General features: G+C 46.3%; 1 protein-coding gene across 2 annotated transcripts; it reads left to right on the top strand.

The window, feature by feature from the left end:
* Window positions 1–10,198: 10,198 nt before the first annotated feature.
* Window positions 10,199–867,486, top strand: FUT8 (fucosyltransferase 8). Of its 2 annotated transcripts, XM_069638672.1 has the most exons (13): window positions 10,199–10,603; window positions 240,057–240,168; window positions 282,362–282,390; window positions 448,288–448,381; window positions 514,729–515,128; window positions 616,974–617,089; window positions 617,194–617,356; window positions 631,367–631,481; window positions 701,026–701,263; window positions 795,396–795,642; window positions 801,685–801,861; window positions 824,284–824,434; window positions 866,388–867,486. In XM_069638672.1, exons 5-13 carry the CDS (start codon window positions 514,890–514,892, stop codon window positions 866,703–866,705), a joined length of 1,764 nt encoding a protein of 587 aa, XP_069494773.1. In that variant the 5' UTR covers window positions 10,199–10,603; window positions 240,057–240,168; window positions 282,362–282,390; window positions 448,288–448,381; window positions 514,729–514,889; the 3' UTR covers window positions 866,706–867,486. The 2 variants fall into 2 exon arrangements, with proteins under 2 accessions (XP_069494773.1, XP_069494774.1); XM_069638673.1 differs by lacking the exon at window positions 282,362–282,390 and having other exon boundaries at window positions 10,302–10,603.
* Window positions 867,487–1,153,433: the final 285,947 nt, after the last annotated feature.

The raw sequence follows: 1,153,433 nt of genomic DNA on the forward strand, positions 1-1,153,433 counted from the left end.
TCAAGAAGGGAGATGATTGGAAGACCGCTTTTAAATCTAGATACGGTCTGTACGAGTACTTGGTGATTTCATTTGGGCTTTGCAATACCCCGGCAACCTTCCAACATTTCATCGATGACGTTTTTAGGGATCTCTTGGATTGTTTTGTAGTCATCTATTTATATACTCCAATAACCTGGAAGAACATATACAACAGGTTCGTACCGTATTGTGTAGACTCTGGGAAAATGCCCTCTTTGCCGAATTGGAGAAATGCACCTTCCACGCCTCCACTGTGGAGTTTCTTGGTTTCATTCTGTCTGCCCAGGGTGTTCATATGAGCAATTCTAAGATTCAAGCCGTATTGGATTGGCTGGTGCCTACGTCGGTAAAAACTTTGCAGTCATTTCTTGGGTTTGCAAACTTTTATCAGCACTTCATAGCATCTTTCTCGAATATTGTGAAACCACTCACCCGGCTCACGAGTCCTTCAGTCCCCTTTGTATGGGGAATGGACGCCCAGACAGCTTTTCGGATGCTAAAAAATGCCTTCACTTCAGCACCAGTGCTGCAGCATCCTAATCCTTCCCAACCATATATAGTGGAAGCATATGCCTCAGCGGTAGCTATAGGTGCTATACTGTCACAGCGATGCCCCACAACACAGTGTCTACATCCTGTCGCCTACTTTTCAAGGACCTTGACGCCTGCAGAAAAAAACTATACCATCACTGAGCGGGAACTCCTGGCAATCAAGGCTGCATTCAAAGAATGGCGCCATTATCTCTTGGGGCCGACAATCCTGTCACGGTCTTTACCGATCATCGAAATTTGCAGGCATTGACACGCTCCCAATGTACTAATGCCTGGCAGGTCCGGTGGCATTTATTTTTAGCTATGTTCTATTTCATTGTGACATATCGTTCGGGGCCTCTCCATGGGAAGGCTGACGGCCTATCAAGGTTGGGTGGAGAGGGAAGTTTAAACCCACCTGTACTCTCTCTTATACCAAAGGGTTCGGTTATTTGTGTTTGTACAGTGTCGTCCCCTCTGGTGAACGGGATTCGACAATGGGTGATAGATCATCCTCTGGAAGTCCAACGGGTGCAAGCACAGGTTTACAGGGTTTGCCATATTTGAATGACCAATTGTACATGCCTGATACCAGGTCCCGTGTTCTTGCACTAGAATGGACCCACGAAGCCCGGTTGGCAGGTCACCAAGGTCAACACAAAACATAGGACCTGCTGAAGAGATGGTGCTGGTGGCCATGTATGAGAAAGGACGTTACCGATTATGTCATGAAGTGTGCCGTGTGTGCCCAGTGCAAATACCAGGCCGGTAAACCATTGGGGCTCCTGCAAAAGATGCCCAATCCTCAAAGACCTTGGACCATCCTAACCATGGATTTCGTGGTAGAAATGCCTCCCGTTAGAGGAATGACCACAATATGTGTGGTTGTTGACACCTTCACTAGGATGGCACGATTTATACCATGTCGTGGGGTGCCTACTGCCGTTTCTCTGGCTTATTTGTTCTTTGACAATATTGTTCGGTTCTTTCGATTACCCACGGTTATCATTTCTGATTGGGAGTCCCAATTTACCTCACGTTTCTGGTTGGCACTCACGCAGTCCTTGGGTATTGATGCACAGCTATCCTCTGCATATCATCCACAAACGAATGGGCAAACGGAGCGAACAAACACCACGATGGAGCAGTTTCTACAGTGTCTCTGTTTTCAGTATCAATCAAATTGGTTGGAAATATTGGGGGCTGCTTAATTTGCATATAACAACTCGCTCCATACCTCCGTGGGATGTTCACCTTTCTATGCATTATATGGCCAACACCCACGTACTTTGCCCATCCCTTACTCTGTTTCTCCCGATGTCCGTGCTGCTTGCAGTGTTGCAGAATCCCTCGTCTCAATTCGTACTGAGGTCTTAAGTCACCTACAGGTGGCTCAGGAGAACAATAAGCTGTAAGCAGATAGGCATTGTGCTGCGGTTCCTTCATGGCAACCAGGTGACAAGGTCTGGTTGTCTACCAAGCATCTTCGAATCTCTGGCAAAAAGAAGTTGCACCCGTGATTCATGGGATCATACGATAGTTTTTATTCTGCAGACCGTGCTCTCTGCGGGAAAGTCTCTCCCTGAAGGAGCCCCCTGACGTTCTTGGACGTCAGGGGATACGTTTTAGGACATAATTCCCGACAAGGGCAAAAGGCAAATAGAAGCCTGATCGAAATGGAAGTTGAGAGAAAGTGGAAAAGAAACTGTGAATGGCTTGCAATAAGAGAGGGGCACGAGAAAGGCAAAGAAGAGTGCCTGGGGCACGCAAAGGAAGGTGCAAGTGTGCACGGAACCAAAAGGGGGTACAAAGGTGCACAGAAAGGACAGCAAATTAGTAAAGAAGGTGCAAGGGTGCACAGAAGGAAAAAAAGATCAGCTAAGGGCCACGGGCAAATTAAAAAAGGGTGTAAGTGTACACATAAAGGAAAGTAGAAGAAAGAAAAGGGCCAGGGGCATGTTAAAGAAGGTGCAAGTGTGTACAGAAAAGAAAGCCGAAGAAAAGGAATCAAAGAGCATTTGAACGAAATAAAGAGGTAATAGAAGAACGTGAGTTGCAAGAGTACCCTTTCTGTGCCAATACTGTCATCGGTTTTATTGAGTCTCTCCTGCACGCTTCTTCCACGATGCCACAAACCAAAACGTCATCCATATACTGGATGACTGCACTGTCAAGCTTTACATTCCCAAAGTCCATCTGCAAAACCTGGTTAAAGACTGAGGGCCATTCACAGTACCCCTAGGGTAACCAGGTATGTTTCAATTTAATTCTATAGCAAGCAAACAAGGTCAAATATTGCATCTCTCCATGCAAGGGGATTGAAAAGAAAGCATTCTTTAAATCAATCCCTGTAAAAATGTAGCTTTGGATGGGATGTTACATAATGATGTGGCTGGAATCAGAAACCTATGGGAATTCGGACTCAACAATATTATTCAGAGGGTGTAAGTCCTGGATACATCTCCACAACCTCCCTGTTTCCTTTTTGATCGGGTACACAGCCGTGTTGCATGGGGATTCTGAAGGCACTAGTATCCCTTGTCGCATCAAGGTGCCAATGGTTTCATAGATACCCTCAACAGCTTTCTTTCACATGGGATATTGTCTTACTTGTGGTAAAATAGCTCCCTGCTTCAGTTTTATTTTAACTGCCCCCACCCCTTTTAGCAAACCAACGTATTATGGACTACTGGTCCACAATGTGCTTGGTCCGTTTGCCAAATCTTGCTGGAGAAAGGGTTGTACTTTCTTCACTAGTGACATTCTCTGAGGTATCTCCCTTTTCTCAATTTTTAAATGTTATGTAAGACTTATATTAAACACTATTCGTCATCTGAGTCGTCATCTATAAACAAGCTTTCATCTGTTAAGTCAGTCAACCTATGTCCTTTGTCAAGAGCGATCACTGTTCTCCAGTTTACCCCCTCACCATCAACTCAATGCAAAATGATTCTGTCTTCCCCCACTATTGCTGCTTCTAACTCAACTGTAATTGTCTGCCCTTTCTACATGCCTGTATTACTTCTGGCTGAAACTAAAATTCTGTGGGTAACCGCAATAGTCTGTCCTATATTCTTGGAAGCCATGCCTGCAATGTGTGTACTTCCGGGTTTAGTAGCACTCCTCTTTGTGCTTCCTTGCCATAAAAAGCTGTTATGAATTCTTGTGTATTCACATGATGGATCCTTGGGGTAGAACATACTGTTCACTGGTGCGTAAATGATATTGTCATGTTTAAATTACTCATTAAGTCTCTCCCCAATATGTTAACTGGTGTCTTGCGGGAATATAATATTGGCATAGACATGTCGTGTTCTCCTATGATAATGGGTAATTTGTCAGTAAAAGTAACCATTGTTGTCACCCCAGAAATACCTTTTACATTCATGTCAATGCCTGACCTTGGGACTTCCCTTCATAAACACAGGATCGAGATGCACCTGTATCGACTGGGAAGAAAAATGTTGTGTTACCTATGGTCACTCCGACGCTCGATTCCTCTTGTGGGTCTGGTGTAATTGATAGGATGGAACACATCAAGTATTTCTGTAAGATGTCCTATTGTGGATACATGTCCAGTCCTGTGCCACTCCTCCCTCTACTGTCACAGCCCCTATCCTAGGTGTAGGTGCCTCTGGCAATATGCTTGCGTTCCACAATGGCACTGTTGTGCTGGTGCCTGCATCTGCATTGGTGCTTGGTGTATCTGCATTGGGACTTTCTGTGTGTGCATTAGTACTTGCTGTGTTTTTGATATTGATATTTTATTTCTATCGCGCTCGTAGACAAGTGTTTCAGAGCACAAGAGTTTGGAGTGCCATCCCTTGTTGTGTCTGTTGTATTTGTGGTGCCTGATACTATGTGTGATCTTGGCCATTATTTTCAGGTGGCTCTGCACTATATGGTGTGGGTATGTCATCCCCCCTCTTAAATCTGCTGCTTGCCAGATCTGTTGCCTCCCTCCCCTGCTTCGGCAAGTGAGTGAAATATGCCCCATCTTCCCGTATGTCCAACACTGCTGTGGCAGTACTCTGAATCTAGGTTTTCCCCTATTAAACCCTCCTCTTTGTAGAGCTTGAAATCCAAACCATCTGACGCTGGGTGCAAACCCTCACCCTTGGGGGAATTATACTTTTCTATTCCTGAAAATATTTTGTTTGCTGTTGGTGTACCTGCTGTGTCCCTTGTGCGTCATAGCTTTCTCCCCTGCTTGTTAATACCACCCCTTCCACTGACAACTTTGACCATTTTTTCTGAACTAGTTATGCTTCCTCAATCTACCTATCCTCAACATTCTTTCTGCCTTTCTCTTGTTTTAACTGACAATGGTGAATAATAGTCAACTGAATCTCCATCCACGTCTTTGCTTCCATTCCCACAATCATTCTCAGTTGTGTTTGCACTTCCTCTGGAATTCTCTGACATAAAATGTGATAACAAAATAGTTATGTTTTTTTTCCCATGGTTCTCTAGTTTCTTGCCACCATTTTTATTGAATGTCCTGGATATAAGCAGTCGGGTCATCATCTGCTCTAATTTTGTGAGTCATAATGGCACTCATGTCTGACGAGTCTGGATACTGTATGCTAAGTGCTCTCTATATGTCAGCTCTGCAATTATTTAAAGATACTCCGTTATGGTTAGTATTTAGTGCTGTGACACAGGAATATCGTGTTTGTTTTCAAATGTCATCTGATTGCTCCCCTAATATTGCAGCAAGCAGGCTCTTTATGTTGCATACTGCTAAGGTCATCCCCACTGTCTTTCTCTATAATTCACAGACCCATTTGCCCGCCCCTGATGTGAGTGATGGCAATTTGTAAATTAAATTATTTGTGTCAATCTGTGGCCACGGTGTATACTGTGGCAGTTCTCCCTCTTGCTCCAATAAGGGGAATTGTGTGAATCCCGTTCCCTGTCCAAGTGCAACACCACCCTTTTTCTTGGTCACTGCATCTGTCATACAAACTCTCTTTCATCTGGTTAATTCCTTGGTTTCATGTGTTAATATCCCTGCAAAAATATTGCCATACATAAATATCACCATATTTTTGCGGTGCTATTAAGTCATGGAACCTGCAGGGGACACCCCTGCAACCACTGCATTATTTTTAAAGGAGCGGGGGACACCCCGGCAACCCCTGCTCCCAAAACCCCCCCAAAATTATCCCCCCAAAATATTGCCTATGGCTGTTCCAGACGACCATATATACGGTGATATTTTTGGTGGGGATAATATGTAGTGATACCAATTCCTCATCCTATTCGCATACAATGTTCCCACCTTTAAACTATTTGATCACCCCTTCTGGCGTCTGGGAAATTCAACAGCTCTGGCCTCCTCACTGGTTCTTCCAAATCTAACCATGCTTTTTCCTATCCCCATGCTTGTAGAAGGTGCCCGTGCAGCTTCCACCTCCCCACTTTCTTCCTCTCTCTCTCTTTATATTCTAGAATAGTATCTTCAGTGTCATCACCTTCGTTATCCTCTCTATCTTCAAATTCTAATCTTTCAATTCTTCTCGTTCTATATGCTCCACTCATCACATCCTCCAATACATTCCTTCCTCCCTCTTGTAGAGACCCTCCTCTACTCCCCTTTATACTGTTGCTGCCATCCCTCCTGCACCTGTACAGATTATCAATCCATCCTCCTTCATGCAGACCCTTCCTCCTCTTCATCTGTAAGTGTATGCTTTCTACGAATTTCATTAGCTTTGTTGGGGCATCTCTCTAAGATCCTCTCTCTTTTTCTCTTTTCCTGCTTACTGTCTCTTCCTCTGTCTGGGAGCGTATGCCCCATAATAATATCAGCTTCTTTTTATCAGCTTTCCCTACTTCTTTCTGCAACTCGTTGTCTCTCCCTTTTTCTTTCTTCCTCTTTTTTCCTTTCTCTTTCCCTCTCTTCACGTCTTTGTTTCTTATGTTTAATTTCTTCTTCTTGCATCTTCTCTCTTTTTCTGTCTGCCTCCTCCTTCTTTTCTCTCTCCCTTTATTCTTCATTCTGTCCTTGTCTCTTCCTCCTTTCTTTTCCGCTCTCTTTCTCTCTCCTCCTGTGCCCTTTCCTCTTCTTCCTGTTCCTGTCTTTCTCTAATATCACTTTCTCCTTCTTTAAAATCGTCCATGCCCTTTCCATTTAATTTTAGCATTATCTTTTCTCCTACCCATTTATATGGTACAATTACTGTCTCTTCCCTGTTACCCTGCCTGGTTCTCTCTCTCTGGGCCTCCTCCTCGGCTTTTGTCAGTTTTGCTTGTAAGTCACGGCGCTTGTCTTCCACGTGTGTGGACACTGGTTGTTGTTTACATATTTTTTCCCTACTTGCATCGTCGCTACTGTACGCGGGAGGCGCATATGTGGAATTAGTATACCCCGCCACTGCTTTTAGTGCTCATAATGGGTATAATCCCTGCGCTTCTAAAGAAGGATAAGTGCTCTTAGGTGGAGGAGGAGGATCTGTGTGTGCTATACTCCCTTTGTGATGCTGATTAAGCATCCATTCCTTCGCAGAATGGCTAGTCTATTTTGTAACTGTTTTCCCTTGTATGCAGGATGCACATAGGTTCACATGTGTTGCAGTACTGCCTTTGAGAGAGTGCCTTCTTGTGGCCAGGGCATAAACATTTTGCTCACTGTGTCCTGAACCTACTGTGTGTGGTATTTAAGAATGTTGTCCTCATACCGGGGTAATGCTTTGCACAGGTGAATGATGGGAGTATCCCCATAATGATACGTCACATTATAACTTATCAATATTTACCTATCTTTATTTCGATTCTCACTCACCCTCTTTTACCTCCCTTTCACACCTTTCCCTAATAATACTTCTCTAATTAATATTTCACCGCCTCTCTCTCTCTGAGACCACGCCTCCTGCATTACACAATCCTTCAGAGTGGCACCACAATAATGTCACTCGCGCTCCAAACAGCCCCACATCGCTGCTCCCACACCAGACCACACTCTGTGGTCCACACCACCACTTTACGTCTTCCACAATATACACAAAACCACTTCTTTAAAGCTTGAACTATCTCACAACATAAGGCTGTCACCAGCAATTACTACACAATTAAATACACTACAGCCGTCTTCCCAACTCCTGGTGAGGTATTTGTTTACCCTGTGACGAAGCTTACCACGTGATCTTTCCTGACCCTTTTCAGAAGCTGTCTCTTTACAATTAATCTCTTCATTTCATCACAATCCCCCAATATACGAACAATCTCCTCCCCCCGGTTTGCCAGGCCCATGTCATACTTATATTCATGGATTTGCTAAAGGTCTTTGGCGTTGGGTCTCCCCCATCAGCCTCACGACCCTTCAGGCCCCAAGCGGGGGGCCTGCGGTGGCCAGTCAGGACTTTCTCCAAACGTGGCTCCTGTCGACCTCTCTGTGTTATGCGCGGACCTGTTCTCCACAGGTCACCATTGCAGGCTTCGGGGATGCGGCAGGGAGCTCTCAACACTCCGACGACACCTAGCAAACCGTCACCTCTGCAACCATCTGTTAAGATGGCCCAGGAAAGTCCCAGACTAACCCGAGGATATGGAGTCAGTCAAAACCAGACTAAATAACAAAAGTAGACAGAGTGCAAGGCAAAACACAACTTTATTGACATCTGAAAAAAAGCAGAGACAGCCTACACAGCCTACAAGCATCAAAATACAAAACCTACAGGGACTAGGGATTGGTTAAGGGGACTGGCTACATATAGACTCAATAAGTGTAAAACATGTAATTGGGTTATGACAATCTGATGGATCTACCTGGGACCACCTCTTAATTGATAACAAAATAAAATAATTGTCTATACACCCATTATTGGTTGGCATATTATTTGCTGGGCAGCCTAACACAGGCAAATCGTATTGCTTGGCTTTCTGCTAACCAACCTTGAACAATTGACTGGTCGTCAAGACATGAGCCAGACAGGCGTAGGGGGAGAGATATCCATGGGCTGCTTTCCATTCAATTAAAAAGATACCATCCCTTATTCATAGGCCATGAGCCAGGGTGATTACTTTGCACTTGGCCTTGTACAAAGTCTCGTGTCTGGGTGTAAATGTAGGGAGTACAGCAGGTGTCCTATCTGTGTTGGTTTCTAATGAATAGACAGTGTTCACGAATTATGAGTCTCGTCTGATGGGGCCATGGTTGGAAATATTTTACCCTGCATTTATTAGGATTTTAGCTACTATTAATGTGAGTGTTATGGTTTCTTTTACCACTGGGGACACTATTGAGTTATTCTGCATGGACTTTTCTTAGCTTATAATTTGTGTGCACCTGGCTAACAATGCTTGGTTGTGCTCATCTCAACTTGAATTAATCTGGGAGTATACTTCTGTGTCCTCGGAATTGCTATGTCATGCCTTCTCTGCAACGTTATGACCCTCCCTTGTTTCGTGGTAACCTTGGTTCTGGTTGCCGGCTACTGCGTGAGCTCTGCACAGATCTGTATTTCTGTGATTTCAGCATCTTGAGTTCTTGTGAAGCCTTGAGGCCTTTCGTTTAATTAGATGCACGTTGCGGCTTCCATTTTGGTAAAGATGGCTATCCATTACTGTTGCGCTTCTATGTTAGTGAGCTATATTCGCGTGTCATCCATGTTGCATTCAGTTTATAGATTGCTTATGTTAGTATTCTTCATGTCTTATGGATGTTATGTTCATATTCCTCATGGATAAATCCATTAATTAACTAGTGTACGTGTGCTTCACGTTGAGTGCACATTTGTTTTGTGTCTAATCCATGCCTATGTATTGACACAACGTTAGTTTGGTTACTCTTGCCATCTTCAGCTTAGATCATGTCCATATCCTGGTGTACCTGCCTGGGATAAGGGCGGTATGGTTGTCTTAGTGAATAACGGTTCTCACCTTTGCGGTATGGGGCTGGGGGAGGGGAAGAAGCTCTAGATGATGTATTCCTCGGCCTCTCAAAACTGTGTTACAGCTGATACACAATATTAAAACCTTCACTGCCTCAATGAAAGGATATACTTCCACCCTGTCACATGCAATTAGCAGGAAGGTCTGCATCCCAACCACCCCACCACATGCAATTGAAAACACACACCACTGTCACGCTAGACTCACACAGAGCCCTTAACATGGGAGGCCTCACACTGTCAACACAGTTGTATATATGTGTTGGGAGGGCAACACTGAAAGTCTGGTAGAAGTTAGTGATGCCACTGCAGTGGTAGTGCAGCAGAGCAAGCGCGCAGCAAATATGCAGGCACAAGAGTAGTGCAGCAGCAAAGTATCCTCAATAGTGCAGCAGCAGCAGTACCAGCGTCAATGTAATGCAGTGGTAGTCCAGCAGCAGGTCCGGGGCAGAAACGGTGCAGCATAGGGCAGAAGTGCAACAGCAGCTGCATTCTACAAACCTCAGTGGTGAATAAACAACAGTAGGAAAGAAACAGTGTGCTGGCAGCTGTAGTGTCACTGAATATGATCATAAACAGCAGTGCAGAAGCAATAGTGCAGGAATGCAAGTGCGGCAGTGTAAGGACACAGTAGTGAAGTTGTAGTCGTCTAGAAAGGAGCAGTGGAGCAGCTTTGGTGCAGCAGTAATGGAGCAGTAGCAGCGGAGGAGGAGCAACGCGGCTCTCGTGTTGCCGTGCAGCGGTCCAGCTGCGGGCAGCGCGTGCAGCGGCTCCTCGGCAGCCCCCCTTCCCACCCCCGGAGTTCTCCCCCGTCTCCCGCCAGCAGAAGGAGCCCTGCTCTGTGCTGGGGAGCCGGCGCATGCGCTGCACAGGCTGGAGCTCTTCCTCCCGGCGGCTGCTGCTGCTGTTGCTGTGGGTGCTGCCGGCAGTGTGTGTGTGTTCAGTGCGAGCGAGCGGGCGGCTGCGCTGCCTCTCCCCGGCCGGCTGCGGGTGCTCGGGCTCCTCTCCTGTCGGCCTGGCTCTGTCTCCCCGGCCTGGATCCGCTTCCCCTTTCTGGATGCTTCCAGGGCGCGCGGCTCCTTCCAGGAGCCGAGGAGAAGGAGGAGGAGGAGGAGAAGGCGGCAGGATCCGTGGAGGACCAAGGCGGCTGCACCCGGGTAAAACGCTTTCCCCTCCGCTCCCCCTGCTGGGATCGTTCTGCCCCCAAGGTGGGGGTCCTTGCCCTGCACTCCTCCTCTGCTCTAGCATTGCCGGTGCACCCACCCCCTTCATGTGCACATATACAAAACAAATACCGTTACTGCTGCCCGGGCCCAGGCATGCCCCCACCCCTTATGCCATCACTTCTTTCATTGGGCTGGGGGGGGCTCTTTTTTGATGGTGGGTGCACAGGAGGAAAGAAGGGCTGTGGAGCGAGCTTTAAGGTAAGTGCCACAGACACAGTACCATGCCCACATCAGTGTGCTGGTCTGTAATTTTCTGATCTATACTGTCATGTTCTTATGCATACCATATAGCAACAAGGAGCTGCTGTACTGCGTTGACGGGTACTGCGCCGCCTATGCACGTTGTCTAGCTAGCTCTGTACTGTTCCATAACACACTTAACTGCTCTGCCGAATACCACAGAAAGCGGCATAGAGGCCACATCTCCAATGCCACTCTCTATGTATAGCGAAACGCTGGTGTGCACGATAGCAAGAGCTCGCATAAGAACCGGGCCACTCTGCAAACTGCTGCGCCGCCGACACCGGTGTATACACGCACACACAAACCCTTCTGTCCCATAGTGTGCCATGCTACGTGATGCCCTGTGCCCTCCTCCGATAGCCCGGAAGGCAACGCAGTACTCTTGACTGCTCTGCCCTGTTATGTATGCCCACTTGTTATACGTTAAGGGTGGCGCCATACTGTTCTTCAATGTGCTCCCCCCCGTGCATACCCTTTGCCACTGTCTCGTGATAACAGTGCCATGCTATGTTGTGCTCTTCTGTGCCACTGTATGCCACACTCGAATCTTGCGCGCGCACACACACACATGCACGCACTCCCCTGTCACCCACTGCACCGATGTGTCCACGTGCATTACCACGGCAGCCTGCTTGCTACACCACGGAAGGCGCTTCGGGCTTTCAGGCACATGTCATGTACACCATCTGCCCTGCTGTGAACGCCCGTACACCCCCCACTAACCGTTCTAGGTGTGCACAACGTCACAATTTGTGTGTGCACAAAATGCACTGTGTGTACACTGCTCTTTGCTACGTTCCCTGTGGCGCCAAGAGATATGGTAAACCGTGTGCCGGTAATCGCCACTAGTCTGTAAAATGTGTATGTTGTACGTCAGTAGTGCAACCAGCACACACCTCTATAGGCGCAGGTATAATGTGCTCGTCTGTCACCTGGCGCATGTTGCGGTCATTGGCGCATGGTGCGGTCAGTGATGGCGAATGTTTGGCTGGTCTTTGGGTTGGCCTTAAGTCCTATACTGTTTGGTCATGTGTTGTACTCAACCACTTCATATTTTCTTATGTATGGCTCCTTGCATTGAATAGGGCGCTCCCAGCCCCCTTCAAGGCGCTATGTTGACATGCACTTTTGCTAAGAGGGTGTATTATATGCAACAGGCATTTAGAGCCCTCTGAAATTAGGATCTTCTCTTGAGTAGAGAGCCTCACAAATTCCCCTTTTTGGTGCCCATAATAACTGGAGGTCTCAATATTTGGAGGAAGATCACACGTGTGACGGGCGACACATTGAAGACACGGTTACGTTTCAATGGGCCCTGGGGTTATACTCTTGGCTTACGGAAAACATGTATAGAGTTAACGTGTGACCACCTGGACACACACCGTGCCTCCTAACTTGCAAGTAATCCTGTAACAGGTAGGGGGACCTTTTTCAGCAACGTGGAGACTATTGTAAAAATAGAAAACGCCATGGCAACCGGCGAAGCAATCTTGATCTGGAAGAGGAGGCATTGATGGCAACCGATGGACTAGATTCGAACCATGATGGTGTTAGGGGGTGGGGGCATTAGCATATACAAAGCCCTTTAGTATTACGTGACTTTACAAAACACGTCTTGTGGGTCCTCGGATCATTGCTGAAGCCAAACCAGGGATTTCCCCCTTTACAAAAACTTTACGGAGACGCTGTGGGCGTATGGGAAGTCCAGACCCACTATGACTAACCGTTTCGTTTCTCATTGCGAATGCATTTTTTTGCTGGGGGGTGTGGGGGGGCTGCATGAACCGTCCGGAAATGTATCTACAAGCAAGCCAGAATGCAACAGCACCCTCCCAGTTTTGTTGGGGGGTGGGGAGGGGATCCAACTTTACGGATCCAACTTGAAGGGGGTGCAGATGGAAACCAATGATGTTTGGCGGTCAACCCATCCTTGCGACTGGGCAGTCTTATGTGTTACAAACGAACCCCCCCCCCTTTACCTAGCCCTATACTCGATCATAGGCAGATGTTTCAATGAAGCATGGTGGCTGTATTACTTTGCCCTGAAGATACTAAGTTCAGCCACAACTTGCTATTTTCGGGGCTTTGGGCAGCATTTGCTGTGGGCTCCTCGCTGCACATGCTCCATCTTGTAGAGCGAGTTTCTTCCAGCCAGAAGCCCCCTCTTCTCTGTCTGCTCATTAAACCACTCCAATATACAAGGATGTCGCTTTTATGGATGGATGTCCCAGCAAAGGTTGCAAATGACACATTAATAATTTGTATGATCTAATTTAAGTACCTTGACATAGGGGCAGCCCCATTACAACGTGCCGGCAAGATTCAAAGCATGCGGGTAATGGCATTATTGGGGTCATGCCAGGATTAGTAACCATAAGTATTCGGTTGCGTGTGCCCTCATGCGACGACTAGAAACAGACGCAAGATATGTATTTTCTGCCACAATCGCCGCAATGCTTTCATTACAGGCTGGAATTTAGTCCCCACCGGTGCGCGTACAAGGGATTTATTCCCCACCGGTGCGCGTACAAGGAACTGTGATTGATCACTGAGTGTATGAAGAATAAGTATTCATGGATTGCATTTGGATACACCGAGGGCAGTCGTAAATCGTCTCGGCTAATCAAAACACCACCATTGTCCCTTGCCGTTATTAAATTGTTTTTCAGTTGGGGCCGAAATTAAGAAATTTGATTGACTACGTCTCATTGCGCGTATATTTCACCAGGATTCATAATATGGGTGCGTCACAGCATCGGGGCTTTTCACAGTCATTGACTGATGCTTAGAATCTTCCCCTAAATTGGTGGTTTGCTACTAGCCTCGATGTAGACTTTGTTATCCACACATGCCTCAATCGACACCCGTCCGTTGTAGGGCAACCAATCTCTCTGCTTTGATGCCCGTGGCTTCTAAAGTTTTAAAGTTCAGCAGTGTGTGTGTGTGTGTGCGCCATTTCTGGTGGCATTGATAGCACATGTTTCCTTGATGCTTTTTCGGTCTTCCTCATTGGTTGCATGCTTTGTGTAGAATGTGATTCTCTTATCCGCCACTTTCAAGCTTGGAGGCCTGTTAATCGTGTGCCGTGCTCGTTTATATTTGAATAAATAAAGAAATCTTAAATGAATATTCCTCAAATAAGGCCAGGCAGTTTTACATATGCAATTTCTTCCAATCTGTAGCAAGTTATCACAGTCATTTTTATTTTTTAAGGCAACCTTGATATTTTTTTTTTCTTATCGCATTTTGAACGCATCAATATTTATCGGAATAGCCTGTATACGAAATCTAAAGTGAACAGTAATGCTGTGTGAACAATGCAAAGCATAAATTAGTTTTCAAAAATTGATTAGCGGAGTTTGCTAATTAAAATGTTCTTGATTAGCAAACCACCCCATTTTATAGCAATGTTGTAATGTCACCAGAAAATACTTGTAACCTAGATATAAAATGGGCAACAATGCAGCTGTTTTGTGTACTGCTGAAGTAAGACATTAGTGAGATAAGTCAGGCTTTGCAAATTCTTTAAAATTTTACTTGACCTGCAGGTCGAGTAACCTACTTTACTCACTCGAATTAAGAGAAATGCTTTTGACCCATGGCAATGGATGACAAATTTAAATGCGCTCTCTGTAAACGGTGCATGCCACCACACACCTATGTTTGGCATACTGCTGCCACCCAGAGGCCAGCCATCCACAGAGAAACTTTTATTTGACATTTACTGAAAACAAAGTAAAGCTTAAAAAAAAGTTTCAAACATCCCCTTCAAATGGTACTGGCCCTTCTTAAAATCTACTTGACAATGCGAGTGGGCTGAAATACTTTGCGAGCCCTGGAGGAATGTCTGTAAAAGGTTAGCTGCATGAATGGACACAAATAAATAGATATGATAAAAATGCTCTGAAAACAGTTTGGGCAGCTCTCTCTACTGTAGGTTCTAGTGTATAATGCAATCATAGTCATAGAGAAAAGCGAGCTCTGGAGGCTAACTACAGTATATGGTAGTGCAGTAGATCTATAGATGTACAGACTGGATGCATCGATTGATCACTACTATGCGTAAACATCTAGTTATCTTTGTCTGTTAATTTTGTAGGAGGAAGGAAAGTAAGAGACTAAGCAGAGCGGATGGCCTAGCGGGCAGAGAACTGGGCAAACTAGGTGGGATGTCTCACTTTTAGGGTAGCTGGTATGAAGCAACAGGATGATAAGATAGAATGCCACGGAGTATGGGATCAGCTCGTGGGCTGAGCACCAGTTGCATAGAGGCATGCAGCCAGCCGGTCACAGAATTATGTTTGCTATCAAAAGCATTTGACTGTGTGATCATGTACATTTTCAAGTGCCCACTCAATATGACGCATCTTCCCCAACAAAATGAAATATATTTGACACTGACATTTAGATACACTAACCTATACTTTACGGTAAAGCACAGAGAAAGTGCAGTGTTTTACAGTAGCAATACTGTGATTATGCATTATGTAACAAATTACATTATTACTAATGGAATCGAATGACTCAAAAAAAAAAAATAACGTTAACGCCTACCAGTCTTTGGCAGACAGGATACAGTTGGCTTAATAAAACATTACCCCTGATTACTTCTGGTTTGCAATTATTTGAAAAAGAAAACAAAATCTTGCCCAGTACCCCCACACAAGCGTGTGGCCCATAAGATCAGAGGAGATTACGGCTGCACTCTTTCTCTCTACATTAGCCCCTTTGAACTTGCAGTGAACAGAGTGAAGAGGATGGAGAAAGCCCTGAAGGTAATGCAGGGAAAGCTATGCTTTCGTTGAACAGGGTAACCTAAATGGCTAGCTTTGCTACAGAGGTTCCGATTTTATTAGCAAACCTACAGAATTGCAAAGCAAATTGCTATGCGACATTGCTTATTTTATGCCTTGCTATGTGTGGGTGCCTTTATCAGCTTTTCAGGGCGAAGTTTTTCTTTGGCATAGGTTGTTAGTTTTCCAATCTGTTACTATCATGGATGGAATCGTGTTGCATTTGTTTCTATTAAGAGTGTTGGTAAAATAGAACTATTATCCTTTTAGATATATGTTCACAATGTTATTAAAAATAGTAACAGGTTTTAATGCGTTAAAGTATAATACCGGGCTACAGTGGTCTCTTTTCTATGACACCGTTTCTTTGTGTATTTACCCTTGTTTATACATTTTAATGTAATTTCATATCCTTTTTTTATCGTTTTCAATCAAATGTCAAAAAGATCTTAATGGAAACTAAAAAAGTACTTTTTTAAAGTTTGTAAAGGAATTTGGGCATCTTTTTGACTTTTTTTGTATACTGTGGTTTCATCAAACTATGTGGTGCTAAAATTGATGGATATATCTAGAAGGGCATATGGAGGGGTGGGAAAGGATATGGGAGGGAAGGAGGTGCCCTCCTACTAAATAAATAAATAAATAAAACAACCTCAAAAGTAAATGATCAGGTAGTCATTTCTTTTGATAAAATCGTGTAGAAGCAATTTTTTTTTTTACTCTAAATTGATCCGAGATTGATTCATCTTAAATTCGATTCTGAAAAGCTTCCTGGTCAACCACAACTTCTTTTTGCTGTGCACGTGACTTTGTCAGATTACTTGCTTGCTGCTGTTAGATATATCCAGAGCAAGAGATCTCTGAATCAAGGTATTGGAAACCATTTTCACGCTTCGCTTTGTATGTGGGCAGGACCCGTGTGTAGGCAGGATGAAAACTGAAATGCCGACAATGATGGCCCACCACTACCAACTGGACATGTAGCCCGGGACGGGGGGAAAGGGGAGGTAGCATACAGATGGATCCAAGGACTCTTGATAATGCATGCAGAGGCAAAATAATGTGAACAGTAACCTTTGGTGCATATTACTCAGGGTTTGCAGATACTAATGAGCGAGTTCACGCCCTGATATGCACTGCCACAGTGGTCGCTAGCGGCAATTACTTGCCAATGGAGACCGGAATTTCGCTGCATACTCCAAATAGACCAGAGGTCTGCAACCTGTGACTCTCCAGATGTTTTGGACTATGACTCCCATTAGGGTGCAACATTTTCACTGGTCACTAGCCATTGGCTACTGATAATTGACATAAAGTCTTGGGAGGATAGCTCAGAGGTAACGTCCTCGCCTTGGAAGCAAGACGACACAGAGCAACACAAGTTCGATCCCCGGGTCCGCGCTTAGAAACCTCTGGGTATTAAGTGCTTTATAAATAACCTATCATATCATAAGAAGTGGTGTGTTGTCTGTATAAAATTGAGGTGGCGAGTTACTTTTCATGGCTGCCCTAGTACCTTGCAACGTTGCATTTTGTACCCTGACTCCCATGATCCTTCATTATTGACTGTGCTGGCTAGGAAAGATGGGAGTTGTGGTTCAAAACATCTGCAAATCCACAGGTTCCCTAGCACTCAAGTAGTCTGTAAGACGCGTTGCATTTTGAAGATGCCGATTATCTTCCTGCCACAGCACTGTTCAGTTCATCACTTATCACCATGGTTACGCTGCTTGATGGGCCTATATAAGCCAGGGCTTTCCATTTAGATTGGTGAGCCTTTGTTTTGGGGTTTCGTGGTGCACTAAAATTGACGCTTGTACGGCATGCTGCTGTGGAGTGATGGAAATGAATCCTATCTCTTTAAAACGATCTGTATTGCTTCACGAGAGCCACCACGCGGACTACGATTGATTGCTTCCTGTGTGGGACCAGATAGGGTGTTCTGCCCGCCTCTCACAGGAAGTTGGACGAGAGTCTGATTGGGCGCATCACACAGGAAGTCCTGCTTTTGAACAAGGCTGCTTCTACGCAACAAGCATCTGAAGACTTTCTGAAAAAGCAATGTTCACCCCTTCCTGTGCCCACAAACAGTAAAACAAACACAACTTGAGCAACCTGATAGGAAATTAGAGTCCAATAATAATTCGAGAGTGTGGAATTCAAGTTGTGTTCTGCCACACAGGACATGCGCACATCACTCAAGCTGTGTGTTATGACATGATATGTTATTTTTAACACGCTTAATACCCAGAGGTTTCTAAGAGCGGACTCAGGGATCAAACCTATGTTGCTCCATGTCGTCTTGCTTCCAAGGCGAGCACGTTGCCGCTGAGCTATCCTCCCGAGATAATGATGCCAATGTGCTAAATTGAATTGTATGTACATATTTGAGGTCTTTCATTGAAAGCCAAATGATATGGTCGAATGAGTAGGCGACTTGCATAGCACGACAGTGCTAATAGAATTTGCGCGTACGCGCTCCTAGGTTGAGACGTAGTCCAGCCATGGATTTACAATATGTGTTCACCCTGTTTCTAAGCACGTCAATTGTTGGTAAAGTAAAATGACTTTGGGACTGGGCGATAAAGTGATTTGCCCCGGATCACATGTTTTGTCATGCGGAGAAGCTGGAATTGGGTCTATTGTTCCATGATCCGTGGTTCAGCCACTGAACTGTTGCACCTTTTTACGATTGGTCGTCACCGGGCATGTGGTTATAAATGCTTATTGATGTGCAGTGTGAGACCAACACTGCACGCGAGGTAGAGGAGTAGCCGGGATTGTCTAACAAGTGGGACCTGAAGCTAATGTAGCTGGGCCCGCCGCGGTGACATTAACATCTGTCTATGCCCACACAGGGCTGCTGAGTGGGCATTTACAGAATTTGGTTGGGCCTCGCCCGCTCAGGCCCTACCCTGTCTACACCTCTTGACTGGGCGCGGCGAGGGTGGGGTGCAGGTTCCCTGCAGGACTCGGAGGGAACCAGGTAGCCATTCACAGCAGCAGAAGGGGTGATTCGAGGGAGAGGGAAGGAAGACGGGAAAAGAAGGGTCTTGAGGAGTTTCTGGAACTTAAGGAGGTCCGGCTCGTGCCTGAGAGGGGCAGGGAGACCATTCCAGAGGGAGGCTCCTGCGGAGGAGAGAGATCTACCCCCACTCTCTGCTTAGAGAAGCGTCTCATCTGCAGAGACTTGGAGCTAGAAGACCCAAGGGCTCTAGCAGGGATGTATTTAGGGAGATGGAGTGGGATGTAGCATTCTATTTAAATGATAGAAAAGTGATTGGGGATTTAAAGGAAAGGACTCTTTAACCCTACGTTCAGTGGCGTGTCCACACTCTTTTGACTGGGGTGGCCCAAGTGGGGCACTGATTTATTCAGGGGTGGCATGGAGTACGAATGCACACAGATAATAATCATAGTTCAGGATAATGGGGTGGCACCTGGAGTGGCCAATCGGATTCCAGGGGTAGCACGTGCCACCCCCTGGACATGCCTCTGCTGACAGATCTTGCAGAATAGTTACGTCGCATCCGCGCGGGCCTCCTTGCACTCACAGCGTTCAGATTAGTATGTGCCTGCCTGAAGCATGTCCTGCATGCCGTGCCTTATAGAAACCTGCAAAATCATCACCACACACACTGTGCTTATCACATCTGCTTCTGAGCAGGGGTTTTGAAAACATCTTTTCCCAATTGATAAATCAAATTGTTGTTTTTTTACCACGAATCATTGGTTATGGCTGCTGTACAAATGGGCGGAAGCTGTTGAGCAGGCAGTAATTTAAAATAAAATCTATTTTACTGTGCTGCACAGTTATGGGTTTTCTTAGCCATGTAACAAAAACCACTAGGTTGTACGTGGAGGTATTCCCTGAACTTGCAATGTCATTAATGGCCTAGTCGGGGCTCCTGCATGCAGTAAATCATTGAGGCTACGGGAACGTTGCGGCATGCAATAATTCATTGAGGCTAGAGGAACATTGCTTTATGCGGTAATCCATTGAGGCTAGGAGAACATTGATGCATGCAGTAATTCATTGAGGCTAGGAGAACATTGCTGCATGCGGTAATCCATTGAGGCTAGGGGAACATTGCTGCATGCGGTAATCCATTGAGGCTAGGGGAACATTGCTGCATGCAGTAATTCATTGAGGCTATGGGAACATTGCTGCATGCAGTAATTCGTTGAGGCTAGGGGAACATTGCTGCATGCAGTAATTCATTGAGGCTACAGGAACATTGCGGCATGCAATAATTTATTGAGGCTAGGGGAACGTTGCTGCGTGCAGTAATCCATTGAGGCTAGGAGAACGTTGCTGCATGCAGTAATTCATTGAGGCTAGGGGAACATTGCTGCATGCAGTAATTCATTGAGGCTAGGGGACCATTGCTGCATGCGGTAATTCATTGAGACTAGGGGACCATTGCTGCATGCGGTAATCCATTGAGGCTAGGAGAATATTGCTGCATGCAGTAATTCATTGAGGCTAGGGGAACATTGCTGCATGCTGTAATTCGTTGAGGCTAGGGGACCATTGCTGCATGCTGTAATTCGTTGAGGTTAGGGGACCATTGCTGCATGCGGTAATTCATTGAGACTAGGGGACCATTGCTGCATGCGGTAATCCATTGAGGCTAGGAGAATATTGCTGCATGCAGTAATTCATTGAGGCTAGGGGAACATTGCTGCATGCTGTAATTCGTTGAGGCTAGGGGACCATTGCTGCATGCTGTAATTCGTTGAGGTTAGGGGACCATTGCTGCATGCGGTAATTCGTTGAGGCTAGGGGACAATTGCTGCATGCAGTAATTCGTTGAGGCTAGGGGAACATTGCTGCATGCAGTAATTGGTTGAGGCTAGGAGAACATTGCTGCATGCAGTAATTCATTTTACTTTACTTTATTTCATTTATATAGCGCAACCATAAACCCGGATGTGTGAGGGCGCATACAGTACATACAACATAGAAGTTACAGGTATCGACAGATGTCAGCATGGAAACAAATGAAGGGCACAGCCCCGCATATTAGAACATGCACACGCCAGCAGGAAACTTAAAAGTCACAACTAGGCATGAGTCAGCGCCGCATAAGGAGGAGAACCCAACACCGAGGTACAAGTCAAATTAAAAGATTACACAAAGAGGACCCTCTGGGGAGATATTTACATCTTCTTAGAAAGGCCGATAGGGAGCTGTCACCACCACCCACCAGTACACAGTCACTATTGGGATGTGTACACCAGTCACCCAAGTCCAATCTGCTCAGGATCTTCAAATCCTGCAGTCTGATTACGCCAGGCCCTGTCCTTTGTCGCAACCAATCAAGGACCTTATAGCGCAATGCTTTTCTCTACTCTATAGCTTCAACGTTCGAGATGTTAGTAATCAGATTCCTATAGTCCATGATGAAATCATGAGAGCTGTTTGTGTGTATTTTTGGCATCTGTGATTTACTTAGGCGCAGGCTTCGCAGAGCTACCCTTTTACAGTTGTCATTCGCTTCTATGGGAGGTTTAGCTGATTTGACCTCAGGATGGGTAGCCGATAAAGCAAAGGGTTTTTCATGTCTTGATCCTTTAATTTCGGTACTAAATGTTTTCCCCCTCTTATTAGATACAGGTGTTAACACCTTAGGTACCAGAGACTCCTCAAAAAGATCAGCAGTTTGTGAAGCTTGGTCTCTCAGATCCCCTTTCATACTGAGTTGACAAGAGTTATCCAACTTGGTCAACTGTGGCAAGGCAGCAGGACTGTGATGCTAGGCTGTGATTGAGGCTAGGGGAACATTGCTACATGCAATAATTCATTCAGGCTAGGGGAACATTGCTGCATGCAGTAATTCATTGAGGCTAGGGGAACATTGCTGCATGCAATAATTCATTCAGGCTAGGGGAACATTGCTGCATGCAGTAATTCATTGAGGCTAGGGGAACATTGCTGCATGCAATAATTCATTGAGGCTAGGGAAACATTGCTGCATGCAATAATTCATTGAGGCTAGGGGAACATTGCTGCATGCAATAATTTATTGAGGCTAGGGAAACATTGCTGCATGCAATAATTTATTGAGGCTAGGGGAACATTGCTGCATGCAGTAATTCATTCAGGCTAGGGGAACATTGCTGCATGCAATAATTCTGCCCATCCGCCATAAAGTCCAGTGGGGCTCCAAAATGGGGAATAACTGCAAACTCTGATAATTCAGATAATTCGGTTTCTCACATGCAGTAACAGGAACTCCGTTTGGTGGTATTAATGCCACCAAACTTGTAATGGGGCCTAAAGTGTTGTTTCCAACCCCTGTGTGCGAGTGGGTAACACCACTCATAGTGGGGGTTGAGGGGTGTGTGTTAGGATTGATTTTTCTAAGTAATAGTGCTCAGCAAATACTAATTAAAAATGAGGTGTTGTATGCACTGTTTTTGGTCACCCACTCTAAGAGCAAGCACTAACATATGTGGGTGGCGTTGGAGCTCTCCTTTCAGGTATTCGAAAACACATTCAGCCAAAAATCCTGTTGTGCAAACAGGGCATTAACAATGATAATGGGCCTCCTTACGAGTTAGGCGACTCATTTGCCGCCATCACCAATCTGTCCCTCTGATTTTTAACGCAGGTTCAGTGATCATCTCCATTTTTGGAGTCCAGTCTTCATGTGGGATTGCATCAGAATGACCTGAAGCGGTAATTGCAATGCAGTAAAACCTGCCGATTTCTTTGAGGGTAATGTTAAGGATTTACCTCCGGGAATATGCTGGCGGTAAATCCTCTACGTCACCTTCAGTCTTGGAATTTGACAGTAATTACGTTTGAGAAGGATGTGTGATGGGTGTGGCAGTCGATCTCTTTCTCTCTCGTTCTGTTGTAGGCAAATTATAAACCGAGTGGCACCAAAGTACCAAAAAAGCCCCCATGTCTGTGTTGTCACATTAGCAGCAAAAGTGGTGTGTCCTTATGCATGAGTCATGTTCTGAAGGGCTGTGATCTGTAACTTGCTTGTGGTTGGCTGTTCATAGGACAAATTACCCATTCCGTACAGGTGCTGCACGGTTCGAATTATGGGGTACTGGTAGCTATTTAGCTCCTGCTTGTAGCCTAGAAGAGCCTGGTTCCCTTGACGCCAGCGGGTACCAGGATCTACGTTTGGCTCCCCAGGCCAAGTGATGCCGTGCAAACACACCTATGTAAATTCTACTCTGTGCTTTTTGGACAAGCACAATCTATAAATAAATATTAGGATATGTGTATAGGACATTTTAAAGCTTATAGGGTAATAAATAATGGAGAAAATGATACGTTTGCATGTTGTGTGGAAACTAGGTTTGGGCAATGCTATGAACTAGCTCCTCGCCCCCCGCCTCCCCCTCGTAGCGCCTGGTTAATGTGGGGAAAATGTAGAGAAGCCCCTCAACGCTCGCACCAGAGATAATACAGCCCATTCGACAAAAAGGGCCAGCACACCTCTTACACGGAAAACAAAGCTTTATTTCCAAAAAAGGACAAAGACTTGCCAGCAAACGACTGCTGCCACAGAGCGCTCTACCGAAAACAACATGGACTATGGATTATAAAGGTGAAAAATGTCACCGTTGACGTGCATTGCATATGTTACAGAACCATGTTGCTGGTTGGTGTGAACCTATACGTAGGCGGCCTGCTCCATATGGGATGCCAGATCATTGGTCCCAGCCTCTCCTGTCCATTTTCTTCCACGTGGGGTTCTTCGTTGTGCGTGATCAGGCTCCCAGTTCCTAAATGGCAATTGGAAGCATACAAAAAACATTGCATCCTCGATCTACAGCCTAAGGTGCACCTGGTACTGTAGACATGGGTCCAGAGGGTACTTTCGAGATCACTACAAATTAGAAACCCCAGCTCCATCCCAGATGCGTTGGTGCCGTGCCAATTCTCCCCACCCTGGCTTTTAGGTTTGTTGCTTTTCCCCTCCCGGCACATATCACATGACCTAATGGTGCGGGCATCCTGGCCGGCGCTCTGATCTCCTCTGATCAATTGATGATCTAACTGTTTTATGGCTGGTGGTCTGGGGATGTCGTGGTACCTTGGAATACTGGGTCTTGGGGCTGGGGGCGTCTGAGTGCAATAACTTAGAGTTGGGACTGGGGAAGGTCGGAGGCTTGTGCCCTCCTCCTCGAGGGATAACCTTTCACAGGGAGCTCTCGGCCCTCTCATGGCCTCGCAGGGAACATTCCTTCTGGGATCCGAATGCAGACGGTATGAAACAATGGAAGGTTTATGAATCTCTTGTGGCGTTGGTCGTTCTCACTGTTGCCCATGTTGAGACCCTCTCCCGCATGCACCCGCTTATTTCCACGTTCATGGCCTGGGTCTACTGCCCTGGCTGCAGCGCAGTATTAGACCTCAAATTTAATATGGCTGTTAATTTCTAAGATGGCGTTTCACTCACAGTCCAATCCTATATCCAAGCATGCACTAAGCTGCCCAAAACTGCGGCTTCTAAGAAACCTCCCACCCCCTATTACCTCCCCAGACCCCCACAACATGCTTCTAGGCCTCTGCCTCATCCGAAATCGCTTGGGGGCATAGGACGATCGCCCCCGATTCCCAACAATACCCAGGAGCTACTTTTAACTCCTGCTTATCCAATCTTAATTTCGAACCCTGAGGTGGCTATTCTGTGCAGGTGGCTACGCCTCTGAGCTTGCATGAGGATAAAAGGGCAGGGCTTAAAGAATAATTCTCAACGGGCAACAACCCTACAGATAAGGCGTGTATCAACCACTTTTACTCCCTGAAAATGGGCAGTTGCTCCCAAAAAAAAGAAAATAGGGAGTAAAAATATTCACAACAAAAATAGGAAAGACACATGAGGTGTCTGTCCCTGCTTTCAGCCACACGGCTCCATGATGTTTGGACCAATAGTACATGTTGTGCCACAGGAAGAAACGACTATTACTGTCTCATCTGAAGAGATACACCTGTATCTTTTTAATGCGCTTGGATACCTAGGTGCAAAGAAGTATTTATTACAAAAACATTTCTGTTCTACGGTTTACATTTCTTTACACACTTACAAAATACTCCTGTTAGGAATGGGGTCTACACTTTTACTCCCTAAAAATCATTTTACTCCCAACTTCAAAATCTTATCTGGAGCACTGACGGACAGAGTGAACTAGGGTACCAGCACGGTTTGCTCATGGACGATCAGTGTCCTCTTGAAACGCAGTCTTCAGTTATAGCATGCGTGAGAGGTCCATAACACAACACACATGTCGTAGAATAAAGATTACCCCTGCTAACTGCGCAGGGAGTAGTAATTCTATTAAAGACTAGGAGGCGAGCATTATGCTTCAACGTCATTTATTACTACTCTTCAGCAGTTTCAACACACTATGACCAAAAACAACATTGAAATGTCCCAAGTGACTTTCTCTTTCTTGAACTACAAATCTCATAGACTCTGTAGTCCTTCCTGCTCCAGCTCAGGTATGACAACTTCCTGTCCCTGAGCTCCTCTTCTCTTTTACATGCTCTCAATGTCTTTTAACCATAAACTTTTCGTCCGCCAACAGAGCAAAACTTCATCCACACCAACTGGGTGTGCGGCTGCTCGCCTTCTCCTTATTAGCCACTTCACTCAACTATTCTTCTGCTCTTCCCCTAAGAAAATATAAACAGTATCCGGGTGGTGCCAGGCTTTATCATATCATCACAAAATCTGCACACAGAATATATATGATCAACAAATAACAGTGGGTGGCAACTAATGCTCGCCTCCTATTCTTTAATAGAATTAATACTCCCTGCGCAGTTAGCAGGGGTAATCTTTATTCTATGGCAAGACTGGAGGCGAGCATTATGCTTGTTCAAAGCTGCCCCAATACCGTAGTCGCTATATTCTCAGCCGGCTTAAAGTAAAATTCTCTAAAGGTACGATCATTTTCCCAGTCTGCTGCTGACATAATGTCTTGTATGGGTACTTCTGTCGTATACGCTTTGGATGCCATCGCTCCTCTTACAGAGTGGGCCCCATACTTCTGTAGATCAATTCCTGCTGCTAGCCTTATCTCCCTGACCCATCTTGTGATGGTAGCTGTCTTTATAGCATAAAAAGGCTTCCTACGCGCTATTAGTAATTGCGTCATACTTGCTGCCCTATTCCCAGCTGTTCTAGCCTCATACTCCTTGATGCAGCTTGCTACACACCATTTGGCGTTATTCGGAAAATATGGGTAGTGCACTGTGGAAGTGCCTGTTTTAGTCCTTTGTGCTACTACAAAAGTTACTCCTTCTGGCCCTTATGTTCGCCTATTAATCTCTAATGCTTTGATATCCGATACTCGTTTACACGATATGAGGCACAGCAGCATCGCTAGTTTGCCTGACGACTGCTTAAGAGATAAATATTTGTTTGCTGGCAGCCCTCTAATAGCCGTAGCACAATTGCCACGTCCCATAGGACCTTGTATTTAGGTTCCGGCGGTACCTTAAATCTAGCTCCTCTAATGAGCCTACTAACCACTGGGTGTTCTCCTGCAGGTACTCCTTCAATGGGTAGGTGCCCCGCTGAGATTGCTGATCTGTACACTCCTATGGTGCGGAATGCTTTCCCGTCTTGCAGTAGTTGTGCTAGAAGATTTAGTATAGCTACTACAGGTGCTGAAACAGGATGAATATCTCTCCCTCTGCACCAGCTAGTCCACTTGGCCCAAGCTGCATTGTAGCTCCTCCTAGTCGATGGAGCCCAGGATTCTGCGATGAGTTGCTCAGCTTGCATCGAAATGCCTGGCAGTTCCCATCATCTCCTGATATTCTGCACCCGATGAGCGGGAGTGTCCCTCTCACTCTCAGAGGATGACACTGCCCAGCTGTGTCCGTGAGGAGTCGCTCTCCTTCGGGGAGGACTCTCGGCAGGTCTATCAAGTGTTCCATCAGCGTCTGGAACCATACCTGTGATTTCCACAGGGGTGCTACTAGTACCAGCTCTGCTCCCTCCCTCCGACATTTCGCTAGCACTCTGCTCAGCATCATGAAGGGGGGAATGCGTAATAGAGACCTACTGCCCAGTCCTGCAGAAATGCGTCTGTACCACTTGCGTCTGCATCTAGCCTCCAGCTGAAGTAACTGGTTGTCTGCACGTTGAGGCGCAACGCAAATAGATCTGTGTGAATTGGACCCCACCTTTGATCTATGATCTGGAATACTGCCGGATCCAACCTCCAGTTGCTGGAATCTGTGAGGTATCAGGAATTCCAGTCCGCTACTACGTTCAGGGCGCTGGGCAAGTATTCCGCCGTCACTGATGTTGCTGTCTGACGGCAGTAGTGCCAAAAATCCTTTGCTAGCTCCGCTAGCATTCTGGATCTCGTTCCGCCTAGGTGGTTTATGTAACACACTGCTGAGGTATTGTCCATCTTCAGCAGTACACATGACTTCACTCTGTCCCTTGTGAATGTCTTTATTGCAAAGAAGCCTGCCAGAAGCTCTAGGCAGTTTGTGTAAGCTTAATTATTCTTTGCTCCATTTTCCTCCTGTTTGCAATTCCCCGAACCGTGCTCCCCAGCAGCAGCCTAAACGACTGGCGTCTGACTCTATGATTAGGTCTGGACGGTCTCCGAATATGGTATGCCCATTCCAGGCGTCCATATTCTGCAACCACCATTCCAGCTCTATGATGGCCTCTTGATCCAATGGTATCGACTGATGGTATTTCAGTCCTTGCTGGAGATGCTTTATCTTCAACCTTTGTAAGGCTCGATAGTGTAAGGGATCCGGAAATATGGCTTGTATGGAGGCTGCTAGGAGGCCCACTATCCGCGCTAGGACTCTCAATGAAATCACTTTCTTCGTCGGACACATCCAAATCTCTCTCTTGATATCTCAAATCTTCCTTGCTGGAAGTTCTAACCTGGCTTTCTTCGTGTCTAGCATGAAGCCGAGGAAAACTAGTCTCTGCACTGGCTTGGTATCTGACGTCTCTATGTTCACTAGGAAACCTAGGGACTGCAGTAGATCTAGGACCCACTTCGTCTGGTATTCTAGTGTACTTCGATCTTCTGCTAGGAGCAAGAGGTCGTCTAGATATATTATCAATCTTATGCCTTTTTCTCGGATGGCTGCAGCTACGGGTTTCACCAATTTGGTGAAAGCCCAAGGTGCTGACTTAAGCCCGAAGGGCATCGTCTTGAATTGCTAGAGCTGTCTCTTCCAGCGAAAAGCTAAGAACCTCCTGAACTGCTTCTGCACTGGAATCGTCAGGTAGGCATCCTTCAAGTCCAGCCTGGTCAGCCAGTCTCCCTCTCTCAGGGAATCTCTGAGCTGGTGGATCCCTTCCATCTTGAAATGATGCTAGACTATCCATTCATTTAACTCTGATTTATTACTGGTCGAAAACTCGAGGCCATCTGGCACCTTTCTATGGCTCTTTTCTTCGCTAATAGAGTCAATTCGACATTCAGGGATTCCTGCTGGTATTCGGGTTTGCACCGGTATCTGCATAAATTCTATCTGCAGACCTCTGATGGTTTGCAAAATCCAGGCATCGCTGGAAAGCGTGCGCCAGTTTTCCCGGAACATACTGGTCCTCCCTCCTACAGGTGGGTAGGTTATGACCCTTACCTGGTGTAAATCCTTGTCCCTGCCCGAAACCTCTGCCTCTGCGCCCTCTGGTGTTCCGGCCTCTGGCTGAGAAGAACGCATCCTGCTGCCTGTTCTTCCAGTATTGGGCTCTATGATTGGGGGGGTCTTCTCCCTCCTTATTGGCGACTGGTCGTGCGACCCCTGTAACGGCTGGTCCCGGGAAAAACTCTATGCGGGAAGATCTTTTGGATGGATGCATGGGCTTTCTCCAGCGATGTGTAAGTACTTACGAAGCGGCCCATTTCCTTCCCGAAGGTTTTTCCAAATAAGAGACGCTGAGCTGCTTCTCCAGCTTCATAGGATGCCAGGTCGCTGAGCTTCGAGTCTATTTTTAATAATAGACCTCTCCTTCTCTCCGAAGCTATAGCGCAATTCGCGTTCCCCAAAAAGCAAACTGCTCTTTGCGCCCAACCTGCTAGGGCCTCTGGGTAAACTTCCTCCCCCGTGTCTCTTGCTCTTTCTGCTAAGTCCATGATCTTAGTGAGAGGGCCAGCCAGGTCAAGCACTTTTTCCTGACAATTCTTCCAAGACCTGTCTATCTCTTTACGAGGGTCCTTGCTGGTCTTCGAGACAAAGGTAAGCATTTTGGGGTCTAGTTCGGGGGTCTCTGCCACTTTCCCTGGCAGGTCTGGGCGAGGGCATTCTGCCCGGAGGCACTGTCTAACCTCCTTGTCTAAGGCTTTTCTTAGCCTTGCTGTCATGTATTGCGCCACTCTTGGGGATGGCTGCCAGTCGGAAGATCTCGGATTGCGGATGCTCTCCGGATCAAACATGTCATCTTGCTCCTCCTCAAGGTACTTCTCCTTGCGGGTTCTTTTTCCCCTGCTGGGCTTTACCCATTCTTCTTCGACTGGCTCTTCCGGCTCTTGGGGGGAGAGGTCCCCTTCCGCTGGCTCCTCCTTCCGAGCCTAGGTCTTCTCCTTCATTGTCATCCCCGGGAGTGGGGGGTCATGAGGTCTGGCACTGCCTGACGCTGCAAATGGGCCTTCTTAAGCTTTGCGAAAGCATCGGCGACCTCCGGGGCCTTGTCTTCCGCCCCTTCCATAGGGCCCTGGGGGTCTGCAGAGGCTTTCCTCTTGCGGGCCTGAGTAATCCCCTTAGACCCTGCCCCAGGGGGTTCAATGGGCAAGCTGTTTGTCCTCTTGGTTCTCTCTTTAGGCTGGTGAAGCATCGCCTCTAAGGCCTCCAGTCTTTCCTGTAGGGGTTTGGCCCCTTGCGCCACTGCATCTACTAGGGAATTTCCCAGCACCTCCTTGAAGCTGGCAGCTAAGTGTAACGACTACTCCTCCTCGCTCCATTCGAACTCAGACATGTTCAGAGTGTGCTATGTGCCTTTGATACCTGGTGGAAGGTGTCTTTAGCTGCCCACTTCCTACTAGTTGCCTTCTGAGATAAATCTCCAGTGTTTATTTTTTTTTTTGTGGCTGCGCCAGACTTTATACAGTTCTTTTCTATGCCTGTGGTGGCTTATATGGTTTCTCCTCCCCTCTAATGAGAGACTGCTGGCTCATGTATGCTGAGAGGGCTTGCTTGCCCTGCTCCTCTCAGCTTCCTTCTTTGTGGGGCTTAGTATTTTAGAATTTCTGATAAGAGGGCTTCTTTCTCTGTTGAACGAGCATCATGAGCTCTATATACTTATTAATCCGTTATGCTCTGCGCTCACCTTCTTCGTGCAAGCGTTTCACTCCGGTGTGCTTCGGGTCATGACGCAGTATAAATGCGATGCGGCGTGTGCGCACTGGGGAAGGCTCTACCCCCGCGAGGGTGGGGGCCGTAGCACTACGTGTTCAAAGCCCTCTAGAAGGGCTTACTCTGGGCGTGCTTTGGCGTGCGCCTCTGCCTCCGAAAGGGAGGGAGCCCGCGCTCCTGCGCACCCAACTCCTCCTCCACGAGGGAGGAGGTCCGCTAGGAGGCTTACGCTCCTGCACGCCTCTCCTCGCAAAAAGGGGAGTGGAAGCTCCGCGCCTACAGCAAAACCCCCAGCGTGCCAGGCATACGGCACGGGGTCCAAGCGCTGCCGGAGCTCCCTGTACCTGAAAGGAAATAAAAATCAATGATCGTGAAAACGCCTCGCCGAATCTCTTCTATAGGCCGGAGCCGGCCCTTACAGTCTAAAGTCGTAGAAAGTTGTACAGCTATTCTATCTGTGCTGTATCTACTCTTAACGCGTTGTATGATTCTACGCTTGCTCGCTCTATGCTTTGCATATACTCTCTCTCTAAACCATAAGATGGAGAATAAAAATTCACAGAAAAACTATGAGTCAAAGAAAATGCTCCTTATCTGCTTGAAGAGCAGTAAAATAAGAGGAGGAGGAGCTCCAGGACATGAAGCGGTCATAGCTGAGCTGGAGCAGGAAGGACTACAGAGACTATGGGATCCGTAGTTCAAGAAAGAGAAAGTCACTTGGGACATTTCAATGTTGTTGTTTTTGATCATAGTTTGTTGAAACTGCTGAAGAGTAGTAATAAATGACGTTGAAGCATAATGCTCGCCTCCAGTCTTGCCATAGAATCAGAATTTGTTCATTCAGTATGTTAAGTTTCGTAGTTTTTTATTATTATTTATTTTTTTTGCAGTTCACAGCTAACTCCACAAGCGGCCTCTTGGCACTGATATAGGGAAAATCGGATCAATGAGATCGTGATCCTGTTTCAGGAGGGACAGAGTACAAGGTGAGATCATAATCTATGGGATCTGCAGCCTCCAGCTTGCCAGATGTTTTGCACTACAACTCCCGTTAGTCCTAGCTAGCAGAGTCAATGGTGGGTGATCATGTTAGTTGTAGTCCGAAACATCAGGAGAGTCGCATGAGTCAGACCCTGGATATGGGAACTTAAAGATGATTAGGGATTTATATGCAGAAAGGTTTTTCGTTTTTTCTACAAGTTTGTTTAGGTAGAGATTTCCCTAAAATCTTGAGGAATCCAATTCCACACGGGGGCAGTAAGGAAACCCCAAGAGCTGTCCCTTGATCAGGATCTAGCACTTGGGGCTCCGTCAGTCGTAGTCCAGTGGCGGATCAGAGAGTTCCATGCGGTCGCTTCCGATGGAGTGTGTCATGGATGTAAAATGGGTCCATGCCCACAGTTGGCTCAATGTGCTGTGCTCAAAGATTGGACTTTCACAAGAGCAGACACCAAGGTTTAGGCATAAGGCGTCTGCCATCTGCGGCTCGCCATATGTTTTGGACTGCAAGTTCCATCAGCCCGAGCCAGCACAGTCGATGGTGGGAAATCATGGCCGTCGTATTACGACACAGGTTGCAGACACCTGCTCTGAGGGAAGGATGGAGAGCATGGGTGTTGCTAGGTCTGGAAAAGATCCGGAGCTAGGCCAATGTCGGGACTCGGGGCTAGCTAGCCTTTTGGTTGTAGCCCATGAGCTTCTATCCAGGGCTACAACCAAAAGACCCGGGGCTATAGCCCCCTCGGCTCCCACCTAGCAACGCCTCTGATGGAGAGTACCCCTATTCCTGGATCCAGTGATGGCACGAGCGGCGGCAGCAGTTTGACGCCACTGGCCAGGCTTGGCGGACCTTATTCACGCGGTCCATCCTTGACATGACTAATGCAAGGATCGCAGAGCCTGTTTGCTCCAGCAGCAGTAAATCCTTTCTAAGGGGCCACACACCTGCCTGCACTACAGCAGCAATGTGTGCTACCAGGGATAGTGTACAACCAATGGCTGCCCCCACATTTTTCACCTGCAAAGTTGCAATGGGTCAGCTGCTGAGTCCTGTCGGCCAAAGCATGTCTAATTTAGTATGCATTTCACTAAGAATAGATAGTTATATTAATACCACTTTTTTGCCGCAGTCCTTGCCAGATTTCTTGCTCTCCTAGGTGATGGAGTAATAGTTATCATCAATACCTTGCCCTGGGATCAGAGTCATTGGGAGCTGGCAGTCATGTGGCTCCTGGTTGCAGAGCCCAATACCAAGAGCTGCTTTTGCCTCCCAGACACCTGGCACTCTACAGAGATGCCCACACCTGTGTTGGTCATTTCTAATCCCTATAATTATGCATCTTCATCACATTTCTAATCCTGATTCTAACATCCCTGCTGCATGAAATTATTGAATATGATTGACAGGGCAGCCTATCTGCTTCTTGGAATGTGAAACACTCGTCACCTGCTATTGATTATAGGCATAATGGTGAGCAAATCACCCGTTTGTCCCCCCCCTTGCTATTTCTGTGGATAATGTAAACTAGCATTGGCAAAGCCAACAGTTTGGGCTTTTGTGTAGGAACGGGAAAGGCACTTGCTGTGCACTGCCGTAGTGAACTGGCCATTATTGCGAGTACCTGGGCATCTAATAGCAGTGCCTGGCAAATGCTTAATACTTATGCCCAAGACAAAACTGTTGGCTTTGCCAATGCTTGTGTTTAATAGGTCTTTAGTAGAGACATGCATAGTGCTTATACATCGATTGGCTGAAGGCAGACCTGCTCAAGACATTTTTATTACACCAGTGGTTCATTTGCACCTCCAATTAAGCCATTAACTCTCAGAAGACTGCTTTGAAAAAACACTGGCAGGCAGTGTGCAAAGTTTGATTGTACGGCTTGATTAAAGAGAGCTCAGAGTTCCCAGGAGGAGGTGTTTTGGGTGAGGAGGGGCTATAGGGATTAGCACGACAATGGGCAGGCAAAATAACTGAACAACACCTACACGATGTGTGTCCCTCCTCATATGCCATTTCTCCCTAACTGTACACTAATGCAATAGTTTCAGCTTATAGGGGGGATAAGGACCACCTAATGGCCCAAACTAAAAACTGGGAATGTCCCTTTTGTTTTCATACTCCTACATATGTAGTCCTCTAGAATCCACTTAACTCTTATTATGATGTGTACAGGCGTGTTTTCATTACATAATTGTTTATAGGCGCGACAAGACAAGGAGGGGGAAACATTAGGTAGACAAAACAACGATCTTACTAGGCCTTGTGTCATTCAGATCGAGCAAGTGTGCAGGGGGTGAGGGGGAGTGCCCTCTCTGGCAGTGCAGGTAGCTCGATAAGTGGGGGGAGAAGTGCATGTACTCAGTAAGTGCAGCTGGAGGGTGGCTCATAAGTGCAGAGAGAGAAGGGACTGTAGGGTTGCAGATACAGACCCTTAAGTGCGGGGGGAGCCCAGAGGCAGTGCCAGAGCAACTGGACATGCAGGAGCCTGGCCCGAGTTCAGAGGGTGAGCAGGTGACCAGTGCGCGGAGCAGTCAGGTGCATCAGCAGGGGAGAGGAAGAGAGAAAGCAAAGCAAAAGGGAAGGTCTTGAGTTGCTTCCGGAACCAGAGGTGGTTCTGCTCAAGTTTGAGAGGGGCAGGGAGGCTGTTCTGGAGTTAGTCCCCAGCCGAGGAAAGAGATCTGCCCCCCACTCTCTGCTTGGAAAAGCGACTGACAACAGAGTTGGAGGTGGATGAGGGATGAGCTCAAGAAGGAAGATGATTAGAAAGAGAAAGTTAGAGGTAGTGTGGTCCCAGGCCCCAGAAAGCCTTGTGGATGATGCAGAGGGTGGTCTTGAACTTGGTCCTTGCCGACAGGGGGAGCCAGTGAAGGGATTTCAGAGCTGGGGAGATACGATCCCTGGGCTTGAGGCCAAGGACAAGTCTCACAGTCCTGTTCTCAGAGTGGAGACAGGCATATTTAGAAAGAGGCTGTTGCAGTAGACCAGCCTAGAGAGGACCAGGGCTCGAGAGACGGTGAGCTTCTGGGGTAAGGAGAGAAAAGGCAGAATACCTCTGAGGAGATGCAGCTGATGGTGTGACTTCTTAGAGAGGTCGGAGATGTGAGAGAGAGAGAGAGAGTGAGAGAGAGATATATATATATCTCTAGCTGGTGTCCTGACGAGGAGGATCTTAGTCTTGCTGGCATTAAGGCAGAGATCATTGGTGGCACACCATTCCTGAATTGCGGACAGTCTGGTATGAGCGAAGGAGCAAAGGTGGCTGAGAGGAGCCTGAAGGAGAGCTGGGTGTCCTCCGCATAACACCGAAAGTTAGAGCAGAATGTTGCGATGCTGTAGGCAAGAGGTGCCAGGTAGTGGTTGTGCCACTAACTTTCTTATGCTTGGAGGAAAGTGACTTGGCTTGAATTTGGCCCCCTACTTGAAGCCTCTTTTACAAACGCTTTATCTAGCTAGTGCTAAGGTGCCCTCTCGGGCGTATATTTGCACTAGAGTAGGTCGTCCTTCAGTTGGCTGCGTTCTATATCCGCGTGCTCCTTGTTCTCCAAAAGTAGCTTCTGGAGACTGGGACAGGGCTTCATTGCAGGTGCTTTTATCTCCAGCTTAACCACGTTTTACTTCGATTTCGCTCCCCCGCACCCTGATGAATTGGAGGAATGGAGAGCCGAACTGGCCGAGCTGGGACTCAAGCCTTTGAGTGCGGGTTATGCACTGATTTCTGGCGTGAGCGCATCACTTTCTGATCTTACTTGCTCGTGGTGTGCTGGCCCTAGTTGCGTCTCTTTAGGGAGGTATAATATTGTTTCATCAGCAGTCATTTCTACGACTGTCTTTTTTTAAAACGTGTCCAAAATTACGAAAAAGGTAAGCAAAATTTTTAGGGGGGTAGGGAATAGGTAAAATTAGGTGGAGGAGGGGAGGTTGGCGTGGGTAACCCCCCTCCATACCCAAAAAAAAATAAAACTATTGATGATGAAAGAACATAGAACCCTTTAGGGAGCCACTCGTGTTAATCCATTTTTCACGAGCCAGACTGTGGCTGCTTTACCAGAACTGAAGTTTGCACTATAGACACATTCTGGGAAAGAAACATCCTGGTTCAATGCAGTTATGGTTAACCTTCTGTTTTATAAAAATCATTGCAATTCTGTAAAAATAAAAAGCTGTAGTTCAAGGGATGTCAGGGTTTAGAACTGAGGGGAGCTGGGAGCTATTTAGCTCCTGCTTGCTGCCCAGAAGAGCCTGGCTAGCTTGATACTAACGTCTACGAGGAACTACTTTTGGCTGCCCAATGGGCGAAATGATGTGTTCATGTTTTGTGGAAGTTAGATTTACGGAACGCTATGTAGTAGCTCCTTGTTCCCCAGTGGTAGCTCCTGGTCACAGGCTAATGTTGGACACCCAGGGGCTCGTTTTAGCTCCTCCTTATCCAGTCGTAATATGGATCCATGGATGTTATGGTTGGAACGCAAGATGTGAAATAAAAACACTGAAATTGGGCCTTTGCGTTCAGCTATGCAACCCCTACTATACACTGGCCTCAATGTCACTCGTGACATCATGCCACGACGCCACAACCAGCAGCGATGATGACATCCCCAGTGTGTGCATGCTCTGAGGGAAGGGGGATGGTTGCATTCTCTTTTTCGATCTGCAAATGCCTTGGGGGAGGTGAGGAGGGTGGGACGGAGGTTGTAGAACCACAGCCCATGTACATGCCGAATCCCCAGACTTTGAGGCAGAGGCCAAGACCCCGGTTTCTGTGCAGACATGGGGCAGGGGAGAGACCATTTGCTCTGGGTGGTGGTTGTACATCCATAGACCAAGCCCAACCAGCCCAACCCAAAGAATGTAGCGATGGGAACCAAGAGAAATAGTGACTGAGAAATGGCGGATCTTGTCCTGTCAAAATATTTTTGTCCAGCATTGATCAGTTACATGCCTGTGAAAGGTGGGATAATGATCATTGAAATGTCACATCTGTCACTAATTGCTGCATGGATCTGAAGTGCCTATGCATTTCTGTGACTTTCTAATGGAAGGAAGCAAACTCTTAATCCCGATTCATCTATTTAACAAGGAACGCCACCTTTTGAATAATACAGTGTGGTTCGCTCGCGTTAGAGCGTGCTCACTCGGATTCGGAGAAAGAAGTGATCTGGCTGCACTAACTCGCCAAATCCCCAAAAAATAACTGAACGACGCGTTCTTACTAGTCAGCTAATTTGCAGGATCGTTGATAGAATTCTACTAGATCCAGTTGCTGATGTGTGGGTTTTAGGACATCTCCTGAATTTCTGTGATAGAAGTTCCAGTGGTGATTCTGCTGTATTGCACCACACACCTTAAACATTCTATAGCTTCCATCAGTGCTTTACTTAAGGTGTGTGTTGTGAAGTGGTACATTGAGAGTACGGTATCATTTGTACTGTGATGGAGTTTTTGTACTAGGGAAAAACTTAATTCGTGCTGAGTGTTTGCATTTTAGCCTTGGCGTTCCCAGTGTTTTGTAGACTTTTTATTTTAATTTTATATTTTTTTAACCATTTTTATTATTTTCCGTACCAATGTTAACTTACAGACTGGCATAATCATATACACAACATTGCACATCAAATCTTGTCAGTCTACTCCCAACGTACCTCACCCCCCCCCCCCTTCACAGCCTACATCGTGCCCGATAGCACACCTTCTCTCTCCTTTATTCCTCGTCAACCACCCTGGCCTCAGTATCCTCTTGTACGGGAATCCCCTCTTAAGTGCCCTTTTCAGAGGTGGCCAATTCCGCTACCAATTGTCTCCAAGCGTCTACCCCCCTCCCCCCTTGTTCCGTGTCCTGACTTAGACTTTGACCTTTTTTTTACTCTTAGTAATCCAACACTTCATAAAATGTGTTTGCGTGTAGTCCAAAGTCTCGCAATCCACATTCCACAGCTGTTAGATATAGGCTGGCATGGATCCACCTGAGATATCCCGCTCCTGCTGTGATAAGCTTCCGTTGCCTTATTTTCCAAGACCACCCCCTCCCCCACACCACCAGTGTGAAGTTCCACTAGCTGCTTTAGGTTCTCCAGCTCCAGGCCTCGAGGACCAGGATCCTGACTGGTTTTCAGGATATCTCTCATTAATATTCATGAGGAGAAATGTGCATGCATTTAGAATAATTGGATGCACATTTATCTCATGAATTTTAATGAGGGGTATTCTGAAAACCCAACATGGATCCGGTTCTCGAGTCCTGGGGTTGGACAACCCAGGAGCATGAGCCATTCGCAGCTGAGGGGAGTGCACATCCCACAGCTGCTGTAACCAGCCCGCTGTTGAATCCGGTTTAGTTTGTTTACTTGATGGCTGGGTGCCCTGGTGGAAATTCCACTTTACCATTTCCAAATGGTTTCTCCTGGATCCAGTTGCTCCCTTATGTGTCCTTGCATATTTCTGACCTGCAATCATGACAACACCAGGGGTGATTTTCCTCCCTTCCTCTGCACTCTACCCATACCCTTTCATTACATCTTCAAAAAATGCCCTGTGTCTGCCTCGCCCCTCTTCCACACCCTCCGCTGTGTGACGTTGTCAATTTAAAGGAATTGAAAATAACAGTGGCATCACGAAAAACACGCACTCGTTCTCAAATTGCTATGTCGGTGGATGATATGATATATGATAGGATACGTTATTTATAACGCGCTTAATACCCAGAAGTTTCTAAGCGCGGACCCGGGGATCGAACCTGTGTTGCTCCTTGTCGTCTTGCTTCCATGGCAATCATGTTGCCCCTGAGCTATCCTCCCGAGACAGGGAAGATGGGAAGATAGGTCTTACTCTGGCCTACTAGGCTAACATATATTGATTTAAAATAAACGAATAGAGAACATGAGATGTAAAAAGTGAGTTTCTTGGTACTTGCAGGCAGAAGTGCAGCAGTAGACTTCATAAAAGGGCACTTGTGGGTCACTACAGAATTAAAGATTCCCTGCATGGTATGCTTAAGCATATGTGTATTGTGAGTTTGTTTTATAGTGGCATTTAAGCCTGCATATGTTGGCAGCCGCTCTATGGGGTTATCCCTTACCATGCAGTGATTAAACAGGGCATATGGTGGCATTACTTTAGTGTTCGAGTCCGCACTGTATAGGACGGCTACAACCGAATGGCTTTGCCAATGCTTGTTTTCTCAAATGGAGGCATTATTGTATGCCAATACACCTCACCGATGGAAGATACGATGCTGATCAGTTAATTGCTTAACATGAAGGAATGGAGTCGAACTGCGCTTCATCTTTCAGAACGGAAGAAGGAACAACGGCCATCAAGCGTCAAAGCTTTGTTATATGATATGATATGATAGGTTATTTATAACACGCTTAATACCCAGAGGTTTCTAAGCGGGGACCCGGAGATCGAACCTGTGTTACTCTGTGCCGTCTTGCTTCCAACGCAAGCACGTTGCACCATGAGCTATCCTCCCGAGACTACACACCTGGCCTTGGGGAACCATGGAGCGAGTATACAAAGGCGAAGAATGAAAGGAGGTCCCGATTTTGACAATGTCGGATCCCCCTCAAAGTCCCTGCCAATGTACAATGAGCAGTCTTTTGGAGTGCAGGGAAGGTTCAAGGGGCTGGGGGCAGATCCTCTGGACTGAAGAACCGCAGCAGGGAACAAAAATGATATATTAAAGGTTGGTTTGATTTGGATCTCCCAATCCCTAAAAACCCTTAGGGTTGCTTGGTTACCTGAATGGGTAGACAACCTGCTGTAAGGGGAGACTATACAATGCTGATTCCAGATGGAAGTAAGAAAGGGCGAGGGAAGTGAAAATTTGCACGCACGCAACAATCTTGAAGACGTGGCGTATACAAAAAGAAACCACTAAATACCTAATAAATGGAAGTCCTGATCTGGGTCGGATAATTGCCGAGACAGCTGGCACTGGTCCGTGTAAACGAGGATTCCTCTCATATCCATGGTCATGAAAAAGATCCTTCCAGCTCGCGATGGTCCTCCGCTGCGAGGAGCTCTGAAAGAATGAAGTTGCAAGACGCACGCGGATCAACGCGTAGAGTTTAAATGGCATTGTAGTTCTCCTAGTTCCGGCTCAAGCACCACCTTAGAAGCACCAGAACTAACTGAGGCCGCCATCTCTAAGTGGTCTTTACTTTATGGAAAGGTGCCCATATCTACTTGTCCAATAAGATTGCCAACTCCTTCCGGGTAGTAAATGACTGACAGGGTTTCTCCGTTTGGTGTCATGTGTGTGAAACCTGACATTGAGGCCTTTCTAGAAAGCGTTTTGCTTGTGTAGATGTGAACATTGTCGGTTTGCAGTGAATGATGCCATATTGCTCCGGCTCTCGTTCGCTTTACTCCTCCCGTGATGAATTTGCTTGTATTTTTTTCATTCTTGAAGATATTGAACATCCGCACTTATTGTTTTTGTCGCAATTCTTAACCGAGCAATTGATCATTTGGAATACAAGGACTGGGCACCTCCGCTCTCTATTTTTGCATCAGGGGGATTTTTCTTTCCATGATTTAATGGCAACTTGGTTGCTTCTTAGTTTGAGAAAGGAACCTCATGAGTTTACTAATAGACACCAAAATGGTCCTCGTCATGCCCACTTGGACTCCATTGCATTAAGGTCATGGGTTTGCAACCTGCGGTTCGCCAGATGTTTTAAACTAGGCCTTCTGTAATCCCTTTCCACTGACGATGCTGGTTAGGGCTGAGTGGAGATGTAGTCCAAAACATTCAGAGAGACCAATGTCTCAGACCTGTGCACTAGATCATGCATGACACATAGCTCTCAACCATTTATGTTGCAAAGGCGGGTGAAAACACCCGATTTTATTTTTGGCAGGTGAGAGGCCCATTGAAATGAATGGGCGTGCAGGAGACTTGGCGGGTGAGTCAGCTGTTTACAAGGCGGGTGACACCCGCCAAAAGCGTGTGAGTTGAGAGCTATGATGACATGGCCAGTTATGCCGATTACCAGGCTTGTCCTTTTTCTCTCCTGTGCTGCAGCGGGTGGGTCACCAGAACGCGCGTCTTCAACTTTTGCCTATTTCTCATTCTCGACTACCGCTACACGCTGGCCCCAAGCTGTTTGCCAACTGTTTAACCTCTATTATATTTCAGTGGTCTTTAAACTAGGGGCTGGCCCCTCTAGGGGGGCCCAAAGGATGTCCCGGGGAGGGCAGGGCAGGGCAGAGTTTTTAAAAAAAAGATATTAAGATTACTCTTTTTAATATAAAAAAGGATTATGGTGACTGATTTTAATAGAAAATGTAAGCAGTACAAAATCTGCTTATATTGTAAAGAGCCTGGGGCCCTTGGACATCCTTTGGGACCCCTAGTTGGGGGGGGGGTGGGGGCACAGAAATAATATTTTAACTCAAGAAGGGTATCCGTATAAAAACGTTTGACTACCACTGCTATATTTGCGCTTTGTACTTACAATGCGCATTCACTTCCGGGTGTAGTATTTTCCTGTAGCTTCCCATTGGGTAGACGCATCTCTCATCCTGGCTGCCAGTTGCTTGGTTTGTAAACGTAAACGCGTTGCTTTGAGTTGACCTAACAGCTTTGAGTCTGTCTTCGTTGTCTATGCAAAGTTTTTTTTTTTTCCTGTAAGCTGCTAGAGCATTGTCCTTCGCGGGGAACATAGCCTAAGCTGCGGTTCCTTTGTTGATCTGCATTTGTCCACTTTGTAGTCTGCCCGCTTAATGAACTTCCTGCGATCAGAGCTTCTGACCATGACAAGGAAACTTGATCTTGTTGTTTTGTAAAGACCTGTCTTGTCCCGCCGCTAAAGCAAGGCGTGGCTTGTGAACTCGCCTTTTAGTAGTTCAAGGCGGGTGTACTCAAGAGGCCACGGGATGGATAGACTTGTCAAAGCGGCCCTATGTTACACATTTTGAGCAAGCCCCAAACCCTTTTCCCAGAAGAACACTTGGACCTGCAATAGGTCACCACACAAGAGGCCCCTTTATGCCAGTCCACCCCTGGGACTACCCCACTGCCTTGACCCAATTGCCTGTGAGATTCTGCGGGGGTCTTAGCTGCTTTGAGCCATCCCGTGCCTGGTCTCTTGGCTCTAGCGTCGTCGGTGGGCGTGTCCCTAAAGTCAAGACAGAGACGATGGAGCGTTCCTCTGCGTCTCCTTCTGACAACTCTGTGCGGTGTTGTCCAATGTCGCCCCCTCTCCCCCCACCCCCCCTCATTCCTGATGGCAGGCATGGCACCCCGACACCCTTGTGTTTTTGAATTGCTTTTCATCTCGCACCAGCCCCCCTTCACTACTCCGCCTGCACCCCTCTCTCCCTACCCCCGATTCCCCTTACCTCAGTCTGCTGCCCGGAAACCCTCTGCACCCATCTTTGCCATATGGTTTCAGCCCTCTTGCACCCTCGGGGCTACCCCGCTCCCTCTGTGCTCTTCCCTCTCCTATTCCCATAAGCAGAGGTGGACTGGCCTATAGGGAACTCTGGATATTTCCAGGTAGGCCTCCGCACCCTGGGCAGGGGTGGACTGGCCTACAGGGAACTCTGGAGATTTCCGGTAGGCCTCTGCACCCTAGGCAGGGGTGGACTGGCCTACAGGGAACTCTGGAGATTTCCGGTAGGCCTCTGCACCCTAGGCAGGGGTGGACTGGCCTACAGGGGACTCTGGATATTTCCAGGTAGGCCTCTGCGCCCTGGGCAGGGGTGGACTGGCCTACAGGGAACTCTGGATATTTCCAGGAAGGCCTCCGCACCCTAGGCAGGGGTAGACTGGCCTACAGGGAACTCTGGAGATTTGCCGGTAGGCCTCTGCACCCTAGGCAGGGGTGGACTGGCCTATAGAGAACTCTGGGGATTTCCTGGTAGGCCTCTACACCCTGGGCCTTTGTGGTATTTTCACATTTTCCCATAGGAAAAGAGTTGAGATTGCTGCAAATGTGTAATATGGAGTCATTTTTTAAGAAGATTTCCAGGGGCTCTTTTGGTTCCCAGTCCACCCGGCCCATACGGCGCAAGGGGGGTCCTCTGAAATCCACGCCCTTTCTGGCAGCACAGACCCTCTTGGCCTCTCCATTATCCGCCGCCGACTGCTTTTCCATTTCCCCGCCAGTGCATGTTTCAAAGTTACATGGGTGTAATTTTAGGGGGGGGGGGCAAGGGTGTTTGCCCCCCCACCCATTTTTGTGGCACACCATTTTGTCCCACTCTTTTGGCAGGGGGGGGGGCTTTCATTTAGATGTCATGCCACTCCCGCCCCCCCTCAACATTTTCAGCGAAGTTACTCCACTGCAAAGTTGCACTTTTCGCGCAGGTGCTTTTGTTACGTCCATTTTTGTTTCCGTCAGCAATAATTTGTGTCTCTGGCGTGATGGAGAATATGTGTTATGCCATAGAAGTGGCTGCATGCAATGCAGGCCGGGGGCGGGGCGAATGCAGCAATCCCCTTCCTCTCAGCAAAGAGGACAGCACAGTGTTCCATGTGTATTCACCCCTATTTTTATTTTTTACCTTTATTTTATTTTTATCCCCAAATGTTAAATTTTTCATTGGTTTTTAATTCGGAGAAGTTGCAAATGCAGTGGGAACCCACCTCCACCCCCCACCCCCCACCAAATCCCAAACTCACCCCTAAAAAGCATGATCCCCTTTCCAAACGTGCTATTTCTCTACTTTTGTAAATCATGTGTTGTAGGCGACTTTATCAATGAATATTCCGAACTTTAAAAAGTGCGTGTGGTGAATATTATGCAATGAAATCACTGTGTGGCGTGTGTCCCTCACCACGTCTCCATTTTCTATTTGAATGCGTTTTCTGAGCATCCGGGAGAGACGCTCTTCAGTGAAGGTGTGTCGGTGTGTACAACAGAATGATAGTGGTGGCTGGTAACAGAAATCCTGCATTTAGAGGATTAAATGCAAGGCAACCACACCAGTGATGTGCATTGTACATCTGAGGCCATTGCGTTATCAAGGTATGTTCTGTGCAAGAGACACAGTTCAGGGACCGAAACTGAGATTGGATAAGCATGAGCTAAAAGCAGCTCCTGGCTATCCAGCACTAACCAGTGACCAGGAGCTACCACTGGAGAACCAGGTGTTCGTGCATAGCGCTCTGCACAGTTCAGGGACAGAAACTGAGACTGGATAAGCATGAGCTAGAAGCAGCTCCTGGGTATCCAGCACTAACCAGTGACCAAGAGCTACCACTGGGGAACCAGGTGCTCGTGCATAGCGCTCTGCACAGTCCAGGGACCGAAACTGAGACTGGATAAGCATGAGCTAAAAGCAGCTCCTGGGTATCCAGCACTAACCAGTGACCAGGAGCTACCACTGGAGAACCAGGTGTTCGTGCATAGCGCTCTGCACAGTCCAGGGACCGAAACTGAGACTGGATAAGCATGAGCTAAAAGCAGCTCCTGGGTATCCAGCACTAACCAGTGACCAGGAGCTACCACTGGAGAACCAGGTGTTCGTGCATAGCGCTCTGCACAGTCCAGGGACCGAAACTGAGACTGGATAAGCATGAGCTAAAAGCAGCTCCTGGGTATCCAGCACTAACCAGTGACCAGGAGCTACCACTGGAGAACCAGGTGCTCGTGCATAGCGCTCTGCACAGTTCAGGGACCGAAACTGAGACTGGATAAGCATGAACTAAAAGCAGCTCATGGGTATCCAGCACTATCCAGTGACCAAGAGCTACCACTGGGGAACCAGGTGCTCGTGCATAGCGCTCTGCAGAGTCCAGGGACCGAAACTGAGACTGTGGATAAGCATGAGCTAAAAGCAGCTCCTGGGTATCCAGCACTATCCAGTGACCAGGAGCTACCACTGGAGAACCAGGTGCTCGTGCATATTGCTCTGCAAATCTAACTTGCACATACTGGGTAAACCTATCATGTTGTCCCTTATTTATGAACCATCATGCTTTAAATGTCTTAAATGTGTCCTAAAGTTTATTTATAGTTTGTTCCATATAAACTGAGTGAAATTCACGTAGGTGTGTTTGTTCGGCCGCAGTTGGTCCGTGCAGCCGAAAGTAGCTCCTGGCACCTGTTTGTGCCGAGCTAACTAGGCTGTTCCAGGCTACAAGCAGGGGCTAAATAGCTCCCCGCTCCCCTCAATTCCGAACCCTTTTACGTTTACAGCAGCAGGGAGACCATCGGTTCGGGAAGATGGTGGTCACGCTCTATTTCTAAAATGGCAAAGGGTGGGTAGTATTGGGGTTCCCCCGGCTCTATTGCAGCTGATGCAACTGCTTTGTTAGCAGTATGCTGTTATAGGACCAAAGGCTACCCCTCCCACCCCCTCATATCATCAGGAGAGGGTTCAGCGGGCTGCCAATATTTTATTGACTAAAAGGATACAGGCGATTGGATAACTGTTTTTAAAGTGCTGGAGGCCGTAATTCAGCCGTCAACGTTGTATGGAAATGAAATTTGGGGCCACTGTGACTGCGCGCGCCCGGAGACCTTGCACAACATATTACTGAGAAATGTGATAGGTCTGTCTCCTAGCCATCCAGGAGATGGCGTCTCTCCTAGCCCTGCAGGAGATGGTCTCTCTCAGCCCTCCAGGAGATGGCCTCTCTCCTACCCCTCCAGGAGATGGCCTCTCTCCTACCCCTCCAGGAGATGGCCTCTCTTCAACCCCTCCAGGAGATGGCCTCTCTCTCTCCTAGCCATCCAGGAGATGGCGTCTCTCCTAGCCATCCAGGAGATGGCGTCTCTCCTAGCCATCCAGGAGATGGCGTCTCTCCTAGCCATCCAGGAGATGGCGTCTTTCCTAGCCATCCAGGAGATGGCGTCTTTCCTAGCCATCCAGGAGATGGTGTCTCTCTCAGCCCTCCCGGAGATGGCGTCTCTCCTAGCCCTCCAGGAGATGGCGTCTCTCCTAGCCCTCCAGGAGATGGCGTCTCTCCTATCCCTCCAGGAGATGGCGTCTCTCCTATCCCTCCAGGAGATGGCGTCTCTCCTATCCCTCCAGGAGATGGCGTCTCTCCTATCCCACCTCCAGGAGATGGCGTCCCTCCTAGCCCTCCTCCAGGAGATGGCGGCTCTCCTAGCCCTCCTCCAGGAGATGGCGGCTCTCCTAGCCCTCCTCCAGGAGATGGCGGCTCTCCTAGCCCTCCTCCAGGAGATGGCGGCTCTCCTAGCCCTCCTCCAGGAGATGGCGGCTCTCCTAGCCCTCCTCCAGGAGATGGCGGCTCTCCTAGCCCTCCTCCAGGAGATGGCGGCTCTCCTAGCCCTCCTCCAGGAGATGGCGGCTCTCCTAGCCCTCCTCCAGGAGATGGCGGCTCTCCTAGCCCTCCTCCAGGAGATGGTGTCTCTCCTAGCCCTCCTCCAGGAGATGGTCTCTGTTTGGAATTTTTAAATGGCCGAAATTCAGCCAAATGTCCAATTGGATCTTTTCTCTGTCTTTTTTGGTGATTCCGAGTTTGATGGCAGTGAACTATGTTAGTTGTTCGATTGATTTTTAAATAGTTGCAAGCTGGCAGAGGTGATGGTCAAAAACATTAAGTGAATGTTTTGTTTTAGTGATTAAATGAACCCGAAAGTAACAGAACGACAGCCGGGGTGGGTGGGGGGGGGGGGGGAATAGGAAAGGAAAGCTGTTTTGAATGGTATGGGAGATTAGATGTTTTTTGGGATCGAGCCCAAAAATTAATGTGGACTTCATCTTGGCGGGTGAAGCATTCAGCAACAGGCACCTCTAGTGTAAGTTTCCCGAACAAGTCAATGACATGATGTCCGCGTGGCAAAGCCAAACGAGCCGTTGCCCTCACTGGGGCAGGGTGCCTATCGGGAGAAGAGGACGCAACCTAGGGCAGAGTCTTGAGAATATCCCAGGGCTTGGGGCCAGGATAGCAGCAGGGCCCCGAGTAATGACAAGAGCCTGCCACCTGAACACCCCTTGTCCACTTACTGGGCATTGTGACCGTTTGAACTAGCTGTGGAAATCAGTTGGTCACAAAGTCCAGAGATTTACAAACCTGAGTGTGCTGGACCACAAAGTCCAGCTCCCACTACCCATAACTAACTTTAGAGACGTTTGCGGTGGATATTGAGCTGAGTTATGGCAGGAGAGCATGGGGGGATGCCCTTTTAAAATGGCCGCCCTCCTGAAAACTCTCCAGGTTCTGATGCTTGATGTATGATGCAGTTGTAATTGTCTTCTGGTGTTGCACTCACAAAACTCCCTCCGAATGCCGTTTTCCTGGACACTTTTAATGGAACCGCTGAACAGAAATGCATAAATATATGCAGGAAATATCGGCTGCATGGGTAGGTAGCCAGACACTTAAACATATCTGAAAACAGGGGATTGTTGACACCAAGAGGCATCCTGCCCAATGGGGTCTGCAACCTTTGCCTTTCCAGATGTTTTGGACTACATTCACATCCACCCTAGGCGGCATTGCTAATGGCGAGGGATCATGGGTGTCGTAGTCCAACACACATGGAGAGCCGCTGGCTCTTGGAATAGAAGGTGGTCTATGAAAGAAAGAGATGGTATATAGTACTTTGCACCATTGCAGGGTTTTATCAGCAAAGTTTTGCACTCCAAATGTTTATTATAACTCCCAACAACCATAACTATCACAGATAATGATGAGGGATCATGGGAGTTGTAGTCCAAAATATCTGGAAAGTCACATACTGCAGACCCTGATCTAGAGTGTGCACTGGGCATGCATATCCCCTTGCTTCCTTAGGTCTGTTGCCAAAGCTAGGGGCTTCACTCACCGAGTGAAACCCTGCAACCCCCCGCCCCTCCCGAAACATCTGTGTTTGGCCTGCGGGACACATCTATTAATGACTCGGCCCTTCGTAAGAACGCTATTAATACATTTAGCACCACTGAATTAGGCAATTGACACCTTTTTATCACAGCGCCTAAAAGGGGGAGTAATCCGATATGAAGCGCTATGCAACAAATGTCGTTTGATATACCAAGTGATGTTGCTGGACAACTTAACCCACGGTGAGAGTTCAGGGACGTCATTTGGGGGTCGCCAGAGGTCGCAAGAGCGACCGCTGACGATTGGCCAGCGACCTCTGTCAATCTCTTGCGACCTCTGGCATCCGTCCAATCAGAGGAGGGGGCGTGGCCACATTGCTGGTCCTCCATTTTGCACGTGGTTTCGGTTTGTCTAAGTGCGCGGCGCTCCTGAGCTCAGCTCCTCCTGGCTGTGTCCAAGAAAGGCCCGGTGATGGTGAGGTGAGTACACAGTCTCAGGGTGGAAGTGGCTGTGTAAGTCTGACTGAGAGGAGGGGGGTGGGCGGGTGTGTGCATGGGGGCGGTTGCTGCATCGTGTGTGTGGGGGTGGGCGGGTGTGTGGGCGGTTGCTGCATCATGTGTGTGGTCGGTGGTGTTGCTGTGCCCAGCCCTTGCCTGCTGCCACGGCACCGCCGCAGGCCCAGGCTGAGGTCGGGTGTGTGTGCTTCGCACACCATGTGGTATTCCCATCTAGCTTTAAGGGTTTGGTGCCGTGTGTTGCTGCAAATTGTAGGGAATACCATGACTCTGCTCGTTTACTGTATCGGGGGGCCCGCTAAACGTTATACATCGGAGAGGTTGTGGGGGAATGTTACCACTTTGAAGAATCTAGCAACAACAGATTGTGACTTTATATGAGTGAAGTAATGCAGGCGGATGAATGGGGGAAGTCAGGGTGGGCACACGGTGGGCGAGGACGTTAATTCGAAATTTTATCTAGGGTAGGAGGGTAAAACTGGGGCCTGTGGGGCAAAGGACTTATCATGAGGCGCTCTCCGCAAGTGAGCAATGGTGGGCGTAGAGAGGTACAGAGCGGCAGCAGCACAGAGCAATCTATTATTGTGATATTGGTATTTTCAGGGATCGTTATTGGATGCGGGCCAGGGGCATATCCGGCCCCCTTACACGTGTTCTCATCGTGCGGAATAGTTAAACAGGATGCAAGTACATGTTGTACCAGAGTTTGCTAGCCGTCTTGCTTTGGGCCAGTTCTGTTGTTTGAAAGGGATTGATGGTGGTAACATAGGGAAGGAGGTTTCACAATGTGGGGTGCAGTTCATAATAATTACGCAGCGTTTGCTGGGTGGTAGATGCTTCTTTCTGGAAATATGAGCGTTTTTGGTGTCCATGCGGTGCCTTTTGGAAATGCGAGTTTGGAAGAAAGAAGCCAAAAAACGAGGAAAAAAAAAATTCCGAGGGGGTGGCAGGATAGGATGTCGATTGAGGGAATGTGGGTTGAGGGGAAGGCGGATTGGATATGAGCAGAGATCTTTATCTCTGTTGTCACAGCAATAAAGTAGCTGTGATAGCTCAGTGAGTTAACGCACAGGCGGCAGCCACTTGAACGTTGTGGGGTACACTTCCCTTTCCATGAACGTCGTGCCAGCGAAAAAGCAGGGTTTTGCTCTGCATTAGAGTAAACCGGTTGTGGAATGTGGATATACAAGGGAAGGGGGTGTTTTTAGCTGTTTGGGGCTTGTTAATTTGTAGGGCGTTTCAGTTTTTACCAGGAGCCAGGGACAAAGGGGTTTGGGTCACAGAGTGACCAAGCAAGTTGGGAATGGCGGGAGCCACATCGCCGCAGGGGAGCACCCAGATGAGGTACAGTGTGGGCACTAGAAGTCAGTTACAGTGCAGCAATTGCTATTGCATAAGTTGAATTGAATTGCATTCAGTCATCACATATTTCGGAAAGGGTAATGTCGGTGTGCAAAGTGAAATATAACGAGGGAATATTCATGGGGGAGAGCAAATCAGGTGGGTATGCATGGGAGCTGGAATTGCAGGCAGAGGATGGGGGGAGTGGTTGCGGCCAAGAGTCCAGTGTTGGTTTGGGGCCATTGGGGGTACTGAGTAGGGTGCGGCCTGTGTTTCGTTGTTTGCCATGCAGCCATTGCTCAGGAATTTAGGGGCTCGTGAAATTAACAAAATTGGCACCCGGGCGCTCCGCAGATTTGAATGCTTTGATGAAGGGGGTGAGGCGGTGGTTGAATAAGATTTTGATTTTCATGTGCGGGGGCTGGAAATGGGCTCCGGGATGTTATGACATGATGGTCATGAGGGGGATCCAAGAGAGCACAAGGCGATACTTAACAGGTAGCTGTACAGGCAAGGTAGGCCCCACATTTAGGAACCCTAGATGTAGGAATGCTTCCAACAGTCCTCAGTCCCGCCACTGCACCAGGAAGCAAGGACACCCTGAGACTCACATTGACCTCTCAACACAGCCTATAGGCGTAATCTCACTACCAGGGGTGCTTCCACCAAGTAGTTTAATCCCGTGGGCAGGTGACCGCTAGGAGACGTCTGATGGTGCCGAGGAGGGAAATCCATGCATTGCTTGTGTGGTTGGGGAAACACTTTTGATTGGGAGGAGAATGGGAGGGAGACTATTGCCAGCTCTAAGCTGGTGCTTGGAGTAGCAAATCTCTCGCCAGCCATCATATCCCTCTGTCACTCACGGAATCAAGAAGCCTGTTTTGCCATTCAGTTTAATAAAGGCACGGTGGAGGCGGGGCTGAAACGAGCTACCACCAGCAAAGCTAGTAATATACCACTGATCAGATGCTGCCATGACAGAAGGGTTGGGGGAAGGAGGTGAAGCTAACCTTTATATGCCGGTCTTCAACCCTGAAATTCCTTCAACCAGCCCCTATCACTCTACTTTCTGACAGAGTAAGAGTGGTCTATCCAGCAACTCATGTAAGGGCAGCACCACAAGCCAGTTTAGACAGTTGTTTGTGCTAGTCTCATGATAATTGGGCGGCTTGTACTTTTGACCAACAGTTTTTGAAAATACCCTATTTCACACAACCCTTCCAAAAAGTGCACACAGAAGTACAAACAAATATGAACTACTCTTTTTTTGGTGGTGGGCTTATTTAAGGTTTTGGCTATTAAGTGGCACTTTAGCATCACCTATAAGCCGAAACTATTGGAATAGAGTACAGCTATGGAGAAATGGCATAGGAGGAGGGACACAAATCTTGTAGGTGTTGTTTGGTTATTTACCTACCCATCGACTGTAGATGGCCATGTTAATCCCTATGGCCATTACCAACCTCTTCCTGCCCCGCCCCTCTCATACCCTCCCAATGCACATCCTCCTGGGATCTTAGAGCTCAAGCCTTAACATCAAACTTTGTGCTCAAAGTTCCTGCCAGTGTTTTTTCAAAGCAGTCTTCTGAGAGTTAATGACATAATTAGAGTTGCAGTATTTGCCAATGCATTCATCAAACCCATTTTAAACTTAGCTCTAGGTTCTGGAGGAGATGCAAATCAGAGACGTATGGCTGTTTGGTCCAGAAGTAATGAAGTTCATTAAACAACTGCAAACAGTACAACGCAACACTGAAGGTAACTTGTCGAATCAGAAGAAAATGGGGTAATTGGGTTCATACACTTCCCGTGGCAACATGGACCTTGCCACTGCTACATATGATGATCCATTCTTGTATGAAATGTCACAATAGACTGATATTGTAACCATATTTTTCTTAGTATACTGAGGGATAATGCTTTGAGGCCACTTCCTGTGATGTCACATGGGGGTGTGGTCAAATGACATCACTTCCTGTGATGTCACTCTTGGGGGCGTGACATTGTGATGTCACTTCCGCTACCCCTGGCATTTTGGTGAAATGACGTCCCTGTGAGAGTTGCGCTGCTAAAAACAACACTATTATAACGTGTGCCTCCACTTAAACGAGCAACGCCCATACGTCTGTGGGAGTAAACGTGCCCCGCGTCCATTAAATCCATACGCACATTCTATGCAGTTTCCAGTTATGGAATAATCCATCCGGCCCTGATTAACGCAGACAGTGTCCTCGAGGGGTATTGACAGCTCTGTGATTAGAACGCGCATCCGTGTGCAGGCTTCAGCAGTACCCTTTGACCTTGCCAAGGTGCACTGTCAGGTTTAAGCTAGTCTTTAATTTGAGGGGGCCCCGCAGCACGGCCCTGGAGTCTGCCCGCATCCGTCCTTCAATAGACATACTAGTCTGTGTAACAGGAGGCTTTGCGCTTCCCCGAGTGCTGACTGGGGAAGGGGCGCTGTCTTGCTTACTATCGTATACAGTGGAGAAGCCATCGCGTATGCTGTAGACATTCGGGGTTTCACAGTTTGACACCAACATCCTTCCAACTCTTAGGTGGCGGAACTTTAAATTCTCATGTCATGTGTTTGCTTAGTCGTCGGAGTGGCAACCAGTGTAGAAATAACCTATGAACATTACTAAACTATCCTCCTTGGTAGCATTTTATTCTGGCTCTGTGATTTATTGAAAGGTTTACATTCTGCGTGCGCCTCGGTTGCTCTATTTTAATGGTAAGAGTCCCAGATGTCAGAGGCTTGACATGCATCTTTCTTTTTCTGCGTTTTTGTTGACATTTTCGGTCTATTTTATGTTAAGTAGTTAAGGGTGGCTGTCGCTTGTAACAGTGCATGTGGCATGTGTGACTTTCTGAAATGGCTTGTACTACTTTTAGATTTCCGGTGGAAGAGTTTCTTTAAGCCTTTATAATCCCACCAACGTTTTGCTGACGTTTGCTTTTCTTTAGTCCTGGCACAGGGTTTTTTTAGGCTGCGCTTGATACAAAACCCATGGGCTTTGGCACTGCGTATTTTTTTGGGGGGTTTTCGGTGGCAAGGGCTGCTCTAGCATGGATGTTGCTGCTGATGGATTTATTTATATGCACTTTTACACAGTATAAACAGGGATGTCCTTTCACCAAAATGCCAGGGGCAGCGGAAGTGACATCACACGACCCTTAACCTCTGACATCACAAGAAGTGATGTCATTTGACCCCACCCCTAAGTGATGTCACGGAAGCGATGGAACACGACCTTTCACCCCTTGACAAAACAGGAAGTGGCATCATGTAGCATTGTTCCTACATACACTACGAAAAATATGGTTACGATGGCACTATAATGTGATATACATTTCATACAAATATGGATCACCATATGTATCGTTAAGATCAGTGTGTATAGGCCCTTATTAACAAATTAATGTGAATGCAAGCAGACATCCTGAAAATCTGGTGTTATATAGCACTTATGCCTAAGTGCTTCATATAGAACAAATATGCATACAATGTCACCCAACCTGTGTTGGTACTCCTTTATCGACCTCAGAAGGATGAAAGGCTGAGTTGAGGTGTTTAAGAACAGACTAATCAGTAACTCACCCCCTGAAGTGTGCCTGAAATCCACCTTTAATGAGTCTAGCAATTATTGTATAGAATTCCAGAAAGACAAATGATTTGTAATTCCTTTTCTTTCTTATTTAGGGTCACTGCTGAAAGTGTTGTGGAACTGCGTTTTTTTTTTCCTTTTTTTTTTTTTTTAAGCGGCCTGAACAAGGACAGCCACTTCCGAAGCAAAGAGCCATATGGCACTGGCCACAGGAGCTTGAATAAAAAAAAAAATGCTTCCCCATGGGTAGCAAGAGAGACCTCAGTGGTCACAGTTGCGACCCCTAAATGACTTCCCTGAGTGTAAACCATTCCCCACAGGGCTCGAGGGCGCGCTGTACAAGGATTAAAGCCATACATTGATCTATAAAGGAATCGTGTGGAGCAAAGACTTTAATGGGGACGGCGCACAGCTCGAACAAAAGCAAGAATGGGCTGTAATCCTAATGACGTACTCAGTAAGCCAACAGCAGCAAATAAAGCAGGACGGGTCAAGGCAGAGTTTTAAGACAGGAAGGCGGGTGGTGAGTGAGGGTGAGGTGGCCACCGTCTTGCATTGAAAGTGTAGGAATAGGAGCGTAGAGGGAGGCAGGCGAAGAGGGCATGGGATACATCGATTTCTTTCATAAATAGGTCTGTGCCTTGTTATATTTTTTCTTGGCCATATGATGGCGCTGTTGATCCCTGGGGCCGGAATCCGGTGGGGTTTTCGGGATATCCCTCATTGATATTCATGAGGAAAAATGTGCACACATTTACAATCATTGCATGCAAATGTATTTCATGAATATTGAACATAAATGAGGGGTAGCCTGAAAACCTGGGATGGATCCGGGCCTAGAGTTGGACAGCCCAAAGTGAAATGCCATGTTGGCAACCCCAGGGTCTGATAGGAAAACAGCCCCGGTGGAGCTGGTGGGCCCTTTGTACAGCCCCAGATCCTGTTTTAAGGATTAGTCCCTCTGATTGTAGGATTCACTATGTTTGACCTGACAAAGGGTCATGCTCAGTGGTAGCTAAACCAATGCATGGTGCTCATGAGGGCATAAAACGCCTCGTAAACATACCATAGGTGAGATCATCCACATAATGCTTATGATGGGCCAATACCAGTTGTCGTTTTACCTCCACTATCAGTTTATGCATGGAACATGAACCCCCGCCCCCTTGTCCCCCAGAGGCGCACTCATTCTTTTTCAGCATATGCATGGGTTCAAGGGCAGCATTGGATCATGAGAGAAGGATCACCAGAAGTGTAAACAATTTGAAGTTGCGCTTTTGGCCCAGTATATGACATGGTATTTCTGGGTACTATTGCCTTCCATGCAACCACAAAGTTTGCGATTCAGATTGAATGAGCAGGAGCTAAAACCAGCACCTGGCGCCGGGCATCATCCAGTAGGCAGGAGCTATCGTAGGGGAACCAGGAGCGAGTACACCATGCACCGCAAATCTCACTTCCACGGGAGATGCACACCTTAACTTCTTGCCCATTATTTATGCTCCATTACGTTTATATGTGTACTAGCTGTGTCCTGATTCCTCTTTCTTAATATTCTCAAAAGTTTAAGTGTCTTTGTAAGTTACCAGTTAGCCTGGGGAGCCAAAAGTAGCTCCTGGAAGCTGTAGGCTTCAAGCTAACCAGGCTTCTGCTGGGCTAGAAGCAGAAGCTAAATAGCTCCCAGGATTATCGAACCCTGAACCTGAAAGTGGCAAGTAGTGACTGGAGGTCTGTCGCTGTGTCTCAGTCCACAACAATGGGTAGCTCAGTGCCCACAAGCCCCCCAGCTGGATGAGAATCTAAAGATTCTGATGTGAGGACAGGCTTTATTCTGTGGGTCCTTTGAGCTCAAGCCCCTGAACCAGGCAGCTCTTGAGTTAAAAAAAAAAAAACATTAAAAAAAAACCTTTATTTTAGAGACACCATAAAAGCGTGTAGTAGCAAAACAGAATAATACAAATTTGTGGAACAATTTATGAATCCAGAATACCAAATTCAGAATTGGGGGAGGGAGGGGAACACTCTTGAATAGTGAAAGCAGTCCTGCATGCATGACTGGTGCCGCTGGAGGCTGGGACCCCGCTGGGTTGTTGTAATGCCCCCCTGGAAACTACCCGAGAAACTGCAAGCCTTCTGAACCCTCTCTTCACTTCTTTTTTTAAAACTTTTATTTTTGGACGGCAGAGGTACACAAGGCACACACAAAAGGCAACAAATACATAGCAGTTACATCATAGAGCAGCACACCAAAAAGGATATAGCAATCACAGCATTGACAACTGAACGGTACCTGAAAAGGAGCAAAAAAATTAGGGCCTCACGCAGTGGGATCAGAGCCCGGCGGGGCAGGGGACAGACCAGATGCGGGAGTGCCCTCGCTTTGGATGCTAAGGTAAGCGTTAAATTCAGCCCAAATGCTCCTGGGGCGAGACTGGGCGGGGAGCATAGACAAGTATTCTTCCTCGCAATTTCGTGACCAGGTGAGTAAGCGCAACCATTTCTGAAAGACCGGGGGAGCGGGGCTTTTCCAGCTCTGGAGTATACACTTTTTGGCAATCATACAGCTTATATTTAGGAATTTAGCTAGGCGTCTGGTTTCATCGGTTTTCCAGACCCCGAACAGAACCGACAGGGGGTCAGGATCAACCACAGTTTCAGTTATGTCAGAGAGTGTTTTCAAGATGCATTCCCAAAACCCAGATAGCTCCCTGCAGGTCAAAAACATATGCAGGTGATCAGCGTCCTCAGCTCCACAGCGAGGACACAGGGCCGCCGCGGTGCGGGTGAATGTCGAGGTCCTGTGTGGAGTATAGTAGAGCCTATTGAGAAGTTTGTACTGCATGGCGCGGTGACGGAAATTGAGGGAGACTCTTTTTGTGTGTAGGCACATTGCGCCCCAGGCGCCATCAGATAACTCCAGGCCCAATTCATTCGCCCAATCGTCGCGCGCCCTAAGCACTGGGACTGTGATGGACTCCTGAAGGATCTTATATAGTGAAGAGACAACACCGCGGGCGCCGCCTGAGTTGGCAATGTATGCGATCGCCGGGTTATCCGGGGGCTCATCAGGAAATGAGGGCCATGTAGTACGGAACGCTGCCCGTAGTCTATAGTATTGGAGGGTCTCCAAGGCGGATCTGGTGTGCCCTTGTTTCCATGTTTGGGGGTCAATGAACCTACCTTCTGGGTAGAAGTCGGACAGTGCTTGATACCCCAGAGTTCCCCAGTGTTGGGCTAAGGCATTATCATGTGTGGGTTCCAGGCCAGGCAGGCGCCACACCGGGAGCCATTTATAGTAAGGGAGGGATTCGGCCGTCGGATACAGCAAGCGTTTCCAGGCATAAATGGTCGCACCGACGGGGTCAATAGGGGAGTCTGGTGTATAATGACGATGTAGTATAAGGGACATCATGTTGGTGCCAGCGGCCGTAAGTCGCTCTAACTTGACATGCAGACGCGTTTGGGAGCCCGGGTACCAGTGAGTGCCATGTTGAGCCTGGGCCTCAGTCCAGTAGAGTAGCAGATCCGGGGCAGTGTGCCCCCCTTGTTTATAAGGGAGCGCCATGTCGGTCCACTTCTTACGCACTGCACCGGAGTGCCATAGGAACTGTGCGCATAGTGTATGCAGTTTAGCGAAGTAACCCTTCCCAGGCCATTCGGGAACGTTGCTGAAAGTGTAAAGAAGCTTGGGGAGCAGGATCATTTTAATGAGAGAGAGCCGACCAGCCATGGATAATGGGAGCGAGCGCCATCTTGACATCTTGGCCTCAACCGTTTGTGCCACGGCAGAGTAATTGTCGGCTAGCAAAGTGGATTTAATTAAGGATATCTGCACACCCAGGTATCTGACACCGTTCGGGGACCAACGAAGGGGGTACTCAGTGGTGGGTTGTTGGGTAGATTTAGTGAGCGGGAAGATATCTGACTTTGAATAATTGATCGTGAAGCCAGAGTAGGTGCTGATGCGGGTGATGTCCCTCAGTATGGGGTCAATGTGGGTCGTGGGCTCTCTAATGTATAATAGCACGTCATCCGCATATAAAGATATGATTTCGGGGTCATCCTTCAACCGTATTCCCTTGCGGGCATGACGAGCACGGACATAATCCACCATAGGCTCAATTGCGAGGGCGAAGAGGATCGGGGAGAAGGGGCAGCCCTGCCGGGTACCCCTGAAGAGTATGAAAGGGTCAGATGTCAATGAATTAGCCCTAACCCGAGCCACAGGGGAGGCGTATAGTAGTTTAATGAACCCGATCATGTTTGGGCCAACACCCATTGTCTCCAGCACCAGCCACATGTAGTTCCAAGAGACCATGTCAAAGGCCTTCTGAGCGTCCAGAGTGACCGCCACGGCCTGGGCGTCTTGATCTATACGGGACATAACATTGAACAGTCTCCTTATATTATGGGAGGTGGACCTGCCGGGGACGAAGCCCGCTTGATCCTCATGGACCAGATATGGCATAATGGGGAGAAAGCGGTTAGCTATGATCTTAGCAATGATTTTCGTGTCTAGGTTCATGAGGGAAAGAGGCCTATAGGACCCACACTCGTCGTCCAGCTTGCCAGATTTGAGCAGTACCGTGATGACAGCTTCATGCATGGACGGGGGGGAGGATGGAGAAGCGGAGTGCTTCATCCCAGACCTCGAGTAGTTTGGGAGCCAGTATGGCCACGTGTTCTTGACAAAACTCGGCCGTAAGGCCATCGGGCCCCGGCGCCTTGCCTTTGGGCAGGTTTGAGATGGCCGTCACTATCTCATCCAGTGTTACCGGGGAGTCCAGCTGGTCGCGGGCAGCAGGGGATATTTCGGTGGTAGGGATCTGAGCAAGCAGCTCGCGCATGTGTCGTTCGGAGTGTTCGGGAGGTTGGGAGTAGAGGGACCTGTAGAACTCAGTAAGTACCTCCAAGATCTGTTGGTCAGCCCATTGTACGTTGCCAGATGCATCTTTGATGGAGGTGATCTGAGCTCGGCCAAATTCCCCTCTCACCACATTTGCCAATGTCTTCCCCGGTCTGTCACCCTCGCCATATTTCCTGGCGGCCTGTGGGCGGCTGAAGTACTGGACTTCGTTGGTAGCGAGCGCATTGTACGCCTGCAGTTCCTCGCTAATTTTGACAAGTATGGCGGGATCGACGCCCGTGGAGCATTGCTGCTCCAACTGCTTCAATTTGGCTTCAGAACGACCGAGGCCAGCTCGGATAGCTTTCAGTACCCCAGCCTCTCGTGAGATGGACATCCCCCTGATATACACCTTAAAGGCCTTCGATCTGACCGCAGCTGATGTGTCTTGAAGAGAGTTGTGGTCAAAGAAGGATACAATGTCTGCAAGGATATCGGCCCTAAAAACAATATCCCTGAGGACCTCAGATTTTAATCGCCAGGTGCTGAGTGTCGGGATGGGTATACCCAGCTTCGCAGATAGTGTAATTGGAGCGTGGTCGGACAGAGTGCGGGGGAGGATCCAGGACCCCTCCACCCCGCCCATGGTTTCATTTGACACGAATAACAGGTCTATACGAGACGAGCTGTCGTGCACAGACGAGTAATAAGTATACTCCCGGCACAAGGGGTGTAGTGTCCTCCAGACGTCGCAAACATTGAGCGTCTGCATATGGCCACGTAGTCTGTGTGCGGCGCTGGTTAGGGCTCGAGAGGACGTGCCGGTCCTGTCCAGGACAGTGTCAAGAATGAGGTTCAGGTCCCCCCCCACCCATATCATCTGGATTCCTACATATCCCAACAGTATAGCAATTACTGCATCGAAGACCTCAGGAGAGTCAACGTTGGGGCAGTACGTGTTAACAAGTAGGTATTCTTTATTCACCATCGTGCAGTGCAGTGTAACATAACGACCCTCGGGACATACATAGCTTTTGTGCAGAATGAATTTAATCGATTTGTGGATCATTGTGAGGGCTCCCCTGGATTGGGAGGAGTAGGAAGTAAAGAATCTAGCGGGACCCCACGACGGGGCCATGGTGCCCGGAATGTGGGCATTGGAGTGTGTCTCCTGTAGGAGTAGTACCTTGCAGCCATGCCTATTAGCAAAGGCCATGATCTTACGGGCCTTAGTGTGATTGCTTAATCCGTGGATGTTCCAGGACATTATGACGATAGACATATCAGTGGCAAATAACTAATCTCGGTATACTCGCATCAATGAACATCCCAGATCCAGCAGTAGTGCGCATTCCCGGGGTTAAAGTCGGGAGTGCGCTCATGTTTTGCCAACGTGCGTGCCGTGAGACCTTGCATGCCATTTTTTCCAAACACCCCATTCCCACCCGCCACCCTCACCACTAACCCAAAATCAGCAGTGTGAACATCACCCACCCTCAACTGTGCAGAGCAGGGCCGGCCCCAACGTGGCCCAGACTGCACAAAAGCCCAACAGGGGCTGACCCACAACAACGGCATATCCAAGAACAGTGCAATCGCAGTGTGGTGCGCCGTTGCCGTGCAGAAGCACGCTAGGAACCAGCTGGTTCCGTTAGAAAACGAACATTGTTAGCGGTCATATCGTGAATACCCCAGTCCTACCCAATGGGGCGCAGGGAGCAACACACGTACCACAGGGATCCAGCAACCCAAACCAAGCGAAACAATGAGACAAAACATGTCCCAGTGTTTGTGAATAGGGGGCAAAGGGTTGCAGCCAGAACAAGGGAGCTCTGCATGTCAGAGAACAACAGAAGTGTGGGAGAATAAACTGGACGGGCTGACAGTTGCTCCCCGGCGAGCGGGTATACAGAGCGGAAATTAAACCTGCGTAGGAGAGCATTGTATCCAGGTGAATGCAGAGGTGTGGTCGCCCATGGATGTGAACAAAGAGTGGTAGGACTCGATCTACATATAGGCATAGTATCAAGGCAGCGCAGAGCAAGCATAGGATTCACTCATTATTCATAGAGTCATCAGCAGGAGGGTGGAGAGGAACATGTGCCTCAATGAATTTAACCGCCTCAGATGGCACTGTGAAAAAGTATAGTTTGTTGTTGAACGTGAACTTCAAGCGTGCAGGGAAGAGTATGGCGTAGGGGATGTTCCTCTCCCTAAGGAGTTTCTTCACTCCAAGGAACTGGCGACGTTCCTGCTGAACTCCGGTGGAAAAGTCGGGGAAAATCCTGATCACCTGCGAGTCCATTCGTAACTCGCCCCTTTCCCGTGCGAGGCGGAGAATTTGGTCGCGGTCTTTGAAGCTCAAAACCTTGGCAATGATGGGCCTCAGAAAGTCACCAGGTTTAGGCCGCGGTGACAGTGCCCTAAGGGCCCTCTCAATGGTGAAGAAGGGAGACATGTCTGGATTGCCCAATAGGTCCTTCAAGAGATCCTCGACCGCCAATTCCAGTCGACCCTTCAGCGCATTTTCAGGGACACCAACGATGCGTATGTTGTTTCTACGCGACCTAGATTCGAGGTCATCGCATTTGGCCTTGAGCGCCTTCATATCTGAGACCAGAGTGGACACAGTGCCCTGGAGTGTAGATATATTATCTTCATTGGTTCCAATTCTGTTTTCAGCCTCCGTGATACGAACCCCCTGCTGATCCAGTTTGGCTCTGAGCGATGCTACATTGGCATTAATGTCATCGAGCTTTTCATGGAAGGCTGCAAAGTTTCTAGCCATGGATTCCATTATCGCTGTGAGGTCAGTGGCAGGTGCCTTGGCGCAAGGCGGGTCGTCAGCTGGATCGCTTGATGTGTGGGCCGAGTCGGACCTCGGGGTGGCTTTAGCGAATTTGTCCATGGCCCCGGTTTTATTGGTATTCCTAGATCTGTTAGACATCGTAAATAATGTAGTGGGGGCACTGAGTGGCCAGAGTGGAGACCTGAGTAAGGGCGTTGAGGCAGGAGGCCACACGGTGTGGAGGTGCAGGAGAGGCCCCACCACAAGTCCCGCAGTCAAAGGTCGGTGGGCCAGCCCGCCGATCTGAATCGCCCGGACAAATCCTGGCAGAGGCGGCAGGAGCTGTAGCGTCAGGGAAGTATAAAGTAGCTTCAGGGATAGGGCGACCCAACCGCCCTAAAGGATGAGGACGGTGTCCAGAACAGACCCCGAGTAAGCACCACAGGAAGAACGAACAGCAGGAGCGTGGGCATTAGTGCACAGGCGAATATTGCATGGGGCAGTGAAGGCGATGACCAGTAAAGACGAAAAGCTGTGCCATAGTAGTATTGTTGAGCTGGCAGGTGGTGAGCGTCACAGCAGGGCCCCCCCCGCTCAGGGCGGGCACACTGGATATTTTGCAGGTGTGGGCCACGGCATCAATCTAGGGTCCATTAAGCCTGGAGCAAGGTGGCAGCGGGGCAATCCGGGTCCGCCGGGATGCGGAACAGCAACAGCGCCGCAGGGTATGGGCCCAGAGACCAGTCAACGCGGCACGGGAGCCAGACGGGGCTGCGCAGCGCGGGGGGGAGGCCCAGGCCGGGGATGGCCTGCAGTAGAAGAAACAGGGTCAATGCAGCTCCGGCGCGCAGCAGCCCCAGCAGCCCCTCACCTGAGATACAGCCCACGAGGATCCAGTCAGGGAATGGGCGCAGCTCCTCCGGTTTTCGGGCGCTGCTAGAGGCAGGTCCGGTCTCGGCAGCAGTGCAGGGGGACGAGCCGGAGCGGGAAGATGCAGGCCGCAGCCCAGGCCGCAGATGCCAGGCCAGCGGGAGTCCAGCCCGCGGAGCCTCCAAGGTGGGTCCCAGGCCAAGGCCGCCGAGCGCGGCAGCCAAGCCAAGCGACAGGCGCAGCTCCTCCCAGGAGGGACGCACCGCCCGGGTGCCGAGCGGCGCGGGCGAGGGGCGGACCAGGGCCCCTCCGATATCAGGCTCTCTGGCCGGCAAGACCGGTCACATCAAGGCCAGAGGACCCCGGCAGCAGCACGGGGGAACAGTCCAGGTCGGGCCGGTGCAGGGCGCGGCCCAAGTTGCGGATGCCGGTTCAGCGAAGGGTGCAGCCCAGCCCACGGCACTCCCAGCGCGGACCACAGAGTACCCGCGATACGCGCCACAGTAGGCAGTCCAGTGGAGGGATGCGGCAGGGGAGGCAGTAGTGGGGCGGCGCGAGCCGAGAAAAATGTCACGTTGGGCCGGCGAGCGCCACGGCAGCCTCGAGGATCCTGCTCACGGTGATCTCCGGCTCCCAGGGTCCGAGCCAGGATCACGGCGACACGTAGCCCCAGTTATGGGGAGGACAGGGGATCGACCAGATAGGCGCAAAGATACTTCAGCCCGCAGATGTCCTCGGTTGAAGAGCGGCTGTGCACGGAGCTAAACAGCTAGGCAGCCATCTTGACGGCTGCTCAACAGCGCCCCCCCCCTCTCTTCACTTCTGCTTAGATGGAGCATTAGGGGAGCCCAAGGAACTAGGGTTGGGCTTGCTAGCTTAGTGAAACACCTGGTCTTTCACAGGTGGCGTTTGGAAAGTGCCATTCCGTATCCCGATTAAGAATCCAGAAATAAGGAAGTGAGTTGCATGGTGCAGGAGACAGTGGGCCTCATTACAACATTGCCGGTATCCTGCCGGTAAATCCGCCAGGATACCGGGTAATGGAATTTCTGTTACCGGCACTCGGCCCGGCGTTTTTACCTCTGGATTACAAGTCTTACTGCGAAATGCATGACTTTCCATTGGTATTTAACGTCCTTTGATTTCCAGTTTGGGTAAGTTGTGTGAGGCGAGTACCACGATGCACACTTGGCACCATGTGGTGCTAAACGCATTTTAATGAACATTTGTTTTAAACCAGGAACATTGTATTGTAGTTGTCATTTATATAGCACCTTTAACCATTATTATAGTCTCAATGCTCTGGTGGTGGGAATACCCTTGGGGACAGATCCAGAGTGTTTGAGGTCATGGAGTATGATTAGAATGCGTGTGTACATTTGGCCAATTAAGGCTTAGCTGTGCTGGCCAGGCTCCGGTAAAAAGCAACCGAAGAGGTCAGGCCTGCGGATGAGTGCTGAGAAGAGCCAGCGCTATTGACTCGCTATGTGTTCAGCGTGCCCGAATTTGTCATAGGTCTTTGCTGCATACTGATGTCAGAGCTGTTGAGGCGTAGTATGGTTTAAGTATATGGGAAAAGATGTGACCAGCACAACCAAATTTGTCATATTCGTTGCTGTATTCTGATGTGGGTGGGTAGACCTGCCCGCGGCCAGTGTCCACCCGAGTGGTGCCTTATACTTACCTAGCAGATTCACTGGTGATTTGTGGTATGTGCGCCCAATCGGGTAGCAGCTTCCTCTGTCGGTTCTTGCGACTGCGATAAAACGGTTAGCGACAGCCACAGTCTATGCTTTAACAAATTGCAAATAGAGGAGCACAGGCTATACCTGCAGGCTCGTCTAGGTGGATAGTATGGTGAATCTACCCAGATATTGTGCGCGTACTGAACCATCTCCATTGTTACCTTTACCATGGGCGGCTCACCCTAAAGTTCATCTGTGCGCAATGCCTTTGTGTCCAGCTGCCTTATCTGTATGCACACCTTGACCTCCCCCCTTCTTCGTAAGTTTTTATTAGGGTGTCACACATAACCCACCTATGCTCAATGTGAAGACTCACCCCTTCCTAGAAGGCATACACATCAGTGCATGTGTGTCTGTATGTGGTCCCTGCCTGGTGAGTAACTCACTAATCCGTGCTTTCTTATAAGTTACCTTTGGAGGTTAGGACGAGCGAGCAGGGGAGGCAACCATCTCCCCTCGCCCTTGAGTCTAGGGACCACAACATCATCAGGGTGCGAAATATGCACTCGCCACTAGCCAACCGCGAGTGATGATACACTCTTGGGGAGTACGAAATAGTGTGCTGTGTGTACGTATAGAATTGTGGGGCCAAGTGACTTGTTCTTCCTGGCTAGTAGCTTGCAACTGGACTTGTTGCCCACTGACAACCTTTTTTAGCTTTGGCTATTAGGTGACCGTTCAGCACCACCAAAAGCCAAAACTATTACGTTGAGCCACAGCTAGGGGGGACATGCGATGTGAGGAGGGACACACAGTTTGTGGGTGGTGTTTTGAATTTTGCCCTCCCATTTGACTGCCTGTGGCCATTCCCCCCTGCCCCACTCGGTCTAAAGTGGATCCTTCCCGGATTTCTTTGAGCTAGCTCCCATGGTGGATCCTGAGATCCGGCTCCACATCTGGTGCCGGATCTCGGATCCCGCGGGAGCCGGCCCAATCGCCAGCGGTGCCTAGCTCTATGAAGCTATATGATCAAACCTTGGCATGCCAGTGCTGTGTCTCAACGTTCTTCTGACTAGTTAAAGGCTCAGTTTCAGCTGAAAATGTATTATTGGTGTAATACAAATGTCTTTAAAAGGTTTTCAATCAGGTGATTTATATCCGTTTCTTGAACTGAATTCCTGTTAGAAACAAGCACTGACAAAGACATCAGTTTCAGCGTGTGTATAGGTATTAGACGGGCATTTGCCAGGCACTGCTATCATATGTCCAGGCAGCATTTTGCAGCTGTTGCCGTTTTAAGGCCAGGTAGTCCCATTATGGGTATTTTGAGACATCATTAATGAGAACACGTTGCTACTTTTCTGAACCTCTAAAAAGCCATATTACATGGTTGTATGCACTATACTCTGCTTTTTTTGTACATTTCAGACTTCACAGATTCCCACTTTATGGTGCCATTTCTGCTCTGTAATAGTCGCTGCTAGTGAGCGACTACTTTTATGCAATGCTGAGAGTTCTGCTCTTTCGGAGCTATGCAAGGGCGTTCAGAGCATCCATAGTCAGCCGCTACGAACCTTCATAAATGTTATGTTATTTGAACTTTTAGGGCGCACAATCAACAGCTGTATCTTGGCGCTAAGAGAGAGAAAGAGGACCAACACATTTCTGCCACCGCTTGTTAGATTAAAAGAGTCTTTAGCGACCTTCTAAAGGCCAAGTGATTTGATAAGGCCTTAACCAATAGCAGAATATTGTTCCACATTCGGGCAGCGGACACTGAGTGGCCATGGCCGCAAATGGTCATGGCTGGCACACCCTTGGAGCAGAGAACCAATCGTGGGCTGTGCTTTCGCTGAAACGTAATCCCAGTAAGACTGAATTTCTACTACTGGCCGCCACAACTTTCTTTTCCTACTCTAGTTTGGCTGTCTCCACTTTCTGCCCTCGGTATCTGAATAGACCTGGTGTCCTCTGTACAATCTTTGCGCTCTATGCTAGATTCGAATGTACATTTTAAATGTCCTATCTCTTGCATTGCTAAATCCCATTTCATTCCGCTATCTCTCCTTTGTAGGGCTGGTCGATATGGTCCAAAAGCTATATCTCTATATTTATTTTTTATTACTTGATTCAATTGGTTTACAATTTTTACAAGACCACAACTAACGAGAGACATCCCCCGCTCCGTTCTCGAAATCTAAAAAAAAGTATAAATTATGACTCCATGTTACGTTGACTTCGCATCCTCCACCTTCGCATGCCGCTGTTCTCTTTGAGTGTTGCTGTATTGTTCACCTTTCTTATCGACTTGCTTTTTCTTTTCCTTTTACCTTTGACAGTCTAATATTTTGAAAGAAGAGCGTCACAGGAATCACCAATGCTGTTTTCTCACCGCTCATCAGAAGACTCCACCAGTCCTCTTCTTCCTAGACTTGTAGGTCAGAAAGTAGGTGGCCCAGATAAGTGTCTCTAGGTTTGTTGAGGCCCTAGCAGGACAACAGCAAATGTCTCGCTGTTTCCATCTGATCTGTTTTTTGACAATGTCAGTATTTATTTGAAACGGACTTTCCTCTAATTGCCAAGATCTCGTTGGTCGCCAGTAGGTTCAAACGGGTCCTCAAGAAGGTGTTCTGCAGGACTCTGATTGGAAATTATTTCATATATTCAGGGAACTGGTTCAGCCTTTTTGTGTTTGTCTGAAGGCTGGTTGTTATGGTTGTTATTTTATTTGTATATGCTATTTCAAGTGTCTGTATCCAGTCCCTTTCTTCGATTCTTTTTTTAATTTTAATTATTTAAAATGTAATTTTTATTATTTTTTTTTCCTTGACTTTTGTCAGTTTTTGCCAGAGTTCGTCTTTCGAGCTGCCGATTGCTTCAAGGATGCTTTAGTTTCTGGCTGACCAGTTCTTCATCATGGTGTTTTTTCCCCTCCATGAGTTCATTGTGGATGATGTCGATATTTTTGGGCTATGAATGGTGATATACGATCTATATCTCAATATTGTTTATGTGGGTTAAATGCTCAGTTGTAAGCCGCCAACTACATGTCAGATGTCACAAAAACTTGTATTTATAAGACATTGCTAGAAAAAACAGTGCAAACACAGGGTTGCTCTTCCTGTTTGAGAATACACACACCTGTGTGAATATCAAAATGTAAATAAAAATGTGTAGTATATTTAATAATGTGTGTGTGTGTGTGTATATATATATATATATATATATATATATATCTCTATGTTAACGATATTGTCTCATCCTATATCGATTTTGAAAATATATCGATATATCTCCAAAACTTGATAGATCGCCCAGCCCTACTCCTTGGGAAGCTGCAACGCTTGATCCCACCCCCTGGTTTCTGAACCGCCGTTCAAGCCCTGGTAAGGTCTCGATTGAATGGCGGCTCCTCCGCATTAATGGGCTTTCCCTCATCCCGCCTGGCACCTGCAGGTCTTGGGTGTAAGGAAACCTATCATTCCCGTTGGGCTCTCCCGCCCTTGCCTTCGCACATCTCTTCATGCGTTCAAGACTTGCTGCCTTACCTACGAGGCCGGTTTGGGATCCACAGCTCTACTAGAGCGGCATGTTACAGATCCCTGGCACACTGGCAGTGCCAATTTACTGCGCATTGATGAATCCGCCATGCTTGCTTTCCCGCTCCATTGTTGTTTGTGGCGCCACGGCCTGGGCATTCTCTTCGTATCTCAATCCGTCTCTCTAATTGTCTTATTATGCACAAAGGCTTTAAAAGCTCATTTATTTTCTGTTGCCTGTTAATATTTGGCTAATGTTTTGCTTTCTATTTTAGCATTGTTAGAAGTATTTACCTAAAATGTTTCATGTGTAAAATTCTGTCAGCACTGCCACATTACCTGTCCCGGTTAGGGAGTGTTCATTTATTTATTTTAAACTTTCATATAGTGGGAACCAGGCACGAGTGCATAAGAAACTATTCACCAAAAACTATATATAATCATACAAAATCAACTATTTTAATATGGGAGACTGAGTCAATCTCCTTATGTAAAATCGGCATTTGCATGTGCGTCCAACTTTACATGTGGCAATCTATTTCCTGAGTCACTCAGCGGTTTAGAAAAACATCAGTTATTGCCCCATGGCGTCGTCCGCGCGTGCCGTCGCTGGCAGCCCCATGGCGTCGTCCGCGCGTGCCGTCACTGGCCGCCGTGCTGTTCCATTGACGTGTATGCTCCTGATATGTATTATCCAATGGTCGAAGTGTACGAAAAGAAGTAGTGGAACTGTGTTCCCTGCTGGCCTGCACCCACTCCCCACAAATCCCATCACCACGTCCCCTCCCACACACAACACGCACCCCCAAACACTTGCACCTGCTGTTTAAGGGAACGTTCAATGCAGTGCACTGAAAGTGCAAGTTTCAACTTCTTCCTACACATTTATTTTAAAACAAAACCATTCCGGAACGGTTTCTTTTTAAAATAAAAGTAAAAGGTCATTTTAAAAACAGTAGAGGAGCACCGCTCCCTTCGACCACTGGTATTATCAGATCTTCTTTACCTGAGCAATTTTCCAACTATCTATTTTTCATGGACGTTTTCTCGACAAGTATGTTTCTTGCCAGTCCTCTCGCTCTTGCGCATGTCACCTTCTGTGGCCCTGCCCCCTTAGTCTATGCCGTCTGCCTGGCTAGTACGGGAAACCCCCCTTGAACTTGTCTCCTCATCTCTCTCTGCACACTGTCACACCCCACTACCCCCCAATGCAGATCCTGCCATGAACGTTGCCATTGCGCAGTCGCATGGAACCGCCATGTTCTTCCCTTCTATCGTAGTCCAGTTGCGTGCCACAGTCCAGTACCGCCCCAGGGCTTTCCCCTTTCTGTTCCCTCCCTCCTCTAACCCCCCCATTTCCCAAAGAAACATGCGGCAGACCATGCTGGTCCCTTCTCTGACAGAAATGACACACGCCATGTTCTTATGCGCTGCACGGTTGATTTGTACTGTTGGTTTGGTTTGAACGTACTACATGTTTCTGGAAAACATTAAGTCCGCTTCGTGGGCAGTCAGCGTTCAGTCTAGTTGTTCGGTTTGTCCACATACCGTGGTTTTGCATGTTTGATTCTGTTGTTTTTATACTGTTATTTGTCAGCACCTTGATGCCCTTGGGTTTAGGCGCTTTACAAATGCAAATAAATAAAACATGTATGGTGGCAAGCGTGTAACATTCCAATGAAGGACTGTAAACTGCTCATCTGTGTGACGCACTTGCTCCTCAAGGAAGATACATGGGTGCCTGCACTCCTCAGGGAAGATACATGGGTGCCTGCGCGCCGTTACTTATTCATGGAGCTGGGAGAGCCAGGGAACCCTTGGGTGGGGACCGAGCCAGGTGGCTAGCCTGGCTCCAAGGGCCCAAAGCTGCATGGTGGGCGGTGAAAGGGGGATGGTGCCGTGCAAAGGGGGGGTTTCGGACAGGGGAGGGGATTGCGGTGCTGGAGGTGAGGATAGGGAGACTGCAAGTGTGGGGCAGAGAGCAAGGGGGTTTGGCGCTTGGATGGGGAATGCAGCGCTGGTGTTTTGGGGGCGGCGCGGGGGAAGGAGCAGGGAAAAGACGATGGTTGCGCAGGTATTTTTGGAATTCTGAGCGGAAGGGTGGGGGCTATGGGGACGAGGGGAATGAGCAGTGTAGGTGCAAGGCAGGCCCTTGACTTACCTTTAAAGCCACTGCCAGCCGCTCCACCACTGTCCCGTTCCAGCCAATCAAATGGCTCCGGCGAGACAGGAAGTCTGGTGACCCAGACAGGAAGTCAAGGACTGTCCTCCTGTACATGGTGCCAGAACGTCGGGAGTATGTTTTTTTATTTTTTTATTTAAACAATTTAGTTTTTTTGCCCATTATGGAGAAGCAAGTGGTAGGGCTTGTGGTCGGCCCCTGCTTTCGGCAGGCACTGACCTGCGGAGAGGGTCCTCCCAGAGTCCCTGGCTGGCCCGAGCCTCGCGGGGCTTGCCCAACCCTACCTTTCCACTCTGCACTGCTATGCTGGCAGTGCCACACACAGTAAGGAGTGCCGGCCTGTGTAGCCAAGGCTATTGGCTGCAATGTTCGCCACCACCGTTGTGATGTTATGAGCACACCCATGGGTCAAAACTGCTGGGAGCTATTTAGCTCCTGCTGGTAGCCTACGCCAGCCTGTTTAGCTTGACACCAACAACTACCAGGAGCTCCTTCTGACCGCGCCGGGCAATTGATGCAATACAAATTGGCCTCATTGTGGCATTGGCTGTGTGTTGGGAATGTGTATACAGAATCCTTGGGACCGATCTAGAAGAGATTCGAAGCTCATGGGGGACACAATATTAACAAAGAGTTATAGTTTTCATCTGATAATGAAGTGAGATTTGCGGCGATGCTATGTCGAACCGGCTGGTTACCCGGGGGTAGCTCCCGCTTACTGGGCTATGCCTGGCACCCAGGAGCTGCTTCTAGCTCACTTTATTTCGATCCCAGCCGATGGGCTCCTCGGGAATGGCAAGAGAAGGCTAGCACAGGTGCAGCGTGCCCCTCGCCCCCCCCACCCCCCCAGCTCTGAGTGGCCTTCAAATGCTGCCTTTGCCTGCCAAGTGACCTCTGTGTTCGGATAGCAGCACCTTAGGAGGGACTGGTCGTGCTGGACCACTTGGAAATAAATTGGGCGAAAAAAACGAATAAAAATATATGGGGCTGGGGACGGCTACAGGCATATAAGGGGGGGTAGGAGGGTGGGAGGATGGGGAATAAATAAATGGGGAGGGGAGGGCTTGGGAGTTGGGGGGAGGGTGGGAGAAACCCCAAATACATTTACATTCGTTTTTTCCAGTTAAAATATTTTGGCAAAAAAACGTGTCGAAAAACAAAATGGGGATGAATGAACATATAGCCCACTCTTCAGAGTGATACCAGCGTGGTCTTGCATTATATACTACACTTGTGTATAGGCGCGTTATAAATGGCATATCATATCATATCATATTATATGGGTGGGGTTCATGCACTCTCGGAGGGCGATTTGTGGATTGTAGAGAGGCCGTTTCATGCAGCACTGGCGTTTGTTGTGTGTGGGGAAGTGGTCCGGTCTGGCTCAGCGGGGTAGATGGGAAGGCAATGCACAGCTTTGTGAGGTGGCATCTTCTGTGTGGTCAGTGTGCATGTCATGCATGTTTGGTGGGCGTTTCATGCTTGGTGGGTGGAATTGTCGAGCACTCGAGGTGGTTGGTTTGTCCACAGTTGCCTTTTTGTAGCGCCTTGGGCATGTGTTTTCCACGCACTCTGGTTGGGTATGGGACCTTCTTTCCTGTTGCACCAGATATCTACTTGCTTTGGCCACCTCTGAGCAGTCCAACCTTCTCCCGAAGGAGAACTCTTGAGGTTGCAGCTTCTTGCAGGGCTGGCCTCCCACGTACCCCCAGATAGCAGGAGATCTTGCAGTACCCCGCTGGCTCCATCACACCTGAGACTTGTTCAGGGGTAGACTGAGAACCCAAAGAGGCCCTGGAAATAATTTTCAAAGTGGCCCCATTTTACAGCAAGTCAACCCTTTTCCTGTGGGATAATTTGGAAATGCCACACAAAAGAGGCCCAGGATGCAGAGGCCTACCAGGAAATCTCCAGAGTTCTCAATAAGCCAGTCCACCCCTGTACTTGATCCCGAGTTGCACGAGTCCCACCCCACATCCCTACCGCTGAGTCTGCTTGGGAAGGTTGCTCAAGGATGTTCCTCTGACCCACATTTAATAGCAAGCATTTGAGGTCTACCTTTGGCTGGCAAACACATGATTAAGGAATGCTCCGGGTTACCTCACACGCATAACCTTTTTATAGCCGAGAGAAAGCAGTGCTATGATACAGGCCTTGGAAAATGGATGCCTAATTAAGTGTCGAAGAGGGGATTAAAGAACGCAGTTTACCACCCTTCCTGTCTCATTCGCCTGGGTTTGCATTCTCTGTGCACTTGTGCATTAAGCAGAGGTGTATTTGTTGCGGGCATGACCACAAGAGCTTACATATTCAAAATTCAGTGCACTGAAACCTTTCTTGGGGCTCTAGACGGGCATGGAACCGTGCTTCAGTTTCAGTTGCTGGACTAATTTCATACAACAGGGCTATATTACCCATCATCTCTGGTAAACCAGCGCTGTTGTGTTTCCCTGTTTGGCGTAGGCTTTCTGGGGCCAGGGCCAACAGCTTATCCAACGCTTTCTGTCTAAATACCTTCCTTCTTGAGCCCTTCGCTCAGCTACCTCCAACTCTTTAAGGTTCAGACCCTTCTCCAGGATGAGAGTGGGGTTGGATCTCTCTCCTCTGCAGGTGCCTCCCTCTGGAATCGCCTCCCTGCCCATCTCAAACTTGAGCTGGACCACCTGAATTTCCGGAAGCAGCTCAAAACGTTGCTCTTCTCCTCTGCTTTCTTTCTCTGCCTTCCCTAATGACCTGACCTACCTGTCTGCTGCACGATGGCTGCTGGGCTACGCTCAGAGTCTCACTGGGTACCAGACTTGATCACCCTTGCACTGCCTCCAGGCCTTCACCCACTTGGGGGCTGTAACTGTAACCTCTACAGTCACTTGCCTCCTTGCACTTAGCCAGAGCCGCGCTGCCCTGCGTGCACTTGCTTGGAGCTTACTGCCCCCCCCTTGCACTTCTAATTTTTCACGCTTGTGTGATCTAAATGACACGAGGCCTAGTAAGACAGTTTGTTTTGTCCTCCCTCTGTCTTCCCTTCCTTGTCGCGCCTAGAAACACTTGTGTACAGGCGCGTTATAAATGACTTGTATCATATCGTATGTGTTGAAATGTCCCTGTGGCAGGATGTACGTGGGACGGATCATGCACAGGCTGAAGTACCGAATCATTAAACGTTGCTCAAATGAACGACCTCAGAATTCAAGATCGCGTCGCTCCTCATTTCACGGAGAGTGATCGCGTATGGTTACAAGGATCAGACCATGTCCTCAGAAGGACGGGGATGTTCACCGACGTCGAAGGGAAACATTTGTGATTCGTTTTTGCATACTTTACAGCCCTGTGTCACGAATGAATTTGACTGGAATGTTTGTTTCCCATAACATTTGTTAATTACATATTATAGCCATTTTAAAAATAGGCATACGACAAGGGTGAATTGCAGTTATGTATTCTTTCATACTTATTGACATGGTGGATGTATTTCTTTCCCCACAGGTGATCTGATTAATTGTATATGTTATAACATTTGAGTGCACCGTTTTTTAAGTTTGCTGTTATGTTTGGTGGCTTAGTGGTACATGTTTCTGTTGGAAGCATTTTGGAAATTTACTTTTGTTGATGTTCATTTTATGAAGTTAATCGTCCGATGATTGTTTGATTTCGAGTACTTGGTAGGAGGTTTCTTTCTCGTTCCCGCAGTGGTGTTATTCTACTTAAGCTCTGGGTTATATTTACGCTGATTGTCATCTGCCCACATTGGGAAACATTATAGATTCACATTGGGAACCATTCTCGATTGGATTACCTGGTGATCCAGGTGTTTATTGGTCAGCGTCTGAATGTTTTAAGACCTACTTTTCCAGAGAGCGGCCATTTTGACTCTTAACATTGTAGTAATTAAGCCAGCATCGTCAAGACCTCCAGTTTCGGGAAGTTTGGTACATGATGTTTGCGTTTTCAGCATGTACATAAGGTGAGTAATAATAATTGCCTTTCTGTGTTTTGCGCTCACATGCAACACCCCTTTTGAAATCTATTTAAAGTAAAAAAACATGTTTTCTTGGTTATAGGTGATAGTTTCTAATGCATAGGATCGAATGCCAAAAGGGTCGAATCAAAAGGACCTAAAACCAAAGGGTCGAATTTTAATATTTAAAAAAATGTTTTCGGGGTTCGCCACCAAACCCCCTTTTTTGTGGTAAAACCACTTTTTTTTTAAAAAACGGAAACTAAAAAAAAAATTCGACCCTTTGGTTTTAGGTCAAATTGAGTCGACCCTTTGGCATTCAATCCTTTTGTATTAGGTACTTTAACTGGACACCGTTTTCTTTGTTAATGTTTTTACCAGGACATTTTATAAAGTGCTGTAAGGAACTCATGGTGGCAACAGTAAAGACAGACACAAGTGATCACAGTTCAAGGGTGTTAATTGAACTTTATAATGGGTGAGATAAACGCCTAATCTAAACCTAAATCTAAGATGGAAGCAAGCTGCCACCATCATATCATAATAAGGCAGTGCTAGTGACGCCTTGTCAAATAAAAAGGGCCTATACTAAAAAAACCTATTGCCAATCCTTACTACTAGTTACAAAAAAAGAGCGTGGGATAATGTTCACCAGAAAAGAAAGAAGTGTTCCAAAAATTCTAAGTCAGGATGGTATGGCTGGGTCTCCCTTCCCTGCATTTGAGGGCACGGGTCAAGGCGGGATTCTTGAGCACAGCACACTCCTGGGCCTCGACAGCATGAGGTTCACAGTTCAGTTCCACAATATTAAAACCCCTTCAGAGGCGAAGTCTCTTTCTGCAAAAGTCTCCTGCCTTAGAAGGTTTACGGATTCAAATTAACAAACAAACAAAAGTTCTCTCAGTGATCTTGCACCTTGGGCAATTGTTCTTCGCCTATATTTCACAATGACAAGCAAACAAATGTTCTCTGGGCAATTGCTCTTCGCCCCAGGATCTCCCTCTGCCTGGCTCGGATCCTCCTTACAAAAATGGGCCTCCCTACGTCTGGTTCACTACAGGCCTCTCTGATATCCCTCATAATCTTTAGGAGCCCTTTTGCCCATTTAAACAAATTGCAAAGTGATACCTTCGTTGATGCACTGTTCTCGGGTGTATTATTCTTCACCCCTTTTCGTAGAATGGAAAACAAATAAACAAATGTTCTTTGGGTGATTGCTTTTTGCTCCTGGGATCTCCCCCTGCCGGGCTCGGATCCTTCTTGTACAAATGTGCCTCCCTCCTTCGGGTTTACTATGGCCCTTCTTCAACATAGTTTATGTATTCCTAATACAGTTTGTGTATAGCTCATCAGAAAGCCGGGTTTCCTTCTCTTTAACTTTCTTTTGGCATCCCTCTGTCGGGTTTACAAACGTAGTGGAAAGCAGGGTTCCCTTGCCCTAGCTTTCCTATGGCAACGGGTCGGAGACTTTCGATTGTACAAGGGATTTGACGTGACCCTTGTAGGACCACTCTGACGCCTCACGCTACCCTTTCCTAGAGCATTCTGGTTGCTGCAGTTTCAAAAACAGGTCCCAGTCATAGTCTTTTGAATTAGCACCCACTTGGTGCCAGAACCCTCTACACCTGGACCTCCACTGGGCTTTCTTTAAAGTTCAAACAAACACATACATTCCTTCTTCTTGTGTTCAAAATGTTGCTACTCGCAACCTTGGGTTTAACAGTTTGGTTTGATATCAGCTTCCTCCGACTCACCGGCTGTGCTGAACCCGTTGGCTTCTTTGTTCTCTGGAATCAAGGCTAGTACGGTAGTCAGTTTCCTCCTCGCCTGCGTTATCAATGCGGGAGGCCCCTGTGTACCATTGACATCTGCTGCTCTGCATGCCAGCTGTAACTCCTGATCTTACGATTTCCCTTCTGGAGGTTTCGCGGGTCTGAGTTGAAAAGGGCAAGGGGAATTCCCCCTTTGCCGTCCTTCCAGGTCTTACTGCTTTTCTTCTTCCTTTGTACTGTCGGCCTGGTGTAGCTGTCTCCTCGTGTGTTCGGCCTTGCTCGAAGTGTGCTTTCATGCTCTGCTATTTAACCCTGTGGGGAAGGTAAAGGGCCGTCGGGTGTGTGTAGTTATTGTCAATTGCCTCACCCGAGTGTTGGGACATGTTAGTTAAATGGCTCTGGTGTTAGTCCGTTCTCTGTTACTGTGTAAGAAAGTGTTTGTGTGGGAAAGGGGAAGGGGGGGGGGTGTAGAGATTCTAAATATCCTACATGGTAGGATGGGGAAAAGTTGTTACAGGGAAGGGGACAACATGTCTCAACCCCTCAGTTTCCCACTTCTACTCCCCAAAGACCCCTCGCCCAGGTGATCCTCCCCCACTGGTCCACCCCCAGGAACTGGATCCAATAGCGATGGCCGTGTCCTGGCCACCTGGACGACAGATCTTCGGGGACCAGCGGGTGGATAACTACCTCAGGGAGCCCCGTAATTATGGCTGACGGCACCTTACAGGATTTTCCCCGGATTTCACTGTTTACAGGTATTTTAGGTTACACTTAATTATCTCCATGTACACATGTAACTCTGACTAGGGCTACGTTGGTTAGATCTTTTGAAGAAATTAAATTGGCCAGTATAGCAGTTTGCTTGCTACCTGAGTCAACCAAGGCCCGTACTTGCCTCCCGTTTACCCAGGCTTTTTCGCAAGTAAGCTCGGTAGGAGTCTGACCTAAACAGATGCTAAATGTTTCCAGCTCTTTCTCTGGTTCTTCCCACTCTTTGCCCTTCAAACAACCTATTTCCATAGGTTTTTCTCTTATGTTTTTTTGACAGTATCTAGCCAAGTGTCCTGTTTCTTTGCATGGGAAACAGATTGAAGGAGATGGTTTGCTTCCTTTTATATCCTCCCTTTGACTTTCCTCTTTGGCCTTTGGGTCAGTCTTCTTGATTTCCACTCTCTCTCTCTCGTATCAAGCTTTCTGAGGTGGGGGTCAGTGGATGGGTTTATGATCCTTCCGTTCCCCTCAACGATGGGTCGAGTGAAAGTGATTAGCAGCATCTGAATGGTTCTGTGTAGTTTCAATGGCTACGGCTTGGGTAGGTCGATTTAATTGCAGAACAGCCTTCTGTAAAAAAGGGGGTACGGAATGAGTGAATTGTTCCCGGGTGATCATCCCTATCAGTTCTTCTAAGGATCTATCAGTAATCCACAGGGCCACAGTATTTTTGACACGTTCACCCATTTCTAAGGGGGTTTCCCCCCGGGTTTAGTCTGATGGCCCTTAATTTGTTGCCAATAAAAATTGCAGGCCTGCCCCACTCTTTTTAATAGCCCTTCTTTGATGGATCGAAAGGTGGCTCCACGTGCAAGATTATGTAGCTGATCGGAGGTTTGTAACTCGCCTTTCAGCAAAGGGGCTAAATAACATTTTTAAGGTTCTCTTCCCCACCCTAGTTGGTCAGCTAGGCGTTCAAAGTTTAAGAAAACATTCTTTGCCTTCAAGATCTGGTTGAAGCACCCCCTGTGGTAGTAAGGGTCTTGACTCCACTGGTCCACCTCCAGGAACTGGATCCAATAGCGATGGCCGTGTCCTGGCCACCTGGACGACAGATCTCCGGGGACCTCCGGGTGTGACACCTTTTGGGTTTCTCCCAGTGGTTATATGATCCTGTGAGATGTCATGTTCAGACTGGTTCACCATGACAGATGTACTTTGATGTCGATTAAAGGGTTATTTAAACGTTATCAAATGTTGACATTTTTTGGAGCGTTTCACGATTAGACTTGAGACATTTCCTTGTCGGAGAATCAAGAATACATTCTAATAATTTTGCCTGAATATGGTTTGGCCAACTTTGTCAGAAGGTTGCTGCTTTGAAAGTTGATCAAGGCGTAGAACAGTGCTGTGTACTAGTCCCAGCTCTTTCCATGAACAATGTTCATACGGGCGTATGTTCAAAAGATTGCATGCGATTTGCCTGTCATCACCAGAACCGGGGTACGTTGTATTCAATTGTTACTCAGAACAGAACTGTATGGTTGAAAGACATTCTTAATCACTAACACTGCAAAATCGATAAGTAAGGACTTTTGGAAAAAAACACTGCAGGAGAAACTGTTGTTCTTTCTTCATGGGACAGGACTTTAACTAGTGGATCCTTTGAACTATTTAGGTTAGAAATGTTCTAGTAAAGATTGCTGGGTACCACCGACTGAAAACAGTGAAGCGGTATCGGTTCAGAATGCCGGCTCCATAAATGGGTTTGCTTTGAACCTGACAGGGAAAATACTGAGCATTTCATTGAAATTTACACAACTAGTTACGATTCTGGGGCTATTGGAAGTGTGCCTTCCTAAATACACCTGAGAATACATTTCTGAAACTCTTAATTCATTTCGCCTTTGCACCATCTTGTCACCCCAAGATTTAGGCGCCAAAGATCCAGCGACTAAGCTTCCCGGTCATTGGTTAAAAAAACTGGAACGCGCTACCACCATCGCTAAGACCTGAATAATCGCACTGGACATTCTGCAAGCACCGCCTCAGAGGAACAGCCTGACGCAACTCTGACTTTCACAAAAGGTGCGAACCAGAATGTTGCCCATTGTAGGTGATCCATTTGCCGTGCCTCAAAGGTCTTCTAGATGCGTGTCAAGGCGCCTGTAGACGCAGTGTTGGGTTAGGAAGCGTTTATGCTGCGTCATATCGCCACAGTAGTAAACGGGTGAATTACAAGAGCATGGGAAGGAGGAAGTACCTAGCACACACCAAGGGAGCGGGCGCAGCCTGCCACAAAGGTCTGCTTGCATGGCACCTGCTGGTCTGAGCAGTCAAACGTAGCTCCTGGTAGCTGTTGGGGTCAAGCTAACCAGACTCTGCCAGTCTGCAAGCGGGAGGGAGAGACGTAGCGCCCGCCTTTCACCTGTTCCACGCTCCGATAGTGTATATTGCAAAAGGAGGGAGGCGTGCAATGGTATTGGGGGGAGGCGTGCAATGGTATTGGGGGGGCGTCCAATTGTATGGGGGGGAAGGCGTCCAATGGTACGAGGGGGGAGTCGTGCAATGGTACGGGGGGGAGTCGTGCAATGGTACGGGGGGGAGGCGTGCAATGGTACGGGGGGGAGGCGTGCAATGGTACGGGGGGGAGGCGTGCAATGGTACGGGGGGGAGGCGTGCAATGGTACGGGGGGAGGCGTGCAATGGTACGGGGGGGAGGCGTGCAATGGTACGGGGGGAGGCGTGCAATGGTACGGGGGGGAGGCGTGCAATGGTACGGGGGGAGGCGTGCAATGGTACGGGGGGAAGGCGTGCAATGGTACGGGGGGAAGGCGTGCAATGGTACGGGGGGAAGGCGTGCAATGGTACGGGGGAGGCGTGCAATGGTACGAGGGGGGAGGCGTGCAATGGTACGAGGGGGGAGGCGTGCAATGGTACGAGGGGGGAGGCGTGCAGTGGTACAGAGAATCCTGCAATTGTCTGAATGCAGACTCCGGTCGGACATAAATATGGCTGCCATGGACCTCTGATTTCACATAAAGCGACTCGTATCCGTGCGTTCATAGTACTTATACAGCACATGAATGCAGGGCTTCGAGCATCCCTGTCAGAGCAGATGAATACACCGAACACTCAAAATGTTTTCTCACCACAGAACCAGCAGAATTAAATGTATTTATAAACACATTATTCATAATATGAGCCATCGGCATTAATAATGAATACATAGTTCGTCGTGTATTGCCTGAGAAAGAAGAAGTACTATTTCAGCCCAAACCTTGCAGTGTACTACTGCGCTTGCGAACATGCTCTGTTTGCCACACTGCACTATTCGATGCATGTGATTGTTTAGTAGTCGGTGACACCCTCTTCTGCATTCATGTGAAGAGAAGACAGTGGGTACAGCAGACTAGAAACCCCAGCTTCTTTTTCATGTGCATATGAAAAAAGTGGGGTTTCCCCACATATCCATGCCCAAGTAATCTTGCTCCATCGCGCCATGCAATCGATTGCTTTGACTTTTTAGTTTCAGCTGATATGTGGCGCTTCAGCACCACCTAGAAGCCAAACCACTTTCATAGGAGTGAGATGGGATGTGCGGAGAGACACACAGTTTGTGGCTGTTAGTTACATTTGTACCGACCCATTGACTGCACATGGCCATAATCACTATGGTCATTCCACACCCAAAGCATATCCTCCTGTTATCTCTTTGAACTGCTCTCTTAAGCAACAACACCAATCTTTGTGCATGGACACAAGGCGCTGCATGATTTCTTATAATGTTTTAAACTAGTCTTTTCTATTAGTAATTGAATGGAAATCGAATTACTATTTGCATACAATGTAGTGCCTTTTTATTTTCATGTTTGCACAAACTATGGTCTTCTGAAGGGCCATCATGCACCACAGCGCTTCAAAGCCATAACAATGGCAGTAGGCGCTATACAAATAAAATAACATGTCTGTGCTGAACAGGGCATTGCATTGCTATTCCTAAGCAGTGTTCTAAAAGATAAGAGGCCTCATTACAGGTCGGGCGGTCCGGAAATAACAGTGGCGGTAAACCGGCCGCCACTGTTAATTCTGGACCGCCCGATCCCGACTCCTGCAGGCGGGAAGTGATGTTCCTGCTAGGTCTGACCTGGCGGGTTGATGGTGCCGGTGTTTCCACTTCCCCATTCCCATTGAGTCCTATGGGACTCAATGGGAATGGCGATTAACACCATTCCGCCTCTGTGACTCCCGGGACACCGGGGCTGTAATGCCCTGGTATTTCCAGGAGTCACGGAGGGGGAATGGTAATACGAGTCCGGCGGTAACCAGGCGGTTTTACCGCCGGACTTGTAATGAGGCCCAATGACTTGATTACAGTTGTAAATGCACTACTAGTGCAATGACGATGTCTTAACCAAGTGTATCTTCAGCCACTTGATTTATAAGCAGCATGTGTGTCCTTGCATTTGTTCCTTCTATGGATGCCCTGTTAAAAAGAAACATGAGCAAAGTCAGTAGTTTTGACTAGAGCACAGGTATTAGATAGGCATTTACAAGTCACTTATTATATGTCCAAATGCTTGCACCATTTTCAAGCTGTTGCCATCTTATGGCCAGGTGGTACCATTAGGGCAGTTCCTGACAAATACCTATCTCCTGCCTACATGAAAACCAAAACCTTTGGCTTTGCCACAGTTTGTTTTGCATGTCCCCATGTCACCTACTCTTTCTTGCTGTCTCGAGTCTGCCGATTGTATTAGCCGATAAGATAGCTCAGCAAGTTACCTGTTGCGCAATACGCATTCGTGTTTGAAGCCAGTCAGGATTGACTCGGGCCATCAAATTGAGAACCACAAAATTGGCTAATAACACTATTGTTAAGCGCTTGGATGTGGCAGGAATCCAGCATAAACTGCAAATATTTAAATAGGGTATTATTTTTATGATTATTAGTCCAACTTTTCATCTATTGATACGGTCTATCTCCCAGGATGCACTTCGAGTTCCGTAAACGTGATTACATTTTATAACTATTGCTTGATTATCTAAATAAACTTTATTTTTCACACCGGGGATCGACTTGTTCACATCGGTGTGGCGTGGACATGCATCTGCTGTCCTCTTGGGTGTCTCCTTGTGTATCATACATGTTAAGTTACCCCAAGTACAGCCTTGCATGCTCCCAGATGCATGCTTCGGAATTTTCGAACGCCCGGAATTCGGCCAAATCACCCATTCGGGCTTTTATTCTCGGTCTTATTGGACGTTTCTGGTGCTTCCTAGGTGGAGCTGGTGATTTCTCTGCAAGATCCTGATTTCTCAATATTTGCACCTGGGGAAACAGGGTGGAATTGTTTTGTATTTGTGTATTTAATTTTGATTTATGAAGCGCCTTCGCCAATTAGCTCTAAAAGAAAAGCAAAAACGAGTCCAAACATCATGAAATGGCAAAGCCAATGGGAGTCGGCATAAGAAGTGGTTTTCGGAAGAAGGCGGGGAAGAAAGACGATGAGTCTTAAGGGGCGAGCAAATGTGTGAAGGGAGGGCAGGCACGGATGTCTGGTGGCAGAGCAATGTATTATTTGGTGGCTAATGGGGGGGGAACGAACGAACGAACGAACGAACGAACGAACGAACGAACGAACGCACGCACGCACGCGTGAAGGAGCACAAGGGGTGGTAAGGCGATGACGGTGCTGAGAGCGAAGAGAGCGTGAAGGAGAGTAGAGCGAGATGAGCGAAGCAACATTGGGGGAGCAGCCTAGAGGGGAGCCATGCTCTGATGGCACAATGCAGAGAAAGTGAAGGAGCAGACGAGTCGTAAGGGAGATGGAAAGAAGAGAAGGCGTGATTGAAGAGTGAGCAGAAACTGAAAAGAGAAGACGAATGGCGGGATTGAAGACGGAGCGTAGAGTACGGTGGGAAGAGGGAAGTCCAAAGAGCAGAACAGAACAGAACAGTAGTCCAGTCGTGAAAGAAAAAGTGTTAAGTTTAGCAGCATGAAAAGATAAATAAGGACATTTTTTGTACACTAAAAAGAAGAAGTCTGCGGGCACGGGGAGATGAGATGAGGAGATGAGGCAAAGCTTAAGGATGGGTCCAAGATAACACCCAATCTTAGCTAACACCCACCCGTGTCTTGGTTACTCATTATCAACACCAAGATCATCAAAATACTGGTCTGCCATGGTTAGAACAGAAGGGGGAAAGAGGAGACCCGAGGGAGATGAAGCGGGAGTGGGAGAAACAGGTGGAAAGTAGAGACTCTCCATTTTTGAGGGATTGAGATGAAGGAAGAGGGAGTGCATCTCGCCCTGGACAGCAGAGAGGTAGAAGCACGAAGAGCGTTGGAGAACGCAGAAAAGGAGAGAGAGAGAGAGATTTATGAATCGTCCACATAGAAATGAGGAGAAAGGTTGAACGATTCAATAATAGAAAATAGGGATACAACATAGATAGAAAAAAGTAGGGGGCCCAACACAAAGCCTTGGGGGACACCGTATTGAGGTTGCGGAGAAGTATGGGCAGCCCACAAGACGGCGAAAGAGCGGTTGGAGAGGTGGGAGCGGAACCATTTAATGATAGAATTGGAAAGCCCGAGTGCAGGAAGTGAGAGCAGGGTGGTAGTATGGTCAACCGTGTCAACCGCTGCCGATAGATCGAGGCGGACGAGCCGCGAGGAGAGAATTGGTGACATGGAGAAGAGCCGTTTCAGTGGAGTGGGCAGGGCAGAAACCAGAGTGAGAGGAAGAAGAGGAGAGCGATGTTCAAGATGTGAAGAGATTTGAGAATAAACGACCTGTCCAAGACGTTTCAAAAGAAGCGGGAGACAGGGAAATGGAACAATAGTTTTTCAGAAGACACTTACCGGAGAGGTTGACTTTGCAGGTACCTTTTAGGAAGTGCTGCACATTATATGCTTGTATTTAAAACATCTGTATTCTGTTTAAAATCTGTGGGCGGGTGCCTTAAAATGCAATAGCGAGACAGTGAGTTTGCAGAGTGATGGCAGACTAGCTGAGGTTTCAAGGCCCAATATGCATTGGAACATGGATTCCTTTAATCTCGAAATCTGATGGGCTGAGGTGCAAGATTGTTAACCAAATTAAATAATGTATTATTCTTGATCTGGGAGTACTAGGCCGATTTTGCTGATGTTTAAGTAAGATGGCACAATGTTTTTTTTTCTCCCCAATCCGATTTCTCTTTTCCTGAGTCTCTTGATGTTGATTGTTGCTATGAGGCGATTTTATTTCAATAGTTTTTAGTTTCGGCCTATACGCTGAAACTATTGATTAGATTGCAGATAGGGAGAAATAGAGGAGGGACACACATCTTGATGGCGGTGTTTGGTTATTTGCCCACCCATTCACTGCCCATGACCAATCCCTATGGCCATTACCACGCCCAAAACTCCTCTTCCTGGGAACACTTTGAACTCGCTTTAATCAAGCCTTACCATCAGACTTTGCACTGGAAGTTCCTGCCTTGCCAGTGTTTATTTTTTAATTTTTTTTTTTAAAGCAGTCTTCTGAGAGTTAATGACTTAATTGGGGCTGTAAATGGGCTTTGGCTGTAATAAAACTGGCATAAACAGGTCTGCCGTCAACCGCTCAATGTATAACCACTATACGTGCCCTTCACTGAAATCCTGTTAAAACAATCCTTGACAAAGCCAACAGTCTCCTCACATCACACAACGAACACCCAAAAAATAGATGAAGTAAGAAATTATTTTTAAAAGTGTCCAGATAAACGACTGAGAACAACCTTTCTAAGAGCACGGTTAAACATACTGAAAACCAATGAAATCCTCTTCCGTAGAAAGCAGCCGACCAACAAAAATTGTCGTTACTGTAAGAATTTGGAAACTGAAACATTACATCTACTCCTTCACTGTTCAGGAACTGAAAACCTTCGAAAAACATATAATTCACACAGACTCTTGCACTTGACTGCAAATGAAGAAACTTGGTGGAATAAGCTAATGGAAAGTCTGAAGTTGCAGGAAATCAACTCTTGAGAAAAAACAAATAGAAACCCGCACAACGACTACAAAGGGAAAAAGGAAATATGCCTGAAGATATGGACAGATTTTGTAAAAATTGTAAATACAATTAAACACAAATAAAAAAATAAATAAAAAAAAGCCAATAGTTTTAGCTTGTGTATAAGTATTAGGCATTTGCCGTGCACTGCTATTAGATGCCCAGTCACTCGCACCATTTTGCACCAGCTACCATCAATGACCAGTTAATACCACTACTGCAGTGCCTTTCTCATGTCTACACAAAAGCCCTGACTGCTGGCATTGCCAATGCTTGTTTAGATGGCTTCCTTGCTGCCAAGGTTTCCATAGTACATGTTTTCAATTTCTTGAGCTCCTGACTAGAAAAGCCCCTCTGCAGCTTGACAGTGGCTGACATCCTGCTGCTTGCGCGGGACTTCCGGTTTTATGACTCACCGAGCACTGAATGGAGGTGATGTGACCTGTTGGTGTTAGTTGCTGGCTTTGGAAGCTGGAAACCCGGGTTCTCCAGCATGGGGTCTGGCATGGATTCACATGCTCATGAATATTCCCCGTCGTCAGGCTGGGAATCCTCGGTAAAGAAAAAATCAGTATCAGTTTCGTTTCTGATCTGTCTTTCTTAGTAGTAACCAATCACTTATCTCTGGGTCATACTGCCCCCAGCCAATGACTGCCCTCTCCCTAAGCCCCGCCTCTGGCAGCCATCCTCAGATTTTTACCACACGCTTAAGTGTTGGTAAAAATCTGAGGATGGAAAATCTCGTGTTTAGCTCTCGAGTTTTTTTACAGCGTTTTCATGTTTTTTCAGGAGAATTTCTCTTTTTTCGGTTTAATCGAGCCTCAAGCTCCACCGTTTCTACTTCCGATAACGGGGACCCATTTCGGAATTCTTCTATGCCCCTCCAGGGTGAAGTTTTCGTCGAGTTTACACTTCTTGGAGGATTACGGAAGATCTGCGGCCTACCTCAACAGACATGGCCCAGGACAGAGTGAGCTCGACGCCCGGATCCAAGCTGTTCAGTAACTGCCCTGGATGCGGATTATATAACGTTTTCAAGGAGGACGAGCATTTGCGATGTCTCTACTGCCTCCAATGGGACAAGACGCACGTGGAGAAGGACTGTGCGTTCTGCAAGAACCTTTCGGAACGGACCAAACAAGATCGTCGTTCCCGCCTCGCTGCTTGGCTGGAGAAGGGCACAGCAAGTGAGAAGGCGAAGAAGAAGTCTGAGCGGGCTTCTAAGTCCTTCGGGGGCGCCCCGGCGATGGGGGCCCAACGGAAGGCCAAGCACCGTGAGTCTGCGGGCTCCGGGAGCGCCGAAAGGTCGGGCTCTTCGGTTGCCAAGCAGGGCGCTACTTCCCCGGCACATTTGACCACGAGCCAGCGCTCTGGTTTGGGGAAGAGGAAGTCTGTGAATCCGGGTAGGCCGCTGGAGCGGACCCGGTTGATCTCGAAGGGGGAGCGAGGCGTTGACCCTCCCCCCAAGGCGAAGGCCCAGGACGCAGCTAAGGTGGTGAGGGCCTTAATCCACCCGGCTAAGGCCTCTACCGAAGTGGTCGCTGCGACCCTGGCGGAGCCAGCTGAGACTACGCCAATGGAAACGGCCTCTGGGTCCAGAGTATCCCTGCCGCCGCAGAGGGAATCCTCTTTCCAGTCCATCGCTAAGACCCCCGTGAAGCCCCCGTCTGAAAAAGAGGGGGGGGGGCGGAGGCCGTTACAGACTTGGAATCAGCCTGTGAGGAGGAACTGGTGGAGACCGAGAAGGGCCTCAACAAAAGGTCCATAGGCCTCAACAAGAGGTTCATAAACCTCAACGAGAGGTTCGATCCCAGGGGACGGTCCCTGCTGACCTGATCGAAGATAGCAACGACGACGACGAACAGGGCCCAGTGGAGCGGCCATCCCGTCCGTCGCAGCCATTGCCCGAGCCCCAGGATAGCTCGGCGGCCACTTTCTTGGCAATCCAATCCTTATGTACCGAGATAAGGACGAGATTACCACGCACCCCGACGGAGGAGCCAGAACCAGGCCTGTCTGGAAGCCCTCCGAACAAGCGGAGGAGAGTCCACCCCGCTCCGCCCTTCGTGCCTGCGAGGCCGGTGGACCCCTCATCCCCCTCGCCGGGAGAGGATACGGTGACGGATACGTCGACGGATATGTCGACGTGGACAGACGATGACGGTGGCGATGACACAGCAGACATCCCGTCGTCACCCCCGCCCCCGCGGGCGTACGCAGCCGACGAGGTTGGCTCTTTCCACGCCATGATAACCAGGGCATCCGAGCTCTTCCAGCTCTGCCCTGAAGAACAGAAAAAGGAGAGGTTTCTGTACCAAAGACGAGAGGCTAAGAGGAAGACGGTCCTCGCGGTGCCTTTACTCAACGACATCTGGGACGAGGGGCTTGCTGTGCTCAAGAACCCTGCCACGACACCCGCCAAGAGGGACAGGTATGAGAAGAAGTACCGAGTCCCTGATGCTGCCCCCTTGTGCCTCAGGGCCCAGCCCACGCCAGACTCTGTCGTCTCAGCAGCGGCTAAGAAGAAGGCAGCGGGTGCGCCGGCTTCAACTTCCACTTCCCCGCCGGACAGCAGGGGTAAGAAGTTGGACTCTATGGGACGATGAGTCATCTCGTCGGCGGCGACGACTATTAAGGCAGCCAATGCCTTAGCGATCGTGGCCCGCTACGACAGGGAGCTCTGGTTCAAGATAGCTCCCCTGCTAGATTTCCTGCCTGATGACAAAAGGGCGGAGGCCCTAGAAATTCTGCAGGAGGGCAAGGTGGCGTCGGATCACGCCATTACGGTAGCAACGGACATTGCCGATACCAGATTTCGCCAACTGGGCAATGGAGTTTGCCTCCGACGATGAGGATGGCTCAAGGCGACAGACTTTCGCCAGGACGTCCAGACCAGAGTGTTGGACATGCCGTTCGATGGCAACAACCTCTTTGGTAAGGCGGTGGATGCGTCTCTACAGGCCATCAAGACCGACTCGGAGACGGTCCGGGCCCTTGTGGTGCTTCAGCAGCGACGCCCCTTTCGGAGCCCTGGAGGCAGACAGGGTGCCTCCAAAGGATCCAGCGGTGGCTCCTCCACCTACCGCCAGGCAGCCCGCTCCTCTTCCCAGGAGGCCTACAGAGGTCGCGGCAAGCAAGGGGGTTCCCGCCATCGTCGCCAAGGAGGCCAAGGCGGCAAGGCCGCTTCCAAGCAAGACTGATCCGGCCGGGATGTCGGGCCCCCACTGAAGCACCCCAGTGGGAGGCCGGCTGACGAAGTTCATCAGGGTGTGGGAGTCAATCTCCACCAATCGTTGGGTGTTGGACACCCTGGCCAACGGGCACTCACTGGAATTCCTAAAGAAGTGCCCTCACATACCTCCCGTGGCCAGGAAGGAGAATCACGTCCCTCAAATGCTGTTGGAAGTAAAGGCGATGCTCAAGAAAGGTGCCATCAAGCTCGTCCCCAGGAGGTTTCTGGGCTCTGGAGTATACTCAAGGTACTTCCTCGTCAGAAAGAAGACAGGCGGTTGGCACCCCATCCTAGACCTGCGTCGGTTAAACAAATGCATCAAGGCGCAGAAATTCAGGATGGTCACCCTCCAGCACGTGCTGGGACAGCTGGAGGAAGGCGACTTCCTAGCGTCGTTGGACCTGGAGGATGCTTACTTCCACATCTCCATTCTAAAAAGGCACAGGAAGTTCCTCAGGTTCGTGGTTCAAGGACGCCACTACCAATTCAGAGCCCTACCGTTCGGATTAAAGTCGGCACCCAGGGTTTTCACCAAGTGCCTGGCGGCGCGGCTGCGCCTGCAGGGGATCCACGTCTATCCTTACCTGGACGACTGGCTAATCCGGGCAAGGTCAAGGGAACTCACCGTCGATCATACGGCGAGGACTGTCCGGTTGCTAACGGAGCTGGGGTTCTCCATCAACTACCCCAAACCCCACCTGGTTCCATCGCAAGTAGCACTGTTTTTGGGGGCGAAGCTCGATACAGTGGAGCAATTGGCCTCCCCTTCAGAGGAGAGGACCAAGACCATCCTGGGCAAGGTACGGCGCCTATTAGCCACGGACGTGGCCAGGGTGAGGTCCATCAAGTCCCTTTTCGGGATGATGTCCTCATGCATCTACCTTGTACCCCTTTGCAGACTTCGGATGCGTCCGCTACAGGAGTTCCTCGACGCCCGCTGGTTTCTGGCGAGGGGCTGCTTCGGGGACAGGATCCCCCTCGACGAGGAGTTCCGTTGGGCGATCCTATGGTGGGGCACCCGGGCTCCCCTCACGACAGGCACGGACTTTCAAACCCCGGCGTTTCAGGAGACGGTCACTACGGACGCCTCTCTGGAGGGTTGGGGGGCCCACACCGGAGATCTCCACGCAAGAGGCCTTTGGCTCCCGGAGAAGAGGTCTCTTCACATCAACATCTTGGAGCTCCGTGCTGTGTTCTGGGTGCTCAAGTCGTTCCTCCTGTCCCTCAAGGACAAAGTGGTGAGGGTCTTCACCGACAACACCACCACGATGTTCTACATATGGAAGCAGGGGGGCACCAGATCCCCAGCCCTATCCAAGGAGGCCCAGGATCTGTGGCACTGGCCTGTCGCCCAGGGGATGTTTCTGGTTCCCTTCCGCCTGGCGGGAATAAAAAACACCATTGCCGACTCACTCAGCAGGGAGCTGCGCTCGTGCCACGAGTGGGAACTGCGCCAGGATCAAGTGGATCGACTCTTCCAACGATGGTGACAAACCCCAGATTGACCTGTTCGCGACGGCGACGAACTCCAAGTGCCAGAGGTTTGCCAGCAGGTTCCCACAGCCGAGGAGCATGGGCGATGCTTTCTCGTTCCCTTGGGACAGCCTGTTTCTATACGCATTCCCTCCATTGCCGTTGCTGCTCCGCCTTATCAGCCAGATCAAGAAGTCCATGTGCAGGATGATCCTCGTCGCACCGGCGTGGCCGAGGCAGGTCTGGTTCCTGGACCTTCTGGACTTGTCAACGTCCCCGCCAGTCAGGCTGCCGGCGGACACGGATCTCCTCTCCAGAGAAGGAGGCGCCATTCTACACCACGACCCACAGTCGCTGAACTTGCAGGCCTGCAGCACTAGAGTTTGGAGGGTACGATATCCCGGCTGATTGCAGAGAGGTTATTGCAAAGGCCAGGGCGTCCTCAACTCACAAGTGTTACAGTCATAAATGGAAGAGGTTCTCTGTCTGATGCCGTGCACAGAAGATTAACCCTCTGCGGATTACGGCCCCTCAAGTGCTGCCGTAACTACTGTTGCTGGCCAAAGCTGGACTGGCTCACGCCTCCATAAAAATACATCTGGCTGCCATCTCCCGATATACCAGGACTACGGGACGGGCGTCCTTGTGGTCTCATCGCCTGGTAAAGGAATTTATGAAGGTACTATTCTGATCATTCCCGCCGGTGAAGGCTCCTGCCCCAGGGTGGGAGCTTAATGTGTTGCTGACCAGGCTCATGGGAGTCCCATTCGAGCCTATGCTTTCGGCGCCTTTGAGGTTCCTGTCATGGAAGACAGCGTTCCTTGTGGCCATCACCTCTGCACGATGAGTGGGAGAGATTCAGGCCCTATCTTGAAAGCCTCCATACTTGATTTTTCATGACACGAGGGTGGTGCTGAGGACGCACCCCTCCTTCATGCCCAAGGTGCTGTTGGACTTCCACCTCAACGAGCCCTTAGTGTTACCAGTTTTCTTCCGTCGCCTTCGACGCCGGCCGAGAGGACTTTGCACTCGCTGGATGTAGCTAGAGCGCTGAAGTTCTACGTGGACCGCACAAAGAGTTTTCGGAAGACGTCACAACTATTTGTGAACTTTGGGTCTATGAATCAAGGGAAGGCTCTCTCGAAGACTTCCATCTCCAGATGGCTCTCTGGCTGCATCATGCATTGTCACCGGTTGGCAAACCGACCGCTGTCCGAGAGCCCATTCGACCAGAGCGATCGCTCCTACCACGGCGTTCCTGTCTGGTGTGCCCCTGCTGGACATCTGCAGGGCTGCTACGTGGAGGTCGACGCACACCTTCACAAGATTCTACTGCGTCGATCGGGACTCCAGGGAGGAGTCCAGGGTCGGCCAAGCAGTGCTGCGCAACCTGTTCGCTTAAGGTGAGCCTGGTGAGGAGGTAAGAGATGCTTAATGTTGAGTTGCTGTATTGCTTAATGTTGAGCCTGTTGCCACCTCCCGTGGTTGTGCATGTGTATACTGCTATGTATTCTTTTATTCATGAGCATGTGAATCCATGCCAGACCCCATGCTGGAGAAAGAACAAGTTACTTACCTGTAACCTGTTCTCCAGCATGGGTCTGGCATGGATTCACATGCAACCCCTCCCACCTACCCCTCTGCGGCTCTTCACTTGGTCATACTGCCACTTGGCGTGCTAACAAATCTGAGGATGGCTGCCAGAGGCGGGGCTTAGGGAGATGGCAGTCATTGGCTGTGACCAGTATGACCCAGAGATCAGTGATTGGTTACTACTAAGAAAGACAGATCAGAAACAAAACTGATACTGATTTTTTCTTTACCGAGGATTCCCAGTCTGACGACGGGGAATATTCATGAGCATGTGAATCCATGCCAGACCCATGCTGGAGAACAACAGTTACAGGTAAGTAACTTGTTCCTTCTCCACTTGACCAAAAGGTTGCGATTTCGGGTCAAATCACTTTCGCACCTGGTGCCACAGTTAACATAAATAAAACCATCCATAAAGTCAGCGAGCAGCACTATGAAAATAAATCCATCAAGTTCAAACAAAAAAAAAACCAAAAAAGAATTGGCGGTACCACAATCCAGGTTCGAAAAATGACAGGAGTAAAAATAAATGTACAGATACGAATCTGGATGTTGTGTTCGTTTGTGAAGTGCCTCAAAGTGATTACGCTTGCAAGTCTGTTCGTTAGGAACCTTGACTGTTTACCGGCCTGCTCCTACGCACTTTTTATTGTTGGTGAGTCAGGGTTTCCTGGGGTGGCAATGCACATGCATCATGTGGATCATGCGACAACCAGCAACTTTATGTGCCATTTTTCTTTTATCATGTGCTTCGAGGCAAACTCCTTGAGTCCTTTTAAAGGTAAACACGTTCTAGTGTTGCTGGGGACATACTGTCTCCGCGCTGGCTGATTTGCGTTGTGTGCTCAATGTAGAAAGACACGGAGGAGTGCATGATCTAAGGAATTAGTCCACTGAAACTATTCCTTTCAAGACTTCCTGTCATGTGACAGTGGCCTTCCTGTGAGTAACCCAGTCATTGCCTTAAGCATTTAAAGGACGTAATACTCCTTCTAGCAAGAACTAAACACAGTCGCTAATCCACACCCTGATATTTACAAAGATACGCCTATATGGACTATCGAACAGCCAAGAAATAGAAGTGGGTTTTGGTAAGAAGCCCCGCTCACCCGGACACGGTGACCGCTCATCTTTGTGCTGAGACCCTACTGGCCCTGACGGCCTTGAAAAAGACCCATGTCGGGTAGAACACGTGCCGGCTTTCAGTGTGTAATAAATCGTTGTCATATCTGTGAAACAAGTGGCAAGACTCCTCAGTTATTACATAACAATTCATGTCACATCACAACCCTCAGTATCAGTATTCCAGTGCGCGGGTGGACGGGGGCATCTTGCCAAAACCCACTTCTAAACTCACAGCGACGGAAGAGCCTCTCGCCGGCAGCAGGACACACCGTAATCATCGCGATCAGCGCAGTGATCTATATATTCTAGTGCTCTACTCCCTTTCCCAGTTAAAAAAATAGATGCTTGGGATATCGTGGCGGCATCGCAGCTCCAAATATTGTATGTGCGAGAATTTGATTTATGAAAGTAAGGGTAAGGGGGCTTATTAGTAGCGAAGGACTCGGTAGAGGTTTAGGAAAAATGAGCAAGTTCCTCTGTTTGTGTGACGACTAAATTGGCTGCATAAAAGAGATGCTAAATATAGCATGCAACACCAGAGATAAATCCTAGCTTCTCAAATTGCTGAAAAAATGTAGGTACTGAGGGGGGGTGGACTTATGGAGTTGCAAGGACATCGAGGAAGTAGCTTGGCCGCACTGGTAGAAAGAGCTGTATTCTTCCTGGCCCCAGACAATGATCATGTTGTACTACTCCAAGCCGATCTCCCTCCCCCCAAACCCTCAGTTGCTGCCCAGGATCTCAAGCATTGAATGTAAAGTGGACATAGTCGACCATGACCATGATGCCCGCCCTCGTGGGTGTGTGGGAGAGCTCTGCTGCAACGGAAGGTTCAAAAATAGGCAATCCAGTCAATCAGCTTTTGGCAGCCAATTGGCGAGTGCTGTTGAAACGTTTGCCAACCCAGACGGCCATTACCGGTGAGGAAAGGTTGGGTGTACCTTGGCTACGAGGATCCGGGAGGATGGCTCGCACGCTGAGCAGCACAATTTGGAATCCCGGTCATGGCCGGATTGGCCCTTATGCCTCTTGGCCCGTGGCCCGGCCAAAATCGTCCGAGAGGAGTGGGGCCAGTTTCTTCCTGCGCCGTTTTGGGGGGGGGAGGGAGTTTTTTTCTTTTTCTTCAAATTTCTTTCATTTTTCTCAAAATTGTTGAAGAAAAAAACCCCACCTGTAATGGCATAATTAATCAAAGCAAGGTAACACATGTTACCTTGCTTTGATGATTGTTTTGCATGCATGGTGTGTGCATCATAAATTATGATGCATCATTCACATGAAGATGCAGCATGCAAAGTTGAGTGGCGGGGCCACCGCCGGGCTGGCAGCTATCACTGCGCCGCCACTCCAGGGGGCATGGTGCCCCCTGGAGTGGCTGTGCTGTTGTATTAGTGATAAATATGTATTAGTGATAAATATGTATTGGTGATACTAATGATAAACAACCAATTTTAGAGTAAAATAAGCATCCATTTTGGACTATGTATTTTGCCTTTCGCAAGTTGCAGTAATAGCATGTTTTTTTTTCTGCCCTTGTCTCTGTTACGATCTTCACAAGACATTCGATCTCGGTATCCTCGGTCAGTTTACAAAATCCTTCTGTACAGTATAGAAAAAGTTTGTTTGCATGTATGAGGTAACGAGCGCTCAGAGTATGGGATATCCTGCGAGTGCGCTGCTTTCCCTATCTTGCCATTCTCCGAAGCCTGAAAGTAGATGCATGCAGGCTTGACATGCGGCCAACTTTGCACCAGATCTGCAGATGAACTTAACTGGTCTGCTGTTAAATCTCAGTTACCAGTTTAATGGTATCCACTACAGAATAATTTCTCCTTTTACTATAGCCGATATGATAGCTCAGTGGGTTGAGCGCTTGCTTGTGTGTGTGTGCGCGTGTGCGTGTGTGGGTGTGTGGGTGCGCACGTGTGTGCGAGTGTGCGTGCGTGTGCGTGTGCTCGTGATCGATCTGTAGGTCCGAATCCCAGCAAGGCCATCTCATCCTTTCATCCTTCTTAGGTCGATAAATGAGTACCAACACAGGTTGGGTGATATTGTATACATATTTGTTCTATAAAAAAAGAACTTAAGTGGTATACAATAACTTATTATCATTTGGCCTTGGACGTCTGCATGCATTCACAGTAATTTGACATTATGGATCTATACACACAGATATTAATGATATATATGGTGTTCCATTCTTGTATGAAATGTATATCACATTAGTAAAATCATAACCATATTTTTCGTAGTGTACTTAGGAACAAAGCTATTTGATGCCACTTCCTGTTTTGTCAAGGGGTGAAAGGTTGTGTTTCATTGCTTCCTGGGATGTCACTTTGGGGTGGGGTCAAATGAGATCACTTCTGCTGATGTCAGAGGTCAAGGGTCGTGAGGCGAGGGGTGGGTCACCTTTTTGAGGCGAGGGGTGGGCCACTTTTTTTTTTTGGGTGTCGGGGCCTATTTCTTGTCCCAGTCCGACCCTGATCCCGGTTGCGCACATTTGAGTCTGGACTCTGGGATGAAACGCCCCATTTTTTCACATTTAATAATAATGTGGTTCATGAAAGGCAAATATCAGAAGAACTTGTGTGTTTTGGGCTTTTGAATAAAATATTTGCTCACTCGTGACCCGTAAGTAAACCACCATCATTATGTATGCTGTCTCTGTACTAAAAGCGGGGGCGGGGTATTGGAGCCACGAGGTGTTTATAGTTCATTAAGGGGGATATCCTCCCAGTGCAGTCGAGGGGTGGCGGCTTGGGATTTGATCTATTATTGCTCTTATCTATATAGCGCTTCATGCCACAATCCTGCAGCTTCTAAGCTGTAAACTGAGGATCAAACCCATCTTGCACGGATTCGTCATGTTCCTATGGTGAGCGTGTTGTCCCTGAGCTATCTTCCAGGCTATTTCTACTAGCACTTTTTAGGTTTTAACCATGACTATCTGTGTTTATTTATGGGAAGGAGGGATTTTGGAAATAAGAGGGTTACAGGATATGGTGAGAGCTAGCGCTGGCCATTGGGCCGCATTCTCCGAGATCCAGAAAACAATTTCTGCCGGGTCTCAGAACGATTTGTGCCCATTAAGGTAACTGATCTGCTTTTGCTCCCAAGGCCAGGATTCGAACTCGGATCACCAGGATTAAAGTTGAGTGACTTAACCACAACCCTACAGCAAACTCTGATTAGAACACTTGTGAATACTCCTGTCAGGATTGTTCTCTGCAGAACATATTCAAGAACAGCTTTGTAAAGATATGCACCTTTTCTAAAGTGCTTGCAACAAATACAGGAAACTCCTCCTTTCTTTAATAATGTATTAATCTCCTGGAATGTACATTTTGAACTGTGGGGGCTACTGAGAAAAATCATGCAAGTTCTCTCTTGCCTTAACTGCACCCCGTGCATGCTCCTGACAGCCCCGCGCCCCTTTCCCCTAAGGCTCGTGGGATCCCACAGTTGGTCATTTCCATTTCCAGCACTGGCGTGGGGCAGGGGGTGCGGTGTGGTGTATGTGTTGCACGCAAGTATTTTGTCCAACTATGATCAGCCGTGCATTGAGGTTCTTGTGGCTCTGTCCAAGTTGGATTCTTTTGATGTTCTCCTGACAATCCTACCGACATCCGGCCTCGCCACCACCTCAAAGGCTGTGTATTGATCCCCCGCGTTCCCAGCTTGGACACTATTTCTACTGCTCTTGATCTTCCTGCGCCGGCTGCCCCTGAAGCTCTGATGCTGCTTTGGCACTGCCCGCCTGACTTATCAATAGAGATCTGCCAGGAATCTAGGCCCGTCTACTGCATATTAAACGCCGGCTCTCGCCAGTGCTGGAGTTTGAATGCCGGCACAAATTTGCCAGCTTGCCTACGAATTCAATGCGGTGCAGCAGCAAAAGGCTGTCTCCAAGCATGCAGCATGCTTCCCCGAATTGGTGATGCCAGCGGCATCTTCCCTTCAGCAGTGGACTCCCCCCCCACCCCCCCCCCCCACCACCCATACAATCATTTCTTATTGATTTTCTTATAGGCATCTTTGCAGCTCTGACATAATCCCTACTTCAAATTGAAACAATTTTTTAAAGAATTCAATAAGTATTTGGGTGTCACAGAAGTTCATATTAAGTTCTTATTGCTGTTCCCAAAATCCCACTAGTACCTCACAAGTTCTTATAAGCTATATACAAGAATCGTACAAGTTATTTTTGTATCGGCAAAATCCATTGCTTTACCCTTGGCCGCTGGCTTGAACCGCAGCCCACAGAGGGGTTTCTTTAGGGGAGTGGAGACTTCTAGCCACCCCCTCGCTTGCTTCCCTTCCTCTTGCCGTGACTGGTTGCTGGCCCTGAACTCCCTGTGCCCTCCACTTCCCTTGCTGTCCCCAACCTGCCGTTATCTGTGTACTCTCCACTGACCTCCTTACTCTGCCAATCCTGCTCCCCACTCTGAACCCCTGATTCATCAGTTGAAGCTTCCGGGCCTCAACGTCCGGCGGGCCACTAACGTTTCTTTCTGTGCGGGCCTGCTTCCTTTGCACCGTTCAACGCGCTGGCATTCAGCGGGCAGCCATTCGACGCAAGTGTTTGATGCGTGGCATGCTGTCCTAGTCCGAAAACAAATCATGCTGTTTGGCCAACAAAATCTTAATCTGCTATGGTCCCTGAAACCTTTATAGCAAGGGCAACATACGCCGGAGTGCCAGACTTCGGTAATTGACTCTCAAGCAGCCTTCTTTTGGGCACACCCAAGGGGAGGGAACATGGCACACACTCCCAATGGCACTCTGGTTGGCCCTGCCCCTCGCTATTTTTGGGAAGGACCTCAAACCCTGTTTCTGTAAAGAACTTCTTTATCAATGAGAATTGCCCAGGCTGAGTCGTCTGTATGTATATAGGGTTCCATGTCTTAAAATCATGGCAAAAATGGCTGTGTAACAAAATATTGCGGCAGAAATGGCGTGTTTTGCCACCACAATCATGTAATGGATGCGGGGGACACCACTGCAACCCCTGCTCCCCTTAAATGGTATAATGGGATACACCTTTACGGGGTCAAACTACAGCATTTTTCCTGCGCTTTTATTACCTGATATTGTATATAGGTATACAAAGCGTTTCTTGATATAATACGTTATGTACTACACTTTAGCTACTTCCAGGGTAAAAATGTCAAGTTGCAAACTTGTCGCCAGCCATAAAAAGTCACTTGCCACCTCAATTCTATACATACAGACAGAAGGCCATTTCTGACCAGGAGTCGATTACCCCTAGGCAATGGGTGTTGAAATAACTGAATGGCAGTAAAAAACACATTCTAAACAAAAATAAAATGGCGGATTGGTTTTAGAGTGTAAAATAACCAGTGACGGTTTGCTGGTTGTGCTTGCCCTCTGGTGTTTCTGGTAAAGCGGCAGAGTCGCGTAACTTGATCCTTGAACAGATTTCAGTTTGGAGAACTCGCCATCTACGTGGGTTTTTGGTCTTTCCACGGTCTGTGGGTACAGTGCTTGGTAGTTGCCTGTGACCTCCTTTTGGAAGCCTTGTCTCTGTTGCGGCTTCTACCTTGGGTTCTGTGTACCCGCCTTGCAGAAGAACCGTGCCCTGTTGGCTGGGAAGCCTATGTAGACAACCAAGGGTGTTGCTAGGTCTGGAAAAGATCCGGGGCTACGCTAATGTCGGGACTGTCGGGACTCGGGGCTAGCTAGCCTTTCGGTTGTTGCCCCTGAGCTTCTATCCTGGGCTACAACCAAAAGACCCGGGTCTATAGCCCCCTGAGCCACCCCCCTAGCAACGCCACTGTCCTAAAACGAGCCAGAGGGAGGGCATGGGAGGAAGGGCAGCTGTTTGGTTACTGCTTGTGCATTGGAAGAGCCTGGTTACCACAACCCAAACTACAACCTGGAGCTACTTTTGACTCTAGGCACCTTGGGCCTTATACATGCATATATCCACCACATAACACCGTGTGGACTAATTCTCATGCCATCAAGTTACCGTGCTAGAAACTGCCCTGGCAGAAAATTGCTCTGCATCACGGGCAGGCTTTTATCCCCTAACTTTTCAATCAAAATGTGTGTGCTCCATGACCAATGATGGCGGCCATGCACCCCAACTTCCTGAAGTATGGACCCTCGCATTTAACCTGCCTGGCACTTTTAAACCAGTCTGTCTGGCTACTCCCCCCCCCCCCTCCTCCCTCTTAGCCTCTCACCCTCTTTCTCCCCACAGACCACGGATGCTTCACTCCAGCCAGGGGCACACTACGCCGCTACCCGACCACATCTCGGCACCTACCACACCTATGGTGGTGACGGGCGAATTAGAAACGGTTTTTAATACTACAAATGCACGTGACATTACATCCGTGTGGGCCAATTCGCGATTTCCATAAATACGCCTCGTCATGACACTTTCAAATATGAATTGTATAATGTGTTTACAGAGTCGGGTGTGGGCATTCATTAACACTACGCCATGATTTAATCGCGCGCATAGTACTTCGCATGTTCCCATTCAAGCACTTTGTTTTCGCAGTCTCTAATGTTTAGAACCAGTTTAGGAAGGCTTCCGTTCATGCCTGCCTTCATGCATTCGCAGTGGCCAGGAATGCACTCATTGACGCACGTCAACAACGTAGCTGAACGTGACATTGCCTGTGTCACGTGCTGAGGTGCGCGCCCCTCCTCGTGCTCCGGAGGTAGCTGCGGTTCATTGCGAGATGCTCCTTCGTCCCAGCGGGCAGCTCCTGCCCATCAAGTCTTTTATTTAGTTGCCAGCCACGGGCCCATGTTTGCCAGTGGGCCACGGGCTGAAGCAGGCCCAGTCGCTCCCCATTGGGTGCGCTTACTGAAATGCCTGATGTTGCCAGGGTCGGACTGGGATAAGAAATAGCCCCGACACCCAAGAAAAAAGTGGCCCACCCTCTCCTAACGACCTCTGAGACCCCACCCGAAAGTGACATCCTGGAAGCCATGAAACACGATCTTTCACCCCTTGACAAAACAGGAAGTGGCATCAAATAGCATTGTTCCTAAGTGCACTACGAAAAATATGGTTATGATTTCACTAATGTGATATGCATTTCATACAAGAATGGATCACCATATGTATCATTAAGATCTGTGTGTATAGATCCATATTGTCAAATTACTGTTAATGCAAGCAGATGTCCAAGGCCAAATGATAATGTTATTGTATAGCACTTACGCTCTTTTTTTATTTTTATAGAACAAATATGCATATAATATCACCCAGCCTTAGTTGGTACTCATTTATCGACCTCAGAAGGATGAAAGGCTCAGATGGCCTTGCTGGGATTCGAACCTGCAACCTGTACATCTCGCACACATCGCAGCAGCGAGAGCTCGACCCGCTGAGCTATCAAATCGGCTAAAGTAAAATGAGCACTTATTCTGTAGTGGATACCATTGAACTGGTAACTTATTGAGATTTAACAGCAGAGCAGTTAAGTTCATCTGCAGGTCTGGTGCAAAATTGGCCGCATGCTGCAGCAGCATGTGAATGGTGCATGCGTCATAATTTATGATGCAGACATCATGCATGCAAATCAATCATCAAAGCAAGGTGTGTTACCTTGCTTTGATTAATTATGCCGTTGCCGGTGCTTTGTTAGCTTCAAATATATATTTTCAAACTTGTATTTTTTTATTTTTTTTTAAATCGGCCCAGGTGTGGGCAGAAACCAGCCCCCAGGGACTACACATGATTTCGGCCCAGCCACAGGCCGAGTGGCAGATGGGCCGATCTGACCCTGGATCTTACCACACCGTGCGCACTGTACCATAAAGCTGTGCTGTGCTGTGCTGTGCTGATGCGAAGGGTGGCTTGTGGGTGGCACAATGACTGCGGGAGAGAATTTTATTGGACACTCATATTTTTTGTTAGTCCAGTGAAACGTTTCAAAACTTGGATTATGTGCGATATTAAAAAAAAATATATAACGGATATAAAAAAAAGTTCCTGGCCAGCTCAATTCTATACATACACACGTTCTTACTTCTCACTTGCCAATGGCTAGTGGTGAGTGCAAACGTTGCACTCTGTTTAAATCGTCTTTTGGGTGCACTATTCCAATTGGAACAGGGCTTTGTCCATCATGGCGTTGCCGTGGCAACGTCCTGCCAGAGCTCCCTACTGGACATTTCCCTAGATGTTCTCATGCACCAATGCAAATAAACCCCCCCGGGATGCACTTAGAAATGTGCAGGAATTTCTCTCAAAGGTGAACTGTGCATTTCAGGGTATGCTCGCCAGAAGTGCAACGATGCGCTGACCCGTGCATACAACTAGTTTATTAGAGGCTCCCAGGATGCACTTGGGTCCTAGGAGTTCCATTCACACGGACGGTCCAGCACGCTGCAATAAATGCCAAGGACGAGTATGCTCCTCCTTTTTGCATAGACTTGCATGATAGATGGCAGTTAAGGGGTTAAAAAATGACCCTCCCTATTTAAGGGATAGAAGTGCACGTGGGACAGATTTTCCAAATGGACGGAGGGACATCTTTGTTTTCGGCTTTTGTTGGTCACCCTAACCATGTGTGCTGGTCCCTTTTTGAGGTTTAAAATGCCCAGAATCGCCCCCAGTTTTGCAGAACGGGGTTCATTTAGCATTTCTCCGTGTGACGAGGCTGCACCTTGCCCCTCATTATTTTCGCCAAAACATGTTTTGCGGCGTTTCTATTCCAGGTGTGTTCCTGATGAGAGAAGCAGAAACATTGACTCACACATGTTTTCAAATGTGTAAACAAGCAAACCCAACAAGCTTGAGATTGTCCTTCATGTGCAGTTTGAAAACATGTGTTTGGGAAACCTGTGCCTGCTCTTCCCGGACACATGGCTTTAAGACTATTGGAATTTCGACCTGGTTCGATTTCCGTGCGGGGAAAAGACGTAGGAGGTCCATGTTAATTTAATGGCAGGAGAGAACTCTTCCAGCTCAGTGCAAATGTCCTATTTCTGTGCCAGGTTTTTTTTGCATTCGTTAATTCTTCCGTCACTACTCCTGGACGCAGGTTTTTCCGAACCTATAAAAAGATTGGCTCTTGTTACCTGAGACACCTTGCTTTCCTTTTTCCATCACCATAACTTCTCACAGAGAGGCCTACTTGTCTTCTGAAGTCCATTGTTTTAATTATGGACTTATTTTTGTCTTGTTGAAGACGTTATAGTTGTAGTTTAATGAAAAAGCTGTGGTCGCTTGACTTGACCTTATTTAAACCTACATCTTTTGGGCACCAAGAAATACGCCAGTAACACATCTGCTTCGTCGCGCGTTCTCTTCAGTTCCGTAACCGCGCCCTGAAGTCTCTACATGCGTAGTGGCGCAGTATTGCGTGGCGTCCTCTTGCTTTGGGAAAGCACGCATCAGCCAATGGTAAGGAAATTGAGTTTTTTGCTAACTTGCAGGGAGGGCAAAGTTTGACCTCTAATGTTCACACATATGTACCATAGACCAGGGGTCTGCAACCATCCCTCCATTTGCATTGTTCTCCACCTCCCTCCTTTGTAATCTGTCGTCAGTGGAGCGGGATCGTGGGAGTGGTGGCCCACAACATCTGGATAGCTATAGTTTGCAGACCCCTCCTTACTCCTCACACTTGGGCAAGTCACCTTGGTCGTCAGATGGCCCCAAGACCTGACGGTACAGATCCTGGTCAGGCCCTACTTTGGTTGAAGAAGCCGTGTTTTGGAGGATATCCCAAGGCAGAAGTTCTGAAGCAAGCCTGGTTTTAAGGGAATGTTCTCTCAACCACACCTAGTCCTTTTGCTGTTTAGTCATGTCTTGGATGCAATCCTTGATGGCTTCTGGGAAGCTAGCGCAATGACCAATGGGGGAGTAGATTTCCAGATGTATGCCTGATCATTTGCTAACAGTTTGGGCGTAGTAGTGGGGAGTTAGCCATTTGCACTGAGAAAATCTTGAGGGTGGTGAAGTTTTGCATCTGACCTCGTTTTCTATGTCTGACTGAGACTGGAAGATGAGGAATGGGGGAGGGTGGCGAGGCCATTGGCAGAGTTGCTGACTTTCAATTTAGGGGACCTGGAGTTAAAGTCCCACCGTCCCCACTTAAGTTGCGTGATCCCTGGACCTGTAACTCTCTGCCCTTTATTCCTTTGTCTGTCGAAAGTGGGGATGCTCAGGCAAGCTCAACAGAAGTAATAGGCGTTGTGTTATTGGGCCTTGTCAGTGAATGCTGGATCCAGGAGGAGTTTGATCGCTCCTGTCTTGAGCTGCCCTCATTTGTGTGTCCTTCACAGCAGTAGCACAGGCTCTAGAAATGTAAAGTGATTGGGGGGGGGGGGGACTTTCTCATTGGGCTTCCAATCCTGTACATAGTTGCCAACATGACCCATTCGATTCGGTAGGTGCTTATCCACTGCTGGGTTTTTTCTTTGCATTCTGGGACTTTTATTTCCAATGTTCCTATTGTAAAAATAAACTCGGACTACAAGTCCCCGAATGCAAAGTCAAAACCAGGGCTGGACAAGAGCATACAGATTCGACTGGGTCATGTTGGCAGCTAGGGCTCTGAATGTTGCGCTGCTCTGTTCTGAACTGCCACCTCTCTCTCCTCCTGTGTACACGGCAAGGCAACGCCTTTGTTGGCTGGCCCTGTGTAATATGGGAAGTTCAGTTAACCGGCAACTGCCCTTCCTTGTAATGTTATCATTTCAGATGGAAATGTGCCAGATAAAAAGGCAAAATGGGCAAGGAAACAAACCATTCCAGGCAATCGATAAATAACTCAAAAGTGGCGTGCCAGTAGACAGTGCAGAAGGCCAGGATGCTTCATCTGGAAAGTTATTTTGATCTCTACCACTTTATCTTCCAGAGTGTCTTCTTTGAAGGTCAAATTTGGTTATCTGGCATATTTAGATAACCAGCTCCCCCCAAACCCCTCCCCCTATCCCCGAATTTCCCCATCGGTGCCAGATAACAAAGCTTTCGCTGCAGGGCTTCTTTCAACTTTTCCCAGCATACACAACGGTTATGGTGGTTTAATGACCCCCCCACCCCTCTTGTCCCCCCACTCCCTTGAAACAGTCGATTCCCATGCATGTCGCTTTCCTGAGCAAGTATTCCCCCAGTCAGACATGATGTTACACTGTGGGGCTGGCTAACTGGCGGCTATTCGTGTAATGCCTTATAAGAGTTCTTTCAGTGACTCGGGAAAGGAGAATGGTGCAGTTATGTAAAGAGAGGTCAGACTGAGAAAAAAGAAGTGGATTAGAAGCCTTTTGTTAGAGTTTCGCTTATAGATGTCGCTTTTGTCCCAGTGAGGCCACTGTAGTGGGACATGAGTACACCCCCGCCTTAGTGAAATGCCATCACAACCTCTGTGTGCACGTTTCTGGCATTATTTGCTGAAAGATCAACACTGCACCTGCCTTGGTTGCTATTGGTCCCCTCTGTACCTGCCTTGGTTGCTTTTGGTCCCCTCTGTACCTGCCTTGGTTGCTATTGGTCGCCTCTGTACCTGCCTTGGTTGCTATTGGTGCCGTCGGCCGCCAGTTTAAAGGAGCTCAAATGTCCGTGGCTTGGCTGGCAGGGTGTGCTTAGTTTAATGGTTATTATATATAGTAATGTGGACTTTGTTGCTGTTCTAGAGTCATAGCACGATGCTTATTATGGCACGTGAGGCTGCAATTGACATATGACAGTCAACACCTATTGCCAGTGCTTGTTGACTTGTCTGATTTTGTTTCCTCCTATTTCCCAAATATATGGTGCAATAGTGTTTAAGTGACAGAACAGGGTAGAGGGCCTGCCACTGGCACTTAACAGTGATCTTCCATGGCGGCACCTTTTAGTTGTGCTCATCCCGCTGGTGGGCTTGTTGCAGGTAGTTGGGGTGTACTCTGTTAGACTGTAGAAGAGTTAAATACACTTTACTTTCTCAAAGAGCAAAAACCAAGGGTTTTTGCAATGATAATTTTCAGATTACTTACTGGTAATCTTCATTACTCCTAGTCCTATTTATCCTCGTCACAGTACTGAAGGTGACGCCCCGTATCATTGGTGAGTACTGGGACGGGGAAGAGGGACGTGGAGGTAATGCTCTGATTACTTACCAGTAATCTTCACTACTCCTAGTCCTACTCTTCCTCGTCAGATTACTTGCCAGTAATCATCATTACTCCTAGGCCTCTTCCTCTTCACAGTGCTCATCAATAAGGTGGCTTCATTGGTGAGTATTGGGACGAGGAAGAGGGGCGTGGAGGTAATACCATGTTTAAGCTAATGCGTGTACTCCTGGTCGCTTTCAGGATCACAGAGGCCACCTTGTCACGTACCTATTATTTGAATCTCTAAATTATGTAAAGGAGTCTCATTTGCTTTTACATTTTTGCTCATAGATGCATGTTTCCTGTATGAGAAAAAAAAGCTATTGATGGTATTAGTGTGATATGGACTGGCACTTTTCTTCTGGCATTTGTGTAGGGGTACATGTACAAGAGTAACTGGACCGTTATCAGTCTTATTTAAACCCCTGTCACATTAAGGTGATCTAAAACAGCAATATCTTCCCAGAACAAACTGCTGTCTGAAAGGTAGTGGAAATTGCTGCCATCAAGCAGCCCTTTGTGTATAAAAACATCTTATCCTAGTGTGCAATAAGCCCCATGGTTTCTAAAGCACCTTGACACATGGCCCTTAATTAGAACACGTTGTTAGTAACTGTTTTTTTTTTTTATAGCGAAAAGTTAAATGGTAATAATATAATTATTTTTAACGGGGTGTTTTTTTTGGAACATTATACTATATGCAAGATGTAAATGTACAGGTCTATGCATTGGTGAAGAGGGTTTGCAACATTTGACTACAACTTGCATCAGCCCTAGGCAGCATAGTTGATGGTGAGGGATCATGGGAGTTGTAGTCCACAACTGGCGAGCTGCAGGTTGCACACCCCTGAATTGTGGGGACATATTTGGCGATTTTAAAGGTATTTATAGGCGTGCAGCTGGAGCAGCTGCGGCAGCATGGGCAGGTTTTGCGTTCTGTGGTTCTTCCATTCGATGACTTTAGAGCCATGCAGCCTTTTAACTGTTTGCCTCGGGGAGTGTCGATAGGCCCGGCCTCGGCATGGACATGGCGGATTAGCACTGCTGGAGACTCCTGGAGGCGTGGGCGAGACCCAAAGTCAAACACGTCTCACCTTATCTGGGATGCAACATTGTTAACATTCTTATGGCATATTTTTAAGCTGCTGTGTTTTGCCAGCTAGAAAATGCCACGCACAAAGGCAAAGTCCGGCGATTCCACGAGACCACACGCTCCCGAGTGTAAACCGCAGTGTGCCATGTTGCTAGTATCACGTTACATTTGTAAAGCGCTCACCGGCCACTTACAAAAGTCGCTTTTTTGCGGAGACATTATTACATTGAAAATGCAGGGCACACCCCCGCAACCCTTGTTTTTATTTATTTTTAACAATGGGAGTAAGGGACATCCCTGCATAAGGGAGTGCGTCCGTATATTGGGTACAGGACAGAATTCAAACCATGGCAAACATCGCATGACGTAGCCAATCTTTTTATCAATTTTTTTCATCATAGCTTTTTTTCTTGCCGATTTTTAGTGTCTTACTTTAAAAAAAAAAGTTTATACCATGGTTGGGTAAAGAAATATGGGGTGCAGAGTTGGGAGGAATGGGGGTTATGCGGGGGCGATATCCAGTGATTGCATCGAATACAAACCATTGAATGCCAAAGGATCGAAAAACAATGTATCAGGGAAAAAAAGCATCAAATGCATTTTTTTCATAGGCAGAGGTTTTATTTTAATTATAATGGGTTTTAAGGGGTAAAAAAATGGGAGGTGGGGAGGTGGTTCCCCCCATTATAAAAAAAATGGAGAAAAAAAATGCATTCAATCCTTTTTTCTTCAGTGCTTTTTTTTAGATGCTAAGGCATTCGATGCTTTGGCATTCAATGCTATCACTATAAACCACGGGGGCCATAAAAAGTCCTAGAACCCACAGTAGACTAGAAAACACTTGCCAATCATAACTTGGCACGCAACGTAGTTTAACCACTTCAATGCCATACATGTGACTATCCACGTCCTGAGTGGGCCTGCTCCACTGCCATGCCCTTGGTATTCAATTTCAAAGCTGCCACTGACTTCAAGTGGGTAATCGCACACCCCAGCTAAACAGATTAGCAGAGCATCCTAGCCTAGCTAAAGAGCAGGGGCCCAACAAAACCTCAATTTCGGGGGGGCGGGCGGCTGGATTAACTGGTGTTGCGAGAGGCCACTTCAGAAACTGGGCAGGGTAAACTTAGAGGCTACGCCCCCCTCTGTTCACTCACGAACCCATTCATTGTACACTCGCTTATTCACACGCGCACCCAGTCCCCCATTCATCATGCACTCCTTCACACACCCATTACATAATGCATATGTACACTCCTTGCACACATGCATACATAATGAGCTAACATGCAACAATGCTTCCCTCACCTCTCCTCTCTGCTTAACAAAAGGCAAGTGCGCACATCAGCCCCATCGCCTCGGATAACACGGAGCACATACATTCGATGATGACTTGCATCCCTGGGGAGGGGGCTGGCAGATGTGTGCATTTGATTTTTGTTAGGCAGAGAGGTGAGGACGCCTTTAGGTTTAAAGTTTAGCTGTGTTTGTGCAAATACTTTATTCTGCCCGAACACAGTAAAACGTTAATGCCCTAAGTTTCAGGAAAGGCTTCCCTCGCCTCTCCGCTTAACAAAAACGTAAGTGCGCACATCGGCTCCCACCTGGAGTGCACCTAGGCTAAAATTTCAGGGGGGCTAACCCTTCAAATGTTGGGAGAGGCACTTACTTCAGAGACTGTTGGGGAGGGGCAAACTTCTTTACGTATTCTAATGAGACGCGTTTAGTGCAGAATCAATGTTACACGCAGTTAATTCTCTCCTTCACATCTCAAACCACACAATTAAGGACTGCTGTAAAAATGATCTAGCTCCTGACCACCCCTTAGACCCTCTCTGCCCCCAATTCCAATCACATTCCCTTGGCATGATATGATGGGTTATTTTTCACACGCTTAATACCCAGAGGTTTCTAAGCGCGGACTCGAGGATCGAACCCGTGTTGCTCCTTGTCTTGCTTCCAAGGCGAGCGCGTTGCCCCTGAGCTATCCTTCCATGCAAGTAATAGTCTCACATAACGATTTCAATTGCCTAAAAAAGTATTCAAATGAATGAAGGTGCTAACAATGAAATGCTTTAATTGGAGGGCCTTTGTTAACAGCAAAGCCCAGGCGCCGTTTAATGTCTGTGTCCTGTTCTGTCAGGCCATCAATATAGGCTGAAATTTCAGGGAGTAAAGGGGGGGGGGTCTTCAGCCAATTCAGGTCAATGGTGTTGCGGCACTGCTAAACATTATAATGGAGCCTCATCGCCTAGCCAAGCAGCCTAAAAGAGCATCATAGCCTGACGTAGCTCAGCAGCATAAAAGAGCATCGTAGCCTAACCTAGCCAACAGTTTAACAGCAAATCCAGGACTAGCCAAATTGCATAAAAGAGCATCATAGCCTAGCCCAGACAGCCACTTAACAGAGCATCCTAGCCCAGCTAAACAGATTAGCCGAGCGTCATCACCTAGCTAAGCAGCATAAACGAACATCATAGCCTAACATAGCTCAGCAGTTTAAAAGAGAATCATAGCCTGAGGTAGCTCACTAGCATAAAGGAGCATCATAGCCTAACCTAGCCAACTGCTTAACAACAAATCCAGGACTAGCCAAATGGCATAAAAGAGCATCATAGCCTAGCCCAGATAACCGCTTAACAGAGCATCCCAGCCCAGATAAACAGATTAGCTAAGCATCATCACCTAGCTAAACAGCACAAAAGAGCATCATAGCCTAACGTAGCTAAGCAGCATAAAAGAGCCTCATAGCCTAACCTAGCCAACAGCTTAAAAGCAAATCCAGGCCTAGCCAAATGGCATAAAAGAGCATTATAGCCTATCCCAGACAACCGCTTAACAGAGCATCCTAGCCCAGCTGAACAGATTAGCCGAGCAGCATCGCCTAGCTAAGCAGCATAAAAGAACATCATAGCCTAACGTAGCCAACCACTTTACAGAGAACCATGGCCTAGCCTACCAAAGCAGCTTAACTAACCATCACACAGAGCTCACAAGTTTCCTGAGGCCTTATGTGACCAGGTCATCCTGTCCTGTTATGCCCCCTTGGATTGTGGGATGTGCCGTTTTTTTCTTTCCCATGTGGAATTTAGGAAAACAATTTCCAGAATTCAAAACAAAAACAGGACTGGGTGACCTTCGTGCGCATGACCACAGCAAACCTGCAAGCTCTGCATCATAACCCAGCCTAGCTAGACAGCACAAGAAAGCATCATAGTCGAGCCTAGCTAGACAGCACAAGAAAGCCTCATAGCCGAGCCTAGCTAGACGGCACAAGCAAGCATCATAGCCGAGCCTAGCTGGACCGCACAAGAAAGCATCATAGCACAGCCTAGCTAGACGGCACAAGAAAGCATAATAGGCGAGCCTCGCTAGACAGCACAAGAAAGCCTCATAGCCGAGCCTAGCTAGACGGCACAAGCAAGCATCATAGCCGAGCCTAGCTAGACAGCACAAGAAAGCATCAGTCTAGCTAGACAGCACAAGAAAGCATCATTGCCCAGCCTCGCTAGACAGCACAAGAAAGCATCATTGCCCAGCCTCGCTAGACAGCACAAGAAAGCATCATAGCCGGGCCTAATGTGCCCATGGTTCCGACAGAAATGAACATGTATGCCCTGTAGAATCTTTCACTCTTGGTATGGAGCACAGGAGAAAGCGGACATGCAGTGAAAGACTGCATTTTTCTGTAGGAGGAACCCCATGTAAAGCGGATACGATTACAGCTGTTAGGAGTAAAAGGAACCCCGTATGCGGGTCTCCAAGATTTAAATGGAAGTAACATATTCATTGTGACAATGGCTCGTGCATGTCTCTAGTCCCCATTCAGCAGACCCGAGCCATAGGGATTTTGCGATTGCTACAAAAAACGTGACATGGTCTTCTTTCGAAATCAATCGTTTTTTCAAAAAAAACACCCACCAAAACAGTTTTTATGAACACAAACAGGCATTAAAAAAATGATGGAGAATATGCCTTTAAAAAGAAAAGTCGCACTAAAAGGGAGTACCCGGGAAGAAAGGGAAAGTGGCGCCGTGGGGCAGCGAGGCAGATAAGGGCGGGAAAAGGAGTGGACAGAAGATTGGGAGCGTGGATGGGGATGGAGGGCGAGATAGGCTGGGGCAAAAGATGCAGAAGGAGCACGAAGGAGATTGGGGGGAGGTGACCCTTAGTCAAAGAATACTAAGAATGAAGGATTGCTCTGTGCAAGAGCAACTGGGGGGCCTAAGGTAAGGACTGGGAGTGTGGCAGGGACTGGGGAGTGCAAGAGGAACTGGGGGGCAATAAGGTGAGGGCTGGGAGTATGGCGGGAACTGGTGAGTGCAAGAGAAACTGGGGGGGGGGGGGCATAAGGTAAGGGCTGGGAGTGTGGCAGGGACTGGGGAGTGCAAGAGGAACTGGGGGGGCACAAGGTAAGGGCTGGGAGTGTGGTGGGGACTGGTGAGTGCAATAGGAACTGGAGGACATAAAGGTAATGGCTGGGAGTGTGGCAGGGACTGGTGAGTGCAAGAGGAACTGGGGAGGCATAAGGTAAGGGCTGGGAGTGTGGTGGGGACTGGTGAGTGCAAGAGGAACTGGGGGCATAAGGTAAGGGCTGGGAGTGTGGCAGGGACCGGGAGTGCAAGAGGAACTGGGAGGGGGGGGCATAAGGTAAATTCTGGGAGTGTGGCAGCGACCGGGAGTGCAAGAGGAACTTGGAGGGTGAGGGGGTACATAAGTTAATGGCTGGGAGTGTGACAGGGACTGCTGTGTGCAAGAGGAACTGGGGGGGGACAAGATAATTGCTGGGAGTGTGACAGGGACTGGTGAGTGCAAGAGGAACCGGGGGCATAATGTAATGGCTGGGAGTGTGGCAGTGACTGCTGTGTGCAAGAGGAACTGGGGGACATAAGGTAAGGGCTGGGAGTGTGGCAGGGACCGGGAGTGCAAGAGGAACTGGGAGGTGGGGGCATAAGGTAAAGCTTGGGAGTGTTGCAGCGACTGGGGAGTGCAAGAGGAACTGGGAGGGGGGCATAAGGTAATTCTTGGGAGTGTTGCAGCGACTGGGGAGTGCAAGAGGAACTGGGAGGGGGGCATAAGGTAAAGCTTGGGAGTGTGGCAGCTACTGGTGAGTACAAGAGGAATTGGACGGATATGAGGTAAGTGTTAGGAGACTGGATGGGAGGGAGGGCGTGATAGGCTGGGAGAAAGGATTCAGAAGGATCAAGAAGACGATGGAGGATGGGTGGGGAAGGGAAGCCTGCAGCAAAGAATACTAATAAAAAAGAATGAAGGACCGGGGAGGGACATAAGGTAAGGGTTGGGAGTGTGGCAGGGACTGGTGAGTGCAATAGGAACTGGAGGACATAAAGGTAAGGGTTGGGAGTGTGGCAGGGTCCAGGGAGTGCAAGAGGAACTGGAGCACATGAGGTAAGGGTTGTGAGTGTGGCAGGGATTGAGGAGTGTAAGAGGAACTGGAGGGCGTAGATAAGGGTTGGGAGTGTGGCAGGGGCTGGGGAGTGCAAGCGGAACTGGAGGATATAATGTAAGGGTTGTGAGTGTGGCAGGGATTGAGGAGTATAAGAGGAACTGGAGGGCGTAGATAAGGGTTGGGAGTGTGGCAGGGACTGGGGAGTGCAAGAGGAACTGGAGGACGTAGATAACGGTTGGGAGTGTGGCAGGGACTGGTGCGTGCATGAGGAAGTGGAGGACATAGCGTAAGGGTTGGGAGTGTGGCAGGGGTTGGGGAGTGCATAATGAAGTGGAGGACATAATGTAAGGGTTGGGAGTGTGGCAGGGACTGGGGAGTGCATGAGGAAGCGGAGGACATGATGTAAGGGTTGGGAGTGTGGCAGGGATTGAGGAGTGTAAGAGGAACTGGAGGGCGTAGATAAGGGTTGGGAGTGTGGCAGGGACTGGGGAGTGCAAGCGGAACCGGAGGATATAATGTAAGGGTTGGGAGTATGGCAGGGATTGGGGAGTGCTAGTTTTGGCTTTGCATTGTGACACTGCTAGTTACTGTGACTGGCAGTGTGAGAGGTTTGGGACTAGAAGATATAATGGGGGAATTGATGAGTGTGAGGAGTTTGGGTGACTCGGGCATTGGGCGAGTAGAAAGGCAATACTTGTGCCATCGATCAATAGAGTTAATATAGAACGGGCACGAACTTCAAACCACTAAAGTACTGCAAATGAAACGCTGTTCGGTGAAGCCTGGGTCGTCACGGGCTCTTTATTAAATTGCTATCAGAGGGCAACAGACAAAAGGTACACATAGTGTCAATCTGGCTCTCTTGCAGCCTCCCACGCCCCCCCCCCGCCCCTCCCACCCTTTCTCACTGCCTGGGTGTATCACAGCCCGGCTCCCTCTCACTCTGCAGTCAATACAAACCAGCCTAAAATGGTGAACAGTCTTTATAACGAAAATGTGATGTAGAATGCGCATATAACGAAGAATGTATAACGAGAAACATAACGAAAATGTATGTGGGGGTTCAGTAAAGGGTTAAATCTTGTGGGGAAATGGTTGGGGTGGGAAACGGATGCTTGGGGGGGGGGGGAGACCCCCCAAAAATGAAAAGAGAAGAAAAAAAATGTATTACATTTTCGTTATATGTGCATTCGTTACAAAGACCTGTCACCCCTAAAACATGCTGCAAAAAAACAGTTTTGTGGAAAATGTCAGTTTTTAATGTTGCGAGGCGGTTCCCTGCAGCCTCCGATTACGGACACAGCACTCCAGTGTGTAACCTCTGGAGAGTTTGACCGGTGACGAGCATCTTTAGAGCGCACGCTAGTAACTGAAGGATGGAGTATAGCTGCCCGCAGATGCTTCTATTAATGAACTGGGTAGTCCTTAATTTGCCTGCCTGGCATTAGCAAAATATTAAATTGCCAGGATTCAAAACTGAAATGTTAAAACCACACCCCAAACTCTTCAGCAATTGACTTCGCGCACTGAGCTAACTTAATGACTAGGTGGGGGTTCTCCTTTTCCCATCCTTGCTGCATCTCTTGGAGTTTGCTGATATGATAACCCAATGCTTTATATAACGACCTCAGCCTAATGTATGATGTAATTAACGTAACTAACGTCTGCAACCTATGCAAGCAACGTCTGTAACCTAATACCTATGCAAGCAACTAATGTAAGCACTTTTCTTGAGCAAAAAGTGCCTAGTTGCCTCCGGGCTAGGGGCGCTATACAAACGACTAAATAAATAAATAAATGATGCTTTTCCCGAAAGGAGCAACATGTGGGTTTGAAGGCAGGATGCAGGATAGTGTGATGGTGGGGTTGGTGCCTCTTGAAGCATGTGCGGGCGAGTGGTTGGACACCCCTAAGGCAGAGCATCTGGAACCACATGGTGGTCTTCTGGGAGGAGAGGACCGGGTAGAGCCCCCCACATGAGAGGGAAGGGTCTTTGAGGCCACTCCCTAGAGAAGGGCGTAGCTTCCCGCAATTCACCCAATGGTGACCAGCTTGGAGCGGGGCCAAAGTTAGGCAGTTCCTCCCTCCTCAACACCCACTTAGAAATGATACATGTGCATTGAGAACCAGCCCTGGAAGGTGTTGGGCTGGGGTCTGCGTGGGCCGTGCGCCACTGGGGTGCAGACTTGTCCTGAGCCTTAAGCCGGCAGTCCTGGGGTCTTCGTAGGGGTACTGCTGGGGCATGTGGGATAGCTGCTTCCACCAATTACGTCATGAGGACTCTGGAAAATGCTCATGTGGACAGCTGTTGGCCGATTTAAAGGACAACTTCCTATAGAGAGAAGTGGAGACAAGTGCCCAGAGACCCCTCTGAGTGGTGGCACGCTACATACATGTTATCAATCATTCCATCCATCGAGTGTTTCTCTCTGGAGCAAGATATATTCAACAATTAGAGGCTTGCTAGGGGAAAAGGCCACCTACTGGCAAATAGTGCCCCATGTCACAGATGCCACACACATCACTCCCAGTCTCCGAGGTGGTTAAAGGGTTTTTATAGATGCTTTAATGATTCCTAGGGTCGCCCCACTCTTTCTCTCGTCTGTAGGCACGTCCTCCCTGACCCAGACGTCCTTATCCTCAGGTTCGTGCTAGCGATTGTTTCACCCTCCCTATACTAATCGCTAGATGAGCTCCGATGACAACCTAAAGGTGCTTGACCTCATCTATCTGACTTCCCACAGGGACGTCCTAGCTTTCCCTACCCTAGCCAGATGTTAGTGGCTCAAGGGATTTTTGAGATTGGGTCTTTCGGACACCTTGTATGAGTCGATGTTCCCCTCTCCTCTCCCTTTTGCTTTCCTCTCTAGATTCCTCCGCTACTGCAGTCTCTCTTCTCTTCTTGCCCTCCAATGTGTTTCACACTTGCCACCCTTATATATTGCTCTTCCCTCCTACTTACTTGCACTCCCTCCTCCAAACTACTACTGCTTCCTCCACACTATGCGCGCACACTCCTTTCACTCCGTACTGCTCGCTTCACAATCACTGCTTACACTAATCTTTCCAGCCACATGCCACGCAAACACTTGCACTGCAGTACTATATCACTCCCTAGCCAATGCCTCGCCTGCTCCAGAAATCGACTCCATGCCTTGCCGCTCCTTCCTCCCTCCCTCTGCTGGTCTCTTGATCATCCCATTCATGCGCAATCTCCGCAGAGACATGCGTTGGTTGCTACGCAAATGGAGGCATACCCACTCGCATGAGGACCTGCAACTCTACTTCTCTGATGTTAAACTCTACCAGAACAGTGGCACTCTTCTTGCCCGCCAAATGCTCTCTCATATCTCTTCCTCTGCTTACCCAGTTCTCACCCGACACTCTCCCCTACTCTTCTTCATCTCGAAAGCTTCGCGTCATCTATGACCCTTCTCACACCTTCTCTATGTTCTCCAAGAATGTAACAGCAGCTCGCCACAACCTCCTATATTTTACAAAAATCAGGCACCTCCTTCCTTTCAACATTGCCAAGCATCTCTTAACCACTTTTGTCTTCTCTAAACTGGACTACTGTGCCAACATCCTCTTTGGTCTTCCCAACTATGCTTTCTGTCCTCTCGACAAGATCATTAACTTTGCTACCAGGACTCTTTGAACTCCCTCACTTCACACCTACTTTGTAACGTCACCATGCTGGATGGTTGATGATGCAAAACAGGGCCAGGTTTAAATTTCTTCTCCTGGTTCACACATCTATCCATGGTAAGGCACCACTGTATCTATCCTCCTCTATCCAACTCTACAAGCCTTCTCATAATCTCAGTTCTGCCTCCTCGACTACCCTTGTGGTTCCTCGCCCTCCCTGTGATTCCTCTCGCTTCCGCTCTTTCTCTCGTTGCTCCACTTGCATGGAATTCTCTTTCCCCCAGACATACGAGAAACAGTCCATACAGATTTATTCAAAGACAAACTAAAAGCCTACCTCCTCACCTCTTAACGTACCTCTCATCTGCCTGCTAGCTAACATTTTTCCTTCGCCTCTAACCTGCCTCTGTCTCTCTCTTCCTCTGCCTCCATTTTAGCACTTCACCCATCATGGTCACAACCCGAGCACAGCTGGCCGTACCGCCTACATGCACCTAAAAATGTCCAATGTTCGTTGTCCTAAATCTATCTATGTCCACTTATGTATTGTCGCCGGTGACTGTTCCATTTTCTCCCCTCCACAACCAGGCTAGAATGTCCCTTAAACTCACAGCTCACTGCTTCCCATCAAATCTGATTTCTTATCTATTGTACGTTCTTTTGTGATCAAGAGAGCTTTGTTCCTCCCCTTCCACCTCTGACTTCACTTGAATAACCCACACTTTGTGCTTCCAGCTTGCATCCCTTCGCTCTATCGGGATTGGATTTCTCTCCCTGGACCTATCTTTCCAAACCGGTGTGTGTGTCTGTGTGTGTAAAACAAAACGCCATGGTGTCCAGTCATAGTTTAGAAAAAAAAGGATCGAATGCCCTTTTTTTCAAAACCAACCAAAAGGACAGGAAAAAAAAATGTTTGAATGCTTTTTTATTTATATATTTTTTACTTTAGTGTGCATAATTTTTTTTTTAAAAAGAATACGGGGGTGGGGGGAACCCCCCATTTAAAAAAAATAAATAAAAATAAATAAAAATAAATTAAAAAAAGCATTCAAAACTTTGTTTTTCTGCACTTTTGGTGTCGAAAAAAAGGCATTCGATCCTTTGTATTTCGAACAAGTGACCTACAACCAAACGCCATATGTAGAGGGCTCTAGGCCCCACCTCCTTTTTCTGCATGGTCCTTTGCAAAATGGAGGTGATGGCCCTAGAAGGCAAGGGTTGTTGTTAGTGTTCCGGGCTCCTCAAGGGCGTTTCTCTGGGGCAACAGGGGATATTTTCCACTTTTTGTCCCCAGTGGTCTAGGAGGCTTTTGGGTTGTTGTACAGGCTTGCCCGGATCGCTCAGCAGCTCCGCACGGTTCTTCTGTCGTCCGCGTACAGAGGTGGCTTTCTCCCTGGTGCTGTTACAGCAGTGTGTGATACATGTCTTCATTGATGTCTCATCTGTCTTTCCACCTGGTGGGCCTCGTTCTCTGAGCGGCACAACCGTGTTGCGGTCTGAAGCCGTTCTTTTTTCATGCAATTAGGGATCTGGATTCTCCTACTGATGGTTTTTCTTGCTAGTGTGTTGTCTCCAAAGGCAACAGAAGGACGCTGACAAGTATCTGATATTGGAGGTAAGGCTCGAGACAACAGTGGCCTGCGCAGAAACATGCTGGCACAAGTGTGGGGGGAAGGCAGGAACTCAACTGCCCTCATGACAGGGCTTGCTGTCGATTTCCCCCTGTACCGCCAACCTCCTGTCTAAAAGACCTCTTTCCGTCCTTGACAAAGCCAGGGCATGGGCTTGGTCCAACCAGCCATAACAGAGTGCGGGCCATTTTCTTCTTGTGCTTGCAGGACTGAAGGCTTTGCGTTAGCAGTAATTTGCATATGATAAGTATGCATCTCCCATGGTTGCAGCACTCTGTGGGCCTGCTGAAAATGTAAGAGTGTGGGGCTCAGGAGAAGTCCACATGCCCCTCGTTCTCCATTTATGTGGGTGATGCTGATAATCTGGGCATCCTTTGCCCGTGGTTGGCCACTGCATAGACCTCTCCATATGGGCCTGCTGTGCAATTGCCGCTTTAGGACAAGTCTCTTTTCCTGAATAATTTATAGTTTGTGTACCTTCTCTGATTGAGACTTGCACAACTACTGCCTGTGTCTCGGGAGGATAGCTCAGGGGCAACATGCTCACCTTGGAATCAAGATGACGCGGAACAACACAGGTTCGATCCCCGGGTCCGCGCTTAGAAACCTCTGGGTATTAAGCGCGTTACAAATAACATATCATATCAATCCTGACCTGCTTCAGCGTGGCAACTGGACTTATTCCGGCTATTTGGCATCATAGCAAGTTTACGCCCTAAACATTCTTAAATCAACCAAACCACCTTTGGTTGCTTGGCTTGCGCCCAAGCCTTGTTTATCCTGCAAGCAACCAATGCCTGACAGTGGTACGATGCAGCAATGTAGCCGCGCATACGCCTAACATTAATGTGTGTGTTTTGTACACACCATTACTAAGAAGGCAATTGACACCACTTCCTGCTTTGGATCATAGGAGAAGCTGAGACTTGCTTCCCAGTGAAGGTGGGAGCTGGAACTGGGGCGTATCGAGCTACGAAATCTCACTTAGAAAATATTCCAATGGTAACTTCAAGATAATGAATTGCTGAGATCACCAGGCATATACATTCCATGTTCTATGAATATTTGGGTTGCTAGATGACTCTTCTGTTCCGTTACGGGGCTTTCATTTTTCCATCAATTGCCTGCTGGGAGTTGTAGTGTTGGGTCACTCAAATGGACTGAGGTACAACGAAGATGAACGCAAATCCCTTGCGAAATGCCACTCACCAGAGGATACCATTTCAAAAGAGGGGATATTTTAAGATCTTTGTAAATGAGCGCAGGTTTCGTTAACCTTCGGGGGGTAGGCGTTGGGGGGGGGGGTTAAGTCATTGGCAACCTGGCATTAATGCTTCTACTTAACATGCACACAGGACACCATTGTGTTTATGCTCCAAGTATGAAATGTCACCCGTCCCTGGCTAGAGGCGAGTACACATTTTGAGCCCCGCCTTACTACATGCGAGCAAGTCTGATTGGATCCCCGGGGTCCACGTGGGTTATTCAGACTCGTGATCTCAAGAACTTATTAGAGGGACCATGTCGCAGGGGGTGCTCCGGAATCCCTTGAAGTTGTTGGGGTTTGTTTGTTGTTTTGTTTAATCAGCTACTGCCAAAAACAATATTCATTTACCAAGTAAATTGATGTTCAACTTTGTAAAATTGTGCAAAACCCACCCCCAAATAATAAATATTACCAAATCACAATATGTACAACAAATATCAATGATGTATGATATGGCATTCACAACTCGCCCGTGCACAAGTGTTTCTAGGCGCGACAAGACAAGGAGGGGGAAACAAAGGGAGGACAAAACAACGATCTTACTAGGCCTTGTGTCATTCAGATCGTGCAAGAGCGTGGTGGAGGAGAAGTGCCGGTGGGGTAGGGGGTGGACGGAAAAGTGCTGGACAAAGCGTGCAGCCAACAGGTGGCAAGTGCGAGTACTCATAAGTGCAGCCAACAGGGGCAAATAAGTGTAACAGAGGGGACTGTGGGGTTACAGGTACAGACCACAAGTGCAGGGGAGAGCCGAGGGGCAGTGCGTGATTGCAGCTGGACAGGCAGGGACCTGGGCCCAAGTTCAGAGGGTGACCAGGTGTCCAGTGCGTGATCAGGCAGGTGTGCAATGACCACACATTAATCAGGGGTACACATATCAGGTTGCAAGCTACTTGCCAGCCATAAATGTCCCTTCCCGTCTCAGGTCTGCAGATACACAGTGCACACCATTTGTGAGTGTGAGTGTGAGTGTGTGTGTGTGAGTGAGAGAGTGAGAATATATATGACACTGTTAGGGTGTGCATCGTGACAGATGAAGTTAGCAGAGTGCGGTTTTCATTACTTGCTCAGAAGGGCCTCCTACTTGAATCACTACCACAGACATGTTTCATATTTATAATTCTGTAGTCATTATGATGCTCCCACAATTATTTGTTTTTATGAAAATCACCTGGACTCGGTCACTCCTGCAGGTGCCTCCCAGCAGCACTTGATTTGGTTGCTTGTGGATATCGGGTGCTGAATGATTGACCTGAGCTGGGGTTCCGCCCCTCACACTCCCCCAAAGATCTCTGGCCACCTCCTTGCCCCCCCACAAAGTTTCCCAGAGTAAATCGTGTGTACTTCCAGCACTGATGTTTAGCGATTATATTGCAGGCTTATGTGAAGACATCCTTATATTGATTGCTGTTATGGGAAGCCCTTTTTTTTTTTAACAAAAAACATTTCTTTTTAAATGTTATTTTATTTTATGTTAATTTATACCGTATAGCGCTACCACTCAGATGCGGATATCCAGGCGCTCATAATCTTGAATTCCTTTTTTTTGTGCAGCATGAAAGAGTGGCCCGGTTACTATGAATCACGTATTTTAAGTCCAAACCACAGAGTCTTGCAACATTGAACTCGCCTGATAAATGTTGAGCAACCCCTACTCTGCAGAACCTGCACGGAGACTATAAGACCGAGAAAAGGCAAACAATTGTTAAACTCTGACCTGCTACTCCTGGAAATGTCTTCACAATTTCCTTTGAACTTGAGGCGAGGTGCCTGGTGTTTATCGCAACGCTGATCCCATAAATTCTCTCGCTTTTCAGAGAAATGCATTGTCCATCTGTCCTCGTTTTTTTTTGTTTAACCTCTCCGATTCCCTTACCTTAGCCGTGGCTCTGTGTCCCCTTTGTAGCCCCCATGGTTAGAGGGAGAGTGATTTAGGGGTTACATTGATGACATGGCTGGAAAACCTGGATTCATAGATCCGCATTTTGCCACTTGTTCAACTTACTTTATCTGCAATCGCTGGGGTCTGCAATCTTTGCCTTTGGAGATCTTTAAACTACCACTCCCATCAGGCTTAGCAAGCTTAGGCAATGGCGAGGGGTCACGGGAGACGAAGTCGAAACTTTCTGGAAACCTTCTAGTTTTAGATCCCTATCTTAGGACTTTAAATTATAACCATCGGTGATGAATACCTGTCTAGCAAGCCTTGGCAATGCCAGCAGTTGTGGCGTTTGTGTAGGCATGGTGTCAGCATTTTTGGCTCTGCCATAATACTACCTAGCCAAAAATGGTAAATGTTGCTAGTACCTGATATGATATGATGATAGGTTATTTATAATGCGTTTAATATCCAGAGGTTTCTAAGCGCGGATCCGGGGATCGAACCTGTGTTGCTCCGTGTCGTCTTGCTTCCAAGGCGAGCACGTTGCTGCTGAGCTATCCTCCTGAGAGGCCTAGTCTGGCATTATGGCAGTGGTTGGCAAAAGCCTATCTGGTGCCTATATAAGAGCCAAAACGGTTGGCTTTGTCATTGCTTGTTTTGAACAGAAATTCCTTGTAATCGCGTACTTTTATCAAATAAGTGGCTGAAGGCAGAATTGTGCAAGACCGTTTTATCACACCAGGAGCGTGTTTAGCTGGTTCATAGCTGCAATGAAGCCATGAACTTTCAGAAGGCTGGTCAGAAAGCACAGAACTCGAATCGGAGATCCCGGGAGGGTGTGGGGGAGGATATGGTTTGGGTGGGGAGCGGCGGGTAGATAGTGGGTGAAAACGGCCATAAGGGCTAGCATGGCCATGGGCAGTCAATGTGTGGGTCAGTAACCAAACACTCCCCACAGGCTGTGTCCCTCCTTACATCTCAACTCCCTACTTTCCTCACTTCCCACGACAATAGTTCTGTTTCATAGGCAGCCCTTGCAGGGCCACACAGTAGCAAAACTAAAACCAATGACCTGGCCAGGCTTCAGATAAGAATTTGAGGTAAGAGTAGTTTAGTCCTTAGTTTGAAAGTTGGGTGTAGAGATATTTGTAGCGAGTGCAAATGTAGTTCTCTTTCCTGTCTGGAGAATTATTAGGCAAGTAAAAATATATATATATATATATATATATTTAAGTTTTGATTTTTCTTGTAATCCAAACATTCTTTGTAGCTAGCAGTTCTCATAAATGAGCATTTCTACCATTAAGACCCGCCCCCTCACACACGGGTGCATTTTTGCAGGGCTTCTCTGAACCCATCCCCTCAGCAGAGATAGCTCAGCAGCAACATGCTCGCCTTGGAAGGAAGACCACGCAGAGCAACACAGGTTTGATTCCCGGGTCCGCGCTTAGAAACCTCTTCGGTATTAAGTACGTTATATATAAGCAATTACAATTACGGAGCAGGTGGCTCAAAGAACCAGACATCTGTATACTTAGTCCCGATTGTTCTTTGTTGGAAGTATTGGCCTGCTTTGGAGGAGTAAAAAGGTGCCTAGAACGCATACCTGTAGCCTTGGCCACATTGTAAATGTTCTCCGTAAAGCAGCACAAACAGGCGTAAAAAAACTCAATTTTCAAACTCTGGCCAGACATTAAAAGTGACTGGCCTCCTCAATTCGCCACATGCACAAATAGACCCATTTCCTACTCGACGAGAGTTAATTATATCTCACCAATGGGTAGTGGTCGGTGCACATTTTGAAGCGTGGGCCCAATCGTGCTTCAATATTCAGCCACACTCTTCAAGCTCCTAAAACAAATGCCCTGGTGGACAACCGATGCCTTGTTTGCCACCTAGATCACAATATGATCTTGAACACCGCTCTGCTGGATCACAATATGATCTCGGATACCGCTCTGCTATGTCACCTAGATCACAATATGATCTCGGACAGCGTTCTGCTATATCACAATATGATCTCGGATACCGCGCTGCTATATCACCTAGATCACAATATGATCTCGGACAGCGCTCTGTTATATCACAATATGATCTCGGATACCTCTCTGCTATATCACAATATGATCTCGGATACTGCACTGCTATATCACCTAGATCACAATATGATCTTGGATACCGCTCTGCTATATCACCTAGAGCACAATATGATCTCGGACAGCGTTCTGCTATATCACAATATGATCTCGGATACCGCGCTGCTATATCACCTAGATCACAATATGATCTCGGACAGCGCTCTGCTATATCACAATATGATCTCGGATACCGCTCTGCTATATCACAATATGATCTCGGATACTGCACTGCTACATCACCTAGATCACAATATGATCTTGGATACCGCTCTGCTATATCACAATATGATCTCGGATACCGCTCTGCTAGGTCACAATATGATCTCGGATACTGCACTGCTATATCACCTAGATCACAATATGTTCTTGGATACCGCTCTGCTATATCACCTAGAGCACAATATGATCTTGGATACCGCTCTGCTATATCACCTAGATCACAATATGATCTTGGATGCTGCTCTGCTATATTTGATGTGAGCATTAATTCCATGCATTGCCTCACTCAAGAGGACAGCATGTCATCCCTATTGAGGCATTCTTTACTTTTTTATATCATTGCATCCTTTCATAGAATGGTCTTGTAATTTTGAGGACAGCACTTTTCCTTGCTATACAATATTCCCAAAAGAAACCATGTATGTCAGGGACGTGCATTCTTAAGCTTTGTAGACCTAATCTGAGGGCCGTGCCGGTAGTTATGGGCCCCGAAGACAAAGTTAAAGGCCTGAGTATAGCGAGGGCATTTAACCAGGTTTACGGGACCATAACTCCAGGTTAGGGCCCCAGGGCGAAGACTATAAAGATAATGTGACCCACTCAAATTTGGGGTTGGGGGCGATTAAAAAAAAAATAAAAAAAGGTATCTGCATGGAGTGGTTTTTGGGAACTGGCTAGGTTTCGGCAACTATGTAGAAAGGTGATGTGGAGGGAGAGGACGGGTGGGGCTTAGTAAAAAGTTGGACCGCGTCATGTGCGGTCTGGCAAAGTAACTGAGGCGGCCCGTGGGCGTTAGGGGAAGAAGCTGGGCCACATAAGCCAGGTGTGGCCTGGTGAAGATTGAGGCGTCAGGGGACAGAGCCATCTTTCTCCAACCCCATTAAGGTAAAGAACAGGAGATTGGGGTGGGGGATTTCTGGTGCCTGGCCCGCGTCACTTGGGTACGGCCCGGGCGAGTACCAGAACGGTGTGGTGGCATGGCTGTTGGCGCCGTGCTCCCCTGATGAGAGGGAGCGAAGCAATGAGAAGCCTGCCGACGGCAGTAATTGGAGGAGTGCCACAGCTCACCCTTCTCATTGAGCTATTTGCAGGCCTTTTTGGATTTGCAATTGCCTGCCAGCTCGTATGGCCCAGAAATTGCCCAATGGAGAGTACCACGTCAGTCCCCCAGGCCATAAACTGGTATAGGCCCGGTCTTTATTTGGACCCAGTTGCGAGTACAGTATCTACCACAGAACAGGTCTCCTGAGTGTTGCTACCCTTCACGCTGGTAGAAACCGGCCTTTTTTTCTTTTTTGTTCTGGATCGCAACTTCAGCTGGTGTGGTCTAGTCCTCTTGTCCCCAGTTCATGCAGTGCTCTTGTTAAATTTGTATGAATTCTCCAAATAATTTTCAATCAGACTAGACGTGAACTATTTAGATTTAAGCAACGAGCTGGGTGTAGATCGCTATTTTTTCAGCTGCGCATCCCTCTGGAACAGCCTCCCTTCCTTTCGGAACCTTGAGCAGAACTATCTCTGGTTCCGGAAGCAGCTCAAGACTTTCCTCTTTGCTTCTGCCTTCTCTGTTCCTCTGCCCTGCTGATCTCCTCTCTGATATTGAACTGGCTACCTTCTGTACCACGGGCCCAGGTCCCTTTCTGCCCAAATGCACACCTGCACTGCCTCTCGGCAACCATGCACATGGGGCTTTATCTGCAAACCTACAGACCCCCCTACCTGCACTATTTAACATTTGCTGTCTGCACTTAACCTCTGCACTGCCACCTGCTGGCCGCACTTTGTTTTCCGACGTTTCAATCTTTATGTCCTGCACTTGCTCCCCATCCCTTTCCCCCGGCACTTCTCCCCTTTCCCCTCCCCTGCACTTGCTCGATCTCAGTGTCACTGGGCCTAGTAAGATCGTTGTCTTGTCCCCTCCTTGTTCCCCCTCCCATGCCTCATCAAAACAGCAAAAAAATCTTAAAAAGCATTGGCAAAGCTTACAGTTTGGGCTTTCTTTGTAGGCATGTGCCAGGCACTGCCATTATGGTACCTCCTGCCCATAAGGTGGCAACTGATGGAAAGCAATGTGTTTTAACTGGGCATCTTAGAACAGTGCCTGCCAAATGCCTTTTTAAATACTTGTACCCAAGCCATAGATGTTGGCTTTGACAATGCTTGTTTATAAAAGGACTTAAGTACAAGGAACATATATAAATCGAGTGTCTGAAGGCACACTTGGTTGATAGATTTTTATTAAACCAGTAACACATTTACAGCTACAGTTAAGTCCCTAACTCTTTATTTTATTTTTATTTATTCATTTATCTGTAGGGCGCCGAAAGCCTGCAGGCATCGGGGCGCCAACATAAAGACAGGACGCTAATGACAATACAAAGAGACAGGACACTTGGTCAGTGGAGGAAGACCAAACAGTGCAGTGTTCAGTATATATAACTGTCTTATAGTCCAATTTATTAAACAGGAGTGTTTTCAGCTTTTTTTTTTGCAAAACAAGGTGATTTGTCTCTAATCTTAGTTTTAGGGGCAGGCCATTCCAGTTTGTGGCTGCACGGATCGGAAAGGCTCTGACTAGGCCGTTTGCTTTCTTGTGTGGTTTTACTATGGCGAGTCTGAGTGTTTCTGACCTAAGTGATCGTGCTGGTAAGTATTGGGTGATCTTTGATTTCAGATACGCTGGAGCTTTCCCATGGAGGCACTTGTGAACTAGTGTCATGGATTTGAACAGCACTCGATCTTCAACCAATGTAGCTCTTTCCGAGCTTCGCTGATCTGTTCCGTTCTCCGTTTCTGTTTGATTATTCTGACCGCATTGTTTTGTACTAGCTGATATTTGTTCATACTTTGCTTGTTGGCTCCAAGTAGTAGTGCATTACCATAGTCTAAACGGGACAGTACGATTGCTCTCGCGATAGTAGCGCAGTCTGAAGGGGGCTTGATTGCTCCGAGCAGTCTAAGATAGTATGCACAGGTTTTAATCACATAGGATGCTTGAGCTTCAGATCTTAAGGAGGCCTCTAGTGTCATACCAAGGGTCTTAACCTTGTTCTGTATCTGGGTGTCTTTGATTTTGAAGGAGTTGTATTTCAAAGATAGCTTGCCTCTAGCCTGACTGGAACCAAAGATCATTAGCTCGGTCTTTTTGCTGTTTAGACACATCCTGTTGCGATCCATCCAAGATTCTATGGTGTTATGTAGATCAGTGACTGTCTGGCTGTCTTTTTCGTAATCGCTGCTTAGTTCTACTACTAGCTGTGTATCGTCAGCGTAGTTTGTGAAATAAGTCTTTATCTTATCAAGTACCTCACAAAGAAACCTTAAGTACAGATTAAATGAAAGCAGAGACAAGCTCGCTCCCTGAGGGACCCCACAGAAGGTGTCAGCTTCTTGAGAGATTTTATCTCCCCAGATACCAACCAGTTGATTGCCTATTTAGAGCAGTTGGCTACTTTTTCAAGAGCTTGCTGGAGTAGCTTATGATCTAGGAGATCAAAGGCCGCGCTGAGGGCGAGCAGGATCAGCATGCCTGTCTTTCCTTGGTCAATAATATCCAGCATGTGTGACTGTGAATTCAGCATAGCAGTCTCGGTGCTGCGTGCAGCCCGAAACCCGGATTGTTGAGGATGTAAGATCTTGTTAGACTCTACAAATGATTGCAATTGTGCAGTTGCAACTTTGTCCATTATTTTGAGCGTGAAGTTGCAATTTGTAATGGGTCTGAGGTTGCCAGGGTCTTGCTGCAGACGGCTTAGAAATATCCCTGGGAGGTCAACGTTTGTTGTTACCACTTGATAGAGCTGGCTCTGACACGCCAGGAGAATGTGTGAGCGCGACGTGTGTGGGAGTGGCCATAGTGATTAACATGACCATGGGAAGTCAGTGGGTGGCAAAACAACAACCGGAGGCTTTCTGTGCTTCCTCACGTATCATCTCCTTCCTAGCTATACTCCAATGCAATAGTTTTAGTTAATAGGTGCCGCTAAAGTGCTACTTACTAGCCAAAACTAAATAGAATTCTGACATTGAACTCACAAACCTGCATGAATCCAGAGACGTGTAGGACTTTTACTTGCATGGTGGCGAGTAAAGGAAAAGTGAAGTCGGGCGGAAGCTGCATGTTGCGGTTTCCAGCCACAGAAATGTCATGATGTATTTTCGCTCTCTTTCCACTGGCGTTTCCTGCATAGCACCATTGATGCCTTGTTAGCTGCGCTTGGGCACTTCCGGGTTGGGGGTGGGTGCAAAACGGCAAAACATAAACTTGCTAAGGTGATGTGAGGCACAATCCGAGGAACAATAGTTGCTGGTGGAGTAAATGGATCTTGCATCTAAACAGAAGGCAGAAAACTGTTAAAAAAGGTAAAGTGAGACAGGATTTGGGGAAGATCTTCGGGGGGTCGGGATGGTTAATTAAGCACCTTGCAAACCTACAGTATGGATCTGTGGTGTGCCCTGGTCATCCGCTCATATGAGAAAGCAGCAACCTTCCTTATTTAGCTAAAAATGCTGTGACTGTCCAGCAGGTAGAAGCATTTAGAAATGTCAGGATCTGAGACCCCTCTGGGAACGCGCCCAGAGGCTGTGTGCGCTGCACACTAATTCCCCTGGGCGCCCAAAAGCTAGCCATTGTATGCACGTTGTCCTGGACATGCACAATAGAACATTGCAACACATTGGTGGGTTCTTATGCACAGCTTAACCGGGCCTAATTGTCTTCCATACATCAAAAGCCACGAGATGAGTTGGATTTGGGGGGCTTGGCCCATAGCTACTGTGCATATTATCTTATTTATTTATTATTACATTTGTATTGCGCACCTAACCCTCAGGCATCTGGGCGCATAAGCTTATGAATATGGTTACAAGTAATGCAGGCTTAGGAGAATGGTTACAAGCTTACGGATCGACTGCACTCTGCACAGGGGTGTTGCTAGGTCTGGAAAAGATCCAGGGTTACGCTCATTTTGTGACTGTTGGGACTGGGGGCTAGCTAGCCTTTATGGTTGTAACCCCTGAGCTTCTATCCAGGGCTACAACCAAAATACCGGGGCTATAGCCCCCTCAATCCCCTCCCCCCAGCAATGCCTCTGTCTCTGCACATTATATTGCCTGATGTGGAGAAAAGCTGTAGTCCTACATAATTCTAGATAATCTGGTCCGCCTTTAACCCTATTTTGTCTATGTAGGTATATCATTCATGTAACTGTGTTCTTCTGTTGCATAATTATTATTATTGTGTTTGAACGCGGACCTAGCCTCGAGAAGCAACTGAGCACTTTGCAGAGGTATACAACAATACAGATAAATAACAGAGGCAACAGAACAGATGTACAGAGGACCACAGCTGTACCGGGTGGTGGGGAGGAGAGGGGCGAGCGGCATCTAGCGAGTCAGGTGGCGCGAGGGGGCGACGTGATGGCCTACATGTTGGGGAGATATTAAGATTTTAACTGATCGAATTATTCAATTGAATTGCATGCTTACACGCGTCACAGGTACACGCGTCCACAACATTTCCGGGCCCAAGATAACCTTGATCCACCATTCTAGACCCTACTCCCTAAAAAGGAGAATGGGAGGGGATTACGGATGTACTGAATTGATAATGCTTGGTGCACATCTGTCCGAGTAAAATCGTATTCGTTGGAGAGTCCTCACACAGATGTGGGAATTGGCAAATTGATTCTGGACTCATTGCCCAAGAACAATTACATCCCCCCCAACTCCACAAGTTCATCACCACCACTGCAGTTTGCTCATCTTTTTATCATAGTGCCGCTATCATTGGGAATCCAACTTCAGAGCGCTTGAAGGGGGACCAGATTTTTAAATTAAAAAAGCGGGGCGGGCCACAGATATTGAAGTAGGACTGCATTTTCGACACATAGGACTCCAATGAAACAGTAGTCCTACTACTATGTGGCAGCCTTTTCCACACAAAGTGCGTGTAAGTACGTGTTCATTGAAAGCTCCAAGCTCTCATTGCAGGAGAAGTCATGGAGGAAGGGGGAGGGAATGAAACACGTGTTTCATGCCTTCCCATTCCCGATTTTGACATTTGTTCGCGGGTCACTGGCAAAAACCAGGACAATAGCCAGCCATCCCCAAATTCTGGAACAGGGTTTAAAAATTCAGTCTTGAGATGCAGGGACCAAGGGAAAATACTGGGATGGTCCTGGCAAAACCGGGACGTCTGGCCACTCTAAGCACTTGCCAACAGACATTACATATTACAGTCATTAATATCCACAGCGTGGTACTCAATTTATCGGTCTGGGAGGGTTTGGGGATGAAGGACTGAGTCAACCCGATTGGGGTATTGAACTCGTGGCCACATAACTATCCTGTTACCAAGGTCAGCATGTTGCGCTTCAGCCACGCATCTGCCACCTTCAACCTTCCAATACACCAACACGGCAAATATCTACCCTTGCACTTGTTCGCCTGGACTAATGTTCTAGCCTACTTCTGGGCCTCCCTCTTACTTCTCGACTTTCAAACAATTCCAAATCTCACCACCTGCGCGCTCTTCAATCTTCCCCACTCCTCTCCCTCCGACTCCAGGCTGGATGGATACGGATACCTGTGCAGGGACGATCCCTCTTTAGACTGGTGCTGTTGGTCTTCAAATCTGCATATTGCCCGTGACTATCTTGCTACCACTGTCCTCCTCTGCCCGCACCCCCCTTCCTCGCCCTCTCTTCCCTAGTGCCCCACCCAGTCGTTTAGTTCCCGGCCTCTACTCCCATGAGGCCGTTTTCGTTAATGGGCCCTCCTTGCCAACCTCCAGTGGAGCGCTCCGGGGCAAGTGCTCGCCTTGGAAGCAAGACGACACAGAGCAATACAGGTTCGATCCCCTGGTCCGGCTTAGAAACCTCTGGGTATTAAGTGCGTTATAAATAACCAGTCATATATTATATCATCCCCCATGATCTAAAATAGTACCGCCATCTTGAAATTTGAATGCCCAATGAAACTACAGATTCTCTCCCTTGAAGGGCACGTCTGACCCACGTTGTCCTTATGACGACTCCCGCTAGCTTCACCCCCAGTCTGTAAACAAGCTGTGATTGACTGCATGGAACTATTTGACTATTTGTACCTCCTGTAAATAATATTTGAAGGCTTTAATCGGCCCACATTATTTTTACTCTCCAATGCTGCATGTCCTTGCCTTATGTAGAGCACTCTCGCTGGGGTGTGTGCTGATTTGTGCTTCTGGTTAAAAGGCCACCTATTGTCCTGCAAGAAATACAAAGGAATATAAATAAAATATCTAGTCCTCCATTTTCCCATGGATACCATATGGGTACACCACATAAAAGAGGGGTGTTTGAAATTAATTGGAGGTGTTATACATGCTTGACAAGCTCAGTGTTGCTGCACACTGGTGAGCTTTTGGGAGATGAGTCGCGCCGGTAATTTGATTATGCATGTAATTAAATTCCTAAAAGGCCTACGTGGCCTGGCAAAATTGGACACTTCCTGCAGTGTTTTTTTTGGGGGGGGGGTTGTTGTAAGAACTTTGATTATCTGCAGAGCTTCAGGAACTTACCTTTATTTATTATTATTCACACAGTTTTCTAAGCGCGGACCCGGGATCGAACCTGTGTTGCTTCGTTTCGTCTTGTGTCCAAGGCAAGCACGTTGCCGCTGAACTATCCCCCTGGTTTAGCAGAAGCAGTGAAAGGTAGTTAGTAAGCAGTAGAACCTGCATGGCTAACCTGTGTAGGGCGGCCATCTTGCCCTGTGCAACTGGAACAGCCTACCATTATCCGGTGGTTCGGAATGAGCTCACAACTGGATACCACCACCAGCAGCAGGAGGAGGCCCCATTGGGAGATCTATGTGGCTTTAAATCACTGCAGGAATATTGTTACCAAGCCCTAGGCCAGGGCTCTGCAGGCTGCTGCTCCTAAAATTATGGAACTGTGTGCAAAAACAAGGCTACACCCCTCACAGATTGATGCCAGGTTCCTCAAGTGGCATGGAACACTTTTCAAGCCAAGCCAGTGAGGCTGTGCACTGCCGCAGAGTGGGCGGATGAGGTGGACTAGCTCCCAATCTACAGTGTAGGCAGGAGTGGGATCTCTGGACCAAACACATTGGTGGCATTGAGCCAGCCAGTGGAGTAACTTTGCTGAAAATGTTGGGGGGGACATGACATCTAAATGAAAGCAGCCCCTGCCAAATGAGTGAGACAAAATTATGTGCCACAAAAGTTGGGAGGGACGAACGCCATTGCCCCCCCACCCCCTAAAATTATGCCAATGCATTGAGAAAACTGTCCCAACCTATTAAACGAGTCCCCAGAAGTAAATGCAAATAAGGAGCCGGGGGGGCAGGGGGGGCGGGAAAGGATCATAATACAGGGTTTTCGAAATTGAGGGGAGTTGTGCTTTTCCTGTTGGGAGTCTTGAAGAGCCCGGTTAGCTTGACAGCAGCAGCTACGAGGAGCAACGTTTGGCTCCTCAGGCCAAGTGATGGCGAACAAACAGCCAGCTTTGTGAATTTAACTCTGCATTTGTGAAAACAGATAAATAAACACTGGAACACATTTATACAGCATTTAAAGCACAAGGGCTCACAAGTGGTGGGCACAATGATGGGTTTGCATCTTATGTGGGAGTTAGATTTGCAGAACTCTGTCTACTAGCTCCTCATTCTGCCAGGGTAGCTCCTGGTCGCTGGTTAATGCTGGATACCCAGGAGCTCCTGCTTTTAGCTCCGGTTTATCTAATCTTAATTTCGAGGCCTGATAATACAGCATTAACAGGGTGCAAAATGTGCACTAGTTGTTGACCAGTGATATTTGACTCTTGAGGAAATGGTGTGCTGTTTGTATGTATAGAATTGAAAGGGACTTTTTTATGGCTGGCTAGTAGCGTGGAACTTGAAATCTTGCCCCCTGGCATTAAGCTCTGTGTTCTTGGTTGGTAATGGCCCACTCGCCTGATCCTAGCTAGGCTCGAGCAAAGAAGGGCCTTGACGAGGGCATAGAGCTGTTACCAGAAAGCAGGGCTTAATGCTGTTAGCACCGGCCTGTTTTACAAGGAGCTAAACGTGTTCTAAAGGAAAGGTGTTCCCTTTGGGCTATCACCGTGATGCGCTCATCCACCAATCGGAAAAGCATACAATTTTAAGATGGCTGCCATGGATAATGAGAAGGGCTCAGGAGCGAGTCCTTTCTCAATGTCTGAGGCGGAGGACAAGGAGTGCTGGGGCTGGGTTGTCGGGTTAGCGTGGGTAGAGAGCTGGAGAGATTGGAGAAAGGAATGTGGCGGATATGATATGTCATTTTTAAATCAGCTATACAAATGTGTTTCAAGGCGCAACAAGGAAAGGGAGGGGAAACAGAGGAAGGACAAGAACATCTATCTTACTAGGCATCATGGGCAAACACGCTGGGAACTGCGAGAGGAGCAGTGATTCGCTGTTGTGAAATGCAGTCTTGTAGAGGGGATTCAGCCCTGTGTTCCAAGATGCCGATTGAGTGGCTGGCACACCCACGCCGGGTGCTAATACTATATCCCGCTTGCTGAATCTGGCAAACTGATTTAATGGGTAATGGTGATAGAAATGTACCTGGGACACAGTGAGCGTTTAGCAAGATTGTATCCATTCTTATTGTATTTCTCTGGTTATTTTAATTTATTTTTAAAATGAATGGAATATAATTAATCCCAAATTAATGTTACTTGATGGACTACGTCTGAAGACCGTAGTATGTATTGGTGTTTTGTATCGCTCCACAGTGCGTACATATGCCTGTACCCAGCAACCGGCATGAATACTTCACTGTTTGCTGGATGCCTATTGACCATTCCCTTTTTACAGTTGGCCGCTCTTGCAACCACGGTATAGGGCGGTTGGGGACGGTCAACTCCTGGGTGGCCCAACCGGGCCTGGAAGTGTTAAGAGCTGCTACGCCTGTCCCCACTACGCTCCGCACCTACCCACCAAGGTAAACCCTAGCCCCTCGGCTCCATTTGGTCCTGTAGCTATACTCCTCCCAAGTTCGACATTTCTGAGAGCTATTTAGCTCCTGCTTCTAGCCTAGGAGAGCCTGGGTTAACTTGAAAACAACGGGAGGATATCTCAGGTGCAACATGCTAGCCTTTGAAGCAAGACGATGCAGAGCAATACAGGTTCGATCCCCGGGTCCGGGCTTAGAAACCTCTGGGTATTAAGCGCGTTATAAATAACCAATTAAATGTCTCCCAGGACCTACGTTTGGCTCCCTAGGCCCACTGGTGCCTTAAAAACAGCAATATGCAGAATGCAAATAAGAGGGATTACAACACATCAAGGAAACATTTCAATATCATGGACCATGCACAATGGTCAAAATGGTAGTGTGCGTCTCGTGTGGAAGTTAGTTTGGCAGTGCACGGTGTACTCTCTCCTGGTGCCCCAGCGGCAGCTCCTGCGGTGGGCGATGTCGGACACCTAGGAGCTGGATTTTGCTCCTGCTCATGAAATCTTAATTTCCAATCCTGCCCTTTCCCTACTACCCTACTGAACATGCTCCTCCTACCCATCCTACTCCTCCTTACTGTTCTAACCTCCCCCTAGGGTCTCTGGCTGCCACCAGACCCACCCTACCGCTGCCCTGCCCACCCCACTCTCCTTCAGATCCCAATCTCTTTTCCCCTGCCCTTGTACTCTAAAAGTGCTTTCGTTGTATTGTACCAAATGACTGTATCCGCTTGTTGTACAGCGCGCCATTGCTTCACAGCGAGGTGTGCGCCGTATAAACCGCTGCACCTACTTGTCTCTTTAGAGTGCTGTTGTGTTGAGAAAGCCATTGATGAGGGTGGCACTGGTGCCATCTTGAGATGGGGATCTTCATGGAATTTGCTTGTTAAACTCCATATGACCCTAGTGTGAATCGGCAGAATTGGGGTTATGTGTGCGGATGAACGTACGGGGAGATCCTTCGTTAGTTACGCTTCTGTGGTGGAACCCCTGCAGGTCGCCGAAGTCTGCCTGGCGGGTGAATCAATCTCATCAGCAGAGAATGTATTATTATTTTTTGTTAAACAAATGCCGCTCTACCACACAGCTTTTCCCCCAGAGCAGTTGAGGTACGCAGCCCTGGGTTCCCGGTAATGGCCTGCCAACATCACCGTGACAAGGGCGATTTGCGTGACGGGAAACCTTGAGGCCTGAAATAAACTACAGTTACCGCCCCACTCTCTGACCACATTACATATTTAGAACAATGTATAAAAGGTCCATAATGGCTTGATGGGATGTTATGCTACGTTACTAGGATGTATACAGTGCACCGCTGCCATTTCCAGGGACTCCGGGGAAGGATAGTGTTCATCTTTATGGAGCAACCCAGCATTCCTGCAACAGCATATGCCGGGCCAAAATGCAGACTTTTCTTTTCCAACTCCAATTTCTCAGCATATATATATGGGGAACGGGGTACAGTAAATTCTGTCGCATATATATGCGGTGAAAAGGGGACGAAAAGTCTGCATTTTCAGCCGGTGCAGTAAACTGGGCGCACTAATCGCATAGATTCCATCCCCGCCAAGACCCTTTTAAAATATTTACAAATTAAACTTTCATTTGGAAAACATTCAGCCCTGATTTGAGTTGTGGATTTCAAATGGAAGGTGTGGATGGAGTACTCAAAATCACAGAAAGGGGAGGAGTTGAGATCCCGGTGCTGTTGGATTTCTCCACGGCTGTCGACAGCCTGATGCTCGCTCTTGATTGCATGACTGGAGGACTTTCGCATCAGAGGGACTATGCTGGAATGGATGACGCTAGAATGTTGGACCGCATTTCTCGCTGATAGCCAACCAAGGATAGATACACCTCCTTTCTCTTCTCATCTCCCTGAGGTGAGCTGTGGAGTCCCACAGGGTTCAGCCCTGTCTCCTACACTATTTTAACATTGATCTTGGCCCTCTGGTGCAGTTAATCCACTTCTTTGGTTTTAATTTCTTTAACCACGCCACCGACAGCCAGAATATGTTTGAGAAAACACCTTTCACTGCTAACTCAGCTGTAGATTTAAAGATCTCTTAGCGGCATTGGATAACTGTATGGGTCCTAACTTCTTTGAACGTAATCCTACTATAACAGGGATTCTGGTAGCGAGCACTCCAGAATCCGATCTCAAACTTTTCTGGTCCTCCTCTCTCGGTGCGGCCCTTTACCGCCTACATCAGTGAAGAACTTGGAAGTGATAAACTGGTCCTGTGAGTCTCTCAGGTGGCTAAGACCGGGTCTTCCCTTAAGGAGATCTTTCCCTGTATGGCACAGCCCCATCATGTTACAAAACGTAGCAGCATTTGTACAGTCGTCTTTATATCACGCCAACAAGCTTTATCTCAACCTACTGACACATCTATTCTGCGCCACTCAAATAACCCCCCCTAAATGTGACCACATTTCACCTGTTTTCAGAGCACTGCATTGGCTCCTGGGGGGAAGAGCGTATAGCGTTCAAGACCTTATGTTTAGTCCACCGTGCTTTTTAGAAGGCTGGCTCAAGACGTATTGCTCCGGATGCATACGCTCCCTCAATAATAGTTAACAGAGGAATAGGCCGCGTAGGGCCTGAGCGGGCAAGGCCCACCCAGAATCTGTAAACACCCACCCCGCAGTGTTGTGTGGGCATTTACATATGTTAACGTGACGCGGTGGGCCCAACTACGCTAGCTTCAGTCCCCACTTGTTAGATAATCCTGGCAACGCCTCTGGTTAAGGGTTCCAGGATGAGTCGAATAGGCAGTCGGGTCCTTTTTTTGTCCGGCCTGCTCCTTATGGAACGCATTACCTACCCAGGTCGGAGGCATAGAAGACCACCTTATTTTTCGTAAGTGTTTGGAAAATCCTCTTTTTTGACACTGGTCAGAGGCTAGGAGTGCGAAGAAGCCTTTTATGGTGAGCATAGACTGGGAGGATAGCTCAAGGGCAGGACTGTGCACAGCAGCACGGGTTCGAATCCAGATCCCATGCTTAGAGACTGGTCTCCGCTATAAAGTGCATTGTAAAATGTTAATTAATATGTACTTTATAAATAAAATAGAAGCCAACATAAGACATTTATTTGTTCATGGAAGTTCCCCAATTACACTAAGTTTTTAGCATCTTTCTGGAGTGACTATTGTGTAATGGTGGACCTGCCTGCAGGGCAAACCTTTGACAGCAATTGGTCAACTAAAGTGAGTTTGGGTACAATTCCATTCCACGATAGCCCCTGTGTGTAAAGGTTACAGCTGGCTGCATTTCTTGTACGCAGGCGCAGTATTCCCAGGTTCCAAGGTTGATACTTTTCCAGGCAGCTCGCCCAGGCCAGGGGGCGTGTTCATATTCCTACTGATATCCCAGCGTGGGAAGGAAGGAGGGACGGCGAAGCCCTGTGCACGTTGACCTCTGCTGTCCCAGTGCAGCTGGAGGCGGCGGGGCAGAGATTAACAGCACAGCACAGGCTCCCAGCTGCTGGCAGAATTCTGCACCGTAGGCGTCGCTCGGGACCCGTGTCTTCTGTCTGGCAGGGCACTATTTGAGCTGGATCTGCCGGTGGATTCAGAAAGGGGCAATCGATAGCCCACTATTCTATCGAGTCATCTGTTCTTTGCAGCGCTATGAAGGGGCAATAGCCATGGTAGGAAGCGCTATATAAAGACACATTCTTAATAACACAGTTAAAATAACTCAACGGAAGTTAGCAGTACTGAGAACAGTGGTGAGATAACTTTTACTGAAAGTGACTAAGGTAAAAATTAAGAAGGCAAACAAAACCGGACATATATTTAATTTAAATAAAATCATGAAATGGATCAAAAGAAGAGCACTTGCCGGCTAGAGGGTTGTGATTTAGAGCAGGCGAGGAGGGCAGAGGAGGTTTGGAAGGGCACTTGGTGGTACGATGGGTCCCTAGCCCTCACCCCTCCCCCCGACCGTCTTTGCTTTCACAACTTTAACTTCGAAGTTGGAAATCGAGAGTTAAGCACAGATGGAAGGGCTACGGAGTTGACTCTGGGGGCGTGGGATGCTGGGGGTTTCCCCTCCTATCACTGAATCAAAAAGAAACCAAATACACTTATAACTTGGACAGAATTTCCTTTTTTTTAGCAAAAAAACCTTAAAATATTTTAGCTATTTTGGCTACCTTCATTTAAAATGTCTTACTTTTTACTGTTTACAGTGTACAACTAATTATTTCTACTTTTCTTTTCCGCTGCATAATTGACACTTTATTACAGTGGTTTCTTGTAACAGAGCTGATTTCCAAACCAATTTTTAAAACGAATATTAATGTTCATTTTGGCAATTTGCGTACTGAACTCTGGAAATTGTGTTGTCAATTGGCGCTTTATTTTAATTGGTTATTTATAACGCGCTTCATACCCAGAGCTTTCTAAGCGCGGACCCGGGGATCGAACCTGTGTTGCTCTGCGTCGTCTTGCTTCTAAGGTGAGCGCGGTGCCCCTGAGCTATCCTCCCGAGACTTCAATAATAGGTGTTATTATTGTGTCCCAAACCAGTGGTCTTTGTTTTATTGTTGGTAGAAGGAGAAAAGGCTGAGTTGGGCTTCCCAGATGGTCTGCCCAACCCTGCCAGCATGCCCCCCTCGTATTAGCATATCTTTAATGATATGCATTAGGTGGCAAGGCTGTGTAGGCATTTTAGAATGGTTGCCCTTTTTCTGGCATGGTAAGCATTATCACCAAGATAATGGCTATCGTTGGCTTTTCTGATAACTGTGCTCTTTTAAAGGTACTTATGTGTGTTCGTTTTCATCACCCGCCCCATGGACTCTAAACTTATAATGAGAATTGGCAAATAACTAAGGTTGCCACTTTGCTAAAAAAAAAATGGCATGCCGGTCGCCTGCAGCTCTCTACTGCAGGGCTCAAAATATGCATTCGCCACTAGCCATTGGCTAGTGAAAATTGACTCTTGGTGAGTTAGAACTGCTGGGCTGTGCATAGGGTAGAATGGAGATGGGGATTGACTTTTTGACTGGTTTAGCAGCTTTCAACTTGACCTTTCGTACCCCTGCTGTACTGTGTACGGCATTCATAGAGCTAAGCGTAATCATGAGACTGTGCGAGACATACCAAAGGAATTGTGTAAAATGCGTGTGATGCAGTGGGATTTAAAATTTCTTGTTGTCTTTCATTAGTCCACACCAGCACTGTGCACAATGTATGTGTGTAGATACGTAATACATATGGCACACCTAATACCTCTACCAAGAATTCATTCATTGTCTTTGATTCTTGGGTCTCCTGTCATGCTCTTCCCCTATAGGCTGTTTGACAATGCCATGTTTTTATCACAATTGTGCTAAAGACGTGCTTTTGTACAGCATTCTGTAGGCTGATCTGAATACCAGAATTGGTCATTAAAGCCAAAAGGCGTGGCACAGGCAAGCCCTTCCGCACCTGCCTGCCACCAATTCGGACCCTGGGCCAAGCCTTCTTCATCTCTTTTTGACATCCTGTGGAGATTTTCTTCTGGCTATCTGTTGAATACTGCGTTATCTCAAATTTAATACCGGATAATCTATATCCGATTCCCTTATCTAAATCAAACTTTCTCGGGTCTTTTAATCTAGCAAATGCTGCCAACCCATATCTCATCTAAAAGGCGCGGTGTTCTGTCTGCGGTAAAAAACGAAATAGATTTAGCAGTCTACGGTCTGTTCTTTGATGGGAGACTTGTTATCCTCTTTTTTTTTTTTTCTTTTTCTCGTGGATATCTGGCTCATCGACTATATAACGACATAATCACAGATCTTGTCCCTACAGCCTACAAGATTCTGGATCCCACATGTGCTATGAAAAACTCGGCAGCCATGAGGCCGTTGTACGTAAAGGTAATCTAAGCATACTGCAATTTAAATATCCCCTCCTGCCTTCAACAGAATTTGGATTACTGGATATTCCTACCGATAACTGGAATAGTCTCACCCTGCTGCTAATTTCTTCTAGCCCAGGACCTGAAGCACCATTTGTTCACTCACCCACTGAAGCCGTTAGCCTTTAGACTGGCCCAAGCTGATTAGAGGAGATTTCAGTGTCTGCTGCAAATTCAGACACAATGCTGATAGAAAGGATCTAATTAACTGACTCGTTTAGCGATTTGGGTTTGTTGCCACGTATTGAATTCTGCGCTCTTGTTGCCGGGCACGCACTAGATCAGAACTTTGTTCCTGAGCTTTTGGTGAACATTGATGTGCCTTTTTGGACCCTCTGGTCTGACCATCCTTGTAATATATCTGCAATGGCAAATACAAGCATTGCTTCCAAATTAGCCCCACCACAGTGTAAGAGGATTCAATTCAACGCTACAGCTAAGTCAATGCCTAGTCTGGGATACTAAATGGAAACCCTTATTGATATATCCTTATGTCCAGTTCATGCGTTCTGGATGACTACCCCTATATAACACCCCTCTCTTAGAATCCCCCTGGCCCCCCTCAGCCAAGAAGTAGTTCTGTTTTGCAAGTTAAAAGGTTTATTTGATAATTTAAACAATATATATATATATATATATATATATATCACGCTTTATAATAAATTAATAATTGAATATCACACTGAATCTGAGCAGTAATCAATAATGGATAGTCTGGCACTTGTGAATAGGAACAGAAGAATAAGGTGGTAGAGAATACTTTATATAAGTTCAGATGGATGTAATGTTGAATGAAATGCAATACAGAAAATACTCAATATGATTTCAACAAAACAATGTAATCACTTTTCTCTGGCAATCCCCTCCCCCCTTTATGCAATGCAAGGAAATGGAAGGAAAGCACACAGTTCTCAGAAATGCAATCAACTGTAATTCAGTTCACCCCAGTAAGCTTAGACTACAGAAGTTGGAAACACAGGCCCAAAATGCTTTTATATGTGCTGGCAATGAAGTGAAAAATATGCTAAAATGCTTTTAATTCCCTCTAGAGGTTCAGGGTGAGTGGTATCAAGTTAATATTAGTCCAGGCTCACTCTAGCAATGATTCAGGGATGGTTCTTAAGAGGCAAACTAATTTCTAGCAAGGAAACTAAGGAAGCTTCTGTTTTCACACGTGGAGAAATTTGCAAATCGTGGCAAATTCGCGAGTGCGTTTTTCGCGATTGCGGCAAAACTATAGAGGAAAGTTACTGCAAGTCTCTAGGACAAACGGTCTCGGAGATAGGAGCGATATGGTAAAGGTCGTTTTTCAGATTTGAAATTTTAAAGTTCAAAAAGACAAGTGACAGCTAGCAACTAGAAAATGACAGGTGACAGCTTCACAAATGACAGGTGACAGTTTTACTCAAGTTAAAATAGCTTGCATTAGATTATTTTAGCTAAGAGATTGGTTCTGCACAGTCTGCTAGGTGCTCACAATGTATTTTTGAAATAGAATGGGCCTCGCCACGGATCTGGTCAGGTTTTAGACTGGACTCTGGTCTGGTCTCTGCACTTCACAGTGATCTGGGTCAGCTCTCTGGTTCTGCTAACAGTGGTCTGGGTCAGCTCTGCTCTCTCTCTGGTTTTGGATACTGCTCTGCTTTCTCTGGGTCTTTCTGCACAGCTTTCTCTGGAGATTGATGGATTTGAAGTCTGGATCTCTGAATGTTGTATGGTCCGGCAGAGCGCGTTGCAGCAAATGGAATTCAATGTCCCTATCTGTCCTGTCTGTCTGCTTTTATGTGTTTTGAAAGTGGGTGTGTGAGCAGCATCACTAAGCTCTACCCCTCTCCAATTGTCATTGGCCACTTCATCCTCTTCCCCTTGATTGGGGGAATGAAATGAAGTGTCATCATGATGAGGTCTGTTTATGGTACAGAGAACCCACCCCTGTCAAATTACACACAATCTATATTTTGACCCAAAAGACATATTTGCACAGGTACACATTTGTTTAAAATTACATGCACCCATCACATATCACAGGAGGTATACCCTGTCCAAATCTGCTCTTCCTGGGAGCTTGCATTCAGAAATGGCAACATTTGCACTTTTTAACTGGTTTCGTAATATCGGACATTACCCCAAATTTATACACATGTGCGCAAGGAGTATGGACATTACTTGATGAAGTGTCAGATTTTTTAACATGCATACATTTTAAGTAATACCCTCTTAACTGCTAGCTTGCCCCCAGATCATGCCACCGGTTCTAAAAACCTCTTAAAATGTGGGCAGAAAAATCACAAGAATTATGGTATCATTTAAATAATTATGACAACTCCGTACTATGAGTTATTCATCTTTGTCTAAAACCATATTCTGGCTACAGGGGTGTGTCTTTTCAGGTCACATGGTACAGAAACCAGTCTTTCCACTTTCTTCAAGCTCAGCCTCTGTCTCCAGTTTCTCCCCCTACCAGTTTCTGCCAAGAGGAAGCCATTTTTATTACCCCTGCAATAAACCATCTGCCTGGGCCATGGAAGGCCCATTGTTCAAGAGGAAGCCATTTATGGCCACTTGCATAAACCCTCTGCCTGGGCCCTATGTTTAGCCTCTAGCAGTCCCTTGATAATCCAATCGGAGAAGTGTCAGATCCCTTTTGGTGGGAGCAGCAAAAAGGCAGCTAGGCCTGGGAACACAGCTGTTGTGCAAGTCTCAACTCCTGTCGGGGGTAGCTGGTGGGCAGAATTCAGTTCCTTAAGCCAGGCCACAGCTAATGTCAATTTTAGTTACCCAGTTTTCTGCATTCAAATAAAACTAACCATTTTACATATGCAGCTAGAATGCTGATTCTAAGTTTAAAACTATGACATTTAAACAATTGCAACCTATGTGACACTCAAAAGTAGGTCACTCATTTCTTTTAAACATTTAGATTTTTAGTGTCTTTCAGTCCAAATTTACTTAAACTGCTGAAATCCACAGCTCAGTCAGTCTTGTTACAAACCTTCAAGTCACTTCAGAATATAACTTTACATTGGATCCACCTCTCAGTAAGTCTTTCTTTGGCCTGCTTTGGGTTCATCTATTCAGTTTTACACATATAAAAAAAAATCGGGTGCTGTTTTAAAACGCCGGCTTTCTGATAGTGGTGAGTACTGGTACTGCACCCATTTTTGGGATTTAAGAAAATGAATTCCCCACAATTCTAGGTTGCTTTTGGCAATCAGCATTGCCATTCCCAATGGTTTCAGGCTATTGTGTGGGTAGTCCAATGGTGGTTTTAGGCAGTGCCCTTCTGTGCCCATAACATCGGCAAAATGGGTGGCAGCCTATTCTTCATGCACTTCCCTGGGCATTTTCTGGGAAGCTCTGGCCATCATGATGTTTTCAATGCCAGTACTGCACAGTTTTTGAGGTAGGGCTCGGATGCATGGGTAAGAACATCCCACAACAGGTTTATTGCATGCGTAATTGATAAGTTTTGCCAAGATGCAGGAGAATGCTGATCCATTAAATGAATTGCTTTGGTTCGAGGTGAATGTTGTTACTGGACCTTAGTGTTCGGTTTGCTTTGTAGATGGACATTTTCCCTATATGCATTCTGCGCCTTGCCCACGGGTTGCTCTGTGTGTTATGCAGTGTTTTGAAGATTTTTTTTTTTTGACTGGTACCCAATGGTGCTGGTGTCGTGTGTTCACTCTTAGTGCTGTCGTTTTTTCAATGAGGTAGTCCGGCATTGCAAAATAGATGCTCTTGGAGTAGTCTATTCTTGACATGGCAAGGGAGAGGACTGTGAGTTTTTATGAGGGAAGTTGAAGAAAGGTAGTATCCGCTTGATTGTGTGTAGGTGGAGAAACACTTGTTTACTACTGCATAGACTTGCGGTTCGAGTGTTAAGTAATTGTCCTTTAATATTCTACTTTCTGTTTACCACTTTGGAAGGTTCCGGTCGATTTTCCCATTTCAGTAGGCCATGGAATGTGGCGTTGGTTCGATGGATCTTTGGGCGTGGTCATGATTTCTGTCTTGTTCGGATTGACTTCAAGGTTGTTGATACTCACCCAATGGTTTATTTCTTTGAGACAGGTGATGAGGGCTGGGTCTTGTTCTCCACTAGTGTTGATTTTGTAGATTATTTGAGTGTCTGCGTTTTGATGAGGTTGATAAGAGAGGTCGTGTAGATGCTGACAAGCAGCGGTCAGATTGACGAGCCTTGTGGAACTCTGCAGAGTGTTGTGAGGGGTGCTGAGTTGAAGGGGTTTGGTGATTGTTATTTCTGTTCTTTCTGCTAAGAAAGATTTTAAGCACAGTAATGCTGTGTTGCCGATTCCTATTTCTTCATGTCTTTTAATGAGGTTTACGTGGTGGACTGTGTCGACGGCTGTTATTAGTGACGATGTGATGTTGTAGTCTGCGTTAGTTTTTAGATCATCCCATATAGATAGTAATGCTATTTCCGTTCCTCTCTGGGTATGAAGCTGACTTGTGCCTGGTCTAGTATCCGATTGTTTTCTAAATGTTCCAGGGTTGGTTTGTAAACATAGCTTTCTAGGAGTTTTGCCGAGTACAGGATTTTTGAAATTGGTTGGTAGTTGGTTAGGTCTTGCATGTTGCCAATGGGTCTTTAAGGAGTGGCTTGACGTATGCTGATTTGAATGCTCCTGGCACATTTGCTGTTGCTAGTGAATTGTTGAAGAGGTTGCAGAAATATTCTGCAGGTTTTGGGTAAGGATGGTCTTGTACATGTATGGAGGGCAAAGATCTGCGGGTGTCCCACCTTGTTGCTTTTGTTCACTAGGCTTGTGAAATTTTCTGTCGAAATTGGTGAGCAGTTATTTAGCTTTGTAGTTGGTTTCAGCTTTGGCTGTTGGTATTTCTGGTCATGCTCTTGATGATGTTTTTGATTATGTTTGTGAAGTAGTCTGCAAGGTCATTGCAAAGATTTTATGACAGTGTGGGTGTGTTGTTGCAGGCAGTTGGGTTTCTTAGCTCGTTGATGTTGAACATCTCTGAGTGTTCATTGCGTTTGTTTGTTGTAATACATTTTTTTGCCTTGAGTATTTCAGCTTTGTAGCCGTCTGTCTTTGGTCTGTTTTTTTTTCTTCTGTTGCTTATATTTTTTCCTTCCTTCTTGTTCCGGTTTCCTGTTAGTTTTCTTCAGGGCTTTGAGTGGGTGGGAGGGACGGGGAGTGTGAACCATCTAACCAATGTTTTCTTTAGTGAGAGGTGAATGGTTTTTTGATTGTTTTTCCGGTGTGATGTCATGTTTTGTTTTTGTGATCCATTGTTGGTTTGTCTCAGTTCTTTCTTCGATATTGGATGACAGAGACCGAGAATGATGGTTTTGTGGATTCTAGTCTGGTGGTTAGTTTCGCAATGTTTATGAATTTCTATTTTCTTTTCTTAATTTGAGGAGTTTTTGGGAGGACAGTTAGTATTTGCCTTGGCGGGTGGATCACAAAGGGTATTATGAGGTGGTCGCTCCAGAAGATCTGCATCAGGTGTGCAGTTGAAATCACGTTCCCTTTGCAAAAGATCGCTTCTTAGGGTGTGCCCTGCGGTGTGTTCTCCCATACCCAATTGCTGTAGATTCATAATTTCTAGTTGATTTGTTACTGTTTTAGGCGAACTGGGGTTTTCTGCTTCAAACCATATGTTAAAATCTAGTATGATCAGTTGGTCATATTGTATGGCGATGTCAGTGATGGCGTCCATAAGTATTTCTGTGACAATAGGGTTGTATGTTGGCGTGCTGCAGACATGTAGGAATGAATGGTTGGTTTTGTGGTCTAAGGCAAAGCGCAAAATAAGTGATTCACACTTTGGGATGTTTAGAGGTGGTGCTGTTGTCTTTAGGGGATATAGGTATGCAACAGTGAGACCTCCGCTGTTTTCCTTCGCAGTTGGCTGTGTTTCAATTTTAAGTTGTTGGGTAGGGATTCTTGTACGACTACCTTGAAGTTTTGAGTTAGCCAGGTTTAGGTGAGGAATAGGATGTCTGTTCTTCCATCACTTAGGAGTTTGTATATCTCTGTGGTGTGTTTTGACATTGACCTAGCCTTGACTGGCCTAGCCTTGACAGTCTTTTTGTTGTTTGGGTTTTGCTTGTCCTTTGAAGGTGGCATTAGTAATTTGAGTTGGCACTGATTCGTTTTTTTCCTTTAGATTCTACATTCAGTTTTGTTTCTTCTGTTTCTTCTTTGAGTAGATCTAGAAGGTTGCCTTTTGGGTTGCTGTTTTCTTCGGGGACGTCTGCCTGCTCGTGTTGATGATTTTTGTCACGCAAATTTTTTGTGATGAGTGGTGTTTTGAGTTCATTTCGTTCGGTTGTGCTTCTGTAGATTTCATGCATGTCCGTTGTTTCCAGTACTCTACCTTATGTGTTTCAGGTGTTTGAGCAGTTCGTTGTGCGAGTCGATGCTAAGTTGATAGCACAATAAGTAGAGTGATGTTGGTCTTGTTTTTAGCAAAGGGCCTCACATCTACTGGGAAGTTTTGTGTGCTGTTTATTGATATTTGTTGGCTCTCAGGTGTGGCGGTTTGAGATGGTTGGTCTTTCTATTTTGGCTACTTCTTGTGCGTCTGTCTTTCCTGGTACGATGCATTTTTGCAGTGTGGGCTTGTTGGGTGGAGGCAAGGCTTCTTGTTTGATTCTAGATCTGTTTTTCCAGTTTTTTCTTGGTGTTGTGTCTGCTTGTCAGCAAGGTTTTTTGATTCTCCTTTTTCTCACTGATGTTCAGCTGCACAGATTGTATGGGTGGTGGATTCTTTTCCTTGGTTAATGTTCCTTGGTTTTTGCCGACGCGTGTGACTGCCTGTTCGCAGAGTGAAGATTCTGTTCTGGGGATCTTACCCGGTTACTACTACAGTAACAATAGTCTTTTGGATTTGTCTCATACTACTATGGCCCAGATTTGAAAAAGGCTTCGCATAGCCGAAACATGTTATCGTATATGGGCTTTTTTCACTTTTGAATGTGTGACAATGCAACACAATTAAACAAGCATATATCTGATGGCGCCGAGTTCTGGAATCACTTTTGCTTTATAATGTTCCTTGTTTGTTGCTATTTCAGGGGGCAATATTTGCTTGGGCTGTGTATGTGCCATTCCAGTATGGAGCGGTGGGTGCAGTGTGTAGGACGATGTTAAAGACCTATTCTATTTGCAAAAACTATCTGTGCTTTTCTTGAAGATATTCTCGATTGGTTAAATTCCTCGCTAAATGTAGAGATTGTTCCTTTCGTATGGAAACAAGCTATAATAAAACCATTGGTGAAAGAACAGTTATTGAATCCAGTGGATCCTGCTAATTTCAGACCAATTTCTCAACTGCAGTGTTCAGACGAAGAACTTCAAGGATCAGTCCATCAACAATACTAGTCATTTGTAGAGAATAACAACCTAGACGAGGTTCAATTTGGTTTCAGATCTGGGCACGGTACAGAAGTGATTACCATGCCCATGTTAGCCCCACTTTGAGAAGAGGATGGTGAGGGTGGGGCCAGAGCTCTGATTTTTGTTGCACCTGTTGGCATCCTTTAGGAGTATCCCGCTGAACAGTCTTGAATCTCTAGGCCTCCATGGATTGGCTCCAAACTGGATATGCTTGTTTCTTTCTGACCATTTGTAATCGGTCATTCGGGACAGTTTTCTATCTAATCCAAAAGCTTTGCTATGTGGTTTTCCACAGGGCTCCACGTTGTCACCTTTTATGTTTGAATTTCTCTGGATGTCCCTTGGCTGATATTATCCGCAACAATGGCCCTACTTTTCTAAGTTATGCCGATGACTTTCAAATCCTGGTAAAATTGTCAGGCAACTAGGATTGTACTGATAAATCCCTGAGAGGCTGCCTGTCCTGTTAAATAACTCTCTCAAAAGAAATCCACCCAAAAACTGTGATTTTAGTTCTTGAGCAAATACTTGGAGCTCAATATATTAGCCCGACTGCTTTGGCCCTTGTCGTAATGCAGCTCCCTCAGTAAAAACAAAAACCTGAGAATCATCATTCTTTTAGACCTAAAACTTAATCTTTCTCTTCAGTGTCTATGAAATGCTTCCTTCATCTCGGAATATTGAAACGTCTCCTTCCATTCCTCTTTCTCGCAATGATTTTCTGTAGTAAATGCATTTGTTTCCTCCAGGCAGGACTTTTCCAATATTCGCAAATGGAAATTGTTGTTGGCCTCCTCTCAGCCAATCAGAATGTTTCGAGTGCAGTCAATAACTACTGGTATTGACTGCATTCTGAACATTATCTCTTCAGAAGCACATAGGCAAACAATGTAATTTCCTGGGAAGATTTTGTTTCAACAGGACACATCCACTCTGGCAGGAACTTTTGTTGCTGCAACATGCTATCCAACACAAAAGATAAAGAGAACATTTTGGAAAATGTTTACACTTTCTTATAGAGGAGCCGTTTACTTTTAACGGACACCTAATGCATGCTCAACGTAAACATGTTCACACAAGTTGCAATAAAATGCTTAATTTATGAAGACAACCATGTTATTTAAATACTACAAAATAAAATCACTTTTAATTAACTAATTCAGCTTGTCTGTTTACTAACTTCTGCAGCACCTTCTTTTTTATTTTTTTTCTTCTTCCCATGAAAACTCAAACATGCATTTCTACTACCACCATGTGCTAATAGCCTCATAGCCCTCAGGAGGGGTCATTATTGGTTGGTATAGTGACCTTTCTCCAACGGATAGACCTTGGCTTTGCCTCGGGTCATTACCTCGTGGCACTTAATTATCCTGCAATAACGACTCCTCCCACAATCTATAAGGCTAAAGTACTAATTTGGGCACTCATGTAAAACCTTTATCCAGACTGCAAAGAGTGTAGAATGCAGCTGTAAGACTGCTATTGACACCAGGAAAGCATAATCGTGCCACTCCTTACCTGATAGCCTTGCACTGGCGCCTGGTGAACCAACGTATAATCTTTCATTCTTTGTGTTTGCTCCACAAAGCCCTCTTTCATAATAAGAATCTTCAATTGTTTAACAGGAAAGTCTGGTACCGTCTGCTCCAAGACCATAAATCCTGCTCTATTGGCCACCTGACTGTTCCCGACATAAAAGGGAGAAATTTGGCGGCCGATCTCATTATCCGATTGCTGGTAAGATAGCTACGCAAGTTGAGCACTCTCTGCTGCAATCTGAGTGGGATATGCAGGTCGCAGGTTCGAATCCCGGCAAGACCAACTCAGCCTTTCATACTTCTGAGATAGACTAAATGCGTACCAACTTCGGTTGGGCGATAAATGCATGTAAATAGGTTTTCTGTGCAGCGCTGTGACAAAAGCGCTATATAAATAAAGAAAATCATCATTATTTTGCACAGAATTAAATCTGTTTTCCAGAAAAATCTTAAAACGCATATTTTTAAAGCAGCCTTTTGAATTTTCTGTCTGACTTCTTTCGACATCCGTACTTTCTGTTGTGTGCCATTTAAATAGCGCCGAGCTACATTCAGAGGCTTAGACAGAGTAGGGCCTGAGAGGGCAAGGCCCACCCAAAATCTGTAAATAGTCACTCTGCAGCGCTGTGTGGGCATTTACAGATGTTAATGTCACTGTTGTCATTGGGCCCAGCTTGTTAGACGATCCTTGCTACGCTTCTGGCTATGTTGGTGGTGAATGTTTGTGCTTCATGGCTATAAACCTTAACCTCATTACCTAGAAGTAAGCAGTCAAAAAAGAAAAGCATTAAGTAATTGCAAAAGATTGATAACTTCAGACTGTGTTGCGCACTGTCAGGATAAGAAGATGGGTAGTCTCTTCTGGAAGTTCTGGTCCGAAGAAGGAAGGGACCTGGATGGCCCACTTGCGAGCCCGAAGAAGGAAGGGCCTTTGCGAGCCCGAAGAAGGAAGGCACCTGGATGGCCCACTCGCGAGCCCATAGAAGGAAGGGACCTGGCTGGCCCACTTGTGAGCCCGTAGACCTGGAATGGCCCACTTGTGAGCCCGTAGAAGGAAGGGACCTGGCTGGCCCACTTGCGAGCCCGAAGAAGGAAGGGACCTTTGCAAGCCCGAAGAAGGAAGGCACCTGGCTGGCCCACTTGTGAGCCCGTAGAAGGAAGGGACCTGCTGGCCCACTTGTGAGCCCGTAGAAGGAAGGGACCTGGAATGGCCCACTTGTGAGCCCGTAGAAGGAAGGGACCTGGCTGGCCCACTTGTGAGCCCGTAGGAGGAAGGGACCTGGCTGGCCCACTTGTGAGCCCGTAGAAGGAAGGGACCTGGAATGGCCCACTTGTGAGCCCGTAGAAGGAAGGGACCTGGAATGGCCCACTTGTGAGCCCGTAGAAGGAATGGACCTGGAATGGCCCACTTGTGAGCCTGTAGAAGGAAGGGACCTGGCTGGCCCACTTGTGAGCCCGTAGAAGGAAGGGACCTTTGCGAGCCCGAAGAAGGAAGGGACCTGGATGGCCCGCTTGCGAGCCTGTAGGAGGAAAGGACCTGGAATGGCCCACTTGTGAGCCTGTAGGAGGAAGGGACCTGGAATGGCCCACTTGTGAGCCCATAGAAGGAAGGGACCTGGCTGGCCCACTTGTGAGCCCGTAGAAGGAAGGGACCTGGAATGGCCCACTTGTGAGCCCGTAGAAGGAAGGGACCTGGAATGGCCCACTTGTGAGCTCGTAGAAGGAAGGGACCTGGCTGGCCCACTTGCGAGCCTGTAGAAGGAAGGGACCTGGCTGGCCCACTTGTGAGCCCGTAGAAGGAAGGGACCTTTGCGAGCCCGAAGAAGGAAGGCACCTGGATGGCCCACTTGCGAGCCTGTAGGAGGAAGGGACCTGGAATGGCCCACTTGCGAGCCCATAGAAGGAAGGGACCTGGATGGCCCACTTGCGAGCCCATAGAAGGAAGGGACCTGGATGGGCCACTTGTGAGCCCGTAGAAGGAAGGGACCTGGAATGGCCCACTTGTGAGCTCGTAGAAGGAAGGGACCTGGCTGGCCCACTCGCGAAGGCCTGCAAAACAAAATGGCTACCGCTGAGGTCTGCAACCTTTGGCGCTCTGGGTATTTGCTACTGCAACTGTGAGGGATCATGGAAATGTCTGCAGAACCAAAGGTTGCACACACCTGCCTTACTGGCTGTTGGTTTTCCAGATCACAAGCTGTATTAGGCGATAACATATGGTGATCCCGATTCAATAGATTCCTCTTTATTTAAAAAACAAAAGGATTAAAAAATCACCAGAGCCACCAGCTGTAGATGCACAGGCCGGGATATGGGAGAGCGGCACGTGTCAATCAAGCAGCAACCATTTTTGAAATTGCTTTCTCGACTAGAAAATAAGGAACATTCCCCAAATATCCCGATTAAATTCTTGCTAAACATATCGCAGGAAATTCGAGTGTGCATTGGGGTGTTTTTAAGTCTTCGAGAAGACTTCTAGAGACTGCGTTTGTGGAGGCGGTGCCATGCGGTGTGCATGGCACCAATTCCTAATGCATGCCGTTAAAGGGGCATTATTCGACGTGGAGACCCGCCCCTCTGGCGTAACCTGGCACCATCCCAGATGCATGAAAGTGCGGCTTGGGCGGCGCCAACACCTGTATGCCATTCGCTGATGAAATCAGGCGGCGTTGCTCGAAGCCAGTACTTTGGTGTTTTTATGTATGCAATGTTATATAGCGCAGAAATCTGAGCCTTTTACAGGTACCGAAAAGCATTTCGGACCTCAAGTATTTATAATGTACAGGCATTAACATTAAGGTATTTTGAAAGACACGTTTTTCAGCCTCTGTCGGCTTTTATTCCTCTCCTAGAGCGAATCCTTTGTGCTACTTTGATTTGAGGTTCCAGGGTCTGCACTTTGAGTGCCTATATTGTGGCTGAAACAATATGAGACCTAGTTTGGAAATATTGTAGTTGGTACGTGTATATTTTCATGTATTAGTTTCATACACCTTTTTTCTTAAAATAAGTATGTCCACTCACCCTTGTTACTGTTTTATTGATCTGTGAAATAAAGGTTTTTGTAAACAAATAGTTACTATGTGCACTTTTTCACAGATTTCACTACCGAGAAATATTACAATACACCCTAAAAAGTGAATGAAAAGCAAAACTGTAATATAGATCAAGAAAACAGTAACAAGATGGAGTGGGCATATTTATTTTAAGAAAAAAGGTCCTCTTTCTTCGAATAAGATATGTGTGGTTTTCTTTTTGTGTTAATATTGACATAATGAAACAAATTAGAAAATGGTCCTTTTTTTCTTTTGGTCCAGAATCTCTCCTGAGGAACCACAGGTAAAGTTGTAGGGAAACACGTGTTGGGAGATTATTCACCTAATGATTACATGGAACTGTATATATGTGTATGAAACTAATACATGAAAATATACACTGAAAGTAAGCAAAAAGGACAGTGCAAACATCTAAATGTATGAATTAAATACATGAAGAAACAAAATGCGCACAAAATAAACATATCAAATCATATTGAGAAACTGATTGCATTCTTTTCTGGGGATCGCACGATATGAGCGTACCAACTACAATATTTACACATTAACATCAAGGTAACTTGTTGTCTTTACAATTGACGGGACAAGCGACTATAGGGTAAGTTCCGATTGCTTCTATGTTGTACCTGGGAAGGAGAACGCAATTTGCTGTTAGGATCACAGCTCAGATGTAAGCTATGGATGACGTGTTTCCGCCTGGCTGCATACACGGAGGACAAGCTCGGCGGGCTTCTGGAAAATGGCGGATTGGTCACGAGGTCTGCGTGCTACTGGCTTAAATGGAACTTGCATGATCGATGGCTTTTCCCATTGGCAAGAAAGCCGTGTACGTTTATGCTGTTACATTTTTAATGTTTAATTATGGAAAGGAAATGTGTGGTTTGCGCAAAGGCGATTCCCATTATGGAAGTGTTTGCATGCTGTGTTGTGGTCAGGGCTGGCCTTGGGGCAGGACCACTTGGGGAGCCATTAGCCCCCCCGCACCACACCAGCTCGTGTGGGGGGCACTCTTTCAAAGTCTCCCCTTAGCTGACGTGGTGGGAGAAGACGTGGAAAACGTCCAATTGAAATTAAATGCGCCCGCTCTGATGCTGGCCTCGGGCTTTCCAGCGTGGGAGTGGGTTGCATTTAATAACAATAGAGCGCTGATGTTTTCGCATTGGCGCCCTATTGAAGTGATTACCTCCCCGCTCTGGCGCGGGACGGATTCTCATTAGAAAAGGGCACTGATGCATTAGCATGGGGGCGCCATTCCAGTGATTAACTCCCTGCTCCGGCGTGGGGAGTTATTTCAAAAAAGTGCCCCCCGACCCTAGGTTCTGCAGGCCTACCAACTGCGTCTCCACCCCCTTGATGCTGACACCCCATTTTGCCTCCCTTAAGCCACCACACCTTTACACCAAGGAGCCGCATATGCAGGCTCTAAATGCTCAATCTTTTTTAGGATGGAAAAAACAAAACGTACATGTGCCACAAAGTCCCCTTTCTGTGTTTCTTCTGTGTTGGTGACATAAGCACAGAAAAGGGACTTAAACAGTACAGCACGGTTTCTCATTGGGGGCAGGTACTTTTTTCCCCTTATTATAGTATGATAGAGCCTTTAGCACCCATGTATGCGGCTCGTGGGTACTAATGGACATATTAACCTTGGGCCGGACCTGTCCGTAACAGCGAAGCGGCCTGCGTTAAGGGACCCTTGCTTTGTTCAGACCCTTAACATGGGTGGTCGGCCTGTACCGAGATTAATATTGAATTTTGGAGGTCCAAATGTAAACTATTGAGCCTGGAGGCGAAGCTAACCACTGACTCAACACCCCCTCTTGCGTCCCTTCCAAAATTGCATTATGTTCCGTGTGCCACAGCGGTGATTGAGTAGCATGCAGTCTAACCTGGGAGCTGTCAATCCTGTGGTGTAGGGTAGTACTTGATGGTCAAGCCCTACACAGAAGCACCTCCGCTGAGCCTGGAACCTCATGGTACAATATCCTTGAGGGGAGAATCTGTGTTGCTTTGTCTCGATGCTAGCCTGCAGTCACAGCTCTGGGGATATTTGGCAGAGTTTAGGAACTATGGTAGCCAAGGGAACCGCCGCTAAGAATGCTGGATGCAGTCCTTGCATCAGTCACAGTTAATGGATGTGGGATGTAGGGATGTGTGTGGTGTTGCCAAAGCATCTGGGGAAGGGGGGTGCTGCTGCCACGGCAACAAATAGGTGCTGTGAGTGTTCAGCAACGGCCTTGCATATTCACAGCCACTTGATATTGCTCTATAGGTGGTTGCTTAGCATTTAAGAAACTGGGAAAAATGTCGAATAATGGTACATGGTGTGAAAGCAATTACATGGTTGCTCTCTTTGTGTTCAAAGTCCTTGCCTTCATTCCTTGTCTAAGCTGTCAAATTATATTTTGTACAACTGTTCATGTTTGCTTTTGTTTTTTTTTAAATTGTAGGCCATGTTAGGGCCTTTTAGGTCCTAACGGAAGAGTTTGGGGCTTGCGGTAGACAGCAAGGTAAACCTCTGGGCGAAAATGAGCAGGGATTCTAGCCCCTGACCAGACCAATGCCTGACAAACGCCTGAGCATTGCCTTCTTGCCCTGCCCAAAACTGTCCTTTCTCCGACTGGCAGAATTCCTGGCAGGCCACTGAGCACAGCACCTGCGCACGGTAGAGTGAGCTTGAGGCATCTCTCAGCCTGCCAAGCAAGGCAGGCTGAGAGATGACTGCGGGTGACTGCGGACCCACCTTTCAAGGAGTCCGTTCTCTGAAATTCAAATAAGCACAGCCTCCCATAACCCTAAGCGGTTGCTTAGGGTAATTGGCTGACGTCTGCAGACTGCCCAACCCTTCCCCCCTCATCCGACAACTCCCAGACGCGTATTTTGTTGCACACGGGATTCAATGTATCGATGCGAGAGAGGGAGGGATTTTCAGGTGCATTGTGAGCTGGTGAAAAGCGATCTGTATGCAATAGGCCAGCGGTGGAAGTGCAGGCTTACGGGTTGTTTTGCCTTGACTACATGTTATTCAGTGTGCGTGTCTTCTGCATGTAAAGTATAGCAGTGCCCTCAACTCTAGACAGTTGCTGTAGGGGTTGATAGACTATTTATAATATCCACCCCCCCACCCCCTTGCACTGCAACTCATGGACTAAAGCGGAGTCCCAGGAAAAATCCGGTCCAGCTGTCATAGTCACTGGCATAGCAGCCATCTCTGCACCGGAACACAGTGCTCGTATGATTTTCATAATGTGTGAACTAGTCATCTCCACTAGTAATTGAATCGTCACCAAATTCTATTTCTATTTGTGTGCAACATATGTTCTTTTTATTTCTGTGCTTGCTCAGACGGTGGTCATCCAAAGGCCCTTACACCCCACAGCACTTCAAAGCCATTTCAGTGGCTTTAGGTGCTATACAAATATCAGAACCTTTTTTTAAAAGGGCGCTTTCAGTAAGCTAAACTACTCCCTTTTTAAAAAATGTATTTATTTATTTATTTACAAAGTTGAATGTCCGATTTTCGCCACTGCTAATACTCTGGCTATGTTTGTGCTGGAGTCCACCTGAGGAATGGCACCGAGTGTCTACACTGCAGGACAGTAGATAATGCGACATGTTACGAGCCGCTAAAACCCTGACCATGGAAAGAGCCGTTTGCACTTTTTTTTTCTTCTCACTTTTAGGTGTGTTGACGACTGGGGAAAATAAATAGATTTTTGGGAGGTAGCGCGCCTAGATGCAGGTTGCCTTATTACAAGCGCCTGACGTGCCGGCTGTTAGAAATGACAATTACAATTGTTCCATGTAACTATTGAACAGGGCATCTTTTTTTTATGAGTACCTGGGCATAGTGTTGAAATAACTGCCATTGGAGGACAGAACATATGACGAAGCATGAAACAATGCTACTTTGCAAAAGCCAGTTCTTGTTGATATAGCAATTGTGGCCAAATTTGTGGCGGTTTATGAGCACTGTAGCCAAAGCGCTCAAGTGTCCTGCGGCTATGCGGAAGAAGGGCACCCAGTGCGGCTTTTCCCTTTCATAATCTGGCACCTGTCCATTTTTCTTTCCCACTTGAAATTTACAAAAACTACAAGTCCCAGAATTCCAAGCAAAAACAGGACCGGGTGGCCTTCTCACGCATTGTTCACTTGGGAGCTCTGTGTAACTAATATGGGCCTTACTAAGAGTTTAGCAGTGTGGTTAAAAAAAAAAAAAAAAAAAAAAGAAACGATAGTGTGATTACCGCCACTTTTACCGCACCACCTAATTTCCAGTTTCACATCTGAAACTCCTGGAGACCGCCTGCTTGTGTTTGGACGAAATTTCCTTCATGCAGCAGCACTACCGAATGTGATGCATCATTTAGCATTTCTCCACGGTGTGCATGACTCTTAATCCTGGCACCCTTCGCATTACCACATGCGGTAACTGTAAATCCGTTTAACGGTAATATCGCCGAGCTGTCGATGAGGCCTTGTGTTGGCATTACTCAATCGAATGATTCTGCCACCATCAGCCCTTTGTCCACAGCTTATTGGTCTACGTGCTCACCGCAGGCATGAATGATGGCTGACGGATCTAGTCATTAAAATGAGCATGTGTCCCAGCTCTTACCTTTTAATTAGAGTTCTTAGCCTACGCCCACGGTTTCCTCCATTTAAAAAATAATAACAGTACAGAGGAGTTATTCTTCATTGTGAAGGAACATGAAAAGAAACCACATTGCGTCATTGGTTTCGAGTTCACGTTGCGTGCCTGGCGGTGCTGTAAACGGCAGGTATGTAACCCAATGCCGGCCTGTGCTTTTCCGCACAATGCACAAGTGTGTGATGCTTTCATTCCAAGTTTCGCCTTTCCTTAGCCACTGGCCGCTCTTATGAAGATAGCCATTGGCCGAAGTGGGCAGGGGCGGTGCTCCTCTGCTTCTCTGCTTCTTCTAATTAATTTTTACTGTTCCTTTACTTTTATTTGAAAAAGAAACCGTTGCGGAGTAAAAGTGCGGGAAGGAGTTGAAACTTGTACTGCACCGAACGTTCCCTTAAACAGCAGGGACGTTACTTTGGGGGTTTGGCTTGCGCCTGGCGGGAGGTGTGGCGATGGGGTTTGTGGGGAGCGGGACAGGCCAGCAGGGAGAATAGTTCCACTACTTATTTTCGTACACTTTGACCACTGCAGATAGTTAACGCACAGGGGAGGATTTGCAGGCTGCTAATGCAAACCGAGCAAAAAATGTTGTCAGTTTTTAGGGATTAGGTTTTTGGAAGCGATAGACCTAGGGATCATTTAAAAAGAAATGTTATTTTAGTACGAATTTTTCCTTTTTTTTATTAGCTTAAACTTGATTTGTGGGTCAAGGGTTTGTTTTAAATGACTTGTATCAATGTATTTATGCAATGTGTGTTAAATTGTATTTTTTTGTGTTCATTTTGTGTATATTAAATTTTTGAAAGGTTGATAATTCAGCCAAAACAATAATAAAAAAATAATAAAAAAGAGCACAATGGAAATGGCTATGAGGTGCGGAAAGTGAAGTAAGGCTGTGTAGCTGTTACAGAGCAGGGCCGTAGGAGGTGCTACAACTCGGAGGGGCACAAGGGAAAATAATTGGGACGCTGGGGCTGACATATCGATCCCCGTGCAACCTTATTTGTCAGCGGTCCAAGTGAATCGGCATTCAGGTCCTCAAAAACTGTTATGTGGCAGTATTTATTCAAATAACCACAGGTTTTGTCCAATTATACAAACACTGTTACAATGCACTCAATCCGAGTTTCACATTTTGCAATCTATAAACACAACTTTAAACACAGTTTCCTGTTCAGACCAGTGTTTATTTGGTCATTAGCACCCTGGTGGGCATGTGTGGCGTCCTCCCAGCCAATCACGAAGCTCGGAACAGGGTCTTAACCTCATGGTAAAGCCCCCGTTTTGGGCTTCCTCAGAAGCGGGGGCCCACCTTCTTCCTTGCTGGAACAGCAGCTAAGTGAGCAACATGCCCCCCCCCCACACTCTCTTCCCCAAACCTCAATTTCCACATGTTTCATGCAAGTATTTATTTGTACATTAGCATCCTGGTGGAGTGTGGTTGGCTCCCAGCCAATTAGGTAGCTCGGAACGGGGTGTTTACCTCATGGTACAGCCCCCGTTCTGAGCCTCCTCGGAAGCCGGAGCTCCCCATCTCCCCTTCTGGGAAAGCACTGTGCTCTCCCACGCCCCTTACCCCACCCCCAAATCCCAATTTCCACATCCCAACCCCGACCCCACCCCACTTACCTGTCTCTCCCTTGTCCCTCACTGGCACCAGGAACACTCTGGCTTCCAGGCGCATCCATGATGTGGCAATGGCTGCCATGGAAACCGAGAAGGGACTATGTGTATTTCCCTTCTCCCTAGTCCATTGTTGCCATCTTGGTTTGTAGTTTTCTTCAGGTTGAGAAATGGCAAAAGCCAATTAGCACCCTGGTCAAATATGCCAGGATGCAAATAACAATAAACCCCTCTTGGCGGGTACATTACCAGGTCTGGTAATGTCACAGGGCTAACATTAAGGCCCTCCCTTCTTCTTTCGGGCCAGTAGCTTGGCCTAAGGAGGCTACCTGTCCTGGTAATGCACCTGCCGTTGGTGTTTATTTCTTAAGTCTACGCTTCACAAAAGAACCAACTCCTCACAGCAGGGATATAGTAATCCCATTTTCATCTATGCATAAAATGACCAGCAATGCCAGTGTGACATTGGCTGCCGAGATCTGACATTGTAATTTAAAGGTTCACGTTAGTGGGCAGGCCATGTTCTAAACCCTTCTAGCTGAAAAGATGCCGGCTCCTGCACCCTTTTTCTGTGCCCTTTTCTCAGGTGTTGATTGGCAGGACCGCAGGTGCGTATCCCTTGTAGTTTCAAGAAGTGGTATTCAATGCTGAGCCCGCCTTGAGTAATGTTTGCCCGGCCCCCCCGGATTCTGCATATATTTTCTATTGAAAGCAGTCACTGTACTCTATTTTTTTAATAGCCTCTCGCCCCACCTTGGCCATCCTTCGGGTCCCCCTTTGGGGGCCAGCCCCACAGTTTGAACACCACTGCTTTAACGGCTGCAGGAGCTGAGCTGACTTCCACTTGGTGCCTCATTATAAGTTTGCCGGTATTAGTAATAATAATACCGCCCAACTGGAGAACTATTACTGCATACAGTAACAGTAATATACCAGTTAATTTCGAGTCCCCCCCCCCCCCGACTACCCATTTCGAAGCCCAGTTAGACTCCATTGTGGAAATATGTTCCTACCACATGTGGTAATACCGCATGGGGCAATACCACCATTGCAAGTGGAGATAACCGCTCCACTTCCAAGTAGGCGGTTTTTCACCACATATGGTTTCCCAAACCTGTAATAGTGCAGAGCGGTAAAACGGGCAGCGTTCTGAAATACCGCCTCATAAAACCCTGAGGTCTCATGCAGGCGGTTCTAGCTTCCCTTTCATCGCTGTGTCTCAATGGAACTCCCTACCACCACACCTAAGCAGGACTGAATCTCACACAGCCTTCAGGAAAGCCATCAAAACGCTGTTGTTTGTTTAAAGGGGCCGCCTTCTGTATTTAACTCTGCGCCCATGCACTGTAACCTTGTTGTTGTTCTATGAGTTATGATTTACACAATTTTCCATGTTCCTGCTTTCTGTTCATTGTGCCCAGGTTCTGCTCTCTGTAACCCATGAGCAATCCTGCAGACTGTGTAACTAAGACACCTGCTTGCAACAGTGCTTCGATGCCCTTGGGCTGTAGCGCGCTTTAAAAATACAAAAATAAAAAAATAAATTTGGCATTAACCGCACTGCTCGTAGTGAGGCCCTATTCGCCAGTAACTGGGAGAGCAGGTGGTACGCGAACACTCGAAGTGAGAGGGATATGTACCCCCCCCCATACCAACGACGTTGTTGTGGTTAGAAGAAGGTGCTAACACTGTCATGTTGAAAGGAGGAGCAGGGTGAACACTTGTGAGCTCGGTATGGGTGCACAGACGGTCAGCAAGCCCTCCCCCAGGCACAATTGCTGTTTATTTATATACAGGAGGAAGAAGGCTCTTTTGATCACAAACGATAGTACAGTAGATAAGAAATCAGATTTGACAGGAAGCAGTGAGCTTCTTACAATGGGGTGAGTTTGAGGGACATTCTGACCAGGTTGTGGACATGCATAGATTAAGGACAACTAACATTCAAACATGTTCGAAGTCATTGTCTGCGCTGCGTTCACATCTGTCTCAAGAAGCGACAGTGTCTCGGCAGGGTTTGAAATTGAGGGGAGCTGGGAGCTATTTGGCTCCTGCTTGTAGTCCCGAGATCAGCGCCAGCAGGAGGTGAATGTGGGTTGCCTCACGCAGGTGCAGCATTTTCCACAACAGAGAGTAACTGTGGACGTGCATAACAGTGACCCACAGATGGGAGGGTGAGATTCGACTCTCGAGACAGGGACCACGAGTCCACCACTTGGAGATTGGTGCTCGAATCCAATGAAAAAAACAGGAAAATTGATTTTCCATTCGAAAACAACAGAACGCAATTCCTAGATAGAACAAGGTCTTCCAAGTAAGGAAGCTCGGAGGAACGCCAGCAGCTGCAATAGGAGCACTGCCGAAATCTACCTCATCGAAGACAGCAACGCTAATGCTTCGAACCCAAACACCTCAGCAGCCTTCCCAGCCGTCCTTCAAATTTTGGCCTGTGTTTTCTTCTTTGGCTGAAACAAACTCCACAGAAACACAGATTGACTCATAGAAGTGTGAATCTCTTTTTAACGGAAAGAAGTTGTATTTGGAACATCTGGATGACATGCACTACATACCAAGCTGAATTTATGCTAACATGAATAGTTTTTTTGTATGTAAAAAATATTTGTCCTGATGAGGCGCACCAGATAGAGAAATTTCTTGTCTATTGTGGTGCCCGAAACTCGAGTTGACAACACCATAGTGCCCATTGTTTCGTATTTGGGCCGTCTTGAGTTCTTCAAAAAAATGGCTATTAACATAAGTTCACAAATAGGTTTTTGAACATATGCCTTGATGATTTTTGTGAAAGAAATATTTGTTTAACATGCCTTTGTAAAATACAACAAAATCTTTGCCCTAACAGATGGGTGTTCTATCTTTAGAAAGAGTTATTAGCATTGCGGTGTTTGCACAGTACGTATGGTGGTCTGTATGAATTTGAATGAAAGTGGATGTGAGTAAGAATGGGTGAGATGTGATCACTGGTCTTGGTATGATATGTTTTTTCTAGATGTGAGATATATATTGTCAAAATTGACTTTTAAATACATGAAATGTCAATGTGTTATATGTGGTTTTTCTCTTATAAATGAATGTGTTTTTAAGGAAAATTGAATAATAAATGAACTTTCAACATATACACTGTGAATCGCCTAAAGTTTATGCCCTTGAGTAGGGTTTGTTTTCTGGAAAGGATGTTTTGATAGCGCTTCTTAGATGCGAAATATTTTATGAATGAATGGAGGGGTTGCACATATCCACTGATAATTGCAGGTTTGTACGGATGTAGCCTAGAAGAGCCTGGTTAGCGTGGTAGCAACTACTACCAGGAGCTAATTTTGGCTCCCCAGGCCACCTGATGCAGAACAAACACACCTGTGTGTATTCAACTCTGCGCATTTGGGACAATTTATAGACAAACTATAGGACACATCTATACAGTATTTAAAGCTTAGGGGACAAAAATAATGCACAAATTCGTATGTTTGCATTTTATGTGGAGATTAGATTCTGTAACGCTGTGTACTAACCAGCTCCTCGTTCCCCTGTTGTAGCTCCTACTCACTGGTTAATGATGGAAACCCAGGAGCTGATTTTAGCTCCTGCTTAAGCCAGTCTTTATTTCGAACCCTGCTCTGAGGCGACACATTTTTAAAGAATTTAGTTAGGAAACTTAAAAACAGTCTTCGCGAGGACAAGAAACGCCACCTGGCATGCCAGAGAAGCCCATGAACCCTGGAGTATTATTTATGCTCCTGGAGTTGAATAGAAACACATTTTGAACAGGATTAGAAATGGGCCTGTAATTGCGGACTCTAATGTAGCTAAGGATTTCTTCTTGAGAATCAGTGTTTTCCCCTTAGAAAGTGAAAAAGGACTAAGAATATAGTATGTTCTTTATGTCAATACAAATATGAAGGTCTCAGAGTTGGCGGGAAAATCACCAACAAGGCTTTGCCTTTCTGTAGCGATGGAAGAATGTAAAACGCCTAGCGCCTTAACATGGAGAGGAGTACATCCCGTTTGCAGTTCGCATCAGCAGCAGGACTCGATGCTTATTTAGAATTAGACCTTGGCAAGAAGGAGGTGATTTGACCAAAATCCCAAAACCAAATGTGAAAATGCATTATCCGTGAAAGTGGTGAGCAGCAAAGAAACTACAGTTCAGATATTTACAACTGACAAAGGGCGTGAACAAGTTCTAGATGCAGCGCTGGGCAGGCTCATTAGGACTACGGGTCGTTCAACTTCCACAGCATATTTTTAAGTTTTGGCTATTGGGTGGTGGTTCAGCACAACCTATAAACCAAGACTATTTCATTAGAGTACAGATGAGGAGAAATGGCATATGAGGTATACAAGGCTTGTAGTTGTTGTTTGGTTATTTACCGACATATTGAATGCGCATGGTCATGTTAATCCCTATTGCCATTCCCACCCACTTCCTGCCCCTCCTTGCGCCAAACGCATCCTCCTAACATTGCTTTGAGTTCGGTTTATCAAGCGTTGGAATGAACCTTTGAGCTCGAAGTGCCTGCCAGTGTTTTTCAAAGCAGTCTTCTGTACGCTAATGACGTCATTAGAGCCGTAAAGGATCTACTGGTGTAATAACAAGGCCTTACCATGATCTGCCTTCAGCGACTCGATTTATAAGCACTATGCGCGTCCTTCACTGAAGTCTTGTTAAAAACAAGCATTGACAAAGCCAACAGTTTTGGTTTGTTAATGTTAAAGGATATTTATACCGGGCACTATCACCACCGGAGTGGTCCCCTGGAACTCTGGCGGATTTGAAAAAAAGGTCAGTTGGGGTACATTAGTAGGACAATGTTTGGAGAAAGAGCAAGGGAGCTGTGATGTGCTGTTGGCAGCTTCAGTTCGGTTAACACGTTCGCTGAGCTTTTTGGTATGGTATCCGGTCGGTATCAGTTGTGTGCTGTTGAATAAGGCTATGTGTGGTTTATTTGTTGTTGCAGTGTAGTGAAGTGCCTGCGGTTTGCTGTGGTTTGACAGGTCTGGTTGTGCTTAGTTAGAGTTTGAGAGTGTATAAGTATTAGGTATTTGCCAGACACTGTTAGGTGCTCCCATTGGTGGGTACTGCTGCTGCGCTTGGCAAATGCCTTTACCATGCCGACACAAAATCCCAAAATGTTGGCATTGTCAATTCTTGTTTCATTTATGTTTTTAATTTAGGGTTTAACTGCGTATGCCTCAGTCTGTTGGTCCAGAAGTCGGAATGCTTTAATCCATAGGGGTTGTCCGAGGGCTATTTCAGACATATGATTACCCCAGACATAGGGTGACCAGACGTCCAGGTTTTGCTGGGACAGTCCTGGGAAATCACCCTCCGTCCCGGGGTCCCGGGAGATTTTTCATTTTAGAAACCCCGTCTGGGGTTTGCATGTTTGGGTGACTACGGTAATAAAAATTCTAAATATTTTTCACAACACTCTCTGAATTTTGAAGATGGAGGATTGGCTTGAACCCCTAACCTTTCAGGTACAAGTCACAACACTTACTGAGTGTGCCACAAAGGCTGGCTTTGAAAAGATTGTACAGCAAGCCATGTAATAGCAATTAGAGCAAACACGTGTTTTGATTCAACATGCCAAGATTCACAGAGAAAACTGCATAAATGAGAACAAATTCAGTTTATAGAAAGGAGAAGTGCTGGAAATATGATTGGGTGGTGGTTGTGGGGGTCTGTTGGGGGAGGGGCGGGAATTGGTGGGCTGCGATGGGGTAGTCCCTCTTTTATGTTGTTGGTCGTCCCGGTTTTTCGTTTTGGAAATCTGGTCGCCCTACCCAGACAACCTGTATACACTTCCATTTGAATGAGTTATATGGGCATTGTGGTTAATCAAAATATAAAACGAATGCCTGTTTATATGCACTTATTTTTGCATATCTTATATTACATTATAAATCACCAGGCAGCACAATGCTACGTTTTACAATGCCGCTGCTGTTATTACACTAGTGAGCGAGTGTGTGCGCGTTTGTTGGGGGGAGGGGTTGACTGACTGAGAGGAGCAGGAATTAAGTGTTATCATTAGCAATTGCTCGATTGTTGCACATTCAATGTTACTTTGTCAATACATTAAAATAAGCTCACTCTGAAAAGTCATAAAGAATGCTGCGTTTATTAAGCATGGTAGAATGAAAATCTTTAGAAGGCAACAGAATCAATAAAAGGTCAAGCAGCACCACGTGAACAAAGCCGCGCACGCGCGAGGGAGCACTCATGCCGTCGCCAGGAATGCACTCAAGGGCGTGCGCCAACCAGGCGAAACAATGGCGCCTTTGAAGGCAGGAGCTCGCTCGTGGGCGCCTCGACGACGTTTCTGGAGAGCTGGCGCCAGTTGCTCCTACAGCGAAAATTATCACGAGCCTCCTGCAGAAAAACTTCATGAAGCAAGTGTACAAATACGAAACATTATGAACAAGAAATTGCAATACGGATTAAAATGTTCTCAGGCCCACTGTCATAAAATCCCCCGACTGGTGTCCTAAAAAGAAACACTGCAGGCAACCGGAATATTTATAATATTGGAAACATTAATTTATGGATGTCAGTAATTTGCAGACAATCACAAAAGGTGCTCTCTTTGGAAAGCAGGCGCCGGGATCAGTGCCCAATGTAATTTACCCTGTGATGAATCCGATGGTGTCATCACTCCTTTCATAGAGGCAGCCTCTCCTCCCGTGGTATGGGGACGGCAGCCGTTAACTGATCCTGACCCTGGCACTGACTATGCAAGAGAGGACCACAAGGTGGGAGGTGACCCTCGGTAGGCGGTGGGTATGACATGACATGACATCAAGTGAGGCACAATATCCCCCTTTGCCTTTTGGAGATGTTCACCCATCCCTCATACCCTGATGGCATATTGCCATCATCGCCTTCAACAACTTGACCATTTTCTGACCGTATTCCTCAAAAACAGAAAGCAAATAAAGGAACAAAAACTGTGAGGAGGAGCAATGAGGATTACTGCGAATACCAACTGACGACTGCGGTTTAGTAGCTGGAAGAATGCAACGGGCCCAACATGGTTTAAAACCATGCCTGGAAAAGACGCATGGAGTTTTGCTCCTGGCCCAGCTGGGGTGAGGCAAGCCGGGGAGGTAGATTGGGAGTACAGCGGCTGGCGGCGCAGAAGATTCCCAGCTTCTGATGCGGGTCGGACCCGCCAGAGGAAGCAGAAGGTCTTGCCGGGCTGTGGATGGCCTGGACATGTTGTCCAGCGAAGCTCACTGGCCAAAACAATGCCACAGATGCTAAGAAAAGGAGAGGCTGCCAAGGGGAGCTGGAGGTGTGGTGGAATCAGCCTGACTGGCGTACCAAGTGCTCTACAGATTTGACAAAAAGCCGCAGACCGACACAGGAGATGTGAGGGACACCGAAGCTGACGCTGAGAACCAGTGAGCCTGCTGAGAGGGACATGGACGAAGGGGTGCTTTGGAAGGTGAACCGAATACCGAAGGAAACAGTATGACAACTGGGGGAAGCCTAAACAAGATAATGGGGCCCCTGGGACATTTGATTACAAGGTAAGTCCATGGATAAGGGTCTAAGACTCGTAACCACATAATAAAATATATGTGGGAGCAACACTGTGGTGGTAAAGCTGAAATGCAATAAATATTAAAAGACCTGGCAGGGGAGTATACCCAGCAAAAACAAGTGCGTATAAAGTGAACTACATAACAAAAGTAATGGCAGAAGGTAAAGCCAAGTGGGTGAAGTCAATTAAAGTCAATGTGAAAAGGAACCTGGCAGGAGAGTATACCAGGTGTTGTTGTGGGAGTTAGAGAATCTCAAGGAAGTTTCATGCCCTTTTGGATTTGTGAATTACATTGAATGTGAGAAGGACTTGGTTGGGCAAGGGAGACATTTCCCCTGGAATAAGTTGCAACATCAGGAGGAGTGGAGTTATCCTCTTGAGCTACAAATAACGTGATTATTCTTTTGAACTTTTGTTTTGGTGGAGAGAAACCCAGGGAAGGCAGTCCTTCCCTGTAACTGTGAACATTATTCATTTGGAACCTGTGTTGGATTTACGTCTTTTTGTTTAACTTGTTCATTAGCGCACTTTGCAAGTCAGAGACATTACCCTTAGCACATAAGTTACTTTTAGAATGTGAGGGCTAGGATAGGATGTCAGACACGGGACATTTTTGCTTTGGACGTCTGGTTTGAGGTAGGGAAATACCTCCTAGATTAGGGACAGTGAGGCAATTTTCAACCCCTTTATTATTTAATACAAGTTTAGGGCAAAAAGTAGGAGTCCTCTGTCTGCTTCTCAATCCTGGCTTTTCACAACCCACAACCTCGAACGGCTTGGACTGGGTTTGCACAGTGTTACTGGCCCAGTGTTCTTTAAAATGTACCTGCAGTACTGGCTATCGCCAGCAAAGCTTTCCCCACCCAGGCTTTCACCATAGCTCTCAACCTTTTATTATTTTATTTGGGCGGTGAGAGCCCATTGAAATTAATGGGTGTATAGGGGGCTTGGAGGCAGAGTCAGCAGATTGTAAGGAGGCTGACACCGCCAAAAGCACGTCAGTTGTGAGCTATGCCTTCACTCAATGTTGGCTTTAAACACTGTACGTTATCTCTGAGAGACATCGTTTTAGTGTAAGCTATTAGGTTACTCTTAAACGCTGCCTATAAGGAAAAACTATTGGCATGGGATTTGAAGAGAGGAGAGAGATGGGGTGTGAGGAGGGACACACCGCCTGTGGGTGTTGCTTGGCCTTTTAGCCACCCATTTAACCCCTATGCCATGCTGCTCCCCGTTGCTATTCGCACCCACAATCTGGGCCACCCTTCCCAAAACACAGCCTCCTGGAATCTTTTTTAGCATCTTCTGTGCGTTTAAGGGGTTGTTGACGTTATTTCTAAGTAGCCTTGTGAAAGGTAATGACTTCTTCACAGTAGCTCTAAACCAACGCCTGATGTAATAGAAATGTCTTAAAAAACTGTGCCTTCCGGCGCTTGATATATGAGCAATGCGAGCCCGTACATCGATTTTGTTAAAAACAGGAATTGGAAAAGTTTACGGTTTTGGCACTTGTATGGGCACTACATATGATATGATATGATGATATGGCATTTGTAACGTGCCTATACACAAGTGTTTCAAGGCGCGACGAGGCAGGGAGGGGGGAACAAGGGGAGACAGACAACGATCCTACTAGGCCAGGTGTCATTCAGATCGCGCAAGTGCATGGGTAGGGGGGACGGGAAAAGTGCAAGGGGGAAAGGGAGAGGGGAAAGTGCAGTACAGGGTTAGTAATGAACAAGATAAATAATAAGGGCCAGCTGGTGGCAAGTGCAAGATAAGTGCAGACAAGTGCTGGGAAGGGGGGCAGTAGGGATACAGAGACAGTCCCGCAGTGCAGGGGAGAGTGGCTGGGCCAAGGACCGAGATTGGTGAGTGGCCCAGTTGCTGATTCAGTACAGTTTCAGTGATTTAGCAGGGGAGAGGGAGAGAGAAAGCAGAAGCAAAGAGGAAGGTTTTGAGGTACTTCCGGAACCGGAGATGGTTCTCCTCAAGTTTCAGGAAGGCAGGAAGGCTGTTCCAGAGGGAGGCCCCAGCTGCGGAGAGAGATCTCCCCCCAACTCGTTGCACATAGGCATTTGCCACATAGGCATTTGCCAGTAACTGCCTCAATATGCCCAGGTGTTACCACCATTTGCCAGTTTATGGCCAGATAGTACTATTAGGCCAGTACCCGGAACATGCCTCTCCCATGCTTTCACAAAAGGCAAAGCTTTTGGCCTTATCAATGTTTGTCTTTAATTCTTCATTTGACCAACGTGTTATAAGAAGCTCTAGCGAACATACAGCCTGCTGGTCTTCCTCCATCTGCTCTTCTCGCTCTTTCCGGGGATGGGGGGAAAAGTGAAGTCCGCTTGCGATCAAGACTCCCTCCAGTGTATGTGTGTATGTGTGTGTGTGTGTGTGTGTGTGTGTGTGTGTGTGTGTCTGTGTCATCACCAACCTTCCTTGGAAAGAAGCTGCTGAAACAACTGTTATCCCCCTTCCAGTCCCTGTACTTGCCTGACAAACGTCTGCGTCTCCAACTGTCGCGGTTCATCGTTTCCATGTTCTGAGCTTGCACCTTTGCTTTGTTCTGTTCACTAAGAGGTTCTTCTTGGTTAGCTTGGCACCAATATCTACCAGGAACTTCTTTTGGCTCCTGAGTCCAACCGATGTCGAACAATCTCTCCTATGTACATTTAATTTAGAGCAATCCATAAATAGAGATTAGGGCACATCCGTATAACATTGACATCATAAGGGTTCCCTCACTTCACACCACTTCCTCGTACCGTCACCAGGCTGGATAGCTTGCGATGCAAAACAGGGCGAGATTTAAATTTCCTCTCCTGGCTCACACATCTATGCTCCTCTACCCAACCCTCCAAGAGTTCTCGTAATCTCCGCTCTGCCTCCATGACTACCCTTGTGGCTCCTCGCCCTCCCTGTGCTTCTGCTGTTTCTCTCTTCTTGCTCCACTTGCAGGGAATTCTCTTCCCCCGGACCACCGAGAAACAGTCCACGTGGATTTGTTCAAAACCAAACTAAAAGCCTACCTCCTTGCCCTAGATTTATCCTCTTAATCTACCTCTCTCACCTGCCTGCCTTTCTCCTGCACTTCCTCTGCCTCCACTCTAGTACTTCACCCATCATTATAATCTCCCGAACATAGCCGGCCATACCCCTACCTGCACTTAAAAATGTCCAATGTTCACTGTAAGTCCACCTATGTATCGTCCCCGGTGGCTGTTCCATTTACACCCCCCCACCATTGTAAGAAGCTCACGGCTTCCCCTCAAATCTGATTTCCTATCTATTGTGCGTTGTTTTGCGATCAAAAGAGCAATCTTAATCTGTTCTGCTAAATACCAATGAACCCATCTGCATCACCATTTGCTCCATCTTTAGTGTTGGTTCCGGTTTACTGGGTGTTTGTTTACCTTTCTAACTTTTTACCTCTTGATATGATATGATAGGTAATTTATAACGCGCTTAATACCCAGTGTGGACCCGGGGATCGAGCCTGTGTTGCTCCGTGTCGACTTGCTTCCAAGGTGAGCACGTTGCCCCTGAGCTATCCTCCCGAGTGCTTGAAACAGACGGCATGATGCATGCTCCTGGGCGGAGGTTGCTCGGTGGAAGAGCGTGTCCCCCTTTATGCTGCATTTCTGTCTGCCCATCCGTCTCTCCTTTAATGTTCTTTGGCAGAGGACAGAATTAAGGAGTGTCATCGTCCGGTTTTCACCACGCTCGCCATCATTGGTTCTATGAGATCGCCGGCCGAATGATCCAGATGCATTGCTCGGGGTCTGCTCCCATTCATAGTTCTCCGACTGAAGGCAGTGCATCCTTCTTAGGATGTAGACCTCCGTATTGTGGCAAGACTTCTCTAGAGAATGGGCCAGTGGAGTTCAAGTCAAAATGTATGTGTATAGCGCTACCAACCCAAAGGCATCTAAGCGCTTTACTGATAGAGCCTAAGGAATATGATGTTATGATGTTTTGTAATAGCATTGATGACAAAGATGATGCATTTTCACAAGCACTGTGCTTCTGCTGTAAGCATTGTCCTATCTCTATCCTAAAAAGATCTTACTCCCCCTTCAGTTGCCGCTCCTCGGCTTTAGATCTCTTTAAAGTGCTCAGTATCCACTTTTATGATATCCTAATCGTCTCCCCTAAAAATTGACTGACCAGTATGAAACATTTACCCAGTTCCCTGACCCCTGAAAAAATCTGCTTCATGAAATCCATTCCATTCCTGCCCCTGGCTTCAATGCCGGTTCCCCACAGGCACACAGCACGCCATTTCTTACTTGCCAAGAGTTGATTATTACTCACCAGTGGCAAGAGGCGAGTGCACATTGTGCAGCCTGTTAAAATCCTAGATCCAGGGGCCCGTCAGCCTTTTGCTTGTTGGATGTTTTGGACTACAACTCCCCTCAGACCTAGCCAGCATAGTCAATGGTGAATGATCATGGGAGTCGTAGTCCAAAACACCTGGAGAGCCAACAATTGCAGACCGCTGTCTTAGATCTTCTGTGTGTTTCTTGTTCCACCTCCGGCTAATCACACTGCATAATTGTCGTCTAGCTGGGAAACATTATTCCCTGGCCACTTAAATCATGTTAATTGAAGAAGTGATAGCTGCCCTGGTATAGTGGACATTAGGACCTGAATGGGAAGCAGTGCAGTCCAGTGATGCCATTGACATATGCCGAAAAAGCCTCCATCCTCGTCCATGGAGCCGATTTTTGCGTTCAAGCAGCAGCGTTGGAGGTATAAAATCACTGCCCTCATTCATAAAACCTAAATGCGTGACTGCAAGGTCTGATACTACTTCCAAGATCATACCATAGCCTGCAATGCGAGAATGAACCTTACATTTCCTCGATGACCACTCAGCACAGTTCCAGGGTACTGGGGCTGGCCTTAGTGTGGCATTTGCTTGGGCATAAAGGATTGGTTTCCTTCTCCTATTCATTCCGGTCATATAGCACAGCGAGCTATGCGCTTGCCCCTGATATCTGTGTGCAGCCTGCTGGCAGGTTCGAATCCCAGCAGGGTCAACTCAGCCTTTCGTCCTTCCGAGGTCAATAAAATTAGTACCACTCTGTGGGATAATAATGTCTTTCTGTTATTTGAGCGCTCTGAGTCCTATGTGTGTGTGTAGCGCTATAGAAGAAATACATTATTATTATTATTATTCCTCCCCCAGCCTGAATCATCTGCATTGTTTAACAAGTGTCACTTCATGCCATCATATACCCGAGACTATGCACCTGGCATTGCAGCCACTGAACTCGTTGAGGGTTTCTGTGTATCGCTGCAGCCTGTCCTTCCAGCAGTCTGCAAAAGTCCATTGTACCCAGGGCGTAGGCCCTGTCCCTGCAGGATACTGAGTTCCAATCACTTCTGAACTACAACCTAGGCCGGGTGGTTTAAGAGACTACTTGGCTTGAGACCCTCTCAGGCCCCTTAGAAGTTTTAACATCGGTGGGTTTACAGATACATAGGTTGTGGGAGGACAGACAGGCGACCCCCACCCCACACCTCCAAACAGTAAATGGTGCATGGGTGGTGGGCGGGGGCGGAAAAGTAACCCACGAAATAGTGACCCCAATCCGTATTGGTCATCGCACCGGTGCCGGAAGTTGGTGAACATATCTAGAGGCCCCAACGTAATTGCCTGCAACGTTTGCAGATTGTGCTTGTTTGAAGACTTTTGCGATGAAATGACTGCTGCGCGGCAATACAAAGATGCGTAGCGGTTTCTAAACCCCTGCTCAGCCCCACATTACTACTAAACAAGCAGCGATCGCAGTCGTAAAGGTGAAACAGACGCAACATGAACGGTATATCTCCTTCGCCTCTTTAAGGTAGTGTCCGAGGCTAGGCTATACTCTTCAAGAGGGGTGTGAGCTAGCAAGAAACAATGTCTGCAGTAACAACATAAAAATAAATGTCCAATCAAGGTTCTATAAAAACAAGACTTTAATTAAATTAAAAGGGCATACAAACTGTTAAAAATACTAACCACACATTCCTGTATTAAGATACAGAGAATGCAGATTTTTGGGAGAAAATGGCACTATCCATATTGAAGAATATGGGTCTGCACATAAAGTGGCTTGTAGAAAAGTCAAACAAGTTCAAGAATATGCCTTTAAAGTTTTGATGCGGGGCTTACATGTCACCTGGGCCCATAGAACAAGACCAGGGAGACGGAACGACCAATATTTTCCTTTTCATCCTTTTTCAGGATCGGGACAGTTTCTGGGTTTTCCAGTGAGTCGAATTGGGCTTAAGTTGGCTGGATGGGATTCAACAAAGCGGTGCAGCTCGCCAAGTGTCAATAGCTGAAAGCCGTTTGTGGCAGGTAGACGATGTTTGGGTCAGAGTAGCTAGAAGTCGATTGAAGTTGCTTGAACTAGATGTGTCAAAGGCAGCACCGTTGGGCCTTTCAGGGATCCTGATTTGTTCAAGGGCCCTCAGTGGTCTGAGATTGCAGAAAGAGCCTCAGGCCTGGTCCTTGGGGGGGGGGGGGGGGGTGTGGAGGGGCTTCAGATGTTCCCTCCTTGAACCGTTTTGGGGCAGAGGTGGCACTCTTATTGGAGATATTTGTTTTCACTTCCTGCATTCAAACTTTAGGCAGCCTTTATCATAACTAATATCCAGGGAAATCCTTGACAAACGGGTCCAAAATGGCTTAGCCATTAGGGTGACAAATCCTATACCCACCAAGAATAAGGGCGGAGGGGGGGGCTGTGTTTCTTCTATTCACCTGTAATATCCTTTAGGCATCCATGTCAATCAGGAGGCCTGTACTCAATTTCTTCCATGTATGCCTGATTCCAAGGCAGAAGAGACATTCCGGAATCTGGTTCTATGTGATTTTCGCTCAGTTGTTTTCGGACGGATCCGATTTTGTTGAATTTTATTTTTCTTTTATTCCATTTGGCTGCAAATATATGTGGGGGGAGAACCCCTGCAGGTCCACCCACTCTCTCCCCCCAAACTAATTACCTTTACCCACCCCCTACATATATTTGCGGCCAAATCTGGCTAAAAGAATTTGTGGAATACGACAAATTCTTTTGCAACGAAACCTTCCTACCCATGGAATCCATATGCCGGAAGATCCATGCCTCCCCCTTCTGGAAATCCTGCTCAGGCGCCCAGAAGTAGTGCAATTGGAGGACGTGCGGGTAACATTTGCTGAATGTGGGCCTTGGTACCCCTTGCCTTCACATTTGATTGCTTAAACTCCCCTTGAGTCCTACTTGATCCTTACGCTCACTATTTAAAACAATGAGATCTATTTAGCTGCGCGTAAAATGGGGCCCTTTCTCCAGAACGGTGCATATGCATTGCGCACAGGTGTTGCTGACTTCTTCCAGTTTCATAAATGAACTCGGCCCACCGCAGGGTTTCACACTGTAGCACAGTCTGAGCACTGTACAGCTGGCTAACAAGTAACTGTGAGGGGAAAACAATCTGTCAAGCAAAGAGGATGGGGGCACATGTAGTTCCCCCCAGGCGCCCTGCCTTCCTCACCAATTAGCTTCCTGTTGCCATAGCGAGAGGCACCCGTCGGGAAGGACCAAGGGATCGCAGGCTCGGATTTTCTTTTAAGCCCTTTTTTCGATTCAGTTAAACCCCGGCATTCACTGCCCTCATGATCCATTTTCCAGATACAGTACTTGGTCTCATTGTGCCGTGGCAAAAGACGGAGCAGCATATCTTGCATCCAACAATTTACCGGCATCTAGGTCAGGGTTGGAAATTGAGGGGAGCTGGGAGCTATTTAGCTCCTGCTTGTACCCTAGAAGATCCTGGCTATCTTGTCACCAACAGCTACCAGGGACTATATTTGGATCCCCAGACCAAATGACACCAAACACGCGCCTAAGTGAATTTAGCTCTGTGAATGTGGGACAATCTATAAATAAGCATTAGGACACATCTACACACCATTTAAAGCATAAGGGTTCATGAATAATGGACACAATTATAAGCTTCCATCTTAAGTGGAAGTTAGGTTTGCAGAATGCTATGTACTAGCTCCTTGTTCCCCAGCGGTAGCTCCTGGTCACTGGTTAATGCTGGATACCCAGGAGCTGCTTTTAGCTCCTGCTTATCCAATCTTAATTTTGAACCCTGTAGGTGGAAACTGGATTCATACCTTGGTGCCAATTTTGCTGACAGTGGACCTCATTAGCTAAACTTGAGTTAGCGTTCTCACCACTCGCAATTTGGCGTACACCGCCAGATTAGGAATAGCGGACTCCAATGGGGATTTGGAGGAACAATCATAGATGCTCATTCCTCCCGCAGTAATTTATGCTTTTTTAAAAACATTTTTTTTAGGTAAAGTGGAGATCCCGCTAGGAACATGCTGGAGATGTCCCCCTCCATGGCACCACCAAGCTCATAGATTGGCAGTATCACCAAAAAGTGTGGTACAACCACCTTTTTACCACATCGCCAAACTTGTAATGAGGTCCTATATGTGCACTCAAACCTGTACAATCAGCAAACCCAACTGTATGGGAATCCCTACTGTAGGAGATGAAATGTTTTAAGATGCTGTTCAGACCCCCAACCCACTGCCTCACCTTTCTGCCGTATGCCTTTTGTGCTGCTCTAGCTTTGGCGCAGAGAATGGTGTAAAGGTTGGGACATTGCATGGTCCCACTTGCCCGTTTTGGCTCCGAGGCATTGTTGTAATGCCACCTACGACCTGACTGAAGTTGCTGAGCTGCGTCACAAATGTGGCGGTTTGAGCGGCACAGTGCGCGCTACGGTTTTTTGCAAGAGGGACGCGCAGTGGTGTGGTGTGCCACTCCTGCAGCTGTAGCTAAGGCACATGCTCTGTGTTGCAGGCTTGCTCTGGGGATGTATGTCACTGTGAGTGGAAGGCCTGACTGTGTGAAGGTTCTGACAAAGGCAGTTGGATCTGGGTGCCGGTTAGTGTTGGATGTGACAGTGCCTGTCAGCATAGTAACTGACTTCTTAATACTTACCTGCTACCTTGGAGCATGGAAGATACCTTTCTGAAGAAGGTTGGGTGTTGGCGTCTTCTTTACCCGTGTTGCTACCACACTCTGCTTCTGCTTGCGCATGCCAATAAACCGGGGGTATGCATACTTAACAAGGTTCACGCTGCACGTCAGCTTGTATATTTTGCTAGCGACAAGCGTAAGTGGAAAGCCATATATGGTGACAGCTACCATTGGCACGCGCTAGGCTGCTGCAAGTATGTGACATAGGCATGCAGCACTCCTGTGGCATTCGAACCAGCCTGGGGCATTGTATGTGTCTATTCATGTGTGTGGGGGGATTATTGGGGGGCGGGTTATGCATTATTGATGAGGGTTCTGGAGGAGCACTGGTCTGTGCCATGGGGTGGACCATAAGAGCACCAGGACCCATGCATTTTGTCTATTTTGGAGTGCCACAGGGGCTGGGTAAAAGCACCCTTTTTGCACTGGGCACCTTTTATAAAAAATAAAAATAAAAGCAATAAAAACTGCATGGAGACCCTGTAAGACAATACAATTACAGTTGTCAGAAAATGGTGCTAATAAAGATCTGAAAGGAGGGGAGAGGGAGAGGTTTTCTTTATGGGGGAACTTTCCAATCATAAATAAGGTGTAATTTGTCCCCGCCCCGTGATATCACACGTCAATCTGCTTACTTTAGTTCATTTTTTTTTTTTTAGTGGGCTATCATAGGCCCCCATTCCATATGCACTTTGCCACCGCTTGCAGGGACTATGGGCGCATTCATGTGTGCACAGTTGGATTTGGACTACAGGTTGCGTGCCGACCGGGTTCAGTGGGACAAGGACAGTGGTCCGCGTACAGCCGTGCTGGCTGGTTTGGACTAACACGAGCAAAGCAGCACTCATAAGTGATCAGAGGTCGTCATGGGGATGGAGATCTCGGGCCCCTTGGCCCAGATCGGCGGACAGGATGTTGTCAGATTATGTCACTTCCAGAAATGGAAGTAGAAGTAGGACTGTCCAATGATGAATGGTTCCTTTGTTTGGCGTGCAGCGGGATAAATGTTCCGGAAGGCACATCCCCAGTATGTTTTTTCGATTCTTTTCAAGTCAAGTGACTGACTCCCTATAAAGATAAGGCATCTGGAGGGCTGGGCAGGTACATTTGGTGGGCACTTGTTAGATGCCTCTACCATCACCCAAAATTGATCCACTGGAGGAGGGGGGGTATGCAGGTCAATGAATTATCTTAATCCCTAACTAAAGGTACCCATAGCTGTCCCACTTTGTGGTGGTCTTGAAAAATAGGTGTTCCACACGTTCCAAGGAGGTGGAAGTACGATACACTGTGGTGTCCCACAGGTGTACCTACCCGCTGTTCATATGAGGAGTGCAGGAAAGGGGGTGGTCCTGAACTACTCTTCTCACCATCAGCACCCACATAGCACCTCTGTGTCCTGCAAGTAAGAGTGCAACGCCGCGACAAGAAATTGTGTTGGTACCCGCCAACGTCTCGCAATGATATTCTGACTTGACGGTGCAGATCCCTACACGTTCTCTCCAATATCTATCCTGGGGAAAACCCACCGGGTGTAGGAACACCAACTTCGTTTAAATAAAATCACAGTTCACCTCTGGAGCCATTTGCGAGGAATTCGAATGTTAAAGCCTTCCTTATAATAAAGGATACCTGTGTGGAGGGTGGAGCAGGAGGCTGGCTACCGCGCAGGCTAGGCTGTGTGCTGGATGTAAAAATAATTATTTTTTCAGATGTTCCAAAATCAGCTGTCGGACTGGCACACTAGCCTGACAATTCTGCTGGTTCCTGGATATACGAAGAGACTTTGGCAAAGCCAATATGCGTGACTTTGTGGTATCTAGTGTTTCCATCGGAAAGGTTTCCAACTAAACGTTTTCCATCAAAACCTATCCACCGAAAATATATGCATCTAATGCATATATGTGATGGGTAAAGGGTTAATTTTCGTTGGGGTGGGTTTCTAAGGGTAAAAAACAAGGGGTTAGGGTGGACACCCCAAAAATAAATACAAAAAAAATGTATTCGATGCAAATATTTTCGATGGTTGGGTGTTCGTTGCAAAAACTTTCGTTGGAAAGACCATAACCCTGACTTTGTTAACATGGAGGTTAAGACTTTTTATTCATCCTGTGGAGTTTTGCTAAATAAATTCTTGGCCTCTACAATTGCAAAGCCAGGCCTACTGTCTTTGCTACTGCTTGGTAAAATGGCAGCCATGATGGATTGGGAACATTGTAAACATATATTTTACAAGGTTTCCAATCCATCAGGGACACATTCTTTAACAACGTGAATAGTGTTCGCCATAGGAAATAGTAGTAACAAAAATAACATCTATGTACCTAGCAGCATTGAAACAAAACACCCTCTTACAAGCAACATTCCTCAGCTCGCTCCCCACTTTGAGGAATTCCACTCTATTCTTCTCAATGGTTACCCAATAACAAAGCTTTCTGCAAGATGCACTCATTCTCCATCATGGAGCAGCTGATGGACACCAGTTGCCCTCTAATATGTATATTTAAGAGCTCTGGCAGAGAACTGAAGCTCTCTAGAGAGACCTAAAAACTGGGGATCTGTGACACAAAACCCGATGAGCCTGCGCTTAACTAGAAGCGAGAAATGGTCATGGATATATACCTTTACATCTTTATTATTTGTCTCTCGTTTCATAAACAATTTCATTTTCTTTTCACGACTGAGAGAGGAAAATGAAAAGTATATGAAATCAGAAACCAAGAATTAAAAGAAGAAAACAAATTGGATATCCCTCTCTCATCTAGAAAAGCACGAATCCTCCCTGGTCCAGGCGTCCCTACTCTGCAGGTTGGTATATGCCACATATTGGCCCATGCTGTCTAGCTTCGGACTATACTAGGGGTGAGGACCCAAAGGCAGAACGCCTTATATCAGGGACTTTCCTACGCTATCCAGGGGTAGTAATCTAAACCGTGGTATTGGATTGTGCCTTTCAGATATTTGTTGGAATCGGTCTAGTTCCTTCCACGCCCAAGTACTCCTCTGCCTCCCTGATGTTCCCCTCCCTTTGACGCCACCTGCCTTCTTTTTTCCTGGCGTTCTGCTACATCCCTCTGATGTCTCTCTCCTTCTAGGTCTTTCCTCCACCCTTTGGTGTTACTCTAATTAAGATTCGATGATTAGGAGCTAAAACCAGCTCCTGGTTGTCAGGTATCACCCAGTAGGCAGGAGCTACCACTGGGGAACCAGGAGCGAGAACTCTGCAAATCTAATGTTCACATGAGATGCACACTTGAAATGATTGCCCATTATGTATGATCCATTAGCTCCCGGGGTGGGGCGCAGCCAATCGGGTTCTGTGAATAACGGGCTGAAACCTCTGATCTCAGCCCACGTTTCACAGAACCTGTAGGCTGCTTCCCCTGCACCGCAGCGCCATCTTCCCCGGACCATCCCTTACGCCCCCCCTTTTTTTTTTAACTAGACCAAACCCCCTTTCCCAACCCTACTTAACTGATTGTGCCACCACCAGCCGCCGCAGCAGCTTCCCTGGATCTTGGTTTTCCAGCCGCCTTGGTAATGGAAGAGGGGCTCCGTACCCCCGCCCCTCCCCCGGTGTAGCCTGTGCAACGGGTTACTAACACCACATCATATTACAATGTGTCCGAATTCTTCATGCACATTCTAAAACACTCAAGGTTAATGTCACGTGGGCATTTGTAAGGCACCTACTGTACGGCAATTTCGAACCCTGCACTCCCCTCTCTTCCACACTACTACTAATCTAATCCACTCCACTACTTGTCCCCACCTTCTACTCAAACACCCTTCTTTCACCCACACAAGCACTTCACATGTACTCCCTACAACCCCTCCCCTAAGCACACTCGCCACTCTTTCACGCACATTTCACAATGCAGTACCACTTGCACTAACTAGCTAATGTCCTTTCTTCTGCTGGTCTCTTGGTCTTCACCTCACCCTCCAGTGAACAACCCACCGCTTCCTAGTTCTTGGTCTATTTGATCCCCTTCTTCTGGTTGGTCTGCTGTCCCCGCCTTCCCACCGGGAAGTCATTACATATTAGAAAGCTTTCATATTGTCCCATAAGCCCCTCTCACTTTCTCCATGTGGGTTTTCTGTGGAACCACCATGCCGGTTAGTTTCGTACAATGTACCAGGTTGTGTTTGGGGGCGGGGGGGGGTTCTGACATGGCTACCTTTACAGTAAGTCCTATTTTTATTAGGTGGGGTGTTCTTTTATGTACCTGGTGGTCTAGGGGACCCCTCTGCCTCGTTCATGGAGGGGCTGAGTCTGCTGTACAGCCGCATAGGAGCTCCGGCTTGTTCGGTTGTTTGTTCCCCTTTGGCTTTGCTTGTATGCTATTCGCACAACATTCCGAGTTGGTGCGGAGGAACTCCAGTGCTCTTCTCACCGACTCTCCATCTCCGGCAAGGTGTGCAATTGTGGTGGTGTAGGGCACTGATGAATTTGCAGGTACTCTTTGTCTGTCCTTGCAGCGTTTCTATAAAGAAAAGCAAAACCTTAACCAGCATTTGGGGTCACAGGCATAGGGTGATGCAAATGGGTACTGCCATAATCAAACTGGCAAATGGGGAGGGAACAGGAATTAGGAACCGTCCAAATGCCACTACCCCCCACTGGGCTAGAGCTGGCTCTGGATTCCTCCCTGGTAGCCTCCCACCCCAGGCTGAGAGGGGGGTTCCCATTCCCTCTTGACAAGTTCAGGTTACTGATTTATACCCTATGGAATCAAACCTCATCTTGCATGCAGATCATCCAGCGTGCTCCAGTGCCAACCAGAGAACTGCTACAATATGCAGGCAAAACCAGCAGTGACCTTCGTACTTGGCTCCGCACGAGGAACGTCCCGGTGGACCACATCTTTCAAAGCGAGCGTTTGGATTCTAGAGAGAACACATCTGGATTTATAGTTTATAATCATTGCATCTAGATGGGCTGAACCACAGCGGCGACACCTGCTAAACCAGGGTACATGGGCTGTTCTCAAGATTGCACTCATTCTGCATTCCAAATGGAACCTTTGTGGAATGCAGCACTGTGACATAAGTGAACTGAGCAGTGTTGAGATCTGGTGGGCAGCAATGGAGTCTAGACACAGACCAGCTGTGAGCCACTTGATGTAGAAAACCAGGTACGCTTTATTTACGTGTTTACACCCCATATGTTCCAGTGACTCTTAGGCTATATACATGACAGAGAGACATAGATCAGGCCACCCACCGGCCATCCTTTAACACACCCAGCTGAGGCCCTACTGACACTCTCAGAACACTTAAGCACAGCAACCCTCGCCAACATTCCACTGAGCTGTCAATCACTCCTAGCACCAACATTCTCACAGCACTCAGAGATGGCCAGCAGGTGCAGGACAACATAAACGCATCATAACAAGCCGTCACTGTGAGATACCTCTTATGCTACCCGAAGAAGGTGGAAGCTGACATGTCGTTGGGTAAATAATTTTTTTTAGTCGCCATTGGAATGATCTGTTGGAGCCATTATTCATTACTATTTTGGAGATATACATAAGGCACAGCAAAACGGATAAGACAATGCTCGACTTTATGGACGAGAATAGGTCTGTTAATGAGCATAATGTACTGGACTTTAATCAAAAACTGCTGTTTTACACACACACGCACACCCACCCACATACCCCACCCCCCTACCCCCCAAGAAGAAAATTATGGTGGGTTTAAAAAGATTGGGGGAAAAAAAAAACCTTTCACCTGAAATGTGAAAGTAGGAAAGTTCCTTTGAGCCAAGTCACACTTTCCACACCACCACCTAGTAGCCATCGCTGGAAGTTCCCCTCCAGTTCTGAGCCACAGCATCAAGGCATTGTGGGTATGCAAATTAGCCCACTGCCAGCCTTGCAAAATGTCTGTCTTGGGTTGATTAAGCTATGTATAAAGTGGCACCACCCTCAGACAATTCCCTAGAGAAAAGGTTTGCGTTTGGTCTAATTTGCATACTCAGTGCCTTGCTGTTGTGGCTCAGAACTGGAGGTGAACTTCCAGCGATGGCTACTAGGTGGCGTTGTGTGTGGAATGGGTGAAAACGCTGATTTGTGTTTTTTGTTTGGCTGCTCTGTAACTGAAGGGGGCTTTTTTCAGCCTATGTAAAAGATGCCCATCGCTGCTGCCTTGACACCTCTTGTTTCAGCGGAATCCTGTTTTTGCCGCCTTTGACACATTCTTCACATTTTGTTTGTTACCTTTCTGTGACTGCATGGGCCTTCACCATTTCTGTTTTATATTGTTATTATTGTTAGTGTTTATTGAGCACAGACCTAGCTTCAGGAAGCAACGCTGAGCTGTACGTGTCATAGAGGGAAGTACACGCTGCTAATCATTTATGTTCCTTTTTTTGCTTTGTGTAGGTTATTTACTGGTTTTGCGCACATGTGTGGTGGGGGTGTATTTCACTTGGAGAGCTACTTGTTTATTCATTTGTAGATTTGTCCTTGGTTTGCAGATGGATTTCTAGTACCTTAAGGGCAGCATAACTTGGTGGATGGTACATCTTGTTCTAATTGTTTTAGACTTCTTGTTCTAGTGAGGTTACCTAGGCGAAGATGAATATAACATGCTTACTTTCCAGATTGGCTGGTTGTTGAATTAAGTGTTTCATGTGGTAGGAGCATCAGGTCAGTGTATTTGTCATCATATGTATTGTGGGATATAAAATTCAGTTTGAATATTTCTTGTTTGACAATGATCTACTGTTTACTCATTGATGGGTATATGCTGTAATGTGAATGTGATGTATGACTGGCGCGTGTGGAATGTTGTTCCAGCTTCATGGATCAAAATTTCACACGGGTCAGTTGATTGGAGGCTTCTCCCAGAGGCGGCTGCTTCGGAGGTCCAGAAGAATAAAGCTCATAATACTTACTTACAGTGTGCTTATTTCCCTGGCGACGAGGAGCCTGGACCCCCACATCCACGTGTGCAGGACCCAACGGTTTTCCCCTGAGGAGGTGACCAGGGATCGGTGCTGCCGGTTCAGGGCTGAGGAAATCCCAGCGGCTGGCGTGGCCATCGGGTCGGTGTGCTCTCCGCACGCCTCTGACAGGGCAGATCTGTGAGGAGCCCTTGTCCGGTGTGGAGGGAGTAGAAGTTTGGGCAGTCCGCTATATTCGAGCAGCGGGAAAGGCAGCACAGCGCTGCAGGGACAGCGGCGCGGTGCCAGCTCTGTCCGTTCGCGGCCAGCGTTGCAGCAACCCTAGGAGCCCTGACCTGGGCTGTTGTCTGTGCCATCTGTGACTGTTGGTCCCGGATCCACGGCGGACCGTGCGGCTGAGGAGGGAAGGCAGTCGCGCGTGTCCGTCCGTTATACGCGGTGTTTGAGATTGACACACATGCGTATTGGAGGCACTGTTACACTTCCAGGAAGTGTTTCGTTTTCCTGCGGGTGATTGGCTTTCGGGGGACACGCCCCTGCCTACATGTACTTCCTACGTTACGCCCTCGGTGTGACTGCACTGACTGGCAAGGGGGTGTAGCTGTGCTTCTGGAGGAGCTGTGGAGAGGACCTGCCCTGCGTGTTGCTGTTAGAGTGTTTTAAAATTAGCAACACTCTCACTCTGCAAACGTTCTTACTAAGTGACATTATGTGGGTCCCATGAGGTGAGCTGCACATGCTCGCAATTTGCTGTTGGTATATTTTCAGCATTAGTGGAGTGGCATGCATTGGATTTGCAGCGTGTAACTTAATTCACAGTTCAAAGAGACCAGGCCCATATTTCCCTGCGTATAAGTACTGCTGACTTTGCTGGCATGTTACATTCAGTTGCCAGGCCCCCCGCCTGCATTTCTGCCCGCGCCAGGCGAACCTGTTGCTCCTTGGAACCAATGGGTGGATTCCTTTAAAGTGTACTTGAGGGCAGCTGGTGGCTCCAAGTTTTCAGATGAGAAGGAGGCTGCCCTATTGAACTGTATTGGCACAGAAGGATTGAGAGCCTTTAGACATTTGCCTGGTGAGGATGTGACTGTGCCGGGAGCTGGGGAAGGGGAGGTCATTATAAGTTCATAAGAAAAGGCACTGAAAAAGTTGGAGACTCGCTTTGGAAAGAGGATTAATGTGGTATTGGAGCGATATCAATTCTTTTCCAGGGCACAGGCTTCTGGTGAAAGCATTGATGCTTATGTCACTGCGTTACGGGCATTGATAGCCACGTGTAAATTTCCAGGGAATTTGGATGAACATATCAGAGACCAGATAATGATGAAAACCTGTAACCAGAAAATAAGGGAAAGACTCTGGATTGAAAATGATCTGCCTTTGGATAAGGTCTTGGAGATTGCCAGAGCGATTGAGGCTTCCACGGCGAGTGTGCAGATTATCGAAAAAGATAATTCCAGGGAAGGGGTTCAAGCTGTGTTACCTCGAAATAGTGGTGGTGATGGCATGGAAAATAAAAAGGGGATTGAAAAGATTGGCACTCAAGGTGGGAAAGGGTCTAAGGGGAAGTGTGGTTGGTCAAGCCATTCAACTGATTCTAAGGTTTGCCCTGCTAGTAACATGGAATGTAGGAAGTGTAAGCGCATTGGTCACTTTGCCCGTATGTGTAAATTCAATGGGGTGGCAAGTGTAATTCCGGAGGAGGGTGCTTCTGGTCAGGAGGATATGACTTTTGGTAGTCCCGAGCATGGTGTAATTCTACATGTTGACGGGATGGCTCGCAAGGGTCCCTGGGTCTCAGTGTTAGTAGATGATCGCCCTTTAGAAATGTTGGTTGATTCAGGGTCACCCTATACCTTGGTGTCTCCTGAGGCATATGTGGAGAAATTGGGGAAAGATATAGCTACATTGCAGGGGGCTGATATCAACCCTAGTGCTTATGGTCAAAACCCGATTGAAGTGTTGGGTTATAGCGTGTCAAATTATGAGTTCAAGGGTCGACACACTAGCGGAAAATTGTACGTGGCACACAAAGTTATTAGCATTTTGGGTTGGGAGGAACAAGCGGCTTTGGGCATGGAGATACACCCGGGAAGGGAGGTCCTAGTACTCAGTGTTGCGGAGGTGGGAGAGGTTGGCAGTCAATGGACATCTGAGTCGGTGAAGACCGAGTTTCCGGAGGTGTTTTCGGATGCCTTGGGTAAGCTTAAGGGCTTTTCTCATTGGATTGTGTTGAAAAGGGGTGCCATACCTAAAGTACATAAGGTGAGGGGTGTCCCAGTGATGGCAAGGGAAGGTTTGAAGATTGAATTGAACAAATTAATGGCTGCGGGGGTTATTGAACCCATTGTATCATCGGAGTGGCTGTTTCCGCTGGTATTGGTTAAAAAGGGGGATGGAGGTATCAGGATGTGTGTGGACTTACGTGGTTTGAATTCAAATATCTGGGTGGATCGTTATCCCTTGCCGAAGATAAATGAACTTCTGATGACTCTTGGCAAGGCGACATGTTTCTCCACACTGGATTTGTCAGCGGCATACCACCAGATCGATTTGCATGTTGACTCAAGACATCTTACCTAATTTGTGACGCCGTTTGGGGCTTACCGATTTTGTCGTATGCCCTTTGGTTTGGCGTCAGCGTCAGCTATTTTCCAATGGTTAATGCAGGAAATGTTTGGTGGTTTGTCTGGGGTATGTTATTTTCAGGATGATATCCTTATGTGGGGTGGATGTAGGAGGGAGCATGATGACAGATTGCGGCGTGTGTTGGAAGTGCTGAAGGAGAAAGGCCTAACCATGAAATTGTCTAAATGCAGGATTGGTGTGGATAAAGTAACATATTTAGGTCATACTTTGAGCGCTGATGGTGTCAGTCCTAAGGCAGAGTTGGTTCTAACTATGAAGGATACCCCCATCCCCACCAATAAGGACCAATTGAGAGCATTTTTGGGTCTGGTGGAGTATTATGCAAAATTCATACCCAATGACTCGGACAAGACGGTTGCTATGAGAGCACTCATGAAGAAGTCTGCTAGGTTTGTGTGGTCGGATGAGTGTGATAAAGAGTTTCTGGCTGTGAAAGATGAGGTGGAGCGGGCCCCATGTTTAAGGTCCTTTGATCCCAAGCTCAGAACTACACTCACAATTGATGCCAGTGAGGTAGGTTTGGGCGCAGTTTTGGAACAATGGTGTGGAGCGGAGCACACGCCAGTGGCATTGGCATCAAGGACGTTGAGAGATGCTGAGAGTAGATACTCGGTTATAGAGAGAGAGAGACGTTGGCGGTGGTGTGGGCGTCCAAACATTTTAGGACGTTTCTTTGGGGGCATTCCGTATGTAGTGAGAACTGATCATAAACCCCTAGTGCAGGTGTTTTCCACCCGGGGTGTGGTTGCAGTGACGCCAAGGATTGTGAAGTGGTCTGTGGAATTGCAAGAATATAACTTTGTTGTTCAGTATGTTCCAGGGAAGCAAAACGTAGTTGCTGATTGTTTGTCGCGACTGCCTGTGTGGGAGCAGGTGAGTTCCTGTGATAGTTTTGATAAAGAGGAGGATTTACACGAGTGTCAGATTGCTTGTATTGTCCAAACGGTGGGTAAGGCCGTGTGGGATGTGGAGAGTGAGAAGGATACTCAATTAAAGTGGATAAGAGAGGGTCTCAGCAAAGACTGGGAGTCTGTCAAAGATAGGCCAGAAGGGAAGGGGTATACCCAGGTTATGGGTGAGTTGGCTGAGGGGCCCTTGGGTGTGTCCAGAGGTGTCAGATTGGTACCACCAGTTAGTTCGAGGGGCCAGATTGTGGACTTGGCCCATGCCTGGCATATTGGTTGCTCTTTGATCAAGAGGAGGCTACGGGAGGAGTACTGGTGGCCATCCATGGATCGGGATGTGGAGGCTCGTGTGAAGCATTGTCTCGCGTGTGCCTCTAGTGACAAAAGCAAGGTGATGTGTCCCCAGTCTGTACACCCGGTCCAAGTGCCTAAGGAAGTATGGTCCAAGCTGGCGCTGGACATTATGGGTCTTGCGGATTTAAAGTCTGCATATGCCCTGGCTTCTGGTGGATCATAAAGCTTTGACCCCAATTGCTTATTGTTTATTGGTACTTTGTATGCAACCTACATGAAGTATTCTCGGTCATAGAGTAAGTCGTAGATGAATCGGGAACCACTCCAGACCAGTATTGGTACAGCAGGAATGCTTGTAGGGTAAGTCATAGATGAATCGGGAACCACTCCAGACCAGGATTGGTACAGCAGGAATGCTTGTAGGGTAAGTCATAGATGAATCGGGAACCACTCCAGACCAGGATTGGTACAGCAGGAATGCTTGTAGGGTAAGTCATAGATGAATCTGGAACCACTCCAGACCAGGATTGGTACAGCAGGAATGCTTGTAGGGCAAGTCATAGATGAATCGGGAACCACTCCAGACCAGGATTGGTACAGAAGGAATGCTTGTTTATTATCGCTTAGTTACAGGTATAGCATAGAAGTAGGAGAGTAGTATATAAGCATCCTTCAGATTCCTCGGTCTCTCGTTAAGTGCACCATCGGTCACTCCAGGAACTCCCAGCGCACCAGGTTCCACACACGTCATGTGATTCCATGCAGCCTCCCAGCTCGCAGAACATAACGCACTTCTACAGATCACTGCACTTCCTTGCACTTTATCTGCTTGGCCTCCTAGGCAGCCCCTCTTCTCCCTGTGATGCAGTATTTGTGACAGATGATTTGGGAAGAAAGTAGGTTTTTTGCTGGGGTTTTTATTAGGTGTTAAAAAGCACCTTGCACACGCCCCTGGTCACTAAATTAGAGTGGGAGGTGAAACAAAAGTAAACTACTCCCTGAGAAGGCCGGGTTTCCTCCGGCCAAGGAAGAGCAGTTTAAAACGACATGCTTCGCCTTCAAATGTCTGGATCATGAAACGCCGGCGAAAGTAGCCACTAAAATCCACAACTACTCATTCCCCTGCATTCTTAGAATCTCTACTTCACTGCGTCACGACTCCCTCTATTTTGCTCTTTTAGGCTACTGTTCGAAGGAGGTTGCATTTTTGCAGTCTAAGCCTCTTAACTCTAGACTCCCACTCCTCCTGATACAAGCAGTGCCCCATAACATGGCATTGCTCGGATCACATTTAAAGACCACCTTCTTGCTATATTTTTCATTGAGCAGGGCAGAGAGACCCTGCGGGGCGGTGCCCACTATATAAAGATAATCGCTGACCAATCGCAGAAGTAAAGAAGTCCCTTGTCAAGTTCCCTGAATAGCCTATGCTTTCCACTGTGCCGCTGCTGTGAAGCCTTAAGGCGAGAATCGTCACTCTGCACTCATCCAACCCGAGGTTAGTATGGAGGGTTCGATCCGAGTTCTCTTGCAGCATAGATAGTTACATTTTATGGTCACCATCTTGAATGAGTTTCGGTCCAGATAAGAATATGAAGCAAGCGTACTGTGAGAAACCTGATGGCATTCTCACACTTATTCCGCTTATTGCACTTTGAAACACTTGTGCATAAGCGCGTAGTAAATAATCAATCAATCATTCCCCAGGGATTCTCTCTTCAGGCGGCCAGGGAAAAGCCATCGCTTTTGGATCCTGACCCTGGGGGCGGACAAGCGAGGGAGGATCACCTGAGTGGATGGTCTTGTCGGAGGGGTGGCCGGGTCGGAAATTGGGAGGAGAATGCCAAAGGGCAAGACATGTTATTCCCCCTTTCCCAGTTCCCTCAGCCTTTGTGGTGTTTTCAGTCTCATCCCGTTTCCCCTCCCCATTTCCAACATCTACTGGGACAAGGAAGAGGCAACCAAGAGTTGGAAAGAATACCTCTGTGAAAAGTACTGAGAAGAGGAAGATGGCTGGAGAGGCCTACACTACACCACTAGGCTGTCCCTTTATTAAGATCAGGCAGAGTCAGGCACTTGACAGCTATTCTACACACTTACTCTATTAAACGCCACTTCAGGACTGACCAGGAGAAAGGGTGACCGATGGGTCAGGCATGTCGCAGTAATTGGCCTAAGGAGAGACGGGCAAGGAAAGCCAAGGACCTGCACCTGAAATCCCTTAACAGGGCTCAGGTGTATGAAAGTTGGGGCATTCAGCAGTGCAAGGGGAAGCAGTTGGGAGAGCAGAAGGGAGGCTGCATGGCTGAGTTCAGCAGGGTATCCCTTCTCAGTCCCAAGCCAGTTTTGCCAGTAAAAGCAGAGCAAGCGTGGGTGCTGGATGGACCGTGGCGGCTGAGGAACAGGAGGCTGCAGCTGGAGGAGCCCGAAAGATCCGGAGGAGAACGTGACGCTGAGATGCTGACCCAGTGTGTCCGAGGGGTTTCAGCGTGGTGAGGGAGCCGTGTCTTCAGGGAACCCGATCGGGCAATGCTGTATCCTGTTAGCTGTGTCCAGGCCAATGCTTGTTCCTCTGGGAGGTGTCCAGTTCCCAGGGGTGTTTGAGGGGCAGGTGGTAAAACCCTGACCTTGACGCTAAAGCCTAACGAGTCTGCCCACCACACCGCACTATCCGGTGAATTTCAATGAAAGGGAAGAACTCAGTAGCATGTGGGAGCCTGGAGCGGGAGCTTTGGAAGAGAAAATTGCAAGCAGCATGACAGTGACCGGGCGAAAGAGGAAAAAAAATAAAGGCACGCCACCGGCATGAAAGAATAGAAAAAGGAAACTGCGTGAATTGTAAAGAAAAGGAAGAAACGAGGTGTGAGCGACCCGGAGGGAAAAAAAAAGGGAAAATAAAGTGTGCAAGCGGCACGAGGAGAAAGACAGTAGTGTGCAAGTGGCACAAGGAGAAAAACAGTAGAAGTGTGCAAGTGGCACGGAATGGTAGAAAGTGCCAAAGAAAAATGTGTGCAAATAGCAAGGAAAGGCAGAAGGTGCCAGAAGAAAGCAAGATAAAGAGTTTAAGGAAAGGAGCGGAGCTATGTATCAGTGGGCATGCATGGGGAGGAGTAAAAGCCCCGCGTTCTTGAAAGTCTCTGATATAGCCCCAATGTTAAAAAGAGGAGGTGTACAGCGCCACTTGAGAGAAGGTGGAAAAAGGGGGAGCTACACTGAGAGTGAAGTGTGAGCGAAATCCCCAAAGTGAAAGACAGGCCATTGAAACTCCACAAGAAGGGACTGTGCTTTGAGAGGTGCATCCTGACAAGATGAACTTTTCTGTTTGTGAACTTTGAAGTGAATCTTTTGAGAACTGAGGGGCCTAGGCTTTGGGAAGTGAACCCTGACAGGCCCAAAGGAAACAGAGGAATTGTTGCAACGAGGAAGGGCTAGGCTTGAGGAAGGGAACCCCGAGAGGCCTGTAAGGAACTGTGAGAGGAATTGTTGCAACGAGAAAGGTCTAGGCTTGGGGAAGAGAACCCTGAGAGGCCCAAAGGAAACTGTGAGAGGAATTGTTGCAACGAGAAAGGCCTAGGCTTGGGGAAGGGAACCCCTAGAGTCCTGATTGAACTGTGAATCTTCCTTTGGAAACAGAGGGGCCTCAGCTTGAGGAAGGGAACCCTAAAAGGCCTAGAGACTTTTTGAACTTTAAGAAGCTTGGGGGGGAAAGGAATCCAAGAGACCTTGGTAACTTTTCGGTAAAACTGTAAAATCAAGGAGGCTTACACTTTGGAAAGGAAACCCTGAAAGGCCCAAACGAACTATAAACATTAAGATGCTTGGGGAAGGGAACCCTGGGAGAATTTCTGTGAACTGTTTTGTTTTGAACTAGCAAAGCTGACCCTGATGAGAAGACCACCTGAATCTTGCCTAGTTTTACACTGCCTTTTGAAGCACCATTTTACTTTTAAGAAGACCCAACACCACATTTATTTCAAGAGTGAGGGCAAGCATAGGTTTGACACAGACAGACTTTGTTTTTAGACTTACATAACTAGACTCCCCTTTGAAACATCAGTTGAGGAACTACCCCATTAGAGTTGGGGCCAATTAGGCATTTCACCAACCCTACTAATTTCTTGATAAAGGTTTTTAAACTGTTATCCGAGTCTGTGTCTCTCTTGATACCATGCCTGCCTCATAATACTTTACCCTCTATTTTAGGTAATGACGTGTGAACGTTTTTTAGGGAGTACCAACTTACTAATATCTGACTGATTTATTTTTAAGAAAAAATGTATAATAACTGAAAAATAACTGTTTTGCTTGTAATTCAATCATGATTTGTAGCCATCAACATACTGGTGTGCTATAGCAGAGGTCCTCTGGAAGGTGCTGCTCAGGCCGCTGCTCCAAGCACATCACTTGAGCAGTGCAGGTGGCGTAATGGCTCAGACACATTATATTGTATTGTAATCGTCATTTATATAGCGCCATTTTCCCATTAGTATGGCCTCAATGTGCTTTGTGGTTGGAACACCATTGTGAGACCGAAGGCCAGGTATGGGAAAGTTCTAAGAAGAGGCTTAAGATCAGTGTGTGCATTTGGCCAAGATTAGGACATGAGTGTCTTTTACTTGCGATTTGATTTGTTGGGAGGATTGGCCTGATTATGTGGAGGGTGGAAAATAGGCAGATGCGCTGTTTATCTGGCACTGTAGAGAACGCACGACTCATTGTGTGATGCGTGATGGACAGCATACGATGAGCATGCTGATTTCTATGCTCTATGTTGAGCATCAGTGAAGCTTACACAGGGTGTAGAGAATTAGTGACGATTTGACAGGATGTTGAGCAGTAGCGGGGCTTGCGTGGAATGTTGAGAAGCTGCAGCGAAGCTTATGCAAAATGTTGAAAAGCAGCAGCGGAGCTTGTGCAGAATACTGAGAAGCAGCAGCAGATCTTATGCAGAATGGTGAGCAATAGCAACAGAGCTTGTGTGATATGGAGGGCAGCAGAGCTTTTGCAGGATTTGAGAAGAACAGCAGAGCATGTGCGGCACATCGAGTGGAAACTGAGTTTATGAAGGGTTTCGAGCAGCAGCAGAGCTCATGCAGTGTTTCGAGGTGGTTGAGTGGCATGTTGGGCCAGCAGCAGAGCTTGAGCGGCATGTTGGGCAGCAGCAGAGCCTATGTGGAATGTTGAGCAGCGTAGGTTGAGCGGCGCAGCAGAGCTTGTGCATCATGTTGGGTAGAGCTTGAGCAGCGTGTTGAGCAGCAGAGTTTGAGCAGCATGTTGTGATATATGTTATTTTAAAATACGCTTAATACCCAGAGGTTTCTAAGCGCGGACCCGGGGATTGAACCTGTGTTGCTCCATGTCGTCTTGCTTCCAAGGTGAGAACGTTGGCCCTGAGCTATCCTCCTGAGAGCAGAGTTTGAGTGGCAGGTTTGGTAGCAGAGCTTGAGGGACATGTTGTGCAGCAGTGCTTGAGCAGCGTGTTGTGCAGCAGTGCTTGAGCGACATGTTGAGCAGCAGAGCTTGAGGGACATGTTGAGCAGCAGAGCTTGAGCAGCATATTGAGCAGCGTGTTGTGCAGCATGGCTTGAGCAGCGTGTTGTGCAGCATGGCTCGAGCAGCGTGTTGTGCAGCATAGTTTGAGCAGCGTGTTGTGCTGAAGAGCTTGAGCAGCGTGTTGTGCTGAAGAGCTTGAGCAGCGTGTTGTGCTGAAGAGCTTGAGCAGCGTGTTGTACAGCAGAGCTTGAGCAGCATATTAAGCAGTGTGTTGTGCAGCAGAGCTTGAGCAGCGTGTTGTGCAGCAGGGCTTGAGCAGCGTGTTGTGCAGCAGGGCTTGAGCAGCGTGTTGTGCAGCAGGGCTTGAGCAGCGTGTTGTGCATCAGGGCTTGAGCAGCGTGTTGTGCAGCAGGGCTTGAGCAGCGTGTTGTGCAGCAGGGCTTGAGCAGCGTGTTGTGCAGCAGAGCTTGAGCAGCGTGTTGTGCAGCAGGGCTTGAGCAGCGTGTTGTGCAGCAGGGCTTGAGCAGCGTGTTGTGCATCAGAGCTTGAGCAGCGTGTTGTGCAGCAGGGCTTGAGCAGCGTGTTGTGCAGCAGGGCTTGAGCAGCGTGTTGTGCAGCAGAGCTTGAGCAGCGTGTTGTGCAGCAGAGCTTGAGCAGCGTGTTGTACAGCAGAGCTTGCGCAGCGTGTTGTGCAGCAGAGCTTGCACTGCACGTTTGGCAGCAGAGTTTGAGCGGCACGTTTGGCAGTAGAGTTTGAGCGGCACGTTTGGCAGTAGAGCTTGAGCGGCACGTTTGACAGCAGAGCTTGAGCGGCACATTTGGCAGCAGAGCTTGAGCAGCGTGTTGTGCACTAGAGCTTGAGCAGCATGTTGTGCAGCAGAGCTTGAGCAGCGTGTTGTGCAGCAGAGCTTGAGCAGCGTGTTGTGCAGCAGAGCTTCGTTTGGCAGCAGAGCTTGAGCGGCACATTTGGCAGCAGAGCTTGAGCGGCACATTTGGCAGCAGAGCTTGAGCGGCACGTTTGGCAGCAGAGCTTGAGCAGCGTGTTGAGCAGCAGAGCTTGAGCAGCGTGTTGAGCAGCAGAGCTTGAGGGACATGTTGTGCAGCAGTGCTTGAGGGACATGTTGTGCAGCAGAGCTTGAGGGATATGTTGTGCAGCAGAGCTTGAGTACCGTGTTGTGCAGCAGAGCTTGAGTGGCGTGTTGTGCAGCAGAGCTTGAGTGGCGTGTTGTGCAGCAGAGCTTGAGCAGCGTGTTGTGCAGCAGAGCTTGAGCAGCAGAGTTTGAGCGCATGTTGATCAGGTTTGGAACTTGACTAGGATGTTGGGTGAACATCTTCACTTAAGGAATGTTTCCAAGGATTGCAGGGATCTAGAGATCTCCATCCAGGTGCATCGCCTCAGGCACTTGCTTGAGAGCCTGGAAAACAATTCAGCCGATTCCACCTGCAGCTTGGAATTGGCTTCTAAGATCAATGTTGATTGGTAGAGAGGGTGCCACGCTTGAGGGCTGGTTGTATTGTTGTTCATGTCGGGCGGGTGTTGCCTTTTGCTGTGTGTGGAGTGAAGCCAGGCTGCCACCTGACAAAGACAGATTATTGGAAAACACAATCAGTTCCCACGCAAGAGTCCTTTGGCATTAGACGCCCATAATGGAGGAAGGGGAAGCTCAGGCATCCCCCAGCCACGTCCATTCATGGCCGGCTTTGAACTAAATGCAGAATCCTGAAGAAGCAGAGGCATGCTGCAAAACGCGTGACGGCTTTTGTGGAATTCCACACACCATGCATGGATTGTAATGATCGTATTTGCTTTGTGCTTTGAAAGACTAAAGATTTGACTGAAAAAAATGATTCTCCATGAAAGTGAGTGTGCATTTAATATTGTACATTGTTTTAAAATGTTTGTTGTAATGTGTTTTTTTTAATTTAGCCTGTGAATGCAAGTCTATAAGTCGCAGTGCAAAGTGTGCTGCAATTGAATACAGTCAAAATGATGTATAATTGATGAAATTACATTTTCTTTTACCAAGCATGTTTTAATATTGTGTATGATTGAAAAGTAGGAATAATATTACTTATTTTTTGAAAAGCCAATGTTCGTCAAATGGGAAATAAAATCTTGCACTCTGTAATTGGTGCTGGTGGGGGGGTGAGGAGAAGGTAGATGAACTGCTTTGGGGCCCCCACTTATCACTAGAGGCCCAGCAAGGGCCCAACCAGATCAAGCACTAGTTTATGTGGGAGGCAGTGTGGTACGTCAAGTGTTTCAATGGTATTTAACTGGGGTCCATGCTAGCTCTCAATGCCGTGTAGGGTTCGAATCGCGGCACGGCCAACTCAGCCTTTCATCATTTCGAGGTTGATAAATTAGTACTAATTTCAACTGCGTAATAATAGCAATTGGATGTAAATATGTCCTATATAAAGCGTTATATAAAAAAAACAAATGATTATTATTGACCTCTTTTATAACCCTTGAAATGCTGAGAGTATGCTCATTGGACTATATGCAGGCTATATGAACCACGGTACCCATGGTTTTTAATGCTACATTGCAAGGCTGCCAGCAGCATGGAGACTACATCTAGCCAATTCTCTGTCCGTTCAAGCAGATTTTTGGACTGATAAATTCTTTATACTTGTTATGTTATCTTGCATTTTTATGTTATGTCATTGTCATTTATACTGTGCACTGCTGCCATTTTCATGGTCTCCAGGCGCTCTGGCGGATCTGAAAAGGAAAAGGGGCTTAGTGGGATTGAGAGGGAAAAGCACACAATCTTTGATGTGCTGTTGGTAGCTTCAGTTTGGAAATCCTGGCCACTGTGTGCCTGTTTGTTTTTAGTTGGTAGAGGTTGTGTGGTGTTTGGTGTATATGTGTGAATGGGGTGGTTTGTGTGCAATTGGTTTAGTCTCTCGTTTGGTGTTGTGTAGTGTGTGCAGTTGTGGTTTTAGGTTTTTGCTGTGGTAGAGGTATGGGTGTGTTTTGTTCGGTGTTTGAGGGTGAGTGTGCAGGATATTAGCGCCTCCTGCCACAGGAGACAGCGTCAAAACACTTTGCCTGTCACAGAGGCAAAGGAGGAGTATGTTAGAAGATTGAGTAGTGATGAGCAGGAGCACTTTTATGTGTAGCACACAGGGTTTGAAATTGCTGGGAGCTATTTAGCACCTGCTTCTAGCCCAGGAGAGCCTGCTTAGCTTGAAAGCAACAACTACCAGGAGCTCCTTTTGGCTCCCCATTACGACCTGTGCCTGACAAACACACAGATGTGCCATTAACTTTGAGTGTTTGAGAATATTAATAAAGAAATATTAGGACACAACTTGTACGCGTTTAAACACAATGGATCATCGACAATGGGCAGAAATGTAAAGTATAACCGTAAACTACCACAGAGACGATTCTATTTTGTTCAGTTTTTAAATTGATATAGAACGTAAACTCCAGAGCTCTGGCGGGCCTCGGATGCTTTTAAATTGTCTTTGGTTGTGGCGATGTTTAAATATTTAAATGAGCTCTTTAAAGACGGTTTATATGATTTATTTTCTATGATGAGTATCAATTCGATGAATTATGTTTTTAACATTCATTGATAATGTATTTTATGATTTTATTCATCTTATAATTATAATTGTTCTTTTATAATGCACTTGGTACCGGGGACCAGTTTCTAAGCGCGAGCCCGGGGATTCAAACTAGACACACTCGTTGCCCCTTACCTATCCTCCTGGCTTGCGTTCTCTTTTTAAAGTGATGTTTTAGAAATTGTTGAATGTTGTAATTCTGAATGATGTCAGGTTTGTGAAAGATTTGATATTTCAAATCAACCACAATAAATAAAATTAACAATTAAAAAAAATATCCATAAATGTCTGTTACCCTGGAAGAACAAGGGACTGCGACACAAAGGTGTCGGAGGGAACAGCAGCCCAATGGCGTAGTTGGACCGCAATAGGACTGATGACCCCAAACTATGGGAGAGGGGCCACTGAACTCGTTGGTGACGTTCAGAGTAGATGAATTTCTAAACAGGGCTGGCACGGTCATATTAGATGTGAACGCAGTAGCCCCCATCCCGAGGGTCCAAAAGGAAAGGTGGCGAGCTATGTAAAGAACTGAGTTTCTAAGAAATGATGGATGGTTGAACTAAGGAGATGACTCGACAGTGGAAATCTCAGCTGCAAAATGTATAGAACAGATTAAAGGACCTTACAGTAGGCGTTGCTGATGTCAACCATGCTGCCTTTTCTCTGATCTAGTGAATAAAACAAAGCAATAAAAAAAAGCCCCAATAAAGGAGAACTGGGCCAAGCATTTAAAAGTCTATGGAACAAGGAGTCCACAAAGTACCATATAAAAGTACCTTCAATAATGACCTGCACTGTCCCAAATAATGTTCTGCATATAAGTACCTGGTTGTTCTGTGTGTATATGTAAAATGTATATATATGTGTGTGTGTGTGTGTGTGTGTGTGTGTGTGTATGTGTGTATATATATATATGTATTTAAGAAGAACTCATTTCCCGGTCCGTGATGGAGGCGGGATGAAGTTGACGGAATGCACTCCCAAAAACAAATGGAGGAAGCCCCAATGACTCTCTATACTGAGGCAAAAAAGCACCCAAGTTGGTCCAGACTGACATGCCTTTATTATAAAGTCAGCATGGATAAGAAAAAAGCACAGAACAACGCGTTTCACGGCACACAGACCGCTTGATCACGTAGAAAAGTGTAAACATAGACAAGGTGGCTTTGTATAGGCTAATACATCTCTATCCCCAGTTCTCAGTATGGAATGTCTCCAGAATGATTAAGTGCTCCCTCGATTCCAAAACGGCAGACATCTTGACACTTGCAAAATGCTACGTGATTCCCATAATAAATACTGTCGGACTCATTCTTAACATTATGCATGTTTGCATTGCAGTTACTGTTGCATTAGACTGGTTGCAAAACCAATGTAACCTATTTCATTGTAAAAATGTGAATGCAAGATACAGAACATTTCTGCCATATTCATAAATTACAGAATATATATCAAACATTAAAAATCTGTACTTGTCTTATGTGTGATAATGCTGACATGTATTTTAAAAGAAATGCCCAGAATTGTACGGCAGTGAAACTCTAGAAGCTAATGCTCAAGAATGCTGCTCTTAAGCAATGTGATAAAATACCACTAGCAACGAACAACACGTGAAGCTAAGCAAAAATGACAACAAGTAGAATATAGGAGCCATGGCGGCCGTGGTGGCCCCAAAGTGTATGCTAACTAAGATGTCACTTGCCATTGCCAAATAGTAGTAGACAAGAGGGTAACCAATGGAAAGGCATCTATCGCTGTAGTCAGTAAATAAAGTGCCTTGTGCATAGCTGGATGATGGTATCTACCAGCATGACTGTGCAAATATGCAAAGCAACATTGTCATGGATATAATGCTAAAATTAGTTGTAATAAAGTGCATAGTGCATGTACATAATAAAGTGCATAGTGCATTGTAAACATCTAATTAGCATCTTACAATTGGCCTGTGCAAAATCGCAAAAAGATATATGATGCCAAATGTTTCCATTGTACCCAAATTCTACTTAAAGCAACCTAAACGTAAGGCAGCATAGACAGCAATATTACAGGGTCCCACAAAGTTAAACATGGATATATGCAAAAAAGAGGGGGCCTATAAATATAGTGGAATCTAAAAAGAAAGATAGTTAAGTAGTTTTGGAAAGACAAGGGAGAGAAGAAAAACCCCAAAAGAAAAATAGGGGGAGGGGAAGGGTATTTGCCTAAAAATTATGAGCCTTTATACACTAATCCAAAGAACAGAAAAATTAAATAAATGTTCAAAATGGGACATACTAGCGTATGCCCATATAATAAAAACCTTAGCTTTGTAATTTCCTCTGTTATGTAAACGAGATGACAAAAAGTATGTCATGAACCAATGACATAGTACAGCAACCGAAAGTGTGCATCAAAAAAGGTTGCTCAATACATAAACAGTGCGATGACTATCGTACCCTCCAGTTGCAAGGAACCTCAGAGGTCCAGGACTAAGAGACGCATAGCTCAACCCGAAGGAAACAAATGGGGTAGGGAGGGAGAAAGTGAAAAGAGTAAATTGAATGTACAAACTGCTAAGGTGACCCAACTTCATAGTTTCCAAAACTCTTCAACAAACACTAAAGCCAAAATTGACGTGTCCAGCTAGTTGTCAACTTATGCGTTCATAATGGTACAAAAATAAACATCCTGAAAAATATATACTGCAAAAAATCAATAAAAAAACCAATCAAAAAAGCCATAAATATAGGAGGGACAAGAGAAAATTAGTTTGCTAATCAAGTAATTCTTACGGTAGCGTAAGAAAAATGCATCAGCAAAATAAGATCATGTGAAAAAAGGAAGAACATCTATGAAATTCATAATTAAGTTCCTAAAAAAGTATAAAGTTCTTCATCCAAATTGTGACCTCTTGGTTTTTTGGTTTCTAGGTCCAAAATGCATTTGGTTTCCAATTGTCTAAGTGCCAGTTCTCTATTGCCACCTCTAGGATGTTTGGCTATAGTATGAATGCCAAAGAATGTAAAACCATCCAATTTGCTATTATGTACTTCTTTAAAGTGCACTGCCATGGGGTAAGTAACGTCCACATTCTTGATGGCCCTAATGTGCTGTAACATGCGTAACTTGAGTTTACCTATAGTACTACCAACGTACCACTTGTCACAGGGACACATGAGCACATAGACCACGTACTCTGTGTCGCAGGTGATACGTGTCCTGATGGAAATGTTCTTGGCCAAGATGGGATGTTCATAGTTACGGACATCTGTTGCATACTTGCAGGCCTTGCATTTCCTGCACTTGTAGAAGCCTGCAATAGGTGTATGAAGCCAAGTAGAGCCTGTAGATGGAATAGATGGGCTCATAAAGCTGGAGACAAGGTTATCCTTAAGGGAAACAGAGCGTCGAAATGTAATGTTCATCTTGTCACCCAAGATTGTTCCTAAATGTTCATCCAATTGTAGGATATGCCAGTGTTTACGCATAATCCGTCGTATATATTGGGAATTAGTGCCATAGGTGAGTATAAGTCGAGTGTCACTTGTTTGGTCATTTAAAGGTGACTGCACTGTAGTTGTTAACAGTGAGGAACGGTCTTGGTCCCTAGCTTTATGATAGGCTCTTTCAAGTATGCGTTTGGGATATCCCCGTTGTTTGAATTTAAGAGCCATGTGTGCACATTCTACATCAAACGTCTCCAGTTTTGAACAATTCCTTCTAATGCGAATAAATTCGCCATATGGTATAGACCATTTGAGAGAGGTAGGGTGATTGCTTTTCGCATGTAGCGGTATGTTTGAACTTGTTGGTTTACGATAGAGTTCTGTAGTAAGTTCTTCCTGAGTCACCTTTACAAGAATATCGAGATATACGATAGCAGTCTTGTGGTGGCTTTCCGTAAACTGAAGATTTAGTTCATTAATATTCAACCTTTGGACAAATTCTAACCACTCTGAGCTGGTACCATCCCAAATGATGAATAGATCATCTATGTATCGTAACCAGAGTATTATTTTGGCTGTGTGTACATTGTTCTCTGTACCCCAAACAACAAACTTTTCCCACCATCCCATGAACAAATTGGCATAGGAAGGAGCAAATGTAGTCCCCATGGCTGTTCCTTGAAGTTGCACATAGAATTCACTGTTGAATAAGAAACAGTTGTTTGTCAAGCAGAGATGAATCATATCCAATATCATGCGACTGTGTGACAAAAAATTCATTGACCTAGTATGGAGAAAGTATTCACACGCTCGTAGACCATCTACATGTTTGATGGAGGTATATAGGGATACTACATCTAGAGTAGTGAGAAGATATGTGGGTTCCCAGGTAATGCCATCTATTTTGTTCAGAAAGTCTTTAGTGTCTCTCAAGTACGATGGCAGTGTAGTAACAAAGGACACCAGAGTCTCGTCCACAAATTTGGAGGTGTTCTCGTACAGTGCCCCACAGAGTGTCACAATAGGACGTCCTGGGGGTTTGCTCATGTTCTTGTGTACTTTGGGCAGGAAATAGATTGTAGGCATGACTGGGAATCTTGGATGTAGAAATTTACACATATCGTCCTCCAGTAGCCCCTTCTCCCTATATGTGTTTAACAAATCAAAAAGTTTCGTGGTCATACCTGCAGTGGGATCTTTGTCCAATTTTGCATAGCAGGAACGGTCATTCAATTGTCTTGAGGCCTCCTTGATGTAATCAACACGGTTCATCACTACAATGTTTGTACCCTTATCTGAAGGTTTGATAATACAATCAGATAGGTTACTCAGATCTTTCAAAACATTCTGTTCATGATAAGTAAGGTTTCCTTTGTGGTTCCATTTGGTCTTCCTGATCCTTTTCAGGTCATTTATTACTAGGTCCTGGAATGCCTCAATGTGTCCTCCTGGATTAAACATTGGATTGAATCTAGATTTGCACCTTAATAGACTGGTGACTGGCCAATCTGTATGTATATTCATGGAATCCCAGTCAATGTCACTATTGTCCTCAGATAATATGCAATCAGATCCCAGGCTTATAAGATTGCCAAATGTTGCCATATCCTCAATGGTAACTGGAGTGTACCCTCCTGGTGTTTCTTGAGCTGATTGTTTGGATGGATTCATGGCAAAAAACTTTTTCAGCCGCACTTTGCGCATGTATTTGTCAAAGTCTATGCGCGTCTCGGCATAGTTATAATAGCTTGTGGGGCAAAAGTTGAGGCCTAGTCGTAGTATTTTTTGATGGTCTGTGGAGAGTGTATGCGAGGAGAGGTTAATTATGGACATATCTTGTTGCTCCATATTGGTTTTTATAAGTTCTTGGTTCCAGAGCGGGTCTTCCGTGCTAACTTTGGTTGTGGCGATGTTTAAATATTTAAATGAGCTCTTTAAAGACGGTTTATATGATTTATTTTCTATGATGAGTATCAATTCGATGAATTATGTTTTTAACATTCATTGATAATGTATTTTATGATTTTATTCATCTTATAATTATAATTGTTCTTTTATAATGCACTTGGTACCGGGGACCAGTTTCTAAGCGCGAGCCCGGGGATTCAAACTAGACACACTCGTTGCCCCTTACCTATCCTCCTGGCTTGCGTTCTCTTTTTAAAGTGATGTTTTAGAAATTGTTGAATGTTGTAATTCTGAATGATGTCAGGTTTGTGAAAGATTTGATATTTCAAATCAACCACAATAAATAAAATTAACAATTAAAAAAAATATCCATAAATGTCTGTTACCCTGGAAGAACAAGGGACTGCGACACAAAGGTGTCGGAGGGAACAGCAGCCTAATGGCGTAGTTGGACCGCAATAGGACTGATGACCCCAAACTATGGGAGAGGGGCCACTGAACTCGTTGGTGACGTTCAGAGTAGATGAATTTCTAAACAGGGCTGGCACGGTCATATTAGATGTGAACGCAGTAGCCCCCATCCCGAGGGTCCAAAAGGAAAGGTGGCGAGCTATGTAAAGAACTGAGTTTCTAAGAAATGATGGATGGTTGAACTAAGGAGATGACTGGACAGTGGAAATCTCAGCTGCAAAATGTATAGAACAGATTAAAGGACCTTACAGTAGGCGTTGCTGATGTCAACCATGCTGCCTTTTCTCTGATCTAGTGAATAAAACAAAGCAATAAAAAAAAGCCCCAATAAAGGAGAACTGGGCCAAGCATTTAAAAGTCTATGGAACAAGGAGTCCACAAAGTACCATATAAAAGTACCTTCAATAATGACCTGCACTGTCCCAAATAATGTTCTGCATATAAGTACCTGGTTGTTCTGTGTGTATATGTAAAATGTATATATATGTGTGTGTGTGTGTGTGTGTGTGTGTATGTGTGTGTATATATATATATATATATATATATATATATATATATATATATATATTCCCTGCAGAAAATGATCTGTACTTTCTTTTAGAAATCTCAAAAAGAAAATCGTCCTAGAATCACTTAAAATGCCCCTGTATGAAAGTGCCCGCGTTATCCAGAAGCGCCTGCTATTTTAATACGGGGACCCACACAGGACTCGGCACTGACCCGCAGTACCCTTGTCCCAGCATTGGGGCTCTGTAGACGGGTCTGCCCCCAGGAGTGCATGCTTCCCTTGCACACACATGTCTTTTTTTGGGCGTTTTATACCATGCTGCGGTGCAGCCGACAGACCCCACCGGCTCAGCAGTGGGATCAGCCACGGTTCCCATACAGAACTGCTGGCGCAGGTGCCTCAGCAGGACGGTATTCTCTCTCGCTCTCGCTCTCTCTCTCTCTCTTGCTCTCTCTCTCTCTCTCCCTCCACGCACCACATGGGCACTTTATTCAGAGGGTGGACTCCGTACCCACCAGCTAAAATGAGAAACATTGAATGTCCTCTTTGAATGAAAGCTGAGCTCGGGGGATACTTTACTTCTTAATTTTTCTGTCTTCCTTTCCATCGCACCGTTTCTTTCTAGATTTTTCTTCCTCCGATCTTTCTTCCCTTTTCTTACTCGATTTCTTCCTTTTCTGTCTTTTTTCCTTTCCCATGCCCCTTTTCTCACTCGATGTTTCTTTCTTTTTCTCTGTCTTGCTTTTTCCTCTGCCCTTTGCATACTCAAGCCTTTCTTTCCTTCTTTATTTCGCCCCGTTCTTTACTCTATTTCTTTTTTCCCGCTTGTCTTTTTTTTTCCCTTGCCATCTTTCTGTTTTTGTCTGGCCATCTTCTTTTGCTCTTTAATATTTTCACCATCAGTTCTTTTTCCCTTTTTCTTCCATGTCCTTCCCCATGTAGGCTCTGGCAGGACAATTTCTTTGCAACACTGAAGCGTGAAGGATGAAAACCTTTGAATGAATACCATTTTCTCTCGTGTTATTTAGGACACCGCCTGTATTAGTCTGAAAGTTTAGTGTGATATAGAACAGCTATGTTAGCTGGGCAGACTTCTACCGCTACCACTTTCAGTGTGAATACCAAACATGGCCTGGTAGCTAGAGTCAGCACCCTTTTGTGCAGCATCCCTTCCTTGGCAGCTCCGAGTACCCAAGCAGGTGCCTTGAACCTGCAGATCCATGAGGTTTTGCCGCCTTTTTTGTGTGGAAATGCACTTTTTCCACATTCTTTTTGCCGGTTTTTGTAGTGTCATCACATTAGGTCGATGTGTCCCCATCACGTGACGGAGGACAGTGAGCCATGGGAACAGGAAGGGCGGAATGCGGGAAGGGGAGTTCAGTTCCAGTTGATTGTAAAGGAATATAGAGGTGTTTAAACCTTTCTTTTGTCTCTGCTTTGTGTGTGTGTCGTATGTGCTGGAGGTCGTGTAGATATGTGGCAGGAGTCCAGTCGGGACTGCTACACTGGCGACGAAGCGGTAGGGACTGCACAACAGCCATGTACCCAGCACTCATTGCCGACGTTGGCGAGTACCCTAAAGGCTTGGCGTCCCCGCGGTGCAGCGGATTGATTGCGAGGTAGATCCAGTGCCCGGGCTGGGTGTTACATCTCTCGCCGACGGCCCAATGCTGAGGGAAGGAAAACGCTGGAAAGAGCTCCAGAGGGAAAGCGGAGCGGAAACGTGTGCCGCGTCACATTTCATGTAAACAAAAATCACTGTACACGTAGCGTACGGGTACTGCTTAGCAGGCGGCCCGCAAGTTAGCAACTATTGCCGGTCCGGAAACAATTAATTTGCCGCGCAGAAAACACGTGGGCTCAAAAGGGCGCCAAGAATCAGTCATAAGGATAACAAGGTCCTCCAAATAAGGACAGGGCAACTCAGTCCACAAGCAGAAAAATTAACGCTATGAGTGAGAAATACGCTATGAGAAGCATCTCACAGATCATTATCATATAAAGGTCAGTTTGCAAGGCAGGCCACGCAAACCAGCAAACAGCACAGGGCACGGCACATTCTGGGGACACAAGGCCGCTTTCAAAATGTCTGAGGATGAAACACTAACTGTTCCACTGACCCCAGCTCAAACGCTACCCACTAGAATGCAATACAGTCTTATAACACATTGTAAGGGGTAACCATCTGCACAGGCTGCGCTTGTTACCTGTAGTATGCTCACTAGGTGTGATAAGTTTGAACAGAGTGGATGAGGAGTGTTCACAAAAAAAGACAACTGATTTATGGTGCAATTGATTAGTGAATCAAAGAGCCCAGCTTTAATTCCTCAAGTCAATACTAGGACATTTTGATTTAAAGTGCCCCAAAAACAAATGATACATTCTTGGTGCACATGGGTACGCATTTCGTGTCCAAACCAAAGTACATGCATATAGTGCCAAAAGTAGAGAAAATGCCAAACAAATGTCAAAGAATGCAGAAAATGCCTCAGATGTCAAGAGATACAGAAAATGCCGTCAGGAAATGCGAAAAAATGCCAACACGTGTTTCAACCAATGAGGTCGTCATCAGGGCATGTAGATACATATAGTACATTGGGCTATAGTGCTGATACTAAATCCTGAACTGTGTTCATTTTAGAAACCTGCCAGGGGGGGGGTGGGGGGAAGGGTGTCAAAGCAAGGAGCAATTGGAAATGGGAGAGAAAAGAAGAAAAAAGAAGAAAAACATACTGTTTAAATTACTGCGTGCATAGCATGACTCTGAAGGTAAATATGTAGGCTATAAAAAATAAAGCATACCTTATTGTAATTGTTCTCTGTCAAACTATAGAAAAAATGGAGCAACGGACGGTTCCAAAAGCATGTTACTGGTCAGTTCAGTGTACTGTGAAATTTAAAGCATATAGAGCGTATTTAGTCTATTCAGAAAAGCTTGCTTAAGTAGATAATATAATCACCGATTGTTAGTATCATGTGCAATAAATGAAAGGCAAAGAGTTATTACCTTTACTTCTAGACAGGTCGTGGTATATTGCTCGGCAGAAAAGCCGTTGGTGTGGCAATAATGCAGTAAACAGGTTCGTGTTGGGTGTGCTGATTCCGGATATCTGGCTGTGATCTGTGAAATGAATATAACACCGTGTTTATGTGAGATGGGTTTAAATGCGAGCCGTGTAAGTTGCTAAAAGCGATGGTATATAATTAGCATTTCACGGAATGACCAGCTTTTTTCTGCCTTCCGGCTTGGTTCATGAGTCTTAGCAACCAGGTCAGGTGACTATGTCACCTGACTGACCCTGCAGAGGTTACTATAGTAACCCCTCGTAACTGAGATTGCCTTTAGCACTGGAGAAACTGCCTGCCACTGAGCACGTCTAATTCACAAGCCGGTAAGCATTTATTATCGCTTTTAGCAACTTACACGGCTCGCATTTAAACCCATCTCACATAAACACGGTGTTATATTCATTTCACAGATCACGGCCAGATATCCGGAATCAGCACACCCAACACGAACCTGTTTACTGCATTATTGCCACACCAACGGCTTTTCTGCCGAGCAATATACCACGACCTGTCTAGAAGTAAAGGTAATAACTCTTTGCCTTTCATTTATTGCACATGATACTAACAATCGGTGATTATATTATCTACCTAAGCAAGCTTTTCTGAATAGACTAAATACGCTCTATATGCTTTAAATTTCACAGTACACTGAACTGACCAGTAACATGCTTTTGGAACCGTCCGTTGCTCCATTTTTTCTATAGTTTGACAGAGAACAATTGCAATAAGGTATGCTTTATTTTTTATAGCCTACATATTTACCTTCAGAGTCATGCTATGCACGCAGTAATTTAAACAGTATGTTTTTCTTCTTTTTTCTTCTTTTCTCTCCCATTTCCAATTGCTCCTTGCTCTGGCACCCTTCCCTCCCCCACCCCCCTGGCAGGTTTCTAAAATGAACACAGTTCAGGATTTAGTATCAGCACTATAGCCCAATGTACTATATGTATCTACATGCCCTGATGACGACCTCATTGGTTGAAACACGTGTTGGCATTTTTTCGCATTTCCTGACGGCATTTTCTGTATCTCTTGACATCTGAGGCATTTTCTGCATTCTTTGACATTTGTTTGGCATTTTCTCTACTTTTGGCACTATATGCATGTACTTTGGTTTGGACACGAAATGCGTACCCATGTGCACCAAGAATGTATCATTTGTTTTTGGGGCACTTTAAATCAAAATGTCCTAGTATTGACTTGAGGAATTAAAGCTGGGCTCTTTGATTCACTAATCAATTGCACCATAAATCAGTTGTGTCTTTTTTTGTGAACACTCCTCATCCACTCTGTTCAAACTTATCACACCTAGTGAGCATACTACAGGTAACAAGCGCAGCCTGTGCAGATGGTTACCCCTTACAATTTGTTTTAGTCCAGGTGATAGTGGGAGATCACCTCACCATCCACACGACAGCAGCTTTACCAATATCTGATCTGATCATCCATTTAGACTTCCAGGTGTGCGCACTCCTGAATAGGGCCGTACCCACACAATCCCCCAGTCTTATAACACAACTGCCCACCAGTTTTGATCTCACTGAATCCAGTACATTGGGTCCACGCTGAAAGAGGTGGATGACGGACTTTGAGGTGTGCATAAAGGCGATAGGCCCCCTATATGAGGATAAAAAGCACAGCTTTTTGACACTCTCAATTGGGTCAAATGTCTGAGAAATCATGGACGAGCTTCCTTCAAGTGCCACCGATAACTATGTGAACCTGAAAACGACACTAACAGAATATTTTACCCCAAACACGAATGTGGATTACGAGAGTCACATATTTCGCACCACCAAGCAGACCAAAGGGGAACTCATGGATGCTTTCGTGATGCGTTTGAGGCTCAAGATGAAGTGCTGCAACTTCAACAACTACTCGAATGAGGAAGCCTTACGCTCTCAAATCATAGTGGGTGTGAATGTGCAGATTTCAGAAAAAGACTATTGCTTAAACCTCAATCTGGAAGAAATCTTGCGTCTAGCTCGATCGGATGTAGCACTGGCATCCCAGGTTGAAGGGTTGGGCGAGATAAATATCACCCATGGCAAGAACGAGGTCATTAACAAGCTGGAGACCACAACCAAAGGAAATGGTGAGCAATTTTGTTATCGTTGTGGTTATGAGTTCCCACATGAAGGACAATGTCCAGCCATAGGTCAACAGTGCTCGGCCTGCGGAGGAGAAAATAATTTCAAAGCGGTGCGCCGCATGTACCGCAGCCAAATGAGAGGGGAAGAAATAGCCGGGAAATCATCTCAGGACAATGAAAGGCTGACACTGAGCCCGCCCATAGCAGTAAGCCAGGCAAACGAACCTCCCCAACCCTGGCACAAGGAAGAGAAACCAGAGAAAAGACGAGATCGAACCTCATGGGACTGGAGGGACAGCAAACCACCCTCTTCCAAGTCAAGAAGAAGACCCAGAAGATGCATAAGTTATCTGGTTGAACACTCACAATCCGAGAGTGGATCCAGTGTGTCGTTTGATGAAAACACCCAAAGAAGGGAGAAATCGCGGGAAGAACCGCGAAGGAAAGGATACTTATACGCCCTGGGAAATCCGAAGGTGAAGGAGCACAGTCCGACACTGATCATCCACATAAATAAAACTGCGGCTGAATTCCTAGTGGACACAGGAGCAACCGTGAACGTTATAAGTGAGGAGATATACAACCGCATCCTGCACGCCCTGCACCTACGGCCCGCGGAAGCATTGATTTACCCATACGGATCCAAGACTGTAAAGGCGATTTCATTGCATCGTGAAGCTATAAAGGACAGTCCAAGGAGATCCCCATGCACATGCTGGAAGTGGATGCATTCTGCATTTTGAGCTAAAAGGCAGCAATTGACATGGGCCTAATCCACATCCTATACAGACTCATGGTACACAAATACCTGAACCCCGCTGCGAAAATTGAGCAAGTATTCTGTGCGTTGTTCAAAGGTTTGGGACAGTTAAAGGGACACCAAATTGAACTGCACAGGGACACCAAATTGAACTGCACATTGACACCCAAATTCCTCCCATAGCACAACATTACAGGGGAATTCCAATAAATATACAAAGACAAGTGTAAGAAATTGCTAGAGGCGGACATCATTGAACCAGCGGAAGGACCCACCCTGTGGGTATCTCAGATGGTCCCTGTACCCAAGAAGGACTCTTTGGACATTTGAATATGTGTGGACATGAGGCGGCCTAATGAAGCCATACTCCGAGAGTGCCACCTGGCCCCACACAACGGATACGGTACATCTCCTGAATGGGGCAACAATGTTCTCCAAACTGGACCTCAACAAGGGGTATCATCAACTGGAACTACACAAAGCGTCGCAATACATCACCACTTTTGCCACCCGACCTGGGATTATACAGATACAAACGCCTCAGCTTCGGGGTCTCAAGCAGAGATCCATAATGTCATTAAGCATATACCCAATTGTCTGAACTATAGTGATGGACAGGACCAAGAGCAACACGATAACACGCTCATGAGGGTATCACTGTTTCTTTGCTATTTGGTGACAACGAGCAAACCCCCCATCTGGGGTCTCATTGGCAGGGAGTGGGGCAAGGGAATCGCCTCATCTGGCACACCCTTTTTGGATCTACAGTAAAAGGATATTCCATCTTCTGTCCATTGCAGAGCTTCACCTAAAACGCTACCAACGCGGGCGCACCCCCTGTGCGTAATCAATTGCTGCTCTGTTAAGCACCCCCTATACCTGGGGAGCCAACTCATGAAGGCTGCTGCAGCCCAGATTTTTAGGGCAGTGGCATTGAAACATTGAAAGGGTATTAACGTTGTTAGAGATTGTTTTTTTGTTTTTCCAGGGGCATGCTTAGGTTCCTGGAGAACTCGCGTCTCTGCTCCTTGCATCCATTAATGCAAACATGAGTTTGGGTCAACATCAGCCTGAGAGGTTGGAGTGAGTTTGCTACAGCCTCTAGGCCACAGTTTTTTTTTTTTTTTTTTTTTTAGGTGGGACAGGCTCCTTTCCATTGTATTCCCTCTATTGATCCAAGCAAAACTCCTCTTAAAGATGACCTCCACTTTAATCATCCGAGTATGCTGTTCCATGATACCGGGACGCGATTCCTCCGGTCCCCACACATAGGTCGCCCCACAGGTTTCTCCAGACTTAGATACGTTTGTGTGTAGCATTTAAAGATATCGGACTTCAGAGATGTGCTGTAAGGTGATGCAACTCACAGAAACAATGTTGTATTTGGTCTCGAGAGGAGAGCTCGGGGGCAATGCACTAGTCTTGGAAGAAAGACGATGCGGATCAACACAGGTTCGATACTCGGGTCCGCGCTTAGAAACCTCTGCGTATTGAGCGCGTTATAAATATATAAATAACAAATCACAATTACAACATCATTACAGGTTGAAGTTTTTTTTTAAATGATTTCTTTTAATTAAAAAAGGTTGACGTTGTAACCAAAGACTGCCCAACTTTTCCTGTGCAAAAGTTGACAAAAAGTCAGGATGCTGGCCGCAGTGCAGAGATGAAAGGAGGGCTTTGGGGAAACCTCAATCTCCTACACCATCTGTGGAGTGGAAGTGGTAATCAAAAAAGGAGCAAAGGACCAGCATGTGGTGCTATACCTGGACATGGAAGAACGTTGCATTCGAATTCCATACAGGAGTAAACATTTCAATTTGCAAGCTACTCACCAGGCATAAACATCCCCCCTCCACCTTAGCTACCTAGTTGCACAAAGCACATGATTTCTTACTTGCCAAGAGTCAATTATCACTAGCCAATGGTTTGTGTCAGGTGCATATAATGAGACCTGATTAAGTATGATACTTATGGGCTGTCCATGTTTTTATGCTTTGGTTTGTGTACAGAAGACGCCTGGCCCTTACGCCACACCTCCAACAAGGCTCTAACACGTATGCTCCTGCTCAGTGTACCTAGTCCTGGTGCTGTACCTTTTGAAATTGCTGGGAGCTGCCAGTGTTCCCCCTCTCTTCCGTTTCCCTTTTTCCTTAACTCTCTAGGGGAGTCGGTGGCTAACATGGAGCTGTTGATCGGAGGCCGTGTTCGGTGTGTGTTCAAAATATAATTGCTCAGGGCTTCCCTCTTTGGTGTATGGGTGGTTTCTGGAGGGAAGTGAACTATTTACTGGAGGCAGGTTTACTTTGAGATGATGTCACTGGTTAACAGTACGAATAAAGTAAGGCATTTTTATAGCACACATCTGCAGTCGGTTTGCCCTCGTAGCGCTGTTGCCTTGCATGAGGTGGTGTTGGCTGGATTATGTTTGCACAGAAAAGCTGTCGTGTCTTTTCTCTCTCTCTCTCCATGCTAGCCTACGCCGCTCTTTCAGATCAGCTGGAGCACCCAACAAATGGTAGCAATTGGCAGCACAAATGGCAGCACCATACAATATTCATAAATCACATAACTGACATTTTTCAGTTACTACAATAGGGCAGGTTGGCAGTGTACGAAAAGCAAGGATATTATTAGAATAAGAAAGGCTTAAGTTTACTTTGGAATTTAATGTTAAAATCCTTCATTCTCAAGTCCCAAAGCAAAGTGTAAGACGCCTTTGGACCTCCAAACATGCTGCGTTGCTGAGCGGCCATCTTGGATTGGGTGCTCTAGTAGTACATGGCGGCCTGGTGCCTGTTGTGGTTGCAAGCAGTTTAACCCTCCTTTTCCAATGTAAGACATTTGCAGCCTAGCGGTTGCTCCATTTTTTTGGCATCACAGGAGACCTTTTACCAACAAACGTATCACCACATCCGTGATTCAAACCTCTGAGATTTCCTTTTGTTCATTAACCCGGCCGTACCTTCAATAATGTGTCTAGCTCTTGCTCGGTTTCCGTATCTCGCCATGAGTGACAGGTTTTAACTTATGAAGTACACAGTGGTTCGACTCAGTCCATTAAATATTTAATGTGTCATAAACCCTTTAGTTCTGTATTTAAGACGTTCATTGTGTGCACTGTTGAGCGCCATTTCTTCCATAGTATGAGTGCTGCATTTGCAACATAAGAACATTTCCTATTTCTTGTTCCCTTCCCCAGTTACAGTACCTTAATTAGCAACCTTCAACAGGGTAGGAAATGGGCCTAAACCTGACGGGGCAGCGCTCCTGCAACATTGTTCTGTCTTCAGGCCGAGTTGCTAGTCCAGGAACCCCCCCAGATTTTCTCTGAAGGCAGTTGTCGTAGCATGAGCAGCCTGCTTTGCTTCAGATGACTCGGCACAGGAGACCGAAACAGAACAGGCAAAGCCTCACATACTGTGTTGCAGATGTCCAAACTGGTATATATGTCTTGCAATTTACAGACCTCTTTTTTTTGTTCGCGTGAGTATTGTGACCAATGAAACCAGCAAAGACCAACTGCCATAATTCACTCAAAAAAAGGGCTTCTTCCTGAATCACTATAAAACATGTTTCCAATTTTAACTTGTGGGAATTCTTATGTTCCCATAATGCTCCTTGCTTTTATGCAAATAGCCAGAATTGGGTTCTATGAAGATCTACTGTGTTGCGTGTCCTGGCCTGGGGCTATGCCCCTCGGCCCCGCCCACTCCTCCCCAGACCCCCTCTCTACAATGAGCAGAGGGTTCTCACAGTAAATATTTTTCCATTTCCAGTACTGACCATCAAGCTAATATATTTTTGTGTACTAGGTTTCTTGTGCAATCAAACAGAAGGAAACAAAATTGAAAAATCCACTTTTGCGACCGCTTATGACTCATTATTCACGATTATAGGGATAAAGGGGTCAGGGAAATGTCTTCGAAAAGGAGGAGGAAAAGGACAGACGAGGCAAGAAAAGGGGCAAAAAGTGAAAATGAGTACAGGAGTTTGGGGAGAATCTAGCTAACTAAACATTGAACAAAAAAAACAATTTGACAGAAGAACCAGGACATCCAGAATATGAAGTTTTGACAAGCTGGTCAGAATGTTCAATTGTCGTTTTGATATACAACTGTAGGTTTATTGCAGGGGTCTCTAGATGTTCAGCAGTATCGAACAGAACTAATTGTGAGTTGTAGTCCAAAAGATCTGGAGAGCCTGAGGTTGGAGACCCCTGGTTTATTTTCTAAAATATGTGCTAGTTAATGCATAATTAATTGGTGTGGGATCTCTGCATTTTCATAGGAGTCCGTGTTGTCCTTTCTGTAGTGTCTACAGCAAGTCAGTGATATTTCACCGACTATTCTATAGTCTTTTTGAAAAGTCTGACCGATCTTTTCATACACAGATATCATTGACAGTAAACCTTTCTTTTCCCTGTCCATCAGCGCTGGAATTTTTTTTTTTAGATCAACATTTTTTTTATTGGACTTTTCACATAATAGATTTCCAACCAATATTGATAGTTTGATTTTCAGCAGCATCACATAGTACATAGCAAGTATCATCATTGCATTCTGCATCCATTGGGCCTGTGGTCCTAGCTCCCACCTAGCAGTGCCCGTTCACAATGTATATGCCAGACCGATATGGGAGAGGTTCTGCTTCTTTCTTGACATCTTTTACAAAGGGTATCTAGGACTACGATGGATAACAAACACATTTAAAGATATAGAAACAAATGAGATTGAACAAAACAAACAGACTGAGAGTACATAGGTAATCCCAATTTGGATGACTGCTTACTTCAGTACTCCCTTTTAGATCAATACCTTGATTACCTAGGCAAACATCTTCGGGAGGGGGGATGACTGTCTACTATTTCTCTCAGTCCTATGTCTGATGAGTCATAAGCAGCACTAGTTCATCGTCATAAGATGGCTCCATTCCCTGTAACTTAGCCTTGCTATAATAACCATTTTCCCAATTTACGCCCTTCCTCAGATATGATATTGTAGGTTATTTATAACGTGCTCAATACCCAGAGGTTTCTAAGCGCGGACCCTTGGATCGAACCTGTGTTGCTCCGTGTCGTCTTGCTTCCACGGCGAGCACGCTGCTGCTCAGCTATCCCCCCGAGACAAAGAAGATCAGCGCTTTCCATCGGGCCATTTGTATACACACTTTGTTCTAAATTCTTTCCGTGTGGCCCAGATCTACCAAACCTTGATTTAGATTTATCAACAGATATTTCATACCTTTGTACAGGTACTGGAGGTTGTGACTTGGGACACTAGTGTTTGTGGTATTTTTATTCTGTGGCACCTCTTTGCACTTGTCCCAATTGATCTTATAGCCTGAAAAGGCAGAGAAGGCTTGTACCACTTTTACAAGGGCTGTTATGGAAGAGCAGGGGTTGACCAGGGTTAAAATAATGTCATCCACATATAGCAGAGCTTTCACTTCTAATGGTGTCTGTACTTCTGTTATATCCCAATTTCCCTTGATTGCTGCATTTAAAGGTCCTAATGACATGTAAATGGCAGCAGTGAAAGTGGACAGCCTTGCCTGGTCCCTCTCGTGATTTGAAATGGTTCCTAGATGTGTGTCCCCTGTGTTTACCCTTGCCCTGGATGCACTTGGCTTTTCTTATGTAATCTTCTCCTAGATCAAATCTTTCCAGTGCTCAGAATAAATACTTCCACTCCACCCTATCAAACGCTTTTTCCGCTTCTGGTGATGGCGCTACTCCCAGTTAACCATCTCTTTCTTGCCGCAGTGCATGCAGTAACACTCATATTTTTTCCCCCATGCAACAAATTTGCACTCATATCTTTAATGGCTTCTTTAATCTCCATTAAAAATGGGCCTCCTATCACACGCCTGTTTTTGCTGCTCAGAATGGGAAGGGCCATGGCACTCATGAAATCATCATCACTCCTCTGATCTATGGCTGCCCCTGCTGTATATAGGGTTTCATGAAACTTACAGAAAGCTATACCTATGTCCTCTGGGTCTGTAACATGTTCTGCAGTGTCTAGATTCCTAATCAAAACTATCTCTGCCTGCTCTTCTCTTTGTTTTAATTTAGCCGCAAGCAAGCGTCTTGCCTTTTCACCTTGCTCGTAAGTAGCCGCCTTTAGCCTAATGAGGCCATACTCCGCTTTCTTTGAGAATAAGACCTGTAGGTCCTGATTCACAGAGCGTCTTATGATGGGATTGCCCCATTATAAAATGTGTCTATGAATCAGACCCTTAATTCGTACTTTGCTTTCCGAATTGCCATTACGTTTTCCTGCAATGGCTTTCTATCACAAAGGTGCGATAGCCAGATTAGGTCTTCCTGTCTGTCTCTATCTTCCTTCTCGCACTTCTTTGTATCATGATTCCCTTACGTAAGCCTTCCTTGCTACCCATAAGCTTCGAATGGATTGTGTCCTCCAACGTATTCCTCATCTATGACATGTGATGTCCGCAGCTCAGCTGCGAACATCACATGTCATAGATGAGGAATACGTTGGAGGACACAATGACATGTGATGTCTGCAGCTAAGCTGCAGACATCACATGTCATAGATGAGGAATACGTTGGAGGAACATCCAGTCGAAAGAACGTTGCCAGTTTGGTAAGTAACTTGTTCCTCTCACCTTGTTAACTGAACCCTGATTTAAAGCTAAATTCTCCTTTACCGATCTCTTGAGTGCATGTTTGTCCTGTGGGTGTTTACCCATGCTAGTGTTCATTCTCCACCTTTTCACCCATGGCCTCGCCAATTATGTATCTAGCAATATGCTTGCTGCTTCATGATCTGAGACCCCCGCCCCCTGGCAAGATCTTGCATTGCACCACATAGTTTATTATTCGGTTTGAGAGTAGAAAATCTATGTGAGATCTCGTGCCATGTCAATAAAGGGGTCCAGTGGCAGATTCCAATCTCCTCTTATTAGTATTGGGCTCTTGCCTATCGTCGCTAGAGATCTGTGGAGATTTAACTGGTATGCTTGTTTATCTGCTGTCGGAGCATAAGTCGAACCTATGGTTAGCTTGTCACAGCCTATATGCGGTTTGATCGCAATTAATCTACCCTAGTCACCCTCCTTTATCAACGTAATGCGAACCAGGAGCGATTTGCATATGGCGATTGCAACCCCTTTGCTAGGCTACTATGATACTTTTCCAACCCAGTTGCTATGTAGCTTTTCTGCTTCCGCTTGCCAAGGTGCATTTCTTGCAGAAGCGCTATATCTGCTTTTTTAGCCGCCAGGTATTGGAGGATCTTTTTCTGTTTGATTATAGTGCCTTAACCCATTGACATTCAACGGGAGTAGCCTTAAACACTCACCCCTCATTGTGAATAACATTCCTTCATACCCCTAAGATTGACTTAGGTGTGCTTGATGCTGCCTCTCTTTTCTCCAATGTCATTGCTGGTTTAGCTGTAGGTCTCTGTGAAAACCTTGAACTTAGCTTCTTGTGAACTCAGAACATATAGTAACAAAACCCAGTAATCACTGTCTCTCTCCTTCTTTACTTTTGTGTAAACTGCACCCCCGGGAAGGCCAACACCCGATTGAGGCTCTACTATTCTCACTACGCCTTTCCCCGGTACAGTGACCAGCACATACTGCTGGCCTTTCTCAGCTCCAGACCCCCCCCCCACCTTTTGTCCTCAGTTTAGTATTGCATGTTATCCGTGAGCGAGTCTCTGCTTGGTACCATAGTGTCCATCATCTTTACAAGATTACTCTTCTAATCCCCAGTCCATGGTACACTGGCCACTTACCAATGCTCCTTCTCTTCTATACCCCAGACCATATTGACGTATCCCATGCTCTAATCCATCTTATTTCCAGGTTCAGTTTTTCAATGGGGCTCTTGACTTCTGCCTTTACCTGTCCATGGTCGAACTGTATCTTGTCAGTTGCTTGTCATTAATCCACTTTCAGCGAGGCCCCTTGACTTCTTTCTACTTTTCCATCTTTCCTCTTCCCTTGCTTTCCCTTTTGTTTGAATCCTTCTTTGTCTTTCCTATCCGTGTCTCTCGATTACGAGGTGTGCGTGGCTTGCGCCTCTAAATCTTGTAGGAAATCTCATAGTGATGACGGTTTTGTGAAGATTGTTGTTTTCTGGTCTTTTGTGACCAGCATCTTGGCTGGTTTCAACAGTTCGTATCACAGGTCCCGTTTCCTCATCATCGGTCTCATGTCTGAAAACCTTTGCCTCTTTTCCAACGTCTCTCTGGAGAAGTCTGGTACGATGTATATCTTGTGGCCTTCCCACACTATCGGGCTTTTACCCTTGACACCTCACAAGATCTGACGAACATGCAGATGCCGCTGGAAACGGGCAATCGTAGGCCTTGGTCTTTGCACACTACTTCTGTTTCATGTTCACACTCTGTCTGCTCTTTGTATCTCCAACCCACAGGGGTCAAGTCCTAAAAAAGTAAAGTTGGGGGGAATCATTAACATACCAATTGAATGTGGTGTCACCAGTAATTAACATTTCAAGGTGCTCTCTGAATAAAGTGGGGATTTTCATCCTCCTGGATGTACCCTCGACTTGAGACCTGCCAACCCCCCTACAAATTCTATATGCAAGTTTGCTACAATCCATTTTCCTAGAGAACTATTTGGGTCTTTCCCCTCCACTGCCTCTGGAAATCCAAAGAAACACAGATTTCTTCGCCTGCTTCTGTCTTCCAACTTATGATTGGCCTCTTGTGGCTCATCCACTTGTGCCTATAGAGCAAAGACCTTGTCAGTCACTTCAATTCTCCCCAACCTCTCCTCCTCTTCCTTAGCTTTGTATTTAAACCTTGTCATCTCAGCTTTTCACGTAGAACTTCTCCATGTGTATCTCTTGCTCTCGCATCCATATTTGCTACTACTTCATTTAGCTTGGCAGACTGTTGTAAGATGAGATCCAGTTTCAGCATGTCTTGCAAGGAATGACCTGCCTACAGCTCCTGATTCGCCATTTTGCCAGTGTAATTCTGCGTCCCTCCACCTTTTCCGTTATTGTCTTGGTTTTTTTCCACGCATTTCTCTAACCTTGGTCTTCCCTTTTATATTTTCTTTTCCCCCTGTCTTTAGTGATCGTTATAAAGGTTCCTCTCACCACTCTGTTCCCCTTCAGCTCATACCCTTCTCATTTTTCCCTAATGCCTTGAAGGCTGAATTAAACAGGCATCTCCCTTTTTTTGGGGAGGAGTGTGATGTTGCTGGGTACCTTCTGCCTGGTCTTGTTGCTATTCTTGCATCCCCACTGCTGATGCTACTGTGTTTATCTTGTCACCGTTCCTAATATGATCATCTCTTCTCTCCTACGTACGTTCTCATTCCTTTTCCTCTTTATCTAGGAATTACTTATGAGGTCTTTTCTATCATTGCTTTACTTTGTAATATTCAAGCACTGTTAATATAAGTCATCTGCGGTGCAGAACATGCCCTAAACCTGCACGCTTTTATGCTGACATGCTTTCTGCCTTGGACCTATATCCCTTCAAGATAGCAATTGGTGGCCGTCCTCTCTCTACTCGCATAGCATTCTGTCTTCTGACTCCAGCAGCTCCCCACATCAGCTGCGTTGGCTCACCTCTTCGTTCGCTGCTCGAGCACGTGTCTCGCATATTTATAAAGGCGGTGAGAGGAGTAGGAGGGTCGTACCTAAATGGCCATCTTCGTTGGCAGTTGGCCATGCCCCCTATCAGCGCTGGAATAAAAATATACCATTCCTTAGAAAGAGCTGCATTGATTAACTTTTCTTGCTTTTCCTGAAAGGTTGGGTTGTGCTGATATTCAAATGGGAAACTCCTCATCTATTTATCGCCACAGTCCGTTTAGCTTTTTTCAAAATGCGTATTCTACCTTGTCCAAAGGATTTTAAGCAAGCAATGCTGATCCAGCAGTAATTCTTTTCATCGCTGCAGTCGCAATCCACCGGGAGCCACCAGCAATTTGCTTGCATTTTTTTTCTTTGATGTTTTTTTAAAATTGAAGTTTGCATATTAAAGATACGCGCTCCCTTTGAAACCTGTAATGCTGTAAAAGAGATTTGTCTTTATTTTTTTATTTTATTTATAATCTGGTTCTGCTACTAAGTGGACTGTGTGATCTTCTGAAGGGAGAAATCTTTATATAAAAAGCTGAATGTATGTATGTGTGTATGTTTGTCCGGCTGTACCACACCGTTGAGCCCAAGTCTACCAAATTTTGCATGGATTTCTCTTTTCTCTGAGTCAAGATCGTTGGTGCTCTTTTTGGATGCAAACATCTTATATGCAAAAAAAATAAAAAAACGTTGGGGAAAAAAATGTATACTTTTTTTTTTAAATCACGCCACTCCAAATATGGGAAATTGCAAGGTTACAGTTTACTTAAGTTCATTCACGAGAAGAGAGCACAATCAGTCTTTCTTGGACATTTTCTCAAATGTGCTTAAGCCACTGAGTGACTGAAACGTGCTGCACAAAAAACGAACATCACTTGGAAAAGCTCTGTCTGATTCAAAGCGAAAATCAATATCAAGAGCTTCTGAAACACACCAACAAACAGCAGCAAGACTTGCCGACCAGAGGACAAGAGAAGCTTTCTCCAGTGTAAATGAGATGCCAGAGCAAACTGAAGCAAGACTTGCTGACATGAGGACAAGAGCAACATCTTCACGGGCACATGAGACACCAGAGCAAACTGAAGCAAGACTTGCCGGCAAGAAGACAAGAGCAACATCCCCAGGGCACATGAGACACCAGAGGAAACTAAAACAAGACTTGCTGACAAGAGCAGCATCCTCCAGGTCACATGAGACGCCACTTGATCAGGACACGGGCAACGCCGGGTACCCCAGTTAGTACAAAATAAAGATGACTTGCTTTTAAATGTTGCAATCTAGTTGGCATTCATTTTTGATTACTTGCGTGCCATTCTGATTTTGCTTGGTGTTTGCTCTGTGCCAGCATTCATTTCGTGCATCGGGAAAAATGTAATGTTTGTGGTTTGGGGGGACGGCGATACAAGGGTCTGGGCCTCGTCAGCACAGCTGTATTTGTGAAAAATAATGAATGGGGGGTCCTTACTGACCAGGCCAAGCAAACTGAGAGGTTGACGGATGATTGTTCTGTTAATCCTGAGCTGGTTGTGAACCACGTTTTGCTTACATGTCCCTACGTGTAAAAGATCTGCTGACCACCGCTTGCAATATCTATAAAAGGTTTGCTGAAGTGTATGTTCAATGAGTCTTTGTATAGCAGTGTATGGTTGAGCAAACCTCCCGGTCGGCTGTGATGCAATAAACAATGGACCTTCCTTTGAACCTCGGTCTCATATTTTTTTGTGTTCCTTAAATGATTTTCCTATACACATTTGGTAAGCCACGATAGGAGCCCAGAAGTTCTGCAGCCGTCCGTGAACATCTTTGCCTCCGAGATGCCACCCGCTGGTGCTTTGTCGTTTAAAATAAGGTAAGCCAGACACCGAGCGTTCTGCTTAAAGTCTGGGAAACTCTTGAGTGGTGGGTACCGGGGTGGGAGGGTTTTGGAGGGGGAAGGGTGTGAAGGCATGGGGGGGGAAACCTGGGTTTCGAAGTAGTTGAGAAGATGAATATTTTTAAGGGATCCACCCAGCAGCATTTCAAGGGTGATGACATTGCGATTTGTGTAAGGGATCAGCCAAGCGCCTTTTTGCTTGGGTGAAGTAACTGGTGCCACCAGGCACTTTTTGCTTAGACGACGGGATAGGGATCCGCAGGACATTTCCTGCGAAGTACGGCGGGCACAGAGGTTTAAAATGGTACCATTAGAAGTAATGTGGGAGAGTCACACGACAGAAAAAGATAAATACATACGTACCTTACAAAATGGGTGCGAGTGACTGAAAATTATACTGTGTCCTGGCCAAAGGGGGCAGGGGGTCCATTTGTCCCCAGGTATTGGAGCATACGTATACTATATCGCAGGCTAACTAATGAAAGGAAGATCAGGCGGTATAAAGGTGCGTATTTTAGATTTATGGAGGGAACTTGGAGGTGAGACACAATGTCATGCACAATTATATGAAATGCGTGTCACTGTGAAACCCATTGCTCGGCCTCCATATGAAAGTGGGCACGCTACATCTCTAGGTTCTATGTACCCTGCCACTGAAAAGCTAGCCACGGGATATCAAATGTCTCCACTCCGGGAACCGCAGGGGAAGGAGAAAGAGAAACTGCAACGCCTCAATACTGTGTCATGGATATATGTGTAGAGACTGATACAGATTCGGAGACCGAGGGAAACAGAAAAAAGGCAAAGCTTAATTTTATAGCCAAAGAGAAGGGAAATATGCAGAAGAAAGGCGATTGATTCCTCATTGATGGATTGGAAAGGAGAGAAAGCGGAGGCCAACTTAGAAACATTACACAGAGCAGATAAGGAATGACATAAGATGAAATAGACAGTGAACAGATTACGTGCAGGCTCAGTTTACTTCTTCCAAATAAACCCTGCCTTGAAGGTTGAACAGGGTGGCAGAAGGCGAGTGACCATCGCCTGCGGAGACAAAGAGAGAAATTAGGAATGCAAAAGTGTTTATCAAGTTAGACCAATACACTGTTTGATCAGGATTAGTGGGGCGAACACACAAACTGATTGACCGATGTGAGGTAGTAAGAATAAGCGACAGACGCAAAGGAGGCATTTAGGTTATCAAAGACTTTTATTCACAAAATAAAAGAGTAAATCCTAACTTTCCCTACTTCTTAAAGGGGTTTACCTGCCTCAACAATATGAACTAATGAAATTGTCGGTGTCGGAATGTCCACATTCACTGTCCTGTGTCCAAATCCTAACCTGTCCCTCACAAGTAAACTTAAGAAACAGTGACTGTCGACCTTCACACAACCTGTGATGTTATCCCACCCTTGTTGACTTCCAGACATGAGTGTAGTGGGAATTACGGTGACAAACCCAACAAAAGGAACCCTTGACCCACTCTTGTGCTTACGCAATTGAATCAAATATTGAGGAGGGCACAGCCATTCAAACAGAATTGTCAATACAAAATGTATTCAACAAATTCAAATTGTTTCCGAAGGCCCAAAAACAGCTGACCAAAATATGTAATGCAAACAATTATCATACACTTACATCAAAGATTATAAAATGAACACTTGTTCGGTTAAACACACCACCCACCAAACCCATAATGTTAAACACCCATACACATCCTGACTAAAATCAACCTACACACATTCCAATTATCTTGCAAAATCATTAATTCCATGCGACAGATGCCCGCTGACAACACACTTAGATGTAGCTAAGCCATCATGGTTTAGACATGTCTATATATACATATTGTTTTTTTTTTTTTTTTGGCATTTCAATTTGCAGATAGATATTTGCCAGCATGTGGTGTCATGAAGTGGGACTGTTCGTTCACAGTAGCCAACATTGGCTTCCACTATACAGAGAGGTAGTTGCGAAACCTCTGAGATCCCACATGTGGTGCAGGGTTCTCTCTATTCCTTTCTCTCATTTTTCTCAATTCTTCTAATTATTTCTGACCCTATGATTCTTGCGTGATCAGAATTTGTCTTAACTTCCATGTCACAATTTGGTCTCAGCTATTCGAGTGATATTTCTCCTGGTATTTGGATTTTGAGGGTTACTTTGGTCAGGCGGCTGCCTCTTCTCCATCCCTTGCCTGTTCAGAATCCATTAGGCTATGACCACCCTGACAAGGATGACATTAACCTGTGCTGACCTCTTGTGCACAATTGTGACGTTCACTGTACACGATTAGTTGATTGTTTTCTAGAACACAATTGTGAACAGAACAATAACCACTCCATCAGAAAATTGTTCTGCCCTGAAGAAGGCTGGGCTCTCTGGAAATCTATGTAGCCTAAAGCCAAAACTTGAGTTGGCATTAACCACTTGCACGATTAAATGTTCCAAGTGACGCCAATTAGTGGTTACAGGTTCATTTACTTTGTTTTTTTTTAATTCATTAGTTTTTATGTAGGTTTACAACGTATGTGCTGCCAGAAACGGAATAATGGCACACAGTCCACACTACCACGGCGCTGACGGGCAACAATAACCTGTCATGTTTTTTATGGGATTGATGTGTTTGCATGATAATTGGAGTGTGTGTAGGTTGATAGTAGTCTGAATGTGTATGGATGTTTGACATTATAGTTTTGGTGGGTGGTGGGTTTAAAAGAACAAGTCTTCATTTTATAATCTTTGATGCAAGTGCATGATCATCGTTTACATTACACATTTTGGTCTGCTGTTTTTGGTCCTAAAGACACAATTTGCATTTGTTGAATACATTTTGTATTGACAATTCTTATTGAATGACTGCGTCCACATCAATCTTTTATTCAATTGCGTAAGCACAAGAGTTGGTCCACATCAATCTTTTATTCAATTGTGTAAGCACAAGAGTGGGTTCCTTTTGTTGGGTTTGTCCTGACTGCCGTCCTGCAGCCCGACCGTGTAGACCAAACACAAAAGGTGCAGAAAGTAAATACAAGTTCCACTAGACTGAAGGGGTTGACTCCCTTTCCCCAGAGTCTTTCCAAGGTTATTCACGTTTGTTTCCTTGGGTAGAGCCAGCCTCGTAGGCATGACCACAATGTAAACTAGCCTGGTGTTCTCCCAAGCTGCTATGCTTTCTCTTTCTCCGTTACTGCAGGCCTCAGACCCTGTTCTCAGTACCCCTCATCTTGGCCCACTGCCCTGCCAAGTGGGGTACACTATGCTCTTAATTTCCCAAATCGGTTTCACTTGCACCCACAGCCTTGGTTTATTCTCCTGCCAAAGTCGGTGTCAGTCACATATGCAAACTTCGTCTTCCTCTTTCATTTTGAGCACTTCCCCAAAAACGGTTCCAGACCCTTTTCTCTGGTCTGCTCACAATGTCTTTATCATCTAATCACTCTCGGTTCCACAGCCCTGCTTTACTCTCCTGCCAAGGTCTGTGAACGTTGTTTCCCCAAAGTTTGTGATCCTGCTTACTGTTAGTCTGGATATGCTGTTCTGATACAGATCCCAGACCCCTTTCTCTAGGTTATACACAATGTTCTCTTGCGTTCGCTTCACTGCTGCCCACAGCCCTGGTTTACTCTTGTGCCAAGGTCTGTGTGTATCTTTTCTGTCTGTCAGTCGGGATGTGTCCTTCTGGTGTGGGTCCCAGATGCCCTTTTCTTTGTCACCCTTTCCCAGTGAGTATTTCTCCTTTACTTTGTTTCTTGCCTCGCATGCTCTCTGGGTCTCCGCAACCGCTGCCCTGATACCTGTTGGGAATTGGCTGTCTGTCTCCAACGGTTCACATGTCTCCCAAGGGTTTGCCGGTCATTGGGTAGCAGCAGGACTTTTCCTGGTCACTCATTGGTTTCCACTGCAGTCTGCCAGTGATTTGTAGACAGCGGAGCAGCTCCACTTCCCAGCCGATCGGTTATCTCCTCTCTAGTTCCCTTCCAGCTTTCTGTGCTTTCCGTGGATCGGTTTGACTCCGGGACGCTGCCAGCTTCTCTTCCAGGTGTGTCGGCGCAGATCCTGCCACACTCTCGGTCTGCATTAAGCGGAGAAGGTAGATGCCATTGTTCTGTTCCCTCGCTGTCTTTAAAGGACAGCTGGCTAATCACAATACTGCAAAGGCTAGAGAATATGCCTGCGATCAGGTAGGCGATCCTCATTACTCGTTGCCTCTTCCTCGTGCCAGTGGTTTTTTATCTGAGATGTCTTACCAAAGTACATTGGGATTAGGTATATGGGAATGGAAGGGGCTTTAAGGGAAGGTGGGTGGTTTAAGGGGATACTGCGTTCTCCCAATTTCACCACTGCTCTCAATGCGGTCCAGCCTTCCCAAGATATCTTCTCGCCGAATGGCACCCCCAGGCTGATTCTCAGGTACCGGCCTTACCTCCCTGGTTCCATGGGAATGGGCTTCATCATCTGAAGCAATGACGTGACCCCAGGATTCGTCACACCGCGCTGTGTGTTTAGTTTGCAGCATGGAGTAAGACCATGGGCAGTGTATCAGTGCAGCCTTCACTACATCCTGAGTGAGTTCTTCATGGCCACTTTTGTGTATTACAGGTCTGCACACGGCAGATACATGTTTGCCGTTTCAGACAACGCTTGTGATGAGATTTGTTAATTTATTACAGCATGCTATTTCAGGCACTAATGCAAGCAGTAAATGAAAATAATGAAAGCGTATCCGCCCCCTCTGTTTTGCAGCGTTATTAGACTGTGAATATGGATACATTGGCAATATGTTGGTTTTTAATGTATAAAATAGTTTCATAGGTAAATATTTTTATACTCATTTTAACTACACAGGTTTTATATTGGAGGGAATAGACTAACACTAAATTAATCTGTATGGTAAAATAATCTGTATGGTAAAATATTTTATTTGTAAGGGTCTCACTTTAATTGCCCCTGCCACTATTTAAAGAAACATTACAGCCTTCCTGGTGTTAGTTTTCATATGGAGGTAGTCTTAATGTTTGGACATGCAATGTATTCCAATCTTTTCATAGAAAAGATTATCATTTCCCTTTTTTTTGTTTTATTACGATTGTAGTAATGTTGCAACTTTATATGATCTGATAGGTTATTTATAACGCGCTTAATACCCAGAGTTTTCTAAGCGCGGACCCAGGGATCGAACCTGTGCTGCTCTGTGTCGTCTTGCTTCCTAGGCGAGCACGTTGCCGCTGTGCTAGCATCATGAAACCAGCAGTATGGCAGTAGATGCTTTCTTGAAGTGGCATAAATAGGTAAAACAGTAAAATGTAGTCTTTCTTATTCTGTGTCGCTGGCCAGAGCCCTACCTTAATCGAGCCTACATGCCTTTTTTGTCAGGAGTGGCAGGTAGCTCGAAGAGGGGAATGCCCCCAGACCACGCGTCTCCGGAAATGTTTGAGGCGCGCGCTGTGCCAATGCTATTGACGCCAACCACAGCAGACACAAAGGGAATACAAGCTCTTTGCTTGCCACTCGCTCCCCTGGTGGGCAAACGGAATGTAGCTTAAGTAACGGATGGCACATCATGTTCATGGAGAGATGTCACAGGATGAGCTGTGGGTGCTGACGCAGGCGCTCTGCTCCGCTCTGAACCCGCCAAAAAAGAAGAGCCTGAATGGGCCAAACTCAGCCTTTCATTCTTCCGAGCTCAATAAATGAGCACCACCCACCGTGGGTAATAATGAGCAGCGCTCAGATGCCTGAGGGTTTGAAGCGCTATATAAATGTCAAATTATTATTATTTAAGTGTGTGGAAAGTCCATAACTCACAGCTGTCAATTTTTAGGATGTGGCGCAGTCATCTAGTCTGGAGGTATACATCACCTTTTAGGCTATTTGTGCTGCCTGTGCGATTCTTTCTGTATAGGCGGCGGGGGGGGGGGGGGGCGGAGGGGGTTGCTGCGTGGCCACGGTTCCATGTCATTTCACCAACTTAAACCACTTAGAAGTCATTTCCTTCAATGGCATTACTTAAAATGTTATTCGACGTTCTTTTGGGGGGTCCCCCAACCCATATCCCCCTTCACCTCCACTCACACCCTTACCCCAAACACCTCCCCACACTCCTTTTGCCTCTTACTCCAAAACAAAAATACATGTATAATTTCGAAGTATTTTGAAGTAATAACATCAAAGTAAATGACTTCAAAGTTTTTGTTGGCAAAACCACATGATACCGTGGCCATCTGCTGCTCTGAAGGCACAAGATGATGTTTGCATGAATGATGCATGCTCCTTATGGAGTCCATTGTATTTATACCTTTTTCTAGTCTAAGAAAACTATCAATACAAGTTAGATATGGGAAGTCCGTCGAATCAACGACCCTTTTCCGAGGGACAACATAGTTTGAAGAAAAACGCAAAGCACAGCAGCTCTGTGCTACAATAAGAAAATAGTGAATTTGGCAAACGGCCATGTGCAGTGTTTACTTTTGAAAGGGCTTTCTGTCTGTCTGGCTGGCTGGCTGTCTGGCTGTCTGTCTGGCTGTCTGGCTGTCTGGCTGTCTGGCTGTCTGGCTGTCTGTCTGTCTGTCTGTCTGTCTGTCTGAGACATGAACATTGCTGTTTTATTTCTGCACGCTGTGTACTTCTGAAGGTGCCTAGAAGTCCGAGGGTGCCAGAGAGCAGCCGAAGCAGAACGCCCGCAGGAGCGCAGTGTGTTAGGATGTCTGTTCTATGGCCAACAGTGCAATCGCTTAAAGTGGGTTTTACAGCTCTTAACATATGAATGTTACCGTTGGCCAATGTCTGCGCGCTCCCTCATTCGGAGACGCACCAACAGTTCAATCGCGAATAGTGAAAAGGAGCCGTGCCTCACTTCCGTGACCTTGATATGGTAGGTTATATATAACCTATAATTATTTATAACCTTCCAATGTGAAGGCCGACCAGCGTTTTGATGTTCGCCAATTTTCGTTATTGATTATTTCCCGGGGTTGAGAACATTGGTTGTGAGACAGACATGGCATCAAGAGATGACACAGACAACAGATGTAACGGTTTCAAAATCCTTTATTAAAATGTCAGGATGGGTGTAACGCCTAACTTGCCCTATTGCTGTGGTGGGGATTGTCCTACCTAAAGAAACTAAGGAAAGTCTATGTCCGTAAATCCTACTCAAAAGTCTGTGTCAAAACCTATGCTTGCCCTCACATCTAATACCAAAATATAGTGTAGGGAAACTCTAACTTAAATAGTGTTCAAAATACAGTCTCAAGCGGTCTCTAGCCCACTTCCCCAAGTTTAGGATACAGTTCCAAAACAATGTTCCCTGGAAGCTCAGGATTTCCTTCCCTATGCTTCAAGTACCGTTTCACAAAACAATGTTCCAAAAGAGCTCAGGGTTCCCTTCCCCATGCTTCAAGTACCGTTTCACAAAACAATGTTCCAAAAGAGCTCAGGGTTCCCTTCCCTATGCTTCAAGTACCGTTTCACAAAACAATGTTCCAAAAGAGCTCAGGGTTCCCTTCCCCATGCTTCAAGTACCGTTTCACAAAACAATGTTCCAAAAGAGCTCAGGGTTCCCTTCCCCATGCTTCAAGTACCGTTTCACAAAACAATGTTCCAAAAGAGCTCAAGGTTCCTTTCCCCATGCTTCAAGTACCGTTTCACAAAACAATGTTCCAAAAGAGATCAAGGTTCCTTTTCCCATGCTTCAAGTACTATGGCACAAAACAATGTTCATTTTTATCTTTTTGCGATTCTCCTAACGTTGTTGGGGCTTCCTGCTCTAGGCACGATTAACAGGCCGCACGGCAAATAGGTCGCGCAAATAGTTGCCCTTGCCCAGCTTCCTGCCATTTTGGCTCTTTCACAAAGCCCCACAGATTAAAGGTTTGACCTTTTTACAGTTCCTTAACTTTCTCTTTTCCGTATGACTCTATTGGCTCTCAATTTGCCTGCTTTCATTTCCACTTGTTAGCTTTGCCGGTTCTGAATTTTGCTCACAATTCTCTGGCTGCACTCAGGCTCTCAATTCAACAGCTTTTACTTGTTAGATTTGCCCTTTAGCATTTTGCTTACCCTTCACTGGCTCTCCTCTGGATTCTCATTCACATCTTTGTCTCCTTATCTACTTTTCCATTGTATTCTGAATCTGTGATACTTTCTTAATGTCCTTTGGTTCATCAGAGACTTTTGAACACATACCGCTCTGCCGTGACTACTCTGATACCTTGTTTCTACAAAGTCTGCATTAAACCTTGCACCCATTTCAGTTCATTCTTCTATTTCAATCGAAGGCTTTCGAGAATGTGCTGAATGCATGCGACCACTCCAATAGAATTTAATTCCCTTACTTTCATATGCGCACCGGGTTTCCTTGCATTCCTCTGAAACTCACCGGTCACAGAGTTCCTTTCTTCAGTTTTTTTTGTTCAGCTCCTTTCTGGGACTTGAGGTCAGGGTCTCACCACCGGCCCCCCAGAAGCTCCTGGATGGCTCTTCCATTCAGGGGAAAACACCTCTCTGCTGCAGCGAAGGGACCACCACATTCCACATCTCCCTTCTCCAGCTCCCTGGAGACACGGCACCCTCGCCACGCAATGACACTCTGTTACACTGTGTCGTCCTTCAGCGTCCCGTTCTCCTCCAGCTTCTCAAGGCTCCGCTGGTCCTCCTGCTCCTCTCACCTTAACTGCTCTGCTCTCCTTCTGTCCAACTGCTCTTTGGGCTCCACCCTTTATACACCCGAGCTCCCTTAAGGGGCCCTGGGTGTGCACCACTTGCCTGTCCCCAATTAGGCCAATTTCTGGGATATGCCTGACCTTCAGCCCTGTAACCTTTAGACTCCCTCTTCATCCCAGAACTATAGTGGTGTTTCCTACAGGTAATCTGCATCACTCTTGGAGTTGGCTTCTTCTTCTGAGTACTTGGTCTGACTTCAGGAGGACAAAGTAGGACGAGGACAGCAATATCCTACAAAGGCTGAGGGAGGGTAAGCAAGTCACTGCTAGGAAAGGGGGCATACCGAGTCTCGCCCTCTGGCAACCTCTTCCCAATCCACAAGGACCCTCAGCCCGGGTGGACCTCCCTCGCTAGTCCACTCCCACGGTCGGGATCCAACAGCATTGGTCCGTCCCTGGCCACCTGAACAGAAGATTCCTGGGGAATAGGTGTGAGAGTACCTTCAGGTTTCTCAAATAGTATATTGTGCACTACATTTGAATTGTCAGCTGCTGCAATTAACATTTTTTCACATATAAGCGACGGCATATCTGGGCAACGAGGAACCAGTAAACCGCATGCCACACGTTTAGCTTTGACACAGGATGCAGGCTATGGCTATTGGCCACTTTCTATGTTCCTGTATGCTTTAAAAGTCGTTTGGATGTGTTCAGGTGCTCCTCTCTGCACATTCTCAGGAACGAGTAACAGACGGGTAGGTATGCTGCTATAGTGGTTGAGGAGTTAAAGGTTGCTCCCGGTTTCAGGCGAGCCAGAGTTTAGGCAACTACAGGAGCCAAACAGCTGTCACAGGATTAGATCTGGATGCTTGTTATATTAAACCAATTGAATTGTGATCCTCTTAGAAGAACTTTACTGAACCCTCACAATCCACTCCGTGTTTACCCAGCCCGCATGGCGCGACAGAGGTGTCCCAGAAAAGGTCAGTCTGACTCACTCCTGTGCAGGTCCTGCCCAAAATGGTTTCAATTTGCGCGTTCGCTCCTCTAACGCGCCATGTGGTGGTGTCTGCAGAGTTCAGCAATATTATTTTCAGATGTTTCACTGAATACACATCTCGTAAATGCACTTATGCTCCCTTTCATGCATAGCTGAAAACATTAATTATTTTTGTGACCCTACATACACGTTTATGCCAGTAATACTGAAAATGTTTGTTGAGCCTAAGAATAGGAGACGTTAAATAAATGCTCATATGGTCTGCAAAGGGTCTTCTTGCTTGTAGCAGCAGTGAAGGGCAATGTTGTCATTCGGGCAGAATGTTACTATTTATTCAGATTCTGCTAATGTTGTGACCACAGTACATTCAGTCGTCCAAGGATGGGAAAGGAGAGGTAGGGGTGTCGCGGTATTAGTTTTATGACGGTACGATAACCTTCTTGCCAAATGACGGTATATCATGGTTATCACGTTATAGAAGGTGGAGTTAACTAATCTTAACAAATATTTTCTAAAAGTTCATAAATAGTCAGATTTATCATCACAAACAAAACCAGGCACCCCGGGCCAGAATTGGGCTTTTCAACATACTTTCCACTGAAAGCCACCCCTTGCTTCCACCAAACACAAACACACGTGGAGAGGAGGAGGGCGGGAGCCCTGCTACATTTTAGCTCCCCCACTGGCTACTGGTGAAGATGAACATGTTGCCATCTTGATAACCTGCATGCCACAGATCAATGGAGCTTGATGGTAGTATACGCTTGTGCGCACACACACACGCACTCTTTACGTTACAGCCTTTAGTTTACTTGCGGGCCAAAAGGTGTTCAGTAATCACGGACATGTTACCCTTTGGTATGGCAACAGGGAATACCCACAGAGATGAGTGATTTCGCAGTGTGATTTGATATATGTAAATACAATGATAAACCCAGGGAAATCCCCCATTGTCATATGTTTAGAAAACATTATCCATTATAAATTTATAAACCCCAAAGCCGCCAACCCAAAGTAAACCCTTTTCCTTCTTGGCACTGTATTTATTCTTCCTATTGCTAACATATTGATTTTGTGTCAGGCACGTGTGGTTTATGGAATGGCATTAAAAACTGCTCCAACTGAAACTACTTGGCAGACGGCACATCCAACAGTGCAAGACCAAGACTGCGCAGCACTTGCTTACTGCAGCCTTTCCAAATCAGATTGAAAAGCACACTTCACTGTATAAACGGTATACCGGTATAAACAATGTGACAGTTATTATTGTTCAATGAAGTGGTTCACGGTATCTTTAACGGTATAGCGTTATACCGTTACATCCCTACTCTTCGGTCATGCATGCTAAATTATTTCATCTTCTTATTTGAAACACTTGAGTTACCCTGTGAGGTAGCAGTAGTGAATGTGCAGCACTGACACAGGGAAAGGACCCTGTTTCCATTTAGTAATGCGTTAGCAGAGCAGATCGCCAAAAGGTGCGGTGACCATGAACTTTGTTATACTGTTGCCATTAGAACAGGCGTTACTGGCGAGTACTGATTTTGATGTTGATATACCGTGTACACAGCTCTCTTTAGCAACGCTAACGGAGATGCAGAGCCAGCTTCCACAGCTGGAAAAGGAGTTGTGGGAATGGCGAGGATGTGGGTTGGAATTATATAATGAAATATGGAGACATAAAGTTACAGGCAAAGTAGTGATGCCACAAAGTTTGCTTTTGATTGCTCTTACACAATTTTATCTTCCAGCTCATGAATCTAAAGAAAGTATGTCTGTAGTGTAGGATTATTGATTAGTTTCCAAATATGTCAGAGATGATTCTTATATATATCACCCCCTTGTTCATTGCATTGTTTTCGCTTAGAAAAAAGAAAGGATCCAACCACCATCCCACCCCCCCATGATATAGTCACTGGAAGGCTCCTAGTCATTCCCCCTGGTCACGCAGTGCCATTTTAATTTTGAAACCGAAACTAAAGTACTCGGCAAGGAGATGGCTGGGTATTTGAGGGAGATAACCAAAGCTGTTAAGTTTGTCTCCAAAGCTGTTCCCTATATGTCCAAGGGGAGTCGCAACCAACATGAAATTCTGCAAGTGATCCGGCAGATTTGATCTATACCGAGAACATTGTTAGGGAATGGAAAGAGCCTTGCTTTGAGGGGCCCATTGAGATCTTTTTAAGTACCACAATTGTAAGCCATGGTACCACTATTCGGACTGCTGGTTAGCTGGTCCTCAAAATGCTGCCCTAGCCTCCGAAGTGAAATACATTTCTCCCGAATAACAAATGTTTCATCATATCTGTTTCTATGTTTTTCATTCTGTATAGTTGTGTTCTTATTATGGTATTTGTGTGATGATATCCCTTTGGCCGGGAGTTATGTTAATCTTGTTTTAAGGTCAGCAGTTTCTCCGCATTTAATCCCCAACAAAATGAATATGCATATTCATGTGGAGCATAATTTGTGGTACCGCCATGTGCAGGTGGTAGCCACTCAAAATGTGATTGTTTTATGTTTTATTTTTTCAGCAATCTCACATGCCGCAGGTCAGAACGCATTGCTTATTCCTAATGCGATATTCCCACAGAATCCAAGTGTCTTTTGAATTTAGAACAATATCTTTTAGGTGGATACGTACAACTTTCCAACTTCGAAGTGTTGGGTTTCTTAGTCAGTGTCACTCGATGGAATTTAGGTGGTGTAAAAACTACTGTTCTTATTCATGATGTAAAGGGTCCAAATTTGGAATGTTTTTAATATATCCCTTCCAGACTGTCCGTTCCGACTTTTCCTAGTTGCTAATGCGAGTTTATGGTGGGGACCAGGAGGATGGGTGAAGGTAATGTTTCTGATATTTTGCAGAGGAATTAGTATGTGGGAAAATGGTGTTGATATCTTATACTATTTCTAAAGCTTGTACTATTACTTGGATTACATTTGCTTCCTTGTGTAATTGGATGGCTCCAAATTCACTTCAACACTCTCCCTGAAGCTTGTCACACCCCAGTTGTGTTACTGGGATAATGGAACATTGTTGATGGGAACAAATCTAGGATGTGCAACTATCCTGTATATCGCAGACTTGCAGCTAGCCACTGCAGTCCTCATGGATGTCTTCTGGCTCTGTCGAGGGTTGACATATGATCAGTTGCCTCCTTCCTATGTTCTTTGGTTACATTGGATGCCCCTTGCATCGATGCAAAAGGAGTAATTATTTTACATCTGATGCAGAGATTCCTGATGTCTATCGTGTTTTTTTTTTTAAAAAACAGTCTTTCTTTGCATCCATTTTAGCCCCAAGTGTCCAAATTGTAGTGAATGCAAAATGGCTGCAGAAGATACGCTTTGCATGATGCAGTTCATGAATGCTACAGAAGATGGTTTTATTGCCATAAAAGAACAACTCGGGGGCATTCATCTTACATCTCTTCAAAATCGGTATGCCTTGGATTTACTAACTGCATCCTTAGGAGGCGTTTGTCCAATAATTGGGAGTATTTGCTGCACCTTTATTACCCAAAATGAGGCTGAAAATGGCTCTCTGACTCTGTTCTTCGTAATCTACAGACGCGTCTGTCAGCAGAAGAAGGTATCACTGGAGACTAGTTTACTGGCTGGTCATTGAACTTGCCTGAATGAGCTTTCTCACATCTGAATATACTATTGCCTTTCCTCGTTGGTTTCTTGCTTCTTCATATTATGATAACATGTATTAAGAAATGCTCCACTCCTTTTTTACCCCCACTTCTTTCTTCACCTACATATCCTTGTACTTACGGTGCATGGTCATTAGGTTGTGGTAGAAATCACAAAGAGGAGAATGAAGGCAAAATACAAAACAAAGAGGACCAGCTTTTAAATGTTGCAATGTAGCGGGCAGCTGTTCTTGATTACTTGGGTGCGATTCTGGTTTTGCTCTGTGCTGGCATTCATTCTGTGTACAAAAAGCGGGTTATGTGATGTTTGTGGGTTGTGGGGACGGCGACACAGGATCCGGGCCTTGTCAATACAGCTGCATTTGTGTAAAGTAACTAAGTCATGGAGGGTCCTTCCTGACCAGTCCAAGCAAACAGAGAAGTTGAACGATGATTGTTCTGTTAATCCTGAGCTGGTTGTAAACCAGTGTGAACCACGTTTTGCTTATGTGTGCCTACGTGTGAAAGATCTGCAGACCGACCCCCTTGTAATATGTATAAAAGGTTTGCTGAATCTTTGTTTAGCCATGTGTGTTTAAGCAAACCTTCCGGTCGGCTGTGATGCAATAAACAAGGGACCTTCCTTTGAACCACATTCTGTCTCGTATTATTTGTCTTCTTTAATAGATTCTCCCGAACACTTCCATGCATGCTACCGGTTCAAGGTATGGCAAATCCTGCCATATTAATACTTTTTTGTTAAATCTGGGTGGGTTCCCTCTAAATGTGCTGTCCGGGACCACAACACCATCCTATGTGTGGGAAAACACCCTGCCCTCTTAAGATCCAGCATAAAATATGTGGTCCCGATACCAAATCACAACATACCGAAATAGTTACCATCATTGTAAGAGCTTTGGCCGTTAATTTCAGGACTACACAAAAAAGTGCACTATATGTAAAGACACATATATCCAGACTTGTGCTGACCAGAGGCAATGGAGATCCAGAAGATTGTGCTCGTGTGACCTGCTGGTCACCAGACTTGTGAGTACACTCTGGAGGGACTGATACTGATGCATCTCTTATGCGTTTGATTCTATCTTAGGGCTGGATTTCAAAAGCTTAGGTTTTGAACACTGTTTTTACTGGCTGAACTAGTGGAACATTTAGCTAGGAGACTAAACGACTTGGCAAGAATACATTTGACCTTGGTTGGCCATCACCTTGAGACTTTGGTTTGCAAATTAGCGTGTCCTGTGAGGGACAGAGACTTGTATGGTTAGGATTGCGATTGTTGGTGGAATGACCTTGCCACCCTGATGTGCAGGACGCACCGGACTGACCCTGTTTTACAGAAGAATCCTTTATCAGGTCTAGGTTTTTCTTTGGGGGAGTTCTTCTAGGCCGTGAGCCAATGGAAGACCTAATAGAAACTACCAGAAAGCCACTTGCGATGTACGCTGTATCTTTGCTCAGCATCGCCACAGTTAGGTGCTGAATGAGCACCTTTTTTTTTACCTCTAGTAGGTGAGCAGTGTCCCTTTTGATCTCTTCCTCCAGTTTGTCCATATATTGTAAGATATGCCTATTATGAGCAAGTACTTTCATTAACTTTGAAAGCCAAAGGCGGATTACTGGGTAAGCGGAGTGTGCTGCTGAGTATGACTGCAGACTTTGGTAGACCGGACCCTGGACCTGGACCCTGAGTCTTTCCACTACCTCCATCACTCTACTTGCTAGAACTTCCTGTGCCTGTTACAAATACACTCCAGCCGCAGAGTGTGCTGCTCAGTGTGACTGCAGACTTTGGCAGACCTTGGCGGGACCGCGCGGGATACCGCAGTCGCCGACCCTGATCCTAAACCGATCCGTTTCGTCATGTCTTCAACTTTTCATCAACCGCCTATTGAGGCTCACGAACAATCCGAGCCTGACCCCGTCTGCTTTAAGATGGAGGCTCACCTACACAACACCGCTACCTCGGAACCGGAATTGGGGTCTGAAGCCACCTCTCAAAACTGTATCGGAGGCAGCTCAGGTATGGCACCCCTCCCCTCGCAACATCTTGCTGCAGCCGAAATTTTCCCTTTTTGTTTCTTCCCCTTCTCGAAATTCCATCCTCCCTACCCTTCCAATTCCCTCCACGTCCATTCTCCCCATCCCTGTACCCGTTCCTTGCACCTTCCCCCCACCCTCCTTCCCTTTCCCTGCTGTCTCACCTGACGGCTGCAGCTCCACGCGATCGGAGGAGGAGACGGACAAGCCCTCTCGCCGTGTTCTTCGATCGCTGAGGGAGGTTGCTGCGCGCAGACCCCCCACAAAGAAGCGGGGCGACAAACCAGCGGCTTCAAAGTGTACCACTTCCCTGGGGCCGTTGGACCTGCCAACCCAGCTCGCAGACCCGGCGAGGAAGATGACGAGGACGTTGGTCGCTTCAGTGGCGTACAGAGAAGCACCTTGTGCTGACTCCTCCTCCTGCCCACCCCAACATCTGTATGATCATGCAGGACAGCCCTCATACCAGCCTTTGTTGCCTGGCCCCTCCCCAACGGAGGAGCAGCAGGTTCCTAATACTGCACGAGAGGAGACAGGGACTCGGGCATCCCAGTCTGGACTTGTGAAGTCGACCACGAGTGCTTCCAGTGGTAACAGTGGGGCGCTTTCTTTTTCCCAAGATCGCATGGACCCTTTTGTATGCCCAACTAAAAATCGCCAGGACGAAATTGAAACTGAAATTGAAATTTCGTCACTTAATCAAATTCATAATCACTCTACTCATCTGAATAAAACACTCCTCACAATTGAAGTACACCCCACTCCAATCCGGAAAGACTTGATGAGCCCAAAGGAGGCTCTCTATTCTCCTGACTTGGAAACTAACACCAGTGATTGCACGGCAAACCTGATACCTTCTCCCAACTCGAAACCACTATCACCCGGCTCTATCACCTGCAACAGGGGGGTAGACGCCCAGACAGAGCCCGGAACCTCGGAGGGATCCCCCTTCTGTATGTCAACCGAGGAAACCCCCAAAGTAGCTCAGGAGATGGCCGCCCAAGCTTTCGACCAGGTCAACAGGCAGCGCCTTTGGGGAAAACTAGAAAGCATAGACTGTCCTCGATCAATCTTGGAACCCATAAAAGCCTTACATCGTGGCACCTGCATACGAGTGCACCTTAGTGCCGAAGGCCGACTGTCCAACGAAATACAGACTTCAAGAGGCGTAAAGCAGGGATGTCCCCTTGCACCTGCCTTGTACAACGCTTACATCGCAGATTACGGGAAATCAACGGAACTGGTCAGATGCTTTCCACCTTCGCTAGGAGGTTCCAAGATCGAGCGACTACTCTACGCGGACTATATTATCCTGATGGATCTAACCCCCAGAAGCCTCCAACGCCAACTAGACAATCGAGTACGCTACCTCGCAGAAAACAACTTGAGATTGAATAACGACAAAACCAAAATCCTAATACTGGGAACTGCAGCTAAAAGAAAACAAAAAATCCTTTGGCGCAGCGAAGGGAGGAACCTCGAATCAGTCAGTGCCTTTAAGTACCTGGGCATTATGATCAGCAACGACAAGGAGGAACAGGTTATGCAAGAGTCCCTTTGGTCAAAACTGAAAAACCTCACGGCACAAGCTAAAGCAGTGGAAAGGAAACACAGAAGATTTTCCACCATCCCCATTATAAGATTCTACAAATCCAAGGTCGTTCTCGATCCCGAATTTAATTTGGGCAAAATACAAAAGCTTCTTCTGGCGAGGCGTTCTGGGCCTGGCTACTTCCACACCGATAGCCCTGATAAGAAGAGAACTCTGTCTACCTTCCCTTCTGGCTGTAAAAATGAGAGCCACTCTTCTGTTGTACCGCAAAGTCATAAATGCTCCAAAAAACAAAGTTCTGGACCTTATTCAAAGGGAAATTGAGTGTGGTAACAACACATTGCTCACCAGATGGGAACAATCCAACCTTTCCATCTTGCAAGAACTCAACATCACTACGGAAACACTGATCCAAAACCCCAATCAGGTATCAAAGAAACTCTCTGAAGCTGATTGGATAAACATTTTTGGAAATCGCAGATAGTTATTCACTGACATCGAACTTACCAAGCACCCCAATGAAACTTGATGAGGTGCGTGGTTACCTCCTTAAATTCCCAGACAAGCGGCTAAGCAGAACCTTTTTAAGGTTCAGATTGAACCAACTAAAAACAAACGAAATCTTGGCAATCCGCAATCAATCCAACTCAAACAACTGTCGCTACTGTGGAATACCAAACACCATAGAAACCTCAAAGCATTAGGTCCTTGAATGTATTGGTCTAACTGCGATCAGACACCACTTGCTGGCCGAGCCACTGAATAACTATCGTACTTTAGACTCAGAAAACCTATGGGCTCTGTTGGCCAGCGGCAACAATAAGCGATGTGTCACTGGACTGTCCATGTTTCTGAGGACGCTGAACCTGTGAAACTGGATTCTCTGACGCAAGTCATTTTCTTTCAACTTAGAAAGGACAAACTAGTTACTTTTCTGGTTGGATTTATTTTGTAAAAATTGTAACACAATTAAACCAATACATTTTTTTAAAAAAATGTGTCATTTAGGCAGTCGAGGTGTCATTTTGAAGAGATAGGATAAAGTATTTTATGACCGAAGCAGTCCCTGGCCTCTGCCATATACAGTCGATATTGATTTGTGGGTACGCTTGGTGATGGCGAGATAGATCGAACACGTAACATAGACCAGGAACATGAACAAGGGGACGGGCATAAATGGGATGATCTTGCAGGACCCAGCTTAAAGAACTGGGGGCGGGGCTTAGAGGTTATTTGCACATAGCTGCCCTTTCCACTACCCCCTTACTATGTTCTACCCACACCATTCATGAAAAGCTAAAGCGGGAACTTCCATACAAATATAATAGAAAATGGGACAGTCCCCAATGGGGTTTATGTATGTTGTTTTTTTTTGTATGTGCTTAGAGCTCCCTTGATTCAATTGCATTTTAAACCTTAAAGTAGCTCAAAACATGGGATCAAAAACACAAAACCTATTGAAGACGCTTTTAATTATTTTTGTACTGGAATATCCATTTAGCATTTGCATTTACTACTTCGTAAATGGCGTGCTGCTTTCGGTTTATATTAGTTTTACCTTATGTTTAATCATCTTATAAAAAAATACTTTAAAAAAGAAAACAATTCATTACTTCGGTTGTACGGCAGATTCATATTACGTTGACGAAATTGAAGAGGAAATGCAGTGCTGAGCACTTCCTGTGAGACAGGAAACAGATAGGTGCACCGTACAGTAAGATGTGGAGGACAAGGGGGAAGCCCTTGAAAAACTCCAGTATTCTAGTGGGACTTTGCAGAATTGCTCACAGGTGCCTGAAATGTATCTGCAGCAAACCTCTGACCAGTATTGGGCAACACCAGAAACTTTGCAGATGCGTTGCTGGGGGGGATCGGGTGGGGTGTGGGGGGGGTGGCTGAAGGAGCTATCGCCTTGTCCTCCACATCTTTGTATTATCTTTTGGTTGTAGCCCCAGAAAGAAGCTCAGGGTGTACAACCAAAAAGCTAGCTAGCCCCAAGACTGGACAGTCCCGACATTAAAGTAGCCCCAGATCTTTTCCAGACCTAGCCACACCCCTGCCATAAAAGTAGCAGCTTAGGAGCTGTCTGGGCAGGCCAGGCCCGCTGCTGAGCGGTGAGTCGCTTTAATTTCACTTCACTTTATTTGAATGGACTGTGGTACATCCCTGTGTCTTTGGGTTGGCATTGCTGTCCCCTTTCTTGATTGTTGCTAGCCTCTGGATTTTTGAGTGATTAAAATGTAATCAAGAAATACTGGGAGGGTGTGCTGTGCGCAAGTAGTGGCCTGCCATTTCTTTTCAACCTTCCTGTCCTGAAATTCAGAGGTAATTTGAGTTTTGCTGAAACACCTCAGAACTACTGTATTTTTAAGCATACGTGCTATTGTAGTTGTACCAAGGATGGGCTTGTGCACAGTTTAAAGTGCAGCTAAGTCTTATCATGTGACTCGGGCCTGATTCTTAACTGGTGTTAAGTACCGTAAAGGTTGTTAAAAACGTTGTTAGGACATATTCTGAAGGTGGTGCATTCTTCCGAAGTCTGTAGGAATGCGCCACTTTCGGAATACATGTGGCGGTTGCTAGGATGCGTTGTAAACCAACCTAGCAACTGCCAGATTCGTTACCTGCCTCTTTTGACTGGTATTCTTGTGGCACTCCTCGAGTTTTATTTGTGCACTAAAGTCGCACACATACGCGGTACCATTTTGGTGCCGTCATTGTGCAGTGCCACAAGAAGCCTTGTTGTAGTGCAGGGTGTATATGAACCCTTTCATATACACCAAAGCAAAACTTGTGGTGCATACGAACAATTTCATACACACCAAAGTAAGCAGCTTCAACGTTGCCAGATCCAACATTGAAGCTGCTTACTTTGGTGCATATGAAAGTGTTCATACACACTCGTGGTCTCGGCAGCAGTTTTGTAAAATAACGAATATGTCATTATTTTACAAAAATGCTGTCGAGATTTCAGGCTTGCGCCTGTTGAGCCAAAAACAGGCGCAGTGCTGAAGGCGCACTGTTGTGCACTACGAGGACGCCCAGGCCCACTTGAGAATAGTGGTGAAGCTTGGCAGTCCTGATTTGGCGCAGCGAATCGTGATCTTTAGCACGTTCACTGTGCCAAATTAAGAATCAGGCCCTCCGTCGTGGTGGCAGACGACTTACCCTCTGTTTGCGTCTCCTCAAAAATCAAATCTCGGAAGTGAGAAAGGAGTGCATGCAGCGCAGTCCCGAATCCTCGGAAGAATGGTAAACCTGTGAGCAGATCAACAATTGAACCCGTTTCTTAATCGACATTAGTTTGCGCCACTTACTGTAGCCGCCCCTTTTCCATTGTGTCCGTGCCGTTGGTGCAGTTTGAACATCTCGGTGACCCAGTCATAAACACTTGCACCTCCATTATTGCCAAAGAATTGCTAAAGCATCCTCAGCCTGTTTCCATACTGCCCTCAAGACGGGCCGTGAATACGCAATGAGAAATGACATCGCCCTTGCGTCATCACCCTGTACATTCTGCGTCATCACCCATGTAACGTCGCCATGCCTTTTTGGTGTACATTGATTTGGCGAATGTTTGCTCAATTATGGTAAAATGAGTGTGTGGATGGGGTTATGGGTGTGTGTTCCATTAATGGCAAGTACAGGAGCGTGACTGCCTGTCCATTCAGAGCTGGCATTTGCATCCTATAGGATGTCTGTGCATTGGGACCGGAGCATAAAAGCACAGCCACTTACTATGAGACTGGGTAACGTTCTGCAAGGAAAGGAAACATTAGATGGCCCTTGGGCCCCATTGAAGTGACTGATGTCGCAAGCATTCTATCCTTGCTTTCAAATACAGTGGCTGGTCGAATCGGTACAGACCGGTCAATGTTACGTTTTAATGTTAGGGTGAGCGTTGTGAACAATTAAAGGAGCAGCAAGCACAGTGTGCATTATGTACTTAGCGATTCAAGCATACAAACCTTTTATTCATAGACATATTTGTTAACTATAAAGATGTGTGGTCGGTCTTCGGTTTCCAAAACGCTGCGTGATTTTATGCAAAGCAACCAGGAGCCCTCATTGGTGTTGTTTGTTCCCTTCCTCTTTCTCATAGGGGCATTTCAAAAGAATACAATAGAAGTGTCCTGGACTGCCCATCTTCGAATGAAAACCTATTAGAATTTAAATATTTTATACGGCTATTCCTGGTTTTGATAATGTGCTTTGCGCAGTAAGACGAATGTAACGTTCTGATGACTAACATATCTATTGGAACTGAACGTTGGAAATGAACATTGTAAACATTTCAAAACGCCAGTTTGGTACAAATAAATCTTTCCATTTTTTTTTTTTTTTTTTAATAGCTGGTTTTGCAAAAAGATGCAGCTGCTTCCCTTCACCTGTGAGGTAACTGTTTTTCAGGCCAGGCAGTTGTTGGCAACGGCTTGGTTGGTTTTATCAAACGCGCACCTAACAATGTGGCTCACAGAAGGAGAGCGGATGAGAGTGTGTGTGATACGCTGGGTACTTCGAGTCCATGTGGACGCCATGTTGCTGCTCGGTTTCCTAGTGACCAGCGGGATTTTCAAATATGCCTCGGATTCATTCGGAACTTGGATCAACTGATGTTAGTGGGCCCCAGAGCCGACATTGGGGGGGGGCGAGCCGGGCGACCATCCCCCAGGGCGCCTTTAGCCCCCACCAAGCCAGCTCGGGGGGAGTCTTTCAAGGGCTCCCCCGAGCTGGCATAGTGTCAGAAGGCGTGACAGGCACCTCATTGTCATTGAATGCATCTGCGCCGGCGGGCTCATTCAATGACAATGGGGTGCTGACACGCCCTATTCACATCATTACCTCTTTGCCAAAGCGAGGAGGTAAAAAAAAGAAAGTGGCCCATTCTGGCCCCGCCCCCCTTTCACCCTGCCCCCTGTTAACGAGGTGCTCACGGGGGCGAGGGGAGTGCCATTTCTCCCAGGGCGCTGCTGCCCTTAAGGCCGGCCCTGGTGGGACCGATATTCTAGAACTCTCCTTAACATATTGAAATCGCCAAGGAAAGGATAGGTCCCTTTTGAAAGTGTTTGAAGGCCACTGTCGCACAGACGAAAGTGGTAAATCTTCTTCCAAGAAATCTTAATTGGTGTCCTCAAAAAAAGTAGCTTAGACAATTTTTTATTTACTACGTACATTTTTTGTGATCAGATTTCTATTTTTTATTTGTGCATATATTAGGTGGTGCCAAAACGATTGCATTGGAGTTCAAGTAGGAGGGGGATGACGTGTGAGGAAAAACCCAATTCTTTTGGATATTATTTGGTTATGTACCCCTCCAGTCACTGCCCATGACTCAGCTAATCCTATGGCAATTCTAACCCACTACCCACCCTTCCCCATCCAAAACACAGCCTCCTGGGATCTCTTTGACCTAGCTCTATCAAGCAGTAACATCAAACCCTGGCCTGCCCATGTTATTTCTAAGTAGTCTGTGGAGAGTTGGTGGCTTAATTGCTGTGGTAAATGCGCTACTGGTGTAATTCAAATCTCTTAAACAAGTGTCCCTTAAGCCTCTTGATGTATATTTGTTCCTTGCACTGAAGTCCGATTAAAACGAGCATTGACAAGACCAACCATTTTGATTTGTGAGAGGTACCCTGATAAATATTTTCCAGGTACACTATATACCGAGGTTATCGCACCATTTTCTAGTTGCCAATTCATGGCCAGGTAGTGTCATTATGGCAGTGCCTGGCAAATGCCTAGCCCATGCCTACACAAAAGCTCCATCTGTTGCTTGTTATAACTGGGAATCTAGGGGGCTTGAGGATTTGCTTTCTGTCCCCTGCTCGCCCTTTTTGCATAGACTTGCACAATAGCCTGGCACTTGAGGAGGAAGCTCACCTTGATTAAGCGGGACTTTGGAGGCTGTGAGCAGTAGATCACACAGGAGATTCTTGGGAAAAGAGGACGAGATATGACGCTTAAGTGACGCCTGTATGAGTTCTACAATTCCAAGTCCAAACATGTGCAAGTTTATTTTATTTTGTATTTTTTGGGAAGTGAAAATACTTTGATGCTCAGTTTTTTGTAGGAGGACCTGACTTTCATGGCAATGACCAAGCGGAAGAAGACTTCCAGAGGTCATTTCTATTCTGGTTTTCAGGTCTGAGAAAATGATTAAAGAGCTGGGAATTGGATTAGTAAAAATCCCACTTTGAGCACAGGGGTTGGAAGGAGGGACTGCGGGAGACGATACCTCTGAGGCTCCACAACTGGAAGTCCCATTTTAAACACACTACAGTCCATGAATGGACGTTTCTCTTTTTTTAGACCCTACACGTGTCACGTTCACTAAAGATGCAGCACTAACTTCGCCACCATTGCACATCCTATGCCAAAAAAGAATGCACACATTGTTGTGTGTGTATGCGATTCTTTTTTTTGCCATGAGTGTCACCGTTGGTGTTGCATCTTTAGTGAAGGTGGGTAATTCAGTTAAGCCCAGTCAGAAGTATTGTGTGTGTATCTGGACACACACACAAAACCCCCTCTCCCCCACACACACACCCTTCCATCAACACTGCCTCTCTCACTCATACCCACCCACATTCACACACCCTCACTCATTTTGGCCATTACACAAAATAGGTCAACCCTCCTTAAATATATTTTAGGAATGTTATTTGCGTCAGAACTCTGTACTTTTATCTCCCCTGTGTTTAATAATATGGAAGACTCTATTTTTCGGTTACCGGGGAGCAAAGAATGAACTTGCTAGTAGCCAGCTATGAAATAGTCACTCACCATCTCAATCCTATACATACATACACACAGCACACAATTTCTTACTCGCCAAGTGTCAAATATCGCTAGCTAGCGGCGATTGCACATTTTGCACTCGCAATCGATTTATGACGGAACATCTCGCAAGGACTAGTAAAATCACTCGACTACACCGCTGCAATAACCTATTACAGTCGGGTACTGATTTTACACTGCCAACGACACTAGCCAGCAGCCGCTGAAACAGATTAATTGTTGCAGCCGGTACTCTGCATGGAGAGTGAAGACAATCCCTTGAAAGCTAGGGAGGGGCAAGGGCCATTTGATTTATTTTATTTGTAGCGTGCTGGAACGTTGCCCTTTAGGCATAGAAGCGCGAGGACTAGACAAAACCTGAAAAAACAAGAAGCCGAAAATCAGCAAATGGAATCATCAAGGGTCCAATGGAGGGTTCACTCAAAAAAGGAGTTTCTTGAGTCTGCGTTTAAAGGAGAAGCAACCATCCAGGACCTGTGATAGCTTGGCTGTAGGCACTTCCAGAAGTCCGGTGTTGTTAGACCGTAGTGCTCGTATAGCTGGCAGCCATGAAAGTGGTTTTGTCAGATAGTCGGGGCTTTTCCCGTAGAGGCACGCTTGAGTAATGCAGTGTCCTGAATAGAATCCGCTCTTGAACGGAAAGTCAGTGAAGGGACCTTCTAGCCTCCGAAATATGATCAGTTCTCCAAAGACCTGTGACGGCTCACACAGCATTATTTTGGACCACCTGCAGCCGGTTGATCTCTACCTTGCCCGCACCCTGCAGAAAACTAGCGTAATAGTCCAGGTGTGAGCAGATAATCGCACGTGCCAGTGTGGCGCGATCTGCTGTATCCAGAACGAGTCTAATTTGCACCAGAAACTTGATGTACTAGGAGGACTGTGATACAAGACTGCCGACATGAGCTTTCATAGAGAGGTCTGTGTCCAATACCATACTCAATGTTTGTACTTTGAGTCAGTGCTGCTAGCTGCCAGTCTGCAACTTGAAAAGTGTGGTAGGCAGTGTCCAGTTTGCGTAGCCTTGCAGCAGTGCCCACCATCATAATTTCAGTCTTCCCATCATTAAGCACCAAACCATTACACGTCTTCCAGTGCTGGGGCCTCTCTAGAGAAAAAGGCATAATCTTGCAGTCTGGTAAGAAGCAAGCCAAAAAAAGTGGGGTTCAAATGAAAAGAGGGACAGAAAAGCTAAGAAAAGGAATTAAAAATATAAAGGAATCCGTCATGATGATTTCCATTGATGTTGCACGAAACACTAAGCAAATGTTCTCTTGGTACCTGATAAAAATGCATTAGTAATACAAAACTGAGCGGTACTCCTTTTATCGACCTCAGAGGCATAAAAGGATGAGCCGGCATTGCTGGGAACTGAAACGGTGACTGCTGGTTGTACAAACTTGTTAGAGGCCAAACGAATCGCAGTCTTAATGGTGCCCAGACATAAGACATGTGGGGTGAAAAGGGAGGTTAAAATAGACAATACAGTGAACAAATAGAGACAGCAAGAAAAGAGGGAAATGGAAAGTTAGAGAAAAGAAGAGAGTTTAAAGGGGAAAACAGTTGGTTCACGGAAAGAAAAGCTTAGGGAGAGGGGAAAGGTAAAAAAAAAAGTCGGTGTACTAGAGAACGAGAGTAAAAAGCCTTAACGGGTAAAGAGAGCGGCAGAAAGTGAAAAAGGTGGGAAGAAAATATGGCAATTCAGAACTCTTGTAAAAGCCAACCTCGTCCAAACTGTGACACTAGCCCCTACCATGTCTTACCATGGCAAATGTTCTTTTTTATTAATTTGTGGACTAATTTCTCTATCTGTCTCTTAAATGTTGAGCTTGAGGGCGTGAGTCTGTGCTCTATACGTAATTTTGCATTAAACAAAATAGCACAGATTTTGGGGTAGTGGGCAGACATCTACTTTAATCGACACAAATCCCCTAACTCAATGCTCTACGGATATTGCAAGTCCCAGAGTAGCTCGGTGATCTTTCAAAGGCACTCAGCCCATGCACCTTATTCCTTTGTCAGTGGTCTGCAGCCTGTAGCTCTTTTGAATTGAACTACAACTCAAAATGTCCACTCGGCACTAGCCATTGGCTGGTGATAATTGATTAAGCAATTGTGTGTGTGGAATTGAGGCTGCAAGCCACTTTTTATGTCCAGCTAGTAGCTTGCAGCTTGAAATGTTTACCCCCGATTCCAATGGTCTTTCAACATTGATTGTGCTGGCTGGGGCTGATGGGAATTGTAGTCCAAAACATCTAGAGAGCCAAAGGTTGCAGACCCCCTGCTCTATATGATGTGTGCTCCTCAGTGATATGAGCCGGGAAGTGGGGGGAAAAAGAGGGTAGAGAATTCCTTGTATTCATATAATTGAGTTAGTTCCTAGACATATTGATGCTACTGCTAAGAACATTATCTAAATTTTACATTTCACAATTCAAAGCCAACCTCAAGGATGTTTCTACAACATTCAGAGATCAACCCCTGCATCTCTTTTTCATTTTCAATGTTCGTTTTTAACCTTCCCTATCCCCGCTACCACCCCCAGAATTTGACTTCATGTGTATTATTACAAAATGTTACTGAATGTTGGTTCTCGTTTCCTATCTTTCAGATCCTTGGTCCTGTGTGATTTAGGCTGTTGATCTGCAACGGCGACCCCTTGTTCTCACCGCGATGATCAGCGAGAGCTTGTCCCCGTCCATCGGCTGATCAACCCCATGCAGGTTTGTGATCTCTGCAAAGCATATTGAGCTGGAGGCACCCCATTCGGAAAAGTTCTTTTATTTTGAAGATAATTGAGATTCTTTTGGATCGAATGCCAGTCCATCTTAATGACGGCAAGTGAAAGAAATCGCAAAAACCATCAGCTGTCATGTGCAGTAGGAAAATGTATTCCAAATGTTGTTCTAGAAGCCCACATCTTCCCTCTATCAAGGGGTTTCATTCCAGAGTCTCACCATCAGCAGAACTATGCAAATTCTTACTGCTGAATATCCGCCACTTAGCTTCCGTGAGTATTGTCGTAATGAAGTGCTGTGCCGCTCTAAATGGAACTCTGTCAAAGACCGATTACCCTTAGAGATGTCAACAATATATACCTTTCACCTTCTGAAGGGCTCAGAAAGGCCATGCAGTGTAACGTGGTCTTGCATGCCTTCCTGTGGTGTTGATTGGTGAATGTCAGAAGAGCCAGAGTCTTGAGTGTCGATAAGATTTTATGAGTCTCGGGGTGATACTTGGGAATATGTTCGCCAAAGGGGAGTGCCCAAGATCTGATAGAAGGTACTTTTGGGTCCCGTTAGCCACTAATGTGGGGGAGTGTGATGAGGCTGAAGAGGGAGAAGCTTAGACATGGCTCGAAGAATGTGTTAACAGACGGGCCTATTGTGACGGTGTGTCAGAATTTGTCTGTGTGGTTACATGTCTTTATATTGAGGTAATTTATAACGAATGCCTGTATATCAAATCTTCTATCTTAAACTTTTATGGTGAATGCATTTTTTTGGGGCCCCACCTAAAAAACCCTGTTTACCACCCCTAAAAACCCATCCCGACCGCTTCCCAAAAATACCCTAAATACATTAATTATAAAGGTTTTCAAGATAAAAGATTTGATATATGGGCATTCAATATATAGGATTCAATATAAACACTGTATACCTGTCTGTGTATGTTGTAGCAGGTTTTAAAGCGGGGTAGGTTAATCGAGAAGAAGAGGGCAGAAGCTACATAAGCGTCAAGCAGTGGGGGAAAATAAATGTTGGGGCACCATCCGGGGAAGTGATTAGGATGGTCTCTTAGAGGTTTGTTGTAGTAGTCCTTCAATTCCGATTTGGTTTCGTGTTGTCCAAACCAAGTGGTTCTGTTTCCCAAAAGTCTTTGTCAGTGAGTTGTGTGCGGGCGAATTTCTGGTATTTCATTATAGTTTTAAGGGGGGCTTGGCCTAATGGGTTGAGGTTGACACAAGTAGGTGTATGGATGGTTGAGGTTTTGGTACTGGCCTCCTGCTGGAGGTATTGGAAGACTGGCTTTTAGCTGTTGTCGGAGGTCAGGTGGCCTTCTTCTGTGCAGAGGTGTTTGGACCGGGAGTTCGAGTTTGGTTGTTAGCAGGGAGACGCAAAGTTCTCAACCTGAATCCAGTTGAAGCTTGGCAGGGGTGGACTAGCCTTTAGGGAACTCTGGAGATTTCCCGGTGGGCCTCTGCACCCTGGGCCTCTTTTTTGTGGTATTTCCAAATTTTCTCATAGGAAAAGCATGAAAATGTGTCATATGGGGCCACTTTGAACTTTATTTCCAGGGCATCTTTTGGTCCCCAGTAATTATTTCCAGGGCCTCTTTTAGTTCCCAGTCCAGCCCTGAAGCTTGGCACTGCTAATGTTGCAAAAACTGAAAAATCTAATCTGGAACAATAAATTAATAGAACATTCAAATATTAAATCCCCCAAAAACATATATAATTTAATTTACACTTCATCAGAACAAGAAAAACATCAATGCATAAGACAGCAACAATTGCATTGCTAAAACCTAGAACCTAATCACATACATCAAACCAAATCATACCATATACACAAACATTGCATCGACAACATACTGTGTATGTCGAATAACTCAAACAAGAAAGCAATAGTGTGGGATACACAAACGCAAAAATCCTAAATCAAAGAATTATCGTAAATTAAACAGATCTGTAGCCAATTGGAGACTGAATGAATCAAAATGATGTAATTGTCTTTTGGCTACTTCCAAATATCACCAACCGGTTTTGACATTAGTACATTATTTTTCAATGTCTTCATCAGGGGAATAAAAGCAAACCTACAATACATATTAAAAATACTTAGAATCCAAATTTACCAGCTAATTGTGCCATGTGTTCCAAAGCTAATTTAGTTTGTACCTACAATTCAAATGAGGCCATTTAATTCATTTGGACCTATACTCGACCAACCAAAATTATGGATGCCTGCATAAAAAACAGGGTCACTAACCAGGCGTACACCTTCCATGGAAGCATCTATAGCTCCAAAGGAAAAGATAGAAGATGGACAAAATGTACCTCTCCTCCCAGCACCAATGTGCCCAATATCTACTACATAAACATACATAAAAAGTTAAATGGAGAACTGAGCTCACGGTCATGGCATGCCAATACTCCATGGTGAAAACCTAAGTAGGTAAGTACAAACAACTCTTCTCTGCACATTGTAGTGTTGGGCGATAGTATAGGGCTTATAAGGCCAATCCACACAAGGCTACAGTTGGCACAAAGAGTATGCACACATGCATGGGTGAATATGCAGACACAAGCTGCATGCCTGGGCGTGGTGCATCTGAATGCAAAGACTGCATACACTTTGTGGGTTTCATGTCGTTCTGCCGACAGGAATTCCTTCAAAGTTCTTTGTTGGAATTCCGCCAACAAAACTCATCGAATTTTGGTTTATTTGGGGGTGCCCCTCCCCCATTCCACCTTTGTCAGCACTAGTCCCCCTTCCCCCTTCTCCAAGCCTCTCTCCACCACTTTTACACCTTCACCCCCCTCCCTCCATACATATTTCAATAAGATTTAACGGCAAAATTCTTTTGAAGTAAACTACCTCGAAAGATTTCCTGTCTGCAAGAGGACAGGATGAGCACCTTGTGCCAACTGCAGCCTTTCGTATGTTTGAAAACTTGAGTCCACTTATGTTTGAAAGGCCAACTCGGAAAGTAAAGATTTGAACGCCAATATTAACCTTGAACCAATATCATGAAATGAGATGATCGAAGTTTGCTATACCATGCCTCGCACCAGTGCTCAAGATAAGATTTTGAAGTGGGAGTATTTTACTCCCACTTTTTTAAAGTTCAGAGTAAAATAATTTTTTGGGGAGTAAAAATGTAAGTCCATTCCCCAACTGGAGTATTTTATAAGGAAGTAAAAATGTTTCAACTGGAAAACTGAAATGTTTTTGTAATTATTTCATCGCAGCCAGACATACATGCACATCAAAAGATACATGTTTACTTCTTCCAATCAGGCAGTAAAAATAGCAGTTTCTTCCTGTGGTATATAAGGAAGGCATGGTATCAAAGTAAGACAGACATAAGTGATCACAGTTGAAGGGTGTTTATTAAACTGTAAAAATTGGTGAGGTAAACATCTAATCTAAACCTACATCTAAGATTGGAGCAAGCTACGACCATCAAATAACAACACATTCCTAGTTGAGTCTTGTCAAATAAAAAGGGCTTATACTAAAAACGATGATTGCCAATCCTTACTGCTATGTTACAGAAGAGTGTGGGATAATGTTCACAAGAAAGGAAAGGGAGTGTCACAAAATGATAAATCGGGATGTTATGGCCGGGGGTCTCCCTTGGCCACGTTTGAAGCATGGGACAAGGTGGGACTCTCAGCACAGCACACTTCTGAGCTTCTCCGCCCGAGCTCAGTTCCTTTTCTCAATATCGGGGCCTTCTGTGCCCAAGTCTTTTATGCAAAGTCTCTTGCTTCAGAGGGCCTGATGTATCATAAACAACAAACAAAAGTTCCTTACATAAGTCTTCACGTCGGGCGATTACTCTTCATCCAAGGAGCCCCTTCAGCCGGGCTCCGATCCTTTTCACAACATTGGGCTCCCTCAACGGGCTCTGGCCAACACCTCACTGTGGACATCCCTCAGTTGGGTTCATGTTTGTCATCACAATGTGATTCCCTTTTTCCATTCATCATCGTCTTGCAATATTCAGGAATCTCAGTCTTTTTACACAATTCTCTGGGTTACTTTCTCCCCTTTACTTAGGTCCCCCTCGTCCGGGCTCGGATCTTCCTTCACCTGCCTCCCGAAACGCTTGCCAATTCACACAGAGACTTCCGAAGGGCGGTCACGTCTCGCTGGATCACTCCTTGATTCTATGGCAAGTGTAGGTTTCACATTATCGTAATTTACATGGCGGTCCCCTCAGTGACACAGTGCACTTCACAATGTGTCAGACTTTCGACGGTACAAGGGGTTTTGGCTTGACCCATGTAGGACTACTTTGACATCTGACACCGGCCTCCCTAGGGCCTCTTGGTTCTTGTAGTTTTCTCAATTCATCATACCCTCCTTGTCCAGGAGCTGGGCATTTGTCAGGGTCTTTTGAATGAGCGCCCACATGGCGCCAGACCACTCTAATGTTGATACCTCGTTTGTTCACAAAAGACCTTTGTCTATCATCTTCTTTTCTTGACGCAAAATGTTGTCACTGCAACTTTGAGTTTAACACAGTCCGGCCCACTCTGTGTCTTCTGACTCACCGGCTGTGTTGAACTCTGGCTATCAGTGCGGGAGGGCCCCGTTTACTGTTGACATCTGTCACATCAATCGCCAGCTGCGATTCCTGATCTTATGGTTTTTTTACCAAAGGCTTTTTGGGTCTTGGTTGAAAAGGCAAGGGCAATTCCTTCCTTGTCGTCCTTTCGGTTTCCACCACCTTTCTCCAAGTTTTGAACTGCCGTTCCGGAATACCTGCTTCCTTGTCCGTTCGGCCTTGCTCAAAATGTGCTCTTGTGCTGCGCCTTTTATCCCTGTGGGGAAGGGAAAGGGCCGTCGGGTGTGTGTAGTTATTGGAAATTGCTTGACTCTCCCTGACCCTTGTGTTGCGACATCTCCGGTAAACGGCTCTGGTGTTAGTCTGTTGTCTTTTGCGGTGTGAGAAAGTGTTTGTGTAGGAAAAGGAGGGATAGAGTTTCAAAGTATCCTACGGGCTACAGTGGGGAAAAGGTGTCCTAAGGAAAGGGGTAACGAGCCTCACCCTTCGGTCTCCCACTCCCCGAAGACAACACCCCCACATCATCCAGGTGATCCTCCCGTACTGGTCCACCCCCAGGAACTGGATCCAATAGAGTTGGCCATGTCCTGGCCACCTGGATGACAGATCGCCGGGGACTAGCAAGTGAGACACCTTCAGGTTTCTCGCAGATACTACATGCACTACTGGTCCAAACCTAGCCATGGAGCTGTTTGGGTGAAAGCAGGGGCGCAAAGTCTTGTCTGTTTACTATTTTTTGTTGGGAGCATTAGTACTCCCTAATTATATTTTTTGGGATTATTTCCCTATGTTTAGGGAGTAAATGTGGCTGATCCACCCCTTATCTGTATCTGTAGGGCTGCCTGCCACGCATGTCTCGGAAGGGATAGCTCGGGGGCAGCGTGCTCGTCTTGGAAGCAAGACGACACGGAGCAACACAGGTTCAATCCCCAGGTCCGTGCTTAGAAACCTCTCGCTATGAAGTACGTTATAAATAACCTATTATATCATATCATGTCCTGTGCCAGAGCGCATCAATAATAACCCATTTTCTTTTCCGTACAGTTCCTTGTACATCATTTCTAATGCACTAATTACATCTGCTCCTGTTATGAAGCAGGACACGGTCGTGTGTCCCCCCCACACTCCCTTACTCTACAAATCCTTGATGTTTGGTCTGGTCACCCCTTCCCCACCAATCGACACTGATAAGTCCCACATGGGGGGATATTCGTGTTTGGAGGTTGAACATCTTGGAGAGGTTCTACATTGCTAAATAGAGCGATTGTCTACAATTTGGTCAACTCAATTTCATCGACCTAATTCCGACCGTCAACCTTTTCCGGACCCTTTTGGTTGGTCATTGATGCTAAAAAGTAGCTGTTCCCCTTCCGAATATGCCTTGCCCACCACACACAGGGGTGCCGAGTATCCCATCTGCACTGAAAGTCCCTATACTTCCAATGGGACATCCTAAAATGTTCCCCACTGTCTAGCCCCCCGCCCACGCATCCGGGAAAATCAAAATCCTCCTCCCCATGTCTGGATTCTGCACTGAAACCCTCAGTATAGTAGGGGGTCCTGTGCAGTGAGTAGCAAGGCATGGGCCCAGCACCTCTTCTAGGCCACAATGCTGTTTTTCTTGAAGGAGTGCCACGCATGCATGGATCTTCTGGTTTGTTCACATGCGATCATCATGACGGTAGCTTATATTTGCAGGGCTCCAGGGTTCATCATTGGCGTGTGTGCATGATTGCTAGTCTGGGCACAGGCCTCCTTTTATAAAAGATTCATGTTGTAGTGCGCAATGGCTGCATGCCACACTGACTCCCATGCGATCCGAAGATGCACAGTGTGTGTGTGTGTGTGTGAAGCCGGTGTGTGCATCGTGGCGGCACGCGCAGTGTTATTCAATAAATACATTTCCCCTGGAAAATGGCATGATTTATTTAGCTGCAGTTTATCCAGCACTTTTGCACAGGATCATGGGTAGCTTCTTAATGCAGAGAGATTCCAGACCAGCCGGACAGTCTTTGAGCCTGATGTTTTAGAACGCAGGATGCTTTACCACCAGGCTCAATTCTGAGGTTCAAATCTACCGGCCTTTCTGTGGGGTAACTACCTCGACACAGAAGCATTACTGCGTGCAGTAATGGGCAGCAATCCCCATGAAGTCCTATGGGGAATAAGAGAAGGGTCCACATGATTCTGAATCATGCAGACCCTTCAACTTACCACATGTGGTAATAGTATTCCATCTGGCGGTATTACCACTGGCAATACCGCCAAACTCTTAATCAGGCCTTTTGAGTTGGTCCAAGGGTGCAGCCACTTATCCAGCCTTTGTTTGAATCCTCTGGAGGCAGTGCCATTTACAGGAAAATTTGAGGCACCCATGTGACTGTAACCAGCTGATTTTCTGCTGCGTAAATCCATTTATATTGAAGCAGTTGGGCTTTTAGTGAGTGATCTAAAATGTGCGGGTTCCCTGGAGGAGAGCTCTGTTGAACCCAAGGCATATATATATATATATATATATATATATATATATATATATATATATATATATATATATATATATATATATATATATATATATATATATATATATATATATATATATATATATATATATATATATATATATATATATATATATATATATATATATATATCCACCTGCCAGGAGCAGATATCCCAGCTCGTGAGCAGAGAGGGTAAGATGTGCAAAACAATTATTTGGCAAATCCAGTTTCAGCTCTGTAGGCGCTGGGCCCATTGGTATGGAGAGTGGAAAAGGCTCGTGAATGCACAGCCAGCCCGTTGTACCCTGCTCTTATGTTTCTGACATTGTGATTCGCTGAAAGGTCAAGAGTATGTGCGAGCCCCGCTCAGAGTCGGTTTTCTCCGCTGTCAATTTAATCTACACCGTCCCAGGTGTCGAGTGTTGATGGAAGGGGTTTTTCTTTGTATTTATTCACTGAAAATGAAAAAGGGCTTCGCCAAGAAGCACTCTGCAGGGATCTGCAACTTTTTGGACTGCAACTCCCATCAGTCCTAGCCGGCATAGTGAATGAACGGGGATCATGGGAGTCTCAGTCCAAAACATCTAGGGAGCCACAGGGTGCAGCCCCCTGAAAAGAAGTTTAGTAGTTAATCCATTAATCCGGCTCGTGGTAGGGGGAGGAGCTAGAAGCAGCAAATGGGGACAGCACAAGACTCTTTAAATGCATCTTCAGTCATTATCTACTGATATGCAAATCGAGACTGATGGTGGTTTGGGAGGTTGCTTGACCAATGAATGTTCAGGGTATGAGGGTAAGCAGCAGATGAAGCAGCATGGCCGGTGATGGCGGCGGGCTCCTTCGTGAACAGTTCCCGGTGATAAGGGTCTGCGGCCAGTGCATGGAAGGGGAGTGCAGTGCAGTTGCGTGCTTGAACCCACTGCGCACCAGCATTTACGAGGACCTAGCCATGTGGTAGATCTGGCGGCCACATGGGCGTCGGATGCCGATGCCACTCGATTGGCGGGGTATCTGTGCATTTGATGGCGGTCCTTCTCAAGTGGGTGAGTATCTGAAGCCAAGTGTCCACCTGAACGTCCCCTGGGAATCCCTAGCAATTGCGGTGGGCATCGGGGTGCACGATCGAAATCTCCGGCAGAGGGGGGAGTGTCTGGGCATTTCATGGCGGTCCTTCTCAAGTGGGTGAGTATCTGAAGCCAAGTGTCCACCTGAACGTCCCCTGGGAATCCCTAGCAATGGCGGTGGGCATCGGGGTGCGCGATCGAAATCTCCGGCAGAGGGGGGAGTGTCTGGGCATTTCATGGCGGTCCTTCTCAAGTGGGTGAGTACCTGAAGCCAAGTGTCCACCTGAACGTCCCCTGGGAATCCCTAGCAATGGCGGTGGGCATCGGGGTGCGCGATTGAAATCTCCGGCAGAGGGGGGAGTGTCTGGGCATTTGATGGCAGTCCTTCTCAAGTGGGTGAGTATCTGAAGCCAAGTGTCCACCTGAACGTCCCCTGGGAATCCCTAGCAATGGCGGTGCGTGATGGAAATCTCCGGCAGAGGGGGGGTGGTGTCTGGGCATTTCATGGCGGTCCATTGCACATGGGTGAATCGGGTGTATATGTTGAAATTTGATGGCAGTCCTTGGCAGTTGGGGACGGTGGGGGAATCCCTGGGTTGGGGGGAGTCCCTGGGCATTTAACGATGATGATTCCTGGCAAGGGGGTGAGTCGCTGGCCATTGCTAATGGAGTGGATCTCTGGGCATTGGATGCAAGTGCCTACCCTTGGGGTGGGTAGCTGGTAATTTGAGGACTACCCCTGATAGCCAGTCATGGAAAATGGTGTGTATTTGGGAAAGTGATGGCTGTGCATTCAATGGCAATCCCTCTCAGTGGGCCGCATTACAGGTTGACCTGTCCAGTAAAATTGCCAGTAATTCCGGCACCAGCAATTTTAACGGACCAGCAACATACAATTTTGCCTGTGGGGGCACTGATTTACCGCCAGGGAAAAGGTAAATCAGTCCCATACTAGAAAATAAATGCCAGAATTACTGGCACTGGCAATGGCAGTAATTCCGGCAATCTCCTTCATGGAGTCCTATAGGACTCCATGGAATGGGGATTTACAGCCCTTTACACCGCCTGTAATATCCCAGTAATTCCGGGATATCAGGCGGCGGAAATGGCAGGGGCAGTTTGTCAGTATCCTGCCGGAATTACCGCCGGGATACTGGCAAACTTGTAATAAGGCCCAATGTGTTGAGTACTTGTGCATTTGGTGCAAGTCCCTGGAAACACGGTGGACACATGGTGCCCGTCACTGGTGATCAGACTAGTACCTGGACATTTAGTGGCAACCCTGTCAACACGGAGCGCCTGGTCACTTGATGGCAGTATCTGGTGATTGGGCCAATACCTTGGTATTTGATGGCAACCCCTGCCAATCGGTTAAGTACCTGGTATCTCAGTACTCATTTTATGAAAGTAGGAAGAATAACAGACTGAGCCAGGCAGCCAGCCTCTGAACCTGAAGTTTGGGAGGGGAGAAAATAACTGGTCTTCAAAGCCTTCAAACATTTAGTGTAGATAAGTGATCCGAAAAAAGGGGCATGGTGGAAAAGCAAGAGAGGCCGTGTCTCAATACAGTTCAGACTAAAGTGTATGGGGGAAAGGAATAATTCAGCGGAGGGCAGGTCAAGATTATTCATCCAAAGTGCAAGTCAATCTGGTAAGTGCACGAGGGCCATTCGGTACAAGGTGAAATGGAAAGATGGCTAGCATAATGAAGGACACCGGCCTCCAGAAAGTCTAAAATAAAGGGTTGACACAAGCCAGTAGCTAACTGCAGAGGGGCCATGCCCCATCCCAGTGCAGTGCTATGTCAGATGCAGTTTTAAAGAAGAGTCTTGAACTCTTTCCTGAAGCATGAGTAGTTTTCCTCTATTGGAAGAGAAGGTGGTAGATTTTTCCAGAGGTCAACGTCAGCACTGCCTAAAGCTCTGCCTCCGTCCTTCATCTCATTATATTCTGTGAGAAACCAGAAGGTGTCTCACCCTCTACTCTCTGCCGATCTCCCTCTCAGGTGACCAGGGCACGGCCTTTGCCTTTGGATCCAGACCCTGGGGGTGGGCCAGTGCGGGAGGATCACCTTGGCGAGGGGTCTTTATGGAGTGGGATACCGGATGGTCAGACGCATTATCCCTTCCACTATAACACCTTAACACAATCCTACCAGGTAGGATATGCAGGAACTCCCCCCACACCTCCCTTTCCCTTCCTATCCACTTTTTGCACGGACAGCCTGCTCTGGGAGAAAACAGACTCGCACCCGAGCAGTGTACCCGACATGTCCCGGTACTATGGTCAGGCGTAGTCGGACATTTACTGACAATCACTCACTCCTGACTTCCATTAAACTTCCCCGCACGGGTAAAAGGCCGAGCACAAGAGCATACTCTGAGTGAGGTAAAGCACACGTAGGAACAGCAGTTTGGAGTAAGCAGCTGAACGAAGGGAGAAAGATGGCAAATCAGGAAGAGTTGACAAGGAGGGAACAACCTTTGACCTTTTCGGCAACAAACCATTACTTTCGAGCAACCCTCAAATCGGTAAGCGTAAGGCCAGGAAACCAAACTGACGAATCCCGCATTTTGTGTCGGAGATAGCAGAGGCCCTCCCGAGTAACCTACCAAGACTAGGAGGAGGAGCAGCCGTCGCTGTTGTATCATCTGTGGCTCCAAGAAATTAGAAGCGCCAGAGAGATCAACACAGCCGGTGAGATGGGGAGACGGATACAAGACAGGTCTTTGTTGAAGTCAAGGATGCAAGCGGGAACATTGTATAACGAGCACTGGAACAAACATTGTTAAATGCGTTTGATGAAATATGCGAGTAAAGCTCAACTGCTGGTGAATGTTTGAACTTGAAAACAAAAGATAAGATACCGTTGACAGAGTGGTCCGGCTCTGTGAATGTGCCCAATTGACGGTCTCTGTAAGGTATCCCGCCAAGAGAAACGAAAGTAAAAGATTGATAAGATCATTCTGTGAAGTGAATCGAAGTGGTTCTGCGATGATTTAAGGAAAACCCATTGCACATTCAAAAGTCTTTGATTTTCATATCAAGAGGGTCCGAGCCCGAACGAGGGAAACCAAGTGTGACCATTGTGATAAAATGGAGGTTGCAGCCTGAAGGAGGGAGACCCATCTTGTATACTGGAAGCGAGAACTTGTGCATGTGCAAATCCTGATTGGAATGGAATGAGTTTGTTTGGTACGGCAGTCCCTCTGCAGTAAGGTCCTGTTATTGGAAAAGAGGCTTTGGCAGAAGGCCCTGCTGGCTATGCTTTGAACTGTATCCTCGTGGCAGAGAAGCCAGAAGGTGTGCGAAGCTCGAGCGTGCCGCCTTGCCCTGTGCTGAAAACGTGGGGAAGGGAAGCCAACTGCTCACCCTTCCTGTCCTATTATTACTTGAACACTTTCCTTTTTGCATACACCATTGTCCCACACCCTTTCGTATTTAAAAGTAAGGATTGGCAGTAGGTTTATTAATATAGGCCCTTTTTGTTTTGACAGAGACTCGACTAGGATTGCGTTATTATTATTTGATGGTCCTAGCTTTCTCCCATCCTTAGATGTAGGTTTAGATAGGCGTTCAACCAACCCATTGAAGTTCAATAAACATCTTTGGACTGTGATCAATTGTGGCTGTCTTCACTGTATGATACCATGCCTTCCTTAGTGCTCCGATTGCCAGTGTGTTGGAAGAGTTGGATCTTAAAAGCCTGGAAGCGTAGTAGTTGGCTACTATGCCCTTGATGTTGCAGGGCCATTGCCCCAGCTGGCCCTGTATGTCGGACAAAGAGCTTTGTTGGTGATCCAAGTCCTCACAGGTAGCCAATGGAGGGATGAATGTGCCTGCATGAAATGGTCTCGGAGTCTAAGCCAAAGGATGAGTCTGGCTGCTATGTTTTGGAGAACCTTAGATAAGCCAAGGCATGAACTGTTATAGTTGTCAGTTTTCGAAAGAACAAGGGTCTTGCTCACTACCACCTTATAAGGAAAGTTAGGAAGCGGAAGGATGCGCTTAAACTGCTGGAAGTGGGACTTTCTTCCTCGTTTATTTGGGTAGCCCCTGGATTTCAGGGCTGAAGGAGAGCAAACTATCACTGATAATCCCCAGTTTCCTGGCTGCCAGACCAAGGTAGGAGGAGGGCCAGGAGAGAGGCCGAGAAGGAAGGATGGAGGAACCTATGTAAATGTTTTCCTTTTTTTGGCATCATTTATGCAATCGTCAACACTAGAGAAGCACGCCGAGACCGAGCAAGCGAGGGGACATGTTCCAACTGGAAAGCAATCTGGGTGTCATCACCCTAAATTTTGAAGGTTCAAGCATAGGGGGCAATGAGTTCAGTTAGTGGCTGTAGATACATGTTGAAGGGTGGAGGAGAGCCTTGGAGAACTCTGCAGTTGGAAGCTTTTGTTTTGGCCCCGAGGGGGCTGCTCTGGACCAGACTTGGATCCTTCGCTCTGAGAGGAAAGAGATGATCCAAGAGCCCTGGCATTAGTGCTCAATTATTAATCTATTATTTTTGTATTTAGTTAACAGCCTAACGTTTTACAAATTATAGAACAAATACACCATAAGTGACCATATTTATTTATTTTAATTCTGTTAACGCATCACGCTCCCATAGGAATAAGAGCGCACAAATAAGGCACACACAAGACACAGGAGACATGGAAACATGGACAGAAGGCAGGTTTGCAAAAGACAAAGTATTCACACCAACTATCCCACGATACCTCAGGGCTGTTGTGCGCTATATACATGCTAATAAATATCCCGATCGAGTTCCTACAACATTAAAATAGTTTTAATTGTGCGAGATACTTCAAAGTGGCAAAGGTCAGAGACCTACAAAAGGCACGCAAAATGCACTGCCATCAATTCCCTACATCTATGAAGTCTACACTATGCAGAGCGTGTAGTGGGATTAAAGCAGGACATGTCATTACATAGTTCTCCATTTCTTTTTCCTTTCACCAAACCGACAATTAAACATTTTCTTTGGGAAGGAAATTATGAATAGTTCCATGTTGTCTAGTGGGTAACACATCTTAGTTGGGCTTAATACACACACGTGTGTGTGAGTTGCATCGCACGTTTTTATCCAGTCATCACGGTAGATGGCGCATTGCACGTTTCTATCCAGTTCTTACGGTAGATGGCGCATCGCACGTTTTTATCCAGTTCTTACGGTAGATGGCGCATCGCACGTTTCTATCCAGTTCTTACGGTAGATGGCGCATCGCACGTTTCTATCCAGTCCTTACGATAGATGGCTCATTAGGGCAGCAGGGATTCTGTAGCAAAACTTCACTCGAGTATTAGCGTTTAGCATCTTATTTCGATACCCCTGGCACACATTAGAGATGGAATTCTCACTGGGAGAGATGCTAAGGGGTTCAGGTCTAAAAAATAGAAAATCCTTGGGCGGATCTAAAATGTTACGATAACAAAAGCTTCCAGTTCAATCTGGCCCTCAATGATTTAATGCCAAGCCGAAATCCAATTGGTACATAGTTCGGGAGCTTCAGTAGCATATGTTTTGGGCAGGGAGGGGCAGGAAGTGTGAGAATGGCCATAAGATCAGCATGGCCGTGGGCAGTAAATGGGTGGGCAAATCACCAAACACCACCTACAAGCTTTGCATGCCATTTCTCCCTACCTGTACTCAAATGCAATAGCTTACAGGTGGTGTAAAAGTGCAACTTAATAGGTATCACTACATATTATCCCCACCAAAAATATCGCCGTATATATGGTCGTCTGGAAAGGCCATAGGCAATATTTTTGGGGGGGGATCATTTTTGGGGTTTTTGGGAGCGGTGGTTGCGGGTGTGTCCCCCGCAGGTTCCATGCCTTAATATTGCCACAAACATATGCCAATATTTTTATATGCCAATATTTTTGCTGGGATATATTAAAACATGGAACCACTTAATAGTTGCAACAAAAAAATGGCACTTTCAAGACCTTAGGCTCAAGTGATTAACATGGACGCAATGGAATGGTCCAGGCAGAAGGAATTCGAAATCAGTCTTTTGGGGGTTCTTTTCTTTGATAACTGACATTGTGGATGCTTTTAAAGAAGTGACAGCCCCCACTGCATGGGGGTGGGGGAGGGAAGCCTTTTTCAGGGAGACCGTTTGCCACAAGAGGTAGTGTAAGTGCTTGCTAAGTTGAACACAAAGTCTAAGCTAGTTTGCAGAGGTGGTTTGAGGAACAAGACCTTGCAGAGTAAGGATGCAGTTTCATGGCTGGTGATAGCTGGCTATTGGGCCTCATCAGTGGTTGGGCGGGATACCGCCTAACACTATGAGCGTTACCGCAACTTGGTTTGGCACAATGTTTCCCGGGTCCCGAGTCGCTAATGGCACCAAAAACAGGGGGAAAGAAACGTTTTTACCTCCAGCAAAAAGGTGGAGGTAAAACTCCTACTTTCCGCCCAATTCGTGATTGGCGGAGCAGTAAATGCGATGGGAATAGAGTTATCTGATGGGGCCCATTGACCTCTATATACCCGCACATGCATATATATGATGTGTTTTTGATTGAAATGCTTGACATTGCATTGTCTTACGTTAATGGAGAAGCCAAAGTAGCATTCAGCTTTTCTTGCTTTTACTTGTTCTCATAATAATGAACAGATCAAAATAATTCTGTTTTTTATTTCCTGTTTGGAATTTAGGAAAACTACAAGTCCCAGAATGCCAAGCAAAAAGAAAAAAAAAACTGTATTGGACATAAAATTGGCTCGGGCACCAATGAAAAAAGTGTCCCACAATTGCAAATTACAATGTATTGCTTTTCTGGAAGCATATTTGTTTATAACCGTGGAATTAGAGTAGTGGTTGGGCACTAGAGTTCTAAATCCACTTGCGCAGCACTTTCCGAAATTATACACTGTTTGTTATGAGATTGCGTGCTGCGAAATCACGCACACTCCGACCATTCCTTCAGCACGATTTCACCATCTGATGTAGAATACCACAACACTTTAGCCTTGATAAAGACTTGTAGGGTCGAAACACGTGTCGACTGACAGCCCGAATCACGATTTTAAGCAATCAACAAAATTAAAATAAATATTACTCAAAAATTGGTCTACACAAATAGACACATTACTCTTTATGTGCAACATATCCGGGCCAACCCAAATGATTATAACAATGGTTACAACCAGCAAAATCATGCATCTGATCCACTCTGGCCAAAATAAGTGGCCCACGCCATGGCCCATTGGCTGACAACGATGGGCAAAGCCCTTTTGCCCTATAGGCCTACCTGCCAAACCGAAATCGTATTTCAGAAGCACTATAGCTTCCGCTTATCATTCTAGCTGAGTTGCGGTCGCTTTAAGAAAGCAGCTGCCTTTCCTCGGTAACTTGTCAAGGGGACACGTGCTGCTTTTGCTGTCCTGAGTGCAGAGGTGTTGCTAGGGGTGGGGCTGAGGGGGCTATAGCCCCGGGTCTTTTGGTTGTAGCCCCGGATAGAAGCTCAGTGGTTGCAACCAAAAGACTAGCTAGCCACGACATTAGCTTAGCCCCAGATCTTTTACAAACCTAGCAACACTCCTGCCTGAGTGCTTGAAGGTGCCCAGCTGAGCGATGGCTAGTGGTGGGAGAGGTGACGCCGCAGAGCAGTGCTTCCTGGTGACCTCTCACTTACTCGAACCCAGGGCCTCACTGCAACTACTGTGGAAGAACGGATTCAGATAATCTTTCCAAAAAAGCGTTTTTCATTGAACCCAGAAAACTAGGCAGTCCCACTGCTAAACCATTCCAAGCTGAAAAGGTAACCAGACGCAGGAACAGCGCAAAATATATTGCCACAGCCAATCGAATTCCCAGACCAGGCATAAACATGCAGCAGGATTGTTCTAACTTATCAGGGAACCCTGCTTTGCCCGCTTCATTGGTTAGCCATGCCATCATTGCATAATTACTGCCATTTATGTAATTGCCCGGCATTACATTTACTTCCAAGTTACCAACCTCAATCATGGTATTGTAAGATCCTTTTAAGGTGATCCCAACTTCACTATCAGGGCAAAGTTCTTCAATGCCAAGGTCGATAAATGAGTACCAATTTCGGTTGGGTGATATTGTATGTAAATATGTGCTCTGTAAAGCGCTTTGGATAAAGGCGCTATATAAATAACACATCATTATCATTAAACATTGTCTGTCCTTTTCCATACCATGGACCCTTCAGTTGTGGAATCTTTCCTCCTCAGCTAATACTATGGGCAGGCAATAGCCTGCTCCCCAACCGTGCCCCGTTACAGTGTTTCTCCTACACCTTAACCCCCCCCTCCCAGATCCTATTGTCAGCAGGAGTTGAGCCTGGCCTATGGTTGGAGGGGCGGGCCACTATGGGTACTGCTACTCTGGCGCCCTCCCTGTTGGCTAGGGGAACAACACCTGATTTAACTGGCACAGGTGTTATAGCTCAGTGGCAACGCGCTTGTCTTGGAAGCAAGAGAACGCAGAGCAACACAGGTCCGAAAACCGGGTCCCCGCTACGAAACCTCTTTGATATTAAATGCGTTATAAAAACAATTGTAATCATGCCACTCGGGCACATATGTAAATGTGTCCTCTGCAGAGGTTTAGAGGAGAGGCAGAGGCAGGGGGAAATGAACTCCCCCCACCCCAAGCTAATGCCTGGCTTGATATGCACAGAGGTTATTGCAATTTTGCAAGACTGTGTTTGTGTTTTGGAGTCTTGGGCAGCTCAGCAAATTTCCACTTAAGAACAGCAACTTCATTACAAATACAGGCTCTGAAATTAGAACACACTACTGGAAACCAGGTCACTAAGGCTCTTTCGTCTGTGTGCAGGTTGCAAAGATTCAGTTTGACAACAAGGCGATGAGTGGCGGAATAAGCCAACGGTGGGAAAACGAGGTCCCGCAACTGGCAACACAAGATGGCCGACAGGGAGAGATTGATTCTACAGAAACCGGTTTCAAGAAAAAGACAATTGAGCGCATTTGACAAGATTATACACATGAAAACAGTGAGATAAAACCGGACAATTCCCGTTGTTGATTTTGTCATTTTACTGTGGCAACTGCCATGGTGGAGTTTGACTTTCCTGAGGAGATGGCAGTTTTCTGTTGCATATCAAAGTTATTCAGTGACGTGGCGGCATTTTGGTGGAAGGCTCAAACGAGTTCACATGAGTTTAACTTCAACGTAAGGGACATGAAGCATGCAACTTATCACTCATCACGTGACAAAGCATGTGGCAGTGTTATGCTTCTGCAGCCTCCACATCCGATTGTTTAATGCTGTAATGCAATTTGTCTAGAACACCAGTGCAGGGTGCAACACGCTCAGCCTTGCTCTGCTAAATTCAGTTTTGTTCAATTTGGTGTATTTGCTGTTTTAATAGTATGTTCAGTGCCCTCTATTAGTGTACAGTCCCAGACATGCTCAATGCATTTTGTAGTGCTAGTAAAAAAGCGATGACATTGCAATTGAGTGAGTAGTGAAAAGGAGTGCAATGTCTGACGGACTGCTCTCTGTTCTGCTTTTTGACAATTGATCTGCTGACGCTGTCTACCTCAAAGTGCCCAGGGGACTTGAGAGAGGTCCATGGGAGTTGTTCTGTGGTGGTTGTCTTCCACTGTGAATCCAGAGGACATGAATTCCAATCCCAGCCTATATCTCCTACTTCTAATTGAGATGGCTGGGCCCGCCGGCGGGTGTCGGCGTACTCCTTCATGCAGTTCTTGGCAGCGTCATCTCGCTCTCTGACCTCTGAATGTAACGCCGGCCGTGGACTGATTGCTTCCGCTTGTGGAAGTCGTGTCTGCGTGTTCCGCCCAAACATGAGCTCAGCAGGTGTCTTTCCTGTTGTGCTGTGGGGTGTCCCACGGTAGTCCCTCAACAGTTGATTCAGCACCTGTTCATAGGGCTGCTCCGTTAAACGCGTGACCTGCAAGTCCCGATTGAGGTTGGCCATGAATCGTTCGATTATCCCATTGGCTTGAGGCCATAAAGAAGTGATTTTTCTGTGATGGAAGCCTAGGTACTCCGCAAACTGAGTGAACTGATGTCCACAGAATGAAGCTCCATTGTCGGTCTTGAGCACCTTGGGCACGCCATATGCCGAGAATATGTGGTCCAGTGCCGGAATGACGTGAAGGGCGGCCGTGGAAGAGATCAGCTGCACATCTGGGTATCGCGAATACTTGTCCATCACCGCTAGGACATATTTCCCCCCTTCGATTGGGCCCAAAGAAGTCCGCTGCAACCGCTTCCCATATGTTCTGTGGGTGTTCTGACATGCGCAGGGGTTCGGGATGCCGGTTGGACGTGATGAGACAGCATGCGGGACATGCTCTTAGGGCGGCCTCTACCCGGGCATCCATGTGGGGAAACCAGACCTTTTGGCGGAGCATGCGCTGAGTGGAGACTATACCTCTGTGGGTCTCATGCGCTAGGTTGATGACTTTCGCTCTCATGGCTTCCGGGATCACTAGTTTGCAGTCTTTGAGTAGTAGGCGGTCTTCTGACACTGCCAGTTCCTCTTTCACTAAAAGGAGCCGCTCTACATCTTCCCTTGTTTGGCCTCCCGCTGCTTTTCCCCTTTCTTTGGCTCTTCGCCACTGTCCGGACTCTAGTCCTTCGCAGATAATGTGGCAGGCTGGATCGTTCTCCGTCTCTCTAGCGAGTTCTTCCGTGTTGACACCCTCCGGCGTGGTTTGATGAACCAGGTATCTGAGATATCGGTCAGCTACTGATGGTTCGGGTGTGCTCTCACCCCTTGGTCTCCTCGACAGGAAGTCGGCGGGGTTCTCACCTTTCCCCGGCCTGTGGATGATGTCAAATGCGTAGTCCTGAAGTCGTAGCCCCCAACGGGCGATCCTCGGAGGCATTTTGGCTTGTGGGTTGCCATAAAGAAATAGTAAGGCTTGATGATCCGCGACGACTTGAAATGGTTTCCCATACAGGAACAAATGAAAATGTTTGCACGCCCATACGACGGCCAGCCCCTCCTTCTCTGCCTGAGAGTATGCCTGCTCAGTGTTCGAAAGACTGCGACTGGTGTTAGCCACTATGTGTTTCTGCGACGGTTCACATGGATCAAACTGAGCCAGGATGGCTCCCAAACCAACGGGACTGGCGTCGACCGTCAGTTCTGTCTTCCTATTGGGGTCGTAATATGAATGTTTTCCGCCTTCGCGACCCACTCCCTTATTGTCTTGAAGGCATTTTGACAGTCGCTGGTCCATTCAAATTTTTCGTTCTGGTGGGTCAATTTCCTTAGCGGCTCACTGACCGAGGCAAAGTCCCTAATGTATCTGCTACAGTAGCTGGCTAGGCCTAGAAACGACCGAAGTTCAGACACATTGGTCGGGGCTGCAGTGTCGTTCAGGGCTGATACTTTGTCCGGGTCTGGGGTCATCCCATATTCTGAGAAAACATGGCCTCAAAATGGTAGTGTGTTTTTCCGAAACTCACATTTGTCCCTATTTAGCGTGAGGTTGGCATCATGTATGGCTTTACACACTTTCATGAGGGTCTTGTCCTGTTGTGTTTGTTTACATTGGTTCCGAACACCAAGATGTCGTTGGATTAGTTGAGACAGTTCGGCATGTGTTTTATTATGTTGTGGACCTCTGCTTGAAATTTTTCCGCTGCTGAGGACACCCCGAAACTCAGTCTTTTATACCTGAAGAGGCCAACGTGAGTGACGAAAGTGGTTATGTTGCGGCTCTCGGGATGTAACACCAGCTGGTGGTATCCCTTTTGTAGGTCCAGTTTTGAAAAGACCTTTGCCCCGTTCAGCCGGTGTATCATGTCGGTGATTCGTGGCGCGGGGTTTCTCTCCCTTTTGATGGCTTGGTTTGGGCGCTGCATGTCAACACATAGTCTGATGGCTTCGGATCCTTTCTTCGGGACTGGAACGATTGGGGAAACCCATGTGGTGGGTCCTGTGGCTTTCTCGATGATGTCTTGTTCCAGCAGTTTCTTTAGCTCATCCTCCACCTTCTTTTGAATGTTGACAGGGATTCCGCTGTATGGTTGGGCTACTGGGCATATTGAGTCATCTACGTGTAGTTTGATTTGCCGGTTCCTGAGTTTTCCGATTCCCTTGAATAACTTGGGATATAAGTTGTTTATCATTTCCACAGGATCTATGTACTTGTGGACCATTATGTTGTAGAGTATGTGTATCAGACCCATGTCAGCGGCTGCCTTGAAGCTCAGAACGCAATGCTCTCTGTCTCTGTGGCCAGCACATGTATTGGAACTTTCATTTCTTGTCCCTTATAGCGGCAAAGCTCGTTAAATAGTCCCATGCACTTTTGGCTCCGTAGGCGTAGATGTCGACCGTGGCCGGCTGGAGCTTTGGTTTCGGGGTTAATTCAGAGTATATTTGTTCACTCACCACATTGACGGTGGCGCCGGTGTCTATGAGGAATTCAGTTGGTCTTTCTTGCAATTTAATGATGAGTGTCGGGCTGTGGGCCGTCGCTGTGGGGTTTCCCAGGGGCTAGACCTATGCCTTCTTTTTCTGTCACTCCCTGATGAGCTGGGATCGGACTCAGTAGGGGCTTGCTCTACCAAGTAGCGTACGTGTCATCGAGATCTTCTCTCTGGTCGAGCATGCATTACAAATCTCCTCCTTCTTTGTTGGTCTTCACCAGATTCTTTGTCCCTCTGATCACTCTGGGCTTGATTCTGGGCATTTGAGGTGCTTGGGGTTGGGTTGGTGTTGGACGGTCCCCCATAACGACTCCTCGTGCGAGCGGTGTTGTCTCTGGGCCACTCTGTCCCTTGATCCCTGAATAGCCTACACACTGCCTTGAAGTGACCTTCCTCGCCACAAGACGTGCAGCGTTGTCCGACAGCAGGGCATGTCCCCTCATGTGGGTACTCAAATCCACACTTGTAACAGAAAAGTTCTTCCGCCTTCCTTTCTAGTGGTAGTTTGTTTAAATTTTCTCCAGCAGTAGTGGTCGCAAAGCTTTCCACTGGAGAGTCAATGGCTCTTTCAACCCTGGCCAGCGCCAGGATTTCTTCCAGTGTGTGGGATTTCTGGAGCAGTTTCCTGCGGAAGGCTTGAGACTTGCACCCTGAATTGAGACCTTAGGGCCTCTGTGTTTGAGTAGTTAGCGCAATCACAGTGTTTCAGCTTGGTGGGAAGTCACATCACGTATGCATCCATCGTCTCCCCTTTTGCCTGTTTCGTGCTGTGAAACAAATGTCTTTCGTAATCAACGTTGGTATGCAGTGCAAAATAGGCTGCCAGCGTGTATTTGAGATCTTGTATGGAGTCTATGGAGTCTTGGGGCATCTTGGCTATGATGTCGCGAGTGGCAGAGCCTACAGCCAACTTCAAGAGGCACACTTGCCTTGCGTCTGTGACGGGTCCTGTGGCCCCCATGTAGAGATCAAAGTCCCTAATCCATTTGGTCCATCTGGGACCCATGTTGCTTGTGTCATTCACGTCGAAAGCACCCGGCATCTGGGCTGCTGGAGTGTCTGGCAATTGGTATGGCACGTGATCTGGGGCTGGGGCCATTGGCGCTGGGGGCCCATTCCCTTGGGCTTGTGCTCCTTGGCCATCGTCTTGACCTGACATGGTGGTGGATGTGTGTCCACTTGCTGGGTGGTAACCTCTTGTTGTGGGATGACCGCCTGGTGGGGCACGAGCACCATCCACTTGTCCTCCCTCTTTAGGGCGTTTCACAGCACCACCTGCTGTCCTCTTTTTGTCCTGGGCACCTCTAGGTGCCTTTCCTGGTGGGTCGCTCCCCTCGCCTCATGTGAGCTTGCGGTGCCACGCGGGATCACTCCCTTTAAACGACGTGTCCCTGGTACACACTGATCCCCTTCCATGGGTTAGGAGCAGTGCAGGTGCCCTGCTGCGTGACGGCATGTGCCTCGCGTGTGAGCCGTACCTCGTTATCTCCTTCTGGACGAGGGCGGGGCTATCAGCTCCGGCGCATGTTCACTGCTGCGACCCGGGCTTCTGCTTGGGGAAGCAGGCGAGCTCCGGCTCCTGCCGTGTGCTTCTCTCTCTGCCTGCAGCTGCGTAGGGGATCGGGCGGGGCTCCGGCTTCTCCGCGCGTGTTTCCCTTCATCCTGTTGCTGGCGTTCGCGCCTTCGAGCGCTCCGCACCTGGTCGCAGGTGTGTCGGGCGGACTGTGTCTCTCTCTCTCTCTCTCGCTGGGGGGGGGACACGCCGCTCCTCATCCCACCTTCTTCGCCATTGTGATGTCCCCGCTTGGGGCCAGGTGCGCTACGCAGCAAAGAAATGGACAGACAACGGAGCTCTGCTACACGGGTGCTCTTTATTCACTTACAACTTTTTAACTGCTTACCCCTGCCCTTGCGCGTCACTTCCCATTTCCCCGCTCCCCGTGTCCATCCAGCCCTTGTTGCCCCGGAGACGTCAACGTGACAGCCACTAGATCAAATTGTGTAATTCTGGGCAAATAACTCAAACCCTTGTGCCTTACAAGTCTAAACTGCCCAAACTGATGGAAACAGACCAAACACTCAAGTTTAGCAAAACAAAAATTGGGCTGCACAATTCTGCCTCGTTTTTAAGGCAGACCATGTATGACTGCACAAGATTTTGTTTTGTAAAAGTGCAATATGATAATGTGCTATTATCCAATTGATGAATGAGGATCAGACTCTAATATACAATTGCTTTTTTATATAAGGATGTTACGTTATATTTTAGAATATTTGATCAGAGAAACACAAAAGATACAGATTTAAAAAGATTATAAACTTATGTTATAATAGCAGTATTCTACCATTCCATCATGGAGTTTATTCCTAACCAATATCTAAAAATCAATTGGTGATACATTTCTTTGTGTGTTTCACTCCCTGGGCTTTATCAAGGCTTAAAGCGTCATCTAATTTTGATCATTCAAAAAAACACTGTCAAGTATAGTTTTGCTTAGTTACAATCTTCCTATATCATCCGAACCCTGTTTTGTTCCGAATGAGCCGCGGTATCTCGGCATGTCGGTTTAGGCCTGGTCTCCAGCTGTGCCCCTGTGCCGCGTCTTCTCCCATGCAACAGCTGGTTATCCCATCAAGAACGGTCGCTCCTACACATTAGGAACCCCTGGTGTTTCCTTATCTGCTCCATTCCCTGTGAAGTTCCAGCCCACATTCTCCTCTCCTCCGCCACAGGGTCTCTCTCTGTTGACACTGTCTTACAGTTAGAATGAGCCACCATGTGCTCATGCAGGTGTTTTTCCAGATTCAGATTATTTAGAATAGTCTGGCTTTACCAATGGTTTAGGCTGTGACTCCATAAAACTGATTGGTAGCATCCGTACTGTTATTGCCAGGTGCTAATCATCATACTATATAATAAAAGGCCAGATGTATGTTTGTCCGAAGCTGCCCTGCCCGCTTCGCCAGCTATCATTGCTAGAGGCAGCTGTTGCCTTCAAGTTCATCTTCCAGGTGAACAACGTGTGTTTTTCAACAATGACAACATACAATTGGCTGGCTGCAGAAAAGGCCCAAGACAGGTATACCATTTTAACAGCATAAGTCAGGTTGTATACACTAAGAAAATATATACATTTAAAGAAACATATAAACATATTGATTTGATTAAGCACTATTTCTCTAACAAAATAAATGACTTTTTTCAATATACTTATGATTTAATTATTGTAATTTCTTTGTATGTATCATTATATCAATAATATTCTTCATGTACGTTTTAAACTTTATTTGACTTCAACTTACTTTATTTTATGATCTCATGTCCACTTTGAATCATGCTGCACGTGAATTGTATTACTCTGACATCCCTCAACATTATATATTTGAGTCCAAAACCCGTAAGTGGAATCCAAGACGATGAGGAGCAGATAGAACAATTGGCTGTATGTACGATGTTGAGCATTCAACAGAGTCTGTGAGATTTTGTTTGAGGTTACTACTCTTCCATGTAAAAGGAGCAAGATCATTAACATAAATCACCTTAAAATACCCCACATAATAGAGTTAGACTCTTATAATGTCTTCCTTTATGCACACTAGTCCATGGGTATACAGTATTTTCATTGAAAAACGTTTAATTGATAAAAAAAAAGTTATTGAAAACTTTTCTTATCTAAAAAAATATGTATGTTTGGGTGGGGTAAAGGGTTACATTTTGAAAAAAGGGGTTTGGGGGACCCCCCAATAAAAAGAATTATAATTGGGAATGTTTGGGGTGTTTTTAAAGGGCAGAAAACAGGGGTTTGGGGGGACACCCCCCAATAAAATAAAAAAATTGTAATTATTCATTAGATGAAACATTTTTCAATTGAGCATTTTTCGATAAAACATCTTTGACTGAAACATTTTTCTATGAAAAGACATGGAAGCAGCCCGTATACACAGGCTCTTCCACTAGTATTTAATATTTCACTATTAATATTGTGCCTCCTCAAACAAAATGTTACTAATGCGGGAAGGGAAGAAGTAGTGAATGGCACCAGTACTGCGCTCTCAGCAATATACCCAGTGATTTTTGATTTTTTTTTTCCCCTCTTTAAAATGGATAATCCTCCAGCCTCTGATCTTTCGTAGATTCACATGCTCCACTTATTCCCCGCCGCCAGATTGTGCATCCTCGGTACATATACATTTCACAGCAATCATATAGAAGACTTTTAATCTCTAGTCTATCCACCTTAATTTGGCCTCTTTCCCTTGTGACCAATAATCTCTCAATTGGCCCAAGCCTACCTTGGCACTGCTGTGATTTCCAGGCTTCCAGATTCTCATTATAGATGTCAAGACGTTATTTCGAATGTATTAATAATTTAGGGACGTGTCCTTCAAATAGGATGGTAGTGGCAAAGCCCATTTTATGGAAAGAATAACCAATCTGAGTAAAATCACTTGTCCTTCATTTGGTGTGGACATCCTGTGTTGCGACGAACCTGTACATTTCATGGCTGGCCCGCAAATTCATTGAATCGAACATGCACCTTCTTATGCATGACTGCAAGTTTTTAATGTATGTATTTAATAGTTTTTTTATAACGTGCCTAATACCATACCTGAGTTCGGTTTCTAAGTGCAGATCTGGGTTTCAAACCTCTGTTGCTCTGCGTGGTCTTGCTTCCAAGAGCAACTCGTTGCCCCTGTGCTATCCTGCGTTCTGGTGACTGAGCACATTTCCCAATTCATGTAAAACGTAGAGAAGTAGGAACAAGCATGCGTTTCATGAATATCTACTCCAGATCTAAGAGATTACATTTTCTGTTCAATGACAAAGTAATGAGTGAAAATAAATGTGCGCTTCTCCGATTTAGTAGCGCAAGACTGCATTTCCACCCCGTTGGGATGGCCAGAAGAGTCTATTTACATTGATTTCCCCCAATAACTGTAAAGGGTGCTAACAAGTCCAGCAGCACCTCTTTAAAATACCAAGTGAGGGGGATTTAAAAAAAAAATACAAAATTCATTGTGAAAAGTGTGCACTTCTCAAGAGGAATTTATAACAATCCCAGCTGTTTCTTCACCAAGATAAATTGGAATAAGATTTTTGGAACACACTGTGGGACATTCCAACCACGCGACCAGGCAAACCAACTGTCCTACCTCTCACTTTTCACCAGCGAACAATGGGAGACATTGAACAGTTCACTGGAGAAAAGGAGCCCCACTTGTTGACCTGTCCACCTGTGCTCCTCTCCCAGAATCCTCCAGAAAGAGAGATTCCTTGCTGACACAGTTCATATCGACGTGGGAGCCCCCAAGCCCACCTGGGCTGATTCGCTTAAAGCCCATTTGCACCTCACCTGCTGCTGGCAGGGAACTTGGATATTCATGATATGATATGATATGATATGATATGATAGGTTATTTATAACGCGCTTAATACCCAGAGGTTTCTAAGCGCGGACCCGGGGATCGAACCTGTGGTGGTACGTGTCGTCTTGCTTCCAAGGCAAGCACGTTGCCCCTGGGCTATCCTCCCGAGACAAATCTCGTAGCCTGCGGGTTCTTCTGAAAATTCAGAAGGGTGTAGAAGACGTATAGACATGTTTGACATGCTCCGATCATGAAGGCCATCGTCCATAACACTGTCCTTCATTGAACTTAATATCCCATCCATGGACTGCTTGACCAAGTATTTAAGTTCGAACTTTCTTAATTTCCTCTGGTGCCGCCTCATAATTGTTCTCCGTATCGTCAGGAAATCGGCATACCTTACTTATGTGCCCGCTAGTGTCGGTGGTGAACGCTTTGAGCAAATGTGGCAGATCGTCTGATCGCACAGGTGACCTGCTTGCCTACTTTTGATCAAGATAAATATGGTAGCACATCGCTCATCTCCTTCTCCCACTGCAAGTCCCGAACTCCGATTGCCAACCTGCGTCGCGTACAGGGGTGTTGCTAGGTCTGGAGAATATCCGGGGCTACGCTAATGTCAGGTCTATCGGGCTGAAATCCCGTGGGAGAGGGTGGTGGTGGGGAGTAAAAATGGGAGGTTCTGGGATGAAAACCCCCCAAACCCCACCCGTATATAAAAAAGGGAAAATCGCATTTCTCAAACCTTTACAATGCCGATTTTCCGATCAAAAGAAAATCGCTTAAACCTTTAAAAAAGATAATTTCATATAGGACCATCAATTTGTCTTAAAAATTTAATCCAAAAATCGAAAAATTCGATCTACAAAAATCAGTGTTTTTTTGTATTCGTTTTCTGAGAGGTTTACCGGCTTTATTAGGGTCTTAGTCATAGCACATATTTATACACTCCTGCACTAAGAAGATTACTTGTAACAAATTGCACTTGGATTTTAAATTGCTGCGCTGGAGTCTATCTGCAAAGAGAAAAATAATGGTGGTGGCAGAATTGGTGGGCAAATGTACTTTTATGTCGTTATTTAGTACGGAACGCTGTGAAGGGTTTGAGCGCAAATGACAAAGCGACACTCCGCAATGCAATTTAAGTGTGACATTCAAGAAGTAAAAAGCTTTTAGTGACCATGGTAACTTAGAATGAAGTTTGCGTTATCAGCAGTCCTAGAACAAATAAAGGCATTAAGCTCAGAGTGCCAATGTTGTAACCAAGCAAAGTTACCTGTACATTGGGATTCAACCGTGAGCGCTTGGACTGTGCGCGTTCGCAATACTCAGGCCGTGACACGCTTAAGCGTGCCCCAGTCGTGAGCGTTTTCATTAAGTTTCTGTGAGGAAGCTGCATCGAAAATGGGACCGCATTTTGTTGCGTGATTCAACACTAATTGGCATGAACTTAATTATCTAACTTGATTATATCACTTGTGTTCGGTAAACATGCCCCAGTGATCCAATCACAAGGTAGTTAGCCACTCTGCCCTGAGGATGCCCCAGTGAGGCTGAAACACGTACGTTGAATCCTTTAGATCTGCCTATGTTGGATTGATAAAACTATGCATACATTATCCCTGCCCTACAAGACGATGGCAATTATCTCTTATGAGCAAAAATGCACGCTCTATTTGCATACCATAATTCATTGCTCTGATCTAGGGGTCAGATCCCAGGGAAGGCCTCTCTGTGGTACTCTGGCATGTATTGCTTTTTAACTGAAATGTATTATCGAACTGGGAACATACATTCTTGTGGTCCTGTGTGGAGTCACATGCATGCTAGGATATGTTAGATGATGTACCTGCAGAACCTTGTTAACAATGAGATGCCATTCAGGAGACACTATTCCAGTCCTGGTTTTAATTTTGCATTCTGGGACTGATGGTCCTGGATTTACTAGGTATAAACCCTGCAGTACAAGCCCAGGAATGCAAAGTTAAAACCAGGACTGGACTAGTGTCTCCGGAATGGAATGGGTAATGCTGTCATGTTGTGGTGGCTGCAGCACACAATTTGAATGCCGGCAGGACTGGGAGTCTGTTTTACAGGGAGAGTGCCATTAAACTGGGCATTATTAACCCCTATTCTAACATGGCTCCGAAGCCGTAGGAATCAACATATGACCCATTGCAAAAAAGAACAGCCTTAGGGTCCTGATGAGCAGCGATTCAGGGAAACCTTCCTTTCCAGGATCCCCTGCAAAGCAGAACATCACAAATTGGGAACTTTGCTTTATGCCCGACGTGTTTCCATGTTTCACACGAGGTCGCAGCGTTGTATTCCTTTTTGTATGTTAGCTGCGTGTAATAATTATCCCCCTGTACAAACGTGTCCCTGGGGACCAAGGAAAGGGCGTTCCTGGGTCTCAAAATGGCAGACGATATCACGCCGGGTTGAGAACCCTCCACTGGCCCCCTATGGAAGTCAGAGTGAAGTTTAAACTGCAATGCCCCCTCCGCCAGGCTGCAGGGAGGATAGCTCGGGGCAGTGGAGTAACTTTGCTGAAAATGTTGGGGGGGGGCCATGACATCTGATGAAAAGGTGCCCCAGCCAAATGAATGGGGACAAAATGGTGTGCCGTGAAAGTTGGGGGGGGACAAAAAGTTGGGAGGGGACAAACGCCCCCAAACCCCCCCCTAAAATTACGCCCATGGCTCGGGGGCAACACGTTTGTCTTGGACTCATAGCAACACAGGTTCGTATCCTGGTCTCACTCTTAGAAACTGGTCTCCGGTATTAAGCGTGTTATAAAAAAACAATTATTGTATGAAACAAGGGGCCGAAATCTACGACTTTGGAATCCACAGTTATCCGTGTATGGGTGCACCTTGGGACACTGGGCCGGTCTGAGTGGTGGTATCCAATGCAGCCCGCAGTGAAGGGAGAAGACAGGCTCCATCCTCTGGAGGACTTGCCTGAAAAACTCATTGAGAAACCCCAGCACCACAGGAAGGACTTAAAAACCCACCTTCTTCTCAAGGCCTTCCCAACCTGACTTTGGCCATAAACACAAGTACATGGTACAAGCTCTCCAAGCCTCAGATTCCTAAACTCATTGGAGAAAAGCCTCGGACCAGAACTTTGTAGCCCAGGGCTGCCCCCAAGCGGCCCATGGCACTAGATGCAGCTGTTGGCCTCCCTAAATGTGGCATGCCCTACCCTCTGGCCTCTTCATCATACACCGCTTCTCGCCCCAAGGCGGTTCTGTTCTACATGCAGCGCAGTACATGACGCCCAAACTAAATAAAAAAAAATGGGCCGCAACCAGATTTAGACTAACTTGTTTAGGACACACGAGCACGTCACAGTCCTTTATGGTTGGATGGCTGCAGCGGTGAAATCATTAACAAGTAAGAATATTTATTTCAATGTTTACAGAGCGTTAAGATGGCCTCTTGGCTCGAGACCGAAAGTAGTAGTGCGGGTTAGTAGAGCTGTAGGGAAGAGCAGCCTCTTGGCTTCTTTCCGGAACGCCGTGCACTCTTGGGCCTTGCCGATAGAATCCAGTCTTTTTACTGCTCAATTTGCACAGAGGACTTAATACCACACATTTTTTGTACTACTTTTTGGCCACAAAATGGTGATTTTTTGGTGAGTTCATATTGGATAGGGGGGCGGTGGAAGGTAGCGGGGGGGGGGTCTACAACTCCCCCTCCATTTTGTGGGGAAAACGATCAAAAATGTGTGGTAAATTATCTGTGGTCGATTAAAACACAACTCTTCCTGATTGCTTCCAGCAGATCAGATAAGGGAGAGGCGCCATCTTGAATTCTTGTTGTCCTGCAGGATTTGCGGAAAGGAGGAGGTGCTAATGAAGGAGCACAGAGAGTGAATTAGCGAATGAGGAAAGTGGGAGTGGTTATTGCTGTGCTCCTTGCACGCCAGATCAATGCTATGCTGGGTGACTGATAAGTGGTTTTACGCTGCTATTGATGATGGCAGTTCTTTTGATGCTAATTGGGCAAGGTACCAGAGACGAATTTTCCAGCCTTCCTCAGTCAATCAAGTCCCGAATTGCCAAAATGACGAATCATTCGAGGCACTTGTATTTAACGAAATTCTAGGTTAACCTGTACACCTACGTCTCTCTGGATGTGACTGTGACTCCCATGATCACACACCATTGACTATGCGGTCCAGGGCTGATGGCAGTTCCGAAACATCTGGCGAGTCAAAGATTGCAGACCCCTGCTTCAGCGGGAGCGCGCTTCTAGAACCGGAGATCGCGAAATGAGACTACACGGGAGTCGCTCCAGAGTACCGCAAGGACTTGCTGTCACATGGCACTGAGTCCCGCCAAGAGTCTTTCAGAGACAGCTGGGGAATGCAAATCAAGCGTCGTTCAGGCCGGACAAAGAGAGGCCATTAAAATGGTATGCCATTGTTAGAGCTGTACACCGAGTATGGCCAGGCACCACAATATTTTTACTTCAGATGTTTCGGACTACAACTCCCAACAGTCTTATCCAGCATATTCAAGTATGAGGGCGTGTGGGAAGTGAAGTCTGCTACTTGTTGCTGTCCATATGTTTAAAAGGCCTGGCATATGTTCTGTCATTTATCCAGGGGCGTTGCTAGGGGGGCGCTAAAGGGGCTATAGCCCCTGATCTTTTGGTTGTAGCCCCGGATAGAATCTCAGGAGCTACAGCCAAAAGCCTAGCTAGCCCCCAGTCCCAACAGTTCTGACATCAGCTTAGCACCGGGTCTTTTCCAGACCTAGCAACTCCCCTGCATTTATCCTTGGTGCCAAGGGTAAGCAGACAAAAGGGGGAGGGAGATGGGCCGGCTCTTGGCTCAACTGTCTGTCAATACTAGTTTAGTTACCCCAGATTCATATCTCGTGGGTCCTTCACCGAAGGCAATTGTTCAGCAGAGGTCTGTGCTGGTTCTCAAGAGCTTCACTCAAGGTTTTGATTCCACTTGTCCTTACCAAGCTCATTCTAGACTACTTTTAATTGTAATTTTACATCTCTAATAATAATTTGTTCATTTATATAGTGCTTAAACCTAAGGGCTGTACATAGAACATATTTACATACATTTACTCATCCCAGCAAAAGTTGGTACTCATTTATTGACCTCGGAAGGATGAAAGGCTGAGCTGGCCTTGCCAGGATTCGAACCTGCAGATCACACACAGATCACAGCAGCGAACGCTCAACCCGCTGAGCTATCTTACCGTTATCTCTAACATTATCGCTTGATTTTTGGGATGGGAACAAGCCTTTTTTTAAAACAACTTGATGTTCAACTATGACCTTGTCCATATCACAGGCATCCCTCGTATTGCCGGTAAGATGGCTCAGCAGGTTGAGCGCTCACTGCTGCGATCTGAGCGTAATCTGCAGGTCGCAGGTTCGAATCCTGGCAAAGCCAACTCAGCCTTTCATCCTTCCGAGGTCGATAAATGAGTACCAATTTTTCGGTTGGGTGATATTGTATGTAAATATGTGCTCTGTAAAGCGCTTTGGATAAAGGCGCTATATAATTAAACACATCATCATTATCATTATAATCGACTGCATTGGAGGAGCAGTCTGCAGATCCGCTTCCGCCTTCCAAGGTGTGTCTCCGTTATTTCGCTTGCGATATAGAGGTGGGCTTCATCCCGTTTGAAAGGGGATTCACTGTGCGAGGTGGCGGTGTTGCAGACAAACGTTTTGAAGGACATTATAGCTATTTATTTTACAAGTACTCGGTTTTAGCAAAGTGGGCGATTAAATAGCTTGCCCCAGCAAGCAAAGAAGAATTCTAAGGGCTCTGTGGCTATTGGCTCTCCAGATGTTTTGGAATGCAACTTCATCAGCCCTAGTCAGCGTAGCCACTGGTGAAGGGATCATGGGAGTTGTAGTCCAGCACATCTCGTAGGTTGCAGACCACCATTGCCGGTGATACAGAGGTACATGTTCATCATATCCGTGGATTGGTGTATGGGGACCCCTCTCTGGCAAAGAGTGTCTCTGGGTGTGAGCGATCAGAGGCACACAGTCTGCTTCCTTTTACATGAGACAGTTCAAATGTCGGCCATATTGACTTGATGGGTCTCACCTCTTAACAGGACTGGCACATAGCCAGGATTGTCTAACAAGTGGTGCCTGAAGCTAATGTAGTTGGGTCCACCGCAGTGACATTAATATCTGTACATTTTTTTTAAAATTTTTTATTAAAGCTTTCAGCATACAAAAATACAGGCTTTTGCTTATGTACAAATTTTTCCCCTCCTCCCCATGCACAAGCCAGACCTCTCCCAAGTCTTCTCTCTTTGTTCTTAAGTCGAGGTTTGGCTATTTGTTTTTTTTTTTTAGTTCTCCTTGTTGATAATAATCTTAATTCTCTTCCAATCTCTTTAGCATTGATTCTAGGAAAATACCCAGACCTTTAACAGTTTTTTTACTTGGATCGTCATATAAAGCTGACCACCATAAGTTGGCGTCCAGATCACATGATGGAGGCAATGTTGGTAATAGTAAACAACCCCTTTCGGATCCGAGTTCAGGGCAGAACAACATTAGGTGTTGAGACGATTCTTCTTCTTTTTTGCATAATCTGCATAATTTTTCCTTTACCAGTCCGTATCTGAACAGATTGATCTTTGTTCTTAAAATGTTCAGACGAAAGCGCATTATTAGATCTCTATGATTCCGATTTGCGCTTTTTTCTAGGTATCCAGGCAATGTCAGTGGACATCTAGTCATCTTGTTTGATAAGGTGTGATGGTTCGACGCTACTCTCGCACGCTCTGTTTCTGCCCAATCGATTGAAAATAAAAGTATTTTTATCCTCTTTGGATGTTTCAGAAGGGCTTCCGTCGTGACTTTTAGATTTTGCAGCAGATCGTTACATTTCGCTTTCCATTCATCCAGTGGCCAAAAGGGCATTTTTCCTGCTTCCTTGTTCAGTATTTGGTATTGAGGTGGACAGCTTTCTAAAGATATTTTTCTGTATGTGGTCAGTGTTTTCCAGATGATTCGGGCTTGCATTGAATGCAATCCTAACTCATGTCGTATGATACCTATCGGAACACATATCGGAATGTTCAGCAATTTTCGCCAAAATCTGGCTTCGAGTTTATCCCATGTTTCCCAAGGGATTCTCAGGGCTGTTTCGCCAGCATGTCACAGTGGGGATGACCTTTGCATTGTAGAATTCCACAATCGGGCGCATGGAGAATTTACAGAACTTTCTTTTCAATATTAATGCCTGTGATGTTAATTGGTCCATTTTCCTCTGCAAATGTTCAATCCACGGTTGGTCACTCCAATTGGCACTTACAATTGCTTCCAGTTATTTTGTGTTTTTAACTGTTATCAGGTCATTCTCTATGTGCCATCTAAAAGGTTTTTTACTTGCAGGACCTGCTTTTTTAATTATCATTACCACTGTTTTTTCAGGATTGATTTTTTTGTTCAATTTCTTTTAGATGTATATTCAGAGCTTCTAGTTTTTTTTGTAGACCCATTTCTGTTTTGTCCATCACTATAAGATCGTCAGCATATAAGAGATGACCAATTTTCATTTCTCCTATTTTAGGCGAGCATGCTCTTGGTGGTTCCAAGCAGTCCTTTACTTCTAAAATATAGAAGTTATAGAGTATAGACGCTAGGGGGCAACCCTGTTTTAGCCCATAGGTTGTTGTTATTGCCTGCGTTAAGTTTCCCTTTTGGTCCAATCTGACTCGCATCGATGTATTTGTATGGAGAGATTTAATGGCTTCTATTAGGTCTAATGGACAGCCTTTTTCTTTCAATTTGGACCAGAGAATTTGACGGTCTACTCTGTCAAAGGCTGCCGCCATATCTATTGAGGCGATAAACAATTTTTGATTGTCATGAATGGTCTTTGCTTTTAGCAGGTTGAGGATTAAGAGGTTTAAACTGCAGTCTACATTTTCCACAAAACCCACTTGTCTGTGATCGAAATTACCAGATCTTAGTATCCATCCCATTAATCTTTTCAAGAGAATGCCCGCAAAGAGTTTACCTAAAACATCCAGCAGGGATATGGGAAGATAATTCTCCGGACAAGCTCTGTCTCCTTTTTTATGGATTGGAATAGTAATTGAAGTTGTCCAAGATTCTGGTATGTGACCCATTTTTACTATTCGTGTAAAGAGAACAAAGCACATGTGTGCCCATACCTCTGGAGCTTGCTTTAAGATTTCATTTGTGAGGCCATCCGGCCCTGGTGCTCGCGATCTGCTTGCTTTTTTTATCAGTGCCAAGATTTCACTTGAAGTGAATTCGATATCCCAACCTTTTTTACCTTTGTCATCTTGTAGAATTTTGTCTGTTATGGGCTCTCGATTATATTTTTCTTGAAAATATTGTTCCCACGTTGTTTCATTTATTGGATTGAGTTGTTCCTCACTTTGTTGATTTCCTTTCTGATTTAGCAGTGTCCATAGATATTTTGCATTTTTGTTTCTCATCGCCATTAACATGTATTCAGAGTCTTTTTGAAATAATAGTGCTCTATGGGACTTGGCCCAGTTTCGATAACCTTTTCTCAATTCTTTCTTTTTTGTTTGCATGTCATCATAGGCAATATTCTGTTTTTTTAAGGCTGTTAGGTCTCTCGCCAGCTGTCGTTTTTTTCCCGCTATATCCTCATTGAAACAATGCATCCTGCTTTTTGTGGTTCTTTTATTTGTTTCTGTGGTCACTTTAAAGATTTTAAGACACGATTCGTACTCCATGTCTTTTCCTGTTATAGTAGCCCATTTATTTATTGAATTTGTTAACATGGGAATCATTTGTGTTGTTATCCTCAGTCTGTTTCGCCCCTCATTTACACTGACTCCTGTAGGCCAAGTATTCCTAGGTACCACATCCCTTTTATGCTGTATTGCTGGGTCTGCACATGTGAGGATTAATATTTTGTTGGTAAGATTTTTAAGTTGAGTATTCTGTCAAAAGTTTTCCGGTCAACAAAGAAGTAGTCTAATGTTGCGCTTGAATTATGTGATGACCAAGTCGATTGTCCTTCCAGGTCTCCTTGGACATATCCATTTACTTGCAAGAGATCACGGTTCTCCATTTCCATCTCCCAATCTCTTGCTCTTGATTGTTTTTGTCGATTGTAACTAGACAAATTTGCCTGCGGATTTTTGGTTTTACCACAGGAGATGTTTAGATCGCCACATATTATTAATGACGGATTATCATATTCTGACCTCAATTGGTCTATGTGATTAGTTAGTAATTCCAGGAATACTTGTCCATCTTTTGCTTTTGTGTTCCAATATAGGTTACAAATGATTAGTGTGTTTTTTTCTTTTTGTGTATCACTTCCTTTTGAATCCTGTTGCGTAATTATTATTTGTATCAATGGTGAGGGGTGTATCGTACGAATTACATTTCCGCCATATGTGTTTTTTATGATAGTTAATAGACCTGCGGAGGGTCTACCTTTTTTTCCTTTGAGAGCTTTATTTAAATAACAAGTTGCTCCATGTATGTATGGCTGTTCTTGCAGCCAGCACTCTTGAATACAGCTGATATCTGCATTTAGAATTTCTTTATTTAGCTTTTCAATCAAATGAAAGAAGCCTCTTGTATTCCAGGAAGCAAAACTTGTTGATCCTCGGGGTCCTAGTCCTTCGGTCTAATGATTTTTTTCATTTGTTTTCGTATTCAATGTTTACGCTAGCCAGCCCCAGGATTTTTCAGCATCTATTTTAGTTACAATAGTACGGTCATTATTTGTTTGCTGGATGAGATTCCCTTTCACATTTCCTTTTAATTTTCATACATAAAGCATTTGGGCCCTGTAATACTGTTGGTGAGAAACGTATAGGTCTGTAGTCCACTTCCTCTTCATTTTGGTTTTTGCGGGCATTTTTTTGTTGTTTTCAAAGCTTGTTTTCTTAATTGTGTTCCTGTTTATATGCTTTTCTCTCTGTTGCGGACATTCTGTTTTAACATCAAAGCCCAAAACCCGCAGGTTATCCGCCGCTAACCATATTGCGTTCATAACTGCCTTTGAATTGAAGTGTATGTGAATTCTGTCCAAGTCTTCTTCGTTTGGAAATTCCACAATTCGCATATCTTTTGGTTCAATCACACTCAATGGAGGCACGTTGTGCAAGAGTTTCATTAGGTTTGATCTATTTAGGATCAAACCATCCTGTGCTCTTAGAACTCTCTCCATTCTTAGTTTTAGGGTGTTATTATGATTGCCATAGGGTTCAAGATTATTCTTGTCGCTACTTTGGTCCTTCTTCTCTACATTTTTGTTCCTATTTTTCATTCTCGAGCTCTTGGGGTTTTGGGTGTTCCAGCTTTCTCGTTCTTGTTCTGATTGTTTGATCATATCTTTTAGCACCTGGCCTTGCTTTCTTTCCAAGTCCTTTTTTAGTCCAATCTGCGTTCTTTTTTCTTGCAAAGTTCGAAAGGTCGAAGCTGGTACTTCAAAACATTCCGGAGCATTACTTTCCTGGTGCTCATGCTCTTCACATTCCTCAGCTGACTCTTGCGAGCGATCATCCTCATAAACCGATAAGAGCAACAAAGACTCTTGAACATAGGACTCATTTATGGAGCTTTCTAATGTACTCTCTAATTCCACATCTTTAATGGATTCTCTTGCTTGGTTCTTTACTTGCTCTGCATCGTCCTTTTTTTTTTGTTTTATTATTGGCGGTGCTTGTTGGATAGACTTCGTTATCTCTTTACCTATGGGCTTTAAATTTCTAATGAACTGCTGTGTTCCTTCATTAGTCATGCATTTTTGATTGGGCAAATTTTTAGTTTTTTTGTTCGATTTTTCCATGACATCTTTTAGTCTTTTGATTGATTTTTCCGAGGTTTCATTTAATTTTTCCATCTTATCTATTCTGTTCGATTCTTTAGGGTTTTCAATGCTGAATAATGGATAAGTACCATTAGGCTGGTTTTCGCAGTTGTTATTGTCAATGACCTGTGTCGGTTGCCTATTTATCAGGGACTCTCCCTGTTTTCCCTCTGTTTTTTGGGAGCCAGGTACCAGTGTTCGATTGACCGTAAATTGTCTTTCTTGTGTTTTCGGTTGCAATTTTTTTTTCAACTCAACTATCACATTTACCTTTCTTTGTTCTTCACTTGGCCTTAACTCTCTGTCCATTGTTTCTGTTGCGGTACTTTTGACCTCATATTGAACGTTGTTTTTGTAACTCTCTGTTTTAAGTAAGTTAATAGTGTCCCTGAAACAATGCAAAAACGCACTCTTGTCTTCCCGAGCTTTCTCAATTAGCTCGATTAGCGTCTTTACTATAACGTTTTCTGATGCTTTCTCATGGATCTTTCTTTTTTGTTCATCCTCAAAATGTTTTTCTACACTTGTCAATTTGGACTGGATTTGAGCCAATAAATTCGATTGATCCCTACAATTTTCGTGCAGTGCCTCGTATAACTTCAAATACGGTGCAAGTGCTATAGTCATCATTGATCCTACTGCAGCTTGCATGTTTGCACAGATATCAGTAATTGGCCAAGGATTATGTGAAGGTGCTGTTGCACTTTCAAAATGTTTTTCTTTATTTTCGGCCGAATTTAGACCCGACTCAGTTTGTTCTTCGTCTTGCAACTGCAAGTCCGCAGGTAGGGTGCTGCTTAGATCCTGAGGGACATCTTCCTTTGCTTTTTGAGAATTCAAAGTTAGGTCACCTTGATGTTCTGATGTTGATTTGTCATTTGGGACCTCTTCGATACTTCCATTTCCATTTTTTTTTTTCCGAACTCATGTGTGCACTCGATTTGTTTGCGTCCATTTCTTCAAAGAATTTTTTTACTTGCGGTATCTGAGGAGTGGACATTTTTTTTGGTTCCTTGAAAGACAGCTTTTTAGATTCTTCCGGTTTTTCTGAATGTTTTTATTTTGGTGTGATTTCGATTGTTGCAGGAGCATTTGTCATTCCTATGCTTTCTGTGATCATGGCATCTTTAGGTAGATTGCAGTTACCACTTTTGTCTGGTTCTGGTTGTGCATTGTCAGAGCTTAATTGCTCACATCGGCCGGACGCTAACAGAAGGTCATGGTCTGACATTTCCATTTCGTTTAGTTGTTGATTGGCGTCCATGATCCAAGTTGCCAGGCTCATGTCTTTCTGTAAAGTAGTTACATCTTTCTTTTTAAAGTGCCATCTGATAGTTCTTATCCCTGAAAGGGACTTTGCACGCGGTCTGAATTTCTGAGTAGCAGATGGTTTCAAGAGATCGCCAGCCCCATTTAATAGATTGTTTGTTGTTTTTGTTTTTCCTTCAGTCAAAGATTTTTGTGTGTTACCTTGCAAATGGCCCTTTTCAATGTCACACATTGGCTCTTTGTTAATGGAAGACAAGGTATTTGGTTTACTATCACTGGCTTTCTGTGCATTTTGTTTTGTTGGGGAAGACTTTGTATGTGGTGCTTGTAAACTTTCCATGCCTTTTTAAAATGGCTGCCGCTTCACTACTCTCATAGTGTATACTTGGTATAAATGTTTTTGGGGCTTTATTTTTTTGTTGATTGTTGTGTTGTTTTTTTGTTAAGAAAGAAGCTTCTGTAAATCTCGCTGCTGCTGAGTGGGCATTTACAGGTTTTGGGTAAGCCTTGCCCGCTCAGGCCATACCCTGTCTACGCCTCTGCTGTGTCGGGAACATTTGAGTATGGGTTGAATGTTCCATTGGAAACACCTGTTGACACCTGTTATCGAAGGTGTGCAGAGGTAGGGATGACCCATTCCAAGGAATCCAAGATCATCGCGGACATTTGCCTCCATTTGGGGCAACATTCTGCCATGAAGTCGTGTAAATGGCAGCGGTGCACTACACAAACTACACGTAACATAGCAGAATATAACTGCATATATAATTTCGAAGATTCGTTTTTACATTATGTATATCATAAAAACACCATGCAATTGCAATGGCACTGCTCCCGGGTCAAATCTTCAGGACCACTGCTGCAAAAATAGCCACATTATTCATAGCAAGGGGCCGTTTTACTGGCTCCTGATTGCAATGAGCCTTTTAAAATTGCGGCTTGACCATTGGCCATGCTTCCGTCTCGTCTGCTGCCGCAGATGAATCGGGGGTCCACTGCTTGGGGGGTGCTGAAAGGCGCGCAATCCTGGGACATGCCTGGCCTCCCGTGCTCTTGACCGCACACATCTAGTGAGTGCTGGTTCAGGTACAGTGGTGGCCTCCACGCCAACCTGGTAGTGCCATTTCCCCCATTTACTAACCACACATCGTGCTGGATCAAGTGCGGAGGCGGCCTCCACGCCAAACCTGGTAATGACATTTCCCCCATTTACTAACCACACATCGTGCTGGATCGAGTGCGGAGGCAGCCTCCACGCCAAACCTAGCAGTGCCATTTCCCCCATTTACTAACCACACATCGTGCTGGATCAAGTGCGGAGGCGGCCTCCACGCCAAACCTGGTAGTGCCATTTCCCCCATTTACTAACCACACATCGTGCTGGATCAAGTGCGGAGGCGGCCTCCACGCCAAACCTGGTAGTGCCATTTCCCCCATTTACTAACCACACATCGTGCTGGATCGAGTGCGGTGGCAGCCTCCACGCCAAACCTAGCAGTGCCATTTCCCCATTCCCCGTTTACTGGCCACACATCGTGCTGGATCAAGACAGTGCGGTGACGGCCTCCACGCCGAACCGGTCGTTGCCATTTCCCCTATTTACTTCCACAGGTTCCTTCTGGTACAGGGTGCCTGGGCACAATAAATGAAAATTATAAAGCCCTGTGCAGTCATTGGCAGCATTTAAAATCCTCATGAGGAACTTAAGTGCTGGAGTTCTGCTCCGACTTTGCAATCTGCTGGGCAGCAGCGTCTGTGGCTGTGGTAGCAGGGCCATTTGCGCGCTTTTTACCCCACATTTGTACTCCTCAAAAGAACCCTGTTAGTTTAAAGCATTTTGACAAGTAAAGTGGACCTGCTCTGGAAGTAGATGAGCGGCAAGGCTGGCAAATTAGCAAACTGCGTTGTCATGTGTGATTGGTTTATTTTGCGTATGCCGCTATGCTGCCATAGAATTAGCTCAGAGAAGAGGTGTAATGCCTCAGGACGCAGCGCTGGCCCACGTTCGCAGACGTGAGGCGACAGAGAAAAGTGCGCGCCATTTCAGCACAAACAAGATTGCGAGGGTTCACAGGCGGAAGTGAGGAGCCGTTCCATGCCATTACGGTCAGGTGGAGAAGTAGTTGCAAAGGTTACAGATATAGACAGTGTTGGGACGTTAAAGGAAGGCTGAGCCGAGTCCTGTAGGTGGGCTTCTACTTTACCTTGGGAGTGGTGGCACGAGGCCTCTCTTGATTTCTACTCAGAGACTGCAAAGCACCAACCAGGAGTGGTCTACAGAACTTAGGGTCGCAAATAATGGGGGTTAAGAAATATTGCCCACTTGTTGAGTGTAAGCAGCGCATAAACGCATGATGCATTTTTCTTCAGGGTTGTCTTGGTTGCGAGCTTGTGAGTCGCGACAGGAGTTGGTGTTGTGGCAGTTGAGACTTGTGAGGCAGGTAGAGGATAGAGTGACCATTCCAGACATCGAGGAACAAGATGGCGGTCTTTCCAGGGGAGGGACATGTGTTCTCTTGGACCCAAAGATAAACTAAAGTAGAACACCACATAAGGCGCTGTCCGTCGTGGTTCGGTGGTTCAGTGACCCATCTGGTCGAGCCACGGTTAGACTTGAGTGAGGAGAAAAAGCTACCGTGGAAGGAGTATCTGGGTGGTCCATCCAAATGAGACCCCATGGATCAGTATGTAGTTGGCCGGGCTTTGGAGGGCAGTGATCAGATCAGACCGTTTGTTGAGGAAGAAAGGATTGCCACCTGGAGCTTGATGAGAGGTAACAACGACGAGGTGAACGTTTGCATTGATTAGGAATTGCCAACACGAAGGATCGGGTAGAGCAGGTTTTGATGGGGGTAGGGTTGTTGCTAGGTCTCGAAGATCCAGGGCTACTCTAATGTCGGGACTTTCGGGACTTGGGGCTAGCTAGCCCTTTGGTTGTTGCCCCTGAGCTTCTATCTGGGGCTACAAACAAGAGACCCTGGGCTATATCCCCCGCAGCCCCCCCCTTAGCAACGCCTCTGGATGGGGGTGATGTTGAGATCTGAGGAGAAACCCAGTGCTATCCCCCCACCTTTTTATCCCTGGCGTTCGTAAGGATGTGGCAGTGTTGAGGAAGCAGGGTGACTTTTCAGTGGCAGCCGCAAAGGCTTGGAACTCCCTTCCATTCACCTTGCGTGATGTTGAGGCTCCTTTGCCCTTCCGCCGGGCGCTGAAGACCTTTCTTTTTTAGTTCCCTGTTTGTTGACCTTGCCTCGCTAGCTCCGGCGCCAATATGCCTTCGGGCTTGTGCTGCGCTTTACAAGTGTTTTTAAGCTGAGGGTGGAGGTGGCAGTCATGTTGTCGTCTTTGCACCAAGTTTCCAACCGGACAATGATGTCCATTTCGAGTTGAGAGATGAACTGGGCCACGCCAGTGAGCGGAAGCAGATGCTCCTCTGGTTCCTGCGAGGCGGGCAGAGTTTGGGTGGCTGGCACTGCGATTGCTGGATGAGGGAAGGAATAAGTGACATGGGGGATTTGAGGAATTAGTGTCATGGTTGCTCATGGTGGAGCAGGGGAGATGGGAAGTTCTCAGAAGGTTAGGAAGAAGAGGCAGACACTGATAGTGAGACCAACTTGGCAGATACAAAGCATAGTTGCAGGTCACTTAAAAGAAATGTACCAGGTCGTCGCACTTTGATTAGTAATACATTTGTACATGGGCAAAGCAACACAAACATACAAACATATTGAATATTATTCGCTGTCTAGAAATGTTGATGGCGATGTTGTGGTTTTGCTTAGCAACTTAACCTGTCTTGTGCGACATGCATTGCAATATTCTTTTTGCAAGCCCTTTTTATGCAAGCCTGCAGTAACGTTGCATGCATTACTGGCCCGCGCTATCATTGAGGCGGTAGCCGGTTAATAATGCATAAGCCGCCGCCGCAGCATTAGCCTGTTTCCTGCTGCAGACGGGGGGGGGGGTCTGACTGATCACGTAATTTCATGTGCCCCTTTGCATATCCCTGCATGACAGGGCCCTGGTTCTGGAGGATGTGTCTTTGGGATTCACATACCTGCATGTTTTGACAGAACATGAACTGCTCATCAGAGAGATATGCCATCATGATGGTCTAACTTGATGTCTTTGCTTTCTCTACAGATTACAAACCAGTGAATCAATGAACCTGGGTGAGTTCTCTCTGCATGTTTCTCTCTTCTAAATAGGATTAAAAGTGTGCAGTCTTCATCTGCTTGGCTTTTATTGCAATGCGTGGGTGGGGCCAGAGTGCTGCTCGAGTACCCTCTACGCATCCGCCACGCGTTGTACCGATCCGAATAGAAGTATTGTTTGTGATTTTGGTGGTGTCTTTAGTAGAGTCCTGCCATCATTTGAATCTGTTTAAGACCTGATGATCAGTGGAAACCAATGGCTTTCCCTGAACCAGATTTTCTATTTGAAGCCTGGTGGTGAGATTTTCATATTTAAATTTGGGCCAAGGCGGGCACAGTTCAATGCACCTGGAAGGCGTTTCTTTGCTGTTAGTGACTGAGGGAGGTTTTTGGCGGAGTTTCAAGGAAGGCTACTCATAAGTGCATTACCACAGCCCTGTGCACGGGCTTCTTTTCATTTCTGAATTCTGCACGGTGTCTAATCCCCCTAGGTAAGATTGGGGTTCCATCCGAATACAGCAAATCGTGGGTTTGCGAGCATGCAGACTTGCATAGTTTCTGGTGTGCATCACTTAGACTTGTCACGCATGCTTTTTGATAGACCTTTGGGTGGTCTTTGAAAGTTGAGCATAATGCAGAGTTTGATTTATAAGGAATATGTTGTGGAACACTGGAGTGTGCATAGAAAGGGACTACTCTTGGCCAACAAGATGGCCATCTTAGAGACTGCAATTATCCCACGGGTACTGACATGGATGGGCCAGTTTGGATTGCTGTAGCCTTTCAGCCATTTTATCGTACAAGCTCTTTTTTTCTTCCAATAACACGTTTTGCGGACTCCTCCGCACCGCGTCCAAACCTGCTGCGCGCACTGTAGGAGTACTACCAATGACCTGAACTACCTGTGGCATTTTAAGGTAGGTGTCCCAGCACTGCAGTGACTATTCTGTCAGTTTGTACGACCATCTTAACACTCACTGGTGTGGTGGACCCATCTGCAAATCGGTGTGGGTGGTCTTGCATGCAGCCTGGATCTCTTGCCACAGCTGCCTTTTCATTCTGGTATTGGTGTTGATTGTGGTAACTGCATCTCCCTCCGCCCGTTACCCACTTTGTCAGTATGTTTCCAGGTCAGGTTCTTCTCTGCCTCGTGTTACCGCCTCTTTACCCATTTCTTCTTATATAGTGGCTTTTAGGACTAAATGAATGCATAGATTGGCGACTATACCTTTAACAACCATAATGTGTGTGCAGGGTGATACCAGGAACCCTTCCCACATGAAGAAGGGTACTCTATACTGTATGGGTGACAATTGATCCTGTGTCCATAGGCCAGAGGCAGTGTCGAAAACCCCTCCCCCGGCTACTGCCCGGAGCTGGAGTGCGTTATCGGATTTTTTCTGACATTGTACCTTCACATTTCATCAGTGGTAAAATCTGAATTCAAAACTGTCAATCCTGAAGAAATTCCTACTGTATTTGGCTTTTCACCTTTAGGTTTCTGTTGTCGTGACATTGGTGCAGTTGTGCTATTAGCACTGTTGTGCTTGAATTTCTGCAACAAACTTGATCTTTGTATCAAGGCCACCCGAGGAAGGGTTTAGAGTGGCTTCAGAAATTAGCTGACAACCTATTGGTGGTGACAACATGTTGGGATCACATTTCTTTAAGCGCTGCTTGCTTGCACTGGCTCACAGCATACACACCTCTTGACTTGCCCATGCGAATAGCTCAGCGAATTGAGCAGTCGTCTCAGATACAGGGCCAGCTCGCGCTTAGCAAATTTGAATCCCGACAGTGGCAAGCCATTCATCTTTCTGAGGTTGATAAATTGAGTATCATTAAATTGAGTAATATAACACCTATTATTATTATTATTATTGGTTTTAGAAGTCAGAGCAATCTGTTGTGAAACACCTTTTGTAAAAACATGACATTTTCTTAATTATAATTATTCTACTAGTACTGCTTCAGGACTTTGCCTGGTCCGTCATGCTTTCTACAAGCTTAGACTGCATTTATAAAGGTCTGCAACCTTTGGCTCTCCAGATGTTTTGGCCTACAAATCCGATTAGCCCTAGTCAACATGGTCAATGGTGAACGATCTTGGGTGTCCTAGTCCAAAACATCTGGAGAGCCACAGGTTGCCGACCCCTGCTTTCCTTGTTATCCTTATCCCAGAGGAGTGCCGCTTCCTTTGGATCCTCTTCTACTGGGGGTTGTGGAGGGTCAGAAGAAGGAGGCAGACTAGATGTTTTCATTCAGAGCTTGATTTTATTTAAATGGTATGAAAACTGCCTCGGTTTCCCTACATAACAAAACTAAACTAGGGTGCTTGTCAGTCAGTTGTGAAGTCCAAAGAATAGTCTGTCTTCCGTTCAAATCTTACCTACTCTGACCCTGCCACTAATACAAAACGACTACAGTCCAGAGAATGACACTATTCTCCTCGGGCGGATTTCTCAACAAGTTCAATCAATATAGAATCTTGAGATAGTTCTTGACTATCACTGAATCAGTTCATTTAATTCACTGAAGAGATTTTTAAGATGTATACGATCTGCCCGAGGAACTGTTCATTCACAGGCAGACTTCCTGCATTAAAACTGCTTGGGCCCCCGTTTTGACCGTTCATTGAAAATGGGGGCCCGAGGAATTTTTGTCCCCCACCTCCAGTGTTAAGGATGATGGGGTAGGGGCACACCCCTGCAACACCCTTTTGACCTACTTACCTGAACATGAGTGGGGGATACCCCCGCTCCTCCTGTTCAGGTAAGTAGGTCAAAAGGGAAGAAGTTTAAAAGGTACAACTATAATTTGGTCAAAAAGACCTAACGAACAAATGTGAACAAACAAATTGGTTGTAGTTCCGACTTTTACACTTTTCTTGGTCTCTCTTCTCTTGACTTTTCGAAATTCTCCTTAAAGATATTCCTTTTCCTTGAGGTTCTTCTACTCTGGCTTTATCACATAAACTTGAAAGTCTCTCTCTATCTGACATTCAACTTTTACCTTGAGTATTGAGTTGTATATTGAGTAATCGTATTTTTATCAGAGTTCTCAATCCTCTTATCATTTGGCTTTTCACTGGGACGAGTATGATGAATCCAGTAATGACTTTCACTCTTCTGATTTCTTTGCGTCTTACTGAGTCGAGTATGAGTATAGTATTCGTTATACTCGCTACCTCCCCAGGTCTGCTGCTCTTCCCGTTACCTTTGTTGTGCTGGGGACTTGAGTCACCTGGTCGGTAGTTTGCCTTTTGGACTCTTCTCCGTGGGTCAGGACGGCAATTTCAGTTATCTCTTCCTCTCCCCCCCGACACCCTCTGTGGTGTTGGTTGCTGCTTTGCTGTCAGGAAGTGTTTCCCAGTATTTTCACCTTGCTCATCAGGGCTGGACGTCTCTTCCCAGAGACCTGCTCTCGTTCGCTCAGTGCTCTAGAGTGTTTCGGCTTCCTGGTGTGCCCTGGTTTCCGCCCTGTGTAGGAAACCACACCTTCTTTTCCTCTACTCTAGCTTCGCTGGCACAGCAGTGTTGAGCTTCCTGGGTTTCTCTGTCTCTGTTGTCTCCTCCTTCCATACTTATGACGCCGGAATGGGGCTTACCCTGTGTAACGTTAGTCAGTCTTTTGTGTTGGACTAGTGCTCATTATTGCTCCATTGGTTTTCTTCATCACAGTACCAGACGGGTACTTTTTCCAGGTGAAATATCGCAGTAGCACGTGTATAGTGGTTCGTCCTGTTTTCTTCTAGCAGGCTTCACTAACTTTGGTTGTTGTGAGATTTGGATGCAGAGTTCCTCGTCAGAACTTGAGTCCCCACAGGAGAGGTACCGCCTGCCTCTACCCCTAACCTCCCTAGCCTCATGAGGAAAGGCTACCCGCTGGGGAGAAGTGACAAAATCCCGCGATTAGTCACATGTTGCAAACATATACACACCAGTGGAGTACCCTTCCAATTAAGCTTTTTTCAAATCCGGAACACAATGGTCATAGAAGTGCACTAAAGACCTACCCACAATGATCCCGATCAGTGAGCGCATTGGATGCCTGATCAGGTCTCGAGCCTCAAGACCGATCTGACGGCTATAAGTGCTTAGCAAATTCCCTAAAATGACATTGCAAAAAATGTCTTTGCACACATATGGTTCAAGCAGGTTTGTTGATGTTACGGCCAGAATGTAGGACCAGCGAGGAGTTGCCTCGTATTTCTGGCCTTCCAAGGGGATTGTGTTTGATCCTGGGATGAGATTCCCACAGAATGGTGCTCAGACTTGCAATAGAATCCCAGTTTGGTGGTAAGTGGAAGAGCACACTTGTCAGCCCTTTTCCGATAGCCAACGAGAGAGCCCTTTCTTTTTATGAATGAATCACAACTCCAATCCCTCGCACCTTTACTGCTCATGAGCTAGTCCAGAATAAGTCTTTTCCCCCCCTTTCTATCTAGCACTTGCTGCCACGATACTATGGGCTCACAGCACTATAGACCCCTTGTGTGCATATGTAGTGACATCTAGTGCAGGGTGGGACCGGGAAGCAAAAGATGCCCGGGAAATAACTCTGAAAGCAGTCCCATAGAAGACATTTTCAGCAAGCCCAGCCCTTTTCCCCTTGTGAAAATATGGAAATCAAATAGGTTACCACACAAATGAGGCCCAGGGTGCAGAGGTGTAGCGGGAAATCTCCAGAGTTGCCTATAGGCCAGTCCAGCCTTGAGCTAGTGCACCTTAAGCCGCAGTTACTACATACTTCTATTGACTAGATTGTACTGAAATGTGTACTACTCAATTCTGAAGTATACTTGGTTTAAACCCTCACTCACGTCATGACCTGGGATCTTCTATAACATTCTTTTTTTAAATTTAAAATTATTTTTATTGGCCATTTAGGCAAGAGAGTATCACAGACATAAGCATTTAAAGCGCTGGGGTAAAAAGTTGAAAGTTACTAGCCAGCCATAAAAAAAAATTCACTTGCCACCTCAATTCTATACATGTACACAGCACACCATTTCTTACTCATCAAAGAGTAACACGGGTAGTATAGCTCGGTGGCAACGGACTACGCAGAGCAACATCGGTTCAAATCCTGGGTCCGCAATTAGCAACATCTTTGGTATTAAACGTGTTATAAAAAAACAATAATAAAAGTCTGATATAACTAGCCCTGATAAGCACACACAATTGCCCTGACACGCGGCAGCACTGTGCACTATACATCCCTGTAATAAAACAGAAGTCTCATTACCTTCTTGGTTCCAGCATTATCCCAGAGGCCTGGATGGTCCCAATGCCCCTGCCTCAGCATCATCCTGGGGGACCCTGACCTCTTTGAGCAGCTTAGATCACAATTTTAGAAACATTTGAGAATGCGATCGAGGCAATCGCTGCTACACATCCTAAGAGGCCACGGGATGCCAGTAAACCTATTGAGACATGCCGATCAAACCAGGTGGACAGCAGTTGCAAGTTATTTCTTGTCACCGAACTGTCTGTCCTCCACCTGATGGAGTGAGGTCTATTGCAGGTGTGTGATTGGGTGCCACAGAATTGCCCAACCATGCTGGCTGAGATCGGATGATAGAGAAAGAAAACAGACTTCATTTGCACCTGTAAACGAAAACAGACTTCATTATCACGTGTAAACGACTCAAAAAACGCGAGTACATATGGAAAACTCTAAACAAGTACACAGAAAAGCTATATTTGTACGCACCTGATCTGTTCCTTAAGATTTAGTTCGCTGTTGCAGGCAATGGAGTGAAGCGTGAAACCAAGGTACAGGGAAGTAAGCACAAATAGCATTATGAGATGTCGGCACGGCTCTTGTAATGAGGGAGCGCAACCATAATGAAATTCCTGTCTTGTGGGGTCACTTGAAAGTTGATTGGATTTGCGTAATTTATATGGTGCTATGGAAACGAGTCACATTTAACTGCATCTAGGGGCCAATGGAATAAGCCGTAGCCGAATCTGGCAGAGCACCAGCGAGGAAGAACATGGTTCTTTTGAAAAGATGTGTTTTTAGAGCTTAGCAAAAAAAAGTCTGCGATAATTTCTCTAAGATGAGAAGGGAGGGAAATCCAGAGACACAGGTGCCAACAACTGCAAACTTTTCTTGCCCCTCCAGTCTTCTGCTGGGAAGTGGGCACTGGCAAGAGGGGCGCTTAGGTTGGTGAAGATTTTTCCTTGACAAATAGGAAGGAGCAAGGCCATGTCAACATTTAAAAACCAGGCAAAATATCCTAAAATGGATCCTTTCCTGAAAAGGGAGCAAGTTCAGGGACTTTCTATGAAAAGAGATTGTGGAGAATGTAGATGGGTGGACAAACCCCATTAATCGGAGCAGATTGCTTTGGGTCAAGCTGACCCACAGCGATCCCAGCAAAAAGAGCATTGGCATGGTCTAATTTGGAATTAACAAGGGCTCTTTGTACAGGCAGGTGGTTTGATGAGATGGAAGGGAGAGCCTGACGCAACAGGCGAGGTCTCTGGAAAACTGACTGGACGATTTCTCCCGCCTGCTGTTCACAACCGAAGTTGGATTGTCAGATACAGCCTAGGTTTTTCAGTTCATTATCAAAGGAAAAGGGTAGATCGAAAAGGCAAGGAGATCGATGAGTCTGACTGGGTTAAGTATATGCTTGGGTCCAAATAAAAATAAAAAACTACGTTTTTGAGGTATCTTGTTGAAGTCCATTCATTAATTCAACTTCCAACTTCAATGAAGCAGGAATCGACATTCTTCAGTGGGACTGGAGGTGCGGACATAAATCTGAGTTTCATCCACATATGAACCATATTTGATATTAAACCTGTTGAAAATGGACATGTGGGGTTGAATATAAACATTAAAAAAGGGTGACAGGGAGACCCTCGTGTGACCCCACATGTAATTGGGATAGAGGTAGAAAGGAAATATCCATCTATCTATAGTAGTTTTTATATAGTGCTAAATCGCCCATAGGCCTCAGAGCGCTCACAAAGACAACAAGGAAAAGAGAAACACAAAACAACGCATTTACACTACGCTATGTAATCATCCGAGCTAGTTTTCTCCCTCATCAAACAGGTGCGTCTTAAGTTGTTTCCTAGATACAGTGAGAGATGCACTATTCTTAACCATCTGGGGTAGAAAGTTCCAGATCATAGGACCCCAATAGGCGAAATTTGTGCCGCCAATTTGACGAGGTTGGTGTAAATCTTGTTTACATTAGAGCGAAGTTCTCCTTTAAGAGGTGCCTTCCTTAGTTTGATGGCTAGATAGTTTGGAGCATCGCCAGACGAGCATTTGAAGACCATGATGGTACCCTTAAATTTGATCCTTTGTTGGACAGGGAGCCAATGGAGCTTCCTCCTGGCTGCTGTGACTTTATTATGTCTGCAGAGTTCAGCGACAGCTCTGACTGCTCCGTTCTGTATAGTTTGATACAGCCTTAGATTGATATGGACCCTCCAAAAATGAGCAAAACCAGACCCGGGATTGGTCAGAAAACCCAGCAATGACGGAAACATGGTACAGAAGAATTTTATGGTCAACCATATCCAAATGGTGTGCATAGGGTCAAAAGAGAAAAATGTCCCTCGTCAACTTAACTCAAGATGTCGTCCCATATGGTAACCAGTGCCGTTTCGGTTGCGTGTCTATAATGAAAACCTTATTGTAAAAGGTCCAAGATCCTTGATGCGATTCTACAACTGAAGTGTATCCATCTTCTCCAATGTTTTGGCCAGCCAAGGGAGTCCGGCTATAGTGCGACAGTTGTTTAAAATGCCAGTGTGAAGAGAAGGTTTCTTCGAAAGAGCAGAGTCTGTGAAAACCTCCAGGGCAGGCACAACACAGCCGTGACCCAGAAAGATTCATAAGAGTTGTGGTTTATATGTTTATTTTGGGAATCCCTTAAAGCAATCTATCAAGCACAACATAATTATTAGATTAAGATTAATATCACATAATGTGGTAGTACCAATAATTAATACACATAGTTTATTTAGAAATATTAATCAGTCAATATTTAGATATAAGTGATGGTTCACCACACAATAGTCAATAAACCTAGGCCATTGAACAATTTAATTAAGATATACATGTATCAAAAGAACGTCATTTATAATACGGCAAATCTATGTATTATCCATGGGGAAGATCCAGACTTTGGACATGAAACTGGTAGTAATTAACTCTTGCAATAGCGGAAGGAGACATGCAGACTTTTTAGGGTGGGCATAGTCTCTCGTAACCCCAGCAGTGCTTCCCTAGAGTTCAGCGCCAAGATGCCACTTCAGTCTTATTTGGGCACTATATAAAATTAAGCCCAACCATCGACCAAGACGCACCCTTTACTTATGAGTTCAATAACTGCTACCTTCTGGAACTCTCTCCCTCCGGAACTCTGACAGATTGACTCTCACTCAGCTTTCAGCAAAGCTATCAAAACCAGGCTCTTTGTATGAAATGTTCCTCATGTTCACTTGAAAGCTTCTGTACACATTGTTTGTTTTCCTGTAAGTGTAACTGAACACTCTGCATTAAGTAACCTCCTGGGCCGCATTCTTGTAATACTGAATCAAGCCTCCATACATGTCCCTCGTAGCGCCTCGATGCCTGCGGGCTGTAGTGCGCTTTATTAATTTAAATAAATAAATAAAAATAATACCACAACTTGTATCCTGAGTGAGGGAAAGCACTTTTATTTTGGGCCTGCAATATGTGGGTTGCATCCCTGCCTAAGAAGAGTGGTGCATTGATCTGTTGTGCTTGCTTTCCCACAGTGCCAGTATGGCCAAATTCCCAGTTCGGAGTGTTTTGAGCCAATATTGTATCAAATGTGCACTCTGGGGTTAGTTTAAACGAAATGTGTTGATTTTGGTGTGGCAAAAGCTTAGCACAGTACATGCAGTGTCTGACATAACTGGTAATGCCTTATGCCACGAGGACTGTCTATCAAAGGGTGTTGACACACTTTTTTCAATCAGTGCCATAGAAGCTGCACATTTAACTTCTACCACCTACCTCTCTGATCTCAGATGTACACTTTTTGTCACTGCAGTTGCTGTTCTGTGCCACTCCCCATTTTTAGTTATGGCTGTTAGGTGGTGCTTAAGCAGACACTATTACGTTTGAGTGCAGATGGGGAGGGGTGGGATATATGGGGGGGGGCACATGCAGCATGTAGGCGTTTGGTTATTTACCCATCCAGTAACTGCCCATGTCCATTTCCATCCACTTCCTGCCCCTTCACGCCCAAAATGCTTCCTCTGGGGAGCTCTTTGAGTTCGCTTTATCAAGAGCAACATCAAAAGTTGTGCTCGAAGGGCCTGCCAATGTTATTTCAAAGCAATCTTCTTCCAGTAAATTACATAATTGGAGCTTTGAATGAGCTTCTGGTGTAATAAAACGGTCTTCACCGAGTGTGCCTTCGGCAGGTTGAATTATAAGCAGTATACATGTCCTTCACGGAAGTCCTGTCAGAAGCAAGCATTGACCAAGCCAACAGGTTTGGCTTGTGTATAGGTATTAAATAGGCATTTTCCAGGCACTGTATTGTGGTGTACTCTGTATAGGATATTAGTTCAGCATTGCGATATAAGTAGTCTGTGTTTATGTTGGATCTTGTATTGAGGTTCTATGGAACACTTCTAATGTTCAGGAATGGCTCTTTACGGCCATTCCTGGAGAGGTTAGCTGTTGGGTGCCACCCATTAAACCCGCCTCTGTAATTTGGCGTCCTGGTCCTCTTTTGTGGATCCCAACACATTGCTATTTCACACCCAGCTACTCCCACCATTTTCCAGCTGCTTCCAATAATGGCCAGTTAGTACCGTTACGGCAGAGCTTGTCAAAGGCCAACCAACCCCATGCATACAAAAAAGCCAAAAATGCCTTTTAATAATTAATTTCGCTTTTTTGTCTTTGTGTTGGTTCACTTTAAAAGGTCTGTAGTTAAGGGCTACTCCAGGAAATTTAATTTCATACGATTGCTCTGTTTATGCAAGAAGTTTGGAATTGTGTTGAGAGTAACCACATTGTCGTCAACTGACGGGGCATTGCTAATTGTGTCTAACGTCACTGCATTATCCAACGGTGGTTCCTTAATCTATGTATGTTCACTTATGTATTGTGCCCAGTGACTGTTCCATTTACTCCCCTCCACAACCTGGCCACAATGTCCCTCAAACTCGCCCCATTGTAAGAAGCTCACTGCTTCCTGTCAAATCTGATTTCTTATCTATTGTACGTTCTGTTGTGATCAAAAGAGCATTGTTCCTCCGGTATATATAAATAAATAAACACATAAGGTCTGGCGCCAGAATAACATGGCACAGGTGCTGTTTGCCTTTAAGTTAGCTTTGTGTGTTGAGTGCCTGATGAAGAAATGTGTGTGTATCCTGCACCTCAGAGGTTTGGATTCCATTGGGACGACACAACCCTTTGTCCTTCTGAGATCACCTCAATGAAAGCCTTGATTTTCTCCTGGCAAAGCATCGCTTTGCGTTTTTCATGGCACTTGACTTTTGGTTCCCTTATCTGATCCCATGAGCTCCCCAGCAGAATGACTCTAGTTCTTATGGCCTCGCGAGAGCTGCTTGTCCAAAGAAAGCGGAGGATCCAGCGAAGCAAACTTAACCCACAAAAGAACATGTCATAATGAAAAACAAATAGAGTTTGTATTTTTTTTTATTTCTCCAGTGTTGCTAAGCAACTGCAGTGCTCACAGTTCCATGACAGACATCCGCTCAGATGGGCCATCGACTCTCACGGGTTTAACATCACCCTCCAGAGGGTTAGACAATACCATAGGGGGGCATAATTGATCAGAGAGGTGAGCGTCAGAACAGGTTGGTGTGTGTGCACGCACCTTGTTGTGCCACCAGCTGTAGGTGCTTTGTTTGCACGACTCATAAAGGCATTTGGAGGCATTTGCTTGGGCCTACCTGGGCTCGAGCTGGCGGGTTGTTAAAGGCCATATTTGCCCCCCACAGTGGGGGTAAAAGCCATTCGCACCTCAGGGTTTATTTCCCCTTAGGAGATTGGTTTCGTGCGCACAGCCAGTCTCCCAAGGGGGGAAAAAAAGAAGGAAAAATGGCTGCCACCATAGGGAAAGGCCTCTGGTAGCTGGAAGCAGCTGGCGGAGAATGGTATTCTTGCCCGCTGTTCCAGCCACCTGATTGGCTGTGCATCCTTCACCGGATGCGGGTGAAGAGTAATCCGAATTCATCCCATTTATGAATCTGCCATTGTATGAACTGATAAGAAGCCAGGCCAGGCCGGTTCGCTCTCGGACACTATGGAAAGGCACCCCTTGGCAAAAGCTGCCTTTTCTGGGTGGGAGGGGAATCCCTTAATATCCAGGGCCAGCGCCAGTGCTGTGGTGGATGCCCTGGTCTGACCAGGCCGGGACAAAAATTACTCTGTTAGGTGCCCACGAGACCAATCACATCTCCTCTCTCTGACTTGACTCCATATCTAAAAAGAACATAAACTGTTCACCCTAAGATCCATTTGCTCTTCGGTGGGACCGACGGCAGATTTAAGGATTTAATGGAAGCTGGCTGAGTGAAGCTTGTTGATGGAGCCCCTAAATGGTGAGGCTTCAGTTGGCACATTGTGTCCAGTTCTTTCTTTTGGGGTGGGACCAAGCCTGATTTGCATATGCTCTTTCCCCTTTTGTAATGGCCTGGCAGGCGAAGAACGATGGTCTGTAGGATTGCCCAGAGCAATGCCAGTGGTTAGGATTAATTCTAAATACTCCAGCCATCACCCGGTTGATTTTCTTAGTCACCCTGAGTGGGGCGGGTATGCCCGGATGTGGGTCCTGTGGCCTAGAGACCCAAGTTACTAGTTGCTGATGAGGCCAAACAAGGCTGAAACATGTCTGGGGTTGCTTGTGGTCTCGTGCAGAAGGGATGTGATCAAGCAGCTTGGGCTGGACTGCCCCTTTTGGGGTGGGACCAAGTCTTATTTGCATATGGTCTTTCCCCTTCTGTAATGGCTTGGCAAGCGAGGAACAGTGCTCTGGAGGGTTGCCCAGAGCAATGCCAGAAGGTAAGATTAATTATAAACCTTCCAGCCATCACCTCTTTGTTTTGCTGGGTACAGTTCTTCCTGCAATTAGTCTGAGACAATATGGCTTTGCTTGCAGTCAAGAGCGACCTACCAAGAAGGGATATCGAAGGGATCTGCAACCCTTGGCTCTCCAGATTTTTTTAGACTACAGCTCCCATGAGCCCCAATCATTGATTATGCTAGGTAGGCCTGATGGATGTTGCAGTTCAAAAGCTTTGGAGAACTCTCTGCATGATCTTGAAATCCAATGCAACAAGATGCAGATTGTTAGTCATAGTAGTTTGAAAGAGATGAGGATGAGTGGGAAGCTTGAATGAGAGGGATAGTTCAATATGGCTCAGGTTAGTCCTGTAATACACCTGTTGGGGAAGGTTAGGGCTGCATAACATCAGGTTGTTTCACAGAAAATGTGGCAACTGCATGGAATGGCTTTTTTGCCGTAGAGTTCAGGGTACAACCAGCAGCAACATTCCTGAGGTCTTCAATCTGGTATACAGGAGTTATCGTGGCCGAAAGAACAAAGACAGAGCTGCGGATTACGTATAAGCTCTGTTATTGCTGCAGGTGCATACATTTTCTGAGTAGATGGATGCTGGGCCATTTGTGCCATCAGTGTACACAAAATTTGATTTGATGTGATTTTGATTTTGGATTTGTAAGGCGCCGAAGCCTGCAGTCATCATGGCACCGCAAGCACGCACGCATACACTATGCATTATGTGACTTTTACAGACTGACTAGCTTAAAAAGTGCTTGGATGTGCAAGGGTCGTATTGCAAGTTGTAAAATGCAGAGACACAATATCCAGTAGGCTTGTTCAGAATTGTGTGTGAGACTGGGAGCCCCAAAAGTTATAGGCCAAATGATCCCAGTTACTTTGGCCTTGGAAAGCAAGAGATCGGCCTCCTTTGACTATTGCCTGGTGACTACTTGGTAGTTAGTCCTTTTTCTTGAGTGTAAACACTTTGTGAGGTTATAATGTTTAATTCCAAGTATTGTGTGCTTTTGGTCTGTATGTTATTGTGCGTTTGGGCCAGGAAGCTCACCAAAACCTGGAATGCCACAGGCAGCCTTATCAACTATCGAAAGACCGCTTTTAACTCTGGTTGGTGGCCCCTTAAAGGCAGTGACAGCCGGCCAATATCTGACGATTATCATCTCATTATTCAGGACTAATCGGTTTCTTTTGTACGCTACACAGATAGTTGTTGCTGTTTTTGTTATAAATGCAATTCCTTGACTGTTTAAAGTAATTGTGATCATGAAACCTACCAGACACAGAGTCCCTCCCCTTAAGGGGCTCTACCAAGCACACCCACATCCGGAACTGTTGAGTTGTGTGGTTGGAGCTTAACGGAATGGTGGATCTCTGCGCTAGCATATGCACTTCAATTGACCCATAAATGAATATTTTTCTGCTTGTTATCTTTCCTGCTGCCTGTGTATAAGGTTCCAAAGGACAGAGCTCCTGCAGTCTCAGTTTTGGGAAAATACACTTTTGTGGTTGGGGGGGGGGACTTTTGGAACCCTGTTGTACAGTGGCGCTGGATCCGGTGTTCCCCTATTTCAATTTGGAGTGCTCTAGGTTCATTCATCAAAGTTACTTGACACCATTGTTGGGTTTTGAGAACACAATGTATTTATTGTGCCAGAAGGTCAATTGCACGTTTTGTCAGATAATATTTGTCACTTGTGTGACAAGCATCTTAGTGTACAATTTCATCAGGCTGAGATTTTAAGCTGCTTGCTTGTACTTTCAGTGTCGACACGTGTTTCAACCTTAGGATTTTCTCAAGGCATGAACTTGGTTATTTCTTATCCCGTGTGGGTCTGGGTCAAGTGTGGGTCCTGTATGGATAGTTGGGTAGCATCCGTGCCTGGCTGGGTGGTCGGCGCGCTGCTTGGTCTCGCGGTGATCGTCTGGTAATCGATTACACGGGATAAGATATAACGAAGTTCATGCCTTTTGGAAAATTCTAAGATTGAAACACGTGTTCAGAACTGTCTGATATAAATGAAACTGGATAGCGTCTCTGCCCACCTTGGATTCAGCGATAAATCCCTCTGCTCCGTCAGTGACCTTTCCTTTGAGACCCACGTCATGAGGAACATGCTGTTGGTCCGGTACCAGCTCTTTCTCCTTTGCAAAATCAAGCTCTTGATTCTCGCCATAGACTTACGAACAGTCGTCCAAGCCCTTGACCCTTTGCAGGCATGTAGTTGTCCTGATAGCTTAAGCAACCCAAGTCAGAAATTTGCAAGGCTATGTATAAAATAGCACTGCCTTCTAAGACGAAGACAATTTCCTGGAGAAAATGGCTTGCCTTTGAGCTAACGCATACCCACAATGCTTTGCTGTTGTGGCTCAGAACTGGAGAGAAACTTCCAGCGACGGCTACTAGGTGGCATTGTGGAATGTGTGACTTGGCTCAAATGGACTTTCCTATATATATTAGCTAATATACCTGGCATTGCCTGGCCTTTCATTCCCTTCTAGGTACAGTTAACTGTGCAAAATGTGGTGCAGATTCGTGAAACGGTGGGGAATTGTATTGGGAACATACGCGAACCCACAAACCCACCCACAAATGTTCACTGTTGCTGAAATCAAGGGAAAAGGGGTGGGGTGTCCACATGTCATGTAGCCAGTAATGTCCGGAGGGTCCTAACAGGTGACTGTGCAAAATGTGGTGCAGATTGGTGAAACATTGTGGAATTGTATAGAGAGCATACCCAAAGCCACAAACCCACACACTTTCACTTTTTTATATATATATATAGATAGTATATATCTATCTATATGTATATATTTAACACTGAGACTCTCTGCAGTGCACAGCAACAGATAATTGCTTCATGCCCCTGCCCTCACCATAAAGTGATTGCCAACACCGCTGCGCGGCACCATGCGTTCTATGCAAATCACTTCCGGTCTACCCTTTAGGCATGCAGCAATATTGATGTACACCGCACTCTTGCAATATGTACATTGGGAACAAGAATCAAGATTAGAAATATGCATTTATTGGTTTACATACATGTAAGGGAAAATGTGATCAAACATTATGAAACATTCATTTTCTTGCCAGTGCCTGTATCTCTTCATGTTTTAATAATGAGTTTTCTAACCTGTCAGTGTTTACTCATAGTAATTATTAATGAAGTGTGGGGGTTTAGGGGACACACCAAGCACAATACATGGGGTGATGGTGAAATGCAGGACTTGGAAATTGCTTTTTCCAATCTAGGTTAGCCGGGTGTATTTTAGGTGTTCTATTTCGTAATGCAGTTGTGTACTTTATTACATGACTCCGAAAAGAAACTGCATCCTGTTTCATTACACTCAGCAACCTATTGACTCGCTTTGTGTATATCCTATGAAAATCTGCAGGTTTGTTGCTACACGTTAACATGATCCATTCCAGCCTGGTTTTAACTTTGCATTCTGGGTCTTGTAGTCCTAAAAACTGCAAGTCCCATTATGCAAGGCAGTAGTGTCCCCAGAATGGAATGGATAATGTTGGCCTGTATGTCTCTAATCGATGGTCAAGCTATTCAAGCTTTAGTGTTTGAGGTATTTGGAGTGGACAGTGTTTTCCACGCTCCTTGATAGCATACTCAAACACCTCTTCCATGCCCTCCAGTAAGTGCTACTCAGACTCGCATAGGTCCCCACAGTCCAGCACTGACTGCGCTTCTCAGTCACTCAGGCTCGGACTGGCCTACAGGGCAACACAGCAATTCCAAAGTGCAGGCACAGCACACTATCGTAGATCAGTTTTCTGGCAAAATGGGGCCAGGCAGGTGAGTTACTTCACTGTGCGGCTGCTAGTTTGGACCAGTGTGACTTGACGAATCTTCTTCAAAATGCACGATTTGGAAAAAAACATTTTGACAGAGAAACTCCCATTGGGCGCTACAGTCTGTCACGTGTGGATCAATTTACCAGTTACACTTTTTTCATTGGTACCTGATCCATTTTTATACCCAGTACGACGGTGCAGTCACTGTGGTGCAGGTCAGTGCTGAAGAGAAGCAGGCTGCCATTAGCAAATGTATAAAAGATACTGCCTGTAAGAAACGGACGGTGCAGGGATATTACATAACAAAATTAAAAGATGTGACGCTTGCGGGTACGCGCTTCTCTCCACCTGCACGATAACAGCTCCTTTGGTGGGGAACCCATCTTTAAAACTGAGTGCTCCCCCACAGAGGAATCAAAAACATGGCTAGTAGGAAAGATTTGAGCAATTGAGACTGTGATTTACAGTCGAAGGTTGTGGTCTGCATCATTTGTCAGACCTGGTGTTTTTACTACAACTCCCATCAGCACTAGCCACAATAGTCAAGAATAGAATAGAATAGTTTAAAACATCTGGAGAGCACGTGAGAAACCAAAGGATTGTCTCACCTGCTAGTCCCTGGGGATCTCCCTTTCCGGTGACCAGGGCATGGCCATTGCCTTTGGATCCAGACCCTGGGGGTGGACCAGTGCGGAAGGATCACCTGGTTGAGTGGTCTTCGGGGAGTGGGGGTGAGGCAACCGATGGTGAGGTGCTGTATTCCCCCCCTTCCCATCCTATTTTATAGGATTTTACTATGTCCCAACTCCCCCACCCTTTCTGCACAAACACCGGGCCGAGGAAGAGGGCGACTCACAGTGAAGAGGCTAACTCTTACATATCTCATTGGACATGTCCCGCTAATAGTGTCAGGCACTTAACTTTAATCGCATACATCAGACACCAATTAGCTTTCCCACACAGATAAAAGACGGAACATAGAGACACACTCTGAGCAAGGTGGAACACGAGAAGGAGCAGATCTTCTGGGACGAAGGCAAACCCACCGGAGCAGAACGACCAATCGAGGGACGAGGAGAAGGGTAGGGAAACCCAGGGGAATCCCTGCAGGTGGTTTTTGCCTCAGAAGAGCTGTGAACAATATGCAGAGAAGGCCCAATCCCAGATAAGAAGACTGCATTTTGTTTCAAGGACACCAGCGACCTTCCCGGGTGAAAGACAGAGTTGGGGAGTTGAGGCCAATCCTGTGATATTAACCTAGACTCGTGAATTAAAGCCTCAAAGACAAGAAAGGAATGCACACAGCCGGTGAGTTAGTGAACGACATGAAAGGCCTATATGTGTTAAGGAAAGATTGAAGTTGCAACAGTATTCCTCATGATTTAAGGTTGCACGTGTGCTGATGAGACGTGAAGGAAGGCAGACCTATGGTGAACTTTAAATTGCCACTAACTGTGAAGCCAGTGATGCAAAGTAGCGGAGTGGTCCGGTGACGGGAAATAGCCCACTCGAAAGTCTTGTAGAAATATGTGATATCTTGTTATAAAGCAGCAAAGTGAACAAACTAAGACAAAGATTATATGAACATTTGTGCTTATGATAATGAACTACCAAGACCAAAAGACACTGGGGCAAATAACACAAGAGTGAGAGCTGAAGAGAAAGTCAAAGTGGTAGTGCGGAGATCTATAGTAAAAGCCTTGCACATTCCAAAGCCTTCGACATCAGTGAAAGGTCCGAGCCCAACTGAGGGAGACCGGAAGTGTGATAAGCTTGGGAAAGGGAACCCCTACGAGTGATGTGTTTGCGAGGTCTGAGCCCGGCTGAGGGAGAACTACGTTGAATGAGGTACCTTTCGGTTGAAAGGTCCGAGCCCGACCGAGGTAGACCTGTGTGAACTTCTGGTTAACTGTTAAAGAACTTTTGAAATCTGAAATAAGTGACTTTAATGTGGCAGGCCAAGCGGGCCCCAATCCACATTTTGAACTGCCTTTGTTTTGAGAACCTGAGCCAGAATGTGTCATCCTATTTACAGGGGCCGCCTTACTCCGTGCTGTCCAACGTGGGAAGAAGAGCTGACTCGGCCACATTGATTGATTGTTATAACACTGACTTTCCTTTGGATACATATTCCCCTTTACACACTTTTTGTATAAGCGATCAGGCAGGCGTTAGGTTTTGTTAGTATAAGCCATTTTGATTTGACATAGACTGACTAGGACTGTGTTTTCTTTATTATTTGATGGTAGAGACTACTCCCATCTTAGCTATAGGGTACAGTAGGAGCTTCTCCAAACCCCAAAAGAAGATAAATGTTTTGAAACGTGTAACTCTTGTGTCCGTGTCATACTTGGGATACCATGCCTCCCTTAAACCCATCAGTTGTTGACCCCTGATCGAAGGATGGCTGCATCCTTTATTTTGGCAGAAAACCTTTGTGTCCTGGATTTGCTAAGGCATTGGATTGGTGGACGAGCAAGACAGGGTTTCAATGGGATGCGAGCTGCCATGACCTTTGGAAGTCCAGTCATTGAATCCTCCCTGTAGATCAAGGGTTTGAACTACCAATCCCATCATCCCTGTCCACCATAGTCAATAGTGAGGGGTGATGGGAGTCATAGTCCAAACATCTGGGGAGCCACAGGATCAAGACCCCATGCTGTAGAAACTTGTTTCTGGGGCATACAAATCGTATCATCCTAAGAGGGACCGGTAACGACTTGCTAGGGTTGTCTCCTTCGCTGTCGGATATGTAAGGGTTGTCTCCTTGGCTGTCAGATATCTGAGGGTTATCTCCTTGGCTATTGGATACCTGAGGGTTATCTCCTTGGCTTTTGGATACCTGAGGGCTGTCTCCTTGGCTATTGGATACCTGAGGGTTGTCTCCTTGGCAATAGCTGGTTGCTTTTTCCTTAAAGTTCTCCATGCCCTGTTGAGACCAGAACGTAAATCAAGCCTTGACTCATAACTGTGAAGCAAGTGGGTTTTGCATTTAAAATAGTTTCTCCAGCAGATAATATTTCTCTATGGCAGTGGTCTTGTAACTTTTTCATAGTGAGTTGAGTACAAATATTGTTTCTGGGCCCCCCCACCTAGAGGCTGCCCCCCTAGGAAACCTGATTAAAGCCAAGCTCTACCTGAGATCTATTGAGAATCCTGAATTAATTAAGCCAGGTCTAGATGAGACCCATTGAGAAACCTGAATAAAGAGAAGGTCTTATTAGAGAGACACATGTTTGATTACTCACAGTTGCAGTCTTGTGCAGGTGCTGGCCGTAGCTGACAGGAGAACTTGGAATACGTCCCCCAAAGCGTCCAGAGGCCAGTAACTGGGCTCTGTGCACCCCAGGGGCAGCACCCTTGGGAAACCCTCGTGGGGAAGAAAACCCAATACTACTTAATCCAGAAGATGCTCCAAGTTCCTGTGGAATAGGTGTTGGGGTGCTGCAGTTGGATAGTAGTGAAGGCTGACGCAATTGTAGAAAGATGGTAAGTAGGCTGCGAATTGCAATTGGTGCGGCTGGCTGTTGTAATCACTGCTGGGCCAAGGTTGCCAGAGAGCAGCACGGAGAGTGTCACAAGGTTCCTCAGGAGGCGTAGACTTTTGCTGGTGGGGGTTTTGAAACGAAGGCTCCAAGAAGGCTGAAGAGGATTCCAGGAGGAAGGAAGGTAAATTGGCTGAAAGGCTAAAGCGGGAAAGAACCTCAAAAGTGGAGGAATCCTGCGGTTAGAAAAAGAAAGAAGAAATATGAATTGGAAGGAAGAACTGGTAGAGTGAAACGGAAGGCAGCGTTTAGAGTAAGGATGAGAGAAGAGAAAGTACCGCAAGAAGCGCAGCGCGATGAAGAAAGTTAGAATGAAGGGAGAGAGGGCAATGGAGAGCGAAAAAGAATGACGCTAATGAAGTAGCAGAAATGTCGTAGTGCAGAGGCAAAGAGCTTAGGCACCACGGAGCGATGCAGAAGAGATGCACCTACCCGTTCGTTTTGATGAAAGATATAGAACGGGTAGTGTGCATGTCGCCATCTTGAGAAAGACTAGAGCGTTGCATGGGAATTACTGCGACGGAACCGAGCAGGCGCCATCTTGCATTCGACTGTCTATAGCGAGAATGGTGCTTCCTCCATTTCCTCCATAACTATCCCGAAGGAATCCTAACAGGTCTACCTGAGACCTATTGAGAATCCTGAATTAAACCAAGTCCAGGTGAGACCGGTCGAGCAACCAGAATCAAACTGAAGGTCTTGATGAGACCTGCTGGGAATCTTGAGGCAATCCAAGGGCTGGAAGAGGCCTGCTGGGAATACTAGCGCAGCCCAAGATCCCGGAAGAACCCGATATAACACTGAGAAACTAGAGTACAAAAGAAATCCCTAGCAAAACTATTGTTAGGCGGAGGACGAGCTTGAAGACAAGAAGTCTGTAAGGTTAGGATGGTGGGAGAGGCCTTGAAAAGGCAAAGTGAATGCAGAGTGGCCAAAGTATCAAGATCAAACGCTGAGTAACAGCCACAGGAACCTATCCAGAGGAACACCTTTTTGATTGCATTACAATAGGACATGGCTTTGAAGAAAAGGGTTTACATTGTTTGAATAGTGCAGCTTGGTGCCTACGGGCTCTTTATGTTTATGTGTTGTACTTCGAGTTGGCCACCCTTTTTGGAAAACCTTTACCATGTAGAGTAGTGATTCTCTGGGAAAAGATGAGCACTCTCGAGTAGGGTGCAAATGATAACATGTGGGATCCAAGTACCTAAGGTGCTCGATATAACCTATACAATGTTTACTTTAGAGACATCCCATTTCTTGCAATGCTTCAGAACCTGCAGGCATTTTGTCCAACCCCTACACCAGAGATCATCTTTACTGTGGAGCACTTGGCTTGAATCATCACAAACTGTGTCCCATGTATCATTGCTCTGCTTCCCATGTAGTCCAGGTGCTAAACACTGAATGTACCACCTGCATAATGTGGGGGTTCCGTTTGTATGTCCTCCTACTCCAAGCATGTCAAACCCTGTTGAGATATATATATAAGAGAGAGAGATTGAGATTTTCAGAAGCCCAGCTTTCCCGCAGTAATAAGATAGCATTTTAGCTACCCTCCGCTATTGTGCTCCCCCACCCCCCTCAAATCCAGTGGGCAATCTCCAAATCTCCATCCACCTTGTGTTTATGGGACACCCCCAGAACTTTTCAGTTTTCCTGCCCGCCATTGCCTCCAATGACGCCTGCCCCTCCCATTTCCGGTTGCGATCCCCATCCACAACGCGCTGTCATCAACCGCCATCCTTCCTTTCCATCCGCAACCTCACCCCTGTCCCCCTCCTCGTCTCACCAGTGCCGCCATGCGCTCCTCACATGCGTGGGTGAATATCTCGGGCGCTATAACAGACCAAGGTGCCCATCAGCAAACATTTCCCGGGAAAGAGGGGATAACCGGAAACAAGTAGGTTGAAGCATGTCAAAAAGGTCCTTCCACACATCCAGTGAGCAATTGACACACAAGTCTGTTTCAAAACCTTCTATTACGTAGTGAGGGGAGGTTTGGGATAAACACATACCTAGATGAAGGGGTCTTTTCATAACAAAAAAAGATATTAGTCTCTGGGCGTGGTCTAAACAAATGGTTCTATGTGATATTTCCGCTTTTTGAAGGCTGCATACCAAAAATACCCATTTTTAGTTCGGTTCACTTTGGGCGGCCCTCAAAAGCAGAAATACCATATTCCTGTGGGTGGGGGGGGGTCACCCCCAACCTTCAGGCAAGCTGCCCCCCAACCTTCCTCCGCACGGGAGGGATGTGACCCTCCGAATGCCCCTTGCCTCAGATGCCACCTCCGCACCCAGTTCCCCACCTCCCTCAAGCATTCTCCCTCAATCCCCTACCACATACAAAAACAGACATGCAAATGCGCTGTCACGTTTACCCCCCCTCACCCATCACAAACATTCTCCTCCCCCACCACTCAGACATACGGACGCACACACAAAACCACTCGCCTGCAACTCCTCTTCTGGTCCCGCCGTGCCTGTTAGCACCTGCGCGCACTCAACTGTGGCAGGGGTGCGATAGTTCAATTTAAAAAGGCCGCTCTCTTCGCCTTTGTTAAAAAATAAAAAAATCACTACATATTAAACAAACACCTTTGGGCAGGGGTGAACTATATACTATAGCTGGGGTTCCTGGCCTAATAAGGACACTAGTTTTCCTAAGGTCCTCTAGTTTTTGGGCCAGTATCTGGAATATAGCACCTGGTGCGGCCCATGGCCGCAGTCCACAATAGGAAGGGGTTGTGATGAAGGTCCAAGGGGTCTTGGGTGCCAAATATACCACGACGAGGAGGACTCTACTAGTGGTGTGCGCTCAGGGTTACTCATAATGGTGCACTGGGCTAGCTAAGGAATCACCAGTCATTTCAGGACTCCCTAATCTAATGCACAGTTTCAGGGAAATAGGGAACACTTCGCTTCTTGGTTCACAATTACAATCTTGGGGATATTGTGCCCAGCTCACATTTTTACTTCACAGTCCGAGAGATGGCGTGCCCAGTTCGATTCTTGACTTTGCCATTTAGCGAATATTCCCCCTTCTGGCTCACGGTACAGATGTGGACCTGCATATTGCCGCCCTCTAGTCCCAGGTCCAACCTCCTGGGCTAGGAGCAATAACTTTTGAGACACACCTTCCAAGTACTTGTTGCCCATTTCCTAGAGTTTTTGGCAGGCTGTGCTATTGCAACCCATGGGCCAAGGGTTGCCCACCTGTGTCAAGGTATCCTCTGTTCTCTGTTAACTTGTGATCTTTTTCCAGGGTCTAGTTCTCCCCCTGAGCTAGTCTCTCCTCCAAGGTCTCGTTCTCCCTCTGGTGGCTTTCTTCCAGTGCCTGGATCTCTGCCCGAGTAAGTCTCTCGCTCTCTGTTCTCTCAGTATGCAAGAGATGGAGTGCCTTTCTATCTCTCCATGTAGTAGTTAAGGAGTCCTGTCAATTGTACTCTCCAGACCCTGGCCCCTCTGCGTCTTCTGGTTCTTCTGGCTTTGGCCTTCATTTTGCAATGCATGCCCTGCACTCATGCATTCCCCCAGACTGAGGAAATGGAGTCTCCTTTATACTGCCTGGGCCAGGTGCTCACTCCCTGGGATTTCTCTGCTGTTGGCCGGCAGCCATCATTATGGGAGTGAGGCTTTCTAGGAGTACTCGGGTGGGAGGCCATTTTGAATTTATGCTGTGTGCTTTTGGTGTTGGTTTTCTGAGCAGCCGGTTTACCCCCTCTCCCTTGCTTGCAGCATTCTTTGTAGGTAGCCTGGGGAATTTCACATTTTTCAGGGCTTTTTCTTGGAAATTAGTTTGCGCTTTCATTGAGGTTTGAGGGCCGTGCAGGTCAGTGGCGTCGCTAGGGGCAGGGCCTGGGGGGGCCGGGGCCCCCCCTGTGAAGCCCTGTGCCCCCCTACCTAAGATGAGCAGTGACCATGTTCTCTCCCTACTTTTGTCTGTGCCCCCCTACTTTTGTCTTTGGCCCCCTCTGTGCCCCTCCTAAATTTGATTCCTGGCGACACCACTGGTGCAGGTATATGCAAGCCATGCTGCTGAATGGTGAGTAGATTGGTGATGCAGTTTTCCACTGTGTGGTTCTGTGAGGTACTATTAATGAATAACAGGGTTCAAAATTGAGGAGGGCTGAGAGCGATTTAGCTTCTGCTTGTAGCCCAGAAGTGCTGGTTAGCTTGACCCCGACAGCATCCAGGAGCTACCCTTTGGCCCCCAAGACCAACTAATGCCGAACAAACATACCTATGTGACATTGGGCCTCATTACGACTCCGGCGGTAGCCATGCCGCTATTGGCGGCATGGCTGCTGCCGAAATCGGGCCGGGTTCCCAGAATGGGGAGTTACCGGGCCATTCCGAGTTCGGAGGGCCCGGTAATTCCTCCCGCCAGGAACCCGGGCCCGGACCTTCCCCATTCCCATCTGAGCCCCCATAGGGCTCAATGGGAATGGGAGAGGGTGCAAACAACAGGCCGATGACGAGCGTCCCGTTGTTTGCTCCCTCTTCCCCTCGCGGGACCCGGTAGGACGCCTGGTTTGACCAGGCGTTACTTACCGGGTCCCACGAGGGGAGCATGTAATGAGGCGGAACGGGTTTAACGGGTCTGCCTCTTTTAGCGGAGCCCGTTAACCCGTTCTGCCTCAGTCATAATGAGGCCCATTAACTTTGTGTGTGTGGGACAATCTGTAAATAAGCATTAGAGCACATCTATTTATTTATAAAGTGCGCCTTCACTGGCAAGGGCATTGTGGCGGCGCCGACAGAGTGATAAGGCAGCAAAGAACCAGAAAGAACTAGAACACAAATGTCTTCAGTGTGCGACGAATAAGGAAGTGATCTTCTGACCCTGCTGGCTACACAGGAAGAGAATTCCAGAGTCGGGCTGCCGCCACTGAAAAGGAGCAGCCGCTGGCCCTGGAACGATGAAAGCGGGGGTTCTGAATGCCAAGGGAGGAAGCAGAGTGAAGAAGGCGAGATGGAACATAGGGAGAGAACTTAACTTGTAACTACTCTGGACCAGTACCACAAAAAACCCAGCACACAACACATAAGGCCTTAAAATCCACCCGCTTTGCCACGGGGAGCCAGTGTAATGCAGCAAGAATAGGAGAAGCTGATGCCCGAAATGGAACAACAGAAGCCACTTTAGCTGCCGTGTTCGGTAACACATGCAGGCGGTGTAAAGGTAGAGGGGCTGGGCCAGTTACAGAGAATTATAGTAGTCAAGGGAGCCGGACACCATAGAAGATGAAACCAAAGAGTGGAGATTCACCAGTAAAAAGGGAAGAACTTTGTGCAGCACTTTGAGTTTAAAATAGACTTATTGACAGACCGAACTAACCTGAGTGATTGACGGACCGAACTAACCTAGATACAGAGAGGACCGCTTAATTCACAGGTTTTTAACTACCTGCACAGGTTTAGGCAGAGAGGCAAGTACAGAAGGCCAGAAATCCACGGTCCAAAGGGAGGTGCTTGAGACAGGGCCCACTACTAAGGCCTTAGTCTTGCTGCCATTGAGAAGAAGCCAGTTGTCACTCGTCCAGGTATTGGTTGAGAGAAGAAAGGCCTGGCGACGTGAGGCCGTCGCCTGCTGCCTAAGTTCCAAGCACATTAGAATCTGGGTGTCATCCGCATCGGAATAGCACTTAAACCAGAAAGAGTGAATATGTTTAATCAGAAGCTGAATATAGGTATTAAAGAGAGAGAGAGCTGAACCTTGTGGGACCCCACAAGAAATAGAAACAGGAGGACAGGAGGAGAAAGAAACCAAGAGAGATTGTGAGCGACCAGAATGAAAAGAGCAGAACCAGGCGAGGACTGGGCCGCCATGGCTGCTGAGGACAACCTGTCAATCGGGATGGAGTGATGGGTGGTGTCAAAGGCTGCTGACAGATCTAAGAAGTTCAGCACCTTTACACCACCCTCATCCATCAGGCGGGCCATGTTATCCACAACTGACGCCAACACCGATTCAGTACCCTGCACGGGCTGAACACCAGATTGAACAGGATAGAGGAAACCAGCATTTCAAGGAAAAAACGAAGACGAGGCATCACCAAAGATTCAAGTAACTTCATAGAGAAAGGTAGTAAAGAAATAGGCCGAAGGTTACAGGAAATGGAGGAATCCAGAGAGAGTTTTTTTTCTAGAGGAATTACTGTTGCATGCAGACCTATATGATCTATAAAGCCTAAGCGGTCATAAATAAAGGACAGAAATGGTCTGTTTGCATCTTACACGGACGTTAGATTTGCAGAACGCTCCTGGTTGCCCATTGGTAGCTCCTGCTCATTGGTTCATTTTGAACACAGGAGCTGCTTTTAGCTCCTGCTCGTCCAATCTTAATTTCGATCCCTGATGACTAATGATTTAGTTATTTATACAGCTTTTACACCTATTTACATACATCATCGTCATCCCAACAGAAGTTGGTACTCCTTTATCGACCTCGGAAGGGTGAAAGGCTGAGTTGGCCTTACTGGGAATCAAACCTGTGACCTGCAGATCACACCTAGATCGCAGCAGTGAGTACTCAACCCGCTGAGCTGTCTTACTGGCAGAAAGTGGGGTTTCAGGGTATAGTTTGCTTCACACCTGGCTGATGCTGGGTTTTTCCAACCTCGATCCCTAGACCGAGGGATGGAGTTTCCATTGAAAGCATTGGAGTGGGTCCCTGCTGGATGTTGGACGGGGTACTTCTACAGCCTCATTGTGTCTTCGGAGGTCCTGTTTGTGATTGTCCCTTGAACCCAGAATGAGGGATATTGCTCACTTCCCTACGAGCACAAAAGTCCATGCTCGAGTCTTGATGCCTAATCTATCCTTAGGAAGTGGGACACCAGAGGGAATGTGACAGGAGTGAAATCCACTGTGTTCTTCCTCATGAGAGCACATCTCCTAGCAGGCAAGCATCCCTGGTCCCCAGAGGCCCACGGTGGGCAGGCTAGTGTGACGAGTCGCACAATCCCTTTCTGTATTGAAATCCCTATTATTCAATTTTTGGACCAATCCTTCACTGCCGTCAGGGGGGCGCGTACCCGTAGTCTCGCAAATGACTGTTATGGAAATGGAAACAGGACTACGTCGTCCATGGTGGCCATCCTTTTTTTTCCCCCTTTTTAAAAAAAAAAAAAAAGAATTGAGAAACGGCCACGTCTTTTCTTAACTTAAAAAAATAAACTATTAGTATACAGTAAATAGTGCCAGATACTAATAGCAATATTACCATTGCAGGTGGGCATTACCGGGCCTGGTAATGTCCTGGCATAATGGGTAAAGCCCTTGATTCTACCTGGTCCTGGGCATTAGCTGGCCCGGTAATGCCCACCTCCGAGGGTATTCTTGCTTAATTAGAAGAGTAGGAGCTACATCTGGCTCTTGGGTGTCGGGCATCACCCAGTAGTCAGGAGCTAACTCTTGCAAACCAGAAGGTGATGCACTGTAAAGCTAACTTCCACATAAGAGGCAATCTTTAACTTGGTGTCCATTTTGTATGATCCGTTATGTTTAAATACGTCCCAGATGTGTCCTTATTCTTCAATAACATTTTGAAAGTTAATGTCAAGTCTGCATGTTTGCAAGGCACCGGTTTGGCCTGGGGAGCCAAAGGTAGCTCCTGGTTAATGTTGCTTTCAAGCTAGCCGGGCTCGCCTAGGGTAGAAGCAGGAGCTAAAGGGCTCCCAGAAATTTCAAACCCTGCACTGCATAAGTTTTCCACATTGAGTGCTGCAGTTTACCGTCCTGTCCTCTCAAATAGCAAGAGGAAGCACTGATTTTAGAAGGATGTTGCACTGCTTCCCTCAGCGGTGTCTTGCTGTCCAGCATGACCGTCACATACCCTCCTGGAGCCACCTCTGTCATCGTCTGAAGCGCCAAATGTGGAACATTTAAGTTCCAGTGCGCATATATTTCGTAGCACACTTGTGCATTCCTTGCCCGGTCTTGGTCCTATCCACTGTTAAGAATTAAGTAAAATTACCAAGAAAAGAAAAAATTGCTAAAATATTAGTCCTGGGGCTCAGCCCTGGCAAACACCTGCACAAATTAAGCATTGCATGTAAGGCATTTCTCTACGTCGAGGGTCTGCAAACAGTGGCTCTCCAGATGCTCTGGACTATGTCTCAGATGAGCCTGAACTATTGACTCCATGCTGACTGGGCCTAATGGGAGTTGTAGTTCAAAACATCTGTAGAGCCAAAGATTGTAGAGGAGCCCTGCTCTATATGAAAGTATTGGCTCCACACATTGTATTTGCTAAATGTTGACATCTTCAACACTGTGAAAACTTTTGTTGGTAATTTATTGTAATGTGGGTCGTTTTGTGTCGCAACCTCTGTGCACTGCTTTTCTAACAATGACCTTGTCCTGTCACCCACCTCTCCTACCCACTTTGGTTCACGTTTCTCCTGCCATTTGCCGGCTCCATGTGCATATATACAGTGCAATATGCAGTTATAAACCTCACCACTTTCAAGATCCTCTATGCTCCCACCGCATTTCAGCTCGTATTCCGCTAACGAATTGCGCTGCTAAACTTTGCAGCACAAAATCATCTTTCATTTGCATTGGGTCAAAGTTTTGCATTTGACGAATTCGTATTGTCATCGCTTTTACCCACAGCCAGCAACGACCATCTTTTTTTTACCCCGCGTTAGAGCAAGTATAATAATGTCTGTCTGGAAGTTGCAGTATTGCTTATCTCAAGTGCATTATGGGTAGCCAAAACATGGGGGACGGAAAGACGACCCCTAGTGTGAGACAACTCATTATAGGGCTGGGCGATATATTGAGTTTTGGAGATAAATCGATATATTTTCAAAATCGATATAGGATGAGACAATGTAGTTACAATCGATATATAAACATTTATAAACATTACATATACTACCATTTTTTATTTACATTTTTATATTTACGCAGCTGTGTGTATTCTCAAACGGGAAGAGGAACCCTGTATTTGCACTTTATTTTGATCAATATCTTATAAATAAAGCTGTTTGTGACTTCTCACATGTAGTTACCAGTTTACAACTTAGCATTCAACCCACATAAACCATATTGAAATATATTTATCATATATCACCATTCAGCCCAAAAATATCAGGATATGACGATTGGTCCATATCGCCCAGCACTGCCTCGCCATGGTAACTTTCCAGAAACGTAAAGCGCTTCTAGAGTTCCCAGTCTGGAGCACTCGGATAAGAGACAGTCCAAACAAATAGCTATTTATTTGAAACCTCATCAGACATTTAGCCCAACACACACAGGATGCGACTTCCGTTTTGGTCTTCTCAAGTCCCAAACCATCCGTGAACCCAAGCAGGTGTGGAATACTTGTCACATCGGTGGTACGGTTGGCGTGCTAGATGTTGTGATGTTTGGTTGTGGACCTGTATTTCAACTGATTTTGGTATATTTGGGGATATAAATGGGAAGAAAACGTTTGATTGTATTCTCCCACTTCTGCAGGTTAAGGGAGACCACTTTGCCCAGGGCTTCATTACATTTTCAAGCAACTAAATGATGTGTGACCCTAAAATGTTAGGAACTGGGGCTAAGGATAGCTCAGGGGCAACCTGTTTGTTTTGGAAGCAAGACAACGCGGTGCAACACAGGTTCGAATCCCAATCCCGCGCTTAGAAACCACTCGCTGGTATTGAGCATGCTATAAATGAACAATACAAAAAAAAATGATCATATTAAAAAAAAGGAGGGAGATATTCCTAATTTAAATTTTAGAAAGAAATACATTATTCATTTCACATATTTTTTTTTTTCTTTTCTCCAAGTACACAGGTCAACACAGGAAAAACTCCATTAGAAATAATGTTAATTTACGTCATAAAATCAATTCATATAATGGGAGTTCTAAGAAAAAAATAAAAGTCATATGATTGGGTACCAAATAAGCCACAACACCATTAATTTAAAGGCTTTCGGGGAAGCCACCAATAATTGGGAACTGCTGCAAAATATGTTCTTTACTTTTTTTATGGATACTAAAGCGATGCGTGTGAAGGCACAAAATGTCTTCTCTTGATTTTTCTACGGATACTATTTTACTAATTTATTTAAATGACAGGCTCATCTTTTTGGCAATAACTTATTTAATTACTGAAATGATTTAATTTCTTTAATTTCTTATTTCAAATTGAGTTACTTTAATTACATAACGGGCAACGTTCATGTTTCACGCGCCAAAATATGCAGTGCCAATAGGTCCCTGTGCCATGGTGGCCGCGGCCAACAGCGCAAGCCATTAAGGGATCTGCGTTGCAGAAGCCATGCCTAAAGGGCACGCCAAAGGGACTGCGCCAAAATGTCCTACGTGGTCTCTACGGTTGCTCTGAACCTGGGTTTTCATTCCCTTGTAAACATGGCGGGCCGAGCTCCAGGGCAGCTTCCGGTGGTTATCGAACATACCTATTTTTTTTTCAGGGCTGCTCCCATGTTAGTAGGCAAAATTGAACATTACTCTTGTGGTTTTTAAAGTTTTTTATTTATAATAATGTAACCCCCATCGTGAAACATCAGACAGCAGTTGCGCTGACCGCAATAATGTAAATTGTGCTGGTGTGATTGTTTTGAGAACTTCTTTGTTTCTGTTGGCGCTGGCGGCCATTGTGAATTTCTACTACAGCTCCCTGTAAACGTACTTCAAATTCGCTCTCCATGCACACACTTTACGTTGATGTGTGCTTGAAAATAAGATTTGATGTATTTCGATGTCTTGCATATAGTGCTAAAGGCAGCAAAACAATCAAGGCTGGTATAATAGGCAAGTATGTAATTTCACCAAAATGCCTGGGGTAGCGGAAGTGACATCACATGACCTTTGGCCTCTGGTGACATGACAGGAAGTGATCTCATTTCACCCCCACCCTGAAGTGACCTCACAGGAAGCGATGGAACACGACCTTTCACCCCTTGACAAAACAGGAAGTGGCATCACATAGCATTGTTCCTAGGTACACTATGAAAAATATGGTTACTATATTGTGATGTACATTTCCTACAAGAATGGATCACCGGATGTATCATTAATATCAGTGTGTGTAGGCCCATATTACCAAATTACTCTGAATACAAGCAGACGTCCAATGCCAAATTATAATATAGAACAGATATACATACAATATCACCCAACCTGTGTTAGTACTCATTTATCGACCTCCGATGGATGAAAGGCTGAGTTGAGGAGTCTAAGAACAGTCTAAATCAGTGACTCACCCTCTGAAGTGTGCCTGAAATAAACCTAGTTTAATGAGTCTAGCAATTATTGTATAAAATTGTAGAAAGACAAATGATTTGTTATTCCTATTCTTTCTTACTCAGGGTCACTGCTCAAAGTGTTACACTTGTGGAACCCCCTGTTTTTTTAAGAGCCCTGAACAAGAAAGCCAGCCACTACAGAAACAAAGAGCCACATGGTGCTGGCCCCAGCCCAGGAGCAAACATTTAAAAAGAAAAAAAGGTTATACTTTTTTTTTTTTTTTAGGGGTAGCAAGGGAGGCCTCAACTGCGACCCCTGGCAACCCCCAAATGACATCCATGATAATAGGTTATAACTCAAGACCCACCTCTACAAGGAGTCTTTCCTCCAACACCTAGGCCATCACGTCGCCCCTCGCACCACCTGACTCGTTAGACGCCGCCCGCCCTGCCCCTCTCCTCCCTACCACCCAGTACATCTGTACCCCTCCTTTGTGCCCTGTATCCTACCCGCTGCTGTATATCTGTTCTGTTGTTACCTCTGAAAAGCACTCAGTTATGCATCTGTACTTTTGGGATCTGTGCGAAAAGAACGAAGAAGAAAGGCTGAGTCTCAAAAGCCCTTTTTTTTCCCATTTGTCCACATAAATGTTTGCGGGGGGAGGCCCCCGCATACCTCCCACCTTACCCCTATACATTTTTTATTAACTTTACCTATATATATATATATATAGACAAATGGGGGCAGGCTTGTGGGCTTCGGTCTTTTTGCCCTCTGTCTTTTTGGGTGTTTCCGTACTGTTGTATACCTCTGTAAAGTGCTCTCTTGCTTCTTGAACCTAGGTCCATGCTCAATAAATACCATATCAATAATCAGAATAATAACGTAGCCAGATCTGTGCCTGGTGTGGTTGGTGGAACGCACTGACGAGAAGGTTAACTATACTGCAGTCTGCCTGTGATTGTTCTCAGTCCGCGTAACAATTCGTAGAGGCGCATCTGGTACTTAGACCAGCATTACCATCAAATTCCGGCGACGACAGTCATGCGCAGAGACAACCCGCGTCATCTCGGAGTAACCACAATGCTTGTGTTTCAGTAGCCGGCAGAGCATAACCCTCCGCGTTCAGAAGGTACAGGGTGACGAGGTTCAACACACCGCAGAATTCAAACATTTAAGCAATACATTAACGGCCATACAGATATAGGCTTTCAGAAGCAACAAGATTGGACTTCTCTAAGGCACTACATAATCAAAGTTATGTAACTGGGACTTCTAATAAACTGACGGTTCAGAGACTACTCGCCGCATGGGCCATTTAACAGCAAAATGTTTGCAGTGTTTTTATGGGGGGGGCAAGCTACCCTTCTGCCCCCCCTTGCACCCATTAAAATATCCCCTGCACCACCTCCCTAAATATACTGGAGAATCGTGTGTTGAAATGGCCCTTCGCCAAAAGTGTTTAAATGGTCGCGGACACTTGTGCGGGTTCGAACCCGACTGCCCAAGAAGGAATACAGCGGAATAGTGTGCTAATGTCATTTCGGATGGCATGAAGGTTAGAGTGTGATCTGATCTTAGTAGTTCCTGCAATGTCACCGCCCCCCCCCTCCCGCACCTCCCCCAACCCCTCTGTCCCAACATTAGAATGATTTCCAGGAGATTTGAAAAAGAACGGAATGGATAAGACCCCACCCAGGTCTCGGTTAGTGATGCGATGAAGCCAAGTAGTGCGACGTGGATTCACCCGCTAGCTGGAGCTCCATTGACACCTAGTCGTTGGGAGTGCGCATTCTACATGTTGGGCAGCGTAGGCGGCCCCCATGTTGGCTGCTTAGCTTGGAACACACTTCCATCCCGCAATCTCCAATATGGTAAGATGTTAAACAAAGACCTTCTTGATTGTTTTTTTCTTTGTCTGTGCACAGTGCGGAAATGAATGGACTCCCAGTGGTGACCGATTTGGCTGTTCCGTGTCATTTCAACAAATTAAATTATTTCTTTTTGGGTATCATTTCGAAATGTTACTTTTTCTTTTCGGGTGGTGGAGTCCCTACCCATGCCCTGCTTTTCCCTTCACTACCACCCTACCCTAAGCCCCTCCCCATACACCTTTTTGCTCCTTACCCTACCAATACATATAAAAATTAGAAGTATTTCTATGTAAATTACAACAAAGTAATTTACTTCGTGGAAACAACGAGATCCTGGTGTGGATGGCACTTGGCCTATTCCTGCTGGCCATCCCTACCACTGATGCTCCACAACTTTCTTACAAAATGTCTAAGTGCTCGAGCTCCTTTGAAATTAGAATAAGCCTGGTCTCTTTTCTCCTGACCACTTCACCGGACTAAGGTTTTAACCCAAATAGGAGGTCCTGTCCGGCAGATTCAAAGGGGCAATCACTATCTTTTTCTGTCGGCTACATCCCACGAGGCAAGGTTTGCATCCCGCCAGTGCACGGTGTAGAGCGAGAAGTTGTGACGCGCGTTCCATTGTAGACCTTTGATTGAGATGTCGCTGAGCTCTAGGAAGCCCAGGAGTGGGTAACACGTGCCCTGAAGACTCTGTCAAAGCAGCAACCCCTTCGCTGGCCTTGCTTACCTTTAGCACAACACTTATTGGGGTGTTGGGGGGATATTGTCCCCCAGAATGTACTGTGAAAAAGTACCTACCTTGCTGGGGGCTGGGTAATTGGGTGCGGGAGACCCCGATAGCCATGGAAAGCCAACCGCTCTGCTCCATGAGGGCTATGGGCATGCGGCACTTAATACGAAATAAAATAAGTATCAACCCCCCCATTGACCCCTTCCTCAGGCCACCACCCGTGCCCCCCTGATATCATTCAAGCAAGCATTTGGGCAGTGAAAGGTTTGCCACAATGCGCCGCTTGGCAAATGTTGCTTGCAAGTGTGGCGTATTACCAACGCATACCTAGTAGCAAAGCTGGCCCTAGGATTTGCAGGGCCCCGGTCGGCAAAAGATGTGTGGGGGCCCCCTTATTTGCATCGCAGAAACTGATGTCACAAAATGAGTCATTAATATCCGTGGGATCAACTGACCTTTAGTATTTAACTGTTAATATTATGTATGTGGCAATATCAGGAGTGAGGATTATTTTGGGGTAGCCGACAGAGTGAGCTGAATCATTTGTAGCGATGGGTACCTCAAAAGAAAGTACTGTGACGGGGAACAGCAGGCACGCGTGTGACGAAGCGCACATCGTGGTCCCATTTGTGCATGGCATATTTTGAGTATGGTTGAGGGCATGCAGAGCAAAATCGAGCCTGGTTGGGTGCGGGTGAAAAATAGCAGCACGCCAGGGACTGATTTTTCAGGGTCATTTATGTGGAAACTGGGTTCCTAAAGGGCACGACCGCCTATCGGCGAAAATATCTTAAACCATAACACTGCGTGCGGAATTTCACCAACTTTTTAATAAGCATATTGATTTATTGGCATATGGACCGATGCGTAAAATGACTTTGTAAGACTGATGTACTTTGATTTACTCTAAGAGGGAAAGGACTGGGCCCGCAGACGGTTCAGTAGATTGTGGTGTGATATTTTGACAGTAAAAATAATTTGTAGGCAAGCATTATATTTGCAGAGGTGGAAGCTAACCGAGGCAAATTGAAAAAAACGAGGTTTTATGATGGATTTCAATTTTATTCTCATAGTACAAGCACTAACATTTATAGGCAACATCCATTTTCTTTTATTGACACTTCTTTTTTCTATCTGGATGGCATTTTATTTAGGAAAATGTACTGCTGAAAAACACGTGCACAACTGTGTTGGAAGTGGGGACGCTTCAGTGCCTGCATCACCACAATAAATTCAAAATACGGCGCTGCTTATGCAAAAGCTTGTGCACCTCCAGTGGCCCTTGTGCTGCCTGATGGCACTCGGCGCAGTAAAAACACCTGCTTGCTGTCATTTTCAACAAACAAAGCCAGGACAGAACAATAACTTTCCAAATTAAATGTTACATTTATTGCTCGTGTAAACAATTATGTACTTGATCACATGACGTGTTTCCCCCTAAAACTGGTGCGCAATACAAATAAATAAACAAACAAACAAATCAAATTGATTTATTGCTGGCTTTCCCCATGCAATTTGGAAGTTAATCTCTGTAAATATAAAAACACCTATGATGGGGTGTAAAATATATATATATTTTAATCCTGTTCCATAAAATGTATACAATAGCCTAAAAGAAAAATGAAAAGACACAGAGCCCATGGAATGTTACTGACTAATGCTTGATCCCCATAGTGGCGGGACCCAACTTCGTTTCCCGGTTGGCACCGCTGGGAAGAAGTGTAATGGGGGCGCAGCACTTTTTTTTTGGGGGGCTGTTTTCAGCCTTGAAGAGTGGCATGGCTACAGTTGTGCCTCAGAATTACCCTATGTCCAATCTTCCGACCTTGTGGCCAATATGGTTTAGTCTCATAATGATGCCAAGTATGTGGGCACCTAAATTCGTCCGAAATTAGTATGTTCCGCTCGGGCCGAATACTTTTTTTAATGGCGAGCTCAGAGAAGGATGCTAGTTAGGTTGTTGCCAGTTAGTGTGATCCAGTCTTTGATGTCAAGAAATGTCTTGTTGTTTTTGGGTGCGTCAGTAGGTCGGGTGGAAGGTAGCTGTCGGAGCGTGGGTGAGCAGGAAGTGGAAAGCGGCGCGTTCCATGGATGCAGGTGTGGTGTACCCCTGGCCGGTGCACGTCAATGAGTTCTTGTGGATAATAGTGAGCTTTCCACCAGCCTTCTTAAATTACTTATGTTGTATGCCACATCCGGTTGGGTGATGCCTCCAGAAACACCCTGGATGCCAAGGAGGGAGCCATGTCTGTATGGTAAACATTGCATCTAGATTTTGAGTGGTGATGAGGTCAGCAATGTCTGCTGCATGCAGTGCTACGATGTGAGCGTTGTTGAGCAGGAGGTGGAGTGTGGGTGGTGATGAGGTCAGCAATGTCTGCTGCATGCAGTGCTATGGTGTGAGCGTTGTTGAGCAGGAGGTGGAGTGTGGGTGGTGATGAGGTCAGCAATGTCTGCTGCATGCAGTGCTACGGTGTGAGCGTTGTTGAGCAGGAGGTGGAGTGTGGGTGGTGATGTGAGATGTGGATGAGGTTCTGCAGCTTGGAGGTGCTGTGGCGCAGCCTGTGAACAGGGTGTGTTTGCGAGTGTGGGTGAGTTTGGGATGGGAAGGGGTGAGTGAGGTTTGATACACATGCTGCTGGTTCACCTGGGATATGTGCAGCGGGGTGGCAGGGAGGGGGGAAGAGTCAGGCCCTTTCCACAACCAAACCAGAATTGTCATTTTTTTTGTGTACCCTCCGCTTCGGGCCGGAGATGCCGAGGGATACAGGAGTTAATAAGGCGAAGAAAGGGATGGGGCAGAAAAAAAGCTCCAAAAATGTTGCAGCAATAGCAGGTGGTCGGGGCAGATGTCACATGGCCTGGATTCCCTTGCACCAGCTGATTAACTGCAAAAAAGGTCTGGTAGGCTGCTTAAGAAAGGGGTGGGTAGACAACTGGTGTATACCACCTGGCAGATTTGGTAGTTCCGGTCAGGTGCGTTCTTTAAACTTAAGTGCAGGAGTGCGCAGAGCCTACAATGATTCTTTATGGGAATTCAGGATGAACATACACACCCTTAGCACTGAAGCAGCTTATGTGAAAAGTACATATAGAGAGTAAAAGCATGCATTAGATTTGTGTTCCCACCAATTACAAACAAAATTGCCTCGGGAGGATAGCTCAGGGCCAACGTGCGCGCCGCAGAGCAACACCGGTTCGATCCCTGAGTCCGTGCTTAGAAACCTCTGGGTGTTAACCTATCAATGGTATGTTTACATGCGCTATTGGCGTGGTGTGGTGTGCCATGTCGCTGGCGTTCCTAGTGTGCAGGTCAGTCGGTGTTATGCTGTGGAGGTTGTGCCTTGCTGAAGCCTGATTGGCTCAGAAGGGCATAAGCGATATGGATGGTTGCAGCAATTTATTTTTTGTGGGGTGGGACCTATGTTGGGTGGGAGCCCGGTGCTCTGTGTGGTGCTCAGCGGTGTGTCGTGGACTGCATTGAAGTATATTGTGTTGCTGCTGTTAACGGCATGCAAGAGTTCGATGTAGAGGTGCAGCTCTTGCAGAAAGCTGTAGCTTAGCTGTGTGCTTTTAAGAATGCTAAAATCAGGTGTGACCCATGTCGGAGGATGTTTGGTGTCCTCTACCCCACTGCATAGGGTGGGTCTGCAACTACTACGTACACATGTAGCAGGACCAGGTGTTTATTGCACATGATAATAATAATAATTTAGCATTTATATAGCGCTACGAACCCTCAGGTATCTGAGCGCTGCTTATTATTACCCACGGTGTGTGGTGCTCATTTATTGACCTTGGAAGGACGAAAGGCTGAGTTTGACCCTTGCCGGGATTGGAACCTACATCAGCAGGCTCTGTACAGATGTTAAAGTGAGCGCTCTACTCGCTGTGCTATTGGACTGGTTTATGCCTTTGCAAGGTGCTGGCCCCTTGAGTTACTCTGCAAGTGCTCGAATGAAATGACTGTTATCAAACCGTCCCTATGGCAACGGAATTCGAGAGTTGTGGAAACGGTGAGACACTTGAAGTCTAGTATACGCACTGAAAACCGACACACGTTGGCATCTTTATGATTGTGAACATGTAATGAAAAAGTAACATATAATTTACTTGGGAATATTTGGCTCACACTGGTAAACAGCACCTAGATGCCTCCGGGTTGGGTGCGCTATGTAAATTGCAAAATAAATAAATAAACAAGCCCAAAGACCCCATCATCTGGCAGTGACACCATGGGCACAGTAGTTGGCGCTACTTCGCTTGATGGGGGAGGGGCGTGGGTGTGAAATTTCAAGTTGCAAACTACTAGCCAACCAGTCATTGGCCACCTCAAGTCTACACAAATGGCACGCCATTTCTTACTCGCCAGGCATCCGTTATCAACAGCCGTGGGCCAGTGGCGAGTGCGGCTTTTGAGCCCCGCTTGACCACTGGTTCATTTAGTCGCATGGGAGTGCTGGGCACGGCTCTACCACCCAGGCCTCTGCGCTCCAAGCTTGATAATCCTCACTTCAGGAAAAGGCCTGTGGGTATATAGGACTGTAAATGGCTGGGGATTGGCTGCAGGGATGGGTTTCACTGTGAGATTTTTGATAGGTTTGACCAGAGCTAGGTTTGCCAGTCTTGTCCCTCTGAATGCGGAGGTTGAAATGCCTGGCGCCTCCCTCCTCGCTTCCCTTTCTCGTGCTTCTCTTCTTCCGGCCCTCCTCACCCTGCCTAAAGTGTGTGCTTGAATGCTAGCGATGCAGTGATATGATATGACATTTATAACACGCCTATACACAAGTGTTTCAAGTCGCAATGAGGCAAGGGAGGGGAAACAGAGGGATTACGGAGACAACCGTTTTACTAGGCCAGCTGGTACGGATTAAGTATTATACGCGAGTGTACATACCGTGTAGTATCTTCCTCGTGGTGGTTGTGGTCCTATCTATCCCCAGAGAGCAGGGGTGGACTGGGAACCAAAAGAGGCCCTGGACATAATGTTCAAAATGGCCCCATATTACTCAAGGTCGGCTTTGTACCAATTCTCTAGAGACCGGCAGACCCATCCTGACTGCTGTGAGAAGGCAGCGGGACTCTGCCCCAAGCGGTGGGAGTGCTTCGTCTGTGCAGCGCCAGGAAGCCGCGAGTCTGGGCGGGTTTGGTTAGGACTGTGGCGCGGAGTCCCTGGTGATCACTGCTGACGCAATGCATGCCTGGGAGACGCCCCAGCCCTCGCGACTCCGCAAGAGAACTGGAGCAGGCGACGGCTCTTGGGCTGCTCGTTTCAAAACTATGATGCGGATCACTTCATTGGGCTCGTGAATGCTGTTAATTAATCCATTGATGAATTTAACGTGTCACCAATAGTGCAAAGTGATATGAACTTATATGGATGCTGATATTAACCATGCATAATGTGTTTTACCTGTATGTGCTGCTGTTCCTTTTTTCTTGGTTCGAACCAATTAATGTTGTGTATATGCAAAAGGCTTGTTTTTTTTTTTAGCCATGTGCATTAAAAAATAAAAAAATAAAAATTACTCATTTTCAGCAAACCCAGTCCTTTTCCTATGTAAAAATGTGGAAATAAAATAGGTTACGACACAAAAGAGGCCCCGGGTGCAGAGGCCTACCAGGACATCTCCAGAGTTCCCTATAGGCCAGTCCATGTCTGCCTAGGGTGCAGAGGCCTACAAGGACATCTCCAGATTTCCCTATAGGCTAGTCCAGCCTTGCCAGAGAGCAGAGGAGATGTTCCGTCTATAGGCCATCCCACCCCTGCCAGAGAGCAAGGGAAAGAGATGCTCTGTCTATAGGCCAGTCCAGCCGTGCCAGAGATCAGGGGAAAGATATGCTCTGTCTATAGGGTTCTATGTGTTAATATCCCCGCATAAATATCGCCATACAAAAATAACACCATATTTTTGTGGCAATATTAATGCATGGAACCTGCATGGGACACCCCCGCAACCCCTGCATTATTTTTAAAGGAGCGGGGGACATCCTGACGACCATATACACGGCGATATTTTTGGTGGGGATCATATGTAGTGATACCGACTATAGTCCATCACACCCCTGCCAGAGAGCAGGGGAAAGAGATGCTCTGTCTATAGGCCAGTCCAGCCTTGCAGAGAGCAGGGGGAAGAGATGCTGTGTCTATAGCCCAGTCCAGCCCTGCCAGAGAGCAGGGGAAAGAGACGCTGTGTCTATAGGCCAGTCTGCCAGAAAGCAGGGGAAACAGATGCTCTGTCTCTAGGCCAGTCCAGCCTTGCAGAGAGCAGGGGAAAGAAATGCTGTGTCTATAGGCCAGTCCAGCCTTGCAGAGAGCAGGGGAAAGAGATGCTGTGTCTATAGGCCAGTCTGCCAGAGAGCAGGGGAAAGAAATGCTGTGTCTATAGGCCAGTCCAGCCTTGCAGAGAGCAGGGGAAAGAGATGCTGTGTCTATAGGCCAGTCTGCCAGAGAGCAGGGGAAAGAGATGCTGTGTCTATAGGCCAGTCCAGCCTTGCAGAGAGCAGGGGAAAGAGATGCTGTGTCTATAGGCCAGTCTGCCAGAGAGCAGGGGAAAGAGGTGCTGTGTCTATAGGCCAGTCCAGCCTTGCATAAAGCAGGGGAAACAGATGCTCTGTTCCTGTTAATATTGCGCATCTTCTCTTTCTTTAATCTTCCCAGTCAATCTGACGCTTGCTTCATTGGACTGCCAAAGGGTCAGACTGGCGTTCTCCCGCTGTGTGCACGTGTGCTCCGTGACATTGGAACATCGTGAGAGGGTTATGTGTGATTAAACGTTCCCCGTCCACCCTGTAAATTCTAGTTCTGTGGCACGTTTTTCTTTTATCCTGCTTCAGTTACCTTTCACCTGCTTTTGGGGTGGGCGGGCTGGGCAAGCCCCTGTTCTGCCGGCGCTGTAGAGGGCCGCTTACTTTGCCTTTACTGAGGCGAGAGGAGCGTGTGTGATTTTCTTGAGTTCTGTGCATTTTGCTGTGTGAATGGGTGAATTCCTCGGCGTGCTCTCTATACTCGCAACATATGTAGCTCTGTTGTGCGCGAGGAAAAGAAGACTAACAGCTTATTTTAGCTACGGCCTGCATGTGAGGTGGCCATTTAATCCTTTCGGCCTCCTTCAGGTGTTGGTCTCTCCTTTAATGAATTGACCACTCCTTCAGCATTGTGACTCCTCGGCCCTCTTCCTCGTCCCAGTACCTAAGGAATTATGGTAAAATTAGGTTTTCATCTTTCTACTGGTTGGTTTTTAAATCCCAGTTGGTTCCTTTATAATATCCTTTAAAGGGACATCATAGGAATTAGTCATTAATCCCATTTACACAGAAAAAGGCAATTCTTGTACGCAGGTGTTATCCGCAAATTTCCTTTCACGGTCTCTTTGGGTGGAAGGGAGGTTTTCAGCTCTACTGCTCCCCCGCACTTTAGGAGGGTTTTGATCTTTCTCCAGGTCTATGAGTCTATGATTAGATTTTCCCCTATTTGTAGGAGTATCTTGTGGGACAACAAGATGTTTATCACAACAGGCCATTACATACTTGGGTATTGCTAAGCCATCCTCTCAAGAGGAAGACAAATACTGTGTCTCTCCCCATGGATTCTTCTCACTCCCCTGGGCCTTCTCTCCTCCCAGGTGATCCCACCCCTCCCTCCCCCCTGCAGAACACCACCCCCAAGGTCAGTCTCAGGAAGTGTCTGCCTTTCCCTGGCCACCCGGGAGGAGACTTGAGGCCGGGCTTTAGTGAGGTGTCCGCAGGATTCATCGCACTGAGCTGCATTCCACTGTTACCTCCTCTGGTTGGTATTGAACCACGCCACGGGCATACACTGCCCACCCGCCTGTCCTCAGGCATGTCTAATGTCACCCTGTTCAAGTTCCTTGTCCTATTCTTAAGATGTCTTCCAAATCTTCCACTCAGACTACACAAATGTGGATAACTGATGTAAGGTTACATGCCCTACACATTAATGTGAGCACAGCAGCAACATTACACATGCGACGTGAGAAGGTCATTTAGGGCTACAGCATCCACACCTCACCAGCAATGCACAGCATACTTCACACGTCATCCACATGCATACTTGTCTTCTGGATCATCCCCTTATGTGGAATGTGAGAGTCAGGGGTGCAAGGCTGGCATGACAGGAGTGTCAGAAAAATGGCACACAAAAAATAACCTACAACATCACCCATCACCAATAACATGTGCACATGAACATAGCAAGTGGACTGAGTCCAAGCAGTACGTTGTGGAGCTGTAACCAGTAATAGAAAGCACATGCATAGCTGATCAAGGAGACACACACACACACTCAATCACCCCCTCCCATAATCTAATTCAGGGATGGGGGCAGTCAAGAGGGGAACCCCTGGACAGTATAAAATACTCAGTGCCACCTTTTCTTTACTAACCCAATCTGACGTTTCCCACTCTCGACACACACAATATACTTGTCCTCCCTTGTTTGTTTGTTTGTTACTTGTATTGCGCTCCAGACCCTTAGGTATCAGGGCGCGTTGCACAGTTTCATAGAAACAGTCAGTTTACATCTTAGTTACGCACCAGTAATTACAGTATCATAATGGCATACAATTTACAACTTCATTACACAGCAAAAAGGATCATGTAGATCTATACAGCGTGGCAAAACCCCTAATGTTCCGTTACCCCCGCACAACACCTTCAGCCTTCCTGCCGGCAAGGCAGTGCACCCTGACCGAACTGGAGCCGTCAGTGCTTTAAATTTGCCGGTCCTACCCGTCCATCGGTACCTGCACTTATTAATTTTAAGCATTTGAGTACCTGCACTTCTCAACGCCCGAAAGAGAGTACTAGTACGCAAGTATGTGGCGAGATGAAAATGAAAGCTTTTCACTTTATCGCAACTTAAAGGACTAAGATTCTGCAGCCTACGCTGCGCTGGGGAAAACGGCGCCCTCTCCCTCCTCCGCTCTACACCACCCGCAAAGCCTATGACGTCTCCTTCAGAGCTCATCCTGCCGAACAAAAGGCGAGGCAGACGTGCCGCTCCTGAGCTCTCCGCACACCAGGTGCGGAACACTTTCACTAAGTGGGCTTCACCTTTTATTTGGTGGAGCAGGGATTGATTTGGAAAGCCTGGGAAATTACTTTTTAAAGTTGTTACTTTGTTATTAGCAATGCCTATTCTAATATGTAAATGGTTAAGTAATCGGAGTTGTGATGGAACGTTTTCGACGGAAAACTCGCACACAGCTCCAGTTACCTATCGGATTTCTTATTAGGCAATGAAAGCGAGCAATAATAAAAGCGTTTACAGCTTGGAGATCTGCTAGTTTAATAAGCAAAAAAGAAAGTCTCATTTAATATAGATATTCAAACTTCCTTATCACAATGCATAACAACAAACTGGAAGTTTGTGTGAAAGGATCCCAGATACACTGCTTTACCAAAGTGTGTGATCCTTGGCACATAATTTAATCTCGCTGGGCGTTGCCTGCAAACAGGGTATGCCTGAATGGGACCTGTACCCAAGGTACCGCGCTAGAACGGCCAGAACTGCAAGTGCTCTGCCAGGAATGTCGGGCTCCGTAGCTTGGTGAGTATCTGCACTTTGTTATTTTTCTCCATTGAAAGCACTGTGAGCCACGTGTTTGTCACAGTGACAGGCCATGGCTCTCCCACTGTCACACAGCAGCACCATGCAGAGCAGGAGGCCTGCCATGATGGCGGATTCATTGCTGAACACTGCAATGCCAACTGACACAGCAGAATTGGCCCGATTGAAGATGTGTGGGTGCCCATTTCAACATGATGGTTGAGCCCCCCCCGCCCCTTGCTTACAGTGGAAAGCAGTCCGAGGAACCCATTGGGGGCATACATCATAATGGAGATAAAGATAAGGTTAATAGCCGCCAATTATCACAAGACAGTGAGCCAGCAGGTTGCTGAAACACTGAATGCCTGCTGATTAGCTATGGATCCTTCTTTGTAATTAAGTTGCTGACGTGGAAGAACCAATATTGAAAGTCAACAAGGTGATAACACTTCTGTTTTCCCCAATGGAAGTGACGACCGGACGGGCTCCAGCAAACACAGCTTGGAAGGCGAGCGCTGCAAAGCGCACACTGTAAGACCCAGAACGTAAGGAATATATTGCTGTGTTATTAAACTGCTGACTGGCAACATGGGGGCAGATGCTGGCGGTCCCCCTGAGACTTGAGGGCGCTTTCATTTGAAAAGTTTGAAAGGACCTGACACGGCTGTGTAACAGGAGCAGTGCCTGTAAGTGCAAGTGGCCTGCTGCTGAGGGTGGTGCAGGCGCAAGGTCAAGGCACCCAGATGCTACTGCTTCCCTCTTCTTCGAGGATAACTTGGGAGGCGGAGGAAATGCTTGTTCGCTGCTGTGATGTCACACCAGTGAATTAGGATTTTTTCTTCCACTTGTGGCCTCATTTCAAGCAATGATTAAGTGTTCAATCGGTCCTACTGGGGTAGCGATAACCTACAGCAGGAAATAATCTGAAGTACCTTTAATGTGTGACGTTACCACCTGGTCTGGCCCTCGAACCTTGCAATATTTGCATATATATATATATATATATATATATATATATATATATTTCTGAGGCTTGTGGAATCTGCTTAGATCACATGCTGTGCATAGGCCGACATCTAGTGGAAGCTGCGGAGTATTAGTTTGTTTTTCGAAACTCGAAAATGGGCGTCGACACAGGGCGTGCCAGTAATACTATCCCTAGTGTGACGTCCACTGTACCCAAGATCCCTCACGCGTCTAAGATCCTCAGATTGTTTTTTTCCGCCATACTGGTCGGAAGCATTTTGCGGAGTCCCCTGGCCTTAGCCATACTTTTGCAAAAAATTTAAAATAATCTATTGACATCCTTCCCCACCCCAACGTCGAACTTCGACACTCGACGCCGGCTGGAGAAGAAATCGACCGTCGGCTGCTGCACGACGGATTTGGGCCTCGGAAGGCCGCTGGCCTCGGCCCGGGCCTGGAAGGCCGCTGGCCTCGGCCCGGACCTGGAAGGCCGCTGGCCTCGGCCCTGCAAGTAGGGAGAGTGGGGGGTGGTACATACTCTACACTCTTGGTATATAGGTACACCTTATACATTTCCTACACTTAACAGCCCGCTGCCTCAAGGTGCGTATGGAGGGTACCCCTTTTCAATTCTACCCCAAGTGCAATCGCAAATACCCTTGGGTCGACAGGCACGCCACGTGCAATCTCTGCTTGCCGAGGGACCACCCCAAAGCGAACTGCAGAGCGTGTAGTAGGTTTAAACCTAAGACACTTAAGGACCGTTCGACGAAGCGTTGGGCCCACCACGCCAGGCAGGCGGCCATGTCAGCGGAGGGCACCTTCAGCGATGGCAGCGACGCCGTACTTTCAGACGGCGAGGGCATTACGGCATCGAAAGACAGCCGAGCGCAGGTCCCCGACCTCGGAAGGTCGACCGGCAGGGCGGCTATGGGGAAGACCCCAGGCGACACAAGCGCTTCACATACTACACACACTAAACACACTAAGTCCAACCGAGACTCGACGACATCGAGTTCTCGGAAAGAGGCACAAACAGAACGGTCCGATTCGGTGTCCTCTGGGCGCTCTCGATCAAGATCGCCTCATGACTCCAGGTAATCATCCACTCTTGCCAAGAGTGCCTCGCTCCCTAGGCTAACAGAAGTTCGATCGTCGGGAGACGAAGACGACTTCGACCCCCAGGCTGCGCTCCAGGAGTCGGAGGCCGCAGTTAAAGCCAGCGAGGCCCCACGCTCGAAGGACAGAGACACCACCCCCGATCCTCGACGCCAGGCGTCGAAAAACTCCGGAGCCACTAAAGGACAGGGAAAACATTTTTCCACGCATGGGGAGGGGGAAAAACAGCAGAAGAAACTACCTGTGCATCCTTCCACACCTATGAAACACTCCACTCCCCCTAAACAGACAGACAAAACCAGGTCTGCTGATAGGTCTACAACCAGCAAAGCTACTCAAGATAAATCCCATAGACTTGCTGAGAGAGTCATTCTCAGTTCCAAGAAATGGTCCAATGAAGACATAGATAGGGTTATGTCAAGAATGTCATCTTTGGCTGATTTTTATGATAAAAATCCAGAACATTTCTTCTCGTATGATCCACAAGGGGCCACACCCTCAGGCTCTACTGATCCTATCCCCCCGAGTAAAAAGCCCCGGTTTGAAACTCCGATGAGGTCAGAACCCTTCGAGGTACAACCTTACGCAAGACCATACTCACGGTATCAAGGAGAAGCTTCCTTTGGTGAGGACCAAGAATTTAGTATGATAGAAGAGCAAACCGGGACGGGCTACTATGGGGATGATGAGGACCAGGAAGAGGAAGAGGAGGACCTGGAAACATACAGGGTAGATTCCCCGGTAGAGAACGAAGCCCCGGTTACCGACTCCCCGGTCGATAACCAACCCCTCCTAAATGAGGTTCTTGCTCGTGCAGCAGAACATTTCCACATTGACACCCACGGTGTCCAGGAGGAAAGGGACTTCGCAGAAGAGTTAGTAGGAGAAAGGAGGCCTGTTGCCCAGACCATCCCTATCTTTAAGTCCATTCAGCGGATAATAGACCCGTCCCTGGTGAACCCGAACCTCACCAGAGCAGTCAATCCCAGGGTTGAAAAACTTTTCAGGGCGGCCCAGTCTGACCCTCTCTATATAAGAGGACATCTGAAGCCAGACTCCCTAGTTGTCACCAACACTCGTAAGAGGGCTGGAACACCCTTGTCATCGTCCAAAGCTCCTCCCGACAAGGAGAGCAAAGAACTATACGGTTTCGGCAGGAAAGTAGCCTCAACGTCCGCCTATCAAGCAAGGATTGCTAACTCCACCACCCTGTTGGCCAGCTACAACTGCCATCAGTGGGAAGAAGTCGCGGCACTCATAGCCTCTGCTCCTGAACCTTTAAAGGGCCAGTTAGCTCGGATTTCCGCAGAGGGTAGAGCCGTGTCTGGTTGCATTTTGAAAGCAACCTTCGACGCCGCGGACAACGCAGGCAGATTGATAGTGGAGGGCACTGTTATCAAAAGACATGTGTGGTTACGGCAGTCTGGTTTTAAGGCAGAAACCCAGGCATCATTGTTGGACAAACCGGTGGAAACCGATCTGTTGTTTGGTAAGGCGGTCGAGGATGCACTGAAAAATGCCAAGGACGAATACGAAACACTCAAGTCCCTTGGCCAGTTAACCAATAAACCCCCTAACTAGAGAGGGAATAGTAATGTTCGTCGCTCACGCGGCCAAAATTCCCAGAGAGGATCTAACTATTCCCAGGGGCAGGGTACACAGTGGAACAACAACCAACAGTCTACCCAGGGTTACGGCAGAGGTAATAGGAGAGGTCGTGGTAAAGGCAGAGGCAGCCCCAGCAAGGGAGGCGGCACGCCTCCACCAAAGCAGTGACGCTCAGTTCAGGGTCCTTTCTCACCCAACCCCAGTAGGGGGACGCATTTCCAACTTCACCCAGGCTTGGGAAGGGATCACATCAGACAGATGGGTGCTGTCAACAGTGCCCACAGGATATTGTATAGAGCTACTGCAGCGTCCCCGGAACCATCCTCCAAGACAAAGAGTACACTCTTTAGAACATCAGAAGATTCTCCTCGAGGAAATCGCCATTCTGCTAGAAAAGGACGCGATAGAACTCGTCCCGGGACACCAGGTAAACAAGGGTATTTATTCAACTTACTTCCTTGTGCCAAAGAAAGATTTGACAATGCGCCCAGTATTGGACTTACGGCCTGCCAACAAGTATGTCAAGCCCCAAAAATTTCGTATGACCACGCTACAAGAGGTAATCGCCCTCCTAAAAGAGGGGGATTACATGGCAACCTTGGATATGAAAGATGCTTATTTTCATATTTCCATGTTCCCACCGCACAGAAAGTACTTGCGATTCAAGGTGGACAGTCGACACTACCAATTCAAGGTACTGCCCTTCGGGATAGCTTCAGCACCAAGGGTATTCACCAAGGTACTGGCGGTGGCGGCTGCACACCTACGCAGGGAGGCAATCCCAGTGTAGCCTTATCTGGACGACTGGCTCATAACGGGGGAAACCCCAGGAATTTGCAGGACAAACATTCAAAGGACTATCGACCTCCTCCACGAGTTAGGCTTCTCAATCAACGAGAAAAAGTCAAGCCTGGTGCCAAGCACCTCAAAATAGTTCCTAGGAGCTACCTAGATACCCAAGAGGGGTTGACCTTTCCTTCAGAAGAAAGAATTCGGAATATACTACTGCACATTCCGCATTATCAGTCCGGTCAACAAATAACGGTACGCAAAGCAATGCGTTTACTGGGCATAATGGCGTCATGTATTTACCTGGTCCCCCTCGCGCGCCTGCGCATGCGTCCCATGCAGGAATGGTTGGCGAAACAGTGGTCTCAGGCAAGTGGTCAGTAGGACGATCTAGTGGTCGTTTCGCCAACACTGGTACAAAGCCTTCACTGGTGGACAAGAGAGAATCTCGCACAGGGGAAACCCTTTTACGATCCCGAGGTACAGGCAGTAGTCACTACAGATGCATGTCTGACTGGGTGGGGAGCTCACCATCTCCACCACACAGCTCAGGGTCTCTGGTCTCACTCAGTGGCCAAGAACCACATCAACCTGCTAGAGCTTCTGGCAGTATTCAGAGCACTTCAGGCATTCGAGCCCCACCTACTAAACCTGTCAGTGCAAATCCGGATGGACAGCACAACAGCCATGTTCTACCTGAACAAGCAAGGAGGGACTCGCTCGCCAAATCTGTCCAAGCTTGCCCAGAAAATCTGGATATGGGCACTGAGACGGAACATCTATCTGTCATCACAACATGTTCCAGGGGAACTCAATTCCCTAGCGGATGCTCTGAGCAGAGACTCCCTCCCAGAGGAACACGAATGGGTTCTACACAGAGAGGTCATAGAAGATATCTTCTCTCAGTGGGTTTTTCCCACTATAGACTTATTCGCCACAAGCGAAAACAAACAATGCCCAGGATTTGCATCCAGGTTCCCCCAACCAGACTCCCAGGGGAACGCCCTGTGGATGAACTGGTCAGGGATGTTTGCGTACGCTTTTCCACCAACTCCTCTCATCAGGAAAATGGTGAACAAGATGAACAGAGAGTCGATGACGCTCGTCCTAGTTGCTCCCATGTGGGCAAGACAACCGTGGTTCCCACATCTACGCAGGATGGCTGTGTGCGAGCCCATCAAACTTCCATCCTGGTACAACCTACTGTCCCAGCACCAAGGTCAAACAGTGCACCAGCAACCCAACTCAATGAACCTGGCAGCATGGCTCCTGAGGTCCAAACTCTGACACCTCAATTTGCCACAGAGGTGTATGGACATCCTAAAGGAATCTAGGAAACCAAACACAAGGCACTGTTACTTTGACGAGTGGAAGAGGTTCGTTATCTGGTGCCAGAGTAGACAAATCAACCCGGTTGATTGCACTCCTTCCACTATTGTTACATACATGCTCCACCTGCTGGATGCAGGATTGGTTTTTAACTCACTGAAAGTACACCTGGCAGCCCTGTCGGCTTACACCACTTCCCATAGCAAGGTTTCGTGGTGGAAAGTAACAGTAGTTAAAGCCTTCATGGAAGGAGTAAAGAGACTTCACCCTCCTATTTCAAACCCACCACCAGGGTGGGACCTTAATGTGGTGCTAGCCAAGCTCATGGGCCCCCCTTTCGAACCCATGCATAAAAGCAGTCTCAAACACCTGACTTATAATACGGCCTTCTTAGTAGCTATTACTTCTATAAGAAGGGTCAGTGAAATTCAGGCTCTGTCAGTGCAGGATCCCTTCTTTACTGTCCATAAAGACAAACTGGTTTTACGCACACACCCTAGGTTCTCGCCTAAATTTATATCTAAATTCCATGTAAACCAGTCCATCGAGCTTCCGGCTTTCTTCCAGGACCCTCAAAGCTCGGCTGAGGTGAAACTACACACCCTAGATGTGCGTAGGGCGGTCCTCTACTATGTAAATAAAACCAGACCGCTAAGAAAAACAGATCAACTGTTTGTCTCCGTAGCTACAGGCAGAGAGGGGGATCGCGTCTCTAAAGGCGCCATCTCGAAGTGGATTATTAACTGTATCCAGCTGTGTTACTCACTCTCTGAAAGAACTCTGCCTTTCACGCCAAGAGCCCACTCTACTAGAAGCATTGGTGCCACTCTGGCGTTCATTGCAAATGTACCCCTTGACACCATTTGCAAAGCAGCTACTTGGAGCTCTATTCACACTTTTACTCAGCATTACTGCATTGACACCCATTCCAAGGCAGATACACAAGTGGGACAAGCGGTTCTAAGACACTTATTTGCTCATGACCCTTCTCACATCCCACCTCCTTCTTCAGGTACTGCTTGCTAATCTATGCACAGCATGTGATCTAAGCAGATTCCACAAGCCTCAGAAGGGATACATTACTCACCGTGATCGTATTTCTGATGCTTGTATCTGCTTAGATTCACATGCGACCCACCCTTCCTCCCCTCTGAGAGAAGGCGCATGATTGCTTGTAGTCTTAGCTTTCTGTCTATCTTCTTGGATTACCTGTACTCACGCTACTCCTCATGCTACCTCATGTCAGAAAAAATACAATCTGAGGATCCTAGACGCGTGAGGGATCTTGGGTACAGTGGACGTCACACTAGGGATAGTATTACTGGCACGCCCTGTGTCGACGCCCATTTTCGAGTTTCGAAAAACAAACTGTAATACTCTGCAGCTTCCACTAGATGTCGGCCTATGCACAGCATGTGAATCTAAGCAGATACAAGCATCAGAAATACGATTACGGTGAATAATGTATCCCATATATATATATATATATATATATATGTGTTTTTTTTTATAACGCACTTAATGCTCAAGAGGTTTATTTGCGTGGCCCGGATTTGAACCTGCGTTGCAGTGCGCCATCTTGCTTCCAAGAGAGGGCACTCGTTGCCACTGAGTTATATATACTACCCGTATACAGTATACTACCAGACCGAGCTATTATGACCTGGGACTGAGCGTCTGCGGTGCTACGAAGGGTGAGCAAAGGGTGCGGAAAAGGCTGCTGCAAGCACACGACCCCTGGGTGACTTGCAACAGCGGCCATTTCCATGCTCTCTGTGGAGCCGTGACCGATTACTATCCGGAAGCTACGTGGAGGGGACTGTGCACATCAGCGGGGGACCCTGGGCAAGGCCCAGAATCTCCTGCAACAAGGGTCCTGTTGCAGGTGGGGTGAATGCGGCTTGCACCAGTAAATGTCTCGGGAGGATAGCTTGGGGGCAACGTGCTCGCCTTGGAAGCAAGACGACACAGAGCAACACAGGTTCGATCCCCGGGTCCGCGCTCAGAAACCTCTGGGTATTAGGCGCGTTTTAAATAACCAATCATAAATGAGCCCCACGCTCAGCGAGCTGTGATTGGCTAGCTTCAGACACCCAGGTGCTCATTGGTGGATAGTGGTCGTCGGTACAATCCATTCCCTGCATCTGCTCCTGGTCCGCAGCTTTTGAAGGCTATTGAGAGTGCACTGCGCCCTTTATAGGTTCCAGCGTTTCCCAGCCCTATAGCACGGTTCAGCTAATGGTGTCAATCAGCAATAGGTAGGCTTGCCAATGCCACAAAATAGGGTTCATTTGAGGTGGCATTAAGGATCATGCCCTTTTTGTACAGCTCAAACTGCAAATGTTGTCTCGAAGAGCTTGTATCGCTTTGCCCAACTCAACGTTACTCCTTTTGACTATCTCAGAAAGGATGAAAGGCTGAGCCAGCTTTCGGGGGTTAGAATCGGATGCCTGCGCTGGCTCCCCTCCCTCTAGACAGCAGAGCCACAGCAAAACCAGCCAATCAGAAAATGTCCTTTATCAGCATCGGGAAAGGGAAAACACTGGGCTGGGAGGCGGGCTTGTGGAGTAACGCGAAACCTAAAAGTCCCACTGGAGTCTGTAGTGGCCTGTTTTCCCTGCAGCCTTTGTTAGTATGTATGGAATGTTGGGTGAGTGACGTAGAATGCAGCCTGTGAGAATGTTCATGTATGAGTGAGAGTTCTGAGTGAGTCAGTTGGTGAGATGTACACCTCTTGAGAGGATACCGGTGCATGTTGCCTTAAGCTCAGATGTACTTGACATGATAAACGTAATATGATGTACTAGAACTTTAATAAAGACGCAACTTGTACATCAGAAGATGTCTGAGTCATCATTAGAGCACCCAAGCTTTACAGAGTCCCCAGGGGAACCCTGAATTCATCGGCAGGCGGACGGACAAACCCACGTCTAAAGTGGAGCACCCGCGCCGACCCTAAGCCTGCTTATTTTAGAGCTTAATAAAAAGAGAGTTTTAATCAGACAGCAAACACTCTGAATGCACACGATGCGCCGAAGGAATGCAGGTCGCCAGTTGCCAAAAAGTATTTCAAGGTGATGTGTAACTAGGGTATTGGACGAGCTGCAGGAGGAGCTTTTAATTTCCGGCTCAGTTCCACGGTGTGTGCAGGGTGCATTGCTGGCATGTTCCCCGGCCGATGTGCGCGTAAATCAACGGCCTGCATAGGTGAACGCACAGGTGGCTGTGTGTCCCATAATTGGTGTCGCAGCACTCCAGCAACACCGGGCTGGACCCCGCGAGGTCTGACCGCCGCCATCACCATACATCAGGGGTGCACAACTGATTTGACAGAGGGCCGAAAGTACCTTACACGAGGGCTATAGTGGGCCGAAAAGTAAAAGTGGGCGGGGCGGTAGGCGGGACATGTCGGAAGGCTTTTTCAACCCCCGATTTATGTATGGCATACATGCTCGACTCTCCTGCTGGCACCGTGTACCCAAGTAAGTGTCTCCCCCAACTGCAAGCCTTCCGTAGCTTCAAATCGCTCTGTCTTGCAATGGCACCCCATCTTCTTTCACTCGCAAGCGTTTGGATAGTAATAATACAAATAATATATATTTTTTTATATAGCGCTTTAATCAAAGCACTTTACATAGGACATATTTAAATACAGTACTATTGTTACCCAATCGAAATTGGTAATCATTTATCGACCTCGGAAGGATGAAAGGCTGAGTTGCCGGGATTTGAACCTGCAACCTGTAGATCAAACACAGATCCCAGCAGCGAGTGTTTGACCCGCTGAGCCATTTTACCCCAAGCTGAGACCATCTCAAGACTCCCAGTACTGCGCTCTAAAACAGGCCATCGCGATAAGCGGCCCTTCCTCTGTGCCAATGAACTCGCAAGGAAGTCCGTCAATCCGTGACTTGGCAAGGCCAACTCAACCTTTCATCGATCCTCGGGTCGAACTGTTTGCGCCATGCCTCCGCCTCTCCTGCCCACACCCCAGCTCTGATGCGCTGGCAAAACCCCCATTCAGCAACCCTGGAACCCTGGGGTCCTTTTCAGCCGGCATCTGTTATTCGTCCCACAAGTTCAGTTGTGGTGTGGCCTGGAAGTGCTGGCGCTGGGGATCCGCCAATGCCACCACAAAGCTAAGCGACAAACAAGAGTCCGATTTAACATTTGCCAAGGGAGGGCTACACAAGCCTTGGCATTATCGAACGGGCAAAGCCTTTGCTTGCTGTGTGGTCTGTGTCTCTCTTTGCCCATGTTGTTCTATGTTGTTTAAAGGCGTGAGAAGTTGCATCGTAGTGTAGCCCGATCCACTGCTTGTGGGCCAGCCTAATTTGCATAGTACGCAAACGGTATCATGGGAAGTTAAATTGAAACATGTTGCCCTGTGTAAGGTAGTAGACAGGTGCACTGTGGCGTCCAGTATATGAATTGTCAATATTAACATTTACCTATGTGGCAGTATCAGGAGTGAGGCATGTTTTTGAAGCAGCAGACAGCTGAATACCCTGGACACACTTCTAATTTTGGCAGATACGGCACAGTGTGGTAAAAGCTGCAGGAGCGCTCATTTTGGTTAAGTGGCGAAGGCCGGATTTGAGAGCCGTCTGCCTTTCAGGGACTGGAACACAGCTCTTCCCAGATATAATTGATAGAAATACTGTTTGCAAAAGCTCTTTTGAAACTTTGGTTTAAAAACACTATCTGTGGAAGGCATCGCAAAAGGATGGGGATTGTGTTTTGCTAACTGAAACCACCTGCTGTTTTTACAGAAGTTTCACAATTGCTTTTTTATTTTTATTGTGTGTATATTTGGGCATATTAGTAAAATTAGCAGTATAATTTTATTTCAGATGAGGATTATTTTGACTGTCAAAACTATAATAGCAAATAACTACGCTTATCAAGTGCTGCTCACTACACAATTAGATGGTAGCCTCGTTAATGTACCCCCTGAGCCTTGATTGGAGGCGATCAGCAGGCCAAAATTGTTTGACAGGTGTAGAATAGCAGGGGGTCTTATAGCAAAAAGTTGCAAAGGCAACTGAGCAGGTTGGGAGACAGTTGCTGAGATGGTATACGTTTAGGCTTTGCTCCCGCGCTTCACTCTCTGTGTGAACTTTTGCTATCAAAGTGAAAATCAAAAGCTGGCCCCCAAGAATATACACACAGTAAGTGAACATAACTTAAAGTGAAATTTAGTTCACTTGACCTTCCCCCCTAGAAGAAATTGCACCAGACAAAGAGCACCAGCCTTTCTAAAAAAAGTTATCAACAGAAAAATAACCAGACACAGAAAATGTTTAATTGAATACACTGGACAAGTATAGTTCAGCTTTTTAACCCAGCAATATGTAGTGAAATATTCCCTGGAAAACAAAATCCCAATACGAGCACGTGCCTTGGTGATCACTTTATGCGTCTTGTGGGTAAGTGCACTGGAAACATGACATGCTGGGTGAAATCCTGGTAGTCCGATGTTTGAGCAAGCTTGCCACCCTCAAAAACACCCAAGGGGCTTGCATCTGCCCTCTCAAAAACGTTACGCTGTCCACCCACATCTATCCTTTACTTGTGCCCTGAAAAGCAGCAGATGGTCACAGTCGGGTGAAAATAACTGCACCAGTTTCCTGGATTTCAACCTCTCTTGCCACATCATGGGCAAATATTCAGGACTCACTTGCCCCCTCGTCTCGTCATGCCCCCTCCTCAACTCCACATCCAGCTTTCAACAATACTCTGCTTTATAAAGATGACTTGAATAGTACAGATACCACAGTAAGCTGCCCTTTCACATGTATACATTGTTACAGCAATATGTTAATCAAAAAGTGTGCAATTATAGCATTGTCTGTTCAGAAAAATGCAAGAAAAGATTGGCCTTTGGGTTTTGAAAATGTATTTGCAAGAAGTATAACAACATGTAATGTGTGAAAAGGTTACCCGTTCGTGTTTGTGTTTGACAAATGCAGGGTTCATATATGATGCAATGAAAATATCACATTCTACCAAAATGCATTCTTTAGTGCATTTACTCTGAAAATCTGAACAGAATGTATCTAAATGAAAACTGTTTTATATGCTATATTGTCATTGACCTGGAGGAGAGCGTAGATTTAGTCATCTAACTGGTGCTCTGTCTCTGCATTTCTTAACACAGAAACGTTAGGAACATCTCCTCCAAAACAATGGTCTCTTAAATGAGCCGTCATTTGTAAATGGCCCCCACTTTAATGCGCTGCTTGAAGAAAGAAAGTGATGAGCAGTCATTAAAGGGCCTGAGGCATCTGATGGGCCACTGGGAACTGCTGGGAACGGGTGTCTCTCCAGAGAGTAATAGGAGGATGGGCCGCTGGGAACTGCTGGGAACGGGTGTCTCTCCAGAGAGTCACAGGAGGATGGGTCGCTGGGAACGGGTGTCTCTCCAGAGAGTCAGAGGAGGATGGGCCGCTGGGAACGGGTGTCTCTCCAGAGAGGCAGAGGAGGATGAGCCGCTGGGAACGGGCGTCTCTCCAGAGAGTCACAGAAGGATGGGCCGCTGGGAACGGGCGTCTCTCCAGGGAGGCACAGGAGGATGGGCCGCTGGGAACGGGCGTCTCTCCAGAGAGGCACAGGAGGATGGGCCGCTGGGAACGGGCGTCTCTCCAGAGAGGCAGAGGAGGATGGGCCGCTGGGAACGGGCGTCTCTCCAGAGAGGCACAGGAGGATGGGCCGCTGGGAACGGGCGTCTCTCAAGAGAGGCACAGGAGGATGGGCAGCTGGGAACGGGCGTCTCTCCAGAGAGGCAGAGGAGGATGGGCCGCTGGGAACGGGCATCTCTCCAGAGAGGCAGAGGAGGATGGGCCGCTGGGAACGGGCGTCTCTCCAGAGAGTCACAGGAGGATGGGCCGCTGGGAACGGGCGTCTCTCCAGAGAGGCAGAGGAGGATGGGCCGCTGGGAACGGGCGTCTCTCCAGAGAGGCAGAGGAGGATGGGCCGCTGGGAACGGGCGTCTCTCCAGAGAGTCACAGGAGGATGGGCCGCTGGGAACGGGCGTCTCTCCAGAGAGGCAGAGGAGGATGGGCCGCTGGGAACGGGCGTCTCTCCAGAGAGTCACAGAAGGATGGGTGTCTCTCCAGAGAGTCACAGGAGGATGGGCCGCTGGGAACGGGTGTCTCTCCGGAGAGTCACAGGAGGATGGGCCGCTGGGAACGGGCGTCTCTCCAGAGAGTCACAGAAGGATGGGCCGCTGGGAACGGGCGTCTCTCCAGAGAGGCAGAGGAGGATGGGCCGCTGGGAACGGGCGTCTCTCCAGAGAGGCAGAGGAGGATGGGCCGCTGGGAACGGGTGTCTCTCCAGAGAGTCACAGGAGGATGGGCCGCTGGGAACGGGGGTCTCTCCAGAGAGGCACAGGAGGATGGGCCGCTGGGAACGGGCGTCTCTCCAGAGAGGCACAGGAGGATGGGCCGCTGGGAACAGGCGTCTCTCCAGAGAGGCAGAGGAGGATGGGCCGCTGGGAACGGGTGTCTCTCCAGAGAGTCACAGGAGGATGGGCCGCTGGGAACGGGCGTCTCTCCAGAGAGGCAGAGGAGGATGGGCCGCTGGGAACGGGCGTCTCTCCAGAGAGTCACAGAAGGATGGGTGTCTCTCCAGAGAGTCACAGGAGGATTGGCCGCTGGGAACGGGCGTCTCTCCAGAGAGCCGCAGAGGAGGTTGGGAGGCGACACTGTGGCCTCACGCAAACTTTATACATGGAGCTGCACAGCAGCTGAGACGGACACTGGTGCCTTGGGGGGGCCCCTCTGACCGCGGGGTCCTGGGCCACTACACAGACTGCCCGTGCCTCGGGCCGGCTCTGTGTGCAGTGCCAGTCTATCCTGTGGCTGCTGATTACAGCTGGGGGCTATGCAAAGGGTCCACACCAGGCAAGATGGTTACAATGACCTTTTAAGTTGTTGCGATCAGCGCCCCTTCTAAGCTGAAATTACTACATTGGCGTACAGCTAGGAGAGAGATGGGATCAAAAGAGGGACAAACAGGTTGTCAGCGTTGTTTGGTTATTTACCCACCCATTAACTGCCTAAGGCAAGGCTATGCCCCCATGGCTTTCCCCTCCCACTACTGGCCCCTCCCTACCCAAAACACATCATGGTGGGATTTCCTTGAGATAGCTTTATCAAGAAGTAATGTCAAACGTTGGTCCATCAGTGTTCTTTCTGAACAATTTTCGGAGATTTAAAGGCTTAATTGCAGGTAAATGCTTTACTGTTGCAATAAACACATTCTAACCAAGTGTGCCTTCAGCCAGTTGATTTATAAGCAGCACGCAAGTCCTTTCGCTGAAGCTCTATTAAAACAAGCATTAGCAACCAATGACCTCTGGTGTATTGATATTTGAAAGGTTACCATCACTTCTATAAGATGCCCAGAAACACACTCCATTTTTCAGCTGTTACAATCTTATGGCCAGGTGGTGCCTGGTAAATGCCTATCCCATGCCTACAGAGAAGCCCAAACGATGGACTTTTCCAATGCTTGGTCCTGTTGGCCTTGCCAAGGAGGAAGACCAGGATAGTTCCTTGTCCCTGGAGGGCATACGAGGCCAGGGGTGGGTACCAAGCAACAGGTAATTGAACACGCTTACCAAATTTCCCTTCTATTACTTGAGAAGCCTGTGTGGGTTCCTTTTGTATTTTGTTATTTTAACAAAGGATTACCTGGGTCCTCGCTGCGGGCATGCTCTGGCTTGCCTAACACAGTCGCATCTATGCCTGATTCTCTGCCAAATTGCTGCATTAACTGCAGAGGGCCCAGAACTGTGCGGCTGCGCCTATCTTTGGCAAGGAAAGAACACACCGTACACTATTGGGACTTTGTAGTACTTTCGTGGGCAGCCAACCAAACGACACGTTGAGCCTCATTGTAAGTTGCACAGTGCAGTAAAATGCTAATACCATTCACTACTGCATTACCGCACCGCCCAACTACGAGCTTGGAGGTGAGGTGGTGGAAAAACCGGCTGGAGGTATTTCCGCCACTTTACCGTCCTAATTCGGTCAATTTGGTGGTATTACCGTCGGCAGAATTACCGCCAGCAGTAATACCGCCAAAGTCCCCCATGGAGTCCAATAGACTTCAATTAATGGGGACTAACACCGCCTACCACCCCTTGTAATCCGGCGGTAATACCGCTGGACCAAGTGGTGGTAACTGTAATACAGTTTGGTATCTCGGTGGATTTACCACCGAGATAGGACCAAACTTCCAATGAGGCCGATGGACTTCAAGACTGTGCGTCTGCTCTACAAGGCCATCCGTGACCAGGCAGAACATTTCCTTGCCAAAGTATTGGCACTCTACCAGCCTGGGGTCTGCTTTGCATAGACTGCTGGCTCCACATCAGCCGAAATATGCTGCTTATGGAGATCTAGCTCTCAGACATCACCGTGACTCTGCTGCATCTCCCCCTCAAAGCTTCTCCATGGGGTTCAGACAAGCACCTCCAACTCACAGCCTAATAGCAATGAAAATATTATGTTTTCACATAGCTCCTCCTGCCAGATTCTTGTAATTCCTTGTTTATAAACCTGAGGCAGGGGAGCTGCACTGCCTGATATTGGCCTGCAGCAGTGCTTTAAGTGGGGTAAGTAATTGATGGGCGTGGCTTGTCTGGTGGGCGTGGCCTAAAGAAGAGCATGTAAAAATGAACATGGGGGGGTTGTCTGTCTACATAACTAAGCGCATACTGCAACACTGCTGGTACAACCAAAACGCATGGTCCAGGGCAAAACATTTAATTGCACTGTCTGCTGGTACAACCAAAACGTGTGGTCCTGGGCAAAACATTTAATTGCACTGTCTGCTGGTACAACCAAAACGTGTGGTCCTGGGCAAACCATTTAATTGCACTGTCTTATCTGCAGCACTCAAAGTCCTGGTGTAGTAAATAGTAACAGAGTGCGATATAATGCTACAGTACACAGCAGTGTAGCCCCACAGCGTACGCTTCTTTGAGGCCACTGTCCTTGCTCAGTGAAATAAGAAAACAAATATCCTGCTATTTCAGACCTATGTCCATGTCTGCTGCCTGAGCGAGGCTTTTCTTAACAGCACACTTTGGTGACTTACTTCTAGGAGGTCACAAGTGTCTGAAAAGGCGCCGTGAAATTAAATTATTCACCCAAGCGTCACACAATTTGGTTATGTGCTTCAGTTGGGACCTGTCAGTTACATGTTCCCAAAGGAAATATTTGACTCAATATTTGTACCCGTTACTTGAGATAGTGCAGAGTGCACAGATAATCTGACAATATAAAATCTCTTAATACAAAATAGGAACCCCCCACCAACCCGCCAACCCACTGCATAAAACGTTCTTCAGGGGTTCACCAACACGATTTATTTTAGCGGTCTACCTTGCTAGCATGAGATTGGGGAGGCAACCAGGACAGCACTTGAAAGAACAGTGTGGTCATTTTAGTATAGCGCTAAGAGCCCACCCATTGAATTAGGACTGGAGCTTTTAAAAATAATAACAAGTCCGGCAATCCAGATTTGGCCTTCCATCACCTCTTTCCTTTTGCTGATGACCATTGCTATCCATGCGTTATTTGCATAAGGTAAATGTGCTGTCTGGGGGGTTATGGCCTTTCCCCCCTGAAGTGGAGGCTTTCAGATGCAAATGTCTCACGCATGGGGTTAATGGGTCACACATGAACACCCTTTTGTCTCCACTCCTGTTGTGCCTGTTACAGGGCATGACAAGGGAGTGGAGATAAAGGGGTGCTAATGGTGCGTGTCATGAGCTGTGACGACCTAGTGCCAGCCAGCCACAGCTTCACTTTGAGCAAAGCAGTGACTGTCCTGCACTTCTGTCAGTCACAGCTGCCTGGCTTGTTGGTGGCGTGCTCATCTCTCGTCGCGGCTGCGGCGGGACAATGACCTGCCGTGAAGTGGTGGGACCAGGGGGCCCGGCAGGGCCCCGGCTCAGCATCACTTTTTGGAGAATGCCGGGGCCCAGCGCCGGCAGGCCCCGGCCCACTTAAAGCAGGCTAAATTAGACCCACAGTCTGAACAAGGTTGCTAGGACGATAAACAGAAGTATAAGCCCCCCCCCCCCCCCTCCGGGAGTACCTGGGCAGTGAGCAGTGCTGGGAATGGTCCAGAACATGACGGAGCTGCGCTCCAGGAACAAAATGTCTTGCTGCAGCACCGCTTCGTTCCGCAGACCCAGGGGCCAGCACATGACTCTTCCAGAGCAGACCGCTTTCAGAAGGCTCCAAGCAGCCTGCACAATTAACAGGCTTTCAGAAGACGGGGCACTGCAGGCAGAAATTGCCCCTCGCATCTCTTTATTAGGGTGATTATTGTGACTAATCAAAACAGAAGAGTCCATCATTCACTTAAAAGGCCTTCATACTGAATCACTATAAGACATGATTAACATTTGAAATTGTGGACATTATGATGTTCCATAATGCTCTTTGATTTTATGCAAATCGCTAGGAGTTGGTTCTATGAAGAGATAATGTTGCACTACCTGGCCAGGGGGTCACACCCCTTAGCCCTGCCCCCTCCTTCCCACAGCCCCGCCCCTCAAAAGTGGTGACAGTTACCCCAATAAATAGTTTCCATTTCGAGCACTGGCAGTGAGTGGCGGGGACCCAGGGTACTGCTACTAGTTGTTGTGGTGGGCTGGCAGGTGGGTTGACGGCGCGGTCAGGGCAGCACTGAGGACCACTTTCAGGAACCACGACGCCAGTGACGCCAGCAGACATGGTAGGGCACCAAGAAGGAAAGGTCCGAGTTCAACCAATCACAAACTGAAATGTCACTGCCTCAGGTACAAAAATAGCCTTTTAGACCGAGGGAGGGGCCTTTATCATGGGAGCCCAAGCGATAGTGACCCCTCCTGCGTCTATAAGCCTACTAGCAAATGGTGCTGCTAGCGATACATGTTTGGGAGTTGTGGTGATGAGTTAAAACATGGTAATTTAATAATGAGCAAAGTACACAAAGCGTGTTAGTAAATTAAATGTGGTTTCATTTTGTGATAATTAAGTAATTTCGTTGTCCTTATAAGTTAAGCATTTTAATTGTAAACTTGGTTGAACTGGAACAGTTTTAGCATGCTACGCGAAAGTGAGTTTTCTTTTACACAAGTGAGCGCACTGTGCCATGTTTGAGCTTTCATTTAGTTTGTGTTAAATGAGGCTGGAGCGTCTTTGTTGAAAGAACTTGCTGGCAAATTGCATTGCTGTTCATTGATGGCAGAGAATTGCTTTCTCCTTGTCCCGGTTGCTCCTGAAGTCAGAATGCCTGGAATGCAGTTATGGACTGCATTCTGAACATTCTGATTGGCTGGGAGGAGTTCAGTAATGACCTCCATGTGCTAATAGGTGTTATTACCCAATGCATGTTACTCAATATTGCATATCTTGGAATGATGACAATCCGGTTGGAATTCTAAGTCAGTTTCCTGCAGGGAGAGTGCAGATGCTCGTAGATTTTGTTACTCCTCAGTCTTCCACTTCCCTGTCTCCCCTCTTGTAATTGGTTATTTATAACGCGCTTAATACCCAGAGGTTTCTAAGCGCGGACCCTGGGAATTGAACCTGTGTTGCTGTGCCTCGTCTTGCTTCCAAGGGGAGCGTGTTACCCCTGAGCTATCCTCCAGAAACACCCTCTTTCCTCTTTGCTTCACTAAAACGCACTGAAATAACCTTCCAGCGAAGTTGTCGGCTATAAAACCCTTTGTATAAAATGGAGAAATAAAGTATTAGCATATAAATGGATTTGAGCCTAATGACCTTGTTACGAGCTTGGCATTAGTGGTATTCTGGTGGTTACCGTTGCTGGGTATTTATGGCACCACCAACCTAAATGTTTTATTTTTGAGACTTGTTTAATTCCTGCTTTTCTGTGGCAGTAACTGCCTCCACACAAAAGCGTTACCGCAAGCGGTAGTTGCCACCTTTGGCAAATACCAGACCACATGGTGTCCTAGGGGATTCCAAAATGGAGAATAACTGAGAATCTGAATGACTAGGACTCATGGGGCCTATCTAGGTCTGCGGTATTTACTGCATACTGGAACAGTGAGTTGGGCGGTATTGCCTATGGTAATACCGCTGAACTCCTAATCAGGAAATGGCCCTGGTCTTTGATTCTTGGGCTCGGGGACGTAGCAAAAACCGTATTCTGCAAGTCCATCGATACTGATGCCTTCCCCATAGCCGACACATCACTCCTGCATTTCAAAATTTGATTGACGTCCATGTCGCACAAAACACATTTACCAGCCAGGCTAATTTACCACGATCATGTCACGCAGTAGCCAATAGCAGAAACTCCTTGTGGATCTGTGCTGCTTCAACAAGGTCCAATTAGATCTGTAGGTACTACACATAGGATACTCGGGACATCCGCAAAGGAAGATCTATTACAGACAGGAATTCAAGAGGTTTCATCATCGACAGGAGGACTTTTACCATCTCAAATGTGGAGAAGCCGGTTAGAAGTGAGCCACGAGACGCCCTAAGGGGTAACGTGTTTGTCAGGCTCCACCAGAAAGTAGAGCGCAGGTGCATAAAATCGCATGACCTGAGGGTTTTTCGTAGGGTACGGATCTACTGCGGTAGAGGTATGGTTGTGTTTAGTTCAGAGCAGGGCCGGCCTTAGCCCCTCCCCGCCACGTCCGCCTCTGGGGAGTCTTTCAAGGGCTCCCCTGAGCTGGCGTAGTGGGAGAAGGCGCGGCAGGCGCCCTTTTGCTATTAAATGCGCCCGTGGGTTCATTTAATAACAATATTCCCATGATTTCCTCCTCACTCTGAAGCTGGCGCGAGGCGGTTTGCATTGGAATAGGGTGCTCATTCATTAGTATGAGCGTCTTATTCCAGTGATTAGCGCCCTGCTAGGCGCTGGAGCGTACATCAATGTGGCGCATCCTGCCCCTCCCACACCCCTTGTTGACCATGGGCGCACGGGGAGCCCGCCAATTCGCAAAGGCCGCTGCTGCCGCTAAGGCCGGCCCTGGTTCAGAGTTTCAGGGTGAGTATTCGGAATGGTGAGTTTTTAGTGTGGTTAGCTGGCAGGGATACATTTCTGACCCCTAATGGTTATGACCAGCGCGGCAGCTTGCCTACCAACTGCATGTGGTTCACTCCGGGTGCTGATATTAGATCACTGATTTGATGTGCTGCATTTTCAGTGATGTGCCCATCCCGCTGCAGAGGAGGAGAGGGCGGATTGCTTCATACTCCACTCTCCTTAGCCACTCTCTCTCGTGTGACATGTGTGCAGCATGCTTGCCGCCCATTAGTGTGTCGAAATGTTGACATAGAGGCTGCGCCTCTGCTGCCGCCTTGTAGGAAAGTAATTGCCAATTTAAGGAAAGTGCGTGAGCATTCTTTTTAGGTCAGGCTAGGAGACAGGTTTACTCTCTCCCTCGTTCTAATGCTAACGTAATTAAAGCCCCCCCCCGCACCCCCTCTCAGGGGAAGTGTGGGAAGTCACATGACGGGAAGTCTTGTTAACATTTCACAGAATGGGACGCGGTCTGTGGGACCACTCCTACCAGGTCTGTAGGTACGTCTGCCGACACTAAGCACTTGCTACACATCGTGCAGTCTGTCATGATTGTGCTTGTCAAAACTGGCTTTTTATCTTTGTTAATGCTTGCCTTCCATTGGCATAAAATGGGGGGAGTGGGGAGTGCTGCAGTATTTGTTGGCAACTCTGCGATGAGACCAGCTGCGGGGGAAAGGGCAGCAGCTGGACGCCTGCAAATGTATCACAACACTCTGTATTGTTCTGCCACAAAAGAAGTATCCCCTAAAGCTGAAGGCCAACAACTGTTTGTGTAAATACACACCTGAAGTACATTTTTAAGCTATTGTGTTGCTCACTCCAGGTTGCCGGCTGCACTTAGTTTGGCCTTGTAGCAGCCGTGTTCCCGGGTTCCAGCTGGTCTCTTTCGGCCAGCTGGACTGCATCCTTTGTGAACTGAGCGCTGTGAGGACATGGGGTCGCGCTGAAAGCATGCACTGCGGGATCCTGGTCCACCCATTCGGAAACTTTCTCTGCGTGCTGAGCCAAGTGTGCCTCCCTAAAGAGCTGCAAAGTGAACTTGCACTTACTGTGCCCAGCCAGGTTCCGCTTTCCTTGGAGTCAAGTTTTCCATGTCGACAGCCGCGCGGCGGCGGCGTAATTCCATCCTCTGTCTCCAGGCCTTCAGCAGGGCTGTGTTGGTAACTGCTTGGGCAGCAGCGGGCCATTAGAAGCCTGGCAGGCTGAGAACACTTGCTTGATTTGCTTGTTGCTGAGCGAGAGAACTGTTACACAGCCGCTGTCTGGCAACACATACACATGGCAGTGGTGCACAGCATAAATCCCAGGAGTATAACGTAACCTATTTCAATCTGCTGCCTACATGAGGGGCGTTTATTGGGAGCAAGGACTCAAGGGGGCGACCTTTGACCTTCAGTAATGCCCTTTGTTTTCACTTTATGCATTACCTAACATACCTCCCAAATTGCTAATCCCGATAGTCAAGAATTGAATTGCTCCGGCTGCACCCCCAAAGTTGATAATTTACCATAATATTTGTAATGGTGGTGAACTTAAGAATGGAGTTTAATAGGGACTATATTTCATCTGGCTTTGCCCAATGTATTGCTCGGCGAGCTGTTAAATACCAAAAGCAGTGCCTACAACCTATTCATGATTTTAATTACAGTAAAAGGCTGGATCTCCAATTATGAACTATACATTGTATGTAATACTTCCTATTTTTTTTTTTCTATCCTATTTACATGTTTGGAGATTGTTTGTTTTGTTTCAAAAGCTATACATCACTGGAGTGTGTCCTCGCTTCATAATATGCACCTTAATTAGGATGTCAATTCCTTTGCCCCAGGGGGTTGCAGCCTGCGGCTCTGCATATATTTTGGACTACGATTCCTGTGATCTCTGCCCATTGACTGTTCTGACTAGGGCTGATGGGAGGTGTAGTTCAAAACAACTGTAGAGCCCGAGGTTGCCGACCACTGCTTTAACCTGTGCAGCGGCGGCGCATGCTGTTCAATACACGCCACGCAACTGGATTGGCTGGTGGGATACTGATGGAGCCTGTGAAGGGAGTGGGAGTGGCTCTGAATCGTCTGCCTCCCCAGATATGCGCGTAGTCTGCATGTTTGAAAGCTTATGTTGCATTCAGCGCTATCCAAATGCCACTTTCAAGCACTATAGAGGACACAGGGAAAAGGAAGGAGTTGGGAGGAGATTAAAAGGAGGCGGCACCAAGGGGTAGTAAGAAGGCTGGGCTGCTCAAATGCCACCTCGTTACTCCCCAAAGGAACTTCAAAGCACTCTCTTTCCTAAGAACTCGCGTTGTTTTACAGAATAAACTTGACCATAGATCACTGAAAGGGTTAACTGGCTCTGCTTCCACATGCTTTGTGTTTCTACAGAGGGACTTTGTTTAGTTTATATAATAATTTGCATTTTTATATCGCACTAAAGTCGCCCCAATTCTGAGCCCTGTGAGAGCAGTTATTGATGCGCAGTTTAATAAGAATCACTTTATCAACCTCAAAAGGGTGAAAGGCTGAGTCAGTCAAGCAACCTTCGAAAGGCCCTGCTGTCAGGAGAGGGGGGGCTGGAATTAGGTAGGCTTTTCCCTTCAAGGGTCTGCAGCCGTGGTCTAAGGGGTCTCTGAACGTACAGGTGTTTTCCCATAGCAGGCCTTTCTCTGATTCCCAGGTAGATTTTCTGGAATGCACTCTGTGGTTTGTAGCTCTAAACAGGGTGCATCCTGGGAGATGCAGTCCTGGATATCCTTTTTCTTTGGCGCCTGGCAATTACTAGCTAGTTCTTCTCTCAGGGCCTCCAGGAATTGTTTGTTTTATTTATTTGTACGGCGCACCCAACCAAGAGGTATCTGGACGCCTTTCACACAAAGGTCATAAGTATACTTTCAGCTTAGTTACAGTAGATACAAAAAATACAAAAGAAACAATTAGTTATACAACATAGGTGAGGAAATATATATAAAAGTACAGGTACAGAGGAGAATAAATTGGTAGTCGGGCAGAGGTTACTTGACAGAGTCAGAGAAGTCCGATATCCTCGTATGTACAAGACTGGAGCTAACCATATGTGTCTTTCGTAACCAGCCACTTTATGGCATTGGGCCTAAAAAGGAGGAAAGGTTGGTTGGCTCTCAGTGAGGGAGGTAAGGTGTTCCATGTTTGCGCAGCCATAACAGGCAAGCTACTGTTACAGGATGTTCCACCTAACATCCAGGGTCTGATTTAGAGAGATGGACTGGTAGGTACTTTGGGAAGGATCCTGTGGAGTTAGTCTGTACGCCCCTCCCCCCGGCCTGCCTTCCCTCCTTGTGCAATAATTCGGATAACACTTAGGAAGTTGAACTGGTCTGATGGGCGTGTTTGTCGGGGGTCCTGTCAGTCTGACTCCTAGGCAGACAGTGGGCAGGAAATAAAGTTGGAACTGAGACTTTATCGTACTATTGCCTTAGAAAGATGTCCGACGGTACAGAGTTGTTCGGGTGGTCCAGCATGTTTGGGTTCTGTGTAGATCCCATATTTGCGTTTAGTTTTATCACTGTACAAAGGACCTAAAGGACTCTCAAGAATAAGAGGACTATAATTAGATATCTATTGTGAAATCAACAATATATTCAACAAACAAGAAAAGAGCAACATGATTAGATACCCATTGTGAAGTTAACAATATATCTAACAAACAAGAATTTCTCAGCTCTATTGTGTCTCTGCTCGCTACTTAAAGATCCACCAACTTTTGTAGAACTGTAGGCGCAATTACAAGGCAATATACTCAAACTTTCTCGGGTCCAGCGTGTTTGGGTTCTGTGTAGATCCCATATTTGTGTTTAGTGTTATAAAACCTTGCTAGAAGGCAAGAGAGCGCTGTCCAAGTAGTTTCCTGTTCACAGGAAATGGCGGAACAGGAGGGTGCATGTGACAGTAGCTTGGATATTTCACACTAGGAAGGGGGTATATTCCTAGGAGTCGCACTTCCTACATTTTGTTTATTTTATTTTTCATGTTTTATTATAGGCCCATGGTTTATTGCTAGGCACAAGATGAACAGTCTATCTATCGTTATAGTTCAGGTTAAAGTGAGAGAATTAGAAATCTTTTGCCGAAGAGTTTGCACTTCCTAAATGACCGGCGGGTATACCCGAAAGAGCAAGGTCTTGGCGACCGGGTTGGCCTTCCAATAGGTTGGGGCGTAGCAAGACGAGGCCGCTCTCCTCATCTTCTCTTTGCACGCCAGTGTAGTCTCAGAATCACTGGAAGAGTGCGTGCCACCTGAGGCTGCGGGGCTTGGGGCTGGGTACGCTGGCGCTCGGCAGTAATTGCCTTGTAGGGGATGCCGCCAGTTCTTGCTGAGATGGACAGCGCGGGCAATTCTCTTCTCTTCTTAAAGTCAAGTATAAGAATCACTGATGGGGGCAGAGGTGGTTAATTGGTTAATGTACAAGGGCACATCCGAGTTAGAACCTTTGTTTGAGCCCGATTTGAACATTCCCTGTGATCCTCTTGAGGGTATATTATGTAGTAATGCAGTGTTGCCCCTTTAAAATAAACAGGGAAGCACCCAACAAAAAATATTCATTTTAAAAGTAAAACCATGGGGTGTGTCAATGCTGATTTGCCATTGTTCATCTTCCTCTCTTGCGTTTACATTCATACTTGCAATTCGTGTTAGTGGCTCCCACTTACCAGTGCCACTGTTGCAGCCTGACCTGCTGCCTTCACTGTCAAATTGAAGTTAATGGTGAAATGAATAGCAGTTTGGGGACCTTTTGCCACGTGGAAACACTGGTGTATAGGCGCCATACAAATGGCCAATAAATAAATAAATCGACTTGAGAATTGTTAACGTCATCAAATGTGCCCTTTACCAGTTCATCGCTGCAGTGCCTGACTTTGCGGGAGAGGGAGAGCCACAGGTGGGGTGACAGTTTATGGTGATAAGGGCCTTAAGTGGCCAGGCGGGCTATGGGAGCGGGGGGCAGGGAGGAATAGGGAGTTTATCCCGGAGTAGAATTTGTCAAAGTAGATTAGTTGAATCGTTTTCGTCGGATTTTGCTGCAGATATATGTGAGAGGTGGGTTTAGGAGAATAATGAACTATCCCTGGGAAAGGTACAGAGACGACAATCGTAGAAGCCTGGGGGGCGGGGGGGCATTAGAGAAGTTTCGGGGACCACCGACTAGTGTCCAAGGCTGGCCTTGATCACAATACAATAGCGGTCTGTGTAAGGGTTGTCCATAACTAGGGTTCATTGACTGGAATTTGGGTGACCCTAAAATATCTTTGGACTCTTAAACCAGCTTGTAAGAATAATGATATGTGAGGAGGTGAGGGTGGACGGGGAGGAGCGGGACGCACGGCTGAGGGAGCCCGCTATGCCGCGGGCGTGTGCGACGCTGGGGGCGGCCGCCGGGGAGGTGTCCCTGTTGAAGGGAGAGCCTTGTGGGCGGCCCGCGACAGTGCCGGCGTGGTGGCCGCGGAGCCGCGGGTCCCCGCAGCCACAGCGCCGCGTGTGTCCACGAGGACCTGGTACACTGGCGCTGCGGCTGGGAGACCCGCGAACCCGACAGGACTCGGCGGCCTCCGGCGGCGAGCGGCGGCGAGGCTCGGGAATTGGAGAGCCCGGCGTGTGCCGACAGCTCGGCGTCGGAGGTGCGCCAGACAGATGGACAGGAGCACAACAAGGGGAACAGAGTAGAGCCCCCTCCTTACCTAAAGCAGGGCAGACCCCTAACAGCAACCTGGGGCCTCGAACAGTACGGGCCTCCGGGAGGCATGCCTCAGGGGAGACGCCATGGGGAGGGGGCGGGGCCAAAGGAGAGGGCGTGGCTGACAAAGGGGAGGGGGAGCCGGAACCAGGCAGCCAGAGTAAGGGAGGAGGAGGAGAGGAGGAGGCAGCTCTATTTATAGAGGGTGGGTGCCTAGAGTCCCCACCAATCGGAAAGGGGGGGAGGGCAGTTGTCCCTGATTGGCCCTTTTTCCCTCCAAGCACCAGGTATAAAAGGGACTGGCCTAATGGCATTTTGGTTGCTTTTTGCAGGGAGAAGGAGAGGAGAGTGAGAGCAACTGGTGGGCCTATCCGGGTCCGGGAAAATAGGAGACACTACCCGAGAAGAGGAACTCCTGGTGCCTTTTACTCACAGTGAAGTAACTGTGGGGTCACTCCTGGAGTTCAACTACCGTGGTTAGGACATTACATTTAACCAGGGTGTAATAAAGGTCTACAAAACTCCACATCGGCTACTGTCCTGATTTCTACATATGCGTTGGTATAAAATCACGTCATATATTGACGAATGTTATATGTGACAGGTGTAGAAAAAAGCGATTTACGAACTACCGCGGTGTGGTCACCCACTCCGTTAATTTTGTTTTTTAACCAAGTGAGGGACTGTTTGAAATACCTGGGCAAATGGATAGATTAGGGGAACTAATCGCAGTCCATGCAGTGTTTTTTGACTTCATGGGAAACCGCCTGATTACCTTATTGAAATTTCAGATGCAATGGCACCAATTTGAGTGGCACCAGCTAATCGGGATGATAGGGAAGTTGACTTGCCCTGCTGATATAAGCCTGCTTTCCTTTCCAGCCTCCTGTATCACTTGCCACCATGCTCCATTTTAATTAAGCTTTTGTTGCCCTGCTCCCACTTCTTCCCATGTTTCTGTCCCCTTGCACCTGGTCCCTTTTGTGCCTTCTCCATTCAGCCTGATGGTCATCATCAACACAGTAAAGGGACTTCCACTTTTATCTGTCTGGTGCGGTGGCCATCTTTGTTTTTGTTGTCTTTTTCAAAAGTAATCAGGCTAGTACTGTAAGGTGAGGTTCCGATTTCCTTTAAAAAGGTTTAGTACCCTAAAGGGTTAGCCGGTTTACTACTAGCTTTAATCAATGCTTTGGTTGGTGGGCTTGACCAGTAGTCATGACCAGGGATTGCGGCCCATAACCGGCTTAGCCCACCTTCACACATTGACTAACCCTTCGCTGTAATCAGAAGGGTAATCCAATAATTGTGGCCAAAAAAAAGTTCATGGGCGTTGGACCCGAAAACCACTGAAGCCCAAGGTTTGTGTGTAGACGTTCTCCTGGGAGAGGGTTGACTCCTACAATTATCTAAGGATGACGTTTGTGGCTAATGTATCTTGGGCCCCGGAGGTTGGAAAATTGTAGGGTCATTGAAACAAGCTGCATGGGGAAGTCTCTGGGTATAGTAAGGATTGTGGTACCCAGTCGGTGGGAGAAGTCCTTCAGGCATACTCTTTATGGGAGGGTGGGGCAACACGGGACTACGCAAACGTCTCTGCATTGAGAACGGTAGAAAACCCACCTTGCTGATAGATATAGAACCGGGAGCAGGGGTGTTGCTGGGTCTGGAAAAGAGGCGTGGCTGCGGTAATGTCTGCACTGTCGGGACTCTGGGCTAGCTAGCTTTTTGGCTGCTGCCCCTGAGCTTCTATCCGGGGGTATAGCCCTCTCAGCACCCCCTAGCGACTCCTCTGACTGGGGGTCCAAGACATCGGGCAGATTCACAGACTTTCAGTGCATTGTGTGAATGAGGTTTTCTCTGTTCAAGATGAGAGGAAGTCGGTTGTTACTGTAAGGCAATACACAGGTGTGTTATAGTTACACTGTGTTATTACTTTTAGGATAGTTCGTGTATTACCTGACACATTACTTTAGGCAGAGGTCGAAGTGGGCGGCAGCAGTGCTTCTCTACTTTTTTTAAAATTAAGTTTGACTGTTCCTGTACTTTTATTTTAAAAATAAATCCTTCCAGAATTGTTTTGTTTTCAAATAAAAGTGTAGGAAGAAGTTGAAACTGAACCTTCCCTTAAACAGCAGGCGCATGTGTTTGGGGGTTTGTATTGCACGTGGGAGGGGGCGTGGTGATGCGATTTCTGGGGAGCGGGGAACAGGGAACATAGTTCCACTACTTCTTTTCGTACACTTCGACTGCTGGTTTTAGATGGTGGGTCTGCCAGGTCCTCGGGCGCCATGTCAGAGAAAAACGTTGTTTGCTGTGCAGTTATGGTTGAAGTCCTATTCTTGGAAGCCGTGTCTGTCCCGAGAAACTCGTTTGAGTACATAATTAATCCTTTGCTAGAAAATTAAATGTTGCATAATCTGGGTTGGTGCCCACTCTTTCAGGGCTTCCGAGATCTCGAGCAGACTGGGTCGGACTGGGGCATAAAATATTTCGGGCACCAATGAAAGTGTGGCACAGTTGCAAATGGCAATTCTTTCCTTTTGTGACAGACTGAGTAGAACCCAAGGGGGAGGTTTTTGATCAAATGTGATGCCAACTTTGTATTTTAAAGAATATTTATTCAGTAACACGGGACCAAACTACTAGTCACATGATCAAGTAATTTATCAAACACGCCCAGAAAAGTGGCCGACTTCGACCAATGAAACTGGCCCACGCTAGAATTTTGTGTTTTTGGTTCGGGCATTGCACTTTTGCCCTATTGGCGAGCCCAAGCCTTTTGCCCTATAGGCCAGTCCAAGCCTGCTAGCAGATCCCATGGAACACGCTGATGGCATTTTAGTTTTCTTTGAGTTTCTCCCCAAGCAGGGTCGGACTGGGCCATGAAATTGTCACAGGCACCAATAAAAAAGTGGCCCACTGTCCGTCCTATTCATTCCTTTTGTGACGCTGTTTGAGTAGTACCCAAAGGGGAGTTTTTTGATAAAATGTGATGCGAATCGTGCAATTTAAAGAATATTTATTCAGTAACACTGGCCGAAACTATAGTGAAGTAACTCATCAAACTGGCCCACTTTGACGAAAAAAACTGGCCCAGACCAGCATTTTGTGTTTTTGGTTCGAGCACGGGCATGTTGCCCTATAAGACCAATACGAGCCTGTGTCCAAGTCCCTTTCACTGTTTCCTGTGGTCAGAGTGGGAATTTTACCAATCATATTCTACTTTGTGTTACGTTTTCCTCTCAGACCTGAAAAACTGAAGTCAAGAGAATTCTGCCCGATTTTTTTTTTTATCTAGTAAATCGCCTCTTTTAGTTTTGACTGTTCGATGGAGCTTAAGCGCTACTTATAAGCTAAAACTTTTGCATTGGTGTACAGATAGGTGGAGAGGAACCCACCGCTTATAGGCAATGTTTGGTTATTTACTCGCACAATGACCGCTCAAAGCTATGCTAATCCCTGTGACATTACCTCACAGCACAAAACGCATGCCCCGGGGTCTGTTTGAGAGAGTTCAATCAAGCAGTAGCATCCAACCTTGTGCTGCAGAGGACCTACCCGTGTATTTTCTAAGTGGTCTTCTGAGAGTTAATGGCCTAATTGCAACACTGCATGTGCTACTGGTGTAATAAAAATGTCTTAGCAACGTGTGCATTGAGCCACTTGATTTATAAGCAGAATGTCTACCCCTCGCTCTGTTCCTGAAGTCCCATTAAAAACAAGCACTGCTATGATCTGCCCAGTTACTACCCCCGCCAACAATGTTCCCATCAGTGCCCCGCTACCAGGTGGGTCCAACTACTTAAATCTGCACATGCCCGCTTATGAGCTTAAACTGATGCTTGTAACAACTTTACCTTGTAAATTGCATTTCGTGTTTGCCTAGGACTCTGATTTTTCAAAATAGCATTTTATTGTGTGCCTCCAACCCTGTGATTTTTAATTGCTTTTCTTGATCGCCTAGCTGTGGGTTTTTTTTAAATTGGAATTCTTTGGACACCAAGGATCTTGTGATTTTTTTGTGTTTGTAAGTGTTATTTTTTAATGCCTCAGACCCTGTGCTCTTTTTTTTTTGTTTAAATTGCGTTTCCTGTTCACCTACAGCCGTGTGATTTCATTTATTTTATTTTATTTTATTTTATTTTTAGTCGCTTGGTATGCTGTTGTTTTTCAATTTCATTTTTTGTGATTCGTTAATTTTTTTAAATTGTATTTTTGGTTGCATAAAACTGTGATTTACCAAAACATGATTAAATTGCATTTCTTGGTCCCCTAATAACATTTGGTTACACCCTACACCCTACACCCTCCCCCTTTCTTTCTTAACACGTTCCTGCCAATCCTGACCACCTTAGTTTTCCCTCTCTTTCCCCACAGTCTCCGCTCACCCCCCTTCGCTTTCTTCCACTCCCCCTTCTCTACACTGGTCTCCCTACCCGCATCATAAACTCGCCTCTCAAACTTCATCTACGCTCTCTGCTTCACTTCTACTCTAGCAACTATATCCATTAACTGCACTCAACCTACTTACCTTACATTGGATCACTAGAACACCCAACCCATCTGTAATCTCCTTTCTCACCAAATACTTTGGGTGCCATGACGGCAAACTCTGAGGACTATCACCGAAACCTGGATCCTGCCAATTGCAGGCCACCCCTTCACAACACCCTCCCCTATTCTCTTAAGAAAAGACTGTAGCGTTGGGGCCGTGATTAGTAAGGACACCTCGTTGGCACCCTTTGCCCTCTCTCCTTTCACTTCCACCTCAATTGAGAATATTTCGGTCCAACTCCTTGCTCCCACCCCTCTTAAAATCCTTAATCTCTCACCCACTGGGCACCCTTCTCATCTCTCCTCACCCACCGGGCACTCTTCTCATCTCTCCTCACCCACCGGGCACTCTTCTCATCTCTCCTCACCCACCGGGCACTCTTCTCATCTCTCCTCACCCACCGGGCACCCTTCTCATCTTTCCTCACCCACCGGGCACCCTTCTCATCTTTCCTCACCCACCGGGCACTCTTCTCATCTCTCCTCACCCACCGGGCACTCTTCTCATCTCTCCTCACCCACCGGGCACCCTTCTCATCTCTCCACACCTACCGGGCACTCTTCTCATCTCTCCTCACCCACCGGGCACCCTTCTCATCTCTCCTCACCCACCAGGCACCCTTCTCATCTCTCCTCACCCACCGGGCACCCTCAAACGTCTCTTCTCTGATCCTGGCCTTTTATTCAAAATGCTCCCAGCTGATATGCAAAATGGGAACTAACATGGCCAAATAACCAGTAGGAGAAATATCCATTTGCATATCAGTCTGGTCCCACAAGCAGGGGCAGTCCAGCCCCTAAATGCTTGCCAGTGCTACTCTGAACAAGAGTGCCATCAGCACTTGTGATGAATCCTGTAGAGTCTACCCAGAATTCCAGCCTAAAGTCTCCTCCCATGTGGCCATGGGCAGGCCGACGCTACCTGATCCTAACCCTGGGAGTGGTATCAGGTGGAACGATCACGTGGGAGGAGAAGGTTGTCATGGGACTGTGGTGACTCCGTCAGGAGAGATCCTCTTCTGAAGATGATTTTTATTAATGCCTGAATGTTTAATGGCATGTTGTCACCGTAGGACCTCACCTCCCAGACTTGCCCAAGGTACTAACTGTAAAAAACTTCTTTGTAAACATAAAAATTATATTTGAGTCAAGGAGTTAATGTTACTACCCTTATTAGTACTGATCGCCATGGTGTTCAAGTAGTGAACTTAAAAGAGAACCTTTAATTCCTTTGAATATATGTCACATAAAACCCCTGAACAAAGTGGATTAAAAAGAGACATTGAAGAAACTAGGAACATTATGGACTTCACGTCCCTTAATGCTATTGGTACTGAGACAAGGAAGAGGGACACAGTCACTAGACCATAGTGAGCGGTCTAGTTGTTCTAATGACTCACACCTGAGCAGGCCCTTTAAATATTTAAAGGCCTGTCAGGTTCAGGTCAGTAGTAGTAGTAGAGAGCTGTAACAGCAGGAACAGCGGGAGCCTCAGAAGCAGCTGGAGAAAGCAGAGATCGGCCCGCCACGTATTTGCCGATAGTGGGACACCATACAGAGAGTTTGTCGGAGGTCGTAGTGCCCTGGAGATGCAGAAGACATGCAGTGGGAAGCGGCATTGAGACCAGCTGTCCTGAAGGAGCGACTCACTCTGTGTCCTACATCTCGCTCTGGTGCGAGGACTTCACCAGAGTGCGTGTGGAGCCGTGTGAGCTCCAGTGGGAGACAGCACGGGCAGCAAGAGGCTAACTGTAGTTGTCAAATGCGATGGAAAACCTGACGAGCAGCATAGTGTAACAAGTGGGTCTGGAGGAGACGTCAAGAGAAAACGGAGTTGGCCTGAGCTAGGTAACCCCTGGGGTGCTCCAAAACAGACTTCTTTGCAAGAAAGCACATTCTGAATACTGAACATTTAAAAGAATTGAATGTAATTACCCAAAAGGGAGAGGGTGAACAGAAGGTTATTGTAACCCATGTTTCCCACGCCAAAAGGTGGCAATTGTTAAACAAAGTGAATGCGACTTGCCTGAAAGGAGAGACCCAATAAGAGAACATTGAAACCTGCATTGCCCAAGCCAAAAAAGGGCATCTATACAACAAAGGGGATACCGTTTTCGCAAAGAAAGGTTATTCAAATAAGGAACATTACCTACATTGCCAAACCCAGGAGATATCAAGGCAGATTGAATGTTAGTCATAGGAGTTGTACAATATCATTATAATTGTTTTTTTCTTCACATTTGTTTTACATTGTCAACAGCCGTTATGTGGAAAGAAATTAGAGGCAGAAAGGGAAAAACCCTGGGGGTTTGTAACCTGCATTGCCAATGGCAATTACAATCATGTAAGAATCATTGTCCTTCTGTGCAGCATGTGCATATAAGAGGTTATAAGCCAACTGTCTTAAAAGTCCAAACACTTATTCCAGAAGCTGTTGTTGGTTTAATTGTATCCATTGATGAGTCAAGCGTGGAAAGTTGTGAACAAACCTTACCACTGAGTATGAATAGTAGTAGTAGGAATTTTATCCTGGCAGGCGTGTATACCAGGAAAGGGACAAATAGTGGTTAGTCCTGGCAGGTGAGTGGACCAGGAAGAAGAGAAGTTGAAGTACTTCAATTGTGGTAGACGTTTGTAACTGATTGTGTTGGAAAAGAATTGGCATTTCCACTTCTGTGTTTGATGAACTGTTGTGTAAAAATACTGACTGAAGTAGAACTTAGGAATGATCCATCCTGATCATGGTGTTAGTTGTGAAGAAGCATAATGTGATGAAAAGTGATTGGTCTCTTGAGAAAACTATTTCTTTGCCATTACATTTTCAAATTGATGGATGATGAAACAGACTTTTTGAATTGACAAGTGAAAGCTTTAACAATTGTTCTACAAATTGATGTATGAAGAAAAATACGTTATGAATTGCCAAGTGGAAGTTTTAACAATTGTTCTAAGAGAGAAATATTTTGAACTGGGAAGTCACTTTGCCAGTTGAAGGATATATTGGAGATAAATAACTGCATTCCACCTGGAGTGGAACTGGGCAAAAAGAAATGACTCTCCTGAAATGAACTTTGGTATAAAATATCCTGAATTGATCCAGAGGAAGTGGATCCAACCCTGATCATAATTGTTTCTTTTTTCTTTATTTGAATGTATGTTGAGTTACAAAGTTGAAACTGCCAAATGGTTTCTGTATGATTTTGTTGTATGGAATCGTGTTTGAGCGACAGACATTTTTCGGACCCCAGGTCATTTTCCTTTAGTCTAGGTTTTGTTAGGTTAGAGAAAGATGGGCGTTGATCTCGCCCATTATTATTTAAATAAATTGCGACATGTGAGAAAACTCTACCCGCTTGTCTGTCTCCCATGTCTGACTCCTCACAACCCCCAGACGTGTCTCTTGGGTGTCAAAGAGTGACAAAGTTGAGTTTTTCTAAGCACAGTGAGCCCCGGGACACCCCCGAAGAGCAGTGCCATGGGAAGGAGCTGTAATACCATTGATACTTCCCTATATAAAGAGGAACATGAAAGTAAAAGTTTATATTAGAATTTGCATGAATTACTAGGTGCAAAGAAGTATGGATCTCAAAATGATTGAGTTAAAATAAATGTTAGGCCCCCAAAAAGGGTTTCTTCTCGAATAGGGTTTACATTTGTTTTACTCCGTAAAGAATCATTTTACTCCCAACTTCCCAAAATAGGGAGTAAAATATGCCTCCTTCAAAATCTTATCTGGAGCTCTGCTTAAACCCCAAGTTTTTCAAAACTTGCATTAATGTGGGCGCCCCTGTACTGAGAATGAATACAGCCTAATAACCTGTTATACGATATGATAAGTTATTTATAACGCACTTAATACCCAGAGGTTTCTAAGCACAGACCCCGGGATCAAACCTGTGTTGCTCGTGTAGTCTTGCTTCCAAGGCAAGAATGTTGCCCCTGAGCTATCCTCCAGAGACTGTTCTGTGGGATGATTTTGATTCCCATCACCCTTAACTCTCAGTGGTGGCATCAGTGAAACCTGGATTCCTGTGATACTGGCGGCCTGGCTTCCCTTAGCACTGACTTTGCCACTTTCACTCGCTTCCCTCGACTCTCCAGAAATAGCGGTGGTATCGGTCTTAAAATCAGCAAGGGCATATCATTGCCACACACAGTTTCCCTTCTCCGATGTTACTGCCACCACCTTTGAGCAGATGCGTGTCCAACTTCTCACTCCCACCCTTCTTGCCATCCTCTGTATCTACTGCCCACCGGGCAGACCCAACATCATCTTCCCTGGTCTTGACCTCTTACTTGAAATCCTCTCCCTGCTAATGTTCCTGCTGTCCTAATGAATGAGCCCCCCCAACCTCTCCAGTATGGCTAAAGCCCAACAGCTCCAACTTGACTCCACTCTCTGAAAACTCTCTATCCAACCTACACAAACCTACAACCCATAAACAATGCAACTTTCTCAATCTCTTATTTCTATCTTCCATCCTGATGTTCTGAGCTCCCACAGTTGACCCCTCTACCACTGACCACTGCCAATGACTCCACCAACTCTATTCTACCCCCTCTCTCCCAAACCCCACCCCTCATCCATCACCAAACGTAAATTCAAGCCCTACTCCATGGTCCTCTCCCCTCAACCAAGTCAACATCTTGCTCCAAGGTCTCGCTCCTCCACTTGCTCACTCCATTGAACTCCCCTCTACTGAATTCAACTCTGCACTGTCTTCCCCCCTCAAGTGATCGCTAGCTTACCCGCTCCTTCCCCCCCGGCCACCTCTGCCCTCAAACATCTATTTCCCCAGCCATCCAGCTGCAGAGGGCCACAATGGGCCACTGCTTATGCCTTTGGCACAAAGTCCAATCCCCCACCCCTCTTTGCACTGTCTACACGGACTCTCTACTGATCCGGACCGCTCTCCACACAGCAAAATCCTTCTATTACACTCTGCGTTTCTCCTCTTTGCTTGCACCCTTGCAAACTATCCTTTCCCCTCCAGACTGCTTTGTCCCTCATACATTTGGGACACAGTAACCTATTTGTGCAGGGAGCATTCAGTTACAGTGCAGCTCCATGTCCTCAAAGTATAGGGTTTGCCTTAAATATACTGTGAATCAAAGCACTGCATTTATTAGTGTTTAGGATGAGAATATATTTAAGCAAACAGTAATAATCCGGCGAGGATCGATCCCTGCGCCTTGCTGGCCGCGGCTATCAGGGTGCTCCGCAATGGGACCTACGCTGAACGTACTGCTCTGAAATGGCTGGTGCCGAAAGGGCCACACCAGACTGTCCGTCTTCGCCAAAAACCTAGAACCACTCTGGCTGAGAATTGTATGGGATATGGCACGCTTGCCTAAAATGCATAACTGAAGCACGGCCTGGCCTGGCTGATTTAGCTCTGTCGGATCGCTGGTGTGTGTACGCCGCAGTAGTGGTGTGAATATTGCTAGTCAACGTATCAGAATGTCTCTACCTACGCCCTTCAGCTGTCCGCCCACGTCTTTTCCTTTACCTCGTCATTAGCTGTATTCCCTTCTCTGCTGCTTATTCACACATCCGTTTTTGGCACTGCTCATCACATTCCCCCAGTGCTGTGAAGGGTTCACATCTGGATTGTGTACCCCTCCCTTTTCTGTGGGAATTCTCTCACAGAGGATGAGCCCCTCTTTTACTTGGGGATTCCTTGTAACAAAGCCTTCCCATCTGTCCTGCTCCCGGTGAACGGGATAAGAGGGGTTGACGCATACAACCGACCTCGAAATTAAGGTTGGATAAGCAGGAGCTAAGAGCAGCTCTTGGGTATCCAGCATTAACCAGTGACCAGGAGCTATATCTGGGGAACGAGGAGCTAGTACAGTGTTCCGCAAATCAGACTGCCACATGCGATGGAGACGTATAATTGTGTCCCTTATTCATGACTCCTTATGATTTAAATGTTGTATAGATGTGTCCTATATTTTATTTATAGATTGTCACAAACACAGAGTTAAATTCACATAGTTGTGCTTGTTCGGCATCAGTTGGCCTGGAGAGCCAAACGTAGCTCCTGGTAGCTGTTGGTGTCAAGCTAAATAGCTCCCAGCGCCCCTTAATTTCGAACCCTGTCCAAAGATGAATCAGTGGTGATGATCTTCAGGACGCAGGTTGTTTGTTGTCGGTGACAATGTTGTGGATTTGTGCCGTTCCACTTAGGGAGAAACCGGGTGATTCCGCTCTCCTCTGTTGGCAGAATACACTGTTTCCTGCATTCCAGCACTCTGCTTATCGGAGCAGGTTGTTCCGCTGACGCTCAAAGTTTTGGTCCACCAGACTTCCTTAAATGCTGGGATGTGCAAATAAATTGCATGGATCGAAATCAAGAGTTACAGAGCAGGAGCTACAACTAGCCCCTGGGTATAGGGCATCAGCCAGCGAACAGGAACTATGTCTACAAAACAATGAGTTTAGTTTAGTTTATTATTTGTATAGCGCCGCCTGGCCCTAGGGCATCCAGGCGCTTGCGATGAATACAACAAGAATAATGAGTACAACAAGAATAATGCAGCAGAAATGTACAAATCGATTACATATTTACAAATTTACAGTCTTGGTGCATGCTAGTGCGGTAGGGCTAGGCAGTTTCTTTGGATAGAAGCCAAGTTTTGGTGTTGTGTCTAAATCTGTGAAAGGACGGTTCTGATCTCAGCTCGAGTGGAAGTGAATTCCAAAGTTTGGAGGCAAGCACGGGGAAGCTGGAGCCACCTGCTTTTTGGAGCTTAAATCTTGGGATATTTAAACAGTGTGTTTGAGCTGATCTGGTAGGGCGCGCTGGGGTGTGGTGCTTGAGGTTGTCGGATAGGTATCTGGGTGCTTGGTTAGCTAGGCATTTGTGTGTGAGTGAGATGGTTTTATATTCAATTCTTTGTGGTATGGATAGCCAATGGCAGGTGCGTCTGGCGTCCGAGATGTGTTCATGTTTGGGTATGTTCAGGGCTGCTCGCAAGGCGTTGTTTTGTATGACTTGTAGTTTGTTGATGTTTTTCTGACTGGTTCCCAAGTATAGCGCATTGCAGTAGTCAACTTTGGAAAGGACTAGCGCTCTGGCTAAGGTGATGCAGTTGGATGGTGAGAGGTAAGGTCTGCTGGCATTGATAAGTTTACAAGTGTAAGCAGTGGCTGATGAGATGGAATTGATCTGTCTTGTCAGTGTGAGGGAGGAGTCGAGGTAGATTCCTAGGGTTTTGACGCTGTTAGAGACGATGATGTTATTGCCGTCAATAGTGAATGCTTGATAGAGTTTGTCGAGTTTATTAAGTCTGGGTTGGGAACCTAGGAGAAGAAGCTCGGTCTTGTCGTCATTAAGGCATAGGCCATGCTTGGCCATCCATTCTTGGATAATGGAATAAATGTTGTTGAGAGCAGTGAGGTCGGTGGAGTAGTCGCCTGTTAAAGGGATCAGTATTTGGGTGTCATCTGCGTAGTTGGTGTAGATGACACCCAAACGGTCCAGTATGTCAAAGAGGGGTTTCGTGAATACATTGTATAGAGTGGGGGAGATGCAGGAGCCCTGGGGGACACCGCAAGTGACTGGGGCTGGGATGGCAGAGGCTGTGGGTGCGAAGACTCTCATGGATCTGTTGTTAAGGAAGGAATGGATCCATGCGTTGGCGTTATCTGAAAATTTGGCTGCTGAGGATAGATGTTTGCAGAGGATGTCGTGGTTGACCAGGTCGAAGGCGGCCGATAAGTCAAGGAGGAGAAGGAGGGCTAGTTTACCATTGTCTTTAATGTTGTCCATCTGTGTCTTAAGGTCAATCAGGGCGGTCTCAGTGCCGTGTTTGGGGCGGAATCCTGATTGTCTGAGTCCTAGTAAGTTATTTTTCTTGAGGTGGTTCTGTATCTGGAGATAGGCAGCTCTGTCGAGGATTTTTAGTAGGAAGGGTACAGTCGTTATGGGTCTGTAGTTGGTGGGGACATTAGGGTCAAGGGTGGGCTTCTTAAGTAAAGGAAGAACCCAGAAGTCCTTGAGGTTGTTGGGCACTATGTTGGAGGTGAAAGATGCGTTGATGAGGGAGGTGATGAAGGGAGCAAGTTGTTTGGCAGCATCTTTAATGATAGGGGCTGGGCAAGTGTCGCCTTGGCATTTGGACGGTTTAAGAGAGTAGATTATTTCTTCAACCTCTTTAATGGTTATGGTGGAAAACTCAAAGAGGTTATTGTCATCATTTTGGGGGGTGGTGTGGGTGTGTGTAGAGGGGGTGATGTTATCGGAGAGGGTGAGGCTTTCTTTCTTTGTCAGGATTTTGGCTTGTAGCGTGGCAATTTTGCCTAGGAGTGCTTCCTGGATGTTCGTGCACCAGTGGATGTCTTTGTTGCAAGTGTCTGGAATGGGGGAGGGTGATTCGAGTTCTCTCAGGATATTGAAGAGCTCTTTGGTATTAGATTTGGCGTTGCTGATTCTTTCATTGTACATGTTTTTTTTAGACTGGATGATGGCTGATTTATAGATGTTCGATGCTAGTGCGTAGGATGTCTTATTAATAGTGGATGGTGACTGTTTCCATGCTAATTCAGCTTGTCTTTTGGCTTTGCGGAGTGTTTTTAGTTTGGGGGTGAACCAGGAATTGAGGTGTGCTCGTGGTTTGGCTTTCCGAAGCTTGAGTGGTGCTATGGTGTTTATGGCCTTAAGGATAGTTGTGTTGTATAAATCTACTAATTCAGTAGGGTTGGTCATGGTGGGTGAGAAGTCGATGATGGGTTGGAGTAGCGGGAGGAGTTTCTCTAGTGTGATATTTTTGTTGTTTCTTGTGAGTGTGGGTGGGGCATTGGAGGAGGGCACTGGTGTTTGAGTGCCTTTGTTGATGGTGAAGGTAATAAGGTGGTGATCGGTCCAGGCGCATGGAGTGTTGGAGAGGATGGTAGTGTTGCAATTGAGGTCAGCTATCCAGTCAAGGATGCGGCCTTTGTTGTGTGTGGGTTGTGCGATATGGTGGGTGAGTCCTAATTCTGAAATAGTGTTGGCGATAGTGTGAGCTTTGTCATCTTTCTCATCATTGAGACCTAGATTAAAGTCTCCTAGGATGAGTAGTCGAGAGTTAGGTTTGATATTGTTAGAGAGTAGAAGGGCTATGTCGTCATTAAAGGATAGTATGGGACCTGGCGGTCTGTAGATGAGGTGGATGGTGATAGTGCTTGTGTGCGTTGTGGATAGTTTGAGGGTGAGTAATTCCGCTGATGTCAGTGATTGGTTTTGTATGTGTCTAATGTTGATGGAACTTTTTGCAATAACGGCTACTCCACCACCTTTAGCTGTTTGTCTGTCTGCACGGTAGATGGTATAGTCATTGGGTATAGCAAGTGATAGAGAGGGGCCAGATGCTGGGTGGAGCCAGGTCTCTGTAATAGCTATGAAGTCGAGATCATTGACGGTAACAATGTCGGCAATGTCTAAGGCATGGGCGACTACAGATCTCGCATTGATGAGTGCACCTTTAATGGTTTCGGTGGTGATGCATGATTTTTTGGTGTGGGTGCGGGGGGAGGGTGCGATCAAGCCGTGTGATATCTGGTCTGTCGGAAGTGTAGGGCGTGTGCAGTGAGGGGCAGATTTGGTTAAGGTTATGTTTTGTTTGTTGCCTAGATTGGGGAAGGATGCGGGTGTGTGTGTTCTGGATCTGAGTCGGGTGAATCTCGATAATCCTGAGCAGGGATAGGATCTGCTGGTAGTGAGGTTCGTGATAGTGGGTTGGCCGATGGGAGTAGTTTGTGATGCTTCTTGGGGGCTGGGGGTGTCTGCTATGCGATGAGAGTCAATGGAGGAGGTAGGCTGGAAGGGGTTGATGTTGGGTAGGAAGGGGGTGGGGCAGGGTATGGGATAATGTCTGGGGCAGGCTAGTCTGCTGAGGCCGTTGGGGTGTAAGCGAAAGTGTGACCCTGTACAAGGGGTGTCATGGGGGACCAGGCAGAATGGAAACATAATGAGGAAGGTCCAGGTTATCATGTCTGAGTTTAGAGGGAACTGACGCACAAAATCGTCTGAGAGAAGCTAGTGCGCAATGTTAGTACACAATGGTGCTGCAGTGAGGGTACTAGCGAGTTTAGAGGGAACTGACGCACAAAATCGTCAGAGAGAAGCTAGTGCGCAATGTTAGTACACAATGGTGCTGCAGTGAGGGTACTAGCGCAGAGAATCGGAGAAATGCTAGTGCACAGTGCTGATACCCAGTACTAATACACAGTGTACTCTAGGCGACCATAAGGCATTACACAATGTCACAGTAGTCTCTAAGCGACCATAAGGCACTTACACAATGTCACAGTAGTCTCTAAGCGACCATAAGGCACTACACAATGTCACAGTAGTCTCTAAGCGACCATAAGGCACAACACAAGTGGTCACAGTGGTCTCTACGCGACCATAAGGCACTACACAACGTTACAGTGGTCTCTAAGCGACCATAAGGCACTACACAATGTTACAGTAGTCTCTAAGCGACCATGAGGCACTACGCAATGTCACAGTAGTCTCTAAGCGACCATAAGGCACAACACAAGTGGTCACAGTGGTCTCTACGCGACCATAAGGCACTACACAATGTTACAGTGGTCTCTAAGCGACCATAAGGCACTACACAATGTCACAGTAGTCTCTAAGCGACCATAAGGCACTACACAATGTCACAGTAGTCTCTAAGCGACCATAAGGCACAACACAAGTGGTCACAGTGGTCTCTACGCGACCATAAGGCCCTACACAATGTCACAGTAGTCTCTAGGCGACCATAAGGCACTACACAATGTCACAGTAGTCTCTAAGCGACCATAAGGCACAACACAAGTGGTCACAGTGGTCTCTACGCGACCATAAGGCACTACACAATGTGAGCAGTAGTCTGTGTTATACCGTACTGCGAGAACAGGGTTCAGTGAAGGTTTGAAACAGTTCAGGTTGCTGGCTGGAACAGTTGAAAAAAGGTTGCTGTAAGGGGCGGTATGTTTACCCCAGAGTAGATGGGCAGGGGATCTAGCCCTATGCTCAGTGGTGCATACAGGCTAGAGATAGGCACAGTGCACAGTGCCTTCGAGGTGGGCCGGTTCGGAACCTGCTGGCTTGTGGTTGGCTCCCAATAGAGGAGAGGGGCCAATCACGATGTTTGCAGGGTTGCGGGGCCGGATGGAGGGCTAAAGATGCGGCGGACAGCCATCTTTAAATGGTGTGGACCTCGGGGCTTCGATTGGTGGCTGGATGCACTTTGAGTGCATTAATGGGGCAGATCCTGGCAGGAAGGGCCGCACTGGGCAACGCTGGAGCAGTGCGGATATTACTAAATAATTTGCCGCGTGTTGCCTTCAAGACGCACGCTCGTGCTGTAGCTAGGGACTCGTGACATACCTGGTGTCAGCAGCTCCAGCAATAGATGGAAGGAGCTCCTGCTCATGGTGGCTCTGGATTGGTAAGGGCAGAGTTTCTGGCCCCTGGCTCCTAACAGGCCTTAGAATGGCCTTCGAGCTGGCCGCCGGCGTAATCCGCCTGCCGGCGGTTCCAGCTGATGAAATTGAGGCTCAGCCTCGGTTTCACGCCGCGCTGCGCCCGGCATGGGCGAGTCAGGCGCCGTGTGGGGACAGGGTCAGACAGGCCCTGTCCGAGTTCCCCGCTCGGCGCGTGGTTCCTCTGCTGGGCTGGTGGTGCTGGGGGGGCTCCTGCCCTCGCCCCACGATGAGGAAGGATGGAATGGGGGGTTAGCAGGCACCCAACAGGCCTTAGAATGGCCTTCGAGCTGGCCGCCGGCGTAATCCGCCTGCCGGCGGTTCCAGCTGATGAAATTGAGGCTCAGCCTCGGTTTCACGCCGCGCTGCGCCCGGCATGGGCGAGTCAGGCGCCGTGTGGGGACAGGGTCAGGCAGGCCCTGTCCGAGTTCCCCGCTCGGCGCGTGGTTCCTCTGCTGGGCTGGTGGTGCTGGGGGGGCTCCTGCCCTCGCCCCACGATGAGGAAGGATGGAGTAGTATATGAAGTATGTAACAAACCTACCTGCAACACGTGATTCAAGCAATGGCACTCTCTTTCGCCATCAAGTTTAGTTTAGCGATATACACTACGTTCGGGAGATGACCGGGGTAGTCATAGTCCACTAGCCCGAGCAAGGGAGGCCTGAAAGCAGCAAGGGCTGAGGTTGTTACTGGGCTTTCTGCCCCTGATTGCAGTGTTTATGGCTATTAGCACCCCTGACCATTGCTTGAGTTTTTGGGGGTGGCGGGGAGAATCAGTGCTGCAATACATGCATGTAGAAAAGTGACGTTGTCCTTGTACTTTTTAATTCCTGAGAGGCCGGAACAAAGAAACAAGGACACACAAAGGTATGGTGAGCTGGCAAGTGGGGTTTGGGGGGGTATGAGGGGTGCAAATTCAGGGATTGGGGTGTGTCAACTCAGAGGTTGAGCGGGGACTGTTGTTGTTTGTGGGAGGAGGAAGTGCCAAGAGAAAAAGCAAGTCTGAGAAACAGCAAGACTGAGATCCTTCCCATTGGGACTCCTGCTCCCTCTTTCTTCCCCTCACACTGCCCACCCACAATGGGTTCTCTCCCCCCTCTACTTCATCTGAAGCCAAACACCTTGGAGTCATCTTTGACCCCTCTCTTTCCTTCCTTCCTCACATCCAGGACCCTGCCAAGAAGTCCCACTTTCAACTTAATCTACTCAAAGGAATCCTTCCTTTCCTCACTCTTCCCCAGAAGCTCAATGTCTCCAGAGCGCTGGTTCTCTCTAGGCGTGACTACTGCAACAGCCTCTTCCTTAATCCACCTTCTTCCTCTGTACGTCCTCTACAGCTAAACCAGAATAGGGCTGTGAGACTTATCCTTGGCCTCAAGCTCAGGGACTGCATCTCTCAGCACTAAAAACTCTCCACTGGCTCCCGGTTGCTGCACGGATCAAATTCAAATCCCTTTGCATCATCCACAAGGCAGTCTGGGGCTGGGGCCCGCGCTATCTACAACTGGCTCTCACTAAATACACTCCCGCCAGATCTTAACGATCCTCTGGCACCAACTATCTCTGCCTGTCAAGCGATTCGCTAAACAGCGAGCTGGTGGACGATCTCTCCTCAGCTGGCTCCCTCCTTTGGAACAGCCTCCCCCTTCCTCTTTGTCTTGAGCTGGATCACAAATTCCAGAAGCTCCTCAAGACGTTCCTTTTCACCAGTTCCCCTCCCCGCCCCTCCTTTGCTAAACCGCATAGTTACTGAGATTGTTGACCAGGGCCCTTATGTGTCCACCTGGGTCCTGGCCTCCCCCCCCCCCCCAATCGCCTTCTGCCTCCGCCCACACCCAGCACTTGCCTTAGGCACCCACCGGCCTGTGCTATCACTGGCCTGCACTTACTTATTTATTGCAGTTCACCACCTAAAACCAAGTGATCTCTGCCATTCACTTAACAGTTTGTAACTTACTCCCTAGCACTTAACCCCCTCATCCCTTTCTCTCTGCACTTGCACGCTCTGAATGATCACAAGGCCTAGTAGGACCGCCTTTCTCTTTCATTGTTAAGCTTGCTTTTCATTCCCATGTTCCCTCCATGTTGCCCTGTGGGAGCTTTGAAACACAATTTACTTCATGTATAAGCACCTTAAAAGTGCACAATGAATAAATAAAAAGGAACAAAAAAGGCGGATCTCGGTGAGACGAGCATGAGGCCGAGAGAGAACGAGGGCAATGACTGGCGGATTCTGCCTGCGTTCCTGACCTCTTGATTGGCCACCGACACTGGGGGCTGCATGAAGCCTACGTTCAATATCAGAGTTTGAGGTGTCGCAAGTTCAACAATTGTAGGTCATAATTTCTCACAGTTGACATGTTTAAATCCTAATTAGAAATATGGTGAAGAGGCATATTTATCGGAATCCCAAATAGGCAACATGGGCTTAAATTCACTTGGATGTGTTTTGTTCGGCACTAAAGGTCTTGGGGTGAAAATAAGTTCTACGTAGTGGCCGATGCTAAGCTAACCAAGCTCCTCTTCTAAGCTGCAAGCACGAGCCAACAAGCTCCGACCTCCCTCAATCGCTAAAATTGGGGAGGCATAGGGAAATTACCCTGGCTTCCGCTGATGAGCTCCATCTAGTGGAGCGGAGGGAAATGACTTGCTCCCAAGGTTATCATTTCCTTGTGATGTACATCAGTGCTGTGTTTTCATGAAAATTGATGCATAGCTCCAAACAAAATAGCGAAATCTAGTTGTTCACCTGTAAACAAAGGGTTCAATGACACCATAAATGACCAGAATAATTTGGACCAATTGTCATCACCCAAGAAAGTTGTGATCGTACAAAGGTTTAGTCGGAGGGGTGGGTGCGTATTGTACTGGGGTGTTGCTAGGTTTCTAAAAGATCCGGGGCTATAATACTGTCAGGGCTATCGGGACTCGAGGCTAGCTAGCCTTTGGGTTGTAGTCCCTGAACTTCTATCCGGGTCTACAACCAAAAAGACCCGGGGCTATAGCTCCCCAGCCCACCCACTCCTAGTGATGCCTCTGGTATTGTATCTTTTGTGTGCATGTGAGAGTAGGAAACAGAACCCCCACCCCCTTCCAGCTTATAGCGATTTTGTGATAAAAAAACCTGCAAAAGCGACAGTTTAAAAAAAAAAAAAAAGCAAGGGACCAGGTTCTCAAAACCTTTTTGATACAAGAAATTAAATTCGCAAGCAGAGCTCATCACTTGCGCCAAAAAAGCAACCTGATCCACTGAGGCCATCTGACATTCAGATGGCCTTTTTCACCCCTTTGCGCAAATCGGGGGGCGTTTCTGTGCATTTAAGAGCTCATCCCAAATTTATAAACCAGATGCACTTTTCAATGTGCGGGATTTGTAGGCAACTCTATGCACCTCCTTTGAATAGGTGCACGGTGGGTGCCACTGCATGACAGGGTCTTGCCTGACCCAGTCATGCAGTAAAAAAATAAAAATAATGTAAGTGTGACAGCAGAGGTATGAACCGCTGCGGTCTCATTTGCATTTCTGTTCCTCAAACGGGATAGATTTTCTTTTTTTTTTTTGCGTCGCAATTTAAGTGCCAGGCCCTTAATGGCCTGTCTAAGGGCCTGCCATGGTGAAATGCACTGGGAGCCTGTAGAAAATTGTGGTAAGAATGCTTCCGACACAAATGCTTTCAAGGCGGCTGGCCAGTGCAACATTTGGGCTACAGCACAGCCACGTGGCAATGCGCAGGTAACCTTTGAGAATAAGGTAACCTGCTAATTTCCAAAAATGGGTGATCTAAAAATAGCATATCCTCTGCTCTATTTTTAGATGCCCCATTTTTTGAGGATCTGGGCCAAAATCTACCTTTTTAAAAAATGGTCACAATATGAGAGAGAGGGGGGAGTGATGGGTAAGATGTAGAGTGGTAGGCAAAAAGCCGAGGGAGAGCAGTGGGTCAGAGCGGGAAGTGGTGGGCACGAGAGCAGAGAGGAAGCAGTGGGCCGATGAGCCAGAAATCAGAGTGGGAGCAGTTGGCCGGAAAGAGGCAGTGAGCTACAGATTGGGAGGAAGGATGAGGGAAGAGTATGTTGGAATGGGAGAAAGGATGAAGAAGTGGCACAAACGAATGAAGGGCTGTAGACTGCGAGAGGAATTGGGGAGCATAAGGTGTGAGTTAGGAGTATGATTTGGAGTGTGGCAGGGACTGAGGAGTGCAAATTGTGACTTGGCAGTGTGACGGAGCACGTGAGTATGTCTATGACTGAGAGCGAGAGGTTTGGGAATGGAAGTTGTGATGGGGGAATTGGTGAGACGTGCAAGGTGTGCTTGTGAGAGAGGTGTGTGTGGTTGTTTGGGGGATTGGAGAACATAGAAGGGGAATATGTTCAGCATTACAACTGATAATGATCGTTACTGTTAATAATATAAAATAGTCAGGCGCATTACACCAAAAATGTAGCCAAAGCAAGCACTATTCTGCCTAGCCAGAGACATCTGGGACTCATCCTATTAAATTGGTAGAAAAGGTGCAAATAATGACACCATGGCTCTCTTGTAGCCTTGGGCACTGCCTCTTTTCTGGGGGTATAGTGAGTATTTCGAATGTCATTTTGTCAAAGCCAAAATGCTGATGGAAAAAAATGTCAAATTATTTTGTTTTTTTTTTTATGTTCCACCCACAAACCCCCGTTTTTTTTTTAATTTACACCATTTTTTACTAGCAAAACACAAAAAAAATATAACACAAAATATACATTCGACACTTATTTTTTTCGGCAACATTGTTTTCGACGAAATGGCATTCGAAAAAAAGATTTCGACATATTAACTGGATACCTCTTTTCTGCAATGTGCCAGTCTTACACCCTCCAGTCAATACAAAATGTACTGCAAAAATTCTGCAATAAGTAAAGGTTTGTGCCGCAAAATGTACCATTTGATGCCGCAATATCCTGGAGGGTCTGGGAAGAAGTGTGCACTGCCAGTGTGTGTGGGACACACACCAGATGTGCCGGAGCTAGCTGGGCATCGGCCGCCCTCGGGCAAGCACCGCGCGCACCCCTTCACTCTTGGCGTCCACGTCAAGATAAAAGCATAATTGAATGAGGTCCAGCACACAAACCGCTGTCAAATTCTTGTGTACAAATTCCAGAGTCATTTTTCTGATGGGGTTTAAAAACTTGGATGAGGTTTGTGAAGCAGCAGAGAAGTGGAGCGTCCGCCACCCAGAAGACTGGCACCGAATCTGGAAAGGGACATGCTGGTAACTGTGGGCGCCAATTTGAACACTTTTTGGGGGCGGGGGGTTCTGGGGCAAGGGGAATAGCTCAACACCTCTAAAAAAAAAAAAAAAAAAAAAAAGAGAGATGAGTCCCAGTAAGGTTGTCCCTCACATAATAAAACGCATCTTAAGATATTGCTGATCCTGTGTTTGTCTTAGAAAGCTTGGAATTCCCTCCAGGCTGTTCTGTCTCACTGCCTCTGTTGTTTTTTTTTTCCACTTTTGGAAAAAAAGTTACTTTCTTATCTATCCTTCAGTTGAACTTTATAAAAATGGTTCATATGTTTTTATAAACTGGTGGCTTGTTAATTTTTTTTTTTAAATCCTTTTCTGTGTGGGTTGATCTCTATTTCTCAATTTGTAGTTCCATTCTTTTCAATATCCTGAGGTTTTCATGCTGCCTTGTTTACTCCACCGCTTTACACCGCACAGCTCTTTGGTGAAACGGGGCCTCAGATAAAAACGTTAACATAGTAAAATCGAACATAAACTCTTTTTAAAAACAGTATCCAGAGAGTTAGCCATCATCACACTGTAAGAAATGCTTATCATGCTGTTCTGCTGCTTGTACAGCGCCAACGCAAACTTCAAACACCTCTAGCCACTTGAGGAAGATGCTTGCCATGACAGCACAAGCAGTCATTTCCAGATATGAAATGACATGCCAATACTGAAAGTAACTAATACCAAAGCACTGGCCTTGGAAAAGGTTGAGAATCGGAGCAAAATGTATCGGACATTCTTTTGTTTCCCAAATTATTGTTAAAATGATTTTAATTAAAAGGAGGAAAAAGAAAAGAGTAAAGTCCCTCTCTGCCTCTCTCCCTCCCTCTCTCTCCTTCTCTCCCCCTCTCCTTCACGCTCTTCCTCCCTATCATTCCCTCTCCCGCTCCTTCCCTCCCTCTCTTTCCCTTTGTCCCTCTTTCTCTCTCCTTCCCTCTCTCCCTCTCCTTCCCTCCTTCTTTTCCTTTGTCCCCACCTCCCTCTCCTTCCCTCTGCTTCCCACTCACTCTCTTCCCACTCTCTCCCCTCTTTCGCTCTCTCCCACTCTTGCCTCTCTTCCTCTTCTCCCCTTCTCCTTCCCTCTCTACCGCTCCTTCCCACTCACTCTCTTCTCACTCTCTTGCTCTCTCCTGCTCCCCCCCGCTCTCTCCATCTCCCCCTCTTTCCTTCTCCACCTTTCCCTCTCCTTTTCTCCCTCTCCTACTCTCCCTCCCCTACACGCTTTCCCCCTCCTTCCCTCACTCCCCTTACCTCCCTTCCTCCCCTTCCCTCTCCTTCGCACTCTCCCTCTCTCCCTTCTTCCCTCTCTCCGTCTCCCTCCCTCTCTTCCTCTCCTTCCTGCTCTCCCTCGCTCTTGCTCTCCTTCCCTCTCTGCCTCCCTCTCCTTCCCTCACTCCCCTTATCTCCCTTCCTCTCATCCCTCTCTCCCTCTCCTTCCCTCTCTCTCTCTCCCATCTTGCTCTCCCCTCTCGCTCCTTCCCTCTCCATTTTCTTTCCTCTCCCTCCATCTCCCTCCCTCCCTTTCCTACTCTCCCTCCCTCTCCTACTCTCCCTGCCTACACTTTCCCTCTCCTTCCCTCACTCTTCTTCCCTCTCTCCCTCTCCTAACCTCTCTCGCTCTCCCCCTTCCCTCTCTCCATTGTCTTCCCTTCCTCCATCTCCTTCCCTCTCCTTCCCTCTTTTCCCTCTCCCTCTCCTCCTCCCCTTCCCTCTCCCCCCTCTCCCCTCTTTCCCCTTTCTCCCTCTCTCCCCTTCCCCCTCTCCCTCTCCTTTCCATTATCCCCCCTTCTGTCTCCCCCTCTCCCCTCTCTCTTTGCCCCCTCTCCCTCCTTCTCCCTCCCTATCATTCCCTCTCTCTCCCTTTCCTTCTCTCTCCCTCTCCTTCCCTTTCTCCCGCTCCTTCCCTTTCTCCTTCCCTCCCTCTTTTCCTTTGTCCCTACCTCCCTCTCTTCCTCCCTTCCCTCTCCTTCCCACTCACTCTCTTCCCACTCTCTCCCCTCTTTCGCTCTCCCACTCTTGCCTCTATCCCTCTTCTCCCCTTCTCCTTCCCTCTTTCTCTCACCTCTCTCCCTCCCCTCTCGCTCTCTTCCCTTCCCCTCTCCATTTTCTTCCCTCTCTCCCTCCCTCTCCTTCCCTCTCTCCCTCTCCTTCCCTCACTCCCCTTATCTCCCTTCTTCTCCTTCCCTCTCCCCTCTCTCCCCATTTTCTTCCCTCTCCCTCCCTCTCCTACTCTTCCTCCCCTACACTCTCCCTCCCTCTCCTTCCCTCTCTCCATTTCCCTCTTCCCCCTTTCTCGCTCTCTCCCTCCCCTTCCCACTCCCCCTCTTCCCGCTTTCCCCTCTCTCGCTCTGACCACCCTCTCCCTCCCTCTCTCATTCCCTCCTTTCCCTGTCTGCCTCTCTCCCCCTTATTTGTTCCCTGCCCCTCCCTCTTGCCCTCCGCTCATACCACTTAAGACTAATTTGTTTATATTTAAATGAATTCCGATTAAGGGTACACACCGAGGGACTCGCACACCCCCAGCTGCTTTTCTACCCCTACACAGCCCAGGGGACCTCCGAGGAAGACCGCTGGAGAGGTGGGTTTTCTAAACTTTTCTGAACTGTAGATGGTTATTAAAAAGTTCCTATGGTGCAGTGGTCAAAGTGAACGGGAACGTCCTGGAGTGGTGTTCCACTACTTTCATGTTGTACTGTTAACAGTTCCACTGCTTCTTGCAACCATTTTCACCATTCCGGAACTGTTTTTTGTGAAGTTAAAGCACACTTCTCCACCTGATGGCAGTTACAGCTAAACTGAAATCTGTTTCAACTCAATTGGCTGCCAACCAGCATGGCAGGAAATCTTTAAAAATGGGTTGCCACGTTGCTCCCTTCCTGCCTAGTCTATCCCCCGCTTATGAATTGTTGGTACACCCCTACCAGTGCTATGGTGGCTAAGCATGTGTTCCACACTTGTGTTTGGGCCTCAGTAGATCGGTGCTGGCCCTTAACAGGGAGGGTGCTTAAGCTCCTTTTGGTGGTACATCAATGGCGTAAACAGATGTGGGCCTTTGCAGCAAGCTAACATTCCTGATGTTTCCAAACGGAGACCATCACTGTTGGCTGCACAGCTGGCTTTTCCAGTCTTCCAATTGCATAGCGCTGAAACGAGTTCTGTCTCCTTATAGGAGCTTGCAGTCTCTGTGAGCATTGTGGCATTGTAAGCTAAGACTGCTTGTTACTCACCACTGTGGAAATGCACTATAGCTGAGGAGTTAGGCGAGAAAATTGATGAGGTCTGTTGGTGGCGCTGCTGTGAGAATACCCGATTGGTGAGCCTTGATTGGGGTTTTAGAGCGTCGCAAACAAAGCTACTCTTTAGGTCCCATTGGACGCCAACCAGGTTGTTTAAGAGAGGACTCGTGGACAACAAACTCTGTTGGAAATTCAAGGGTGCTAGATGCTCCCTCAGTCATCTGATGTGGTTTAGTCCCAAAACAAAGACCTTCTGGGAGCGCATCTGTGATAGGTTGGGTTTGGTTTTGAGCTGTACAATTCCCCTCTCTGCCACCTTGTTGATCCTAGGGGACGTGTCATTGATTGATTGATTGATTGATGATCTCTCCTTTGGGCAGGTGACTTGGATACTTTGCGCCTGTATGTTAGCCAAGAGGATGATATTACGATCATGGAAGTCGAACTGCTCCTTTAACATTGATGAATGGGTGGATGAACTTTTGACTGTTTCAATTTATGAGAAGGCAATTTACAAGAATGCAGATGATATTGAGAAATTCTGGAACATTTGGAACTGGTTCCTGGAGGTCTATGGTTGAGTTACATTTCATGTATAGGATATGATGTCTCTATGGTTAAGGAATTTGCTTTGTGTTTAGTTTTCATTGACTTTGCGCTGATAGTTCCTTTAGCCAACCTTTTGCTTTCTGGTTCTTTGTTTTTTTTCTTGCTTTCTGTCTTTCTTACCTTTGCTCTTATATTTCCTTTCTGGTCTATTTCTTTCATTTGCTGTTTTGGTTTTCATATGCGCTGTTCACTTTTTGCTTAGATAGTGTAATTATTTATTTTTTATTTACTTGTTTTGCTCATTTAGGTTTACATTTTTACTCCCTCAAAAATCATTTTACTCCCAAAATCTTATCTGGAGCGCCGGGTGCAATTACACGCCTACTTACCTTACTTTACCTTTGGGAACTGGACTTCATATTTTACTTCCTAAAAAGTCATTTTATTCCCAACTCTAAAAAATATGCAGTAAAATACTCCCACTTGAGAATCTTATCTAGAGCACTGGTTGAGGCAAGTGGGTGTGCACTAGATGCTGAATTCTTCCACCTATCTTTTCAGGGAGGGCTGTGGTTGAAATAACAAATGGCGCCTGGCCTATAGTGGAAGCATCAGCCTTCCTGTCTTTTCGGCGTCTGGCATATTGGCTCGACTGTCCTCGCTCAAGGGCTGGACGTTGTAGAACGTGCTTCTTAAAATGTGCCACAGAGGGCTCAGGGTGACTGTCCACCTGTTTTGTATATCACTCTTCCACCAGGACGCACAGGGCGCTAATCAAGGTGCAGGCACAATAGCTTGAAGTTCTAAAGGTGAAACATCAAATTGTCCCACTCGACATATAATACCAATAAGGCAAGAGAGTCAGACTGGGTACGCGACAGGTCACCATTTGCACTGTGGTGAAATAGAGAAAATAAATTGAAACCAATAGATAAAAACAGTTTATAAGTTATTGGATTTTTTTATAAAGATATTCTTATACAATTATATGTAACCTATACATGTATTTAAATGTAAATGTAAAAAAACACTCTATAAAACGTTTAACATTGGTAATGCCAAGAATTATTAAACACTAAAGATAACATAAAACAAAAGCTCATTACTGTAACCTTAAATCATCCAGTGGTTTGTAGTGTGAATGCGTTGATGTGTGTTTATTTTGTAGCTAGTTTGTACACTGATGTTATAATTTAGTTGGATTGTACTTTACATGTGAATGTTAGTTGTTTAGAATTAAATTTGATATGCTGGAAAGGGCTGTAAGAGTGTATTGTTGTGAGGTTCAAATTTTAGTATATGTGGGTGCATGTTTTTAGGTAATTTAATATATGTTTCATATTACATTTTTAAATTGTAATGTGTGTTTTTAGAATGTAGTGTATGGTTGCATATTTCTTTTGGGTTGTTGGTGGTGTATGTTGTAAAGATATTGACATAAAGATACTATATTTTACTTCTTGTTTGAGAAGGTGATTTATGGTTGTGGTAATATTGGTTTTATTTTAAGTTTAGTGTTTTTTAGTGCATTAAACCTTAATATTGGCATTCCCAACCTTTCCAGCGTTAACTTTTTATAGATCATGTTACCCTCACTTTTTTTAAAAATAAAACGTTTTCTCCCCTATGTGTTCTTTCTTTAATGGGAAGAAGAATTTCACAGGCATGTGTTTTTACTACTAATCTTGGCTGTCTATGGATGTACCAGTCTAGGTTGATTTGGTGTTGATTTTTTTGATAATTAGCACATTACATGGTAATTACAGTGTACTCCTACAAATTATACATGCATCGCCAAACTGGAGTTTTTTATTCCACTATGGCGAGTATCCGCTTTCATTGTGTATTGCTTTTGATTCCATCACTATGCGAACATTTGTTCAAATGAAGGCTTTCCAATTAGTAACAGTTTGTCCTACATGCTACATTATGTAACGGGTACATTTTCAGAGTTTGCAAGTTACACTGATGCATATTACAGTAATTTGTTTAATGTTATAACTGTTGTACAGTTTTAAATACTTTGCAGTTTTGTTGTTAAATTTGTGGAATTGAAAGTGAGTTTAACAGCGCATGGCTTAATTTTAGGTCCACACTTGTATTTTTTTTAATGTTGGTTGCATATTTTAATGGACTTACTCATGTCTATGTTGGTAGACGTCTTTAGGTGGAGGCCAAGTTTTCTGAAATTTGCTGCAGCCTCTTCACGGTCGTGGATCTTTCTGATCTTGGTTTGCAACAGAAAGAATGATTATTTTGGTTTGTGTGCTTGCATAAGCGTTTGTTGTCGGAAGCTTGCCCAATCATGATTGCTTGTTTTCGAAAGGTTGCCATGTGATTGGATGGTTATGGAAGTAAGTGAGAGCGGAATACGGTGATGTGTGGCCTGGGCAATGTTGTGGCTGTGGTGCAGATAGTTTTTTTCTTCCCACGACGTATTCCTCATTACTTTGTGTATCTCTTACCATATCTTGTGCTTGACATTTTTAATCAGTTTGGTCCATGAGACTGTCTTGCTGTGTCTCATTAAGCTGTGTAAATTGTGATGGTGGGTGTTTGTCTACGTTTGTGGTGTGCTGTTACGGAGGATGTTGGCCTCCCCATTTGCATGCTCCGCTGTAATAAGTGTGTGAATGTCTTATCACAGTTCTAAAACAAATGTAGTTGAACCTGTCGATTGATTTTTTCAGTAGTCACGTTTTTTTGCACAAACCTTTTCCATTCGACTGTGAAACTTTAAGACATGTTAAGCATAGGCGTTTTGTCCAATTAAGACGTTAGTGTCCGTGAAAGAGATACTGTTCTTTGGTCGGATTAATTGGTTGGAAATAGTATAACAAAACAGTTTGCTCCATATCGGATGTTGGTAGAGGGATTTGAAATGAGCTGTATTGGTTGTTTTTTTTCTCCAGTTTTATAATGTTTGAAAGTGATTAACTTTATGTGTATGTATTTGTTTTACCTCAGAGTGAAAAGATTTTATATTTTATACCAACTCCCAAATAATAAAAAATAAAATAAAAAATGCACTGGTGTATTCCTCATTTCATTGTCTCTATGACCATAGTGGCCATGACTCAATACGTGATGTGTATGTGTGTATTTGTACCATCAGAGGGTTTTGTGTAAAATGTTTGCATTTCTCCGTACGTGTTTCATTTTAATGTATCGCTCTGAACTTACTGCTCATGCGCGAAGGCCCTATTGACTGACAGGTGGGGCATATCGTGTGTGTGTGGCCGAATGTTTCTCATTCCGTGATATATTTTTCAGTTCATAACGTCCCTCGAAACCTGCTGGGCATATAAGGGGGAATAAATAAATCCACTGGCCCTCCCAGCCAATCGGCAATACCGAACAAACCCATACAACCAACAGTATCTCCACAGTCATCTGAAGCAGGATCGGCCAGTGAAGGGAAACCTGAGATCTCGGGTGCAACAAATGAGACAACCACAGAATCAGTATCGACATATTCTTTTTTTAGAAGAATACCACAAGTTCAGGCAATTGAGAACTTATCCTCCATTGAATCCACCTCAAAACCCGAGGGACGCAACATCACAATTCACCACCGCAAATGGTGGCCAGCAAAGAGGGGCCCCAACAAAAGACAACTTGGTCATCACCCTAACAGATATGGAACTAACCCCAGACTTATTATCAGGCTTAAAGGCCTTTCCTACAGCCCGTCTAACCTTATGGATCATTTTTGAACAAACTTGCATTTATACAAATTCAGTAGAACATTGAAATTAAAAAGACATTTTGCTACCTCGACATATAAAAAACCAATGTAGGAAATTGAAAATCCATCAGCATTAACAATTGCACATTCGGAGGACACTGTACATCTATTAAATATTCAAGAAGTGGAGGAAACCCATACATTACAATCATTTACATCGGAACTCAATTTAAATACAGGACTATCTGATCAAACGAAAAAAAACGACATCTAAATTTCATCCCCAACTATATAAAGGGAATGTAATTGACATCTTTCAAAAAGCTGTCTCTCAAGATTTACGAAAGAAATACTTGGCAGCAAGAACACCAACATCGAATAAACGGAATTTATGCAGAGAGAAAAGCAATCAATAACCTAAGTTCTAATGATATGATATGATAACTGGGAAACAAGCAGACAAAGGAGGCAAAATAGTGCTTCTAAATATGGAGGACTATATTATAATGGAACAATCACATCTAAACAGTGGTCGAAGTGTAGGAAAAGAAGTAGTGGAACTATGTTCTCTGGTAGCCTGCACCAACTCCCCACACACCCCACAACCACACCCTCTCCAACACACAATACAAACCACCCAAACACATGCACCTGCTTTTTAAGGGAGCGTTCAGTGCAGTGCACTGAAAGTGCAAGCTTCAACTTCTTCCTACCTACACTGTTATTTTAAAACTACAACGATCCAGAACTTTTTTTTTTAAATTAACGTATAGGAGCAGTAAAACTTAATTTTAAAAAGTAGAGTAGCACCGCTCCCTCGCGCTCAATTCGACCACTGCATCTAAACAATAACAGAACGCATCACTATCCAGATAGGAATAAAAGCTTATTATATAGCAAATGATTATATGAATGTGAATATTGACAGAAATATAAGCATGTAAACAAACGTCACTTGCAAAAAAAGCTGTATTAAAAGTGAGCATTATTTAAAAGTGCTTTACAAAAAATGGATACCAATAAAAAAACATTGATGGAGCGCACAAGAAAGGATATCTGGACATTGTTTTCATCACAGTAATCAAACGATTTGCCCTGGATCACACACTTTGGTTATGCAATGACGCCAAGATTTTAACACTATCTGCGGCCACTTGACTGCATCCCTTCTGAGCTTTTTGGCTTTCAAGGACTACAATAATGCTGTCTTAAAGAGTTAGCTCTCAAATAGCAGAACATATTCAAACATTTACCCAATAACATTCTTTTCCTTCTACCCTCCCCTCCCTTTGTAAGCTCGATGCTCCTCTTTGCCATCCTCTCATCTTGCCGTGGTTCACCCTTATTTCCTTCCAGCACACTCCGGACTGGATTCCCCAGACGCGGGTCGCACTATACCACAGGTCCAGGCTTGACGCGCTTTGAGACTACTACTGTGGGCATTAAGCACAGTAGAAAAGCATAGTAACATGAGATAAAGTAACCTGTGCATCTTTACAGAAATATGTTTAGCCAAAATGGAAAACTCAAAGTCCCAGAATATGAAATAACGCAAGACTGACACATGTCCTGTTTTACACAAGTGTCATCTCGGAGCTTTAAGACGCACACACTAAAATAAATTGTGGCATAGTGTCACATGGATCGATTTGTTTGTCACAAACGTCAAGAATATTTGACTATTAATATAAATACAAGACCTTTTTACATGCCAAGCTATTAGACATTGTGGATATGAACTAATCTTCAAAAAGAAGCTTTATTGTATTATTTTAATTGTCTTCCAAGCAAAAGCTATGTAGGGTCTTTGAGTTGGAAATGAGCCGTCACAGTGCCTATTGGCTACACATTCTTGATTGGCCAAGCACAGCCAGGTCAATATTATTGTCAGAAGGGTGCAATCGGCCCGACAGATAAGGGTTGTATCGGCCACTTTTACTCCCTAGAAATAGGCAAATGCTCCCAAAAAATAAAAATGGGTAGCAAAAATACTTCCAACAAAAAATAGGACACAGACACGCAGAATCTTGCGCCCCTGCTTTCACCTACAGAGCTCCATGGATATGTTTGGAGCAGTAGTGCACGTAGTACCGCAGGAAGAAACCACTATTGATACTGCATGGCCAGAAGAAGTAAACATGTATCTTTTCATGTGCATGAATAACTAGGTGCAAATAAATAATTATTACGAAAACATATTTTTACTTGCTTATAAAATACTCCTTTTAGGAATTGATTGGGCTTACAGTTTTACTCCCTAAAAAATCATTTACTCCCAACTTTAAAAAACAGGGAGTAAAATACTCCCACTTCCAAATCTTATCTGGAGCACTGGGTGCTATATAAGCCTACTTATCTTACTTTACCTTTTCAGAAGGCCCTCTGGCTAACAAAAGAAATGTGTTACAAAAGTTATTGTGAGCCCTTTGTTAAGGTTTCGGGCTGCGCCGCCCCAGGTGTTGTTGAAAGTGCTGCTTGTGGTGGTACCACTTGGAATTTATTGCTATCATCCTATCCTGATTTTTTTTTAAAGATACTGTATTGTGGCAGTGAGGAGTGGCTACTGCGGCTGGTGCCCGATCATAAGGTACCCGCAGCGGCAAAGAGCACAATGGGAAGAACTAGCACATCCCACTGCCAATGTTCCGTGACATTGAATGCTCTAATTCTTTTAAGAGATGCCTTCACTACACTCCCTACAGCTTGCCTTTCTACTTGAAGTCCCATTTGGGGATGGGTCCCCTAGTCAGACAGGTATGCTATATTAGTTTTTTTTTTTTTTTTTTTTTTACTGTGCCATGCATTCTTATTCAAGATAAAAATGCACAACAGTAAAAAATGGCACATTCCTATATTTTTTTAAAGTAAGGTTTTGTAACACAATGGGCCCAATTCATGGAATTTTTGCCCGGTTCAAAGTGAATTTGGACTGCTGAAAAGTGACTTTGCACACAAACCCTGATTCATGGAACCGTGCAAAGTGTATTTTTGCCGTGTTGCACAGTTCCATGAATCAGGTTTTGTGTCGACAGTGCAGTCAATTTTCAGCAGTGAAAATTGAATCGGGCCCAATATGTTTCAAACTGTGAGACAAGACCTTGCAGGCAGGCAGGAAGGAGGGTGTGCACTGGAGAGGTTTAGCCTGCAGAAGGAGGCTGTGTTAACTCATGGACACAGTGATGATGTTTTGCCTGAGAGCAGTCATTTATAACGCACCTGTACACAAGTGTTTCTAGGCGAATCATATAGCTTTCACCTTGGTGTCTGTCATTGAACTGATTATCAAAAAAAATAAAAATCCTTCTCTTTTCACACACCCACACTTTGTAATGTATCGAGGTATCAGCTCAGATCCCCCCACAATTCTCCAATTTTGCTAATCTCTCAAAAGGTGGCTTTTTCAACAACACCTGACCAAGGACTAATCCCAATGGCTGTACAGACTGACGTACAGAGACTGTAACTGACAGTACAGCGCTACTGTTCAAAGATGCCAGCCCATACCCCGGCTACCCTCACCCTGTACAGCGCTCCACTGCCCTCGAGCTAGGTCATTGCTTTAAACAACAAAGCTAAAATAAATGCAATTAAATATTTAAATGAGCTCCTAAGGCGGGAAAAGTAAATTTTATTTGAACCATAGCAATGTATTTTTCTACCGCTATGTGCCCAAAAAAGGCTCTCTAATGTACTTGCACCGTTCATATTTTACTTGCAGAGTACAGGCCCACAAAATGTACAACAGAACCTCCACCAATTTTCAAATATTTTCCTTTTGCTCCTTGGTGTTTCTGTGGCGCGTGCTGACGTTTTCTGTATCTTGATAAATACAGCAAATGTGCTTGTTCATCGTGAGGAATGCTTCACCTAATCCTTTGTTGGGCTTCTTAATCCGAGAACAAAACCCTGCAAGCATTAGAGGCAGGACGTCAGACATTGGTGGGCAGTTTTTTTTCCGCACCCTTGAACGTCTCCTTGATTGAGTAGCTAACTTAATGTGGCTGCTCTGCCTCACGTTTGCATAGTTTCCAACCTGTTCCCTTGCAATCTCTAGGTGCTTATCCAGTCTGCATTCTGGGGCTTGTAGTTCTGCTTTTCCCACCATAGTACTCGGACTACAAGTCCCAGAATTCAAACGAAAAAACTGGACCGCATAATCGATTGGAATGGGTCATGTTGGCAACTATGCGTTTATATTAGATTTGAAAAACAGAAGTCTTGCTTCTTATCTGTTCTTTTTTTTGACATGGGAGCCATTTATTTAATGACATTTTCAGCACGAAAGTGTTGTCGTCCCATGTTCAGACCTCGAATCGTATGTTATCCGAAGTGCTGTTGTCGTGTACGAGCACCATTGCAATGAAAACGTATGTAAACAAAACGTCTTGTGGCTTGTGTTCAACTGGAATCAAAAACACCTCATTTCCAATATGGCTGACATATTACCCATCTTGCTTCAGTGTCATCACAGTTGTCTGTGTGTTTCAGCATCAGGCAACTTGTTACTGCTTGCTATTATAAAGAGTGTTGCTGAAAATGTCTGGCGAGGGGGGGCTCTGTCCCTTTTTGCCCCACCGAAAAACCCCAGAAAGGGTGACAGGCCCCCTCTGGCGATGGCAACCTCGGAGGCAATGATAATGACATGTCGTATTTTATGCGTTATGCGCCTGCCAATCGTTTGTTGATTCTTTGCTCTGCCTAGTAATTTATTTCTTCCTGTGCCAGATAAAGCAACGGACACCTCTGTGAGCAGTGGAATTGGCGGCCATTTTAACGTCCTAGTGAAATTGCAAGGACTTGCATCACTGCAAGATCCTGTGTTGTTCTATGCAAGCATGGTATTGCAAAACAGACCGTGGCACACCATAGAACCATTATCTGAAACAGAAAACCACCAGTAAATGCACTGTGTATATATATATATTTTGGCAGGAATCCAACTTGTGCTCACATCATGCATACAAATCAGTTTATTCACTTATCAAACAATGACCAAGAGAAGAGACCACACAAATGCAACCGTCTTGTGACTGCTGCGAAACTAGGGTGGGGTGTGAGCTCCCCTGGGGCGGCTAAGTTCTATGTTTGCCAATCTCACCTGCATCCACCTACTCTCCAGATAGGAGGGCATGAGCCAACTCAAGCGTGGTCATGTTCTAAGTCTCAGAAGAAAGAAATGCTTTGTCGTCTCATCCAGAATATAACTCAAGACTTGCAGCTTACACACAAGAGATCTCTACAGCAGGTGCAACAACCAGCAAGTGTTAAATTACAAATGATATTCAAACAAGCTGCTTTATGGGTGTCTTTACTTGGGAATTGTTGACAAAAATAAGGCTTGGTAAGCAGAGACCAATCAGAATGCGATGGATGCAAGGCTTTGAGTTAATCATAACCACTATCACTACTCTTGGTAGCTTTCAATACCACCATTTTCAGGCCGTCTGTGGCATTGCAGAACGGGACCTGCTCAGTGCAAATCAGTCTTTGCAATCCAGTTTGGAAATAGTTGGTCAGTCCCCTTCTGTGACCGCACAGAACAGCTAAGATAGGGTATGAAAGGTTGCCCAAAGCAATGCTGGTGGTTATGGTTAACTTAAAATCTTCCATCCATCATTGTGTTGTTATTTTAAAATGTTTTAAAAAGAGGCCTAGACAGGGTGGTCAAATGCCTGTAATGTCACTCCCCATTATGACACTTCCAACGATATCACTTGATCCGAGGGTTGCGGCATAAGGCCGCCCGCCCCTCCCAACTCAAACTTGCCAGTGAATTTAAGAGTTAAAAGTTGCCATGCCTTGATTGTACATGTATTCAAAACTAGTGGTTTCCTCTCAGGTAGAATGATCCTTATGCAGGTGATACGGTGCAAATATGCCTGCCGCAGGAGTGACCGGACATGAACTAGGCAGCTTGGCTTCAGTATATGTGTGCACTCAGTACCAGTTTATTGAAGCAGGAAGTCATGTGAACATAGTAAAGTACCAAATACTTTGTGACTTCATTCAACCTTTATTTTTTGTTTGGGCTATTAGGTGCCACTTGCGACACCTACAATCCGAAACTATTGCATTAGTGTACACATCGGGAGGAACAGCATATGAGGACGGACACACTGCTTGTAGGTGGTGGTTGGCTATTTGCCCACCCATTGACTGTCCAAGGCCATGCTAATCCCTATGGCCATTCCCACTCAAAACACTGCCTCATGGGAAGTCTTTGAGCTTGCTTTAACCGAGAATTACCATTAAACTTTGCACTCAAAGTGCCTGCCAGTGTTTTTTCAAAGCAGGCTTCTGAGAGTTAATGAGGTCATTGGCATTGTAAACCCACTACTGGTCTAATAAAAATGTCTTACCAGGTCTGCCTTCAGCCACTCGATTTATGAGTATTAGCCATGTCCTTCAATGAAGTCCTGTTAGAAAACTGCACTGACAAAGCCAACAGTTTGGGCTTGTGAATAAGTATTGGGCATTTCCCAGGCACTGCTATTAGATGCCCAGGTACTAGCACCATTTTGCACCTGCTACCATCAATGGCTAGTTAATACCACTTGCCGGTGCCTGCCAAGTGCCCTTTCCATGCCTACACAAAACTGTTGGCATTGCCAATGCTTGTTTTTTCTGTCCACATGGGCATGTGTTATAGCGGAGGACATGGTTCTCACTTTCCCGCGTCTGCGGCAGGCCGCAGACAGATGAGGCGCCACTAGCTCTGATTAAGTGCAAGCCGTCGGGCGACTTTCCGCAGCGCAGTCGTTCAGCGTCTCGGTTGTATCGTTAGAGTTGGCGCGGAGCCACGCTTTTATTTGCTCTCTGTCACAGCTCTGCTCCTGTCAGGCTAATGTAAATTGCAGAGATCCTGGTCGCATCCTCTGTATGTGGGAAGTGGTTGCTAGCTAGATGTTGTTATTGAAGTTGTTATCGAGTACTTTCCGATATGTCGTTTACACTGGCTTGTCTACAACCTGTAGAAAAGCCTGTGTAAACGATAGATTTATTCATTGCATTTGTTATACGCCCAGACCCTGGGGTATCACTACGTGATCAGAAAGTACTCTAGGGCAGGGGTGTACTGGCCTACCGGGAACTCTGGAGATTTCCTGGTAGGCCTCTGCACCCCGGCCCTCTTGTGTGTGGTATTTCCAAATGTTCCCATAGGAAAATAGTTGGGCTTGTTAAAAATGTGTGCTATGGGGCCGCTTTGAAAATTATTTTCAAGGCTTCTTTTTGTTCCCAGTCCACAGGAACCAGGAACAGTGCCATTTGATCCTCAATCGCAGCAATAGACTATTCAGGGCTTGAAATCAAGTGTCCAGAAATAGGCTGGTTCCAGAAGCAATCCCTGGGTACAGGACAGCGGTCTGCAACTACCACGAAAGTGCACCTTTGACTCTGCAGGCTAGGGCTTATAGTAGTTGTAGTCCAAAACATCTGGAGAGCCAAAGATCGCAGACCCTTGGTGTATAGGACATCACCTGGGCAGCAAGAGGTACTCCTGGAGAGTGAGAAACTAGTAGCATATATCATGTGCAGCGAATCCCGGAAGGATAGCTCAGCGGCAACATGCTCCCCTTGGAAGCAAGACCACAAGAAGCAACACAGGTTCGATCCCCGGGGCCGTGCTTAGAAACCTATGGGTATTAAGCACATTATAAAAAACCTATCATATCATAACTTGAGTTTCAAGCACAGTTATTGACTCAGGGAGCCGGTAGCACTACACAAAGCCTGCCCGCCTCTGATGTGGAAGAGCTGCCCCTTGGACAAGGTTTGGGCACTTACGGCTGACTCTTGCCCTCATCCTGCGGTGGTCATAAATGGGTAATAATGCTTGTCATTTTTAAACACCTTTAATCAAGTGTTCTGAAACCAGAGTTTCTGGTAGGCAGCGCTATATAAAACAAATACGTTTTTGAGTACATTCTACACTACACTAAATGTAGTAAATTAACAATGAAGGGAAACCCTTCCAAACTACTCCTTTATGGCTGGTCAGAGCAAAGTGAGTGGGTGTTGGCGCAGCACTGGGTCCGTGATGGACACCAGAGGCATACAGTGCACACAGTGACGTGCTAATCTTATTGCAGCGTTCCACAGGGTTTAACCCCTTAAGTGCCAGGCTATCATGCTAGTCTATGCAAAAAGGACGAGTTTTTTTTTTTTTAAATGTATTTTCAATGCAGAAGCACAAGACAACAAATAATACTAGAACATATGAATAAAATTCATATACAAAGCCTTAGAAACCCACCCACCCCTTGTTCACATCTCACCACCCACAAAATCAAGGTCAATAAATCTCTACAAATTTTCCCCAAATCTTTGTAAACAAACCTTCCTTGCCCTGCTTCCTATATAAACGTTCCTCCATAGCTGCCAAATCGTCCATCTCACTCAGCATCTCACTCAGCCACATTTCCTTATTTATCGGAGCAACAGATTTCCAATTTCGAAGGATCATTTTCTTACCCATTGCAGCCCCTCTAAAGAACCATTTTTTTTGGCATTGAGAGAGATCATCCAAGAGGGAATCATTCCCCAGAATTATTATCTCAAAATGAAAATCAATTGTCACATCAAGTATTTCATCACAAACTTCACCAACATCATTCCAAAACCCTCGGACCTTCACACAATCGCACATCATATGTTCCATTGGACCATCCTCCTGAACACACACCCAGCATTCCGGACCATGCTTCAAACCTCTCCTCCGCAATTTTTCATGGGTCCAATAGACCCTATTTAGGATCTTAATTTGTCTTGTCCGTTCTGTCAAACCCAAGGAACACAATTTGACATTCTCGCACATCCTAGTCCAACTCTCAACAGTAATGTCCGCCCCAAAAGGACGAGTTAAAGAACTTAGTGCAGAATTCCAAAGATAATTACAATTCAAATGTATTGCAATCTGAACGTCACACGCATCAATTGGTACGGCACTGGTTGTCTTGGAGTCCGAAGTAGCTCCTGATGGCAGTTCCTGTCAAGAAACCAAGCTGTGGTAATTGCTGCACGCAGGTAATTCGACCCCTGAATGTTACCTCTGGGTAATTGTTCACTGTATCTACAGGTCATCATTATACACGGCGCTATGCCAGAAAACCAGGAAACTGGTTTGTTTTCTAAACGGCATAACATGGAGCCGCCGTGACCCTGACACAAGATGGCTGCTTCCGTCCACGCTCGTGCCTGATAGGTCCAGGGCTACGGCCCTCATTCCAAGGATGCGGCCATTCTGCAGCTCTCTTCAGAATTGCAGCCAAAGCTCTTTTACCTTTACCGCCGGATTCCGAGGGCAGGTATGGCACTATTAACCCCCATTTGGGAGCCCATAGGAGTCCATGGAGCTATTGGCAGACTTACCGTGGGCGGTAATTTTTCTGTGTGGATATTTATGACGATTTTGCTCCCAGCTCCTTGCTGGACTTAAATCAGCCACTTCAAGGTTAAACTCGGAATAATTCGGTTAATGCCCCCCCTAAAAAAAAAAAAGGCCCAAGCAGGATGACTTGTCATTTTCTGTTACTGCAATGCCACTATGGAATTGATTGACCCCCTCTCCATGTGTTGTGGGGAAAGGCCTACTCGCCCTAACTTGAGCGGGTGCTTTTCTCGCGTAGACGTGTTGGTCTGTCCATTGAGGCCCCCCATCAGTGAAGGGCTTTGATGAGGCAGGTGTGCTGCACCCTTTAACCCCGGGCGTGCGCCTTTCACGCGTGTGCTTCCGCATGCTCCACAGGAGGCAAGCGCAGGTCAGAGTATCTCAGTACATTTAAATACTTGCAAAATGGGATTGCAGGTATTTTGAACACCCCCAGAAAGCTTTCCTGGTAGAGGTTTACGTCAGCGTCTAAGGTTCAGGTATTGGAGCGCCACCTGAAGGGAAGCCATAATTTAAGGTGCCTGCAAAACTTCAAAGATGGTTAGGACAAGAATAAGGGGGAGCAGAAGGGGAGGGGCTGGGGGGAGGGGGCGTGTGTTGACCAGAAAGGATGGTTAGGACAAGTATAAGGGGAGCAGAAGGGGAGGGGCTGGGGGAGGGGGGCGTGTGTTGACCAGAAAAGTCACGGGTGACAGGAAAAGACCCTTGGAGAGAATCTTCTCATTTCAAGTTCCTCTCCCTTGAGGAAGGTGGCCTCGATTTTGTTAACATGATGCCTGTCTCTGAATTCTGTCCCGCAGTGTTGTCGTTTTGCTATCAGTCACCACCTGTCACTCTCTCTCAAATTGATGTTGCAGGTAAATACCCTAAAACTCATTCTAAACTGCCTGAAATGGAAACCTATGCATGTGAGTAGAGCAGGCCATGACATGCTAACCTGTGTGAGTAGAGCAGGGCATAACATGGGAACCTGTGTATGTGAGTAGAGCAGGCCATGTAAAAGAGGAGGCCATGAAATGGAAACCTATGTATTTGAGTAGAACAGGCCATTAAATGGGAAACTGTATGTGTGTAGAGCAGGCCATGAAATGGGAAACTGTGCATGTGTGTAGAGCAGGCCATGAAATGGGAAACTGCATGTGTGTAGAGCAGGCCATGAAATGGGGAAACCGTGTATGTGAGTAGAGCAGGCCATGAAATGAGAAACTGTATGTCAGTAGAGCAGGCCATGAAATGGGAAACTGTGTATGTGTGTAGAGCAGGCCATGAAATGGGAAAATGTATGTGTGTAGAGCAGGCCATGAAATGGGAAAATGTATGTGTGTAGAGCAGGCCATGAAATGGGAAACTGTGTAAGTAGAGCAGGCCATTTCCGTTAAAACGCGCCACACGTCACAGCGCAACAGAGTAGCCATCCCTGAAATCTCCCCTCGAGTTCAGAGCCACTGAGCAATGGCAATTGCTCTGGACAGCTTCCATTCCATCGTTTTTAATTTGGTCTGTACCAACCAAATGCCATCCATATGCAAATCATTTGATACGCTTGCTTTATTCTCCATAGGCGATTAATGTAATTGTCTCCTAGCGCATCACTATTTTATACATAGCTTTATCAGCCGGTCCTCGAGGATGCAACAGCTCACTCCATGCTTCACTCTGATTCTGGGCCATTGTGTTGTCACCTCCAATATTATGGAGCAGAAATGCAAGATTTTCTTTTAATGATTGCATTCCCCTGTTGCATCATCTTGTGGCTCTGATCTGGAAGTGCTGCAGTGGCACGCGTGGCTCGATGACAAAAATGACTACCTCTGCTCACGTTCTGCTGTATAAGGATTTTTCTTTCATTTTTTTCCACGTACTATATGTAAATATGTAAGGAATGTATGGTATCAAACAGTAAGCTATGATATGATAGGTTAATTATAACGCGCTTAATACCCAGAGGTTTTTAAGCGCGGACCCGGGGATCAAACCCATGTTGCTCCATGTCGTCTTGCTTCCAAGGCGAGCACGTTGCCGGTGAGATATCCTCCTGAGACCATACACAGGTAATCACAGTTCAAGAGTGTTTATTGAACTTCAATTGGCAATCCTTACTTCTAAATACAAATAGTGTGGGAAACAATGTTATGCAAAAGAAAAGTGTTCAAGACATTGTGTCGGGATATTCAAGCCGTTGGCTCCGCTTCCCCACGTTTTCCGCACGGGACAAGGCAGCACACTCCAGCTTAGCACAGTCTCTGGATTCTCGCGCACGAGGGTGCAGTTCAAAACGTCAACATCGTGGCCCTGTGTGCCAAAGTCTCTTTGCCATTCAAAGTCTCTTTTTCAGAGGGCCTGATGCAATACGACAAACAACAAAGTTCCTTAGAGTTTCACACGAACAAAATATCTCTGATTTTTTTGTTCACCCCAGATCCCCCCCTCCACCGGGCTCAGACCTACTTCAACGCAAAAACTTCTTGGGTGATTTTCACTTCACCCCAGAACCTCCTCTGTCAGAACCACTGTAACACAAAGCTTTCAATTGATCTCCCTCTGCCAGGCTCTGACCAACGTTATCAACTTCCCCACAAATGTTCTTTACTGTATTAACATCTAAGAATTACGATTGTGCACACAGTTTTGCTTGACCTGTTGCAGGACCACTTCAATTCTCTACAACTCTTTCACTTTTTAGCTGGATACCTTACAGAGACCTTCGATTGAGCCCCCATGTGGTGCTGGACCACTCTGTCAAAGGTATTGTATCCTTGTTTCAAAGTTCAATCACTTATCAGCAGTTCAACTTTACATGCGTCTTTTATCACACGTATTTCAAACAATGTTCATTCCAGTTTTCGCCATATAATGTTACTGCTTGCAACCTGGGCTTCAACACAGACCTGTCTTGTATCGGTCTCCCCAACTTGCCGGCTATGTGGACTTCACTGGCGCGGCTTTGTTCTTGGAGCCAAGGACAGTACCACAGTGGCTGGGAATTCTCCCCTCCTTGATTATTGACACGGAAGGGCCTCAGTTATCCCTGACGCACAATGCAGGATTCTTCAGCCTGTTTTCCTGGTCTTGCGCTTACCAATCTCGAGGGCTCATAAAAGCAACGGTTCCTTGTCGAAAAGTTCAAAGGAACTTCCCTCCTTGTAATCCCCTTCTGTTTCGCCACCTTTCTCCTCTTGTTGAACTGCCATCTTGGAACTGCTGTTTCCTCGTGTGCTTTGCCTCGCTCAGAGTATGCTCTCGTGCTCTGCCTTTTATCCGTGTGGGGAAGCTTAATGGAAGTCAGCTGTGTGAGATGGTCAGTAACTGCCTGACTTTGCCTGACCTCTGTATTGGGACACGTCTGGTATACGGCTCGGGTGTTAGTCCATTTTCTCTGTTTTTGTGTTGTAAAGGGGGCGGCGGAGGGGTTGGAGTTCTTAAATATCCTACTTGGTAAGATGGGGTAAAGGTGTTATAAGGAAGGGGATATCGCGTCTCACCATCCAGTGCCCCACTCCGACTCCCCGAAGACTCCTCACCCAGGTGATGCTCCCGCACTGGACCACCCCCAGGAACTGGATCCAAAAGCGATAGCCGTGTCCTGGCCACCTAGATGACAGATCCCTGGGGATTTATTTAATGGGTATTTCTAATGCGCCTATACACAGGTGTTTCAAGGCGCAACAAGACAGGAGGCAGAGGTGAAAAACAGGGATGCAGAAAAACAAAAAACGGTCCTACTAGCCCTTATGACATTCGGATTGTGCAAGTGCAGTTACAGGACTTGCCCTGGGGGCTAGTGGGTGAGACACCTTCTGGTTTCTCACACATAATATTGATGTATGTGTGTGTATAAGAAGCAACGGAGCGCTGTACAATAGAAGGGTAGAGTAAGGGAGTTGGTGGAAAGGGGTGGGCTATGCTGATGTGTCCCCTGGTTCGCAGCTGGCACGGTCGGTCGTAGTTGAAAAGTAGTCTTCATTGCCTTTCTGAAATGTGCAGTAGGAGAACTCTTGCATTCCTCGTTTTCCAGCCTGGTGGTGTTGAGGCTTCTGGTATTGTGCTGGCCTCTGGAGGTTGCAAGGTTATCAGCCAGGTGGCATGGTGCCTTGGTTGCGATGAGCACCCATTGAAGCTGATTCACAAGTGTAGTGACAGCCAGTGCTGCTCCTTTCATGATCTGGCTGGAGAGAACATGAGAATGAATGAATGAATGAATGAATTAGAATGTATATACATTGGTGAGGGCTGTATTTATCTGCATACTCGTTTGTGTACTTGCATATCTGATGCTAGAACTGGAAAGGACTTTTTTAACAATATTTTTAAACAAATGATGTTACTCCTGTTTTTGAAAGGTCTACGCATTTGTACACTGTTCCGCCTAATCGACTAATAGACATCCAAGACATCTCTTCAGAAAGCAGATTTTGGAAATTACTGGCATCTGTTATTTAAAACGTTAAAAATGGATGCATTTCTGAAATTGTTGTTTTTGCACCGTACAATACAGCGCGCAACATCAACTGTATCAGCAAACTATCAAGTGGCTACACTACACGCCCACACCTGGGTCACCGTGGCATAGACGCTTACAAGGGATATCCCTGAAACATTTGCCTACCCAAAATGTGCAGCTGAGACATCACAGACATCTCCCTTCCCAGTGAGCAATTAAGGGTGCGAACTTCGAAGCTCGGCGTGGAGAACCAGATAACCCAACTATGGCTAGCACACACTGTGGGGCAAATAGGCTTCTGATCAGCACCTGAAGGTGTCTGCCCCTCAACGTTCCGTCCAGTAGACCCAATTGAAAACATGAGTACACTAAACTGCCTGGTTCCTTCAGATTGTTACAGGGCACCAGGCCCTCCCCGACCAGTCCACCTCTGCACTTGGTCTCCCCTGACCCCCCATCCTGCACTTGCCCTTGGGGCTCCCTCCCCCTGCACTAGCCTAGCTGGGCCTTGAGCCCTTCCAGCCCTGTCCCTCCCACTTAGCACGTGGACCTTCTTCCCCTGCACTCTCTGCATTCCCCTGGCACCGTCCACCTGGCCTCCCCTGGCACTCGCTTAACCCACAGGCGCTACCGCCCTGACTGGCATTTCCCCCTCCTGCGCACGTCCTGTAACTGCACTTGCGCAATCCGAATGTCATAAGGGCTAGTAGGACCGTTTTTTTGTTTTTCTTCATCCCTGTTTTTCACCTCTGCCTCCTGTCTTGTTGCGCCTTGAAACACCTGTGTATAGGCGCATTAGAAATACCCATTAAATAAATAAATAAATGCCACAGTCAAAGAAGTGGGAAAATCAGCAGACGCTCGGTGCAGATGTCCTTCAAAACTAGGAAAGAGGCCACTGACTTTCCCAGCCTTCCCTCTACACAAAAACCTAACAATCTGACACAGAAGGGAAACAAAGCCAGGGTGGAGTAATGCGAAGCACTGTACCACGGCTCTTCAACCTTTGGCTCTTCAGATGTTTTGGACTACAATTCCCACTATCTCTTGCCATTGACTATGCTGCTAGGGATGATTTGTAGTCCAAAACATCTGGAGAGCCAAAGGTTGCAAACTCCTGCACTGTGCACGCGGCACACAGCTCCCACTCCCTGCACACGTGGCACACACACCTCCCACGGCAGCGAATCAACGCAGTGAGAAACAGACTTTTGTAGAGTGACCAATGGCAGCCTTCAGAATGGAGTGACCCGCAAACTATCAATATTCGACAGTGGGATCATGGAGACAGATTGAAAAACAAAGAGACACAGGCTGCTGCGGTATTACTGAGCGCATGGGGTCTGCCCCCGGGTGGTAGCGGTGTGCGGTATAAATCAATAAAACATAACAAGCAGAAATGGAACATTAAAAAATGTGAGGAAGATGAGCAGATTCTAAGTGAAAAGGTCCCATGCCGAATTAAATGTTGTAACTGCGACGTCCACAGGGCCCCCGGGTTCATGCACTAATTCCAGATTTAAGCGCATAATGAGATTAGAGAGAATCCCGCGACTCCCGCATGAATACAGAGACTGCATTCAATGCATAATGAGGAAACTACAGCCTCACAAGACCTCTGCACACCTGTAGAAGCTCCAAGGGGGCGGCCTGAGTAGCAGAGCGGTATATTAACAGTCTGAGCACCAAACCAGGCCTTTGATGTAATCATAACCACCGGTAATCGCTCTGGACAGCTGCCAGTCCATCGTTTTTAAGCCGGCCTGTGGCAGCCACATTCCATCCATAAGCAAATTAGTCTGGCTTCTGTACCCAGTGGGAGGAGACCATCCTGAACTGTTAGGCCACACCCCCTCTCTGTAACCAAGTCAAATCGGAGGTATGTTTAGACCTTGTTGGCGCTCATCCACGATCTGCAACTTGTTTCCCTCGGCAGACTGAGTGACTTGCATCCTTCCATGAACCCAATAAAGTAACGGATGGAAAGCTTTGAATTAATCATAAACACTAGTAATTTCCCTGGGGACATTCCATAACATCATGCTTTATCGCCTGCGTGGGCCAAACCGTCAGTGCCATGTGGCTGCATCCCTCAGGGCTACCCTTTAACAGTGCATTAAGTGAGGTAAGACATTGAGGGGGCGGTCCCTCATTTGGGGGTGTGGCTTGCATGATGGGCGTGGTCTAAGACTTGATGGGCATGGCCTAAAGTACATGTATAAAATGGATAGAGGTAGTCTGGCCTACATAACTAAGTGCATATTGCAACACAGTCTGCTTGGTACATTCCTTAAAGTATAACACATCCAAAATATCCCCTTAAAAAAAATATGAAAAACAAGACACAAGACCTCAGCCCTGTGCTCTTGATTTTTTGTTGGTAGACCTCAGCCCTGTGCTCTTGATTTTTCGTTGGTAGACCTCCGCCCAGTGCTCTTGATTTTTCGTTGGTAGACCTCAGCCCTGTGCTCTTGATTTTTCGTTGGTAGACCTCCGCCCCGTGCTCTTGATTTTTCGTTGGTAGACCTCAGCCCTGTGCTCTTGATTTTTCGTTGGTAGACCTCAGCCCTGTGCTCTTGATTTTTCGTTGGTAGCTAAATAAAAACTCTGAGAAATACATGAACAGAGTAGAATAAAACAAAGGCAGACGGTGGGCCACTGGGGGGTAAAGAAACACTTCGGTATTCAAGGGTCTGCATAATCTCCATGTGAACATAATCAATGCATACCCATTCCCGGCCCGAAGCAGCACAGAGCCGCAGGCCCTGCACCCTCCCAAGTGAGGCCAACCGAATGAGGAGCGCTTCTTTCTCCCCCTCCCCCAATATAATACCTACACGATCTTCCTTCTCCCAGGGGGTTAACATCTGGTGTGGTCTTGGCAGGGTGGGGCTACCAGAGCTACGCAAACTGCACAGCTCCTCCCAATTCGAGCCCCCTCCAAAGCATCTGCCTGGTGTGGGGGGGTCAGCAGAAACCTCCGAGGGGAGCCATGACACAGTAAGTATGGTGCTGTTCCCCAACATTCAGGCAGAGACAGAGACATCTGCAGAGAAGCCCCATCCCTGGAGTGTTAAGAATTGAAGGATCAAACACACAGGAGAGGCACAAGAGACACGTATGGGGCAAGATGCGGGGCATCCCACCGCCATGGGAAGAATCTACCCCTTGTGTTTTGGGATTAAGGCCTCACTCTGGTGGTTAGACCAGACCCCGAAACGGATTGGGGCCCAGCTCTGGCATCAGCAGGACTGCATGGAGCGGCCTGTGACAAGCAAAGTGGGCCAGAGTGATAGTCCATGAAAAGGCCCAGGCCAGTGAAGTGAGCGACACTCCGCGCTGGATCATTCTGTGACCGCAAAGTGCTCAAAATACAGCTCTTGCAAAACATTGGTGCACAGTACTGTACACCAAGGGTTTGTAACCGCTGTATTTTTAGTGTTCCATAAAACAGATGCTGTTGTTAGACAGTATTCAAAGAGGGCAGTGCATAGGGTTGGTGATCTAGGTTTTTACTTTCAGTTGCACATTTCTGAGTAAGTGCTTCCGCAGTGCATACGACCAGCGCTAAGCTACAAAGCATGCACTTAATCAGAAATATGCAACTAAAAGAAATTATTGGAACTTACCTGGTTGTGGCTTCTCTCGTCTGTATCCTCTCGTTTCATCGCAGGCAGGTACTCCGATTGGGATCCAGGCGGAGCAGGCCAGGCCAAAATGGCGCCCCTTTTTATCAGGGCTGTCTGCCTGGGCTTCAACCTCCACTTGCGACCCCTCACAAGGCTTACAAACGTGCGAGGGGTCAGCAGAGGAAGCTGCAGGAACTGGCGTTTCCTGCCGCTGCTGCTGTTGGCTGCCACTGCTGTGACTGACAGCAGTGCCAGCTACAGCATCGTGCAAATTGAAACTTCCTCTGGTGACCCACGAGAGGAAGTTGCAGTTTGCGTGGCGCTGTGGTTGGCATTGCTGTGAGTCACAGCAGTGGCAGCCAACAGCATCGCAAGTGTTTTGCATCATGTCGATGGGCAGCGCACGGGATAATGTCCCACTGCAGCGTTGTGGGATCGTGGGCCCTGGCTGAGTCCCATGTTTCAGAAACTGCGAGGACTCGTCCCTGGCTAGCCCCAGCCCACTTAAAGCCCTGCCTTTTATCCGCTGGCATTTGTAATACTGGCAAGAAGCTGCAAATGGTGCTGGCCCTTTGCCCTCTGAAACCTTTGTAAACCCGTGGCCTGGAAGCATATGCCCACGTTTTCATTTATTGTTGCAACTTGTTTTTTGTCTGTTTTTGTAACCACTCAACACAGTCGTAGGTAACAATGTAAGGTCTGTTTTCAATGCTTGGGAATGTCCGACAGACTGGGCTTTCCAATGCTGGAGGTTACCTTTCTTTTGCCTGATATCTGTGAAATTATTCCCTGGACTTGACCTGAATGAAAGTGTTAAAAAGCGAACTGGATGTTAAGATTTGAAGCAGTATTATAATGGCTGCAATAGTATGTGTGGTCCTGATGCTTGGGTAGAAAAGATACTGGAGACCAAGATGCCCTTGTCGCCTCCCAGAAGATTCCCAGGGAGACCTGAATGCCATCAGAATAAATCAGGGTGCTGGACCTGTCCAAGTGCCGGGCCATTGGTGAGGAGCTTATCCTGGAAAGGCAAGGATTGCTGTGCCTTCCAGCAAATCTCTGAAAACCACTGTCGGGTCACATACGTGCCATCCTACGCCGCCAGATATGTTCACAAGTTGTTGTAATTTTGGGCTTTTCTGAAAATGCTCCGAAGTCGGGTTCCCAGGAGATCGTTGAGGGCTGAAGATCCAAGAGGCCACACTGAGGCAAGCTAGGGTTTCCAAGTGCTCATCACAAGGGTCTTCAGCCTGCTGTTCTCCTGATGTTTTGGACTATGAATCCCATGATGCTTTATTATAGACGGGGTTGCCTACAGTTGATAGGATTTGAAGGGAAAAAAACATCTGGAGAGCCAAAAGTGGTTATTGCTTTCATCTCCTACTTTGCACTTAAATGTAGCTTGGTTTGTGTTCCGTCGCGGGCGCTGAATGCACAATCGCGCCCGGGAAACCCAGATGCTGATTGGTCAATCTGTCTTTCCTGGCTGCGAATGGAGCTTCTTCGGTGAGTGCAGTTTTAAGTGAGAAAATCAAAGAATCCTTCACACATTGGCGGCGCCACTATAGGAAAAAGACTTCTGTAATAGTAGTTTTTGAGTAATTGCTTTTACCAGAACATGGTCGCCCTTAGTGAAGACACGTGTTTCGGCACGTACTGTGCCTTTTCCAATCGGGGCTATTGGTAAATATATTAGTACATTTCGGTTCCAATAAATCAGATATAACAGAAAACACATTTCACATGTGAAATTCAATCCATTTGACAATTACAAAACGTAGAGAAAATACATTTGTAAAACACAAACATCTAATTAATTGTTTTCCACAGAGATTGGGAGGTGGAGTGGGGTGGATGTTGGGGAAGTGAAAAAGAGAAAAGAAAGAAAAAGGAAGAGAACAAAGTACCATATGGCTAAGCGTTCGTTTTAGGATCTTTATTAAATATTGTCCCATAGTGTCGCACGACTTGAGGTTAGAATGGGGTCCTTACCAGTATTGGCTTTGCTTTGTGGCTAGCTAGGAACACGTAGATCTCTCATCCCGTCATGGGTTAAATCCCTCCTAGAGAATAATAGAACATGGCTCAGTAATGGTCTATACACAGCAATTCTTTCTCTGCTGCGAACATATACTCAAATTATTGATGTTTTGTATTCAAAAGTGAACATTTTACATTCATGTGCTAAATTCTTCCATTTATCATGGTTGTGGGCAATCTGCAGCACTACATTTGTATTACGAAAGTAAAAAGTAAAAAAGTCATGCCAAGTCCTCAACTGCGCATTCATTGCCGCGCGTGCGTTATTTATATCTTCGCTAATGCTAATTGCAGCGTTATAAAAAATGAGAAGTCATGCCTATTTCATTTGTACATGTGGCACATTTCAGCGTGCGCATTGTGCAATGGTCCGAACCAAACTGGCTGTGCCTCTGCAATGTTGACCATTACCACAGTTTCGCCATTGCCTCCATTTCTCTTACAGATATACTCGTAGGATTGATTTCGTATGTTAATCTATCCCACGTTCTATGTGTTTAGATGTCCGCTCCGCTAGGAACAGGTGAACATATCGAATTCCATTGTCTATGCTTAGGGCTTTGCCAGGGTTTCAAAATGTCTGAATTGGTACGTTATTCCCGTTTACCGAGCATTAAGTTTGGGCTTACCAGTATGTATTTATATATAATGTATCCTGCAAGCTTGAATAATTGGTGTTGGCACATGATTCTTGGCGGTTGCTAGCATTCATAATGCAACTGATACCATCATAAGAGTAGCAAAGATAAAGTGGCAATCAAACTTCTCACTGGCAACTTGGCATGTGAAGGCGTAGTGCACCTCTATTAGACACGACTTTGTGTCTAGGATTCTTTGATTTTCTAGATTACAACCGAGCAAGGGGAAATGCCTCCGTACCTTCACGGGCATGCGACACACTTTAGATTTTGGGCGCAGGGCACCTTAAGTTGATATTCCAAGACCCCATTTCTGGAAACCGTTTTAAATGAACCTTGCGCATATTTGTATCAAGCTGTGGGCTGAAGGATACATTTGCACCTAGCCTGAGCTACAGACTTTTCGCTCTGGTGGAGGACATCCGTTGAGGGCCCACGGTACCCATGATCCTCTGCCATTGACCGCACTGGCTAGGGCTGATGGGATTTGTAGGAAATGCATATCTGGAGAACCAAAGGCTGCAGACTCCTCTTCTCGTAAAGCCCCCTTGAATGCTCCGGCTTACTTAGTGCTGTTTCTGGAGTCCCCCTACACATGCATACTTGATACTGGAGGGAGAAATGGCTGTACTCCCCCACACCTTTTACTACTTTACCACAACCACTCCCCCGACCCCCCCCCCCCCAACTCGCCAATCCCGACACAGAGCTGGTACATTTTAAGAGATTTTTTTATTAGCAAGACTTTTATTTATCATTTAACTAATGTCACAGATACCACAATCAGTCGTGTCCTGAAACAAGCGTTTTCAATTCTTTTTCTTTGTGGGCACTAGTGCCGTCCCTCTCTCATCTCAATTTGACCCTCATCCTTAACTCGGGCATCCGTAACCCTGGGTTACTGCTACCCATTGGGAACCCATATTGTCTAATAGCTGGCTTGTTCTAGAGATGGTGATCTAAATGCCAGCTTTCTAATCTCCCTTGTGGACTTCCTAACTATTCCTACTTTTTCCAAAGGTTAGTGTTCTAATGTGATTTGGGGACAGTGCCTTACAATGGCACTGTTGTATTCAGGGAAGTTCTAATATGCCCACCCTCACTTCTGTCCCACTCTTTCTACTTTCTCTCCTCCTGACTTCTCCCACCGCTTATCTACCACTTCAGTGTTTCACTGCTCCTAGATCTTCCCTCCATCCTCCTTTCTCTTCTACACTACTACTCCCAGCTCCAGACTAGCACTCCCCCATTCACATTACTACTCCCTCCTCCACACCAATGCTTTCTCCTCCACACCACTACTCCCTCCTCCACACTACTACTCCCACCTCCAGACTAGCACTCCCCCATTCACATTACTACTCCCTCCTCCACACTACTACTCCCTCCTCCACACTACTACTCCCAGCTCCAGACTAGCACTCCCCCATTCACATTACTACTCCCTCCTCCACAATACTGCTCCCTCCACCACACTACTACTCCCACCTCCAGACTAGCACTCCCCCATTCACATTACTACTCCCTCCTCCACACTACTACTCCCTCCACCACACTACTACTCCCACCTCCAGACTAGCACTCCCCCATTCACATTACTACTCCCTCCTCCATACTACTACTCCCTCCTCCACACTACTACTCCCTCCACCACACTACTACTCCCACCTCCAGACTAGCACTCCCCCATTCACATTACTACTCCCTCCTCCACACTACTACTCCCTCCACCACACTACTACTCCCTCCACCACACTACTACCCCCAGCTCCAGACTAGCACTCCCCCATTCACATTATTACTCCCTCCACCACACTACTACTCCCTCCACCACACTACTACTCCCAGCTCCAGACTAGCGCTCCCCCATTCACATTACTACTCCCTCCTCCACACTACTACTCCCTCCACCACACTACTACTCCCACCTCCAGACTAGCACTCCCCCATTCACATTACTACTCCCTGCACCACACTACTACTCCCTCCACCACACTACTACCCCCAGCTCCAGACTAGCACTCCCCCATCCACACTACTACTCCCTCCACCACACTACTACTCCCAGCTCCAGACTAGCACTCCCCCATTCACATTACTACTCCCTCCTCCACACTACTACTCCCTCCACCACACTACTACTCCCACCTCCAGACTAGCACTCCCCCATTCACATTACTACTCCCTCCTCCACACTACTACTCCCTCCTCCACACTACTACTCCCTCTACCACACTACTACTCCCACCTCCAGACTAGCACTCCCCCATTCACATTACTACTCCCTCCTCCACACTACTACTCCCTCCACCACACTACTACTCCCAGCTCCAGACTAGCACTCCCCCATTCACATTACTACTCCCTCCTCAACACTAATACTCCCTCTACCACACTACTACCCCCACCTCCAGACTAGCACTCCCCCATTCACATTACTCCTCCCCCCACCACACTACTACTCCCTCCACCACACTACTACCCCCAGCTCCAGACTAGCACTCCCCCATTCACATTACTACTCCCTCCACCACACTACTACTCCCTCCACCACACTACTACTCCCAGCTCCAGACTAGCACTCCCTCATTCACATTACTACTCCCTCCACCACACTACTACTCCCACCTCCAGACTAGCACTCCCCCATTCACATTACTACTCCCTCCTTCACACTACTACTCCCTCCACCACACTACTACTCCCTCTACCACACTACTGCTCCCACCTCCAGACTAGCACTCCCCATTCACATTACTACTCCCTCCACCACAATTCTAAACCTCCACCCACTTATGCACGCACCCTCCTTTCACATAGTAACATTTGATTGACACCCATTCCTTACACTAGCCTTTCTTTACATTCGTCACACAAACACACACACTCACTCTCACACTGCAGTGCCCTTGCACTCGCAAAGCCAACACCTCCCTGTCTCCAATAGATGGCTCCATACTCCGCTGCTCCTTCTTTCCTCCGGCTGGTCTCTTGGTCCACTACCTTCACCTCCTGTGACCTCACCTGAACAACCCCTGCCGGTCCCGGCTGCTTGTAGTCTCAGTGTGCATTAGGGGCCCTGCTCCTTTTTTAAAGTCCCCGGAGGCTTACGGGCCTGCGGCTTGGTTACCGTGCCCCTTCGAATGCTGGGCGGCTTTGCTTCCAGCTGCTCATCTTCCAGGCTTCTCATTCCATGCGTTACCGCTCGATCGCCGGCTTTGGTGGTGAATTGCTGGTAGCCGTGAACAGTGGCTTGTCGTCTCCGTCTGCTTGGGTCCAGCCTTTGTTATGTTATGTTATGTTATGTTACTTTGCATTTATATAGCGCCTTATGTACCATTGGTATAGTCTCAAGGCGCTGGTAGGTTGAACGCCCTCGGGAACCGAAGTTCAAGTCAGTAGAGAGAGTATAAAGGCGTCAAAGATGCGTGTGTGCACCGTATATGTGTGCTGCAGGTGTAGCATTCATGTGGAGGCAGCTTCTTAGCATTAGGTGTGGTGGTTGAGGGTTGAGGCGTATGTGTTCGTTCTGGCCGGATTATCCAGATCGATTGAGGCTGCGTTAGGCCTGAGGAGAACGCCGGCTGGAGGGTGTAACCAGCAGTGTTTAGTTAGAGTGATGTGTAGTATGAGGAAGATGTTGGTATGAGAACAGCTATACCGAATGGTGTCATAGTATCGCTGTGTTCTAGTTGGGTGATGGTGTAAAAGAAGAGAGTAAGCGTGGTGATGTGATATGATGCGTATGAGATTGGATTATATCTACATACTTCCTAATTCGTCGCTCATGCGTTCGTTCGATCATGCATTCAACTGCACTAAGGAATCACCGGCGCGTGTGGGGTGTTGGAAGGATGGTCTCCTATTGGTTTAACTCACTCTGGTTCCGGGTCATTCAGTTCACTCTAAATAAAGAGTCTGGAAAGCATTTGTTCTTTGAGGCGCAGTGTGAGACGGCGGTGTTCTGCACCACATCATTCTGGCACAGGGGGCGGGTAGGAATTGGGTTCCTCACAACTACTGCCTAACAAGGGTGGTCCTGGGAGTCCCTCTGCCAGACATTAGTCCCGGTTACGAGAGACTTACCCAGAGTCTTTAGCTCACTATCTTTCACAGAGGAGAAATATCCAAAACCTATCAGTCTTTGTCCTGCCCTGCACAGTCGAGCACCGAAATGCTAGGCAATTCTCCTCTGAACAAGAGTACCAACAGTAACCTTAGGGTCAAACCTGCCTTTGGATTACTTTGTTGCAGGCCTCCCCCTCTTGACAAGTCCGTGAAACTGGTCTCGTCAGACTAGTAGATGCTTAAAAAAATAGACAGTCTGGCTTTCTTCTCTACCCTTTTCTCGCGATTTAGTTGTATCTTTTTTTATCTGCGTTTTATTTTTTTTTACTTGTCAAAATTGACTTGTCACTGAGTTTGCTGTGACCTGTGAAACATCACGCGCCCCCCCCCCCCGCCCACACTCCCCCATTCTCCCCTTGTGCTGCTCCCCACTGCTTCTCTGCAAACCCATGACTTTGCCTTTGGCTGCAGTGAACCTTAATTGACATCTCGCAGCTTTTTTCTTTTTTCTTTTTTTTAAATTGCTTCTCAATCGTTAGCTTCCCTCTCGGGATTCGACCCTGGGCGCCCGGTCTATTCATAAGTAAGCAAACAGCCTCTGGTGCTGCAACAAATGGCGAAGGCGCAACTGATTACAATGTATTTTTATCCACTGAGTGAGGGGCCAAGATAACACCATTATTTTATCATATTGAACTACTTTCTTCCCCGACCTCAGGACATTTGTGGTAAACAAGGTACCCTCTGTGCCGTTTTAAAAAGCAATGGCTACCTCCTATCACCAGAGCGCAGACCGTGATAAACCGCCAAACTGCCTTTCAGGAAACTTGAAAGCAGCGGGGGCCGCCGCATTAGCCGCAGGACTGTCTCAAGATCAGGGACATGACAGGAGCTGCAGAGGCAGGGAGTATGAGGGGTGGCATGGGAGGAAAGGATTTGGGGGCCGCGGGCACCGGGAGTCCAAGACCGGCACGGCACCGAGGGGCCTGCCACCAGGCCCAGTCAGACAGGAAGGAAGGAGGATTCTAAACACCTACCGGATATTAATGGCCAGGATGTGCTCATAATCCTCATTCTGGATTGGCCGAGCCAATCTAAACCTTCTAAAAAGGCTGCCAATTCTGTTTCTGACTCTGCGATACCATTTTGAGGCTATTGCAGATATTTTGACAAATCTTTTGAAATTGTTGTTGACTGAATAGTTCTGTTGTGCGTGGTTGTAAAATCTCACGAATGCGGTTGGAATTGAACTGTTCATGCATGCTGCATCATTTAATACACATTCATTGTTATTAAGTACTGCTAGTTCTCCAGCATTGGATCGTGCATAGATTTACATGCTGTGAATATTCCCCGTCGGCAGGCTGGGAATCCTCGGTTACCTTTTTGATTACCTTTGCCCTTGGCAAGAAGAAACTACATTTTGCAGCCAAACACCCTTGTTATGGGTGCTTTTGGTCCCCACCAATGGGATCTCGAGTAGCCCTAGACTAGACCCTCCGCTTCCCCTCAGAATCTAACCAATTGTTCATCTGAGGGAGTCCTCTGGTTTTCCACAGTCAAAATCTAGTTTAAAATCTTCAAATATACAAAATGTTTAAAAAAGAAGCCTTTTCTTCTACAACGTCAAGTCTACTACTTCAAGATGTGGAATTTCCAGGGGTTTGAGGGCAAAAGGAGGCCGTTTTCTAAGTCCTGTGCCACTTGTGGCCTGAAAAACATATATGAGGGAGATAAGCACTCCGACTGCATATACTGCCTGTACCCCCACCACGCCATTGAAAGCTGCACTATCTGTCGAGGTCTTCGTTCCAAGACTCTCAAGGATAGAAGCAGAAGGCTGGACTGCTGGTTCAATGGGTGGGAACTACCCAGAGTACTCCTCTGACATCGAATCGACCAAGAGCATGGCCACTCCCGTGGAGAAACGACTGCAGTCGAGGTAAAGAGGCAGTTCAGAAGAAAGGCCAGTAAAGAAGACCAAGCATAGGACAGACCATGGCTTTGAGCCGTCGTCACCCGGAGAAGGCTGTCGTCGCCAGGGCAGAAGTCAAGTAAAGTGAAGTAAGGCCGCAAATCGGTGTAAAAACAAAAGCACAAACAGAAGTTGAGGTCATTGGGAGAGGGTGAAGCCTTGTCAAAGTCACGAAGTCCAGAGGGGAGGCGCAAGGGACACCTGAAACCCCCAGAGCTCGTTGCAGCTGCCAAGGCTGGAGACGTAAGTACCTCGTTGTCGGCCAAGACGAAAACACTTAAGCACATGTCGACGAAAACACGTGTCGTAGCACTGAAGGCGCATAAACACCAATCATGGCCACGGAGAAGGAGCAACAAAAGTCGTCTAAGGTCAGCCCGCCAATGGTGACGAAGCTTCGGGCATCTAGCCCTTCGACGCCGTATAAGACTTCCTCATCAATGACACTCCACAAATCTGCCTCATTCACTCCACTCCAAAAGTTCAGCTTGTCCACAATGCTCCACAAAACTACCTTGTCTACGACTCACCATAAATTGGACTCGTCGACCAAGAACCCCATAGAAAAGAACCTCACAAACATGCCCCTGTCACCCCGGCCTACAGCCTCGGCAACGGGGAAGTGAACGCCCCCAGGCTCCAAGAAACCACAGAAAGACTTGTTGCTGACACCGTCGAAGGTACGAAGGAGAGGCAAAAACGTCCTCGGCAGGTACATCCACATCAACCAGATGAACACACACAACCAAACGCATCATCCAGTTTTCCCCTATCCAGTACTCCTATGTAATACCAAAGGAGATATTACGGTACAAGGTTGACAACGACTTCAAAACACAGCACCAGCAGGCTTAAGGGTCAGACTTGCAACAGTCAGTAATAATACATGAGGAGACTCTGGCTAGGCCACCAATGCCAGGGAGTCATATTCTGGAAAGGCACCTTGCAGGCGGACAGCCACAGGAAGAGGCAGGTCCAGCACCGCCCACAGGGCCCACCCACCTACACATCCAAAAAAGGGAAGTGAGGGCACTATTAACCAACCCACATGCCCTACTTTCGATGCAGGAATTCTCTTCTCTGCAGAAGTCATCCCTCAGCTCGATGCAGCCCTCATGAGTCCAGTAATTCTGGCTTTTCATCCACTTCAACCAGTGGTACCATGGAAATCTCCTACCAGACCAAGGTCTACATCGCAGGGAAGATCAGCAAGGTCATCCAGAGGACACTCGCAATCCAGGTCATTTTCTCCTTCCTCACCAGCATCGCCCGCTCTTCGCCCAATACGCAGGGGCAGAAGTACTTCACAGACACTAACATCCCCCTCACGCAAAAGAAGCCGTACCGTCTCAACACTGGTGCCTTTGTGCCAGAAGAAGGGGAGCTAACAGTTACGGATGCGGACGAACCCAGGGATAACACGTCATCTTCATCCGACTCCAAGGACAGACGATTATTGGGACACAGATTAGCCACAAGAATTTCCCCAGGATGAGGAATCGGCAAAACGTCTCCTGACAACATCATAGGGTTCCACTCTATAGTAATGAAGGTGTGAAAAGAGTTGGGCCTCCTTGCCTTTGAGAATGCAAAGGAATGCTTTTTATATGGGTAAGAGGAGGAAGGCAGTGGTCTCAATTCCGTCCTCGACCACGTCTTACAAGAGGGACTAAAAACAATGAAGAAACTATTCACAACCCCTGCGGTGAAAGGCCGCCTCAATTTTAAAACGAACAACCCACCAGAAAATTCTCCAAAATGTCTTACTTCTCAGACACCTCCTGAGTCGGAGGTCTCTGCTGCAAGCTGCAAAGCAAAATCGGAGAAGCAAAAATGCACAATACCACCGGACAATGAGGCATGAAAACAGGACGCTTTTGGGGAAAAATGTCTTAGGAATTGGAGCTGCAACAGTGAAGGCAGACAATTCCATAGCCATTATAGCCAGATATGATGGTGAGATGTGGCTTAAGCTTGCTCTAATCCTGGCGCATCTCCCAGAGGAGAAGCGTAAGGAAGCAGGGGCAATCCTAAAGGAAGGCGAAGAGTCTGGGGATCAACATGGCGGTGGACCTGGTGGAGGCAGGTTTTAAGCAAGTGGCCAATAGCGTGGTGCTCAGAAGACAGGCTGGCTCTGATGTATGGATTTCCAGCCAGATGTCAACCATGAAGTAGGGATGTAACGGTATACCGTTAAAGATACCGTGAACCACTTAATTGAACAACAATAATAACCGTCACATTGTTTATACCGTTATACCGTTCATACCGTAAAGTGTGCTTTTCAATCTGATTTGGAAAGGCTGCAGTAAGCAAGTGCTGCGCAGTCTTGGTCTTGCACTGTTGGATGTGCCGTCTGCCAAGTAGTTTCAGTTGGAGCAGTTTTTAATGCCATTCCATAAACCACACGTGCCTGACACAAAATCAATATGTTAGCAATAGAAAGAATAGATTCAGTGCCAAGAAGGAAAAGGGTCTACTTTGGGTTGGCGGCTTTGGGGTTTATATATTTATAATGGATAATGTTCTCTAAACATATGGCAATGTGGTATTTCTCAGGTTCTATCATTGAATTTACATATAATAAGTCACACTGCAAAATTCACTCATCTCTGTGGGTATTCCCTGCTGCCATACCAAAGGGTAACACGTCCGTGATTACTGAACACCTTTTGGCCCGCAAGTAAACTAAAGGTAACGTAAAGAGAGTGCGCGCGCACGTGTGTGTGTGTGTTCATCTTCACCAGTAGCCAGTGGGAGAGCATAAAGCCTAAATGACTACTTAAGAAAAGCTATTCAGTTTGTTTTGCCAATTGCAGCAGGGCTCCCCCCTCTCCTCCTCTCCACACGTGTGTTTGGTGGAAGCAAGGCATTTCAGTGGAAAGTATGTTGAAAAGCCCAATTCTGGCCCTGGGTGCCTGGTTTTGTTTGTGGTGATAAATCTGTCAATTTATGACCTTTTAGAAAATATTTGTTAATATTAGTTAACTCCACCTGCTATACCGCGATAACCATGATATACCGTCATTTGGCAAGAAGGTGATCGTACCGTCATAAAACTAATACCGTGACACCCCTACCATGAAGTAGTGGACATGTCCTTCGAGGGGATGAGCTATTTGGACCCAAGATCGACAAAGCCCTAAAGACAATTAAAACGGACACCGACACAGTCAAGTCATTAACATCTCTGCAGAACCGTCATCCCTTTTGTCAGTTTAGAGGGGCAGCCAGCAGAACATCTGCATCCTCATCCAACAAGGGACATCGATACGCTAGGGACTCTATATATCACTCCCAGGGGTACAAGAGAGCTCACCAACGGTACCATAAATCAACACTACAAACAAAATCAGAGTCGCAAGCAGCCCTCTGGATCCCGGAGGGGACGCCAGGGCAAAACCCAAGAGTGACCATCCACCTCTCAGCGCCCTGGGAGAGAGGATCAACAGGTTTGCCTGAAACTGGAAAGAAATAACAAAGGACAGATGGGTGCTGGATGTGGTATTATACAGACACCTGCTAGAGTTCCAACAATCAGCCCCTTTCATACCTCCAAACCACCAACAGCAGGCGCACAAGACCGCACTCCTACAAGAAGTGCAGCTCATGCTGCAAAAAAGGGCCATAGAAAAAGTCCCCTGGGAGAAAAGGGGAAAGGGTGTATATGCCTGGTATATTGTTGTCCGCAAACCGGATGGAAAATGGAGGCCTGTTCTAGACCTAAGGAGGTTAAACAAATATATAAAGCATCAAAGGTTCACTATAATCATGCTACAGCAGGTCATAGAAACAATGCAGCTTTACGACTACCTTGCGTCTCTGGTTCTCCAGGATGCATATTTTCACGTTCCCATCCATCCAAGGCTCCGAAAGTACCTCCGGTTTGTAGTCGGAAAGTTGCATTACCAATTCAAGGTCCTTCTTTTCAGCCTGAAGTCGGCTCCACACACCTTCACGAAGTGCCTCGCACCAGTGGTAGCCAGCTTGAGCAAACAGGGACACTACGTCTATCCTTATGTAGATGATTGGCAGGTGTGCTCCCTATGCAGGAAGGGAACAGTCTTCTATAGCAGCAACAGCAAGTCTATTACAAACATTGGGCTTCGCCATCAGTCACAAAAATCACCGGATCATGGGGGGGACAAAGTGCATATCCCTGTCAAACTGCGCTTGAAACTTCAATGGTCGGTAAGAAATAGCAATGTCTGCAGGGGGAAAACGTTTCAGGATCCAACTCCCGACAAAACACTGATTACGGACGCCTCCCTCCAGGCGCACGTGGATTGGCTACACATCAAGGGGCTATGGACGTCCCAGGAGACATCCCGACATATAAATGCGCTCAAACTCCGAGCAGTTCAGTGGGTACTCAAGTCCTTCGTCCCTATACTAAAGAACCGGACGGTCAAAGTCCTCACAGACAACACCACCACAATGTATTTTCTGCGAAAGCAGGGAGGACCGAGATCCAAGACACTGTCCAAGGAAGCTCAACTGACCTTGTGCTGGGCCATTTCCCACAGGATCAGTATTCGGGCATTTCACCTTCCGGGGATACAGAATCAGAGAGCGGACAGCATGAGCAGGCAAGTGTCCCAAAACCGCAAATGAGAGCTCGACTCCTCAGCACTATTGTCGTTAATCCAATGCTGGGGTCAGCCAACCGTGGATCTGTTCGCCACGATCCATAACGGAAAGTGTGCCAAATACGCCAGAAGGACACCCCCAAAAGGGCTCCATGGGAAATGCAGTAGCTTTTCCATGGGATGGCCTCTTCGCATACGCGTTCCTGCCATTCCCGATCCTGCGCAGGACAATACAGATGAACAAGTGGCACTCCTGCAAAGTGATCATTATTGTGTCAGACTGGTCTTGCCAAACTTGGTACTCTGATGTGGTCCAGCTCTCCAGGGTCAAACACATCTGACTCAGCAGTTGACCAGAAATCATAACACAAGGCAAGAGGGATATTCTGCACCACCACGTTCAATCACTTCGCCTGAATTCTTGTAGTTCGGAAGCTTAAACATGTCACAGAAGCGTAGGCAAGTCCTAGTGGCAGTGAGAGCCCTAGACACCAACAAATCATTCTACCTGAAGTGGAAGCGGTTTTGCATGTGATGCGAAACCCAACGCGAGGAACACTAGGAAAGGCTGAGCCCGGGTGACACCGGAGGAGGTACTGCCATACATGCTGTGCCTGGCCAAACAGGGCCTTGCCCACAATTCGATTAGTGCATTTGGCGCCTTCTCTAGGTACACGAGACGGCAGAAAGGTGTTTCCCTCTACGGACGCAGACTCATAAAGCATTTCCTCAAAGGCCTTTTCAGAGGTTTTCCACCAGTAAAATGTATATCACTGGAATGGAGCCTCAACACTGTACTCTCGGGGCTCATGAGGAAATTGTTTGAACCTGTGGCCTCTACACCACTGAAAGTGGCTTTCCTAGTGGCTATTACGTCAGCTAGGAGAGTATCGGAGCTGTAAGCCCTCGCAATTAACAAAACCCTACTTATGTTTTCGGAAGGACAGGGTACTTCTCATGACGATCCCACGATTAGTTCCCAAAGTCCCCACGGACTTTGCCAAGAATTTCACGATAATCTTGCTGGTTTTCTTAGCAAGCCTGCATCACTGGCAGAGGTGGCATTGCACTTGCTCGACCTCAAGCGAGCATTGAAATACTACATCGACAGGACACAGGCCTTCAGGGAGTCAACACAACTCTTCATAGCATATGGCCCGACGAATAAAGGCATTGCTCTATCCAAGCAAAGCATAGCATGGTGGATCTCGTCGGCCATTCCTCTCTGCCACAGGTCTGCGGGTAAACCATCCAGGCTTCTCCGCATGCACATTCAACAAGCAGCATCAGCGGCATGGTAGTCGGGGGGTGGGGGGGGTCTCCCGATCCGACATCTGCCAAGCAGCTACCTGGTCAGTGCTGCATTACATGCAAATTACATGCATAGGTAATAGGGGCAATGAATGCGTTGGCAATAGGCCATTGATGTGATACATGCATTAGCAATAGGTAATTGGTGCAATACATGCATTAGCAATAGGCAATTGGTGCAGTACATGCATTGGCAATAGGCCATTGATGCGATACATGCATTAGCAATAGGTCATTGGTGCAGTACATGCATTGGCAATAGGTCATTGGTGCAGTACATGCATTGGCAATAGGCCATTGATGTGATGCATGCATTGGCAATAGGCAATTGGTGCAGTACATGCATTGGCAATAGGCCATTGATGCGATACATGCATTAGCAATAGGTCATTGGTGCAGTACATGCATTGGCAATAGGCCATTGATGTGATACATGCATTAGCAATAGGTCATTGGTGCAGTACATGCATTGGCAATAGGTCATTGGTGCAGTACATGCATTGGCAATAGGCCATTGATGTGATGCATGCATTGGCAATAGGCCATTGATGTGATACATGCATTAGCAATAGGTCATTGGTGCAGTACATGCATTAGCATAAGGCCATTGATGCAATGCCTGCATTGTCTCGGGAGGATAGCTCAGCTGCAATGTGCTTGCCTTGGAATCACGAAGACACGGAGCAACACAGGTTCGATCCCGGGGTCCGTGCTTAGAAACCTCCGGGTATTAAGCGCGTTACAAATAACCTATCATATCATATCATTGGGAATAGGACATTGGTGCAATATATGCATTGGAGCCTAGACTTCCCGCATCAGTTGTTGCATTGCCACAGACACCTCCGCCTGTGCGATAATCCCAAGAAGTGCTAAAAGTAAACTTTGAAGGTAAACTCTTGTGCATGCAACGAATGTGGGAAAGAGCTGCTCGTTGCAGATGAGATGCAGAGGGTCTTACTCGTGCAGTTGATACACTGTCTGTCTGGTCAGAAAGAGCATTGGCTACCAACAGCCACCAAATGCAAATATAATATGGCGGGGATTCGCGTCATATGACAAAAGCCCCAAGTAAAAGGGAGACTTGGTAGCATACTCCTGCTGGTCTGCCTGCAGCCATGCACGACTATGAGCACTATTTGTACTGACGTGCATGCAGTCTCTGCTGGCTGCAAAAAGCATGTGACCTAAATAGCGTATGTGTGTATCTTTTGGTTGCCTACAACAAGCACGTGGTGCAGATGTTTGCAGTGCACCTGTGCTGGCTGATGCAATCCTATTATACACACAGCTAGGCGTGTGTGGCTCAAATGAGAGTTTGACAGAAATAGTGAACGACCGGCCGCGGAATATGCACTCGCCACTGGCCATTACCATTTGATAGAGGACCTATTGCAAGTAAGAAATGGTGTGCTGGGTGTATGCGGAGAACTAAGGGGGGTGAATTTTGTATGACTGGCTAGTTAGTAGCTGACAACTTGAAATGTTTACCCCAGATGTAGGGTTTATAGCCTGATGTCTACTCTTAGCGCAATAGTATTCATGGCCATTAAAATCCTGCAAGCAGCGGTTTCCCGGATAATGCTGGTTACTTTCTCATTTGGACTGAATTGCAAAATGACACAGGTGGCAAATAACTCTTGCCGTTCTTCGACGGATTTCCCTGACAGAGCGGAAGACCCGCTCGGTTTCCCTGCTTTGTGCAGGGAAGCCGCCAGCATCTTCGCCCACCTCTGACTTTGATTGGAGCAGAGAGGCTTTGATCCCCACTGGGTCGCACCGCATCTTCAGGATCCATAGGAAATCATTGGGTTCCATGTAATAAGGTCCCCACAAAAATATCTCCTGACAAAAAAAAATCAGTTTTTTGCCGAGACATTATTACATTGAATATGTGGGGGACACCCATGCAATCTCAGATTTTTTTTTTTACACGGGTAGCAGGGGACATCACTGCAACTTGTCCCCATACATAAAGTCACCATATATAATGTCACCAATGGCTTTTCCCGGCGACATTATGTATGGGGACATTATTACCTGATACCAATCAATGTAAGGCCGGCCTCAATACACATACTTTGCAGGTCAACGTTACCTCCTCTTTTCTGCTCGGGTGGAAAATAATTCATGAGACCCTAGACCCGGGATAGCCCAAATTGCTGTCCAGTATTAACACCGCAACTAGAAGAGTTTCAAAATACCAGGGAATGGGCTACGTTACTCAACCTTTCCAGCCCCTTTCCTCCCGGTGCCCAACTTGGACCCCTTTACTTAGAATCTGATTAAGGCTGACTCGAGCATTTTGCAACTTGCAACTGAAGCCAACACGCTTTGCTGCTAGGCAAAGCGTGAAAAATATCATGGACCGTCCATGGTCATCCGTGCATAGTTACGGTGTCGTTTATTTTTACTTTATTGAGCGCTGACCTAGTTCATGAGCAGCCGAGCGCTGTACAGACCGTGGACCTAGTTCATGAGCAGCCGAGCACTGTACAGAGCGCGGACCTAGTTCATGAGCAGCCGAGCGCTGTACAGAGCGCAGACCTAGTTCATGAGCAGCCGAGCGCTGTACAGAGCGCGGACCTAGTTCATGAGCATCCGAGCGCTGTACAGAGCGCGGACCTAGTTCATGAGCAGCCGAGCGCTGTACAGAGCGTGGACCTAGTTCAAGAGCAGCAGAGCGCTGTACAGAGCGCGGACCTAGTTCATGAGCAGCCGAGCGCTGTACAGAGCACGGACCTAGTTCATGAGCAGCCGAGCACTGTAGAAAGCGTGGGTAGCCAGCAGAAGGGCTAGCATCTTATAGCAGTAGCGCGGTACTGTGAGTTGAGGTCTGTGCAGTGATTTGTGCGTCCATTTTTTTGTTAATTGTTCATTTGTAATGCGCCTATACACTTGTTGCTCTCAAGGCGCAACAAGGCAAGAGGGGTGGGGGGTGAGGGAGGAACGAGCCTACTAGGCCTTGTACAATCGGATCGTGCAAGTGCAGGTAACGCACTTTATACTGGTCGATTTTAATCGCGAATCCGGGTTTCAAACCAGTGTTGCTCGGCGTGGTCTTGCTTCCAATACCCCTGCGTTGCCCCTGAGCTATCCTCCCGTCATTGGGATTTATTGGGATTGGTCCTCAATCAAGCAATGTTAAAAATGGTGCACGGGGTGTGTATCGGCAGGAGCCAATTTTGTGTGTGCATGGGTAGGTCGATAATCATTTCCTCAAGAAAGAACATGAGTTGTGCTACTTTTGACTCATAAACTGCAAAAATGCTTCAAGTTGCTGGTTAGTTTCAAGTTGTGTAGGGTGCCCTGGCAATTGGCAGGAAGAGCACCATTCGTGATTCACGGCCAGGAAGAGTACATTGGGGTAAGAGGGGAGTGCTGTACGGTTTAGGCAGTCTCTTGTGCAGTGGTCTTTAAACTGTGGGGCAGGCCCCCATGGGGGGTGTCGCGAAGGGGGTTCAGGTAGGGCCGCGCACGAGTCTTGGTGACCGATTTTATTAGAAAATATAAGCTGAAATGACCTCTAGGGAGACCCAGTAGCAATATTGTTACTCAATGGGGGGCTTGGCAACTACATTTTTACTTGAGGGGGCTCGGCTTAAAAAGGTTTGAATACCACTGCTCTAGTGCGTCTTTTTAAGCGATTGAGGTTGGAGCTATGTGCGGGTTCAAGGCGCAGGGGGCGGAGTGTATTCATCGGAGCCAAGGAAGCCGTCTCAGCCAGAAAGCTGCGAGGGCTGGCACTTTGATAAGCTGAGCTAGGGCGGCCCAGTGCAGCCCAGAAGGCATTGCCAACCCTGCCAGTCCCACGGGCTGAGCTAGGGTGGCCCAGGGCAGCCCAGAAGGCATTGCCAACCATGCCAGTCCCACGGGCTGAGCTAGGGCAGCCCAGGGCAGCCCAGAAGGCATTGCCAACCCTGCCAACCCTGCCAGTCCCACAGGCTGAGCGCACGGGACCTTGGTCGACACGGGCGCTAGTGCAGTTGGAAGCAAGCTTCAGCCCAAACGCATTCAAGTGCTTGAATAAAACATGATGTTTTGGGGTCTATGCGCGACATGCCGCGTGCCTTGTTTTGTAGAAACCTTAGCACTCCTGAGTAGAAAGAGGCGTTCCAAGTGTTTCTTCAATTCATTTATTACCACTTGACAGCGTTTTCCGGTGGTTGTGTGACCTTCTGTCAGGGGCACACTATTGCGTACCTTGTGTGATTTTTGTTTTGTTGACGCGCTTGTAAATAACACTAACTTCGGGAATCCATTCGATTGTTAAATGAAAGCCCAGAATTGGAAAAGTGGGCACCCTGTTGCATGAAGTAATCCAGTCACTATGTAGAAACATCACTCCCACACACACTGCCCCATACACACCACCTCACACACCCGTCCCACCGCGCGCACACACATCCTCAAACCCACGCCACCTCCCTCACACACCACCCCATACACCCTCCCACCCCACGCACCACCACCACACAATTCCCCACCCCACACACATCATCCCACCCTCCCATACCCATCACTACCCCGACACACACCTCTACCCCACACACACATCACCCGACCCACACCCACTACACAAACCACCACTACACACACACACCCTCCTATCCCACACACCACCACCGCACAATTCCCCACCCACACCCATCACCACCACCCCAAACACCCGTCCCACCGCGCGCTCACACATCCTCAAACCCATGCCACCTCCCTCACACCATCCCATACACCCTCCCACCCCATGCACCACCACTGCACAATCCCCGGCCCTACACACACCACCCCACACACCCTCCCACCCCACACACCACAACTGCACAATCCCCCACCCACACCCATCACCACCACCCCACACAACCTCCCACACACACCATTACCCTCCCCACACACACACGTCACCCGACCCACAACCACCACCACTACACACACCCTCCGACCCCACACAACACTCCACATACAATATGCATTCCTTAAGGAACCTCAGCAGTGCTTTCCATTTGGTTGTGGGGCGCTGGTGGCACTCCTGCGCCGGCCTCTCCATTCACCTCTGGTCGACTAGTCACACTCTTTCCCAGGCTTCTCCTCTCAATACTCTTCCGGCTTTTCATTCGGTTGTGGGGTGCTGGTGGCACTCCTGCCCCAGTCTCTCCTCCCACTCCTCTTCTGCCTGTCCCTCTGGTCGAGCTGGACTGGTGGCACTCCTTCCCCGGCCTCTTCTCTCACTTCTCCTGGCTGTCCCTCTGGTCCAGCTGGACTGGTGGCACTCATGGCCAGGCTTCTCCTCTCACTACCCTTCTGGCTTTCCATTTGGTTGTGGGGTGCTGGTGGAACTCCTGCCCCGGGCTCTCCTCTCACTCCTCTTCTGGCTGTCCCTCTGGTCCTGCTTGTCTGGTGGTACTCTTGCCCAGGCTTCTCCTCTCACTACTCTTCTTGCTTTCCATTTGGTTGTGGGGTGCTGGTAGCCACGCGGACGTGGCTGTTCTTCAGAGTACTTTTCTGGGTGGCTCGTCGGTTTTCTTGCGCTGTTCGCAGCCTGACTCGGGCTGCTCTTCTGGCTGTTTCTTGCCATTGATCAGTGGTCTGCGACACTTGGCTCTCCAGATGTTTTGCACTACAACTCCATTAGCCCCTCACCATCATGAATGGTAAGGGATCATGGGAGTCGTAGTGCATCACATCTGGCGAGCCACAGGTTTCAGTCCCAGGCCTTTGATTAAGAGCTGCATCTCTCTACTTCTCCTTCCGGTGATCACCTGGATTCTAGAACTTGGCTTTTCCTCTGGGTTTGGAACTGGACCGTTGCAGGGGGTTCTTTTGCAGTGGCCTTGTCATTCTGCATAGAGCTTATTTACCCCCACACCCCGTCTGTGGGCCAGATGCAGCTCTGCTCCTATTTCCTCCATGTCTCGTGCATCTATAACCGCAGGTATACAGCTTCTGTTGAATTGTCCCGCTCTGGTTCTACAGTTGTGTTTATTCGCCTACTAATCCATCCCCTTTTCTCTTTTCCGCTCGGGTAGGATTTCGGGGGCCTTCCTCCCCACTTCCTTTTCCGTGATGTCCTGTGTGATCCTTCTCGGTTTTGGCGTTGAGGTCTTTTTCCAAAAATCCCCAGACTCCTAACACAGAGTCCTTTTACGAAAGAACGGCCAAACGTTTTAGTCCATTCAGTTTAATGAAATATGGCAGCCCCTCCTCCTCACTGTAAAGCACGTGATCAGCCACTTACCTGCTTGGTGGTTCGTTGGAACTAGTGGTTCCTAATGCGGCACGCCTGGGCACTGCACGGTAAATCCTAATCAGATGAGGATTGTGGCAAGGATTGGACACAAAGTAGCAAGGCGTTTATTGCTTCTGGTGATCATTACTAAGAGTCTTCAAGATCGAACATTGAGGGGAACAATTGTGGCATGCGGGTGAAGACCAGGAAGCAAATAACTTTTGCTGGTTAAAGAAAAAGTATCTTATTCAAATAATTACAAATCAGAATAAGACATACATATAACTAATTCTGGGAGATGGCAGGTTTGCCATCTCTAACCCGAGACTTGAATTCATTCCGCCCCGTGTTCTAAAATTCTAGTGTAATTGTGCTTTGCATCGTAAAGAAGACAACCTTTGGACCCTAATGCAGTGACCGATGTCGCAACCAGTCTTTCCTTGATCCAAAATGGAAGACTGAATGAGTATATATGGTTCATAGTGACAGACACTTCAGTGTTGGGGTGAGTGTTGTGAAAAATAAAATGAGTACCAAACCATGCATTATGGGATGATGGTTCAAATATATCTTTTTATCATAGATCTCTGCATCAAACATAAAGGTCTGTTATATATGTGTATTCCTAGAATGCTCCCAAAATGCTCTTTATTTTTATGCAAAATTTCTCTGAATCTCATTGCGCCCTTCCACTTTATCATAGCAGTATTTCGAAAGAGTGCAACAGAAGTGTACCAGACAACAGAAAATAATGTGTACTGAGCCACACTCTCCAGCTTGAGATGAAGCCTGACTGGGAGGAAAAGAGTCCCAAACCACAAAAAACAAGCAAAAGGTACTGCGGCTTACTCCATGTGATAAAAAAGAGAACTTTCTGCCTAAGACGTGGCTGTCGGCAACGCAACAACTATTGGGGGGACTAGGTCAAGCTAGCGTTCACTATATATATATATATATATATATCAGCTTGGGCACTATGCCGAGTGTCAGGGGTGGACTGCGAACCAAAAGAGGCCCTGGAAATAATTTTCAAAGTGGCCCCATATTACACATTTTCAGCAAGCCAAAGCTTGTTCCTATGGGGCAATTTGGAATTACCACACAAGAGGCCCAGGGTGCAGAGGCCTTGCAGGAAATCTCCGGAGTTCCCTATAGGCCAGTCCACCCCTGCTGAGTGTTGAATATTGCATTTTAGGTGTTATGGTTGAGCACAGAACGTTTAGGCTTGGGCTCATCTGTAACTGGTTTCAAAACAGAATTCTAGCAAAGGGCAGATGAGCCGCTACTTGTATAAAACCACTGGAATATTTCGTCGATTCATGACCGCTAAAGTTCGGGTACCCTTGTGGGTCTCGCAGCCTTTATCCTTCAATTGATGACTAGTCCTTTATCGAAGCCTCTTTTCATTGCTCGGCGGAGTCTGGAATACCCGGACTCCCTTTCATTCCTAGGCTCCAAGCTCAATATTCGGAGCGCCTCGAAGGCGAATGAAGGCACAGACATGTATTTAAAATGCATGGCAGAGCAGCCAAAACATAAATAAGGTTTAAAAGATGCACAACTCCGTTTGTAGTAGAGCCTCGAGTGATTTTTCCTGGTAATTAATCCCAGCGAGGCGAAGTTTGGAATGATATTAAATAATGTTGTATGTTTAATTTTATTGGTTCGGTTTCAGCGGCATCCGCGTCCCATACCTGATGAGGAATCCGTTCAGCTTGGGACCCTGCTTGGAAGTGGGTTAAAAGGGGGGTTGTTATGAGGTGATCATGTATGAAGCCGATTTAGTGATCATGACAAAATTGACGATGATGGAGGAGCAATACGACGAACACGGAAATCAGGTCCACTCTAGTGGGTGGACAGATCAGCACTTTGAATTTCATGGAATAAACTGACAACCAAACACTGTGCACTGTTTAGGTGAAGGTTTCCTAAATGTGCATTTGCAGATGCCATTTTTATGATCACAGGCCATGGAAGTAACACCACTGTATTTATAGCGTTTTATCGGCAAATGCAACTCTCTAGTTCTCCTATATATGTCATTCTCGTAGGATGTCTGTGCGTTGTGAACCGAGCATTTGCTCAGCCAGACCCAGATAAAATTCTGCACAGAGAAAGGAAACCACCATTCCTGATTGCCTTTTAACCCCAGTGAAAGAACTGAAACTACAGCTATTTTAACTTTGCCTCCAAATCTTGAAGCCATCCAAATCCCTATATACTATGCTTCAATTAAACAAACATTTTAATGTTAGGATGAGTGTTGTGAAAAAAAGAATTAATGCCAAGCCCAGTGTGCATTATGTAGTTAGTGATTTTAGCATATAACCCGTTGGTCACAGCCAGATTGTTCATATATAAAGATCTGTGGATATTCTTATATTCCCAAAATGCACTTTGATTTTATGCAAAGCAGGCTGGAACTTAGTGTCATAATTTGTCCCCATTTTCTGCTCTCCTAAAGTTATTTTGAAAGTGTACAATAGGGGTGTAGCACACTGTCCACCTTGGAAGGAGAACCTTCAAACAGAAAATGATTTATGTGGCTATTCTAGGTTTCTGTAATGTGCTTTGCTTAGTAGGGCAAATGTAGCCTTATTAGGACTACAATATGTCAATCTATGCTGGAAGGGATTAATACAAATAAACACTGCACATTTTTTAAAAGAGCCGTTTTATAATGTTAGTATAATTGAATATAAATATATTTTTTAATGGCTGCATGTGAACGTGCAGCTGCCAGCAACGGGTGGGATGGCTCTTGCAAACGCACTCATGATTACGTGACTGTCTGGGTCGGACTGGGACAAGAAATAAGCCTGGTCACCCAAAAAAAAGCCCACCCCTCGCCTCACGACCCTTGACCTCTGACATCACCGGAAGTGATGTCATTTGACCCCCACCCCAACGTGACATCCCGGGAAGCGATGAAACAACCTTTTCACCCCTTGACAAAACAGGAAGTGGCATCAAATAGCATTGTTCTTAAGTATACTATGGTTATGATTTCACTAATGTGATATACATTTCATACAAGAATGGAACACCATATGTATCATTAAAATCTGTGTGTATAGATCCATATTGTCAAATTACTGTGAATGCAGGCAGACGTCCAAGGCCAAATGATAATGTTATTGTATAGCACTTACGATTAAGCTCTTCTTTTTTATAGAACAAATATGCACACAATATCACCCAACCTGTGTTGATACTAATTTATCGACCTAAGAAGGATGAAAGGCTTTTTGAAAGAAAAAAAAAATCCATTTCCATGCATGGCCAGAAACCGGCCCCACTCCCCATGGACGATTTCGGCCGGGCCACGGGCCGAAAGGCCGAGGGGCCAATCCGACCCTGGTGACTGTCACCCGCATAGAAAGAGAGAATGAGGGCGAGAGAGATTGTTAGTGTAATGAAAGATGTTCCTTTTTTTTGTACTGCCTTTTTTTGGAAACAAACTGGCCCGGCTGAATTTTTGGGGAAGGTTTTGTACCATTGGATCAGGGGAGGTAGGGGGCCGTCTCATGTGAGGGTCCCAAAATGTATTGTTTCCCATGAATTATTAGTAAACACATTTTCGGACATGCCTACACATCACATCAAACCTTTGCGAGGAGTAGCCGTCGGTTCCTGAAAGCATACTTTTCTAAATTTAGGGAAAATCTGTCGTGCAGTTTCTTTAAAGTGTCCAAAAGTAGCCAAACATCAATTGGTGAGATCTGGGTACACACAAACAGTTGGCAAACCCATTTATGTTTAATTAAAATTCCAGTACCTTAGTTGTCCTGGTGCCACCAACAATCATTCTTGGGGTAGTAAGGCTGTGAGGAACACACAATGGTACACTGCAAATGCCATATAAACAATTGGCAAAACAATAGGGAGGTGTGATCTTGTGCCCGCTACAAAACTCTTGGAAAACATTCAGTTATGCACAATATTAGTGTGTCATTTTATTATTAATCATATCAGAATGATTCAAAAGAAATTTTATTAAACATGAATCGAAATTTCCAAAATGTAGTAATAGATTTTTTTCGGGTCACCAAGCAAAACACGCCCAATAGTGTGGTGCACCCATCATTCTTAGGAACTATAAGTCATGGACATAACTTGCGGATGAAGATATCTTGAAAACAATAAAGGTAGTATATGATCGAACTTTTGAGTCTAGCCACTGTATTGAATTTAGCAGAATTTTGGGTGTAGCCTCTGTATTGAATGTGCTGATTTTTTTAGTATAGCCACTGTATTGAACGTAGCTGACTTATTTAGCATTAGCGCTGTACTGAATTTAGCAGTTGTGATGCAAATTGTCCACTAACTCTACTAAAAACGCTCCAAAATCCTGCATACTCACCCTCAAACACAGAACAAAACACACTCGTACCTCTACTGCAGGAAATACCTAAAACCACCACAAACTGCACGCAACACCCAACAAGAAACGAAACCAATTACACACAAATCACCTCATACACACTCATACACCAAACACCACAGAACGTCTGCCAACTAAAAACAAACCAGCACACAGTGACCGGTTTTTCCGAACTGAAGCTACCAACGGCGCAAAAGCCCTCTTTCCTTTTCGGATCCGCCAGAGCACCTGGAGACCATGAAAATGGCAGCGGTGCGCGGTATAATTCCCAATAACATAACAAAGGTGTTATTCCAAACAATAGAAGACATTGACCACTATATCTCAAAGTTTCTTGAACACATCAAGAAATTAAAACTTAGTATTATCAACAACAAAAAAACCTCTATAGGAGTACGGAATGGATGCCTTGATAAAGACCTTTTTAGGTTGAAAACCGCATTGGCAGCCGAATATCCTCTGTTTTGAAACTCTTTGCGTGTGTTGACAAGCAAAACATCTATTACTACATTTTGGAAATTACAATTTTGATTGAGTCATTCGGATATGATTCTTAATAAAATAACACTCTAATATTGTGCATTACTGAATGTTTTGCAAGAGTTTTGTAGCAGGCACAAGGCCACGGCCCCTCTTGTTTTGCCATTTATGGTTGAAATGGGTTTGGTTCCACGAATGCACAACCAGCGGACAGGAGTCTAGGTGTGTGGACCTAGAGTGGCAATCTGGTTGGTTTTAGCTTGACAGATGTATTAAGTGCCCTTTTCCAGGTCCTTTCAATTGCATTCTGGGAGATGCAGTGTTGGTTCACTTGAGTTGAAACCACAGGACTAAAGTAACAGCAAAGCACAGGTCTGGACAACATTGTACCGGGTGACATGGATAACCCTGGTACCTTCGGATGGAGGAAATGGGGGGGGGGGGGGTTCTGTGAAGTGCTGTGCCCAGTACATACATTCATGGTCAAGAAGGGAAAACAGGAATGGATCACCGTGAACATAACAACTAGAACTTCGATGACCAAATGACGCCATGCCCCTATGGCCATCCAGTTCCAGTACTGGGCTTTGCTTTCACCTTCGTTTTACTTGAGGCCACTTTATTCAGTTGTACTGAGCTAAACTACAACTCCCAGAATGCGGTTGGTGGAGAAGTTTAAGCTCAGGCATGGCGTCACCTGGAACCTTAACTAGAAGGCATCTCTTCCCTCCTTCGGTGTCCATGTTCATTGCCAGGCGATAGATATTCTTTGTGGGACAGGGCAATGTGTAAGGTTCTGCGCACACAATGAGCTGCTTTGTCCTGGCGCCATATAGGAGAGGCTGTTCAAATTCTTTGGGTTTATGAGTTTTTACCTTCGGAAAGCCAGGCTTGTTTCTGTTGGCACTGGTTGCCGGGGCCACCAGCATTTTGCCTTGCGTGCATGCACACAATTAAAGGCGCCTATTCATTACAGAATTACGGCTTTGTGAAACGGTTTGCCAGAATTCATTAAGTGTGTGTGTTCCCATGCGCACATTAATCCAATTCTTCCCTGCCACACAGATTGATAAGCTGTGATCCCGAGGGTAAACGGCGGCGGGAGGCGTTCTATCTATCACACTGCACACAAGCTGTCTTCACACAAAGCCAAGCAGTAGGGTGGCCATCGTGGTGGGGGCGTGGGGGTAGTTCAAGCATCCATTTTTTGGTTTCCCAGCGCATCTGGACAAAGTACACTTATCTGGTGAGGCCGAGCAAGGCAGAAACATGTCTGGGGTTGCATGTGTGGCTTGGACACGGCCTGTCATTTGAGGAGGCGTGTCTCTCTTGCCGAGAAAGGGCAACACTTAATTGCTTCCGGTTGGCCTCGTTCTGAAACGGCACGGAAGAGCTTAAAATGATGGAATGCAATGACCACCCAGTAGAATTCTCCCAGATGAATCGTAGCTAGGTTGCGCGTTTCCAGCCACCACTTTTTTTTTTCCCGGAAGCAGGAACATGCCACGGAAATAGTGTGGCAAAGCCAGCTTTGGTTTCACCGTGGAGCAAGCTGTGTGACTGCCACGGGTGTCATTGCATGGACGTGCACAGTGGTAGAAGTGCACCAAAAGAAGTAGTGCAACTGTGTCCGGGTGGGGGGCAAAGTAGGCCGGGAGAGAGCAAAGCCCAAACCGTTTTTCAAGGGTTGCAGTCCTGCTGGTTGACAGCCAATTAGGTGGAAACCGGTTTCAGTTTAGCTGTAATGGCTGTCTGATGGTACAGTGGAGAAGTGTGCTTTAACTTTTCAAAGAACCTTCCGGAATGGGGACAATGTTTGCAAAAAGCTTTTCTACTGTAGTAGAACGCTGTTCCTGACCGTTCCCGCTCACTTTGAACACTGAACCTGCAGACTTCCTTGGAAACGTGTAAGCTGCATAAGGACACCTGAGTTTCACGTCGATGAGTAGAGAGGCGCGAAAACAGGCTCCGACCTTCACACAGACGCATTCATGCATTCTCACACGTGCACGCACTCTTGCACACCGAGACGCGCACACACACTCTGTTATGGTGTCGATTCTGCCCTTTGGGGCCTTCCTCTTATGACTCCTAAACCTGGCTCTTCAAGTAACGTGAATATAAACACGATGTCACTGCTTTCCTTAACTTATCACTCAAGATGGCAGGGTGCGCGCATCCGATCCCTGCTGGTATTAGCTGTGGGTGACTTCAAGGCAGTTCAATAGGAGTTAAATACTCTTTAGTATTTCGATCTATTGGTTCAGTGCTCCACTGCTCCAGCATGGCACTCCTATCTGCACCAGTTGCCCTAGAATGTCCACCGAGTCCAATCCTAGAGTGGGCAGTGCGAGAGCCCGAGCCCCAAAAGGGCCACCCTGCGCTGACTGCAGCTACAACCCCTCACTCCCTGTTCCACCGAAGGACATTATATGAGCGGCTATGATGAAAGGACGGTATAATGTTGTTACATCGCCAGGCTTTTTTTTCGCAGAGTTTTTTGCCTTACATTTTTGGCTGAAAAAACTAATCAGAAAATATGGGGGATGGGGGTAAAGAGATATATGGGGTAGCGGGGTGTGTGGAATAGGAACTCGATAATAGGAAAGGGGAGATTTAGGAGGTAACCCCCCCAAATTAAAAACTTGGCAGCAAAACAAATCTACTAAATAAAAACTGTTGATCTAAGAACATAGAACCGAAAAGGACTTCTGCTCTGCAAGAGGGCAAGGACGAGGAGTGGCTAATCGGCCTACACAGCCCCCACTCTTCTCCAAACCAACAGTGACCCCAATGATGAAGGTAAAGCAGGCCCAGCTAAGAGACGTACCTTTGTCGCTTTGTTTGGTAACGTGGCCGAGGGAAGGCTATGCTCGTGAGAGGGGCGAGAATGTGATCCAGCTGCAAACAAAACAGCAACAGTACAAAAGTTCCAAAATAGAAATATATATACTTTAATTATACAACTATTAAAAACACTACAAAATCCCATCCCTGTAACAGAAACTGAAAATGTAGAACGAATATGTGTAGGCACCCTGCATACTCGAGCAATTTGCGGTAACACCACTCAAAGGATATGTTTCTTTTAGAAAAAGGTGTGGAAGGACTTAAGCAGTCACTAGAGCTCCACAAATGGCACAAAAAGGCAGGGGTTTGTAATAGTGCCAGAGTCTAGTTCTTAGGCAACTTGCGGTCCCTGTCTTTAACAGAGCCAAAGCCGGCGGTACTAGCTTTGAAGTATTGGCACCAAAATCTTGGAACTTACTACCGCCCAAACTCAGGAAAGAAACATCACTCCTAGCCTTTAGAAAGGCTCTGAAAACCATACTATTCAAATAACTGTTCCACTGTAACCAAGGAACTTGACTATTGAATAATCTGTATGATCCTGTACTGAGAACTGTACACTGTTTTTGCCTGCACCCAAGTGAATATACTGTAACAGCGCCACAATGCCCTAGCTGCAAATGGAAATAAATAAATAAATAAATAGGCAGTTTGATGGGGTCAAACCAGGCTTGAAGATGCTGTAGATGTGAGTCGAATCCAGTTCAGTTTGAAAGGTACTCTGCATGGTTTGCGAGCGGCATTAAGCAATGGCGATCGATCACCAGGAGCGGTTCGATAATCGAGCATGATTTGAAATGAGGAGTACCAAAAAAGACCTGGCTGCCTTGGGCCTTTGGATGCTGCGAGACCCACTGCAGGGGGCTCTGGGGCTAGGTGAGTCATTTTTAATCTGTACTCTCGCAGCCTAGGGAGGTTTGCTAGCTGATTGTCAGGTTTGTTAATTGGCGAGGTCAGCCTCCATGTGTCCTGGGGATGGGTAGTGAGCAGAGCTTTCCTCTGTCTTGACACACTTGTCTTCACCTCTGGTGCAGTGTCCAGTAGGTCTTTCCCTGGCTCATCACATTCTTTTCGGAGAGCAAGGGAGGGGTCGGTGTTCTACACGCTCTTCGCGCCCTGGCCCAGCGCCTAAGTCCTGACGGTTTGGATATGCTGGTTGGCGGGCGGCTCCCGCAGTATTTTTTTTTTTTCTCTCCCTTCCAGTATGGGTAAGGTGGTGTTCCGACACCTGGGTTCTGGATACAGTTTGGAGGGGTTGTCAGGTGCATTTCGTATCTCCTCCTGTCCAGCATTGCATGGTTCGGACTGTGGTTCCCAGGTCACGGATCAAGAGGTTGGCCATGGGCGACGCTCTGTCAGTTGATGTTGAAGGCGGCCATCATGCCCGTTCCTCTACCTGTTCAGGGTTGGACTTTCTACTCTCGGGTGTTCCTGGTCCCCAAACCTTTGGGTAAGTATCGCCTAATTTTGGACCTCAAAGCCCTGAACTGCTTCGTTCCAGAAGGACCACTTAAAAATGGAAACTTTACAGAACATTCTTCCAATGTTATTCAGGGGGGTTTGGATGACGTCTCTGGATCTCTAGGATGCTTATTGTCATGTGGCTTTCCGTCTCTGGCACATGAAGTTCTTCCGCTTTTGCGGTGGGATCCCGACTTTTTCAGTTCAGAGTGCTCCCTTTCGGGCTGCGATCGGCCCCCAGGGTGTTCACCAAGCTGGCGGCTACCCTGGTGGCGCATTTACATCTGCAGGGCATTCCGATTATTTTTTTTTTTTTCCCTACCTGGACGATTGGAAGCATCCTGTCTTCAGGCTCTCATGGCTCAGCTCCGATTGGTATGCCAGGCGTTGAAGGACTGGGGTTTCCTGGTGTACTGGCAGAAGTCTCACCTGGAGCCTTCCCAGGATCTAGTTTTCATTGGGGCACGGGTTTACACCAGGATGGGAAGGGTGTTCCTGTCCCTAGAGAGGGTCCGTCGCTTGCTGGCTGTTCTGGGCAGGGTTCTTAGGAGGCAGTATGTCACAGCTCGCCTAATGCTGAAATTGCAGGGGCACGTGGCTTCTTGGTGTTTCGAGTTCCCTTGGCTCGTCTTCATCTATGTCCCCTGGTGTCTTATCTTCTCTCCCACTGGCTCCTGACGTCTCAAGCTTTCTAGGCTTTGATTCCGGTGTCACCAGATCTGCGGGTCTGCCGGCTGTAGTGGTTTGGGGTTCCGAATCTTCCGTCTGGGGTGTCCCTGGTCCTTACTCCTGTGACCACTCTTACTACAAACTCCTGCGGAAGGGGTTGGGGGTGCTACTTTAGGGGTCCTCTCTGCTCAGAGATTGTGGGATCCGGAGGAGAGCCGTCGATCATCCCATTGGCGAGAGTTGTGTGCCAGTCCTCCGAGCTCTGGTGTACTTCAAGAGGTTGCTGGTAGGCCGGGCGGTTTTTGTCCGGATGGACAATATGACGGCCTTGGCATATGTCAACCGCCAAGGGGGTTCCGGCCGCTCCTTGAATGCCTTGGCTGCTCAGATAGGTGCCTGGGGGGAATTGCATCTGGTGTCCCTGGTGGCCTCACATATCAGGGGAGTGGTCAATGTTCAGCAAGATCTTCTTGCAGTGGCCTCGGGGTCGCCTTTATGCTTTCCACCTATTCCCCTTCTGCCCCGGGTGGTTCAGCGCATCAGAGTGTCCAGGGTGACTGTATTGTTGTTGGCTTCGTTCTGCCCCCCCGGAGCTGGTTCCCCTCTCTGTTGGAGCTTCAGTCCCAGGAACCTTGGCTGGTTCCGAAGTGGCCATGTTACCTTCAGGGGAATCTGAGGTTGGAAGTCCGCCGGATGCAGTGGGCAGTGTGGCTATTGCGCGGGCTAGGCTGATATCTCAGGGGTTCTCTGGTCCTGTTGTAGAGTCCATAATGAATGCTCTTAGACCCTCCACTCTGAAGGCTTACGGCAGGCATTGGAGCCTTTTCCGGGACTGGTGTGGGCGGTGTGGGATCCCTCCCCTAGGTTCTGGCCTCAACGCTATCCTTCAATTCCTCCAGGAGGGGTTTGACAAGGGCCTGGCGGTTTCCACGCTTCGCTCTCAGTGGGCCTCCATAAAATTCCTTTTGGAGGACTCTGATGGTCACTTGGATGGGCAGGTGTTGGTCGGGAAGTTGCTCCGGGGTTGTTTCTTCTTCCCATCCTTGTACTTATAAAAGGGCTTCCCCCTTGGGTTCTCCCTCTTGTCTTACGGTTCCTTCATGAGCCTCCCTTTGACCTGTTTCCGAGATTGATATAAAACATCGGCCAATAAAGATTGCCTTTCTTATTGCCATCACTTCTGCCAGTAGACTTGGGGAGATTGGGGCTCTGTTATGTCACCCAGCCCCTTTCCTGAGGGTGCCGCCGGTCTCTGTGGTGCTGAGGTGTGCTCCGAAGTTTCTCCCTATGGTTGTTTCTCGGTTTCTCACCTCTCAGGATCTGGTTCTTCCTGCCTTTTTTCAGGATTCACAAACGCCAGTGGAGGTGGCTTGGCATGACATTGATGTTCGGAGGGCGGTGTTGGAGTATTTGGCTAGGACTGGTCCTTTCCACCAATCTGATAGTCTTCTGATTACTTTTGGCCCGGCTGGTGCTGTGCGTGAGGCATCGGTGGTGTCCGTTAGCCGATGGATCCGTGTTGTGGTCTCCATGGCCTATGTGGCTTCTGGTCTGCCTGTGCCTGCGCACATTCAGGGCCGATACACGGGGGGTTTCTCTGCAGGAGATTTGTAGGGCTGCCAACTGGGCTGATCAAAACACTTTCATCAACCACTGTAGGTTGAATGTCTCTCACTCAGGGGTTGGTTCCTTCGGGGTTGGAGTTTGGAGTTCTTAAAAGTGTGTTTTCCTGCACTGTTTTTGGCTCTGTGTCTCATTGGGACCTTTTTCCCTGTTGCTGCTTTGGTATACCTCATGAGGTAAGTACTGGGACGAGGAAGAGTTGACGTGGAGGTAATGCTCTGATTATTTACTGGTAATCTTCATTACTCATAGTCCTACTCTTCTCGTCACAATACTGACAACCCTCCTCGCCCTCCCTGCGAGGAAGGTCCCATGCTCCAGCCTGGTAATATGAAACTGAGTGACATGGCTATGGGGGAGGAGTTATGGGGATAAAAATAAATAAAAGAAGGTACTGTGTCTGAGGCAGGGGCCTCATGAGGTAAGTACTGTTACGAGGAAGAGTAGGACTAGGGGTAATGAAGATTGCTGGTAAGTAATCAGAACATTACTAAATGCGTGTTTGAGCCTTGAGGAGGAAATGTTGGAGCTGGACTAACTGGCTTCTCTGCCTCTTTATGAACTCCCAAAAGACAGTAAGAGGACCCAGCGGAGAAGCTAAAGGATCCGTCAATAGATGACAAACATCCAGGTTTGAGGCCCTCAGGGTCTGAAAGGGGTGGGGATTCCCAAATACTAGACTCCTCTACTTCAGAGGGTCACTCTCTGCCTCAAATCTGGTCCTGCGATGTCTGGTGAGGCTGTACGGTAATATATTATTATTTTCCTTCAATGTCTTCTCGATTCCCTCTTTCTGCTCCCTGTGGCCAGATTAGAATTTTGGCATATCCATTTGCCGTTTGGCTCCAGTTTTGTTCTCACTCTGAACAGAAAGCAGGAGACATTGACCGGTCTTTTTCACCTAACAGTTGACTTCTGTTTTTTTGTCATGGACGCAGTTTACCCCGATCGTGTTAAGCATGGAAATAGTTGGTTCAGCCGGCAGGTCGCAGGTTCGAGTCCCACAGGGCCAACTCAGTTCTGCATCCGTTTTGAGGTGGATGAATTTTGTACCGTTAAAATTGGATAACGAAAATACTTTTTTATTAAAGTTCTTAGCAGTGTGAAGAATGTGGTTCGAAGCACTATATAAACCTCACCCACGCCCCAATACCTTCGCCAAATCACATTGGTGTTCAGGGTTTTTCATATGGGGTCTTACAGGAAAGAAAGTATGTCCTGCACTTTGTGGAAGTGCAGTCCTGATGGCTTCCTATGCATTCAGGGAGCTGCAGTCCTGGATTTATGATGGGAAAATCCTGGACTTCAAGTCCCAGAATGCAAACAAAAAAGAACACTGGGCTACCATCTCCCTAATGACTTAGAGCATGTTGGCATGTATGTGGGGCATGGCAGAGGTTGCTGTGAGATCTGAGCCAGGCTATGTTTTGTGGTTGCCTGCGTGTGCAGTATAGGTTTTTGTTGGGGTGGGGGGTGGTGTTCAGCAAGGCAGAGCCTTTCGCTGGAATGCGGGTTAGTGTAAGTATGGTAAGTGAGCGAGGGCGGGCGGGGCACTTGGGCATAGGTTGCAAGTTTCCCCGTTCTAGTTGCGAGAAAGTCACTGAGTCCTGTTTTTTTTCCCCTTGGAATTATGGAGATGGTTGGGTTTTTTAATTTTAAGTTCCCAGAATTTCAAGAAAAAATGTGGTGCAGGGAAGCTTTCTCCCATCATGGAATGGTGAATATGTGAGCTCTGTGTAGCATTCTGCCGGTCAGAGTGTTGGTGTGCACGTGGTGCTTTCTTTGGAATGTAGAGCGTGAGCCTGGGTGAGTGTTCTGGGTGAGTGTTATACCGAGTAGCAGTTTAAGCTGAGCTGGCTGTGGTGCTGGATGCCAGTGGTTGTAACCTAACTTTGCTAAGTTGTACCTGGCAATAAGGGCACTTACCTTTCTACTAGGTCCTTGCCAGAAGGGAATGACCCAACCACACTCTGCTTGGTGAGTACTTGATGCGTTTTCCTCTACTCTGTGACTACCTCCCTCTGGAGCTCTTCGCTCCTCTACTTCGAACTCCCTCTGGGTGAGTCGTTTTTCAAAGAAAAGAGCTGGGGGTAGATCTGTCTTCATCTGGGGCCTCCCTTTGGAACAGCCTCCCTGCCACCATGAAACTTGAGGAGAACCATCTCCGGTTCCGGAAGCACCTCAAGAACTTCCTCGCTTCTGCCTTTGCCACTCTTCTCCCCTGCTGATCTGTTTTCTCTCTCGGCACTGTGCACCTGGTCACCCTCTGTCCTTCGGGCCCAGGCACCTACTCACCCTGCCACCCTCCTGCACTGCCTCTGGGCCACCCCTTGCACTGGGTTCTGTATCTGTACCCATACAGCCCCCCACCCACTTCTCTTCTGCACTTATCACATATACACGATCTGCTTAACCTAGCACTTGTCACTTACTGGCTGCTCTACCACCATTTATATATTTATTTATTTAATTTTGCTTATTTATTTATTCTGTTGTCTCTGTTCCACACTTTCCACCTTTCCCCCTTTTCCCTTTCCCATGCACTTGCGTGTTCTCAATGTGACTGAGCCTAGTAAGATCGTTGTTTTTGTTCCCCTCTGTTCCCCTCCCTTTGCCTGGTCGCGCTCTGAAACACCTGTGTCCGCCTCAATATAAATAAAATATCATTTCATTAGTCAGGGAAAAGTAGGTGGATGTTGATATTGTGCATTTAAGAAGAAGTTGGTTAAAATAGGGGCTGTGAGTAAGATGCTAGTATAGTCTTGTAGAGTGAGGGAGTGGTCATTATCGTGGGATAATGACTCTGCCCATAAATTATATCGCATGGCAAAGCTGAGGAATAGAAGTTGGTGAAGGGTTCTTCTCCCAAGCTATTATCGTACCCAGAGGTGAAAGTGGCCGGGAACTAAAGGGTACGTCGTTAATTTACGGGGCAACCCATAAGCGTTCCCTTACTTTATGCGACCCAGAATACTGTTCCAGGACAGCAACCTTTATTAAAAAAAAGACTTTGTTTTTTTTTTAAATGTCATTCTGACTGGGGGCACGAACTTGGGCCCTGCTGATATCAAGCCAGTGCAGCATTGCACTGCGCCATCTCGCAGGTGCTGGAAGGGTATTGTTAGTTTCAATAGACTGCTTGGGATATAAAACCCCTTCCCAAGCAGCCCAGCTTGATCGCAATCTGCCTACGAAGGGCTGTAGGCTCAGACTTGTTAGCAGGCAACATGAGGGGTGTGTCTGTGGCTTGGCATGTTCTTTAAGAGGTGTGGACGTAGGGTGGTGAAGGTGAGGCTGCATGAGGGTGCCTGCTGAGTGGGACAATGACACACTAATGGGTGTCATTTAACTGCAAATCCTTTCATTGTGTTTTCTTCAGTCTTACTAGAACTGTTGTAAAATGCAATGTTGCAGAGTGGAGTGCGGGAAAGGAAGGACCCAGGTATGGGGTTTGAAGGGGGTGGTGGTGAGTATGGGGGAGTGGGCTGAAAAGGGGGTGGGCAGAGGAACATAGTTCCACAACTTTTTTTTTTTGTTTACTCTTCGACCACTGATGGTACCTCCCGAGGTCTGCAAGGCTGCTATTAGCAGCAGATAGAGGTGACAGCCACACGTCCTGGGAGGATAGCTCAAAGGCAACATGCGCGAAGAAGCAACACAGGTTCAACACAGGTTCGACCCCGGGTCCGCGCCTGGAAACCTCTGGGTGTTTAAGCACATTATAAATATGCAAATAAGAGAAAAACAATTATGCAACTACAAAACAATCAATTCCTATAACAGCGCCCTGATGCCTGCGGGCTGTGTGAGTGCTTTAAAAATGTAAAATAAAAAAAGATGTTTGGAAGTTTTGGTGGTGAAGTAAAGCACGCCAGTTTCATTGTAACCACAGTAAATGGAAAACTGAGTTAATAAATGAAATGTGTTTTTGTTTTGTAGGCTTTAAATAACAAGGTTGTCTTCATAGGTTGTTTGTTAATTGTTAACTTGCTTGACTGGAACAGGTTAGCACGCGCATGCCTTTGGTGCGGTGTGAAAGTGAAGGGTTTCTCTAGAGGAAAGGGAAACCGTGTTCTCATGTCTTCAGCCTTCTCTTTGGTGTATGAAATCGCCTGTTGCTGTGACAAAAAGTTACATAGAGGAGGTGTCTTGTTGAAATTATTTATTTATTTGTATTTGTATAGCGCACTTACAGCCCAGAGGCATCGAGGCGCCGAAATATTGCCTGGAAATGTGCTTATCTCACGGTCTGCTTTTGACGTCCGAATACAGTCAATGACGGTAGTTATTGACCGCGTTCCAAACATTCCGATTTGCTAAGAGGTCGTCAATGATCTCCATGTGCTCATATCAGGTGACAGTGGCAAATCGTGTATAATGGTGCCAAGGCCGTGGAGAAGCAGCGCACCTAGAAAGACCAAACCTACTTGCCTGCGATGGCACTGAATTAATGCCTTGAATGACAGTCCCTCTAGCAGAAGAGTTGATATTTTGTGTTTTTTGAACGAGTGGCCGGTGTGGACCTGTGCTTGGATGGACAGTAAGAGTGGGGGCGTGGGTGATGAAGGAGGGAGGGAGGGAGGAGTGTGGGCGCACCGCCGGATAGTGCCTTTGCCGAATACACTTGAAGAAGCGCCTAGTTCTCGAAACTTTCGTGCACGTGACCAGGATAGCGCAACGAGAATGCTTCTGCTGCTATGTCAACAAGGGTGAAACACTTAAAATCGAGTGTTTTAACGAGCGGTGCCAGGAACACCCAGACGCACACGCACACACGCGCTTCGGTGTGAATGGCGGGCGCCTGTTTGGTGTTTTCCTTTTATGTTTTGGCGCCACCTGGCGGTGCAGAAAATCCTCCTTGTGGTTCAAGGCTGTGGTGCTGCTCAATTGGTCGAACCCCGCTTATGCTAAATGTGTGGCCCGGTGATGTGATGTGGTGTTACCAATATTGGGCATTTCCGTGACGCGCAAAGAGTTCTTTTCACCCAAATGCACAAACGTATGTGAATTGCGGGCAAGTTTAAAAAAGATCCTTGCTTTATTAATTATTTGACGAAAAGTGGGGATCACATCAAAGATGAGAGGTGTGTATTTGTTCAAAGAAAGCCACAGAATCAAAGTTTTAAAACGTAGAAAAATGCTTATTCCATATGCCATCCATACAATATACGCTATGTTGGTGTTTATCTGTCCATCAGGCTGTCTGTAAAATAATTATTCTTTTATAATGCACTTAATACCAGAGACTAAACTCTAAGGGCATGAGCGGGATTCGAACCTGTGTTGCTCTGCGAAACGCTTTGCCCCTGGGCTATCCTCCCGGGGCTAGATCCCTCCGATTACCTGTCTAGCTATACTCTTTTGATATGTTTTAGCTATTTTATGTACAGTGAACCTAGCTCTTAAGAGGCTGTGCGACGCTTTATAGGGAATATGTTTTGTTCCAAAAGCCTCTTAACGTGGGATAGTGAGACGCCATGGAATATGCTGTTGCGACCACAGGAAACCGCTCCGTTTGTTAGACATTAATGGTGTATATATTTATAGTTCAGGTTCGTTTGTTTTGTTTGTTTATTTTATTTGTATAGCGCTCCAGACCCGGGAGTAAAAGGGCGCTTAGAACAGGTTACAAGGCACAATACATAAAAATTGCAGAAGTACATTAGTAAAGTTGTGTAAAATATATACAGACAGAGGTGGGTAAAACTTGCAGTTAGGCATAGGTGGAGCAGGTACAAGGAGATTTTGTGTTGCCCAGGATCACACTGTTTTTCTTTGTCGAGCCAGGATTGGAACCTGGCCGAAGTAGGCACTTGCCCGCATCTGCTAATTGTCGTGTCTATTTTGCTGGTGAAGCATGTATATTGAATATCTGAGATTTGCCTATTTGGTGCTTTGTATAGTACAAAACATGCAGAGATAACCGCTTTAAAGCGCTATTGTGACGCGCCGAATCGATATGAATGGTTGCTATTGACCTGCAGTAGCTGGCATTGGTAACACACACACACCGCCCTCCCCCCAACCCCCTCAGATCCATTACGATGAATGATTAAACCCGAAGTTGACTTTTCTAGAGTCAATTTTTAGTACCTCCTAATTTTTAAACGCTATTTTTTTTCACCCCGCACCTTCATGTGCAGCCTTTGCACCTGCTGTGTGCCTGGTCACTTTTCTGTAAGTCGATACACTTTTTGGGTGATTACCCCACCTTTTCAATACATTGCACGATAACGAATACAGTAAATTGAGCTTTTAAGCTGTTTTCAAGTAATAGTTTTGGGGAAGATGATGATGAAATAAACTATTATGAGCACTTCTGCTGCGGTGCATGATTTGCAAAGCGTAGAGGTTAGCCCTGTTTAGTGAGGGAGGACGCATAGCTAAGGGCGAGCACGTTCGGCCTGAATTCCCAATACGAAGCGTTGTAGGCTCCTCCCACTTCTGCAGTTCATTCAGTGTTGATAAATCACCTAAGTCTCATTTTAGCTTGGAAACTGTATCGGGACCACATACAGTGCTGGAAAATGAAAAAATGTATTGGGGGAACTGTCCCCTCTTGGAGGGGCGGGGCTGTGGGAAGAAGGGGGCGGGGACAAGGGGCATAGTCCCCTGCCAGGTTGCGCAACACAGTATCTCTTCTTAGAAAGGCATTTTTGAAACCATATCCTTTTTTCCTACCCGACCACCATCCAACACATCCCTAAACATTCGAGGCCTGCAGTAAGGGGCGTTGCTAGGTCTGGAAAGGATCTGCGGCTACGCTAATGTTGGGACTTGGGGCTAGCTAGCCTTTTGACTGTAGCCCCTGAGCTTCTATCCGGGGCTACAATCAAAGGACCCACGGCTATAGCTCCCCACACCCCCTAGCCACGCCTCTGCCTGCAGTTAGATCTGTAGTATCTGGGAGGATAATTCAGGGGCAACATGTTTGTCTTGGAAGCAAGACAACGCATAACAACACATGCTCGCATTTATAAAAGAACAATTATAATTATAATAACCCAGCCTGAAACTATATGGGGGGTTGTATACGAATTGTTCGAGTCACAATTGCTCCAATGACAATTGACCTTTTCACAATTGACCGAATTGTGAAGGTCAATTGTTACATATATGCAGGGGGTTCCCCCCCCAACGCAAATCCCCCCACCAAAACCCCTTATATATTCGGTCAATTGTGAAAAGGTCAATTTGGACCCTTGAAAATTAGGTCAATTGTTCATTCGAACAATTGTGTTTGAACAATTTGGGTAATACCTCTATGGGGAGTACTTTTTGGCAGGAGGAAATCTATACTGTTTTTAACATATGTATGTTCTGGTTGGGGAGTACTGTGCATCTGATTTTGCCAGTGAATTATCGATTGCTGGCCTGCCAACTGAATTTTGGTGGTGAGGCTCCACCAGCTAATACTGGGGTGCTGCCCCGAAGTATTGCGTGAGCGAAACAAGTTGAGGTGCAACCACCTTTCCTGAATCACCAAATTGCTGTATAGTGCACAGCTGTCTTTGGTATGATTTCTCAGCGCTATACCATTGTTTGTTCGCTCAGTGGCTGCAAAGCTAATGTATCCTACACAGAGAAGTGCGGGTGTATTACGACTACCACCACATACTGATGGGCATGTTGCTTGTATAGTGCTTTGTCACAGTAAGGTCACTTCTCGACACTCAAGCTATGGAGCAAGGAAGGGTCCCTTTGAGGATGAAGCCTAACAGTGTAAGCACCAGTGCACCAGAGAGTCTGCACTGCAGGACCCCCTCTTCCCCGGGTGGCAAGCTCTGGGTCTATTTGGGTGTCCCTGAAGACACTCCAATGTAAAGGTGGGGTTCAGTATGTAGGTTCTCTGCTGAGAACAGAGCCCAGCGACTGCTGCTGGATTATATAGCCTCTGTTATAAAAAGGAACGGGGACCACAGCACACCGCGGCTCTCCCGATGTTTTCAACTACGACTCCCATGATTCCTATCCATTGACTAGGCTGGTTAGGTCTGATGGGAGTTGCAGTGCAAAACATCAGAAGAATTTACACAATAGATAAGAAATCAGATTTGACGGGAAACAATGAGCTGCTTCTAATGAGGTGAGTTTGAGTGACACTCTGACCAGGTTGTGAAAAGGAGTAGATGGAACAGTCACTGTGGACAAAACATGGGTGGATATACATGCATTAAGGACAACCCGCATAGGACATTTTAAAGTGCAGGTAGTCGGTACGGCCAGCTGTGTTTGTGGAAGTGACCACGATGGGTGAAGTGCCAGAGTGGAGGCAGAGGAAGTGAGGGACTGAGGCAGGTTGGAGGCGAGTGAAAAATGTTAGCTTGAAAGTAGGCGAGAGGTAGGTTAAGAGGGTAACTCTGAGGCGAGGAGGTAGGCCACAGATTTTCACGCTGCAAGCCCCAGATTCCGAAGGGGACATCACGTGTGAGGGGAAGGAGAAGCTGCGGCAAGTCCAAGGAATGTAGGTCCGCGCCTGCATCCTTAGTCGTGTGCCCGGTGCGTTCCTGAAGCATGATCAGACCTGGGTCGTTCAGGTCTCTGGGGGTTGGACCTTACAGGGACGGTCACTGCAAGTGCAGTTTCCAGCCCCCTCTTTCTTATGGGAGATGAGAATGAAACCGGTCCGAAAATAATGTAGGGTTGACTTTTGGGCCATTCACTGCTTTCAGACGTGCAGACACATAACCACTCGGAGTTAATGTACACATAGGGATTCATTTATTTGCACCAGTTGACCTTTGGAGTCAAAAGTAGTGCCTGGAAACTGTTGGTGTCCAGCTAAACCGGCTCTTCTAGGCTACAAATAATAGCTAAATCGCTCACTGATGCGGGACAATTTAAGACTATGTGATAGGTTCACTCCGAGATAAGATATGTAAAGGTTTCGTGAAGATGAGACGTCAGGCCCACCCTACACCTACTGTGTTGATGACGGCCTCTTCTGGAAGCCATGTACCCTGCTCCACTGCTTCCGGTGTGTATGGGGTAGGGTCTGCGAGTGACGGAGATTGATATATGCCGCCCCCTCCTTTCAGGTGTAATAAAGCATTAGTACTTGTACAAGGAGCAGTTCAACATGTGTGGGTGCTTCGTGTGTATGCAGCTTCTATGCGCTAGGCACTTGAACGGACATCTGCATTAAAGGTCCTCTCTTCATGCACAAAAGGTTTGAGGATCTGGGGTCTATTTCAATAAATTCCACTTCACAGATTAAGAAAAATTATCTGAATTCCACTGTGTAGAACACTGCGATATTAGTTGCACTGTTATGTTATGTTAGTGTAATTTGTAAAGCGCAACGTTCACCCAGAGGTATCTTGGTGCTAAAAATGGTACACAGTGATCCTACTTGCACTGTATGGTACACAGTGATCCTACTTGCACTGTATGGTACACAGTGATCCTACTTGCACTCTATGGTACACGGTGATCCTACTTGCACTTAATGGTACACGGTGGTCCCACTTGCACTGTATGGTACACAGTGATCCTACTTGCACTGTATGGTACACAGTGGTCCTACTTGCACTGTATGGTACACAGTGATCCTACTTGCACTTAATGGTACACGGTGGTCCCACTTGCACTGTATGGTACACAGTGATCCTACTTGCACTGTATGGTACACAGTGGTCCTACTTGCACTGTATGGTACACAGTGATCCTACTTGCACTTAATGGTACACGGTGGTCCTACTTGCACTGTATGGTACACAGTGGTCCTACTTGCACTGTATGGTACACAGTGATCCTACTTGCACTGTATGGTACACGGTGATCCTACTTGCACTGTATGGTACACGGTGGTCCTACTTGCACTGTTTGGTGCACAATGACCCTACTTGCAATTTCGATCTATGGAACAGAGTGATCAGATCACTGTGAACAATTCAGAATTTAAACGAGTGTATGGAACACAGGGATCTGAATTCCAGTGTATGGAACACAGGGATCTGAATTCCAGTGTATGGAACACAGGGATCTGAATTCCAGTGTATGGAACACGGGGATCTGAATTCCAGTGTATGGAACGCAGGGATCTGAATTCCAGTGTATGGAACGCAGGGATCTGAATTCCGGTGTATGGAACGCAGGGATCTGAATTCCGGTGTATGGAACGTAGGGATCTGAATTCCGGTGTATGGAACGCAGGGATCTGAATTCCGGTGTATGGAACGCAGGGATCTGAATTCCGGTGTATGGAACTGGAACGCAGGGATCTGAATTCTGGTGTATGGGACGCAGGGATCTGAATTCCAGTGTATGGGACACGGGGATCTGAATTCCAGTGTATGGGACACAGGTGTCTGAATTCCAGTGTATGGAACACGGATCTGAATTCCAGTGTATGGAACACGGGGATCTGAATTCCAGTGAATGGAACGCAGGGATCTGAATTCCGGTGTATGGAATGCGGGGATCTGAATTCCGGTGTATGGAATGCGGGGATCTGAATTCCGGTGTATGGAACGCAGGGATCTGAATTCCGGTGTATGGAACGCAGGGATCTGAATTCCGGTGTATGGAACGCAGGGATCTGAATTTCCGGTGTATGGAGCGCCGGGATCTGAATTTCCGGTGTAAGGAGCGCAGGGACCTGAATTTCCAGTGTATGGGACGCAGGGATCTGAATTTCCAGTGTATGGAACGCAGGGATCTGAATTCCAGTGTTAGGGACCACCGTGATCTGAATTCCAGTGTAGGGACCATCGTGATCTGAATTCCAGTGTAGGGACCACCGTGATCTGAATTCCAGTGTAGAGCCCACCGTGATCTGAATTCCAGTTGGCACTTCCACACGGGGCCGTCTCTTTTGAATGCTGACCTTGGACTCGTGCTGCACACCTGGGTGTGCATGTGCTGTCGCCTCATTCCACCCAGGAGTGCAGCTGGGTGTGTGCTTGCCGGGGTTCTGAAGGAGAGATTGCCCCTGACTGGTCTTTGCCTGGAGTGGCTGGTGGCACCGCTCGTCTTCCATGCTGTAATGAATAGGCAACTCTTAGCTCACTTGAATGCTGCCTGTTATGTCACGCCCCCTTAAGAGCCCCGGCTGAGTTTGCCAAAGGGCAGGGGCAGTGTATGCACAAGCTGCAGTCACGTAAAGTAATGGTTGCCTCTTTTACTTGCAGCACTGAACCCCTGCAGGCACCCTTTTCACCAGAGATGCAGGGATCATCACCCTCACACCTGGGTTGTGGAGGGGGTGAGGGGGGGTTTGATCCATGAAATGGGCGTCTGACAGGGGTTTGCCGCAGCCCGACACAAAAAAAGCCTTGCCTTTTTATGCAAAGCCTGAGGTTCTCACACGCAACAATTTAAGGCTGTAGACAAAAAAGCCTCGCCTTTTCATCGTGTAGCGACCCCCCCCTGCCAGACACCCCTTTAATTAGAGATGCAGGGATCGGCGCAGTGACACCATGAAAAGGCAAGGCTTTTTTTCTCTCTAAAGCCTGAAGCGCTCACTTGTAAGCAAGAGCTTTAGGCTTTTGAAAAGAGCTCTGGCTTCTAGGCAGGGGCGTTGCTAGGGGGGGGGCTAAAGGGGCTATAGCCCCTGATCTTTTGGTTGTAGCCCCGGATAGAATCTCAGGAGCTACAGCCAAAAGACTAGCTAGCCCCCAGTCCCAACAGTTCCGACATCAGCTTAGCCCCGGGTCTTTTCCAGACCTAGCAACTCCCCTGCTTCTAGGAGCCTGGTGGGCTGGGGTTAGCAGGGGACTTTTGGGCGCCCCGGCAGGGACCTGTCTTGGACACAATTTCTGGAGCCTGCTGGGGCTCTGCCCTGGGCCACTTAAAGCACTGGCGGTCCCTAAAAACTCGATAACGGCCCTCACTTCACCCTGCCCTGTTTACTCGTCGGGTGATCAATTATTGTCCACATAGGTTAATGTCAGTTGCCACCCCAATCTTCTGCGCTGTTCTTGGGGGTCTTTTTGAGGTGCCGAAGAGCTATGTGGGTAACCTGCAAGTTACCGGTTTCAATCCCGCCACTTCCCAATCCTAGTAATCTAAGTAAAGGGGGTTAATGTGTCTGCTGCACAGAACTCTGCAAGATCCAGTGTCAGTAAAATAGCTCAGTAGGTAATGTTCAGCCTGCAGGCCCAAGGTTCTAAAGCAAGTGTAAGGTGTTTCTCCCCTTGATTCTGTATGACGGGGTGAGCAGCAACCTGTATGAGACCTGAGCCGGGATACTTCTTACTGCACGCATGTGCAAATTAAATTCCAAGGGCATGTTGGATGGGCCCTCATGGAAGGCCTATGGCAGGCCTCTGTATATGAAGGCGGCCCTGAAAGAGACTTACCTTGCGCACCTGGTTAAATAAACAGACACAGCCTTATTTCATTTGAATTAGCCGGAACAGCCTTTTATATAACTGACTTGGTAAAATGTATTCTCTGTCTCATCTGAGTAATATTACACCACCGTCCCCCTGATGAGGGGGGGGGGTGGGCGCTCTTAGTTCAAACAAGAAATAAATGCTCAAATGACATTACATTACCTTGGATATCAAATTAATAATTAAATCACATTAATCCTGTACTCTGGGCGGTTGGGTTTAGGGCGTAAGCTCATTCACAGTTGACAAATAATTATATAGCATCCCTCCTATACTCTGGGAGGTTGGGTTTACAGTTAACAAATAATTAAATAGCATTGCTCCTGTTCTATGGGAGGTTGAGTTTACACTTGACAAATAATTAAATAGCATCGCTCCGTTCTATGGGAGGTTGAGTTTACAGTTGACAATTAAATAGCATCGCTCCTGTACTATGGGAGGTTGGGTTTGGGGCATAAGTTCATTCACATTTGACAAATATTCACATAGCATCACTCCTATACTCTGGGAGGTTGGGTTTAGGACGTAAGTTCATTCACATTTGACAAATAAATAATTAAATATCGGGTCTCCTGGTTACCCTTGCTGTCGCCATATAACTTGTAATGTACCCTGTGTCTTGTTAGGAGTGCAGGCCTCCCGTCATATGATGATCACAATAGGCAAGAACGAAAACCCCTTGGAACTACGGGTAGCTGCAGACTACCACATAGGATCACAACACATTGTGCGGGTTTGTGTGTCTGCGTCCAGTCACGGCCACACAGGCCCTTACTTGATCACTGTATTGACAGCGCACCCCCAGTTTCCCAGAGACCGCCTCCTAGCTGCTGAATGCCGGAGTGTGAGGGGGCTAACAAAAACCCAGCACCGGGCTTGCCTTAACCCATAAAACGCAGGGTTACGTCTAAGCACGGCACACGAATGACATGCGGCAAGCCCTCCCTAATCCCTCACTTCGGTATAACCACATGCAGTGTGGAACAGATATGCAGCGAGGCCGCTCAACTTGGGGGTTAATGCGAGGAAAACAAACCACCCCGCTTCCCAGTGGCCGCCTAGCTTTTCCCCTCTTTTGTCGCTCACGGCTCCTGCACAGCCTAGCGTTCCCTTGCCCGAGGAAAGTGGGAGAGATTAGCACCTACAGCGGCCATTGACAACACCAGAACACAGTGCCCACAACCCTCAAGAGAAGAGAGAGCAATTCCAAAGGGGGAGGGGGAATCAGATCCACCCTCTAAACTACCTCAAGTGCTGAACTGAAACAGTCCAGAGATCTGGATGTCTAAATCACCATGTACTATTGTGTGTCTCAGCGCCCTGATGCCTGCAGGCTTACGGCGCTATAGAAGCATATATAGAAATATCGAAATAGAAAGGAGGACAACCCAACGCTGAACTAGAGTGAAGTAGCAGGGCTGCAGCCCTGTGCAGCTATCTGTAAGCTTTGCCTCCTCGTGTGCCCTCAGACCGGCCTTGTACCCAACACAGGCGGCCCGGTTTATAACCACCCCACGTGTGCGTAGTACTACGACACGCGGTATAAATGACCCCTCTCCCACTCTTCCCCACTCCTACCTTGACAGCGGCTAAACTCACTGCGAGGGGGCGGCCTGGTTATGAGGGGGCGGCCTGGTCATGTCCCTCACAGCTGCGCCGGTACTACTAGCCCACTTTTCTCCCTCGGTATTGCACCAGCACACCCTCTCAAACCTTGGTGGGGGAGACGGCACTGACGGCCTGTAGATCGGGCGCCTCGGGGGACGGCCCTACACACTGGAGAGCCTGTTGACCTGCATGTCCCTCCCTGAGAGAGAGGAAGCAAGACACGTTGGCGCCACTCGCAGAGCCTCTTATCCTGATTGGTCCTGCCCAACCGGTGGCTGCACACGGGGGCTTCTGACAGAACATTTCCGGTAGAATCACCTCAGTCGCTAGCCCACTCCCCCTGCTGTTGGAGCATACCATGTCCCCCGGGAAACCCACATGAAGGAAAGATAACAGAAATAAAAACCGGACTGTCAACCAATCCTGAACACACATTGCATTCACCACAATTAAAGCCCCCACCACAATAAAGTGGGGTTTACACTAGCAAGACAGCTCGGCGGAAAGTGCGCCTGCGGTAGAGGTCTGTTAGTAACATCAAAACAAAAGATTCAAATTCTTGCAGGACCAGCTTTCACCATCCTTACGTATCCAAGATGAGGCCCTTTGAATTGGGTCCCAAGAACCGATGTCACCAGATGACTCTTCTCTCCAGTAGTTCGAGGGTTTTACAAAATAATATATCATTATATTTAAAGCAAAATGTCCCAGTCTCTAACATCAGAAACCATCCCTCCCGTCCCGAGACGTGGAGGCGTGCATTTAGATTTTGAAACCCTTCCATCTAATGCATGGCCATTAAAGCAAGCAAGTAAAATGTGCCTTCACATCCCAATGGCGATTGCAGATCTGAACATTGGCACGAACAGGCTCATCTGAGAGAAGTGGCGGGCGCGGGATCCCCCATATGCCTTTCCCATGCCTCAAAACACCCCAAGAGCTACAGCACCCAGAAAAACAGAGAATCATTCCAGACATCAATGAAAAGAAAGTATTCAAATCCCTCTTCCTTCAGTACCATGTCTAGGAAATCTAGAGGTAGCATGACAACGCCTTGTAATCAGTAGCACCTGATCAGTCAATAGGGGGCTATTGGATGCAATGCCTCCTGTTTGTGTTTCAGTGCCTAGATGGTGCCAGAAGGCAAACGATGGGCAGGACCAAAATTAACATTTGAAAGTATGAGTAGATGCATCCCAGTCACTCCCCGCACAGCGATTGCACATATGCACACGTGCATTCCAGTCCCTCCCCGCACAGCGATTGCAAATATGCACACACGCATACCAGGAATTCCCACAACGAATGCACATTTGCACACGCTCATACCACTCACAGCAATTGCATGTATGTAAACGCGCATCCCATTCACTACCCGCACAGCGATTGCACATATGCACACGTGCATACCAGTCCCTCCCCGCACAGTGATTGCATATATGCACACACGCATACCAGGCACTCCCTTCACAGCAAGTGCAAATATCAGGCATTCCCTTAAAGCGATTGCACATATGTACACATGCATACCAGTCCCTCCCCGCACAGCATTTGCATACATGCACACGCGCATACCACTTACTCCCCGCAATGCGATTGCATATATGCACACGTGCTTACCACGCACTCCCTTCACAGCGAGTGCACATATGCACTTGCACATACCAGGCACTCCCTTCAAGCGATTGCATATATGCACATGTGAATACGAGTCCCTCCCTGCAAAGCAATTGCATATATGTACACGTGCATACCACTTACTCCTTGCACTGCGATTGCATATATGCACACCAGTCCCTCCCTGCACTGCGATTGCATATATGCACACGTACATACCAGTTGCTCCCTGCACAGCGATTGCATATATGCACACGCGCATACCACACACTCCCTTCACAGCGAGTGCACATATGCACTTGCACATACCAGGCACTTCCTGTACAGCGATTGCATATATGCACACGTGCATACCAGTCCCTCCCTGCACAGCGATTGCATATATGCACATGCGCATACCACACACACTCCCTTCACAGCGAGTGCACATATGCACTTGCACATACCAGGTACTCCCTTCAAGCGATTGCATATATGCACATGTGAATACGAGTCCCTCCCTGCAAAGCAATTGCATATATGTACACGTGCATACCACTTACTCCCTGCACTGCGATTGCATATATGCACACCAGTCCCTCCCTGCACTGCGATTGCATATATGCACACACGCATACCAGTCCCTCCCTGCACTGCGATTGCATATATGCACACGTACATACCAGTCGCTCCCTGCACAGCGATTGCATATATGCACACGCGCATACCACACACTCCCTTCACAGCGAGTGCACATATGCACTTGCACATACCAGGCACTCCCTTCAAGCGATTGCATATATGCACACGTGCATACCAGTACCAGTCCCTCACTGCACTGCGATTGCATATATGCACACGTGCATACCAGTACCAGTCCCTCCCTGCACAGCGATTGCATATATGCACACGCGCATACCAGTCCCTCCCTGCACAGCGGTTGCATATATGCACACGCGCATACCACACACTCCCTTCACAGCGAGTGCACATATGCACTTGCACATACCAGGCACTCCCTTCAAGCGATTGCATATATGCACACGTGCATACCAGTCCCTCCCTGCACAGCGATTGCATATATGCACACGCGCATACCAGTCCCTCCCTGCACAGCGATTGCATATATGCACACGCGCATACCACGCACTCCCTTCACAGCGAGTGCACATATGCACACGCGCATACCAGTCCCTCCCTGCACAGCGAGTGCACATATGCACACGCGCATACCAATCCCTCCCTGCTCAGCAGTGCACATATGCACACGCGCATACCAGTCCCTCCCTGCACAGCGAGTGCACATATGCACACGCGCATACCAGTCCCTCCCTGCACAGCGAGTGCACATATGCACACGCATACCAGTCCCTCCCTGCACAGCGAGTGCACATATGCACACTCGCATACCAGTCCCTCCCTGCACAGCGAGTGCACATATGCACATGCGCATACCAGTCCCTCCCTGCACAGCGAGTGCACATATGCACACGCGCATACCAGTCCCGAGTGCGTGCATCTACTTCTGGGCTAGTCCTAGTTACTTGGACAAGCGACCGCTATGAACACACACAAATGTAAAGTGCACTGCTGTTAAGCTTTTGAATTCTTGTCGTGCTTTAAACAAACGCGTTCTGTCGACAACAAAAACTGAAAAAAATAGAGAATGGTCTCATATATTTCAAAGTGTGTTTTTTACGTACAAAGAATATGAGTTTGCAATTTTATTTATTGAAAAGGCAACTATTCGGTACTCAGCCGAATACTAAATCTACTATTCAGTGCAACACTGGTTCTGTGCTTTGTTCTCACCATTTTCTTTATAGCGCTGTGAGGCCCATAGGGGCCGGTTTGCGCTGTGAGGCCCATTGGGGCCGGTTTGGGCTGTGAGGCCCTTTGGGGCCAGTTTGGGCTGTGAGGCCCTTTGGGGCCAGTTTGGGCTGTGAGGCCCTTTGGGGCCGGGTTGCGCTGTGAGGCCCTTTGGGGCCGGTTTGTGCTGTGAGGCCCATTGGTGCCGGGTGCGCTGTGAGGCCCATTAGGGCCGGTTTGCGCTGTGAGGCCCATTGGGGCCGGTTTGCGCTGTGAAGCCCATTGGGGCCGGTTTGGGCTGTGAGGCCCTTTGGGGCCGGTTTGGGCTGTGAGGCCCATTGGTGCCGGGTGCGCTGTGAGGCCCATTAGGGCCGGTTTGCGCTGTGAGGCCCATTGGGGCCGGTTTGCGCTGTGAAGCCCATTGGGGCCGGTTTGGGCTGTGAGGCCCTTTGGGGCCAGTTTGGGCTGTGAGGCCCTTCGGGGCCGGGTTGCGCTGTGAGGCCCTTTGGGGCCGGGTTGCGGTGTGAGGCCCTTTGGGGCCGGTTTGTGCTGTGAGGCCCATTGTGGCCGGGTGCGCTGTGAGGCCCATTAGGGCCGGTTTGCGCTGTGAGGCCCATTGGGGCCGGTTTGCGCTGTGATGCCCATTGGGGCCGGTTTGCGCTGTGAGGCCCATTGGGGCCGGTTTGGGCTGTGAGGCCCATTGGGGCCGGTTTGGGCTGTGAGGCCCATTGGGGCCGGTTTGGGCTGTGAGGCCCTTTGGGGCCAGTTTGGGCTGTGAGGCCCTTTGGGGCCGGGTTGCGCTGTGAGGCCCTTTGGGGCCGGGTTGCGCTGTGAGGCCCTTTGGGGCCGGTTTGCGCTGTGAGGCCCATTGGGGCCGGTTTGGGCTGTGAGGCCCTTTGGGGCCAGTTTGGGCTGTGAGGCCCTTTGGGGCCGGGTTGCGCTGTGAGGCCCTTTGGGGCCGGTTTGTGCTGAGAGGCCCATTGTGGCCGGGTGCGCTGTGAGGCCCATTGGGGCCGGTTTGGGCTGTGATGCCCATTGGGGCCGGTTTGCGCTGTGAGGCCCTTTGGGGCCAGTTGGGTTGACTATATTTACGTGCAGTAAATGCATGAATAGTGAATGGATTTACTGGCCTGCATTCTACATAATCTCATGATTGAATATTGGAATTCGGGGGCATATTTGGCTTTGAAAAATGTGGGTGCCAAATTTTAGTAATTGGGTGTTGCAAATCCTCTGCCAAAAAAATAACTGAAGAACTGCCAGTGCCTTCTTCTGTTAGATCTGTGGGGTTTAGGAAAACCTGGGGTTCCCTTGCACCCCAGAATATTCTAATTAGAATTTCTGCCTTCCAATAATTCTGCTGCACCCCTCACATACCCTCAACACATTGAGGCCGAGGCCCCCTGTCTGATATCTGTTTTTACTTCATAACATTCTCAGGAAAAGGGCAGTGTGGTGCCTACAAGCGGTTATTCTTTCAAATAAAAATAAATATATTTGACGCTATATAAGTTGCTCAGAGCAGCCAAACTAGGGCGATGTGCATGCAAAACACACATCAATAACATGTCAAGTATTTAACAAAGCGGAGTGCCTGACACTCTAACATACTATTCTGTTCTCCTTCACTCAACAGATCAGTGTTTGTACGGCGACGCAGAGTGCAGCATCTTCTGCAATAAGTGCAGTATGGAGCGGCGTCCGCTTTCTATGGTGTACGGGAGGTAAAGGTATGTGTATTTTACTACTCATATCTGCGTTGACCATATGTTTCCCGTGTGTAAATGTGCATATTCATCATCGAATGTGGAGGCGCAGTGTTGTTCTTTTTAACACAAAGGCTACCAATATTGCACCCATAACTGTGCCTTGAAGGGTAAGATAAGTCGAGGAGGAGCTCTCTGCCATTAGCAAAGAACATTTTACAGTCACGAATATCAAAGGTGGCAAATTATATACTTCGTACATACTGAGTACATTATTCTATATAATACGAACATTCATACGGGAACCCCTCTTTACTAAGCAGTAAATGTATTGAACTTCGGCAAATGTTGTCAGAGCACACAAGTTGTCCTGTGTCCACACGCAAGAAGGCCATCCATCCATCCATCCACCCACCACTCCCCTTTTGCATTTGTGGATTTGTAGTTTAATTTCCTATTTGAAATTTAGGAAAACTGCAAGTCCCAGAATTCCAAGAAAAGCAGGCCTCGGTGGCCTTCAATATCTTGCAGTACTGCTAATGCATAGATGACCTGCAGGGGTCTGCGGTTCTTCAGATGCTTTGGACTACGACTCCCATGTTCGCTCATCATTGACTATGCTGGCTAGAACTGGTGAGATTTCTAGTCCAAAACATCGGGAGAGTTAAAGGTTGCAGACCCATGCCTTAGAGTTCACGCACTCGAGCACTTTTCTGTAGCGTGGAAGGCATGTCGCCGACGGCAACAGCCATCCTTGTAGAAACAAAAACAAATAGGCTGTAAAATTCCCGGCATCAGAAGTAGGACACACTGGCCATATTGCAGCCCGCCACCTGGTTGGCTCCCGGAACTCCTCGGACATGATGGCATCGGTGCCACCTGCAGGGCAGTGCCACCGGAAGAGGGGATCTGCAGCAAACCTTTGAGGTAAATATGCACTCTAAAATCTCTTGAAATTCTTTTACTTGGCAATAAGTGTGGGTTACAAAGAGAACTGTTTTTTGGGTTAAACATTTGTTTTTGTTTTTTACTCGCAGAAAAATTCCCTGTGTCAGGAATGGGAGTTACTTTTCAGTTCTGATTAAAAAAGGCAGTAAAAATCGTACACAGAGAATCTCCCCTGGAGCCCCGAATGCAGAGGTCCCCTATGAGCGTCACGTTCTTTCAATAGCACTAAACTGACATCGCGTGATGCCCGTAGACCCTTTCGTTGTCTTGAGTGGAGCACGCGCAATCATGCACTTGTGATGTCACAACTAGAGGAATATCAAGTTTTCCTTTATTCCTTATATATAAGGCACCAGTGGTATGGACTTTGAGCTGTATGTAAAGGTATTTGGAGATGCTAGCCAGCAGTTGTGCTGAAGGGGCCTACCCACACGTCTTCTAATGGGGCTGGGTCTCCGTCCTATGCAATCCAGGTGTATATCGTTTCACTCATTTTACTAATCGCCTGTACAGGTAAATAATACCAGAACTTGCAGCTGGGGGATGCAGCAGTATTCTTATTTGGGCTGCCTTTTATGTCTTGCCTTCTTTGCCATCCCTGTGCTGTGAGCTTGGTGCCTTGGAATGCCTCTGGAATGGCTGCCTCTGGAATGTTGAGTTAGTGTTTGTGTTTGAGCGTTCCCTTGGTGTCCGATGAAGGGGAGCTGCTTGACTGAGAGGTTGCCAGTGGTTGTCCCTGTAGGCCACCTACTCAATGCATCTGTCTTATCCCTGAAATCCGGTCTCAATGTGACTTAAGCAAAGAAGCTACTTACCCCAGCAAGGCCTCTGTGTCTTCACTGAAGACCCCATCTTTTCATCTTTCTTCTCTGAATGGCTTCCAAGTGTACCCGTGTCGGGGAGACATGGTTTTGATACCGGAATTAGGAAAACTGCTAGTGTTGCAACTTCGAGGACGCGTGCACTGTCCAATTCCAAAAAGTTGCAGCATGATGACTGTGCAGGGATGGGATTCCCTGGGCTAGGTGGCCACTGTGTGCCCTGTCCTTCGCTCCGGTGCGGGAGTGGGGCAGTGCGTGTCAGGCATTTATGGTGCAATCCCAGTGCCCCGTCCCGATCAATTCCCCCTTACTCAGGGGGATAGAGGTGGGTCACTCTTTGGTATCACAATCACCCTCCTAACATGGGAAATCAATCTGCAGGCTTGAGTGGGATTGCCTTCCCGCCCTCCTAAAAATGGTTTAACCCCATTGGCATTAGTAGGATGACGTTTTTAGACCTTGAACTTCACCCCATTGACGAGCCACCAGCTTGATGGATCAGGAGTGGTTTAAATGCCTGATATTGATGGATTTTAATTTCATTATCTTGAACTTGTTACACTGGTTTTTACTTTTACAGGTAAAGATTTAGTGGAACTAACCTTCTTATAAGCGTTTCATCAACATTGATAAACACATCACATCCCACACAGAAGCAGTTACAAGTGGAAAATGAGGGCATAAACAACAAAAACACACAAGTGAATACAGAAGTATACAACCAGGAACCTAAAACCGGTCCCTGCAAGAACATGTTTTCCTGTACATTATTCCTACTCAAACCTTGCTTGGATGTCTTTGAACTCTTGCTGGGTGTTCTGACTGGTGGATCGCCATGACCTTTCCAATAGTGAAACTATGAATCAATAGATTGTTTGCGTCAATTATCTTTAGCACATGCCCCATATGTCCCACACCAACTTGAAAGTGGTAGTCGTAGTGATGTCAATTGAGGACCCAGCCATGGGGCTGCCCAGCCAATCGGGAAGCTCAGAAGGCGGGGGCTATACCTCATGCTTTTGCCTGTCTTTCCGAGCCTCCGACGTGGTAGGCAGCCATCTTCGCTCCTGGGCAGGAAGGCCTTGCTGCCCTCATCCTTCACCAACTCAACCATCACAGCCTGCTACCCCCAACCCATCCACGGCCCCACTTACTTCCAGTCGCCTTGTCCCTCGTAGATTAGACGAGGAACCACTTGTTGTCTTGCTCCTTACCCTCCGCGGCAATGACCGCCATGGAAAGGGAGAACGGACTAAATCCAGTTTATCTTTTCCCTACATTCACGGTTCTTTTGTTGTTTATTTTGTTGAGAAATTGCAAACTTGCTGTTACCACTTAAACAAAAAAGAAAACCTGGCGAGCATAACAGTGCAATAATAGGAATAAACGCTTTGTGGGAGGGCATTACAGGTTAGGTAATGACCCTGGGCCCACGTTAAGGCCCTTGCTTCCCTCAGGCTAATACCTTAACCTCCAGGCCATTATCTGACTGGTAATGCCCACCTATGTCGGGGCTCAGTGCTTAAATAACTCGCACTTGAGAAAACCAATCTCTGTACTTGATTCCCCTCTCAGGGACGCTCTCTGTCCAAAAATGTGTTTTCCTTGTGAAGGTCCAGAACGTACGCCCCATGATGGCTTCATTTCGAGTTGTGGTTTGATCTAAAGTAGCTGCCCCCTGAGTCACATACGCTGGTCTAGGATAACAAACTGCTGTGCTTTGTAGTGGTACGGCTGCAGCCCGATGCAAGTCTAGTGAGCTGGCTGTGTGGGCCAGGTGGACGAGGTCGTCTGAGGCGGAGCCTGGGGTAGGAGAAGCTGTGGCGTCTTGTCAGCCTGTGACTGTGCTTCGTGGGTGGGGTGTGGCAGGTTCTAGGCAATATACTCATCTCCTCTTGTAAGAGGCATGTTCTTTTAGTGTGCTCCTCAGTGAACAGTCTCTCCCTGCCGTTTGGTGAGGGGTCTGGTCTATGAATCCTTTTTTCAGTTTGTCCCAGAGCCTTGGTTCGCGCTGGAGCGCAGTGTGTCCCTGGCATGCTCTTGGCCACTGTGTTCTCCGTGGATACAGGCTGCTGTCTCCCAACCCGTTCTCTGTAAAGACGGCTCCCATCGAACATGTACATGAAAGAATGACTACTTGGAGACTGGGAAAGCTGCCATCTAGTGGTGAACGTGTGCTTATGCATTCATTACTACTGACATCCTTAGTCTTTTATATATGTATATATATGAATGCATGGATATTGTGTTGAACCCTCAGAGGTTTGAGGTCCACTGCATTGATTTGCCCTCCTAGACAACCTGGTCTCGTATAGGATTCTTTTTAATATCGATACAGTTTCGATATGAAACTGTTTATTGGGCGGCTATGACATCTAAAATGGCTTCGTTTTTTAAACAAAGTTGGAGGAAAAAAAATGCTTTTTGGTCCAACCACAGAGTAAGATTAAATAGGATTTTTTTTCTTGAGCCAAATAAAAGAACATTTGATAAGTCGAATTGGAACCTTAGTTGGCACCGAGCTTGTTGACTTAATGTTCGTGTTTCCATATACTGTGATGGCATTGTTTGCCATACGCTGTTTCTTGTTTGACTTCTTGGTCATGTGTCTTAATCGCTTCAGCAGGAGAGACTAGGGTGTATCTGCCCCGCTGCCTTTCGTCTTTATTCATGGCCTGTATTCTGGAAACGGGGATTAATTGCTTTCTTGGTAATTGAGTTGGCGCTTTGCCATATGGCAATCAATGTATTCCTTTCCCCTCGGCTGACGCCTAGCATGGCGTAGTCCTTCTCATTTAGGGGAGTACGCTGGGCCATGAAAAATGTCTAGTTTTGATATTCTGCTACCACAAACACCATTGTAAAATAAAACGAGCATTGCCAAAGCCAACAGTTATGACTTTTGTGTAGACAAGGGGTAAATGACAAAACACCACCTACATGCTGTGCGTGTCTCTTCACATGTCATCGCCCCACTATCTGTACGCCAGTGCAATAGTTTACGCTTATAGGTCGGCTTCAGCCAAAATTAAAAAACAATTTCTTGTTTCATATTGGTTTCTTTTTTGTTGGGAAACGGTGCTTACAACTTTAGTCAAAAGTGCACTTGCTCGTTGAATGGCTTAGATTTTATGGAGTGCTGGAGCCTGTGTGTCTGTGTCAGTATAGCCTGCCCCTTCCACACACTTGAGACGTAGCACCTTGTTGGTACTATTAGGTTAAGTTGTCAGATACTTTGTGGAGAAGTCTTTGCAATTTAACAATGAGTCGATGTGCAGTGCATGTATCCCCCCCCCCCACCCAGAGCAATCCACGGCCAAGGAGTGGAATTCATACAGAGAAAAAAAGCCAACACGAACACCAAGGCCCGTTGATGACATTCGCCTACTGCCGACACAATACGCAAAAAAGAATCTCGGGGGCTTGCATTCTCCTGCGTGTCCAGTCAAAGGATTGAATGAAAAGGATCGAATGACAAAAGGTTCGAAAAACAAAAAGGTTGAATGCCTTGTTTAAAATGTATTTTTTTTTGTTGGCTTCCGTATAGGTAAAAAGTGGTTTTAACACCAAAAACAGGGGTTTCGGGGGGCAGACCCCCCAAAAAATAAAAAATAAATAAAAATGTGATCCTTTTTTTCGGTCCTTTTGACTCGAACCTTTTGTCATTCGATCCTTTTCATTCGATCCTTTAACTTATAACCATTCTCCTGCATAGCAGTGGAACTCTGGATTTCGCTCCGAATGGAAATACGAATAACAGAAGACCAACTGAAATTCAGGAAACTACTAAGAACTTGGCTCTTCAACTAGCAAAACCGCCAACGCAACACAATAAAATACTGCAAAACCGACCAACCAAAGGGTGAAGAAGAGAGAGGAAAAAAACGATCCACCCAAACTCAATAAAATAAGAGTAACCTCAACAGAGGACCCAACCGCACTGACAAAGACCAAGATGACCCTCCACTAACCCTACTAAAAACCCTACCACCCTACACGCAAGGAACAAGACCAATACCTCACCTCTTAAATAAATATAAACGCAAACTACAAGCACTCTACTGACTCTCCTCAATATTCAAGAGACAAACAAAACTGCGTACACCCACCCACCAAACTTCTCACAAAAGTCAATCATCTTAAAACATAGCACCACAAAGTAACCAATTTTTCAGAACTTTAGCCGCCAACAGCCCATCAATCCGGCTCTCCCCACTTTTCTGGTCACTCCTGTCTAGCTTTCGATCCTGAACTTCCTGCCACAGGATCTCAGCTCTGTCTCTTCCTACCTTGTCTTCTGCAGAATGTTTCAATCTTGGCTTTTTCGCTACCGATGACAACCACTAGCCTGAGCATCCGTCACCTAGCAGGCCAGTGCCAGAAAGCCAAGTTTCTGGCATAAGTGCATGCTTGCGATGCAGTGAATGGAAAAAATAGGATAGCCCCATCCCTGGGTGTACATGTTATGTTGGGTCCCCCACCATCGAGTGTTCCTTGCACATGTGCGTCATCAGTTTGCTGTCTGGGCCCACAGCTGAATGGGTGTTTTCATCCTGTTTGGCCACCTCACGAACACCCTTACGGACAATGAAATTGGTGTCGTCCTCCGTGGAGAGGTAGAGAGGACTGGGCTGGGCGGGACTGCCTTCTCCGTCTGCCTTCTTCGGGCAGTCCTCTGTGTTTGAAATCAAAGGAGAAGGGGTCCACAGATCAAGTAGCCAATGAGAATGCAGAAAAAATGGGCATAGTTCTGCAGGGGATGGGGTAATAGTTCCCAGCATTTGCTGTACTTTGTGGGCACACAATTCTCAGACAACCGTCTCAACACAAAAAATAAAAAAGAAGTGCAACAGACAGGTTGCAAATCAGTGATCATAAAATATCTTGTTTAGGTAGACGGCAATAGTTGGCACCTAACCCATAAACTGCTATGGTCAGTTTCTGGAAGGTGTCTAATGTCTGCCGGCAGGTGGAGTGCCGGGCACCCCGTGAAGGGCTGGCCTGCTTTGTAGGGGGACTAGAGAATGTGGCTGCTTCTGACTGCTGAGGAGCATTTGTGGAAGGGGTTTCGGCTGTTCACGCTTGGTGTTGGGGACCCTGTGGAGCGCTGGCCCACTTTGTAGGGGGACTAGAGAAAATGACTGCTTCTGGTTTCCGAGTTGCTTTCGTGGGAGAGCCTTGTGTGAAAGGGTTTCTGCTGTTGACGCTGGGGAGGAATTGGCCTGGAGCAAGACAGCTGTGTTTTCTGGCAATAACGGTCTTGCCGGAGCGCTGTTCCGTGTAAACACAAGGCCTAACCCCTCCCCCCACGTTGAGGCAGCTCTCTGCTTCCGACTGTCATGAGTCTCCTGATTTCAGGAAACTGCCGTGTCTCGGACACAGGTCAGGTAATTGTCATAAGCGGCAGAGAGCTTCCTCAACTTGGGGAGTAGGGAGGGGGGGTTATGGCACTCGTTGCATATCGCCGCTCAGCTGCATGCATAGTGATACAGTGCCAGACAGTGCTACTATGCCTGCACTGAGCCGCGATATGCAACAACTTCAGACTGCATCTCAGTCGCCCTTTGCTCAACAGCCCAAACTCAAGCAATGAAACCATCCAAAGCTGTACATATGCTTTGCACACATTTTATTGACAGGGTGACTATTCTGATAGAGGAAATGAGTACCATACCAAGTTTGCATTGCATGCTCAGAAGTAATGCACGTTTGAATTACTAGCACAGACAAGTTTGATAAATTGGTGGTCATTCTTATGTTCCCAAAATGCACTTTGTTTAATGCAAAGCAGCCAGCGTACAATATTCAGGGCACGCATATCATCTGATACTTGTCTCCCCCCTCCAGTTCTGGCCTCACCGTTAATGACGATTTGGCACCAGTCCCACCCACACCTCCAAACTGCCCCCCCCCTTTCACCCTGGTGATAGAGGGGAGTTCGCCCAGTACATTCTGTCCATTTCCAGCACTGTGTTGACGTTTGCAGTGTCGGGGGACTCTGTGACGGGCTGGCCCGTTTTGTAGGGGTACTAGAGAATGTTGCGGCTGCGCGCCGCCATGGCGCATTCATGAGAGCGCCTGTTTGCCCGTGTGAATACAGTCCAGGTTTCAGATGCTCTTTGTGCACTGTGCCGGTCTCATGTGCTTGGCATGTGTTTTTGCCTGTTTGACAGCTTGCTTGCCTTGTAAACCCTGACAGCCCCCCCCCCCCCCCCCGCAGAGGAGCATTCACCGGTGTCAAAACATTGCAGCGATACATGCAAAGTGGCTTTCTCAGGCAGGCTGGAGGGTCTGATTAAATGGGAATTCTCAGTGGTACAGGGCTGTGTCACGTGACGGGAAGCTATGCGAAGCAACATTTCACATAGCAGGAAGTCCTTGGGTGTACCGCACCTTCCTTCCTCTCTGAGTGTGTCTGGGCGCCCTACGCCCCTGCTGCTACAAAGTACTGTCACCCCGCGGCCGAAGAAAGCACTTCACACAAATAATACATGCTTTATTGTGTCTACCTTCGCCGCTGACATTTTGCAAATAATGCAGTCTTTACAGTCCGTTTGTGTCTATCTGCAGTAAGAACTTGTCGCAAGTAGTGCAGTTGTCACTCGCGCTTGCAGCTCAACCTCTTGTGCTTGCAGGTGCGAAACATGTGCGTATTGTGCTTACAGGTGCGAAATCTGTCGGTTGCGAATTTTGTTTTGATGTGGAACTAAACTTGGAATAACTCATCTAAAAAAGTGCAATGTGATCCATAGAAGTGGCGTCCATGCATTTGGGGGAAGGGGGGGTTGCGAATAGTCAACTATAGGAATTCTGGAAACCCCTCTTGGCAAGTGCCTCTCCCATGACTACACAAAAGCACAAACTGTTGGCATTGCCAATGCTTGTTCTATTAGTAATTTCTATTTCAGCGTAAACATTTTTTTTAAGTAGTTGTTTTACATTTACCTTTTTAATTTCCCTGAAAAAAACACATTGGTATTTTCCACGTAAGTTTCTGCCATTGTGCACTTCACCGGGCTAAGGAGATCCCTGTGGTATATTGTGACAGTAAGACATACGCCTAGAACTGTCCAGTGACCTACTCTGGCTCTTTTGTTCTTGGAATATTTGTATGGGTCAATGCACGTATGGATCAATGCACTGGTTTCCTATTAAATAGTTCACATGTAAGCTGGTGTGGTTCTTTATTTCACCTTATGGCCTTGCAGTATTTTAACCCCTTAAGTGCCAGGCTATTATGCAAGTCTATGCAAAAAGGACAAGCATACTCGACCTTGGCAGATATAGGAGTAGTTTATATATTCCGGTTATGCTAGCTAATATATATAATATGTATACATGATTTATTATTAAAGTGTGTTACAGTTAATAGAACTTTCCACACTCATGACAATCCATGCAACATATTACATAATATATAGATATAAAAGACATGTATAACCCGGGGGCAAAAATTCAAGTTGCAAGCTAGTAGCCAGCCATAAAAGTCACTTGCCACCTCAATTCTATACATACAGAAGACTTCTTACCAGCCAAGAGTCAAATATCACTATCCAGTTGCTAGTGGCGTCTGCAAATTTTGCACCCTGATGTAACATTTAACTATTGCTCACGTTATATTCCTTCTCAGCAGGATAGCTTAGGGGCAACGCGTTCGTCTTGGAAGCAAGACAATGCGGCCGGAAGCACAGGTTCGATCCCCGGGTCCACGCTTAGAAACCTCTGGGTATTAAGCGTGTTATAAATAACCAATTAAAATTAAAATAAACCATATGCTTGATAACTTTGTCCTATAAATAAAATGCATCACTACAACCTACAAAGTCCAAACTTGCATGCATCTACTTCCTTCAGGGAAAATTGAAGATATTTCAAATTCAAATGGCATAAATGGATCAGGCCTGTAATTATTAGTCGGGTGCGCTTGACAGCATCCCCACTGAATACCTTCATTACCGTTCCTCAGTGATTCTTAGAACACGCGTCCCCTTAATAAGGTAAAGGCAAGACTCTGATCAGCCTTCCCAGTTATTTTGAACATGAGCATTGTCGCGCGCTTCAGCTAAATCATAACTTGGGTTTAGTCGCCCTGTCTCAGAATCTGCGCCCTGAGGCCTGCGGGTGTGATAAGAATTCAAATAAATAAATAAATGGGGCCCCAAGCAAATTCCTAATGGGCTCATCCTCACCCACAAGCTATCAGTGCAAAGTGTGTTGCTATGTGCCGCGACAACATCAGTCAAAAAACTTTGCGGTGATACATTGAGGGATCCACGAAGTCCACTTCAACTGAGTTACACATTCCCTTCGTCACATGAACAAGCATTCCACGCTACCCTGTCAATAATCGTCAAGTTATCAGGAGTAGAGTCCTGGATTCTGATTGGCTGCTGGCGGGTCAGTGCCTGCAATGGAGATGCACTGGTGTGGGTGCCCTCTCTGGACAAAGCCCTCGTGGTTGGGAAGAGACACAGTGGGCCTTCAGCCACAAGGTTTCAGACCCAGTCTCCATTGAACCATCGAGTGAAACCCCCGCGTCTTCCCATTGGCTGGGTCATTATGGCACTGCTAATGCACGTCTGAGGATCGAATGCAAATTCGTCGACTTTCTTTGTGCAGAAGGCATAGAAGAACCAGGGCATACTGGTGCTGAAAGCAACACGAAGAAGCAAGCACATGAGTTGTCGTGCAAAGAAAATCATCACTGAGCAGATGTCGAATGAGCGACTTCATGGATTGTTGGCTGAGTGACAGCCAATCGGAATCTCCGGAATGTGGGCATTAACTGGCGGTTGTGGCTTTCAATTTGAGGGTCCTTTTGGCTGTGACTCAGCCGGTGTCTGCTTCTCCCCCACATGCCCACTATCGAGCTTACATGTTATGCCAGTTCCTTTTCTGCATCCTCCCAACACTCGGTGCGCTCAGGCCTACATCAGCTGTTTTCTTCTTAGCTGCTCTGGTTCACTGCTTCCTGCACTCTGATATGTTTTTTTTGTTGTTGTGTGGAATGGAAAGGGGAAGTGTGTAGCAGCCACTTTCGTTTCCTGGCAGGCAAGTGTGCGTGCTGTCTCTTTGACTCTGGGTGCCATTTTGGTGCAGCTGACGTCTGGTGTTCGCTGCCTGAAAGGGAAAGTCCTTGTCCCAAACTTGCTTCTTGGGTGCAAGCGCACATTGTTTGAAGGTTGATGCTAAGCCTCGGCTTCAAACCAGCCGGGCTCTATTTGGTGCCTTCTTGCAGTCTAGAATAGCCCTATTGGTTTAACATAGCCTACCACCGGAAGCGGTTTTGCCTCCTCGCGGCAAACATTCCATGCAATCATTTCTTTTCTTAAAATGGCCTCCTCATGTTTAAGTTGCCATTCCCAGCTCTGTGAGTAATTTGCTTGTCTATGCAGGGTTGTCCAACTCCAGGCCGGATCCATGTCGGATTTTCAGGATACCCATCATTAATATTCAACACATTTTTTCCTCATGACTATTCATGACGGATATCCTGAAAACCAGTCAGGATTCTGGCCCTTGAAACCTCGAGTTGGAGAACCCTGATCGAATGCATTCCTGTTGCAATATTTACTTTTTAATAATGTATTTGTGATTTATGTTTGGCTTTGCTTGCTTTTTAGGTCTGGCTGAAGTCATCAAGAGCTATTGACCAGTATCAAAATGTCTCTAGCGTACCAAAAAGGAGGTACTTCCCTCCATTAGAAGGTGCACAGTTTTTCAGTGGTTCTTCTGTGTCTCTGTGAAAGATTCCATGTTATGTAATTTGTCATTTGTATAGCGCATTTTCCCATTGGTATGGCCTCAAAGAATTCCATGTGATATTGTCGAATATTGAAGGGCTTGTATAAAATAGACCAATTTATTTTGGCCGATTTGATGCAGCCTTTAATATTCGCCCAAGATCACCTTTCAACCTCCCCCTGGCTCTTCACCTCTTAAATCGGTGGGGGTTTCACCCTCTGAACCGCCCCAATGTCCTCCCCCATATTAGTCCCTAAGCCCTCCCCCCACTAACACATACACCAATATGAATACCCCTTTTACACACACACACACCACACACACCACACACACCCCACACCGCCCCCCCACTTTCGTCTTCCCGTGCTCTTCTCGGCTGTGCTGGTCAGTCCCTGGGCGCACTTATGTTCAACGGGGGCTTGACAGTTATATTTAGAAAGACACTCTTGCAGTCACAGTGCGGTCTTTCTAAATCGGGCTTTTAACATGTCATTTAAAAAAAAAAACGACATTCTCTCTTAGTTCCCCTCAAAGCGTTGTAGGTGAACGCCCTCGGGGGACCGAAGTCCAAGGTATAGGAAATTTGTCAGAGGGGTTTAGAATGCGGGTGTGCACTTTAATCAATATGAAGGTGTAGATAGGGGTGGCCAAGTCTCTTCTAGCGACCCATGTCGGGCTGGCATGTGGATGGGTACTTTGAGGTAGTAGGGAGAATGTGCGAGTACAGGACGCTCATCATGTGTCCAGCTACACAGCTGCATTCGTATGGCAGAGGTGTTGTGTGTGGTGTTTTAAAATAGTGTATGATAGTAGATGCGTGCAGGTGGGTGGCAGTGCCTTCGGCTATCTTCCATCAATATGGAGTGTGATATGTAACCGGGTGCCCTGGCCAGTTCCTTGGTTTCGAGGATGTGGTGCGGATTCTGTCCTGTGTTCTGCCGGAGTTTATTCTCTCCGTCGTTCGGTACAATAAATGAGGGGTTCATTGCTACCGCTGCCTATCTGACAGGTGGTTAGGAAACCCAAAAGTGTGGCATGAGTTTGTCGGGTGCACAGAAGGAAGGGAAGCCAGGCGGTGAGGGCCATGCGGAAGGCAAGATGATTCTCTAAGCAGCGCATGCTAAAGGGAATTGAGTTCCAGATTGTGACATGGTTGGAATCCAACCAGGGGTAAACATTTCAAAGTGAAAGCTACTAGCCAGCTGTGAAAAGTCACTTTCCCCATGCCTTGGATGCCAGGACACTGCATGTACACAGCACACCATTCTTTACTTGCTAAAAGTGAATTAACACTCAGTTTGACCAGTGGCTAACCAGCCCCCACCTCATGCCGTCACTGAGTCAATATTCTGCAGTCATCCAACCTTGTCCCCCGAAGCAGGCTGCATAGTCCACAGCAATGAAGGTCTGAATCGTTGGGCCGATGGGTAGTAATGAGGCGGCAGCAGATTTTGGCTGATGCCTCCATCCTCGCCTTTGAGTTGTGAACAATGGTACATGCAGTTTTGAGGATATTTCATCTGGGGGAGGCAGAGTGAATTATGGAACCTGTAGTCTTGGGGATATGTTGACTGGGTGGGGGATGGTGAATTATGGAACATGTAGTTTTGGGGGTAGTTCTATAGAAAGGGGCAGATTGAATTATGCGATAAGTAGCAATGGGTGTGTTAGAATCTGTGTCTGTGGCCAGGAGAGATGGAAACATTTAGTTGTCCAGGACTTGAAAGTCAAATGAATATCACCCAAGAATACATCTCCGTATCGGGAGGATAGCTCAGGGGCAACGTGCTCACCTTGGAAGCAAGACGGCACGGAGCACCACAGGTTCGACCCCCGGGTCCGCGCTTAGAAACCTCTGGGTATTAAGCGCATTATAAATAACCTATCATATCATCATCAATAATCTGTGCTATTTGGCATACTCAAGTTAAAAACGGACTACATCTACCACAATGCACTGTCCTGGTGTACCGCAAAACATAATATGCATTTTCATCACTAGTACCCCCTACAATGTACCGTGCTGGTCCAATGAAAGATCAGGAACAAGAATATGGACTTTCAGCGTGCACGTGCCCCAATGCCTGAAGCCGCTCTGTTGGTAGCCAAGGAGCAGGAATAGGTGGCCAATCACCCCTGGTGCAGTGACAGGCGATGCTCCACAGCAAAAAGCATCACCTTTGACAATGCACCCACTGGTCCACTGGAAGGCGTGGATGTGAACTTTTCAGCCGCCTTCTGCAGACGTTCTGGGCATGTAAAGTTGTGGGAGGGGCTTGTGGGAGGGGCTCCTGTACTGAGTCTGGCGGAAGGGCTCTTTTGTGGCGGAAACATCCATACTTATTGTTTTGCTTCCATTTCTTCAGCTTCCTTCCACTTGCATTATTTTCTGTTTCCCTCAGGTGCAAACACTTAACTGGCACCTGAAATCAGTGAAAATGTACTCCAACCTCCAAAACCACTGTCCATAAGGCCCCCCTCCCACCCCATACTCGCGAACATTTTATCAAGTTTCAACTCCAGAGCAGTAGGGGCTGAATGCCACAACAACCACACACCCAGAGATGTCTGCAGGGAGCATTAAAGAGGTTTGTTTCTCCCTAAAGCAGGGCTCTGCAGCGTGCTCCTGTCCAAATGGATTGGACTACTACTCCCATGTTCCCTCACCATTGAGCAAGCTTGCTAGGGCCGCTGGGAGTTGCAGTCCAAAACATCCACAGAGCCAAAGGTTGCAGACCAATGCCCTAATGGATTGGTATTGAATGGGTGGAGGAAGGGAGAAAGAGAGGGAAAAGGGCGAGAGGCAAAAGAGAGAATCGAGGGAGGGAGAGTGATGGGGAGAAGTGGGGAGAGAGAGAGATATAGATACATACATGGGATGACCTTTTCACTTAATTCAGAGGGGACTTAAGTCAGATTTGCAGCATGCAATGTTGTCCGTGCCCTGCCATGCTGAGGCAGGCAGCAGTCTGGAACATGTAGTTTTTTCTGGGGCCCGCCATACTATATTATGACGTTCCTCCTGGGACATGTAGTTTTGTCTGGGGCCCGCCATACTATGTGACACGGTTCCTCCTGGGACATGTAGTTTTGCGTGGGGCCCGCTATACTATACGACGCGGTTCCTCCTGGGACATGTAGTTTTGCCTGGGGCCTGCTATACTATACAACTTCCCCCAAAAGCACTATCACGCTGCATTTAATCTACAGACCCCCGGGCCCACCTGGCTCATTTGAGGAAGACATCACCTCACTAGTTGCCGAAAGTTCCAAACCGTCAGCACAAATGATTATACTTGGAGACTTCAATCTTGGGTTTAATGACCCTCTCGACACCCCAGCCATTGCCCTGGCCACGGCAATAGGGGAGCATGACCTAAAACAATTCTGCTCCAAACCCACCCACTTAAAGGGCAGAATCCTTGACTGGATAACCGCCCTCAACTGCAACATTACCGTGAAAGATCCCACACAGCTCATCTGGACCGATCACTACTTCCTCCCATTTGACATTAATACCAGCAATCTAGTGCATAAAAAGCCCATTATTGCACCTGCCTGTTCAACTAGGAAAAAGAGTAACATCACAGCGGAAGCATTAATACCTTTGGTGATCCCTACTCTAAACGCACTTCCAGCTACAACTGACTTGAACCAATTGGTCAACGTCTATAACGACTCCATGGACAAAGCCATCGACATCATTGCCCCACTGAAAATGCGCAAAGGGAAACCTAAAGCGCACATGAATACATGGTACACCCCAGAGCTCAAAACTCTCCGTCAACAAAAATGTAAACTCGAAGCACTATGGAAATCAGTGCCTTCAGTAAATAACAGAACTAATCTCGCTAATATCTCCACTCTCTACAAAAATGAGATTACACGCGCTAAGAAAGAATCTCTCAACACTAGGATCTCCCAGGCAAGCTCCAGCACAAAGGAGCTCTTTAACATCCTAAAGGAATTAGAAAACCCCACTCCTCCCACCGACTCTTGCACTAAGGATAAACCTTGGTGCACAGGGATCCAGAATGCTCTTGCTAACAAAATGTCAGGGCTCCAAACCAAAATTGACAACAAACGACAACAACTCACTCCTGGTCCTACCTCCAGTTCCACCCCTCTTCCACCCACCGCCACTAGCTCATGCTTTACCTTCAAAAAGGTATCCATACCGGAGGTACAGAAAATTATAGCATCTTTGAAACCCTCGAACTGTAAGGGGGATAGTTGCCCCGCACAGATCATAAAAGATGCAGTCAGGGATCTCTCCCCCTTCATTACTAAATTAATAAACCTCTCTTTCTCCAATAACTTGGTCCCCAGCAATCTGAAACAATCCTGGGTCCTACCACTACTAAAAAAAACCCACTCTCGACCCGGACATACCCACGAATTATAGACCCATTACCACCGTCCCATTCTTACTAAAAATTCTTGATAGAGTGGCCTATCTACAAATCCAGGATTACCTTGAGACAAACCATTTACTAGGAACTTTCCAATCTGGCTTTCGACCACAACATGGGACAGAAACGGCCTTGTTGATCTCAAGTGCCAGATAGACGAACTCAAAGATAAATGTAAGGCTGCCATTCTCCTTCTCCTCGACCTCTCCGCTGCCTTTGACCTGGTTGACCACAAAATCCTGTGCAACCACTTGTCATCGGCAGCACACTTCTCCCACTCTGCGGTCGCATGGATTCAATCCTTCCTGGACAACAGGACCATGTGGGTCTTCTCACCCCTAGCAGCGGCTGACCCTATTCCCATTACTTGCGGTGTCCCACAAGGTTCCTGTGTCTCACCTACTTTGTACAATATATTTACAAAGCCCCTATTCGACAAGCTGGACAATCTGGGTGTTACCTACACGAACTACGCAGATGACACCCAGATACTCCTCACCCTATCCGGTAATTACAACGCGGACGCCAAATGGATCAATGAAGTCTTCTCCATCATTCAGGCATGGATGGCCACACATGGCCTTTGCCTAAATGATAATAAGACCGAACTGCTTCTTGTCGGCTCACCCAAGACCATCCGGATACTCTGTCCCAGCTACACCAGCTTTACCATTGACGGCAACACCATACCCATCGCCAAGAGTGTAAAAACCCTCGGTTTCTATTTAGACACGAATACCAACGTAGCCAAACAAATTAATATGACTGCCTCAGCCACTGCCTACACTGGTAAATTAATCATGGCCTGCAGACCATTGATCTCCCCTAACAACTGCCTCACTTTAGCCAGAGCACTCATTCAATCCAAACTGGACTACTGTAATAGCCTCTATGTAGGTGCCAACAAAACAGTAATCAACAAACTGCAAGTTTTACAAAATAACGCACTCCGTGCCGCCCTAAATATTCCTAGAAGAGAACATATTTCCGCTACAAGAATCGTTTGCAATTGGCTCTCCATCCAACAAAAAATAGACCTAAAAACCTTATGCCTCACATACAAAGCTCTTAACCATCTAGCCCCACCCTATCTCACTAACAAATTTACATTAAGACAGAACACCAGAACCACTAGATCCTCTAACACACGACAACTGACGGTGCCCAAATACTCCCTCAAAAGAGCTGGTGGATCCAGCTTCCCAACTCTGGCCTCACAACTTTGGAACACTGTTCCACTGGATATCAAATCCACACCCACCTTCCAACCCTTCAGAACTAAGGTCATCACTTGGTTACTCAACAAATAACCAACCATGTATGTATGCATACCTAATGTACAAATGTTTCTTATTATGTTTTGCCTATTATCATCTATGCACTAACTGCTTGCTTGACAACCTTTACTTTGCCTCATTACTACTGTACTATTGTTCCCTACTGTTGCCTGTAACTTGATGTTCAAAGCGCACATATACCCCTGGGTCAAGAGAGCTATACAAATATATAAACAAACAAACGAGGTTCCTCCTGGGACATGTAGTTTTGCCAGGGGCCCGCCATACTATGTGACACGGTTCCTCCTGGGACATGTAGTTTTGCGTGGGGCCCGCTATACTATATGGTGCGGTTCCTCCTGGGACATGTAGTTTTGCCTGGGGCCTGCTATACTATATGACAAGGTTCCTCCTGGGACATGTGTTTTCGGATGGGTGCTTACCCTGCACTGAGGTGGGCGGCCCTCTCGTTATGCTGGGGCTGCGCCCTGAACGAGTCCATGTGCCTTCTGTGACATGTAGTCCTTTTTGGGAAGAGCTCTGGACTGAAGTAGACGGTGTGTAAGTAGTCTGGGGACTGTAGGCCATAGCTGTAGGGAGGGTGCGTTCTAGTCCACTGTGCGGGTTTCTTCACTGAGCAGGATGATACGTTCTGTGTACAGTCACTGGGAAATGCAGTATCAGTCCAGAAGGTTTATGTAGGAACCTAAACTGAGTGAGGCAAACTGACTCTGGTGAAATTAGTAATATGATAGATATAGTGCATTCTGGGACATGTAGTAAGGTCCCTATATCAAGTACTGAATGAGCAGAGTGCATTCTGGGATATGTAGTAAGGTCCCATCAGGCACTGAATGAGCAGCGTGCATTCTGAGATATGTAGTCAGGTCCCTATATCAAGTACTGAATGAGCAGCGTGCATTCTGGGATATGTAGTAAGGTCCCTATATCAAGTACTGAATGAGCAGCGTGCATTCTGGGATATGTAGTAAGGTCCCTATATCAAGTACTGAATGAGCAGCGTGCATTCTGGGATATGTAGTAAGGTCCCTATATCAAGTACTGAATGAGCAGCGTGCGTTCTGGGATATGTAGTAAGGTCCCTATTTCAAGTACTGAATGAGCAGCGTGCATTCTGGGATATGTAGTAAGGTCCCTATATCAAGTACTGAATTAGCAGCGTGCGTTCTGGGATATGTAGTAAGGTCCCTATATCAAGTACTGAATGAGCAGCGTGCGTTCTGGGGAATTTATTTGTATGTGGTCTGTGTACATTGGAAAACTGCAAGTCATTTGGAATGTGTTTGAGGGACCTAGTGTCAAAATCTGTGTCAAAACCTATACGTGCCCTCACAACGAATCTATACAATGTGTAGGGATGTCGGCAACTGACAAAACAGTGTTCAACACAAAGATCAGAGCTCCGTCCAGCTCACTGATTCCTTTCAGCTCCCTCCCCCAAGCATAAAACAGTTCCAACAAAAGTCTTACGATTGCCGTAGGTTCAGGATGAAAGAGTTTTAACCAAGACTCGGGGTTCCCTTCCCCAAGTTCCAGATAACACAGTTCCAAACACAAAAGTATCTTAAGACTCTGTCCTCAAGTTGATAAGTGGGTCAAGCCTCAGGGTTTCCTTCCCCAAGACATAGCTTCAGTGTCACAATAGTATTTTCAGTCTTCTTAAAGTTATGCGCCACACTTGATTGGTCTTTGTACACAAATATCTTGACTGATCGTTGCAATTCATTCAGCTTTCAAAGTATATTTTATTATTTACAATTTCTCACACTTTGTAGTTCAATATATCTCTTTTCGGTTCATTGTTAAAGTTCACTTCCAAAGTTCCCTTCAGCTTGAAGTTTCAACATATAGTGGTTTCACGTGTCTTGTTAACACCATTTTACTTTAAAATTCAATATACATTGGTTCCACCTAAATTCAAAGTTCTTGGTTTCACTTGAAGGTTCAGCATATATAGATTTTACTTGTATTAAAGTTTAATTCACTTCTGAGTTTGGCACACAGTGGTTTTCATTTGAATGTAAAGCTCCATTCATTTGTAATCCTTATAGGAAACCGTTCTGCTTATTAAGTTTTCATTCAGTTCGGTATTCAATGATCGCAAAGATATATTTGTTAAAGCGTTCATTCAAGTCATCTTGTTGTTTCATAGCTTTGTACATTGATCTTTATAAAGTGCCCAGCGCTCGGAGACTTTCAAATCCGTGCTTTCTTATACATGTGACCACTCCGCTACAAAGTATTCTCAATTATTCACTGGTGATCAAGAATTCAGATCGTAGACCTTCAAAAACGTGTGATCATACACCCAACCACTCCGATGCAAGGTAATCTTCAGCGTAAGTTCAACCACTCGCCTACCGGGTTTTCTCTTTCATAGAAACTCACTGGTTGCGTGCACGGGTCGTCCAGCAGTGCAGATCGCTCGGCCTTTTGCTCTCCGCCTCCGGACTCGACCCACTGCCACTCAGGCACTCCTGGGTCAGCTTCTGTCCCTGGGAGAATGAGCACTGCAAACACCAGAAAAAGGGACAGCCTCTCTGCATGGCTCCCTTTCCAGCGTTCGATCGGTTCCACAGAGCCCCACCTCCCGGTGATTGTATATGATTGCCCTGACTGATAAAGGCTTGCAAAGGCAGGGTGCTACCATTTAAGAACTACCTCCTTCCTGAAATGTAGAAGTGAGAGGGCGACTTTGATGTTGGCGGGAGGAGGTTCCAGAGTCTGTCTGTGTAGACAGAAAAGTCTGTCTTTTGGTTCTTGCCTTCCTACATGCTACATGCCTTTTTTTCAGGCATGCCTTTAAAAATGAGTTCCCCGAAGAGGGTTGGGGTGTGGTGGCCTCCCAGCTAATCAGTAGGCTCAGAGCGGGGGCTTTACCAATGGTGAAAGCCCTGCTCTGAGCCTCCTTCGATCTAGAGGCTGCCATCTTCCCTCACCCGGAATCAGGTAAGAGCGCTCACATCCGCATCCTCTTTCCCACACCCCCCTTTCCTCCTCTTCAATCCCTCCCACCCCTGCCCCACTTACCTTGTGAAGCCTAGTGCTTTTGGGTGCATCTCCAATGCAGCAATGGCTGCCATGGAAGGGGAGAAGTTCCATTTTCCTGGATCCATGGCGGCCATCTTGTTTTGTGGTTTTGTATTTTTTTTTAAGTTGTAAAACTGCATGTTTGCCATTTCTCGACTTAAAAAGAAAACACTATTAGTATCCTGGTACAGCATGCCGAGATACTAAAAGCAATCTAACGCTTGGAGGGGAATGAGCATTATGGCTAAAGCCTTCGCTTCCCTCCGGTTTCTAACTGGCCCCGGGGCATCGCCTCGCCGAGTAATGCCTTCCCCCCGCCCACTCCCTGCTTGGGTTATATTGCTTCATTAAACTATTTTCCATAACTTTACAAAATCTTAAATGTTCCATGGATCGGGCATATGTGATGTGTCTTCATAATTTTGGGCGGGTTTGCACGCTTTTTGTGAAAGTTATATGCAGCTGAAATTGTGCTCATACCAGTAACCGTGTTGGGGCCTTTCATCTTTTTCAGTGGAAAGGGGCCTCAGGGGGACCCCTAGCAACTACCCCTCATTGCCAATCAGCAGTCTTAAAACACAGCATTATACTACTTTCGTTGTGGGGCTTAACATGGGCTTTGCACCGCTCACCTTACAAGCTGCATTCGCTGGAAACCTTCTGGCCCTCCCTTCCTTCGGGGCATACAGAAGTGTTATCACCTTGTTGCCTTTCAACACCAGTTCCCTCACATCAGCCACTTGCTGACAGAGAAGGATGTATAGCATTTCAGTGGCCATTTTGTGTTATAGCTCCGTGTTGGCTGTCTTGTGATAACCGGCGGCTATTAAACCGGGGGTGTATTTCTTTGTTTCCATTATAATATATGCACAGCACTGTTGCCTATGATTGTTTTCAGCTATGAGAAAAGGGCCCACAACCATCCCGTTGAAATGGGCCCGCTGACTTCTTCAGCCGGGCCGGTCTTGTAACTTGCAACATGCGGTCTAGGCATCCTGTGCAGGTAGGGTGACCAGATTTAAAAAGTAAAAAACCGGGACATGGCAACTAACAAAAAAGTAGGACTAACTCTCCAAAGTGGCTGTCAAGGCACTACACTTCAGAAGCGGTTGGAAGAGAAGGGTGTTTAAGTGTTACTGTTCAAAGAAACACATATTCTAATTAATTCATCACAAGCTAACACTATCTTACGTTGTAAATGCAGCATTTCTTCTGAGTGAGATTGTGCATTCCTGCCTGCCAGCTATGAAGACCTACTACCAAAAACCGGGACCACTGCAGTTTCCATGCGAACATAATCTTGAGAAAGGGGCACGGAGCACCAAATACCGGGACTGTCCCGGCAAAGCCGGGAGGTCTGATCACCCTCGTGCATACCTGTGTGCAGTTAGCAGTCGCCCTCCCGTGCACAGCTCAACGTCTCGCTCGGGTTCTGCCCTTAATGTGTGCAGCAGGGCTTGGGCGCCGCGGCGACTCGGAGGCAATATTCCCCTAGGAGTGCCCGCGCCCTGGCGTAATTGCATCAGTAAACAGCGCGCAGCGCACAGTGCAGAGAGCAGCGGCCGCGCCAGGTAAGGCACATCCTGGGCAGAAGGCAATTATTTTTCTCGCCGCGCGCGCCTCGTTTCCACTTTACTGGATAAAATCGGGAGATCCGGGCCGGCTGCGGCGCCTGGGTAAGCGTTTAATCGCCGCGGATGCGTTTTATGGCATTTTAAATTCGCATGTTGTGTGTCCTTGGCGGCGGGGAGATGTGGGGGCGATGGACGCGCCCCGGCTCCTGGGCACAGATGGCCTGCTTGGCTCTGGGCTGGGCAGGGCGAGAGGGCCCGCGCGCTGCCTGTAGCCAATTGTGCAATAGATGGTTGATGTTTAATTGCAGGGAGGTTCTAGTTTTGGGGGAAATAAAGACGGTGCAGATCAAATGATGCAGCTTGGCTTCTTGCCGTATCCTTTGTTTATAAAGTGCAAAATAATATTAAGGACAATTAATGTGTCAAGTTGGAATCTAACCGTAATATAAGGGGGTCCGCATTGCAAATGCATGTGGCAAGGCGAGACAGTGTAAAAAGTAAGCTGGACTTGTGCGTGTAAAGCGTGCTGTGCTTACGCTGAGTACGTATGTGCGTGCGTGCGATGCAAGGCCTTCATTTACTTGCAGGCATATGGCGCGCGGCAGCCCAGAGTATTCGGTTTCATGTGCCTGAAATATGGATGAATAGCCAGCAATGAAGGACACCGACCGCGATGCCATGACGTTTTGCCAATTTGGAATCTGCGCGTGTGTGGTCTATTTCTTGCTTGGTGCTCCATAGTGCTCTGTGTGTGCACGAGGAGTGAGAGCTTCGTGTATTTTCCATGTTCAGAAATTTGGAGGATTTAAAAACAGAAGAGCCAGTTTGTCTTCTTGTACTGTTGGCCGCTTAGCGCTTGCTTTCTGCTGCCTTACGTTCGGCCCCAGGGCTCTGCCACCTGTGGCTCTCCAGATGTTTTGGGCGAGAGCTCTTATGATACCGAACCATTCAGTTTGCTGGGTAAAACTGATTGTTGTAGTCCAAAACATCTGGTGGCCCAAAGGCTGCAGACCCCTATGCTATAGGATCGTGTGCTGAATCTACCAATGCAAACCGGCGTGCCAAGCAGCCTGATCGCTGCGCCCGCTGCCCTGCCACCATACCCCACCCTCCTCTTGGTCACCGTTCCCGTCCCTCCCCACCCCCTTACCCCACTCACCTGCTACAACCTCCTAGGCCGCCATGGAAATGGAAGAGGTGCTCCGCTTGGAGCCCTGTCTTGTAGCTCTGAGGCGGCCATCCTGCTTAAACATTTTGTATGATTGAACGGTACGCCGCAAGGCGTCCTGTTAATTCATACAAAAAATATTGATGTCAGCACCCAAGGTTTCCGGCTTGGAAACTTGGGGTGCTAATAGCAATAACACCCAATCGGGCGGGCTGGATCGGGTTGTAACCGTGCCGCGGCCCATCGTTCGAACCCATGCGCTTTGGCCTGCAGCTTGGACCCCGCGCTGTTACCACCTGATCCGGCCGGCTAGATTCTGTGTTATTGATAAATTAACTACTGAGGCCTGTCTGGAGAGAGCTTTTCCTCTTGATCTAATGCAGGGTCCACAACCTGTGGATCGCCAGATGTTTTAGACTACGACTCCCATGATCCCTCACTTTGGAGTCGACTATGCTGACGAGTGCCGAATGTAGTTGTAGTCCCACACAACTCAAGGCAAAGGCTGCAGATCCTATCGCTGTGTTAACAACTTTTTAGGTCTGGCTGGAGTGAGCTTGCCCTCTCGATGACCTAATGCAACATGCCTTGCGGTGGCTCTCCTGTCACTCAGTAGACGTGTGAAGCACATAGTGCTTCCCTTATTGGTCCATTGGTTTATTGCCTTCTCATTGCAGCCTGGCCATTCCACGTGTATTGTTGGTTTCGTGACCGAAGTGGTATTGTTGCACAGTGTGTTCATGTGCAAGCAAACATAATCTTTTTTTGTCATGTGATGTTGTGTGTGCGCAGCACTGCCTTCTCTAATTTTGTTTGTGCTCCATTGAGCAGTTCAGTGGGAACCAGATCATTCATGAATCAGAGTGAGGTGAGCAGACTGCACTTACAGAGGTGGCACTGCACAACCAGCAGACCGGATGGCACTTGAATAGGGTGACCAGATTTAGAAAATGACAAACCGGGAAGGTTAGAAACATGAAAGTAGGACTAGCAACCTAAGCACATTCCACCTCCCCCCCCACCCCTGTCTCGGTCCCCTTCCATGGCACTCCCTCCCTATGGGATCCTGCATTTAAAGAAATATTTCCAGCACGTCCCATACATATTAACATATGCCACTATAGCGCTTTGAGGAGCTTTTGCTTTGATTGTTGTTACAGGGTTTGCTACACTCCATTTTTTTAACCAGTCTTAGTGGTGCAATCAGTAGACACGTGTGGTTATGGACATAAAGGTTGGAGGTTTGAGGCTACCCTGGGGTTTATAGCAATGGTGGTGCTAGAAACAGTTTGTTATGTAAACAGGTCAGCTCGGAGTGTTGCATTATAGCGGCAACCACCCTCCCTTTCCCAAAACAGGGGCGTGTATGTTAAACTCTCAGGACAGGGGACAGGGGTCCTAGTTACGGTGTCTGGTCACCCTACTAGTATCAGTTACACGCCTCCAGGAGAGCTGGCTGATGCTGGAAAGAAGGATGGCGCGTGTTCTAGCCGAGTCCACAGCGGGATGATGAGGACATTGGCAGGAGGAACCACATTATGCTTGACTGCATGTCCTGTGCTGGTTATCAATGCTGCAAATGCGGGCCTTGCAGCACGTCCCACTGCTCACAGATGGCCGTTTTCTGCTAGGTTTGGCTGCCCCAGATGCGAGCATTGTGTTAGTTTCTATTGTGTCACAGATGTCTGTCTTTTGGCAGTTTGCATTGCACCGTGTGCATGTACTGGCACAGTTTCCATTGCTTTCAAATGCAGGTCTTGCAGCACATACCATTGCCCACAGATTGCGGGTTTCTGCTAGATTTAGCTGCTGCAAATACGAGGATTGTGCCAGTATCTGTTGTAGCCCAGATGCTTGTCTTTTGGCAGTTTGCATTGATTGCCCCATGTACTGGTGCATTTGCCATTGCTCTCAGATGCAGGTCTTGCAGCACTTTCCGTTGCCCACAGATGCAGGTTTTCTGCTAGGTTTAGCTGCTCCAGATGCAAGCATTGTCAGTTTCTATTGTCGCCCAGATGTGTTTGTTTTGGCAGTTTGCATTGCCCTATCTGCATGTACTGGTGCAGTTTCTATTGCTCGCAGATACAGGTCTTGCAGCACGTTCCATTGCCGACAGATGCGAGTTTTTTTTTCCTGCTAGGTTTAGCTGCTCCCCATGCAAGCATTGTGTCCGTTTCTATCGTAGCCCAGATGCCTGCCTTTTTGCAGTTTGCATTGCCCCATCTACTGGTGCAGTTTCCGTTGCTCTCAGATGGCGGTTTTCTGCTAGGTTTTAGCTGCTCCATATGTGAGCATTGCGTCAGTTTTTATTGTCACCCAGGTACGCGTCTTTTTGCAGTCTGCATTGGCATATGTACTGGTGCAGTTTCCATTTCTCTCAAATGCAGGTCTTGCAGCATGTTCCATTGCCCACAGATGGCGGTTTTCTGCTAGGTTTAGCTGCTCCTCATGCAAGCACTGTCCGTTTCTATCGTAGCCCAGATGCCTGCCTTTTTGCAGTTTCCATTGCTCTCAGATGTAGGTCTTGCAGCATGTTCCATTGCCCACAGATGGCGGTTTTTTGCTAGGCTTAGCTGCTCCAGATTCAAGCATCGTGTCAGTTTCTATTATCGCCCAGATGCGTGTCTTTTGGCAGTTTGCATTGCTCCATGTGCAGGCAATGGTGCATTTTCCATTGCTCGTAGGTGCAGGATTTGCAGCACTTTCCACTGCCCACAGATGCAGGTTTTATGCTAGGTTTAGCTGCTCCAGATGCAAGCATTGCGTCCGTTTCTATTGTCACCCAGATGCAGTTTGCATTGCCCCACGTGCATGCAATGGTGCATTTTCCATTGTTCGTAGATGCAGGACATGCAGCACTTTCCACTGCCCACAGATGCAGGCTTTCTGCTAGGTTTAGCTGCCCCAGATGCAAGCATCGTGTCAGTTTCTATTGTCGGCCAGATGCCTGTCTTTTGGCAGTTTGCATTGCTCCATGTGCATGCAATAGTGCATTTTCCGTTGCTCGGAGGTGCAGGACATGCAGCACTTTCCACTGCCCACAGATGCAGGCCTTCTGCTAGGTTTAGCTGCCCCAGATGCAAGCATCGTGTCAGTTTCTATTGTCGGCCAGATGCCTGTCTTTTGGCAGTTTGCATTGCCTGGTGCCGGTGCAGTTTCCATTGCTCTCAGATGCATGGCCTTGCAGCACTTTCCATTGCCCCAGATGCTGATCATGTGGCCGTTTCCATTACCCAAGTTGCAGGTATCGTACCAGTGATTATTTCTCCGAGATGCACCAGAAGTCTTTCCCTCAATGTTGTTTGTGTGCTAACGAGCGTTGTCCACAATACAGCGTTGCTGGCGATTGCTATTCCTGGAGCAATGTTTGCTGCTCTGCTGCAGTTCACGTGCAGGTGATCTTGCAATTGACTTCCCTCAATGAAGATATAGCACTCACATCAGGTGTCTCAAAGATGATCTTGGACCAATGGTCTTTGCCACTGATTAGTTACACCTGCAATTCTCCTTCATCTGTCCAGAGGAGGAATTGGGCCGTAACAAAACGGATCTGCGCTCTGGCAGAAATCATCTTGCCGGAGTGCCGTTCCGTGTGATCCAGCCCCACCCCCCAAGTTGAGGAAGCTCTTGGCACCGAGCTCTGCGAATCTCCTTAACGCTGTACGTTTGAAATCTGCCAGGACACTCAATGCCAGCGCGATATGCAAGATTCAGCAACTGGCTCTGGAAGCCGCCCTAGGACAGCCCACACTCTAGCAATAACATACATGGTCCAAAGCTGTATGAATGTTGCATGCTTTGCACACATTTTACTGTCATGGCGACTGTTCTGACAGGTGAAATGAGCACCATACCAAGTGTGCATTGCATGCTCTGAAGGAATGCACGCTCAAATTACTAGTACAGATTTGTTTTATGAATTGGTGGTCATGTTTATGTTCCCAAAATGCATTTTGTTTTTATGCAAAGCAGCCAGCATCCTTTATTCAAGGCACCCACATCATTCAACACCTAGTTCCGCCCGTCAGCCCTGTCCACACCTCTGACAATCTGTGCCCAACCCCACCTACTACCACCTCCCCTGTGCACAAAGGTTGAGGGGGGGGGGTGATTTTCCCCAGTTAATTTTGTCCATTTCCAGCACGACATCTGTCCTTATTAGACACACGAGCACATTTGTACCGCAGACCCAATCACATTTTTTTCAAACTGGTCCCGGAGAGGCACCACCTCCCTGTTTGTTGGTGGTGGTGGCCTCGAGCAGCACTTCTTCCAGACCCCGGTACATTTGAGGCGCATGATGATAGGAGGGTAGAACTCGACAACCCCTGAATGCACTGTGCACACAGGTTTTCCTCGGCCATGTGAACTGCATATGTGCCTTGCACAGTGCACATTCCTGTACATTATCTCGTGCACAGAAATGTGCACGGCACAAGTGCAGCAACCCTCATCCATGGTGTGTTGCAAGTGAGATATTTGCACAGGTCCATGTGTGTCCCGGCAGCAATCATGTGCTGACTCTATGTGGGCAAGTCGAGCAAGGCTCGGGCTGGCTCGGGCCAGCTCTCTGGCTCAAGGTTTGCGGCAGTGGCCTCGAATACATAACACAGTAGCGAAGGATCAGCTAAATGATGCTCATCCGTTATTTACATAGTGCTTACGACTATGCACTGTACAAAGAAAATATTTGCATACCTTAATCATCTCATCCGACTTTGGTACTCATTGATCGGCCTCCAAAGGATGAACGGCTGACTTGCTCTTGCCGGGATTCAAACCTGCAACCTGCATATGAAACGTAGATTGCAGCGGCGAGCGCTCAACCCGCTGAGCTATCTTAACGGTTATAAAGGAGATAACTTTCCATGTGAGCTGCAAAGAACAACTTGACAGTACATCATTCTTTCTCTAATTCCTACCCCAATGTAGGTGGGCCATGTCCCCCCGCCGCCCCTTCGTTTGTGGTGCAGTATATGTGGAAAACATGATTTGCCTGTTTGGGGGAGAGCATCGTCTCCCCGGTGTACTTTTCTGCAGCCCCCCCCCCCCCCTCATCTCGGAGCTGTGCTTCAGGTATCCTTGCACGGCCTTCTTGAAAACCCCTTTTTCGCATGTCTCACTGCAGTGGGGCGCATATTTAAATGGGCAGACTTTTGGCAGCTGTCGGAGCACTAAGTCCAGACCCATGAATGTGGCATTCCCTGCAACTATGAACCTTGTGTGATTGTATATGATGGCCCATCACAACACAGGATTGGGTTTTTATGCCACATCACATATTTGCGCATCATCCATACTCCCAATCCACATGATCGTGTCAAACGATGTCTACAAGCAGTTATGGTGGAGTTTTTTGTTTAGTTTATTTATTTATAGAGCACACCTAACCCTTAGCTATCTGGGCGTGCCCTTTAAGTCTCATAACGTTCAGCTGCAACATTTAGGGGACAGATTTAGGCTAGCATTACTTTTCATCCTCATACTTGTAGCCTTCCATGCACGATGAGGGAAAACACAGCTGCAATCTTTTTGCGTATATGTTAAAGGTTAAGGGTATTTGTACCGCGCACCGTCACCAACGGAATTGGTCCCCAGGCGCTCTGGCGTATCTGCAAGCGATATAGTGGGATGGGTTAGTAAGATGAAGAGGGAGTAGGATAGTGAGAGGAGTGGTGTTCTGTTGGCAGCTTCAACTCGGTATACACCGGGTGATGAGCTTTGGTGCAGTTATCGGATCGGTGTCAGTCCGCGTGCGCTGTTGTTCCAGCTGATGTGTTGTTGCAGTGTTGTGAAGTGCGTGCGGCTTGGTGTGCGAGAGATGGTTGTGTGAGTTTCTTGGATGAGATAAGTATGCAGAGTTTGAGCTTATATTGGTTAGTGGGTTACCTGGCCTTTAACATGCTAACATTCACAGCTCTGTCCGAAGCAGCACCTGCCGGCCCCCACAATCCCATCCAGATGTGGCGCAGGCCAATGTCCAGAGCTCCATCTAGGTGTGGTCATGCCAACACTCAGTCTTATCCAGATGAGGGGCAGGCCAGTATTTAGAAGTCTGTCTAGGTGTGGGCATGCCAACACTCACACTTCCATCCGGATGCTACGCAGGCTGGTGTTCACAATTGACAAGTGTGGCACATGCTAGCATTCAAGTTTCTTCTAGGGGCGGGCGTGTTATCCTTCAATCAATCTTATCCAGATGCGACGCAGGCCAACGTCCACAATTCTAAGTGTGGCGTATGCTAGCCTTCAGGTTTCGCATAGGTGTGGGCATGCCAACATTCAAGGTCCCATCTAGATGCGATGCAGGCCAATACCCGCAACTCCATCCAAGTATCATGGTTTTAAAAATATTTCACAGGTCATTTTTCAAATCTGGCATGGAGTGGCCAGTGTTAATCCTGCTTCGAGAAGGAGACGCAGAGAGGGGATCGGAACCCCGATTATAAGAGACCATACTGAAAGTCATGGGGAACACAACTTTTTATGCTTCAAGGTTATGATAAGTCATTTATAACGGGTCTGTGCACAAGTGCATGCAATGCATTTGTAACTAATGCTGCTGCACACCTTTGCATGTAACCACAAACTCCGTATGAAGCATATAGAATGGAAGCATAAATCCTAACTGGAAACATATGGACGGTTAAGAACAGTGCAATTCCTATGTGCAGCGGCATTTCATAAAGAGATTACGGGCAGTTTAGGACTCTCGTACAGTAAAACAGTAGGACTGTATATAATGTATTTTCTTGAAAAAGCCCAAAGGGCGAAACCTCGGGCCAAGGAGTTGGCACATTAAGCTGAATTGCCAAAAGTCACTAATTTACTGGCACATTAAGGTTTAAGTTACTTACCTGTAACTATTGTTCTTCATCATGGCTCTGGCATGGATTCACATGATCAGGAATATTCCCCGTCGCCAGGCTGGGAATCCTTGGGAAAAGAAAAGACAGATTCACTTTCAATTTAAAAATGTATTCCTCCTCTAAACCAATCACTGTCCTCTGGGTCACACTGGCTCCATCCAAAGACAGTCCTCTCCCTAACCCTCGCCTCTGGCAGCCATCTTTAGATTTGGTAAGCACGTAAAGTGGCAGGATGGCCAAAAAGAGCCCCAGAGGGGCCGGAGGGAGGGTTCCCATGCTGGAGAACAATAGTTACAGGTAAGTAATTTAAACCTTCTTCAGCATGGTGTCTGGCATGGATTCACATGCTCATGAATAACAAATACACAGCAATACACATTCCACGACCACAGGAGGTGGCAAAGCTCAACAGAAGCAATTAACACTTACCCATGGAATGGAACAGACTCACCTCAAGCAAACAGTTTGCGTAGCACTGCCTGGCCAACTCTCGACTCCTCCCTGGAAACCCTGTCGACGCAGTAGAACCTCATGAAGGTATGCATGGACCTCCACATTGCAGCCCTGCAAATTTTGAGCAGGGGCACACCAGAAAGGAACGCCATCGTCACAGCAATGGCTTTGGTGGAGTGGGCTTCTAGACGGCCTGGCAGAGGCCAATTTACCAGCCGATGACAGTGCATGATGCAGCCGGAGGGCTATCTTGAGATTGAGGCCTTGGACAAGGCCTTCCGATAATTCGTAGGTGCAATGTTCACAAACAATTGAGAAGTCTTTCGAAAACTCTTTCTGCGTGCCACGTAAAACTTCAAGGCCTGAGCAACGTCCAGCGAAATGCATGGTCTTCGCCGGCAGCGATGAAGGGTTCGGAAAGAAAACAGGCAACACCAAAGGTTTGTTGTGGTGCAATTCTGATGAGACCTTTGGCATGAAAGTAGGGTGCGTACGCAGCACGATCCTCGATTTGTGGAAAATCCGATAAGGCTGCTTGCAGTACAGGGCTTGGCTCTCACCCACTCGACTGGCTGAGGTGATGGCCTCAAGGAACGCCGTCTTCAATGAGAGAAACTTGAGTGGGGCCTCAAACATAGGTTGGAAAGGTGCCCCCATGAGTCTTGTCAGGACTACATTGAGTTCCCATGCCGGGGCAGGCGCCTTCACCGGTGGGAAAGATCGAAAAAGCCCCTTGCGAAATCCCTTGACAAGTCTGTGGGACCACAAAAAGATCTTCCTGGGGATTTGGTGTAGTGTGAGATGGCCGCCAGGTGTACCTTGATGGACGCGTGAGCCAGACCAACTTTTGCCATGGAAAGCAAGCATGGAAGAATATGTGGGGCCGTGACCCTCAGAGGGGTAATCTTCTGCGACTGGCACCACGTAGAAAAATGCTTCCACTTATGGCCATAGCACTTTAGTGTTGACGACGCCCTGGCTTTGGCGAGGACCTCACTGCAGTCCGCTGGCAGCTCATAACCTCAAGACTCTAAGGCTGCAGGAGTCATGCCTTTAGGTTCAGTGATCCTGGGTCGTGATGAAGGATTGTGCCTCCCGCTCTGGTGAGCAGATGTGGAAGCAACTTGACTGGAGGCGACACTGGCAGGCTGAGTAGGTATGGATACCAAATCTGCCTCGGCCATGCCGGGGCGATGCGTATCATCTTGCACTGACAGGTCTGAGTGTGTTGATCACACGTAGCAGGAGAGGAAACGGAGGAAAAGTGTACAGAAACAGACCTTCCTCGGGAAGGAGAACGCGTGCCCCATGCTCCTCGTTTGGTGGAATCTTCTGGCAAACATTTGGCATTTTGAGTTTGCCGTCATGGCAAAAAGATCAGAGATCTGCCCCATTTGACGAACAGATGTTCCCATTAATCCTGACGAAGTTCCCAGTCGTGGCAGGACCGCAGTTCCCTGCTGAGGGAGTCGGCGATGTGTTCTGGATGCATGCCAAGTGAAACAGGACGAGAAACATCCCGTGTCCGATTGCCCAATGCCACAAGCACTGAGCTTTCCTGGAGAGCACTGGGGCATCGAGTGCCCCTTTGTTTCCTGATGTAGAACATGGTGGTGGTGGTGTCTGTGAAGATCCTCACCACCTTGCCTCTCAGACAGTAGGAAAGACTTAAGGGCCCAGAACACTGCATAGCTTCAGGATGTTGATGTCAGATCCTTCCCCTCCGGAAGCCACAGACCTCTGGTGTGCAGATGTGCGGTGTGAGCCCCCGAACCTTCCAGAGATGCATCCGTGGTGACTGTCTCCTGGTATGGCGGGTTTTGAAATCCCAACCCCTGCGCGATGTGGGAGCGTAACCCCCCCACCATTTTATGGCCTCCGGTTTTCCTTGTTGAGGGAGTATCTTGTCAGCAAAACTCCCAGACACTTGTATCCAACGTGCACCCAAGAATTCCTGCAGGGTTCGCATTTGCAACCTGCAGAGACAGATGAGGTAGATGCAGGATGACATCATGCCCAGCAACGACTTGATGTCCCGAACCATGGCCGTCTTCACTGATGAGTCGTCGTACCTTTCCTTGAATGGCTGCTAACCTCTCCTCTGAGGGGGATACCAGGCAAGCCACTGTGTTGAGTGTGGTGCTGAGGAACATTGTGTTCTGCGATGGCGTTAAGCAGGATTTCGGATAGTTTACAGAGAACCCCTACTCCGCCAGCAGCTGGACGGTCTCCTTCGTGTGCTCGTTGGCCAGTTCCCAGGAGCGGGCCTGTATCAGCCAAACGTCCAGGTACGGGTATACGTGTATGCCCTGCAGACGCAGGCGGCCGCCACGGGGGCCAGGCATTTTGTGAACACCCTTGGGGCCGACTTTATGCAGAACGGTAGGGCCATGTACTGGCAGGTTTGGCCTTGTACCACAAACCGTAGGAACTTCCGATGTTTCCTGTAGCGGGGGTCATGGAAGTATGCATCCTCTAGGCCCAACAACGTCACAAAATCCTCTTCCTCCAGTTGACCGAGCACGTGTTGCAATGTGACCATCCTGAATTTTTGGGACTTCAGGTACTTGTTTAGACAGCGTCGGTCTAGGATGGGTCTCCAACCCCCTTCTTTCTGACTAGAAAGTATCTGTAATAGACTCCGGAGCCCCAGAGCCATTGGGGAAAGAGCTCTATCGCCCCTTTCCATAACATGGCTCGCACTTCTTCTTGGAGCTGAGGGCTGTGCTGCTCCTGTCGGGAAACCGGCGGAATACAAGGGCATCTGCGTTGGAACTCCAAGGTGTGTCCCTGGGCGAGGGCATCCAGCACCTATCTGTTGGTGGTGATCTTCCACTCGCTGAAGAACCTCATCAGCCAGCCTCCCACTGGGGTGCACAAGCTTGGAGGTGCTGGAGTTTGAGTGGAATTGACACACCTCGTCTGGTCGAGAGCCTCTATGAGGGACATCCGGTGTGGTGATTTGTTGTCTGCCAGGTTGTGTCGTCGGTTCCCGTGGAAGTGTCCGTGTGGGCATCCAAGTCCGCGCGTGGAATCTGGTCCCGACGTGGTGGAGTAGGCTGATGCAGCGGCATCGGGTGACGCCGCTTCTTCTTACATGGAGGCTGGTCAGGGGCCTGCGGTACAACAGGTGGCGGTATTGGAGGCAACCTTTGCTGGATCTCCGTCACTAGAGTGTGGAGAGTTGACAGGATGTCCATGGATATGTCCCTCAGCTGGGGAGGGAATGATGGAGCGCTAGGTCGTGTGCCGCCGTCATCCTCGTGGACTGTATGGATGAATGATTGGTCGTCGTCCGTGGAGTAGATTTCCATTGGCTGATATTTTGGAACATTGGAGGGCTGCTTTGTGCCCTCCTGGCCGCCCCCTTTTTTTTCCTCCTGAGGGCTGAGTACCAGGATGTGAACCAGTGCCTTCTCCTCCAGGGGTGCCTGCAGCCTTCGCTGCAACCTCGGCGGCCGTGTCGGATGGATACTCTTTGTGCTGTAGGGACCACCCTTGTCTGGTCGGTATCGCCTTCCGTAGCTGTCGCCGCAGAGGATGTCGATGAAGCGGTCAACAGGGTCTTCTGCTGTGCCGGGTGAGCCTGCTGTGAGGGCTTCTTCTCTTCCTCCAGCCTCTGTTTCTCTGATTTGTCTCTTAACTTGGCTGGGGTGGAGGACATCCTCTTTGAGCTGGAACCCGATGACAGGCTGGCTGAGGCAGCGGATGGCCGATCGCGGTCTAACCGACATGGGACCAGCATCAGTGCCGATCCCGGTGGAATCTGCCTTGCGGTTCTTAGCTTTGTCTTGGACCCTCACGGATTGGGCGTCCTCAAAGGACTTCGACCTCCTCCCGATGGAACAAAAATAGAATTTTTCCACAAAAAAAGGGAAAAAAATGTACAAAATAGCCCGGAGAGCAACTCGAGGACTGCCAACACTGAAGTGTTCGGTAAAAATCTGAAGATGGATGCCAAAGGCGGGGCCTAGGGAGTCCAAGGGAGAGGACTGCCATTGGATGGGGGGCAGTATGACCCAGAGGACATTGATTGGTTTAGAGGAGAAACACAGTTTTAAAGGGAAACCAAAAGTGAAAGTGAAACTATTTTTCTTTTACCGAGGATTCCCAGCCTGGCGACGGGGAATATGCATGAGAATGTGAATCCATGTCGGAGAAACTGAATTGTCCAAACAGTAAAGTCACTTATTTACTAACCCACCATAATTTCTAAGTCACAAGAATACAGATGACTCATTTTACATATGCGAAAAACCGGTAAAAGATACTTCTTTTGAATATAACTTATGTATTCGAGAATGACCTCACACCTCCTGCACAACCTTAAACCCCATACCAGGTCCTCGCCCTAGGTGACTTCTTGGGTTACGGAGACCCATCCGACAAAGAGGCCACATCCCTCTCCTCCCTCAACTTCTCTCAAATGATCCTCAAACCCACACACCACCTCTGTCTCACCCGGGACTGGTAGCTTTACCATAACTGTCATCTCCTAATCTCCAACACCCCATGTGCCTGGTCAGACAACCATCTTATCCTCACCAGCCAACCTGCCCCCCCACCCTGCATGTCCCCCTTCAGGCCTCACCCACTTACTCCCACTGCACCTGCATCCTCACCAGCGACCACATTCTACCCATCCGCAACCCCCACCCCATCACCACTGCTGGCAACGACATAGACAAACTTGTGACCCTGTACAACACCACCCTCACCTCGGCTGTAGACACCCTTAAAGCAACGCTCCCTCAAGCTCTCCTCTCAACACCTAGTACACCCCTGAGCGCCACACCCTGCGCTCCAAAAGCAGGCCAGCAAGCGTGCCTGACTCACATGACCCTCCATTGAGAACAAGACCAGATTTGCCTCCAGTGCTAAAGCCTATAAGCATCTCATCCACCTTGCCAAAGCATTTGCCTGCTCCTCCAGAATTTCTAAGGCAAAATCAGACTCTTGTGAACTCGCAAGCCCTCTCGGACAAAATCTCCCTCCTTCAAAACAAAATCCAGCACAACTGTGCCTCCCTCAACGTCCCGCCTCATCCCCTTCTCCCCCACCTATGCACCTGCGTAACACCCCCCCTCTTCAAATTCAGCCACGTCACCACCCAAGAGGTTGCATCACTTCTCAACAGCCTCAAGCCCTCCTTATGCAAAGCAGACATTTGCCCCGCTCCCCTCATCAAAGAATGCTCTGAGCCCCTGATCCCTCTTATAACTGCCCTCATCAGTGCATCATTCGACTCCTGCTCCATCCCACCCTCCATCAAAGAAGCCTAGATCACCCCGCTCCTGGAGAAACCCTCCCTAGCCCCTGCCATCCCCACCAACTACATGCCTATTACTTCCATCCCATTCCTCTTGAAAATAATAGACCGCGCCCCCTATATCCAGGTCCAAGATCATCTAGAAAAATGCCACCTCCTCAGCCCCGCAAATCCAGTTTCTGCCCTGGTCACAGCACTGAGGCTGCCCTCCTGGACCTAAACAATCAACTAGATGATGCTCGTGACTCTGGCAACGTCATTTTCCTCGTGCTAATAGACTTATCTGTGGCCTTTGACTTGGCTGACCATACCATACTCTGCAACCACCTATCCACAGCCACCCTTTTCTCCCCTAAAGCCTGCCAACGGATCTCCTCTTTCTTGTTCGACCGCACCTCGTGTGTCTTCACCGGCAACCACTCCTCACGACCATCACCTGTGGGGTCAAGGCTCATGCATTTCCCCCACCCTCTACAACGTCTTTACCAAGACCCTCTATGACCTGCTCGACTCCCGCCAAATCAAATATGCTAACTTTGCTGATGGCACTCAGATCCTCATCCCCCTCCCCGGCATCCATCACCAAGACACCGACAAAATGAACTGCATCTATCAATCCTGGATGGCGACCCATGGGCTTTGTCTGAATGATGATGAAACTGAGCTCCTTCTTTTCGGCAACCCAGCCCACCTAGAACCCGAATACTCTGACTTCACCATTGACAACACCGTTCCGGTCTCCCCAGTAGTCAAAACCTTGGGCGTCCGCTTGGACTCAACTCTCTCATTCACCAAGCATGTGAACTCCATCACCTCCTCATCAGCATATACCGCCAACATCAACAACGGCTGCCGCCCATACCTCTCCACCGACAATTGCATCAACCTCGCCCGAGCCACCCTCTGCTCCAAGTTGGATTGCTGCAACTCCCTTCTCGCTGGCACCTCCAAAGGAAAGCTGCTTAACTACAAACTGTTCAAAACAACGCCCTTCGCTTAAAAATATCATACCAAATCTCTCAAGCCATGAGAGATGCCCACTGGCTGCCAGTGAAGGACGGTATCTCCTTCAAAATTCTTACCCTGACCCACCTCCAGCAGTTATGCGATACAGTGAGGAGTACACGGGTATGAAATGGAGATATGCAAGTATTATGGTGTAATATGTGGACAAGTGCCCAGGTTATGGACAATTTGAAATGTAAAGCACACTTATAGCCCAGGGGCATTGTATGATCTGTGCTGCATGCGTGGTTGCCGTGGCGGTGGCAGCCATCTTCAAAAGCTACTGTCATAAGACCATCATTCCTCCCCATAGAGGTGAGTGTTCTATGCGCTATACAAGAAATATGAAAGTAAAAGTGGGCACTTGGCATCAGGGTAACATTGTTCACATGCACGATTCTGATGGTATGCATTTGCCAAGCATGAGTATTTCAAGCTTGAACATTTTCTTTCTTTCTTCTCCACGAAGTCAAACAATTAAGGCTGTTTAATAAGATAGTGCACAACAGTCCAACAGATTCTTAATCACATGGCTGAACACGTTTGGAGCTTGCTCAGTAATGGACAGCTAATTAGTAAAACTATTGTGCATTTCCAAATGTTGACATGCAAAATACCAACACCGAGAGACATCCCGGAGTTTGAGGTGTGCAATATATAACTGGATGTATTCTTGTTAATACGATCATTACTATAATTAATGTGATTATTGAACAATAATTCTACAGTTTGGCACCGGTCGCTGATCTGATCTTTTTATTCCGGGCACTGGCTATTGACAATAATGACACAAGCAAGTGTAACATGTGCACCAGTTCACACTTTGGTTGCATCTTGTGTGATTGAATGCCATTAAAAATATAACGAAACACTTGCCTTTCTGCTGCATATTGGATCCACATCGTTGTCTTATGGGCCAGCGCTATTTTAAACATGGCTCTATCAGCTCAAGGCTGACCGAAAGCTCCGCCCTTTTCAAAAAGGACATTGATTTCAATTGGAGAAATATGTATTTTATTTGCATACCCATAGTACATTGCTCTGTGACTCTAAACTTGCGATTAACTTCCAATGATGGCTGCTAGGTGGTTTTCCGACATGTGTGGCTCGTGGACGACTTAAGTGGCCTATTCTGCTCTCGTGTTACATTTTAGAAAGTTTTTCTTTCGTTTTTTGAACCCACCATAATATTGATGCTGCTTGAAAATATAGAGAGCCTATCTTATTTTTTCAGTGACAAAGAAATCCTGTCGCAACATTTTTTACAATAAATGTTCTCTCCATACGGTCTTTTCTCAAACCTGTTCGCCTCTTGTTTGATTTGCAATGTTTCCTGCGGTGCAAGCTTTTTCTGAGGGTGTCATTTTTCAAGATTAATTCACTTGTAATATATATACTCTGCTTCTAGTGAAATCCACTTTCCACATCTTTTTCTTTTTTTTAGCCTATCTACATCTCTAATTTGGTCCTTATGTTATCATAAACCTTTTAAAATTCCACACTTGCCTATTCATTCTTGTGCCCTTTTTAGTTTGGCTATTAGGTGGCACAATATACGCCCAAAGTATTGCTTTTAGAGTACAGATAGGGAGAAATAGGATATGAGGAGGGACACACATCTTGATGGTGGTGTTTGGTTATTTGCCCACCCATTCACTGCCGAGGGCCATGCAAATCTCTATGGCCATTCCCACCAAGTTCCTGCCCCTCCACGCCCACAACACCTTTTCATGGGACCTCTTTGAGCTCGCTTTAATTAAGCCTTACCATCAGGCTTGGCACTTTGTGCCTGCTAGTGTTTTCTCAAAGCAGTCTTCTGAGAGTTAATGACTTAATTGGAGTTTTTCAGGCACTTGATTTATAAGCACTATGTGTGCCCTTCACTGAAGTCCTGTTAAAAACAAGCATTGGAAAAGCCAACAGTTGTTGCATGTGTATATTCAAGCATTTGCCAGGCACTGATATTAAATGCTCAGGTACTCAACGCCATTTCTCACTTGCTACCACCAATAGCCAGTTAATACAACTATGGCAGTGACTGGCCAAGTGCGTTTCTTATGCCTGCACAAAAGCCCAAACTGTTGGCATTGCCAATGTTCGTTTACTTTGCACAGAGGACTCTGCAGCTTTGTTTCTTGTGGTTGTTTTTTCTCCTCGCTACGTTTAAACTTGTTTGCTGTTTTCATACATTTCACAGAGCCTGAACTGTGTGACCTTGTGAGAAAGTCACTCGACCATGAAGTCTCTGCCCAAACCTAACACAATGTTTATAACACAAGGACATAGGCTACCCCACCTGTCTGGCACTTGCCGGCAGTGTTTTGCAGCACGAATTGACCGATCATAACAACCAAAATTGCATTTACACTTTTGACAAATTTTATTATCTAGCACATCGTTAAAAAAGCCTGTTCAGGCCGTTGTACATATATAACCATTTTCAACCTCATGCATTATGGGTGTTTGTACACATTTTATCATATTAGGTATTCATATAATAACAAGTTGCAATGGAGTCTTTTGCACAGTGGGGGTTAGTACAGGCTTAGAATGTGGTTATTATAACCAATGCATCTGTCTAGTCGACACTTGTGGTGTTTCTGGCAAGAACTGGTGGTTGGGTGTTCTAGTGCCGTCTTTAGGACTGTGAAAGTGGACTGAATGGTGTCACTAGTGTACTCCGTCGGTGGAACATCTAAAAATAGAAAAATAAAATCAGAACAATGGTGTCTCTCTACAGGATTGGTGATTGCCTGTGGTGTGTGCTGTAAAATATCCTACCTGAGCCAGTGATTTAAGTGTCACAGGTTCTGAGAAGAGATGCAGTGTTCTTCTCAAAAGCTGCCCTCTGTGCCATCAAAAAAGAGTGCCCCATACCCCCTATATATAATAGACAAACCTAACACAAGCAAAAATACAGCTCCTTGCTACTTGATTAAGACTGAATAAAAGCTGCAATTTCCAACATATTTAGAAAACCATTGGCCCTATTTATTGAAACATGTTAAAAGTCAATCATACATTTGACGGCGGCTTAGAACAGACGGACCCAAAGCACTGTTAAGTCTACCCAGGTATACATATTTCAAGGTCCGGCCAGAGGGCTCAGTTGGACGCAAAACCACCATGATGTCAAACCATTGGCAAAACCCGCTAAAACCTGACAGACCATCACATGGTATATTGCCTTCCCAGTGAGCAGAACCGACACTGCTCCATCCTAACGGTGCAGCTACTGGAGGATTAGGATTGTACACCTGGACTCCTGGATACTCTTTCAAACTGTCTGTCAAGAGCATCAGCGCAGGTACAGGATCTGGTGTGCGCCCCGCCCGCAACGAGCTAGTAAAAAGGATTAACTGCCTGTTCCCCTCCACCTGCGTCTCTCGAGGAGGCTTTTCAGATTGTCATAGTTGCCTGTGCTAATCCTTTGGGTAGCGTGAGCCATTGCGTATGAAAAGGGGAAGTCCTGCAAACATATAATTGCACAATTTCCTGTCTAAGCGATTCCATCCGCAGTAGTCAATTTAATAATGCAATGGGAAACCTGTAAAAGGAGAAGAATCGGCCCAAGCAAATGTAGCGAATCCCATTGCTGCACAACTACATTTGCACACCATGAACTCCAGACCTTAGACATGACCTTCCTGATAAATACTCGCTGTTTCCTCAGATCCGGGAGTCCTTAAGAGGGGTTCCCTGAAATGCACACCCATGTTATGCTGCACCTGGGATGGGTTCCAAATGAAACTTGATTATTTGTTTCCTTCTTGCACAATGATCAATTGGTGGCCGACTTCAAGTTTAAAGGTACTAGCCAGGAGTTAGTCATTCGCCCCCTACCCGGTTGCACACCATTTCCTACTCGCTGCACGTGAATTATCACTTGCCGGCAGAGTCCTTGTGGTCCCGGGCTTACTTGCATTAGTCCCAGTCTGCTTTCCATGCAAACTGTTGGAGGAGGAGCCCATTGTTCAAAACGGCTTTCCTCAAGCGGAGCCCGGCAGAGTCCTTGTCCTTGCAGTACAGGCAGAGGAGGGCGGGTGTGATAACACTGTCGTTTTGCTTGTCAGTGTGTATTTTCTGATCACCCGTCCGTCCTGAGGATCGTGGTTTGATGCCCGTACTAACTGTAGTGCAGTGGGCGTAGCTCTGTCGTTGTGAACCTCGTGTGAAGACCAGCTCACATAAGTGCAGGCTCCCTTGGATTGGGGCGCATTTTGCTGTATTCCATCGTCATTTCCTCTGCCTTTGGAGTCGCACAGCAACGTGATATTAACTTATTAACTTAGTTATTGTTATACATACTGATATCTACCTTAAAGCTTATGTAGGAAAAGAAACGAGGATCCAAAGGTAGGAGCCCTCCCGTCCCCTGCACTCTATTATAAATCATCAACTGATGGTTCATCAAGGTCAGATATGTTAGTTATTATTATTCAATGGTATATAGATTATATAAAACACGAGAATAATCATTTACTTGTTTCGTAAGAAAAACCAAAGAGGTTTTAATTTGTAGTCACAATTAGTTCACAATTAGATTTTGAACTGAAAAAGCAAGGATAGCTGTCAACAAAATGATGAGCAATGATAGTCTATGTGTACAATTGAATTTGTTACCCATTGGAAATTTAGAACTACAAGTCCCAGAATTCCAAGCAAAACCCAGACTGAATGACCTTTTCACGCACGGCTAAGCGAAATTTGAGAGCTTTGGATATATGTTCCAGCTGGAAACGAACAGAGAACAGAGGAACCAGTTTCTTGAAGAAACAGAGACGTTCTCTATCTGTTCAAGAGTTTAACCCGCTTGGCTCAAGAAGAAGGGATATTCATCCCGAAACGCGTCAGCCACCATTCAATTGTATACATGGACTATCATTGCTTATCACTTTGTCGTCCAGCACTGACGGGAGGTTAGTCAGCCATTGCCCCCAGTGGGGCCCATAGAGAGACAGTCTGAAGGGGGGATGAGTCAATTGTGGCTTCTACAGAAGTAAAGATTATCTCCTGGAATATTGCTGGCCCCTGTGGTAAACTGCAGCTGGATGAGTACGTGGAATTCTTGCAGTGCCGTGGGATCAACCTACTACAGGAAACCTGGGACCTTGAGATTCCTCTCCTGGGTGGCTATGTCTCCTACGGCATCCCTGCTAAAAGGGAATAGGAGGGGGAAGTGTTACGGGGACCTGGTTGTAATGGTCAAGGCATCGTTAGCCTGCAGGGTGGAGGTGGTCAAGACAAAGTTGGACTATTTACAATTCCTAAAATTTAAACCGCCTGGTACCAAGAGGTTTGATGTTTTAAACGTTTACAATAGCCCGAACAAGGTAGAGGGGGGATAAATGGACAAAAACAATGGAATATTTGGACAAGTGTAGGGTTGGTGCAGGGTGCACGCAGCACAGACTCATTTCGGGGTGTGGGGGGGATTTCAATGTCAAAATGGATTGCAGCCTGACAAAAGATCTTTACGAACATTTGGAGGACCAAATCTTAAAGGTTTTGGATCCTCAAATGGAGGATACCAGAGTTTGCACTAGGGGCCTTCAAGCCTTCAACTCTGTGTTTTAGGTCATAGAACGGGGTATGCGAGCTGTGCATGGGCGTATTAACCCAGATATTCCCGGGAGATGTACATTTAATAACCATTTGGGTACTTCAACCATCGACTACTTTTGTTTATGGTTGGATCTATGGAAACTAATTGTGGTTTTTGAAGTACCGAGAGTGGGGAACAGTGATCATTACCCCTTGGTTCTAACACTTAGAGGCTTGGTGGAGGGAGAGGGGCAAATGTCGGGCTTACCATGTCAAGTGGATAGTGATGCAGTGTCTTGCAGAAGAATCAAATGGGGGGAAATGCATGGCTCTGGCCTGCATCTGAAAATACTGGCCATGCAGAAAAGGTAACTAATGGAAATTCTGGAGTACTCAACTGGTCCCAGGGAAGTGGTGAGTTTCTTCGTGGCTATCCTGGCAGCCCTCACGGGGGGTTTTATGATGGTCCCTAAACGATAGGGGAGTGGTGGGAAGAGGGGTTGGTTTGACCCGGCTTGTAGGATGGCCAAACTAGCACTTTTAGATGCTCTAAAACGTCCAGCAATGGACAGACACAGCATAGTTGAAGCCCGTTCTGACTATCGCAGGGCGATGGAGCCAAGGAAATTGGAGTTGGAAGATAAGGCCTGGGAAGATTTCTTGGTGGCGATTAGGCTGAATGATGCTAGGGGTTTTTGGGAGTTTAAGGGTGGGCCCTTAGACAAGGGAAGTCAGGGCCTGCAGGGTACACATGTGGGGATGGCGGACTGGGTATCTCACTTTGGGACACTTTTTGATGATGGTTGCTCTCGAAAAGAGAAGGTGTCTGGGGGTGTTATTTTATGTTTCACCTTGGAGAGGAGGTGGTGAAAGAAATTGGGGCCCAGTCACGAAACAGAGCTCCTGGTCCGGACGCCATACCGGCAGATATTTTTCAGGATCAAATCGGTTTATGGGCTCCCGTGTTGACCCTGCCTTTTAACGCCTGCATGAGCTCGGAGCACTATCTACCGTCTTGGAGGACTGCGACTATCTTTCCCATCTTTAAAAGGGGAGATGTAACTTTGCCCTCATCCTATTGCCCGATTTCTCTTTTGGGTACCTCTTTTAAAATGTTTGGCCGGCTACTGTGGGGTTATTTAGAGAGCTGGCTTACAGAGCCCGAGATCCTTACAGATATCCAATTTGGTTTCCGACCTTGTTTGAGTACAATGGAGCAATTGCTGAATTTGTACCTATTGGTGTCCAATTTTGTGTTTTGTAGGGGCAAAGTGGTTTATCTCGCTTTCATGGACTTAAGCCCCGCCTTCGACAAGGTTGAACGTCCAAGGTTGTGGGCTGTGCTTGAGACCATGGGCTGCCCTGAGGACATTTTTGCAGTACTGCGAGTGATTCATGCTGACAATAATGCCAGTGTTCGATTTGGACCTGGGGGGGGGGGGTGTACAGAGTGATTTCATATAGGTTTGGGGGTTCGGCAGGGGTGCATGCTAGCCCCCATTCTCTTTACTCTGTACATTAATGGTCTATTGCAAGCTTTGCTGAGTACCAGGGCAGACTTTCTGAAATTGGGGCGTAGGTCCTTTCTGGTCTTAGCATATGCAGACGATAAAGTGCTTATGGCCAGAACCCCCGCAGTGCTTTACAGGAACTGGTGGGTGCATATGCCTCCTTTATGATCAGCCTGGCACTGAAGATTAACACTGTCAAATCGACAGTGATGGGCTGTAGTGGAGGCAGGAAGCTCATTAAGATGCGCCCCATACTGTGCAATGGGGAAGTTATTCCCAGGGTGGCAGAATTTGATTATCTGGGTGTCAGATTTTCCAAGACTTTGACAGGTAGTGCACATGTTAAAAAACAGTCCTTGAAGATGTCAATACTTGGGGGGCCTATCTCGTTTTTTGCAAAATGTAAAGGCCAACATTTGCAATCTGCCCTTACAGTCCCTGCAAGTCAAGGCAGCTACGCAATACAGAGCGGCCCTGTGGGGTTACTGTAAGCCTGGCGATTTGCAGGATAAGGAAAATCGGTTTCTTAAAAACCTATTGGGGCTCCCTGGTTCTTCTTCTTGTGCCTTGGCCGACAGGGAACTGGGGTTGACCTTTTGGGAGGATGAATGGGTAGCTTCCCTGAGCATTTTATGGCTGAGAATATGGGGGAATAAAAATGCCACTCTATGCCATTTCACCATAAGATCTACGCTGAACAGGAAAATGTGGGCTACAATACCTTGGCTGAGGATGGTAAAGGACCTCTTATGCCAGTCCAGTGTTCCCGTTGTGCCACCTCCAGCAGTAATGCCTTTACCGCAGGAAGTAAGATCATTTAAGGAGGCAGTGAACCTGGGGATTGTGGTTCAAAGTGTAACATGGGTGACACAATCGGACAGTGTTCACAAGCTTATAAGTGGGATTTCAATGTTACAGCCGTATCTTGTCTGGGCCAGGAACAAACATCATAGCTGGCTCATTACTTGGGCAAGATTTGACTGTTTACGGCTGAGGGGCAATACGGTGAAGAAATGAATGGGTTATCCAGATGATCCCAGCTGTCCTGTGTGTGGTGCCCTGAATGAAAATCGGAGTCATTTCGTATTGGTTTGCCAAGGTTATGGGGAGATCAGAAAATGGCCGATTCTCCAGATATTAAAACGCACAGATCTGCGTCAATACAGGCCGGCCATGATATTTCTACTGAAGGTGGAGACTGAATTGACGGCATGGGCTCTGTTGTCTTGCTTGAAGGCTGCTATGTACAGAAGAAAGGGTTTTTATGAGATTAGAATGCGGCACATTAAGATTTTAAGATGCGTGGGTTTAACGTTATTACTTTTTAGAACATTTGTGCACGTTTTGGTGAGCAATTCATACACAATGTATTATCTGTTTATGAAATGTTTTGTACGATATGTTTTGCTTGTGTTTAATGGGTGTTTTCTATCCGAATAAACATAACTACAACAACATCACTCGCCACTGGTGAGTGCAGGCTGTGTTGCTTGGATCGAGGAGTGGGCCCCCCGGCATGCGATGCCGCAGACTTTCTGTAGAAACGTACAGAGGCGCGTTAGTCGCTTTTCCTAATTTACAGGCTTTGCAGAAGACATGTTCCCTCATTGCTTTTATTAGAATCCCCTATCGGTTGCACTTGTTTGCATAAGGTCTATCTGTGGGTAATGTATGGATAGCTGGGAGCCTGTCAACTTGTTGCGCTCTTATCATGGTTCGTCAAAGCCGAAGTTATTTGATTAAGTGGTGGCCCTTGATGGAACCTGCTGTGCCCTTGGCTTGGTGTATATATTGTGTAATCACACAATCATGCTCCCATATCACGCCTAATGTTTCTGCAGCCACCTGCAGGTGCCCACGCTCCTTTGGTAGCCTTACTTGATTTTTATTCTCCAGCGGGACTTGCTAACACAGAACCTTGTGCTTTTGCAGATGTGCTTAAGATGGTCCTCACAATTGTTGGGTTATTCCTCTAGCCTTAAATCATATGCATCCCAACCAGCCTATTGTGCATGTCTTTACTGAAGTACCACAATACCTAATTTTGGATTTCATTATCTAATTATTCTTCTTTTCTTTTTTTTGGTGTAGGCTTGGATATGAATTTCATTTTGAAAATGTGCGTGTAAAGTTAGCTGCTTTGCCATATTTTATAACCAATTATAATTATATCAAAATAGTTCATTTTAAATTAACTGTTTCGGAATTAGTTCCTGCTGTGGTATTGGGTGGATTCTTGTGTTCTTAATGAAATGACTTGGGCTTCAACGAACCTAGGGAAAAGACCAGCCAGTCGGCAGACTCCTGGCGATTCAGAAAGCTCAATTATGTATTACCCACAGATAAAACATTATGAAAACAAGTGAAAGTGATATGGGATTCTAAAGAAAGCATTGAGCGTGCATGTCTTTTTGCAAAGCCTGTAAATCGAGCGGCCCATGCTGGGTGTGTTGTCAATATGAGGGGAGCAGAGTTTGCGTATGATGCCAGTTCATGTGTAGTTGCCATCAGGTTCCACTTCACAGGCAACCTGGCTCTCCAGGGAGATCCAGCCTCTAATGCCTAGTCTCTTTCTTACAACCCACAACATCTAATGCTGAAATAAAGATAGTCAGCCACGCTGGGATCAAGAGGGGGTAGAGGGGTAGGATTGCCAGCACATCGCAGGAGAAAAGAAAACAAACAAAATATCAGAAGGTGTTCAAACCCAGCCATGCTCAAGTGTCATGCTCTCAAGAAAGCGGTAACTATTAGAGTCACCCATGACCTAGCAGATCAAGTGTTACCAGTGTTTACAGGGCCCGAAGCAAAAGGAAGCACCCAGGAAAGGAGGGAGATACCAAGAGGCTACCTCAAGGAACCCTGAGGCCTTTGGGTGTGCTGCCGCATTATAAGCAAAAAAGTCAAGTAAAAGTGAGGTTAAAAACTGAAGCACGGGAAAAACCTGCGTAAGCAGCCCAACTATGGAGAAAAATTAACAATTAAGAATTTATAGAAATTATGGAATGAGAGAAACCGCAAGGGCTGTGGATCAAAGACGTTGCCAGATAATGACTTGTCAGAACATCCGGGATAATGCTACCACTCCACCTAATGCTCCTGAAGTAGTGAATCCACTTCCTGGGAATTCCATGCCTCCCTGATGCGTACAGTGGCCATCTTTGAATGGGCGATCCTTACAGCGTCAGACAGCCCCACCTACTTCAGTGACTCAGCCTGTAGTAATCTGCAGACCAGGAGGGATGCGAGAGTCGGTGTATGCGTCTTTTCTGATGGTCTAGTAAAAAACAGATTGATGCTGCCTGACTGTCGCGTAGCTAGCAAACCATGCGTGGGTACATGGCTGACAACTTTTCCAGTTTCCAGCATCTGCCCAATTATATGTTTGATTATCAATTAGATAATATAAAAAATGTCTGCAAGTATTTAAAACCTATTTTTCCACCAATGCATGATGCATGCAGTCTTGTTTTGGTTGGCCCAGTACCTATTTGCTAGATTGTTCATTTTGTTAGCACTACACACTGTCGCAGATGACCTCAAGAATGCACCAACATCCAGTGACAGTTCAAAGGTTTATATTTGTAGGAAAATACTCCAATTGCTGTCCCCCTCTCTCTAGTCTAGGAATGGGCTATCCCTCCATAAGCCCGGTGCCCTTGCACCCCATGCTGGCCTCTAGAGCTCGGTAACCACTACTATCTAACTCAATGTTATGGCCTAGAGGCAAATGCCTCGTCTAGCTAAACTACCTCAGGGAACAACCTTGTGCCTCATCGAGCTAAACTCACTCGGGGAACACCCTTGTGCCTCATCTAGCTAAACTCCTTCAGGGTACAACCTTGTGCTTCATCTTGCTAAATTCCCTCGGGGAACAACCTTGTGGTTCATCTAGCTAAATTCCCTCGGGGAAGACCCTTTGCCTCATCTAGCTAAACTCCCTCAGGGTACAACCTTGTGGTTCATCTAGCTACATTCCCTCGGGGAACAACCTTGTGGTTCATCTAGCTAAATTCCTTTGCGGAACACCCTTGTGCCTCATCTAGCTAAACTCCCTCAGGGAACAACCTTGTGGTTCCAGCTCATGCTTCCTAATGTGATCGAATTCAAGATGTGCTCCTTCCAGAAACTGAAGTCCCTCTCTGCCTTGTCTTTCCATCCCCTGGTGTTCCTATATCTGTGTCACTCTCCCTTCCCCCTCTTCTCCCTCCTACCCCTCACACTATATCTCTCTCTGAGTCTTTCTTCTCTATCCCTCTGATGTCCCTCTTGCTATGATCTATGTACATCTTCATATCTTACTTCCCCTACTCTCTCTCCCCTCTTCGCCACTACTACTCCCCCTCTCCAAACTACTACTACTCCCCACTCTCCTACTACACCCACACCTGCTTACTCACTCTTTCACTCGCCTTCTCACCCACGCCCAACTCTACTCCTAAACAAGCTCATTCAACTCTCAGTACCAATTCGTCTCACCAACACATACCGCCCCTTGCGCTCTGCCTGAATAATCCACCTCCACACTCTTCTGCACCATCCATCCTCCTCCTGATCTTGATCTGTTGTTGCCTCTTCTGACCTCACTCGAACAGCCCACAACTTCCTGCTTACAGAGTCTTTATTTATCCTACCCCCATTCCCTCCATTGAAAGTCCTCCTGTGCTGGTTCTCTCGGCCAAAATCCTACTATTTACCCCGCCTCTCTCCAGGGAGCGTTACAAGCCCTTTCTCGTACGTAGGTCCACCTGGGTTTCAAATATCCGCCCGCTGTGGTGAGTTTGATCGTTCATGTCCCAGGTTGTGTGGGAGTCTCCCAGGCTCGTTGGCCCTTTGGTGTGGCTAGTGAGCTGCTCCGTGGGTCCATTACAGGTGAGCATCCTTATTTGATAAAGCAGTTGGGAGCATGCAGCATGCGCACTGATATCCATTTTGGTCCTTTGGTAATGTGTCGCGCAGCGGCTTTGCTTCATTCGGCTGCCAGTTCAGGTGCATGGTTCCTCTGCAGCTCTCTGGAGTCTCTCTGGCTGTTCTCTAGTCGTCCTTCTGTGGTGCATGCTGGAACATGAAGTTTTCTGCAAGAGGCAGAAAGAAACTGCCAGCATCATGCAAGAAAGGCATGGGGTGACTGAAAGTGGTACTGTGCACCAACATACTGGCACTATAAAAGGGACATGGTCTGGTGCTCTCCCAACTGCCACCTTTCTCCTCTGGGGTAGGTAATGGTACTGGATTCATCCCCAGTAGGTCTCTCACCCAAGATTGACAGGGGTCCCCATCCCCTATTTACAGGACCCGCTTACTGACCCTGTTGCACAACATAATGTTAGGTGTGGCACAGGTGCCCTCGGTTGATATCAGATTTCCGCTTTCGATGGCAGAGGGAAAATTGAGGCTTGTTTCTATCATTCAAAGAAGCCTCCGACATAAGAACTGGTACAAGGTATAATGACTGATTAAAGCAGTATAGAACCGCTCCCCGAGGCATGTAGACCACAAGATTGATTGTCTACAACTTGAGAAGAGGTTTACAAGATGCCTAGATCCCATCTTTGGTTGGATGTGGGAGAGCGTATTCTCTTAATCTGTGGTCCTTGTACTAGCTGTACCGCCAGTAACACTACCCCATTCCATGTCCATTTGCATTGGGCAATGCTTCCGCTCTCTCCCTGTAGGTACACAATATATTTGATGCTGAACACTCCCTCTACCAGCTCATTGAAGATGGTACTTGTATCTAAACTATTACTTATTCACGAAGACCAGAGTCGCCCTACCATGATCATATTGTGATCGTCTCAAGAAACTGGTTCTTAAACCTATTTGTGCATCCAAACAACCCAGAATTGCCTATGATGCGCTCATCTGCCCGCCTGAGCAGGATGGTCTTGCCGTACCTCATCTCGATCTGCATTATTAAAGAACCCAAGCCCATCATGCTATCTGATGGGACTCTGGTAGGCACACGTTTCCCCATGTGCTGGTTGAGAGAGCATTGAGACTACCAGCTGCATTGACACCTGTGCTATGGGGTGCTAGCAGATGTCCTTGTTCTGAAGTCTAGACAGTTCCCACTACATGGTGGGTTTGATGGAGTTTGGCAGAGCATATGGGGGCTCCCTGGTTATACTACCCCCGACCCCAACCACATTCTCCTTGTATGATGCGAATCTCGGGACACTGAGCAATGATGAGAATACATCTGCATTCTGCAGTGAACTTTATATGTGATAGGGTCTGACTGATCAGATCTATGTGATCACTGCGTGTACCGTAATGTCGAATACGAAAAGGGAGGGGTGCAGTGATCACATAGATAACTATTTCCTGCATCCCCCTTACCCGCTATCTCTTTAGGCCTTACTTTCACTGGCGCACTTATCCTTTCTTTCCCCTGTCTTGGGCCCCTACCTGTGACGTCAGTTCCCTATCCCAAAAGAAAAAAAAGGACCCTGCGACGTAAGTTCCAACCCACGTCGCAGGGTCCCTTTTTTTTTTCTTTTTTCCATTTAATCTTTATTGTCCCCTGCCGTCCACGTAATGGAAGAGGGGGACCCCCAAACCCATTATACCATTTATGGGGAACTGGTGCCACCCCCGCTTCCCTTGTTCAGTATAATGGATTTTCAGCATTTTCGCCACTGACGAATGTGCAGTAAACACGCATTTCAAATCGTTTCCCCAATATTTTCAAACAATACCGACTGATCTTGTGCTTCCATTCTATATGTGGCAGTATTTCTCTGTTACGTATTCTATATCCCTATATAAGCTACTATGGGGAACTTGTAGAATGTTATACGTTGTCGTCGTACAATTAATTCTTTCTTGTTTTTGCTCCCATGTTAGAAAATAAGCATTGAAGAAGGTGTTAAACAAGCTACTGCTTCGAACGGACCCGATCCCTTGTGATGGCGCACCTTGACAAATGTAACCTAGTATATTCCTGTCTGTCCTTCAGCATTGGTTGACATCCCAGAGAGTTCAGAATCAAGCTGCCAGATCGGCCTGTAACCTGAAAAAAGTGCCACCGAATTCTTCCACTGGCTTCGAGGAAGAATACAGAAGAATATTCGACTCTGTGACCTTCACAGGGCCTTCTGGAACAGAGGTCCAAAATAGCTAGAAAACTCGACTACCCCTTGTTACATTCCATCCAAAAATCCCGGCTCGTCCATATCCCAGCTCCTCTTCAAAAATGTTTACAACGTAAATAACATGTCGGAAAAGCCTAGGAGTTTGGTGACTTAAGTTTTGGAACAATTTAAGCCCGACTGTGTCACCTTCAGAAAGATGTTGAGGACAAACTTTCTGAAGGAGCATTCAACTTGCAATTGTTTTTAAATTGGGATGAATGCTTAAGGCCAACCAGCTGTACTGTAACCCTATTAATGAAAATTGAGTGACACTCCTCTCTTTTGCTACTCGTTGTAGCCTTCCTTCCCCACTACCTGCACCAAAAAAAATATACTATTCCAACATTTAAAGTTGTATTGGTTCTTGTTTAATAACCATTAATAAACAAAGTTTTATTCAGCCCTCTATGATTACACGTGTTTCGGCAAACACATTGCATTTTTCAAATCAGGACAAGTCGCGATTGCATTCATTAGTCTCAATCTGTGTCTCAATCTCAATCTGTGATGGTGTAATTTATCATCACAGGTTTAATCCATCCAAGAAAGTGTTCGTCCCTTTTCCGTCTGTTTCATGTCCGCGTTCTCGATAATGTGTTTGCCGAAACACGTGTAATCATAGAGGGCTGAATAAAACTACGTTTATTAATGGTTCGCTACCATTAAAGAAGAACCAATACAACCTTAAATGTTGGAATAGTATATTTTTTTTGTGGCGCATATGGACGTGTGAAGTCATCCCAATCTTAATTTTCTTGAACGGAGCGGAGGAACCAGAGTCTCTGTTATATCTTCACATTCATGCGACAATTTTGCAAGACCAAAAACGAAACAAGGGCGCACTGGTCTCAAATTCGGTATCCCGTTAGCAGTTCCTCTTATTTTTCAATTCCTTCTTCTCTAGTTGCTTGTGTTTGACTCTGCACAGTTATGATATGATATGATGGGTTATTTATAACGCGCTTAATACCGAGAGGTTTCTAAGCGCGGACCCGGGGATTGAACCTGTGTTGCTCCATGTCGTCTTGCTTCCAAGGCGAGCTTGTTGCTGCTGAGCTATCCTCCCAGGACTAGTAGCAGCAAGCCGACAGTTGCATCCCTTTTTATAAAACTCCTTAAATAAAGATGCTCTAATGAATCAGTGATGCTTCCTCCCAGAAACCTGACCTGGATCCTTTTCATGTGGCCAGGGAAGACAGATGCTTCCTGATTCTGGCCCTGGGGGTGGTGTACTGAGGGAGGATCACCTGGTCGTGGGGCGACAGGCCAAGAAGACTGGGAATTCCCCCCTGTTTTATTTTCCCCGTAATCCCACACTTTTAATGGCCGTTTGCCAAACAGCAGAACTAAAAAAAAAAAGATCTCATTTTGTTGTGAAGGATGACAAGTCCCATAATCCCACAAGTATTGTGACGAGGACGAGGAGGAGGAGGACTGAAGAGTTGTGCTGTAGCAGTAGTTGGGCAATTAAGTCTAACAGCCCACACCTGAAAAAACCTAGGAGGCATAAAAGGCCCCCTCAGGTGCAGGCCATTAGGAGCTGGAACTGTGACTGGAATGCGTGCAGCAGTAGCAGAGGCAGAAAGAAGGCACTTTGCTGGCAAATCAAGCAGAAATGGTAGAACCTGATGGATGCCAGAACTTGGATGCAGCCGATTTCACCTGCTTGTTTCTGAGAGGGCCCTGTTCCCCAAACTCTGAAGTGCAGAGGCTGCACAGTCGAAGGCATGCAGAAAGGCTGCCTTTCCTCATGTGAGCCTAATTGCAGTGGCTACCGTGGAGGAAACATGTCGGAGACTCAGGTGATGAGCAGTGGTCTCAGAAGTGAGAAGGGCTCCTTAATCAAGTGGCGGGGTTGAAGACCCCTTCAGCGATAAAAGGTCTGAGTCCCAAGTGAGCCAGAAGCAGTAGAGGTTGTGCAACATGCGAAAAGAGGATCACAGAAGCCGGTGAGTCAAACCTGGCCTTCTGAATCCTTGTGTGAGCACTGCCGGCAACAGTATCCAGCTTAATTGTTAACTCGCGTAGAAGCAGAAGCAAGTGGAAGTTGCTTGTTGAAGTTTAAAACAAAGGTACAATGTAAAGTAGCATTTGTGTGTATTCCTTTTGCTTGCATAAAAATAAACGCTGCTGAAATGTGTCTCTCATTAAGCAGAAAGAGTGCTGCGGAAAGCATTGTTGAACACTTAAACATTTTAAAACCTCAGAAGAAGTGGTAGCTTGTGCCTAATTTTGTTTTCCGAGTTGAGAGTGAACTCTACCTATTGAATTCACTTGAACAACTATTGTGCATAAAATAAGTTAAGTCTTTAAACATTGTATTAGCAGTTGGAGAGAGCTCAATCATTGCCTAAGTCAAGAGTGTTCCCATATTAAGATTGAAATTGGTCTTTTTCAAAGCCAGAAACTTGTCTAACAGGTATTTTGAGCCCATAGAAATTTAACGTTGCCTAAGTTACAAGTGATCAAGCATTACCTGAAACCAAGAGAGTGGCACCAATGCTTCTAGGTAATTATGTGGGCTAACAGTTGGCAAAGAGCTGAAGGCAATGTTGGGGAAGGGAAACCTTGCTGCTTATATCAAATATTGAAGTTGTTGTGGACAGACAAGAGAGGCAAAGAGGCTGCCCCTTTTGAAGAGCGATATTCAGAGGAAGGGTGCCTTGCCTATTTGAAGGTGTTGAAGTGCCTTAAAGTGAGTACAGATGAAGTTGAACACTGAGGCAAACAACAGTGTCCTTATGGTAAACTCTAGTAGAAGTGAAGTAGTTCAAATATAAGCAGCAGCACCATGAAGTCATCCTGACAAATATAACTATTGTGAATCCTAATCTGTGAATTAAGAAATAATAACTTAACTAAGATATGTGTTTCACTAACATTTATAGAAGTTGTATTTCTTCTGAACTTGTCAAGTCTTCTTGGAAAACTGGAAGTGGTGGCAAAGCATTGTGGCTGGGGAAACCAAAGCTGCTATTTGAGAAAGTGGAATGTCTTTATTATACCAAGAAGAAGAATGTTGATGTTGTTGAAACTTTGGTTAACAAAACGTTACCTTAGCATTGAACTTTCAAGAACTGAGCTACCTATGTGGATTTCCCTATGTCTTTTGATGAACATTGATGTTGAAATGACCTTGAATCCTTGGGAGCGGAGTCCTCCAGGTTGCTCAAAGGTTATCAAGAAGCTGTGAATATCATTATTGATCTTAATTGAATTGCCATATATTTTCTTTTGCATTTGATATTTAGTGTGAGGGTCAGACATCTTGTATTAGTGTTTCACCTTAGTTTTGTTAGGTAGGGAAATCCTGAATAGAGTGGGGATTGTGAGGAATTTTGATATCATTTTGACCTTATTAAAAGGGCATGTTTTGAACAATCATTCACCAGTTGTCTGCCTCGCATTGCTGACCCCTCACAAAGCCCAACCCTCTTTGACAAAGTCACATGTCGGAGGCTAGGCAATGGGACAGGGGTGATCCTGGAGGCTGGGAAATGCCAACGACTCTGTGATGTCGGGCAGGTAAGTATAATCCAACAGGTCCTCAACCTTCTGTGCAGGACCATTTGCATTAACATGTGATCTCTACGGCTGTCTGGTAAGCACATGGGGGCAGTGATGAAAATGCAGAGAAATTGACATCTCTGAGCTGAAACCAGTTTGCTGGAGAGCCAGACGTTTGTGGCTGCTGTTCGCATGGAAAACCACTGACCCTGCTCGTACCAACATGTAGCCTCTCGCAAATGTCTGAATAAAGTTAGAAATGATGCTCTACAGAGATACAGGGTAAGGGAGACAAAGGCCTTATGGGAGAGTTGCAGGACTATGGGCTGCTGGTGCAATGATTCCAAGATGGCTGAGAAGAGCTATTTGAGCACTGGAGCAGTTCACTAACAGTCACATATTAGCGGGGAAATCAGTTTGCGCAGACCATACCCAATCAGACAATTACCTGGACCAGCCCTAACGCTGCTGACGTATAAAAGGAGAATGCAGCAGATGAGTGGTGGAGTTATGAATTGGTGGTGCAGATTGGGGCAGGCGGCGAGGAGGTGGAAAGGAGGAAGAAGATACACGTGGATGGTCAGAGGAGAAGGGGAGCTGAGGAGTTGAAGGAGGAAGAGAGGAGCATCAAAGGAGGGACATCATTGAGCATGGGCGGGTGGCTAGGAAGCAGAAGGGACCGAAAGACGCTGAAGTAGGTCTAGAGGGGGAGAGAGAGGCAGTGCAGTAGAGCATTGAGAAGGTAGCAGGGATTCTGGAGGAGATGGGGGTAAAGAGTAGAAAGAGAATGGATGAGGAGAGGTGAGGTAGAGAACAGGGTAAAAGGAGGAAAATTAAGAGTGGGGCTGGAGGGAGAAAAGAGGGAGAATAGAGGAGATGACGATGAGGAAAACCCAGAGAGAGAGAGAAGAGGGGGGAAGAAACGAGAGATGCAATCCAGTTTCCAGGACCTCAATCCTAAGAAAAATCCTACTGTGGTGGAGATGCCAAAAATTATAGCCAAAGATCTTGACGGCCCAGTAGGTGAGATTGCCAATTACCACTACACCGGGGAGCCTGATAACACCAGGGTTGCCACGTCTGGGTTTTCCTAAGGGTGCAACCGCAGGGTTACCACATCTGGGTTTTCCTAAGGGTGCCAGGTGAAGGTTCCTGGTAGGGGTTTTCAGGTGGACCAGCTACAGATACAGCAGCGACCAAAAAACAAAAAAAAGACACTGTGAAGGCTAACATAAAAGTTTGGAACACAATACATCTCCCAGTCAGTCAGCGTGGCTTTGCTGCCAAAAAGGGGGTCTTGATCTAATGGAGGCGGTTGGGGGGAGGACCGAGGACTACAGTCCTAAGAGAGTTAACCCCTGTACGCTGATTGTACAACCAGTATCCTCATTTCTTGGGCTCAGCCCAACCTAACCTTTTTTGTGTTTCTTCAATAAAAGCATTAGAAAACCTTGAATTGATCCCAAGTCATCCGTTGATACCCCCTCTGTTTCCCCCCAGCCCGACACCCCTCAGACTGGCCAGGCTCCTCATTAAGCACGGCACTCACTCATGATCCGCTCTTTCAAGTAGACGGCAGCTTTCCCCTAATTTGATCACTTTTTAAACCAGCCCTAAATTCCTCTTAATGTTCGATGGTGATTACCACTGCATTAAGGCCAGAGATAAACCACTTCAGCTCACCGAGATGAATCTTTCCCTGTGTTTCCTCCTGATAGGGCCACTGTTGTAGTTGAGTCCATAACAGCCCCAAGAGAGCTCCGGTAGATGTGTGCTCTATAAATGCCCATCAATCACACATGCGTACGTCGATCCGGGGTAATCCAGTAACCCCTGCTAGTAATGCATTTACCACTCTGAGTAACCTGATGGAGTGGACCTTGCCCCTGGGTAGTTTTTTGGGTACGAAGTCAAAATATAGTTTTCCATTTACCGAAACAAAAATCGATTTAGAAACACTGCTCTGTGATCGCACAAAGTGGTCTTTCTAAATAAACCGGTCAGGCAGCAGGGAGAGAGGAAGTGTGGTTCGGTGGTGAAACACACCTTTTTCCAGCACATACTGCCAGAGAGGGCCAGGGGCAACGTTATGCCATGTTTTTGTTTTTTGCGGTCCGCCTAAAATCGGCTGAAAAAAAATTGGTCTTTTTGTTAGGCGACCTGCAAAAAGCGAAAATATGACATAGAACCGTTTTTTGCCCTTCCATATTGGGCTGTCTTGCACCACTATCGTCAATTGCCAAACGCCAGCGGTGGTGCTCAGATCACTGTATCCGTAATAAGGACCTGAATATCTCCTGCCGGTGTGGGTCCACCAACTGAGTTCTTTGATTAATAGCGACAAAGTGCTTCGTAATACGCGATAGTCCCTCCCTTGATCGGCAGCTAATAAATATTTCCTTCATGTTGTAAGACAATGTTTCCTCAGGGGCGTGGCTACACGCGTACAAGTTCAGCTAACTACATTGTTTCCATGGCCCCTGAGCAATTATTATTATTATTTATTTATTTATTTTCACCCCTTCCTTTATCTCAACACTTTAAAGACGTTCTCTTGCTTGAAAGAAAGTAGTGCTACTGCTTGCACACACATTTATCCTTTATAAAAGAAGGGAATTAAATCCTTCAGACATCAAATCTTTTTTTGAAAATGACTTATTTGAAGATTGCATCCACTCTGCCCTGATCTCAAGGGTACAACAGCATTTAAATATGTGCTATACACATTCTCCTTGGAAAGGATTTTCTTCTTTACATATGCAGATAATTGCTCCCGCCACGCGTGGTATTGCGACGTTGGGCGGCGGCTCAGGAAACATCTGATCTGCACAGCGATTCCCTGCCTCCGAGGGGATTGCAAACTGTACGTTTCCTGTGATACTCTTCTTTAATGATTTTTTCATAAGACTATTCCATTTTAATTAGCAATTTGCTATAGAGAACCACAGAGAACTCCTAGGGTGTGAATTAATAATTTCCACCAGCTTTTTCTTGGAATCAATCTATGCCAAGGCACAAATTAAATACAGCTCTATCACAAGCTTTATGCTCATTCTCAAATCACACATGTATTATGACGTCCACTTAAATTTCAGTGCTTATTTATTCCATTGAGAGCACCATAAGTGTCCAATTCGTATCATCCATCATATCGAACATTAATCCATCCATCCCGCAAACCATCATACCAACCTTCTAGCCATCTATCCATCCTAACAACAATGTATGCATCACCTATCCATCCATCCTACCAACCATCTATCCATCCTACCAACCAACTATCCATCCTACCAACCAACTATCCATCCTACCAACTATCCATCCTACCAACCAACCATCCATCCATCCTACCAACAATCTATCCATCACCTATCCATCCATCCATCCTACCAACCATCTATCCATCCTACCAACCAACTATCCATCCATCCTACCAACCATCTATCCATCCTACCAACCAACTATCCATCCATCCTACCAACCAACTATCCATCCATCCTACCAACCAACTATCCATCCATCCTACCAACCAACCATCCATCTATCCTACCAACAATCTATCCATCACCTATCTATCCTACCAACCATACATCCATCCTACCAACCACTCATCTATCCTGTGTGACGATTCACTAGGTGTCATCACTTCTCCCCAGGAGGGGAGACCTTTCCCAGGAGGCTAGCGAGGTGCAGCCGCTACCCAATATTCTTCCTAAGGGTGGTTTGATGCGAGAGGACCTCATGGGGAGGGACTATCCGCCTGGGGGTAAGAACGACCACCAGGGGGTACCCATCAGCACTGCAGCCCAAGACCTTCGTCTCTCTCCCACAATACCTCTCTGCCTAGTACTTATATGTGCTATTGTAGGTCTGCAAGTGTTGTCTCTGCTGAGACAACAAAGTTGAAAAACTGCATGAGGAGTACCTGGAACACAAGTACTGGAATGAAGAGGATGCACAGAGGCAGGAAGAATGCTCCATGGAACCTGGACCAGCAGTCTAGCCTTCCACGAGGGAAGGGAACTGGCTAGAGCTTAAAAGATAAGGATGGACTTGCAGTGAAGTCAAGCCAGCCCCGGAGGGCTTAGAATTGTGTTGAAATGCACAGTTAAAAGATTGCGTTTTTGTCTGTAGTATTTTCATATATGCAGTAATGGGGTGATACCCCCCAACAATATTAAATTGTGCATCTGAGAACATTTTCGTGTCAGTGGTTATCCCAAATCCACTGTCCCCTAGAAAAGGTTCGAGGACCCCAACGATATCGAACTGTGCATCCGAAGGAAACCCTCCTAGTGTCAGTGGTTATCCCAAAACCACTGACCACAAGAGAAAGTTCGAAGACCCCAATGTTAACGGAAGTGAATTGCGTAGACTGTATCCAAGAGAATCTTCCTCATGTCAGTGATAGCATTGAGACCATTGACCATCAAAGAAGGGTCGAGGACCCGACATTAAGCAACTGACTATAGGAGGAAATCATCCTCAATCCAGTGGGCAAACAAAGCCTGCTGACAGCAACAGAAGTTCCTGGGACCCAAACAAAGTAAGTATAAAAAGGGTCTAGGATCCCGATGAGGAAAGTGCAAAGAACAAGATATGGAGGTTTGCCCATACTTCGGAAGAGTGGCAAACCCTACTAAGTGACTGTGTAATACACCAGTTAAACGGGAAGACGTCAGGGGAAGGTCGCCATTCCCCCGGCCTTGTGAGAGAAAGTGGGAACCAATATCCAATCCAGGGCAAGGGAGTCATTCTCCTGGATCAGTAGCTATTGACTTTGTGTAGAGAAGCTTTTGTGGATCAAGATATCTACATCAGGTGAAGGGAGCCGTTCCCCCTGGCTTTTGAGAACCTTTGTGGATCAAGTGATCGACGTCGGGGGGGGGAAGAAAGTCATTCCCCCTGGCTTGAGAATTTTTGTGAAAAAGAATTGTCGCCCTCTACCAGTAGAAGGGAGTCATTCTCTTGGTGTGAGAACCTTCGTTATTAGATATCCTTAGTTGTAGTGTGTAAGAGATAGAGAGCGATTTTGATAGGGCTAGATAGTTCTTTTTCTTTTCATCTCAGTAAAGATTTGTTGAGAACATGCCACTCCCATGCTAGCCTCTCTCTCCTGTTCCCTTACACCTGCCATCCATCTATTCATCCTAGCAACCATCAATTAATCTATCTTTCCATTCATTTTACCAGTCTTCAATCTATCCTATGAACCGTATTTCCAACCATCTTTCCATCCTGCCTAATATCTATCTATCCATCTATCCAACCATCTACCCTGCCATCGATCCAACCATCAATTCATCCATCCATCCTACCAACAATCTATCCTACCTACCAACCATTTATTTATTTTTATTTATTTATTACATTTGATTATACACCCAAACCCTAGGGTATCACGGCGTCAGTTGCAGTAATTGCAGTAATGCTTTCTGGTTACAGGGCAAAGAGATGTCCGGTAATAACAACAAGGCATGATAGTTACAGAGAAAAGTCGGTTAACAACAGTGTACACTTACATTTAATCAGCAATATATGTAGTTGTAAATGAGGCTTGTGAGATCGACAGGTTAGAATTTATTGAATTGCCAGGTTTTTAGGAGTTTCTTAAACAGAGTGTGAGAGGGCTCGTTGCTTGTGTTGGAGGGGAGTGAGTTCCAGATTCTGAGCGCTGCTACATGGAAGCTGTATCCTCCTGTTTTGAGTTCTTGAAGCGGGGTGGGTGCTGAAATTAGATCTGAGAGATCTGGATGACATTTTTCGAGTGAGGCCATATACCCAACCATCTTGCCATCCTTCCTACCAACCATCTATCATCTTACCAACCATACATCAATCAATCAATATATCCATCCCGCATCTATCTATCTCTCTATCCATCCAACCATCAATCCACCCATTTATCCTACCAATCATCTATCCATCCTCCATAACCACACTATACAAATACAACCATCTCTGTCCGTCATGCCGTCCTTCCAACCCTTTATCTATCAATCACACCATCCACCCAATAATGTATTCTTCCTTCTTTCAATCCATCCTTCATAGCAGTAAAGGAAAGTGAGAAAAACAGGAGTCACCAGTAAACAGAGTCTGAATTGGTGCTTGTTTTCACACACCAGTGCAAGAGGTGGTAGGAACGTATTGCAACGCTGAATAGCCCCTGCCCGGCAGGTTGGTGTAGAATAGGGGGCGGTTAGATTATGAAAGTAATTTTGTTGTGAGCTGGATGATGGGGAAGAATGGACTCCCCGCAGAGAAGTTGGACACACAGAATCACAGGCAGCAGTTTGAACCAGGAATAGGCTGGTGTTGGTGAAACTTTGTAACTGGGAACAGTAGTGATGAACTCGCCTAGAGAAAGGGCAGGATCTCAGCAGACGAGTGCAAAGACTGGAAAGGAGAAGAAGCTGAGAATGGATGGCATAAATGAGGTTGGGTGGGATGGATAATGTATTGCTTATGGAGGTGGAAAGCATACACACATTTCAAAGAGCAAGGAAAGTGCTACGCAATGGAAATAACAAACATGATGAAACCATCCCAAGAGTAACACTAAGTAGGCAGAAGAACTTGTTAACTGCTTTCATCGGACTCCAATAAAATCATGTTTAACTTTAATTTTCTATTCAAAATTACAAAGGGCAACAGAATTAATTTTGTGGTGTTCTGCTCTCCGTAAAGAAACTCTTCTGCAAATCCTGATTGCTCTGTAGCTCGCTGTCCACAAGGATGTCCTGCACTGTTCGTTTTTATGATCCCTTTGCTTCAGATAATGACAAAGGCAAAGTTGAATTCAAACAATTATTGCGACTGATATACTGGCTCGTATGAAGATGCTGTGTGTGATCTGCATAATACAATGAAAATGTAGAGTAAATGTATCTAGTTTTACATTTATTTATAAAGTTTTAAGTGTAACATAGGATATATGGTCATTATTATTTTTTCTTTTATATTTTTTTTATTTGTGTTGAACGATTTAACATTTAAACCTTAACACCAAAAAGAAAAAAAGTATATAAAAAAAAATACAAAATAATATTTCATACAAACATTACATACATATGGTGTCCAGATTTAGAACATAACAAATAGTACTCCAATTTCCATTAATCAATCTAAAATATAATCATTTAAAAAAAAATAACGGGTCAATTTTCATAAGGAATCGATAAAGTGCAATCAGCTTAGACATAGGGCAGTGATCTAAGAAAAATCGTTCCTAAAGAAAATCCCATTGTGATGTATATTCATTATTATTAAGTAACATTTTGAAATACAGTTGTACCCTATCCAATATTATGTCCCTAAAAAAAACATCTATTTGATGGGAACAATAGCAGATGTTTTGGGGAAGTTTTTTTTTATCTTATTGAGATTTATACGGTGCACTGCTTCCATTTTCTTGATCTCCTTGTGCTCAAAGTTTGATGTTTTGCACTGACTACCCACTAAAGGTATCAGTTCCGAAATACTTTCACATAGTCTTTAAAAACTAAAGAAAAAGTTTGATTTCATATTTGAGTTTGTGTCCTGTGCTGAAATACCTACCAATTATAATGAAAGTTGCAAATGCCTGAAAGTTTATTTTCCTAGCTTAGTACTCTGATCAGCTTGAGATAAATATGGCAAAGAGAACTGGGAATTTCTCCCAATAGGAAAGGAATGATAGTTAAGAAATTAAAGTTTAGTAGTTCAAATTGCTTGGGGAATTGACGTTCGTTCCCGCAAGCCTGTTGGTGGGAAATAAACAATGAAGGAACCCATGTTTACTTGAAATTTGGGCTAGGCACGGATCTCCTATCCGCGCTGTATGGTCCAGTGTAAGAATCAACCGTGCTGAATGGCAGTCGGGATAAAAGTACCCCATTGAACGGCAATATGGAAGTATTTTTGTTGCCGATTAAACACTGTTGGTCAGCAACTTTGTTCAGATTATATAGAATTCCCATTAATGTAGAATATATAATCATAATATTGATAATTAAAAAAATCATAAAGAATAAAAAGCATCTACATTTGTGTGTATCTTGGCTGGGGTCCCCAATTCACCTTGGGACATCCTACATTAAGCGGCTGAAAGAGTCCAGAAAGGAGATGGATGACCTTAAAACTCTTCATCCCAACAAGATTTAAGACGCCCTTGACCAACCTTCTGTGTGTGATAGCCAAACTCCTGTGTTATAGCCAAGCTCCTGTGTGATTCGTCAGACTATCTTGTGGCCGGTGACCTAGAGTTAACATGTTTCTTCTGTGAACACCTCTCTCTTCCGCCACCCCTCTGGCATCCTCCTCATCCTCTCTGAATACTCTGCCTTCTCCTTCTTCCTCCTCTGCCCACTCTCGGCCCCCTCTACCACCTCTGCAGAGCGTACCTCATGCCTGTACCCCTCCACGGAAGTCCTTCAAATGTGGCAATATGCTCCATGTCGCTACTCTTCACTCTCGCTCTGCTGTCAAACACTCCTTCGACATCTGCCGACTCCTCAAAAGAACTTGATCTGGATGTCTGTGGTCTCACCGAGACATGGTTCACGCCCAGCTCTGTCATGAGTTTTGACACTCTCCTGCCTGATGGCTACAAGATCCTCTGTGAACCCAGAACCAACTGTCCAGGAGGTAGAGTAGCTTTGATCTTCCTAGAGTGGATACCTTCTTCTGTCATTCCTACGCAGGCCCACTTCTCCTTTGAATGCCTGGTCCTCAAGCTCTCCATCTCTCTTGGCCTCTCTCTTGCTGTGCCACTATCTACAGGCCACCTGGCCAGGTTGCCCTTTTCCTCTCCGAGTGGGCTGACCTCTCCTCCTCTCTCCTTGCCTCTACCTCTCAGCTGCTCCTTGGAGACCCCAATATCGACCTGGATGCTTCTAACCCCTCCTAGGGGCTCTTTCACAGTCTTTGCGACTCTCTCTCTATTCTACCCTCTGGCCTGACACACTCTGCCGGGCACACCTTGGATGTTCTCATCTCTTCAGACATCTCCCTCTCTAACCCTCTCACCGCTGCTCACTCTTGGACTGGCCACTTTCTTCTCTCCTCCCACCTGTCACTCTGTCCCCCAGGTGAAGCTGACCCCAGCACTGCCAGCCACCTTCTCAGTCAGCCGGCCCATGAAGCGTATGTCAGTGGAGGCTTTCTCTGCTACTTTCTCTCCTCCTACGCCTGCAGCTGACTCACACTCTGACACAGCCCTCTCCAACCTGCATCTCTGTATCCCTAACACTCTTGATGTCCTTGCCCCTGTCATGAGGATCGGTTTGAAACCCACATCCAAGTGCAACTCTTGGTACGACTCCGACCTCGCCACCCTTAAATGCAAGTGCAGGGTGGCTGAGAGGACGTGGAGGGAATCGGGCTCATCCTCTGACAAACTGGCCTGCCAACCTGCTCCAAAGGCAATACAGACACTGTTCTGTCCAAGGAGGTAGCTTACATCCAAACCTGTGTCTCTGTGGCCAAACTCTTCAAAATATGCAAGGAGCTGGGCAATCCTGCTGCAGTCTCCACCTCTTCTGTTTCCACCCAGGCCCTTTGAACGGCACTGGGTTCTCACTTCATCACTAAAACTCAGGACATCCTGTGCTTTGTCACCTGTTCCTCTTCCTCTCCCTCTCCCAGCCCCTCTCCTACTGTTTCTCCTCCTCCTTTCTCCTCTTCCCCTGTGTTCTCCCATGATTATGTTTCTAGACAAGTCTGATCTATGAAAGTCTCGTTCAAGCAGGTGCTCCCCTGCTCCTCCAGAACCATCAAAGACCACATCGACAGCCTCGTTCCAGCCTTGGCCAGTTTCTGCAATCACACTTTTGCCACTGGAACTTTCCTGTGCCCCCCCTTAAGCACTCCCTTGTGCACCCCCACCTTAAGCGCTCTGCAGATCCCTCGTCTACGGCAAACTATTGCCCGATCTCTAACACTCCTTTCCTTGGCAAACCCCTGGAAAAGCTGGCCATCTACCAGCTTACACTCCATAATTAATCTGTTGGTTGTCTCCATGACCACCAGTCTGGCTTTAGAGCAGCCAGAAGCATGGAAACTACTCTCCTGAACACCTGTGAAGGCTTGCTCTCTAATTTCGATTCTAACCTTCCTTCTGTCCTCTTCCTCCTTGATCTATCCTCTGCTTTCGACACAGTCAACCATGCCACCCTGATCAATCGTCTCCATGACAACCTGGGCATCACGGGTCAGGCCCTAGCCTGGTTGACCTCCTTCATCTCTGATCGACCCTTCCAGATCCAATTGTGGTCCTTTCTCTCCACCACCTCTCTCTCCACAAGTGGTGTTCCCAGGGTCCTAACCTCTCAACCTTTACTTGGCACCTCTGGCCTACCTCATCTCCACCTTCTCTCCTGACTTTCAGTGTTATGCGGATGACACTCAGCTCTCCTTCAGGCTCCCCTCAGCCTCCTCTCCTCTCTCGCTCATTCCTGATTGTTTATCCACCATTCAGGAATGGTATGCCTCCAACAATAATTGCTTTAATGCCAATAAGACTGGGATGCTTCTCATTTGGACCCCTGCGCCCGCTTTCCCTCTTTCACTCTGGCCGCCCTCCTTGGGCCCTCTACCTGTGGCTTCCTGCGAGGCAAAAAATCTTGGTGTCAGCTTTTACTCCACCCTCCTTCTCTCCTCATAACATGGACCTCTCTAGTAAGTCCCACTACCAGCTGCACCTCCTCAGTTATTCTTCCCTTTCTCACTTTTCCCCAGAAGCTCACGGTCTCCAGAGCCCTGGTTCTCTCTAGGCTGGATTACTGCAACAGCCTCTTTCTAAATATTTCTGCCTCTACTCTTCACAACCAATCCAGAACAGAACTACGAGACTTGTCCTTGGCCTCAAGCCCAGGGATCGTATCTCTCCAGCCCTGAAATCTCTCCACTTGCTCCCAGTGGCTGCAAGGATCAAGTTAAAGACCCTCTGCATTGTCCACAAGGCTTTCTTGGGCCAGGGACCTCACTACCTCCAACTCTCTCTTTCTAAGCACTTTCCTTCTCACGCCCTCTGTTTGTTCACCTCCAACTCTCTGAGGATCAGACGTTTCTCCAGGCAGAGAGTGGCGTAGATCTCTGTCAGCGGCTGAGCCCTCCCTCTGGAACAGCCTCCCTGCTTCTCTCATACTTGAGCAGGACCACCTAAGGTTCCAGAAGCAACTCAAGATCTTCCCTTTTGCTTCTGCGTTCTCTCTCTCTCTCCCCTGCTGGTGTACTTGTCTGCTGCGCTAATGGGTTACCTGGCCAGCCTCTGAACCTTAATGGGTACCAGGCTCCTTCACGACCACTAGCCCCCTGTACTGCCTCCAGGCCTCCCACGCACTCAGGAACTGTATCTGCAACCCTACAGTGCCTTGCCTACCTGCACTTACTTTAGCCAGCCATCCCATAAGCACTTACTTGAGCTTGCATTTTGCACTCTGCCGCCTCCCTCTCCCTGGCACTTCTCTCCTTTCCCCCTCATGCTTGCACGATCTGAATGACACAAGGCCTAGTAAGATCTTTCTTTTTGTCCTCCCTTTCCTTGTTTTTTTTGCGCCTAGAAACACTTGTGTACAGGCGTGTTATAAATGACTTATCATATCATATATAATTTCTCCAGTCTTGCATTTGAGCTTCTTGTCGAGGCTCCATAAGGGTAGGTTTGTCGTCTCTAGGAAGGTTTTCAGAAGATTTAACTGGTAGGTAACGGAGCCTTTCTGAGATGTTAAATCCCCAGAGTGGGTGCGCTACTGCTGCACATTTTGTGGCATCATCGTGGGGCTCACATTATGGAACAGATGAGTTTCAAGGGTGTTCAAGAGCTGGGAAGCCTACAATTCGAGAGCCGCCTGGGATTTTGGTTGGTCTATGAACTTCGGCCACAGTACTGCGTTGTGAGCATAGACTAATTTGGTAATGTTTGGTGCCCGTAGTCATACTTAGAGTGCATGTTAACACTGGGAAACGCTGTTTGTGAATTGCTACCAGTTTCCAGAGGAAGAGGGTGGATCGACTGATATGTTCTCACTTTTCATTTCAGATGTGCGGCGTGGAACAAGCCCCTTGGTTTAATTTTTTGTTTTCCTCTGATCGCTTGCAGGATTTGAAAACGAACTACGCTGTTCCGAATGTATCAAGATTTAACCCCGCCGAGGATTTCTATTGGAGGCTGTTGAGGATGCCGTAGGGAAGCGGCGAACCAGCGACGTTGGCTGTCTGTACGCGGCCCGGGGATTTAAAATGTTTTTTGTTATTTTATGAATGAGCACAGCCTTGGAGTGCATTGAGGTTCCTAAAATGCGGCCATGGACGGGCTCCTGGCGTTGGATCATGCTCGTTCTCTTCGCCTGGGGGACCTTGTTGTTTTATATTGGTGGACATCTGGTGCGCGACGGTGACCACCCGGATCACTCCAGCCGAGAACTCTCCAAGATACTGGCAAAGCTTGAACGTTTAAAACAGCAGAATGAAGACCTAAGGAGCATGGCAGAGTCTCTCAGGTAGGGGCCGAAGCCTTCTTTAATGTCTTTTAATGGCCTTACTCTCTGCAGCGTCTCCAAAGTCCCACGTGATCGTTAACACGCTGCTATTCCCTCCAGGTCAGGGGCACTGTGGCTATCCAAGATGTTTTGAGCTATGACTCCCATGATGCCTCACCATAGATCGTGCTGGCGTAGGGTGATGGGACTTGTATTGCGCAACATGTAGACAGTCGAATGGTTGGAGAGCCTGTGCTAGACTGAGAGAGACACCAGGGTTCTTGATTCTGAAGTGTTGTCATTCAGGCGTGGATATGTCATCTGCATTCTCTCCTGATGTTTGGATTTTCACTTTGTTTCCTTTGTTTGATATTTATTTCTTTGTACAAAACGTTTTCTGGAAACCCTACAGACACATTTCACTTGCACTGCCTGGTTATTTGTACACCACTATTGCATTTTAAGAGCGTGAAAGCTTGGCTCAGTTTGCGATTTTGCTGGTGGTTCTGGCCGCAGTGGACTGCCCTACAGGGAACTCTGGAAAGATAGATGGAAGGTGGCGGGAGGGGGGGGGGCTGGGTGACTGGGAGTGGGTCTCAACACCATGAGCCTCTTTTGTGTGGGTTCCCTGTTGTTTCTCTCCCCTTTCCTCTCTCCCAGTCACCTAGCCCCCTTCCATCTCCCCTCCCTCACCTCCCTTGAAGAAAGGAATTGGTTATAGAACTCGTTTTTCCTCTTTCAAATGTTTTAGGTCTGTGTTTTTAACAACTTTTAAAAATCGATTTGTGTGAACAAATGTACTTTGCGATGCCATTTTCCTAATGTTCTTTGGAGGGGGAGGACATCCTCTACCCCCTTGTAAGGCTTGCTCACACGGTGTGATATAGGGACCACTTTGAAAAAACATTTCGGGGGCCTTTTTTGGTTCCTAGTCCACCCCTGCTCTCCCTCCCACCCCTCCTCATCTCCCAGCTCCCTTTCAAGGATTCTAAATCTTCCAAGTGTGCTTGAAAATAGATTATTTGGACTCGTATTTCCAAATGTTCTGAAGTGCACCCCTCAGCCCTGTTCAGAGGCGCTGGGCTTGCTTGCACAGTCATGCAGGTTCACTTTGAAAGCCATGGCTAGGCCCATGTTAGGTTTCCAGTCCACCCCTGGGTGCCACCATTTTCTTAGCTTGCTGAATCAACAGGCAACATTTTTTTCCAAAGGCAGACCGGCCTGTGCGTAAATGGTGAGCTTTCCCCATAAAAGCTACCTAGTGCTGAGGCATAATTTAGTGCGGTAAATTAGCGGCTGCGAGTTATTTTTTTTTAAAACTTGTGTGCCTCAATTTCATGCGGTAGATGTCACTTACAATTCCGCTAAATCCTCCCCAGTTTTACATCCATGCCAGCATTGTGTACAGGGTGTGGATTACAATGTGTGAACGAATGACTAAGTATATAGACATTTTCCTGAGCTCGGAGAAGTAATAGGCTTAGTGTGCTTTTTAAAAAAAATTTTTTAACAAAAATACTAGGCTGTTACTGGAGAAAAAAGAATGGCGATGCCCTCCGCCGCTCTCCACACTAGATAGCCCCCCCATCCTGGTCCACACACACACAGCTTTAATCACTCTTCATGGTTTGAAATCTCTGCACATAGACTTTGATATACATTTTGTGGTTTTAGGGTCGGGCGTGCCCGGTGATCTTCATGCGATTGTCCACTATGGCATGTGTGTGTCCAGCTGCAATGCCACCCGCCCTCCATCGCTCTGGCCTGCCTGGTGGTCACTTCCCACATTACGTTGATTTGTGGAAAGCTAGTAGGTTGCACAGGTGGGGCAACAGTTTGCTGCATGGTGTAGCTGTGTTGAGAAGTGATTTGCTTTGCTGCTTGGTGTAGCTGTGTTGAGAAGTGATTCGCTTTGCTGCTTGGTGTAGCTGTGTTGAGAAGTGATTCGCTTTGCTGCTTGGTGTAGCTGTGTTGAGAAGTGATTCGCTTTGCTGCTTGGTGTAGCTGTGTTGAGAAATGATTCGCTTTGCTGCATGGTGGGGTTGTGTCTAGAAGTGATTTGCTTTGCTGCTTGGTGTAGCTGTGTTGAGATGTGATTCGCTTTGCTGCTTGGTGTAGCTGTGTTGAGAAATGATTCGCTTTGCTGCATGGTGCAGCTGTGTTGAGAAGTGATTCGCTTTGCTGCTTGGTGTAGCTGTGTTGAGAAATGATTTGCTTTGCTGCTTGGTGCGGTTGTGTCTAGAAGTGATTTGCTTTGCTGCATGGTGTAGCTGTGTTGAGATGTGATTCGCTTTGCTGCTTGGTGTAGCTGTGTTGAGAAATGATTTGCTTTGCTGCTTGGTGTAGCTGTGTTGAGAAGTGATTCGCTTTGCTGCATGGTGCAGCTGTGTTGAGAAGTTATTTGCTTTGCTGCATGGTGCAGCTGTGTTGAGAAGTGATTTGCTGCATGGTGCAGCTGTGTTGAGAATTGATTTGCTGCATGGTGCAGCTGTGTTGAGAAGTGATTTGCTGCATGGTGTAGCTGTGTTGAGAAGTGATTCGTTTTGCTGCATGGTGCAGCTGTTTAGAGAAGTGATTTGCTTTGCTGCTTGGTGTAGCTGTGTTGAGAAGTGATTCGCTTTGCTGCATGGTGTAGCTGTGTTGAGAAGTGATTCGCTTTGCTGCATGGTGTAGCTGTGTTGAGAAGTGATTTGCTTGCTGCATGGTGCAGCTGTGTTGAGAAGTGATTCGCTTTGCTGCATGGTGCAGCTGTGTTGAGAAGTGATTCGCTTTACTGCATGGTGTAGCTGTGTTGAGAAGTGATTTGCTTGCTGCATGGTGCAGCTGTGTTGAGAAGTGATTCGCTTTACTGCATGGTGCAGCTGTGTTGAGAAATGATTTGCTTTGCTGCATAGTGTAGCTGTGTTGAGAAGGGATTTGCTTTGCTGCATGGTGCAGCTGTGTTGAGAAGTGATTTGCTTTGCTGCATAGTGTAGCTGTGTTGAGAAGGGATTTGCTTTGCTGCATGGTGCAGCTGTGTTGAGAAGTGATTTGCTTTGCTGCATGGTGCCACATCAGGTCGTATAAAGGTCTTTGTATCTGAAGGAGTGGACCAGGTGCCGCTATCCGGCACTTCATTAACCAGAACCCCCTACCTGGCACTAGCTCACTGTTCCCTTTTGTGAAAGGCTGCATAGCAACGATTGAACACCAGATCACCGACATTCTCGATGCAGAGTTCGGATAAACCAGCAGCTATCGCCCTTTCCAACACCCACAATACCAACTTCAGTATAGCTGACACGTTTGGTTATATGGCACCTTTTGGATGTTAGTTAGCAACTGTTTAGCATCTACAGGTTCCTGCTGTGTTACTATTGTAATTTTTTTATTTTTTATAATGCGCGCTTTATACCCAGAGGTTTCTGAGCGCGGACCCGGGGATCGAACCTGTGTTGCTCAGTGATCCGAGCAAAGCATGGCATCTCAGAGGATTCAAGATGATTTTGTGGAAGGTCTAGGGTTGTCCAACTCCAGGCCCCGAGAGCCGGATCCATGTCGGGTTTTCAGGATACCCCTCATTAATATTCATGAGAATCATTTGCATACAATGATTCTAAATGTATGCACATTTTTGCTCATGAAAATGAGGGATATGCTGAAAACCCGCCGGGATTCCGTCCCTCGAGACCGGAGTTTGTCAACCATGTGTAACGTATTTCATGTAAACAGCCATACTTGCTTGCACGTTGCTTGCTCCTACAGTCATGATAGTTATCCCGTTGTGTCCCATCGGTGAACGTTAGTCGTGTAATGGTATACTAAAGCCGTTTGGCCAGAATGTGGTTCTGGTCCATTTCCCAGGATCCTTTACTGTTTCAAACTTGTCAGATGTTTTTTTAGCACAACAACTAGGCTGTTATTCACTCCTGGTGCATTTACTTGAAATGCTGCACGTCTTCACTATGCTGCCAATGCCACATGGGTTTGCACCACAGGTCATAGGTGCGCTGCAGGCCTGTCTGGGTGGGGAGAAGGCAGCAGGGAGGTGTGAGGGGGGGTGTGGACAGAAGGTGCGTGAGACGGCTGAAAGGGCAGGACCCGCTAAGGCAAGCAGAGGCCAAAAAAGCTGATGGGTGCAGTCAAGGCAGGGGAGGGTTAACGGGTGCAGTCAAAGAGCTGGCGAAGGGGAAGGGTGACCCTCCTTCCTTGGCACAGCGGGAGAAAGGTTCGGTGGCTGAATGGGAGGGACCCTCTTTCTAAAAGTGGGGCCGGAGTGCTACAAGATCCGCTGCAAAGAGGAGTGGAGCCACGTCAAAGTTTGTCTTGCCAGAGCGAGCTCTGCGGCGTCCCAGGTATGTCCTTAAACCGAGCTCTCACAGCTCTTGCTTAAAAAGACTCTGCACGGTAGACTGAATGCAGAAACAGCCAAAGGTAGCAGGCGCCCCCTCTGTAGAAAGAACACAACATGATGACCTGTTCTGTGGTTTTTTTCCACTTTGAGAGTCTGCAGCCATCACTTTAAGCCCACTGTACTTTTCACCAAGGAGGAATAGCCATTTGCATATCAGTCATTGTCCCGCCCACATGGGCAGTCCAGCACCGAAATGCCAGGCAAACCTCCTTTGCTCGCTGTGTCAGACAGGGCCTCATCAGCTCCACATCACTGATGAGGCCCAAGAAGGCTGAAACACGTGTATGGGGTTGCTGTTGGTACTCTTGTTCAGAAGCGAATTGCCATAGCATTTCGGTGCTGTACTGCCCGTATGGGCGGGACACAATTTCCCTTCTGCGACAGGTACAGTGAGCTAAAGTGTGGCTGCAGATTCTCGAGTGGGTACCTTCCCAAAGAACAGGTTTTTTTAGCCGTGTTCGTTCTCGCAGAGGAGCGCCTATGGACTATTGTTTGCTTTTGCTTTTCAAACGTGTTCTCCTCCCACAACACAGCAGAAGTCTATGTTCATCCAACAAGATCCTGCCAGATTCACCCTCCTTCTACTCTCCTAAAATGGGAGGCAGAGGGTTCGCTGATCGTGGTGCTCTCCTATGGAATTACCTTCCAACTAGACCTGGGGAGAGCCAGGGAATTCATGAGAAGGGCCGAACCAGGCCGAGCCTGGGGGCCTGGCTTGGCTCTTGGGGCCAAATAGCAGAGCCAAGGAAATGGCTGTGCGAAAAGGGAGAGGCGCCTGTGTCAGCGGATTGGAGACAAGAAAAGGCTAAAGGGCTTGGGGACAAGAAAAGGTGTTGGGGCAAGAAAATGGACTAAACAAGACTGGGAGCAAAACGGGACTGGGGCAGCTAAAGGAGATGAGGGTCAAAAAAAGGGGCTAAATGGGACTGGGGGTCAAAAAAGGGCAAAACGACTGTGGGTGAAAAAGGGGCCACACAGGTCTGCAGTTCAAACAAAGGGGCAAACGTGTACTGGAGCAGCTAGGGGGTGAGAGAGAACAAAAGGGCATAAACAGGACTGGAAGGGTCAAAGTAAAGGCAACACTGGGCTGGGGGTAAACAAAAGGAGCAATAACGGGAATTGGTCAGCTAAAGGGGTGGAGGGGCAACACAAGGGGGCTAAATGGATTAATACTTGTTTCGCTGAAGTTAATTAGCCACAATGATTTTGTAACCCCACTTTTGTATGTAAATGACCCCCTGTATAAAACTGGAATTTGCATGCCATTTTTAACCTTCACTGAAATCCTGGATGGGCCTAGTTGGATTCCATGCAAAGCTGCTCGCGAAGGCCCAGTTTTTGGTGTATAATGTAACCAGTTTCTGACCATGTCAAGACTTTACTTTTAGGGACCACGTGTTCCAGGTGTGGTGAATAGAAGTGGCAAAAGCCAGACAGGCCTTCTGTGATTAAAATCCTCTGCCAGTGCATGCCTTGCCCCTTGCGTCCTGTGCGGGAGGGAATCTCCGTTTGCCCCAAGCAAAGTGTTCCACTTGGCCTCAGTTCTGGCCTGGCTATGTCTCGGCAAGATAGCTCAGGGGCAACGTGCTTGGAAGCAAGACGACACGGAGCACCGGGTCCGCACTTAGAAACCTCTGGGAATTAAGCGCGTTATAAATAACCTATCCTATCATTTGCCTTTGTCAGAACGATACAACCAACAGATTAAACTCCCTTCCCGCTTCATCCCCCCACCAGACTCCTTCATGAACAAAGCTCCATAAACAGCTGCACCGAGGAGGCACCGTCTTTTCTCTTCCTGTAAAGTGGTATTGAGACACAATTGGAATTGTGTTGTTTGGGCCCATGTTCGCCCATTTGCATAATTGTTTTGTCTTGAATTTTTCCTTAGTTGCGTATTTATAACGTGCTTAAATACCCAGAGGTTTCTAAGCGCAGACCGGGTATTGCTTCGTGTCGTCTTGCTTCCAAGGCGAACACGTTGCCGCTGAGCTATCCTCCCGGGAGAGTACTTACATGGACTAAATACTGTTAAAACTAGCCAGAAAATGTCTTGCTGCAACCAATGAGTTGTTTTGCCATTTTTGGATTTCTTTGTTTAATGGGCCAGTACCCAGCTTGTCTAGAGTGGTCGGAAGTGGGACCGCGTGCACGATTGTGATAAACACCATTGTGGAAAGAAACACATGTGACCTTTTGGCGCCATTATAAGGAAGTACATTTAAAGTGTTGGTTCTCTCTTCCAAGGTTGAAACGGAGATAGCTTGCTTTGTAAGCCTATCTGTCCCGTTCCAGGCAGGCTTGCAAGCTGGTCTTTCTTTAAGCCTGTCCGGCCAATCACAATAATGGAAAAAACCAAGCAATCCTGCTTGCTTCAGCCGCAGAAGGGGCGGTCCAGCTGAAATGCTAGACCGCCTCCCTTCTGCACGAGGCCACACACATCCACACACACACACGTTTCGGCTTTATTAGGCATCATCAGGGCCCAGCAGGCTGGGGACCCGCGTCTGGGCATACCAGACCCACCGGGCGTAACTAGCAGAAGAGAAGGGTGGTGGCTGGAAGGCTATGAATGAATCCTAACCGGTGACATTTTTCTGGGCAGCCCTCCCTCCAATCCCTACATCTTGAGCCTTCCGTGACATTCCCAGGAGCGAAAGGCCATATGTAAATCAGGCCTGTTGCTACCCTTGAAGGGGCATCCCTTCTGAATTGAATCACAAGCAACACCATACATATGCTGGCCCTTATTGGGTGTCATGTGTGAGGTATTTCTTGATATTTTAGACACACAAAACTCTGGGCCAATGTCTTGGCATACCATGCCACCTAAAGACTTTATGGAACACTAAAGAGTGATGGTTGAAAAGCTTTGAATTAACCATAACCACTGGCATTTTTGTGCGCACAACCTTCCGAATCATACTTTTTCAGTCTGCCAAAAGGGAAAACCACATGCAAATTAGGCCTGGCCCCACCCCATATGGGCTAGTCCAGCAGTAACAGGTAGGTGGCATCCTTCTGCACAAGCAACCTCAGTGGGCAGCAGCAGTGAGGTCTAGGTTGAGTATCCAGTCTCCACAAGCTTGTGGGCGACATGTGGGCACACTCATGCGATCTGTCCCTTCTTTGGTGTGCATCTTGTATTTTCGCCACAGTGTTGCTAAATTGCTCGCCGAGAGGTCACATACCCTCGAGCTAGGCATCGCAAACTCTTGTGTGGCACATGCAAATGGGTGGCAGTGCTTTTGCCCGCTGCAAACTATTTAGTAGGTGGAGAGTGTGGTTTGGCTGAGAAAAGTCTAGGCAAATTGAGTGGTGGTTGGTTGACCGGCGTTTGAGTGCCAGGATGTGCCGTACTCTCTGCGTACTCACCCCTTTCTGATCACATGCATCCGTGGGCGCATTTGAAAGCAGGATTGTGGGGTTGTTGGCTTTGAGTGTGTGGCCTTGACTTGGTTCTGGTGCTATATGGGACTGATTACATGTTGAGCACACTGGACTAGTGACTGTTGCCAGTGCAGAGTGCATGGGCTGTTGTCAGTGCTCCAGATAAGATTTGCAAGTGGGAGTATATTACTCCCTCTTTTTTTTTTTTTTTTTTAAAGTTGGGAGTACAATATTTTTTTAGGGAGTAAAAATGTAAGCCCAATTCCTAATGGGAGGATTATGAAAAAATGTTTAACTGGAAAACGGAAATGTTTTTGTAATAATTATTCCTTTGCACCTAGTTATTCATACACATTAAAACATGCATGTTTACTTCTTCGCATCAGGCAGTGATTATAGTAGTTTCTTCCTGTGGTACTACGTGCACTGCTGGTCCAAACAAATCCATGGAGCTGTGTGGGTGAAAGCTATTTTTTGTTGGGCGTATTTACACTCCCTATTTTTATTTTTGGGGAGTATTTGCCTATTTTTAGGGAGTAAAAGGGGCCGATACACCCCTTATCTGTAGGGCTGGGTGTTGTGCTTTATGCCTGTAGGGCTGGGTGTTGTGCTTTATGCCTGTAGGGATGGGTGTTGTGCTTTATGCCTGTAGGGATGGGTGTTGTGCTTTATGCCTTCATGGAGAAAAGAGTGGATGGCATCCGCATATGCAGGGTGTTCAAAGGACTGTTGCAGGGTTTGGGGTGGAATGGTTTTCGAAGTGGTGGAACATCTTCCTGGTCAATTGTAGGGTGCTCATGCGACTTACAGCTGTTTGGTTTTTGTCCAGTCGATTGGCTTGAACCTCATTGAATGGCTTACGTGTCCTGCCGGACACCCCAACTGGTGCTCGGTTGAGTTCCGGTGATTTTCTTTTGGCTCGGAGTATCACAATTACATTTTTTTTTGTTGTATGCGAAGTAGAGGGTTTCCTATTATCCGGTCTTGTTCGTTTACGAGTTAGTCAATGAAGCTTTTTCAGTTTTCTTTCTTTTGGTTGGAAGCTCCACTGTAACCCTTGATATCCTCAACATACAGGTGAGAGTTGAGTCCATTGGCTGTGATGATTAGGTCAAAGCGGTATAAGCAAGGTGTTGAAGCTAACCGGGTTTACCGTGAGGATTCCTGGGGCTTTGCTGGTGGCAACCAATGAAATGCAGCAACAGTGTGTTTTGTTCTGCGTATAATCTTTTGTAGCCGAGTCAATAAGCCGGCCACTGACCACACACATGTCTACTTGTGATGAGTGATTTGGTGTCATGCCTTTCCTTCAGCAGCCTGAATATTGGCGGTCTTGACATCTGTAACAAACGGGATACCGCGGGGGTACCCCCCCTCCCCATGCTCTTACATTATATCTTCCACTTTTTTCAATTTCGTCACCTTGTTCCCTGAAATAAACCCCTTAATATAACACGATTGTCTTTACACAGATGCCAAGACATGGAGTATTTGCAGCAATGACCAGGCATGTCACCTTTGCCTTTGTCCAGGATGTTTTAGCTGCCATCCGCTAGGTTGCTAAGTCCAGTCTCTGTTCCGTGGGTGGGTTGAGAGTGCATTGGTCAATGTATATTGGCAAATATTCCGCAGGTACCAGGAGCAGGACTGGAGTGTATGGGGTTATTTTTTGATGATAGATTTTAGGTTGTTCATTGATTTGCGGTGTTCTTTCACCGCTTTTGGTAGTTTGAGTTTCATGTTTGTTATGTTGGGTGTGGGGGATTTATAAGGCAAGTGAGTTGTGCGAGGATAATGACAGTCCATGTCGTTGGCATGTGTGATTGTGAGGTGAAATGATTGTTTGGCTGCAGGCTATATTTTGCATAGTGGTTAGCCTTTGGTAACGTTTATAGATGTATGATGAGTTAAACTTGATTTCCTTGGTGATCATGAAGAGTTCCTCTTGGCTTTGGGTATACTTGTGCTCATGAGCGCTAGTTGGGCTCTGATGATTTGGTCCACTTAGGCTCGGACGTCTGCTTTGTAATCATTGCACGGCCCTCTTTTCTCGTCTCGTGAAACTTGCCATGGAGCTTTGTTGGCAGTGTTGCAGGGTGGTGGAGTGGGCGCCCGGACATTTCAGTAGGTGCTGGTTAGATGTTCACTAACTCCTTGGGTTTGTCCGTATTGCAGAGGGCAGCACATATTTTTTCTACGAGGGTGCATTTTTTCATGGTAAAACTAGATTTTGTGGATTGATACCGAATACTGCGCGCTATTCACCAAACCTACTGAGTTTTTCAATTGAAAGAAAGAAAAGAATCCAGCAGCGGGAGTCTCAATAACTGTGAACCCTATACAAAAGGTTCAAAATGCAGTGAAAGTATACTTGAAACTGTTATAAGACTATCTCCGCGCTTGGAACTAGTATTCTCAGTAAGTAGTCACAAAAACAATTGGATCAATCATAAAGTTCGTAAAAATAGTCCACGCATTGAATCTGGAGTGGTATTCCTTGTATTCTGATTGTGCAATAGTTCATAAATATAGCCCATACGTGTTTCGACCAGTGCGGTCGTTATCAAGGCCTCTGCGTATATTTTTCCAGGCACAAGTCTCATAGACCCATCGGTCTGGATTCAAAGCAAAATGTATTCTTAATTTTCAGTAAATTTCCTGGGTTACATTTTTTCATGGCCCGTCTTTCTCAATTGCTTTGTTTATGGTGACGCTCTTTGTTTTCTTTGGGCCATAGAATCTAAAAATATGGGGGTGGTTGGACTTTCTCGGGCAAAGGATTCTGTGCAGGACTTGTGTTCTCGACGATATGCCCTTGTTTGTAGTAATGCCCCCCTCTCCCTCCTTTGCTAAACCCCACAGTCACTAAGATTGGTGACCAAAGGCCCTTATGTGTCTACCCGGGTCCAGGCATCCCACCCCCCACCCCCTTCAGCCTCCTCCCACGCCCAGCACTTACCTTAGGCGCCAACCAGCCTGTGCTATCACTGGCCTGCACTTATTTACTGGCAGTTGTCCACTGCCACCAAGTGATCTCTGCCAGTCACTTAACAGTTTGCAACTTACTCCCTAGCACTTCCCTCCCTGGCACTCATAGCACTTATCCCCTGTCAGCTCTCTCTCTCTGCACTTGCACGCTCTGAATGCTCACAGGGCGTAGTAGGACCGGTTCTCTTTCATTGTTATATTTGCCCTTCACACCGATGTTCCCTCCCTGTTGCCTCGTGGGCATTTTAAAACACAATTTACTTGATGTATAAGCGCCTTACAAATGCACAATAAATAAATAAATAAAACTTAAGATATGCACGTCACTGAGTGATTCCATGCCTTGGTTACGGCTGTAGTATAGCGCTTTATGTGTATATCTATCCATGTGTTTAGGGCACCATGTAGGGTGCTTTAGGTGGAGGGGTTCTTGTCGGGTTGCTTGATCTTGAATGGCAGCATAGTGTTTAGTTCATTGCTCTGTTCACTTGAATGCTGTGGTTGCCAGTTGGTCATGGCATCCTTTAAGTTGATGTAGTCGTGTAACCAGATTTTGATTGAGATACGCTCCAGGCTTAAATAATAATAATAATTTAGCATTTATATAGCGCTACGAATCCTCCGGTATCTGAGCGCTGCTTATAATTGAGTGTGTGGTGCTCATTTATCGACCTCGGAAGGATGAAAGGCTGAGCTTGGCCTTGCCGGGATTCGAACCTGCGTCAGCAGGCTCTGCACAGATGTCAAAGTGAGCGCTCTACTCGCTGTGCTATCGGACTGGTGGTACGTAGGCAAGCGGGTTTATTAGGGTGCAGATGATGCTGTCTTTGTACATCGCAGTATTTCTTCGGTCGGGTCCCCAGGGCTCTGCCTTCCATGAGGATTTTATAGTCATCTGGCGCGACTTTCTGATGGCAGCTGCTGTACGTTTTCTTGCACCATAATTCTGTGTCCGCATGGTTTGGTTGTTGCGTAGTTATGTGGGAGTAGATCCTGCTTGAGGTTGGTGCTGACAGTGCTTGGTGGGATTGCAATCTTTGACCGGACAAGGCACTTGCCACCAGATCCTTATGAATGCTGATCAATTTCAAGTAAACAAGTAGTTGCTCGGGGTGCCACCTTAATTTAAACCAATCTCTGCGAGAAGTGTAGCCACTTTAATTGTATGTATTTTTGGGCATTCGATAAGCAGCCCTGTACATGGGCCCTGGTAAAAATTAACCACACAATATAATTTGTTTTCATTTTTCATATCACACTGATAGATTTATAATAATTCTTCATATATCATGTTATTGTGCATTTGTACAGCTCATTAAATACCATTGGTATGATCTCAAAGCGCTGTGGTTTGAACGCCCTCTGGGACCGTAGTTCAGGTCAATGGAGAGAGTAGGGTAGTAATTGGTGCTTGGGTGCACTTTGTATGTGTGCAGCCAGTGCCGTTTACGTGGTGTGTAGCTGCATTCTAATGCTAGGTGTGGTGCGGTGGTTGTGTGGGATCAGTAGAGTGTGTGCAGCAAGGCCGTTGACCTCGAAGTCTGCATTCTGGCAGTGGCGGAGTTTGTGTATGATATTGTGTGCAGCTAGGCCGATTTGTTTTCGTGGCTTATAGCTGCGTTCTAAAGACACTGGATGTGTTAATGGTGATGTGTAGGTATGTTGGCAGCTAGGCCGAAATTGATCGATGGCTATAGCTGCATTCTATTGTTTGTTTGGTGTAGAGGAGAGAATGAGCATATCGGTATGTGCGAGTGTCTGTGTGGATTGGTGGGAGACCCCCTTTTCCTGATTACCTTCCAGTGCCTGCTGAGCGTATCTATTCTACAGGTTTGGAGCATTGGTTCTTCGAGAGAAATTCTCTGCCTAATGTGGAGTTTATTCTGATTACCAGGCTCGAGGTTGTCTTTCCCTGCTTGGCAGGTCATATGGCTTTAATATACAAGAAAATCGATGATTGACATGTTTTGATGAAGATGTAATCTTCGCTCCAATGATAGTATGTAAGGGGGTTTTCTATAGTGCAAATTTGGATGGCTAGCAGAGGAGCAGCGTTCAAAAGGGGTGCACAGTGTTATGGGGAATGTGAGAGATGCCAGTAATTCAGTTATCCTTAATGGTGTTCTTTGAAAAGTAGCGTTCAGTTCCTTTCTGAAGTGCCAGAGGTAGGCCAGTTGGATCAATGCAGGTGTAGTATATTCCATTGGTCTGTTTTCTCTCTGGGGTTTTCATGGGACAAAACTAGCTGTGAAGCGACCGGGTGCTGTACAACAGGGATCAGGACCCGAGCGTGGACGATGATTCTGAGGTTGGGGCCTGGGAAAAGGGATGTTTTCTATGTAAGACTAATAGTTGGCATCCCCATGTCTGTTCTTCTTGACATGAGCCTTGAAGGAGAGATCACAGTTGTGCGCAGAGAGTCAGGTGGGGCGAACATCTGGTAAGTTTCTCTTTCTCTCAGGTTATGGGGTGGCCTTGGGATCTCTGTTGGACCATCTGAACTCGCTGATGTCTGTGAGGTAGGAGGTGATCCACTTCAGGCCCGTGATGTCAAACTCCATGCAGACGGTGGGGATGTTGATCAGGGCCTTGCGGTCAGTGGTGTTAAAGGAAGCAGAGACATTGAACAGGATCGGGAGGCAGAGGGTCCTCTTATCATGATATGAAGGGCAAAATCATTGTCTTGGATGTTAGCGGTCTTTGTGCTGCATCCGGATTGGAAGCTAGAGTTGGTAATCCTGCCGGTGGCTATGTTTGGTGAACTTCCTGTGAAGTTTGATGGCAATTGATTACTTGATGATCTTTCCCAAGACGTTTGGGGTGTGTGTTGAGGTAGGACATGAGGGTCAAGCATGGGTTTTTTCAGTAGAGGGTGGAATAGCCAATAAAATACTAAACATTCTCATACACCTAAAACAATACTCCACAGTGTTCTTTCGGTGTTGAGAAAAAGTGATGTTTGCTCTCAAATAATTGCCTGTAATATCTGAAGGATCGGGATATGCCCATGGATGGGCGAGTGAGTGAGTGGGTGCGTCAGTGGAGGTGCTTGGGTGGGGAGGTATGTCCGTTGAGCAGTTGTCATGCAGGAATGTGTCTAGAAGGGCAGTGAAGAATCCGGCTAGGTCGGTTCAGGATTGGGGATTCTTTGAATAACTGAGAATTGCAGTGTCCTACCTGTCTGATTAGTCGTTATTGCTAACTCGCTTGATGGCCATAATTGCAAACTCTGTCTGATGGTAATATTGCTATTTCAGTACGTAGCCAACATTGATAACCCACTGTCTGGCCTCAGCATTAATAATCGTAGCCAGTGCTCCAGATTGAAGTGGGAGCATTTTATTGCCTATTTAAGGTTGGGAGTAAAATGATTTTTTAGGGAGTAAAAATGTAATTCCAGTTGCATAGGTAGTATTTTCTAAGTGAGTAAAAATATGTTTAACTGAAAAACAGAAATGTTTTTGTAATAATTATACCTTTGCACCTAGTTATTCATATACATTAAAAGCTACATGTTTAGTTTTTCCCATCAGGCAGTGATAATAGTAGTTTCTTCCTGTGGTACTCTCGTGCACTGCTGGCCCAAACACATCAATGGAGCTCTGTGGGCAAAAGGCTCTGTCTCAACTTCCTGTTTTTTAAGAGTATTTTGTACTACCTATTTGTATTTTTTGGCAGTTTTTGCCTATTTTTAGGGATTAAAAGTGGCGGATACACCCCTTGCCTGTAGGGCTGATCATAGCCAATTGCATCATTATGGAAGCCCTCTTTTATAGTACCGTGTATGAATGCAGCCCATAGTACAGCTGAAGCAGATGGCAGTATGGTCTGACTATCTTGCATCTTCGTCCACAGTACGTAATTCCCGGCGGAAGACCTCTTTCTTTTGCCTGGGATGCAGGGAAATATTTCAGCTGATCAAGGGCGAGAGTGTTGAGGACAGTTTTGTTGGCTGAAGTTCCAACCAAGCGGAGCTTACACAACATTCTGCTCTCCTGATGGTTTCACATGGTTGCACTCAGCTCAGAGTGGATTTGTGTAGGTGGATGGCAGAGATTTACGTAAAAAGCAACCATTTGAACATGCCGAATGTGTCTTTCTGCTGTTGAAGATATGCCTACTCCTACATCGCGTTTATCATTATTGATTATCCTGCTAACTGGTCATTTTTACTGATTTTGTCTGAGGTCACTAATCCTACATAATGCTCAACATTGGTCAGCATTGCTAATCCCTTCCCGATGTCAATGTTGCTAATCATTCTGCCTCATTGTTCTCTTACATGCTGGTCAACATTGCTAATCCCTGCCTGAGGTCAATGTTGCTAATCATTCTGCCTCATTGTTCTCTTGCATGCTGGTCAACATTGCTAATCTCTGCCTGAGGTCAATGTTGCTAATCATTCTGCCTCATTGTTCTCTTGCATGCTGGTCAACATTGCTAATCCCTTCCTGAAGTCAATGTTGGTAATCATTCTACCTCGTTGTTCTCTTGCCTGCTGGTCAACATTGCGGCATGATGGGCATTCTGTCTCGCCCTTTCTGATGCCATTGTTTCATTTTCGTGGGCAGAGATACAGGGTTCGAAACTGAGGGGACCTGCTGTAGCCTAGAAGAGCTTGGTTAGCTTGATACCAATGGCTACTAGAAGCTACCTTTAGCTCCCTCCCGAGGCCAACTGATGCTGAACAAACACTCCTATGTGAATTGAACTCTGTGCGTTTGGGACAATCTGTAAATCTACATATGGGCACATATATACTACATTAAAAGTCTAAGATAGCACAGGGGCAAATCGCAGGTCTTGGAAGCAAGGCAACGGAGAGCAACAGAGGTTTGAATCCCAGATCTGCACTTAGAAACCGAACTCAGGTATGGTATTAGGCCGTTATAAAAAAACAATTAAATAAATAAATGGTCCTAAATAATGCACAAACTGATATGTTTGCATTTTACGTGGAAATTAGATTTCAGGAGTGCTATTTACTAGTTCCTTGTTCCCCAGTGGTAGCTTCTGGTCACTGGTTTATGCTGGATACCCAGGAGCTGCTTTTACCTCTTGCTTATCCAATCGTAATTTCCATCCCTGGAGATTTTATTTTTTTTGCTGTACGCACCTGGGAAAAATGTGCAGAAAAGTTTGTGTTTGGATTTCACGTAAGAAAAAAAGTATTGTTGACGGCCGCCTCCTTAACCTATCTTTATATGGTTATGCTTGCTCAATGACCTCTTTGACCCTTACTCATGCTCCAATCAGAAACTGTTTTACAGTGATCCATATTTTTGTTGTTAAAGTTAAAGGATTTTTGTACCACGCACTATCACCACCGGAGTGGTCCCCTGGCGCTCTTGTGTAAGAGTTGGCCGGGCTACACATCTTTCCCGTTCCTTACATGGACTCTGCAATGCCGCGATCAAACATAATTGATGACACCCACAATGAAAAATAAATGTGACAAACCCAGCCCCGATATTAAGACCATAAACATGAGCGGAGAGGCGCGCACCCACCACCGTTCCATGTCAGGGTGTCATCACTCATTCAGTAGCCGTTGGGGAGCATGAAATTAAATTACAGACCTGAGCAGTGTCATACATCAAGTCGCATTTCCCGGCTTGAGCAGCAGTTGAAATGAATCAAAGAAGAACCTTGCCGCGTAATACAGAATGTCACTTAGCGACTGCTTCCACCGTGTAAGGCACCGCGCATCTCCAATCTACTCACATTCTGAGAACAGAGCCACTCATGCTTTGGGCCCGATTCATGGAATTTTTTGCACGGTTCAAAGTGACTTTGCACTGCTGACACAAACCCTGATTCATGGAACTGTGCAAGTCCGTGCAAAGTCAGTGCACAGTCATTTGTGCAGTACAAAATGACATTGCACAGACTTTGCATTGCAAAAATACACTTTGCACAGTTCCATGAATCGGGTTTGCCTCGGCAGTGCAAAGTCACTTTTCAGCAGTGCAAAGTCACTTTGAACTGTGCAAAAAATTCCATGAATCGGGCCCATTGTAGGGTCCTTGACTTTCCGTTTCATGACGCTGGTGCTCTTGATGGGGTGCTAAGGAGGCTGTTGCACAAGTCCTCTCAATGGAGAGTTCACGACAGCCCTGCACAAAGGAGAGCTGCGAATGTCTAGGCGCGAATAGTGACGCAATTCATCCAATTGGAATCTCTTACTTTGACGTGAACATTGAGTTAGTCACAGAAGGTTTTAGGGATTCAGTCTGATAAGGCGGGGCTTAGGAAATGCGATAAGGTTCCTTTCTCAGGATGCTTGTGGGAGAGAGCCGCGCAACAGCGCCAAACCTCCTCTTGTGGGGAGCTACTGGAGAAGACATTGGCTGATGATGAATGGGAGGGACCTTTCTGCCCTGTAAAGAAGGACTTACTTTAGACAGGCTGAGGCTGGCATTGTTTGTGAAGCAGGCGGAGTATGCTTGTTCTCTCTGCTACAGGATGCAAATGGAGGGATAGCCTGGCCACTGCAACGCGCGCTCTTGCTATGCTTTGGTTTTTGGAAATCCTCCCACTGTATACTACGCCATGGCAGAATCTTGCGGCAGAATCGAGGAGGAGTAGAAGAATGCCAGGTGGCACCGATGATCTGCCTTTTTGATTAAACTCTCTGTGCTTTCAAGCAAATACTCAAAATAAGGTGACAATCCAAATGTGTTCCCTTTTTAGTTTGGGCTTGCGACACCTATAAGCCGAAACTATTGCAGTGGACTACAGATGGGGAGAAATGGCATATGAGGAGAGACACACAGCTTGCAGGTGTTTGGTTATTTGCCCACCCCACCCTATAGATAAGGGATGTATTGGCCACTTTTACTCCCTAAAAATAGGCAAATACTCCCAAATAATAAAAATAGGGAGTAAAAATGCTCCCAACACAAAGTAGGAAAAAGGCAAATAGGAGCGGCCGTCTCCCTGCTTTCATCCACACAGCTCCATTGAGATGTTTAGAGCAGTGGTACGTGTAGTGCCACAGGCAGAAACTCTGCTATTATTACTGCCTGATCTGAACAGACAAGATATCTGAAGTATATCTATTAATGTGCATGTTATGTTATGTTACTTAGCATTTATATAGCGCTTTATATATCATTGGTATGACCTCAAGGCGCTGGTAGGTTGAACGCCCTCGGGAACCATAGTTGAAGTTAGTAGAGAGAGAGAGTGTCGTAGGGTGCGTGGGTGCACGGGATATGTGTGCAGCTGGTGTAGTTGTTGGATAGCAGCTGCTTCCTAGCGATAGGTGTGGTGCTGAGGAAATCAGTTGGATGTGTGCAGTCTGGTGGTGCATGAATAGGTGCAAAGAAATTGGTATCACAACACATTTCAGATTTACAGTTGCAGCATATTTTTTTTCTTGCTTACTAAGTACTCCAATTGGAAATGGGACTTACTTTTTTATTCTGTAAAATATAATTTTACCCCCAGTTTTAAAAAATAGGGTGTATACTTCAAAATCTTACCTGGAACGCTGTGCCCACCCATTGACTGCCCATGGCCATGATGATCCTGTGGCCATCCCCCCCCAGTTACTGCCTCTGTGTTCTCAAAACACCACCTCATGGGAACTCTGAGCTCCCTTTTAATCAAGCGTTACCATCAAACTGTGCACTCGAAGTGCCTGCCAGTGTTTTTTTCAAAGTTTTTTTCATTGGAGTTTTAAATGCACTACTAGTGTAAATAAAAATGTCTTACCAGGTCTGCCTTCAGCCACTCGATTTATAAGCACTCTGAAAACGAGCATTAGCAAAGCCAGCAGTTTTGGCTTGTTTAGAAGTATTGGGCATTTGCCAGGCACTGCTATTAAAAGCCCAGTTACCCACACCATTTTCCACCTGCTACCATCCATGGCCAGTTTATACCACTGCAGCTGTGCTTGACAAGCGCCTTTCCCATGCCGACACAAAAGCCCAAACTGTTGGTATTGCCAGTGCTTGGTTAATATGCTTTTACCAGTCAATGACGAACATCTCTCAAAGATGCCCCACAATCACTCTTGTCTCACCAGGCCTAAACGATGGGCAGAGGTTAAAAAATGGAAACCTGCCATCACAGTAGTGTGTGCCCTGGATTATTTTATGAATTATTTTCTCTGCTGAACATACATGGCTGTTGCCTGATTACTACTTTGCTGGTAGTAATTCTTGGCGTACTCTGAAAGCCTGTGTTGTGTAAATTAGAATGTCTGTAGTGCCCATCTGGCAGTGATGTGGTCTCGTAGCACTGCGGGTTTGTGAAGTTCTGGGTATCGCCTTGGTGCCTGTCCGCAGTGTGTCCTAAATGGGATGTGTTTGATGTTGCCAAAACACAGAGGCGATGGCTGGAAGGTTTAGAATTAATCTTAACCTCAGACATTGCTCTGGGAAACCCTCCAGCCCATTGGTTTTCAGCCAGCCAAGCCATTACGAAAGGGGAAAGACCATATGCAAATCAGGTTTGGTCCCACCCCCAAAAGGGGCAGTCCAGCCCGAACTGCTAGGTCACATCCCTTCTGCATGAGACCCACAAGCATCCCCAGACCTGGTCTGGCCACGTTGGGCATCATCAGCGAGGAGTAGCTTGGCTCACTAGGTCCGGCTGGCATGGGACCCACGCCTGGTGCATGAAGGCCTTATATGGGCTCTAATCGTACTCTTGACGCTCTCTCTGTGCTACGATTAATGCATGTGGCACGTGATGCGCTCATGAAGGTGGAAGAAATACTGAGCTGAGAAAGGGGCATGAATGAATGGTCGACATTAATAATGGACTATGTATCTGCAATTAGTTTGAAAAGAAAAGAAGGACGGCGAGTTTGTTCTGCACGATTCCCCACCAATGTGTGTTTGTGTTTCTTCAGCCTTCTGCGATCAGACAGCGCCTTCACCGGTGGGCGGGTATGATCAATTCACGGATTATTGCATTGTATAGATTTTTGAAGCTAGGGTACCCCGCATGGATGCAAATGAATTAAATTACCTTGGCTACTGGGTCAACGTTTATATTTACAATATTTTCTGTGTTGTCATTGTTTTGAAATTGCAAGCTCCTAAAAATGTATAGTTAAATTAGAACTGCATTGAGCGTTATCTTTCCCTGGTTTGTTCTCGTAAGAAAAAATGAGGTTATGGACATGAGACATAATTTAAAAGGAAGAAAGACGATTTAACAAATATGTAACGGATGCAATTTCTGAATATTTCTGTAATACCATTCAACAATCGATGGCTTGCACAGCTCGTTAAGGTTTCTTACCAACCACTCATGATGCTGATTGGCAGAGCTGTAGCGCTGCTTAAGCAGGTGAATGTTCATAAATTGAGGTAAACTTTGCAAAGATAATGTGACAGCAGTTTTAAAAACGCTGAATGAATCATAACCACTGGCATTGGTCTGGGCAACCGTCCAGACCATTGTTTTTCAGCTTGCTATTCCATTGCAGAGGGGGAAAGACCATATGCATAGACCAGCCCCCATCTATTAGGCCACAGCAGGCAACCAGAAGCGGTCTGGCTTTATTTATTTATTTATTACATTTATATATTGCGCCTAACCCCAGGGCATCTGGGCGCTTGTGCTTAAGAATATGGTTACATCCAGTTACATTTCAGGCTTAGTCCATGTCATTGCGTTTAACTTAAAGTGTTGATGAATGCAAATTCAGTTACATTGTATGTACTACAGTTAGGTTTCACGCAGAGTCCATATCATTGCAATTGTACATAATACTTTCCTAGTTCCCCTGGATGCACCTTGTCTGCGGGGGCTAGGAGGATGTTTAGTGCTCGGAGGTGGACCAGGGGATATAGTTCATGGGACCCTTTTGAAAATCACAACTTCGATTTTCTTGAGGCTAGCTTTGACTTTCCGCGTCGTTGTGTGCTTTGTTTTCTGTGTCCATTATTTATTGCACGCTTGCTGCCAGTAGCCCCAAGCCACCCAAGTATTGATTACGCGCCCTTCCTTGAGAGTTTAGAGGGCGAAACATGCTCGTCTTGAGCAGCCTGGAATCTAGTGGGGGCCCCCGGGAATTGCATGCGTTTCCTTTGTACACATTGAGCTTGTTGTGTTAGGAAAGATACTTTGGTTGTTTAGAAAGTTTACTTTTCTCGCCCTTTAACCTGAATGAGGGCTTTTGCTTGTACTAAGCTCCGCGGCGCAGTCTATGTTGTGAGGTGCCTGCAGTGTCCTGGAGCAGACACCCCCAGTGCTTCCTTGCTTCTTTTTCTGTGATCCCTGTTCATTAAATGGCTGGCTCTGTCTTGTATCCTGGCCATCTCCCACTTCAGCAATAATACAGTGTTCTGAGGGACATACGGAGTGGGTATCGGCTTGCGGGCCATTGGCCACAGCGCAGGAAGGGCCTTGAGTGCGCGCAGTTGGTCATTGCCCCCAGGTAGGTTCTGGAGAACGGGACATTATGGCCATAGCTTTAAGTGAGCTGGGGCTAGCTGAGGCGTATGCCCGACAGTCTCCCAAAAACGGCACCTGAGTTGGGACTCTGCCTTTGCATGGAGTGAAAGGGCTGCCTGCAGGGGCTGGCACAGCAAATGAAGAAACAAGGGGAGTGATGGGTGCATCAAAATGAATGCTAGCAATGTGCCCGTGTCTCCCACTGATAACTCTTGCAAAGACGGGGCAAGAAGTGTCGAGGCCTTTTTCTTTATTCTTTTAAATAAATTAATTATATTCTTGGATTGTGGCTATTGACAAGTTGGGGCGAATGCCAATGTTATTAAAGGTGAGTAAAAAAGAGAAAGCACGGGCTGCAGCAAATGCACGACCGATACATTCGGAATTTAAATCCAAAAATTAATAAATATTGCCAATGTGAAAGCCAGGACTCCAAAGTGCACACCCTCACCCATGTCTGTGGCATGGGTGGGTGGTGCCGGTGAGAGACCCCGGCGTGTGAGAAGGCCCAGCAGAATGTGGGGTCAGGAGCATGGGCATTGGGAGGGGAAGAGGGAGTGGGGGTGAGTGGGGTCCGTGCAGGCCATCAAATAGAACCCTGTGGAACTTTGGACCAGCCAGGAACATGAAACCTGAGCTTGTATCTGCATCTAAAACGTGCGTACCCGCAGTGACTAAAACTGGCAAATACTCCAACCAAAGGGAACCTGGGAGTAGCAGGCAGGTCTGTGCCAGGTGCTCCGAGCGGTGCATTCAGGCCAGTGGCATGGGCAGCCCCTCCCGCAACGAGGACCTCTGCCACGGTGCTGCCTGATGAAAAGGCGGCTTACCATTGATGGGCATTGCTACCTACAAAGAACGTTTACATTACAAGAAAAACGCCCGTGTATTCAAGTTATCCAAACCTCAACAGCGATTTCAGGAGAAGTGAAGCACGTGTGGGTTAATCCTGAAATCATATACATGCAATAAACCAATACACCCACAGGACCATGCACAAACAGTACACACATATGTCTTCAGTCAATGCAATGCCAAAATTAAAAATTCGGATTTAATCTAACATTCAACTTCTATAGCATCCTAAATTTATATCCCAATACTTACGCAATGTCCCTAACACATCAATATGGACTACCATTAAAAATATATATAACACACAGTGCCCTCTATCGCCACACTCATACCCGCCTAAAGTGCACATTTATAAAAACATTCAATAGTAGAAAACATATAGGTTTAATCAACAATTTACACAAGACCTAAGCACCCCTAGACGGTTAATTGTAGGTTTCTTGTGTCAGCACATTGTTTCACGCTTGCCCAACATGTTTCGTTCAACGTGAAACCACAGTCTAGTCACATAGACTTCTTCAGGGGCCTTTTGAACATTGCCCTCTTACATTATACCTCTAGATCGCTTTCCTAGTATGGCCAAAAGGCTGAGAGTATCCACCAGTTAACTCAATGACACCATTAAGGCACATATTCCAATTTCCTGTCACTCTAAGATCGTCAATTCCTCCTATCATCCATGGGGATTCAATTCCTACTCTTGCTCCAATCTGCAATTAATCCATGCAGATTTTCAGAACACATTTTTAGCTTCAACACGTCAAAACAGATAATTTAATTTCGCCTGCTTCCTTTTGCGTATAAAATTACTCTCAGCCTTTCCCTAACTTGTATTTAATCAGTGCATATAATTGGCTGGATGGACCAAAATTCACCGGGTCCTTTATACCCCCAGACAAAACACACCATGTTCAAATGCCACCACCAGCCTACACCCAAAATGGTGTAGTGTGCCACTTACTAATTCATTATAGACCAATGTACTCCTACGTCCCGTCCCCTTAACTCCATCTTGTATGGGCGTCCCTCGCTAAGGACTGGAACCCTTTACCCTTTAAATTTAGTTGGGCGCAGGGGCATGGCCTGGGAGCATGCGATCCCTTGACCCCACCCACCGGTGCCACACCTCAGTCCTCTTTTCTGCGTCGACGGGAGCGGACCGACTTCACTAGCACTTGTGGTTGAGTCACTGTGATACGTAATTCCACATTTTCTTAACATTTTATAGACTTACTAACTTCTCATATTTACAGGACACAGTCCACAGGTGCCTCACCCGTCTCTGGTGCCCGAAGGCCGCGACGGGCTTCAGAAAGTTCCTGTCTTGCGACTGTTCGTTTCTCTCATCGGACCCGCATGCCCTCTGCCTTTGGTGCAGACCACGGATGGGAAGGCTGCCCGCGTGCAACGCGCTTGCTGCCCGGTCCCTGGAGAATTGGCTGACATGGTGGAGGGGGCCGTTTGCCAGGTCTCCACCAGACCACATAAAGGAGTATGTGAGAAGGAAAACCAAGAAGGCAAATATATTACATTTTACGCACCCCGCCAGTGGAAGGTGCCAATCAGGCTCTGTTACCGGCGAGACAGATACCAAGGCTATGGTAACTGCCAGCCTAACGGCTGAGGGATCTAAAAATCCTCCCGGCCCAGTCGCCAAGGAGCCAAGCGGCTTAAACACCAGGATACGCCCCGAAGGGCATTGCTCTGTTACCAGGCCTAGGCCTGAGGGGGCACCTATACTCAGCGCAGACAGCAGAACGGACAACATGGCCGAGGGCCAACAGCCTACCAGGCCCACGCCTGAGGTACAGGGAGGGGCCAAGCCTATGCGTCCAAGCAAACAGGCTGACCCCAGGCCCAGTTCAACAACAGAAGCATGTGGAGCAGGGTCGGACAAAATGGTGGCCCACACTGACAAAACGTTGACCTGGCCAGAAGTGCTGCAATCCAGTGAATCCCAAAGGCGGGAAACCACTGCCAGAGCAGTATGGTCTCTGGTATCTATGCCACGGGTCACATGGTGCACCACCTATCCAACCGCAGTGGGGCAAATGCCCTACACAGAGGCCTTATACTCATGACATGCCCAGCGGGGGTAGACAGCAAGTATACATGACTCCGCCTACACAGGTGCCGGTGCAGGAACACGCTTAACCAGCCTGTGGGGAGCGCTTCTTCTGGGAAGCATTCTTAAAGGTATCCAAGACATGATCCCTCCCATGCTACCCCTGCAGCCAGCGCCAGCACGGCCACCGGCTCCTAGGGAAAGCGCATCGCTCCTTCAACCTACTACACCACCGACCACACCTCACTATTCTTGTCGGTGCACCCTTTGTCATCGGCCATTGTGGCAGCCAAACCCCAGGCATCCTAGGCCAACACAGCCACATCTGCGCTGTTGGCGAAGGAACAGAAGGTCCTAGAGGCCTACGGAAAAAAGGTGTACTCTAACACGTGACTTCACCTCAGGCAGGCCAATGCCGACACCATCTTGGTTGCGGCAAATCAAAGGCTGTGGTGGAAAATCGCGGACTTCCTCCTGGACCTGCCAGCCCACAAGAAAGCCTCATTTAAGGCTGGCTTGGTTGAGTACAAGAGATTGGCACACATCAATACCGCAGGTAGAGCCATATGTGTGGCAACGGACATGAGACGGATTGCTTGGCCCCATCAGATTCAATCCTGATGTCCAGAAAATAATTCTTGATCTTCCATTTGAAGTGCGTGACTTGTTTGCCCCACCACAGACGAGGAGCTGGACAAAAAGAAAAGCAGCTCCCAGACGTCCAAGTCACTGGCAAAGCCAGCAGCCAAAAGCTTTAGGCAGGGGCGAGCTCGAGCAGATAGGGGGTGAACGTTTGGTGGCTTCCAGTACCGCAGAACCAGGAAGCCAGACCGATCTCCCAGTCAGCATTGGTGGAAACAGAAATCATCCCGTAAAGGGTTCTTCCAGTTTCCAGTCCCCCTCCCAAGACCCAGCCTCAGAGCCAAAGAAACAATGATGCCTTGCTTCAGATCCACAGCACCCCAGCGGGGAGGCAGGTTAGCCCTCCACAGTCAGTCCTGGCAGACACTGTTTACGGACCCATGGGTGGTCTAAGTAGTCCCTCAAGGCTTGCGTCTTCCCATTCCGCCCTCCCCCCCCCCAATGTTCTCCCCCCTTTCTTCAGGGCGGGACACCATCATCCTAGCGGAGCTACGCTTGCTTATCGCTAGCGAGGCGGTGGAGGAGGTAGCAATCCTGCAACATGGGTTGGGATTTTACTCCTGCATCTTCACTATTCAAAAGAAGATCCAGGCTGGCCTGCAAGTGGTCCTAGATCTATCCTCCTTAGACATGCACCTGCTCTTGCAGAAGTTCAAAATGGTTACGCCAGCTCTGGTAGCGGAGTCTCTGTGTGGGGGAGGCTAGACGTGCTCCCTGGATCTGAAGGACACATACTTGCACGTCCCAATTTGGCTGCCTCATCGATGTTTCCTCAGATTTCGGGTCATGGGACTGCATTTTCAGTACAAGGTACTACTGTTTGGCCTCAACTCAGCACCAAGGGTTTTCACAAGGCTCATGAACACAGTGGCTGCGCTGCTCAGGTCAGAGGGCCACCATGTATGTCTGTACCTCGACCACTGGGTAGTTGGAGCAGAATCACCAGAGCAGGTCAGGAGCACAACTTGCATGCTCATGAGCACACTATATGACCTGGGGTTCTCGGTCAACCTCCAGACGTCACAATGTCAGCCTACACAAGACCTAAATGTTCTTAGAACTATTGTGGGACACACCAGGGCAGAGGATATTCCCCAATAGGGAAAAAGTAGCATCAATCAAGGCATTGGCAGTGTACTTCCTCAGCAGAGTGGTAACCACGGCCTGGTGCTATCAGCACCTGTTAGGGATAATGGCAGTGTGTCTCCTGGCAGTTCTCACACCAGGCTCAAAATGAGGAGGCTGCTTCTGCATTTTTCAGCCTCATGGAGCCAAGAGACCGGTGCTCAGACGGCAGCAGTTACCATACCGGCACGGCCGCACCAGGATCTTGGATGGTGGTGGCAGGAAGCCAACCTCGTGGCAGGCAGACCGTTCAGACAGCCGGAATATACGATTACAACAGATTCCTCCCTCCAAGGGCGGGGAGCCACCCTGGGCAGCCACGTGGTGCATGATATGTGGTCAAAAGAGGAACAGCAGAATCATCTCAACTGGTTGTAGATAATGGCCATCTGACTCGCACTCAAGGCTATCCTTCCAATGGCCAAAGGCAGTTTGGTCTGTATTCATTACCTCAACAAACGGGGGCACCGGGCCTCCCCTTCTGAGCAGGCTTGCCATCAACATACGGGAGTGGGCCATCGCACAAAACATATAGATCTCAGCAGTCCATCTCCCCGGAGAATCAACCTAGAGGCGGATAGACTCATCAGGCTGAGTTCTGACAATTACGAGTGGCAATTGAGCAAGAAGGTCCTTCTTGAGATTTTTAACAGGTGGGGCACCCTCACATAGACCAGTTCACGATGGAGCACAACTAGACAAGTCAACAGTTTGCGTCCAGGGGCCAAGGCTCAATGGGGGACGCATTGCATATGCAGTGGGAGGGAATATGGGCTTATGCATTCCCTCTGACCCCCCTGCTTCACAAGGTTGTTTGCAAAATTTGAGAAGATGGTCAACTGCGATTCATCTAATGGCGCCGTAGGTGGCCGGCCAGGCCCTGGTTCTCTGACCTACAAATGTCCCATCAGCTTCTGGCTGCCCTCCCTAATGGGACGGGCCCACTCCTGGTGCAGCGGGGGCGGGGAACGGTAGCTCACCCCTCCCCAGAGAGGTTAGCCCTGGCAATCTGGCCCCTGAGCAGATAACTCTGTAGCACCTCAATCTGTCTCAGGCGAATCGCGAAATCATTCAAGGTGCCAGAAGCAATGCTATGTTTAGGCAATAGAAAAGCAAATGGACCATATTCTGCTTCTGGGCCAGAGAGGCAGGAGTGGATCCACTATCATGCACTCTAGACCAGGAGTTATCATTGTCAGTGCACCGAGCTAGGTCAGGGGTCCAGGTAGAAAAATGCCAGACCTACCTGGCAGCCATAGGTGCTTCAGAAACTCAGGCAGGAATTATTTCTCTACTTCCAACTGTAAAGACTGGTAGGGGGTGTCTGTACTTCTGCTCTCTATATGGTAGAGGAGAGGCACAGAAGACCCCAGCCAAGATTCTCTATAAGGTAGCAATGGACGAGCAATCAAGGCCTAGCTTTTCGGGAGGTGATGCAGGCTGGTTCTTAAGTACAGTGTAGTCCCCGAACCCCCACAAAGGAATGTCCACACGCTGTATTACTGAAAACAGTCTTTATATAATTAATATTCAAAGGTATGTACACGATCACAATAACGCACTTTGTACTCGGAAGTCAATAATGATAAATATATACAATTCTAAAGTGGTACCACCAATGTTATCGAATCTCATTAAAGTGCATCAACTGTACGGTTAAAATGTCACACAGATCAATAACGAGGAAACCAGCAATAGAGATAGGAATGAACGCAAGATGGTTGAAACAATAGGCAGAATGCTGACCCCTACCGCTAGGTACAGTTCTGTGTGGAGATCCCCCCCCACCTGGGCAACCTGTAAATAAAGATATATAGCAATAGCCCAGTCCATATATTGTTCAATAGTCTTACTTCCTCCTATTAAGGTTTTACCCCCCCAATGTACCTGGTGGAGTAGAGTTCTCCGAAGATGCGTCGATCGATCCTTCTTGAGTGACTCCCTTTAAAGCAGGAGCCACGGATCGTCGAGAGGCGTCGAGGAACTCAGCGTTTGGTGTCGGGGAAACGTCCGACGGCGAACAGGTTGAACTACGGCCGTGAAGGGGCAGCTGCGTTCCTAGCGGTGCTAGTCAACGACAGAGCGTTGGCGTCCTGCAAGGAAGAGGCGTGCGGGGCACCTCGGTGACGATAGTTCTGGACCGCAAAGAGATGGTGAACAACTGTGGCCCAGCAAGGGCGTCGAGTCGTCGGCGTCTCTGTGGTCCTTAGGTGGCGGGAAACCCACCGGCGGATGCTCCTCGGCGCGTCGACGGTAGGGCCTTCTCCAGCGGGATAAAGCGGGCGATGATGCAGACGAGAGCGTCCGATGATCAAATGAAGTTCTTAGGCAAACGGGAGCACGGCGGCTCCGGTCGGCGACGGCGGTCGTCGACAGTGGCAGACAACAGTCCCGGTGCTTCTCTTTGAGATTGCGCGGCAGTCCCCGTCTCCGGTCGGCAGCCTGTCTAAGGTCTGTCTACCAGGGAGCTTTGCCAAAGATCAGCTGTGCAAGATGGTCCCTCGTAGCTCGGGAAGAGGGCGCCTTACCAGGTCCTATCTGGGTCAGTCCTTGGAGACACAGCAGCTTTCAGATTGTGAAGGAGAGCAACAGCACTTCTTCTCGTCCAGCGGGGCTTCAAGGTCAAGCTTCAGTTACTCCAGTTACTCGTCGTAGTGGACTTCAGCTTCTGAACACGATTCCTAGCAGTGAGAGGTCCCCAGATATACCGTTGATCTCCCATTCATTCCGCTGGGTCACACTCAAGCATCCAATCACGACTAAGGGCATTCATGCAGGCAGGCAGCCAATCAGGCACACGAGGTATTCAGGCCATTCACTTCTCTCCAGACACTCACAAGAAGTTATGTGTATTGGCACAAGTACCGAGCCATTCAACACTCCAAACTGCATTCATACCGGTTTCGGGCAGGGCTGTCTCAGTCATTGTGTCAACCACCAGATACTAGACATCCACAACACAGAATCCGTATTCATCACACACTCTATTCACCCAGGTCCCACCCACAGGAGGTACCCACAACATACATCACCGGGAAGGCTCCAGCTAGTCTGGCCGGGCCTTCACAACAACACCATATATGGCACTTCCATCCAACAGCCAGTCAGGGGGAAGGGACAGAGTCAGGGCTTCCCAGGACTTTGGGAAAACAAGGTATTGGGTAATAGAAAGCAAGAGGCCGCAGGGGCCATTTTGTTTTCCATCCGAAATCAACTGATCCCAATGGCAGGGCCGGGGTATCCCAAAATGGAGGATACTCCGCACACCTGTCAAATTCAGCATGGAGCTGCCACCAGCCCATACCCTGCTCTGTGGGCCACCCACAGGTGCCCAAAAACATACACTAGGGGCACAGGGTTGCACCCCCCCACCCATGGGTGCTATAAGGTTATCCCACGGATCCGTTCACCAAACCAAAAGAGAGAGAGCTGCACCGCCAGGAGTCACACATGGACTCCTGCGCGGAAAACACGACAGAACACACGATAACAAGCAGTAAAGGACAAGGATACGGAGGCCCTGTCCCTCCGATGCATTTCCAGCATCACACCAACCCAGTGGTGAAAAGACATCTGGTGGAATGGACAAGGATGTACCCGCCTGTGAGGCGCCCGCACACAGTCTGGGTCATCAATGTAGTCCTCAGCTCCCTTGCGCATAAACCTTTTGAGCCCAGTGTGGCGATAGATATCAAATTAGTCAATAAAGACAGCGCCCCTGGTGAGCCTCACCTCAGCACGCAGAATTAGCGAGATGCAGGCTCTAGTGGCTGCAGAGCTGTACACTACATTCCAATTGAGACAAGGTGGTGTTCCGCACTCATCCTTCCTTTCTCCCAAAGGTGATCTCCTCGTTCCACCTCAACAAGGAAGTCTTACTTCCGACTTTTGTTCCTAATTCCACAGAAGAGGAGGAAAAAGTGCTTCACTGTCTTGACGTCAGGAGAGCATTGACATTCTACCTGGATAGGACCAAGAATTTCCACAAGCCGGACTCCCGGTTTGTCAGATTTGGCGTGTCAAAAACAGCTGGACAAGCATCCAAGGGTTCAATAGCTAGATGGATGTTCTCGGCCATTTACGAAGCATATAAGGTGCAGCGTGAAGGGTTTCCAAGGTACATACATGCTCATGCCGCCAGGGCCACGGCAACAGCGTTCGCTTTCCGAAGACATGTACCATGGCAAGCAATTAGCAGGGCGCCACAAAGGCCACCCCATCAGCCTTCTGCAAGCATTACTGCCTGGATGCCAGTGTGCAGGCTGGCGCAGTCTTCGGGCAGGCGGTGCTGCGAAATCTGTTTGCCTAGACTTAACAGCTCTCCTCCCCAGGGCTTCAATCAGTTGTAATCGTCCCTACAGGATGGAGGAAAGGGGGTGGGACGTAGGAGTAATCACAAGTTACTCACCAGAGTGACTAATGTACTCCTAGCCCATAGTCCCCTTTCCTCCATACATCGCACCATCCTTCCCCCTAAAAAATAACAGCATCCATAGGTGGTTTTATACAGCCAACATGTCAAAGTGGACTGAGGAGTGGCGCCGGTGGGCGGGGTCAAGGGAGCGCATGCTCCCGGGGCTGTGCCCCTGCGCACAACTAAATTTAAAGGGAAAGACCATTTTTTTCTGGTGAAAAAGGTTTTGTTGCTGCCGCTAGCGACGGACGCCCATACAGGATGGCGTAAAGGGGACTATGGACTAGGAGTACGTTAGTCACTGTGGTGAGTAACTTGTAGTTTTATCATCACATCAAGATTGCCTTAATTCCAGAAAGTATATATATTCAATTTCACACATTTCAGTGGATACTGTTGCCACAGAGCCAACCTGTTCGGAAAAAACCCCACAAAGTTGCTACTTTTCCCTTTGTGTTTGAACAAGTTAGTCTTTAAGATCATTATTTCACATGAACATCCACTTACTTCATCTAGCACGTCCGTTCCATGATGCCAAGCTTATCAACACTCGTGGTTGCAATCGTCAGCCTCAATTATAGGACATTTCACACCTGGAAAACACATGCTCAATTACAAGGCTGCTCCCTCCAAAACAGCTCCAAGCTGCTCTGGAGTCATCTAGAACGGCTTATTGCAGCACTGACTTACAGTAGCCGGACAACCGGTCCTCTCTCCTTCATGTCTGCGTCGCATATTCCTTTTTAAAATTTCTGGACTGTGTTTTGTGAAGCCTGCTCATCAGAAAATATCATGTCCAGCACGCGGTAGGGTTCCTTAATCTAAATGCATGCCTCGTTGCCTAGGTGATGCAACGCCTAACGCTGAAGGCTCATGTCTACTGATACAGCGACCAAAGCACGACAATGCTGGTGTGGATCTACTGTAAGTGGGGTACATACATCGATCCCACTATCTGACCTGCCACATTATCCTGCAATTTTGGACCATTCCACACTTTCATTTAGACCTCTTTCAGAACTAGTAAAAAAGAGGGATTGGGAACCCTATTTCAATAGGCGCCGGACTTCAAGTGTTCATATTGATTTACAGTAATGCGTATAGCATAGTCACGAAAGAAGAAAGTTTCATACTGCTTGTTAAGGAAGGGGCTACCGTGTCTCACCCGTCGGTGTCCCACTTCCACTCCCTGAGGACCCCTCATCCAGGTGATCCTCCTCCACTGGTCCCGCCCCAGGAACTGGATGCAATAGCGATGGCCGTGTCCTGACCACCTGGGGACTAGTAAGTGAGACACCTTCAGGTTTCACATCCCCCCGCCCACAAGGAGAGTGATCTGCTGCTTTGGGCATTCCCCATATTTCCATAAGTGATTGCTGCTTCTCTTTAGGTAAGGATATATCGTTCTTACTTAGAATTTCTTTCAGATTCCTACTCCATTTGAAAGCACGCAAGAGGCGATCCAATTTCTTCTCTTGTGTTTCAAAGCCATTCCAGTTTTTTTTATTTTTTTATTATCTTCTTTATATCATTGGACAGATTTAAAAAAGTGCTGATAAAAAAACCAACGTGTCTCCATAAGAGCTTCCCTGTTATTCAGGGCTCTTTTGTTGGGTACCCGCGTTGCAGGAGTTTCTCTTTCAGAACAGCTTGCTCTTCTTAAAAATGTTTTTTAAAAAGCCTCTTTAGTAGAACTATTTTGCCTCAATCGGAGAAATTGCCCAAATGGCAGGTTACTTCTTTCATGTTTAGGATGAAAACTGCCACAATCTAGCCATGCATTCTTATCTAGGGCTTTCAAAATGAGTTGACTTTGAGCATCCCTGTCTCTGAATCATGGTAAATTGATGCGTCACGGTAGTTCCTGCTCACATTACTGTAATTCACAGTGAATTGGAGGAATCCATCATGTTCATTTACCCACCGTAAAAAAACCCTTCTGCTGTATCTTTATTTCCTCTCCAAATCTTCGTCATTACACCTCTTCAATTCTATAATGTTCTGTAAGTAAGGGTTATCGTCCGAATAAATTTCCTTTTTCTTCCAATTTCTCTCCCTACAGATTTGCCACGCTGGGGGCGACACTCGCCCCCATAGCCGTCCCATGAATCTGCCTGTAGAAATGATCTAGAAATGGGAAATAGTTCTCTTTCAGTGACAGTCAGATTCCACATTAGATAATTGGGTGTTGTGCCGATTTTACCTTTCAGGTAAAGAAGTTCTTCAAACATATCCAGAGGTGCCTCCTGAGGTATGCATCTTAGCATACAGTGAGGTCCCATCTAGACTAATCAACCATTCTCCTTTAAGGTCAAAATAATTTATGGCAAAGAGGTTGATGACTGCTATAGTATCCTTCATTTGACTTGCATAACGTGTTTAGTACACGTGGGCCCGCTGTGAGAGGGTTTCCAGGAGGGTATTGACTCTGGCGACGATTGGTCTTCCAGGAGGGCTGGTCAGGGATTTGGGTACCTTAGGGAGGATATAAAACAACTGGATCCTGGGGTGGTGCGCCTTTATCAGAAATTCCGCCTCTTGCTTGCAAATCCATTTATTCAAGTTCACATCTCTTTTAATTGCCTAAAAATACACTGGTCTGGAATGTGCTTTACAAAATAGGAAGTAAAATGTTCTTACCTATTAGTCCCATCTTATCCACTGGATCTGCCAGGCACTTCGATAAGCCTGTATTGTCACTCAGCCCTGGGCGAAGCGGGCCATTGGCGGGACTTTGCCTATCTCGCTGCTGCATAGCTCACTGACAATTTTAATACGGAGTGAATTATCTGTTTATGATTAGTCTTGCAATCTGTCAGAAGATGTGGGCGTGGCTCTCCAGCTCCACTATGAATGACAAATGGGCCGCAGCAAAGCCAAGTTCTTCTCTCTTTTGAACGCAGAATAAAAAACCTACAACAGACCCCTCACAATTTAGTGATCCCTTACACGCTACACCAACGCGCCTCCAAAGTGCAATCATCTGTGGCACACTGACCAACACACCCTAACAATGCAATGACTGTTGGCATGCAGCAGTCCCCACGACCCGTACGCCCTCGTTATGCAATGGCACTGTACCAGCACACCCTCACAGTGCAATTGCACACTGCACCAACACAGCTTCACAATGCATTGACTTTTGGCATGCTGCACCAACACACCCTCACAGTGCAATGGCTCATGGCATGTTGCACCAACACACCTCACATTGCAATGAATCCTCGCATGCTGCACCAACACACCCTCACAATGCAGTGACTCCTGGCATGCTGCACTAACACACCCTCAAAGTGCAATGAATCATTGCATGCTGCACCAGTACACCCTCACAGTGCAATTATTCCTGGCATGCTGCACCAACACACCCCACATTGCAATTACTCCTGGCATGCTGCACCAACATACCCTCACAATGCAATGACTCCTGGCATGCTGCACCAACACACCCTCACAGTGCAATGACTCCAGGCATGCTGCACCAACACACCCTCACAGTGCAATGAATGCTCTCATGCTGCACCAACATACCCTCACAATGCAATGACTCCTGGCATGCTGCACTAACACACCCTCCAACCGTAATAACACGCTGGAAAACCATGCACAGTTAAATAAAATGAAAAATAAAAAAGTAATGCCGCGCTGCACAAAAACACCCTCACAATACAGCGGCGTATGGCGGGCTGCACAGCAAAATCCTATTGTGTTTTCATAGTTTTGTTTCCCCGCTCCTGGATGCTGTGTGTCCATGTCAGGCTCGCCAAAGAGACTGCCCTCTTCAAGAGGTTCATTCTTTACCTGTGCATGTGAATTGCCCTATTGCTGCAGCAGAAATCTACATTTCTAGTCGGATTTCCCTTGGTATGCATTTGTTTTATTTATACAGCACCTCCTGCCCACTCCCCCTTGTCTAAGCACTGGATCGGGTATCTCACTCACCTTGCATGGCATGTCCTGTTCCCAAGTCGAGTGTGTTACCCCTGGGCTTTTTTCCCCCGCTCATTTTATACACAAAATATGATGATAAAGCACAACCTAAAATGTCCTAACCTGGAGTCCTTATGGTGCTGGAAACCTTATCTGCAGAGATTTACTTCAGAACAATAATGCTATTTTGGCCAATTGTTCTAGTTTTGAAAGAGCTTTTGTTTCATCTGAATGACGCAAACAGGCAGAGTTTTTCTATCTTTGGGGACTGGCTCAGCCAGTCAGGATTTCATGGCACAATAGCCATTGTGGGTGGCCTTTACAGGAGAGCAGGCAGGAAGTGCCCGCTGATTGCTGGAGCAAGAAAACCTGCAGTAAGGGTCTGGGGTTTATTTTATAAGAAGCGGTCAGCTAGCACAGTGAGCTAAGCGCTCGCCCCCGATATTTGTGTGCTGCCTGCTGTGACAGGTTCGTATCCTCGCACAGTCAACTCTGCCTTTCATCCTTCTGAGGTTGATAAAATGAGTACCACTCTGTGGGATAATAATGTCTTCTGTTATTTGAGCGCTCTGCGCCCTATGGGTGTGTAGCGCTGTGTAAGAAAGTTTTGCAGTAATAAAATTGCGGCAAAAAAGTCACCTGTAAAAAAATAAAAAATAAAATGGTGGGAAAAATTCCATGGTTTTACCCGGTAAAGGTGTACCCATTATACCATTTAAGGGGAGTGTGGGTGTCCCCTGCTGCCTTTAAATGGTGTAATGGGTCCGCATGTTGCTCGCATCCATTACATGGATTGCGAGAAAACCACAGCGTTTTTGCCGCCATTTTAACACATTGAACCATAAGAAATACATTATTATTATGAACTCCCCATATGCAAAAGTTATACCACACGAGGGTGCCATGAGGGTGCAAACAGTTTTTATTTGGCATTGAACTAAAAACAGTCATTCATAAGAATCACAAGAGCAGAAGCTTCTACTGCGTTATTGGTGTGTGTGTTCTGCCTTTTCTCTGACTATTCATGAGCTCATCTGCTTCATGGAGAATAAGATTTTGTGTGTTCATTGAAAGCAAACCGTGCCTTCCATTTGCTTTCTTGAAAGCAGAGTCTTCTTTTGGCCACACAATTGCAGCATCACCAGAGAGTAGCCCAATTAGTTAATCTTTTATAATGCACTTAATACCAGACCAGTCTCTAAGCCCGGGGTCAGGATTCGAACCTGTGTTGCTCTGCATTGTCCTACTTCCAAACGTGTTGCCCCTGAGCTTTTTTTTCGTGGCACAATCTCTAAGACTTTTAATTCTTAACTTCCCCTCTTCTGTGTTTCTCTTTGTGGATCCCTGGTGAACCCCTTTCCACGTTTCTTGGTTGGTGGTTTTTGGGTCATCAGCTCCCTATATCCTCAGGTTGTGTCTTCCTGTATCCTTCATTTCCCTGTGTGTCATCGCCTGTTGCTGTTACTCACCCTTTAGTTCTGCATGTCACACCTGACCATTTGCTTGATTGTTCCAGATGTTCTGGGGCCGGCCTTTGGGGTCCCAGCACCCTGGGCGAATTGGCGCACCCTCTTCCCCGCGCGCCCCTGGTCAAAAGGGGGCGGGGCCAGAAAGTGCCCCCCTTTTTATTTCATTTTTTTTTAAACCTTCCCGCTCCGGCGAGGAGGTAATTATTTGAATAGGGTGCATTAGCACCCTGTTGTTAGATGAGTTCTGCCGCCGCAGGCTCATTTAATGATAAGGTTCTAGGTCATTTGGTCGAAAATAAATGGTCGACAGGACAATTGGTCGACACCAAAAGGTCGACAGGTCAACTAGTCGAATTTTTATTTTTGTGTTTTTTCAATTTCTTTTTTTTTTGGGGGGGGGTCTCCCCCAACCCCCTTTTTTTTGCTAAAAACCCCTTTTGTTTCCCTAAATGAAAACCTAAAAAATAGATATATAAATAAAAAAAAAATTCGACCAAATTGTGTCGACCAATTGTCCTGTCGACCATTTGTCTGTCGACCATTTGACCGGACACCAATAATAATCATGCGCCTGACACGCCTTCTGACACTATGCCAGCTCGGGGGAGCCCTTGAAGGACTCCACTGAGCTTGCTTGGTGGGGGGCTGATTGTCATTGAATACGCCCGCCAGCCGTGCCTTCTCCCGCTATGCCAGCTCGGGGGAGCCCTTGAAAGACTTCCCCGAGCTGGCGTGGCGGGGGCTAGTGGTGCCCTGGGGGGCATGGCGCCCCGGGCGGTCGCCCGGCTGGTCCACCGGCTCGCCCCCCTCCACCCCCCAAGGCCGGCCCACAGATGTGCAAGTGTGAATGTCTATGCAGCCCCTGCGTCATGCAATTATTCCCTCCTCCTGTAGGTTTCCAGAATTGTGATTTGCATAAAGGCGAGCCTTCTGTCTGTGCCTGAGTTGTAATTGGTTGCCTGCCGTGCCAGTTTTAATTGAGCAAGCCCCATATTATTCAGGCTCGACGCAACAGTGCTAGTTTCGCCATACTTGTTTATTTTGAAGTGTGTTCCTGTTTTGTGTGGGGTACTTTAATGGTTATGTTAGCTTTTATACTGCACAGATCGCCACCGTAGTGGTCTTATAGTGCCAACGCATTGTCCGTAAGGGCGAACTGTGACCCCCCCCCCACACCCTTTGCGTGTAAACCATACCGTGAGGTGTATGGTGAAAAAGAAACGGGGGGGGGAAAAGGCTAAGGCAAAGTGCGAGATGGAGAGCAACAACAGACAGACATAGGCCGCAAGCAAAAAGTGAAAGACAACATACGATTGAGTGGTAGTGATTGTTGGGCTGCACGTATGTAATGGCGTAGAGTTTATTGCTGTCCGTTGCCATGGCATGAAGTTCATTTGGACATTTGTGGATGCACTTCACAATGCCAGCCAAAACCTTTTCGCCACTTTAGTTTAATTATCCATGCGTTGTTTCTCCATGTGACGTTGTCTGTAGCCTTCATTTGTTTTCCTGCGTGGTCAATTCTGCATTCGAACCGCAGTGGTGCTAAAACCCTGAGAGCGCTTGAACCTGAGAAGGGCAGAAGGCTAGAGAGAACTTGTACCCGAGAGGTACTGAAACCCAAAGAGTGCTGGCACTTCGGAGGTGCTGAAGGCTCGAGACCACTCAAACCTGGGAGATGCCGACACCCAGAGGGAGCCTGAGCCCGAGAGATGCCGACACCCGAGGGAGCTTGAACCTGAGAGATGCCGACATGTCGAGGGAGCTTGAACCTGAGAGATGCTGACACCCAGAGGGAGCTTGAACCTGAGAGATGCTGACACCCTGAGGGAGCCTGAGCCCGAGAGATGCCGACACCCCGAGGGAGCTTGAACCTGAGCGATGCCGGCACGTCGAGGGAGCTTGAACCTGAGAGATGCTGACACCCAGAGGGAGCTTGAACCTGAGAGATGCTAAAACCCATAGGGAGCTTGAGCCCGAGAGATGCTGACACCCTGAGGGAGCTTGAACCCGAGAGATGCTGACACCCTGAGGGAGCTTGAACCTGAGAGATGCTGACACCCTGAGGGAGCTTGAACCCCATACACGTGTTTCAGCCTTGTTGGGCCTCATAAGTGAGGTGGAGCTGTGCCTCTCTGAGCACAGTGAGCAAGGGGTCCACATCTGGGTTCCCTCAGGTAACTTGGGGTGACCAACCTCAAGCTCCTTTTCCATACAAGGCTGAAACACGTGTCTGGGGTTTCCTGTTGGTACTCTTGTTCAAAGGAGGTTTGCCTGGCATTTTGGTGCTGGACTGCCCTTGTGGGCGGGACCAAGACTGATATGCAAATGGGTATTTCCCATCTGTGAAAGGTACAGTGAGTGAAAAGCAATGGCTGCAGACTCTCAAAGTGGAAAAAAAACACAGAACAGGTTATCATGCCGTGTTCTTTCTAGAGAGGGGTGCCTGCTACTTTTTTGGATTAGTGCTATTCATCGTCGCATGCTTTTTGGGAAAGTCAGCCCAAATGCATACGATGAAATCTTTAAAGAGCTGATGGTCATCACGAGAGACTTGGCTGAAGAATAACACAAATCATCTCCTCTGTGCAAATGCCGGCATGGCCTCTCCTCCACCCACATCCTCTTCAATAGTCCTTGGCCATCTTGGCCATGCCAGCTACTCTTCCTATACCCATGTCTTCAAACCCACATCCTCTTCAATAATCCTCGGCCATGCCAGCTACTCTTCTATACCCATGTCTTCAAACCCACATCCTCTTCAATAGTCCTCGGCCATGCCAGCTACTCTTCGATACCCATGTCTTCAAACCCACATCCTCTTCAATAGTCCTCGGCCATGCCAGCTACTCTTAGATACCCATGTCTTCAAACCCACATCCTCTTCAGTAGTCCTCGGCCATGCCAGCTACTCTTCAATACCCATGTCTTCAAACCCACATCCTCTTCAATAGTCCTCAGCCATGCCAGCTACTCCTCGATACCCATGTCTTCAAACCCACATCCTCTTCAATAGTCCTTGGCCATGCCAGCTACTCTTCGATACCCATGTCTTCAAACCCACATCCTCTTCAATAGTCCTCGGCCATGCCTGCTACTCTTCTATACCCATGTCTTCAAACCCACATCCTCTTCAATAGTCCTCTGCCATGCCAGCTACTCTTCTATACCCATGTCTTCAAACCCACATCCTCTTCAATAGTCCTCGGTCATGCCAGCTACTCTTCTATACCCAAGTCTTCAAACCCACATACCCTTCAATTGTCCTCGGCCATGCCAGCTACTCTTCTATACCCATGTCTTCAAATATCCACGTTCATCACATCTTCTGTACCGCCTTTTCTTCACCCCTCTTCATCTGTCCATTTTCCTAGCTTTAGCCCAGGTGCCACCACCCCAGACTTCTTACACCCTCAGCCTTCTAAATAGCCCTATTCTAACCCTCTTTCCACATCATAGTGCCAAGAGGCAAGGACATTGTGTGGTAGGTGCTATGAAAATATATATATACCTTCAATAAGATGCTGGATTTTAAGAACTAGTATTCCGTGGTGGAGGCGCAACTCAAGTTCCCTGATAAGGCATGGGAAGATATGTATGAAAATACTTCGGTGTTGAATTTTAGTGACAAATACATGTTTATCTTCTATCAAGACAAATTGGTACTAACTAGAAGCCTTGATCAAGCGGGAACCAAGTGAATGTCTAAAGAATCCAAAGCTGTGTATTGCTACACAGCAAGCCCAGATGCACTCAAATAGGGAAAAAGATATCCCTCTATTTCTATTTAAATTCATTAAACATTTGGCGCCAAAAGAGGCGTAAATTTTACGATGTGTTAACAACGTGTGAATTTCTCTTATTTACAACAGAAAGGGTCATTTAGAACATTTGGCAGTATTATTCAGGATAAAATATACAATCATAGATGTCAAACCAATAGAACAATTAGCACGAAAACACTAGAGCTGACTTATGGATTTTAATCGAGTCCAACAAGTCGTACATTAGTAAGCAAACAGTAGTACAATCAGTGTTACCTATTTACACATGGAAAGGACACTTGTAGGTGTTCCATATAACAAAGGTGAGAGCAACAAGCGTTAACAAAAAAACGCTTGTAAGGAGCAACACAATTGTAAATCTGTATAATAGTTACAGTGCAAACAAACTCTAGATGTATGGATTTGATCATTCAACAGTTCGTAAAAGAAGTCTCGTATTCAGGTGTGACCCGAATAAGACCGACGCGTTTCGGTTCATGGAACCATCTTCAGGGGATAGACTTCATTTTTATTTTCATAAACATTAGATTCTAGCACAGTCTCTGTGGGGTAGGAAAGAAAGAAGATATTTCAATAGAACTCTCTGATTTAAATGAAATCAATTAACATAGTGAGACGAGTCAGAGTCACTAACCTTGCTGATATAAGGGCCAGGAAACAGACAGGTGATCCAGAAATGTCTCACACACACCCTATAAAGATGGATAGAATTGGATAGTTAGATGCATACATTACAGCAATGATTATTGGATGCATTGTCTCGGGAGGATAGCTCAGGGGCAACGTGCTCGCCTTGGAAACAAGACGACACTGAGCACCACAGGTTTGATCCCCAGGTCCGCGCTTACAAACCTCTGGGTATTAAGCGCGTTATAAATAACACATCATATCATAGAAGGAATGCCTCAAAGCATGGGGGCCCTTATATTGGTTTTAATTTAGTAGCAACGGTTTTTGTCAATGTGAAGTCATTTATAAAATGGTCTTGCTAAAAGCAACAACATTATCTTTGCTTATTGGGTGGAAGTAGGAGGACCAGGTTGTAGAATTGATGCAAGTCTGACTGTATCGCCAGTGCAATCTGAGATGCAGTATAAGCCCCCACGTGTGTAATCATCATGCAGCCATTATGCGAGCGAGAGGAATATGGATTTCTGACAATCCTAACTCAATTGGATGAGACTCAATGTGACTTAAGACATTATAAAGGCATTATCCAGAACCTTTCCATAAGCAGGTTCTAGTATAAAGGCATTTAAAGTGTAATGCTGTTTAAGGGTAGGGTTTAATACACCTTCAGCATGTATATAAATGGGGTCATACAGTGGGGTGGAGAAATGTACTAAGGCTGTATGTTGTCTCGAGTGATCCCTTCTAGAGCGAGGGCGTTTTTATGAAATCGACGTAGTCGCGGGTTCTTGCTGAGCGGCTCCAGAATACCCGTTGGATTCATCGATGTAATGCACTTATTGTAAATTTAATACAATTTTGGGAATGGTGCAATTTGGGTATCTTAAATGCCTTGATCAATACATTAAACTGCGGTAATTTAATAGCATAATGTATGTATCATTCACAGGGTGTCTTGCGCTTGCCAAGCATCAGTCATAGTCAGAGGCCTGGAGGAGACATGGGGGGCCTTCATCTTTGGACAAAGTTCCTCTCTGTGCGACAACCATAAGAGCGAGCACCATTATCAGTTACTATAGCAACCAAGACACGCACATACACACATCAGTGGTAGACCCTGCGCCGTTGCCTGTGCTGCCCCTTTTTTGCTATTACACGTGGTTGTAACAATGCTTAAGCTTTCACTCTTGAACTTTAGCTTGGGGCCCTCAATGTTTCTCATTGAAATGACAATGGCTCATTTTCTTTGCAGCCTTGGGGTGCGCCCAGTAAAGTCTGGAATTTGCTTCTATGTTCTGGGAAACACCGGAAGTAGAGCTTTTAGTTTCGGCCCCACTCCTACTTTCCCAAACCTTCATTGTGCATTTTCCTGAAACGTGATGCTTATCCTCTAAAGAGTTTGTCTTTGCTCAACACTTCCGGATGGTTTCTCCAGCGACACTCTCGGTCTGCCCCATTCTGGCAAATTGCCCTGCTGCTGCAGGTTCTCCATGTCTTTCCTACTGAAATCATCTAAAAAAACAAATCAATTTCTCTTGTTTGACAATGTGAATAACGACTATCCCAGTTCTGTGCTTCCCTGGTGAACGTTTGATTGTGCCTGAGAAAGGGACAGCGTCTCTGTTATTCGTTGGTGATACGGTTCTACATTATTTCGCTATGGTATTTTTCATCGCAGGTTTTTTCATCGCCGTTTTTTTTTTCTTCGAAAAACTCGTTTTTTAAAAAATAATTTTGGGGGGGGGGATTACCCCCCAAGCACTCCCTTTTTTTTTTATTCCCTTGGACCTACAACCATTTATTGAATTTTTTAAACCCCCCCCCAAAAAAAAACGACTTTTTTTTCGAAATAAAAACGGCAATGAAAAAATACCGCAGTGAAATGTGTGTACCGGTGATGCATCCTGATTGGAGTAGTGGAGTGGCAGGCACTGTCAAACACATTGGGCCTCCTTACAACTCTGGTGGTAGCCGTGCCGCCGGAGTTGTGTTTTTTTTCCAGCACCAAGCGATCCGTGAAGCCAGGGGCCGCAAAATGTAACTCCCCAGTCCCATTCGAGTCCCATAGGACTCAATGGGAATCGGGAGGACGGAAGCACTGTGTGCAACAGTGCCGGTGCTTCTGTCAAAGTCTGTGAGCAGCTGCCGTCCGGCCCGCCAGGTCTGACCTGGCGGCTGGGACGGCAGCCGCTCACAGAACTCGGAGTGTGCTGGTCCGGTAACAACGGTGCTGAAACGTTTACTGGCACCGTTGTTACCGGCCCGGCACATTCGTGATGAGGCCATTTGTTTTGTTTTTGCCTTTTATAGAGGGCTACATTTCTCCAATGGTATCTTGGCTCCGAGAAACACTGAACGCATGGCAGGCCTCTGCCCACCCAGCGTACAGATCTGTACCTAGACACAGACTGTGCGCGCCTCTTAAGTTGTGTCGTTATTCTGGTAGAGCGAGGCTTGAAGGATGCCGAGTACTGATGCGCTTTTGAGCAGATGAGTAATCGGTGTTCTGTTCCCACCCCAGACTCTTAATGGGAGTTTCATGTCTGCTGTACTACCTTACGCATCTGCTTTGCTTTTCCAATCTGACTTTTGAATACTAATGAAACTAAGGAACTAAACAGAACGGATCCGGAGGCATATGTTTCATTGTGTATATTTGCATAAACCATTTTGCAAAAAAAACAAAACTCCTGCTCTTGTTCTGGATGACAACATACATTACATGTCTAAACTTGGTACAAGTCTCCCTCTCCCTCTCCCCCTCCCTCTCCCCCCTCCCCCCTCTCTCCCCCCCTCCCTCTCTCTCCCTCTCTCTACACAAGGGGCATGCCAACCATTTGAACTCCCTAAAAACAGCCAAATAATCCCACACAACAAAATCAGGCAGTGTAATACTCCCAATAAAACACCTGGAAGGAATGGATGCCTTTGCCCGCTTCCACCCACACAGCTCCACCGACTGGTATGTTCGGATCAGTGGCACCAGCATAGCAGCGCCACAGGCGGGAGCTCGGATTGTCTTACTGTCTGATCTGAAGAGGATTAAAGCTTAAAGATTTTTTTCTTCCTATTCTTCAATTACTTGGTTCATTCTTTCATAGATACAGTGGCAGGTCGTTTCGAAGACTAGGTACCTGATCCGAAAAAGACCAGTCACCAAAACTCCCAAAATGGAGTCAAGAGCTTGAAAAATGTCAGGGGAGCGGTGTGTGGCAATAGAGTTCAGTGAAGGAGCCACATTTCTATTGTGTGTACATTAGCGAGAACCAGAGGCGTTGCTGGGAGTGGGGGGGGGCTGAGGGGGCTATAGCCCTTGATCTTTTGGTTGTAGCTCCTGATAGAAGTGAAGGGGCTACAGCCAAAAGGCTAGCTAGCCCTGCGTCCTGACATTCGTGTAGCCCCAGATCTTTTCCAGACCTAGCAACACCCCTGGTGAGAACCCGTCACAGGACCCGCCAGGAAGCTGTGAATCTTCCGATGATCCTGGGAGGAGCTGCTAGGAGGAGTGAGTTGCAGGTCAGGTGATCACGAGTGTAGCGGGCTCGGGGAAAGGCCTGGCTAGAGCGTGTGGGGACATTTATAAGACATGGATGTGTTTCTTGTAAATGAATGTGAGGCGCCCGGTTACTATCACACCTCCAACAATCAGGCATGTGATACCAGAGTGCAGAAATGGAAATCCGCTCAGAGGTGAGAAATCAGTCTTATAAGATGTCATGCTTCTGGAAAAATCCCGTTATGACGATTAATAATTGTATCCTTTCCTGGAAATCTTGGCAGGGTCCTAAAACTGAAATACAAACTGATGGCACATGAGACATTGTGCGATCGTCGACTCCAAGAATTGCTCATCACTCTGTTAACTCTATTGAATGCACAAATACATACTCCTCCAGGGCTGTTTGAGCTTTACAAGACTGGCGCCCCCGGCCACTAGTATTACCACACTTCTAGACCACCAGGGACTCAAGTTCCATCTTAAAGAGAGGTGAAATGCCTGGGAGGATGACTTGGAACATGTGATGTCAGCGGCGGGAATCAGATCCGCACTGCGACCCGCCGTCGTACGGTACATCTGAATTTGCATTACACACAGCATACAATGAATGGATATCTATATTGGTCACTGTGGAAGATGGGGCTGTGTACATTTCTGCCTAATATCTGTTGGTCTTGTAAAGAAATCACATACTCTTAGGTCCTGTTGTAAGGTAAAGGATATCGGGAAGAAGTTGTGCGATGTATTGCTCTAATTAGACACTTCCTATCCACGAACACCACTCTCTTGCGTGTTGGGTCTGCTATCGCTGTTTGTTGGCATAAATAGTGATGAATAAAGATTGCTCCATAGGGCACTTTTAGAAGCTAAAATACATATGTTGAAGCATTGGAAAAGCGATGCTAAACCTTCTGATGAGGATTGGTTACTTAATTTGGTAACTCTTGCTGGTATTCTGCAAGGGAAAGAGTTTCCTTCCAGAGAAAAAGCAAAATGAAATACCATGCGGAGAGATGAGCATTTTTAATGAGTTCCTTGGGTGATCGTTCCTGTAACCCCCACCCTTTTTTGAATGATTATATCGGAAGGTAGCCCGATGAAACAAGGTGATTTAGATGCAGGAAAAGATAAGGGGTGTGGGCAGATCATGTGTGTCTTATATTTGCTGTATAACTTGGTTGTACATTTTTGTTGTGTTCATGTTTTGGATGTGTCGGAGTCATCAGCTCTTGAGTCTACCAGGGGGCCTGAAATGGAAAGCACAAGGACTGTGTGCTCTTGAGAAGGACCCTACTCCCATGCTCAACCGAGAGGCTGGGAGCTGAAGTGATGGCCAATCCTCAGAGAGATGAAGGGGTGGTTTTCAGTGTGGTACCTCTCCCTCCAAGGCTCTTTCTTTTTGTTTATCAAACAGAATTTCATGAGAATGGATTACATGATCAATATTCGCAATTTGATATAATGCATGCATTTTATATCAAGTGTGTCTTACAATAAAGTCTCTATGCATATTGTTTCCTCAAATACAACAAAATGTACAGGTTTTAATAGGTATCCTTTCGAAGGAATATACAAACCGAAAAGCGCACTGCACAAATGAGAAAAGAAAGCCAACAGGGCAGACGCCCCTATACCGTTGAGTAGGTCACATGTATTTCTATCGAATTGTTTCCATCGAAGGTAAGTACCATCAAATTCTTTACAACAAAAAAATGTGCATCGAATGCCTTTTTTTTTTTTTGTGGGGTCCCTCTCAACCCCCCATTTTTAACCCTTAAAAACACACCCCAAACACCCTTTACCCCACATAAATATGCAAAAATATGTATTCAATGCGCATTTTTTCGTTGGGAAAAATTCGATGGAAAAACCCTCAATGGAACATTTTTCGATGGAAAGTCTGCATACCCGTCAAGTATACCCCAACATAAGCATCAAGAAGAGCTAACGCTCGAATCTAAAAATCCAGTTCACGGCAGACTGTCTCTCGTCAGTCATCCAAAGTTTACGATGCCAGCGCTCTGTAGTGTGAAGAGCACGCAATACAGCTACTAGTGCCATCCTTGGGCTACGGGAGGCTTCTTCCAGTAGATCTGGTCTTTCTTTCTTCCTCCTTGCGCTCCTCATTTATGTCAGCAGGGCTCTCCTAGACCCTGGCTTTCATCAGGATTCCCAACTGGGCCATCCCATAGACCTTGGGGTTTCAGAATTCCTAGTAGGTCTCTCTCCTGGATCTCAGGTTTTCCTGATTCACAGGAGGCCCTTCTCCCAGAGCATGGGCGTAGATGATTCCCATTAGGTCTCTTCCCAGACCTTAGGATTCTTAGGTTTAATGGGTTCTGACTGGGGTCAGGGGCTTGACCCTGTTGGGGAGGCGGAAAAAGGAAACCTCTTCCAGCCTGTGGTTGGGGGCAAACCAGGATTAATGTGGAGCATGTCCGATGCATGAGGTGGATTGAAGGAGCTGGGGGAGGGCTCCAGTCCCTCATTTTTTTTCCCCCTGAATGTGTTAACTGGTCCAATTTTCGATTGCCCTATGGCATGAACGCTCCATTTTGGTCAAAATTGTCTTGGTTTCTTTTCAGAACTACCTAGACCAGAATGCACTGCCAGACCAAACGACTTTAGTGGGCCACCGAAGAAAACCAACACCTTCCCGGCAGTCTACATAAACCAGCGCCTGTCTGGGGAGAAAGAGGCCGCACTCGTCGCATCTTGGAACCACCTAATGTGCCGCCCCAGAATCACGAGGGAACCAGTACATAGAGTGTTGCATTTGCTGCAGAGCAAAGCGGGTCGGGATCAACCTTTTTTGTGTGCCTTTGCACTGGAGCAACCCACACCTAGGGGTAGAAAGACAATTGGGCTTCAAAGTCAAGTCAGGTGCAGCGCACATCCAGTGGGGGGAGGGGAAAGAAGGGAGAAAACGGGAAGGACCAGGTAAGCCTGTGAAAGCTGCAGAATGGGTGGCGCCTGCAGGTGAGGTCAGGAGGCGTGCAAGTGGCTAGAGAGACCAGAAGGAGGATGGAGCAGAGAGTTGAAAAGTCTGTCGAGTAGCCAGAAAGGAGTGGATGTGAAGTATTATGTATGAGAGAGTGGTACCTGTTGGAAAGAGGCAAGCTGTGACTGAGAGTGCGTGTGGGAGTGAATTGTATGGCGGGGTAGTGTAGGAGTGTAGTAAAGATTTAATGGGAAACTGAGAGATTGAAGAGAGGTAGAGAGTGAAAGAGGAGGGAGAGAGAGTGGGGGCTTGAAGGGAGTAGTGAAAGGTATAGATTCGAGAAGGCAAGTGTTGAGTGGTGAGGTAGTAGGGGGGATTAGGTACTACAGATAGGTGTGAGAGGGGTGTGAGAAACTGGAGGCACAGTGCAGTCAACAGATGGGAGGAGAGAGAGAGATTGCGGTTTAAAGAGGAAGTGAGAGTAGGAGATGAGGAGTAGAGGAAAGGGGCAGAACAGGGGAAAGGCCCTACAATGTCGGAGGTGAGAAGAGAAGGTGGGGAGAGCAGGTGGGGATAAAGATCAGGGAGCAGAGCAAACACGAGACTGTCTGAGGAAATACAGGCACTATCCATCTGGAAACTCCCTCAATTGGAAAGAACTAGACTACGATATACCCTAGGAACTCTGAGTTGGCTAGAAAAGGCATCAGCTTCTAGGCCCTAGGGCGGTAGAGCGGATCGTCTAGATAATAAGGGGTTACCATTCCCTGGAGCTCAAGTTAATCTCGGGGTTTCGGCGAAGCCACGGCTCGAATAGAGGGAGCCCAGGGGAGACTGAGGGACCAGGTTGAAAACCCCTTTAGTCGTACTACCCGTCAATAAATCCTGCCATTGCTTCATAATCCCATTGGTTTTATCATATCAATCCGTATTTGTTGCCTAGCACCTTTTGAAGTCTTAGCTACCCTGGGGACAGCCAGGGTGTTTAGCTTGACTGTTTGATCTTCCGCTTATAAGACTAAATGGAAAGAAGAGGCAGAGGAGGTACTCGTGTGTGTTATTCCACGACAATGCATGTTGGGAAGGTTGCATGGTGCTAGTTTGACCGTACAAAGGTGTTGCAATGGCATGAGGCAAGTAAAATATGGATTTGTGGTTTGCTCTCTGTGAAGCAGCAGTAAAGTAACATGCTAGATTGGTTGATGTGATGTGTGACTGCACCACCCAAAAATATGAGTCCCTTGTGGTCATCTTGGGGTTTGGTGGAGTGGTAGCCTGAGTTTGAAAGCAGTTTTATTACTCCAGTGGGTCAGCACTGTGCTCTGCTTAAGAAGGGTGTAGCTTTTCAATTGACAGACCAATGAGTGATTATGATGGATCGCATACATTTTACTTTTTTTGGCTATGCACATTTATTTGTTCATTCAGACCATAAAGCCTTGAATCAATTGTCTCTGAATATATGGATCAAGGCTATGCCCCCAATCTCCTGCTAGGTTGTGGGTTCTCTGTGCTATCATTTTGAGATGGTGTATTCACAGGAAAGGAAAAAAGCTGCTGTGGACCGATTTTCTTGTTTGCGGTATCTTGCTGAAATGGGCAAGAATGGGAGAGAAATTCCAGAGTTTGTGGTAGCTTCTGTGGGTTGCCAGCCATTTTGGTCAACGCATGGGAAAGTACGAGAGGACCATATGCCTCCTTTAGATATGTTCGAGCCGGGGGTCATGAACCTTTGGCTCACCAGACCTTTTGGACTGCTACTCCCATTAGCATGCGCCCCAGTAGACATTTGTGACCGATCATGGGCGATGTTCTCCAAAACTACTGGAGAGCCACCGTTTTCAGAACTGTTCACTAGAGAATGATTGGAAAAGACTCGGCTAGTGAACGTTTAATTAGCAAGATTGTTTTGGGTTTCATCGGAAGTGATGAATAAATTCAGTATTGTAATGGGAATGTTGGATTGGAACACCAAGTTCGGTCCAACAGAAGGAATAGGAGAACAATCGTCCTTCGTCTGGAGTAGGAGGGGGTGCCATGGGGAGACAGCTTTATCAAAAGAAGTTTACGACAGACATTTGTTGGCTGGGTGTGGACTGTGCAATTGAGAGGATATTAAGTGATTTGTTCTGGTTGCGGGTCTAGCAACAAGTCCCAGATTAAAATTGTTAAGAGTGTTGCAGCGTACTGCTCCTCACAAACATTGGCAATAACTGCTGATGGCCATTGCCTAGGTCCTAGTGAGCAAGTAAAGAGGTGTTGAACATAATGCCACGATTCAAGAATGGATGGTGGGCCATATGATTTTAGGCAAGCGCTATATTTTGTGCAAGACTGGGGACTCTGTGTTACTGGCTCCCAATTAAATTGTTGAAGTTTGTGTAAACATTTCCTGGTGCCGGAGAAGAGTGAAGTGTAGCCATTGTGCAAAGCAGCTCAACATGAGAGGTTATTCTGAAAGCGAGGTCTGTGGGGAAATCGGAGGTTGCCCCGTTGCAAGGACAGAAACCACACAGCTGTCCGAACCCAAGTATGTGGCTCAGGGTTTTTTATTGAATTATATTTTGTGTTTCCGTTATCCGACATGCCTCCTTTCCTATCCCGCAGAGTTAAATGTTGCAAAACCCATTTTATAGATGTATGTTTAGAAATGTGATCATATTGCAAGTTGTCCATTGCGGAATGTTTACCAGTGCTCATTCTTCAACATGCTCCCACCTTTCTTTGCCCTTTATTCCTCCCCTCCCCCACCTCTGTGAGTTTCGTTACTATGTGGGCAGACCCTCCGATATCTCTTTGTGTTCCACAGACCCCAAATTTCTCATCTTCCTTGCCCTTTGCCTGCACTCTCCACGCCATTGCAACTCAAATTGCTATCGGTTTCGTATTTGCTGCCCTCCTTCACTTGTTTGTTTCCCTCCGAGCCACGCTCATCATTGCCCTCTCATGTTCTTCCACTCCTGGTCCTCTGCTCCCGTGCTTCATTCTCTGCTCTTGCTCCTTCAACCCTCTTGTCGCGATCCTACGTCCATTCGTCCTCGCAGGCATTTCCTCTTTGGCTCACACCCACGTCCACCCTCCCCCTGTGGGTAACACCTGTGTGTGCCACAGCATTGTTTTCATTTCTCAATGCATGTTTTTTATGCGCTCTGATACTCTTCAGAAATACTTCTGCGCAGTGATCACCAAGCGGGCCACTTGTTCTTCTGTTTCAGGAGAGATGTTCAATCTTCTCTACCTTTTCTTTTCTAGAGTAGTAGAATGTTTGCTATGGTTCTCCCTGGATTCCAATTGGCTGTCGATCAGTTGGAGAGCTGGGAGGACCCAATAAAGACGAGATTGCCATTCCTAATATTTTTGTACTCCTAAAATTACATCTCTTCTACATTTGTCATATTTTATCCCCAGTATGGACTAAAACCTCTTGAAGGTATGAAACATTCAATGATGCCTGAGGGGCTTGTTATCACGGATACCAAGTATTATTTACATAACATGCCTATTGTCTAGAGCAGGGTTGTCCAACTCCAGGCCTCGAGAGCCGGAAACCTGACTGGTTTTCAGGATATCCCTCATTGATATTCATGAGGAAAACTATGCATGCAAATTTATCTCATGAATATTAACGAGGGGTATCATGAAAATGCGACATGGGTCTGGCCCTCGAGGATTGGAGTTCGACAACCGTGGTCTAGAGCCTTTTCTGATGACGGGAAACGTTTGGCACTTCTACAATTTTGTGTTTGATTTCCTCCCTACGTGAGAAACTGTAAGCCTAGACATGGGTCCTTTGATCGTTGTGCCTTAAGGAGCCAAGCTGCAACTCCTGTGGGACTCCATGGGAATGGGAACATACCGGCCCTCTGCTGCCCGTAATATCCCAGTAATACCGGGATATCGGGCGGGGGAGAAGGTAAGCCGGGGTTGCTGGTATCCCGCCAGAATTACCAGCGGGATACCAGCAACCCTGTAAGGAGCCCTATAATCTCTGCAAAGATTCATTCCATTTTCCATTGGATCCGCCTTCTACCTCCCGTCACTAGTTTTAACAAAGGAAAATAATAAAGTTGTCTTTGTTGCGCTTGTTAACCCACTGGACTCGATGTGGTGCTTGTAGATGTGGCGCCAGAGTCTGTATTTTGTCGGGTTCTGCCTGCTTGACAGCACTACTGGTTGTCAAACAAAAAATCTCAGGACTGCGTGCAGTGTAAAATAAGAACATTACAGCTCATTATCTGTCAGATGGCTCAGCAAGTTAAGCACTCGCCATACACGTGTTTGTGTAGCCTGGCAATGATAAACTCAGATCCTCACATGACCTCCTCTACCTTCATCCTTGAGGGGGTGATAAATTGGAAACCATTAATGTGGGCAATAGTCATTTATAATGCTGGGAAACTTCCAACATTTCTTTATTATTGATTGTGGGATTTAAAAAGACCTAGATCTGATAATGGTTATGTATCATAATTTGTGTTTGTAGCTAGTGTGGACCTGCTAGATTGATTGCAAAGCAACCTGAATGACAATAGGTCTTTTAGAAAATTGCGTTTTCTGCTTGTAGATAAGCTGGGTTTCTGTCCTTCAGGAAATGGATGATCAGAAAGCATGGCCGGCTAGCATCAAATATTTATATTCTGTAGTGCCAGGGGCTCCCCATAAAACTAAGCAAAACAATACAGGAAGGAAAGCAGATTTATAGAGTTGCAACTTCAATAATTTACTATATGGATTCAGAAAGTATATTCCCTAGCTCCCCGTTCATTCTCCCCACCGCTCAACACCAGGCTCAGAAAAGAGAATTGAATATTTTATTATGGGACTGTGGGCTTGGTAAACACAGCACAGCATAAAGAGTTATGTGAATAGGGGTTGGGAAGATTGGGGGAAGGAGGTTGCAGACCCAATCTATGAAAGTGCTAGCTGGCTGGCCCACCAAGGGGCGGTGATGGGGGACTTAATCAGATCTCTTGTGGAGTAGCACCTGGGGCGTATCAAGTGCTGAATGGGATTACCATAGCAACTAATGACGGGCCAAATGACCGGACAGATTCATAGAATATGGCATAGTACCACTTTATTATCTCTTCAATAAAGCAGGGAAATCTGGCAAGCATAACAAATCGCGGCTCACACACTCTCAAATACATTTCCATAACACAAACGCTTTATTCCTCAATATGTGTCAGCTGTGATGTCATCCCACGTGACAAATAGCAAAAACCTATCAGGCGGAGGGATTGGTCAGGGGAACATATATACCTATAGCTTATTTAGGTGTTAGTAACATCATTGGCTGCCCTTTATTGGTAGGCACACCTAGAACAACCTCGAACTACATATACTACAGATAATAGAACAGCAACGTATTGGCTTCTGCTACAATGTATGGTCCACCATTGCATAGGCCATCCTGATTGGTTGGCATCCTCTTCCAACCTTGCACATTCGGCTCGTTGGCAGCAGGTAGGCAAAACGAAACCAAGGTGCGGGGAACTAAGTCAGACAAAAGCCCACTTCACAAGTCGAGAAGAATGAGGACAGAGGTGTGTCAAGTTCCTGGCCTTGCGCGGAGGTAGCACGTACACCTTCCTCCCGTACGGTCTTGGTGCCTGTACAATTACCACCACAGGCCTCCTTAACCCGCCGGGGAAAGAGGGTTAGGGTCCGCTGGATTGGCTGGGTTAGGGAATGGTAGTGGATGGGCTGGGGTTTATGGGAAAGGCTTGTCTTCTGGCTCCCTCCTGGGTGCCTGTAGTCGACAGTCTCCGCCCACACACTCTTGCATGCACTTGGCTTACCACCTAGTACTGGTCCTTGGGTAACATTAATCCTCTAATTGGTTCATTGGAAAAGCATTAACACATACCCTTGAAGTCCCTATTGCATTGAACACTTTAAAGTTTACATCAGTCAAACATGTCATGTGCTCCGAAACCGAATTTAGACATTAGGTCACAGTGGCTGTTTAAGAGGCACAACCAGACATGCAATACAAACAAGATTAGAGGACTTAGCTTCGTATTGTGCTGCAGTAGTGGTAGATTCTGTTACAGGCTTTGGTCCTCTGCTCGTAGTGAAACGATGAATGCCGCTACAAGAAAGCAAAAGCACGTGTGAGTTTGCGTCCCCATACAATGTTCCTGTTACACTTCCTGAGCCCACTACATGCAGATGCTGGCTAATAACAGTGCCGGTGCCCCGACACACACACACACTCTCCACTCGTTGCTGTGGGGGGTTCTATGCCCCAAACCCCCTCCATAGTCGCCACACAACTATGAGCATCTCAGCGCTCCATGCATGCTTGATTGTACTCCTTTTATGTCTGTTCGAATGGCAAGCGTTCGTTCTCAAGTGCCCCGAACACAATCTCCCTTCCCAAGATGACCGCGCTCTAAACTGCGGCTAGGATGTTTAAACAATTTATCTGTTGGGTAGCGCAGGGCCTGCAGGATGAGCAGGCGGGGAATGGCCCCGCGGATCGTAGCCTGCAGGAGCCCTCAGGATACGCGTCTTGTCTCTCCATTGTCCATGAGCACAAGCAGGGATCTTTGGGTGCGATGCGCGCATGCGCCGAAGCATGGGCGTCGTCCTGAGCGTTGCACGCATGCGCGGTTGATTTGGCGGCGTTCTGATGATTCCCAGAGGCTTGTGGCCATGCGAGCCTTCTCGGAAATGTAGTCCCTTGGTCCCTTTTGCCACCCAGAGGGCTCTGTGTCCAAATCTAGCCTTTCGCCTGCACATAATAAAAAGTAAAGTTTTTATAATACAGGCTTCTCTTTCTTTTCTTGTACCCATACATATGTGATACTTTGCTTTTCACTACATGATGCTTAACACTTAAGCCAATGACCTGTGAGCCCCTGACAGAGTGTTCGTGTCAAGATTTGAGAGCAGGTCTTCACAGCTTTTCAGAAGAGCAATTTCCGTGCCTCTGGATGCTCTAAAGCCAGACTGAAGGCCATGGAGGCAACCGGAGGGTGAGCTGAGAGATGGCCAGCTTCTCCAGGAGTTTGCCCAGGAAAGGGGTGAAAGTGATGGGGTGGTAGTTTGCCGCAATGGAGGGGTCGACAGATGGTTTCTTAAGCAGAGGGTGCACAAGGGAGTGCTTAAGAGAAGTTGGGAAAACTCCAGTGGCAAAAGAGAAATTGCAGAGATCAGCCAAGGCTGGAGCGAGAGAGTCAATGTTGTCCTTAATGATTTTGGAAGGGCAGGGCTCCACCTGTTTGGATGAGGCCTTCATAGACCGGACCTGTCTGGCGACCTCATCAGGTGTGATAGGAGTGAGAGAAGTGGAGGGGCGAAGGGAGGCTCCAGAGGTGTCGGTGTATGATGTGGTGTGGAAGTGAGAGAGGAAAGGATGTCTTGGGTTTTTACGGTGAAATGTGAAGCCACACCCGAGCAAAGGCCCTGGGTGGGTTTGACAGAAGAGGAGGCTGCTGCAGGATTGGCCAGTTCCTTCCAGACTTTAAAAAATGTGGCTGTGTTGTTTGATGCCGCGGAAATGCAGGCTTGAATAAAGACTCTTTTCTTGTTTGGATGCAGAGTTGAGATTGCCCTTGAAGGAGGCGGCAGGCCACTTTGTCAGAGGGTCCGCCTGACCATTCCATTTCCGCTCAGCTGCCCTACACTTGCATTTAAGGGCAGCCAGATCAGAGTTGTACCAAGAATTGCACTTCTTGGAAGGCTTCAGTCGGACCCTCATGACAGGGGCAAGAGTATCAAGGGTGTTGGAGATAGATTGAAGTTAGTGAGGGCTGTGTAAGGTTATGAGCCAGCCGCAGGAATAGGAGGTAGAGAGTAGGTGAAGGCAAAGGCAGCCGCTGTCACTCTTTTCCTGGGTCTGGTGACTTTGAATCTGAGTGGCTGTGGCCGGTGTGCCAATACAATAGGAGAGGAGAGCTTCAAGTGTGAAGAGAAAAGAGTGGTCCGTCCAAGAGAGAGGTAGTGAGAGGGATAGAGAGAGGGATGTCGGTAGAGATGAGCACGTCCAAAGTGTGGCCCCCTGTGTGCATGAAGCCGGAAGGTAACATAGAGAGGGAATCGCATAGGTTGCGGAAAGGTCCCGAGGAGTCGGGAGAGTCCAGATGAATGTTGAGGTCACCCAACAGAAGGAGTAGAGAGGAGGAGGAGGAGGAGGAGGAGAGTAGAAAGGAGGCCAGGTCAGCCCATTCTGAGAGGAAGAGAGTGGATTGTCCTGGTGGCCGATAGAAGGTGGCCATAAGGAGAGAAGATTAAGGAGAGTGAGAGCCTGCAGACTAGGCCTTCGAAGGAGGAGTAGGCCTGAGGGGGGATGATGGACACAAGGATCCATTCTGGGAAGATCAACGCCACTCCCCCTCCTGACCCCTTGAGCCTGGGTACAGAGAGGATCTTGTATCCTTCTGGAAGGAGCGTGTCAAAGCTTGTGACAGAGCTGTCATTGAACCATGCCTCCGTGATGACGAGCACATAAAGATCCATGCGTTCAAGGAGGTTGCAGATGTCAGACGAGTGTTTGACAACAGAGCGAGAGTTAAGTGTTGTAATATGGAGCAGCTTGCCATCTTTGAAGGTCTTCTTTGGGGGGATGGGGTGCAGGGGATGGTGTTCCCCTCCCACCCCCCCTCCCCCCGGGGGGTGGCAAGAGAGCCAGAGGGATAGTGGAGGATGGCGGAGGAGCCAGGGCCGACAAGGGAACTGGGACAGTATGGCAAGGGTGCCTGTATAGATGCAGAGGAAGCCACAGCATGCAAGGGAGCCTGTGCAGAAGAGGAGGAAGGCACAGTGGGCAAGGGTGCCTGTGCAGAGGAGGAGGAAGGCACAGTGGGCAAGGGAGCTTGTGCAGAGGAGGAAGGGGGAGGCACAGCAGTAGCAGGAAAGGGAACCTGTTCAGGGGGAAAGGTAAGGTTTGAGGGGCGAGGTAGGAGCCTGTGAAAGAGAAGAAGGTTGTGTTGAGAACCCTGAACCATGATGGTTCCATTCAGATAGACATTAATGATGACCATGGAAATGGCGAAGAGGTCAAGGAGGACCTCCCAGCGGATGCCACCATTAATGGGAGAAGAGGCGATGGGAGAGAGAAAGCTGACCATGTACCGGGTCCATGGGTCGGGTGAGGTAATGACAAAGAGGATGTCTGTTAGAGTGTCTCTGGCGGAAGCCGTGACATAGGTGTCTGCCGTAGGAAGGCATGAGTTGGAGCCCAGTCTGTCCTCCTTAAGTTTCTTCCGACCAGATTTAGTGATAGGAAAGGGATAGGAAATCTACATAGTGACATAGCTAGCTGCAATGGTGGACACTTACAGGCTGATGCACTGAAGCACATGGGGGGGGCAGGAGGTGCAAAGGGGGTCACTCAGGACAAGGTAGGACTTGCAGGATGTTAATACAGGATGTAATAAACATCAAACGCTGTTTGTAAAAAAGGTAGTAAGTACAGTTGTGAACCCAGCAGAAACTGATTTTTTTAAGAATGGTGATAGCAGTTACACAGGCAAGCATTAGATCTGTTTGTTGCACCTTCATGCCTCAATTCTAATGGTTTAGTTTACAAAATAGATTGTATTTTTTCATTGGGGATGAAGAGGTGTGAATTTAAGGTGATGGAATTTTCACTTTAGGTCTTATAATGAATTCGCTTTTTTGTATATTGTGCAACCAACCCATCTGAGTGCTGCTTATTATTACCCACGGTGTGTGGTGCTCATTTATCGACCTTGGAAAGATGAAAGGCTGAGTTTGGCCCCACCGGGATTCGAACCTGCGTCGGCAGGCTCTTCACGTATGTTGAAGCGAGCGCTGTACTCGCTGTGCTATCTGGCCAGCTTACACTTCGGTCCAGCATTAGTGCTTGTGTGGAAAACAAGGACCCTACCTGCGAGGGCAGGGCATTGGCATAGTGCAGTTTCATAGACCAGTCTCTTCATCAGTAACAGCAACAGCAATAAGAAAACGGACCAGTACATACTCGCAAGTCGCAGGGACACTAATCCCCCGCCCACTCCCCCCTGATGACCAAACGGAACTAAGCCTCAGAGCGAAGCAGCCATGTTATGAAATTATGGTGTAAAACGTATCCAGAAAAAACTGTACAACGGGCGCACCAGAAGAATTGTTACTGATGTTGCCTTGAAATGGACCTTATGTGCGAAACATGTGTCGGCACAGTTGATGTAATTGGTATATCCAGCACAGTAGGAAATTCGTTTTTCAGTTCTGCTAACAACTATTACAATTAATTTTACTCTGCGAGTGTTCCCTTGGCCTTGTTATACAGAATATGACTTGATGACATATTAAAGACATGAATGGACCTTAGCCACAATACGTAACTAATCAACTGGTTGGCATAGGCCAGGGCATGCTTTTTTGTTATGCAATGGACTGTTTTGCAGATACAAATATAGACATTTACATTTTGGAGCAGGACTCTAAAGAACCACAGGCTATACCAAATTTCTTAACATAAATTGACTGCCGTCAAAAAGACAGTGACCCTACAATATTTTGAGGAAATTATCAAACTGTCTCAATGAGAATCTAAACGGGGCTACTTGGGAGTGTTGGCTAATGTATTGACTACATGCCGTCCTTGCTAGCCAGTAGCAGCGAAGCACCCACACACTATCGCAATGTAGACCGCCTCTCCTTGTTTTTTCCATTGCGCAAAATTCAATTTTTGTCTGCATCCTGCTGATCCGTGTCTGACATATTAAAAATACAAAAACTTGGCATAAGACCCTCAAACTCGCTCTTCTTGTGGACTGAATGCAGGGAGGGTTCACATTTACATCAAACATATGAGGGGAGAAGTGGGAGGTCTACTTTGAGGCAGCAGGTCCCCTCCCTCTTCCCCAGGGCACAGACTTCAAGCATGGACCCAAAGATAAACTGAATAGAAGGCGGGTGAATGAAGTACACATTGAGGCGAGGATCCTGGCAAGTAGCGTGCCTCGTAAAATGGTCTTTGGTCTCATACTCCAAATTGAACTGTTGCAGAGCTGGTGCGAGATAAAGGCAGAAATAAATATCAATATAATAGCGTTTCGTCCCAAGAGGTAGTTTAGTTAGTATAAGCTAACTGCAGTGGTTTCACATGTGTAAACCAAAATTCATTGTACAATGTGCACTAAATTTTGCACTCGCCACCGGCCACTGGCTTGTGGTAATTGACTCTTGGTGAGTAAGACATGGTGTGGTGTGGATGTATAGAATTGAGGGTGAGTGACATGTCATGGCTGCTAGTAGCTTGCAATTTTACATGTGTGACCCTATTAGTAGCAAAGTAGTTAAACAGATGTGTTTGTAGCTTTTCTACTGGAGGTGTCAGAGACAACAGCAGAACACATGTTTAGAAGAACTCTGAGTCAGGGAGGCTGCGGTATGGCTCGAAATGCCCCATCCATCCTCAATTTCCGCAAAATACTTAAAACGTGGTACTTTCAACAATACCTACTGGAGGAACACAAATCCTGCTCTCCCTCCACCAGTTACTGTACACAATGCCAAGCCCAATCCTGACACAATCCCGTTACAAAGTGCGCTGCTGCTCTTGAGCTAGGTTTGCGCTATAGGCAATAAAATAAAATAAATAATATGGATACATGGGGATAACGCTAGTCCAGGTGTTGCTTGGCTTTGGAGATGGCCACAATGACATGGGCTTTTGGTGGTTTTCTGCCTTTAAATTCTAGGTTAGTGTGTTTCTGCTTAAACCTGATTCTGTTCAGATGTTTTCACCAAGTCTAAGGGCATTCATTGGGCAACAGACGTGAGGAGCCTTGGACTGACTTATTTATTTATTTATTTATTTATATTTATATAGCGCGCAAGAAGCCCAGGGGCATTGAGGCGCTGTTACTTGCAATAACTTAGTTACATGGTACAGGCATGAAAGCGATTGATAACACATTTTGAATACTACAAGATATCATACTGTTGTTACAGATATTGCATTGGGACGTATATTACAACATATATGATAAGTATTCGTGCTGGTGTGTCGGGTCTTATGTGAAGAGGGTAGTTTTCAGAGTTGGAAGGCAGTTTTGTGCAGCTCTTCTGTGCAGTACATGGGGACTAGCCGCCTCACTGCTCTTCCTCTCGCTACAGCCAGTGCTGTGTGGCTCCCCACCCCAACCACATGGGACCCATCAGTTGTAATCAGCATGGTAGTTGTTAATTTGGTGGGTGGTGAGGTAAGGAGAATTGCAGACCTGTGGTCAGAAAAATGGGAGACTGCAGATACTGTGATGGGGTGCAGTCTTCCACCTTCTGAGCTCTGCAGGTGGCCAGTAAATGTTCCTGAGCTTTGCCTGTTTTAAGTTGCTTGCGCTCTGAAACACTTGTGTACGAGCGTGATAGAAATAAAATATCAATTCAATTAAATTCACCCGTTTAATACTTTGGTCCCTTTCCTCGCCTCTCTACCTAAGAATTGGGGCACACCGGCAGAAGATCAGCTTGCTTTAGTTTGAGTAAAAGTAATTAATCTTGCGCGCCAGACTGCGGCGTTGGAAGCTGGCATGTATTTATTGCTCGTGGTGGCTTCTTTTTAGTTTTCGATAGCGATCACTCGATTTCTCCCTTTTATCGCTTGAAGCAAATTGTCCTGATGGAGCAATTACTCAGTGTTCTCCTATTTGGAATACTCTGCAATTTATCTCTGCAAACACACGTTGCAAATATTGATTGAAAGGGCTGTTGGCAGAGAGGCTGGCTTTTGTGATTTCGTAAAAGTAGTTTTTCTCTATCCACGCCTGCTGAACTCTGGCACTTCCTATGACCATGCATATGGCATTAGGCGGGGGTCTGCAACCTGTGGCTCTCCAGATGTTTTGGACTATGACTCTGATGATACAGTCTACTTTCATCCCCATCTTAAAGAAACTTTCAACCCTACCTCTCCCTCTGACTTTCTTCCCATCTCTCTCCTCCCTTTTCTCTGTCACTTAATTGAACGGGTGGTCTATTCTCAAGTATCCTCCTATCTTGACTCCTCCCTGCTTTCTGGCTCCCAATCTGGCTTTCGTCCTCAACATTCCAACTCTCTCGTTTCTGCATGTCACTCTAAGCTCTCCTTCATCCTTATTCTACTCGATCTGAGAGCCGATCATCCCACCCTTCTTTCTACCCTACCTTCGTTTGGGGCTTCTGGCTCCACCCTTCACTGGTTTTCCTCTTACTTTACTGATCGCTCCTTCTCAGTTTCTTGGTCTGCTAGAACGTCTCTCTGCCCTCTCCATCATGGCGTTCCGGAAGGCTCTGTGCTTGGTCCCCTTTTGTCCTCTCTTTTACCACTCTTTCAGCCTCCCTTATTTCCTCGTTCGGCTTATCACCCCACTTCTATGCAGATGATTCCCAAATATTTGCCTCTTTTTCTTCATTTACTGACTCCCTCTATACTAATATTTCTGCCAGACTTTTCGCTGTCCAATCTTGGATGAACAATCATTTTCTTTCTCTACGTTACTTTCGCCCCTTCTTCTACCATTCCCTCTCCTCTACTTCTTCCCCCACTTTCACCCCACCCCATCACTTTCTCTTAACCCTGCTGCTCATAACTTGGAGGTCATTTTCATCCCTCTCGTTCACTTCTCGTATCGCCGCAATTTTCAAGTCATGTCGATTTCAGTGTTTAAAAACCAATTGTCACGGCCCTTCCTGTCATTCCTTGCAACTAAGCTCCTCCCGACCACCTTTGTCTTCTCCAAGCTATACTGATGTTCCTCTCTTCTGATTGGTCTCCCTTCCTACCATCTAGCCACCTTACGTTCTGTCTTTTATTCTGCGTTTCGCGCTCTCTGCCTGCAAACTCCCTGGTTTCCTGTCATCCTCTTTCCGCTCTCTACCCTGGCTCATGTTCGAGCACTGCAGATTGTTCCACTTTCTGACCATCGTTTACAAAAGCACCCATGGCCTTGCTCTGCCCCATCTCTCCTCTCCTCTCTACTTTCATGTTATGTTCCTTGTAGGCCTCTTGGGTCGGCTGATCAGTTCTTACTCTTGTCCTAAGCGCACGTATGGCAGTCCTGTTTTCCGTTCCTTCTCGCTCTGCTGGCACCCAAGTTCTGGAGCACTCTTCCCCCTTGCCGTCAGTTACTCATCTTCACTACTCCTTTTCTGCACTCATTTCGAATAATTTCTCTTTAATTCTGACTCTCAGCTCTGACTCATTTACTCTAATCTTTTCATTTCTCCATGTTCTTTGTAAACACAATATGTGAATTTTGTACCATTTGTTGAACGTGTCCAGTGCAGCACTTTAGCGTAAGAGCTTTATAAATGAACAAAGTACAAATTATCTTGCACCATTGAGTATGCTGGCTAAGGGTGATGGTATTTGTAGTCCAAAACAATTGGAGAGCCAAAGGTTGCAGGTTCCTGGCACAAGGTAACCCGGTGGCATAGGAGATGGGGAAGAGGGCGCCCAATGCAAAGAATATCATCCTTTTGTCATACCCAATCCTACCTCCCTCCAACAATAAGGTTCAAGGTGGTCCCACTGATGGATGATTTCTGCTTGGGTTTTGAGACCGGATACAACATCATTTGCTCAATTGCCAGTGTGTGCCCAGGTTTTTCTTTTGATCAAGAGCTTGCAAGCAATTTTTCTGAGCTATTTTTCTATTTGTTGTGCATCAAAATCTCAGGGGTCAGAAATTGAATTCACGGAGCAGGAGCTGGAAGTAGCTCCTGGGTGTTAGGATTTTCCTCTGATCAGGAGTTACTCATCGTGACCCAGGAGCTATCCAACTTCCAAATGAGATGCAACTTGATCTTTGTGTACAGCTCATGTGTACATGTCTTCTAGCAGTTTACCAAAGCAATGCAAATTCCAGACACAGAGTTCCTATACAGATAGGTATATGTATGTGGCAACGGTTTGCTTGGGGAGCCAAGAGTAGCTCTTGGTAGCCGTTGTCGTCAAGCCAAGAGTAGTTCTTGGAAGCCGTTGTCGTCAAGCTCACCAGGCTCTTCTAGGTCCCATCCAGGAGTGAAATACTCCCGCTGCCAGCAATTCCGAACCCTGGGGGTACTCCATATACCAATTTAGACATGCTCAGGTTTTCAGGTGGTTTTTCCCCTTGCCCCGATATCCCCTCTTGCTCAGACCTTGTCCAAGGAGTGCTGATTGCACAGGAGGGGGATGTGAATATCTCCAAGACAGTGCCAGGCTCTCAATGGTTCTGTGTGTGGTTGTTTGCAGATGTACCTTGGTGATACTAATGTTACTGCTGTTCTTTACAAGTCGTTTCACGCGCTGGTATTGGGATTTATGCCACGCACCGCTCCCATGTGCATGGTCTCAAGGCACTCTGCCAGATCTGGCAGTGAAGGGGGCGGGAGGAGGAGGATTAGCAGGGTGACGAGGAAAATGAAGCTACCTTTGCTCTTGTGCTGATATCACGATCCCCTGAGCCTCCAGAGTACCCACTGGCACTCAAGATCCAAGGAGAGTAGCACTGCCCCCCCCCCAATTATGGGGAGACTTTCCTCCTGCGAGCGCAGCCAGCAAATTCTAATAGACTACAAGGCTAGTGGCTCGGGTGACAAGGCAGCACAAAAATCAGCAGCACTTAAGGAGGAAGCAAACAGGAACACAGTTAATGAATCACACAGAACCAGCAAGTTAGCACCTCCCTTTCCCTTGTTGCCCTTCCTGCCTGGGTTTTGATGTTAAAGGGTGGGGTAACCAAGTGTGTAGCTGCTACTGGTAGAGGAAGTCCATAGGCCAGGAAGATGGCCCATCGTCAGTTGCCAGGGGTCGCCAAAAGTCCCAGGGAACGCACGGGCCTGACCCGAATGGCACGAGGGTGGAGAACTAAGGGATAATCCAGTGTACACCAAATCCAAAAGCAGCACAACTATTCAGGGTGATCCACAATCAATCCAAACAGCAGGCAGGGTCAAATGTAGGGAGCAGCAATTTCGCCAAAAAAAGGTCAACAGTAAGGGGGAATCCGCAGTCTTGCGGGGATTGTAGTTCAGGAAGGGCAACAGACACCAGCGCTGGGACAGAGCAGCCCGCTGCGCGATGCACCAAGGTATGCAGCACCTTCCCCACAGCCCAGGACCGCATCCAGGACCTCTGGAGTTCTGCGCTAGCTGGTAGGACCTGTAGAGAAAATAGGGCAGAAACCCTCTTTTTTTGTTAACACGGGAGTGGTGGGGGACTGACTCCCGAGGATAAGTGAGTAATGGAAAGAAAGGACAGAGTCAAGGCTACCCCTCTCTTTGACGCACAGGAGGTGCAAAACAGACCTACAAAAGGATAGGAATTATTGTGAACTAACCATTTGATCACACAAAGTAGGAGTAATACTGATGAAGGTCTGTTTGTAGGTATCATGTAAACGAGAGTACAAAGGCATTTCTGTCCAGAGGTGGACCCCTTGCATGCCGTGGTGCTAGGATGAATTGGCCGGCAAAGTAATGTGAGTGTAGAGGTGCAGCATTCTATATTATTTGATCTCTGTTGGAAGGGTTATTCTAGCACCTGGAAGTGACCGAGATTCGCAGGTGGTGTCTTATACATAATTGGTGTATGGAAGGGGTGTCCAACTCCAGGCCTCGTGGGCCGCACACGGACGGGTTTTCAGGATATCCCTCATTAATATTCATGAGATGAATTTGCATACATTTGGAAGAATTGTTTGCAAATTTCTCATACATATTAATGAGGGAAATCCTGAATATTTGACACGTTTCCGATCCTCAAGAACTGGCGTTGGTCAACCCTGGTCTACTGTCTGCCAATTCACCATGAGGGATCAGAGTGTGAATTCTGGAATGTGACAATGCTACACGTTCTTCCGGAGAGTTCCACCAGAAGTCTTTCGATATTTTTTGTTTTAAATGATAAAAGAACTGAGTTTAGCTGGTGCTAGAATGCCAACCCTCTTACTACACCACTTTGTTGAAGCAGACTTTCGGGGTCATCACGAGTTGGCTGGTAACCCTTAAATGCAGTGGTAACGCTATTACCGCTGCATTTGAGGGTCTGCCAAATCACGGGTTTGGCAGTGTTTACCCCCAGCTCTGAGCTGGAGGGATATTCGCCATGAATTTGCTGATTTTCAGCACGGTGATACCGCCGACGCTCATCGCGCCGGAAATTCCCCATTGGGTCCAATGGGGAATTCCCGAATGGGCCCAATGGGAATGGGGGAAGGATCGTTTCACCAAACCCGTGCTCCGGAGCTAATAGCACTGGACCGGTTGGCGGTAATGCTATTAGCACGGGCGGTATCCCGGCGGGATACCTCCCAACTCGTGATGAGGCCCTTTGTGTTACCATTTTAGCTAGGTGCTACTAAGTAGATGCGTCATGCTCCTTCCCAGTCCCATGGCACAAACCTGTCTCTCTAAATAGTGTCGAAATAAATATTGGTGCAGTAATATTGTTTCTGCTTTTATCATTTCTGCGCTGCTGCCCTTTCTTTTACATTGTAGATCCTCAGACCGCCACTTTCTCCGTCCTCCACTCCCTCACCCTAATATCTCACGGTTCAGCTCCCCAACACTATTGTGCATGCCTGAAATTATTTTCAACACTGCAAAATGTAGTTCCACTATGTCCTGCCCACAATATTGTGATCTGGCGCCGTCCTATCCTGTCGTGATCAGGTTGTGTACATCAGGGCCTTGGCAATGACTACACAGTTGCTTGGAACTATTTCTCTTGTCCCCCAGTCCTCCTCCCTTCCTGCCTTATCCTTTGAAAATGTGGTACATCATAAATCACTCATTGTAATGAAAATGTAATTGGGGGGGGGGGGGTCTTAAGTTATGGATCTACACATAAGATGGAGCTTTTTTTGCCAGTTTCTGTGGAATAAATTTTTTTGTTATTATTAAGCAATATTGCCCGGATTCCCAGGCAGTACTGCCTGTTATGAGCCTGGAAGGCACCTAAGGAGGCTAAGGGTTCATATCAAGCAGTGTTGCCCCGGTGCGCCGGGCAGTACTGCTGTTAGAACCCAGCCATGGGGCCAGTGCGGAAGGCAGACAGTGAATTTCGTTAAAAAGCATATTAACAACCCACTGCGCTGCCATTGTAACATGACTGCTGAGCACCGGTCGCTCAGCGGCCTGCTCGCAGGAGTCCTTTCTTTGTTGGGGCGCGGGTGAGGCGATGAGGGAGGAGCATTGCAGCGACTGCGCGGTGAAGCTGATTGGGAAGCCTATGCAAGAAATATGGGCTGGGAGAAACGTGGGGGAGCAGAGGATGCGGGTGCGCGCACGGGGGAGAATCAAAGACTACGAGGGAGTAGAGACATCAGCTGCACAATGTTGGCACTAGTATTTCTCAGGGCCATCGGGTTCCATTGCTGCACTGGGGATGGCCAAGGATCCCGATTGGCTCTCAGGATCCTTAGTTCCATCCTGTCTGACAATGTCCCGAATGATCCATTCTGCCTGAATCTATTGGTCGTGTTATTTGGGCTTCTGACCCTTACGTTTGGATGTAAGCTGTAGACGTTCCCATTCTACCCGCAGACCTGGATCACTGGACGAGGAAAGATGCCAAGCCATTCAGGCACCATGGAAGGCATCTTGTTCTCATGACAACTCATGATAACTTCACGTAATATGATTGCACTTGTGAAGTTGGTAGGTCCTGGGTCCCAATTCTTCTCACATTTCGGCATGTGGTGTTCCTCTGACCAATGGCAGGCCGATTAAAAATGTTTTCCAGGCATGCATATGGTGGCCTGGACAATGCTTTCCATGCATGCACACAGTGGCCTGGAACATGCTTTCCAGGCAAACACACGGTGGCATGGAGCCTGCTTTCCAGGCATGCACACGGTGGCATGGAGTATGCTTTCCAGGCATGCACACGGTGTAATGGAACTTGCTTGCTTTCAAGGCATGCACACGGTGGGATGGAACTTGCTTTCTTTCAAGGCATGCACACGGTGGGATGGAACTTGCTTGCTTTCAAGGCATGCACACAGTGGGATGGAACTTGCTTGCTTTCCAGGCATGCACACGGAACATGCTTTCCAGGCATGCACACAGAACATGCTTTCCAGGCATCCACCCGGTGGGATGGAACATGCTTTACAGGCATGCACACGATGGCATAGAAAATGCTTTCCAGTGATGCACATGGTGGGATGGAAAATGCTTTGCAATCATGCATACAGTGGCATGGAAAATGCTTTCCACAAGGTGGGACGTAAAATGCTTTCCAGGCATGCACACAGTGACGTGGAAAATGCTTTCCTGGCATGCACACGGTGGCATGGAACAGGCTTTCCTTGCATGTACACGGTGGCATGGAACGGGCTTTCCTTGCATGCACACGGTGGCATGGAACAGGCTTTCCTTGCGTGCACAGGGTGGCACAGGCTTTCCTTCCGTGCACAGGGTGGCACAGGCTTTTCTTGCATGCTCAAGGTGACATGGAACAGGCTTTCCTTGCATGCACACGGTGGCATGGAACAGGCTTTCCTTGCATGCACACAGTGGCATGGAACAGGCTTTCCTTGCGTGCACATGGTGGCACAGTCTTTTCTTGCATGCACACGGTGGCATGGAACAGGCTTTCCTTGCATGCACACGGTGGCATGGAACAGGCTTTCCTTGCATGCAGATGGTGGCATGGAACAGGCTTTCCTTGCGTGCACATGGTGGCACAGGCTTTCCAGGGGTGCACATGGTGGCATGGAACAGGCTTTCCAGGCATGCACACAGTGGCATGAAAAATGCTTTTCCGGCATGCACACGGTGGCATGGAACAGGCTTTCCTGGCATGCACACAGTGGCATGGAACAGGCTTGTCAGGCGTGCACATGGTGCCATGGAACAGCTTGTCAGCGTTTGTACTTTGGTGATAGTCTCCTGGGTTGAAAAGACCGGACATCACGCGTGTCTGCTGCTTGTTTTTTTCTGCGAATGAAAGAAACCAAGCTGTTGTGCTCATGCCCAGTAAACAAACCTTGAAGTCCCGCTTTGATGAAGCAGCGTCCTCTGTTTTCTCATCTCTTGAAAGAAGCAATTGTTGTAATGGCCGTGTAATACAGGACGGTGCAGTCCCTTCCATAATTCTTTTGTTTGGTACATCTTCAAAGAAAGGATTTTCTTTAAATGGGATGAAAGTTTGAATTGGTATCACACGTGTGTAGCAAGACATTGCAGGCACTTGAAAGCTTATTAATCATTTGCTAACGATCTGAAAGTGCTTCTAGTGCGCCCTTCTAAATGCCACCCGTTTCTTTGGTCGGTAAACATGTGGCCATCAGAACGTGATGTGATGAAGGGTTTGTATTGATATAAGGGTAGCACACGTCATTAAGATATTCCGTAAATATTAGACACCTTTTTGGCCTTTATTTTTTTTCTGCTTTATTTCCTCTTGGTTGTTGGCTGTTTTTCAACAGTCTGACGTTTTTGGGGATTTTCAATTTCCTTTGCCAGTTTAGGATGTCCTTTCCCCCTTCTTTTTGTCCCTGGAATTTTTTCCCGGCATTTTCTTCCTTTTTAGTTTTGGGTATTACGCGCCCCTTTATCGCTAACTAGAAATCCAAACTATTGACATGAGTACAAATGGGGTCGAGAAGGGAAGTAGAAGGGGCGCGCAGCCTGCAGGAAGTAGTGTTAGGGATTTGAACCTACCCGTTGACTGCCTATGGCCATGCCCACCCACTACCTGCCCCTCACCACCCAAAGCTCCTTGGATCTCAATGATCAAGCTCTGAAAGGTAATTGCCTAATTGCAGATTTAAATCAGTTCCTGGTGTAATAGAAATGCTGTAAACAAGCATGCCTTCAAGCAATAGGTGTGCTCTCACATCTGTTCCTTGCACTGTGAGTTCCTCTTAAAAACGAGCATTTAGAAATCCGCCAATTCTGCCCCTTTAACAGGCATTTTATTTTACGAAGAAAGTCACTCCTACTTTCCCCTCAAATTGAGACTTCTGTACAGCCTGAATGTACTGGTGCTAAGCCCCATCTCTCCCTCTGACCCAGTGACGAGCAGCAGGTGTGGACAGCTTGATCCTTGCCTCGGGCATTGGAACATCGCTCGTTGGCTGTAGTGAGTTCTTGCAGCTTGTGTGACATCACAACTTTCTTGTTGTAGAACAATTCTGTACAGATGTTTCTCGTGCTGTATTACCCAGTTCTATACATTCTAAATACTCTTATTGAACCTAAATCCCATCTGGCAGCACCAGATGTTTAAGTGGGATTATTTGCCCCCCTCTTTCTAAAGTTGGGTCTTAATTTGTTTTTCAGTAGTTAAAAAAAAAATATTCTCCCAATGTGGCTATTTTTTAGGTGAATTGAAATATATTTGAACTTCATCACATATACCTTTTCATAATCCTTGCCTCTAAGCACCACATCATTCGTGCAAATTAGAAGATGCATTTTTACTTTAAAGTTGCTCTCTAGATCAGGCAGAAATAGTATTGGAAAGCCTCTGCGTCATTGCTCTGCTGGCTCTACGGAACCAAAAATATTAGTGGATCAGTGTGGGCGGAAGCAGGGGCTTGTTTCTGTGAGTAGCAATGCCGGAAATTCACCTATTTGACCCAATTGCACCCTTGCTGAAAATTCACTTTTAAACATTGTGAAATTGCACGATTTTTGAATCTGTTCCCTGGGAGTTTTTGAGGCTAGCTTTCCCTATCAGTGGCATTTTATCCTGGGAAGGGTACATCAAATGCTCCTTTTGACAGTGCTTGGAAGCAAGGGTCCCATAGTATTAAGTAGAGCTGTAAGGCATGGTTTTATCGCATTGTTGTGCATTTACAGTACCTTATGCATGAACGGCTGACGGCCGGTTGTTTTGCTTTTGAATGTCTTAGGTTTGCTCATTCTCAAATCGGCCTGAAAAGTTGGACATGCAATGACTGTTTCTTGGACTTTTCTGGCAAATGTGCATCACATTTACGTGTGCTTTTACATTATACATGTGTTCTGCATGTAAAGTGCAGCAGAGCCCAGTACTATAGAGAGTTGCACTTGGGGTTGATAGACTGCTTTATACTAGCCACCAGTAGCCCCCACTGTAAGGAATGCATGGTATCAAACAGTAAGAGACACACAAGTGACCACAGTTCAGTGGTGTTTATTGAACTTCAAAAGGGTGTGATAAACGCCTATCTAATCCCAAGTCTAAAGATGGGAGCACGGTACGACCATCAAATAATAACCCAGTCCCTAGCAGTGACTAGAAAATAAAAGGGCCTATACTCATAAATCTATTGCCAATCATTAGTTCTAAATATAAATAGTGTGGGAAACAATGTTATGCAAAAGAAAAGTGTCCAAGACATATGTCCTTCCCTTCCCCACATTTCATCACAGGACAAGGTGGCACACTCGAAGCACAGGCTCTGGCTTCTCTAGCATGAGGGTGCAGTTCAAAACTTCAACATTGTTGCCTTCTGTGGCAAAGCCTCTTTGCCATTCAAAGTCTCTTGATTCAGAGGGCCTGATGAAACACAACAAACATTAAAGTTCTTTTCTCCTTAGAATTTCACATGTACAACTTTTCAGGTGATTTTCTGTTCACCCCGGTCCCCCCTCCGCCGGGCTCGGACCCACTTTATCTACTTCATCAAGATGGAAGACTTTCGACTGTGCGCAGGATTTTGCTTGACCCGTCGCAGGGCCACTTTGATTCACAATTACTCCTTCTCTTCTTGATAGAACCATTTCTTATTTTCACTTTGCTAGTTCTCAGCTGGATACCTTACGGAGACTTTTGACTGAGCACCCACATGGTGCCAGACCACTCTGTCAAAAGTATTGTATCTTGCTTTAAAGGTTCAATCAGTCATCAGCAGTTCAACTTCACTTGCGTCTCTTATCACACGCGTTTTAACAATGTTCATTCCAGCGCTTGCCATACAATGTTGCCGCTTGCACAACCTTGGTTTCAACATAGTCCGGTCTTGTATCGGTCTCCCCAACTCACCGGCTGTGTTGATTTCACTGACGCTGCTTTGTTTTTGGAGCCAAGGACGTTACCACCCTACCTTGATTATTGACGTGGGATGGCCTGGATACCTCCGACACGCAATGCAGGATTCTTCAGCCATGTTTCCTGGTCTTACACTTTCTATTCTTGTCTTGAGGTTTTGGGAAAGTACCAGTTCCTTGTCGAAAAGGTCAAGGAAACTTCCCTCCTTGTGATCCCCTTCTGTTTTACCTTCTTTCTTCTATTGTTAAGCTGCCATCTCAGAACTGCCGATTCCTTGTGTGCTTTGCCTTGCTCAGAGTGTGCTCTCGTGCTCCACGTTTAATCCATGTGGGGAAGCTTCATGGAAGTCGGGTGTGTATGATGGTCAGTAATTGCCTGACCTTGCCTGACCATTGTATTGGGAAACGTCAGGTATACAGCTTGGGTGTTGGTCTGTTTTCCCTCATAGCAGGCTGTCCGTGTGAAAGTGTTTGTGTTGTGAAGGGGGCGTAGAGTTCCTAAATATCCTACCTGGTAGGATGGGGTAAAGGCGTTACAGGGACGGGGATACAGCGTCTCTCCAGTGTCCCACTCCCTGAAGACCCCTCACCTAGGTGATCGTCCCGCACTGGTCTAATCCCAGGAACTGGATCCGAAAGCGATGGCCATGTCCTGGCCACCTGGATGACAGATCCCCAGGGATTAGTGGGATCTTCTGTTTTCTCACAGCGTTTTATTAAAATGAAAAATGCCCCAATATCGTGCTGGCGCCAAGCGGTCCAGCACGAGAGTGGGGCACTTTCGATTCCAATACAGCGCTGCTGCTACACCAGCAGGAGGGCGCTGGTGTAGCTGCAGCCGGAACCAGCAGGGGAGCAGTTTGCTTTCAATAGTCGTTGCTGCTGCTACACTAGAAGAGGGGAAGCCTTGCTGCCTTCCAGATGGTGTGTCAGCAGCTCCAGCAGAACCCCAGATTTGGTGGTGTTCTTCCCTCCTCAGCTGCATTGACAGGGTTTGGAGGCGTCAAATTTAGTTTCGCCCTGGGCGCTGCCAGGTTTAAGGCTGGCCCTGATTGATACAAATGCTGCAAGCACAAATGCCATATTTATTATACAGTTTTACCCTGATTCACACCAGGTTCCCAGTGACTCTCAGTAAGGTTTGCGGCTCTTAATTTTTTGTTTGAAGTGTGTGCCAGTTTCATCTTAAGTACTGTAATGAGAATGGTATCACTTGTAATAGTTTGAACTTTATTGCTTTTCTCCTTTGGTCATACCATGACGTTTGAGGTTGCTCTTGACACAGGACATCTGAATCCTGTAGGCTTTGCCAATGCCGGTTTTCAGATGTGTTAAGGGATCCGTTTTGGTTGCTGTCTCTCTTCATTTACTGAGACTCGGCCGACTTTAGGCATGGGTGACCCTGGCCGAGGGAAACCACACCTCCTCGCTTCTATAACGCAAGGGTATCCACACCTTCTCATACACCCTTACCGGGACGGAGGGAAACCACACCTCCTCGCTTCTATAACGCAAGGGTAGCTTCACCTTCTCACACCCCCTTACCGGGACAGAGGGAACTCACGCCTTGTTTCTTTGAGGGTATCCACAACTTCTTTACTATACACCCTATAATCTATGCAGCGTTGCCCTTCCTCTTATAGAGGGGTACTCGATTCCTTAATATTTCAATATAAACACACTTTATACCACGTGGTCTTCCCCATTTACTTGAAGTATTCTTTCTGACGCAAAATACCTCCTCCCCCACAATAATAAAACCACAACTTTCCGCGCTGCTATGTTTTTTCATGCACCTGCACACCAACGTTCTGTGTTTCTCCGAAGTCCACAATGGCAAACCTCCTCTCTCAATTCCCTGCCTCACCCTGCCACCAGCGGGATCGTGCAGGCCTTTACAGAACTCAGCACCCGCTCGCCTCCTCGTTTTTGCACACAGAAATCGATCTTGACAGGTCAACGCCGCTGGCCTTCCGAGGAGGATAGAGTCCCTTTGTGGTTTCTAAATGTATTAATGCACGCAAAACCAGTCCATTAACAAAAAACGACGACGTGTGCTAAGTGCAACAAAAAACAGCTTTATTCAAAAACACTGTCAGCCGGGAGTCAAGCAAGATAAAAAAACTCAACGAGCCCACATCATGCTGAGGATTTTAAGGGTCGAAACCACAAAATGTGCACAGTTAACAAAAATAATACACCTGACATTTTATAACATAATTGGTAATCATTGGCTAATACATTATCTACAACCCCACCCAGGTTCAACACCTCAAACATGGTTGTCATTACAATAACATCACTACCGTATGATCTGGTTAGTTGGCACACTTCATACTGACAGTGATAGGAATACTATTCTGACATTGGATAGCACCTTTTAGGGTGGCCTCGAATGATACAACCATCCTAGACAGTCCAATTATTATTTAATGTACTGTGGCTGTGAAAAGAGAGATCAAACCCCTGTTTCCACAAACAAAAATATACTCCCATCTAATTTCCCATGCCACGGCCCCATTTGTCTCAGACCGCTTCCCCAACCTCGAATAGTCTAGTTAGTAACTGTTGTTTCTACACTTGCTGCCAACGTGGTCCATTATCTTTTAATTGAGTTAAGGGATGAATAACAGTCTTTATGGGGCTCTGTCTGCCCGGGATATTCTTCTATTTTACTGTATTTAGTACAGGGTGTATGTAGTGGCACTAATTGGTCATAGGGGGCACTGTGTATACAACTTAGTTTAGTGTCTTTGGCAATATTTCGTCTTGGGACACCATGCACCTGGCGATCAAGGCTTCTGTGTGTTTATTCAATTATTGTTTGGACCGGAAATAATTGCTACATATCTGCTCTTGTGTCATGGGAACAATCTCTTCGATGCTCCAAGCACTATCTTGTACTCCCTTCCACTGTAACCTTGGCTCTCTAATATTTTCAGATCAGAACAGTCTTTTCATAAAGTTTAACAAATCTAAGCACTGCAGTGCGGCAACTCTAAAATGACACAGGCAATTTCACACAAGGCCTTTGCTGCAAAATGGCAGAACCTCTGCTCGATGCTACGTTTATCAGGTATACTGTGTATGTATCTCTTAGTAAGCTCAGGTATTTAGCACCCTATATTTCTCAATGATCTTCTTGTGTATGCTTAATCCGAATTCCCTCAGTGTGGCACAACTACCTATAATGTTGCAAACTACTTCTGTTCTACTAGTGTTTATATTCTTAACAGTAACATAATTGGACACTTGTCCCTATTCTACTTGTTTTAGTGTGCTCTTGGAATGTAGGCATATGGAAAACGGTCTGTGATAAAAAAGGTCTAACATTATTCATTTAAGTGAGCTCCCTTATCTTGTATTTACGTTCACGTTTTGGGGGTGTTTGCCCTATTTGCACCATCAGACCAGCATGGGGCAGGGGGATGCCAAACTTATTTTCGCCCCGGGTGCTGCCAGAGCTAAGGCTGGCCCTGCACTGAGGCATGGGGTGCATAACCCCTGATTTGGGGGAATGAGGACAGGAAGGATGCAGCACACCATCCTTCACCCATCAAGGGAGCCAGCAACCCTGCCTTCACAGCAGATATTCAGTCTGACATATGCCCTTCTGCAAGGCAGATTCCTGCCTATAAGCTGGTCTTGGTGATCGCTTTTATATGATGCTGCGGCTCTGCCTTGCGGGCTGGTGGCCGGCAGGCAACGCAGATGTGCTTATTTATTTTATTTAGTGGATATCTGTAAGGCGCCTGTACAACAGATGGTGTTTCAAGGCGCCACATGACAAAATAGGAGGACGGAGAAAGATACAATAATGGTCCTACTAGGCCAGGTGACATTTGGATCGTGCAAGTGCAGAACAATAAGCGTGCGGGGAGGGTGGAGGTGGAAGTCAGCGCAAAAACGAAGTGCTAAGGTGGAAAGGGAAAAGGGTGTAGGGGCAAAGTGCAAGGAGGCCAGAGGGCAAGTGCCAAGGAATGCAGGGAAGGGGATGGGGTGGTCTGGTTGCAGGGGGGGGGGGCTGTAGTACTCTGTTGGAAGACACAAGGAGTTAGCAGGGGAGAGGGAGAGTGATGGAGGGGGAGAAAAGGAGGGTATTGAGGAGCTTCCTGAATTTAAGGAGATCGGCACAAGCCTGAGAGGGGCAGGGAGACCATTCTAGAGGGAAGCTCTTGTGGAGGAGAGCGATCTATCCCCCACCCTTTGCTTAGAGAAGCGTCTGATTCGCAGAGAGTTGGAGCTAGAAGAACGAAGGGCTCTAGCAGGGGGTACTTAGCGAGAGAGAGTTTGATATAGTGGGGTTCCAGGCCTCAGGAAGCCTTGTATATGCTCCAGGGGGTTTTGAACTTGATCCTAGCAGCAACCAGGAGCCAGTTAGGAGAAATTAGGGTTGGATAGGTGCGGCCCTGGGCTTGATGCCAAGAATAAATCTTAGTCCTATTCTGGATCAGTTGAAGAGGACAAAGGGAGGATGAAGCAAGATTGAGTAAGAGGCTAGCCAAGCCTAGAGAGGTCCAGAGCTGTGGAGACATTGAGTTTCTGGGGGAACGTGAGGAAAGTGAGAATGCCTCTGAGGAGCAGCAGCTGATAGTGGGCCTTCTTGGCAAGGTCTGCGATGTGAGGAGAGAAGGGGAGAGAGGAATCAAAGATGACACCAAGGTTTTTTTGCCTCACACGGGGGTGAGGGGAGGGGACTCCTAGAGGGCGGCCAGGGGGACGGAGGAAAGTTGGGAGCTGACGTCCCAATTATAGGATCTCAGTCTTACTAGCATTAAGGCCGAGATCATTGGCAGCGCACCATGACTGATTGGCGATAAAACAGTCAGGGATGAGAGAGGAGGAAGAGGCGGAAAGGGAGGGAAGCTTGAAGGAGAACTGCATGTCATCTGCAGAAGACTGAAAGTGAGGAGAGTAGGAAGAGATCAAGTGGGCCATGGGCGATGTTGAAAAGCCATGGCTAGAAGATGGAGCCTTAATAATTTGCATTTATATAGCTCTACGAACCCTCAGGCATCTGAGCACTGCTTATTACCCACGGTCTGAGGGATGCCACGGGTGGAGAGAGTGATAGGGGAGAGAAAAGGGCCCAGTTGAACCTGGTAAGGTCAGTTGGAGAGGAAGGTGGTCAACCAGTCCAGTGATGCCATGGGTGTCACAGAGCCGATTTGTCAGGGTGGCATGATTGACTGTGTTGAAGGCGGAAGAAAGATGCAGTAGCATAAGAACGGAAGGAGAGTTAGAGTCAAGATTCGAGCTCAAGTCCTCACAGGTGTTCAGAAGAGCAGAAAATAGGCAGAGCTGGAAGGGGCGATGCACTGCGGCTCGTTTCAGATCCTGTTACGGTACTCCCACTGTTCGTAAAGTAGTGAAATGGTATTGACAGGTTGTCTGTTAGCCCTCTGCCACCAAAGCCCGACTCCACCACTGCTCCAGGCCTATTCTTGAGGCCTGAGTAACAGTGATGTGTTGTGTATTACTTGATATTATTGTCAAGTTATAGAATATTTCTATTGTCCACCAAATGTGTCCCATTCTCATACATTGCACATAAATGTGCCCTTGGCCTCTTTATTTTTACTTAAAGCACTCTTACTTTACAGGTATTATACAACTGAATATACATGATTGTTATCACTCAGCCGTGCTTGTACGTTCCAAGGTACTATAGACTGACATCAGTGGAAAATTCCCTGTTACCACAAGATTTATTATTTTCCCCCTTGCCTGATCATCATTCCATTTGATCATGTCTCGAGAGGATAGCTCAGGGGCAACATGCTCACCTAGGAAGCAAGACGACATGGAGCAACACAGGTTCGATCCCCGGGTCTGCGCTTAGAAACCTCTGGGTATTAAGCGAGCTATAAATAACCTACCATATCATGTCATATCCACTGTCTACCATCACCTTCACACCACTACTTGCACAACCACATTCCCTTAACCTACAATAATATCTTTCCAGTTTTAATTCTGTGCATCTGTTTCATATTCCTGCATCACACTACCCACCTATACTTTTTCCTTTCTCCGTCTACGGTCTGGTTACCCAGGGTAGCGGCACAATACGCCAGTATCTCAGACAATGTACCGGCGCCGCAACACCACACCAGCGTTGATCCGTGCTGTCTAAAAGCTTTGTGACATGCTCGCAAACGTCCTATGAAATTGCTACTTCATCACAGAAGCCACAGCACAGGCCTCGGCTTATTTCATTATTTTAATATCATGTAACATTGGCTGTTCAGCATGGACTGTCGAGACTTTCAAGCAGGAAGGGTATTTAAGGAAATAATTGAAATGCGAGATTTCCCCACAGATTCACCGTGCATAATGAAGAAAACGCGGAGTATGACATTTCACTAAAGTGGAGGAGCCCCCTAATTGCTTTGCCGCCTCTTTTCAGCGGCAATGTAAGGCCAGAATTAGAGCACGCGCACGGCGCGCGGAAACAGCACGCGCTCGGCCTTGAAAGGGCTCCAATCAAAGCGCCGTAACGAGTTGTTGCCAGGAAGAACAAAGCCTGTTGTCGTCCGCCTGGGTTTTATGTCCGAGCCTCCGCCTCCATTATTGATGTACAGTTCCGGGCCCGTGGAGGGACATGAAAGCGGGGAGCCATGAAAGGCGGGAAGGCGCTGGGGATAGACTGCACCGGACGCGGACATGCTTCTTCTCAGGTGCCCGCTCGGAAAGCGGCACTTTCTCTTTGTGGTCTTTGACTGAAATAGAAAAGATTGCCGAGGAACGTTCAATACCTTCAGCGCGCCCATTAATCTTGTTTCTATAGCTACGTGGGGGCGGCGCGGGAAATAATTAATGACCCTTTTCATCGGCAAGAGCGTTGCCAATAGGCAATTGCTCCAAATTATTTTTCTTGCTCGAGGCCTGAGCGATAGACTGTTATTGAATGTGCGGCATAGAAATTCCCGGAGAAATGGGTGGGCGCGCTTCTTGCAACCTCTCACGCCTTGGAGTGAATACATGGACAATTGAGATTTTGTTGGGTAATTTGTGGCTCCCATAAAGGGTGGGTTCCCAGTTGCCAATCTTGAGGCCCCCCCATATTTCCATGCATGTGCCGGAGTACTCCCATTCCCCCGTATCGCGCAACTGGAGCATGAAGATTGTGGAACAAATGCCATCATAAATCTTTTATTTCTTGGACACAGTACACATCTGCAAAAAATAATGTTGACAATAGAGGTAAAAATAACATATTTTTTTTATATAGTGCTACGAACCCGCATGTATCTGGGCCTGAGCGCTGCTTATTATTACCCACAGTGTGTGGTTCTTATTTATCGACCTCGGAAGGATGAAAGGCTGAGTTTGGCCGTGCTGGGATTCGAACCTGCGTTGGCAGGCTCTGCACAGATGTGAAAGCGAGCGCTCTACTCGCTGTGCTATCAGACCCGCATTTGCCTGAAAAAACTAAAAAATAGCAAAGAATGGATACAAATGAATTACTGGACATGGACAATATAGTTTAGAGATCTTGAGGTTGACAGGGACTTGGGATAATGGGGTGAGGAGTTTCTCCTCCCCCCCCCCATTTCAAAAGTTCATCTTAATTGATGCAAGTTGGAAAACGCAGGATGCTGAGGCGATCTGATTTACTTTAGTGTTTACCTACATACCTAGTTTTATTTTATTGATGTTTTATAATGCGCTACAGTGCGGCAGGGCCACTTCAAGCGCGCCGGGAGGTGGTGGGGGCGGACACGCAGGTAGGGCAAGGTACAATGCAAAATTACATGGGTCCAGTAGAATACAGGGAGGTCAGTGAGAAGCTGGAGACTGCAGAGTCCCTCTATGGACTTTCTTTGGGCACATGCAGAGGGCCAGCGGGGTGTTAATGAGGCAGTGGGTGTTGTCTTAAAGTTACTTAGGGTCATACTTGAACACTTGGGTACATGGGGAGGGCATTTTCTCTTTTTGGAGTGTGTTAGTTACACAGGCAAGGTCCTCTTAATCCAAAAAGTTGCGCAACATTAGGTGGGTTCTGGCAAAAGAGAAGAAATCATTGCATCTTTGGTGGGGAAAATAGGCCTGATTTAATGCGACTTGTTCAGGCGCGAGAGAAGGTGAGTGTGTAGTTAAAGTGCGTGCAAAAAAGTGTACTATAGGAGTTGACATACATAAACAACTTCAGATGGGTACAGCGTTCGAAATTAAGATTGGATAAGCAGGAGCTAAAAGCAGCTCCTGGGTATCTGGCATTAACCAGTGACAAGGAGCTACCATTGGGGATCGAGGAGCCAGTAAGTACATAACGGTGCCCAAACCTAGCGTCCACATAAGATGCAACCATATAATTTTGTCCATTGATTATTACCCTTTAGCTTTACATTTTTTATAGATGTGTCCTAATGTTTATTTATAAATTGTGCCAAATGCACAGAGTTAAATTCACATAGATGTTCGGCCTAAGTTGCCTGGGGGTGCCAAAAGTAGCTGCTGGCGTCAAGCTAGCCAGGCTCTTCTAGATTTCATGCAGGGTCTAAATAGCTCCTAGCTCCCCTCAACTTCCAAAACCTGGGCTACAGGAGTGAATGATTAGGATCCCAAAGTGATGCCAGCAGGAACAATGGATCCTCAATGGGATTATACAAACAGACTCAGTAACAAAATAAAAGAAAAAAAGGAATACTAAATTTGATATTATGGAAATTGTTGAGATTTTTTTTAAAAAAAAACAGCAAAGCTTTTTTATGCAGCCAGCTGCAGGCCTAGCCAATGCCACATAAACATTATGGTACTATGACTAATGCCCCCCTCTTTAGTCCTATTTTACTCCCCCACATCTGTGGATAACATTACTCCATGCACATTTAGCCTCTCAGATCTTGGGATCTCCCTGCTGGATAACAGATTCTCAAAGCTCTGTGTCAAACACCAAGGAGCAAACCGGCACTGGGAACCAGGTACTTCTAACCTCCACCCGTCTACATCGCAGGTTTGACATCTTCCTGCCAGCTGTTTTGGTTACAACCCCGCCTCTTTTCTTGCAGAGCCACGTGCAGCGAGGCCAACAGAAAATGGCAGACTGGCTACACTAAACCACGTCACTTACACACGCGACTCGTTTTCAAATGTGTGTATTGCTTTTCATTCACGCCATCGTTTTTTTAAAATTCTCTTGTGTGGATTTTGTTAACCCTGCCATTCGCAGTTTGAAGGAGACCACCTTCACTCCCCTGAAGGCCGTCTTCATGCTGCGGCCTGGCTGTCCTCGGAGGGCAAACTAGTTCATCCATATAGCGCCCTCCTACAGCTCACGCTGGAGGCCGGTTTCCTCTTCAAGATTTTCTGTACTCCCCAGAAGGTGCTGGTACCACAAGTCCTATTGCTTTTAAATTCCGGATACCTTGGAATTCATAATCGGTTCCATCTTGTGGTCTCCAGATTCTGTGCAATCTCTACCTTGAATCCTGCTGGACTTTTGGGAAATTGTTGAAAATGTGGCTTTGCGGTTTCATCACACGGTTAGTAGATTTTAGTCTATCCCGCTGGAAAAACACATTTTCTTTGTTTTTTTTTGTTTGTTTTAAAAAAAATATTTTATTAGAGTTTGACAAAAATGACAAAAAAAAGAACAAATGGTACTTTCGATAATAATTAATCAGGAAAAAAACCATACAGGAATCTTGCAGAAAAAAGGTAATATCTAAACTCTCTGGCAAAATATACATGAAGCACCATATTTATAAAAAAATAAGAGGGGGAGAGAGGGAGAGAGAAAAAAGAAAAAAATAATAATGAATGGGGGGGATAGACAAAAACAAGGGGTGAGAGAGAAGCAGATGATAATAGGACAGAAAGAGAAAAGGAAAAAGAACGGGGGATGCTAAAGGATGTCAAACATATTCATTAAAGGCATTCCAAATCGCAAGATACTTGTCCATTCCTTTTTATCCGTTGATAACTAGTTTTCTCTCTACTTGATAAAATGGACTGATCTTGTAGCCAGCTATAAACCGTAGGACGCGCATCACTTTTCCTATGCTTAGAAATCTACTTTTTAGATAACAAAAGGGCTCTGTAAGCCCAGTAAGATTTCTATTTCTATAGCACTTTATGCTGCCTTGCTTATTTGTTTCCCTTGCCCTATTTCTATATGTAGTTTGGACATCAGCTGCGGCATACCATGTCTGAATCTGTGCTTGTGCACTTATTAATGAACATTGATTTTTATTTTTCCTCCTTTTTTAAAAAAATGTTGTTTACTGTGACTGTAGTGATTATTTTAGTATATGTAGAAGTATAATTCTATTTTACCGTGATACTCATGTATATTGTATTTTTATGGTAGCATTAATTGTGTATAAGGTTTCTTTTTAACCAATAAACGCATATAAAAACAATATGTAGTTTGCTGCAGATTCCCAGCTATATTTTAACACTGTTAGTTGACTTCAAAGGGATTTGTTCCTTTGCCAGCTGCAAGTACTGCTGAATTCCTAATGGGCATTGACTGCTTAACGCTAAGCTGCACGCATGTTCATTTACGCACATGTTCTTGATAATTCCATCTTCATTGTAAAACGTTTTGCGTTTCCGTTTATCTTCAAAGCCTTGTGAGAAGCAAAGCCAAAGATAACATTTAAGATGAGTCTATACAAATGTGAAGGTGGTGTAATCTTGTAGACGAGAATTGCTTTCAGGGTATTTGAAAAAGTGTAAATGTACTTTTTCCGAAAAATGAAACCGGCACTGAACCTATTGATAGGGAAATGACAGCCCTTTGGAGTTTCCTGAAAATAATTACAGATGGTTGAATAAAGGGAATTATTCTTGCCATTAAAAAAACCATACGAGTTGTCAAAAAGGTTGACCGCAAGTACTTGAAAATCGTGTCTCTAACTGAGAACAAACAAATTGGCCATTGAAGGGTTGCTGGGTACTGCTTACGGTTGTTGATGATGTGTGATTCCATTGTTACGCCTTGCAAATTGAAAGAAATTTGTGTTAATGGAGAACTGATGTCCGGATCGGGAGGAAGACCAGGAGAAAAGCTGACCAAGCCGATCCACCAGGCCTTCAGTTGAGCGCTAACGGAATGCTTATCCTGGTGATTGGGGACAGAAATCCTGATCCTGTTGCCATGTTGGAATCGGGCTAAGTTTGCCATATCTTTAGTCAAACAAGCGGAGCCACCTGCACGTGTTCCTGCACAAGGTGAGGGCGTATCCCAATGTCTTCGGTTGAGAAGAGAACCCGTTTGGGGTAGCTGCCGTTCACCCTGGAGTTGTAAAGAATCGAGCCAGCCTTGAATTCCAAATAATGCAGATGAAGCGTATATTCTGTTCAGTGTGGATGTCTGTGTGGTAAGAGAGGCATGTTGGTTGTGGGCCTCTGAAGAGGTTATATATGGCTTCCATCCCTCCTCAAACGGGAAGCCACTACCACCGACACCTTTCTGAGTACTTGAGGGTCAAAACATAGGCCAAAGGTGAGAACTCAACATTGGTACTGTACTCCCCTCGCCAGAAGCCGAAGGAATTTTCAGCGAGGTATATGGGATAAAGAGATAGGCGGCCATGATGTCCACAAAACGTGGAGGGAAGTCTTCAGCTGTGCCTGCATCAACATCTTGAGCTTTTCCTGGCAGAGGAATTGGTGAAAACAGGAGCTGTCAAGGATGTCTCAAACCACCGTTGCTTTTCTACTGTCTTGCAAATAACTGGCAGAATAACCTCTATGAGAGCAGAAAGAAGGGTACTTCTTCTTATGTGCATAGGTTTCAGCACATCCACTAATAGTCGTTCTGAGGCACCTTGGGGAGGTTTGGGAGGGGCAGGAGTGGAGATTTGAAGATGTAATTCCACATCCACAATCAACAGAATTCTGCATGATGACTCTCCAGTATTGGCGGCAGAGCCGGATTCCGCCTCCGGCTTGTCCTGGCCAAACCATGCAAGAGCTTCTTGCTAGACTTGTAAATTCTGCATTGCTAAAATGAGGGATACTTCTGTTGTCTTTAGCTAGTTTAGATTCCAGGAGCGATCTTGCTATATCATCAAAGGAATGTGCACAATGATCGGGCTGACTTTCGAAGCCAGGTACGCTACTCCACACCAAACTACGAGCTCCTCCCTACATAACCACTTCCTACCTTCGGGGCCTTAAAAATGATTTCTTTCCTATATGTCAGAACAGCAAGTGTCCCCAGTTTGTGTCACGGGGCAGGGAAGGGGTCCCTTTCTCTCCAGGAGGTCAATTTCTTCTGAGAGGTGATTATCTTTTTCAGTAGACATGTCCCCCACTTCCTAACAACCGCAAGCAGGTTCAAAAAGTATGCACATGTCACATCGGTATAACGGGTGAGAGTGTGCCTTTTTGGCCCATTCGACATTGGTTCTGTGAGTGTGGATGGCTTAGTGTAGTCTTGTTTCCTTTGCTCTTCATAGGAAGAACTACTCAAAAGGGAGTCTATTTCCTCCTCCCACTCTTCCATCACTGAGCTCGGCAGTCTGGAACCAGAGGACCCTTGACCCAAGATAAATTAGGAATTTCTTCAGAAACTCGAATTCCTAAAAGTAACTTGTAAACCATTCACTAACAGTCAGCACTATAGTAAGTGGCTAAGGTTCTTTCCCTTTTCCTCGGATAATGTAAGACCCCCTTCTTCTTCCTAGTTTCCGTTTTGTTTCTAACGCATCTCGCAGAATCAGACGGCCAATCAAGATGCCTCACACATCTTGGTACCTTAACATATAGTGTTAGCTAGTTTGGCTTTCAAACATTCAAGTCCATTTTTTGTTTTCTTTAAAAACTTTGTTTTTTTGTGTGGTCGCTTCCGCCAGCAGGATTAGCAAGCTGCATGTTCTGAACAACATGTTAAGTCTTCCACAAAGACAATATGGCGTTATGAATTCACCCTTCCTTCTTATCAAGAAATGTGGCTTTAAATGTTTTTGAAATCCAACCTCAACTCAATAGAACACTCCTTTTTTTCGATGTTCACAATCCCTTCAGTTGTGACTGCTCAATGTCAAAGGCTCATAGGAAAACTATGAGGCTCTCCATCAATTTTGGTAGCACAAGTTGAGAGTAAAATTATTTTTTAAGGAGTAAAAAAGTCCAATTGCCAATGGTAGTAATTGAGCAAAAATATGTTTTAACTGTAAACCAGAAATATTTTGTAATAAATGTTTCTTTGCACCTGGTTATACTCGTACGTCCCGTCCCATTTCCTCCATCCTTATGGGTGTCGCCCAAAGTGGGGAAGGTACCGGAAACTTTGGCAGTGAAAAATTGAGCTTCCCCTTTAAATTTAGTACAGCGCGTGCAAGTGCGGCCTCGGGAATGCCCCACCGAGGACCTGCCCTCAGGCACCTCACATCGGTCCCTTTTTCCGCACGGATGGTGTCGGACATCGGTTCTCTTCATTATTTTTCAATCTTCTTTAAACTCCATTCATTGCCTCACCTCCCATGGCGCATGTCAGCTACCGGGGTATTCACGAGATGCGCTTCATGCGTCTGTTCGTTCCCAGCCTCTGACCCCCATGCACTCTGTCTTGAGTGCGTGGTGCCCGATCACCGCTGGGACACCTGAGCGGCCTGCAGTGCTCTCGGTCACAGGGCATTGAGGAATCGGATGTCGCGTTGGAGTGAGATCTTCCACACTTCTCCCCCGCCGCACTTAAAGGACTTAGTCTCCAGGACCTCTCTTCAAGACAAGGTAGGCCCTCAGTTCAGCATGGCTCCTCAGAGTGGCGACTTCTACCCGGGGGTTCCCACAGGCAAGGGTTTCTCTGATTCAGGTTCTGGCAGACCCGAGGCCTCTAAGGCTAACGGCTTCCATGCCGATGACCCTGGGGACTCTTCCAGGCACTCGGAGGCAGACCTGAGGCCATCCTTGCTACCGGCTCCCAGGCTGAGGGGCTCAGGGGCCCTACCAGGCTATCCTTGGAAGGGCAATCTTTTTTGTCGTCTTCTTCGACCCCAAAGGGTAAGGGATCGTCAGGTGCCACCTCCAAGAGTCTGTCTTCGGCACGATCCAGCATGACTACCGGTGCAGTTGCCGAGGGCATCCAGCCTACTGGAGCTCGCTCCGAAGTAGTGAGTCAGGGTGTTATGACTACTGGCCAGCCGGGGGCTCAGCGCCTACCAGAGTGATCTCTTGATGCTTCCGCTTCTGGTGCAAGGCCCAAGCTGTATAGTTCCATGTCTGAGGCGTCTCGTGGCTCAGGACCTTCACGCCTTCACATCCAGGGATCAGCACAATGCTTCAAAATGGCAGAGAGGCATGTGGCCAAGCCTGCTAGGCCGGCGGCCATTTTTGCTTTGACTGAGGACCCGCCCGGGCTCTCGCCCATTGAATGGGCTTTGCAGGAAGATCCCAGTCCCCTTCCCTCTGGAAGCCACAGTGTACTGTATGGTACAGGCATCTGGTCACCCCATGGGACATCCACCCACGGCAGCCTTACAGGTACTCAGCGCTTTGACCAGGAGTGGAGACCCAGCGCCTTGGATGGGCAGGCCCTTAGAGATCCGGCGACTAGCAAGGACCGCTTCTTCAGATGCTTCCTTTTCCTCATGCATTCCCCTCGGATGACGGGGCTCCTGAGGGATATAGTGAAGAAGGTGATCTCGCAGGTGGTGCCTCCCAGGCCTCCTCCTCTGGGCCCTCCGGCCTGTTCTTCCAGCACCAACGGATCCAGTTCCGGTCCCTCCCCTGGTTCAGGCCCTACCGGGCATTCAGACCCCTCCTCCACCTCCTCCTGTATCACCAACGCCTTCCCCTCAACAGCCGTTGGACATGTCTTCAGCTCCAGACCTAGTGGGAACCCTGCAGGCACCTGTGTCCCAGGGCGCGGACTCCCCTCGATCTGTAAAAAAGGGTGGGTGGAGACGACGGCGATGAGTATGATGCCCAGGACGATGAACCCTCCGCATCAGTTAAGGCCTTTCATGACCGCCTCCATGGAAAGTTTTCAAATTCCTGCTTAAAATTAATGAAAAATTAAATGGGGCTTTTATTTCATGCTTCATTCCAGTGTCCAGCCTCGAAGTGCGGGGCCGGGTATCGAACCGATGCTGCTCAGTGTTGACTTGCTTCAAAGACCAGCACATTGCTGATGAGATATCCTCCCGGCTTCACACCTTATGATTAGTTTCCAGGTTATGTGTTGAATATCATGTGATGTGGCTCATTGCATATATCTTCAACTTGTATATGAGTGTGTCTTATCAGAGTGACTGGGATATGTGACATCAGAAAGGTTTTTGGTTTCTGGTGTGCCTTCTTTAGTAATTATGATCTCTTTAGGTAAATTTCTACTTATATGTGGAAGCTTGGTTTGGCCATCGATTTTCCTAGTTTTTCTTTTTTTTTACTCCGTCTTGATGTCAGACAAAAGTGTATTAGGGGCTTCATGATGTCAAGTCCAGTGTTTATTTCTGAATGTCCCCCATCCACGCATTATTGGAGTTTTGAAAAAAAAATGACAAAAACCTAATGATTTTTTAATGAAAAAAAATAGTTATGTAAACATGAAGACATGTTAAAGCACAACGAAGTATTCAACATTCTGTCATTTAATAATTATATTTTTTAACTTAATTAGATTCAAGTTATACATTAACTTGAATCAAAATGCAATATTTGAAAAGGGCATGTGATACAATTTCACTACTACTAGTAACAAGTAGAATTGTGCTTATTAATAATTGAAATACCTATTATAAATTGCAAACGTATGAGAACAGCAATTGGGCCCTGTAAAAGATCCCAGCGAGAGTCCCAGCAATGCTGGTAAGAATAGCGGAGAGCTAACCGAGGACGTGCTATAGTGGATTGGTATATTTGTCTTCCCGTTGTACACCACATAGCAGAAACATCTACAAATGTAGAAAATCCTTTCTTTTTATGCGGGAATCCGGAAGAGCTGCACAAATTATCAGTACGCATATATTAGGTTATATAATGTCATGTTTGTTATGTCAATTCACACTCATTTAAAGTTGCTTTGGACCAGGCTGACAAGCGCTTTTGAAGCGGCCAGAAGGTGACATGTCCAAAGAAACCCAAATAAATACTGCACCAAAGCGGCACTCCGATCGTGACAAGGGTCATGTCGCCTAAACTAGACCAAGCTGCTCTCTTCTGTCAGTATAAGGTAAGCACAGCTCATTTTAAGAAGGGTAGAGAAGGTGGAATTATGCAGATTATCTCCCAGAAGAGCCCAGGCTCAGCCCAAGAAGAATCCTGCCGCCCAGACTGCTGTAACTATCCACTTGAAGCTCCTTGCAAACGTCAAGAACTTCCAGGCAAGTCAGCCCAGGGCATTTCTCCCAGAGGGGCCACAGTTCAAAAGCCACCCTCATTTAAGAGGGGCCGTAGTTCCTGCCAGCTTTCCACTCTTTAGAACTTGCTTGTCCATGGCCTCGGCAGTAATGTAGAAGGATTTGTGCTTTCCTGTTTCGTTGGGCAATGTTTGTATACTCCCAGGTTAATGATGACACCCAAGATTTGCAGAAGGCTTCAAATCCTGACCTAAAGACCTGATCACAGCACTGCAGCATCACACGTGAAGGTATAGCCGACTGTCGCTGCATGCAGGAGGACAGACATACGCCCCATTCGTCTCCCTTTCCCTGGGGTGTCCACGTTTGCCTTTCACGGGGTCTGTTTTTGCTTTGGCTACTCTTGGCTTCTAGGTGTGCTAGTACTAGAAATCCCAGAGTGGTTTTTGTGGGACAATCTAAATCTAGAAGTCTCAAATCCATCACACAGCCACACACTACTTTTAATAATTCCTGTATATCTCTCTGAAACGGCCATCATGTGGATATCCCCTTATCCTTCCAACACTTTAGACCTTACCCTCATAGTTTCTGCAATACTTTGATCTACTTTGGCTGGATCAACCTGCACTCTAGCGACTACAAACGCAATCCTTCCTTTAACCTGCCCCGCTGCTTCACCCATTCCCTTTTCCTTTCCTCTGAAAGGGGCACGATATGCCACCCTTCAGGCGAGCATCAATCCTGCCAGACCACTAATGTGGTGACTGGCACAGTATCAAAGTTGTGTAGCATAACATTATGCACTTTACTATTAACATTCTCAATAATGATGTAAATAGGAATGTTTAAAAAAAGTAATGCTAGTTTTCATTAAATACGTATTAGACAACACAAAAGTGTAGAATGCAGGCTCTAATCACCTATAGAAGCCTGCGTTCCTTACTTCTCATCACCAATAGAAGCCTGCATTCCTTACTACTCGCCAGGGTGCTTGGAATGCAGGCTCTAATCACCTATAGAAGCCTGCATTCCTTACTTCTCATCACCAATAGAAGCCTGCATTCCTTACTACTCGCCAGGGTGCTTGGAATGCAGGCTCTAATCACCTATAGAAGCCTGCGTTCCTTACTTCTCATCACCAATAGAAGCCTGCATTCCTTACTACTCGCCAGGGTGCTTGGAATGCAGGCTCTAATCACCTATAGAAGCCTGCATTCCTTACTTCTCATCACCAATAGAAGCCTGCATTCCTTACTTCTCATCACCAATAGAAGCCTGCATTCCTTACTTCTCACCAGGGTGCTTGGAATGCAGACTCTAGTCACCAGCAGAAGCCTGCATTCCTTGCTTCTCGTTAGGGGGCTTGGAATGGAGGCTCTAATCGCCAATAGAACCCTGCATTCCCTGCTTCCCGTCAGGGGGCTTGGAACGGAGTCTGTAAACCGCTGTGAATGCTGCATTCCAAGCTTCCCTTTGTGATGCGTACACATGGGGCAACTGGGCAAGGAGACTTGGACACGCACTATCACAGCTAGCCCTAAAGTGAGGCTTCCAGTGCCCCCCCCCCCCTTAAAAAGCTCTAATAGCATTAACGCCCTTACCATAGAGCTCTCCTTTGTGCTGGGTGTTCTGCAACCTCGTCATTTGACTCAGGACCCTTTATTTGTTGGTCAGTCAGTTATCACACTATAGAGCCCTCATTTGCAGGCGTGTTATGTATCATCATTAATAGTGTTTCTATTATTCTCCGTCGTCTTATTCTTTTATAGTTTTCTTTTGCCTGTCGAATTACAAACAGAATTTATTTTATAAATCAGATTTCACAACAGACCTGTCCATCGACCATAATCTGCTACATGAGCAACATGCCCAGATTTGCTTGAGATTGTCCCATTGCTGTGCCCTTTTCTTTGTTTGATGAGAAAACATTGTTTCAAAAATACTTTTTTTCCCCATTCTGTAATTATAATTACCCATCTAATGGCAAATTTAAAATGTCATTATGGATTCTTCATTCCGGGTATTTCAATGTGGGACAGGTTTGCCTTGTTTGTCTCGATCCCTTGTTGGCACAACTTGGCACTATTCCAATACCAGGGCAGCATTGTCTCATCAGCCCGGAATGTGGCTGCACCGCGTTCAGCCGGGGTGGCAGGGTACAGGTAGCTCATCTCAAAACGGTTGGACACCAGCCAGCGTTGGACCTTTCTTTAAGTGAGTGGGTGGCGGGAACCCTTCTCTTTATCCTTCTTGAAGGCGGTCAGAATGAGGGAATGGTCGGTTCAAAGAGTGGGTTGCGAGCACCAAACTACAAATGAATTCCCTCATTCTTGTTTAAAGCTTCCACCCATCCCCATAAATTATCTGCAACAACACTGTCTCACTGTCGAATTTCTCTATGATAATCCTCATTGGATAAGTATTGAGCGTTTTACAAGAGAGGGGTGAGGTGTACAGAGTTACAGCAAGAGGTGGGAATGGATAATGCAAAGGGAATAATGGCCATTCAGCTGCCAGTGTCCAATGAGGCTTTCTTTAAAGAGGGGAGTTATGTTATGTTACTTGGCAATTATAGAGCGCCTTATATATCATTGGTATGACCTCAAAGCGTTGGGAGGTTGAATGCCCTCGGAACCGTTGTTCAAATCATTAGAGAGGGAGAGTGTCGTAGGGTGCGTGGGTGCACTGGATATGTGTGCAGCTGGGGTAGTCATTGGATGGTAGCTGCTTCCTAGCGATAGGTGTGGTGCTGAGGAAATCAGTTGGATGTGTTCAGTCTGGTGGGTGGACACCCAGACTGGGTTCTGGCTGCGTTAGGCCTGAGGAACGCCTATCTGAACAGCTAGTCTTCATTTCACTTGTAAAAGGCCAGAGAAAGGGACCGGCCTGATGCATGTATGTAGTTTATTCCAAAGCTCTGGTGCACAGCAGGAGAAGGTCTCTCTTCCCGTTTGTCTCCCTTCATGGTTTCTATCCTATTAATTAAATTCCTCTTGGGAGTAAGATAGCCTCCGAAGACAGTGAGGTTTTTTCACGCTTGTATAAATGTCCCTGGGGCTTTGTGACTTATGGGTAAATATCTTGATTCTGTGGGGACTGTGCTATAGATCAATTGAGAACTGTGTATGTCCCTCTGTGCAGTTTGCTTAATGCCTTGGTCTGCAGCCTGCTGCTCTCCTGCTTTTGTGGACTACAACTCCCATTATCCCTCACCATTGATCATATGCTAGCTAGGGCTGAGGGTGCAGTGGTCCAAAACATATGAAGTGCACAACTTGCAGATCCCTGGCAAAATGCAATAGGTGCTGGTTCTCAGTGTTTGTTTTCAGTTGGCACGTCACCGCATGACAGCGTTTTAGGTTTACCACAAACAGCTACTACAGCGGTATGTAAGACCACTCTTGGTGTAAAGTTGTCCTTGTCTTCTCTTAAACCAGAAATAACCTACTGACCTCAGCAAACCGAGGCTGTAATCCATTGTGCCTGTGTTATTGTTTCTTCGTGGATATGCAATGTCAATGCTTGTATCAGCCACGTTTGTGTGCACGTGACGTATGACACTATGATAGATACTAATGCTTCCTTTAATCTTCAACCATAATTACTTTTTGAGTCTCTCTGGACCCTCAAAATGTGCCTGTCCTCCTGTACACACACAAGTGGCCGAAACACACATGTTCTCTGAGTAAGTAGATGCACCAACGTGTCCAGGCAAAACAGGGCTCCAAAAATTCTGGGAGCCATTTAGCTCCCGTTTGTACTCCGGGAGCCTGGCTAACTTGAAGCGACAGCTACCAGGAGCTTCTTTTGGCTCCCCAGGCCAACTGGTGTCTTATAAACATGCCTACGTGACATTAACTGAGTGTTTGAGAATGTTAATAAAGGAGAATTAGGATATATCTAGGGGACATTTAAACATAATGGGTCATACATACTGGACAACAAAAAATGTAAAGCTTGCCTCTCATGTTGAAGTTAAGATTTGCAGTGCGCTGGGTACTCTCTCCTGGTTCCCTAGCGGTAGTGCCTGCCGGGATTGCACAAAAAGATTGTATCTAAAATGCTGAATGCACGTTTAGATGCATTCGGCATAGTAGATGAGATCTAAGCCCATAATACCGAACAGGGGTGCGGGGGTTTGCGTGGGTGTCCCCCACACCTCCAGTTCGGTATTATGAGCTGTGGGGGTGTCCCCTGTATACAATATAGTGTGGGGGAAAATTGCCAAAATCCCTAAAGACTGAATTAGAAAATGCGGGCTAGAGGTCTCCGTGATTTTGTAATTTCGATCGTTTGGGATACGATATTACAACATACATCCGCTCCTGGAGCTGGATTTAGCTCCTGCGTCTCAAATCTCAATTTCGAACCCTGCAAATGCCTTTGTGTATGCAGATTCGCTTTTATGGACCGCCCCACCAGCGGAATTCAGGTAGGGCGAGCGGTGTGAGGCTCTGCCAGGGAACAAGGGGCATCCCTATTTGCGGATTTTCCCCTGCACCCAATATGCTCTGTCGCAAGCCGGCCGCAGGGGAGAGCACAATACTGCCAGGGGTGATGTGTCCAAAATGGAGCCACTCCTGCTTGACACATTTTTTTACATGTTATATTCTCACAAACGAATGCTGGAATGTAAAAATGATATCTGCAGTGGTGTGTTCTTGAAGGCCTGTCACTGCCAATGAGCCCACTGGCGGCAAGCGGGTTGATGGCTGACTCAAGTGCCCCCCGCACCCCCCAAATTGGGTCTACTGCGATTGTCAGGAATGTGCCCAAGACGTGACGTACATAAAGGGGTTCACGAGGCTCCCCTGCACGTGCAGCCAACCTTTCCTTCCCTGCACAAGCCCACTTGGTGAATAGGGGACAAGCGCTGCGATTGTGGGCTCAGTGCCCAAAGGTGTGCAACCCAGTAAAGGAATTGGGCCTGTGTAGGTCTTGGCTACAGTGTTCATTTTTATTAAAATATTGAATGTTCCTCTCTGCGGGACGTCCTTCCCCGGTGAGGCGGAACGACTCTCCTGAGAATGCCTAGGTTGTAACTCTGACCCTACCTTGACAGTAGCTATGCTTTTCCGAAGCACTGGACCAAAGCTGGGCCAAGGGATGTGGCTTGGGCGCCCGTGGGACCATGGCATGCCATTTGACTCTCTCTGACTGCTGACCACAGCCTGGTAACGGGACAAGGAGTCACAGGAAGTGACACGTTCAGCGACCAGCCTGTTCACCTTGAAGCAGTTCAAAGCATGTTCTTAAACTGTTAGTAATTTTTTCGAAAGCATCGATTTATTGGTGACGCTCCCGGCTCGGCCATCAATTTATGACAATGCCTCGGTGGATTAGAGCCGAAGATGACATCAAGGGTCTCATGTCTTGAAGGAGACGCACCCCCGCCCCTCCGCAATCAATTATGCTTTATAATGTTTATTGTATATTATGGCAAGTATAAAATATGTTTTTGCAAAACAGCTGCTCTCAAGGTGAAAAGATCACACAGCAACCGTAAACTCTTACACATTTGGCAGCCGGAGTTCACTAAAGTGAACACGGTGATGATAAAGGTGCACGACTGAGCAAGTAACACCACTGAATTAAATCAGTCCATCTATTTTGTGTTTTATTATGTCATAGTATGTATACAAATATGATTTCTTCTCGTTTTGCTGAGCTCATTACATTCTTTAATTGCATTAATTTGACATTACTTTATGTACATTATTTATTTTTTTGTATTGATTTTTTTCTACAAGTCGCAGTTTGCTTCCTTTAGAGTAGGGGTTTGCAACCTGTGGCCCTCTATATGTTTTGAACTGTGACGCCCATGATCCTTCAAAATGTGCAGTGCTGGCAGGGGGATGATGGGAGTTGTAGTACAAAACATGGCGAGCCTGAGTTTGCAGACCGCTGTTTTGGGAGGACGCTCTAACGACAACAACATCTTGTATCCTGACACCAGAGGATATATATCGTTTTTTAAATCTCCAGACTCCCTATAGGCCAGTCCACCCATTGGTGCAGCCAATCAGCTCACTCATATGTCAGACTGATTCTGTCTATAATGGCGCGTTTTCTTAATTTATTCATGTATATATTTATATAGCGCCGGAGCCCACGGGCATCGGGGGTTAAGCCAAGAAAGTGACTAAGAAGCCAGAAGAGAAAATAAAGGAACAGCGTATTCAAACAGGGCAGTTGTCGATTGCTTCCTGAAGACGGTCGGATTTTTATCTGCACACATTTTTCAGAAAGTTTGTTCCATGCCAAAGCAGCCTGCAACAGGAAGGAACCGCTGCTACCTCTAACCCGCTTGCTCTTGGGACACACCAGTCGCATGGTATAAGCAGACCGAGTAGTTCTAGTCAAGTTTTGTACAGTGATACATTCTTGAATATACTGAGGTGCTTGTCCATAAAGACATTTGTGGACAATAGTGAGCGTTTGAAAGCAAATTCTAGCTTTCACTGGGAGCCAGTGTAACGCCCGCCTGTGAGCCGAAATAGGCTTGTGTCTGGGGGCACTCTTCACAATCCGAAATGCATCACTCTGCTGAATTTGAAGTCTTCCCAAACATCCTTTGCTGGCTCCAACCAGCAAGGCATTAAAATAGTCAATTCTGGGCATAACAATCGCTCGAATCAGCGTAGAGCATTTTGTTTCGGACACATACGGTTTAACCATTCTTTGTAATCTGAGGTGGTATTGGGTTTTACTTAGAACACTATTGCTATAGGCATCCATGTTCAAGGAAGGTTTACAAATTACCCCTGATGTTTTGACCTTGTCAACTACTTTGATATAATGATGCTCAATGTGAAAGCCGATATATTGAGTGTGGAGCTTGGAGTGTGCTTGGGAGGAGCCAAAAATCAAAATCTCTGTCTCATCTCCATTTAGGCACATTCCGTTAGTTGCCATCCAATTTTGTATTGTTCCGTTGAGAATAGGGATTTTCTCTGTGTCTTTTTCATAGTCCCCACTCCGTTCAATTAAAAGCGGAGTGCCATCAGCATAGTTAGTGAACTGTGCTCCCACTTTATCTAAAAGATCACATAACGGGCAACAGTATACATTGAATAAGGATGGGGAAATACAAGCGCCCTGAGGTGCCCCGCATTCAGCCAATTCCGGTCCAGAGCGCACATCTCCGCAAACAATTCTGGACCTCCTGTTACTCTAGAGGGATCTAATCCAACCAACGGCCTCTTCAGAGCAATTTCCTAGACTTTTTAGCCTCCCAAGTAGCTTTGTATGGTCCACAAGATCGAAGGCTGCCAATAGCTCCAACAACACCAGCAGCCCTGATTTGCTTTTATCCATAATTTTAAGCATTTCAGTTTGAAGGTCCAAAAGGGCACTTTCTGTACCATGAAACGATCTAAAACCTGATTGTCTGTGGTGTAAAAGTACAGTGTTTTCCAGGTGGCACTGCAACTGAGGCTGCTAATTTATCCACTATCTTCAACAGAAAAGGGACGTTAGTTATGGGCCTGTAATTGGTTTAAAGTTTGTAATGAAGTCCGGGCTTCTTAATGATTGAAGTAACTGACAAACTTTTTAAAAATATGGCAGGCACTTCATTCTTCATAAATGTAGCACTGGTAAAGCGAACAAGAAAAGGAATAAGTTCACTATTGTCCAGAATGAGTTTGAATGGAAGCGTTTCACCAAAACAAGTGGTTGATCTAATTTTTTTTAAGTGTTTCACAGGTTCAAAGGAATAAACTGGTTCATCCTGTTGGGCTATTGTGTCCGTGTTTGGTCCAAATTCTTCCTAATGTTGTGTGCTATTTTAATTTTCTCAGCAAGGGCCTCTTGGATAGCTTCGCAGTCCACAGGCTGCAGAGTAAAATGATCTAATTTTGCTTTCACCTTCTCCAAGTCCCTAAGAATTTCAAAGATTTTTTTGAGTCATTTTTGCAATTTGATGATCAAAGAAGCTTTTTTTTTAGCCAATATCTCTTTGCGATAAAGATTTTCCAGAGTCTTCCAGATATTTATTCTTCTCTGGTGTCCGCTCTTTCTCCCAAATTCTCTCTGCTCTTCTATTTTCTTGTTTCCGAATGATGAGGGTTGCTGTGAACCATTTCTGGCCATTAGTCTTTTCTCTAAAAGTCTTCAGCTTCAGTGGTGCCACCTGCTCCAGGAGCTTGATAAAGGTTTTCTCATATTCAACTACAAGAGCCTGTGGACTGTCATCTTCTGAGGTATTGTTCGTGATCTCAAACAAGCAATTCAAGTCATTGCTCGTAATGTTTTCATAGTTCCTACTAATCACTTTTTTTTAGAAAATGTTTCCTGTTAGCCTCCAGAATCATCAGGAATGTAAAATGGAAGGTGATAAGGAAGTAGTCAGACCAAATACAAGGCTTAACAAAAGACTTTTAGTAGCAACCCAGTCTAATATATTGCCCATATTGTGAGTAGGTTCCTTATTATGACTATAAAAGACATGATTTTTACAGTGTTGCTAGAGTTCCATAGCCTCTAGGTCCTGGGGGTTCCCAAACCATCTGTTAAAATCTCCCAGAACCATGATGGAGCTGTTGGGTTTATTTAGAGAGGACAAAATGCCTGAGAGATCTTCATAGAAGCCTGCAGTATCTCGCGGCGGGCGGTGTGAGAACAATATTCAGACAATTGTTTGGTGTTTGGGGTGGTTTTTAGCAAAATGATCTCACAGCCACTACATGAAATGGACGACCTAAAAATGTTTCAATTATAATTGCAACCCCACCTCCCTTTCCACATTCTCGACTTTGTCCAAAGAATCTGAAGTCCTCGGGTGTGGCTAAATCAATATTGGGGCCACTCGACGGTCTGAGCCACGTCGCAGTGAGGCACATAATATCGCCATCTTGATCCATAGTGTAATCCCATACCTTCAGAGCATGGTTATCCAGTGACCGAGTGTTCAGCAAAGAGATTTTGATGAAATCACTTTGACTTTCTATACGGGGGGATTCCCTAGAAGAGATTAGAGTCGTGTGTGTCCCTGTAGCAGCCATATCTGACGCATAAGAGATATCGCTAGGTAGGGGAGAAGGTACAAAGGAACTGAAGGCTGTTGCTGGCACCTCTGGCTTAAACTGACACCCTCCTCTTCCTGTCTCGCCGCTCCCCACTCCCTCTCTTCTCCTCTCCCCGCCAGTCTTGCGCACCCCAATTGGAAACACACTTTCCTGAGCTTGGGGCCCAGCGCACTCCTCCCCGTCAAGCTGCCATGTGGAGAAAAGGGTTCTCGCTTTTTGGCACCCATCTTCTGTGCCTTTTGCCAGACTCTGCTTCCCTTTCTTGAAAAGACCCACAGCCTTACGGGTCCTTCCATGAAAGTACCCCCAACCCCCTGGGGTGTTGTTAGTTCTTGAAAAGATCAGGGGCTAAGCTAATGTCGGGACTGGCGGGACTGGGCTAGCTATAGCCTTTTGATTGTAGCCCCTGAGCTTCTATCCGGGGCTACAACCAAGAGATCCAGGGCTATAGCCCCCTCAGTCCCTCCCTAGCAACACCTCTGCCCCCCACAAAAAAAGTATTAGCACCCCGGAAGTGATGTCATAGCAAAGGGGGCTGAACAAGATGGTGTAGGCACTAATGTCTGTTAAGGCCTTCGCTTCCCTCCTACCCATTATTTCGGGGTTACTGTCCCTGTAAGCCCCCTGGGTCTGATATTCGTGCTAAAGTTGTAAAATAATGTGTGTTGTGCATGTTTCACTGCAACCTGTGGAAATAAATATAAAAAGGAAAAATGGGACTGTTCAATTAAAGGTTACAGGACCAGATATAGTGGCAATGAATTAAGAATCTTGGTCAGCAAAATGTAAAAAAATAGGGGAACCACCGTACATTCTGAATAAAAAAGAAAAAAGGTAATGGCTATTAAACTTTCAGAATTCCATTGCGCTCATGTCCTTATGGCCACCTGTTTGAATACAAAGTTTTACAGCAGAGTCCCTTCGTTTAAAGAATGTGTGGTCACCAAATATATCAACATGGCACTGATTTGCCCTTCCAACTAATCAAAATGAGTGGCAGATGGGTAAAATAATAAATGTTGCTCCATTTTACCGATGTTGTGAGCATTTTATGGCACACTGGATGATACCACATGGGAGGCTCCCTCGGATTGGTTTCTTTGCATGGTCTTCAGGGCTGGCAAATTCTACTAGCCCACTCGCATTGGCGAGCAGTTTTTATGATGGGCGACTACCATTTCCTTGGCAAGTATGAGATGTTTGAAACCTTTATTCGCCATTTACTGCAAGCAAGCTTTGTTTACAGTAAATGGCAAATAAAATAATCCTTTTGTATGGCTTGCATTTGGTTCTCAAAATTGCACCAAATATGAAGTGTGCTTATGTTGACATGCTCCATTTTACAGAAAGCACTGGTAAGTATTTTGTCACCCATCACCATGGGGCAAGTGCATTTCTCTTAAGCCGAGTATGTTTACTAAGGAACTCACCGTGCAGGTCTAGTGGGATTTTTAGTAATTTGCAAGGCCTGGTCTTGGACATAATGTACTTCAATATTGCAATACAAATTTGGAAGGTTAGATCTTCGGTTCTACGTTAAAATAACAAAGAAAAAACACTGAGGCCCAAAACAAAAATTTCTTTTGGGTCGAATTCCAGATAAAGTTTTTTTTTTCTTTTTTTTTCTTTAAAAAGAAGGGGGAGACCCCACTCGATCCCCATATAATTTTTACATACCCTTACCCTAACCCATCTATCTATTTTTTTAAAGTACAATATTACTGATTCGTTGTGTTCTGCCTCAGTGTTTTTGTTTTTTTGACTCATTCCCATATGATCAATGTGCAAAAAATGTAAACATTTTAGCCTTAGCCACATTTCTAATAACCCGCCACCCCTGTCCCTCCAACAGCAGTTGGGAGCATCGTTGCTTGGGTGTATGCCACAAACTCCTGTATTGAAGAAGGAAGGCAAGCATTTATTTTTAATTTTAAAATTGACGTGATTATTACCGAAACTGTATTATATCTTTATTTGTTAAGGACATTTTGTATTTGGATGAAACTTTGATCAATTGTGAAAGGTTTATTTGTATTTAAACCATAACACATCAAACAAAGAAAAGAGGTATTCAAGACAATATTCAGATTTGTTTTAATTTGGTTTTTTTAGCTCTCTTCCCTTCCTCCAAGTTGTCCGCAACAAGCGTCCCTATACACAAGACTCCAAAAAAAACAGGTTGTGCAGGCGCTTCCATAAAGCACAGCACTATATCCATCCTCTTTTCTAAAGGAAAGGCACGTTGTTGGCTATTGCTTCCTATGTCCCTGCGGCCCAATACCGTCCTTCATTAGTGCTCATTAGTAAGATTAATTACATCGACTGCCCTGCCTGCATGCTTGCACTTTGAGCTGTGCTTACTGTACAATTGACAAAACGACAATGGGCCTTTGAGGCCTGTGGTGTTCCGCTGGCCATCCTGGGCCCCCAAGGGGGAGGAATCCAGGACCCAGCCAATCAATGTGTTCGATTCTCCCTTCTGGTCAGAATGGACCTTTGCCCGAAGGCCCCTTTTTTTAATTCACTGCGGCTACTGTCATTGCATCAAAGGCTATGGAAATCTACCAGAGGTCGTTATTGTTTATTAGACCCCTAGCGTCCTTTTAGGTTCAAATTACCATATTTTTCATCAGTCTTTAGACATTGTGTAGATGTTGTGCATGAATGATGTATATGACGCGCCGTTCTTCACCTGTGGATCAATGTAATAGAGACTGTACCTCTCTGTGGTTATTCAACTTGATGTATATAACATTAGGGGGATTACAATAGAAATAGCAGCGAAACCTGTTAAACGTTATTCTTTGAACCACTCGGTGGGCTACATTTCAATGGTTAGTATATTTGCAGAAGCTGCACTCATTGGAGTTAATTAGCATGTGTCCAGGTCACTGGTGTGATTTGAGTTGTGTGAAACGAAGATACCGTTGAAGAATGTCAGTTTTTTTTTTCCCCAGCCCCTTTTTTATTAGACATGTGCGGTACCATGTATTATAAAGTATACGGTACTCCCTGCTAGTTACATGATCAGGACATGATGTTAAATGTGCCTTTATGAAGGCCCTTTGGGGTAGTGTTTGAACACCTGGCTGCCTCGTAATGCACCAGCGGGGCACATTTTAGGTAATTTTGACTCAAATTGTTAGTGGTTTGTAAACCTGCAATGCTCCTACCAAACTAAAACCCCAACATGTATGTCCTTAATGATTTGTGGTTGTGCACGCCACAGTGTTCACCATCACAGCCCTCTTTCCGGGAAGGATTGCAGCTTTTTTCGACCCATTTACTACAGTGACTACACATTTGGGCTCCATCATACGCAAGACTTTGCTCGCAGTGTTTTAGTTAGCGCCACGTGGCATTGCTGGAGGGGTCTTGGGTGGGGTGGGCTAGGGGGGGTGAGGCTATAGCCCCGGGTATTTTGGTTATAGCCCCGGATAGACGCTCAGGTGCTACAACCAAAAGGCTAGCTAGCCCCGAGTCCCGACATTAGGGTAGCCCCTGATCTTTTCCAGACCTAGCAACACGACTCCTGGCGAAGCACTGTGACGTATTAACACTGGGATGCTGTTGAATACTGCAGGCTGGAAATACAGATGGGGTGGCACAAAACCTTGTGTGTGAGCGGGCAACAGGAAATTATCAAGTTGTCTTGTGTTTTAGATCCCATGATGGGTATTTTGGCAGAGTAAGGTAATTTTCTGTGGGTGGTTTGCTTTAACAGGTCAGCGCTTTTGATGGACTGTATGATGTAATGTTATGGAACGTGCTCTTGTGTAGCACCACCTCTGCCATTATGATCGGCGAACTGCCACTAAGCCCTGTAAGAAAGAGGGAAGGGGTTCATGGGCTGGAGAGCCAGGAAACGACCCAAGGGGCTGATGGGCGCTCATCGAATGAACCCCGCTCTCTGTGTGCTTTGAGTTACAAAGGCAAGTCCAGGTTTTGTGACCTGCAGAACCCTGCAGAAGACAGCTAATGAAGTGCTTGCCATAGTCTATAGATGAGGTGGCTAGACTGGTCCATGCATGCGTCGTAGCATTGATGCCAGACTCATCAAACTTTGTTGATTTCGGCCTCGTCTGCATGAGAATTGTTGGCCATGGGCTACAGCGGTTTACCACGAGGAACAGTAAACAAAGTATTGACTTTGCTTGAGGTGCCGGAATTGTTTTTCTGTGTCAATTTGCAATATGAACTCCCTGACAAACATAGGGTAGGGTGACCACACGTCTTGATGTTGCCTGGACTGTCCCGGAATTAGGCCATCTGCCCTCCTTTATTTAAAAACGCCTGTCCCTGTTTTTTGGGGAAAGATCCCGACCCAAACCCCCTCTGCCCTACCCCTTCGTTACCCCACTGCTCGTGTGTACTCATGGCAGTCACTTTAAAAATTGAAGTCCCACGTGTATGTCGATGGCCTGTCCCGGTTTTTTATTTTTAAAATCTGCTCATGCAAGGGTTAAAGGCTGACATCAGCTGCCCATCAAGGTGGGGTCAGTGAGCGCCATTGCAGTGGTGGGCTTTAAATGACCCATCGCTGAAAGTTACATTTTGTACATGGTCACCGCTGTTTGGGTCGGGGAATAAAAAAAATGGAAACACTCATGCAGACACGAGTGTTTCTCTGAGGCAGTACAATTATGACAAGCGCCTAAAAAGAACCATGGCGGCGTTGCATAGTTCCCTGCGGCTGGATTCTGGCTGTGTGGCCAGGTACAGGAAACTGAGAAAGGACTGCCGCACTTGCAAGTGAATCTCTGAGTGAGGGATGCGCCTGCAACCGTAGCGTTCCCGCCCAAACCACTCTCGCTTCCTGCACCTGCCTTGCTCTCTGGCAGTGAAACTGGTCCGCACGGCCGGGTTCTCACCAAACCTTTGTGAATCTTTGCACCCGCAGAATGCAGGTGGTTTCTCGGCTTCTATAGAGAAAATGTTGCACTGATTTGGCCAGTGGGATGAACTTTGATATGAGAAAATGGTGGCCCCTATCAATAAACGTTTGAGAGATGAGGCCTATCTCACTGCACGGGAAGGCGTCTATCGGTATTGGTTTGGACCTGGCCTTTTTTTCGTAATAATGAATAGATCAGGAATTTGATGCCCTCCTGTCGTGCGGCTTCTCGTCTGCATTCCAGGTTCTCCCTTGCATTTCCAGTGGGTCAGATTTGTTTATATTTACTAGCTTTTGTAGTCCTCTTTTATTAAGCTGTTCCTACAGTTCTGCTTAGTTGGGGCATGGAACGCCACCAATTCCAAATAGACAATTAAGCCTCCATAAAGAAAATTGTAACAATGAACATAATAGCTGAGCTCAAATTGATACCATGCTACCATAGAAGGAAATTATGAAGAAAACAAAAGATGTTCGCTAACCAGACCTGTAATGTCCTCTTTTTAGGGGCCGTATGGGAAAGGACTACCATCCATCACAAAGAAACGCAACCCATATAAATGGCTTCCTTCCTTTAGGGTATAGAGCTGTCTATGACATCGGCCTGACACATACACAATCCACCCTTTCTAACTTCAGGTAGGCACACAAGGTTTTTCCAAAAATATACATATTTTAATGTCCATCACATTGCATTTAAAACAATCATAAACCCTGTGTTCCTTACAAAAGGGGAATATTATATCTTGTACATATCACCGGGTTGTGGGTATTTGCAAGAGTCGTATATAAGAACACGGCAGAATGTGTTTAAAAGCATACTGATTGCAATGAAATGGTGTATAGTAGAGACAAACACAACACTTGTTTTTACAAATGTATGATCTTTTTATGATTGCTTTAAATGCAATGTGATCGACATTAAAATATGTATATTTATTGAAAAACCTTGTGTGCCTACCTGAAGTTAGAAAGGGTGGATTGGGTATGTGTCAGGCTGATGTCATAGACAGCTCTATACCCTAAAGGAAGGAAGCCGTTTATATGGGTTGCGTTTTTTTGTGAAAACAAAAGATGTACAATGTTTTGCAGACCATGCAACCACAAAATGACCTCAGTTTGACTGCCTAGATGGCTGCAAACTCTCAAAGTGTTTAAAAACCACTGAACAGGTTATCATGCTGTGTCCTTTCGAGAGAGGGCCGCCTGCTACCTTTTTTGTATAGTTTTAATAATGTCTGTTCTACAGTTGGCCCTAAAGACTGACTTTCTTGGCAACCCTGGCCTCGTGGGGTTTTAATTCATACAATATGGGAAATGCCTTAATGTCAGCCTTCCGTTTCAACAAAACACTGTAATCTCGTTTATAAAAAAAAATACACATCAAGTCCACCCCTGACCATATCCCCTTGCCATCCATTTAATGGCGTTAAATTCCTCCTACCCTCTCCGGCCTATTTTCGGTGTCTAAATGTAAAAGACTGGAGCTGGGCATGGAATTCCTAACCACAGCTGTAGCCGGTTACATTTACATCCCAAAAAACCTTGGAAAGGGGAAGTTTAATTTCATGACATCTTTAAAGGAGAGCAATTTACAAAAGTGGGCTCCCAGCATTTGTTGACATATTCTCAACTGATTGAATGTGTAGACAGAAAGGTGACAATAACACGTACATAAGAACCCAAGGCGTTGGTGGGGGTGGGGATATATGTAGCATTCCCACCTGTGGACCGTATTACTGAGGAGATATGTCCTTCTGGACTAGACTATGTATCAAAAACTATATAAACGTATTCATTATGTTGTTGTTCATCGATACATGACATAACATGATAACACGCAAATGTGTGGAGAAAACATAGCAGAACAGTAAAACGAATAAAACAACAAAAAATCACATGTAAAATCAAAAGATTAGATTTTGGTAGACACACTGGATATTTGAATACTAATGTGAAATTTCTATCAGTAAGTTGTTACCTATGCAAGAAGTGATTCCAACCTTGGACCACTGTCGAGTCCAACTGCAGATTATATCATATTGCAGGTCTTTAAAGGAAAGAACAGTGACATTATCTGGGGGAGGGGGGCGTCTTAAAGCCCCGTTTTCAACAGGAAGATTTGCTATTGAATATATTGGGGTTGAAATTCTAAATAAAAAAGTATGTATGCATTTGTTCACTCCCTGATTATATTTTCTTCTCTTCAACTTTAGGATACCAGATGGCCCTGTTGAACAGGGCGCTGTGGCAGGAAGAGTGCGTGCTTTAGAAGAGCAGCTTAAAAAGGCCAAAGAACAGATGGAATATTACAGGCAACATTCAGGAGACGGTGAGTGGATCTCCTTCTCATGGTCACATACCATTCTTTGCTTTACGCAGCTGAAGAACCACCATTGCATGGTTAAAGGTTCTCAACATCTTCTCCCTTCTCAGGTCCTGGGAAAGATCACGAAAGCTTACGAAGAATGATTGAAAATGGAGCCAAGGAACTGTGGTTTTTCGTCCAGAGCGAATTGAAGAAGTTAAAACTCATGGAAGGGAATGAACTCCAAAGACACGTTGATGAGATATTAGGAGACATGGGCCATCAGCAAAGGTACTTTCTTCTGATATATCATTGGCTTGCTTCTTGAACAGTGCTTTGAAATGTGTAATGCATTCAGCTGATAATGATGGTGAACGACTTTACCATTGCTATTTCGATTTCTTCTACCTTGAGCGGTCTGTGTCATTAGTCTTTGGAAGTAAACCCTAAATTCTTAAAAAGCTTGTACCACTTGCATTTTTACCAGACTATTTTGTTCTGTATTTAACTAGTTAATAATTGCATACTCACTGATTATCGTAGCTGTCAGACTCACGATTGATTTGGCAAGCCCCCTGTTCAGGTCTTGTACGATGGTCTTTTTATCCACGGTTTGTTGATCTGTCCCGGATACGGCTTTAGGTCTCGCTAGAAGTGGTATGCGGTTATCGATAACTTACAGCCGATTTGGGTAGGTAAATGCTTCGAAGGAGAAATTGGTCCGTTCGGCCTCTTTGTGAGCCTCTCTGAGTGGCTTATGGCCTTCTGTTGGGGAGCACATGGTCTAGAACGAGGCTGCCTTTGTGGTTCGCACCTGTTCTGAATTGAGTTATGGGACACAGAAGGTGTCTGTTTGCGTTTGGGATGGGTGGTGAATAGAGGTTTATCCACACAGTACTTTTCTCAGTACAGGATGTGCCTTTTGCTGCAATAAGATGCACTGCATCTTGGCGTGCCTCCTCCCACACATTTCTTTCTCTCCTCTCCCATCATGGATCTGCTTGAACGAAAACCAACTGCACCTCTCCACTCTTTCCACGGTGTGTTGCTAGAAGCAAAACCAACTGCACGTGTGAGTGGTTTAGCGATACCAAGCATACCTCTTTACCTGCTGTACTATAGACCAGCCATTGAATGCCATCCCTGGTGCATGGTAACGCAACAGGCTGTGTTGAAACTTAAGTGCACGTGTTCGCTCTTCCCAACCAGACCATTTGTTTGTGGCGGCCAGGTGAGCAGCGGTTATCCACGCTCTTGCAGATGCTGCCAGGAGGGAGTGGGGTGGCAGCAGTCAGGTAATTTATTGCATGCCGGCCGTGGGATCAGGGACGTCATTTCACCAAAATGCCTGGGGTAGTGGAAGTGACATCACATGACCCTTGATGACAACGCAGGAAGTGATGTCATGGAAAGCGATAGAACATGACCTTTCACCTCTTTTAATGAGTCTAGCAATTATTGTATAGAATTCCAGAAAAATAAATTATTTGTTATTCATATTCTTTCTTATTTAGGCTCTCTACTCAAAATGTGGAACCCTCTGTTCAGGGCTCAACATAAATTCCAGCCTCTCGAGCAGAAAATAAGAGCCACATGGCACTGGCAACAGCCCAGGAGCTTCAATGTAAAAACAGTTTTTTTTTTTAATAGAAACAAAAAATCTTGTTTTTAGGGGTTGCAAGGAAGACCACAGGGGTAGCAAGGGAAAACTCAGGGGTCACCCTGGCCACCCCCAAATTACGTCCCTAATAGTGGTTGAACTAGAAAACAAGAATTCTTCCCTGCAAATTCTTCTTTGCAGTGACTGCATGTTGGAGGTGTGGGTGTTTTCGGGTTCATCTTGGCGGTGTGGATAAACACCTTGCAGGGAATCAATGCAGGTCTACTTAGCATGCAACTTAGGCGCCAAGCACCCTTGATGGTTGCTTTGGTGGCGAAGACGAGGAGCGGCCTACGCTACAGCATGGCGTCATTGGCGAGCAGGTGGTGGAGAAAGAAATCCACTCTAGAGCTTGGCGTTCCAGTGAATGCCAAAGACAGTACAGACAGTCCCCCATCTGCCCCATCAGAACCACACACTGAGCAACAGGATGGCGAAAGAAAATCTTGGGCACTCCTCTCCCAAACAGTAATTCAGGAATAGTGAGAAACCAAAGGGTAATTGCCCAGCCTTAATATTGCATTTGTTCTCTCCAACAGTATGGGTGTTTGGCTTTGGGTGGTTAGCCATGGCCAAATGAAATGCACATTAAACACTTTGTAGATCTGTGAAGAGAACTTTCAATTACACATTGGGCCTCATTACGAGTCCAGCGGTAACCCTAGCGGTGGGTTGCCGCCCGAATCGTTATATTTTACCGGCGCCTGACTTCCCGGTGGCACCGGGAGATTACGACTCCGGCAGCCCGGGAAGTCAGGCGCCGGTAAAATGTTAAGTCCCCATTCCCATAGTGTCCCATAGGACTCTATGGGAGTGGGCACTCGGAAGCGCCGGCACCGTTTGTTAATGGTGCCAGCGCTTCAGTGAGGAGTCTGCCTACTGTGGCCATGGCGCCCGGCAGGGTCAGAACTGTCGGGCACGGCGGCCATGGCAGGCAGACAAATAGTTTGTGGGTCCAGAAATTAGGGTGCCGATGAGCTTACCAGCACCCTTGTTTCCGGACCAGCAAACTCATAATGAGGCCCATAGTATTTTTATTAATATTGGATGGAGGGAGAGTACATAATGGGAGTTCCTGTGGCTGCTCCTTTCCCAGGTCTTTGGTCCAGTAATGCTCCAGCAATAATGCATGCCTGAGCACTTCTGAGGCTACGTTGGTGCCAAGAAGCCCATGCACATTGAGGACAGTATGTCTGTGCACACACAAGGGCCATCAATGAATGACACAGCGTCACCTAGTGGTGAAATGACAAAAGTGCTACTTGGGTAGCTGTCTCAGCCAGATCTCAGGGAGACTTTAGTGCTGAAATATTGGCGATGAAACCACAGGAAGAGTGGCATCTTCTAATCTCACCCCACAATCTAGTATATTAAATTGGTCCACCAGTACGGGATGGGGTAGCTGACAGAGTGGGTGCTTTCCGGGAGGAGGGTGGGGGGGCATCATTTTAGAAAATCGTCAACTGACCAGATGGCTCGCTGAGCGATCCTTCCCAAAATAAACATCTAGTTAGTCAGCTAAACTGGGGGTCCCTTGGCCCCCAAACCCATTATCATCGGGCTATTGTAGTACAGATGTTCCCTCCTCCAACGCCCCAGTGACTTACCCTGAGGGCCCTACATCGCTGCTGATTGATCAATGTACATGGCCCTTCTAGTGATCACCCTATGACCCAGCTCGGCCCATCAGCCATGCTACCCATCGCCCTTTATCTGGCTTTCATGGTCCACCCCACCCTCCGGTTTTCAGATCACCCACACACTAAATAAATTAATCTTGCACCACACAGACCCTGAAGTTTCATCTGGGCCACTTCTACGTGGCTGCCCACCACCGGCCATCTCTAGCCGTCCTGCTCTGTCCCTATGACTGGGCTTCAACCTTTGGTGAAGGTTGGCGCCATCTCATCCTTGAACCTGCTTGATGTTGAACGACCCTCACAAGTTTTGACGGGCCCGCTGACCCAGCCTCTTTTCTCCTTGGTGGTAGCCCAGCACGACTGAGAAGCACAATACCTCAAACTGGGCAAGTTCTTGTATATATGCATTTCCATCATCATTGTAGAATAGCTCTTTAACTTGCTCTCACAGTTGGAAAGCTATGGCCGGAAGTAAAAGAAAGACCATTGGCACCCTGGGAGGGCCCGCTGGAAGCTTAGAATGTAGTCTATGATACAAGCCCACGTTCTGGGCAGCCAGGGCCCCCTTCCCTTCCGCGCTGCCCCTTCACTACTTGGCACCTGTGTAGATTCCTACACAGGTGCTAATGGTGTCTCTTTTTTTTTTCATAAAAAAAAGAAACTTACCTTTGTTAAGTAGCCATGTGCCACGCAGTGCTGCTGTCACCCAAGTCCTTTTTCCATGCTGATGTCACAGTCATCAACATGGAAAAGGGACTTCACTGACAGCAGCACTGCACACCGCGGAGCCGCAAATCAAAGGTAAGTTTCCTTTTAAAAAATAAAATAAAAATACCATTAGCACCCGTTTAGGGAACTACGCAGGTGCTAATGGCGATATTAACTGAGGCGGCGGGCTGAGCCTCGGCGGCGGGCCCTTACAGATGGGGTCAGCCCGCCGCCTCAGTTAATATCGGCCCAATCTTGATTAAGAGGCAGAAGGACTGATTTTAAAGAAGGACTTTGGCTTAAAGCGCTATATAAATTTAATTAACATAAACATAAATTAGATGATACTTAACTAACTTAAGCGCTCTATGCATCTTGGAAAAAACACTTGCCTTACTGTCAGTAGAAGCAAGACTCCCACAGAGCAGAGACATACACTTAGCATGATGTACCTATAGTTATATTGCCACAAAGATGACAGAACACATAGAACAATGATCTGCAACCTGTGGCTCTCCAGGCGTTTCAGACTACAGCTCCCATGATACTTCTCATTGACTACGTTGGCTAGGGATGTTGGGAGTTGGTAAATCTGGAGAGCCAAAGGTGGTAGACCCCTGACCTAGAGGAAAGACTCCACTGCATATAAGTTGAAGAATGACGGGTAACCCCTACTGCCTAACAGCTGACTGGCTAGGTGTGATGGCCTAAAGGCAAATGCCTTATCTTGCCGTCTCCCTCTGGGATCTCCTAAGTGGATCCTATCCAGGGGTCCTGCAAGGATCTTGAGAAATGGAACAGGTCACTTCCATTTGCCCAAGGGTCACCTGTCCTCCCCTCTCATGTCCGTGTATTTCTCACCCTGATCTCCTCTCTGTCTCCTTTCCTTTCCTCCTACTCTCCTTCTGCTCTTTCTCCCTTCTTTCCCTCCAATGTTCTCTCTCTTCTCTACTCCTTACTTCCACCCTCTGCTCTATTTGCTACTATTTTCTCTCCCCTCGCTACTCTCAACTCCCGCTACTCTCAATACTCTCCACTATTCTCTTGGCCTACTACTCTCCAATATACTCCTGTCTCACTAGTCTCTGCTACTTTTTCCTCCCACTACTCTCCACTCGCACTACACTCAAATCCCACACTCACCTTCCTTTCACTCTCCCGGACACCTTTCCCAACAGCTCTCACTCACACCCCTACATCATCCCGTAGTCTCACTCATACTCGGACCCAAGTACCACTTTATCTCACCAATCAATACCTTACCTTGCACACGGTTTCCACAATCCTCCTCCATGCTCCGCTGCACGGTCCTTCCTCCACCTTTCTATTAGTCTGCCTTCTCCTCACTTGCCCTCACATAAGCAACCCACACTGCCGTGTCCCTTCTGCCATCTTGTCTCCTCCTCCTCCTCCTCCTCCCCCCTGGATTGGTAGTCCACGTCAGCTGGTTCTCCGGGCCAGTTGTTGTCGTCTTTCCCCCCATGGGCCAGGTTGCAGACATCAGGGCACATATAATGGGCCATAAGACCCACCTCCTTTTCTTACATAGTTCTGATGGCTTTTTGTAATGGTAGCCTGCTACAAAGTCAATCTTGTGTCTGCATTGAATGGAGCACCGGAATTGCACATCTGATTTGCGCAGCATACCGCTGCCGCCTTGCGCGCCACCACCTCTCTCCTGGGTGAGCTGTTGTAGTCGGACCTCTGCTGGAAAGACTTCTTCATTCCTACTGGGAAAGTGAAGAAGCACTGGCCAGCATGTTGCTCGGCAGGTTTGGGCTGATTGACAGTGGTACTGCGTACAGTCTGCCAAGGAAATGTTGAAACGACACAAACCGAGACCCTCCTAACTTCCTTCCCCTACCTCTAGGGGAGGATTGGCTCCGGCAAGTATCCTGGTAGGCCGTCTGCTCCAGGCTGAGGGGGGGTTCCCCACCCCCTCTTCACGGGGTGAGTTCCCGGACCCCCATATAAAAAGACATTAATACATTAAAAGAAAGGACTCCAAACTGTGGGGCTGCCCCCGTAGGGGGGCTGAGGATGCCAGGAGGGGTACAATGCGCTTCAAAAAGGGAGAACAGTGACTTCTTGCAATAGACAGTACAAGCAGATAGGTCAACACAATGGTCTACTCAGAGGGCGGCTCAGCATGAAAAGGTTTGCATAGCACTAATCTCTAGGAACTTAAGATCAGGTGAGATAAGCTAAGCAAATATATCCATTCACGTGTAGATTAGGTAACGTAGCTGCATATGGAGACTAGTTTCCCATCACCTGTAAGAACGGCTGTAGCCACATCACTTCAAATCAAAATGTTCAATGATACTTCAGACAAAATCCTGTACATTCCATTGTTGCAGCTACAATCAATTCACTCTTTGAGGGACTGGCAACATCGGACAATGATCTTCCTGACCTCATCCACCCAGACAAAGTTCAATCAAACAACGCATGAGGAAAACCAGTCACAGGTGGCACAAAAAGCAACCCTGAGATTCTTTTATATTGGCCCAGTATCAAAATGGCAAATATGGAAAAATCCAAACTTTTCCATACCCCAGCTCAACTTTCCATCTGGGAGTTAAACCTTCCCTGACAGTCACACCCATGGTTTTCCCACAGGGCATAGATTTGCAGTCCATGCTGTAGAGGGTGGTCCCACACCCTGGCCATTGACCTGAACCCTATTGGCAAGGTGATGATCGGGGCTTATCAATGTAAGCCACTGACTTTTCATGGTGCCTCCAAGAAAGTTTTGTATTTGGCCTGCATGCACCTCTGCCTTACTACGCGCCGAGTACTGCAAGCTCAGAGAGCCAAAAGCTTGCTGCATGGCTTCTAAGTGCTGCCGTGTGATCCATGATCCACACAAAATGTTCCTCTCAAGAGTTTACAGCACAGCAAATGGAGTCCAATGTTAAAAAGACAAATGCATACGAGGGTTCAACAGGGCTCAACGCAGACACAAACATACAATATTTACTTTCTTCTGCTTACTTAATTAGGTGATCCTTACTTATAAGGATCACCTAATATTCCATTAATTCAGATCACGTTAGTCATCATTTCTATCGTGTACCTATCATGTGCTGCCTGGAGTCTATTAGATTTAAAGCAATCCAATTGCCCTATAGACTACTGAAATTAGTTTTCGTCCTGTTATGTAAAAAGGGTATATATTCCCTTCTCGCCCTAATAGAGGGGCATAGTCTGTACTTCACGAGGAGACACATTTGTGAAAACCATCTATTCGCAGTGGAATAAAATGGCGACCATCCAAATGGAAAATAGCAAGAGGAATAAACTGTATTGGCCAAAAGCTATTTATGAATACATTTCATCATTTTTAATGCAGCATGTTTCAACGAGACTATTCTTTACCTGTCCGCCTTTTCATTTGTTGTGAATCCACGGATTATGAACCGCTTGTTTTCTCAGGGATCAGCGTCCCATCCATTTCCTAAAGCGGAAACAAAAGCATGGAATAAATCAGCGCCTCGAATACCTGTTCATAGTGAGAGCCAAGCACAATATGTTTGACTAGTCCAGCTGGTCTCTCGGTCTTATTAGTACCCGGCGAGGGGTGTGTGGTGGCCTCCCAGACAATGGGGAGGCTCAGAACGCGGGCGTTAACAGACGGTTATCTTGCCGCCCTGAGCCTCCTCAGGGCTGGCAGCCGCCATCTCCCCTCGCTGGGGAATGAGGTAAGTGCTTCTAACCTGGATCCCCCTTCCCCTTATTTCCCTTTCTCCCCCCCACACGTACCCGCTTTCGGGAGCGGACTCGCTGGAAACACTTCTGTCTCCAGCGTGTCTGTTCCTGATTTGCGTAAGGCCGCCATGGAAAGGAAGAAGGGACTACACATAGACCCGTCTCTCCTTTCCATGGCGGCCATTTTTTGTTTCCTTTTTTTTAATGGCCGCCATGGAAAGGGAGAAGGGACTACGTGTAGTAGCCATTTTGTTTGTTTACTTTTTTCATTGTTTTAAAAGGTTGCCAAAACAGTCAGTTTTCACTTCCCCCATTGCCTTTTTTTTGTGCTTTTTTTGTTTTCCTGTTGCGAAATGCCAGAGCGTTTTAATATTGCTGTCTTACGGGCCGGGGTGCTAATAGCAATAAGCACCTCGTTGGGTCGGGGGGGGGGGCATTTTCCACTTTCGGTAATGCCCTGGGGCATGTAACTATGGGCCCTGGGGCATTACCTAAAGTGGTAATACCCCCCTGCTCGGGGCTTATTGCTTAAATATTCCCACTTATTGATCTGCTTAGCTCACTCGCATTCCGTATTAGAAAGTTTACCCATCTGGTTTCAGTCTATGCGTGCCGCAGCTCGACTCACATGTTCACCCCCATGCCTCATATTACGCTTTTCACTACGCGGTGCGCGTGATTACGTGCGTATTGCAATGACGGCATTACGTGTAGCATCTAACGCCGTTGGGCAATATTCATAAATGGATATATATGTTCTTTAGTTCATAACGGAAATTCCATCAAGGTACATTCTCAACATATTATAATGTAATTCTGAGGGATCTTCTATTATTAAAAGGCATGAACAAAGTAGATGCCCTTTTTTGATCCTCAGCTCCCCTGCATGGCAGGCCTTGATCACTTGCATGTACATTATATCTTTACAAGGAGCGTGGCCCGTTTCCTTCACTCAAGTAGGATTATAAAGCATGGGCTGTATGGGGCAAGGACCGGTCGGGGAGGGGGCCGGGGGGCGGTGTTACAAACATGGTCACTAGCAGAAGAAATGGAGGACACTGCAGTTAGACTCAAAGCATGCAGAGCAGAAAGTTAATTGAGGGGGTTTCTAGGGCAGTCCAGTAGCAGGCCTTGCACGCTGCATTCTAAAGATAGTTCTGCACTCAACACCCCAAAGAATGAGCCAACGGGGAGACGTTCTCGCCATTGAATGACTGAACAGTGTTCTAGATCCTTCTCGAAACCCAAGACATTCATGAGCCCTTTTCTTGTGCCCATCATCTCATCTGCCCTCAGAAGTGAAGACACTGCTTTACTTGATCCTAGTTGGCCCTCGTGGCATGATCTGCCCGCTCCATCAGCAGGCCACACAAGATGTACACTTGCCACTCGCGAGTCGTCATTCACTCTTAGCGCGTCAGGAAGTGAGTTCTGTGTGCATGTGGAGAGCTGAGCTGGCATTCGTGCCAGGAGGACGAGTGACTTTCATGCATGGCTAGCAGCTTGCAACTTGACATTTAACCCGTGGCAGTAATCCCCACTTTTATTGCGTGCATTCAGAAGGGGCTGTGCACTGATGGACAGATGCAATGACTTCTCCAATAAGCCAATTACTCTGCCGTTAAGATAGCTCAGCGGGTTGAGCGCTCGCTGCTGCGATCTGAGTGTGATCTGCTGGTCGCAGGTTCGAATCCCGGCAAGGCCAACTCAACGTTTCATCCTGAGTACCAATTTCGGGTTGGTTGATATTGTATGTAAACATATGCTCTGTAAAGCACTTTGGATTAAGGCGCTATATAAATAACACATCATTATCATTACTCTTTCAGTCTTTTTAATGTCTGTGTACACGACAACACAGGCTACAATGAACAAAATGTAATACAATTAGGCACCTTAATGCACCTGTGGAAACCATGTGGTTCTTTGTTTCAATGGCTTGAATTCCTGAAAACTTAGCGTACATTTATGGGGATATTGAACACTTTACTTTTTTTTTTTAAATGCATTTTTTTGTCCGTTGTGGTTTTTTAAAATCTAAAAATGATTACTGATTTGTAATGAAGTCCTTCAGCACTAGACATAGCATTTAACTAATTAATACTTTCATTAAAACGTTAAAAGTCAATACTTTATTCCTGTATTTTATTCAATCACTTCCCCTTAAATTTACTAAAAGAGTGCTCCGGAGCATTGCTAGGATTTTTATGGACTTCCTATGGGGAAAAGGCCAAAAATTCCACGATTTATTTTGGTGCGTAGATGGGGGCTTTGGTTATCCGGTATTGGAGAATTATTGTAGGGGATTTTTTATTGAAGAAGGTGTCTTATTACTTTGAGGAAGGGCGGGGATCAGACCCATATTGGCTTTTAATGGAAAAGGAAATGCTGCATCCCTTTACCCTGGACTGTTTATATTTTCGTATGGGAGGTTGGCAAATTCTGGTACAAAACTGGAGACTCTAGTGATTTCTAAGTCAGTGTTGGTTACTTGGATTCTGGGGTGTGGGCAATCCTTGTATTTGTATGATTCGGCCTCTATTTGGCTGAACCCAGGTTTAGAAATTAATAATAAAATGCTTAATTGGAGGGGTTGGGCTAACAGGGGCATTCTGAAAATAGGGGATGTATGGAGGGGGGATGGTTCTGTTTGAAGAATTAGCTAATCGTTATAGTCTGCATAATAGGGAGGCGGGTAGATATGGGCTTTTGGAGCGGTTGCTGATGGAAAGATTGCAAATGTTGAGCGGACCTTGGAGTGGTAGTCCTCAGATTTGTGAGATTTTTGCTACGTCTCCTAGGACAGTTTCTACATATGTTAGGTTGATGCCTTTGCAGGACTGTATGAGGAATTCCTGGGACCAGTTACGAATGAAATGGGTGTCTGAATTGGAAACTGATCTTTCGGATGGCTTGTGGGATAATAGCTGGAGGGCTTCGGTGAGGGCCAAGGTTGATTTAAATCTGAGGTATATTCACCAACGTCTTTTAGGCCGTATTTATTGGACGCCAGTGTAAATGAAGGAGAGAGGCTTGGCTGATGTAGATCTGTGCTGGGGGTGTGGAGGCTTGAGAGGGACCTATCTACATATGCTCTGGGAGTGTAGTAGAGTGCTGGACTTTTGGAGAGAGGTTTTGGATTGCATTGATATGGTAACTAGTATGACACTGCCTCGTACTTTTCTGTCAGTGATTTTCCTTTCAACTGATAGTCGAAGTGTGCAGATGTGGGATTGTTCGGAATGGATTGAAAGAGCGTTGTTGATGGCCATAAAACAAATAATGAAGGTGTGGAAATCCAGGAAGAAGCCACATTGCGAGAACTGGGTGTCGGATATGCGGACGCTCTCTTGGTATGAGAAGACTCAGGCAATTCGACAACATCGAGAAACTGAGTACGGGGAGAGATGGGGGTCATTCAGTGATTTATTTGATTGAGGTGTAGGCTTTGGTTTATTTTGTGGATATTGAGGTTGGGGGGTTGGTAGGGGTATCAGTTTTGTCCTGTTGTTGATTTTTTTGTGTTTTGTTTTGTCACGTCTTGCCATGAGATAGGTGGGTGGGGATGTTTTCGGATTTCCTTTTGAATAGCTGTTAATTTAGTAGAAATTTGCATTTTGTTGCACTGGTGTATATGGAGTAATCTCTTGCTTGTTCCCATTCTGTTGTTACTAAGTTGTATTATTTTCTGTATAATTATTAAATAAAGTTGGGAAAAAAAATACTTGGCTCTGCTGTTGTCATTTATGTTCCATGAAACGTGAACACACAGCACCTTTACGGGTTCTTCACAAAGTACCGATTCGCAAATACAGGTCACAAAAGTAGAGAAAACAAGCCACATTTTGTGGTGGGGTGATTTCGAAAAAGCATGTGTCTATGCACAAATCAAATTGCATGTGCACTCACCATCTAGTGCAAGTTAAATTGTATGCGTTTCACAAAGGGATAGGTGCTGACATTTCTGATTGCATCCCTCGGTCACACAGGTTTGCTGTTTGCAATCTGCTCCACAGGGGGCCACCTTTCCTTTCATCTTGTCTGACCAGGTAAAACAAATATGTAGGGGGAATAGAATAGAAATGCTCATGCTCAACATAAGCGCGTGCCTTCTGTTTTTGCATTGCTGTCGCTGATTTAGAGGTGAAAATGTGAATCTGTCATTTCAGGTGCCAGTCTTTATGTATTTTTGCATTAGTAGAGCGCTCCAAGCCCGGAGGCATCTGTGCGCTGGTTACATTTAGGACAAAATCACGAACAAACAGCTAGTACACGTGTCTGGTTGCTGATTAGATGAGAGCGCAGTCCAGTTGTATGGGTGTGCGATCCCCTTGCCTGATAAGTTAGGGGTTTTGCATGAATAACCAGGTTTTGAGGCTTTTTTGGAAGGTCCAAAGGGATGATTCCGATCTGAGCGTTAATGGGAGTGCATTATAGTGTTTAGCGGCTACCACAGGAAAGCTGCAGCCTCCTGCCTTAGACTGCCTAAATCTGGGGATTTTGCACTGGTCTGACAATAGACCTAGGGTGCTCAACCCATTGAGCTACGCACTTAGGCCAACGTAGTATGATGTTTCGGGCATGGGCTGTCTCTCTGACCATCCCACACCCCCTTGGCATGAGCACTCTGTACAGTCCTCCAATGCCCCTCCCTCTCTGACATCGGGGAACCAGCGTGCAGATCCTAATGTTCACAGGGTGCGAGGAGCCATCTTCATCTTATCCTTCTTAAGATGTATGCATTGGACCAAATGCGTTGGACGCCATCTCCACACTACGCATCAACCTACCAGAGTGCGCTTCTTAATTGAAATTGTGGTGTTTGGTACTTTCTTTTTACATTTCCCTGTTAATTAATCATACTGTAATTGCTTTCGAAACACTGCTGGGAATTAGCCAATTTCGAAACATTCGGCTTGATGAAATGAGAAGGCTAATTGTGTTGTAGATACGTGTGCGGCTTCTGAGATGTTGCATGTTACGCAGCATCGCACGCGATCATTCATCAGTGAAATGGATACTCTTTCACACTGACTAAACTGTTCTGCTGTTTTCTTTTTTTTTTTTGTATGTCCTGAATTTGGATTTGACCAATAACTCCAAAATGATTATAAAGTATTTGTAAACACCGAGATGGCAAATGACCATCTAATTGAATATGCACTTACGCTGGCGTCCTGGTTTTACTGAAATGTCCACTGCTTATTTATTTATTCACATTTGTAGAGAGCAGAGCAGCCCTTAGGCATCGCGGCGCATGTAGCTCAGCTTAGTTACAGTGACAGCATATATACATTTTGACTTTTTGATAATACATAAAAATTAGAGAGAGGGGAGAAGTAGATGGTGTGATGTGGCAAGTATGGGGTGGGCTTAGCTAAGTGGATAGCAGCTACTCAAGCTGCGGACCGGACCCTACAGCTTACACAGGGTTAGAAGCCACAGCACCTCTCACATAATGTGCTCCCCAAGCACCGTCACATCTAACCTGCCTGGGACAGTACCTCACAAACACTTCTATTTCAAGTTGGCGCAGATACTGGCCCAGATCTCTTCCTAAGAACAATACGCATAATCTTGCCTCTGTCTTTAATAGAATCACGACCCCCTGCACTAGCCGTGTGGGTAATCCTTTATTGTGACAAGTGACCCCCAGCTTCCCATCCTCCACTTTAATTGCTCCCATTCAGGCGCCTAGCCTTCCAATGCAGTACCTCTGAACCCCTGTAACGTGACATGCAAAGCCTGCGTGGTTACAGGAAACTCCAGTTTGGTCTTGCAAAAGATTTCATGATCCCAGAAAAGATGTAATCTGGGAATTGTTTTTTAATTGTAGGAAATGTTAGTCTAGGTCATGGATCTGTAACCTTTGCCTCATTAGATGTTTGGAACTACAACTGCCATCAGCCCTATCCACAATAGTCAATGGTGAGAGGTCATGGAAGTCATAGTTCAAAACATCTGGAGGGTCGCAACTTGCATACCTCTGGTCTAGAAGGTAAAATGTGTGATCTTGCATATTTGGGATTTTGGGGTTTGGGTTGAGAAGTAATTAGTGGTTGGGGGAAGTTGAATGCATTTTTTTATTTTTTAATCAAAGGCTGGACATCTGACTCTTGTCTCAATCACAGTAGCTTCATCTTTGATTGGACCCGTTCTTCTACGTAAAGAGCAGAACGTCTCGAGCAAGAGTAGCCTTGCATTGCAAGCCTGGACAGCCCTTTAAATGTGTTTTTAGGAAGCATTGTGATTGCCTTTGATTAATACGCACAACACCATAGCAATTTGGGTAAATATGTGCAAGTTGCAAGCTACTACCACTCAGTCACTGCACACCTCAATTCTACATATGCACACCATTTCTTACTCGCCAAGAGCCAGTTATAAGTAGCCAATGGCAAGCGGTGAATGCAAATTTTGGTCCTCGTTTTACCCTATGGAATTTACCCCATGACAATCACGAGTGTAGGCCCAAACTGAGGCACTCGCTTTTCATCTCAACAAGTCTGTTCTTTATCGATGTGTACCCTCGGTTGGATGTAGTATGGTCATGTTCAGTTTCCTATGTTGATTCTTTGGCAGGTCGGTAATGACGGATCTGTACTACCTCAGTCAAGCAGATGGAGCCGGTGAATGGCGTGAAAAAGAGGCCAAAGATCTGACGGACCTCGTCCAGAGAAGAATAACATACCTTCAGGTAAGGGAAACAGGAGACGCAAAGCTCAGCTCGAGCCAGACTCAAAAAGAACAAGCCGAGGTCATTGGGAGGCATTGACACTGTGCTTTTATGATGAGCAGCATATTTTCAGATCAACCTATTGATATCTGTTACGCTGTCATTTCACGAACACCCTTTGCATAATATATAATTGGTTATTTATAACGCGCTTAATACCCAGAGGTTTCGAAGCACGGATCCGGGGATTGAACCTGTGTTGTTCCGCGTCGTCTTGCTTCCAAGGCGAGCGCCTTGCCCCCCGAGCTATCCTCCCGATACTGGGATTGGTTTATATAGTTGTGTTCCTGGTGCTCAGCAGAGAGTTCACAGAGGAAACCCTACATCAGAGAGCTGTATTACATGGCAGCTGCTAATCTAGTTGGAAGAAAAATAGGATTTACTAGGAAGTTCACTTTCAATATTTGGTATACATGTTTTCTACAGGTTATTTTGCAACAGATCGAACGCTTGGAATATTCAAGTGCAACTTGCATCCTTTTTTAGGTTTGGCTTCTAGGTGGGCCTTTAGCGTCAATTGTGCCAAAAACTCTTGCCATGGTGTGCAGAGGAGGAGGAGGGGGATAAATTGCCACCCCTCCTCTTCATAATTGCCATTGGTTAATAGTTGTTTGGCTAATTGAATTTGCTGCCTTTGTTGTTCCTTGATTTAAAAAATAGGAGCCATCTGAACCCTTACAAAGGATTATTCCCTTTTGTTAAAGCTTCAAGGCTTTGCCACATTACATTGATTCGTAGCAAGAGGATGAGAAGCAGTTTACTTTGCTGTGTTATTTGACCGCTCCTAAATCTGTCTAAGGCAAGAATACAGGGCCAATTGCTCAGTGCAGTGAAATCGGAAAAAAGCATTTGAATAGCCAGGATATAGCTTTAGAATCAGGGCAACCGAAAAAAAAGTGTCCTTTGTTTTTGTGAATAGGCTTTTTGGAATTTCGAAACTGTGTGCTTTAGTGGCATTTTGTAATTTCGTTTTATTCTTTGAGTCCGTATAGGACTCAAAAAAGATGCATGTTCAACAGTTTAAATGCAGTATTGCCAGTGTTTTCTTAATGAAATAGGCATTATATAGGTGTAGATGTATTCCTGATAAAAGGAACCAGCGCACGGGTTCTAGCAGAAAATTAGTATTGATGGGTACTAGTACGGAGTGGAATTGTGCAGACATAGTAAGCATAAAACTGGAGACTGTGAGGGTTCTGCAGCAGCAGTAGGCAGGAAAATGTGGAGCCAGAAGGGCTAGGAACACTCGTTTTAGGTGTCTCGGTGAACACTTGGCTTTAGCCCCTGCGCAGAGTTTAATTGGCTGGTGGCTATATACTGAATTGATGCATTGAGAAATCGGGGGGGAGGGGCGTTGGAGGGGTTGGGTCTTGAAATTCAGTCGTATTCCGGTGTTGTAGTGATCAAATGCACGACTTTTTGCAGTGTGCTTCCTGAAGCGCGTCAGTGCTTACTCACCGTGTCCTTCTGGCATGCAGTGATTCCCTCGACCACAATTTCAGGTCTTTTGCTTTTGCTCTATGTCGAGTTTTGAGAATAGTCCATTTGAGTCAAGTCCTACATTCCACAACGCCGCCTAGTTGCCATCGCTGGAAGATCTCCTCCATTTCCAAGCCAACGATGGCTACAAGGTGGCACTTGGCTCAAATGGACTATTCATATTTTAGGTGTTTTTTTTAAAGCCTTTTTAAACCCACCATAACTTTCTTGTTTATATAATGTGGGGGTGGTATTGGGGCAGAGTGGAAGCAGACATGGTGGGAACCCCCCCTCATTTTTAAACAAAAAAATCGAAAAAAGTTGACAGTCGAAGAAGAAGACCAAGACCGCAAATTAAATGTGGCCGATGCAATCGCATAGAACGGTCTCTCCCATGTGCTTTGGGCTTCAGGTCTCATAAGTCCTAGCCAACGTAGTCAGTGGTGAAGGATCATGGGCGTTGTAGTCCGAAACATCAGGAAGGCCACATTCTTTGGGCACTTGTCTTAGAGCCACCACCTGCAATACTTGTAGGATATTCCAGCTATAGACTAGCCTTCACGTTGGTCTGGCCTCCATCTTGCGTGCAGGCCTTCCCTGGGGCAGACTCGGCAGCTAGGACTTGATATGAAATATTCACTATATTGTGTCTGTTGTGGCATTCACAGTATGAAGAAGTTACCGAGGAACTCTCCAGTTTTGTTGATTTATAGGCATTCTAGTTTGCAATGACCATTGCATTCTGCAGACGGTCAGATCATTTGTTCAAGTTTGTGTGGAGTTCATTAGGGTGTTGCGTATGTTGCCTCGTTGAGCTGCTGTTGCTTGGAAGCGGCACCGCTCTCCTTCCCTCACCTTTCAGCCGCATGCACGACATTGATGGCTTTGCTTGGGGCACTTTCTTCCGTTGCCATGGAGACTAGAGATATTCTACATCTCAGCCGCTTCTTCAGTCCCATCATCTGCCAATAAAGGGTGCCCTCTAAACACAATCAGTCTTATTAGCTCTGTAGTGAGCACTGGAGATTGCCACAGATAGTAAATGTCGCCTCAACCCCGTAATCTTATGTCATTGGGATACGCTGCATCGTGGGCGATGAGCTGTGGTTGACCACGCTATATGAAAACCTGTCCCGGGCATGATTGTTTCGAGTATTGGCCATCGTCATCGCTCTTCTGTTACCCAATCAGCAAAGGCTTGCTTGATACTCTGTCTACATCTCTACGTGCATTCTTGTGCTGTTCTCGGAAGCCCTTTAATTTCATCCATAGTAGTATTGCAACACACATACTTCTGATCATAAATTCCAGTTAACAACGCCAGTAGCTGTGCTAGAGTAAACACAATCACTGCCATCATCATGTAATTGTTTCTGCTCTCGTATTTTTACTTTAATCAAAGTGATGTTTAACATCTTAGTGTCCACCTGGGAGAACTGCGAGAAGCGCATAATGATACAGTCCAACTGGGGCTCTCGAGATGGTTTGGATTACCCCCCCCCAGAGTACCTCACCCTTGAATATGCTGGCCAGGGCTGATGGAAGGAGTAGTCCAAAAGATCCAGGGCACCAAAGGTCGCAGTTCGCTGGCAAGAGGAGTGGAGCCCACAGAAGGGAAACCTATGCAGAAGGCAACAAGTGCCATTTGGGAAGTAGGACAGTGATGGACAGTAGTGACCGGAAGTGCAGGTCCGCGCAGCAGAAATCCTGCCGGAGAAGATCAGGAAGACATCTTGGAGTCCAGGAGGACCATGAACGCGCAGAGCAGAAGTGAGTGTGCAGTCTTGTTGTGCAGAAGATTCTTTCATGGGTTTAAAACCTTTTACAGACACCAACGGTGATCTGGTGACAAGTAAGACTCTTGTAGTTGGTTATTTATAATGCACTTAATACCCAAAGGTTTCGAAGCGCGGACCCGGGGATCGAACCTGCGTTGCTTCGTGTCGTCTTGCTTCCAAGGCAGGCACGTTGCCCTTGAGCTATCCTCCTGAGACATCAGGCCATCCTGCCGAAGGGTGGCCTGACCTACAACTCCCATGATCCCTCACTTTTAATGTAGGAAGGAAAACCAGCTCACAGATCAGTTTAGGGTAGTAGCAAAGCCAGCAACGGCTTAATTTTCTTTTGTAAGACACGATCCACACATCACATCTTCACAAGATGCGACTGCTTGAAAAACGGACCTTTCCTCCAGACCTCTACGTTTATATGTTAGCTTCGGTGACCAAAACAAAACCTAATCTTCCAGAACTTTAGGTCTCCGGGCTACCTGGTGGGTGGCAATGGGATTTCTCACCCCATTATAGTCCATTTAATCATAACCACTGGTCCGTAGTTGATGCAGATGACCGCTGTGCAGATCACGTGACACGTTCCTCTGAGTGGTCCCACTAGCAAGGTTGACCAACCCTGCCCATTGTAACACGTGCTTGTGCGCGTCTGATGCCTAAAATTAAACATTACAGTGTATGCTGCTCTAAATCGCCTTAGCATAGAACCCAGGCACTTACACGTGCTGGACAGCAGTTTTTAAGTACCAGTCTGGGCAAGTATTAGCAAAGCCAAAACTAAACATCTCATCAAGTTCAAAGGGAAAGCCCTTTGCAATCGCACAGACATGAATGAATTGGAAAACATGCTGCCTCGTCATGATGAAAAGCTATAGCAGCATAAGACGTAAAGGAGAAGGAAGCACGTTCCACCTGACACGGTGCTGGCTGTGGCCGATGGGAGTTGTAGTGCAAAACATTTGGAGCGCCAAAGGTTGCAGACTCGTGTTGTAATGCAAACAATTCATCCCGAGAAGCCCCTTTACCCAGGCTGAATGCTTGCCCTGGAGGAAGGCCCTCCAGTAATGCCCAGGAGGGAGCAGAGACAAGGCAAGGAGGGAAGAGTTCATGTTTTTAAACAAACTGTCCATCCCTAAATGTGCTCCACTTAGAGTAACTTTCCCCTGTCCTGCCAGCCTTTGTACTCATTTGCTTGGCTTCTCTCTGCTGGCAGAGCTGAGCCACAATCCTATTGCCATATCACGTGACCCTTGCAGCCAGGCATGATTGTAGCACTGTGACGCAGAGAAGTGCACATGTGACTATGCGAGCCACATGACTGGAAGACTTGCCAGCATCTTGCTGGATTGTGCAGAGTACAGCATTGTTCATGCCTTAGTAGAATTCCTATGTTTGTAGAAAACATGTAGTCTCCTATTTCAGAGAATGGTATTTAAAATCTATTGTTGTGCCCTATGCATGATTTGCTCTCCCTCTACAGTAGTCCACTCTCATTAGCAACACTTGGCCAGTATAATGGAAGTGCTTATCATTAAATGGATGTCATTGCCCTGTGTATCATGTTAAGCAGTCAGTGACAGATGAATGGGCAGTGTGCTTGCTGTTGCCACTGTAACCTGATTGCGTCATTAATCGTTCCACGGCCCGGGATTGATGGATGCCCACTGCGACAAGCCCTGGCTGCATCGAAGCATTTTTCCATCGAATTCTTTGCAACGAAAAAAAGTCCACTGAATGCATTTTTTCAAATGTATTTATTTTTTATGGCGGGGTCCTCCCAATCCCTCGTTTTGAACCCTTAAAAACACCCCCCAAACAAAATGAACCCTTTACCCTACAAAAATATGCATTCGATGGACTTTTTTCGTTACAAAAAATTTGATGGGAAAAGTTTCGATGGAACTTTTTCCGATGGAAAGACTGCATACCACGTAAGAATTACCGCCAATCTGCATGTTCAATATCTCCACCCACCCCTACCCCTTGCATCTTAGGGTCCTTGCTCATCAGAAACCGGTCTATTGGGCAGACACGTGGAACCGAATTAGGAGTTGACCTGTTACTGAGAACTAAGTAAGCCAGTGTAGTAAATGATGGACATGCTCGAATGGTCGACTATTAAGTCTGGGCGGCGTGTCCCCCTGATCGACTAATGTCTGCTGAGCAGGTAGCCAAGGATGCAAGGTGAGTTACGGCCAGAGTTCCTTGGGGGTGGAGGACACTGGGGTTGGGGGGCGAAGGGGGTGGTCCAGGTTGAGCACTGGTATGGAAGGGGAATAGCAGGGTAGAATTGGGTGCTGAAAGGAAGACTCAGTGGGGAACCCCCTGGCAAGAAGAGAACAGTGTGGGTAGAGGGGCTGGGAGCTGGCCGAGCATAGGGGCAGGGGCTAAGGGAGTTTAGAACTCACACAGTGAGGTGGGGGTGTGAGAAACACTGGGGTCGGGGGCTGATCTGGTCTTGGGGAAAGGTATCTATAAATGGAATCAGGGGGCGTGGAAAGAGGAGTTTGGGGGACCCCCTGGCAAGAGGAGAACAGTGAGGGTACGAGAGAGGTGTTATGGCAGAGGGGGAGAGTTGTTGTGTGGTTTTAGAGCTGTCGAGCAGTTGAACATGTATGTTGACCGTGATGCAACTGATCCTTGAATTTACGAGCAGTTGGTGTCGATAAATGAACCCAAACAACCAGCAGAGGTCAATACTTACTTTCATCCAAGGCAGGTGGTGTCCCATTTCCTAGGCCACGCTGATGTATTACTTGAAATGCCTGCAGCATGGATTCCAATTGAGATTTGATGAGTGGGAGCTTAAAGCAGCTCTCGGGCACCCGGCATCATCTGGTAAGCAAGAGCTACTTCTGGGGAACCAGGAGCTTGTCCATACTGTGCCAACAATCTAGCTTCCACACGAGGTGCACACTTTGCATCCATTGTGTGTGCTGCATTATACATGCTCTCTCATGCTTTGATTAACCCCTTGGATGTGCACCTTGCTCTCCATTATTCAAATTCCCAAACATGCATATATCATCACGCAGGTATGGTTGCATGGAGTCAGTTGGGCTAGTGGTGTAAAGCTGGAGATGCATGGCTTCAGCAGTGTCGAGCCCTCTTGCACAGGGCATTAGGATGCTTCCAGCAGGGTCGAGCCCTCTTGCGCAGGGCATTAGGATGCTTCCAGCAGTGTCGAGCCCTCTTGCGCGGGGGATTAGGATGCTTCCAGCAGTGTCGAGCCCTCTTGCGCGGGGGATTAGGATGCTTCCAGCACTGTCGAACCCTCTTGCTTGAGGCATTAGGATGTGGTGTTCGCGTCCTCGGATCAGTCTGCCTCGTGACTCCCTTTCTCTGAGCAGATCCCCTCCTTTTGGTATTGCCATTGGTATACCAAGAATGCCTTTCTACCGATTTGGCAAACACTTCAATAAGCTACCTGGTTTTTGTTTGGGACATTAGAGCTATTCCCAGGTTCCTTGAATGTTTTCATGTTGTGAAGTTTCTATTTTCCTTGAACCCTTTCGGATCCAGATTGGCGCGTCTGGCAGCATAACAGAAGAGCCTCATATTGTTGAACTTGTCTTAGTGCAAGGTAGAGGCGAGTGTGTGTGTATGTACACAGTGTTATTGTGTCATCCTGCTATGATTGGAACCCAACTGGTGTGTTACATCTGGCACCCTATTTCAAGCATCAGACCAGAGGCGTAGTGGGGCCTGAGGCTAATGTAGTTGGGTCCACCGCAGTGACTTTAACATCTGTAAATGCCCACACGGTGCTGCTGAGAGGGCATTTACACATTTTAGGTGGGCCTTGGATTATACACCTTAGGACATAGAAACTCCTACCGCAGCTGCCATGTGTCGCGGTCACTGAAATAAACAGGTTCAAACATTAAATGTGCTTCTTATACATTAAAAAAATAGTCCATAGGCGCCCCTCTGCAAGAACGAACACGGCCCATTGACCTGTTCTTTTGGAAGGTACCTACTCGAGAGTCCGCAGCCACACTTTAGCTCACTGTACCTTTCACAGATGGGAAATATCCGTTTGCATATCAGTCTTTGTCCCGCCCACATGGGCAGTCCAGCACCGAAATGCCAGGCAATTCTCTTCTGAACAAGAGTACCAACAGCAAACCCTTACACGTGTTTCAGCCTTGTTGGGCCTCATCAGTGAGGTGGACCTGTGCCTCTCTGAGCACAGTGAGCAAGGGGTCCACATCTGGATGACCCTAGGAAACTTAGGGTGACTAAACCGAAGTCCCTTTAGCAATCAAAAAATAGTCCATAGGCGCCCCTCTGCGAGAACAAACATGGCCCATTGACCTGTTCTTTGGGAAGGTACCCACTCAAGAGTCTGCAGCCACACTTTAGCTCTCTGTACCTTTCACAGATTGGCGCCTAGTGTGTCTGCAGACTATTGAGTGGGAACCTTCCCAAACAGGTCATTTAGCCGTGTTCGTTCTCAAAGAGGAGCGCATGTGGACTTTTTTTGCTTGCTTCTTAAACATGACCTTTTGTTAGTAGGTTACACACTTTACTTTTCTATCAGGTTATGTAAGGGGGTGCGGCATCGAAAAAGAGGAATTTTCTAATGCATGTTATGATGACCAATGTAAAGAAGAGGTCATCCACCCACTTTCAGTTCTACTCCTCTTGAACCCCACTTTTAATTCAGCAAAAAGGTGGGAGCATTAAAGTACTTCGATGTTTATTTCTTCTCCATTTGTTGAGGAGACTGAAGCCCTCATTTAGGCGTTGGTGCAAGGGAGGCTTCTGTCTCCTGCCAAACACGCCAGCAAAACACCTGATTCAGTAATACGGAGAGTGCTGCAGCCCAAGGGATACCCACCGCTCTTCCCTGCTGTGCCTGAAAGGATAGTTGCAAGTTATCTGCTCCCACCACTTCAGAGCTGGCAGTTCAGCCCTCGATGCAGCACTGGTCGCAAGATTGTGGTGCAGACAATTGACTCTGTGCCACTGGCCGACTTACGTTGGAATTAGAAGCTGCTCTGCCAAATGTTCTGGTGGCCGAGAGGCAGTGGGGAGACCTGGCTGACGCCCTACTTCTGCCAGATCTCTTGAATCGACACCTTATATTTTATGTTCCTTCATGAACTGTCTACACAGCCAGTTTGCAAAGGTATTCTATCTGACTCAAGATAGTATGGTCGAAAGTGCCAAATGCCGCAGAGGGGTCCAAGAGGATGTTAATGTTAAAGGATATTTGTACTGTGCACTATCACCAACGGAGTGGTCCCCTGGCGCTCTGGCGGTTCTGAAAAAGGGAGGGGGGTGAGTTAGTGGGAATAAGCTGGAAAAATGCAACTGCAAAAGTGCAAGAAATACTACCCCATCCTGGTCTGTAATTCCAGCCATGTTGTCCATTACTGACCCCAACACATCCTCCGTCCCCATCCGGGGGCACAACGCCGATTGACTGGGATGTAGGATTGCAGCTTCCTCAAAGAAGACTTGAAGCTATGGTTTAATACCAGCCTCCATTACCTTCATCACAAATTTGAGGAGGGAAATAGGTCGGAAGTTAGCTGGGAGTGAAGGATCACGATTTGGTTTAGATTTCTCAGTCGATATCACCATTTAGGATGGAAGCCATGTTGACGATGGACTGCCCCTTACATCCCAGGAGAGCATGGTGACAGATTGATTTACTGGTAGAGAATGATAAGAATGTGCAACCCTGCCAACTGTAATTACTTATTACGTCAGAGGGCCTCCCTACGGGCTGGTTGTCTGGCAATTATGCAAGGTAATAGGACATTGTACTGAACACCATTGATCTTGGAGGGGTTGATGTCTGGGGATAAGATCAGAACCTTTACATTCCTGAAGTTCAAATGTAAGCTAATAGATGGGAATGGGGGGAAATATTGTGTTTTGAAGGTCATCATTGAAACTCTCAATGCTTTAATGTATACAGGACTGCTGGGCATGCAAGACATGTAGAAAATACTGTACCTCTGTGTCCAGGGAGGGAATGCTCCCGAAGGTACTGGCTAATGTTAAGGATCTGTCAAGGTTGGGAGAGGAATACAAGTAATCCTGGGAAGCTGATTCCGCAATGGGAGAGAATGAGAATTTCTGGAAGACCAGTTGTGGAAGTATTAAAAAGGGTGGATTTGTACCAAAGATACAAAATGCAGTGTGCGATTATCCACAATTGTTGGGCGCCTGAAAACCTATGCTCTTTCTCTCTTTCCCTCACTCTCTCCCTCTCCCTCCAACTCCCTCTCCTCCTCTCACTCCCTCACTCTTCCCTGCTCTCTGCCCCCAGCTCTCTCCCCCACTTTCTTCCCCACCTCTCCCTCCCCCTCTCCTGCCTCTCTCTCCCACATCTCTCCCTGCCTCTCTCTCCCCCACCTCTCTCCCCGCCTCTGGCTCTCTCCTGCCTCTCACTCTCTCCTGCCTCTCCCCACCTCTCTCTTGCCTCTCTCCCCTGCCTCTTTCTCCCCACTCTCTGTCCCCCACCTCTCTATCCCCACCTCTCTGTCACCCACCTCTGTCCCCACCTTGCTCTCCCCGCCTCTCTCGCTCTCCCCAGCTCTCTCTCTCTCCCCTGCCTCTCTCGGTCTCCCCCGTGTCTCTCTCCTGCCTCTGTCTCCTTGCCTCTCCCTCCTGCCTCACTTCCACCTCTCTCCCCCACCTCTCTCTCCCCGGCCTCTCTCTCTCCCCCACCTCTCTCCTGCTTCTCTCTAGCCAGCCTTTATCTCCCACTATCGTTCCCCCACCTCTGCCCCCTGCCCCCCTCGCTCTCACCCTTCTCTCTCGCTCTTCCCCTTCTCTCCTGCTGTTTCCCACTCCCTCTCACTCTCCTCCGCACACTGCTGTAAGTGATTTCAATCCGGGACACACCCGAGTCAAGCTCAGCATGTAGTGCACAATTGAAACCCTTATTTATTTTTATCTATAAGTTCAATATTCTGAACGATATGCCACTCGTATCACACCCTTCTCCTGAGACCCCCACCCACCCCCCCGGTCACACTGAACCAGGAATCGGGCTAGTTTGCAAAGGGAAATATTTATGTATTTAAAATGTTATCACAATATATTTTAATAGATAAACAACAATCACCAATGGGGTGACAGAACACTGAATAGTATCTTTAATACACTAGGAATCAAGGAATGAGCATAAAACAAATGCAGCACAGAACAGAATACTTTTGTGTTGGTTTGGACAGATGGCACCATGGTTAGGAGTTCCCTCTGCACACCCGTCAACCCCCCAATAGGCAGTGTAAAGAGATGGGAGGAGAGAGCAGGTATTCAGAAATAGCACAAATCATACAGAATATCAGTCCCACCTTCCCCCTTCAAACACGAGACAAAAACGGAATTGACTTTTCAGCTGTCAGAATGGCTTTGTAATTGTCTTTGGAATTGACTGAGCAATTGACTGAGCAAAAACACCAAATGTGGTCAAAAATACTTGCATTGTTATAAATTCCTATGGGAGCCGCTTTGAACAGTTGCACACAATCACAAGTAATGGTTGAGTCAAAAGAAAACAATGGAAAACTCAAAGTCCAAGTCGGAAACAATTTAAAGCTATTTCACACGTGTAAAATTTCTCAGAGTGTAAAATCGTGGCAAACTTTTCCTTACGCAATTTTCGCTATAACAGAATGTTTTGGGTTCTATCGATAGCTAAGGATGTTAAGTACAAGTAGGAGTTGAAATTTCGTTTCTATCATAAAAACTGAGGGAGTTATAGAGGTTTTAGTAAAGGTGGTTTTTGTAAAATAGGCGCAAGATTGGAAAACAGAAATGCACTTTGAAAATGATAGATGGGTTGATTACAATAGATTATGACTATGAAAAAGCGAATGCCACAGATGGATCTTACAGTCACGTGATCAGCGTAACCCGCCTGTTGTGGATACTCTACTTCAGATGAGAAAAGAGTCAGCGCAAAGATAGTTCTAGCAACACTATGGTTCTGAATGACAGATAGGATGGGTTTGAGATTGGGATAAGATGATGCAAATATACTATGGGTCACAGTTCTTCCTATTAATAATCACAGGATAAGTTATTAAATTAGACTGTCAGTTCTGTGAATGGATTGGGTCTGGTCTAGGAAGAACAGCACATCAGGCATAGGATCGGGTCAGCTAGGCCGGTCACCGGATTTGCACAGGATCAGCCCTCCTAATCTGTAGGTATTTGAATCAGCTGGATAGCGGGTTCCTCAGGCAAGCCTAGTGGTAGCAATTTCAGGATACTAGTTCAATAGGCCGTCTCACACCACAGCGCTTCACTGGGTTGCAAGAATAAGTTTAAAGGTTTAGGCCTTGCAGAAAGTCAATAGTTCTCTACTGCTTGCAAGAGTCTTGGCATCTGGATCTGGAAAGATGTTTAAAGCTGGATGTAGAATGCTGGATCAGAGTGCTTTGCCGGAATCAGGAAAGTCAGTGGATTAGTGCGTCCCTATGTGTTGTCAGCTGTCTCTATTTATCCTTTAAAATGACATCACAAAATGGGTGTATGGGCCGGCTTAGCTAAGCTTGCCCCTATGAGCTGGGATTGGATCGAAACTTCATCTCCGCCTTGCATTTGAGTGATTGGATCAATGCCGAATGATGTCACATTTTATGGTTTGCTTTACAATCCTCATAGACCTCCCTTTAGCTACTGGTCTCAAAATCGGATTTTATTCTAAATACACATTTCTACATTGGTCACTTTTACACAAATCACACACAAAGATGCCATATTTTATGTAGCATCTGTTCCTCAAAATCCCGTAACTGTGGGGTCTTGTCTCAACTTTCTACAGAATTTTGTCCTTTTTGCTATGAACACAATTTCCAAACTTTATGCAAATTTCCACAAATGTGTGTGTTTAACATAGGAATGTGTGGGTACATTTTCACAATTCTAGAATTCATACATTTCACATAAAACCACATATATTGCCATTCCTGTCCAGAACATGTTACACGGTTCTGCCGACTCTTAAAACGTGCAGCCACAAATTAGACTAACAGATATGTCCTTGGTATATTTTTCACCATTTTGAATCACAAGTTATGAGTCTTTAAAATTGTTCTTTGTTCATGCTTAACAGCAAATGGTACGCCCCCTTTTTCTCTCCCTGGAGTCTAGGAGCACCTCCCCCCCCCTGTTTGTTCCTTCCAGGAGCCATTTATGACCCTCTCACACCTCCTTTTCCTGGGCTGAAGGGCCTGCTATTGTTCATTCTCTTTCTGTATACAAGAGTCTGGGTTACCCCACGATTAGCACCTCCCCTTGAGTTTCTGCTGAGAGGAAGGCCCTCCTCTTGGTAGAAAACTGCTTGTCCACTTCCAAAGGGTTGCAGCTCAGCCAAGCTAATTTATTCTTAATTAAAACCAGGAAAAACCAGATTTGTTGTATAAAACATAAATACATTACTTTCTCAGCTTTAACTCTGTGGGATAAAAAGCAACTGAGATCTGTATTATTTTTAGCCACAATACTTTTTAGGTTTGCTGATGCAGCAGACTTTTTAGTTTAAATCACTTTAAAGTTTCAACAGTAACTCATCTGACAGCTGTCATTCAAGTAGCCCAGGGTACTGCACCCAGAATCTGACGGGGGCTGTCAGTTTACAGACAATCCGGTTTTTCTGAAGAATGTTTTGCTCTTCACATTAGGACTTTGTATGTTTGCAATGCTTCATAAGATTACATGAATTTTAGCGGCAAGAAAGATTTTGATTGTTGAAGGGTGTTGTGTTATAGGCATTTTTGAGTTTTTAGCAACAAAGCAAATGTCATTTATAGACACATTTTGGAATTTCATTTGCAAAGCGCTGCTTCTCTCTCTGCACTCTCTTTGCTGGTCATGGAGCCCCACTGGCACATTTTCTGCAGTTTCTGCTCTATTCCACCACACATGCACCATGGGTGTCTGGTTGTGCATCCATCTTTTTATGTGCTTGAGAATGCATTTTTTGTAGGTTTTTGGCGCACACAAGGGTTTTGCTATCATTGTTGCAGTTTTCCACCATAACTGGCAGGGTGATGTCGCAAGGCACAGCAAAGTGGGTCAATACATCCCACACTGCCCTGACTCTCCTCTCCCTCTCCGACCTCTCTCCCCCACCCCTCTCTCCCACACTCTCTCCCCTCTCCCTGGCCTCTCTCCCGCCTCACTTCCACCTCTCTCTGCTGCCTCTCCCCCACCTCTCTCTCTCCCCCCACCTTTCTCCCGCCTCTCTCTCCCTGCCACTTTCTCTCTCCACCCCTCTCTCCCAACTCCCTCGCTCCCGCCTCTTTCCCACCTCCCTCTCTCTCCTTTTTGTAAGGAGCAGGGTGCAATGTTGGCACATACGTTCTGGAGATGTAGGGTTTTTGGGCTAAGGTGATTGGGCGAACACAATTGGTGAATGGTATAGACCCACCTTTGGAACCATTGGTCAGAGTGTTTACATACTTCCCAGAATCAGGGATGTAATGGACCCATACAAGAAGAGGTAAAGGGCTTTCACCCGTGTAAAGAAAGAGATGTTGAAGCTTTGGAAGACTGAGGTACTCGAAAATAGGGGGCTGGGTTGAGAATCTGTTGCATCTTTTAAATTGCGAGAACACTGTTTGCAAGAAGGGAAAATGGAATATGGCCATGAGCTCACAAGAGGCAGCTTCAGTGAGCTGCATGGGTGACCTGGGTTATTGGCTCGCACTGACATCTGATATCCCGGCCACCACACCCAGACTGTCTCAGCATGCAAAATATGGTGCTGTTTAGCCTACCCCCTTCTTTTTGCTTTGTTCTCCCTATATGTATGTTGTGTGGTGTCATTTGTTCATGCCTGCCCTCTAGTGTACATGCTCAGACCCTAGCTGTGCATAAAAGCCCCTCACTGGAAAGGTTTGACGGATGTTAAAGGCAGGTGAAACATTCCTCGATCCCTTTTAATTGCTGCTCTTGGCATTTGCTTTGTATGTACCAATAAAATTGAAATGAAAAAGTAGAAAAGTAGGGGGTGCTGTGGAGCAGCTAGCCATGATGGCGGACTTCTCCTGAGCTCCATGTGTGGGGAGACCTGAATGATCATTTGCTTCAGCTGAACACACTGAATTCCTGTTAAGTACACACTGTCCGGTTTCGAAACTCTCTGGGCACCAAGGGTATACTTTTTGACTGGTGCGGTGCCCAAAACGTGGAGTAACACAGAGACATGAGGGCCGGGCCTGCCTACCCAACTGCAAGGAGGAGCGGATAGGCCACGAGAGTCACAGCGGTGCTGGCGTGGCCTGCACAGCTGCCGGGGTGCGCCTGCTGCGCGGGCATGTGAGACTGAACGGATGCCGCTCGCCCATAGAGAGAGCAACTACCACTGCCAGTGCAAAGGCGGAGTATGGTATCCGACTGCAGCGAGAAGGTGCCTGCTGAAGTGTCAGAGGGGAAAGCCTAAGGCGGTGGCACTTTGTGTGGCTGGGAGTATGCGGCGGTGAGCCCTTTCCGGTGCTGTGAGAGGCAGCGTCACCGTAGGGGGATCTGTGAACACGACTGCCGCCTATTGAGCGGACCGGTCGGCCACAGCTGTGCGGCCTTAACACCCGGTGGAGCTAGAGGCGGGGCTCCTAGCGGGGATCCCGCAGTACTTCCGCGAGTGTCCGGACAGCAAGTATAATACACGCAGGCAGTAGAACCAGCAGACACGTGTGCGAATACCTTCATTCACTGCATATAAACCTTCCAAGCACAATCAGCTGACATTGAGGTCAATACAACCTGAGTTGGCCTGGAACACAGCAGAGGCTGTGGTAACTGGCGGGCAATACCTGTCAGCAAGTGTGTGAAGCAGCAGTGTGGTTGACGCAGTGATCCTGCTGACTGATAGGCCTGAGAAGTGAGGCATACTACGAGGCAGAGGTCGCACCCTAGAGCCGGGGAATTCTCGTATTTGCACATTGCTTGCTGGGTTGGACTATGATGAAGGGAGCTGGTGCTAAGATAGGGGGCGCAATGGACCGCTTCACCACCCTGGCTGCGAGACAGCTCTCTGTCCCTGGAGACCAGGCGCTGGCACCCAGAGAGGCGGCACCTCCGCACTGGTGCCCTTGCCCTGCATTGGGTACAGGAGACAGAACAAAATGTTTTCGAGTCAGTAAACCCCAACTAAACGGTATCACTGTGGATGTATCTTCAATAAGGGTACAACTTGAAAGGGAAACACACCATACTACGGAAGCAGAAGGGCGCATTAGCAATACAGAAGATAATGTGGCTGCAGTACAAACCGTGGTGGCTACCCTAACAAGTGTTATGCGACAGGTGAAGGCCAAGTGCGAGGACCTGGAATCCAGGTCCAGCAGAAACAACATGTTCATTATCAGGGTCCCGGAGGATACACTGCATGGCAACATGGAACTGGCTGTGGTGGGCCTGCTGCGGGAGCTGCTGAGTGATCCCGGCAGGTCGCCTCACTTCATAGTGGAGCAAGCACACAGAGGCCTGGCAGCCAAACCTAAGCCAGGGGACTACCCCCGTACCATCGTTGCTCGTATAATGAACTATTGTGACAGGGACCATATATTGCAGGCATCACGGGAGAAGGTCCTCCAGATGGGGTCAAATACCATTCACATTTACCCTGATTACATGGTGGCTGTGCAGCGGGAGAGACGTACGGTCCAAGTGGTCAAAAAGTTGCTGACAGAAAGAAATGTGCAGTACACCATGTTGTTCCCCGCACGACTCAGGATTCAATTTAACAGCAAAAATTACTTCTTCACTGTGCTGGAGGAAGCAACAGCGTTTATCCTGGAACTGACAATTAAAATCTCAAGGAAGGTATAAGTGACGGCATCCACTGCAATTTACTTCTGCTGGGCCTTGGGTAAAGGGCATCAAACCTGATCTGTGGGTTCACATATGCACTATGCACCTAGGCTTAATTTATAGTTCGGGTCCCACCCTGCAAGGTAACAGCAACCCCCATGTAGGTGTGTCTGGGTGGAGATCTGTTGGGGAGGTGGGGTGTGGTAATGACATGACCTATGTTTGGATGGTCCTGTGCAAGGGTTTTGGGATGGGTTGGGGCTGTTGGTTGGGTAGTTATGTAAATACACTTGCTGAAATCACTTTGTATATTGTTTGTAACAATAGAGGCTGCAGTACACAGCAAACTATGGGAATTGCAAAAATGGCAACTAAGAGAGACCAATAGAGTATTTATAGACTTATGTCCCGAACTCCCTTCAAAGCTTTATAGACAATATTCGACAGATCATCTTTCTCTTCTATTTATTCTCCTGACTCTATCCCTATTCCCACACACGGTCCGTGGACCAAATAAGGACCGCATATAAGGTTTTAAGAATCAAATACAGTACAATTTTATTAAAGAAAGAAAATAACACAAAGTATTCTTAAAAGTCAACATATCTAAAAAGAAGAATGTAAAACTTAGTGCACTTGAGTTAAAAAAACACAATAAAAGTTCTAAATCAGTTTTAAATAAAATACTGAAAACAACTTTCATAAACCAGTTTTGGTGTCACCTATACACCCAAAAAAAAGCTCCTCCCTATACAAATCTAAACAAAGCAGTACACAAAAATATAAACCCTGGTGAATAATAACGCTTTTGGTAGGTAGCACCTTCAAGCAACCCCTGTTCTGGGTTTGATAAAGTTGTTTGAATAATCTACTGTCTGTTGATTGTCTACCCCTTACAGTCGCTACTGGGGTGACCGGAACCACTAAATTGGTCAATGTACAGCACCTTATGATTTAAGGTGCGCTTATGCCCGACATGTTTCATTCAAAAAATATATTTAGCCAATTTACTTGAAATTTATCAGGGGATCAAAAGCAAAAATCTGCTATACATACAATAGATAAGCAAATTCAAAGACAACTAAAAGTAACTGTCGAAGAAGGTGGGGTGTGTCTCCATGTGGGGATGCTTCCAATTACCGAAGGCTTGGATGAGAAGCAACCTGTTGCAAAAGGAGAAAGGGAAAACGGGAATAAAGCAGGAGAAGGGGATTGAGAGAGAAAAGAAAAAGGGGACTTGGGTTATAAATATACCTCAAATCGACTTACAAGGCTAAGGCTAACCTATGTAAGACTCACCAATTTCAGTTTCGCCAAAGCAAATACTGTTAAGTGATGTTGAAGGGGGGGAACGTCTCTACTGTGGACGTTTAGTACACGTTCTGCGGATCACGAGAAGAGAACAACATAGCCAGTGTAAGCACATCTTTGCCCATCACAAAACCACAGAGTTATTCTAGGTGAAAGAGGGAAAAATCATTTTTATCATACCCTCATTACCACCCAAAATATTTTTTTTTTGCAAAAATGGAACATGCAGCCGGATTAACTGTGCAGGTGTCTCTGCTATCGTGGACTGTCAGTGGGTTGGGTAACCCTATTAAAAGTCGCAAGGTACTTACGCCAATAACAAGGGGGCTAGGATTCTTTTTCTTCAGGAGACACACCCACGGAAACAGCAAGCAGAGAGTGTTGCAAAAGGGTGGGGTAGCGGGAAATACTACACCTCATATTCATCAAGGTATAGAGTGGTGATATTGATTCATCAAACTCTCCGGTTCAACCTTATTGGGACTGTGATAGATGAAAGGGGGCGCCACGTCTTGATACACAGGACGCTGATTTGGCGGGAAGTACTCTTAATAAACGTATACGGCCCCAATGTGGACAAGCCTAGGTTCTATGAAGGGGTGTTTGGCCTTTGCTTTAACTACCCGATGGTCCTGGTGATATTTGGGGGCCATTTGAACACAACACTCAAGGCCGCTCAGATTATACATGCATATATGGAGTAGTTGGGCCTTATAGATGTGTGGACGGTAATGCATAGAAAGCAGAGGATATACGGTCTACTCGACTGTGCATGATCTGCATTTCAGGATAGATGTCTGGCTGGTGCCTGGGGCCTTATTACCGGTGACTGGAGAGTGTCGTATTCTCCCCTGCACTATCTCTGACCACTCTCCCATACTGTTGATATTGCACCTGGCGATGGAAAGTCGGGGGCGGGCGCCGTGGTGATTCAAGCCTGCAGCGCTGGGGGACCCGTGTTTATCATTAACATACAGGACCACATTGCGCTGTACTTTGAGGCCACCGTGGGTACGGTTGAATTAACAGCCACATTATGGCAGGCGTTTAAGCGTATATACAGGGGGTGATCCTATCCACTGAACTTGGGATCCTGAAAGGCATTCGGGCTGAATTGAGACATCATGAAGCCACACTAGCAGGGCTGCAGCAGGCGTATGCTACATCCCCTACTTCCAAGCTTAGGAATGAAATGAAGACGAGCCTAGATGCGTGTAGAATTGTATCGGACCGGGAGTTGAAATACCTGGATAAACCTGTGATGGCCAGAGGATATGGGGAAGCAGATAGACCAGGCAGATTATTAGCCAATGCAGTGAAGAGAGACAGGGGGAGCAGGTACATCCCATGCATCGTGGGCACAGATGGTAGCCTAGCGCACACGATCAGCGATATAAACGCAGTATTCCACAAATTCTATGCTGATCTATACTCACCCAAGGGCCTGAGGACTGAAACAGAACTAGATGGATATCTGAGTAGAATTCCCACAACACCTTTGCCGGCAGAGACCAGGAAGTCGCTTGAGGCTCCACTGACCCTTGAAGAAATCAAAGCTGCAATTTCGGACCTGCACAGCAGGAAAACACCCTGGTAGGATGGGTTTAGTGCAGAATTATATAAAGAATTTAGGAACGAACTAGTGCCCATACCTACTAGATTTGTGGAATGAAGCATTACAGGGCGGGGTGCTGCCCGAGTCTATGCGTGAAGCAACAATTATACTACTCCTGAAACCAGATAAGGAAGCGGATAGATGCAAGTTGTGGAGGCCCCTATGATAAATACAGATGCGAAAATGTACGCTAAAATAATAGTGAAGCGGCTCTCTCCTTTAACGCCATATATGGTCCACAGAGACCAATCCAGTTTCATACCAGGGCGACATACAGCCTTAAACATACGTAGATTATATAATGTCATGGCACAAACGGCACAAGACGTCCAGGCTGTTCCCATGGTCTTGCCATGCAAAAAGCTTTTGACACAGTTTCTTGGCCCTTTCCATTCCGTGGATTGCAGAATTACGGCTTTGCGCCCAACTTTGTGTCATGGATCCATCTATTGTATCCACAACCGTGCGCTGGGGTAGGCACGAACGGTATCTTCTCCCCTACACTAGCCTTAGCGGGCGGCACAAGGCAAGGTTGCCCCTTATTGCCTTTGCTTTTTGCCTTTGCCTTTGCTTTTTGCCTTTGCTTTTTGCTTTTTGCCTTTGCTTTTTGCCTTTGCCTTTGCCTTTGCTTTTTGCATTGGTAAATTGTTCCTCTTGCTGATCTCATTCGTGAGCGTTTTGGGAGGACAGGCCTGCAACTGGGGGGTGAGGGGGGGGTCCCGAGATAATCTCCCTATATGCTGATGATATATTGCTGTATGTTAGGGACCCACAGCGCCACTTGAACAACATTTTTGAAAGGGTAGTGGAGTTTGCCAGACACTCGGGACTACACCTTAACTCCACCAAATCAGTCGGATGGCACACGCTAAATAGACACCGGAGCCAGGCCTAAATGGGCCCTGTCTGATTATAGGTACCTGGGAGATCAGGGTGGCCTGTATGGATACCTTGACCTTTGACTTAAACTATGGCAGTAACTTAGGTGTGCTCTCGGGGCAAAGTTGCAGAGATGGAGTCGCATCCCGCTTTAATTGGCTGGGAAATTAGCTCTGATAAAAATGGTAGTGTTACCCAAGCTGTTATACTATTTTCACAACATTCCTATGTGGCCGGGACAGGCATTCTTTACTGAGCGGCTGGGTATGTGTTCGGCTTTTGTATGGTCAGAGGGGGCAGTGCTCATGAAATGGGAAAGACTGGCTCAACCGGTTGGGAGGGAGGGTCTGGGTGCTCCAGATTTTGAGTTGTATTTCTTAGTGCGATCAGCCCCAACGATCCTGCTGCTGGCAGGTAATAAATACCATAAGGCACAGGTGTTCTACCCAGAGCAAGTGACACGGCAGGCCTGGAATAGGTTGTATATAAGAACTGATACGCAGACAATTTACGACCGTAACCTGCCACTATGGGGACTGCCATGGGTAGAACCCGCCATGGAGAAACTGCTTGAAAGGGTGTGGAAAAGTGCTGGTATCCAAACGGTTGGGGACTCGTATATGGAGGGCAGATTTGTAGAATGGGAGACCATGCATACACATACAGTGGAATCCCCCTTGCAGAAGCTCGAATATCTATTCAGAGGTACCATCTGAACTGAACTCCCACCCCTGTCTGCGATACATAGTCAGGTTAGGGGGTAGTAAATACACTATCTCAGGCTTGTATAACCTGGCACGGTCACTGACACCTAGCAAGGGTCCTGATGTTAGATCACAGTGGGAAACTAACTTGGGGGCAGCGATCCCGCAAGAGTATTTAAATTCCATTTGATAAAGGGAGTGTCTATGAACACGAGACACCGACACGTACACTTCAAGATTGTCAATAGATTGTACTACACCCCTGCGAGAATCTGTAAGTTTGGCCTCCTAGTTACTGGGGAATGCCAGCTATGCAAAAGTGCAAATGCCAACCTATTACATATGATTTGCGATTGCCGTGGGTTAGCAGTCTATTGGGGGAAAGTCAAGGATACATTGGACGCAATACTGGGGCGACCAATGCACCTCACATGCATGCAATGCATTCTGGGATGCACAGAGAAAATGGATGCTACAAACCGTAGACTGTTTAGACCTGGTACTGGCAAAGAGATCTATTCTGAAATGCTGGACATGGGAGAGTCCCCCTGTGGGGTCGGACTGGTTCCATGATGTGATGTGCGCCAACACGGTGGAGGAACTATACCTACCCCTAGTACCTAGGCCTAGCCACCGAAGAGACATATGGCAAAACTTCTGTCAATACCTGGTGGACACGGCCAATGGGGAGAAGTGATAAATATTCTGTGGCCTGGCTGACAACGCGCCGAGGGGCAGGGTCCGGGGCAGAAACATAAACATATAAAGGCCACCCTCTGCCATGTAATTGTAGTTGCACAATATTGCATTATTGTAGGCTGCTTGGAGCTTTGAACTTACCATTCTGTCGACGCAATGTGTATTCACCTGGTGTATGTATGTTAAATAAAGTGGTTACAAAGAAAAGTAGAATTTCATCTAGAGTATTCTCTTACAAGGTTTCTTTTATTATTATACGAACTTGTATTTCAACATAAGATCCATAAGTTGTATTTCTTTTTTTTTTTTAACTTAACAAATTAAACAATTTAAATAATCATTTATCTCATTACTTTTTGAATTGGTTGTTTAAGAACTTAACTACCCTATCCACTTCCACAGAAAAGACCAGTGATAGATAAGGCTGCTCTGATAAATGATGCTTGGTCGTTCGTAGAATCCATTGCTCCTGATTGGTTCCTGGCTATCGAAGGCTGATCTTGTCTGGAGAGGGCGATCAGAGCCCCTGTGCCGCCGCGGCCATCCTCTCTCCTTTGAAGAATAAAAAAAAATCCAACTCATTCTTCATGTAACCTTTTACTATCAGATGACAGAGCAATGTCTGAAAGCATAAGGTATCAAATTCCTGCATGGGCCTCATTGCGACCACTCATGTAATGAAACCGTCTTTATTACGGAAGTATTAAACAAAAATTATATTCAAAACAGTGTGTGTACTTTGAGTGAAGGAGCTTAACCGCTTCAGGAATGCATAATTATGATACTAATTGATCTGCTAATGGAATTATTTATTCTGTTTTTATCAGCGCTTTGGCGGCCAGTGCATACGCTCTCCGCTATCCTTTTTTATTAAATTCTTTTATTTTTGTAACCCTTTTTACGATTGCACATTCTGTACACAAAAGGCATACATTGGCTGACATTGTCAAATAGAATGTCTGATGTCATGTTATTAATGTCTTTTACTAGGATTGTATAATTCAATTCGTACAAAACCACTTTAGATCGCAGGGAACAGACAAAGTGCGATGGAAAGGGAGGCAAGATGGAAGAGAAATGGGAGAGGAGGTGTCCATATGCATAACACAAAGGCACACCCTTTACACCACAGCGATCCATTGTTTAGAGTTGTTGGAAATTGAGATGAAAATCTAAACGTTGTCATTAATGATAAGTTACGAATGGTTTAAAAAGGAGTTTGCTTTTTACTGCAGTGTATTTTAATAAATGCACGCAGTCCCTGCTCGGATATCTCCTCCCAAGGCAGCTCAAATAATTTCTTGGAAAAAAATCTAAATGTTTAAACTTTTCATGGACCTGACATTACCTTCGGTGTCACTGGTAACCAAGTTTCTCGTACTCGCTTTAAAAAAAAAAATCTCCATAGATTTGACCACTGACATCCATCTTCATATGTTATATTTAAGCTTTATCTGGAGGCACACTTGTTAACTGCAGCGGTTCAGGCACTGGTTCAGCTGAAAAGTTGTAGAGAATGTTTCAGAAGATCTGGAAGTTGGTCACAGTGATGGACACTTTTACATCTTGAATTGCTTTGTTTTCCAAAAGGAGAGAGCTCACTTTTCAGAATCCCAATCTATGCAGCCTTTGGAAAGGCTTTGATCTGCCTTAGGTCATGCGTCCTCGGGTCCATTCCTAATTCAGTGTTTTCAGGATGGATAGCCACACAGAATTAATTGCTTTCAAATAATCGGTGCTTGTCCATAAAATCTGGTGTGGTTGGGTCTCTTGGGAACCAGATTGGACGAGCCCTTAGTTGAAGGTATTAGGCAATTTAAACTTTCTCTCAAGCCTTCTCTAAATCAACATTGTATTTTTTTTTCAATTGAAATGACCACATAGAGAAAAGCTTGTTTTACTTGGCACCAAAACACTATTGACTAAGTTACCTAAAATGCTGCCATCAAGTTCACACAATTGAGGGGTGCGCGAGTCTAGTACTTGTGGGCCGTAAACCGGGCCGGTTTTCCGGACATTCTGAATATTCGTGCATTCAGTGGATCCACATGAGAAACTGTTCTCAAATCGTTTATCCAGAAAAATCGCAAAGACTTGGAAGCTGAAAGGTCATCACTGACCTTAGGAGATGCAGGAAGTTTCTTAAGAATGTTCTTTACCAAATGATGCACCATCATATAAATCGCACCCAATATAAGTAGCACACCAGTCTTAAAAATTCCCGCTATGTGTTCATTTCTTTTTGAAAATGGAATTTTCCTTAGGAAATTGTGCCTTAACATTAATTGGACTTCCTTTCCTCAGATCTGCTTTCTGAATACGTTTGTAAAAATTATATATCCTTTGTTGTTTAATGTGGTGTTAATGTATTTTCTTTTTACTATTGTTTGTGGGTGGATGTCCTAATCCTCAGCAGAGTCATTCATCTGCCTGTTTGCTTATTTTTTTAAATCTTCTACCCTCATCTATTTCCCCTTCTTTTGCTCCATTTCCTGTTTGCTTTCTTTTTACAATCTGCTACCCTCATCTATGTGCCCTTGTTTTGCTCCATTTCCTCTGTTTGCTTTCTTTTTTTTCAATCTGCTACCCTCATCTATCTGCCCTCGTTTTGCCTCTTTTCCTTGGTTTGTTTTCTTTTTTCAATCTGCTGCCCTCATCTGTGTGCCCTTCTTTTGCTCCTTTTCCCGATTGCTTTGTTTTTTCAATCTGCTACCCTCATATGTGTGCCCTTCCTTTGCTCCTTTTCCTGATTGCTTTGTTTTTTCAATCTGCTACCCTTATCTATGTGCCCTTCTTTTGCGCCTTTTCCTCGGTTTGCTGCCTTCAATTTGCTACACTCATCTATATGCCCATGTTCTCCTTTTCCTCTGTTTGCTTTGTTTTTTCAATCTGCTACCCTCATCTGTGTGCCCTTCTTTTCTCTGTTTGCTTTCTTTCTTTAATCTGCTACCCTCATTTATGTGTCCGTTTTCTCTGTTTGCTTTCTATTTTCAATATGTTACCCTCCTCTGTGTGCCCTTCTTTTGCTCCTTTTCCTGTTAGCTTTAATTTTTCAATCTATTACCCTCATTTTTGTTGCCTTCTTTTGCGCTGTTTGGTTAGTTTTTGAATCTGATCCCCTCATCTAGCTGCCCTTGTTTTGCTCCTTTTCCTCGGTTTGCTTTCTTTTTTCAATCTGCTACCTTAATCTATGCGTCAGTTTTCTCCTTTTCCCCGGTTTACTTTATTTTTCAATCTGCTACCCTCATCTGTGTGCCTGTTTGCTCCTTTTCCTCCTTTTCCTCGGTTTGCTTTCTTTTTTCAATCTGCTACCTTCATCTATGTGCCCTTCTTGTTCTCCTTTTCCTTGGTTTGCTCTCTTTTTTCAATCTGCTACCCTCATCTATGTGCCCTTCTTTTGCTCCTTTTTCTCGGTTTACTTTATTATTTCAATCTGCTACCCTCATTTATGTGCCCTTTGTTTGCTACTTTTCCTCTGTTTTCTTTTGTATCTTAGCTTATCTTCCTTTTGGGGTGCTGTACGACCAAATGCGCCACCAATGTGTGGTCACTTTCCCTTTCCCTGTTGGGAGTCATTTTCTTGATTTAAGTGCTGAGGATGAGTATCCTTGTCCTATTTGCATAGACATGCATAATAGCCCAGCAGTTAAGGGGTTAACAGAGTGATGGAACACCATGGATCTAAACATGTTTCCTGTTGGTAATGGTAACAGGATGAGGCCTGTGTCACAAGGGTATTCCAGAAGCCCGAGTTGTGGCTTTAACCTCGATGTTCTTTTAATATTAGAAATGTCATTTTTCAGAAGAAACGTGTTTTTGCAATTTTGGTGGAATTGTTGAATCAACCATTTTTTGCAGTCCGAATCTTTCAGGTGAACACTTTAAATTGTATGCATTCAACATGTCTAAAACTCATTGCTCGGTTTCTTTTTTGCCAATTCTTCTAGTTGGGGCTGCATTTCTCACTTGAAAATTACCTTATGGCGTCATCCCTGTTCCTACAGATATGGTATCGGGAGGAGAGATTGGTCAGCCTTCGACTCTGTATCAAATCATATCACTTCTTTAAATCTATTTTGTATTCTTAGCAGGTCAGATAGCACAGTGAGCTAAGCGCTTGCCCCCGATGCAGCCTGCTGTGGAAGGTTTGAATTGCGGCAGGGTCAACTCAGCCTTTCATCCTTCCGAGGTCGATAACTTGAATACTGCTTTGTGGGATAATAGTGTCTTCTGTTATTTCAGCGCTCCGAGGCCTACGTTGTGTAGCACTATGTAAGAAAAAGTATTCACAAAAGTTATCCATCTTCTCCACCCTCACAAGATTATTGCAATCTATAATGTATAGTCTAAGCTAACAGATCCGGGAGGCACCGGAAAGACGAGAAAAATAACGCTACATACCATGCTTCTAAATACTCAAAACTCATCAATGTAATGATGAGGATCCACGATTTTTTTTACGACAAAGCTGGTCAGGCTTAAACTTTCCATTGGAATCGATTGAGGTAATATTAAGCCTGGGAGCGGGACCACCCTGTCGGTAACGGCCCGTCGGCGAAGTGAAGGGCCTGAGCAAAGCGAGGATCCCTTAATGAGGGCGGCGGTGCCATTACCGACTGGGTCAGCCCGTCGCCGAGGTGAATTTCGCCATTAGCACCCGTGTAATTGTTTTAAAAAAAAACAAAGAAACTTACTTTTGTGGTGCAGCTCGGCTCCGGCAGTGCTGTCCGGAAAGCCCATCTTCCATGGTGATGACTGTGATGTCATCAACATGGACAACAGACTTCCCAAAGAGTGAGCAGCACTGCCCGAGCCAAGCCGCACCACAAAGGTACTTTTTTTTTTTTTTTTAACAAAAGGACACCATTAGCATGTAGGAAACTACACAGGTACTAAATGGTGAAGGGGGAGCAGAGAAGGAAAGGGAAGTGCCCGTGACCAAGGAGAATGCTCGTAACACAGGCTTTCCTTAGTGAATACAGCCCTCGTTCATCGAAAAATATAGGGGGGGTTGGGTAAGGGGATATAAGTGGTGGGAATAAGGTGTAAATAACAGGAGAGGGAGACTTGGGGGCGGGGGGGATGGCGCATGCAAATATTTTTTAAAAAAGTGTTTTTTCAAAAAGAACATTTCAGCACAAAACTCATCTAAAAAATAATTGCCGATGTTACAACATAGAACCGAATTTCCGTCATTACACTGCTCTCGAGTATTATTTTTGCTCTCTTCTGAGAGGTTTTGTTTGTAGTAAAACTTTTCAAACCCTTCCCTGCAAGGCCTGCGGATGAGGAACGAAATGCGGTACCCGTAAGAGATGTACAAGGAAGGAGTCCCAAGACAGCAAACTCTGATGTGCAGGTGTGCACTGGTCAATTTAGAGCCATTAGTCACAACAGCTACATCTAAACCCGGCCGCTTGGTGCTTTGATAAGAACGTAATAGGTTTTCGCTGCTGCTGGCATGACTTGGGCTCCCTGCCATCTGGATTTCTGGGCAGCAAGAAGGCACATCTGATGGTCCCAGCTCTAAAGACCAAGTCTTTGTTTCCATGACTCCTCAAAAAGACAGGCCTTGATGCTGACATTCGGTCCCTCTGAAATCCCCATCTACCGCAATGTCTGGAAGAGCGCAGCTTATTGGACGTCGTTCAGTCTGGGTTCAGAGCGGGACGTTGAATTGGTTCTGCCGATGTTTTTTCTGGCAGAGGATTTGCTGGTGACTGTATAGAAGTGCTGTCATTGTGTCCATTTCACATTGCACCTGTCGGACGCCTGTGAGAAAATGGATCATGGTGGCTTGTTGCCCTGTCCTGAGGCCTGCCCGGGATTGGTAGCCATTTCTTAGTGGATTTCCTGTTTCCTGCAGGGCGGGCCTAGAGATGAGCATGGGTTCCCACAGTGCTTGTCATCGGCATTTGTAATATCATCTGACACATGACGCACCTTTTGCCACAAATAGACCCGTTGCCTTGCCCGGTGACCTCTGGCTGATTTTCATTATCTCATCATCAATATATTCCTAGTGGGAAAATAATTTCACCTACCCCTTCCACCTCCCCTCCATCACCATTCGGGAGCGCATGGTGGAAGGTGCTGTGCTCATAAGCAAGGTTCTGCCCCAGTCGAGTGCATGGTATGATAGGTTATTTATAACGCGCTTAATACTCAGAGGTTTCTAAGCGCAGACTCTGGGATCGAACCTGTGGTGCTCCGTGTCACCTTGCTTCCAAGGCGAGAACATTGCCGCTGAGCTATCCTCCTGAGAATTAGATATGAGAATGTGCATAGCTCTCAACTCGCCCGCATTTGGCGGGTGTCACCCGCCTTGCAAAGGGCTGACTCACCCGCCAAGCCTCCTGCACGCCCATTCATTCCAATGGGCGTCTCACCCGCCAAAAACAAAATCGGGTGATTTCACCCGCCTTTGCCAGACAAATGGTTGAGAGCTATGAATGTGTGAACGCTCCTTTGCGTTTCTACGGGGTTCGAGCCTACAGCATTGAGCTCTGAGGCGGTTTGGCATCTGCCGAACGAGGAGCAGTCATGAGAGCTGAGTTTGAATACAATCTCCACCAATGTCTTTCTAAATTGGCCTTGTTTGTTTTCATTTGATTACAGAACTATAGAATTAAAATAAATACACTTTTTTATTGAAATGTGCAATAACCTTCTTACTCTTATTGGTACAGCGTCCTTTCATCGCGGGATGTTTTTTCGCAGGGTTTTTTACTGCGATTTTTTTTTTTTTTTTTTTCTTTTTTTTTTTGCCGAAAAAAGTCATCAAATTGGGGGGGTGGTTAAAAAAATTACATAAATGGGGTGTGGCTGTACGGGAAAATAAAAAAAATGAAAGGGGATGGGCGTTTAGGGGGGTAACCCCCCCCAAAATAAAAAAATAAATAATTCAATGAGTTATTTTAAAAAAATATCTACGGTAAAAAACCCTGCGAAAAAACATCCCGTGATGAAATGACATGGAACCATCTTATTATATCATAGGTTATACAATATGAAGTTGAAGTCGGTGTCCTTTCAATGTTGGTTTGTTTTTAGCTCACCTCAACTTCTTTATTATTTGCTCACCACAGGGCATTATTCTAAAGAGGTCACATTGGGAGATAGCCCCTTTGTGTATTTGGCTCCCCCAAGCTGCTGGGCAATGAAATGCGAGCTCCCTTGAAGAAAGTGCTTGCTGTCATGTAATAGTTAAGGTGGAGCAAATGTGGTACAGCAGAATAGTGGCGGGGCTTTTAAGCACTGCACAGCCATTGTCCTAGCTGTAGACACATTGTATGCTAATTATGTCCGTCTTCTAACACTGGGGAGTAGTTGGGTGCAAGCAGATGGGGGCGGGGGGTTGGGCTAAAGTGAGGAATGCTTGTGCTATTTTATTCTGCTTATCTGTGTCCTTAATCTGATGCAGCAGGGTCCATGTGCACTCCCCTCGTACTGTTGCATCAAATCGCTGTCATGCATTTGCGCTATAGCAAGTAGACGGTAGAATCTCATGGCTACCAGTCTGTGGTCTTCCTACACACTATGAACATGTGTATATACAGTAACTCAAATCGCACTGCACCGAATGCTCAGATATAGAGAGTTTAACTTCCCTGTGAAGTTCATTGTAGCATCTATACAGTACTCCTTGTTCTGATTCCAGAATGGATACAGCGGATCATGGCGCTGTAGGGGAGTTCCCATGCTTACTGTATTGTGATTGGTGCCTACAGCTCTTCTTTCCGTCTCTGACTTTCTTTCTATCTCATCATCGTCACAAACTCTCTTCTATTCTGCTTCGTCTTGATTCCCCTGCTGCCTGTGACACACTGGCTCCCTCTATTCTACTTTACCCATTTTCTTCCGTTGGTCTATCCGCTCCACTTTATTTTGTGTTTTCCTCTTAGTTACACAATTACGTCTTTACTTTATTCTGTGCTCTTCTCCATCTGAATCCCTTGCCTCTGGGGTCCCTCAAGGTTCTGTTCTTGGCCCACCTCTGCACACAACTCTTTGGCATCTCGAGTTTCCGCCTTTGGTTTTCAGGCACATTGTGTACAGATAACACCACTTCCATGTACTCTTCCTTGCCTTCCTTTTCTAATGAGCTGCCTCTTTATCTTTCATGTAGTCCTTCTGCCATCGAGTCTTAGACGGCCTGTCACTTCCAGGCTAGCCCATCGGCCTCGGGGCGCTAACAAAGCAGAACGGGCAATTATTAGACAAAACAAATGAAGAAAAGCATCTATATATTGCCAAATGCTCAAGAGTTCAAGAGTACAGAATATATGAAAACTACTAATCGATGGAACCAGATTTTACACTCAAGGCCCTAATATTACAAAAACCTGGATCACATATAAAAAAAAGAAAAGGACAATCGGGAAAAACGGAAAAAGGCAAAAAATAATCCGCATCAGGCCACCCAAATAATAATAAACAATCATAAACACCTTAGGGACAATAAACAACAACTAATAGACAGCACAAGCAGAGCATCTATGCATTCTCAAACATCCTCCAACACAATTCAACAGAAATGTTATTCTTCACCATTTATCCACAAATGTCGCCTCCGCCTTGTATATGTTTTGCTCCTCTTACGGTGTCCCCGCCTTCCTTGGGCTGACTTTGCTTGTACTTCTAAGAAGCACATTCGTGTAGTTGCTCGCACTTGTCGCTTTCTTCCGCCTAACCCCAAAGTGTGTCATCTACTCACTTTCTCCGCTGATGAAACCCTACTCCATTCTCATTCGGTCTCATTTACACTTCTGTGGCTCGCTCCATCTTGCTCTTCCCATAAATGCCCTCTGCAGGCTTTTCAGTCTATTCTTTATCCGGCTATTCACATTTGGTGTGATCTTAATTACTGCGCTACTTTTTCTCCCTGCCGGCCTCGACTACGTTGGCTTTCTATTCTTGCTCGTTTTTAATTTCTTTTATTATGTATCATTCGCACCTCGCCTCCACTTAGCTTCAGATCTCGTCACTCTACACGTCCCATTCCAATCTCTTTGTTCTACTTCCCAAATCACTCTTTCTCTTCCGGGTCCTCTTTGTGCTTGGCCTCGTTTTCGTTCTCTTCAGTTACTTGCAGCTAAACTAGAAATGTTGACCTACTGATCTGCTTCTTTCTGCACTTCTTCCACCAGAGGAACATCTGCTCTCATTGCGTTTCCCACCCGATTTTCAGATTGTTCTGCTAACAAGTATTTTGTAAACAACGCACATTGACGCCACTGGAATCTGACAAAAAAGGATAACTGACCAATTTCATACCGAATCAGTGCACAAGGCGTACACTGAGGGAGGTTTAGAACCCTCCTCCAAAATTTGCCTTCAAGTTTCTTGAGAACATATTTTTCCATTACTCTCCAAGTTTCTAGACCATACAAGATTACTGGGACGGTCTTCTGGTTGTAATAGGTAATTATCAGTTTTATTGAAAATTTCCCATATTTGTACAAAATGATTTTCGATTGTGAGATAGCTGTTACTATTCTCTGATTCAAGAGCGGCAATTGTGCTTGCTTAGGTTGCGGAGTACTGATTTGCATCCCAAGTTAAGTATATTGATGGACTATTTCTAAATTAGTCTCTTGGAATGACCATTTAAATTTATTTGACTGTCTTGGTTGGACATTGTAAATCATGATTATTTTTATTGTTATTGTTGATCGTAAGTTGATTATGCGAAATGTAACCTTCTAGGGCATGTAATGCTTTTTGTAGGCCACTCAGAGTTTTTGATATTAAAATCAGATCATCTACGTATACTAGAGCGGGAATCTTCACTAAGCCCAGTGCAGGAGGATCGCATGTCAGATTTTGAAAAATGTCAGGGATCTCATGGATGGAAAAAATTAAACAGAGCGGATGCTAGAATGCATCCCTGTCGCAGCCCCTTCTTAGTAGAAACAGAGGCTGATAGCAAACCTTCCACATTCAGTCAGACTTGGATCGAAGTATCAGAGTGTAATTTGTTGATGATGTCAATAATAGTCGCTGGACATTTGGCTCTTTGCAACTTCTGCAGCAAGATCTCCCGAGAGACTGAATCAAAGGCTGCATGAAAGTCAATGTAGGCGAGGTACAGGGGTTGCTTATTGGTTTGGGCCTAATGCTGGATTGCATATAATGACATCAAATCGACACTAGTGCTCATCCCTCGTACAAAGCCTGTTTGGCATGGGTCTCTCTTGTGATATGTTGTGGACCAAGAGTTGAAGTCGTGCAACACACATCGAGAAAATATTTTCCCAATGACTTCCAGCAGAGATATAGGCCTATAATTCTGCGGCAATGAACAATTTCCTTTTTTGTTTATTGGGATAACCACTTCTTTACGCCATGAATCGGGAATTTCCTTTTTCTTGACAACGTTCAAAAAGATGGTATGTAAGATCCTAGCCCATTCATATGGGTGTGCTTTCAAGATGGCATTGGTGAGACCATCAGGCCCCGGAGCTCGTGAGCTTGAAGACTTGGTGATGAACTCCTCAATAACTTCTATTTCATTTTTTAACTGCCACTTGTCGCAATTAATTACTGGTGGTGTTTGAATTGGCCATTGTGACACATTATATAACTCATGGAAGTATGTGAGCCATTGGTCTTCGGTCAGCCCATTCATTTGAGCCGCAAGTTGCTTTTTTCCTTTGATGTTATTCAAAAGTGACCACATGTCCGCTGAATTTTTCTATGACCATGTTCTCAACATAGTCTCGCCATCTCTCTGGTATTTAATGGCTCTTCTTGCCCGGGTCCAGTTTCAATAGCTGCAATTTATAGATTTCAGAGCCAGCTTTCTGTTCTCCATAGGCAAAAACTTCGGTGCATTTATTTCTCTGCATTTTTGTATCTTTTTTTTCCTTTTGTTCCTGATCGAAACAATGGGTTTTGACTTTATGGTTTTGAAGTTTTGAAGTAAATTCCAATAGTGCAGTTGTCTAAAGCGAATCTTTGAAATATTCTACATTCTGCTTCAGTTTGGTTTCAAAGTGAACTAATTTATCTTCATTCCATCGGAATCTCGTTTTGTTGTTATTGATTTCCAAATTGTGGGTATAGTGATCTCTTTGATGGACTGGACACTGTTTCCCAGGCCATTGTCAAAATATTATGGTTGCTGAAACATTGCTTAATCACTTCAAATTGGGCAATTTTGTTGAATAGAGACCTATCAGAGAATATGTAATCAATAATACTGTCACTGAGGCCTCTTGTCCAAGTTGCCTGCGGGGGTATATCACCCTTGATCGCTCCATTAATTATTTTTTGTTGCCGTTCCTCAATTAGATTCTTCCATTTGGCAATTATTGGTTTCTTCAGTTTGCTTTTATCTAAGCAGTGCATGTTCAGATCACCAGCCACAATGATATTTGTAACCTCATTATCCAAGGCTATTAAATCAAACATTTCGATAATGTTCCTGAAAAAGAGGTTGTCACAAATAGCTGCTGGATTCCGGTAAGTATTAACCAAGGCAATGACCTGCTCTCTAGTTGAGATCTTAACTATTGAATGCATTGGTTAAGAGAAGCCCAAGGTTGCAATATGCACGAGGAACTTGATTTAGATGCCAGCATCAAACCCGAAGTTGGTCTACCATGAGAGGCCCATAATGCTGGAACCAATACGATGTCGTAATCATTCCAGACCGGCGGGTTCCTCAGCCAGATTTCTTGAAACACTAGTATATAAAAATATCTAAGATGTTTTGCGAAGGAGATCATTAGATGTGAATGACCTCTAGTATTCCAACTTGCAAGTTTAATACTAAGTGTTTTTTCACGCCCCTTAGCTTGGATAGTCTTTGGTTATGAGTGATGTACAGCACAGGGTAAACCAGCGGTGGTTTGCTGAAGACCACTAATATATTTATTTATTGCAGTTTTAGTAAACTCCGGGGTCTTAGATGTTCCTTGATCTTGCTTAATGATGAAGCCTAACTCAAACAGCTCCTCCTTCGCTTCCCAGATGGTCCTTGCCACCAATGCTGAGGCAATCCACAATCTCACTGTCTCCGGTTTGGAAAAGGTTTGGAAATTCCACCTGTACCAAATCGACTGTGGACAGGTCAGTAAGCAGGAAAGCGTCTTTGAAAATGTTCAAAATATTTGCTCACCACAATGTGTATTGCTGAAAAGGTGCAGGCCGACACTTTACGATAAAAGTGAACTGATCCTTTTTTGGTCTTAGGTTTGCTTGTTTGTGTCTATTTTGATCAGTGTTCACAACCAGAGGGGCTGATGTTGTAATATGCTGTGAAGTTGTTGTCGCAGTTGTGTAAGAGTCTCTTCATTCTTGAATCGTTGGCGTCCCTACATTCTGTGATAATTGGCATGAACAAGTCATAGTGTGTTTCGGGACCTCTCTTGTATATTCCTCTGGGTGGATATTGGATCTTCCTTTAGTTCCTTCATAATTTTTAGAGGTAGACGGGTTCAGCTGAGAGTTACATGGTGCTTGTGATTCTAAGTAAGCATCAACTGCTTCACAAATCTCTTTCCTGCGTAGAGCTTGATTCAGACTTTCTTGTTCACCCAAAGTCTTTGCTCGGGGTTGATAGATGTGTGTTTTGGATGTTAAAGGTGTAATTGCCACACCGTTATTGCCTTTCAGTGGAGGAGGCTGAATTTTAGATATTTCGTCCACCAGCTCATCTAAAGGTTGATGTGATAGACAGCCTCAAGCTTCATTGTGCTGGACAGCTGAACTCTTGTTGTTCTTTCGCATTAATTTATATTTATTTATGACCGCTGCACTTGCCATTGAAGGTCGAGTCGTCCGTAATCTCTTAATGAATTGTTTAGAGGAAGAGTTAGAGATTATTTCTGAATTCTTAATGTTCTTTTTCTTTTTTTCATTAGAGTCGGACGGACTTTTCTTTTTAGAATACGTCTTCAACGGTTTTTTAGTTACTTTCTTGGATTGGAATATATTGAAAATTTTCTGAGGTGGAGCTTTCAGTCCTATGTCTGCTGAAACTTGACTCGCTCTGGATTCCACATTCTCCCCTAAGGAGCTGGGAGAACAGATCACTTTAGAGAATATTGGAAGAACTGGAGTAGGGGCTACAGAGGTATTTTCCTGAAAATTCAGTAGTCCAGGTACGATGTCATGAGTTAGCAGCTGTTTGCCTCCTTTGCGGAGAGAGTTCTTATGGATTATTTCTTTTTCGATCCATTCAGCAATACGGTTGATTTGGGTCTCTTGATACGAGATCTTTTGATCGAGCGTCTCAAATAGCCGTCCTAAGGTGACAATTCCTGTGTTAATGGCGGCTAGTGTGATTTCAAGAAAGGGTGGTTGAGGTGTCATTCCGGTGCCAGGGGCAGGGGCTTAGGGTGCCGTGGAGTTGGGGCTATAAAGGAAAACAGAGGGACAAGTAGAAATAGACTGCTTCTCACGTAATTTTCTTCATGTAGTCCATTTGAAAAGCTAGCATGGAGAGACAAATCAGAGATGGAAGTTTGGGCCAAATCGATCGGAGAGGCCCCACTGTTCATCATTGGGGTAGAGAAGTTGTTATTCTCCTCTAACTCCGATGAATCGGAAATTGATACATGTGTGATGTTACATGAGCCTCGGTTGGATTTATAGCCTTGAGCTCTTGGCAATGCAAAGTTTTGTCATCAGATTTAGATCCACTATAATTGGAGCAAGGCTCATCCGAAACTCGAGACCTCTTTCGCCCCCCTTCTCTCCCGGCTCCTAGATTTGAGCTACGTAGCACACAGTCATTCCTAATGTCCTTCATAACAACCTCTTTTTTGACTGACGGGGACAAAACAATATGTGTTTGGGCGATTTTCCGTGGTAAGGCGGCACAAGGGCCACTCTCTGCCATTTTAGAGCTAGTTAGCGTGTCTGCCATGTTAGATTTTAAAGTATACATGCTATGAAAGACGCTAACCTGGTGGCTTTGTTTAAACCACTTTAAACACTACTAATAGATTCAGTCAATAAAAAACACTTAGACTTAAAAAACAAAAACAGTAACCAGAGAATTAAAACAAATAACAATTCACAATTGAAACAAAATAAGGTTACTATAAGCACCGTGCCCTTACAACGCCCTCAACACCCGTAGACAGCCCTTGTCAAACAGCGCTTCTCAAAAAGCGCGCGCTCGTAAAACGTGAGATTTCCAGGTTAAATGGATTATGGGATGGTGGGGCGGGATCAACAGTGCACCAAAAACTGTCCTTTCTTTGTTTCTCTTTCTCTTTTCTACGGAAAGAGAAATAATGGTATCAATATAACAGTCACTCAAGCCGGCTGGCACAGTTCATTTCTGCTACAAAGTCCCTACCCTTTAAAGTAACAGGAGCAGAAAGGCACAGAAGAACAGCAATCCTCAGCGCGGGGAGCAGCAGATGCACCCATAGACAGCCCTTGTCAAACAGCGCTTCTCAAAAAGCACGTGCGCATAAAGCGCGAGATTTCCAGGTTAAATGGATTGTGGGATGGAGGGGTGGGATCAACAGTGCACCAAAAACGGTCCTTTCTTTGTTTCTCTTTCTCTTTTCCTTTAACAGGAGTAGAAAGGCACAGGAGAACAGCAATCCTCAGCGCGGGGAGCAGCAGATCCAGCCGTAGACAGCCCTTGTCAAACAGCACATCTCAAAAAGTAGACAGTCGCTTAATAATAAGATGAGGGAGGTTGGCACTTGAATCTCAGTTCTTTGACCTTTGAAGGTCACCGTTGCATATAATAGGGTCTTTGCAGGACTTTGTTCTCATTAAAACGCAATGGCACATTTTGTATCATTTTTATTTAGTATCTTTGAGCTTTCATGTGCTTAATTTCCTAAGTGCCAGGGCATCATTTGTTGAGGCATCAATGCTATCATGACCTTAAGTTGAGCTTCAACATATGTGCCTTGATTGCCCCTAAATCATATTCTTTGTGAATAGTGAAATAGTCTTAGGTGTTCATGTTTTGTTTGCATTGGTGTCAGATTTCCATCTATTTCTGTACATGATGCTGCCTGTTTTCTTTCCGATAAGAGTATGGAAGACCTGCTGAAAGCTTGATGCAGGAAAGCTAGAGCTTTGCAATGGTCTTTTAATTAGACATTCCACATTGCCTCTGAGACATGCAGGTGGCTGCTTTAGTGCTTCTGAAGCATCCAAGTTCATAGGTGCCCAGCAGATAGCAGCACCTTTTAAAACAGACAACCAAAATAACCCAATTCTTCTTCAACTCAGTAACTATTGCAGTCCAGTAACATCCATCCTATGCCCCCTTCCCTTCAAGCAGCCCCACTGATCAGGCGTCTGTCAGCCACTTCTACTCCCTAAAATAGGCAAATATGCCCCAAAAAATAAAATAGGGAGCAAAAGTACTCCAACATAGAGAGGAAATGGACATAGGAGCGTGTCCCACTTCTTTCATCCACGCAGCTCCATGGATACACCTGGACCAGTAGTACACTTATACTACAGGAAGAAACCTCGCTATTATTATTGCCTGATCTGAATGGGTAGACATGTTATTTTAATGGGCCTGAATAACTTGTTGCAAAGACATTTTTATTACAAAACATTTGTTATATAATCAAAACCTTTTTACTCTTTTATTAAATACTCCCATTGGGAATGGGAATCACTTTTTTTACTCCCTAATACATCATTTTGCTTCCAACTTTAAAAATGTTTGCTTCCAACTTTAAAAAATAGGCAGTAAAATACTCCTACTTCAAAATCTTCGAAGAGGCAATTTTCCTCCCCTGAACAATTGAAGCAATGGACACCAGCTGTATGTATTGTCACGTAATGGTCTTTATTGGTGTCTACATGGCGATACCAAAGGGACATTTTAAAGTGAAAAGTTAAAATATTTTGCAAACATTTTGGTTGATAAAATGGTGCACAGTTAAAAATGTATTTCCTACATGGGACTACAAATTCATGTCTACCAGAGTTTCATACATTGACCAATTTCAATCTTAGATTTTATCCAAAAATCATGGGTGTATTGATTGGTATGGAGTCTTGGAAAGCTCTGCATTGCAAGCAAACTATCTCTTTACAGGGGAAGGGCTGGTGGGCATAGAAGGAGGACCTTTAATAGCAGAGGCTAAAGAGCACATTCAAGATCTTGGCTGAAGACGGGATGAGAGGGGGGAGGGCAAGAGTGGGGATGGAGCGGAGGGTGGAGACTGGGTTCATTCACAGATTATTAATGAGAGCGGGCCACGGCAAGAGTAGGAATGGTGGGAACGAAGGTCGGGAGGTCAAGGCTATAAGCCCAAGCCTTCCACATCCTGATGGAAGAAGAAAGTAGTGGGGACAAAAGCGTGGCAGGAGTGGGGACGTAGAGGCAAAGAGTGGAAAGTAGGAAGACATTACCTGCAAGTGCAAGACTATTGCTCAATTGCGTGAGTAGAGCCAGAGGTGACCAGGGAAAAAGTTAAGTGTATTAGAATACACAAAATAACTTTAAAGTAGGTAGTCCGTAGACCTGGACTATGTGGGGAATCCAGTGCCCTTAGGTAAGGGGGGGTCATTGCCTCTTTATTAACATCAGTGGTACTTGCCAATTTTGCTGTCTCTTCAATCATTAGAATTCACCATCTACTGTATCATCCTGTCTCAAATAATCTAAATTGGAGCCACAAGAGTTTAATATCAGATTCATGACATAGGGTTATAGTCCTTCTACGATCATCCTAGAGATTCTTTCTCATGTCTCTATTAGTCGTTTTATTGTCTTACGACCCTGCCCTTTACAAGGTCTATGCTCCCTTTCTAAAATAATATACTCAATAGTTACTTTTTACAACAATTAAAATGCATTACTTGGCAAACGTTAATTTTGATAGGTCCTGAAATGAAAATGCTTGTAATATTTTCTCCCAAGGTGCACTGTCCCTGTGTCCTCCTGTTGTATTCGGTCATTAATTATTTTCCAGAAACTACAGTGAGTTCTATTTCAATACATATAATAATAAAAATATGCCACTCACTACAGTTGAACACCTTGAAAATATGCATCCAGTACTGAAGCTTAATGACGGCATGACTTAGTCTCGGAAGGATAACTCAGGAGCAATGAGCTCGCCGTGGAAGCAAGAGGACGCGGAGCAACATAGGTTTGAACCCCAGGTCCGTGCTTAGAAACCTCTGTGTATTAAGCGTGTTATAAATAATTATTATATATTTATATATTATATTTATAAAAACTCTGACATACGAGAGGGTATGTAATGTATTCCTTAGAGATCTAAAACTGCTTCCATGGTCTCCTAGGCAGATAAAGAACAGCAGGCAAATCTGTAGCAGGCTTCCTCTTGCTACACATCAGTACTGTGGAACAGTATCGCAGCACACATTAGAACAGGACCTTTCCTTTGCACATTGGTATGCAATGTATTGGTAAACCTTGGAGTCATCTTCGAATCCTCTCTCTCCTTCCTTCCTCCCTCACACTCAGGAGGTTGCCAAGAAGTCCCACTTTCAGCTCTTGCTTCTCAGAGAAATTTTCCCTATCCTCACCTTCGTCCGGAGGCTCAATGTTACCTGAGCCCTGGTTCTCTCTAGGATTCACCACTGCAATAGCCTCCTCCTGAATCTACCATTTTCCACTCTGCGACCCCTCCAGCTAATCCAGAATAGGACAGCAAGACTTATACTTGGCCTTAAGCCCAGGGACTGCATCTGTCCTGCCCTAAAGTCTTCACTGGCTCCCGGTTGCTGCACGGATTAAATTCTAATCCCTCTGCATCATCCACAAGACTGTCTGGGCCCAGGGACCACACTATCTTCAACGTTATCTTACTAAATACTCTCCCTCTAGACCACTATGTTCCTCTGGCACCAATTCCTGTGTGTAAAGCATTTTGCTAAACGGAGGGTAGGTGGTTGTCCACTTTCCTCAGCTGGCTCCATCCTATGGAACAGCCTGCCCCTCCCTCTGCTCCTTGAGTAGGACTTTGACAAATTCCGGAAGCTCCTTAAGACTTGCCTCTTTACCTTCCACTCTCCTATGCTAATCCCACAGTTGCTGTGATTGGTGTCCTGTATGCATCCTCGGGGCCCCTGACCTCCCTCACCCAATTGGTCCAGCTCCTGTCTACCCTCAGCACTTGCATTGGCACACCCTCCGCCTCAGAGGTTCGCACTTACACCTAACGTGGGTCTGGCCGTGTAGCACTCAAGAATCATAACGCTTCATCTGTGGCTCACCCACGAGCTCGGACTCCCCAGCACTTACCCCCCCTGCCCTCTTCCTTGCTGCACGTGCACGTTTTGAATACTAACAGGGCATAGTAGGTTTGTCCTTTTTCCTCCCACTGCTCTTAAATATTGTGTTTTGTAATGTGTTTCACTCCCTTGTTCCCTCCCTCCCTTTGCCCTGTGGGCACTTTGAAACAGTATTTTACTTGCTGTATAAGTGCCTAACAAGCAAACAATAAAAGTATGGCACCCTCTTCGTCATACATATTGGGGAAAACACACTTTCCTCATACACAGCGGGACAGCGACCATCCCCATTGCCGTCGGGACATCCCACCTTCCTCGTGCGCGCTGAAACCGTTCCACGTTCCTAATGCATGCCGGAATGTACCACCTTCCTCTTGCGCGGCCCACCTTTCTTGCGTGCGTGGGGGACAGCCCACCTCCTTTATGAACATCATGATGAAACTGAAGACCCTACTCTTTAAAAAAACATCTAGGTAACTGTTTATTGCAAGACCCAGAGCAAGAGGTGACTGCCGCTCCTCCCCCCGTCCTCCCCCAATCCTACTTATATTATTATATCCTCCTCTCAATTGTACAGTGCTCTAGCACTCGGTTAGCATTTCCCTATAGCAAACGTTTACATGCCTAGATTGAGGCAATTGGAGCGTTGATTTGAAAGGCTGATTTGTCTGTGCATTTCTACTCATGCTTTTTTAGGGTATTGTTATTCTGTGCAGGCAGACTCTAATATATAGCGTAACCTTATCAGCCCATGAAGGGCATTTCTTGGACGCATGGCGGAAGTGCTGTACCCCGAAGCTTCACTTCATATTTAAAGATGAGGTGAGCTTATATGGTGAGATGTCAAGGGTGAGCAGGGCTTGGCAAGCTCTTATCTGTTCCACAGAGCAACGCTAAACAGTGAACGTCAATAGAAGTGATTTGCTTGCAGTGAATTGGAGATAAACGGAATAATTGAATGGAGAAATGCCTGCATTATTTGTTTACCAAGATATACATCAAAAGATCAAAAACCAGCTTAATATACAGACTTTGTGAGCGGCAACCTTCGGGGAGCCTCGTTCATAATCGGTCACAGATAAACTGCACCTCTTGCTGGTAGGAAATTAATGTATAGCTTTGTTTTATTATCAGATATTCCGATACGTATCTGCATTGGCGATCCATTTGTGCCAGTGCAGCCGAGGTTTGTCCGGCTCTAAAGCATCTTTTAGAAAGGTATTGCATGTGCCTGCTTACATTTGTTTAGTTTTTTGGCACGTTCATGTGTTGGGATCCTCGTGCTATTGCTCTCGAGCGTTAGTGCTATTTTTTCACGTTTTTTCTCAAAAACTTCGTTTTTTCCGGTCAAAAGAGCCTCAAGCTCCACTGACTCTCCATCCGATCAACGGGGACCCGTGTCGGATTCGTCTGCGCCCCACAAGGGTGAAGATTTCGTCGTGCTACGTTTTGGAGGACTCCAGAAGCTTCTCAGGCCCGGACATGGCCCAGGAGAAGGGAAGCTCGACGCCCGGAAAGCTGTTCAGGGTCTGCCCTGGATGCCAGCTGCAGAACGTCTTTAAGGAGGACGAACACTCCTTTTGTCTCTACTGCCTGCATGAGGACAAGACGCACGTGGAGAAGGACTGTGCGTTTTGCGGCAATATGTCGGAGCGGACCATGAAGGACCGCCATCAACGCCTCGCCAACTGGCTGGAAGGGAAGAGCCCGTCAGGCGAGAAGAAGAGGAAGAAATCCGAGCGGTCTTCTAAGACCTTTGAGGACGCCCCGGCGACGGGGGTCCAACACAAGGCCAAGCACCGCGAGTCCGCTGGCACCGGGAGCGCCGAACGGTCGGGCTCTACGGGCGCCAGGCAGGGCGCACCCTCCCCGGCACCTTCAGCCACGAGCCAACGCTCTGGGTCGGGTAAGAGGAAGGGCGAGCACCCGGCGAAGCTCCTGGAGAGGCCCCGGTCGAGCTCGAAGGCCCCATCGGAGGGGGAGCGAGGCAGTGTCCCCCCCTTCAAGGATAAGGCGGTGAGCGCACCTAAGGTGATGAAGGCCTTAATCCATCCGGCCAAGCCCTCTATCGATACTGTCGCGGCGGCCCTGGCTCAGCCGGTGGAGGCTACACCAGTGGTGGCGACCTCGGGGCTCAGTCTCCCTGCCACCTCGGAGGGAGTCCTCTTTTGTGGCCATCGATAGGACCCCCGTGAAATCCCCGGCGGGGAAGAAAAAGGGGGGGCAGGGCGTCGTCGTAGATTCGGCTTCAACCTCGGAGGAAGAGCTGATCGAGGTCTTAAGCCACGGCCTTGGCATGGATGAAGACCGGCCCGTCGGGATGGATCCCGACGCAGGTGACAACGACATAGTCGAGGGTGCCGACGGGGCCCCTGATCGCCCGTCGGATTCCCCTCTGCCAGCGCCGCAAGACAACTCGGCGGCCATTTTGTTGGCTATACAGTCCTTATGCTCAGAGATAAGGACGAGACTACCGTTGCCGACGGAGGAACCTCTCCCGTCGGGGGATCCGGAACCGGGACCTTCTGGTGTTCCCCCTCCCAAGAAAAGAAGGATTCACCCTCCACCTCCTTTTCAGCCGTCGCGACCCGTCCAGCCCTCCTCCCCGTCCACCCGAGGGGATGATACGGGGACTGACACGGCAGCAACGGGTACGGACGACGAGGTATACGACGAGGATCTACCGTCGTCACCTCCCACCAGGGCTTCTCCGCCCGACGAGATTGGATCGTTCCACTCCATGATCGCCAGGGCATCCGAGCTTTTCCAACTCTGCCCTGAGGAGAAGAAAAAGGAAGGATTCCTTTATCAACGGCGCGAGGCCAAGAGGAAGATGGTCCTCGCGGTGCCTCTACTGGACGACATTTGGGATGAGGGCCTCGCCCTCCTCAAGAACCCTTCCACGACGCCAGCTAGAAGAGACCGGTACGAGAAGAAGTACCGGGTCCCGGACGCGGCCCCCCTGTGCCTCCGGGCGCAGCCTATCCCGGACTCCGTCGTCTCCGCGGCGGCCAGGAAGAAAGCGGGGGGGTGCGGCCTCCACATCGACTTCCCCACCGGACGGCGAGGGAAAGAAATTGGATGCTATGGGACGCAGGGTCATCTCGTCTGCAGCGACGACGATTAAAGCGGCCAACGCCTTGGCTATCGTGGCCCGCTACGACAGGGAGCTATGGTACAAACTGGCTCCCCTCCTGGACTTCCTACCGGACGACAAGAGGGCGGATGCCCTGGAGATCCTACAGGAAGGTGAGGTGGCGTCGGACCACGCCATCACTATTGCGACGGACATCGCCGACACTGGGTTTCGCCAGTTGGGCAACGGCGTGTGCCTAAGGCGGCGTGGATGGCTGAAGGCTACGGACCTCCGTCAAGACGTACAGACCAGAGTCCTGGACATGCCGTTCGATGGGAACAACCTGTTTGGGAAAACGGTGGACGATTCCCTTCAGGCCATTAAAGCGGACACTGAGACGGCCCGGGCCCTTGGGGTTCTACAGCAACGACGGCCGCCCTTTCGAAGCGGCGGAGGCAAGGGCGCCTCCAAAGGTTCTGGCGGCGGTTTCTCCACCTACCGTCAAGCGGCCCGCTCGTCGTCTCAGGAGGCCTACAGAGGACGAGGCAAGTCTGGCGGACCCCGCCGTCGTCGCCAAGGAGGTCAAGGCGGCAAAGCCTCGTCGAAACAGGATTGAACCGGCCGTGGGGTCGGGCCCCCACCGAAGCACCCCGGTGGGAGGCCGGCTGGCGAGCTTCGTCAGCGTGTGGGAGTCCATCTCCACCGACCGTTGGGTGCTGGACGCCTTAGCCCGGGGCCACGCGCTCGAGTTTCAAAGAAGGTGCCCGCGCGTCCCCCCCCGTGGCCAGGAAAGAGCTTCACGTCCCTCAGCTTCTCCAGGAGGTAAAGGCGATGCTCAGGAAGGGCGCCATCGAACTGGTCCCAAAGAGGCTTCGGGGCTCCGGAGTTTACTCGAGATACTTCCTCGTGAAGAAGAAGACGGGAGGATGGCGCCCCATCCTAGACCTGCGACGTCTGAACAAGTTCATCAAGGCGCAGAAGTTCCGGATGGTCACCCTCCAGCACGTCCTGGGTCAGCTGGAGGAAGGAGACTTCCTGTCGTCGTTGGATTTGGAGGATGCCTACTTCCATATTCCCATCCTAAAGGGGCACCGAAAATTCCTCAGGTTTGTGGTCCAAGGGCGTCACTACCAGTTCAAAGCCCTCCCCTTCGGACTACGGTCGGCACCCAGGGTATTTACCAAGTGCCTTGCACCGGTGGCGGCGCAGCTGCGCCGCGAGGGGATCCACGTCTACCCCTACCTGGACGACTGGCTCATCCGAGCCAAGACGAGGGAGCTCGCCGTGGAGCACACGGCAAGGACCGTCCAACTTCTCACGGACCTGGGATTCTCCGTGAACTACGCCAAGTCCCACCTGGTACCCGCGCAAGACGCACTGTTTCTGGGAGCGAAGCTCGACACAGTGTCCCTTCGGGCCTCCCCATCGGAGGAAAGGACCAGGTCCATCCTGGGCAAGGTACAGCAGATGTTGGCTTCCGACGCGGCCAAGGTGAGGTCCATCAAGTCCCTCCTCGGAATGATGTCTTCTTGCATCTACCTTATTCCCATGTGCAGGCTCCGGATGCGTCCGTTACAGGAGTTCCTGGACGCGCGCTGGATCCAAACGACGGGCGGCTTCGAGGAGAGGATCACACTCGACGAGAGTTTCCGCCGAGCGGTCCGGTGGTGGGGCACCCGCGCGCATCTGACGGCGGGCATGGACTTCCAGACCACCAGGAGACAGTGACCACGGATGCCTCCCTGGAAGGGTGGGGAGCGCACACCTAAGGTCTGCACGCGAGAGGCCTTTGGCTCCCGACGGAGAAGTCCCTCCATATCAACGTCCTGGAGCTCCGTGCAGTGTTCTGGGCCCTCAGGTCCTTCCTTCCGTCCCTCAAGGGCAAGGTGGTGAGGATCTTCACCGACAACACCACCACCATGGTTTACATCGGGAAACAGGGCGGAACCAGGTCCCCAGCACTGTCCAAGGAGGCGCAGGACCTGTGGCATTGGGCCGTCGCCCAAAGGATGTTTCTGGTGCCGTTTCATCTGGCAGGGATAAAAAACACCATCGCCGACTCACTCAGCAAGGAGCTGCGCTCGTGCCACGAGTGGGAACTACGGCAGGATCTAGTGGATCGCCTCTTCCGACGGTGGGGCACACCCCAGATCGACCTGTTCGCGACGGCGACGAACTCCAAGTGTCGGAGGTTCGCCAGCAGGTTTCCCCAGGCGAGGAGCATGGGCGATGCTTTCTCGTTCCCCTGGGAGGGCCTGTTCCTCTACGCGTTCCCTCCTTTGCCACTGCTAATCCGGCTCGTCAACCAGCTCAAGAGGTCACGGTGCAGGATGATCCTCGTCGCACCTGCGTGGCCGAGGCAGATATGGTTCCCGGACCTTCTGGACTTATCAGCGTCCCCGCCAATCAAGCTGCCGGTGGACGCGGATCTACTCTCCAGGGAAGGAGGCGCCATCCTCCACCACGACCCGAAATCACTGAACTTGCAGGCCTGGCTCCTGCAGCGCTAGAGTTTGGAGGATACAACATACCGGCCGACTGCAGAGAGGTTCTTGCAAAGGCCAGGGCGTCCTCGACTCTTAAATGCTACGGACACAAATGGAAGAGGTTCTCTGTCTGGTGCCACGCACAGAAGATTAACCCTCTACGGATTACGGCTCCCCAGGTACTGCCGTACCTGCTGACGCTGGCCAAAGCTGGACTGGCACACGCGTCCATCAAGATTCATCTTGCTGCGATCTCCCAATACACCAGAACCACGGGCCGGACGTCCTTGTGGTCTCATCGTCTGTGAAAGAGTTCATGAAGGGACTGTTCAGATCGTTCCCGCCGGTGAAGGCTCCGGCCCCGGCGTGGGAGCTCAACGTGGTGCTGACCAAGCTCATGGGACCTCCGTTCGAGCCTCTGCACTCGGCCCCGTTGAAGTTTCTGTCGTGGAAAACAGCGTTTCTTGTGGCCATCACCTCCGCACGACGGGTGGGAGAGATCCAGGCCCTTTCCTGCAAGGTCCCGTACTTGACTTTTCACGACACAAGGGTAGTGCTCAGGACGCACCCCTCCTTCATGCCCAAGGTACCGTCGGACTTCCATCTCAACAAACCCTTCGTGTTGCTTGTGTTCTTCCCGTCGCCTTCGTCGCCGGCTGAGAGGACTTTGCACTCGCTGGATGTGGCTAGAGCGCTGAAGTTCTACGTGGACCGCACAAAGTGTTTTCGGAAGACGTCACAACTCTTTGTGAATTTTGGACCTGTCAATCAGGGGAAGGCTCTCTCGAAGGCTTCCATTTCCAGATGGCTCTCCGGCTGTATCATGTACTGTCATCGGTTGGCAAACCGACCGCTGCCTGGCCGTCCGAGAGCCCATTCCACCAGAGCGATCGCAGCCACCACGACGTTCCTTTCTGGTGTGCCCCTGCTGGACATATGCAGGGCTGCTACGTGGAGGTCGACGCACACCTTCACGAAATTCTACTGCGTCGATCGGGATTCCAGGGAGGAGTCCAGGGTCGGCCAAGCAGTGCTGCGCAACCTGTTCGCTTGAGGTGAGCCTGGTGAGGAGGTAAGGTGCTTAATGTTGGGTTTGATGTAATGCTTAATGTTGAGCCTTTGCCACCTCCCGTGGTTGTGCATGTGTGTACTGCTATGTATTCTTTATTCATGAGCATGTGAATCCATGCCAGACCCCATGCTGGAGAAGGAACAAGTTACTTACCTGTAACTGTTGTTCTCCAGCATGGGTCTGGCATGGATTCACATGCGAACCCTCCCGCCTACCCCTCTGCGGCTCTTCACTTGGTCATACTGCCACTTCACGTGCTTCCAAATCTGAAGATGGCTGCCAGAGGCGGTGCTTAGGTAGAGGGCAGTCATTGGCTGTGGTCAGTATGACGCAGAGACCAGTGATTGGTTATTACTACGAAAGACAGATCAGAAACGAAACTGATACTGGTTTTTTCTTTACCGAGGATTCCCAGCCTGACAACGGGGAATATTCATGAGCATGTGAATCCATGCCAGACCCATGCTGGAGAACAACAGTTACAGGTAAGTAACTTGTTCCTTATTCTACACCCAGATCGCTTTGTTTGGTCTCTTGTCAATTGAACGCATTGGGAGTTCAAGTCCCCTCCCAATATTATTTCTGCACCTGTATATAATATTCTCATTTTCCCCAATGATGTTGCTACCTCATTCAAGAAAACCCTTAGCTCCGAACATGCGGGATTCCAATAGATGTTATAAAATATCACGTCCAGGGCCCCACTTTATCTCAGGGATGCTTTGCAAATTTGCAGACCCTGACATAATACTAGGGTAATATTTTTAAATTTAGAGAGTATTTGAATGCCAAGAGAAGGCCTCCACTAGGTTGTCCCATGGATTTCTGAGAGGCCTCTTGTCCCACTACATGGTACCCCTCCACTGCAATTTGATTCACCAACCAGGTTTTTTGCAACATGATCACATCTCCCTCCCCAACAGAAGATATTCAATCCCTCACTTTTAAAGATGTTTTTGGCCTAGCCCTGATTTCTGCACAACTTCTGTTAAAATACTCAGAAGCATAGATAATGTATCTTCTTTTTGCGTGCTCTTAGAGACTTCAACTTCATTGCAAGGCCTACAAGCTGGGATGCCCTTGTCCTTTTTGCTCCCCCGTTTTCGGGACCATTTCTGGCCCCCTCCAGAAGCTGTTAATGATCCCTCTGGCTGGTTGCTTTAAACTAATAAATAAAGTTTTCTTAGGTCTGCTGAGGCTCCTTTTATGGCCGCACGGGCCTCTCATGAAGACAACCCAACCTCAACTACATACGGGTGCTCATGGTCGGGAAAACTCACAAACTCGATATCCTGAGTATTCAGTAGGTAGAGACTTGGTATTTTCTTCATCATAGACAAAATCACTCCCCTAATCAAAGATTTTGGCTTGTTTTTGTTTGTGATGAGAGAAAGCCAAATGATTGGCATGGCAAAAGACGTCAACTCTTTCGCTCCCTTTTCGGTTCGATTGTCCAATTCATCCTGGGGTTCCTCCATGCATATATTTGCCTCCACCAAGTTGTCTACTTTAATGGTCTTCCCTAAACCATTGCTGATGAAGCTGATCATTCTACATTTCCCTTCACCCAATCTGGTTTCTTCTCCATTGGCTAAAATGTTTTCCTTTCTCTATGCGCCTTTCAAATATATTGCGGCGATCTTCTGATTAGCTTTCATTTCGCTGGAACTGTCGCCCCTGGAAAGTGATAAGGCCGCTCCTGGCTTTTGCTTAGACCTCTCTTGCCTTTGCAGAGCCATTACCTTAGCCCATAGCACCAAATAATTCTCCGATACAAATGGGCTCTAGGCCATTAGATGTTCTCATTCTTGCCTCTCTGAGGCTTGCCATCCCTTCCATTTGGGAGCCTGTCGATAGCAATGTTGGATTTTTATTTTTATTTTTTGGAGAAGGAACCTTGACCCTCTGACTCTTTTTGCAATTTTCTCCCTGCCCTTTCCCTTCCTTATTCATAGCTTCCTTTCCTGAGTTATTTACAGGAGGGGCTGGCTGCATCACCTCCAGTTCGTCCCCCATTGCCATTGAACTGGCGTTGACAATTTCTTTCAGGAACAAATTTGTTTCAGAGGTTTTGTATCTGGTCTTTTTCTGGTTCTTTGAATTTTTTTTCCCTTTTTTTGGGCTGCAGTTTCTTTCAATCTTCTTTGTCTCCTTGCTTCTCTTTTTCTATCTCTTCTGCCCCCCATGGTGATATTTCTGACTCTGTGCTTCTTTTTCTCCATTTCTTATTTCCTTTCCTTGATTTGATGGAATAGTCTCCACTGGATTTGCCAACTCCTCTTCATCCTGAATTCCTTCACCAACATTTGCCAAACGTCTAAATTCTTCTAGAACTGATTCTGAGAGTGGAGTATCATCCATCTGAGAATTGGGCTCTTCTACAAGCCCAATCCTGTTCTCCTCCGACCATCATTGATTGAAAATATGGAGCTGTCGCAATAAATCCTGCTTTACTGTCCGATCCTGAGCTTCTTCTTTTTCCCGTGCTAACGTTGATTGTTGGATAGCCGATCGGTCTAGACCTTGTTTTGTGATCTCATTCAACTCCTGCAGATTATGCGTAGAAATGGTATTTACTGCATTGCTACACCCCACCACTGCGCGTCCTATGAGGCCAATTAATTTGTCAAACAGAGAACCTGTTTGAGACTGGACCTCTCCCCTCCGTAATTCGAACACTGAAACTAGAGAATTAAGAACATAATTCAAGGAGGTCAGGGTGTTTCCATTTATTTGGCTTTCCGAGGGGCATTTTTGTCCTGGTTGCAAACTCGAACAGTCAGATCCCCCCTGCTGATTGTCCAGCATTCCTTCCCCCTCCAACAAATCGGTACATTCTGACGGAAGCACTGCAACTCCTCCTCATTTGCACTTTTGCTTCTTCTCTTCCCAAAATGGTCATTTATATTCCTTTGAACTTTTGCTGTTCTTACAGTGAATTCGAGGCCTCTTTTCCATATCTCTACTGTTGTGTTTCCTTCTTCCTGTGGCTCCTTATGCCTTATTGATGTTAGCGGGAGTGCCTCAGCATGAACTTTGGCTTGAATGTTTTGTATGCCCAACCTAGGGAACAACTCTGCCCCCTTCATTTGCCCACTTGCACTTTCATTGGTGATTCCTTCCATTCTAGGCGCATCCCATTCAGGGGTTCTCCTATCCTCCTGCAATGGGTTGCTCCTTAGTTTCATTTATGCAAAAGTCCTGCAATTTACCTTGCCATTTGAACTCTTGCTCTTCACTCTTCTTTGAGGTTCCTTGTGTGATGGTCTTTACGGTGCACTCGCTAGAAATATGGACTTAATATTACCCTTAACCTCTCTTTCTGAGCGCTCTTAAGACTCCAACAGATTCTGCTCACCTTTCTTTGAGTGTTGCCACGAGTCTAAGGTAAATAACGGTCTAATGAGAGTTCTATGATTGCATTACTCTCTGTCCGTCTATAATACCACATTCCAGAATGACCGGGATCAAATGAAGATCCTTCCCACAGTCTCCCGGACAATTGCTTCTCAGTAAGTGTATTCCGTTTTGGTGCGCCCAAAAAGGCTTAAACAATGTGTAGTAGCACTCAGGGCCCGGGGCTGTGGCGCGTATGTCACACTCCCAGTGAATGTAAGCCACGAGAAGGTTGGGCTGTGGCCACAAATGGTCACACTCCCAGATGGCAACAATATCCTTACTTAGAAAAGGTGCTCTTATCATATGGCGTTTGCAATGCCCAAAAGACTGGTGACCGCAATTCTATGGCCTGCACTAGTAACTTGCCTGAACAGGTTATTAACAGATTAACAGGTATGGGGCCGTCGCTACTACCCACGGTGGTCCGATCTTGCCACCCAAGAACGAGAGAAAAAAAAACACACACACTGACACCGCTTACCAGGAATAAAAGAGACACTTACACTGCCCGCTACTCTATGCTCTGGGACAGCAGCAGGCAGCAGGTTGAGCGGCTCAGCTATACAGTTTCTCCCCACAAAACTCATAGACCGCAATCGCCACATTTGTCTGGCACTTCCTACTCCTGAGCTACTCCTGTTCCCTGGCAGCTCTGAAAACCGATGAATCCTCTGACAACTTCCTCCTACAAGATTAGAGGAAGGAACCTAGACCAGACACAAAGTCAAGCCGCACTGGGAACTGCTTCTCACACAGCCGCTTCCGACAACATTTTTATTTTTGTCCGCTTTTATACTTTTTAAAGTTCATAAACATCCTAACAATTCACCTGCTTCAATTATTACTGTCTGTAAGTAGTTAAAGGAGGGCATCTTGCTTAATGTAAAGTTATTCAACCTCCCCAAAAATACACCACCTTCTATGATTATAAGTAGGTAATTGCTAAATATTAATATCTCGCCTGTGCCTTCTACCCTTGCCACCACCCCGTATCTCAGCCACGCAGCAATGTTCTTATCCTCTCCTGTGCCTTCTACCCTTGCCACCATCCTGTTTCTCAGCCACAGGGATGTAACGGTATAACGGTATACCGTTAAAGATACCGTGAACCACTGAATTGAACAATAATAACCGTCACATTGTTTATACCGGTATACCGTTTATACCGTTAAGTGTGCTTTTCAATCTGATTTGGAAAGGCTGCAGTAAGCAAGTGCTGCGCAGTCTTGGTCTTGCACTGTTGGATGTGCCGTCTGTCAAGAAGTTACAGTTGGAGCAGTTTTTAATGCCATTCCATAAACCACACGTGCCTGACATAAAATTAATATGTTAGCAATAGGAAGAATAAATACAGTTCCAAGAAGGAAAAGGGTTTACTTTGGGAATGGCTGCTTTGGGGTTTATATATTTATAATGGATAAGGTTTGCTAAACATATGACAATGGGGGATTTCCCTGGTTCCATCATTGAATTTACATATAATAAGTCACACTGCGAAATTCACTCATCTCTGCGGGTATTCCCTGCTGCCATACCAAAGTGTAACATGTCCGTGATTGCTGAACACCTTTTGGCCTGCAAGTAAACTAAAGGCTGTAACGTAAAGAGAGTGTGTGTGTGTATGCGCACAAGCGTATACTACCATCAGCCTCCATTGATCTGTGGCATGCAGATTATCAAGATGGCAACATGTTCATCTTCACCAGTAGCCAGTGGGGGAGCTAAAAGCCTAAATGACCACTTAAGAAAAGCTATTCAGTTTGCTTTGCCAGTCGCAGCAGGGCTCCCTCTCCCCGGCCCCCCTCCTCTCCACACGTGTGTTTGGTGGAAGCAAGGGGGGGGGGGCATTTCAGTGGAAAGTATGTTGAAAAGCCCAATTCTGGCCCTGTGTGCCTGGTTTTGTTTGTGATGATGAATTTGACAATTTATGACCATTTGGAAAATATTTGTTAAGATTAGTTAACTTCACCTGCTATACTGCGATAACCATGATATACCGTCATTTGGCAAGAAGGTTATCGTACCGTCATAAAACTAATACTGTGACACCCCTACGCAGCAATGTTCTTATCCTCTCCTGTGCCTTGCCACCACCCCGTATTTCAGCTACGCAGCCGTGTTCTTATCCTCTCCTGAGCCTTCTACCCTTGCCACCATCCTGTATCTCAGCTATGCAGCAATGTTCTTTTCCTCGACTATATTACCTACCCTTACCACCACCCTGTATCTCAGCCCCGCAGCAATGTTCTTATCTTCGACTATATCACCTACCCTTGCCACCACCCTGTAACACAGCCACGGAGCATTGTTCATATGCTCGCCTGTGCCTTTTACCCTTGCCACCAACCTGTATTTCAGCCACAGAGCAACGTTCTTATCCTCTCCTGTGCCTTCTACCCTTGCCACCACCCTGTATCTCAGCCACGCAGCAATATTCTTATCCTCTCCTGTGCCTTGCCGCCACCCCGTATTTCAGCCACGCAGCAATGTTCTTATCCTCTCCTATGCCTTCTACCCTTGCCACCATCCTTTATCACAGCCACGCAGCAATGTTCTTATCCTCTCCTGTGCCTTGCCACCACCCCGTATTTCAGCCACGGAGCAATGTTCTTATCCTCTCCTGAGCCTTCTACCCTTGCCACCATCCTGTATCTCAGCTACGCAGCAATGTTCTTTTCCTCGACTATATTACCTACCCTTACCACCACCCTGTATCTCCGCCCCACAGAAATGTTCTTATCTTGGACAATATCACCTACCCTTGCAACCACCCTGTATCACAGCCACGGAGCATTGTTCATATGCTCGCCTGTGCCTTCTACCCTTGCCACCATCCTGTATCTCTGCCTCGCAGTAATGTTTCCATCCTCGCCTGTGCTTTCTGTCTGTGCCACCACTCTGTATCTCAGCCCCAATGCAATGTTTTCATCCTTGCCTGTAACTTCTACACTTGACACCACCCTGTAGCTCAGCCATGCAGTAATATTATTATCCTTGCCTATAGCTCCTACCCTTGCCACTACCCTGTATCTCATCCATTTTACAATGTTTGTCTCCTCGCCTGTGCCGTCTACCATTGCCACCACCCCGTATCTCGGCCACGCATCTTTGCTTGTTATTTTGGTGCCACTGTGGGTCATGGTTCTAGGAATTATACTGCAGACAAGCAGGTCCCCAAAATTCTTATTGGCAGAGTTAATTTTCGTGTCAATCAATATTTCAATCTCATGATTTCTTGATCCAAGATTTGGAAGCTGGGAAACTTACTGGGCGTTCTCGAATAATGACCGGGCGGCCATGGCAACAGAGGCATTCTTACATGGTTTCAGAAGTGAATGAATTAGATCACCACGGAATGGGGTCGCCAGTGAAAAAGAGGGAAGAATTCCAACGAGATGGGCGATCATCTTAGAGAGCATCTTCTTTTGGCTACTATATTTTAGCTAAACCCCATTACTTTTGTGGTCAATCCATTCGGTGTTGTAGGGTATAGGGATGCACTGTGTTTGATCTTTGACTCATCAACGGCCCCTGATTTGTGCGTTAGGGGTGATGGGGTAGATTGGCTGTGTCATGTGCTCAGTAGACCATCAAGTCTTCCCCATTGTTACACACAACTTCAAGTTATTTGGAAGAAGTAACTTGTAGCCAAGGACTTGAAGAGCACAGAATGTTAATGTTAAAGGACATTTGTACCATGCACTATCACCACCGGAGTGGTCCCCTGGCGCTCTGGCTGCTCTGAAAAAAAGGGAAGGGGGGCAGAGTTAGTGTGAATGAGCTGGAAAAGTGCAAGAGAGCAGTGATGTGATGTTGGTAGTCTCAACCCGGTTAGCTCCGTTGGCTGGACTTGGGGTGTTTTCCGGTCGATAGCCGTCGTCTACTGTTGTGCGAGTCTATGTGTGGTTTATTTTGTTGTTGCAATGTAGTGAAGTTTGTGCAGACTGTTGTGTTTATAGGCTTGTGACTGTGTTTGGTTAGTGTTTGAGAGGTGTTTGCAGAGGGGTGGAATTGTTAGTGGATTGGGTAATTGGCATAGCTAACATTCACATTTCTATCTAGACGTGGCACATGCCGCCATCCACAGCTCAATCCAGGTGTGGCACCTGCCACAATCCACAATCCCATCTAGATGCGAGTCTGGCCAATGTTCACAATTCCAAACAAGTGTGGCCCATGGCATCATTCACAATATCGACTAAGTGTGAGGAAGAATCAAACTAGGGTAGGTGGGATCCTGCAGTGCCTAGCAAGGGAACGGCTACACCAAAGTGTCATGAGGGGATACCTCTGGAGTGTTATGAACACTCAACTCCAAGACCCGGGCTTCCCTCTCTGTTGCTATCACCAGGATAATTTGCCCAACGATGGCAAACCTCCTAAAAATGATCAGGGATTGGCAACGACTGCAGACTTATCTAGGGTCACCTAATCCTTCTAGGATTACCTAGTCTTTAGGGCATATCCCCCAGTCTCTCGTATGTAGCACCCAGATTGCATCTCGTCTGCATAGTTTCAGGGATATATCATTTTGGTTAATTCTTGTATGCGCAGTTCCAGGGATATAGCGCTCAGCTAGCTTCTTGTCTGCACAATTCCAGGTAGGCAGCATCCATCTCCCTTGTCTTCTCGTACCAGCAAGTATTTCCTCCCCATTGCTCTACGGTATTATCTGTGGCATTCTCCTACGGGCAAGTATTTATCCCCCTTACCTAGAGTAATTGTCAGGCTGCATCATTTGAGCCCACAATCGTTGGATCAGCCTCTTAGGCTAAAGCATTCAGCCTTTTTCAGGTTCTTGGCCTCAGCCAATGTGTCTGACGTGTGGTCTCCGTATCTGGTCTCCACCGATATTATGGCTAGACCCCCCTCCTACCCAGAGGCTCTTGATTATCTCTCCCCCTTTGTGTGTGGTCTCCCCCAGTATCTGGGATGTAGCCCTGAGCAGGCTTTTACACTTCTCTCTGGAACAGGTCTCTGTCTCCCACTGTCTGATTTTGCAGCGGAGTCAATCTCTCTTTGTTCTGTTACTCTGTAGGTAGTACGACGTTGATTAATTGACAGGTTTTATTTTGAGTTTTTTGCCGCTGATTTTTGGCTGAAAAAACGAATCGATGGAATGCCTGGGGCCCGATTTCCCCCCCCCCCCCCCCCCCCGAGTCTTTTTAGCTCTTCTGGTTTTCTCTCTGGCTTTCGTCTCAAAGCTCATGTCTCCACTCCTGTTTCCTGTCTCCCCAGACTGATGAAGCAGATCCTCTTCTGTACTGCGCGGGCCACGGCTCTACTCTCTGATTGGCTGGGGTGGTCAGGTGTTTCCTACAGTGTTGTGATTGTTAGTGAGACTTTGTAGTTCTGAACTACAGGAGGAGGGCTTGAAAAACATTAGAGGCCATATATCATTCATGCCATTTGCTCTGGGAGTTTGGTGAGCAGCCTTTTTTCAGTCTCTTCTTGGTTTGCTGTTCACTTGTCAGTTAAAAGGGGTTACTCTGCAGAATCTTGATTTTCCCCCTCCCCACCCCCTCAGTGGGGTTCCAGGGTCATGAAATTTTGTAGACACAAGCCCTACTGCTGGATGGGGAGAAAGTGGTTTTCCAGTGTGCTTTTCTGTCTTAGTAATGAGGAGTTACTGCTTTGGTGCCAGGGAAGTGTTGGTGGTTTTGGTCTCCTGGCAGCAGGGCTTCTGGTTCCATTTCCATGCTGGACATGGGATTAAGGGGTTTTCCTCCTCCCACCTGACTGCGTCTTGGGGAACAGGGATCTGGGTAAACTCTCAAAGGGACTCCATGAATTACACTCCTCTCCAAATAGTTGGTAGGCTGAACGTCGCTTGTTCTTATCCAGTGATTGCACAATACTTCTAGGAATGTAAAGGGCCTCTGGGAAATCCACTGGATATCGCCTTTGGGAAGCTCCTCCCATGGTTTCTAGGTTTCCCCGGTCCCTAGCTCCCTGGTTCCCTACCACACAACTATTGTAATTTTAATTTTTAATATTTTTGTTGTACTTTGATGTATGGAACAACACCGTCAATTGTCACTTATAAAGAATTCGGTACATAATGTGGTCTGACTAGGTTTCCAGGTTCATCAAATACAATGTATATGAATTGAAAGGGATTCTGGAAATTCTTGTCGCCACTGAAAACAAGCTGAAAGTTCTCACATTGTCTCCCTTTCTTTTCCATAATTAAAGTGCCAAGGGCGAGTATGCTCGTCCTTTTTGCATAGACTTGCAAAATAGCCTGGTAGTTAAGGCGTTATGCGACGAAACGCCAGAATAGATGCAAGTATAAGCGAAATCTCCCCAGCACCTGCACCTTCTCTATGCCTCTTGCTGGGCGGTGAGCCTGGCATGTGCTCAAGCCAGGCATGTGAGTGGCAGGCATCATCATGTACAGCATGTGTGCGAGTGGCAACACACTGCAGTGTGTGCTACGGATTCGGTCCCACGAGTGCCGCAACCTCTGTTTTGATTCATTTGTATACGTTGCTATAGTTGGTGCATAAACTACGTATTCATTTTGCGATAAGAGAGAAGTATTGAGTTCCATCCCTTTGCTATGTGCACCGTTGGTGCTTTTTCACTGCACCCATTTAGCCATTTGCTCTTCTGGGTTTTCAGAATTTCCCCCATCACCTTTTGTTGCTCCCCTGATAATTTTGGAGTTGCCTTCTTTCCTTAACAAGTTTGCTTCAGTAGTTATTTTATTCTTTTTTCACTTTACCAATTGGTTCTCCGGTTCCGTTTCCTTTCATTATTATCATTTCATTAAGTCATTTGTATAGCGCCTTTCACCATGGGTATGGTTCCAAAGTACTGTAGGTTGACTGCCCTTGGAGGGACTGAAGAATGGGAAAGTTAGCCGGTGCTAGTATGCGTGTGTGCATAACGGCCATAAAAGGACACTAGGGCTTGGCCGTGTCCCTACCAGCCAACCATGGATAATTGGTACGTTTGTGGGTGATGAGAGGTACACTAGGGAAATAAGCTGGAGGGTGTGTGTAAGAGGATAGTCAGCTATGTGTGTAGCTACAGTTCTAATTTGTTGTCATGAAAGGTAGCTACATTCTTAAGTGTTGTGCAAAGTGTCATTCGAGTTTTATGTGAAAGCAGATGCATGCAGGGGCGTGGTGGGGGTGTTGCTACGCATTTGGCTAATTCCAAAGTGCAGAGTGCAAGATGAAAAATGCATTGGTTATAATCAAGTGAAAGCCTAAAAATTGTACATTCGGCAAATCCTGAAACATTTGGGTTGATACATTATGGTGGGGGCATGCATCCAGCTATCATTAAGTGGCTACACTGAACACCAGCCGACATTCCAAAGCTACAAAAGGAAGTCATTCTTTACAAAACAAAAACATCATAGTTGTGAATTTTCCATTATAATAGCTTGCAGTGTCATTTATGGTTCAAAATGTTCTTAGTACCTGTAAGCAACAATAGTTCGGCAACGTGCCAAGTATATGCACAAAACAGCACACATCGTTTTTCAATATCATCATGTAAACTCTTGTACACTACATCCAGATGTTTCTTCATTTTATTTGTAACGCGCCCAACAGCCCATGTGCACAGGGCCGCACATAAACGCAAAAGACATGATGATGACTGGACAAACATGTAACAGGAAAACATGCAGCGGAAATCAAAGAAAGCTGAAAGTTTGACTCCAGGTGGTGCATATTTGCATGTGAACACCGAGACTTGACACTAAGAATATCCCTGACATGATAGAGATGGAACCAGTTATTATGTTTGCTGAACCTCACCCTAACGCACAACAGGGATTGTAATTGCTCTAAGCTATTGAGCTCCGGCTTGTAGTTTACAAGTGCCTGGTTGCCTTGACACCAACAGCTGCCAGGATCATCCTTTGACTGCCAGGCCAACTGGTAACACGCAAATATACATATGTCCTAGGTAAAAACCTCATTTCTCCACATGCACACAGCACATCATTTCTTATGCTCCGACAATCAATTATCACTCGCCAGTGGGGAGTGCACATTCTGAAGCCTGCTTATGTAAGATTAACTCAGTGTGTTTGGGCATTCGTGTAACTGTGCTTTAGGAAACCCCCTTTAATGCATGATGGTTCATATGTATGAGCAAAAAGTTATATTATAAATATCATGTGAATTTTAGATTTGTGGCATGCGTTTTTTGTAACCCAGTGGTAGTTCCTTCTCACTGCATGATGCCCACACCTAGCAGCTACTATTTGCTCTTTCTCACCAAAAGTTTAATCCCTTTTGCATTGCTTTTAGGATGGGTATTCTGCTTAGTCTGTTACACGCTCTCTTCCTCTGTGTGCCCCATCTATAGTTATCTATTTATTGGGCATTTATTAGGCGCTTATACAACACATAAATTGCGTTTCAAAGTGCCCACAGAGCCACATGGGATTGAAAACAATGAATACACTGGAAGATAAAGACAAACCTACTGGGCCTTGTGAGCATTTAGAGCGTGCACGTGCAGAGAGAGGGATGAGGGAGAAGAGGGTAAGTGCTTGATTGGCCAAGCTCGTGAGTGAGCAGCAGGTGTAAGTGCCCATAGTATAAAGTGGTAGGGAACTATCATCTGAAAAAAAGACAAATAAATAAATGGGCAAGTGCAGGCCTAAAGTAGCAAAGGCCGTTAAGTGCCAAGGCAAGTGCTGTGTGTAGGCAGAGGCTGAAGGCAATTGGGTGTGAAAAGCCAGGACCCCGAAGGACACATAAGGGCCCTGGTCACCAATCACAGCGACCGTGATATTAGCTGGGGAGGGAAGAAGGCGGGCAGGGTGGTGAAAATGAAAGTCTTGAGGAGCTTCAGGAATTTGGAGGTCTGGCTCAAGAGGAAGGGGGAGGCTGTTCCATAGGTGGGCGCCAGCTGAGGAAAGAGATCGGCCTCCTGCCCTCTGTTTAGCGAAATGCTTGAGAGACAGAGGGCCTCATTACGAGTCCGGCGGTAACCCTGCCGGTGCTACCCACGGGTTGCCGCCGGACTCCTAACATTTTACCAGAACCTACCTTCCCAGTGCCAGCGGGACATTAAAAGTCCTGGTGGATCGGGAAGCTAGGTGCCCTTAAATGTTAATCCCCATTCTCGTGGAGTCCAACTCCATGGGAATGGGTTCACAGAAACACCATCACCGTTGCTAACAGAGCCAGTGTTTCCATGACAGCTCTGTCTACCGTGGCCTCTGCGCCCGGCTGGGTCAGACCTGTCGAGCGGATAGTCTCTGGCAGGCAGACTCGGAGTGTGGCGGTCCGGAAACAAGGGTGTCAGTAGGCTTACCAGCACCCTCATTTCCGGACCGCCGCTATTGTAATGAGGCCCAGAGAGTTGGTACCAGAAGAACATATGAGGTCTAGGGGGAGAGTATTTAGTAAGAGCAAGTTGCAGATAGTGTGGTCCCTGGCCTCAGACAGCCTTGTGCATGATGCAGAGAGATTTGAACTTGATCCTTGCAGCCCCTGGGAGTCAGTGGATAGATTCTAGGGCAGGAGGGATATGCGGTCCCTGGGTTTGAGGCCAAGGATAAGTCTTGCTACCCTATTCTGGATTAGCTGGAGGGCTCGCAGAGAGGAAGAAGGCAGATTCAAAGGAAGGCTATTCCAGTAGTTTAGCCTAGAAAGAACCAAGAGCTCTGGTTAAATTGAGCTTCTGGGATAAAGTGAGAAAAGGGAGTTTTCCTTTGACAATGAAGAGTTGAAAGTTGTGCTTCTTGCCAATGTCCTGAATGTGAGGGAGGAAGGAAAGAGGGGAGTGGAAGAGGACTCCAAGGTTTCTGGCTTCAGATGAAGGAGTAAAGGGAGAGCCGATAGAGGATGGCCAGAGCGAGAGGAAGAAAGAAATAGGGAGGAGGGGACCCAATTAGAAGGATCTCTGTTTTGCTGGCATTTAAAGTACACCAGGACTGGATGGCAGATAGGCAGTCCGGGATGATGGAAGATGCAAGAGTGTCTGCAGGAAGTTTGAGAAAGAGTTGTGTGTCATTTGTGTAACACTGGAAGTTGGGGGAGAAGGAGGAAATGAGGAGTGCCAGCTGAGCAAGGTAAGTGTTAAAGAGCCAGGGGGAGTGATTGAAACACATACCTCGTCTGGACTAGCTTCCCTTCACATTGCTAACACCACACCCTGAATCTGCTTGCTGTGATAAGAGACAAAAGAAATCAGCACTAAATAAATAAATGGCATCTCTTTCAAACTGCTAACATTTTTATCATGCCTTACCTCATGTGCCAATGTGATTCACAGCCTCCTTTTACGGACCTTGCAAGATGGAACTTTCCAGAAACTAGCTTTTCAAATTGAACTTAACATACCATGAGAACTAAAATCAGAAGGCAACCACGAGAGCTTAAATCAGAAGACAGTTTTTTTTCTCTATTAAGCAGCGGATACCCTAGATTTTAAAATGAAAACAATTTGATAATAAATTTGTTGATAAAATATATACTGTACATCTTCATTAATACCGGGTGCATGCCGTACACACAAGCCTGCTATTCACTCAACTAACCCCATTCAAAATAATCTGTGGCCATGTGTGTCTCTCTATGGGAATTGTTTGCCTTTTTTATTTTTTTGTAAAGTTACTATTTCATTACAAAATACAATCTGCATTTAAAATTAGATTTTTTATTTTTGGCAACAATTGCAAATCTGCCCGCCTACTTCACATAGAAAGAAGGAAAATATACTGTTTCACATGAAAGATATCCCTCTCCCTTGCAGGATATTGAGAAGGACAATCTGACGACAGTAACTGTGGGAGAGTTTCTAATCCTACGGTTTATTGTTCCCTTTTTAAGTTTTTTAATGAAACATATTAACTTCAAAAATCATTTGCAAAATATAGCTTTGACTGTCTGCAACATTGCTTTTTAAATTGTCTTTACATTGATTCATATCTTATAACTTTCTGTTGAATTTCTGTGAATTCTAGTGTCGATATTCCTAAAATGTTCATGCAGAATTCTGAAAATTTAGCAAAGGTGTTTTCCATCAATATCCTATGCTTTTAGGTGGAATCAATTAAACTCTGATTAACCTACTTCCCACATCTTTTTAATGCGTTCTCATTGTACTTTCACAGGATGCATTTTAGAAAGATGATTGTGGCATTATTTTTATTTAGTTTGGCCCGGGAAATTGGAAAGCATCTCTTAAAATAAGCTGAGGGCACCGTTTTTTTAGACTGCTCGTTGATTCACGTGTTCTGCAAGTTGAGCGTTGAGCAGCAAATTCCCTGGATAAAATCCCTACCACAAGAAGAGAAGAGATATTGGGCCTCATTACAATCTTGGCGGAATGGATTAACGGGTTCCGTCAATGGATGCGGACCCGTTAAACCCATTCCGCCTGATTACGAGATCCCCTCGCGGGACCCGGTAAGGACGCCTGGTAAAACCAGGCGTCCTTACCGGGTCGCGCGAGGGGAACCATGGAGCTAAGAACGGGCCGGTCGTAATCGGCCCATTGTTAGCTCCCTGCACCCATTCCCTTTGAGCCCTATGGGGGCTCGAATGGGAATGGGGAAGGTCCGAGCCCGGGTTCCCTGAGGGAGGAATTACCGGGCCCTCCAAACTCGGAATGGCTCGGTAATTCCCCATTCAGGGAACCCGGATCCAGTTTTGGAGGCAGCCATGCAGCCAATAGCGGCATGGCTACCGTCGAAGCCGTAATGAGGCCCATTGTGTTAAAATTCAATGCCACTAACTTACCAAAAGCAAGCTGAAAAATGTTGCTTTGCATTTGCACTCTTTGGCAAGCCGAATTGTCCCTTTCTAAACAGTTATAACTACTTATGTCCCAGGAATATTATGAATGAAATCAATGAAGGCTTTGGTGAATTAAAAACAGCCCAGCTTGCCAGATGTATATATTGAACTGTGGACTTAAATCTGTAGGTTTCATACATAAAAAAAATCATATTTCAGATCAATAATGATTTAACCTGTTAAGTAAAGGGTTAATTGCATAGAAAAACACTTCACAGCTTTATAAGGTATCAGTGAGAAATTAGAATGGCAACAACAGGATTGCCTCTTAAATAAGGGCAACCTAGACATTCCATTGTCTAGCTGTTTTGGCACATAGATCAGAATGGCAACATTTGTGTATCATCTGATGGGGATAACTTGTCCAAACAGATTGAATGGAATGGTAAGGTTGTAAGGGATAGTCCCTAATGGCGACAGTATCAACTCGGATATGAGGTTCATGTTCTAGACAAAGCTGCTCCATTTTTCGGGTAATTGTAAAACCCTGAAACTCGTAATTCTAAAACTCTGGAACTTGCTAATATTACCATCAGCAATACCAGTGCTTCTTGGTGCGTATCCTGAATGTATAGGACAGGGGTTTGCAACCTTTGTCTCTCAAGATGTTTTGTGCTACAACTCCCATCAGCCCTCACAAGCATAATAAATAGTGAGGGATCATGGACGCCATAGTCCAAAACATCTGGAGACTGGAGAACTGCAGGTTGCAGAGTCATGGTATAGGAAATTTGATTGTGTAAAAAGTCTGTTTTGTAGTTTTTAGATGGGGAATGAATAAACGTAGTGAGGCGTGACCTCCACTGTTTTTCAAGTGGTGAGAAGAGCTTCAGGAAGGTAGCATTTTGAAAACAAATAGTGGCTCGGAGTCAACTTGGGTAGATCATTTTAGAACTCTACATTCTGCTAAAAGTAAACGGCTAATAGAAGTTGATAAAAGGGTGTTGGTTCAATGGGATGCCCCCCATAGCACAGAAGACATATTGGCACTAATAACAAAAGCAAGCCCGGGGCCAGACGGATTAACCAATGCAATGTAAAGCAAGAACCAGAAGCTTGGACCCATTTTCTACATGTCCCCGGGTTTTGGAGGATAGCAATTATAGTACCGATATTTTGAAGGGGCAATAGGGACGACCGTAAAAACTATTGCCCTTTTAGATGTCATTTGGAAAATCTTGGGTTACTTCTATTCTCAAGCTTCAATGAATGGTCAGCAAGGCAAATCCACCTTGACATCTTCTAAACGGCATTTGTACGGGGCTTAGGAACCAGCCCCAATATATTACCTTGATATCTCTGTTAAAGGGTAGAGCCCTGGGAGGTAAGTCAAGGACTTACGTAGTCTTTGTAGACCTGGTGCAGGCCTTCGGTAACATGTCCGGCAGGATAGCTCAGGGTCAACTTGCTCGCCTTGGAAGCAAGACGACCCGGTGCAACACAGGTTCGGTCCCGGGTCCGTGCTTGGAAACCTCTGGGTATTAAGCACGTTATAAATAACCAATTACAATCAACAGGTCTCGGCTATGCGCCAAACTTGTTAAGTGGAATTTCCTTTCCAACCTTTTGGAGCATCTGAAGACTCTGCACACAGGTACAAGTTTGAGGGTCAGATTGAATGCTGCAGGCTTGTTATTGGAGGAGATGAGCACTTTCAGAGGGCTCAAACTAGGTTGCCCCCTAGCCCCAGCACTTTTTAACCTATGAATTTCAGATTTGGGTGAGAAATTAACACAGGCGAAGTGCTCCCCCCGCCCCAAGATTTGGAGGCAGCCCATTTAGCTGGCTGCTTTATGCTGAGGATGTTGGACCAAATGGGGATTGGGGTTCAGCGCCAGTCAAAAAAGCTAGAAGAATATGTCGATGAAAATGAGCTGCTAAACACTGAGAAAACGAAGAGCAGAGTTCTAGAAAGATCCCATTAAAAAAAAGAGTAAGGTTGCAGTTCTCCTTGCAAGTGTGTATTAACATGAGCAAGATAGAGGTCAATACTGAATAGTTATTAAAAAGAAGGCGAAAATGTTGGCAAATCAGGCAAGGGTGCTTAATAAAATAATTCTGCCATCTCTATTTTACCGGTGGTGGAGATTTACAAGCTAAAGGTTGCAGCTGTTTTGATCCATGTTTCTGAATCCTTCTTTTATTCCACATTCTCTGTGACTTATTGTTGAAGGTATTTTCTGGAAGAGGGTGTTGGGACTGCCTAGAACCACCCCGATCCAAGTGATCAGACGAGAGTTGGGGTTGATCTCGTTAAAAGTAATGGTTGAATGGGATGTGTTCGCTTTATACAGGAAATGTGTTTTGGAAGCACCGTCATCGATCTTTGACTTAATAAAAAAAGAAATGGAAAGGAGTCACAACAGTGGTTTTGGGAAATGGGCATTGCAAAGTGTGCGCGTCAGATGACAATTTGAAAGAAAACCCAAAAGGGGCGAAACTTAATCTTTGGAAATTGGACTGGATATCAACAGCAGAGTAGGCGAACAGATATAAGCTATTCTATCACCTGACACACGAATCCAGGGCGTTTAGTACCATTCCAAATTACTTGATTAAATTCCCCAACAGTTTTTACAGATCTCAGTTCATGACGATTCGTTTGAATCTTTTCCCAACTAAAGAAGTCCTGTCTGTCAGACTCCATACGAGGCAGAGAAATGTGCAATGCAGCTATTGTAAAAAAAGAGAAAATGTGCGCCATATTTTGCTATTTTGCACAGCACAACGTGCTTAAGAACTAGGCACTTTAAGACTTTCCTTGATAATCTAAGCACTGATGATTGGTGGCTTCTTTTATTAAGTGGGGAAAAGATATCGCTGGTTTTAGCAACAGTAAACTTCTTGAACATTGTGTTTGATAGAATAATTTAAAGGGAATTTCTATCTGGAATTGTTTTTTAGATGAGGAATTGAGAGGAATACAAATAGAAGAATGGCTTATAGTAAATAACATTCAAAAAGGTTTATAATGAACCAAAATGCAAAAAGAACAAAAAAACCAATGTATTTGGGTAAAAATGTTCACTTAACAAGCTGCTGGCCAGGCTTCTAGGTCCTTCGCAGTGACATGGGCAGCAGTTTTTCACAGGCACCTAGCCCACCACTTCTTAATCACCAAGAATGAATTATCACTTGTGCATGACTAGCGGCAAGTGCAAATGCTGTGGCAAGAGGTTATTACAGGGTCTTGCAGTGGGTTCAGATGTTGGAGGTATGGGCAAAGCATGGTTTGTGGCATTGCATGGGGAACGTGCTCCTCATTTCGGCCAGTAAAAGTGCAAGAGCAAGCAGTGACAGGAAAGGAGAACGTAGAGTGCGCTTGCAGTCACTAAGTAGACCTGTACTCTCTCTCGCAGGCTTTCCTCCCTCACACTTTGTATTTCATGTACAAAATGGGCTAAGGCAGAGGTCTGGGTCCTTTAACTTTCCAAATGTTTTGGACCTCACCTCCAATCAGTCGTAGCTTAACAGTAAATTGTGAGGGATCAATTCGTAGTCCAAAATATCTTGAGAGCCACAGGTTGCATATCCCGGAACAGAGGCATATGATACGCCACATTGGTTTTAAATGTACCTATGCAGGGCTCCTAAAATCTACTAGCCCGCTCACATTGGCAAGGAGATTTGTTTGGCATGAAGCAGTATAGTGTTTTACACTGTCCATCTTCACATGTATTTATATTGCATTCTTGGATAGCCATGGGCTTCCCTTGGTTCTCGTTACTTTCCTTTCAGTTCGCCTCTAAGTAATGGTATGACGGTACACCGGCAACCCGGTACCCCTTTTACTTTCCCCGGCCTTACCGGTTGCCTTTGTTGTTGTTTCTTCATTGGTTCTGCTGGATTGGCTCGGTGTGCACACTGTTGTCGCTGTACATACTCCTTCGGTGCGCAGTTCCCTTCTCTGTGTTAAACCCCCATTACCTTCTTCTCGCCTTCCCAAGGTCACGTCCGCTTCTCTGCTGTGTGCCACAATGTGGATTTCCTCTGCGTGGTATTCAGCAGCATTCCTGACTTGCAGACAGACCTGTGCCTACATGGAATGGCGCTCCGTCTTGTTCTGGCCCAATTCCTCCCCTCAGAGTACCCACACCCAGGGTGCTATATGCCGAAATATTGTTTTGCAAACTGTTAAGCCGGTCAAGTGGCACAGCGAGTAGAGCGCCCGCTTTGACACCCGTGCAGAGCCTGTTCGAATCCCGGCGGGGCCAAACTCAGCCTTTCATCCTTCCGAGGTCGATAAATGAGCACCACACACCGTGGGTAATAATAAGCAGCGCTCAGATACCTGAGGGTTTGTAGCGCTATATAAAAGCCTAATTATTATTATTAATTATTATTATATGGGACTTCCGGAATGCCTCCCAATTTGAAGATTTGGTATTACATTCTTTTGGCAAAAGGGAGCACCTTTTTAGTATATACACATCCTTAGGGCTCAGAAATCATGAAGGTTTTAGTGGAATTTGAATGTCTGCTTGATCTTGGTTATTGTGAACTAGCAACAGCTGTAGGAGCAATTTACATTGAGGGTGACATTATATCAGTTCTCTCTTGCAATGCTTGGGTGTGCAGCTTTCTCATTCTTTGCTTATCGTATGCTTCGCGAACATGTCTGTGCATCACAAGCCCCCCTGTGACTTACATTAAGTACTTTCTCACAATCAAGCCATCAAATGAAATTACTATCAACAATTTATTTTTAGGTTAACTAGCCAATCATTAATTTTTTTGTTAACCCAACAAACTAGCTGATAGTAAATTAATTTGATGGCTTGATTGGTGAGAAGGTCTCTTCTTCCCTACGTTTAACTGATACTCCAATGATGTAAGGTCCGTTTGTTCTCTTGTGTGTCAGCCATGTTCTTTTTCAAGAGGTTTTTCTTGTGAGCGCTTCAAGTCCAGTAATAATTTAACCCGCTCTGGAGTCGTTCATTCACTTCATTGTACTCGCTGAGCTGACATCAAGCAGACACAAATGTTTTTCTTATTCTGGTCCAAGGTCTTCGATATGAGTTTTGCGGTATTGGAAAAAAAAAAAGCAGTACTTGGAAATGCCACTTGTTTTGCTGCTCTGCCTAATTATGGGTTTCGTTACAGAAATCCCCCCAAAAATTACCTGCATTTGACTGGAGCTAATTACCGTGCGTGGTAAGATTGGTGGTACGACCCATGAAGCATTCCAGCATGCCCATAATACTGCATGTCGCCAATGGAGTTAAATGGGACTCCAAAATGGAGACAGAGGTAAAACCATAGGACTCCAGTCTGGTATATATCCATTACTGCATGTGGCAACAGTCTTCGAGTTTGGCGTTATTCACAACGGTAAGGAGCCTTGCAGCGTTTGAGTGAACGCATGGCGAGTTGTGAGCTTGTCTCTAGAAAAGAGGATTATGTTGGTTTTCGCTGCTTGTTGCTTCCCAGACTGGGGCCATGGGAGAAATGTTAACAGATTTTTACATCCTCAGTAAATCCTTACTGCAGTGCCAGTCACATCGATCAACTGGAGAGGTGCTCCCTGCGGAGATCTGTGTTCAATCTGCAGGTCACGGGTTTTACTTTGTGCAAGACCGAAGAGACATTTATACCCAAAAGGTTAATGCGCTACGAAGCAGTAGTGGCTGGGGTAGTAAGCACTGTAAACACGTTGCTACTATTATCATGGACCTCACTGTTGCAAACATATTGTTAGCATTTTGAAAACCTTTTTCTTTCATTTTGGCTTGGCCCACGTGTCTTATGCCTTCGACAATCTCCGGCATAAGAGATGATATGAACTATTGGATCGGGAGCAGGATTACGAGGCATATAAACCTAGTTGTGTGCAGAAAATGCACATGTAAAACTTTTACGTTGCACTTTTAGTCTTGAACCGTATCTGCTTCCTGTATGTCACTGATGTCACTTCCTGCTTCAACGTTTAAGGCAGTTAAAACAATGGAGGACAGCCTACCTAAGAATAATGTGTAGAAATAAGTTAAGTAGATGGAAATAGGTTTTGATTAGAAAATTCATCAAAACATCAGTCAGTCATTAGTAAGGAACAACATGTTTTGTATTTGAAATAAAAAGGGTAGACTTCATGAAAGACATACACCAAAATACTTAAAATAAGGGGAGACACGTTTTTGACCCCTCTACCTTGTGTATATTACATTGAAGAAGTATTGCATTTTTTTTATAGGATGATCTCTAATAAAGTGCTTTAAAGGCTAGATACCAAAAATAAGTGAAAACTTCAAAAAATACCTTCTGGCATTTAGAGGTTGAAACCCATTTATCTTATGCTTTTGACCTAGTTCTGACCCCACCCTGCTGTCTGTAAAGAGTACTATCAGACCCAGCTAACACTAGACTGTGTATACTGATGACGCTAAAAGAGCAGCCTGTTGAATAAAGTATCTATGTTAATTTCGCCAACCACTGCATCAGCCGCAGCTGCTTCCCAGGGGAATCAACAAGGCAGCTCTCTTGCCAATCCAACGTGTCCGACAAGCTGTTTTCCATAGCTTTGGTTGGAGCAGATTGTTGAGACTATGGGCCTCATTACGAGTCAGCTGGTAACCCACGTGTTACCAGTAGACTCGCTTTGCCGTTACCAGCACCCGATATCCCGGTGTTACAGGGATATTACGGGTGCCGGCAATGGTGGTAAGTTTCCTTTCCATGCAGTCCGATAGGACTCCATGTAATGGGAACTACTGAAGAACCGGCACCGTTATTAACGGTGCCAGTGCTTCAGTGATTACTCTGCCGGTACTCCCGGCAGGTTCGGCCTGCCGGTAGATCACTGCCCCTAACGGCTGACTCGGAGCATGCTGGTCCAGGAATAATTCTGGAGCCAGGAGTAGCAGCCGTTTTCCCAGCATTTTTCCCAGCCCGGCTTACTCCTAATGACCCCCAGTATATCTCTGCCTTATAGGGTGAACCAGGGTTAATTCCCTTGCTCTATGCGGGTTGTCCCTGACATGCTGTTCACAAGGTGGACGTTTATGGGAAGAATGTTATGGGAAGAACAAAGTATGGTCTAATCAGACCGTGCATCTTACAGCGATTTTGAATTCCGCTAAAAAGTTGACAAATCTAGTATTGTACCCATTCGGCATTTGTTATTGTTAGTGTGACCAACACATCCATGTCAATTTCTGATATCCAGGGTCCGCAGCACCAGTGACTCTACGCCACACACATCATGTATAAGAAGCAAGTCCAGTTGTGTGAGTGCTTTTAATCTGGAGGCACAATGATGACATTAGAGATGGAATTGTTCTAGGTTTGATAGCTACCTATTTTAATTGAGTGTGCATTTTGCAAAGTGTACCTGCTTGTGCCTCATTCCCTTTTTCTTGCCCCACAATTTGGAAATCGTAGGTTCAACATCCTGGCACGTCTGCCTAATATGTGTTCTCGCCTTTATCAATCGTATCGAGAAAGCACTCTTTCCGTCCCACTTCCTCTTCCGGTTGTGGAAATGTTTGGAAAGGGATCTATGATGTGTTTTCACTCAGGCCGTTTTCGCCAATGCCCATGTTTCCCGGGCCCAGCTTCGGCGCAGCAGGAAAACATAATTTCTGTTCAGGCCCTCCACCAAAACCCGCAACCTCCATTCTCTCCCCTGCCCCCCTTTTCGTACCCCTATCCCCGTGTTTTGCAGGGGGCTACCACGGTCTCCTTGCATGCTCCTGGTCTGCGGTCTGCACCTCCGCATCGTTACCTCACCCGTACCTGAAACCCCTGACGGCTGCCACTTCCTGGTTCCTCCTGTATTCCCGACAGGTCATTGTCCGGCAAAGGGCCCCTGTGAGGGAGAGGGGTGGGGAGGAGGGGGGGCGGGGTTGTAAAAGGTAAAGGAGGCAGACTGACGGAAAACTGTGCAGTGACGGGAAGTGGTAAAGTGGTGGGCAATTTGATTGGGGGCCCATTTTGGGGAGATAAAGTTGGCATGTGCAAGAGTGTGAAACACATGGCATAGCCCCTTCCACTGACCTTTACACTCTCCCTGACAGTGCCATTGGTTGAGTGTGGTGTGCCCTGATGAAAATTATACTCCTGCTCTAACCACTATATAAGGTTGTCTATATCATGGGCAATTGTGCCAAGTTTGTGTTTTTTTAACCAGATAACATTTTTTAATGAAGCAGTATTGTATTCGTACCTTCACACATTAAACAAAAAGTTCTTAAAAGTTACTAAATCACTATTAATTTTTCACCCAGAACCCCAAGGATTGCAGCAAAGCCAAGAAGCTTGTGTGTAACATCAACAAGGGCTGCGGGTATGGGTGCCAGCTGCATCATGTCGTTTACTGCTTCATGATTGCGTACGGCACCCAACGGACGCTCATCCTGGAGTCCCTGAGCTGGCGGTATGCCACCGATGGCTGGGAGACGGTCTTTAAGCCTGTAAGCGAGACCTGTACGGACAGATCTGGAACCTCTACGGGCCACTGGTCGGGTAAGACATCAAAAGCTTTGTGTACCCAGGTCATGCATTACTGCTTAGTCTTTCATGCTACTGTTGGTACTGCTCTCCATAACCATCATCTAGTTGAGTTCTTCTGGGGTTATACATGTCCAGACCTAATGTGTTACTTACAAAACCAAATTTGGCTAATTAGAACTATTTGACTTGAGATTTGCCCTAGCTACAAAACACGTTTCATCCATTATTTTGTTTGGCAAAAATGTATTGATTCATTTTATAAAACTTAAAAATGATAATGAGACTTCAAATGTGCACAATTAGAAGAGTGGGTATCATACGATTCGATACTCCCGGATATACTGGCAGGTTTCCGTGAAGGCTTCTCCGCTATTGATCAGTTTTTTGATTGAATACGCTATTGGAGAAGTATACTAGAAGGAGGAAGACCTGCCTCTTTACGGCTTTCTTGGACCTATCTAAGGCCTTCGACTATAAGTCGTTCCTGGTTGTGGGCAAAGCTGTGCAGGATCGGGCATACCCCTTGACTCCTCCACAGCTCCGGCAATTAATAAGGCTGCTTTATGAGGTACTCCAGGTGCAGTTAGGTGTGCTAGTAATTATAATTATTCTAGAGATTTTAGAACAAATCTAGGTGTAAAGCAAAGTTGCCCTTTTGCCCCACTTTTATTTTCATTATTTCTTTGTGATTTTAATCCTCATAACACTACTCATGGTTTGATACCTCTCCACACCCCTTTAAATGTTATAAAATTCAGCACACTATTGTGTGCTGAGGACTCTGTTCTTATGGATGTATCACCTGGTGGGCTACAGCAGAGTTTCGAGTACTCCCATAAGTACTTTTCAGAGCATGTCCTCAAATTGAACCGTCCTTCCTTTTTATTTTTCCTTTGTGTTTTGTTCACGTTATCATAGACCTTTCACATGTAATGTTTTATGTAATAGAATTTTAAGTTCATTACAGTATTATAATAAAACTTTTTTAAAAATAGAATTACACTAGGTACACACAGCCTAAATGGAGCCAATTATGGGTGGATTCAGAAATTAACTATACATTAATAGAGAAAGATTTTGGGATGGTAAAAGCATAAAGAAATAAAACTTAGTTATGCATAGAGTATAAATGTACATGCCGAAACAGCATTTTTAATAGGCAATCTACATTCGGAAAAAAAGAGTTGGAATAATGTTCTTTCTACAATGATTGCTTTCATGTCGGAGGTATGAGTCACTGCGTTAGTTTGCTCCTCTGAAGAAAGTTGGATGCTACCAATGACTTACACACGTAAGGTTGTCCTAGCTGAGTGCCTCAATTTTGAAAACCCCACTGTGAATACAAGAACGTTTCCCTTTTTAGTTTTAGCTATTAGGTGGCGCCTTAAGCACCAACTATAAGCCAGAACGTTTGCTGTGGGAACTTACACCTTTAATAAAATAACCACATTCCATCTTTACCTGCAATAAGGCAGCTATAATACATAAAACACTATTCAAATCAAAACCCCATCTCTTCTAATACTCTTAATACTTCTAATGTCACCCGCACTTAGTCAGTTCCAAAACTCCTGAGTTTTAAGCCAATCTACATGATAAACCAACCGATACAAATATTTCAAGTAAATGTCTTGTGTTGCTGGACAATTTATTGTAACATGTTTTAATGTTTGCAGATTTTACAATGATGGTGAAAATAAACAATGTCCATCATTTACCTCGGACCCGAAGTGTTTTTCCAATACCTCCCCTATATGCAAAAGATTTAAGCAATAACAAAGAAATTGATCATGACACAATGCTTTTGGGAATCTCTTCAGGTAATTAGGGACCAAGCCCAATGGCTTATCCAAGGAGCAGAAAGTAGAGGGAAGGCGATAGCTGCACCCTCATCAGCAGTTAATAACGCTTTCTTAACCCCACTTGGATTTTCCTGTAATCCGGATAATTGCCTATCAGTAAACCCCAAATAAGTCACAGCCATTTTCTTTTACCTTTTTTGTAGGGGGTCCAAACCCTTCACCATAGATACCTTCAAGTCTGCATACAAAGATGTATCATTGGGAGTCGTTATCGTCCCACACATTGACGGAACACACCAATCTAACCAGGCCTTAAGTGATGTCACACCTAGCTCAAACCTTAGAGAGGCCATAGGTAAAGATGCTGGGAGGTGTAAGGCCTTCTTCAAATCCTTGCTTCCATGCTCTCCCATAATTCAAAACATTGGCATTCCAGTTCAGCACCATATAAAATAAAAAGGATCACTTTTGCTCTTTATGAAACCTGATTAGTGGCAACCAAATAAATGTCCTCTTTCACAATTTGTATCTCTTTTGCATCAATCATTGTTTACATTTTTCACTTGTTTTGAAAAGCAGGTGGTGATCGATTTGTTTAGGATTAATTTCCAAATCATTATCTTAAGCATACAAAGAAACAGGAGATATAAGGCCCCGGAGATGATGGGAGTGCTGTCAAACATGACGATGGCATCAGCGTATGCCATCCAGCAGAGCCTCTGATCTTCCACACTTGGACTAATAAACCCCAGTTTCTGGATTGTCACCCCTATTTCTGCTAAATACAAGTTGAATAGGCAAGGTGCAAAGATGCACCCCTGCCGTAGACACCTCTGTGTCTTACTTTTAATTGTAAGATTTCCCTGCACATCTATCCTAACCCACACCTTTGTATTCTCATGGATATGTTTAATTATGGAGAGGCGAGAGAGAGGCAATCCTCAAGCCATTCATTTCTGCCATAAACGTTCTCGATTAACCGTGTCATAAGATTTTGAAAAACCTATTAACGCTGTCTACAGATGGCTACTATGGCTATCTCAAGTACTATCTATCAACATTGACAATATAAGACCATCGAGATTGGTAGACATGCCTTTCCTGAATACAATATGTTCTTTTGCCAAAATGTTATTTCCAATCGCCCAAGGTTCTGATAGTCATAATTTTAATGCACCAAAGATCTTACTGTCTGCATCCATATGGGCGATCGGCCTTTAGTTAGCAGGGTCAGAACGATCGCCCTTCTTATATGTAGGAACGATAGTTGAGGTTTCCAGAAAAGAGGCATTTGTCTAGTTGCAGCAATATTTGTAAGCAGCAAAAATAATCATGACCAGAGAGTACCATCAGCCTTAAGCATTTGATTTGTGAGCCCAATCGGGCCCCCGCTGACCTGGAACTCGAAGCCTTATTTGTTACATGACATCATCTTCACTAAAATCCAATCCAAATCGAACAATTCTCAGATCTTTTCTTCACACCACCATATTTTTTATATATGCCCTCAAAGTAACTTACCCATTTAGTGGCACTAACTGAATTACTTTGAAGTTTTATTTGAGATTTAGTTTCATTATTAATCATTGACCAAAACTGTCTATCATTCTTTGAGAGCAGTATATTCAGCCTTAACTCACCATCCTTCTGCACCCTTAAAAATCAGTGAGCTCTCAACCAATTATTATTGTCCCGAATCAAAATATTTTTCCTGACCATATACATTTCTTCTTTTAAGTCTAAATATGTTTCAAGGCCTCTTATGTTCCCATATAATTTAATCAAATACATGTCTGTGCTTTACATTCCTATCCCCGGACCTATTCTTCAGGGTCTCAATACTCCACAGGGAGTCATTAAAATTAGGAACTCCACAAACGTCCATCAGTTGGTTGCCTGGTAAATCGGCAACCACGCTCCCCAATTCAGCCACCAGCTCCATATTTAACAATCTGATTTGTTTGCTCTTAAATTCTCACTTGGAGGGTCACATCCAACTAGACACTGATCTTTTCTATCAACTTTAAAAGAAGATGTTAACATATTGTGGTCACTTATAGGGGCATCCACCACCTCAAATGATTTACAAATTTTCCACACGCATGTTCAGACGACTTATAGTTGAAATGGCCTTCCCCCTCTTCCATGTTTCTCTGGGGGTGGGGGAATATCCCCCGTCACATTACCAAAAATGAACCTTCTTAAAACAAAGATGGTTGTTTTTGGTGAAGGAAAGTCAAATTTTGAATGGACCCTGGCTGACTCATTAATTACGGTGGTGGATGAATACAAGTATTTGAGTTTGATCTTCTCCAGTAGAGCAGGTTGGAAATGTCATTTAAATGTGTTGGATAAGCCTTCGACCATGGGTTTAAGAGGGCTTCTTCAGTTTTATAACCAACTGGGGACGGGGGGAGGGTGGGGGTGTTTGTATAAGTGCCTCCAGGAGATGAAGTCTAAAATGAACAGAGCTATTCTCTACAGCACAGAGGTCCAGGGGGCATGTTCATGTGGGCATCTGGAAAGCCTCCAAAACTCAGTGCTTCTGATGACCACAGGTGACGTGTTGCGACATGAAATGAGGCTTGTTAATATAAACCTCCCAAGCCCAGCCAAGATTTTTGAATTTTTTCTGAACGTGTAGCAAGGCACCCCCTATACATCCAAATATTTCTATTGCAATGGGAGACTCCCTGCATTTCACCAGCAAAGATTGTAAGAGCTGGTATAATAGTGGGATAATTGTAATGAATCGATGGGGATTGGGGGATCGGGGAATGCAGTAGCACTTGCTGATTTATTGCATGTTCAGCGCAAGGTTATTCTTAAGAATGGGCAGCATATATGGAGTTTGGCGCACTACATGACAGAACTATGAAATTATCCTCTTTGCAATATTACACCCACACCACGAAGCGACCCAGGCTAGCCTCCTCCATAGCCAATTTTACATCTGCTGAGTGGTGTAGATATGTATTAATGGCTAGGCTAAAGGTATTACCTCTTAAAGCAAGTGTGCCTTGGCTACGTCTGGGGAAGATTTGCCTGTGTCCTATGGGCTGCCATGAAGATCTGATGCATTTTCTAATGATATGAAACTTCCTGACCTAAGCTAAGACCACACTGGCTTATGCCACACTTCAGCAAGAATAACATAAGGTCATGCACGAACGCGATGGCTCTTGTTTTGCCCAGTAAAGATGCATACTTCTAATTAGATGTAGCTCATTTTATTAAGGATGCTCTAAAAGAAATAATTTGAAAGAGGACTCCCGGTACTTCAATCTCCATATATATTTTTCTCTTTCTTTTTGTATCCCATGTTCTGCATTTTATCTCGTCTGTTAGTTGTACGGGTGTAGAAGTATGAAACGGGCACAGTCCTTACCACCTCCAATTGAGAATAACTACAAGGGTAGTCTTTATTAAAAGAAACAGTGTTCTTGGTGTTCTCAATAAACAGAGAAGTTCCTAGGTTCACTGGTAGTAAAGTGTTGAAAAGATATGTTCAAAATCACAAAGTTCCAAGACTGGGGTGGCGCTCATTTCCCCGTGCCTTATTCTTCTATTAAAATATTGGATCACAGATCGTCAAACAATCTTCTATGCGGGTGCGAGTCCCAGACTTGCAAAGGTGGTTTAGTGCCTTCCTTTGCCAAACTGGGTGATTCTCAACAAAATGTCCCCTTCATAGGGTCCCAGACCCTCTTGACTTTAGATCTTCGTTTCTGATATGGGTGCAGGCCCCAGACTTGCACAGCAGCATTACTCCCCCTTGGCTCGCTCTCCTGCCAAGTGAGTAACTGCCTTTGATTCCCTTTCGGGTCCCAGACCCTCTTCCGTTTCTTCAATTCACTCTTGAGCTTCCCCATAGCTCAAACAACCTTTGGTAAATATGTGTGCCTGTTCTCTTCTTCTTGAGTGAAACAAGCGTTTCCCTAGTCACCATGTTGCTTGCTGAGGCTCTGGCAGCTTCCTGGAGAGAAGCGGGATCTGCAGCGCTTCGGGCAGCATCTTCTCCCAACTGCAGGTCCTGCCTTGCAAGTGGTTCACCCAGAGTCTGGGTAGCCTTGAGGTAATTACCGGCACCAACCCGCTCAGTCCTCAAACTTGGACCTTGGTTGGGCTTTCCACTACCTCGCTCTGTGGCTTCCCGTTCAGCTTCCCTTTGTCGGTCCGGTGCAGGCAACCTGGTGTGCCTTCTCAAAGACCTGTTTTCCCGACACTCCTTCTCGGGAGGCTCGTCTCCCTCGGGTATGTCTCCCAGCTGTTCAACAGGTGAGTTCCTTTTGAACTCCTGCGACGGCCAGCTGCCTCCATCCTGGCAATTGATATGATATGTCATTTATAACACGCCTGTACACAAGTGTTTCTAGGCACGATAAGACAAGTAGAGGGAAACAGAATGAGGACAAACAACAATCTTACTAGGCCTTGTCATTCACATCACGCAAGTGTGGGGTGAGGGGAGTAGTGCCAAGCGAGAGTTGGGGCGGAGGTTGTGGAGGGGGGTGCCGCTGACTCACTAAGTGCTGCCAGAGCGTGGCTCTTAAGTGCAAAGAGAAGGGACTGTAGGGTTACAGATACAGACCTTTAAGTGCTGAGGAAGCCCAGAGGCAGTGCGTGGGTAACTTGACACGCAGGTGTCTGGGCCCGAATTCAGGGGTGGCCTGGTGACCAGTGTGACATCTCAAAATAAACTAGACCGCTCACTATGTTTCCTCAAAGTGATCTTCTTTGTCGTATTACTAGTTTTCCCCTCTGTAGCGAGATACTTGGGATTCTTGGATATTTCAGGTTTGTAAAATGTATCGAGTTGGTAAACCTTACAACAGAGTACATTAGTTATCCCTACAAAGGGGGGGGGGGATTTGGTATTGGAGAAGGGGGTTGGGGTTATCGAGGCAGAAGAATACCGCGCTCCCTGAGAATAATCGTCCCTAATTCCATAGGGGGCTTCCCTCCCCATGTGATCCTCCCGCTGTGCTCCACCCCCAGGGGGACTATTGTACTGTGGACGCACCACCCTGGCCCCATTGGGAAGTTCTACCCCTAGGGATGAAGGGACAACATCTTCAGATTCACCACATAGTGTATAGGTCATTTTAGATATGTTTTATTGTTACTGTATTTATTGCTTATTAATGGATTTCTTTTCCAAATAAACTTGATTCTCTCTCTCAAATTTCCACAACCGAATCCATGGTTATGCTAACTGGAATCCTGCAGAACAGCTCCCACCAATTTACTGTCTGACATATCTGCAGTTTTGCAGGGTTCAGATCCTGATTAGAGGTTCTGGTCTATAAATAAAAAAATATCATGGGTCCATCCCACTTATTAACTCATTAACATGTTCTACTGGCTAATGTGTCGTGTCATATGTAATTTATAAATAAAATACTAAGTGCTTTATTTTCAACCAGTTGACTTGTAAAGATCTCTGGCTCCATCTACGTCCATAAGGTAAGAAGGTGCGGGGAGGGAGAGTAGCATTGCTGCACTCCTCACAACTCCCCGGCCTTGTGCGTCGGTTCCTTCTGCCAGTTTTCCGGGTGCGCTTCCCCCACACAACTTAGGCTTCCTCCTGCCTTGCATGTCCTTCCCCTTCTGCCTGTTCCACGTGCGCTTCCCCATGCAGATTTAGGCCTCTCTAACCCCTGCCTGGCACGCCCTTCCCCTTCTGCCTGTTCCACATGCGCTTCCCCATGCAACTTTAGGCCCAGCTTCCCCTGCCTTTCGCGTCCGTCCCTTCTCCCTTTCCCCATGGGCATTCCCTTTGCAACGTAGGCCCTGCATTCCCCTGCCTAGTGCGTACCTCCCCTCCTGCCTGTTCTACCTATGCTTCCCCATGCAACTTTAGGCCCTGCTTCCCCTGCCTTGCACGTCCGTCCCTCTTCCCTTTCCCTTTGTGTGTTCCCTGGGCAACCTAGGCCCTGCTTTCCCCTGCCTTGTGTGTCCGTCCGTCCCCCACGTGCGTTCCCTTCGTAACTTAGGCCCTGCTAAACCCTGCCTTGCGCATCCGTCCCTTCTCCTTCCCCCACGCGCGTTCCCTTTGTAACTTAGGCCCCTCTTCCCCTTCTTGTGTGACACATGCGTTCCCCTCACAACTTGTCCCTGCTCCCACAGCATTGCGCTTCCTTCTCAGCATTGCTCCCCAAGCAACTTGTCCCCGCACCCCCAGCCTTGCGCATCCTTCTCAACGCTGCGCCCCGTGCAACTTGTCTGTGCTCACCCTGCCTTGTGCATCCATCTCAGTGTTGCTCCCCACGCAACATAGGCACGCTTCCCTCTTCTCCTTCCCTTCAGGCCCCCTCTGAGCCCTGACCAGTGTATTGTTTACCTTCCTGTGTCTCTGCACTTCACGCTCTTTTGTAATGTGACTATTGTACCATCAACCTGTTTCATCTCTCGCATTTCTCCTCTCATTCCCAGGTTCCCAGGATTACTAGTGTTTGCATATATTGCTTTGCGTATATTTGTAGTTTGTTGTTTTGCTCTGCATTTCTCCTCTCACTCCTCTAGGGCCCCCCAACGTTTTAGTGTTCTCTGGTGTACTTAATTCTTGTCCCCTCACGTGTGTGCCCCCTGTGTGTGACCCCTTGTGTGCCTCCCTCCTTGTGTTCCGCTAGTCTGTGACCCCCCTCTTACTCTCCGCCCTGCACCCTCTATGGTGCTCTCTGTCCCCCTTATCTTCTTTAACTGCTGTTATATCCTATCCCTCTCACTAAAATTGGTAGGAAGAAGCTCAAAAGGGACATCCTGGTCTCCAACCCAGGCCTCCCTATCACTGATACCTACACCAGTGCTTCCTCCAGACAGACACTCGCTGACATCCACTTTGGTGTTCCCTCTCCAGGCCTATGGGCCCCCATATGTTCTCTGTTCCCTCTCCTTTTTCCTCCTCTCCCGTTAATTAAATCTGAATGGCACCATCTTTGTCCAGGGCCTTCAGGCCAATCTCCTTTTTGATATACTCTTCCCGCGTCTTATCAACTTCCTTCCTTCTCCTGCTACCCTTTCCAACTCCTTTCTGGCTCCTCCACCACCTTCCTCCTCCGCCCCATCTATGGCACACTCCACTGCTTCTTTCGATGGTCTCCTGCCCACGTTCCTCTGGCACCCTCCTCTGCTTCTCTGGCCGCACTGCCTTCTCCTTCGTCCACCACCTCTCCAGCACCCTCATCTTCCTCTCTGACATCCCTGCCATCTCCTCCTTACTCCTCTGCCCATTCTTGTGCACCTCTAACAATTCCACAGGGTGTTTCTCATGCTTGTACCCTTCACGGAAGTCTTTCAAATGTGGTAATCTGCTCCATATCGCTACTCTTAACTCTCGCTCTGCTGGCAAACACTGCTTGGACATCTACCGACTCCTCAAGGAACTTGATCTGGTTGTACTCGGTCTCACGGAGACTTGGTTCACAGCCAGCTCTCATGAGTTTTGACACTCTCCTCCCTGATGGCTACAAGATCCTCTCCGAACCCAGAACCAACCGTCCTGGAGGTGGAGTAGCCCTGATCTTCCCAGAGTGGATCCCTGCTCCTGTCATTCCTATGCAGGCCTACTACTCCTTTGAATGCCTGGCATTCAGTCTCTCTCTCGCTCTCCCTCTCTGTCTCCCTCTCTTACTGTGGCCACCAACTACAGGCCACCTAGCTAGGTTGCCCTCTTCTTCTCCAAGTGGGCTGACCTCTCAACCTCTCCTCGGAGATCTCAACATCCACTTGGATGCTGCTAGCCCCCCCCCACCCCGGCCCCCCGGGCTCTTTAGCAACCTCTGCGGCTCTCTCTCTCTCTTTTTTCTTCCCCCTGGCCCAACTCACTCTGCAGGGCAAACCCTGGATGTTCTGATCTTGTCAGACCTCCCCCTCTTAGACTGACCACTTTCTTCTCTCCTCTCACTAGTCGCTTTCTCTCCCCGAGTTTAAGCTGACCCCAGCACTGCCACCCACCTTCTCGGTCATCCGGCCCATGAAGCTTGTGTCAGTGGAGGCATTTGTCGCTACTTTCTCTCCTACCCCTACTCCTGCGGCTGACTCACACTCTGACACAGCCCTTACAAACCTCCATCTCTCAATCTCTAACACTGTGGATATCCTTGCCCCTGTCAGGAGGATCTGTTTGAAGCCCTCATCCAAGTGCAACTCTTGGTACAATTCTGACCTCGCCACCCTTAAGCTTAAGTGTAGGGTGGCTGAGAGGAAGTGGAGGGGAATTGGGCTCATCCTTTGACAAACTGGCCTGCCAACCTGCTCCAAAGGCAATATAGACTCTGTCCTGTCTAAGAGGAGAGCCTGCATCCAAGCCTGTGTCTCTGCGGCCTCTAACAACTCGGCCGAACTTTTCAAAATCTGCAAGGAGTTGGCCAATCCTGCTGCAGTCTCCACCTCTCCTGTTCCCTCCAAGGCCCTTTGCACAGCTCTGGCCTCTCATTTCACAGCTAAAACTCAGGACATCCTGTCCACTCGCTCCTCCTCTCTACTCTTCCTCTCCTTCTACCATTCCAGACCGCTCTCTCTGGCCGCCTCTCCTCTTCCTTTCTCCTCCTTCTCCCTGTTTACGCTTGATGATATTTCAAGTCTGATCTATGAAAACCTCGTCAAAGCAGGTGCTCCCTGCTCCTCCGGGACCATTAAGCACCACATCGACACCGTTGCTCCAGCTTTGGCCGATTTCTGCAACCACTCTTTTGCCACTGGAACCTTCCCTTCTGCCCTTAAGCACTCCCTTGTGCACTTCCTCCTTAAGAAGCCCTCTGCCGATCTTTCCTCTCCGGCAAACTACCACCTGATCACCATCACTCCTTTCCTGGGCAAACTCCTGGAAAAGCTGGCCATCTCCCAGCTTAATCTCCATACTGAATCTGTTGGTTGTCTCCATGACCATCAGTCTGCCTTCAGAGCAGCCAAAAGCATGGAAACTGCTCTACTGAACACCCATGAGGACTTGTTCTCTAATCTCGACTCTAACCTTTCTTTTTCCTCATTCTCCTTGATCTATCCTCAGCTTCCAACACGGTCAACCACGTCATCCTGATCAATAGTCTCTGCGACAACCTGGCTCACTGGTCAGGCCCTAGCCTGGTTGACCTCCTTTCTTTCTGGTCGACCCTCCCAGTTTCAACTTAGGACCTTTCTCTCTTCTATTTCTCTCTCTACTTGTGGTGTTCCCCAGGGGTCTAAACTCTCTCCCTGGCTCTGGCACCTCTGGCCCACCTCATCTCTACCTTCTGCTCTAACTTTCAGTGTTATGCGGATGACACTCAGCTCTCCTTCACGCCGCCCTCAGCCTCTTCTGCTCTTTCTCTCATACCTGACTATGTCCGCAATTCAGAAATGGTGTGCCTCCAGTGATCTCTGCCTTAATGCCAGTAAGACTGAGATCCGCCTCATTGGAACACCTGCTCCCGCCTTCGTGCTTTCACTCTGGCCGGCCACCCTCGACCCTTTACCTGCTCCTTGCTGTGAGGCCAAAGAACCTTGGCATCCTCTTCGACTCCACCCTCTACTTCTCTCCTCCTATCTCTAAGAAGCCACACTATCGGCTGCACCTCCTCAGAGGTATTCTGACTTTTCTCACTTCCCCCAGAAGCTGACTGCCTCCAGAGCCCTTGTTCTCTAGACTACTGCAACAGCCTCTTTTTTAAATCTGGCTGCCTCTACTCTTGCCCTTTACAAGTAATCCAGAACAGGACGGCAAGACTTGTCCTTGGCCTCAAGCCCTGGGGTCACATCTCTCCAGCGCTGAAATCTCCACTGGTTCCCTGTGGCTGCAAGGATCAAGTTCAAGACCACCCTCTGCATTATCGACAAGGCTTTCTGGGGTTGGGGACCGCACTACATCCAACTTTCTCTTTCTAAGCATCTGCCTTCTCGAGCCCTCTGCTCATGCACCGCCAACTCTGAGAGTCAGATGCTTCTCCAGGCAGAGAGTGGGTGGTAGATCTTTCTCCTCGGCTGGGGCCTCTCTCTGGAACAGCCGCCCTGCCTTTCTCAAACTTGAGCTGGACCACCTAAGGTTCCGGAAACAACTCAAGGCCTTCCTTTTCGCATCCGCTTTCTCTCCCCCTTGCTGATGCTGCTGTCTGCTGTGAAATCTGGTCACCTGTCCATCCACTGAACCTACGGGACCAGGCTCCTACACAACCAGTTACCCTTGCACTGCCTGTGGGCCTCCCAACCACTTAGGGACTGTATCTGCAACCCTACAGTCCCCTGAATACCTGCACTTATGAGCCACTTCCCTGGAAGCACTTGCGCGTTCCATTGCACTCTCCCCCCCACCCCTCCCTGCCGACACTTCTCCCCCTCCCTAGCACTTGTGCGATCTGAATGACACAAGATCGTCTTCCCTTCCTTGTCTTGGCGCACCTAGAAACACTTGTGTACAGGTGCGTTCTAAATAACTTATAATATATCATTGTTTGGTGTATACAAGGCGTTTCTCTTACAGTTGAAAATAAGCTGGCATCAGATGATTATATGAAGTATAAAAGTGTGATGTTTGGCACAAAGGGAACTCAGCTAAGAGCATTGCCCCACATGTGCTCAGTGTTGGACCCCTCCCAAGCTGGGCTTTTCATGCAACGCAATTAGCTAATCAAATATACATGTGGCATGTCCCTTAAGAGGTCCAGATGTTGAGTAATTGGAAATGACTGGGGTGTTTGAAGCTGCATGAAGCAATAACTGCAAGTAGTAAATCATATCATATTGTCTTTCACTGGATTTCATTCAGCGTTGATGGTACAATTATAAAACCCAGAGGTAATATTTTTTTTATAAGCTCACATTATTTTGAATGCTGTTCATTTCTTTCTTCCATTCAGGGTGAGGAAAATTAAGGTTCAGTTGTACTCTTTTTGCTTAACATGCTACTATAAAATGTATATATTGTCAGGTTACTTCATTTTGTGATTTTATGCACATTTGAAATAATCTATTTAAAATGGAGTTTAATTTTAGGCCTGCTTTTACAAACCTGTCACTTGCCTTCCATGGCCTCCTCCCCAATCTCTTTGACCACTCACCCGCCACAGAGGTGCGCTCCTAGGCAGCCCCTTTTCATTTCGAATACTCTGCATATTGTTCACACAAGCTGTGAGCCAGAAGCCAATACTGAGTTAACTTGCCACAAAGCAGTATCAATTTAGTTCCTGCAAGAAAAAATGGAGACCTTGATGCAATCCTGGATAAAAGTGGACGCTTGCAAAGCTGAAGAGTTTGCGCGTCTTGCTTAGTATTTTAAACACCTTGCATTCAGATCTTGCCACAGCCAAGACTGAGGATGGGCCCGGCGAGTTTAACCAGAGGCCGGCTTGTTTCTCGCGATTTCAGAGGCCAATAAACAAACGAGGCAGACTAGATGGAGGGATCAGGCGCGAAGAAGGCTGAACAAACAATCCAGCAAATGTATTCCACCAAAGGTGCATTTCTTTTTACTAGAAATCATTCAAACGATCAACCTGTGTGTGGCCATGTTCAAGTCTACATTTATGTAAGGTTTACAAGAAAATCCTATGCCTACTGGCATTTTATTACTGGCACACACATTTAAAACGAGTGTATTAAGAAAAAGACCGAGATATAAAGTGGCGCGCCCATCAGAACAGTCTTTTTGCTGGCGGAGGTTTGGTGGAGAGACACAGGTCGAGCAGTGAACGTGGTGAAGGTTTGCAGTGGCGGGTGGTGAAGGTTTGCAGTGGCGGGTGGTGGGTGGTGAAGGTTTGCAGTGGCGGGTGGTGGGTGGTGAAGGTTTGCAGTGGCGGGTGGTGAAGGTTTGCAGTGGCGGGTGGTGAAGGTTTGCAGTGCAGGGGCCTCGATGTTGCCTAGCAACCGAGCGTAGCACAGGAGCCTTAATCAACGCAGCAGGGTGTGCGGGGGCCGCGGCTGCTTCCCAGTGAAACGTTTATTTTTTAAATAATGGGTTCAAATAGTGCAATTTCATGGCATATTTTTCTGAAAACGGAGTAGAACGCGGCGCAACTCACAATCGGTTCTGAAGGGCAACACATGAAAAATCCAGTAGATGGCAAGTGTGCAGCAATACACAGGAGCATTTTACAACACATTTCGATGAAGCCACTACTGCCGCTGTAAAACCCACGTCCGTGATGCCTGCGCCCATAAGATGCCATCATTGCCACTTTAAGTCACGTTCATGACACTTGTGCCCCCAATATATGTCGCCATGCCACTCGAAAAAATGTTGATGTTGGTGCCCCCACTAGATTTATTCATTTATTTATGTTTACATTTATATAGCGCACATGCAGCCCGAGGGCATCGCACTGACACTTTCTATCATGTTCGCGATGCTGGCGCTCTGTGTATGCCATCATTGCCATTTTAAATTACATTCGTGAGACTGCCGATCATAAATCAGATTTCCCCCAGTCACCCACGTCCTTCACCCCGTGCACATACATATACACTCACACACGGTTGCATGCACATACATGCACTTGCAGACTCTTGCACCTCACACACGCACACACCTGCAGCCGCGCTGACAGTTTGGCCCTGTCCCGCTGTTGCTCTTCCTCCGGGATCCTGATGAGCCTCAAACCATGCCACTTGGGCCACTAAGTGTTGGGTGTCAACTTTCAGAGCATGGAGATGTTTCACGTGTCGGGGATCTGAAACAGTGGCGTGTCCAGACTCTTTTGACTGGGGTGGCCCAAGTGGGGCACTGACTTATGCAGCTGTGGCATGAAGTACAAACACACACACACGCACATAATGGTCATAGTTTAGAATAATGGGGTGGCCAATCAGATTCCATGGGTAGAGTGTGCCAACCCAGGCCCCTCCCTGGACACGCCCCTGATCTGGCAAGTGGCTTCCACTTTGGCCACAACTAGTGGATGAAGCACCCATTTTCCCTCTCTTACCTGAAGTGGCCCGGCTAGGCATTGCCCACTGGGTATGCGCCACAGTGCGGGATTCCTGCATGGCCGCACCAGAATGAGCGGGTGAGTGGCAGGTTTCCGCCCATTCTGGACGAGGTGCCCCTTCTGAGCGAGCAAGACGAAGAGGATTTTTAAACATCCATAAGGTGATCCTATTTGGGGGAAAATGCGGTCCATGAATTTATGGATAACCACAAACTGAATATCACCATTATCTTATCAATGAGAAATTGTGAAAACATCCTGATCATTAGGTAGTGTGCGAGTAGGGCCACAGCTGTTGTCCTAACTTTTTATTTGTTCTGAGCTTTTTGCAATCCTCTGAGGCTGGTGTGTTGTTGACAACGAGGACGACGTAGAATAACAGCAGGAGGGAACTGTAGACTTGTGAGAAAATCAGCGAGGGGGCTCAGTAAAACCTGCGTGTCTCGGTCCCGACTCTTCCCGCATTATCCGCTGGCATGGTTTAGCATGCTCTGCTGAGAGCATAGGGCTCTGTCTAGGTAAAGAATCACCCTGGGAAATCCTGAAAGGTTAGTCTTCCATTGAACACTGCCAGTGGCTGAGAAAGAGAGAAGATAAGGCCTTTGAGGGCGAGTGTCAAAGGGAATACCCTAGGATTGCACAGACCCACCTCTGTGTCTGCTTTGGCTGCACATAAACTAAGTGCAGAGTTTGATCACCGAACAAGCAGCATTTGTTGTTGTCGCTCAGAGTGGTGCGCAGAGCATCTGGTCTGTTCCCGCCCTGGTGGATCCGTTTAGCAATTTTGCGACAAATGGTACATTGAGGGTGTTCTATAGGGATGTTCGGAAAACCTTCTCCCAAAGAATTGTTGGACTCTCTGAAGAGTCCTGCAAATTCCAGTGGTTTGGGATGTGACCGAATCTGAAACCTTTAGACAATGATCATGAAGCACAAGTCTTGCTAGCATGGGCGTGACTTCAGGGGGGCGTATGGGGCGGTTCACCCCTTCCAGGTTGACTGAGTTGTTGGCTCCATAAAGTCCAATCGGGTCTGAAGGCGTTCATTGGGATCCAGGCTGTCGTGAGTGGGCTTTCTGTTAGGCTATCAATTGCAGCTTCATTCCTGGAAGCTTTGATTTGCAGTCCTATTGTCAGACCAGGCTGCCCAGCAGGAAGCAATTACTGGCAAATGGTCATGGGGGCAAGTTCATCTTCACTGACGGTGCCCCTTTAATATGCAAAATTCAAATTCTTCAGGAAAAGTGCCAATGTTGGGTTTAGCTGCGATGGACCTTATACATTCTGAAGCCAAGCCCCACCACTTGACGAGTTAATTTGTGAAATAAAAGGTTAATTGGATACTTTAAAAGTTCCTGCATGCTTCTTTGACAAGCAAGAAATTAATTTTTTATGCAAATCTGTCCTTTTTAACCCCAAAAAGCAAAACATGCTGCCTGCCTGTGCTAAATAATGAAAAAAGCAAGAAAACTTAATTAATAATGTAACCAACCCACCGGAGACTATACTGTCATCCCTGGTTCTCCCGGGGTCAAGTGTGAATAGGACATCGAGCTCCCCCTCCTTTCTCACATAGGCTACACGTGCTTCCACATCACACCCCAACCCCTTGGCTGGAACATCTTATCCTGATCGTAAACCCCCTCCTCCTTGCCTCATTTTACCCTCAATGACATGGACAGTGCTTCCTTGCTAGCTTCGTGCTACATGAAACCCGAATACGCCACCTTTGCCAACAGAAATGCCATATTCGGTCACTGTACTGCTGCTCGTATCAGCAGTAAACTTGCCCGATTACGACTGGTGGTAACATGGTGTTAGTCCCATAGCACTCCTTTGGGGACTTGGAGGAATCACCACAGGCTGTAATTCCACCTACGGTAATTCCTCCCTTTTTGTGGTGGAGCTGTTTCCACTACTTTACCTCCAAACTCATATTATGACTGTGTGGTAAAAGTGGCAGTAATTGCATTTCGGGCACTTTTTATTGCACCCCTATACTCATAAAGACTCCACCCACTTCTGCGGTATTACAAACTAAACAGTCTGGAAACCTGGGCTAAAATGCCAGGTTCTCTACTTGACCAAAGCAATGTGATCCTGGCCAAACCGCTTTACATCGCTGTGCCTTAGTTTCCGTATCTGACAACATTGTTTTTGCCTTGAAGTGAGTCTTGTAGGCACGCACTACGGAGACCCGCGCATGCACGTTTTGACAGTCTGCAGTGTTGTCATGTAAATGTATCATTTTGCTCCAAAGGCAGCAGCGCCTTATGTCCCTCCCAGCCACGTCCTCTTTGAGCAATGGTACTTACCTCAAAGGTGAAGGGAAATAAATAATACCGCAGTGCAAGTAGTGTCTGAGACCTGGTCACGGACCATAGGAATTTCATAATCACCAATGTTGAAGAGCCTCGTGAGAGAGAACCAAGGGAAGCACTACGAAATAAAGTACTGGTATAGCTTCGTCTAACAACGGGTCCGGGTGTAGTCAGAAGTTCTGATCTGAAGTAGAGTAAAAATTGATGGCTGGTGTACCCTTGAGAACAGGGACTGTGTTTTGGTGGGGCGTGGAACCAGTAACCTCTCGGGGTTTCTAAGTATTTGTAAATATCTGCCAATGTAAGACTTGTAGTCTGATACTTAATCACTACCAAATGCCTTCTGCTTACAGGGACCCCTCTGATGTTATCTGGTTGCTCAATATATTTTTGTTTGTTCTGTTTATGAAGCCTGTAAGTTTTGTTTTTTGTAACGCTCTAAGGCCTAGGGGCGTGTAGCGCTTTACAAGAATTAAGTAAAAAAAAAATGTTTTTAAAAATGTGGGTGTAGGGCGATTCGGGCAATTGTTAAGCGCAAATGAGAATTTTATGTAGGAGACCTGGAAGAATGTGACTGAGTGAGATATACTGTGCACATTTAAGACATTACAAAAAGAGACATGGCAGGCGCAGAAATATATAGCTATTGTTCTATTAAAAGTACATAATAAATTGCCTTTTACCAACTCGCCATGCTCTGCTTTTTAGTTGGGTACATGGCATAGCTTATTGACTAAGCGTCCCCCTTTGTTTGCAGGTGTGCTTTCTTCTATTGTTAATGCACACCTAATGCATTGCACTGAATGAACTACTCTCATCAGAATGTCGGGGATAAACACTGCTGGGACCTACTTAGCTCCTGCTTGTAGCCTAGAAGAGCTTGGTTAGCTTAACGCCAACGGCGGCAAGGAGCTACTTTCGACTACCCCGGCCAATTGGTGCCGCACAAACCTGAATTCTGTGTGTATGGGAGTGTATGGAAAGGAGCACTAGGGTGCGCTTAGAAGACATCCAAATCAGAATGGGTCCCATAGAATGGACATGCATGTATAGTTCGCATGTCATGTGGCAGTGCGATGTGCAGCACACCATGTACTAGCTCCTTGTTGCCCCAGAGGTAGCTTCTGCTTACTGGAAGATGACTGATAGATGGTTTTAGAGCTTCCTCGTGCGTTTTTATCCTTGCAGTGTGAAGTAGTGAGAACCTCAAAATCGAGGTCCCTTACATCTGAGCTATGGTTGAACTTTCAACGTGTACATGTGAAAAAAGCTTTGCACAAGGCCTGCATGGAATGGTTTGCGATCTTAAGTGTTTGTGTAGCACGTAAGTGGCTTATGTGGGATTAGCACGTCTGGGAGCTTCAGAGCGGCTTATTCTGCCATTGCAGAAAGAGAAGCTCTTACAGGACACTGGAGTCACATTAGGTCCAGCGGGAAGATCGTGTCATGTTTCTTCAGAATATAACCTCGCACAAAATATTCCGGAACCCATCCTAACCAGCTAGGGTGCCTTCTACATTGAGTTCTACCTCAGTCCTTCTCTGTGCCACCCTTGGCGTCCCCCTGCTGGCTTTTCTGCTTCCCGCCCCGTGCATTGCCAGGCGCTCACTGCACTCTCTACTCCCCGGGCCAATCGTTTTGCATTTGGCACAGGTATGCCCCCCTCCATTCTCTTTTATGATGGGGTGTCCTTTCATGCTGGATACCCTCGTTTCCCCAAGCTCTTTCTTAAACCTTGTCACCTGTACCCTTCTTGCTTTTCCCACCCCATCCCCATTAAAATAACCCTGCATGCTACAGTTTCCGCCCCTGAACACATTGTTTTATGGAGTCGGTGCAAAATATTGTGCCAGAACAAAGCGATTGTGAAAAGCTGATCTGGTCCTGAGCGGGGATCGCCGATCCACCAGACAGTACTGTACAATCGGGGTTTCACTATATCCACAATTAATACGTATGTGAAGTATTTGTATACATAATTTGGGGGGGATGAGTTGCATATTATTTTCATTCCGGAAAACCAAACCAACTGTATATATAAAGGAGTGTGGGAGCCCCTCTACTGAGAACGAAAATGGGTCAAATACCCTGTTCTATGGAATTTCCTCCACTCAGGAGGGTCTACAACCACGTTTTAGCTCACTGCCCCCCTCACCAAGGAGAAATATCCATTTGCAAATCAGTATTTGTCCCACCCACAAGGGCAGTCCAACGCCGAAATGCTATGACAATTCCCTTCTGATGATGAGGCCCGACTGGGCCTAAACAGCTGTCTGGGGTTGCTGTTGGCACTCTTGTTCGGAGGAGAATTGCCTAGCATTTCGGTGCTGGACTGCCCTTGTGGGCGGGAGAAAGACTGATATGCAAATGGATATTTCTCCTCTGTGAAAGGTACAGTGGGCACCTTCCCATAGAGCAGATTATTTGGCCATGTTTGTTCTCGGTAGAGGGGCTCCCAGACATTGTTATACAACTGTATATTATGATTTGGCATTAGCTTGTAATGTAGACGGATGAAACTCCCATTTTAGGGAAGTGTCCTGACGCTCCCACAAAGCAATGCTTCTTCAGAGGAGTGCAGCGGTTTTGATGAATCCAGCTGGACTCTCAACATGAGGCAGCAACCATTCCTTGAATGTGCTCTTGTATTATGTGGTTTGAAGGAAATGGTTACAAAAATAAATAAAATTCCTCGCTGGTTCGGGAACCTGCTCCAGACGTTACAGCTTCAGGTTTGCGAGTGCCCCTCTGCATTAGCCTTGTGTGGCGTAGGCGATGCCTCATTGTTTTGCCATTAAATAAATAACCAAAATCAAAACTTGCATGGGTTCAGCGTTGAACGAACTCACATTGGCTCTGTGTTAGAGGGCTTTGGCGATTGACTGGCCCAAGTACTACATTACAAACGTTTAATGCTGTGGGTATCGTTCTGCATACAGATTGGGCAGTGCCAGATGGTAGGTACAGAATTAACTGTGCTGAATGCACGCTTAATGAGGTGTGTAGAGTAAGAATGCATGCCATGCTACTGAAAGCATCAGGAAAGGGTTGAGGCATCCCTGCTCTCTCCCAGCGCAGACATCAGGTCTGTTTGTGTACACAATGTTATGCCAGAGAACTGCAACTGCCTGTACCGAGACTTCACAAAAGCCACACCTAAGCCAATTTAGGTTCTGTTAGCTTAGTCCGCAATCACTTTGCCCCCTTAATTTGGCACATCTGGAAGTTAATTCACTATTGACTCTTTTGGTGAGCTCGCAAAGCCAACTTCAATTTCCTCCACTGTGAGGCTCTCACCATTTTGTCGGTCTCCAGCTAGCAAATAAAGAAGATGCCTCAGGACCAGGTCATTGTTTTCCAGCCCTCTCCAACGAACAGCTCTGTGTAGTGCAAACCAAAAAGAAAGCTTCTCCTAATCCCAAAAGTACATCTTTTAAAAAAGGATGCGATTTCCCTTCTTGGAGGCGGTACACCAAATAGGTCAATGCCGTAGGTGTGATGGGTGAGTTGAAGGCTTCTCGTAGGGCAGTAAGGTATAGCCAGTAAATGCAAGGGAGCCCTTGATGATGCATGCGGTTTGATAGGGAGGGTTGTTTAAACTTATCTAATTGAACATAATGATTCCCATTAGTCAATGTGTAGTTGAACGGCTTTACTCTGAAATACCACCTAATAAATGTTAAACATAACACCAGATGTTGTAATAAAAAACGAAATTAGCTAAAGAAAAGTAGCTGCTATATTTATGGTGCCATATAAAAAGAGATAAACTGTGCGACATGCATCATAGCAAACACATCACCTTATGACAAAGGGAATTAAGTGGGCCAATTGAAACAAATAGGAAGGTCCTAGTCTGAGTGAGTAAGTAAAGGGAACATAGCAGAGTCTCTGTCCAATACAAAGAATGTTGGATCAAACAATGATGCATGTATAGAGTTTACTGGGTATTTAAATTCAAACACATACAAAGAAAGGAAGGTTTTGGGAAAACAGAAAAGGAAGAAGAACTTTTGTCGACAGGAGAAAATCAGATTTGGGTTGTACCTTCGCACACTTAATGTCCTTCGACTGTGCCTCCTCCAGCTCCTGCTCCTTTTCTTAGATAACACCCCTGCAGCCTCGGGGCTTTTGTATTTCGGCCCACCTGCTCCCCCTTATACCCCCCCAATTGCTTACCCTTGCCTCCTCCAAGTCCCTTACTCACCACTTACCTCCCACCACTACTGACCCCCCTTAGTTCAGTAGTACAGCAGTCCTCCTAGGGCCCTTCCAGTCTGTTACCCCCTACAGCCTCCTAGCCTCTTCTCGTTTCCTCAGACCGTCTACTGCCTCGTAGCCTCTTCTCATTCCTCAGGCCGTCTACTGCCTCCTAGCCTCTTCTCATTCCTAAGGCCATCTACTGCCTCCTAGCCTCTTCTCATTCCTCAGACCGTCTACTGCCTCGTAGCCTCTTCTCATTCCTAAGGCCATCTACTGCCTCCTAGCCTCTTCTCATTCCTCAGACCGTCTACTGCCTCCTAGCCTCTTCTCATTTCCTCAGGCCACCCACCACCTCCTGAGACTCTTTGCACAGTGGCCCTCCTGCTTCCACCTCACCCACTTCTACGTCTACCTGCTAGTGCCTATTTGGACCCCTGCTGCTTCGGGGCTCTTATACTTTGGTCCACTTGCTTGCCCTTGTACCCTCCCCAACTGCTTACTCCTGACTCCTCCAAGACCCTTACTCACTGCTCACTGCCCACCACTACTGACCCCCTAGGTCCAGCAGTACAGCAATCTTCCTAGGGCCCTTCCAGTTTGTTGACCACCTACTTGCTCCTAGCCTCTTCTCACTCCTCAGACTGCCTGCCACCTCCAGAGACTCTTTCCACTGTGGCCCTCCACCTCACCCACTTCCACTCCTACGGACTACCTACTTCCGTCTACTGGATTCCTCATCGCCCAACCTGTGGACCCCTTACTACTACGGACCATCTGCTACCACCTACTGGATTCCTTTTCTCTCACGGTCAGCTTGCTACCGCCTGGAACTTCCTGATCTGTGTCTCCTAGTTACTGCCTAACTTCCTTTTTAATTCTATGGCTTGCTGATCACCACCTGGCCCCCCTATCTGCAGACTTCCCTGCCACCTCCTAGATTCCTCACTCCCCATTAGCCACCTGCTACTATTGACCCCCTCCGATCTGTAATCTGCGTACTCCTGCCTGGTTTCTCCTGACTCCTAACCCACCACCTCCAATTTACTTACTTACCCACTTCCCTCCCCTCCCCTCCCTAGACCTCTGATCTGAGGATCACCTACCCTGGCCTGATTGACTTATCTCCCCATTAACACCTCCGCCTCTCTTCCACTCTCCTTTCTTCTTATACCTCCCCCCTTCCTTCCCCTTTGCTCCCTCTTCATCACACCACTCTCTCCTCCCCTCGGTTATGCGTATTACCAGACTCCTCGCCTCCTCACTACTCTTCCCCCTCTTACCCTCCTTTCCCTTACCCCCTCCCTCTCCTACCCTCCATTCCCCTTTTCCTCATGTCCTCACCCTTCCTCAACCCCCTCCCCCACACTTCCGATCCCATACCTACCCTCCCTCTCCGTAACCTTATCTACCCCCCTATTGTTCATCCCTCCATCCTCATCAACATTGCTTTCTGGAACGCCAGATCTCTTTGCAATAAGACCGCAGCCATCTTGGACATGTTCTTTTGTCGTAACCTTCACTTCCTATGTCTAACCGAAATTTGGATCCCCCTTCACAACTCTACGGTCCCTGCTTCCCTCACCACCTCCTCTTCCTTCTCTCGTATCTCTTGCTCCTCTGGTCGCGGCAGTGGCTTTGGCCTCCTCTTCCATCCTCATTACCTTTCCTCTACCTCCTCTCCCCCTCTTCCTACTTTTTCTTCCTTCGAATACCTATTCAAATCCTTTACTTCCCCTCATCCTATTTCCTTTCTAATTACCTACCGTTCTGCTGGCCCCCTCTCCTCCTTCTACAATGACCATGACCACCTCCTCTCACTTCTCTCCCTCTCCTCTCACTGTACTTGGTGACTTTCATCTTCATCTCCCTTCTTCCCCTCAACCCTCCCCTCTTCTCTCAATCCTTGACTCCTATCTCCTTTCTCCTCTCCCACCCACTCTTCAGGCTCCACTCTTGACCTTCTCTTTAACTCAACCTACCCCTCCTCCACCGTCTCTACACTACCCATTTATCTCTGACCATGCTTTACTCTCCTTCTCCCTTACTCCCCTTCCCCATTCATCTACTCCTGTACCCTCCCCTACCTTCTCTAGACGTGACCTTCGTGACTTTAATCCGTCTCTCTGTCAAAACTCTGAAGTATTCCTGGTTGGAGTTCTGCTCCGACAGTTGAACCCGTCGTGTAGACGACAAGTTCTCTCTGCCAATGTACCTCTCAGAGATGTAAGAACAATCGCCTGAGGAGTTAATTGACCCAAAGATGGATGGACGCCACAGGATACCGCTGACCTGCAAAGGAAGGCCAAGGTTCTAGCCAATGAAAGCACGTAAACAAATGACAAGGCAAGATCAAGGAAATAGTACCTTTGGACTAGCAGATAATGTTCAAGTAATAAGATCAGTGTTCCTGATGATAAGCAAACAGGCGTATCCTAAGAAGTGGATACAGTATAATAAGTGGGTTAGTGGACCAAGAAGAGTAACAGTATCATGAACAGTATGAAAGAACAAGACAAACACCTCTTACCATATGTCCAAGAGTGGGGCTCTGCAGTTCGATGTAGGTTTTGAGGGGAATTAAGGATGGGAAGACCTACCCGGTGTTACACAATCCTTGCACCAATGGAGTGAAGAAATGCTCCTCCTAACACCCACCGGCACGAGGACGCCTAGCAGAGTTCCCAAGAAACAGTCCCAGTTCCAGTGAAGCGAAGAAATGCTCCTCCTAACACCCGCTGGCACGAGGACGGCTAATGTATTCCTGAAGGCAGTCCAGGTACACGTGATGGAGAGAGTCTCAATGTAAGGTAGAGCGGAGGCAGTGATCGAATGAGTGGATGAGCACAAGGTTGAACGAACGGGAATAATGGTCGAGGGTTCCGGGTCAGAATCCGTAAAGGCAGAATGAAGTACCGAATCAGCAGACGTAGCAGGTCAAAAAGCGTTCCAAGGTTCGTAAGGTGGTTTTCATGAGCAGACAGACAAGGAGCAAGACAAGGAAATTCCATAGGACGTAGCCGAGTAAATAACCAAGAACACAGTTCCAAACAAAGTTTCAATGGCCATAGAAAACAAATTCAGAAGCAGTGATTCAAGGCTGGGCTGGGCCTAAGTAGGAACCATAGATCATGTGACAGGGTGAATCAAGGCTTAGCGTGCAAAGACACGTGACTGAATGAACGCGGAAGGACCTCGTTTCCATGGTAACCTCCAACGCCGTCTAACTGCTACACAGCAGATGTTCATGGATTTAGAATTACGTTGCACAGTTACCTGAGCGTGTGAACAAGAGGGGGAACTAGGGAGTGGACACCTGACCCGTATAAGAGTTCTGGTTTTCCCCAAGTGTCGGGGCTGAAGCAGCTTCCCGACACACTCTTTATCGACACTTGCTCCTCCTCTCTTCCCCCACTTCCTGATTTCTCTTCTTTCTCGGCCAATGATGCTCTTGCCACTCTCTCCTCTTCTATCTCCTCCACTCTTGATCTGCTTTACCCCCTCTCTTCCTTCCGTCCTACTCACAAACCCTCTCAACCATGACTTTCCCCTCAACTTCTATCCATGCGTCTTCTTCGTCGCCTCGAGCGACTCTGGCTCAAATTCCCCTCACTATCCAGCCAAACCTCCTATTTCTCCTACCATTCTCTTTATGACTCCTGCCTTAGCTTTGCTAAACGTTCCTACTTTTCTAACCTTCTCCACTTTCAAGCCGCTCATCCTCACCGTATCTTTCAAACCCTCTCTCGTCTTCTCTCCCTGCCCACTCCTGACCCCTCCGCCTCATCCTCCCTCTCCCCTTCTGACTTTGTGAACCTCTTCTCCTCTAAGATTTTTTCTCTTCGTCAAAAGATTAACTGCTCTCCCTACTTCCCCTCCCCCTATTACCCTTCAGTTTACATGTCTGACTTCTCGCCTGTCTCCCCTTCTGACATGTCCCTCCTCCTGTCCAAAGCCCACCCTACATCTGCCCCTACTGTCCCTCTCCCCACCCTCCTCATCCTGAAGATCTACCCTCTTGTTATTCCTTACTTAACCTCCTTCTTCAACATCTGTCTCTCCTCAGCTACCTCCCCCTCCGCATTCAAGCATGCCACTATACCTATTCTAAAAAAAACTTCCCCTGATCCCCTTCTTACCTCTAACTTCCATCCAATCTCTCTTCTCCCATTCCTCTCTAAACTACTTAAACGACTAGCCTACTCCCAGCTCTCAACCTTTGTCACTAACCTTTCCCTCCTCGGCCCCCCCCCCACTCAATCCGGCTTCTGACCTAAACACTCACCTGAAACTGCCCTCACTTATATTCTTAACTCCTTCCCCTCCACTCGATACTCTAAACCATGGGTGCACAACATACGGCCCGCGGGCCAGTTGCGGCCCGCCATGCTGTTTTTTCCGGCCCGCGAGGCACAAAGACTTTCCTAATGGAGGGCGGCCCGCAAGCAGCATCGGCTGCCCTCCATTAGGAAAGTCTTTGTTGTCTTCCGGGCCGGACAAAACACTGGCCGTCATTGGCTCAGCACACACGCACCACGTCACTCCTACGAGCCACGTAGTGCGTGTGTGCTGCACCAATGGAGTGCCAGCACTACGGCTGGCGTGGCCAGTAAGGCTTGATGCCGGAAGGCATTTCAGCATTGCTTGCCACGCCAGCCGTAGTACGATTCCACTTACCTCGCCAGCGTTTCAGCTTACCTGCCTTCTAGCATGTCTCCGGTAAGTGGTCTGTGTGTTTGTGTGTCGGGTCTGTTCTGCTGTATGTTTATGTTGTGTATGTTGAGATGGGGGGTAAGCGGGGCGTGTCAGATGTTATGAATGTTTGTTTTTGAATGTTTGTGTTGTGTATGTTGAGATGGAGGGTGGGGGGCGTATCAGATGTTATGAATGTTTGTTTTTGAATGTTTGTATTGTGTATGTTGAGATGCATGTATGGGTGCATGCTTGAGAGTGTGTGTGCTGAGTTGGGGGCGTGGGGGGTTCGGTTCTGTATGGGTTCATGGTGTATGCTTGAGAGTGTGTGCTGAGTTGGGGGGTGGGGGGTTCGGGTCTATATGGGTGCATGTTTGAGAGTGAGCTGATTTGGGGGGTTCAGGTCTGTATGGGTGCATGCTTGAGTGTGTTTGGGGCATAGTGTTTGGTTGGGGGTAAGGGGGCCATGGGGCATAGTGTTTGGTTGGGGGTGAGGGACAGGGGGCATAGTGTTTTCTTGGGGGGTGAAGGACAGGGGGCATAGTGTTTGGTTGGGGGTGGGAGCCATGGGACAGTGTTTGGTTGGGGGTGAGGGGGCCATGGCGCATAGTGTTTGGTTGGGGGTGGGAGCCATGGGGCATAGTGTTTGCTTGGGGGTGAGGGGGCCATGCGGCATAGTGTTTGGTTGGGGTTGAGGGGGCCATGGGGCATAGTGTTTTGGTTGGGGGTGGGGGACAGGGGGCATAGTGTTTGGTTGGGGGGTGAGGGACAGGGGGCATAGTGTTTGGTTGGGGGTGGGAGCCATGGGGCATAGTGTTTGGTTGGGGGTGAGGGAGCCATGGGGCATAGTGTTTGGTTGGGTGTCAGGGGGCCATGGGGCATAGTGTCTGGTTGGGGGTGAGGGACAATGGGCATAGTGTTTGCTTGAGGTGTGGGGGCCATGGGGCATAGTGTTTGCTTGGGGGGTGAGGGACAGGGGGCATAGTGTTTGGTTGGGGGTGGGAGCCATGGGGCATAGTGTTGCACTCCAAGAGTGAACTCAATAATAAAGCTAAACAGGCACAGTTAGGGGATGTACATCCTTTGCTTTTTTGAGGAAACCCGACTCAACGAAGGCCATACTCCTCTTGGGCAACCCAAACAGCAAACTATAGCAGTCCAAAATAACAGAATGTCCAATCAAGGGTCAATAAAATATATATAATTTAATTAAACAGACGATATACAATAACTACATTGAAATAAATAACAATGGAAAATGTGTAGTCCAAAATGTAAGTTTGAAATGCAATAAAAATCGTTACCCCTCAAAAACATATTCTTTTACCATGTATTTAGTACAAATTGGGGGGTTGAAAAAGCCTCCTGACTTGTCCCGCCTACTGCCCCGCTCACTTTTACTTTTCGGCCCACTATAGCCCTCATGTAAGGTACTTTCGGCCCTCTGTCAAAATCAGTTGTGCACCCCTGATCTAAACAATCCTCTGTCCTTGTCCTCCTTAACCTTTCTGCTACCTTCAACACCGTCGATCACACCCTACTTCTCAACACTTTCTTCATTTGGTTTCAAAGGCTCTGTTCTCAACTGGCTCTCCCCTTACTCTCCTCACGCTCGTTTGCTGTCACCTGGGGAGGTCGTACCTCACTCACCCTCCCCTTGGTTTACGGAGTACCCCAAGGTTCGGTTCTCGCCCCTTTCATATTCTCTCTCTACACCTCTCTCATTGCCCCATTATCTCTTCCTTTGGTATTTCTCACCATTTCTATGCCGATGACACCCAACTCTTCCTTTCCTTCTCTTCCTTTTCTCCTGACCTCCACCTTAAACTCTCTTCCTGTCTTACAGCCATTAAAATCTGGATGTCATCACGCTTTCTTACCCACTTCCCCCCTCTAATCTTCCCATCTTTCCCCATGCTTGCAATCTAGGCAGTCACTTTGATTCCTCCCTCTCCTTTTTTCCCACCACATTTCTCTTACCTCTCGCGCCTCTCGCTACCACCTTCTCAACATTTGCAAAGTCCGCTCCTCTCTCACCTTCCATGCCACTAAACTTTAAATCTCCTCCCTTATCTTCTCTCGCCTCTTCTACTGCTCCTCTATACTCTTTGGACTACCTGCATCTCATCTCGCCCCCCTCAAATCCCTCTACCACTCAGCTGTCCGTACCCTCTGCCTCCTTGCCCTCTCATGACTCCATTTCCCCCTCGCTTTCTTACCTTGGTTGGCTTCCCTTCCACTCCCAACTTAAATTTCATTTTTTCTGCCTTGTCTTTAAATCTCTCCATGATCTTGCTCCCCCTTACCTCTCCTCTCTCCTCTCTTTCTACACTCCTTCCCGTTCCCTTCGTTCTGCTGATCTCTTCCTTCTCAATGTTTCCCCTTCCCCATGTGCCTCCTCCTGTTTCCGCTCCTTCAGCTCCTAGCTCCCCTGCACTGGAACTCCCTACCTCTCTCTATCCGGTCCATACCTACCTTTTCCTCCTTCCGTACTTCCCTGAAATCTCTCCTTCTCCACCCCCACATCCTGATACCTTTTCTCATTACTATCTCCTTTCCCCTCACATCTCCCCTAAGCACCTCACCCTAAGCCCTTTTTTTCCCTTACCCTCCTTGCTTCTTCCCTAATGCCCTTTCTTTTCCCTTCTCCTTTCCCATCCTCACCCCCTCCTTCCCTCTTACCCTCACAGATGAAAGCTCTACATACTGTTTTATTGGTTTGATTCATGTTTTGTAAATTGCTTCTACTGTTAAAAAATGTTTTATGTACCTTGTTGTTATAATGCACAGCTCTTTGGATTAAAGCGCTATATAAACACAATACCTTGCTGTAGCTGATGAAAAACCTCCTTAAAAAGGCCTGTTTTCAAATGGGGCTGATTACAGAGACTTTCCAAGACAGAACCAGATTCCCTGAGTCAGATAGTGTGTGCAGGTGGACAGACTGAAAGGACGAGTATCTGGTGGTGATGGCGGGAGCTGGTTGATCTCCATTCTTGTCCTGGGCCTTTTGAAAGACAAAGAAGAAGTGGGTACAATAATCCCACAACATTTAGACACCGATCTCCAGAATGATTTTTTTTTTATTTGAAAAATCTACAGTTTTAACATATGTAAAAACTTTTGTTTCAATTCTACTGACATTGCACCAAACTCCTCCAAAACCAATAGCTCTTCACATCAAGGAAAGGAAGAAGGCAGATGATCAGAAACAAAGATAAGAATACATCATCCAGTTTGTACACAGCATGCAAGAAATGAATTCATTCTCTGTTCATTTTCACCAGAACACAGAATTGCGTCTTGAAATCACGGCTCAAAACGGGCATTTCAGAAGTGCATCTAGATAGTTTACAATTGCACCAACATGTTTTGCATTTGCACCAGATGAAATCTTAAGCCACCAAGTGAACATATCATCATCTAAGGGAGCTAATTGACCCAGGTGTATAGATCGCAAGGCACTAGTTTTCTCGCACTCAATGATTAGGTGTTTCAGCGATTCAACTGCCAATGAACAGAAGCGACATAGATTGTCTTTTACCAGTTTGTCTTTTCGTTGCCAAAGTATTTCCTTAGATTTCAAGATATTCAATCGAAACCTGAGGAATTGCTCGCGATAGTAGCGAGAAGGAGAATGCATTAAATAATGCGACTGAAGATTTAACTTTTTTTGACCAATGTCTAGCCAGTATGTTGAAGATAGATTTTCTCGTTTATCTATGTTGATGATCCAAGCCCAAGACTCAAATTTCTCTTTTGCAACTTGTGGTATCAACCCAGGCTTGTACTCTCAGACGCCACATATCTAATAAGGTAGCATTGGTATCAACATAGAATTTGTTGAATATTTGATAGGCGGGCATTGGATTCTCAACAGACATTTTTCGCAATAATGTGATTGATTTCCTAATCACATGGCTATGCAGTGAGTTCAATGACAGTTCATCACGTAAAGATATAATTGAGACGCATTGTGGTAGATGGAGAACATAGCGCCAAAAACGCCCCTCTAGAGAATTCCATATGCGCTCGCTGATGTTCCAGCTGACCTTAGCACCAAAAGTTAGTATAGGTACTACCTTTTGTAAGTAGAACGTTAAGACCGGGGATAATGAAAATTTGCCATAACTTTTGTTTATTTTTGCCGCTTGAAAGGCAAGACTCATGGTTTTTAATTTCAGGTCTTTCACCCATTGATGTTCACAAATGGAATTGTTAAACTGCACACCCAAGTATCTTATTGAGTCTACAGTGTCAAGGAACTGGCCGTCTACAATCCACCTAAACGCCTTTGCCTTTTTACTTGAAGCAGTGCCGATTGCAACAATTTTTGTTTTTCCAGTGTTAATTGTGAGCTCATTGATCGTTAGGTACTCATATAAAGAGTTGAGCAACCTTTGGAGACCAATTTGAGTTCTATCAATCAGCACCAGATCATCTGCGTAGGCAATGCAACTTACTGGAACTCGGTTAACCTTTGGGGAAAAACAGTGGACATGACCTAGATGATCCGGTAAATCAGCCAGAAATAGTTTGAACAGATCCGCGGCAAGGGGGCACCCCTGCTTTACACCACTTGCGGTTGGAATGGGATCGGACAGGTCTCCATTTCTATTTAGGCGTACCCGGATTGAGGTGTTCGAGTGAAGAGCCATAATTGGATCAAGAATATTTGATGGGCACTTCCACTTTCTTAATTTGTTCCAGAGGAGGCCTCTGTTTTTTACAGTCAAAGGCCTGCTTCATTACAATAAATGCTAGGTAGATGTTATACCTAGCTTTCTGAGCTTCAAATTTCAGGATTGTGAGAATCAAAAGGTTAACATCGACACCCACACCTTTTGTGAAGCCAGATTGCCGTACGTCGGGAATACCAGATGATTGCGCCCATTGAACAAGTTTCAAGCGCAGCTGAGAACCAAAGATCTTCCCGATTGTATCTAGGAGAGCAATCGGTCGGTAATTGACCGGGCAATCCCCGCTACTTTTCTTATGGATGGGGACTATAATGGCTGTTAGCCATGACACCGGAAGACATTTTTGCAGAGCAATGCAGGCAAATAAACGCTCAATAAAGGTGGCCCAGACAGTTAGATTCTCTTTGAGCATCACATTGCTGATCAAGTCAGGGTCAGCAGCGCGGGAATTCTTTAGGCTCTTGATTGACAGTTCAATTTCATCGAGCGAGGTGGCAACAGCCCAAGGACCCTGACTTGCAGCTGAATAACGCACAACATGGTTAGATGAACTGGCAAAAACAACAGAGAAATGTCTGGACCATCTATCGCCAGAGATGATATTTTGAGGTGTAGTTGAACGGTCCATTGTACCCATGTTTAATATCTGCCAAATTTCTCGAGTGTTCTTGGTGATTAAAAGCTTCATCATCAGCTCGGCACGATCTTGTTCGATAATAACTTTGTGAGATTAACCAATTCCTGGCTCTTCTCGTTCTCACTGCATCTGGTACCAGACCCTTTGGTAAACATTTTTTTATTGTGCGTAGGTCTTGACGTAGGGATTTCTTTTCCTAATGGATGACTAGGCTAAACGCATGATTATGATGAGTGTGCGTTAGAGCCCGAACATTGGTGACGATTTGTTGGCTAATTGGTAGTGAGGGGTAACCAACACCATTCAATAGGCCAACAAATCTGTCAGTCGTACAGCTGATCTGCCGGGCATTTATGCGAAGACGATTGCCAGCAGTATTGGTTTCAATTGGAAGATTGTATACTTGACCAGAGGTAGAAGTGTCTAACAGACAGCTAAGTTTCAAGAGCTTATGGTCACTGTTGGTCAAGTGTTGAATTTGCAGGCTTAAAATCTTCGGCTCCAAGGTCCTTGAAACCCAGAAATAGTCAATGATGCTAGGCTGAAGCTCACGGTGCCAGGTTGACTGGGCAGGGATGTCGCCAAGGACAGCACCATTTAACATAACAGTCTCGCGATTTCATTGCGTCGGCCCACATTTGCTCTCTGGCTGGCACATCCCTTGATGGACGCCGCTTATAACAATTGGTTGACTGATCAAATTGAAACCATGAACAGTTGAAGTCCCCACAACAAATAATTGTTAAATTGTTGTATAACAACATAGCATCATCCATTAAATTACATACAGAATTGACAAACACCTTTGCACTGATTTTTGCAGGGTTCCAATAGCTGTTGATAATGAGAAGTTGTTTTTTCATCGCTGGACTAGGAATCTGTGTGTGCATGATGATTCCTTGGACATATGGGTTAGGATTAAAACAGATCGGAGAAGACCAATTTGGAGGGATGCGAGTCATTATCAGTAGCCCAGCGCTAGGTCTTCCTTGGGTATTTTTGACCGCTGGATTTACTGACATGGTGAAACCATCTCTCCAAGGAGGGTCTAGTAACCATGTCTCCTGCAAGCAGATTGCAAAGACTTGATCCAAGGAGTCCTCAAAGTTGTTTAAACAAATGTTTAAATCCTCAGGTGTTCCATGAAAATATAAAGTTTTGCCCTTCCAAGGAACTCAATCATTGCTAGGCCCGTGCATAAGATCTGTTAATTAAATCCCATCGCAATTGAAAGTATTTTGGGGGAACCCAGTTTTTAAAGTAAGTCACGGATGTGGTGGATTGGTTCTGTAAATGAAACTTTGCAGGTGTATATTTAAAATGGATTGGCCTAGAATCCAAAATTTCACTGGGAATATTCCTCACTGACAGTAACATTTTTAGGAATTCATTCCCTTCACTTTCACAGGGGCAGATTATATCTTGGTTTGGGAATGTGTGTACAACTATCTCACAGATTTGCAGGTATTGACTAACTTGTTGACCTTTGAAAACCATAGTTTATGCAAAAGAAAAATCCCGAATAGATCTTTCTAGTCCTTAACGTGGAATAGGAAAGGCGTTCATCCCTTCATTCCCCAAGAACTATCAATTTAAATAAATAACCAGCAATATTTTTGCAAGTAACATTGCACAGAAATAAGTGGGTTCTGTCTTAAGTGCAATCCGAATGTCAATTTCAGTTGTTGGCTCTCATACTTGTGTCCCACAACAAGACTTTTTTCTGACCAAAATAAAACCTGGCTGGTAATAATACTTTTAAGGGAATCCTCACGCACTCCGTCACACCCCGCAGCACCCTCCAGCATACCCCATCCCACCCCCTTTCAATGACACCTGTTTACCCCCAGGACACTGCTGCACGTCTCTGCATTCCACTGGGGGAAGTGCATTGCTGTATTCTGTGTCTGCCTTTTTCCAGTGCTCTTTTGAACAGTGTGTGTTTCCCCAGCAGTCTGCACACTGCCTTTGACTAATTTCCATATCTGAACAAGAAAACCTTATTCATTTCCAAAATCCCTGTCCATGGTGCTGAAGTCAAAAACTGTTTGCTCCGATCACTATATCCCTGCAACACAACTTGTCACTTTTAACAAGAAATATATAGAAATTGTATGAGATATCAGGAAATTATTTGTTTCTTATTAGAGACCATAGGTTCCTAGTACAATTCAATAAATGCATAAGATTCATTTTCCCCATATTTAACTATTTATTCTTTGTTGTGTAATTTCAGACCGTGAATGATTAAGTTTTCAAAGCTATTAGAAGATCCCATTTTTATATCGAATAGAATTTATATAGAACAGTCCTATATTGTGTGGACAAATGTTTTGCGTTCATCGCTTTCTCTGGCCATTCATAATTATAAAGAACATGCACAATTAGGTATACAAAATGTGCATTTATACAAATCAAATAAAAATATAAGATAACAAGAAAAGAAGGGAATTGAAATGCATTGTTGCTATACAGTAGCAGACTATAGCCCTCCATTACTATGTGAATTTATTGATAATTAAATACACAGATACACTGTAGATCACTTTGTTTCCCTTGTTAGTTGTGTATTGGGGATGCTGTTCATGTATGCATATGACTGATCTGGTTGCTGTGCGTCTCAAACATCAGGTGATCATGTCATCAGTCGCTTCGTGGTCTCTCTGTTGGAGTTTATAGTGCATTGACAGTAAGGAAATGAAGGTGGTCATTATCATATAATGCAGGTTTGAGCTGGTTAGCTAAATTGGTTGAGCTGCTTTGTATAGAAAAAGAATCTCAACACTGTTTTGTGACCTTAGTTCCATTTGATGAGGAAGCAACAAACATTAAAAGCAGGATATCGAAGGTAGATTTCCTATAAGTAATGAAGTCCTAATTAATCGGCAATATGTTTAGTTTCTAGTCATGCTGATTAACCTTAGATGCTGTCACTAACATAGAAATAGGTTAATTTTAACTTCTGAAATTGACTGAGAGAGACACCGTAAGGAAGCCATCATTTTTACGGTGCAAAATGTGGAACCTGTAGAGACCCCGAGTGCTGCTAGGGTTGGCGTACTACAATAGACCGAGAAAGGGGACCATAACCAGTTGGTTGTTGGTAAAGTAGCCATTCTAACATGCCAGCAGTAATGGGAACAGCATTATAACATGGCAGCCACTTAAATACCAACTAGTTACCTGTTACGTCTGGTGTCAATTTGATTAGAAAGCAAGCTTTTTGTATGTTAGAGGGCATTGTATACTTTCTAGTACATGGTCACGCCATTATTCGGGTTAATACTTGATAGGTTGCAATCTACCGAGCTTCCAGTTGGTGATCTGTAGTAACTTCTGGTGGGGAATGAACAGTCTAATAGTGTGTTAAAAACATTTATTGTTAACATTTTGACAATATGTATTTAAAGGGCATTTTTTTTAAATGTGGAATACGTTGTAATATTTCTGCTCTACTGTTTTAAACTCAAACAGTGCACTAAGAAAACAAACTAAAATACATGTCTTCTTATATGTACTTAAGTCTTAGCTATGACTTGTCATAGGAAGGTAATTCAGATGGAAGGGATCTTAATGTCAGTCGGATGCTTTTTAGGAGATGCTTAAGTGGGAGTTGGAATTCTGCCCTGTGCTGGTACGTTATTGCCCAATTTGTTCGAATTTAATTGATAGTATGGTAAATTTGTCCGAATTCGGCCAGTACCATTTTATCGATTATATTCAAACAAATTTGGTAATCAATACCGAACATGGGGAGCGGAGGTTGTGGGGGTATCCCACGCTCTCCATGTTTCATAGTGATTGCCTTGGGGCGTAGCAGCAGGGGTGTCGCCTGCTTCCTGAGGACTGGAGGTGGGGGACGGAGAAAAAAAAGAGAAAAGCAGACCTTGCAGCGTCCTATCCGACCCGCGTAAGAGAGACAACTGACGCTGCAGGGTCAGAAGGAAGCAGAAAAGCAAAAGGTAAGTGGGGGTATGTATTGGGGAGTGGGGTTTCAAGGTCTTGCCGGATTTTCCCACAGCAAAATTGTATTCACAGCTAAATTAACCACGGTCAATTACGCCGCAAAGAATTCTACCACAGTCAAATCACGTATATCCGCTGGTACTGTCTTCAGCGTTGTGACTTTACTATCCATCTGTAATACGTTATTACAGGTGAGTAGTGAAGGCATTTTCTCATTGCAATTGAGTAGTGATGCCTCAGCTCCAAATTATGTCAGACATTAATGGAAATATTGTGGCCTTCCATGTATTATAATAATAATATAACTTTTTATATATCCTTTCATGTCGGTGTCTTCTTACTTTTATGCACTATAATAAAATGTGCATTTTACCAATTTGATGGTACTCAGTTTATCAACCATGGGCCGAGTTATTCCTTCCAAAATTCAAACCAGTGGCCTGCAGGCTGAACACGGATGTCTGCACTAATTCTGAACTCGCTGAGCTATCTTGCTGGATATGTAGCAAGAAATCCTTGGCAAAGGTCAGCCCTGGTTGTTTTCAAAGTAAGAACTCCCCTTTTAGCTTTCCTAAGTGACAGTCTTTGCTGAATCGGCCCATATGCCTTTTAGAAAATGTGAATAATGGGAAAAGCAAGCTACTGATCTAATTAACTTTCGGTCTCTGCCAAGCTGAAAATTGGGAAATCGTGCAACATGCCTTACCAAATGTAAATGCGAGCAATCTGTTAATGTTGCATGTAATTATGTGAAAACCTTATTTAGGAAATGTTACAAGTTTTAATTTCTGACAGCTCAGGATAAACCACCTCAAATTGGGAAGAGCCCATGTAGCTGCTGGTCTTTTCCTCTGCATGGCTTTCTTGCCAGGACCCCGGTGTGCAGCGTCTTTTCGGCTTCTAGTGCCTCGAGCTTCAGTACCACCTAAATTGGATTCTCTCATTTTGGGACTCGGTCCTGACGGGACATCAGCGCCAAGGATTGCTCTCACTTGGGGATCAGAGGACCCAAGTTCACTGCCGGCTGATGTTTGAATCCAGATGACTTCTCCAGGAGCTGCACATCAACCGTCACCCCCCACGCCCTTCTTTCCCTTTCTGCAGCCGTGGCCAGGGTGGGCCTTGCCTCTGGTAGTGGCCGAGTAAAAAGGAAATGGGTGCCTCCTCCCCCATCAAGGACTGGGGGGAGCAGGGCTGTTGGCAGTGGCACTCTATTTAAGTGATTAACTCCCTGCTCCTGTGCTGGAGCAAGGAGTTAATCATTTTACTAGGGCGCTGATGCAAAGCCAGCATGGGACAGCCTTTCAAAGGCTGCCCCATGCTGGTTTAGCATCAGCACCCTATTGTACTGTAAAACACCCCACTCCGTGGCCTTGAAAGACTCCCCCGAGCTGGGATGGTGGGAGGATAATGTGGCGCTGCGCTTAAATCCAAGGGACAGTACACCCTGCTTCGAGGCACACTTTGAGAAATCCTCGCTCCATCACCAAAAATTGTGCTCAGCAACTTCTGTATAACATATATATTGCTTTTGTACCATGTAAATCACTCTGCCTTCGGCATAAATCTGGAGTGCTCTGCCCGCCCGCCAGCCTTCCTTTCCTTGCCCTCCTCCTGGCAGATCACTCGCCCATGGCAGCCCTTGGCACCCTTGTTGCCTGGCACAGGCTTCCTTTCCTCCTCACCTGCTGTGGTTCTTCCCTTCTTCCCACTGTCGCTGTATGGTCTCCCTTCGCTGGCACAGCCCCCGCCTCAGATTTCCTTTGAATTCCCGGTCATCCCGCTCCGACATTGTGCTAATGGGTTTAATGTCCACCGTACAGAGCTAACCCGGCCGGCAAGGGCCGTATGATGTCAGCGAAGGCCCTCTATTAGATTGGGCCTATCTCCATGGGCCGCGGTGGCCGTTAATAGCGCAATAAGGGCCTTTCAGACACTAGGCGTTTGTTGCCACAGTGCTAGGTGTTAAAAGTGGGGAAGTCCCAAGCGGAGCATTTCATGCAGCAGAGAGATTAATCCCTGGCTTTCTCCTTGATCCCGGTTGCTGCGTTATGTGAGCGCCCTGAGGCCTATGGGTGTGTGGCGCGTTATAAATGCACGATGACGTGTAGGGTAGGCTTGGTAAATAATGGTGCCCTGCAGCTGCGGTGATTGGGGCAAAATTAGTAACCGAAATTAAATCAATGCAGGGGAGAGAGAGCTACAAGCGTCTACAATGGGCAGAATAATCGGCCCTGGCGTTCTGTACCTGCCATCCATATCCGGGTTCAAGTTTAGTCATATTGTGGGTTTATTTTATTTTGTACTTTATTGTTTTTTTTATAATGAGTTTGGTTTCTAAGCCCGGATTCGGGATTCAAACCTCTGTTGCTCTGCGTGGTCTCGCTTCCAAGAGCAGCACGTTGCCCATGTGCTATCCTCCGTTCACGTTTAATGCAAGACAAATATTGCCAGTGGTCAGAATCTATCTACTTTCGTATTCGGCATCCCTCGCTCCCCCCAATGGGGTAACGTTTGTACCGCAGGCCCAAGACGAAGGTCAACCGTCATGATACCTTCACACAGTGCTGAGAATAGCCAACTTTTCTCATTTGGTAGGGTGACAGGATTTTTTTTTTTTTAAACGGACAAGCTGTAGATATAGAAGTAGGACTACCGTAAATACAAATAAAACAGTAGTCCTACTTCTATGTCGCTGGCGTTTTGTCGAGCGGGTGTGCTCACAGGCACACTGCTCTCATTGGAGGAGAGCTCCGGGAAGGCAGAGGAAAGGGGGGCATGAACAGCATTTCACACCCCCATTCGTGCAGGAAGAGTTGCGCCGGGACTCGATTTTGTGATTTCGTAATCGGGTCCCGGCAAAAACCGGGACAGTAGCCACCCACCTTGCAAACCAGAGTCGGGGTTTGAAAGAATCACGCACACACACGCAGGGTATCAATCAACGTCTCTTTATTAACCGCTCCTAACCGTAACTGGCACCAAGCGCGCCTTTTCCCCAACCGCAACTCCCTCACCCATACGTCATGCAGTCGCACCCCATAGTGGGCAGGGCTTCCATTAAACCTGTGGCGGCAGGCAACACCACCCCCGGACAAAATGTCCAAACGTCCCTTTTAACATTCTTCTACCAGTCTTGTCGGTCTCTTGATAACTCGTTGCGGTCTCTCTTGGCGGACCTCTACTCCACTTTCATTCTGGGCCCCTTCATGTTGATCTGTCCCGCTGGCATCTCCTTTCGGGGGATTCCACATGTCGTCGCGGGGAGCCCTTGGCTCTGCAGTGCTAGGTCTCGGGGGAGACTCGCACTCTTCCCTTTTGATGTAATGTTTGAACTGTTGGCAGTTCCTCATGATGACCTTATCCTGGTCTTGGGCTGTCAACCATTTTTCCTTTCACAGACGTGATTCTCATAGGGCTCGGAGCATACCGAGGGTCTGTCTTGCGTACCATGGGTTGCTGTACCAGCACCTCATCTCCGATCCGAAAATCTTTTGGCGTTGCTTTGCGCCTGGTGTCAGTGTCCTCCCTCGCTATCAATTTCTCTTCAGCATCTCGCTGCAGTATTTCTGTGTCTGGGCCCTCTGTCCCTGAAGGATTTGGCGGAATGTGAGTGTGTACCTCGTATCGGACCATGAGTTCTGCGGGCGTCTTGTTTGTGGTGTCGTATGGCGTATTTCTGTAGTCTGAGGAGCCGGCATAAGGTTTGATGTGGGTTGCTTGCTTCAATTCGTGCTCTCTGGATTGTCTTCTTTATTGACGCCATAAACCGTTCCGCCATCCCATTTGCTTGTGGGTTTCGGGGTGTAATCTTCATGTGTTTGAACCCTATTTGGTTTGCTAGAGCTGCAAATTCATGTCCACAGAACGGGGGCCCATTGTCCGACTTAATCACTCTGGGGATTCCCCATTCGCTAAGGACTTCCTCCAGTACTGCTGCTACTTGTGAAAATGCTGTGGTGGCTACTTTCTTTACTACGGGGAATCGCGAGTGTTCGTCTATCAGAAGTAGGAGGTATTCACCTGACTCGGTGGGTCCGTAAAAGTCTATGGCCACCCTTTCCCATGGATGTTCTGGTATTTGTGTATGTTGCAAAGGAACCGGCAGTTCAGCTGGGGATGTGCACTGACATGCGTGGCAGTTCTTTACCCATTCGTCCACTGCAGTGTCTAGGAATGGGAACCAGACGTGACATCTCGGTTGTTTCTTTGTGTTTTTGGCTCCTCTGTGTCCTTCATGTGCGGTGCGGACAACTTCTTTTCTCAAAGCAGCTGGGATTACAGTGCGGCAACCCCTGAGTAGGATGTTGTGGTCTTTCACCGCTAGTTCACTGTGTACCCTCGCTAGTCTCTCAATTTCTTCTCTGCACACCCCCGGGTGGGCCAACGTTGCTCCTCAGTGGTCTCTCCACTTGTTGGCTAACGTCAGGCTGATGGCAAGTGCGGTAGTGGGGTCTGCGACGGACGCTGCAGCGACTGTGTCCAATGAGAGCACTGGTGGTATGGAGTTTTCCGCTATGTAGTTGACATATGCAACATCTCCTCTCCTTGTTAGTGGGGGCCCCACCGGATGTTGTGACAGGTAGTTGGCGGGGTTTAAGTCGCCCCCAGGTTGATGAATGATATCATCATATTCCTGAAGTTGGATGCCCCACCATTCTATCCTCGGAGGCATCTTGGTGTGGGGGTTGCCGAACCGTGATAATAGCGCTTCATGATCTGTTATCAGGGTAAATCTTTTCCTATTAAAAAGTTGTGGAAATGTTTACATGCCCAGACTACGGCAAGACTTTCTTTTTCTGCCTGAGAGTAGGCCGTTTCCGGGGTGGATAAAGCTCTGCTGGCGTATGCTACCACGTGCCTGGGGTTGACATCTGCTCCGCTTGTCTGTGCTAACATTGCACCCAGGCCAACTGGACCTGCGTCCACAATCACTTCTGTGTGCCAGTCCGGCTTGAAATAGGCTAGGCGGTGTGCCTCGGTGAGGGCTTTCCTGATGTCATTGAATGCGCGTTGGCATCCTGGGGTCCATACAAATATCGCTTCCTTCTATAAGAGTTTCCTGAGCGGTTCAGTGAGCGATGCATAGTGTGGTATATACCTGGCGCAGTAACCGGCCATACCCAGAAAAGAGCAGACATCGGCAGCCTGTTGTGGTTCCTTGAGGTTTGAGATGGTGTCCACTTTCTCAGGGTCAGGCATCATCCCTTCACAGGAGAAAATGTTTCCAAAAAATGTTAGCTTGACCTTGCTGAACCTGCATTTTTCAAAGTTGAGTGTGAGGCCAGCGGCTTGTATTGCTTCACATGTGGCAAACAACGCTGCATCATGGGCTTCTTTTAACGAGCCAAAAATGAGAATGTCATTGCTGTAATTCAACGCTCCTCGTATTGGCCTAATGATTTGCCGCACCGTCTCCTGAAAAATTTCAGCAGCTGAGGAGATGCCAAAATTCAATCTGCAATATCTGAATAGGCCATCATGAGTTGCAAAGGTTGTGATTGCTCTGGAGTCCGAGTGCAATTCCAGTTGGTGGTAGCCTTGTCTTAGATCAAGTTTGGAGAACATGCGTGCATTGTTCAATTGTACAATCATGTCTTCAATGCACGGGCCCTGGTGTCTCTCGCGTTGGATGGCGGTGTTGGCCACCCTCATGTCGACACAGTCGTAACTTGCCCCCTTCTTTGGGCACTATGAAACCCACGGTGTTTGTCCTGTTGCTGGTTCAATAATGCCGTCGGCGGGTAGTTGTTCAAGTTCTCGTGACACTGCCTCTTGAAGGTGAAAACCAACTTTTCTCGGGTGTTGTGGCACCGGTCTCACATTGTGGTCTATGTACAGTTTGATTGGGGGTCCATTTGAGCTTTCCTAGGCCCAAACATATGGTTGGACATTTTTGTTCGACGTCCGACTTCGAGATTAGGTTTTGAGATTGTTCTTGGAGTATTGCCTTGACCTGTTCCTTCGACTCCTGGCAGATTGTTGTGGAGGGGATTGTGTCTCCTGCACCTACGTGGATCTCGATTAGCCCTAGGCGAGAAGTGGTGTGATAGCTGAGCAGGCATCTTCCTTTGGTGAGAGATTTAATTACGTGGATGGTTTTGTCCGGACTTGGCGTCCGTTTAGGAGAAAACGGCACGTGAAATGTCCGATTGTTTTTAGTGGCGTAGCTGCGCCCCACTGAAAAATCCTGCAGTGTGAGGGCTCGAGCACTGGTGGCCGTGGGATTCTCATGTACTCTTGTTCGCCCATGATGTTCACAGTGGTGCCCGAGTCCACCATGAAATGAAAAGGGCAGTTCTCCATTTTGATTATTTTCGGGGCTTCTGTGGCCTCCTCATTGTCAAGCACGAGGTTGACATACTCGTCCTGGTTGTGAGAGTCGTACTGCATATAGTACACGGTTGCTGGTGGATCGTAGTATTGAGTGTCCTCGCCATACCCTTCTGGAGGGTTGTCATATTCATCTGTTGGCTGTTGCGGCCAGTCTGTGTAATCAGATGCCTGAGCGTACTTGTGATCTTGATATTCGTCAACCCCTCTTACATGTCTCCGTTGGTTCTGTTGATAGTATCTTTGCGCCCCATATTGTGGAGGTGTCGTGCGGAAAGGCATCCTGACCGGAGCTTGGGGTGGCATTGTGAGGAAAGGCTTCCCTTCTCTACATACTGATTGGATTGAAAGTGTCCTTCTCTACCACAGTTCGTGCACCTTTGTGACAGTGCTGGGCAGGAACCTGAGTGTGGATAGGCCATGCCGCATCAGTAACATTGCCTCTGTTGATGTGGAATTTATGGTGCTTGTGGCCTGTAGGGATGTGAGCCTCTGTCATTCTGGCGGGGTGATTGGACAGCGGCTATGAGTTCTGTTGTGTCCTGTTTTGGGTTGCTGGTGCCAGTCATGGACGCGGCCTGCGCATCAACTCTTTAAAAAATGCGGGCGAGTTCGCTGAATTCGGGGATGGTGAGCGGTTTCTTTAACAGCTGCTTTTTGAGTGCGGGCGATAGTCAGCCTTCTATGACTCTAAGGCGTATTGCTTCTTCCAGAGAGAATTCATCACATTGGCAGTGCGCTCCCTTCACTCTTAGGCGGGTTATGAATTCATCTACCGTTTCTTGCGGCTTCTGAGAGCACTGGTTGAAAAGGTATCTTTCATAATCACGATTTGTCTCAATTATGAGTAGTTTGTCCAGGGCACTGATCAATTTCGCAAAGTCATTTTGCTGAGCTGCTGGAACTGTCTTGACAATGGTTTTTATTTCCCGCCCACCAGGTTGAGAAAAATGTCTCTAATGTACGGCGAGTCTCCATCCCCTGACCCTCTCACAAAATGTTGGAAGTCTTCCATCCACTCAGTCCACCTCGGCCCTTTGGTGGCTTGTGGTGTTGTGGAGAACGGTGGCGGCCTCCGTAGCTGGATGGACTTGGCCGCACGTGCTGGCTGGGGTGATGTAGGGTTACTCCTCTTGCGGGGCGGTCTGCCTTTAAGGGGCCCTGTTGTGAGTAATATTCCTAGATGTGATGATTCCCTTATGTGAATGGGTCTTCAAAATGATGGCATTGGGTTGTGGCGCCAAGACCACGTGGGCGTGCTGGGCCTAGACTCCCTTGCAGGCCCCAGAGTCTAGGTGTCTTTGAGTGGGGGTGAGGACTTCCACTCACCGATTGTTGCCCTTGGGACTTTGGATGCCAGGTGTCGCACATGTTCTGTGCTCGTGTCACTCTTTCTCCTGTTGCACGGTGATCGTCGTGGGTGTCTGAGGCCGTGCAGCGTGCCACAGCTGGATGGGGGTGTGGGCGTGTTGTCAGTAGCAGAGCCACCCTTCAGGCGTGAAGTAGAGCGATGCTGGGCAGACTGCCCGGTGCGGGGTGCGGTCAGCGGGATCGCTGGCACCCGCGGGAGGAGGCAGAGCTGGGGTGGACTGCCCGATGTCAGCGTTGGGTGCCCAGCGGGACCGCTGGCGCCTGCAGGAGGAGGCGGAGGGAGGCGGATTGCCCAGTGCCGGCTCCGCCCCCAGCGGGATCGCTGGCGCGATGAGGAAGGAGGTGGAAGAGTGGGCCGACTGCCCGCGTGGAGGAGGGCCTGGCTCGTGTGCGGCAGGAACGCCTTAGCCAGTGGGGGGAGGAGGAGGAGGATCAGCGGCGAGGGAGTCTGGCGAATTGCCGGCATAGAGGAATCCGGTGCGTGCTGGGACCGTCCTTGTCGCCATTGTTGCCCGAGAATCGGGCCGTGAAAGAATCACGCACACACACGGAGGGTATCAATCAACATCCCTTTATTAACCACTCGTAACCTAACCAAGCGTGCCTTTTCCCCCAACCGCAACTCCCTCACCCATACGTCATGCAGTCCAGCCCCTTAGTGGGCAGGTCTTCCATTAGCCCTGTGGCGGCGGGCAACAGGAGGGCGATTTTCCCCGGATTGTCCCGGGAAAACCGCAACATCTGGTCATCCTATCATGTGGAGATGATGGAGAGTGCATTTCCCTAAATGCCAAAATGCTGCACAGCCAGAGCTCTTACTTGATTCTCGTGGTGGATCCCGAGGGCGTGTGGGGACGCAGGGCAAGTGGGAGTATGAGTGGAGAAAAGTAGATGTGGGACAGACCGTGTGGGAGTAGACCGCTCCGAACACAGGCCCATTCACTGCTAGGTGAAGCTCGGGTAAGAGCAAGCTGGCTGGTGGGCAAGGGGGTGCCTGCTGGGTGGGTGTCTGTCCCTGTTGCTAAAATGCAACAAAACACAGATAAAATGCAGATTTGTAACGAAGATTTATACTCTATGTCCTGAGCCAGTAATGAACGTTTGAAATCAATAACTGTGTTCGCCATCAGGCTGTAAACGATAAAAAATAAATTCATCGCCCGGGCCCTCTTGGACGCAAACTCTAAAGTCAGCGATGATGGACGGTTTTCTAAATTTCGTACTAAAGGCATTATTCCTTTAGCTGAAAAACTTTTTTCTGTTTACCAATGTCTCTCACGTACAGACTTTCGGAGAGTTGAGTTGGCATGTTTCTGGAATTCAGTGGGAATGGAGGAATTCTAATCAGCCCTCTGACACCCCCTGACACGGATCTTTTAGTTAGCAATAAATTAAGCACATCTGTCATTGTTCTGAGAACCGCGGGGGATCCTGGGACGGGTCCCTTGGCATCACCGCCATGAATTATCATTGTAGTTCTGCCTTTGACGTGATAAGCCCGCAGGTGAATTGCAATCCGTGTCTGTCACCAGAACAATAGTTATTGTGTGCAGTTGCTGGGCGTGCAGTAGGGCCTAGGCGTTTACATCCTTTGGCAGATGTGTGTGAGAAGATGCCCTTTTTTGCATTGTATTGCAAAGTTAATTTATGTACCGCTCGATACTCATCAGTGGGAGTCTGGGCACTTTTACCACAACAGTAAATGACCTGCGCCTTTAATGTTAAAATCTTTTGGCAGGAAAAAAAAAGAAATATTGCTTGAATTAATATTTTGTGACATTTATGCTTAATTAAAATAGTTCTAGGTAGGTATTAACTTACAGAATTCCATTTCTAATGTCCTTATTGTTCCCCCAGATTGGAGACAACCCCTCACAACTGGGGTTCCTTCATATAAATATGGACATGTCGGTCAGTCTTATATGTGCCCAGTTGGTGAGATACTATATTGTGCGCCTTTGTTAGCAGCATGTCAAAAATGTTGCTGCAAATTTACAAATGACAGATTTAGTGCTTTTTGACTGCAAGTACAAATTGCTGTAAGCTCAAATACTGGTCCAGCAAATTGTTGGTTTAGCTGAATATTATTTTGCTACTAATTTTAACCATGCAAGCATAACCTGCAAGTCATTAGTAGAATTCAAGAAACTTTACAGTGCTGTTTTAGGCAGAGTATTTTAAAGTGTAAACCTAGCGTTGGTGAGCAGTGGAGCACTTCAAATCTATATAGCATGTAGCACTTTTGCCTGAATAGCCCATAAAATAGGAAAGGATACATAGAGGACCAGTCCTAACTAAAATTGACTTTACATTTGCAATTCAAGAAAAAGCCTCCAAATTAATGACATTCTGGGTGCACATTAATAGATAATAAATATTGTATTTCTATTTTAGTTTTTTCATAAAAAACATTTTACTGATAAGTGGAAGAAAGGTTGTTATTTGGAGATTAGGGACTTGGATGATGAAATGATGCCGTCGTTGGTGGATAAGGCTTAGAAGTAGGGCGAGTTGATATGGAACATAGGGACATTCAGGGTCTGTTCCTGGAGTGGCAGTGTGATGGCATTGTGACGAATCCCAAGGTGCCACTTCTCCCCGATGGGGAGCCCCTTCCCATGAGGGCAGGGAGGCCGCTACCCGATAGTCCCCCTGGGGGTGGTGCTCAGCGGTAGGATCTCATGGGGAGAGAACATCTCGGGAGAATGCGGTATGCCAACCCTCCACCCACACCATGCACACCTTCCTATCCCATAATACCTAACTCCAAATCCCATACTTCCATCTATGTCTAAGTCTGAAAACATAATAACTACTAAGACGAAGAAGAGCAGGGACTACCTAGGGGAGACCTACTTCACAAGTACTGGGATGAGGAGAAGGTGCGGGAAAAGGAAGAGTAATGGTGAAAACTTGAATGAACTGTCTAGTCTTGTGTCTGCTTACAATAAAGACAAAAGATGGACTTACCATGTTGTCAAGCCCTCCCTGGAGGAACCACGGGCATAGGAGTCTTCCTTCCTGGAGAATAGAAGAGGCTGTTGACCGAGATGCTAACGGGCATGCAAAAGCATACCTACCTGGATCGCCATGGACAGACCAACCGGAAAGAGGGAGAAGCAGAGGTCCAGGCGTTCGGCCATGCAGTTGAGTGAAGATGCGCATTCTGTGAGGAATCTAATGCTGCGGAACCGCCACAGCACAGCGAAGAATGGGAGAAGCCGTGAGAAATCTTAAACAGAGAGCAGAAGAGAGTCCTTCTCCTGGTAAACGGCCAGTTTACCAGGAGAACCGCAACTCCCTCACCCATACGTCATGCAGTCCAGCCCCTTAGTGGGCAGGTCTTCCATTAGCCCTGTGGCGGCGGGCAACAGGAGGGCGATTTTCCCCGGATTGTCCCGGGAAAACCGCAACATCTGGTCATCCTATCATGTGGAGATGATGGAGAGTGCATTTCCCTAAATGCCAAAATGCTGCACAGCCAGAGCTCTTACTTGATTCTCGTGGTGGATCCCGAGGGCGTGTGGGGACGCAGGGCAAGTGGGAGTATGAGTGGAGAAAAGTAGATGTGGGACAGACCGTGTGGGAGTAGACCGCTCCGAACACAGGCCCATTCACTGCTAGGTGAAGCTCGGGTAAGAGCAAGCTGGCTGGTGGGCAAGGGGGTGCCTGCTGGGTGGGTGTCTGTCCCTGTTGCTAAAATGCAACAAAACACAGATAAAATGCAGATTTGTAACGAAGATTTATACTCTATGTCCTGAGCCAGTAATGAACGTTTGAAATCAATAACTGTGTTCGCCATCAGGCTGTAAACGATAAAAAATAAATTCATCGCCCGGGCCCTCTTGGACGCAAACTCTAAAGTCAGCGATGATGGACGGTTTTCTAAATTTCGTACTAAAGGCATTATTCCTTTAGCTGAAAAACTTTTTTCTGTTTACCAATGTCTCTCACGTACAGACTTTCGGAGAGTTGAGTTGGCATGTTTCTGGAATTCAGTGGGAATGGAGGAATTCTAATCAGCCCTCTGACACCCCCTGACACGGATCTTTTAGTTAGCAATAAATTAAGCACATCTGTCATTGTTCTGAGAACCGCGGGGGATCCTGGGACGGGTCCCTTGGCATCACCGCCATGAATTATCATTGTAGTTCTGCCTTTGACGTGATAAGCCCGCAGGTGAATTGCAATCCGTGTCTGTCACCAGAACAATAGTTATTGTGTGCAGTTGCTGGGCGTGCAGTAGGGCCTAGGCGTTTACATCCTTTGGCAGATGTGTGTGAGAAGATGCCCTTTTTTGCATTGTATTGCAAAGTTAATTTATGTACCGCTCGATACTCATCAGTGGGAGTCTGGGCACTTTTACCACAACAGTAAATGACCTGCGCCTTTAATGTTAAAATCTTTTGGCAGGAAAAAAAAAGAAATATTGCTTGAATTAATATTTTGTGACATTTATGCTTAATTAAAATAGTTCTAGGTAGGTATTAACTTACAGAATTCCATTTCTAATGTCCTTATTGTTCCCCCAGATTGGAGACAACCCCTCACAACTGGGGTTCCTTCATATAAATATGGACATGTCGGTCAGTCTTATATGTGCCCAGTTGGTGAGATACTATATTGTGCGCCTTTGTTAGCAGCATGTCAAAAATGTTGCTGCAAATTTACAAATGACAGATTTAGTGCTTTTTGACTGCAAGTACAAATTGCTGTAAGCTCAAATACTGGTCCAGCAAATTGTTGGTTTAGCTGAATATTATTTTGCTACTAATTTTAACCATGCAAGCATAACCTGCAAGTCATTAGTAGAATTCAAGAAACTTTACAGTGCTGTTTTAGGCAGAGTATTTTAAAGTGTAAACCTAGCGTTGGTGAGCAGTGGAGCACTTCAAATCTATATAGCATGTAGCACTTTTGCCTGAATAGCCCATAAAATAGGAAAGGATACATAGAGGACCAGTCCTAACTAAAATTGACTTTACATTTGCAATTCAAGAAAAAGCCTCCAAATTAATGACATTCTGGGTGCACATTAATAGATAATAAATATTGTATTTCTATTTTAGTTTTTTCATAAAAAACATTTTACTGATAAGTGGAAGAAAGGTTGTTATTTGGAGATTAGGGACTTGGATGATGAAATGATGCCGTCGTTGGTGGATAAGGCTTAGAAGTAGGGCGAGTTGATATGGAACATAGGGACATTCAGGGTCTGTTCCTGGAGTGGCAGTGTGATGGCATTGTGACGAATCCCAAGGTGCCACTTCTCCCCGATGGGGAGCCCCTTCCCATGAGGGCAGGGAGGCCGCTACCCGATAGTCCCCCTGGGGGTGGTGCTCAGCGGTAGGATCTCATGGGGAGAGAACATCTCGGGAGAATGCGGTATGCCAACCCTCCACCCACACCATGCACACCTTCCTATCCCATAATACCTAACTCCAAATCCCATACTTCCATCTATGTCTAAGTCTGAAAACATAATAACTACTAAGACGAAGAAGAGCAGGGACTACCTAGGGGAGACCTACTTCACAAGTACTGGGATGAGGAGAAGGTGCGGGAAAAGGAAGAGTAATGGTGAAAACTTGAATGAACTGTCTAGTCTTGTGTCTGCTTACAATAAAGACAAAAGATGGACTTACCATGTTGTCAAGCCCTCCCTGGAGGAACCACGGGCATAGGAGTCTTCCTTCCTGGAGAATAGAAGAGGCTGTTGACCGAGATGCTAACGGGCATGCAAAAGCATACCTACCTGGATCGCCATGGACAGACCAACCGGAAAGAGGGAGAAGCAGAGGTCCAGGCGTTCGGCCATGCAGTTGAGTGAAGATGCGCATTCTGTGAGGAATCTAATGCTGCGGAACCGCCACAGCACAGCGAAGAATGGGAGAAGCCGTGAGAAATCTTAAACAGAGAGCAGAAGAGAGTCCTTCTCCTGGTAAACGGCCAGTGGAAGGGAGTAATTCCCCCTGGTTGTGTTGAACTGTATAATCAAGATACCAGGAGAAGTCTTTCTCCTGGTAACCAAAGCTGAAAAGACATTCTGATACAGAGTGTTAAAGGATGAGCAGTGGGTCTGCCAAAGAAAAGTGCTGGAACTTTGTCTTTTGTGTTGAAGGACAATTTTGACCCGGGGAAGGGGAGCCATTCCCCCAAGAAGAATTAAAAACCTTGAAGTTAACTTGTATCCCCAGTCTGGAAGAAGAGAGTCATTATTCTGGACCAAGAAGGTCTACTTGACCTCTAGTTTAGTTTTAAGTGTAAGGGCCAGAAGTAAGGTCTTTGACACAGGAAGGTGGACTATTGATTTACACAGACATTACACAGACATTCTGACAGCACCCTTGGTGTTTTAGTTGAGGCTGTGAAACCCTTCTTGGAGATGGGGACGGTTGGGTTTTCTCTTTATTTTCTTGACTAATAAGTCTATAGCAATCGCTGTGCCCACCTGTGTGTCAGCCTCCTTCTTCTGCACCCCTTCAGCATGAACAGGGGCAGAGAGTGGTGGATGAAAGGCACCCCTTATATTCAGACACCCTTCGTTCCCTTTTCCGCACCAGAGTCCCTTCCCAACCCTGACCTCTCCTCCCATATCTCCTCTTGTGGATCCTGTCTTAACCAGGCATTTAGCTGGTTAATGTTTACATATTGGACCATGTTGTAACTCTATATAATAGTCCTTTTTATTTATTCTTTAGTGTATTCTTATCAAACTGAAGAAATATTAAATTCAGAAAAACCTTTTATATGCATTATTAAAAAACACTTATTCTAGGTGTAGAATCTCCTTGTTTGATGAAGAGTTTGTAGACACTACTGCAAGAACAAAGTAGATCCTGGTCACACATTGTTTGTTCCTTAAAGCCAATGCTTAGCAGCACTATACTTTGCCAGGCTAACATTCACCTGTTTTAGATTCCGATATCAGATGATGCATAAGAAGGTTTTTGTTTTACAGACCAGTTTGCCAATTCACTCAGATCTGCAAGGTTACTTCCCCTTGAGCCGCTTTACCCGCATATTAGCCGGTCAAGTGGCACAGCGAGTAGAGCGCTCGCTTTGACATCAGTGCAGAGCCTGCGAACGCAGGTTCGAATCCCGGCAGCGCCAAACTCAGCGTTTCATCCTTCCGAGGTCGATAAATGAGCACCACACACCGTGGGTAATAATAAGCAGCGCTCAGATACCTGAGGGTTCGTAGCGCTATATAAATGCCAAATTATTATTATTATTATTATTATTATTATTATATATCACCACGCAAGTCCATTGTTCACGAAAGGGTTCTTGCGAAGTGCGTCTAGAAGTTGTGAGCCGATTCCCAGTCCTTGGCCATGTATTGGGCTGCTCAACCCATGTGAAGGGGATTGTTAAGCCCCCTGTTTCTAAGGGGAGGCTAGTAAGAGCATTTGCAATGACTGGCCTTAGAGCGCGTGACTGGAAGTGCATTATTTTTTGCATTCCCGACTCCATTTGGCAGGAGGGAGCGTAATAAAAAAAGAAGCACTCATGTAAAGCTTAAGTGTTTCCATTTTGTGCCAGTGAATGCTGCAAGTGGTCTGTAAGGACCCCCTGAAGGCATTGCGCCTTCCGCTGTTCCTGTGATGGAGCAGCCCAGACTCTGTTGAAAGTGCGCAGACCAGAGCTCCTTACCATTGTGAATGTGGACGTGCTTTGTGTGGCTGAATCTGCCGCTGGCTAATTCTCAATAATGAATCTACCCTCGGTGGTAGGTCAGAAGGAGGAGACCGACCAATCGATGTCATTTCCAATGAGATTTATTATGAAATAATGAATAAAACACCTAACTTTTCTTAACCTAAGTGTCTCCCTACCTAACCAAACTAAACTAGGGTGTTCGTCGTCGGTAGTTAAGTCTGTAACTAAAAGTCTGTCCTCTATCCCAAAACTAACCTAGCCTGACCCTACCACTTATATCAAATAACAGAAAAGACCAGGAGAATGAATCCATTCTCCTGGGATGTTTTCCTCAGCAGAGCTTTCACAGTTCTCGTTAATAGGAATGCTTCAGATAGTCCCTTGCCACTTCTTGTAACAAGTATTCTAGTTCTTGAAAGGGGCTCCTCCAGGCCCTTATATTTGGGTTCCTTTTCTTCCTCTGAGTTTTCTCTGAAAAAGTCTCTCTGCTTTCTATATTCTTCTCCCTAAACCATACAGGTTAAGTCCTCCCATCCTCTTATCAGTCTCTGTAGGATTCTCACAAGCTTGCCCTTATCTGAGTCAAGGATGGTAAGTCCTGCTGTAATTCTCACTCTTCTTACAAGTTTGCCACTCACTGGGACGAATATGATTAGTCCCACTCTCTTTATAGGTTTGCCACTCACTGGGACGAGTATGATTACTCCACTCTTCATGTTCAGTTTCACAGCATTCATAGATATTGCTCACACCCGTTTTACCGGGTCTCCCGCTCTGCCCTTTTGCCCGGAATGTAATTAGGCCGCGTCACTGGTTCAGCTTTCTTCCATGCTGCGGTTTCACTGCTCTTCGCAATAGCGTTTCTGCTATTTCTGATTTTCTGATTTCTCTTGAGTACTGTTTTTTGTCGATCATATGTCCTGCACTTCTATTCCTTCCCTTCCCCTAGCACTTCTCCCCTTTTCCCCTCCCTGCATTTGCGCAATCTCAATGTCACTGGGCCTAGTAAGATCATTGTCTTCCTCCTTGTTCCCTTCTCATGCCTTGTTGTGCCTTGAAACACTGTGTATAGGCACGCTATAAATAAAATATCATATCATACCTGCTCCGGTCTCTGAAAGTGGTATCAGCTCAGTCAGGGTTCTCCTTTCTCTCTCCTTGTTGGCCACAACCTCTCGTATTTGTTTCCCTGCTGGGATATGCTTCATTTTGCTAGACCTGTCGTGGTCTGCAGTCTTCATACTTTATCCATGGCACGTCGAAGTTGCGTCTGTCAGCTCTGGACACTCCTTCTTTTGGTTGCTTACTTAGTAGTGCTCTGGGCACTGCTTGTCTCATTCAGTTTGCCATCGTGCCACCCGGCATTCTTCCAGAGTCAACGGCTTGCCTCAACCAACCAGTTTGAATCTTCCCGATTTCTCGCTCTGGTTCGCTGGATCCTCCCACTTTGATCATGCAATGCTGGGGCTTTTCCAGCCTCTCACCATACCATTGTCCTCACTGTGTGTTGGACTTGTGTTCTTTATATGGTTTCTTCACCCTATTGTTGAGTCATTCTTCAGTACTCCTGCACTCTTATTTGTCACGGTACCATACTGATTTCTGTTTTCAGTAATTACATTCCAACAGCATATGTATGAAGCGTCTTGTCACTTGATAGACTGTATTGGCTGTTTTAGTATAATACAACAGAAGTCCTTCTTCCCAAGAGGGGAGTCTCTCCCGGTGAGGTCCCGCTTATCGCCACCCCTAGGGGGGATGTTGTGTAGTGGGCATACCTCCCTAGCCTCACAGGAAGGGCATCCCTCTTGCGGAAAGTGACTGAATCCTTCGAATCGTCACACCTCGCGAATGCATTTTGCATGGGTGTAAAGACTGGAGGGGGTATTTCTGCCCTCTATATGGCAGGGTAGAGAGCCAGAACACCCCAGCCAAGGTTCTTTATATGGTAGCTATGGACGAGCAACCAAGGCTTAAGAACCAGCCTGCATCACTTCCTGAGAGGTTAAGTACAGTGAGTCCCCAATCCCCCCACAAAGGAATGCCCACACACTATGTTATGTGCTAACACAGGTGTTTATATAAAAATAAGGTTCAGAGATATATACACAATTCAATAACACACTTTGTACTGTGGTAATACTAAAAAGACAAATCTATACAATTATTTGTGGTACCACACTTAGACTTTGGACTCCTTTAAAATGGAGCAACTGCTGACAGTCATAATAGAGCATACACATCATTCAGTAAGGTGTATCAACATAGACAATAAGGAAGGAAGACAGGTTAAGGTTAAGCAATGGAAGAATGCTTTCTTTGGATGTAGATGCGCAATTCTGAATGAGGATCCTTCGGCCTGGGAAACCTGTAGACGAGAATTAACAAGCTAATTCCATAAATGTTATGTTGTTACTTTGCATTTATATAGCGTCTTATGTACCATTGGTTAGATCTCAAGGCGCTGGTAGGTTGAAAGCCCTCGGGAACCGTAGTTCAAGTCAGTAGAGAGAGAGAGTCATAAGGTGCGTGTGTGCACCGGATATGTGTGCAGCAGGTTTGGCACTCGTATGATAGCTGCTCTTAGCAGTAGGTGTGGTGTTTGGGAGATCAGGAATATGTGTTCGTTCTGGCAGGGTGATACCAGACTGATTCGTTCTGGCAGGGTGATACCAGACTGATTCTGGCTGCGTTAGGCCTGAGGAGAACGCCTAGGCTGACGGGTGTGCAGCCAGCTGTGTTTAGTTAGGATGATGGGAAGTATGTGGCAGGTGTTGGTATGAGAACAGCTATACCGAATGTGTCATAGTATCGCTGTGTTCTAGTTGAGTGGTGGTGTATAGAAGAGAGTAAGTGTGGTGATGTGATATGGTGGTTTTCAGTAGGTGGTTGAGATTGAGCGCCTTCATGCACCAACCGTTCCAAGCACTCCAGCCCTTCCAAGCACTCCAGCCCTTCCAAGCACTCCAGCCCTTCCAAGCACTCCAGCCCTTCCAAGCACTCCAGCCCTTCCAAGCACTCCAGCCCTTCCAAGCACTCCAGCCCTTCCAAGCACTCCAGCCCTTCCAAGCACTCCAGCCCTTCCAAGCACTCCAGCCTTTCCAAGCACTCCAAGCATTCCATGCATCCAAACCAATCTTGCAGAATGTCCATTCCATGCCCTCTGTCTGTTCCATACCATCTGTCCATGCCCTCTATCTGTTCCATTCCATCTTGTGCATGTACTCCCTTAGTTCTATGCCCTCCATCTGTTCACTCAGTTCCATGCATTCCTTCAGATCCATGCATTCCATCCGTTCCACCCGCTTCATCCGTTCCACCCGCTTCATCCGTTCCACCCGCTTCATCCGTTCCACCCGCTTCATCCGTTCCACCCGCTTCATCCGTTTACGCACACTTTATCCGTTTACGCACACTTTATCCGTTTACGCACACTTTATCCGTTTACGCACACTTTATCCGTTTACGCACACTTCATCTGTTCTTTTGGCTTCATCCTTTCCTCACACTTCATCCGTTTCACCCACTTCATCTGTTCTATCGGCTTCATCCTTTCCTCACTCTTCATCCTTTCCTCACACTTCCGCACATTTTTCCTCTCGTCCACTTCGATCCTCTCGTCCACTTCATTTATTTCATCCATTTCCTTAATTTCATCCACTTCACTGCTTTCATCCAGTTTATTCCTTTCAACCACTTCACTACTTTTATCCATTTCACTCGTTCTATTCAGTTTATCAGTTTTAATTTACATTAGGGGTTATTAGTTTTTGATTTCTCGCTCGGCTCATGCTGCTGGGTTGTTATTTATGATAAAGCAGCTTCGGGCTAAGGTCATTGCTTGCCGTTATCGAGTTTGAGTTAAGAGTCGATTTTAGGGGAAGAGCCATGTTTTCAGTAATTTGCAGAAAGACATGAGGTCCTCGGGTGGATGTGCGTTCCACAGAGTGGGGGCCAGGGCTGAGAATGATGGTCCACCTAACCTGACTGAGTTGGTTTTTGGTATGATTAGGAGGCCCGCAGAGCTTGATCTTAGAGTGCGTGGAGGATGGTAAGATTTTAGTTTGTCTTGAAGATATTGAGGTCCGGTTTTATGCATTGCTCAGTGAGAGATGCATAAGGTTTTGAAGGTCACCCTTCAGGCAACCGGAAGCCAGTGCAGAGTTTTGAGGGCTGGGGAGATGTCATCTCTTGGGCCAAGTCCAATAGCAGTTTGGCTGCAGCATTTTGTGCTCTTTCTAGTTTAATCAGTTCGTACGCATGGACCCCGAGGTAGAGGGGTTAGCGTAGTACAATCTTGATATAATAATTGATTGGAAATGCTCAATAAGCCTTGCTTCCTGGTAAAAACATTCAACCACCCCAATGTATCTGAAGTGGAAGGGTTTCTTCAACGGTATCCTTCGAGGATGGACCTCCTTTGAAGAAGGAGCCACTGGGTGTTAAAAATCATTTCCTCGATGGTGGAAGTCCTGGGAAGGTGAGGCGTGCTGTAGACCTCGATGCAAAGTATTTGGTGCCGCAAATAAGACTCTGTGGACTTGAAAGTCCTTCAGCGATGATGGATGCAGGCCCGGCAGCACATGTGGGATGTCAGGGATTGTGGTCGGTGTCCTCCGGCCTGTCTGTGCTGCAGCCACAGCATGTACCTCGGGGTAACTACGGCGTTCGGGACTCAACCACGGGTGGGACCTTGCATCTTCACTCAGTGTCCTCAGGGCATCTTTGTTGGCTTCTAGTGGTGGGAAACCCACTGGCGGACTTTCCTCGGTAGCCAGCGACCTCTACTTTCTCCGGCGGGACAACATTGTCGACAGTGATGGCAAGGGAGCCCTTGTTCAAATGTTCTTAGGCAAGGTCGAGCTTTCTCGGCTGCAGGCGTGAAACAGCACAGCGTCAAGGCATCCCCGCTTCTTGGCGACAGGATTCGACTTGGCTTCCAGAAGGCATGGAAATCTTCCGAACCCTGGTCAAAGCCAATGGACTTCGACGACCCTTAATGTCCAGGCACTCTCTTCAGGATTCTCAACGGACCCCTTCTACGGATGTCAGACTGAAAGATCTGGCTTCTAGAGTGCCTCGTTGAAGAACAGCAATTTTTGCACGATGGTCCCTCGTAGCTCGGGGCGAGGTCTCCTAGCCAGGTCCTCTATTGGATCAGAACTCGACCGCTTTGGGATTACATCGAATGAAATGCAGCAGCAATCTTCTCCTCCAGCAGGGCTTCAAGGATCAGCTTCAAGTTTCAACTTCAGCTTCTGAACAAATTGGTAAGTGAAAGATCCCCAGATATACACATCTGTCCCTCATTCCCTTTGGCTTAGCCAGGCTCATTCAGCAATCACACAGAAGGGCATTCATGCAGGCAGCCAGCCAATCAGGCTCACATGCATTCAGGCCATTCACTTCCACCCATACACCCATAACAAGGAATGTGGATTGGGGCAAGCACCCAGCCTTTCAGCACACCACACTGCATTCATGTTAGTTTCAGGCAGGGCTGTCTCATTCATTGTGTCACACACACAGAAACCAGACACCCATAACTTGGAATGCATATTGTTCACACACTCCATTCACACAAGTTCCACCCCAAAGGTGTACCCACAGCATACAGTCACTAGGAAGACTCCAGCCATTGTGGCCTGGACTTCCCCACCATACCATAACAGCCAGTCAGGGGAATAGAAACCAAGAGACCACAGGGGCCATCTTGCCTTCCATCAGGAATCCACTGATTATTATGGCAGGGCCTGGGTATCCCAAAATGGAGAATACTTAGAGCTTCTATCACATCAGCATGAAGCTGCCACCAGCCCATAACCTGCTCTGTGGGAAACACACAGGTGCTCAAAAACATACAGTAGGGGTACAGGGTTGTACCCCCACCCATTGGTTCCATACGGGTATCCCACATGTCTCTGTTCACCACAACCAAAAAGAGGAAGAGCTGCAAGGTCAGGGACCCCAACTGGACTCCTGTGCAGAATATAACACAGAACACACATAATAAAATAGAGGCCCTGTCCTCCAATGCATTTCCAGCATCACAAAGGGTATGTTTGTTTTTTCTTTTTATCTGCGCATCTGTAGAAATTGTGAGTTTTCTTTCCTTGTTTTTCCACTTGATCCAAGTATTGAATTTTGGTAACATTGAGGCTTTGAGACTCCTAGGATCTGAACTGCTTCCCCAATTCATCCCCTGGTTAGGAATTAGGTACAAAGTTAATTTTATTTTTGGATGCCATCCTTTTAAGCTACCTGAAGCACACAACAAGAACATAGTGTGTTAGAAATCAGGGCTCATTTTCAGAGTCTACTTAAACATCTGCGTTAGAATTGTGAAAAATTATTCAGAAGCCTGCGCCTTCCCAGATTCCACACTCATTTTCCCTCTGCACCACCACAGCCATCCTCAATTTAACACATACTTCCATGCTCCTCACACCCCAATCCATGCCCTCTGCATCCCTCATCCTCACTGTGAGGCACCCACAGCACCATACACGCTCCGTGCATCCTGGCTGAAGCGGTGCAGATCTTAGTGTTTGATGTACGCACCACATCCTCAGGAAGGTTCTATGTTGATTCAGCCCCAGTTTCTTTTTTGGATTAGTGTTTTGCCGACATTTTTTTACTGAAAAAACGAATTGAAAATTGTTTTTTATATTGGGAGGGGGGGTTCCCTCCAAAACCCTCCTCCTATCATATACTCTCTGGTCCACATCCCCCTACCCCTTATCTCCTTAATCACCCGCCCCCATACCCCCTATATTTTTCGATGCATTTTTCGTTGAAACATTTTCAGCAAAGAAATGAACGAAAAATATACTGGCGTTGAAACAACTGTATGCACTCAGTAAAGCTCAGCTGCACTTCAGAGGTTAAAAGAGCGAATATCTCTAAACTCAAAGGAGGTCATGCAGCGGAATAGCAACTTTAACGCTCAGGGCAGGTCTAGTGCATCTTACGCGCACCCTCGCGAATGCTCATCTCTGCTGCTGGTGTGAAAGGGCTTGTTTCTAAAGTTGGAGGAGTGAAAGTACGTGCGGTGTGACAGAAACTGAACATACGGCACCGCAATGGGAAGAGGGCAGTGGAGCTGAGCAGGGAGGTCACGGAAAGAAGAACGCACTCTGTACCTGGTTGCATCCTCTAGGCAGCTGGAGGACACAAGATGCTGCCACAGCATCCATCCCCTGCTGCACACAGCAAGGATCCTGAGGGCAACACCGACACTGCACTGTCAACCCTAACGAATTGGAAACATAAGGAGGGACACAGCAGGAAGCCCAGACCACATTTAGCGATGTGTGGCCCCAGGACTACTGCAGACATCCAAACTCTGTACGCCACCTGCTCCTGACATGTATCGCTGCTAATGCACATTTCTAGCAGAGGAGAGATCGCTTGGATAATGGTTCTTCAGCGGCCGAGGCTGATTGACTCATGACTCAGCTTTCATCAATCCAGGACAGGTATACTGTGACCAGATGTAATTAAAGCAAAGGGAACTTGTTACAGAAAAATCTCATCTTATCAAGGGTACAAAGCAGGGCAATGTAGCCCACCTGAGCCACTGACCGGTGAAAATTGAATCTTGGCGAGCAAGAAAGGGTGTACCCTGTACATCTGGGGAACTGAGGCGGCGAGTGACTTTTTCCATCTGGCTTGCAACTGCAGATTTGTACCCCTTCCTTAAGAGCTTCGCTACTATCCGATCGCAACGTTTTGTACGCCCTCGAATTTCCAATGCCGTCAAAGGCGCATAGTTTGCGGTGTTAATTTTGCAGTGTCCTTCGGTGCTTGGCACGGAAGATATATTGCAAAACATAATGCATTCATTTGATGATTTGGATTCTGAGTAGGGCGCGTCGCCGCTGAATAAGAAACTCATTTTGCGGTGGTGGTTCCGAAGCATAAAACATGCATGAGCGCATGGAATTAAATGCAATAAAACCTGACAAATCAAACCTAAAATCAAGAATGGCATGATTGATCAGACGTTAAATCAATTGAGACAGCACTGATATTAGTAAGAAAAAAATAAAAACTGCTGTGCGCTTCCAGTCTTGGAGTGCGTAGTCCTGAATCTATTCGTATATAGTTAGTGAGATTTTTTTAAAACCCTTTTTCTCCAGTGGTAACATCGATGGATTCCATTTCTTTGAATCTTCTCTAAGTCAGGGTCTTGGACAGTCATGCATTTTGAAATTCTATCCACCATTGACTGGTGATAGAAAGAGAGGGTGTGGGAAACGGTGTCCAGTCAAATGGTCGAAAACAAAGGATCGAATGACCATTTGATCGACAATCAAACGATCGGAAAAATAAAGGTCAATTTTTTTTTATTTATTTATATATATATATATTTTAGTTTGGGTTAGTAAAAAAATGTTTTTAATAAAGAAAAGGGGGGTTAGGGGGGAACCACCCCATTAAAAAAAGAGATTTCTAAGCGTGGACCCGGGGATCGAACCTGTGTTGCTCCGTGTCGTCTTGCTTCCAAGGCGAGCACGTTGCCCCTGAGCTATCCTCCCGAGACCATGATGCATGACCTAATGGCTTCTCATAACAAAGTGAAAAGAAAGACCAGAATCCATTCTCAACCCGAGGTTAGGGACACTTTGGACCATGTTGTTGGGTCAGGTAGGGACACTTGGCAACACTGCACAGTATACGGGCATGCGCATTGTTAGTGCTGCTATGGTTAGCACATGCCTAGTTGTGCTGCAGGGGTTTCTCACCAGAAGCACAAGCCAACCCTACTCAACAAACCTTTCGAGGAAGAGGGTTTCTTTAGAAAGTGGATGCCGCTCTAGAGAAGGCCTAAAAGGAGTTTGAAACTCTAAAGTCACTAGGCCAGCGGTCAGACCTTATCCCATATGCAACTCTAAATGGATTGGCACCTTCCTATACAGTTGAAAAGATCTCTTACTACCGCCCCACCAGATCACTTAGATCTGAGGACAAGAAATGACTTTTGTGTGTTCTTAGCGGCGAAAGACAATTTTCAGTATATGGCCCACGTCTGTGGAATTCACTGCCCATTGAAATTAGAAACAAACCCTCATTAATTCTATTCTGGACAGCTCTTAAAACCCATATGTTGCGGTGACCTAGCCTTGGGGTGTAGCTATGAAATGATTAACACTATAACTGAAGAACTGCGCCTACATATCTCCCTGCCGGAGGTGCGGTATAAATACAACTAAACAATCAAAATGAAAGGAATATACCATGGAGCCATATGCCGAGAAGAACTACAAGTACCACAATGCACCTAGGGCAGATGGGCATGACCCACCCTGGAACAAGAGGAATGGTCTGGTTACCGAAATGAAAATGGATTGGTTTCCCCATTCAGGAACCAAATGGGAGACCAAACACCTACTACGTACTACCCAGGCATGCGACGGGGAGTGGCCGTGGCAGAGCTGGGACCAGCAAGAAGCTACCCAGCTCTAGGGATGACCCAGGAACACGCCTCAAACCCTGCCTGAACAGTGACTTAGATTCCCCAGGAGGGAAACGGAGAACAATGAACCACAGAAGCCGCTTGGACTGAAGAGCAAAGATGGAGAGTGACTAAGGTGTGGGGCTAATGGCCCTAATGAACATTTCCTGGGAAATGCCTGGCCCAAAATGCAAGGAGGTGGGAGGAGTTGGGATTAGAAAGAGATTGGCCCGCGGTATACTGGGATGCCCGTTGAGAGTAGAAGGGGAGGGCATTAAAAAGACAGTAGATTGAATCTGCCATTTGGTGTTTGGGTGAGGTTGGAAGAGATGGAGGAAGACCAAGGGACCGGAGAGGAGGGTTTAGCAGGTGGAGAAGAACTGGGAGTATTTGTAAAGAGGGAAGAGGGAGGTACCAATTTTGTGTGTGAGATTAAAGATAATTTTGCAGGTGCAGCCGGAGAGGTTTGAAAGTTGGAGTGAGACACAAGAGGCAAGTGTGTGGCAGGAGGGTGGAAGAGCGTAGAGGCGGGGGTAGTGTTGGGAGGAGTAAGTACGTGTTTGAGCTAATTTGCATACACACACAAAGCATTGATCAGTAGCTCTAAGCTGAAGATGAAATTCGAAGGGTGACCACTGGGTGACACTGCGTAATGTGTTACTTAACTGAAATGGCTTATTCTACTCTGACATTTCAGGTAGAAGACATTTTTTTATACCCACCATAATATTTATGATGTTTGCTAAACATACTTCAATGTCCAAACCACTATGCCGCACTGGTTATCGCTAAAAAAGGTGAAATGCTTATGTGGTTGTCTGAATCTTTGAGAGCTGTCTGTCTTGAAATGTATACAATGGTGCTGTCCCAAAAGACAGACAATTTTCTGCATCAAAAATCATGCTTTTGAGCTAATTTGCATACCCACAACGCATTGCTCAGTGGTTCTGAACTGGGGGTGACCTTCCAGGAATGGCTACTGGACGGCGCTGTTTGGGCCTTTATGTAGAGTCACAAAATTAAGTAGTAAGTAACTAAAAATCACTTCATAATTTTGCCAATTAATGAGGAATGTGCTAATTTTGTTTAACCAGATTTGATCTAGGCCACTTTTTCCTGACATTTAAAGCCCGGGTGGAGGGGACGTTGCTTTGGTCTTGTGCATAGAGTTGCCATCTACATTGTAAAGTGCCTCATACAAATTCAACCCAATCGCTCACTGCGTGATAGACACAGTCTTAACCACACTGATGTGTTTCATGTGATTGAATTCAGAACTGTTTACACTGTTGGCCTGGGTCTTCAAACCAGCAGTAATAACCTATTTGCTGGGTTCTTAAGTGATTTTCTTTGATGAGATTCATAAGGAAGGAGTTTTTTTTCCTCTGTTTGATGGGATTCAAATGGAAAGAGGCATCGACTCGATCTTCACCGGGCTCTGTCGTGCGGGCACAATGTGATTCGGAAGGAAATGAGGAGCAAAGAGAATTTGCTCCTCAAAATGTGCCAAAGTCTTTTGAGAAAAAGATATTACCAAGCATAGTTAATTCAGAGAATGCAACTTTTGTTTTGAGTTCATATTCCTGGAAAAGTTGAAAGTCTGAAACAGCCATAACCAAAGCATTGAGTCGGCAACAGCAAATAAAGAGGACAAATTGATGATGAAAATGGTGGCGGTTACACTTTGGGATCACTGGGTCCTCTTCGGCTCATTGGTACCATTAGAGATCCATGCAAATCACATGTAAGTCAGTCCAAATCTAATGCAACAAAGAAGCCTTTCCCGCATGAATAGGTCCCCCCCCATATCGGCACGTGGTCGCTAGTACTTGTATTTATAAAATGTTATATAGCGCTTTAATCCAAGGCGCTTTACATGAGCAATAGTTAATACATTATGAGCATTAAATAACAAAACATGAATCGAATAACCGACAACAATATAGAGAACAATTTACATTGAAAAGAATGAGTGAACTTGCGCTTTAAGGTAGTTGTGAGAGGGTACAGAGAGAGGTGATAGGTTGGAGTTTGAACAAGGTACGACTTTAGAGAGGAGCGGAAGGAGGAGTATGTGGTGGGGGAGTGGATAGAGGGAGGTAGACGATTCCAATAAAAAGGAGCAAGAAGTTGGAAGGAACGGAAGCGGGAAGGAGCACAGGGAGCAGGAGGAACAGAGAGTAGGAAATGATCAGCGGAGCGAAGTGGGCGAGAAGGAGAATAGAAAGAGAGGAGGGAGGAAAGGTAAGGTGGAGCAAGACCATAGAGAGATCTAAAGACGAGACAGAGGAAGTTACATTTGAGTTGGGGATGAAAGGCGAGCCAGCCTAATGAGATGAGTGAGGCGGAGATGGAGTTGTGAGGGGAGAGAATGCAGAGAGAACGGATGGCAGAGTGGTAGATGGATTTAAGGGGGGGGTTAGATGTGAGGAAGGGAGACCGAAAAGGAGAGCAGAGCAATAGAAAAGTCTAGAGAAGATGACAGAGGAAATTAGGAGTTTAATAGCATGAAAGGTGAGGAAGCATCGGATTCTGCGGATGTTGTAGAGATGGAAGCGACAGGCACGTGAGGTGAGGGAGATGTGAGAGAAGGAGAGGTTAGAGTCGAAGTGTAGGCCAAGATTGCGTGCATGGGGGGAGATGGCCAGCATGGAAGGTGGCAGAGAGGGGAGATAGTGGGTGTTAGCGGGAAAGAATAAAACTTCGGTTTTGTCAGTGTTTAGGGTAAGAAAATGAGAGGACATACAGGATTTGATAGGAGAGAGGCAGGAGGAGAGTTTGAGATGGATGTCGGGGGTAAAGGAAGAGAAGGAGAGGAATAGCTGAGTATCACCAGCATAGAAGTGGTGAGAGATACCGAAGGAAGAGATAATAGGAGCTAAGAGAGAGGTGTAAAGCGAGACGAGAAATTGACCGAGTACGAATCCTTGTGGGACACCGTAGTTTAGAGAGTAGGTGGGGGAGACGTTACCTCCCCATGAGACTGCAAAGGTGTGATTGGAAAGGTAGGAAGTAAACCAGTTGAGAACGGAGTCTTTGAGGCCAAAGGAAGAGAGAGAGTTAAGAAGTAGACAGTGATCGACAGTATCAAAGGCTGCAGAGAGGTCAAGACGAATGAGAATTGATGAGTGTTTAGAGTAGCGATCAGAAAAAAGGGAGTTCAGAACAGAGGTGAGAGCGGTGTCAGTGGAGTGGTTGGGGCGAAAAACCAGATTGGGTTGTGGGGAGGATAGAGAGGTTGGAGATGAAGGCGGAAAGTTGTGTATAGACAAGGCGTTCAAGGAATTTTGACAGGAAGGGTAGGAGAGAGATGGGTTGAAAGTTGGAAGCCAGATGAGGGGTTGGCAGAGGGCTTCTTTAGGATTGGGATGATGGTAGCATGTTTGAAGGTAGAGAGAAAAGTAGAGGTAGCCAGACAAGTGTTGAAAAAGGAGGAGGTAAGGTAAGGCAAAAGGAGAGGGTACATTTTGGGAATGAGAGGGCTTGGAAGGGGGGGGTCATAGGGAACAGAGGTAGGGTGAGTTTTAGATAGGAGGTGAGAAACGTCATATTGAGTGACAGGGGTGAAGGAGGACAAAGTGGTGGATGGAGTAGTGGGAGAAAGGGAAGGGGGGAGTGTAAGAAGGGGAGCGGAGAATGTCTTGGCGTAGAGTTTGGACCTTAGAATAAAAGAAATTAGCAAGATCGGTGGCTGAGAGAGGAGAGGCAATAGAATGGTCTGCAGATGAGTGCTGGGGTAAAAATTGACATCAAAAATATCCATTGGCCCTTTTGCCTTCACTGTAGTGACAGTATAATATGATTTGGGTTCTTTAGGCTGTAGTCTGGGCCGCTACAGTTGACCATAGGTCATTGGTTATAAAACTCTTCCAAACTGTGTTGGCATCCTTTGGAATGGTCTTCGACCTAAAATGATTGACTGAATTTTTAGTTTTGCTATTAGGTTGCGCCAATGTGCCACCTAAAAGTCAAAACTATTGCATTAGAGTACAGCTAGGGAAAAATGGCATATGAGGAGGGACACAAAGCATGTAGGTGGTGTTTGGTTATTTACCCATCTATTGACTGCCCCTGGCAATGCTGATCCCTATGGTCATTCCCACCCAATTTCTGCCACTCTGCACCCAAAACGCATCCTGGATTCTCTTTGAACTAGCTTTGTCGTGACTTAACATCAAAGGTTCTCAGAGTGCCTGCTACTGTTTTTTCAAAGCAGTCTTCTGAGAGTTAATGACTTAATTTGAGCCGTAAACCCACTGCTGGTGTAATAAAAATATCTTTACCGGGGTCTGCCTTCAGCCACTCGATTTATAAGCACTATGCCTGTCCTTCGCTGTAGTCCTATAAAAGACTGGTATTGGCAAAGCCAACAGTTTTGCCTTGTGTACAAGTATTAGGCATTTGCCGCGTACTACTATTAAATGCCCAGGTGCCCTCTTCTTTTTGCAGCTGCTACCATCGATGGCCAGTTAATACCATTACAGCAATGCCTGTCAAAGGCCTTTTCCATGCCTACATAGAAGCCAAAATGGTTGGCATTGCCAGTCCTTGATTTTATTTGGTTTCCCGAATGCATAACTGTAAATGTGATAACACAATTAAAAGGTGGACGCCCTCTTCATTGAATGAGCTAAATCAATGCTTTATTATGGTTGCACGGTGCAGTCAACATTATGATTACATTGGAATTCAGCAACATCTATCTATCTGGTCATTATATAGCACCTCAAGCCCAAAGGCCTTGGACTGCTGACAAGACTGACGGATAGAAATACGTTTTAAAAAGCTGCTCTGTAAGAACACATTCCTCTTTGCCCTTATCAAAAAGGAAAGTCTTTAAGAGAAGATGGATAGATGGAACATTACTATTGGATTGAAATTCAGCAACATTTGATTATTCAGGGCTTACAAGGTTTGCGTGGATTGGTTTTGCGCTAGCATCTCAAGCCTGTCTACCATTCTTTCCCTGTACCCCTGCTTTACTACAAAAACATACCTTTCCTTTGCAGTTGCAAAATCTGTAGCTGGACTAAGCTGCAGCAGTAGTGAAGGAAAGTGGGGGGGATTGCGTTTGTAACTCACACATTCGGCAAGGCGGCGTAGGTGGACTCAACCGCTGAGTGGTTGAATGCATGCTATAGCCCAATGTGTCTATACATGGCAAACTATTGCAGAGACCTGCAAGCTGCTGCTGCTCGCCAGATGTGTTGGACTATCACTCCCATGAGCCCACACGATTGGCTTTGCAGTCTGGTGGTGAGGATGAGAGTTGTAGTCCAAATCATTTGATATGATTTGATAGGTTATTTATGACGCGCTTAATACCCAGAGGTTTCTAAATGCAGACCCGGGGATCTAACCTGTGTTTTGCTACGTGTCGTCTTGCTTCTAGGGCGAGCATGTTGCCCCTGAGCTATCCTCCCGAGACAGAGATCCAGAAGTTGCAGACCTGTGTTTAGTGCATACATGGCATTAAAGCAATGCTTCAGGTGGTGTTGGGTGCGCAGGCGACAAGGGGGATGTGGGGATTGGGGAAAATAGAGACAGGTGAGAAGAGGGGTATACATAAGATGCAGGACGACAATTGGGGGGGGCCACAGGGAGTTCCTGCCATTCCAGAAAAGGAATACACTCAAATGAATGGCAACGCAGCAACAACATTGCAATGGTCTGCGGTTTTATTTGACATTTGCATTAAACAAAATAAAATGAATGTTTTTGAGAATATTAATAAATTCAATAAACGCAAGGGAGAGAGAGAGAGATTTTTCTCTCTCTCTCTCTCTCTCTCTCCCCCCCCCATACCTTTGGTAAATACACGATCAAGTGTTGCAAGAAAAGTGTGTGGTGTGATCTGTACATTATTTGGAGAAAGATTGTCAATTATCTCAATATTTTTTAAATCACACAAGTGCCTCATATGTGGTGCCGAAAGCAGTGTTTGTTTTTAAATCACACTTCAAGTATAAGGGCTTTTAAAGCAGAGCATGTGCTTTGATTGCTGAAAGCGCTACCCCCTCCTGCCGCCCGTGGGGGTCAGATCTGCTGTAATCGGGACCGCTTTCCCCGCTTGATCCCTCTCTGCTGCCGGGACATTTGCTCATTGCATCACTTAGCGTGCATCGCTAGATTTGCATATAAATGAACCAATTACTTCTGCATTTTGTTGTTTTGTGCTGACCAGCTGTTAGCTTGTATGCATGTTTGCCAGTAGGTATTGACCATTTTGCAGAGAATGAGCTGTTGTTTAATCGATGTTATTGCACAAAGCAGTTGCTCATTAGTGTTTCGGCAGATGTCACATTTGCGTATATTTGCCATAGGCGGGATCCAAAAGATTAGTATTGAATCCGGGTTGGAGCCGTCTTCTCTTTGATGTTGACCTCACCCGTGGCGCTCGTTGTTGGTGTCACCTTGTATGAGCCCATGGGGCCTGTTCCCCACCAATAATTCATGTTGACGTGCTCCAGACCCGGCACAGTATTTGCCAAAGGGCCATTTATTGACTTACTGGTCTCCTCTTCCTTTCGGAGTTTAACTTGCCTTATTGGCATCCGGTTGCTGATTGTTTACAAATCATACATAATGTTCACTCATGCACCCTGTGGATGGTGCCAGAAGTGTGATCCTGCCAGAGGTTGCCCCAATCAGCCCTGTGAGAATTCACAGGATCTTGTCACTTCTTCCCAGTGGGGAGCCCTTACCTTATGAGGCTAGAGAGGTGAGGCTGTTACCCAACATCCCGCTAGGGGGTGATAACATGCGGGAGGACCTCATAGGGAGAGACTGCCCTCATGTGGATAAGGACTCCAATATTGTGAATAACCTCCCTAAACCCTTTCCCTTACAACCCATGACCCTGGTTAAACCATCTAATAACCATCCTGAGAGTACTACTGTGTGCTGGTGTAAGGTTTCTTCTGTATCCCCTACAAGATCTAATTCAGCTGTGACAAAGAAGATGCAGGGAAACATGAAGAATAACCTTAGGATGAATGGCCACACACTGCGACAAGGCAGCTTCAAGGAAGCACACAGAGGACCTTGGAACTGGAAAGAAACGTTGACGTTACACAGGGGTGAGGCCTGCTGTATAAAGTAGAGAATGATGAAGGACTCAGTAACTTGGGGAAGAGGCAGCTGGCCTGCAGCCCACAGCTATGGAAGCTGGCTTCCTGAGACACCAACCTGGAAGATTCAAATTTGGAGAAGACATACTGATAGGCTGTTGGCCTTTGAGATAGAGAACCTCGAGCAGTAGGCGGAGAGGCTTTCTGCGAGTCAGGACTGACTAGACTTCATCATCCACTGTAAGGACATCAGTGATTGCTAGACCTCCGGGAGGTAGAACGAGTGGTCCAGAACCTGCGCCCAGACCGCCGCAAGTAGAACAGTGGCGCGAAGATGCACCAAAACAGAAACCAAGGAAGAAAGAGACGCAGAAGACGTGTGAACAAGAAGCCGACCCAAGACCCCAGGACAACCCAGAGACGGACTCCAACTATATCCAAGTTAACTGGAGTTACAGGAGACCCGGGTGGGGCTGGGAGAATGTTCAAGTCAGAGTGTCAAATGTTACTCAGGAGTGATCTTCCTCGGCACAGTGATACCCAGAGTACCAATAGTAAGTGTTATTGAGGAGTGGTCTCCCTTACCACAGTGATACACAAAAGACCAACAATCCAGTATCCCTTGAAAATAGAAGCTGGCACACTGGTGGTAATAGTCCAGGAGGAAAAGGGTAGGAGACTCACAGGGATAGTCTCCCTAAATACCACGCATACTTTCAAAGTAAAGGATACATCAAGAGTGAACTGCCTCGTCACAGTGGTGACCAGAGATCTTAACATCAAGAGTGCCTCAGGAGAGAACTCCTGCGTCAAAGTAGGAAATCCAACTTGCAGGAAAGAGATAAAAAGGACCAAGAGATAATCTGGAGCAATCGCCCCTGTAGTCAAGATACAAGTAGCCCAAAGAGGGTATCGACAGTAAGAAGAAGAATTGAGAATAGAAGAATCCAGTTTTTCATTAATCCTTCAGAGGAAGTGAAAGGACTTTTAAAATCATGTTCAAGAGAATATCAAGGAACAGTCTTGAAAACTTCCCCAAGTAGACCAGAAGAAGGGAGTCATTCTCCTGGTCCTCATTCTTTTGGGAAAACAGACCCTTTCATAAGAGATTGCTATTGAACCAACCAAGAAGGGTGTCATTCTCCTGGTGCCTTTGTCAAGAAAAACGTGAAACATTGAGTGGTTTAGTTCTTAGTGGCAGGGATAGAGTAGTTGGCCTGGACAGAGGATGGTACTTTTTTTTTGGACAGACATTCTGACAAGCGCCCATGTATTTTCTGTTGATGGAGGACAACCCCTCTACAGATGGGGAAAGACAGGCTTACTTTGAGTTATTAATTAAAGTCTATAGCCAAAATGAGAACACCTTTTCAGCCTCCTTTCTCCATTATGCCACATTTCTTCTCATGTCGGACCAGGCTCTACTCGTCTGCTGCTCTACCAAAAACTCTCACAACTTCCTATGTGTTTAACTTTAAATACTCAATAACCTCTGCTCATGCAGCATTATTTGACCCGGCAATTAAAGATTGCATGGCGCCTATAATAGGCTCCCTTCAATTCCTGACACCCACCAGAATCCACCTCTTTACTTTTGTTGGCCCAATTTATTTTCCTAATCAGATGCATTTTGCTGTGAGTTGGCCCTTAACCCCAAGGAATTATGATGAATTTGGACTGAAATATGTCTCTTCCTCTTAATTACTTGTATAGACCTGTGCCATCCATGAGCCCCTATATATGCTGATTTTAGAGGCACCCTTCAAGTGTCTGTAGTTGTAAGCATAAGAGTAGTTAAAATATGCAAATGTATTAATCATTCATACATTTTAATCTATCATTATATGGATTTGACTTGGTTGCACTGCTGAATTAAAATCTAGTCTTGGTTGTTAAATTGGACAAAGTGTTAAAAATAGAACTGATAATGTATTTCACTAGTTGTCTATATAGCCATTGTGTTTAAGGCAACACACAATCATGTGAAACAGGAATCATTTTAATAGTTGGCTTTCACGACGCAGACATATGCATGAGGTCATACTGCTGGGCCAGGTGAGGCGTTAGGGTCTGTTTGAGGCCTCAGCTATTTGAAGTCGCCATTTCTGGCTGGACATGCATTCATCAATGTCATATCACATTGGTCATCCAGCTAAACTTAAAATAATAGGACCATGGAAATCTTGAATATGGAATATATTTCTTATTTTTCTTGTAGTTTGCATAACGCCTTTGTCCTTCGTATACACAGCAATCTCCATTCTCTTTTAATGACTAAGTTTCAGTAATAATGGTCCTGTTTTACAGAAAGCCCACACTAGCATTCCTGTTCTCAAGACAGCTTTGCATAGTTGTAGAATTTAGGTTTAACCAAACTAAGTTCACCATTTTGAGGTTACATGTAAAAGATAGTGTTCTTTTTGTGATATTTACTGGTAATGGCAATCCAGTAAAATGCAGGCTTATCTACACATTAAACTCATTCTATCAGATGCATTTTACAACACATTCTTTCGATCATCTCCTTGCAGAATACTAAAATATAATTTGTATAAGTCACCATGTTCGTCATGCAACGTGGTTGCATAAATACAGAAACTCTTTTACATAAGATATTTTAGTTTTTCAAATAAACCACTTAATTTGCTATGATTAACATTAAGTTACATGACATTTCAATGCAAAGTCCCTCAAAATGTGTGCTATTTAATTAAAAGCATTACATTACTATCAAATAATTGCTACAGGATAAGGAAAGGAAGATTATGCTGTGAGTGCGGGTAGGGAGGTAGTGGAAACGGACTAGAGTGGTCTGTGAGCACAGCTTATTATGGCATTTGATTGGCATTGGCCAGCTTTGAGACAATTGATAACCAGATCTCGCTAGATCATGTATGTAATGTGAAGGCATCATGATGCAAGACACAGATATTAGACTTAAAGTTCAGAGTAAAACACTTTATTAAATCAAATGTCAGTCTGGTAGAAGGCCTAACTTTTCCCATGCTAAGGTGGGATTTCTTTACCTGAACGAAACTAAGGAACGTTTGAGTAACAACTAAAGCTAACCAATGCATTGGGATGTCAAAACCAAAAGAAATAGTGTTCAACTCAATGTTCTGAGCTTCTTCCAGCTCACAGCTATCTCTCAGCTCCCATTCCCCAAGTATAAGCAAGTTCCCCGAAAAAAAGTCTCAAAATTACCTTCCTCAAGTTCAAGGTGATAAAGTTCAAAAGCAATCCTCGGGTTTCCTTTCCCAAGTTCCAAGCACCACAGTTCACAGAAAACAAAAAAAAGGTCTTGAAGCTTCACTCCCAAGACCACACATGCAGCTCCTCAAGTCTCAGGATTCCCTTCCCCAAGACATTAACTTCATCATCACAATGTCTTTGAGTTTTCAATATTTAGGGCTGACTGGTCTAGGCTCAGTTGGCAGACCAAACTGTCCACCCATTACAGGTTGCGCAACCAGGATCCCTGACACTCGCCCTCTTAGCTTTGATGTGTAGATTTACAGTCTCCTGGCTTTACCTTATCCTCTCTGGTCTGCCATCACTTGTCACTCATCCTTTCTAGTCTTTGGCCTTGTCTCACTGCATTTATTCATAAAAGTTCAGTTTAAGGGTGTTTTAATCACACCCACCTTCTTATGACTCTGTCACACATGTGCCCTTTTCTGTAATTTGTTTTCCCCAGGGCATTTGGGTTATTCACTTTATTTGCTTGGCCCATAAAGGTTTTCATTCCATTCAACACTTAGAATGCTTAATTTGAGGGTGTCATTCACTTCAGTATTCAATAAGCATTCATGGTGCTTAATTATAAAGTTGCATTCTGTGCGGTATTCAATATGCATTGGTTTCGCTGAGTTTGAAAGTTCTATTTGATTCAGTTTTTTTAATAAGTATTGTTTTTTCTTGATTTTAAAGTTCCATTTAATTCGGTATTCAATAAGCATTGTTTTCGCTTGATTTCAAAGATCCATTCAATTCAGTATTATATACACATTCGCAGGAGCGCCCTGGTGTGCTTGCGCCCTCTCTGACACTCATTGGCTTCTGGCGTCTCCTACCAGTGATTCCGTCTGCTTATCCTTCACAGCTGAACCCAGGAAACTCACACGCTGCAGCTCTGCTCGTCTGCCGCGTGCCTCTCCCTGGCCGCCCGCCGGCGAGCAGAATCCTTTGTTCTGGATGCGGATGGCATCTTTGTTTCTTGGTGCTCTCTCGCAGCACCTGCTGCTAATCCTCTATTACAGAGGCTCCCAGACCTGTAACACTTACACGGCCCACTGGCTATGGCCTGTGTAAGTCTTCTGGGTAGTTTGACGGCGTCCTGGCTCCTCAAATAAGGGGGATACCATGTCTCACCTAAGGGTACCCCACTCCCAGGTCCCAAGGACCCTACACCCAGGTGATCCTCCCTCGCTTCTCCACCCCCAGGTTTGGGATTCAAGAGCGATGTGCTTTCCCTGGCCACCTGAGAAGAGAATCCAGGGGGTTTAGGAATGAGAATACCCTTAGGTTTCTCACAGTAAACTCACTTCATTCCTAATCAGCATATTCCAAAGCGGCATGTACTATCTGTTCCTTTCTGTCCCTGTTCCTATCATCTGCACTCTTCCTCAGGCCTTTGCCATGTACCCCGTAATCCTCACCTTTATATCCAACCGTTGGCTGATACCACTCGCTCTTCTGGATTGAACTTCTGTTTTTACTCCGACACCTAAATCCTTCTTTGACAAAAACTGTCAAGCTAATCCACCTCTTGGTTCCCACCCCCGTCTGTGAACCCCTGGCTATGTTGCGGTTTTGTACATTTCGAGCAGATAAACTGCGTTCTAGTGAATGATGGCCCAACCACATTTTGGAAACTAACAGCATGTTGTGCGAACCTTCTAGCGTATTTAATTTCTATAAACTGTTCATCAGACCAAACAACCATATGTTTCTTTCTTTTCTAGTTTTGGCTCGTAGGTGGCACTTAAGCACCATCTACACGCCCAAACTATTACATTGGAGTACAGCTAGGAGGGAGATGGGTTGTGCGGGGAGGGACAAATTGTTGGTGTTTGGTTATTTGCACAAAACATTGACAGCCCAAAGCCAGGTTAGTCCATAATTCCATTGCCACCCACTAACCTACCCAATCCCCCCCCCAAAGCACATTGTCCTGGCACCTCTTTGGGCTAGCTTAATCAAGAAGTAACATCACATTTTGGGGGTTAAGTGAGAATTAATGTCTAAATGTAGATATAAATCAGACAATGTATTTATAGGCCAGATGTGTGTCCTTTTACTGAAGTGCTGTGAAAAAACAAGCATTGGCAAAGTCGACCGTTTTGGCTTGTGTATAAGTATTAGGCATTTGCCAGTCACAGCTATCATATGCCGAGGTGTTCACACCATTTTGCACCTGTTACCTACTTATGGGCAGGTAGAACCATTATATCAGTGCCCGGCAGAAGCCTTTCTCATGCCTTAACAAAGGCCCAAACTGTTGGCTTTGCCAGTGCCTGTTTTAACCAGCAATTGTCATAGTGCACCTCCTGCTGTGCTCAAGGGGACCAAATGTTTTGGTTTTATTTCTGCATTAGCTTTATTAGTCTCGTCGTAGTCCTCCTTATAGGCCTGGTGGGGTTTCTTATTTAATCGTCTTATTCTGTAAGCCTCTTTAAAGATTAATATGGTTACAGTAATGCCACGTTACAAGAGCATGAGCTGTTGAGACTCCAGATTGCAAATGCTATTGCCTGCCCCCGCCGCAAGCGATCGAAGCACAGAAGTGGATGCTGGCGCTCTAACTTTTTACATCGTTGAAATGTGTCCTGGTTCTTTCCCTCTTTGGTTGAAACCATAGCCGGTCCGATAGCACAGCAAGTAGAGTGCTTATTTTGACATTTGTGCAGAGCCTTCAGACGTGGGTTCGAATACTGGCAGGGCCAAACTCAGACTTTCATCCTTCCCAGGAAGATAAATGAGCACCACACACCGTGGGTAATAAGCAGTGCTCAGATACCTGAGGGTTCGTAGCGCTATATAAATGCTAAATTATTATTATTATTATGTCGAGCTCCTGCATCTGAGGTTTGTAGGCCTGATGAAATGATTTGCTCGTCAATGCAGTTAAATCTCCTGTGCCCTACGATCTAAACGGGAAGAGGCACAAGCCAGAAAAGTGGTACTTAACGTGCATCCGCAGCACAATTAACATGTACCTGAATGGTCTGGGTTTTAAAGTGAAAATTATTATGCAGTGAACGAAAAAAATGAAAGTTTTCAGAACGTTCTTTATACAATGTCGGCTTTTTTCCTGTTCAACATGGTCTGAGTTATTCCGTAGCAAAGCGCCTCATGTCATAGCTCTGGTTCTCGGTGCGCTTGCTTTTTTGTGAATCCGTTGTAATATACTGTGGTGGGTCAGAGGGCGTCGGATACATAGTGGACATTTTGAGGTGCTTTTATTTAAATAATAAAGAAAAGACCTACCTTGCCCTAGCCCTACAGGGGAATTCCCTACCTAACTAAATTAAACTAAAGGTGTTTGTTTGTCATCGGGAAGTCAGAAACCAAAACGTCCTCAGTCCAAACCTAAATCTACCTTTGTTTTTTATCTTGAGACGTTTGTTCGCGAGTTCCGTATTCAATACAACTCTTCAATGTGCAAATGTATCTAATTGGAAAAATAACACCTTATGGTGATATCTTCTGATAAGGATTTAGGGTTTTCTTTACGAGCTCATGTAGCTCTTCCCAACTATTCATGGATCTTGCCTTCAAGACCATATGTCCCTTATTGCGGTTCTCCTTGAGAGTGTCAATCAAACATGTTGCTCTCGCTTTGTGTTGTGCACTTGCTTTATCGGCTTTGCGAGTTCCTCCGCCGTGGGGTCTCCGTAATGTGCTCTTTTTCTCCTTGTTTATCTCATTCTGTATTCGTAGCTTACAGTGCGTTCTGTAACTTCTCGTTAAGTGCTCTCCCCACTCTTCAGGACTTATCTCTCTTTGAGTTATCACCTGGGATTCTTTCTCTCTCCCCCAGGATCTCTGTCTCCACTTTCTTACTGCTTCAGTTATTCATATTGTTTACAGTTCTGAACCGTTCCTTCGTTATCTCGTGATTCTGGTTCTCGATTCTTGCCCTTAAGGCCATCACAGTCTGCTTTTTATTACAGGCTCCACGGCACCTCTGTGGTCGCTCCCCGTCATGTCAACGGTTTCCCTGCTGTCCACTTTCCTGGGGATCCGGCGTCTCGGATTGGCATCCTCTGCTTCTCGTTGTGCTGCGGGTTCCATGGCCACACGTGGCTCTGCCTCTCCACAGCGTTGTGACGTAAAGAGGTTTTCCCTGCATACCATTCTCTCTCCTCTGCCCTCCTTGTCCCATTTTCATACAAACTCTTTCTTAAAGGGGTATTCCCTTTTCATGCAGACGACGTGCTTGATTCAACATTGTCTATAGCCAAATAAGTGGAGACAGTGTTTTGGACAAGAAGCAGTCCCATATATGTGGCTAAAGTGTCCTGCTTAGGGCGTTCCCTTTTGGAACGTTCTCCCTTGTCCCGTAAGGGGAGTCACTAAGGTCCAACTTGCCCAGACACCCATATAGGGTCTTGCAGAGCAGGCTCATCTCCCTATCCTCAAATGGGACGGCTCCCCCTTGGTGACAAGGGACGAATACTCCCGATTTGTCAGATGTTCCATCACTAGTAAGTGACACCTGATTTATTTGTGAATGCCATTTTCAGGTGTAAGTCAGATGGGAGGATGTTAGACCAACATCTGGATTCTTTGTGACTCGGCCCCATCGTCTTGTATCCATACTGCTGTGTTTATTTCTCTCCCACTGGGGACCGCTCCATGAACTCTCCTAAAATATCGAGCAATCTAGAATCCTGGTGGCGAAGCTTAAAAATCGGTACGTGCATTACTATTCTGGCAGAAGGTCTAGACTCAACACATTAAAGGTTTGAGGCAGAGCACATTTTGCACAGAAAAGCAAAGGGATTTGTGTATGTGCTTGTGGACAGCTGTACCCTGGCAAGTATCTGCTCTTCCTGATGCTAGAGTACGTGTATGAAAATGTTCTGTTGAATCCGCCTTGTTGGGTGTTGAGCTTTCTATGGACCATTGTCTTTGAAGGTTTCCTCAACACAGCCATGCTCTCATGACTTCTCTGGTCCACGTGTATTGACACAGTTGAGTCACCACAGAGCCTGGATACCTTGTTAATGGCAGTGTTGCACCGTATAAATCCTAGTAGCACCACACAAAACTTGTGAAAAGACTCTACATCTTAGACAGAGGAAGAGTGAGCTTCTTCCCTACCCCAGTTACTTTACTCAGACTTAGCTCACTCAGAACTCTCAAGTTTCCGCCATGCTTGAGAAAGTCATTGAGTCCTGTTTTTATTTCTTGGAATTCTTGATTGTAGACCTAATTTTAACTTGGCAAAAGACAACACCACAATTCCCAGAATTCCAGGGAAAATACATGGTCGGATGTCCTTGTCAAGTATGGCTGGTCACAGGGAACCTTGAGAGCGCTGCTCCTTGCATTCATCGAGTGAGCAAACTGCATGAATATTGGAAAGGGAAATAAGTTGACGCAACTGCAAGCGGAACAGCGGTAATGGAGAACTTACTCTTTTCATGCAAAGATTTAGTCGATGCATTGTGGTCTGGTCTCTACCGTCGGAGCACTTGATGAGGGGAATAATGTGAAATTTGGCTTCGCAGTACACTATAGAGTTTACTATCTGATGGAAAAAATACTTTTCTTGACACCTATTGCCAATCACCTATTGCTGTTATCATTAATACTTTGAAAAGCGGAATGTGAGTCTTTGCGACTATATGACAGGAATGCAGTAGTTGTCGTGATTGGGGACAATGATAGGTGTATGACCCGGTGTCAGAAGGACTCCATTGTTTTTTAAACAGTGTGGCCTTCTGGACTTTGGAATTTAGTCTATTAGTTACTGCTCTGACTAGGGTTGTTTCCGAAGCACAATATTGAACATCTCTGCCTGTCTTCTATCCCCAAACTTCAGAGGTTACTATTTTAGCGATAACCCTCTTGGGACCAAGTTATATGCCCGAGTGGACCCAATCCAAGGGGGAGTTTTAACATGGTTTCCGGCAGGATTATTTGGCAGTAAAGACTGCCGCGGAGGTTACAGCTACTGGCACACCAGCAAATTAGCTGGCATGCTTGGAGCTCTTTATTTCGCCAAGTTTTATAACGGCCGCCATTTCATACATTTTTTTTAAAAACTGCCAAAGACAATGGCTGCCAGTGCCTCAGTCACAAGCGTTCCCCTGGATTTGTCTACACCAGGGGTCTGCAACCTTTCTGTCTCGAGATGTTATGGACTACAAATCCCACCAGTCTTAGCCGGCCTAGTCAATTTTGAGGGATCATGGTAGTCGTAGTCCAAAACATCTTGAGAGCTGCAGGTTGCAGAGCCCTGGACACCACTTCCCATTCATGGCTAATCCGATAGGTGCAAAAGCTTATTTTTTATTGTTTAAAGCCCGGACCTAGCTCGAGAGCAGCGGAGCACTGTACCGGGGTGTGGGTGGCCAGGGTTTAGGCTGGCATCTTTTAACAGTAGCGCTGTACTATGAGTTGCGTTCTGTGCGTCCATTGGGATTAGGTCATGGTCAGGTGCTGTTGAAAAAGCTAAGATAGTATGCTGCTTGCCTTAGATTGTTTTTGTAGTTTCTTTGCTTTCAAAGGCACTTCCAGGGCATCTTTTCTGAGAAATTGTATGTGATTTGATCATAATTCGTTAATAACTAAAATGAAATCTAAAGAGGCTCTCTGGTTTACACACATACTGTTAAGATAAGGTGTAAAGACTTTGGTCATCGGAACAAGTTTGGCAGGCTACCCCTGGTGAAACCACCAAACCTCTCTTCTGTTACCACCATTCATTTTTGTAATGAATCCACCTGATTACGAGTCTCGGGCAGATGGTGGTGTTCCCCTTTATGGAATCCCATCGGACTCCATTGGGGTTTGGGGGTAATACCGCCCGCAGTGAATCCCACGGTTTATTATTTCTCCATTTTCCAGAAGGAAACGTTTCCCACCAAGTGCAGGCAGAATTTCCTTCAAGTTCTCACCATGTTTGTAATTCGGCAGAGTGGTCAAGATGGCGTCTTTTTTGTTGCTGCAATTTCTAACGACTACTACGGTACATGCACTCTGGCCAGTCATGCCGTTATCTTATTTTGTTTCTCACCTCGATAATGTAGCGACCTTTTGGGGGTCTTCTGATCTTCTGCCATTTTGGGGCTTTGACTACACACTGATGGATGGCCGCATCCTACATTCAGATCAATGTCTGCTAAATAGATGAGTGCCGATGCTGCCACTTCACTGTGCGCAGTGTCTAGCTGCCCAAGTGCCTTGCAATGTGCTGTGCTCATTCAAAATAAGAAAATAATATCTATGTTGCATAGAAAACACTCAAACTGCTTCTCCTGATTTGAGGACCCCACTTGTATCCTCAGGTGACTGATTGCTGTTGGCGAGTGTCATTTTTATCTCCCCACAATAGGCTGTTGCCTGACTGCTGTCTTCAGATAATTAAACAGTGCCCAGGAGGTCAGAGGAGGATACTGGCCAGCACTGTGCCAAGAACTTAAGCTGCAGAGATCAGTACGTGCAAGATCTAATTTATTCATCATCACACGTGTGGCGGCGGGGCTCGGGCACAGGCCGTAAGAGGGATTTGAGCAGCTGAAGGAATCACAGCAAGGCACACACCGCAGTGTTAACAGCAGCACAGCAAGTGTCTGTTGACATCAGTCGGGCGACCGGTGCATAGGGCGGCGCTAAAGGAATGGGTGCCGTGGCAGATGATAGCCATGGTTGGCCTCAGAATGCCTCAGTGAACTTCATCTGCCTTGCCTATGAACAAATACACCCAAACAAATTACAGAGGGTACAAAACATGGCAGTCATGAATGCTGAGAAGACATGAACTTATCTCACCTGCCGGCCACGCCTTGCACTGGCTTCATATTAAAAAGAGAATAGCCTTTAAAAGCCAGTGTATTGTGTTTAAAAGTCTAGACTCATCCTCCAATTCCCCCTTGACATCCAAGATCAACTGGCATGCCCCTAGGCGTATTTGGAGATCTGGCAACGAAAAGCTAGTAAGAATCCCTCAATATGCAAAAGAGAATCAAAGCAGACGCTCCTTCTCGGTGCAAGCTGTCGCGCCTCGAAACACTTGCGTATAGGCGCGTTATAAATGCCATATCATATCAAGCGGCTAAATTGTGGAACTATATGCCAATGTCACTTCGTAAAGAGCCAAACCTTATGCCTTTCTGAAAAAAACTTAAAATGTACTCATTTAACCTCCCTTAAAGTTTCTATCTGGCTCCCATCTGGCCTCGGTATCTTCTTATACTTCAATAGTGCCAAAATACCTTGGGTGAACGCTTGCGCTCTATAAAACCTCCCAATACAACACACCAAATTTCTCGCCCAATATGGGAGCAGTACATGGGTGTACCACATCTCATCCTCATGCCAGTGCTCAAATCTAGTAAAGATTGTTATTTTTATTTGATCTCATTTACAATTTATATTTTTTAGTAAAAAGGCGCCATTGTTTAGCTATTACATCTGTTCTCAATATTGGTCAGACAGGACAGAAATTAAATACAACAAATCAGAAATGATCTTCCTTTATCCAACAACTTGCACATGCACCCTTAGATGGGTACTGATTGTAGCAATCACCCCTGCTTCGGGGGGAGGGGGGACATACAGGGCCAGTAACAGCTTGCCAGTCCGAACCTTGGTAGGACCGAGAGAAGCCCACGTTTCCAACCAGCTGAGTGCACTTCTCTGTGTGCAAATGTACCTCCCGCGGCTGAGTGTCTTGTGTTGTACAAATAACTGCCATAAATTATAATGACTAAAGGCCATTTTTGCTTTAGATTGAGTACTTTTCCGAAACACCCTCTTCAGAGCAGCTTGCCATCATCCAACATGTTTCCTTCTCTTTAGCTGTGACATTCTTCAGGGACATCATCGCTTGTAACATCATTGGGCACCGGTGTCTTTCCCTGTTTTGCATAGCGTTACTTTATACATTCACCTCAAGTTTGACTTACGGTCTGAAAATACATAACACATCTTCGATGGGTGGGGTCCTTTTCAACAGCTGTAATATCCTATATACAGGGAACCACAGCACGTTAATTGCCAGATACTAAACTATTCCCCTTTCGCTCTTTTAGATGCCAACGCCATTCTCTAAAGTGATTGGTCCTGAATGGTTTGCAGTCTATGTCCATCCAGCTGTTGGAGAAGGCACATCCTATCTGCTCATGCTAGATATTAGATTTGCTGCTACAAGGATTGAGCCCTTCTCTGTTCTCAAGTGATGTAAACATCACTGCATTTACAAAAAGGGGAACCCGGGTTATCCCAGGGGTGCAATTCGTTGTGTGCCTCCTTTATGGTCTCTTCTTACTCTTTCCTTCTCGATTACCCAGCTGCAGGTAGTTCTGCCTGCACAGAGTGAAAACCTAAGGGGATTTAAAATTACTTGCGCCTCTCTGGATTCGAGTCTCAGCAAATTTGAAAAATATAGATAGAATCTGATAAGACTGAATATGAGGAACTGTCTTCCAGGCACGATTGTCCATGACAATAAGGAGGCTCGTTGCCATTGGCTCCCGCGTCTGTGCGCATGCCCGCTTACTGTCTGGTCCACAAAGAAAATGACCCCTCTTGAGTCCGGATTTTATACAAGTGTATCTTTCAGTCCTACTTTTGTGTTCATACTTTGATTTTACTCTGGTCAATGTACTTTTTGTTGTTTTTGTATTCTCAATGTGGTCATTCTTTAATTTTAGTCTCGAACTAGAAAGCGATTTAAGCCTCAGATCCTGCTTCCTCCTTTCAGACACCCCTCATATACCATCCGGGCAGTGCCACAAGAAGGAGCTATATTACTCCCTGATTTGAAGAGGAGCTTTTAGGTGGCAAGGATTCAGAAACATGAATTATATTAATGTATCAGTTTTATAATAAAGCATATTTTTACTCACTCCAAAACACTAATTTTGGAGCACGTCCCAACTCCAAAAAATCTGCAGTAAAATACTCCCATTTCTAATTCTTATTTGGTGCACTGTTTGGGTCTGTTTGTTTCCCCATTGGGCAGGGGGTTGTACTTTAGATTTAGAAAGGGAGATGAGAAATTAAATTGAAGGTCCCTTAACAATTGCGTTATACCAAACAAAGAAAGCATACTTTCCTGCTTCAGTGGGTGCTGACTGCCACAGGGCGCTGCACACCCCTTGCTGGGTGAACCCTATGAATATGGTCTGGCCAGGGGGCGTGCAGGGTGTGATGCTCATTGGAGGTTCATGTTTTCAGTGCCGCGTGGGCCAGAGTTGGGATTGCTAGCTGCCTGATTGGCCACTAGTGTTTTTTTGAATCACCATCAATATCTGGACCATTTCAGATTTTCTGCAAGTAAAACCAGCGCCCCATTTAGTGCAACCCCTTCCATAGCACCCCAGCGGGATATCCTGCGGCCCGTAGCAGCACAAGAGCGCCCTAAGCTGCGACTCAGTAGAGCTATCCCTGTAACTTTTTGCTTTTGCTCTGTATCATTTCTCAATAGTTCCCTGATGAGTTCTCATCCAGGGACAGGGCGTCGGAGAGGCCAATACCTTTTGTTCTGAAATCTTTCTATGGAAGGCATTTAGTTATCTAAGGATTTTTTTAACGGAAGAATTACTCTAATATTAGTATTCCTGCCATGCTGCAATTCCACCTCACGATCTAGGACGAGAAAGATGCTTTTTAAAATTCGCAATATTTAGTTTTATTTAAAATAACAACGAAATTAAAGGTGTTGATCTAGTGTTTGATGCTGGGTCAGTCATCTCCAATATTTCCAACAAATAGTCAGCTTATCTACAGAAAATAAAATGCGGCCTGCCTGTTGTCTTGGCTATTGTTTTCCTTCCAATTCACGCAAACATCCATACATAGAACAACAAACCTGAATGGCTCACACTTTTATAATAAGGCAAACTAGGCTTCCGCCTATGGCGGGAGATTTTATGGGGCAAAAAGAGTGTTTCATTTGTATGTCGGAAACATTTGTATTCATGGACAAAGGTAGATGGGCCTGGCTACTAAAAATAAATGTTCAGTAAGATAACATTTTCTTTCTGGCTGAACAGACTGTCTTTTGCAGTAGGTGAACTCCCACTTTTCCAAAAACCTTCATGGGACAACATGCACGGCCTCTGTTATTCGGACAGCGCCTGGGGGCTGCTAGCGCTTTCAAAAATGGTTGCCTTTGCAAAAACTCATATTGTCTGCAACCAAGAAAAGTGGAGTCTATATGATTTTCATGATGCATTTTTGATATGTAATAAACATTTTTGATGAACTGCAGATTTGATCTCCCATTGTATAACAGGTCGTATCCCCTTTTTCACAGAATAACTAAAAGGTTTATCACATGCTCTTTTTAATTGTGTCTTTAACTCTTTACAAATGTGGGTGAGTTTACAGAACTCCCATATTGTCTCTGGTTGGGCAAACTGTTAAGGCCGTCCTGGCATAGATGCAATCTCAATTAAGTTTGAGTCACTTTTCACTATGGCCCTTTTATGCCTACCTTTTATAAGTAAGCCATTGATGGTACAAGTAAATTTGAGGAATACAAAACAGGGCCTGTGGAAGCCCTTTTGTGAGCTTCCTCTGCATATTATATAAATTTAGGTGCAGAATAGCCAGGGAGTGAGGTTCGAATAGATAAGTGGGCAAGAGCTTGTCACCATTCCATGGTGCATTGGGCCTCAGCATTTCCTCCTCAGTAGTTACTTTGCAATCGGAGAACACTGTTGTTTGATAGAACATAGTACATGTCTTTCTGCCTTGCCAATCAAGGGAGATTTTCACGAGGGGCAGGCACATCCGCCATTTACTAAAATTGGCTAGTATTGGTTTGCGACTTTGCATCCTTAATCCATACGCTAATTATCCCCTCCTCTCATTTATTGTTTTAGGACTCGTGTGCTGTTTCATATGTAAAATATTGCATGCAGCCGCTCAGCCTCTCTCAGCCCTACACCTAGACATCACGCTCTGTGTGCGGTGCTTTCTGGGCACAGCAGTTTAGGGACCTCTTTATCAGGCCAGCGGATCAGTTTTCCTTTCCGATGATTATTCATTGGAGCACCTTATCGTGTGTGTGGCTCTTTCGGTGAAGGATGATTTGAAAGATGTGTGTATGTCCAGTATCTAGTGCAATGCCTTAGTGTGGCACTTGCTCTCATATGGGGCCACCCATGCTGGGGAGTTGCTAAGGGGGGGGCTGTAGCCCTGGATCTTTTGGCTGTAGCCCCGGATAAAAGCTCAGGAGCTACAACCAAAAGGCTAGCTATCTCCGAGTCCCGACAGTCCCGGCATTAGCCTAGCCCCGGATCTTTTCCAGACCTAGCAACACCCCTGTCCCAGGTGCCATTTCAATTGATTTGTTTGCCTGCAATGCTTGTGTGGGTGACCGCTAAGACTGTCTTTGTGTACACATGTTGGTTTTCATGCAAGCTTAATGTATTGCCAAAATCACAGCGAGCCCACAATTACAGTGAACTTGAGGTGCAAAGAGCAAAAATTAAGTTCATGTTTCCTTAACTCAGTGGTGAGAAAACCTAAAAAGTAATCGGGTTTAAATGTTGCTTCCCTCACAAATTCAATATTTGTGCTTGTATGTCTTTAAGATAAAACAGCCAGTAGAAGGGGTGGGGTCTGTGAAAAGAGTGTGTCAAATATGAACATACACATACACTTGCTTGGGTCTAGGGCAGCATACAACCTAAATAGGTCACTGCTAGACAGAAAATGCATACTCATACTTTACTTTCTAATGGCAAATTGAAATGGACTTTTATCAAAGTTAATTCACACAATCTACATTCTGGACTTGTAGTGGTTTCCAACCCACATCTGCCTCGATATCAAAAGGTGAAGCAGTCCTCAGATTAAGGTTGTAAACAACACAATTCACTTAGTTTTCTCTGAAAACATTAGCAAAAACTGATATCAGAGAACATTATTTGCTCTAACCAATGGTTTCTGATTATTTGGCTAATTCTAATCTAAAATGCTGGATACTGCCTGTGGCAAAACTGTTGTGCATGAATACAAAATTGGGCTTAGGTACAGAAAAGTTGGATATCTTCGTGGTGTTGAATTGGCTGCAGTTTTCCATTGTATTATGTGCTTGGTTCGTGAATTTGGTTTCTTTGTGGAATGCGTAAACAGCAGCTCCTAATGCTTGCAATTCTCAGGGAATCGGGTTCACCCTCACTACCCCCTCCCATTTCAATGCATTACAGAACAGATTTAAATTATGTTATTTACCATGACAGGCACCGATTATAAAGCCTTGTCAGTCGACATTTCAGTGTGGGGTGTCTAAGACCCCCAGAGATCCCAAATTGCTTGAGAAAATCCTTATTGCCGGTAAGCTATTCCATTCCCCTTTTCTATGATATAGCTTGTAGACAGGGTTCCCCCAAAATACTTTTCATTGCTATTTGGGATTTCATTTGTCTAAATATTCTGGGCCCATTGTACTCATTGTTTTGGGTTGTTCTTTCGAAATTCCAGCACAGGTAGGGACATCAACCAGCTCCAGGCACACCCAGAAGAGCAGTTCCGTTTAGTCTGTTCACCCTCTCCAGTAAGGTGATCCTGCCTTGGGAAAGACCTCTGTATTCAATCCCATCTGGAGAAGGCCTTCTTAAGGGAATTTCCCAACAGCTACCCATAGTCCCAATCTCCTCCTGTTGGACGGGCTCTCTTGCTTTTCTGTTTTCCCAAAAAACAGTCTTGTCAAGCTATGTATTTGGGGTCAAGTATATATGCAGCAAAGTCCACTGAAGCAGCATCATTTGCTGTAGCAATTCTAGATTGGACAGTGATTGGGATAGGTTCCCTTCCCTTCCCTTCTCCTATTCAGACCACAAGCCCCTCCTCCTGGCATTCATTGGCCGATTGAGTTCTCTGTTTCATATGGAAATATGCTAGCCTCGAGTGAGCCCTCCCGTCAAGAATGAGGACTCAACATTTCACTGCAATACTTTTTTCTCATTATTCCTTGTTTTTACTTGAACATAAAAATGATATATTCAGATTCACAAGAATATTCTGAATCCCGAAACATCCTTTGTTTTTGTCACTCCATGCATGAGAGTAATTCAAACATGCCAATGTGTTCATAATTCATGCATTTAATATATCCTGTTTTATATGCAGGTGATCCGTTCTTTCCTACTGAAACTAAATCTGTACCTGTTTTTTTTGCTTTTTTAATCGGACCAAGTCCAAAGTTAAAACAAATAATGTATTTCCCCATGTCACTTTAAATGGATTCTAGTCCAGTGCACGTGTTGCTATGCCATTTTGGCGTGAATTACATCTGTGGCTTCCCATAAGGATTGAGTCATTCCTTTCTTTGTGTGTATCTGTTGAGTGTGGGCAGCAGCAGGAAACCTTGGCTTCAGATGCAGCATGTCTTGCGCAAGTAAAGTCCCTTTAATAATCATTCTTTAGCTGTTCCCTATTTTTATTGTCTGCCTGTTTCGTGCGAAGCTCTGCTTGACTGCAAAAGTCTGCAAGTTGTTTCTTAAAAAAGTTAGGGTTTCTGCGCAATGTTTAACAATCCAATCATCCTCGTTTGTCAAATAATGTTCATATGTTCTAGGCTCCGGTTGTTTGTTGAAAATCAGTCCAATAAGGTTTTGCGACTTATCAACCTTAACAGCAGCCTATTAAGATTTTTCAATGAAATTTAAGGTTTTTAAATGAACTAACCTTTTCAATTTTGTGAACTTTGGTACAGCAAGCTTTTTTGTTGGTCTGTTTTTTGCACTGGCCGCTAACAGCAAGTCCTTATGAACAGTTAAATGGGGAAGCAGGGCATAAGTTCCCCCCATAACTCTGCCCACATATCTGCCCTCTTTGAGCCCAGCCAAAAAAACTCAGCAGTGACCAACCACATTGTTTGGTGCACATTTGTACATTGGGTCAAATCTATAGTTTGTAAAGAACGACTTCTTTCAGTAGAAGTGAACATGCACCCTCCACTACAGCTTTCAGAGCAGTGCTGCTCCTTTTTGATTGACTATGAATTTGGTCTCCCTTGATCTCTCGGCATGCCACACTTTCCGAAATCCAAGGACCAATCAATTAAGAATATTCAAGCTGGATTTTAGTATATATTGTTAGAAATGTCAAAGGTTTTCTGGGACGTGTTTTTTTTAATTTTTCCTGTCAATTTTGACATTGTTTTTGATCGGAAAACGAGAATGCAAAAAACACTGAACAGTATGACATCCATTCAGAGATAAATGCGAAGTGTATATTTCTTGTAAATTCATCTCGCAAAAGAGGATCAAAATGAAATTAATTATGCAATAATGCCGCATTCGAAGGACCTTAACTACCAAGGTCTGGGGCGATTCTCCATGATAACGGCCTGCCGGATTTAGCCTTTGTGGAGAGGACTCATGGCTGTTACCACTGATGTCCACACCAGACCAACGTGGGTTAAGGCTTTTAGCATCCCAGGCTGAAATTCGAAGTGCTAATATTTATTTATTTTTTATTTTTTTTTAAATTTAAGTGAAATCGACTTTGTGTGTCACTTCCCATGACTTCCACTTAAGAAAAATAAATACGACTTCTCACATTATTGGACTGCGGCCCAAGCCCAACACGCCACTCACTGGTACCCGGGCTCCCCGGCGCATCCGCATGTTAAATTGGAAAGGATGGCAACCAATGGCACTAATATAATGTCCCTTATACTGCATCAACATTATACACCCGACTCTCCTATTGATCCTGTTGCCACAACTCTTCAAGCCTGGGCGCGCCTACTGTACCCAGCGCCAGAATCCTCCCCATACTATAAGTGGCTCCCAGTGTGGTCTTTCCCTGGTCTGGAGCCCACGCATGACGCTGCTCTGGCCCGACATTGGGGGGCGTTGGGGTACCGGGCGCTCTCAGACTTCTACCCCGAGGGCAGGTTTATTGACCCCCAAACTTGGAAACAAGGGCATACCAGATCCGCACTAGAGACCCTTCAATTTTACCGTCTCCGGGCCGCATTTCGCTCCAGATGGCCATCCTTCCCGGATGAACCCCCTGATAATCCTGCTATTGCATACATTGCTAACTCGGGCGGTGCCCGGGGAGTCATCTCCTCATTGTACAAGATTACGCAGGATTCCACCCCGGTGCGAGCCATTGGGGCAAGAGATGGGTGGGTTGCTGAACTGGGCCTAGAAATACCCGACGAGATATGGGGGAAGATGTGCCAACACACTAAAAAGGTTTCCCTCAATTTCCGCTACCGCGCAATGCAATATAAGCTTCTAAATAGGCTATACTATACTCCGTATAGAACCTCGAGGTTCAACCACAACTCACAACACCCCTGTCCCCGATGTGGGGAGGAAGTAGCTGATCACTTACACATGTTCTGGTCCTGCAACAAATTGTCTGAATTCTGGGAAAGTGTTTTAGAAACGCTCACCACGATCACTGAAGCTGTGGTTGACCCCGATCCTTTAGCAGTCCTGTTTGGGATCTGGAGAACACTGGACACTAGACGTTCGGCTAAATTCCTGAACATAAGCTGCATGGTAGCTAAAAAATGCATACTCCAGAATTGGAGGAGCTCCTCTCCGCCAGCCTATCAGAAATGGCTACGATTGCTTGCCTGGTCGCGAAACTGTGAGGAGGAATACCTAACCATGCTCCCGACCCGGTCCCGTCCCCAAAATATATGGACTGCGTTCAACACGTATCTCAACAACCTAAGTGCAGGTACACCCGGATCCGATTTGTCCCCTGCCCCCCCAGGACCTACCCCCACTCCATGATCCTTTGTATCTTCTTCACCTCTGTAAGGATGTATGGACATTGTTGTGTTTAATGTACTATGATTATTGTACTGCTCCAGTAATTGCCTTTCCCTTTTCATTTTTATGTTTGCTACATACTACTGTTGCCATGATGTATGTGTTTACTGCAAACCTCTGCCACCAAAAATAAAAGTTTAAAAAAAAAAAAAAAAAATAAATACGATTTCCACTGGGGAAATCAAATGGGGGCATTGTCCCTTTTGTGTTGCGATTGCGGTCAGGGGGCAGCGGTAATTAGGTGCTAGAGCAGGAGGCAGAAGCAGCAGTTATCAGAGGTGTAATGGATGGTGGTGATATGGGCGCTGGAGTGGGATGTGGGGGGAAATGGGGGTTGGGGCCAACACCAGTAAAAAAAAAAGAAATGGTAGCTGGGCAATTGGTGAAAGATGTAGCCAGTGAGTAATAGAATGCAGGTTTATGTGGGCACTGCAAGCCTGCGTTCCTAGCCTCCTGGTTGGTAGGCACCCCTCCTCCAGGTGCTAATTTCCACTGAGACATGTACCCACAGATTCGGGTCCAAAACCCAACTGCACATCAGACTGGCTAGAACGGGATCTGATGAGATTAATTCACAGATTTGCGTATCCTACTTTGCAAAGACTAGGCAAAGAGATAGAATAGCGCAGTTACTGATCCTGTTTATCGGGGTGGTCCAGAGCATGACCAACACATCCAAAAAGTAGTTTGTTCGATGAACCTCCTAAGACATCTGAGTGGGAAAGGCTGTCTCACAGGATACGTTGATTCTCACAGGATTTGAACATCCTGGACCGATGAATTTCAAACTAGGAGACACTCCTTGAACGGGGGTAAAGAAGAGATGTCCGCGCGGAGTGAGACTCGCAGTGTATGGTCGATGAGTGTGCACCACGCGCAAGTACTATATAGGAACAGGCCCCAGGCAAAGCTTTAGACAGCCTTTGGGTCTTTTGAGACTGCCATGTGTGAGCACTCTGCTGAAAACGGGTCATGGCCAAAGTCATTGGCTCGCATTTGGTGTAGAGTGTACGACACACGTGCACTGAACTCACACCCCGCCACGCATGGTTAGGAGCCACCTTTGGGGTTCTTTGTGGGGTAAATAGCATCCATCCACACGCACAGTGAATAGGCTTTTTCTTGGAAATGTGCCATTTTGATGGAGTAAATGTTTACAAAACCTATGAAAATCATTAAAGTGTAGATTAATGGAATCGCCCTTTAAAAAAAAATGCATTCCATGAAATTATTTATGTTGAAGGGGCAGGTTGAGATGGAAATACAACCTTATCCACCCCCGTGCACTCTTCATGAATACCTACACCTTTGCAGGTGACGATCTTTAAAATATGGGGCAGTGCAATCTGGAATACTCTGGCAATCACAGGGAGACACATTTCTTCCCCTTTCAATATCTATTCTGGAGTTTGTATCTTGAAAGGCACTTTGCATGCAAGCCTGTCATGTGGTGTCTCACAACACTGTGATTACAAAGCAGCAGACGTGTCATTTCACTGCAGCAATATTGGCCAGCAGGTGAGGGGTCTTCCATGTAGTTATTGGCTGCAGTCGCCTACGCTCCCTTCTCCCCTGGGCCGAGCCTGAACAGTGACAATCTTGGAGACCTCTCCCAGGTGGACAATTGCTTGTTAGTTATCCATGTCCTGCAACCTTTGAGCATTAGAGTTATGTGCCCACGTATGTTTACAAGCAGTTTTTGGAAGCCCTTTTTTTGTATGCTTGTTTTACAAGTAGTTCCCCCTTCCCCCACAGCTCAGCATGCGTAGTGTGGAAATAGCAAGGGCCATGAATGCAGTAGGAGTGCTTCAGAGCAAGTGTCATGATGCAGTAGGAGTGCGGCAATAGAGAGCAAGGTCCATGCTCAGTAGGAGTGCGGCAATAGAGAGCAAGGTCCATGCTCAGTAGGAGTGCAGCACTAGAGAGCAAGGGCCATGATGCAGTAGGAGTGCAGCACTAGAGAGCAAGGGCCATGATGCAGTAGGAGTGCAGCACTAGAGAGCAAGGGCCATGATGCAGTAGGAGTGCAGCACTAGAGAGCAAGGGCCATGATGCAGTAGGAGTGCAGCACTAGAGAGCAAGGGCCATGATGCAGTAGGAGGGTGGTGCTAGAGAGGAAGGGCCATGATGCAGTAGGAGGGTGGTGCTAGAGAGCAAGGGCCATGATGCAGTAGGAGTGCAGCACTAGAGAGCAAGGGCCATGATGCAGTAGGAGTGCAGCACTAGAGAGCAAGGGCCATGATGCAGTAGGAGTGCAGCACTAGAGAGCAAGGGCTATGATGCAGTAGGAGTGCAGCACTAGAGTGGAAGGGCCATGATGCAGTAGGAGGGTGGTGCTAGAGAGTAAGGGCCATGATGCAGTAGGAGGGTGGTGCTAGAGAGTAAGGGCCATGATGCAGTAGGAGGGCGGTGCTAGAGAGTAAGGGCCATGATGCAGTAGGAGGGCGGTGCTAGAGAGTAAGGGCCATGATGCAGTAGGAGGGCGGTGCTAGAGAGTAAGGGCCATGATGCAGTAGGGGGGTGGTGCTAGAGTGGAAGGGCCATGATGCAGTAGGAGTGCAGCACTAGAGAGCAAGGGCCATGATGCAGTAGGAGTGCAGCACTAGAGAGCAAGGGCCATGATGCAGTAGGAGGGTGGTGCTAGAGTGGAAGGGCCATGATGCAGTAGGAGGGTGGTGCTAGAGAGTAAGGGCCATGATGCAGTAGGAGGGTGGTGCTAGAGAGTAAGGGCCATGATGCAGTAGGAGTGCAGCACTAGAGAGCAAGGGCCATGATACAGTAGGAGGGTGGTGCTAGAGAGCAAGGGCCATGATGCAGTAGGAGGGTGGTGCTAGAGTGGATGGGCCATGATGCAGTAGGAGGCTGGTGCTAGAGAGTAAGGGCCATGATGCAGTAGGAGGGCGGTGCTAGAGAGTAAGGGCCATGATGCAGTAGGAGGGCGGTGCTAGAGAGTAAGGGCCATGATGCAGTAGGAGGGTGGTGATGCAGTAGGAGAGCTGTGCTGGAGAGTAAGGGACATGATGCAGTAGGAGGGCGGTGCTAGAGAGTAAGGGCCATGATGCAGTAGGAGGGTGGTGATGCAGTAGGAGAGCTGTGCTGGAGAGTAAGGGCCATGATGCAGTAGGAGGGCGGTGCTAGAGAGTAAGGGCCATGATGCAGTAGGAGGGCGGTGCTAGAGAGTAAGGGCCATGATGCAGTAGGAGGGTGGTGATGCAGTAGGAGAGCTGTGCTGGAGTGTAAGGGCCATGATGCAGTAGGAGGGTGGTGCTAGAGAGTAAGGGCCATGATGCAGTAGGAGGGTGGTGCTAGAGAGTAAGGGCCATGATGCAGTAGGAGGGTGGTGCTAGAGAGGAAGGGCCATGATGCAGTAGTAGGGTGGTGCTAGAGAGGAAGGGCAATGATGCAGTAGGCGGGCGGTGCTAGAGAGTAAGGGCCATGATGCAGTAGGAGGGTGGTGCTAGAGAGTAAGGGCCATGATGCAGTAGGAGGGCGGTGCTAGAGAGTAAGGGCCATGATGCAGTAGGAGGGTGGTGCTAGAGAGTAAGGGCCATGATGCAGTAGGAGGGCGGTGCTAGAGAGTAAGGGCCACGATGCAGTAGGAGGGCGGTGCTAGAGAGTAAGGGCCATGATGCAGTAGGAGGGTGGTGATGCAGTAGGAGAGCTGTGCTGGAGAGTAAGGGCCATGATGCAGTAGGAGGGTGGTGCTAGAGAGGAAGGGCCATGATGCAGTAGGAGGTTGGTGCTAGAGAGGAAGGGCCATGATGCAGTAGGAGGGTGGTGCTAGAGAGTAAGGGCCATGATGCAGTCGGAGGGTGGTGCTAGAGAGTAAGGGCCATGATGCAGTAGGAGGGCGGTGCTAGAGAGGAAGGGCCATGATGCAGTAGGAGGGTGGTGCTAGAGAGTAAGGGCCATGATGCAGTAGGAGGGCGGTGCTAGAGAGTAAGGGCCATGATGCAGTAGGAGGGTGGTGATGCAGTAGGATAGCTGTGCTGGAGAGTAAGGGCCATGATGCAGTAGGAGGGTGGTGCTAGAGAGGAAGGGCCATGATGCAGTAGGAGGGTGGTGCTAGAGAGTAAGGGCCATGATGCAGTAGGAGGGCGGTGCTAGAGAGTAAGGGCCATGATGCAGTAGGAGGGCGGTGCTAGAGAGTAAGGGCCATGATGCAGTAGGAGGGTGGTGATGCAGTAGGAGAGCTGTGCTGGAGAGTAAGGGCCATGATGCAGTAGGAGGGTGGTGCTAAAGAGGAAGGGCCATGATGCAGTAGGAGGTTGGTGCTAGAGAGGAAGGGCCATGATGCAGTAGGAGGGCGGTGCTAGAGAGTAAGGGCCATGATGCAGTAGGAGGGCGGTGCTAGAGAGTAAGGGCCATGATCCAGTAGGAGGGTGGTGCTAGAGAGTAAGGGCCATGATGCAGTAGGAGGGCGGTGCTAGAGAGTAAGGGCCATGATGCAGTAGGAGGGCGGTGCTAGAGAGTAAGGGCCATGATGCAGTAGGAGGGTGGTGATGCAGTAGGAGAGCTGTGCTGGAGAGTAAGGGCCATGATGCAGTAGGAGGGTGGTGCTAGAGAGGAAGGGCCATGATGCAGTAGGAGGGCGGTGCTAGAGAGTAAGGGCCATGATGCAGTAGGAGGGTGGTGATGCAGTAGGAGAACTGTGCTGGAGAGTAAGGGCCATGATGCAGTAGGAGGGTGGTGCTAGAGAGTAAGGGCCATGATGCAGTAGGAGGGCGGTGCTAGAGAGTAAGGGCCATGATGCAGTAGGAGGGTGGTGCTAGAGAGTAAGGGCCATGATGCAGTAGGAGGGTGGTGCTAGAGAGTAAGGGCAATGATGCAGTAGGAGGGCGGTGCTAGAGAGTAAGGGCCATGATGCAGTAGGAGGGTGGTGCTAGCGAGTAAGGGCCATGATGCAGTAGGAGGGCGGTGCTAGAGAGTAAGGGCCATGATGCAGTAGGAGGGTGGTGCTAGAGAGTAAGGGCCATGATGCAGTAGGAGAGCTGTGCTGGAGAGTAAGGGCCATGATGCAGTAGGAGGGTGGTGCTAGAGAGTAAGGGCCATGATGCAGTAGGAGGGTGGTGCTAGAGAGTAAGGGCCATGATGCAGTAGGAGGGTGGTGCTAGAGAGTAAGGGCCATGATGCAGTAGGAGGGCGGTGCTAGAGAGTAAGGGCCATGATGCAGTAGGAGGGCGGTGCTAGAGAGTAAGGGCCATGATGCAGTAGGAGGGCGGTGCTAGAGAGTAAGGGCCTTGATGCAGTAGGAGGGTGGTGATGCAGTAGGAGAGCTGTGCTGGAGAGTTAGGGCCATGATGCAGTAGGAGGGTGGTGCTAGAGAGTAAGGGCCATTATGCAGTAGATGCACCTCTGCTATCCTAAATATCGTGAAAGGCTGAAAGCTCCCCCAGTATTGTCAACCAGTCTATTTTGGGCCATGCTTCCGATAACATTTAGAAGGTATAAAAAAAAATGCCAATGGGCTAGTGACTCTTTTGCCTGGCTTAAAGATAACAGTGCATTTGTGCACTGCTTCTCATTCAGTAAAAGGAGAGAAACAACCAGTGATCTGTAACACCTTCCAAACGTAGGGCAGACGTGCACGCTGCCCACCTACCGTTCCTTAATGAATTTCTGTTTGTCACACGTCTCTCAGTGTCCCAGGAGCAAAGGCTTCCAGGTCACGTTGTTTTACTTTTAGGCATCCTTTTCCTCTTAAGGACCAAAGAATGAGATTATTGTTTATACTGTATGTACTATTTTGGGTCTGGCTACCTCCTCCAACACCTGCCTTGCATTCGTGTTCCAGGTGGTAGTTTAATAAGGAACGACAAACCAATCGTTTTGCTACTCACTGGAGTAGGCATTCCCAATGTAAAATCTATTGGTCAACGTTGGGAAGGCTGGCTGCTCGGGTGGCCACACACAGATCAACTGCGCTATTGCTCCGGAGAATTGCATTTGAAGATGTTACCTAATGCATACAATATGCGCATTATAGAATAGCTACAGTGCATGCGATCTTATCTGGCACTCCATTAACCTGACACTTGATTAATTGCCATTTGCCAATGCTGATAAAAGTATTGTTCGTGTTAATGAAATCGATATAACACTCATTGGAGGCAGTGTTATATTGTTGTAAAGAACTTTCCTGCACTCTGTTCTCTATAATCCGCTTGGCTGCGTGCAGTGCATGGAAGTACAGGTAAAAGATGAACTATCAAGAGAACTGAAGGGGAGGAAGGATAGCTCAGAGGCAATGCATTTGTCTTGGAAGCAAGATGACCAGCGCAACTCAGGTTCGAATCCCGATCCCGGGTTTAGAAACCACTTGCTGGTATTAGTCACTATAAAAGAATAATTATAATTAAATACTTCATTGTGCTGGGGTGGTAACAATCCTGGCACGAAGGTTGGACGACACTCCTGTCCCCTGCACACCTATATACTGGAAACAGTCATTCAGTTAAAGTCCAATAATTTAAATATATCTTTTCTGACAATTTTTCATAATTGTGAAAGAAAATATCATGATTGTGGATTTAACAAAATAAACAAAAATGTAATGATTAGCATTAATCCAAATCAAACATAAATAGGTGGAAGCAGAGCTCAACGCGTTTCGGGTATACAACCTTCTTCAGGAGCATACATTCCATAAATAGGTAGAATATTAAAGAATAACGTAATAATAGGATTCGTACTTATACTTACAATGAATCATGAAGTAGGTGGAATATTAATTCAATTTACCGGATCAGGTAATCATGTGCAATTCCAATTAGGTCATCTTACAGGAAATGTAGACCCACATCCAGCATGCAGTGCATGAACCTTTTCCAAATTACTGCAGCATGGAAATGTGCAGAACTTGTGCTTTGGCCCACAGTTTAGCATTGTAGATGTGTGTTTTGTTTTTCCTAATAGATGAAAGTATAACGCTATCCAAGTGTTGACTGCATTTCCTATTGTACCATGCAATAATGATTTGAATGTCATTTGTTACGCCCTTCTGTGAAGCAACGAAAAATCACCCAGTTATGTTTCTTTTCGCAGGTGAGCTAAACGATAAGGATGTTCAGGTGGTGGAGCTGCCCATCGTGGATAGTCTGCACCCTCGGCCACCTTACCTGCCGCTTGCAGTGCCGGAGGATCTTGCAGAGAGGTTAATACGTGTCCACGGAGACCCTGCAGCATGGTGGGTCTCTCAGTTTGTAAAGTACCTAATTCGTCCCCAGCCCTGGCTAGAGAAGGAAATTGAAGAATCCACAAGAAAACTTGAGTTCAAACATCCGGTTATCGGGTAAGTTTGACATTTACATTTTTACTATGCAATGTGTTTTTAGGGATTTCCACTTCTGCACTGATTGATGTAGAAATTAACAGAATCAACTTGTTGGAATTCACCAAGTAAACTGGTCATATTTCAAAATGTTCATATATTGATAACTCTTTTTCCTAGTTTTGTAAAACTACTTGCAAAGTTCAAGTTACGGCCAGATCAAGCATGATGATCGCGGGAAAGGAAGTATGGAAAGTAGAGAAGTGTGATAGGAGACCTGAGGATTTGGGTGGAGGACCTAATCTTTATCTGCAAAAGGAGGTGCCCTATGAACAAGACCTGTACCATCAGAAACGGGATGATCTTGCGTCTGCCTCTGATGATTTGTAAACTTGAACCCAATAAGTGGGATAAGAAATCAAGGGTGGGCACTTACTAGACACAAAACAATATTTGGAGGGGGAATCTTAAGTGTCTGGCGCGGCTTAAGAATCTCTGGTAGGTAAGGTACCTTAAAAAAGCATGTGGCCCGTGCAACATAGAGAGGCCAAATAGCTTTGGTTGATTTCTTTTATGCATGGCATGAAAGGGAACACATAAAATCAATTGTAAGTCAAGCAATCGGCAAAAAGAATTCCACTATAGAAATCAAATCAAAATCGGTCGTGCAGGTTCTAATCCCTCACTTCTTTAAATGGAAATCCATGATCCTTATTTAGTCATTAGTTGTGTTAAATTATTCTAATGGAAAGACTTCAATATATTATTTAAGCAATATGCCCCGAGCCGCAGGGCCATTACTGAGTCAGGTAATGCCCGAGTGCCTATAGTTAAAGGCCTGAGCAAAGCAAGAGCCTTAACGAAGGCCCCGGGGCATTACTTGACTCAGTAATGGCCCCGCGGCGAGGGGCATATTGCTATTGGTCCCCCGGCCCGGCCACAAGACCGGAGTACTAATAGCAATCTTTTTCTATTCCAAAATGCTGCAGCGTTTCGGAACAGAAAATAAAAGTCAAATAAAATGGCCGCCGGGGAAGGGAAAACTGAGTTTGTTTTCCCTTTCCATGGTGGCCATCGGGGGCGGACGCGCTCTAAAAAAAATTTTTTTAAAAGTAAGTGGGGTTGGGAGGGCAAGGAGGGTATTGTTGGGGGTGTGGGGAAAACACTCATCTGAATCCCCGGCAGGGAGGATGGCAGCCTCCAGCCCTGCGGAGGCTTGGAGCCGGGATTACCCTGTTCCGAGCCTCCTCATTGGCTGAGGGGCTGACACCACCCCCCCCCACACCCTCTTGCCGGGGGCGTGAACGAAGTTGAACTTCGAGGGATTCTCAGAGAGGTATGGTCCAGGCGAGGGCCATTCAGAATGTTTGTTACATTCTGATTGACCCTCGCCGGGTACTAATAACATAACATGATATTTTGCTAATATAACGTTATATTGCAAAAATCAAACAATGTATTTCATATACTATATTTTCCCTTGAGTGAGTTTCAAAACAACACATTTAACTCCAAATGTATGAAACGGATGATGCGATTCTGCACATGGGCCAATGGTGACAATGGTAGCTAAATCCGTTTAGGGAGTCTGGGCAGGGCCCTGGTTCTAGATACAAGTTTTGATATTGCCGGGCTGATCTACAGCTATGCAACACAACAGAGGTGATGGCTAGAATGTTTGGAATTAATCCTAACCTCTGGCATTTCATCAGACGTGGGTCCAGTGCCTGCTGGGCCTAGTGACCCAAGCTACTCCTCACTGATGAGGCCAAAACATTTCTGGGTGTGCTTGTCGTGTCATGCAGAAGGGTTGTGGCCAAGCAGTTTGCGCTGGACTGCCCCTTTTGGGGTGGGGCCAAACCTGATTTGCATATGGTCTTTCACCATGTCTTGTCAGGTGAGGAACGATGGTCTGGCGGGTTCCCCAGAGCAATGCCAAAGGTTAAGATTAATTCTAAACCATCCAGCCATCACCCCTTTTGTTTTGCTACCGTCAATCCGAGTGGGACAGCTATGCCCAGGCGTCGGTCTCGTGCCTGCTGGGCATAGAAACCCAACCTACTCCACATTGATGAGGCTCAACGAAGCTGAAATATGTCTGGGGATGCTTGTGGTCTTGTGCAGAAGTGTTTGTGACCAAGCAGTTTGGGCTGGACTACACCATTTTGGGGCAGGACCAACATCTGATTTGCATATGGTCTTCCCCCTTTGTAATGGCTGGGCAGGTGCAGAAAAATGGTCTGGAGGTTTGCCCAGAACAATGCCAGAGGTTAAGATTTATTCTAAACCTTCCAGCCATCACCCTTTTTTTTTATCTACAGCTAGTCCAGGCCCACTTAAAACCCGAATTAATTGCTCATCCCATACCATTGCCTTGATTGTTGTATTTGTCTCCTCTTGTGTTTATCTCCCTGCACAAGTCCTCAGAGCCCCCTTCAAGCACCTTTTCGGTGTACTGTTCACTCCCTCCCCTTCTAAGCTGTGGCCATTACATTTGTCCCAGGAGGATAGCTCAGTGGCAACGTATTTGCCTTGGAAGCAAGACAACATGAAGCAACACAAGTTCGATTCCCGGGTCCGTGCTAAGAAACCTCTGGGTGGTTATAAATATGCAACTAAGACAACAAAATTACAATTACGCAACTATAAAAAAAAAAACTATAAAACTATTCCTGTAATAGCGCCTCGATGCCCGCGGGCTGTGTGAGCGCTTTAAAAATGCAAATAAATACATAGAAACAGTTAACCTTATAGTCATAGCAATTTCTATGAGTGTTGTTACTCTAATCTGTCACACTTTATATGCGAACTTTCTCATTGTACATTTGTGCATTGTACCTAACTTCTTGCTACCGTTAATTGAATTTTAATCACAATTGTGTTTTTGTTTATTCCATTAAATTTTATAAGCAAATATTCCGCTGTACGTCTGCTCACATATTCTGTTTCAGTGCTAAAAATCATAATAAAAAGTGGGTAAATAGAGTTTAAAATCTAAAATGTTAAGAGGGTTGGATTAGGAGGCGTCGGAGGGATGGAACGATGCGGGAAAGGGTTTACAGCAAGAGAAGCTACACCACGCATTGTTTTCCTAATGCTGCTTTTTGAAAACCTGTTTGGAATACATTTCTTAAGCTTAATATTTACATTGATTGAAATCTTGTGTAATGCATTTAATCTGAGTTCGATAATTACGCACTCATGTGCTATGCGAAGACACACGGAATTTTGTACAAGGGAAATATGTTTTTAAACGGTGGATAAGACCTCCAGTATTCTTGCTGAAATGCACGCGCTGAGATAAGTCAGCGAAAAAAGCAGACGCAGATGTGCACCGCTAAGTTAAATGATGACACCGAAGTGCCTCCTCCGAGACCGCGCCACAGATGGGGCTTCGATAAGGTATAATACATCTAATTGTCATTTTAATAGGTTAGCACATGCCCGTCTAATTGCTGGTAAACAGAATGGACTTTTAATGTATACCTTAAAAGGTATGCAGCGGCAACTGTTTCCCCCTGACAACTCCCAGATGCATGTTCGTGTCTGACGTCACTGGGCACATGAACATATCTCCCATGTATGTGGAGATTGCCTTGACAGGCCCATTCTTAAATTCTCCCATCACACAGTTATAAAATGTGGTCGTATACAGTTACGTAGCAAATTGGTGTATTTCTCCATCCTGGAGTGGTGGCCTCTTTAGGGAATGCACCAGATTTGCGACCAATTGGGTGCAAATTGAGATCGCTGGGTAAAGATGATGTTGAGTTTATTTTTTTTTTTCAGACAGTAGCTAACCCGGAATTACATTTTGGAGACATGATCATGATAAACACACACCTTTTGGTAGGTTTCCTCGGCTTCTTACTCGGGTTCATACACAATGTTTGCACTGGTTGCAGCAACATTGGCACCCGCTGCACATTTAGGAATGAGGGTGCACTAAAACGGGTTGCTCACTATCAAACATAGACTGTTGCATTAGGACTTCTGCAGGCTGTGCGTCCATTGTGTTGGAAAAAGCCTCTGAACATTTGTGGTTCCACACGGCAGCAGCTGCCACCATACCCTGCATGTCATGCGTAGCCACTGATTCGGAAACTCCGTTCAGTATCCAGCATATTGACCCCGACATTGGGGGGGGGGGGCGTTGTCAAAGGGAATACATGCGTAAGTCTGTATGGGGGTACAAAAGTGAAAAAAGAATGGAAAAAGGGGGCAAAGACGTGGTGGCAAAAGAGTGCAGAGGAGGTTTTATGGGAGGAAGAGGGGGGTGAAACTACCCCTTTGTCAAAAAAAAAAGATTCTCTAAAATTAAAAACGCAATGAAGGTCAAATATAGCCTATTTTCAAGGGCAAGACACACCTATCTCTTGCACGTATGCGGGCGTGTATGTTTTTTGGGGGGTTGGGGGGGCGTGATGCTGTTGCTTTGTTCCAAACTCAAGTACAGCTACATGACTTTGCAGATATACTTTGGAGATCACACGTGCACTGAAAAGATCGATGGCGCAGTTCGATTGATGACATGCTTTATCCGACTGACATGTTTGGCCTCTCAGCACCATTCTGGAAATATTTCTGTGCACACTTGCTACAGGGATACGCAGAGAATTTGCTTCAGAGAAGTAGCATACATTCTGAGTTCACTCTTGGGACACATTGCGCCAGTTGGCAGAGTGGGTACTTGTGTGAGCTTCTGCAGTGTTTGCTAGATCGATAGTTCAGTATGCCACCTTGTCGTCTTGGGTGCCCTGCAGTCCCCAATCCATTTTAAGGTACCCAGTTCTTAACTCTTTCTCCCACTCGTGTATTATAGCAAACCGCTGGCTGTTTTGAGTTTAGGAGCTCCTTTCTAGTTACGTGTATATTTCCGGTACCGTTTTATATAATTTCCAAACTACTTAACCAAAACAAATTGTTGTAAAGGGTCCAAATCATAAACTTACCAAGCACAGTAAAACTGAGCAAACTTAGAGTTCCGCGGTATGAGCAAAGGAAGAACTTTCTAGAATGTTCTGGCTCCCAATGTGAGAGACCATAGAACTTCCCGCTCATCAGGAAACTATATAAAAGGCTCTGATTCCAGCAATCGTGAGAATTTAGGCCAAAACAGTGGCTATTCATGAAGGCGAAGACTGATAAGTGCACCAATATAGTAGACCGCACCAGCCCCACAGGTAAGCCGCGTACCGACACCTTTTACTGCCTAAAAAGTGAAATACTGCCAAAAATAAAAAAAACAGGGAGGAAAAATAACCCCAACAGTGTAAAATGGGAAACTACAGTCACTTAGGCAGCTGACCCTGCTTCTACCCACTCCCAGCTACACCGATGTGTTCAGATCACTGGTAGGAGCAGAGCAGTGCCAGAGGAAGGCGCGCTCATATTATTACTGTGTGATCTGAAAAGGAACTTCAAGATTATGTGTGTATAATTTGCATTAATTACTGCAAAGGATTATGGATTTTAGACTGGTGTCTGTGTATTTTTTACTTGTCGAAAATATTCTTTCATTTGAAATGGGGATTGGTTGTATGCCTGCTAAAAAATAATTTTACTCTCAACTTCAAAAAAGAGTGACTAAAATACTCCCAACTTGAAAATCTTATCTGCAGCCCTGATTGCGTCCAAAATGAATTGTCTTTGCTGTTCAATTCAAAGATGTATTGTCCAAGGGCACTCTGTCGCAGTACTAAGACACTACATTGGAACTATACAACCCCTAGCCAATAGATGTTTTTCCCCCTGAGTCCGCTACAATAAAACAGCAATTTGTCTGTGTATAGAAATGGCTCCAAGGTTATATTAAATGCCCCTTAATGTGATTATACTGACCACATTGGCCTTGCTTTGCATCCTGTCTTTTGAAACTGACTGCTTCACAATGTACCCGAATCTGCAGCTGACAAAGGAAATTGCAACATTGTAGTAAAGGTGCTTGCGCATGTATGTTTTCTTTTGTGAAGGTGTGAAATTGAATTATCGAAAGCTTTGCTTCTGTAAACAGTTTTCTTAAAGTCCTTAAGTTTCCGGCTGCGGTTTTGCATTTTCTCTTAGTGTTCATGTCAGGAGGACGGACAAAGTGGGGACCGAGGCTGCTTTCCATCCCATCGAAGAGTACATGGTGCACGTGGAGGAACATTTCCAGCTTCTCGCCCGCCGGATGCAGATCGACAAGCGCCGCGTTTACTTGGCGACGGACGACCCCTCGTTACTTCAGGAAGCAAAATCAAAGTAAGCTTGGACCAGGTTTTGTTGAAGTTAATCTGAATCTGTTTCAGGGTGACCTTCTCTGCTTAATTCTAAGTGTTGACATCTCATAGGTTTTGACTAAAACGCCACTCGCTAGGTAGGGAGTGAGTATCTCCTTTCATTTCCCCGTCGCTTCCCAAAGAACACCCATAACAACTCTGACATATCACTCACCTGACATATCACTCATAAATATAAATATGTATACTGCTAAAACATAGATAATTGCATTAGGCCTGCGTGTTTATCCTATTTATGTATCCCCTCGTTAATGTCGAAGGTCCATGTTGCTTGTTTAATCTACCCCAATATCACCAGGGTAACACACAAACCAATACCCCCATATTGTAAAGGCAGCCTCACGCCGGGATTGCGTCCGTCTTCTGATATTTTATCCTGTCCAAAATGAAATCCTGACTGCCTAAATACATAAATAGAAATTATTAACTGAATTGCCTTCTTAAAATACAGGGTTATATAACAGAGACACACCGAGCCTTGCAGACAGACCAATGGTTTTTATATATAAATATACAAAAGATATGGACTGTTTCTTGTAACAATAATGAGAGGCTGGCACTTTGACTCTAGGCGCCAGCTCCGTAGGGGTTTTGGAAATGGTGCTAGGGCCATCCCTCTCATTGTCATCTCCCTTGGCGATGTCCACCTCTTTGCAGGCTTCCATAACCCCGGTTAGTGCTACTGACCAGTAACCCCCTACTAATCTACGATCTTCTATCTCTAATGATGCATTCTCTAAGGGTAGGCTATCTTGCCTCCCTCCAGGACTTTCTAACTTTCCCTACACTAGCCCTGCTTAGTGTTCTACAGGAGATCGGGAATAATGCCGAGCACATACTCAGTTGAAACCTACAAAGCTCAACCACGCTCACTTTCACCTTGAACTTCTACTCTAGCTCCTTCTGCCCGTCCCATCAACCTTCTGTCCCTCTGATGTTTCCACTCCGCCTTACTCTTGCCTCCACCCATTGATGTTGGCTCTTCTCCTTTTCCTCCTGCTCTTTCAACTCCTCCTCCATCTACTACTCCTCCTCTCACCCTACTACTTCTCACACATGACTACTACTCATCCTCCCACACAACTACTCCTCCCACACGACAGACTCCTCCCACTACCACCACTACTCTCCTCCCTCTATTGCCCTCCTTCCACTACTAGTCCCTTCCTTTCACACCCCTTTCACTACTAGTCCCTTCCTTTCACACCCCTTTCACTACTACTGACTTACTTCCACTCCCTTCTTTTGGCTACTACTCCCTTCTTTACACTACTTCTCCCCTCCCCCACTACTACTCTTATCCTTCCACTCCACTACGCAAACAACCTCCTTTCACCCAATATCTTTCACCTCACATTCACTTCTTAGGCTAACCTCTATTCACCTGCACACCAACACGCGCACACACTCTGCAGTTCTCTGCCCTCACTTACACCAATGCCTCGCCTTTCTCCATTAATCGCCTTATCACTCCGCCGCTTCCACCTTCCTCCTACTAGTCTCTTGGGCTGCCTTCACCTCAATGCTGACATCACCTGGATAACCCACACTTCCTGCTTCCTGTCCCATGAGTGTCTTTTCCTCCCTCATCCCTGATTGGCCAACGTGCCCTAGCCAATCCTGATCTACCGTCCCCTCCTGGGAGGTGTATGTACAAGGGGAAGTTTTTATAAGGGGGCTAAGTCCCACCATGAAGGTGTTGCATTTGAAAAGGAATTAAATTGGGGCTAAGCCCTGCCCACTTTCTCTGTGCAGTTTGTGGAGAATCCGGCAGACCCCTCACCAAAACCCTACCTAGAGTCTCCTCCCAGATGGCCAGGAGAGGGCAGACGCTTTCTGATACCGACACTCGGGGTGGTGTATTGCGGCCTGTGGAGGTGGGGGGAGTATCACAGGGTGAGACATGGTATGATTTTTTGGAAGATAATACAATCCATACCAAGGAAATTATAGCCTCTTGTTATTCAGATGAATGTCAACCTAGGAAAATTGCTAATGTTCCAGAGCCATTCTTTTGTACCCCTGAAGCACCATGTCTTCCCCAATATCAAAGATATTGCAATAGGAAAATTAACCAGGTGACCTTTTCTGTCCCTTTGAGCTTTGAAACCGTTAAAACCTATAATTGTTCTATTAATAAAACGTGGGGAAGAAAAAACATTTTCACATCTTTTGAAGAAATAGAGAAATCTAATTTTTCTAAGCCAAACTACAAGTCCCAGAATTCCTCAGGGACTGTGAAGAAGAGGAGGGCTCAAGAGGCAGACAGGAGTCCAGGTCAGGCAGGCAGCCTACCGACTCTAAACAAGGTCAGGCAATTAAGCCTAAGGGCCTGCATCTGAATCTAATCAGCCCACTTCACGGGCATGAAAGGCTGCCTGACGGTGATGCAGTAGAAAGAAGTTGGGTCAGGAGCTGGAAGGTCAGAAGGTGTAGATGCAGAGAAAGCAGAGCACTTAGCCAGAAGAACACAAGGACGTGTGACCACAACAGGGAAGGCTGAGTAGGTGGGCAAATTCCAATTGCAAACTCTGAGTTGGTCCTGTGCTCACAGACCCTTAAGAGCAGTAGCAGCACTGGAGAGAAAAGAAAGCAGCAGGCAGTCTGCAGTCTTTCCAGGTGTGCCTCATTGCTGTGTGTACCGAGCTGAACTTGCGGTTGTTCCTAAGACACCCTTGTAGCAGAATCCAGCCAAGGGAAACTGGAGCGTGGGAAGCTCTCACTTAATGAGGCTGGATCGCAGACACCCGTGCAGTGGGGGGGTGTGGATCCCTGGAGTCGCAAGAAGAAGCTCTGTACTCCTAAGAAGTTCCTTTCTGGTAACTGTAGCCAGCTTTTAATTGTACTTGCTTCGAGTTATGAGAGAGTGAGAATCAACTGTAGAAGTGGGAAGGTTTTAATGGGAACGTAGCACAAGCTTACCTGAAACTCTTGCGTGTGACGAGAAGCCTTCCTTTCCCGAGAAGCAGAAATACTTTGTTGCCCAGTGGTCGCATGTCTTTGATTAGCATGGAGAACACTGCTGGTAGATGAAACAAAGTGAAACTGACTTTCGTGAAGAGTTGCAGGTATTGTTAAAGATATTGTGAAAGGAACTGCGCGCATGAGACAATGTTTCCCTGTGCCTTGGAGACTGAGTACTGACCAAAAGGTGGGAACGAGTCTTTATACGAAGTGGCAGTTCAACATTGAAACACTATCATGTGCGCCTTATGTTAACAATTACCTTGCAACACATCAAAGTTTGAAGCAGTAGATGAAAGACGTAGAAGTTGAAAATAGAGCAAGCAATGCCCAAGCCCATAAAGAACTCTCTCTGAAAGTCAAATCCCACAAACAAAAGAACGGTATACTGGTGGTGTTGAAGTTGCTGAGTGTTGATACGCAAAAGTCTACATCCAAAGTTGGCAGAGTGGCACAGCCACTTTGGGGTAACCACTGAAGACCAGGTGTACATAAAGCTCAAGAAGGGAGCTGGGTACTTGTTCACCAAATTGAAGCAGAATCTTTGGTAACTGCAAGACCGGCAAAGAGGCTGCCCTTTCTGGAGATCTAGAAAGAAGGGTTTGTTGCCAGCCTCTGAAGGTAGAAAATGTCTTGTCTTGTAGTAATGCTACTTGTCAAGCTGCCATTGATGCCATTGATGAAGCATGTTCAGAAGCAGTAGAAGTTGTAATAGCAGTGACAAGTCTGTGGTTGTCAATATTGCTGAAGTTAACTGTGGGTCCAAGGGAGCTTTTCTCACAGTTACATTCTAGAAGGACCTTGGTTGAGAGAAGAGTAGATCTCAAGCCAGAACATCCTGACAATTGTATAAAAGACACCACAGAATCAAGGAGTGAAGTAGTTGTTGGCAAAGTGGGAGAAGAAACTTTTGCCAAATTCATCTGTTCCTTCTTTCTTAGAAGGAAGTCATGCAAGAAGCTCCATTGGTGCTGTTCATTCTTTGTGGAACTGTAAAGGAGGAGGTATTTCATCACGCAAGAAGGAGACTTTAACCAGTGGATTTTATTTGTGTGAACTTTTTGTTTCCTTGGAACTTCTCACAAGTTTTGTTACTTGGAGAAAACAGACTTTGCACATTCTTGGGGAGCAAAATCTGCCTAGGACGATACGAAGTCATCCAAGACAATAGGGGTTTGGTAACCTTCTATTTATGTTGTATTTGTTATTTGAATATTGATATTGTTTTTTGGGCAGGTTTAGTTTTGTGAATGCTAGGTTGTTTTCCCTTGGATCTTAAAATAGGTAAGGAATCCCCTGGTAGAGTAGATTTAATTGTATTATTTGTACACAATAAAATGGCAAATCCTGAGAAAACTCAATATAGTCGTGGGTCTCACATTGCCGACCCCTCACAAGAGCCACTCCGGTTCCAACATTGCAGGTCTGCCAGCTCAGTCCCAGTCTCAAGCAAGTTTCCATGGTGGTCATTAGTCTCTAGAGGGGGTGGGTCTAGCTCCTCATGTCCCTGGTGGTCTAATATTGAGCACATCTCTGATGGAGCACCTACTTGCATGCCGAAGCGAGCCTCTAATTGGTGCATGCACGTTTGTGTCCTGCAGCATAGCTCTTTCTTTCCAAGGCTCTACCCACTGCTGCAGTGGGACACTAGATACTCAGCGTCTTGGAGAGTTGCTTCCGTTCACGGGTGTCTGTCTCTGTGACTCTCTTTCGTGGACATGGAATGTTGATTCTGTTTCAGCGCTCTGCTGCTCCTCTGCTTCACAGGCCCTACAAAAGATAGAAAGAGACCGGTGACCATCTTGGAACTGGGGCATGGCATGACACACACATGTACTGCACTACATTTCTCTGGCAGAAGGAGAAGCTATAAGATTGGGTCTCTGCCAGTTGCCGTCCCCCTCGGGACCAGGACTCGCTCTTTGTTATGTTATGGCATGCCTCCTGCTCCCCCTCTTGACAAGGCTGCGGTACTAACCTTTTACTTTAGGTATTAATATTTGTTTTTTAAACATTTCCATACTCAAATAATAAAGTAACAGCAAATAAAACAATAAGTGAACCATGAAAGAGTTAAATGGCCCCAAAATATATTACCAAGACAACGCGCCACTAAACTTTGACTGCGGAAGCCTGACCTTGCAAGTCTTTCCAGCATAGTTGTGCATTTTTCATTTTTGTTAGATGACAACCACAAAGCAGCACAGAGGCATGCAGGTAAAAAAATGAAGGGGCGGCTAGTGGCAGGGGCTCCACACTCAAACATAAAGAAGCCAGGAAGTGAGAGCCATGAAAGTTTGTGATATCCATCGAGAGTTGCCTCCAAAAAACCAATCTGAATGGAAGCTAATATGTATTCCATAATATTTTAGCAGTGCATTATATTTTAATAATGCCTGAGGACAACTGGAAACTGCTCTGTATACGTGCAGCCCGATATAAAGAACGTTTTGATTCGTGCAAACAGAAATAATCAGCTCTCTGGAACATGTTCCTCCAGCAAGAAATGTAATTATTTCTATGATTTAGGCCAATGTCCATGAACAGATTCATAAAGTATTGTCCTTGTTCTGTTCTTGTTTGTATGCACAGAGCTATCCTCAAAGTACAGGAAAGGACAGACTACCTGACAGAAAAGCATTCCATTTAGTTGATTTTTTCACTCTGCAGGTTGACCACTGAATTCTGGCCCTTTTTTCAGTTTTGGCTATTAGGTGGCGCAAGCGCCACCTATAAACCAAAACTATTGCATTTGAGTACAGATAGGGACGAATGGCATATGAGGAGAGACACACAGCTTGTCGGTGTTGTTTGGTTAGTTGCCCACCCTTTAACTGCCCATGGCCATGGTAATCCCTACGGCCATTTCCACATTTTCCACAGTGCAAGCTTCTCATACAACAGTGTTATCACAGGGAGTGTTTGTGCAAGCTTTTCTCTGACCAGCGGTAAAACGCAGGTATCGGCAATGCAAGTGTACCCTTATGGAACAAGTACAGGCTGTGACAGTGCATTGATGACTGACGCAACAGGCACAGCAGCACCAGTCCAAACCTACCAGTGAAACACAGTTCACGCTTCCCTCGCGCGCCAGGTCGCGCGCCAGGTGCGGTGCAGGCTGAAGTAGCGTGAACTTAAACTCTCAGAAGAGGGAGAATGTAGGGGGTGGGCGTCCAAGGTTCCCTTAGTTCTGCAAGGCTTGCATCGCACAGTAGGTGCAGTGCAGGCATTGCATACTTTTCTTGGGTCCGGTCTATGTACCTGCATGTGTGTATGAGTCTGCTTTGGCAGTGTAGTAAGTCAAAACGTGTGGGTGATTTATCCCACCCTCGAGTCTCGGCTGGCAGTCCGCCATCTTTGAATTGGCATCGGCGTACGTGCATTGCGGAACATGGATGGAACAATGATTCCTGCCTGCGCATCTGAAGAAACAAGGTCGCAGAAGTGATTTTTTGTTCTCCCCTAAGGAGTGATTGACTAGGTTAACAATTGCTCTTTCCCACGTGGGTCTGTTGGGCTCGAGTTTGCCTTAAAAGGGTTCGTAATTGCAGTGGCTCTTATGTGGTCGTCCCCTGTTCCAGGGCCCTCACATTGATGGGGGACGGGTCGAACCAGGCTGTCCTACGCCTACAACCCAGAATCCCCACATTGTAGAGCCAGCAGTGGAGACCTCCGTCACCCCCTACACACTGTTGTGTTTAAAGAAGGGGAATCGTCAAAGCAATGAGGCGCTTGGTGTAATTATGCTGGGTGGCTCTTTCACTCGTTTGTAACGTTTTGTGTATGTGATTTGGCTGGGCCCTTTAACCCACCTCCTCCACTAGTGGGTAGAACCACTTCCTCCCAAGAGTAGTTGTCACTTGTTGAAGCCTGACCCCTGCAACAGGCTGCCATGTTGGGACCAGGTAGGGCGTCTCATGTCGTCTTTCTGCCTGCCTCGTTTATTGGACACTGGTGCCCCCTTCAATGATTGTGTGCCTTTAACTGAATTCCTTTGATCGTGAGCTCAGTGAGGCTGCAGGTTTCTTGTCTCTGCTGTAGGTTTTACTAAGTAGCTTGGTCCTTACCTGCCTAACCTCTGGGGAAGAGCGTGGAGTCTCCAGGTTTTCCGGCCGTCCCTGCATCTCCACTAGATTTGTGTGCTTTGATCCCTTTCCTGCCATGCAATACCGGCAAGTAATGCTGTGTCCGTTGGCGTTTCCTAACAGCACATCTGATGGGAGTGAATGTATGTGTGCTACCTCTACCCCCCAAATGTGCTCATGTTTGCCTTCAAGGCGAGTTAACTGTAATGAAGGGAAGACATTACGGTCTCCGCTATGGAAAAAGTGTGCTATGCCACATGTGGATTTTTTAAAAAAAAGCTATTCTGGGATGTTTGAGAGATTTCATTATCACGTTGATAATGCACTCAGTTTACATACATGTTCACATTTGAATATATATATATTTCTGAGGCTTGTGGAATCTGCTTAGATCACATGCTGTGCATAGGCCGACATCTAGTGGAAGCTGCGGAGTATTACAGTTTGTTTTTCGAAAGTCGAAAATGGGCGTCGACACAGGCGTGCCAGTAATACTATCCCTAGTGTGACGTCCACTGTACCCAAGATCCCTCACGCGTGTAGGATCCTCAGATTGTTTTTTTCCGCCATACTGGTCGGAAGCATCTTGCGGAGTTCCCTGGCCTTAGCCATACTTTTGCTGTTATTATAATTATAATTCTTATTCATTCCCTTCCCCACCCCAACGTCGACCCTCAACCTCGACGACGGCTGGAGAAGTCATCGACCGTCGACTGCTGCACGACGGATCTGGGCCTCGGAAGGCCGCTGGCCTCGGCCCGGGCCTAGTAGGCCGCTGGCCTCGGCCCTTACAAGTAGGGAGAGTGGGGGGTGGTACATACTCTTCACTCTTGATATATAGTTACATTTTATATATTCCTACACTTAGCAGCCCGCTGCCTTAAGGTGCGTATGGAGGGTACCCCTTTTCAATTCTGCCCCAAGTGCAATCGCAAATACCCTTGGGTCGACAGGCACGCCACGTGCAATCTCTGCTTGCCGAGGGATCACCCCGAAGCGAACTGCAGAGCGTGTAGTAGGTTTAAACCTAAGACACTTAAGGACCGTTCGACAAAGCGTTGGGCCCACCACGCCAGGCAGGAGGCCATGGCAGCGGAGGGCGCCTTCAGCGATGGCAGCGACCCCGTACTTTCGGACGGCGAGGGCATTACGGCGTCGAAAGACAGCCGGCGAGCGCAGGTCCCCGACCTCGGAAGGTCGTCCGGCAGGGCGGCTATGGGGAAGACCCCCGGCGACGCAAGCGCTACACACCTAACACACACTAAACACACTAAGACCAACCGGACCTCGACGACGTCGACTTCCCGGAAAGAGGCACAAAAAGAACGGTCCGACTCGGTGTCCTCTGGGCGCTCTCGATCGAGATCACCTCACGACGCAAGGCAATCATCCACTCTTGCCAAGAGTGCCTCGCTACACACATTAACAGAAGTTCGATCGTCGGGAGACGAAGACGACTTCCACCCCCAGGCCGCGCTCCAAGATACCGAGACCGCGGTTAACACCAGTGAGGCCCCACGCCCGAAGCACACAGATACCTCTCCAGACCCTCGGCGCCCGGCGTCGAAAATCTCTGGGGCCTCCAAGGGACAGGGAAAACATTTTTCCACGCACGGGGAGGGGGGGAAACAGCGGAAAGCACAGCCTTCCACCCCTGTAAAGCCATCCTCTCACCGTAGGCAGACAAGTAAACACAAGTCTACCCTTGAAAAGTCCCATAAATCATCTCCTGCTAAAGTAATACCCTGTTCCAGGGAATGGTCCAGTGAAGACATAGACAGGGTTATGTCTAGGATGTCTTCCTTGGCTGATTTTTATGATAAGAACCCAGAGCACTTTCTTTCATATAACCCTCAAGGGGCCACACCCTCAGGCTCCTCCGATCCTATCCCGCTAAGTAAAAAGCCCCGGGTCGAAAGACCTGAACCCTTCGAGGTTCAGCCTTACTCCACTCCATATTCTACTCCACTCCCCAGTTACCGGGGACAAGTTTTCCCTGAAGAGGACCAGGAGTTTGAAATTATGGAAGAACAAACCGGGACAGATTACTATGCAGAGGATGAGGACCTGGAGGAGGGAGAAGATGAGCAGGAAATTTACAGAGTAGATTCCCCAGTACAAAGCGAAGCCCCAGTTACTGACTCTCCAGTTGATAACCAGCCCCTCCTCAACGAGGTTCTCGCTCGAGCAGCGGAACACTTCCACATCGACACCCACGGTGTACAGGAGGAAAGGGACTTCGCGGAGGAGTTTGTAGGAGAGAGAAGACCGGTCGCTCAGACCATCCCTATCCTCAAATCCATCCAACGAAGAATAGATCCTTCCCTGGTGAATCCTAACCTCACCAGAGCTGTCAACCCCAGAATTGAAAAGATTTTCCGGGCAGCCCAGTCTGACCCTCTGTATATAAGGGGACATCTTAAACCAGATTCCCTAGTGGTGACCAACACTAGAAAAAGGGCTGGCACGCCCTTATCTTCATCAGAAGCTCCTCCCGATAAGGAGAGCAAAAAACTTTACGGGTTTGGCAGAAAGGTAGCCTCAACGTCCGCCTACCAAGCAAGGATTGCGAATTCCACCACCCTGTTGGCTAGTTACAATTGCCATCAATGGGAAGAAGTCGCGGCGCTCATTGCCTCTGCTCCAGAACCGTTAAAGGGCCAGCTGGCTCGGATCTCAGCAGAGGGGAGAGCCGTGTCTGGTTGCATTTTAAAAGCAACTTTCGGCGCCGCTGACAACGCAGGGAGATTGATAGCAGAAGGTACTGTTATCAAGAGACATGCGTGGTTACGACAGTCGGGATTCAAGACAGAAACCCAGGCTTCTTTAATAGACAAGCCAGTGGAACCCGACCTATTGTTTGGGAAAGCGGTCGAAGACGCACTTAAAAATGCCAAAGATGAATATGAGACTCTCAAATCCCTTGGCCAGCTTACCAACAAACCCCCTAACCAGAGGGGGAACAATAATTTTCGTCGCCCACGCGGCCAAAATTCACAAAGAGGCAACTATGCCCAGGGACAAGGTACACAATGGAATAACAACCAGCAGTCTACCCAGAGTTACGGCAGGGGTAACAAGAGAGGTCGTGGAAGAGGCGGAGGCAGCCCCAACAAGGGAGGTGGCACGCCTCCACCAAAACAGTGACGCTCAGTTCAGGGTCCCTTGCCACGCAACCCCAGTAGGGGGGACGCATTTCCACCTTCACCCAGGCTTGGGAAGGGATCACCTCAGACAGATGGGTGCTGTCAACAGTATCCGCAGGATATTGTATAGAACTACTGCAGCGTCCCCGGAATCATCCTCCACGACAAAGAGTGCACTCCCTAGAGCATCAAAAGATCCTTCTCGAGGAGATCGCCATTCTGCTAGAAAAGGACGCGATAGAACTCGTCCCAGGACACCAGGTAAACAAGGGTATCTATTCAACTTACTTCCTTGTGCCAAAGAAAGATTTGACAATGCGCCCAGTATTGGACCTACGGCCTGCCAACAAGTATGTCAAGCCCCAAAAATTCCGTATGACCACGCTACAAGAGGTAATCCCCCTCCTAAAAAAGGGGGATTACATGGCAACCTTGGATATGAAAGATGCTTATTTTCATATTTCCATGCTCCCAGCGCACAGAAAGTACTTGCGCTTCAAGGTGGACAGTCGCCACTACCAATTCAAGGTACTGCCCTTCGGGATAGCTTCAGCACCAAGGGTATTCACCAAGGTACTGGCGGTGGCGGCTGCACACCTACGCAGGGAAGCAATCCCGGTGTACCCTTATCTGGACGACTGGCTCATAACGGGGGAAACCCCAGGAATTTGCAGGTCAAACATTCAAAGGACTATCGACCTCCTCCACGAATTAGGCTTCTCCATCAACGAGAAAAAGTCAAGTCTGGTGCCAAGCACCTCAAAACAGTTTCTAGGAGCTATCCTAGATACTCAGAAAGGATTGACCTTCCCTTCGGAAGAGAGAATTCGGAATATACTTCTGCAAATTCCGCATTATCAGTCAGGTCAACAGATAACAGTACGCAAAGCTATGCGGTTACTGGGCATGATGGCGTCATGCATTTACCTGGTCCCCCACGCGCGTCTGCGCATGCGTCCCATGCAGGAATGGTTGGCGAAACAGTGGTCTCAGGCAAGTGGTCATTGGGACGATCTAGTGGTCGTTTCGCCAACGCTCGTACAGAGCCTACACTGGTGGACAAGAGAGAATCTCGCAAGGGGGAAACCCTTTTACGATCCCGAAGTACAAGCCGTGGTGACTACAGATGCATGCCTGACTGGGTGGGGAGCTCACCATCTCCACCACACAGCTCAGGGTCTCTGGTCTCACTCAGTAGCCAAGAACCACATCAATATGCTAGAGCTTCTGGCAGTATTCCGAGCGCTAAGGGCGTTCGAGCCCCATCTACTGAACTTGTCGGTGCAGATCAGGACGGACAGCACGACAGCCATGTTCTATCTGAACAAGCAAGGGGGGACTCGTTCGTCAAATCTGTCCAAGCTTGCCCAGAAAATATGGATATGGGCACTCAGACGGAACATCTTCCTGTCATCGCAACATGTTCCAGGGGAGCTCAATTCCCTAGCGGATGCTCTAAGCAGAGACTCCCTCCCAGAAGAACACGAATGGGTCCTTCACAGAGACGTAGTAGAAGATCTCTTCTCTCAGTGGGGTTTCCCCACTATAGACCTATTCGCCACAAGCGAAAACAAACAATGCCCAGGATTTGCATCCAGGTTCCCCCAGCCGGACTCCCAAGGGAATGCCCTGTGGATGAACTGGTCAGGGATGTTTGCGTACGCTTTTCCACCAACTCCTCTCATCAGGAAGGTGGTGTACAAGATGAACAAGGAATCGATGACGCTCATCCTAGTTGCTCCCATGTGGGCGAGACAACCATGGTTTCCACACCTACGCAGGATGGCGGTGTGCGAACCCATCAGACTCCCAGCCTGGTACAACCTACTGTCCCAGCAACAGGGTCAAACAGTGCATCAGGAACCCAACTCTATGAACCTAGCAGCATGGCTCCTGAAGTCATAGAGTTTGGACATCTCAAATTACCACAGAGGTGTATGGACATTCTAAAGGAGTCCAGGAAACCAAATACAAGGCACTGTTACTTTGATAAGTGGAAAAGATTCGTTATCTGGTGCCAGAATAAACAAATCAACCCGGTTGATTGCACTCCTTCCAACGTTGTGACATACATGCTCCACCTGCTGGATGCAGGGTTGGTTTTTAACTCGCTGAAAGTACACCTGGCAGCCCTCTCGGCTTACACCACATCCCATAACAAGGTCTCGTGGTGGAAAGTACCAGTGGTTAAAGCCTTCATGGAAGGAGTAAAGAGACTTCACCCTCCTATTTCGAACCCACCGCCTGGATGGGACCTCAACGTGGTGCTAGCTAAGCTCATGGGACCCCCATTCGAACCCATGCATAAAAGTAGTCTCAAACACCTGACTTATAAAACGGCCTTCTTAGTAGCCATTACCTCCATAAGAAGGGTCAGTGAAATTCAGGCTCTGTCAGTGCAGGATCCTTTCTTTACTATCCACAAGGACAAACTGGTTTTACGCACACACCCTAGGTTCTCACCTAAATTCATATCCAAGTTCCATGTAAACCAGTCCATCGAGCTTCCGACTTTCTTCCAGAACCCGCAAAGCTCGGCTGAGGTGAAACTACACACCCTAGATGTGCGTAGGGCGGTCCTATACTATGTTAATAAAACCAGACCGCTAAGGAAAACAGATCAACTGTTTGTCTCTGTAGCTACAGGCAGAGAGGGGGATCGCGTCTCTAAGGGCGCTATCTCGAAGTGGATTATCAACTGTATACAGCTGTGTTACTCTCTTTCTGAAAAGACTCTGCCTTTTACGCCAAGGGCCCACTCTACTAGAGGCATTGGTGCCACTCTGGCTTTCATTGCAAATGTTCCCCTCGACACCATTTGCAAAGCGGCTACTTGGAGCTCTATTCACACTTTTACTCAGCATTACTGCATTGACACTCATTCCAAGACAGATACACAAGTGGGACAAGCGGTTCTAAGACACCTGTTTGCTCATGACCCTTCTCACTTCCCACCTCCTTCTTCTGGTACTGCTCGCTAATCTATGCACAGCATGTGATCTAAGCAGATTCCACAAGCCTCAGAAGGGATACATTACTCACCGTAATCGTATTTCTGATGCTTGTATCTGCTTAGATTCACATGCGACCCACCCTTCCTCCCCTCCGAGAGAAGGCGCATGATTGCTTGTAGTCTTACCTTTCTGTCTATCTGCTTGGATTATCTGTACTCACGCTACTCCTCATGCTTCCTCATGTCAGGAAAAATACAATCTGAGGATCCTACACGCGTGAGGGATCTTGGGTACAGTGGACGTCACACTAGGGATAGTATTACTGGCACGCCTGTGTCGACGCCCATTTTCGACTTTCGAAAAACAAACTGTAATACTCCGCAGCTTCCACTAGATGTCGGCCTATGCACAGCATGTGAATCTAAGCAGATATAAGCTTCAGAAATACGATTACGGTGAGTAATGTATCCCATATAATATGTTTAATATGTTTTGCACGTTTGGTGCTTATTACAATCCTGTTAGTTTATTAAACACATACAACACACTTTAATATATTGCAACATGTGGGCGTGACCTTGTGAACGTGTGGGTGGGGCATTCTAGTGATGGAGATCTCCGGGATTTTCCTTTTGGAATGTAGGCATGTATGGCTCGGTCTGAGATCACTGCCACTTCTTGTCCCTCATGCTTGTGCAGCACTGGGAGTTCTGCTCTGCGTCTGGATCCATGGACCTCGCTCAAGGGTAGACTGTATGTTTCTCACTTTCATCATGGAGGCATGTAAATTTCCCTCAGGGTACTGACTTGTCTATGCAGACCCTGCTGGCCAGCATAGGAGTACTAGGGGAGCTCTGGGAATGCCACCGCCCGATTTACCATCTCCATTGGTTGCATCGGGGAGTGGTTGGCTTCTCCTCAACTCTAGAGTTCTCCAGTCTGCCCTTCTGGTGGGGCCGTGCACATCTTTGACACAGCTCATTGACGCATCACATGACACAGCTTTGACACATCTCATTGTTGGAGAAGTATGTGCATTGATTGAACAGATGGCCCCATGTCACTGCAACACCCAAGTTGTCAATCCTAGACATTTTCCTTTGTGCAGTGCATTGTTTTCATTTGACGCAAACCCGAGTGTTGTCACTTAGAGGAAGCCCAGAAATGAGCACCCATGTTTCCTGCTAAAATGGAGTCACCTGGTCAGACTAGTTGCTCAGAACATCCAGAGGAACATGACAGAGAGAACGCGTAAACACGTAAACAAAAAGACAACGGACAAGAGTATTGTTGTATCTGGCTCTCCTTGCCCTCCTCATCGCCGCTCTCTGCCCCAACTTCCAGTGCTATGCGGACGATACCCAGCTCATTTTCAGACTACCCTCGGCCTCCTCCTCTCCTTCCCTCATCTCTGACTGTCTGTCTGCTATCCAGGAATGGTGTGCCGCCAATGACCTTTGCCTTAATGCCAGTAAGACTGAGATTCTACTTATCGGCACACCCACTCCCTCCTTCCCTGCAGCTCTCTGATCGGCCTCCCTTGGCCCCCTTCCTGCTCCTACCTGCAAGGCAAAAAACCTCGGGGTCATCTTCGACTCCACACTCTCCTTCTCTCCTCATATATCAGACGTCTCTAAGAAGTCACACTGCCAGCTGCACCTCCTCAGAGGTATTCTTCCCTTCCTCTCCTTCCCCCAGAAGCTCACTGTCTCCCGAGCCCTGGTTCTCTCAAAGCTGGACTACTGTAACAGCCTCTATCTTAATCTGCCTGCCTCCACTCTCTGCCCTCTGCAACTCATCCAGAACAGAACTGCGAGACTTGTCCTTGGCCTCAAGCCCAGGGACCGTATCTCTGCAGGACTGAAATCTCTACACTGGCTCCCAGTGGCTGCGAGGATTAAGTTCAAAACCCTCTGCATTGTCCACAAGGCCTTCTGGGGCCTGGGGCCCAAATACCTTCAACTCTCTCTTCCTAAATATCTTCCTTCCCAAGCCCTTCGCTCATCCGTCTCCAACTCCCTCAGGGTCAGCCGCTTCTCGAAGCAACAAGCTGGGGGTAGATCTCTCTCTGCAGCAGGGGCCTCCCTCTGGAACAGCCTTCCTGCCTCCCTGAAACTTGAGGAGAACCACCTCCGGTTCCGGAAGCACCTCAAACCTTCCTCTTTGCTTCTGCTTTCTCTCTCCCGCTCCCCTGCTGAACAGCTTTAATTCTTCACTGAATCTGCTCTGAATCTGCAACTGGGCCACTCTCAGTGACCTCGGTCCAGGGCCCAGCCACTCTCCACTTGCACTGCCTCCCTGGCACCCCCCTGCACTGCGGGACTGTCACTGTATCCTTAAAGCCCCCCCTTCCCAGCACTTGTTCTGCATCTACCTTGCACTTGCCATCAGCTGGCCTTATTTATTATTTTTTACGCTACTTGCCTTGTACTGCACTTCCCCCCTCCCCTTCCCCTTGCACTTTTCCCTTCCCCCCCACCCCTGCACTTGCGCGATCTGAATGACACCTGGCCTAGTAGGATCGTTGTCTGTCTTCCCCTTGTTCCCCCCTCCCCCCCACCTCGTCGCGCCTTGAAACACTTGTGTATAGGCGCGTTACAAATGCCATATCATATCATATCCTCCAGTGAACTCTCTCGGCTTCATCTTTAAGGGGCACCTGATGAACAATGGCCATCCTTTAGAGTGTACTGACCACACCCCTTTAACATAGGGACTGTGTTCAGTGTTTCTCAAGTCTTGTACAGGGGTCCATGTTAGAAATGAAGTGGCCAGATGAACGCCAGCGTATGTTTCAGAGGCTGCACCGCCCGATGTATACGATCTGCCCGCAAATGTTTTGTTTGCGGGCAGAGTGCCCGCAGTAAAACTGCTCAGCGCCCGTTTTGAGCGTTCATTGAAAAAAAGGGGCCCAAGCAGTTTTTTTCCCCCGCCTCCATTGTTAAGGATGCAGGCGACACCCCCCGCAGCCCCTAAGCCTGCAAATACCTGAACATGAGGAGCGGGGGACACCCACGCAATCCCCGCTCCGCGTGTTCAGGAAAGAAGGTCAAAAATGCAGAAGGTAAAAAGGTACATGAATAAGTAGGTCAAAAAGGCCAAATGACCAAAAGAAAACGAACAAATTGGGTAATGCCGCAGCACCTGCAGGAGCATTGTGTATTATAATGATCTTCTCAGCAGCAAACCTGCATCAGAGTAAGAGCTTGAATAAAATACAGGCAAGAAGCACAGTTTGATATTTTTGGGATGTTCATGCCACCGATTAAATGTGTTTGATTCCTAATTCGTGTCCTGCTGGTCATGGCTTTGGGGTGATTTGTGAGCAGTTCTACTGCATAACGCGCCACCTGGCAAATGTGCAGTTTTTTTTGTCTATAGGTTTCAAGGTAAGAATTTATTTTGTGCGCTGCTTGGGGGAGCATCCTTGATTTCATGTCTGACATGCACTGGGATTGGGGCTGTCCTTTCTTTAGGGCACATCACACCTGATAAGCACAGCGTATTTTTCTTTTGTCTAGAGCTAACCTAGCATTTTTTCATATGAGAAAATGTTGTGCTATTTTCACATTTAACAGTCTGTGGTACCTTGTATCCTTGTCCAATGCGTCTTTGCCTTCCAGCGGATTTTGTTATTTCGTCCTGCACTTAGAACTAACTTTTTGTAAGTTACCTCTAACTGGGTGTGGTCTGGTTTTCGATTCTATGTATTGCTTTTTTTCTTCATTTAGTTGGTCATTTTCCACTTCGTTTTTATTTTTTATTACTTTTTAATTAGTCACCAGTTCTCTGTTCAGTTTAATATTTGTTGTCATTTTTATAAATATGCTCCTTTCTACAGTTACATGAACTGCATTACTAAAGCTTAGGGGTTGGGCTGTGGAAAATTATTCAATGATTAAAAATGCACACACACATTTAGCTGTCATTGTTGCTTAAGCAGCCGAGTGCCTTGCTGCTGAACAAGAACTGTTCTTGCTTCCGTTGGACAACTTGCACGGACTGTGTGTCATGCTCTGGGTTGGACTAAAACATGTTGCCTATTCAAAGTTGCGGCACATGAACTGCATTGCAACAGAAGACTGAGAGCAACAGCTCGTTAGTCGGAGAAGGTGGAGTCGAGAGGGCGCCTCAAGCTGCCCAACTGTATGGAGACCTAGCCAGTGCTTAATTTGTGGGGGTGTTTGCTAGGGCTCAGCCCTGGCACTTATTCTTGAGCACTGACACTTATTGTCTCAGATTATGAAGTGGTGATCGTCCGTGCATCCATCAACCACAATGAGCAGGTGCAAGCTGTAGTGTAACCCCAGATATGTTGACACTGTGGGGAACAGCTGTGGGTGGTTGCAGCATTGGTGCCCACCCACCATGTCACTGGAGTGGTAGAGCATATTTGGGCCCTGGCACTTCTTATTTGTTTTACAAATGACGCACAGGGCCTAGCAGAGACTGAAGCACACACTGCAGTGACTTTAGCGAGGGATGCTGGATCTTTGTTCATTTCAGAGACAGAAGCTTAGAGAAATTGCGAGGAGGCACCAGACACACAGCCAATTGCTGTGATGCGGAGCCGTTGGCGGCTTATTTGAAGTGAGCGACACGCTTTTCCACAGAGCAGCATGCCTTGTGACCGAGTACACACGATAAGGTGTGAATCCGACTGAGCATTGTGGAGCGGGTGCATGCAAAGAGGAAGTCAGTGGTCCGCCTTGAGAAGCCGATACCGAGGAAACTGCCAAAGTGTGGAGACGACACCGAAGAGCCGGCGTTCCATAAGCAGAAAGTCTTGCAGTGCATGAGACAGCCAGACATTAATGTACACATGCCAACATATGTGAAGAAATGTCTGTATGACACATCAAGGTCAGTGGAGAGTGAGGAGATGGTGGAACGTGAAGTCCAATTTTTCAACTTCACTAACAAGCCGAAGAGGGTGAAGAAGTGTTGCATTGTGGGGATGATGGCCACATTCACAGTACATATAAGGGGACGGCTAAGTCGAAGAAAGGGAAGTATTGCAGTGTGGGACTTGATGTCCATATCCTTAGTACCTCCAAGAGAGAGGTTGTCTAAGAATGCCACATCGATCAAAAACTGTTGCATTGTATAACTGAGGTCTAGAAACTTTACACCTTTGAATGTAAAGGCGTGCACCCACTCCCAGAAAGTAAGGAGCTGTTCTGTGCAGAGAACTCATATTCAGGAGAAGCCAAACCGAGCAGTGGCCAATTAGTCTAAATTACATGACACAGACCCCCTGGCAACTTTTACAAATAAAACATATGCAACCTTTGTGCCTGGTCTGATGCCATCTCTGTACCAATACTCCAATAAAACCTCTCATTTGCATACATTCAATGCGGTGGAAAAAATAAAATTGATGAGTAAATAGTAGGAACAGTAAGATTAGACATTTTGAATTACATTTTGTTTTTGTGGACCTTTTTATGTAAGACACTTTAGTCCCAGACGAAACATACCCTGACCATGGATTTATCTAGGTGCGTGTTCTGTTGTGTGCCGCATGCCGTCTTGCAGCCGCAGCAGAACGGTGCGTGCTTCCCAAGTGCAGTGCTTGCTTCCCACGGCTGGAAGGAGCAAGGTTTGAAGCTCGTGACCTACTGCTCTGTATGATATACCTCATCTTGCTGGCTTCTTGGCACTACTAGGAGCACATAGGCATTCGAATTTCTGGGAAAATGTTTTGTTAGACTACTGTGGCAAAGCCCCACGCTTGGCGCTGGCACAGTGTGGGCTGCCTGAGGCGCCACCACAAGCTAGTGGATCACACCCTGATCCAGAGATGAGGGGACTGGTCCCCACCGTCCAAACCAGAAGAAAGACTGGTGATTTACCAGCTTGAGCAGCACGGCACCGAGAGAACACAGTCGGCTACCAACACCAGAGCTTTTCTTTCCAGTTGAAGGGACCAGAAGGCTCACAATTAATTATACCCTTTACTTCGCAGTAGAGCCACGAGAAGTGATGTCCATCTTACACGACCTTACCTTTGCAGAAGTCAGACCTGCTTTAAAGAACAGGACCAAGGACTTGCCATCGGATGAAACAGTCAGGGACCAGTTTGCCTTACGGGTCAGGACCACATAGCCCTGTCGGAGAGTAAGGCCCACCTGACTGAAGGAGACCATCTGGACAAGAAGACCTCTCCTTTAGAGGCAATCCAGAAGAGCCCACAAGAGGTAATGGAAACACAACCCTTGAGTATTTCCTCCACCCGGCTAGCGAAAAGCACCATGACCTAGAAACCACACACTGAAGGACGGCAAAGCAGAGGGCAATGACTTGGGTAACCAGGACGATGGGCAAGTGAAAGCAGGCCCCAGGGACCCAGGGTCCCCAAGGGATTCTTCCCCCCCATCAAGGCAGAAAACTAAAGAAATCTGCCCAGTGTGGGGTCTCCCCCCCCCTTATAACGTTTGGAGGGAACCATGCGTAACTGGGGTGCCACTGTGACTTTAACCAACAGTTACTAGGGGTCCTGCATACGGTGGTAATGCAGGTGAGGGAAGCAGGGGAGAGACAGCTGCAGGAACAGAGGGCTTTGAGGGAGGTGGTTGCAGGGCTGAGAGTAGAGTTAGGGGGGGGAGAGGCCAATGGCCAAAGCAGGGCAAGGTGAAGGAAGAGAACCCCCTGTTTTGACCGATACCACCTCTTTACCCTCGGCCCCAGTTGGGTGAGTCCAAGCTATAGGAATTTCCTCATCAGACCACTGTCGGAACAAGACACACCTTTCCCTTCTAAAATCCTTCAAAGGAAAGGGAAGACACAAACCACTCTGTCACCTTTTAAACATGAGGAAACTACAAACGCCACAATGCACTTCTTCTGCACTAAATGCAATTGTTAACACAGAGAAGGATGTGCCGGAAAACACACAGGTAGCTAGCTACATCCACACTATCTGCCTTACTTCTTGGAATCGTTCTAATACAGGCCACCACCACAAGAGTAACATGGCATTTCTGAAATTTGATCATTTGAATGCATTGTCATGGGAGAGTTGTGTTTCTTTACATCGGAGCACAGTAGCTCCGAACCTCTGCCTCACTGAAGCTCAGCCCCAGGACAAAATCAAAGCGTTGTCAAAATAGATCACTACCAGCAGCGGAAGACAGTGGGCACTTTTAATCTGCACAATAAACTGCTGCTCGAGGACACAATTCAGAGCTGAAAATCGATGTTAAAAGGCAGCCTTCAGGCCCAGCACAGTACAGGTTACCCATTGCTCCTGGAAGCTGTGTTCCTGCCTAGCCCTGCCCCACCAACACCTCAGGTGAAATCTAGTAGCCAGGGAGTCTCACAAACTATGCAATTGGAACCAAACTCACCATAACAGGCAACTGGTTGAGAGATGCAGGCAGCTGGAAGGAGGAATGAGGCAGGGCAGCCAAATGTAATCCAACGCCTTGCCAGCTCTCACACCCTGTACTTCATTAGACCCACCCCCAGGGATGGCACAAGAAGGACACAGCCTCAACCAAGCACAGATTAGCTGCCCCCACAAGCTACAGGAACAACCCATTAGCCTGGTAGCCAGCCCAACAGAGGGGCAAGGACAATATACAAAAATAAAGACATACAGCCTCGCTTAGCCAGAGGAGACCCGGGGAAGAGAATGTATCCTGTTTAGAGGGAGCTCTAGAGGAGAAGGATGAGGAGAGACTGAGTGGAGCAAGGAGGAGAAGACTGGAGGAGCACTGTGTGGAGGGAGGGGAGGTGGTGAGACCTTAGTGAGGGAGAAGGTTAATGAGCAGGGCACCATAAACCTGAGTGAACGGGGCACTATATCCCAGAGCGTGTTTGAAGAGGTTGGAAGTTATGGGAGGAGGCTGGTAAACTTAACGAGGAGATTGAGTTAGTACAATAGGATGTTGGTGAAGTTAACAAGGAGGGTGGAAGGTTGGAGGATGAGGTTGGTGAGTTTAAGAGCCGACAGCATTGTTGGTAGAGGATGGCCAAGTTAAGAAAGGGGTTGGTGGATTTGATGTTGGAGGAGGTTGGGGAGCAGCAGGAGGTGAAGTTAGAGGAGGGATTGGAGTTCAGAAGGAGGTGGGGAGGAGTTTGAGGAGGGGTTAAACGAGAGCCGCAAGTGAAGTCAAGGAAGGTGGCAAAGCCAAGGAGAAAAATTACTTAAAAGGTCAGGAGGTAGGGGCATGAGGAAGAGGTGGACTGAGAGGGGATGAATGAGTGAATGGCAAAGAAGGGGGAGAAGGTTCACCCTCAGCACAGGGATGTGTTTAGAGGAGAGGCCAGATGTGAAGGGGCAGGATACCCTTGATGGGGAGGTTCAGGCTTTATGCATGGTTATGAGGAGGGTGAGATTGATTACATTGCTAGTGTAAGGGTACGGAAGGAGAAGACTGTCACACAGGTCATTATTGTGGCTATAAACCTTTATTTAGTGAAAATAAAGGAGGGAAAACCACAGTCACGTTGATTGCCTGCGTTCAACCAAGGCAACGTTTCTGCAGTATTGCATTTTAGATACACCCACTTTTAGCATTTAATAATGTTATTTAATGTTATGTAAACCATCCCTGGAAATGTTTCTGCGCTTTTGAATGTAGTTTTTCTTCGCTGTCATTTGTTCTTCACCACTCCATCTCATTTCCACACACATGCACTCACTATCTCATGTACATATGTACTGTTCTGCTTCCACTTGGAAGCTGGTGTTCACAGTCATGGCCCCTTCTCCTTTCTTGGCAGTAATGGCGGCGCACAGATTTGTTTCCAGAGTACCACGACCGGAGAATAATAAGCTGAACTGTGTTGCGAGGAGCACGGTCCTTGTTAAATTGAATTTTAATAGCAGTTATTATTCAGGGCTATTTGGGCCTAGACCAGGACCATGTTGTGTGTGTATCCCTGGCTGGTGGTTGAAGGTTTTTGTGTGTTGCAGAGGACAGCCGGGAAGGTTATTTATTTTTTTATTATGTGCCCCATTAATTTTTAAGGTGCTGTGCACACTGGGAATTTGGGAGATTACTCCAAATTATGTGTTTCCATTCCTTTCACAGACCAAAACACTGCATAATGCTTTCCATATTTAATGCTGCAATCTAAATCCGTCTAATAAGCAGGGGCGGGAAAGCGGGTCGTAAAGGACGCTCGGAGGACAACGCTCCTTCGGAGGACAACGCGCCCCGATGCATGCACTCCTGTCTATCTTTTTTTGTGAATGTGACATTCCGCCAATGCTTCTTTCTTCCAGGTATCCAAATTATGAATTTATTAGTGACAACTCTATATCGTGGTCGGCGGGACTTCACAACCGATACACTAAAAATTCACTTCGGGGAGTCATCCTTGATATTCACTTTCTGTCTCAAGCGGACTTCTTGGTCTGTACGTTTTCGTCCCAGGTAAGCGTTAACTTCTTCTAATTAGTCTTTCCTTTCCCCCTTCCCCTTTTCTATGTTGGTGATAATTGTGCAGTGTGGGGTGTCTTCTGTAGCCGCCCTCCTTTGGGGAAAATTAATTGAGCTAACATCTTGGAGGCATTGTGCGAGGTCTGCAACCTTTTACTCTACACATGTTTTTGGCTACAACAGTCCTAACCAACATGGTCAATAGTGAGGGATCATGGGAGTTGAAGTCCAAAATATCTGAGGTACCACCGTTGCAGACCTTTGGGCTAGGTGAATGTGCACGAGCTGAAGTATTGGTGTCTACCTATGAGTTTGGTTTTCCAAATGTACATTTTTGAACACTTTGAGATTGGCTTCCGGTATATGCACCAAATATGCAAGTTCCAAAGAGTTCACTCCGGTCCTCAAAGGCCGGAATCCTGACCTGTTTTCAGGATATCCTTCATTAATATTCATGAGAAAACATTTGCATACATTTAGAATCAGTGTATGCAAATTTCTCATGAATGGGGTGTATCCTGAAAACCCAGCATGGATCCGGCGGTCGAGGCCTGGAGTTGGACAATCCTGAAACCGTTTCAGATTCATGGAACTTTTATCATCATCATATGGCTTTTATTCTACTATCTGTCGTTTTGGCAAATACACATACAAATCGCATAAAAATCACAACATTTACATTTGAATTTAAATACTAATGCATATGAAGTTAATACATGGCGTGTAGTTGTTAAAATGGGTACACGACAATTGTAAAGCACTATAAAACTATGTCTTCACTTTATCGCAGCAATGATACTTCATGATATTCAGGACTGTGCTCATTTTTCATTACGAGTCCACAACAATGTGCAAAAACCACAAAAAAAATGGGGCGGGGGGTTCAATTCCCAAATCCATGAGCGACATTAAAGTTAGAGGTTGGGAGCAGTTCCTGGACATGTTAGTTCATTAACAATGCAGCGATCATATTAAGAGATTATACAGATCCTCAGAATTTTTGACTAACCCCATGGGGATGTGCAAAAGAGCAAAACAAAAGTGGATTTGTAGATGTATTCGCAGCATCAATAGAGAAATAAACACATTCCATGGACAGATGAAAGATGCAAGAGACATAACCGGATTGAGCAGATCTATGGGATTGTTGGCCAATCACATAGGAATGTGCAAAAGAGCAATACAAGGCACTTTTATAAATGTATTAGCATCAATAGGGGATAAATACATTGCGTGGGTGTATTAGCCAGATTGCATAATGATCAACATGGTGTGCACGGTGTGCGCCATTGTTATGACAGGAGATTTAGCTCCTAATTCCCCCACTTTTTAACATTCTATCTCGTATGCACCATGCCTGGTGGATATAGTTGGCCACAAAGTATACTATATTTATATCATTACAAGGCCTAAATAGCACTAGTGCTTCGCTTATGCAACGTATATTGTGTGTGTTACAAATTGTCTTGAGATACTTTTTCCTAACCACCAGGTAACCCTGGCAGAACAAGAAGCGGCTTAAGGATTCCCTGGCCGAGCCACACACCAGGCATGATTCACATCCAGCTGTACGCCATTTGCTTGTTCGATATGCCAGGTTCAATTGGCCTAGCCTAAATTTCATGTACAGGTTACGTGCATGGGGAAGGTTTACCACATATAGATATTTATTGAAACCCAGGGATAGCTTGCTAGCCAAATATGCCTCTCCCATTAACAACCCACTGCAAGCATTAACCAATTCTACTTCGGCTGCCTCCTGTGACTCCGTTTCTGCAGTACCTTTTGTGATGCCCAAGGGGTTATGCCAATTTTAGTCTAGAATCAATTTCATCAGATATTTCCTGACGTGGACAAAGATCTCCAACCCTCAAACTCCAGGATACGTGTAACTGCCTCACTGTTCTTTTTAAGTTCGGGGGTCCACACTCTAATCCAGTAGGGGACCGGCCTAAGGGCAACATCACCAGAAATCGGCCTAATTGCCTGGGCACGTGAGTGGTATACCAAGCAAATGTTTGAGGAAGCTTCTTTGAGCAAACTACAATTTTCTGCTGGTTGCGTGTCCCCAGGTCTTCGCGCCATACAGAGCTGCAGATTTTGCCTGGACAGCATACATCATGATGTCTGGTGTAACGACCCCCCATCCATGGGCAAGAAAAAAATCTCCAAATTGTCCCTGTGTATTCTTCTAGCGTAAGGCTAGATTGAACCAGCTGGGAAGTGCAATTGCCTTGATCATTTAATCTTACCTCCAAATAATCATAGGATCTGACCTGTTTTAGGACAATTCCATTGATATTCAGTTTGATTTTAGTAACGTTTTAAATTGAGGCTGAAAGATTAAAGATTTTCTTTTCCCTGTGTTTACCTCAAATTGGAGGTCAGTGCATTTTTCTACAAAGGCTTCAAGTGTGGTGTACAACCCCCTTGCTGACGTTGCTAAAAGAATGGCATTGTCCGCAAAGAGCAGCATTGCGATTGCTTCTTGCCCAAGTTTTGGTTGATTTAGGCATTTCTGTCTGACTTGACGTGTGACTTCGTCAATATAGATTAAAACCAACAGGGGGGGCGAGGACACACCCCTGCCTCACCACTCTAGTCACTATGTTCAGGTCAGTCAATTCACCCCCCAGGTCCCAACGCACAAACCTTTGTTATGGGAGTAGAGTTGGTTGATAATTTGCAGGAGGTTGGCTTCTTGCCAATACAGACCACTGTGTTGCCCGCGACACTCAGTCAAAAGCGGTCTTGAGGTCAATGAACGCAGTGTATAACTTCATGTTTCTCAGTGCCGTAGGTATTTCTGTATGACAAACTGCCGGCGGAACACCTGGTCCATGGTGCTTATTTTTCTCCGAAGGCCTGCTTGTAAATGGTCTACTATTCCTTCCTGGACAACCTATGTCCGGAGATGCTCACATATAAATCTAGTAAAAACTTTCCCCACACTACCCAGTAAAGATTTTGGCCTGAAGTTCCCGGGATCCTCTCTCCCTCCTTTTTTATAATTTGGGATAATAGTGGCATTTTGCCACGATGGAGGCACCTTGTTAAGCCTGAGGGTCGCATTAAACTGTTTCATTAGTGCCGGTGCCCAGACAACCAATTCATCCTTGATTAACTCAATAGGGATGAAATCTGGTCCAGGAGCCTTAACCCCCTGTTCGAGTTCAATGGCATTAATGACTTCCAGTACTTCTACTTGTATCAGGCCTATATTTTGCCCTCTCAACTGGTTCCCACAGTCTTCCTTCGGTGGTAAAATGCCTCAGGGATCTGCTGGCTCTGCCATTCCATAGAGATTCTGGAACTCTTTTGTCCTCTTCTTTAGTAGTTCAAAGCTGTGTATTGGTGGGTGGTGCAGCAGGGCTGCGGAGCGGCCGATTCCATGCAGGGGTGCCCAGCACGGTTAAGGGCACGCAGGATTTTAAGTGGAGGAACCTACAGAATACATGTGTCTGTGGATTTCCCCGATTGCCTTGACTATTGGTCTGCATGAATGAGGAGTGCTGATGGTAGCGGGATGCATGCGTGTCTGCAATGCCTAGTTTACCCCTCTGACCCTGGAGGAGCATGTGAGCCTGCAGGCTATTGAGCCTGGTAGGTGAGCGAGGGAGGACAGGAGGACTGACTGGGGCTCTCTGCAGTGTTTCTCCCATTTCCCAGTGCTGAACCTTATCCCTAGGGCCTCCAGTAGACGTGCAGGGGTGCGCCTTAATGTGGTGCAAGTTGACAGGCATCCTAAAAGTTGCGGTGGCATAGGTGTAACAGACCAGAAGAATAAGGTGAGCCACATTTTGGGTATTCATCAATGACCTCAGTTGTGCCTGGATTACTCCCGCTGGTACCACGGGGCGCAGCTCTTGGAATCTGGAGACATTTATGCAGTTCATTGAGGAGCCGCAGTGCAAGAGCCGCGTTTGTCAGATATTTAGGCCAGTCTTATGACCCTCAACCGGCAGTAAAGTTTTCCCAGAACTGGTCCAACCCCTGCTAACCTGGAGCCACAAACAGCCTGCTGCCACATCCCATTCCCCAGAAACAGAGCTTCTGCTGTATGCGAGTGTGTGGAATGTGCAAAAGATGCAAGCAGTTTGCAGGAATTGGGTGTTTTACTCACTGGCACATAGTTAGTAGAAGCCTACTCCTGCTTATGCACCAAAGCCCCCTCCACACCCAGGCAGAATTCCATACAGGGTCTAACTTCAGGCATAAACCTGCCCCATGCGCCCAGTGACAGAATATCTCCCCAGTGCTGTGTCGTATACTTCCAAAGACTTGTGCCTAAATTGGGGGTTGGGACTGGCAGAACTTCAACGCCCCATGGAAATCCATAGATCCGGAAATGATTCCTTTGTAAACTGTCTGAAAGGGCAGCCACTGTGTTAAAGATCTGGTTGGATTTTGCTTTGTTACAAACTCAGTTTGTAAATGTAGAGCACACCAGAGACTGAAAAGTGATGTTTCCAACATGTGCAAGAAGCTATTGAATTACAATAGAGCCGCTAAACCTCATATGACACACTTTAAACGTTAATCTCTCTAGAAATGCCTATGAGTGCCAATCCCAAGTGCTTTTCCCTATCAACTCCCTTGGTATCCTCTCCGGGGGTGGCTAGGGATGGGTTATTGCTGTTGGGTCCATATGAATGCACCAGAAAGGGAGGAGGAGTCCCAAGGTGAGACATTCCTTAACACCTCCCTACCCGACATTCCCTCTTCTACCAAACACCTTTTTCAATCCTATACTGTTGCCCCCTCCCTAATTCCAACAGGTACCAACAGAAAAGGGAGGCGTAGAACCAGAAAAAGGAGAACACACTTCATCCCATGTTTTACAGCAACAAGATTGTTCCCCTTCTGGTAACAGCATTTTTTATAATTTTCCTGCCACCACTCGGAAACACTACAACTCCCATAATTCCACCGATTGTTTTTTCCCAAAACCACTGGGACAAAGAAGAGGCAAACTGGAGCTTTGAAGATTACTTCTAGGAACCAATATACCATGTATTCCTATGGCCAGTCTCCACCTTGTCCCGTTAACCATATCGGGCAGAGTCAGACAGGGCTGGACAACCACTCCCACCAGACTCTTGTTAATTCTCCCAGCCAGTATAAAAGGTGTAGCACACAGGCACACTTTGAGCGAGCTGGGGATGCTAGAGGAAACAGATCCTTGGAGGAAGGAACTGCAGCTGGAGGAACCCTGGAAGCGCTGGAGGAAGGAGGACTGCCAAAATACTGAGCCTGTGAGGCTACAGTATGACAAGGGAGGTCTGTCTCCAGGGAGCTAAACCAGCGGCAGCTGGGGTTATCTGCCAGTGCCTAAGCCAGAGCTCCTCCCCTGGGTCAGATACTAAAGCCCAGGCCTTTGAGGGGCAGCTGGTGAGACTCTGACCTCAGGAAATCTATTATTTAAAACCTGCAACTCCCAAAACCACCAGAATGCTGTTATTGGGGAGCTGATGAAGTGGGAGCTAAATAAGACCATTGCATTGTGGGACTTGAAGTCCAGCTAAAATTTTATGGTTGAACTTTTTTGTAAAGCGAGAGGGTCTGAGGGAGACCTGTGTGAGAAGCTAAAAGAGGGGTCTGAGCCTGACCGAGGGAGACCCATGAGAAGTTAAGTGAACGAAATATGATGTTAAAGAAGGGAAGTAAGAAATGACTCGGTCCTGGACGAGGGCTAGAGAGAAGAGACAAACCTCTGTTGTGTTTGAAAGATATCAGCCACCGTCCTGGGTGAAGGTCAGAGTTGGGGAGGTGCAGCAGCAGTTGTGGTATCAGCCTTGACTTCGGGATCAAAGCCGCAAAAGAAGAAAACAAACTAACACTGCCGGTGAGTTGATGTAAGCAATGAAAGTCTGGTCGGTGTTAAATGAAACTTGATGGCAACAGTATCCTACGAATGAAGGTTGTGCATGTGCCGATAAGACGCAAGAGAAATCAAAGCATTGTAAAGAACTGTAAATTAAAGATACAAAGTAACAGAGTGGTCCAGCGAAAGAAGATTGCCCAATTGGAAGTCTCTGTGAAATGTCTGATGCCGTAGAAGCGGCGGGAAAAGAAAGAAATTGAGATGCAAGATTTGAACTGTTGTTGGGTTTGATCCCGGCAGAGGGAAACCTGGATGTGAGAGATGTCTTTGAACGGTTAGGTTTGATCCCGGCAGAGGGAAACCTGGGTGTGAGGGATATCTTTGAACTTTGAAATAAGTACTGTTCTCGAAACTACATTTACCAAGAGGCCTTGATGTAGGAGAGAAAACGTGACATTTGAGGAAATAAGGTCAAAGTGGTCATGCCTTGGTAAGAGCAAAAAAAGTGTAGCAAGTCTTAGATAGCGGAACGAAAGTGAAAGGAGGCTTGAGCCCGATGAAGGGAAGCCTATGAGGTTGTGATTGAAACTTAGGGAAGGGAAACTCCACAAATTGTGATTGAAAGTTTTGAGCCGTGTGCAGGGAAATGTGTACTGAATTGTGGTAACCTGAAGGAAACAAACATTTTTTGAACTGTATTACAAGCTAAGAGATGACCTGGGCTGGAGTGAGAGAAAGCTGAGAGGTCCAGTGTGTGTTGCATGGTCCAAGTGTGCCACTTTACCCCGTGCTGCAAAATGTGGGGATTGGAGTTTGCTCAGCTATACTGACATTTCATTTGAACACCGTTTTTGCTTTTTGCATTACACATTCCCTTTACACATTTAGGGGCTGATTCATGGAATTATTTGTGCCGAAAAAGGGGGATTTGTGTGCCATTCTGCCCGCAAATCCCTTTTTAACAAATGGGGATTCGCGGGCAGAATGGCGCACAAATCCCTGTTTTTCGGCGCAAATAATTCCATGAATCAGCCCCTAATTGTATTAGAAAGAGGGCAGGCATTCGGTTTATTAGTATAGGCCATATTATGTTGACTAAGGAATGACTAGGACTGTATTATCTTCTTGTTTGATGGTCGAGAATACTCCCATCTTAGTTTTAGGGCAAGATAGGAGTTTTCCAATCCCTTTTATACAATCAATAAAGGTTTTGAAACGTGCAGCTCTTGTGTCAGTGTCTACTTGTGATACCATGCCTCCCTCACAATGGCTGATCCACCTCCTTGTATTAAGCCAACACACACTGATGCGCTCAGGGTTGGATAGACTTTGGCTGGGCTGATTCACCGCTGAATAATCCGTTCCAGTGAGGTTCTCCATTTCCGGCAGCCTGCTCTGGGACTGCCGGAACTGCCTTACTACCTGCTCTCACTTTGAACGGGATCAATGTTGGGCTCAGTATAACCCAGCCACCCTAGTAGTATGACCCTTTCCATTGACCATCCCAGATATATACCATGCTACCGAAAAGGGGAAAGAATCGCCCCGAAAGAGTACTTCCCCACAGTTAAGCCACTATGCAGATGTGGAGCGGAGGACGACAGAATGTTGTTTGGAGTCTTTATTTGTCTTAGTCCTCGTAAACTCACACCTATGTACCTGAGCGATGTGAGAGTCTGGTTCATGGTTTCCTGCCCCCGCCCATCCTCGAGTGCTCTGTTGTTGGTTCCCAGTCGGACAGTAGATAATGTTGTCCATCTACTGGTCCGCGGACTCATAGATTGCATACACAATTTGAAATGGTGGAGTTTTTGATGTACCATGCAGCGATGGATCTTTCTAACCCTATCCATTTATTGCTACGGATTCCATAGATATATTTCCTCAAGGCTCAGAAAGTTAGGACAACAATATTGAGGTGAAACTGAAAGATTCCTGTACCAAGTAACATTGATTCCAACCATCATAGTGCTTTTTGAAGCTATAGGTAGCTCACTTTCAGTGCTCCCTTCAATGATCTGTGTGCGACTGGTGGGCACCGGTTTGAATGCCAGCTGGGCTGACTCAATCTTTCATTCTTCTGCGGTTGATACCTTAAATACCATTAACGTTGTGTAACGAGATACCCCGTTGTTATAGATGTTAGGTGCACAAGGATTCCGGCATAACCTGCTTTTATCATTTGCACCCCGGAAGGGGGCACTGGCCAATACGGATTCTTGGAACATGGGCTATATTGTATGCCACAAGTCTGCGTTCCAAGTAGCTTAGGTAGTGCGCGCCCCCTTCCACCTCACCTCTTACCACCTGTGTAGTTTCCTACACGGTTGCTAATGATGTCTTTATTTTTTTTATTATAATTAAAAAAAAAACATAGCTTTGCTGCTTGGCACCGTGCCGCACAGTGCTGTCCCCGAAGTCCATTTTCAATGTTGATGTCAGTCATTAACATTGAAAAGGGACTTCGAAGACAGCACTGTGCCGTGCAGCAAAAGTATGTTTCTTTTTTTTTCTTTTCTAAAACGACACCATTAGAACCCGTGTAGGGAACTATATGGTTCCTAATGGTGATATATGCCCCTCGACAGTGGGCTAACCCTGTCGGTAGCTGCACCGCCACCCTCATTAAGGGACCCTTGCTTCGCTTGGCCCCTTAACTTGGGCAGCGGGCGTTTATTGGCGGGGTCAGCCTGCCGCCTTAGGGCCTATCGCCTCATTAGTGCTCCCCCTGCAGGCGAAGTGTAAACATATGTACATCTGAAAACAGGGTCTACTGACAGACACTGGCATTTTTTAGTTGAAAATCAGATTCAAACTTTATTCCCATCCAGCTCAACCACAAATCTGATAATTGAGCCCGGCAAATGATTTCCCAAGGTGGAATAGATTAAACTCCTGCCTAAGTATTTGCCCTCAAACGTGCTGTTCTCCTAGCTTTGTAATGGGAGTATTCGTGCATGGTTTGGCATTTCCTAAACACTCCATCGAGTTCAGCAAAATGAATGGATATTTTTAAGATAAAAACCAATATGCATATATTATCTATAAAGATCCTTATTGCTGCTTTATCTAGGGCATATCCTTCCCTCCATGGTGGATGCAACTGAAAAAATATGCTTGCTACTATACCCCAAAAGCAACATTCACAAGGATGTCCATTCACCCGGCCATATGGAATTCTTCCATCCAATATTCTATGGGTTAGTTGATTGAATACTGGGTAACAGTGAGGTTGAGAACCTTTGCTGTTTCACCGTATTACTAATGCTTTGGTTGGCTTTCCCAGGTGTCTACAACCTTTGGCTCTTCCTATCTTTTCGACTTCAACTCGCGTTAACTCCGACCAGAGCAGCAAAATGGTGCGGGATCATGGGAGTTGTATTCCAGAACACATGGAGAGCCGCAGGTTGATGACTCTAGGCTTAGTTGGAAAATATCTTTTTAATAACAGAGAAACATTAGTTAAGAAGGGTCAATTCCAAACATGAACAACACTTTGCAGTCCTACATGTCCTGTAAACCCCCAACCATGCTACCATGTTCTTTTCTCAATTTGGAGGTGCAGGGGGAGACATGCTACATCATACATGAGGTCGGAGACAGGAAAGAAAGGAAAACATAAATAGGACCACTTCACACCCACATTGCCACCCACCCAAAATAATCCCAAATACCTCCCAATTATCACAACCAAAAGAGGATCCTACATCTTCTCAAATGTATTCTGTGCCCTTTCTCTGTGGAACATCACTGACTCCACAGCCCAATATACAACATGTTTTTAACACACAGTGGGCCTCATTGCAAGGTTGGCAGTGTGGGGAAAAAAGTTACAGTAATTCAGTTACTGCCACTTTTCTTGGCTGGAAGTAAGTAAGGCACCCCACCGGAAATCCTCCATGGAGTCCAATGGGACTCCATGGTATGTGGATTTCCATGCCTTTACTGGAACCTGTAATCTGCCTGCAATTCCTGTAATTCCGGCATATCAAGTGCCGGTAATGGTATTACTGTTTACTGGTATCCTGGTGGTATTACCTCCAGGATACCAGCAAACTTCTAATGAGACCCGATGGGTGTTCTGTCTGAGTTGGCAGTAATGCTATTTTAGTTCTGTGGAAATACCACCAAACTCGGTTACTGTTAATTCAGTTTGGTAACCTTCCCTCCGGATTATGAGTGAATTACCGCCATTTTGTACTGCACTGCCAAATTTGTAATGACTCCCAATATGCGTGGCAGTGGGCATCTCCCATGTACAACTCGTGTAATCATCAGTGGAAACTTTAGAGTGTCCCAGTGCAGATATGCAGAACATTAGTTTACGTTGACATCTATGGTCACAAGGGCAGTTGCTACCGGCAAAGGAGCTGGTTATTTATTTATGGTTTTCCATATATTGTTATAAAATGGGCTCCCCTCTTTTGCTTTACGAAATGTGCAGATTGCAGCTTTGACATTTCCACTGGTTGATCTCGAAGGCATGAAGGAGCTTAAGAGGAGAAGGGCCTGTATCATCAGGTTTCTTTCTTGAGGATCCTGAATTCCTGGGTTCTAATCCTGTCTTGGGCACTTTACTCAGAAATCCTGTGATTCTGGGGAATCAATACAACTTCCTGTACTGCAAATTCCCTGATCACTCCCTTTCTGTAATCCTTTTTCCATCTGAACCCTGGTGCTCAACTGCTCCTTTGACTACTTATACACTACAGCAGGGTTGTGCAACTCCAGGCCTCGGGTGTTGGGGGGAGGGGGGATTTCGGGGTTATTGTCAAGGTTTCAGGTTACCGGTCTCTGTGGGGTCCATGTTGCACGCTGCAAAGGGAGAGAAGCTAACATCATCTGGACTGCTTGTCTTTTGCTGTTTGTCAGGACACTCAAAGTGGTTCCATGTAATAATGTCCCCGCAAAAATGTCACCTGGCAAAAAACTTGGCAAAAAATGGTAGTTTTTTGTAGGGACATTATTCAATGGAAAATGCAGGGGACACCCTCACAATCCCCAAATACTTTTTTTTCCAAGGGGCACGAGGGACACTCCCCACAACCCCTGCTCCCCTTGACCCCATATATACGGTCAACATATATAATGTCGAGAAAACCTTTTCCTGTCAACATTACGTATGGTCACCATATATATGGGGAAATTATGACCTGATAACCCTAAAAGCATTGTTTGTTCCATCCGCTGCACTGGGAGTGCAGTTTTGCATTGTTGTGCCTGCTCCTCCATTCGAAGTAACTCGCGTCCACGTTGCTTAGCAACACCTGAGGCCATACCTCCTGCCTCACTCTCATCCTGACACCCAGCATATCACATCCGGGCTGGGCAAAGCCCAGGCGAAGTCGGGCAAAGACGGCACAGGCTGCCTCCTGCGGCTGTCCGTGGTGAGGACGTGGTGTGTGCAACATCACCTTGCTATGTCATCCTACCGTGGCTTCCATTTCCCAGCACGCCCAGTTGATGCATCTCCTGGCTCACAGACATATACCATCAGCACGCTGGTAACACTATTCATGTACTTTACTGTTTCTATTACAATGCCTCCAGACTACAATCATTCTGTTGCAAGTTCTACCTGCACACTTAACTATAACAATCTCATTTATTCACCGTGTTCTACACGCACTGCAGCCATCGACCTAGGACTTTGGAATGCTAGATCGGTTTGTAACAAATCCACTGCTGTTTTGGACCTATTTCTTAGACTTAAATTACATTTTCTGTGCATTACAGAAACATAGATTCCGCCTCATGGTGCTGCAGTTGCTACTTCATTTTCTGTCATTTCCCTCGTTCCACGATTCGTGCAGTTGGTACTTGTATTCTTTACCTCTCTTCTTTCTCGATTTTTTCTTCTCTTGTTCTACCGTCTTATCCCTCATTTGAATTCATCTACAAAGTCTTCTCTAAACCTTTTCCGATTTCTTTTGTTCTTGTCTATCGTCACCCTGGTTCTATCGGCTCCTTTTGTGAAGATATTGATCATCTTTTCTCTCACATCTTACCTACACCAGTTGTATTGTTAGGGGACTTTAATCTTCACCTATACTCAACGCACTCTACTATTCCATTTCTTTCTGTTCTTCATTCCCATTTCCTTCAGTCTCTTACTACTCCTCCATCTCATATTTCTGGTTCCTCCCTTGACCTGATTTACATCTCGATCTTTTCCGCTTCTCTTGTGTCATCTCTCCCAGTTTACCGCTCTGATAAATATCTCCTCAATCTTCTCTACGTTCTCCCGTTTTGCCCCCTTCACTTACTTTCTCTCGGTGTGATTTATGCAATTTTAACCCTTTACTCTTTAATACTGCTTGTCCTTCTGCCCTTCCCTCCATTTCAGCTCTTACTTCTGATGAGGCTGCATCTTCTATTTCTACATCCCTTTCCACCTCTTTCGACCAGTTCTATCATCTGTCCTCTTTTCGCGCCTACTCGTAAATCTTCCCAACCTTGGCTTTCCCCTCACCTGCGCTTTATGCGCCGCTTTCTTCGTCGTTTTGAAAAACATTGGCTTACGACGAAATCAACGTCTGGTCACTCGTCCTACTTTTCTTATCATGCTCTTTATGATGACTGAAGCGGCTTTATTTCTCAGATCTTTTACACACCCAGTCTAACCATATTAGGCATCTTTTTCAAACCCTTGTTCGGGCTCCTCTCTCCTCCCACTCTAGATCACTCTGCTAACTCTGTCTTATCTGCTTCTGACTTTGCTAAATTATTTTCTTCTAAAGTTCTCTCTCTTCGTAATGATACTGAACCCTCTAACCCACCTAAAGTAGTTACTACTCCTACATCTATTCCTCACACTTCCATTGCTCACTTTACTCGATTTCCAACGCTAATAATTCTCTTTTACTAGCTAAAGCTCACCCTACTACATCCCCTACTGACCCTTTTCCTTTAGCACAAATTCCTAAGGTCTATCCCTTCCTTGTACTCTTGTTTCCTTTTTTACATCTGTCTCTCTACCTCTACTTTTCCTATGTCGTTTAAGCACGCTTCTATCATCTCAATTCTAAAGAAACCCACTGCTGACCCTCTGATTGTTTCAAATTTTCATCCCATTTCCTATCTATCTAAACTATTAGAACGACTTGTCTACTCTCATATTTCCACGTTTGTCTCTAATTCCTCTATTCTTCAATTTCAGTCTGGCTTTCGTCCTCTTCACTCCATAGAAACTGCTCTTCTTTCTGTGCTGAATTATCTTCTCTCTGCTCGATACTCTAAACACTCTTTTCTTATTCTTCTAGATCTATCGGCTGCTTTTGACACTGTTGCTCACTCTTTACTTCTGGCCTCACTTTCGTCTTTCAGTCTTACAGGGTCTGTTCGGTCTTGGTTTCATTCTGATCTATCCAATAGCGCATTCTCAGTCTCTTGGGCGGGCAAGTCCTCTAAATCGTTCCCACTTGCCCATGGGGTGCCTCAAGGGTCTGTATTGGGTCCTTTTCTATTCTCCCGCCATACATATCTTGCTGCTATTATTTCCTATTTTGGGTTATCTCACCAATTTTATGCTGATGATACCCAACAATTTCTTTCTTTTCTTTTTCTCCTGAAATCCATCACACTCTCTTTGCTTGCTTAGTTGCTATTAAATCTTGGGTGTCTACCCACTAACTGGCAATGCTGGGAAGATTCAAGTATTGTTTTTTCCCACTAATATCCTTCCTCCCCATCCTTCACCTCCTTTAATATTCTTTCCTCCATCTAAGCCAGTGGTCTTCAAACATTTTTGGCCTGGGCCCCCCCCAGAGCAAAGTATGGGCAGGCCGGGCCCGCCCAAAAGTGCCAGATGGACAGTATGTAGAAATCACTATGAACTTTTGCGTGCCGTCACAGCACCCTACTCCCAGTACAGACCCTGGGCTCTCCCCACCCTACTCCCACCACTATCCCAGTGCTGGCTGCCATCCTGCTCCCACCACAGTCCCATAACACAAGCATACACTCATCCATACACATTTAAATAAAAAATAAATCGCCATAAACGTACCTCGCTTGGTTGCTAAAATGCCCCGCTCCAAGTTGCTCTGCCCGTATGTGCGAGGAGGCGCAGGAGCACCCCCTCGCACATACATACATGCAGTGCCCCAGCCAGCATTTCCAATGAGCTATGCAAGGCTGGCGAAGCAAATCACCCCCTGCGTTGCATGGCTCAGTGATCATGTGCGGCTGGGGAAATGAACTGTCAAAGGCAAACAGAGTTTCCCCTTTGACAGTTCAGCCAGCCCCGGAGCACTCCCTCAGCTGGAAAAAGCAGCTGAGGGAGTGCTCAGTGTTTCACTGGGCTGGCTCTTCGGCTTCTCCATAATGGGTGAGGTGGCCAGTGGGTGGACGCCCCCTCACCAATTATGGATGAGCCGGAAGGCTTGGACTGGCCTATAGGGCAATAGTACCAAAAATGCAAAATGCTAGTGTAGGCCAGTAAAAATTGGCCACTTTTTTGCCCAGTGTGGGCCAGTTTGAGGAGTTACTTCACTATGCAGCTAGTAGTTTTGACCATTGTTGCTGAATAAATATTCTTTAAATATCACCATTTGTTTACATTTCAACAAAAAAACAACCCCTTGGATACTGTTCAAACAGTCTGTGACTAAACACTGAATATCCATTTGCAACTGCTGGCCATTTTTTCATTGGTGCCCAAGACCGGTTTATGGCCCAGTCTGACCATGTGTGCTGCCCCTTCCCATTTCCTCCAATAAAAAAAAAATATATATATATTTTTATTTTTTACATTTCATGCTGGGCTCTGGCGCCCCCCCTGGGATGCGGCTGTGCGCCCCTGGGGGGCGCGCCTCACAGTTTGAAGACCTCTGATCTAAGCTCTCAATCACACCCACAGCCTGAAATATTGGCCTTCACTTTGACACCCATCTTTCTTTTTCTTACCACATTTCATTAACTTCTCGTTCCTGCCATTTTCCTCTTCTCAACATTCATAAAGCTCGCCCATTTCTCACTTTTTGAATCTAAACTCCTAATTTCCTCTTAAAATTTTCTCCAGACTTCACTACTGTTCAACTGCCCTCTTGAGACTTCCTAGCTCTCGTCTTGCTCGCCTTAAATCCGTATTCAATTCCTCTATTCGTCTTATGTGTCTTCTCTCATTTCAGGATTCTCTCTCTTCTTGCAACACTAGAATGTTTAACCTTTTATTCTTAAATCAAATTTAATTTTCTCTGTCTTGTTTTCAAATGTCTTCATGGTCTGGCTCCTAGTTATCTCACTGTATTGATATCTTTATACATTCCTTCTCGCGCTATTAGTTATTGAAATGATTAAAATGCATTTATAACGCACCTGTACACAAGTGTTTCTAGGCGCGACAAGACAAGGAGGGGGAAACAAAGGCAGGACAAAACAATCTTACCAGGCCTTGTGTCATTCAGATCGCGCAGGGAAGGGGAAGAGGAGAAGTGCAAAAGGAGTGGTGGGGATGGAGAAGTGCAGGTAATCAGAAAGTGCAGCCAACGGGTGGCTCATAAGTGCAGAGAGAGGGGACTCTGTTTACAGCTACAGACCACAAGTGCTGGGGGAGCCAATAGGCAGTGCAGGGTGCAACTGGACAGGCAGGGACCTGGACCCAAATTCATAGGGTGGCCAGGTGACCTTTACAGTTTTTATTGGTAGCCCCCCGTCCTACCTGTGCCCAATCTCGTTTTCGCTGTTTTGAACTTCTTGCCCCTCTTCACTGGAATGCTCTTACTCTTTCGCTCCGTTCTATCTCGGGCTACTCTTTATTCTGCGGTTCCCTGATGTCTTTCTTACTCCAACATCTCGAGTGATTGTTCTCTGAATTGTATTGTTTATTCATTTTTGTTGTACCGTTCCTCAACATCTGTACAGCGCTTTGCTTTAAGGCGCTCAATAAAATACAAATAAATTACAAAATACCCCTCATTAATACTCATGAGATATACATTTGCATACAATGATTCTAAATTTATGCACATTTTCTCTCATGAATATTAATGAGGGTTCGCCTGGAAAGCCGTCAGGATTTCAGCTCTCGAGGCCTGGAGTTGGGCAACCCCGCGATTGCAGTATATGAAAGCCATGACATTAAGCGGTAGGGTTTCCAATCTGACACATGTGGTAAGTTATAGCGTGGTATTGTTGGTCAATAGCAGGTGTGACATCTGTTGTCGACGTTGCTAAGCTGCTGATTACACTAGATGATGGCCTTTTGTCTTAATTTACCTGTGTACTGTTCTTGGGTGGCGATTATCTCCTAGGGGAAAGAAAAAAACAACAAAGGTTCTCCCTGAAGTGCATACGTGCAGTCATGTCAGTTCAGCTGGCACACGGGAGGAAAGAAGGCATCTGGCACAATTGCATGCTTCAAGAAAACATTGCAGATGTAGTCGGAGCCCTCTGAGCTGCAGGTGTGCGCTGATCAGCCAGGGACATGAGGCCAGAGGTGTTGCTAGTGGGGGTATGGGGGGGATGAGGTGGCTATAGCCCAGGGTCTTTTGGGTCTAGCTTCGGATAGAAGCTCAGGGGCTACGAGCAAAAGGCTAGCTAGCCCAGAGTCCTGACATTAGCGTAGCCCCGGATCTTTTCCAGACCTAGCAACACCCCTGCATGAGGCGGCGCAGGAAAATGACCCTAAAATATGGTGGCCATGGAAACGTTTCCACTAATCGCCAAGCAACATCGGTCAAGTGGGAGATTGCCAAACATCTCTTTAAGTGCATCCAGCTCACATGAAGGGGCTCTGTTCAAAGGCGTCCATTTTATCTGAAGCAGCTGCTCGACCGACATAAGTGTTTCTCTGTAGCATAATCGATCGTACGGGCCAGCCATAATGTTGATGCACAGCTAGCTTGACTTGAATTGTATCGTGCTGTTGCATGCGGCTGGAATTTTAGGTTCTGTACAAAGCTCCATCGATGCCGCTTCACTATTAAAAAATAAAAGGATATTGACATTTTTTGCTGCCAGGTAATTTCTGTTGTTCTGTTGTAACAACTGGTTTTACATCATCCTGAAAAATCGAACCTTTCAATGTAAAAAAAGAGCTTGGGGGTTTAAAGGCCTTAGAAAGCCATATTGTGAAAGACCGTCTTTAAAAGGAAAATACAAGTTACACTCTTTTTGATGCATAAAATCCATTTTTCGCGGCACTAAAAATGTGTTGCAAACTACTTTTTCCAAGGAATTCAGTACATATTGTGAGGTTTCTGGGCCCTTGGGCATTGGGGCCAACTTTGCCCCATCTGGATTAAGAAGAGCTTTACATTTTTGCATACATACATAGGCGAGCAAAGGCTTTATACGCTGTGCTCAGACATGCACCACAAATCGACTGGTGTGTTAGGCAGAATTACATGCAGTACCTTTTGGGAACACTACACACAAATAAGGCTACAGGTGTAAGCACAATCTCACCTTTGGTACAATGTGGTAGCAGTGGCTGAGCAGCCAGACTTATCTCAAGCGGGATGTGAGCAGTACAAGATGTTACACAAAGGACTTGCAATCACAGTAGTTCAAACAAACACTTACTCAAGGTTTCTTGGTAAAAGAATATACATTTATTTACACATTTAGTTAGAAAACATTCCACTAGTAATAAGCAGCTCAATATCACACTATATTACTCAACCAATAAGTTTCTGAACAAGTTAGGCTCCCCTGAAGTGGGAGCAAAGTGGAACTTCGGTAACTTTCAAAAGGGGTAGAAAGATAAAGGTTATAAGAATCAAAACACAGTTACTTTCATAGGCAGGGCACATAGTTTCAGTTCCCTACAAGAGGCAGTTCAATAGGCCTGGGCCAAAGTCAATGGTTCAGTGTCTTGGATAGGATAAGACAGTTCTGGTAGTAAACGGTTAAGTCTTTGCCAATGTTCTTGAAAGTAGTTTGCACAAAAAAGAGTTGCAGGTCGGTTTAGGAGCGAACAAGACTCCAAAGTTGGGAATGTTTCACAAACTTTCACCGTGGCAAAGAGGATTTCTCTACCGCATTTGCACAGTACCTTATGGATGAAGAAAAGCTGTAGCTGAGGCAGTTGTTCCTGGCAGTTCCTACACATCTTGCTGTTCCTGAGCCTCAGTCGTGGGGACAAGACGGAGCACGTCGGGAGGTTTCTGCACCGCACAGGGAAGAAGTCATCAGCTGGGCAAAACATTGGTTTAAGGTGTGAGTGCGTGAGTGCCTTAAAGTCCACAATCTGGTATCCTTCTCACGGGCTATCTGGTTTTCAACAGCACTCTGATGAAAATTCGACCAGTATGGAGATGCTTTCCAGGTGGCTTGCGATTTGGTTATTCCCACCAGCTCAAGGGAAGAAGTTGTCCTTGAAGGGTTTCTCTGTCGAGGGAGTTTCAGGCATTTCGGACCTGCAGCAGAGTTTCACCGGGCAAACCAACGGTCCAGGAGTTGCAGCAGTCTTCCTTCAGCTCGTCTTCGGTTCTTTCGTTCCAGTGGTCGACTCTGCCTTCCAAGTCCCAGAGACCTGCTTTTATTCAGTTTTCTCCCATTCATTCCAGCCTAGCTGTCACTCACCCAGCATGGTGGCTGTCCTTGCCGGACAGTCAGCCAGCCAATCCCGCCAGAGTGCATTCAGGTCTCCTAGGAGACTAAGCACAGGGAGTTTCGGGCACCTCCCTCACATCCTGTCCACCCCAGACACTCAGGTGCCAGAGGAGGGCTTCAGCACTGAAGCCCGCCAAAGGCCAATGAACAAAGCGACCAAACCTGGTTTGGCGCGCAGAGACAAACACTAGAAGGACCTTTCCAAAAAGAAATGGCGAAAAAAGAAAACCAGAGTTGTTTTTACAGAGGGGTCTTGGGCACCATATTGAAAAATATGGCTGACCCGATTTTTAGCTACCTGTGTTCGCGGTTGGGAAAAATCATGGTAGTTTGTTCTAAAGCAACTGCCACCAGCCATTTCAAGAGGAAAGGGTAGCATTTGACTGCTACATGAGTGTTTAGACCCAGGGGATGCTAGGCAACCCCTCCAGCACCCGATTGGAACATAGTGTCTGCTGGGTCTATGAATTTAAAGAGACTAGTAAAGTCAATTTAACTTTACATTCACTGGGAGACAGTAGGTGGTCCCAGAGAAGGTATTTAAACCTTGGGAAGTCTAAAAGACATCTCTGTGCCACTGCACTGAGGGTGCTGTGACACACACAAGAAAAAGATGATGGCTATGGAGTTATCTAAAACTCAATATCCAAAGAACACAAAAGTAAAACGCACATCAAAATACATAAGAGTGGGAAAAAGGCTCACACTCTTTCCAGGTGAAAATTAAAATCCCAGAAATCCAGCAATAGTTGCTGGGGGTCTCAAAAGATAAGGGTAATTAGCACATTTATGAGAATTCTCCCTAACATGGTGTTTATAAAGGTAAAATATGCAGAAAGTGCTCAGTATACTACCTTCGACCTCGATATTGCTCGCTTGGGCCATGGGTATGCTGTGTACTCTTCAGAGATGTGAGTCAGCAGCAGAAGCCGCCAAGTATGAATAGTATGCTGAGTATCAAAATGGAAGTGCTCAAACTAGCTAAAGTCACTATCATCCTCCCCTGCAATGCAGAAGCTCACACGAATACAGGCTAAATGTGGACTATCGGCCGACAGATGGACTGAATTGTGCAGCAGGAAAGAGAAAAAGTGGGCAAGAAAATGCAGGAAAAGAGGAAACACTGGACTAAAATATTCACTTTTTGCCAAGTTAGGGCAAGAGCGGCTTAGGCATTTGAAAGTAATGTGAGAAGTCAGGCTGCTTAGGATGCCTTGGAAAGGCCAACTTACCCATAGCTGCCATGTTTCACAGTTCCGTACAGAATCTTTGAGCCAGTCCTGATTTTTTTTGCACTGCATGCAGGGACTTTTACGACCCCTTCCCCGACCACCTGCAATGGTAAAAACAAAACTACGAGTTCCAGCATGCAATTGGAAGCAAAACCCAGGCCTGGCTCTAGGTGTCAGGCACGGAACTGGTAAACCTGGCAGGGAGGCTAACCCACAAGTTCTCTACATGATATTTCTGTACGCAGCAGACGCTAGAGATTCAGTCCAGGCACCTTGATTGGGCAAGCGACGGGTAAAGGCCTTTTCGATGGGAACAGCTCTGAGCAGACCATCTCAGCAGCCTTCCTTTCAGACTCGACAAGCACAGGCGGGCTCAGAAGGCGATCAGGAGCGTGAAGCATCAAGTGGATGGGTCGAGGAGATGGATGCAGCTCGATCTTTTACAGGCTCATATTCGTTATATGAAATGCCGAGGAAGGGCGGTGCCAAAGGTGTAATGCCTATGGACTTGAGCGCTGGGGGATCTATAGAATAGAGCCTACAGAGTTAGAACTCTGTGCAGCACGTCCCAAACAGTAGGGATGATTGATGACTCCAGTTCAGGGACCCAGGCGTCCTGGTCAAAGGCCTGTACAGCACTTCCCACACAGGGGGTGTCCGGGTCAAGGTCTGTAAATCACTTCCCATACAGGGGGATGTTTAAGGAGTTAACTATATACGTTACAGAGCTACGGCTGCGTTTACTCAAACGATGGAGGAAGGTTTGGTAACTTAACTATTAGTACAATTTGAGTTAATTTGTCTAGCCTCAATTTACAGGAGGCTAGACCACTGCCATCGGGTATGAAAAAGCAGTGGCCCATTACTAGACTTGCCCCAGCAATAATATACTTTCCCCAACACTTTCATTAGTACCCCGGCGAGGGACAATCAGATTGTTACATGCAATCTGATTGGCCCTCGCCGGGGCTTTACCCGACCAGGAATCCCTCCTTGAAAGGGATTGAAACGGGGCAAACCCCGCTCCGAGCCTCCGCACGGCTGGAAGCTGCCATCCTCCCCCGCCGGGGATTCAGGTTAAGTGTTTTGCCCCTCTCCCCCCCACCCCACCCTCCAAGCAATCCCCTCCGGCACTTACCTTCTTTTTGGTCCTTTTTTCGGAGGCGAATGAGCTGGGAACACTCCTGTCCCCAGCACATCCGCTCCCGATGGCTGCCATGGAAAGGGAAAATTGACCCCTTCCCGGCGGCCATTTTGTTTGACATTTTTATTTTTCCGTAGCGTTTCATAACACAAAACCAATGCTATTAGTTTCCCGGTCTTGCTGGCCGGGGTACTAATAGCAATAAGCCCCTCGCTGATGGGGCATTACAGAGTCAGGTAATGCCCCGGGACCTTCGTTATTACCTGGCTCGGTAATGCCCCCGCGGCTCGGGCCTTATTGCCTAAGTAGTGACAGTCTTAGAGATTCCAATAGACCCCCCACCTGAAGAAGATCCGTCTCCTGAGTGTCTTTGGGCTCTTAAAGAGGATCAACAAAAAAAAGGGGATTCAAAGTTGTTTGTGTGCATATGTGTACTTTGTGCATCTAAAATGTGGTCAAATTTACCTTTCAGCTGTTCGAATGTCTTTGGACAGTGCACGGCAGAAGTGCACATGTACCCACTATATGGATGGCAGTGGTTTTATCATGCACTCACTGAATCTAAAGTCAGCTCATTATAACCACTGATGCCACCTTTTAGCCACTTTCCACATATGTGGAAAGTGTGCCTTTTCAGCAGATCCCACTTTCCTGCAGAGAAGCCACCTTCACATTGTTTCACAAAAATAAGAGAGTGCACCCTTTCAGATGGCTCTCTTTCTTTCACACTGATGAGAAATTGGTTATATATGCGGGCATTGAGCTGGTGTGCAGGGCGTCTGTACAAAGGAAAAAGTTCCTTTTGTTCGTGCCAGCATTAGTTCATATTCAGGGTATGACCAGAATTGAGAAAAATGAACATAAGGTTACTAAGATAAACCTGTGCTAAAAAACACAAGAAACCTATTCAACTGCCCATTCTACTCAACAGCCTGAAAATCCTTATTGCCGATCAGATTTTCCAAACCAAAGTAGGCAAGACCAAACCAAGCTTCATTTTCTGTTCCGGCCGGCACAGTAGCTTGTCGGGAATATCAATTGCTGAGATTTCCAGAGTTTTCCAAATAGCCACCAGTGGTAACATTGGACTCCTTGGAGTTGACCACAAGCTGCTACAATCACAGTACCATTCTAGTTTGCGCAAATACTACAAATATTACCGTTTCAACTATAAATTCATCCAACTTGGTCCCCACTACCGCACCAGCAGATCTACCCATGGCTATCCAGCGTGAACTGGGGTGTGGCCAGACCAGGCCCATGTGGCTCAAAAGATCCTTCACTTGGGAATATTCGCTGAACTTCCATTTAAGGCCTGGGTGGTTCCATGGGAGCTGCTGCCCCACTCCACCCTTCCTCCACCCTCGATCCTCCCAACATACCCTGATGCAGGCCTCCGAAACCCTCCAAAGTGAACATGCCGATTGGTCAAACTATCCAGAAGGTCGATCTTCGCAGATTCTCCAGTTCCTGCATAATCGCACAAAACAACGACTACTTCTATTTTCATGATCTTTTAAGAGCCACCCGACTTTCTCGCTCATTACACCCACCCGCTCTTCCAGGAATACTTCTACTAGTAGCCTAGAGGTGTGCTGACCGATGCCTTCTAGGAAGATGCTACTTCCAACCACGTCCTCCCTCTCTTCGTGCCAAAGGAGGATAGCTCAGGGGCAATAAATTTGGCTTGGAAGCAAGACAATGCAGAGCAACACAGGTTTGAATCCCATTCCCACGCTTAGAGACGGGCCCCCAGTAAAAAGCGCATTATAAGAGATTCATTCATTTATATTGCTCAAATTGGCATCTGTTTTTTCAGCTCTAACTCTGGTAAGTGCTGAGGTTGAACTGCTGAGCAACCCAAACCCTAGGTTAAAACACCATAGCATGAACTCACAACTAACCGACCCGACTGTAACCCTAGCTGAGACTAACCGTACATTACTCTAACCGTCTTTGCATCTTAAAAAATTCTATGTATGTCAACGTACGGTTAGGAATTGTTTTCCCTTTGCTTCTCATTGGAGTTTTCTGATCGCTAAAATACTTCTTCAAAAGTTCTCAAGATCACCATTGGTCGTGCACTCTCGACCTCTGAACACGAAGCCTGTAGTGACTTCACCAAATCATGGGATGTGTGCTTCTAGACTTGCAGACAGAGCCCAGAGGCTGTGAATAGCGTTGGTGCTGCACTCCTGTCTCAGTCAATGTCCTTTCCTAGCGTTGACTTTTATTTCCACCGTTTCTTGTTCACTGAACTACTCCCTTCAGCACGGCTGCGTGTTTCCTCCGTAGCCGCACCGCTGACTTCCTCCTTTTCAGAATCCAGTGATCGTCCTTGATGAGTTTCTGTGGTTTCAGGAATACTTCACTGAAGGCAATTGCGGGCCTGATGCGGATGCAAGCTGGACGGGCTCCGCCCCAACCCGCCATCACAGCTTGAAGTTGTTTTGGACCGTGCAAGACCCCTGCAATTCAACGAGGTGTTGCACAGGTTCACTCCCCCCACTGTTTTTCTTGGCGCTCCATAGGGCTGCCGTCTTGGACTTCTCTGACGGCCTGGTATGTACATGACAGAAAATCAGTCATTACATTAAACAGCTACTCAATAAAGTCCCACCAACAAAGCCCCCTTGCAACAGACGTTCATATTCTCTCTTTCCTCCGGAATAGGACAAAATTACCGAATAGAAATTACCAACCCCACCAAAAGACCTAAAATACATACCTCCAAAAGTTCAAAACTACCAAATGTTCGAACCTTTTGTGGTATGTATTTTTTGGTGGGGTCAGTAAAAAAAAAAGAAGAAAAATAAAGGCTGCGAGGGCTGTCCCCCGCAACTCCCAGCTCACTATATTATACAGTATAGTGAGCGGGGGTTGTTGGGAACACCCCTGCAGCAAACTCGATTAAGAAAAGGCTGTAGGGGTCTCCCCCGCAACACCCTGCTCAACATAGTATACAGTATAGTGAGCGGGGGTTGCGTGGGACACCCCCGCATCTGCCCGACAAAAAAAAAAAAGAAAAGGACCCTGCAGCGATAGTGAAAGGGAATAGGCGTCTCAGGGTCCAGCGAGACGGAACGCAAGGTAACTAATGGGGTGGGGGTGGTGGTGGGGGAGGGTGTAGGGTAGTGGTTTGACCACATTGGGAATGTTCAGGGGAGAAATGATTGAAGATTATTTCGAGCAAATAATCTTCGGTCATTTCTCCCTCAAACATTTGAGTTGCGGACAAATCACACAGATTCTTTCCTCCCAGGCCTTCCTGAAGCCCTCCACTTCCACCTACCGGATATGAAATGGTGCTTGACGCTTAGGTCCACCGGAGGGCCTATCTTGAATCTTACCATTCACCCTTACCCAAAAAGCATACACCAATAGACATCCCAAAAGAAAGGTACCATGATCTAAACACTTCATCAGTCCTAAAGTAGCCAGTGGGGGCCGGGAGGATAGCCTAAGGGCAATGCAGAGCAACACCGGTTCGAATCCTGGTCCCGCGCATAGAGACTGGTCCTTAGTATTACGTGCGTTATAAAAGATTCATCCTCGCCGCTTTTTTGAAACACCTCCTCACTGCGTGAACTCCAGGAGCTTTCTCCCAATACACCCAACAAAGTGGCAAACATATTGTTTAATCCACCCGCAGATGTGCCCTAGTCTGTCCTATACCTTGCAGCCGTAGATATCAGCTTGCCCACCTTTAAGAGACAACCACATACAGGGGAAAAAAATCCAATCAGTGATTTTTTGATCTGGGTCACCGTGACAACCCGCTACAAAAGCTTGCTGGTAAAAATCAGCCAACAGAATGCCATTAATATGAAGAACCTTCGAGAATAGCAAGCAATGCAAAACAGAAACAAACCATATCCCAAAAAATCTCGTGTATCATTATTTTACTACGGCAAAAAAAGTCATGCAAATTAATATAGTCCACTTCAAGTGAACGTATATTCTTCATTAACCTCTATTCCCCTACAAAAAAACTACTGTCCCCCTGCAGTCCTCGAAAGCTCTTAAGGTCCTTCCCCAATACAGACTACATTAAATTAACACCAATGACCCGGCCTACACAAAATCAACTCCCCACTTTTCCTGCCCCGCAAATTCGCACACCGGTCTGTTGCCAGGACAGCTCTGCAGTAACCCCATTAGTAGCCTCCTGATGTTTGCTGTGCTCAGACATGCTAACACATAAGATAGGTGGCACGTGTAATGGATCAGGAGTAGACATGGAGGAAACACTTCAGGAATTCAACATAGTTGAAAGACTCCGCCTGCTGTGAATAAGCCAACGATGATTTCACTATTGGTGTAGTCCTTGATCTCCATGTAACGGTGTGAACTGAGTTCTCCAGCTGGTACTTTCAGGGGTCGTTCTCCAGAGCCCTGCCTTCTAGCTGAGTCGGGTTTCGGGGTGACAGCCCCGGTGTTCTGCAGTCGGTTCTTTAGCTTATGTTCAATTTGGAGGTCAATACCCTGGAATACTTTGACCTGAAATCAGACTGTTTGAAATGCACGTTCACCTGCACAGTTTCCACACACTTCTGTTGTGTGGAGACTACAATTGTGTACACGCCATAAATGTAAAAAAAACCTTTTCAAATGTTTGGACTTTTCTGTCCTTGGAGTTGTCAAGTCATGTTCATTCTCAGTACTTTGAGGGGTTCTTTTGCTATTTTCTACACTGATGATGATGGTATACAGCGGATGTTCTTGTCATCCGGTATCATGGCTTCTAGATCATGTGCTTTTTGTCCCAATATCGGATTCCGGTCTTTTGCTTACTCTTCCCGCTCTTCCTTCTCGTTGATGCTTTTGTCAATGAATTGATGCTTCTGTTATTGAGGTTGGCCGTGTTATATGCTAAACCACCTGGCCATATACATATATTTAAGCTTTTTTGCTATTGCCATTTCTCCTGTTAGTGGTTTGTGAATCACAACAGTAAACTACAGTATATTCTCCTAATTTACAATTCTTTAACATGTGTTCTCTAGTTCTTCCTCTGAAAGTTCATCCCAGTCCCCATAGACGCGTCGACAATAGATCAATATTGCCAATGACACCAGTTTTATTAGGGGGAAGTATGGTGGGACTTATGGAGGAGAGGTGACTAAGTACTAAGAATATCACTATGGTGAGTAACTTATAATTTCTCTGTTTCTCTGAAATATTTTTAAAACATGCCATTGTGCTCGGGATAGAATATGTCAGTGGAAGTCAGCCTGCTTCAGATTTATTCACATAACATTTATTAACATTACGGAGCCTAAGCACATCGATGCGCGCCTTTTCAGTGTTTAAGAGCAAGGCTGCAGCTGGAGCATGCAGCATCCTTCCGTACTTGGGGGGCGGGGGGGTGAGCCTGTTTAGGACAAGGCGGCACGCTCTAGCTTCGCACACACACTGGCTTCTCTGCCACGAGGACATAGTTCAAAGCAATGGTATCCGGGCCTTCTGCCAAAGTCTCTCTCTCAATAACAGTCTCTTATTGCAGAGGGCCTGCTGCAACAAGCAAGCACCAAAGTTCCTTTGTTATCAGGATTTGCACATTCACAAGTCCACTGTTCACCATGTGCATCCCTCCTTCAGGCTCAGACCCCCTTTTAACACAATGTTCACAATTGGTCTCCCTCGTTCGGGCTCAAACCCCTTTAGCACAATGTTCACAATTGGTCTTCCTCGTTCGGGCTCGCACCATGTAATCTCAATTTCTAAGCTTTCCTCTTTGTATCAAAAATCGAAGACTTTCGATTGTGCGATGGATTTTGCTTAAACCGTTGCAGGACCACTTCAATTCACTTCATTTCTCATTTTCATCTTTTGCTTTTGCTTCTGCCACTTCTTGGCTGGATACCTCGCAGAGACCTTCGATTGAGCACAGTTGTGGCACCGGACCACTCTGGCACTGGTATTGTATCTTTCTATGTTAAAGTTCAAACATCCATCAGCAATTAAGCCTTCCTCGTGTCTTTCATCACACACATTACCAATGTTCGTTCTTGCGCTCTTTATTCAATGTTGCCGGTTGCAACCTTGACTTAAACGGTCTCCCCAACTCACCGGCTGTGTTGGTGTCTCTGGCGCTACTTTGATCCTGTAGCCAAGGACGGTACCAAGGCGGCTCCTGCTCCTCTCCGACTTGGTCAGCCATGCAGGAGGGCCCTGTGTATCTCCGACACACAATGCAGGATTCTTTGGTCTGATTTCCTAGCCTTATGGTTTTTAATCTGAAGGATTCTGGAAAGTAACGGTTTCTCGCCAGAAAGGTCAAGGGTATCTCCCTCCTTGCACACCCTTCTTGGTTTGCCGACTTTCTTCCCTCGTTCAGCTGCTGTCTGGAAAATAACGTTCCTTTGTGTGCTTTGTCTCGCTCAGTTTGCTCTCATCCTCCGCCTGGGGAAGCTTAATGGAAGTCAGGTGCGAGTGGTTAGAATTGATAGTTTCTGAGTGGGGTGCAAACCCAATTGTAGGTGCCTCCGTGTAGGGCACTCAGAATTGAAGAAGAGAGAGGTCCTTGGCAGACATTGTCAGCGGTGTGTGCTCCACACCCTAGTTCCCACTATGTGGTTTCTATAATTTGTAGTTTACGAAAATATTGATAATCATGTGATTTAAAGAATTTGTTTCACTCTTTTATTATTCAAATCGAAGGATGCTTATGTCTGATATTTACTAGAAAGCAGACATACGTGGGCCTATGCATTTCGGACTAAAACTGTCCTTCGTCAGGGCCTGTATTTCTCTTAGTCTGTTAGGAATTATCCAACAACAAATCCATTTCTTTATATCAGCATTATTGGTATGTCAATCAATATGGTTATAACCGTGTGATACACAATACAACAATAAATATATGTTTGTCAATAGCATTCAAATGGTAAAGACATCATGCATATAAGTGCCATGCATTTGCAATCCCATGTGGTGAAAAATAGTAATGATAATGTCGATTGGACATACCGTTCCAGAAGAAATGAAGTCAAACAGAATGTAAAAAACAAGAAAAGGAAAAAGTCAATCTGATGCTTTACATTGACATATGGTCCAATTACATGTTATTGGAGGATTGACTGACCTGTACTTTCAGTGTGCAAATTTTGTGATGGACTACCCATCTATTAAATGAATATGCTCTTGGTTAGCATGTACGCCGTGCGCCAGCTGTGCTTCAGTAAATTAAAGCGTGCACTGTTGCGCGTAGTTCCTCACTAAATGGCTGGTGATCTAGAACAACACATATATATGCCGTTGTAGCTTCAGATCTAGGGTCGAATGGTTACAAGAATGTAGTGTCCGGATAAATTGCAGCAATGCGCTTACCTTGAAATCCAACGCTGATAATACTGTATTGTCGAGCACGGATCGCGTATGTGAAATACTCTTGGATTCGGACCGCTGCTGATCTGCAAAAAATTTACAGATCGCAGTCTCTATTACTACTAGAAGGCTTAGGTGCTCGGTCAATAGTTGGTAAGAACTTCAACTGTTTGAAAATGTCTATAATCGGGGCAGTGTGCTTAACTTGCTGGAGATCAGCACTGTCTCACCAGCGTGGTACGCGGGTCACGTTCTCCATGTAGAAAATGGCTTTGGCAGCAAGCCATTGTCTAGGCAACCATGTATTGTGTGGTTATACAGTTTTTCAGGCGGTCATCTTAAGGGGGTTAAACATCGTGTTGATATCTATTCTGTTTGATCATCAGTGTGTGCATTAAGAATCTTAAAATTACTACTGCTTCATTAACAGTAATGTATACATTAATTATACTAATTACACAGTGTGTAAACGTTCTACTTGTTCGTCGAGGTCGGTGAAACCAAATGTTGAATTCAGGATAATAATGTATGGTTTCAGTCTTACATGCTGATGTACTGTTAAGGAGTAAACATTCAGAGGATACATTCTTAACTGACTCATGTTAATGCATAGTGTCGGTTGACTATGCAAAAGACTTGTGTAAGCAATGCTGCCTCACTACTCTTCCACGCCAACCCGCTCTCGGTGGTAGATTATAAGGCTCTACTTTCTACAGATTTACAACCTCGTTAGGCAGCACTCATATCGTAAAATGGCAAAAATAGTAAAGGGGCATTATATGTGCCAAAATTGTTCTAATGGTTGGTGACATGCTTAACTGACCTTGCCTGACCATAGTAGTGGAACATGTTAGGTGCATTGCTCGGGTGCGAGTCTGGTTTCTCCCAGAGTGTGCTGTCCATGTGAACGTGTTCGTGAAGGGAAAGGGGGGGTGGTGCCCAAATATCCTATCAAGTAGGATGAGGTAAAGGTGTTACAGGGAGGGTGATAGTGTCTCGCCATCAGGTGTCCCACTCCCTGAAGACCCCTCACCCACGTGATCCTCCTGCACTGTTCCATCCACAGGGTCTGGATCCAAAGGTTAAGGCTGTGCCCTGGCCACCTGAGAAAGAGACCCCGGGGACTATCGGGTGAGTCAACTTCTGGTTTCTCACACCTGGAAGGGAATGATGAGATGGGGGAAAGGGGTGTCCCGGAAGGGAATGGTGAGATGGTGGAGAAAGGGTGGCCCAGAAGGGAATGGTGGAGAAGGGTGGCCCAGGGTGGAATGGTGGAGCAGGGTGGCCGGAAGAGAATGGTGAAATGGAGAAGGGTGTCCCAGAAAGGAATGGTGAGATGGTGGAGAAGGGTGGCCTGGAAGGGAATGGTGGGATGGTGGGGAAGGATTTCCCGGAAGGGAAAGGTGGAGAAGGGTGGCCCGGAAGGGAATGGTAAAATGTGAAGGATGACACGGAAGGGAATGGTCAAATGTGAAGGATGACACGGAAGGGAATGGTGAGATGGTGGAGAAGGAAGGCTGGCCCAGAAGCGAATGGTCAGATGGTGGAGAAGGCTGACCCAGAAGGGAATGTTGAGATGGTGAAGGGAATGGTGAGATGGTGGAAAAGGGGGTCCGGGAAGGGAATGGTGGAGAAGGGTGGCCCAGAAGGGAATGATGAGATGGTGGAGAAGGGTGGCCTAGAGGGGAATGGTGAGATGGTGGAGAAGGGTGGCCGGGAAGGGAATGGTGAGATGGTGGAGAAGGCTGGCCCAGAAGGGAATGGTGAGATGGTGGAGAAGGCTGGCCCAGAAGGTAATGGTGAGATAGTGGAGAAAGGTGGCGCCCAGAAGGGAATGGTGAGATGGTGAAGGCTGCCCCAGAAGGGAATGGTGGAGAAGGGTGGCCTAGAGGGGAATGGTTAGATGGTGGAGAAGGCTGGCCGGGAAGGGAATGGTGAGATGGTGGAGAAGGCTGGCCCAGAAGGGAATGGTGAGATGGTGGAGAAAGGCGGCTCAGAAGGGAATGGTGAGATGGTGGAGAAAGGCGGCCCAGAAGGGAATGGTGAGATGGTGAAGGCTGGCCCAGAAGGGAATGGTGAGATGGTTGAGAAGGGTGGCCGGGAAGGGAATGGTGATATGGTGAAGTGTGGCCTGGAAGGGAATGGTGAGATGGTGGAGAAAGGTGGCCCAGAAGGGAATGGTGAGATGGTGAAGACTGGCACAGAAGGGAATGGTGAGATGGTGAAGTGTGGCCCGGAAGGGAATGGTGAGATGGTGGAGAAAGGTGGCCCAGAAGGGAATGGTGAGATGGTGAAGGCTGGCCCAGAAGGGAATGGTGGAGAAGGGTGGCCTAGAGGGGGGTGGTGAGATGGTGGAGAAGGGTGGCTGGGAAGGGAATGGTGAGATGGTGAAGGCTGGCCCAGAAGGGAATGCTGAGATGGTTGAGAAGGGTGGCCCGGAAGGGAATGGTGAGATGGTGAAGGCTGGCCCAGAAGGGAATGGTGAGATAGTGAAGTGTAGCCTGGAAGGGAATGGTGAGATGGTTGAGAAGGGTGGCCCGGAAGGGAATGGTGAGATGGTGGAGAAAGGTGGCCCAGAAGGGAATGGCGAGATGGTGAAGGCTGGCCCAGAAGGAAATGGTGAGATGGTTGAGAAGGGTGGCCCGGAGGGAATGGTGAGATGGTGAAGTGTGGCCTGGAAGGGCCTTCTAGCCAGAAGTGGGAGAATTTACTGAATATGTACGTGGTCCGCATTGTTAGATAAACTACACTTTTGAAATGGGAGTTGGAGTAGCTCTGGTATTTTGAAGACCTTCTCATGAGGTTTGATGACATATGTTAGATTATTATTATAAGTGTTGCAACTGGTATATAGGCAGGGCAGGATACAGGTCTGTAGCCCAGTAGAATGTTGACAGAGGCAATGACGGTCACAAGAGAGGAGTCACCTTTGATCACTGCACAGACATTATTCCTCTGTAAACATTCCCTTGCAACATAGGAGTAGAAACGCGTAGTAGAACTGCCTGCAGCCGAGAGAGAGGGAGAGAACACGGTTGCAGTCCCAAATTTGATTCTGGGAAGGGAGAGGGGTGGACCCCGGCCTGGGGCAAACTAACCCCTACGTGATTCATCCCGCTGAGCCTCTTCCCCTTGTCACCCTCTGTGCCCTAGCGGACAATCGTCCCCATGGATAGAAAGAGATACATCTTTCCAGAGTGCATCCACTGTGTGTGCACAGACCCATATCACAGTCTGCTAAACACAGGTGAGGTGAAGCAGTGAAGCACTGGTACGTGCTCCCACCCTATGGACCTTCACGTACCCCAGGCCTGTTGATTTGGACGGTACAGATCAAACCCTTGGCACCAGGCAAGAAGCGAGAGAAGCAATGCAGCATCAGGAGGCCAACATGACAGTCACCAGATTCCAAGATGGTGATGCAACATTTTATGACCTTCGACTGCGTAACCGCATGCCAATCATTAACAGTAACACCCCTGCACCGTGGATGGAGTGGGACTGAACACCACCAACCAGTCCTTGGGGCCAAACCTTAAACCCTTACAGGTGAACAGATTCAAATGATTAGTGATCATATTATCACGTGACCAGAGTATAAAAAGGGGCCGGACTTCCGGGTTCTTGTGAGTGTTTGTAGAATGACAGAGAGTGAGGCAGCGCGCAGGAGTGTCGGCACCTGGAGCAAGTGAAAGAGAACAGATAGAAGAAGGCATGAAACCATCAAGAGGAAGGAGAAAGCAACGACAGGAAATAGAGAGGCGTAGGAGGAGGGAGAGAAACTAGATGGAGGAGGTAAAGGAAGAGAGGAGAGTGAGCGCTAACGGGAAAGAAAGTGGGGGGCAGTGAGGCCCAGAGAAGCAACCCAGAATTTACCAAGCCAAGAAGGACAAAAGACAGAGATCGGGCTAGGGGGTTCAAGGCAGAGGCAGTTAGGCATAAATTGGAGGGGGGGGGGGGTCATGTTACCTGCGCTGAGACAGTTAAAAGCCCTGTTGACCTGGGGCTTGGAACTGGGTTCACCCAAGCCTAAAGACTTCTCAGCAAGCAAATAGATAAGACAAGAGAGAGAGGCATGCTGGGAGCCATTGCCCCAAACATGATGTGGGGCGGGGGTGTTTGTGGATGGTAGAAAGAATTGCTGACAGAAAGAAAAACGTAAAGGACCAGAGACAGTCGCAGGCTGCCTATGCCCACAGTCCTGTTTCTGGTGGGACCGGCAAACACACCAATGACACTTAGGGAAACGTGGCTGCCAGTCGCGAGCCAACGACTGCAGCCAGGAGCCTCTGTGAGCCCCTTAGACCAGTAGGTGACCCTAAACTCTGAGCTTAAGTGAGGAAGCCCACGAGACAGACCAACCTGTGATGAGCTCCTACAAGATCGAACCAAAAAGGAAAGCGCTATGAGAGATGTCAAGTAGGTCGCCCTGGATCAAGCAGGATGCAAACGTCACCTATTGTCAGTTCAAAATGTTTATAATGCATTGATGGTTCACTATTTTTATTTGGGGACAATGTATAAGTAGAGGCCAATTTATGTATAAAACAGGAAAAATGTCTCCCGCCAGATGCGGTTAGTTAGGCCTTCTGGCACTAGAAGCGAACGTCTCACTCTATAGAGCTCTCTATGGGTTGCTTTATCGACCCTCATCTGGCTTTGCAGTGACCAAAAACCTATTGTAGGCTAGGTGCAGGCCTTCAGGGGTCCTGTCCTTCATGACTGATTCTGACAGGAACCGTTACAAACCGATGGGATCTTTGGTCATGACAAAAGGGAGCGCTAAAAAGAGGGGTCCCTGAATCCTGTTGTGTCCCCCAGATTCCTTTCCCTTTGTCTCTCTGATCTGACCATTTCCCTCCTGTACTGGCCTGCTTTCTCTTTCCACTGTCTGGTCCTGCTTATTGGCAACATGACTGCCAGAACCTGTTAACTGTTCACCCCCTGCCTTCCTCATTCTCTCCTTCACTGCCTCATCCCCCTCGTTTTACCTCCACCTCCTCCATACACTTCTGTGCCGCTGCCAGCCGGGTCTATGCGCACCTTCTCCTGACCCCTTGGTTCCACTTCTGTCTCCAGGTCCCTCTCTTCTATCATCTCCTCTCTACATCTGGGTTGTTTGCTTATCTCCTTCCCCTGGACTTGACATTCTTCTGATTTCACCCCGCTGCCACCACCTTAACCCGTGCAACAATCCTCATTTTTTGATTCCTCTGTTATTACCACCCCCTCCTTCTGCCAACGCTCGCCCTCTGATGTTACCACCTCCTCCTTCACCTTCTTTGCACCCACCACCTCCTTGGGTTCACTCTCGCCTCCTGATGTTGCCACATCCACCTTTACCTCCTTCACTGTTACTACCTCTTTTGGTTTACTGTCCCTTGCTGATATTACCACCTACGCTTGCTCTCCACTGCTGCTACATCTCCAGCCTCCACTTCTTCCAGCACCCTGAAGTCTTCAGATTACCACAAACGCGAGCCTCCTACTCCTGCATCCTACGCTCAGCAACTGGGGCTAGTTAGATTTAAACTGTGTTCCCTCCTCCCCCTGGGTGGTCTTCTCACTGAGGGTCTGCCCCTGTGAGGGCTGGGATTGGCTGTCTTCCAAGTGTACACCCATGGCTTATTTGGGCTCAGGAACTAATCCAAGTCTATCATGTGCACCATTTTGGATTTTCGATTTAATTAATTTGACCCTCAATGAGGATGCCTAGACTGACACGAGGGCTGTGCTGTTTCCAGCTTGTGAAAGTCTGGAAACAGACTGGATAAGCTTTCTATAGTTTATGATCGACTGGCAGCATTGTAGAACCATACGATTCAGGTACTGGGGAATACTCTGATTGTAACTCTGCCTCCCAAGTCGATTCTTCTGCCTTCAGGAAGGCACAGACCTCAAACAGTGAATTCACAGGACTACAGTGTTCTTTGCAGGTCCAGTAGACCTTAAAATATCATTTCTGAATGTGCCGGGTGAACTGGCAACAGTAACCATGTACGCTCCACTTCTGTCAATCACACTGAAGGAGAAACACTTCCATTTCAGTATTGGAGATTTGGATCTGACTAGGGGAAAGTCTTAGATACTCTCACTCTCAAACTAAGACTCATCACCCTTCTTAATGCATTTCTCCCCACCCCCACCCCTTCATCTTCCTCTTCTTCTTTTTGCCCTCAATGTAACTAGTGCCTAGATGCCTGAGGGTTTGTGCGCTGTAATAAGTGCAAAAAGAAATAAATAAATAGATAAATAATTGGGGCGACAGAGGATTTCCATTATCCTGCATACTATTACAAGGGTTTAGGTCTGGGCTGCTCTGCCTTGATGGGCCTCTTAGGTAGGGAGGGACTGAACCCCAACCTGGCCTGTGGTGAGACAATGTGACTGCCCCATGCCTATTGGGCGGGACCAGGGGAACCTCCCCATACATTTCCAGAACCAACATCCACTGGCTCAGGATAGCATCTGGCACCCTACGTCACTGCCTCATTGTTTCCCATAACCCGGCAGGGGCCTTTGTCACAGGGGGGTAATAACGAAAGGATGGGAAAGAAATGCTGTCGATGGGCTGAGGGGCAACAACGAGCCATGAGGATCACCCTCCGCACAGAGACTGTCAAAATCTATACCCAAGGAGCAGATAGTGGCAGTTTAACCTCAGGTCTCTGAAACTGAAGCCTAAAGAACTACAGAAACTTTGTTGTCCCCCAGGGCCTCGGTTAAATTGGAACCAAGAACTAGGAAAATCTCGGCATTCACCTAGCAAAGAACTGGTGCTGCACTTCACGACTGTTGCTGAATTCTTCCACAGTTTAATAACCCTACCAGAGACTGGCACTAATCCACGAGAGCCTGCACTTGTTCATTTCTCTTGCTCTCACATTCTGTTACGGACAAGTATCTAGTATGGTTTGACCGGTGTATCCAAACCCCTATACTCTTTGTTCACAATAAAACTTGCTTTATTGTGGCACTATGTTGCACTCTCTCAGCCCCTTTATAGTCCCACACAGTCTGACAAAACGCAAGGGCTCAATAAGAAACGTATAATAACCCATGATTGAGGTGAAAGGTATGAAGTGTCGGACGTCTATGCTGCTATACCCACGGTTTTAGTGAAATGACCCAACAGTTGCTATTGGTGAAAACGTCTGAATCATGATGGTGGTGTAACGGCTGATTATTGTTCTTTTTGTATTGCATATATGACGGAGAGTTCGAAATGGAGGACCGCTGAGCGCTATTTAGATCCTGGTTATGGCCTTGAACAGCTTGGGTAGGTTGACACCAACGGCTACCAGGATCTACTCTTGTCCCCACAGGCCAATTAATGCTGAACAAACTCACCCATGTGGATTTGACTCTGCATTTCAGACAATCTATAAACAAACATTAGGGCACATCTAGATGACATTTAAAGCATGAGGGGGCCTAAATAATGTATAAAAGGATAGGTTTGCATCTTATGTGGAAGTTAGATATGGAATGCTATGTACTAGCTCCTCGTTGCCCAGTGGTAGCTCCTGGTCACTGGTTAGTGCTGGATACCCAGGAGCTGCTTTTAGCTCCTGCTTATCCCATCTTAATTTCCATCCCTGCGTTAAGAGTGTCATAGTCGCCCAACTATTTGTACGAAGCACAGCCGGGAGTGTTTAGTTTCTCTTTTTAACACCTGGCGGGAAAGTACTGACTCTCAAACGAGCATCACTTATTTATAAATTCCTGTTTAGCATTGTGACCATCTGCAGGTGCCTAAACTGCACAGGCAAAGATGGATCCGCAAAACGCATCCCAGCGCCTGAACTGCCTTGCATAAATTCCCTGCGCTTGTGAACATGTACGTTGCGTCAGACTGTTTGCGAGCGCATGCAAATCATCTGGGGCTGTTGCAAATTAATTTACTCTGGTAAACACGCTAGCTCCTCAGAGGTTCAGGCGACGCATCAGGATCATAAGAGATTACTCGATAATGACTTGTCGGTGTCTGCAGTCAGCCTCACTGCGGCATGTAGAGACGCATATTTGTAATTTGCAGCATCTCTGGACTGAATGTACTTAATAACCACTCATGGGTCCCTTTTGGTGCTTTGCTTGGCAGCGACTTTTCATGAAGCAGTTTGGCCTCGCCATTCTTAATCAGAAGGTGAGCTGGTCCCATTGCCTCCACTGCCCCAGTGTGTGGTTCAGTATTGGCCTCGCCATTCTTAATCAGAAGGTGAGCTGGTCCCATTGCCTCCACTGCCCCAGTGTGTGGTTCAGTATTGGCCTCGCCATTCTTAATCAGAAGGTGAGCTGGTCCCATTGCCTCCACTGCCCCAGTGTGTGGTTCAGTATTGGCCTCGCCATTCTTAATCAGAAGGTGAGCTGGTCCCATTGCCTCCACTGCCCCAGTGTCTGGTTCAGTATTGGCCTCGCCATTCTTAATCAGAAGGTGAGCTGGTCCCATTGCCTCCACTGCCCCAGTGTCTGGTTCAGTATTGGCCTCGCCATTCTTAATCAGAAGGTGAGCTGGTCCCATTGCCTCCACTGCCCCAGTGTGTGGTTCAGTATTGGCCTCGCCATTCTTAATCAGAAGGTGAGCTGGTCCCATTGCCTCCACTGCCCCAGTGTCTGGTTCAGTATTGGCCTCGCCATTCTTAATCAGAAGGTGAGCTGGTCCCATTGCCTCCACTGCCCCAGTGTCTGGTTCAGTATTGGCCTCGCCATTCTTAATCAGAAGGTGAGCTGGTCCCATTGCCTCCACTGCCCCAGTGTCTGGTTCAGTATTGGCCTCGCCATTCTTAATCAGAAGGTGAGCTGGTCCCATTGCCTCCACTGCCCCAGTGTCTGGTTCAGTATTGGCCTCGCCATTCTTAATCAGAAGGTGAGCTGGTCCCATTGCCTCCACTGCCCCAGTGTCTGGTTCAGTATTGGCCTCGCCATTCGTAATCAGAAGGTGAGCTGGTCCCATTGCCTCCACTGCCCCAGTGTCTGGTTCAGTATTGGCCTCGCCATTCTTAATCAGAAGGTGAGCTGGTCCCATTGCCTCCACTGCCCCAGTGTCTGGTTCAGTATTGGCCTCGCCATTCTTAATCAGAAGGTGAGCTTGTCTCATTGCCTCCACTGCCCCAGTGTGTGGTTCAGTATTGGCCTCGCCATTCTTAATCAGAAGGCGATCTGGTCCCATTGCCTCCACTGCCCCAGTGTGTGGTTCAGTATTGGCCTCGCCATTCTTAATCAGAAGGCGAGCTGGTCCCATTGCCTCCACTGCCCCAGTGTGTGGTTCAGTATTGGCCTCGCCATTCTTAATCAGAAGGCGAGCTGGTCCCATTGCCTCCACTGCCCCAGTGTGTGGTTCAGTATTGGCCTCGCCATTCTTAATCAGAAGGCGAGCTGGTCCCATTGCCTCCACTGCCCCAGTGTGTGGTTCAGTATTGGCCTCGCCATTCTTAATCAGAAGGCGAGCTGGTCCCATTGCCTCCACTGCCCCAGTGTGTGGTTCAGTATTGGCCTCGCCATTCTTAATCAGAAGGCGAGCTGGTCCCATTGCCTCCACTGCCCCAGTGTGTGGTTCAGTATTGGCCTCGCCATTCTTAATCAGAAGGCGAGCTGGTCCCATTGCCTCCACTGCCCCAGTGTGTGGTTCAGTATTGGCCTCGCCATTCTTAATCAGAAGGCGAGCTGGTCCCATTGCCTCCACTGCCCCAGTGTGTGGTTCAGTATTGGCCTCGCCATTCTTAATCAGAAGGCGAGCTGGTCCCATTGCCTCCACTGCCCCAGTGTGTGGTTCAGTGTTGGCCTCGCCATTCTTAATCAGAAGGCGAGCTGGTCCCATTGCCTCCACTGCCCCAGTGTGTGGTTCAGTGTTGGCCTCGCCATTCTTAATCAGAAGGCGAGCTGGTCCCATTGCCTCCACTGCCCCAGTGTGTGGTTCAGTGTTGGCCTCGCCATTCTTAATCAGAAGGCGAGCTGGTCCCATTGCCTCCACTGCCCCAGTGTGTGGTTCAGTGTTGGCCTCGCCATTCTTAATCAGAAGGCGAGCTGGTCCCATTGCCTCCACTGCCCCAGTGTGTGGTTCAGTGTTGGCCTCGCCATTCTTAATCAGAAGGCGAGCTGGTCCCATTGCCTCCACTGCCCCAGTGTGTGGTTCAGTGTTGGCCTCGCCATTCTTAATCAGAAGGCGAGCTGGTCCCATTGCCTCCACTGCCCCAGTGTGTGGTTCAGTGTTGGCCTCGCCATTCTTAATCAGAAGGCGAGCTGGTCCCATTGCCTCCACTGCCCCAGTGTGTGGTTCAGTGTTGGCCTCGCCATTCTTAATCAGAAGGCGAGCTGGTCCCATTGCCTCCACTGCCCCAGTGTGTGGTTCAGTATTGGCCTCGCCATTCTTAATCAGAAGGTGAGCTGGTCCCATTGCCTCCACTGCCCCAGTGTGTGGTTCAGTATTGGCCTCGCCATTCTTAATCAGAAGGTGAGCTGGTCCCATTGCCTCCACTGCCCCAGTGTGTGGTTCAGTATTGTCCTCGCCATTCTTAATCAGAAGGTGATCTGGTCCCATTGCCTCCACTGCCCCAGTGTGTGGTTCAGTATTGGCCTCGCCATTCTTAATCAGAAGGCGAGCTGGTCCCATTGCCTCCACTGCCCCAGTGTGTGGTTCAGTATTGGCCTCGCCATTCTTAATCAGAAGGCGAGCTGGTCCCATTGCCTCCACTGCCCCAGTGTGTGGTTCAGTATTGGCCTCGCCATTCTTAATCAGAAGGCGAGCTGGTCCCATTGCCTCCACTGCCCCAGTGTGTGGTTCAGTATTGGCCTCGCCATTCTTAATCAGAAGGCGAGCTGGTCCCATTGCCTCCACTGCCCCAGTGTGTGGTTCAGTATTGGCCTCGCCATTCTTAATCAGAAGGCGAGCTGGTCCCATTGCCTCCACTGCCCCAGTGTGTGGTTCAGTATTGGCCTCGCCATTCTTAATCAGAAGGCGAGCTGGTCCCATTGCCTCCACTGCCCCAGTGTGTGGTTCAGTATTGGCCTCGCCATTCTTAATCAGAAGGCGAGCTGGTCCCATTGCCTCCACTGCCCCAGTGTGTGGTTCAGTATTGGCCTCGCCATTCTTAATCAGAAGGCGAGCTGGTCCCATTGCCTCCACTGCCCCAGTGTGTGGTTCAGTATTGGCCTCGCCATTCTTAATCAGAAGGCGAGCTGGTCCCATTGCCTCCACTGCCCCAGTGTGTGGTTCAGTATTGGCCTCGCCATTCTTAATCAGAAGGCGAGCTGGTCCCATTGCCTCCACTGCCCCAGTGTGTGGTTCAGTATTGGCCTCGCCATTCTTAATCAGAAGGCGAGCTGGTCCCATTGCCTCCACTGCCCCAGTGTGTGGTTCAGTATTGGCCTCGCCATTCTTAATCAGAAGGCGAGCTGGTCCCATTGCCTCCACTGCCCCAGTGTGTGGTTCAGTATTGGCCTCGCCATTCTTAATCAAAAGGTGAGCTTGTCCCATTGCCTCCACTGCCCCAGTGTGTGGTTCAGTATTTTTGTAAAAACCTGATTTTTGAGTAGCCACATAGATCCTATAGACCTATAATTGCTCTAGCTCTGTTCTAGAAACCCTAACCCTGATCCATAAACTCTCACTTTACTCTGGTAAATTGAGCTTTTAATTAAGAGATGACCTATGCTGTGCCACTGCCAGAACTGTGCTCAGTCCTGTTGATCTGCGAAGTTACTCCCTGGTGCATTATAAGGAAATACACCTGGAACCAGGAATCTCCCTAGCATCAAAGCCTTTCTGCATAGTTTGACGCAAGTCACAAGAAAGTCGCTGTAATCCATGTCTGAACGAAAAGGCATGGCAGATGCCGGCCAAATGCCAAAGTATAAGCTGTCAGGGTCTTAGGTGATCAGTGTCTGTATGACTAGCTTTGGCCTAGACTGTTACCAAAATATCTGGACCCTATGGCTCGAAAAGACTTTGCGGCCCTGGGATCTGTCCTCAATGTAAAGGAAAGGTTATATTCCATCTATTTCTCATCCATCCTCGCACCTGGCATCTCAGTTCACTAGAAGCCCAACCTTTATCGCGCCTTATTCTCTTCCAATCATGAACAAGACCATCTTACACTATCCATAAATGCTTTCAGCATCCAATCCTCTTTTCCCCTGACAGACTTGGCACCTTAAGCCATATGCACAGCTAGCCAGTTTGCCCTAGTGTCATCTACATCATCATAAAAGCCACCCTAAGAACTTTGCACAAACTGTGTCTTAGTAATCCTCCTTAATGGGTTCTGCCCCCCCCCCCCCCTGCATACCTCTAATCCAAGAGCAGTCAGCATTCATAATACCTCTCAAATATCATGGGTGTTAAGCAAATTGCAGCCTGGACCTCCAAATTGGTTAATGTGTGTACTATGCAGTGTTAGGTTTTCACATTAAAAGGCACACATCACCCATTAAACATTCAGTGACCCTGCCAAAGAACAGCTCTAGACAGCCGCCATTTGGTTTTGGTGTTATACCCGTCTCCTTGTACTTTCCAACCCATGCAGCGGGACAGCATTGTGAGTGGGAGAGTTCTGGGATAAATCTGACCACTTTTGGTAATTTGATGTTAAGGAAATGTGGAGCAAATGTCAATTTCTTATGAGCTCAGTATGGATAGGTGTATGGCGTCGGTTCCACTCAAGTCTCTGCCTCTCGTATTCATCTCCTCAAGCTTGTTGGTAGAGGGTGGTTTCCCATCCATTTCAGGCTCTGCCCTCCTTGCTGATTTATTGGGACATGTTGATGTCATTTGACCTTTAGTCTATGAAGTGCCTTTGTCTGATTCAGCCTTTAGACCAAACCTTCAAGTACCTAGCCATGATTGCTGACCTCTCTATCACTGAACTAGACCAGCATTGCTGAATTATCAGCATAGGTGAAAGAGTATTTTTAGCCACCAACAGCAAAGCTGGTGAGTCTTCTGTTGTGATCCACACTCTTTTGTTCCCACGGATTTGGAAAACCTCCCAGTCATTAGATTTAATGGGGAAGGGACTGCTCCCACTGAATCCTATTAAGGCGGAAGCCTACTGTCTTGGAAGCTTGGAAGACTGACTTAGGTAAGTAATTGACATGGGCGTGTGACACGTATAAACGTTAATGTTTGCACATGGTTACATTAAGCATGAATAGTAAAAAGACTTCCGTTCACTGCAGTGAATGTGAATAATTTTTTGTGATGTCACTGTCTCAGAATGTGGTGCAATTTGACAAGAGTACGTAAAGCCCAAATACGCCTGGAAAATACCATTTAACACTGAAAAACATGTGAACGTTAGATTTTAGGCACTATTACATTAAGCATAGACATAGTGAAAAGACTCCAATTCACCTTGGTGAAAGGAAGTCTTTCTACTATGTCAATGCTTAATATACCTTGCATATATGAAGATATTGATTCGAGGCCACCACAGGTATGTTCCTATGTGTGCAATTGCTGGCTTGATGGGCTGAAGCCTTCACAGGTGTGTTTTTATAGGGTGTAAATGTTGGCATTTATGGGCAAAGCCACCAGATTTATGTCTTTACAAGGGCAAATACTGCCATTTTGGCGCAAAGCCGTCACTGTTTATTTGTGAATTAAATTAGTCGGTGCAAATGTTTGGTATTGCCACTTTGACTATGCCTGTCGTCCAATCAGTTCAACAAATCATTTTCCATAAAATAGAGACAACTACACTTCAAAATTGCCATTTTCTGATTATGATTCTCCTTGTATTCATATGTATTATGATACAGTGGTATGTGCTTGCATTGACATGCAAATTTAGCCATTTTCTATGATTTTGAATTGATAATGTTGAAACTTTTGTCTTTGCTTAATACTATTTTCCTCTTTTGAAGGTTTGCCGCGTCGCTTACGAAATAATGCAGACACTGCATCCGGATGCTTCAACCAATTTCCACTCTTTGGATGATATTTACTATTTTGGGGGACAGAATGCCCACAACCAGATTGCTATTTATCCCCACCATCCGCGAACTGCTGACGAAATCCCAATGGAGCCCGGGGACATCATCGGAGTGGCTGGAAACCACTGGGATGGCTACTCTAAAGGCATCAACAGGAAATTGGGGCGAACAGGCTTGTACCCATCTTACAAAGTGAAGGAGAAAATCGAGACCGTCAAATACCCAACATACACTGAGGCTGACAAATAAGGAACTAAGGGAAAATTATGAAGGCTGTTGGGCAGTAACTCAGTTCAAGCTGGTTTGAACTAAGCAATGAAGAGACTTAACTGGTTCAATAGACTTTTTGGAATTGTATCGGTTGATCAAAAGTGAAAAGCCATTGCGTTTGAACTGGAGAAAAGAAACAGGGAGAAAACAGAAGGGTTGGTCCTTCGACACCGCCCCCATTGAGAGTACTTTGCTACAGTAGATGCACTCATGCACATTCACACATGCACACACAACATGTGGACAGTTGTTTTGTACTACTTGTCTCTCCTTCAAAGAAATGTTCATTATTGGTTAACTGGACTCCCTGCTCACCTTTTTGCCATTAATTGACGACGCTCAATACATTCGACACTGCCATGTTGTGTAATTTGAGTGACATGATCATATTTTGTATATGTGAAATTTTAAACCCGGTGCCTCTATTTGACCGATTACGGACCTTTTTACCAGAGCCCTGTCTAGCCTTGGCGCTCCTTAAAAGGCATTATTCGGACCACTCAACATGTTCCAGCAGGTAGATCCTAAATTATACAGGCCCCTTCTTCCCCTCGCCTCACCCCGGATTATTTTTAAGTGATTCCGTTGATTAGCTCATGTCATCACTAAATGAAGGATACAACTAGAAATAAACCATTCACTGTCGGTTACCGTAGGAAATCTTTTGTAAAACAATGCCATGAACAGATTCTTTAATACGTGATATTTCTGGACATTGTCTTTGATAACAAAACAATAAATAATAATATAAAAAATTGAATACATTCTTGGCTTTCTATGCCTCCTATTGGATTCCCCCTTTGGGTTCTACAAGGCCTACAATTTCACTGCAACAAGAAACAGCAATCTGTGGGAAAAATCCCAGAATACAGCTGCAATGTAATTTTTTCAGTACAGGTTACGAGGATAAAAATGGTATACAAAATAACAGGTTTAAGAATTGAAGGTGAACGTGTGAAAAAAATGTCAAATGCCCTACTTGATGTTATCTCTTTGTAGACACTTTTTTAGGCAATGATGAAAAGAGGGTACGATGATTGTACATTTTTAAATATAAATGCTTATTTTTTTCTCTTTGCATATGTTCTCTCTTTCTTTAGACAATGGGTGCAGATTTTAACCACCAATAGAAGCCTGCATTCCATGCTTATCCTTTGTTGTTCTCACTGTTTCCACCTATCTAGCCAATCGCAAAGCTTGGAACTGAGGCACCGACCCCATGTACAGGCTAAATTCCAAGCTTCCCTTTGTGGGCAAGGAGACCTAGGCAAGCTCTGTTATTTGCAGTCCCCGGCGAGGCTTCCCTTTTTCCCCTGTACGCGCTTTTAAAGCATTGGAGCGCCTACCAGCGGGCTCGTTTGTGTGATAGAGGACCTTAATCCCCATAAGCACACAGTGGAGCCCCCTCCCCCCCCCCCCGGTGCAGGGTCTTATTCTTTAATGAAAACGCCTTAATCGCCATGGGGATTTTAATTGGGATTTGGAAGGGAGCTTGGGGGGTGCTAAGGAATATTTAAGGAAAATAGCTGACTTGTCTATATCACAAAACAAAGAAGGTGGAAACATGTGGACCTTTAATTGAGATGGAGCGGAACTAACAGTCGATCAAGAAAGAGCAAAGGTTTGCCAGCTATTGCCCCAATTGGTATTTGCATGTGATTGACCATAATTACATGTGACGTCTAACCAGTGCTCCAGATAAGATTTTGAAGTGGGAGTATTTTACTGCCTATTTTTTTAATTTGGAAGTAGAATTATTTTTTAGGGAGTACAATGGAAGTCCATTTTCCAATGGGTGTATTTTTATAAACGAGTGAAAATGTTTTAACTGGAAAACACAAATGTTCTTATAATCATTTTTCCTTTGCAGCTAGTTATTCATACACATTAAAAGATACAGGGTTACTTGTTCTGATCATGCACTATTAATAGTTTCTTCCTGTGGTACAATTTACACTACTGCTCCAAACATATCCATGGAGCTCTGTGGGTGAAAGTAGGGGCACAAGGATCCTACGTGTCCATTTCCTATTTTTTTTTGTTGGGGGTATTTATACTCCCTATTTTTATTTTTTGGCAGTTTTTGACTATTTGTAGGGAGTACAATTGGCCAATACACCCCTTATGTATAGGGCTGTGTCTAAACATAGAGGTTCTGAAACTACATCTCTGGGTGGGAATTAAGTTAACAACTCCGGGTGGGAACGGGGATGCTGAAATATATATTGCACTTTTATTCCAATCTCTAAAACTTCGTAATGAAGATGACCCGAGAGATGCAGTAAAGAAATGATGGTGCTGTTCTGAAATGTTTAGCTTCTTTGTCTTGTTGAACAGTACAGAATGCTTCAGTGTAGCAGCACATTAGGAACCAGAAAATAGCACAATAAATATTAGGCTTGCGCAAAGGACAGAGTGTTAAATTACATGTAACCTAGCCCTACAAACACACACAAGCTTAAGATTCAGACAAACCCCTCATTAGCAAACACTTTCTTCAAAATGTTCTTGAACACATCTTCACTTCTATAAGCAGACTTCCAAATATCCTTAATTCTGCTTCAATCAAACAGTATGATCCCGGGAAATAAGTGAGAGGGGGTTTGATGGGAAGGACATTTTTCCACAAACTTTATTTATTTTTTAATTATTTTGCAATAGCCAAAAATAAAATAAACTTAACACATTTCATAGTATCAAAAAAAAAGTTAATTCACAACATTTTACTACAGAAAAACAAATTAAAAAGTTAAAAATTAGATAAAATGCCAGGTTTACAAATAAACAAAAATACGACAGAGAAAGAAAACCTAAAATCTGTCAAGAAAGAAAACAGAAAAAGAAAGAAACCTAAACCAGGTTAAAAGGACAAAATTAGAATCTCCCAAAATACATCTCAAATACATCGGTTATCCCTCAACCCGGTTAAGTTCCAGTCCTTTAATAACTGAACCACCTCAGTCAACAGGAACACTTTGTTTCCCACCGAAAGTCTTTGCCAAAAACAAAAATGAATCAAGAAAGCATTCATCCTGTAAAAACCTGAAGAGTTTTTCAGCTGTCTGCTTTAAGGTGCCTTTACAGCTAGACAAGAGATGTTGAACTGACTGTAGCTCCTTGTCTGCACACTTGTCACATATATTAGTTGGATATAGTTCCTTATCTCTTGTGTGCAGAATTTCCAAGATTGGTAGAATATTGAGCCTTAATCTTAGAAAATCTGCTTGTGCTCGTGGGTCTGGAAATTTCTTTAAATCCATCGGAAGGTAGGACCTTGGTTTGTCCGTTATGGTACTGGATGCTGATAATTTAGCCTTAATCATTTCAGCAATTGTCCTAATCCATTCTCGGCACTTCATTCTTTCCTTTACTTTTAAAGGGTTTTGCAGTAGAAGGTCAACAGAACTGTCCGAATCGAGCAATATCTCATTACATTTAGAATGCAGCTGATTGAGGAATAGATTGTTCGAGTTAAACATTGAGAATTTAACCTCCTCGTATAAGGATGATTTATGGGGATCCAAAATCATCCTATACAGCAAAACGCATTTCCACCCGATCCCTGACATCAAGGAGCAAAGACCCAATTCAAATCTTATGTATGCTATGGGTTCACAATTGGGTAACATCGGAGTCCTTCTCCAAATGTTTCCTTCTACTCTATCCCAATTTAGAACAAAGGCTTGAGGATTAGATTCCAACTCATAAAGAATGATCAGAATCACCTTTCCAATATAGAATTTAAGCAAGGGGGGGGTACCGAAAACGTACATAATTGTGCGTAAATTATTTTTGTGTGTGAGCCCAAGTTCAGAACTTTTTGATCAATGATTGAGACAAGATGAACTCTAGTTGTAAACCCCTGAATTTGATTACCTAAATATGTCGCTTCTTTCGAGATAGCAATTGAAAGGTCTTCCAGAGGCCAACAATAAGGTTTTCACTTTTTTTAGCAGATGTTTGAGATTTAATAGGATTTATTTTCAAATAGTTTATAAGTGCATATTCCGCTGCCATTAATAAACGCTGGAGTCCGACCTGTGTATAATCTAAAACTACTATGGCTGCATACGCTAGGCAATTTAGCTTTAAGGTACCCATCTTTGGGCTAGCCAGGCCAGAGTCTCTCAACCATTGAAGCAGATCAGAGAGATAAAGAATAAACAAGAAAGGGGCAATCAGACATCCCTGGCAGACTCCTCTATCGATCTTAATGGTTTCAGGCAGGGACCCAGATTTCGGCACTCACTCTCAGAGAAAATCCCTGGTGGAGTTCTATTAAAATTGATAGTAGACTGTCAGGCAAACCCCAATCTTTCAACTTAGTCCACAACCTGTTCCTATTAACTGTGTCGAAAGCCTGGGAGTGATCAACCCATGCTCCAAACAGTGGACCTCCCCCCTAACCAGACTATCAGCAGACAGGCAACTGAGTACCAGAGTGTTCAAAGAAGTAGATGGTCTCCTTCTGAAACCCATCTGCTGTCTGGGAATTATTCCCTTTCCCTCCGCCTAGGTCTCCAAGTCAGCGAAGATTAAACCAGCAAATATTTTGCCATCGGCGTCCAGAAGGGAAATGGGTCTATAATTTGAGGCGGCCATTCGATCCCCTTTTTTATGAATAGGAATTATAATTGATTGCCGCCAAGAATCCAGAATTCTTTTTGAAGATATAAAGTTGTCGGAGAGCAATTTTGAGTCTGGGCCGACAGAGGGGCCATAAATCTTATAAAAGTGTCCTATCCAAGCCTGCTCTGAAATCAAAGAATCTTGTAGCTGTTTACTAGAGGTGTTCATGGATCCAACAATCGACCAGGAATTTCTGAAGTTCCTCTGATATACTGCTTTTGGCATCTCTTCCCCCTCTCTCGGTCTTATCATATATCTGTGGGACCTCATCCAGTTTCTATGCGCAGTCCTTATTGCTCTCATCCCAACTTCATATTGTTTTGAGTCTTTTGAATGAGATTTCAGAAGAGTAGATCTTCCTTTCTTTAACCGATGGATCAAAGAAATGATTATGCTTCCTTGAGTGCTTTGGGGGTCTAGATTTGGGAGGGTTTAAATCCCACAAAGTTTATGAAACCACTAGGTTCACAATTAGTGGATAACCGTATTACAGACAACACGTAACCCGCAGTATCCAAATGTTTCTACAAACACAAACCTACATCGCATGATGCATTTCGGATAATATCCATCCTCAGATGCAAATACATGGCCTGAATTTCCACCTTACAGACCTCATTACAGGTTTTGAGGTATTAGCAGTGAAATTTACTACGAACTGAATTTCAGCTACCACCGGTGGTAACTGAGGAATCTCCACCTGAGTTGTGTTTAGCACCCGTTATGAAGTGCTACAGAGCTTAATTTTTTTATTGTTATCGCTGATTAATCAACTTTACAGTAGTTTTCTTTTTTTATGTTACAAAAGTGATCAAAACTAAAATTCATGTAATCAATTTGACAGTTTAAAAATCACCCTTCATGCACAAACACTTAAAACAAACTCAAACGTAAATTACATGTAAAAGCCTCTGAAGGGTCAAACCAAGTGACACATCTTACAGTACCATTTATCAATTCTGTATCTCGTTATGTTTCTCGTTCGTAAGAAATGTGTGTCAATATCTAATAGTTTAACATTTACAGTATGATCATGCTACATACACTGCTTCCAGAAACTTCATGATTGCAATTGACTTAATTGAGAATGGTGGATTTACCTCCAGAGACAATTCCTTCCCTTTTTTTGGCGTTAACACATCCATGCATATGCTGGAGGTAATCCCTGCCAAGGGCTATTACGCACATAATCGCGAAGTCTGAAAAATTAGTGGATAATTTTGTTACTTTGTATTTTTCTCAATTACCTCCAAACTTGTAATGAGTCCCAATATACCGTCATTGTTTTAATTTCATAACTATAATGTTAATAATACAATGCAGAATTTGAATGACCAACATCATATACAATCATACCCATGAGTACAATCCAAAAAGCTCTTAGATCGGGACCATGTACTGCGGCTCCTTTAACTGCCCAGGATCTTTAATGCTGTATCTGCATGGAATGCCATGCTTTTCCTACTGTTCTGCCGATCACATGATCTTTCCAGGAATTCTGGTGTTTGTAGTCTTACAAATAGCAAAATGGCCATCATACATTCTATCCTTTGTCAAGAAAAATCTTAATGTTTCAATGAAAAGTAATAGAGGGATGCTATTTATTTTACATAGGATGAAATGCACACATGACTATTCATAAACAAATAAGATCATGGTTTAATTTTCTTCCAAGATATACATCCAGCACTTTGGATGGCTAAGAGCCATATGAGACCCCATACCTGGGTGTCTATTAGTAAAAAGACCAGTAGCTGTTATGCAGTATCGTTCCTAATGATTTCAAAAGTGATCCTTGATGTACTCCCTTTATGTGCTAGTTCTGCATCAAATCAGAAGACCCGGACCGCCACCTGAGGACCCTGCAGCAAAAGCTAAGTCACCCTCTCTTAGCAAGACCAAGGGTCTACACAAGCTTCCTGGACCTGGTGAAAGCCTTCCGGGATCTTCTCACTGGCTCCCAGAGAGGGCTATATGACCACATCACATGATAGAAGTGGGGTAATACCATTTTTCCATTGCACAATTAAAATGTTCACTGAATACATACCATTACAAATGTCTACTTATGAAATGCCTTCTCCATGCATTATACTGTCCATGCAGAAAATTGTCCATAACAACCTATTGAAATACCTTACTTCTATTAAAGGCACATAGTTGACTATCATGCTTCTCTTTCTTTTATTCAGAAGCTCAAGCAGCAACATTCATACAAACTTTCACCTTGACTTTCTAAAAAGAGTCCTTGGGCCTTCAGTAGTTCATCAACCCTAAAACACCTGACACCCCTGCTCCAATCAGGCTGTCCATGTCTCTACAGTACACCTCCTCTTCTCTTTCTTCCAGCAATCTCCTTCAGAGCTGTGCAGGACAACAGACCTTCAACCTCCTGTAAAATTTGAAAAAGATAACTTCTAAACTGAACTCCGACTGAATGACATGTTTAACTCCACGGTGCATTGTACGCCTTAACGTCAGTTCCTGTAATAAAATGAACAAATTGGGGATCATAACCTTTCCTTTCAACAGTATCCATGCAATTCAGAACAAAACAACTCAGTCTAATCGAGAATGAACAAAGCAAGATATAATGTATTACTTGTTTGCAAACCGCATAAACGGACAGTACCCCATGAGCCCACTGCCCAAACCACCCAACCCGCCTCCAATTTGCCTTCTCCTTCCATCTCCCCATGGTCTGACCCCTCGTAGTATACATCAATGCTGCTTGACAATAATCCTTCTTGTATAATCCCATAGTCTCTCTTCAGTTTCCGTCCCGTCTTTCATCATCACGTGGTCCTCTATTTCTGGGTCAATAGCTATGGTCTGATGATATCCGGTGTACATCTCCTCAGGAGAGGGGCGTATTGCCTCTACTCTCTGACGCGCTTCCGGACAAGAATAAGGTTCCATTGTCCTAACCGGTATACAACAGCAGAATCAGAAAATGGCAAGGGCTTCTGAAAGCACTGTCTCAGCAGTCCTATTGCACATTTCCTTTTTAGAGCCCTCGTGGCAATTATTGCCTCAAGCGAAAAGATGGGGACTTCCCTATACATTGGCCGCTAGAAAATAAAGAAAAATAGAATAATAACCAACACTTGGAGAATATATATATATATATATATATATGACAGGAGATGGAACCTTTTTCACCAGAAAAAAACATCTTCCCCTTTAAATTTAGAGATGCGCTGGGGTGCGGTCCTGGGAGCATGCCCTGCCTTGACTCCGGCGCCACACTTCAGTCCCCATTGACGCATCGACAATAGATTTAAGATTGCCTAATGACACCAGTATTAGCGGGGAGGAAGGGGGGACGTATGGAGGAAAGGGGACTAAGGACTACATGTCCCAATTTGACAGCCCCGTCGTTCTTTCCTACGGTTCAGGATCCTGGGCTAACATTTCAAATACAAGGTCCTTCCTTTTGGTCTCAACTTGGCCCCCAGGGTTTTTACTAGACTCATGAATACTGTGGCTGCCCTCCTCAGAGCGCAGGGCCTCCATACCTACCCATACCTCGATGACTGGCTCGTCAGGGCTACATCTTCGGAAGCGGTTCACCATTCTTCCCTTGCCCTTATGAACACACTGCACGATCTGGGCTTTTTGCTCAATCAGCTGCAGCCCATTCAGACTCTGACATTCTTGGGCCTCGTTTGGGACACCTGCTCCGAGAAGGTGTTTCCGTCGGAGGACAAGATCTGAGCCATCAAGAGGGCCACCACCCACTTCCTCAGCAGAGAAGTGACCTCGGCCTGGTGGTACCAGCATCTCCTGGGTCTTTTGGCGGCGGTCCTATTAGTCGTCCCACACACGAGACTGAGGATGAGGAGAATCCAGCCGCATTTTGCAGCCTTATTGAACCCGGAGCAGGGCTCTCAATCAGAGATGATCAACGTGCCTCCATCTCTCTGCCTGGACCTCACATGGTGGGCCAGGGACTGCAACCTACAGACGGGGAAGCCCTTCCAGCCTCCCACCCTGCAGGTCACCATCACCACGGACTCCTCGCTCGAGGGCTGGGGAGCCACCCTGGACGATCTCTCGGTCCACAGCACCTGGACTCGACAGGAGCAGGAATACCACATCAGTTGGTTGGAGCTGAACGCCATCTAGCTAGCGCTCAGAGCATTCCTTCCACTTCTCAGGGGCAAGGTTGTCCTCATACAGACAGACAACTCGACCAGCATGCACTATGTCAACAAGCAGGGAGGCACCAGATCCCCTCCACTGTGCAGACTAGCAATGAGCATGTGGGCCCTGGAAAACGACATCTACCTCATGGAAGGCCACCTTCTGGGGGAATCCAACCTGGAGGCGGACAGGTTGAGCAGATTGGGAGCGGACAATTACGAGTGGCAGCTAAACAACCTTGTTATTCAGGAGATCTTTAACAGATGGGGTCTCCCCCAGGTGGACCACTGCCACCTGGCACAACAAGAGGTGCCCTCAGTTCACCTCCTGGCAGGTGCAGGGCCCCAGCTCTCTGGGTGATGCGTTTCGGATTCAGTGGAATGGCATGACAGCGTACGCCTTCCCGCCCACTCCGCTGATTCACAGAGTGATTTGCAAGATCAATGTGTCTCGCCAGCTCAACATCATTCTAATAGCTCCATGGTGGCCGGACAGGCCATGGTTCTCGGAGCTGCTCAGCCTCTCAGAGATTCCACTGATTCACTATCCGAGGGGCCCACACATCATCTGGCGCAGCAGGGGGGCAGGGTCATCCACCCGTGCCACAGAAACTAACCCTCAGAACGTGGTTCCTGAGCAGGTAACGCTAAGGCACCTCAGCCTCTCCCTGGCTAATCTGGAAATCCTACAGGGCGCAAGGAGTAAGGCTACCAGGGCCCAGTATAAAAGTACATGGACTAGGTTCTGCCACTGGGCAGACTCCAAGGAAATCGACCACCTGGCATGTACATTGGACGATGTGCTCTCCTTCCCGGCGCACCTCGCCCACTCTGTCGTGCAGGTGGACACCTGCCGCACTTACCTCGCAGCCATTGGGGCTTACTGGAATTCAGAGGAGGGGGTCTTCTCCTCCTCCAATATGATCGCCAAGAAACATTTGAGGGGGATCGCAAGGCTCTACCCGCCCATAAAGAGGCCACACCCTGTGTGGGACCTGAAAATAGTCTTGGGCGCCCTGGCCCACAAACCTTTTGAGCCTCTGGCGTCCACGGACATCAGGCTAGTCACCATTAAGACAGACTTACTAGTCGGCCTCACCTTGGCTTGCTGAGTCGGCGAAATCCAGGCGCTGGTTGCCTCAGAACCATATAATACGTTTCACAGGGACAAAGTAGTCCTGCAGACACACCCAGCATTTCTGCCTAAGGTGTAGTCTGCTTTCCATTCGAACGAGAAAATAGTCCTTCCTATGTTTTTTGCTGATCCTAAGGATGAGGTACAGAGAGTTCTGCACCTCCTGGATGTCAGGCGTACCCTGAAATTCTAGCTTGACAGGACCAAGGGCTTCCGCAAATCAGATGCCCTGTTTGTCACTTTCGAAGGTGCAAGACTAGGCTATCAGGCCTCCAAGGCCTTCATATCCTGCTGGATGGTCTCAGCCATCAAAGAAGCATACGAGGGCCAGCGCAAGCCACTCCCGGCGAACATGCATGCCCATGCAGTCAGGGCGAAGACAACGGCCATCGCATTCCAGCGCCATGTCCCTTGGCAAATCATAAGCAGGGCGGCCACTTGGGCCACTCCCTCGGCTTTCTGCAAGCATTACTGTTTGGATGCCGGCTCTAGATCTGATGCGGCTTTCGGACAGGCGGTTCTCAGGAACCTGTTTGCTGAAAGGAGGGTCTCCTCTCCACCCTGGGGCTACATTCATTTGTAATCGCCCATGCAATATGGAGGAAAGGGGACGGGACGTAAGAGTGTCCCTTTCCTCCATACGTCCCACCATCCTCCCCCCTAATAATACTGGTGTCATTAGGCAATGTTAAATCTATTGTCGACGCGTCAATGGGGACTGGGGTGTGGCGTCAGAGGGCGGAGTCAGGGCACCGCATGCTCCCAAGGCTGCACCCCTGCGCGCCTCTAAGCAGAGGCTTTACTGCACATGCCCTTAAGCATACAGCAAACAAGGGACTGTTCCCTGAGGGGGACACCTTTCTATCAGGTTGTGTCCCATGGAGATAGCTGAGCGATATGTCTGTTCTATACTCCTCCCACTCCTATGCAAGTGCTGCCAAAACAAGCATGCCAGTCAATGCGGTTGAAACTGGATGGAGCTCCTAGTCCATACACCAGCAAGATCATACTGCCCATGAAACGCATAACATTTTGCAGTGGCAGGGGCCCACTTTTCCCAGATAAGACTGCCTTGGCCGAAGGACATGGGATTCTCCACTGCATTCTGTGAATTCCTCTGTGTTGTTAGTCACAGTCCGGTCTTGAAATTTACTAGCCGACTCGCATTGGCCAGGAGATTTTATGAAGGGTGTGTAACATTTGCATGGTATTGACCTTGCTGACCAGTGTGGGGCTGCTTGAAACTTTTATTTGACATTTACTGCAAACCAACTTTGCCAGTAAATGGAAAATAAGTTTCAGTGTGCATGGCTGGCTTTTGGGTGGCAGAATTGCACCAAATATGAAGTGTGCTTATGGTGACATTCACCATTTTACAGAAAGCACTGGTAAATATTGTGTCTCTCGTCACCATGGGGCAAGTGCATTTCTCTTAGGTGAGTATGTAAAGTAAAAAACTCACCATGCAGGTCTTGTGGGATTTTTAAGAATTTGCAAGGCCTGATTTTCTCCTATGGGACCTGTCAGGAGCTGGTTTGGTGGAAACCACACTTGAGCTGTCTAGAAGGAGACTACAAGCACTAACTCTTCATGGTACTGTTACATCTCCACCAATGTCCGTGATTTGAGAATACATTGGGGAAATGCATAATGCGTCCCCGGAGTCCAAACCTGAAGAAGTGCAGCCCCTGACTCTGCTGTTAGATCCGGCTTCCGGCTGTAGAACCTTGTCAGCTGCATAGTCTGCTATCGTCGATGCGAATATATGTGTGCAACAGACCCGAGCGGCGTTGAGAAGAGCAAACACCTCTTCTTATAAGTTTCAGTCACTTTAGTTTGTGAGTTACCTCCAGTTCCAGATTGCCTCTATATTGGACAAAGCCAGAAGATATTCTGCTGTTAAAGAAATCTTGTCCAGAAAGTAATGCCATACATATTTGCCCAGTTCCACCAGGAGTTTGTACCATGTGCTGCTGAGATGGTTGATCTTCAGTAAGATACTGCACGTGTTTCTGCCTTTGGAAAAGCTGCACATTTTGCAGGATGCTGGCAACAGCTTCAAAAGATGTATATGAAACTCCAACTCTTGTGCAGACCATTTCCCTCCAGAGAACAATGTCCTGCATCTGACTCACCAGCCTTTTCTGCTCGCTTCTGACTCTACTTCTCAATCTGCGGCCAACCAGAATATGGCTGCCATTCCAGGTTTTCATGTGGTCTAACCACCAATGCAGTTCCACTCATATCTCTTCCAATATGGCCACCGATTGGACAAAAGATATACTGTTTCTGCAGATTCTGAATCGTGGAAGAAAGCAGGCTTATCAGGCATGCTAGCTCTCTGAGGGAGAACTGTTACTAAGCAGAGGGCCTATCCCCATTGTGATCGTATGTATCTTCTCTGTTGGGACTTTTACGGTGGCTGCTACCGTGTTCACTGAGAAACACAGAAATGTCATTTGTCGCCCGAGAGGGCTTGAGATCCAGTTTCTCCATATTTATAAGGAACCCTAAACTTTGAAAACGCTCTATCACAGACTTGCCCTGTTGTTTCAACACATGTACCTCTTGAGACATGATGATTATGTCATCCAGGTATATAAGCAAACTGACTCTCTTTTCTCTGAGAGCAGCTACAATGGGTTTCATCAGCTTGGGGAAGTGCCAAGGAGTGGATGAAAGCTCCAAGGGTAGGCATGTAAATTCCCCAAATTGCCCTCTCCACTGGAACTGCAGAAAACACCTGTGCGGCGGAAATATAACTATTTCGGTTCGGAAGCAAGGTGCCTTTGAGCATGTGGTTGCCCTCCATCTTGAAATGCTAATACATAATAAAATTGTTAACCTCCAAGAGGTTGGTAACCGGCTTGCCCTTCGTCTTCCTTTTCACTAAGAATGATTGCTGGGGAAACAGAGGTGGTGCAAATGACCCCGTTTTAAACAAGTTTGGACACCTCCATGTCCATGGGCTTTTGGGCATCTGTCGAGAGCCCCATGGAGGGGATCCCACAGTTGAATTCGGCCAGAGAAGAACTCTAGGGGAAACCATAGGCAGCCCCACCCAACCATCGCCTTATAACACATCCCAGGTGTGTGCAATTACTGTGGTCCTGCCCTCTCTATCGGTGGCACCCACTTTTGGTCTGTGTATGTTTCGTTGCTGGCCTTCTTCATGCTCATTCCTTTTACCAAACGGGCTCTGGAATGGAAGAAGGTGTCGACCTTCTGATCTAGCCAATATTGCACCTTTGTTCGGCCTGTGTGGGACATTCTGTTTTATTATACCTTCTCACGCACTCTATTGTTGCTACAGACTTAGGCATTTCCTTTGTAAACAGGTCCCCGAATAGGAGTCCTTGTCCATCTGGCCCCCGATTGTGAAGAGGATAGTTCTCCAGTCTTGGAATTACTCTTAATAAGGATGCCTCCTCTCCACAGATATAGCGCAATAGTCATCACCTAGGAACCCTATAGTGTGCTCTGCCTGTCGAGCTATAATCTTTGAGTCAACAGGCATTTCCATATGAAGGGCCTTTTGTGGCAGATCTTAAACTTGCCCTAGGGGTCAAGTATGGTCAAGCAACTTATATTTACAAGAGCGCCAAGCACTTCTCAATCTCTTTTTAAGGGTCTTATATGGTGTTGCCGAGGAAAGTTTGCCATCCAACTTGGGAGCTCTGTCCTCCTTATCCAGGGACCGTATGAGCCTCTCCCTAAGGTACTCTGCCGTTCCACGTGACCAAGTCCACAATGATGACCTGGGATGGATCAGGTCTTCTGGGTCAAACAGTGTCTCAGATGTCTCTGGCTCCGCTATTTTGAAGGTAACAGGACAGGCTTGGTCTTCGACTGATCCCTCTTAGGGCATGCCAGACCCCTGCACCAGCGGGTCTAGGGACTTGCCAGAATCTGTCCTGTCACTCGTTACAGACGGGCTGTCATCAATCCTTCCCGAGCTTGCCGCCTCTGTGTGAGAGGATCTTGCACAGGAAGCAGCTCCATTTTGTTGTTCTGCTTCTCTGAGCCTCATAAGTGTGCTTGAAGCATTGGCCTGTTTCCTCTGACCCATCTCCAGTGCTGTAATTGACACTTTGCAGTTCTTGCGGGCTACTTCACCACCACCATCTTGACCATTTTTTTTTATTATTGTTTTCTCAGGCTGCAGTAGTGGTGCAGCCCTCAACGGGGCCTTAATGAATGTCATCAGGCCTGGTCTGGATCATCGCCAACATCTCTCGCACCAATATTTTGATAGTAGTCTAACAAAACCATGAGCCAGGGATATAGCCTGCTGTGCTTGTGCCACTTCCTGAAACCATTTAGGGTCTGAATAATGCCCATGTGCTCATGCCATGCTGCTAGTGTTTAATTTATTTTTTATGTATTTTGTCTTGGAGCTCTTTCATTTTGTGGCAGGCACTGTAGTACTTTAGCGTTCTTGTTCGAGGTTGGCGCTCCCATTAACGGAAGCAGAAGTGGGCTGGGTCTGGGCTCAGAGGTGGAGCCAGGGGGCTGGAGGGCAGAGGGGGCAGCAGCCCTCCTCGTTGCCCCCCTTCTGCCCAGTGCACCCCCCAGCCTCCCGCTAGTGCCCTATTATCCACCCCCGGCACCAAAAGCTGCTTCCGCCACTGGCTGGATTGCTGCACCTGAACTTCAGCTCTAGTCTCCCGCCTGTGTAAAGTAAAATATCATGAAAAGTTTGTACATTGATCAATTTGTTAATCTTGGTTGTGTCTTAATAAGTCAGAAACTCTGACCGTTACCTTAAAGAGATAGTAATCCTACAATACGACAGGTCAAAAAATGCTGTGAAAGTCTGGACCTATTGCCGTGCTGGCCAGATCATCAAATCATTCATGACTATTTGGTACAATATCAAAGACCAAGTCCTAGGATTCTTAACTGTTCATTACTTTGTCTCATCCTATTTCATTGTAAACCTAGTTTTTCTACTACAGCAATGTTTACTTTAGTCAGAGTTGTTAGCTCTCGCCTTCGTGTCTCAGAATGTTATGAACCTGTAATTGACAGCAAGGTTTTTGCATGGGTTCGAAAAATATAATCGAAAGAAAGGAGGCTATGCAACAGGAGACAAAAACAAGAGTATGAAGGAACAAGTGGAGCACCATCTACAAGTAGGGGGTGCCCTGAAGAAATGCTATAACGGGTGGAGGCGGCCGACACACATCCACATCCTATTCCTTTAATTCAGAGGAAAACTATTAACCTTCAAACTTTCAGGTTACCATTTATTGAAGATTTGATATTTGGCTGAAATAATGGAGAATAGAAATCCTTTGTACTATCGGTTTGTGAAAACATCCATACCCTGACATTTTCCAAGAGGAAATGATAGTTCATTCAGCATTGAGGTTCGGGGAAGGAGGCCGGAAGCCATATGCACTCGCTTCGCCTACAGCAACCACCGCGACGTATCGAGAAACACAATATTTTAAGCTCTTTACTTATGCACTGTTTATTTTCAGTTCAATACTTTGACTGGTGGTCCCGATAAAAATTTGAATCAAAGGATTAAACATTGTAGTTTCCCTTGGCATCCCCAGAAAGGATGATAATCAGGGGTAGTCAAGTGTAGTGAGGGGTTCACAAAAAGCAGGATCGACCAGTGGTTTTGATAATGATTTGCGAGAGGTCTAGTGTCCTGTGATGTGTATGATCTATGGAGGATGTTCTCCATTTTACAGGAGTGTAAATGATCAGGAGTGCTGGGACTGCTATGAGATGTGCGCAAGTGGCTAAATTGCGAACCTTGGCACCCGAAGGTCGGGGTTCTAATCCGAGCTTTGGTGCTAGACCAAACCCCAAAAAGGCATGCTGTTCTTGCCAAAATACTTTGTTTCTGTGGCTCAGATTGCAAATGTGTGTGTAATGTCGTGTGAATGTTTAAAAATCAGCTGCACTGCTCTACCTGTGTTACCCCACAAACTTTCTCCCACACTCGGTCTCCATCACATGATGGCTTCTGTGATCAGATGTTTTCTGGCCCCCACACATGTATTCTGTTTGAATGTACATGGTCTCAGTTTGATATGCTATTAGATGTTCTCTGCCGCTGCTCCTTGAAGCCAGCCCCACGCTGCAGGCTGCAGAGAGTGATAGTACGGCGACCAATCACGCCTAAGTACTCTACCTTCAAGAAGAGTATTACTGTGGGTGCCAATTGGAGTAAAGTGAATGGAATGTCCCTGGATTTTCTCTCCCTCAGACTCCAACCCACCCATGGAATGTCAGTACGAAACTCGTTTGAAAAAGCAATTGTTAAAAATGAAGCCTCCTCCAAGATCCACCTGGTAAGGAAATAGGTCACCTCGTACATGACCCTGATAAAGCGGGTATCGGACATTATATCCACAGAGCGCCATTCAGGAACGGATCCATTTGTAGAGTATTTCTGCCTTTCATCTAAAAGCAACACTTCTAATGCATTATAATATAGGGCATCATTACGGGTTTGGCGGACTTATAATATTTTACGGGCACCTGACTTCCCGGTGCCAATTACGAGTCCGGTGGCCCAGGAATTCAGGCGCCAGCAAACTAAGTCCCCATTCCCATAGAGTCCTATGGCACTCTATAAGAGTGGGGACACGGAAACACCGGCACCATTAGCAACATTGCCGGTCCTTCCGTCAAAAGGCTGCCTACCGTGGCCGCAGCATCCGGCATGATCTGTCGAGCACAGCAGCCACGGCAGGCTGACACGTACCCTTGTTTCCAGACTGGGAAGCTTATAACGAAGCCCATAGTTCACTAATCCCCATGCTTATGTGGCTTGTAAATACGTGGCGCATTGGCCGTTCTAAACATGATGAAATCACAACCCCATCCCTCTTTATTAATTCAGATCGGTGAAATACGCCTCTATCTGTGCGCCCTTAGGCCCTCGGGCGCGTTATTAAAATAAATAAATAACTGAACATGTCAAACGTCTCCACTGGTCTAGATGCCTCAAAGTTGAGTTCGCGTGTGCAATCCTCAGTTATGTAACCTATCATTAAAAAGGATGTCGTCGTGCTTCTGGAAAATGGATTATGACTGTAAGAAGTTGTTGATGCTGTTCATCTTTGGATGATGAAATACTTTTGGAATTTTGCCCATACTTTTAATTATCCATGTCATGGCGATAACGGCCCTAGTTAGGGTTGAATTAGACTCCCAATGGGGGGGGCACGTTTTGAGATCTTTATAACTTTGCCGCTGTTAGATTAATCTTCACAAAAGTTGCCAAATATAAAGCCGACATTTCTAGAAGGTTTCGCCAGGGCCTGTATTTGGTTACAGGAGACAGGCAAAGTTATTAGGGAGTACCAAAACGTGTGTTTCACGTGCAATTTCTCACAAGGTGAACTTTGCCTTCACCTATAGGCCTAAACACTCGACAAATGTATGCAAAACGTTCACAAGTATCCCGAAAGGGGACTTTTGTAAATTTAGTCCAAAACCATTTAGCGGTTTCTTTAAATCTGTCCAAAAGGGATCAAACGTCTGTTAGTTCGAACTGGGTTTGCCAGGACTGTGCACCGCTACCTGCTTTGTTCAGGTTGTTGGATGACTTGTGTGCCTGTGTACCAAGCTTCTGTCTGTGTATAAAGTAAAAGGAACTCTCATTGGCTTGACCAAAGACAGCAACTACGATTGGTTGGGAGAGCAATATTGTGGTCCACAGATTATGCCTATGGCCTGCTGGCACTGTGTTGCAAAAATTGTAAAAAGTTTCAAAACATAGCTCTTTCCCACAACCTATTCTAGCCACACGACCTCCCCTGCTATCCTCTGTCTATGCAAATGTTCCTATCCTGTCCCGAAAATTGTGTAACTTTGTAAGGCACCCAGAGATCGTCTGATAGAGCCAGCAATGGACAACAAAAATACCAATATAATAAAAAAGAAAATGCTACCTTTGCCCCAAAACTATTAAAGGTCATTAGGATCACAGTACAGTGAAATATACACCAACGCAGTCAAAAACTCTGCAGTGTCAGCTGGTGGCTTGTTGGCCAGAAATGGCCCAAGTCTGAGGGCCTATCGTGGCCCACAGACTAGTGATGGGGTAGCAACTGGGCCCTCACTATGCCAGACCCAGTGCCCAATATTGGTGCTGGTGTTTCCAAGGAAAAGCATGATCACAGGGTGCACAACCTTTTGAGGATTCTAAATAATAAAGGTGTTGAACATCAGACGAGGAGGTGGGTAACATAAAGGATAAGAGATACAATAGCGGGGTGAGAAATCAGAAGATCCGAGCAGAGGTGAAAGCCAAACGACCAAAAGAAGGGGAAGAGCTAACACCCCAAAGCAGGGTGAGAAACCAGATGACCCTCAGACGGATGAAGGCCAAACAACCCCAAGGAAGAGGTACGAGACACTAATCCACAACCCAAAAGAGGGATAAAGAAGCAGGATACGAAGGTAGCGAGAGAGACGACCCCAAGGTTGATTGAAAGAAACCATACTCGGGTGTGGAGAAATCACCATGTAAGTGGCATCGGGGGATAGCTCAGGGGCAACACGTTTGTCTTGGAAGCAAGACAACACAGCGCAACACAGGGTTGAATCCCGATCCCCACGCTTAGAAAGCAATCTCTGGTATTAAGCGTGTTATAAAAGAACAATTATAATTATAGTCAAAGGCTTTTGTAGAAGGAAAGACTTAAGACATTTGTGTTGGAACTTTGAATTATCCAGCCACGCACAAGGCCTGGAGATTTCCAGAGAGACCTTTTGGTGGAGGTCAGCAGCCAACCACCATTTCAGCGATTTGGGAATGGAACCATTTAGAGACCTGTTCTGGTAAAGCTTGTGTTAGTCATTTTTCATTAGCCGTACGGTCGGCACTTAAGTTAGATTAGGCTTTTGGCACAGAGGACTGTTTTAGGTTTGTAAGACTTAATGACAAGCACCATATATTCGTCCTTCGTTTTTGATGGGGCCAAGATACACTCGAGAGATGGGGGAAGAATAGGTTGTCTTTTTAAGTTAAATAAAATACAAATTTAAACCATGGCCTCTTGTCTGCCCCCTAAGTCTGACTTACCACAGTGGGTAAAATGATAGGATAGCAGGAATTTGCTCACTAGTGATTTGGTACTGGTGGGCAGTAATGAGCTGTCGGGCAAGATTATTCCAAGTTCTGAAGGCTGTCCTAAGGGAGATTAGAAAGGAGAATTGATTTTCCCTGTTAATGTAATATCTATACTTAAATCAACACTGCAGGTAAAACAGCCGAGAGGTGGCTTATAGAAAATGGCAAGAAGACTGTGGGTATAGAGGAGTATCTATCTGAGTGGCATGTATACCCGGTGTATCTTCATTTGCTGGCAGATATTATACATCAAATCCATGTAACTAGGCATTGCTCGGGCCAGATTCCATTAAGATCTAACATAGAAGTATGGTATGGTATAGGCTAGGCCCTATTTCTTCTGGACTCTGTACCTGTGGAGCAGGCTAATACAAACTACATTTTCACTTGATATGCCGCAGCAATAAGAACACATGGAATGAAGTGGCTGGTTCCTCTCTAGAGGGTCACCAATTCGAGTGACTGTAAAGTGGCAGAAGAATATCTGTTGACCAAGACCTCCCAAGAAGCCCAATTTGGTTTATTAACCTTTGTGATCTTAGCTCTAAAAATGAGGACACGGCAATGTGACTAACTTTGAACGTAGAGGTCTGCATTGCTTATTTGAGACAAAAGACTTATTCCCCGCTCTATTTGTTTGTTTTTGTAGGTGGCACTTTCCCCCAAAATAAGAATAAGTGACTGATTTGTGATACTTCCTTTTTGCACTTTGCATTATAGCCTATGTTACTGATGTTATTCTGTATATTTTCCATATTTAGTGCCTTCAAGTGTTTTAATGGGGATCTTAGACCTTATTAAATAAGCCATGATCTGCCCCTGTATTAGGGTACCTAATAGAGAAAAACATAAAGTGTACCAATGAAAATCTCTATTGATGGCATGGACTACATAATGGAAGGTTGTCTAGCCATGATTCCCAGCAAATGAGTATATGCAGACAGTGTAATGCTACCCTGCCTCTATGCGATGTTTCAAAAGATATCCCTGATAGATACAAATGATATTGTTTCGATGATTAGGGATGCTGAGATGAAAAAGGTTTCTAAAGCACTATGCACTTTGTAGTGTTTCTGATTATATTTATTTTGATGCCTACAAATGATTTTAATTTCTCTGATTTTTGGTTTTATTATGTTACTAGGGATTGTGTAATCATGTTTATGTACTTTTATGGCACATACTTCTGAAATAAAGATGGATTAACTAGACGCCTCCTCCAGACCCCCTTCGTTTCCTCCCCATTACCTCTGTCTTCCACCACCCTTTCTCTATATTGGGATCTGACTGTTAGCACCTCATCCTTCTATCCTGTCTCCACCCTGGTTGTTGCCACTTTTTCCTACATCTCTTTGGCTACTGTGAGAATCCTGAAGGTGTCTAACTGACTAGTCCCTGGTGATCTGTCATTCGTGTGGCCAGGACATGGTTATAGCTTTTGGTTCCAGTTCCTGGGGGTGGACCAGTACGAGAGGATCACCTGGGTGAGGGGTCTTCGGGGAGTGGGATACCGGATGGCAAGACACAGTATCCCTTTCACTGTAACACCTTTACCCCATCGTACCAGGTAGGATACTTAGGAACTCGACCCCCCCCCCCCCTTCGCAACACCAACACTTTCTCACAAACAGCTTGTTTGTGTTAAAAAGTTAAATTGAAATTGGTCCGAGCCTGGCAGAGGGAGACTAATTGAACATTGTGTTAAAGAGAATCTGAGCCCGGCTGAGGGGGATCGAATTGAGTACTTGTGAAATCCTAAGAGGAAAATAACTTGTTTGTTTTTAGCATCAGGCCCTCTGAAAGAAGAGACTTTGAAAGGAAGAGAGACTTGGACACTGAAGGCCCTGATGCTAATGATTGAACTGTATCCTCGTCCTTGAGAAGCTAGAGACTGTGCTAAACTCGAGTGTATCGCCTTGTCCCGTACTGAAAACGTGGGGAAGGGAGGCCAATGGCCTGAACATCCTGACATATCATTTTGTGAACACTTCTTTATTCTAGTAGCACTGTTTCACACACTATTTGTATTTAAAGATAAGGATTGGCAATACGTTTATTAGTGTAGGCCCTTTATATTGACAAGACACCACTAGGACTGCGTTATTATTATTTGATGGTTGTAGCTTGCTTCCATCTGTAGATTTGGGATTAGGCGTTTTTCAAATCCTTTTGGAAGTTCAATAAACACCCTTGAACTGTGGTCACTTGTGCCTGTCTTACTGTTGATACCATGCCTTCCTTACACTACCACCACATTCTTCTGCTCATGATCCACTTTTGATGCTGGTACCTCTCCTATGTCCCTCCCACTAGCAACAAGTCCTTCTGCACACTCTCCACCCATATTTGCCACCTCCTCTTGGATCTCTCCTGGTACCACCTGCTCTTGCTCACTCTCTACCTATATTTTTAACACCACGTCCTGCTCTCCAAAATCCACTTCTTCCACCACTCTCTGCCCTCCAGCCTTCTTGAAATGTGAGCCTCCTGCTTGCATTTATACTGGGTACTCTCCCCTAGGTGGACTTTTACCTGAGGGCCAGCACCGGTGAGTGTTAATTGAGGGATGTCAGGAATGTGTTGGTTCCTCCGAGTTGGTAGCACCTGGGCTACTTGAAGTTTAAGGGGTTGGGCAAAACATATATCTGGCCTGCCCGCCATCTTGAATTTCGGATTCATACCTCTGACCCTCTAAGAGGTTCTCTATATGAAAATGAGAGCTATGGTGTTAGCAGCATGAGAGTTACATGTTGGAAATATGCTGGGTAAGTTTTCTAGAGCTTTATATTCATTGGTAGTGTTAGGAAAGAGGGGAGTTTCATACTTTCTACTGGGTATGATTTTGTCACTAGGGAATACTGGTGTTATAATGCTTCTTACTGTGTTAGTTTCTCTGCATTCTGGAAGTGGTGGCAGGAAACAATGCATCATGAGAACCACATTGCTCGTCATGGGTTCTGCAATTTAATAAACCTAACTCCTTTTAAGTGACAGGTGAACTGGTAACAGTAGCACTGTATGTGCCCCCCTTGTAGATTGCATAGGAAGGTTCTCCCTTAAAGGGAAAGTCCTCCTTTTCAGTACAAGAGATGTGGGTATGGGTGGATCAAGCTTTACACTCTCTCAGAATGGGAAGGAAACCTCTAATATTAGTCTGCCAAGTATTACACAGATTTTCCTTGAGGTCCAATCTTCAAAGGCTTGTCTTCCTAGATGTCCCATTGAGGGGGTAACAACTGAACCCAAGAGGCGGATGCAACTATCCTCTGTCATGTACCAGGGACCTGGGAAAAGTGACCGCGGTATCCTTTCCATACCTCTCCCGAGTCCAACATCCACTGGTCCGGGATGGCAACTTGCCTCCTGAGTCGCTGCCCTGGTAATTCCCAGAATCAGGCAGGGCAATTTCTCATTTCAAAACCGGTGACAGTGGCTATAGGCCTTGACAGGGGTTAGTGGATTTGTTTTTAGGGGAGTCCCTGTGAAATAAGGCCCAGCTGAAGTAATTCCTTGGGAATGATACAACACTGGGATCGAGAGGAATGGCTACAACCTGTTTCCGTGCCAATGATTGCCCGTGGTAACCACGAGCAAATAAGCAGCCCCTGGCGCTCAGGAGAAAGCCATTTTATTGTCCTTATTAGCACTATAAGCCAATGTTTTCATGGGTCCAGAAATTCAGAACATGTTTCGGGGAATGAGCCCTTTATCAACTGCTGGGGCTTCACAGAATATAGTGCTCAAAATATATCATGCTTTTGCCAACAGGAAAACTGCAGAGACCTTGAGCCTCATTACAAGTATGGAGGTAGCCATGCCGCTTTTAGCGGCATGGCTACCCCCTTACCGGGTCCGGGTTCCCTGAATGGGGAAATACCGGGCCATTCCGACCTTGGAGGGCCCGGTATTTCCCCATTCAAGGAACCCGGACCCAGTACATCCCCATTCCCATTTGAGCCCCCATAGGGATCAATGGGAATGGGGAGGATGCTAGCAACGGGCCCGTTAATGACGGGCCCGTTGTTAGCATCCTTGTCTGCTCACGGGACCCGCTAAGGGCACCTGGTTTTACCAGACATCCTTAGCGGGTCCCGCAAGCAGACCTCGTAATGAGGCAGTAGGGGGTTAACGGCGCTGGCAGCTCTACCGGTGCTGTTAACCCCCTACCGCTTTCCTCGTAATGAGGCCCCATACCTTTTTACAGTGAGAAAACTGTGCACATGAAGGAATTGTTTAAGAAATATGTGAACTATGAGTGGCATGTGAGAGAGAACTCTGTAATATCAGTAGCCATTAACAGTACTCCCGCCTTCAGCACTTTTGATGTGAGATGTAAGATGGTGTAGACTGTTGATTCTGGGGATGCAGGATTGTTCCAAATGCATCATAATGTGAGCAGATTGAGTATGCTTGTATGCAACATCCTCTCGGATGTGGACAACTCCATAATCAAAATGGAGATGGTTGCAGGGGAGTGTGGTGGGCCTCAAAGCATTTTAGGACGCTACTTCGAAGTCAACCCTTTGTAGGACCACAAGCACCTGGTAAATGTTCCACCCTCAAAGGGTTTGGGTTCAGATTCTCCCTGAATGGCTTGTGGGTGGTTGACTAATGGGACTACAAAGTTAAGGCCAAGTATGTGACTGGTAAAACAAATTATTGTGGCGGATTACCTTTCACCTGTGCCAATTGCCCAGGAGAATGTTGTGAATAAGGTCTCGGAGCATGTTATGATTGCTTCTGTCAGCTCGACCCTTGATGCTAAGTGGCTGCAAGAAGTAGGCAGGATGGGCGAGCTAAAGTGATCTTCGGTGATCTGATGGATAGAAACTGATGAAAGACTGCGCGAGTTTGGCATGGAGGTGGTGGAATTGGCTGGTGAACAAATGAGTATTATCAGAGGTGAGCGTGTGGTGCCATCTTGACGTTTTCTGCACATGAGGGCCATTTAGACAAATGTATGACAAAACACAGGAGTTGCATTGGAGGCCAAGATTGTGTACAAATGTGGAGGGAGTGTTAAGAGTGTGTAGTGTCTGTATACTCATGCAACCACCCATGAACAGTTTTGTGCAGGCTCCCATGCAAGCACATATACAGTGTACACAAATGCACCCATTCACACACAGCCTTTGTAAATGCCTGCCCAACCTTGCCTCCACCAAGCATCACACATTCAGGCACACACAAACATGCACCTATGCAATGTGTAACAGACCCGTAGGATACTGAATAATCAAACTATTCTCGGGGTGTCTTTAGCATGAGATTGTAGTTTAAAGCTTCTCATTTTGTGCACAAATTAAATGAGAAGGTTTGAGAATGGTGGTATGATTTAATTAACAAGGTGTTAGTATTATCATGTATCCAAGGGTTAGTGTGTACTGTGAGAGAAGGGGCCAGTCTCTCTACAATTGGGTAAATGATGTAGGGTCCTCGCTCTTTCTCCCAATGGGGTCCAATAATCACTTCCTTATATCTCTCCCACCGGTGTCTTCCTCCTTCATCCCCAACAGCATTTCCCTTTTGTCTCTCCCCGATGTTACCGTCCTTGTCTCACCAGAAATCTCTCCCTCATATTTCACATCTGTATCTTCTTCCCAACTCGCACCAACAATATCGCTCTCTCCTCCCTCTCCAAGACGTTATCCCCCACTCTTTTCTTCCCAACAATATCCTCTGCTGTCCACCTTTTGATATTCGCTCCCTCCTGCGCAACTGCCCTTTCTTGTTCTTTCCAGGTGGTAACCCGCGTCTCCCTGTCACAGATGGTATACCTCTGTCGCGTCTCCAAACCAATCTACCTCCAACTCCAAACTACCCTCCTTCTCTATCTCTTAATGTTACTCCCTTACTCCCTTCTGCTTAAGTCTTTTCCAGTTCCAACAAACCTTTTTCCTCTAAATAAACTCCACCCCAGGCTTCTCAACATACCACACACCAGTAACATACTTGCATTTTCAACCATGGGTCTCCCTGATTTTCCATTTCTCCACACCTGGGAGGGAGAGTGGGGGGGGGGGGGTTCATCCAGGGTCTGCTGTCCTCGTTGCAGCTTTCCCAGGGACTGACAATCACTTCCTGGCCTAGCAGCCTTTTAAAGGACAGTCCCCACTCTGCTTGTGTGGTGCTTTGGAATATTGGTTAAACCTGGTATCTAAGCGCTACTGGGTCTGCTGATTGGGCCATGTGTTCAGCATCATGTGGTCTGCTACATGCCAGCCCAAAGTTATCTGATGGCCATTGAACATTTTGGAACCCTCTTTAACACTAACCAGGCAGCACTAGTTACCCGCCTACCTGTACTCCTGAGGGTTTTCAGGAATGGCGTTACCTCATTTCCTCTGTGATTTTAATATTGTTAAGCATTCATACCCCTTTGGGGGTTTACAACATTAGCCCCCATTGTTTTGACTTTTTCTTTATGACTAGATCTGAACAGGTCTTCTGATCAAGGAACCCTGTGCATGCCCAAGAACAGGTGTTTTACTCTGCTGGGATTTGGGTGTTTGGGAACCCAAAGGGAGCACCGGGTCCACACAGCGTGATGTTCACAGGCCAATATGACTAATACATTGTCACAACTAAGAGATTTTCTCTGTGACACACGCACTTGCACATGTACCCATACACATGGGGTACATGGGTACCCACAGTGTCTGCCCTTTTCTCACTTTTCCACGCCTCAAAACTGCTTATCTCGTCATTAATCTTTTCTCGACTTTTCTATTGTTCTGTCACCTTCTTTGGTCTTCCTCACTCACGTCTTGCTCCTCTTAAATCTATCACTCGTCAATTTGTTTACTTTGTCTTCTGTCACAAAGTGACTCGATCTCCTCTTCTCTTACCTCACTTGGTTGGTTGTCCTTCTACTCTCAACTTAAATACAATTTTCTTTGCCTAGTGCTTAAATCTCTCTTTCGACTTGCCCCGACTATCTTGCATCTCTCCTTTCATTCTACTCTTCTTCTCGTTCTCTCCGTCCCTTGGATCTTTTTAGACTGACCATTCCCCGTCGCCCCTTGAGCTCAATCCTGCAATCATTCTTTTCAGCTCCTCGCACCTCTTCACTGGAGCCTGATCCCTCTGTCCCTTCACTCTATTACTTCTTACTCCTTTTCCCGTTCTTCCTTAAAAACTAACCTGCTTCAGTTCCCTGATTGATTGTTACCGGCTGTAGCTGAACCATGATCTGCACCACTGTTTTTATGTACCGTTGTTTTCCTATGTAAAGCGCTTTGGATAAAGGCGCTATATAAAGAACATTAGTACCCGGCACACGCGGCGCACCGGGAATCCAACGTGTTGATTGGCTCTTTTCCGAGCCATACCACACGGTATTCCCGTGTATGCCGTGCGTGCCAGGTTCTCTGTTCCCGGTGTGGCAGCCCCTCAGTCAATGAGGAGGCTCGAAATGGGGAAATCCCCACTGCGAGCCTCCCCATGGCTAGAGGCTGCCTTCGTTCCCCAGCCGGGGACTCAGGTAAGACTTTTTTTTTCTTTTTCATCCCTCCTCCCACCTCCCTGCCCTCCCCACCCCACTTACCTTCTTTTCCTTGATCTCCGGCGGAGGACGATGGAAGCCTCAGGCGTGTGGAGACTTGGAGCGGGGCCATCCCCGCTTCGAGCCTCCACACGGCTGGAGGCTTCCATCGTCCCCCGCCGGAGCCGCTGTACTTTTTTAAACACTTTTGTTCCCAGCGCATCTGCTCCCGATGGCCACCATGGAAAGGGAAAGGGAAAATGGGCTACGTTTTCCCTTTCCCGGCGGCCATTTTTTTCACTTTTTTTTTCTTTCTATTTTGAAAGGCGGCAGCATTTCTAAACAGAAAAAAATGCCATTAGTACCCCGGTCTAATGGGCCGGGGTACTAATGGTAATAAGACCCACGGGGCTTCGTTAAGGCCCTCGCTACGCTCGGACCTGGAACTACAGTCCCGGGGGCATTACCTGGGGCGGTACTGGCCCACCACCTCGGGTCTTATTGCCACAATGAAAATACATGCGTAGAGAAAGCAGGGCATTCTGGGCTCTGGCTTGGCTGATGCCCTAATTTCTCTCCTTCCTACCGAGAGAGAAAATCTACCACAGCAGGAAGAAATGAAGAACAGCGAGGAGAGATGGGGAATGGCCGAGGCTCGAAGGCAGGGGGCAGTGTTGCAAGTGCAACACTGGGTACTGCTTGTTTCTCTCCGACACCTCACATCTGTATGTAGTAACATTATTTGTGAAGTGCTGCTCTGGCCAGTGACCATGGGATCATGCACCGTTTGTCGGAGAGGTTGGCAAGGTCAGTTTCCTCTCAAAGCACCCTGGAACGACACAGTATGAGGACCCGCCCCAGTTCACGCAGAGACGGAACGGGTTAGGCCGTGCTGGGTCAGGCTGATGGGCCCTAGGGGTCATTGCCTGTGCTGCAGGAGGTGGGGCAGGTGGCCAAGAGATGTGCTTCTGGCAGAACTTGGGAGCGGGTTGTGCAAGGGAGGGGAGGCGCTGCTAACATGCTATTGATACTGGTGTTGCCGCTTTTTAGACTGCAAGTGTTTCAACAGCGTCTTCTCTTTGCTGAGTTCAGGGAAAGGTCTTTTGTGAGTCCTACCACACAAAGATGGTCACCTCAGGCTTGTGTGAGGGCATTTATCAAATGTGTTGATGTTTTCCCTCAGATTGCTTCACTGTGCAGATCAATGCATCCTGTACATTTCATTGGTTATTATAAATATAGCATGCCTTGCGTGACCAAGAAGCAGTGGCCGTTCAAAAGGGATTAGAGGTCTATGCTTGCTTTCTCCCACGTGGCCTCGCTTGCATCCTGAGAGCAGATGGGCCTCGCTTCCATTCCGAGAGCCGATCGGTGGCATTGGATTGCTGTCTCCTGCTGCCTGGCACATTGTGCATGTGGCCACCAGCATGTCAACTTTAGCGTCAATGTTGATAAACTACACTTCTCATCGTCTGGTCTTCATTTTCATAATGCCGTGATGACCTTTGTATGAGAGTAAGACTAGCTGATCAGTAAATGACTCTGATATGACTATGTGGGGGAATTGCATTAGGTGTCGTTCATTGGATTTAGACAGTTGTCTTTTGTCATGATGCCAGATAGGCATGACCAAAACGTTATGGTACTGTGAGTCTATTTGAGGAGGATATGGTTCCAGCCCTCCAATTCAACTGCTCCCTTGGCAACTTGGATACATTTGCCCTTCTCAGTTTCACTAATTCGGTGCAACATGTGAATTGCTCTGGTGTTTTGAGCTCTACTGTCCTAGACTGTGGCTTCTCTGGGAGTGTTGAGAGGAAATCAGCTGGGTGGCCTACATCAGGTCTAACCTCTAAGGAGAGCATCACACCCTGGCAGTTGGAGTAGTCATTTCAGAATCTTTGGTGGTGGTCTTGTGGCTGACTCTGTCAAATAGGAGGTAAGTGTTTTGGGTTGATGAATCTATGTATAAAATAGCTCTGCCCTATAAGACAATTTCATTTATATTGAACTTAATTTAAGAGACACATTTAAAAGATAATTTTCTGGCGGAAAACTCATGCCGCAAAGTTAATGTGCATTCCCACAATGCATTGCTCAGTGGTTTTGAACCAGAGGTAACATTCTAGGAATGCATACCGGGTTGCCCTGCAGCTCGTGTCACCTCACAGCTGGAATGGCCAATTCAACTCTCACATGTCAGGGTTTTTTCTGCTTTTTTTAAACTCACAATGACATTGATGGTGTTTGCTAAACATACCCCAAAGCCCCAATCACGACGATATCGGGCCATACCACACGGGTGATCCCTAATGAGCGTGAAATGCATATGTGGTTGTCTGCATCCTTGAGAGCCGGACTGGATATCCACAATATTTGGTGATACAGCATAGGTTGTCAGAACATTTAATTGAGGAAGTACACTGGATATGATTCTTTGGATGCATGACGATCTACGAGAATATAACAGGAGGAGACCGGGAACAGCAGTTAGGCAAAATTGAAGCAAAATAAATATTTGGAATTAGGGATGACAAGGGTCGAGCTGAATGTGTTCTTAGACAATTAGGGATACCGAACACATTGATGTAATATTGGACAGCTAAGTATTTGACTTGTTGGTGGATATGGGAGCATGATTGATATGGTCATATGTTAATTTTTTTAAAGGGATGTTGTGACAATTTTCTAATGTTGAGAAATATACAAATGCTATAATTCTTTCAACACCTGAGGAAAATGGAAAGGAGTTTGCAAACAATCTTTGAAAAGTGCAAAGGCTGGGTGGCTCGCTTTAGCCCAAGTAATTTGACAATGTGATTAGCACCAACTAAAGAAAAAAATTATGCAATGGATTTTTGGGCTATACAACGAAGCACAGTGTAATTGATATCACCTGCACTATTAACTGAATGGGCAAACATGGAATTCTGCATCAGAATGTGGTCAATACAACATCTTTTAAATTAAATACGTATTGTCATTACGTATATTGGAAAACAATGTTTAAAGGCATATAGGAATCATAATGAGGAGTGAAAACTTACATGGACTCTGACTTTACGGAAAGAGGAGAAAATGTATAAGACTGATATTGATTGACCACACAATCAGAATGTGCAAATAAATAAAAAGAACTAATCTCAATATAGAAGAAAAGAAACAATAATAACAATAGGGAATACTGCAAGAGAGAGACAATTATGTAGTGTGTGTTGATAAGGGAAACCACACAAACCTGTATTAGAAGCTGACGAAATAAGGACTCTGGTTCCAGAATTAGTCCTTCTTTTATGTTCAGGGGTGTATAAAGAGGGGACCAAGATGGCATCAAGATGCTAGCCTATTCCTGGCAGTTAGCATCGTGAACACGGGAATATCCAAGATTCTATTGAGATACACAGAATATGTCAAGCTCCTTTTTTACACAAAAGTGCATGGCATGTACTCACAAGATGCAGAAAGTTGTGGGGAGTATATGTGCGACTGTTGGTATCATTTGTGCATAAACTTGTGGCAATTTGTTGTGATGCTTTTGGAAATGTTGCATTCATTCTGGTAATCGTAGCCTACCGATTGCTTTGTATAATGTGTGGAAAGTTGTAATTGAAATGTTGGAGAAATTGTAAGGATCAATGAAATAGGAATAGTTGATGAATGAATGTAAATAGATTGTAGAACTATGAAATGTTTTGTTTTTAATGATTTATGAATTATAAAATGAATGTGCATGAGATGTTGTAATGAAATGAATTATGGTGATGTGAAATAGTTCTTAGAACTAATAAGACATATTAAATCAAATCAAATTGAGATATGGAGAAGTGGGAAGAAATATTTGGTTAATAAGGACCTATGCAATTATATTGTGTTAATCACAAATTAATATTTACATTAATTGGAAAAATAAAGAGGTATTTACAATTCAAGAAAACTCTGCTCCTTTTTAGAAAATAAAACCAATACATCGTAAACCGGCCAAAAGGATGATGAATGCCAATTGAAGATGAACATAGTACAAATAATGAATATGAAATCAAAAGACTGAAAATGGGATCTGTCTTAAAGCAAAATTAACTGATCCCATTTGTGGTCTCATTTTACTAACCTGTGTATAACACAGGCTAGTAAAATAGTGTAGTTAATCATCGTTAATGTTATTAGCAATGGATGAGGAGGTGTGGAGGCCTTCCAACCAATCAGGAAGACCAGAGAGGGGACTTTAGCTCATGATAAAGCCCCCGTTCCGAGCGTCCTCTGAATCCGGAGACCGTCATCTTCCCTGCCGGGATTCAGGGAAGTGCGCACCAGTGCTCCCTTTCTGCTACTCCACCCTCCCCAACCTCACCTTCCACATCCACAACCAAACTTCCCTTGCACTCCTTTGTCTCTCGCCAGTGTCAGGCGCACTCAGGGTGGTTCCTGACATATCTCCAAAGCAGCAATGGGCAGCATGGAAAGGGAGAACGGACTATGTGTAGTTCTCTTCTCCCTAATCCATGGCGGATATCTTGGTTTGTACATGTAGTTCCCTTCTCCCTAATCCATGGCGGATATCTTGGTTTATAGGTTTATTTTAAGTTGAGAAACAGCAAGCATGCCATTTGTCAACTAAAAAAATAAAATTGCATCCCGGTATAACATTCTGGGATGCTAATAGCAATAAACCTCTCGCGGGGGGTGGGGAGGGGGGCTCACCAGGTCAGGTAATGCCCCGGGACTATCGTAACTTACACCCCGGGCAGGAGGGGTGGTCTGATACATTGTTGCTCTGGCTGCCCCATTCAGGGCAACTAACTGGTAGAACCTCCAACCACCCTGGAGGGACCTGTGCTGTTGTGAAAAAACCTACACGTGCTTCAGCTGGTTCTGGAGTCATACTGCACTGTGACTCCTCTTACATAATGTGGTGGTAGAGGGACATTACTCAGCCCAGGACTTCAAGGTTTACAAGCTTACAACTTTTCTCACAACCCATAGGAATACCAGAAAAAACATGTCAGGGCTTGTTTTTGCCATATCCTTGCCTTGGGCAAGACTCTCTGGCACACAACTATTACTTGAAGAACGTATTATTTCAAATACAGTGTATACTGAAACAGATGATACTTTTGACATAAATCAGCCTCAGCGTTTGGCACCATGCCTGGCTGCTGCACCTAGCATACCTGCCTAGCCTCTGGCTTTATCCTGGAGACTGCGGGATTTCCGGCCCTTCCAATAACTCTGGCCACACCTCGATGTGATTGGCTACTATCGGTCTGTTTGTAGCCAATCACATCGAGGTATGGCCAGATGAGCGTAAATCTCACTCAGATTGGTGTCTTTAGACATAGATTTTTTTTAAATGTATGTGGCACGGGTGGACAGAGTCTCAGGGGAAAAGGGGTAGCAGCTGCTACCCCTGACCCCCCACCCCATCTGCTACCTCTAGACCTGTCCTTGCTACCTCTGGGCCACTGGACAAAGAAGCAGTGCCAAGAGCAGATATGTGTGTTGCACATGAAAAAGGTGGTTTTAAATGCAGATAAATGTGGCACAGCTTTTTTCACCTGGAATCTCGACCTCATTAGCTGGAGAAATAACAGTGTTGCAGGAAAAACCATGACACTGCCATCACTAACAGGTTGGCAGTAAATAAGGGAAGAATGCCTGAATGGTTCGGTTCAGAGGCTGGGCTGTCTGTGCAGCTTATACCCAGTACTGTAGAAAAAGGAAGGCTATGGGGGTTCGGTCTGAGTCTAGGTAGCTGGGAATGGGTAAGAGCAGCCTGCAGTACTCAGTGACAGAAAAGCATGATCAGTGTTTCTCGTTGTCTGCTTTGCACATCCAGTGAGCCTCTGGCCTGTAATGAGAGGGGTGTGCCCCAGTGGGTTTGCCCATCCATCCTGCCTGGGCACTGTGTGACCTGACCCAGAGCTGCCAGACCTGCATCACAGGCACACTGTAGATAGACGCAAGGTGAGATAATTAATTTACTTGAAGTTGCCCTCTGCCTTTAAAGTAAACCATCTGTTATATATATGTGGAAGGATAGCTCGGGGGCAAACACTTGTTTTGGGAACAAGAGGATGCAGTGCAACATGGCTTCCGTTCCTGTTCCAGTGCTTAGAAGGTGGAGGAGGCTGGCATTAAACAATATCTACAGCGCCAAAGAAAATAATAAAATGGGCCTTTTCTAGGGGTGATGTCATGGTGCTGTTGCTGCTTCGCTTTACATTTTGTCATTAAAAAAAAACCTGCAGTTACTGTGACCCGCAACACATCCTTCCCCTCTCTCTCCAATCTAACAAGAAAAACGGTGGGTTACTTATTAAATAAGCAAAACAGAAAGGTGATGGCTGGAAGGTTTGTTTCAAATCATTCATAACCATTGCCACAGCTCTGCGTCTGAGGTGTGTGCTTGAGGCTCAATGTTCTGGAGGCTGGTACTGGAGACTTAAGATGTTGTGAGAGAGTGTTTTCGACGTAATGTGTTGTAAGAGAGTTGAAATGCATTGACTGCCAGTATAAGATGTTTGAGGAGAGTAATTGAGACTCACACATTTGGGGTGTTAATGGAGGGTACTGGAGACATAAGTTGCTAATTTTCTTGAGGTTGATGGTGTTGGAGAATGCTGGAGACTTTAGTTGCTGGAGAGTGGCACTGTGTAAACATGAAGGTTTTAGACCAAGGCATTGAAGGTGTAAGGTGTTGGATGGCGGGTGCCAGACATTTAAAGCTGTTGGCGGTGGGCCCTTAGTGACTTGCTTGATGGTGAGGTGCCCCTGGTGAAAATGGTGGGGGGATATTTAGGCTCTGAGTGACTAGCGGGAGTGGGTTGTTGTGCAATGGTTCAGAGTACACTATTGACAAGAAAATCCCCCCACGTATTGTCCAAGTGTAAAAGCATCTATCTATCTATCTATCTATCTATCTATCTATCTATCTATCTATCTATCTATCTATCTATCTATCTATCTATCTATCTATCTATGTTCTTGTATTGCACCACTAACCCAGGCCTCAGGGCGCGCACACAGGAGACGGGGAAAAGACAGACAACAAAAACAAAATAAACCAAAAAAGAAAGAATAAGGAAACGGAAAAATCATCCTACAAGCCAACAAAAAGATTTTTTAAAAATCATTAGATGTTACAAAAAAATGGCGATGTAGAGATGAATATCGATGCAAAAAGAGTGAGGGGATTACCCATGACCTATATCAAATAGGAAGGTTTTTAGTTCTTTCTTGAAAACAGTTAATGAACTGCTTCAGCTAGGTGTTTTGGCATTGAGTTCCATAAGGCAGGAGCCTAAAGATTGAAACTAGCTCCTGCAATTCTCCTCAAAATGGACAGGGGTTGGACCAGACAAATATTACAACTAGATCGTAGTAAATGTCCAGCGGGTTTCTTTTTAATCCTAGCAATAAGATATGACGGGGCATCGCCCCACAGACATTTGTACACAATAGACAAGCCCTTATGCTGCAACCTCTGTTGAACAGGCAACCATTGCAGGCTGCACCTAGCCAAAGGAACGTGCATATCATGCTTAAGACCTAGCACAGCTCGCACTGCACTATTCTGGACCACCTGCAGCATTTTAAGGTTAGCCTGGGATGTACCAATTGGGAGACTGTTACAATAGTCTAGCTTGCAGTTCACAATTGCAGCTGCAATCAAGGCAAGATTTTCTTTTCACAGATAGGGCCTTATCTGGCAAAGAAGCTGTATGTAAAAATGGCAGGAGGATTTGAGGTTGTTGGTTTGCCGATTGAAAGACAGTTGAGGGTCGAAGAAGACCCCAAGAGGTTTTACAGTTTTTGATACTTGTATAACATGTTGGCCAATCATAAAATTCTCGTATCTTACATTCAGCTTCTTCAGCCGCAGCTGGGTGCCCAAACCAAGCAGCTCGGTTTTGGCATTATTAACAGCCAGAGAATTCTTAGCCATCCAATTCTGGATTTCTGCATAAGTATGGTTGATACACTCTAAATCTTTGATATTCACCAGTGAGTTTAATGACAATCTGCGTATCATCGGCATAATTGGCAAAATATATGCCTATATCCGACAGGAGGGAACAGAGAAGTCGTGAATAAATGTTAAAAATTAAGGGAGAAAGACACGACCCTTGGGGGACACCACATAGTAATATAGAGACCATAGAAAAGGCTTTGTCCTTAGTTACTCTCATGTTCCGTGGACCCAGAATGGATTTGAACCAGGCTGTTGCTTCTTTGGTGCATTTGCCAACCGAAAATTAATCTGTCTGCCAGGAGTTGATGATCAACAAGGTCAAACGCCGTGGACAGATCCAACAGCAAAGCTGTGTTACCCTCACCTACAATGCCAGAAATATATGATTTCAATTCTAGCAGTGCGGTCTCAGTCCCGTAATTTGGTCTGAAACCATACTGCTGAGCAGCTAATATATCATGTTCTTCAACAAAGGTCTGATATTGGCAATAAGCAATTTTATCCAAGATTTGATGGATAAAAGGAACATTTGTAATTGGACGATAGTTCCCGGTCTCTGTCGGATCTAAATGTTCCTTCTTCAGCAAAGGTGTAACCCATGCGTCCTTTATGTTTTCAGGGACATATGACTCATGGAAGGATCAATTAATGAAAGTAGTCACCCATGGGGCAAGAGTTGAAATGTATTCTTTAAATAGTGTTGCAGGAAATAAATCCCCTTGCAGGAAGTAAGTTTAAGCTTAGAGACTATATCGATAACCTCTTCTATAGAAACTGCATTAAAAGAAAAGACAGGGGAGTCCTTGACACATTCTGTGCTACCTATCGTAGAAGTCATATGGTCAGATAATAATTTGACCAGAACATTAATATTATTTTGGTGGGTGAGAGTTTTGTTAATAAAACTATTATGAATATTTTAACACCACGAACTATCAACATGAGATAAGGAAGCCATAGAACAACCCTTCAGTTCCTGGAGGACAGTAAAAAGCTCCTTGGGCCTGGATTTTGCTTTGGAAATAGGGAATTTAGACATATACCTTTAGTCTGATGAATAAGGGCTTTGTAACGTCTGACAGCAAGCCTATAGGTAGGAAGGTTTGCCTCAGACGGATGCTTCCGCCATGGTCGTTCCATTATCTTGGATGTGAAAGGGGTATAGGATGGATTAATTCCTTTTTTACAGAGGATTTCAGGGGAGCAAGTACATCAAACGCTTCATCGACTGCAGATCTTATGTTGGCTACAAAAGCTCCAAGAGGCATAGGTTCTTCGAGTGATGGTAGCAATAGAAGATCCGCAGCACGAAAAGCATCTTGAGTAATTTTCTGTACGTTCCTAGTCTTGCAGGGTATGGGGAACTGCGTATCGATAGAGATGATATTGTGGTGATCCATCTCAAAGCACACTAGATGATGATCTGACCAGATACATGTATCGACCTGGATACTTGTGATGGGATGTTTTTTGATAGAACCCAATCTAAGATATTACCACCTATGTGAGTAGGAACCTTAATATGCTGCACAAAATGTAAGGATGATAAAGACTCCGCAAGAGAAGTAGAAATTCCATCTGATGGGTCATTGGCCCAAAGGTTAATATCACCCAAGAAAATAGTGGGGAAATGTAATTTACAGGAGTTACCAACAAAAGCCAATAACTGTTCTTCAAAGAGGAGTGTATGAATAGGAGGTCTGCAAAGAAGTAATAGATTAAGAGAAGATACTGGGTCAAGGCTGAGTTTGAGAAAGAGCGCCTCACATTGATTCAGTAGAGGTTTACTTGATTCATGCAGTTTAAAAGTGGATCTGTAGATTAAGGCCACTCCTCCACCCTGTTTTTCCTGCCTATTTGAATAAAATAACAAATATCCAGGCGGGGCAGCCATTTGAAGCGAATTAATAGTAGCATCATAAACCAAGGTTTTGGTCAGGGCACGAATATCCACTTGGGTTTGCACAATAAGGTCAGCCACCTCATGACAGTGCTTGACTAATGAATGTGTGTTCAGTAACATGTACTTCACTTTTTTATCATTAGATATTGTTTTACTCGGTGTTGTTGTAGCCACACAAGGGGCCTGAGATATGGGCTCGGATAGCATGACCTGCTCAATTTGGCCAGGGATAGGATTTACAAATGTGAGTAGAGCAATCATGGGTTTTAAACCAATAAGGGGAGATTCAGTATCATTGTCGTGTGACACAGTTTTTACAAGGTCACACCGAGATATCATAATTTTAAGTGAGGGATGTAAAGTAAATGTGGAATAAAAAGAATTATAGTAAAGGTAGTGGCAGGTACAGGTACTCACCTCCACGAACTGCCACAAACCGCCCCAGACGCGCCGGCGCTAACGCGCCTGACGTGTCTACAACTACGGTAAGAAAACTACAATCCCAAAGGGAATTGTAGTTCTAAAACACTGCATGTCAGCAAACATAGAACACTAGTGTGAAACGGAGAGGCCCCCTGGAGTCGGGGAAACACTCAAACTATGGTATTTCATATTTTTAAAAGTTGGCTCAGTTTAAGAATTAAGTTGTACAGCCTCGGATTGTCTTCTGGTTGGACTTGTGTTGATCAGTTGCTGTTTCTAGTCTGTACCCAGACACTTGTCAGGCACTGGATGTCTGCGCTTTGGGGTTTAGGCCTCTTCGAGATGCCTGTCTGTTTGCAGATTAGCCTGAGTGATGCACAATAGTTCAGAATGTTGTGCTGCTTGCATTAACAGTAATTTGGTAATATGGACCTATACACACTGATATTGATACTACATATGGTGATCCATTTTTTTTTACCTGTTTATTTTAAAACAGGTTGCACAGGTGAAAACAATACAGGCATATATGAAAGATAGAATTACCCCAATTCCAAGTACGTGAGACTGAGCCAGCATGGTCTGGAAACCCTGAAACTCTCCCCTCCCCCCTTCTCCAGCTCAACTATCCTCCTGGCTCGATAAAGCAGGTATCTGTGAGTAGCTTGCTGCCCGAGTGTAGGGCCCATCGGGCCATTTGGTGTTTGTAGGTCATTGCTGGGAAGTTCTGATCATAGTCAAGGATTGGGGCCCAAATGTCTGCAAATCGGTGTAAAAGGCCTGCCTTGGCTGCTGTAACTTTTTCTGCGACCAAAATATCCCAAAGTTTGATCCATCAAAGAGTCATTGAGAGGCCTTCAGCAGTTTTCCAGGTACAGGGTATTGTAATTTTCCTGGCCAGTAGGAGTTGCATAAGGAGTTTGGCTGTTCTCGCGGTTCTTGGGTGAGCCCCTGGTGCTGGGCCGCCTAGCAGGATCGTTTCTGGCTCCCTGGGGATTACCACCTGGGTAATATCCTCTATAGTAGAAATGCACTGGTCCCTGAATGATTTTACGGTTGGGCACGACCAGCACATATGAAAGTATGACCCTGGCTGTCCACCCCAGCACCAGTATTGGGGGTCAAGGGACCGGTTAAAGTGGTGCAAGCGAAGTGGAGGGTAGTACCATCTCAGAAGCAGTTTATGGACATATCCGGTTCATGATACAGAAGGAGGAGGAATGAGTTCTAGACCATATGTCCACCCACGTTTGGTGTTCCAGAGGGTGCCCTAGGTCAATCTGCCATTGTGCCATGTAGGGGGCTCTTGTGGTGGGCATATCCTCCTGTAACAGTTTGTAGAGTGTTGAGATTTCCCTCTGAGGTGGCAGATCCTTCAGGGTAAGCTCAAGAGGGGCCGGGCCCATATTGCTGCCTGCTGAGTTTTGGGGGTGGGAGCACCAGTGTCGAAGCTGCGCATAAGAAAACCTGTCTGTTTCCGCTAGGTGAAAAGCTGCTTTGCATTGTTCAAAGGAACGGGGTTGGTCATTCTCATAGAGTTGTCCCAGGGATTCAAGGCCCCCGCCATCCAATTTTTGAGGTTCAGTGGTTGAAACCCTGCAGAGAAGGACGGGTTATAGAAGATCGGGGAGAAAGGACCTAAGCCTTTATGTTTTAATGCTCAGTCCCATTTTTTAAGGGTGTGTTTAGTGGAGGCCAAGATCCCAGCCCAGGTTCAGGATAGCGAAGACGGGACGTGTGGAAGAAAGTAAAGGGGAAAGGTGAGATGGGGTTGCTCTAGCTCCACCCATTTCGGGTGCCCAGAGGTCCAGAGGTTATGACCCACGCCAGCACATGCACCAGTTGTGACGCTACTTGGTATCTACGCAGGTCGGGGACCCCCAAGCCTCCCAATCTAGAACTGCCCATCATGGCCCTTTGGGAGATCCATGCCTTCACACCTTTCCAGATAAACCAAAGCATTTTTCTCTGCATACGTAGGAAGGGAGGCAGAGGGATCGTGGTTGGGGGGGAGTTGCAGGCATATAGGAATCGTGGAAGGAGGTTCATCTTACAGACGGTGATATGCCCAATGAGCTAGATCTCTTGTGAGGACGATTGTGCAAGATCTCTCTCTAGCTCTTTAAAGAGCAGAGGGAAGTTCAACAGGTATACATCTCTAGGACGGGCTGGGATGTGTACCCCTAGGTAGGGAATAGATTTCTCACTCCATTGGATTGGGCATAGGGGTTCTAAGATCTCCCGTTCCCCTGGGTCCAGGCCCACCCCCAAGGCAGCAGATTTCCCGAAATTGATGCAAAACCTGCCACCCTCCCAAATCTGCTTAACTCTTTAAGGGCTGACGTTAGTGAAGGGCGAATGTTTGTCATGGATAGCCGCAAATCATCAGCATAGAGTGAGATCTTATGCTGGTAGGCGCCAATGTGTAGGCCAATGATGCCTTGGTCCAACCGAATCTGAAGGGCAAAGGGCTCCATTACCAGAGCAAATAGTAGAGGGGACAGGGGACAACCCTGCCTAGTCCCACAGGTTAGGACGATTGGATCGGAAAAATTGGAGTTGACCCAGAGGAGAGTCTTGGGGGATTGACAGCTCGCCAGGACGAGTTTCTGAGAGTTCGGGCCAAAACAAAAAGCTTCTAGAGTAAGTTGTAGGAATGCCCAGTCTACTTTGTCGAAGGCCTTGGAGGCATCCAGAGCCAACAATGCCAATTTATGAGAGTCTTGGGCTATGATGTCCACTAGATTCAGGGCTCTACGTATGTTATCCCCAGTTGAGCTATGCCTTATGAAGCCTGTTTGATCAAGTTCTATTAAGTTGGGTAGGACATTCGCTAAGCGATTTGCTAAGATTTTAGAATAGATGTTGGCATCAATGTTTAGCAAGGAGATGGGCCTATAGGAGCTATTTTCACTGTGGTCTTTGCCAAGTGTAAGCAAAAGGATGGTTATAGATTCTTGCGTTGACAGAGTGACTGACCCCGAGACACCAAATGAATTGAAGAGGGCTGTCAATGGGGCTACTAGTTGGTGGCAAAACACTTTGTAAAATCTTGTTGTGAACCCGTCCGGGCCTGGAGCTCTAGGTTTGAGGGACTTGATGGCTGCCTTGACCTCCTCACCTGTTATTGGGGCATCCAGATCCTCTGTGTCGGGTTCCTTGAGTTGTGGAAGAGCGACATCCTGTAGGTACCTCTGTTGCTCAGTTTTGACTCCGGGCACCGCCAACATTGTCTCAGAAAGATGGGCGGCTGCTAGTCGTAGTTCATCTTGCTCCGCACACTGGATCTTGCCCTGGGAGTCGCGGAGGCCCACTGTAGCGTTCTTCCTCTTCACCTTAGCCAATTCCTCCACCAGGAGTCGATTTGCTTTGTTGTTCCTTGCATAGTAGCCCTGTTTGGATTTAGCCAGTAAGTGCGCTGTGTCCTCTGCAAAATGAGCGTCCAACTTCCTAGGAGCCGTTTGTAGGGTGCGTTGGGTGCTCGGGGACCAGCCTTTGCGTTTATGAAGGGCTTTGGCTTCCTGGACCTCTTCCTCGAGTTCCATACGGGTTTGTCGATTGCGTTTATGGTATGCTGCCCCATGTGCGATTAGTTCCCCCCCCGCACTACTGCTATCATAGCATCCCATGTGTTAGCTGGTGCGGTATCTTCAGTCGGGGTTTCCCGAAAGAAGTTCTTGATCACTGTGGAATCTCTTAATGGCATTTCATTCAAGATGGTGTCATATAGGTTCCAGCAGCGCCGAGAGGGTGGGTCACAGTCATGGGCCCAGAGTATCAGTGTAACCGGAGCATGGTCAGAGAGTACCTTCATTCCTATGGTCACATCGTCAACAAAGGCAAGGATTTGTGGGGAGGCCAGTAAGAGAATGGGGAGGCCAGTAAGAGATGAATTTGGGAGAAGGTCCTATGCACATGTGAGAAGAAAGAGAAGTCCTTTTCGCTGGGGTGAAGCACTCTCCACGTGTTCACTACCCCCAGGGTTCAAACAGTTGAAGGAAGCTTGTGGCAAGCTTAAAGTCTTTGGGGTTTGGGGGGTGCGATCTGTCCCATGTGGGGTCTAGGACCCCATTGAAGTCTCCTCCTATGATGATTTGGCCTTCAACAAAGGGGAGGAGGGCTTCGCCTAGTGCTTCAATAAATGTCTCCTGTCCTTCATTGGGGGCGTAAACCGAGACAAGGGAGTAAAGTTGTCCTAATATAAAGCCTTTGACTGCTGTATAGCGGCCCTATGGGCACAACAGTGTTTCTAGTATCTGTGGTCGCACATTCCTGGCAAAGAAGATGGCTGTGCCCCCTTTTTTGGTTCCAATAGAGGCCAGATATTGGAGCGGGAAATTTCTATTGCGAAGGCGTGTGAAATCTGCAGGCATTAAGTGAGTTTCTTGCAAGAAGACCACCAAGCTTTCCATATCTTGAAGCTATTTCAGTGTTGATTTCCGTTTGGAGGGGGGGTGCAGACCTCTAATATTCAATGAGGCCAACTCCAGTTTTTGGAGTAGTGGGGGGAGTCCCTGGGGCATTAATGTTTCCTGGTTGAGGGGTCCGAGCCAGGTGTGGTTCAGTCGCCATTCAGTGGTTTTGTTATCCTGTTATCAAAGTTTTAACATGAGCTTCCAACATGAAGCCGTAACAGCAAACTTGTGGGAAGCCGAATGATTTCTGTTGGCATGTCCCTTAACCAACTGGGATAACACTGTTTGTGATGCACTCCAAGGGGTTTCAGGTGACATCCATCTTGGAGTCAGGCATAAGCCAGCATCAGGTAAGTAAATCTTGTGTGCTCCCAAGCGTATCGATGATTACTGCTCTGGCCAAGTGAAGACCTCTGGTTTGAAAGAGCCGATTGTCAAGGCAGCGGTCGTCATTTATCCTGTAATCCGTCAGATCTCAGCAGGGGGTCACCTTGCATTCTGCCCTTTCTGGACCTTTGTCCAGGTTGCGCGCTTCGGTTTTGGGGAGAGTTCTTCGGAAACCCCCCCACCACCCATTTTAATCTCTTACCCCACCCCAAATATATTTTAAAAATTCAATATTTTTTCGTTATTATTGTTTAGTTATCAATATTATTCTCTGTTTTCTATTCAGTAAAATGACTGGATATTCATTGGACAATGGAGCTCATGTCCACTCACAACTTTTCTCAGCTGAGCAAGTTTGCTGTCTCTAAAAATACTATTCTCAATTTTCAAATGATCTTTTGTTGTGATGGACACAGATGTTGTGTGCTCCATAGCAGAAGGTGGAGGCCTCTAATGGGTTTGTAATGCAGCTGGTGGGGTCAGCATTGGCTAGCAAGGATTACACTGGCCAAGACAAGCAAACTTTATCTTGCTGACAGTTTAAATCTGTCAGTGGGGGATGTTGGATACTTGCCAAGAATAGCCTTTAGACAGTGTTATCCAAAACGACTCCCGGGAAACCTAGGTTGACCTGGTCTCCACGCTAGTTAAATGGAAAAGGAGTTTTCTGCCTCGCCCAAAGAATGCTGTAGCATCAGGCCTCTAAAGAGCAGCACATTGTGAGGCTGCTCCTTGCACACCCAGAATGCACTGCAGGCCAAATTTACATACAAACTGGACTGTGCAGTGATTTCATCTACATTTTAAATGTATAGCGTTTAGTTGAGTCAAAATGATCACTATGATTTTATATGCATATGTGTGTGTTTGTATATATTGCAAGAAAGGGATAAGGGGATGGACTTTGCAGGGGTAAGATGGGGGAGGGGTTGGTTTGGGCAGGCCAGAGGAAAAGGGGGTATGTGGGGGAAACCCCCATTATAAGAAAGGAGTTCATGTGATATGTAGATTTAAAATTATGAGATTTTTACTCAACCAAACTTTGTACATTTAAAAAGTGGTAGGAGAAACCAGTAGAACCTAATCTATGTAGATCGGAGAAACACTACACCGGTGTACTGGAGGGCAGAGCGACCTCTGAACGGGCCCATGAGATTCAGGGCTCGCCCTCCGGCACCTTAAAGCGAGATAGCTGCACCTTGAGGAGGATGGGGAGCAGGATTCACTTACTCCAACACCAATCAAATAAGGGCAAGTCAATGGTTTGGCAAAGGGAAGTCAGTTTAATGACAAGTACAGAAAACGGGGAAACAAAAGGTAATCATCAGTGATGCGATCGCCTGTCTCGCTTCAACTCCCAAATTCTTCATGCAAACAGTAACTTTTATAGCAAATTCTGGTCATCATTGACGTGTAACACTCATAAGTTTGACATGCAATTCTATTGGATGGAAAAGGTAACTTAAGTATAGGTGCTTTATCTTTATATGGTAACAGAGTGTGAGGATTGGATAACTCTTATTGGGTGGGCATCTAGGTCCGTCCCTTTACATCACTCGTGATAGACGTCACTAAAAGTACGACGTCTTATTGGTTCTACAGCTATAGGACCCTAGATTATTTGGTCCATTGTGATTGGGTAGGTTACACCCCTAGGCATAAATCTCCACTTTTAATTAGCAGCATGCAGAATGGACACCCAGATGCAGAGTGCCCCAAAATTCACCCTGCCTCCCTTCCATCAATCAGTACCTTAGGGCTATGTGTCAATTAGTTGGCTGAGGATGGCCTCGAAACTATAACTCTTATCAGGAAAAGTTATGGCATTCTCGGGTTTTAGGTGACATCAGAGGTTGGTACCTCTTCACCCTTGGCTGGTCACATGTATATTCACTGTGAATCTGCTTCATTCTCCTTCTTTTCATACATTTGATTCTTCCGTAGCCTCCCCACCTGCCTGGGGCCTCCTTATCTCGACCTTCACTGGCTGGCTGCTATGCTCTGAAGTTTCAATTCTCTGAGGTTGCCGCTCTCCTCCCTTCTTGGAGTTGACCTTATTTTATTTTATTTATTTATATTTGTAGAGCGCACTACAGCCCACAGGCATCGCGGCGCTATAGCAGTACTCAAAGAAGGCTCGCTTAAGGGTTACAGTGAAGCCGCCCAGGTAGATAGACTTAGTGACGATACAATGCATGGTATAGGGTTACATACATATTACCTTGAATTCCCAAGCATGAGCTACTTCTCACTGTGTTTCGATTCCGCTCTCCCTTCTGGTTTTAGCTGGAATATGACTTTCGGCCTGTTCTGCCCATAGCAGCCTGGGCTTATTTCTGCTTTACAAAATGCAGTCTCACTTGTATAATGTGCTTTGTTGAGGTAGACATATAGTTGGGACTTGCCGCTCTATTCTTCTACTAAGCATTGCAAGCAGTACCGTTTTCTTAGCTTCTTGTGTTTCAAGCCTATTTACAGGCATTTAGTTAGTCGCATATTTTCATCTCACTTCATAGTTACGTTTCTTTATATTAACATCGTTTCTTCTTGGACGTCCATTACATCGTTATTCCTTGCATTTCGCCCTTGTTTGTCAACTTTCGTTCGTTGTTTATGTTCATTTGTACATCTGTCTGGGCTCTTATGTCATCACCAATTGCCCTCCATTACGACTCTTTGGGTCTCTTCAGGGACAGTTTGTAAGTAGTTTTAATTTCGTGCCAGCTGCTGGTACGGTTGTCTCAGTGGGTACCGAGCTTCCCATGGCTGTCTGGTTATAGGCACTTCGACAGGTATTGCATTTCTGATGGGCACTGGGCAGAGGCCTAGAATTGCTCTCTGTTGGTTCATTTGTTCCTCATACGTCACATACCTTGGTGAGTATGTCCCTGATACCTCAAAAAGGGGGGCTGGGGTGCAGGCCATGTCTGGGACCTCCTCTGCACTCCCCCCTCTGGTCGGTTCATCGACCACTTCTGCTTTATCCTTTGGGTTTGTCTTATTTGGCTCTTCTGCTTCTTGTTCATCGTCTTCTGGGTTTGTACATGGTGGTGTGAACATATGCATCTTTGGAGTCCATATTTTTATCACTCCTTTCAGACTTCCTTCTGTCTTTACATGTTCATCTTTGTTCCAGGTCATGAGCGGACATTGTCCATTTGGGCTGCAATAGATCCACTTTCCTTCGTACCTTCGTCGTTTTCTGGGATACACAAACTTTGTTTCTTCTGGCGCAAATTCGTTAGCCCTCACACAGTCTCTGATTTCTTCATCATTCAGGTCTCTGGGATTCCATCCTGGTTTGACATCGACCATGATCTTCATTCCAATGGCTTTCTTCGCACTTTTCTGGCACTGTGTGATGATTATCTTGATAACACAGAATCCTAGCAGCATTATTATTAGCAGGGCTCCCAAAATTTTGAATATGTCTGCCATCCATTGTGGGACCCATAGAAATAGTGTTCCAAACCAGCTGTCATCATCAACCTCATCAGTTTCATTGATAATATCGTTTTGCAGGTTTGTCAGCATACTTATGGCTTCTGTTAAAGTTCCATTTTCTTCATCATGCAAAGGTATAAACGTGCAACATGATTCTCTAATTTTTGCGCAAACACCTCCATCCATCGAAGTGATCATGTTGAGTACATATCGGTTCTGGAGGGTCATCAATCGGATTGCTCTTAGTTCTTCTTTGATTGCGTTGAATCCTTTTATGGTTGTGTTGATGGTCTGCAATAACTCCCATCTGGTTATCTGCAACCATTTAGTATTTGCTCCAACTTGGATGTGTGGCAAGAGTATTGTTGTGAATACTGATGAGGTGAGGCTAAACAGCCTGTGTTCGTATGGTATTGCATAAAATGCTTCTTCTGATTTGGCAGAAAAGTAATTCTCTATCTTCATTCGGGATACCAGTTCCACAGACCTCCTCTTCCTCATGTGAGCATCTACCTTTGGGAAGCTGTCACTACTCAGGTCACTTTTTGGGATCACTAGTGCAGGAATGTGGATGTTCACTATCGTGCATATGCCTCCCCAGTTTTTCGGCAACCTTATGTATGCTTTGGATCCATTCGCCCAGTAATGATCCATAATTATTGTGGTTCCGTGAGTCATACCTGGAGCTTCAAAGATGCGTCTGCAGTTCTGATTCTCTCCCATCTTCCTCGTGCCATTGTTCCTGAAGCACAATTTTGGGCTTTCCAGTGGCACTATCTGCAGGGGTCCTCCTCTGTCTTCGACCCATGTTAGTAACTTCACCAACTTTGGCCATAGAGGTTTGCACAGGTTTTGTGAGTTTTCTATTGCTTCCTTGCAGGCTCCAAGGACCATCCATGCTCGGCATATCACTACTCCTTTTTCACATCTGTTTGGAGAAAGCACTGTTCCCCAGATCTGCATCTGGCCTCTATTCTTCCAAATTTGGGCTTCTTCTGGGGTTTTTCCTTGGATGTTCAGTCTCGGGTTTATCCCCCATCTTGTTCCTGCTCCTTGCGCTTCTGGCTTTGCATACCAGATCACGTGATTCCTGGTATGGGCTCTGTTTCTTGTCTTAATGTCCTGGACATAGTCATCTTCATCGGGATATGCTATTTCTGTTGCCCATATCAGTGAGGCATCTTTTCCCATGAACTGTACTCTAGTTTTGCACATTGCTGTGTGTGACAAACAGTGTGCTGTCTGGACATCAATTTCTACAGCCACAAAGATTTTGGATTTTCCCATGCTGTATGGCAGAAGTGCACAGACAAAGCATTCTCCTTCTGATTTTCTTCTTCCAACTTCCTTCATGTGTTGGTACCAAATGTTATTTCCTAGATGTGCTGTGCTGTCCAGGTAATCGTTCAGTTCATTGTTATCTTCATGTGAACTTCTCTTGATTCTTGGCGTCTTTCTGTAGTTAGCTATAACTACATCTCTAAATGCGTCTGTGTGACTTTTCCTTGCTGGAGGATTCTCGGCATGCTTGTCGGTGAAGAAGGTTTCGTTGTCTGTATTGCTGTGGTAAGAGGCGGTTTTGCATTTCTCTTCCTCTCCTCTTGTATTCTTTCGTAGAGTGTCTTTACCCACCATCCGTTTGGCATCAGCCCAACGTAAGGTTGTATCGTGGACCCGGTGTTTGTAATTTTTGTTGGAACTGGTATGCTTGTCACTCTAGTCTCTGTAGTTTTATTTTTCAGCTTCTCGTGTAGTTTGTTTGCTTTAGCTATAAACGGGAATAAATGATCTATCAGCATTTGTGTCTTTGCAGTGAATTCTCTCGTAGCCGTTTTTGTCTTCTTGAGGGCTTTTGCTATAACTTCTTTGGTTGGTCTTTCACTTGCTTCTTTACGGTCACCTTTATTATTTTCAGGGACTGGATGTTTGATAGGCAGTCTCGTGCTTTCTGTTGTCCTTGTTCGAGGTTCTGCAGCCATTGACACTTACCCTTGTTCGTGTGCATTCATTGTGTGTGTGCGTGCCGTGTTCAGTGCTGTGTTTTCATTAATTCCGTGCTGACCCTGTCTCCAGCTTTTCTCTTCATTCATTACCTCATGGGTGTATGAATCACTGCTAATTACATTCAATTTTAGTTCGTTCACCTTACCATCAGATTTTCTTGGAACCGGAATGACTATATAGGGTCTGGGTGCTTTCATGGGATTCATACGTACATTATCTGGTGGGTGCACTGAAATTGGAACGCTTCGTGCACCAATAAAAAATGCTGTTCTGATAGTGACAGAAAAACAATAATAATCACTATGCATATACACATAATTGTGCGCTATGACAATTTGCAGCATTTTCTTCCAGGATAGTGGGGGCGCCCCTCTGTTTGTGGGAGAACCAGGTTACTGTCTGGGCCCCCATCTCAATCGTGTCAGTGTTTAATTCTTTTCACTTACTCCATTATTGTTTCTCAGAAAGTTTGTAAAATAAAGTGTCTTGTGCTTCGTAAGGGTCCCCCCTCTTGCGGGTGACGATTGTCTCTGGTTACAGAATGCGTTCCCTTGCTAGACTATGGTAAAAGACTAGACTAACACCTTTGGTGAGTCATGCTCATTATGCATATTCAAAATAGGTCAATTCCCAGTCCACCCCCCGAATTCGCTTCAGTCCTAAGGACATGCTGGATACTGTTCTATGCGAAGAATGGAAAGATGGTAGTCAATCAAAGTCAGAGTCAGAAAATAAAAATAAGAATAAAAATAAGAAAAATAAGACAGTGAAGTTCTCGTCTCGACACTCTCGATCTGTCCCTTGGCAGATGGATGAAGAACTGTGTCTCTGTCTCCTGGATCTGTCCCTCGGCGGAAAGGTGAAGAACTGTGTCTCTGTCTCCTGGATCTGTCCCTCGGCGGAAAGATGAAGAGCTGCCTTGGTTTCGATCTGTCCCTCGAAGGATAGTTTCACTGGAATCGCCTTAGATACAGTTCCACTTGGAGCATTGTTCCATGGAGGAGTGTTACCATGTGTGTGACATTAGCTGGATCTCTGATGAAGGTGATGACGTCAACCTCGGCAGGTCTCACCACCATTTCTGGATAGTCAGTGACTGGATGGAATAGGACATTATGTGCCAGCCTGACGTCCTCGGGTGACAGGGACATTTGTCCTGTTCTGCCGGGTTTCTGGATCACAGGCCTTTCTTTTGACGTGAACAGTATCTACACTTTCCTGCTGCGTGGATTGCGACCAGGTAGTTGAGCTTGATCCACAGCTGGTTCAAATGTTCCGTGTTTGTTGGATTTCTGATGAATGTGAGTGTGTCTGTGGTTGCCCGACGAGTCCTGGGCACTCCTCTATGATACGAAAGAAAAGCGTATACGTGTGTTCATCGATGCTCACCTGTGGTGGAAGCATTTGTGTCCTTAGCACTGTATTCGGGCCACTCGGAGAAGGCCTCCTCGAGGACAGTCAGCAGTTGCAGTATTGATTTCTTGTTAGCAGGATCTTGAACAAAGTCTGTGACACTGGTGACTCTCCCTAAAAGTGATGGATATGTCTCTAGTACTAACTGGAACCAGGATAGCACATCCCTTGTGATATTCCTGCTGGGGGATGTCATAAGTTCTGCAAAACAAAGTCTTGGTGTTGGTTGCTTCAGGTGACTGTTTTAAGCTCTAAATGAAAAGTCCTTGTTTACAGTCTATCAGAGTCTTGTTTTTCAACAATGCTTAAGTGTGGCTTGATTCAAACATTCGTATTATCCGTGCGTTGTGGCTTAGATGCGCAATTCTCTTCTTCAACCTGCAACTATGATGCACAGAGTGTCCTTTATATGTCTTTATTCCCCTTTTGTTCAGCGGAATTGTCCAGTTTTAAGACACAACTTGCAGAGGAGTTCCTTTTCTTGACTTTTGCTGCTCATGCGTCCTTCTTCGTCGTCATGGATCCCGTCTGCACGTGCTGAGGTTCTTCCCTGTTATCTGTGATTTCTTCACGGTGGGGTGCAGCTAGAGGGATCTCACCGATATAGGGTTTAATGTCATTAAGGAAGATCCATGCTCGCCTGCCTTACAATTTAACGGCTGACGGAGCGCAGTCCTCTACGATGAAAGGGCAGTTGAATCTTGGCTCATCCCACCTTTTTCTCGTGTGGTTCTTTACCAACACGGCATCACCAGGGAAGATGATTGGCGCATATAGACCTTGAACTGTGTCTGTTTCAGCACCTCCTGCTGTGTCTTGTGCTGTGCAGCACCCTTTTCGTTGTCGCTGTACTTGGTCTGAAACAATAAGAAGGCTTGATGTCATGCATTTCAGGTATTCCGACAATTCGGTTCCCTGGACCTCTCAGGTTGACTGGGCATCACATCTAGCTCTATTTCGGGGGGTAAGAGGGGTACTCATTCATTTTCCTGTCACTATCTCGTGCGGCGTAAAATGATGGTCGGAGCCTGGTTGGTTCCGAAGAGAATACAATGCCAGTGGAAGGCAGTGCAACCATCCCCTCTATATAGTAAGCTTCAACTTGGCTGTCCTTTCCTTTAACAATCCGTTGAGCCTCTCACAAATACCATTACCTTCCGGATGATATGCTGACGAGAACATGTGCTTTATACCAAGCAGCAAGCTAATCTGCTCAAAGACAGAGTTTACAAAATGAGCCCCAGTGTCTGATCTCATCACCTCACACACCCCCCATCTAGGAAACACTACCCTCACCAGGAATTTGGCAGCACAGGTTGAGTCTGGGTGTGTAGAGGGACCTGCTTCTATCCATCTAGAGAATGGACCACCACTACAATTAAATATCTGTATCCATTACACACTTGAATCATGTCGACATAATCGATATGTAAGTGCTGAAAAGGCCCATTTGGCAGGGGGATGACTCCTATCATTACTTTTAATGTGTGCCCGGTGGTGAATTGCTGGCAGATTATGCAGTTCACCATGAACAATGCCACATGCTCCGCTAAATTCGGTATAAACCAGTCTTCTGCGAGCGTTGCAGCAAGATTTTCTTTTGACATATGAAATGGGTAATGCAGTTGCTCCAATGCTATCTTTAGTAGTGCTACAGGCATTACCAGTTTACTGGTGCTGTCTTTCCGCCACAATCCGTCTGAGGGGTTTAACGAACACCCTCGACGCTTCCACAGGTTCTTTTCGTCCTGTGGTGCCTCCCCTTGAAGTTCGATCAGTTGAGTCTGTCCCATATTACTACAGGCTTCTGGTGTGGCTGGAGCTACCATCATTCGTTCATGGGTACGTACCACTTCTACTTCCATGATCGTTTCAATCTTGGATGCCATACTCTTGGCTTCTGTGTCTGCTGCGTGATTTCTGTGTGACACAAAATCTGTCCTGTGAGTATGGGCTGCGCATTTCACGACTGCTATGCCCACTGGGAGCTGTAGTGCCTTCATCAGCCTGTCCAATAAGGCTGATTGCTGTACTGGCGTGCCGTCCGCTCGGAGGTAGCCCCTCCTTTTCCAGCGCGCTAAACCTGCGTGTACTGTGGATGACACATAGGCAGAGTCACTGTACGCCGTTACTTCCTGGTCTGCGTGATTCACAATGGCGAGTATTAACACCAATATCTCTGCAGCCTGTGCTGGGTAATGAGATGTTATTCGTGCACTGACGAGTATTTGAAATTCTCTGTTTGCTTTGTGTTTTATTACGGCAACGCCTGTATATCTTTGGCCGTCTTCTTGGTCGATTCTCGAAGAACCGTCAATTAAAACGATCTCACCATCTGCCAGCGCATTTTTTTTCACCCTGGGGATTTCGTCATAGAATTCTTCGTACTTTGCCCAGTCATGTATCGGCTCGCCTTCAGTGACTGGCTCAGCTGTGAACGTAGCTGGGTTTACTGTTTTACATCGAACTATTTTGATCGATGGATTAGATTTGATCACTTCATATGCAGAAACTCTCTGAGATGTTAATGTGCCTTTTGGTTTCTCTAAAATGGCGAATAATGAGTGCTCGACGTATAACGTCATGGAGCATCCCATTACAATGATTGTCGCTTTCTCTAAGGTGAATGCTGTGGCAGCTAAGCTTTGTTCACATGGGAACTGGCCTTTCATTACTGGGTCCAGATTCCCACTGTTATACGCCAGGGGCTTGTACCCCAACAAGGTTTTTTGAGCGAGTACAATCGTCAAAACTCTGCCATCTGTGTGCAAGAACAGGTAGAATTCCTCTGCATAATTAGGAATCCCGAGAGCTGGAGCAATGCAAATTGCTCTCTTGAGTTCTGCAAACCCTTTGTCCATTGCCTCAGTCCATTCAATCAGTTCCTTTGTCGCTTGGGCCTTCTTTAGGGTCTGGAGCAAGGGCTTGGTATACAAGCTGTAATCGAAGACCCATGCTCTAACATAGTTGCACAGGCCTAAGAAGCTCTGCATTTGTTTTATTGTGAGTGGCTTAGCCGTGTTCATGATAGCTTCAGCCCTTTCTGGGGTCGCCTTTTCCCTTCATGCGAAAATACCTGGCCTATGTACAGCACCTCTTGTTGACAGTATTGTAGCTTTTCCTTGTCAACCTTATATCCTTTCTCAGCCAGTATAATCAAAAGCTGGATAGAGTCGCGCCTGCATTGCTCTTCAGTGGTGCTGCAGATCAGAATGTCATCCACATACTGCAAAACAACACTGTCTATTGCAATATTGCTTAGGTCCATTTGCAGGACTCTATTGAAGATGGATGGGGATTCACAATACCCCTGTGGCAACCTCGTGCTTTTCAGACGCATTTGTCTGAAAGTAAATGACATTGATCTTGTGAATCATGGTGCAGCGGGATTGAGAAGAAAGCATTTTTCAAGTCAATCACCGTGAAATATTTCGCCTCAGTTGGTATATTACATAGAATTGTAGATGGATTAGGGACTAGAGGGAACTCGGCTTCAACAATATTGTTTAATGCTCTTAAATCTTGGATTAAACGCCAAGATCCTCCCTTTGATTTCTTGACAGGATAAATCACTGTATTACAGGGTGATTCTAATGTCACTAGGATGCCCTGGTCCATCATGGCGGCAATTGTCTTCGAGATCCCTTCATCCGCTTCTCTGGACATGGGATATTGTCGCACCCTCTGTAAAATTGCTCCTGGTTTTAGTTTAATTTTCACTTCCCCCGCCCCTTTCAGAAGGCCCACATCATAGGACCCTGTAGTCCATACTGAGACAGGCACCCGGGCCATATCGTCATCAAAGTATGCGGGGCGGATCAGCGCTAACATCATTCTCTATGTTTGATCATTTTGACCCATAATGTGAGACTTACTTCCACCCTCGTCTCTTCTAAGTCAGGGTGTTCTTCGAACAGATCGTCATCGGTGATGTCAGTCACTCGAAATCCTTCTTCAAAGGCAATAATTGCACACCGTTGTCTGGCCTCATCGTCAAACCCTTCGACCATTGCTACTTTCCCTCGCACTGCTGCAATATGTATCATCAAGGGAAATACTTGTCCCCTTCTTTATACATAGGTATTCGCGGTCTGAATAGAAACTCGTCAGGGGTTCTCACGGTCCTATCTGCAAGACCTGGCAACCCCGCCATAAGCACACATATGCCATATGCGAAGACTTCTGGTTCTAACGGTAGAGCTCTCATGGCTACATGTCCCTAGTAAGCTCTGATCATTTCGCACACGTTAGAATAATGCATTCCTGGAGTGGAGCATATTATGCCCTCCTCCGTGAACGATATTGTCATATTCAATTTTGTCATTAAATCTCGACCCAAAATGTTCACTGGGGTCTGACACGAATACAATAACGGCACATTCATCTCACATTCTCCTACGGAGATGGGGAGTGCGTCTGTAAAGGGAACTCGACTGTGAGCTCCTGTGAAACTCTGAGTGTCTATGGCCTGGCCGGACAAGGAAAACTTGCCTTCTCGTATGCACAAGCGTGTTGCACCTGTGTCAACTAAGAAGGAATATTCTTTCACCCCTATGACGACATTCATCCTTGGTTCCCTGTTAGGGTCTGGTGTCACTAATAGGATAGAGCACATCAGAGTTCCCAGTGAGCTGTCCTAGTTCATATATAAGTTTGGTCCACCGTATATTTGTGAATTTTCTCCATTCCCAGGGTTGCCTTCCCTGCCGGAGTTTGTGCCCTGGGACATTTGCTGTGGTGTCTGTTGGGATTGTCCTAGTGGCAGGTTCCCCATGTTTGAGGGTTGAACCCCTTGTTGCACACCTTGCTGCAATCCTGGTGCTTGCTGCTGTACTATGTGATTTTGTGCACCGCCCTGTTGTGGGATAGCAGGCGGATTCACCGTGCTTGCTCCTATTCTTTAACCATTTTGCCACGTGCCTTGGCTTCTGCACGCGCGTACCACAGTTCCTGTCTTTCCACACAGCCAACATACTGGCGGTGGTCGGGTTATCTGTCCATATGACATATCTGAATTGCCCATCTGTACATTTTGAAATCCTCCTTGGTTACTCTGGAAACCTTCCTGATGACTTTGAAACCCTCCCTGATTACTCTGCCATCCTCTTCCTCTGAATCCCCTTCCCCTGAGGGAAAATCCAGCGTTACCCTGGTTGTTCTGCGGCGGGTTAGTCGCCTGTTGTACGTTCGGTTCAGCTGGGCTTGTCAGCATGGCTCCTTCGAGAGCATACTCTGATCATTTCTTTTGCACCAGCTTCGCTTCCTCACCCTTACGAGTTGCCTCCTTCTTTCGATTCTTTTCTTGCAACAGTCTACAGTAATGTGCAATAGTCAACTGTATTTTCGGCACATGGTTTAGCCTCTACTCCTACCAATTTCTTGAGCTGTTTCTGCACCGGTTCTGGCAATCCTTGGCACAATATATGGTATAATACAGGGATAGATTTCGTCCAAGATTCATGTGTTTCGAGCACCCACGCGTCTTGAAAATTCTGGATATAAAGCAACGGATCTTCTGACTCCTTCATTTTTTGAGTCATTATAGCTCCCATATCTGAAGTGTATGGATACAGCCCTCGTAGCGCTTTCCACACTGCTGCTCTACAATTATTGAATGGTGTTCTGTCATGGGTAGTATTAAGTATGGTTACACCAGGGTACCCTGCCTGTTTCCACACACCGTCTGCTCTCTCGCCAAGTATGGCGATCAGGAGACCCTTAATGTCCCCTATAGCTAACGTGACACCCCCTGTCATTTTTTCTAACTTGTGTATCCACTTCCCTGCTCCCGATGTCAGCATTGGAAGCTTGTTTTTCAGGTTCTCTCGATCCATGTGTGGCCATGGAATATATTGTGGTCTTACTTCCCCCTTTTTCTAGCAGCGGGAATTGGAATGCGCAGTCTTCCTTCTCTTTCCCCATGGCTCTCCTGTCTATCGCCGTGGTAATATTTCCGCATCGCCGTCTACCTGGCAATGTCCTCAACCTGTCCGCATAGGCGGGCACTGGCACCCCCCTCTGACCGTGGGTTGTTCCCACATGTCGGTCAAGCTGCACGGCGGACTCTGATGTCCTGGGTGCAGACTCGCTAGCGTCTGACCATCGATCGTACTCTTTTGTCCCTTGGGAGCCGCTTTTCGCATCGTTTCCCTTCTTCATTTGTCTCGTCCTCTGTTTCTCCTCCGGAGTCAGACATTGATTGTTCCGAATTCACACAACTCCTAGCATCTTCCTTGTTCTTACTAATTTCTAACCTGTCCATGGACAATCTCCCGCTCCCACTACTTCAGGTGACATCCTCTGTATCATATAACTGAGCGCTCTCCAAGCGCTCGTCTTCCCTTTCCCCGTGGGATATCAGCTCCAACCCCATTTCATCATATATTTTATCAATTGTTTCCCCGATGCTTCTGGTGTCGAAGTCATCTTCGATATCCGTCCTACTTGAGCCTGGTACTGAGTCGTACGTAGGAAATAATTCTTCAATATCTTCCCATTATACAACAGGATTAGGTTTTTTAACTTCCCTCTTCAAATATTCGAGATCGCGTGCCCTCTGTCTACACTTAAGTTCCGTATCATCATCAACTTCCTTGTGCTTCCTTGCTCCTTCTCTAGTCTTCTCTTCTCCTTTCATTTCTACGTTTGTTTGCCCTTCTAACTTCCTCATCTTCCCGACTCCTTATTCTCTTGTCACATACTCTTTGCTCTTCTTCTAAACTTCCCTGATTCTGTCTGTATCGGTCATAGGCTGCCTTCTGTTTGCGATCGAGCGGTTTTTCTTGCTCTTCGCGATATAGTAGTTCTCACCTCAGCCTATCTTTCCTTTTTATTCTTTCGTCCCTTATTTTCTTTTCTTTCTCCTTCTCCCTTCTCTGTACCTCATCAGACCTATCTCTCGGTCTCACATCATCACTTCCTTTACCATCAATTTATAACAATATCTGTCCTCCCATCAATTCGTCTTTTGCCAATGCTATCTCATCGGTTCTGTCCTCACTTCCTTTCCGTTTCTTTCCCTCTCTCTCTTTATCGAGAGGTGCACTACTCTGTGCCTGATCCTTCCTTTCCTCATCGCGTCTCTCCTTGTCCCTCGGGACTATGGAGGTAAGATTAATCTCCTGATCCTTTCCCTTAATTTTGTCAATACTATAAGTAGGTGACTCATATGCGAGGTTACTATAACCCGTAGCTGCCTTTAGCTCTCTTAGTGGGTAGCTCTGACTTCTCTGACTTCCCTCGATCTCTGGCTCAAGCGGGGCTGGTGGCGCGGTAGGCATCTCACCCCCCTCTGTGCATACATTTAATATCCAGTCTGCGGGAGGCTCTTCCTCCTTTGGCTGTTCGAACATTTTCCAAAGTTCCAGAACAGCAAGGCGTTTCTCTAGTTTCTTGACGGTATATGTGGCATGCAGATAAGTCGTCATATGCTGCAAGACGGCTTTAGATAGGGACCCGTTCTGTGGCCACGGCATAAACATCTTGTGGGCTGTACGCTTAACCCACTCAGTGCTGTATTTCTTAAGCTTGGGTGCATGTTTAGGCAACTGTTTATGTAAGTGGGCGAGTGGTGTAATATCCTCCATGCTTGAATTCTATTTCCAACAATATTTTCATGCACTTCCAATACTCCCAACAATATGAGCGAGCACCAAATACTGCAAACTCCAATCCAATCTTTTTTCCCCAAAAGGTTCTATCATCAATTTACTCAAGAACATCAATCCATGTGCGATTCCCTCTCAGTTACAGAATCACGTAAAACCCAAAACTTTGTTTCAAACAATCAATGATACACAATTCATTGCATGTGACATACAACAGAACACGTACAATTGACACTTGACAGACCAGACAGACACCAGCTGGACACATATATCTCTGCCTTCTAATCACACCCCGACATGGAGTTTAAATGAACCCCTTTTATGACGTCTTTAATCATCATATTAGCCTCATTTTTCACTATTGTGTGGGACCATGAGTTCATGTTTCTTCTGACCGATATATTAAAGCGCAGGAACAAGGCGAATCCTCTTACTTTTTTTTATCTCAGGTGTCCTTCCTGGTATCCTTTGTTTTTTCTTTTTTTTTTTATTTTTATTTATACGGTTTTTACAAACCTTTAAAAAGGAACATAACCTATTACAAACATCCACCCTCCACAGAATACTTCGTTCAGGATCACCATCCCCATCTACCTTTCCCCCAAATCATCAGCTTTCAGGATGGACAATGGGCCTTTATACATTTCCAAGTCATCAACAACCATGTTCAGCTGCTGTTCAATTATTGCTAAAAGTTGAGTCAGGGGAAATAACAGTTTTCGATCCGTGCCGTTAAACATGTGATCCCACCATTCCTCTGCACACAACGATGGGTGGATGGCACCCCAAGGTCCCAAAAGTACTGTTCTGTTGTCCCGAAAGCTATTACAAAACAACACTAGATGTTTCAGCGTCTCCGGTGCTTTGGTACAAAATCTACATCTAAGGTTTATGTTTTTGTTACATTTCCATTTTTGTAGCCGCTCTTTTGTTTTAAACAAATTTAAACGAAATAACATAAAGCGTCTTCGTGCCATTGGTTCCGCAAACAAATTGATGTACCCTTGAGGCGTAGTAAAGGGGCGGACTTCCATCGGCGCATTTGACATCAGCTTTGCCGTCGCTCTTTCAGTACACGTTTTCTCCCAGTCCAAGCGCCAGATTTTCATTTTAGCGGCAACTGGATTTTCGTGAAGTAAGCTGGGCTTGATGTCGTAATCTAATAATAAGCTTTCACATCTGTGCATCCATAAAGCCACCATATTCTGACCATTCGACGTTGCGCTATGGAAAAGTTCAAATTGCAAGATGTTTTCTTGCACTCGAGTTTTTCGATATAAGGCCAGTAAACTCCACACGATCCTTGCATGCAATGAAATCAGGGATAACTCGTATCTGATACACGAGGTTGAGTTCCCTCTGGGGAGACCCAACACCTTTGACCAAAATTGGTTCTCCAGGGAGGGCCACAATTCATGAGAGCATCCCAGAGCATTTTCCGCTCCATAGATCAGGACCGGCACAACTTTTTGCTGATAGAACATCCGCACCGGTTCCAAGGAGAATTTCCCATATTTCTTTTTCATTAGCAGAGCTTGGTTTGCTAACTGGGTGCACTTCCTTTTCTTTTCGTGTCTGCTACCCACGGGGCATCATTGATGCATGAACTTAGCACCATTCCCAAATATTTAACTTTGTGTGATGTCGTCATCGGGGACCCACTCATGTACCATTTTAGGTTTTTTGCTTTCCTTGAAGTAGCCCCTTTTAGATTTTTGAATATGAATACTTCACATTTCTTTGCGTTAATCAGCAGGTGAGATCCTCTGTTTTTTCTCTCGGGTGCCCCTCCCGGTAACCACTGTTTTCTCTTGGGTGTCCTCCCGGTAACCACTTTTTTCTCTCGGGTGTCTATCCCTGTAACCACTTTTTCTCTCGGGTGTCTATCCCGGTAACCACTTTTTCTCTCGGTGTCTATCCTGGTAACCACTTTTTCTCTCAGGTGTCTATCCCGGTAACCACTTTTTCTCTATTATACTCGAGTCATTATCCCCTTATATATACAGTCTTCTCTACTTCTGACTATTTTTTTTTCTGCCACCCTCTATTACCTTTTCCCTTACTTGTTCTAATGCCTACAAAACCTTTGCCAAAATATTGAGTCTTTTCGTTCACTCACCGCTCGCATGGTTCCTCTCTGGATCTTCGGGATCACCTGCCCCTCCGTTGCTGCCTCTCCGGTCTTTTCGTCCGATCGGCTGCCTGTAGGAATGAGAAGGGTTATGCTCTAAGGCAGGTTCCTTCAGACCCACTGCAGATTTTATGGACTTACACTATCATTGTCCACAGGAAGCTTCTCAGTCTAGTCAGCCGAATGGCGAAGGACTTGTGATATTGCCGAAAACCTAGAGTTACTTCGTGCTGTCGGTCAACATGTGTCTTAGCAATAGTTAATCAATACTCGATGGTCACTAAACGATTCTATGCTACCAAGTGTACTGGAGGGTGGAGCGACCTCTGAACGGGCACATGAGATTCAAGGCTCGCCCTCCGGCACCTTAAAACGAGATAGCTTAACCTTGAGGAGGATGGGGTGCAGGATTCACTTACTCCAACACCAGTCAAATAAGGACAAGTCAATGGTTTGGCAAAGGGAAGTCCGTTTAATTACAAGTACAAAAAACGGGGAAACAAATGGTAATCATCAGTGATGAGATCGCTTGTCTCGTTTCAACTCCCAAATTCTTCATGCAATCGGTAACTTTTATAGCAAATTCTCATCATCATTGACGTGTAACACTCATAAATTTGACATGCAATTCTATTGGTTGGAAAAGGCAACTTAAGTATAGGTTCTATATCTGTATATGGTAAGAGAGTGTGAGGATTGGATAACTCTTATTGGGTGGGCATCTACGTCCATCCCTCTACATCACTCGTGATAGACGTCACTAAAAGTACAACATTTTATTGGTTCTACGGCCATAGGACCCTAGATTATTTGGTCCATTGTGATTGGGTAGGTTACACCCCTAGGCATAAATCTCCACTTTTAATTAGCAGCATGCAGAATGGACACCCAGATGCGGAGTGCCTCAAGATTCACCCTGCCTCCCTTCCATCAATCAGTACCTTAGGGCTATGTGTCAATTAGTTGGCTGAGGATGGCCTCGAAACTGTAACTCTTATCAGGAAAAGTTACGGCATCCTTGGGTTTTGGATGACATTAGAAGTTGGTACCTCTTCGCCCTTTGCTGGTCACGTGTCTGTTCACCGTGAATCTGCTTCATTCTCCTTTTCATACATTTGATCCTTCCATAGCCTCGCCACCTGCCTGGGGCTTCCTTATCTCGACCTTCACTGGCTGTCTGCTATGCTCTCGATTCTCTGAGGTTGCCGCTCTCCTCCCTTCTTGGAGTTGACCTTGAATTCCCAAGCATGAGCTACTTCTCACTGAGTTTCGATTCCGCTCTTCCCTTCTGGTTTTTGCTGGAATATGAATCTCGGCCTGTTCTGCCCCTAGCAGCCTGGGCTTATTTCTGCTTTACAAAATGGAGTCGCACTTGTATAATGTGCTTCGTTGAGGTAGACATATAGTTTGCGCTTGCCGCTCTATTCTTCTACTAAGCATTGCAAGCAGTACCGTTTTCTTAGCTTCTTGCGTTCCAAGCCTATTTACAGGCATTTAGTTAGTCGCGTATTTTCATCTCACTTCATAGTTACGTTTCTTTATATTAACATCGTTTCTTCTTGGACGTCCATTACATCGTTATTCCTTGCATTTCGCCCTTGTGTGTCAACTTTCGTTCGTCGTTTATGTTCATTTGTACATCTGTCTGGGCTCTTATGTTGTCACCAATTGCCCTCCATTACAACTCTTTGAGTCTCTTCGGAGACAGTTTGTAAGTAAATTTCATTTCGTGTCAGCTGCTGGTACGGTTGTCTCAGTGGGTACTGAGCTGCCCATGGCACTTCGACAGGTATTGCATTTCTGATGGGCACTGGGCAGAGGCCTAGAATTGCTCTCTGATGGTTCATTTGTTCCTCATACGTCACATACCTTGGCGAGTATGTCCCTGGTACCTTGAAAAGGGGGGCTGGGGTGCAGGCCATGTCTGGGACCTCCTCTACACCGGACAAAGAGACTATTGATAAAATGCAGCCTCAGGGGGGTATCAGGTAATAGTGTCCCCATACATAATGTCAACAATACATAATGTCTCCGGGAAAAGCTATTGGCAACATTATAAATGGTGACATTATGCATGGGGACAGGTTGCGGGGATGTCCCCTGCTCCCCTTGCAATAATGTGTCTGCAAAAAATGGTGAAATGTTTGTCAGGACATTTTTGCGTGGACATTATTACATGGAACCCTCAGCAGTGGAAATGGGTAGGTTTGGCCCACTCCCCTGTCACAGTGAGCACTGAGGTGAGGACTTCCAGGCTCGCGTTTGTTGAAATAAATAAAAAATAGAAAGCACAGGTGGTCAACACTCCCAGCTTTCAGTGACTGCTTTGCAGAGGGAAAACATATAAAGCAGCAGCTTGGAACGCAGGCTTCTACTATCATTAATGCCTGGATTCCAAGCATCCAGGTTGGATGGCCACCCCAAACCATGCTCCAACGAGGCATGTAAGCAGTGCATCATGCCTCAGAGTGACAGTTCGGGTGAGGCTGGCTAAGGTTAGGATGCACCGGTGGCCTTGCGCCTACTTTCCGAACTATAGCTTACCTGAAGCAAAAAAATCAACTGCTTAACGTTTGTACCTGATCTCCAGAGTTGTTCTCGTGTAGGAGATAAATGATTGCAGCAAGGAACCCAGCAGCAGCCTTCTCTACATCCCATTGCTCACCTACCGCCAAAAGACCCATTGCAAAGCAGCTGGCATTGGCCATAAAGCCTTGCGTGGCCTCGCAGCCACATTTCTGTCACTTGACTCGTGCCCTCAGGAGCCTAAACTCAACCAGCGCCGTTATTGGCTCCGATATTTGAAATTAAGAGTAGAGGAGGAAAAATGTTCTCTTATCGCAGCGGCAAACCATGGGGCAATTTCCTGCCACTTTGTTGCAGGCTCTGAGGCCACTTGTGGCATGCAATGTGTTACAAATGGGACAATAAATGAGTAACACTTTTATAACTGGGGATGAGAAAGGCTGTCAGGTGAATGCCGAGACCCTTCCAAGCATTGCACTCTCCCCCGCGACTATATTCTGAGCAAACATAGGGGGAAATAGGGGCAGACAGTTACATATGGATGAGTGTCCCTTTGTGAATCAGGGATGCACTTTGATGTGCCACTCCCCATTGCCCGCCAATTCTCCCAATTCTCCAGGAAGGCTCAACCGACGCGCACCAGGAAATTGCCTGTGGCATATTCAATTTTAGGGAATCGCCTCACCGACCTCATGCTGGGAATTTGTCCACTTGCGTGTGCAAATAAAATAAAATACTATGCCCGCTTCTTTACTTTCATGCTTGGGTCTGAAAACTTTAGAGTGAGGGAAGGTTGAAGGCGGCCTGTCTCTTGGATGTTGGCATCAAGAGGCACTTATTGGTATGAGCCAAATCCTCTTTCGTATGCACTCGGTTTGTACCGGCATCAAATCATATGTCCAAGCTTGGTCTGTATACTGATCCCTGTTTTCAAACTTTTAATTTGATTTTAATTGATTGTTTTGCTGTTGCCGATTTAATAACACATTGAGTGCCTAATGGTGCTTGAATAGAGATTTCTGGCATGTTGAGTTATTAGACTTTGGCTATGGTTGTGAGATGCAGCCATACATGTCATTTAGTATCACAAGACATTGGATGATTCATTTGGGTACAGTTAATTTTTTTTGCAATCAAAATATATACTTCTGAACTATAGCAATTAGTTAAATTAATGCTACCTGAGGCAATAGTTATACATTCAAATGTTTTGAGGGTGTTGCGAAGTAGAATGAGTAATGTTGTTGAAATCGAATCAGACAAGAGGATCTGAGAGGTATCCCTAGCCTGTCTTACACTTTTCTCAGTGTTATCCCTATCCTGTTATTTTACACCCTTTCTGGTGTTATCAATATCATGTTTTTTGACACCACCTTCTTCAGCATTATCCCTATTTTGTTATTTTACACCTTTTCTGCTGTTATCCTTATCCTGTTTTTAACACACTCTTCACTGGTATCTCTATCCTGTTTTTTACACGTTCCTCAGTCTTATCCCTTTCTTGTTTTTACACCCGTTTCGGTGTTATCCCTATCCTGATTTTACACGTCTTTCTGTGTTATCCCTACCATGTTTATTATACACATTTTCAGTGTTATGCTTATCCTGTTTTAGACGTTTTTTGATGTTATCCTATCCTCTGTTTTTGACATCATTTTCAAGGTTTTCACTATCCTGTTGTTAGACCATTTTGGTGTTATCACTATCCTGTTGAAGAGGGATAGGGAAGCTTACCCCCCTACCCCCTCATACCGAATTCATGACAAGGAAGAAGGCCAGAAAATACTGCAATAACCCATTCTATTTTGGACCAATTCCCAATGGACCTATGATTGAAAAGTACGTCGAGAGGTATCCACTCAGCCAGCCATACCGACCAGAGGTGGTGCAAACCTATCCCTGTGTGGATGAAGAGCCACAGGCCATGATCAGGGGCACCTCTATTGACAGCCTGGAGTAAGCACCAAGGAGCAATGTTGCTGACGGCGTTAGAGACACCACGACATAGCGTTAGATAAGAAGCACACATGCCAGCCGCACTTCGGGACACAAACACACACTTGAATACATGAAGAACACAAGTATACAGTTCTATAGTTAGTGGACAGATACATATGCATACTGTCATTGCTTTTATTATTTTTGCCATTAGCCAAACACAGCAACACAGAAACCGAAAGAGACAAGAGATCCCGAGCCAAGCTTGCAGATGCTTACACACAAATAACCCAATGGAACTGCAGGAGCACCTATGGGACCTGACCGAGCCAAGTGTGACTATCCTATGGAAACGTAGTATAGTATGGACACTGTAGAAACCGCATTATGAGATTTAGGAAAATTACAGCAGGCCTCAGAGCAAGAGAAGAGCTAAGCCGATTCAGCGTGGACAGAGAGCAAGCCGTGTGAAACAGGAATCACAGCCAAGACCAAGAGATACAGATGACATTCCAATCCCCAGACGACAAAGTGACCAGCTGAAGAAAAGACTAATAAATCCTCATGATTCAGAGCTGCACAGCTCAAATTTATGGTCTCTGAACATGTGATGCAGTTGAAGCAGACAATGAAGAGTGATCAGCGGTGGGAAAGGACTACTGGTCCCAGGCCACCAGAGACAGACAGCGACAAGTATGCAACAAATGTTGCACCGATCAGGAGAGCACTCTCATAAGCTAAGGTGGTACACACAAGTTACAATGCAGGCACATAGTCATGCTTGTTACCTTGAAGAGGTACACAGCGAGCTGAGAACCTTTGCGGATGCCAGTTCTGGGGATGTCAGCTCTAGCCAATCACAGTTTAGTACCCTAGAGGTGGGTAGCAACGGGCAAAGACCAATGGTAAATCCACCATTAGTCTTGGGAGGATAGCTTAAGGGCAACATGCTCACCTTGGAAGCAAGACGACACAGAGCAACACAGGTTCGATCCCCGGGTCCGCGCTTGGAAACCTCTAGGTACTAAGCGCATTATTAGTAACCTATCATATCATATATCACCAAACCGCAACAATGTTATAGATAGTGACTTGAGGATGGACCAGGCCAGCCACCTGACATGCGAGGGCCCGTAGCGCATCATCTATATAGTCCACTATAGGTGGTAGAATACTCAATACCCAATCGTTTGGCCCGATAGGTTTTCTGGAGAAGGGCCCATAATGTGATGTCATGCTTACGACATGTGGTAGCAAATCTGGCCTGTGAGCCAAGGAAGAGCGAGATGCACATGGATTTTTCCTGTTCCTGTGCTGATCCCTGTTGGTTTTGCTTGTAATAAACCACAGTTTGAACTTGCAGTTGACTGGGTCCTCTGTGTATCCTGGGGAGAGGGAGTGGGCCCTCCAAGTCCGCAGACTTCCAGTGTCTCTCTAGCATACTTGGAGGTCCTCCCCAACAAGTTGGTAGCAGAGGTGATGGTTGGCTGCGCCTGCCCGGCACAAGGTCATCTCCTTCGCCGCTGAACCTGAGAAGCTGCAGGACCCTCGCATATTTTGAGAAGACTGGAAAACGAGGGCACGGATGACAGAATATATGTAAATTAGTATTGCCGTGGGTTGGGTGTTTTAGCTCGGATCATAGATTACGGTATCCCCGTGAGGGTTTGCCAGGGAGCTGGCCTACATTGCGGAAGGTGAATCGATTGGTTAAATCTCCTGGAGTGAGATGTTTTGCACGCAAGGCGAGACCGTGGGTACATTGCGATCACAAGAGAATATTGGTATACTCTGCTTGTAGGCGGAAAGACAGCTATGGGGTTTTGTGTGGTTTGGGAGTAACGGGCTATTACAGTGTGCATGTGTAATTTGATTTTTCTTTGCAGTACCTAGGTCAATATCTTGGTGACGTCACCCGTAGTTGGGATTTAACCCTGGTAATTTTTGAACATTGTTGGGACTATTTGCATCTGGGATTCAGCCCTGTTATTATTTTATGAACTGTGTTGGGATTCAACCCTGTTATTACTTACATCAGGATCAAATGACTTGGAACCAGAGTGCGCGCCTGACCTTCTTTTTCCAGTTTCAATCACAGTCAACGGGGACAGGGTCAAACAAGTGGGTGTCATGGGAGTTTAGGACACACACAGGGAGAGTAGGAGGGGGCGCGTCAAATGAGCAGACACGACTAGCGAGCGACTTACACGACACCACTACATACATTACTAGGCTCAGAGTCCTCCCAGGACAAAGGAAAGGGGAGAGAGCAATGGCTTATTCAAGGGGACGAATGACAAGGAGGTATGACAACAGCAGGAGAGCGCCCATACTAGAGCCAATAGACGCATGCAAAGGGATCGGGAACGAGAGAGGGGATAACAAGTCAGACTGACCAGAAGAATGCATGAGGAAGAGGAAGCGTTCACACAGATGCCCTTATTAGAGAGAGGAGGGGTCTGACCGCAGTATGTACCATGGAAATACACATACAAGGAGAATGTGAAGTGTAGGTAACCATCGTTGAGTGCAGGGGCTGGGAAGTGGATATATAAGATGGAGAAAATGACAGCGGGGCATAGGTTAGCTGTGGGTGACGTAAATGGACTTTAAGTATCGATCTTAGGAGATGCAGCTGATGACGTATGGAAAAGGGCAGGATTCCCGGGAGTGATGACACAAAACACAGCACATGACGGTTCACCATTTGCAATCTACAGGGCAGCAGTATGGCAAACACTGAGGACACAATACCCAGACACATCAGACATTGGGGTCATTACGTCCCGCAAAATGAGGGAAGATGATGTCCCTGTGCAGTACATTCAGGAGATTCAAGAGCTCTGGCGCCTTGCAACTCGAGAGCCTTGGGACACAACAGTAGCAATATTCGATCACACTCTGGTACAGGGGCTACCAGAGCCTGTTAAGAAGAGCTTAAGAAAATTGGTACGGATGGAAGCAAGAGGAGGAACTGAAATACAACTCATGATAGTTCACCATTGCAGGCTATGACAGAAGAAGATTAAGAAAAAGGAAGAGGACAGGAAGATGGACGAAGGAAAATGAGTGCAGAAAAAACGTTCAAAGTACGTGATGGAAGGGGTGGTCATAACCAGCCCCACCCCACAAGCACAGCAGCCACAACCACAACAGTTTGCATCGCCCATGGGGGAAGGGTTCATGGGGCGAGGTGGATCACAGCAAGGGTTACGAGGATGGGGTGGCCAACAGAGAGGGCATGACTTCGGATCACAGATGCATCACAATCATGGAGGTTTCCCTGGGGGGTTTTGGGGATATGGGCAACAGATGCAGCAGAACCCAGGAGGGCTTTCATGGGGCTTCCTGGGGTAACAGAGGGAGCCACCACAGTACTGGATGTGTGGGCAGTTGGGACACATTTCAAGAGTGTGTAGGAACAGAGGGATGCAGAAGAATTGGGTAGGGTAGGGCCAGCAGCCCTACCAAGGAGACCAGGACGATTACTATGCACAGGATCAGCCAAAGCAAGGACAGATGCAGTGCTCATATCAACAAATGCCACAAGCACAAGTACAAGCCCCACAAATGCAAATACAAGCACCACAAATGCCAGAACTGGTGCCACAATGTTTGCAAGCACCATAGATTCGAGGGAACACACAGCAATTAGCACAGATACATAGCAATGACACACCAGCACACATGGACACAGTGGTGACCGTCCACGTCAGACAATTGGGAGGAGTTCATGTTCATATGGCGGGGAACAACCCCTTTACAGGGAATGGGATGTCTCTGTACCCTCAATAGGACTGCCCACAGATGAACTTGATGTGTCCCATCCTGTCAATCTCACCCAACCCTGCAGTGGAACACCTCATAGGGGTGGCGATAGGTGACACAACATTTTCCTTTCTTGTTGACGCAGGGAATGGGCATTTAAATTGTCTGGCGATGCCATGAACACTCATGGATTCTCTGGGGCTCGGGAAGTGGTTCCTTTTACAGACAATATTTCACTTTCTATAGGAGATCACTATCTATCAATGTCTTTGCTTTACTCTCGACAGACACCCGTAAACATACTGGGACAAGACCATCTCATTCACAGACAAGGGAATAGTGTGCTCCACACCAGGAATACACATGCTCAATGTAATGCAGATTGTTCAAGCTTATTGTGGACGCAAGGAACAGAGTGGGGGCCAGTGGACCCGGAGATGTTCCAGTATGGAAATGACATTGCCATTGCATGGCTTCCAGGAATTGCAGGGAAGATGTGGAAAGTTCCAAACGAGTACCTATTCAGGCCTGAGCTACCAATGGACGAGGAAGAGGGAACCATAGTGCCAATAGAAATAGAGGCACTGGTTGCAAGAGAGGACTGGATTACAGTGCACGGGTTGAATGACATGGGATGGGCATGGAGAGCAGTGATCGCAGTGGCAGAGGGATGCAGGCTGACCACAGTGACAGATGAAGAGCGTTTCAGGGAAGAGAGGCTAGAAATAGAGATGGTGTTCGAAATGAGTGTGATCTATTGGTTACAGATCCACTACAGTGAAGTGCCACAGAGAATGGCAATGGCACTGGAGGCGGCGCCTCCATTCTGGGAGGAGGACATGGCCAAATTGCCCGGCACCCTATTGACCACAAGACCCTATGACGTGGGCCACATGAAGAGCATAGGCGTAGTGAAGATAAAGTGGAAGTCAGGAGCCATTTTACCAAGAGCAAAGCAGTATCCTCTAACCAAGGAAGCAGATGAGGGCATTTATGAGACAATAACAGCCATAATTGAGAGAGGCATTCTTGTACCATCAGAATCCCCATGTAACACTGCAGTGTACCCAGTGTGCAAGGAAAAAGGGGGGGTCATGGCATTTCATACAGGATTTAAGTCCACTTAACCATATTGTAGAAGCATAGTATCCTTTAGTTGCAGACCCAGCAACAATTCTGTGCAGCATTCCGGCAGAAGCTGCCTGCTTCACGGTCATTTGACTTGACCAGCTTTATGTATAGAAACCAGAAGTGGAAACACACTTGTTTACCAAAAGGCTACTGTGAGTCACCATCTATCTTTAACAGAGTGATACAGATGAACTTGAGCAACATACAGATGGAGAGCACAATTTTGCAGTATGTCGATGACATTTTGATCTGCAGCACGACAGAGAACCAATGCAGAAAGGACTCAGTGCACATGTTGACTGTGTTAGCTGACAAGGGATACAATGTGGACAAAGCCAAGTTATTGTACTGTCAGAAGGAAGTGCTATACATTGGACAGACAAAATCCCAAAATGGCCGACAGATCACTCCAGAGAGAGCAGAGACAATATGCAAGACACCTAAGCCCACAACAGTGAGGGAAATGCAACAGTTCTTAGAGTTATGCAACTACTGCAGACCATAGGTTTTTGACTACAGCACATAAACAAGGCCACTACTGGGCGCTCTGAAGGAAGCACAGAAAGGAAACATGACATGGACCTCTGAGATGACTGAGGCATTCGAGTAACTGAAGGAATCAATAAGCACTGCGCCAGTGCTGGGGATCCCAGACTACAAAAAGGAATTATTTCTATTTTCTCACACTGACAGTGTAGTGATGAAGGCAGAAGCCAAATATCACACTGACTAAACAAAGATCATCAGGGTATGAAGTGATACTATCAAATGCAGGACTGAAGATAGTGAGGTGCAGAATTGTCAACCCAGCAACATTCCTGGCAGATGTCTTACAGGTAGGAGACTATGCACACGACTGTACAGCAAACATAGAGATGTTCAGTGACACTCGCAAGGTAGAGTAAGATGCACTTGAGGGGGCAGACATGCTCTAAATTGACGGGTTGTCAACAATTGACCAGACAGATGGGGTCAGGCATACTGGAACTGCAGTAGTAAGACTGAAGGAAGATGGGATGAGTGAAGTGGTAGTCAGTGTGTGCCTACCATCCCATTACTCAGCACAAGCAGCAGAACTAGTGGCCCTAATACTAACACTGGAAAATAGCGTAGAGAAGGAAGTGATGATTTATTCTTACTCCGACTATGTGACGTCAACAGTACACTCTCGACTATCATGATGGCTCAGAAGAGGGCTCAGAAGGGCGGACGGGACTCTAGTACAGCATGCACTTTTACTGGGCAGACTGATTGAAGTAATTGCTTATCCAACACAGGTAGCAATAGTGAAGTGCCAAGCACACACGGAAGGGGAACATCACATCTCAAGGGAGAACAAAGCAGCAGACTTTGAGGCAAAATGCACAGCATATTTTGGGGAGCTATGGGAACTAGGAGGAGCTCCAAATGTGAGGGAGTGCACCAGAAGTATGGTTTGTAAGGAAGGCTACAATGTATTGCCAGAAACGCAGATCATGGGGTTGCAGGGAGCTGCACCCAAGGAAGATAAGGAACTGTGGGTAAGGAGGGCATGCTCAATGTCTCCGACAGATGCCCTATGGAGGCAAGATAACATGGGGAAACTGGTGATGCCACTAGGATTATTGAACCCTGCATTGACAAAATTGCACTATCGAATACACACAGGGAAGGAGGTCATTGCGACACGCATTGGAGACACATGGTTCTGTCCTAATTTGACGGAAGATCTAGCCAAATTTGTGAGCAACTGCTTGACTTGCCAGCAGCTTTCCCCAAGGCGTACCTTGAGGGTAATGGGAGGAGCCATACCAAGACCAGTAGGTTCACTGCAGCATTTACACATGGATTGTGTTGACATGATCCAAGTCTGTCAAGGGTACCGCTACATGATAGAGGTTGTATGCCCATTCTCCAGGTGGATTGAGGCTGGGTCCTGTTCACATGGTGATGCCCTTAGAGCGGCCAAGTTGCTAGTCAGAGATGTGTTCTCAAGATGGGGCGAGTGTGAGGTCCTGCGGTCTGACAATGGGCCTCACTTCGCCAACAAAGTGCTATAATATATCGCAGCATTGTTGGGAATCCAACACAAAATTGCCTGTGCGTACCACCAGCAAGCAAATGGGGTGTGTGAACACCTGAATGGCCTCCTGAAGGAGTGCATAGCCAAGACATAGAAGAGTACCAAAAATAATTGTCTGCACTGTTTACCTCTTGCCTTGTTTGCATTGCGCAAGTAGCCTGGGTCTGCCCATCATTTAATGCCCCATGATGTGGTGACTTGACAGCGCATGCATCTTCCCCTGGCTCCTCCCACAAGAGCACTGAATGATTGTGAGAATAGTGCAGATGTGTTAGGACAAGAGAATGACTATGTTACTTCTTTGGTGGCTGGTGCTTCTTTTATCTCTCGCCAGATGCGACACTGGGGAGGCCCAGAAGACAGCGAAGAGAGAAACTGCGATAGTGAACCACAAAACTCTGATTTCAAAAACCCTGTGAGTGTGGGGGACATAGTTCTCCTCAGGAATTTCGTAAGGCGCTGGAATGCACCCAGGTTCACCGGTCCGCATATCATGGAGAAAGTGGCCGACCATGCTGTGAAACTAGAGGGTAAGGCGGTCTGGAACCACTTGGCAGACGTTAAGCCCTACAAATTAGCGGCCTCACCTGGCAACAAGGTCACCTTGACTGAGAGGGCCAATCTTCAGCACCTAGGAGACCTGCAGGAGCATTCTGAACTTACACAACCGAGAGAAAGGCATCCCATGGTAAGGTGCTCATGAACAGCAAAAGTAGAGACTGGAATACTTGTGGATATATATTAGGGCCCACTTTCTGCTATTTTTCCTTTTCCACACAGAATCTACGTGAAAGCCGATGTAGCTGTTGATTGTTTATAATCCCTAGTAAACATTAACAATGTCCAAAATGCACACAATGGTAATACCATGACATCACCTTGTACATTCGTCAATCATCAGTATATGTCCTCAAAAGATGTTCCAAATCACATATTTTAATATTCAAAAAGAACTCAAAAAACACAAGACCCTGACAAAAAGATCTAAAACACTTAAAAAGCATATGCACATGTTACAATACAATATATACAAAGCAAAAAAAACAATTTTAAACAATTAAAAGACACAGGAAACAAAAGTTGGAACCTGAAAACCGAGAACAGTGCCAAATTAATTGTTATTATTCCACACTTTGCTCGTCATAGCCCGACTTATATAAGTTTCTGTCCTTAGTGTTGTGTGTTAACTGGACATTCCTCAGGGGCAATCATATCTCTTGTGCTCTGAAATGGCAGTCCTTTTCTGTTCAAAATTCTATTCTTAGTTTTCAAAAAAGATATTCCAAAATCTGTGGGTGCAACAAAGACAATATAAACATATCAATATGTGGGCGTCCCAGGTTTGCATTACTACACCTAGCCCTAGCCCTCAATACCAAAAGGGGAAGAAAAAGGTAGGAAAATGTAACTATATCTCTACCTGAAAACTGGCGTCCCAAGAGAATAATTTTCTTAGGCCAAATAAGGTTACAACTCCTTAGTTCTGTAGACACTGGTCGTCTAGTCCAACAACAGACCCCACGGTTAAACTGTACCAAAACAAAATAACGGGGCGAAAAGCCCCCAGAACAGACTGTTAACAAGCATCTACACAGATCTGTTATACAGATACACACAGAATCTCAAAGCAATCTAATGGGACACCCCGTGTCTCCAACACCTCTGGTCCCTCACCTTAATCGAGCCGTAGAGAAACGTGACATTTCCAATGGATAAAGTGTCTGAAAAGGCTTCAAACGTCCTCCAATGGATCAGGTAACAACCTGATGTTTCGCCTACAAAGTAGGTCCTAAACACAGAATAGGCAAGTATCCATTACAACCCAATATAACCAGACAAGGCCTTATTCAAAAAATAGGCTCCAATATGGGGTTATACTCACCTCCCTCAACACGCGCTCATAGCGTGTCTCAGTATCCACTCCCTTCGCTGTGAGGAGCAAGTGACTTCGTTGACTCGCATCGTAGGGAAAAACAAGTTTGAGTGCAGGTACGTCCCGTGAATATGACGTATACTAGTCTCGCGACCGTCGGTTGCCAAGCAACCATACGTATCGCAATCACGTGATATTATCACGTGATGGCTTGTATACAAACAGACAAAGCCTTAATTCGCTGCAGATCAAGGTAATTAAAGCCCCTGCTGTCTGAAAGTAAACGCTTCTCGCACATGAGTCGCTAAGCAGCCACCTCACACCATTTATTTCCGATCACGTGAACCCGTCACGTCTCAAAAAACCGTATCATAGCCATCCCAACCAGGGTAAAGGCTACTCCCTGTATACTCCAGTGTACATGTCCAGCCAAAGGGACCCAACAACTTCACAGCTACTGATCCACATAACTACATATGGATCAGAAACGGGGATTGCAAGATCTCACTAAGGTACGGGCTGCATCCAGGATAACACATGGAAAGTGAGCCTCTTATTCAAACCTGGAGCCAGGACATATGAATAAGCCCCATCCTTGGAATGGACAAAATGGTCATAAATATGAATGCACACAATGCATGTATCAGACAAAAGTCCCAAGAAATGACACACATATTACATTATGCCTGTCCCAAAATCAGGGTCAAAGAAGGCATGGAATATAGCCACCAGGAAAATAGATAGAACCAGGATAGGATTAGGCTAGGGAAATGTTCATCTCACATTATGCCATTCAATACTTTCATTAAGTCCCACCAGATGACTTTTGGTCATAAAAATCAGTTTCTGCTCTAAATTGACCAATTTCCTGTTAATCAAATCTTGACATTTCCCTGTTACTTTCTGCAAAATACACCACTCAAAATCATTTTCTGAGTGACCCAACCTTCTAAAATGGGACACCAAAGGTGCGGTATCAATATTGTTCCTAATGCAGCTCCTGTGTTCAATCATCCGTGTTTTACATTTCCTGTTGGTCTTCCCAATATATATCAAAGAACACGGACACTTAATCATATAAATTACATTGTTGGTATTGCAATTAGTATGTTCTTTTAATACCCATTCATGTTTAAGACCAAAATTGACTTTCAAAACTTTCTTAGTCAAGGGACACATTACACAATTCCAACATGGATAGTGGCCCAACACTTGTGGAAGATTCCAAAGAGTGCCTTGTGTGCGTGGATAGACTGTAGAACGCTGGACATCATTTTTCATTACAAGGTTCCTAATGTTAGTACTTTTCTTAAAGGCCACAGTAGGTGTAGGAAAAGTCATACATTTTTTCCAGTTTTTGCAAATAATACCCTTGATTTTATATGACAGGTTACTGAAAGTGTTAACCAAAACCAAAGGAGGATTAGAAGTGTCTTTGATCTTTTTCTCAAACAGAGAGCCACGATCATTATTAAAGGCTCGTTTTGCTGCTTGTTTCACCACTCTCGGAGGATAACCCCTATTGTTCAATTTCTCAATTAGTACGTTTGCCCCTTCTTCATAGTTCTCTTTGGTACTGCTATTTCTTTTGATACGCAGAAATTGCCCAAAAGGTAAGTTATCGCAGACATGCTTTGCATGGTGACTCTTGTAATGGAGAAGTGCATTTTTATCTGTTAGCTTCACATAGGGTTTGACACATAATTCCAAATTGTTGTGATAAATTGTGAGGTCCAAGTAGTTAACTTCCATAGTACTGAACGTGGCCGTGAATTTTAGGTATCTATTTTGGGTGTTCAACCATGTCATGAATTCTTTAGCCTCCTCTACAGACACTCGAGCAGTGTTGGTGAGATTCAACCTAAATAGGGGCAGTACATCTGGCTTCTCTAGATATGTCCAGCACCTTCAACTGTGTTGTTAGATCTAGGTTGCGGCATAAACCTCTGGACATGTCAACCCCTTTCATGTCTGTGTCAACACTGCACTTACCTCTCCTTACCTTATCAGCAGTGTTCTCCTGTCCACCTGACATGGTCGTTCCACCTGCTCGGATTGGGGGAATGTTAGTAGAAGGTACAGCGATAGTACTAGCAACACTGTATACTCACCAGAATATGAATCCCATTAACCCACTTGGAAATAATAGACACAACATGATAATAATGTTCTTTATCGCTTCCCTCATATCCACATATGCTGCTTGATACTTGCAGCTTGAAGATATAGTTGCCTGCCTGAAATGCATGAAGAATTGCGTTGTTTTGTTAGTATTGTAAATGCTCTTAACCCCCGCAGACCAAGTAATCACTGATGGAAAAGGCAAACACCTCTTCCCACAATTCTCTTACTGTTGGGTCTCTTAGAGTGGCAAGTACTGGGGGATCACTGTGCTCAAGCTGTGGGTATGTCTGGGCCAAGTACTCTATAAATGCAAGATAGTGTACTCTGCGGGATCGGGCTTGGAATCTGTTGGATATCCTTAGATGGTGGACAAATTGGTTGGAGAAAGTATCTGGGTGACGGGAGAGGGCAACATGGATATTAACAAACATCAATTTCTACAGGGGTATTACCCCACACATATCTGGTATTCACCCCTCCTACTAAGTGGGGATATAATCGAATTATTTTACAAACAAAGGAGGAGTCTAATCCCTAGTAAACATTAACAATGTCCAAAATGCACACAATGGTAATACCATGACATCACCTTGTACATTCGTCAATCATCAGTATATGTCCTCAAAAGATGTTCCAAATCACATATTTTAATATTCAAAAAGAACTAAAAAAACACAAGACCCTGACAAAAAGATCTAAAACACTTAAAAAGCATATGCACATGTTACAATATACAATATACAAAGCAAAAAAAACAATTTTAAACAATTAAAAGACACAGGAAACAAAAGTTGGAACCTGAAAACCGAGAACAGTGCCAAATTAATTGTTATTATTCCACACTGTGCTCGTCATAGCCCGACTTATATAAGTTTCTGTCCTTAGTGTTGTGTGTTAACTGGACATTCCTCAGGGTCAATCATATCTCTTGTGCTCTGAAATGGCAGTCCTTTTCCGCTCAAAATTCAATTCTTAGTTTTCAAAAAAGATATTCCAAAATCTGTGGGTGCAACAAAGACAATATAAACATATCAATATGTGGGCGTCACAGGTTTGCATTACTACACCTAGCCCTAGCCATCAATACCAAAAGGGGAAGAAAAAGGTAGGAAAATGTAACTATATCTCTACCTGAAAACTGGCGTCCCAAGAGAATAATTTTCTTAGGCCAAATAAGGTTACAACTCCTTAGTTCTGTAGACAGTGGTCGTCTAGTCCAACAACAGACCCCACGGTTAAACTGTACCAAAACAAAATAACGGGGCGAAAAGCCCCCAGAACAGACTGTTAACAAGCATCTACACAGATCTGTTATACAGATACACACAGAATCTCAATGCAATCTAATGGGACACCCATGTCTCCAACACCTCTGGTCCCTCACCTTAACAGAGCCGTAGAGAAACGTGACATTTCCAATGGATAAAGTGTCTCAAAAGGCTTCAAACGTCCTCCAATGGATCAGGTAACAACCTGATGTTTCGCCTCCAAAGTAGGTCCTAAACACAGAATAGGCAAGTATCCATTACAACCCAATATAACCAGACAAGGCCTTATTCAAAAAATAGGCTCCAATATGGGGTTATACTCACCTCCCTCAACACGCGCTCGTAGCGTGTCTCAGTATCCACTCCCTTCGCTGTGAGGAGCAAGCGACTTCGTTGATTCGCATCGTAGGGAAAAACAAGTTTGAGTGCAGGTACGTCCCGTGAATATGACGTATACTAGTCTCGCGACCGTCGGTTGCCAAGCAACCATACGTATCGCGATCACGTGATATTATCACGTGATGGCTTGTATACAAACAGACAAAGCCTTCATAGGCTGCAGTTCAAGGTAATTAAAGCCCCTGCTGTCTGAAAGTAAACGCTTCGCGCACATGATTCTCTAAGCAACCACCTCACACCATTTATTTCCGATCACGTGAACCCGTCACGTCTCAAAAAACCGTATCATAGCCATCCCAACCAGGGTAAAGGCTACTCCCTGTATACTCCAGTGTACATGTCCAGCCAAAGGGACCCAACAACTTCACAGCTACTGATCCACATAACTACACATGGATCAGAAACGGGGATTGCAAGATCTCACTAAGGTACGGGCTGCATCCAGGATAACACATGGAAAGTGAGCCTCTTGATCAAACCGGGAGCCAGGACATATGAATAAGCCCCATCCTTGGAATGGACAAAATGGTCATAAATATGAGTGCACACAATGCATGTATCAGACAAAAGTCCCAAGAAATGACACACATATTACATTATTTCTGTCCCAAAATCAGGGTCAAAGAGGGCATGGAATATAGCCACCAGGAAAATAGATAGAACCAGATACTTTCATTAAGTCCCACCAGATGACGTTTGGTCATAAAAATCAGTTTCTGCTCTAAATTGACCAATTTCCTGTTAATCAAATCTTGACATTTCCCTGTTACTTTCTGCAAAATACACCACTCAAAATCATTTTCTGAGTGACCCAACCTTCTAAAATGGGACACCAAAGGTGCGGTATCAATATTGTTCCTAATGCAGCTCCTGTGTTCAATCATCTGTGTTTTACATTTCCTGTTGGTCTTCCCAATATATATCAAAGAACACAGACACTTAATCATATAAATTACACTGTTGGTATTGCAATTAGTATGTTCTTTTAATACCCATTCATGTTTAAGACCAAATTGACTTTCAAAACTTTCTTAGTCAAGGGACACATTACACAATTCCCACACGAGTGTCTAATAACATGTGGAACAAACAACATGACAAAAGTAGGTAAGGAAACCACCAGGGAGAGCTGTTATGTTTGCTCCTTAATCCCCTAAGAAATGAGTGCCTCCAGAACCTTTATAGCAACTGAAATACCTGCAGCAAGAGCACAATGCCTAACCTATCTCTCGATCGTACAAACTCGAGGAAGATTTCAGGGTAAGACAGCCACACTAAGATGGATGTCCAAAGCAACATCCCGTCTGAAGAGTATTACATAAAAACATTAGACATGATGAACAATTATTAGCAGCTAGATTGTTCTTGGATAATGGTGAGGGAGACAGGAGGAGAGCCTGGTTGTTGGGAAAGACCACAGATACTGGTGTACGGCCAAGTATACACTAAGGATGGATGGCAAGATGGAGCGGTGGGAAGCAAAGTGCTGACACTAGTGCTGTCACCAGTGAACAAGTTGCATGAAGAAAATGACAAGTGCCTGAAGGAATGGGACGCAAGTGCCAAGTTACTGACAAGGGTGGAAAGTGATGCTGGTCCAATGTCAATAATACCCCTGACGACACCAGTACTGTGCTACCAGAACAATGGCGAAGTTGAAGTTGGCGAGAATGTTGGGTGCAGAAGCATTGCACAACATGCAGCTATGAAAGCAGGAACAGCAGTGCTGATGGATCACTATTGGGCTTGCGGATCGAAACCATACAAGAAGTTGCCCCCTGAGTTTGCTCATTGGTACACATCAACATGCCTTTGTTGGTCGTGAAAGGATGTGAAGCTCGATGAGTTCACAAAAAAGAACAATAACAAAAGAAGGAAGAGGTCGATCGATCTGGCACCAACAGCCAAGGCAGAGAAGGCAGAGAAGCCAGCAGGATTGAGCAGAATAAAGAGAAGAGGAAATTACTTCTCAGGAGCATCAGAAGCAGCACTAGACGAAATTCCTGCAGAGCACAGGCTGCTCAGCAGGATGCAAATGTTCTTTGTATCTATAATACCATTTGTACAGACATACACAAATGCAAAGTGGTTACAAATCACCCACTGGGAGCTATTGTTGATGATCAATTTCACTGTGAACGGGTTCAATGCAATAAAGGAAGAGCTCAGAGCAATAAGGTTGGTGGCGCTCCAGAATAGGTACGTCCTGGATCTACTCACAGCTATGGAAGGAGGAGTTTGCGCAAAGATAGGGAGCTCCTATTGCACATTCCAACCTGCCAATGATGAAGATAACGGAACCCTATCAGATGCGGTGGCACAACTGGCATGGATGCATGCCAAGATGGAAGATAAAGCAATGGGGACAGGAAAGGACTAGAGCTGGATAGCATACATATGGTCATGGATGCCATCATGGCTGTCAGATGAACTAAAGGTGATAAGGGGACCCCTTGTGCTGGCAGCAACATCAATGTGTGGGATACAAATCAGCATGGCAAGGTGCAAGAAAACAGCAGAGGAGGCTGTCGGAATGTAGATACTGATCGATGTGAGCATAGGAGGAGCAAAGGACGAGATGTTTGCAGAAAGGGACAAAATAAGAGAACATATTGCACAACTGTTCCCAAACCGAATCTATGAAGTTGGACAACCCATTCGATGCAAAACACTATGAAGGGAAGTGGGTTTGGTGCAACCGTGAAGAAGTGTGCTGCTACATGAACTGGTAGTTTGATGGCCACACAAACTACTATGGGCACCTCAGGGGAATAACGAAGATATAGCAGCCAAGAGTGAAAGGACTGTCATATAAGGATGTGATCGACAGGTCAACCAGAGGGGGGACTGACGAGGGATGGGGAAGCCTACCACTCCCTCCCCTCCTACCAAATTCATGACAAGGAAGAAGGCCAGGTAACACCGCAATCACCCATTTGATTTTGGACGAATTTCCAACGGACCTATGATTGACAAGTATGTGGAGAGGTATCCACTCAGCCAGCCATAGCGACTAGGGGCGGTGCAAACCTATCCCTGTGTGGATGAAGAGCCACAGGCCATGATCAGGGACACCTCTATTGACAGCCTCGACTAAGCACCAGGAAGCCATGTTGCTGACGTCTTTAGAGACACCACAACATAGCAGCGTTAGACATGAAGCACACGTGCCATCCACACTTCGGTACACAAACACACACTCTAATACATGAAGAACATGAGCGTACAGATCTATAGTTGGACAGATACATATGCATACTGTCACTGCTTTTATTATTTTTGCCATTAGCCAAAAGCTGCAATGTAGAAACCGCAAGAGACAAGAGATCCTGAACAAAGCTTGCAGATGTTTACACGCAAATAACCCAATACAACTGCAGGAGCACCTATGGGATTTGACAGAGCCAAGTGTGACTAACCTATGGAAACATAGTACAGTATGGGCACTGTAGAAACCGCATTATAAGGTTTAGGAAAATTACAGCAGGCCTCGGTCCACAGAGCAAGAAACAAGCTGAGCCTATTCAGACTGCACAGAGAGCAAGACGTGTGAAACAGGACCCGCAGCCAAGGCCAACAGATATGGATGACATTATAATCCTAAAACGACAAAGGGACCAGCTGCAGAAAAGACTAATAAATCCTCATAGTTCAGAGCTGCACAGCTCAAATTTGTGGTCTATGAACACGTGACGCAGCCGAAGCAGACAATGGACACCAATCAGCGGTGGAAAAGGAGCACTGGTCCCAGGGTGCAAGACACAGACAGCGATAAGTATGCAACAATATGCAACAAGTGTTGCCCCGATCAGGAGAGCACTTTCATAAGCTAAGGTGGTACACAAATGTTACAATGCAGACACATAGTCATTCTTGTTACCTTGAAGATGTACATAGTGACCTGAGAACCTTTGCTGATCCCAAGCCTGGGAATGTCAGCACTAGCCAGTAACAGTTTAGTACCCAAGGGGTGGGTAGCAATGGGCAAGAACCAATGTTAACTCCACCACTCTGCAACAATGTTATAGATAGAGACTTGGGGATGGACCAGTCCAGCCACCTGATATGCGATTGCCAGTAGAGTAACATCTATATAGTCCACTATAGGTGGTAGAATAATCAATAGGTTTTCTGGAGAAGGGACCATGGTGTGACGTCATGCTTACGACTTGTGGTAGTAAAACTGGCCTGCGAGCGGAGGAAGAGCGAGATGTGCATGGATTGTTCCTGTTCCTGTGCTGATCCCTGTTTGTTTTGTCTGTAGTAAACCACAGTTTGAACTTGCTGTTGACTGAGTCCTCCGTGTTTCCTGAGGGGAGGGATTTGGACCCTCCAAGTCTGCAGACTTCCAGTGTCCCTCTGGCATAATTGAGGGTCCTCCCCAACACTGTTCTTACCCCTGTTGGTGAGACTTGACAAGATAAAGAAGCTAGATTGACCCGGTATCATTTTCTCTGCTTTTGCACTTTGAGAAGTGGCTGCACTTTAACCACGTTTTCTGCACTTTCTGCTGGTATATCGGTGTGTTAATACTCAGAAGCACCGTTTCCTGCAGCTGTTATGTTATTTTTGTATTATTAATACATGAAGAGAAACTTGTCTTAATTTACGTGATGGAGAGCAGCAACTTAATAGCCACATAGGGGACCAATACGTTGTACTATATGGGTGGCTAGTTGAAGACATTCAATGCTTTTAATTTCTGTATAATACCAACACTAACATATAACCATTATGCACTTATTGTAAAGTTCCTCATTTTAATCCATGGAAGCCTGCAATACTTCTGTACAATCTTGTAAATAAAGTTTACATCACTACTGACCTGTAATAAGAGAATCGCATTACTACTGCTCTGTAATCCGTCATTATGCTTCAGATGGGATGTACCAATGGCTGCTGATTGAGCCAGCACAGCGCATACCCACAGCTGTCACTGCAGCACTTAATTAAAGCCATGGCACATTATTCAAATTCCTTGTTTATAAAATAGTTTTGCAGCCTTTAATTGTCAAGGAACTGTTTATGGCAGTATGTTCATTTTCTGCACCGCTGCAGTTTAACAAGAATCTGCTTATTACTTATTTTAAAGCACACAATCAAAACGTTTTTGGGGCATTTTATTGAACTATTTTTCTGCAATACATTAGAAGCTGCATATTAGTTTTCTTTAAATCCAAACAGATTCTACCTTGATTATATAGATGAGCAAATGGAAGATCTCTTACATTAGATTAAGCAAGAAGCCGGGCATTAAAAGGGATGTCAGTGTGTAGCCATGTAATATAAGGAATAAAATAGCGCCTACTGTACGTAAAAAGGACATTGAGTCACCTCAGAGTTCCAGGACCTTATAAAGGAACTCCGCTTTCGGCCTCGTTCCTCTTCTTGGTCACAGACCTCCTTGGTGACTTGTGATAGCCTTATAATTTACGGTAGGGAATACGCTATCTCATATGTAACGTTCTAGTTGTGTCTTCACAGGTGGCAGACATGTATTGTTGTCTGGGGCTCCCACTAGAAGCCATTGTGCAGAATGCTAAAGCAGAAACTTGGTTGTAAGCGACAAGATCGAGAGCTGTTCGAATTCTGAACGAGATCCTGTGCTTATTTTACACCTGCACGTGGACACGGATCTATACGATTACTCCCACCCCATTACTGCAACACCAAAATGGCATACTTTATTTCTACCACCGTTACCCCACTTATATATATGGCGGGAGACGCCCTGCAGTCCCCCTACTTTCATTATATACCATTACTCCCCCCACCCCCCACACATATATGTTGTGTAAAGCGGGTCAAAATGAAAATAAAAAGTCGCCATTTTTGGAGGTCTCAGTGGTGGGGGCGCAGTAATGGTGTAATTCCCGTGGATACTATGAACATGGTAGTTTCTCCTGATTTTCAGATACTGTTTAACTTAAATCAATGTGTTTATTTTATATCCAATAAAGAATGAAGGGGTGGCTGGATCTCTCTCTGTTAAGATTAATAATGTGTCTGTACTGTATATCCGAAATCTTGACAGCGTACAAAATTATACTGATAACGGGAAAAAAAGGAAACTCCTTTCTGTTGCACAATCACAGCACTCAGCAAAGCAACCAAAATGATTTTAAACAGATGTGATGTCCCAGTGCTAACATTTTTTCCTAATTCAAAATGAATCATAGGCCGTCCACACCTTCTCTTGGACCACGCGGAACCAAGGGAAGCACACGTGCCGTGGTGTCATGTCTTGTTCTGAGGAAGTGTTCACATGAGGCACAGAGCGAGAAGGAACTACGAGAGCTGTTTAGAATATGGCTTTCTTTGTTCACATTGTTTGCAAACTGAGGAAATTTCTCTCGCACACCTACACTGTGCGTGCCTCCTACGTTCCCCCATTGTATGAGGCTCACGTTGGGTTTAGTCGATTAGGTAGAGTTCACGTCGTCGTGTTCGGGACTCATCTCCCCCGGGAGGAACAAAATTCCTTCAGGCCGTCCTTTCTCCTTGATCCGGAGCTCCTCAATGAGACGCCTCTGCCTTCTAATGCATTGAGTAGGTTGAGACGTTGCATCTCTCTGCTCACTTCTATCTCCTGGGCAACTGTCGAGGTGTCAACAGATGACTGCTCCTTGCAATCTCTTCCTTCTCGTCCATGATATTCCTTGAAATGTAAGATGTTATGAGTAATCACCCGATCGGATGCTCTCGCAGTCCCCATTGATCCCTTGATGTGTGATACCATCAGGGGGGGTATGGTCAAATGTAGAACCTGCTTTCCGTTCTTGTCACCAACGGACAAGTACCTGATCCCCAGGGTGCATGTGTGAGCATGCTGCATGCCTCCTCTTATAAGAATATGCCTTCATCTTTTCCTGCTGCCCCCAATCATTCTGGTCTACTTCTTCATGTATCACCTTCTGACTCACAGGTCATTCTTCTCGCAGTGATATGAGGCAGCCACGTTTTTAAGTTTCTTCCATACATCAATTCGGCCGGACACTTGCCCGGGGTGCGCAGCATGGTGCAGGGATTGATTTAACGACATTGATGTCAGTTCATTTTGCTGAATCGCTTTCTTGAGGATACCCCTGAATCGTTTGACCATGCAATTGGCCTGCAGCCATAGGGGAGCTATTTTTCTGTGATGCACACCCATGTATTGCATGAACCTAGGAAACCTATGTCTGCTAAAAAGAGCTCTGTTATCTGTCTTAAATATGAATTCCCCAAGCATAGAAGATGTTATTGAGATTTGGAATGACTCTGCTTGCTGTGGTAGACAACATCTGCACAATTTGGAATCTGGTGTATTCACCCATTATTACCATTAGGTACTTGCCATACTAAAGGAACCACAGAAATCCGCTGCTACTTTACTCCACCCTTGTTCTGGTAACTCTGACATTCTGAGACTTGCGGACGTTCTGTTCTCATGGTACTTTGACACAGGTGACATGCTGGTATGGTACCTACAACGCATGTGTCTAAACGTGTCTAAACCAGGGAACCACACGGCCTCTTCAATCTGCCGCTTAGTTGCAACTATCCTCGATGACCTTCATGACGATTCGCTGTGGAAGTTCTCTTGGGAATACTTCTCGAGAACCTCTCAACACGAGACCTGCCACAGATACAGAGAGTGCATCCCTCACTTGTTAGACCACACACAGGTCCGTTGTCGATATCTGGCTACCATGATCATTTCCCAGGTATACTGGTCCCCACCGCCGGGAACTATTAAGCTCTTGTACTTTGATTAGCGCGTCATCTCGCTCTGTATGTTCAATAATGAGCGATATGGATACAGGTCCCGATGCCACAAGAGAAGTTGATTCGCAAAGTGGATGTCATGAAATCAGCTGGATTGTACTCCTTTCTTAGCCTGTAGATTATGCAGAAGTCATAGCCTGTAGACAATACCACACTTCTCTATTCCCTGTGGCATCTTACAACAGGAATTGCTGTATATATATTCAGGGTCTGGTGATCCGTTACTATCGTAAACTGTTTGCAAAGCAGAAACATTTATAAGTGTTCACAGGCCCATACCACAGTCAGTCCTTCTTTTTCCATTTTTTATCCACTCTCTGCCTCAGACAGACTTTTGCTGGCGTATGCAATCACAACCCTAGGCAATTCACCTCCAGCTTTGTGTTGTGCGAGGATAGCCCCTAGACTGGGCTAACAACCACTATAAGTTCTGGGCAGGGAGCAGGGTCAACATGAGTGCCTGAAATGCTTCCTCGCACCTAGATGAGCAGTGAAATGTTGTACCTTGTTTGGTGAGTTACCTCAAAGGCGTGCTTGTGGTAGCAAAATCGTGGACGGATCTGCTGAAGTTACTGGCCATCCCTGTAAAAGGATGTGCTTTGGAGCCTACCCCCTCCGAAATTAATTCCAGTTTTCCTGGACCTGTCCCCATCCCCTGTTGAGAGGAAATGTGTCTGAAGAACTTCATTTGAGACTTGTGGAATGCACATTTCTCTACATTAAGGGCGAAATCCACTTCTTTAAGTGTGGCACACATTTGTAACAAAGGTTGGTCGTATTGCTTCAAATCGGCCCCAAAAAACAGAATATCAATACTGTAGTTGAAACAATTTCCTATGTGATGTATCACCTCATGAACACTTTCCCGAAAGGTTTTGGCTGTTGATGAGATGCCAAAACTCTTGATGAGTGGAGGAGGATGAGATGTATTTAGAATGCTCGTCCAGTTTGAGCTGGTGGTACTCATTATTAAGTTCAAGCTTGGAGAATTTTCAGGCCCCATTCAGCAAACATTTCACGTCATCCAGATGCATGCTGGGATGTCTTTCTCTGCCAATGGCCTTGCTTGCCTGTCTCATGTCTATGCTGACTCGCGTGTCGCTTGCCAACCCTTTCTTTGGCACAAAAGGCTGGTTTGATGATGTCGCTGGCTAACAATGAAAAACGTTCTTTTTCCACTTGTGGATGCTGGCGATGAATGGGCACTCTTCGAGGTTGCTGTGCTAGTGGTGTCATGGATTCATCAATGCGAAGCGCTACTGGCTTATCTTTAACTCAAACGAAACCTCGAAATAGCAGCAGGACCCTCTGCAGTATCGAACTTGATGACTGCATGGTATGTGTCATGGCGCAATGTTCATGGCTATGGCCGTTGAACATCCCAAGAGATTGATTACCTATGGGTGCTTTATGTTGGAGCACATGCAGTCCGGGGTGTAGTCATTTTTCTTTGTACTGCAGTGTTGTTCGTAACTTCCTGTGATTAAATACTGGGCCCTTGGCAGCCCACTGAAAAACTCTAATCTCAGAGGGTCTCCATGTCGGAGGATGAATAATGTTCTTAAATTCAGAGATAGACATGGCCACTCTAATATGCTGACCTGCAGGATTCATGATCTCATCCTTGTTTCTGTGTTGTCTTGTCCTGAGGAAGTGTTCACAGGAGACACACTGCAAGCAGGATCTTCAGGAGCTCTTTAGTGTATGACTTTCTTTATTCACATTGGGAGAAAACTGAGGACCTTTCTCTCGTGCTGCTACACCGCGCATGCCTCCTACGTTCCCTCGTTGCATGACGTTCACGTTGGGTGCGTCGGATGGGTAGAGTTAACCAGTTCCATACTTGCCAACATTCTGTGACCAAAAAGATGTAGGATTTTTCAGGTTTAAAAAATAATTATTTGCATAACAATGACATCACAGGAAAATACAAAACATACATTGTTGGTACCATTGAAGCTTCTAAAATACACAACCCATGAAACAGCACAGCATGGAAAGATGTTCAAATGTTAAAAATATATAATTCTGAATGGTAAGTTAACACCAAATTCAATTACCTAATTAACAGAAGGTAATCACACAGAGCTGGTGGGCAACATTTGCCACTGATGTGTACCAGCAGCCAGGGCAGTTCATATCTATTCCTGCAGTGCAAGTTGAACACTGAATGACATGGAGACTGATTACCCCCTCAGTCTGATAGGCAGATGCCACTTGCCTTCACTGGTGGTTCACCTAAGGGTTGTTCCGGCAAGAGTGCAGGACAGAGTCACGTAGCTGTCGGGTCAGTGGATTGGTCTGAGCCCAATCAAAGTAATCACCTACCAGCCCACTGTACAGACAGACTAATGTGCTGCATGCTTTGTCCTGCAGCCTGCCTTAGAGTCACATAAATTACCTGCCACTCTAAAAAGCAGTAGGATCTGTCACCCAAATCTGTAGGCAGTAGGGCTGCTTCAAAAGCAGTAGCCTACTGCCTAAATCTGTAGGGTTGGCAGGTATGCAGTTCCTCTGCCATTTGCTCAAACTGGCACCTCTGTCTTACTTCAGTCTGTAGTCACCCAAGAGGAACTAAAGTCTCCTGCCACACTCAACAGTGGCATAATGACTGTGACTGATGCACTGCAGAGCGCAGTGTCTATTTCATGCTGGCCAGCAAAAAAGATGTCTGACTGGGGCAGCACTCTTCGAAACGGGATGCCCTGAGGAATTTGGGGAGGGTGGCATGACAGCCGCTATAATAATTCTGCAGTTGAATCTTAAAGGTATTGTGCCAGGACCCTAGATTTAGTTTTAATAAATGTGAAGGGAAAATGGTGGGTCACCCTGAAGGAAGCGGTGACTGGGTGGCAGAATACCAAATAGCAATGGATGTGCTGTTTAATACCTAATAACATGCCATTGCTACTATGCATATATAATGTTTTTCAAAGGCTTAATTCCAGCTCCACCTGAGGAAGTGGAGGAATTCCAAGAAAGCTTGCAAATATGCAAAATAAATGACTTTGTTAGCCTACCTAAAGTAATAACTAAGGTATCAACTCATTGGGCCTCATTATAAGCATGCCGGTCTGGGATTAACGTGCTGGTAATTCCATTTCCTGGCATGTTTTTGAACTGGCATACAACAAATGTGCGCGTGGGGAGCCCGATTTACCTCCAGCCAAGAGATGGAGGTAAGTCAGGCACCCCACTGGCAAAAGATAGCCAGAGTTACCGGCACCAGTAATACCAGTGCCGGTAATCCCGGCATTCCCCTCATGGAATGGGGAATTACCTACCCTTACTGGCAAGTGTAATCTGCTGGTAATTCTGGCAGACCAGGTCCCAAAAACGGTTGGTCCGTTTGGTTGTATCCCGCCAGATTTACCGGTGGGGTACCGACAAATTTCTATTGAGGCCCATTGTTTTCTTTTGGATCACAATTCTATATATGCATACCTATATATCATATGTCGTGTTTTCGTTGCGCCCATTTCCCCCGTTTCCACTTTAAACGTGTAGTTTTCAACATGGTCGTCTTGGTCGAAATAAAAAAAAAATTGTGTTTGAGGTGGGGGATTGGGGGTGGTGAGTGGCAGGGCGATGTGGTGTAGTGAGTTAAAGGGGGGCTTGGGGGACCCCCCTAGTTTAAAAAAATAAACATTCGGCCAACACGACCGCAGTGAAAACTGCATGGTTAAAGTGCAAACAGGGAAAGTGGCTGTGGAGAAAACACGTGAACCATATATATATATATATATATATATATATATATATATATATATATATATATATATATATATATATATATATATATATATATATATATATATATATACATACATACATATATATATATATATATATATATATATATATATATACATACATATATATATATACATACATATATACATATATACCCCTATACAGAAACAAGGGGAACTCTAAGGCAGTGGGAGGTGCTCCCAAAGAAGCTTGGGGACGGTACAATTTACAACTACTGGGATATAATGGAAAAGAACTAGAACATAGCCCCTGGCAGGGAGCAAAATGGAGCCTGCTCAAAACATTGAGAAAATAACCAATTATATCAAGAAAAGCAAAAACCTCAGAGGGCCGGGGGCTGGGTGGCATTTATAACGCCCTAATGAAATTGAATCCGGTTGAATGGAGTAACATTTAATTTCGTTTCTTTTAGACCATTAGCTTGATAGGTCACTTTAAGAGACTTGGACAAAGAGTATTGTGGTCTCCATATACAAACGAGGCCCTTGCACAGAACCATATCCAGCAAACATTTTCGCCAGAACTTTGCTCGATGCAGGGTTGTTGCTAGGTCTGGAAAAGATCTGGGGCTACGCTAATGCCAGGACTGTCGGAACTCGGGGCTAGTTGGCATTTTCATTGTAACCCCCTGAGCTTCTATCCGGGGCTACAACTAAAAGACCCGTGGCTATAGCCCCCTCAGCCATGCCTCTGGCTCGATGAATTGAACACATGGGCTGATTGCAACCAGATATCACCATTCAATCAAATGGGTTTCTAGAGCGTTGATATTGTCTAAATTAGACTATTGCAACACACTCTACCTAAGCACCACCATTAGAAACTTGAACAGGCTCCAGATCCTTCAAAATAATGCATTAAGATGTGCCCTCAACCTCCCGCGCAAGGCTCACATATCCACGGTTAGCAAAGAAGTGCATTGGCTCCCGATCCGTGACAGAATTAAGCTAAGAATGCTGGTCATCACCCACAAGTGCCTGTCACGCACTGCTCCTCGCAACCTCTAAGACACATTTTCTAGACACTAGTCCAATAGACCCACCAGAACCCCTTACCTTCACCAACTAAAGATCCCCAACTACAACCTAAAAACAGCAGGAGGTTCCAGTTTCCCAGTTCTCGCAGCACAATGCTGGAACGCTCTCCCTCTTGCAATTAGATCGGAAGCCGCGTTCTGGCCATTCAGAGCCATGGTGAAATCATGGCTATTAGCTTAAACATTTAGTCTCTCACCTACACGCTCGGCCTGCCGCCGTTCTCCACCATGTAGTAATGTTTACCCTGCCTATAACCTACTCAGGACCACCCTGTAATCCGGTCCTCACTCTCCACTGTAACTATCTTGTACCATGTGTTCTGTTTATTCTACTCTCTGTATGTAACTACTTAGAGCCTGGACTAATGTATGTGCTCTGATTGTTGTATTATTGTGTTCGTGTAACGATATGTAACTCTGCTGTGCACATGATTATGCGCCCAGCTACCTGAGGGTTTGGACGCGCTTTATAAATAAACAAACTAAACTAAACTAAACTAGAAAAGGCTATTCAACTTTGGACAACATCGTGGCCCTCACCACAGCGATCGAGGTCGCATTGAGTTTCCACAATCAGCCAATGTACGTGTCTTTTGTGGGCGTCAGTGCAGCCTTCTACACCAAGAGCAGAAATGAGTCGGGGGATACCATTTGGCTTACTAAACATCATAAGTGCACTATACGAAACTACCTCGGCAAGAGTCAGAATTGATGGCAAGTGTACAATAACTTCTGCACTCCCGTCCCCACCATTCAGGGGTTCAAACAAGGCTGTATTGTAGCCCCTTTACTATTCATCCTTTCCATGGCGGCTCTAAATCTCCATATGCCAACTACAGCGTCACAACCCCTAAGCTGGGAAACAGGAAAATAAGCTGGCTTGGATACGCAGATGATGTGTTACTTCATTTCACGCCGAACGGATTACAAGCTCTGTTAATGCAACTGTCCTTGCATTGTTGCAAAAACTAAAATTATGACATTTGTACCAGGTAAGAAAAAACTGAATACAAATGGAACTTCGATGGAAGCCATGTTGAATATGTAGCAGAGCAAATTTTTAATAGATGACCAACTCACCTAGGAAGTCCTCTTAGATAGCCTGGAAGTGGAGATTCAACGACGTCCGGGAGTAAAATGCTTCGCGACTACCCACTGCGGCAATGCAATTGCTTCCATGGGAACTATTTTTAATGCCAAGATTGTTACGATAATGATGTCTAGCATTGAAGCCTGGGGTGAAAAGAACGTAGGATTGCTATGCAAAATGCAAGCCCATTGTTTCAAGTCTTTGCTGCAGCAACCAAACAGAACCACACTGAGAAGCGAGTTCTGCATTTGCTCCATACAGTCCCTCAAAATGATCCGGCAGGCTTTGTGTCACCGCAAACTGGTCAATGCCGCACACTGCCATCCGCTGCACTAATAGAAGCCACCCAGATTCTTAACTTTTCAAAGGAATGCACTTGTGCCAACATCATCATGAAAAGGAATCAAGTGGCAACAAAGGCTGGGCATTGAACTGGGCAACATCCCAAGGAACAGTTCTCAAACATGACTGCATTGTTTCTTTAATGAGTCCATGCTGTCGTACAGGTGTGCATTATCATTATAAGTTGCTTTGTTGATGATTATGTTTGTTGGAAAAACAAATAAAAATCTAATATTAAAAACTAAAACTAAAAAAAAAGTTCAATCCCTGAAATTGACATTGAGCAACACTGGATTAATTTTGCAGCTAAATCAGGGATTATGTGATTTCGCGTGAGCCACAGTTACACATTGCAAACTAGCTCATCTCTTTTCCTAATTCGTATCTACGTATGGATTACACACAAAGAAAATGTAATTAAGTCGAAATCAATCGAATCAGAGAGAGGTAATCAGGTTTAAATCGCTAACACATTGATTGATACAGATAGTTTGGGAGATTAACTTCAAAGATTACTGGGGTTCGCTCTGAAAACAACTTTGGCAACAGTCGACATGCGCACACCTCCCCCAAAATCAGGAAGTAGTCAACGCGTAGGGCCGATCTGTGCGTGGAAGTGTAAACAGTGTTCTACTTATCTACTTATCCATTTCTCTGCTATGATATGATAGTTTATTTATATAACGCCCATACACAATGTGTTTCAAAGCGCTTCAAGGGAAGGGAGGGAACAAGGGAAAATACAATGACATTTTTACAGGCCATGAACAGTAAGGATGTGAAATTAACTATCGTACTCGGCCTGACGACATTTCAGATAGTGCAAGAGCTAAGACATAGACAAGGAGGGGAGAGGGAGGGAGAGTGTGAAGGAAATGGAAACAGACAGGTGACTACCGCACTAGGCCTGACGACATTTCAGATAGTGCAAGAGCTAAGACATAGATAAGGAGGGGGGGGGAAGAGTGGGAAGGAAATCGAAACAGACAGGTGACTACCGTACTAGGCCTGATGACATTTCTGGTAGAGCAGGAGAAAACAAGAGGTGAGGGGGAGGGATGCAGAAAGGTAGGGGAGGAACAAAACAAGCGACTATCATACTAGTCCTGATGACATTACAGATAGTGCCGGGGGGACAAGTAAGTGGAGGGGGAGGAGACAGATGAGGATGCTTTCATACTAGGTCCAGGAACAATTCTGATAGAGTAAGTGCATAGAAGAAAGTAAGGGGAGGAGATAGGAAAAGAGAGAAGGGAAAGGAGGAGAGAACAGAGACTTAGCATTCAAAAGAGTGGAGAAGCAAGAGGGGAGAGTGAATACAATTGCAGCCGTCAGTAGTAACACAATGTTGGAAGCCAGGATACAAGATGAAGATGTAAAAGGAATTCATTCTATACAACAAAACTTGCAACGCCCTCAAAATACTACGGTATACAGTCTTTATAATGAAAATGTTATGAAGAATGCACATATATCGAATCTTTTATAACAAAACATATATCCTAGGGGTGGGAAACAGGGGCTTGGGGGGCACCCCCCCACCAAAAAAGAAATTTGTTATATTTTTCGTTATAAAAGTTTTGTTATAAGTGCATTCTTCATAAAATGTTTCATTATAAAGACATGCATCCAATACTACTGGGAACCATCATGTATCCGGCTTGTGTTACTTCCAGGGTGAAATTGAAATCTTCCCCCTACTACCACGACCTGGCCTCAAGATTTTGGACACAAGGTGGCAAGCCTTTCAAATAACTATGAAGCATCAAAGTTGCACCCCAAAGGCATTCAAAATGGGTACCCCTCATCCTCCGGTGCCAGACTCACAAGTACATATCTAGGCTTAGGGTGCAAGAACTGCCTTTCCAATTGTAATCCCTAAGACTTGTCCTGTCCATGAACATAATGGCTCACTGGTACATGATGTAAAGTACCTATGCTGACCCTATTTTCGGGGAGAGGGAAACTGCTCGTGCCCAGACTGGTTAAGGTGCTTATTTTTTTAAACATAGCAACGTTAAGGACATGCCTGGAGATGAAGACCATTATCTTCCACGGCTCACCTCTGTACTAAAGCGCCCCCTTACAGTCGAACACATGCACATGCTTTTCTGACTCAACATTATGGTCCGCAGCAAATGTTTTGTGGTAATTGTGCCTCAGCGGAAATACCATTACCTCCGTGGTGTCTGGTGGAATTACCAACGTAGTACAACCTGCCGGGAGCGAGCACACACCAGTTTCAGATGGTCATTCCTCCAGGAATCGGCTGAATTTCCGTTACTGCTACCTCATTCAGCACTAATTCTGCCGGTGGATTTAGTGCCAACTCCCCATTCAGTGATGGGGTAAAAGTGGTGGTAATTCCATTACCACCACTTTTAACTGTATACCGCCAAACTCCTAATGAGCCCCTATATGATTTCACCTTTTGTCACTGGAAGTCCACCTGCAAAATCATGCAGTGTCTGACATTGCCTCCCACGTGAAGGAAAATAACTCTTCAACACCCACCCTCACCCCGAACCCTAACCCAAAATAACTCTTCAACACCCATCCTCACCCAGAACCCTAGCCCAAAATAACTCTTCAACACCCACCCTCATCCAGAACCCTAACCCAAACTAACTCTTCAACACCCACCCTCACCCAGAACCCTAACCCAAAATAACTCTTCAACACCCACCCTCACCCCGAACCCTAACCCAAACTAACTCTTCAACACCCACCCTCACCCCGAACCCTAACCCAAAATAACTCTTCAACACCCACCCTCACCCCGAACCCTAACCCAAAATAACTCTTCAACACCCACCGTCATCCAGAACCCTAATCCAAACTAACTCTTCAACACCCACCCTCACCCCGAACCCTAACCCAAAATAACTCTTCAACACCCACCCTCACCCCGAACCCTAACCCAAAATAACTCTTCAATACCCACCCTCATCCAGAACCCTAACCCAAACTAACTCTTCAACACCCACCCTCACCCCGAACCCTAACCCAAAATAACTCTTCAACACCCACCCTCACCCCGAACCCTAACCCAAAATAACTCTTCAATACCCACCCTCATCCAGAACCCTAACCCAAACTAACTCTTCAACACCCACCCTCACCCCGAACCCTAACCCAAAATAACTCTTCAACACCCACCCTCACCCCGAACCCTAACCCAAACTAACTTTTCAACACCCACCCTCATCCAGAACCCTAACCCAAAATAACTCTTCAACACCCACCCTCACCCCGAACCCTAACCCAAAATAACTCTTCAACACCCACCCTCATCCAGAACCCTAACCCAAAATAACTCTTCAACACCCACCCTCACCCCGAACCCTAACCCAAAATAACTCTTCAACACCCACCCTCATCCAGAACCCTAACTCCCAGATGTCCACAGCCCATCCCAACATAGAGAACTAAGAATGGATATCTATCTACTGATACTCAATGAGACCATGCACCAAGGATTATCACCATCACCACAATGTATTAGTTTAATCGTGTGTGCCCTTCGGGATGACACATGTTTCGGCATTTTGCCTTTTTCAAATCCGGGCATATTTCATTATTTTCATTTGTTCTTCTATGGTTTCTCTAGTGTTCCCAAAATTGAATGGGTTAGATCCCAGTTTCTCTGCATCATTGTCCACAGCGCGTCGGCTCCGCTATGCGTCCGCGAGCGGCCAGCGCCAAGGAAGAAGACTTATTAACAAACAGAAAAAGGCATTAATAAAGTAGTCGGCGGACAAACCAGTTAGAAAGAAAAGAGCCCTCGGTTTACTCCAGTTTATAAGAATGGACATCTATCTTACCAAGAAACTAGAAAGCTGCTCAACCAGATACCAGGAAGGAAGCTTATGCTGACAGGGAGAAGCTCAGGGAAGGAGACTGAGACTGAGGGATAGGAGGTCTCGGGAGGATATCTCAGGGGCAACGTGCTCGCTTTGGAAGCAAGACGACACAGAGCACCACAAGTTCAATCCCCGGGTCCGCGCTTAGAAACCTCTGGGTATTAAGTGCAATAAATAACCCATTACAATTACAGAAGAGACATGGAGCAAAAAGCAACAATGCAATGAAGCTGCCCAGAAAAGTGGGTAAAGGAAACTGCAGCACCCGGGTCCCACACACACGCAAGGGAAGAGAGTAGTAAGCACAGAGCGAAGGAACTGGGTCATGTTTGTACATCGAGTCTGGTGTCCTAAAGTAAAGAGACTTGAACACTTGAAACATTGGGTACTAAAATTCAAGACAGGTCTAGCAGAAAGTGTGCATGTTGGGACATGTAGTCCATTATTGTCTTAATCTAAAGCAACTTAATAGCTTGAAACAATGGGTGTTTAAGTCTAGGCAAATTCTTACTAACGCCAAGATCCAGAGAACTGATGCATGCTGGGATATGCAGTCCCCTTCCACAAGGTGATAAGACTAGAATTCTTGCAATGCTGGGAGTAAAAATCCAGGTCAAGTGTGACAAACTCTAAAAGTGAGAGAAATCATGCATTTTAGGACATGTAGTCCATTGTCCTAAAGAAAAGAGACATGAACGATTGAAATACTGGGAACTAAAGTCCAGGCCAAATATGATAAATGTTGAGAGCGGGGAATGGAGGAATAATGCGATACAATGGGCCTCATTACGAGGAATGCAGACCCGTAATGAACGATGCCGGTAAGGGACCGGCACCGTTCATTACGGGGCCGCCCCATTGCGAGGTATGCAGCGGGTCCCGCTCAGGAACACCTGGTCAGACCAGTCGTCCTTAGCGGGACCCGCTAGCAGACCAGGATGCTAACAAGCGGCCCGTCATTAACGGGCCCGTTGTTAGCATCCTCCCCATTCCCATTGAGTCCTATGGGGCTCAAATGGGAATGGGGATGTACTGAGTCCTGGGAATGGGAAGGGGAATTACCAGGCCCTTCAAGGTCGGAATGGCCTGGTACTTCCCTATTCCTGGAACCCGGACCCAGTACCCAGTATGGGGGTAGCCATGCCGTTAAGAACGGCATGGCTACCTCCATACTCGTAATGACCCCCAATGTCTATTCTACCTCTAACGAATATTTAAGGCCTGCAAAGTCATGTGGTGAAGGACATTCTAAGCACGGACATTGAAGTGATACAAAGTGCTGCAGGTTGGGAGACAAAGTGCTTTCTATATCTATTGCTCATTGAATGAGCACAATGCGATGGCTGCAGAGAAGCAACGTTCATTCTGTGCCTAACGATCCTTGAAGGAGTACAACACGATGGGCGTCCGCTCTTTCCTGGAGCCAAAATGCTGCAGCTTGGAAAGCAAAATACTCATGAAAGGAACCAAGTGATGCATGATGGGAAATGAAGGCTATTCTAAGCCTAACAATCCTTGAAGGCATTCCAAGTGATGCATGCTGGGAAATGAAGGCTATTCCAAGCCTAACAATCCTTGAAGGCATACTAAGTGATGCATGCTGGGAAATGAAGGCTATTCTAAGCCTAACCATCCTTGAAGGCATACCAAGTGATGCATGCTGGGAAATTAAATCCATTCTAAGCCTGGAAATCCTTGAAGGTGAACCAAGTGATGCATGCTGGGAAACTAAGTCCATTCTAAGATTGGCAATACTGGAAGGCATACCAAGTGATACATGCTGGAAAATTAAGGCTATTCTAAGCCTAACAATCTCTGGAGGAATACCAAGTAATGCATGAGGGGAAATGAAGGCTATTCTAAGCCTAACAATCCTTGAAGGCATACCAAGTGATGAATGATGGTAAATGAAGGCTATTCTAAACCTAGCAATCCTTGGAGGAATATCAAGTGATGCATGATGGGAAATGAAGTCCGTTCTAAGCCTAGTAATTCTGGAAGGAATACCAAGTGATACATGCTGGAAAATGAAGGCTATTCTAAGCCTGGAAATCCTTGGAGGAATACCAAGTGATGCATGATGGGAAATTAAGGCTATTCTAAGCCTGGAAATCATTGAAGGCGAACCAAGTGATACATGCTGGGAAATGAAGGCTATTCTGAGCCTAACAATCCTTGAAGGCATACCAAGTGATGCATCATGGGAAATTAAGGCTATTCTAAGCCTAACAAACCTTGAAGGCATACCAAGTGATGCATGCTGGGAAATTAAGTCCATTCTAAGCCTGGAAATCCTTGAAGGCATACCAAGTGATGCATGCTGGGAAATGAAGGCTATTCTAAGTCTAACAATCCTTGAAGGCATACCAAGTGATGCATGCTGGGAAATGAAGGCTATTCTAAGCCTAACAATCCTTGAAGGCATACCAAGTGATGCATGCTGGGAAATTAAGTCCATTCTAAGCGTGGAAATCCTTGAAGGCATACCAAGTGATGCATGCTGGGAAATGACGGCTATTCTAAGTCTAACAATCTTTGAAGGCATGCCAAGTGATGCATGCTGCGAAATGAAGGCTATTCTAAGCCTAACAATCCTTGAAGGCATTCCAAGTGATGCATGCTGGGAAATGAAGGCTATTCCAAGCCTAACAATCCTTGAAGGCATACCAAGTGATGCATGCTGGGAAATGAAGGCTATTCTAAGTCTAACAATCCTTGAAGGCATACCAAGTGATGCATGCTGGGAAATGAAGGCTATTCTAAGCCTAACAATCCTTGAAGGCATACCAAGTGATGCATGCTGGGAAATTAAATCCATTCCAAGCCTGGAAATCCTTGAAGGTGAACCAAGTGATGCATGCTGGGAAATTAAGTCCATTCTAAGCCTGGAAATCCTTGAAGGTGAACCAAGTGATATATGCTGGGAAATTAAGGATATTCTAAGTCTAACAATGCTTGAAGGCATACCAAGTGATGCATGCTGGGAAATGAAGGCTATTCTAAGTCTAACAATCCTTTAAGGCATACCAAGTGATGCATGCTGGGAAATGAAGGCTATTCTAAGTCTAACAATCCTTGAAGGCATACTGAGTGATGCATGCTGGGAAATTAAGGCTATTCTAAGCCTAACAATCCTTGAAGGCATACCAAGTGATGCATGCTGGGAAATGAAGGCTATTCCAAGCCTAACAATCCTTGAAGGCATACCAAGTGATACGTGCTGGGAAATGAAGGCTATTCTAAGCCTAACAATCCTTGAAGGCATACCAAGTTATGCAGGCTGGGAAATGAAGGCTATTCCAAGCCTAACAATCCTTGAAGGCATACCAAATGATGCATGTTGTGAAACAAAGTCTATTAAATATTATGGTCATTGAAAGAAGTACATTCTGAAGAAGCTACCCAAACACGGGCAATCACCACAAAGGCAAATCCCTGGTGAAAGCAAAGACCTACTTAGGAATGGCTGTGGGAAAAGCTCACCCCAACACTCTGACACTGAATCAACTTTGCGGCTGTAGTCTGAACCGATGAATGGAGGAGAGCTTGTAGCACTGAGTCGGTTTTAGACAGCGCCATAGGAACACAGACACTTTATGAAGAGGCGGCACACGCTATTAACATGTGGGGTGGGATCATCTGTAAATGAACAGTTAGCCATTTCCTCGCCAATCTGCACATACATGGCTGTGTTGGGGAATCTCACAGCAACAATCCTTCAGTGTGACACGCTGTAGAGAAATGCTAAACCAGCATAGGCCACCCTGCTAACAAACACAGCAGCCCCTCCTCTCAGACATATGTGTGATAAGCATAACCTTATTCGGCAAAAAACCATAACAGCATAAATACAATCACATACGTATCTTCATGTTCAAATTCAGCAAATCACAGTTGTCAAAATGGGTAAAAACAGCACTAAATAAAAGCCGTAATCCAGGAGAATGCAGAATTCATCAGTTACAAGACGAAAAGTTTAACCATCCTGTCCCATTGTATAGTCAATATTCAATATTTTGTCCTATGCAGCCATGCTCTGTGTACAAATATTTCGATATAGTAAACCAGATTCAGGTCTGTGAAATTCTTACACAGATTCATTGCCTCAGTAGTTGATCTAACACCCTTCAGGGATAGTACTGGTAGCAAGTAACACTTTCTCAGCCGTAAATATCCTGGGCAAAATAGTAAAAAATGCATGACTGTCTCCTCAGGGTTGCCACAAACTTTACAACCCAACTCCGGTGCGGAGGACCACCCTGCTGTATAACTTTCCGATTTAAGAGTATTGGTGCGTAATTGAATATATAATCATCAAGCGTAAGCAGGGGCTACCCAGTCAAGGTATGGCTCGAAGCCATAGTCCTGGTTCAGCGTTATGTAGGGTGCCCCTGTTCTTAGGGCCTCACATGACATTTTCATCTGAATAAGCATGGCATCATGGCACTTAATCCTCCCCCCAGCCTTGCCCCTGAGGCATAAACTTTCCGGGCTTGTCCAGAGAAGCCCCATACCCAATTTCTCTAAACCACGCTTAACAAATCTCAGCCAGGTCACAGAGCTTGAACCCGCTGTGCCTCTCAAATGTTCTCATTGCTTCATAATATTTAGCGAGTTCAGGAGTACTCCAGGGCCTTGCCCAGTACAACAGTGGCTTTGTGGCTATGACTTCACCAATGGGTTTTAGGGCACACTCCCACCTTAGACTTGCCATAGGGGCTCCCTTAAATTGCATAAGTCGACTCCTAAGGAAGCCATTATCCTCCAGAATCTGCCTGACTGATGAGGCAGTAACCCCAAATTTCAGCTCCATACAAGGCCGTGGCCCTACCCTGCTCTTGATACAGTTTGATAGCTGGGGAAACTGCACCCCTTCCCATTTTGTTATAAAGACAGCGTATTCCCCCACTGCATTTTTCCTGGGTAGCTGCAGCTTTACCAAGATGAGCTGCCCATGTAACATCGTTGGCAAATCTGATGCCCAAATAGTCGTAGTGCTGCACCTGCTCTAGCACATCAGCACCTACAGAGATGGTTAGTTTAATTTTCTTCTGATTCCTTCCACCAAAAACCATCACCTTGGTCTTCTCAAGCTTAAGTGACAGAGACAATTCTTGGCATTTCTCTATAAACATGTTTAGGTTATGTTTTAACCCCCTCAGGGTTGTGGATAAGAGGACTGCATCGTCAGCATAGAAGAGCGTTGGGAATCTGTCACCTCCCAACGTAGGGGGGTCCAGACATGCCACCAGCAGTGCCTCTATGATGAAGTTAATGTATAAACAAAAAAGAATGGGGGCCAGCACACACCCCTGACAAACCCCCTTCTCTACAGCAAAATAATCAGTAATCTCACCGTCCATCCCCCAACTCACAGCTGCACCTGTTGTTGCAATATAAGGCTTGGATGTTTTCTAGAAGAGCCACAAGCATTCCTTATTCTCTCAGTATGTGCCATAGCTTGGTAAGATGTACGCTATATATATATATTGGGGAGTATTGCAAGACTCACCCTTAGAGGGCTCAACTAGCAGGGAAAACCACAACCAGAAGACGGCATTCTGCCACCAGAGCCAATAGCGCAATGAAGCCATCTAAATATCAGAGGACGTGGTCTGTGCTGATAACTTCCCCTCCTCACAGATCACTGTGAGGAAAGATGTTACCTATGGCCACATTTCCAGTTTTGTTACCAGAGTGATAATGTTTGCTCCCGTGATCGACCAAACTGTGATTCTGGGTAGATTCTGTGTGGTTAGCAGGGTTTGCCTGTGACCCTCCACCACATTTACTGTGATGACTGATTCCAAAGAGAATGCTGGCATCAGAAGATTCAGGACAAACTCGGCGCCATCTTGGAAGATAATGTCCCTCACAAACAGTGTAAGATCTGTCTGCAATTTGCTCGAATTTCTTTTTACCACATTTTGCGGCAAAAAATGCAGGGGAGACCCCCCCACACCATCCATCAACCCCCCCCCCCCCACAGATGACCACCTTTCCAAATACATAACCCCAATGTGGTGGGCCGCTTCCCCATGAGCAGACACGGCCTTTGCTTCAGCACTGACTCTAACCGCCAGCCTCGGAGCAGAGCTACGGAACCCTCGAACGCTCGAACAACAACGGGTATTCATTGCATCTCGTGCCAGGCACGAGATACGCATGAAAACATAAGACATGGAACATTAACCTACATTACGCCACCTCACACTCCCCCCCCCACCCCTTATCTCATTAGCATGAACAAAGGAAGATTTGAAAAAAAAACATAAAATTCCCAAACCTATGAACACACGTAATCTTTGAACTTCGCTGGCAAATGTCTGCTCGAGAACCTTAATCCGCCCAACCCCTATACCTCCTCCATATGGGATGCATCTGCTGCAGCTTCAGGAGTTCTAAGCCTCCTTCTGTAGCACCAGATGGTAACACAACTGCGGTTGTTGTCTCTGCATGCATATTTCAGGAAATCCTGTATCCACCCTTCTCACATACTTGACTTTCTGCGGACCGTGACTCCCCCTTTTACACTCCATCCACCACGCTCCTAGAGAATCTTGTACAGGAATCTGTCTCTTGCTCCATGTGGTGCCATCACTCAATTTCACATATCTCTCCCCCACCCCAACTACCACCAAAGACGGGAGAAAAACGGGTTAACCCTCCCTCACCACATCCCCAATCTTAACTTGGGGCTCCTCATTACATTTGTTGTTATGTCTATCAGCCTCCTCTCTCTGCTTCACCCTAGCTGTTTGTACAATCACCTTTAAGTCAGCTTCAGGGTGCAACCCACCCGCTAGCCAAACATACCTCAATACCTCAATGTGCTTCCTGCCTCCACTCCCCCCCCCCAATCATTTTGATTGGTGTACACTCAATGAGACAATTGGGGTATGCCTTTGGGCTGTTATAGCTTTTGTCATCACTAACCTACATTTCGACCAACTCACGAGTGCTAGTTGAATAAATTCCTCAATAAACCTGTTTACACATTCCACAAGAACACTTGCACTGAGATTGTACAAGGCAGTCCTACAATGCTCCATACCCCTTTCTTTCAAGAACTGCACCATTTGATGCAATACAAGTTGGACCCGGTTGTCCGTCATTAAACTCCCCAGGACTCCTTCCCTAATAAAAATCTCTTCCCCAAAAGTCTAATACCACATTCGTGGTCACTGAACTCACTGGGACCACTTATATCCATCTCGAGGTATAGTACACTAAAATCAAAAGGCATTTGGCACTGTCACCAAGAACTTCAAAAGGACCCATTATACCGAGAGCCACCTTGCTCCAAACTCCATCTGGAATCAAAACAGGATATATTGGCTCTGCTCTTGCCACTTGACATTTATCACTGATGGCACAAGGTACACAATCTCTGACTACATTCTCCACGTTACTGTCCTAGCCTTTTTATGTGTATGTGTCCTTCCCAGATGTCCTTCATGGGCCAGCTCAACCAACCAACTCCTCATGCTTATGGGAGGGACTAACCTGTTACCCTGGCAATCCCCCAAGGTCTCTCCACCAGTTAGTACAAAGCTAAATGAACCCGTATGGTCCTTTTAATTAAGGTAACACATCGTATGATGGATCAAAAGGAGAATAACTCTCACACCAAATAAGAAGACGACTCAGGAAGTTGCAAAGTGTCTGTTTTATTCTCAATTGTCTAAAACAGGGAGTACAATGGACATCAACGTTCGTCTCACAGCATGGTCTCAACGGATTTCATAAAATTGATCACTTTTATAGCAAAAACTCGTCATACGTGACATCATACTACGTGGCAAACTACAGAAACCTACATGGGATTGTGATTGGAGTAAGGGGAGTATCTAAATATACTTTCTATAAGGAATTGGATTATAATTATAGTCAAGTGGGCAACTCATGCCATCCCTTCGTGCAAGTCATCTTTGACAGTGATTAGAAACACAATATCTCATTGATTCTCAAACTATAAGGCTCTTCATTATATGGCCTTCTACAATTGGTTGGCACACTTGTGCCTTTCTGGAACATTCGATTCCCCAGCAGCATGTAAGCTGGTACCCTAGGTGCTGGCCTGTGGACTTGACTGTGTCTCCTCATCCAATAAGCCCATCATCTCTCATCATGCATGCCTTCTGCCATTCAGATTGTCTTTGAACTTGGCCTTATCATTGTTTTTTTCTCCTTCGAATATAAGGGAGTCTGAGCACGTTCTTATCAAGGTTCAGGCTTGCATGCCCACATCTATTTCCATCTTGGATTCATGTGATCAGAGACTGCTAATCAGCCCATTTTATAGCATTTAATTGTCCTGAATAAAGAAACTTGGCACTCATGGTGTTCTCTCTTTGCAACTTAAAAAGGAATGCCCCAGCATTCTTATATTCACTGTTCTTCAAAGATTGATAACCAGGTTTGGCTGCTTTAGCCTTTGACACCAGGCCAAGCAGTCTTCCTTTGGTCCATATTCGAGCCTCTGCTTATTTCTTTGCTGTGAAACACACAGAGCTATCAATCCTCCTTTCTCCAGGGGTTAAGCTTACTAAAATTGTGGCATCGAAAGTCCAGATTATATATATATATATATATATATATATATATATATATATATATATATATGTATATATATATATATATATATATATATTCAGTAAAAAAACGTTGATAAAGGGACGTTATGGTTCAAAGTAAAACCGAAAAACCCCTGAAATTCGGCAGTTATAGTAAGATAAGCAACCATAACTCGCGCCGCCACCGTGCACTGCTAAGACTAACACCCAGGACATCAAAGATGACATCACAAATGTCATTGATGACATCACTGATGACATCACATGTGCATTTACAAGGGATTCTTAATGTAATATTGACAAAAAAGTGTCAAGGATCATTGGAATAAATATCATGAGCTAATTAGTGCATTAAGGAATGTGTTGATATACATAGCATTCTATTATGAAGTTCTATCCAGTATACTAAGCTATTCATGCAGAAACATAAGCAGTGTGTGCAGCATACATGATGAAGGTGCAATATTCATAATCTTGCCATGTTGAATACTGAAATGAATACTGCTTTTTTATTGGAGTTTTGCATAATGTGAAACATGTAATAGATAGCTAATAAAACCCAATTACTACATTATTGCATTACTGCACACCAAACACAAACAGACAATAACACATACAAATAGAGCATATACAGGGAAAGTGAAGTAAACAAAAAAACAGCAGTATTACCCGACAATTTTCATAACATAACTGATTATCTTCATGTACAGAAATAATTGCTCCGCTTCAAAGCTACTACTTCCCTATGTATAACTATCACATATTGTGACTAGACCCTAATGAAAGTAGTGTACGTGCAATGTGTACAAATATGAGCATATTCAGGGAAAGTACAGTAATAAAAACAACAGAACTATAACACAGTTTTGATAACCGTACTAATCATCTTCATACATAGAAAGCATTGTTGTCTTCCAAGTCTGTGTTTTCTCCCTTGTATATGGTTCATATGCTTTGAGTGGACCCTAAGTGAATTACTGTAAGAACATATTTGTAGTATAAGTCTACAAACATAGTACTTTGTATTATAGTATAGGGAATTTTTAGTTCCTGATTGTAACTGGCCTAGATATATCAGTAAAGGAAAAAAGAGGGAGCCAGACATGTGACGTCATCAGTTATGTCATCAATGACATTTGTGATGTCATCTTTGATGTCCTGGGTGTTAGTCTTAGCAGTGCACGGTGGCGGCGCGAGTTATGGTTGCTTATCTTACCATAACTGCCGAATTTCAGGGGTTTTTCGGTTTTACTTTGAACCATAATGTCCCTTTAACAATGTTTTTTCACTGAATTGCATAGGTTTTTAGTAGCGCAACTTAACCATAATGTCCCTTTAACAAAGTTTTTTTACTGAATTTCATAGTAGCGCAACTTAACCATAACGTCCCTTTAACAAAGTTTTTTTACTGAATTTCATAGTTTTTTAGTAGCACAACTTAACAATAATAACTTTGACTTATGTACATATAATATGGAACATACTGAACCCTTTCTACTGAATTTGACGGTCCGCAGACAAGTTTGGACAACAGTACCACCACCTAAAAACTCTGGGGAGGTATGTGTAATAGTTACATCATAAAATAGGAACATTTAACACATTCACAAAGCAGCACACATACAAAGTATATGTAGTAATACTTAAAAAATGTTACCCATATATGTAACACACTAACCATTCATGTAAATACAATATGTTTTAAAATGGAATATACCAAAAGAAGATAAAGTGGCTTCCACCATAATTACCTCACAGACGCTCCACAACCAACAGCAAGACCAGACGTATACACTACTGATTACATATCTCACCAGTCATAGTACGTGCACTTCTTTTTACTCATATATTTATAAACTTTCTATATTAGAAAAAAAAAAATACTTTTTTGTTTTCTCACAGAAATGTGTAGTACTCTCGACTGGCTAGAGGAGCATTTCCCACGAGAGGAAATGTTAGAAAATAGTCCACCTAATGGTACACACTTTACTATATAAACCAATTAATAAATATTATTCTGTATACATTTAACATATACATTTTTTTTATTACAGACCATACAAAAATTCCAAGCATCTCACAACAACAATCAGAGGATATCACTCTACAGCAGATTAATCAAAAAATGGACGACCTTATGCAAAATTTTATGGATTTGAAAAACTTTGTGGAAAATTATGTGAAATCCCCAACAGCACACCATTGTCCAACCTGCACTTGTCCCCCCTCACCCTATCCCACGCAGTTAACCCCAAACCCTGTCTATGGACCAAAGCGTTTCGATGAGCTTTCCTTCCCTTCTTCACCTGATCCCAGTTATCTAGAAATCCCTAATTCTCCTGTTTTTGTTTCCGTTTCTGCCCCACCTTCCCAGTCATAATTGTATATATATATGAAATAAAGTTACTTTTCTTATATTGTGTTGTAATTACTTTCAGTTCCTTGTGATAAAACCAATTTAGGTGTCCACGGACACCGCGGTTGTTCGGAAATGTTCATAAAGAAACGAAAATGTGACTGTCCTGAGGACACTACACCTGTCCGTAATGTTCTCATGCAAGTTGAAAATGTTCTAAGAACACTCGTAGTGTCCTGAAATGTTCGTAAATAAACGAAAATGGAGGTGTCCTTAAGAACACTATGCCTATTCGTAGTGTTCGATAGCAAACAGAAACTGTTCTAAGAACACTCGTGGTGTCCTGAATTGTTCGTAAATAAACAAAAATGGAGGTGTGCTTGAAACGCTATGTCTGTACGTATTGTTAGCAAATAAATTAAACTGTGCTAAGAACAAACGGCTGTTTAATTAGTTCAGGACCCGAACACTGTCCGCAGAACATCAACACGCATGCGCAAAACAATGTCTGTACATTGGGTGTCCTGCGGACGACCACTACCTTAGCGAACATGCTCACAAAACAATCATGTGACCGAGCCCACGCTCATCTCGTGCTCTAAATGCGATCACTGTTCGTGTCCCCGACCAGTTTAAAAGTACATTTCCAAGTAATCCACAATATTTCTCATTAAAAAATCAGCATACCACAAATCTCACATACTAATCCTAACTTTCCACATAGTTTTTGTGACTTTTTGAACCTTTTTTGATGTTCGATCTGTCTTGCGGACGGCGCGCATGTCCGCGACCCGCGCACAAGCACCCCGATATAAGACCATGCCCTAGAGCGCATTCTCATTGTGTTTCTGACTATTCCACAGAGCACACTGCATTTTGCTGCATACTTTGCAGATTTTGAGATTTCCATCTCCAAGCCTATGACATCCATGGCTCGACTATTACCACATGGTGCTACATCTGCCTCAGCACCATCCCCACCCCCTCCACCACCACCATTTCCCCAAGGGCCTGAATAGGGGAACAGGAGTGAGGATACAGAGGAGGAAGAAGAGGATGACGAGAATGAGGTAGAGGAAATCCCTACTACCCGCCCTCGGCGTGAATCTTGGGTGTGGCAGTTGTTTACCGTTCATGGAAACGGTCCTAAGTCTAATGCGAACCGTGTCACCTGTAATGAGTGCAAAATGGTACTCAGTCGCAGGAAGCATGGTTCGTATAGCTTTGGGACCACTACCATGAAGCGACACCTGCGCTCATTCCACACTGGGGCCATTGTACCTTGCGAGAAGCGTAGTAGGTTGATTGCCTCTACTTCATCCTCCGTTCCTGATCCTGTCACCACAAGGAACACCTCTGTGGGACAGCGTCTTCCTCAAGCTGCCTCACAGGCCATACAGAAGTCTGATGACCCTACCTTTCGAGGGTCACAGTTGTATGTGTGTACTGTGACACAGTACTCTGCAGGGGGGGAATGACTTCGGAGTGCTTTTGAGACGATTGTCTCAGAGCACCAGAAGACCTGCTCACTACCCAAATAAAACCCACTCTACATCTTCCTCTCTCAGCTCGCCCTTTCTTATCCCTGTGGTTGGTGTCCCCTCCCTTTACCCTCCTTTCCCTCCTCTCCTAGTGTGTCGTGTATAAAAAAGAACAAATAAAATACAAAATAACAAAAATCAAAAAAAAAATAAGGCTCTTTTCAGAGCCGCCTTTCACAGTTAAAAAATAGAAGTGAAGATACATAAAGCATAGCCATTTCCATTTCGTGAAAGTCCGCGGACGGTCCGCGAACAGAAAAACAATTGCATTGCTACCCTATTGAAACCAATGCATTTTTCTCTAACAGGAAGTGGTGGCTCTGAAAAGAGCCTTTGGGAGGTGTTTGAATGTAAAACATTTTAACTACGTAAGACATACTTCAAAATGAATGCTGTATTTCTAAAAAAGGTCGCAATGCATTTTGTACATTTCTCAGAAAAATCTGATTGCCAGCATATGTAAGATGGACTCCATCTTTGCGAAAAATGTATGTACTACGAAACAAAATATTTTCATTGTTAAAAGAGGACATGCCAAAATCTCTTAGGAAGGCACAAACAGCCTTATTAACATTACCCTTGCTTTCTCCATTTGTGGACCACATGAGAAAGAACGAAGCCACACTTGTCTCTGCGCAATCCGTGAAAAAATTATTTTAGAGTTTGGAAACATGTCCATTTTCTTCTGAAGTCCTTCTATCATTGCAAATTGCAAAGAAATTCCAGACACATGTCCTAAACTGTTCCCTCCACAATGAATTACAATTATGTCTGGATGTTCCTCTATCTTCAAAGTTGCACAGAGAGGTAGCAAGTCCAACCACTTCATTCCACGCATTCCATGCCAGTGCACTTCCACATGTGGGAATCCAAGATCTATAGATACTCAACAGCTTTCTGCATGCTCCTTCAACCAATAAATCCACAAGTCTCCCAAAATCCATACAATCTGTGTTTTGAAACACTCAGCCATAGCTATCTGTTCTTCTCTCTGCAAAAACAATATCTGAGAAAACCTCTCCTAGCACAACACACTCACTAAACTTTACTGACCAATCCCTTGCTTCATCCAATCTCATTTCCATACCTCCCCTCCCCAAATTGCCCGGATGTAATACGCGGTGTCCTAGAACTACCGCCATGTCCGCAAACGTATCGTAACATGTACAGCCCTTCTACCATTTCGATTTCACTCTCTGTGCCATTCCCTCATTGGATGTAGCTAAGCAATCACATGACCATCCACCAATCAAATCCAATAACTCTACATGTAACTGCATCATAGAGCAGCACTACAAATGTATGGTTTATCTCTCAGAGTACAAGTCTCATACCATTGACAACCACGATCTACGAGAAATACTATACAAATCTCCAATATTTCTACTTGCAGCTTGGTCCATATACATGAGCAGAAAGTACAGGTATGCATATTTTCTACACAGTACATGAACACATTTTCTAACCGATTTTTACCTTCTATAATCTGAAAAATGAATGGACGATCATTGTTTCATTGTCCTAAAATGACCTGTTACTTACAAACCTTTATATCGTTTAATTTCTTCATACACACACATGCAAATACTATTAAACTAACATTTTTGAAATAATATATCTATACACGACATATAATCACACAAAATAACATACACACTCTATGATCAAATCTCAAACAATAATATTTGTACAAACAAATAATTGGTTTTAATTTTTTTCGTTTATATAAGTACTTACATACATTTATATAGGACAAGAAGACTATGACATTCACTCACTGTTACGTGCAAAAGCAGGCTATGACACATAGCTCTCAACTCAAACGCTTTTGGCGGGTGTCACCCACCTTGTAAAGGACTGACTCACCCGCCAAGCCTCCTGCACGCCCATTCATTCCAATGGGTGTCTCACCCGCCAAAAACAAAATCAGGTGATTTCACCCGCCTTTGAGACATACATGGTTGAGAGCTATGATGACAATGACTCACTATTACGTGGAAAAGCTTAGTTACAAGAATAGTAGTATACGTTGGTAGATTATGAATTCCACAAACCATAGTAAAGATATTTTCTTTCCTACTCTTAGTCATAATATAGTTTTAATGCTTTTCAGGAAGGCGCTGAGCATTTCAATTTAAAAAAATATATGTCTAAAATGAAAACAGTGCTATATAGCAACCAAATTACTAATTTCTTTCTTTTACAATTGCAGTGAAGCCCATTCTCCTGAATAGAAGCAGCCGATTTTGATTTACAAAGAACAACTAAGAAGCAAACTACTCATTTTTGAAAAAAAAGTAAGTAGATTGTTACCATAATATTTGATGTATAACTCACACGCACTGTACAGTGCATTCATGGTATTTCTGTGCCTAAAAATAGAGATTCTGCACCATTCTGACCAAAAATCCCCCCGGTCTTAAACAGTGATCTCCTGTCAGAATGGCCCTCAAATTCCTATTTTTCGGCACACAAATTACCCAACTCAGCCGCTAGAATGTAGATGTTGTAGAACAAACACTGTTTTAATTGTATAGCTTTACCTACATTATTTATTCTTCTCCACACCACCGGCTTACTTTTGTCTGTCATCTGAACCCCAGTTTAGTAACACATTAATTGAAGAATACCCATCCCTGGTAGTTCAACTTCCCAATTCACAATCACACACCATTACATACATCTTTATCATCTTACTCAAACAATCATGCACACAACACACAAGCATTGCAGAAAACCCCAACCCATACCTTCTGTATTTTTTTCAACAGATGCTAAAGAATGCCCACCAAAAAGCAACTCTGTAGAAAGGGACGCAGAAGTAGAGCAAATGAAAAGAAAAGTCTCCAACATAAACACCCATCTATAGCAGAATTTGTAAAAAACGTTGAAACACAACAGCTAATACAGTCATGTTGTGAAACAGAAGAAGTTTCTAGTGCAAAAACGTTGCCTCCTCTATCACAAAGTAAAACGACCCAAAAAACTATTAACAGAAAATCAACTATCACTACAAATAAAACGTCTTCTATAAATCTTGATATAGTACAAAGTAAGCATACCGGGAAAAGTATATTAGCCAAAATGTTCCATCACAAAGTCCTTCAACATCTGATAAAAACAGGAGAGAAACCAGGTTCAACACTTCAAACCTATCGTAGGAAAGTAATCTTAGAAGCGTTGATAGACAGTGCAATTCTTCTCAAAAGAAACGTATTTAGTGTTGTGTTAAACAGAATTAAACCACTAACAAAACTAATAACTAAACTTCAAAAAAGACTTCTCAATAAACGAAATGTGAACAGAAATAACTTCTTAAATATCTGTGGAGGTGAATGGAGTCACACTACAAGCACAGAACCATACTTTAATGAAGAAGTGTACAAACAAAAGCAAACAAATACAATTGCCATACATAGCAGTGGTCGAGGTTATGAAAAAGTTACTAATACCATAATGGAATAAGAAGTACTCCTTACAAAAATATGCCCTGAAAACTTAGCTTTACCCCTCCATTCGACTGAATCAGAACATCTAATTTACACATGGCCATGGACGTCAATGTGTAACATTCCCAAAAAAAATGTTCAAATCTTTACGCCTATTCCTCAATCAATATGTGAAAAGCAAAGACAAAATCAAAATTAAAATACTGCAAAGTATGGATGCTTGTCCAGTACGCAAGCAAACTGGACTGCAAGGACATTCGTTGGCCTGCATATCAGGAGCTACTTGCAAAACAACCTTCCATGATATCAAAAGGATATCAACACATCATGCAAGTAGAAGAAATCTAGTTTATAAACTGTATTATGCAAAAAGTCCTGCTTTAGCACTAGCCAATTTAAATAACATTCTTCTACATGGTACACCAAAAGACATACTAGAAGAAATCGAGTATATACAGAAAAAATATTTTGGAAATGAAACCCACTTACAAGATGAAATAGCTGTCAACCAACTTCGTAACAAATCTGCACATGGCAACCTTTCACTACACACATACAAAAAAGAAATACTAAAATTTCAAAGCACTTCAGCTGAAGTACCAAACCACGTGTGTGTATGTTGCTGCAGAACGTGTTATAAAAGTAACACAAAAACTATAGACCTTTCATACAAAATAGAAGACAATGAAGATTCTAAATGGTTTGAATTAGCTCTCTACCTTATAGCAGAAAACAAATACGAAATAACTGACCCCATAATACTTTGCAGTTACTGCACTACCAAACTTGACAACAACCAAACTCCTTCACGTGCTATCTCAAATAACTTGGAATTACATCCACTACCAAAACTCCTTCAACAACTTAATTTATATGAGAGCATCATAATTCAAACAGTTCATCCATTTCAAGCAATAATACGCCTTCAACCAAAAACTGCAAAATTACCTCCCTCTGAATTAGTGAAAGGTATTCTTGGAAAAGTAGTGTATTTACCATTAGATCTAAAAGAAAATGTGCACACTCTAGGAGTGCAACGTCCAATGCAACAATCTTTAATTATCTTGGTAAATGGAGTACCTACAAAAGCCAAAAAAATTTGGCAACAACTGGTAGATTTACATAAAGTTAGAGAAGCCCTGCAATATCTCAAAGAGAATAATGATTATTACAAAGAAATTAATATCAAAGAAAACTTGAAAGATACAACTGAAATAATTCAAGAGACACAAGAAACTGGTCCATTTGAGCTCCTAGATCCTGCTACAATAGCAAACACTTTAGACTATTATACAATTCACCCATTGCACTCTAATGACACCATAGAAGATGCACTGGAAACGTACCAAATGCATCATACAAAAGGATCACCAATCAGCATATGGGAAAAAAGTATAGAAGCACGTGCTTTTCCTCTACTCTTTCCTACTGGCAAAGGAGGAAGATACGATGATAGACCTGTTCAAATATCGCTCATTACGAATGTATTCTGAAGAATCCCAGATTTCGACAAAATGTGGAATACATATTCCATCTACTCTTTGAAAGTGAACTAGCAACTTTATGTTACGGAGTTGCACACATATTAAAATCAGGCTCACACTTTCAAAATATGACAGCCACACAATTATTACAAAAAGTTCAACAAAAAGATGAGGTTTTACAGACAAATCTTACAAATCTATTAGCAAATATGCGAGGTACTAAAGAGTACTGGTTTCGACGCCATGGAGATGTACGTTGTATGATCAGAAACCTTGGCCCACCCACTTGGTTTGTTACATTAAGTTGCGCAGAATATGCATGGGAAGATTTACATGCTTTCCTACGCATATCAAACGAAAACAAAACAAACATAGATATACTAACACCTGGAGAACTTTGTTCTCAGGATCCTGTTAATGTTTCTAGATATTTTCACCATCACTTCATTGCTATGCTACATTTTATTTGTAATAAAACTGTTCCTCCCCTTGGAGAAGTGCAACACTTCTTTTGGAGAAAAGAATACCAAGCCAGAGGAGCGCCACATGTCCACATGCTTTTATGGATTAAAGATGCTCCTAAATTTGGTCAAGACAGTGATTCCACTGTTTTACAGTTCATTGAAAAATATGTCACTTATGAAATTCCGTCAGAATCCACAAATAGTGATCTTCATGCAAAAATCTTACAATTCCAAAGACACAAATGTGGCAAATATTGTCGTCGCAAATACAAAAACAAAGGGAAATACTACACCAAATGCCGATTTGGTTTCCCTAGACCAGTTACAAATACAGGTCAAGTGAACAACCTCATGTCTTCAGTTAGACATAGTGTTAAAGGTAAGTCACCTAAAAATACATATTGCATAAAAAGAAAAGAAGAAGAAAAATATAATCAATGATTACAATGCAATCATTGCCCACTTGTGGAATGCAAACATAGATGTGCAGTACATTGCAGACAATTCTACTGCAGTTGCAAGATATGTCACAGCATACTTAACCAAATCAGAAAAGACAGAGCTCCAAGACCTCTGGAATGAAATGTCATCAGATAAAACAGTGTCTCAGAAATTATACAGCTTGGGCATAAAAATGCTGTCCCATAGAGAATGTGGATCCTATGAAGCAGCTGATCGATTAACTGGTACTGCATTGTATGGTAAATCTGCAAATATAGTATGGCTAAGTCTTGGTCCAGCTAAATCTAGAAAAAGAGTTCTAAAATCACACAAAGATATAGAAACAATAGCCAAACATGATCCCAACAGCCAAGACATTTTAAAAAACAATTTATTGGACACATACTACCCAAACAGGAGTACCACTTTGGAAACCATGTGTCTATACCACATAGCCCAAAACTGCACATACAAAAATAATATAAAACCTGATGAGCAAAACCGTAAATACAAAGTGACAAACTGTGGTGGCAGCTTAGTAAAACTCACCAAACCAAATTTAATTAATCATATCAAATTGTCATTAAAGACTCCTCAACATAAAGAAATATATTACATGTCCCTGCTACAACTCTTCAAACCATGGAGAAAAGAAGAAGAAATACTAGATACCTATGACTCATATGAAGACGCTTTCAAAGCCAATAAAAGCAGTATAACTGATGTAAACTTTGCACAGTACAAAACAATGTTGCACAATGAACAGCAACAGGAAGAGGAACTCCAGGCCCAACTAGATAAGGACACTCCTGACAGTAGTCAACCTTCTGTTACAGGAAGCCAAGAACCACTGGGAGAACCACTAATACCAAATGAGGCAGAATTAGCTATGATAGAAGTAGAAAACACCATGTGTCACTATGAAGATAAAGAAGACTTAACTACACTACAATCAAAACTAAACAAAGAGCAACATAGCATTTTTCAAGAAATAACAAAAAGAAATTGCACATGGTGTGCAACATGAAAACAAAGAATGCACCTGCCAAAATTACAAACCTATACTATTGTATGTCAGTGGTGAAGCTGGTTCTGGCAAAACATTCCTAATCAAAATCATTAGTAAGTTCCTTCAACAATTGCCAAACAACAAACTGTCAGCTGTTGTCACTGCCCCCACAGGTTTAGCTGCCTACAACATAGGTGGTGTCACTTTACACCGATTACTACTCCTGCCAGTAGAACACCAAAACAAGTTAGATTATTACAAACTTTCTGCAGAAGCTGCAATGGAAGTACGCAGAGTATTGAAACAAATGAAAATGCTACTAATAGATGAAGTGAGCATGGTGTCCAACCTAATGTTGGCTTTGATTCACCTCAGATTACAAGAAGTACTCAAAACAAACTACGAAGAGCTATTTGCAGGAAAACACATCATTGTTTTCGGAGATCTTCTTCAATTGACACCTGTAAAAGGTGAGCCTATTTTTAAAACATTAGGACACAAACTCTGCCGTAAAACTGTGGGCAGCATTGGAAATGTCAACCTTTGGCAACATTTCCAATACAGAGAATTAACAGAAAACATGCGCCAATCTGCAGATCTCACTTATGCCAACATCTTAAAAAGTATCAGAGTTGGTATACTTTCTAGAGAAGCAGAAGCAAAATTGAAAACCCGGCACATTCATGCACTTTATGGTGATAATGCATGTGCTACAGTTGTTATGGAACAATTAGCCCACAAAAATGTCAATTGTATGGCCTTAATGCCAACTCCTGCAAGCTGTTTCAAATTCAATGAAATAATGTTAAGCAAAGAAATGCAACCAATTATGCAAATTAGCACCACAGACAAACTAGATGTACATGGAATGACACTACCAATGTGTGACCAAGCCACAGCAAAAATAAATAGTTTATAAAAATCAATCTCAAACACAGCAGGCTTGGAAAAGATATTAAAATTATCCTTAAATTGCAGAGTAATGCTTAAACGTAACCTTGACGTGGACCAAGGACTAGTTAATGGAGCACTGGGTACAGTTGTTGGCTTTCAAACATACCCATGTGACAACAAAATTCAGTTTGTCAATATTTTATTTGACAAACTTTCAGAAGTAAAAAGAATAGGATGCTCAACAGCTCGATTCCTTCTCTTCAAAGACATGTATGTACGCAGAGAACAATTTTCTCTAATTCTTGCATACGCAGTCACCATTCATAAATCACAAGGTCTTACTCTAGACAAAGCAATGATAGACATTGGTAACACAGTCTTTAAAGAAGGCATGAGCTACGTAGCACTGTCACGCCTACGTACAATTGACGGTCTATTTCTAATAAACTTTGATGCAAGTAAAGTAAACACTGATATTCCTTGCATTTTAGAATACAATAGACTTCGTTCACTATACACCCCCCATCTACAAACATATCCTGTTCCACAAAAAAGAACATTTTCTAAAAGAAAACTAAATCAAACAGAAATGCATCAGGATGTCACTGCAAATCCTCCAAAGAGACTAAAAGAAACTAAAACTTCATCAAGTACCACAAGCAAAAAAGAATCAATTAGGGAAAGTAAACCAGGTACTTCTTTAAAGAAGGAAGACAAACTCCAAAAAAAGCAGTTAGATACAGAACTACCTGGACCATTTAAATTCTCAAATATAGTTGGTGTAAATTGCTACGCAAATGTAGCAATGAATATTCTATTTCAATTACCACCAATTGTTGACAACATTTACTTACACAGTACAGACCCATTGTGTTTGCAAATGTTAGTACTTCACAGAAATGAAGCAAACAATCCTGACAACACGTATAGTGTTTTTGGAATAAGACGACAATAGGACTACTGTGCTGGAATGGTGAAATTCACTATAAACTCACAGGAAGATCCACAAGAATTGCTAATGTACTTAATATTAGTACTGGAAAACAAAAACATACCTATAAATGAAATCTTCCAGATTTCATACATGTGGAAACATACATGCACTCTCTGCAACAATGTGACACAAGAACAAATCCCCAATGAGCGCTTTGTCTATATATCAATACCTAATTGTGAATCCGTTCCATTTCAGCAACTTGTACAAAATGCAAACCACGGTAGATTATGTTCTACCTGCAATTCGGATAATCGCTCCACGTTACTAATACAAACACATAGTAAATACGTAATACTAATGCTTCTACGTTACAATGCAGATGGTACGAAAAACAACTGCAAGCTGACTGGATTCACACATGGTCAAATTTCACTTGGTAGGAAAACCTTCACAACAATAGGTATAATCTACCACGCAGGAGCCACAACCAACTCAGGGCACTGCACTGCATATATAAAAAAAATGTGGATGGTTTGAATGTAATGATAGTACCGTTACTCTAAAGCAGAGATTACCAGCTAATCTTACAAACGCGTATTTAATGTTCTTAAAACCAAAATTTGATAACTGAACTGTACTTAAACCTTAAGTACACTTGTAGTAAAAAAATATAAACTGTCACAATATTTCAAAACCTATCTAACTGCCCAAAGATTCTACAACAACTAATCAGATAAATGAATACCACTCAAATAGAGCAAAAAATAGACAGTTAGAATACGCCAATTGGTATCTAACTGTCCCAAAATTTACAAATATGCAAACAGATAAATCAATACCACGAAATTATATCAAAACATAAACAGTTAGAATACGCCTACTGGTATCTAACTGCGCCAAAATTTTACAATATCCAAACAAATACCTAATATCTTACTGCTCACAAAAACTGGAACAATCCAATGCATAAAGCATTAGGCAGAAAGAACAAGTAAACGCGGAAAACAAACAAATAAATAAACTGTAGCATAACAGAAAAAGGTTTTTTTTTTATCCAACATGGATTTTTTTTTCTCCTACAGACCCAATGATTTTAGCAACAAACACAGAAACTTTGCACATTGCACAGTACTCTGGTTTGTAATCTACTAAATATGAGGGTCAATAAAAAGAAGAAAATGTTGATTGTACAATGTAATAAGTCATTATAAAATACTAATACTAACATGCTATTTTCTTTTATTACAGAAATGAACAAGAAAAACATGAACTCCCATTACTAAACCAAATAGTACGTATAACAAGATAAATACAACCATCGCAGCATATCACACCCATACAAGCTTATAACATTGTTCCTTATAAATTAGTTTTTGACCCAACGTTAAAAGCCACTATGGGTGCGATATGCTGCGGTGGTTGTGGCCAGGGCATACACTCTTGGGTGCATGGCCAAATGGCCATGCACCCAACATTCTATACCCTGGCCACAACCACCGCAGCATATCACACCCATAGATGCAAACATTGCAACCATTGTTATGTCCGCGGACAGGGGGAAGGTCCTAGGACACATTCAACTTGCCAGAGGACAATACAAACAGCGTCCTCAGGACACCCCCATTTTCTTTATGTACGAACATTTCTGGACACTGAGATTGTTCTTAAAACATTTTCACCTTGCCAACGAACAATCCAGACAACGTCTCCAGGACACCCCCTGCAAACATTCCAAGACCCCACCAGTGTTCTTAGAACACTTTCAAGTTGACACCAAATCCATTCTGTTTATTTACGAACATTCCAGAATAGCCGTGTTGTCTGCAGACAAATCAAACACAACTAAAGCATCTAGCACATAAATAAAATACAACTTTGAACCTATCTCATACTCCCCCATCCTCCCCAAAGACTTCTACACACCAAAACACTCTACTAAATACACATTTTGAACAAACTTTCACTGCGCTGTCCGCGGACATCCGCAAATGCAAGATGGCAGGCGCGACAGAAAATCTGACGCGCATCACGCACCACGCCGCCCAATCAGCGAACACGTTGCATGTCTGTGGACATGACGCAAGCCGCTGGGCCAATCGGGGTGCTGTCCGCGGAGCGAACAGGGAAGTTCGTCCGCGAAGCGAACACAGATATCACTAATTTTTTTGCCTTACATTTTGGTCATTTTTAAAAAAACTACTGGACGGATTTACACCAAATTTGCAAAAGCACGCTTTCGGGACCAGGCTGCCGCTCCTGGTGTAAATCCGTCCAGCGGTTTGGGCTGTAGCTGTGCGCAAAGTTTTTTCCCATTCAGTCTATGGTAAAAAAAAAGTTTTGGGACCCCACCTATAATTTTTCCCCCCCTGGACGAATCCTCACCAAACTTTGCAGATAAATTCAGGGTGGGCCATATACTTTTTGTGCAAAGTTTGGTGAGGATTCGTCCAAGGGGAGCGAAGTTATAAGCCGCCCAAAAAGTGCTCTTCCTATGGAAACACCAACTTAACCATAACTACATGGCCGCTACCGCGGCCATGTGATATATATATATATATATATATATATATATATATTGGTGGCACCGCCTGCTGTCTATTCACTATGTATAGGCAGCTTTTATGATTACTTAGTCTACTTGCGTTACAGCATCTGTACAATTATAAAACGACTTACGTTTTCTGCAGTGCAATCTTCATTACGCACATGAAAGGCTTCTCAATTCTTTACTTTGCCATCAGATTCTATAAGGTCTATGTCTTGTATTCTTTGGTCATCGTTCTCAGTGCATCACGCTCATTTCCTGTGACGTCACCAGCCTTTCCTTTTCACATCTTCCCACTTCTTTGGGGCTCTCCCTCAGGAGACTGTCATGGGATACATCACATAGGGTTTTCCCATTGGATAGCTTGTCTCAAAGGCTTTTTGTGGTATAGGTATCATTACTGACATTGCACATGTTGCAATTTCTGGTTTGCAACAAATAGGCAAAACAGGGGCGGGACTTCTTACTGCTCCTCTACATAAAGTATATTTCTTTGCTTCTGGTATGCTTTCAATCTTTGTACACCCTTCTCTCAACACCTTGCAAATCTATATTAATTCCGGATCCTTCTCACTCACTGTCCACTATTTCTCTTTGTCTACAGTCTGTTTGATGCATGCCAAGTGTGTAATCTCTCCCACTTGTGCAGTTTCACCTGAAGACAGTGATAACCTGGCTAAAGAGTCCGCAAAGAGCATTTCTCCGACCACGAACATATTCCACAACAAAATTATTATCTTGAAGGTCAACCATCCATCTAGCAATACAAGGAGACACGGATCCAAGCCCTTTTCTAGTCAAAACGTGAACGTAGGGAAACCCCCACAGCAAAGCACGGAAATGCGTGGATGCTCAACACACAGCTAACACTTGCTTCTCTATTACAGAATATCTCGTTTCTGGATCTCGCAAAATCCTAGAAGCAAAAGCTATAGGCCTATACTCACTTTCCTTCCTGTGAGGGGTCAGAAATGAGATGTGGACACAAGGTTGTATTATTTTCAACATCAGACATTTTTATTAAAATAAAAGGGTTGTGTAGAGGAGGTCCCAAATATAGCCTGCACTCCAGTCACCAATTTTGAAGTACCAGGAACATTCACCCCGAAATATGTGACGTATGATGAGCAGATAAACTAGAAGAGAGCGGCAATAGGGCTATGCCCAGTACCTATCAAAAGAACAATACCTATTGAAGTACTAATAACCAGACAACCATGGACAGTAAGATATCCACTAAGAAAACCCTACCAGCAAATGAAACGGAATGAAGATTGCTTAAGTACAGTACAGGAAGAAACCAAAAAATCCTTAATGGAAGACGAATGGTGACGTCACGAGGGTCTGAACTAACGCACCCATAGAAGATATGATGACTCAAGGATGACATAAAGAGACGAGATGCAATGAATAAAGATATCATGAAACTAAAAGAAAAGAACTTTGATAAAAGGCAAAGGAGCTTAATGTAAGCAGGATGAAGATATTCAACCAGCTAACACATGTACATATGCTTGTAACTGCAAGAAAGCTAAGAAAACAGTGCGGCTTGCTATGCTAAGTAGAAGAATAGAGCGGCAAGTGCCATTGTACACAATCTACCTCAAGATGAAGCATGTTATACAAATGCAAGTCCACTTTGCATGAAAAGCAGAACCAACCCAGGTTATTATAGGCCAAACGCAAGAAGTTTCATATTCTAGTAACACGAGGAAAAAGGATGAATCGAAACTCATCAGAGGCAGCTTGTGCCGGGGAAGCCAAGGTCCTATATCAATAGAAGCTATGGACAGTAGCTACTTTTAATTGAAGCTAAGAACAGAATATCCTACCACTGAAGGATCGAGATAAGAAGAGGAAGGCAGATGGCAGGTGAAACGAAAGTCAAATGCACAAATTGAAAGAAGCGAAGTAAATCCATGGGGTGATAGCACGTGACCAGCCGAGCGAGAAGAGGCACAGTTTCACACCTACGCTTGCCATACGCCCAGACAGAGATATCACAACTTTTTCGAGACAAGAAGATGCAGTTTCGAGGCCAACCACAGTGAACTAATTGACACATAGCCTATAAAGTGATGATTGATTGAAGGCAGGCAGGGTGAATTGGGGGACACCCTCCACCTGGTTTGGTTGACCATTCTGCGTGCTGCTAAGCAAAGTGGAGATTTATGCATGGTGTTGATGCCAACCCAATTACAATGGACCAAATAATCTAGGGTCCTATAGTTAGTAGAACCAATGAGACATCATACTTTTAGTGACGTCTACAGTAGTCATTTTTGAAGGAAGGGTTTAGATGCCCACCTGACAGTGTTTACTCAATCCCCCGCTCTGTTACCATATACAGATATAGCACCTATATTAAAGTTACCTTTTCCTAGCCAATAGAATTGCATGTTAACTTTTGAGTGTTTAACGTCAGATTATGATGCGTTTTTAGCATAAAAATTATGTTTTGTATGAAGTTCGAGGGAGTTTAAGCGAGACAGGCTATCGCATCACTATTGATTTCCATGTTTCTCCGTTTTTTGTACTGGTCATTAAATGGACTCCCCTTTGCCAAAGCATTGTGTTGTCCTTATTGATTGGTGTTGGAGTAAGTAATCCTGCACCCCATCCATCTCAAGGTGCAGCTATCTCGTCTTAAAGTACTTCAGAGCAAACCCCGACTCTATGGGCCGGTCTCTCCAGTACACTTGGTAGCAGAGGATGATTTATCGACTATCGATTATTGATTAAAATAAGACACCTATTGACCGTCGACAGAAAGTAACTCTAGGTCTTCGGCAATATCACGAGTCCTTTGCCATTCGGCTGAGTAGATCGTGAAGCTCCCCGTAGACAATGGTAGCGTAAACTAGAAACTGCAGTCAGGGCCTGAAGGGACCCGTTTTCCCACACTTCCCTTCCCATTCCTATGGGCAGCTGAGCGAGCGAAAAGCTGAAGAAGGCAGTAACAAAGGCGGTGATCCTGAGGGTCTAGAGAGGAACTATGCGAACAGTGATTGAAGAAAAAATGTAGTGCTTTGGCAAACAGTGCATGCCTTAGAACAAGTAAAGGGAAAAGGTAACAGAATTAGGAGGGAAAACAAAATATAGCTAGAAGTAGAGAAGACTGTATGTATATAAAGGGATAATGACTCGAGAATAATTAAATAAATAGAGGTTACCAGGGTAGACACCCGAGAAGGGAGAGGTTACCGGGGCAGACACCCAAGAAGGGAGAGGTTACCGGGGCAGACACCCGAGAAGTGAGAGGATTTGCCTTATTCCTATGCTTTAAATATAGCAGCTAGAAGAAACGTGTACCCAGAGTCCCACATAATGGGGAACGATTAGGCTACGACAACTTTTAAAGACGTCGTGACAGGGGTACGTTTACACTCCATGAAGGGGTAATGATTAGAGGCAGAGATATCTGTGTCCAGATGGTGTCCGTCTAGTCTGTCAAGTGTCTGTCTTAAACGTTTTGTTGTGACATCATATGTAAAATATATATTTTTTAAGAAAACTGATTTAAAATGTTTGCGATTTAATAGCTGAGATAGAATTGCACATGAATTGATGTTTTTTTGAACAAATCGGTAATATAACATTTTTGTGGAAAATTTGGATTGGAGCTTGCAGAGTTTGGTGCTCGCTCATATTGTTAGAAGATGTTTAAACCACACAAAAGCATTGACAAGTGTTATATAAAGGAAAAGGAACAGATTTAAGCATGGAAGACATAACTCCATTAGCACACTTATGCAAGCAATTGCCAAAACACACACCCAAGCTAAAGAAATATAGCACCGAGTGGGTTAAAGGTACTGCCCACAAGATGTTTATGCCGTGGCCACAAAATGGATCTTTATCTAAAGCCATCTTACAACATATGACGACATATTTGCACGCCCCATATACAGGCAAGAAGTTAGAAAAACGCCTTGCTGTTCTCGAGTTGTGGAAAATGTACGAACAGGTAAAGAAGGAAGAGCCGCCAACAGATTGGATACTTAATGCATGCACAGAGGGGTGTGAGACGCCTACCGCGCCACCTGCCCCGCCCATAACAAAAATTGAAGGAAGTAAGGATGACGGATTATACCCATTGAGGGAACTTAAAGCAGCCACGGGGTACAGCAACCCCGATTATGAGTCACCTACACATAGTAGTGACGAAAATCAAGGGAAGGATAAGGACAAGAATATTACCTCTGCAGTCCCAAGGGACAAGGAGAGATGTCATGACGAAAGGAAAGATCAAGCACAGACAAGTGCATCTCTCGACAACGAGAGAGAAGGGAAGAGATGGAAAGGGAGCGAAGACAGAACTGATGAGATAGCATTTGCCAAAGACAAATGGATGGGAAGACACATTTTATTGAAATTCGATGGTAAAGGCATTGATGACGCAAGACAAAAGGAGAGGTTAGATGAGCCACAGAAAAAGAGGAAGGAAAAGGAGTTAAGAGACGAAAGGATAAGACGGAACGACAGACAAAGGCGAGAACAGCTATATCACGAGGTGCAAAAAAAAACAGCTCGATCGCAACCCAAGAGCAGCCTACGATCCAGACAGACAGAAACAGCAAAGGTTAGAAGAAGAGCAAAGGATATGTCAGGAAAGAATAAGGAGACGAAGAGATGAGGAAATACGAAGGGCAGATGAACGTAGAAATGAAAAGAGAAAAGAAGAAGATAGGGTCAAAGAAGAGGCAAGGAAGCGCAAAGAATTTGATGATGATTTCGAACGTAAGCAAAGACAGAGAGCGTGCAATCTTGAATATTTGGAGAGGGAAGTTAAAAAACCTGATCCAGTTGTAGACTGAGAAGACATTGAAGAATTCTTTCCTGCGTACGATTCAGTACCAGGTACGTCTAGGGCAAATATTAAAGATGACTTCGACACCAGAAGCATCGGAGAAACGATCAATAAAATATATGATGGAATGGGGCTAGAACAAATACCCCAAGGAGAGGGGGAGGACGATCGTCTGGAGAGCACTCCGCTGTATGACATTGAGGATGTCTCCCGAAGTAGTGGAAATAGAGACTTATCCCTGGATAGGCTAGAAATAAGTAGGAACAAAGAGGATACTAGAAGTCACACTAGTTGGGGACAGACAATGTCTGACTCCGAAAAGGGAGGAGTGCGAGGAGAAAGAGGAAAAGGGACGAAGCGAGAGACGACTCCCAAGTGAAAAAGGGATACAATGGTCAGACACCAGTGAGTCTGCACCAAGGGCATCAGAGTCAGCCACGCAGTCTGACTGACATGAAGGAGTTTCTCATGGTCAGAGGGGGGTGTCTTCACCACCCTATGTAGACAGACTAAGGACATTGCCAGGTAGACGGCGATGTGGGAATATTACCCCTGCAATAGACAGGAAAACAATGAGAGAAGAAAAAGAGGACTACGCATTCCAATTTCCACTACTAGAGAAGGGGGGGGTAAGACCACAATATATTCCATGGCCACACATGGATCGAGAACATTTGAAAAACAAGCTTCCAATGCTGACATCGGGAGCCGGAAAGTGGATACATGAGTTAGAAAAAATGACAGGAAGAAACACGTTAGCTATAGGGGACATTAAGGGCCTCCTAATCACCATACTTGGTGAGGGAGCAGACAATGTGTGGGCATGAGCAGGCTACCCTGGCATAACCACAATTAATACCGCGCATGACGGAGCGCCATTTAACAATAGTAGAGCTGCAGTATGGAAAGCGCTATGAGTACTTTACTCAGATACTTCCGATATGGGAGCTATAATGACTCGCAAAATGAAGGATTCTGAGGATCCGTTAATTTACATACAGAATTTCCAAGACACGTAGGTGCATGAATCTTGGACGATATCAATACCTGTGTTTTACCAAATATTGTGCCAAGGCTTGCCATAACCAGTGCAGAAACAACTCAAGAAATTGGTAGGAGTTGACTATCGCACATGATTGTAGACTGCTGCAGGATAAGAATTGCAAAAAGGAAGCAACTCAAAAGGGCGAGGAAGCGAAATTGGTACAGAAGAAACTATCAAAGTATGCTCTTGAAGGAGCCATGCTAACTAGCACAGCTGAACAAAACATGCAGCAGGTGGCTAGTCCACAACAGAATAATCAGGGTAACGTAAGGTTTTACCCATGGGGAAGAGGATTTAGAGGAAGAGGATGGCAGAGCAATCAGGGAGGTTTCTAAAATAATCAAGGAGGCTTCCAAAACATGCAAAATGGAAACCCGGATATGTCAAATGAGCAAGTAATCCGACCAACGCCAGTATGTTGGCTATGTGGAATGACAGGGCATTTGGCGCGCACATGCCGAAATCAAGGCATAATACAGAACGGCCAAGGAATGGGAGCAGGCATGGCGAATCCACCTGCAGTTTTACAACAGGGCGTTGCACAGAATCACGCGGTGCAACAACAATCGCCAGGAGCGCAACAAGGAGTGCAACCTCAGAGCATGGGCAGTTTTCCACAAAGACAAACCCAACAGGCACCGTTGCAAGTGTCACAGGTAAAGAGCACAGGGCAGACCCACAACCCTGGAAGGGGAAGTAACAATGGGAATGGGGAAAATCCACAAGTGTGCAGTGGGCCAAACTTGTATATGAACTAGGACAGCTAACTGGGAACCCTGACATGCTCTATCCTATCAGTGACACCAGACCCTCACAGGGAACCTAGGGTGGATTTCGTTATTGGGGTAAAGAATATTCCTTCCTAGTGGACACGGGTGTAACATGCTCGTGCATACGTGAAGGAAAGTTTTCCTTGTCCGGCGAGGCCATAGATATTCAGAGTTTTACAGGAGCTCACAGTCGAGTTCCCTTTACAAACGCACTCCCAGTCTCCATAGGAGAGTGCGAAATGAATGTACCTTTACTGTATTCACGTCAGACTCCAGTAAACATTTTGGGTCAAGACCTAATGACAAAGTTGAACGTGACAATTTCATTCACGGAGGAGGGCATAGTATGCTCCACTCCAGGAGTGCACTACTCAAATGTATGTGTAATGATTAGAGCATACTCAGGACACATAGCCATGAGGGCCATATCATTAGAGCCAGACATTTTCGCATATGACATGCGTGTGCTTATGGTGGGATTGCCAGGCCTTGCAGACAAAATTATGAGAACCCCTGATGAGTTCTTATTCAGACCAAGAATACCGATGCATGAGGAGGAGGGACAAGGGAAATATAATACACACAGCTGCAGTGCAAGGGAAAGTGGTTTTGGTTGACTGTCAAGATAATGAAGGCAGACAATGCTGCACAATTATCACCATCGAAGAAGGATATTGAGTGACTTATGTCACTGATGATGATCTGTTTGAAGAACAAGCAGAAATGGGAAAGACAATAGTAGACGTAAGCCTCACCTTTCTGGTAAAGATGATTAAAAGAGAGGTACCTCAGAAAATGATGTTGGCACTAAAATGTCCTGAATATTTTGATGACGATATAGCTAAAGTGCCTGTCTCAGTATGGACTACCGGACCCTATGACGTGGGTCTCTTGAAGGGGGCTGGAGAAGTAAGGATTAAATTAGAACCAGGAGCAATTCTACCCAAGGCACGACAATATCATATGTCCCGAGAGGCAGATGAAGTGATTTCTAGGGCAATTCTGCCATGATGGACAAGGGCATTTTAGTGATGTCAGAGTCGTCATCCAATACCGCGGTTTATCTGATAAAAAAGTCAAAAGGAGGGTATTGGCGTTTAATTCAGGATTTATGCCCAATAAATGATATTGTTGATGCCGAGTTTCCTTTAGTCCCTAATCCGGCTACAATTCTATGTAATATACCCGTTGAGGCAAAATATTTCACGGTGATTGACTTGAAAAGTGAATTTTTTTCAATCCTGTTGCACAGTGACTCACAAGATAGGATGTCATTCACGTTCAGACAAATGCGTCTGAAAAGCACAAGGCTGACACAGGGATACTGTGAGTCTCCGTCTATCTTCAACAGAGTCCTGCAGATGGATTTGAGCAATATTGCACTAGAAGGTGTTGTCTTACAATATGTGGATGACATCCTAATTTGCAGCACAACAAAAGAGCAATGCAGGCACGATTCTGTTCAACTACTGACTATACTGGCTGAGAAAGGTTATAAGGTTGACAAGGAAAAGTTACAATATTGTCAACAGGAAGTGCTGTACATAGGCCAGCTGATCTCGCATGAAGGCAAGAAAGTGACCCCAGAAAGGGCTGAAGCTATATTGAACATGGCTAAACCACACACGATAAAGCAAATGCAGAGCTTTCTAGGCCTATGAAACTGTGTTAGGGCATGGGTTTTCGATTACACTAAGCCTTTATTTCAGGCCCTAAACAAGGCCCAAGTGACAAAAGAAAAGATTGAATGGTCTGAAGCCACGGAGAAAGAGTTTACTAAACTCAAGAGAGCGATTAGTACGGCTCCAGTTCTCAGAATTCCCAATTAAGCTGAGGAATTTTACCTGTTTTCACACACAGATGGCAGCGTCATGATGGCAGTGCTGACTCAAAGAACCTTCTTGGGGTACAAGCCCCTAGCATACTACAGTGGGAATCTGGACCCAGTAATGAGAGGCCACTTCCCATGCGAACAAAGTTTAGCTGCGGCAGTGTTCGCCATAGAGAAAGCTACAACCATTGTCATGGGATGCTCCTTGACGTTGTACGTCGAGCACTCATTATTTGCCATTCTAGAGGAACCAAAGGGCACATTGACATCTCAGAGAGCTTCTGCTTATGAAGTGATCATATCAAACCCATTGATTAAAATAGTCTGATGTAAGATAGTAAACCCAGCTATGTTCATCGCATAGCCAGTCACTGAGGGAGAGCCGATATATGACTGTGCGAATTATTAAGAATTCTATGATGAAATTCCCAGGGTGAAAGAAAATTCCTTGGCAGGAGGAGAGATTGTCTTTATTGACGGGTCTTCGAGAATTGAACAATGTTATGGGCAAAGATACACAGGCGTTGCTGTGATAACGCAAAAGGAGAGTTTCAAGTGCTTCTTAGTTCACAAATACCATCTCATTACTCAGCACAGGCTGCAGAATTATTGGCGTTGATACTCGCCATTGAGAATCACGCAGGCCAGGAAGTAACGGTGTACAGTGACTCCACCTATGTGACGTCAACAGTGCACGCAGGCTTAGCGCGCGTAAAAAGAAGGGGCTACCTCCAAGCAGACGGAACACCAGTACAGCATGCAGCCTTATTGGACAGGCTGATTAAGGCACTACAGCTCCCAGTGGGCCTAGCAGTCATGAAATGCGCCGCCCACATGAAAGGGACAGATTATATCTCACGCGGGAATCAAGCAGCCGACACGGAAGCCAAACGTATGGCATCCAAAAGTGAGACGGTTATGGCAGTAGGAGCTATCCATACCAATGGTCTAATGATGCTTACACGAACCACACCTGAAGGTTACAACAGTTTGGGGCAAACACAGTTAATGGAACTCCAAGGGGAGGCACCGTCGGAAGAGAAAAACATGTGAAAACGTCGAGGGTGTTCTTTAAACCCCTCTGACAGCTTGTGGCGACAAGACAGCACTGGCAAAGCAGTAATGCCTCTAGCCCTATTAAAAATAGCGCTGGAGCTGTTACATTACCCAGCGCATATGGCAAAAGAGAATCTAGCATCAACGCTTGCGGAAGACTGGTTCATACTGAATTTAGCTGAGCATGTTGCATTCTTTATGGTGAACTGCATAATCTGCCAGCAATTCACCGCTGGGCACACACTAAAGGTTATGAGAGGAGTCATCCCCAGGCCCAATGGGCCTTTTCAGCACTTGCATGTCGATTACGTCAACATGATTCAAGTATGTAACGGGTACAGATACTTAATTGTTATGGTGTGTCCATTCTCTAGCTGGATAGAGGCAGGTCCATGTACACACCCAAACTCTACCTGTGCGGCCAAATTTGTATTGAGGGAGGTGTTCCCCGGGGGGGGTGCGAAGTCATGGGATCAGATAATGGCCCTCATTTTGTTAATGGAGTGTTCGAGCAGATTTATTTATTTATTTATTTATTTTAATTCTTGAAATGCGCCAACATGCCCGTAGGCCTCAGGGCGCACATAAACCTGAACAAAACAAACAGACACACATGGCAAAGAAAGAAGAAGGGTCAAAGAGTTATTCCAGATTGAAGAAGTGAGTTTTTACAGCATGTTTGAATACAGGCAGTCCTGGATCTGCCGCATCTGGGCTGGGAGTTTGTTCCATAGAAGGGGACCTTGAGCGTCAAGAGTGGTACCTCCAAATTTGGCTGTCCTTTATTTTGGATGCTTGAGAATAGTGACAGAGGTTGAAGGAAGGTTCCTCGCGTTGGATTTAATGCTAATGCGGGCTGACAAATAAGTAGGGCTACAGAGGCTGAGGCATTTGTGGGTTGTGGTCATTATCTTGTGCGTTATCCAATGTTTAACGGGAAGCCAGTGAAGTTTTTTCCTAAAAGCGGAGATGTGTGTACGACGGGACTGATTGAAGATATTACGCACAGCATTATTCTGAGCCACTTGTAATGATTGGATGTTGGAGGCTGTGGTGCCCGCTAGGAGGCTGTTGCAATAATCCAATCTTGAATTGATCAATGCAGTAGACAGAAGGGCACAGTTTTCTTCCGAAATGAATGGTCGAATATAGCCTATTCTTTTATTTATAAGACTGCAGCTAGATTTAATTCTGGAGACATGGGACTTCATAGAGAGTTCTTCGTCAAGAACGACGCCCAGGGTCTTGACTTTCTTCTGGACGAGAATGGTATTGTCGGCAATATGGAAACTAGCATAGTTGGAGTCGAGTTTCGCCCGAGTGTTTTTAGATGCCACGATGAGGAGTTCAATTTTTCTGTCATTCAGGGCAAGAGAATTGCAGGCCATCCAGTCTTGTATGGCTTTGTATATTTTATTGATGGTTACTGTATCGCTGCTATAGGAGCCACTCAGCTGTATGACCACCTGAGTATCATCAGCGTAGTTCGTGTATTGCACTCCTGATTTGTTTAAGAGGTCAAGAAGGGGACGGATATAAAGATTGAAAAGCAGAGGCGATAGACAGGAGCCCTGAGGAACTCTGCATGTCTGAGATATTGGAGAAGATTGATTGTCGCCAACACAGACCCTCACCATTCTGGGACCCAAAAAGGAAGCAATCCATCTGGATGAGATTAAGGAGCAGTTGGCGACCTCTCCGAGCCTTGACACCAGTAAGCTGTGATCAACTAGGTTGAAGGCTGCGGAGAGGTCTAATAACATGAGCAAAGCAGCTTGATTATTATCAGCTATGCTAGCTATGGTAGATTTAAGATCTAGCATTGCTGTCTCAGTCCCGTGACGAGCTCTATAGTCCGACTGACGGGTACCCAAGATGTTATATTTTTCGACATGGGCTTGTAACTGTAAATAGGCAAGTTTGTCAATTATCTTGAGAACGTATGGCACGTTGGTAATGGGCCTGTAATTGTGGTTGTTTGCTGGGTCAAGATTTTCCTTTTTCAATAAGGGTGTAATCCACGCTGATTTTAACAATTCCGGTACCAGGCCCTCTTCAAAAGAGAGATTGACCAGTTTGGTATTCCATGGAACCAGAGTTTCTAAGGACTCCTTAAGAGTGCTTGTGGGGCAGTCGTCAGCAGGACAGGATGTGTCTTTAAGGTCCTTTATGATTTTGAGTACTTCATCTTTGGTGTAGTGTGTGAAGGAGAATTGAGGGATATTGTTTTCGCAGGTATTGGGCAGAACGGTGTCTGTGGGGGGTTTGCGGGGATGTTCCATTGCCTAGGGCTTTATTTATTTTTTCTTTGTGAGAATCAATCTTGAGCAGAAAGGCAACGTGTATGCCCTGACACCATTTATTGTCCTTAATGATATTATTAATGGTTGGGGGCTGATTTTGGAACTCCGCTAAGATTTTGAAAAGCTCCCCAGTGTTGGATTGAGCATTCACTATCCTTGCGTTATAATGTGTGGCCTTAGCTTCTGTGATGAGTTTTTTGTAATTGAGGATGGATTTTTTGTAGTTGGTTAGAGTGTTGTCATTGGGGACTTTCCTCCAAACTCTTTCGAGGGCTCTTTTTTCTTGTCTGGCCACAAGAATTTCATTAGTGAACCAGGTGTTCTTTGTGGTTTCGGTCTTTATTGTCTTCATTTTCAGTTGGGCAAGGTCGTTAACTGCTTCTTTGATGTTGGTAGACAGATGATTGATAAGTTTCGAGGAGTCAACCAAGTTGTCAAGGGGTTGAAGTTTAGAAGACAGCAGTGTGGCAAAATTTGGAGCTGTTAGGTTTTTAAGGTTACGAGACATTTTCTGAATGCGTGGGTTGGCATTAAGTTTAGGAGGAGGGGAGGGTAGTGAAATCTTGGCTTAAATAAGAAAGTAGTCAGACCAAATACATGGTGTGGCCGAGATGTCAGAGATATTGGCATTTTGAGACAGGAGCCAGTCTAAGGTATGACCCTTACTTTGCGTGGGGGATTTCATCCACTGGAAATTAGCTTGCGGCTTGGTATAAAGCACAAGTTCTAATTGGGGTATCATCCACAAGGTAATGGGATCTGTGAGAAGCTCAATGGTTTGTTGAAGGAGAGAATAACAAAGTTGAAGCTTACTCTAAAGAGGTGATGGTTGCACTGCCTTCCACTGGCACTGTATGCTCTTCGGAACCAACCTGGCTCCGACCATCATCTTATGCCACACGAGACAACCACAGGAAGAAGAATGTGAACCCCCCTGACACTCCTAGAAAGAGCTAGATTTGATGCCCAGTCAACAGGAGAGGTTTTAGGATCTGAAATGCAAAACTATCTGAACTGTATGACATCTTGCCTTACTGTAATTTCAGACCAGCTGCAGCAACAACGAAAAGGGTGCAGTACAGCACAGAACACAGAAGGAGAAACTGCAAGAGACTCAGTTCAAGGTCTACGTGTTCCACTCGTCTTCCCTGGAGACACCGTCTTGGTGAGAAACCATACAAGAAAAAGGTGGGACGAGCCAAGATTCAACAGTCCTTTTATCATAGAGGACTGCACTCCGTCCGCTGTGAAGCTACAGGGCAGGAGAGCATGGATTTTTCTCGGTGATATCAAACCCTACATCGGAGAAGCCCCCTGCCTGCACCCCAATGAGAGGAATCGACGAGCAACGGGGAAGAACCACAGCACATGCAGACGAGATCCATGACGAGGAAGAAGGATGCATGAACAGCAAAGTAAAGACAAAGAACTTATGCAAAAGTTTGTGGCTTCTTTTTGGACATTCCTCTAAGCAAAAAAGGGGATAAGGACATAAAAACGGACACTCTGTGCATCCTAGTTGCAGGGTGAAGAAGAAAATTGTTGATGTCCTCACATTCATTAGAGATCCAGCTAATATTGCACAAATGGGAACGCTACTGCATGGAATCATGCTTCAAGTGGAACTTTCCAATTATCAGAGAAGTTTCCTGAGGAGACAGTGAAACCTTCTGCCGAGGGACAGATCGAGGAAGAAGAGTTGATATCTTTACTTGTTGTACCGGTTGTTTTTTACTTCCTATTCTTCTCATTCTGATCAGTGTCCAGCATGTCCTCACGACTGAAGCAGATTTGGGGGGTGGACTGGGAGCTCACCTACTTTGAACATGCACAGTAAAGGGACACACTGAAGTATTACTTAATTTGATTTCTTTTCCATAGTCTAGCAAAATAACTGTATCCTTAGATAAAAGACAATTCTCACTTGCAAGAAGGGGAAGGGGAACATCTTTTAAGCACCAGACACTAATAAACTCAGAACTTGGAAGACGATATTAGATAAGGAAATACTAACATCGACATTTGGCGAATGATCGAGATGAAGGTCCAGAGCAGCAACCTGGTCCTCCCACAAGAAGAGAGGCATGCATGCTTCTCTGGAAGGAAAAGCTGCCACCTGACATTCAAGACTATCATGTACCTATATATCATATTGATCATCATTTTATTGTCATTAACAATTAGAACTGCATTCTATATTGGTGAACTAAGCGTTCCAATTTCAGTACACTCACCTGATGATGTATGCATGAAACCCACAAAAGCACCCAGACCTTAGATAGTCATTCCAGTCCCTAGAAGATCTAATGGTGGAGTGAATGAACTTGAAATGGATGTAATTAGCAACGATACACACACACTTGTGGTAACAAGTGAAAAGAAAAGCCAGAGACAGAGTTGGCAAGAGGTGAATGAAGTAAAATCATTGACAACTACATGCACACAAACACTGAATGCACATGAAACAGGCCTAGCATCAGTGACTGCAGAACCACAAACAAAAGCAGCAGAAAGGAAGAGACTGCCTGCTATAAGAAATGTTACAGAAGCTGTCATGAGAAAACGAGAAGAGTTGAAAGAAAAGCCAACAGAAGCAGTCATATTAGAAACTCTTGAGAAAACAAGGGCCAACTCAGACAAACTCTCCGCAAGGACGCAAATGTTAGTAGACTTACTATTTCCGCACATAGCCAGAGTGAGGAAACTGCATGAGGAAATGAAAAACAAAACCATAGCGACCGCATTACCCAGCATATATGTTCCAATACAAGGGACAAACACCAATTCCACAGTGCAGCCATATACCGGACCACTGCCAGGCTGGAGGGTATGGGCACATGCATCCAGCAGGAAAAAAATGCATGGAGAAAAGGAAAGAGCTGCCAGACTCGTGTCCACTTAAATGGCGCAGATGAGACGGCCTGCACCTTGGACCAGGATACCTAAGAACCCTCCAGCAAGAAAATGCCACACAGATGCATTCAGAGATATAGTAATAGCAAACTACATGAAAACCTTAAGAATCAAGAGAAGCATGCATGAAGACAACAATGAACTGAACGATTACCTGGATAGCACAGCACACCTAGGTAACAACATTTGGTACCAGCACATGAAGGAAGTTGGAAGACAAAATTCCGAAGAGGAATGCTTCGTCTGCGCACTCCTACCGTACAGCATGGGGAAATCAAAGATCTTCGTAGCTGTAGAAATTGATGTCCAGACAGCACACTGGCCCTCATTACGACCCTGGCGGAAATCGAAAAACGATGGCGGAAATGCAATACCGCCATCGAATAGCGCTCGGTGCGACTATGACCCGTCACCGCAAAGTACGAAGCCATTAGCGACACCGTAGTGAACGCCAACGCTAACTGCACCAAGCACGCGCGCGCGCGCCATGCCAAACCGCAAACACCACCATGGCGCAAGGGTACGCCAATTCCGACCCTAGCGGACATGTACCTAACGCCATCAGGCATGGCGTAATGTACCATTCTGCCATGGCGAGAAGTACGGCATCGCGAATCAACCGTAAACGGCCCCACTGAGTGCCTGTACACCGCTCCCTGCCCACAAAGTACAACTCCCCGTAGGTGCAATGAAGTCACAATGCAACCATTGAAATGTACAAGTCACCCATGCATGCCAACGAACAAAAGAAACACAAGAGGGGCCAATGGGAGCTGCAGGGCACAGATGGCACGAATACAGAAGCCATCCCAATGGACATGACCACAGTCCCCCACCAAGAAACGCACGCAAACACAGGCACCTGTGACCAGCAATATTCCGAAAATCACTTCATTCCACCAGTCCACCTGGCTGACCGGCATCTGTTACACAAAACCCAATCCCCCGCCCCTGAGCATGACAACATTCAAACTGTCATATAGGCAGCCCCCATCCCTGACCTCACGGGCTTAGTAGGCAAACGCGCCCAGTACAGTACCACGCAACTAAACCCCGAAGCTGGAACCCAATGCAGATCTCCTCACAATACATCGCCCCCCAAATAGGCATATGCCACATCACTTGCAAAGAAAAACGCTACACGGGCCAAATCAGAATAGAAATTTATGCACATCAAAGTCACCAAGCCCATACAGCCATCAGGCCATGAACTCCAAAACACATTTCACCATTGTGGGCTGCATCCGCAAGAAATGACCAGCCACTACTTGTGTGTCGCCCTGTTCCCCCATGGTACACAGAGCCACATTCACGTACGAAAAGGCAACATGGAAGCGCACAGAACCGCAGGGCCGTCCCAATGGGGAGGCACTAGTCCAGCTGAAAGGCCGAAATGTTGCTCCGAGCCACCAGTACTGCGTAAGGGCATGTGGCCCATTGGCGATCGTCCCATAAGATCGTAATGCTGCTCCACTGATTAACACGAAGCAGCAGGTGTCGGGAGTAAAATCCATCTGCAGGAGTGGCATACAGATGGCAGTGGCAAAAGGGGAGGAGATACCTGTCAACCAAAAGAAAAGAAAAAGAACAGAATGGCCATCAGAACCACATTCGAACAACTCACTTCAATGATCACACGAAATCCACAGCCATATGCATGCTAGCCCACTCAAAAGGATCATCACCACCCCAAAACCACTTGCGACTCATAAACATCTATATCGAGGTGCAAACACCATCACAAACGAGTGTACCTGTGCATGCGTCTGTCAAAACAGAATCCATCAGATGGGAATGTTAACGTGCATGGACACAAGTGTCTGAGGGCGCCTCGAGACAGGGAGGGCTCAACAAGGCCAGATAGACGATGGTCCCACTATGGCAGCCCTGCATCACATAGCGTAGGGGAGGCGGATAGATCCCAAGAAGCCCTGTACATGGCAAACTCTGTATCAAATCACCTGCCCATGCATCCATTCATCATTCCCTCATCCCGGGATCAAAACGCCTGAATAATTACTCACATAACATTAGAAACATCCATTGAGTCTGTGCGTTATGCAGCCTGCAAAATCCACAGTGCCCCAGCCCGTAATTCCAGTGTTGGGAAGTAACATGTATTTGGGAACGGCCGGCCTCATCGCCCACGTAGCTATTGCGCATCCCAAACTATTCATATCAATCATTGCTCCCTCGCCATGGGCCCTGTCTCAAGGACATTGAACAATAGAACGTTATATTTGCAGTCAGACCTGTGGGCATCTCCTCGCCGCTAGCTGGAAACCGAAAGCGCCGCCCTTCGAATTCCTCATTTGCAACACCACGTCGGAAAGGCATCTGTGGCCGTTTGAAATCACTAATTATTCCATCGAGTGCGGCTGTGTGTGAAAATGGCAACTGCCTTCACCCACGAATGGGACGCCCCGCCCGTCGTTGCAACTCGGTACAGTGATGCATGAGGGCCCACCGTTACTCGAGTACTACGTTCCACTGACCCTTCACAAGTCTGTTCGCGACTGCACAGATAGTATGGGAAACAATGGGACCACAGCAGAATGAACATATCAATCCAATCTTACACGGCCATCGGGTACAAATACATGATAGCAATAGCAAGATACCATTCCCCGAATTGCAGCGTTGTGCGCGTGACGTGCTCGGCCAAAGGGGAGAGCAGTTTGCACAGGTGGAATGAATCACCACAGGTGGAGGCCATACAGCCTGAAAACACATAAATTGCACAGCCAGTCTCCTCCCACAACCACACCGAAATGCTACCGGCAGGACTCGCGATGTTGGCCCTGGGGGACCTGATAGCACTGCAAGTGCTCCAACTCCAGGAAGAAGACGAACACCAACTACAACCAGCCGCACGGAGGAGACGCAGGAGGAGTAGGAGGCCAAGGCAGGGCCAGCAAGGCCCACCAGCACAGCCACTACCACCACGCAGGCAGCCCGCAATACCACGCCTCCGAGCACATCCGTTCAACCTCACTGATGAGCAGATCCACACCCTCTACCGTCTGGACCGGGACACCATAGCCGCCATTGTGGACATGACACAGGCTGACCTTGTCAGCATGATAGATAGCCCAACCGCCATCCCACCCCTACTGAAGGTGGTGTCTGTACTCCACTTCCTGGCCACAGGCACCTACCAGCACACAGTCGGACAGTTGCATGGCATTTCTCAGCCACTGTTCTCACGGACACTATTGCAAGTGCTCGATGCCCTCCTGCAGCACGCAGACGACTACATCTCCCTACCACGCTCGGAGCAGGAAATTACAAACACGAAAGTGGGATTCCATGCACTTGCCGGCATACCGGGTTGCATTGGTGCCATCGACTGCACCCATGTGGAATTGGTCGTCCCACATGCCATGGAGGCCCAGTACCGCAACCGAAAACAATTTCATTCCCTGAATGTACAAATGGTGTGTGACTCCAACAGGATCATTACACATTGTTGTGCCCGATTCCCTGGATCAACCCATGATTCTATGGTCTTGAGGAACTCTACAATACCACGCTACATGGAGCGACACGCAGGGAACAGATCCTGGCTACTCGGTGAGTCTCATTACATGCATGATGATGTGGGGTATGTGAATTGGCAATGACCTGGCAGGAAGGGGGGGGGGGTGTGCGTACGTATCAATGGCATTCCACATCATACGTTTCTCGTCCACATACAGGTGATGCTGGATATCCACTGAAGAGATGGCTCCTCACACCAGTCCGGAACCCACGGGACCAGCATGAGGAGGACTACAACCATGCCCACTCACGTACCCGTGTAGTCATAGAACAGGCATTCGGCCTACTGAAGGGCCGTTTCCGCTGCCTCAGCAGGTCTGGCGGGGCACTCCTGTGCCGCCATGAGAAGGTTGCAAAGATGGTGATGGCATGTGTCATGCTCCACAACATGTGCGTACGTAGAAATGTGCCCATGCCCCCTGACGCAGAACTGCAAGCACCTGAAGATGGTCATGATGAGGGTGGGGATGTGGCAGCACCTCATGGAGTCTGCGAGGCACCGGAGGCCCGTGACATTCGTCAGCATCTCATTGATGTATGCTTCTAGCACTCACGCCTGGTGGCTGATACATGGACACGGGACTCGTGGCACTGCGTGTGTCTGGGACATGCACAACATGGACTGTACGCCTATGATGGCCTAGTACACAAAGATCAATGTCCACACATCTCATTGGTTGATCGTGCACTTTTTATGGCATATGTGATGTCATGTTGAACACCCTATCGACCCGCCACCCAAGTGAGCCCAACACACCCCCTCCACCCTCCTACCTCCCCCCCGAACACCAGTGTCCAAAGATGCTCATTGTCAGTGGGCTGTCGCTATTGCATGCCCCCTCTGCGGGTATCAGGGGCACCCCTGCCTGTGGAGCGCAGGTTCCTTCCAGATCTACGTTGGGGGCTGCCCTGGACGGAACTTGCAACGGATGATGTGTCTGCCTGCTCACGTCCATGCATGTCCCTAAGGGTTTGCGAGAGCTCAGTGAGCACACGGCGCACTGCGGCAAGTTCGGCACATACGTCCTTGGCCGTCGCATGCAGTTCCCCCCTGAGGCTCTCGGTGCTTCTCTCCATTTGGACTCTCAGGCTCTCGGTGCTACTCTCCATTTGGACTCTCAGGCTCTCGGTGCTACTCTCGATTTGTGCCCTAAGTGTCTCAGTTGATGTTTCTATGTCTGCCTTAGTGCCCCCACATTCATCAGCATGGTCCTTGAGGAGCGTGGCCAGTTGCTGCTGTTGTTCGATCAACTGGTCGAGGGACTGTTGCCTCTGCTGGGCCATGGCCATTTGCGGGGGTGTCACAGAAGGGCTGTTGTCCTCATGTTGCCTTGCCACAGGGCTTGTGGGGGATGGCCAGTCGTCGTCTTGTGGGTGCCCCTGCGTGGTATCCTCATGTTGTACGGGATGGGACAGACAGGGGGATTGGGACAGGTCATGGATGGATCTGACTTCGGCATCCCCGTTTTCTGTGTCCGAGCATGCTGCCATCAATGGGGTGTCACCTATGGTGCTGCTGCCACCAGAGGCAGTGCCTTCTGTGGCATCCATTGGGGGGACCTGTGGTGGTGGTGTTGTGGGCATGCTGGCTGCTGGGGTGCCTGTTGATGTTCCCTCCTCTGTGCTGCCACCTGATTTGTGCTGCTGCCGTGTCTTGATGCGTGCAGCTGAGGTGGAGGGTCTCTGGCCGTTGGTCTTGGCCCTCTTTGCAGGTGTGCTGGTAGGGGTGTCCTGTAGCTCGTCGTTTGGATCGGACCCTGTGGTGGAGTAAAGGAGGGCGAGGGTTATTGATGGGTCTGTGGGAATTGGAATGGCATTGTATCACATGCATTGGGGTGGTACCTGAGGGTGATTTGGGTCGGGGCCTTGGAGGTGCTTTGATTTGTGTGTGGAGTGAGGGTGCAGTTGTCTGGCAGCCTGCAGTTAGGGTGTGCCTGCTGCACGTGTAGTGCGTGTATTAGGGGTTTTTAATTATTTATGTATTTATTGTGGGTTTTAACGTGCGCTTGCAGGCCGATGTGTGTGGACGTTCTCCTGGACATGTGTTTCTGTTGCACTATGTGGACGCATGGTACTTCACATGGATGGACTGTGTGGATTTGGCATTGTTTTATCTGGCCCACCTACCTGAATCTTCGGATGTCTGCACTCCTTTCTCCATCCCTCCGACTCCCTCTATGCTCTCCATTCCGATGGTGGAGGCACAGATTTCTTCCCAGGGGGTCAACTTGATGGGTGATTCAGGACCTCCCCCGGTGGCTGTGGCAATGTTGCGGTTGGCAGAGAGTATGCTGCGGACGCGTATCCGCAGGTCGTCCCATCGCTTGCGGCATTGCTGTGGGGTGCGGGGTGCGGTCCCCACCGCACTTACCCGCTGTGCCACCAGAGCCCATATGGCCTTCTTGTTTGCAAGTGCCGTCCTGGTCATTTGCGTGCAGAAGACGACGGCAGCATTCTCCTGGAGGGTCTCTGTTAGCACGGTGAGTTCCTCACGGGAGAAGTGGACCTGCCGCTTGCGGTCGCACGCTTTCTTCGCTACTTTTCCCATTTTTCTTGGTTTCGCTAGGGTGGTTGACGGGTTGGGGTGTGTTTCAGGGTAGTGATTTTAGTGGTTGTGTGGTTTTAGTGTTTTTATAGGTGTACGCCGGGATGTTTCCCGTTCCGGGCCCATGTTTTAACTTCCGTTTCCGTACATTTCCAGGCACCGTACTTTCCGGTAGGCGCACACTGCGGTGACCGCTAAGAGGGGTGGCGGTATTGCACCTAGGGCGCCGTACGGCGGCGGTGTGGGCCGTTTTGGGGTCATTTCCGCCATCGCGGACTTTGCACTTCCGCCATGCCGTGGTGCTCGTGCCCGATGGGTCGGAATGGGCCGCACTTTGCTCCTTCGTGCAATGGCGGAAACGCTATTTACGCTGTGGCGCTCCGGTCAGTCGCTTTCCGCCAGGGTCGTAATGAGGGCCACTGTCTTTCACATGTAGCCATGTGCAAAACTTGAGGCTAATTTATGGGAAGTGACGCTTCCCTAATATGAGCAACTGAAACAGCCTATCCTGATGAAGATGATTATGTTAAAGACATTAAAACAAGAAACAGAGCTCATACAAGGAATCATGTGATCAGGAACGAGAAGCCTGGAGTTAAAAGAACTGGCATACGATGGGAAGTAAACCCGAGACTGAACGTCCAAGGGAAAACTCCAGCAGAGGCTCAAATTTGGAAAGACAGAGGCAAAATGCAGATTTGGGGAACAGTGCTTTCACCAGACGAATGGGAGAAAGGAGTAGTGATCTGCTAAGCATGGATGGTCCTCGGAGCCTGCAAGGAAGCCATCGAAAACTCACAAAGACTGTGCAAACCACTATGGCCCAAACTTACAAAATTACTAACATGGGTCAAAGACAGAGAAGGACCCCTGCAGATAGTGCCACTAGAAAGTCCGAAATTGTGCTTCAGGAACAATGGCACAAGGAAAATGGGAGAGAATCAAAACTGCGGATGAATTTTTGATGCTCCAGGAATGGATCACAGAACCACAGTAATTATGGATCATTATTGGGCATGTGGACCCAAAGCGTACATCAGACTGCCGAAAAACTGGGGAGGCATATGCACGATTGTGAATGTCCACGTTCCAGCATTAGTAATCCCGAAAAGCGACCTGAACGTTGACAGTTTCCCGAAAGCAGATGCTCACCAGAGGAAGAGGAGATCTGTGGAACTGATAACCCGAATGAAGAGAGAGAGAACTACTTCTCCACTAAATCAGAGGAAGCATTTCATGCAATCCCATATGAACAAAGGCTGTTCAGCCTCACCTCATTAGTGTTCACAATGATTTTCATGCCACAAATCCAAGTTGGAGTAAATACTAAATGGTTGCAGATAACCAGATGGGAGTTACTGCAAAACATCAACACGACAATAGAAGGATTCAATGCAATCAAGGAAGAATTAAGAGCCATCTGACTGACGACTCTCCAGAACAGATATGTACTTGACATGATCACAGCTATGGATGGAGGAGTTTGTGCAAAAATAGGAGAATTATGCTGCACATTATATACCTTCTCATGACGAGGAAAACTGAACTTTAACAGAAGCTATAGGTATGCTGACAAACCTGTAGAACCAGATGATCAATGAAACCGACGAAGTTGATGATGACAGCTGGTTTGGATCACTGTTTTCATAGGTTGCACAATGGATGGCGAATGCATTAAAATTCTTGGGAGCCCTGCTAATAATGATATTACTAGGATTTTGCGTTATCAAGATAATAATCTCGCTATGCCAGAAAACTGCAAAGAAAGCCATAGGGATGAAGATAATGATTGATGTCAACCCAAGATGGAAGCCCAGAGATCTGACTGATGAAGAACTAAGAGACTTCGTGAAGGCCAGCAAGCACGCACCAGAAGATACAAAGTTTTTTTATCCCAGGAAATGCAGAAATTATGTGGGAAGATAGATTTATTGCAGCCCAAATGGACAATGTCAGCTGATGACATGGAACAAAGACGAACATGTTAGGACAGCAGGAAGCATGAGGGGAGTAATAAAAATATGGACTCCAAAGGGACACTTCTTCAAACCATCATGTACAGACCGAGAAGATGAAGAAGGGATGAACCGAGACGGCGAAGTGAATACAGAAGAACCAAGTAAGATGAATCCAAAGGAAGAAGTGGAAGTGGTCGATGAATCGACCAGAGGGGGGGAGTGTAGCGGAGGTCCCAAATACAGCCTGCACTCCAGTCGCTGATTTTGAAGTACCAGGAACATTCACACCGAAATATGTGACGTATGATGAGCAGATAAACTAGCAGAGAGCCGCAGTAGGGCTCTGCCCAGTACCTATCAGAAGAACAATACCTATTGAAGTACCAATAACCAGACAACCATGGACAGTAAGATATCTACTAAGAAAACCCCACCAGCAAATGAAACGGAATGAAGATTGCTTAAGTACAGTACAGTAAGAAACCAAAAAATCCTTAATGGAAGACAAATGGTGACGTCACGAGGGTCTGAACTAACACACCCATAGAAGATATGATGATTCAAGGATGACACAAAGAGACGAGATGCCATGAATAAAGATATCATGAAACTAAAAGAAGAGAACATTGATAAAAGGCAAAGGAGCTTAATGTAAGCAGGTTGAAGATATTCAACCAGCTAACACCAGTACATATGCTTGTAACTGCAAGAAAGCTAAGAAAACAGTGTGGCTTGCTATGCTAAGCAGAAGAATAGAGCAGAAAGCATCATTGCACACAATCTACCTCAAAATGAAGCATGTTATACAAGTGCGAGTCCACTTTGCATGAAAAGCAGAACCAACCCAGGTTATTATAGGCAAAACGCAAGAAGTTTCATATTCTAGTAACACGAGGAAAAAGGCTGAATCGAAACTCGTCAGAGGCAGCTTGTGCCGAGGAAGCCAAGGTCATTTCAATAGAAGCTAGGAACAGTAGCTACTTTTAATTGAAGCTAAGAACAGAATATCCTGCCACTGAAGGATCTAGATAAGAGGAGGAAGGCAGGTGGCAGGTGAAACGAAAGTCAAATGCAGAAATTGGAAGAAACAAGGTAAATCCATGGTGTGATAGTACGTGACCAGCCGAGCGAGAAGAGGCACAGTTTCAGACCCACGCATGGCATCCGCCCAGACAGAGATATCAGAACTTTTTCGAGACAAGAAGATGCAGTTTCAAGGCCAACCACAGTGAACTAATTGACACACAGCCCATAAAGTGATGATTGATTGAAGGAAGGTAGGCTGAGATGGGGGACACCCTGCGCCTGGTTGACCATTCTGCGTGCTGCTAAGCAAAGTGGAGATTTATGCATGGGGTTGATGCCAACCCAATCACAATGGACCACATAATCTAGGGTCCTATAGTTAATAGAACCAATGAGACATTGTACTTTTAGTGACGTCTACAGTAGTAATTTTTGAAGGAAGGACTTAGATGCCCACCTGACAGTGTTTACCCAATCCCCCGCTCCGATTTCATATATAGATATAGCACCTATATTAAAGTTACCTTTTCCTAACCAATAGAATTGCATGTTAACTTTTGAGTGTTTCATGTCAGATTATGATGCCTTTTTAGTATAAAATGTATGTTTTGTATGAAGTTCAAGGGAGTTGAAGCGAGACGGGCTATCGCATCACTATTGATTTCCATGTTTCCCCGTTTTTTGTACTGGTCATTAAACGGACTCCCCTTTGTCAATGCATTGAGTAGTCCTTAATGATTTTTGTTGGAGTAAGTAAACCTGCACCCCCATCCATCACAAGGTGCAGCTATCTCATCCTAAGGTACTGCAGAGCAAACCCTGACTCTATGGGCCGGCCGGGGGTCTCTCCAGTACAGTTGGATAAGGGCCTTTCTGTACCTATCCTGGAGAGAGTTTGCCTACCTAGAAAACTAAAGCTAAAGATCAGTCTGTGTCTCATTGTCAGAATTATATACATTGTCCTTGTGTCCAAAAACATACTACTCTGACCCTCACACTAAAAATGAACACTAAAAGTGCAAGGAAACGTATCTGACCTATTTTTGACAAACAAGTGTTCACAACTAGGGCAAGAAAACATTTCCAACAGAAATATTATTTTCCAAAGAGGAGTTCTTGGATCCAGAGAGTGATTTCCCTTTCCCTGGATTATTTAATTATGATGGGAAAAGTGTATTTTTCAAATAATAGTTTCTTAAGGATGGCAAAAGTATCTCTTTCACATGACAGTTCCATAAGATGGAAAAGGTGTCTCTGTATGCTCTATTACCATATACTTTGAAAAATAGATTAGTTTATTTATACAACTTTTATTGGACCTCCTGGTATACTCTCCCGCCAAGAAATTCCTTTCTTCTAGGTTTTACAGATCACCTGGTAAACTCTCCTGCCAGGTATCTTTCCTCCCAATGTTCACTGCCTCATGTGTTCCTTTTCACCAGGACTTCTTAAATTCACTGTTCTTTAATTCAGCACAGTTGGATTACTTTACTGTGCTCCACTTCGTTGGCTTTAGGGAGACTTCTTTAGCTTTTGCCTTTTTAAATACTCATTAGTACTCATTTGCTTAGGGTAATACTTGCTCCAACTCTCCCCATTCTGACATCTCATGTATGGAGATTTGTCAAAATTCTGTCTTTGTATTTCAGTTGGTCGGTATTCAAATATCCTTAACTGTTCACATGCCCGTCGGTACGCCCTGGGGTCCCCAATGGCTCTAGATGGACTCACAGGTGTACTGAAGCATCCCGCCCCATGGCACCCTGCTGCAGTGAAGCTCCCACTTCAGAACAGGCTTTCTCGCACTGCAGACCACTTTCCAGCTTTCTGGACAGCTTCACATTCACCCACCAGCATGTCCCCCGCTTCCTTGCACAACCGTATTCCCAACAGCTCTGCCACTTCTGCCAGCTCCTTGATAGCCCTCTCCCGGTGCCTGTGGTGCCCCTTCTGGTCTTGTTTCACACTGGTAAGTCAAGCTTGCGAGCAGCAAAGTAGAAGCGTCTGCTTCACCCAGCACGGTCCTTCCCCGCACTGCTGTCTGCCTCAGCTCTGCTTCCATCTCTGGTTGCCCTGATCTGGATGCAGATACAATATTTAAATGTCCCGCTCATTCAGGCCTTGTCTTAGTACCAAAGGTTTTCTGGGAATTGGAGTCTACATTATTTCTATGATTTTCAATGTGATATTGTTTAGAAGTTCTATTCAGAAAACCATTAGAGACAGGAGATGCTAGATGTGTGTTATGAGTGTATGAGGTGTGAAAGATGTTTTGCCCAGAGTGATTTTCAAGAAGGTTTTTTTGGAGTTTATTACAAGAAGGACTTGTATAGTGACAACAAGCCATGAAGAATTTCAGAAAAATAAAGTCTTCTTCTCTTGGAAGGGAAGAATACTGTGTCTCTCCTGACGGAGTTACCACCTTTCCCCAACAGCCGTCTCCTCCCACGTGATCCTCCCTCATAATATCACCCTCAGAGTCAGGATCAGGTAGCAGCTGCCATCCCCTAGCCGCATGGGAGGAGATTTTTGTCAGGGAATCAGTGATGACTCCATAGGATTAATCACATACTTTCACCCTAAAGATCTGGCTTCTCGTTCTAGGGTCATTAGTTTGGTGGAAAACAATAGCCTCCCCCCATTCTCATTAGACAAGTGCCATCTCTGGCCCAATTTAGGAAGGCTCTTAAAACGCTCTTACTCGATGGAGGCAGCAAGTAAGTCACTCCTACTCTGAATACTATTTTGATCATAGCTATACTGTGCCCCGTTGTACTTCTCCTTCCTCTTTGCTTGTTTTATGTTTGTACTGTTTATGTGAGCACTCTGAGGCCTGCGGGTTAGTTGGCACTACACAAAAATACAGTAGAATAGATTAGAATAGAATAGAATAGAATAGAATAGAATAGAAGAGAACATAAGGAAGAGGTTTCATAGTTTGGATTTATAAATCCCAAACAGGGCCTTCCAAAGGAAATCCTTCCTTTTCCCATATATAAAGTGGAAAATATGAAAGGTATGTTTTGTTAGCCTTTTACTGACTCTTTTCAGGATTAGGGAAATGGGCATCAACAGTGATTTGTTTAGGTGGTTCTGAAATAACAGTGTTTTTGCTTAGTTTAATTCCTTTTTGGGCTACTTGGGAGATCCATTGGTCAAAGTGTGGAACATTGCTTCCTAATACTATTTGGGTGGGTAGATTAGAAATTACAGCCAATAGCAAATCTACTCGCTTTCCCAGAATCATAACAATAATCTGAGTTTGAGGATATCCCTCTATATGGCTATGAATATATCCTATGGGCCTCATTACAAGACCGGCAGTAAAAAAATCTTAATTACCGGCATGCAAGTGCTACTGTGTCCGTGTAGCACTGCTGCCAGAATTAACAGTTGATTCTGTGTCAGCGGACACGTGTATTCCGACATGCTGGAAATGGTAGCACCGTCATGCTGGTAACACCATGAACCGGCCCCAAATCCCCCCATACCGGGATCTTCGCTGACTCCGATTCCGGCTTTGCGCACACAGACCTACCGGCACCGCTGTCACTGGTACCGGTATTACAGAGACCGGAAATAATGTGTTCACCGGAACAGGAAATGTACCGGCAGCCTTTAAAAAAACATAATCCATTGCAATCCTCAGTGCACAGGAATCAGAGGCATATCCTGAGCACTGAAAAACATACCCAGACATGTCCTCAAGGCAACCTGCTGCACAGAGGCGCAAGCCACAATTCAGTGAAGCCAAACTGAACATGTTGGCGGACATGCTGGCGGAGCACTCTGTGGAAGTCTTCTGCAATGACCTACGGTGCCAAACCCAATTGAGAAAGAAGGCCATCTTGGAGGAGGTCGCCTCAGAAGTTGTCAGCGGTGGGGACAACCCGCAGAACAGTTAGGGACTGATGCAGGAGGTGGGACGATCTACGTCTCTGGGTGCGGAAACTCCTTGCCGTACAGCGCATCCAGGGCACAGCCACAGGAGGGAGACCATCACCAATAAAACTCCAGGCATGGAAGGAGACGTGCAGCAGCATAATGCACCTGGAGACGACTGAGGGAGTTGGAGATGCGGAGGCTGGAGATGTCATATCCAATGAGGCTGGTGCGCCCCCGTAAGTCCAATGTCATAACTCACACCTTGTAGCCCCAATGCTAATAGGTAGGCAAGCATGTCAAGTAAGTTGTACCCGAGGCCAGTATAGCCCTGATGGCAGTCCACCCAACGTCAACATGGTTGCATACATCCACATCGAACCTGCCTGCCACCCACACTCATCCACCACTCCCACATCACACAGGTCCCCTGTATTGCCCCTACAAGTTGCACCTACAGGCATTCAGACACACATCCCCCTGACACTGCACAACTACTGTAGTCACTGCCATGCTACCACATGCCCAAAGTCATGTCAGTGTCTCGTACCCCCACCACCAGCAGATGACAAGATGCACACATCAATGACACCTGTGGCACACTTGTCCCACCCACTATGTCCCAACCCGCTAAATCAACATCAACGCAGCAACTGCCATAGGCAGCAGACACATGTGTAACACATCCGTGTCACAATCGAACAACCCCATGTCATACAGTCTATGTGGCACACCCATAACACCCAAAATGGAAAACACCAGTAACCCAGGCAAAAGGCACTGAACACACCATGTACGCACACCACACATGCACCCACACAGCACCCCAGCCACATGCATGTGTGCACCATGCCATGGCCATCACCATGTCCATGACAACGCACATACATCGTAAATCACTAGTACTTATGTCTGTCTGATGAATCCACACCCAACACTGATGCCCTGCCTTTCTGACCCACACAGGCCCATTAGCTGGCAATGAGGCCAAACAGCTGACCCAGAAAACCAGGGCACGCAGCCGCCGGCCAACCACCACCTCCACCCAGGATTCCACTGCATCCAGCAGCAGATGGGAGCGGGCAACTATGCCAGCCGCCCAGCCACCACCCGAACAGGAGGCACCTGTTGCCCAGCCACCACCCGAACAGGAGGCACCTGTTGCCTAGCCACAACCCCGACAGGAGGGACCTGTTGCCCAGCCACAGGAGGCACCTGCACCCCTCAGGCAAGGGTGCCTATCCAACGACATTGGGGAAGAGAGTGGGCCATATAATGTATCCAGCGACCACAGCTATGCCGATGCTGAGGGATTCAGTAGTGTGGGCCCAATGAGCCCCCAACCCAGACAACCACAACCCCTACCCAATGTGAGTGATATCGTGGGCCGCCTGTCGAGGATGGAGGCACAACAAGAATCAATGCACACAATGGTGCAACAATACCTGGACAAGGCCCGGCTCATGCGGGAAACACTGCAGGACAACTCCAGGAAGACCGCACGAGATGCTGGGCCGAGCCACACAAGGCATATACCATCTAACACGGCGTGTGAGGGAGGTGAATAGGTGAATGTCAACCATGGTGGAGTCCATCGCTTTGTTGGTGCAGACACTTGCTGACCAATGGCACATGCTCTTGCCACTGATTCCATCCTCAAATAACACTCCCTCAAGTTCCCCACAAAGCAGCCCAAGGCGTAGATTGCAGCGGCTGACACACCCTGCCGAAGGGCGCACCCCGCCGCATGAACGTCGATGTAAATAGGACACAGACTGGGTGTGTTTGGGAGGCATGGTTGGGGAGGGGATGTGTGGATAGTTGGGGAGGGGGTGTGGGAAGGGATAGTTGGGGAGGTGGTGTGGGGAGGGATGTTTTGGAGGGTGTGTGGGGATAGTTGAGGAGGAGGTGTGGCGAGGGATGGTTGGAGAGGGGTTGTGGGGACAGATGGTTGGGGAGGGTGTGTGTGGATAGTTAGGGCAGGAATGTGAGGAGGGATGGTTGGGGGTGTGGGGATAGTTGGTGAGGGTGTGTGCAGAGGGATAGTTGTGTGGTATTGTAGAGCTAGTTAAGGCCTATCACAAATGTAAATAGTCATATTTTTCACAATATATTTGTTGTTTAAAAAGAATCATGACTGGACATTGATCTTTCAGTGCCCAGTGTGCTTGATGTCCAGTGCCCAGTGTGCTTGCTGTCCAGTGCCGTGTGTGTAGCAAGTGCTAAAAAGTAGTGGTGTATAAGCTCTCCACATATGGCACATCCATCATTGCCATCGCGGCGCTGTGCATTATCCTCCTCCTCATCAGTCTTGTCCTCAGCCTCTGGTGGCAGCATGTCCATGTCAGGGGTCAGGGGGACATTGTGCCTGATGTACATTTTGTGCAACATGGCACATGCCAGCACAATTGTGCCCACCTTTTCAGGGCTGTACATGAGGGCTCCCCCCAATCTGCTGAGGCAGCGGAACCTGCCCTTCAACAGGCCAAAGGTCTGCTCAATGGTGCAGCGAGTGCATACATGGGCACGGTTGTACGCCTGTTTGTGCCAGTTGTGGGGTTGCCTGACGGGGTCATTAGCCATGGCATCAGGGGATACCCAGCATCACCTGCACGGGATAAACAGAAAGAGGACATGTCAATTTCCTGGTAATTTCATGTTGGCACAGGCCGTATAGTGTTCATTTGAGGAGACTAACATGCACAGGCAGAAAAGAGTGTAGATAGCATATGTTGTTCTTCGTGTACCAGAAGGGAACTTTGTCAGTATGCCTGTAGGGTGTGTGTTGTGCTGTTGCATTCACATGGACCATTCGCAGACATTAGCTCTAATAATGTCCATGCAACTGACACAAATGGATGTAAAAGTCATTAATGTGTCACAGATGGAAATCAACTATATGTCCATGTAGAACAGTACTTTTAGCATTTAGATGGTATGCATTTAGGATTTGGTGGTATTAACGGTATGCAGTCTTAATTATGGTTGCATTATATAGACATGCCTTTATATCGTAACCCATATGCGGAAAAAACATATTGATGAAATATATGTGTGGGGTGAAGGGTTCAATAATTGCAATGAGGGTGGGGAAGGGTATTTAGGGGTGCAAAATGGTGAATCGGACGCCGCCCCCTTAAATTCATTTATTAGTGGTAGTTCAGTATTTTCTCAAAAATTTTTTTTTTGTCTAAAACTATTCCATTTAAAGGTGTTCCTTATGAAGACATGACACAGGTGCTAACAGTCAGTGTACCTGTCAAATGTGTGTGCATCCATGAATTGTTTTGGGGTGGCAGCTTCTGGATTCCATGGATGAGCATAATGAGTTCTGGTTTTCCTTGACTGTGTTTATGTTTATCATCGTCACTATGATATGGTGCATTCTGGTACATGTGTTTTTTGTTTATTGCAGGGCCGACTAGATGTGGTTATGTATGCACTGTATATTTTACATACATGGAGACACGGCTGTCAAGGCCTTGCGCTCTGGCATGCTGCTACTGTGTTGCACCTTCAGTTACTCCTACACACTTGCACATTTCATGCCCTCACAGCGGTGAGTAGATTCATGCCCCCTTCAATGTGTGAGTTTGATTATTGTGACAATTGTGGGTAGTAATGTTCCTTGCTCCTCTGCCTTTTAATGACCTATCCAGACTTTGTGCACTTAATGCATGCAATGTGCACATCCACTGGTCATGGGGTCATACTGGGCCATATTTGAACACTCCACATGGCCTTGTAGTTAGACTCACCGAGCAGCCAGGTATGCTATGCTGTTTACTGCCACCCCAATTCAACACTCCACATGAGCTTGTAGCTAGACTCACCCAGCAGCCTGGTATGCTATGCTGTTTACTGCCACCCCAATTCAACACTCCACATGGGCTTGTAGCTAGACTCACCGAGCAGCCAGGTATGCTATGCTGTTCACTGCCCCCCCCAATTCAACACTCCACATGACCTTGTAGTTAGACTCACCCATCAGCCAGGTATGCTGTGCTGTTCACTGCCCCCCACCCCCAATTCAACACTCTACATGGCCTTGTAGTTAGACTCACCCAGCAGCCAGGTACGACGTCCAGCATGTCGTGCCATGTACCGGGGCAGCATGGAGTTCCGCAGCACCATGGAATCATGTGTAGAGCCAGGGAATCTTGCAAGCAATGTGTGATGAGGTGGCGGGCATCACACACCATCTGTACATTGAACTTCCTGTTGCGGTACATTACCTCCATAGCATGCCTGACCACCAGCTCGCGATAGGTGCAGTCCACTGAACCAATTGCATTAGGCATGCCTGCAAGTGCATGGAATGCTATTTTGGTGGCATTCACCTCCTCAGTGGTCCGTGGTAAGCTGATATGGTCACGTACGTGGGACAGGAGTGCATCTAGCACCTGGAAGAGTACACAGGAGAAACAGGGTTGGGAGGTACCATACAGCTGCCACACTGTGTGGTGGTATGTGCCAGTGGCAAGAAAGTGTAGCACAGACACTACCTTCAGCAAGGGGGTATGGCTGTCCTGATTTTAATGAGGCTCACCAGGTCATCATATATCAGGTCCACTATGGTGGTGATGGTGTCCCTGTCTAGCCGGTACAGGGTGTAGATCTGAGCAGGCGTGAGGTTGAATGTTGTGGCACTTAGGCGAGGGATTTGTGGATGCCTGCGGGTTACAACCTGCTGCACATTGGGGATTTGCTGGGCCATGATGGCATTTTCCTCTTGTGCCTCTGCTGCATCCTCTGCCTCACTGCCTCTTCAATCAGTAGCTCTGCAGGCATGTCCTCCAGCTCTAGTACTGCTGATTTTGGGCACCTGTGGTATGTTTCTACACACCAGATTCCATCCACTTAACACCTGGTCCGCGATGCCGGTGTTTCCTGCATCATTTTCACGTTGTTACCGCATGTCCATGCCAGTGGTTGCGTGTCCGTGCACCTCGGAATGTGCATTTACTTACACCATGCCGGTATCACATTCACGGCTGATGCGTGTCTCTGCAGATACTGGCAATGGTGTTGCTGGATGCTGTGGGTCATTTGCGATGCCAGTATTACTGGCATCGGACTCAGAGTACGTTGGTCCAGAAAAACGTGCCGGTATGGATATACCGGCACAGCTATTTCCGGACCGGCATACTTGTAATGAGGCCCTATGTCTTTTTGTACACTTGGTCTCCACCCCTGAGGAAGTAAATCAGATCTTATTGCAGATCCCCTACATCTGGTATCTAACTGGGCCCAAATGATTTTTCCTTGTAATACAACTTTTGTAAAGGTTTTTATCCCCCAGTACAAAGTATAGTCTTGGACTTCCCTAGAAGCACTGTTTCCTTGGAATGGAAAGACATAGTGCTCTCACAGGAGATTACAACATCTAATTTCTGTTGCTGCTCTGCTGATAAATTCAAGGTTTTTGTCTTCTGAGATGGGTGTGTACAGCATCAAAATCTCCTGCCAATACATCATCCCAGTACGTAAGACTCATATTATTCCCAAGAGGGGTTGGAGTCTTACTTCGAATATGAAACAGTAACTTTTCTGATTTCAGATTTTCTTCTTCTTTGAGAAAATCCTTCCAAAGATGTTGCCATATTGGGAGATTTAGCCCCCTTCCCCGAGTTTCTTCTCTGGCTGATTTGCAATCTGTTGCTTTTATAAAAGGATAAAAAACATGTCTGAGGTGTTATTTTTCCAATAGTGTCTATGCCTCTCTTGGGGGGATGCTTCCCAAAGGACCTCATATCACAAATGTCCTACTATCTTGCCCAGTCTTAGTCTTTTTGAACAGATCCCAATTCACAGGTAGAGAAAAAAACCTCTTTCAAACAACAGTTCTTTTAGGATGACAAAAGTGTCTGGTATACTTTATTACCATATACTTTGTAAAATAAATGAGTTTCTTTATACAACTTTTACTGGATCTACTTGTATGCTCCCCTGCCAGGCCTATGCTTTCTGAGTCTCACAGATTCCCTGGGTTGACCTTTACATAGTATTCTGCCAAGGCCAGTAGCAATCTCAACAGACATTTGGATGTTGGAGTGGGTGTTTGGGACAAAACCCTTGCTAAACCTTCTCTTGGTATGATTGCTTGACTATCAATAGTGTGCCTCAAATATGTGACGCTTGCCAATTTGATCTGGTGCTTACTCATTTTCACTGTTAACCCCTTTTCTCGTAACACTCTCAAAACTTGGTGCACTATCCGATCATGTTCAATTTCCCCCATACCAGTATATCATCTGGGAAGTAACTTACCCCTGCAAATCTGCAGAACAATTCCTGCATCAAACGTTGACAAATGGCTGCCACCAACTCTAACCCAAAAGGCATTCCATGAAACATGCTCACCCCGAATGGTGTACTACACAATGTTAAATGATAAATTGCTCATTTAGCTCTATCTGGTGATGCACAGATGACAAATCAAATATTGAAAACCATGAAGCTTGCCCCATGGTGGTTAATAGTTCATTTTTTCTTGGCAGGGGTACCTGTTAACCCAAATACTGTTGCTAACATAACGTAAATCCACACATATCCTTAATCCTCCATCCTATTTTTTAGCCAGAGCAACAGGTGATAGACATTCCGATGCTTCAATGCCCACAGAGACTCACTAGGCAATACGTTTATTCAGTTCCCCTCTGAGTGCTTTCCTAGCAAGTAAAGGCACACTCCATACCTTATGTGCCTTAGGTAATGGCCCCTTGTCAATATTATCTTATGTGAAAACCCCTTCAACCTACCTAACGTGTAGCTATGACACAGCTGTATTTGAACTTAAACACAGTAGAGTGATTTCCTTCCCTGGACAGATCTGTATATCCAAATCTGCTTGTTCATCCCAGCCCAAAACACTAGTTCCCCCCTTTCCTTGTATTTGATTTGTGCCTATTCATATCCCAAGACAGTAATTGGGACTTGGTTATAGGCGCTGAGGTTTATATCTGCCAGAAAAAGTGTGCTTACGGATATCCCAAAACAACTTTCATAGTACTCTGGGAAAGTCATGGTGTAGGGGGAACCCAAATCCAACATCATTTCAATATCAACATCATTCACCCACATAGTATCCCATGGCCTATTCTTTTTATGCCCTTGAATCTGAAAAAACACTTTTTCTTCCATATATTTCATGGATGTTTCCCACCTCCTCCACCATTTACACGACCTGTTTGTTTTTTGGGTTTTTTATGTGTTTTTTTTTTCACGACCTGTTTGTACATGGTGGGCCTGTCTCGCCCCCTTTGCTATGTGGTATCGCCCTCTCACTCCACATTGCCTACATTCCACTGCCATGGCAGGGCATTCTCTCGCTCCTGTGCAGAGGACTGCTCCATCCACATTTGTTACACAAGGACTTCCCCATGGCAGATTGACTGATATACATCTCTGGTTTTTCCTATTAGGATATACTCTTCTGCTATCAGTTCTTTCATTAGAGTATACAGAATTTACATCCTCATTCATTGCTACCTGTGTTTGCTTGTAGGCCACCACTTGTAGACCTTTTGTTGATTCTTCTGTGACCCTTGTCAACTCCATCCAATACCTTCTCCAGGGTGAGGTCTCGATCTATCCACAGTCTCTCACATACCTTGGAATTGCAATTCCCATCATGATCAAATCCCGTAGGTATTCATCAATGACCCTGTAAAATTGCAGGTCACTATCAGGGTCCTAAGCACGGTTACTTATGTGTCAATGGATTCATCCAATCTTTGGATCTTTGAAAAGAAGTGCTATATATCTAGTACAATGTTCAGCTTTATTCCAAAAGGTTTGATGAGTTTGGCCAAATCAGGCTCATAACTGCTCACAGCAGCATTGCCCTCTACACCGCCTGCTGGCACCAGGACATCCTATCCAGGTACGTGCCGAAAAATGCATACAGCCTCTGTCCCCAAACAGTTGAGCAAAGCTGCTTCGTTCTGGTCATCAGAATATTGACTTCCATCAGCAGCCCTTAGGAACACTTTAAATGCATCAATCCATAATTCCCAGCTGATAGGCAGGTCCGCTGGACATTTCAAGAAACAGGGAGGCAGTTTTTCATTGGTGGATTGCATTGTGAAGTGACAATGCTTTGAAGTGTCCAATGTTTCTTTTTTCTTTCGATTATTTTTTACCAGCAACTGTCTGAGTTATCAAAATGAAGCAAATCTGGGTGTCGTAACAATGTACATCAGCAGGAGGTACTCGGTGTATACAATGTCAAAAGTAAACTCATCACCGATGCAGTTACCACCAGGTGCTGTCCTCTATAGTTTCCCAGCAGGGAATGTTGCTTGCTCTTTGTCGCACTGCTAGTTGTTGGCCAAGGTCCTTCTGGACCTTCAGTGCTTCCCGGGCCATGCTCTGTGCATGGGTGTGCCCGTTGGATGATGGGCAAAATGCAACAGTTTTGTCGGGCTGCCACAGCGCACCTTCCACAGGCTGGCTGCTTGGTGGCCGTACCCCCAGTGGTAGGGTGACCAGATTGAAAAAGTAAAAAACCGGGTCAGGGAAACTAACAGAAAAGTGGAATTAACTCTTGAAAGTGACTGTCAAGGCACTACACTTCAATAGCGGTTGGAGGAGAAGGGGGTTTAAGTGTTACTGTTCAAATAAACACATATTATAATTAATGCATCACTCATTTATCAAAAACTAATACTATCTTAAGGTGTAAAATGCAGCATTTCTTCTGAGTGAGACTGTGCATTCCTGCCTGCAGCTATGAAGACCTACTACCAAAGATCCGGGACCACTGCAGTTTCCATTGGAAACATAATCTTGACAAAGTGGGACAGAGCTCCAAATTCCGTGACAGTCCCGGCAAAACTGGGACGTCTGGTCACCCATCCACTGGTGATCCTTGCGTAGGGTTCGTCCCTCTGGGTTGTGCCTCGTCACCACAATGTGGTGGGATCATTCCCCATGAACAGACGAAGATTTCAGGAGCGGGGGACAGCTTTATTGGTTGCACCCCACGGCCTCTGCCTTAGCACTGACTTTAACTGCCCGCCTAGGAACAGAAACAGTTGAACAACAACAGGTAAGCATTGCATCTCGTGCCTGGCAAGAGATGCACATAGACACATAACACATGGCGCATTAACCCACACTACGCTACCACACCCAACCCCCCATCTATATTTTGCGGTAAATGGGATTCGAGAAAATTGGACTGCGAGGAAAAAGTGTAATACTCAAACAGTGAGACTAGGTAATCACAAAATTCACAACCAAACAAGGAACCAATGGAAGTGACTACATGTTTCTCCCCCTACCATAAGCAATGAGAGTATCTGTTACATTTACCAAATGCCATCATATTATGTTGGGTTCAAAAAGCAAGAAATAACCCATCTACCTGGAATGTGAGAGCAGAATAGCAATGTTTACCCAATAATACATACACAATACAGCACCACCTAGTAACCAGCACTGGAATTTCAACTTCAGATCAGAACTATACAGGAGCAAGGCATCATGGGTATGCAAATTAGCTGAAAAGCTTGTTTTTTGCTCCATACAGAATATTGTCACTGTCTTACAGGGCAGTACAATTTTGTAGCTAGCTTTCTCAAACCAAAACTGACAGCTCTCAAGGATACAACAATCAACCACATCCGTGTTTCATCCTAACGGGAGATCATTAGTCTGGCACATGTGAACATCCTTGAGATTGGATCATTGGGGCATGTTTACCAAACATGTATCTGTTGCAGTAATCCATGCATATATTTCAGACTGCTGCACACAAGTCATGGAGCAGGACCGATTTTGTGTAACAAATTCAGACGGAAATAAGGACCCCTTTAACCGGTGAAGTGGCCTGGGACGCTGTGCGGAAGCTATTGCACTGTCGCTAACCAACAAGACCCCCACATCTTTGAAGAATGGGCCTTCTGCGTGCTCCTTTTAATTTGCACCTCGTAATATGCATTACGCCCACAGCGAATCTCAGCCCCCATTGCAATTATTGTGCTCCAGAAACATTTTGTACAAAGCATCACCTGGGAGGTACGCGGTTCCCAACTCATTTCAGGGCAGGACATTACATGGCGGCCTCTTAAGCGCAGTGGGAGCAGGGACAGCCTTATTACTGCACTGTGCCGGCTACTGTGTGGGCAGAGAAAATGGCTGCCATGTTTACCATTGCAGCACATTTCATGCTGATGGAGGCTTGGTGGCAGTGCAGGTGCTGTAATGCGCAGAACGCATGAACGTTTGCCGTCGCAAAGGGTTACGACACGCTTTCAGGACTGTGAGATCTGCATGCTAGCGAAAGAGAAGACATGGGTGATTGTGATATGCCTATATATTACTTTCTTTTCTTACTAAGGGCCTCATCACAAGTTGGGCGGTAACGCCGGTGCTATTAGCACTGGCATTAATAGCCCTACCGCCAAACCCCCCGGCGCTAATTGCGCCGGATCAAGGGTTTGGCGGAACGGGTATTGCCCATTCCCCACTGAGCCCATTCGGGAATTCCCCATTCCCCATTGGGCTCAATGGGAAATTTTCGCACTCTTACCGCCAGCGGATTTCCCGCATGGTTAATAGCGCGAAATGCCGGCGGATTTCCTCCCAGCTCAGAGCTGGGGGGAAATCTGCCAAACCCGTGATTTGGCGGACCCTTAAATGCGGTGGTAATAGCGCTACCGCCGCATTTAAGGGTTACCGCCAAATTCGTGATGAGGCCCATATATGGAAGCCACTGCATAACGGTATGCAGTGATTATATCGGATATAAAATAACTAATGAAATTACAACGAACACAAAAACAATGAAAACTAAAACAACTAATTTGGCAAAAAACTAGAAGTGGGGTTGGCATTGGGAATAGTGGTTTTGGGGGTGTGGGAAAGTATTAGGAAAAAAAGGGGGGGTTTGTGAGGGGAACCACCCCAAAACAACGAAAAAGAAATTAGTTATTTTGGTATTAGTTGTTTTGTATTTGTTGAAATTTCACTCGTTGTTTTGGGATTCGATGAAATCACATGTAACCCTGCATAACCTATATAAAGACCTATACGTACTATTACTGTGTAGCATTAGAGCCTGCAAAAGAGGGCTCTATTGTGGCGTTGGTGACCGCTGCCGAGAGTAGTGGTTTTGAGCCAAAGGTAAGGGCCTCTAATGAGGGGTAATGTCACAGGGAGCACAATAGAACTCTAATGGTAGAGGGGTAAAAAGGGCAGACTCACCTGGGGCTTGCTGTGGCAGCGATAAGCCATGTCTCCTTCCCCAGTTATGTCCTGTTATGTTGTACCGTGCACTGCTACCACCCAGTGGCAGTCTCCAGGGGCTCACGTGGCTCTGCAAGAAAGAGGACACGGTTTAGTGATGGTAGAGGGATAGGATAGGTCCAGAACCAGGGGAAACTGGCGTCTCTGTGTGTTGGGATGTAGATTGGTGGATTCCGTGCACGGGCTTGTTGTATCTGTAAGGGTGAGGCCCAATGTCTGTGATGTTTGTTGTATGTGGATGTCTGTTCTGTTGGGTGTGTGTTTTTGTGTTTAAGGTGTAAATTGGCTGGTATTTAAGGTTGTGGTTGAGCGCACTGGCTTGTGTATCCTTAAGGGTGAGGGCCAATGCCTGGGTTGTTTGTTGTATGCGAATGTCTGTTATATTGGGTGTGTGTTTGTTTGTGTTTTATGTGTACATTGACTGTTATTTAAGGTTATGGTTGTGCACACTGGCATGCTGTGTCAGTAGGGGTATGGTCCAGTGCCTGGGATTATTGTTGCATGCAAGTCTTAGTTATGTTGGGTGTGTGTTTGTGTCTAGTTTGGCTAGCCCATGGGTGTGTATCGTACATCATAAAGGGAAGCTTGGACTGCAGCCTCTGCATGCTGTCAGGGCCTCCATTCCAGGTTTGCTGGTTGGTTAGAGCTGAAAGCAGTGAAAGGAACAATGGAAATGCATGGAATTCAGGCTTTCATGGGTGTTTAGGAATCCACACTTCCTGATTGTCTAAAGAAAAGAAAACCTGCTCTAATTCTCCTTTACAGACGTGGACTTGGGACGTATGGGGGATAATGGACCCTGAAGACAGAGCAGCGTGGTGTTTAATGAGCTTTATGGGCTCCTAATGCTCAGTACAACCCAAGGGAGTGCGGGGGGAGGGGAGGAGGTCAGTAAAGCTATTATAACTTGTGTGGCTCTTGATAGTTAAGAGTATATTTAAGTATGTAGAAGATGTTAGTCCATGAATCCCTGTGGGCGGCGGCAGGGAGTTATCTGCGGTTGCGCTCTGCCCATCCCATATCTTTGGAATGTAGCGTTCTGACCAATCTGTGGGCTATACTGGTTCATATAGCCAATAGATTGTCCAATGCGAACGCTTCTTGAAGATTTGCAGGGTTACAACTACAGGCCGAGTCCTGTAATATGAAATTACGTTGTTACTCTTATTGTGTTCCAGCTGTTTCATGGTGTCACAATGGCTGCTGCCAGAGTCCAAACAGCGTGTGAAAGGCACCTCTGTGAGCAGAATTCCAACGACTGCATTAGCGATCACTGCAGTTTTTGGGTCGTGCAGGGCCGGGAACAGTACGCTAACTCGAGCCTAAAGTAGGCCCGAGCAAAGCAAGGCTCTCAACACGAGCTTAGATCCATTACCAGTTCAGCGGGTTAAACACTTGTTGCTGTGATCTGTGTTCAAATCCCAGCACGGCCAACTCAGCCTTTCATCCTTCCGAGGTTGATAAATGAGTACCAATTTCGATTGGGTAGTAATAATAATATATGTAAATATGTCCTATGTAAAGCTCTTTAGATTAAAGCACTATATAAAAAAACAAATTAGTATTATTATTACTAACCCCCAAATGTGGAATTAGTTTCTATTCCCACCTTGAGGCTCCCTCTAGGTTTCAAATGCATTCAAAGCATTTATGTTTGGTGGATGGGCTTTGAACATACTGCACATGGTTAATCTCCCATAAAAAAGAAAAACAAAGATCAGTGCCACATTAGAAATAGAAAAGGGAGTATGTCACTTGTCTCTATGCCATGGTGGCGATGATGGCGAGGGAACATGGGCAGCCGGGATGAAGAGGGCCTGTGGCTGACCATGGGGTGGGCTGGGGGTTGAGGGATCCTGAGGGGCTGAAGGCTGAGTGGGAGGAAGGCGGATATGGAAGAGGGCAGTAAATACATGTCGGCTTCCCGGAGGAGCTCAGGTGGAGGACAACCTGATTGACTGGACCCACACCGCGAGAAACCAGAAAGAATCTATTGAGGTTAACTACTTGACAATGATTGCCTTACTCTTATGCACATGTTTGGGCGCTAAGATATTTGTTTTAGCTACCTAATGACCTCATTAAGACCTTTTGGGAAACATATTTCTTGTCTGACTCATTTGGTCCTTGTTTGCAAAAGAGTAAACAAAATGTGAGAGAATTGAAATGATCTGTTCTCATGTATATGACAAAGAGGTCACTTTCACCATATCTTTGCATTTTCACTTTGAAAAAACTCTGACTCACGGATGGCTATTTTAGCATCCTCCACTTAACAATTTCCTGAGTAAGTATTTTTAAAATTATTTAAATCATTTCTGTGTATCGAGGAATCCTCAGCATTTCTTGCCTTTGTGGCAGTATATGCATTCCCAGCATGCACCATTAAAAATGGCACCTTTGGAGCTCAGGAAAAACATTCATGCCTGCGCGCTGTAACTCAAAGGTAAATCCGGGATGGCCCATTTGACTAACTTCCTCATTTTGTGTTCCTTAGCCCTATTTGAAACCTTCTTCCACTCACCCACAACACCCTCATTTTGTTGTTACCTCTGAAAAGCACTCTGTTATGCATGAGCAGCCAGGGACCACTCAGGTGGTGATATTGCGCGGTATAAACATCCTTTAACGTAACATACCATCTATACTGTAGTACACCTCTGTAAAGTGCTCCGTTGCTTCCCGAAGCTTGGTCCGCGCTCAATGAGTACCATCATAACCCATTGTGTCTTTCCGCTTGTCATGAAGCATTAGTCGTCGTCACACAGCGGGATGGGAGACACCCGTTAAACTGTCTTTGTGTTGTCTGTCTTCCTATTTTCTGAATTACACTTGTACTCTCTCTTTTTCTTATTTTACCTTCACCCTTCCAATTTCTCAGTTCTGATGAAGCCCATGTGTTGGCATGAAACACGCATTGACTGTTGGATTAACATGAACTAACTTCTGGATTATCATAGATTTGTCTGAATAAACACCTTTTGAAAAAAAAAGACTTGCTTGCCAGTGCTACATTGAACATTTGAAAATATCCCCCTCCAAACAAACATACAATTTAAACTCTTAAGGTGCCCCAATTTTACCATAGCTCTACGATGTTGAGTGACTACTTTGTCTATCGTCTCTCCCCCATTGAAATGGGGCTCCTGTAAGCAGCACATGCAGTAAGCAAAACATTGCTACTAAAAAGACTTGCAAAAAAGCACAGGGTATATGGTCTTACGATTCACTGTCCATCCATGATACGATATGATATTTATGACGTCCTTAATACCCAGAGGTTTCTGAGCGCGGACCCGGGGTTCGAACCTGTTGCTCCGTGTCGTCTTGCTTCCATGGCGAGCACGTTGCCGCTGAGCTATCCTCCCGAGACAATACTCTCCAGTGTGTCACCTTTCCGGGAAACGATAGAAGTATTGATATGAAAGGGAAGTCCATAGTACTATGTCTGAATGCCACTTGGACTACTTGGAGTCTCATCAGTGTTTCAGAGGTTAATGTTTAGCAAATATCCCTTGGCCTAGAGAGGATGCATTGGTTTGTGGTACACGCCAGGGCCCTGTCCTTCGAATGTTGCCATGTTCAAATGTGGAACTTCTCACCGAACATGCACCGGAAGCTCATTGCCTCTATAATGATTTCACTGATGTGACAGTAACGTTGAAAACTGTATGTGAAGATATATATATAATAACTATAAGGTAACTCCATCACCCCTCCCCCCCCCCGCCTCCTGCATGCCAAAAGCCTCATCTCCACCTGTCTCCATTTCTGGTGGGCAAGAATGATCATGGAAATTGAATGAGCGATTAGAATGGGTATTCTATGTGAAATGTGACAAAAGTACAACATGACAAAACACCTCCCATGGTTGTGGAAAGAGTACCCGATTTAGCATGGGAAAGGGTAGGTTGGCACGTAGTTGGTCCTTTACGTTCTGGGGCACCTCAAGAATTCTTCATCGTGTTCATCAAACATATGTCCAAAAGGTGGAGGAAAAAAGGGAATCAATAGATTAGTACAGATAAAGCAATTAGGTTCATGGAACGCATTTTCCAGAGGGACGGATAGCTTCTGGGGCTGCTCATGGATAGTGGGTCCACCCGAAATTTGGAAGCTTAGAGCCCTGCAATGGGCACAGTCTCAACAGCAGCACCCTGGTAAAGAATCTGGGTTTGAGACTTGACAGGTCTCTGTCCTCGCATTCCCAAGTTAACTCAATCACCAACTCTTGTTTTCCAATTTTTTCGACGTATTTTGTGTAAACCCCCTCACCTTCCGCCCTCAATGTGCCTATTCTTGGTAGTGACCACCGCGATCTCTTCAATACTGGATTACGGCAATGCCCTCTATTTTAGCTGGTCCATTGACCGTATCAAATGGCTGCAGATATTCCAGAATGCGGTAGACAGACAACTTACCACGCAGCACGTTGCAAAGATCATGGCGATCCCCTCCTTTGACAGCCACACTAGATCTGATTCTAAAAGAGGATCCTGTTTAAGAATCTATGTATCTATGTATCGACCATAGAGCCTGCTATGGATAGAGTGTACCCTTCTTCATGCGTATGCTGCACCACTGCGTCCCATCGCAATTCCTTTGATCTATCACCAGTTTTTGTCTCAATGGGTTGGGGTCACTTTATGCCTGCACAACAACGCTTCCCATTGCAGCCCCACAATCACTTGCCTCCGCGTCTTCTGCCTGCTCTGGTGAAGCCCCTTTAGTCTTCACTGCCCAGGGGATCTTCTGTGGCCCCCTGTTTTCTGTTTTTAAATCACCTAGGTCATGATAACCTTTATTGTGGAAAGGTGAGCCACTGTACAGTGATCCGTTCCCGCCTTATCTTTCACAGATACTGCAAGAAGAGAACATCGGGGGAGGGGTGGGGGGAGATCCTCCACTGTGGAAGCCCACCCTATGGAACCCTCTGCCGATTCATGTTCGATCCATGGTCCATCATCTCTCCTTCGTGAAGACTTTGATTATTCTGATTTGGTTATGCTCCCTGCGTCTCATTTGCTTGGGCATGTGGACAACCTCAATGCCAAAACACCTCTGGGTAGCTGAGGGTTCTAGAAAGCTCCATTCAGATCAAATGAAATCAACAAAAGCTTCATGTATCACCCAGAAACCAATGGCATAGTACAATGGCTTAGCCTTATCATCAAGGAAGACACTCGCAATGAGACAGACATCTTCTCTGCAAAGATGCAACAGTTTATTACGGTTTCTCCTGAGGCTAAATATTTGTTTGAAGAAAGTTATTGCAATTGTGATTGGTTATTTATAACGCGCTTAATATCCAGAGGTTTCTAAACGCGGGACCCGGGATCAAACCTGTGTAGCTCCGCATTGTCTTGTTTCCAAGACGAGCGTTTAGCCCCTGAGCTGTCCTCCCGAGACCGAGTATGTTTCATGAGGGAATTATATTGGCTGCTACTAAGCTAAGCAGGTGCCGTAGCAAATGTGAAATGTGCAGAAGGTTCCCCAGTAGTTGCTGAGGACGGTTCCCAAAGCAACTGCAGAGAACACGTGGCACAGTGCAATTGGAGCATGCCCTTTGAAAAGGAGGAGACTGAAGAGGTAAGTTCTTCTAAACATTCTGCAAGATTTGGAGAAGGCTCCAGGATTCTCTGGAGTTTTTAGGGGGGATGGAAAAGGAGTCACATTGCCCAGATAGTCAGACCTCGGTTCCTTCGTAGCAGGAAGAATTTAACTTAAGTGCTGAGTTGTTTGTTTACTGTTGTGATTGAAAGAGTTTGAGAAGTCAGGTTGTGGTAGTCCTGGTGACACAGCGCACTGAATGTCTTTTGTGGGTATAGGAGTTGGTGGTTGTCTGTTGCGTTAGTGTGTGATGTGTTTGGGATCTTTTGCCTGCATATCTTGCATGTCTGTATGTGTCACTTGAGGGCTTTGATGGTATGGCATTATTTTGTACTATCCTTGTATGTGTCGTCCTAACAGGCGTGTTTCCTATACATATCCATCAGATTGATAGTGGCATTTCCCCGCTATTCACACTGTTATCCAGTTTTTACTTAAAATTTGATTTAAGATCCTCAAAATTACTTCTTTTCACATTCTACATTCTGTTCAATCAGTCCTTTGATTTCACCATGGAAACAGCCTTAGGAATAGAGCCCAAGTGACAGAAGCCTGCCCCTTTTGGTACCCAAGTTTAAATTAGTGGTGAGTTTTAATCTCTTTATTGTCCTATGGCAATTACTAAGTTACTCTTACATTTTTAATTACATAGACTTATTTGATTTACTAAATGAAGGGCAAAATGAATTTGTGGTCCTGAGGAAGGTGGTCTACCAATCGCATGCCGAAACGTACCGAGAAATTGACTCTGTCTGATCATTCACGCTGCTGGGAAACTAAATCTGTAATCAGGATTTGACATGAGTGTTTGCCTTTCAATTATAGTGATAAACTTGTATATCAGACTATAATCTTTCGTTGTGTGACATTATGCTTTGTTGCGGATATATCGTTTAGCCAGTCGTGGATGTCTACAAATACCTTTCTGCTTTCCTCTCTAAAATGTATAATTATATGGTTTTGAGTAAACTGTAGAGGGTGATCGTAAGAAATGATGCTATAACATACTGATTGCCTTTATTCACATATTCATATGTGAGCGTGAAAATGTTTTAAACTACTAATTGGACTTTTGCTCTGACGGGAACCTTCCATTTTTGTTAAACATAATATTCTAGGACACCATTTCCAACTATTACCACTTTTCTGTAATAACCCCCGTCCTCCCACCTGACTTTCAGGATGGTGTAAATTACAGCGCATGGAGATGGCTCGAGTCATGTTAACATAGGTGCATCGAATACTGATTATATGGGCTAGAATTAGATATAAAAAACACTAGGATCTCTGTTGATGCAAAGGAGACCCTATAGCCTGCAGCCTTTGACTCTGTGGATGTCTGGGACTACATCTCCCATCGGTTCAAACCAGCAAATTCAACGGTGAGGGATCATGGGAGTCACAGTCCAAAACTTCAGGAGAGAGGCTGGTTCCAGAGACCTGCAGTCATGCCCCAATGCTGTTTCTACATTTCAGATGTGGAGAATATTCCCCAGCCGCTTCCTATCTATTGCCTGTACAAAGATACAGGGAGTATGCCTGTCCTTCTTTTGTTTCAGCACCAGAGTTGCTCTGAACTGGAACCCTATGGATCCAATTTGAAGTATGCTCTTCCCAAGCATATGCCAGGACAATTAAATGTGACAAATCTCCCTGCCTGACTATGGGGCCTTCTAATGGGGTGACCAAGGGGATCGGCACCTCCCAAAAGATTGCATATGATGGGCATGGTGGTGGTACGTGGCGGATCCCCTGGTCAACCTCACTTAGGTCTGTCCATAGGACAGGGAAAAGTGACAGAAAATGTCTTGATGGCATTTAAATTACCACCAGGAAATACTCTGGCTCAGGGAAAGTCAACAGCCCAGACTCTTCCAGCAGATCTGCATCCCTAGTGCCAATCAAGCACCATTTTCGATGTCGGACCCTTTCAGCGACACAATCTCTTTATGGAATGAGGAGCCGGAGCAGTCCCCAGACAACAATGAGCGTCTGGTGCAAAGAATCTCTATGTTGAAGAAGAGGGAGCCTGGAAAGGGAAAGACGCCTGGAGAGGAGAAGGAATCTTGCAAGTAGACAGAGGTTGGAGGCTTGAGTGGGAGAAGGCAGTTGAAGGACAGTTTAAAGAGGTGTGAGATCAACATCAGAGTGAGGGTGTGAGTAAGAGTTAGATCAACATGAGTAGGAAGTAGAACGAGGAGCTAAGAAGGAGAGGTATCAACAGCAGAAGGAGAAGGGAAGTAGGAATTGAGGAGTGGGTTACTGAACCTCATGGAGTGGTGGGCCAGATATGGTAAAGGAAAAGGTGTAGGAGGTGACGAAACATCTGGAGGTTGGAATCCAGCAGTAGAAGGTCGCAGGAGATGGTAAGGAGGAAGAAGAGATGGTTGAGCACCTGCTGGAGGCTGGTGAATGGAAGGAAGAGGTCACAGGGGAGACTGAGGACATGGGCGAACATCAGAAGAAGCTGGCACGGTGTCAAAAGGAGAAGGCCGCTGGAGATCAGGAAGAGGTTGGAGAAGTTCAGTGGGAGCTCATAGAGAGAGCCTAGGCAGTTTTGTGGATTCTGGTTGGGGCAGAGGATATGGAAAAGACCCTGGCCAAAAAGGGGCAGACCCACAGTGAGTGGCGGGACAAAAGCATGGCACAATCTAGGAGGGCTAGTACCAGCTTAGAGCGGTCCCTAGGAGAGGATACGCTCACAGTCTAGGATATTAGGATGCCTTCCTTGCGACTCTGAGAAAGCTGCATATAGCCCGGGCTCCTCCACACTAACTAATGGCCCTCGGGAAGCCAGCTTGGATAGCACAGAAATAGAAGACAACACGCTATTGACTATGACAGTACTTGCTTCCCCGAAACCGAACCTGGGCCTGAGACAGTAGCAGAACACAAAGACTGCGCAGGACACCCTTAAGCCTGTGAGATTCCCAAAAAGAGGAAAGATGGTGCAGGCAAACCCTAATGCCTGGGGGACTCACAAGAAAGAATCTTTCAAGCCCATGACTGACCAGGAGAGGCGACAAGGGTGCCGGAACCTGCAAGTTGCAGACTGGGAGAAAGAAAAGGGGCGCAGGATCCCTGAAACCTAACCTAAGTTTACCAAGAAGGCCTTATAGTGAGAGTCCTAAGGAAAAACAATAACCCCTATCATTATTTTGGACAGTTGTAAACATTTTGAGACTGGGAGATTTTAAATTACTTGTCTTAAATCTATTTTTCCTTTTGGTTATTTTGCACTTCTGTGCTGAATACCTCAACGTTAAGTTCTGTGAAACTTAGGGCCTCATTAGGACCCTGGCGCTAAGTGTTTAACGGCGCCGTAAAAGGCTGCGGCGCTGTTAAACACTTAGGGCCTCATTACAACCCAGGCGGTAAGTTACCGCCTGGGTCGTACCCTTACCACCATGGTGTAAACTATGTTTACACCATGGTGGATGGCGGATTTACCGCCCCATTCCAAGGTGAGTGGGGCGGTAAATCCCCATTTCCCATTTACCCTTCCCCATTCCCATTTTTGCCCCATAGGGCATAATGGGAGTGGGGAAGGCGCTAATTACGCCACCGTAAATTACGGTGGCGTAATTAGCACCATGGTCCCTTAGCGCAGGCGTTAAACTCACCATGGTGCAAAGGGACCTCAGAATCAGGCGTTAAGGGTCGGCGCCGTTTACGGCGCCGTTAACCCCTTAACACCTGACTCGTAATGAGGCCCTTAGCGCCTTACTACGAGGTCCCTTTGCGGAACCCGACCTGAACGGCTGGTCTAGACAGGCCCTCATTACAACCTTGGCGGAGGACCATGGTGCTATTAGCACCATGGTCCATGCCGCTATGGTTACGATTCCGCCATGGTGGATGGCGGAATTACCGCCCCATTCCAAGGTGAGTGGGGCGGTAATTCCCCATTCACCATTTGCCCTTCCCCATTCCCATTTTTGCCCCCATAGGGCATAATGGGAATGGGGAAGGCGCTAATTACGGCACCGTAATAAGCTCCAAAGTCCCTTTGCGGGTTTGATTTTTAACGCCAGGCGTTAAACACCAACCCGCAAAGGGGCACTTGTAATCAGGCGTTAAGGGTTAACGGCGCCGACGGCGCCGTTAAACCCTTAACGCCTGAGTTGTAATGAGGGCCCAGCCGTTAAAGTAGGGACCCGCAAAGGGACCTTGGTGCTAAATACAGTACCGCAATTTGCGGTACCGTACTGAGCGCCTTCCCCATTCCCATAGATCCCCATGGGGCGAAAATGGGAATGGGGAAGGGCCATGATTCAATGGGGAATTACCACCCCGCCAACCTTGGAATGGGGTGGTAATTCCCCATTGAACCATGGCGGACCCGTTACAACACCGGCACCAACCTTGGTGATAATAGCTCCATGGTTTAGCGCCGGTGTTGTAATGAGGGCCTTAGTCTTGATCTGATTTCTGTACCCATTCACACTTGTGACAATAATGTGTTATTTATATAGCGCTTTTGAAAAAGCACTTCACATAGAACATATTTAAATACAATATTAAGGCTGAGTTAGCCTTGCCGGGATTTGAATGTGCAGCCTGCAGTTCATGCACAGATTGCAGCCGCAAGCGCTCAACCCACCGAGCTATCTTACAGGCTTTACCAGCAATAAAGCAGATATCATTTAAAACAAGCCATAGGTTTGAGCTTGTGAGCAGTGATCAAGTGTATCCAAAGGACAATACAATAGTTTCTCAACCACATCTTACACATACACTGTTGTATTTCTTAAAGAGTTTAACAAGAACTGTGAATGAGGTGCCAGAACTTCCCCTGTGGCGGTGCGGCATAAGACTTGGGGCTGGCACGGTGGGCATCTGATTGTTTAATGCATTCAGGTGGAATCAGTGGGAAGCACACGGGCACCCCCTGGCAAAGAGTGTGAACACAGCATCTAAGCAACAACAACAATCAGTATGCACACCAAATTGGCGACAATGTTAGAGTTAATTAAGGCTTCCGGTTTTATGGTATTTATTTTGTCTGCCATTTCCGTCCGTATTCATCCATATTTATTTTTGGGCCTTTTTTTCTTTATTTCTCCACATTTATTTGTTGTCATATAAAAAGATAATTCACAACAAGTACTTTTCTGCATTTATTCTAGTAAAGCACACATGCAGCCATGTAGGAAAGAAATGCTAGCTCAGTTTCTTCCATAACAACAAACGGTTGCTCCTGTGACTGCTGCTGCCTTACTTAAGATATTTGCTGTCAGCAATTTGAAGAACTTTAGTGCTATTTTTATACAACTTTTACACTCTCCATACTGCCATTCTGCAATGTGATTGGCCGGCGATGTATGAGTGACATCATAGAGAACCAGACAGAAAGACATGTTTTTCAGTTTTTTACATTTTTATAAATAAATACGGACAGAAAGGAGATTGATTTCCATCTGTAACTCTGTGTAAAAATCTGTAAAAACTAGAAGCCTTAATTATAATATAGAATGTACAAAATGGGGGTCGTTTTGTAAAAAATGCTAATTGCATGCTGCCAATGTTAGCACTTATGTACTATTGGGTCCTTTGCATGCAATTTTCCACATATAGGACCTCATCACGAGTTGGGCGGTATCCCGAATGGGATACTACCCAACTTTATTTGCGTTATCACCCACTCATCCGGCGGTATTACAGCCGGATCACGGGTTGGGCGCTAACCGTTACTCCCCATTTCCCATTGGACCCAATGGGAAATTTTCAGTGCAATTACCGCACGATAATACTGCCAGCAGTAATTGGACTGAAAATGGGAATTTTTCTGCCATGTTTACCAACAGTTCTGAGCTGGGGTAAACACGCCAGACTGGAGATTGGGCGGAGTGGTAAATGCAGTGGTAAGACCGCATTTAAGGGCTACTGCCCAACTCATGAGGAGGCCCTTAGAACTAGAATTTACAAAGGATTCCTATGGGATCCACCTGCAAGAAAGCAGTCGGATTGCATAGGAATCCATTTGTTCAACGCTAGCGTGAGGTGGGGACCTTTTACCTTTCCACTTTTGTGTACACAGGTCTACGCTGAGTCATTTTCTGCATTTGCATGGCAGAGTGCAAAAGGGGACTGTAAAAAGGCAGTACACACGCTTGTACACCGACCTTTTGCACTACGTGTGCAAATTAAATAAAAGCCACTGGCCATGTGCGCATGACAAGTGCTGTTTACAATAGATTCCTATGGAGCCTGCCCGCTCTTTGCAGGTGTAAAAAGCTGACAGAATCCATAGGAATCCACAGCATTTGCGTCAGCATGAAAATCCATGCAAGCGCAAATTCTGGAGTACTTGTGTGACAGAGAGGTTTGGGGCGGTGGAATCGAAGGTTATGAGCTACAACTCCACTCAAACAATACACAGATTTTTACGCACTTTTCCTACATTACTACTCCACAATGAAAATGAGCCCCAGAATTAGGAAAGGCATCTGCAATCGTGTGCATTATTCTTTTGCCAAATGTGTAATTGTGCAGCAGGATCTTAGAGCAAGACACGGTAAGGGACACATTTCTTGAAAAACTCTTAGTTTTCAAATGTGGATTTTCTTTGGTTAGCGGATGTGATTTGGCATTTTCAGATATCTAAGGCATTTTGCATCGTTCAGGCGTGATTTGCAGGAACCACCCACGGTAAACTGGGAGTTCATTGTGCCTGGCACTCCCAATGCATGCAGGTTCCTCCGTCTCCCAAGGCGACTATTGCATTGTTTTGTTTCAATTTTTTTCCTTAATTTTGATTTTGACTTTCAATTTCCTACCATCTGTAATTTTATATAGATACATTCCACAATTTCACTTTCGATTTTTTCATTTTAAATTTGTACTGATTTATTTATTTATTTTTGCATTTTTAAAGCGATCACACAGTCCGCGGGCATCGAGGCGCTGTTACAGGAATTGTTTTGTTTTTAGTTGCGTACTTGTTTGTCTTAGTTGCGTATTTATAATGCGCTTAAATACCCAGAGGCATCTAAGCGCGGACCTGGGGATCGAACCTGTGTTGCTTCGTCTTGTCTTGCTTCCAAGGTGAGCAAGTTGCTGCTGAGCTATCCTCCCTGGATCTTCAACCAAATATTAAACATTTTCTGGATCACACAGAAACAGACCGGCACACAGAGCCTGGGTCCTTCTGAAGTGCACGCATCAACACAGCGCAAAGTTATCTTGCATTTTCCATCCCTTCCCACTAACGTAAACCACGCCTATCTCCTTCAGATCAACCACGGTGCCTACTATACCTGCCCAGTCTCCGGGTTTATCCCAGAGACTCCAGGTATTTATGCTCTTCTACCGATCTCCAGGGAAAAGCTTGGAGTCTCTGTGATTTCCGGCCCTTCAACTCCGCCCACACACCTCGATGTGATTGGCTACAAACAGACCGATAGCCAATCACATTGAGGTATGGGCAGATGAGCGTAAATCTCGTACAGTGAGATTTGTTTAAAAAAAATAAAATGTGAGTTGCGCGGTGGCGGAGTCTCGGAAAAGGGTGTGGGGCGCCCGATGACATCATCCTCCAGGTTTTTCTTTAGCAAATGGCGGCAGCCATGCTGGAGACATGCAGATGGCAGCGTGGCGTGGTATACATGATATGTTAAAGGTTCTTATACTGCGGACTGTTGCCACCTGTGTGGTTTCTGGGAACTCTCAGTAGCATAGCACAAGACAGCTTTGTGCTCGAGGGTTCACCACAAGCTGAAGTCTTGCAAATAGCCAATGCCTGATTTCAGCAGACTGGGATTCCATCTTGCCTGGCAGAGCGCATGTGTACGGCTTCTGTGATTTCTTTCCCACCGCCTCTCCCAAGGCAACCGCTGCGTTTTAATCAGCCACCTACAGTCTTACTCCCCTGAGGCACAAGGCGAAGGCCATCAGCTTCTCAGCTGCCAGCTCCTGCTTAGCAGTAAGTGGCCGGCTCCTGAAGTCGGTAAACTGTAAATGTCTGAAGCCCGGTTTGTTGTGATCTCCAGAGAGTGCCCCCCCTCCCCCCCCTCCACCCCCCTTATGACTCTCTGCCAGCCTAGGATGCATCTGAAAAATGGACCTTAATTTCATCAAAGGAGGAATCCCCCGGCGGACTCCTCCATTAAGCGCTCACTGACACGAAGTAGGCGCCTTTCCGCGCGCACAGACACCTGAGGCCGCTTCTTCTCATCTCTTATCACATGTTCAGTGGAGGGGAAACGGGGAATCATTCTTACTAAACGAGTCTTAGTGGTTTCCCAGCTCTGCATCAGAGCATAACACACAAGGCTGGGGTCTGTGCTCGACGAGGAGCCCCCCCCTCTCTGTGAGGCGCTGGGCAGTGGGGAGTGGAGAGTTATGCACTGTTCAATGGCTCTGGCAGAAGATCCTCATGAGAAAGGCTTCAGTCCAGGCAAACCTATTTGGCCAAAATCCAAACCACCCGATTTTTTGCTTATTCGGTCAAGTCAAGCTTTCTAGAACTTCCTTCATGGTTTGGGCGAAGAGAGGCAGGTGAATTTGTATTAACATGTGACACATGTGGTTTGAATTCTTGATCATGCTTGTAAGCAGAGGCAGGAGGTTGGTAGAGCAGTTGAGGGAGCACTTGTCATGGGCTGGGAGGTTAGGAACCCCAGGGAGCATTTCAGACCTAGGGATTATCAAATGATTACAGCCACACTTGACCCTCAAGGCCCACAGAACCCACAATATTCCGCTAAGGTGGGCAACTGTAGGGGAACTTCTGACGGAGTGGGAGGCATTCCGTAAGTGTGTCCGTAGGGTATTGAAGTCCATAAATCCCTGATGGCATGCGGACACTTCTGACTAACAGAAGGTGCAAGCTTCAACAGACCTGACTACATGAGGATGCGATCACATCCAAGGGTGATCCATAAGAAGTCCAGGGATAGTCCACTATCCGATGAAATACCAAAAAACCCCATTCATATACATACATATACATATATATATTACATGGCCACGGCAGTGGCCATGTAGTTATGGTTAAGTTGCTGTTGCCATAAGAAGAGCACTTTCTGGGTGCCTTATAACTTCACTCCCTCTGGACGAATCATTACCAAAGTTTGCAAACAAAGTATATGGGCCACTCTGATTCTTTTTCCAAAGTTTGGTCAGAATTGGTCCAGGGGGGCCAAAGTTATAGGGGGGGTCCCAAAACATAATTTCTTTACATAGACTGAATGGGGGAAAAACTTTGCGCATGGCTACAGGCCAAACCACTGGATGGATTGTCATCATTTTTGTGGCAGGGGCAGGGCTTGTTCCCAAAGGCATGCTTTTGTAAATTTTGTGAGAAATCCTACTGTATTTTCCTTTAAAACGATCCAAAAGTAGCACTCTAAGAATTAGTGATATCTATGTCTGCTCCACGGTCCCACTTCCCTGTTCGCTCAGTGGAGCATATTTATATTGGCTAATCGATGGCATGCCATACGGGAACATGTTGCGCTTTCACCGATTGGTTCTGCCGCGGCATCAAGTGCATAGCGTTCTTTTGCTACAGCTGCCATGGTCATTTAGTTTTTGTGTTGTACGCCGCAATCCCCGGAAACAAACCTTTATGAAACACTGTGTGCAAAGGTAAGCATTACTTATATGTGACAGTAAAAAGTGAAACAGTGCTTTCCTCTTGTTACCATTATCGTATCGTGCAGTGAAATTTGGTAGTCACTGTACGACAAGTCCTTACTGCCTCAATGTAAGAAAAAAAACACCAAAAGTACTGCGGTTACACTGGGGTCCTATATTTTGCAATCTGAGGCAGCCACCTGCACGGTTTCATAAATACAGCGCGTCTGCACGTGGTCGGGTGTAACGGTTCTCATGAGTGACTGCTGCTATGTTGTTGCAAAATGAGAATGTATTTGCGTTCGGAGTGAAGGTCAGTTCATTTCATTTCATATTTTCTGTAGGCGCTCAGTGTGGTCGCACGTGTACCAGACCTCATAAGGGTCAATTGTTTTTCGACCTTGACGTACAGGGAACGAAGACAGAAAGAATGTAGGGAGTCACAGTTTGTGAAACATTCCCTTTGATAAGTTATGCTTCAAATTTTTTTTCCCAGTAATGCATTGCAAACTTTGTGTGTCGTTGGAATTTCAGATTGCACATTACCGCCGTCTGTATGATGTCACTACAATTTCCACTATTACCTATGAAATTTATGTGGCATTGATATTTTTTTACCTACTTTGCCAATAGTACATTGTCACCATTTGTAGGGAGTTAGTACTTTTCCCCATATAACATTATGTGTTTATAGAAATGTTATGTGTTACACCTTACATTTCCATAAAGGCTTCGTATTGATAGATTTTTCTTTTTTTCTCCTCGGTTACTTCCTTCCTCATTGTGAATGTGATGGTTTCCAGCGTCCGAGTGATGGCTTTTTCAATCGTCAAGTGCAGCTATTCATCATCGGTTGTATGTGCGTCATTATTCAATGGGATGACCGCATCGGACCTCTATACCCGTATGCAGTTGTAGCGGTACGAAGCAACATACTCTCCTTTCTGGTGTCATAGTTCGCAGCCATTCACGTCGCCTTGTAAATCCCTGTGACAGCAATACGCCTACTGTGTCAACGACTCTTAATTTCAGTGCCGTGAAACAACGACGTCATCATTGCCACTAACAACTTTCTGATGGACTATTTCACAGCTATTGCCACCGTCTTGTCAATGCATGTGAGAGGAAACCGACCACTGTGTCACTAGTGCATACTGTGTGCGGGCTAAAAACTGTGCCGCCAACTCATGGTTATTGTGTCGGAAAAAATCAACATGACCGTCAACCTTGACCTTTTCATTGTGCTACAGAGACAGTCACTTCCAATTTCTTTGCCAGTGAGGAAAGGGCGATGATTTAGCGCTGTGCATTGTGAAATAAAAGTACCTAACTTATGTTAGTGTGTTTTTTAACCATTTCATGTTTCCCTTCACAATGTGCCATTCTACGTTGCAGGTTGTAGTATGTTCTTTACTAGGTGCCATATGACGGTACATAAGTCTTTATGGAATCATTTCTTTACGCTGCCAAGGTACATTATCCAGAACACTATTGCATACTACTTGCTTTGACAACGTAAGGCTTATTGCCATCTACTATGCTTTTGTGCCGTTGGGTACTTTGTTACCCAGATGCCCAAATTACCAAGAGCAGTGCTGCATGAAGATGCTATGTTGTCATATTTGCTATCTTTCCAAAAGTGGAAAAATGAAGTCAGGTGCAATACAAGTATTTGCTGTACAAAAACGTTTCAAAAAGATTGATTCCGTGTACCTTCTCACTACCTATTTCTTCACCCATTTCACCTTGTGACACTTTCATAAAAATGTGTGCACAGGTCGGTCGTAATGGTGTTGCTTACACTATTTCTACCGTTAGTGCACTTCGCCTCACAGGGTTTGTTGTGATTTTGTCCATACATTAGAAGACTAATTCTTTGACTTCTGTACGCACATTTTTGCCAAACATATTCCCTGTATGTTCCACATATTTATGGAAAGGTCATTGCGCACGAACAAACACCTTTGAGTTTTCCACGTGGTAGTGTTTTCACACTTCATAAGTGTCAGAGGCGTTCCGGTTGAAGATAAAAAATCCTTTCTTTTTGTTACAATGGGTTAGTGTCGTAAAATCTGTATAGCTAATGGCATTCAGCCCCCATTCTTTTAGGGTGCAATGGAGTTTACTAATTGAAAGACCTCGGTATGTACTCTTCCTTCTATTGTAATGCAAACTTCTTTGCCTTCTGTATGCACATTTTTGCCAAACATATTCCCTCTATTTTCCACACATTTACAGAAAGGTCATTGCGCACAAACAAACACCTTTGTGTTTTACATGTGGTAGTGTTTTCATACTTCACAAGTATCGTCATGTACATAAGAAATTAATAGTACGCCTTTTGTCTTTAAATGGTACGCTGAATGTATGCTTGCTGGCCACAATGTCGGGAGATACATACTTCTAGGTACTGGTTGGGAGAAAACATAGCATTGCAGTCGCCTTGTGCACCAGGCACTGGCTTTCTGTTAAAGGTGTTGCTGATAACCACACATTTTAGAACTAATACCTATCTTCTTCGCCCAATACGGTTACATGTTTTCCTTTTTTACTTTCTGGCAGCTATAATGGAAATCTGCAAAAGACTTTCTATGAAAGGGCCGCGTTCCCTTTCCATGGTGACCATCTTGGAAAAGGCTTTCTTTTATTCAAACGGGAACGCCAGAGGCGTTCCCGGCTGAAGATAAAAAAAATCCTTTCTTTTGGTGCTATGGGTTAGTGCCGTAAAATCTGTATCGGTAATGACATTTAGCCCCCATTTTTTTAGGGTGCAATGGGTCTTACTGCTTCAAAGACCTCGGTATGCACTCTTGCTTCTATTGCGGTGCAAACTTGCCCTGTTGAGTTGTGAACGGGAAACGTTTCAATTACGAGTTCGTACAACAATATACAATGTCCTTCCGCACTATCAACAACTCACCCATTCTATAGTGAAGTGTATTTGAGTTTTGTGCCATGTGGCCATGCTCTGCTACAGCATATGCTACTGTGCAATATGTGGAAAGATGGGCACTTCAGTCAAATGTTAGTTTACAGTATGATAATATGTTACTATTGGAATCCTTCTGAATACTCAATGAAAACTTTGATGAACTTATGTTATGATTCACCAACAGTACTGCGAACATATGCAAATAATTCAAAAAACATTTCTTCAAGGGACATTATGGTTACGTTGTCCTGCTAAAAACGTCCGAAATTCACTACAAAAAAATGTTTGTTGAAGGGACGTTATGGGTAAGTTGCCCTAACAAAAACCTGTTCACTTCACTAAAAAAAACTTTCCTCCTCCCAGTGCCAGTTATGGTAACCTGAGCCGCCAACCCTGCCACCGCCCCTGTGCACTGCTAACACTAACACCCAAACCATGAAAGATGTCATCTCAAATGTCAATGATGACATCAATGACGACATCACTTGTTTAGCCCCTTTCTTTTCCTTTCCTGCCATACATATATATGTACAATCAGTAAAAAAATGTCACTAAAAAAATGTTATACTTCATAGTGCAACCAAACACCACTGCACATTCCCCCATTATAGTAAGCTAAGAAACCATAACTCGCGCCATCTACGTGCATTGCTAAGACTAACACCCAGGACATCAAAGATGACATCACAAATATCATTGATATATATATATATATATATATATATATATATTACATGACCACGGTAGTGGCCATGTAGTTATGGTTAAATTGCTGTTTCCATAGGAAGAGCATTTTTTGGGCGGCTTATAACTCCTCTCCCCCTGGACGAATCCTCACAAAACTTTGCAAAAAAGTATATGGGCCACTCTGAATTTTAAGGTTTGGTGAGAATTTGTCCAGGGGGAGCGGAGTTATAGGGGGGGGGGTCCCAAAACGTCCTTTTTTCCCATAGACTGAATGGGGGAAAACTTTGCGCACGGCTACAGGTGAAACCGCTGGAAAGATTTTGACGAAATCTGCGGCAGGTACAGGGGCTTGGTCCAGAAAGCGTGCTTTTGTAAATTTGGTCACCATACGTGCAGTATGTTTCTTTATAATTATGAAAAAGTAGGTCTGAAATAATTAGTGATATCTATGTTCGCTCCGCGGTCACACTTCCCTGTTCGGTCGACGAACAAGAAACCGATTGGCTAAAGGGCTGCCGTCATGACCGCATACACGCGACATCTCTGCCCATTGGCTGCTGCGAGACGTGTTCTGCGTCAGATGGTTTGGATGCGCCTGAAATCTTGGATCTGCGGAAAGCGGAGCAACACCCAGCGTACACATGCTTTTTTCATTAACCTATTTTGTTGTGTCACAGAGCATTGGGAAAGGTTCAGACAGTAAGAAATGGGTGATCTATGCATTTGTTCTTCGGGCGTCATGATGTAATTTCTATGGGCACCTTGTATGTACAGTAAATGGGGGGGTAATAACGATAGCACTTCAGTCCATGTAGTGGGCAGGAAATTTGGAACACTTCAGTCCATGTAGTGGACAGGAAATTTGTAACTGTTGAAAGCACACGGGTATAGGTAGGCAACATTGAAATTGACAACATGCCGTGAATGCATTATTTTTTCCAATGGCTATTATTATATTCATTAGTACGCCGCCATGGGTGGCACATGCTACGGTGGTTGTGGCCAGGGGCTACAGTCTTAAGATATGGCTGATTAATGCACTTGTTCTGGGGGTTGCTCGTCATGATGTAATGTGTATGGACATCTTGTACGCACAGTACACTTATACCTACTTAATGACGTATGTTCTATGTTATGTTATGTTATTTTGCATTTATATAGCGCCTTATATACCATTGGTATGGTCTGAAGGCGCTGGTAGGTTGAACGCCCTTGGGAACTGAAGTTTGGGTCAGTAGAGAGAGTTGAGAGAGTCCAAAGGTGTGTGAGCGCACCAGGTATGTGTGCAGCTGGTGCGGAATTCGTGTAGTAGCTGCTTCATAGCGGTAGGTGTGGGGTTGAGAGATCAGGAGTATGTGTTCGCTCTGGCAGGATTTATCCAGACCGAGTGTGGCCGCTTTAGGCCTGAGGAGAAACGCCTGGCTGTGGGGTGTGTAACCAGCAGTGTTTACATAGAGAAATGGGGAGTGAGCGGGAGATGTTGATATGAGAACAGTTATACCGAATGGTGTCATAGTATCTCTGTGTTCTAGTTGAGTGGTGGTGTAAAGAAGAGAGTAAGTGTGGGGTGTGGTATGATGGGATATATGCTCTTTCGAATGTTCCCAGTATTCCAAGGCGTATTATGTACGTTACGCAATTCTATGCGATCAAGTCCTTTCAGTGCACTTTTATTCGTTTCAGGCATTTGAGATCAGGCGTTTCACTCATCCACTCTGTACGCTCATCCGCTCTGTACGCTCATCCGCTCCATACACTCATCCACTCCACACACGCATCCGCTCCACACACACATCCGCTCCACACACACATCCGCTCCACACACACATCCGCTCCACACGCACACATCTGCTCCACGCACTCAGCCGGTCCACACACACATCCGGTCCACACACTCAGCCGTTCAACACACTCAGCCGCTCAACACACTCAGCCGCTCAACACACTCAGCCGCTCAACACACTCAGCCGCTCAACACATTCAGCGGGTCCGCACACTCAGCGGGTCCACACACTCATCCGGTCCACACACTCATCCGGTCCACACACTCAGCCGCTCCCCACACTCAGCCGCTCCCCACACTCAGCCGCTCCCCACACTCAGCCGCTTCCCACACTCAGCCGCTTCCCACACTCAGCCGCTTCCCACACCCATCCGCTCTCTACACTCATCGGCTTTACACATTCATCCGCTCTGCACACTCATCCACTCTGCAAATTCATCCGCTCTACCTACTCATACGTTCTACACACTCATCCGCTCATCCGGTCTATACATTAATTTGTTCTGTATAGTCATCAGTTCTACGCACGTTCATTGTCATTATCAATCATTATCTCCATTTCCGCAGTATAGATCTCCTTACACTCCCAATGATTTATTCATATTATCTACTTCATTGTTTTGATCTACTTTACTCGTATAGTTCAGTTTGTCTTTCTAGTTTACATTCGAGTTTATTAGCTGTCAATTTCTCGCATCCGGTAGTTGGTTGGGTAGGTGTCATTGTGATGCTGTTAGTTTGGAAACCGGTTGGTTTTAGGGGAAGAGCCAGGTTTTCAGTAGTTTGCAGAAGGACGCTAGATCCTCAGTTAGGCGGATGTGGGGTGGGAGCGAGTTCCACAGGGTTGGGGCCAGGGCTGAGAATGATGATCTGCCTTACATGACTGAGTTTGTCTTAGGAATTACTAGAAGGCCGGCTGTGTTCAATCTTAGGGTGCGAGTGGGATGATAAGGTTTTAGTTTGTCTTGAAGACATTGAGGTCCAGTTTTATGCAGTGCTCGATGGGAGAGGCATAAGGTTTTGAAAGCCACCCTATGGGCTACAGGAAGCCAGTGCAGTGTTTTAAGGGCTGGGGAGATGTGGTCTCTTGGACCGAGCGCAAGTAGCATTTTGGCCGCCGCGTTTTGTGCCCTTTGGAGCTTATTCAGTTGGTAGTCGTGGATTCCAAGGTATAGGGGGTTTGCGTAGTCCAGTCTTGATATAACGATTGATTGGACTGCAGAGAGTCTGTTGGGAAATGAGAGATATGGAAAGAGGCGCCTAAGGGTTTTAAGGTGGTAGTGGCAGGACTTTGAGACATTGCTGACTTGGCGCGAGAGTGTTAGATTAGAGTCAAGGGTGCATCCAAGATTTTTCACTGAGTTGGAGAGGGTCGGTGAGTTGCCCATGGCGGGTGGCCAGGGTAGTGGGTGCGGAAGAAGATCGGAGTTGCCGCAAACCATGATTTCCGTTTTGGAGGGGTTTAACAAGAGGTGGCTTTGGGTCATCCAGAGTTCTATGTCAAGGAGGCAGGATGCCAGGTCCGGTCAGGAGTTGGGTTTCGAGTTCAGGAGTTTAAGAATTAGTTGAGTGTCGTTGGCGTAGTTGTAACACAGGATGTTGTGTGAACGAATTATTGGTGGGAGGGGAGGGTGATCAGGTAGAGATTGAACAGGAGGGCGGATAGGCATGCTCCTTGTGGGACTCCCGTGTCGACCGGTCGGGCTTGGGAGGTATAGGTGGAGAGTATCGTTATTTGGTGCCTATCTTTGAGGAATGAAGCTATCCATTTAAGAGCGGTTCCACTAATTCCTATGGAGTGGAGGCGGTCTAGGAGGATTGAGTGATTGATTGTGTCAAAGGCGGCGGATAGGTCGAGAAGGATTAGTGTGGCGCATCCCGCGGAGTCCGCTGTCATCTTAGGGTCATCCCAGATTGAGGTTAGGGTGGTTTTGGTTCCGTGACGGGCTCTGAAACCTTATTGTGCGGGGTCTAGGAGGTTGTTGGCTTCGACAAAGGCATTTAGTTGGGATTAGGCAGTTCAGTCAATGAGTTTGGCAAGGAACCTGGTGTTTGAGATGGGGCGGTAGCTTTTGGGCTCGAGAGGGTCAAATGAAGGTTTTTTAATTAGAGGTTTGACATGAACTGTTTTGAATGCGTCGGGAAAGATACCGGAGGAAAGGGAGGCATTTATGATTGATCTTGCGTGTTCTCCTGCGCAGGTTGAAGCAAACATTTCTTTCAGGGTTGTGGCTGGGCAAGGGTCTAGCGGAGAGCCAGATGGTTTGCGGGCAGATAGAAGTTTGAGAAATTGTTCTGGTGATATTGGACTAAAGGATTCAAACGTTGGTTGCGTAGTGGTTGCAGCTGGTCGGCAGGTCGGAATGGGGGGAGTATTGTCTGGTCGATGTAGGAGAGCTACTTTGGTGTCTAGAGAATTTGTTCTTTCGAGAGCTGTGGTGTAAAAGTGGAGGGAGAGCGAGTCGCATAGTGATTGTGAGGGGGTTGGGACGGTCATGGTGCAAGCGGGGTTGGTGAATTCAGAGATGATTTTGTGGAGTTCTTTGCTCGTATTTTTGCAATTTAGCATTCGGGAGTTGTAGTGGGCTTTTTTTGCTTTTTGGATTTCAGCCTTGTACTGATAAAGGTGTCGGGCCAAGGTGGCCTGCTCTCCTGAGTTTTGTCTTTCTGCCATTTGCGTTCTAGTTATTTATATAGTTGTTTAGTAGTCTTCAACTCGGGAGTGAACCATTTGGGGGAGAGGACCTGCCGCTTTGAGGGTTTGCAAGGGGGTGTGAGCCGCATCAGAGATGCGTTGAGCCATGAGTCAAAGGCATCAGGGGTTAGTTGTTTACTGTTTTGGCAGGTTGGTGGTGGAAATTTGAGGAGCGCTTCGGTTAGGTCCGGGACGATTATTAGTTTTTTCCAGCATTTACGTAGATTCGGAGGTTCAGATTCAAGTAGGGGAAGGGGGATGGGTGAGCGAATGGTGACGGAGAGAATGAAGAGATCGGACCAGATGATAGGGGTGCGGGGCTTTAGATGAATCCGGGTGTTGGAGCTAAAGATGGCATCAAGAGTGTGTCCTTTATAGTGAGTTGGGCCATTTATGTGGGGTTGTAGGTTAATGGCGTCTAAACCGTCAACTAGAGAGTGTGTCATAGGGTTGGTGGGGATGTCGAGCCATATGTTGAAATCTCCGAGAAGGGTGAGGTTGGGATGGTTTAGTTGGACGGTGGCAATAGAGTCGCAGAGGTTGTTTGCGAATTGTCTATCGTAGCCAGGGGGCCTGTAGATTATTAGGAAGCTGTGTGAGAGTGAGGCTAAGAGGGATTGTTTAACGAAGAGAGATTTGCAGGATGAGGGAGTAGTCTGTGGGGAAGGCTTCATTAGCGATTGGGGCGAAGTCGTCTGTGAACCAGGTTTCGGTGATGAAAACCAGGTCTGGTTTCTCAGAGGCGAGGAGGTCAAAGATGCAGTGTCTATTTTTTGCTACGGATCGGGCATTAAATAGGATGCAGTTCACATCGGCAGGTGAGGTTGGTCTCGGAGCTGGAGCGGAAGGGGGTGGTGGCGGAGAGAGTGGAAGCTGGAGAGGGGGAGCGGTGGGGTGGGTGATGATCGATGGGAATAATGGGCGAGCAGAAGTGTTGGCGGGTTTCGGGTGGGATTGGGTGGCTGCGTGTGTTAGGATGATCCGGTCTGGCTCTGGGAATTTGAAGGTGGGGTATGGGCGGTTAGGAGTTTCAGTTGCAGTTGATGAGAAATCGAAGGAGAGGGGTTTCAGTGAGGGTGAAGCCACGGGGGAAGGAGGTGAGTGCGGGAATGAGTTGGTGGGTCGAGACAGGGGAGGCAAAGAGATCTGAGAGATTGTAGGGGACCAGGTACGTTTCCTCTTTAGTTTCTTTGTTGCGATTGGAGTGAGAGAGAGGGTAAGGGGGTTGGAGGGGGAGAGGGATGCGGCTTCAGTTCTTGCTAGGGCTAGGCGTGCAGTTTTTAGGGAGGGGAAAGGGTGCGGTCGTGGGGGCAGGTGGCCGGGGTTTGAGGACAAGGCGGCGGGTGGATGCATGCAGGGCGGGGGTTGCCAGGTATGATAGTGAGGGGATCAGGCATGGCTAGCGATGGCTGGTCGGTGGTGGGGTTCATGGGAGGAGTCGTCTTGGAGTGGTTGGCTCGCCATCGTGCCCCTCTGGCTTGGTGTTTGGAAAGATGAATGGGAGGGAGTGTGAGGGAGGAGGGAGCGTGGTTTGGGAAGGGGGGATGGGAGGGAAGGCAGGTCGGGAAGTGGGGACGGTCCACGGCAGTCGTTTCCGACAGACATGCTTGGTAGAAGTTTTGGGCGGATTTAGGAGGGCTTTCTAATTGTGGATCTAAGTTCAGGTACACTTCAAAGATCAATTTGCACAAAGATGATATTAGCCTATTGGGTATTATTAGGTACACTTCTAGGTTTAACTGCACTCAGAGGTATTAGGTCAATCTCTAGATTCAATTTTGTATAGAGGGGATATTAGATCATTAGGTACGCTTCTTAACCTCAATGCTGTCGTGTACACTTCTAATTTGAACTAGGCGTAGAGAGAATATTCTGGACACTAGTCAGTTCTAGTACACTTCTAAATGTAATTTATCTCAGAGAGGCTATTGGGCACACTTCTAAATGCAGCTTTTCTCAGAGAGGCTGTTGGGCACACTTCTAAATGCAGCTTTTCCTAGAGAGGCTATTGGGCAAACTTCTAAATGCAACTTTCTCAGAGAGGCTATTGGTCACAACTACTAGATATACACATAAGCTATATACAGATAGACTATTGGGCACTCTTCTAGATGCAACTATCCTCAGAGAGGCTATTGGGCACACTTCCAAATTGGACTTTCTCAAAGAGGCTATTGGGTACACTTCTAAATGTAACTTTTCCCGGAGAGGCTAATGGGCACACTTCTAAATGCAACTTTTCTCAGAGAGGCTATTGGGCACACTTCTAAATGCAGCTTTTCTCAGAGAGGCTATTGGGCACACTTCTAAATGCAACTTTTCTCAGAGAGGCTATTGGGCACACATCTAAATGCAACATTTCTCAGCGAGGCAATTGGGCACAACTACTAAATATATACATAGGCTATTGGGCACACTTTTAAATTGGGATTTCTCAGAGAGGCTATTGGGTACACTGCTAAATGCAACTTTTCTCAGAGAGGCTATTGGGCACTCTTCTAAATGCAACTTTTCTCAGAGAGGCTTTTGGGTACAACTACAAAATATACACATAGGCTATTGGGCACACTTCTAAATGCAAGTTTCCTCAGAGAGGCTACTGGGCACACTTCTAAATGCAACTTTTCTCAGAGAGGCTATTGGGCACAACTACTAAATATATACATAGGCTATTGGGCACACTTCTAAATGCAACTGTTCTCAGAGAGGCTATTGGGCAGACTTCTAAATGCAACTTTTCTCAGAGAAGCTATTGGGCACAACTACTAAATATACACATAGGCTATTGGGCACACTTCTAAATGCAACTTTCTCAGAGAGGCTATTGGGCACACTTCTAAATGCAACTCTCTCAGAGAGGCTATTGGGCACACTTCTAAATGCAACTTTTCTCAGAGAGGCTATTGGGCACAGCTACTAAATATACACATAGGCTATTGGGCACACTTCTAAATGCAACTTTTCTCAGAGAGGCTATTGGGCACAGCTATTAAATATACACATAGGCTATTGGGCACACTTCTAAATGCAACTTTTCTCAGAGGCTATTGGGCACAGCTACTAAATATACACATAAGCTATTGGGCACACTTCTAAATGCAACTTTTCTCAGAGAGGCTATTGGGCACAGCTACTAAATATAAACATAGGCTATTGGGCACACTTCTGAAGGCAACACATGTAGAGGACAGAGTTTCCAAATGCAAATATATTGCAGATATAGTGAATTTACAGTGGTGATGATTTGTTAGATGAGTGGTAGGGTAGTATGGCCTAAAGTAGTTGCTTCTGGCCCCGCCCTTGCCACACTTACTTGTCATTGGCTTCTTGCTTCTCCTGCGGATACGATCAGGAGCCGTCCACTGTATGAGCCATCCTTTGCCTCGGGTCCTTAGCCGCAGGAGCTGCACGGGCAGAGGGCTGCCCTGGGGACGGTCGGTAATGGTCTGGGTTAGATGGTTCGCGGACCAATCAGGGCCGGTTGGCGGGCATAGGGGAGGGCAGATTGCAGGAAGCACGAAGCACGAAGCTGGGGAATGGAGCGGGGACGCGGGCTACAGGGCGCACAGGGAATTTTTTTAACTTTCTGGCCTAATGAATCAAGGAAGGGGAAAGCTTAAGGGCAGTCACCTATTCTTACAAGAGCCGATGGCAAAGGGAGCGGGGGCTCAGATGAGCCGCGATGGATTCAGCTGCAAACGGCGAGGGGACCAATCAGGGCCGGTGGGCGGGCATAGGGGAGGGGAGAATGCAGGAAGCACGAAGCACGAAGCTGGGGAATGGAGCGTGGACGCGGGCTACGGGTCGCAGGGGACATTTTTATCTTTCTGGCCTAATGAATCAAGGAAGGGGAAAGCTTAAGGGCACTCACCTATTCTTACAAGAGCCGATGGCAAAGAGAGCGGGAGCTCAGATGCGGCACGATGGATTCAGCTGCAAACGGCGAGGGGACCAATCAGGGCCGGTGGGCAGGCATAGGGGAGGGGAGAATGAAGGAAGCACGAAGCACGAAGGTGGGGAATGGAGCGGGGACGTGGGCTACAGGGCGCACAGGGAATTTTTTTAACTTTCTGGCCTAATGAATCAAGGAAGGGGAAAGCTTAAGGGCACTCCCCTATACTTACAAGAGCCGATAGCAAAGGGAGCGGGGGCTCAGATGCGGCGCGATGTATTCAGCTACAAACGGCGAGGGGACCAATCAGGGCCGGTGGGCGGGCATAGGGGAGGGGAGAATGCAGGAAGCACGAAGCACGAAGCTGGGGAATTGAGCAGGGACGCAGGCTACAGGGCACACAGGGAATTTTTTTACTTTCTGGCCTAATGAATCAAGGAAGGGGAAAGCTTAAGGGCATCACCTATTCTTACAAGAGCCGATGGCAAAGGGAGCGGGGGCTCAGATGCGGCGCGATGGATTCAGCTGCAAACGGCGAGGAGACCAATCAGGGCCGGTGGGCGGGCATAGGGGAGGGGAGAATGCAGGAAGCACGAAGCACGCAGATGGGGAATGGAGCGGGGATGCAGGCTACAGGGCGCACGGGGAATTTTTTTACTTTCTGGCCTAAAGAATCAAGGAAGTGGAAAGCTTAAGGGCACTCACCTATTCTTACAAGAGCCGATGGCAAAGGGAGCGGGGGCTCAGATGCGGCGCGATGGATTCAGCTGCAAACGGCGAGGGGACCAATCAGGGCCAGTGGGTGAGGGGAGGGGAGAATGCAGGAAGCACGAAGCACGAAGCTGGACAATGGAGCGGGGACGCGTGCTACAGGGCGCACAGGGAATTTTTTAACTTTCTATCCGAATGAATCAAGGAAGGGGAAAGCTTAAGGGCACTCACCTATTCTTACAAGAGCCGATGGCAAAGGGAGCGGGGGCTCAGATGTGGCGCAATGGATTCAGCTGCAAACGGCGAGGGGACCAATCAGGGCCGGTGGGCGGGCATAGGGGAGGGGAGAATGCAGGAAGCACGAAGCATGAAGCTGGGGAATGGAGCGGGGACACGGGCTACAGGGCGCACGGGGAATTTTTTAACTTTCTGGCCTAATGAATCAAGGAAGGGGAAAGCTTTAGGGCACTCACCTATTCTTACAAGAGCCGATGGCAAAGGGAGTGGGGGCTTAGATGCGGCGCGATGGATTCAGCTGCAAACGGCGAGGGGACCAATCAGGGCCGGTGGGCGGGCATAGGGGACGGGAGAATGCAGGAAGCACGAAGCACGAAGCTGGGGAATGGAGTGGGGAAGCGGGCTAGAGGGCACACAGGAAATTTTTTAACTTTCTGTCTAATGAATCAAGGAAGGGGAAAGCTTAAGGGTACTCACCTATTCTTACAAGAGCCAATGGCAAAGGGAGCGGGGGCGCAGATGCGGCGCGATGGATTCAACTGCAAACGGCGAGGGGACCAATCAGGGCCGGTGGGTGGCCATACGGGAGGGGAGAATGCAGGAAGCACGAAGCACGAAGGTGGGGAATGGAGCGGGGACGCGGGCTACAGGGCACACGGGGAATTTTTTAACTTTCTGGCCTAATGAATCAAGGAAGGGGAAAGCTTAAGGGCACTCACCTATTTTTACAAGAGCCGATGGCAAAGGGAGCGGGGGCTCAGATGCAGCGCGTTGGATTCAGCTTCAAACGGCGAGGGGACCAATCAGGGCCGGTGGGCGGGCATAGGGGAGGGGAGAATGCAGGGGGAATGGAGCGGGAACGCGGGCTAGAGGGCGCAAGGGGAATTTTTTAACTTTCTGGCCTAATGAATCAAGGAAGGGGAAAGCTTAAGGGCACTCACCTATTCTTACAAGAGCCGATGGCAAAGGGAGCGGGGTCTCAGATGCGGCGCAATGGATTCAGCTGCAAACGGCGAGGGGACCAATCAGGGCCGGTGGGCGGGCATAGGGGAAGGGAGAATGCAGGAAGCACGAAGCACGAAGCTGGGGAATGGAGCGGGGACGCGGGCTACAGGGCACACAGGGAATTTTTTAACTTTCTGGCCTAATGAATCAAGGAAGGGGAAAGCTTAAGGGCACTCATCTATTCTTACAAGAGCCGATGGCAAAGGGAGCGGGGGCTCAGATGCGGCGCAATGGATTCAGCTGCAAACGGCGAGGGGACCAATCAGGGCCGGTGGGCGGGCATAGGGGCGGGGAGAATGCAGGAAGCATGAAGCTGGGGAATGGAGCGGGGACGCAGGCTACAGGGCGCACAGGGAATTTTTTTACTTTCTGGCCTAATGAATCAAGGAAGGGGAAAGCTTAAGGGCACTCACCTATTCTTACAAGAGCCGATGCAAAGGGAGTGGGGGCTCAGATGCGGCGCGATGGATTCAGCTGCAAACGGCTAGGGGACCAATCAGGGCCAGTGGGCGGGCATAGGGGAGGGGAGAATGCAGGAAGCAGGAAGCACGAATCTGGGGAATGGAGCGGGGACGCGGGCTACAGGGCGCATGGGGAATTTTTTTTACTTTCTGGCCTAATGAATCAAGGAAGGGGAAAGCTTAAGGGCACTCACCTATTCTTACAAGACCCTCATATTTAGTTTACAAGCCTCCTTGTACGCACAGAAAATGAGGGGTCCAATAAGGCCAGTATTTCAGCCCGTGCAGTGCACGGGGGTGTTGCTAGATTTGTAAAGACATGTGTGGTGTTAGGGAAGATTGAAATTGACAACATGCCGTGAATGCATTATTTTTTCAAATGACTATTATTATATTCATTAGTACGCCGCCATGGGTTGCACATGCTACGGTGGTTGTGGCCAGGGCCTAGAGTCTTGGATGCATGGCTGTCGGCCGAAGGCCGATGGCCTTACTTACAAGACTGTAGGCCCTGGCCACAACCACCGCCACATGTGCCACCCATGCACACACCCGTATTGTTTCTCTTTGATTGGCAAGTTGTGGGGAGTGCGTGCAGTCTTGGGTGAATGGCCGAAGGCCATGCATCCAAGAACAAAGTGGTAAGTACTAGACTTGGAAGACAAGGCATACCCATCGCATGTAAGATCTACAGACATACACCTAGGGGGGAAGCCTCTGGGCAGAGGTACTGAAGGATAACACACCTATAGAATAACCCCCACTACCACACATCACCGAGGTGGTTGTGGGGAGACCCTGCACTCTTGGGTGCATGGCTAAAGCCCATGCACGCAAGACTGAAGTCTTAAGCAGTGGAGTTACAAGTCAATATGGGTGTGGTGAATTGTGGTCATTGTGTTGATGCCCTAGTGTCTTCACTTCATGGCTGCAGACGATGGTCCAAAAAGTAAATTTATAAGCAGCTAATTTACAAGGACCATGTTTCACATATGCACGGATGGTTGTGGATAGGAACTGTACTCCTTGAAACTTGGTTGTAAGGCGTAGGTGGTAGGTTACTCACCGAAGAGGAAAGGGCAGCCTACAGGCACTGCAGCATATTAGTACCATAGATCAGACGAGTAGATTCCCATGTGTAGAAAATGCCTGCCAATGTACTTGCTCCTTACTTTGTTCAGAATCCATAAACTTTTTTTAAATTGGTTATCGTACTTGGCGGAAGTATTACTTTTTCCATTTCTGTGATGAAAGAAAAAGGTGTGTTAGTGTTTGCAGTTTTTCCAAATTTAGCACATTGCATAATAGGCAGTTAACTTTTTTTTTGGACCCTCATATTTAGTTTACACACCAGTGTACTGTGCATTGCGCTCAGTTTCTGTGTTTGCTTTTCTAATCCTTGGGTCTAGGGAAAAAAATCCTTGTCGGATTAAAAAAAAACCTTCATTTCTTATGGTACTAAGTACTTCATTTTTTCCTTTCAGTGTTTTCTTCATTTTTCTGATCAATGTTATGTTTGTTGCCTTCCTGCCCATTTTTAACAACAGTTAGATACCTGTAGGCGTATTCTACCTGTGCATTTGTTCCTACAGATTTGTGATACTCATTCATTTGTGTCGTTGTTACATCCTGTTTCCTTCATCTTTCCCATTAATGTTTTCTTTGTTGCCTTCCTGCCGATTTTCAACAACAGTTAGATACCTATAGGCATATTCTACCTGTGCATTTGTTTCCAACGATCTGTGATAATCATTTATTTGTGTCATTCTTCCATCTTGTTGGGTAGTTAGATACCTGTGGGCGTATTCTAACTGTCTGTAGCCTTTGACATACTTTGTTGACAATCTTGAAGTATACATTATTTCGTAAATTTTGGCTTCAAGAACATTAAATACGCATTTTTAGGTTAGCTGGCAACCTCTGCTTTAGAGTAATGGTGCTATCACTACATTCAAACCATCCAGAATTCTTTTTAATGTATGCAGTGTAGTGACCTGCATTGGTTGTAGCTCCTGCATTATAGATTATTCCTACTGTTGTAAAGGTTTTCTTTCCAAGTGACACTGACTGTGTGTGAATCCATTGAGTTTGCAATTGTTTTTGGTGCCATCTGCATTATAACGTAGAAGCATAAGTATTATGTAGGCACTATGTGATTGTATCAGTAAGGTGGAGCGACTGTCTGAATTGCAAATACTACATAATCTGCCATGGTTTGCATTTTGTACCAGTTTCTGAAATGGAATGCTCTCAGTATTTGGTATGGAAACATACACAAATCGCTCATTTGGGATTTCTTCCTGTATCACTTTGCTACAGAGAGTGCATGTATGTTTCCACATGTACGATATTTGGAAGATTTCATTTATAAGTATGCTTTTGTTTTACAATACTAATAGTATGTACATTAGAAATTCTTGTGGATCTTCTTGTGAGTTCATAGTGAATCTCACCATTCCAGCACAGTCGTTCAATTGTTGCCTTACTCCATGAACACTGTCAGGACGATTCATGGAATTAATGTGCGCCGAAAAAACGGCGCACGCGTGCGAAACGTGCGATTCGCAGTGAAATAGCGAAAATCGCAGTGCAAGTGCGATTATTGCACAGAAAACATCGCACATCAATTCATGGAAGTCTGTGCACGCGCAAAATGTGGGATGTGCGCTGAAAAAGTGCGCGGCGCACGCTGGCGCACAGGTCATCGAACGCTGTGCGATAAGGCCACAGCGAATTTGCACATAGCGCGGCGCACATAACAAAAGTAGGCGTAACACAGGGCATCACATGCAGAATGGGGAACAACTCGTGAAAATGTGGGCGTCACGGAGGAAGTACAGGAGGCAAGTGCGCAGAACGCCCACACGCTCGCCTACAACACGTATTCATGGAATCGAATAGGGAAAAACAGCGCACGGCCAAAGACGCGCACAGGCCCATACATGTCCGCCACACGAAAGCAGACGGTAGCGCCCCTGCGCAGGAAAAAAATGTGCGCCAAAGTTCTACACGCGCGAGAAGGCCCACACGCTATCGGGCCTGGGGCAGCGTGTGCGTGTATCTCAGAGGTGCGTGAGAAGTTTCACACGCGATTGGGCCTGGGGGAGCGTGTGCGTGTATTCCAGAGGTGCGCGAGAAGTTTCACACGCGATCGGGCCTGGGGGAGCGTGTGCGTGTATTTCAGAGGTGCGCGAGAAGTTCCACACGCGATCGGGCCTGGGGGAGCGTGTGCGTGTATTTCAGAGGTGTGCGAGAAGTTTCACACGCGATCGGGCCTGGGGGAGCGTGTGCGTGTATTCCAGAGGTGCGTGAGAATTTTCTCACATGCGATTGGCCTGGGCGCGTGTATTTCAGGGGTGCGTGAGAAGTTCCACACGCGATTGGCCTGGGCGCGTGTATTTCAGGGGTGCGCGAGAAGTTCCACACGCGATTGGCCTGGGCGCGTGTGCGTGTATTCCAGAGGTGCGCGAGAAGTTTCACATGCGATCGGGCCTGGGGGAGCGTGTGCGTGTATTTCAGAGGTGCGCGAGAAGTTCCACACGCGATCGGGCCTGGAGGAACGTGTGCGTGTATTTCAGAGGTGCTCGAGAAGTTTCACACGCGATCGGGCCTGGGGGAGCGTGTGCTTGTATTCTAGAGGTGCGCGAGAAGTTTCTCACACGCGATTGGCCTGGGCGCGTGTATTTCAGGGGTGCGCGAGAAGTTCCACACGCGATTGGCCTGGGCGCGTGTGCGTGTATTCCAGAGGTGCGCGAGAAGTTTCACATGCGATCGGGCCTGGGGGAGCGTGTGCGTGTATTTCAGAGGTGCGCGAGAAGTTCCACACGTGATTTGCCTGGGCGCGTGTATTTCAGAGGTGCGCGAGAAGTTCCACATGCGATTGGCCTGGGCGCGTGTATTCCAGAGGTGCGCGAGAAGTTTCACACGCGATTGGCCTGTGCGCGTGTATTTCAGGGGCTCGCGGGTGTTTTCACACGCGATCGGGCCTGGGGAAGCGGGGTACGTGTATTTCAGGGGCTCGTGGGTATTTTTACACGCGATCGGGCCTGGGGGAGCGGGGTACGTGTATTTCAGGGGCTCGCGGGTGTTTTTACACGCGATCGGGCCTGGGGGAGCGGGGTACGTGTATTTCAGGGGCTCGCGGGTGTTTTTACACGCGATCGGGCCTGGGGGAGCGGGGTATGTGTATTTCAGGGGCTTGCGGGTGTTTTTACACACGATCGGGCCTGGGAGAGCGGGGTACATGTAATTTAGGGGCTCGCGGGTGGTTTTACACGCGATCGGGCCTGGGGGAGCGGGGTACGTGTATTTCAGGGGCTCACGGGTGGTTTTACACGCGATCTTACACGCAATCGGGCCTGGGGGAGCAGGGTACCACTCACCGTCTGCCTTGCGTGTAGAAGAACGCGTAGCCAACACCCACCCGCTGTGAGGTAATAGCGTGTGAACCCCAACGCCTGCAAAACACACGCACCGCACCCCACGAAAAGTAACGCCCGTGCGCGATACGTCACAGACACGCATACGCGCTAAGGGCCTTTGGTCCAATGGAATCGCGTATGCGTGCTGACGGGCTTACGCGCTAAGGGCCTTTCCTCGATTCACACGCTGACGTGCAGAATTTTCACGTGCCAAATCACTCCGTATCAAGCTGGCCACGCGTAAGCACACGGAAGACCACGCTCCTGCCCAAAAGGCCAAATTACTGCCCCCCAGAGCCCCGAGCAGCCTCCCACGAGCCATCTGCTGCTGCCTGCCTGCCTGCTGCCACCGTGCCCTGCCATTTGGTGCCTGCACATCAGCCATCTGCAGGGGTCCAGTTGCTGTGTCCACCCCTGCTGGAACAGAACACTCCCGACTGGGATACCATCGCTCCACAGCCCAGCCCCAGGACCCAGTTGCCCACCCACGCCTGCCTCGGGGGTCGCCATGTCGGGGCAAACACCATCCGAGACCACTGGCGACCCCCAGCCAGAGGGGCAGAGGGCCACCAGCTTCAGTCAGAAGGAAGTTGGTGTCCTGGTGGAGCTTGTCCTGGGGCATTATGATGCCCTCTTCGGATCACCACGCACCGACAAGGAAGGACGGGACAGGATCTGGGACGACTTTGTGGTTGCCATCAACGCGGAGGGGGTGGCAACCCGCAACATCAACCAAGTCAAGAAGCGCTGGGAGGACTTCAGGTCCAGGACCCTCATAAAGGCCCGGCGCCTCGTGGAGGGGGGCCGGGGCAGCATGAGTACCATCCAGCTGAGGGTCCTGGAACGCGTACACCCAGCGCTCCATGCCCAGATCCTTGAGAGGCAGACCCGTCTGGAGTCGAGCGGTAAGTGGCCAAGCATTGCTGTGTGAGACAGGGCATGTTGCAGCATACTGGTTGTCTGATACTTGCCTGTATGTGTGACATAGGCCATGTACGCGTGTGTGTGTGCAGGGACATCATGGTCATGCATGTGAGACCAGTAATGTGTGAAGCACACGGTTGGTGTATGTGTTTAAATGTAACATGGGGAGCCCTATGCGGAATGGACACATGAGAGCATGCCAGTCTCTGTTCCTGGACATGGGTGTGGGTGAGGGATGGGTGCTGATGCCATGTACATGTATGGTGTCCATGTCTGTGTTTCTGACCTGCGTGTCTGTGACTTGTGGATGCCATGGATGCATGACACATGTCTGTGACAATGTTCAGATTCACTGATGCAGCCTAGTTATCCTTGCATCCACTGTGTCTGGGGTGTACGAGTCCAGATGGATGAATGTACGTTGAAGTGTGTGCATGTGATAGGCATGACCCATGATGCATGTGAGTTCAAAAACAACATTGTATGCTTCAAGAGTCCCTTGGACATGTTTGCTTATGTCCATAGCATGCGCCATGCCTGTTACTGCATGTGTTTTGCCTGCACTGACCCATGTGTTGTGGAGGGACATGATGGAAGTGATCTTTGACAGTGCCACTCATCTGCTATTGCTTCCTGTCTAGGGGACCATTGTACAGTACCCTGATGCTTGTGTTCTATGTCTCCCTCTACACAGCGCAAAGTGAAGAACGAACGGAGACGGCGCTGTGGAGCTAAGCGGCGGGGATGCCCCCACGGCTGCAGCGGAAGGGGTGGGTGAGCCCCCACAGGGGCTTGCAACGGCGGAAGACGGTGTGGAGCCATCCAGGTTGGTGGTTTCCACAGAGGAGGAGGAGGCCGCTACTGAGCCGCACATGGGGCCTGGTGGGGGCATCCCTGCTGGTGCAAGTGGTGCAGTCCAGGGGCAGGGGCAGGAGGCAGCACAGGTCGCCGTGGAGGTGCCTGTGCATGTCACTGTCCCCGACACTGTGACTGCACCACCATGCACCAGCAGGGATGCCCCATCCCAGGCCCGTCCGCAGGTAGGGGGTATGTCCATGTCATCTGACTCCCCTCCACCTGCGGACGAGGGGACCCCTGGCCGTATGGAGAAGGTCCTGATTGGTGTCGCGTTGCGCACGGCTGTCATTCGTGATGAGGTGCGTGCTTCCCGGGGGGAGCACGCACGTCATCACGCAGAGCACCGTGCCAACGTGGCCCAGTTGGGAGCGGTCATGGTCGGGGGTCTCGTACATGTGTCGGGCACTCTGGCGACCCTCTCCTCCTCTGTGGAGGCTATGCGCCAGTCGTACTCCATGCCGTCTTCCGGCCCAGATGCCACCAGGGCCCCCTGTGGACCTGCCCCGACCAATGCAGCCACCTCGGTGAGGATCCCATCCCTGCCACAGTCGGGAGTCGGAGGTCCAGCAGGGGTGGACACACCAGCAACTGGACCCCAGCAGATGGAGGATGTGACGGCATCATCGGGCAGGGCACGTGCACGAAGGCGTCGGTGGTTTCCATCAGCCTGGATGCCGTTGTGCTGGCACAGGCAGTTGCGTCGGAGGCAGCGGCAGGCTCGACGTGGGAGGCATCATGGCTCGGGGCCATCAACATCAGGGGTGCAGGCATCGGCCGGAGGGCAGGAGAACCCTGGAATGGGAGTGGCTTACGTGTGGGAGCGGTTGGGCCAGCAGATAGGTGCGGAGCGGCAGCGGGCAGAGGAGGAACGGCTCACAATGGTCAGGGTGGAGAACTCCATGCGGACGGCGCTGAGGCGGGCTGAGTGCCTCGAGGGTCTTCGCAGGGAGTTGGAGCTGGACGCTGCATTATCCCTGCGGGACCTCGGGGCCAGGGAACATGCCCGCCTCCAAGCCATTGAACAGGAGTTCGATGATGCCCTGGCCAATGACAACAACCAGTGAGCCGTGGGACTAGCCCGCTGCCCTTGTAAATAGTTATGTAGTTAGTGTTAGGTTTCCTTTGCTTTTTTATTTATTTTGGACCATTTGGACAATGGGCCACATTTTTGTATAAAGTTTTATTTTATTAGGTAGTATTCTTATGTAGGTTTCATTTCTTCAGTTGGGATCATGGACCCTGGTTTGTTTATCTGTATATAGTTGACTGTTGTATTTTTTTATTTTTTTTGGATTTACCCATGGAGCAATGGTTTTCGGTTTTGTTTTTACCTTGGATTTACTTTCTTGAACTGTGACTTTGGACACCTTTCCTTTGGATTATGATTTGTCGTTTTTCATTATTTTACGGACATGCTGCTTTTGGTTTTTGATTCCCATTGTCATTTGTTTATTTTTAATTCCATTTATGCTGTTTTTAATACATTTTTTTCATCAAACTTCAATGTGTAGTATCATCTCATTGGTATCATGCATATCATTATATGGGTTTTGAGATTCACTGACACCCATTGGGTGTATGTGAGGGCCATGTGTTCATTTCCAAACTTGCTATTGGGGTTCTATCATGTCATTGCCATTTCTAAGTGGGTGGATGCAATACTCGAGTGGGTGTTTTGCATTTGGAGGCTGACCATAAGGGCCAGGGATCTAGATTGTGATGACATGTTGGCTGGGGGACATGAGTGGGGGCCTGCTGGCAGGTGCCCCGCAATGCTGGGGGGTGGGGGTGCAGGGGGACATGAGTGGGACATGAGTGGGGGCCTTCTGGCAGGTGCCCCGCAATGCTGGGGGGTGGGGGTGCAGGGGGACATGAGTGGGACATGAGTGGGGGCCTGCTGGCAGGTGCCCCGCAATGCTGGGGGGTGGGGGTGCAGGGGGACATGAGTGGGACATGAGTGGGGGCCTGCTGGCAGGTGCCCCGCAATGCTGGGAGTGGGGGTGCAAGGGAACATGAGTTGGTGATCAGTAGTGCAAGGAGACATGTGCCTTTGCTGGGGGGCATGCCCATGTTGGGTGGGCTGCCTGCGGGACATGACCAGGGATGCAGGGTAGTCCCCTGTGGTGTGGGCTGCCTGCAGGGGCCATGGAGGGTGTACAGGGGACACCTGGGAGGACCCACACTGCCAAATCACATGTAGGACTCCCCGGCACCCTTAAATACACGTACCCTGCTGAAATCGCGTGTGAAAATTCTCGCACACCCCTGAAATACACGTACCCTGCTGAAATCGCGTGTGAAAATTCTTGCGCACCCCTGAAATACACGTACCCTGCTGAAATCGCGTGTGGAACTTCTCGCGCACCTCTGAAATACACGCGCCCAGGCCAATCGCGTGTGGAACTTCTCGCGCACCTCTGGAATACACGCACCCAGGCCAATCGCGTGTGGAACTTCTCGCGCACCTCTGAAATACACGCGCCCAGGCCAATCGCGTGTTGTACTTCTCGCGCACCTCTGGAATGCACGCGCCCAGGCCAATCGCGTGTGGAACTTCTCGCGCACCTCTGAAATACACGCGCCCAGGCCAATCGCGTGTGGTACTTCTCGCGCACCTCTGAAATACACGCACACGCTCCCCCAGGCCCGATCGCCTGTGGAACTTCTCGCGCACCCCTGAAATACATGCGCAAAGGCCAATCGCGTGTGAAACTTCTCGCGCACCTCTGGAATACACGCGCCCAGGCCAATCGCGTGTGGAACTTCTTGCGCACCCCTGAAATACACGCGCACAGGCCAATCACGTGTGAAACTTCTCGCGCACCTCTGGAATACACGCGCCCAGGCCAATCGCGTGTGGAACTTCTCGCGCACCTCTGAAATACACACACCCAGGCCAATCGCGTGTGGAACTTCTCGCGCACCCCTGAAATACACGCACACGCTCCCCCAGGCCCGATCGCGTGTGGAACTTCTCGCGCACCTCTGGAATACACGCGCCCAGGCCAATCGCGTGTGGAACTTCTCGCGCACCCCTGAAATACACGCACACGCTCCCCCAGGCCCGATCCCGTGTGGAACTTCTCGCACACCTCTGGAATACACACGCCCAGGCCAATCGCGTGTGGAACTTCTCACGCACCCCTGAAATACACGCACCCAGCCCGTTCGCGTGTGTAACTTCTCGCGCACCTTTCAAATCAAATACACACACATGCTCCCCCAGGCCAGATCGCGTGTGAGACTTCTCGCGCACGCGTGTTCCCGAAACCCGTAATACACGTTCCCCGCTTTGCGTTTGCTGTTTGCCAGTCCGGTAAACTGGTACAGGGTTGGCGCAGCCCTTTGCGATGGTTTTGCGATCTTGATGGCTTTTCCTTGCGCAAGGGCGTTCTTGGGGGCGTAACTGATGCTGCTGCAGGGTCGCTGCGCCACTCTGCGCCACGTCTGCTTTTGGAGGCGAGAATCCATGAATACGCTGTGCGCGAGAATGGATTTTATCGCACGGAGCTGGCGCAGACAATCGCACGGGCACGCTGTGCGCCAGCCGCGTGCGACACTTTTGTGAGGAATTCCATGAATCGGCCTGTGCATGTGTTGTCAGGATTGCTTGTTGCATTTCTATGCAGCACTAACATTTGCAAACACAATTGGTCTGTACTGTGCAGGTAAATATTGTTAATAATTGGTGGCAATTGAAATACAATATTGATTGCTACATTTTCATAGCAACTTACCCCACTTTCATTTGTAAATTTGAATGGGCCAGCAAGTTCTGTATCTGAGTGCATTTTTTGGTTTTTCTGTTGCTTCTTTGCCGACGTGCCTGGTTTACATTCCCTTATAGGTTCTTCTATGTTTGTGGCAATTGATGAAACTTTAGCTTCTTTTCTTTTCTTTGCGGAATTTGCTGTTGCATTCTGTTGCATTTCTGTTTCATTTAATTTTCTTTTACCACGTTTCACTTTATCTGGAACAGGGTATTGTTTCAGATGAGGAGTGTACAGCGAACGCAATCTATTGTATTCTAGAATGCAAGGAATATCAGCTTTGACTTTACTTGAATCAAAGTTTATTAGCAATAGACCGTCAAGTGTACGTAAGCGTGATAATGCTACGTAGCTCATGCTTTCCTTAAATACTGTGTTTCCTATCTCTATCAATGCTTTCTCTAGGGTAAGACCTTGAGATTTATGAATGGTAACTGCATATGCAAGATTTAGAGAAAATTGCTCTCTACGTACATGCATGTCTTTGAAGAGAAGGAATCGAGCAATTGAGTGCCCTATCCTTTTCACTTCTGAAACTTTATCAAAGCAAATATTTACAAACTGAATGTTGCTATCATGTGGGTATGATTGAAAGCGAACAACTGTGCCCAGTGCTCCATTAACCAGCCCTTGCTCTACATCAAGGTTACATTTAAGCATTACTCTACAATTTAATGATAATTTCAATAATTTTTCCAACCCAGCTGTGTTGGAGATTGAATTTTCTAAACTATTTAGTCTTGTTGTGGCTTGCTCACACATGGGTACTGGCATACCATGTACATCTAGTTTGTGTTTGTATGTGGCGCTAATTTCTATTATTGCTTGCATTTCTTTCTTTAACATTGTTTCATTGAATTTGAAACAGCTTGCAAGAGTTGGCATTAAGGCCATACAATTGACATTTTTGTGCGCTATTTGTTCCATAACATCAGTTTCACATGCATTATCGCCATAACGTGCATGTATATGCCGGCTTTTCAATACAGCTTGTGCTTCTTGCGATAATACACCAACTCTAATACTTTTAAAGATGTAGGCATAAGTGAAATCTGCAGACTGGCGCATGTTCTCAGTTAATTCTCTGTATTGGAAATGTTGCCAAAGGTTAACATTACCTATGCTACCAACAGTTTTCCGGCAAAGTTTGTGGCCTAAGGTTTTAAAAATCGGTTCACCTTTCGCTGGTGCCAATTGTAGAAGATCTCTGAAAACAATAATGTGTTTCCCTGCAAAGAGTTCCTCGTTATTATTTTTAAGTACTTCTTGCAAATTGAGATGAATCAAAGCCAACATTAGGTTGGAGACCATGCTCACTTCATCTATTAGTAGCATTTTCATTTGTTTCAATACTCTACGTAATTCCATTGCAGCTTCTGCAGAAAGTTTGTAGTAGTCTAATTTATTTTGATGCTCTACTGGAAGCAGTAGTAATCGGTGTAAAGTCACACTGCCTATGTTGTAGGCAGCTAACCCTGTGGGGGCTGTTACAACAGCGGATAGTTTGTTGTTTGTCAATTGTTGAAGGAACTTCCTGATGATTTCGATTAAGAATGTTTTCCCTGATCCAGCTTCACCACTGACGTACAGCAGTATAGGTTTGTAATTTTAGCAGGTACATTCTTTATTTTCGTGTTGTACACCATGTACAATTTGTTTTGTTACGTCTTCAAAAATGGTGCGCTCATCGTTGTCAAGTTTTGCTTGTTGTACAGTTAAGTCTTCTGTACCTTCTTGATACTGATACATGGTGTTCTCTACTTCTGCTATAGCTACTTCAGCCTCATTTGCTATTACTGGTTGTCCTAATGGTTCTTAACTTCCTGTTACACAAGGTTGACTACTGTCAGAAGAGTCTTTATCTAGTTGGGCCTGAAGTTCTTCTTCCTGTTGTTGCTCATTGTGTAACATTGCGTTGTACTGCGTAAAGTTCACATCGGTGATAGTGCTTTCATTTGCTTTGAAAGCATCTTCATAGCACTCATAATTATCTAGTATGTCTTCCTCTTTTCTCCATGGTTTCAAAAGTTGTAACAGAGACATGTAATATAGTTCTTTCTGTTGAGGAGTTTTTAATGACAATTTGACATGATTAATTAAGCTTCGTTTGTTAAGTTTCACTAAGCTCCCTTCACAATCGGTCACTCTATATCTACGTTTGATTTCATCGGGTTTTACATTATTTTTGTATGCAAAGTTTTGAGCTATGTGATATAGACACATGCTTTCCAGAGTGGTACTTATGTTCGGATAGTGTGTGTCCAGTAAATTGTTTTTAAGAATGTCTTGGCTGTTGGGATCATTATTGGCAATTGTTTCTATGTCCTCATATAATTTTAGTACTCTTTTTCTAGATTTTGCAGGACGAAGACTGAACCATACTATGTTGTCTGATTTTCCATACAAAGCAGTGCCGGTCAAATGATCTGCTGCTTCATAGGCTCCACATTCTCTATGAGAGAGCATTTTTATGCCTTGGCTGTACAATTTTTGTGATAATGTTTTGTCTGATGCTAGGTCATCCCAGAGGTCTTGAAGCTCTGTTTTTTCTGCTTTTGTTAAGTAGGCTGTAACATATCGTGCAACAGCAGTTGAATTGTCTGCAATGTACTGCACATCTATGTTTGCATTCCATAATAGGGCAATGATTGCATTGTAATCATTGATATTTTAATTCTTCCCTTCTTCTTATGTAATACGTGTTTTTAGGTGATTTACCTATAACCCTATGTCGAACTGAAGACATGAAGTTGTTTACTTCACCTGTTTCTGTAACTGGTCTAGGGAAACCAAAGTGGCATTTGGTGTAGTATTTATCTTTCTTTTTGTATTTGTGGCGACAATATTTGCCACATTTGTGTCTTTGAAATTTTAAAATCTGCCCATGCGGCTCACTATGTGTCTGTTGTGAAGGGATTTCACATGTGACATATTTTTGGATAAACTGCAAAACAGTGCTATCACTGTCGTGCCCAAATTTCGGTGCACCTTTGATCCATAACAGCATGTGAATATGTGGTGCCTCTCTCGCTTGATATTCTTTTCTCCAAAAGAAGTGCTGCACTTCTCACGGTTTTATTGCAAATAAAGTGTAGCATTGCAATGAAACGATGATGGAAATATCTTGAGACACTAACTGGATCTAGAGAGCAAAGTTCTCCAGGTGTTAATATATCTATGTTGTTTTTGTTGCTGTTTGCTATGCATAGGAACTCATGTAAATCTTCCCATGCATATTCTGCACAATTTAGCGTAACAAACCGAGTTGGTGGTCCAAGGTTTCTGATCATGCAATGCACGTCTCTGTGCCGTCTGAACCAGTATTCCTTTGTACCATGCGTGTTTGCAAACAAATTTGTTATACTTGATTGTGACACCTCATCGTTTTCTTGAATTTTTTGTATTAACTGAGTAGCTGACATATTTTGAAAGTGCGTTCCAGATTTAAGAATGTGTGCAACTCCATAACATAGTATTGCTAATTCACTTTCATAGAGTAGGTGTTATATGTATTCAACATTTTGTCTAAATCTGGGATCTTGCGAATACATTCGTAATGAGCGGTATTCTGATGCCCCAATCTGAGTGGGTCTATCATCATATCTTCCACCTTTGCCAGTATGAATTTAGCAGTGGAAAAGCACGTGCCTTTATACTTTTTTCCCCAAATACTCATTGGTGACCCTTTGGTTTGTCGCATTTGGGAAGTTTCTAGTGCATCATCTATGCTTTCATTGGAATGCAATGGATGAATTGTGTAATGGCCTTAAGCTTTCATCAATATTTATTTCCTTATAGTACTCATTATTGTCTTTTATATATTGTAATGCTTGTCTAACTTTGTGTAAGTCCACTAATTGTTGCCACCTTTTTTTGTCCTTTGCTGGTACTCCATTTACCAAGACTATTAAAGAATGCTCTATTGAACGTTCCACTCCTAGAGTGTGTACATTTTCTGTTAGATCTAATGGCAAGTAAACTACTTTGCCACGAATGCCTTTCACCAATTCAGAGGAAGGTAATTTTGCTGTTTATGGATGAAGGCGTATAATTGCTTGAAATGGGTAAACTGTTTGATGAATTATTATGCTCTTATACAAATTGAGCTGTTGCAGGATTTTTGGTAATGGAAACAATTCCAAATTATTTGTAATTGCACGTAAAGGAGTGTGGTTGTTGTCTAATTTTGCAGTACAGTAACGGCAACATATTAGGCGTTCAGTTATTTCATATTTGCTTTCATCTAAAAGGTACAAAGCTAATTCAAACCATTTAGAGTCTTCATTGTTTTCTATTTTGTATGCTATGTCCACATTTTTTGTGTTCCTTTTGTAAAACGTTCTGCGGCAACATACACACACATGGTTTGGTACTTCAGCCGATGACCTTTTAAATGTTAGTATTTCTTTTCTGTATGTATGTAATAGAAGGTTGCTATGTGCAGAATTGTCGCTACTATGCTCTAAAACAGTTGCATTTTCTACGTGGCTCTCACTTCCAAAATACTTTTTCTGAATACGGTCCATTTCTTCTTGTAAGTATTTGGGTGTAGCATGCAGAAGAGTGGTATTTAAATTGCCTAATTCTGAAGCTGGACTTTTTGCACAGTATATTTTATACACTAAGGGGTCGATTCATGGAGCAAACGTGCGCCGAAAATCCCAGCGCAAGCAGGCGCAAGGTAGCGCAAGCGCGAGAAACGCAGTGCACGCGCACGTGTGCGATTCAAGGAAGACGCTGCACGTGTTTCCCACTGTCCGTGCGCCCAATCCTGCCATGGCGCACGCAGGCACACACGTCGTGCGCTACGCGCACAGCAAAAGCGCACATAGCGCGGCGCACACAACCAAAGTGGGCGGAACAGTGGGCGTAACACGCGGAATGGGGAATAACGCGTTAAAAAGAAGGCGTAACTATGGAAGTACTGCAGGGAACTATACGGAACGCCCACACGCATGCCAACAACCCGTATTCATGGATTCGAATACAGGAAACCCGCGCACGGCAAAAGACGCACACAGGCGTCAACGCGTCCGCCACATGAAGGCAGGCGGAAGCGTCCCCGCGCACAGTATAAAAGTGCGCGCAAACAACAAACACCTATATACAGCTACGATGAATGCCCCATTTGTCGCAGCACTGATCGTGGGACACAGCAGGAGGAGGAGAATAGCCAGGGCACGCATGTTCGCACCACGGACAAGCCTTTTTGGGATGCCTGACGACCAGGTCTATGGCAGGTATAGTTTTCCACCCCACATCATCCTAGACCTGGTCAGGGAGTGGGAAGATGACCTTACATCCCCCACCCATTGCTCCCAAGCATTGAGCCCCTTGGAGAAGCTGCTCAATGTCCTGCATTTTTTGGCCACTGGGTCATTTCAGCGGACTACTGCCATAGTGGGGGGGGTCTCACAGTCACGCTGCCTACACCAGGTACTGGCAATCATGACAGCGCGCCCCTCAGTCCGCAGGCACATATACATGCCCAGAACACCCGCAGAAAGGCAGGCCATTGTCCTGGATTTTTTCAGGGTGGCACACTTCCCCAAAGTGCTCGGTGCCATAGATTGCACCCATGTGGCCCTACGTCCACCTAGGGCCACTGAGCACATCTACCGAAATCGCAAGCACTGGCATTCCATCAATGTTCAGGTGGTATGTGATGCAAAGGGAATCATCACCTCTGTCTATGCAAACTACCCTGGCTCCACCCATGACAGTTTCATACACAGAATGTCTGCCCTGAGCCGGGCCCTGGAAGCTGGGCAGCATGGCGACACCTGGCTCCTAGGTGAGTACAAATGCCCTTCCACATGCATGCATGTCACACACACACACACAAATAAACAAACCCCAATAATCACAACCATTTACACCTCCCCAGGGGACAGTGCCTACCCTCTGAGCAACCACATGATGACGCCAATCCGGAACCCCACCACACCACCCCAGGTAAGATACAACCCCGCCCATATTGCAACCAGGGCCATAGTGGAGCGCACATTCGGAGTGCTCAAGTCACGTTTCCGCTCCCTTGACCGCTCTGGCGGGCAGCTACTCTATGCACCACCAGTAGTGTGCAGGATCATTGTGGCAGCATGTGTCCTGCACAATGTTTCAACACAGCAGGGCGTCCCGGTGGACATGGTGGTGCCCCCACATCCCCAACCACAGGCACAGGCACTGCCCATGGGAGGGGACAGGGCACGTGGCGAGGAAGCCTGGACCCAGCTTGTGGCCACATTTTTCACCTAAACTCCCACCCCTGCGGAGTGCACACAGGCCTGGCACATACCAGGTGACAATCGATGATGACAAAGAGATAGTCAACTGTCACAACCCTACCACCCTGAGATAGTTGCCATGGAAGTGCCACATTGTCTGCATCCCTAGCTACTTAAACACAAGCTATCCTGTGTGACCAAAAGGCACACATATGACATGACATGATATGGCCTATACACAAGTATTTCAAGGTGCGATGAGGCAGGGAGGGGGGAACAAGGGAAGACAGACAATGGTACTACTAGGCTAGGTGTCATTTAGATTGTGCAAGTGCAGGGGTAGGGGGAAGGGAAAAGTGCAAGGGGAAGGGGAGGGGGGAGTGCAGTACAGGGTAAGTAGACCAAAAAACAAATACATAGGCCAGCTGGTGGCAACTGCAAAGGTAAGTGCAGACAAGTGCTGGGAAGGGGGGGCTGTAGGGATAGAGAGACAGTCCCGCAGTGCAGGGGTTGCCAGGGAGGCAGTGCAAGTGGAGAGTGGCTGGGCCAGGGACCGAGGTCGGTGAGAGTGGCCCAGTTGCAGATCCAGTGCAGTTCCAGTGAAGAATTTAGCAAGGGAGAGGCAGAGAGAAAGCAGAAGCAAAGAGGAAGGTCTTGAGGTGCTTCCCGAAACGGAGATGGTTCTCCTCAAGTTCCGGTGAGGCAGGAAGGCTGTTCCAGAGGGAGGACCCTGCCGCGGAGAGAGATCTACCCCCAGCTAGTTGCTTTGAGAAGCGGATGACCCTGACATGCAAGGTGTGAATCACACACACCTGCAAAACAGGCCATGGCCATCACTGTTATGTCACTCAAACCCTCCCAAACCACAACATGACATGACATGGCAAGCAATACCCATACACCAACACAGTAACAATAAGGTACACATTGCCATGTCCAAAATGTACAGTGGCATCAGACAATGATGCCTGACCTGGAATCAGATGAAATGACTGACCAACAACCTCCCACCCAAAATAAGTCATTTCCAAATGCATTACAGGAGTTGTAGACGTAACATAACAATGAATGCCTGTCTACATGCACACTGTGCATTGCAAAATCAACACTGCAGCTTCTGTGTGCTGTGTCCTACTCCTGCAACACACTGCTCAGCGCACAGCACAGTGAACAGCCATTGTGTGTGATGCACACCCTGAACATCACATCTAAGCGACAGACCACATCAAAAAGCAAATTAGGCATGTACAGGATACATAATTGGTCACAGAACATGTGCTGCAGGGACACAGTGGGCACCAGAAGGCAAACAGTGTACACGTGGATATGCAAGGGTGGTTGTACATGTAGCGCATCAGAGTGCAAGTGTGTGGGTCAGCAAGGACATGCACTCAACATATGCATGTGCAATCAAGTGACCATCAGTGTTCTCTACACATCACATGTGAACATTCACCATGTGTACACCCCAGCATGTCAAACCACAACTATCCCCTCGCACCTGAAAGGTAAACACAACACATGAACAGGCATTGATCAGCAGAACACAACATGTACATAGGATACCACCATTACAATGTCAGGGTTCCCATCACACTGCAGGGCAAGGCAACTATCAACAACACCCCCCCCCCTCCCTCACAAAAGACCATGACCCACTGAACAACTGCACCTGGTTCATGGAGCCTTCAACCCTCCATTCCACCCGGCCACAGGATCACCTTTCCCCTTCGTCACCATCTCCCACCTTGTGTGTAAAAAGGTGCCTGTACCCTCAGAATCCACACTCATTTCCAAAATCACAAAATCCAAGCCAGAAAAACGAACCAGAACACCCTCCAGTAGATGACTTGACGTAGCAGTACCTCACAAAGGCCAAGTACTACCACAATGATGCAACAACCAAGGTAGCACAGTAAAACAATGTCACAACAGGATGTGAACCATGTGTGGTACATAACATAGAATGATGCACCATGAACGGATGTGTACTGTCACAGGTCCCGTGGACAGGCGCGGGAGTGTCACGAAACAACCACCCCCACCGTGTCCCGGGTGCCTGCAAGGTCAAACTCACACAGGCCCCTGAGACCCTGGTGGAGAAGGAGGGTCAGGGATATGCAGTCGGGACAGGTGTTGGCACACTGGATAACTGGAATGAGTGGCAGGAGAGGGGAGGAGGAATGACACATGAAAGTAGGGAATGCACGAAAATGTACTACCTGCATGAACACATACACAATCCAAACAAACTTGGAAATCATTGTCATGGCCTTCTGTAGTCCAGGCTTAGGAGTGGCACGAACCAACCACCTCCTCTAGTGTTTTGGCGCCTGCAAGTTTGGGGCTTACACAGGCATCCGCAACCCCAGCGGGGAAAGAGGGTTAGGGAACGTTGCTTGGATAGGTACGGGAAGCAGGAACACTGGGTAGAGGGTACAGGGTTCAAAATTGCATAGGATTCCGGGTGATTAGGGGGTTAAAAACATACCAAATTGAATTACACATTCATCCATGCATTAGTGCACCCCCCAGCAAGCCTATGCAGAGCAGTTTGAAAGAAAAACAACAAGACACTTAGCTCTGGTTTTGAGTGCTGGCCTCCTGCCTGCACACTCTCAGGTCCGGTTACAGGAGCACTGCAATGCTGCAAAGAGAGCCACAGTCAACAACCTGTATGTGCCAATTACACAAAAAACACACCACCAAACATGCCCCATAGCAACAAAATACTCTACAAACAGACAATCTGGTGTAGATGCTTCGTACCCATATATAACATTACCCCTGTGATGGGTCATACACAGTCAATGCAGTAAGTCAGCCGCCGGTGGGTGCGTGGCAAATGGAACACCAATGTGTCACAATTCACACAACATGCAATGTTCCCTGGGTTAGCAGACATACCCATATAGCAAGCTATGACTTCAGAGCAAGTTGTGTACCACCATGACCGAAACAAAGTTGGCAGTGCATTTATCAAAATGTACATGGAAATGAAATGCACTGCACCCAAGTATGTCCCTTGCTGTATGTCCCTGTGAGCTGCCCCTTTCCATGTCTCGGAAGGCTACATGGTTGATACAAGTGCCTCAATGGATCTTGGTGTACCGGAGGGTATGTGCCACTGCCCCTGCAGGTGTCCCAGACAACCTTACAATCAACAGCCATCAGTCCACCAACACATCTTAGCTGCATTGTGTGCTTCAACACCAATATTCGTCTAAGCTCACCATCAGTGCTGTGACTAAGCCTGCATGTGCAACTCGTTTTTGCAAGCTTTGCTGTGTTGTGGCCCCCCTGTGCTGCTCACCTTGCCTGGAGTTCCTTGGAACACGTCAGCGGTTCTAGGATGTAGGTCTGCAATCCCTGTGCCTCTGCTTGTGCACACATGTGCATGTGGGCACCAACAAATGTGTCCAGAATTCCGACGTCCAATGGGCCATGTCTGCTGGCAAAGGTGCTCTGGAGGTTCATCCCCCTGCAGAAAGGGCATGAAACACATGATTAATGCTTCAAAGTCATCTGTGTGTGTCTCTTCAGGCATCTCATTACTTGACCATGTCAGAGAGTCACATCAGAAATCACATCATCAGTCCGTCTTTCATATCCAAAGTGTGGAACACTATCTACGGCATGAATTGCAACAAGCACGTGTACAGTAAAGATAAGAAACATACTACACAATGCATAGCCATGAATGTACACATTAATCATGAAACACCCATCTAGCAAAAGCTGAACAGTGGACAATAACACCAACATCATCCCCACTAGGGGTGTAAACACAAGTCACACAGCACCAGGCATGCCACAGATATGACAGTCCAAAGCCCTTGTGTAAAAGGTTGTGACACCGAACCATCCTTGCGAGCCCATGGATAAGGGAGGCAGGAGTGGCATATGTGAGTCAAGGACCCCAAGCAGCAAACACATACACAAGACAAGCCTGAAGGGCCCAGCTGGAACAGACAGTGGATGCCTTCAAAAGCCACAAAGCACCGCACCGTTACATGAAAGCACAATAGACAAGCAATTTTAAACTATATTAACTAATTACACCAACTATGGAAAACCTACATTACCAAATTAAACTTACTATCAAACAGAAACTTAACTAACTAAACTAAAAGAAAAATCAAAAATGGCCACATACGACCCAGGGGGAGGGGAGGCATTCAGGAGGGGGGAGGTACAGGGTGCTGCTCAACATCCACATGCGAAGATGCTGAGCCAAAAAAAAAAAACCTCCATGGGCTCAACGCCTGCACAGCCCGACCTATGTGGGAGATAGATGGTCGTCCGAGTCTGGCTCATCCTGTAAAGGAGGACGTGGCACAGTAGCCTGGCCACGCCTAGCCGCAGCTTGCCCCTCGTTGGCAGCAAGTCTGCTGGACGGGTGAGCCTGGTTCTGTGTGGCGATGTGACGTAGGTCTGCATGCAGAACCTCACGTGACACACGTGCTTCCTCTTGCAAGGTGGCACGTGTAACACGGAGTTCCTCCTGCAAGGCCTGGCTGGACAACCGCTGCACCTCCCGGCAAGCCTGTAGCTCAGCCGAGATGGTACGCTCAAGCTGTGCAAAGCTCTCCTCAGCCCGCTGCCTCTGGGACATCATAAGGACACCCAGAGTGGATTTGAGGGAAGCATACATCCTCCCTCCGGGCATCCATGTGCGCCTCTGCATGAGCAGCAATTGCTTGACGCAGAGACGACATTTCAGCCTGGCGTGCCCTGTCTGAGGCCGCCATGCCCAGCCTGAGCGAGCGGGCCGTGGACCGTGCCGCCTGCTGCTGGAGAATGGGGGAGCACAGATCGGGCCACACGCTCCATGCTCTCAGCGATGTTCTCCATTGCTGCCCCCTGCCGTTCGGAATTGGCAGTCAAGTCTTGCTCTCACTCAGTATACTGCGGTTGCGCGCGGCGACCGCGTTTCCGGGCTTGACCCCTGCGGGACCCAAGGACCGGGGGTCCTCGCTGTGTTGGCACCGCCCGCGGCTGCACGACTACATGCCCCCGTCGACGTGATGTCCCAGGCACATCAGTGACTGGTGTGGAGGGTGACCCTGCATCCCGATCCACCACGGGCGGAGGAACCAAGACTGTCTGATCCCTCAGTGCAGGTGTCACGGACAGAGGAGTGTCCACATCAGAATCACTCACCCCTGACACATGGACTTGATGCTCATCCAACTCAACATGGACGTCAGAGTCGTCATCAAGGCTGGACTCATAGGCAGCCAGAGACAAGATGGACTGTAGCACTTGTGGGTTTTCGTGGCCTACCACCCCACGACCCCCACTAGTGCCGGGTTGATGTAGTGGTAACAACCCTGTGTCTGGCATGACAACACCATCCTCCGCCTCCATTGCGTCATCACCTGAAAAATAGAGAAAAAAAAGGTCACTACACATGTCAGAAGCACACAACACACACCCACACCGACAGCAAACGCATCAGGCAGACATGTGACACACAACATATAACCTGGCATGCATGCTGGGTCAACTTTGAATTGCTTCTGTGATCAGACCTGTTGAAAGGTGGCAGTTTCCATGGAAGTGGGTCTATGCAGTGCAGAAAATGTGTACGCCACTCACTACCTACATGTACAAGGACTCCATGGTGTGTGCCAGGAAATGTGAAGGCAGTGCAATGTCAAATTCAGACATCACGTGCATTGTGCATTCAATGTGTACCATATCTAGAAGCCAAGTACCCCTCCACCCCAGTACCAAAGCTGGGATGCCTAGCATGGTATCAAAAGGCTGACCATACACCTGTGTATTGACAGGCAGTGTTGACTGGCATCAACAGCTTAATGTGATTCAAGTGACAACACTGAAAATGATGCTGGGACAGTAAGCAGGACACATGATGAAAACTCTGGATGCCGCCCATGTGTGAAGAAGACACAACAACAGTTGGACAGAGTCATTGGCCATTGAACAGGCTGAGGCCTGTGAGCCACAAAGATTGTCAGACCCTAAACATGTGTGCAACGCAGGACTGAGCCACAGTTGACATGGGAAGGCTGATGAGATGACAGGCAATGTATTTAACCAAGGACTTGTATTACAGTGATCATCCAGTCAAGGAAACATAGGGGCATGCGTGCAATGCACATGGAGCATGAATGGGCACTCATGTCCCTGCGGGACATCTGACCTATGCACAGTACAAGTGAGATACCCTGCATCAAGTACTAAGGCTGTACCACACGGCATATGTCTGGCAGATTCTACGCTGGAAGTTAGCATCTACACAGGACGCATGAACAAGAAAGTACACATTGGCAGATTGAAGCAGACCAGTGCAAAGGTGGAACTGGGGTGCAGAGTGGCGGAGGAGGGGCAAGGGAGCATGCCTACATGCAGTCCCCGCATGCAGGCAGAGGAGACATGCATCACGGAAGCATTTCATTACTTACACATCAGAACCATGTACACGTCACATGTAGTGGCAATCATGCACAACACATCCCACAAGTGAAACACACACGTCCTAAACAAACACGCATCAACACTCACTGGACTGGGCATCAAAGTCCAGCATCTCTCCCACTCCTTCGACCAATTCAGGTGGTATGAACTCTGCAACGAGTGCCTCATGCAGAGTGAGCACTTCCTCCTCTGGTGCAGGCCCACCGCCAGTCACCAGAGTCAAGTTGTAATTAGAGGCACGCTTAGCCTTAGTGCTGCGTTTGATGTCATTCCAACGCTTTTTGCACTCTTGCGCCATGCGCACCTCATGGCCGAATGAACTGACATGTTCCGCAACATGCTTCCAGTGGGTGTCACGTTGGGCAGCCGTAGTCTGACTATTGGCACCCACTAGCATGTCACAGCTGTGGCCCCGCACGTAGTCCACGAGGAAGTCCAGTTCCTGCTTGCAGAAAGGCTTCTTCCTTGACCTGCAGGAGGTCGTGGCTGTGTGTGGGGTCCCAGCCTGTGCTGCAGGTGCAACCTTCCTCCTCTTAGACTGTGGCGCAGACCCTGGCTGGCTAATGCCGCCCTGACCAGTATGGCCAGTGGGCTCGGTGGATTGAGCCAAGGGAGTGGCAGGTGGAGGGATGACCAAAGGCCTGACTTGTGTCAGTGGCAGCTGGGTGCCCTCTAATGGACCCTGCGCAGCAACATCAGCTGTGGCAGGGTCATTGACCGCAACAGTCCTGGTTGGCAGATTCACAACCGGGGTGTTGTTGGGTGCATCTGCCGCTGCACTTGCCAACACCCGGCTGTTCGGGGCAGCAGATGACATGACTGCCCCAGGGACACGTGTCTTGGTCTGAGCAGCCCGGCCTGCCCCTATGGTTTCCCTCCTGGCCTGTTGGAGATCTACCAAGAGCTCCTCAAGTGCCAACGCAGCCTGCGCTGGCAGACCCTGAGCCTGGGTGGCGGTGTCCACAGCTGCACCTGCAGCTACCACCACCCTTGGGCCCGTGGCAATCGATGGAACAGACTGCCGGGTCACACGGGCGCCAGTGCCAGATGCAGAAGATGCATCCCCCGGAACCACAGGGGGTGGTGGCATGACTGCACCGACACATGGCACAACATTGTGCTCAAGTGGCGCACCCCTGCCTCTTCCTCCTCTGTGGCCGCCCTGGACACCCTGGAGTCCCCCTACTCCCTGGTCACCACGGCCACGTCCCCGACCACGCCCGCCACGAGGAATACGCCCAGCTGAGGCGCCCCTCACCTTTGGTGGCCTCCCAACCATGGCACAGATGTAGTAGTGCCGGCACAGATGGAGTGGTGCCAATGGGAGGTGTACACCACAATTGACCTGGGCAATTGGGGTGAAGGGAGTGGGAAGCAAGATGTTAACAGCCCGCCTGCACCTGCAAGGCTGTATGTGACCCTGGTGATGTAGTGACGGGTCACGCAACGCTCAGGCACACCAAAACTGCAGTAAAACCGTGCACGCAACCCTGCAGCCTACGTGTGTGGATTCAACCTCCCGCAGTACGCGGTGGCACCCAGTAACACGAATAATGCGTATGCATGGGACACGCAGGCTACTATGACATCGAAAATGGGTGTGATACACAGGGGCACTCACAGTGGGAAAAAGAGCGTGTGCGACTCACCGTCTGACTAGCGCGATGCAGAAAAACACGCATAGCCAATACCCCCGCCAAAAGAAGAGATACGTCCTTGATAGCTGTGAAGTTGTGATGGCGCGCGAAACAACAGGAAGCAGCAACACACGTCGGTCTCCACGAAAGGCACGTACAGCCAACTGCTGGGCCCGCTCATCTTTAACCCGTGCTGAAAGAAACGCCCGTGCGCGTCACGTCACTTACGCGCATGGGCCCTTTCCTCGGATTACACGCGGACGTGCAGTTTTTCACACGCGCTGAAATGCCCATGCACGCCCGCGCGCGTCACGTCACAGGGGCGCTTGCGCTTGAGGGGCTTTCTGTCCAATGAAATTGCATATGCGTGCAGACGCGCTTACGCGCTAAGGGCCTTTCCTCGAATTACACGCTGACGTGCAGAATTTTCACGTGCCAAATCACTCTGTATCAAGCTGGCCACGCGTAAGCACACGGAAGACTACTCTCCTGCCCAGAAGGCCAAATTACTGCCCCCCAGAGCCCCGAGCATGCTCCCACCTGCCATCTGCTGCTGCCTGACTGCCTGCTGCCCACGTGCCCTGCCATTTGCTGCCTGAACATCAGCCAGGGGTGCTGTTGCTGTGACCACCCCTGCTGGAACCGAAGACTCCCGACTGGGATTCCATCGCTCCACAGCCCAGCCCCAGGACCTAGTTGCCCACCCACTCCTGCCTCTGGGGTTGTCATGTCGGGCACTGCAACATCTGGCACCACTGACAACCCCCAGCCAGAGAGGCAGAGGGGCACCAGCTTCAGTGCCAGGGAAGTTGGTGTCCTGGTGGAGCAAGTCCTGGGGCAGTATGATGCCCTCTTCGGAAGTTCCCGCGCCGACAAGGAAGGACGGACTCGGATCCGGACGGACATCGTGACTGCCATCAACGCGGAGGGGGTGGCAGTCTGCGACTTCCAACATGTCAAGAAGCGCTGGGAGGACTTCAGGTCCAGGACCCTGAACAAGGCCCAACACCTCTTGAAGGCAGCGGATGCTCAGGGGCACCGGGGCCACTTGTCGGAAGATCAGATGAGGGTCCTGGAACGCATATCCCCAGCGCTCCACGTCCAGGTCCTTGAGAGGCAGACCCGTCTGGAGTCGAGCGGTAAGTGTACATGCATCCTGATTGTGAGCTGTGCGTGTGGTGATGTTTCAGTAGTGTGCAGGTTGCACATCTGTTTGTATGGGGTCGAGTATGCGTGGGGGTGTACAGGGCCGTGAGGCTAACACATGCGAGGGCTGTAATGTGTGAGACATGGATGGTGCTTGTGTGTGTAGGCTTGCATGCCAAATGCAGTTGTGTGGGCACACATGTTTGGATGAATGTGTATGTAAGTAGACATGTTCGTGATGTCACGCATCATATGTTGTTTTCAGCTGCATGTATCAGCACTGTGTACATGTGCATTTGACAAGGGTGCAACAGTGATACAACATGGATGCATGTGACAGCGGGATGTGGAAGCCTGATTGGCAGATGTGACATGGATGCCCATCTGAACAGTGCGACATTTGGCAGAGGTGTACACATGCATGCAAGTGTGGTGGTGTGTGTACATGTGTAGTGCACTTCCTGTGTTGCATGTGATGTCTGGCTCAGCTTTGCCTGCTCATGCTGTTGTATGTGTATGGATGGTGCTGGCAGTTGCGATATGGCTGTGGTATGGCTCATGTGTGCGAGTTGAAATGACATGTGTGTTCGGGATTGTGATGGCATGTCTGAGGTTTGCCAATGCCACTCATGTACAACTGTCATGTGTGTATGTGTCCATTGTACAGTGCCCTGATGCCTGTGTTTTATTCTCCCTGTCTGCAGCGTCAACTGATGAAGAGGGCGGAGAAGGTGCTGTGAAGCAGAGCGGTGGGGATCCCACCGCCAGCCGGAGACGCAAGGCCCGGCTCCCCTCCCAGGTTGTGAGCTCGTCGGGGAGTGAGGAGTCCGGTGCCGCATCCCAGGCCGCAGCTGCCGGGGGGAGGTCCAAGAGGCGGAGGTTGGAGTTGGACTCCTCGGCAGCAGAAGGGGTAGCTGGGACCCCACAGGGCCCAACGGGGGAAGATGGCACAGAGTCATCCAGGTTGGTGGGGGGTTTGGTGGAGGAGGAGGCCGTGCAAGCAACAGAGACGGGGTCTGGACTTGGGGATTCCACTGGTGCTAGTGGTGCAGTGTAGGACCGGGGACAGGAGGCAGCACAGGCCGCCGCGGAGGTGCCTGTGTGCAATCCTGTCCCTGATCCTGTCCCTGCATCATCTTGCACCAGCAGGGATGCCTACGTCCAGACCCGTTTCAGGCAGTGGATGAGCTCATGACAACTGGCCTTCCTCTGCCTGCGGACGTGGCTATCCGGGTCCGGGTTGAGCCTGTCCTGACTGGTGTGGCGTTGCGTCAACGGGCCATGCGAGGTGACCTGCAGTCTTTTCATGAGGAGACTGCACGTCATCTCGAATGGCTCGTTGACCGCGTCGGCCTACTGGGACAGGTCACCCAGGCCGGATTCCTCCGCTTGAGGGGGCTTGCTGCGACCCCCTCCTCAACTGAACCCCCTATGCGCCAGTCGTCCTCCGTGCCATCTTCCCACCCATCAGTCACCTGGGTGCCCTGTGGAGCTGCCTCTGACGGTGCGGCCAGGCTGGTGGAGGAGGCATCCCTGCCACAGTCGGGAGTCAGACGTCCAGCAGGGGTGGCCACATCAACGACTGCACCCCAGCCAGTGGAGGATGTGCAGGCAGCAGGAGGCAGTGCACGGGCAGAGGCACAGCAGCAGCAGCAACGTGGTGGGAGCCATGAAGGCTCGGGGACTTCGACATCAGAGGGGCAGGCATCGGCCGGAGGGCAGGAGGACCCAGGACAGAAAGTGTCTTCCGTGTGGCAGTGGTTGGTCTACGCCATAGATGCGGAGCGGCAGCGGGCGGAAGAGGCACGGCTCACGATGGTCAGGGTGGAGAACTCCATGTGGAGGGCCCTGAGGCGGGCCGAGTGCCTCGAGGCAATCCGCAGGGGGTTGGAGGTGGACACGTCGACGGCCCTGCGGACCCTCGGAGCCATGGAGGAGGACCGCCTCCGGGACATTGAGCAGGAGTTCGATGATGCCCTGGCCTGGACATCCAAAAGTGAACCGTCGGACTAGCCCGCTGCCCTTGTACATAGTTCTGTAGTTAGTGTAAGGTTTCCTTTGGTTTTGCATTTTTTTTGGACCTTTTGGACAATGGGCCACATTTTTGTATATAGTTTTTTTTTATTAGGTAGTGTTATTAGATAGGTTTCATTTCTTCTGTTGCGATCATGGACCCTAGCTTGTTCATCTGTACATAGTTGACTGTTGGATTTTCTTTTTTTTTACAATTTACCCATGGAGCAATGGCTTTCAATTATAATTTTCCATTGGATTTTCTTTTGTGGACTGTGACTTTGGACACAATTCCTTTGGAATAAAAAGAAGCACAGACATGCTTCTTTTTATTTTTTTACATTCCCATTTCTGTTTGTTTATTTTTGATTCAATTCATGTTTCCTTTAATACATATTTTTTGGTCAAACTTCAATGTGTAGTATCATCTCATTGGTTTCATGCATATCATGATATGGGTTTTGAGATTCACTGACACCCATTGGGTGTATGTGAGGGACATGTGTTAGTTTCCAAACTTTTAATTGGGGTTCTATCATGTCATTGCCATTTCTAAGTGGGTGGATGCAATACTCGAGTGGGTGTTTTGCATTTGGAGGCTGACCATAGGGACCAGGGATTTAGATTGTGATGACATGTTGGCTGGGCAACATGAGTTGGGGCCTGGTGGAGGGTGCCCCACAGTGCTGGGGGGTGGGGGTGATGGGAGACATGAGTGGGGGCCTGGTGGAGGGTGCACCACAGTGCTGGGGGGTGGGGGTGCAGGGGAACATGAGTTGGACATGTGTGGGGGCCTGCTGGCAGGTGCCCCACAGTGCTGGGGTGTGGGGGTGCAGGGGAACATGAGTTGGACATGAGTTGGGGCCTGGTGGAGGGTGCACCACAGTGCTGGGGGGTGGGGGTGCAGGGGAACATGAGTTGGACATGAGTGGGGGCCTGCTGGCAGGTGCCCCACAGTGCTGGGGGGTGGGGGTGCAGGGGAACATGAGTTGGGGCCTGGTGGAGGGTGCACCACCGTGCTGGGGGGTGGGGGTGATGGGAGACATGAGTGGGGGCCTGGTGGAGGGTGCACCACAGTGCTGGGGGTGGGGGTGCAGGGGAACATGAGTTGGACATGAGTTGGGGCCTGGTGGAGGGTGCCCCACAGTGCTGGGGGCTCAGGGGAACATGAGTTGGGACCTGGTGGAGGGTACACCACAGTGCTGGGGGGTGGGGGTGATGGGGGACATGAGTGGGGGCCTGGTGGAGGGTGCACCACAGTGCTGGGGGGTGGGGGTGCAGGGAACATGAGTTGGACATGAGTTGGGGCCTGGTGGAGGGTGCCCCACAGTGCTGGGGGGTGGGGGTGCAGGGGAACATGAGTTGGGGCCTGGTGGAGGGTGCACCACAGTGCTGGGGGCTGGTGGTGCAGGGGAACATGAGTTGTACATGAGTTGGGGCCTGGTGGAGGGTGCCCCACAGTGCTGGTGGGTGGGGGTGCAGGGGAACATGAGTCAGGGCCTGGTGGAGGGTGCCCCACAGTGCTGGGGGGTGGGGGTGATGGGAGACATGAGTGGGGGCCTGGTGGAGGGTGCACCACAGTGCTGGGGGGTGGGGGTGCAGGGGGACATGAGTTGGACATGAGTGGGGGCCTGCTGGCAGGTGCCCCACAGTGCTGGGGGGTGGGGGTGCAGGGGAACATGAGTTGGACATGAGTGGGGGCCTGGTGGAGGGTGCACCACAGTGCTGGGGGGTGGGGGTGCAGGGGTACATGAGTTGGACATGAGTGGGGGCCTGCTGGCAGGTGCCCCACAATGCTGGGGTGTGGGGGTACAGGGGAACATGAGTTGGGGCCTGGTGGAGGGTGCACCACAGTGCTGGGGGGGTGATGGGAGACATGAGTGGGGGCCTGGTGGAGGGTGCACCACAGTGCTGGGGGGTGGGGGTGCAGGGGAACATGAGTTGGACATGAGTGGGGGCCTGGTGGAGGGTGCACCACAGTGCTGGGGGGTGGGGGTGCAGGGGAACATGAGTTGGACATGAGTGGGGGCCTGGTGGAGGGTGCACCACAGTGCTGGGGGGTGGGGGTGGGGGGGGAACATGAGTTGGACATGAGTGGGGGCCTGCTGGCAGGTGCCCCACAGTGCTGGGGGGTGGGGGTGCAGGGGAACATGAGTTGGGGCCTGGTGGAGGGTGCACCACAGTGCTGGGGGATGGGGGTGATGGGAAACATGAGTTGGGGCCTGGTGGAGGGTGCACCACACTGCTGGGGTGTGGGGGTGATGGGAGACATGAGTGGGGGCCTGGTGGAGGGTGCACCACAGTGCTGGGGGGTGGGGGTGATAGCAGACATGAGTGGGAGCCTGGTGGAGGGTGCACCACAGTGCTTGCGGGTGTTGGTGCAGGGGAACTTGAGTGGGGTTGCAGGCTAGTCCCCCGTGGTGTGGGCTGCCTGCAGGGGCCGTGGAAGTTGTGGAGCGAACACCTGGGAGGACCCACACGGCCAATTCACGTGTAGTTCTCCACGGAACCCCTGAAATACACATACCCGCTGATATCGCGTGTGAAACCTCCCGCGCACCCCAAGATACACGTACCCAGGACATTCACGTGTGGAACTTCCAGCGCACCCCTGAAATACACATACCCTGCTGATATCGCGTGTGAAACCTCCCGCGCATCCCAAGATACACGTACCCAGGACATTTGCGTGTGGAACTTCCAGCGCACCCCTGGAATACAAGTACCCTGCTGATATTGCGTGTGAAACTTCCCGCGCACCCCAACATACACGTAGCCAGGACATTCGCGTGTGGAACTTCCAGCGCACCCCAGTAACACACGTACCCTGCTGATATCGCGTGTGAAACTTCCCGCGCACCCCAAAATACACGTACCCAGGACATTCGCGTGTGGAACTTCCCGCGCACCCCTGATATACACGTACCCTGCTGAATTCACATGTGAAACTTCCCACGCACCCCTGATGTACACGTACCCTGATGGAATCGCGTGTGGAACTTCCAGTGCACCCCACAAATACACGTACCCAGCTGAAATGACGTAAGGTACTTCCCGCGCACCCCAGTGATACACGTAGCCCGCTTGCCGTGCTGGTACAGGGTTAGCGCAGCCCTTTGCGCTGGATTGGGGATTTTGATGGCTTTTCCCTGCGCAATGGGCGTTCTTGGGGGCGTAACTGGCGCTGCTGCAGGGTCGCTGCGCCACTGTGCGCCACGACTGGTTTTGGTGGCTGGAATCCATGAATACGCTGTGCGCGGAAATGTATTTTGGCGCACGCGGATGGCGCAGGGATTCGCACGCGCACACTGTGCGCCAGCCGCGTGCGCCACTTGTGCGCTGAATTCTATGAATCACCCCCTAAATTTCTTACTTTGGAATAATGTACTGATATTCTTTTGATATCATGGAAGGTACTTTTGCAAATAGGCCCAGAAATGCAGGCTAATGAATGTCCTTTTAGTCCTGTGTCTTTTGCACTGCACAAATATCCATATTTTGCAGCACTTTCATTTTACTTTTGTCTTTACCTTTTACATTTTGATTGAGGAACTGACGTAAAGATTTGAAAGCTTTGTTTGGAATGGCACACATTGATGTGCACGGCCATTTGTATACTTGACGGTGTGGTTCTGCTGAATCGAGAGGTAATTCTGAGTTTTCAGGAGATAGTTTTGTAAGCAGTGTTTCTTGTTCCATGATGGTAGTATTGATTTTCTCATACCCTCGTCCACTGCTATGGATGGCAATTGTGTTTGTTTGATTTGGTTTGTATGCTTCTTCATTAAAATATGGCTCTGTGGTTGTTGTGTGACTCCATTCACCACCACAAACATGCAAAAAATTATTTTTGTTCACATTCCGTTTATTGCTGAGTTTCTTTTGTAGTTTGGTATTTCGTTTTGTTAGTGCTTTCATCCTATTTAACACTAATATGAACAACTTCCTTTTGAGAAGAATTGCACTGTCCATGAGCGCTTGTAGAATTAACTTTCTACGGTACGTTTTAAGGGGTGAGGATGATTTTGGTCCTCTTCTTAGTAGATTCTGAAGTACTCTGTGACAAAAAGTTTTTGATAAAATACTTTTTTTTACTATGGGTTCTTCTAACACTATCAGGATTATTAGGAACATTGTTAGCTGTACTGGCAGCCGTTATTTTGACAACATTTCTGTGTTTTGTGACACTTTTTGATGGAGGAGGTACAGTTTCGGTAGTTGAGACTTCTTTTATTATGTTATCCAACTGCATTAGCTGGTTTGTACCAAGATTCTCTACTAATTCTAAAACAGGTGGATGCTTACATTGAGCACCTTTATTTTTATTTGCTCTAATTCTGCGTTCCTTTCTACAGAATTGCTTTTTGGTAGGCATTCTTTGGTGTCTGTTGAGAAAAAAAAGTATACTTTGGTCTGTTGTCCAATGTATGTGTGCAGTGTGCATGTGTGTATAAGTTTGATGGGGAAGCTCTTTGGCATGGTGTATCAACGTACAGTGAACTGTAACAATTATTTGGTAAGGCTACTTTACTGTTTGTATACTACTACAATGTGCTTCAGATGAGAGTACAAAGTGGCCTACTTGTGACGAGAACCATTATTAATAACCAAAATGCCAAAAACTTGGTACAGTAACTTCCTTTCACAATCTAACCTTCTAAGCATTACCTATGTTATTTCAGTACCAAACACACAGGGATTTGTCAGCCATTCTGCCTGTTATTCTTTGTTCAATAAATGGATATTTGTAGGTAGAATGATTTACAAATCAATGCTTGCTTTGGTGTGCAAAATAAAGAAATAACCCACGCAGCCTCTTTAAGGAGTAGTTACAATATAAAGGTTGTACTGTACTTACTTTTTTGTGCAAGATGACCAGGTTTCTTCGGATATGTCGTCTGCAGTGTAGATGCTGTTGATTCTCAGGAGAGTAGTCTTCACTGCGAATTAAAAAAAATATCAATTACTTTGTGTGTTTGCAGCAGTGATGATACTGCAGACATTACTTGTGCTTCTTTCGTCAGAGGATTGAACTTTCATATTTCAACCCAGTGCGCGTACACATTTCACTTCCCTCTGTGCAGTCTTTGCCTAGTAATTTCAATATGGTAACTGAAAGTCCTTCAAAATAACTAAATCTTTTAAGGGTATGGAAATGCCTTGTTCTTTACAAAGTGTACTATGCATAGGAGAGAAGTTTGTAAGCGATAGGGCAAAGTACTAGATGGGGAAACATTTTGTACTTGTTAATGAAAAGCACAATGTCGAAAAATCGGGAGACCCTCAGAAGGACATGTCAGCACTACAATCGGGAGCGCTTACTATTCTCATATGATCACATTGCAAGTGGCATTACTGTAGTCAGAACAGAGTACAGAACTCCGACATTTTCACATACAAAATTGAAGTCTGCCCTAAATAGGCATGCTTGCAACGTATGTACAGGTTATGCAGAAGACAGTAAGCAGTCATGCGATTTGTGAATGACAAGTCGTCAATCTTGCACTTTAAAGGGGGAGCGTTGTTATGTATTCCCTATGGACATTTAGTGGCATTATTTTGTCTATTTTAAATCATAAGGCTTCCACATGTTCTGTGATTAAAATATACATACCTGTACTCTATACTGATGCATCTGGGCATGTATGGAGCTGTATGTAGAAATTTGCAATCCTTGCACAGTAGCTTGTAAGGTAGGTGCTTTGCAATCGTATGCGATTTCCATTAAGAATCATCGACAGTAATTTTGAAGTGCGCAATGTTGATGACGGAGTTAAAATTAGCGATGTTCCATGTGATTGGTGGATGATTGTGTGACTGCTTAGTTGTGTCCAATGAGGGACTCGCTTTGGTACTGCTGTAGAAAGGGTGGAAGGACTGGGTAAGAGTTATGTGCCGCACGTAGCCAACGCTTGTCTGCTGGTAGGGTGTGTCACATACAGGTTTCTACAGCAAATCCTGCATGTAAAGGCGACTGTAGGCATCAGCCAATCAGATGTTCACATTACTCTTTTGTGTCGAAAGACAGTGCGCACACTGAAGATGGCAGAGGTGGAGAGGGTCAGGGTTTTGATCCTTGGAGACATTTTTGTAGGCTTACAACACTATGCCAAGAATAGGCATGTGGCGCACCATTTCGATGTGCGAAGAGTGGAGGTGGTGTGGAGCGCTGACACTGATGCCAATGCTGCAGCAATTCTGCAAGTTTGTAGAGACATGCGTAGAATGACCACTCCTCATGTGGTAATTTTGCACTACGGTGCTTGCCATTTGGGATACCTGACTTCACGTGCTTCGTTGGCAGATTTGGCACAGTTGGTTGAAGCACTTATGACCATCTTCCCAACAACAAAAGTAATTTTTTCTGCTTTACTCCCGAGAGTACAATGGAAGAAAACTTCTGTTTTCTGTCCAGATCAAAGCATCGGGAGGTGTATCATCAATCGCGGCATGCGTGCAGCCATGCTACGCGTTGGTATGTTTTTTTGTAGCCATGACAACATTGTTCCTAGCAATCCCCTTTACTTTGAAGGAGATGGTGTTGTGCTATCTTCTTTAGGAAATGCAATGTTCTTTTGGAACGCAAGGTTTGCTTTAGAGAAGGTTCTGTAATGTTTTCAATAGTAAAGCAAGGACAAAAAAATACTAAAAAAATACATAAAATACCAGATGTCTGTACGGTATCTGGCCCCAAAAAAGAAAAACGGCTCTTTTCAGAGCCTACCTTAAAGGGGAAAAAGGGGAATAGTACTTTAATGTACCGTCATCACGCTCTGATCCTTTACATGTCCACGAACATGGCGGTAGTTAGCAGCCAGCACATATGACCACCGGGTACTCAAGGGTGGAGCCGCATGTAAATGAGAATGAGCGGAGCTAGGGATTGGTCCATAAAGTTCAGTAGGTGTGTTCTGACCAATGTACTTTGGTAAGACCGTCTTCTCCCTCACAGGAGACCACACAGCCATGGCTTCCATGCTCGAAAACAGATTATCTGGATTTTGGGAGACTCATGGATACATTGGTTGAAGGTGCATGCAGAAAGCTGCAGTTTATCTACTAATCTCGGCTTTCCACATGCGGAAGTGCACTGCCATGGCGTGCGTGGCATGAGATGGCTGGACTTGGTACCTATTTGTGTTACTTTACTGACAGAGTGTCCTCCAGATATACTGATTATTCACTGTGGAGGAAACAGTTTAGGCCATGTGTCTGGAATTTCTTTGCAATTTGCAATGAAGGAAGGACTCGCGAAGCTCATGGACATGTTTCCAAATTGTCAAATACTTTTTTCCCGTATTGCCCAAAGACAAATATGGCTGCGTTCTTCTGCATTTGGTCCACAAATGGAGAAGGTGAGACACAATGTGAATAAGGCTGTGTGTTCATTTTTAAGAGATGTTGGCATGTCCTCTTTCCACAATGAAAACATTTCATTTCACAGCACTTTCATTTTCCGCAGAGATGGAGTCCACCACACATATGCTGGCAATCAGATTTTTCTTCGCAATGTCCAAAATGCATTGCGACCTGTTTTGCAATCACACTAAACTATCTGACAATCCGTTTTCCCCAGTCCACTTTTTTTGACCAACACAACACATCACCGAACGACTCTTTTCAGAGCCGCCACTTACTCCCAACGTACACTTTATTGCGTTTGTTCCGCTTGCACCCTCACTTTTTTCCTCCACGACTGTCCGCAAACTTTTTCAGAACTCCGCAGGGGTCTACGGCCGGCACTTCATAGTTCTATTGTTATACTGAGAAAGGCGGTTCTGAAAAGAGCCTTTTCTGTAATTTTTGTTGTTTTTACTTTCATTGTTTAACAGCACACGACACAGTAGGAGAAGAGGCGAAAGGAGAGTAAAGAAGGGACACTAGCCACGGGGATAAGAAAGGGCAACTGAACACAGAAATATTTAGGGTGAGCTTTATTTAGGTAAGGAGCAGATCTTCTGGTGCTCAGTGACTGCAATCTCAAAAGCACTTCGAAAACTCTCCCCCCTGCAGAGTACTGCGTCACAATTCGCGCACACTACTGTCACCTTTGAAAGGTAAGGGTCAACAGCATTGCAAATGGCTTGTGAGGCAGCTGGAGGAAGGCACTCCCCCACAGGAGTGTCTCTTCTGGTGGGAGGATTGGATACCGAGGATGCTGTGGAGGAACTGAAACGACTACTCGAATGCCCGCAGTGTGGAACGAAGTGAGGTGTCGCTTCATGGTTGTCGTACCAAAACTGTACGCTCCAAATCTCCCGCGACTCAACACCACCTCGCACTGGTTACACTTCACCAGGTTTGCACATGCTTTTGGTACATTCCCATAAACGGAAAACAACCGCCACACCCACGACTCCCGCGGAGTGCTCCTAGTGCGGAGTTCCTCCACTTCATTCTCTTCCTCCTCTTCTTCCTCGATCTCTACATTCTCACCCATATATTCCTCTGCAGGCCCTTGGTGAGGTGGTGGTGGTGGCGGGTTTGGGGGTGGTGCAGAGGCTAATGACCTAACAGCAGCCATACTGATTAGTTTCCTTTTGGTCACTACAGCAGTAAAGGAAACACACCTCAATCTGTTATAGCTAGAAGGAAAATGAAGATGCGCTCGGGGGTGTGGCCTTTGGTAGTGGTTGAGGGGTGTGCCTCGTGACCATCTTCATCCCTACAAAGCCGTACACAAATTTTACACAGCAAGTCGTGAGGTGGCCTATTGCTTGAGATGTGTGAAATTACATTTTTAAACTCTACCATACTTTGCCTTGTGTCTACAATGTCATTTGTATTGTTGCGAAAGCACACCAACCGCGGAAATTAGTCCCCACGCTCAGCGTAGGTGCGGTCACATGCTGATGTCCTCAACACATCCGCCCCAGTAATGAAAGTCTCCTGGATAGCAAATGCAAAGATTGAAACGTGCGCATGCGCACAAGTGTCCTACTAACAGTGTTCGGGTTCTCAAACTACTTCAAAGTGCGACACAAGTGAGATGGACAGTTAGGAACAGGCGCAATGTTTGCAATACTTACATTTCTACTGTGCATGCGCATGCATGCTATGTTCACCGTACGGACAGTTCCTGGGTCCTTAGGACAACTACATTTTGTTTGCCTACGAACTTGCCGGCAACCGTGCCTGTTCTTTGGACGGCACCATTTTGGCTGCGCCCCATACGGACCGCTATACTGTCCTTCACACACTCCCATTTTCCTCATTTACGCCCATTCCAGACATCTGGTGTGTTCTACGAACATGTGCTATCTCGCTTCCAAGCGGTATGCCCAGGTAATATATCCTTTGGACACCCCTTTCTGTTTATGTACGCACAATTTCAACAGATGGTGCAGTCACACATCACATCCGTCTTACTTGACATTACACAGCACCCACATTCCATTCCTTGCGGATAGGTCGAACAGGCGTGTTGTGCGCGAACATTTTACGTCTTTTTAAAAAAAAATTCTACACACAAACTTTTTCTCCACAACTACTGTACAAAAACATTTGAAACACACACACACACACACACATACACACACACAAATGGGGAAGCGGACACTGAAACAAATATGGGGTAATTAGGATTCAACACGGGCTGGTTATGAGGAGAAGATTTGTGAGGGGAAGAAGGGATGGGTATTTCGTCAAAATGTCTATTTTCCTGTTCAAGGTTTGGGGATGGTTCACTAGGGAATGGAGAAGCAGGGAAGGTGCAGGTGGGGCAATGATAACAAACTTTTCCTCTCACACAGTCCTCCACAAACTCCCGTAAACTTTGAAAATTAGCATTCAATATGTCCATTTTCTCCTCTATCCTCTTTATCCTGTCTTCTTCTGTCTCGTTTGTAACCCTTTCGTCTTTTTTTTCCTGGTCTGTTCAAAACAAAAATACATAAGTTCAATATCTTTAAAATACTGGTCACTATTTTGCATATGCAGAGTCTTGAGACATTTCCCCTTAGGAATATTATTTTCCCATGTGATGTCATCAGTGATGTCATCAATGATATTTGTGATGTCATCTTTGATGTCTCGGGTGTTAGTTATAGTTGCTTAGTTTACTATAATGGGGGAATGTGCAGTGGTGTTTGGTTGCACTGTGAAGTATAACATTCCATTAGTGACATTTTTGCTCTGATTGTACATATATATGTATGGCAGGGAAGGAAAAGGAAGGGGCTAAACAAGTGATGTCGTCATTGATGTCAGCATTGACATTTGAGATTACATCTTTCATGGTCTGGGTGTTAGTGGTAGCAGTGCACAGGGGTGGAGGCAGGGTTGGGGGCTTAGTTTACCATAAATGGCAAATTTCAGGGATTTTTCAGTTTTAATTTGAAGCATAAAGGGGAGGTGGAAAGTTTTTTTTTAGTGAAGTGTACAGGTTTTTGTAGTGTATATATATATATATACATATATATATATATATATTACACAGCCACAGTAGTGGCTGTGTAGTTATGGTTAAGTTGCTGTTTCCATAGGAAGAGCACTTTTTGGGTGGCTTATAACTCTGCTCCCCCTGGACGAATCCACACCAAACTTTGGAAAAAAAAGTATATGGCCCACTGTGAATTTTTTTGCAAAGTTTGGTGATGTTTGGTGCAGGGGGGAAAGTGATGGGGGGGTCCCAAAACGTCTTTTTTTCCCATAGACTGAAAGGGTGAAAAACTTTGCGCATGCCTACACCCCAAACCGCTGGACGGATTTTCACCAGATTTGTGGCAGGAGCAGGAGCTTGGTCCCGAAAGCGTGCTTTTGTAAATTTGGTGCCAATCCGTCCAGTAGTTTTCTTTAAAATGACCAGAAAGTGTGTCTCAAAAAATTAGTGATATCTATGTCCGCTCCGCGGACACACTTCCCTGTTCGCTCCGCGGACAAGATACTGATTGGCTAATCCGTAGCGTCATGTCCGCGGACATGTGGCGTCTTCACTGATTGGATGTTGAACGGCGTGAAGTGCGTCAGATTCTTTCGCTGCACTCTCCATCTTTCTTTCCTGTTTTGGTGTACGCGGAGATCGCCGCTAACACATATAAAACAAGACACCATTGCACTTGTTAACCTTATGAAATACTGTTTCTGAAGGTGAGAGTTAATGAGGCTGGGATGTGATGTGGCAGCAGGAAGTCAAAAAGTGGAGTTTATTGTCACCAAAGTCATACGGTAAATTGTAAGTTGCTACTCAATATAGTGTCCACGTACAGGTGAAGATTTACTGCGTCTGTGTTGCAATGTATTTAAAATAATATTGCACTCAGACTGGCGTCCTAGAGTTTGAAATCTGAGGCAGCCACCTACAATGTTTGATGGAAATAGCGGGTCTGCAAGTGTATGGGAGTACCAGTTCTCATGCATGCATTCAGATATGTTGTTGCAAAATCAGAATGTATTTTCATTCTGAGTGAAGGTCACTTGGTTTGCTTTTTTGGTTGCGAGCTCAGTAGGCCCATGCGTCCGACTGAACCCATAAGGGTCAATTGTTTTTTGACCTTGAGCCAGAGGGAAAATGCCGTAAGAATGCAGGGAGTGAAAGTTTGGAAAAAATACCATTTGATAGGGTTATGTATTCAAAACGTTTGTCAGACTCTTGTAATATCAGTTCAAGAAGATTCTTTGGTGCAAGTACATTGCTGTCTGGGTATTAACGAAGACAATGGAGATGGTAAATATTGTGTAAGTTGATTTTTGACGACTCTACACCGGAAGGAGTTTTCATTTTTTATTACCACAATAATAATTTGGCATTGTAACTGAGGTACTATCTTTCTGTATAGTTATCATTTTTTTTTTCTTACTTATGGAGGGTGCAGATTCTCGCCGTTTGTAGACTATCACTAGGTTCACCCATGTTCAATGCTATTATTTCTTTAAAATGTCATGTATGACCACATCAACTTGTGTATCAGTTTACACATTATTTTTGTCTTTTTTGATGTTGTATGATGAAGGTTGGGTATGTATTTTCTGTTACGTTTTCCGAACAGCTACATTCTGCCGTACTGTGATTGCCATGGATTCCAAATGCCAAGTGATGGTTTCTTTGCACGCCAGATGCACATACTCGTAACCGGCTGCCTAACTGTTACGGTTTTGTGGGACGACCGGCCCAGACCCATTTGTCCATACGCTGGTCCACTCCATTAGGAGTAACATAACATAACATGTTTTATGGTGGTGTAGGCTGAAGTTCATGCCGACGTCTTGGAAATCACTGTGCGACCGAAGCGGTCGCTTTATCGAAAGCAAATACTTTGCGTATGCGAGAAGAACAACGTGTGCATCACGATTAACATTTTCGAAGACGACCCAAGAAACAAAGTTACTATTTGATTGAAAATGGGAATAGTCAGATGGTCTCGAACAGTTTATTGTGAAATAAAAGTACTTTACAAAATCTAAAATGTTAATGTTTTCTTTTACAAAGCAGTTTATTATTTCAAAATGTAACGTGCTACGTTGTAGGTCGCTGTGTGTTCATTTTCAGGTTCTGCGTCACGGCATGTAGTTTTGCTTTTTGCAGGCTGCCATGAAAAGTGAAGAGGGGCCATGTATGGAACAACCGCCTTCCCTTTCTATGGTGGCCATCTTGGAAAAGGATTTTGTTTTGTAATGGAAAGCGAAGAGGGGCCATGTATGGAACAACCGCCTTCCCTTTCTATGGTGGCCATCTTGGAAAAGGATTTTGTTTTCTAACCCACGACAAATCCTCTTTTTTAGTAGCACACGTTGCTGCTTTGCAAATCTAGATTTTTAATGGCATTGCTCTCCCATTGTAGGGGTGGAAGGAGGGGTAATGCTCCAGAGATTGCGTTATGCACTCTCGCTTCGATTGGCCTGATAACTTGGCATGCTGGCTCTTTATTCACCGTTCCAGTCCCTGGAACGCAGGACGAACGCTACAATATTTCCATCAGCATAACACAAACTGCAAATGGTAATGTTGAAAAATCTTATTGCGTCTATGTCCTTTACTGAGAAATACAAAGTAGATGGAGTGTATGCGATTTAAAAAAAAAAAAAATGTAAACTGTGAAAGGTGGTTCTTAAAGGAACATTTACTTTGTTTACGGATGGCTTTTTTTTGGAAGGACATCTAAGAAGGAAAGTTGCGGACGGCAATGAGCAAAGAGGCACCAAACAGTCATATGGGGAGGTAGGTGGACGGGGGAACTTTTTGTGCGTGTGTTATTTGTAAGGTAGGGGCAGTGTTTCTCATGCTCCTTCATTACAGCAGTGGTGCTGTTTCTTGGGGAGGAGGGATGGCCGTAGCTCATGCCGTTTTCACATTAATAGTACTTTAGCTAAAAGTATGTACTGTCTACTATGTTGTTAATGGCTGACTTTGAACAGGTGTTGGAGCTGTGTAAGGGAAATGTTGAAGGTGGAAGTTCCTAAATCAGTAGAAAATGTATTTCCACACTGTCCACGAGGCATAGATCTTATTGTTAAGTGTGTATGGATTCTCGGACACGTCACTGTGCTGTGCGCCAGCATATGGTCATGTGGCATTCTCAGCGAGGTGTGCAATGAAGTCAGATGTAAGTTTACATTATGGTTACGTGCCACTACTAGAAACCGATGCACTTTAGTGAAAAAACTTTGTTAAAGGGACGCTATGGTTAGGTTGCCCTACTAAAAACCTGTGAAATTCAGTAAAAAAATCTTTGTTAACAGGACGTCATGGTTAAGTTGCGCTACTAAAAACCTATTAAATTCAATAAAAAAACGTTAACGGGACGTTATGGTTCGAAGTAAAAACGAAAAACCCTTGCAATTCGCCAGTTATGGTAAGCTAAGCAACCATAACTCGCGCCACCACTGTGCACTGCTAACACTAACACCCAGGACATCAAAGATGACATCAGAAATGTAATTGATGACATTACTGATGACATCACATGTACTTTTACTTTGAATGAAAACTCTGTAGAAGGTATTCTTATTATAATGTTGACCAAAAAGTGTCAAGGATCATTGGAATAAATATCAAGTGCTAATTAGTGCATTTAGCAATGCGTTGATATACGTAGCATTCTATTATGAAGTTCTATGCAGTATACTAAGATACTCATGTAGAGACGTAGGCATTGTGGGCAGCATTCATGATGGAGGTGCAATATTCATAAGCTTGCCATGTTGAACAGTGAAATGATAACTGTTTTCTTATTAGAGTTTTGGGTACTGTGAAACATGCGATAAGCAGGTAATAAAAATCACTTACTACATAACTGCATTATTATGGACAAAACACAAAGAGACAAAATTGCATACAAATATGAGTATATACACGGAAATTGAAATAAGGAAAAAAGCAGTAGTAGCAGAAAGTGCTCATAACCTAACTGATTACCTTTATGCAGAGAAATGATTGCTCTGTTTCAAAGGTGCTACTTACCCTATGCATATGTATCACATGATTTGACTGGACCCTGAGGGAATTACTGTAAGAACATACTTGAAGGATAAGTCTACAAATATAGTACCTTTTCTATTTTTAATTCCTGACTGTTACTGAAGAAAACCATGTGGCCTAGATATGTGAGTAAAGGAAAAAAGGGGTAGCCAGACATGTGATGTCATCAATGACATTTCTGATGTCATCTTTGATGTCCTTGGTGTTAGTGTTAGCAGTGCACAGTGGTGGCACGAGTTTTGGTTGCTTAGCTTATCATAACTTGAGAATTTGAAGGGTTTTTCGTTTTTACTTCGAACCATAACGTCCTGTTAACAAAGTTTTTTTAGTGAATTTCATAGGTTTTTAGTAGCGCAACTTAACCATAACGTCCCTTTAACAAAGTTTTTTTTACTGAATATATTACACAGCCACAGTAGTGGCTGTGTAGTTATGGTTAAGTTGCTGTTTCCATAGGAAAAGCACTTTTTGACCGGCTTACAACTCCGCTCCCCCTGGATGAATCCACACCAAACTGCAAAAAAAAGTATATGGCCCTCTGTGAATTTTTGCAAAGTTTGGTGATGTTTGGTCCAGGGGGGTAAAAGTTATAGGGGGGCCCCAAAATGTCTTTTGTTCCCATAGACTGAATGGGGGAAAAACTTTACGCACGCCTACAGCCCAAACTGCGGGACGGATTTTCACCACATTTGCAGCAGGAGCAGCGGCTTGGTCCCGAAAGCCTGCTTTTGTAAATTTGGTGCCAATCCATACAGTAGTTTTCTTTAAAACAAGCAGAAAGTGTGTCTCAAAAAGTTAGTGATATCTATGTCCGCTCTGAGGGCACACTTCCCTGTTCGCTGCGCGGACAAGATACCGATTGGCTAATCTGTAGCATCATGACCGCGGACATGTGGCGCCTTCACTGATTGGATGCTGAACGGCGTGTAGTACGTCAAATTCTTTCGCTACGCCTGCCATCTTTCATTCGTGTCTTGGTGTACGCGGACATCGCCGCTAACAAATACAAAACAACACATAATTGCAATTGTTAACTTTATGAAATACTGTTTCAGAAGGTGAGGATTAATGAGGCTGAGATGGGATGTGTCAGCAGGAAGTCAAAAATTGGGGTTTATTGTCACCAAACTCATACGGTAAATTTGAAGTTGCTGCTCAATATAGTGTCTACTAAGTACAGGCGTAGGATTACTGCATCTGTGTTACAATGTATTTGAAATAATATTGCAAACAGACTGGAGTCCTAGAGTTTGAAATCTGAGGCAGCCACCTGCACTGTTTGATGGAAATAGCAGGTCTGCCAGTGTATGGGAGTACCAGTTCTCATGCATCCATTCAGATATGTTTTTGCAAAATAAGAATGTATTTTCATTCTGAGTGAAGGTCACTTGGTTTGCTTTTTTGGTTGCGAGCTCAGTAGGCCCACGCATGCGACTGAACCCATAAGGGTCAATTGGTTTTTGACCTTGAGCCAGAGGGAAAATTCAGTAAGAATGCAGGGAGAGAAAGTTTGGAAAAAATACCATTTGATAAGGTTATGTATTCAAAACGTTTGTCAGACTCTTGTAATATCAGTTCTAAAAAGATTCTTTGGTGCAAGTACATTGCTGTCTGGGTTTAACGAAGACAATGGAGACGGTAAATATCGTGTAAGTTTATTTTTGACGACCCTACACCGGAACGAGTTTTCATTTTTTATTACCACAATAATAATTTGGCATTGTAACTGAGGTACTATCTTTCTGTATAGTTGTCATTTTTTGTTCTTACTTATGGAGGGTGCAGATTCTCGCAGTTTGTAGACTATCACTAGGTTCACCCATGTTCAATGCTATTATTTCTTTAAAATGTCATGTATGACCACATCGATTTGTGTATCAGTTTCCACGTTATTTATTTATTTTTTAAAATTGTATGATGAAGGTTGGGTATTGATACGTATTTTCTGTTACGTTTTCCGAACAGCTACATTCTGCCGTACTGTGATTGCTATGGATTCCAAATGCCAAGTGATGGTTTCTTTCCACGCCAGATGCACGTACTCGTGACCGGCTGCCTAACCGTTACGGTTTTGGGGGACAACAGGCCCGGACCCATTTGTCCATACGCTGCAGTGGCCATTAGGAGTAACATAACATGTTTTATGGTGGTGTAGGCCAAAGTTCATGCCGACATCTTGGAAATCACTGTGCGACCGAAGCGGCTGTTTTATCGAAAGCAAAAACTTTGCGTATGCTAAAAGAACAACGTGTGCATCACGATTAACATTTTTGAAGACGACCCAAGAAACACAGTTAATATTTGATTGAAAATGGGAATAGTCAGATGGTGTCGAACAGTTTATTGTGAAATAAAAGTAATTTACAAAAGCTAAAAAGTTAATGTTTTCTTTTACAAAGCAATTTATTATTTCAAAATGTAACATGCTACGTTGTACGTCGCTGTGTGTTCATTTTCAGGTTCTGCATCACGGCACATAGTTTTGCTTTTTGCAGGCTGCCATGGAAAGCGAAGAGGGGTCATGTATGGAACAGCAGCCTTCCCTTTCTATGGTGGCCATCTTGGAAAAGGATTTTGTTTTGCAATACGGGACGCCACAGAAGTCTCAATTTATAACGCAAAATCCTATTTTTTAGTAGCACACATTACTGCTTTACAAATCTATATTGTTAATGGCAAATCTTATTGCGTCTATGTCCTTAACTGAGAAATATAAAGTAGATGGAGTGTATGGGATTTTTTTTTTTTTTTTAATATCTTTACACTGTGAAAGGTGGTTCTTACAGGAGCATTTCCTTTGTTAATGGATGGCTTTTTTTTTTTTTTTACAAAACACTAATAAGGAAATTTGCAAACGAAAATGAGGAAAGAGGCACCAAACAGTAATATGGGGGGGTAGGTGGACGTGGGAAAATGTTGTGTATTTGCTATTTGTAAGGTAGAGGCAGTGTTTCTCATGCTCCTTCATTACAGCAGTGTTGCTGTTTTTTGGGGAGGAGGGATGGCCTTAGCTCATGTTGTTTTCAGATAACTAGATCTTTTGCTAAAAGTATATATTGTGTACTACATTGCTAATGGCTGACTACGAATAAGTGTTGGAGCTGTGGAAGGGAAATGTTGAAGGTGGACGTTCCTACATCAATATAAAATGTATTTCCACACTGTCCACGGGGCATACATCTTATTGTTAAGTGTGTACGGATTCTCGGGCACGTCACCGTCCTGTATGCTAGCAAATGGTCATGTGGCATTCTCCCCAAGGTGTGCAATTAAGTCAGAAGTTACTTTACATTATGGATACGTGTCACTACTACAAACCGATGACAAACCAGGGATGGTATGGTTAAGTTGCCCTACTAAAAACCTGTGAAATTCAGTAAAATAAAACTTTGTTAAAGGGACGTTATGGTTATGGTTAAAATTCGCCAGTTATGGTAAGCTAAGCAACCATAACTTGCGCCACCACTGTGCACTGCTAAGACTAACACCCAGGACATCAAAAATGACATCACAAATGTCATTGATGACATCACTGATGACATCATATGTGCATTTAGTTTTCATGCACAGCCTCCACAAGGGATTGTCATTATAATATTGGCATAAAAGTATATGCCAAACAGTCCATTAAGCAATGCATTGATATAAATTCCATTGCATTAATGAGTACTTTTCAGTACATGAACGACCTCATGAAGAAATGTAGGCCTTGTCTGCAGCATGCACCATAGAGGTGCAATATTCCACATCTTCCCATGGTGAATAGTAAAATGATAAATGCTTCCATTACAGAATTTTGCATACTGTGAAACATAAGTACCTACGAATGCTTCCCTTACAGGATAATTGTCCTATTATAGACAAAACATACAGAGACCGCAATGCACACAAATCGAAGCATACACATGGAGCGTAAAGTAAACAAAATAAACTGCAGTATTACCAGAAAGTGTTCATAACCAAACTATTTAACTTCATGCACAGAAAATATTCTTGTGTTTCAGGATTCCTTCTTCTCCTATGTATATGTGTCATATGATGTAACTGTACCCTAAGGATGTGTTGTAAGAAGATATGAGAACGGTAAGGTCTACAAATATAGTACTTTTTATGTTTTTAATTCCTGACTGACAGTGAGGAGAGCCACCTGGCTTAGATATGTCAGTGACCAAAAAAAGTGGGAGCTAGACATGTGATGCCATCAGTGATGTCATCAATGACATTTGTGATGTCATCTTTGATGTCCTGGGTGTTAGTCTTAGCAGTGCACGGTTGTGGCGCAAGTTATGGTTGCTTAGCTTACCATAACTGGTGAATTTCAGGGGTTTTTTGATTTTACTGCGAACCATAACATTCCGTTAACAACGTTTTTTTAGTGAATTTCATAGGTTTTTAGTAGTGCAACTTAACCATAACGCATAACGTCCCTTTAACAAAGTTTTTTTACTGAATATATATATATATATATATATATATATATATATATATATATATATATATATATTCCCCACTTAAGATGACCACTGGTGTGCACATGACAGATTGGATAAATGCCCACACCAAGATGGCCACCGTGCATGCCTGAACAGGAGGACTGGTGGGAATTGTAGTTCTCGGTGCAAGCCCTACCTCCTGTATTTAAACACTCATGAGGACAAGCCCAGCAGAGAACCTAGGGCCGTTCGTCCCCACTGTAGGGAAAGCACGTAGGACCCTGACGGTGATTTGGGGGCATTGACAAGGTGGGGGAAGGCCCTACGAGACCTGCTCCCTGAGTGCTGTGGGCCCAGGATGCCCATTAGAGTGCACAGACTGGGGGCACTGTTAGCAGGTGCTCCCGTAGAGATAATTGGGGAGCTTCTGCGGGAACCCCACCTGCCCCCAGGGTCGGACTGGGACAAGAAATACGACCGGACACCACAAAAAAATTGGCCCACCCCTTGCCTCAAAAAAGTGGCCCAGCCCTCGCCTCACAAAAGTGGCCCACCCCTCGCAAAACGTGGCCCTCAAACCATCACTCGTGAATCGGGTCAATTCACGACTTTACAGAAAATGCTACTTATGGAGGGTTCATGTGTCTGTTACATTACAACACAACTCATAAAATAACATAACTTTGCATGCAAGAATGGATCACCATATGTATCATTAATATCTGTATGTATAGATCCATATTGTCAAATTACTGTGAATGCAAGCAGACGTCCAAGGCCAAATGATAATGTTATTGTACAGCACTTACGTTTAAGCTCTTTTTTATAGAACAAATATGCATACAATATCACCCAACCTGTGTTGCTACTCATTTATCGACCTCAGAAGGATGAAAGGCTGAGATGGCCTTGCTTGGATTCGAACCTGCAGATCATACACACACAATGCAGTGGCGAGCGCTCAACCCACTGAGCTATCATATCAGCTATAGTAAAATTATCAATTATTACGTAGTGGATACCATTAAACTGGTAACTGAGATATTGTTTGGCACGCCCTCTGCCAAACCTTTGTCAAATACCAATGTGTCCCAGCTCCCCCACTCCATCCCAGCTGGAAGGGACAGCATTTCAACAGTTCTGCGCTTACCTTCTGCTCGCACTGCACATGACGCATGCTTATCTGCTTCCGCTTGGTAACGGAGGCACAGCATTATTTGCACCAAGAGTACACATGCACTAAGGATCTGGGCAGGGATTTGAATTAATTGCCACTTGGCTCTAAACCCAGAGACCTAAATTGGCAGCTCTACCCCAGACCCTGGGTATATACCTCCAGCATTGCAGATTTCGTGTCATATTATGGGTCCCAAAAGTTGTCGCTGGCCATATCTTTCACGGTAAATCAGTGAAAGGTGTGATTCTGGTTTATGAACTTCTACTCTACGTGGCTAAAGGCTGTATTCAGGGAATATGGCCTGACAGGAAGTAAACATATGTCAACCATCAAGCCCAAACAAACACTATAGAAATTCTATATGATCTGCAAGGGGACAACGTAATGTGTCCATACGGTGCTGGCTAGTATCTGGGTGGCGCCTCTCTTACCTCAGCTCAGGGCCGGTTGTGTCTCTCTGTCTCTCCGCTGCCAGCAGCAGCAGGCAGGCAGTCTCAGCTTCAGGCGTGCGCCTGTGGTGGTGGAGGTGAGTGGGCTGTGGGGTAGGATGTCGGTGGGTCGCCTCTTTGCCAGCTGGCTGGCCTGGGTGGCTGGTGGCTGGTGGAGTCAGTGCCGCTCTGTGCCCTCCTGGTGTTCTTCAGCATCCCGCTCTTCGGTGGCGCTGCACAGATGGTTGTCCTCACACACCATGGAAGAGACAGGTGTATGACACTACCCGCCCATCCCTTCTTATTTGATGTAAAGTGCTGCGGTGGAGGGAGGGATGGGTGCGTTGGTGGATGGATGAATAGGATGGGTACGAGGGAGGGATGGGAGGTACGTGGATGGATGTATTGGTGGATGAAGGATGGAACTTGAGGCTTGATGGATGGACAGAGGAACGGACAGGACACGTGGATGGATGGATTGGATGATGTATGGACGCATGGATAGATCGAAAGACAGATGGATGAATGGATGGACGAATGGAGAGATAGAAAGATGGATAGGTGGATGAACGGACGGACGATGGATAGATAGAAAGACGGATGGATCCAGGATGAATGGATGGATAGGTGGATGGATAGAAAGATGGATAGGTGAAGGATGGATGGATGGATGGATGGATGGATGGACGGGTAAGTGAATAGATGGATAAATGGATGGATAGGTGGATGGTTGGATGGACAGCTAGGGTATGTGAATGGATGGGATGATGGAGGGATACTTTGGGTACTGTGGTTGGGGGAGTATGGATGTAAATATGATCGGGGTGTGGCAAGAGAAAGAATGGGCAGTTGATTGGACCTGGGCGGGGGTGGATTGATGGATGCTTGGATAAATCGATGGATTGATGGGTGCATGGATGGCAGGATGGGCAACAGGACAGATAGACTGGACACACATCCATTAACCCTATATTGGGAGAGCACGCTTTCATCTTTCAGGCTCAGCCTATCACATACCTGCCAGCACAGAATCCACGAGCACAGAAGGCCTTGCCACATCATTATAAGGGAAGCCTCCTCTTATATATGCCCCTGCTATACCAGTGAAGTGACAGGGGCGCCGCCCATGCCCGTGCCAGCACACCCTGGCCTGGCCGCACGTCCAATCCCGGGGCACCACGGCCTTCCGTGTTGTACCTGTTCAGAGCGTATCTGAATGCACAGTCAATCACTGCTTGAACTACCGTGCTGACAGTAAACACAATATGTGGGAAAAGGGCCAAGGGCGGAGAGCGGAGGCCGGGCCACGGGGAAGTGTTCAGACAAGTGCTTTCCGATCGCCTTGGCATCACTCATGGCATCAGTGCCCCCTCCGTGGCGGGGTCAGAGAGTTAGTGAACGGGTGTGTGAGAGTGGACGGGTGAGGTGCTCTTCACAGTACCACCAGTGCTGCCATGATGTGCTTTCTTACATACATCAGATGTCAGTCAGTGCTGTCATATAACATATAATGCCATCATGTGCCCCAGCCCAGGTAAATACATCGTCAGAAGACACTCCCATCACATGCACGGCTACTCACAGCATTTTCAAGTGAGTGCCATCATATGCCAAGTTTCTCCCGCAAGAAGTCGTATTTTCACATCATACGCCTCAGTGCCCTGACTGTTTACCATGCAGTGCTAGCACACATCAGGAATTGTCAGGCAAAAGCGTAGGTACTCCCATCGTTAGCTAGGACACTCATGATATGGCCAGGTGCTCAGGTCAAAGGGCAAGCATTCCTAGCATATACCATGCATCGCCATCATGCTGGCATGTTCGAGCATGCCATGTCAGATTGTGCCCCATTTGGCAAGTAATATGTGATACACACAGGTGCTTACATCATTCACTCAGCATTTATTTCCACCACGTGCCCAAGTGCACCATTAGACACGGCTTGCCATCATGTTCCCAGCCACTCACACCATATGCCAAAAATGCCTGGACACACACATCACTTACACAGTGTGTGCCATGCTATGCCTTGTGCACATGCCGCATGAAAGGCTCTGCTGTCAAATGCACAGGTATTATCGCCATTCAACATGTTTCTGCCATGTGTCACAAATGGGAGCGCATTGCCAGCAAAATCGTATTTATTTCATTCTATTTCAAATGTTTCATTAGCGCGAACATGGCTCATGAGAACATCACAGCATTTTACAAAACACAAATACAATTTAGTACAACAAAATGACAAAACAGCAAATCCATCAATGCATTTCGTGTGGGAAAAGGGTGGAGAGCGGAGGCCGGGGCCACGGGGAAGTGTTCGGACAAGTGCTTTCCGATCGCCTCGGCATCACATGGATCATGGCATCTGTGCCCCCTCCGTGGCGGGGTTAGAGAGTTAGTGAACGGGTGTGTGAGGTGCCCTTCATGGTACCACAGGTGAGGAAGTGGAACAGATCCCTGTTACGCCTTCATAGAAAATACGTCTCCCGAGTCCCCCGCCACCCCAGTCCCGACCCCCCTCGGCCGTCCCAGGCTCTTGGGTCCTTCCTTACCGGGGTCAGTCTGCTGCTGCTGCTGCTGGGGGCCAGGCCCAGGCTCAGGGCAGGCTGCTGGCGGTGGGTGCCGCGGCCACTACTCTAGTAGTGCTGCTGCCTGCTGGGCTGCAGGGCTGGCAGTGGCTGCCTGCAGACAGTGTCTTCGTGAGTCGACGACGGTCAGTTTTGGGCAATGGCTGGGCACTGGGCTGGCTGCTGGCTGACTCTCTGCTGCCTCCTCGACTCGTGGCCAAAAAATAATGCCAGGGTCAGGACTCAGGAGGAGGAGGCCCACTATATCAGAGAGAGTCATCAGTCATCAGTCACCCACGTGTTCACACTCTCTCCCTCCGGCTCCAAGACTGTGGCGGCACGGAGTCTGTCTCATCGCCGTCCCAGCCCCCACACAGCACAAGTTGCTTTCAACTTTGCAGGGCAACGAATTGATACTTCCTGAAAGTTGAAGGTAACTTGCTTGTGTGAACTTGGGCAGCCCCGCCCCCGGCAGCCAGGCCCCAGCCCTGCAGGCAGAGGAACCGGAGGGAGGGAGCGAGCAGCCCAGCCAACCTCTTGCTGTGTGTGCTGCAGTAGTCTGCAGACCGCCTGCCCCCCCGCCAGTCTTTGTGTATTGAGTTCAACTTCTCAGGGGGGTGGTGGGACGCTTGCACAGTGCCGCCGCGGCCTGGCCCTCTCATATGCATGATGCATCATGCACTATGATTATGATGCATGCATCATTGCAAATCATCAAAGCAAGGTAACAACGTGTTACCTTGCTTTGATGAATATGCTCGCCCTGAGTCGCCTCGCTCCACCCACCTCCAGGTCAGGAGGACCGGCAGCTCCAGAGAGTGAGAGCGTGCATGAGACTGACAGCGTGACAGTTTTCTTTGTTTCCATTCCTTTTCGGGCCCGGCACCCGAAGCGAGCTGGCTGCTCAGTCAGGCTGCGCACTAGTCTGTGATCTAAAGCTTGGGCCGCGCAGAGCCGACGTGAAACACGATTAAAAAAAACACAATTAGAAAAAAAACGGCCCACCTCAGGAAAAAACTGGCCCCCAAGGTCCCAAAGGTCATCGGCCAGTGGCCGATCGACCGATAGGGCCAGTCCAGCCCTGCCTGCCCCTGGCAACAGTAGAAAATGATTTAAAAAGGCCTTAGGTGAGTGAGTGGTAAAAAACTAAACTAGAATTCACTTGACACAGAGGTTGAAAATCAGAATATGATTTAGTTGAGGGAGAAGGAGAAAAGTGAAATAGGATCGATCATCTTTTAGTGACTAACAGAGGAGGCAGGATCCTAATTGATCACCTTAAATGACATAAATGTCTTGAGCTTTCTTGTCAGTGAGTAGGGCGTGAGAAGAACTTCCCAGAATCCTTTGGAGGTCGGCAGCAAATCACATGGAGTGGTTTCAACTGAATGTTCTACCTTTTTGTGGCAAAGGCAAAATATGAGTTGCAAAGTACATGATCACAGAATTGTTAGAAAGGTGGAGATTACATTCAGTGGTGCTTACTTTTTGTGAAAGATGAGACAAAATACTATTTGTGGAGATTTGTGATGAGACAAGATACTGACTCCTTTGAGAATCGGTGGTAGGCAGGAGATTACTTTGTAAGTGAGTGTGCCAACTTTTTGTGATGGACAATTGAAAATACCAATTTGAAAGAAAAATACTTAGAATTGTGTGAAGTAAGGTGATTATATTTAGTGGTGTGCCAGCCTTGTGTTACGCATGAGAGAAAATGTTAGTTGTGGAGATTTGTGATGAGACAAAATACTAGTTCTGAAAAAAAAGCCTGGGAATCATCTGCGGACAGGACATACATTTAGTTGCTGCAACTTAGTGTGCAAAATGTCTGTAATGGACAACACAAAATACTAGTTTAGAAGATTTACAATGACATTTCTTTAATGGACAACACAAAATACTAGTTGAGAAAATGTACAATGAAATAAAATACTAGTTGCGGAGAAACGTTCTTCAAATTGGAACACTCAGTTACACTCAGTATTTGTAATTGAGAGTTGTATCTTTTTGTGATCAGATAAGTGAAAATGGCCAAAACCCTCATGTAGATGTTTGTATTTGTCAGAGAATGTCACTGTTTCCTCTTCTTACTCATAGCATTTGTTTTGGCTGCACTAGAGCTATGAGACACCTGTGAGCCAAAAACGAAAACTGTGCGCAGACTATGCTGAAATTAATGAGTTGCTAAATTACCTACCGCATGATTGTGAGGAATTTGACTCTCCGCACGGTGGGTGTGCACTGGTCTGGGTTTTTTTTTGAAATTTTAAATGAAATTGAAAGATGGTAGATGAACCTCTGGAAAATGTGTGTGGCTAATCCACACACATTTTCCTATGCTCACCGCAAACATAAGCATAGATCTGTGTACTGCAGGTGGACACAGCCTACAGGCATAGCCCCCCTATCAAATTTAGTTGGGATGACAGGAGGAGTATATGATGTATCTCTGAACGGGGGAGACCAAACCTTCCCCCTGCCATGGCCAGCCTGATTAACTGACAAAGGCTCCATGGATCCATCATGTACTTTTGTTGGGCCCTTTAGCTGGTGGCAGCAATTTGCATACCATTCATAGGGTAATTCAACCAGACCCACATGGGGCCTGACTGCATAGGTTAACAAGGGAGACAGGAAACCCCAACAACCTTTCATATGCACTGTGCCAACCTGAAGCCAGCTCCCACCCTCAGTATCGATTGACAGTGAGCTGTCATGTCTGGGACTGCATGTTTACAGTAGTCCACCCCTCAGGGGACCCCATTCATAAGGTACAAGAATGGGATTTGCAGAAGCCCGAGAGTCTGGTCTTGGTGCAGTTTCAAGGGAGACCTGCCAATTTAATAAGGAACCACAGAGAGCTTCATTAACGAGAGAGACCCTCTGACCCACAACAGAGAGGAAGATGGGTGGGAATTAGTATTACATGTTTTCACCCCTTTACCTTTTCTGGTGCAAAGTACTCTGGTTATGACACACACATACAGGAGATTGATGGTGGGGACACAGGATTGGTTCATTAAGGTAGGATTAGCCTATAACAATCCTGTGGTCCATTTGGCTTCAAAAGAGGGATCAGCCCCTCTTTTGGCAGATTACTTCAAGGCTTCACCAGAAGCAGAAGGAAGAACTCATCATTGGACCCTGGCTGAAGGTACAGTCTGCCTTACGTCTTCTGCCAGTGAAGGAGAGGACCTCCAAGAGGGAAGCAAGATCCCTCTCCTAAACATTTCCCAGGGAAAGGGGGAGATAACGAATCAGGAGGACCCTCCAGCAGCTCGAGAGCCAGTCCTCAGCCAGCACACAGCGTGCCCTGCTAGGCTCTGCAGTAGGCTTTCTAGATAGAAAGTGCCAGAGAGTCTCCCACCCAAAAACCAAGGACGGGCAGCTGCCTGCAACACAATCCCCAGTTTTGGGCCGTCCACCTTAAAGGATGACACAAGCCCAGCGAAGAAGCTGGGAGAAGTGCCTCGATGAGCATCTACCGCAGTCTGCCTTAAATGACATTTTTGAGCAAGTCGAGTTCCTCAAGCTGTTACCGACTGGAACGCTGACTGTTGTCAAGCCGCAGTTACTTATAGACATCCAAGCTGTCTCGACCAGTGCTTCAGAATGACTGATCAGCACTGAGACAATGATTCCTGACCTCGAGCTGCTGTGTAGGCAAGTCTGCAGCCATTCATCCTGCTTCACTCGACGAACTGTCTTCCTGCCTAATACCCGAAGCTGACTCACATCTTGACCTCTGTCACAGAAGTCTGCAAAGTGCCCTAAAGCCGACTCAACCCTGTTGAGCACCAAGAACATCTACAGCACAAGGTACATTGTGCTTCTGTCCCCCTGGTCCTTCCCAGGAGGCCCCTAGAGATGGTTTAAGACCCATTTCTCCATTTGTGCTAAAGCCAAGAAATCTTAACAAACTGTTGTGTTTATTAACCATACAGACTACGCTCCTGTCATTATCCAGAGTGCATCACTTTTTCTTCCTTGAAACTGTCCTCTGCATTACTTTACAGGGTGGGTTGTATTTCGTAGTGCTGTTAGATTGTCTGTTGTGATTAATAAAGTAGATATTTTTAATACAACCTTCCCTGGACAGTCCCTTTTATCATTGGGTAATAATTGTATTTTCGCTATGTTACAACTAACCAACGATGCACGCCCCTGTGGAGATAAGCCTGCCGTTCCTTCCACATTACCAAAATTGGACAAGGAGGTTTATAATTTGCTGGTGTTTCCAATCTGTTCAGATCCTTTCTGGTGTACTAGAGGTGTGGGGCTGATTGATGGGTTAGAAGCCGATATTCATCCCTGGACCACTGGTGCCCCGGAAGTTGATGATTCGTCACAATGCTACTCTCTTTGTCATATGAGTGTCTAGTCAGCAAAGTAATTCATCATGGGCGGTGCCCAGACCTTACTCGCCATTGGGTACATGTTGGCAGCAAACAAATCCAAAAATCTATGTCGCTAGCTTGGAGGCCACTTTAAGATAAGGGACCCTAGTTATTTGCACATAGTTCTCAACCCATAGCTCTTTGGCTATATATGCATATTTTCTAACCCTAGGCCTACTGGCACTTTGGAATCCTGGCAGCCTACAAGTTCACCTGGCTCTCAGGAGTTTGCACTTCCCCCTTTATGCCCAAAGCAGGGTCTATAAACATTCCCACGTGTGCGCCTAGAGACCGTCTTTGGTAGGGCATGAGTTACCAACCTTCTGCCAGTTCCCAGAAAGAGTGCTGGTCTTCCTGTGGCTTTGACCTTTGTTTTGATTAGCTACATGGACAGTTGTCACAGCTGTACTTGTAAGGTTAGCAATACTCTTCCTGGAGGGTCTTTGCACTAAAGTTTGTAACAGAACCATTGCCACCTGACCTATTGGTTCTAATGTTATCTTCGCAGGAGAATGAAAGGGTTAGTTGGGCATGATATGCATATGTTTGCAGCAGAGGCTAATGCAGTGAGGCGTATTATCAGCTATACTTGCTATAGAAACTCCCTCATTACGAGTCCGGCGGTAGCCGTGCCAGTAAACACGTGCACCATGTCGTAATGGTGCCGGTGTTTCCGTGCATCTCTGCAGCCTGGTGCCGTTCCACCCGCCAGGCACCCACCCGAAGAACTCGTAGTTTGCCGGTCCGGAAAATGGTGCTGGTGCGGTTTTACCGGCACCGTTAATTCTGGACCGGAAACCATGTAGTGATGTTTGCAATGCTTTCCTTACACAATCATTAAGGTACCTCAGGAGAGAGGCTGGTGCTGTAAACACGAGGCAGTGGAGGGCAACTGCCTTCCAGTTCCTTCCATTGTGCCCTGGTACAGCGTTGGGGGTATGAATGCAGTACACCCACCCCATCAGAGACCTTCGTTCAGTCCAGAACGGCGTGATGATCAATGGCTCTGTTTTTCTCTGCAGACCTCCTGGTACCTTCGTCTCAGTACCCAGAATGCATTGGGGTGGATCATTAAGCTCCTGTCTCCATGCCATTGCAGGAAAACAACTGAAAAGCAAATATATACGAATGTGAAATCCCAAGGCAACATCTGAAGTAACGATAACAAATTCATCGAAGAGAGAACCGTCTGGGTCTGACAGAGCTGTAAATTAGGACAGCTGTCTCCCTGTAACAATTATCAGAAAAACACATTTCATTGCAAATGGAGAACAGCACTGGTTGCTTCTCTTATTTAAGAAATGCCATCCTCTTTTACTGTAGCGTCGGGAGAAGAGTACTCAAGACTTGGGTCACACGGTGACATAAACGTGGGACTATTGCTGCGAGATGGCGGTAAAATAGCTCGGTAGGTTAAGTGCTCTCAGATGCGATCTGTTTGTGATCTGCAGTTCGCAGGTTTGCTTCCCGGCAAGGTGGACTCAGCCTTTCATCCTTCCGAGGTCGATAAAATGAGTGCCTATTTCGGCAGGGTAATAATACTTGTATATATTTAAAGAATGGTCTATTCAAAGCTCTTTGGATAAAGGCACTATATAAAAATAAATGACAAGTTATTACTTACTCAGCAGACAAAAAGCAAAGGGAGTGCTGTGCCAGGTAATAAAAAGTTCAGCCTAAATATTAAGAAAGAATAAGAGATGAAGACATAATGTTAGTCCAATTAGCAGAAAAGTCTTGTTTATCTCACCTTCCCAACGGAGCTTCAGACAGGGCTGAGGTCAAAAGGCCAACAACCCATTAGCAAAAAAAGCTTTGGCAAAGCCATTAGTTTTGACTCCTGTGTAGGTAAGGGATATGCATTTTCCAGGCACTGCCATAATGGTGCTACCTGGAATAAGATTGCAACAGTTGTAAATTGGTGCGAGTACCTGGGCATACGATAGCAGCGACTGCTAAATGCCCAGCTAATACCTGTACACAAGACAAACGTGTTGGCTTTGTCAATGCATTTTTTTAACTGGACTTCAGTGCAAGTAACAGATTTAAATCAAGTGGCTGAAGGCACACTGGGCTAAGGCAGTCTCGGTACACCAGTATCACACTTTACAGCTGCAATTAGGCCATGAACCTTCAGCAGACTGCTTAGAAATAACAATCACAGGCCACGGTTTGATGTTGCTGCTTGATAGAGCTAGATCCAGGAGATCCCAGCTTGATGCGTTTTGGAAGGGAACGGGCAGATAGTTAATGGGAATGACCATAGGGATCAGCATGGCCATGGGCAGTCAATAGATGGTTAAATAACCAAACAACCCCAAAAAGCTGTGTGTCCCTCCTGACATATCATCTCACTGCTAACTGCACACCAATACATTAGATGTTGCTTACATGTGGTGATTAAGCGCACCTATTTGCTAAAACTAATGAAGCAAAGTGAGCAAAAACGTTAAAACATTGTTTTGAATATGTGTCATCCGAAAATAGGTATTTTGCTCATCAAATCACTCATGATGCATGTCACGTGAAAAGAAAAGTAGGGAACTGCCCTTTAAATAGTATTCTGACAAGCAATAACCCATGACAAAGGTTCCTGGACTTTAGTTGAACCCAAACTCCGAAAAACATGACTGCCTGTAAAGGTAATTCTTTGCAGTAGCTCAACTCCCTACTGCACTGACCTGGTAGCCATTTTGGATTTCTTGATTTGCTCAGTAACTTAAGTGCTTGCTTTGGAGATTGGTGTACTGCCAGGTTTGAATCCCTGCAGGGTGGACCAAACACTTGGTCCCTCAGAGGTCCATAAAATGAGTAGTACATCTATTAGTACCCCAGGAAGTGATCTGGCAGTCCCTCATTGGTTGAACTTTGGGCTATATTTCCAGATATGGCCTGCAGTTTCTGCCACATCACAATCCTCAAGGGTTAGCCCAGTCTGCTTCCTCTTTCTCCTCTGGGTGCCATCTTTTCCTGCTCCCCTCTCTGTTCCTTTATCCTCATATCTCCGGGCCCATGCAGGCAACTCCATCGACTCCTTCCCCTTCTTGCCGGATGAGCCAATTCTTACTACGCGTATTGCCGGGTCCATTGTCATGCCGTCAATGCCACTACAAACCCCTCCTCTCTTCCAACTGTTAATAATCCCAGGCCTGCTGCAGCATACACAGCCTGTCCCCATGATACTAAGTAAGAGTGATAGCCCGCACCAGGGGCTACAACAGGCCATCATGGGCCTAACTTAGGTTTGTGGTCATTACAATCCCGTTAGCCCACTGGGGAGGGCTGTAAAGCTTAATTATAACAGCACATAGATGTGGACAGTAGTGCTTATAGAAATGTGGTCTCATTATTATAATCCAGTCTTTTCACCATGCCACAGCCTGAACACATGCTAAAAGAAGGGTGACTCGTGTCATCCTCTTATACCTTTACCAGGGTAAGACCCAGTTCAGCACAACTCTTCACACAGACTGGGATACACCAGCAGTTCATTGCAAAACAACCTCTCATCAAATAATAGTGCATTGTATTTATTTCTCTATTATTACCATTCATTATTTAAACATTCCTCATAAGCAAATATCACAATTTATATTTTGACAGAAATGGCAAAAACACTTGAGTGGCTAGAAGAAAGCTTTCCCAAAGAAGAAATGAGTGATGATGAAATCTCTGATGGTAAACAATACATCTTTCAATATAAACAAATAATGTGATTTATACAGAGCTCATTGAAATAATAATTTCTTCTTTTCTTATAGTACATAGTTTACATGTAGAAACTACACCACAGGTTAATTTTGGAGAATCCCAACAATCAGAAATACAATACCAATCCAAACTGTACAGAATCAAATCATGACCTTGTCTTCAAAATTGGATGAATTTAGCAAGCAATGGGCCTCATTCCGGGTTTGGAGCTAACCATGGAGTAATTAGCTCCATGATTGCCTCCGAAACCGTCCCAAATCCGGCATGGTGAATGGAGTAATTACCGGTCCATTCCAGGGTTGGAGGGACCGGTAATTCCCCATTCACCTTTTGCCCTTCCCCATTCCCATTTCTGCCCCATAGGGCTCATTGGGAATGGGGAAGGAGGTAATTACGGCACCGTAAATTACAGTACCGTAATTACCTCTGAAGTACCTAAAAGCAGGAGGTAAGGAAGAACCCGCAAAGGGACCTCGGAATACGGAGGTAAGGGATTACCGCATCGGCACCCTTACCGGTGCCGGTAATTCTTACCTCCAACCTCGCAATGACCCCCAATGACTTTAAAGAACTTTTAAATTATGTTAAACATCATGTTATTAGAAATGTTGATTATCACTGTCCTATTTGTACCTGTCCCTTTAACCCCAGTAATCACCCCAACCAAATTCACAAAATATAAATGAAAGATGGTTTGATGAAACTTCCCTCCCTCCCTCCTTCCCTCCCACTCTATGGGCCTCATTACGACCCTGGCGCTAATGGGTTAACGGCGCAGTAAAAGGCTGCGGCGCCGTTAACCCATTAGCGCCGGATTACGAGGTCCCTTTGCGGGACCCGACCTTAACGGCTGGTCTACACCAGCGACCATGGTTTTCCGCCTGGGTCGTAATGAGGCCCTATGACTTTATAGAAATTCCAAATTCTCCCATTTTTGCTTCTTATTACGATACCCCATCCCTTTCATAAATATCTTTATTTTTATACTATAAATATCTTTTATTTCTACAATTCTGTAATAAATTCCTTTTTTTGAAAAAAACAATTAATGTTCACCGTACTGAATCCGCACATGTCCGGTCTTGCATGACACACTTTTAATTAGTCCGCGGCCAGCGCACCCTTTTTCAGACATCAATGCTCATGCTCCCAGCGTCTCTAGCTTGATGGGCTCTGCAGACACCCACCTTGGACATTCCCGGATGTCATCATGTGATCACACCAGTGCGGCGTAAGGACGTGTACACGGACAGTGTCTTTGCACCACGGACAGTCTGGAACTGCATTGTTGGCCAATCTAGGATGTTTAAAGTTGTAGTTTTACCCTTCCAGAGCTCTTAGACCTATTCTTAGTTGTTCTGTCAACTTTTACAACTTTCCAATGCCTATTTTCGACCCGATAATCTGCGGACAGTTGCACAGTCCGCAGACGGTTCCTCTGAAATAATCCACCCATTAATTTTAGTCATTCTCAATCTGGCAATCCAGGAGAGAGTACCTATGAGCATCTGCTCATCAGAAACGTGTAACCTGCCTCAATGGTATCTGTCATGGCCATCCCTCCTTCCCAGGGGCTACCATCACAACCACCAGCTGGAGGGCCTGGAGAGGGGAACAGGCATAGTGATGCAGAAGAGGATGACGAGGAACAGGAAGATGAAGTAGACGAAGCTCCTACCTCCAGAACCCGGAGTGAGTCATAGGTGTGGTGGCTTACAACCATTGGGGCTGTACCAAAGGCTCGGGCTGCTCAGGTGAAATGCATTGAGTGCAGGATCGTACTCATTTGAGGACAACCTGGGCAGTACCCTCTTCAGGAACACCTCTGTGCGCCGCCACACTCGCTCCAACCACCCGGGTGCTCTGAGAAAGGCTGTTTCTATCTCAGGGAGAAGTAGGTTATCTTCATCTACCGCATTTACCTCAACCGCTCCTTCCAAAGCACTCCTGTGGGGCAGAGGATCCCACCGGCTCCCTCGCAGGCCATACAGGAGGCTGTCGATCCTTACCTTTCGAGGGTCACAGTTGTCTGTATGTACTGCGACACACCATTCTGCAGGCAGTAGCAGTTTTGGAGTGCTTTCAAAGCTTTTGTAAAGGAGCATGAGAAACACTGCCCCTTCCTTAGATTTAAGGCACGCCCAACATCTTCCCCTGTCCACCTGCCCCTCCCTATTTGTCGTTGTGTCCCTTCCGTCTCTTCCCTTCCTTCCCTCCCTTCCCTCCCTCCCCTTACCTCCTTGCCTCTCCTACAAATTCGTTTTGGAGCTACCTTTCACAGTTAAAAAATCAACTAAAAACAAATCACAGGACCTTTTTACAGCCTGCATAGTCCACGGACACTACGATAGTTCGCGGACATGTGGAAAATTCCAGGCATGGTGGAATAAAAATCAATTATCTTGTTTTTCATTCAAAAATGATGGCGATGGAAACTCTGGCGTCTGTGGTAGTGGTCTTGACTCCAGAGAAGCTAGAAGCCAAGTGGTTCGTCTCAACCAGTGAGTCGATGGGAGAACCGATAAGTACCGGGTCGTGCTTAGTGACAATTGCAGGAGTGGCAAACTTCGAACCAAAGCTAATGAACTTTGAAATGAACTGTAAAAGAAAGCAAAGAGGAGACCAGCTGCCGAGGGAAAGCGGTACCACGTGTGTGCTAATTTGAGAGACTCTGGTCGAGTCCCATATGAGAAAAACTACAAGTACCAGAAGGCTGTAGGAAGGCCCGCAGAATAGGTCAAGGTGGTCATACAGAGGGTCAAGCAAAATCCCTGTACAATCGAAAGACTTTCATCTACGAGCACTGTGAAAGAAAGGGATGTGAATCCCATAGTGCAAGTCAACATTGAGAAACCAAGGGAATTGACTCCTGCTAAAGTCAAGAAGGGTCCATCCTGGATGGGGGAGATCCGGGGTGAAGCTATATTCAGCACTGGCAGTCGAAAGAGGTCTGAGCCCGAAGTAGGGAGATCCAGGGGGGAATCCATAACCTAAGGGCTGGCAGTCGAGAGAGGTCCGAGCCAGAGCGAGGGCGATCCAAGGAGTTAAGCTAGCACCCAAAGTTTAATGAGAAAAAAATACAAGATACAAATAAATACTATTGAGAAGCAGATAAAGCAATTACCCAAGTACTAGCAGTCAAGAGAGGTCCAAGCCCGGCAGAGGGAGATCCAGGGATGAAATCGTCACCTGAGTACTTTCAATCAAGCAAGGTCAGAGCCCGGCCGAGGGAGATCCAAGGGTTGAAGCTTTCATCAAAACATTATGTGCATTGCAATTAAGAGGGGTCAGCCCAGAAGAGGGGGACCCGAGGGTGAAGCCATCACCCTAACGGAATTGTGAAGTATGATACGAAAAGGGTCAGCCCAGAAGAGGGGGACCCAAGGATGAAACCATCACCCATATGGACTTTGGTAACAAACTTTCATTTGTTAAAGGAACTTTTGTTTTTTATTATCTGAACACATCAGGCCCGAAGGCGAGAGACTTTCTAAGGAAATGAGAATTGGCCATTGATGGTCCTGAGAACTGTCATTGGAACTGTCGTCTCGTGCTAGAGAAGCCCAAGACTGTACTGTGTTCCACCAACTCCACCTTACCTCATGCTCAAAAATGGGGAAGGGAGACTCAGTCTATCGCCTCCTGATTTATCATCTGACAACACTTCTTTCTTTTGGGAAACTTAACCCCACACCCTTTGTATTTAGCGTAAGGAATTGGCCATAGGTTTTCTTAGTATAGACCTTTTTATTTGACTTGACAGCCCTAGGACTGCCTCACTTTCATTTGATGGTCGACACCTGTCCCCATTTTAGCGTTAGGTTCAGATTAGGCATTTTTCCAACCCACCTGCAAACTTTACTTGTTTAATAAACACCCTTGAACTGTGATCACTTGTGTGTGTCTTGCTTGTGTCACCATGAGTTTCTCACAATAATGAAGGATCTTATATCTTGAGAAACCAATGGAATACTTTGTAACTGATTTGTCTTAAAATGACTCGTATGAAGAGGTAGGCATACGTTGTCCATCTGATAGCAGAGAGCCAATAACAAACCTAGCTCCGATATGATTGTATATCTGGATGTGTCCCTTAACCAATCCCAACCCTTGATAGGATTTTCACTATTGCCACGTAGTATGACATCACTCTGATACATAAAGAAGTATATAATTGTATTTTTTGTGGAAATCGCTGAGAGACTGAGTGTACGTCCGTTGATGTTCGTTGTAACCTGCCAGTTTTAGATAATTGCTAATAAAACAGCAACTTGCCATCTTCTTGAGTTTGTACGGTTATTTGGACTATTCTGGTGTAATCCCATCCAGCTATAAATGCAAGTTCCAAGGGCCATACGCTCATGTGGTAGCAGTGCGGATGGTTTCAGATCTAAACTAGTTTCACTTCAGAGATTCAGACGATAGGGCATCCTCTGCCATTAGCTCGAACATCGTTGTGTTTCCTGTGGAGAGCAGCCGACAGAAATAAACTTGCAAGAAGAATCGAGATGGTGGGCAGGTCCCTCTTTGAAGAAATCCATGCTCGGTTTCCAAGAGTGCTCCGCGGATGTAAGGGCGAAGTGGTCAGATTGGAGGAGGAGTCAATACCGAAGGCCTCGAGTTGGTTAAAGAGATGTTATTAGACTAAGGGAAATGGCAACATCAAGGGGTGGGATTGTGATATTTTTGGCTAATGGGAAATTTTGTGTGGGAGAACGCCTAGGTAATCCTATTTCAAGGGCGATAGAAGAAGACATCTCAAATTCCAGGTGGAATATTAAGAGAGAGAATATACACAGTCAGGATCATGGAATGTGACATCTTAAACTCTGTACAGGGTAATATAATTGGAGGCGAGGAAAGAATACATCTTACTATAAATGTTATAGGGAACAGGGAAGGTGATCACAAGGGTTATTAATGTGTATTGTGTTATTATTTTGAGTGTTATTTCATCTATGAAGTTCTGAGAGGTGACAAACTGTGAAGGTTGGAAGTGACGTTGTTTTGAGTTAAGTGTATTAATAATAATAATAATAATAATAATAATAATAATTTGGCATTTATATAGCGCTACGAACCCTCAGGTATCTGAGCGCTGCTTATTATTACCCACGGTGTGTGGTGCTCATTTATCGACCTCGGAAGGATGAAACGCTGAGTTTGGCTGCACTGATGTCAAAGCGAGCGCTCTACTCGCTGTGCCACTTGACCGGCTGATATTAAATGATATTAAATGATAGGCGCCAATCAGAAGACATATAGGGCCAGTCTAAAGACAGAAAGGTTGTTGAGACAAAAGAGGATTGAGCAGCGATTGATGATGCTTGCTCATATTTATTGTTTTTAAGACTAAAAGTGTTGAGCAACAAACCTTGAGATAAGTTGAGATGTATTAAATATAAACAAGGTAACGACCTGGTAAGTATTGACAGTTAATTTTGACTTGTCATTATGGAGGACACTCCTCTTATGCACCTTTCAAAACATTACTGCGACTTGCGCCCAAGCTCAAACAGTACAGTGCAGAATGGGTAAAGGGGACAGCTTATAAAATGTTCATGCCATGACTGTTAGGGGGATCATAGTCAAAAGCAGTATTACAACACATGACCACATATGTGCACACTGCTTACACAGGAAAGAAATTAGAGAAGAGATTGATAGTTTTAGAACTTTGGAAAATGTACCAAGAGGAGAAAGAGGATCCATTACTGGAGGAGTGGATGCTTAATTTGAATAAAGGGGACGGCATTGACCCCTCGGCTCCTCTTACTCTGCCCGAGACTAATATCCTAGATGCAGAGGAGATAGGATTTTATCCTTTAAAGGAATTAAAGGCAGTGGCGGGGTATAGTAACCTGATGTATGAACCCCGATTATAGTAGCAATGACAGTCCCGAAGAGAGTAAAAGGAAGGAGGATTCCTGTAAATTCACACAAGATCAAGAGGAAAGCACCAAGAGATTGAATATATCAACAGATATAGACAGAGAAATTAAGAGATGGAAAGGAGAAAAGCAAAGGGCCGATGAGGTGACACTTGTACAGAACGAAAGGATGGGAGCACAGATATTACTCAAGTTAGATGGGAAAAGCATCGAGGAGGTCAGGCAAAAGGAAGACAAAGAAGAGCAAGAAAAGAAGAATAGGGAACAAGAAAAACAGTTGAGGGAGGATGAGCAAGGAAGGAAAAGCAAGGAATAATGGAGAAAGATATATAGAGAAGAACACGAGAAAGACAAAAAGCGGGTGGAGGAACAAAGGAAGTATGACAGTCAGAAGAAAGAAATAGAAGCAAGGGATAGGAGGGAAAGAAAGAGAAAGGAAGAAGAGGCACAACGAGTGAAGGAAAAGAGATTACATGAAAGAAGAGAAGAAGAAGAACGAAGGGAAGAAATAAGAAGGGAAGCACAAAAGCAAGAAAAAGAGAGGGCAATAAGAGACATGAGAGATAGAAGGAAAGTAAGAAGGAATAGAACAGAATAGAAGGCAGCGAGGTATTGACGCCAGTCTCGTTCTCAAAGAACAAATAAGTTTTCCTGATGAGAGAAATGACTCAAGAAATACCTAGGGTAGTACAGAAAGAGGAAAGGTATGTTGCAGAATGTATTGACAAGATATAGGAGCAAATGAGGCAGAACAGCGGGTAAGGGACTCAAGGGAGCAACAGGCGATCCCCGATACCAAAACCATAGGATGAGGAGGAAATTATGTTCATTGATGAATGCAGAGCATTGTCTTTCAGTAGATTACATTTAGATAGAGAAGAGGAGGATGATAGTCACACCAGTTGGGGTGCAGCAATGTCAGACGAAGAAAGGGAGTCAGGTCGTGAAATAGAAGGGGAGGGTACATGCGTCCCCTTGGGAAATCCACGTCTGGATAAGGAGGTAAGATGGTCGGATCTGGAACACCATAAGGAAAGAACACCAGATCCTATATCATATCCCAAACTTCCCCGAAGACGATTGTGCAGTGTAAGAGAAGAATCTCCACCTTATGTGAATAGGTTAAGGTTGTTACCAGCATGAAGACCAATAGGGATGATTACCGCTGCATTGGGTAAACAAATAATATGATCCAATTATGGGTGGGGTTCTCACAGTTCCCCTTGCTAAAGAAGGGGAGGAGCAAGACCGCAATGTATTCCATGGCCTCAGATGGATAAGGATAACTTAAAATCCAAGTTACCTAGTTTGACTCCGGGGGCAGGAAAATTGATCTATGAATTAGAGAAAATTCCAAGGGGAAACACATTAGCCATAGGGGACATAAAAGGTCTATTGACAGCTATTCTTGGAGAGAGTGCTGATGACATTTGTAGACAAGCGGCATATGCGAGTGTGACAGCACAAAATACAGCGCATGGTGGAGCACCATTTAATAATTACAGAGCAGACGTTTGGAGGGCTCTCAGGGTACAGTATCCCAATATGTCAGATATGGGTGCAATTATGACAAGTAACATGAAGGAAGATGAAGACCCTATTGCTTATCTTCAGAGCGAGATGTCAGCTTGAGACGCGTGAACCGTGGGAAAAAACAGTGGCACTATTCTATCGTATTGTGTGTCAGGGATTGCCTGAACCAATACAGAGACAAATGAAAAAACAAGTAAGAATGGAAGTCGAGCTGTGGGGCTGAGATAGAGTTGACTATTGTGCATCATTGCAGATTGTTACAAGAAAAGAACAGAAAGAAAGATGAGAACAGAAAGATTGAAGAAGCAAAGTTAGTTCAGAAAAAATTACCAAGATTTTCTATAGAAGAGGAGGTATTGACCAGTAAAGAAAGAGTAGGAATGCAGGAAATAACGGGTGCATCGCAGGTGAATAGTGTATGCCCAGTGGATCAAAGTGGGTATGGGTATTGGCCACGAGGTAGAGGTGGAGGATTTAGAGGAAGAGGAGGTGGATTCCAGAACACTCATGGTGGATTTCAAAATGCCCAGGGTGGAAGTCAGAATACTCAGGGAGGATATAATGGTGGGTTTGCCTGAGGACAGAAAAAAGATCCAACACTAGGGATCCTCCCGTCCCTCGCACACTATCGAAAATCCACCAAATATGGTGTTAAACAAAAGTTAATAGACATCAATCAATGTAAGGATAAGTGGTTCAAAACAGTTTCAAAGTAACAGCAGAAAAAAGATTTCAGAGAATGTGGATTTCATAAAATACAGTGTTTTTTAATCAAATCAAGAGTAAACATATTTTTCAAAAATCCAAGACACATAATGATATGGCTCTACGCGTTTCGAGGCAACCCCTCTTCTTCAGAAGCCTTGCTTGGACTGATGATGATTTGTAATTCATGTTCCAAAAGTACATTATCAGTGAAAAGGAAAAATAGAAAAACCAAACATTAATAGATATCATCAACTAATGGATAAAGCAGTTATGTCACTTAATTATGTAATTTCTCATACTTCAGTTACTGCTACTATCTATAGCATATGATTTATTATCCATGTTTATGTCCAATACACATACATCACACAATCTTTGAGGTCTATGTCGTTAGAGTTTACCCAGATCCAGGGATGCCTATGTCCATGGGTATCTGCAAAGTCCTGTGCCAAATGGCATTGTAATCAATCAAATCAAATATTTCAAGGCATATGAATAAAGTGGCAGAGTTACCCAGTATCAAGACTAGTTTGGATTCGACTAGCCTCTAATGGAATTTGTAGAGGAGATGAACTCACCTATTAGTGTGTAGGTATCTTGTAAAGAAAAGGAAGCAGCAGGGGAGGCCACCAGTAGTTCAAGTAGAAAGGTAACATACATCTAGACCTATTAAAGAGAGGGACCAGGTTACCAGAGTCAGTAAGCTCATAGCAATGCTTACAGGTTTCTAAATTAGGGTCGGTGTTTGAAGTTGTGCCAATTCAGGTGCACAATGTTAAGCAGTTGGCAATTAAACATAGGTCAAGTCACACTGCCGTTAGCCGTAGAACTATTGTCATATGAGGAGTGGTATTAACAGTTAAACAAAATGCGTATATTATTGCATACCTTAATTGCAATTCCAGTAGCTACATGGATGTAGCAAGTATGCGTAGTATCAATCTCCCATCCTTCCTGCGCCAATTCAACCCAACAATTAGAAGCTGAGTCTCTGCTAATCACTTTAAACGTGAGAAACGTACTTCAACTATTTTTAACATGTTCATATTTTATGTAGTTTCATTCCCTACACTTTAATTACGATTTATCCCCGAGATTTATAATCAATTTTATATATCTTTTGCTTTTTCTACTTTAAAAACAGTTGAAGGACGTTTCTCACGTTTAAAGTGATTAGCAGAGAATCAGCTTCTAATTGTTGGGTTCTCCTGGCGGTGCAGCTCTCTCTCTTTTGGTTTGGTGAACAGACCCATGAGATACCCTTACAGCACTCATGGGTGGGGGGTACAACCCTGTGCCCTAGTGTACCTTTTTGGGTACCTGTGGGTGGCCCGCAGAGCAGGGTATGGGCTGGTGGCAGCTCCATGCTGAATTTGACAGGTGCTCTGAGTATCCTCCATTTTGGGATACCCAGGCCCTGCCATTGGAAACAGTTGATTCCTGATGGAAACCAAGATGGCCTCTGTGGCCTCTTGCTTTCTATTGCCTGTTAACTTGTTTTCCCAAAGTCCTGGGAAGCCCTGACTCTGTCCCTTCCCCCTGACTGGCTGTTGGGTGGAAGTTCCATATATGGTGTTGTTGTGAAGTCTAGTCCAGACTGGCTGGAGCCTTCCCAGTGACTGTATGTTGTGGGTACGCCCTGTGGGTGGGACCTGGGTGAATGGAGTGTGTGACCAATATGCACTTCTTGTTGTGGCTGTCTGGTTTCTGGTATGAGAGACAAAGACTGAGACAGACCTGCCCGAAACTGGCCTGAATGCAGTGTGTAGTGTTGAATGGCTGGGTACTTGTCCCAATCCACATTCCTTGTTGTGAGTGTCTGAGAGGGAGGAGGATGGCCTGAATGCACTGTGTGCATGATTGGCTGACTGACTGCATGAATGCCCTTCTGTATGATTGGCTGCTGCGTGTGACCCAGCAGTGTGGATGAGAGACAGGATAGTATATCTGGGGACCTCTCACCACTGGAAATTGTTCAGAAGCTGTGTCTACACTTGAAGAGTAACTTGAACTGCTGATCCTCGATGCCCAGCTGGAAGAAGAAGACTTGCTGTTGCATTTGTTTTCACCTGATCTGAAAGCTGCCGAATTCATTGAAGACTGATCCAAGAGAGGACCTGGTAAGGCGCCCTCTTCCCGTGCTCCGAGGGACCATCGAGCACCGCTAACCTTCGCCGAAGCTCCCTGGAAGTCAGACCCTCGTAAGGCTGCCGACCCGAGACAGGACTGCCAAGGAGAACGAAGCAAAGCACCCAGACTTTGCCGCTGTTGAAGTCTATTGCCGTCGACCAGGGTTCGCATGTTTGTGTAACCGCTGGAGGCCTGTCGAAGTTGTGTTGCCCAGCCGTGGGGACCACTTGACGCCATGCCACTGACGACCGGAGCCGCCCGCTCCTTTGCCTAAGAACCTTTGAATCGAAGGACTCCCTTGTCCGCAACGTCGACCGTATTGTCCCGCCAGAGAAAGTCGAGGTCGACCAACGTGCTGAGGAGAATCCGCCGGTGGGTTTCCCGCCACCTGAAGGCCACAAAGACTTCGATGACTCGACGCACTTGTTGGGCCACAGTTCTTCTGAAACGCTTTGCGGTCCTGAACAATCAATCGCCGAGGTGCCCCGCACACCTCATCCTCGCAGGACGTCGCTGACGAGCACCGCCTGGATCAACGCCGTGGTCTCGGCACCCTCGAACTTCTCATCGCCGCTGTCGACGACAAGTTCACCATCTTCTACACCTCTCGACGATCCATGGCTCCTGCTTTAAAGGGAGTCACTCAAGAAGGTTCCTTCGACGCTTCTTCGAAGAACTCTACACCACCAGGTACATTGGGGGGGTAAAACCTTATAGGAGGAAATAAGACTAGTGAACAATATATGGACTGGGCTTGTGCTATATATCTTTATTTTACAGGTAAGGCCCAGGTGGGGGGATCTCCACACAGAACTGTGTCTATTGGTAGGGACCAGTATTCTGCCCATTGTTTCAACCCTCTTGCGTTCCTTCCTATCTCTATAGCTGGTTCCCTGGTTATTGATCTGTGTGACATTTTAACCGTACAGTTGATGAACTTTAATGAGATTTGATAACATTGGTGGTACCACTTTAGAATTGTATATATTTATCATTGTTGATTTCTGAGTACAAAGTGAGTTATTGTGATCGTGTACATACCTTTCAATATTAATTATATAAAGACTGTGTTTTCAGTAATACAGTGTGTGGACATTCCTTTGTGGGGGTTCAGTGACTACCCTGTACTTAAGAACCAGCCGCATCACCTCCTGAGAAGCTAGGCCTGATTGCTCGTCCATTGCTACCACAATAGAGAATCTTGGCTGGGGTCCTCTGTGCCTCTCCTCTACCATATAGAGAGCGGAAGTACAGGCACCCCCCACCAGTATCTTTACAGTAAGTAATGATAGCAGTACTCACACAAAGAACAACCCTAGGGTATAAAGCTTCGGAGTACTACAGTGGGATTTTAGATTCAGTTATGAGAGGACATTTTCCATGTGAACAATCTTTGACTGCTGCTGTGTTTGCAATTGAGAAGTTCACAAATATTACCATTGGCTGTGCCATGATGCTATACATGAAGCACTCCTTATTTGCCATTTTAGAGAAACTCAGAAGTACATTGATGTCACAAAGAGCATATGCGTACAAAGTCATGATTTCTAATCCAGTGATAAAAATTGTGAGGTGTAAAATAGTGAACCCAGCCACGTTTGTAGCTGAACCTGTAGAACAGAGCGATCATGTGCACGATGGCTCTAATTATGTTGAATTTTATGATGATATACCCCAGTGTGAAAGAAAATGCTTTAGCAGGAGGGGAGATTCTCTTTATTGATGGTTCTTTGAAAATCGAGCAAACTAGTGGAGAGAGGCATTCAGGATCCGCAGGTGTAAGACACAGATTAAATGGTAAATTTTAGGTAGTGGCAAGTGCAAGATTACTGTTCCATTTTTCAGTGCAGGCTGCACAATTAGCAGCGCTTATTGTTGCGCTCGAGAAACACAAAGATCAGCAAGTGACGGTGTACAGTGACTCCGCCTATGTGACGTCAACCGTACATGTAGGGCTGTCACGCTGAAAAAGGATGGGTTATTTCTGCTGAGACGGCACTCCAGTGCAACACGCATCTTTATTTGACAGGCTTATTAAGGTTCTACAACTCCCAATAGCCATACCGGTCGTAAAATGCACAGCATATACTAAATCAACAGACTTTATTTCTCACGGAAACAAATCCGCAGACTTAGGATCCAAAAAGGTTGCATATTCCTCAGAAGTTTTGAATTTCAAAACTGAAAATGTTAAAGAAGCATTGAATAGAACATGCTGGTACGAGAGGGATTTAATATGCTGTCAATTAGGCAACTACTAGAGATACAGGATAGAGCCCCACAAGAAGAGCAGGAGCTATGGAGACATAGGGGTGTTCCTTATCCACCATGGAAGCACTAGGGAGACAGGAAAGCACTGGAAAGCCAATGATGCCAGCAGCGTTACTAAAAGTGGCACTTGAGCAGCTGCAGTAGCCCGCGCACATAACCCGAGAAAGTCTTGCTGCCAACATTGCAGAAGATTGGTTTGTTCCCAATTTATTGGAACACGTTGCACTGTTCATTGGGAATTGCATCATGTGCCAGAAGTTTACAGCTGGGCATACAGTAAGAACAATCAGAGAAGTAATAACCTGTCAGAATTGCCCGTTTCAGCATTTACCCATCAACCACATCGATATGTTGCAGACATGTAATGGATAGAGGTATCTGTTAGTGGTGGTGTGTCCCTTTTCTCGATGGATCGAGGCAGTTCCTCGTACACATCCTGATGCCACCTGCGCAGCAATGTTTCTAGTGCGCAAAGTATTTACAAGATGGGGTTTGTGCAAAGTAATGAGGTCAGATAATGGGCTACACTTTGTCAATGAGCTGTTTGAACAAATAGGATTTTTATTGAGCATAAAGTATATGTTTCTTCTGCTTATCACCCACAAGCAAACAGAATATGTGAGAGGCTCAACAGCATCCTTAAGGAAAGGATAGCAAAGATCGAAATCAGCCAGGTTCAGATCATCACCTTACACCCCATGAACTAGTACTAGGGTTCCACATGAGGACGTCCCTTACGTCCCCATCTTGTCATCAAGCATCACAAATACTGGAAAACATTGTAGACTCAGCGACAAATCTCATCTCTATCCCTCTTAGATAGGCAGCGTGCCACCTCTACCCTAGGGATAGGCACCCCACACAGGGAAAGGGTGTTCTTCTATAGGGACCGGTAGGTAACACATTCAGTGTATATATAGAGTAACTACGACATGAGTACTGTAAGAACATTAATTTCAAAGGAGATGCCTGCACATGATGTGAAGTGCCTCAGCCATCTAGCGGCATGTATTACCAGAGGACAGTTTCAAGGGAGCTGGGCAACCTAGCAATGGCGATCAAGACAGTTGTTCCCATACCAGGATGATTATAGCAAGAAGACACAAATGGAAAAAGATCCTGGATGGACAGACAAGATGCTCGTGTATCCTTCTGCGGGACAAGACAAAGTGATCATCGAAGAAATGAAGAGGATGAATTGCTCTGAAAAAACTGGAATGCCTGGATGCAGGGAGCGCTCACAACTGTAAATTTATGGACAAGTGATTACAACCAAAGGATGGGAAGATGGGATGACGTCCTGTACAGCTCATCTACCAAGGAAGGAATCAGTGCATGAGGTACAGAAGGTGAATGACGAGAGCCTAAAGTCATGGGCCAAAATCTCTAAACTAGTGACATGGGTGGATGATGAAGTAGGACCACTGGCTGTGGTCCCATTGATTGACGTGGCAATGTTCTTTTGGACCACAGGTAAAGTTCCAGTTGGTGTGAATAAAGGGTGCAAGAACATAATTGATGTCCCAGGAGTGAGGAAAGGGACTGGTAGCCTAATGAATCAATATTGGGCCTGTCGATGCAGAGCATATATGAAGTTGCTGAGGAACTGGGGAGGAGTGTGTTCCATTGTACACATCCATGTTCCAGCCTTGGTGATACCTCAGAGCGACCTGAAGATTGAGGAATTTCCACTAGTGGATGAGCACTTGAGAAAAAGAAGGTCACTTACACTCCAGCGGATGAAAAGAGAGAATTATTTCTCATCGAAATCAATAAATGCTTATGAAGACATTCCGGATGAGCAAAAGTTGTTCAGCAAAACTGCTAAGATAATGACATCTATATTCATGCCTGGACTTAAAACAGTAGTGAATGCCAAATGGCTGCAGATTACCAGGTGGGAGCTGTTGCAAACAATCTACACCACCATAAAAGGATTTAACGCCATAAAAGAAGAATTGAGGACTATATGTTTAATGACCCTCCAGATTCCTTGACATGATTACAGCAATTGAAGGAGGTGTCTGCGCCAAGTCTGGGCCCTCTTGCTGTACATTCACACCATTTCATGATGGTGAGAACGGTACTCTGACGGATGCTATAATCATGTTGGCAGAATTGCACATAAAAATGAAAGAGGAGACAGAGGCTATTGGAGATGATGATTGGTTCTTATACCTGTTTTCATGGATTCCCGACTAGATGGCGAGTATATTCAAATTCCTTGGTGCAATATTGGTGATGATAATGTTCGGATTATGTGTTATAAGGATAATATTTGGACAATGCCAGGAAACAGCAAAGAAATCAGTGGGAATGAGGATCATGATTGTTGTGAAGGGTGAAACAGAAGACAACGCTTAGACTTAAAGTACCATCAGAGACTGCAAAAAAGCAAGTATTGTGGCACCTGAGGGAATGAAGTTCCTGTATCCAAGAGATCCTAAGAATTATGTGGGACTTTGGGTCTTCTGTACCCCAAGTGGAGAATGTAATTACATGACCTGGAGTGTGGACGAATATATCAAAAATGCAATCACCCCCAGGGGGGTGATGAAGATATAGATACCAAAGAAACCACATTTCATCAAGAAAAAATTAAAAGAAGCAGGAAAACTTGAGGAGGTGGTTGAGGACTGAACCAGAGGGGGTAATGTAGAGGAGCAGACATACATATCCAGACGGTATCCATTAAGACGGCCATACCAAATGTACCCTTGAGTTGATGACAGCCTGCAGGAGGAATTGCCTGAAGGAATATGAGAAAGAGCTAAGAAAATGAACTGATGACATCATAAGAAAGTGTGCACAACGTCCTGAGATACTGAATGAAGACGATGTATGGATCCTAGAAGAGAAATGACAAAGTAAACAATCGAGTGAACCTGAAGGTGTAAGAGAAGAAGATTAAACATTAGAAAATGCTGCAGAAATCAGAAGCTTAATGAATATACAGGTGCAGAAATGCAAGATAGATCAAGTCATCATATAGGCTTGCTACAAGTAGTGAATAGATTGCAGGTGAAGCCACCATTGTATAGAAACTGGGCATTGGTATCATGAAATAATAAGCCAGAGAATCATTAAGAAATAATGAAAGGCTGTGTCGCAGTAGAATAGCAGGTTATTGGAGGTGCGTTGGGAGGCTGTCTGGCCTGAAGTCAAAAACTGAGAAGTCAAGGTCAGCTATCTACTCTGAAGAAGAACGTGTGTGCAGAGGATGAATCCTTTCACGTTAAATTACAAGAAAGAACACAAAGGATGCCAAATCTTAATTCATTTAAAGCATTTAAAAGCTTGCAGAATGAACAGAATCGTGGTCTCTTGTCACATGAGTCAAGGATGGAAATAGGGTTTCAACTTGGAGCTCCAGACATGATATCGTGTGGCCTCACTCCTGTGCATTCCCAGGACAAAAATGTTTTGCAAGACCAAACTACAAAGAGAAATTAATGGCAGAAGGCATGGGTGATGAGAGATGCTGTGCTAATTGGGTGGTAGGGCAGCCTCATGCCCTATCTACTTGCACCTGGGCCTTGGCGTACGTGCTGCTAATTGAACCGAATGTTCCAGACATGGCACAAGGCTACCAACCAATTGTATTAGTCCATATAACGAAGGACCCTGTAGCTTGAGAAATCAATGAAACACTATGTAACTGAGTTGTCTTAAAATGAAACAAATGAAGAGGTAGGCATAAATTGTCCACCTGATGTCAGACAGCCAATAACAAACCTAGCTCCTATCTGATTTTATGTCTAGATGTGTCCCTTAACCAATCCCAAACCTTGATAGGTTTTTCACTATTGCCACATAGTATGACATCACTCTAATGCATAAAGAAGTATATAATTGCATTTTTGGTGGAAATCACTGAGAGATTGAGCATACATCCATTGATGTTTGTTGTAACCGCCCTGTTTTAATTAATTGCTAATAAAATAGCAACTTGCCATCTTCTTGAGTTTGTCCCGTTATTTGGACTCAAAAATATTCTCGTGTAATCCCATGCAGCCATAAATGCACTTTCCAATGGCCATAAACTCAGCATAGTCGTGCTAGAGAAGACAGAGAGCGTGCTAAGCATGACTGTGCCACCTTCCCATGCTGAAAATCATTAGGAAGGGAAGCCAATGGCTTGAATATCCTGACATATCATTTCTTGACCACTTTTCTTTTGCATAACATTGTTTCCCACACTATTTGTATTTAGAAGTAAGGATTGGCAATAGGTTTATTAGTATATGCCCTCTTATTTTGACAGACTCGACTAGGACTACGTTATTATTTGATGGTCATAGCTTGCTCCCATCTTTAGATTTAGGTTTAGATAGGTGTTTTTCAAACCCAATATAAGTTCCGTAAACACCCTTGAACTGTGATAACTTGTGTTTGTCTCATTGTTTGATGCCATGCCTTCCTTACATATGGTGTCAGGTGTGGGATATGATTCAATTGACGCAAATTGAGAATCCATGCTGATAATCATTGTACCACCAGAAGGCGAAAATCGAATTGTTGAACTCCTTGATTCTGATTGTGTATCCACGCTTAAAGAGGTTGTGTTTTCCCTGCTTCACGTCCCAACTGGTCAACAAGATTTATTTTTCAAAACTGAGCTTTTATTAGACACCCTTTCACTTTTCCCCTAAAACATCCAAGAGTGGGACCGAATAATCTTAAAAATATGACCCACACACATCTTTATTAGACCTAGCGCTCTGAATCCACCTCTTCCCGAACCTTTTCTTTTTGATTCCAAATCCACTTTGGTCCCGGGTCCATCAGGTTTAGTAATCAACCTATCCAGATCTTCCCCTTCATTGGAGTCAAAACCGGAGGAATCAGATGACTTTGAAACCCTATCAGAGGGAGTCGACACCTGTTTTTTTTATTTATTCAGAAAATACAACAGAAGGAACCCTTACCCCGCCGGAAGTCATGGCCGACATGACAGCCACCATGGCCCAGCTGGCCGCCCATCAGATTCAGGCTGAAGCTCGCCTTCAAGAAAATGTTACAAAATTGGTTGAGTTACAGGCAGGACCCCTGTTAACTCAAGGGATACTACAACAATAGCAAGAGGGCAAAGACCCAGATCATTTCTATTGCATGTCAAGTGATTAGCTGAGCAGTTCGGATGGGAAGAAAATCTAAAAAATAATTATTAAGGGCCTTTGCTGACAGCTACAGACCACATACCAGCGACATGATCTTGCCCAGGAGGCTACCTTTATATCCATTAAAGAGGGGCTTCTAAAAAGGGTAGGGCAAACCTGTAACTTTTATCGGCAAAAATGTATGACCATTAGACTAAACCTATGGAAACACCCCTTGAATAAGGAGAACAAATAAAAAATACAATCGCCCTCTGGGTTAACAACAAAACAATGGAGGAATTGGTAGAAATGATTACTCTAGTGCAATTCACCAATTCTTTACCACCGTTTTTGCAAAAGGCAGTACTACAACTGAATCAATCCACCCTAATCATGGCTATTGAGACTGCCCAAAACCACTGCCCAAAACCACTCGGATGCAGTCAAACACTTCCATTCGGTACATGAAGTGAGGAGCAGAAGGATCACAAGTTTACTCACCACTCCCAACCCGAGGTACTAGATAGAGGGGGAGGATCCTATAAATCCAAGGAATGGATCCCGAAGGAAAGAATGGAAGTTAAAAGAACTAACCCAAGGGGTAGAAGGGAAAAGAAAAGAAAATAACCTAAAGGAATTATGTATGAAAAGTCCATGGTAAATGGAAAACAAGTTAAGGCATTAATCGACTTGGGTAGCAAACAGACCGCTCTAAGGGCCTATTTGGTTACAACAACAGACTTCGAGAATGCAACCCTAGTTAGAGTTACATGTGTACACGGGGATAACGAAATATACCCCAACATACCTGATTATATTAACATCACAGGAGAGTCATATTTGGTATGATCAGCCGTCATTCCTGGGCTCCCTGAAGAAGTCATTGTGGAAAGGGACTTCCCTGCGTTCTCCACTCTCTTGCAGAAACTTCCAATTCCCCATAGGGAATTTATACCCCAAGACCATTGGTACTCCAACTGTTAATCCCAAATGTCTCCCATGTTGGAGTGGATGTAGAGAGAACCCCTTGAGCCTACCACTTTCAAAAGTCCTTCCACGAAATATAGAGAGCACCTTATTCCAGAGTCAACCCCTCAATGCCAGTTTATAGGATGCGTTCAGGAGATAAATGGGAACAACTCACCTCTACCAGAACGGAGGAAAAGAAACCTGTGGACTAAGCGAGAGTCCTTAGATATATTTCCAGCTTGTCCTATCCAGGATCTTCAAGTTGAAGAACCTAGGATAGGACCAAGGATATCCACATTGCATAGGGGAAGGCCATGTGAGAAACCAGAAGTTGTCTCACCCACTAGTCCCCGGGGATCTGTCATCCAGGTGGCCAGGACAGGGCCATCGCTTTTGGATCCAGTTCCTGGGGGTGGACCAGTGCGGGAGGATCATCTGGGTGAGTGGTTTTCAGGGAGTGGGACACTGGATGGTGAGATACTGTATCCCCTTTCCTATAACACCTTTACCCAATCGTAGCAGTTCTGATATTTAGTAACTCTACCCCCCTTTTTACAACACAAACGCTTTCTCACAGACAGCCCGCTATGAGAGAAAACAGACTAACACCCGAGGAGTGTACCTGATGTGTCCCAATACAATGGCCAGGAAAGGTCAGGCAATTACTGACCATCACACACACCTGACTTCCATTAAGCTTCCCCACATGGAAAATAGGTGGAGCACGAGAGCATACTCAGAGTAAGGCAAAGCACACAAGGAAATAGCAGTTTCGAGATGGCAGCTTAATGAGAGAGGAAAGACGGCAAACCAGAAGGGGATCCCAAGGAGGGAAGTTCCCTTGACCTTTTCAACAAGGAACTGTTACTTTCCAGAAACCTCGAGAATAGAAAGCGTAATACTAGGAAACCAGGCTGAAGAATTCTGCATTGTGTGTCGGAGATACCCAGGGTGCTCCTGTGTCAATAATCGGGGTGGGAATAATCACCAGTCGCTGTGGTACCGTTCTTGGCTCCAAGAACAAAGCAGCATCAGTGAAATCAACACAGCCGGTTAGTTGGGGAGACGATACAAGAACAGCCTGTGTTGAAGCCAAGGTGGCAAGCAGCAACATTGTATGGTGAGCGGTGGAATGAACATTGTTACGTTTGTGATAAGACACCCAAGTAAAGTTGAACTGCTGATGAGTGACTGAACTTTAAAGGCAAGATACAATACCTTTGACACGTGGGTGCTCAATCGAAGGTCTCTGTAAGGTATCCAGCTAAGGAGTGGCAAAGTGAACTATGAGAAAAAGGTTATATCAAGAAGAGATCAAGTAATTGTGAATCGAAGCGGTCCTGCGATGGGTCAAGCAAAATCCTGCACACAGTTGAAAGTCTTCGATTTTGATGAAGTAGAGAACATTTGGAAAAGAATGAAATTTGGTCTGAGCCCGGCGGAGGGACACCAATTGAAGGTTTTGTGTAAAAGTGGGTCTAAGCCCGTTGGATGGGCAACCGGGGTGAACAGTAAATCACCCGAGAAGTTGTATATGTGAAATCTTAAGAAGAAAGGAACTTTAATGTTTGTCGTGTTGCATCAGGCCCTCTGAAAAAAGAGACTTTGATTGGCAAAGAGATTTTGGCACAGAAGGCCCTGATGTTGAGGTTGAGGTTTTTGAACTGCATCCTCACGCAAGAGAAGCTAGAGAGTGTGCTGCCTTGTCCTGTGCTGAGAACATGGTGAAGGGAATCCAACGGCTTGACTAACCTGACATATCATTTCTTGAACATTATTCTTTTGAATAGCATTGTTTCCCACACTATTTGTATTTAGAAGTAAGGATTGGCAATAGGTTTATTAGTGTAAGTGCTTTTATTTTGACAGACTCGACTAGGAATGCGTTATTATTATTTGATGGTCGTAGCTTGCTCCCATCTTTAGATTTAGGATTAGATAGGCACTTTTGAAACCCATTTGAAGTTCAATAAATACCCTTGAACTGTGATCACTTGTGTCTGTCTTACTGTTTGATAACATGCCTTCCTTACAGCTGCCAAATGACAAAGTCACACTACGATGGCAAGCAGGGCATCCCTCAGATAACAGTATAACAGGTCATGTATGCAACATTGGCCGAGTTCTACACAGGCACCCATGATCTTGCACAACTGTGACATACATGGGACCACAGTCCAGGAAAGGTAGACATTCTCAACAGCTAAGAATCACACCACATTATCAATCCAGTAACCCATACTAATCTTTGCCATTTGAACAAGGGCCTCCAGTGTTCACAGTAAACTTCATGACATCACACCCTACAACATTTCAGCAAGGGTAGTGAAGCAATGTTTCCTGTCTCCCAACAGGAAACAAGACAGCCAGGATCCCATGGAGGACCCCACCAGAACTGTCCTACCTGCTCCCGGAATTGGCATGAATTGGGACATTCTGTACAGGCCATTGTTGCAGCATCCAGGAAGGAAATTGGGCATGAGGACACCTCGAGGACCTCTCAATCCAAGCGCACTGCTGCAGCCACCTCTGAGGGCACAAGCACACCTACTGCGGTTGTGGCCCCAACTCTTGCCATTACAGAGCTTTCAGGACCCCATCCCAGCCAGCCAGCTTCCACTACTGTTGCCACAGTGTCTGGGGTGCCAATCACCCACCCAACAGAAGACACCAGTGAGGTTGCCGAGCAGTTCACTGCGCAAAACACATCCACCCGACCTGCCAACATAGTAGCACCCGTGGCAGCCAACATTGACGCCACCACTACAGCTGACTCAGTGAGCAAGCTGTCTATGAACTCATGTCTCCTGCCCAGCATCTTGCCATTTCACACCAGCCCTCCCTTCCCATATCAGCACACCATGCCCTGGTGTCAACCAGAGGACACAGAATCCCCTAAAGAGGATGATGAGGTACATGGACAACAGGTCTCTGCCTCAGAGGAAAGCCACCATGAATCACCAAGGCCAGTACCCAACCACACCCTCAACGCCATCTGGGAAAGGCTCTCTCAGATTGAACAGCGCCAGGAGAGAATGGAGATGAATGCCCAGAGACAACTGGGCCACTCCCAGGCAATGCAGGATGTAGTGCAGGGTGCCTCTAGGAGGGCGGCCACTGCCCTGGGCCATCGGTGTTAGAGTGCTGGAGAAGTCACGGCAACCATGACGCTCAAGAGTCAGAGGGTGCGGGAATTGGCCAAGCACATGTCAGCCACAAATTAGAACATCACAGTAGCTATTACCCTCACCCTACAGCACATCCGGGGGGTGAATCGCCCAGCTCTGTGTCAGCCACCCCATCAGAGAGATCTCTGGCAAGCATCCCACCAAGACGCTCACAGCAGCAAATCAGGCGTCCAACCACCCCAACCCAAAAAGGTGGCAATAGGGGGAAATAGCAGGCATGTACATATGACTGGCTACAGTCCACTAGGGTGTGGGGAGGGGATGGTGTTGGGGATGAGGATGTCAGGAGGGGATGGTGTTGAGGATGAGGTTGTGGGGAGAGGATGGTGTTGAAGATGCGGGTGTAGAGAGGGTATGCTTTGGGGATTAATGGGTGGGGAGGGGATGATGTGGGGGATTGAGGGTGTGAGGAGGGGATGGTGTTGGTGATGAGGGTCTGGGGATGGAATTGTGTTGGGGGATGAGGTGTGGGGTGGGGATGGTGTTGGGGATGAGGGCAGGGGAAGGGATGGTATTGGGGATGAGTGTGTGGGGAAGGTTTGGTGTTGGGGATGAGGGTGTGGGAGGGGATGGTGTTAGAGATGAGGGTGTGGGGTGGGGAATGTGTTGGGGATGAGGGTGTGGGGACTTGATGGTGCTGGGGATGAGGGTGGGGGAGGGGGATGAGGGTCATATTGTTCCTGATTAGGTGCATAGTTGTCCTGTAAATCACTGTGACCTACAGCCATTTGATCGAGTGGCCATTTCATTAGAGTGATACCATGTGAATACAGTTGAACTTAAATGTACAGAGACAAGTGTCAACATATGGTTTCAGAAATAGTTGTCAATAATGTCCTGCTGGAAAATGCATCCTTCCCTCAATTCCTCACGTCTGTTTTGAGGTGCACTTTCATTACCTGCATCTTCTTCATCATCATCATCTCAGTCAGGGCGTGCAAAGTCCTTCTCTGTAGGCATGGGTGTATTGCAGCGTATGTACATGCTGTGTGGCATAGCGCAAGTGACAACTGTACCCATTTTTTCAGGAGTGTACATTAGTGCCCCACCTGTCTAGTGGAGGCACCCAAACCTTCACTTGAGTAGTCCACATGTGCTTTCTATGCATGTCTTGGTCCTTATGTGTGCCTCATTGTAGGCTCCCTCCTGCGCTGTACCAGGGTTCCTCACTGGTGCCAACAACCACGGTATCAGTGGATAGCCTGAGTCACCTACAGCAGGTAGGAAGAAGAGTGATTAGCATTCCAATTATATATCAGAATACACAGTGACAAAACTGCCCTCAGTAATGTGGTCTCCCAATTTACCATCTCTAGGACTGTAACTGAATGGGAAATCATCAGCCCCATTGTTACCCGTCCCTAGTATCCCTTCTTTCCTGCCACGCTTAAATCGAATGAACTGCAAGCATTACTGTCACGTCTCCAATTTATCAATGCATTTCTCTCACTAAGGACCCCCACTCCCCATCACTCAAAACAGGCTTAATACATCCACTTCTCGAAATAACGATCTGGAGCAGATGTCCTTTTAAATCACAGCCCAATTGGCAAACTTCCCTTTCTGGGGAAGGTTATTATGAAAACCATGAATAGGAGTTGTTTTACCGCGGAAGAAATATCTACGATGGAAATTACCGCATGAGAAATGTACATTATACATAAATGTTCATACATTTCTCATGCAGACCACCGTAGTAAAACAACCCCAAATCCATACCATCGCTAACCCCCGCCCACATACCCAACACACCCCCCAACACACCCTCACCCGCTACTTACCTTTCATTACGATCGCTATGTCCCTGCAATGCTGGTTCCCTTTCACTTCCGTGACCGTGAACCGGCGCCGGTTCAGCTGCAGGGTTGTCCCCCGCAAACCCCTGCTCACTATACCGTATAGTATAGTGAGCGGGGTGTTGCGGGGGACACCTCTGCACCCTTTTTTCCCTTTTGAGTGGGTCAGCTTCAGGGGTGTCCCTGCAACCCCCGCTCACTATACTATACGGTATAGTGAGCAGGGGTTTGCGGGGAACACCCCCACAGCCTTTGTGTTTCTTTTTTTTACCTACCCCACCAAAAGACCTAATATAAATACCACCGTCGAACATTTGGTAGTTCAAGCGTTTTGTGGTATTTATATTAGGTCTTTTGGTGGGGTAGGTAATTGGGATTCGGTCATTTTGGCCGAATCCGTCCGTGCAGATGCAGCACCAACACAGCAACCCTACAGGTTAATGATGTTGCACTTCATGTATTGAGCAAAGGGGGGATTCCTGTCTCCTTAGACTTCTGCAACTTTCTGTAGCCAATCACATGACCACGCTAGCCTATTAACTGGTTCACTTCCTATCAATCGGACTGACCCCAGCTGTTCCAAATCGGATAATTCAGTTCAGTGCGCCACCAGTTTACATTAAGGGCCCCCAAGGTTCTATATTATCACTAGTCCTCTTTAATCTATTCATTGCTCCTATAGAAAGCATTCTCAATCGTCCTGACACCACAGTCCAACACATCATAGTGCCTCGATGCCTGTGGGCTGTAGTGCGCTCCACAAATCCAAAAATAAAATAAAAAAATACAATGTGGATTACGCACAATTATACCTGACGGTCCATTATCCCTGAGACATCTGATGTCTGATACACTCTGCTTGACGCTTGACGCATACCCGACCCTGGATCTCAAGCACATGATTATAGCCTGACTCGACCATAGCTGAGTTCATTCTCCCTGCAAGCTAATCAAGTAAACACTCATCTAATCCCGGTAACCCAAGGGTGCATGCAGAATTACTTCCTAGTGCCAAACCAATGCAGGTTATCATCCAGTGCATGCTAGCTTTCACACATCAGCAGGGGTGTTGCTAAGTCTGGAAAAGATCCGGGGCTACGCTAATGTCAGGACTGCCTGGACTTGGGGCTAACTAGCCTTTCGGTTGTAGCTCCTGAGCTTCTATCCGGGGCTACACCCAAAGGTCCCGGGCTATAGCCCCCTCAGACATCCCCTTGCAACGCCTCTGCACCTCAGATAAACATGGCCACCAAACAACCTGGTTTCAGTTTACACTTGTACACAAAATCAAAACTTTTCTTCCACCCCATGACTTCATGACCACCATTCAAGATAAGTGCTGTCACACAGGGATGGAGGCATGGCTCTCTCCCTCATGTGTCACCGCCTTAGCACTCACGCCACTTAAAGCAGTGCAACACCTGGCTACTAGTCTAACCACCGGCATCCGGCAATTCAACCGCATTTTTCCCATTCTTCCAAAGCTTCACTGGTTACTGATCCAGGCCTTCATATTTTTTTTAAAAATGCAGATTTATAGTCATGACTATATCAACTCAAGTGCCATCAACTATTTATGGGGACGAGCGCAAATCCAGAAGCCACAACATCAGGAGACTGGGAAATAGCAAATGCCAGAAAGCGAAGATCAGGAGACATGCCTACTCCTCATAGACATCAATCCTGTGGAATAACATCGTTATGTTATGGGACTTATATAGCACCAAATCCCTAAGGCGTCCAGGTGCTAAACTTCCAGGAAACAAGAATGATCAGATACTTTACATGAACAGTGTGGTTTTGAGGGATTTTCTGAAAACCAGATGATCCCACCGTTTATCTGTACAACGTCAACACTATTAATGCTCCGGAAGGCACCGACCGAAGACCCTGGTGTTCAGGAAATTCCTCTGGGAATTAAAGATCTCCAGTCTGCTCCTACACACTAGGAGACAGCACTTGGATGGATTTTCTGGGGGTTTGAAATGTGTTGTACTTAACTAACAATACTAAAAACTCAATACTCTGCATACTCACCCTCATACTCCAAACAGAACATAAACGTACCTCTACCGCACACACTTCACAGCATCCAACATGAAACCAAACACAAGCGCACACAAAGCACCCATGCACAATCATACCCCAACACCACACGACGGCTACCAACCAAAAAACGCAAAGAGGCTCAGTGTCTGGTTTTTCTGAACTGAAGCTGCCAACAGCCCATCAAAGCTCTCTAGCTCTTCTGCCTCTCAATCCCACTAACAAACCCAGCCCCCAAACCTCCTTTCATTGCAGACCCGACAGAGTGCCAAGAGACTTGCGTGGATGCCGTGCGCGGCACTAGACCACATAGCATATCATGTTGCCAATCTAGTAATCCTTGCATTGATCTTTGAGCAGCACTCCACTGCTTTCTAGAACAGATGCACTGTACAAATATCATGCTTAAATACATACAAACACAAATAACAGGAAAACAAGGCTTGCAGAGTTCTTAAGTGCTTGACTGTATTTTGGTTGGATATAAAATGTTATTTAAAAAAATACACCTATTTTGTAAAAATGTGTTATTCTTGTACAGCCATTAATACAAATAATTCTTGACATGTATGAATCTGCGGCTTTGGGAGCGGAAGCAAACTGGTGTGGGACATGCTGTTGGCAATTGCACCATTAGTCACTGTAAGGGCCCAAGTTTGGCCCCCAGATGACTAGTGTTATTTTCCAATTTTTGGAATGGAACAACAGAAGAACAGCGTGTGGAGGGTCTTTCCCACAGCAAATAAATTATGCCAAAGTGTGAGTGTGCAAAGGTGGGACTTGCCGAATCACAGCCTTCTTCCAGGTTATATGATAGATAGGTTATTTATAACTCGGAGGTTTCTAAGCGCGGACCCGGGCATCGAACCGTGTCTTCTTGCTTCCCAGCCATGCACGTTGCCGCTGAGCTATCTGTGCAAGCTATCTTTGCATTCCAGAAGATAGAGAACATGTGAAGGAAGGATGGGAGAGGTTTGAACCCAGCTCTCATAATTGATAGCTTTTAGCACTTACACTCAATGGTCACCTTATTTCATTTTTTTGACTCTGCCCATCTCTTTTGCACATTTCAAGCAAACATAGTGTTTCAATTGTAGTCTGTTTCAGGTCCTAACGGCTTACCTTAAAAAAAAGTCAAACGCTCACACAGATGTTTTTAATCCCGCCCACAACGATGAGCCCTTTCTTTCAAAGTTCCTTATGTTCCATTACACACTATCCTTACCCTGGTTATGACAACCATACACGCATATCAAAGTATAAACACAGCATGGTACATCACTATGCAGCGGGTTACCACTTTAGGGATGGTGTTGAGCGCCTCCATAGGTAATGTGACATGTTGGGTGTGGAGAAAACTTGCACAATGCCGGTGTGATTTCCATTTATCGTCACCCCTGTGGAGAGAGTGTAGGGGGGCAGTTCGTTTTCTTGTATGCCTGTCGACAATGTTAGAAAATGAAATAAATGTGTGGGTGTTGACAGGCTAAAATGAATGGTATTGCGTAGCGGCGAAGAACACATCGGGTGCTTGAAAATATTACAAATGCCAACTGGAAGTCCTATGAATGTATAAGGTAAGGCATTTGTGCAAATCCTGCCATCTTCTGCGGTACAAAGAATTGTGCCTGCTACATTTATAAAGCCAGAACTATTGGGGTTGCCAATGCTTGTTTTATCATGCTGCAGTATCGAGTGTTTAATAAAGAATGTTTTACAGGTTCGAAATATCCCATCATCTTGATGGAGGGCCAAATGATATCATATCCTGTTATATTGCACGAGAGGTTACTTCCGGTACCTCTATGATTTTGGCGAAATTATACCACATAACATCTTTCCGCTAGAAAACATTGCATACAATGATATGATATTGTAAGTCATTTATAACGCGCCTGTACACAAGTGTTTCTAAGCGCCACAAGACAAGGAAGGGGAAGACAAAGGGGAACAAAACAAATGGTCTTGCTAGGCCTCCTGTCATTCAAATCATGCAAGTGCAAGTGGAAGGGAGAGGAGAAGTGCCAGGGGGAGGGAAAAAGAAAGTGCAAAGCAAAGCTCAAGTAAGTGCCTCTGGGGTGGCTTGTTCTAAATCAGTGCAGGAGGCAGGGGACTGTAGGGTTGCAGATAGAGTCCCTAGTGCCTGGTAGGCCCGGAGGCAGTGCAAGGGCTACTGGTCATGAAGGACTCTGGTGCCCATAAAGGTTCAGAGGGTGGTGTGAGAAACCAGAAGGCGTCTCCCGGGGATCTCTCATCCAGGTGGCCAGGACATGGCCATCGTTATTGGATTCAGTTCCTGGGGGTTGACCAGTAAGGCAGGATCCCCTGGATGGGGGTTTCTCAGGGAGTGGAAGTGGGACAGTGACGGGTGAGATGAGGTATCCCCCTTCTTATAACACCTTTTCCCACATCCTACGACGTAGGATACTCAAACACTCTCCCCTTCCTTTTCCGACACGAACATTTTCGCACACCACGAAAGACAACGGACTAACACCACAGCTGTTTACCTGACATGTCCCAATACAAAGGTCAGGCTAAGTTAGGTAATTGACCAGAATCACACACACCTGCCGGCCCTTTCCCTTCTCCACAGGGATAAACGGTGGAGCACGAGAGGACACAACAAGCAAGGCAGACCGCAAGACGAGACAGCTATCCAAGTACAGCAGTTCAAGTGCAGGAGAAAGGCGGCGAGAACCGAAGGGGCGACAAGGAGAGAAGCAACCTTACCCTTTCCCACCCAGACCTGCGAAGCCTCCGCAAAAGGAATTGTAAGACCGCAAACAATAGCTAGCATGTGTTGCAGCAGATATCAATGGTATACAGAGCCCTCTTACAGCCACCGGGAGCCAGTGAAGAGATTTCATGGCTGGAGGGATACGATCCTGGGCTTGAAGCCAAGGACAAGTCTCGCAGACCTGTTCTGGATTAGTTGCAAAGGGCGAAGAGTAGAGGCAGGGAGATTTAGAAAGAGGCTGTTGCAGTAGTCCAGCCTATAGAGAACCTGGGCTCTGGAGACAGTGAGCTTCTGGGGGAAGGTAAGAAAAGGCAGAATACCTCTGAGGAGATTCAGCTGGTAGTGGGACTTCTTAGAGATGTCTGTGATGTGAGGAGAGGGTAGAATTGATGTTGACGCCAAGGTTTTTGCCTCTCAGGAAGATGCAGGTAGAGAGCCCAAGGAGAGCTGCCAGAGTGAAAGAGGGAAAGCGGGAACAGGGGTCCCAATGAGAAGGATCTTGGTCTTACTGCGATTCAGGCAGAGATCGCTAGCAGCACAGCATTCCTGAATCGTGGATAGACACTCAGAAATGAGCGAGAGGGGAGAGGAGGCAGTGGGGAGCCTGAGGGAGAGCAGAGTGTCATCTGAATAACACTAAAGGTTAGGAGAGACGGTAGAGATGAGATGGGCCATAGGTGCCAAGTAAAGGTTGAAGAGCCAGGGTGAGAGACTAGAGCCCTGGGGTACACCACATGAGGAGAGAGAGGTGGGGGAGAGAAAGGACCCCAGTTGTACCTGGGAGAGTCAATCGGAGAGGAAGGAGGTCAACCAGGCTAGGGCCTGATCTGTGATGCCCAGGTTGTCACAGAGAGGATTGATCAGGATGGCATGGTTGACCGTGTCGAAAGCAGAGGAAAGACCAAGGAGGATAAGGACGGAAGGAACGCTAGAGTCAAGATTTGAGAGCAGGTCTTCACAGGAGAGCAGTTTCTGTGCTTCTGGCTGCTCTAAAGCCAGACTGATGGTCATGGAGACAACCAACAGATTCAGTATGGAGAGTAAGCTGGGAGATGGCCAGCTTTTCCAGGAGTTTGCCCAGGAAAAGAGTGATAGAGATGGGTGATAGTTTGCCAGAAAGGAAGGGTCGGCAGAAGGCTTCTTCGGGAGGGCTTGCACGAGGGAGTGCTTTAGGGGCAAGGGGAAAGTTCCAGTGGTAAAGGAGTGATTGCAGAAACCAGAAAAGGCTAGAGCGAGGGTCTCAATGTGGTCCTTGAAGGTTCTAGAGGAGCGGAGGAGCACCTGCTTGGACGATACTTTCATAGATCAGACTTGTCTAGAAACATCATCAGGGGTGAACACAGGGAAAGAGGAGAAAAGAGGAGGAGAGGCAGAGGTGCCCGGGGAGGGGCCGAGAGAGGTCAAGGTAGAGGAAGAGGAGAGAGAGGACAGGATGTCCAGAGTTTTAGTGGTGAAGTGAGAAGCCAGTGCCGTGCAGAGGGCTTGGAAGGGAACAGCAGAGGTGGAGACTGCAGCAGAATTGGACAGCTCCTTGCAGATTTGGAAGAGTTCAGCCGTGTTGTTAGAAGCCGCAGAGATGCAGGCTTGGATGTGGACTCTCTTCTTGGACAGGACAGAGAGTCTGTATTGCCTTTGGAGCAGGTGACAGGCCAGTTTGTCAGAGGATGCGCCTGATGCCCTCCACTTCCTCTCGGCCACCTTGCTCTTTTGTTTAAGGGTGGTGAGGTCGGAGTCATACCAAGAGTTGCACTTGGAGGTGGGCTTCAAATGAATCCTCATGACAGCGGCCAGGACATCAAGAGTGTTATGGTGATGATATGTTAATTAGTATCTCTAAAATTCGTCGCAAATGTGGTACAAGGGAATCTTGCCTTACGGCGTAATGGAACCTTGACAACTCTCCATTACGCTGCAAGGCAAAATTCCCTTGTACCGCAATAGCGAGGAAATATAGAGATACTAATTAACATATCATCACCATGACCTTCAATACTAAGTGATATGTGAAGGAATCAGAGAGCGCAGAAGCGTCAGAAGAAGAGCTTTGGCTCGAAACACATGTCAGGCTGACTTTGAACCAAATAAATAATTTGCGACCTCGCATTTAAAATTTCGAATATATGCGCAGTGTGAATGTATCTGTGCCTGTTTATGTAATGTATTGTGGTGTATTGAGGAGTATACCCGCACCACACATTCACCTGCTACAATTTGTCTATAATTGCATATATGCCCAAAATTTGGCATATTGCTTGACTGTATTAGCGATTGGGTCTCTAGTCTTGTTCTGCTCCAGTTCTGAGATACATCAAGAGTGTTAGTGATAGAGAGATGCCGGTTAGAGAGGGCTGTGTCAGAGTGTGAGTCAGCCGCAGGCATAGGAGGAGGCGAGAAAGTAGCGGCTAAAGCCACCAATGACACACGCTTCATGGGCCGGATGGCCGAGAAAGTGGGAGGCAGTGCTAGGGTTGGCTTCATGTGGGGAACAGAGAGCGTCAGGTTGGAAGAGAGAAGAAAGTGGTCAGTTCAAGAGAGAGGGGTGGTGAGAGGGTTTGAGAGGGTAATGTCAGAAGAGATGAGAACATCCAGGGTGTGCCCAAAGGAGTCTGTTGGGCCAGAAGGTAGAATAGAAAGAGAGAGAGAGTCGCAGAGATTGTGAAAGAGCCCAGAGGAGGGGTAAGAAGCATCCAGATGGATGGTGAGGCGCCCAAGGAGGAGATGTTGAGAGCAAGAGGCAAGGAGAGAGGAGGAGAGGTTGGCCCACTCAGAGAGGAATAGGGCAACATAGCCCAGTGGCCTGTAAAGGGTGGCCACAGTAAGAGAGAGGCCAAGAGAGATAGAAAACCTGCAGACCAGGCATTCAAAGGAGGAATAGGCCTGTGTAGGAATGACAGAAGGAGGGATCCACTCTAGAAAGATTAGAGCTACTTCACCTCCTGGACGGTTGGTTCTGGGTTCAGAGAGGATCTTGTAAACATCAGGGAGGAGAGTGTCAAAACTCGTGAAAGAGCTGCCGGTGAACCATGTCTCAGTGAGACCAAGGACATCCAGATGAAGTTCCTTGAGAAGTCGGCAGATGTTGGAGGAGTGTTTGACGGCAGACCGAGAGTTGAGAGTAGCGACGTGGAGCAGATTGCCACATTTGAAATACTTTCATGCAGGGGTACAGGCAAATGGTACGCCATGCGGATATGGTAGAGGGGCCCGAGAGTGGGTAGAGGAGGAAGAATGTGGCAGAGTTGCCAGAGAAGATGACAGTGCCAGAGAGTTGGCAGAAGAGGGAGGTGGTGGAGGAGCCAGAGCGGTGTAGGTAGGAGTAGCAGAAGGAAGGAAGTTGATTAGATGTGGGAAACACCTATCGAAAGGGAGGAGATTAGGCTGAGGGCCTCGGACCAAGATGGTGCCATTCAAATAGACATAATTGATGGTGTTGGAGGAGTGGAAGGGGCCCAGGAAGACCTCCCACAGAGTGGCACCATTAATGGGAGAGGAGGAAAAAGGGAGAGTACATAGACCATAATGGGGGTTCATAGGCTTGGAGAGGGAATGACAAAGAGGATGTCAGTGAGAGTCTGTCTGGAGGAAGCACTGGTGTATGTATTAGCGATACGGAGGCCTGGGTTGGAGACCACAATGCCCCTTTTGAGCTTCTTCCTACCAGAGGGATAGGGATAGGAGATAGAGTAGCAGTTAGAGAAGATGGGAGAAACAGCGAGCACCATAGAGGGTGCAAAGGATGTCAGAGGGAGGGGCGGGCCTGAGGGAAGAGAGAGAGACGCTCAGCCATGTGGCACACAACTTGGGATGCGCAGTGGGGGGGAGGCCGGGGTCACAACAAAGGAAGACACAGGGGGAGAACAAGTAACACACAACAGTGAATGGCATGCCTTGCGGGGGGATCTAGGGTGGAAGGGATCCTAAAGAGACCCAGTGACAATGCCAATGCATTTCTGCTACAGACAAATCCACCGATAAATTCTTCCAGGACACGAGCAAATTGGGATTCGTCTTTCATTTTTTTCCTCCACAACCCTAACGACGGATAAACACGGTTGAGCACTTGCAGAAAAACCTGACATGCACCCAAAGCAGAAATGATTGTAAAATCAATAGACTCAGAGAACACGGATAAAAAGCTAATTCACATTGTTTTCCCCGCTTTATGATGTTGTCCAGACACTTTCTAAACGAGGCTGGTTTGCAGTAGTTTCTTCAGCGCTGCTGCTTTGCCATGTTATGGTCGGTGATTGATGGCTGGCATTATATATATATATATATATATATTTCCGGCGGTGGATTGCCAAGCAAAGAAAAACTAAAACCACACATTGCATCAAAGTTCGCCAATATAAAAAGAGGCAATCTGCCATGTTGACATCCTAAACTCAAAACGCACAAATTGATTCTAAATAAGAAGCAAGGGCTGTAAAAAATAAATAATAAATAACTACGTTTTTTTGTAGATTTTATTTATATATCAACAAATTGGACATTTCATTCAGTGACCCTGTGTGAAGCTATGGCTTGGTCCAGAATGCAAAGGGTGGCTCCATCTCTATGCATAGGCTGCCTACCTGCCACATTTATTCCATAAAAACATGGCTAATTCTGCTTTCACATCTCAGGTGGCTGGTTTTGTATGCACTATAAATCAATATAACTTTTCTGGTGTGTGTTCACCATGCCCCAAAGATCCAAGCACAAGGTTTCTGACTATACTGGACTGATTATCCCTAATAGGACTGAAACATGTATGCAGTTTTCTGAATCCTTGAGAGCTGTCTGTTTTTGGTTGAAGAATGTTATGCATAAAAAGCACTGTCCTAGAGGCAAAGGGCCTGATTCATGGAATGTTTTGTGTGCTCAAAAGTGACTGCATACTTTTCAGCGCGCAAGACTTCATACACTGATTCATGGATCGGACGTTGTGTGTATTTCCAGGACTTTTCAAAGATCCGTCACGTCTTTACGTGCAGGTCGAGCGCTTTGCGCGACACTCCACACAAAGTGTGGGCCGGATCTACGCAAAGAAATAAATAAGGGGGCGGAACATGCATATTCCCCATTCTTCCGGCAGCAGGAGGAATAACAAGGAATAACAAGTGCGTGTTGAGGGACGGCCACGCAAAGAAATCACACGCCCAGTGAAGTGCAAACCTAGCCAAATTCATGGATTCCAACGTGCAACTTCACTTTGGGAAATGTTTCATGCAAACCTTGTGAACTCAACACCAAATGATATAAGGTGCAAAGTACTACGCACATAAGATCCAACCTGAAAAGCTAACATTTACAGAGCAATTTCGGGGTGACGGCATGTAGTTGAGATGCCGCTTGGAGTTAGGGGTGATTGTAAGCAGATTATACGGGCGCTGGCATGAGTTATGCAAAATGGAACGCAGACCATCCGGGTGCAGTTTTGGGTTACAGGAGCTTGTACACAGTGTTGCTTGAGTACTGCCTTGGTTGCGGGGTGAAGGGGATGAAGTAAGCACAAAGGTTTGTATATGTTGCTGGGTCTGGTTTGTGGGGGGGGGGGCCTGTCGTGGGCATTCCGGCGGCTACTCTCTTTTCTTTGCACCTAGGGTTACTTCCCACGTATATTTCCATGAATACACAGAACGCGCAATGCACTTATGCGTGCAGGTAGGTGCAGAGTTGTTTTACGCGCACCGGTACAAAGGCTTTACATATGAGCTAAATTGCATAGCCACAATGCATAGTTCATCTGGCTCTGACCTGGAGATGCCCTTCCACTGATGGCACCTGAGTGGCACTTCCCTGTGTATGACCCAGCTCAAATGGCTAATTCAAGTCTCAGGTGGAAGGTTTTATTCAATCCTTTTAAACCTAGCTGGTATTTACACTTTTATATATTTTTTTTAACTCTACTCGAATATAATTTACTGCCAGGCTTTAAACAGCGGGATCTGTGTTCTTCTCCAATTCCAAAACCTGCTCTGGATACCTCTTGAAAAAACAAGCATTGGAAAAGCCAGCAGTTTTGCCTGATGTATAGGCATCGTCCAGTTCTAGTCACCAAACGCAATTTAGAACAATGTATGCAGGTGTGGATAACCATGAGCCATCCAATAAAATAAAAGTCAAAGTACCTTAAATAAGGGTAAATTGAATTTGGCATAATGAGCTTCATTTTTTAGGGATTTGTTGAATGTTTGTTATGAAAAGCCCAGATACTTGCACCATTGCCATGTTACATGATTGTGGAAGGTATTCCCAGTTAGCACAGTGGCACCATGTTGCATTTTGCTCAATTAAAGCAGCAATGCCAGGTTCCATTGTGCCCATTTAGCCAAGTAAGTCCATTCACTCTACTGCTTACTGAATACATCAGTGCCATAATCAACTCTATCCAGTTAGCTTAGCACTGCTGGGTTTCACTATGCCCAGCTAAAACAGCAGTAGGCTCAGCTACCACAGTAAAACAAGGTACTATTAGTGCAGAGTGGGAATGGCAGTGAATGAGTTTAAAGGAACTATGATGAAAGATCCTAAACAAGGGACCATTGAAGACCTCAGAGGGCTCAAGGGGAGCCATGGCCACCTTGAAAGTCTCATAACTATTACGACATCAGGCACACCCTCTGACCCATGTGTCACCTTGGTGGTCCACCCTGGGCTATATGAGGAACCTGAGGGTATCCTCCCATCTGCTCCCCCTGGATCTTCCTCTTAGGTGGCCAGGAAAAGGCCATCACTCTCGGATCCTGACCATAGGGGGTGGATATGCGAGGGAGGATCACCTGGGTGGAGGGACCTTGGGGAATGGGGAGAGAGTGTCTTTGGGCGAGATCTGGTATCCACCTTTTCCCTTGTAAGAAAGAATCCTACCCTCCCTCTGCTTTCATAGGTTGTTGTCAACCTTTACCTCTTTGATATACACAAACTGTCCCCCAATCATTTTCCTTTAAGACTGGGATGAGGAGGAGGCAACTAAGCGTTATGCACACTTCCATTCATTCATACCATTTTGGTACTGGGACGAGGAAGAGAACTATGGAGGAATATCATTGGCATGGTCAGGCACATCCCGCTAATAGATTCAACTATAGTCAGGCAAAGGACTTACAACTGCAACCTGTTAAAGACCCAGAGGTGTATAAAATGAAAGACCAGCATGTGAAAAGGAGAATCCCGCCTGGAGGGACGGATGCGGCTGACAGAGCTGGAGCAGGCTGGAGAGGGGTCGGTGAAAATCATGCTGTGTGTTGCAGAAGGGTGAGCAAGACACAGGGGCCTGAGTGGGCCACGAGAGGGTCAAGACACCTGCAATCCCCTGCAGCGTGTGTTCACAGCCGTAGCTGTGGGACACTGAGGGCTCCAGACTGCTACAGGCCGCTGCAGCAAGTTGGAAGGTAGGGAGCGGTGCTCGCCAAAGCTCCCGAATAGCCCTAGCGGAGTGAGGAGAAGCCAAACAGAAGAAAGAAGATGCCTGGAGGAGATGTACACTGGTGAGTGTGAGAAAGGGAACACTCATACTGGGACTCTCCGTGGAGGGAAAAGGGTCATTTGAAAATGCTGAATGAACTGAAACGTATAATAAGTAAGTTTGACGACCGAATTGAAGAATTTTGAATACTGGACAAGCTGCAAAGTACTTTTAAGAATAAAACAAGAATTATTGAATACCTAACTGAAGGAAATATATTAAAAGTATAGGAAAGCAGAGCACTAATTAAGTCAAAGTAATGAGCACTTATGTACCAAGTGAAAGCAAAGTGATGAGCACTTATGAACAGAGTGGAAATCAGCTAATAAACCTTAATGTATGAGGTGGAAGAAAGGTGGTGGAAAAGGGTGAACACCACGGAATGAGTTGTGTGAGATACACATTGTATCAAAGCCAAGAGACTGTCAAAGAGAAAAGGAATTGAATGTTGGTTAATGACATAGGTTCCGAGAGAGAAAACCTGCATTGACAAGAAAGTCCAAAGAGAACACATAAGTATAACAGAGTGCTATGGGTTATCGGTTACGTGACCTGTAATGAGTGAACCATGAGGTTCAAAAACTGCACCTAGACCAAGTGACCCCTAGAGCCAAGGAAAAGCCAAGATACAGACGCTGTATTGTATAACAAGTGATTGAAGAAAAGTACAATCTGTATGAACTATTCCAAAGCCTGGATGGTTACAAAGTTAAACTGCTCGCATCCAATTCCTGTGTTTCCTGTGTTTCTACCCGCGAACTTTTCTTGCCAGAACTACAGCATCCAGAAGGCACTGGTCTGTTTACGCTGGGCGGAGCTATATAACAGAAGTCGCGCGCGCACCGCGCGCGCGCACCGGCGAAGTCCCGGTCTAAGTCCCGCTTTGCCGCTGGAGAACGCTGCTAACGCTGCTCGCATCCAATTCCTGTGTTTCCTGTGTTTCTACCCGCGAACTTTTCTTGCCAGAACTACAGCATCCAGAAGGTGATTGCTGACAGAGACAGACTTACTTACAATCATCAGAGCGGATTTCAGAGCGGACATTGTTGGATATTAATATTATATTTATGTCTCTTGTGTAGGCACTGGTCTGTTTACGCTGGGCGGAGCTATATAACAGAAGTCGCGCGCGCACCGCGCGCGCGCACCGGCGAAGTCCCGGTCTAAGTCCCGCTTTGCCGCTTCGCCGCGGCGACCGCGGCTTGTGGCGAAAGCAATCTACACATCGATAGTGTTTGCATACATTTGGGTATATATTACTCATCCTGCTTGAATTTATTATATTTCTTTTTCTATTTTTTTGTGTATTTTAATCATGAAACGACATACAAACACGCTAAAGTCTGGCATGCCGATAGTAACCATATTACATCGATCTAATGGCGCCAGTTATTCTAAGTCTCCTACCTCCGTCAATACAAAAAGGTCCCGACTTAGCTCCACTCCGCGAACAAGCTTCAGTTGTATGAAACAAGGCAAAACGGACATTCTCCAAAGAATGGATATTCGCCCGTTTTGTAAAGATTCAAGGCAAACTTGCCTTGAAAAATTGCCAACTGAAAAGCTAATAGGGGCAGTTTTGCAACAACCAGTTACAGAGTCTTTAAACCCGGAAAACTGCTCAAACAGTGATCCTACGAGCAGATATACTGGTGGAATAAATGCAATTGACAAAGAAAAATTGGCGGTGCAGGTGGGGGAAAGTCGCATCGGTGAGTCTAACAAATCAATTATAATCACCGAACCTATTGTCAAGTTTGCTAAAGAAAATGTCTCACTCACTGATAGTGCTATACTTACGAATGTAATAACTGGGACGGTAGTTCCTTCTCCTGAAGTGTGTAATGTGTCTGGCATACCTGTAAGTGATACTTCAACTTCGATGCCACCTGTGGATTATGTGTCCCAAGATTTTCCTGTTATTGATTTGGAGATTAATTCCTCTGCTGCACTCTCTCATACAAGTTTGCAAAACTTATCCAAGTCTCCGGCGTTATTTACGAACACGAGCCCCATTGACTCAGATGCAAAACCTTCTTTTATCGCTCCAACTCCCAGAAGGGCAACTGGAAAAGTTTCCTTGGACAGGCGCCTTAATGATTCTCGAACTGTAAATACGAGTATAGCTGTTACATCCATGAACAAAGCTATCTTGGCGTTGGCCAAGCTTTTCGAAGTTCTGGTTGTGAAAGCGGACACACACTCAAATCAGTTTGACCAGATATTTGAGAACCAGCTTGTAATATCTAATAGATTAGAAAATCTGATCAACACAAACGTACTAACAACATCTACACGATCTGTGTTCACACAGACGACACCAGCTGTCGAACCTATTGCTCAAGAGTTTCAACCTATACCGTTTATCCTGGAGCCTATAGTAGACTCCATGGAAATGGAAATCGAGCCAAAAATTAAAACACAGAAGATCCCCACATATGCTTTATTTGACACTAAAAAGGTTGAGAACTTTAGTATCAAAAAACCACCCTTACAAGAACAGACAAAGAAAACAAAAAATATGAAAATGGGGAGTCGTCAACCCTCACAAGTCAAAGCTTTCATTAATAAAGTTTCAGCTACAAACACCCTAACTATAGCGGCATCTAAAGCTATTACAAAAAAATATGCGTTACGAAAACGTATAAAAAAAGTAAACACACAGCCAGAACCTGACTCGTCTAATGTGGCTCCAGCATACAGCCCTCTGAATAATTTGATTAATGCAGCAAGTCAGATCTCATGTAGTAACCCTACTGAATTAAGTGGGAGTTTATTGACCAATGACGCACACGGTAGACGTGATATAATAGCTACTGAACCTACCGGCAAGCCGCTGGCGACTCAGATCGTAGAGGGCGATGACCAGCGTCGCAAAGAAATACGAAAGGCTGTGGACGATTATTTAGCCTCTAAATCAATCCCAAAAAAACTAACTTTCCCGCAGGTAGCCTCAGCTAATGTGCAGTCACTTGCGTTGGACACAGCTCCAACTTCAAAAGAACCAACTTCACTGGACATGGGGGAAGGGCTTTCTACTACTCCCCTCCATCCTACATGGAATGCGAAGTCTACAAAAAGTGTCAGGATAGAGGCTCCGGAGACTAACGTAGCGCTTACTGGTGACATGGAACGCCTTTTACAGACAACCATAACGAAATTCTTGGAGGCCTCTATGGCCTCTCAAACAGCCTCTATTCCAAATAGACATAACGGCGCACCTAAGAAATTGAATGAGCCAGTACCTTTAGCCAAACAAAAACCTACCGTTGCTCGCACTAAACGGCCGGCGATACATTCTCTGACCCTTAGCTGCTTGCCGACGCCAGCTACACAGTATAACTTAAATCGGGCATCAGTCCTGGCAATTTTTCATGATATTCCAGATCTTGAGGATATAGGAACTGTAGACATCGAACTTGTGGAATTCCCAGACGCTTCCAACCAATCCCTAGTAAATCTATGGATTAATTCTAGGGTGGTAGTAAACACAATTTGGGCTTCGAAATCTCAAATCACTGATCTTGGCTTTACACTATCTGCAACCCCAGAGGCAGTGGAGAAGACCTCTACATGCCGTCCGCTACTCCCAATCCAGCAAAAAAATCGATTCCAAGAGCGATCAGAACAGCCTTGCAGCTGTCAATTCCAGTCGAAGCAAGGATAGCATACAACTCTTGAACCACCTAATCTCCATTTTGCTAGTTGGAATTCCAGAGGGCATCGTCATTTAATAAATAACCCCACGCAGCATGAACTGAATTATGATGTCATCCTGCTCCAAGAATCCTGGTTAACCAGTACCCCTTCTTGGGACAATTATGATGTATGCTTAACTCCAGCACTAAAACAGCGTTTGGGACGCCCGACATCGGGTCTACTAACCGCTGTTAAACAGTCCTCTGGACTAAAAATAACATCATGGTTTTGTCCGAATCAGTTTATACAAATGACTAGAGTGTTGGGAGAAGGGTTCACATGTGCGATCATTAACATCTACTGGAATCCTGCGGGAATTTCTGACGATAGTTTATTTGAATCCCTGGCACAAGCTTTTGACTTAATCATGTTGGATGGGCTTGTGGACTTGATCTACATGGCAGGAGACTTAAACTTACATTGTCTAGGCCCATATACTAAGTCGGAACAGAAACGACTTGATATGTGGTCAATGTTTACTAAGGCACGCAATCTTCACATGCTGCATGGAGCCTTTATACATGATATTCCTCCTAGACCTACATGGCAGCGGGCCAATAGCAGTGGGATCATCGACTTCACTTACGTTAATGGGAAGATGTTAGATTTGGTCTTAAATTTCTGTATAATTGAATCCAAAGCAAGCGATTACAACATTCTGCAGACAACCTGCAGGAGTAACAAAATGCCCTTCAAGTCCCAACCACTCTATCTTAAAGGGACACATGAAGTGAACCCGGCTAGAAATCGAGCGAAGTGGTCGGAACATTCACTAAAAACTTTTAGATCAAGCTATTATGCTAATCTAACAAATAATACCATGAGTGAAATTGGGTCTGTTGATGTTTATTACGACCTAATGCAGCTTTCTTCATCATCTTCTATTAAACACAAACAAAAACAAACACCGCACTTACATATTTTTAATCATGAAGTCAAACTTAAAAAGGCCAGTGTTCGGGCTGAGAAAAGAAAGGCCAGAAAACTCCCTTTAGAATTACGTCAGGCTACTATTGTGCGAATACAAACAAATTACAGAAATTGGGCAAGAGACATGAAAGCTAAACTCTATCAGAAAGACGGGGAAGATATGCTAGCCTCCTTAGCATCAAAAAATCTGGCCCGCTCATGGCACATTATAAACCAAATAACATCAGGTCATCAAGTAGCAATCCAAACAAACGATGTCTCAGAGGACTTATGGGTAAGTCATTATTCTGACCAATTTACAAGTGTCCAAGCATTTTCATCCAGTTCAGTAGCAAAATTTGACGCTATATTTAATTTACGTTTCACTAAAGAAGACATAAAACAGCTAATAAATCAGGCCAGTAATTCCAGGGCTCCTGGTCCAGATGGCCTATCTAACAGACACTTAAAACAATTTCCGGATATTTGGGCGGACATTTTATGTCTTATGTTTGAAACAATCAATAAATCTCAAAGAATTCCCTCATCCTGGAGACAGTCGATTCTTATTCCAATATATAAAAAGGGAGATCGCGCATGCCCGGCAAGTTATAGACCTATATCATTATTGGATGTCTCAGGAAAGATTTTTTGTCGACTCATCTTACGAGATTTACAAGAGTGGACCAAGAATCACTGGAGACGAGATCCCCTTCAATCGGGCTTTGTCACTGGTTTAGGAACATGTCCTAATATTATTACTATTAATATGCTGAAAGCCCAATATTCAATTAAGAAACAGACTTTATTTTTTGCATTCATAGACTTCCGGGCTGCGTTCGATTCTATAGATCGAACTCTTCTTTTTAATAAATTGAAAGCGTTCGGCTGCCCCAGTTCTATTTTGGCCCTTATTGTGCAACTACACACTAATACGACGACGCGCGTTCGACTCACACGCGAGGGCCTTTTATCGGCACCTATTCCGACATCTGTCGGACTCAAACAGGGATGTATTTTGGCATCCACATTGTTTAATCTGTTTATATTAGATCTAGGCTTGGCCTTTCTTGGTATTAACGCTGATGCTCCTGAGTTGGGTGGTCGACGCATCCCGTGGATGCTCTATGCAGACGACTTAGTTTTGATCTCACAGACACCAAAAGGTTTGCAGAATTTGCTAACTGCCCTGTCACACTATGCAGTTTCAAACTTTCTCAAAGTGAATATAGCCAAATCTCAGATTATGGTGTGCAAACCCCACGGTAAAGGTAAAACTTACAATGGGCCGTGGTTTTTACAACAACAAATCATGGAAATTAGTTCAAACTACAAATATCTGGGTGTGTTTATTCAAAATACTGCCAGCCATGTTACTGACTCACACATCTTAGACACTAAATTGCTGAGCCTTATATCGCAAGCAAAAATTTTGATATATAAATATGGGAAGTTTACGCTGAAACATATTCTGATGTTTTTTGAACAAAAAGTAGTTCCCATCTTGCTCTATGGTGCAGAGACAAAACTATATTCCGATGACAACTATTGGAATAGACTAGAGGCCACTTTTTGGAAAAAGGTGCTGCGGCTTCCAAATTGTGTACCTCTACCTATACTAAGATTTGAATTGGGTCTGAAATCGCTGCATAGCAGAGTGAAATGGAAAATGTGTGTTTTTTTTCGGAAATGTTTGCTTGGAACTGATAATAACATTTTGAGTACAGTTGCTTGCCATTTAGCAGGTTCCTTTGCCTTTTTTCCCTTGAGATGGCGAAACTTGGTTATAGACACACTAGCTAGAGCTAACATCTCCTTGCAATATCTTATGGACAATCCAACTAGCGCTAAGAAAAAATTCTTTTGTTGGGATTGGATTATAACGCATGAATTATGCGTAAAGTATAAAGACTTTGATCCAAATCTTTTCGGCCCTAAACGTTTAGGACAAGCGGCTGGATACTTGCTTAAATGCCCTTCGGCGAACATCCGTAATAAATTCTTACGTGTCAGATTGAATCTATACCTGACAAGAGAGATAATGGTCAGACGTAAAATTATTCACGTGGATCTTAACTTTTGTCGCTTTTGCAAAAAGCAAGGTGTAAAAGAGTCTCTTCAACATTTAATTGTGTCATGCCCACTGTTGTATGATATCCGCCAGAAATACTGCAAAAAGCTGTTTGAATTGTACATGGAGAAGGATGAGAAAGAGATTTGGAGTATGTTATTTAAGAGTACCAGATTCTCAATTATGAAGGCTATGGTGCACTTTTTTGAAAATGTTCTATTTGATGAGATACAATTATAAGTATCTCGAATAGACCAACTAATAAT

The sequence above is a fragment of the Ambystoma mexicanum genome, chromosome 14 (assembly GCF_040938575.1).
Source record: "Ambystoma mexicanum isolate Mex_15411 chromosome 14, UKY_AmexF1_1, whole genome shotgun sequence".
In the NCBI taxonomy this organism is placed as follows: Eukaryota; Metazoa; Chordata; class Amphibia; order Caudata; family Ambystomatidae; genus Ambystoma; species Ambystoma mexicanum.

What these genes read in the sequence shown, in the direction of transcription:
- FUT8 (XM_069638672.1), top strand. Translation starts at nt 514,890, where the DNA reads ATGAGCACAGCCTTGGAGTGCATTGAGGTTCCTAAAATGCGGCCATGG. An exon ending in TTCAAACATCCGGTTATCGG is followed by an intron (nt 795,643 to 801,684) that starts GTAAGTTTGACA and finishes ATTTTCTCTTAG; the next exon opens with TGTTCATGTCAGGAGGACGG. An exon ending in TCTGTACGTTTTCGTCCCAG is followed by an intron (nt 824,435 to 866,387) that starts GTAAGCGTTAAC and finishes CCTCTTTTGAAG; the next exon opens with GTTTGCCGCGTCGCTTACGA.